The following is a 1,153,433-nucleotide window of genomic DNA, read 5'->3' on the forward strand; positions in this document are numbered from 1 at the left end:
CTAAATCCAGGCAACGATCTTAAGCACTTTTGGTTTATGGTCTACAAGACAAGTGCAGTTCAGTTTTTATGTACGTTTTGTGGTTTTGAACTTAAAAAGAAAAAACAAGCTTTCCCTCTGACCTCATTGTTAGATATAGAGAAAATACGCTCAATTGCATCTGTTCGGTAGGTGTGGGGGGGAAATCAAAACAATTATATCTAATTACTGCCATAATTTTGCTTGTTTACTGCAGCAAAAAAGCCTGGTTGCTGAGTTGATGGGAAAGGTATTTATAAATATAATTGCTGTAGCCAGAATGAAATATTCTGCCTGACAGTTAAACAGCAAAAAATTGGAAGTACATTATTCAAAGTCTTCGGCACAAGCAACAAGATCATGGAAAATAATGAACCAGTCCTGGATTGTGCTCATACAGTATCGGCATCTGCCCAGAAATGGACACTACAATGTAGATTTGTACTCAGAGTGACAGGTACAAGTTCACATTCTTGGCTCTGCCACTTACCAGCAGTCGAGCACAGGTCTGAGTCACAAGCCAGTGCTCTGGCCATTGAACCACACTGCATCTTGCAAACTTGTTGCTTATTAAGTAATTCTACAAATGCAAGGGTGGAAGATGCCTGCTACCTCTCGCCAGCAACAGGAACATAATGCATCAGGTTTGTAAACCCAAAATAATCTGTCCCAGTCGAAGCTATAGAATGCCTACTGTAATCTATTTAGTGTAATTATACACTGGAGTAATGCTTTACACTCCTCTGGTATTAGATGATCAGCTGAGCAAGGATGTTAGAAAAAACAACTATTCAGAACTTTCATTATGTGCAAACTGAAGTAGAGTCTTGAAAGAAATCAGTGTTCCCTGAGTGACAGAATAATGATATAGGACCTGATCCTGAAAACCCTTACTTGTGGAAATAGTTTTTAGTCATGCAACTTGGCCCATTAAGATCAATGGGGCTAGTAGCATAAATAAATATTTACATGAACCACCGTGCGGTTTCATTCAATTTTTCCTCTTCCTAGTAAGTGGTCTTTAAAGTCTCAGATACAAGGGAAGATAAGTGGTACTTGACAATCACTAGCCAGGGTCACACACAGGGCTGAGTATGAGAAAAGGGATACTGCTTATTGTTGGTCCTGCTTACAATGGAAGTAGCAGACACTCTTCCAAAACTTCATGCAAAATTAAGATACAAGGATATAAGAGAAAACATTATGTCCATATAGACTTAATACGATAAAATATTTTCACCAATCTCATTTAAGCAGCTGTTTTGACAAACGCCTTTATTTAGCAAGGCATAGAAGCATGTATTCAAAATCAATGGGATTTAAGTCTGTGCTTAAAGTTAAGTGCTTAGCTGAACAAGGATAGTTTGTTGAATCAGGCACCTGGGTTGGCAATTTCTGCAGACAGGACAAGGACTGAATGAATGAGGAGATCAATTTAGCCGCTCACCATGAGATGTGATCCTTCGACAACAGGAGTGTAGATATAGGATATATGATGAATCTTTGACTACTATTGGACAGAATGCTTCTAACAGAACTTGCATTTCCATCACCAGTATGACAATTCTGTCATTGCTAAGGACCCAAACATGCAAGTGTCTCACAAGTGGAGCTCACATTGATTCTTGTATACAAATCAAGTTTAGTGTAGGGCCTATACCAATTTAAATTAAGTATAGTCAAAACATGTATTCAGCTTGTTATTTACGTTTTGTTTGTGGTTCTGGGGCAAGTGGAGATCGGTGGATGGGACCAGGTTTTGGTTTGAAAAAATTATGCTTGTTGGATTTTATTTTTTCAGAACCTCCTGCATCAGGTTCTGGATTCTCAAGCCCAAGACTAAAAGCAGGTTTCATTTTAAGTGACCCACTAAAAATGTGGGATTGAGCAAAAGCTTCATGTTTTGGCTTATTTCTAGGGAAGAGAGTATCACAGCAAGTTGAGCAGACGCTCCATCCATTCTGGGTCCTTTTTTAATTTCTCAGATTCAGCTTTTGAAAATTGATGCACTTTTATCAGCAGCATTTGTGCTTGGGTCTGATCCACTCTGTCTGCTCTTTCATCTGGATTAGAAACAAACAAATTAACAGCTTTATCTTCTCTAGCCAACTCTCCTAGTCAAGCTGAAACAGAAGTCCAGCAAGCTACATGGTGACTAGTCAGCTCAAAATTATGGATCTATGTCAAATCTATGGCTTGATTCATATCCTCTATAGCAGTTATCAGCAACTCAAGTAGAAGTGTGTCACACCGTACCTGTCTGGATCTTCTTTTTTCCTTTTGTTTATGTCAGGGAAGGTATGCTGGAAGGACAGCCCCGGGGATTGAAGATTTCTTTATCCATGGAACAGTGCAGTCTTCTGCCCCATTTGTTTGCCTTTATCCTGACCAATGGGAAACATCCATGGAGGTGAAAGAAGAATTCTTGGTCTCTTTACGGAGACTGTCAACAGGAATGCCAGTTGTGTTTGTGCTGTTGTGGTGAATGAACAACTGTTCACTGGAAACTGAACTGAGACCTCTAACTTATTTCCCAGAGACCATTAAACAGCCAGAACGTCTTATGAGTCACTGCCAATCCAAACTGGATTAGAATTTATGAGAGAGAGATAGACGGGCCTCATCCCATTCCCAAGCCCCTGTACCTCCTAATTTCCCTCGCCAACACCAGCAAACTGCATCTGCATCCTTGTTAGATGGTATCCACTGCACCATTCCTTCATGCCCACAGTGTACTTGTCACAAAAATACAACGTCAAACCTGGTAAATTGTCATCATTATCACAAATAACTATCATCTGCTCAACCCAGTCATGGTTTTAACGGTCTCAAATCAGTCTATAAAATGGCCAAAACAGTTCAATAAAAAGTTGATTAATGTTTCACCACAGCTACTTCTCTTGTTTATTGTACACATTTCTAAAAGGCATGAGCCTCATTGACTATGCCACTAATGAATTGACACCAATTACAAACACTATCACATGTTGTAATGGGATCTTCTGTACATCGGAAAGTGTCTACTCGAGACGTAGATTCCATTATGAAAATATCAATGCATGGCCTGTTAAGCAATTCCTCAGTATCCCTAGAACTAGCATGAGTAAGGATCCCATTAGGTGGGATCATATCTTTTATTTATGTACAGTTCCACTGTATTTATGTACATTTATTTATGTACAGTTCCACTGTCCTTGATTCCCATAATCAGGATAATAACAATTTATTCTTCCTGCCCCAATAACAGAGACACTGGGGATCCCACAGCAGCCAAAGTGACCACTTGGGCAGCTATGACCTCATTCTAGGCAGGGTGGGTGTGCCTATGCAAATGAGCTCAGCCCCTGAAGTCCTTTTCCACAACTTCCCACACCTCACCACCAGATGTCAGGGTGGAGCTCATCCTGACTCTGCTTACAGCTGCATGATACAACCTTTAATTACATCTCCATATACTATTTGTTCTGTAGGATCCCTGCCCAATTAAGTGCTCAGCTTGGACACACACAGAGGCACAATTAATGTTTGTCCATAGAACCTATCTGGCATTCCTCAACTTTCAAGTGTTTGAATTTGCAACCCCAATAACTTTTAATTTTGCGGTTTTTTGCCTGTAGTTATTTATATCTCACGAGGGTGGTGATGCTTAACGAGGTTTCAGAGTAGCAACCATGTTAGTCTGTATTCACAAAAAGAAAAGGAGTACTTGTGGCACCTTAGAGACTAACATTTATTTCAGCATAAGCTTTCGTGAGCTACAGCTCGCTTCATCCAGTGACAGATAAAGACTACATGGGGCGTGAATAACCACCAGATTTCACCAGCGTGATACATAAAGCATGTAACTTTAAACATAAGAGCAGTCCCACTGAGTTCAAGGGGAGTTATGCATCCAATCTCCTTAAGCACTTTTGAAAGTCCCACTTGGGCACGCATCTTTAGCATTCCATGAAAACCTAGCCTTGAGTGCTTTGCTGGCAATCAAGGCCTGAATGAGCAGCTGGTACTTATAGGAGTAAGCCAAAGTGTCAGAAGCGTTGCAGTAGCCAAGACATATGTAATTAGAAACTGCCAAAAGCAACTCCTGCTTTGCTTTATAACTTATAGACACAACCATATAGCACAGGAGGGGGAAAGATTCTAGTTTCCATTAAATCTTTCTTTAATTTCAGAGATTCTCCTGTGCTAGCTTTGCATTAGGTTAGAATATGCTCGCAAATATGATGATGAAACCTGACAGCAAGTGTCTTGTTTTGACCAATTTTCAGCAACACTGGTCATTCTTGATGGGGAAACCGTTTGCTAGGCACCAGAGGATACCATCAGAATATTTGTCAGCGTGAAGTCATGAATGGGAGTATTTTGGACTGCATGATTTTTGTGCTGAACAGAGCTGCTAAAAAAAAAAAAAAAGGATATATTCACAGTATTCAAAGTGAACTATTTAAGCTCACCCCCCCCCCCCTTTTTCCCTTCTCCCCCAGGAAAATGTGCAACTTTGCATTTTAACAGGTACTTTATGTTGGGGGGGGGGCAGGAATCATTACTGAAAATTGCTCGTTTGTCTCATGAAACTGACAGCATGCTGCTAAACTCAGTCCTGTTTTAGCTTTTACAGAGCACAACCAATCTCACTTATTTAGCTTTCTACTATTCCCCTTTCCAACTTACTGAAATTGGTCATTAGAACTCTGCCAAACTACTTCTCACTGCCTTAGTCAAATTGTTGGGGGTTGTTTTGTTTTGTTTTCTTTTTAATATTAGTTAGAAGGAACGCATAGAATGGTATAATCCACTTCATCACTGTAGGATACAGGTGCCCCTCTGTGCCAGAGTCACAAAGGCTATGAATAAGTTACAGCCCCAGCGGGAGAAGGGTAGACTCTTCTGCTCAAGCTGTAGCAGTTCATGTTTTTCGCTCTGGATATCCCCAATTCCATCCCTGGTGTTTCAGCCAAATTGGTGGCTGTCACACTATCATAGGTGGCTTCTCTGATTACAGGAGTGTTGCAGCTTGGTTTGGTGCAGAGTTACATACCTTTTTTACCGATTCTTCTACAGGAAAACTGTACAAGGGAATAGGGTCTATGAGACATAGGTACTGGTACCTAAAGCCTAATTCTTCCACCTTTCACCTAGATAAGAGCTCTCAATGTTCAGCATCCTGGAGGCCCAGGCCCTTATACAACAGAGTACAGGTGCTTTAAAAATGCAGAGAAACATCAGAATGACAGATTCTGATGCCCTTATTCAGCACATTACTCTGAGTTGTCCCATTGCCTTCAGTAGGACTACTCATGGATGAAGGTACTATTCAGCTGACTATGAGTAGCAATATCTTGCCAACCATAAGTACATCTTTCAACATTATTACATACAAAAATATTGTTTCCAAAGTCAAACATTTGTGTTGAAGTGGAAAAAGTGCCTGGAACACAGCATTCTGCTATAATATAACAATCTCATCATAAATTAAAGATGAAATTATTTCACAGAGGTTATGGAAGGAAAATAACTATGGCTTTGTGTATACAGGAGAACTATCAACCCTATTGTATGTACAAAGGTGAGCTTAATAAGCAGGTTTGCAATCCCTTTAAAAAAAAGACAACTTAATAAATTTAAAGATACAGGAGGGGGTGTGTTCAAGATGAGGAAGCTCATGAATTTTGTGAATTAGCACAAGATACAATTCATGGGTTACATGCTAGAATCCATGCCTGCTTCACTGTGACTCTTAAGCTCCTATGGGAGGCTACTTCCAGATGGTGGCTGGTCCCCACGGACCAGACATCTGCCCACTTACACCCACGCACCAGAAGATATATTTTGAAAAGCAAACTTCCATCATGGTCTCCTCTAGCAGACTTCATAGCTTTATTACATCAACAGAACATACAGCCGAGGGAAAGGTCTGCTCACTCATTAGTGCAAGAGAATTGTCCACACCCAAACAGCAGGAATTATAGCTCCGAAAAGTTATCTAAGGTACTTACTTCGCCCCCATCGCTGTCATACACGAGTACTTCACAACCGTCAACGTATTTGTCCTTACAACAATCCCGGGAGGTAGGGAAGTGCTATTAGCCCTGTTTAATGAATGGGGAAGTGACTGAAGCAGAAAGGGAGGCCAAACCAGACAGTCTGTGACACAGCAGGGGTTTGGACCTTGGACTTCTGAATTCCAGTCTACCACACCAACTACTGGACAATCTTTTCTCTGCCAGTCTGCCTGGGAATGTTTATTGACACACAAGAACAAACACTCTCAAAATATTCACCACGAAGATTCCTTTGGAACACTCCTCTTATCGTAAATGAAAGAACATCTCTCCGTGACAAGCTCCATCAGGTCATTATGTTTGCTATAATAAAGAGTTTGTTCTGAGCTATTGTTCCTTGTGCCCATTCAAATGAATCAGGAATAATGCAGCCATCTCTCAGGGACAGTTCATCCTCTGGCAAAGTATTTCATGTCCTGTCCACTCTCATGGTAGACAAGAATGTGGTCTTCAGTGCATAAGAGACAGTATGGATGGACTTTGTGCCATTAGAAGTCATTATCAAGTTAATAGGTATCATGCATCATTGCTTTTATGGGATTGATTAAAAATAACGTTTGCAGCCTTTTCATAATCATTTTGGAAAGCAATAAATGTGCTAATATTTATCTTGTAAAAGTTAAGCATTCAGTTGTGCCTCTTTACCAAGTTCTAGGCAAAAATAGCCTTGGCCCCTGTAATCCAAGCAGGCTGTGCAAAGGTAGGCAATCCTTATACCTGGTCAGCCCTCTAGTGGTACTACTGCATGGCAAATAAAGGGGCTATATTTTACATTACTCAAACACGTATAATCCTGTTCGCAAAGTCCCATGTTACTGAGGTCATAGAGTTTAAGGCCAGAAGGGACCATGTCATGCAGTGTGCTCCCCACACTGGCTCTACAAGAGCCAAATTAGGCCCGGTGGGCCTAATCAGCTAATTATGCTGCAAACTAGGGAGCTTTATGCTAGAGGCAGCTAATTAGAGAGCTCTCCTGTCCCTCACAGGTGGGGTGTCTCCAAAAAGACAGGAAATTGGAAGCAGAGGGGCAGCAGGGAGAAGTCTGCAGCCCCTCCATGGGAGTGTTTGAGGGACTAAAGAAACAAATTGCCTAAAGTTACTCCCTGGGAGGAGGGAGTGAAGAGTCCAGCAAACCCCAAGGAGTGGGGAAGGCCAGAAGATATGGAAGTGGCTCAAGGAAAGGCACCAAAGTGCAGGGAATGGACCTGGCCTGCTGTGTAGAGGTTATCTGAGCTGGAACCCAGAGTACAGGGTGGGCCTGGGTTCCCTTGCCAGGCTCTGCGGGAGTGGCCTGACCCAGCTAATCCCCAGAACCGCCAGGAGGAATCGCCGTCCTAGTGGTGACTAGAGCGACCTGTGATAGACCACCAGATCATCTAGTCTGAGTTCCTGGATATCACAGGACACCAACCCCCCCTAGAACATTGGTTCCCAAACCGGAGGTGCGTGAAGAAATTCCAAGGGGGACATGAGGCTGCCTGGCCCTTGAGCTCCTGACCGGGGAGGCTCGCCCCTGGCCCCTCCCCTCCTGTCCACCCTCCCCCACAGCCATGTCACTGCACGGGCATTGCAGCTTTCACCAGCCCACCTCCCAGGCTTTCCAATAAGCCAGTCCTGCCGCTCTGAGCGGTCTAGTAAGGAGGCGGGGAGCAGAGGGAAGGGGGGTTGGATAAGAGGCAGGAGGTCCAAAGGTGGGGCAGTCAGGGGACAGGGAGCAATTGGATGTGGCGGAGGTTCTGGGGGGGGGGGGCGGTCAGGAGACAAGGGAGTGGGGTTGGATAGGTGTGGGAGTCCCGGGGGGGCCTGTCAGGGGGTGGGGGTCTGGATAGGGGTCGGGGCAGTCAGGAGACAGGGAGCCGGGCAGGTTGGATAGGGGGTGGGGTCCCAGGGGGGCGGTCAGGGGACAAGGATCGGGGGGGTTGGATGATGGTCAAGGAGAGGTGAGGGGGCATGAGGGTTTATCGAAAATTAAAAAGGGGGTGTGATGCTAAAATGTTTGGGAACCACTGCCCTAGAACCACATACTAAGCCCAACAATCTCCTGACTTCTACCTCGCTGCGATTTCCCCAAAGCTGCTATCTAGGTGAAGATAGCTACTCCTCTCATGCGGTGTGCCATGCCTCCTGGCTGCTCTATGTCTGAGTCTGCAGAGAGGCAAAAGTTGTCCTGTGAATAGGGTACTGGACTGGCAGGGCACTGGACTGCTGACACTCAGAAATGAGACGAAGCTGAGTAGAGAGACTTCACAGTGCAGAACTGAGTTGAGAAGAACATACACTGCAGCTGATGAGCTGTTACCTCTCAGGAAGTTGCAGCCAATCAATACAGCTGTCAGTACAGTGCACGCTGATTCAAACAGCCGTGGCCTGGCCGCTGACTTTGATTTCTCATGTTCCGTCCGCATCCTGAGTAGGAGTGGGAAGGGAAACACACAAGAATATACATGTGTGTGCTCGAGAGAGATGCAATGAGCAGAAAACCAATTAAACGGTGGTGTTGGATATGTGGCAAATGCAGGGGTGAAAGTAACTTAAAGGATTTACCCGTATGCCGGAGTCCTGAGCAGGGGGCATGGCCTCAACCATAAGAGGCGGGGCCTTTAAATACCAGGGCACTTTAAATCAATATTTAAAGGCCCTGGGGCTCCAGCTATATTTGGGAGGCCTGGGGCCTTTAAATCACCGCCGTAGCCCTGCCTCCGCTACCCCAGGGCTCTGGCAGCGGGGCTTGGATGGCACTTTAAAGGGCCCGGGGCTCTGGCCACTGCAGGGAGCCCCGAGCCCTTTAAATCGCCAGCCTGGGGAAGCCAGTCCAGTCTGGCACGGCGTACTGGCTCTTGTCGGTAAGCCATACTGTACAGGCTTACTTTCACCTCTGGGTGAATGCTAATTAAATTTATGGTATATAGCACCTTGCAAACACAGAAACTGGGTTGAAGTGTTTTATTTGATGCAGAGAAAAAGAGAAAGGCATGAAAATAAAGTTACAAGTTCAGATCCAAATGCCAGGCAGCAAACCTATAAAGTAGGAACTGAAAGTGAGGTAATGATCACATTTGAGGTAAATAGACTATGACTTAAAGCAATCCTTAACGATGGAAGGCTTGGCGGAGAGAAATGCTCACTACAGTTAAGCAGGTCTAGATGGCACAACATTTAAAATGATGGTGGCCATTTGATACATGGGCTGCCACTCAGGGGAAATTATAGGGGAAACGGTCCTGTGGCCCATTTGCTATGATCCTTGCTGGTGAGGGACTTTGGCTACCATGAACCTTAGGAAGTGGGATATAATGTGCCATCTCTTCATGCAGGTCTCATCAAAGAGATGCTCCCATCTTGAAGACCTTTAATTTCATTTGTTTCTTATAAATGGTGTTAGGGGAGGAGCTAAGAGGAAATTCAGAAGTTGGGAGGGAATTTTATGTCTTAGTTACTTTGGGCTACTAAGCCAAATATGAGTGATGTTATTGGATCAGCAACCAGAGGAAACTGGACTATAACTCTCTCCATAAGATTAAGTTATTCATTTCTGGGTTTTTTTTCCTCCACCTTTCCCCTTGTGCCTGCTTTTCTCCTCTCTCAGTTTGTTCTCCACTGTGTCTTCCAAGTTACATGCCCCAGTTTTTACACTGCACTTCAGGGCTCAAGAAACTGCTCAAATCTATAGTCTCTCTTCCTCCAGAGCTGCCCTCTGCTTAAGAGCTGAAGGAAGAACTAAGCCAACCCAGACTCCTTAAGCAGAAGAATTGCCAGGTCCTTTAAACACCCCTCACCCCCAAAAACAAACAAAACAAAAAACTATACAACCTCTATGCCTATATAGTAAATTTAGAGCCCTGTGCATTATTGAAAATGGAGGCAACTTCCTCCAAGAATGGTTGGATTGGAGATCTATGATGTTGCCATTAGACCAAATTGTTAAACATCAAACAAACACCCAACTCACAAGAGGTGGAAGAGACCGTGTTTGTAGGATAAGTGGTTCTGTAACTCGGTGCTGGGGATAGCTGTTGCTTGCATCCAGATACATGATTTTGCATATTTGAATAAACAGTAACAAAACTAGCAATGGTTTGCCATGGGTACTGCTGAAAGAGACAAAATCAGACTTGAATCATCATCCTGTTACTCCAATTTTACACCAGTATAGTCCCATTACTTTCAATAGAATGACAACAGTATGACGCTAGGGTAATGCACTGGTGAATCAGGCCCAAATAGACACGTGGAAAATAGGCACAATTGTGTACTGGCTGGATGCTCTAATAGGTCTCTCTCATCTTTAGTTTCTTTGATAGACTCACAACCATCCCTCTCCTAACAAAGAAAATGATGAAGCCTGTTTGGAAGCTTTACCGTGAGTGTAATTAATCAGTGGAATAATTTACCAAGGGGCATAATGGAGTCTCCATCACAGACACCAGTCACTTTTGTTCTTGGACTTCATTAATCTGTTTACTTCAATGTAGGTGAGATCAGAATAAGATCACTTGAGACTAGATTCTGATTTCAGTTACTCCAGTGTAAATCTGGAGTAACTCCACTGAAGTAAACAGAGGTACCCCAGATTCAATCAGGCATGAAACCAGAATCAGAGCCTCAGTATATAATGTACTGCTTTATTAAAGTTTTGGGGATATATGCAGCCTCAGAGAGGGTAAATCCAGGCCCATATAGGCATAGCCTTGATACAGTTTTATTAGCTGTGCTTCTGCACAAGACTAAGATTAGACAACTACCAGATGCTGTCAGGTGATCTATAAAACCACATATGTTCCATTTTACAATGAGATCTCAATACTGCACGGAAGAAGCCAAGGCTTCAACATAAATGCATCCCTGGCCATGTAACACTTTAAAGGAAGAATATAACAGCCATTTCTCTTCTCGGTCATATTTGGCCTGGGGTTTTCAAAGGCACTGAAGAGGGTTAGGTACTCAAATCCCATTACAAACAGATGGGAATTGGGTGCCTCAAGAGTCAAGCATAGGATACAAAGGAGGCTGTTCCTTACAAATAAGTATGGATATAGAGTTCAGACACTTGACTTTGCACCATTCTGCTGTAACTATTTCTATCCAGCATCTCTCTGCAAAAAGGATTGGATGAGATGAGATCTTTTATACATATTTTAGTTTAGTTACAATATTAGAGTCCATTAAGTTCCCTATTTTTCTACTGTAGCTGATACATCATATAAATATTTGATATTAATTTAAGATGACTTAATTCATTTCCTTATTCACAGATGGGAGGCGGGAAAGGGATCTTTCTGATTTTAATAGGAGAGGAATGGAAATGAGTTGCCCAGAATACCTGCAACTTGAAGGGGCTGGTGGACAAAAAATGTGTAGGTAGGAATCAAACTCAACTCTAGTCAAAAGGCTTACAGGCATCCCTTGATTCCCATCTGATCAATATTTTTCTTTTTATGACGTGCCAGATTTCTTTAAGTGCATGTAAGTTGTTAACTTACGTAGTCACCTATCTGTGGCACAGAAAGGCATGATTCGCTCAATTCTACTAGTCCGTATTTCAATCCAGGTATTTTAGACTGCTATTATAGGCTGCCAAATTACAGTTCTTATCATTAGCCCTGCTTTGCATCCAGAGCAACTCAGGAGAGATAAAGCAGTGTTGCTTGGCATTTGCTGTAACATGCTTTGAAGCCAGCCTTTTTTCCCTTCTCTTTAAGGAGAAAAAAGACCAGCCATCAAAATAGAGAAACTCATTTGGAAACATCTGAACGATCCAGTTGAAAACCCTCAATGCTAAGACAGACTATGTAAAGATCAACATCACTAATGAACCATAACCTCTTCAAAATATCCCCTGGCTAATTAAATACAATGCCCCAGTGTCTCAGTAACTCCTCTAAAAATGAAGGTTTCTTCTCAGGAAACAGAAAGGAATCTTTGGAAAGACTGAACACAAAGCGAGATCAGCTAACAAGCAGGGGAGGTTTAGGGGAGAAGCACATTACAGTATATCCATCTGAATTAAAGCAAGTAGGAGCTATTCCAAAGAAGAAAGTTGAGAGAGCATGTATTGCATCGTACCAGGGAAATAATTATTTTTGTAGACAATATTAGGACAATAGAGGAAGTAAGTTCTTAGACCAGTGGTCAACACCAAGAGCTATGGACAAGGATCCCCTTTCAGCTCGCAGTGGGGAAATTCCTCCAAGGGGGAAGGTGTAAGAAAAGAAGCCTACAACTCTGGTGCCAGTTTTCTCGAGCCTCCTATTCAGAGGACTTATGGCTTCCACTGATGTAAATGGGAGATATCAGTGCTCAGCACCTCTGAAAGTCAGGCCTGTAATATTCATATGATGCTTTCCCCCCCTGGCATGTTTACATACCATGAGCTCGATCATGGAAGGCACCAAGCGTCCTCTGCAGAACCACTCAACGATTGTCAAATTCAGCAGGAACTGAGGGTGCTCAGTGTCACTGTCATGCTAGGATCTGGCACCACCTATACATTGCTGAAAAGAAGCCATCTCACCCTATGCACTGTCAGAAACAGTGCACTGCAGTGTAGATAATGGAATTTTAGACACATCTCTGTTTGCACAGTTCCTACCCCAGTGGGGTCCTGATCCTGATAGAGTCCCCAATTTCCATACTACTACTACTACTTATAACAATGCTAGGGTAAACAACATCGCTGATGTGAGGTAGCATGGGATATTTCCTGTCCACACAAAGCAGACAGGGTCTCAGGGCCTTTGGCTCAGTGGTGCTGTTGGTGCTCAACTTTCCGGGGGGGGGACGGGGGGGGACGAGGAGGGGAAATAAGTCAGGCCATGGCAATTGTTAAAGGTCATTAACTAAACACAGTACATTGCATAAGGTCACTTTTTCTCTAAAAGAGGAAGGGTTGAGTCAACTCTGCTGGCACTAGTGGGCCTTATTTCAAACTTGACACCACCAAACCATTCCACCCAAGTGGTTATTTTGTGTCATCCAGTCACAGGATTAGGTTTTGGATTTAATAGAATTTAACATTCCTTTCTCCTCTGCCAAAAAAATATATCTTTTCCTGGGGCACAGTTACTCAGACCAACCCCACCACACAATACATTGCTCATCTCACAACATTTCTGAGAAAAATTAGTTTGGAGGGTTGCATATTCTATGTCAATCTTTAATATCCTTCAGCCTCAAGGTGTGCCCCATATCCCTCATTAAAGTAATCATCCTTCAGGAAGATAGGCCATGATACCCTTTTGTCGTTACTGTTAGGGGGCTTATTCCTTCACCTACTTACTTCCCTGGTCCTTTTCGCATGAACAGAGAGCAACAATACCCGAAGTCCAAAGGTGTAAACAATTCGATGTTTATTGGGGTGAACTTTTAGCAAGCATGATTCCAGTTTCCTTTTTTAGTATTTTTTTTTTTAGCTCTGCCACTACAGAGCCTTACATTTGTGTCCTTGTTTCCATTTCCCCTCTTTAGCAAAACATGATTCCAATTTCCTTACCCCCATTCCCTGTTCCCATTTCCCCCTTTAGCAAACCATGATTGCAATTTTTTTTACCCCTATTTCCTGTTCCCATTTCCCCTCTTCAGCAAAACATGATTCCAATTTCCTTAACCACATTCCCTGTTCCCATCTCCCCCTTCAGCAAAACATGATTCCAGTTTTTTTACCCACATTCCCTGTTCCCATTTTTCCCCACACACACCCACCCCCTCACTTCCTGATTGACTGCAGACTATATAGTAAAACTTGAGTTTGGCTTAGCTATACCTTAACCAATCATTTTTCTGAAATTTAACTAACCAATCCTAACATATTGTAACATGATTATGTAACCAATTATATCCCACCACCTTAATTAGTTTACACCCAGCAAAATTAATTATACAGCAGACAGGAACAATCACAGCACCAGACAGAGATTACACAGACAAACAATAGCAAAGTGGGAACTATAATGACAAAACAATACAGAAGTGAGGATTTCACATCCCAGCTATTGATGTGAGTTCTTGCCAGACAGGATGCTATCAAACTAAGTTTCCTTTTACATTTTTTAGGCACTTCCCTTTCTCCTGAGGCGATAGGCACTATCAGGACAGGATTGTATTCCTAAGAGCGCAATAGCACCTTCTTTCAATGTAACTAGTTTGGAATGTGAGGATGTGACCGGTCGTTTCCCAGCTTATGGCTGCCTCTGCTGCTTAGCCAAAGGCCTTAGCCTAAGAACAGGGCCTCAAGACTGTCACAGTAAGAGAAGGCTCTTACACCAACAGACAGTGATTTTGATTCTTTTATACCTCTATAACTAGCCAAATAATAAAAATACACCTAAATTCTTAAAGTATAGGCCTTTACAAACAGGCCTGAATATCTATATCCTAACAGTTACCAACACAATGAGGGGGGTTGGATATAGACTGCTTTCACAGCCCATCAGATGCACTCAGTCATTCCCACAGAAGGAGCAATGAGGGAAGAGATTCTTCCCTTGGTTCCACTTGCCAAGAGCTGAGCATGCTGCCTTCTGAGCCCTCCCATCCTCTACCAGTCGAGGATTTAAATTTTACACCTACTGTACCTGGCAGCATATTGCATTAACACTGGAGCTTCAGGGTGGCTTTGGGGATAGGACCGTTGACATCCATCTTCTTCATTTGAACTCCCAGGGCAAGGTCAAACAAATCTGCTCCCTGTCCCCACCACATGCAAATAGAACCCCTGGATGCAAGCCCTAAGGTTCAGTGTGCACCTACCCCATACTTCTATGCCGGCTTGTGAGGTGAGCGGGAGTGGACAAGGGATACAGTTCTACAAGGGTTGGAACAATAGGGATAATACCCAGAACCACTAGGTGTGTTTGTGGAAGGAGCCTAGGAAGCTGTGGATGAAGACCTCCTGAGGAACATCAGAGATGGATGTGTAGAGTAATGTAGACCCTTCATATTAGACAAGGTGTCCCAATTCATTCAAACCTAAAGTTTTCCCTCCAGAGCTCTCAATTAGCACAGAGCAGTTCATGTTCCACGCCATATAGCAGAGTGTGAGCAGTAGCCATCAAACTAGCATTCCAATCAGTCCCTCATAGCCTGAGCTTGGGTCCCCTCTTTTGACTGCAGGTTTGGCAGCAGTATCTGAGCAGGCCTTGCTCCCCCTGAAAGAGGCTTAATCCACAACATCTGGAGGAAATTCAAATATATCCTTAAATATGTCAGATCTGCTACCAGAGATGGCTGTGTATTTGGCAGAGATAGGTCATTTATATGCAGTGTTATTGTTATGAGAGAACTGGACTTGATGTAACATGGACTTGACAGAACTGCAGCCATTAGTTGAAAACAAGACCACCACATAGTTAGAAATAATTTGGTCTTTGTCTAAGTAGAACAGACAAACAGCTGCAGCTTTGTACAGGTTTTTTTTTTTTTTTTTTTTAAATTCTAATAAGAGTGGATAACTCATCTTGGATCTGTCTCTTACTATTATGACTAAGAGTTGCTTTGCTGATCAGTAGCCTGCGTTTTTTGCTGTTGCTAGGGAAATTGTTAACTTATAATTATCTCTAAATGGGCTATGAGCTTTGTCTTAAGTAATTTATAAAAAATTAGTTGAGCGTGCACAATTTGGAACAGTTCATGGAGGATGTCTAAGAGCTAGGAGGTTTGAGTGAAAGCACTCTTGTTTGTACCAATTATGTATCAGATGGAGGAGCTGTTCTCCCCCATTGATTTAATTCTAGAAACAGCCTGGAAGACATAGATTAGTGTGTCAGGCTTAGACAATCCCAGGTAACATTATCAGCAGATGGGAAATGCAGGTGCTGCTCTAGTGTTGGAGTGATACTGAATCATGGTAACACAACAGCACAAAAAAGGGAAGACAGTGGTTTGGAAATGGAAACTCAGTTTGGCCCAGGAGTAGTGACCTGGACAAAGCTAACCCTCTTTTCCTTGGGAGCACTCTGAAAGCAACACATGCAGTCCATGGAAAGTGAGGCAAGAACAAATGGATATTCAATAATATTGGGAAAAATGGGAAATTCAAAATTGATAAAAGGAATAATTGTGCCATGGAACTCATTGCCACAGGAAGTCGTGGAGGCCAAAAGTTTAACAAGGCTAAAAAAGTGATTGGAGATTTATACGGCTAACAAATTTCCAGAGTTATCACAATTATTGCTAACAAAAACGTTAAATGTTATTAAATCTAATGTTTCAGAGTTTAATCCAATCTCCGAGTATTAGAGATTAGGATAAAGCCTGTTATGGGCGGGGAGGGGGCGGAGATTATCCTATATCTGCCTGCTATGGGATATTTGTTCCTTCCTCTGCCACCCATTGTCAAAGGTAGGATTTTGAAAGAGATGGACATGTGACAGATGTGTAGTCATGTTGCTTAATCCACTACTGGCAAGGCGGCACTCGGACAGTATGGTGATAAGCACCATACAGAAACCTATATAGAATGGAATAAAATGGCCGTCAGCTCTGATCCACTTTGTCAATTCCTGTATTTCCACACTCCACAGATCAGCAAAGCTTTCCAGTTGGTTAAGGAATGGCAGTGACAGACTTCAAAGAGGTTTTTATGCAGCATTCTTCTGCTTCATTTGAATTAGCCAGAAAGTTTTTCTTCACTACATGTCAGTGAAACACACTATATTAGACAGTAACAAGATATTAGTCCTGACTCAAACCAGAGTTAATGGTTTTTAAAATGTGCTAACAAAGCGTTACCATGTGTTCTTTGTTTCCCTGAGATGGTACAAGTTCAGAGCCAGATTTCATTATCCCTGAGTTATAGTAAATAGAAACAGTTCTGGACAATACTGAAAGGCTTGTATGTTATTTGCATTTTTTAAAAAAAAATATTCCACTGTGGTCTTAAAAAAAAGGGGGAAGTGCCAAATTAATAGGGCAACCGAGCTGGTTGGAAAACATTTCACAAGCTCTTTTTCACTAGTGAGAAAACATTTTTAACAGCTGAAATACTGGGCACATAAAAACTTGACTGTCCCTCATTACAGACCTAAATTTATCTTCCATCCCACACAGACCTGGTATAATCACACTTTCTCTATTTAAATTATTCACATCAGAAACATAAGATCATGAAATGCAGGGTAGAGAACATGTTATTTATGCTAATTAAATCTATCCTTCTCATTTAAACTTTCCACACTATGATTTTTATTATGTCCTCCTTCTTGGGACTTAGTCCCATATGTTGTCTCACATTTCCACCTCAGCCATTGTATCTTGTAGTGTCTTTGGTTTCCAAGAGGTTTGAATTAATACACTAAAGGCTCAGTCATAGAGTACTGTAAAGAGCTAGCAGCTTTATTGACTGTAAGCTGTCTGCATGAATTTTGGTGTGTGAATTATTCAAAATGCTTTGCTGGCTTCCTCTGGGTCTTGTGAAAAGAAGCTTGCAATCACCTTCAAGCATGCTGTGGTCCATCTTCTTTCTCAATATGCCGTAAAACCTAGCATCATCTACTCTTTTTAGTGGGTGGGAAATCCAAATCAGTCAAGCTCCTCAGAGCTGTTATGACATAGGAGTAGGGTTCTACTAAGCGACTGACACTCTCCTCATGATGATGGATAGGAGCCATATCCATACTAACAGAATTGGATCTTCTGGTGGCCCTTGATACAGTTATTCTCAAGATTCCATTTATACAACTGGATGGGCTTGTCTACACAGGAAAATTGACTGGCCTAGCTATTTGGAATAACTATTCTTTCATTGCTATTCCAGATTTATTCCAGAAGAGAGTCCACACTGGGAGTTATTCCAGAAGAGCCATAGTGATTTACTTTACTCTGGAATAACTTCCCCATGTAGACAAGCCCTGAGATTACAGATGTATGAGGTTCAGTGCCACTGATATGCAGGTGACATTTTGCCCTGCATCTCCTTTCATCAGGCTCAGCTGAAGTGTCTCCTTGCTCCTATACAGCACTAATATCCAGACACTTAATTCATCTACAAGCTAACCAAGAGACCACACCCTTTCCCCCCACATACAGATCATAGCAGTCTCATCTGTAACATTATGGAGAACCTATAACTACACAGGATTATCTCCACCCATTCCTCTGTCTCCTCTATTTCAATATCTATGGTGACAATCTTATTACAAGCCCCACTCTATCCACCACCCGTCTTTGGCCTCATCAAGGGTTCAACTCTGAGTAACTTTCTTCCCAACTTAGGAAGGAAGAAGGGAGACGACCTATTTCCTCTTTGGAATGCCTGTTCCAGCACTGTCTCTAATCAGGCCATCTGCTCCTTAAGGGACTGACCTGTCTTCTCTTATGTGCGTTAAGCCCCAAGCACACTGACAGTACTCAATAAATAATATGTATTAACAACAACACTATTCTATGCACCTGTCTTGACTATAGACTCTGTGATACAAGCCTCCAACAACATAGAAAAGCACTTTATTCAGCCCAAATCCTTGACATCAACTTCTCAAGTCTCTAACCATAAATCATAACCTGAATTATCTGTGCTATTGTCAAACAATAATCTGCACATTGCTGTGTGGATTCTATTTATAGTCTGATGAAATTTCTATTACAGCATGCTACTGAATTAAAAGTAAAATGCCCTGGACGTTTACAAGATAGTACTCTTAACTGGAAGAGAAAGTGCCAGATCCTCAACTGGTGCAATTCAATGTAGCTCCATTGAAGCTAATGTCAGTTGGCACCAGCTGAGACTCTAGCCCAGAGTTTTACCAGTTGGAATGATGTTCAGTTCTGATGACCTAAATAGAAATCTACCTACAATGCTAGAACATAAGAAGAGCCTTACTGGGGTGGCCCAATGGTCCATCTAGCCCAGTATCCTGTCTTCTGACAGTGGCTGGTGCCAGATGCTTCAGAGGGAACAAACAGAACAGGACAATCATCAAGTGTCATCCGGTCCCAACTTCTGTCAATAAGACGTTTCGGGACACCTGAAGCATGGAGTTGTGTCCCTGACCATCTCGGCTAATAGCCATTGATGGACCTATCCTCTGTAAGCGTAGCTAATTCTTTTTTTAACTCAGTTATACATTTGGTCTTCGCAACATCCCCTGGCAACACAGGCTACTTGACAGTGTGTTGTGTTAAGAAATACTTCCTTATGTTTATTTAAAACTTGCTGCCTATTAGTTTCCTTGGGTGACCCCTGGTTCTTGTGAAGTGGTAAATAACACTTCCCTATTCACATTCTCCCCACCATTTATGATTTTATAGACCATTGTCATATCTCCCCTTAGTCATCTCTTTTCTAAAATGACCAGTCTTTTTAATCACTCCTCATATAGAAGCTTTTCCATACCTCTAATTGTTTTTGTTTCCATTATCTGTACCTTTTCCAGTTCTAATATACCTTTTGTGAAATGGGGTGACCAGAACTGCATGCAGTATTCAAGGTGTGGGCATAGCATGGATTTAAATAGACTTAAATTGATATTTTCTATCTTGTTATCGATCCCTTTCCTAATGGTTCCTAACATTCTGTAATCTTAAACTTCCTGCAGGGGATTTTCTGCCCTACATAGTAAATTACATTAAGTACCTATAAAATAAAGGCTCTATCTTTCAAGTAAGTTGGAATTTTAAAGCTGCCAGATTGTACTGAATTCTATTGCAGGGATATAACGGTCTGTTAAATTCTATAGATTCATCACAGGAAGATCTATTCTCTATTAAATTCTCCAAGTAATGTCATATAATGTACAGAGTCCTATTGGTTTGAGACCCTGATTCAACAAATTGGTTTAGAATGTGGGATTAATTTAAAGCATGTGCTTAAAGGTAACCACCTGATTAAGTGCTTTTCTGAATTAGGGCTTTAATCCCTATTGAATGCAATATGATTTGTCCATAAGGGTCAAGGAGGTTACCTACCTCTTTTCCCCACTAGTTTTGCATATGTCTCTTGGTGATAGCAGAAGTGTTAAAATATTGACCCAAAAGTTGTCTTGCAGCATTTCCAAAAGCAGACAAAAATAATGCCATTTCCAAAGGAAAGATTGTTCTGGTGAGATTTTTATATATCTGATGGTTCATACTCAAGAGGATCAGGTAAACTGAACATTTTTGAGCAGATCTGAAATGAAACTCCAGAGCTCTGGAGTTTGCCCGGTATGAATGGAAGCTTTACGACAGAAACAATCGTTTGTAATATACAAATAAATGTTTAAGCACTACAGAATGTAAACAAATAGCTAAAGTCATATTGAAACTGAATATTAACACACTACCTTACATATTTCTATCACGATCTAAATATATAGCTACATTTTCCCCCTGCTTGGAGCTCTTGCAACTCTTATGCCAAAATGACTGGTGATCTACTTTTAATGGAGACAGAAATTCTCATGTTATGTAACTGACTATTCCATTGCATTTTAAATGTTAAATCTTCTGGATGATATTGAGCTATCACATAAATTAAGAAATATTACCTTAAAAAGGGGAAAAAAAAGAAGAAGAAACATGTTAATACTTTTTTGCACTTTGTCAGAAAGATAGGATGTAAACCAAACTTTAGTTAAGCAACTGCTTAATTGATTATCCATACCACCTTTCTTCAAGTTTTTAAATTGATTGCTTAACTGAAAAGGACTTGAGATGAATTCAGGTTTACAGGGCTTTATTAAATATCCTGAACAGCAGCTAATATACAAGATGAGAAAAATAGTACTGGACCTATAATTTGGTTACATGAGCGAGAATAGAGTTAGCTATAGACCATTTACATTTTCAGAAACAAATCACACAACCAAAAATGGGAAACAACATTCAATTCCTGGATTCGGAAGGTGACTTTGTTTAGATTTCCAACTAAGGTCATGGCTGCACTGCCATTTGACACCCGTGGCCAACTCATGCCAGCTAACTCAGGCTTGCAACTCTGATTAATTGCCGTGTAGATGTCTGGGCTTGGCCGGAGCCTGAGCTCTTGGACCCTCTTCTGTCGCAGGGTCCTAGAGCCTGGGCTCCATCCCTAGCCTGAATGTCTACATTGCAATTAAACAGCCAGTATCCTGAACCCCACAAGCCCAAGTCAACTGGCATGGGCCAGCCATGGGTTTTTAATTGCACTGTAGACATACCTTAGGAGTCCCTTAGAATAAAGCCTCACTTGTGCCAACAGGTTATCAAACTCTAGTGTTGCTAACACAAGGTGGGGGGGGGGGCGACTATCAAAGCTAAAGCATGAGACAATTCCGTCAGTTACTTACATGCCAGTTCACCAAGGCCTTCTCCCTAATGGCTCCATACTCAACCCTTTAAACTTATTTCCCAATGAGTTATATTGGGCCCAGGATCCGATTAACACTCCCAACTATTTCACATAAACTCCTACATTTATGACATACTGTATAGACACAGTACAGTTCAAGAGGCTTGTACTCAGTCTGTTATGTCTGTACCCCCCCAGTATAAAAGGCTGCATGAAACCATTAACTATGGTAGATAAATAAGAAGCAGCCTACACTCTTAACAGTGACTTGTTCAGTTTCAAATGTACTACAATCTTGATTGGAACCTGTTACGAAAGGACACATACTGTAACTCTGACTCTTTAAAACACATGCACACTTCCTTACTACTTAACTGACTGATTTACATTGTCACCCAAGAAAAAGCCTCTGTGTTACTTATCAAAAGATCTGCTAAGCTGTCAGTTTTCAGCTCAGTTATTGTTTACAGCAGGAGCTGATGCTGCAAACACAGGTGGAACAGAGAATAGATATCATTAGTTTTTGTTTTTTTTTTCTGATGCACTAATGGGCAACCCAAACAGCTGAAAAAGAGAGAGACAGATAAAGGTGCCCCTCCAAGATGAAATACTTCATGTCACCAGAAGGACTCCTACGTAGCCATCCCAGGATCTCAGTCTTCTCCCCTCAACATGTCTTCACCTTCCAGAAAGCAATATCCTGAAGGAGACAGCCCATTTTATCCCATTTCTGCTGGGTGGTTCAACTGGATTCCTTTTCGTGGAGATGCTGTCATGGACTAATCATAGGGTGACCTGTATTTCTGCCAAAGATTTGAAGTGCCCAACCAACATGAGAGTTGTCCTCTCACCATCTAATTTTTTTCCAATTTCTTTACGCAACACATTTTTTTCCAAACCTCCTTGAGAGACAAAAGTTAGGTCATAACTGTTGGTATAACTGTCCCGAGACATACCTTGAACACCAGCTGGTTTGCTCTGGTCAGCAACTTATCTTTGCAAGCATTCTACGGGCTCTTTTGCAATGCATCCCTTGGGCAACTTTGCAGTAATGCTTGCTCAAGTTGCATTTTCTCCATCAATACTCTTCCAATTGCCAAAATGTCCAGTTTAAAATTCATATCTAGACAACATCCCTTCATATTCTTTGATGCTCCTTAAACTTGTTTTAACAGTCCATAATACAATGCAAAGTCACTTCTAAATGGTTGTTGAGAAAACTGTCTCAATCTTCTATTTCTGTTCTCCTTGTTTTAAGAACAATGATGAAACCTTGGTACGTATGGCTAAGCTAAGTCTGTGCATTATTATCCAAACAGTTATGTTTCTGATTATGCCATTCTGTGGCAAGTGTCCTTATAAAAATACACTATTTAGTTTCAGTTCCATTTATTTACTGCCTCTTTCAGTTTAGGTATGTTTCACTAACCTGAAAGCATAAGCATGCTTGTTTACAAATATTAGCCTAACTAAAATAAATCAATATGTATACAATCCCATTCTTTCCCTAACAAGATTGCCTAGGAGATTAACCCTGTCACTGAAGTTTACAATATTTTGCCCAAAGCTGTATCGCTCATAGTGGATGTTCCTTTTATAAATATAAACTTCATTTAATCATAATATTAGACTCCATTAAGTTCTTTATTTTACTATGGCAACATCATATCATACCTTAAATGTTTGATATTTATTTTATTTGTAATTCATTCACGGACATGGAAAAGGAGGATGTGTCTTTAGCTGTACCAGCAAGGTGCTTTTCGGAAAAACTGCAATCAATCAGTTTCCTTAGACAATTGAAGAAATCTAACCATTATACCTTGAGTATTTATTCTCTCAGCCCTCTGTTCTATCTTTTCTAAAACAGCCTTGATGCTTAGGCAATACTTAAATAGTAATAACTTATAATTCTGTGTGGCTTTAGTTACTACAACTTCCATTTGAGGATCTTGAAGAACTTCAGAAACATCAGTGCATTAAGAAGAATGCTCCTTTCAGGGACAGATACAAAAGCTCTTTCAGGTTAATGGGGTTTGACTATTTCCCTGAGACAGTCAAAGTAGCTCAATTTTACATATAGGATAACTGACAAGTTTTAGACCAACATCTTCAAACTTAGTTGCCTAAATATGGATTCATCTGGCACTCAAATGAAACAAATCTTATTTTCCAGAGCTACTGAGCATTAGCCGCTCTCCATGAAGCCAAGTGATTTACCCAATGTAACACAGCATATCCAGGATAGAATCAAAATCAGAACGCATGTCTCTTGAGTAAAGCTGGTTGGAATTTTTCCCAACAGAAGAGAGTCTTCCACTGGAATTATCCAGATTAGGCTAAATAAAAGCTTTCCAAGGGAATGGGTTGATTTTGATATTTTGACAGAAGTCAGATTGGTTTCTGACAGGAACCCACGGGTTGCAGCAGAACAGGGCTTCGACAGCGGTCTAGATTCCAAGGAAGCCTGGGAAGCTAGGGAACATATTTTGTTTCAGAAACACCAAAGTGTTCCACACTGGGAATATTTTGGGGTTTCCAAACCAAAATATTGCAGCCTTCCAGCTCCAGGATATATTTTTAGTATTTGGATTTTTGCCCTGATGTGGGAGGAAATAATCCTTCCCTCCACACCTCTTTTTTCCCCCCATGGAACTAGAAGTCCCTTTCCCAGCAAGCTCTATTCCCGAGTGCTACACCCAAACACAATCCATCAGATCACAGCACCAAGAGGGAAAGAGGAGTGTCACAGACTGTGCTGGATTTGTTCTGCAGAGATTGTGATTCAGGCCTGTCAGGCTGGAAACCTTCCTCATGAGCATAGATATCACTAAACAGAGTGAAAAACATTCGGCAAAATATAGAAGAATAGCTCTATATTACCTTGGCTGTACCATGAAAGACCACCACATTGTGTACTGGCATAAATCAACTTTGTAATCTCAAACTCCACAGATGCTGCTCTTAATTTAAAGAGACCCACAGAGTATTTACTTCAAACTCATTCTTGATCCTGTAATGCTTAGTAGGGAGCAAACCACTCAAAATAGCACTGACCAAAAGTCGGAGACAATTCCATTCCGTTAGTTAGAATCTCATGCTTGTGAGGTGCTGCCTTCCCTCATGCCCTCTCATGGTTGTGCAGCTATGTTGCACTCCGTGCCCCCTCAGGTTCTTTCAATTACAGACTAGATTGATTCAAAACACCCCCTTTGTGGGGTCTGAGTCATTATGTTTTTCTACAAAGTGTAACTCACTTCATTAGTCCCTTCAGTTCATGCTCCTGTTGGGTCCATACAAGAATCAATGAAAGCTTTCTTACCTCTGTTCAGGAATCTTACCCCATCCCACCTCCTGGATCTGGCGTTGTACTTTAGATGGCCATTCTCTTTTAAGACAGGAGTCCTCAGCTCTTCTTCTTGGAACTGGGTTGTAATGTAGGCAGCCCCTCCGTCTCTCCCTAAGGGTATGTCTACACTAGAATCAGGAGATGTGATTACAGCACACGTAGGCATACCCAAGCTAGCTCTGATCTGGCCAGAGGAACCATAGCAGTGTAACTTCAGCAGCAATTTGGGCTAGCCTCCTGATTACAACCCTGCCCAGGACCCCAGGTACACATTCGAGCAGCTAGCCCACATGATCCCTCATTGCCGTAGCTACACTGCTATTGTTACTCAAGGTAGTTAGCTTTGAGCTAGCTAGAGCAAAGAAGCTCAGGTGTGCCTGCACTAGCTAGTCACATTGCCCAATTATAGTGTAGACAAACCCTAAACCAGGAGTCCCCTGCTCTCCTCTCTGGAGCTGGGTTGCGAGTTAGGCCAGCTGTAAAGCCTTAGCAAGCTTCTCCTTCATCTGGCCTCCTTTCCCAGTTAGTCCACTGGCTCAGAGGGTTTGGCTGGCAGTCTGGTCTTGGGTCTGCCCTGCTGTGAGGAAGCAGGTGGCATATGTGAGTGTTACCCGGGGTTTCACAGCACCCAAAGCAGTGGTAATTTAACGGTTTCTCTCCAGGCAGTGTCAGGAATAAATCAATGGGAACACAGCGCTTCCGTCTGATTAATGATTGACACAAGAAAGTGTGCTCTTATCTAAAACTACTGTTTATTAGATGTGAAACATGCACACACATACACAATAGGTTTAGGACATCCTAGATATGGTTACCCACAGTTGGAGATAATTTGGGTGATCACTAACTGGGCTTCCAGCAGCCCTCTTTCTGTCCAGCTGATGAGGAATTTAGATGTCAGCTCCTTGCCTGAAGGAAAGCTTCCTGGGACTGCTCCGAGGTACTTACTTTTACATAATCTTTTATAGCTAAATCTAACAAAGCACATAACCTATAGGGACTCCTAGTGGTTCAGCATAACAACATGTACTGAGACACCAGTTCTCCTAATTTCAACAAAGTACTCATTATCTCAAAACATTTCCAGTATTTGCAGCCATAACGACAATATGTCAAGGGCACCTAAAACCCAGGTTGCTATTCACTCACTCTTCCATAACTTTGTCCCATCCTCCCATTCTGATTAACAAATCAGAAGTATTCAGTTGTCTGACCTTGCCTCACAAAGGTCAAAGATTTTCCTAGCTATGTGATGTTTGGTTTTCAGCTGGCACTGGCTGACCATAGAAAAATGACTGACTGCAGTACTGTCAAGTAATGGGGTACATGCAAGAATGTCAAATTTTGGGATAACACTAGTACCCTTCTCCCAGCTCATTCCCAGTTGGTCAGGGGAGACGGGAGCTTTGTCCTGCTCTTTCTGCAAGCTCTTGGTCTCAGGATCTTAAAGAAACAATCTGATTTTCTCCCCAACACTACTTAATCCTGGGACCACTACCTCCACCTGTGCCTCTTATTTTCAAGGCCTTCTCATACAATCAAAATCTCCCCAAATCTTTGAGGGTCATGCCAGGTGATGGGGCTGACTGCTAAGCACCACTACGCTTAAGGGGGAAGACTACCCCATCCCATTCACCCATTCTGTCAATCAGATTCCACCTCCCTACATATCTTCAAATGTCAATAACTGACTGATTTTTAAAACCTTTGCTATTCCAGCCCCTTAAACCACTGAGATCATCAAACCTCAACTAAATTAATACTGGGGCATAAACCAACACAGGACTATTTCTGATTTCACCTTCTACTAGCACAGTGGAACTCTCTACACTTACATAAACACATCTAGTAGTTTCCTGAGATTAGTGCTGTATCTGGGGAAACTGCAAGGGAAAGTTGACTCATAATGCAAGCGGAAGAAAGAGGAGGAAAAAATGTATTATCCACATTGAGGGAAGAGCTTTGAAGTTTGTGGTACTGTATTGCCTAAGTTAAAGAACTTGACTGGGAACAACAAACCTATTGTATAATGTATGCCAGTGTGTGGACTTACCAGCAGGAGAGGGGAAAAATAAAAGCCCCAGCCACTAGTCACTTCACATCCCCTTTTTCTAGACTTGCTTCATTTCCAAAAAACAAACCCCAGGGAGAACAAGTCAGCTCAAATCACTTCATAAACCAAATTACCTTTATTTTGCTTCTTCATATAAATGTAATGAAATCAGGCGATTAAAAAGCCTTTAGGTAGCAAAGATCTGATTTAGTTACCAATCAATTCGATAGCAATATATGCTGTAAAAATTGTCAGGGTAATTTGCATGGTAAGCTTCTGTTTCAACAATGAAAGTGGTGTTCTCTCAACTCCCCCCCCCCCCCCCCTTCACAGCATGTAACTTGCCTGTTTATCGCTAGCATAAAACTGTTTTGCCAATCTGTTTTCATTTAGCTGTTGTGACAAAGCTCTGTCCTTGCCTCTGTGGGTCCCATTTCGCTAGCCTCAGAGGCTCACTGTGACCCTCCATGTAACCCTTCTTTCTCTAGGGACAAGCGTCACAGTCTACCGAGCCATTTTCATCATAAGCCAGCAAGGGAGGTGAGGAGACATTATCCTTCCTTGCACAGTCTCTGTTGTCTCCTAGTCTCAGTGATTAATCAGGGGGCAAATTTGTGGGGGGGTAGCCCAGGCTCACCCTCTACTCCGGGCTCCAGTCCAGGGTCCCTAATAGTATCAGCTATGGTAGCTGACCTTTTAGAAACATGACATGTACAATTCCCTGAGCTACTTCCCCCACAGCAGCCCTCACTTCCTCAAGCTCCACTTCACCCTTACCTCAGGGCCTCCTTCCTTGTGCCTGATACGGTGTGTACTACTCAGCCTCTCCAACAGCACAACTTCCTCCCACAGCTCCTGACATGCACACCCACCTGACTGACTGGGAGGCTTTTAACTAGTTTCAGCCAGCCCCTGATTGGCTTCAGGTGTCCCAATCAACCTAGCATTCTCCCTGCTTTCTGGAAAGTTCTTAATTGGCCCCAGGTGGCTTAATTGACCTGGAGCAGCTTCCATTTAACTTAACTTGGTACCAGGGATTTGTTTAGCCTGGAGCTAAATATATTTATCTCCCACTACTTTTCTATAGCCATCTGGCCTTGCCCTGTCACATTGCCCAATGAGCTTTCACTTGACCTGAAAAGTTTAATATTTACATAAGTGATACAATGTGGACTTAGAAACCTGAAAATTTACAGCTGGGCTAACAGTGAATTGGACTTTAAATGAGAAATGTATCGGAGTAAGCTTTCAAATTAAGAAACTCATCCAATAAAGCTGAAGATCTGCATCTTTGAGTGATTTTTCAGCATCAAGACATCCCACTGAAAACACCCACTGAACCACATTTTAATCTCATTAACTAGAAAGAGAAAATGACATGTAATTGCTATTCTCTGAAGGTGGAGGTTATAATTAATCCTAGTAACATGCCGGAGCACAAGCCCAGGAGCTGGGATCTGTTATAATCTACTTACCCTCTGAGAACCTAATTTCCATTCAGAATAATAATAAAAAACCTAAATACATTGACCTCTAATACACTAAAAATGTTGGAATAAATCAAGTAGCAGAGTTAATAATTGACTTTTTACTAACATTTTATTGTACAAGAAAAAAATCAATATGCTTGACACTATTTCTGTTTAAGAGTGCAGCCTTGATATTATTTACCTTGCCATTTTCCAAGGTAAGTCAGTTTCAGCATTTGCAAAGGATCAGAAAGGTGATGTGGAAAGTAATTCTGGTTATAGAACAATGTAGCCATGAGAAGTACCTAATTTGTGATAGTCTACTATATTGTCCAAGATTGGGGTGCCATTGTGGCAGGCTTGGCACACACATATAGTCAGAGATAGTTCCTGCTTCGAAGACCTTACATGCCAAAGAGACAAGACAGACAAGTAGTGAGATAAATGAAGTATTTATTATTCCCATTTTACAGATGGGGAACAGAAAGTTTAAGCGACTTGACCAAGGTCACAGAGTTTGTGACAGAGCCAGGAATTGAACCCAGTCTAGTTCCATAATGGGTCAGATCAATGGTTGTTTTAGCCCAGTACCCTGTCTTCTGAGAGTGACCTGTGTAATGTAATGGCGACAGGTACCGCATGAGCTAAAAGCCAACTGGCTGTTAGCTAAGGCTGTAAAGCAGACTCATTTTATCTCTCTCTTTAAGTGGTTTCAGTGCCACTAGGTGGTACAGAACACCACATGCAGAAAGCGTGTGGATTACACTAGCTTCAGAGGAAATGAACACAAACAGGGAAATTTCAAGCGATCCATCCCATAACAAGTTTGGCAGTTGAAGGTTTAGGGATACCCAGAGCATGGGGTTGCATCCTTGATCATCTTGGCTAATAGCCGTTTAAGGACATATAATTGGGTTGTATATATTAATGAAGGATACTTTGGGATTTCATAACATCTCATGGTAAGGAGTTCCACAGGTTGACTGTGTATTGTGTGCAGAAATACTTACGTTTGTTTTAAACCTGCTGTCTTAATTTCTTCAGGTGGCCCCAAGAAGCATGCTCTTGTGGTTATCAATTAAGTAGATGAGTATTTCAGATTGTACATTGAATGTGAAATTAAATGTATGCAGCTATTGTTGTTCTAATGTTATGACAGGCATTGACTAAATGCCAGTAATAAGCCGTTTGAATGACTGACAATTTAAGTAATACACATCAAGGGGCAAGATGTTTTGTCAATTATTATTGCTATTACAGTAGATGGTGGGCCCATTGTAATGGGCACCACACACACACACACACACACACACACTTAGATTCCTATTTTTTCCTCACAAGATAATTGAGTGCCCTTAAAAGCTTACTCCACTTTTAGTGGCATTAAATATTTCAGAGAGATTCTCTGTACTCGAAATAGAGCATACAATAAGAAAATAAATTAACTTTGTAAGGGCACCCATTATAACTTGTAAGTTTAATGTTACTGTACCTTGAGATGTAGTTATTATATCCTTTTGAAATATATGGTAAGACAATAATTATGTCGTAATGTCATTTTTATAATGTCTATCTGAATCCATCTCGATTTCTACTACAATATACACAAAACTGACCTTTTCCAGTGTGGTTTGCAAGGTTGTTGTAGCTGTGTTGGTCCCAGCTAAATACAAGGTGGAACAGATGTGTTAACTTTTTAGCTTAACAATGTTGTAAGAAATCAATTTTTCACAGAACAATCACTCTATCTCACTTTTCAGTCTTCACCCTCCAAGGAAACCTGCACAACTTCAAAGGTGAGCATGGGAGCTCAAATTCATAAATTTGCTAGACACTAGACACAGAAGAGAAACTGGGTTTATGACTCATTACAATCTGTAACTCTCCTTTGTCCTATGACCCCAAGGTGTTCATGGTCCATGTCACATTGAATGGTCTCTTGCAACATGTGTTAACTCCACAGTTATCGGATTGGGTCCCATTCAAAATCTGGCCAGAGGAAGAGGTGGAGGTGGTGCTGCCCACCTTATAACTAGTTAGAGCGCTTACCTGGGATGTGGGGACCCAGATTCAATTTTCCCCCTCTCTGCCTGAAGGGAAAGAAAGGATTTCAACGGAGTCGCCCAACTTTCCGGATTGTTCCACTGGGCTGGAGAGAGAGTATGAATGACTCTCTAATGCAGGTATTAGGTCACTCACCTGAGATGTGGGAGACCCAGAGTTCAGTCCCTTTCGCTCCAAACCCTCTTATTATTTATCCACCATGGAATAGCTTCAAAGCAGGAAAGACTGAGAATGAGAGATCCCCTCCCCTCTTTAAAGAATATCCCCTAGCTCAGTGGTTAGAACACTCTCCTAGGTGGCACTCCCACCACCACTTCCTTCTCCGGCCATTCAGCGTGGAACGAGGCAGGCACCTAAGCCACCTGACTCCAGGTGGGCAGGTTCCCCTTTGTGTATCACTAAGCAGAGATGGGCAACTAAACATAGGCTGCAGGGGGCTCCTGTCTCAGAGAGGGGCACGGCTCATCAACAACATTTCCCATTCGTGGCTCTCTGCCTAACATGCTGGCTTTTGTGGATCCCATTCTGAGGTGCCCACCTTTTCCCATGCATTGTACAGGGACCCTAGATGCCTAACTTGACGTTGTGGATAGCAGTGTGTTCCTATGAGTTTTCTAGGCACCTAGAAGTTAAGCACTGTGATGCTCAGTGTTACAACACCTGACTCCCTTCCTACCTTAAGGGCTTGATCCAGTGCCCAATTAAATTTAATGGGAGCCTTCCATCAACTTTGAGACATTGAACTAGGGCTTTACAGTTAAGCCACTTTGATTTAGTTGTCTACAATCAGAGGTAGGGACCTAACATTAGGCACTGAAATTTGAACAGTTTCACCTAGGGTACAATTTTGAAAAGAACCTAAATCACTTAGGATCCTAAGTTCTATTGACTTAGGTGCTTTTGAAAAGTTCCTGAATCCCAAATCAGTGGTCATTCATCTACACTGTACTGCCTTTCTATGACCTGTTGCTGTTATTAACCAATATATCATCATTTTAATTATCTAATTGCAAATTAGTTTGATTTTAACCTTCTCCTTTGCAAGTTAATACTTTTTGTTCAGATTTGTTTGACCTGCTGTTTGATCTGCTTTCCAAGGTGCCTTACCAGTGAAAGCATTTAAAAAAAAGTCAAGATTTAGTTATGTAGATAAAGAATTGACTAGTAGTAGATAAATGAAATGCTACACAGTAGCACAGACATTTGTCTCTCTGAATTAGGCATACCTGGAGGTTTGTCAAGTTTCCAGTGGATTCATGATCTATGACAAAGGATCATAACATATTTTGTAGCAGCTGTGTAAACCTGTTACTCTGATCTCACTTTAATTAATTACATCTCTCCCTGACATATGTTAATATCAAAACCCCGCATGCTATATGCTAATAGTATGGGACAGCTTGCCACACTAAAATCTCTTCAAAACCTTCGCATGCTAGACAGCAAACTATGCTGGCTCTTGGGAAGAGACAGAATGCTTGGAAGGGCTAGATTTTACTTGACCCTTCTGAGGTGGAAGGTCATAAGAAGTCTGTGTAAGAACCAGGCATAATTTCAGCCCCCCTACCCTCCCCTAAGATACACAGCACTCAAAATGGGCAGGGTGAAGTAGGGGATAAGGTTTAACTATCATGAGGCTAGGAAGCTTTGGTGCAAGCTAGCTATGCAGGAAGTAGTTAGCTGCACTCCACCAACAGAGTGGAAGAAGCAGGTACATGGTCTCTCTGGACACAATAGTCCAGCTCCACACCACCTGCTTACCATGGGCTGGGCATAAATAGCACCAGCTAGTCCTCAGTGATCAATGCAACCAAGATAGAGCAGCTCACCAAAAGCGCTAGGAATTACCAGTTGAATGTCTGCTGATGACCAGTGAATGGGGTGGGGTGTGTTTGAATTAAACCTATTGAAACTTTGAATGGGCTGCATCTTTGCCAGACATAGCTTTGCATCCCGCCTTCTGGGAAGGGGTGGGGGTGTTAAAGGTAATGTCAGGCTTGATATTAAAACCAAGACTTTAGATTTGGTTAGAAAGTGTTTTCAAAGACTTTGCTTTGTTCCTTTGTTATAGCCAAGTGTCCTTCTAAAAATACAGTGGCAGAATAAAGATGTTCAAACAAGTTTCAGTCTTAAGTGAATTCATTTTTCTTCACCCATACCAGCTGGAAAGCAATAAAATGAGTTATAGAACTTTGATCAGGTTCATTAGAGTGTTAGAGATGTTGTACAGGGAGCCGTGCTATGGAGACTGCCTCCTGAAACATTTGATTCCCCTCCATTACGTGCCCTGTTTCTTGATCTGATCTCACACCCAGGGACTCAAGGAAGAAGAGTGAGGTTTGGAAATATAACTACAGGAATCTGGAAACAGTTTGTTAGCTTCGTGTACAAGTAAAATCAAGTCAATCTTCATAAATCAACAGCAGCCATATGGTATGTTTGAGAAACCTGGGACTCTTCAGGGAAATGAAGCTCAGAGGAAGATAATCATTTATAGGCTGTTCACAGGATTGTATGCTCTGGTTAGGACTACGAGCAGCTTCTCTTTTTTCAAAGTGGCTAGCAGAGGCTTGCAGGTTCTGGTGAATGCCGGAGGCCCTCCCTCCATCTCACAACCTCTGTTCCTTCCTTATTAAGTGTGTGTCCAGGGTTCCCCAGCTAGTGTATTCCACAGAGAATTATTCAATATCTTTTAGAGCAGCAATTTTCCTTTATTGTGATTTATGCAGCCACTGTGCCATTCCTATGTAACCCTGTACTTATTGTTCATCAGAAGCTGCTGCAGAGGGAGCAGCCTTTGGCTCTTCATGATTGTGTGGTTGGGGTTCTTTTACATTGGTTTCTACTCTGGGTGAGTTTCCTTGGATTTACATGGCCATGCATCCAGACTGCCCCATAACCTATCCATCCCCTAGCTATGTTCTCAGGCAGCAGAACATACCATGCAGCCTTCTCAATTTCAGCCATCAGGACCCCCTTTTCAAGGGAATCTAATCCAACCAGTTGACCCAGAGGCGACCTGGTAGACTTTAGTTAGTTACCTGTCCTTGGTTGATATTCTCCTCTGGATTAGCAACCCCATTCAATGGGAGAAGTGCTCTCAGAAGTCAAGGGTTTAACTGACCAGGGCTCAGAGGGCAAGGCTGATTCCTTTACAGCCATGCTGTTGATGTTCAAAGTAAAGGACTCTCCGAGATCTAATTTAAGGCAGAAATTAGACCCATGAGGAACAGAGACGCAACAGGGAAGAAATACTGGAATAGGGACTAGGTTTAGTCTATATGGGACAGGTGAGAGGCCAATTCAGGTACTGAGAGAACACAGAAAGAACACACAGATCACACTTCGATCTAATGAGCACACAGGATTTGGGGCCCCAAGTTTAAAGTTGATTTCTCAGTGTCTGTCGTCCCTTAAAAAAAATAAATAGTGGAAATATTCACCTACTTCCCCATTACCCTCCAGTTCCATCAAATGATTTATGAGGATATCAGCATTGTGGACTGAATTCTCACTCATGTTGTATGTAGCAAAACTGGGTGATTGTGTAGTTTTCTAGGAATTAAGTATGAAATACCTACTTTCAGAAATCTGCTGGATTGATTCAATTCTTTATCCAAGCTAATTGCCAGTGTTCAAAATCTCCAAGCATTTTGCCCACAGGTATCTGTAGTGCATAGTAGTTGGTAGTGTCCCTTTAATAAGTTTGTGAGCCCAACGGCAACCCTCATTGTTTCAGAAGCCACCAGCACCCTGCCAGAGCACATGTGTATTCATGGAGCTAGCCTTATATGTGGGTATAATTAGTGAACGAGGTTATGTGGGACCTCTTTTGCCCTTGTGATTCCTTCATATTAAGTAAGTTGTATAAAGGGGGAAAACAGTAATATTAGGAGATGGAAAGTATGTATTACAGAGAACAATCCTGCATATATAAGAGAACGGACTAATGATCAGACTCCGCATTATAATCAAGAAGCTTTGCACCACTCTGGCAATGCAAATCTGCCTTAAACCTGGTTTAACTGGAATCACTTTTTTGTATCACAAACGTAGAACAATACAGCAGAAAACTTGTGGTCAATCCAGCCTATTCAATTGTCTAGACCAACTGCTTGTATATGCGGGATTATTCCCTACAATATATTCTTTAATTCTTTGTTTAGTTTTAGATAGCTTCTAAAATAAACTTCCTACACAGGAGATATATAGGGGAAGGAAAAATGTGGTTTTCTCTAGGTTTACATTTGCCATTTATTAAAAACACACAATGACACTTTCCACTCCTTGAAGAATTTCATAAATCACAGTCATTTGGAAAGATATTGACTGAGGTATTGGGATTATTAAATGCTGATTTATGGCTAGATCTACAGAATCCAGCAAGGTGCTTACCCTATACAGCCGATGTTAAAAAACACATTGCCGCTGGAAGAGTGTACTTTGCAAAAATGATTTCCAATAGAAGATTTCAACATTTCCGTTTCACCACATTTACTTTGGTTATAAAGTATCTGCAGAATACTTTATGAAAACAGGTTAGGTAAATACGTAGCCATTCACAGAGGGTCTTACTCACTGTGTTTCCAATGGAAGTAATGCAGGGATATCAGGAATAAATTCTTGTTTGATCTAGTGAGGGATAGTTAAAACGGAGACCCTCTTGAAATATAAAGAATGCGGGGTCATGATCATAGGAATTTGAGTTAAATTGAGAACAGTGCAGCTGAGACCCCTTTACAGTGGATGACCTATTACTTCTTTTCCACATAACTTCTATGATTAAAATCAAGCCCACTTATGATCAAATTCTGCCATCAGTATCTGTGCACCAGTGTGACTCCAGAGAAACTCCAATGAAGTCAATGGGCTAGCCAATGTACAAAAAAAGAGAAATTATCCATGCCCCAAACAACTAACACTAAATCCCCAAACCTTGATTTAATAGAGCTTTGAGTGCGTTCAGCGGTCTAACTACATGAGGCAACATATAGGACTTAGACCCATGGGGGGAAAAAGTGATACACAAAGTGGAGTGGGAGAAGGATACAGTCAAAGAGTATTTTAAAATTATTTCATCTACTTGTTGTAAAAATGAACACCCCCCCCCACAAATGTGTCCCTCAAGTCATCAACAGCTGGCTGATTTCTTACAAGCATCATGGCAGAACTGGGTGTTAAGAGTTGTTCTAAGTTTGTGTGTTCCCTCCTTAGGGATCAAGCTAAATAAATCACTGTTTTCCAGCTACATCTCTCTTCTTCACACAAGTGGCATCTCCTTCTTCTTAATTCAAAATATTAATTATTTTCTAAGTAAGAAGCTTTCACTATACATGATCTGTAAGAGTTAGGATATGGACACCCATCTGAGTCCATTATTTAATTACTTCTGCCTTTTGATAGGTCAGAAACCCAGTGTGCATTTTTGTTACCTGGCCTTGAGATGTGGAGGGTGGAATTTGGTTTAAAAAAAAAAAGTCACACAGTATATCCAGATTTGGGGTGTAACAGCTATAGATCCATCAACAGCTAGTAGCCAGCATGGACAGGGATGGTGTCCCTAGCCTCTGTTTGCCAGAAGCTGGGAATGAGCGACAGGGGATGGCTCACTTGATGATTACTTGTTCTGTTCATTCCCTCTGGGACACATGGCACTGGCCACTGTCGGAAGACAGGATACTGGGCTAGATGGACCTTTGGTCTGACCCAGTAGGGCCATTCTTATATTCTTATACTAGTAGGAGTTTATTGCAAAAGGTAACTACACAGTGCAAGTGAAATGAAAAAATCAGAAATAAAAAATGGATAATGCACAAAAGGAATGTGTAAAAGGAAAAAATATATTTGACTAGCCTAAGGCAAAGAAAGTAGCCTTCTCTCACTCCCTTACAGTTTACTCTGAAATCAGTCATTGCAGGTTAAGGACAGGCAAGGGTCCACCTTTGTGCAGGGGGCCAGCAAAAGGCAGAGACACAATTTAAGTCCCATTTTAACTCTGAAACCAATAGCACTTAAGTAATGCATAGGACCTGTGCTGGCTCACTGAGCAAGGGCAAATTTTACCCTTGGATTCATAAGGGATTCTCAGGAGGGACCACTATAATAATCTAGTCTGACATCCTCATAACACAGGCCATAGAATTTCACCATGCAATTCCTGCATTTGTCCAATAACTTCTGGTTGAACTAGAGAGCTCTTAGAATGATCTCCATTTCGGATTTAAAGATGACAAGCAGCATAAAATCCTTGACATCCCTAGGTAAACTGTTCCAATCAAACAAAAAGCATTACAAAAACAATGTATAGTGAAACAAACAGTCTACATGCTTGCTAAGCGTCCCAAATGTTACCCATCTTCCACATGGACACCCTGGCAGGCTGCCAGTCTTTCAAACCCTTCCATCAGTTACATTTTATGTCAGTTCAACAAGGATCAAAATAAAGATCCCTCACCCAGTTCAGACTGAACCTTTATATCAAAACGCTTTCCTTTGTCTCCTGGGCCTCATGACCCCAGTCTATGCGATTGCCTCCCAGGGTGCTACTTATCTGGAGTGGTTTAGCTCTCCTGGGATTTGCAATATTTGCACCTCACCCCGCACAGAGGTATTAGTGCCTGGAGGAAGCTTGGCAAATCTCCCACAAGGAGGTATAATGCAATCCCTAGTTCAAAAGATACATATAACCTTATAGATACACATGCCTATTAAAAAAGTCCCTGTGCCTATAGTGTCTGGCACATCTCCACATAATAGTCTTTTGACGTTTCCGTGCTTCAAAAGTCCCATGATCAATCACCATTTGCAAATAGATGAAGGACTTTGGCTCCCACATTACCATCCAAGGGAGTATAACTCAGGTATCTGCAAGCGTGTTATTTATTAGCTGGTCGTTACAGAGGTACACAACACATTCTTCTATTAGTCTTGCAGCATGTGCCATGTCTCACTTAGGTCTCTTCGAGGATTCTTAGGCACCACCACCTCTCATGCTATTGGTTATGAGGAACCACTCCATCACCTAAGGCCCCAATCCTACAAGTATATACCTGGTACACGCTTGACTTCAGGCATAAGTAGTTCCACTGAAGTCAAGTTGTAACTCTTGCTCCAAGAAACTACTGCATATTTCCACACAGATATTCATATCCCTTCCTGGAGTCGTATCTGAATTCCTCCTTTGGGTCTCTTGGAGTACATCTACACGACAAGGAGCAGTGAGTCTCAGAGTACATGTCTACAGACTCAGTCAGATGCGGCTGTGTAGATTGTAGGGCTCTGGCCCGAGCTCAGGATCTGAAGCCTAGGTCGGGGGGTGGGCATCAGAGTTTGAGCCACACTATCTACACAGCTGTTTTTAGTGCCGTGGTGCAAGTCTGAGACTCTCAACCTTGGATCTGAGACTTGCTACTGCCGGGTACGTAGGCATACCCTTCAAGGCATTGTTAATACCGCCAATTGAGTAAAAGTGAAAACATTTAATCAATATATTTCCAAAATTTATGTGAAGAAATTGCATTCAAACTTTGAAAATTTGGGGAGAAAAAAAATATAATATGGGGTTACCATCAGGCCCTCTCCTCCACCCTCCCAGAAGTCTGAAGAGAAGCAACAGCAACACAATAAAATGTGCCTATGATTTTTCTTTATTTGTGAGTACTTTTGAAAGCAATGCAATAAACCAGACACTTCAGACACTTGGTAAGATAATATAAAATAATAAATGTCATGGAGATGACAGATCATAAGATATGCAGAATCACAATGATGAATTCACTTTATCTTGAGTGATTCACCTTGAGCATCACCACAGCGTAACAGTTGGCCACTTTTAAGTACAGATGCTAAATGTCATACCTGCAGATGGTTTGAGAGTGGAACATATCAAAAAATTGTAATTATATATATTTTTTCCATGAAGAATGAAAATACAGGCAGGCATTCATTCTTTGAGGTTGAACTGCATTGCCAAGAGAGGTGCTATTTTAAAATCAAACTAGAGATTTAACTAATCATATCAAGAATCACCAGAGTCACATGTTATGAAGCCAAATATTATGAGAGTTCCTGTTGCAAGTTGGATAACTTAAGAAGGCACATTTTCTGATATTACTAAATTAATAAAAAAATCAGAGGCCAAATCCTCAACTGCGGTAAATCTGGAGTTATGCTCATTTAGTTCAGCTGAAGCTCAGGCCCATAAAATTTAAGACTAGACGATACTACTATGACCTCCTGCATTCTGTGGAATATCAAACTGGATCATCATACTGATCTTTTCTGGTATTAAAACCTATTAATCCCTGAACAACACAGGCTATACAATCTTACCCATTAATTCCATCACCAACCCCAATAAATAGGGTTAGACTAAACTAGAGAATCTCTCAGAAAGTCATCCAGTCTTCATTTAAAGACTCCATGTGCTGGACAAATTACCATATGTCCTGGAGAGCAGGTCCAATGGTTAATAACTGTCATTTGTAAAAGTTTGTGTCTTATTTCCTGCATGGCTTTTCTAACTTAATTTTCAGCCATTGGATTTTGAGATACTTTTGTCACTAGATTAAAAAGTGGTCCAATATCAGATGTTTTCCCCTTGATCTCTTAACACTCTTTGATAAGCTAAATACATTGACCTCCTGAAGTCTCTCATTGCAAGGCGTATTTTTCAAATGTTGAGCCATTTTTATAGCCCTTCTCTGAGCAATTTTTTTTTTTTTTTTTAGTATGGACACCTGAACTGGACACAGTCTAGTAATGATTTTACCAATCCCATATACGGGGACAATATCAGCTCCCTACTCCAGCTCAATATCCCCTTGTTTATACATACTAGCACTACGTTAGCCCTTATTGCAATAGTGTCAGGAAGAGAGCTCACATTCAGATGGCTCTCTACAATGACAACTAAGGTCTTTTCAGAGTCAATGCATTCTTTGTTCTTAGACATATGGCATTGCATTTGGCTGTATTACAAGTTATTTGATTGCCTCAAGCTTATAAAGCTATCCAGATCCCATTGGCCCATCTTCATTCATTACCACCTCACCAATCTTAGTCATCTTTATCAGTCATGATTTTATTTTTTCTTCCAGATCAGTACAAATATTGAACACAGCTGGGCTGATAACTGACTTTTGCAGGACTACAATTGAAAACACCCACACTAACCGCATTAATAATTACCTTGTGAGAGGCATCAGATAGACAGCTTTTAATCCATTTAATATGTGGCATGTTGATTTTGTGCAGTACTAATTAACACCAGCTGAGGTCCTGGCCCTGACAAGACTGTCTGGAGCAGTTATGAGAGACCAAGTAATTGTGTAACGGGAGAAAAAGAAATTGGAGATTTGTAAAGGGATAGGACCACTTGCAATAATACAGCGAAGAGCTCACAAACCCCTCAATATGGTCACACTCACCACTCCTGGAATTTTTCATTGACACCAAGAGATCATCAGGTTCTAAAAGTCATCACGAAGCCCCTGATTTGAAAGGAATGACTTTATAATTATCTTTCACAGTCACATTTCAACCACAAAATGTCACTGGACACCTACCTTGGCTTAAGTGCTAAGAGCACCTTCTTGTTCTCAGTTTTATTTTCACTGACAGAACCACTCCAGTTAATTGCTAAGGTCTGTCACTCAAAGCATTCAAAAGTTCATGCTCTTAGCACTCAAGAAACAACTACAGTAGAACTCAAAAGTATGTTATCACAAGAAGTTCTGAATGGCTTCAATGTAAACTGATAACACTAGGAAAGAAGCCACAGAGGGCCCTAAGCCAAAGCTCCAGATCCAAACACCTCCAAATTTTGGGATGGCTGGATCAGGATCCAAAAGTAGCCCCCTTCTGCAACTTGCTGAACCAACACATCAGATAGGCACTTAGATACTATGGTGATGAGAACAGTATAAATAGATGGATGGACAGATGGAGTCAATAGACCGGAACATCCTCCAAATATTGAATGATAACTCTGTATCCAAACATTGTGTCTAAATGAAAATGTTAACATGTATTTGGAATTACCGACAAAGGAAAAATGTCCATTTCAACTTATCAAAGACCACTTTTCTCTGCACTTGGGCTGACTGAGTTGCCATTACTCCAGTAACTAGAGCTGAACCAATGGATTGTAATGGAGATTTTATGGACAAACCAAGATTCATAGATTCTGTTCCCAGGAAGGGACCATTATGATTATCTAGTCTGACCTTCTGAATAGCACAGGCCATAGAACTTCCCCAAAATAATTCTTTCAACTGGAGCATATAGATTTTGGGCCCATTGTACAAGGCACCATTCAGAAACATAGCAAATACCCAGGTCAGACAAAGGGTTGAAGAAAGAAGTTCTCCATTGTACATGTGGGGAACACAGGCATAGAAATATGAAGTCATTCGCCCAAGGTTACACAAGAAATGTGCAGTAGAGCCAGAAATTGAACCCAGATCCAAGTCCTAGCCCACTGCCTTAATGACAAGTTCATCCTTCAGTCCCCTGCAATGTTAAATTGCAGCAAAATAAATCTTTAGCACCTTGGTTGACAGCAGTGAACTACTACCAAATCCAAATCTCCCGCCCCCCGAAGTTAGGGCAAAGGGGATCAGGTTTTGCATTTCCAATATTTAGATCCAGCTCCACATTTTCTCTCTCAGAATTATCCCTAACCTGTGAAGTTTTTGCACTGTTACTTCTTTCCCTTTCCTCCCTACTTCCCTTCTTCTCACCTTCCTTACCCTCGCCTTAGTCAGGCAAGAATTTCCTTATGAAAGAAAAAAAAATACATAAGTTATGATTCTCCAGCATGTGAATTGCACTTCTTTGGGGAGGGAAGCTGCAGTGGCATTTGCCAATGCAAGGAAAACAAGAAAAAAAATTGCGTATGCATCCGATGAAGTGAGCTGTAGCTCAAGAAAGCTTATGCTCAAATAAATTGGTTAGTCTCTAAGGTGCCACAAGTACTCCTTTTTTTTTGCGAATACAGACTAACACGGCTGTTACTCTGAAACCTATCCACTTCAATGTGACAGATTCCAAAACAGACCACTGCACTATATACACCCACCAAAGTAACAATAATAATAATTAGCTGCCTCTGAAGTCTACACATCTTTGTTTTTACTTTATATCACCCTTCCCTTAAGGATCTCAAAGCTCTTCACAAATGTTAAAGAAACCCTTACATATGTGGGAGGCAAGTTATATTCCCCCACTTCACAGAGGAGAAAACTTGGATCCAAAGACAAGTCACTGTCAGAATGGAGAAATCCTGCCATCCGCTCTCCCCCCACTCAAATATGGCTGCTCTGATTTTCAGAAGTTTCTGAGGGCCCATAACTCCCACTGAAGCCAACAGGTGTTGAGGGCGCTCTCCACCTCTGGAGTCCAGATCACGTGCACACTGCACATTATAATAAAAAGACTGAACATTTCTGTGAATCAATTTGCTTCCTTGATATTCCTTCCCCTTTCCCTATCATCAAGTAAGCAACAAAGTGACAGGCTACTCTCAGAACTGAAAAGCGCATTCTCATCCCCAGAAAGCATCACATCTTCAATAGGATTTTATTGGGGGCGGGCAGGGAAGGATTGCCATACAGTTACATTAGGAGAATACTAGGAATCCTGCCACAAAAATCAGCATCCATGACCACTTTTGGCTTCAGTCCTGCAACTTATCTGCAGTTGCAAATCCAACTGATTCTAATAGCACTTCAATGCATGGGTTGATTGCACATTCAGTCTCAAGAATATTTTATTTAATACTGGAGTCTATGGGCCACACCGTGTTACACTGGTGTAAATCTGAAGTAATTCAATTAACAGGGAACTGGTGTAAATCCACAGTAATTCCATTGATTTCAATTACATTACTATGGATTTATAGTAAAGCAAATAAGCAAGATTTAGCTCAATACCTTGAAATCTCTTAATAAATGCAGAGGTATATTGGAAATAACTGGTGACAAAGAAGTCCCTCCAACTTTAACATAAACTCTGTTGCCATGACTGTAAATTAACTGTGGCTGTCTTAGCCCATTGCTTTTCTAGTGTGGATCTCTATGCCACAATTAAACATTGTGGCTCATTAATCACAGCTTTCACGTGTAATTACATTATAGTTGAAAACTATTCCATAGCATCTGTGTTTTACCAACAAGCTCTTTTGTTACTGTATCTACTTTCGCTCCAGCTAAACCCATATGACTCAGTTCTACCCCCTCAGTTACACAATTGCAATTCTGTGGTTGGACAGGTGTCATAGAGGACAGGATGAGGCAGCGTAAGGAGGAAGAATGTTCTTTCAGGAAAGGGACTGAGGAATCTGGCTGCGTGACCTTCTGCAAGTCATTTAAATTCTTCATCACAATTCCTTATCTGCAAATCTGGGATAATAATGTTTCCTTCACCCTGTGTCTGACTTGTCTACTGAGACCATATGCTTTTCAGGGTGGGGAATATCTTACTACATGTCTTTAAAGAACATAACACAATGAGATCCTGGCCTGTACATACCACTATAGTGTAATGTATAAATAAATAAATAAAATCAATAGACAGAATCTGGCCCATGCTTAAATGCTAAGACCTTTTCCCAAAGTGCAGTGTATATGTGCCATGGAATTTGTATGCCTTATCAAAGGGGGTTTTAAATTGCTCATTATGTGGGGAAACTCTGCCAACAAAATACTTCTGTTCATTAATCCAAATACAATGCTAGATATAAAAAAAAGCTCGTAGCATTTTAGTTTAGCATGCCATGTTTCGTTGCGATACTGTGGGTGTGCTAAGTACTGTAAGAACAGTGCATACCTCAGAGCTGGCCAAGGGCAGCTATAAATTACATGACTATGCTTTTTACCAGTTCCTCTTCTACGGAAAGAGGAGAATGCAATAACTTTTTCCCTTGGACAAGTAACCCTTTTAAAGTGATCCTCACCTTCTTTGTTGGATAGGATGACACACCCTTTCATGTAGCTTTAACATGGCCAGAGAATCAGTGGGCCTGAAAATTGTTGAACATCTATTATGCATGATGCAACTCTCTGATTTAGGTTGCACCAAAAACCGAGACCTAAAGGGTGTGAACAAAAAGCAGAATGGGCTTTAATCCTACCTCTTTTATTTAAAACTTACAAGGGAATTCTTTTCCAATTGTGATAGATGTACCTCATGAGCACAATTATGTATTCTGTCCTTGAGGATGAAATGTTCAAGAAATTGTTATTACTTAAGGGGGAAAAAAAATCCTTGGAGAATGCAGAACTCTTTACAGCTTCATCAGTCCCAATCAGTGGGAGTAACTGTCCACTGATTTGCTGACAACTCCTAACATTAAAATATATATATAATGTCCTGAAAAATGGGGAACACCACTGTTTAGATGTTCAGTCCTGAAGGGCATGATTTTTAATATTTTAGGTCTTAATGCACTCTTCACTCTCAGAGTACAGAACCTGAAAGGCGCAGTGTTAAATCAGAATGGCAGAACTTCAGATTTTCTTTATGTATCACTAAATAAGACAGGTTATCTGTTTAGTCTACTGCTCTGCCATCAGAGTCTGGGATCTCAGACTTTGTGAGCTACTGTCCATACGGCCAGGCCTTTTTAGTACTCAGATGTGTGTGACTTCCAGGAAAAAAAGCAAAAAGAAGTGTGCTATAGAGGCACAGTTGCTGCCAGCATTTCCTCTGAGCCAGCAAATTAATCTCTCAGCATGATGATAGGGGGTATCAACCTCCCACATGCTCTTTGCCACTCATTCGTCAGGGGCTGCTTCCTATCGGTGTACATGCTCCTTTACCCCTTATAATTTAGTGCCTGAGCATCTCAGAAATGTTGAGGGATTTATCTTTGCAACACTGCTGCGAGGTAGGAAAGTGTTGTCTCTTTTACAGAGACAGAGATAAAGTTCCTGCCCAAGATCACCAGGAAGATTCAGGGAAAGCAAAGAATTAAATCCTGAACTCTTGAGTCCAGTGCAGTGGCTTAAGACGACCAAACTCCTACCCAATCTACTGCTACATTCTCCTCAATGGCTTCTTCCACCCCATTTGTCCCAGTCTGACAAAACACACCATTTTAAAAGTCAAACAAAAACAAAAAATGAACTTTAAAAAAAAATTAAATTGATTTTTGAAAAAATATAAAAATGTTTAGTATAGAAACTCAGAGATACCTCTTGAAATAGTGACAATGCAAAATAATGAGGTATTTTAAAAAACAAGCTATTTTAAAACAAGGTATTTTTAAAAAATTGGCCTACTAGAAAACATTTATACAATGTTACCAATCACAAATCTAGTGTTCTGGAGCAAAGTCACTAAAACATACTAATCTAGTTGTCCCAAGGATAAAATTATTCACATTTCTATATACGCATACACTTTTCTGAAATTTCAATTAAAAAAAATAAAAAGAGTTAAGCTTACTGTGATTTCCTGGTTGCTGTAAGCAAGTTTCATATGTTTTCTTTGGCAAAGCGATTCAGTGCTAACTCAGTCCCACATTTTAAATATTATAAAACAAACATCAGCATTTGAATTTATGATTTATTGTTTATAAATCATAATTTGAAATTAGGTTTCAGGGTAGCAGCCGTGTTAGTCTGTATCCGCAAAAAGAAAAGGAGGACTTGTGGCACCTTCGAGACTAACAAATGTATTTGAGCATAAGCTTTCGTGGGCTACAGCTCACTTCATCGGATGCATGTAGTGGAAAAATACAGTGGGGAGATTTATATACACAGAGAACATGAAATAATGGGTGTTACCATACACACTGTAATAAGAGTGATCAGGTAAGGTAAGCTATTACCACCAGGAGAGCCGGGGGGGGGTGGGGGGGGGGAAGAAAACCTTTTGTAGTGATAATCAAGGTGGGCCATTTCCAGCAGTTGACAAGAATGTGTGAGGAACAATTTGAAATTAGGTCGGCCAACATCGCCGAAATGAATGCACGACATTGTCATATCCACAGCTGGGTGAGAAAGCTAGTCTTTGTTCATACTGTTCAAACCTACTATTCTTTTTCAGGTACAAGTATTTATCATCTATATGCTTTTAAAGTGTGTATTAATGTTTCAATTTGAATTCAAATTTCCACCCAAAAACTGAATGGAATTTTCTTTCCCCAGCCAAAACATTTTTAAAGATAGATTAAGTTGGCAACACATCATGATGTAACTAGTTGACCACTGGGGGGTGGAGGAGGGTAGGTGAATTCAGGGGGGTGTGTACACACACACACACACACCCTGGGGGGGTACAGGGAAATTCCTGCTTGTGCAGCAGAGTGTATTTCACAGTGCAGGTGGTCGTCAAGTTTCCTAGAGGTTGCCTGGTCCATTAGGACCTAACCCAGATGAGCTTCCTACAATAGCAAACACGGTGTTAGTTTTGTAAACACCAGCCTGCTGAGGGAAAGGGAGCAGGTACAGGTTTGGCTGGAGATAGTGGGGCACTGGAAAGAAGTGTCTGTGTGAATGGCCAGTTTGCAGAGTCCAACTTTACCACCCAAAGGGACATAATCTTTTGAGGATTGTAACTATGCTGGATTTTTAACTTGAGTTCACCAGTCAAAAGTGAAAGGAACCCATCACATATGATTTTCGAAATTGCTTGCAAGCTTTGTTCAAGAAGGTATGAACACTGTACCACTGCCATAAAACACAGATAACAGTTCTGCACTCATTGACATCTTCCTTTTCATTGCAGGCTGGCCACACAGCATAATGATGCCTGAAAAAACAGATCCTGAAATTGTAATCCTGAACCAGCTACCGACTCAGGCAAGTGACAAGAAGTCACTTCACTTTCTTGTGAGCCTGGAAAGACAGGTTAAAGAATAGATGGGCTCAAGCCACAAAAATCACTCCAAAGTTCACAGGTGTTCACATAGCCTTTTACACAGATAGGGACCAGATCCTGGATTCAAAGAGCCTGGAACCAGGGTTTTGGTCCAAGCCCATCTTTAGTAAAGATGAGGCCCTAACTGGTGCTCAGACCCCACTGTTGAATGCAGTGTAGTACTCAGCAGTTGTCTTCCACCCCAACCAGTGGTGTTAATGTGACCTTGGTTCCCCCCTCACCAGCCCCTTTAAACAGATGAGTGCTACTGCCGTTACAGGTACTGCTACCCCATCACACGCTAGCTGCCCTAAGGCAGTGGTGTGAGGGACACAAAGGCTCCATATACAGACGTCAGCCCAACAACTCAGAGTTCGTGACTTAGTTGCAAAAAATGCAGGTCCTCTCCCATAAATTAAGAGAGAGTCTGTTAGCTATAGCAGTATTAGTATGCAGCCACTGGAGGGTGGTCTCTAAGGTGTCACAAGTATTCCTTTCTTTTTTTTTTTTTTGTTTAAGAGGGTGACAGGTGTTGGACAGGGCTAACATTCCATCCAACAGGAAATTGTGATACACATATGCATCAACCAGTACGCTACAGTGCCCAAGAAACATTCTGGGTATGGTGCCAGAGGGGGACAAAGGAGTCCAACCGCCCCAAGTCATCACAATAGTGGTGCGGGATGGGGAAAAGAGTTGTATGGAGCACAACCATCTGGCACCTCTCTCATTGTCCCCACGGATCCTTAGCAGGGCCATGTTGTCACATTAATAAGAAGAATGTGTTTAATTTATTGACTCATCTGCACAAATGATGGGTGATGTTTGTGTGCCTGGCCATGACATCTTTGCTTAATACATCAAATTAAGAAATGTTACATTCAGCTTCATTAAATGATCTCCTTTAATTATGACAATGGATAACTATGGTCATTAAACTAAATGACATTTGTCAACATCAGCAAGGATAATGCATAATAAACCAGACAGGATTGACACTGAATTTTTATTGTGTGGCATTCCAGTTAGCAGCAGGTTAGAGAAGCATGGAAAACAGAAAACTGACTGGGGAGGCAGACCAGTGCAGGGAACCAACAACAAAAAAGTTACATCTTTCAAAAAGACTCACAAAACAAGAAAAATGTCATTTAAAAATGGAGGGAAAATATCTTTAAAAAAACAAAAACAAAAAACAAACAAACCAGCAGCCAGCGTACTTCATTACTTTTTTCTACTATTCTTTTAGCCTGAGTTTGTTCTCTTTCTCTCTCACACCCCCTCCACCCACCCCCGCTACTTTAGTTCAGGCCTCACATCGGGCCTCTGATACAAGGCCTTTTGTCTCAGGCTCCCTTTCTATACCACACACACACCCTCTTAAAATAAACCATCCACAGAACCAAAATCTCATTAATAAGAGGTAGTAACATGCTTCAGAAAAATGGTTATTCCATTTTATATTGCCTCCAGGTATCCTACTTTCTCTCTGATTGGGCTGCAGAGTACAACCAGAGATTTGTTTGAACCCTAAGCTCAAAACAACATTCAGGCTTCGATTGGAGAGGTGCAAGGTGTATGAACTGACATGCTTTGGAAACTAAAAGGAAAATGTTCACAAGAACCTTTATAAATTGAAATTACTGAATCACAAACACTCCAAAATTGGATCCTGCTCCTTGTTAATTAATAATTCTTTCCTACAGTGTAAATATGTTGAGTCTGAATAATCCTTTCCATGTCTTCTGGAAGTAACCAAGTGATACAGTACATATTTACGTCCTCTGGCCATACTTCACCCTGTTCCACTAAAATGTATGGCAAGGTCCCAGAGTCTGCATTACATGACAGCCTCAAATAGCTAAAGTATGTGCTGTATATTATAGCACAAAAAGTACAGTCTGAAATAAAATATGGTGGTTCTCTACCACTGAAACTGCTTACCGTGATCTCCTTGCCTGGGCAAAGGAAGAGTAAAGACCCTGTTAGTATTCACTCTGTCTGGGTTCTCCATGCAAGTATAGGTATTGTCTATGTCTTGCACAAGACTAAATGAAGCTGGAATCACCACTTCAAATTTCCTTAGGCATAAGCCTAAATCGCTCCCCTCTATTACCTGCCTGACTGCTCATTTAAGAATTGGCATGTCAAAAATAGAACGCTGCTCAAGTGCATAGTTTCTTCAGGGACATGGCCTAGCTTTGCTGACTTAAAATGAAAGTGCACTCTATCATGGCTTGCTAGCTTTTAATCAAATGAAGCATTATTAGAAAAGATTAAAAGAACCAATTATGTACAGCATGGTCACATGATGACTAAGGAGGATCTGATTACTTTCTCAAATACATGGAGATAGTTAACACCAAGGAAGGAACCAAATTGTTTAAGGTGGCACAAAGGAGATAGGTGTATGAAATTAAGCCAAGGGAAACTTTCGTTGAATATCAAATGGAAGAGCTATTAGACTGTGGAATAGCTTCCCAAACAAAGTGGTGGCTCCATCAGTTCAGCTATTTAAAACTAAACTGCACAAAGTACTGGAGAATATATGGAATGACTCTCAGTTGGGGTCAAGGTGTTGGTGAGATACCTGCAGGCCATATGTACTGGCTTAATGGACCAGTGGAAAGATTTCAGCTTTGTACTTAATGGGACATGGGTTCTTCTGACTAGTGTCTTATGGGATGGATATAAGCTGCTGATTGAGGTTCTCTGCCCTGTGTTACTCAGAACATCAAACTAGATTATAATAATGGTCACTTCTAGCTGAAAATACACATGCAGATCAACCTAATAGGGAACAGATTTACAAAGGGAGATACGATAAAGAAATTGTTTGCTTGCTCATTGGACGGGGCACAGAGAGTAATTTGCTGGTCTTTTACCAGGTGTAGCATACATATCCCCTCATTCCAGCTCAACTCCATTGGCCAGCACAGAGAAGGGGTGGGGCCATGGCTCAGCACACTCCCTATCCTCCGGCCTATTCCCTTTCCACCAGACTGTGGAAACAGTACTGAGTTTTCAGCCCCTGCTTTTCTGTCCCACACCCAGGTCCAAGATCTGGCGTGGCCTAAGGCAGCTGCAAAGGGGTGTAAAGGAAGGACGGGTCCTTGCTTCCCCTTACAGTGTGGTTGTGAGAGGCCAACTATAATCTAGCCAGCTGAGAAAGGGATTCAAAATGACTGCTGCTAATACCCTGATTATAGAGGAGCAGGGTCAGCCAATCAGGAAGCCAGAACTAATCCCACAATATAGGCTCGTGACCCCAAACAACCCAGTGAGCTTGAAATCTGAAAACACAAGTGGGCATTTTTTTTGTCCACAGCAGCAAATATTTCACAGGAAAAAAAAAAACCAACCACAATTTGTCAAGCTGTGCTTTCCGTTTATAAATATTGGTGCAGCCTTCTTTGCTGCACCAAACCCCTTTTTGCTATGCACAGTTCATTCTGACTTAGACAAAAATACGTGTCTACACTGCCTTGTTTCTAGCCAGATATTGCAAACAGACTGGAAATGTGAATTGATGAACTGCCCGGTTCCATCGAAAAGTGGGAAAGGAAGTACTGGAATTAGAGACTGAGAAAATGGCATATAGATGGAGTAGATTTACGACCAATCCCGGGGATAGGGGACATGGAACATGCTCAAGAACATAAAATATTTGAACTCTTTTAAAGTGTTGACCCTCAACAACATTATGTTCACTAAATAAGAGTTAGGAAAAAAACCCACATAGTTCATCACGTCCAAACAATATTTAGATTAGTTTAGAGAATGAAGCAGAACTGGGTGAAGTATTCTCAGTGAAACATTTACTCATCTCATTTAGCTCCTGTTTTCTGTTTGCAAATTATCTGCAAACAGAATTAGAATTTAAAATTAAAAATAGAATATTAAATTGGACTCGAATTATAGCTCACCATCATATAAGAAGTTGTAGGTAGTAGACAGGGGCTAAGCCAGGAAGGGAGTTAAAAGTACAGCCAAGCAGTTTATGTGTGATGCTGTGGAAAAGAGGGAGTCAGTGGAGAAATGGAAAAAGGGCGGGGGGGGGATATGATCCGAGCAATGAGTTAGGTAGATCTTGCTGCAGCATTATAATTGGATTTAAAGGAACACAAGGGCATTTTTGAAAGGCCACAAAAATCAGAGGAGGTTGCAGTAGTGCACATGCAAGGCAGTGAGGTTTGGGAATACTGTTTGTAGTGTTCACTCATTACAAAATGCTGTGATGTGTGTGGAGAATAGAACGGATTACAACTGTGAGCATGTTCTCTATTTCCTCATATACGGAATGGGGCCTTATCATTTACAGTAGTCAGTTCTAAGAGAAAGGGGTAAGAGGAGACTTGTTTGTCCTATTTCTTCCAGGCAGTGTCCCCAAAAACCCACTTCCTCTCTATCCTCCAAGCTTAAAAACTGCTTAAAGCAACTGCTCTTAAAGCAAAAAAGAGCCCCACACCTAGAATCATAGAATATCAGGGTTGGAAGGGACCTCAGGAGGTCATCTAGTCCAACCCCCTGCTCAAAGCAGGACCAATCCCCAATAAACCTTAAACCAATAAAACAATAAACCTTTATTGTTTAACCTGTAAACATTATTTTACGATTAGAGCACTGTGAAAGGAGAGGTTTCAGAGTAACAGCCATGTTAGTCTGTATTCGCAAAAAGAAAAGGAGTATTTGTGGCACCTTAGAGACTAACCAATTTATTTGAGCATAAGCTTTCGTGAGCTACAGCTCACTTCATCGGATGCATACTGTGGAAAGTGTAGAAGATCTTTTATACACACAAAGCATGAAAAAATAACTCCCCCCACCCCACTCTCCTGCTGGCAATAGCTTATCTAAAGTGACCACTCTCCTTACAGTGCGTATGATAATCAAGGTGGGCCATTTCCAGCACAAATCCAGGGTTTAACAAGAACGTCTGGGGGGGGGGGGGGGGGGGGGGGGAGGAAAAAACAAGGGGAAATAGGTTACCTTGCATAATGACTTAGCCACTCCCAGTCTCTATTCAAGCCTAAGTTAATTGTATCCAATTTGCAAATGAATTCCAATTCAACAGTTTCTCGCTGGAGTCTGGATTTGAAGTTTTTTTGTTGAAGAATTGCGACTTTTGTGTCTGTAATCGCGTGACCAGAGAGATTGAAGTGTTCTCCGACTGGTTTATGAATGTTATAATTCTTGACTTCTGATTTGTGTCCATTTATTCTTTTACGTAGAGACTGTCCAGTTTGACCAATGTACATGGCAGAGGGGCATTGCTGGCACATGATGGCATATATCACATTGGTGGATGTGCAGGTGAACGAGCCTCTGATAGTGTGGCTGATGTTATTAGGCCCTGTGATGGTGTCCCTTGAATAGATATGTGGGCACAGTTGGCAACGGGCTTTGTTGCAAGGATAGGTTCCTGGGTGAGTGGTTCTGTTGTGTGGTGTGTGGTTGCTGGTGAGTATTTGCTTCAGGTTGGGGGGCTGTCTGTAGGCAAGGACTGGCCTGTCTCCCAGGATTTGTGAGAGTGTTGGGTCATCCTTCAGGATAGGTTGTAGATCCTTAATAATGCGTTGGAGGGGTTTTAGTTGGGGGCTGAAGGTGACGGCTAGTGGCGTTCTGTTATTTTCTTTGTTAGGCCTGTCCTGTAGTAGGTGACTTCTGGGAACTCTTCTGGCTCTATCAATCTGTTTCTTCACTTCCGCAGGTGGGTATTGTAGTTGTAAGAATGCTTGATAGAGATCTTGTAGGTGTTTGTCTCTGTCTGAGAGATTGGAGCAAATGCGGTTGTATCGCAGAGCTTGGCTGTAGACGACGGATCGTGTGGTGTGGTCAGGGTGAAAGCTGGAGGCATGTAGGTAGGAATAGCGGTCAGTAGGTTTCCGGTATAGGGTGGTGTTTATGTGACCATCGTTTATTAGCACTGTAGTGTCCAGAAAGTGGATCTCTTGTGTGGACTGGACCAGGCTGAGGTTGATGGTGGGATGGAAATTGTTGAAATCATGGTGGAATTCCTCAAGGGCTTCTTTTCCATGGGTCCAGATGATGAAGATGTCATCAATATAGCGCAAGTAGAGTAGGGGCGTTAGGGGACGAGAGCTGAGGAAGCGTTGTTCTAAGTCAGCCATAAAAATGTTGGCATACTGTGGGGCCATGCGGGTACCCATAGCAGTGCCGCTGATCTGAAGGTATACATTGTCCCCAAATGTAAAATAGTTATGGGTAAGGACAAAGTCACAAAGTTCAGCCACCAGGTTAGCCGTGACATTATCGGGGACTCCAGCGAGAAACTGTTGAATTGGAATTCATTTGCAAATTGGATACAATTAACTTAGGCTTGAACAGAGACTGGGAGTGGCTAAGTCATTATGCAAGGTAACCTATTTCCCCTTCTTTCTTCCTAACCCCCCCACCCCCCCCCTCAGACGTTCTTGTTAAACCCTGGATTTGTGCTGGAAATGGCCCACCTTGATTATCATACACATTGTAAGGAGAGTGATCACTTTAGGTAAGCTATTGTCAGCAGGAGAGTGGGGTGGGGGGAGGTATTTTTTCATGCTTTGTGTGTATAAAAGATCTTCTACCCTTTCCACAGTATGCATCCGATGAAGTGAGCTGTAGCTCACAAAAGCTTATGCTCAAATAAATTGGTTAGTCTCTAAGGTGCCACAAGTACTCCTTTTCTTTTTGTGAAAGGAGAGTTGAGGGAAAACTCATCTGAATTAGTGCTTCGTTATAAACCCCCAAACTAGGTCACACTACAACCTCAAAATTGTGGTCATACTAACAGAAAAGGTTCACTAATCTTTCAGAGAGCCTGGATTAATGTCTCATTTCTGTAAGAACGCATCTGTAAATCAGAGGTTTTGATCCCAAGAGATCAGGCCAGCCTTTGAAAAATTAGCTGATTTGGTGCCACTGTCCATCCATCTGGATTCTTATAGACATAGGTCTTGGTCTATTCAAAACTGAAAAACATAATTCCAGAATTCACATCAACCCAAAGCTACAGATATTTGCCTTTCCAGGTAATTTCAAAGCATTTTTTGAATGGCAAAGTAACTCAGATATCAAATGCAAGCAGAACCCGTTATGACATGTTAACTCAACCTTGAGCAGCAGTAGCTAATCAGTTAGTGATGAGGGATAGAGTCTGAACCTACAGATCCTTACTCATGTGAATAACCAATGACATTAAAGGGAGTATTTGTTTAAGTTAAGGATTACTCATATGTTGCAAAATCCAGCCCCAAATTTCAAGACATTGGGCCAGATTATCAGCTGGTGTAAATCAATTGAAGCCAATGGAGCCATCCAGATTTACATCTATATGATATGTGGCCTCTTATATTAATGAGTAATAATACCCTTCTAGGTATCAGAGCTAGAACCTTTCCTTTTCAAATAGAAAATCATGATATTACAGAAAAGCCCATTTCATAGAGTGAACATGGCACTTCCCGCTGTGCCCGATCTGATTTTAATAGACAGAGAAGTATTAAAAGCTGATTGCCAAGACTAAGAGGCAATGAGAATTGATGCTGGAAGGGTAAAATGGTGGGCTAAGGAAAATTGAATCCTGTGTGGCACAGAAATTATGAAGTTAAGAGAATGGAACTGAAACTCAGTGGGCCAGATTCATGGCTGGTGTAATTCCAATGGAATTACTAGGGTCAGGATCACATGTATATAAGTCTGTCATACGTTGTTACATCACGGGTAAATCTGGTCCATGTGACTTGACATATCTAGTCAACTTTCATTTGCATTTTCTTTCTACTACAGATAATGAAGCAAGTGGGCATATCAGGAACGGATAGAAAAAAAAAAAACTAGATGCAAGGAAGTTTCTTTTCTTTGTCCCCAGAGAATCCCAAATATGTGAAACAGTCGTTAGACATAGTCACTCTGACTAAATCATTCTAAGTTTCTGCATGAAACTCTTAGCTGTTCTCTCCTGGGGACTGGCTTTTCAAGCCACTAAATTGTCTTTTGTTCCTACCCAGAAACATGTATTCTTATTTCTTAACATTATATTCCCAGCAGGCTTTCAATACACTTGCCATACAGCAGTGCTGGAATTCAGTCTTCAGCACAATGGGAGGCCAGTATACAAAGCCCAGTCTAATTTAATCTAACCTGACATTCAGAGAGTGAGGAAGACTGGTCCCACAGGACAAGGTACTCTAGCCCAGCTAGTCTATGTAGTTGTAATCCAGGCTAACACAATGGGGCTCTTTGTCACCCTCTGGTGGCTAGACAATATAAAAATGAATGACTGCTATCACTTCCAACTTAAGGGAATTGGTCCTTTAGTTCAAGGAGCAGAAACCTGATTTTAGAACTAGAGGTTTTGGGTTCAGGCATCACAGATGGCCTGTCCAGGGATTGTCATCACATCCTAATTCAAGGTTCAAATATGCAATCAGATAATATCTTTATCTGCAACTAATGAGATGTATCAGTGGTTGATCAGGAAATACCTTGTTATAATTAGAATGCTTTCCTGGACACTACCTTTATAACTGTTAATCTGACTGATTAGGTAAATTACTTTCCCTCTGCCCAATCCCCATTTTATTCTAAAAAAACTCCCCAACTGTCTGCAAGCAAGAACTGAACAAAACCATCTCAGAGACTCTCACTTTTCTAGTAAGTCAGGAAATGTCATTTTTGAGTTACTAGATAGAGGGGAAAAACAGGCCACAGTGTAGGCAGGAAAGGTAGTGCAAAGCTCTCATTCCATTCCCCTCATCCTGAAGCGGGGCTGTCTACTTTATGGCTACATCTACATTTGGAGCTAGGGGTACAATTCCCAGCTCACACAGACATACTTGCAGTAGCCAAGCTAAACACAGTAGTACAGCCACACAGTAGCGGCAATCAGTGGCACGAGCTAGCTGTCCCAAGTACAAACCCACTTGAACCCGTTGGGTAGATACTTGGAGTGGCTGGTCCATGGCACTGCTTCCCTAGCTACACACAGCTTCCCTATTTTTAACACACTAGCTTGAGGAGAGCTAGCACGAGTAGGTCTAGGCGAACTGGGAATCACACCTCCAGCTCCAACAGGAGACATATCCTACATTAGAAAATGGCCCCAGAAGAAAGAAACAGCCCCTCGGGGGATGTGTTGCTGAGGGGAATCTCAGCCATGCCATCTGACACTGCAGCATAAATTTGCTGTGGTGCAGTCAAGAATATTGCCTAATGAATTTAGATTTAGCTTAAAACTTTTCTAAAGAGAAAAATCCCATTGGGCCTTGCCCTTTTAATGGGACCAAAAGGAAGCTGTTAGTCACAGACTTGGTATTTGGTTCCAAATATCTTTAAAATCAGGTGATAACTCCCCCGTTTTACTGGAAGGGAAAAATGTTTTTATAGTGTCTAATTAAACAGTTAACTAAAAGTTAAGATACATCTTTTAGGAAGATCTGCCTTCAATAGTAACTGATATGTTATAAGAGGTAAAGAGCCGGCTATAAAAATATAAACCGCTAATAGAGGAGAGACTGAATAAGCCACTCATGCTTGGAGTTTATTGAAAGATAATTTTTGGTACAGTACTTCCAAAAGGCAGTGAATTGAAATCAATATTCAGTAAAAACCAGATTAAGAGACCGAACTGAAGAAATCAGAAGTCACTCAGTGGAACAGACACACAGCTTAAGAACCCTCCTAAAAGCATAAGGTCCTCTGAATTCAGGGAGAGGAATTCTAAGGACAAACCCTGTTTCTTCTCTCCCTGCACTGACACACAAGCTCCTCAGGTAAAATGAACTTTAAAGCACATACTTCTGAAAGAAAGTATATTCAAAAGAGAGCCGGTTCAGAGGTGACTTGATCACAGTCTGTAAACAACTCCATAAGGAGAAGAAATCTGATGCAAGTCTTCAATCTACCAAACAAAGACATCACAAGAGCCAATGACTGGAAGTTGAAGCTAGAAGGGATCAAACAAAGTAAGGGGCAGCTTTTTAACTGTGAGGTTAATCACCATTAGAACAATTTACCAAGGGATGTGGTAGAGTCTCCAGCACTGGACTCTTTAAATCCACAACGACCCTTGAGGAATTGCCCCAAAGATTAAGTACCCTCACCGTTAAAAATTTGCATCTCATTTTGAGTCTGAATTTGTCTGGCTTCAACTTCCAGCTATTGGATCTTCTCCAGCCATTCTCTGCGAGATTGAAGAGCTCATTATCAAACTTTAGTTCCTCATGTAAGTACTTCTAGGCCATGATCAGGTCCCTCCTTTACCTTCCCTTTGTTTAGCTAGACTCACGGAGCTCAGTCTGTTTTATCACTGTAAAGAATGTCTTCCAATCCTTTAATCATTCTTGTGGCCCTTCTCTGAAGCCTCTCCAGTTTAATCAACATTCTTCTTGAATTGTGGACATCAGAACTGGACAGAGTTTGTGATCATTGCTTTGATGTGGAATAGCTCTGTCCTAGCTGCCTGGTTGTTGCAACAGGTCATGCAGTTTTGTTATCAAAATGGATTGTTTAGTCCCATTAAACTAAGAAACTCAGAGGTCCCAGGAATGTACTCCGTTAATCTCCTGAATACCCATAGTAAACTTGGAAGGCATAAGACTGAAGAGAGTCCAGGGACATATATGCAGAAGGTTCTGACCATACAGGAAGGCCAAACATCTTGACAAAGATGCAAGTAAAATAAAATTATTTTTAATGGACTATATGCTACAGAATTCTACAATAATGATTCAAACCATACCAGCCTTAGCACCTGAAATCCTTACTCAGGCAGTATGGGATTCCGTTTCCCCCTTAAAAGATACTATCATACTACAATATTCAAGAACACTGCAATGTAAAATTGTAGTTTTATAAGGCTTACTCTTGAAGTCTTTATTCAGTATGGGCGATAATCCAGCCCTGATTATCAAAGTGAACACAGCATATATAGGCCAGCTGCACCTTCTTTTCATTGTAAAAGGGAAACTGCCCTTTTCAAATGGCCCCCTGAATGAGAAACAGTTTCTTTAATTTTTTTTTAAACAGACTTTTGTGCTTTAAAAATTTTTTTCTTGTGATGTACCTTTAGCAAAACTGAAACACACAACTCGGGAAGACGGCTCCCTCCACCACCATCCTTTGTTACTTTCTTTCTCCTGGAAATTTGTTTACTTGTGGGCAGTGACGTGAGTATTCCAGAAATTTGCAACCACGGAATCCATCCCCAACTGCAAAGTTATTCTCCAGAATCTAAGTTTTTCTGTACATGCTGGGAGGCGGGGGGGGGGGGGGGAGGGGGAGAGGAAGGAGGAGGATTTGGGTTGCCTAGGCTAAGGTGAAGCACGCCTCCCATCCCACTGCCTCTCTTTCCCCTTCCAAACCAAAAAGGATACAAAAATACATTTGTCAAAGTGAACCTTGAAATTGTGAACCAACTGTAACCGATGCCTTGCTGCCTTCCTGAGTCTGCAGAGAGTCTCACACTATAGCTCAGAGTGGAATGAACTGGCACTATCTTAATGGGATATTAGTTATGGAACTTTAAAGAAGGCAATTTAAATATTAACTATTTCCATGCTGATCACTAGAAAGTTAACAGACACATCTAAAATGCTTATCTCACTGTCCCACACTTGCCTTTCTCCATTATTGGAGGTTTAAAACAGGTTAGAGAAACACCTGGCAGGGATGGTCTAGGTTTACTTCATCCTGTCTCAGCACAGGGGGTCAAACTTGATTGCCTCTCAGGGTCTCTTCCAGCCCTACTTTTCTGTGATTCATACCTCCTCAGAAGCTATAAGTCCCAAGGGTCCCATACTCTCTGCTGCCAAAACCTCCAACTTCTCTCCTAACCACGTCGATAATGTAGATATAAGTTCTTACTTTTTGATATGCCATAACTTTTGGAACTGGAAATGTGGAAGAAAAGTAAAACAGTGGGTTTGATAAAAGAACAAAACTACAAGGTCTACGGTACTGATTATTTTCAGTTCATGTTTAAATTCCCTCCCATTTTTATATTCACACAGAATTTCAAGTCTATTATGCCACACTGCTGTAGGATGTAGCTACAACTTGATGCAGAGTGCAGAGAATGAAAAGTGGTCTATGAAGCTATGGAATAACGATCCCTTCTGTATAATTCACTTCTACATTTTTAAGAGCTCTTCCTGTGCAGATCACAGCATACATTTTGTTCTCAGCCTTGCTACAGCTTGTAACGAAGGAGATGCACACACAGGGCTCTCTAAGTCTTTTCTCTCATTGTCATTTTCCTTAATCTAAAATAGGTTATGTTCACTGCAGATTTAGCTCATGCTTTTACCCACCTGTTGCCTATAGTCCCCTCCCATCCACACACAAAGCCCTCTTACCTGAGTTTAGTGGTGCTTTCAGCCTTGGCTATCTGGCATGGCATTGGGGGTTGGACTAAAGCCCAGATTCTTTCCCTGCTCCGGCTAGTGACCCGTTCAATTTGTGGTGAGGGCACAGGCTAAGTTCCTCAAGTGCTGATGACCCTCTGTGTTCCCACAATTCCCTCCTTATGTTCAGGACATGCAAGTTCTCCCACAATTCACTGGGAAAGAATGATAGAGCAGCTTGGCTTATTGCAGCACGAAGAACCATTTGCTATACCCCCTGACATCCTACTGACACACATGGGAATACAACACTGAGGACCCAGTAACTCAAGTAGGGCTTTGGGTGGGAGGAATAGCTCAGTGGTTTGAGCATTGGCCTGCTAAACCCAGGATTGTGAGTTCAATCCCTGAGGGGGCCATTTAGGGATCTGGGGCAAAAACTGGAGATTGGTCCTGCTTTGAGCAGGCGGTTGGACTAGATGACCTCCTGAGGTTCCTTCCAACCCTGATATTCTATGAATGTGGCTGCTCACACCTAGTCCAACTCTGCAGCAAAGACATATCCTAAAGTGTCAGTCAATTCCTTAGTTACATAAACACTAGTCATGGAAATTGTGTTTTCTAGCCATAAGTCTTGTGTGTCTCGTCTCCTGCTCAGCTCTTTGGTAGCTAACTGGTTGTCAGTCAAACCAGCTTGCACAAGTTTTCTGAAGCTCAAGCAGCGGCAGAAAGCAAAAGAATTTTGAGTAGTTCTGCAAAAGACATTTCCTCAGTAAGGCAAAAATATTTTTTGTTTGGATTAGGCGAGCAGCTGCACTTATGTCTTTGAGTGTTTCCCTTGGAATGGAAAGCAAAGAGCAGAAGCATGTAAGGCAATTGCATCAAAGAAGAATTCTGCACAAGCACATTTAAACATGTGAGAAAGCTTTTGCTTCAATAAATAGCCATAAATGTCAACTGAAAGTTAACCTTGTTGTTTATTAAATGTATGTTAATATTGCTGGAGATCTAGGTACTTTATTGATTGCAATGTAAATTGACAGGCAGCTAGAGACCACGGAGTTGCCAGTCAAGGCTGTGCAAGCTGGCAGAGGTGAGAGAGAGGGGGGAAATTAATTACAGAAAACAGTGGGAAAGGTAGCCAAGAGGGAAAACCCTTTGCTGGTCTTTCTAAACTGTTGCTTTTTATGCAGCAGCAACAGGGATGTCAGCACCTTCCAGCTCATCTCCAGGACTTCCCACCAAACCCAGAAGAAAACAGCTGATCCAGCTGCTTCTACACTCTCTACAGAAAGAGCAGCAGCATTAACCAGGAGTAGTTTGTATGGGGTGGACCCTCAGAACTCCTTCCATGAAACAGATAGCATTAGCTACAACCTCAGGTGCTGGGGTAGGTCAGGAATTCCCTGCATACCCCCACCTACCCCATCCTGATATGGTTACTTACAAGCAGGGTGCATCATTATGTGATACTGGGAGTTAGGGTGACCAGAGAGCAAGTGTAAAAAGTCAGGACAGTGGGTGGAGGGTAATAGGAGCCTATATAACAGACCCCAAAATCAAGACTGTCCCTATAAAATTGGGACATCTGGTCACCCTACTGGGAGTTCTTGAATGATCATACCACTCAGCACGACTAAAGGTTGCAGAATAGGGCACAAATCATTTTTACACAACAGTTTAGGTGAGCATCTTAGCCAGTCATGTCTTGCAATTGCTAAATTCCAATTTTTCTCATTAGCAGTACTTATTCACTTGGAGGGCGGCCGGGGGGCGGAAATGCATCCCAGCAGGAGCAGGGAAGTGCAAATGTTGTGTCCCCAAACTAGTAAAGCAGGTCAAGACAGAGCATTTTAATGAAGATAGCCATTCGTATTTGCATCATTGCCCTCCCGGCCAAGATTTCACCATGACAAGGCAGGTTTTGCTTGTGTGACAGCTTCCCTCTGGATGACCCAATGCGGATTGAACCCACTCATTTTTCTGGTTGTGCTTGATCTTCTCCCCCCACCCCAAAGGGAGAGACGTCTTACACCACAGCAATTGCCCGTCCTCACAACCCAGAGCCGAATGTAGACAAATGGAGTTGAATTAGCTTATTTTATTCCCATATTATGATGTTTATCCGACAGTTGCTACATGTTACGTATTTAGCTTCTGCATATCGCTTTAGCCTGTTGAAGTGCTATTTGGGGCATGATTATGCTGTATGGAGTAGATGTTTGATATATACTGGACAGCGTATGAGTGTATTACAGTAGCACCTAGAGATTCCAACCAACATTGAGGCCCCATTGTTCTAGTCTACAAACACAGAGCACGAGACAGATACTCCCCACCATGAATAGCTTACAGTCTAAAGAGACAGGACATACAAAGGGGAGAGGAAAAACAGGCAGAGGACAGAGTTATAGAACCTAGATCACCAGGGTTTACATTCAGTTGCTCTATTCACGGTCTCTCAGAGATATGCTAGTAATATTTTGTCACTTGTATTTCCCTTCTCAATTTACACACCGCCAATTTGTCTTTAACATTTACATAATGTCCTCATTCTTAAAGTCAACTACGTGTGTCACCACTGGGCAAATTTCTGCTAAGGCCTCTTTTAACATTAGGTCAAATCCCACTTGGTCCTTGAAATTTGTAGCAACTCAAAATCAGCAATTTGCTGAACTCTGCCTCACTGCTTCCCCAGGCATGTTTTAAATGGTCTCTTTTGCAAGTGTTTTAGTATAAAGATGGCTAGGCAGCAGTTCTGCGGAAAAGGACCTAGGGGTGACAGTGGACGAGAAGCTGGATATGAGTCAGTGTGCCCTCGTTGCCAAGAAGGCCAATGGCATTTTGGGATGTATAATTAGGGGCATAGCCAGCAGATCGAGGGACATGATCGTTCCCCTTTATTCGACATTGGTGAGACCTCATCTGGAGTACTGTGTCCAGTTTTGGTCCCCACACTACAAGAAGGATGTGGATAAATTGGAGAGAGTCCAGCGAAGAGCAACAAAAATGATTAGGGGTCTGGAACACATGACTTATGAGGAGAGGCTGAGGGAACTGAGATTGTTTAGTCTGCGGAAGAGAAGAATGAGGGGGGATTTGAGAGCTGCTTTTAACTACCTGAGAGGTGGTTCCAAAGATGATGGTTCTAGACTATTCTCAGTGGTAGAAGATGACAGGACAAGGAGTAATGGTCTCAAGTTGCAGTGTGGGAGGTTTAGGTTGGATATTAGAAAAAAAAATTTCACTAGGAGGGTGGTGAAACACTGGAATGCGTTACCTAGGGAGGTGGTAGAATCTCCTTCCTTGGAAGTTTTTAAGGTCAGGCTTGACAAAGCCCTGGCTGGGATGATTTAATTGGGGATTGGTCCTGCTCTGAGCAGGGGGTTGGACTAGATGATCTCCTGAGGTCCCTTCCAACCCTGATATTCTATGATTCATTTAATATTTAAGACTGGCTTAAAAATATTCCCATGTGACTACACTTTAGGATGCCCAATATGTAATATTTGAACATATGTTTGAAGGCCTTGGGAGTGATTCTGCTCTCTTACATCAGCGTAGTGATAGCAAAAGTGGAATAGGACCCAAGCTCATTCTTTTGGGCACCTATAACTTTGGAATGCAAAGTTCAGTTTCTCATTTATTTTTGCAGTAGAGCCCTTAAATGGCTATTGAAAATGCTTCCTCTAGGGCTAGACTGAGCAAGGGGTGATGCATAAGCAGCACCAGCCCATGAGTAGCTTTGGGAGGCATTTTTCAGATACCCCTGTGAGGAACAATTGTCTTGTGCTGCTCTGGGAGTGTAGGGAACTGGCTGGAATTGGCTCAGCCACACTGGCTGATGCATTGCAGTGGGGAGGGGGAGCCAACGCTTCACCCCCTGCTCTGGGGTTGGGGAGTAGGTAGGCTGTACACACATGCTTACTCTTGAGCTACACTGGGGTGTAGTGGGGGGCAGTTCTGTGTAGGTGCATCACCAAAGTCACAATCTAGCCCTAAACTTTTTCTTCAACCCCTAATTTTTAGAACATTTGTTTCCCTTATATGCTAAGGGATCCCTGCTGTTTAGGGGATCCCTGCTGTCAAAGCATCACTTTTTCCTCTGACACCATCAGCAATGCTGTCCCCCAAAAAATCAGCAACTAACAGAATGTTTGGGGTGAGAGGAAGGGCGCATGCTAACAAGAAAAAAAATAGTGTTTCCCATACCAGTGGCTCTGCCAGCTGGGAAAGTGGGAACACCAAATTTGTTCTTGCTTTTTGCCATCTATCGTGATGGCTTATTATATTATTCTCAAAGACACTCTGAAAGCCCAATCCTTAGCCACTCTAGCACGCTGGCTGGCAATCTAATTTGTTAGTCTCTAAGGTGCCACAAGTAGTCCTGTTCTTTTTGTGGATACAGACAAACATGGCTGCTACTCCGAAACCTCTGATAATAGTGATCTGCTCACTGGGGAATGAGAATCATAGAGTATCAGGGTTGGAAGGGACCTCAGGAGGTCATCTCATCCAACCCCCTGCTCAAAGCAGGACCAATCCCCAACTAAATCATCCCAGCCAGGGCTTTGTCAAACCTGACCTTTAAAACCTCTACGGAAGGAGATTCCACCACCTCCCTAGGTAACGCATTCCAGTGCTTCACCACCCTTCTAGTGAAAAAGTTTTTCCTAATATCCAACCTAAACCTCCCCCACTGCAATTTGAGAACATTACTCCTTGTTCTGTCATCTGCTAGCACTGAGAACAGTCTAGAACCATCCTCTTTGGAAACCCCTTTCAGGTAGTTGAAAGTCTACAGGCTTTCAACTATGAGACTACAGGACACCTGCTGATTTCAGTGGTTATTGGATAAGACTGACAGGGCCCAGTGCTACAACACTTGCTCATGCTGAGTAGTTCTTCCTTACATTAAGTCAATAGGAGCTTTGCCTTTGTCTTCAATGGATCCAGGATCAGGTCTTGGAATCTGATGCAAACCAGAGATCTAGCAGTTACCTATGATGAGTTATCCCCTATTTTACCATTTCTTTCTATTTTACCTCTTGATCTCTTGTTGCCATTGTATATTGGACTGTTTCATTGTTTTAACACCATTTTGATTGCCCTGTAATACAAATACTCACCTTCTTAAGGGAAGATTTTCACATTTTTTGCAGTTGTCAGCATAGCATTTCCTGCATACTTAACAGAACGAAAATTAGTCACTCCTGAAAGTAATTGTACTAATTATGCAATTTTATATTGGCAGTAAAAAAAGAATAAAGCACTTCAATTATCATTTTTAGGAAAAATCAACTCAATTACTACTTGACTTAAATATTCATTTATGAAATAATTTGTCACTTGACATTTTGAGACTGCAGGTATTTGTGCAGCATACTTACCATTGTTGTTTTGAACCTACTGAAACTATTTCTCTTTATCTGATATTTTAAATATTATGAATGCAATGTAATTTTATTTTCTCTACCTCTCCACCTATTTAGAATCAGAACTTCATGCCAGCCAGATGTAATCAGCTTTGACTTCCAAATTCTAATCAACTTTTTTACTATTATGCATATACATACACACACACAGTGTCCATAATGATGAATGTGTCCCTACATAGATTAGGATATATTCTATAATGCACAGAAAGAAGTTGTTAATTGTACCCAGGAAGTATCTATCTAGACAAGAAGGGCAAAGAAAGTAGTACTGTTCCCATTTTACAGACGGAGGACTAAGGCACAGAGGAGCCAAGTTACTTGCCCATACTCTAGGAGCTGGCACTAGGCATAAGTGGACTAAACAATTGTTTAGGGCCCTGAGAAGCTCTTTAATAGAAGAATGCACCTGTTTTAGTATTGTGTATGGGGAGCCCCCCCTCAATATTCCTGTTTATGGCCCCCAGGGGGGCTAACACCGGCACTGCTCTCACAGGAAGTCTGCAGAAGCAGAGATGGGAGTTGAACTTGGATCTAGGAAGTTGTAACCAGTGTCACAATACTTTCTTCTTTAGTCCATGACATATACTATCATTCCAGAATTGTTGCTCTCTGTCTCACTCTGAAGCCTGGAATGTCGGGGTCAGTTTGGAGTGATGGAGCAGTCTCTTAGCCTCCCCTCCCTTTTCCATACAAAAAAGCATCTTAGGCAGAAAACTTCTCTTTACCACTGAGCAAGAGGGATCATTACCACCATTGTCATTCATTACCATATATTTTGTACTATAAATGTCTGTCAAAGCTCTTATGGATTGCTAAGAGTTTATTCATAAAGTTCTCAGTCCTTGCGTCTGGTCTATTATTGAAAAAAAAAAAACTTAGATTAGATGATGGACACACTTAAGTATTTAGCTCCAACTGAATTCTAGGAAGCAGTGAGAGCACATTTTTAAAGTGTTTTCTGGCTCTCGTTATCTTTTAATTGCAGCCACCCTAACATCTCTTATGTAAGCCAGAAGTAGTCACTGAAGTAGATGATTTGATAAATTCATCAGCATGGGAAGGAAGAAGTTACTGATCTCTCCTGAATGACTGATCATGATGATTTCCCCCCTTTCCTGTTCAATCTACCACTTCTGTGCACTTAATCTAATCACTTTGGGGCACAATGCATGATGGGAACATATCGGTCAGTCTTCAGAACAAGGGAGAAAGTCTCTTGAAAACAACTTCTCTCTCCTCTTCAGTGCTCAGTGTAGGTGTTTTTCTTGGTACCCGTATCCCCTCTATTATGCAAGAATCATCATTTCAGAAAGCAGTTCAAGACCAATTACTTTAACTTTCTTTTAGCTTTTGCTGACACAGTCAAGTGATATGTTAGCAAGACAGAAGGATATTAGTCTATCGCCTCTGACAAAATAATTATGATCCCAAACCTTACTGCAAAATTACCACCACCAAAGAACAATTACCCAGACTGGTGCAAAAGCTCATCTTCACAAAAGCAAAGCCAGGTTACCTGTGACTTTATGACTGATTAACTCCATTTCTCCTGGTCACAATAATGATTCACCAATTTAACTTCATGCTTCGGTAATTAACCCACACGCATCATGATGTCAAGTGGAACACCACAAAACGTTAAGGAAACTTGAATAGCGAACATTACCTTTGCTTGCTGATATGATTTTGTAAAGAAAAGCAAAAATCAGTAGAGCAAGAGGTAGAATGTTTTTAACACTATCAATATCCTGAAACAAACTTTTTCAAAATACTTCTCCTCATATATATGTATTCAGCTTATGAATAAGCATCACTACTAAGGTCCTCTGAAAACTAAGCAAATTATTTCTATTAGGATGTGAACACCACAAAAATGAGACCCTGGACTGGATCTCTTTGGGTGAAGGAAAATAATAAATCATGAATTCCTGGAAGCTAGAAGCAAAACATGCCTAGCTGTACTTGTGCTAGCATTCAGTGGCATACGACTATCTCTAGGCAAGGAGAGAGAGGGAATTATTTATTGCCAGTTATGACTGGCCATTTTTAACTCAATTTTCAAATCGCAGGACCCCAAAGCCGAGGAAACCATTCTATACAACTGGTTTGCATGGGTAGTTGCAGCAATTCCATGTAACAATCCAGTATCTGCATGTACAAAAGCCTGTTTTGCACAAGCAGTGATAGTAACTATGGGGCAAATTCTTTACCCAGTGAGAGTTTTGCCATTGACTTCAAAGGGAGCCAGGATTTGGTTGTGTGTGTGCAAGGTTAGACATGCAGTTGCACACACAATTTGTCGTGCTCCCAGGATTTTGGAAAAAAGAAAGCAGGTCCCCAGTGATGTTCAGATTTAATTTTCATATTTCCATCTGCATATGCAAGAGACATGTATGCGGTCAATTATTCTGCTACATAAACTGAAGTACACAGGGGACTCCTAAGGCTTCTTGTGGCCGGGGGGGGGGGGGGGGGGGGGGGGGGGGAAGATTTTCAAAATTGCTTTAACTCTGTTTCTACTGAACTCAGTGGAAGTTTTACCATTGACCCCAATGGGACAGAGTTAAGTGGATATGAGCCTCTTTTTTTTTTTTTTTTTTTTGGGGGGGGGGGGGAGAGAATCATGTTTCATCTTTGTTCAAAAAGACAGTAAGACTAAAGTGAACAAAAATAATCTGTATTGAAAAAGGGAAAAAGGTGAAAGATAACTTGTTATTGAGGAAGACATGCAACTAGTGTACTGGTGGCCTGCTTCTCTAAGAGCACTGCTACTCTGTTTTCTATAGGTGAAGAGCAGAACCTTGGAAAAGAGAATCATTTTTTTCAATGTATATCTTGCAAAATGATCATTTAAATTTTGGATTTTTTGCAATCCTAGACTCTTGTTAACCTTGAAATAGCCACAAAATGATTCATTTCATATCTGAAATGTAGGTGGTTTTCCAAAAGAAACTGATTTTGGGAAAGGGAACCCCAAACTTTGCTTCCCCCTCTCACTCTTTTGCCAAATGAGAAATTTTCCCAGCACTTTCACAAAATTGACTCATACCAAACCATAAGCAAGCTATGAAAATCTCATTTACTGAGGGTTATTTTTCTTTCATTTTTGAATTGTTAGCCACTTCATCACTTGAAAGAGCCTTAGAGAAACACAAAACAGCAGTCTCCTGATGGTGCATTGCAAAGGTAACATTCCCACGTTATATCAAGATTTGGTGATGTTGCTTCATCAAGAGGAGACCATCATGCATTGATGCCACATTACAACATGATAGATTCTCCAGGTTCATTTTAGCACTCCCTGGAAAGAAAGGGATTTGCCTTGTTAGGATGCATCTCTGAGACCCCAGCTTTTGGGCTCAGTGTTTCCAAGTGCGTGCTTGAGCGTCTACACTGCATTGTAAACCCAGGTTTACAATTGCTGGACTCATGTCTCATAGCTGTACCAACACATCCATACTGCACTATGCAGATCTTCTGACTTGGGTCTGAAGTTTGAGCTGTGTCCACACTGCAGTGACCTAAGTCACAGTGATACTTGGGCTCTGACCCCCTGTCCCCCTAGCACAGTCCTAAGACCCAGAATCTGAATGCTTGCTGACGCAAGTCAGACTGACTTATGTGTGGACAAATGGCGGGACTCGGGCTCAAACCTGAGCCTAGTGTGTAGCGTAGACATAAACCCTGACTCAGTGGGTAAGGCCAGAATGGACCACCAGATCATCTGACCTCCTGTATATCATAGGTTTCAGAGTAGCAGCCGTGTTAGTCTGTATCCGCAAAAAGAAAAGGAGTACTTGTGGCACCTTAGAACTGAATGCATCTGACGACGTGAGCTGTAGCTCACGAAAGCTTATGCTCATATGCATTTGTTAGTCTCTAAGGTGCCACAAGTACTCCTTTTCTTTTTGTATACCATAGGCCGCTCAACATCACCCAGCCCCTCTGCACAAAGCCAACAACCAGAGTTTGACAAAAGTATTACAGCCCTTGGGAGACTAAGCTATTGTGTGCCACAGGGAGAGAAGAAGAGGGTCAAAGGTGCATGAATGCCTGAGACCCTTCCAATGGCAAGGAATAAGTGAGATTTATTCAGATGATCCTAGCAAGAGACCTGTGGTCCATGCTGCAGAAAAAAGGCATAAAAACCCCTGATCTCCCTTTCCCGCATTTGAGCTGCAAGTTCCACTTTCAGGGAGGCAAGCAGAGAGGGAGAAGGAACTTGAGTAAGGGAGTGCTAGTCAACCGTGAAGACAACAGGAGCTGTTTGAATAACCATGTAGCGCAATAGATATCTCAGAAATCATAGGCTGAGGATCGCTGCTTTGGAAGGTCGATCAACCTTATGTTAGTGTTAGAAAGGGACAGTCTCAAACACATCACTTTGTCTTGTGTTGTCCCTCCGCACAGGAGGAGATTTCATTCTTATGTCCCAAGTACCCCCAAGGCAGCCTGCCAGTAAGATTAAGTTGTTCACATAAATTGATTTAAAACCTCGGTTCAAACTTTATACCTATTTACACACCATATGCAGTTTAACTATTAGCAAATTAGACACATCATGTGCAAAACAGTGCAAATTACCGGTTCACCTACATACAATGTAAGCTTCATTTTTCATGTCAGGACATAACCAGCCCCCAGTTAACAAGTGCGTGGATTTAAGACCCGGAGTACATGAGCTCCTTTGACACAGCCCATCGCTTTTTCCATATCTGGCACAAGCAGTAAATGAGACTCTCACTTTTTAATCCACTTGTCTCAGTTAATGCTCATCCTATACTGACAGAGTGAGTACATGTATTTAATAAGTCATTTTTCCTTCAGTGTCATCAAATTAGGGCACACTTTGTCCAAATTGTGCATGGATTAGGGGATTTATTTAGACAGTGCTGATCAGACATGTTAGATTACCTGAAAGGCATAGATGCTTGGTTTGGCGAGCACCATGAGACCACAGGGATATTTAGAGATCCCTGTTATTTTCCACCACCTGCCATACTGCACCAAATAAAAGATCTCAGAACCACATGGAAAAATAAGCTTGTTCCCATCCCTTCTGAAGAAAAGAACTTGCCTTCATTACCTTCCCCAGAGCTACTTTTTATTTCAAAGCAAGTCTCCCTCCCATAGGGCTAGACTGTGCCTTTAGGCACAGGCCCGAAGAAGGTACGGTGAGTTATCTGCACAGCTCCAAGAGTCATAGTAGCTCCAGAGAGACTCCTTTGCTGTGGGGTGGGGAGGAGAGGAACAGAGAAAATGGTTGGTAGATCGCCTATACAAACAATAAATTACAATGCTTCCTGTAAGCAGTTACACTTACCACCGTAGCGCCTTCTAGTGTCGCAGAAGGGTGCTACTGGGGTCTTCACCTCCAGCAGATCCTGTTGGCCACCACTTTCCATCCACATTGGCTTGTTTCTGTCCACAACTTCCATAGCCTAGCCCTCTGGCTGTTTTAAGTTCAATCACCTTCCAGAATAACAAAAATCCAACTAAGAGATCCTTTCATCCCACTTGGGCTCCTCCTCAGTCCATTCTGCAGGCACAGTCTTCAGCCCCACCCAATGTCCCATAGTCCTTGTGTAGAGTCCTTTTATGTCCCTTCCTTGGGGCTGGTAGGGGAACACAGACCCATCTTCTACTCTGGATTCTGGCCCATAGACCCTGCATTAAGCAGCTAGGTCTGTGCCTTTAGATATGCTGCTGCTTCCATAAGCCACTTCCAACCTCAAAGCCCCTTGTGCTGTTTCCCAGTAGCCTGTGGTTCATACAGCCTCTGCTCTAGTTCCCAGACCTTAGGCTTCTTTGGAGTTTCCCATCGGTTCCTTGTTCCTCCCCTAGCATACCAACCCACAGGACTGCCTCCCTGGGCCCACAACAGGGACTAACTCTATATCTTTAGACTTCTTCAACCTACCTTCACCAAGCCCTTCCCAGAGAGAAAGAACATCCTACCTTCTGTGTCCTCCCTTCACTGAGCTCCTTTCCTTCTCTATGTTGTTTCCTCCCTGACCCTCCCACACCTGGGATCACTAATTGTAACTGAGTCCAGAACAGGATCAGCTGGGGGTTAAATGCTAGGTCACAGGCAAAGCTATGCTTGACGCCTTCAAGGGCTAGCCAGCCTGAACCCCCCCACCCCCACCCCCATTAACAGCTCAGGTGCAGAGGCTGGAATGTTTCTAGCCTTGGTGGCAGAGCTTTGGGTCTGGCCATTATAGGCAGCAGTAACAAAAGTGCCACACAATAAATGATTAATTGATATCTCCCCTGTATAGATTGCACTATAAATATAGCCATGTCTGTGAGAAAGATGCAAATAGATGCATGGAGAGAACTTCCAGGAACCAGATTTAAAAACAGCTATGAAGGAAAAACAACTGTATGTGGAATGGAAAAACAATCACACTCCAGTGAGTTCTCCCTGCTTCAGGAAGATGCAGTTTCACTAAAAAAAACAAAACTAAACCTCACATGTGAGCTACAAAAGAAGTTGAATTCGCTGTGGGGAGATTTTCAAGATCCATAAGAGGAGAGGATTTAAAATGCTAATCTGTTGAATATAAGATACACTTTTGGAATCTGTTTTCTGCGGCAGACAACAAAGCAAAGCAACTTCTTCTGATAGCTCCTCCCTAAAGGACTCTGCTTCAGAGCAGTTGCACCAAGTTCCACTTTTCTTCACCTGTACAATGAGGCAGTCCTGGAAGCTGATAAAAATTCTCAGATGAGCACCTATGATATGTAAGAGGTAGAGATCTTCCAACAGAAAAGCTTTTTCCTTCAAAGCTAAAGAGAATCATTTTTATTTTGTTCAATCTGCTCATAGTTTAAGCAATACCACAGTATAAACCCCCCAAAGCTATGAGATCGTGAAGCTGGCCGCCTCAATGCACTGCACAGCTCACGCCACCCAAGTCTGATTCAGAGATAGATTCTGATGTGTTGCAGAAAGAACTAAGCAGCCTTGTATACAGGATGTGAATTCATATCCTGCCTTCCTCTAGCACAACCTCACCTTCCGTAACCTAACAGGGAAAAATAAACCGAAAAGTCTTTCAGCCTTTTTGTGAGTGCATAAGATTTTTTGGGGAGAAAAGCATGCACTGGTCATGGTAATAGTTTCCAGTTTATCCAAAGAAACATTGTTCCTTAGGTTTGATCACAAAATTAAACAAGACACAGGGTTTATTTTTAGGTGTGGAGAAATAAGCATGCAAATATCATGCCGTGATGTTCTACCGAGCATTTTATCCATTGCAACTGTGGGCAAATACACACATCCAGGATTGCAAAAACAGAGCCAGCCTAGATGCAGAAAGGACATTTAAACTGGCCATCATGGAGTAATTTTTTTCCAAAATCCGAAGTTCAATTGGTATAGCAAACCAAATTTTTAAAAGGTATTTATTTGCCTACAGATGCAGATAGATGCCTACTGACATTTTCCTAAGTGCGAAAGCAGATTAGGCTTCTATCTGTATCTTCAGGCATCTAAATATCTTTAAAAAGTTAGCCCTGGGACCATCTTTCTGTTCAGTATTTGTACAGCGCCTAGCACAATATGGTCTTGGTCCATGCATGAGGCTGCTAGGTGCAACCACAATACAAATACTTAGGGACTTTCTAATAAAAGTTAATGGGACTTCAGCTCTTGAGTCACTGTGAAAAATATTACATCCGTGTGTAATGTATTTCTTTGTTTGGTATTTGTGATGGGGCGTTAGACCCACATTTGCCTGGAAGGGGTTAATAGAGCCCTAGGGAGGCTGCGTCAGAAGCAGCCAATAGGAGAGGGGCAGTGAAGATCAGCTAATCGGGGTCTGGCAGGCCCATATAAGAAGAGCTGTAGGGCAGAGCAGGGTTAGTTACTCTCTAGAGCTCAAAGAGGAAGCCCTGGGTGCCTTGTAGGCAGAAGGAAGTCAGTACCCTGGACAGAGTAGTGCTAGGCAGGGATAGGGGAGTAAGAGGATATGGCTGGCTGCTAGGAATGGCATGCTGAAGTAAGGGTGAAAAAGGTGCTGGGGAAGTGGCCCAGGGAAATGTGCTGAGGGGTTTGAGGGAATGTATGTGGTTTCCCTTGGCCAGATGTGGAGTAATAGGTTGGCCTGGTCATGTCTGTCTTCTCCTTCCCCCACTCACCACTGGGGAAGTGGCCAGACAATTTGATGAAGTTGCCACTGGGGGAAGTGGCTGGACAGCTGACAGCAGAGCTCCTGGAAGGGAGGAGCATGGATTATGACCTGGCTGGAGGACTGTGTCCTGAAAAGGATGCTGTGGTCCTTGGAGTGATGTGGGTCCAGGAGCAGAATTGATGGTGGGTGAGGCACCATTGGGAAAGGGTGTATCAACTTGTAGAGCTAATCCCCAAGACAACCAGCAGGAGATACCAGCGTGGCGAGTGGAGCCCAGTCACCTTTGATGGAGAATGTGGGTACAGGGTCACCTCTGATATAAGGGGAAGATAGAGGACTGTGGAGACAATTGTCCATCACAGCAATTTCAGAGACCCTGAAGGTGGAGACAATGGAGCCAGGATATGCAGAGACCTTCTTTGTTGAGGATTCTTGTGCCATCCTAGGCTAGATTCCAGGGTCAGTACCCCAGCAGAAAGGGGCTGACAAGCAGCAATGGTGGCTCCAGGCCCTGCTGCTGCAAGTTCTCGAAACCCAGTGGAGACAGGGAGAGGCACAGTAGTACATACAGGCCTATTTGTCACAGCTAGCTGAGCAGCAACTGTTCATCTTCAAGAACCTGCATGAAGAGGTCACTAGAAGTTGAAAAGAGCAAGAGAGGAAGAAAGGCATGAGTTCCAGGATGCCGGCAGCTGGGATAGGGCCATGTTATGCCTGTGGCCGAGAGGGACCCTTGAGGAAGGAAGCTAGTAGCCTGGACAGAACAGCACTGGGCAGGAACAGAGGAACAAGAGAGAGTTCTTGGCTGGCTGCTAAGACTCTCATGCTGAGGCCCTGAGGTAAGGGCGAAGAAGGTGCTGGGGCTGTGGAGAAGTGGCCCAGGAAAATGTACTGAGGAGTTATAGGCGACACAGCCCATGGCTGCCATCTACAAGGTCCTTGGGTTAGCCCACCTGGCGTAGTGGGTGAACAGGGGTCTCCTCCACTCACCACTTGGGAAGTGACCAGACAATTAGTTGCAGTCTCCACTGGCAAAAATTGACTGCAGGGCCCCTGGAATTGGGGGGGGGGGGGGAGACATATCATGACATAGCCAAAGGGCTGTGTCATGAAGAGGATGCTGTGATCCTTGGAATGACATGGGTCTAGGAGCAGAAGTGACAGCAGGCAAGGCACCATTGAGAGAGGGTGTACCAACCTGCAGAGTAATCCCCAAGATGGCCAGAAGGAGGAGCCAGTGTAGTGAGCGGAGCCCTGTTACAGTATCTAAGTATTTGACTGAATCAGACTGAAGCTAAAATGGATAATACTTAACTTACACGGTGGCTTCATGCTCTAGTACAATCAATGAGCTCCAGGGAGAATGAATGGAGGTAGAGGGAAGTAAGAAGCTTTATTTAAATGTGTTGAAGGACACACATTAAAGATAGGGGTTACAGTGGATGAGAAGCTGGATATGAGTCAACAGTGTGCCCTTCTTTGCCAAGAAGGCTAACGGCACTTTGGGTTGTATAAGTAGGGGCATTGCCAGAAGATCAAGGGACATGATCATTCCCCTCTGTTTGACATTGGTGAGTCCTCATCTGGAGTACTGTGTCCAGTTTTGGGCCTACAAGAAGGATGTGGAAAAAGTGGAAAGAGTCCAGCGGAGGGCAACAAGAATGATTAGGGGACTGGAACACATGACTTATGAGGAGAGGCTGAGGGAACTGGGATTGTTTAGTCTGCAGAAAAGAAGAATGAGGGAGGATTTGATAGCTGCTTTCAACTACCTGAAGGGGGGGTTCCAAAGAGGATGGATCTAGACTATTCTCAGTGGTAGCAGATGACAGAACAAGGAGTAATGGTCTCAAGTTGCAGTGGGGGAGGTTTAGGTTGGATGTTAGGAAAAACGTTTTCACTAGGAGGGTGGTGAAGCACTGGAATACATTACCTAGGGAGGTTTGGAATCTACTTCCATAGAGGTTTTAAAGGTCAGGCTTGACAAAGCCCTGTCTGGGATGATTTAGTTGGGGATTGGTCCTGCTTTGAGCAGGGGGCTGGACTAGATGACCTCCTGAGGTCCCTTCCAACCCTGATATTCTAGGATTCTATGATACAAAGAGATGGATTTGATGTATTAGAAACAGGTTAAGACTGAGATGAGACTGGAAACTAATTATGCAATAATTAATCTCAGAAGGAGGACATTTCTACTATCAGAAACAATGTTCTGAAAGCTGTGTACAAACTTGAATGTATTACTCAAATAGCTCAAGGATAGAGCTGATTTAAAAAAAAAACAGAATTTCTGCTGCAAGGGAATCAGATACTTTCACAATTCTGTTAGTCCCAAAATGGAACAAAAAGTCAATAACTTTTTTGTGGAACAAAAATTTTCAGAAAAAAATCTATTTAGAAATGCAAAAATGTTTCATCCGATGATGAACCATGGCAGCTTAGCCATAGGTAAAGAACATAGTGTATCATGAGTGATTGTCCAGGGAGCAAGGCCCATAGGGGAGAACAGAGGCATGAAGGAACTAAAACTACATCTCTCCAGAGGCACCTCAAAAGCACAGCAGGATATGAAGAATAACATGGAAACAAAACATTATAATTTAGGGTCTATTTTTTCTATAGAAAATTCCATAACCCCTATGGGAAAAGCTGGAAGATTTCTATTTCCATAAAACACTGTTTGGTTGGGAAAATGTTCCACTGAAAAATTGTCACAAAATCTTGCTCACCTTGCAATTAGGTCTCCTCAAAATTTTTTTGTTAATATTTTAAATAGAAAACTCTGCTTTTGATAAGTCAAAATTGTGGGGGGGGAGTGGGGGTGGCGGCTGAAGAGCCACGTTTCTAACCAGCTCTAAATACCTTAAGGAGAAATGGTTTTTAATAGCTTTCTTTGATAGAGCACAAACTTCTCAACAAGCAGCACATGCATGATAACTTCTTCCACATGATCAAACATAAAGCTAAATTGTGTCATATAGTGAGAGCCTTAAGGTAAGTGCCCTACCCATCAGATTATAGTGATTCTCTCTGGCCTCGTTAATATTTAATTATTCAAATATCTTAAATGAAAACTTCAACAGGAGAGATGGAGCGTGACCCATATCAGAATATCCCATAGTACAGGAGTTCCTGATTCAAAACCCTTCTCCTCATGCAGTATAGCGGGGAGAGAGGAACTGAACTAGTGATCTCTCACAGCCCAGATGCATACCCCAACCACTCAGCTAAAGATTGAGGAAGGTCCGTCTCCTCCCTGATCTGGTTTGTCAAGTATGCCTAAACAGGCATGAGAGGCAGAGGATCTCCTATCTTCCCTTGGTTTATGGATCGTATTGGCCTAACTGTGGCATCTAGATGCCTAGAGCAAGGCAGCAGTGTGCATCTCCAGATGCAGAAGCATAGGCACCTAACAAACTTTTACAGGAGAAATTTAGGTGCTGAGTTTAGGTGCCCCTAAGGCTAGTCAGACATGCAGTTTTATGTGTAAAAAGAAAAGGAGTACTTGTGGCACCTTAGAGACTAACCAGTTTATTTGAGCATGAGCTTTCGTGAGCTACAGCTCACTTCATCGGATGCATAGCATATCGTGGAAACTGCAGAAGACATTATATACACACAGAGACCATGAAACAAAACTTCCTCCCACCCCACTCTCCTGCTGGTAACAGCTTATCTAAAGTGATCATCAAGTAGGGCCATTTCCAGCACAAATCCAGGTTTTCTCACCCTTCCACCGCCCCCCCCCCCCCCCCCCCCCCCACACACACACATACAAGTTTTGTTTCATGGTCTCTGTGTGTATATAATGTCTTCTGCAGTTTCCACGATATGCTATGCATCCGATGAAGTGAGCTGTAGCTCACGAAAGCTCATGCTCAAATAAACTGGTTAGTCTCTAAGGTGCCACAAGTACTCCTTTTCTTTTTACGAATACAGACTAACACGGCTGTTACTCTGAAACCAGTTTTATGTGTAACAGTGATGCCTAGAACTGGGATTTAGGCATATAAATCTGGAGCACAGGAATCTGAGTACCTTTGTGGAACTGGACTGAGATGTCTAAGTTTAGGTACCAAGATTTTATTTTTTTCCCCATGAGTCAAAGATAGCATGGGCCATAATTATGAAATTAGTTTGAGAATGCAAAAAACAAACAAAATGCTACATAAGCATTTAGGTGGTAAAAACAAGACCTTAATTATTATAAGAATAATGTAGTATTTGAGAAATTGTATGTGACCACGTAATAAAAGGCAGTACTGCAGTGTACATTCGCAAGGTGAGAGAATTATTGGTGTGCTTGTAACTTTAACTTTGGTGTTTCCTGTGTTTGAATGCTTGATCATAGCAGGATATTTTTCTAGGGCATAATGAGAAAGTAAGATCATCCTCCTTTAGCTTCCTATTTAGTAGGAGACAGAAAATTATGGAAGCAAGTGATCATATGTTCCCTTTTCCAGTCTGACCTTATGCCTATTATGAAACCGAATAAAAGGAACAAAAATAGGGGCACTTCAGCTTCCAGCGTGTTCAACTCCATGATCCAGGGGATGTGTGGGAAATCAAATTCAGCAGCACAATGTTAATCAAGGGCAGCAACTATTATTTGTGATGACGGAGGGCCATGTCAGGGAAGACGTATCCCTTCGATTGTCCTCATCGGACAACGATTAAAATCACTGCTGACCAGTTCAGTTGCCTTAAGCTGGAGTGTTCAAAGAGATTTGTCACTGCAGCCTCAGAAGTGGTTAATGGAAAACTCTGGCTCCTGCCACTTATTGTTCAGGGTCTGAAGTTTATTGGCCTTCTCCTGGGGTGCCATTTGAGGTGGTCAAGTAGGTGAACAGTCTCTTTTGTTGGCCTCTTTGATCTGGTTGTCTAACCTACTTGAAACACTGGTCAATTAAGCAAGCGAGGCCCCTTATATGCTGCAGGAGCTATTTGCTTCAACTGATCTTTGAAAGAAGGGCAGATGGATTGAGATCCAGACCAATGACCAGGGGTGGCATATACAATTGTGATGTGCAGCTTAGTAGAAGGATGAGCCAACTGCATTGCATTTTGGTTTTGTGATTTTAAATAATTGGCATGGCACTCTGAGTCTGTGGGTGGGGATTACATTTATTTTTGATTCAGAATAAATGTGACAGGGAAGCTTCAGACTATCCAACTACCACAGTTACATATCTGTATGTATATCTGTAGCTTATCTTACATTTATAAGCATTTTGCCAGCTTTACATGCAAGGTACTGATTCTTCAGCTGCTGCAGCTTAAATATTCAGAGCATCTGTGAGGAGACCTAAGAGTTGTCCTGTTTTGGCTCCCTGACCATGGGGCTAGCCAGTGGCCACCCAGCCTCTAACCCAAAGATCTAGAGACTGCTATAAATGGCATTAATCTGCCTATATCTCAAAGTCCCATTGCAGCAGATAGGGATTCCTAGCGCACAGGGCACTGCAACCTCATAGAATCATAGAAATGTAGGACTGGAAGGGACCTTGATAGGGCATCTAGCCCAGTAAGCTGCACTAAGGCAGGACTAAGTATTATCTAGACCATCCCTGACAGCTGTTTGTCTAACTTGTTCTTAAAAACCTCCAATGATGGAGATTCCACAACCTTCCTAGGTAATTTGTTCCAGTGCTTTACTACCCTTACAGTTAGGAAGATTTTTTTCTAATGTCTAACTTAAATCTCCCTTGCTGCAATTTAAGACGATTTCTTGTCCTGTCCTTGGTGTGTAAGAAGAACAATTCATCACCATTCTCTTTACAGCAACCTTTTACATACTTGAAGACTGCCCCCCTCCCCCCAGCCCCGTTTTCTGTTCTCCAGATTAAAACAAACCCATTTGTTTCCCATCTTTCCTCCTAGGTCACATTGTCTAGACCATTAACTATTTTTGCTGCTGAACTCTGGACTTTCTCCTGTTTGTCCACATCTTTCCCAAAATGTGATGCCCAGAACTGGACACAATACTCTGAGGGCATATCACAGCTGAGTAGAATGGAAGAATACTTCTTGTGACTTGCTTACAGACACTTCTAATACATCCCAGAATGATGTTTTCTTTTTTGGCAACAGTATTACATTGTTGACTCATATTTAGTTTGTTAGCCACAACTCCCAGATCCTTTTCTGCAGTACTCCTTCCTAGGCACTCATTTCCTATTTTGTTTATGCAATTGATTATTTCTTCCTAATTGTAGTACTTTGAATTTCATCCTGTTTCTTTCATGCCATTTCTCCAGTTTGTCAAGATCATTTTGATTTCTAGTCCAGTCATCCTTTACACTGGAGACACATTTTCACCACAGAGGGAATCCTGTGCCTCAGGGGGTCTCCTTAGCTGTCCAGAAGCAGCACAAAGCACATGGAAAGGTGTTGAGTTCCTAGTTCTTAATACAATAACCATTAATAGCATCCAGCCACTTCTGAGACAGAACATGCAGCTCTAAAAATACAAAACAGAACAAAAGAAACATTTCAAACACAAAATGAAAAAAAACCCTATGCATATGAAACTTCAGAGGAATTTAGAAAGACAGGATTTAGTTACCTTAACTGGTGCGATGGTGGGTTGTTTTTTTTTAACATCAAGAGTAATTCTCTCCCCCCCCCCCGCAATTTTTCCACAAGAACTGCTTTGGGACTGATAACCAGAGTGGGTCAGGACCTTGCTTTTATGTCTCTTCCAAAAGACCTCCATCAACACAGTTCCCCCAGCATTGTGCTCTAACAGTTGCCCTCTACTGAATAACAGCCATCACTGTTTGTTTTTCTTGGCAGTCTCCCACCAAAGCACCAGATGTGCATAACTTTGCTTAGTTGACAAGACCATAGCTTGAGAGGTAGTGCTTTCACTCTATCTAGAAGACAACTTATAACACAGTGGTTCAATAGGGCTCCTAACCTATGACAGAGTTGCCTAAACGTCAAACATCCTGAAGATGATATAGTGTGTGAATTGCTCGTTTGAGAAAGTTACATGGTTTGTCTAGGATACACCTGTCTTGAAAGTATCTGGAGATGGATGAAACTTTAATTGCTTATGTATGGCTGTTGAATGTCAATTTCAAGGCCATTAGAACAGAGAATATGAAACACTTTTCTTGTTTCACCCAATGCCAATATACACAAAGCATAAACAATAAAAGGAGAAAGTTCTTATACTATTCTGCTTTCTGTGAGGGGAAAATATTCCTTGCACTGGAGATTATGCAGAAGTTTTGTTATTTTGGAGCTCTTATCTTCTGGCCTATTATGGTAAATAATATCTGGAAAAACAGGTAAGTAGTAGGAAATAATCTTCCCTCTCATTAGCTTTTTTTCCAGAACTGTGACTAACTGGTTAGCAATATAAATGCAGATTTCAACAAGTGAGTGAGAAGAAGTTGCTGGAGTTAGCTGTAGTTTCAGTTTGAAATTCAGATAGTGATATCAAACCATTAGACAGCCACAGCACACCAAGATAAAAAGTTTCTCACAAAGTTAAGGTACAGGTTAAAATATATTGTGTGTGCACTTTGGTTTTTAGTAATCAAGATAAACAATGCTCTACTCATGACAGCTTTATTCATTGTGATTTCATGGATCTGAAAAAACAATTATTTTGCCAATCTAGCATTACTGAGCTGTGCTGAAGGGAACCAGGACCTAAAAATCTCTGGGTTTGATCCAACTCTTTTTGGCTATGCCTACACTGCAATTAATAACCCCCTGGCTGGCCCATGTGTGGGCTAAGGGGGTGTTTTAATTGCAATTGGGGATCAAGGGGGAGCCTGAGCTCTGGGACCCCTCGCCCAGTCTCCAGCCCTAGCCCAGATGTCTGCACTTCAATTAAACAGCCCCTTAGGCCAGGTCAGCTGGCATAGGCTGTTAGGGGGCTTATTCCTTCACTCACTTACTTCCCTGGTCCTTCTCGCATGAACAGAGAGCAACAATACCTGAACTCCAAAGGTGCAAACAATTCAGTGTTTATTGGGGTGAACTTCCAGCAAGCATGATTCCAGTTTCCTTCCTTAGTGTCCCCCTTTCCAGCTCTGACACCACAGAGCCTTACGTGTGCCCCTGTTCCCATTCCCCCCCTTAGCAAAACATGATTCCAATTTCCCCACCCCCATTCCCTGTTCCCATTTCCCCGATTGACTGCAGACTATATAGTAAAACTTGAGTTCTGCTTAGCTATACTTTAACCAATCATTTTACTGAAATTTAACTAACCAATCCTAACATATTGTAACATGATTGTTTAACCAATTATATCCCACCACCTTAATTAGCTTACACCCAGCAAAATTAATTATACAGCAGACAGAAACAATCACAGAACCAGACAAAGATTATAAAAACAATAGGGAAATGGGGCCTACAATGATAGAACAACACAGAAATGAGGATTTCACATCCCAGCTATTGATAAGTGAGTTCTTGCCAGAAAGGATGCTATCAAACTAAGTTTCCTTTTACATCTTCTAGGCACTTCCCTTTCTCTGGAGGTGATAGGAATACAATCCTGTCCTGATAATGCCTAACAGCCCAAAAGCACCTGATTTCAATGTGACTAGTTTGGGATGTGAGGATGTGACCGGTCGCTTCCCAGCTTATGGCTGCCTCTGCTGCTTAGCCAAGGGCCTTAGCCTAAGAACAGGGCCTCAGACTGTCACAGTGAGAAAAGGCCTTGTACAGTCAGACAGTGATTTTGATTCTCTCTTTTATACCTCTAGAACTAGTTAAGTGATAAGAATACACCTAAATTAGAGTATAGGCCTTTACAGACAGGCCTGAATATCTATATCCTAACACAGGCCAGCCACAAGTTTTTAATTGCCGTGTGGCTGTGAGGCTAATGGAAAACCTTCTATTGGTTCCAGACGCAGCTGGATCATGCCCTAAGCAAGGCTTGGGCTTAGCAAGGCTTTGTCAGTCTGATCTTGAAATTAAAACCCTGCTACCATGTCGGTGTGTGATCTTGAGCAAGTAACTTGCCTGTTCCTCAGCTTGCTTATGTATAATAATGGGGTAATAAAATACTTACCAATATTCATGAAGCTCTGAGATCTCCAAATGAAAGGGGCTAACATGCAATTTATCACCATGAATTAATAGACTACATGGTGTTGCATCCTCAAGAGATGCTGCAGCTTTTGGTAGTGATACTGTCACATAAGGTGAATAAATGTACTGCAGAGGGAAGAGGTCCCCAAAAGCAAGACTGCTCTGGTGAGTGATGGCTGGATCCCATCAATGCTAGCTAGTCTGTCATAGTACTAATCAGCTAAAGGTGTACATTAAAGCCTCTAAATACTCTAGCTCTAAAAGGACTTCTGAATGTGAATTGTGCTACTCTTTCAAGCTTTAGAGAAATATCAATGGTTTCAATTTTTGGTGACAAAAAACCACAAGGAGACACACACTGGCATACTCAAAAGCAATACACTAATGCACCTTATCTTACTTTATGATTATTTTCACTGGGTAGCTCATAGTACTAATAGTACATTACACTTTAAGAATCTTTCCTCAGGAACTCACAGCAGAATACAAATATTCATTTATTTTCACCATCTGCTCTGAGATAATAGAATGTAGTTATACACATTTTACAGGTGCAGAAACTGGAGAAAGAGATGTTACACCCACCATTTGCCCATAATCAAACTCAGAGCTGGTGGGTTAAACCTCAAAGACCATGAAACCATGCTCTCCCTTTATTACAGGCACACCTCTGTCAATAGCAAAATAACAAGGCTGAAAAGAAGAAGGTTATATATTGTTTGCAGTGTTGTTGTGGCCAGGTTCGTCCCAGAATATGACACACACAAGCTGGGTGAGACCTTGTATTGGACCAACTTCTGTTCTGAAAGAGACAAGCTTTAGATCTACAGAGAAATCTTCTTCAGATCTGGAAAAGGTACTCAGAGAATCACAGCTAAATGCAAGGTGGACAGATTGTTACGCATACAAAGTTAGCATATGTTGTGACTCTGTCAGAAAAATGATAAAATACAAAAAACACCATATCACCCATTTCAGACACATTTTTTTTCATAAAGCGATTGCTCCGTATCTGACCTCTCAGTCCTCATCCACACAAGAAACCTGCACAACTCCCTCAAAAGTCAAGCCTGGGGGCTTAAATTGATAACATTGCTAGACACTAAAAATCAGGGACTCAATAGACACGTTGGTTTTATGTCTCATTACAACCTGTAGCCCACTAAACCTCCTGCAGAGGTGTCATTACCCACTTCAACCTTGAATGGTCTCTTGAGAAATACGTTAACTCCTTATCCTTAACAATCTGTCCCACCTGGTATTTAGCTTTGACACTGATTCTCTTTTTTCCAGATCTGTAAAGCTCTGTGTAGCTCAAAAGCTTGTCTCTTTCTACAACAGAAGTTGGTCCAATAAAAGATTACCTCACCCAACTTGTCTCTAAAGTTACAGATGGATTTCTGGCTTAAAATTAAATTATATTTTTTCAGTTTATATACTTCTGCAACCTTGGTTGTATTTTCAGTTCGGTGGCAAAGCAAATACAGATGTAGTCAGATATTCAGAGGAAGAAAATACATGTCACTGAGTAGATTTGCAGGTTTTTTTGTAAGAAAAGTGTTAATTGATGATGGTGCAGTATTTATTGTAAAGCATGTATTAATTTAGATGAATACATGAGCTAAAGTCATTAACATAACAATTGTTTAACATTAGAGTGTTAAACCAGGTCCAGGGCTTGGTATAGAGAGATTAACATGCTTAACACAATGACAAAGGCACTATTATAAATCCTTTATACTTTTTTATTAAAGATACAGAAAAGAGAAAACCATTAAAGTATTTGAAATTTAAATTCTTAAATAAGGCTTTTGTTGTAGTAATTCACCACCTCAATCTGGACAGATTTTAGAAGGAAAAAACCCTTTTTGGACTTTTTTTTTTTTTTTTTAAAGATTTAAAGGTGGTGATAACTGTCTTTTTGTTGGGGGAGGGGAGAAGTTAGTTCAGATGAACTGGAGATTGTTGCTGTTAAACTTTAATTTTAGAAGGAAAAGCTCCCTGGTTTGACAGCCCTCTATGTAGCAGTAAAGATGGTAGCTGTCATTTTAGGTGGCATTTGGGATTCAGCTGTACTGATAAGGCTGGCAATGTTTGGGTTTCTTTCTTTTGCCCTTTTTGGTTATAACACCTTTTTTAGTATCAGAATGATAAAGGCCCAGAGTTCCAGGAAATGGTGGGGTGGCAGACATGATGGTGAAACTTGCTTAAGTAACCTGTCTGTTCTTTCTGTCCTTTGCTCATGAAATCTTTCTTCCAAAAGAAAAGGGAGTGATGCACAGAATAGCCCATCCCCTCGTTATTTTGTCTACCCATTAGGCCTAATCAATGTACCAGTGTTGGCTCATTAATTCCAGTTTCATGTCTCCTGTTTTCATTGACCATAATTTCAACATAGTCTTTAATCATACTAACTTGGCCTTTTTTGTTGAGACTAATTCAACTGTTTTACTTCCTTTTGAATCTTTTAAAACATTTGTTGTAACATCTTATACATTTTAATATCCTTTTTACAATTAAGCTCACAAATTTACCTGAATTGTAGGCCCAACTGTCACAAGAGACCTTCCCCATTTATAGCCTAAATACATCACAAAGGTTTGAAAGTCTAACCAGAAGAAAATGAAACTGCTTAGATAGTAGTTCACAGAAGGATGATGCAACAGCAAATCAAAATGTAGGCGTAATTCCTTAAACAAGTATTAAAGAAGTTAAGGATTGACTAATATGGAAATCTGATTCTGATTGCTCAGCAAATAGATATTAAGGTCAGAAGGGACCATTATGATCATCTAGTCTGACCTCCTGCACAACGCAGGCCACAGAATCTCACCCACCCACTCCTGAGAAAAACCTCTCACCTATGTCTGAGCTATTGAAGTCCTCAAATCATGGTTTAAAGACTTCAAGGAGCAGAGAATCCTCCAGCAAGTGACCCGTGCCCCATGCTACAGAGGAAGGTGAAAAACCTCCAGGGCCTCTTCCAATCTGCCCTGGAGGAAAATTCCTTCCCAATCAGAAATATGGCGATCAGCTGAACCCTGAGCATGTGGGCAAGATTCACCAGCCAGATACCCAGGAAAGAATTCTCTGTATTAACTCAGATCCCACCCCATCTAACATCCCATCACAGGTCATTGGGCTTATTTACCATGAATAGTTAAAGATCAATGAATTGCTAAAATCATGTTATCCCATCATGCCATCTCCTCCATAAACTTGTCAAGTTTAATCTTAAAGCCAGATAGGTCTTTTGCCCCCACTGCTTCCCTTGGAAGGCTATTCCAAAACTTCACTCCTCGGATGGTTAGAAACATTCGTCTAATTTCAAGTCTAAACTTCCCAATGACCAGTTTATATCCATTTGTTCTTGTGTCCACATTGGTACTGAGCTTAAATAATTCCTCTCCCTCTCCAGTATTTATCCTTCTGATATATTTATAGAGAGCAATCATATCTCCCCTCAGCCTTCTTTTAGTTAGGCTAAACAAGTCAAGCTCCTAGAGTCTCCTTTCATAAGACAAGTTTTCCATTCCTCGGATCATCCTAGTAGCCCTTCTCTGTACCTGTTCCAGTTTGAATTCATCCATCTTAAACATGGGAGACCAGAGCTGCACACAGTATTCCAAGTGAGATCTCACCAATGCCTTGTATAACGGTACTAAAACCTCCTTATCTCTACTGGAAATACCTCGCCTGATGCTTCCCAAGACCGCATTACCTTTTTTCACAGCCATAACATATTGGCGGCTCATAGCCATCCTATGATCAACCAATACTCCAAGGTCCTTCTCCTTCTCCATTACTTCTAATTGATGCGTCCCCAGCTTATCACTAAAATTCTTGTTATTAATCCCTAAATGCATGACCTTACACTTCTCACTATTAAATTTCATCCTATTACTAAGGATGAACTATTCATCCAGTTTACAAAGTCATCCAGATCCTCCTGTAGGATATCCCGGTCTCTCTCTAAATTGGCAATACCTCCTGTCAAGGTTCCTCCCCCACTCTGAACTCCAGGGTACTGATGTGGGGACCTGCATGAAAAACCTCCTAAGCTTATGTTTACCAGCTTAGGTCAAAACTTCCCCAAGGTACAAAATATTCCACCCTTTGTCCTTGGATTGGCCGCTACCACCACCAAACTAATACTGGTTACTGGGGAAGAGCTGTTTGGACACGTCTTTCCCCCCAAAATACTTCCCAAAACCTTGCACCCCACTTCCTGGACAAGGTTTGGTAAAAAGCCTCACCAATTTGCCTAGGTGACTACAGACCCAGACCCTTGGATCTTAAGAACAATGAACAATCCTCCCAACACTTGCACCCCCCCTTTCCTGGGAAATGTTGGATAAAAAGCCTCACCAATTTGCATAGGTGACCACAGACCCAAACCCTTGGATCTGAGAACAATGAAAAAGCATTCAGTTTTCTTACAAGAAGACTTTTATTAAAAATAGAAGTAAATAGAAATAAAGAAATCCCCCCTGTAAAATCAGGATGGTAGATACCTTACAGGGTAATTAGATTCAAAACATAGAGAACCCCTCTAGGCAAAACCTTAAGTTACAAAAAAGATACACAGACAGAAATAGTTATTCTATTCAGCACAGTTCTTTTCTCAGCCATTTAAAGAAATCAGAATCTAACACGTACCTAGCTAGATTACTTACTAAAAGTTCTAAGACTCCATTCCTGGTCTATCCCCGGCAAAGACAGAATATAGACAGACACACAAACCCTTTGTTTCTCTCCCTCCTCCCAGCTTTTGAAAGTATCTTGTCTCCTCATTGGTCATTTTGGTCAGGTGCCAGCGAGGTTACCTTTAGCTTCTTAACCCTTTACAGGTGAGAGGAGCTTTCCCCTGGCCAGGAGAGATTTCAAAGGGGTTTACCCTTCCCTTTATATTTATGACACCTCCCAACTTTGTATCATCCACAAACTTTATTAGCACACTCCCACTTTTTGTGCCGAGGTCAGTAATAAAAAGATTAAATAAAATTGGTCCCAAAACTGATCCCTGAGGAGCTCCACTGGTAACCTCCCTCCAGCCTGACAGTTCACCTTTCAGTAGGACCCGCTGTAGTCTCCCTGTTAACCAATTCCTTATCCACCTTTCAATTTTCATATTGATTCCCACCTTTTCCAATTTAACTAATAATTCCCCATGTGGCACGGTATCAAACGCCTTACTGAAATCTAGATAAATTCGATCCACTGCGTTTCCTTTGTCTAAAAAATCTGTTACTTTCTCAAAGGAGGAGATCTGGTTGGTTTGGCATGATCTACCTTTTGTAAAACCATGTTGTATTTTGTCCCATTTACCATTGACCTCAATGTCCTTAACTACTTTCTCCTTCAAAATTTTTTCCAAGACCTTGCATACTACAGATGTCAAACTAACAGACCTGTAGTTACCCGGATCACTTTTTTCCCTTCTTAAACATAGGAACTATGTAAGCAATTCTCCAACCATACGGTACAACCCCTGAGTTTACAGATTCATTAAAAATTCTTGCTAATGGGCTTGCAATTTCATGTGCCAATTCCTTTAATATTCTTGGATTAAGACTATGTGGGCACCCCGATTTATTCCCATTAAGCTGTGTGTGTGTTTGGGAAACTCTATTTGGGATAACAAAACATGTGCATATTATTTCTATTCATGAAATAACTGACCTATACCAACTTGGATTGCCCAGGAGGGGGCTGGGCATAACAGGGCATTTCTGGGGAAAAAAATTGGGACTGGGAGTGTGTTCAGGTTACCCTGCTGTGTAGCTGAGGCTGGTAAGAGTCAAGGTGTGGCTCGCTGACTGAACACACTCACACAGACATAGCTGGGAGTGCCTTGCATGCTGGGTGCTGTTTGTGAGCAGTCCAGGTTTGGAGGCTACAGCAGCAAAGCATTGAAAAGGGAACTCCACGTTGAAAGCATTGAAAAGGGCACTCCAGTGACACAGCTACTCATTAGTCTGCAATGTACCCTGCATGTGTCACACCTTGACTCCCTAATAACCTGGAACCAACACAGAAGATATGCAGTGTTTTTGTAGCTATGTAGATACTCATAGACTGTAATCAAGTTACTCCTTAACATTTTTGTTAGACTCAAAGAGCTGAATAACATTCAGAGGTACAGACATCAATTTTCTGGTGGCTCTTCTCTGAACCCTCTGCATTTATCAACATCCTTCTTGAATTGTGGGCACCAGAAATAGATACCATATTCCAGCACTAATCACATCAGTGCCAAGAGAACCAGAAAGGGCACTATTGTCAATTCCAGGAGCGTGGAGGGAGGAAGGAAAGGGTGTGTGTTTGTGCTGTGGTACTTTTCCACTAGGAAGTAGACAAAGACCACCAACAGAGTGCTCAGTTTATCAAATAGATAATTGGATTTGGTCTTCCACTATCTGAAACCAATTTTTGTTTTTACCATTTTCTTCAATGGAATAGAACATGTCTTTAGACAACAGTAACAATGCTTGGTGACTACATTCTGAACTGTATTTGAAAGTACAAGAAGGAAAGGCAGAAGGTTCTGTATTAGATCACCACTCTACACAATCTAGTTCTCACACACCCAGGTCAATGAATTTTATATAGATAATCTGATTAGTTAGTTTACTGAAACAGCCAGAAACAAACAGTCACAAAATAGGATTTGTACCTAGATAAATATTATTGCTTGGCTGTTCCAGAACTCAGTGATGGGATATGAAACAGTGCCAAGTATCAATATTTTTTTTTCTTCCCCTCACCGGGTTCCTGGTCACATATTCCAAAGAGATCTGCATCCCTGTGTACTGCGGATATAGCTCATGTGCTTTGGCAGTACAAATTGATCTATTAAAAACTACTATAAATATATTGCTGTGAAATATTGGGTAAGATATATACCAACAGCATGGTATATATAACTCAGACTCGCTATAGCTGTCAGGCAGCACAATTATACAAAATTACCAAGAAACATGCTTTTTAAAAAAAGCAAGGCCAGACCATTCTTTTTGAAAATTGTTTATTTGTATGGTCAGGTTACGGAAGAGTGTGGAATGTAACTGCCATTTAAAAATGTTTCCCATTTCTACAGATTAAGAAAGTGAATCAAAAATAAGACAATTAAATTGCCTTCCAGTCAAGGTAAGGATGCAAGCTTCAAAGGATCAAAATCAGTAGAGGCAAAGCAGCTACAATCACAGTTTATGAAATGTTGGTGGGAGGATGGTTGTCATCTCCACTGAATAAAAGACGGGGATCAGATTTCAGTCCAAACCAGACCCCCTTTGATCTCTGGAAAAGTTTAGAAATTGCTCCATAACCTAATCTTACACCTGGGCCCCATAACAGGTGCTATTTTTGAATTGCAAGGTTAGCCAGTGATCTCAGATAATCCCTTCCAGCTCCCAAGCATCTTTGTCAAAACATTCTCTCATAATTCATTACAATCTATTTGTTGCACAGCTGTCTTAGATTTCTCCCAGCAGATCCCAGATACATAGATAAGACAGCAATGACCAAACAAGTATTATCAGTTAAATAAAACCTCACTTAGAAGAGGGGGCAAGTTTAGCCAGGGATGAGGAGTCAAGACCCTGAGCACTTATGCTCATTAAATATTCCATACTACAATTGTTAGCAGTTAATTGCCTTCTACCTATCTATATTTCTCCTGCATATGGTATACTTCCCCACTTCCTGTCCTGAACTTTTGTATCGGATAACTATGAGATGTTACCCACGAGAGGTGGCTGCATTTTAGCTACGGATTAATTATCATTACAAAGAGTTTGTATATCAGTTTCCCTTTTAAGAGCACTTCAAAAGGAGAGTTCAATTATGAAACCTGTGTGAGTCATTAATATAAATTAAGGTCATCAGTTGAAGTAAATCTAAGTGACTGAGTAGAGTAAACAATTGCTTTCCTCTCTTCTTTGGAAATGGTCACAGTCTGAAACTACTGCACCTGAACTACGATGCCTCAGTCCTGCTAGGTTCACAATCACTTGTCACTTTCTACATTCACAAATGGCAATCTGCTTAGTTTTCAGATATCATCTTCCCAGCAAGGTCATTCTCTCTAGTGATTCAGAGGGCTGGTGTTTCATTTCTTTCCACACACTCTGAACAGAAATAAATTCTGGAGGAAACTGTTGAAATGGATCTTTAATGGCCCACAGCTGGGCAGATTGTTACCTGTACCAGTGAAAATTCAGATTCAATTTGCTCAGCGCAAAACAGCTTATTTCAGAAAGAATCACATAAGTGGTAAAAGGTTCTATAATACATCTCCCTAATAAGCCTCAAGTCCCCAAGCATAAAACCTCAGTAACTATGTTGGCCTTACACGGTATCCTGATTGGCAAACAAAGCAGGTATAGCTACCAGTCCTGGCTGGAGACTTCTTTTCTTCTCTCAAGTACTTGGTCTGTCAAAGGTCCCCTGAAGCCAGGTCTTGGTTACCCGGAGGCTCTCTGGTTCAAAAGTCCCTTATAGCTCTGTCTCACAGCATCACAGACCTCTTTAGATGTTAACTGGGGAACTAACACACGCTGATTTTTAGCATTTTAACCTTTTGTTTTCAAAGGATTTACATGTTCCAGAAATGTGCTCTGTGAACATTTCATTACTGGTTTTTCTAATTAATATTTTAGAAGGGACTGCAAAAAGACACAGACCAAACATCAGTCACTGTTTACTCTCTCATCAATCATTCATTTGAGCTCTTAGCGTGATGCCATCAAGAGGGTCTTTTGACCCAGGTCCCCCTGTACCAAGCCCACTGATCACATGTTTTACATTTTCTTTGCTTGGTGAGCTGGCCCCTGGCTGATATATTCCAAAGTTCATTGCTGAAAGATACATGCAGATAGAGCTTCTAATCACGCAGTACATTTCCACACCAACTGCTTCCAGAATCCTCTAGCAAATAAAGACGTACCCAGCCATACCAAACTTATGTTCACCACATTCATTCATATCAGCCACAGTAATTCACAATACAGGAAGAAAAAATACCTGTTTTTACTGTCTATCAGAACAATTATAATTATAAGCTGGCCTATTTAAAGGGAATGCAGGCATCTAACATTTCTTCCAGTTGAATGAACTGCCTGGCTATTAATTATCCTGAATTTTAAGAAGTTTGGCTAATGACCATGGAGGACAAAGGACAAAGGACAGAGATATGACTAGGTTAGGTAAAAAAAAGCGACTGATTCTGCCCAAACAGTCTGGGCAAATGTTTGTGCCATTTTCAATTCTGCAATTTAAAAAAAAAAAAAAAAGAGCCAGGACTACCAGTGATATTGTATCTGGTAAGGAATATTTATACTGACCTAAAGACTTATGTGGCTGCTGGAAATTTGCAGTACACAAACCATGAAGGACATAAAGTGAACTACTTTTTGCGGTCTCCAGCACAGTTAAAAGTACTGGGTACATTCTTCAAAAGCAGCTAAGTGACTTGGGGTCATAAGGGCATCTCTTTACTGCAAACAGGAGGTACAATTCCTGCATGTATAGACATACCTGGTCAAAGCCATCTTAAGTGACAATAGTTGTGAAACTGCACTAGCAGGAGTGAATGCATGGGCTAGCCCCACCCAGGACCCTGGGTACAGAGTAGCTGAGTTATGTCTACACATGCTTGCAGTGTAGCCATACCCTAAGTCAGTGGTTCTCAACCAGGGGTCTGTGGCCCGCAGGGCAGAAAGCTGAAACCCCACTGCATGGGACTGAAGCCCAGGGCCCTAAGTCCCGCCACCCGGGGCTGAAGCCGAAACCTAAGCAATGTAGCTTCACGGGGGATCATGTAGCCTGGGGACCCAGGCAATTGCCCTGTTACTACCCCCTAATGCCAGCTCTGGCTTTTATATGCAGAAAACCAGTTATTCTGTCACAGGTGGGGCCGTGGAGTTTTTGTAGCATGTTTGGGGGGCCTCAGAAAGAAAAATGTTGAGAACCCCTACCTTAAGTCATTCAGGTGCACAAACTCTTGCCATCCACGGGACTGAATTATTACATCCTGGTAGGGTGATCGGTCACCCACTTGTTTTTGTTCTGGCTGACCTATTTCTATGATGATTCCCATCCACTCTTACTGACTGGAGCTGTGAGCGTTCTACCACCACTGCACGATTACAGAGACGTGATGATCTCATGGTGAAGGCTCTCAGGAGACTGCAATCAAATCCCAACTCAACCACGGACTCTCTAGATCAGTGGTTCTCAAAGCCGGTCCGCCGCTTGTTCAGGGAAAGCCCCTGGTGGGCCAGACCAGTTTGTTTACCTGCCGCGTCCGCAGATTCGGCTGATCGCGGCTCCCACTGGCCGCGGTTCGCCGCTCCAGGCCAATGGGGGCTGCAGGAAGGGCGGCCAGCACGTCCCTTGGCGTGGAGCGGCGAACTGCAGCCAGTGGGAGCCGCGATCGGCCAAACAAACCGGTCCGGCCTGCCAGGGGCTTTCCCTGAACAAGCGGCGGACCGGCTTTGAGAACCACTGCTCAAGATGACACTGGGCAAGTCACTTATTCTTTGTGCCTTGGTTCTCACACCTTTAAAATGGGGATACTATTACTTTGAGGAATGTTAGGAGGATAAATTCATTCATTAATATTTAAAGCATTGTACATACCACAGTAATAGGTGAAATAAAAGGACCTAAATAATATGGAACTATTGCTGTGTGCTTGGCTTCATAGCTCCCAGTGCTCCTTTCATAGGGCTGGCTGCCTACGCTGGTATTCTTACATCCTGTTCCTACTCCGCCTTCCTTGTTGCCACTGCCTTGTGCTTTCCCTGATATGTCCTTGTTGTGTATTTGGTTGTCGTGGTAATAGAACCTTGTTGTTGCCATGGCAACTGAGTTAGATTATTAGGGTATAGCCCAGCCGGTTTTGGCTGGTTTTTTGGTTAGTTCAGTGTGTGGCAATAAATGGCTGCTTTTAAGGTTTACAGCTCTCTGTGTCTCCAGTGATTTCTTCCTAAAACTGTTGCCCCCAAGGATATAACAACATAGCAATGAGGATGGGATGTCTGTGCGGCCCCAGCAACAGAAGGAAGTAGAAGTCAAGATACAAAAAAAAAACAACTCTTTTTGCTACTGGAAGGGGGTGAGAACTGGCTTGTTTGCACTGACTGTGCAAACTGAAACTAAAACCATGGCTACATTTACAGAGCCACTGGAACCTTTTGAGGAGTCTATAGTGCAGTGGCATGCATATACTGAGCATTTTGAGCTTTTTGTTATTGCACATGACATTACAAAAGAGAAGAAGGTGCCCATATTCTTAAGTGTTGTAGGGGCTGAGACCTACTCCCTCCTACGCAGCTTACTACACCCTGTTAAGCCAGAGACCAAATCTTACAGTGTCATTGTGGAAATCCTGGGGTCCCATTTTTCTCCAAAACCATTGGTAATTGGTGAAAGATATAGGTTCCACAAAAGAGACCAGAAAGAAGACGAAACAGTTGTACAATTTGTAGCAACTTTGAAAAAGCTTGCAGAACACTGTGAATTTAAGGAGATATTAAATGACGCCCTACATGACAGGTTAATTCATGGCCTGCACGGTGAAGCTATACGGAAGCGCCTATTGACAGAGGCTCAGCTTACCTTACAGAAGGCTGTGGATATTGCGGTCTCCAGGGAACTGGCAACAAAGGAGGCGCAATCCATCGGTGCATCCCCTAGGGTGCATTAGGTGTCAAAGAACCTACCCACAAACCTGTGCGGAGTCAGGAATGTTACCACTGTGGTAAGCCGGGTCACCAGGCATCACAATGCTGGTGTAAGGACCTGGTGTGTTGACACTGTGGCAAAAAGGGACACACTGAGTGTGCCTGTAAACAAAAGGAAAAGAGGCCTGTGGTCTGGCCGACCAAAAAGGGAAACCTGCATACCTTAGAGCAGACCCAGGATGACCAAGGAGACACCTCATCGCAAGAAGAAGTGCCACTGTACGTTTTGTCTTTGGCAGTTGGCTCACATGAATACTGGGTAACCCCGTTGTTGGACGGCAAACCTATCTGTATGGAAGAAGACACCGGTGCAGCCATCTCACTGGTCCCCAAGACTGTGTATAAAGAAAAGCTACAGCATCTTCCAATTAAGGCAACAAAAGCAGTTCTGAAGCTGTATACGGGAGAAGCTGTGCCCATGTTGGGCACTACTGATGTTAAGATGGAGCTCAATGGACAGGCTGCTAAATTGCCACTGTTTGTGGTGAGAGGTAATTACCCAGCCTTAATGGGTAGGTCTTGGCTTAGGAAGATCCAGCTGAACTGGGCAGAAATGCACCAAATGAATAAAGAAGAAACCAGTCTGCCCGCTATACTAAGGAAACATGTTGCTGTTTTTGGAGAGGATCTGGGAAGTATAAAGGGAATCACTGTGACATTGAACATTAAACCTGACAATTAACCAAAATATCTGAAAGCCAGAACTGTGCCATATGCCATCAGGACAAAGGTTGAAGCGGACCTGGAGCACCTGGTCACAAATGGAGTCCTAATACCAGTTACCCATAACCCATGGGCAACTCCTATTGTTCCAATAGTGAAGAAAGATGGCTCCCTCCAGATCTGCAGTGATTTTAAAGTCACTGTCAACCCAGCGTTGTGTGCAGAGCAATACCCACTTCCACGCATCGATACTTCTTCGCAGGCATGGCTGGGGGACAAAAGTTCATTAAGATAGATCTGAGTCAAGCATATTTACAGATGCACGTCGAAGAAAAGTCCCAAGAGCTGTTGACTATTGTGATGCATGAGGGGCTTTATCGATACTGTCGTCTACCCTTTGGAATAATGTCTGCTCCGACCCTGTTCCAGAGGGCTATGGATCAGATTTTCTGTGGCTTGCCAGGAATCCAGTGCTATCTGGATGACATCCTGGTCACTGGAAGGAATGAGGAGGATCACCTAAAGAATTTAGAGGCTACCCTACAAAGACTGGAAGAGTATGGCCTATGAGTCCGCAAAGACAAGTGTGAATTCTTCCAGCCCTCTGCTGAATATTTGGGACACCTCATTGATGCTACAGGTCTTCATAAGGCCCCTGCAAAAGTTAAGGCTACTGTGGCGGCTCTCCCTCCTCAAAATGTTAGCCAGCTTTGCTCGTTTCTAGGACTATTAAACTATTATCGGGAAGTTCATCTTACAGTTAGCCACACTACTAAAACCACTTCATGAACTCCTTGGGCAGAACAAGGCCTGGAAGTAGACTGAAGCCTGTGATGTTGCATTTAACAAATCTAAGGATGCATTGCTAAATTCTGAAGTTCTGACGCACTTTGATCCATCCTTACCCCTACAGTTGGTCTGCCATGCCTCCCCTTATGGAGTGGGAGCAGTCGTGTCACACACTATGCCTTCGGGAGAAGAGGGACCTATTGCTTTTGCTTCATGCACTCTAAGCAAATCAGAAACTAACTATGCCCAAATCAAACGTGAGACATTGGGAATCATTTTCAGAATTTGGAAGTTTCATCAGTACCTGTTCGGACGGAAGTTTACTCTTCTCACAGACCACTGACCTCTGACTTCAGTTTTTGGACCCCACACAGGCATTCCCCCATTAGCTTCTAGTCGTATGCAACGTTGGGCATTGTTGCTTTCCACGCACACACATGAAATCAAATATCGGAAATCCACTCTGCAAGGCAATGTGGATGGTCTCTCAAGGCTGCCTATGCCAGTCAAACATCAAGCTATTGCCCAGAAGGAAATCTTTTACTTTGAACAGGTAGAGAATACACCCATCACCGCTACTCAGGTAAAGAAGGCAACTCGAGTTGACCCAGTATTGTCCCAAGTAATGGACCTGATGATGCATGGAACATCTCAACGAACCTCTCCGGTCTCACCTGATCTTGTTACCTACATGTCCAGGAGGACGGAGTTATCGATCCAATCTGGTTGTTTGTTGTGCGGGAGACGTGTCATTATCCCACCACCACTGAGATCACAGATGTTAGAAAAGCTACATTTCGGTCACTGGAATATTGCGCATCAAGGAAATTGCATGAAGCTATTTTTGGTGGCCTGGACTGGACAGTGCTATTGAAGAGAAGGCAAGAGCTTGTATGTCATGTCAGGGTGTGAGGAATGCACCCCGGTGGGCACTCCTACACCCATGGGACTGGCCTGAAAACCCGTGGCAACCTATTCATGTTGACTTCGCTGGCCCCCGTGAAGGAAGCATGTTCTTGGTGGTGGTAGATACCCATTCTGAATGGCCAGAAGTCTCTATAATGCAGTCCACTAGTGCAGAGAGTACTATCCAGAAACTATGGGGACTCTTTAGTCTCTTTGGTCTGCCAGAACAACTTGTGAGTGACAATGGACCGCAGTTCATCTCTCAGGAGTTTAAAAATTTTATGAAGGCAAATGGGATACACCACATCACTTCAGCACCATATCATCCATCCACCAATGGATTAACTGAAAGATTTGTGCAGACAATAAAACAAGCTTTGAAATTGGGAAGGGGACAATTATCCATTCAAAAGCATCTGGACACCTTTTTACTATCCTACAGAAACACACCTCATGCTACAACCAAGGCATCCCCAGCCTTTCTAATGATAGGGCGACAGCTGCGCACTTGCCTTGATCTGCTGAAACCTTCTGAACCCTGACAAATTGTGCAATGTCAGCAGCAAGATCAAGCCTCAGGCGTGCACATATAGCAAAAGACTGAACCTTTAGCCTGGGACAGCCGGTTTTGACTTGGAATTATACTTCTGGAGCTAAATGGGTCCCTGCCACTGTCATCGCTCAAACGGCCTGTTTCCTACACAGTCCGGACTGCAGAGGATCTCACCTGGCGGCGACATGTAGATCAGTTGCTGCCAGGTCATACCAGTCCTCAGGACACATCTTCAGCTGAGTGGCTGACTTCACCGCTTCCGGCGAGACACAGAATCAAGAGTCACCTGTTCCTGACTTTCTCCATCCATCACTGCCAGTGACAGAGAGACCCCCCCCCCACCTGGAATGAGCTGATACCACGTCCTAGACATTTGCCCTATGGACCCTGAGCCCATTGTCAGGCCTGTGCCCAAGACATTTTTGGAAGCAACAACACCAGAAGTCCACCGTAATCCACCTAGAGACAGAAGGCCTCCTCAATGGCTGGATCTTTAGCTAGGGCGAACCATGGTTACGAGCAGTGATAAGCTGCCAAAATCTTAACAACCAATTCCCTCCTCACCCCACAAGAGGGTTGTTGCCCACCTCCACCCCCCGGGACTCCTGCCCCATTCAAACCCCTGCGTTCCTTGACGCCCCCTCCCCAGGACCCCTGCCCCATCCACCCCTCCCCCCTGTCCCCTGACTGCCCCCAGAACTGGGCAGGAGGGTCTTGTGGGCCACCGTAGTGGGTGCCCACCCCGGCCCGCCCCTAAGAGCCAGAGGGACCCGCCGGGGGGCGAGGTGGGGAGTCCCGGTGGTGCTTACCGGGGGCAGCTCCCAGGAAGCATCCGGCAGGTCCCTCTGGCTCCTGGGGGGGGGGCGTAGCTTGGGGGGAGCAGGGGGAGCGGCTGTTCCCCCCACTGATCACATCAAAAGTGGCACCTTAGGCGCCGACTCTGGGGGTGCTCCAGGGCTGGCGCACCCACAGGGAAAATTTGGTGGGTGCAGAGCACCCACCGGCAGCTCCCCACCCCGCGCCTGGCCCCAGCTCACCTCCGCTCTGCCCCCTCCCCTGAACACGCCGCCCCACTCTGCTTCTCCGCTTCTCCCCCCCGGCTTCCCATGAATCAGCTGTTTGGTGGGAAGCCTGGGAGGGCTGAGAAGCAGGCGGCGGCTTCCCACTCAGGCCGAGGGTGGCGGAGGTGAGCTGGGGCGGGGAGTGGTTCCCCTGCGCCCCCCCGCCCCCGGTTACCTGCTGCAGCGTGGGTGGCCCTCCTCACCCCCGCCCCAGCTTACCTCCACTCTGCCTCCCTGGGCCTGAGTGCGAAGCCGCCACCTGCTTCTCAGCCCACCCCGGCTTCCCGCATGAACAGCTGATTCGCGGGAAGCCGTGGGGGTGGGGGGGGCAGAGAAGCAGAGCAGGACGGCGCGTTCAGAGGCGGAGGCAGAGCAGAGGTGAGCTGGGGCCGGGGTTGGGGCGGGGAGCTGCCAGTGGGCGCTCTTCAGCCACCAAATTTTCCCCTTGGGTGCTCCAGGGCTGGAGCACCCATGGAGTCGGCGCCTAAGGCGCCGCTTTTGGCCGGTTAAATTTAGAAGCCCTTTTAGAACTGGTTGTCCCCCACGGAACAACCGGTTCTAAAAGGGCTTCTAAATTTAACAACCGGTTCTAGCGAACCGGTGCGAACCACCTCCAGCCCACCACTGGTTATGGGGCAAAATAGTCCCCGGGGTTTAGCCGGGAACAGAGGCAGTCTATGCTCTTTCTCTAGTTTAGTGTTTGTTTTATTTAGGGGATGTTCTCATTAAGGGGGGAGGAATATGTTGTGTATTTGGTTGTCGTGGTAATAGAACCTTGTTGTTGCTATGCAACTGAGGTAGATTATTAGGGGATAGCCCAGCCAGTTTTGGCTGGTTTTTGGTTAGTTCAGTGTGTGGCAATAAATGCTTTTAAGCTGCTTTTAAGGTTTACAGCTCTCCACGTCTCCAGTGATTTCTTCCTAAAACTGTTGCCCCCAAGGATATAACAGTCCTTCCTTACCATATTCATCCAAGCCATTAGCCTTTCCTCCTTTAAATCCCTCCTAAAATGCATTTCTTCAGGGATGCCTGCAATAAGGGGTATTATTTGTATTTACATTTAATTTTAGATTACAGAACCATCAAGACATGCACATTCTTAATGTTGTAACCCTTAGTAATAGTACCTAAACAGAAGTGCAGATCCCTTTGGATTATTTGCTAAATCTGACCATTTCCTTTTCACCACTTTCCCTCCCTATCCCCAGCAAAACATGCTGGCTCTTTGACAGGGGTCAGTGGATACAGACTGTAATGCTGTTAACTCAACCTTCTAAAATATCTTGGTCTGGATCTGAAGTTCTGATTAAATCTGAACTATTCCTCAACTTTTAAACTGCCAGTGGGAAACAGGTCGACTAGGGGAAAACAACAGCGCAGGAAAGCACACATCAGCAGCTCTTGGGGTCATGCAATATAACAGGAATTACGGAGAAAATTCAAGAGTCAGCCCATGATGTATTGCTCTCTTTGATGCCTTTGAAACAGGGCTATATCACAAGCCATGCAGTGATATTTCTATGCTTCATCTACCTCATGCATCCCAATCATTCCCCCTCCCCAGCTAAGAGGAGATGCCTCTCGTTTGATACTTTTCTAAACTGGTTCTGGGTTCCCCCTTTATTTCAGTACCGGATACCAATTATTCATTTGGGGCTTGATTTTTGGCATTTAATGCAAGTCTATATTGAATGTGGTGCCAAGTTGCCCTGCCCCAGGGAAAAGTACGGGAGGGATGGTGTCTCCAAAAAGCACCATCCCTCCCTGAGTGGTAAGTGTTCAATAGGACTTTACAGGCTGACCCCCTCCATGCATGGGTCCTCGTGCAAAAAGAGGGTATCAAGGCCATAGCTCAACCTTCTCCTCTTCCCTTTTGGGGTGATGTGCACCATCAGAACAGAGTAGTCCCTGCATGCCCCCTGAGGGACAGCAGCTGTGAGCAGTCATTGCATAGACTATTCAAGGGGGTGGATTGGTTTACTTCACTGTAACTCCACTGATCAGCTCCAAACCACAGTGGATATGGGGATCTCACACCTCTCAGCTTGAGAGCCTTGGTTCTTTAGTACAAACTGTAAAGACTCATACATTTAACTCTGGAGGTCACCAGAGTTCAACCCCCAGCATTAGACAAGGTGGCTTCTGTTAGGCATGCTCCTCTGCTCACGCATGTAGAGGCCAGTCAGGGTCCAGCACCAGAAAAAAATGAGCTAGAAGGATTTACATGTGCGTGTATAGATGTGTATATGTATTTGACATGCATCAAACCCCATACATCAAATAACTCACTTAGCTGAGTAGCCTCTCACTCCCTGTGATTTTATTCCTTTTCCTGGAGTCCATTACAAATATCTCCCCAGAAGCAAGAACTTTAGACCTTTAGCTTAAAACTCTGGTTATGAGAATCACAGCTTTAAAGTTCACTGTGAAGGTGGACCAAGGTTCAACAGACAATAAAAACCACAAACAGCTGCTTAGAAATAGAGCTGAATTGATTTGTTGGTTCAGTGGCTAAACCAAAAAATAATTTAAAAAAATCTGGGTTTTTTAATTTTTCCTCAAAAAAAAAAATTTAAAAAAAGGAAAAAAAAAAGAGATCTAAATGAAACAATTCAAAAAAGTCCTTTTGAATTGACATTTCACTTAAAAATATTATTGGGAAACAAAATATCAAAACAAACCATTCTGACATTTTCTAAATTTGTTTTCATTTTTTGGGCCAAAACTATGTGCCAACTTTGACCTGAATTCACAAATATTTTCCATGTCTCCCAAAATGCAAATTTTTTGGCAAATTTAATTGTAACCTTTTTTGGTTTGTTTGTTTGTTTTGGTTTGGTTTTGGCCCAGCTCTACTTAAAAAGCTCAACCCGTACTGAGGCACCTAAACAAATGGTAGGTGCTAAGTAGCCAGCAGTTCTGGAAGATTATTAGGCTCTCATTAGCTCCACAGAACTACACCCATAAGTAAAGGTTACATAATCAGGCCCTTTGTATGAAAGGTGCAATATAAAATCAAGAGGGTTATTTTATTGCTATCAGCAACTACACAATGATCTTTAACCTCCAATAAATTCCACGTGACAATTGCCATCTTTTTACAATAAAGTCCCAAAAGTTCTTTAACGTGGGGTTGTGTTTATCCATTTCAGAAGGGTCGAAAACTACAGGGCTCGTGGTCACAGGTGAAAAATGTTATCTCAAAGTTCTGCAGAAAAAAAAGTTAACCTGGAGCAACCAATCTCTTCCTTCTAATTATAGTGCATAATTTGTTTGTCCCTCTGACCCAAAGGATTTTAAAATAAAGAAAAAGACCTCTCACCATTTCCATCACAAAGCAGCAACCAGAGTTGCTAATGGTCCCCCATCCATAACAATTTAGGGCTTTTTCTCCCTCTGTGTCATGAAGTTTCTATAAGTCACTTTTTGTCCTCATCTCATCTGTCTCAAGCCTCTTCCTCTCCAAAGTCTATGACAGTTCTGTTAAAACATATTATATTCCCATCAATAGCTGCCTTCAACATGCCACATTGCAGTCAGTGTAACACACACAGTACAAATGACTTGGCTCCCAAGAACAAATGCTCCCAGAATGTTTCTAGTGGTTTATTTGGAAAGGCCATAAATAAGAACAAGAAATGGGGCTGTCAGGCAGAGATTTTCAAAAAATACCTAATCGTTCTGGACTCCCAGTTCCCCATTACTATTAGCTGGGAGTTTGGGGTCCAAATCACATAGGTAGGGTTGTTGTTGTTTTAAATGTTACATCAGTGATAGATCATAAACCATTCAGGGAAGGGCCTTTTTGTTCTGTGTTTGTACAGTGCCTAGCACAATAGGGTCCTGAGCCACAGTTGGGTCTCCTAAGTGCTACCACAATTCAAATTTTAAATAGTCACATGCCCATTACAACTACTATATTTTGCCTAGTAATCATAAATATATGACTTAAACGTAGCTCAGAATGGCCTGGATACTTAGACTGGCTTGTGGTCTGAAAATTTATAGAAGGAATCTAAACACAGGGTTATGATGAATAGGAAATTATTGAGGGAAGTAAAGATCCTGGAAGAAAACCACAATAGTCTGGGTTAGAATCATAGAGTCATAGAATATCAGGGTTGGAAGGGACCTCAGGAGGTCATCTAGTCCAACCCCCTGCTCAAAGCAGGACCAATCCCCAACTAAATCATCCCAGCCAAAGCTTTGTCAAGCCTGACCGTAAAAACTTCTAAGGAAGGAGATTCCACCACCTCCCTAGGTAACCCATTCCAGTGCTTCACCACCCTCCTAGTGAAAAAGTTTTTCCTAATATCCAACCTAAACATCCCCCACTGCAACTTGAGACTATTACTCCTTGTTCTGTCATCAGCTACCACTGAGAACCACTGAGTTGGAGCAAATCTTATTTTATATACCAGGGGTGGCCAACCTGTGGCTCCGGAGCCACATGCGGCTCTTCAGAAGTTAATATGCGGCTCCTTGTCTAGGCACCGACTCCAGGGCTGGAGCTACAGGCGCCCACTTTCCAATGTGCTGGGGGGTGCTCACTGCTCAACTCCTGGTTCTGCCACAGGCCCTGCCCCCACTCCACCCCTTCCCGTCCCTTCCCCTGAGCCTGCCGTGCCCTCGCTCCTCCCCCCACCAGAGCCTCCTGCAAGCCACAAAACAGCTGATCAGGAGGTGTGGGGAGGGAGGGGGAGGCACTGACTGGTGGGGCGGCTGGTGGGCAGGAGGCGCTGGGAGTAGGGGCGGAGTGAAGCTGATGGGGGGCTGCTGACGTATTACGGTGGCTCTTTGGCAATGTACATTGGTAAATTCTGGCTCCTTCTCAGGCTCAGGTTGGTCACCCCTGTTATACCATGAAAGCTGGTCAACATTTTTGAAATTTCATTGAAGTTTTATTCCACGGAAATTTTAAAGTAAAAAAAGAAAATTTGGTAATATTTTAACAATGCTTTTGTGAATATTTTCTCCTCCATTTTTAAACAAATGTTAGAGCTGGTTGAAATGTTTCTAATTTTAAACTTTTCAGAAATAAGGTGGAAAACATTTATTTTAAAGAGAAAAAGAGAAGACAGCAGGTCAATAGTATTCCTCGAAAATCTTTAACTGGGAGCATCTGCAAATACCAATCAGGACAGAGAAATACTACACAGGAGTCTTGAAATGTCCGAGAAATATTCAGCACCTTGCAAGATTCGGCCCTAAAATAATAAGTATTGCATGGTGTCATAAATATAAAGGGAAGGCTAACCACCTTTAAATCCCTCTTGGCCAGAGGAAAAAACTCTTTCACCTGTAAAGGGTTAAGAAGCTAAAGATAACCTTGCTGGCACCTGACCAAATGACCAATGAGGAGACAAGATACTTTCAAAGCTGCGGGGGGGGGGGGGGGGGGGAGGGAGGGAACAAAGGGTTCTCTCTGTCTGTGTTTTTTTTAGTTTTGCCGGGACCAGAGCAGGAATGCAGGTCAGAACTCCTGTAAAGGGTTAATAAGCAATCTAGCTAGATATGCGTTAGATTCTGTTTTGTTTTAATGGCTGATAAAATAAGTTGTGCTGAATGGAATGTATATTCCTGTTCTTGTGTCTTTTTGTAACTTAAGGTTTTACCTAGAGGGATTCTCTATGTTTTGAATCTGATTACCCTGTAAGGTATTTACTATCCTGATTTTACAGAGGTGATTCTTTTACTTTTTCTTCAATTAAAATTCTTCTTTTAAGAACCTGATTGCTTTTTCATTGTTCTTAAGATCCAAGGGTTTGGGTCTGTGTTCACCTATGCAAATTGGTGAGGATTTTTATCAAGCCTTCCCCAGGAAAGTGGGTATAGGGCTTGGGGGGATTTTGAGGGGAAAGACGTTTCAAAGTGGGCTCTTTCCTGGTTATATTTGTTAGACTCTTGGTGGTGGCAGCAATAAAGTCCAGGGACAAAAGGAAAAATAGTTTGTACCTTGGGGAAGTTTTGACCTAAGCTGGTAAAAATAAGCTTAGGGGGTTTTTCATGCAGGTCCCCCCCTCTGTACCCTAGAGTTCAGAGTGGGGAAGGAACCTTGACACATGACTACATAACAAAGGGGATTTGCTGCATGCCATGAACAGAACTTTAAAAAAAAATCTGCTAGGAAGGGTTCAGTCTACTGCCAATCTGTCGATTTGTGCTACTTCTATATTGATGTACTGTTTAGTCCAGCTACCCATCATCTATGATCCAGATACCACCATAATCGAGCTACCTATTTTCTCTTCATGCACCACACCCTATCTTCATTTCACCCATACTTACAGACCTACTCGATCCTTCCAGCTACAGCAAAATGAAACTTGTGCAATTTCAAGCCATGTTTAGGCTTTAATAAGAAAAGGAAGAGGAGAAGTAATATGCATGATGTTCTCCAAGGTATTTGGATGACACATGGTGCCAGTGTTTTAGCAAACAGTTACATTATGGCCCTGTTTCCAGTAAGAACTATTGCTATAGTTAAAGCTGAGCCAAAGTTTTTATGTTCGGAGCCTCACGGATATTCTTTAATAACACTGTCCTCATTACCTCCAAACCATCAGCTGTGTTGGTGCTTGTAATTAAACCTAATTCTTTGGCTCACTGCTTTCTGATATTCTTTCCCTTATCAATGTGCATTTCTTCAGAAATTCTTCCATCTGTTCTCCTTTGGCAAAATGAATAGATCAACCCGTTCTCTACCCAAACTGATATGGGTCTTTGGAGAGTCATTTTGCCTCCTTTTCTTCCTGCCCTTCTGGCATAGGCCTTCCCCCCTCAGAAATAACATAGCAAGAAAACATTTAAGAGTTCAGCTCAGATAAAAATAAGCCCTTTTCTACTGAAAATGGTAATGTATTTTCTTCATTTTTGAGCCACCGTATCTCAGTTCTCTCTCTTAAATAGTCTTGAAAGCACAATAACAGCTTGCCTGTGTGTTCCTACGTTGCAAAGCCTGTAGCAGAAGTGAAGATGGCCCAAAATGAGGCATAGCTTTTCCCATGAGCAAACTTTATTCTTCACAGCAGATAAACCTCATCCATAAGCAGCACAAATAGCATCAGTCATTTATTGGAAGTCTGCTTTCATCCTTAGATCATACTGTCAACAGGATTAACTGCATCAGGAGACTCCATGCAAACACTTATTTTGCCTATAAATTAATGGATTTACAAATACAAATGCAGAAGCCTGATTCTCCTCTCGCTTGCACTGTTGTAAATCAAGGGTAGCTCCATTTCATTCAGTGGAGCTACCTCATCATAAAACCAGACTAGGAGCTTGATTCAGGAAAGCACCTACGCGTGTGTTTCAGTCCCATTGAAGTTAATTGGGGCTTAATTGTGTTCATAAGTAGTCTGCTCTCCTGAAGCAAGACTCGGGCATCAGGCTACTAGTAAATATAAAAGATGAACCTAAACCAGCACAGTGTTTGTACAGGACCTAGGACAATGCAGTGCTAGCATCTAGGAGCCCCAGTCCTGAACTACCACAATACAAATAAGGAGGAAACACAAATCAATTTCTGACCAAAATCTCAATCTAAAGTTTGAGCCCATTCTCTCGTGGACATTTGTTCACCTTCACTAGATTCGGTGGCATGGTTCTTGGTCATGAGGGTAGGAAATCAGAGGGCTGCAATCCTGGACTGAGCTGTATAGTGTAGCAGATGCAGGACCTGGTCCATGCTCTGTTTAGCTCAAGCCAGCACTATTTATTATGGTAGTGAGGGAATAAGCACCAAATTTGTGACCAGACACAGAGATTTAAACAAAGTGTGATGGTCTGCGTCTTTGCCGACATACTGGGGACCTCTACAGCTAAAAGCTTCAATAAGAGAGCTTGAACCAGAGAGCCAGGGCTCTGCATTTCAGATTACAACAGACTCATCATCTGTGGATTGGCACAGAGGGGTCCCAGTGAGACACGCTCACCAGTGGGTTATATAAGCACAAGGAAGTGGCTTGGTGCTGCAGGGAAAAAATCCTTACAATTGCTTGTGAAAATGCCAGCTGTGGCCCCCATTAAGCAAACAGTCCCTATTCAATAAAGCCCTTCTGTCATATCGATTTTAATACGACCAAAGCACATATCTTGATATTTTGCTGAATCAAATCCTGAGTCTCCTACTTCTAGGACGTGCTGTGAATTCATGCAAAGGAGAAGTGGCATGCCACACAGACTCTCAGAAAACACACAGTAACCCTGGTTGCAAAATAAAAGCAAAGGAACATTTATTTCATTAGCTTACTTCATTGCATTTGTTCTAGCTACTTTTGCTACATTGAAGATACACAAGTAATCTCCCCAGGGTACACAGTCACTGACCTGAACACCACGGTCTTGCTGCTGAGCCAATATCATATTATCAGCGAGCGACTCACTGACTGATACACTTGAAACAGCTGTTTCATGCTGGTTTTCCTACAGGCCAAGGGAAGTACACTCCTGACAGTTATAATCCTTTAGAATTGCTCTTGTCCTGTGGCATACATGGGTCACAGTTGGAAGTTGCAGGTTCTGGAATACATGAGCGCAATTCATCCCTGAGTTCAGTGGACATAAACCAGGGCTGAACTTTGGCTGTGTGCTTCTGTTTACACTGTTAACCATGATGTAAAAAGACAGAGTTGACTCTACAAGATGTTCAGCTCCTTCAACGCCCACTGAGGTCACTGGGCACTCCCACTACCTCACAGGGGTGCTCAGAAGCACCTAGGAGGTTTAGAAGCTCAAGTCCCATTAAACCCCTTAGGCACATTTGAAAATCTTGCCTTAAATTAGGAGCAGCTGACAAAATAGGTAAATTGGTTTGACTCAGTAGGGGACCACCTGGTCTCTCTCTGAATGTTAGTTCTGTCCTCATTTCAGTTAGGTTTATTCATGGGTGATGGAGGACAGAATCTGGCCCACTGTTCCGAGGCCTAGTTGGGTATTTTGCTTGCACAGCTTCCCTCTAAACCCACTGGGATGCCACTCTGAATGTAGCCATTCATAAAATTAATGTCCAAGTGGCAAGAACAGCATCAACAACACCGAGTATGACATTGTGATATCAAGATGACCATGAGGAACAATTCCCCAATATGTTACATTTTTTAGACAGTGCAATAAATTGCACAGTAACATTGTGGGAAACTGCCGCATTTGGGTCATTTAAAACTAGGCAGGATAAAAGCACAGGAGAATATGTTGTAGGGAACAATCCTGCATGGAAGAGGGGAAGGCAACAGCCTGGTAAGTGTTTTCCATCTCGAATTTCTATGGACTGGATTCAGCTCTGATTCACATCAGTATAAATCTGGAATATCTCCAATGACTTCATTGGAATTATGCTGAGTAACTATCAATTCTCCATCAATGGCTATTGACCAAGATGGTCAGCGATGCAACCCCATGATTGGGGCAACCCCCAAAACTCTGACTATTAGAAGCTGGGAGTGGAAAACATGGTGTATCACTCCAAAATTGCCCTCTTCTGGTGCTGGCCACTGTCAGAGACAGTATATTGGGCTAGATGACCCATTGGTCTGATCCAGTATGTCAGCTCTTATGTTCTTAACTAAGGGTAGATTTTGACTCCTATAATTGCCAAGAGGCTAGTTTTGATAGTTTTTTCTATTATGCCTCATCAAAGATTTTGTGAAAAAGCACCCCTGATATTCTACCCACATGAGTATGCTGAAAGATACAAACACATTAAAAGAAAGAATGCTCCAAGAAGAGACAGAAGGCTCATAAAAGAGACATGAGCTTGTTTCCACATTGGTGAACAAGACTCACATCCCAGCCCATAAAAAGATGTTCAAAGTACAAGCAGAACCAGCTTTTAAGCCTTCTCAGACAAAACACAACTGTTTGACTGACTGCCTAATCTCTGAGAAATCGGAATACAATCACAATAAACTGACAGTAATTTATGGAGGTGTCCAAATAATGGGATACAATACAGAGGAGAGTAGAATGATGTAAAACGGTTACATACTATTTAGAAGGAATAAAGTCTCAACACAGATTACCAAATTAGCAGGAAAAGTTCTGATTATGCACCATGGTATCAAGACTTCAGCTACTCTAGAAATTCCCAATAAGTGAAAATTCATTTGTGAAGCAACTCTGAAAAAAATACTAAGAAATGTCAACTGCCTGCAATGGAAGATACAGGGTCTTTTGGTATCTTATTCAGGGCATGGGTGCGGGGGAAGAGGGAGGGAGAGAAGTACACCAGCAGTCATGTTAACCCCTGATCCAGCTGAACCCCTAGAACGTGGCCATGGAGTGGCATAGGAACTTGGGGGCTAACACCCCTCCCCTGTGGTTCTGACCATAGAGCCTTCCTGAACTATGAGGTAACTGGTGAAAAGCCTGTATGTGAGGCAGTGAGATACAGGTAAGCCATTTCTGAGCCTAGGAATGACAAGATCCTCTAGAAGAGAGGAAGTATGGTCTACTGGTTTGGGGACTAACCTGCAATTTGGGAAACCCAGATTGAATTCCCTGCTCCACCACAGATTTTCACTCCAGTTCCCATGAACCACAGAAGAGGCTTAATTCCTTGGTTTCCCTTTCTGGAGTTTTGTCCTGGCTTTCTTGTCCACACATATCAATGCATTACCAGAGGCTCTTGGACTACAGCAAATGTAAAGAGGTGGAAGTAACCAGTCACAAATGGGAGTGGATGTGGTCCCTTTTGGTTTAATCTGTTTAGGATACTGCAGAAATCTTGAGCCAACCCTGTTGCAATGGCCTATAAAATCCATTAAACTTCCAGTTCAAGATGAAATGCCCCATATACTCACCAGGAACCATTGTAATCAAGTGAGAAGGCCAGACAGCAGGAGCGGATTTACCATGAAACAAACTGTGCGGTGGCATGGGGCCCCCAACAACAGGGGGCCCCGAAAATGCAGGACAAACATCTGACAACCTGCCCCTGAGTCCCAGCTGGTGGTGCAGCAGGGATCAGGCAGGCAGCCTGCCTGCATGCCATGGCCGGTGGCCCCACACCACTCCCGAAAGTGGCCAGCTGCTGGCAAGTCTCTGCATGCCCCCTGGCGGGGGGAGACCAGCTGCCCTCCTCCCCCCAATGGGCGCGCAGAGACATGTCAGCAGCAGTGCAGCAGGGCTAAGGCAGCTCCCTACCCGCTTTGCCTCCCTCCCTCCGTGCAGCTTCGCTCCTGAAAGTGGCCAGCATGTCCTTGTAGCCCCTGGGGTGTGTGTGTCTCCATGCGCTGCCCACGTCCCGAGCGCTGACTCCACAGCTCCCATTGGCCGGGGAACTGCAGCCAGTAGGAGCTGATGGGGTGGCGACTGAGGATAGCAGCGCATGGCGACCCCATGCCCCCTCCCCCTCCCGCCAAGGAGCCGCTGCCAGAGGTGTGTTCCAGTCACTTTGGGAGCTGCGCCACCAGAGGTAAGCACCGCCCCCTGCCATCACCCCAACCCGCTGCCCCAGCCCAGAGCCTGCATCCAAACTTCCTCCCAGAGCCCGCACCCCATCCTGCACCCCAGCCCCCTCCCTCAATCAAGATACCTCACTTTATTTTCATTTACTTCCCATTACTTATAATATGGGAGGCGGATGAAGAAAAAAAGAATGAAAAGGGGGGGGGGGGATAAGAGGGAATGTTCTTTTTCTTGGCTGGGTCCCACGGGGGGCCCCCAAAAATGAAGCTGCGCACAGGGCCCCACTAACTCTAAATCCGCCGCTGCCGGACAGGGTAGTGAAACAGAAAAAAAAGTGGCCTGATATGTTTTTTTAAAAAGACATAGAGAAGCATCAAGCTGAGAGGAGCCAGCACAGTGTAGAGCTTGGGACTGCAGGACAGAAGCAAGGGTTGAGTGACCATGCTCCTGGAAATTCCTGAAAATGAGGAGCTTAAACCTCATGCAGAAAGGCATAAGGTGACAGGAAATATGTTTATTTTTGCAGCAGTATATGGGATAGGCTGAAGTGGGGTAGAGAGGCCAGAGAAGAGAAGGGTATTCTATAATTGTATCCTAATCCTCAATTTAAAATATTCCTAGCACTGTGTGTCCACAGTACACAGTTTCTTTCCTGTTACAGAGAGCTATTGTGCATGCAAGAGAATGAGTCAGGGAGGTTGAAGCCTAAAACAATATTTCATGAACAGTAACTATATTCATATTTTTCATACAACAGCTAATGTATTCAGTGTTTATTGATTCACTTGACCTGTACTTACGCTACACACATAACAAATAAAATGTCTGGGAAAACAATACATCATTGTCTGCTATTTATGCAAAGGCACTCAGACAAGAAATTCTTACCACGCCATAATGCAGGATAGCCCGAACACCAATATCATGTATCAAGTATTTTATAGCCAACAGTAGCAGGTTTGTTTGCTACTGTGTTTATATTACACAAAATAAAGCTTCATTAAAAGAACATTAAGGTTGCAAAGTCAAGCACTAAAAAGTTAGGAAATGCTAAATGCCTATGCAACCTTAATTTGCCCCTTTGAGTTTATGCATCATGACACAGTCTTGAATTACATGATCAAATGCTCTCTGCACAGGATTCCTGACTTGCTCAGTGTAGAGGATGGACCTGCTTTAGGGTGAATTAGGGCTGTGTAGTGAAGAAGGCTGTTGCCTAAAAGCCTCCCCCTGCCAAATTTCAAATCCCTGCTCCGAAGTAGGTGGCACTATAGCTTGTTCAAGGAAAAGGTCACCATTTTTTTTAACATAACAAAAGAATATGCTTTTCCTGAGCCTCATTTTCAGAAACATCTGAACCATGTCTGGGTGAAAGTTCCCTACCCTCCCCGCAAAAAAATCAGCCTGAAGCAGACATCCAATGAGAAAATATTCATCCTGAATGGTTAAAGTCCTGCAGAGTTATAAGCAACTGAAAACAGGTCTTGTAATGGAAATTGTCTGGCACCATTTATACTTTACCAGCCCTGCCTGTAATATAATCATAGAAATATTGAAATGTAGGACTGGAAGGGACCTTGATTGGTCATCTAGTACAGTCCCCTGCACCCAAGCAGGGCCAGGTATTATCTACACCATTCCTGACAGGAGTTTGTCTAACCTGTTCTTAAAAAAAAAACACAACTGATGGAGATTGCACAAACTCCCTAGGTAATTTGTTCCTGTGCTTAACTACCATTAGAGTTAGGAAGTTTTTCCTAACATCTAACCTAAATCTCTCTTGCTGCAATTTAAGCCCATTAGTTCTTGTCCTGTCCTTAGTGAATCAGAAGAACAATTTATCAACCTCCTCTGCATAACAACCTTTTATGTACTTGAAGACTTATGTCTCCCCTCTGTCTTCTCTTTTCCAGACTAAACAAATCCAGGTTTTTTTCAATCTTTCCTCCTAGGTCATGCTTTCTAGATCTTTATTCATTTTTAACTGCTTTCCTCTGGACTCTCTCCAATTTCTCCACATCTTTCCCAAAGTGTGGTGTCCAGAACTGGACACAGTACTTCAGCAAACACCTTACCAGTACTGAGCAGAAGAATTACTTCTTGACTCCTGCTTACAAAACTCCTGTTAATACATCCCGGAATAATGTTCACTTTTTTTTTTTTTGCAACAGTACTACATTGTTGACTCATATTTAGTTTGAGATCCACATTTAGTTTGTCAATGACACCACTGCTCTTTCTTCCTCCTCCCACACCAGTGGGGCCCTTGCCAGAAAGCCACCATGACCCTAGAGGCTCCCACCCAGGTTCTGGTCTTGACTTGCTAGAAATATGGCCTACATATCCCTGCCAATGAAACCACCAGGTGAGAGGTGTCTGTTGATGGAGTCCTTTGGAAAGTAGGTAAGAGAGCTGCAGGAAGTGGTGACCCCTCTATGTAGCATCCAGGAGTATGAAGAATATCAACTGAACACATGTGGAGACATCTGGAATGGAGGATGGTAGCTGACTACAGACAAAATTGCAGTAGCAGCAGAGGAGACAGGATAACTGGCTGCTCTGTGAGGAGGAGACTGGCTGCTGACCACCTCAGTCAGTAGACAATGCTCCACCCCCCACCACCCAGTCCCCCGTCCATCAAGGTTAAGATCCGGTTTGCTGTTTCGGCAACAAGAGGTGAGGAGCAGTTCCCAATGGCTGGGGAGGAGCAAAAAGAAAATGAGTACTTGTGGCACCTTAGAGACTAACCAATTTATTTGAGCTCAAATTGGTTAGTCTCTAAGGTGCCACAAGTACTCCTTTTCTTTTCACATACCAACTCACCAACCTAATACGGAGGGCTTTAAACTAGGTTCAATGGGGGCAGGTGACAAAATCTTACAGGTAAGCCTTAAAAAGGTGACCTTAACAGAGGGTTAGATGTTGGAGGCAGACATGGAAAATTACAATAATGTCAAAGAAGCTACAAGAAGAAAATCAGTGAGGGCATCTGATCAACATTTTAGATGCCTGTACCCAAATGCAAGGAGTATGGGAATAAACAGGAAGAACTGGAAGTATAAGTATATAAGCAAAATGATGATTTAATTGGCATCACAGACTTGGGGGATAAGTCTCATGACTGGAATATTGGCATACAGGGGTATGACTTGTTCAGCAAGTACAGATTGGGAATAAAAGGGAGGAGGGGTTGCATTATAAAGGATGTGAAGTCCTTGTTCTGAAGTCCAGAAAGAGGTGAGAGGCAGAGCAGTGAGACTCTCTGGGTAAAGATAAAAGGGTAAAAATAGGGGTGGTGTCATGATTGGGGTCTACTATAGACCACCAAATTAGGAAGAGGAGGATGATGGGGCATTTCGAAAAATCCAAAATACACGGCGTGGTAGTACTGGGGGTCTTTAACTACCCAGATATCTGTTGGGAACGTAATACAGCAAAACACAAAATCTCCAATCATAGAATATCAGGATTGGAAGGGACCTCAGGAGGTCATCTAGTCAAACCCCCCTGCTCAAAGCAGGACCGATCCCCGACTAAATCATCCCAGTCAGGGCTTTGTCAAGCCTGACCTTAAAAACTTCTAGGGAAGGAGATTCCACCACCTCCCTAGATAATGCATTCCAGTGTTTCACCACCCTCCTAGTGAAAACGTTTTTCCTAATATCCAACCTAAATCTCCCCCACTGCAACTTGAGACCATTACTTCTTGTTCTGTCATCTGCTACCACTGAGAACAGTCTAGAGCCATCCTCTTTGGAACCCCCTTTCAGGTAGTTGAAAGCAGCTATCAAATCCCCCCTCATTTTTCTCTTCTGAAGACTAAACATCCCCAGTTCCCTCAGCCTCTCCTCATAAGTCATGTGTTCCAGTGCCCTAATCATTTTTGTTGCCCTCCGCTGGACTCTTTCCAATTTTTCCACATCCTTCTTGTAGTGTGGGGCCCAAAACTGGACACAGTACTCCAGCTTGGCTTAACAGTGAAATCCTTGCTGCTCTTAAATACAAAAAAGAAGCTTACAAGAAGTGGAAGATTGGACAAATGACCAGGGATGAGTATAAAAATATTGCTTGGGCATGCCGGAGTGAAATCAGGAAGGCCAAATCACACCTGGAGTTGCAGCTAGCAAGAGATGTTAAGAGTAACAAGAAGGGTTTCTGCAGGTATGTTAGCAACAAGAAGAAAGTCAAGAAAAGTGTGGGCCCCTTACTGAAGGAGGGATGCAACCTAGTGACAGAGGATGTGGAAAAAGCAAATGTACTCAATGCTTTTTTTGCCTCTGTCTTCATGAACAAGGTCAGCTCCCAGACTACTGCACTGGGCCACACAGCATGGGGAGAAGGTGACCAGCCCTCTGTGGAGAAAGAAGTGGTTTGGGACTATTTAGAAAAGCTGGACGAGCACAAGTCCATGGAGCCGGATGCGCTGCATCCGAGAGTGCTAAAGGAGTTGGCGGCTGTGATTGCAGAGCCATTGGCCATTATATTTAAAAAATCATGGCGATCGGGGGAGGTCCCAGATGACTGGAAAAAGGCTAATGTAGTGCCCCTCTTTAAAAAGGGAAGAAGGAGGATCCTGGGAACTACAGGCCAGTCAGCCTCACCTCAGTCCATGGAAAAATCATGTAGCATGTCCTCAAGGAATCAATTCTGAAGCAGCTAGAGGAGAGGAAAGTGATCAGGAACAGTCAGCATGGATTCACCAAGGGCAAGTCATGCCTGACTAATCTAATGGACTTCTATGACAAGATAACTGGCTCTGTGGATGAAGGGAAAGCAGTGGACGTGTTGTTCCTTGACTTTAGCAAAGCTTTTGACACGGTCTCCCACAGTATTCTTGCCAGCAAGTTAAAGAAGTATGGGCTGGATGAATGGACTATAAGGTGGATAGAAAGTTGGCTAGATTGTCAGGCTCAACGGGTAGTGATCAATGGCTCCATGTCTAGTTGGCAGCCGGTATCAAGTGGAGTGCCCCAGGGGTCGGTCCTGGGGCCGGTTTTGTTCAATATCTTCATAAATGATCTGGAGGATGGTGTGGATTGCACCCTCAGCAAGTTTGCAGATGACACTAAACTGGGAGGAGAGGTAGATATACTGGAGGGTAGGGATAGGATACAGAGGGACCTAGACAAATTGGAGGATTGGACCAAGTGCAATAAGGACAAGTGCAGAGTCCTGCACTTAGGACGGAAGAATCCAATGCACCGCTACAGACTAGGGACCGAATGGCTCGGCAGCAGTTCTGCAGAAAAGGACCTAGGGGTTACAGTGGACGAGAAGCTGGATATGAGTCAATAGTGTGCCCTTGTTACCAAGAAGGCCAATGCCATTTTGGGGTGTATAAGTAGGGGCATTGCCAGCAGATTGAGGGAGGTGATCTTTCCCCTCTATTTGACATCGGTGAGGCCTCATCTGGAGTACTGTGTCCAGTTTTGGGCCCCACACTACAAGAAGGATGTGGAAAAATTGGAAAGAGTCCAGCGGAGAGCAACAAAAATGATTAGGGGACTGGAACACATGACTTATGAGGAGAGGCTGAGGGAACTGGGATTGTTTAGTCTGCGGAAGAGAAGAATGAGGGGGGATTTGATAGCTGCTTTCAACTACCTGAAAGGGGGTTCCAAAGAGGATGGCTCTAGACTGTTCTCAGTGGTAGCAGATGGCAGAACAAGGAGTAATGGTCTCAAGTTGCAGTGGGGGAGATTTAGGTTGGATATTAGGAAAAACGTTTTCACTAGGAGGGTGGTGAAACACTGGAATGTGTTACCTAGGGAGGTGGTAGAATCGCCTTCCTTAGAAGTTTTTAAGGTCAGGCTTGACAAAGCCCTGGTTGGGATGATTTAATTGGGGATCGGTCCTGCTTTGAGCAGGGGGTGGACTAGATGACCTCCCGAGGTCCCTTCCAACCGTGATATTCTATGATTCTATGATCATTGCTGCATTTTCTGTTATTGTCTTGCCCTCCTCATTGAATAATTCACCTACCCTATCCTTGGTCTTCCTCTTGCTTCTAATGTTTTTGTACAGTGCTTTCTTGTTACCCTTTAGGTCCCTAGCTAGTTTAATCTTGTTCTGTATCTTGGCCTTGTTTTGTCCCCACATGTGGGGTTTTTGTTTGTTTTAATAATATTAACTCCTCATAATTTGACCAGGTTTTCACTTTTTGTATGACTCTTTTTTGAGTTTTAGGTCATTGAAGTTCTCCTGGTTAAGCGAGGAGAGTCTCTTACCATACTTCCTATCTTTCCTATAAATTGAAATAGTTTGCTCTTGTGCCCTTAATCATGTCTCTTTTTAAAACTGCCAACTCTCCAGAACTTGTTTTTCCTTAGTCTTGCTCCAGGATCTTGCCTATCAGTTCTTTGAGTGTGCTAAAGTCTGTCTTCTTGAAGTCCATTGTCTTTAGTCTGCTGTTTTCCCTCCTTCCATTCTGTAGAATAATTACCGTTATCATTTCACAATAACTGTCACCCAAGCTGCCTTCCACCTTCAAATTCTCACTCTGTTCCTCCCCATTTTTGAGAATCCAATCTAAAACAGTCTCTCCACTAGTTTCTCTCTCCACCTTCTGTAATAAAAAAGCTGCCTCCAGTGCATTCCTACATGTGCCAAATGCATTTCTTGGGAGTTAATCGGGTGCTACAAGTGTTTTGTTTGTAATGTTTGAGGACAACATTAAGTCTGACGTAACTCGCTAGCCCAGTTTGTCTCACTTTTAGAAATCTTTTCTGTGCTTTACTTATTGTAATAAAATTAATATATGACTGCCACACAGGAGCCAGGCTCTAGGACCCAAATTCCATAGCAATGCCAAGCACTTCTGGTAAATCACCCTTGCAGGTGTTTGGACCATCTACGAAGGTGCATGGTGATTATTTGAGAGTCATACTAGCATGCATTCGATGAAGTGAGCTGTAGCTCACAAAAGCTTATGCTCAAATAAATTGGTTAGTCTCTAAGGTGCCACTAGTCCTCCTTTTCTTTTTGTGAATACAGACTAACACGGCTGCTGCTCTGAATACTAGCACAGTAATGCCAACCTGTCACAGCAATCAATCACATGTGAACTGTGGGTCAGACAACTGCCATGACAGAGAACAGTGCACAACACACACACACTCAAGAGCACTTTAAAAAGGGAAAGGTTTTTTTTTTTTAAAAGGTTCCATAGGAACTGAAATAACAAGTAAATAGTGTATGTTTACCCTAGAAATGCTACAGAGGTGCAGCTGTGGGTATGCTGGTATAGCACTGTAGTGTTGACACTTACTTCAGTAACAGAATTCTTCTGTTAACCTAGCTGTGTCTATACCGGGTCTTAGCTTGGCATCATTACAGCTCTGAGTGATACAGTTAAGATGACCTAATTTTGTATTGTAGACCAGTCCATTGAGATTTGCGTAGCAAGTTCATAACAAAATAGTTCCCAGCTAAAGTGAAACCCCTTTTCCCTCCTCCCCCCACTCACCGCTTCACCAGAATTAGAACAAATCTTTGCATCAGCTGAAGTTCCAGGCTAATGCAATCTTTTTAGGTACAAGCTTCTGCCTGAACTAAGCTTCCCTGGCAGGAATCTTTCTGGGCTAGGGCAGATCTCGGTCTTGGTTGAACTACCAGGCTAGACAAAGTCTTTCAGGGTTGGAACAAATCTTTCAAGCTTGGCAGGCCCCTGTTAGAGCCAGGCTTTCAAGCTAAACTCATTCTTACAAAGCTGCAGCAGCCCCCCATGTAAACCAAACTCCCAGTCGAGAATGACTCTTTCAAAGCTGGGGTAAGTTTTATAGGTGTTGACTCCCTCCACCAGGAATACCTATAAGTGGCAGACCACTACATCACACTACCCTATGATTCCAACTCAGGAGGAATTAGCTCGAAAAGACTCCAAGATAGCGTTATTAACAACAATAACCCAAATATCACATGGTTTTGGGGACTGACTTCAAACAGAAAACATCCTGCTCCCCCTTCATTAATATGATTGGGCCAGGGTAAAAAACACAACCAAAACGTCCCTCCAGACAACGACTCTGCTTTAACCCATTTTTAACCAGTTCCCCTCCCTCAGAGTCTCTCCAGTAGCTTCCTTGGATTTTTCCAACCCGCGTCCTGGGTACAACGGCAGGCTTAGAGATCAGTACCCATCCCTCACAACATACAAACTCCAGTTGCTGCCCCCTTCCCACTCCTAGGCTCCAGTGGTCTCCTTCCCTATTCCTGCCTAACATGCTGGAGCACCCCCTCCAACTCTCCACAGCAGACAGCAGTACGTTAGCCTACATCATGCATCCCTCCTGCTTCCCATTCCCCGTCTGCCCTGCAGGCTCTAAGAAGCAGCTGCTGGAGAAGAAGCAGCTAAGCTACAGGCTAGGGGAGGGGAGACACTGCCCATGTGTCTTCAGTGGAACAGGGACTAGAGGCCAGATTTCATAGGGAAGTGCCCTAACCACTTGGCTGTAGAGTCAGTCTCAGTGTTTCCTCCCCCACCACCTCCCCAGGTTCCTACCTGAATTTCCCAACCATGCGCCACAGGGTGAGAGGGGCAGCTCGGAGCACAAAAGGGCAGCTAGAAACTACAGACAACTAACTCCTGCTACACACACAGCTTGTTAGCCTCTAGTGGCCAGAGAGAAAACTCAGATCAGATGAGATCACAAGAGTGGCTACTGTGTCCGCAGGTGGATTCAAATGAGCTCTGACCAGGACACGAGAAGCAGAAGCAGGTAATGCAGAGATTGCTACACTGGGAAGAGAGGAAGACAAAACAGGGACACAGTTGAGGCCATCGTCCTAACCATACAGGGGAGATATGACTGAGGGGGACTAGGTATCCCCTCTCCATGTGTGAAAGAAACTGCAGGAAGAAGCCAGCCAGGGATTCTAGCTTGTAGGAGCAGCTGCACAGAGGCAGCTAAACCAGTGCCACAGACTTCTACAGTTTTGTTTTGACTTTCACTGCCCTGTGCTTATCGGCTGTTTGCTTCCACCCCCTCATACCCCATTCTTCCCAGTCACCTCAGCCTCACTCCACATGTGCCTCTTCTACCCTCTTCTTCTCCCCTGCCCTGTCCCCCTCATCCCTACCCTCATTCATTTCTCTTTCCATTTAAAATATCCCCTTCAAACTAGCCTCCCTCTCCCCCCAAAATCTCCAACTAATCTGCCATTTGCTGCCATCACATTGTTTGTGTGTCTTGTGTTATATATCCCTCCCCACTACCCTCTGCCTATCTTGTCTATTTAGATGGAGCTCTTCAGGGCAGGGCCTGTCTATCACTGAGTACTTGTACAGTGCTTGGGACACTGCCCAATTGTTTTATAAGCTTATCCTCACAACATCCTTGTGAGGTAGATGAGTATTACTCCACTTTCCAGGTGGAGGACTGGGACGTGGATAGATATAGGAGTTGCCCAAAGTCACATACGTCTGTAGTAGAAGCTGAAATTAAAATTAGAATCCCGCTGCAACTTCTGAACCCCGGGACTATGTTTTCATGTACAAGCTGCTAGAAGAGCTATATTTTAGATTATGCAGTATTATTGGATTCTGGTTTTATGTACATAAATGTCTGGAGACCTTAGAAATTAGATTTCAGATGATTCATAAAATGGATGGCCAGGTGTATAGAGCGTCATAAGAATTTATAATATCATAGTCATATTGGATTTCCTCATTCTAATTCACTCATTGAAAGGCAGGAATAACAGAACGTCTTTAATTTTTCCTCCTATTGCTTTCCTTTATGTTACTTCATTATGTTGATGTACGTGCAAAAAAGGCTTCAAGGCTTTATAGGATACCAAATGCACATTGCAGTTCTCAGTATACCAAGCTATGGACTCTGTTTCATTGAAGTTAGAGACAGAAAGATGGATATTCACACAGTAGATTACATTTTTAATCTTTTAAGATTACGTTTGACCAAACAAGCAGCTTTCTCCCCACTTCCCCAGTGAAAATCTTGCTCTTATACAAAGCATCTGCAGAGCTCAGTTTGAAGTGGCCAGTGCATTCTGTCTATTTTGGATTCTGTAAGCTCCAAAACCCTATGTGTCCTAGCAGACCAAATGGAGGACTGGGAAACCAGGAGTTCATGAATGAAGATGTCTTGCTTGGACAATGACTTCCTGTGTGGCCTTTAATCACTTAACCCATATGTAATTAATGAAACTTCTATGTGCCTCATTTTTCCTATCTGTAAAATGGTATTGCTAACTAGAGAGGCAGGTGCTTGTACTGTGGTTGAGATTGGAATGGGAGACTGTCAGACAGAGATACCCAGTGCTATTCCTGAATCTACTATTAATGCATTAGGTGATGCCCTTAGTCTGCCTGTGTCTCAGTTTACCCATCTGTGAGTGAATATACCTATTTCACAAGCATGTAGCGAAGCTTTGGAGCAGAGTGTGTCTATCCCTATCACAGGCATGTGGGGTTGGGGCAGGAAGACATGCCCAAGGAGCCTTTTTGCAAGGCCAGGCACAATATCACTTCCTGTGCTTGGGTGACGTCGCAACTGCTCACTACTCCCCTTCCTAGGGTGATGGGGGAATCAGACCCTGTCACAGGAGCCCATTTACCTAAGGGGAATTTCCTCCAGGCTCCTCCTCCTGGGGATTAGCTCCTTTCAGGTTCAGTCTCCTTTTGCTGCTAGTTCAGATGCCCTATCACCCTTCTGTCTCTGCAGTTCAGGATGCTCTCTCTTCATGGCTTGGCCCTCCAGCCAGGTCACTATAGTCCTCCCCTTCCAACATATCACAGACCCTTTGTACACACTGTCTCTGGCAGTTTTCTCATTCACCGCCCAAAGGGTGCCACTTCCCCAGTAGCTGGGAGGCAAACCCGAGCCTGCCCTCAACTCTAGGTTTCAGCTCAGAGACCCTCTAATCAGCAGCCAAGGTCTGCACCATCTTAACCCTTTCTGCTGTTTCCCTGAGCCTTTTCCTATGTCTCTCCCCTAGGTTTTCTTCCTTCCTTCTCTAATGTCTAGAGCACAGCTTCAGACTCCCTTACTACAGCTCCTTCCTGCTGCCCGCTTCCTGGGTTTAACTAGCTCCATCTGTTCCTTCTCAGCTGGGCTCCATCATCGTTCAGGGCATCACTTAGGCCACAGCTGAGGGGAATTAGGTGGCCTATCCAGTTCTGTGGCTCATTCACCCCTCCTATGCTAGTGGGGGCGGGGAAGTGAACACTCCATCATACACCTCAAGGAAGGAACAGAAGGAGATAGAGGAGCGGACCTGGGGTGTCTCTGTACGGTTCTTGTAAGTTGACCGACTTGGTGCACAGAGAGGAGCCGACTGCACCATTCAAAGGGACAGTAGAGTGTAGCCATTCCCTCCGTATGCTGCAGAGATGGGGGAAAGGAGTGTGTTTCTTGAACAACATAGGCCAATGCCTATCAGGCACTTAGCTTATTTCTGTATGTAAAGCTCTGCAAGGTATTATTACAAAATTGTCACTTGTGCAACTGAATTTTCTAGCCAGGATGATGTCGTGGGGAGTTCAGTGAAGACCTCTGCTTGATGTGCAGCAAACACAACATTAGGATTTATAAGGAATGGGATGGAGAATGATACAGAACATATTTTAATGTCAGCATATAAATATAAGCAGTGTCATAGCCTTACACCCCAATATCACAGTTTCTCTTTGCAGGGGTTCTTGCCCTAGTAGCTCCTGTAGACTGTTTGCCTTTGTGCCCAACTCTATGCTTTGGCTGACGAGCATTTAGTTCAAATGCCTTTTGGGGTAACAGAAGTTCACTTAACATCCAAAGTGTCTCAACAATTCAGCCCTTCCTCTGGCCTCTGTCTTCATTCCCCTTTCTCAGCTACTCTGGAGTCTTCTCCCCAGTCCTGGTATTGAGCACTAGCCCTTCAGACGGTATCTGTTCTCTTGGTTCTCAAGGTATCTGTTCTCTTGCAGACTTTGGCTCAAGCCTCATCACAGGAGTCTCTGTGATTGGCTGATGATTCCTCTGCCCCCTTTTACTTCCTCTCCCCCCAGCAACTCACTTAGCCTTTTATGAGGCTCAGTGTCCATTAATTTATGATCTGACACCTTTTGTTTTGCCTCCCTCTGGCTGAGAAATAATTAATTATGGCACAGGTGTAGTAGATATGTCTAACTGGCTTTGGCCTCCTTTTGAAAACCATGTTCATTTCAGGTCACTCCATCTCAAAAAGGGTATAAAAAATAGAGATGACTCAGAGATGGGTGATGAGAGTAATCAGTGGTATGGCAAGACTTTTCAGATGAAGAGATTGAAAAGATTAGTTTGGGGGAGATGGATCAGAAAGGACAAGATAAAAGTATACAGAGTGAGGGCACATTCAGTGAAATTGAAAGGGCAAATTAAAAAAATGATTAAAAGGAAATACTTTTTCACACAAGACAACATTAACCTGTAGAACTCATTGCCGCATGATATCATTAAGGCCAGGTGTGTGGTAGAATCAAAAGAAAAAAAATGAACACATTTATCCATAATTATGAATAGTAAATACTTTTAAAAAAACAAACAATAGTTTTGGAAGGGATACACAACTTCATGCTTCAGGACATAAACAAACCTCTAAGTAACGGCCGTTTAGGAGGCATCATGACTGCCTACTGTGGAGTTTCTTGCACCTTTATCTGAAGCATCTGGTGTTGGTCACAGTCAGGGCAGGATATCAGACTAGATGGAACTAGCATCTAATGTCTGTTCTTATGTCCCTACAGTTAATACCCTCCAAATGGAAAAATATCCCTCCACCAACCCAAGGGGCAAAAATCACAACTCTAAATGCTGGCCACTGGCATCCTAGTGTCAGGTCAGATGAAGGCTGAGCATAGGTGTACAACCTACAAATGATTGAAAGATAATCTTATTTTCCAAAGGTTGGGGAAGAAAAAAAATATCTAATTAAATCTTGCATTAAGAAATCATTATTCCATTGAAATAATCCAAATAGCATGGTGTAATTTTAATTATTATAACAGGATGTAATTGTGACTAAATTGAGGAGTTAATTATTCACAAAATAATTGTGCCATTCTTCCACAAATAAAATGAGACAAAAATGTATTTTGTAGCTCAGAGGTTTAGTTAATATGAACATAGTCGCTATATTTACTGATGTGAATCTTTTGCAACAGTCAAATGAGTTCCAATCAATTTTCTCATATAAACCGCATATAGAAATTTTAACTGGCAAATTAGATAGCTGTCATCTAATGGCTCTAATGGGAAATAAGAAATCCCTACACAAGATCTTCAGATTAGTTTTCACCAATTGTCTGAAGTAATGTTAACTAATACTTGTCTATGGTTTTTATTCAAATAGTCTGCACTGGGAATTGATGAGTCAAATGCAGTAAGCCACATGTGTCACCCATGCGTAACATTTATGAAAATGCCTATCCCACATTATTGAATGAATGTGAACATTTTTAATCACTTGGGCACACACTAAAGTCATAGAAATGTAGAACTGGAAGGGACCTTGAGCAGTCAACAAGTCCAGCCTTTTTGCGGTGGCAGAACCGAACAAACCCTAGACCAGTTGTTCTGAAACTTTTGTACTGGTGACCCCTTGCACACAGCAAAACTCTGAGTGCAATCCCCCTTATAAATTAAAAACACTTTTTTATTTATTTAACACCATTATAAATGCTGGATGCAAAGCGGGGTTTGGGGTAGAGGCTGACAGCTCGCGACCTCCCCATGTAATAACCTCACGACCCCCTGAGGGGTCCCAACCCCCAGTTTAAGAACCCCTGTCCTAGACCATCACTTGCAGGGTTTATCCAACCTGTTCCTAAAAACCTCCAATGATGCTGATTCCACAACCTCCCTTGGAAGGCTATTCCAGAACTTAACCAGCTTTATCATGAGAAAGATTTTCCCTAATATCTAACCAAAATTTCCCTTCCTTTAAATTAAGCCCCTCACTTCTTGACCTACGTTCAAGGACATGGAGAACAATTCATCACAGTCCTCTTTATAACGACATATTTGAAAACTGTTATCAGGTTCCCCTTCAGTCTTCTTTTCTCAAGAGTAAACATGCTCAGTTTTTATAACTTTACCTCATAGGTCAGGTTTTCCAAACCTTGCATTATTTTTGTTGCTTTCCTCTGGATTCTGTGTAGTTTATCCACCTGTTTCCCAAAGTGTGGATGCTGGAACTGAACACAGTACTCCAGCTGAGGCCTCACCAGAGCTGAGAAGAATGGGACAATTACTTCCCATGTGTGTTTAGTAGAGCGGGGACTAGAGTCCAGATTTCATAGGTAAGTGCCCTAACCACTCGGCTGCAGAGTCAGTCTCAGTGTCTTTCTGGCCCAATCAATATTTAAGTAGTTCTTGGAACAGCTTAAATAGGAGAGATTGAACCAGTCCCCAAATACCCTCTATTCTAGTGGTTAGGGCCCTCCCCTGAGAGGTGGGAGACCTGGGGTTCAAATCCCTGTGCTGAATCAGGCACAGTGGAGGTTTATATCCAGGTCTCCTGCTGCCTCTTCTTGTGTTTGTGTGGGGCTGATCAACTAATTCGGGCCCAACAGGCAGGGGAACACCTAGCATGAGAATCCTGCTGAGGTTTAGACATGAGTTAGGCACAGGGTGTCACAAGTTAGGTGGCTTTGTGGAAGCCCACTGACAGAAATTTAGGCACCTAGGTGACTTTACCAGTGGAAATTTAGGTAAGGGGGGGTATGATGATCCACATTTTTCATGTACATACCTGAAAGTGGCAGTTAGATGCCTACATTCCCTTTGTGGATGTGTCCCTAGACGATATTGCTTACTTTAGAACTGTACATAAATGAACAAAATAAGTATTTTCATTAGAAAAGTCTAAATAATGATAACTAAAATTTAACCCTTTAGCAGTTTATTCTTTTATTTTCCCCATCACTGATATTTACAGAGAAAAGTATCCAGAACTGACTTTTCCATTTTGAGGGGTAATGAACAGGGATAAATCCCTGTCAAGCAGAGTTAGGGAGTGCAGTAATCAGCTGAGAGTTTAGACAGCACCGCAAGTAAGCATGCTAAACTGCATTTTTGGGCCAGGGCTCTGATAGAGAAGGACAAATAGGGGGATGGATGACCCTAAGAAAAGCCTTATTAACAGCTTCTCAAGGTTCTAACTTTTGTCCTGCCCTGATGCATTGCTATAGCTGGGAATCTGGAAAGTTCCAATGCCCCACAAGTTACAATAAGGAGAAACCAATTCTCTTTTACATAGATTTTTATAGTGCGCTCACCACCGTAGTATCTGAGCACCTACCACTACTGCATTAAGCAATGTGACTACACATCTGTCAGATGCTATTTGCTCTGTGCTCCTTTCCCCGGAGGAAGAAGTGTATGTAGAGGAATGGTTCGTTTTGGTAGGGGTTTTTTGTCATGGGTTTTTTTTTTTTTTGGTTAAATAAATATATTTGTTGCTACATGTTCATATTAAAGAATTTCCTACCCGCATATATTGTATTGCTGTAATCCAGCTGAGAGATGACACAAGCATGAAAAATTGAGGCTAGCACTTCATTTGTCTTGATGGGATGGAGTCTGTTAGCCAACCGGAGATAACATAAAGCATTACTTGTAGCTCTTTCGAGTAACTAACAAAAGAAATACAACCAAAGTGAGAAAGCAGAAAGTCTCTGAGGTGGGGAAATGGTTTTTTGGATATAAATAAAACTCCCAAATTTCATAATCTCATCTTCTGAGATAAAGAATTTCACTAGAAACAAAATGGAAGTAATGTCAGATATATAGATAGATAGTTGAACAAGCTAAAGAAAGCCAGGTCAGGTGATTCTTTCCCGCTTTCCGAGTGAGTTAACAGGCTGAAGGAATCCACCCGCTCCCTAATGTGAGTTCAGACTTTATTAATCAATACATAGAATCTGTAGAAGTCACAGATTAACGCCCAGAGTGGAATTTTAGAAACACTCGGCAGTCTGACAATGCTGCTGAGCTGTAACTCAATCTGTTGGACTCTAAGGGCACGTCTACACTCCATTTAAACACCCCTGGCTGGCCTATGTCAGCTGACTCAGTCTCACGGAGCTCAGGCTCAGAGGCTGTAAAGTTGCAGTGTAGGCATTCCAGCTCAGGCTGGAGCCCGGCCTCTGGGACCCTACTCCCTTGCGGGGTCAAACCTGGAGGGTTTGAGTACACTGGAGTTGGAAAGTTTAATTTCTGCCTTGAGGAGATGCACCCACGCTACCCCTGATGGAATTAGTGTTCTAAGATAAAAGAGTTGCCACAGCAGCATGAGCATGGGCCAGACCAGCTGCCCCGAATACATGCCTAGCACCTAGGATGGGATCATATTCAGGGTAGCTAGCCCCTCCCACTGCTCCTGCTGCTCCACTTCTGTATTTTGCACGCCAGCTCAATTAAAGCTAGCCCAAGCCTGTTTCCCTGACCTGGAAATTACACCCTCCAGCACCAGCGTAGACGTACCCTAAATGTGGTCAGGGCAGTGGCGTGGTATGTCCCGAGAGTACCTTGTAACAGCTTTCCCGGAAGACAATGGGACATGGACAAGTATGTTCTCCTATCGGATATGCTATAAATCCACTATATATTGATCTGATAACACACTCCTGGAGATAAGGGTTCAGAAAAGAGCTCTATCAATCTACCATGGATAGATCTAAGATGCCCCTCACTTTAGTATCTTCAGTCATTCAAATTATTATTGTATCTTGCCCAAGAGTCTGCTAGGTACTTTACAGTACACAGAGAAATAGTCCTTACTCCAAAGAGTTTACAATCTGCAGCCCCGATACTGCAATAATGATCTCAAAGAGCTCTGCATGGGCACACCAGTCTGCCCGCCTGGAACTATTAACAGAAGTGGGTCTAATTTGGGGCATAATGGAACCAGTTGGGGTAGTACTGGAAAGTAATTACAGGAATAAGCTCACATGGCTGCTCAGTGGACACGTCCACATGATAGGGTTTCAGTGCAATTTTTTCTACTTTTTTTTATTATATCCCCAGACAGAAAAGTTATGTTAAGCTGAAGTTAAGGGTAATATATATCAGTAACTTAAGGGTAAAACAAAAGTTACATAAATGTTGTAATTATCTAAAAAAATAGGCATCATAAACTCAAGCAATGCAAAGTTAAATTGAAACTTAAAAGAAATCCAGATATTTTCAGGTCTGGAACGCACTGCTAAGGGACGCAAATAACCTTAACTCTGCTCTGGAGGAGGGATTAAAAAACAAATCTGTCTTTAAAAAAAACAATTTAATTTTATCTGGAATCAGAAACAGTAAAAAGCTTCAATTATAATTGTATGGTTATTGCATGATGTTACTATAGTGTCCATCATTTGTTGAGACTCACCCACTGAGAACATGACACAACACTAAGAAAACTCAAGAGGTGACGACTGACCATGTGAGGAGTTCTGAGTACAGTGTGATATATCTATGTTCTATTGTACATTCAATAATCTGTAATAGCTATAATTAGCCTTTGAGCAGTCATTGTATAAATTAATAAGTGCAGACATGATTTGAAGAAGGAATTTGGTATGTCAGGCCTATCCCCAAGCATAAAGCTAAGGAAGATTTTTAAAAGTGTCTCTCTGAGGTGCCTCCCACCTGGACTGGGGGCCCTTGCCATACCCAGTTACCACCACGGGGTCAGCCCAGTACAAGCCACAGCTGCTTAGTCCTTGCAGTGGGCCCTGCCTTTGTGGGCCTCCTTACTTTGTTTGTAGGTCGGGGGAAAGAAAAAATTCAGACTCAGGACAAAACAAGCCCCTCCTGGAATCAATAAAAAGCAAAATGTTCAGTGGTAGCACCTTAATTCAGGGGTGCATGTGTAGTGGCCCATTGGGTGGGCTAAATTTCACCTCATTGCCCTTCTCACCGTGCCTTAAAAAAAAAAAAAAAAAAAAACCTCCCATAGAAAGTAGCTGGAGACCCAGACCTCAGTCTCTAATGATTTTCAGCAAGGGTTGCAGGGTCATTCTGTCATGATGGCCCATTGACTTCTCCTTTTAATGGTCAAGACCAAAGGAGAAGGGCTCTTCTGATAACAAACAGAGAATCAGCAATCTTTTTCTGTAAATCATAAGGGTCAAAAGGCTGAAGAAAACATGCAGTAATTGAACAGTGAGTAACTATTCTCGCTACATAGGCGGAACACTTTGAACTGTAGCTTGCCCGGGCCACATTGCTTTCATTTCTCATTGTTCATGCAGCCTCGTAGACCTTCTGAAGTGCTCCTCATTGACCAACCGCTCATTTCCCTAATTTACCTGGTGAGTTAATATTTGAAATTATATCCTAACAATGCCAACTCTGAAACCTCTGTTCTTGTTCTGAACAAGATCGAAAATTCAGGATTTTATCTGGATGTTTGGACCAGCTGAGAAATCCAGAACTTGCTTTCTCCAATTCAGACGTCAAGCAGCACTGCTCCCTAGGACATAATTACGCGTGTGTGGAGGAAGGGTTTTAGGCTTCCTAACAGGCAACTATTTTCCTAGGTCATCTCTAAACTACAGCAGCAGGGAGCTCTAGCCTCTTGACTCTGATCAGATATGCACTATCTTTCTTTCACAAGGCAAAAAAGATTTATATCGGTAAAACTATTGGGACAGATTATGATCATTCATCTGAATGACAGTAATACCAAATGAACTTTGTAACTTTTTCTTGCACCCAACCAGATGATAAGGGTCTGATCCAAATCCTATGGCAGCCTTTCCAGGGAGTTCAAAGGGCTTTGGATCAGATTAGACAGGATTCTACTCTTATGCAGAACTTTTATGAGGAGTTTGTTTTCCTTACAGAGTCTCACTGAGCATATTCTCTTCCTCAGCCTTGTTATCCAAGACCATGAACTCCTCAGACCCCACAAGTTAAGGAAGCAACGTGACCTAGTGAGTATTTCTTATAAGAATGATACTTGCACTTATAAGCTATGTCTACACTGCAGTAAAACACCCAGGGCTGGCACAAGTCGGCTGACTCAGGTTCATGGGGCTTGGGCTGCAGGTCTATAAAACTGTAATGTAGACATGCAGGGGCTTGGGCTGGAGCCCGGGCTCTGTGACCCCAAGAGGGGGGATGGGCTCCAGCCTGAACCCCAACATCTACACTGTATTTTTATAACCCTGCATCCCAAACCCCCTGAGCCTAAGTCAGCTGACACGGGCCAGTCACAGGTGTTTTATTAAAAACAAAAGGAGTACTTGTTGCAGTTTAGACATACCCATAATGTGACATTTATCCATATGATTTGACTTGCACAGGTAGACAAACCAAGAAACAGAACGGTTAACTGACTTGCCTGAGGTTAATCAGCAAACAACTGGCAGAGACTGCAATGAAACCCTGTTAAACTCATTAATGGTGTGCTGAAGTAAGCTCTAGGTCACATTGCCAATGAGGAGATACCACTAAGGGGAAAATGCAGGGTTCTCCATTAAGTGGTGTCAATCACTCAGTAGGTGATATGTTTCTTTCTGCCAGAACATAACCAGTCATCCATAACTATGCTAGTCATAGAATCATAGAATATCAGGGTTGGAAGGGACCATAGGAGGTCATCTAGTCCAACCCCCTGCTCAAAGCAGGACCGATCCCCAATTAAATCATCCCAGCCAGGGCTTTGTCAAGCCTGACCTTAAAAACTTCTAAGGAAGGAGATTCCATCACCTCCCTAGGTAATGCATTCCAGTGTTTCACCACCCTCCTAGTGAAAACGTTTTTCCTAATATCCAACCTAAATCTCCCCCACTGCAACTTGAGACCATTACTCCTTGTTCTGACATCTGCTACCACTGAGAACAGTCTAGAGCCATCCTCTTTGGAACCCCCTTTCAGGTGGTTGAAATCAGCTATCAAATCCCCCCTCATTCTTCTCTTCCATAGACTAAACATCCCCAGTTCCCTCAGCCTCTACTCATAAGTCATGTGTTCCAGTCCCCTAATCATTTTTGTTGCCCTCCGCTGGACTCTTTCCAATTTTTCCACATCCTTCTTGTAGTGTGGGGCCCAAAACTGGACACAGTACTCCAGATGAGGCCTCACCAGTGTTGAATAAAGGGGAACGATCATGTCCCTCGATCTGCTGGCAATGTCCCTACTTATACATCCCAAAATGCCATTGATCTTCTTGGCAACAAGGGCACACTGTTGACTCATATCCAGCCTCTCGTCCACTGTAACCCCTAGGTCCTTTTCTGCAGAACTGCTGCCTAGCCATTTGGTTCCTAGTCTGTAGCAGTGCATTGGCTTCTTCCGTCCTAATTGCAGGACTCTGCACTTGTCCTTGTTGAACCTCATCAGATTTCTTTTGGCCCAATCCTCCAATTTGTCTAGGGCCCTCTGTATCCTATTCCTACCCTCCAGTGTATCTACCACTCCTCCCAGTTTAGTGTCATCTGCAAACTTGATGAGGGTGCAATCCACACCATCCTCCAGATCATTTATGAAGATATTGAACAAAACCGACCCCAGGACCGACCCTTGGGGCACTCCACTTGACACCGGCTGCCAACTAGACATGGAGCCATTGATCACTACCCGTTGAGCCCGACAATCTAGCCAACTTTCTATTCACCTTATAGTCCATTCATCCAGCCCATATTTCTTTAACTTGCTGGCAAGAATACTGTGGGAGACCGTGTCAAAAGCTTTGCTAAAGTCAAGGAACAACACGTCCACTGCTTTCCCTTCATCCACAGAACCAGTTATCTCGTCATAGAAGGCAATTAGATTAGTAAGGCATGACTTGCCCTTAGTGAATCCATGCTGACTGTTCCTGATCACTTTCCTCTCCTCTAAGTGCTTCAGAATGGATTCCTTGAGGACCTGCTCCATGATTTTTCCAGGGACTGAGGTGAGGCTGACTGGCCTGTAGTTCCCAGGATCCTCCTTCTTCCCTTTTTTAAAGATGGGCACTACATTAGCCTTTTTCCAGTCGTCCGGGACTTCCCCCGATCGCCATGAGTTTTCAAAGATAATGGCCAATGGCTCTGCAATCACAGCCGCCAACTCCTTTAGCACTCTCGGATGCAACGCATCCGGTCCCATGGACTTGTGCACGTCCAGCTTTTCTAAATAGTCCCGAACCACTTCTTTCTCCACAGAGGGCTGGTCACCTACTCCCCATGCTGTGCTGCCCAGTGCAGTAATCTGGGAGCTGACCTTGTTCGTGAAGACAGAGGCAAAGAAAGCATTGAGTACATTAGCTTTTTCCACATCCTCTGTCACTAGGTTGCCTCCCTCATTCAGTAAGGGGCCCACACTTTCCTTGACTTTCTTCTTGTTGCTAACATACCTGAAGAAACCCTTCTTGTTACTCTTAACATCTCTTGCTAGCTGCAACTCCAGGTGTGATTTGGCCTTCCTGATTTAACTCCTGCATGCCCGAGCAATATTTTTATACTCCTCCCTGGTCATTTGTCCAATCTTCCACTTCTTGTAAGCTTCTTTTTTGTATTTAAGATCAGCAAGGATTTCACTGTTAAGCCAAGCTGGTCGCCAAGGCGATGCTGTAGATATTGTCTGCTTGTGATCATTATTGATCCAATGGCACATTTTCAAGGGTAGGTTGATTAACACAGGTGTCTTAGATAACTACATGTTTTAGGAATACTAGATGACTGCTCACAATACCTCCGCATACTTCATTTCCTATCTGGTTTTTAACGGTGTTCGCACTGCTAAAGAGTTGCCATGTTTCAACCCAGGCCCCATCTCAACCACAGATGAAGTGATTCCTATAATATAGTTTGTAAAGCCCAATGGGGTCCATTCGGATGAAAACCATTATATAAATGTAAAATATTATGAACAGCACCTATGGTTTTCAGTAGATTTAAATATGCTACTAGTTCCTGTGATATAACATGCTGTGGATAAGCTAGTTCCAGAGTGATTTTCATCCTATTTTTTTCTGCTGCTGGTGCTGATTCACAGTTACTTTATTTATTTATTTCCAGTGTCCTAAACCATATATGAAATTGATGAGTTCCACAGGATCACAGTCAGCAGATGATGCATTACCCTCCTTGTTTCCATTAATATTCTCTCATGAATCCCATCTGGTCCTACAAACTGTTTTTTATTTGCTTAACCTATTTGCTTCTATTTGCGTCACTGATCCCAGAAATAATCCAAGGTCATGCATATAAACCACTGCCCAAGTATTCTTTTTCTAGGTTTTCCACTCTTACATTTTCCTGTAACTGACCTAACCACCCCCTTGCCTTATGTGACTGTATTTCACATCCCACCCAAATGTATTCATCTGTCTCTTTCACACATCCCGTGCTTCTTTTACAGATAAACAACTTTTCTGCATTTGAAATTCTCTGCCTAAATTGGGTCAACTTAAAAAAAAAAAGGTACCTTTGCTCTTTGAGTCTCTGTCGGTCTCGGTTTTAGAAGTTCCATCATTCATTGATTACCTGCAGCCACATTGCAACCTGTGAGCATGAGAAAAGCATGCAAGGAACACCAAAAGAAATGATGTGGAGCAATTCTGCTCTTAGAACTAGGTAACTTGGCCAACACTATAATTGTAAAGGATCCCTTTATATGGGCAGTGGGGCCCTCAACCACTTCAAAGGCATCTTTTCCCTCTGCCCAGGACCCTTCCTTAAGCAGGATTATCCATTGGTGATGGAGGATATGAAGAACAGGGCACAGGAGGGAGAGAAATGGGGAACACATAATGTCTCTCTCAAACTTTTTGGAAAAGTTTGTGGAGGGTGATTACAGTCTGGGGATGCATTTCTTCCACCTCAGCCCTATTAAGAGTGTTAAATGGGAGTTATGGGGGCATTGTAAAATACACGGACTGCATGGTATCTTAGAGCTGATGAGAAGTCATGGGTGCTGAGCATCCCTGAAAACCATGCCCATTATGACGCTTTTCACTGAACTCTTTTTATTATAGGTTTGTTCTGCATCTTTGATTGCCTTAAGTAATTCAGTAGGTTCCTCGCAAATATTTTTCCTTGCCTTTGGAGATACTCCATGAAGTTCACTAGGGTTTTGCTACTGCTGATTAATTTTGCATGGAAGGTGCTCAAATACTACTGCTGAATGACATTACCGTACCATTACCACCACAGAAATCTCTTTCTGCACTCATATTTTTGCAGCAACCAGATCAAGTAGTGCATGGATTGCATGACAAACAGTGGTGTCCCATCTACCGTGGGAGTGTGGCTTGCATTCATATTGCTCTCCACATCCCAATAATGACTGGAATAATCTTTAAGAACAGAAAGATGTGGTGTTCTTTAAAAATGTATGTATCCTGTACTGCTAAGTGCAAGTGGAACATCAGAGAGAAATTGCCTTGAAAGGAGTGAATCATGACTCATGACCTTGGCAATCCACTCTAACTTTTGTGCAAGGAAGAGTATGTCCCCCTCAAATTTGTTCAAAGCATTAGTTCCCAACAAAAACACTTGTGAAATTATGACTCCCAAGAATCATCACATTTGGAATAGCCAAGAACATCTTGAAGTCTGCATGTGAGATAGTGACATATGGTAGAAGCTGCCTGGTATGTAATTGGTGAACCCCACTGTAACCTGTATAGGCTTATCTGTGAACTGCCTAACACACTAATGCATGTGAGTAAGAGAACATAAAGCACCCCCTTATCCTTCTACACCGGCTACCCACGTCGCCAGTCTGTGTGTGTGTGGAAGGGCATTATAGGGCAGCTACTCCTCCCCCCGTTAAAGAGACTGCAGAAGTCCAGTGAGTATGTGGAGCTTTGATGCCATCCCCCAGTGCATTGGTCAGTAGAGCTGAGCCAGCACGGAGTGGGGGATAAATTGTGCCGGGATAGGCCTGGTACAGTTTATTTCCTCCTAGAAACAAGGACCCAATTGTGACTCTCCAGTTCACAATTTGTCCTGCTGGTCTGATCCTGGGGCAGCATCAGGGTTTATAATAACACCACAATCTAGCCCTGTGATGGGCTTAGCAGCATTTTTAGATATTTTATCATTACGCAGCTTAGCAGGCAAATCCTTTTCAAAGACAGAGTGTGGAATTAACTTGCCAAAGAAAGCGAAAATGACAAGTAAGCACCAGAAGATTTATCGTAAGTTTCCAAGACTATAGGTATGTCTATACTGCAATAAAAACCCTGTGGCACTGTTGCAGCCGGCCCAGGTCAGTTGACTTGGACTCGTGGGGCTCAGTTTGTGGAGCTATAAAAGCCCGAACATCTACACTGCAATTTTATAGTCCTTCAGCCTGAGCCTGAGTCAGCTGACCCAGGATCTGCGATTCAGTGCCACGGGTTTACTATCACAGTATAGATCTACCCTAAGGTACGTTATAGCACCAATGCTGTGTGCTATGCTGATAAGTCCACGGTTCTAGTAAATATATATTGTGACATAGCAGGGTGTAATCCAGACAAATGAGCAGCTGTGTCTCCCCTGCCCACAACCTTAGGTGTCTTACAATGCCTTGCTGAAGTGGCTTCCACATGGTCCTCTCACAGCCTTCCAGCACACAAGCCACATCCTAACACTCTGTGTACAACTGCAGCCTGCCAGCCACACTCGGATTACACTCTGGCAGTAACCTGCCTTGGTTATACAGCAGGGTGACCCCAACACACTCCCAGTCTTGGATTTCCCCCCAGAAATGTATGCCCTGTACTGCCCAGCCCTCTCCTGGAAAATGCAAGGTCCATTATACAAAGTCCATTATTTCTTTAATAGAAATAATATGCACACAACTTGCCACCCTAAATGGAATTTCCCAGACCCTTCAATTTAAACACACTGGATTAGATAAACCAATAAAATAAGTTTTTTAACTACAGAGAGAAATTTTAAGTGAGTACAAGTAATGGGGCATAAAAGTCAGAAATGATTACAAGAAAAATAAAGATAAAACACAACTGGTGCCTACTTTAACAGACCATGTTAAATTCAAAGCAAATTTTTCTCACCTCAAAAATCTTAATGATCAAACTTCTTATGTCAGAACACCGCCCCCAGTCCATCGGTGACTTACTTCATCCCTTCAGGTGCAATGAATCAATGGGGAAGGGGGAAGAGAGAGGTTTCTTGGGGTGTTCATCCTCTTTTTATAGTACCAATCCCCTACTTGAAAAACATTGACAGCTGAGATTCAGAAGACAAAGAGTCTATGTCCTGATAGCTTTTTTTCACCTGTTTGAACTTCCTTTGTCTCCCTTTCCTGCTTCATGACTCTCTTTACTCCTTAAATGCAAGTTAAGCAGTGCACACATTCCTTTGTTTAGGACAGACCTGTTTGCCAACTTTTGGATAAGGAATGTGTTAATAACAACATGCAGGGAAATCTTATAACTTGACATTCAATGTTGCCACACATATTTTATCAGGACAATATTGCTCAGCAACTTACGAGTTTTCAAATGATAACTTACATGAAATACCTTGTACAAAAAATATTACAATAGTGTGTAAGGTGTGGACACAGAGATATATTCTGTCATATATATATATATATATATATATATATATATATATATATATAATTAGGGCTGTTGATTAATCACAGTTATCTCATGTGATTAACTCAAAAAATTAATCATGATTAATCACAGTTTTAGTCGCACTGCTAAACAATAGAATATCAATTGAAATTTATTAAATATTTTTGATGTTTTTCTACATTTTCAAATATATTGATTTCAGTTACAACACAGAATACAAAGTATACAATGCTCACTTTATATTAATATTTTGATTACAAATATTTGTACTGTAAAAATGACTAAAAAGAAATAGTATTTTTCAATTCACCTCATACAAGTACTGTAGTGCAATCTCTTTATCGTGAAAGTGCAACTTACAAATGTAGATTTTTTTGTTACATAACTGCACTCAAAAACAAAACAATGTAAAACTTTAGAGCCTACAAGTCCCTTCAGGTTTAATTCTTGTTCAGCCAATCGCCAAGAGAAACAAATTTCTCTACATTTACAGGAGATAATGCTACCCACTTCTTATTTGCAATGTCACCTGAAAGTGAGAACAGGAGTTCACATAGCACTTTTGTAGCCAGCATTTCAAGGTATTTACTTGCCAAACATATGCTAAACATTCGTATGCCCCTTCATGCTTCAGCCACTATTCCAGAGGACATGCGTCCATGCTGATGACACTTGTTTAAAAAAATAATGTGTTAATTAAATTTGTGACTGAACTCCTTGGGGGAGAATTGTATGTCTCCTGCTCTGTTTTACCTGCATCCTGCCATATAGTTCATGATATAACAGTCTCGGATGATGACCCAGCACATGTTGTTCATTTCACTGCAGATTTGACAAGACACAAAGAAGGTACCAATATGAGATTTCTAAAGATAGTTACAGCACTTGACCCAAGGTTTAAGAATCTGAAGTGCCTTCCAAAATCTGAGAGGGATGAAGTGTGAAGCATGCTTTCAGAAGTCTTAAAAGAGCAATACTCCAATGCAGAAACTAAAGAACCCAAACCACCAAAAAAGAAAATCAACCTTCTGCTGGTGGAATCTGACTCAGATGATGAATATGAACATTGTTGGTCCATGCTGCTTTGGATTGTTATCAAGCAGAACCCATCATCAGCATAGACGCATGTCCTCTGAAATGGTGATTGAAGCAGGAAGGGACATATGAATTTTTAACACATCTGGCACGTAAATATCTTGCGATGCTGGCTACAACAGCGCCATGAGAATGCCTGTTCTCACTTTCAGTTGACATTGTAAACAAGAAGTGGGCAGCATTATCTCCTGCAAATGTAAACTAACTTGTTTGTCTGAGTGATTGGCTGAACAAGAAATAGGACTGAGTGGACCTGTAGGCTCTAAAGTTTTACATTGTTTTATTTTTGATTGCAGGTTTTTTTTGTACATAATTCTACATTGGTAAGTTTAACTTTCATGATATAGAGATTGCACTACAGTACTTGTATTAGGTAAATTGAAAAATACTATTTCTTTTGTTTTTTTTTTTACAGTACAGATATTTGTAATAAAAATACATATAAAGTGAGCACTGTACACTTTGTATTCTGTGTTGTAACTGAAATCAATATATTTGAAAATTTAGAAAACATCCAAAATATTTAAATAAATGGTATTCTATTATTGTGTAACTTTAGCACCTTTGTGGCCAAGAGAAGGCATGCGCAGGAATGCAGCAGAGAAAGTCCTTTCCACACCAGGGCACCTGTTCCAAATACCCCGGAGTGAACACACGCACCTCGGAAAAGTACAGTGAATATAGGAAAGTGAAATGTTTATTCCCAGAGGGATGAAAGGAGAAAAACAACAGAGGGAATAATAGAGGGAGCAGTAAAACAGGGTTGCTTTCGGCTCAAGGCCCCACAGGCCCAGTGGTACCACAGTCTGAAAGGGCAGACACCGAGCAATGTGTCTGCACACAGAGTTCAGGAGTCCTGGGCAAAGTTCCAGTCCACTGGTGAGTCTTGGGTGCTCCTGGTTTTCTTCGGCATGAGTAAAATTCCCCCAACAAACCCCTCCTGTGCCCTCTTCTGCAAAACCACACAGAGCGACAACCTCCCCACTTAACTAGCAAACAGTCTCCCTCCTTATTCCCAATGCCAAGTCACAAGCCCCAATACTCACAGCCCCATGCAGCTCTGGGCATCAGTGACACTGGGTCCAGCTCGGGTCTGTCCTTCTTGGGCGATTCTATCATGCAGTCCTTCTGTCTGGAGCTCCAGACACGCACCCTGTTGCTCTCTCCCCTCTCTCTCTGCTCCCAACAGAACTTCCTCCTTCTGGAACAATCAGCACTTCCCTCCTCTGGAAAAAAATCATTTGGAGCAATTTCAATTTCGTACTGATCAGGCAGAGCTGAAACCCCTCCAAGCAGAATTTTTCAGTCAGAAAAGAAAGTCTATGTCCTGTTCTGGTTGTTGGTATCTTAGCTCTTGTTCGCTTTTGGAATTGATGGTCATGGGAGTTTACCTATATTACTGAATCAATTGCAACAATGAATCAGGATGAAATAAGGTTATTTCTTCCTGAGAAACATATACATTTGATCACATTTCAATTTTACTTCTTTTGAGGTTACCATTTTGGATCATAACTTTTGCTGATTATGCAAAATACATCTTCCACCTAGTGGCACTCACTTTTTCTGGTCTGCTCCTACCCTCCTTCCACCCTCTACTTTTACTATTATTAACTATACATTTAACACCTACAGATTTCACTCAAGATCAGGGGCCTTGTGGTGCTAGGCACTGCACAAATGCATAGTAAGAGACAGTCTCTGCCCAATGAATTTGCAATCTGAATAAACAAAGGGTGGAAGAAAAAGCAGAGGCAGAGTGTTTTAGCTAAGGAGAATACTTCATCTCCATCTTCTTGTCTTCTTCCATCTTCTTCTTACTTTCTTCCTTGCATCCCAATAGTTAAGGCTGCAACCAATTTTGCAACCATGTTCCATAGCGCGTAAGCCACTTGGTGCAAAGACCATCCTCTTGTGTGTTTGGAAAGCATCAAAGACATAGTAGGCACTACCACAAATAAATACCCTGCACAGGTGGTCATAGTCCCTGCTCTGAAGAAGTTTACAATTGAAGGCCCCGATTCCGCAAATGCGCACCAAGAGCCACAGTTGAAGTCAATGATCTGAGGACCACCTGCATGGAGCAGCTTATAGGACCAGGTCCCAATATCTAGGTTACTTATATGGCCCCTAGTACTGTAGTATCTGAATACCTTGCAATATATTTTAAATATATTTTATCCTCACAGCATCCCTCTGAGACAGGAAAATGCCATTTCTGCCGTTGTACAGATAAGGCATCAAAACGCAGAAAGACTAAGGGTAGGATCCATGAAGGGACTTTGCCATTGAATGCTGAGCATGAAGGCACCTACCTTTGGAAAATCACAGGAACAAGATTGCGATCAACAAAGCTGAGTTAGACGCTTAGGCTGCCTATACAATGAAAGGGGAGAGAGGCAGACATTTTAGAAAGTAATCCACAAAAGCCAGGACCCTAGTGGGGAAGCTGCCTACACTAGCCAACAGAGATGCCCCGGAGAGGGGTGTATCCTAGACCCCACCCCTCTTTTGGAAACAGGTACAATAAATGCAGGCCTAACCCTGTTTAATGATTGATGACAGGGAACCTGGCTCCCGGAGTCAGGCAGCTTAGGTACCTAGAGGTGTTTCTTGCAGAATGAGTTAGTCACCTCCCTTGCTCCACACAAGGCAATGAGAGAAGGAGGAGTGGGTGCCCACATGATGGGTTCCTTCTTTTTGACCAAATTCCCCCCTATAATACAGGCCCTTTTAGAAGAAAGTGGGTACCATCAGCATATTTTTCTCCCACCAAACAAGGTGGCTTTAGTTTTAAAAAGACAGATTCTGTCTGCAGGTATCATTCAGTTAGTTGCATCAACACTAGTGACTCTCCTAAAAGAATGTAAAAATAGCATCTGCTGAATTTCCATAAGGACTTATACAATAGCGGAGACTACTCACCAGATAACAAATCAATATCTCCCTCATTGGGTTGCTTATGGCTTCTACAACCTGCAGCCATTCTTTTCAGGGCCTCTCATGTTCTTCTGAGATGCTAACTGCTACTGTGCTTCTTGTAGCAATCCTGCTAGCAGGGTCTGTTTTCACTCACATTGTGTTACTTCTGTGCATGCTTTAGTTTTTGTTCGTTTTCCCAGAACAGAAACTTCCACATGGTTAATGGCTGAAAATCAGACCAACAAGAAATCCTTCCTCCCCCACAACTTCTTCCTAGACAACCCAGATTCTCCATTCAAACTGCTAGCCTGATGAAAAACGGCACCGAATGACCTATTGTTTTAAAAGCTCAAGGCTGTCCGTTTGCAGTTGACAGCTTAATTTGTCTTTTTAATTATTATTACCCAGTTGTGAAAAGGAGCAAAACCCCTAAAAGATCCATTTCTTTGGCCAAAAGCTTGTGCCACAGACTGCCTGAGAGTAAAAAGCAAGGACTACTTAATGGAAACTTAAAACTGTAATAGCAGATCATAAACGGCCTTTCAATATAACTGGAATTGTGCTGTCACTCGAAATTGCACAAACAATTACAACGCCACCTGTGCAAGCTATCTGAAAACCTAACCCTTACCGTTTCTTACTTTCCAACTCATGGGAGCTGCATTGATTATTTTCCTCTTATCAGTTTTTCTCCAGTTGACTTATTTATGAGGTAAGCAATATCCCTGCCACACCATCCCTCCATTTCTTTCTTTCTTTTACTTTTTTTTTGGTCTGATTATAATAAGGCCATTCTTTTAAAATTGCCCATTTTACCACTGTCCACAAAAGACTATTGTTAACTCACTTTCTATTACAGTAATTTTACACACATCAGAAGTGTCAATAAAATAAAAACCAAGCAATTTCAAGTTTCCTCCTGTCTTATAACATGTTGTATCCCACCATTGCAAGTGATATGCTTCCCAGGAATGACTGGGAGACTGATAAGATTCTGGCAGCTACAGAGAAAAGGCCATATGTTCTGGGACTGAAGCATTTTCACATTTCAATGGTGGTAATAATAGAGATCTTTGATGCTGTGTATGGTTTTGATACATTCATGAATCTGAAGCTGCAGTTGAGCAAAACATTTTAAGCACATGCTTAAGTCCCATTTAAATCAGGCCAACCTATTTAAGTCTTGTGTGAAGGATTCATTCCGGGAGTCCATCCCTATTCAGAAAAAACAATTGAGTGCATGCTATATTTTAAGCATTTGCTTAACTCCTTCTGAGGTCAAGTACGTGCTTAAGTACTCTGGTGAACAGGGATGAACTGCAGAATTAGGGCTTGAATGAATTCTTCACAAATCCACTTCTGATTTAGGCTGTGTCATACCCTAAAGGTCAGAAACTCAACTGTTGCAAATCAGGACAGCCAATAAAGCAACGCTATTTTGCACCAGCTGAAGTTCTGAACCAGAGCTTCCGCTGGTGACTCCCACGTGTACTCACTGTACTTTTCTGAGCTGGTCCCATCACTGAAATTTCACTCCTGTCATCACAACTGAATTAATTGTCAGCATCATTAACATTTCTGAAACATGCTCTAAAGCAGAAATGCTAAACAACTGACTGTGACATTATGCCCCATGTTCTCCATAGAAATATAGTTATGATATGAATATGACATAAAATGTATTTTATGCAAGATGGGTCATGTGAGGTATCATGGGAAAGGTTATGATTTACTGAATGTAATTATCCAATTTGCATGCATGTATCATTTCTGTATCTGAAGTTATGAATATTGACTATGTAACAATTACAACTGTGTGTGTACTTAGGGAATGTCCACCAGTATGCAATCAGCCTGGATGGGCCATTAGGGAGGACAATAGGATGGTGAGGATACTAATGTCCCTCCTTCCTGAGAAGTTTCCTGGGAGGCTGCCTTGACACTGCATGGTCATGTGATCATGTCACCTGGTACAAGATACCATCTTGAAACACTGGTACTTCTCCATGGGAAGAGGGTGGGGATCAAAACTGGGAAACAAAAGATTCCCACCATATGCAAATCCTATTTAAGGCTGGCAAGTGACTTAATCTAGGCTTTTCTCCACTGCCTCCTGTCCAGGAAGGAAGACTGCTGAAAACACCTGAGGAAACAAAGGAACTAAGCTGGGGTAGGCAGGGGCTGAGTCAAGGCTAGGAATGGTGTCTAGCCTGTAAAAGGAATCCCTGGAGATTTAAACTGCAAGCAGTGCAGTTTACCTTCAAGAAACTCTTCAACCTGCATAAAACAACATTTAGGGTGAGAAATTATTATTCGTAGCCGGTATTCCTTAGTGTATTGAGCTTAGTTTATGTGTTTTGTTTTATTTGCTCAGTAATCCGCTTTGTTCTGTTTGCTATCCCTTATAATCACTTAAAAATCTACCTTTTGTAGTTAATAAACTTGTTAAAACCCAGTTTGTGCAATTCATAACTGGGGGGGGGCAAAAAGCTTATCTTGCATATCTTCCTCTATACTAAGGGAGGGGGCGAATTTTATGAGCTTACGCTATATAGCTCTTTATAAAGCACAAGACAATATAATTTTGGGTTTAGACTCCAGAGGGGGTGTGCACCAGAGTGCTGGGCAATTCCCCGATGCTGAATCTTCCCACGCAGAGCTGATTGCAGACACTGTCTGATTCTGCATTTGGGTCTGTCTCTACCTGTGTGTGTGCTGTAAGAGGGGTTGAGAGCCTGTCACAGCAGCACAGAGTAAGGGGAACCCAGGCTGGTGGGACAGGTGGGCTCCATTGGACCCCAGCACATCAGGTGGCACCTCGGTAAGGGGGGGTCCAACCCGTCACACTGACTCCCCTCTGGGACTCCATCCCCATTCTGCTTTGATCATGTTGGCCCTGGTTCTGTGCAGTGCAGAGCCCCCTGGACTCCCCTTGTTCTGATAGACACCAATACAGGAGCACAGATAGATGAATGGGTTAGACTGAAGCTAGGGAGTGGAAGCCAATGGGAGCTGCGGACACGCTACCTTGCAGAAGTCCTCAGTAGCTTGAAGGTTCAGCCCCAGAGTTGATGCTGATCCTCTAAAATAGAGTACAGTAATACCATAAAAATAAAGAACGTACCAGAGGTCAGGAAGGGTTGAAGGAAGCAGAGAGGTGCAAAGCGACCATCTTGAACAAGAACAAGCAGTTCTGAGGAAGGGGATTGCTAAATTATACATTTTCAGATAGTTCTATGATGTCTGATAAAGGTTTCCCAGGAGTCCTATAATAATCAATTGCAATTGCAGTTACTTTTTCATACCAACCTGAGTTTATTAACCGACTTAGCAAATGCAAATTTCACTAGCTTTTCCACTCAGTCAGAACATTTCTTGGGGATCTCTTAAAAGGATATATGCTAGGCTCTTTTAGGGATAGATTCTGCCACCTTTGCTCACCTTGAGTTGTACCTTACTTCACAATCAGTTCATAAGAGCTGTTGAGTGTGAGTGAGAGTGATGTAATCTGGCTGTTAACATTTGCCTGCCTACAGGTCAGATATCCGGGTTTAGAGTCACTAGGCAGAGCACAATCTTAACAAAGAGTAGCTAAAGGGGTTACTTGAGCATAGTGTGTAAGTACCTACACGGGGAACACAAATTTGATAACAGAGGGCTCTTCAACCTTACAGAGAGAGTTATAACAAGTTCCAATGGCTGGAAATTAAAGCTAGACAAATTCAAACTGGAAATAAGATTATTATTATTTATCCATGATTGTAATTGACCGTCGGAACAATTTGCAAAGCATTGGGGTGGATTCTCCATCACTGGAAAGTTTAAAATCAAGATTGGATGTTTTCTTCTAAAATATGTGGTTTAGTTGAAACAGAAACAGAAATTAATTGAGGGCAATCATATGGCCCGTGTTATACAGGAGGTCAGACCTGATGATCACAATGGTCCCTTCTGGTTTTACAATCTATGAATCATCAGGGTTGTATCTTGCTATAGATTAAACCCATTACATCTTGTCCGACCGTCAGTGGACATGGAGAACAAGTGATCACAGTCCTCTTTATAACAGCCCTTAACATATATGAAGCCTTATCAGGTCCCCCTTCAGTCTTCTTTTCTCCAGACTAAACATGCAAGTTACTTTATATCACAATGAGAAACAGATGGCCCCTGCACTGATTCCACAAACAGTTACACATGCTCTCAACATACACACTGGGAGTAGTCAGTGGAAGAGCTCACAGAGCATAATGTTAATCCCATGCATTTGTAGGATTAGGACTACTTGTGAAGTGACAGGCAAGATAACAACATTTTGGGAGGAGAATCGGCAGATGGGAGCAGGGGGAGGAAGTGAAGAGTTTTTTAGAAGAGTAGACTCCTTACTGGCAGCTGGGTGTGACATAGCAGGCTCTCCTCATCTAGTACCCACTCCTGACAGCTATTCTGGCCCTGCAGTGGCCTGATTCTTCTCATGACTCAGCCTTCTGGGCAGGTCACTTGAAAGTCTCATTCCTCCTGGGGTAACAAAAAGTCCGGCAAACAGTAGCCCCATGGCCTTGAGAGAAGTCTTTGGCCCAAGTCCCAACTCCTTAGTCCTTCCATCCCTGGTCTTCGATATCTTCACACCAACTTTTTCAGTAGTCAGTTGGGGAACCCGGGGCCTCCCTGTTCTCTAAGTTCCAGCCCAGGAAACTTGTAATAAGCAGGCTAGTTCTGCCTATTTACACCCCTTGCTTCCTCCTTAGGCTTCTTCCTACCTCAGCCTGACTTCAGGCCTTTCCCTCCACCCCTATCTGGGCCCCCTGTATAGTTCTAAGGGTCCCCAAGATCTCAGACTTTCCCCCTCCTTGGGGCCATGGCTCACAGGATTCCCCCTGGAGTTCTCAAAAAAATCCCAAGCCAAAAGTACAAACTGAAATCACTTCTACCTCTTTTCAGGCCCCAACTTTAATCCTGCCCAAGTCTTCCCTGACTCTACTCCTCAGCTGAACAGACATCCCAGAACAGCCTCCCTGGAGTCTTGAGATCCACAATAGGAGCTAACTCCCCTCCTTTGGCTTTCCCAGTCCTCTTCTTTCCTGACTTTTATCAGATCATCTCAGAAAGCAGGAAATTATTCCCAATCTCCTTTCTCCTGGGTCTCTCTAACTGAGCTCTCTGTCCTTTTAAGGAAACCTGACTCCTTTCCAGATGGACCTACTAATTAACCTACTTAACACTTCTCTAGGTGCCAGCTGGCCGGTTAATTTAGCTGTCAAGCTCCTGTTAACCATTTCAGTACCAGTATGGGATTTACCTGTAGAAGTATTACAGCAGTAAGAGCATTCGTTTACTCAGTGTAGGTATGTAGTGATTAGAAAGATGATTTATGAACGTGACGGTAATATATTATATTCTTGGCTCCCTTCTTGTGGACATCAGGGAAGTAGTGTTAAACAGGAACTTGAATGAGAGGAAAGAAATGGCTTGGCAGGCCAGAATCACGAATTGTTGTTCACAGTATTGTTGTGGCTGTGCAGGTGACAGAATATTAGAGAGACAAGGTGGGTGAAGTCATATCTTGTTTTGAGCAATTTCTGTTGGTGAAAGAGACAAGCTTTCAAGCTTATACTGAGCTCTGTGTCAGCTCAAAAGCTTGTCTCTTTCTCCAACAGAATTTGGTCCAACGAAAGATATTATCTCACCTACCTTGTATATCCAGAATTAGGAAGACATTTATATTAGCCCAGTGCCGAATCCGTTGAAATCAATGTGGCAGGTCTGTAACTTGAAATCTTTAAATCATTATTTGAGACTTCAGTAACTCAGCCAGAGGTTAGGAATCGATTACAGGAGTGGATGGGTGAGGTTCTGTGGCCTGCAGTGTCAGGGAGGTCAGCCTAGATTATGATGGCCCCTTCTCATCTTAAAGTCAATGAGTCTTCAACTGGAATAAATTGCTCCATTGACTTCAATGGAGGTATGCCAATTTACAGCAGCAGAGGATGTGCCCCGTAGGAAATCTTTCCATTTATTTTATAATAGAGCTGGAGGGAAAATTCTTTTCAGCAAAAAATGGCCTTCTCTGCATTTCAAATTTCTGTTTCCTTCTAAATGCCCTGGCTTTTCAACAACAGCAAAACACTTCAATTTCCCCACAATTTTTCAGTGAAATATGTCAGTTTCTAAAAATTGAAAAAAAATTATTGAAAACCAAAGTCTTTTTTTTTCTTTTTGAAAAAAGAAAAAAATATTGGGTATAAGTTGAGGGGGGGAAAACAAAATGCCCACAAAAATGCTGGAAAATAAATCCATGGAAAATATTTACAGTTTTCCAACATGCTCTACTTCAAAGGTATGGAGCCCTATATGAATGTCATTTAAAAACTCTTTTTCCCCCAGTATTTATTTTAATATGGGATTGATTAGATGCTCAGGGAGTATGTTACATAAGGAAGCATTATAGAAAAAGAGGATCATCCTGGATTGTCACATTGCACTTTCTGCGAGATAGAAACTGAGTTCAGTACTCTCCCAAGGTTTTGGGTATATTTGATAAAAATCAATTGTCAAATGTAGCTCTCAGAGTCTGATTGTAAAATTATTCCTCCTTTCTATGGCGGAGGTGATGAATTAACTCAGCAGATATTGCACACCATTTGAATAATGTCTTATTTCTTGTTTTCCCTTCAGGAAAATGAGTAGCTAACCGCTGCCTGATATGTCCAGGAATTTGTTAGATGGGGAGCTACTGGAGTTGTAGAAGACTATTCCCTGAACTGAGCCTCAAAGCTTGTGAGCATCCTCATATTATTTGCTCTGGGGAAATAAAAAATGCTAAGAGAGCTTATTGCTTTGCCCCAAAACATTAGAAAATATAGAAGCCCTGTCGCTTCTGAATTTCAAGTTTGCTTTATTCCCCACAGTGGTGAATATAAATATTTCCCTTAACCAATATTTAACGCCAGTCATTCCGACTTGCTTGGTTTCTTATACTTAGACAGGCAAGTGTGCAATGTTCATTTTGGATACTCATCCATGAGCACCAAGGAATTTGGGTTTCATTTTTAATTTTGATCATCAAACTGAAAACAACATCTAGGCTTCGTATTAGCTGTATGTTTTTTTGAACTGTGTGTAGCAAAATCCCTTCAAAGAAAAACAGCATTCATGGCAACTCTACGGTACAACAGCAAAGAGCTACCCACAGGAGAACAGCTGTAGCGAATTCACTCACACTCAGCCCTGAGCTATCACTTATTAACACAATATGCTCCCTGTGCCCCAGTAAGCTTATCTGATAGGAGCTTATTATTTAGAATCCTTGGTGAGACTCTGTCAAGTAAATAGCGTTTCCAGTGGTTTCAAGACCTCAGAAGTTCACTGGAAAATTGTAGATTGTTTACCATTGGTGTCACTCTTTTCCTTTTTCTTTAGAGTCACCTTAGCTCTATTAATAGTAGGACTTGAAAAAAATATTCGGCCCCATTCCCCTCTGTTACCTCAGTGTAAATCTGGCACTTACTCTGCTGTAATGGCAAGCAACATTTGGATGAATTACTGGTTTAAAAGTCATCGGGCCTGATTCTGCTCTCTCTTGGGATAGCATAAATCAAGTCACTTGGTCAGATTCTCTGGTGCACTGTAAACCTTTGTAGCAAGCCCATAAAATGTGAAAGGGCTGTAAAGCCAGATTAACCGGCTTCCTGAGGAATCTCACTGCATGGGGCATCCCAGGTGGCAAAAATCTGGCATAACTGGCTCTACATCACCCCTTCCTTGTAGCCCTTGAGGATGTGGCCAGCCAGAGGATCGCTTGCCTCATTAATGAAAAAGTCCTTTAATCTGGTAATCCAGACTGGTGAGTAACCAGCCCCAGGATTGAGGAACTGCAAATGACGCTTTTCTTCCCCACATCTCCTTACCCGCACGTCGTCCTCCCATTTTAATGGTCCTGCCTCTTCAGCTCCATGCTCAGTGTAGGATCATAGAATGTCAGGGTTGGAAGGGACCTCAGGAGGTCATCTGGTCCAACCCCCTGTTCAAAGCAGGACCAATCCCCACCTCAATCATCCCAGCCAGGGCTTTGTCAAGCCGGGCCTTAACAGCTGTAGAGCAGCCTTGAGGCCGAGTTAGACCCAACTGCCATGGCCCCCGCTAGAGAATGTCCCAGCAGCCAAGGATCACCAGAATTTACGCTACCTGCATGGTGTGAAGTGACCAGATTGCAACAGAGGACTGGGCCATTATTTTAAATTTCACTGATGAGTTCAATTAATGCTAAAAAGGAGACTGAGCTGCTATTTCTAGATAATAACACCATTAAGGATAAGAACATATGAACTTAGTCTTTAGCAGTCCAGCGGAAAAAGATATCCATGCTAATATGAATTTAAATCTGGGTCAGATTACTACTGGTAGAGGGAATAAATGGGTAAGAACAATACGTTAAGTCACTGTATTATAGTCTAATTTAATTTATAACTGAAGGGCCGTCATGACAATATAATTATATACCATTTATGCCCAAGAGTGAGTATTTTAATGCAATCCAGTTCAATTTGTATATGTAAGTGGAATTTAAGTTACTTTAATGTTACCGCACAGGACAAGAACTCACATTTGTTAAGGTTTTATAATATAAAATGATACATGATTTCCTAACAGAGACTCAGTCAAATCTAATTAAGAATGAGGAATCTTTGTGACAATTTCAAATAGGATCCGTCTGTCCTCCTGATAAAATTCTGCGGCATGAGGTGTAATGCAGTCTAAAACACCTCATCACCATTCTCTACTGGCTCCCTATCTATCAACATACAGACTTTAATATGGAATTAATCGTGTCTGAGAGACTGTGCATAGAATGTAACTGAAGTCCTTATTCAGTTAATGGGTGTTTTACCTTAGTATATTTTTACTTCAGCATTGGTCCTTCAGTGACTTCTTGATATCTTATTATTAATAATTATGTTAGCGTCTAGAGCCTCCAAGTGAAATGAGGAGCCCTTTGCGCTAGGCCCTGTACAAACATAGTAAGAGACAGTCCCTGCACCAAAAAGCTTATAGGCTAATAGACAAGGCAGAAGGGAAAACAAAGGCACAGAGAGATGATTTGATTTGGCCTAAGCCTCTGACTGCCAGAAGCTGGGACTAGACAACAAGGGAGGACCGTGGAAAGATTTCCCTGTTTCTGAAGCATCTTGCCCCAGCCACAGTCAGAAGAAAGGATACTGGGCTTGATGGACTATTGGTCTGACCCACTATGGCCATTCTTATGCCCAGGGTCACAGAGAGGGGAGTAGCTCAGCTGGACTCAGAACCCAGACCTCCTGAATCCCAGTCCAGTGCCCATTCCAGCTAACCATGTTAGGCATGAACAAACTAGTCTGGATAAAAGTATTTTCTTCCTCCATTCCCCACCCTCTTGAATCCCCCATGACTCAAACCCAACTCCTCCTAATTTTAGAGACAAAGCTTTGCTGAGCATTCTGAAGAGTTCTGATGACATTTTCTACCTTCATTTTTGTGAGTGGCTCTGTCCCTGTAAGCCCTTAGTCATATTTTGCAAATTCAGTACGTTGGGCAAACTTAGATATTTCTTTGACCCAAAGCTAAACTCCAAACGTTTGCAGTTTACCCATTACTGCCCTTTATGCCCTTGTGCTGTCATACCCATGACCATAAAGGAATTTCAGGGTTACCATGACTCTGAGCACCACAAGCGTTCAGAACTTCATGGCAACATAAAGGAGGGATAGAACGCACATCCTGCTGCTCCAAAAATGGATGCCTCTACCACCTGAGCTAAAGAAGAATCTCTAGTAGCTGTTAACAGTATAGTGTCTAGGGCACATAACTGAATAATTGTGATTCCAGCCAGTAGAGTGATTAGTTATGTTTAAGCATTAGCCAGTCACTAAAGTATTTCAGTGGAAATTCATTCCTGACTTCAAATCTGGGGTCTAATCTACATCATGTTTCCGTCCCAGTCAGATGAGTAACAAAGTGAAGTAACAAAAAGTGACTTACCAAGGCTGGTTGAGATTTGACAGATAAAGGTCTCCTATTGAGGTTCTTGGTGCTGTTATAAACTAATGCACAAACCAGAACATCCGCTTTTTGAAGCCAGACTTCTTAGCTCACAGCAACTGAACTCACAGCTCAGAGAAGTCAGCATGTGAAATTATAGTGTAGCTCTCATTCCTCTCCCCCCCCACCGGGCACTCTGTTTGTTCTGTTTCCTCTGTTCTTGTAGGTGAGGAGATCCAAGATTATGAACATTTGCTAAAGGTGCCTCTCCTTCTCTCCCAGGGTCTAATCTGAAGACCTTGCTCAGGCAAAGAAGCCTCCAGCACCTTTCTGTCATTCCTGGGGGTACTGAGTTTTGGTGTTGAAGCACTAGAGATGCCTTTTAACAGTCAGATAAGGACCAGATGGTGTACGTGAAGGGCTCAGGATAAAGCTATTGTGGGCCTGACTCTTAAACAAACCTGGCTTTATCATAAAAGGGTAAGAACACAAGTCCTTTTGCATTATCTTAGATTCAATTAGTTAAATACTAGACAGCTGAATAGAGTTGCTACTGGCTTCCATCAGAGTGAACTGAATAGGTCGGGTAGCAATGATGTTGGTCCTGCATAATTCTGCTGCCTTTGCAGAGAATGATATCAATCTGATTCTGTTTAACTCAAGAGGTTTTTGATGCTGAAATATACCCTCTGCCATATGGCACCAGTGACAAGGTGTGATACTCTGTCCTGGCCTGCAGGATTAGAGTGGAGAAGGCCTAGATTCTTAAGGACTCTGCTTTTCTGGACTGAATAAACTCTAAATGATAGAGATCCTCTCCTCCCTAGTTTTCTTTAAAAGATGGCTACAGCAAGAGAGAGGTGTGTATTTAACACCATTTCCAAAGTTCTTTTAACCTCTTATCTTTATTTATTTATTTCCTTAAAGGACATAAGGGCAGCATAGTCCCTGAGGGATAGGGCACTGGTGTCAGAAACTGATGACTCAGGTTCTAGTCCTGGCTCTGCCACTGACTCACCATGTGACCTTGGGCCAGTCATTCAATTTTTTTGCCTCATTTTCCCCATGTGGGGTTAATCATGTTTCCCCACCATTGTCAAGTGCTTTAAAAATCTAAAGATGGAGAGTGCCATGTACGTGTTTTAATATTATTTGTTGATATATTTTATTCATTGTCTCCATCTCCCTTTAGTTTCTTATCTTAATGGGCCTTGTCCTTGTTTTCTGCTAGCTGAGAGAGGAATCAGTTCCACCCTCACCCCCTAGCCATCACTTAGCAACAAAGCAGCTACTGAAATTGGTGATTTAAGGTCCAATCTTGAGCATCTGCAGTGAGGTGCTGATTAGGATCCTAATGATCATTTTCCCACAAGCCTCATTTGAAAGATTTCCCGGTCTGAAATGTAATGGCTTTCTGGCATCCACTGGCCTCTAGAAATGGGGTGTAAAACTTTTCCCATGGCTCTTCTAAAATGGAAAGCAGTCAGATAATTTGTTGCTCAGATGATGTGAAACTTAGGTCCCAGCCTGAGACTTTAATGGGTAAAACTGATTGAGACCCTAGGCACCTCAGTCTTCACACCTTACATGTTACTGCTATAATATTGGTACAGAATATGCTGTATGAGTTATCATATGAAAGCTAATAACACGTTGGTTATTTATATTGTAAAACACGTGTTAATGGTACATGGGAAGTTATGAATTCCCTCTGTATGAGGTTACGAATGTTTAAGCCTAGACTAAGTAAAGGTGATAAACAGGTCTGTCCTAGAAAAAGGAATGTGGGTTTACCTCAATTTATGTGTTAGCAGTAAACAAAGCCATCATGCTAACCCAGCCTGGGTTATCCTGAATTTGAGAATTAACATAGCTTTGGCATCCCAGAGAGACACAGGAGAATGAATCCCCAGGAGGCCTTCCTGACTCGTAAGACAAAGACATTCCCCTTGGGGACATAAGTAACAGAGAGAGACTCCATCTTGATCTTTCACCTTAGGAGACAAAGGAACAAAGCAATTTCATCTCTAGGATGGGTCCTGGCCAGGCTGGCCCGTAAAATTTAGAATGAAGATTGTAGGTGAGAGAAACCATCTTGAGCAAAGACGGTACCTTGATAGCTTAAGTTTTAGTTTTTTTTAATTCATGTTTTCAGTTTTATTTGCTTGTAACCATTTCTACCTTTATCCTTTTACCTTGGTATCACTTAATCCATGAGGAATGAACGGCGTATGTTTAAACGTGTACACCAGATCAGAAGCTGCCCAGAACCATTCACTGTAACAGAGCTGAAAGAGACACTGGATAGCATCAAGTGTGGAATAGCTGCAGGCAATGACAACATATCTCCAGAATTCCTGAAAAACCTTGGCCCCCGTGCTCAGCTTTGGCTTGTGAAATTCTTCACCAGGATCATCACTGAAGGCAGGCTACCGAAGATATGGCGCACTGCAAAAGTCATTGACCTCCTAAAGCCTGTAAAGGGTCCAAATCAAGCATCAACCTATCCTCCCATATCATTATTGTCGGTGTGCTTCAAGGCACTGGAGCACTTGGTCCTACAGTGCATATTACCCGACGTAGAGAGAATTTTGAGCCCTGACCAAGCCGGCTTTTGCCGAGGCCGTAGCACATGCAACCAAGTACTCACGCAGACCACATTTGTAGAAAATTACTTCCAGAGAAACTTGAAAACAGGCACTGTTTTCATCGACCTAACAGCGGCGTACAATATGGTATGGCAAATTGGCCTGCTCGTGAAGGTATCACAGGACCTGCTACCTTGGGTCACAGGCGTCATTGAACTGTTCCTCCGCGATAGGCAGTTCAGAGTCCATATGGGGGAGAAGACGAGTGCTGGGAGACGACAGAGCAATGGGTTACCCCAGGGCTCTGTGCTTTCTCCAAGCCTGTTCAACCTTTACACCAATGACCTGCCAACAACGGAGTTATGAAAGTTCATTTATGCAGATGACATCTGTTGCAGTACCCAGGCGCAGACATTTCACGAGCTTGATGCCACCTTAAACGGGGACATGATAAAGTTAGCTGACTACTGTAAGACTTGGTGCCTCCAGCCAAGCACCATAAAAACTGTCTTGTTTGTTCCATCTTCATCGTGCCAGCACAACCCAAGAACTAAATGTTTATCTGAATGGTCAGGAGCTGAAGCACGAAGTGGAAGCATTCTATCTAGGTGTGACGTTAGACTGCACACTGCATTACTATGCCCACCTGAGGAAGACAGCAGCTAAAGTTAAGACACGCAATAATCTTCTTAGCAAACTGGCAGGTCTGTCATGGGGTGCTCGTGCTCCAACTTTGCGGACATCAGCTCTTGCCACCTTGTATTCAGTGGCAGACTACTGCGCACCAGTTTGGAGTTGATTGTCACACACCAAACCGGTGGATACGCAGTTACATGCTGCCATCCATATCATCTCTAGCACCATGCATCCGACTCCACTCCCATGGCTTCCAGTTCTGAGCAATATTGCTCCTCCTCAGATCAGACGAGATGTTGCCACTGGCCGGTTACTGGAGAAAGTACGTGTCAACTCAAGCCTGCCACTGCACAATGACCTTTTTAAACCACCAGCTGCACGTTAGCCATCTCATCCGCTACGCCAGGATGCTAGGGTAGAAACACTCTGGCGAGAGGAATGGATATCTGTTATAATCCCCAACCAGTCCCTTGTCGCCAATCCCACAATTTTCCCACCTGGTTTTGACCTGTCCTGTCACCAATGGTTCCTGTTGAACAGGTTCCGGACCGGGCAAGGTCTCTGTGCAGCCAACCAGTATCGCTGGGGCCTTCGTGACAGCTCTTTGTGAAACTGCAGTGCAACACAGATGATGACGCATGTTGTCGATGAATGCCTGCTGACTAGGGTCAGCGGTGGCCTAGAAGAACTGCATCACGCCACTGAAGATGCCATCGCTTGGCTAGACAACTATGCACATGCTAAATAATAAAATCCATGTTCTTTTGCTCATAAACTTGTTTTCCTTTCGTTATCAGTCATCGGTGCTGTGTAAATTCAGTAAAATGTGTGCTTCCAGAGAAGCTAAGAGGTTGGAGTCTTTGACTGTCTCTGCAAAGGCAGGAAACCTAACACTTTCTCTGTGAAGGTTCAGTCAGAGGGACCCTGCAGTAAGACAATTTTAGGGGTGGCAGTGTACTAAAGTCAGCCACCCAGGAGTAATCAGGTTGTGGCCTGCTGCCAGGCTGTGGAGATCAGAGCTCTGGAGCACAGCTGTACAGCCACAAGACACCCAGGGTTGCAAGGCAGACAGTGACTGAACCCCTTACTGTTCTGGGTGAACCCCAAAATGTCACACTCAAACTCTTCCCCCCTCGCAAGGCCATCCTCCGTTCCCATCTCTTTAGATGTGATCTCCGCTCAGTGGCTCTTGTATTTACATTTGCGCTGTCTCTGTTTCAGAGAGGAGATAAATTTCTGGAGAAGCTGTAAAAGAGAAAGAATGACTAAGATGGATCAATCAAAGAGGGGTGGGAGAAACTAGAGAAAGATAATGAAAGAGAAAAAAAGCGAGCAGGGTTTTAACTGTAACACAATTTATTTTGTCGAGTTGGGAAAATGCCTATGATTTGTGAGCTGCTAATATTTTTTTCTGTAGACATTCCTTTAACACCGGGCTACACAGAAAGGATTTGCCAGGATATAGACTATTTTTTCGTCAATTTAATTATTTGACAGGTCACTGGTAACGTTAAAAAAAGTTGGATGATTTTTATGAGCACTAACAACATTTGCAGCTGTGCTTGTTGAGAAAAGGGTAATCAAATGTTGTGCTTTGGGGCATAAACTGATTGTCAGAGGTGCCAAGAAGAGTTTCTGCACAGCGCAAACAGCAAAGTGCATTGCTTATTTTTATTTTCACATTCCGCTGAAACATCAGGTGCTGGCTACTGTTGGGCGAGGGGTACCAGAATTGATGATTTGATCCTGTGTCAGACAATGGCAAACTGACACTAGTCAAACAATGACCAAAGTAACTGGTGCTTTCTTATGACTTTAAATTCGGTTACACACCCATATGGAATGCTAGAACTGACATTCTACAGGTGCAAAGGATTTGGTAGTGACATACCAATGCCATTTTGACAGTGCTTCAAAATGTATAGAAGCATACGAAACAGAAAAAAAAGTTTCCCATTGAAATAACTCTGAGGGTTCACAGATTGGAAGGACAATTTTCCAAATTAAGTAGTGATATGGGAGGCCAACATTGTTTTCGGTGCCCAACATGCAGTATCTTAAACAGGGGACTGATGTTCAGAGGTGGGTGCTCCACACGCTCTAAAAGGCAGATCCCTTTAAAATGTCTGAAGCTGGGCACCCAAAAATTGAAGTTCCCCAATTCACAAGTCTCTTTTAAGATCTCAACCAAAATTTCTTTACACAAAGGAAAATATAGGGATTGGCAATAGATCGTTTGCTGTAAGATTTCCTGTACTAATGGTATTGGGATGAAAAGTACCACAGGGAGAATGGTGTAGGTGTGTGTTTGTGTGAGAACATGCAAGAAAGAGAATATGACTACAATCAAATAATTACAGCATAACCATTTTGTCTCCAGTAGGAAGCCCAATTTTACAATGATGTGCAAAAGTGGGCTGAGATCAATTAGCTGCTGTCCCCTCCCACCAGGCCCTGGTAAAACAGAGACTTCAGTGCAGGGAAACTTTTAGCCAACCCCAGCAAAATAAACAGATGCCATTCCAACCACTCCTGCTGAAGTAGAGCTGTAACATCTGGCTACAAGCCACGGGATGCAGATTTCTCACTTATCACTGTTGACGAAATAGAAAAGGGGGAAAAAGAATGACGTCTTCACTCTTATAAAGACATGAACTGACTTCTAGAGTGAAACTAGACAAACTCAGACAACTATCGTTCCTCCATAAAGACAGGTAAATGGGTCGCTAATGAAAACGGATTGCAGTTTGTTGGGCCTCTTACCTTAGCTCATTGTGACTTTAAAAAGCTGTCTTAGGGGACAAATAAAAAAAAAATGTACGTGAGTGTTTACACAGACCTTTGTCAGGAGCTAAGGAACCTAAATCATTCTTCAGTGAGGGTCCAGTAATGGTTCTTCCTTTAGGTCTCAAGATCTCTATAGCTCTTAAAAACTGAATTAACTGGTGAGAAGTCACTGTTGAAATCATAAAAAAATACTCCATCTACACACTGTAACCTGACCTCTTAAATTGATGTGTTCTAGATTCTTGACCAGGGCCGTTGGGAGACCATTTATTATAACATAGGCTAAACATTTTTCTGGAAGCAAATTCTGGGACCAACAACAAAAGATTCTAAAAGAGAATTGAGTAACATTTCTACTAAAGACCTGAGTCTTTGGAGTGTAACTGTTATTTATTAGTATTTGTCTTTCAGTAGCCAAATCAATAGTTATAGGATCTCTGGTCTATCAATCTGACCTGTCTATGCATTTATACCAGGCTGATCACTGTAGAGTCTGAGCATAGATTTTAAGACCAGACAGGACCATTATGATAATATAGTCTGACTTCCTGTACAACAAAGGCCAAAGAACCTCACCATTAATCTCTGCATGTAAAAGCTAAACTGGATCAGAAATGTCCTTTAAGCTAAGAAATTGCCTCTGAATATAAGGGTCCTTTGCAGGCTGAGAAAGACCAGAATAATTTCACCTCTCTCTCACTGGTCTAATTTTCAGCCATTTGGAACTGAGAAGTGAGCATAATAGTGGAAAATTCACAATCTGCGAAGGTATGGCTATTTACAGACCCATTATCACTCAGAACCTGCCAAACACATTTGGAACTTTGAAATTTTACTTCAAGGTACAAATGACTATTGTGTTGGACAATCTGCAACATCAAACTATTCCTATGGCACTCCAGCAAAGAGTTTCAATAAAAGGCAGTGTAGATCAAGTCATTAAATATATATTGCTTTAAAAAAAATAACAAGAAAAAGAAAACACATTTCAGTCACCTGGAGCCTTCACCAGTTGTCAAATTCTCCATGGCTTGATGTTAACTGAGATATGAGGGAAACATCACTAAAACTGGACTAAAGGGATGAACTTTTACCTACCCATGTTAGTCATTCAGACAAGAAATTGTCACTCTCTATAGGCCTAACTTAAGTGCCTCTCTAAAGGTCTGCTTAAGTACATCCCTGTTCTGCAAAGGATGTTTGCAGACCTAAACATGCACTCAGGTGCCTAAGTGGGTAAACCAAAGGGTAGATAGAGAAAAGTTTCAACTCAGTTGGAAAATTACCAGGCACCTGTGAAGCCCAGATAATACCTTGATTTAAAACATTGTCTAGGAATGCCAAGTGGATTCCCTTTTGATTATAGAAGGAGCTGAAAATACAAGCAATCTTGAGAGTGTTGAAAGAAATCTGTGGTCCACTTTGTATCACTAGGTAGACTTATCACAAGTGGGGAGGGCTATAAGTTACTACAGTGAATACTTTCCCAGGTGTCTGGCTGGTGGGTTTAACTGATCACCATATTTGGGTTCAGGAAGGAATTTTTCCCCAGGTCAGATTGGTGGAGATCCTGAGGGTTTTTCACCTTCCTCTACAGCATGGGAATCGGTCCCTTGCTTCTGTAAACTAGACAAAATGGTGGATTCTCTATAATGGGAAGTCTTTAAATCATGATTTGAGGACTTCAGTAACTCAGCCAGAGGTTATGGGTTTATTACAGGAGTGGGTGGGCGAGGTTCTGTGGCCTGTGATGTGCAGGAGGTGAGACTGATGATCATGATGGTCCCTTCTGGCCTTGAAGTCTATCAGCACCTTATTATCAGGGGAGAAAAACAATTGTTGTATTGCACTGCCAAAAAAATTCAGATGAGACATTTTAGTTTTTTTTTTTTTTTTGACTTTTCATAGGACATATCTAAACAAAATGAAACTTTTAAAATTTTGTTTCAATTACAAATATTTTGATTGGAATAGAAATTTTTGTTTCAGTTCAGTTTTCAAAAAACAAAATGAAGCAAAAAATGCAGTTCTAAACTGAACAATAATTTTGATATCATAGAATATCAGGGTTGGAAGGGACCTCAGGGGGTCATCTAGTCCAACCCCCTGCTCAAAGCAGGACCAATCCCCAACTAAATCATCCGAGCCAGGGCTTTGTCAAGCCTGACCTTAAAAACTTCTCAGGAAGGAGATTCCACCACCTCCCGAGGTAACTTATTCCGGTGTTTCACCACCCTCCTAGTGAAAAGGTTTTTCCTAATATCCAACCTAAACCTCCTCCACTTCAACTTGAGACCATTACTCCTCGTTCTGTTTCGTTTTGAAATTTCCCATAATTTTTTTTTCTTTAAAATATTCAAACAAAACCTTTTGTTCTTAACAAAGCCAGATTTTTCAGCTGAAAAATTATAGCCAGCTTTAATCACAGGAACTTAAAAATTTAAAATAGAAAATATCATCCAGTCCACCTTTTGGCTAAAATAGGATTGTTGTCTGCAGTGTATTTCTAGTGCTTCATATCCACTCTGCTTTTAAAGTACTCTAGCAATGGGTCTCTTGAAGGTAGTTCACCATGGTAGATCACAACTGTAATAAATATAAAGGGAAGGGTAACCACCTTTCTGTATACAGTGCTATAAAATGCCTCCTGGCCAGAGGCAAAATCCTTTCACCTGTAAAGGGTTAAGAAGCTAAAATAACCTCGGTGGCACCTGACCCAAAATGACCAATGAGGGGACAAGATACTTTCAAATCTGGAGGGGGAACAAAGGGTTTGTCTGTGTGTGATACTTTTGCCAGGAACAGATCAGGAATGCAGCCTTACAACTCCTGTTCAGTTAGTAAGTAATCTAGCTAGAAATGCATTAGATTTCCTTTTGTTTAATGGCTGGTAAAATAAACTGTGCTGGATGGAGTGTATATTCCTGTTTTTGTGTCTTTTTGTAACTTAAGGTTTTGCCTAGAGGGATTCTCTATGTTTTGAATCTGATTACCCTGTAAGGTATTTACCATCCTGATTTTACAGAGGTGATTCTTTTACCTTTTCTTTAATTAAAATTCTTCTTTTAAGAACCTGATTGCTTTTTCATTGTTCTTAAGATCCAAGGGTTTGGGTCTGTGTTCACCTGTACAAATTGGTGAGGATTCTTATGAAGCCTTCCCCAGGAAAGAGGGTATTTTGGGGGAAGACTTGGGGCTTGGGGGGGTATTTTGGGGGAAGACGTCTTCAAGTGGGCTCTTTCCCTGGTCTTTGTTTAAAACGCTTGGTGGTGGCAACATACTGTTCACGGACAAGGCAAAGTTTGTATCTTGGGGAAGTTTTTAACCTAAGCTGGTAAGAATAAGCTTAGGAGGTCTTTCATGCAGGTCCCCACATCTGTACCCTGGAGTTCAGAGTGGGGAAGGAACCTTGCCAACACCACTGGAAAATTATTAGACCAAAGCGTTATTTTGCTTAGATTCATCCCCTTTCTATGACTCTTAGCTCCAATTCAGCAGGGTATTTAAGCACATTTAAGTTTAAGCACGAGTAATGCCATTCCTAGGCAGAAAAGCACTTAAGCACTTGCTTCAAGTTAGGCACACACTTAAGTCTTACTGGGAACTTAAGTTTTAATACATGCTTAAAGTGAAGCATCGGCTTAATTGTTTTGCTGAATCAGGGCCTGTAGTCTGGCTTTGGCTCGCTCAAAAGATTTCTTTGATCATCTTGATTTGTGCACCCTCTATACACTTGTAGATGACCACCAGGTGCCCTGTCCCATTAGCTGCCCTTTGGACTAGATCACATTTAACTTTTAAAAGTCTTCTTCCCTCCAAAAAGAAAAGGAGGACTTGTGGCACCTTAGAGACTAACCAATTTATTTGAGCATGAGCTTTCGTGAAGCTCACGAAAGCTCACGAAAGCTCATGCTCAAATAAATTGGTTAGTCTCTAAGGTGCCACAAGTCCTCCTTTTCTTTTTGCGAATACAGACTAACACGGCTGTTACTCTGAAACCTGTTCTTCCCTCCAATTACTATTAAAAAAATATGCTATCATGGAAAAGTTCTTCCCAACCTGCAACAAAAAGTCCACCAGTTCTGTGTGTTCACAAGTACCTGAGTCAGAAACTGATGGTTATACTTACCAAAGGGAGAAACTATAAAACAGAAACATTTTGTTTCAGCTTCATCAAGGTGGGCTCCAAGCTCAAATCCCAAAACTCCACTGTATTCTCTGCAGAGGCACAGTTCAGAAGAAGCAGCCATTGTTGGAAATAGTATACGCGCCAGTCTTGTAGGTTGGATCTCTGGTCTCCTATGCAGAGGCCACACGTTCTGGCATTTGAACAACAACAATAGTGACCACAGTATGGAGGGCTATGCCAGGACTTTTTTATTCCTGCTGAAAACAGAATCCAACTCAGGGATGCCTGCCAGAACGCCACACTGTTCTTCAGTCCAATGGCTGGGAGTCTGCTCACCAGCTGGAAGCAAATCATTATCAGAAAAGCCTGATCAAGTGCAAGACATGTTACCGAATTTTACCTCCTGCAGCCAGAGGCTTAATGCTTTTCCTTGCACTGTAATTATGGTATGATATTGAGTTAGAAATGTGGCACTCACTCACTGTTTAAATAACTCTCTTTCTTTGGATTGTTACTGAACTGAATAATTGATCACCTGAGGTTGTTAATTGTCTTCACGTTTGAAATGTTGGCTTTCTACTGGCTCCCATTTTTCAGCCATCATTTATGCTGATAGGTAGGTCTGTTTACTCCTACTGAAAGTGGGGAGTGAAGGGAGGGAGACAAACAAAAAACCCACATTTCTTCAAAGAAATGGTTTGTATCATGTACTATTTATTTTTTGAAGTCATCATTTTGGAAATGCTACTTAAAGGTATCGCAATGGTAATATTGAAATTAGGGAGACCAATGCCCACAATTTACACTGTTCTTAATTGGCATACAACTAGTTATAATTAAAGTAAGCAAACCACGTAGCAGATAAAAATCCTCAGAGTTCAACGTGAATAGAAGGTATTCCAGTGTTACCTAATCCCAAAGGGATACTTCAAGTGGAAAGAGATCCCTTTGGAATACTTCCGACGTGCCGTGATCTTTTTTTTTTTGTGATCCAGTAGTTAGGCCCTGATTGATGGCCATGAGGAACTGGTTGCAGGTTTCTAATTTAGGGCTGCTTGGCCCCAGGGTAAATTAGAGAAGGAAGGATACTGCTCTAAATTATGCTACTAAAACTGCTGGTGTAAGGACCCTACCATCAAGGACGGGCTCAGCATAGCTCTGCCATGCTCCATCCAATCCTGATACATACGCAGTTCACACCTGACTCACCCCTTCCTTCATCTTTTGTGTACACAGAGGGATTCTCTGCTGGGAAACTCATATTTGCCATATTTTGTTAGCCTTAGAGGACTGGGAAATCTGGGCCACCGATTTTAAAGGTTTCGGGGCAGGGATTACAAGGACTCCATTCTCTACTGCTGTCTCTCTGCTGAAGCCAATGGAGTTACACCAGCAGGGAATTTGCCCCTTGTGTCTTTGTTTTGTAAAGAGCCAACTACACCTATGGTGCTCTATAAGTAATAATAATGAATACCATATGTCATGACAATTAGTGTCACGGATTTCAACTGGCTTCTGAGGTAAGGTTTTCAGGGGAGGATTCATGTCTTCCAATGTGTTTGAAGCTCACCTAGCACAGTGGGGGCTGGTCTTGATTGAGAATCTTTAGGCATTAGACAAATAACACAACATAGCCCAGGAGAACTCTTATTGTGGTGTGACTGAAAGGTATTTAATGCATTCAGTCTGTATGTGAGGAAGCAATATAATGCTATTGTGTTGCACTGATGTTCTGACAGACAACAGCACATGTCCAACCAATATATCCTGGGCAAGCATACTAACTCAGCTCTCAAAATAATATAAAGCAGATAAATGCCATGTACGTTATAACTCACTCTGCCCCGGACAAATTTTATTCATGCTCTTTCATCAGAGGTCAGGAATGCTCTATTAAGTTCTAGGAAATAAAAATTAATTTCAACAAAAATATTTTCATGCTGATTGTCCTACATTCAAATAGAGGAAAAACCTTGTTATAGTGATATTAACCCAATTAATGCAGTTCAACCAATTCTTAGGCTGTAAAGTGAATATAAGTTAATGATGCATTTTTCAGTACAATAATGTGTAGATGGTTCTATGCAACTTGGCATGTCAAAATGATCTCCCAGATGCTCAGACACCTACATTAAATAGAGCTTTATAAATTCAGTACAAATTAACTACTGTGTAGCTGCTTCGGGGTGAAAGCCATCAGATATTTTCTGCCACATTATATGAAAGAATCTGTTTGGGGAAATTGTTTTGTTGCTGTTCTGTACAATTGATAGGGAGGTATTCAACTGAAGAATCACTGAATTTTATCTCACATACATGCTCCATGCTGGGATTTGACACCCCTCCCCTTCCTTGTTGTGAGAAAGTGAGTACACAATACACTACTTTGTCTCCCCCACCCCCAAAATGCACGCAGAAATGCAAAATAAATTGATTTCCATCTGAAGGCCATGGTGAATGATATCTGTGCATTAAAAGACAGAAGTCATAACCAGGACTCCAAGGTTAAATGAGTTTATTGAGATTTAGTGGTTACAATGGTATATTAGATACCTGTAATCCGAGCTACACCTACACATTTGCCTCTAAATTCTCACATAATCAATTTCTCTGTCTCTAAGCATTCCACCACCAAGTCTTCTATTTCTAACAATAATATAATAATAATAATAATAATAATATAAAAGGCAATGTCAATCACCATATTTGTGCTTCATACTTCACCATAAAGAATTCAGTTGGCAAAAAGTAAAACTTTTTCCATATTAATGGGATTAATTGAAACATGAGCATAGTCATAACCACTACTAGAATATAAAGAATAAAATATGGATTAAAAGAAGCATTTTAAAAATGGATTAGTTTTTATCCTTGTTCAAAATTCACATACTATGATGAAGATGACTTAAATTTAATTATTGGGCCACACATTTAAGCATATTGGCTAGTACATTTTTGCACTGTAACAGAAGCAATACGAGCTTTATGGTCTACCATTACACTTCCAGGTTTTTTCAATTAAATATACCTGCCAACTTAATGTTTCTTGCATGCATAAAGTTTTGCTTTTCAGTTTATTATTTACCCCCACAGTTGAGGTGCAAATTCTTTGGCCAATTTTATGCTATAGTTTAAAAAAGTAAGCTTGGGATAACTCCATGTAACATCAGAATAGAATGGTCTGCATTCGTGGGTTGCAGATTGTTAATTACTTTAATGGAGCCTCAGGATGCATGCAAATTGACACTGCTTCATTTGTTTTTTCCCCCATGCCAGACGCATACAAGTCGGCAGGTATGCATACAAAAAGGAATATAAAACCCTCCTGGTAAAGCCTACTGTTTTAGAAGGAATCCATAGCTTTAAATTCACTTAAAGCCTGTACTGGGGAAATGTGTTTCTTCTGGGAACCTCTTCTCACTCGTGTCTGATATTCTTCTGGCTTTTCTCTCTTTACTAAGGGTTTCTTCTCAGGGGCCTTCATCTTCCAAGATACAACAGGTGAGTTCACTGCAGCTGTACCATAGACCTTCTGATATTTCGTAGAAGCCACGTATGATGCTTTCACCGTAAGGACCACAGCGTTCATCAGATTTTTAGCTGCCTGGATGAGGGACGTAGCGCTGTCCAGCTGTGGATAGAAAAGAGAATGAAATATGAACTCACCTCCAGAAGGATTTGATATATACTCTCAGATCTGATTAGATTTTCTTGCAGAAGGCCAGCAGAATATTATACAAAAAGAACAATCTCTGTACAGGATACACCCAGGTTTGTAGCACAGCTGTCCCAGGAACAGCCCACCAGTAATGTCCACTGAATCGGACTGCCAGCTACAGAGAAGCTGTGTGATACTTTACATTAACTTTACAAACAGCTCAAAAGAAAAAAAGTTGTTTTTCTTGTGTGTGTGAGGGGTTCGATGACATAACTTCCTCTTAAAAGTGATGTCTCACCAAACTTCTGACAACGTAGGGCTAGTCTATACTAGAAGTGCCGCGGCTGCACCAGTGCAACTGTGCCACTCTAGCACGTCTGCTGAAGATGCTCTATGTCGACAGGAGGGAGCTTTCCCATCGGCAGAATAAAACCACCTCCATGAGAGGCGGTAGCTATATTGGCGGGAGAAGCTCTCCCGACAACTGAGCACTTTCCACATCAGTGCTTAGGTCAGTGTAACTTACGTTGCTCAGGGAGTGACTTGTCATACCTCTGAGCGATCTAAGTTATACCGACATAAGTGGTAGTCTGTACAAGCCCTTACTTTTAACTGTGAGGGACAGCCAAACAGGTCAGGTGGGATTTCCCCAAACTCTCAGCTTTAGCCTAACTGCTCCCATTAAGTCAGTGTAAAACACCAATTGTTGTCATTGGGAGAGTTAAGCTAATGCTAAGCCCTTTGGGGAATCCCACCTGAATAGTTTAGAAAAGGTTGTGAAACCCTCAAGAAGCAGAAAAGACAAAGTAGCTGAGCGTAGATTTCACAATTATATGAGTAGGTAAAACAATGGTTTCACAATTATACATGTGTAAAACTATGCAAACTCTCACCCAGGTATTCGCAAAAAGAAAAGGGGTACTTGTGGCACCTTAGAGACTAACCAATTTATCTGAGCATAAGCTTTCATGAGCTACAACTCTGAAACCCAGGTATTATTGACTGTGTGTGTTACACTTATCACTGCCTGCATTTTCCTCCAAAGGACCATGATTTTGCAAACTATCCCTATTCATCAAAGCCCTTATGCATATGCTTAATGTTAAGCATGTGCTTAAGTCCCATTAATGCAATAGGACCTAAACATGTGCTTAACTTTAAAGCAATGTGACTTCAAGTCAACAGGATTTAACCATGTGCTTAAATAAGTATGTGATTAAGGGCCAGATTTTTTCGAGCTATTAAGACTGCTCCTGGGGTTTTGGAGGGCAGATTTGGGGTTTTAGACATAGATAGGTACCTAGTGGAATTTTGGAGCTAGGTATCCAGACGCTTTTGAAAAATCCCACAAGAAGCTACATGAAAATGTAGATCAGTGGTGGGCAACCTGAGGCCCATGGGCCGCATACAACCCATCAGGATAATCCGCTGGCGGGCAGCAAGAAAGTTTGTTTACATTGACTGTCTGTAGGCAGAGCTGCCCGCAGCTCCCAGTGGCTGTGGTTCGCCGTTCCCAGCCAATGGGAGCTGCGGGAAGTGGCACGGGCCGCAGGGACATGCTGGCTGCCGCTTCCCACAGCTCCCATTGGCCGGGAACAGGGAACTGCGGCCACTGGGAGCTGCGGGCGGCCGTGGCTGCAGACCGTCAATGTAAACAAACTGTCGCACGGCCCACCAGTGGATTACCCTCATGGGCCGCATGAGGCCTGCAGGCTGCTCACCACTGACGTTGATCCTCAAACTCCTATCTGACAACCCTGTAAGTGCCCCAAATTCCTAGGAACCTACATTTCTGCCAGTAAAATCCTCATGGTGCCTACATTTCTGGCCATGCGTGTGCACATTGCCATCTCCTGACACTGCTGACACCATCTAAGCCACAGGGGGATTACAAACTAGGCTTTCCCCCCTGCTTATTTTACCTGCGGGGCCTGATCTGGTAAGCGTGCTCTGAGAATGCCTTAGAGCACACATACTGGATCCAATCTCCATGCAAAATGCACCGAAGGAGGTTTACCCAACAGCTCACTCACCCAGGATGTTGAAGACCTAGGTTCAAATCCCCACTCGGCCTGATGTAGGGCAGGGACTTGAACCAGCATCACTCAGCATTTTCCCCAACCACTGGGCTATGAAGGATCCTGGGGCAGGTCTCAATCTCCTGGGGAGGCTGCTCCACTTTGTGTAAGTAAATAATTACTCACTGGGCCAGAGAGACAATGAGAACGACTCTGTAGCCTGGTAGTTTTTGTAAGAAAGGGCTCACTTAGTTTATATGGCTAACTCTAGGAGAAGGTTCACCGCTGTGAATTCTGAGCAGATTGAGGAGCCTCGCTCCCTTTGAGGGGCAGAGCTTAAGCCGCACCCACCTCCTCAGCATTTCCTGCTGGCTCACTTAGATGGCTCCCCACAAAGATTGTTGACTTTTGTGGCTCCCCTCTTGTAGATCCCTAACTCTCTGCGTACCTTGTATAGGGAGCCAGGCACCTGATTTGGGGCTGAAGATTTCACCAGGTGGCAGGGCACCTGAAATTAGGCACTGAGCTTAAGTCCCCCTTGTAGATCTAGCCCTAGGCCCCTACCTGCATCTTTAAGTGCTTATAAATCTTTGAAAATCTGGTCCTAAGGCCCAGAGCCACAAAGGTATTAAGGCGCCTAAGTCCCATTGAGTTCAATCAATAGGAATTAGATGCCAAAATACTTTTGAGGATCTGGACCTAAGTGATTTGCTAAACTGGGGCTCAAGTTACCATGTTCATGTAGTTCTTTGAAAAACATTGCAAAAGGGGGGTTAGTTCCTTGTTATTAAACCAACCAGGTCCTCATTGCAACAGGTTTAATTTTCTGCTAAAATAACAGTGTTTTCAGGCTTGTTGGGACTACGTCAGATGAGACGACTTACCATAGCGCTGCTTCCATCCCACTCTACTTTCCCAGCCAATTTCACAGTCGTTCTAATGAGCCCCTTCCCTTCCTAGTTCCCTCCGGCCTCAGCTTTGGGTGATGCATTTTCATCTTTCACAACAATTTACATGTATGTTTAAAAAAGGCAAAATACACAGAAAGGCAACATCAAACATATAATGTGCAGAATACATGGACACTATGAAAACACTTTGTGTTACTCAATATAAGCAAGGATGTTGCCCTAATCAACATGCTCAAAATATAACCAGAAAGAAACCCGCTCCTCCAAGAATAGAAATGGGGAAGGGGGAATGGGCAGCGTAGAAGTATTATTAACAATGTTCCAGAGGCCTGGAGGATGTGTGTGAGAGAGCAAGTGAATTCACAAAGCAGAAGGAAGCAGAGGAATCCCTCACTGTCAGCAATGAGTCGCACTCTGCAGCTTCTCCGTGGAGACGGAGACACAAGGATTCCACCATCCCTGCGCCGCACAAAAATGGAGGCTCCAAAATCCAGCGAGATGACATCTCTACAGCACCCAGATTTTTAAAATGCAGTGGGAGTGATTTACATATAAAAAAACCCAGCAGTGTGCTCTTCACCAGCACTCTATTTCAAGACCTTTTGCACTCCGCATCTGTAACAGAAAATGTTCACGGCACTGTTTACTTTGTATTCCTCCTTGTCAATGGGTATTTCACTGCCTCATTCCTACATTTGTGCCATCCCCTGAGATTACTACCTCGGGTGGAATAGTGATTGGCTCTGTGATGAGTCGGACTGGCCCCGCACTGGGAATGAGAGGGTCAACCCTTCCCTGCTGGCAGAGGAAGCCATGCCCCTGAGGCTCTGCTGGGCATGCTCCAACAGAAAGTCCAGTATAAAAGCCTGCAGAGCTGCTCAGTCAGGGCTGGTGGCTGAGGAAGGAGGACACGCAGCGGAGGCTTCAGCCCAGGAGCAATGGTGACTCGTACAAGAGGGAACTGAGGGGCCAAGAAGTGGGACCAGAGACCGGCAGCTGTGGGAACCCCAGGGAGCACCAGGGGCTGAGGAACCTTGAAGACCCTGATGCCACAGGGAATGCTACGTTTGGAGAACTGGTAGGAAGTGACCCAGGAATGGAAAGGGAGTGGTATCTCCCACCACTCTGAGGGCAGTGTGTTGCAGTAGGATTCCCCGCTGACCCGGGGAGGATCACGCCGTAAATGACAGAGCCCTGGGTTGGAGCCCAGGCTCCCCTACCGGGGGTCCCCCACCCTTTTTGTGATGACATAGTTCACCAACCCCTCTCTTACCTCAAAGGAGATAGATGAACTCTGGCCGCTGGGCTGCACTATCCTATGAGGGGAAGAGGACTTAGAGGGACTCTAGCCCTCGGGCCACACTGCTTTAGGAGCACACTATAGAGACTCCGGCCGCTAGGCCGTGCTATCCCACCAGGGAAGAAGATTTAGAGGAACTCTGGCCATTGGGCCATACAGCCCTGACTACTAGGGAGGTTGTAGAACCGGCGTAGAAGCCGGGAGGTGGGGTTAACCTCCTTCCCCCCAACTCCCCGACGCCCTGGAATCAAAGGGGTTGACAAGGTACAAAACCCGGTCCAGGCTCTTACAACTTGTCATGCTTCATTCCTACACTTTCTTGCTCCTTTCCCTCTCTCTGACTGCAATGACTTTTGGTTCAGTGTGCTTCCTTTTGTGCCACCATTTGTTGCTGATGAGCGCTAGCAGTCACAAGCAGATTTGTAGCACCTGATTTGAGGTCTTTCACTACCTCTGCTAGGCCATTAAATCAAAGCTGAAGCCAGTGGTTTGTCACTGGAAGGGCAAAACATAATGACTGAGCTTTCATCAAAATCGTGCTGATGGAGACTAGCTAACATAACATAAGGACATAAGAACATAAGGATGGCCATACTGGGTCTCACCAAAGGTCCATCTAGCCCATTACCCTGTCTTCCGACAGTGGCCAATACCAGGTGCCCCAGAGGGAATGAACAGAACATGTAGTCATCAACTGATTCATCCCCTGTCGCCCATTCCCAGCTTCTGGCAAACAGAGGCTAATGACACCATCCCTGTCCATGCTGGCTAATAGCCATTGATGGACCTATCCTCCATGAATTGATCTAGTTCTTTTCTGAACCATGTTATAGTCTTGGCCTTCACAACATCCTCTGGCAAGGAGTTCCACAGGTTGACTGTGAGTTGTGTGAAAAAATACATCCTTTTGTTTGTTTTAAAACTACTGCCTCCTAATTTAATTTGGTGGCCCCTAGTTCTTGTGTTATGAGAAGGAGTAAATAACACTTCCTTATTTACTTTCTCAACACCAGTCATGATTTTATAGACCTCAATCATATCCCCTCTTAGTCATCTAAGTCAGGAGTATTTCCTTTGTAATCAATCAGTGTGGGACAGCCACAGTACTTTGTGCTCCTATGAACTCCTTTCAGCTGCATATTTCAAAGAGCCTGACAAACTTTAATTTTCGTGACAAAACTTTGAGGAGGGAATGATTATAGGCATTTTCGAGATGGTGAGAACTAAAGCACAGAACCATTAAGGGAAGCATTTTCAAAACTTCAAAAGCGAGGCACCTAAATCCATATTTACAGCCTGACCTTACAAGCACTTACTCCATGCGGTTAAGCACGAGGTAATTCCACGAGGGCCAATGGGCCTATTCACGTGCTTAGAGGTAAGCATGTGTATAAGTGTGCGAGGACCGGGGCCTTAGGGTACGTCCACACCGCAAAAAAACAACAAAAAAACTCCCAAACAAACCCGTGGTAGCAAGTCTCAGAGCCCAGTTCAACTGACTCAGACCCACAGGGCTCACATTATGGGACTAAAAATAGTAGTTTGGTATACAGTCCAGCTCAGGCCGAAGCCGGGGCTCTGAAACCCAGTGTGGGGGGTGGATCTCAGAGCCTGGGCGGGAACCTCTACATTACTATTTTTAGCTCCTATCGGGTGCCCAAGTCAGATTCTGAGGCTCACTGCTGCAGGGTTTGTTTTTGCAGTGTAGATGTGCCCCAGGATACCTAAAAAAGTGGCCTGATTTTCAGAGATGCTAAGCACACCTGCAGCTTCCACTGATGTCTCCCATTGTCCAGCACCTCAGAAAAGCATCTCACTTATTTTTGTGCCTCTTTAATCACCTGTCCCTCCTTTTCAACCCATTATTACAGCAGATAAAGGGCTGCTCATCTTTATCAGTACTAATCTAAGGATGAGTTCCAGACACCCCATCATTGGTCTTAGTATTCATTTACATTCTAATGTGCCTCCACACTCTGAAAGCTTATGAGAGACATAAAAAGCCCCTACCATTATTAGGCCCTGGGTGTCCACCAAACCTGCTCATAAGTATCCCCCATATCCAATTTGGCCACCTAAGTGAGTTCCTTATTGCCTTCAGGTCCTGGCCTGTAGTTTAGTTCAGCAGAGAAGAATTAATCTGAATGAGCATCACTTCAATTCACTTTTTAGGCCTTGCTGTGCCACTGTGGTACTTCAGTTTTAAGCTGGCCTGTTGAAATCAGGAGGGTTACACTGGCACAGAGCAGATGCAATAGCGAATCAGGACCTTGATGTATTAATTTCCTACAAAATCTGGGCACAGAAACACACACACTTTCCCAAATATGTAATGCTGATAACTGAAAAGGGGAAATTAACGTTGAAAATAAAAGCAACAGCAGGATATTATTGTGCAGACACAGAAAGCAAACACCACTCCCTAGCAATGGAAAGGAAATTATTCATGTGATGATACCCTTCGTGATAATAGCTAACAGTCTTTTTGACAAGCTATGCAAGTGATATATTTTCAAGAGTTCTGATACTTGGATCACTTTTTGCTTTCATTTAGGGAAAAAGCCCTCGAAGTCATAAAAGAGAAATGTAGGCGATTGCGCCATAAAACTTCAACAGCAAAGAAGGGTGGGGAAGGAATCACAATTCTTAAAGAAACTTGGAATCATTCCGCTGGAGCCTGGTCATTCATTCAGGTTAAAACAGCCATCTACCCAAGAGGAGGCACAAATCATTCGGAAAAAAGACTTTGCTACAAGCTAACTTTGCAATTAATGAATGCAAGGTTAGAGAACTGGAGCAGCAGAGCCTATTACCTGCCAAGAAGATAATTTCAGGTGTAAAAAAACTGCATAAGGCTTTCAGGGATGTGTGATCAGCTTCTACGCTGTGCTACATTTCCCCTGAAATAGAGGCAGAATTTTCCAGCGTCTTGTGGCAATAAGGATATTTTGCTTCTTTTACAGGCACACCATAATCAGAAGTGTCTGAATAACAAAAAACAATAGCTACAAAACTAAAGCGGGGGGGAGGAAGACTGCTCGTGTTTTCCTCAACAATATTTAAACGTAGAATAATTTTCCCTCTTTCTTTTATTACATCCTTAATGTGGGGGAAAATGACTCAGTTTTAAAAGGAAGAGCATTTTCTTTCCAGCAGTCACCCTATGATTTAGAGAAGGAGAGAGAGTGGAGCTAGCAGAAGGGAGGGAACCCTGATCTTTCACAATTCAATGTGCTTTTTTCAATGCAATGTTCATCTTTTTCTCCCTTTGGTGAGAAAGTGGTGTCACTGAAATAGGAAAAGAAAAAAGTTACAGAATAGTTGGATACATTGGATGTATTCAAGTCAGCAGGTCCAGAAGATATTTATGCTAGGGTACATAAGGAACTACCTGAATCAATCTTCAAACCATTAGCAATCTTCTTAAAGAACTCATGGAGGACTGGCGAGGTACCAGGAGTCTGGAGAAAGGCAAACATCATGCCTATCTTTAAAAAGGGAACAAAGAGGATCTGGGGAATTTTAGATCAGTCAGCTTACCTTCAACACCTGGAAAGATACTGGAACAAATTATTAAAAATCAATGTGTAAACATCTATGGGATTAAAGGGTAATAAGTAATAGGCAAAATGGATTGGGGAAAAACAAATCATACCAAACCAATCTAATTTCCTTCTTTAACAGGGTTACTGTTCTAATGGATAGGGTGGAAGCAGTAGACATAATATATCTTGGCTTTAGTAAGGCTTTTGATGCACTCCTACATAACATTCTCATAAACCAAATTGGGAAATGTGATCTAGATGAAATTACTATAGATGGGTGCATAACTGGTTGAAAGACCATAATCAAAGAGTAATTAGCAATGGTTCACTGTCAAATTGAGAAGATGTATCTAGTAGAATCCAGCAGCGGTCTATCATAAGTCTGGTGCTATTCAGTATTTTCATTAATGACTTGCATAATGAAATGAACAGTCTGCTCATAAAATCAGCAGATGACACTAAGCTGGGAGAGGTTGCAAGCACTTTGGAGGACAGGATTCAAATTCAAAATAACCTCAACAGATTGGAGAATTGGTCTGAAATCAACAAGATGAAATTCAATAAAGACAAGTTCAAAGTACTACAGTTTGGAATTAAAAAACCCAACTGCTTAAATACAGAATGGGGAATAACTGGGTAGGTACTAGTACTGCTGGGGGTGGGGTGCACAGTGGATCACATATTGAATATGAGCCAAAAATGTAATGTAGTTATTAAAAAGGCGAATATAATTCTGGGGTGTATTAACAGGAGAGTCGTACACAAGAGGCAACTGTCCCGCTCTACTTGGCACTGGTGAGGCCTCAGCTGCAGGACTGTGTCCAGTTTTGGATGCCACACTTTAAGAAAGATGTGGAAAAATTGGAGAGCGTCTAGAGGAGAGCAACAAAAGTGATAAAAGGTTAAAAAAACCTGACCTATGAGCAAAGGTTAAAAAAGAAAACTGGGCATGTTTTGTCTTGAGAAAAGAAGACTGAGGAGGGGGACCTGAAAAAAGTCTTCAAAAATGTCATGGGCTTCTACAAAGAGGACTGTGACCAATTGTTCTCCATGGCCACTGAAGATAGGACAAGAAGTAATTGTCTTAATTTGAAGCAAGGGAGATTTAAGTTTGACACAATGTCAAATTTTCTGACTATAAGGATAGTTCTATACTGGAACAGGCTTCCAAGAGAGGTTGTGGAATTCCCATCACTGAAGGTTTTTTAAGAACAGCTTAGACAAACATCTGTCAGGGATTATATAGGTTTACTTGATGCTGTGTTAGATCCCCTCCAGCCTTACATTTCTAAGGTTCTATGAAAATATTTGTCTGAGGAACTCTCCCAACCATTAGTGTTGATTTTTAATAGGTCTTGGATAACTGGGGAATTTCCAGAGGACTGGAAGAAAACTAATGTAGTACCAATATTTTAAAAGGGTAAATGGGATGACCCGGGGAATTATAGACCTGTCAGCCTGCTCCCAATCCTGGGTAAAGTAATGAAATGACTGATATGGGACTTGATTAAAAAGAATTAAAGGCGGGTAATATAATTAATGACAATCAACATGGGATTATGGAAAATAAATCTTTCCAAACTAACTTGATATAATTTTTAGATGAGATTACAATTTTGTTTGATAAAGATAATAGTATTGATGTACACCTAGACTTCTGCATGGCATATAACTTGGTTCTACACAACAGTTTGATTAAGAAAAGAGAACAATACAAAACCAAAAAGGTGAATTTAAATGGTTCAAAACTGTTTTGATAGATCTCAAAATATAATGGTTAACTGGGAATCATCACTGAGTGGGTATGTTTGAAATGGGGTCCCGGAGGCATTTGTTCTTGGTCTTACACTATTTAATATTAGTATCAGTGACCTGGAAAGAAACATAAAATCATTACTGATAAAGTGTTCAGATGAAACAAATAATAATGAAGAGCACAGGTCACTGATACATAGTGATCTGGATTGCTTAACATGCTGATACAAGTAAACAAAGTGAGTTTCAATAAAGTCAAATGTCAGGTCATATGTTTAGGAACAAAGAATATAGGCCATACCTACAGCGTGGGGGGACTCTATCCCAGAAAGTCGTGACTTTGAAAAAGACTTGATGGATATTCAGCTAAACATGATCTTCCTGAAGGATGCTGTGGCTAAAAAGTCTAATGCAATGCTTGGATGTATAAATAGGGATATATTGAAGAAGAGTAGAGAGGTAATATCTCCATGTTCAGCATTGGTGTGACCACCACTGCAATACTGAGTCCAGTTCTCGTGTCCAAAATTCAAGAAGGATGTTGATAAACTGGAGAAGATTAATAGAAGATCCTCAAGAATAATTAAAGCACTGGAACATATGCCTTGCAGTGAAAGACTCAAAGTGCTCAGTCTGTTTATCTTAAGAAAGAGAAGGTTAAGTAAAGGGTTACTTGATCACAGTCTGTACATACCTACGTAGGTAACAGACATTTGATAATAAAGGGCTCTTCAACCAAGCAGACAAAGGTATAACAAGATACAATGGCCAGAAGTTGAAAGTAGACAAATTCAGTCTCATAATGAAACGTAAATTTCAACAGTGAGAGTAATTAACCATTGGAATGACTTAGTAAGGTTTGTGGTTGATTCTCCATTACTGGAAACGTTTAAATCAAGGATGGATGTTTTTCAAAAAGATATGTTCAACCACAGCTACTAGACTTGAAGCAGGAATTAATACAGGAAAGTCCTGTAGCCTGTCTTACGCAAGAGGTCAGACTAGAGTATGACAGTGGTCCCTTCAGGCTTTAAAATTTATGAATTAATTTTTACTACTAGTACTAATGGCTATTGTTAGTCTGATTGGCTTTATCAGGTTAGTTTGTGGTTGTTGTTGTTTTTAATTATTCTTATCCTTGGTTATCATATATTACAACAGCACCTAAAGCCATTGGAATGGGCACTGAACAGCAGTGTAAGGGCTAGACTGAGATTTGGATTACATAACTGTGCAGGACCCTCTTACACCCTTACTCGGGCTAACAGGACCTAAGTGCCAAGAAATAAGCAGTGCTATGCATCTCCTTTCTTCCTCCCCGGACCAAGTAGCAAGAAAGAAGTATGAAATGAATAGAACCTTGGATCCATTCCACCCATTGTTGTACTGTAGTAGTACTGGCCAATGAGCTTCTGGTACAGGCCAGCAGTGAAGTAGTATCCCCTGGGAGCCAAGAGGAAACAAGGGAGGAATTGCAAAAAGAAAAGGAGTACTTGTGGCACCTTAGAGACAAACCAATTTATTTGAGCATAAGCTTTCGTGAGCTACAGCTCAGAAAGGTGTATGAGGAATGATGCCTCCTAGAGCTACTGCTGTGGCAGTTCACCTTCTGCAACAGCCCTTGCTCAGAGCTATGTCTTAAGGCAAAGGGCAAGTCTACACTACAAAATTAAGTTGACCTAAGTGACTTAAATGTACAGCTACCGAAGTAATTGAATCAGTTTTACATTTCCACACTATGCTCCTTGTATAGGTGGTGTGTGTCCTTACCAGAAGCACTTGCACCAATTTAACTGCCAGTGTGGAGTATTGTGGGATGGTTTCTGAAAGGAGGCAACTGTCAATGTAAGCAACACAATGTCTACGTTGACACTGCGTCAATCTAACTACATCAACTTAAGTACTACGCCTCTCATGGAGGTGGAGTTATTAAGTCAGTGTAGTGGGCGATTTAGATCAGGGGGAGATAAATTTTAGTGTAGATGCTTACAAGTTAGGTTGAGGTAAGGCCGCTTACATTGCCTAAACTCTGTGGCGTAGACCAGGCCAAAATCTAGTCCTATATAAATAAATGTATATTTTTCTCACAATTATAGTAATGCCACCTGACATTTCTGTAGTGCTTTCCATTGCAAAGCACTTTACAGTTTTACAAGTGTGTATTAATGACAACCAATATACGAATCACTACACCCAGGACTCAAATGCAGCCATCTCTGGGTTGTTTAACAGTAACACTACACAGTAGGCTAAGGCCCCAATCCACCAACTAATATAAGCACATGAGGAATTCCACTGAAGTCAATGTAATAAAGTGCTTTGCTGGATCTGGGGCTAGGACCTGAAGAAAAGTAAAATCCATTAATCAGTTGAAAGTACATGGCAATGTGTTGTAGCTAAGCAAAATGCTATTATCCAAACTGGAATGTGGGCATGACACTGATGTTAAAAAGGTTTCATGGTTAGCTAGAGAAAACAAAGTATATTCCCCCTTTTCTTGATATTTTCCCATTGGATTGCAATTAACTTACTCCTCTTGACATGTTGACGTTTTAACTCATTTAGGTGGGTAGCTGTGTTTCATAACTTGCCAATTCACTGATTACTTCTTGTCATTTGCATTGTTTCAATTATAGGTAGGTAAACCATAGGGACTCCCAAGCAGACTTAGTTATACTGAACACATTCTGCATCCTTAGCACGATTTTTCATACCATCTCCCTCATCATAATGGGAAACAGACAAATGTACCAAGAATTATGGGTAGCTCCTCCATATAACATGAATCATTGCCATTTTGAGGAGAGACTTATATTGAAGTTGGTTGGTTACCAGTTTCATTATGACAATATCCAAAACTATAAGTAGTGTTCTAATAAAAGAAGACACACACAGAGGCAAACACACACGATATAGAGACCGGGAGGATGCATTTGTATTGCTGAATAAATCACTTTGACCAATATTAATTGCCAAAAAAAAAGAAAAGAAAAAGAAAAAAATAGATCCCATTTTATTTTCTTTGTATAAAAAGGTCTATTTAATATAAATAGGTATTTAATTTGTGAAAACAAAATATCTAAAGATAAATATAATAGAAGATATTCACTGAACTGAGCTATGTTTTAAATCACATTTAATAGCTAAATGAAGAGATAGTTCTAGAAGAAGTAATAAATATTATTCTATCTATAATAATAGGTTATAATACATAATTTTAATTAAATTAATTTTAAATCAAACCGGTTGACCCATAACTCCTGATGGTTAAAGGCTGCCATGTGAATAATCCTAAAAGTTAACAAAAATGTATGCAGCAGCCCTAAAAAACCTTTCACTTTGTTTTTACACTCTGCAACTACCCAGAGATAAAGATTACCTGACTGAAAAAAATCAGGAAAATCAGGAAAAATCTTTATATCACAGTGAAACCTATTTTAAGTAAGCAGATATGAATCCAGCCCCAAATGGTCATCCAGTAGAAAAGGTCTTAAACCCTAATGGTAGTGAACTAGAAAGTTTGAAGATATTTCAACGTGTTAATTTAAGATGGGGTTTGTGTGTGGACGTAATCGCTAGTTCACATTTCACTGTTATGCTACTTGCACACTGCATACCACATGCAGCAGCATGTAGGGTGTGTTTAGCTACACTCCACAGTCAAAAGCAGGCTGTGTCCACAGTGCAGCGTGTAGCTACATGTGTTAGTGAAAGGCTCTGGCAGGGTCAAGGCAGTGGGGAAAGGCTCAGCAGCAGGGAACTGCCAGAGCCTGCCTGTTCCCACTGCCTCCCCACTAACAAGGTCCTTCCCTGTTGCTGGAGTCTTTCACTGCAGCGGCAAAAGGCCCGGGCACCTCCTTGCTGTTGGAGTCTTATCCTGCTGCAGGGAGTTGTCAGAGCTTTTCCCTGCCACAGGGAGCTGCCAGAGCCTTTGCCCGTTGCTTCCACACTGCTGGAGTCTTTCCCCTCTGTTGGATCTTTTCACTGCCATGAGGAAAGACTCCAGCAGTGAATAGGCAGAGGGACACTACACTGCTAAAAACAGCAGTGTCAGCAGGGAAGGCACTGCTTGGGCAAGTAGAGAGCCATGTAAGGTATATACCTGGGTGCATACCCACAAGATCCAGGTATGTCTTTGCTCATCTAAGAACTCCCTCCCCATCTACACTGATATTTGTACCCGTGCTCGGGGGGAATGTAGTGTATGTACTCCACATGCCACTGAAAGGAGTGTGCAGTGTAGATGTGCCTTTAATGTAATCGAGTTTAAGGCCACAAGGGATCACCAGATCATCTAGTCTGACCTCCTGTATATCACAGACAACTAGTACCATGGCCACACTGACCCCAGTGAAATCTCTTTCTGATTTTACTTACACTGATGCATGGCCCTGATTCAGCAAAGTACTTAAGCACATTGCTAACTTTAACTTCAAAGCAGACTACTCACTCACGTCAGCTTAGGTATGCGCTTAAGTACCTTGCTGAATCAAGGCCTAAATCCAGAGTACCTACGATGGATTTAGAGAAACTTACTCCAGGTCTGCACTGCAGACTTCTGTTGGCACAGTTATGTTGGTCATGGGAGTGAAGAGGTACGATCCCTGACCCATGTAGTTGTGCCGATGGAGGTCCCTAGTGTAGACACAGCTCTATCAGCAAAGCTGAATTTTTACCAGTAACAGTTTGTTTCACTTGTTGTGGGAGGTTTAATTACATGAGTACAAAGTGCAGTTTTGCTGGTATAACTGCGTCCATATTAGGAGCACTTTGCTGGTAGTGTTTTTTCTTGCCTTCACCTTGTCCTGTTAGTTGGGGTCAGCAGCTCTTGTTCAGGTCCAAGCACTCCTGTTGACTGCTTTTGTCCAAGCTGACACCAACATTCTTCATGTCCTGCTTCGGCATCTCGAACCACCTTTTTCTGATTCTTCCTCCTGGTCTTTGTCCCGTGACTACTAGATCTGATACTCTCTGACCAACACACCACACGTCTTGTTGTCTCACATGACCCAACCATCTTAGTAGATACTCTCTCCGCTTTTCCATGATGGGGGCAACCTGCATGATAACTCATACCATTTCATTGTGTGACCCCATCCATCAACTCTTGTCTTCCTAGTGTTAACCTAAGCATTCTCATTTTGGCAGTATGAAGTAATTGTTCTTCTCTCATTCATCCACTAACTTTCTGACCCATATGTCATGGCCAGTCTAATTATGGTCTTATATACTTTGCTCTTTAGCTTACTTGCCATATTCTTCTTGCAGAGAACTCCTGTCAACTACCTCCTTTTCCACCAAGTGCTCTTCATGTGACCCCTAACATCTGCTCCATGGTCCTCGCATGGCTCAACACTGAACTGAGGTATTTAAATTGTTGCACAGACTTTAACTCTATACCATCTAATTATACTGACTTCTCATTGTCCCTCTCAATAAAGCATTGCGTGTATTCCGTCTTTTGTTGGTTGATTCATAAACCATTTTCTTTTCACGCAGCCCTCCACTATAATGGTATTGCTATACCAAGTTTTAAAAAAGCACCTTAGTGGTATCGCTGTATCAGTAAAATGTTCTTAGTGTAGATATGGCCTTACCTCAGAGTTTGGCCCATATATTCTAGCACTGAACAATATATTGGGCCAGATCCTTAGTTGGAGTAACTCAGTGTGGCTCATTTCAATGGAGTTAGGACACTTTACAGCAGTTTGGCTTGATTAGATCAGCTAGACCATGCCCCTGACAGTGCAGGATTGGTCCCTATTGCACATTTTTCTAGAATTATAGACTCTAGAGTAAGAAAGGCCTGTTGTTGTAGCACAAAGGATCAGATTTATGTGCTTTAGCAGTCATCCATTAGCAGTAATTCCACTCCAGCTGAAATTTTGGAAATTGCTTTATCAAAATACCATTCTTATGTCAATGGCTGATGTTCCAAATTGTCAGCATTTATCCTATGAATGAGGCATGATGAGAGCATAAATTTTAACACTCGAAATGAAAATATAGAACACAAGCCAAATGGAAGCCACTGAGTTTTTAATGTTGTCCAGCTATAGCTATGTAAGTATTATTATTATTGGCTTCTTTCCATCCTGATAGGAACTGAATGTTTAGAAACAGTACTTTGTTCCACGCATCTGTCATAAATCTCACAGGAAGCAGGGATATAGATCCTTGTATTATTGATTCAATAGTCTTAAAGCAATGGGGGGGAAAATCTGACATTTCCAACTAGCTAGAGTGGTGTGGGAGGCAGTGAAACTGGACATATGGATGAGGGTTCTATTTGGGATACAGTGTTTCTTTATCCGAGTATAACAGGGTGTAGCAGGGCCCCACTTGGTCCTGCCTCTTCTCTGCTCTAAAAACCGCTCCAAGACCTTCTGCCTCAGCAGTCACCAGTGCAGTTTATTTACATCATGCCATCCCACCACCTTCTCACCAGGCACAGCTTGGGGCTTCCAGCCTTGAGGACTTCTTAGCCTCTGGACCCAGAAGGGCAGAGCTGCTCCCTTCCCCTTCCCCTTCCCCTTCCCTTGCTTCCTCCTTTCTGTCTGCCTCCCTTAGCTTCCTTCCTCTGCGGCTTTTATACTGCCCCAGGCTAATTAGGCTGGCAGCTGTTTCCCCTTTGCCAATCAGGTGCAGATTTCTCTAGCCAGCTCCAATTTACCTCCCTTAATTGGAGCAGGGGTGACAGAGGGCTGGCTCAGGAGTTCCTGCACAACACCCTGTCACACCGAGTGTAACTATAATAGAAACTTTGTGTTTGACATCTGCATTAAATACAGCAAACGAGTAGCTCACACATCAGAAAACTACAAAGCCATTTATTTAAATGTAATGAATTAATATTATCCACATATCGCAAAACACTTCAACTCTCTTTGCAAAGGCATCAGATTTCATGTAAAATCTAACGTTACAACAATAAAATCCTCCAAACCATTCTGCCATCTCAGCTGGATCTTTTAGTGTCTGTGTATGGATAACAGACACAGTCCCAACCATATCTGGTTTGAGGAAAAGACCTAATCACAGTGTGGAGGAGAGGATGAAGGTCCCATCACAAAAATAAAATAAGATTACATCTCCTAGTGTGGTTGAGTCAAACAATACTTTGGAGAAGGCACAAGATCCCAATCTATCACAGAAGATACATTGTCAGCATGGATACTGAAGCGCACAGAATAAGAAGTCTCTTGAGAATCCACTGATCCAACAAGAAGTCAGTTAGGTAAAAATTCAGGTGAGCGATCTGCATACAACCAGAACTTCATAAAACTTTTTATGCTCGGATTCACAAGCAGGACAGATACACACAAATCAGTCCATCTTTGATTCTGGACATCTCCTGAACCTGAGATCGTATATAAAACCCACAGCCAGGTCTCTCTCTTCACTAACCCTCCCTGAATCTGAGTACCCATTTATGTCAGATGCATGAAAGAAAGTGCAGGCTTTCATATTCAGTTGCTATTACATCTATAAGAGGCCGATATAGGGTAGGGTGTTAATACTATTGATTTGTCTCCTCCTGCTTTGAATTTTGTATTGTATGCCTTTTGTGAGAAGGTTTAAAGATGTAACAAATATATCTAGATTTTTTTTATATATTTCAGTTTTTCCAAGTGAATTTAATACTTCTGTAAAGGTGTTAGATTGCCAACCCTGGAGACCAGTCTCCTCTTATTTATCCAGAGAACAGGGACAGCAACTAGAGAGACAGTGCATGTTTTTTCTTACTGTCTTACCTGGAGATACTTGGAATAGACTCGTGTTGATTGGTTATTGCACAATCAACACCAAGTAGCGCAACTATCAGACATAAAGTGAATCATACAATCATAGAATAACAGAGTTGGAAGGGACCTCTGGAGGCCATCTAGTCCAACCCCCTGCCCAGAGCAGGACCAATCCCAACTAAATCATCCCAGCCAGGGCTTTGTCAAGCCTGACCTTAAAAACTTCTAAGGAAGGGGATTCCACCACCTCCCTAGGTAACGCATTCCAGTGTTTCACCACCCTCCTAGTGAAAATTTTTTTCCTAATATCCAAACTAAACCTCCCCCACTGCAACTTGAGACCATTACTCCTTGTCCTGTCATCTGCTATCACTGAGAATAGTCTAGATCCATCCTCTTTGGATCCACCTTTCAGGTAGTTAAAAGCAGCTATCAAATCCCCCCTCATTCTTCTCTTCCGTAGACTAAACAATCCCAGTTCCCTCAGCCTCTCCTCATAACTCATGTGTTCCAGTCCCCTAATCATTTTTGTTGCCCTTCGCTGGACTCTCTCCAATTTTTCCACATCCTTCTTGTAGCGTGGGGCCCAAAACTGGACACAGTACTCCAGATGAGGCCTCACCAATGTCGAATAGAGGGGAACGATCACATCCCTCCATCTGCTGGCAATGCCCCTACTTATATACCCCAAAATGCCATTGGCCTTCTTGGCAACAAGGGCACACTGTCGACTCACATCCAGCTTCTCGTCCACTGTCACCCCTAGGTCCTTCTCTGCAGAACTTCTGCCTAGCCATTCAGTCCCTAGTCTGTAGCGGTGCATTGGATTCTTCTGTCCTAAGTGCAGGACTCTGCACTTGTCCTTGTTGAACCTCATCAGATTTCTTTTGGCCCAATCCTCCAATTTGTCTAGGGCCCTCTGTATCGTATCCCTACCCTCCAGTGTATCTACCACTCCTCCCAGTTTAGTGTCATCTGCAAACTTGCTGAGGGTGCAATCCACACCATCCTCCAGATCATTAATGAAGATATTGAACAAAACCGACCCCAGGACCAACCCTTGGGGCACTCCGCTAGATACCGGCTGCCAACTAGACATGGAGCCATTGATCACTACCCATTGAGCCCGACAATCTAGCCAACTTTCTACCCACCTTATAGTGCATCCATCCAGCCCATACTTCTTTAACTTGCTGACAAGAATACTGTGGGAGACCGTGTCAAAAGCTTTGCTAAAGTCGAGGAATAACACATCCACTGCTTTCCCTTCATCCACAGAGCCAGTTATCTCACCATAGAAGGCAATTAGATTAGTCAGGCATGACTTTCCCTTGGTGAATCCATGCTGACTGTTTCTGATCACTTTCCTCTCGTCTAAGTGCTTCAGAATTGATTCCTTGAGGATATGCTCCATGATTTTTCCGGGGACTGAGGTGAGGCTGACCAGCCTGCAGTTCCCAGGATCATCCTTCTTCCCTTTTTTAAAGATGGGCACTACATTAGTCTTTTTCCAATCTTCTGGGACTTCCCCCGATCGCGATGAGTTTTCAAAGATAATGGCCAATGGCTCTGCAATCACATCCGCCAAATCCTTTAGCACTCTCGGATGCAACGCATCCAGCCCCATGGACTTGTGTACGTCCAGTTTTTCTAAATAGTCCCGAACCACTTCTTCCTTCACAGAGGGCTGGCCACCTCTTCCCCATGCTGTGCTGCCCAGTACAGTAATCTGGGAGCTGACCTTGTTCATGAAGACAGAGGCAAAGAAAGCATTGAGTACATTAGCTTTTTCCACATCCTCTGTCACTAGGTTGCCTCCCTCATTTAGTAAGGGGCCCACACTTTCCTTGGCTTTCTTCTTATTGCCAACATACTTGAAGAAACCCTTCTTGTTACTCTTAACATCCCTCGCTAGCTGCAACTCCAAGTGTGATTTAGCCTTCCTGATTCCATTCCTACATGCCCGAGCAATATTTATATACTTATCCCTGGTCAATTGTCCAATCTTCCACTTCTTGTAAGCCTCTTTTTTGTGTTTAAGATCAGCAAGGATTTCACTGTTAAGCCAAGCTGGTTGCCTGCTATATTTACTATTCTTTCTACACTCTGGGATTGTTTGTCCCTGTAACCTCAATAAGGATTCTTTAAAATACAGCCAGCTCTCCTGGACTCCTTTCCCCCTCACATTATTCTCCCAGGAGATCCTGCCCATCAGTTCCCGGAGGGAGTCAAAGTCTGCTTTTCTGAAGTCCAGGGTCCGTATTCTGCTGCTTTCCTTTCTTCCTTATGTCAGGATCCTGAACTCGACCATCTCATGGTCACCGCCTCCCAGATTTCCATCCACTTTTGCTTCCCCTACTAATTCCTCCCGGTTTGTGAGCAGCAGGTCAAGAAGAGCTCTGCCCCTAGTTGGTTCCTCCAGCACTTTCACCAGGAAATTGTCCCCTACAGTTTCCAAAAACTTCCTGGATTGTCTGTGCACCACTGTATTGCTCTCCCAGCAGATATCAGGATGATTGAAGTCGCCCAATGGACTTGAAGTGCAATGGACTTTCGGTCCAATGGCATCAATAAAGCACATAGACTAGAACATTTATTTTCATAAGACTGCGTTAGCCACAGCTGTTCCTCATGATTTTGTCAGTGTGATCAAACAGCACAATGTGGCATTTCAATCTATATTGCTAAAAAAAAGTGTGACTGTCCAACTTTTCCATTTGTAAGACTGTCAGAACCTCTGCGTATGTGTTATATTTCTGTCTTCATCTGAGATGATATCTCACATTCCAAGGCAAATTGCTTCCTAACTAAATTCAGATGCCTGCAATTGCCTTTGCCCAGGTCAGCATAAGAAGAGTTTGAGGATGACTTTGCTGGCATACATGGTTTTCCTCAGGGGAGCTTACCAAAACCATCAATCATATTCAGTCCTGAAATAAATAGGATGTAATAGCGTTGCTGAATGGCAGATATTGGCAGGACAACAGTTCTTCTATCCTGGCATGGTGTTTCATTGCTTGCCAACTAATATTTTGCATCTTGTATAAAAAAGATAACATAGGGCTTAACCTCACAAGTGCTGAACACTTGTGAGATGTTGAGTTCCCTCCATTTCCACTGAAGTCAGTGAGAGCATTCAGGGCCTGATCCAAGACCCCATCAATGGAAAGATTTCTTTTGATTTCGGTGAGCTCACTCTTGCAGGTCTGAGCCCATAGCAAAAGGAAGAAGGAAAAGAAGTCCTGACCATATGAAATATGACCACATAGATAGTAGAGTATCTATATTCCAGTTGATATGATAGTCTGTCATCTAGCAAATGCATAACTCAATTTTTCAGCAGAGGCTTAGCCATGTTACAGATTATGTGAAGATTCTCGTCAATCACCGAATACATTATTTGTGAATATAAAGAGGTGCATTACTATAGATACTATTGGCCATTTTACTCCTTAAAAGAAGCAGTTTGGAATTTCTGGATACTTTGTAAATAAATTAAAACACAAACAAATGAGTTAAAAATTCAGTAGAGATTCCAAGAAAGAACAAAAAACAAGGGAAAGTAAAATGAGCCAAACCCCTCTCATTCTATTCACAAGAGCAGTCTTCTGCATGTCAAAGTTTGGTGGCCTCAGTGGGATTACCCAGACGAGTAAAATAAGAAGGATTAAGCCCAATTTAGACAACAAAGATACTTTTTCATCACTTATGTCAATTCTGCAAATGTTTATACATCTGAGTAACTTTACCGATAGGAATAGTCCTATTGAGCTCAATGTCAGAGTTACACACATAAAGTGTTTGCAGGACTAGGATTTAAGTGAATAATGATCCATTTGGCCAACTTTTAGAATTTGCAATGGAGGTCATTCAAGAAAAGTACTAGAGGACAATAATCACACATTTGGCATTGACAGATATTTAACAATTCATCAGATTTGGCTGGTCCAACACCATTTCCTTTAGCAATTACATGTTATGTTACTGAGTTACATTAGGAAATTATAACTCATTTGGTCAAAGTTTTATTTTGAGCTTCAGAATCTTGGAAGGAACTTTACTCTGACAACAAATGCAAAGGTACTTACAATGCAGTCTGAATAATTCACATGCTTTAAGATTTTTTGTACTAAATATCCTTGGGACACTCGTTTCTATGTCCATGCAGAATAATGCAACCCTCCTTCCAATCCTTCTCTCCAATTTATAATTGACCTAGAAATGTTACACAGCTAATCTCAGCCTCTACTTTAAAATGGAAAAATAAAAGGAAGCCCCTTAACCTTTTCCTTTGTGACGACAACCCTGGTGTATTCTACAGATTTGCGGTTATTTATGGTTCTCTGTACAGTTGCCTAGAGCTAGTATATGGTACATGTGAAAACCATGGCCATGTGTCCCTTGATTTTGTGGAGGATCCATGATTTTTTCATGACTATGGGGGCAGAGATGCATGAGATGCTACCAACGACAGCCTTCTCAGCTGTCTGAATCTGAGCCACTTCCTCTGCTCTGAATCTCTTTCGACGTCTGGCCTCAAAAAGGAATAACTAATGAACGTGATAAAGACAGTGTGGTCCAGTGGCCTAGGCATGGAATCAAGAAGAAGTGCATCCTAAATCTGACTCTGATGTGGGCTTCTTCTGTGGCCTCGGTCAATACACTTAGATGTAAAATGCCTGTTATATATGGGTAAATCCATTTTTGGATGCCTAAGCTGACGGTCTAATTTTTGAGAGCTACTGAGCACCTGATTCAGTCAGTGAATGCTGAGGGTGCTTAGCACTTCTGAAAAAATCAGTTCCTTGTTGTCTCCAATTAAACAGGCCAAGAATTATGGTGAACAGCATGGGTGGATACTTTTGAAATTGTTGTCCTTAAGCTCTCTGTCTTATTTTTCCAAACTGCCAAATGAAGATAATTACTTACCCCATGGGGGTGTTGTGATTATTAATTAGTTGATGTTTGTAAAATGCTACAGAAGTGTTAAAACTCACCAAGAGCTAGAGGCTCCAAGACCCCTGGTTTATTTAAATCAATGTTCTTTGCAAAACATTGTAAAACTTTTGCCTTGACTTCGGTACGAGATGGGCTCCATTTCTCCAACAGCCCCATCTCATCCCCAAACTCATATTTTTTCATGTACAATCCAAGGCTATTAAGCATGTTACTGAGAACATGGCAGGTGTTGCCTCTAAATGTTCAACCTTGCTTTCTGAAGCAGATTGATACCTCTTATACTCTGAATTTTCTTTGTCAGCAACATTCCCAGTGTAATCAACTGAGCAGCTAATATTTAGTGATGGGTTTCTACGAATCCAAGTTGCTATCCTGGATATCTGTGCTAATGGTATTGGTAAATGATGGCCATAACTCAGAAGTGATTTCTAATTTTACTGGAGAATACTGGGGGTGATTCTGGTGCCACTCTTAATGAGCTTCCAGCAGTGATACAACCAGGTTTATGATGGAAATGATCAACTAAGTAACAATGGCAATGACAGTAAAAGATGAAGTGTTTATAACTCAAAAGATATACAATCTTCAGAATTTGTGGTCAACTGGGATGCTTTATACAGTACAAGTGCTGCATCCTTTCAGATCTGGTGTCCTCCATCCAACCCCCACCCACTAGTTCTTGTTGTTTTGATCTTTTTTGCCAGGGAGAGTTCCGACTGGGAACTGGTGAGACCCGGATAGGGAAGGTAGGTGTCTCAAAAATTATCTGAGGACCTAATGGTTTAAAGCACAACTGGGAGTCATGACTCCATGGCTTTCTTTCTGCCCATTACTTGCTCTGATGGCATTGTTCAAGCCATCCACCCTCCCTGTGGCTCCTATATTCTCATTTGTAAAACAAATAGAATAAATATAAATAACAATAATAATAACAATAATAATAATAATAATATTTGTTTCCACCATGGGTTTTGTGAGGCTACATTGGTTGCAAAGTCGTTTGAGATACTCAAATTAGATACATTGTGAAAATGCACAGTAGCATTATTTTAGTTATTATGGTGAGTCTGGCAGATGACTGATTGGCTAATGCCTTTGAGAGAGGACTCTCCTACAGACAAAAAGTCTAGGGTATTAAGGTGGTCATGGTCTCCTTCCTGGTTCCTCTGACCACTGGCGTTTAGCCAGCTATGGTTTAACATTTCACTGGTGGTTCAAGTGACTACAGGACAAGGTTTAAAAGAATTGTGATTTAAACCAACATGAAGGGTTCCCTGACTGCTATGGGTCTGACTCTCTTTTCAGTGAAACAGGGATAAATCAAGAGTAAGACATTTGATGTCGATGGAGTTACACCACTGTAAAGGAATTGCAAATGAGGGCAGAATGATGATCTGCCAGCTGACAGTTTCTGAAGAGATGGAACATTTCACAATTTCACAACTCCTCCCTCACTCCCAAGATCATAAATGGAAAAGGAGGAGATAACAGTCATTTCTAGCCAAAGAAGCCTCTAATTCAACTTCTGAGAGAGTTCAGACTGGCAAGTGTTGAGGATTTGGGAATTATGGGGATGCCCATTAATCACACTGAAAATGTGTGTGGATTCATGCAGCTGAAGCCATATAATTAAGCTGCTACTCAGAATGTAGCAGTATGTGCTTGAGGAAGCCACATGGGATTTCTGTGTGTTTATCTGCTTGCACATACATGTATAGATAAACCTGAGTAGTTCTTTTGTTCTTCTACTGCTAGGCAGAGTGAGTATAAAACTGATCCAAGACAAACTTGGATGTGTGCCTTAATTTTTTTTTAATAAATAGTGCTGTCGAGTAATTTTCAATGTATAAAAGAGGTTGGGAAGGATTAACTAGTTCAAAGACTGGATATTTGGAACAAATTGCTCAGCTTGCTGCAGATACAGTGCCCATATTACACACTAAATGAGATCAGTGGGAAAAGAACTGGACCACCATTTCTGAGTTGTTTTTTTTTACTTTACTTTAAGTATGTAACTTTCATGCACAAATACCAGAAAGTACAATCAATATTGCCAATGACAGAATAAATATTTCATCCTGTGCAGTGTGGAATATAAGTACTTTGTACTTCCAATTTCTTTATTGTCTTTAGCATATTTGCCAATAAAATAATTGAACACGGGAAGTGGTTAGCTCTGTAGATTAGTAATAGGCTATTTAGCCTTTCACTTTCAGGCTGCAGGGTCCATTACAGTCCTGGCATAGTACTGACAGATATTTGTTATTATGACTAGCCATAGGCATCTGCCTGTTTTGTTGCTGCTTAGGGTTATGTCACTTTGCATGTCCATCCCTTTACTGTCCTTCATTCAAACCCCACCCACGGGTTGGCCCACTGTGGAAACCCACCCTCCCCGCATTTATCTTGGAAGATACATTTGGGGAACCAACCCTCCATGGCCTTCAAGTGACAAATGCACTGATCCCACTGCATGTCACTGCCAGTGACCTAGAGATGGAAGATTCTGCATCTTGTACCCAATTCCTCAGAGCTATCCAGTCATCTGAAAAAAAGTATGTCATCCAGCAGACTAAATTACACTTGGGTTGAAAAGGCTACGATCATGCTCTCTTCGTCTTTTGATTTATAGAGTATGCATTACTGCCTTCTAGTACCGTTCACTGTGATATGATAAGGCCCCACACAGAGCTGGGAAGGAGCTTTAAATGAACAAGAACAGCAATATCTCTGCCATCCCTAGAGGCCAAAATCCTCACATGACCCTTCTTCTGCCCTTTAGTGAGAGAGCTCTGACATCGTGACAGCTTTAATAGGTAGCCAAGAGGCAGAACAAGAGTAAACGATCTTTGCAGTCCATCTTGTCTTTCTAAAATTCTGAGGGATACAGGGAGGGAAACCACACACAAGTAGTAACACCAGGACCAAGAAAAGAAAAGCAAGCTTTAAGTGCTATTAAATACATAACCTATGCTTAAATAACGTAAGGGCTGTAACACAAACCAGCAAAGCCAGGATTTTCCGTTAGAGCTCATTCTGCTCCACCATTAATTCACAGCATTCTGAAGCTTTGACTTTGAATTTCAAAGATTGTGTCTAGTTTGCGTCTAAATATTAATCATGTGTTTTGGGCTTACATCACTTGCTTAAGAGGTTTTCCTCTCCTTTTTAATATTTTTTTTTTAGAAAGGTTCTTAAAAATGGCCTGATGTCAGCAAGTAGAGATACACATATTTAGAATTAAGCAGAAAAACAAAATAAACATAGAAGATCTGGAGAAAAGAAATGTTCCATCTATCTTAAAAAAGTAGACATATCTCCACAGTTAATAGTAATAATAATAATAATAATAATAATAATTAATAATACATTCAGGAATAACAATATCTTCCATTTATAAAGCACCTTTAATCCCAAAGCACTTTACAAAGTAAGGGCCTGATTCTTCACCCATGAAGTCAATGGAAGTTTTGCTACTGATTTCAAGGGGACCAGGATTGGGCTCTTAAATTGGTATTTAACATATTCAGAGGGATCCCTTCACCCATTACTAAAATGTGGCCATCTCTGTGGTAGCTGTTTTACAACTCAGAGGAAGTCCGCACAACAGTTTAGATTGGGAAATGAAGAAAAAAAAAATCTTTTCAAGTTTAGAAAAATAACATGCAACTGATTTTGTGTTAGCGCTGTACTTTAACCCCTTCCCAAAAAACTAAACTGACCAACAAACAAAATGCCCTCTTAAAATCTTTCCCCTCCCCCCCCACAAAACAGTCAGAGCTTTACATAATGGTATAAATTAGAAACAAGGTTACTCACCGTGGAGGAGTCACTGCTTCCGTTCCCAAGCGTAGCTCCCTCAGCACAGGTGGGTAGGTGGGTAGAAAGTTGACTAGCCCTGCCCCCATCTATGACATCACATTCTACCTCATAAAAGGTAGTGAAAGTGCTCTGAACTCCAGTCTGATTTCCGAGAGATACAGAAAAGAGAGAGTGAGAGAGAGAGCAAGAGAAATATTGTACCCTAGTGCAGAGGGGAGAAGAGGAGAAAATGTGTGCTGAAGGAGCTATGCTTGGTAAAGGAAACAGGGACTCTTCCATGGTGAGTAACCCCACTGTGCAATTCCTCTCACTTGCTCCCTTACCACAGGTAAGAAAATTACTGAACAATTTGCTAAGAGGGGAAGAGTGAGCTATGGTGCTATATGATGAAAACTAGAAGGGCCAGGAATGGCTACCCTGTTGAACCATGATTGCACTAGAGTGGGCTAGGGAATTTGACAGGGGGATTAAAAAGTAACATTTCTGTGTATCTTTTTAAACACTGGGAACGCACATATAAAGGTGATGTAAGCAGTTGGAATTTCACCGACTTCAATGGGAGTTCACACAAATACACTAGGGTTGAATTTGGTCCATACAGAAGTCAGAGGAGAGTTTTAGCCAACCGTTTTATAGAAATCAGATGAGAGGGCAGGGAACCTTCACTAGCATGAAAGTCCAAACATTGTGGTCAGGGAGAGTCAACTTTCTCTCACCCTGACTGCCTGAGCTGAGAGAGCAAGTGAGGGGAATGGTAAACATTCTGGGCAAACATTTATTTACAAAGCACACTTTAAAGTTCTATAAAGTATCAGCAAAATTACACAAAGGTGATCGCTTTAGAGAGTGTATATTTTAGTCTAGTAATTACACACAATGGCACCTTCTAGACCGAAGCCAATTCTCTCAGAGGACAACTTCCCTATAACCAGAATTGTGGTTTACAAATGGGAACTTTCATTCTAATTCTCTCTAAATGGAATTTTGCTCTATCAAATTCTGCATAAAGCAGGTTTGACAATATATATTACCATTATCCATTACAGTTTTGATTTTCTTATAACCCAACAAGGCGTCCCAGCTAAAAATGTAGTATATTTACTATGGGCTAAATCTACCAGCCTCCCTCATATTGAGTAGTACCTCCATCAGTAGGTAGCCACATTGCTTCCAGAGTAAGGGACTACCCAATGTGAGCAAGAACAGTAGAATCTGGTCTGATTTTTTTTTTCTTGATGTATAAGGAATGCTCTTAAGAGTCAGGATTACAAAGTTACACTGAGCAAATACTGATATTTTCCCTTAGGATCTCAGTTGCTACAAGGATCATGTAAATTGTAATCTACCCAGGATTATTTTTCAGTTTCACTAATGATTAATGTGCATCCTCTGCTCTGCTTGTGTTGGTTTTGGTTTCCCCCCTCTTCCGCTATAGCAAAAGAAAGTCTTTTTGATTAATGGCTATTACCAATCACTTCATCTAATAACAGAGGTCAAGGATATTGCCTCTTTATCTGAACATCTTTCACTATATTTGGAAATGCAACAGCATTTTAACATTCAAAGTAAAAATTAAAAGAAAAGAGAGAGCAAGAACAACTTTACCACCTTGATTAGCTCCTCCAATCTGGCTTGTTCTACCTATCTTAAGCAAGAGCTACTGTAACTGTTAGAGGCGAAATATGAGTTCAGGAACCCAATGCAAAACTAGGCTGCATCTGAATGATGCAAAGTGATGATGGGTGCTGTAACTTTAGGTTTATAATTGAATTAAGGATCAGGATTTCTAACTGATTCCTGGTTAAATGATGTCTTTAACCTACGTCAATGTTTAAAGAGGGAAAAATAACTTTTCTGCCTTGTAATAGGACTGGATTGAGTTACGTCCATCTGAACCTTATGACCTACTGTTAAAGGCTTTCCACATTTTGGTGAATCTTCAATCAGTTGGTGGAGACTTCATTGTTACCTTTTCTAACCAACAGGGGTTATTACTAATCCTCCAAATGGACAGGGAAAATTTATCTTTTAAAGGCCTTTGAGGTAAAAGGTAACTGCTGTAATCCAATCAGGTCACAATCCATAGGATTGTCTTGACCATTGCACTATTGTTGATTTTGCCAAATGAAGTAGGAGCATATTCTAAACTCTTCAGCAGATATCAGAACTTCAGAGGCCCAAGCAAATAGTAGTTGGCATGGTAAGACTAGATTTTGTGGGGAGATGCAAATTGTCATTTAAATATTACCCTCAAATCGAAATGCCATAGCACAGAACCTTCTGATGGATGGTGATGGCCAAATAAATTCTCCACTAATAACCTATTATTAAAAATGAGGCCGTTAGATCCCATAGTGATAGCATGGTATAAATACCTAGAAAGATTAGGTTTGACGATAGACTATTAGAAAATGTGAGAGGGCATTTCGGTTTGCACTGTGGAGACTGCACCTGGTGTACTGCTTTGGGCCACTCAGTATCAGAGAGACTTTGGTTGAGAAAGAAGAGGAAATGCAGAGAAGAGTAAAACAATAGTGAGCAGCTTGGAGCGATTGATTTAGGAGGATATACATAAAATTTGGTTAAACAGAGAACTCAGTAAGAACTACTACAATGAACTACAAACAGTTCAGTTTGCAGGGCAGTATATTTCAGAAGAGAGAGAAATTGCTCCTAGTGTGCCAAAGAACTATGAGTAACTGGAAGAGCATATGCAAAGTTGAGTATCAAGAGGAACTAGATGAGGGCTTTTAGGTTGTCAGATCACTTCCTAAGGGAAGTGGTAGCAGCTCTGTAGCCTAACGAGGCTATAAACTTAGTTCAGCTAATGATTTGACATCTTGCACCTAACTGTCTAGCAGCCAGGAGCTGGATTTGTCCAGGTTTGGTTTCCCAACAATCATCTGTCAGATAAAACAACAACAAACTTGCTTAATAAGAATTTGGCAGAAGGTAATAAATGAATAGGCTCTATTCAGGCATTGGTGGGTGCCACTGAGATAAAGTTTGAATGCTTTCCCTCAAGATTGTGGACGGCTGAGAAAAATAATGACTGCTTAGAAATACCAGTCCATCGATGTGCTACTGTTCCAACTAAGGAAGGTAAAAACTGATATACCATGAGAAACTCAATGACTACTTGGAATAAAATATCACACTCAAGGCATGTCAAGGTGCCAGGTTCATAAGGGTCACTAAAGGTCAAGACAGAGACCTTAACTCGACACCCCGGAAAAAAATTCTGTTTTGCTGTTGTTGTGGATTAAGTTGGTTCTGATGGATAGATAATGAAATCCATCTCATTCATCACGTGTCATATCCAAGGAATGGCCAAACAGATAATATCCCATATGACACTGGATAGAACATGCAAGTCCTGAAAGCTTTTAAAATTGGCAGATAACATGTTGAATTTAGTTATTGGTATGTACGAGAATTCTTGGTATGGTCTATTAGCTCAGTGCTGGATGCAGTCAACATACCTTTCCCAGATTATCCTAAAGATCTAATAGGGCCTTTAATGAGGGCAGGGCAAACCATTTGAATTTGTTGTCTCATTTTCCCAGTCTGTAAAATTGGGGTATTACTACTTACCCAGCTCACAGGGTGTTTTGATGATGAATAAATTCACGTTCAACAGTACACAATTCTAGGCATTATCATTTTTAGGGTATTTTAGGAGGATTGGTCCTACGTCTGTGTCTTAAATCAATAAATATTGGCCTCACATATAGGGAGCTGGTTTGTAATTCAAGGCTAATGGTGTGATGTGGAGGATAGACATATGTTTTCCTTTCTCCTGAGAAATTCATGAATAAAAGCAGCCAGATTACATCTGGTGACTGGAAGAAATGACTTAAGAAGTTTGACACATAAGAGACTCTGAACTTTCCTAATGCAAAGGCTGATTTGCTGCTTTTTTCTTCCTAAAGTTATTCGTACATAGTTTGTGTGATGGAATTAAGTTTCCCTGGTGAGTTTTATTGAGTGTTTTATATGCTGTTTTAAGTATTTTCCCTCAGTATTTGCAATTAGTTGGAAAAACTGTGTGAAGTTTCTCCTTGAGGGTATGTCTTTGTGTGTGTGTGTGTGTGTATTATCCATCTGCAATGAAAGTTGTCAAGAACCGTAATTAAAGGGAAAGAGATTGAAGAGTCTAGTCTGAAGTTATTATTTCTTTAATATCACATAGAAGACCACTTAGCAATATTTTGGAAGTGGGATTAAGTCTCACCACTACACAGATCAGAGTGAAATAATTGGTAGAACTGGAGTTTCACTGTATATTATCAATCAATTCTGATTTTATCGAAAAATCTCCTTCCATTATTATGTTGAATCTTTAGGTGCTCCAGGCCAGGTCTGCCATTTCCCCACGCATGCCATTTAGTTAAATGCTGCACCTAAATATGGTCAGATTTAAAGTAATGGGATGGACACTCAACCCTAATTTCTGAGCTGGGGACATAATCTGGCTGCAACTGGGGAAATCTCAACTGCTGTAACGCTGGTGGACACAGATCCTAAACCATCCACTCACTCTCAGAGAAGGGAGCCTGATGGGGCAGGCGGGAGCCTTATTTCTCTATAGAAGTTCTCAACTGCATGGTCCTTAGGGATATAGCCAACTGTTGTAAATCAGAGCAGCACCCAGGTTCCTCTAATTTATTGAAGGGCCAGGGTAGTTTGAGAATCAGGAAGCTGTAAGTGGCTCTCTGACTTTCCCTTCTCCTCCATGCTGATCATATCATGGCACAGGAAAGAATCTAGCCTAGCATTCTAGGTATTTCACGAACAGAAGTTTTTTGATTGTCAGATTTCCTATATTTATATAATGAGAATAGTATATATTGAAATATATAGATTAGTATTGCCTTCAAATCCATAACATACTTGTTTCAGGCATCAGCTTCCAATATATAACTTTTATTTTTTTTCCATTGAATTAAATTGCTCAGGAGTTCTTATTTTTGATATCAGGCTCTTTTTTTCTTTGAAAAACACTCTTAATTGTAAATTTCAGTAAATGTACCGTCCGATAATTCATAAAATTACTAGTTACTACAGAATATGCACCGTACAGAGAGGGGAAAAAAAAAACACTTTAAAATCCCTGTGATTCCAATCATACATGTAGGATCCTTCTAGGGCTGTCAATTAATCACAGTTAACTCAAGCGATTAACCCAAAACAAATGAACTAGGATAAAAAAAAAAACTGTGATTAATTGTAGTTTTAATCACACTGTTAAATAATAATAGAATACCAATTTAAATGTACTATCAATATTTTGGATGTTTCTCTACACTTTCAAATATATTGATTTCAATTAAAACACAGAATACAATTTGTACACTGCTCACTTTATATGCTTATTTTTATTATAAATATTTACACTGTAAAAAAGATAAACAAAAGAAATAATATTTTCAATTCACCTCATACAATACTGTAGTGCAATCTCTTTATCGTGAAATTTATCCATTGTTATTTTTACATATAATTGCACTCAAAAACAAAACAATGTCCACTCAGCATAGATGCTGGAACTAGGGGTGCTCCTGTACCCCCTGGCTTGAACTGGTTTCCATTATATACAGGGTATACAATTTGGTTCAATGGCTCTCAGCACCCCCACTATACAAACTGTTCCAGCACCCCTGCGACTCAGTGCTACCCTTTGTTCAGCCAATCGCTAAGACAAACAAGTTTGTTTACATTTACGGGAGATAATGCTGCCCACTTACTATTTAAAATGTTACCTGAAAGTAAGAACAGGCATTCGCCTGGCACTGTTGTAGCCAGCGTTGCAAGGTATTTACATGCCAGATCTGCTAAACATTCGTATGCCCCTTCATGCTTCAACTTGTACAGTGCAAATATTTGTAATAAAAAATAACATAAAGTGAGCACTGTACACTTTTCAGAGTAACAGCCGTGTTAGTCTGTATTCGCAAAAAGAAAAGGAGTACTTGTGGCACCTTAGAGACTAACCAATTTATTTGAGCATGAGCTTTCGTGAGCTACAGCTCACTTCATCGGATGCATCCGATGAAGTGAGCTGTAGCTCACGAAAGCTCATGCTCAAATAAATTGGTTAGTCTCTAAGGTGCCACAAGTACTCCTTTTCTTTTTTCACTGTACACTTTGTATTCTGTGTTGCAGATTAAATCAATATAATTGAAAATGTAAAAGAATACAAAGATAAGTATAATTAATTTAAATTGATATTTATTATTGTTTAACAGTGCATTTAAAACAGTGATTAATTACAACTATTTCTTTTAAATCTCACGATTAATTGTGATTTTTTAAACTGTCTGGCAGCCATAGTTCCTTGTACTATATTCACCGTGATTTAAATTAGATGCAATTACTAACAAACAGAAAGTAGGAATCTTATTATCAATAGCTATGAATTGTGATTAGGAAAAGATTACTATTGTATTTTAAAAAGCAGATGGCAGGACATTCTGTATAAAACATACTGCCGAAAGAGATTTCTTCCAAATCTGAGAGATCAACTGGCCAAGCAGCCCAGCACACAGAGGTCTAAATAAATTTTGGTTTATCAGTCTGTTTTCAAGGGTTTATTTCATGCATTATTCTTTTGTTTAAATTCTAATTCAGTAGTAAAACATACTCAGTTAGTGGCTGGAAACAGGAATATTTAGCTTAGATTCATGATGCTCTCAAGTGAAAAGGAGGTGACAGTCTTGGCAGTCTACCAAATCGCTCATTGAGCAAGCTGTCTTTCTTTCACATAACGCTAAACTGTTACCCGGTTAAAGCAAGGATTAAATTGCTGTAGGTAACACAACAGTGGACATCAAGCTCCTGACACAAACATGAAATAAAACGAAATGCAAGCTCAGGGCCAAAATGTATTGTAGACTTTGTGCTGTGAATAGATCGGTTTCAAACCGTGGAAGGAGAGACCAGAACTACTGGTTGTTTTCTCCATAGCAATAAGGGAACATACAGGTCGGTTTTGACGTAATGATATATTTTGATACATCTGCTGGAACACCGAGAAAAGAAGTACCCCAAACTTTTGTGAAACTTGGATTTTGAGCTGGATTCAAACTTCATAGATTACACCCCTTTTCAACAACAACAACAAAAACAACAACAACGTGCTAATGCCTGTTGTGAGGCCATGTATCTGTAATTGACATTTACTTCAATGGGAGAAATGTGTAACTGCACCTCATAAAAGTTAGTCCATCTTAAGGGTGATTCCTGTTGATCAGGCAATAGCTGCACTTTGCACTGAATAAACTCTCTGGCTGAAGACTGAGGACATGAACTCTGAAGTTGAGGTGCTTATTATCCCAGGATATTGTAACTACTGATTAATAAGAAATGCCTACTACTACTACTAATAATAATAACAACAATTAATAATGAGGCTGTCAAACTTATTATTAATTATTATTATTATACAGGATTTTTTTTGTAAATATTCAAAAGTTTGTATGCTAAAGTACAAAACCACATGGGCTGCAACAAGAAACAAAGCAGGAGATTAAATTCTGGCCACATTGAAGTCAATGGGAATTTTGCCTCCCTCACTGCAGAATCTCAGAGCCCAGGCTCCAGCCCAAACCCAAATGTCTACACTGCAATTAAACGGCCCATAGCCTGAGCCCTATGAGCCGGAGTCAGATGTCATGGGCCAGCCGTGGGTGTTTAATTGCTGTGTAGACATACCTAGTGAGGCCAGGATTTCACTCAAGATCTTTAGCAGGTATTTAAAAATCATTTTGGGCATTTCAGCCTCTATTCCCCTATTTCCTTATTATTTTATGTCCCTCCCTTTATATCTTCCTTGCCTCCCTATGCTTCCCTCACTGCAGGTTAATAAGGCTCTTAACCACAGAAGAGCTCTCAAATACGGTTTGCTTAGACTGTGTTTCAAAACTCAACTGGGAGATAGGGAGTTGGAGTCTCACAATCTAAACATAAACCTACTGGTTCAGATCACCAGCTGGTATAAATCAGCACTCAGCATAGGCCATTGAAACTCATGGAGTTACACTGATTTACACCAGTGGAAGACCTGGTGTATGAGATTTACCTGGGGAAAAGAGTCTTGTTGATTGGTAGGCAGAGAACATCTTGGGATGGAAAGATCAAGGGAGAGATGGAAGGGAAGTTAAGGGAGAAAGGATTGAGAGAGAGGGGGGAATGATTTAAAGGGCTCTTTCCTCTTATTGAAATAATTTCCCTTTCAGGAGTTTGACAGCCTCATTTTCTTTGCTTTTTGATATACTTTTCAGCCTATCTGTAGGTAAGTCAATGATACCAACAAAATCTTCATACATGAGGTTAATGTCATATTGATGGAGAGAGAGAGAGAGAGACTGGCCATGTTCTTAGGTTTGAATGTAAAATATACTGCACTACAAGTAACTTATTGAGAATATAAAGAAATAGAAATTTCACCAAAAAGGCATACACCATATTATGCAATAACTTCAACATATCACATAAAATGGAACACATTTTCCCTTGCCAGAATAGAATTAAGGTAATCGGAACAGATTATTTATGTCTCTCAGGTTCTATTCATTTTATATTTATTCATTGTATTTGGAAACACGGATTAACATTCCTATTAAAGTAGAAAGTCAAGCAGAGTTTGTATTCCCCAGAACCAGTGGTTCTGAAATCACAGCTAAACTTCTGGATGAGGGAAATGGTGAATTATACGGTGACTCCTTGTAAATACAGATGTATGTTATAGTTCCATCTCCTCCAAAATTTGTAAATGTCAAGTGCCAGGGTGATTGTTACATCACAAAAATTAATTGAATATAATGCTACACATCAGTTTCCTGCAATAGTGAATGGTTTGGGGACCACGAACTCTGGATTTCCACTGCACTTTCAAGATCATTGTACTGTATGCAAGTTGCCAAATAACTGTTGTTCTTTTTTATGCAAATAAAGTAGTATTTATTTGCAGCTGGCTATCCAAGAGAGAATGAAGAACAAGATGGAAGCAGAAGTGGCAAGTGGATAAGCAGGCTACAGATGCAGATGTGGATTTGGACATCTGATCTCTGGATAGTCCCGAGGTCGGCAAAAGAACATACAGTACCCAGCACTTAAAGATGTAAAGCATGTTTTATGCTACCAGAAAAGCAGTGGATTCATTTTGATTCACCAAGCTCTAAGATATCAATCTCAAAAAGGAATGTACAAAAGATCAACTTTCTACACCATCTCCATTAAGTCTATGACGGAGTAACAACTGAAGAAACAGATACGGCAAGCTTAGCTTTCTGCCAATGCCATTAACACTGTCTTTGGAGTCAACTCAAAAGCTAGTAATTTGAATGGCTGAAGTTAGCATTGCTTTGTACTGCAAGTGAATGCAAAAAAAGACAATGGTGATGAAGCCTGGGAAGCAGCAGATGCTAACAATGCCAGCTTGGGAATGAAGAAGTCAAGCATTCAGTCACTTAAATTTCACAGTGTATGATGATGTTTCAATACAACTGTATGTCAGAGGTTCACAATGGCCTGTTCAACATCCATGTACAGTAAATAAAGAGAACTGGAAAAGAAATAAACACAAGCACAAAAGCCAAGCTGAGAGAAGATCTAATTTGGGCAATTGTTATAGACGGATGGGTGTGAAAGCTAAATGGGTATGGAAAGCCGGACTTGTATGGCAGCAGGTAAGATAAGGTCTGAAGCATTTGGTATGTAGTACACTTGTCAGTGATATAAGGAAAGATCACTCATTCAACACCAGGAACATGAAAAGGGATGTTCATTGCTGTGGGAAGATCAAGGTGTTAAAATTACACTACTTTGTACATCTGCCAAGAGGTGGAGACCATCTGCAGGAGAGGCAGAGGTGGAGTACAGTGCAGCAGCTTCCTTCTAGGACTGCATGCATGCTTTCGAAATAATAGTTCCAAGTAGCCCAGCCAAGTTTTAAAGCTGTATACTGTGCTTTGCAAAAAAATCATTGTTTTATATCTATATTGAACAAAAGGGCATAGGTTTTGTTCTCAGTTAGCTTTCAGAAAGCCCACTGATTTCCCTTGGGGGCGTATGGATAAAATAGAGGGCACAGCATGTCCCAGCAGTCCTCAAATTTGATTGGCTTTAAACAATGAGAGGTTTTTGTTTTTTTTTCCTCCCCAAAATGGCATTTTCAAACAAACTTATCCAAAGTTTTCCCAAATCCCTGTCATCTTGAAAGCACAGTGGGGCTCAGGGAATATAGTATACACTGGTATATGCAAGAGGGAATACAGTATACACACAGTCTATATGCAGCTTGGACAGAGACCAAAGTGTGGTTCGGCCAAACCTACTGTGAGCAGCATAAAGAAAAAAAATCATGAAGAGCAGGAAATGCTAGTACTTTTTGCCACTGGTCTCACAGAGGCAGATGGCTCAAGGTGAGGTGAAGGGGAGAAAACATCTTTTAAAATGCAGCAAAAACAATTTATGTTCTGACTGTCTCTACACATTTCTAATCTGGGCAACAAATGTCTGGTGATTGTGGATAAAACATTTGCATATTCATTAAAAAATACTGAAACAAGCAAATGGAAGGAATTAGAATATGTAATTTTTTAGGTTTGGCAACTGTATTTGGAAACAGCACATAAAAAGTAAAATATTTTGCTGGCCTTCCAGAGTTTTTGATAAACCTAGTATGCATTGGAACCTGAGTGAATGAAATCCTGTTAGATATTACCATCTTAACAATATGCACTCCATACAGAGCAGTGCTGGCTCCTGCTCAGAGGAGGGAAATTACCAATACTAACAAAGGAAAGTAGATTTACAATAAGCAAATATACAAAAGCTCCAAATAATTATAACATTCACGGCTTGGCAATGAGTTTCTAGACTATGAAATTACCTTTCTTTTGGGGGAATGAAGATTTGACAAGGTTACTATAAACAAAGGGTAATTGGAAAATCAAATTGCTCGACACAAGTTATTGTAAGGTCTGGAATAATGGAGATAACATTTTAAGAAGCTTGCTTATGACTCACTATTATTTTTGTCTTTTACATTCTTGTCACTGAAAACACTCCCTGGCAAATTGAACCATGGGATATGTAAACTGCTAAATACAAATACCAGCTTACCCCTGATACAATAAGTTCTCCTCCGAGATTCTGCACTTCTGCCTTCACCTTGCTGCAGATATTGAGCTGGTGGCAATAGAGGGCAATGCGCTGCAGATATGCCAATAGATCCTGCTTGCAGGCTGAATCAGGGCACTATAAGGGGGGAAAAAATAAGCAACATTGATTAGATCTAGCTCAGTTTATCTGTTCATTATACAAAAGCAATCCAAGGAAATAGTAGCACTGTTGACACCATGTTAGATTCATCCATTTCACTTAACCCTTTAGTGAGGAATTTGATGAGAGCTGAAAGCTATTCTGTACCTCTTCTATAGCTTGAGACTCATAAATTAAAATGTGAAGATAGCCTGGGTGCTTTACAAAAATAATCTCTTTTTGTCACTTACCTGATGAACTTAAAGAAAACAAACTAATCTCTGTAGATGTTTTTCTTAGGGCATCATTCAGTTTGTAATAAACATAGGAGTCTACTGATGCATAATATACTAGTCCATCTATACTGGAAGGAAATTATTTATAGTAATATACATGACATTATAGAAGATACTTTCAGGCTTGCAGCCCTTAATAAGAAGGAAATGAAATAATTTGGCCTCCTTGCCTGTCTAAGCAATACTTCTCACTACTACTGGTAGGCCATCTAAAGTATTGTACCATTTTGACATATTCCTCATGACAAAAGTGTGCAGAGAAAAATTACACTAGGTCAAATTAAGTAGAATTTGTGAAGGTTTCATAATCAATATAACCAGACAGGGCCCAAGTACAACTCATTTACAGTCCATTGAAATACACTTTTGCAAGGAACTGCAGCATCCCCAACAATAATCAACAGCACAATAAACAGCACCCGTAGTTAATATTCCTAGACTTGCCTCCTGAGCACAGGCCTGTATAATTCACACAAATGAACCAGAGTTAAAAGGTCCCCTTCCGAAGAGCACGTCTCCAATAAACACTTGTCAGAGCTACACAACAAAGTCCGCCTTACAATATTGTTTGACTATGGAGATCAAAGATTCAGAGACTTTTGAACTAGCTTCTTTAGGTCATTAAAATGCTACATTCAATTTTCCATTTTGGAGAGTAAAACCACCACATGACACCTTAACTAAGCATGATCAGATTAAACACTCACAGCCCAGTGGCCCCACAACTTCTGTCTAAATGGTTATAATAGCAATGACAAATAAGGCACAAGGGAAAAATGTTTACAGTGCACTTGGATGTAAAACAACAGCACTGGTTACATACACACACTGTGGCCCCTAACTCTGAAAGCAATCACTTAGTTTGCTCCTCTGTCTTTAAGTCTAACAAACAAAAAAGAGCTGAAAGAACGAGGAGTACTTGTGGCACCATAGAGACTAACAAATTTATTTGAGCATAAGCTTTCGTGGGCTAAAACCCACTTCACTGGATGCATGCAGTGGAAAATACAGTACAAAGGTATATATATATATATACACACAGAGAACATGAAACAATGGGCTCCATAAAGACTGGGAGTGGATGGGTCATTACACAAAGTAAAACTATTTCCCCATGCTTATTCCCCCCTCCACACACACACACACACAGACACACACACACAGAGTTACTCTCACCTTCTTGTCAACTGTTGGAAATGGGCCATCCTGATTATCACTACAAAAGGTTTTTTTCTCCTGCTGATAATTGATCACTCTCGTTACAGTGTGTATGGCAACACCCATTTTTTCATGTTCTTTGTGTATATATCTTCCTACTGTATTTTCCACTGCATGCATCCAATGAAGTGGGTTTTAGCCCACGAAAGCTTATGCTCAGATAAATGTGTTAGTCTCTAAGGTACCGGGAGTACTCATTATTTTTTTTTTGCTGATACATACTAACACTGCTACCAATCTGAAAAAAGAGCTGGGAGTTCTTTGGAGACGTTAGGCCAATAGGCCATTTAATCTGTTCTGTACTTATGATAATGCCATAACGTCTTCCTCTCGCATAGTTGCAATATCTTTCAAAAGTGAATTCCTAAGAGACCTTTTTTTCCTACTTGTGACAATTTAATACAGTAATATTTATCCTGCTCTTGAGGCCTATGAGCTGAAATAAATGAACTTTAAAATAATATCTCTCGAGAGCTGACAAGGCTTTACATGCAAGTACCTTGAATCAAATTAAGATGTAAGATCTCTCTCATTGGAACAGTAATTAAAAATGCCACAGTCAATAAAAAGTTTATACTCCATGTATGTCTCAAAAGTTCTGTAAAATATCACCACGGCCAAGGGATTAAAAGAGACATTTAACTCTCATATTGATTTAAAAAAAAAACTTTAAAGTTTGTATTTTACATCTTTCTGAAGGGATGTAGATTAAAGACATGACTCAAGCCAATATTCTCTATACAAGCTACGTGTGTTATGTACCTGACATTTATTTCTTTAAACTCTCCCACCTCAAAAACACCAGAATGAAAACTTCAAGATCATTAACGAGCATTTTACAGCTCTCTTGACAGTGGGAATTACATTAACACAGGGACAGATTTCTCGCTCCTAGGATGTATCCAACAGGAGTGGGCTCCAGAGGGGGAAATGGGCCTCCTGGGTGGAACAGTTCACATCTCCAAACCTTTGGGGATTATAGGAAAAAGCTGCAGCTCTGTGTACAGCTCTGGCCCAGAGTATCTTGCAGGATGAACCTAATGCCATTCCCATGCTCATGTTAGAATCCCTGTGACCAGCAGACTTTCTCCCATTTTAAGGGGAAGAGAAGGATGGTCAGCGGTCACAGCTGTAGGTTTGGAGGGGGATGATAAGGGAGGGTATCTGCGAGGATATCCTCCTCACCTACAACCCCTCCTATGGGTTTTCCATGTGAGTGGATGATCCAGGTCCTTCTTCCCTTGGGGGCATTTCTCTGTCTTTCTGTCTGTCTGTAATGAAATCATTTTTGAATGCCACATCTCATCCATTCCAATTTTTCAGGGAATTGTCTAGGTATCCGTGGACAGAACCTCATTGGTTTTGGTGAAATTTGGAAAACTGGAAAGGCTAATGGGCAACTCACAAAGGCCTCTGCATCTGGTTAGCAGGCACAGGAGTGTCGACCACCTCTGTAATGGTCAATAAAGGAAAGAACTGGTTCTGGCAGCCAATATAACAATACTTCCTATCTCAGCTTTGCCCATCCGCCCAATACAGTTTAAAAAGTTGACATCCTGAATGACTTATCTCTCAGACAGACAGAAAAGTAAAGAGAATGGTGTGGAAAAGGGGGCACATACAAAGCCCCTAAAATGGAGGTCCCAGTATGACATGAATGGGGGCCATGAGCAATGGGGGCACACAAAGTGCCATGGCATGGCTGGAAAATAAGGGACAATGGTATGGGGTTGGAGATAGGGGACACACAGAAACCCTGAAATATGGGGGGATGGGGAAGCACATGGAGCCACTGCCATGGTGGGTGAGGGGGGCTATAGTGAGGAAGGAGTGAGTGAGGGGGAACATTGATTCCCTGGCATTGAGAGAGAACTGGGGACAATGGTATGAGGGATAGAGACCAGGAGGGAACACTGAGCTCCTGGAATGTGACAAAAAGGGGAACAGGGGCACACAGAATCACTGGCAGGAGGAAGGGGTGGGGTGGGGCTATATGGAAGCCCTGAATTGGAGGGGGATGGGAGGGTAGTGCACAGGGAGCTTTGGGCGGGGTGGGGGGTGGGGACAGAGAAATGCAAGGAGCCCTGGCATTTGCAATGAGCTTGGGCTACAGAAGCACCAAAGTGTGTGACCTTTTTATTGCTTTTCGCCATCAACATTCTACCGCAATCATCATTTGTAGCCAAGATTCCTTTGTTGCAGATGAAGATTGTTGTACCTTCTGGGCTTTTCTGGGGTTCTTAGACTAGTTTACAGATTTCCCATAGCATGAAAGGTACAGAAGGGTGTGCGTAATCCCCTTTTAAGTAAGGGCAACAATGAGGAGGCTGGAGTAGCTCGGGTCACCTTGGTGTTTTTATCTACGTTAGCTGATGCTATTATTACTTAGTTGGTTTGATTTCTGAACCAGTGAATTAAAGGGCTTCAGTATCAGCTTCATTCAACTGACAATGATCTTTCCAAACTGACTGGTGCTGTACAAACAGCCTGTTTTCAGCCACTAGATCACAGCACTAGTAGAGACATTCTCTAGAGGGTCCTTAAACCACACAGCTAATTTGTACTGTCCATTCAAACTGCTATTGATTGACTGATTCATATTATATATTTATTTGTTTGGGACATTACCTGATCAGCTACAGCTCGTGCCAATTTGTCCATTCTAGAGCCTGCTTCTGCAATCTTCTTGGCAGCATTAATGACATCAGATGTATTCTTCAATGGCCCTTTACCTCTGGAAAGAACAATATGGTTATACTACAATCTAATTAAATCGTGACACAGCTGCAGTGTCCTAACTCAGTATATGATTATTTATTTTATGAATGCCTTCCTAATTTACTGCAACTTCACCTTGGACTTAACTACTAATTATACGTTAGCTTGATTAAGAAACGGGTCTGCTATATTTCCTTTCACATACAAAATGCCTCGCTAGCAGGTTAATTTGATGGTGCCTTCAAGCCCATGAACTATGTTTAATAGTGTGCGCATTTTTAAGTGCTCATTAGGAAAATGTCCCTGCAGGAATACAAAACTTTTTAAAAATTCTGTTATTCCCAGACCAGCGCTTAACACCAAGTCTGACAAGTCTAGTGCAGAAATGTCACATTAGGAAATCTCTTCTCTTAGATTTCTGTCATAAAGCTGCTAAACTACCTGAGGCATAATTCAGTTGCGCTTAAATCCTGCTTGATTTTTTAAAAGAAACTTTACTACTAATCTGTCTCTCTTGATATTTGTGAGATAATGTAAAAGACACAAGTTCGTACAAATAATGATACCACCTAATTCTTTTATAGTGATTTTCACCCGCACATCCCAAAGTGCTTTAAAAAGGAGGTCCGTATTCCCATTTTACACATGGGGAAACTGAGGTGCAGGAGGGGAAGTGGCTTGCCCTAGGTCACCCAGCAGACCAGAGGCAGAACCAGGAATTGTACGCTAGTCTTAAGTCCCAGTCACCTTAACAGTGACTGCCTATGCTTTGCTGTCAATTATATCAAGAGATCAGCACATCTGGCTGTAACACACTCCAGACATTTGGGAGTTATTCCATTTTAACACCACTGAAGTCACTGTAGGCAAAGGAGATGCAAAGGGGTTTTGTTTGTTTGTTTTTTAGTGGAAGATGTTAAAGGAGACTTTATTGAATCTGGTGTAAACAGATGCACTTCAGTCCACTTTGACTTTTTTTTAATTTACTCCAAATATGACAGTGATTTTAGTCTCATTTTCACATTATTTCTCATCTTTTGATGTTAGAAACATCCAATTACCAAACTTTCAGTTTGACGATTAAGGTATTAAAACTTATGCAGCATGTGGTAGAGAAACCTTTGTATCCTGGTCCCCTGAGAAGTTATTAGATCATCACCTCTCCCTTCCCAGAACTGATAGTGAGGCATGAGGAACTTTTCATTCTGCTTCAGAAAAGAGAGGTGAGAGATCCAGACCAAAAAGAGATTTTTTTATGTCCCTGTCATGAAGGGTATAGAGGGATTTTACACTCCTTTCCCATGAAAGATGGGCAGGGGGCTAGACATATTGTAGGGGGAAGAGAAACTCAGCTCTCTAGAGAAAGATCCCTGCATGATTCTTCTGCCTAAGGAAATGATTTTTTCCCTATAGAGTGCAGAAAGGAAGAATAAGGCCTCAGTGGGTTTGGGATTTTTGTTTGCTTGGTTGTTTGTTTTTTGCCTTGCAGAAGTGTGGCAAAACATATCCAAAACATGAGCTTTGGAGAGGACTTTTTGGTCATTCACTCCCCAAGACAGCAGGGATTGTAGCACTGCATAGATAACTCTAACTTTAGGAGGGTGCGTTTAATCTCTTGTAAAATGGTCCCTCTAGTCTGATTAACAATGTGACTGGATATAAACAAAAATGGTTTTGTTTAAATGATAACATTAATTAATAGCCTTTTGATGCACTGTAATTAGAAAAAATATTAAAGCAAGGAAAAAAGTCACTGTTATTGACAAGTTCTGATGAAAGTTACTTCTGGATGAAATCAAGGGCTGCTTTTTTAAAGAAATTCAGTCATGAGAATGAGTTCAGTGGATTTTTTGCCATTATTTTTGATTGACATTCATTGCGATGAAATGTTGAAAGTTCAGCAAGCCTTATGCATTTTGACTCGTGTTAGACAAAAGGTCATTTGAGGGCCTATCAGGTCACACATTATCCTTGCTGCACCACTTCTGCTAAAATTAAAGATGCACAAATAACTAACAAAACCATACATCTTAAATGGTGAACTGTCCAAAATAACCAAGTGAAAGAACTATTTGGGCATGTCAGTAACCTTTGTGCTTTAAGCTGGCTTTATGTCCCCCCAGCCAACAAGTCACTAAGGAGTCTCAAATATAAATAGGTTTCAGAGTAACAGCCATGTTAGTCTGTATTCGCAAAAAGAAAAGGAGGACTTGTGGCATCTTAGAGACTAACCAATTTATTTGAGCATAAGCTTTCGTGAGCTACAGCTCACTTCATCGGATGCATACTGTGGAAACTGCTCACGAAAGCTTATGCTCAAATAAATTGGTTAGTCTCTAAGGTGCCACAAGTCCTCCTTTTCTTTTTTCAAATATAAATGTGTGTGTTTGATGTTCTGGCCCGCTGTAGGAAGTAAAGCACCTCTGTGACTGATTTCACTGGGGCTACTCATGTGATTAAAGTTACGCAAGTGGTTAGGTGCTTTGCTGAATCGGGATGGAATTGCTCTTGTGCTTAAGTGCTTTGGTGAATTGGTGTCTTAATGCTGAACAGTGTTTAAACAATATTGAAGATCTCCTTTGTGTTAAAAGGCAAATACACAGGGCAGTGATTATAGAACCAGCAATATTAGAATTGCTACAGACCCATTACTTAAACATAGTAAATACACTCAATGTTCCTTAAACACCATCATAAAGAAATGATGCAGGGTTTCAGAGGAAGCTCTCAGTCCAAACGCTTTTGTGCTTACCTAGTAAAGTCTGTCATTTCCATCATAATCATGCACATCTGCTTTGCCAACACAATGATGTCATTACCACTGTCATCCCACTTGGCCACCTCAGCATCCAATTTGCTCTTTTCTTGGTGGAATATCTCTACTTGCTCCGCAATCTTAGCCTTCTCCTCCTGGGGCAGTTGAGCCATGATAGCCTGGATAAAACGTAGAGTAGTTGCCCATGAAAAAAGGAAGCTAGAAATCATTTTAGTTTCTAAGGGTCTAAACTGGCAAGGTGCTGAGCGCACACAACTTCCAGTGTCTTCAGAGGGAGCTGAGGGTGCTAAATCCATCACAGCTGAACTCAGCACTTTTTAGGATAGGATTTTAATTCTGAAAGCTGTAAAGTGAAATGTTTCAGAGTAGCAGCCATGTTAGTCTGTATTCGCAAAAAGAAAAGGAGTACTAGTGGCACCTTAGAGACTAACCAATTTATTTGAGCATAAGCTTTCGTGAGCAAGTGAGCTGTAGCTCACGAAAGCTTATGCTCAAATAAATTGGTTAGTCTATCTAAGGTGCCACTAGTACTCCTTTTCTTAAAGTGAAATGGTGCAGATAGTTTCTTCAGAAAGGATAATTTCACACCGAACAAAGAGACTCCCAGGGACTCCACACAGAATAGCAGAAATCAATCAAAGCTTATAGTGCCAGATGCTTACCTGGTGTAAATCAACATAGCTCTACTCACTTCAGTAGGGTTACACTGATTTATACTAGCACAGGATGTGGCCCCGGCTACAGTGAAATCTGCCATAAATGAGTCCAGTTGCTTTAAGTGGACCAGATTGTTTAGTATAAGTTATAGCATAACCACATGACAAGCAAAATTGAACTGGAAACCTCACAGGTGTGCTTCAGAATGGTCTCTTAAAACAGGGGTTGCCTATTAAAGATGGTCTTAGTACTGATTTCACTCTCAGAGCATTCACACTATTAAACATTTTCAAATTAAAGTCTATGCATTTAATAACAGGGTCCAAATTTTGTTTTCACTACATCAGCTATTTCAAGAGTAACTGCAACATATTCCTGTAAAACAAGGGATTTTTAAAGTCCTTATTAAATCTTTGCAAGTTTAAAGACCGTACATCTATGACATTGCAGACTGAAGAGGGTGGGCCGAAGCCACTACAATTAAACTAAAAGACAGGATTTTTTTATTATATCTGAAACTTTAGACAGATCAAAAATGAAGGAAATACACACTAACAGGCAGCCCCGTAGTTTGACTAAGCTTCAAACACCTCCACCTCTCCATATCTCACTGTCAGTCAGAAACACCCTGGCTTTCTACTCAACTTGAGGTTGAAATAAGCCATGGCATGCAAGGGAGTATGTTTAAAATGAACGGAATGAACGTACCTTTCAATAACATTTAGTGGTTTAATTAATTCTTGGATGATATGCAAAATGGCACTAAATAGGTTGATTCTAATTTGCCTTGACTATCAACAAAGGAAAAGGAAAATTACCAAAAAATGGCAAAATTATGGAAGTTACTTTTGAAGATGAAATGGACACTTCCAACAATGATTCTCAAGATGAGATACTATTTGGCTTCAGGGTTCTGAAGACTGCATTATGCATTTAATGGGGTGTGACACATTTAAGTGTCATTAAATTTTTTCTTGTTTATGTCACTTTCAATCAGATGAAGTCTTTCTCTACATATTCTTACAATGCTCTTGGCTTTTAAAAATTCACAATTGACCTTTTCCAAAACTGGAATTAAAAAAGGTTATCTATAAACAGTAGATCAGAAAATGAGAAATTTGCAAGTTAATCAAATTAAAATTCAACACATGAGTTTTAATTAGGCCTTATCAATGTAACTCAGCGGTTTCAAATGTTAACACATTAGTCTTTCCACAGAGAAATGCAGTGTAAGTGAAACTCTCTCTCTTTCTCCCCCTCCAGCCCCCTCTAAACACTCTAGAACTGATGAATTCATTGTAACTAATCGGATGTGAAAATAAAGATCTGTATTATCAGGAAGCTAAGAAGACCGATCTGTATTACTTGTGTTTGGTTCCTGTCTTCGTGGACAGTCTAACCTGAGCTTCTCAGTGCTGGTTCAGTATGTCTTAATGACTCTGTTTCGGTTGCTGATGCCTTTCTAAGGAGCCATACCCAGCAGCAAATGCAGATTGTATATTCAAGTTTTATCTCCCTTCAAAGACAGACACCAAGCCTTTCCACTGAAATGCTAATAGCTTTTATGGAGTAGGCATATTATACAAATCTATTATAGCCTCTAACTAAAATCCTTTCTCCAACAAAAAAGTCCTATGTGGCACGAACCCCCAGGAGGCTGAGTACAGGGGTGCTGGAACAGGAGAGTCCAAGGGGCCATTGCCCCATCACTTTTGTCCTGCCTCAAGGGTGAGTGATGGGGGGGGGGGGTGCGGGCAGACAGGAGTGAGCGGCGAGCGGGGCCTTGGGGGAAGAAGCAGAGCGGGGGCAGGACCTCAGGAAGAGGAAGAGCGACAGGGCCACCATTGGGGTGCCAGTGGCCCCCCTACATCTCGGGAGCCTCCGGAGCTCCTGGCTGACTAGCTTCAGCTCAAGGGGTCACTCAACACAGTGGCTTTTGCGGCTTATGCTCATCACACTGATCATAATCATCTCATTTTCACCTTGTCTTCCTTCTGATGCTGTTGTATCCACCCATCGGTTCTTGTCTTATACTTAGACTGTAAGCCCTTTGGGGCAGTCACTGTCCGTTATATTTTTGTCCAGCATCTACCACAATTGACAACCACAGTAATAACTATAATAGGATTTGAGATTACTCAATTGCTAGCTGGATTAGGCCCTTAATAAGGATGCTATGACTGTCCCTATTTCTCTTCATCTAAATCTATTTTTTTTTAATTACTGAAAGAGCAGCATGATCCCATTGCCCCAGGTTTAGCTATGAAAGAAATAAGGACAGAATCTGAATCCACTAAAGAGCACCAGGAAACTTTTCACACTTGAGTTTATTTCAGCACTCAGTCTTTCTGCATGCATTAAACATTATGTAACACTCTTTAAACCACAAAAACCTCTCAGATATAACTGCCATGGTCCCTGGGCAGGCTGCCTCTTCTGAGACCCTTTGCCAGTCCCATAAGTGCTCCCCTTTCTAGTGACCGGCCTGTTCCTCTACCTCTCTTTGGAGGGGACCCTGTGATCTGACCACTCTCTGACAGGGTCTCTGGGATCCAATCTTCCTGGTTACCAACCACAATACCTAGCAGGCCTAACAGGTTTGGCACCTGCAAATGTTTTTCTCCAGCACCCGGTGGGCAGCAAGAGCACACAGTGACACAGAAACAACTTTTTTTTTTTAAAAAAAGTAAGATTTATTTGCCAAAAGGTTCACAGCACTCAGACATGGATATAAAACAGAGAGCTGTGCGTGCCCACTATTTTACCTACATTTGGCGTTCCCCTCAAGGTAGACATGACATAACCTCAATGCCTCTGTTCTCCTGGGGACCAAGTTACAGCCTGCTTGCTGCAGACCCTGCTCCTCCTTCAGTCTGTGTCAGCCTGCAGCAGCTGAGAGCTTCCCCCTTCCTTTCAACATCTTTTGCTCTCCAGATTCTCAGCCTTGGCAATCAGCTAAGCAGGGTTGGGACCGAGAAGTTGCTGTCGCTAACCTGGCTATGGTGATTTGGTGTTTGTTGGGATGCTCCCCATCTGGGCTATTGTGTTTCCAGTTTGGTTCCCCTAATAGCTCTCTTTTGATCCATCTGAAGAGTAAGTAACCCACCATAAGCAAATATATAGAGGGATGCACAATAGTAATAAAAATAAAACAGATATTTTCCAGTTCTCCACAATGTCTCTCCACTGCTTCTGTACCAGGTTAAAAAAGGGGAGGATTTTAAACTCTCTTTCCAGTCAAATACATGTTCATGTGGTGTGTTAACAACACAGTATTCACTGGATTTCTTATCTGAACTGAGGAGCCTACTTAGCAAAAGGTAAACATTAATCAGAGGGTGGAATAATCCTGAGGGTCACCCATCTTCATTTCTCCAGCATCTCTGACCCCTGAAGCACTTGTCCGCTCCATTTGCAATCGCCGTGCCTACGCTAAGGTCACACATCACAATGTCTCCAGTTTATCATGATATAATTACACTGGTAAAATTACATTGACTCAGTAACAAATGTCTTCAATTACAATTAGGTTACAGAGACTACTCAGCACCTTAAACAGCTTTCCTAGACAAGTCAGCACACTGAGAAACATGACAAATGTAAGATATCTTCAGATACTGCACATTGTGCCCTTAGGTTGGTTTGTTTGTTTTAAATTTCGTGAATACTCTCCACTACAGTACATTCCAAATGTGCAAGGCCTTTTACTATAGTTCCAGCTTGAGCAAATAACTGATACAAGACATCACATAATCCTGACAAAAATCATACAAGAAACTTGGCCCAAATGTACTGCAAGTGAAAAGACCTAAATAAATATCTATGCCTGAAAACAAAAATTCCCAGCCTTCTTGCTGAAGTGAACCCCAACATTTTAAATCTCCCAATTTGCTTTCAGAGGCATACCTTTTCATTTGGAGCTGAATACAGAGTTGATGGGGTACATGGATTTTATACTCACCCTTGCACTCTGCCCAGCAATAAGCTGGTCATCCTCAGTCTGAACACTCGTTCGGCTGCGGACATCATAATCTTCTTGTTCAAAGTCTGAATCATCCTCTAACTCTTCAGGGGTCTAGAAAAAGAGAGAGAAATAGAGAGAGGAGAAGGCAGTGATGACGGGCTCATAAAAGATACAGACAAACTCCAGTGTACAGTTAGTTCTTATTTCATCAACTACCTGCCCAGGAAACACTGTTTCTTTTTTTCTTTTAAATTAACTTGTCTGCCCAGGCAGTCAGGACCTGAAATTGAATTGTCCTCAGAATTAAGTTGTTCCAACTCTGGTTTCTTTCACATTCATCATCGCCTTGCTGTGATTTCTCTTAACTCAGTTAACATGATGAATGCAGTCTCATGAACGCATATCTTTTGGATGTCTTCACCGCCGAAATGCAATATTTAAAATAATGCTAATTGGTCTATAAAGGGAGACTAATACTATTAGAGTGCCAGAACACCCTGCCTAATCTTCAAGAGAGAAAGTAAGTACCTGGGAAAAGGTAACCAACAGACTGGTAGAAAAAGAGAAGTCCTCAAACCAAATGTAGGGTTTCCCCTCAAAGGAAATGTAGATGATCTGGTCAATTATTTTTAAAGCAGGTATAAAGTTTTGAAACATGCCATCTTGGTGGTGATGGAAACTAAACACTCTGCATAGTCCTAGGCCTTTGTAACTTACTTCTTCCCCAGGTCCATTGAGTGAAAGATTGTTAGCTTTCAGGGCACGCTGCGAGATACACCTTTTCTCCCTTGCCCAAGAGAATTGGGTGTTGGACAGGGCTGAGCAGTGGTGGTGCGAGCTCTGTTGGGGGTCACGTGGGGAAACCAATTAGTTTTTGTTCTATTTATGTTGTCACTAGGTCCTTTGATCTAGTGACTGATGGATCTATTTATTTAGTAGTGTAGTTTTCCAATTTGTTTTGCATTGGATGGGTGCTCTTGTATTGTAGTTTGGGGGGAAACACAATGACTAAATAAAAATATATCAATACATTATTAATATTAATATTTAAACAATACAAATATTTAACAATATATTGAATAGTTAATAATATTGCTAGGAGCTACTCTATCCAAATAAATAATCATAATAACAATATAAACAGAGAGATCACAGGTGTCATCGGTGAAATCTTCCCCACACTGCCCTATCAATATGGCTCATCTTTAGAGCCCTGCATGAATATAAAATTTGTATCCATGTCCGATCAGTGATCCATAAACATGATCCGTTGATGTAAAATTGATATCTGCAGATTTGCAGGGCTCTAGATATAAAATTTGAATCTGTATCCATCTGCTATCCAGAAACACATAAAGCAGATTTGCAGGGCTCTACTTATCTTTTAACCTGGAGGGACCGCCTCTATGGCAGAAAGTGTCCACATTGATATAGTCAACACTTGGGGGCCTTGTTGCAACTGCCAGGAGAGGTGCTAATCATTGTCAGTTAAGAACATAAGAATGGCCATACTGGGTCAGACCAAAGGTTCATCTAGCCCAGTATCCTGTCTTCCAACAGTGGCCAATGCCAGGTGCTCCAGAAGGAATGAACACAACAGGTAATCATCAAGTGATCCACCCCCTGTCCCCCATTCCCAGCTTCTGGCAAACAGGCTAGGGACACCATCCCTGCCCATCCTGGCTAATAGTCATTGGTAGACCTACCCTCCATGAACTGATCTAGTTCTTTTTTGAACCCTGTTATAGTCTTGGCCTTCACAACATCCTCTGGCAAGGAATTCCACAGGTTTATTGTGATTGTGCTTTCTGTACGGTTATGTGCACATGACAAGAAGAGGGAAATGGGGCCATCTTCATTTGACTTTTAGAGTGTGAATTAAATATGAGGTTTGACGTTGAGCTCCGAAGGAAGAAATACAGTGTGACAGTATAGATATGAAACTTTGGCAGAATCACTGAAGGGATGCATGTACAATTAGTGTATGTAACAGGTTACACAGAAGATAAAGTGGAGGTGAAAATATAAATTGTCTTTTCTTTTCTACTACTGGGGAAATTGTTGACTGCTATCCATCATTATAAAATCCCACTGTCTGGTTCTGTTAATATTGTGTGTGCTACAGTCATCTCTCAACTGCCTAACAGCTAGACTGTGACATTAAAATCTGCCCTCAATAAGGGACAATGTGTAGCAGATCCAGTCTAGGAGCAAACCAGAGAAGGACTTGTACCTCAGAGTCCAGCTCTTCATCAGCTCACCCCTTGCTCTAAATGCTTTTCATGAATCAGTTTATTTCACACCCACCATGCACTCAGCCAGCTATTGTGCTTGTCAAATAGAGGGCGGAGCCAGAGCTCCTCCTCATTCCTGCTCCTCTAAGCTCCCTCTACTTCCAGTTGCTCAATACTGGTCAAATAGTCTCTCCTCTACCGCCCACAGCCAAAGTTGCAATCTGGGCAGGGTAGTAAGGGGGTCTTGTAACTACCCTATGCAGCCAGGAAAGGGCTGTGATAATCCAGCCCTGAGAGAACAGCCTTGGAGAACAAACAAAACAATGTGGACAAATGACATCAATTTAGGGCACAGGAGGAAGTCTGTGAAAGAGGTAAGGCATACTCAGAAAGCTCTGCATTTAAGTGGTTTACGCCTAAGAAAGCATTCTGAAACAAAACACAGCCGTTGCTTTAAAATCTGATATTTGTTGTCTTACAAACCACAGTACTCAAAAGAGGGAAAAACATCCAATTTGGTTTAGGCGGTGGGCTTAGAAAAAACAACACCACGCCCCACCAAAAAACCCAACAAACCGTCATCATGCAAAAGAAGGGACACTTTAATAGAGGTATTTTTGTGTAACAATATTCTACAGTAGTTATATGGAACCTAAATACCTCCTCCATGCACAGCTCAGATCTAGCCCCAAGCTAGCTTTACACATCCATCCCATTTTCTGTTAAGGGTTTTCAACTCTGGAGGATGAAATGTCCTCATTTTCTTCTGAAGCTGATTCTTTTCTGCATTAAGATCAACAATAGCAATCAGCTGGTCTTAGGCCCACATTCAAAATGAGCTGGCGTGCTTTGGCATGTGCCCAACTTCACACCCACCACGTCAGCTATGCACAAAAGGGTGAATGCACTTTTGAAAATTGGGGCCTAAAACTGACTAATCAGCTGACTCTTTAGTTTGTTATTTACTATTGCAACATTGCTTTCCTGCAGCCTGATCTCTTAGGTATACCGCCGGATGCTAACTAGCTCTTCAATTTGCTTGGAGACAAGGCACAGGGATACAACCCACACTTTTATAAAACACATATTTTGACTTTTAAAGTACATGCCTTAGGCAGGGCCTTACAAAAAGTGTCATGGGGTCTTTAATGTCTGTGCACAGCAGACAGGATCTTGTTTTTAAAAACTAATCTCCGAGGCTCACAACAGTGTCTGGAACTTAATTAGTTAACTTTGGAAGAATGAAAGACTGATTAAATCCTGTCAGGACTTGAACCTGTTGCTATTTTAACACTGACAGACCCTGGTTGTCAGTGGGCGGGATTGAACCTGGGACCTCTGGAGCTTAGTGCATGAGCCTCTACTGCATGAGCTAAAAACCACATGGCCCTTAGCTAAGGCTGTAGAGCAGACTCACTAATCTCTCTAAGTGGTCTTGGTGCCACTAGATGGGACAGAACACCACACCCAGGAGGTGTGTGGGTTACATACTTCCTTGAGCTGAGGAAGCGTGTCCCAAGCTTCAGAGACTTCCCAGTTGAAATCCCGGACGAGCCCCCACTTGTAATGCCGACAGAGCCTAGTTGTCGGTGGGCAGGATCAAATCTGGGAGCTTAGTACGTGAGCCTCTACTGCATAAGCTAAAAGCCACATGGCCCTTAGCTAAGGTTGTAGAGCAGACTCATTAATCTCTCTCTAAGTGGTCTCAGTGCCACTGGATGGGACAGAGCATCACACCCAGGAGATGTGTGGGTTACACTATAGGCACCAGTAAGACACCCATTTTAAATCCAAATTGTATCAATCACTGGTGACAGGAAGAGCAAGATCAGGCTACATTAGCGAACTGCAATGAAGCAAAATAATCTTCAGCAATATAAGTCTGTTCTATCTTCCATGTGGCCCCACCATAAACCAGAAGGAATAATTGTGCATCCATAAGATTTTAAAAAATGTCTATATGAGGAGATTTGAAAGGGGTGTTTGGTCTTTATCCGTTTAAATATATTTTATAAAGATAAAACAACCCACTCAGCCATAGTTTTATATGTATTTGACAACTGTAAGAAGTGCAATTTTTATAATAAACTCAGCATTGCTATAACTCCAACAAGCCAGTGTAACCCTCTTAACAAGCAAAAAGAAAGACAAAAAAGAAATTACCCTACTCTCCCATCACTAACCAGACACGCTCAGAATTCTTCCTACTCTCCAAAAACTAGGGGGAATACAAGGGCCTTGGCGCATTCCTTGGAGTGTCATATCTGGAGTATTCTTGGACCAAGAGGGGACTAATTCCATAACTGAGAGGCCCTAATAGAGAATGTCCTCCTAGCAGCACCTTTGCTGACTGCAACATTACCTTACTGGCAATGAAAGAGAGGCAGCCTCGCAACAGATCTTTGGCTATTTAGAGTCTTCTAGGTCAAAACCAACATGTTAAATTCAACCTGGAAACCAACAGGTATCCCATACACATCACAGAACACTGGTGTAATATGCTTACAAGACACACAACTTAACAAGCAGGTGGTTAAATTCTGCACCAGCTCCATTTCCAAATAGATTTAGGATGTAGTCTCACACAGAGCATATTGTAGTGATCTAATCTTGAGGTAACAATGGCACAGATGACAGTCGCGAAAGACTCCCATCTGAGAGCAAAAGACTCAACCTCCTGGCCATTCAAACATGAAAAAGATGCCGTTGTGGTAGTTGCTAACTATTCAATGGGTTTCATTTCCATTCCCATAACTAGGGAAAACTCATAAGTAGCTATGAAATAAAACGATGTGTAACAGGATCCCTGGACAGTGATAGATGACTGAATTATGTTATTTTCTATCTTCATTTTAGCTTCCATAATTGTATTACTACATTTATGCTACCATCAGTATTTTTTCAAGCTTGGAAGAAGGATTTTTTTTATACCAACTATATTAATATTCCCCAGTAGTATAATGGTTCTCCTTTCTTTTCCATAAGGAAAATAAAGAAAAAAAAAGATTTCTTTCTCTTTCTTTAGTTTATTAAAAGCAGTAATACAAAGAAAAACTAGTTTAAAAGAACTGGATGTATTTCTTCCATGGAATGAGACAACTATCTCAGGAAATTCCATTCTTCTGTGACATGCACATGAACAATTATTGTGGAATGATATTTTTTTCTGTCAGATGCTCCGACAAGATTACAAGTCATTTTAATCCTGGGAGAAGGTTTAAGGCACAAATCGGAGGGGTATGTGAGACAAACTTCATCACTGGGTAGAAATACTTCAGCGATTGTTTTCAAAGTAAGCCTTCCGTAACTGTGCATTTAATTGCAATATAAGGTTGTTTTCATGGATCTTGTATCTCTTACTGTTATTACTGGATTCTGGATCTCTTGTCATTATTTATCTCTTCTCATTAGCAGTTTGGAGTTTATCTGTTTGTTCCCTAAAGGACAGGTAAATTGACAAGAAAATCCTACTATCTCATTTTTGGCAATCTCAGCAGGGTCAAGACTGATGACTAAAGTACCCTGTTATTCATACAGATGGACTCCTAATGTCATAAATGAAGCAAACCAAGCAAGGCAGTGTGGTAAAATTAGCACTGCCAGTACCCAATATCATTTACAGAAGTCAATTTCTCCTACTTTGCAGTTGTTTGGATCGGTACTCTAAAGAGAAACTGTTCAGACTGAAAATCACATTTCTTTCTGACATTTTGTACCCACTATCACTATAAGTAAGACTGCTCCTGCAAAAATGGACCCATGTAACTTTATATCTTTGAGTTGCCCCATTGAACTTGAAAAATAATCTATCCATCCATCCCTCTCTCTTTGCTCTGACAAAACAAGTGTGAGTTTTGCCCAAGTGAGGAATGCCCATCAGGTTCCATCTATTTGTTAATGTTTGGAAGGAAGTTTTTACCCTGACTTCACAATGTGACTCTGCAGAATTCACCAGCTCAGATTTCATGCAGAACTGAAAAACAGCAGAATGATACAATTGAAAATGTAAATTGGGATATTTTCATAGAGCTCACAAGGCCTGCATGCTGATCAGCTTTCCAGGCTAGTGGTTAACATGTCAGCAGGGGAATAAGGGGGCGGGGGGAGGGAAAGGGATGTGAATCCAGAATTAAAAGTGGTGTTTTACTGCTAAGAAAAAAATCTAGGCCTTTCCACTGTAGGAGTGCAGGTGGCCTTGGTAACACATCTGGTATAGTCCTGCTGTGCAAGGGGAGGAGCTGGAAACCAGGGGCTTCTGCAGGGGGTAGCTGAAAGGCCTGATATCCGTGACAGTTTATACAAAGGGAAAGAGGACAGTCCGAGGTGGTCTGATCCTGTAACATAAGCATCCTCTAATTTCCCTCTCATGTGATGGGGTTGCATATGCCTGTTGTTAGGAGGAGGATTGCCTCCGCAAGCCTACCTTCCCAGCCATCTGGGTTTGGCATTAGACACTGGACCGGAACCTAAATGCATTGCAAATATAAAGTTAAGCATCTAAATAGCTTCCGTTGCATGTGTAGCAGATAGTGGCAGATGAATAAAAAAAAGCTGACAGCCCACATCCTTCCAGGTTTTTCATCAGTGCCATGCCAGTCACAGCCACCAAGCATGGTTACCAGCTTGCTGAAAGCTGCTCAAAGTGAGGGCTATTGTTTCAACACTGCCAGTTGCTTAAATAGGGAATTTTTTATTTTGCTGTGTTTCAGATCGTTTGAAGTGTTTTCACAGCTGCTGTGTTTGCATGGGCCTGAGGCTTTCACTGGGCCTGAGGCCTGATCCTGACAGGTCCTACCGAAGCCACACATCCCATTGTTTACAAACAGGAGCTCAGTTGTTCTTAGGGCCAGGCTCTTTATGATGTGGCTGTGGTGACCCTGAAGAACTAGGCTGAACTATTCTCTGCTTATTATTGCTCAGCTTATTATAAAAAGGATGACCGATCAAACTGAATCGATCAGCTAGTCCACATTCAAACGGCACTTTCTTTACCTGCATAAACATTTTAAACCATCCATTTGGAAGCTCTGTGGAGCAGCAAGGTAATTTATCTACTCATTTAGTTATTAAGAATACCTACCGAGATGCATGCGGGGATTAACAATAAAATATTCCATGCAAACAATTAAGGTCTTAACAAAACAATTGCACTAACACTGAAATAATTCTATTGTACTAGGCCTTGCAATAGAGAGAAATGTGATCAAATCCTACCCTGGATAATTAACAAATGTATCTTTTGTGCATCTTTTGCTATTTCCTTGGGAACACAGAGCTACATAAACTGAAACCTACGCAAAGTCCGATATCAAACTCTGTTTTAAAGAGGCTATAGACTGGAACAACAGGGTGCGATATGTTACAATTCAGGTGCACAGACAGCTATTTGTGGAACCTAGTAGTGCGACATATGGCTGTAGCCTCTGCTGCTGCTCCTTAATTTATACAAACCTCAGACTCACATACAAGTGTTAAAATAATCTAATCTCTTTACTAACAAGATCTTTCTGCTGTACAAACATTTGTTCTACATTCATTTCCAAGTCAAATGATTCGTCTTGATTGTAAAACAATGTAGGTGCCAGGCAGCTTTTATATTCCTCTCGTCTTTTATGATACTTTCCTTTAAGCACCAACCTTTATTTCCCAGGTGCCTTACATACCCTGATCATCAGAACAGCTTTCCTGATGTCACGAACTCCATCATAAACCAAGCGGGAGGCATCTATGAATTCATTCTCTTCAAATGGCTGTGGGACATTCGCACTCAATGCTTCAATGGCAACCTCAACTTGTTCAGCAAAACGTGGCATAACTAGATTAAACAAAATGAAAGGCAGTATGATTACAGACCTTCTTTCAGGTATATTCTCCCCTGCCCTTGGCCATAAATCCTTTCCAGTGGGCATGGAACATGCTGCTGTCATAGTTTCAAGACACAGAAAGGAAGGTTCATTGACTGGATTTGTGCTGACTTAGAGGTGTGCAGGGCATTCTGTCACATTTTGTGAGAGAAAGAAAACAATGTAGTTACCTGTAATTATATGACAAAGAATTAACAACTCTTTAACAAAGAATGACTCACTGTCATTTTAAAGTCTCTAACTCATCTCATATGTCAGTTAAGTACATTCAAAAGCATGCCTAGAAAATTACAACTTGGAATTTATGCTAATACAATGTTATTCATGCAAAATGACCAAAATGTGATTTAGCCGTTATTCCCATTAATTCAAATTAGTTAACAAACCATAGTATAACTCACAATGAATAAAAAGTCGTTCCCCCCCCGCCCCCAAACCCAAAACATTCTTAGACTGCAAAAATCTGGTAAATGTTATTTCTGAAGGTATGTAAGTCCCTGCTTCTTCATTATAGTAATGTTTATATGATGAAAGATATCAGCGGCTGTAAATTAACAATCCCTTCCAGGTATTAATGACTGGGGTATATTTATGCTCTAAGAATACACACATAATGAATATATTCATTATTTATTTATTTTAGTAGTTGATAGGCATTTCTATAGTTTTGTCACTGGAGTAATTGTAAAATCTTAGGGTGCTTCCCCGCTTGTATTGCCAATTTTGATTGGGCGTATTCTTGGAGGTTTCATCACATGACATAAACTTTAATTAAAGATTAATCTTTACCCTATTTCCAACAAGCACTTACCATGGAGCAAAAGACTGTCACAAACAGTCCATTGAATTCACAGTCATTGGTTCTATACAGAGTAGCAAATGTTCCCAGTATCAGTGTTTTTTTCAGCTAAGGCCAAATTCTACATACATTTAAGCACATGAGTAATCTTGCTGGGTTCTAGCCCACGAAAGCTTATGCCCAAATAAATGTGTTAGTCACTAAGGTGCCACAAGGACTCCTCATTTTTGCTGATACAGACTAATACGGCTACCACTCTGAAAACTATTCAGATGCTTAAAGTTAAGCACATACATAAATGTTAGTAGGATATATCTATATCGATATAGATATAGTTATAACAAATATAAGCAATGCATGACTGATCAGTTCCCATTGATTTCATGGATTGGTTTCATGGACTGAGGTGAATAGATTTATAAATATTTGGCCATCTTTACTGATATATAGATAATCATTATTTGAATTGTGGTAGCACCTCGGAGCTCGAGTCATTGACCACTACCCTGTTGAACTAGGTTGTTTACAAACCCATGACAAAAAGACAGTTCCTGTCCCAAAGGCCTTACAGTAACATCTAATCCTTTTTCTGCTCTTTTATTCTTTTTCATCCCCTTTATTTCTCACCACCAGCCCAATCCTGCCATCTGTATACAAGAGAAACTCCCAACAATACTACCGGGAGAAATGATCTCTTATATTTAGAAGAACCACTGATAGCAAACACAGACTCATCTTTTCCAGTTCTGAGCTTTATGCATGATTTAATTTATTCATTCTAACCTGAATTTGGCATGAGAAATTCTTATATTAATTGGTATTCATTAGACACGACTCACTTTAGTGGAACCTGTTAAAAGAATAAATCAACTCAAAATATAGTTTATTCTGCCAACCCCCAAAATATATTTTATGTAAGAGGATAGTGGAGCTTTCTTTAATACATATAAATTAGGGATGGAAAAGACCTATAAGGTCCAGACAGTCCAGACAATGTAGGATTCTTCTCCACTGTATATCTGAAAGCTTTCTCTGATTCAGTTTGAAGTGAATTAAATGAAGAGGCATCTACCGCTTCCTTAAGGAGACTAACTAATGCATGGCCAAAAAAAGCTCATCGATGGGATTTTTTTCCCCAAGTGATCCCACATATGTTTTCTCATTACTTTATTTCTCCATTGTAATTCATCCCCCTGCTTGTAATATATACTGCAATTTATTTTTATAGCTGGGCTATATTTATTTATATAGGTTTTTTTTCCTTAAAGCTTCACTTGATCCATGGAAATTAAACACCCCGATGCATGGAAATTAAAAAAAAGATGGAACTCTGTAATGTGTATTTCCAGCTAGCCTGGCCATCAGAAGAGACTCACTGAAATTGTAGCTTTACATATGTGGACTTCAGAGCATATTGCCTTGGAGTATTTGTAAGGGATTATTTACTTGATAAATTATGACTGCTCCTCTGGTATCATGGAAATATGTACTTTAAAACATTGAAAAGGCAGCTGTGCCTGCTTTGTTCAGCGGAAGAGCCTAAAACATGTACATGGTAAGAAGCACTTCTCACCACAGATAAGCTGCATATTGAATTTTTGTTTAAAAGTTTGAAACTCACATATTTACCCAATATACCACAATAGAACTCATTATTGTGCATTTCTTAGGACTAAATTGTTAAAGTAAGCAATAGGTCTGTGATAGGCCAGACAGGAGCTAGACTGTTCTCACAGGAGAATAGGGATCATTATGTCTACACAAATTCTTCAGCTACTGGAAGCGTGTAACCCACATTAACCCAGTGAAAGTCTCTGTTCCCCCTATGCTGGCTAAACCGTGTGTAGAAGTTTATGAATCTGCTACTATTGTCACTAAGTTAAGGGACACATTTCCTTAGCTGAAGCATGTATGGGTCCCCACCTTTAAATTCAGAGGTTGTTCTGGGTTCAAGCCTCACAGATGGTCTCTCTCCAGGTGGTAATGCAAATGAGGCAGCAATTGTAGAATTAAGACTGTTAGCTCAGAGGCTTAGTAACAGATTCACAAACATCTAGCCAAGGGATCGGCAACCTTTGGCATGAGGCCCGTCAGGGAAATCCTCTGGCGGGCCGGGATGGTTTGTTTACCTGAAGTGTCCGCAGGTTTGGCCGATCACAGCTCCAACTGGCCTCAGTTCACCGTTCCAGGCCAATGGGGGCCAGCACATCCCTCGGCCCATGTCGCTTCCCGCAGCCCCCATTGGCCTGGAACGGTGAACCGCGGTCAGTGGGAGCTGCGATTGGCTGAACCTGCAGACGCTGCAGGTAAACAAATCGGCCCGGCCCACCAGCAGATTTCCCTGACAGGCCGCATGCCAAAAGCTGCAGATCCCTGATTTAGCACTAGAGAGGGACAAAGAGCCATGTTTTGTTATCTTTGGAAGCATCCGTGTGCTTAAACCCTCTATAAGCAGCAGTGTTTAAAGACCTTTTGGGATGGCATTAGCCAGAAGCAGTCCTTGCACAAAATATACAGTTGTGATTGGCTGCTATGTGACAAAAGGCACTTATACACTCTCAAACCATTTGTACTCTACCACACCTGACAACAAACTGTCCCTTAATGTCAACTATCACACACACTTTAATTTGCCTTTTTTAAATGCAGAAAGTTATTAAACTAAATTTGGAATTGCTTGCTTGCCAAAATGCATTTTTAAATCAATGCTTTAGTTGTGGTTGATGTTGCTGGACAAGCACAAAAAACACATTAAACTAATAATGTCTTATTTCCCATTGTTTCTCTAGCCATACATTATTGTTGAGCACAGTAACATTTTTTGGAAATTGAGGGAAGAAACCCATTGCTCTCCAGTTCAGGCTTTCGGGCCACACTTGAAAAAACTCTATGACAGTGATATTTGGCAAGTACATATCTTTGTTGCATCTATAAAACCCACATTCTGCATTTCAGTCTCACATCTGTAGAGACTGGGATTTTCCTATGCAGACAGCAGAAGTCAAAAGCAAAATTCAGCTGGAACCACAAACATTTGAATCGGGATTTGAAGTTCATGGGTGAGTGAGACTAGGAATTGGTTCAGTTTATTTAGTACAGAGAAGAGGCAAGACACCATTTCTGAATTCAGAGACAAGTCTGAATCTTCTCAAAAGCTCAGGAGAGATCAGATCCCCTGGGTTTGGTTCAGGCTGTGATCCTGCAAATACTTACAAATGTGCTTAACTTTAAATATTGAGTAATCCCAATTGACATAAACTGGCATTAATCACATGCATAAATTTAAGCACATGCGTAAATGTTTGCAGCACTGAGGTCTGTTAACAGGAACAGTGCAAGTTAGTTGATCCAGTAGATAAGAGTGTAAAAGCTTTTCTGCAAAGGCGGTTTCCACAACACTCCACGTAAACCAAATTACAATAAATACAGAAAACTTCTAATGCTGAGGTTGTAGAGTTAATTAATGAAAAGCCAAAGTTAAAGTCCCCCCAGCAATGTTTATGATGCCATGTTGCACATAATTGTATGTAACCCCTATTCTTTTTTTTTCTGTTTCATATGCAGATTATGAAACTTCTGTTTATTTTGGTACATGTGTACCATCCAATACACAAGATGTGCAACATGTCTGAATTAATTTTGTCAGAAAAACTTTAATATTTGTATTTCCTGACTTTTAAAAAAAATGTGTTTTAACTATGCAACTTTTGTGGGGAGTTTTTTGGTTTGAACACAATATTGCCTTCACATTAAAGTTATAGTATCGTTTTTGTGATGTTTCCTGATAAACTGGTGCTAATTCAATTCTCTTTCACAGTAAGCAAATTTACACATTTCTAGAAACAACCATAGGAAAGTCAAGTCACATAATGGTGTTATTGCTCAGGGTCAGAAACATATGCTTTGATTGAGAATTATCATTGATACCATTGGAACAATATCAGTTTTTGGAATTTAAATGGTTAAACTGACTGCTGTCTATCTACAGAACATATATGGCCCTCAATACCATAATACACGACAATTACCATGAATCTTGGCCTTCCAAGACTCAGGCTAGTGTTCTAACCACTGAATCATCTTTCCTCTCTATGATTCATAGGTTCTAAGGCAAGAAGGGACCCCTGTTTCTTACATAGGTACTTATAGATTGTAATTAAGTCACCCCTTAAACTTCTCTTTGTTAAACTAAATAGATTGAGCTCCTTGTGTCTATCACTATAATTTTTCTAATCCTTCAGACATTCTCCTGGCTCTTCTCTGAACCCTCTCCAATTTATTTTTCTTGAATTGTAGACATAAAAACTGGACACAGTATTCCAGCAAGGATCACACTAGTGCCAAATACAGACGTAAAATAATCTCTCTACTCCGACTGGAGACTCCCCTGTTTATGCATCTCAGGATCAAATTAGCTCTTTCAGCAACACCATCACATGGAGAGGTTGGTCATGTTCAGCTGGTTATCCACCGCAATCCTCAGATCTTTTTCAGAGGCACTGCTTCCCAGGATAGAGTCCCGCCATCCTGTCAGTCTGGCCTACATTTTTTGTTCCCAGATGTATACATTTACATTTAGCCACACTAAAATGCTAATTGTTCCATAAAATAACATAGGCAGATCCTGATGGAGCCCTAGATGCAGCAGAAATGGTGTGGTTGTGCTGCTGGGGGATGGATATCTGGGAAGCCTACCCAAGGATTTATATTTGCATTAAAGCACCATAATTGTGCACATCATATGGATGGGCCACAATATTTAGGGTGGTCAATGGGGTTATCAACAAGAAGTAAGAGGAAGAGATTAAAAAAGCAAAATTGTATGAATGATCCACTGCCTAATAAATTATTGCCTTTGGAAGATAAACGATTTTCCATATTTAAGGGGGATATAGTGCAGTAATGTCACAAAGTACACCAAAACAAAACAAAAAAGAAAAAAAGTTAATTCAGAACACAGCTTCTCCTAGTCTAACTGGTATTTTCCTAATTATTAATCTACTTAGCTGAGAAAACAACAGTCTACTGGGAAATTGAAGTATTTTAAACAAGTATTTCAAAAGTAATCCCAATTTGTTGTCAGGCCTCTGCAAAAGATGGCATAGATTCTCAATTTGACTTGAGGAATGAATATAGAATTGAACATGACACCTTATTTAGCTTGAGGTGTTTGTCAAAGTCTGGTTCCATAAGGACTGTAAATTCTTTGTCGGATTATAAATATTTAATATTTCAATATTACATCTTAGTCCAGTATAAGAATAGTATAAGTGTAATTTACAAAATTTCCACTCGTGATCCTTTTGTGGGTAATTAAGAAAACATAAATTTTTGACCATAATATTGAAATAGAGTACTATGTGCAGTATGTTACATTGTTAGTTTTTCAAACAAGCAGATGTGATTCAAGGGCTTTGAATCCGGTCAGAAAGATGCTGTCTGAAATATAAGAGAATATGTCTTGGTAGTGTGCCTTCAGTACATACATACATATGCGTGTATTTATTATGGTTGGGATTTTCAAAAGTGCCTAATGGATGCCCAACTCCCATTAAAAATGAATGGAATTTGGGTATCCAAATCGTCTAAGTGGCTTTGAAAAACCCACTTTATATCTCTCTCTAGCTATATATATAGTACAAACAAGTATCAAAAATGGTAAAAAAAAACGAACAAAAAAAAACCCCACATGTTGAGGTTGCGAAGTCAAGTACCCATAATTTGGGAAATGCCAATGTTAATGATACCCATGCAACCTTAATTTGTGCCCCTTATACACAGGCCTTATGTTATATATTATGATATGCTACTTTTTCCACAGGACCACGGCGCCATTAGGTCCAAAGTATGAATGCTGCTTACAGAGTGGGTAGCTATTCAATATTTTGTTTTGTTTTATCCACATCATTCAATAAATGATTATGTGTCTTATTTATTGCACACCTACCACATCTTGCTCTCAATACAGAATTACAACTTTCCTCATGGGATTTTTTATGGCACTCACCCTCATAGTAATCAATGACTTCATACACATTAATGAATTTTATTTTCACAATATGGTGAGATGGTAAAATGGTATTATTATCCCCATTTTACAGATGGAGAACTGAGGTACGTAGAGATTAGGACACAAGTGTCCTAATTCTGAGGTATGTAGAGATTAGGACACAAATGCCCCAATCTCTTGAATAATCAGAAAGTGGGGAAATGACTCTATATCCTAGTGGTTAGGGCACTCTCTTGGGAGGTGGGAAATTTGGGTTCCATTTCCTGCTCCAATTAATATTTAATTATGGATACAAAGGGGAACAGCTTCAACAGAGAGAGATTGACAGAGCTACCCGCCCCAGAATGCACTATGATCTGGTGCTTGGGGAACTCATCTGGAAGGGAGGAAGGGCTTGGTTCAAGTTCCTGCTCAAAGTGGGAATTCAAACCTGGATCTCCCACATCCAAGGTGAATGCCCTAATGTCTAAGCTAATGGGTATAAGCCTACCACCCTCTCCTCTATTTTATGAATCTAGCCCTTCATTTCCATTTTTTGTTAATTTTTTTTTAAAGGGCCTGAAACAAAATGGTTAGTTTCAGGTCAAATGATTTGCCAATCAGTCAGGAAAAAAAAATGGGTTTAGTTTGACCCCAAACAACTTTTTTTGGAACTGCCACTGAACCAAAAGAAATCAGATATTCACACAGCTCTAATCTTGACCTTTACTATTTCTTCTAGGTCTTTGAGATGTGGTGATCAAAAATGAAAGCAGTATTCAGGGTATTCATGAATACCCTCGTTAATGTACAGCCTAACATCTTATCCGTGGGCTGACTGCTGCTGTGCATTGAATAGATATCTCCAACAAGCTGTCCATAATAATGACTAGATATTTTTGAAAAAAGAAAAGGAGTACTTGTGGCACCTTAGAGACTAACCAATTTATTTGAGCATAAGCTTTCATGAGCTACAGCTCACTTCATCAAGAAAGCTTATGCTCAAATAAATTGGTTAGTCTCTAAGGTGCCACAAGGACTCCTTTTCTTTTTGCGAATACAGACTAACACGGCTATTACTCTGAAACCCAGATATTTTTGCTGAGCGGTTACATTAACTCAGAACCCATCAGTGTGCATGCAAGTAGTTTAAATTACTTCTCTATTTTGTGAAATTGAATAAAATTACCTTTCTTGAGGTCCTTCTGACTTAGTCTTTACAGCTATATCAGTATTTTCCTTCCAGCAAATTTTGCTTCCTCACTATTGACCTGTTAATTAATATATTATGCAACACTGGCCACAGTTCTAACAACAGGGCATCACAGGATTAATCTTTTCCCATGCTTTGTTCTGGCCATTTATTCTTTACTTCTTATCTCTTAAACTATTCTTAATTCACCAAAGGCCTTTACCTTTCACCCCCTGGTTATCGGTTTCCTAAACAGCTTCTTGTGAAAGAATATCAAAATATTTAAAAAATCTAAATACATTAAATTATATCCACCGAGTCTCTCTTTGTATTACATTTATTTTTTAAGAAGTTATTTAAACAATGATAGCAGATAAGGAAAGTATAATTTAACCTTACAGAAGCCCTGCTGATTTATCAGTCTCTTGTGAGACTCATTTACTTGTTTTATAACTCTATGTTGAATGGTTTTCCATTCTATTCCTCGTAGCAATGAAGCATAGTACTCTCTGGTTTATAATTCTCAGGGTCACAATAAGGATTGTTCTGAAATATGGGTATAATGTTGGATATACTCTAGTCTTTTAGTATAACAGCTGTTTGGAGTGATAAATTAGATACATCTGTTAGTTGCTCAGCTACTTGGATCTTTAGTCACTGATTCATCAAAGCATTTAAAAACGTGGTTCAGTGAATCAGTGCCTTGATTTCCTTCAGAATTCTTGGAAAAGAGCCTCTGGTCCTGAGGGTGATGAAACTCAGAAACTGAAATATGGTCAACTGAAGCCCAACAAAATAAGAAATTAATACTGATCACTTACAAATATTCGCAATCCTGGAATTTTGTAACTCTGCCTCCCACTCTGATATCTCTTCCACCACCCCATCTAATATGGAGCTCATCTTCTTTCCTCCCAAACATTCCTCTCTTTTCTGTCACTGCTGACAAAACTCACCATTACCCCTGTTAACTCATCATGAGGGCATCTTTGAAGTCTTGCTTACCTTCTCCCTGCATGGCCAGGCCCTCAGCAATCACATTGTTTTTTCTCTTATGATGCACGTCTCCAAAATTTGCCTTTTCCTTTCCACCCACATTTCTTGGTAAACCTCTCTTGCACATGTTCTCCTATTCCTATCTATCTTAGATACAGTTTCTCTCCTTCACTCCACCATTCATTCTCCTTCTCTTTTTAGCCTCTGCAAAGGCTCCCCTCGTTCTTCCTTATACATTTCAGTCTTCTGATGTATAAAAAATTCTACTGCTTTGGCCTCATTTCATACTATAACTAACCTGTGCTCTGCTTAGCCTTTCTCCAAACTTTCCCTTTGCCTGCTCCACAATCTTTGCCTTCTTCCACAACATCTCTAGAGTTTGCACAGCTTCCATGTCGGTATCACCAAGGTCTTTATCTAACGCTCATTGAAGTCAATGGGACTCTTTCCATTGACTTCAATGAGTGCTGGACCAGGTTCCTTTGCTCACTTTCAAACCACTACTAGATATCCGCATGATCTACAAGGCTGAGCTTAACTAACATCCAAATGGAAATCCACCTACTTATACCTGTGTTGACTGTATGGTGTTCTCTCTATATCTTTAGATTTTACGCCCTTTATGGCAGGGTCATGGTTGTGTGTGTTTATCTTACTTTTTTCATTGATGGTGTTATATAAATGATAAATAATGATATTGCAATACGTCAAACAGAAATGAATGAATTTCTGCAAAATAAAAAGAAAAAAATAATTATTTGTTTTATTACACAAACAATAACAACCTGGCAACTGATAGCTACACCTATTATCAATTGGAATTAGTGGCATATATGTGGAAAAAAATACTAACACAATGACAGGTTTCAGAGTAGCAGCCGTGTTAGTCCATATCCGCAAAAATAACAGGAGTACTTGTGGCACCTGAGAGACTAGCAAATTTATTAGAGCATAAGCTTTTGTGAGCTACAGCTCACTTCATCAGATGCATAGAATGGAACATATAGTAAGATATGGTAACTTCCAACTTATCTGTATATAAGGTCAAAACAACAGACTGGACTTCTACATAGATTGCTTCCGTAGACATGCACGGGCTGAAATTGTGGAAAAGCAGCATCACTTGCCCCATAACCTCAGCCGTGCTGAGCACAATGCCATCAACAACCTCAGGAACAACTCTGACATCATAATCAAAAAGGCTGACAAAGGAGGTGCTGTCGTCATCATGAATAAGTTGAAATATGAACAAGAGGCTACTAGGCAGCTCTCTAACTCCACATTCTACAAGCCATTGTCCTCTGATCCCACTGAGGATTACCAAAAGAAACTACACCATCGGCTCAAGAAACTCCCTGAAAAAGCACAGGAACAGATCTGTGCAGACACATGCCTAGAACCCCGACAGGGGTATTCTATCTGCATGTCAATGGAGGCAATCTATGTAGAAGTCCAGTCTGTTGTTTCGACCTTCAGGACGCCACTAGCTGTCACGTTCAGCCCCCAACTAAAACCTCTCCAGCGCATCATCAAAGGTTTACAACATATCCTGAAAAATGATCCCTCACTCTCACAGATCTTGGGAGACAGACCAGTCCTCGCTTACAGACAGCCCCCCAACCAGAAGCAAATACTAATCAGCAACCACATACCACCCAACAAAAACGCTAACCCAGGAACCTATCCCTGCAACAAAGCCCAATGCCAACTCTGTCCACATATTTATTCAAGTGACACCATCATATGACCTAATCACATTAGCCATGCCATCAGGGGCTCGTTCACCTGCACATCTACCAATGTGATATATGCTATCATGTGCCAGCAATGCCCCTCTGCCATGTACACTGGCCAAACCAGACAGTCTCTAAGCAAAAGACTAAATGGACACAAATCTGACATCAGGAATCATAACATTCAAAAACCGGTAGGAGAACACTTCAACCTCTGTGGTCACTCAGTAAAAGATTTAAGGGTGGCAGTGAGCTGTAGCTCACGAAAGCTTATGCTCAAATAAATTGGTTAGTCTCTAAGGTGCCACAAGTACTCCTTTTCTTTTTGCGAATACAGACTAACACGGCTGTTACTCTGAAACTTGTCATTATGCAAGGCACTGCATTTAGCCGTATGGAGTGGAAATCTATCAACTGCATGAAAAAACTTGTGCAGATACAGACAGACATCATCTTCCTTTCCAAATGCAAACAGTTGGACATCGTACCAAAAGGACTGAAGGTAAAAAATCCATTACAATCTACATACCACACAGACTATGCTGACAGCTTGTGCCACACGCTCTCAAAGAAACTGCGGAACCACCTGATCAACATCCTCTACAGCAAACAGAGAAAGATAAAGAATGAGCTCTCAAAACTGGATACTCTCATAAAAAACCAACCTTCCACACAAACTTCCTTGTGGCTGGACTTTACTAAAACTAGACAAGCCATTTACAACACACACTTTGCTTCTCTACAAAAGAAAAAGGACACTAAACTTTCTAAACTACTACATGCCACAAGGGGCCACAGCAATGGTTCCCTCAACCCACCCAGCAATACTGTTAACCTATCCAACTATACTCTTAGCCCAGCAGAAGCAGCTGTCCTATCTCGGGGCCTCTCCTTCTGCCCCTCCACCCCCATGAACATGATACAGTTCTGTGGTGACCCAGAATCCTATTTTCGACGTCTCCGACTCAAGGAATATTTCCAGCACACCTCTGAACAACATACTAATCCACAGAGACCTCCCTACCAACACTACAAAAAGAAGGATTCTAGGTGGACTCCTCCTGAAGGTCGAGACAGCAGACTGGACTTCTACATAGAGTGCTTCCGCCGACGTGCACGGGCTGAAATTGTGGAAAAGCAGCATCACTTGCCCCACAACCTCAGCCGTGCAGAACACAATGCCATCCACAGCCTCAGAAACAACTCTGACATCATAATCAAAAAGGCTGACAAAGGAGGTGCTGTTGTCATCATGAATAGGTCGGAATATGAACAAGAGGCTGCTCGGCAGCTCTCCAACACCACTTTCTACAAGCCATTACCCTCTGATCCCACTGAGAGTTACCAAAAGAAACTACAGCATTTGCTCAAGAAACTCCCTGAAAAAGCACAAGATCAAATCCGCACAGACACACCCCTGGAACCCCGACCTGGGATATTCTATCTACTACCCAAGATCCATAAACCTGGAAATCCTGGATGCCCCATCATCTCAGGCATTGGCACCCTGACAGCAGGATTGTCTGGCTATGTAGACTCCCTCCTCAGGCCCTACGCTACCAGCACTCCCAGCTACCTTCGAGACACCACTGACTTCCTGAGGAAACTACAATCCATCGGTGATCTTCCTGATAACACCATCCTGGCCACTATGGATGTAGAAGCCCTCTACACCAACATTCCACACAAAGATGGACTACAAGCCGTCAAGAACACTATCCCCGATAATGTCACGGCTAACCTGGTGGCTGAACTTTGTGACTTTGTCCTTACCCATAACTATTTTACATTTGGGGACAATGTATACCTTCAAATCAGCGGCACTGCTATGGGTACTCGCGTGGCCCCACAGGATGCCAACATTTTTATGGCTGACTTAGAACAACGCTTCCTCAGCTCTCGTCCCCTAATTCCCCTACTCTACTTGCGCTATATTGATGACATCTTCATCATCTGGACCCATGGAAAAGAAGCCCTTGAGGAATTCCACCATGATTTCAACAATTTCCATCCCACCATCAACCTCAGCCTGGTCCAGTCCACACAAGAGATCCACTTCCTGGACACTACAGTGCTAATAAACGATGGTCACATAAACACCACCCTATACCGGAAACCTACTGACCGCTATTCCTACCTACATGCCTCCAGCTTTCACCCTGACCACACCACATGATCCATTGTCTACAGCCAAGCTCTGCGATACAACGCATTTGCTCCAACCCCTCAGAGACAAACACCTACAAGATCTCTATCAAGCATTCTTACAACTACAATACCCACCTGCGGAAGTGAAGAAACAGATTGATAGAGCCAGAAGAGTTCCCAGAAGTCACCTACTACAGGACAGGCCTAACAAAGAAAATAACAGAACGCCACTAGCCGTCACCTTCAGCCCCCAACTAAAACCCCTCCAACGCATTATTAAGGATCTACAATCTATCCTGAAGGATGACCCAACACTCTCACAAATCTTGGGAGACAGGCCAGTCCTTGCCTACAGACAGCCCCCCAACCTGAAGCGAATACTCACCAGCAACCACATACCACACAACAGAACCACTAACCCAGGAACCTATCCTTGCAACAAAGCCCGTTGCCAACTCTGCCCACATATCTATTCAGGGGACACCATCACAGGGCCTAATAACATCAGCCACACTATCAGAGGCTCGTTCACCTGCACATCCACCAATGTGATATATGCCATCATGTGCCAGCAATGCCCCTCTGCCATGTACATTGGTCAAACTGGACAGTCTCTACGTAAAAGAATAAATGGACACAAATCAGAAGTCAAGAATTATAACATTCATAAACCAGTCGGAGAACACTTCAATCTCTCTGGTCACGCGATTACAGACATGAAAGTTGCTATATTACAACAAAAAAACTTCAAATCCAGACTCCAGCGAGAAACTGTTGAATTGGAATTCATTTGCAAATTGGATACAATTAACTTAGGCTTGAATAGAGACTGGGAGTGGCTAAGTCATTATGCAAGGTAACCTATTTCCCCTTGTTTTTTCCTACCTCCCCCCGCCTCAGACGTTCTTGTTAAACCCTGGATTTGTGCTGGAAATGGCCCACCTTGATTATCATACACATTGTAAGGAGAGTGATCATTTTAGATAAGCTATTACCAACAGGAGAGTGGGTTTGTGGGGGGGGCGGTGGGGAGAAAACCTGGATTTGTGCTGGAAATGGCCCAACTTGATTATCATACACATTGTAAGAAGAGTGATCACTTTAGATAAGCTATTACCAGCAGGAGAGTGGGGTGCGGGGAGAGAAAACCTTTTGTGGTGGTAAACACCCATTTCTTCATGGTTTGTGTGTATAAAAACATCTTCTGTATTTTCCACAGTATGCATCCGATGAAGTGAGCTGTAGCTCACGAAAGCTTATGCTCAAATAAATTGGTTCATCTCTAAGGTGCCACAAGTACTCCTTTTCTTTTTGCAAATACAGACTAACACAGCTGTTACTCTGAAAGCTTCAAAAACAGACTCCAAGGAGCAACTGCTGAGCTTGAATTAATATGCAAACTAGATACCGTTAACTTGGGTTTGAATAGAGACTGGGAGTGGCTGGGTCACTACACATATTGAATCTATTTCCCCATGTTAAGTATTCTCACACCTTCTTGTCAACTGTCTATATGGGCCACCTTGATTATCACTACAAAAGTTTTTTTTCTCCTGCTGATAATAGCTCATCTTAACTAATTAGCCTCTCACAGTTTGTATGGTAATTTCCAACTTATCTGTATGTATATATATATATATCTTACTCTATGTTCCATTCTATGCATCCGATGAAGTGAGCTGTAGCTCACGAAAGCTTATGCTCTAATAAATTTGTTAGTCTCTAAGGTGCCACAAGTTCTCCTGTTCTTTTTTACTAACACAATGTTCACAAAGGTAAATACATCTGAGAGATACTTTAAGTTGTTATAGTTATTCTTAATAACCACTTTCTGTTCTATTTGTTGTAAAAACAAAGCAGAGCTAACTACACAGGGAATAGCTTGTAATACAAACAAAACTAAAATCCATGCACTGTTGTAGAATGTGGTACAGGACAAAACAGAAGATTAAACTCTGGGGCCTTGTTTTCCCACTGCAGATAACAGTTAACATCCATTGAAAGCCATATGAATTTTGCTTTTATATTTTTAAGAAGTCATTTAGACTTTATGGTTTCATGGTTTTTGTCTTAGATTTCTGCAACTGTCATGAAGTGGGAGTCAAGCATCTGCTTTGTTTTTAAAGGGAAATGAAACTATGTCATTATTCAAGAGGATTTAACCAGCATGTCCTTAATTAATGCTAATATCAAAGACACTGGGGGCATAAATGTGATCAGAACAGGCTCTAACAAGCACAAGAATAAAGGTCACCAGTCAACTAAACACAGCCAAGAAAGCAGGGAACAAATGAAACATATAACAACAAGAAAAAAATTCGTAACAAAAAGAACTACACATATCAGGATATTTTTTTTAAAGTCACCATTAAATTAAAATGAAGAAAGGATGGGTTATGGGTTATAAAGTATTCAAAAAGAAGATCATTAAATGAAATCTAGAAATCAGGTACAAATTCAGATCTTGTGTAAGTAGGTGCCACTTTCCTAAAATCAAATATGAAATCTGTCTTCAAAAATCTCACCATACTGCTGCTCAACAGGTCGAAATCAGGGTAACTCCACTGAAATTCAGTGGAGCTTGGCTGATGTAGACCAGCTGAGGATCTGGCCCAGTATCTCTTTGAACACCCGGTTTAAAAAAATGCACAAGGCTCTGGTATCCCTGAAAAACTATATTTTGTAATTTGGGCTTTTATAGTTCAACAGCCAGATGCATTTCCTGAGCTGAGTCCTCAAAGAGTAAATAATAATAATCAAGGAAGTGTTCAGTGCTATTTTTTCTCTCTATTATCATTTAAATTAAGTTTCCCTGAGTCTACAAAAGCTTCTTCCTTTAAAAATGAATAAATGTTCAATTAAAAAAGATTAGGGACTTACCGTAGTGTTTCGCACTCATAGCTATCGAATCCAATCGGATCCCACATTCATGTCTAAGGGCAGAATCTGTCCCTATATTATAACAATACTTTATCCTTCTATCACATCTTCTCAGGATCCCCAAGTGTTCTACAGACATTACTAAATTAAGCCCCATTGTAAGACATGATAGTAATATAATTTAACAGACGAGGAAACCAAAGGAAAGAGTTGTTAAGGGATTTTGCGTAAGGCCCCACAGTTGGTCTGTGGCAGAAGCAGCAACACAACTTGTGACTTTGGTGAACCCAACTCTGGAGGGAATGAGAGCCTGTGGACTGGGCACAGAATTGAGTTAGGGGGCCTGGGTTCTCCCCTCAGCTCATCCACTGACTTATTACGTGACTTGGGCAAGTCATTTCACCTTTCTGTGTCTCAATATAATAATCTGCAAAGCAGGACTAATCATACCTTTGTAATGTGTTTTGAGAACTGCAGATGGAAAAACACTACACTGTATAAGTGCAGAATACTATGAGCCAGATCCTCACCTGGTGTAAATCAGCGTAGCTCCACTGACTTGCACAGTGCCAGGATTTGTGCCTGTGTTATTGTTTTCTGGCTCGCAGTCATGAGTGCTTCCACTGAAATGCAGCTCCTATTCTTCAGTGTTTTGCTTTCTGAGCAGTGGCACAGAGGCCAACAGAGAGAGAGAGAGAGCTGAAAGCAGAGGACTTTGACTGGAGATCTGTTGGAGGAGAACAGAAGCAAGCAAACCCCTGTTCCATAGTGGCTGTGAGTGAGTTCTTGAGAGTGTGAGGTTGCATCTGAAAAAGTGGGGGTTTTACCCAAAAAAGCTTATGCCCAAATAAATCTGTTAGTCTTTAAGGTGCCACCGGACTCCTTGTTGTTCTTGAGAGTCTGTTTGTTTGCTTGCTGGTTTGCTTTCAGTTTGCAAAGTCTGGTAGGGGGCAGTGTGTACGGAGAGAAGTAGAGCCTTTGATTACAGCTAAACCTTGATTAGGAGACGGGGCTTCCTTGCAGCCAACTGGCCGGCCAGCAGAACAGGAGCCATACCTGTGTGTCTAAAGTGCCACCCGATAGATCCAAGGAAGAGAAGATCTAAGGTTAGGAGATACAGCTAGAAACTATGGTTGAGTTTAAAAGGAGATTTGAGCAGATGATGAGGAAAGTGGCCAGTGGAAGCATGTGACTATGAGAACAAAACAGAGGGAAAGACTGGCTCGTGAAGGAGAAATAGACCTGAGGAATAGGTTTGGTGAGTCAGAAAATGAAGCGGAGAGGCAGTCAGTACCAGAGGATGGGAGAGCAAGGAAGAAGAGAAAGTGTGAATAGCCTTACAAGGAGAGGGGAATAGACCATGGAGATAGCCACAGTTTGGAGCCCCAAGAACTCTCAGAAATTGCAAGTGAGAAGAGAACACAAGAAGACTTGCAGTCAAAATGAGTAGAAGCAGGAAGCCTGCCAACACTCAGTGGGGTCATGAGACATTTGAGGTATTAAAGGAGCACTCAATGAAGACAAGGCTGTTGCAGAGAAGCTAAAGGAATTTGTCGCATGGGTCTTCATTGCAGAGGATGTTAGGGAGATTCCTACACCTGAGCCATTCTCTTTAGGTGACAAATCTAATGAACTGTCCCAGACTGAGGTGTCAATAGAGGAGGTTTGGGGACAAACTGATACATTAAATAATATTAAGTCAGCAGCACTAGATAGTATTCACGTAAGAGTTCTGAAGGGGCTCAAATATGAAATTGCAGAACTGCTAACTGTGGTATGTAACCTATTGCTTAAATCAGCGTCCATACCAGACGAATGGCGAATAGCTAACGTAACACCTATTTTTTTAAAAGGCTCCAAAGGCAATGCTGGTAATTATAGGCTGGTAGGCTAAATTTGGTACCAGGCAAATGGATTGAAATGATAGTAAAAGACATAATTATCAGATACATAAATGACAATGATACATTGGGATAGAGTCAACACAGCTTTTGTGTTGTGAAAGGGAAATCCTGTCTCACCAATCTATTAAAATACTTTGAGGGGGTCAATAAACATGTGGACAAAGGTGATGTAGTGGAATAGTGTACTTGGATTTTCAGAAAGCCTTTGATAATGTCCTTCACGAAAGGCTCTTAAGCAAAATAGGCAGCCATTGAAAAAGAGGGAAGGTCCTCTCATGGATCAATACCTGATTAAAAGGTAGGAAACAAAAGGTACAAATAAATGGTCAGTTTTCACAGGGAGAGAGGAAAAAAGCGTGGTGCTCCAAGGATCTGTATTGGGATCAGTGCTGTTCAACATATTCAACATATTCATAAGTGATCAGGAAAAAGGGGTAAACAGAGAAGTGTCAAAAGTTTGCAGACAATACAAAATTACTACAGATGTCAAGTCCAAAGCTGACTGTCCACAGGGATCTCACAAAACTGGATGACTGGGCAACAAAATGGCAGAGGGAATGCAATGTAGACAAAAGCAAAGTAATGCATATTGGAAAACATAATCCTAACCAAACATACAAAATGATGGGGTCTAAATTAGTTCAATGTTCAGCAGCAGTAAAAAAAACCTAACAGATTATTTGGAACTATCAGGAAAGGAACAGATAATATGACAGAAAAGATCATAATGCCACTATTTAAATCCATGGTATGCCCACACCTTGAATACTACCTGCAGTTCTGGTCATCCCATCTCAAAAAAGTTATAGTAGAATTGAAAAAAAATATATAAAGAAAGGCAGCAAAAATGATTAGGGAACAGCTTCTATATAACAAGAGATTAAAAAAGACTGGCACTGTTCTGTTTAGAAAAGAGATGACTAAGGGGGGGCATGATAGAGGTCATGAAAATCATGACTGGTGTAGAGAAAGTGAATAAGGAAGTGTTATTTACCCCCTCACATAACACAAGTACCGGGGTCACTCAATGAAATTAGTAGGCAGCAGATTTAAAACAATACTTCTTCACACAACACACAGTCAATCTGTGGTACTTGTTGCCAGAGCAGGTTGTGAAGGTCAAAAGTTCAACTGGTTTCAAAAAAGAATTAGCTGAGTTCATGGAGGATAGGTCCATCAGTGGCTATTAGCCAAGATGGTCAGGGATACAACCCCATGCTCTGGGTATCTCTGTGCTCCTGACTGTCAGATACTGGGACTGGATGAAAGGGAATGGACCACTCAATAACTGACCTGTTTTGTTCATTCCCTCTGAAGCATATGGTGCCAGCCACTTTCAGAAGACAGGATACTGGACTAGATGGTCATTCTTATGCTCTTATGTTCTGTTCTTTCCCAGGTGTAAGGCTGGTGGGTCTTAACCACATGCTCAGGGTATACTGATCACTGTATTTAGGGTTGGGAAGGAATTTCCCCACAGATCAAATTGGAAGAGACTGTGGGGTGGTTGGTTTTTGTTTTTTTTTGTTTTTTTTTTGCTTTCCTCTGCAATGTGGGACACAGGTCACTTGCTGGTTTGAACTAGAGTAAATGGCAGATTCTTTGTAACTTGCAATTTTTAAATCAAGATTTGAGGACTTGAGTAACTCAGCTTGAGGTTATGGGCCATCTACAGGACTGGGTGAGTGAGATTCTGTGGCCTAACTGTACAGGAGATCAGACTAGAGGACCGTGACTGTCCCTTTAGGCATTAAAGTCTATGGATTTATAGTCACAAATCTACTTCCGTCTTATGAGAATAAGATAAGCAGTGACTTTGATCTTGAGGATGGAGCAGGGGATTGGAATTAGGGAACTGAGTTCCAACTTCAGCTCCAGTGCTAACTCACACTATGACTGGAGTGAAATCCCTTCATCTTTTGGTCCTCCATTACACTCTTTGTAGTCTGGAGGTGACAATGCCATTGTGAAGCACTTCAGTATCTACTGACAAATAGTGCAGTAATTGGTTAGATAAAAGTGGTATTAATCTGATTATTGCTTTAGTTTCCTCTAATTGTGTTGTCTTCAAGATATACAGTTTTCAAAAAGGACACTTCAATACACTTCCACTAAAGAAGGAAGTGGTTAGAGTGCTAACGTCTGAGGAACAGTGGGTGGGGGAGGGAGGAAATAAACATGAGGAAATAGTTTTACTTTGTGTAGTGACCCATCCACTCCCAGTCTCTATTCAAGCCTAAGTTAATTGTATCCAGTTTGCAAATTAATTCCAATTCAGCAGTTTCTCCTTGGAGTCTGTTTCTGAAGTTTTTTTGTTGAAGATTTGCCACTTTTAGGTCTGTAATCGAGTGACCAGAGAGATTGAAGTGTTCTCCGACTGGTTTTTGAATGTTATAATTCTTGACGTCTGATTTGTGTCCATTTATTCTTTTACGTAGAGACTGTCCAGTTTGACCAATGTACATGGCAGAGGGGCATTGCTGGCACATATCACTTTGGTAGATGTGCAGGTGAACGAGCCTCTGATAGTGTGGCTGATGTGACTAGGCCCTATGATGGTGTCCCCTGAATAGATATGTGGACACAGTTGGCAATGGGCTTTGTTGCCAGGATAGGTTCCTGGGTGAGTGGTTCTGTTCTGTGGTGTGTGGTTGCTGGTGAGTATTTGCATCAGGTTGGGGGGCTGTCTGTAAGCAAGGACTGGCCTGTCTCCCAAGATCTGTGAGAGTGATGGTTCGTCCTTCCGGATAGGTTGTAGATCCTTGATGATGCGTTGGAGAGGTTTTAGTTGGGGGCTGAAGGTGATGGCTAGTGGCGTTCTGTTATTTTATTTGTTGGGCCTGTCCTGTAATAGGTAACTTCTGGGAACTCTTCTGGCTCTGTCAATCTGTTTCTTCACTTCAGCAGGTGGGTATTGTAGTTGTAAGAATGCTTGATAGAGATCCTGTAGGTGTTTGTCTCTGTCTGAGGGGTTGGAGCCAATGCGGTTGTATCGTAGAGCTTGGCTGTAGACAATGGATCGTGTGATGTGGTCTGGGTGAAAGCTGGAGGCATGTAGGTAGGAATAGCGGACAGTAGGTTTCCGGTATAGGGTGGTGTTTATGTGACCATCGCTTATTAGCACCGTAGTGTCCAGGAAGTGGATCTCTTGTGTGGACTGGTCCAGGCTGAGGTTGATGGTGGGATGGAAATTGTTGAAATCATGGTGAAATTCCTTAAGGGCTTCTTTTCCATGGGTCCAGATGATGATGATGTCATCAATGTAGCACAAGTAGAGTAGGGGCATTAGGGGACAAGAGCTGAGGAAGCGTTGTTCTAAGTCAGCCATAAAAATGTTGGCATACTCTGGGGCCATGCGGGTACCCATAGCAGTGCCGCTGCCCCCCACTGTTCCTCACACATTCTTGTCAACTACTGGAAATGGCCCATCTTGATTATCACTACAAAATGTTTTCTCCCTGCCCTCTCCTGCTGGTAATAGCTCATCTTAAGCGATCACTCTCCTTACAGTGTGTATGGTAACACCCATTGTTTCATGTTCTCTGTGTATATAAATCTCCCCACTGTATTTTCCACTGAATGCATCCGATGAAGTGAGCTGTAGCTCACGAAAGCTTATGCTCAATTAAATTTGTTAGTCTCTAAGGTGCCACAAGTACTCCTTTTCAGTTTACTAATGAAGACTTTAATGGAAATAAACTTCAGTATATTTTGCTGGTTTGTGAAAGTCTGTTGACCCAAGAACCCAGTCACACTGGACAGGTCATATCTTCCTGTTTTAAATCCATGACAACTGCTTATTGCTAGAGTTTACATTATTTTGCTAATGAAATGCCCTTTTGAAGCTAAATTTATGGTTAACAACTTTGATCTTGCATTGAATTTGCAATAAATGTGGAATTAAAACAACCACTTTCTGATCCTCTTGTGTTTCCTTGACTAAGAACTATACAAAGATTTTCTATGGAATCTCACTAATGTCAGAGGACTACCACCCCAGCATTTCAAAGGCATAGAGGGCCAAATTCTCACTCTCTTGGAACACAGGACTGGAAGTGACCACCTGGGTCATGAAGTCCTGCCGCCAACTAGCACAAGCAGCCCATCCTATACTCCCATTTATAAATGTATCAAACTCTATCTTAAACCATTTAGGTTGTTTGTCCTTCACTACTCTTATTGGAAGGCTGTTCCAGAACCTCACTCTGATGGCTAGAAACTGTCTAATTTTCAACCTAAATTTATTCCTGGCTAATTTTTACCCATCTGTTCTTGAGCCAACATTGTCCTTAAACTTCAATAACTGCTCTCATTCCCTTGTTTTTTTCCCTTTTCATGTATTTATAGACAGCAATCATATCCCCTCTTAGCCTTTGTTTTGCTAGACTAAACAAGCCAAGTTCTGTTCATCTCCTCTCATAAAATAAGCTCTCTAGTCCAATTGTCCACTTTCTCCGGGTTTATCCAAATATAAGCCAGAGAGGTGTTTAGGGGATGTATGCTGATTAGGGCTAAGTGGCAGGGTATATACTATTATGTGCAGATCACGCTCCCAAAGGCTAAATCCTCCTTTGGAATGCCCCTCCGTAGGCCAAAGCAAGGATAAATTTCACCAGTTCTGCGGACACAAAGTTTGTTTCCTAGCCTCCTCTAATTTTGATCATATACTGAAAGATGTACAGTCAGAATCTGGGATTCAATCCTTAATCTCCAGTGAAGGGACATAGAAAGCAGAGCTATTAACATTTCACTTTCCCGGTTTGTTTTTGGGGCCACACTGTTCAATTGGAACAATAAAATAATAATAAATTATAATCCATGTATCAATATATTTTGCTAGCTTGCTTTATAGCCTGATTTATATATTAAGAATTAACAAACATGCGACCAGTGATAAAGGATTCGCTATGTTGCAGCAAAAAATCTGATTGCTTCACTCTAATATTACAGTCACTTATATTATCTGTTGCTACATGTGTTTGAATTGCTCATTGCTTATTTGTCACAACTGGAACCGTCCTGGTGACCACAAAGCCTAGAACAAATACTGTGGTAAATAAGTATATGAGTGAGAACAGGAGTGGAAAAATGTATGATTCTGCACATAGTCCTACTATGAAATAACTATGAAATTATATTACTTTTAAAATGATATAATCATGAATTGCCAGTCATTCCAAATGACTTTCACTGAAATTTTGTTAATTCTGAGGTTTTCTTAGACCTTTGGAGAGGACATGAGGTTTTGAAATTAGCCTTATTATTTGGATTTATTTTTTCTGTAGTTTTTTCAACATGTCAGTGTGTTTTTTTTATTGTTTTGTTTTGAAACATGAACTTTAGTCACTAACAAGCAGATCCATCCACACAGAGAGAGCACAGATGCTCTTCTAAATTACAGACTGGAAAATATGGATTTAAACTGGTTAGGAACTTAATGTGTTAGAGAGCTTAGTCAGAATAAGCTTACCGGTTTCTGAGAGCAATTTTGTAGCTTCCAGTACCTTCTCAGTATAAACTCCAGCTTCATAGTTTTCCATCTCTGCATTGATGATGTGAATGACTCTGGCTGCACGGCCACGGATTGCACCTGCAGTTCTGTCCAGTGTATCAACATCTCCCTCTTGGAGGGCGATCACACATTTATTCACATCCTCCAGAATATGGTTTTCTGCAGAAAGAACACATATAATTTTCAGTTCATCACTAGGCTTATATGTGTATACTGCAACTGTTGAGTCATAAGGAATAATTTGTCTGTTCTGAGTACTTTTCTCGTGTAATAGAATCATGGAATCATAGCATCACAGAAATGTAGGGCTGGAATGAACCTCAAGAGGTCATCTAGTCCAGTTCCCTGAGCTGAGGCAAGGCACAGTAAATCTAGCCCTTCCCTGACAGATGTTTGTTCAACCCGTTCTTAAAAACTCCCAATGATGGGAATGCCACAATCTTCCTTGGAAGCCTATTCCAGAGCTTAACTATCTTTATAGCTAGAAATATTTTTTCCTTAATATCTAACCTAAATCTCCCCTCCTGCCGATTAAACTGATTACTACTTGTTTTACTTCCAGTGAGCAGGGAAAAGAATTGATTACCGTTCTCTTTATAACAGCCCTTAACACATTTGAAGACTGTTATCAGGTCCCCACTCAGTCTTCCGTTCTCAGGATTAAACATGCCGAGTTTTTTTTTTTAATCTTTCCTCAGAGGTCAGGTTTTCTAAGCCTTTTACCATTTTTGTTGCTCTCCTCTGGATTCTCTACAATTTGTCCACATATTTCTTAAAGTGTCTTGCCCAAAACTGGACACAATCCTCTAGCTGAAGGCTCACCAGTGCTTAGTACATTAGGACAATTACCTCCCATATCTTATTTACAACACTCCTGTTAATACACCCCAGAACAGTATTCACCTTTTTTGCAACTGCATCACATTGTTAACTCATATTCAATTTGTCATTCACTACAACCACATATCGTTTTTAGCAGTACTACTTCCTAGCCAGTTATTATTTGCACTTTTTATAATTAAATTTCATCTTGTTGATTTCAGATCAATTCTCCAATTTATCAAGGCCATTTTGAATTATAATAATCTCCTCCAACATGCTTGCAACCCCTCCCAACTTGGTGTCCTTTGGAGATTTTATAAGAATACTCTCCACTCCATTGCCCAAGCCATTAATGAAAATATTTAATAGTAGCAGACTCAGGACAGGCCCCTGAGGGACCCCACTAGATATGTCCTCCCAGTTTGGCAGCAAGCCATTAAAAGCTACTATTTGAGTAAGAGTTTTTCAACCAATTGTGCACCCACCTTATTGTAATTTCATCTACACCACATTTCCCTAGTTTGTTTCTGAGAATGTCATGAAGGACTGCGTCATGTGTGACTAAAACACAACAGCTTACAATATTGTTACCACAGCACTTTAGGCCATTTGCAGGGTATACTGTAGTCTCTTAATAAGGGTACATAATAAGTTACGGTGCTTTACATTCCAGGTCTCCATTTTGAGTCTGAACCTAGGTCAGTACTGACCAAAATTAATTTCTGTCCAATGTCTGTTTGGTGACTTATCCTGTGTTAAATAGGTTGAGTAGGTCTTCTCACCACAAAAGTCACCTACATAACTAGCATTTATTTGCACCATTATTCAGAGTCTCAGCAGAGTGAACAAACCAGTGACTTATTTACCATTGAGACAGAACTACCCTTCTCACACTACACATTGTCACTCCAAAACAATCTTGAGGCACAGACGGATCCAACAGTTATTTTAAGGGTAAGTACAGCTCTTGGGATTTCCAGTGTTGTAAATCTGGTACTTTTCTCAAACACTGAAATTCACTTCAAATATCAACTCTTAATTAAATTTAAGAGTTACTAAAATAACAATAAATAAAACTGGAGTATAATATGGCCATATATACTGTATATGCATTGAAAAGAAGTCAATATTTAAAAGATTAGTCTGCTTATTACTGAAAAGATTTAGGGTGTGAGTTTCAAAGGTGTCTAAAGAAATAAGGCACCCAACTGCTATTGAAAGTCAATGAGAGTTTGAAGCCTGTTATTTAGGTTTACATCATGGATAAAATTCACTCTTGTGAAGAAAGTTTGCATATGCTCCGTCTCCAGTAGCATGACATCTGAGAACATGGCCAGTCCAATATCCTGACCCCTCACCTGCATCTTCACAAAACGCTGTGTAGAGAAGGCACTTTAGTAGATAGCTTTCTGTTGGCTGGGGAGCACCGGTGATTCTTGGCACAATGAAGTCAATAAGAATTTAGTCATCGAGTGCAATGGAGTCAGAATTTCACCTCTTTCACATAGACTCAGGGGTCTGGGTTCAGTTTCCACTTGCTGTCTCACATCATTTTGTAAAATAATCTTTTTTTATCTTTGTAAGTACTATTGTGTATCGTCTCTACCACCTCTCACCCAGGAATCTTGTTAGATGGGCAGTAGAGTGGCTTTAGAAATAATCTGGGGGAGTGAGAGATTTGTCAGGGGTTCCTCTCCCATGCCCGTGCAAATGGTATCAGCAGTGGGAGAGTAGACGGAGCAAGAGCTGGTTTTTGCATCCCTCACTGCATTCAGAACCAGGAGAAGTGAGGGATTCAATTCAGGGAGGGATGTGGAGGCATCCCCATGCAGAGAGCAGGAAGTGGAGGAGCAAGCAGTTCATCCCCTTCCCACAAGACCAGGGACAGAAGTGGGAAGCTTTTATAGCAGGGAACATGCTCCTAAGTGTCAGTGATTGTGTCTATCATGATACTATACTAATGAACATATGGCAAGGTCTTCAGCTTGTGTACATTATTGTAGCTCTACTGAAAGTAAAGGAGATACACCAATTTACACAAGCTGAGGGTCTGGCCACCAGGTTTTATACACTGCAGTATATCGTGTGTGCCTTACACAGCACTGTCATGTGTTGAAGCTGATTTTCCGTAGGATGGAACACTGTCCTTCTCCCTCCAGTCAACATAGTTCAAAAAGTCATGTCAACAGTGAAAGTGACATCTGAATTTTACATTTGGCTATAATCTCAGGCAAATCTGAGCTGCAACTTCTGTTTCTGCCAGTACCACCACAAATGAGCTGGGGATAAAATTACGTACCTTGTAGTAAGATCAATAAATCAAGGATGATTATTTATCCAACTGATTTTTTTAGCCATTCCAGGGTTACAAAAATAGGCTGAAATTGTCATGTGACTTGCCAAAGATCCCACGGTTCGCTCTTAATTTTTCCCCAGAAAAGATAACAATGTTGCCTTTCAAACGGTAACAATTTTGAATGAGAACTGACATTCTCCAGTGTTGTGAATGAAGGTCATTTCAAAGGGAAAGTTCAGTTCAAAAAAAGGACATGAATACATTTCAAAAATGTTGCTCTGCAAAAAGATTTTTGTAAACCCATTTTGCTTAGCACAGCATGCCCACATTTTGCCTGAAGTGAAACTCTTTCGGAAATATAAATGGACAATGTATTTGAAATGTAAAGTGTTTGATTAAAATTAATCTCAGCTTCCTTCTGTAGCCACTGCACCGATAAAAATGTGCCATCAATTGTGGCAATGGGTAATAAGCGGGGAGGGGTCACTTTGTCAGAAATTCTTAACCAGTCACCCAACCGGTTTTGAATACTTTAATGGTTTAACAACCAAAAATAAGCTATTGCTTCTTTGTGTGAATTTCTGATTGAAGCCAAGACTTCAGAGCTCACTGGTAATAGAGCAGAGTTCTCTAAACAGTGTGGGACAGTACATCATTTTTAAACAGATAAGAAAATAAAATATTGAAAAGATAGACCTGAACTCAAACCCCAGATTCGACCCACCTTGGCAAAATTTGGCTCTGGATCCAAGTTTTGTAACTCAAGCTTATCCCCAATAAATATATTATGAGAATAAATTGATTTCTGACATAAACAGTCAGTACAAATTACCCCTGGGAAGAACGTGCAATTTATGGATGCAAGTGCTTTGCTTTGAACAGTAGAACAAAAATAAATAATAAAATGGCAGCTCCTCAGCTTGTGGACTGTATCTGTGGATCACAGACTGGGTCCATCCATTATTTGTAGATCTAAGTCTGCGAAAAGGTGCTTGGCAGCTCCAATTGTCAAATCAAAATATATGCTCTCCCAGGTTCAGAAGCACCCAATTTTCGGACAGTCAATTTTCATTTCCTTGTCATAGCTTGTTGTAAGCACTCTGCACTGGGGTTGAATCGTGGAGTGTAATCAGGCTCAACTACACCATTTCCTTGTTACCAGGAATAACATGATGCAACCAAACAGAAAAAAAAAAAAGAAAATGAAGGAATCCTTTCTAAGGATGAATAAGCCATTCCCCTCCACACTCTATTTAAAATAGTATTTTTGAAATGTGCATTTTAGATAAAGTATATATCCAAAATCTTTGCCTAATATGAAGTTGAGATCCAATAATGCCTCATCTTCCAAGATTCACAAAGAATAGAGAGCAAATGCATAATATAAACAGGGATTTTCCTGTTATTTTGAAACAACAACTGATTACATTATTTCATGTAAAATGTATCTCTTCTTTTTTCTAAGTTAACTGTTATTACCTTTTTATTTACAAAAGAAGTATAAGTAAGTGGCTTCTGCACAGTTGACAAAGTTGTAGCAAGTAAAAACTTATCCCTTTCCTTGGATTTGGTATTATTCATGAAAGGATCTCACATTAGACCACCACAGAATTCAGCCCATGCTGTCTCCTGAGGCTTGGCTGCTCTCAGAGATCCTCTCAAAGGACTGCTCAGCCCATACTCTATGTCCTTTTCTCACAACAGCCAATTCCACCTCCCTTACATCTTGCTACGTTAACAAGCTACCACAACAGTAAATCAAACAAACAACTTTTTGCAGCAGGATCACTAGCTTTTTATAGCTAGATTGTAACTTTACATTCTGCCATAAGGACTAGTGTGTATTTACACCTCCCCAGAAGCACCAGAGAGAAAGGACTGTGAACCAGACAATCCAAATCCCTTTCCCTTTCCTTCCTGTATTTGGATGATGAGTAAGTTACTTTACCTCTTTTTGTGGAACAGCTTGCTCTCTACTGTGTTCCTGTCCAGCTATTGTGGTGGGTGAGCAAAGGGCCATATCAGGTATCCTTCAACTTACACTCCATTCTTTCCCCTTCCCACCCATTTGATTGCATTGGTGAGTCACAATCTGAGCAGGACTATGAAAGAGAGTAAGGCATCCTTTCTCTCACACTTGGATAAGGACCGTGATAATCAAGTTCTTACAAAATAACATTTGCAGACACTGGCAGCCTGTTACAAGACATTAATGAATGAGAAAAAGGGTGGTTCTGTACTTATTGGCAATAGAGACCGGTCCAGGCAAAACTCTAGACATGAACACCTCTGAACTTTGGGAACACCTGAAATCCAAACCCAGACCTGGATTCAAATTTTGCTTGTGACCCATACCTTTATAATGAGCTCAAACAAACCCTGAAGTCTGGGAATCTGGAACCAACTCAGAATTCTGTGGCTTGAAGCTATCTCTGCTAATAACAGGAAAGGCAGAAATCCTGCGCTGTGGGGAAATGGATTAGATAATCCAACAGATCTTTTCCAGGCTCAGACCTCCCCTATGTTTGAGCTCTACTAGTTGTAGGTTTGGGGAGTGCATCAGAAAGCCAATTATAACTCCATAATTCACTGATTGCCTGGTCCTTATATTAGTTAGAACAACTAATGTGTGCACTCGTAAAAAGAAAAGGAGTACTTGTGGCACCTTAGAGACTAACCAGTTTATTTGAGCATGAGCTTTCGTGAGCTACAGCTCACTTCCGATGAAGTGAGCTGTAGCTCACGAAAGCTCATGCTCAAATAAACTGGTTAGTCTCTAAGGTGCCACAAGTACTCCTTTTCTTTTTACGAATACAGACTAACACGGCTGTTACTCTGAAACCTGTAATGTGTGCACTGAAGTTCCTGGCACAGGTGACTGGCACAGGAGTGATCTCTGCCAGGTTTACACTAGTGAAGAATTTTCCTCCAAAAGGAAAATCTCTGCTGAATATTTCTGTCCAGAATCCATCCATTTTGTACCACCTGAGTGGCACAAAGTGAATGGATTGCACTGGAGACTCTGGGTCTCTATCGCTTAACTTCTTTGACTCCATGAAGGTGGTTTGCCATTTACTGCAGCACGCAGAGAAACACTAAAGGCCAGATTTTCAGCCAGGGCCCTGCCCAGCCTCTCTTTTTATCGGGGCAACACCTTCAATTCATTTTGGCTGGATATATTAACCACCGGACACTAAAAGATGCAAATTAGGTAGATAGGTAGCTGTCCAACTACGAATACATGCGCTAGCAATAAATTTTGTTCATAATGAGGGGAAAACTGGTGCTAAAAATTTATACTTGTTTTACCTGCAATTGTTTTAGTCCCATCAGGGTTTGAAATTCAAAACATCTCCCAGAAGAGAGAAACACATGTACAATGTGACCAGTTATTAGGGATTAATTGGCAGGACTGGATCACTTCCACTGAGTTCAGCAAGCCAGCATTCGAAGTGGATAGAAGAACGCACTAATGGCTCATCTGTAATTCTAGCTGCCTTTCTAATGTGACCATTACTTTAATTTATTAGTTTATTTTTAGGAGGCTCCTTTGATCCCAGTACCTGAGACAGAGAGGAAGTCGTCCACAGAAGTGATGTCATCAACTGCCTCGGTCAGAACTCTCACTTGTTTCTCCCACTGATCTTTAAAGACGTCCATGTTGTCCTGAGCTACTTTGCTCTGGGGTCTGGCAGCCAACGTGAGAGCAGCATTTATTACCTATTATTTAGAATAAGTTGTTACAAGAAATGACAAAACTTTGCTCAAGGGGAAGAACAAATTGATTAAATACTACGTTAAAAGCACAGCTGTGCACTGTGTTCATTCTCTTTATTAAGCAAGGCTCACAATACAAATGTATTTTTCACAGTTTTTGCAAGGCAGTCAACAATATAATGAAAAAGGCAAGGCTATAATCTTCATATGGGACATTTTTCTCTGTCAAATACCTTATGCTCTTTATGCTTTAACAGTCCTTGAGTACTTTTCAGCAAGGATTTTGCCTACCTGTGGGCATAGACTATCAATCTGGGTTGCTGCCATACGGACTAACTTCACACCTTCTTCGTTATTGGAGATAGAACAGGCCAGATTGGCAACCTGAAATGAAAACAGCAGACTGAGAGTCAGGTTTTCAGGCAAATGGTACATTTTATATCTGCTTTAATATTATTACTGAACCTTGCTTAGAACGAGAGAATCATATTAGAAGCATGAAACTGCAACATTTATGCCACTGAGCAGAAACCCATGCGGATTGTTTCCTCCCTCACAAACGAAATGCAGCCATCCGCAGTATTAAGATATTTCACATTTTCCTTCACTGCCAAGTGCTCTGCATCTCTCCGTAGTTCATACATGACACTTCCTGTAAGACTTTTCAGGGGTTGTTTATGTTTCAGAACAATTATCAAGATGTTTCTTTCTCTCTCCATGTTTGTTATAGTGTTCAGGCTCTGTCATATCCTGATAGTCATGCTCTACTGAAGAGATTCAGAGGTCCAGCTCTGCTTGGCTAACCACAGCCAACATTCTGATACCTGTACTCACACACAGAAGTTCCCTACTGCTTGAGTGCTCCTTTTAGTCTCAGATTCTGATGCCCTTAGTCACATTGAGAAGTACCTTACTTCTCAAGAACTCCCATTTATTTCAATGGGGCTGCATGCAGAGTAAGGTACCATTCAGTGAGGATATCAGAATCTGACATCATGGAATGTAACCGTTAAAAACTACATTAAGGAGGACAGGATATACAAATCTCATTCAGAGGTATGTATCCCTCCGTGTGCTGTGGAGCACTGTTCCAGGAAGTGGGGCAGGTTCGAGCCATTATAATGCTACGGCTATTTGGAGCAGGAGTAGACTGGGAACAGTTATGGAGATAAAAAGAAAAGGAGTACTTGTGGCACCTTAGAGACTAACCAATTTATTTGAGCATAAGCTTTCGTGAGCTACAGCTCACTTCATCGGATGCATACTGTGGAAAATACAGAAGATGTTTTTATACACACAAACCATGAAAAAATGGGTGTTTATCACTACAAAAGGTTTTCTCTCCCCCCACACCACTCTCTGCTGGTAATAGCTTATCTAAAGTGATCACTCTCCTTACAATGTGTATGATAATCAAGGTGGGCCATTTCCAGCACAAATCCAGGTTTTCTCCCCACCCTCCCCAACAAACCCACTCTCCTGTTGGTAGTAGCTTATCTAAAGTGATGACTCTCCTTACAATGTGTATGATAATCAAGGTGGGCCATTTCCAGCACAAATCCAGGGTTTAACAAGAACGTCTGAGGAACGGGGGGGGGGAAATAAGGGGAAATAGGTTACCTTGCATAATGACTTAGCCACTCCCAGTCTCTATTCAAGCCTAAGTTAATTGCATCCAATTTGCAAATGAATTCCAATTCAGCAGTCTCTCGCTGGAGTCTGGATTTGAAGTTTTTCTGTTGTAATCTCACAACTTTCATGTCTGTAATCGCGTGACCAGAGAGATTGAAGTGTTCTCCGACTGGTTTATGAATGTTATAATTCTTGACATCTATTACCAGCAGAAGAGTGGGGTGGGGGGAGAGAAAACCTTTTGTAGTGATAAACACCCATTTTTTCATGGTTTGTGTGTATAAAAATATCTTTTGTATTTTCCACAGTATGCATCCGATGAAGTGAGCTGTAGCTCACAAAAGCTCATGCTCAAATAAATTGGTTAGTCTCTAAGGTGCCACAAGTACTCCTTTTCTTTTTGCGAATACAGCCTAACACGGCTGTTACTCTGAAACCTGTAGTTATGGAGATGTGTATGCAGACCTACCTGTCAAATCTTGCCCTTAACCACTAAAAGGGCTGGAGCTCTATAGCCTGGATGTGAATGAGGGAATCAAGTCTCTCAACTGCTACAGAACGTCCATGCAAAAAATCCATTTTCAAAGGCTTTGTGTCACAGAGGGGAGTTTGGTCTAACTTGTTAAAATAGCAATTCATGCCAGAGTACAGAAAACTAAATAACATTGCACCTGTGATGTTTAGAAATATGAGTAATTTTTTTGAAGAACAGTAAAGAACTTTTTTTAAAAAATTTCACTGGGAAGTATGGCTCTGAATTCTAAGCTACATTAAAACACACATACATTTTTAAAGATGCTGTCTTGGTATTATTCATTGTGCTTGAAGGCAGAACTATCCGTTGGAAATGATTCATGAATTAGATCAAATACCCCAGTCTTTCCAATTTTCCTTTAGTCTCCCCTTGTGGTATTAATCTGTTCCTGTCTTTAGTGCACATCACCATATTTAGCCTTGATCCATCTGTTCTCCACAGAACCCATTTCATTTCACAGTTATTTAGAATGTGGTTTGCATGTATCACTGTGTCAAAATCCATGGAAGGAAACCACCCTAGGCTTCAAAGAGTCTTCTAGGCACTTCCCAGTCAAGATTTTATTATAATGTGGTGATTCTTGTTTTCATTACACGGTGAGACAAATGACTTAGTCTGTTTATTAACAGCCTTACAGCACTGATATCAGAAATGTTCTCCTAAGCTGATATACTCAAACTAATTTGCTGTTTTCTGTAGGCCCTTTTTTTTTTTTTGCATACCTCTAGCAGTACCCTTTAATCTTCATTGGAAATAAAAACTATACCAGATAGTAATTGGAATGCAGTAGCATGTGTGGAAAGTTAGATGATTCGATGAAATGTATAGGAGGATTACAGATTTAAATACCATCAAACAATGTTACATTCAGCGCAAATCAGAGTCCTCATATTTTAAAATAAGTCATCTTTTAGATTTACTTTTCTTTTTAAGATGATGAAGATGAACGAATTGTCCTGAGGCCCAAAATGTACTATATATCTTAATTTCTCTCAGGTATGAGTGATATGGAATTGAAAGTCACTTTAATAGGACCATAATAGGTCTCCTGAAATGGCAATAAAACTATCAAGCTGGCATGATCTCGCCAATTCTACTGGGAACAGACTCTTCTCATTGCATTGACATTGAAATAAAATTTTCTTCTTCTTTCTCTGTATTAATCGCTCTCTTGGTTCTATCTGGTGAGGATAATATTTGGAAACTACTTTGTAAGAGTCTGTACCGAGTCATCCTTAGACAATTGGCTATTCTTTTTTGTAAAATCCAACATACATAGTATGGGGAACTGAATGTAGTGTCTGGTATATTGATCAGTACTATAAAGAATCCAAGAGTAATCAGTGGCCATACTCAATGTGCATCGTAATATGCATGATACCTATCTGTATCCATCTATATACATAATGCAAATTTTTTGATGTATATCAACTATAATCTCTGCCTTTTCCATGAGTTGTTTTAAGTCTTGGACAAATATTGTGCCATGTCCATTGATTACAATCAAGTGAAACCAATTTAAAACAGTTGAGGATCTGGCCGACTGACTCAAAAACTATGCACAGCAGCAAACAAATCTTACACTGGAGGTTACACTTTAGTACAAATTAGAATTTAACACCAATTCATCATAAGGGAAATTGTGCCTGTAATGCACAATGTGAGACAGACATTATTTGTCAGGAATTGTGGGGAAAAATACATTTTTAATGCTATTAAGTGTGGCTTCAAGAACAAGAACACATTTTAGCTCATTCAACTCCTCAGTCTTGCAACATTTCTCATGTTTACTGACTATGATTAACTTGGGTCATGATATTAAAATAAGAGAAGAGAGTTCTTCAGAGGTACAGGGAAACCTTGTTTTTGGTGTTCACATTTCATAACAACAATGCATATTGTGAAGAACCCTCGTTGGATGATAAGTTATTTACCATGAATTCCCCCCCCACCCCCCGCACCCTCCTGCTGGTAATAGCTCACCTTACCTGATCACTCTCATTACAGTGTGTATGGTAACACCCATTGTTTCATGTTCTCTGTGTATATAAAATCTCCCCACTGTATTTTCTACTGCATGCATCCGATGAAGTGAGCTGTAGCTCACGAAAGCTTATACTCAAATAAATTTGTTAGTCTCTAAGGTGCCACAAGTACTCCTTTTCTTTTTACCATGAATAGGAATTCTCTTAATAGTGACACATGTACAGATCAACAGCCTTGGATCTGGATTGCTTTGAAATGACAATGAAATGGGTTGAGCACCTTGACGCAATCATGACACCTTGTGAAGACTCTGCAATACACAGCAGTGCCATTTCAAACATGTATATTGAATAATATCCAGATATTTGGGTAGCAAGGTGACCTGTCCAAAGTTCCTTAACGGCAGGGTCCAAGTTGGAAGGTACAACCGTCTGCAATGAATATTATGTTCTAAGGATGTGAAATAACAGAGTACCGTGCCAAACAGTCTATATACAGGGAAGTACCAGAAAAGTGAGGACAGATCTGGAATATAATCCTAGCCCCAGTGAAGTCAGTGGCAAAACTCTCATTGACTACAATGGGGCCCAGATTTCACCCCTGGAATTTGGCTCGGATTGCAAAACCTTCAGAATGTTTAGAGATGAGAGGGGACTGCTGGTGAGGTGTTCTCTATGAGATGCTCTTGGCTTTGCAACTGACTGTCTCCCATGGTCTGGCCGATGCCAGATTTGATGACTTCCAAACCATACTGCAGATACCATCTTTCCTTTTGGGCAGCTGGGGAGGAGGTGGCTTGGTAGGTAGCAGGATTGCTGATGTGGTTGGGTTTTTTTAAATGTCTGGGCACTTTACTAAGTTTATTGAACACATGGAGTTCACTGACTGTCTAAAAGGGTTCTCATTTTTGAATTAAGATTGTCATGAAGAATCTAGAGTACTTAAATAAATTAACAGGTAACTAAACAAATCAGCAAACCATGAAACACCTTTTGAAATGTATGTGGAACTAAACTAATATTAATCATCTGCTTAAATAACCATTAAGGTCCAGAACTTCAGGCCCATTGATCCTTTTGGACCATCAGAATGATTCAAAGGGACCTTAGTTGTCAGCAGTCATCAAACCAGAGTAGCCAGCTCTATCAAGTCCCTCCTTCACCTGAAAGACTCCCTCCAGCAGTCCTTACCACCAGCCTACTTGCCACTAAGTCAGCCCCAGGATCAGCAGAAATGAACAGATGGTTTAAGAAGCACCTTTACCTTCCTTCCCCACTAGCTGGACTAAGCCCTGTAGGCCCACTCCTTGAAATTCTTATATACATATCTTTAATCATGTAAATCACTCCATTGTTTTCAGTTATTTACAGGTAAAATATATGCAGGATCAGTCCTGAAAAAAAAAACCAGAAAACTTTTTTCTGTGATTTAGTCACAGGAATATCCCTGCACTAAGTAAAAATATGGCACAATCGGAAAACAGCATTTTATTTTTAAAATAATATAAATACAACATGTATTCTAATTTATTTTTATCTTTGTTACTGTACACAGGATTAAATTGCAGTTCTAGGACATATTCAAGATACTAAGGCCCTTTTACATTTACAGCATCTTTCAGATCCCTTTACACTGCTAGAGTGTTAATGAGTATCAGGCTCAGATATCTTTCTTCTGTATTTCTGAACTGTACCCTTTCCACTTCCCACAGTTGAACTGAACCCTTGGGGATTATTACAAGTAATTGTGATGATCAAAATGTATTTTCCTCTGTATTAATCTTAAATTCAAAGATTTAGCAGGGCTGCTCTGGATTTACTGGAAGTGGTCCACAGAAACACAAATTAATTGCTTGGAGCAAAAATTCAGATGAAGGTTCCACAATATGTTACAACAAAGCAGGGATACAAATATAAATACGACAGGGCATTGAGGGAAATTTGCATAGTCTTTCCCTCCCCCTCTCCCACTCCCCTAACAGCACAGATTGGGTGAAGGTATCACACTGCAGAAGGACTCAGATGCTTCTGGGCTCTCAGTGACTATGCAACAGTTCAAAGATAATAGAAAAAATACATGTTTAAATGGTGATTTTGCAGCTATTGTTTGAGGTTGCCTTACCTATTGTGACAGGGTCGGGCCAGATGGCTATAGGAGAGTAATAGAAGGCAGATATATTAGCCCCAGGCTAAGTAGGTCCCTTTTCCCTGGGTAAGGTAACAGGAAAGGTTCCAGAACAATCAGGAACCTTCTGGAGACAATTAAGAGAGGCTGATTAGAACATCTGCAGCCAATCAAGAAGCTGCTAGAATCAATTAAGGCAGGCTAATCAGGGCACCTGGGTTTTAAAAAGGAGCTCACTTCAGTTTGTGGTGCGCGTGTGAGGAGCTGGGAGCAAGAGGCACTAGGAGCTGAGAGTGAGAACACGGACTGTTGGAGGACTGAAGCATTATCAGACACCAGGAGGAAGGTCCTATGGTGAGGATAAAGAAGGTGTTGGGAGGAGGCCATGCGGAAGTAGCCCAAGGAGTTGTAGCTGTCGCACAGCTGTTCCAGGAGGCACTCTAGACAGCTGCATTCCACAGGGCCCTGGGCTGGAACCCGGAGTAGAGGGCGGGCCCGGGTTCCCCCCAAATCCTCCCAACTCCTGGTCAGACACAGGAGGAGTCGACCTGGACTGTGGGTTCAGAAAAACGGCCAAGCTGAGGACTGCCGTGAAGATCCAAGGTGAGCAAATCCACCAATAAGTGCAAGACCCACCAAGGTAGAGCAGAAACTTTGTCCCAACTGGTGTCAGCAGTGGGATCTGGTGTCCACAGCGCGGCAGAAGGAGGAGGGTGTTTGGAAGGAAGAAAAAAAAAGGGGAGAGGGTCTATTTTTATTTGTTTTCACCATAGTGGAGGAGGTAGTGCGGGCACTGAACAAGCCACAGCTGCCCAGCAGGAGGCTACTCGTGTCCAGGCAGCCGCCCAACAGGAGGCAGTGCGGCTGCAGCAAGAGACTAATCACCTGCTGATGGACCAGGCTGCTCAAGACTGGGCTATGTTGCGGGACCTGGTAAACCAGGTAAAGGCCCTTACAGAGCTGAACCGCAACCATGATGGGACGCAGATCATGCGGGCCAGCAATTGGCTGCAGAAAATGACACGAGAGGATGATGTAGAGGCATACTTCCTAGCCTGCGGGAGGCTTGGCCCCGAGAACAGTGGTCTGGCATCCTCGCTCCATTCCTGTGTGGGGAGGCCCAGGAGGCCTACTATGATTTGCCTGAAGAGGCTGCGGCAGACTACCCCCAGCTGAAAGCAGAGATCCTGGCCAGATCTGGGGTAACGACTGCAGTGCGGGCCCAGCGATATCATGAGTGGAGGTACCAGGAAAACAAAACCCCGCGGTCCCAATTATATGACCTCATCCATCTCGCATGAAAGTGGTTACAAACTGAGTCCCGGAGTCCGGAGGAGATACTAGAGGTTCTGGTCATCGACTGGTACGTGAGAGGACTACCGCCAGACCTTCATGCCTGGGTAAGCCAGAAAGAATCCTCCACCTATGATGAGGTTGTCGCGCTGGTAGAAAGGCGAAGGATGGCGAGGGAGCTGACCTGACCAGTTAAGGAAGAAGCACCCCGGGTTAAACTAGCAGCACCAAGCCCTAGAGCTCGGGTGACTGGGCAAGAGAAAAATGTTAGAACACTTTAGCTGCCATTTTCTATGTCCAGAAGTGAAAACACTCATCTGCCTCTGGGCATGTCTACATTGCCCCGCAGTGAAACTCAGATGTGCATAGCAGTGTGCACCAAAGTGCTGCACTATAACTTCCCCATGTGGATGCTGCGGGTGCAAAATTAAAGGTTCCTTGTCAGTACTAATGGACTCCTGTTTGAGGAGGACTACATTCGTGTGAACTAGAAATCTTTAAGTTTGTGCCTCCAGTGTCCACATAGGGGAGGTTCAGCACAGCCTGTTGGTGTACACTGCTATTCACCCTCCCCCCCCCCCCCCAAGTCCGAACTGCAGGGCAGTGTAGAAATGTATCTGGCCCCCTTTAGTTTAATGTCCGAACACTTCACCCTCTGTGGAAGTACTAATCCTCACAATACCCCCATGAGGTAGGAAAGTAAGAGTAAGAAAATTGCACAGAAAGAGTAAGAGATCTTCCTAAAGTTACGAAGAGAGCCTGTGGGGGAGCAGGTCTTTCAAGGCCCAGACTAAGGTCTGAACCGCCCGACCATTCTTTTTTTAATCACTCATATTCTGTATTATGAACAGATTTCCATGGAATCGATACAGGCTTTTTGTACATGCACAAATAAGTGCTAAAAACAGAGTATCACAGACTACATCTAGCAGCATTTTCTCCTTCACAGAACACAGTTCAGCTAGCTGTACCAATTCTTACTGTTAGGCTACTCTTGGGGGCTACTCTCTTTCTCGTTACCTGGTCCACATGGAACTGGGGAAAAGGCACACTGAATGCTCTCTACAGTTCTAGGTACTTCAGTATGTGGAGGAGATCAACAAGATGGAGAGAATTTATAAATAGTAACACAGATTAAAATGGGTCTAGAGAGCCTCTTGTATGAAAAAAGAATAAAATAGCTCAGATTTCAGGCCTGGGATGAGATGCGTGTAGGCTGACATGTGAGGAATGTAATTCACTTCAACAGGACTCCTGATAAAGACAGGAGTCCACCATCTTGGAGCTTATTGCAGGACTGGGGTTTTGACATGTACAACATTAGCTAAAATATGGCTGGAGTAGGTGTTAAAATTGCTGCTAAGAACTCAAAGGGTGTCAGGCCCAAGGAGGAAGAGCTAGTATTTAAGGTTCAAATGAGAAGGAGCAGACAAACTAGTCAATATTGTTTGTTTGCCACTACACAAATGCAAGTGATCAGTCTGTCCCAGTGACTTTAATAGGAAAGTAATCACTAGTTTGCATTCATGAACAAATTAATGCTCCGATTCAAAGCTGAAACACTCAGCATCAGTCTACACAACCCATACAGTATCTAAAAACCTTATTGGCCTAAAACGATGCAATAAAGCATGAACTAATGATTTCCAAACAGACTCTCATTCGGCATATGTGGTTTTGGGATAACAGTAGGAAAGCACTGTCCCCAAATAACACAATAAATAGGCACATTTAATGTTATTTTTATTCATCTGGCACCCTGCATTGCTCTTTTCCTACCTGTGTGAGCTATCATTACCCAGACAACTCAGTGTTGGTTTTTCAATTCAGATTTCTTTTTTGAGAAGAAAAAAAATTAGCCTAATCACATTGCTTTTGAACATTACTAATTATTATTATTTTTGTTTTGCAGTAATACCTAGAGGCCTCGGTCAGCCATCGGGGCACCATTGAACTATGTACTATACCAAAATATAACAAAAAGACAATCACTGCTCTAGAGAGCTTACGGTCTAATTAGCAGCGCTAGACAGGTAAATTTATTTTCATAGGTATAGTAACAGCTGAATTCTACAATGATTTTTCTGTGCAATGGAGCCTTCATCCAGAATTTTCTTTTTGTAACATAATGAGATTTATAGCATATTCCACTGGCTGAAAATTAGTGATGAACAATCATCAATAGGCCTGGAGTATATGTTTAATTTAGATAATGGATGGGGTGTGACAGAATACACACCTGTATTCACACCGTACACACTAGTGTAATTCTCTTTGTACAAAGTATGCCTTGTAAGGTATCATTTGAAAACTCATAATTTGCTGGTCAGCATTGTCCTGGTAAGATATGTGTGGCAACATTGTATGTGACGTGATAAGATTCCTCTGTGCAGTGTTATTAACACAAGTTCCACAGCCCTGCTCAAACAGAAGTTGGCAAACAGATCTGTCCTAAGAAAAGGAATGTGTGTTCTGCTTAATTTGCACTTAAGCAGTGAACAGAGCCATCAAGCAGGGAGGGAAACAAAGGAAGCTTAACCAAGTGCGAAAAGCCAGCAAGGAACATCCTTCCACATACACTCTTTGGGCTTGTCTACACTGGCACTTTACAGCACTGCAACTTTCTCGCTGAGGGGTGTGAAAAACCACCCCCCTGAGTGCTGCGAAAAACCACCCCCCTGAGTGCTGCAAGTTTCAGCGTTGTAAAGCGCCAGTGTAACCAGCGCTGGGAGCTACGCCTCTCATGGAGGTGGGTTTTTTAGAGCTCTGGGAGAGCTCTCTCCCAGCGCTCTGCCGTGACTACACACGCCACGCTAAAGTTCTGTCACAGCAGCGCTTTAGCGTTACCGGTGTAGACTAGCCCTTTGTCTGTTAGTGCTCATCTGAAAATGTTTTGCAAGCGGGGGCCTGAAACTACAGAAAGGAGGGACAAACACCCCCTGCACCTCTCTCTCCCCCTGCCTATTGCATTCGATGCTCCTGAATGGAGAAAGGAAGCAGTCATTAAAATCTGGGGGAAAGGTCGTGACCCACAGAGTTTGGTCAATGAGGCTGCTGAAAGCATGTGGTGAGAAACTTTGCTTGAATCTGATATAGTTTGTTAAGTCAGTAACCATTAGTAACCATTTTATCTTTATTTGTCTTGTCACCATTTCTGACTTTTATGCTTCATTACTTGTACTCACAATCTCTCTCTCTGTAGTTAATAAACTTGGTTTTCTATTTTATCTACCCCAGTGTTTTTATACTGAATTGTGTGAATAACTATTTGAGATAATATATTGGATTATTATTTCCTTAAAGGAATAACAGACTTAAAATATCTGTACTGTCTAGGACAGAGGTGGGCAAACTACAGCCCGCAGGACCGTCCTGCCCGGCCCCTGAGTTCCTGACCCCGGAGGCTCGCCCCCGGCCCTTCCCCTGCTTTTCCCCCTCCCGCGCAGCCCCAGCTCACGGCAACGCTGGCGCAATGCTCTGGGGGGTGGGGCTGCGAGCTCCTGGGGCACCATAGCTGCAGAGCTGTGGCCTGCCCTGGTGCAGCCGTGCCACTAGCCACCGGTGCACCAGGCAGTGTGGTAAGGGGGCAGGGAGAGGGGGGGTTGGATAGAGGGCAGGGGAGTTGGGGGATGGTCAGGGGCCGGGGGTGTGGATAGAGGTCGGGGCAGTCAGAGTGCGGGGAACAGGGAAATTGAAGGGGAGCAAGGGTCCTGGGGGATCAGTCAGGAAGAAGAGGGGGGTTGGATGGGGTGGTGGGGGGCAGTTAGGGGCAGTGAGTCTGGGGGCGGTCAGGGAGAAGGGGTGGTTGGATGGGGCAGGAGTCCCGGGGGGCAGTCAGAAAGGAGAGGGGAGGTTGGGTCCGGGGGCATTCAGGGGACAGAGAGCAGGGAGGGTGGATGGGGCAGGGGGCGCCGGGGGGCCGTCGGGGGCAAGATGCGGGGGGGGGGGGGGGGATGGGGGCAGGGGCCGGGCCACGACTGGCAGTTTGGGGAGGCACAGCCTCCCCTAACCGGCCCTCCATACAATTTCAGAAACCCGATGCAGCCCTCAGGCCAAAAAGTTTGCCCACCCCGGTCTAGGAGAAGGCTGGGCAGTACAGGGCATACATTTCTGGGGGGGAATCTGGGGGACTGGGGGTGAGTTGGGATCATCCTGCAGCATAACCAAGGTGGGTGACAGCCAGAGTGTAACCCAAGTGTGGTTATCAGGCTGCAGATACATACAGACACTTGCATGCTGGAAGGCTGTTTTTGAGCAGTCCAGGTAGGAGCAACTTCAACTTCAACATTGTAAGGCACCCAAGGTTGCAGGGCAGGGATGACAGAGCCCCACAGTGCTCTGGACTATACCCTGGTCACAGGGGGTAAATCCAACTAGCTAAAGAACACGTCTGAGAGTCAGGAAATCTGTAGTCCTAGCTCTGTCACTGAGTTATTACACAATCTTGAGCCAGTCCATTATCCTATTCAATTCACCACTCATTACTCCGATACAATTCAGTTTGAAGTCAAATAAGAGTTTATAATGGGGTTAACAAACCCCATTCAGGCCGTAGGCAGAAGAGAAAAAGAGAGCCTTCCAATGCCATAGGCAACCAGGCTGACCACATGCCAGCACAGCTGCCAATCAGGGAACAAATACCCGCAGCTGGAACCAATAAGGAAAACAAGCCCAGCTATAAGGGCAGGAGAACAGAAAGAGAAGAGGAGGCAGAAGGGCCTGTGATGACAGAGGAGCATAGTGCCATGCCAGGCTACCTCTAGGGAACTGATAAAGAGCCAAAGGAAGACTGCATAAGAGCTGATAGAGTTGTTTTATGTTAAGTTGATAGACTGGCTAATTTCAGTTAAATAGAGGAGAGCCAGCTTGGTGAAAATGGGCCACCTAGAAGGGACTGCACACAGAACCTTTGACAGAGGTACACCTATTTAACAAATTAGGCCCTTCATGTCTAGGTTTCCCACCTATAAAATGAGAATAATAATTATTTACCTCATGGGTATCTGTAGCCTTAACTCACAGCTTGTAAAGTAGTTTAAAATCATGTGATAAAAAATGCTATAGACATGTGAAATACGAAGACTGTCTTAATCACTTGAGTCTATAAAACTGGGCAGTAAATCTTGAAATGAATGTATTACCATAATCATAGAATCATAGAATATCAGGGTTGGAAGGGACCTCAGGAGGTCATCTAGTCCAACCCCCTGCTCAAAGCAGGACCTATCCCCAATCAAATCATCCCAGCCAGGGCTTTGTCAAGCCTGACCTTAAAAACTTCTAAGGAAGGAGATTCTACCACCTCCCTAGGTAACGCATTCCAGTGTTTCACCACCCTCCTAGTGAAAAAGTTTTTCCTAATATCCAACCTAAACCTCCCCCACTGCAACTTGAGACCATTACTCCTTGTCCTGTCCTCTTCTACCACTGAGAATAGTCTAGAACCATCCTCTCTGGAACCACCTCTCAGGTAGTTGAAAGCAGCTCTCAAATCCCCCCTCATTCTTCTCTTCTGCAGACTAAACAATCCCAGTTCCCTCAGCCTCTCCTCATAAGTCATGTGTTCCAGACCCCTAATCATTTTTGTTGCCCTTCGCTGGACTCTCTCCAATTTATCCACATCCTTCTTGTAGTGTGGGGCCCAAAACTGGACACAGTACTCCAGATGAGGCCTCACCAATGTCGAATAGAGGGGAACGATCACATCCCTCGATCTGCTCGCTATGCCCCTACTTATACATCCCAAAATGCCATTGGCCTTCTTGGCAACAAGGGCACACTTCTGCCTCATATCCAGCTTCTCGTCCACTGTAACCCCTAGGTCCTTTTCTGCAGAACTGCTGCCTAGCCATTCGGTCCCTAGTCTGTAGCTGTGCATTGGGTTCTTCCATCCTAAGTGCAGGACCCTGCACTTATCCTTATTGAACCTCATCAGATTTCTTTTGGCCCAATCCTCTAATTTGTCTAGGTCCCTCTGTATCCTATCCCTCCCCTCCAGTGTATCTACCACTCCTCCCAGTTTAGTATCATCCGCAAATTTGCTGAGAGTGCAATCCACACCACCCTCCAGATCATTTATGAAGATATTGAACAAAACCGGCCCCAGGACCGACCCCTGGGGCACTCCACTTGACACCGGCTGCCAACTAGACATGGAGCCATTGATCACTATCCGTTGAGCCCGACAATCTAGCCAACTTTCTACCCACCTTATAGTCCATTCATCCAGCCCATACTTCTTTAACTTGCTGACAAGAATACTGTGGGAGACCATGTCAAAAGCTTTGCTAAAGTCAAGAAACAATACATCCACTGCTTTCCCTTTATCCACAGAACCAATAATCTCATCATAGAAGGCGATTAGATTAGTCAGGCATGACCTACCCTTGGTGAATCCATGCTGACTGTTCCTGATCACTTTCCTCTCGTGTAAGTGCTTCAGGAATGATTCCTTGAGGACCTGCTCCATGATTTTTCCGGGGACTGAGGTGAGGCTGACTGGCCTGTAGTTCCCAGGATCCTCCTTCTTCCCTTTTTTAAAGATTGGCACTACATTAGCCTTTTTCCAGTCATCTGGGACTTCCCCCGTTCGCCACGAGTTTTCAAAGATAATGGCCAATGGCTCTGCAATCACATCCGCCAATTCCTTTAGCACTCTCGGATGCAACTCGTCCAGCCCCATGGACTTGTGCTCGTCCAGCTTTTCTAAATAGTCCCTAACCACCTCTTTCTCCACAGAGGGCTGGCCATCTACTCCCCATGTTGTGATGCCCAGCGCAGCAGTCTGGGAGCTGTCCTTGTTAGTGAAGACAGAGGCAAAAAAAGCATTGAGCACATTAGCTTTTTCCACATCCTCTGTCACTAGGTTGCCTCCCTCATTCAGTAAGGGGCCCACACTTTCCTTGGCTTTCTTCTTGTTGCCAACATACCTGAAGAAACCCTTCTTTTTACTCTTGACATCTCTTGCTAGCTGCAGCTCCAGGTGCGATTTGGATAATATTTATTTGAAATAATCTCTTTCTCATGAGACTTTCTGCTTTGGGTTTAAAATAATTCTGATGGGAATTAAACCAGTATAGATCCAGAATATATTGTGATTTTCAAAGGGGATTATGGATGTTAGATGCCTAACTGAATTCAAAAATTGAAATCCCATTCTTGGTGGCGAAGTTTGAAGCAACGTAAATGAGATCAGAATCTGGCCCGCTTGCTTGCAGCATTTTGGTACTTGCACTTCTGGTCGTGACTAGAAACTAGCAATGCAAGAGGGTTCCAAAATAAAACACACTGAAAAATCCTTACATTTTAGTATTTTCAAAACTGCATTTTCACTGGTGACATTTCTTTCTCCATAAAAAATTTCCAGGTGAAAGCAGTGACTTGGATACAGTGATTACTAAGATACTAGTGAAATGGGTGTATGAAATATGAAATTATTTTCCACAGCACATGTTATAAACCAAAATCATGGAAGTTCTGTACCTACTGTCAGCATCCCTCCCTTTTGTGTGTGGTTGCATTTGTGGGTTAGCAAGAGTTTATAGAAATTTTTTTTGTGAAAGATTGGCTCTGCTCAGATAGACTGACTCCTCATGAGAGGCCTTTTTTTTTTTAAAAAAAGTTCAGATTAGGAGCAAAAGTACATATTTAAAGCAGCTGAGAATTCATTGACATAGAATAGTCTCTGTGAAATCTAATTCCCTTTGTGAAAAACTTCCGCAGTGGGGCAGAACACTCGGAATTACATATGATCCCCACTCCAGCATCAATACCATGGATCTGGGAAACTTAGCTGCAGTACAATTAGGTGACAGTCAGAAATGCTTAGCAAACTAATCAGCATGATTAGGGAATAAAGTCCCATTGAGGTTATTGGATGGTTACCATTATAGACTAGCAGGTGGCTATTCTCATACTAAAATTATTCCTCATTTGAACCACGAACAGACATTGGGAAATTCTGGAAATTAATTACTTATTTTGGAGTAGCACATACTAATATTAAATATAATATCATGTATGTACAACTCTCCTGGTGTTGAACTCAAGAACAGATTTATCAATTGCTTGTTAAAACTTCAGGAGAGATTAACATGTCATGTTAATAAGACATAACATTTTAACAGTGAGGGTAATTAACCAGTGGAACAACTTACTAAGGGTCATGGTGGATTCTCCATCACTGACAATTTTAAAATCAAGACTGGATGTTTATCTAAAAGATATGTTCTAGGAACTATTTGGGGGAAATTCTATGGATTATGTTATACGGGAGGTCAGACTAGATGAACACAATGGTCCCTGATGGACTTGGAATCTATGAATCAGGAATGCAAGCACATACGCACAGATTTTATTTTATATATCTATAAATCCAGTATATCTAATGTATACTATATACATAAAAGCTGTATATGTGTGTGTGCATGAATTTATATTAAGGTTACTGGATATTTCCTGCTTTATACTCTTCAGATAGTCCCCCATTCACCAACAAATTCATGAAGAAGGGAGACAACCTAAGTGCAGTCCTAAAACATTCCTACCCCTGAACAATACCATTATTGTGCATATCAGCCACCGGAGACAAACTTTTTGTTAAAATATAAAACTTATCAATGAGTGCAAGGAGCCTTCTGAAGATTGGGGGGATAACACTTCCCACCCGCTCTCATTCTGTCTAAAGATAATATTTCTCTCTGTTGTTTTTAAGTTGGCATTTGGATGATTGGATGGCTTGCTCACCTTGTTCCTTCAGGACTGGGCTAAAAAATATTGAAATGATCAAAGCTAAGTATCTGCATGAGCCCTCTGAATCTTTTTGTGACCAGTGTTGGTGTTTTATGACTTCCACTGGCCAGGTTTTTTCCTAGCTGAATCAGCTATCCGGGTGTAGAGCCAATCTGTGTGACCTTCCCAAATAAAGCTTTTTGTTGAATCAGCCCTGCAAAATGTACACATTTAGTAGCTCAGACTGTTACTGCATACTAATTTGGACTCAGATGAGTAAGACACTCAAGCACATGCATAATTTTAAGTATGTGAGTAATCTCATTGACTTCAATTACGAATGTGCCTAAATACTTTAATTAAGAATCAGTTTCTAAGTTAGCATGGATTAAGGAAAGTAACTGAAGTTACACACCTGCTTAAATACCTTGCTGAATCAGGGCCTTAAAAGGCCCAGTAACTGTAACATCAACAGGCCCTTTAAAATGATTAAACTGTGTTTATTTTTAGTTACTAAATAGTAATTTGCTATTTTGTTTAATATTATTTAAGCTCTAAGGCCCAATTCCTGACCCTCCTTCTAGAATTTGAAATTCACGTATTTTTAGTATCCCTCCATTAAAGTAATCCATTCCACCATTTCTGGTGGACTTCGATGCCTCAAATGATTAATTTAACTTTTTACCTTATTTAAAACAAATAACCAAACCCTTACAATATTAAAAAAGTTATATACTCAACTCAAAAATAGAAAACTAATCAGATATGCATGTAGAATAGATGATCTCATGAACATTTACTCTTATAGCTGTCTTCCTCCTCATCCCCACACTATATCATGAATAGTAATCTTACTTCTCCTGTAACTTTTATTATATGAACCCAAGGGCAAGACATTTTATTTTATGGATCAAGACATAGAGGTGAATGGAAGATGGATACAGGGATGGATTTAAGCAGCAGGCCACAATTTTATTATGTGAACCATGGGAAGAAGCAATATCCACCCACTCCCTCTTACATACCAGGTAAATGAGGTAAACTCAGAGTGAGTGAGTTTGTGTGTGTGGGGGCGGGGGGGAAAGGGTGAGAAAACCTGGATTTGTGCTGGAAATGGCCCTACTTGATGATCACTTTAGATAAGCTGTTACCAGCAGGAGAGTGGGGTGGGAGGAAGTTTTGTTTCATGGTCTCTGTGTGTATATAATGTCTTCTGCAGTTTCCACGATATGCTATGCATCCGATGAAGTGAGCTGTAGCTCACGAAAGCTCATGCTCAAATAAACTGGTTAGTCTCTAAGGTGCCACAAGTACTCCTTTTCTTTTTACGAATACAGACTAACACGGCTGTTACTCTGAAACCTGACATTCCTATATTCCTCCTACCATTAAATTCCTAGTCTTACTATGTTTCACCTAATCTGTGCCTCCACAATGCTGCGAGGAAGACAAAAAACCCTCCTGTTTGGCACAGCAGAGAAAAAAATGCTCCCTGATCCCCAAAACAGGTCAGAACCACAACGTTCTGGAAACACAGCTCAATAATACCTGAAGTATCAGGAAGCAGGGTGGGACATCAAGAGGGCAACTGGCCAATGGGAGGCAGAGTAGTCCCTTCCCCTCCCTGAGGTGCTCCCCTATCTGCACTTTGAGGCACAAGATGGGAGTTCCCTCCAGCAAGTCTGGGCATGAGCTCTCTCTACTCCCTTCCTCCCCCTAAGAATTGGCCATCCCCCTGCTTGTCCATCCAAACTCCCCGACCCACACTGGTGGGAGGAGCAATGTTTGTAAAGTACTGCACACACATATAATGTTATAGAAGTAATAATAAAGACCTGCAATGATTCAGGGGTTAAATTAGAGCAGAATTTGGCCTCAGGAACATATTTCAACGAGACTATTTGAGAAGTAAGGCACTACGCAGCATGAGGAAGAGTGGCTGAATCTTGCCCTTAGATAAAAAGAGGTATTATTAGGGTTTATAAAAAAGCTGGTGGACACTCCTCCACCATCTAGCTATATATAAATTTAGGTGGGCCAAGGAAAAAAGCAATCTAACCTGAGCTAAATAGCTAACTCTACCATCAAGTCCACACCTTTACTGTTCATTATTAGTTAACAGGTACTTCACTTTCTTATGTGGCTGATGGGAAATGAGTCTCAGAGATGACAGCTAGAAATTAATTTGATTTATTTATTTTTTGAGCTATGGCTATAAATGCTTTTTATATCCTGCTGATGCACCTTTATGCTCTTCCATTCGCAGAAAGCAAATTTATAGTCCCTAACAGAATTTTTTCTGCGAAGGTCAGAGCTAAACGGGCACATCCATCTCTTTTTACCTTTCTTAGCAGATTCTAGTTGTTTTTCTGTTTAATTTGTGAGTCGAGTTACGATCCCCCCCCCCCATAATTCTGTATAGGTTGTATTATTTATTTAATAAGGAAAAACCATTGAACAAAAGAGTAAGGTTTAGCACAAAGATATAAATCACCTATGCACTCCAACAGAACAGAAAGCTTAACTAACAGCAACTTTTACATTTGCACATACTGCGAAAAGACCAAAGGGGACACTCTCTTTCTCTTTGCTATTCCAAGAAAATGAAAACCCAATGCATTACTTGTGTATGAAATCTTTTTGCTGAGCTGGAGTTAAGGCAATTTTGGTTAAAACTTGTCACCACTTATTTTCAGTGGTTACTGCAACACCATAAAAGGTAAAGTACACAGAGATATGTTTTAAAATATGCTCCTTTCTTTTTAGGGGTGGAAGAGAGACAGAGAGACTTCAATATTAACAATATTTTTTAATGTTTATTTTAAGGCAGGACAAGTTACAATGTGGATTTTATGTGATCCTGGTGTGGTTTTTTTAAAAATTATTTTACCATATATGACATTCTGGGGTGCAATTCAGACCAGTGAGGAGCTGTGTCATCACCTGCTTTGAAAACTTGGGTGCCTCACACTGCTTTGTAAGTGACCAAGGTGGGACCTACAGCAGCAAAGAGTCTGCCAGCATGCCGGTAGCACCCGGAATGTCAGTGTATAGCTGCCACCTGCCAGCACATTCCAGTCACACTCTGGCTTCCACCAGCCTTGGTGCAGGGTGACCCCAACATACTCCCTGTCCCGGATTTTCCCCCCAAAATGTGGTCTGCACTGTCCAGCCCTTTCCTGGACAGTCCAGATATATTAGGCCTGTCATCCTTCTGAGGGGATCAAGATAAAACAGTTTGCCACCTCAAATGGCGTTATCCACACACTTCATAACACTGGATTAGTTTTGATTAAAGAGTAAAAAGTTAATTTAACTACAAACAGATAGGTTTAAAGTGAATACAAGTAATGGGGCATTACAGTCAGAAATGTTTACAAAAGAAATAAAGATAAAGCGCTTCCTAAACTTAACAAACTAGACTTTGTTCAAGGTGAAGTCCCCTGCCACATGTTTTCAGTACATTGCTGACCAAACCTTCAGGTTAGGATCTGCTCCCAAAGTCCAACGGTTTTTTCTTTTGTCTTCATAGATGAAAAGAGAGAGATGGGTAGGGAGAGACAACCTGGGATGCTTTTGCCCCTCACTTTTATAGTTCGGTCAGACTTCAAAATGTTTTTTCCTGAGAGTGACCCTTAGATAAAGTTATTTCTAGCTGAGAGCAAGGAGACATGGAGTTTGGTGGGGGAGAGGTTTTTTTCCTTGTTGCTTGCTAAGATGCAGAACTCTCTGTTTCTGCCCCCCCTCTTTGCCAAAGAATGGCCACCTGATAGGTGAGGTCCCATCTGCTTTGATGACACTTAGCTAGGGGTGTTAAATTGTCCTTTATCTTTGAGAAACAGGTGTACCCACTTCCGAGACTTGTCTGTTAAACACACGTCAGTCATGATGTCAGCTTATGTTCATAACTTTACATATAATGTTACATACATTTTATCATTATATTATTGGCCAGCAGGTTATTAGTTTTCAGATGATACCTTACAAAGCATATTTTGTGCAAAGGTTATTACAATAGTGTATAGGGTGTGAATACAGGGGTGCATTCTGTCACACCATAGATTAGTGCTAGTTTGATGGCAATGGAAATTGATGTCTTCTACCTAGCCACGGAAGAAGTAGAGCTGGCAGCAGCCATGCAAGATTCCTCGTCCCTTCACCCCCACCAATATGCCTTAACCATGACACAGAAAGACAGCCTGTGTGGGTGGGGACAGGAGAATAGGTATTCTCCACATTTTCTGGCAGAGTTGTGGCAGTCTTGTTGGCAGAGTGCTAGTTGTGATGGTGATTTTCTGTAATGTGGATGTCTGACCACCAAGAACCAAGGTAAGACCACCAACTTATTTCATGGGAAAGCAGACAGGTGGATATAAAGGATTTTTTATTCTAATATTATTAAGAACAGGGGGTCTCTTTTTGGCCCTTCTTTTATATTCCCTAACATTTTATATTATGTGAGACCATGATGGCTGACATAAGCTATGTTTTTCAAACATCAGAGTACATCTATTATTGGAAGAAATATTTTCTTATAGACCTTAGATACTGCAGCATTATTAATTATTAAATATGTTGAAATTCATATCCATACATAATACCATCTCTAAATTAAAGACTATATTTTTCTGCTTTTTGCTGGAGTTTAATTTTTTATTACAGAACTAACAAATATGCACAACTTTTCATCCTAGCAATAACCTGAGCCATATGGTTTATCTGATTAAAACACTGTAAGAGGGATAATATTGTTGATTTGGCCTTACATTTTATCCCAATCCTCACACATTTTGCAGTTCTATGCATGAAAGACTATTACCTTCTCAAAGGATCATTATTAGTTCATAAATACACAAACCCATGTGCACATAATTGTGATTATTTTCTGTCCATCACAAAGAGCTCCATTTTTATACTTTTTCTTCAACTCTTCCAAATAAAAATGTCATGATACAACTCACAGACATCCAGTTTTTATAATGATTTGCTGGCAATACCAGAAATTATATTAATTGTTAGCAAGTTATGCCACTTAATGCAATACAGAAACAAGACACCTAACTGTTAATCTACAAAGGGCAAGATTCTGAATGTTTATAGGGAATCGGGCAGAGAAGTGACAGGAATTTCAGGGATGTGTTTGATTTAAAGGAGGGTGTCAGTGAGTTCTTTCTCAGGGTCACCCCATACCAGCCTCTGTTCCTTTTTAGTTTTGTGGAGCAATGACTGACAGCAAATCAGTCAAAGCCAGGATTGTCCAGCAGAAGCAGGTAGATCCTACCAATGCTCTTAGTCCCACTGAGGTTGCTTTATAATTTCAACTCAATAATGAGTCCACTCTCCTGTCTGTGGAGTCCATTGGGAGGAACTGGTCCTCCATAGGAATAGTTGTGTCCTTCACTACAGAGGAGGGTTGACAAAGTTTGGCTTGTGTGGTCAGCAGTTTGGGTTTTATTGAGAACTCCCTGTTCCACACTGATGATGATCTCCATTACCAAATATAGAAGTATCCATCTTTGATCCTTATGAGAAATATGTTTTCATCCTTTTTATGGCCTTCTGCTTCTCCTGCTTTTCCTTTTCTTTCTTTCTTTCTTTCTTTCTTTGCTAGAAGACCAAGATGACCTTTCTGAGCAAGGTCTCACCTCAAACATATCTGAGGGAAAGATTTTCTCCTGTGTCTCCTCCTCTTGGCTCTACACTTTGAACTCCAACAGATGGACTTCCTCCCATGAAAATGCACGGAAAACCTCCCTCTTCCTTTCCTTTCTTTTTTGTCATGGGAGCCTCTCTGGCTAGATTGCATAGGACCAGAGAACACTGAGAAAAAAGAAGATGAGTTTCTATATCTACTTTTGGCTTTACATTTCTTAGGCACTAGGGCCTTAGACTATGTTTCTGGCTCTCAGATAGTTTTTTGGTCAGATTCCAACATGAATGAATGAGATTGAGGATGAGATATCATCAGCCTTTTAGGGATCTTAGAAAGAGACAAGGCTGACTTTTTTTGCTTTGATTTTTCCTCATTTCCTTGAGAGGGACAAGGAAATGCATACTGGTAACCTCTCTACTTCATTCCCCACTGAAAATCTTGGCTGGAGCTATCCCCTTTGGGCTTCATCATTCTATAGAAGGGCTTGTACACTACACCCTTAGTGTCTCTGTCTAGGACCCTCTAATGTAGGTCTGGAGAAGAGATCTCTATGTTGGCAAGCAACTCACACATTGAGACTGCCTCAGGATGTCGTCTAAGAGAATCATACATGAAAATTAACTTTTAATGCCTGTAATTTTACAGATGGGAATTTCAGAGTCAGAATTAAATTAAAAGTAAACTTAATTATAACAATTACATGATAAAATCCACATTCTGTGTGTGTGGGGGGGGGAAACATATTATACTGTGTGCCTTAAAATCTTAAGGCTTAAAATTTCTGAAACTGTTACGACAGTAGTTATTGACAATAAACTCTGCACTCTGAAAGCCTCTGCATTAACTATTAATGCTAAGCTATCTAGGAACCTATTTTCTATCTAGCATAATTTTTATTACAAAATAATTAAAATATGAAATAAACATTTTGGTTTGAACAGTATGAGCAAAATGCTAGATTTAAACAAAGAATATTAATGAAACTTCCAACCAGGGAAAACAAATAGAGCATTGAAAGGATTGTTGAGATGCCACTGAAGTGGGAAACAGCATAGGGTGAAATCACTGAATTGTTGAGGAAAGGAACACATGACGGGTGGTTAGAAAGATGCCACAGGGATGTGTCAGAGATATAGAGTAAAATGGCCCTGTTTGGAAGAACTACTACATTCAGTCAACTTTTGTGTATCCAATGCTATTTAGAGAAGAAAAATTTTATGCACATTATGAGGACTGTACACCCTGAAACGTAAAAAAAATTACCTTTAGAACATGCTGATATGAAAATTAATTGGCCAATAATAAACACAAACAAGCCATGCTGATGTGTTTTTTCTCCCCATACACTTCTCATTTGTGGAATCATTGCAATATAGAAGCTAAAACTGAGATGTGAGTTGCTAGATTTTGTGACTACAAGGAATAAGCAGAATAAAACTATAAATGGCAATTTCAGTAAAAAAAAACCTCTTGGCTTCCTTTGGGACCGTCTTTTACCTGATTTATAACAAACTCAGGAAGCTTTAACACTTTTTTTAAATGGTGTCTGAGAAGTTTTACACATCAGTACAAATAACATGAATATCTAAAACAAGAGGTTTGAAATCCCTTCATACTGTTGTATTTGTGTGTGTATTTTTGTGTTTGAAAGAGCACTGAAAGGGATTATTTATGGAGTCTAAATATTTTCATCCTGTAAATTAAATTCCCACATATTACCTGGACCTTTACAATATTTTGTTGCAAGTGAAAGACCGAAGGAAAAAATGAAACCTTATTAAAACATTTCTCTGAAGGTTTCTTTTTTCTCCTGGGGAGACATCTTTCCCCACAGAAATATGTGAATAGCCAGTTCCTCTGATCTGATTCTTGTATTATTGTCATTGTCTACGCTCCACTGCCTCTCGTACCTTAGACACTCACAGCTAAAGATAAAATACTCTGGAGACCTGAATAAGAGCTCTGTGGAGCTCAAAAGTTTGTGCCTTTCACTTACGGAAGTTGGTCCAATACAAAATATTACCTCACCCACCTTGTCTCTCAGGTGACATCCGTAATGAAATTCTTGATCAGTTGACCATTTGTGTAACGTATACATATAATATACAGTGGTCAAACTTAAAATGGTTCTCCTGGTTTGAAAGATCTTTCCTACCCATAGCGTGGGGAATATCAGTAGAACCAGAAAGCTCATTTAAAAAGTCAGAAACATTTGAAGTGTGACCATTGTAAAAAACGTTTCTTTGCCTATTTTTGCATAGGTCAACTATCAAAATATCTTTAGGCACATGAACAGTAAATATTTACCGATCACATACAATAATATTATAAAATGACATAAGGCTGACTTGAAATATATAGCAGTCCCACTCAAACACAAAATTTGAAATCCTCCTCACTCAAACCGCCTCATCGGAAGAAGGCTGAAGGCTAGATCCTCCGCTGATGTTTAGTTGTATAGCTCTAACTTTAGTGGAGCTACACCCATATACACCAGTTGAGGATTTGAACCTGAGTGTATAGGTAGATCATACAATATACCTGGTGGTCAAGACCTTCTGATTCTGTGATGGAAATGAATTCCAGAATAAACCCCCAAACTATATTTGAAATGTAGAAAATGTTCCATTTTCATCTTTGTTTAGGGGAAACAGTATTCAAGAGTTGTTTATGGGATCTATATATGTATATATGTATCCACAAAGAATAATGAATAATGCATTATAAAAGACGTTAGATTGGTCCTCCCTACTTTTATTCTACTAAAATACATGGATTTAACGGTTGATTTATTCTGAATTCATTGTATCAATCCTCAGCATGTATTTGCACTGCTACAAACTGTGCCTTATTAGTATAGCTACAAACTGAGACTTATTTAGTTATCTGGGGTCAGTGAACATGTAACATAGTTTTATAAACTGATATTAAACAGGAAGAAACTGCATTAGAATGAAATCTGAATAACAATAAGACAAAGACTCAGGAAAATATTTTTTGCTCCAGCTGTTACACACACATATTTTTTCACTGTCAAGAAACTGAAGTTCTTTTTTTTTAAATCTTTACTTTCTCGCCAGTTACTTTTTTTTAAAGTTCTGTAACCCTCCTGGCAGTTGCCATGATGACAACCTACTGCCAGCTAAAAGGGCAGGTGAGCAAACAGCAGGAGTGCTCTAGCTGTGTGTGGCTGAACTAAGCATATGATGGGGTTTCGTCTCACAGACAGGGATTCCCACATGGCAAAACAATGTGCTGCAACTTGGATTTTCAGTCTAACAGGATTTTAATACTATTCTTTTAAGTCTCCTTTTTTCTAAGAACTTTACAGTTTTTAAAATGACATCTTCTGACCAGTTTTATAACAGTGTGAGATTATGGACTTCAGCAGAGCTACTCCTCATTTACATTCATGTGAGTGAGAGGAAAAGCAAGCCCAGTCATTTTAGAATAAGAGCTGTTTAAAAGTGTTTATTTGTGTGAACCCAGGGAGCCAAATTCATCTCTGAGTCAATGGAATCATAATCTAGCCTAGGATTTTCTAATTTAATGAACAGCTTTTTCATGTGCAACAATATTCAATCACAAATCGGTTACTTACTATGCATAAATCAAAATAAATTGTTGAGAAACACACCAAGAAGCAATACATAAAACTCAACTATCATGTACAGTTAGACTTTTGTGACATCTGAATCAGGTACTGTATACTTTGGAACTAAATTGTCTAGTCAATTGCTTTGCAAAATGCCATGTAAACAGACCTGAATTTCTTTTATCATCTTTAGCATAGACCTTGTCAGGAAATATATTTCTCTCCATGAACAATTTCAATAAACCGATGAAAATGTTCTTTGAAATTGTTCAGGTTCTCATTCTAATATTGAAAACGAAAGATTTTTCAGTTTTCAGCAACTGAAAATAAAAAACAAAACAAAAGGATATTACCTGCAGAAATTGTGACAAAAAACCTACCAATAAAATTTTGATGGATATTTTTGACCAGTTCTATGGAATGGTTTAAAATGTGGATACTGTGACTGATTGTTCTGTTTAAATTCATATGACCTCTGAAAAATGTTAATTTCATCTGTACGGACTAAAATAAATTTAATTCATTATAATCATTGACAAACTAACTCTGGCTAAGAAGAATTCTATTTTGAAGAATCATGGCAAACACAAAGTAGGACCAGCCACTGCACTCAATCTCACTGATGGCAATTGCAGATCGCCTCTGCTGAAGTCACTGACATTACTCTGGATTTGCAGCAGTGTAACTATGACCAGATTCTGACCTTTGGTCTCCAGACATATTCCAAAAGCATTGGCAATTTCCATGGGATGCGAGTCATTTTCTATTCAGGGAACACTGTGCAAATTGGGATTACACATGTGCTAGACTGCCAAAAAAGGCCACATAACTATGATAAATACACGTTGGAAAGGAAGAGAAGCTAGAACGAAAAAAAGGAGTAATAACATTTCCCCTTTCATAGGTTTCAGAATATTTAAAAAACATTCGATCAGTTAAAAGAATCACTCAATGGCCCTCACTGAGCTGCTCTTCAAGTAGAAATGGCTGGAATAGAATCTTCTATTTCCAGAAATGCTGGCCCTCAGCAGAGGCAATCCTTGATGTTTATTTTGAATGTATTGTCTCTACTTTGCAGTGGCTAAAATGCCTCTGGTTTCCAAGGGCTGAAGAAGATAGAGCCTCCGTTGTCTGGTGTTTTGTGTAGTCTTTTACTCCTGTGCAAGATGAATGCAAAAAATGGGTATAAAATACTACCAATCTGATTTGTGCTCACGTTTACTCGTGTTTAATCTTACTTGTGCTCACATCTAACCCCAGCTCATAGTTGCATAAGACAGTAACAACCTTGTGACTCCCTGCTGCATACAGCAAAAAGACTTTTGGAACCAAGCCTCTTAGGCATAGGATGAACAAAATATAACAGGTGTTGTCTCAGGGACAGTGGCAAAGCAGGACATAAGACAGTGACAGGCCAGGTTTGCTGCACAATCCACCTGGCAGACATTTATAAGAAGGCTATTCTTGGGACACTGATGTGACAACATACCAGACCGTTGGGCCCCACCCTGCCCCTTTTCGCCTCTCCAGTGGTGCATAGGGGCTGCTTGGCTGATATAACTAGCCAGCTAGGTATTGCGTAGTGTGGAGGAATCTCTGTGAGGCAAAAGGTAGGTATAACTAGCTTCTACATCAGTGCCCTCTATACCTGATCTCCAATGGAGGGGATATGGTTGGGAAGATGGAGGCATAGCCAGAATGTTGCTGGGTTCTGCTGATCTCCGGGTTGGTTATTAGCCCATTGGAACCATCACCAACCAGTGTAGTTCAGAGTAGCTCCTAGGCTGCTTAAATTATGCTGGGGCCAAGGCCAGTGTGGAAAAGACACCAAGACTGGTAGCTGTAAACAGCTTCTCATTGGCTCCCTCCATAAATGATGTCTAGCATTTACTGAGCACAGTTGAGAATTGAGCCCCATATTTATTTATTTTTTAAATAATTACAAACAAACTGTTCATTTTTTCCAATCCACTTTTGAGCAACCTGTTACTTTAGCACAAAAACCTGTGGAAAAGTCAATTTAAAAAATCCCAGGCCGACACAACCTTAATATTTATTATGCTATCAAAGTAGAGAACAATTTGCAAAGATTTGTGAGGACTAAGGGCTTTTTTCTCTGCATTTGCCTGCTGGCATAAAGGCCATTTTAAAATTAACTAAGGTCATCAACTTCCAGTAATAAGCATTGGTAGCACTTCTGCTGCTATCAACAAATTTTCTTCTTTAACATGCACAAATCTCAAGTCCACTATGACAAAGTGAATAACATACAATTAACTGGTCAAATTTTTAGAGAACATGTTAACCACGATGTCTTACGTCTCCTCTCTGGGGGACTGTCTTTTATTTCAGAAAATAAAAAAAATACTGACAAAAAGGAAGCAGGCAACAATAAATCTCATAAATATCTGGGGGGAGAGACAATGTCGGGGAGGAAATGTCTTTTATTGAACCAACTTCTGTTGGTGAAAGAGACAAGTTTTGAACTACACAGAGTTCTTCTTCAGTACCTGAAGAAGTTGTGTAGCTTGACAGCATGTCTCTTTCCATCAACAGAAGTTGGTCCAATAGAAAATATTACTCCACCTGCCTCATCTGTCATATCCTGGGACCAACACAGGTACAACAACACTGCACACATAAATATCTGATGGTGCATTCTTTCTCTTCATAGATACATTTAGCAAATTACAGGGATGGAGAAGGGGTGTTGGTTGCGTGGGGCAGTTTAGCTTCTATCCGCAAAACTGCAAACTTCATGGTCATTTTCTGTAGCAACAGAAATATTTTGGGTCTTTCACCCACTGTTAACAACAGAATGTAAGACCCAAGAATCTCAAACCAATTTATACAAATCAACAGCCTGTAAGGTAGCTATTGTTCTCATTGTCCAGATGGTAAACCTAACGGAGCGAGCGTTAGGCTGGGATTTCCAAAGGAACCTAACGGAGTTAAAATTAAATGGGAATCTAACTCCCTTATGGTCTTTTTGAGAATACCAATCTAAATGATTAGCTTGAGGCAACACCATAAAGCAGGACCTGATAATAATATATAGTGTTTGAGAGTAATTGCCCAAAGCATGGCAGTAGCACTGCTGTAAAATATGGGGGTTAGAAATATTATATTAAAATACTGTGGTATATTTTTATAAGGGGTAGGAGAATCAGGATAATAAATGAGGGATCTTGACACCTAGTACCAGTAGATAGTCCCATTTTGAAGGGCCCAATCTTGCAAGGTGTTGAGTCAATGGGAGGGTATTCAAGGCCTCATAGGATTAGTTCCCACAGCACAAATAAATACCCTTTGATAAAGGTCAGATGATGGTAGTTCACAAACATGCTTAGTAATAAATAAGGAAAGAAAAATACAGAAATTGAGTCCTTCAGGGAGAACTGTGTCTAAAGAAAATGCACGTCAAAAATTTCTGCTCAAAGAAACTGCCGTTTAACACCGCATATCTTTGATTTGGTTGGCATAAATCAAAACTTTAATGATGCATTAATGTGGTTTTGTGATCTAACATCCAATGTATGCATTTGTTTTGTGTGCGTGTGAAGAACTTTACATCCAGCTGCTATGACTTCACTTCAGAGTGGCTGTCTTCAGAATGGCGTCACCTATTACCAACACAAAAGGCACTACTGCTTTCATCCGCTACCCACATGCTTTATCCTTTAGTACCAAGACTATTCTCTTAGCATTTAGCTTAGTGTCTGCTATTGCCAAAATAATTCAATGAACTATCTAATGTTTGAAAATTTCTACCCATCTTCCCTTAAACTGACATTCTGCTGTGCTGTCCCGCCATGGTTCAGCTTTATGTCAATCACACAGTACTCGATACAAATATACTTATCAATCAATAATCATACATTACCAGAGAGTTTGAGATTTTCAGACATATTATACACTACTCAGATTCATGTTGTTATGAAAAAATACATGTCACTCTGATGCTTAGTAATAATTAGTCAAAGCTACACAGACACAATGTCTAGCTCAGCAGCTTTGCTAGTACAGCCCAGAGCTGGCGTGTAGAAGAAAATCATTTTGGAATAGAAAATAAATCAATAAAAATTGGAAATGGGAAAATACCCCAGATTAAGTGCTGCTCCAAATAATGATCATTTCAAGCTTCCTTCAGACTGTGGAGAGCTCTACCAATGTTCTTCCAGATAAGTAGTTTTGTTTTAAAGAAAAAAGAATGATCTGAAGGTCTCAAAAGAGTCTCTGGATAGACAGAGATGAACACAAGCAATTAAACTTTAGCCAACATTTTCCTGTCCATCCCTTAAGATCTATATCTATCTCCCAGTAGTGCCTGCCTTCCTAAAGGTGTGAGTATCTGCAGTGGTGAAGGGATAGCATTTTTCTTTTAAGAAAGAGACTTTACTAGACCAGAAGGTTTGGATTCATTCCTCTGTTGATTACCGTACTGGAGTTACCAAAGAAGCTTGAATTAGCCAGAAGCTTGTTCATTATACCCAGAAATTGCTGAGCATGAAAAAGCATGGGGGACTAAATAAAAGGTGAAATTATATCACTTGATCAATTCTAACCAAAGATAACTTTGACATGTTTTAAGTTCAAGGGACTATTTACAAAGACAACCAGAGGCATGAAGTAAGCCTGGGAAACCAGAAAGACCAGATCTGAGATAATCCAACCAAAAACCTTAAGCAGGTACTGCCAGCATCAAAGTTTTGCTAATACTCCTCTTGAAAGCTATGAAGATATTTCATCAGGGTAAATTGCATGGGTATTTATTTAAGAAGGTAGGCCAGATAGGCTAGGTTACCAGTTGCAATGTCTGTAGAGACCAGTAAAGCTAATACTTATGTATGGAATAGCCAGAGGATTTGAAGAGGCTAGAGTTTTGCTAAACCAGTTCAGTTCACACCGACTCAGACTGATCTCACTGCATGGAACCACTGGTGGTTATCAGAGTTCTGACCTGTAAAGTGCACCAAGTACACATCAGAGAATCATCTGCAAAGGTCGTCCAAAGCTCTTCTCCACATTGCCTTGATCCTAGTAGTGCTCTGTGCAGGCCATTCCCCCAGATGAAAGTAATACAAGGGCTTCACTAATGTATGCTGGATTCTAACAACCATCACAGTTGAAAATGTAGCCAAGAATTGGCCTAAAATCAGGGTGTGTGACCACATCCCCTTTCCTCCAGCTGTGTCCTTTTTCCATGGCATGCTGGCAGCAGGAAGGATATGTGGGCATCAGAGCCTCTACACCAGACCTGTGAATTAACTTTACAGTCAGGTTACACTAGTAGTGTGACACAAAGTGGACACAGCACTGTGGAGAATCTATCCCAAGGTATTTAAAATAGGAGAGAGATAGGATCTCATTCAAGAGACACATTAGATCTCTGTAGTAAATGCTCCCCTAAAATAATTCTCCTCTCATGGCAAGTGTTGACTCCAATATTCTTCTCTCTTGAAATGTGTGGGATCAATAAGAGCTCCGTATACAGAGTTAAGATCATCCTGGGGTCTGAGAGGAAAATGTTGTCCTATGTTTCTTACTATAGAACAAAGGACTGTCTTCAGTAGACAATGAAAAGAACATAATGCAATAATAATAATGAGTATTTGAGTATGACACATCTTCAGAATTCTGTAAAAGCACTAAACATTAATAGCACTTTGGTCACAAGTTCTTCTGCAGGATTGACCAGTAAAAGTAAAAAAATATATAGTGCTAAGTTTATAATAAACTTTTCTTATTCTGATAGAGATAGCAAAGATAGAATTTCTGATCATGGCATTTTATTTGTCCTTTATTTTTCTGTTTTGAAAGCTCTCTATAAATCATCTCAATAAAGACTAAATAACTCCCTCTTGCAAGATTCAGATTTCCATTACTTTATACACAGGAACACAGATGGGTTTTTCAAATCAATATTAGAACAACAAAAATGCCATAATTACAATATAGGATATGGGAAAGTACACATAGGAGCTTGCTTTATTTATTATACATGTGAGAAAAAGGGAAAGCAGAGACAATGAAAAGAATAACAAAACTTGAGCTGGAAAAGATATAGAGAACATTTATGGCAAGTAAAAATCTGTATTTCAACCTCCTCACTAAAATAACTTCTGTAAAACATACCATTATTGTTTAATTGTATAAGTAATTTGTTTTCTTCTTTTTAATTGAAGACAAAATTTGAGCAAAGAGTTTGAGAGGCCAAGTGTAACCATTTGTAAACAGGCTTAAGCAACTAAAGCACTCACCGGGCTATATTAAGTAAGGGAAGGAGGTGAATATGATGAATCAATCAAACTCTAATCCAGAAAAGCATTTAAGCACATACTGTACTTAACTTTAAGCATGTGAGTACTCCCATAATATCACTCAGCACAATGGGATTAAGCACATATTTAAGTGTTTTGGCGCCACTTCAGGATGAATCACTTGGTAATTATCTGTTCTGTTCATTCCCTCTGGGGCACCTGGTATTGGCCACTGTTGGAAGACAGGATACTGGGCTAGATGGACTTTGGTCTGACCCAGTAAGGCCATTCTTATGTTCTTATGCTTGATTGGCATTTAAATCATTCATAATCTTCACTAGGGTCTAGATTTCACAAATAATTATTGTGAACAATGTGGGAGATATGTTTTTTTTTAATTTATATGATGAGTACTTTTGTTCATTTGATTACTGTAATGCTGTCTGCTATAAGGGGTCAAAGAGTCCGGGGTGGTTTTACACATGTATAAGAAGGCAGATAACGGTTGTAGATACCCCAGTCACTGATATTTAACAATGCAGATGTCAGATCCTTTCAAGGTATTCCCACCACATTCAGATGAATAGGCTGTTTGTGTTTATCCCCATCACCTTCTTATCAACAAGGGGGGCAGGCAGGGAGGAAATCCAAATGGAAACAATTAAACAAAGAAATTTGGAAGGGTTAAGCACCACAGTCCTGAAGCTGAGAGGTGTTAGAAAGAGACAGTGTCCCTCCACCCCCAGATGTTGGGGTGTCTGGGATATGTTAGACCTGTCTAAGGTAAGACAATATGCATACAAGCCTCTTAGTTGTTTTAATCCTTTTCCTCTCTGTTTGTTAGGTACTTATGGATAAATAAATACTATTTTGTTTTGAAGGGGCTGTCCAGAATAACTATATTTTCACACTGTTCACATATCTGGCAGGCACCAAACCCAGTTGGACCTGCTAAGGAAACCTGGCTGGTAAAAAGGGGTGCTGTAACCTGGTGACCCAATCTAAAATTGGGATGAATCAAAGGATTCCATGCTGGGAGAAGTGCAAGCAAAGGTTCTGTCACTTTGCAGGTTGCCCTCAGAAGGACCGAGTGAGGGTTCAAAGTACAACTTATCCTGGAATCATAACAGTTATTCACTTAAAAGTCAATTGGACTACTCATGTGAGTGTAGGTATTCAGAAGCATTAGTGATTGTGGGATCTGTCCCTAAGTTACGGGCATTGTTAGGCTGATTTAGAGAGCAGTAGGCATGACTATAACATGTTCACCACCCTTTTAAGCAAAATAAATGGAAAACAAAAAGATAAAGAAGTGCATGTTTGTTTTTTCTTTGAGATAAAATAAAGTAGTACAAGCAAAAAAACCACTTAATACAAAGAATCTCATGGGACAGATACTCATCTTGATATAAAAATATATTAGTTGACACTATTTCAGCACAATTTCTTTACAGAGTTTTTTATATGTCAAGCTTTGGTCCCAAACACAAGAGTACCCTGAAAAAACCATGTGTAGTCCTGCATACACTTATTAGCAAATACAGGGCTTAGTACCATGAAAGTTCTCTGGCTTTCCTACTTTTCGAAAGGGGGGAAGCCTTACATTCTTAAGGCAGTTCCTGGCTTTCATCCTCCATGGCTCTCTTTGAAGTCAGTGGGAGCCATTTTCATTCGCATGATATTGATGTTAAAACTAACCCCTTAATTTATTGCAATTATAACTGTTTGCCCTGATTTATAGGACAAGTAATTCATAGAAACTTATTTGGTTTCATGAATAATAAATATAGCTGAAAGAAAAGGAGTACTTGTGGCACCTTAGAGACTAACAAATTTATTTGAGCATAAGCTTTCGCGAGCTACAGCTCACTTCATTGGATGCATTCGATGAAGTGAGCTGTAGCTCACCAAAGCTTATGCTCAAATAAATTTTTTAGTCTCTAAGGTGCCACAAGTACTCCTTTTCTTTTTGCGAATACACACTAACACGGCTGCTACTCTGAAACCTGTCAAATACAGCTGAGATATTTAACTACTTTAACCAACCAAGATGCTCGCTGCTGTCTTAGCAGTTTGATGCCAAAATAGTTTTCAATAGCATAAAAAGAATGAGAACATCTTTGAGAGGCACTGCAGGCTTTTCCATGAATCTTAAATAACTGCATATGTGGAATAGGTTCAGATAAAATACAACTGACCATAAGTGGTGGCTATGGGACATTATCTCCTTGTTTTAGTTTGAGTGGGAAAACTAGAAAGAGGAACACTTTTGCACAGTTGGGGCCAGATCTTCATCTGGTGTGAATCTGTGAATATCATCTCTCACCAGCCCAGCTGAGGTTCCTGCCATTGTTTTCTTGAGTTTTCACCTAGGGACTTCACATTGCAGACTCCAACTGGGCCTTCTGGTGCGTATTATAAGGGGCAGATTTTGATTTAAAGAAAAAAGTGTGTGTTTTCTGCAGAAGGTCATTACAGGCACATTATCTGCTTGCTGCACAGTGGCTGGGGACACTGAAAAAACAAAACAAAATCCCTGATAGTCCAAAGTTAAGTGGGGCAAGCTGGGTAGACCAGGAAGGGCAATTCTTGCTATAAGGAAGAGCAGAAAACTAAAACCAGTAGATAGCAGTGGTCTGCCTGGGACAAACCCTTTACCAGGGTGACACTGACATAACTTGATCTTGGATGATATGTTGCATGTTTTATCTATATTTGAATATATAATTACTAAATGTGGGGTGGTAGCCAATGATTTCTAAAATGGATGCAATAGATTGACCAATACAACTGGCTGTTAAATGGCCCAAGCCCTTTGCACATAACTGAATCTAGTGTAATGTTCTTCAAGTCTGAAGGTTAAATGAAGATAACTGAGACTGTGGAGTGGGGGGAGGGGAGACAGTTAATAAACCCTCAGACAGGAATCAAACGTTTCCCTTCTTATGAATAAGAAATACTTTGGACTGCTAGTTGAGACAAGGGCTGTGCCCCAAATCCTCAGTTGCTGTGAATCAGTGCCGCTCCACTGATTTCAGTCACGGTAGAAATCATGGACAAGGTCCTTACCTGATACAAATGAACAGACCTCCACAGAAGTCTATGGAATTATGCCAGTATATACTAGCTGAGGATTTGGCCTTTATCTGTGGCATATGTAGCATCAAGCATTATTGGTGCTTAAAACAACTAAACACTAAAAAAAAGCAGAAGCAGCTCACTCTCCTGTTTTGAAGATCTTGGAAAGAATTATTCTGTAAAAGAGAAATTCATTAGCAAAAGTGAAATCAAACTGTGGAAGAAGCCATAGACCAGATTCATCAAGAGAATACTGGGATAGCATTTTTCATATTATACTTTAATGTATATACATGATGAGTAGTTGTGATGATAATTACCAAGGTTGGGTATGTATAGAACACAATGAATGTCTGTATTTTAAGAAATCAGCACATCAAAAAATGAGAAAAGACATGGAAAGCTTCCATCAAAGATTCCATCAAAACTAAAAATACAGCAAAACATGAGAAGGCCTGGACCATCCTTTGCAAAAGAGATGGTAGCTTCTCCACAAAAAAAGGAACAAAGAAAGGGGTAAATCAAAATTTAAGATAAAATCGTATTTGCACATTGTATGCCAGACTCTCTTACTGGTTTCTGGCTTTTCACCATCTCATTCTCTGTGTGCATCTTCAGCTGGGAAGAGTGCATTCAGGATTGATAGTGACTTTCTGAGATGAAAATAGATATCATCACTCAGAAATCAGTGTCATGGTAGTTTCCCTCTAATCCAGAAAGAAAAAAGATGGACTCTTACCTGGCTGCTAAAGTAAGGAGTTCAGAAAGAACATGAACAAACCTTATAAGGCTCATTTTGATCAACTTTTAATAGAACAGATAGTATATAAAAATGGAAAAATGACTGATGGTGTGTTCCACTGAAAGGTCAGCTTAAATGAATTATTTAGGTCATTCATACATTAATCTACTAGGATTCTCAATATCAGCTGTCATAACTAAGTTGTTATTATTTTACACTTCTATAATGGCTTTCAGATGAGCCTGCCAGTGATTTATCAATATTAAAGCTCATGCATGGCACGTCTATGAGATAGGCAAGTATTATTACAGTGATTTTACAGATATGTAAACTGAGACACAGAGAAATTGCATGGCATGTCCAAGGTTACACGGTAGTCAGTGGGCAGAGCTGAGACTAGTCCTGAATTTCTAGATTTTTATAGCTCACTGGCATTGTAAAGACTTTGGACATACAACACTACCCCTCCATCACTGTTCTCCCCTTCTGACAGACTATGCAGATATGAATTATTACAGTTCTCTCTACTTTGTGATTTTGAATGGTTGGCATTATCAGTTAAACAATTGATATCCAGGTAGTATGGTTTCTAGTTTTGGTTTCTAGTACTCTGTAAATTAGTCCATTATTAATATTTTGTTGGGTAGTCTAATCATGGTGGCCTGTAGCAGATACTGACAGGTTTCAGAGTAACAGCCGTGTTAGTCTGTATTCGTAAAAAGAAAAGGAGTACTTGTGGCACCTTAGAGACTAACCAGTTTATTTGAGCATGAGCTTTCGTGAGCTACAGCTCACTTCATCGGATGCATAGCATATGCATCCGATGAAGTGAGCTGTAGCTCACGAAAGCTCATGCTCAAATAAACTGGTTAGTCTCTAAGGTGCCACAAGTACTCCTTTTCTTTTTGTAGCAGATACTGTTATTTCTCCTTTAGATTTCACTTTATTTCCAGACTGAATTTGTCTAGCTTCAACTACCACCCATTGGATCACATTTTACCTTTCTTTGCTAGACTGAAGACCATTATTAAATATTTGTTCCACATTTAGGTACCGATAGACTGTAATCAAGTCACCCGTAACCTTCTCTTGGTTAATCTAAATAAATTGATCTCTATGAGTCTATCACTATAAGGCATGTTTTATAATCCTTTATTCATTTTGTGGCTATTCTCTGACCCCTTTATCAACATCCTTTTTGAATTGTAGGCACTGGGACTGAACACAGGATTCCAGCAGCGGTTGCACCAGTGCCAAATACGGAGGTAAAATAACCTTTCTACTCCTCCTTGAGATTCCCCTGTTTATGCATCTCAGGATCAGTTAGTTTTTTTTGGCCACAGTATCACCCTAGGAACTCATTTTCTGCTGTTTATGTACCATGACCCCGAAATCTTTTTCTGAGTCACGGTTTCTCAGGTAAGGGTGCCCCATCCTGTAAGTATGGTCTACATTCTTTGTTCCCATATGTGTACACTTGCATTTAGTCATATTAAAATATATTGTTTGCTTGAGCCCTGTTTACCAAGCGATCCAGAACACTCTGAATCAGTGTTCTGTCCTCTTCGTTATTTACCACTCCCCAAATTTGTGTGTCATCTGAAAACTTCATCATTGGTGATTTTGTGTGTTCTTCCAGGTCATTAATAAAAAACGTTAACTAGCGTAGGGCCAGGAACCAAATCCTGTGGGACCCCACTGGTTACAGTCCCACTCGATCACTTGCACCTAAGTTACCATCATTTTTTAGTTACGTGATCAGCTCCTCTTTATTTGTTCGGACGAGGTCTAATACAGAACTTCCCGTGTCGGCTGTAACATTTTTCAAGTCATGAAATTGTCATCTCTTATGTTTAAAAATTCCAAGGATGTTTTAGTACTGGTAGCAGGAGACTTCCAGCATATGTCACTCACATTGAAGTCCCCTCGATCATGCAACCTCTTTTCCTACGCATTACAGATAGGTACGTAGAAGGCAGTCATCCTGTTCCCTAGTGTGATTTGGTGGTCTGTAACAGACACCAACTAGTACCTCATTGTGCTTTGTCTATTAGGACATTGATGTATAAGCATTAAGATCATTTTCCTTCGAATTATCAGTGCTTAGGGAACAGGCAATGCCATTTTTTGCATAGAGTGCCACTCTCCCTCCTCTTTGCCACTCAGTCCTTCCTAAATAAGTTATAACCATTGATTTTAACATTCCAATTGTGCAAATCATCCCACCAGGTTTCAGTAATACCAACTAGATTGAATTAGTGTTCATCAATAAGCAAATCCAATTCCTTGTGTTTATTACCCAGGCTCATACCATTGGTATACAGGCAATTCAATAATTTCTTCTCTTCATGTCTTTTGGTTCCCTGATTAAGTTTGTTCTCAGTATCTTGATTTTATGCTGAGTGCTCATATCTTCCCTCTTTTTTACTCTCCCCTTTTGCTATTAGTTTAATCCCCTCCTGACTCCTCTAGCCAGCTGGTCCCCAAGGATATTGGTCCCCCTCCTAGCGTGATAGAGGCTATCCAAGCTATACAGCCCCCTTTCCCCACAGAAGGTAGACCAATGTTCCATAAACCCAACGCCCTCCATCACCTACCTAGCCATAGATTCATTTTCAGAATCTTTTGCTTTCTGTGTTCCTTTGCTTGAGGCACAGAAAGTATCTCAGAGAAAGTGGCTTAGATAGTCTTCTTTAGCATGCTCTCGAGTTCCCTGAAATCATCTGTCTGCGAGATATCCCCTGACACAGTGTCATGTGTGCCAGTATGAACCATCACTAATGGATCCTTGCCTGTCAACTTCAGAACTCTCTCTAATCTCAGAGTGATGTGTCATGTCTTGGCTCCAGGATGGCAGCACACCATCCAGTTGTCTGCCTCTCCCTTGCAGAATGTTCTTTCCATTCTTCTGAGTATTGAGTCTCCAGCAAGGATCCTCTGTTTACTGTTAATGTTTGGAGAACTCTTTGCTAGTAAGCTTGATTTTCTTACAAGTTGAGCTGAGCTGTCATTCACACCTATACTGTACCTAGCTGCCTTCCCTTGGTCCTACTGGAGCTTGAGAGGTATTTTCCACAGTTTTCAAGTTGAGCAGCTGCTATGGTTTTGAAATTTACAGCTTTATGTAATTTGTCCTGCTTCTCTTCTACTGTTTGGTGGCCAGAGTCTGCCTACCTTTATCTGTCTCCAGTCATACTGACTGCTGTCACTATGTCTTGCTTCTGGTGATTACGAACAGTCAGGTCTCCTCTCTGACTTCCTCTCTCACTGATTTCTTTGTGGCCAGCTCCATTCTTCCTTCAACCTGTGGTACTGGTGTTTCCCTAAACTGGTTGTCTAGGAACTCCTCAGTTTTTCTAACTTTTAATAGCATCTCAACTTGTCCAATCCAAGAATCTTTTCCTCCAGCACAGCCACCCACTTGCACAGAAAATCCCTTCTGGCTTCAAGTAGGAAAGAGAACATGGCACATTCTTTGAAAGTCACCACCACTATTCCATCACGGGTCATCTTGATATTACATATGTAACCCTTCTGCCAGGCCAAGTTGATAGCAGCAAGGGCCGGGTTCAGTACACAGGGGTTCCCTCTCATCAAAGCAAATGCAAAACTGGCTCGAGCCCCCACTCAGTGACATGGGAAAATCTTACACACCCCCTGGCTGCCTCAAAGAGGCAATACGTCCCCTCTCGCAAGCACAGAGTCTCGGTGTAGCAGAGAATCTTTAATAACATGAGGTAAACGACATCAGCATTGAATTGGGGAAACACCACAACTAGTGTTCATTAACCAAACCATGAGCAAAGACCCACCCCAGCAAATTGGGCCACATCCTTTCCCTCGGGTTCTTGAGTCCCAGAACCCAAACGTCTCTTGACAATCCACAAATCACCCAAAGTCCAAAAAGTCCAGCCCCAGAGTTCAAAAGTTCATCTGCAGAGTGTTACTCCCCAGTCTGGCTAAAAACGTGCCTGTGTGTGGGTGGAAAGAGGTAAGGGGCACCTTACGTGACCTGAAGCTGACTGCCCCACAGGGCTCCGCTCCGCCGTCTCACGAACGGCTCTGCTCTGCTGTCTCACGAACGGCTCCGCTCTGCACAGCTCAGCTCGCCATCTCATGAACGGCTCCGCTCCGAACGGCTCCGTCGCCGTCTCACAAACGCTCCGCCAGCCTATCCACAAACAGCACCACTGCACTCCAGATCTTCCGGCTCCCCACTGCTTGACACAGTGCTCAGTGATTTCAGCTCCCAGTGACTTCAGCTCATAGTAGTGGGAGCCTTAGTGCTGGTGCACCATAAGGCCAAAGTGAATTAAGCACAGTACCTGTAGCAAGACTCTTAATAGACCCAAAATTAGCTCTGACATTCCACAGTGGAGAGAGACAGAGGTTCAATTGGTGTTTCAGGCCCTCACAAAGGGGCCCACACCACTAGGTACTAATACCTGTCTCAAGCCTCTCTCAATTCACAGAGTTTTGGAACCCATGTCCCTTGCCTAGCGAGTGCTACTTAGTTGATGGTGAGTCCCTCCATCATAACAAAAGGCCAAGTACAGTTCCAAGCACAGTTCCCATAATCAGGGTAATAACAATTTATTCTTCCTGCCCCAATAACAGAGACACTGGGGATCCCACAACAGCCAAAGTGACCATTTGGGCAGCTATAGCCTCATTCTAGGCGGGGTGGGTGTGCCTATGCAAATGATATCGGCCCCTGAAGTTCTTTTCCACAACTTGCCACACCTCACCACCAGATGTCAGGGTGGAGCTCATCCTGACTGTGCTTACACACATAATACTGAGCCTCTCACACTCCCTCTCCAAAACTCTCCTGTTAGCACCCTCTCTTCGACTGTTGACTGTCGAGTTTGCCTAGAAAGTGATTTTTTTTTTATACCAAGTCTTCCCTGCTTAGCTCAGCTCACCTCTGCCCCACCAGGGAGTGATTAATCACTCAGACTTCAAAGAGCTGGGTTGATCAAAGGTCAAAGGGCCAGAGCTTCAGGGACATTAGCAAGGCTCTGACTAAAGCTACAAGGGCTTACTCAGGCTCTCCAGCCTAGCTACGCAAACTGTTTGTTCTCTGTGTGCAAACACTCAAACATACAACTCACCAATTCCAGCTACCTCCACGTACAGAGTCTGCAGCTGGAGTTACTGCCTCTGAAACTTTCCTGTTAGTTGCCTCTCTTCTTGGCTAGACTTCAATTTTTCACACCAAATAATAATCACCATCATTTGGTATCATTTCCAGTTCTTCTTACTCATTTCCCATTATTCTCACCTATTAGAACATTTTTACATATTAATATTCTTTTCAAACTTCACTTTTCATTAAAAAAGATCTTCATTTTCTGTCTTACGGTGCGTTAAAGCAAATGTTCTTTTGCATTTAAAACATCCACATACTGCTTTTCACCCATGCACAGAAACACTGTTTTAGAACCATTACATAAGACTGCAGTTTGTAGCAATTTGCTTCCTTGTTCATAATCTCTGAACAGTATACAGTGCCCTTATTGAATCATAACAGCAGACATATACTGTTCCACATTTCTGGTTTGTCTGTGAACAAAAAGGATTCTTGTTCTTCAATACATAAACAATAATTGACACACTTAATTTGAGGGAACAGTCTGGAAAACAGTAATCTCAAAAAAGACTATGAACATGAGCATAGCGAGAAATTACACATGTTCTCTAACTTGATATGACAGCAAAAATGGTCAAAAATGTAGATATGTTCCCATGAAAAAGGCAGAAAATAGACTTGGTCTCAGGTAACAGTTTCAGTTTTAGTCAGGGCACTATGACAGGGAACTTGGGGAGGATTTTACCTTCCTGAAAGCAGGAGTGCTGGAACAATTTGTATAGTGGGGATGTTGAGAGTCACTGAACCAAACTGTAAACCCTGTAAATGATGGGATCCACTTCAAGCCAAGGGGTGCGGCAGCATTTCCAGCACCCCTAATTCCGGCACCTATGCCTGAAGGTCCTTGAACATCTGTGAGGATCAAATGGGCATTTCCCACATGATAGATAAATTTCTTGTGATTGCACCAAATATAGGTGTAGTCCAACGTCCATTGGGCTTCAACACCAGCCCTGGGAACTACAAGTTGTGGACTACAAAATGCAGAATGTTGGGAGAACTTCCTGGGTCCTGCCAGGATGTACCCTCTGCCTCCACAGCAGGAGGTCTCAGCACTAACTGAGCTGGAAGCATGTAGCAGGCAAGCAGAGACCAGACTGCAAGACCGCAATCCTGTTCTTTGTTCTTTAAGGAATAAAGCCTTGTTCCCGTTGGTTTGTCGGAGTGGGTCTGGCCTGAAGTGAACATACACTGACACACAATGCAGAGCACACAAAGGAGCCTCAGGCCCAGTTTCCCAAAGTTGTGTAAAAAGTCACAAGGCAGGCTTCCCTTATCTTGAACAATCTCATACGGGGCCAGGCTACACAGGCATTGGGGGAACCTTTGTCCTACTTGGCATCTGTAGTTAGTGCTTTAAAACATGATCTATTTTAAAGGCACTCTGTGGCTTGCAGATTACTTTTTCTAAACTTCTAAAGTCTTAGAACCACTTCAGGATCAGCAAAACACAATTTTATTTAGAGTTTTATAACCACTCTACCGTAATACTATAACTAAGGTTGAGAGGGCACTTTCATTCCAAATCTCTGTTCTCAGTACTTATAACTTTCTCAAACAGCTGCCCCTGGGCTGAAATTTCTCATGCTTGGTCTAAGCCCATAGGTGACACTTTTTTGGAACTTAGAAGAAAATCCATTGAAGTTCTTTTTTAAGTTATCTGAGCAAGCAAAATGGTGATTTTTCACACTAAGAAATTAATTGAGACCCTTTTTTTGGTGCTGCAGTATTTGATATCTCACAAAAGGGCTTCATACTGAAACCAGATACTGTGCTGTACATAATCCTAAATAAGCAATGGGTGTTTTGCTTCTCTGAAGAAATGTAGTTTCAAACTATGGTTGTGAAATAAATTTGGGAAACTTTTTGATGGGAGTATGCACAGTCCTGTACATTACCTTATTTAATATTTTCAAGTTCTTTGTTTAGTGTAAATGTAGTGCTCTGCATAGAGGTCTTTAGGAATACAGCATAGACAGTGGCAGTCACAAGTTTCCACACAATGACTCTCGCTAATAATGCTCAACTCCGAGAGTGGAAAAATCACATCTAGCGGGTGAGAGGATATGTCTGTCTCCACATCCATTCAGTGCCAGACTTCTCTCTCAGCTTAAGTATGCAAGGGTGCTGATTAGGGCCCAATCAATCCTCCATACACTGAAGGAGGATTTTTGCCATTGAATTAAATGGAAGCAGGATCACGCTCACAGTGCCAAATATTCACCCTGTGCACAAATCTAAAAGTTAAAAGTTCAAATTTCCCATCCTAATTCACTTTTTAGCAGCTAATGGAGCTCTCAAGTTTGTTGGACTCTACAATTTCAATGTCTTTGGGTCTGATGATTCTTCTGGGTTCACTTAGGATCTCCTGGTTGCGATGACAGCTACAGGTCTGTGTCTCCTACCTGCAACACAGTGCTTACAGATGGGCACAGAGTAGACGAACTAAAGCTTTTTTAAAATGCATGTGTTCAGACCCAGATATAATAAAGTTGAAGTAATCTAGTCTGGTGGGTCTTGACTGTTTGTACACAATCACCATCAGTTAAGACGTGATACTCTCAGATGGAATAAGGTATTTTTTGCAACCACATCTATTTGAGGCTCCAGTAATAATGAGGAGTCCAAAACAACTCAAATCAATCTAATGATCCATAGTCAGACTCCCTTGGTAAAGGGTGACTTGATGGTGATTACTAGATTCTTAATGTTTCGTTCTTCCCACACATATCACCTCTGCCCTGCTTGTGTTCAGCCCCTGGATGAAAATTAGCAGGCTAAAGCTGATTTTGGCCAGACATCGGGACAAGTGGAAGGATAGTACTATTTGCATCTGAAGTGAAAGCACTATAGAATTGGTTTTCTTTTGTCAGTGTATTAGTGCCATTTGAGACCAGGGCATCTCACAGTTCCCCTGAATGGTCTATATAGCTATTAAAAGGATGGGGAGAGAATCAGGACTTGTCGGACTCCACGAGTGAGTATTCTGGAGGTGGAGGAGATCTTTGGGAGCATTCTAAAAGAAAGGGTTTATTTATTAAAATGCATTCTGCATGAAGATACTACAGAAGCTTACAAGAAGTGGAAGATTGGACAAATGACCAGGGAAGAGTATAAAAATATTGCTCGGGCATGCAGGAGTGAAATCAGGAAGGCCAAATCATACCTGGAGTTGCAGCTAGCAAGAGATGTTAAGAGTAACAAGAAGGGTTTCTTCAGGTATGTTAGCAACAAGAAGAAAGTCAAGGAAAGTGTGGGCCCCTTACTGAACGAGGGAGGCAACCTAGTGACAGAGGATGTGGAAAAAGCTAATGTACTCAATGCTTTTTTTGCCTCTGTCTTCACGAACAAGGTCAGCTCTCAGACTACTGCACTGGGCAGCACAGCATGGGGAGGAGGTGACCAGCCCTCTGTGGAGAAAGAAGTAGTTCGGGACTATTTAGAAAAGCTGGATGAGCACAAGTCCATGGGGCCGGATGAGCTGCATCCAAGAGTGCTAAAGGAGTTGGCGGATGTGATTGCAGAGCCATTGGCCATTATCTTTGAAAACTCATGGCGATCGGGGGAAGTCCCAGACGACTGGAAAAAGGCTAATGAGGTGCCCATCTTTAAAAAAGGGAAGAAGGAGGATCCTGGGAACTACAGGCCAGTCAGCCTCACCTCAGTCCCTGGAAAAATCATGGAGCATGTCCTCAAGGAATCCATTCTGAAGCGCTTAGAGGAGAGGAAAATGATCAGGAACAGTCAGCATGGATTCACCAAGGGCAAGTCATGCCTGACTAATCTAATTACCTTCTATGATGAGATAACTCACTCTGTGCATGAGGGGAAAGTGGTGGACGTGTTGTTCCTTGACTTTAGCAAAGCTTTTGACACGGTCTCCCACAGTATACTTGCCAGCAAGTTAAAGTATGGGGTGGATGAATGGACTATAAGTTGGCTAGATTGTCGGGCTCAACGGGTAGTGATCAATGGCTCCATGTCTAGTTGGCAGGCGGTATCAAGTGGAGTGCCCCAAGAGTCGGTCCTGGGGCCGGTTTTGTTCAATATCTTCATAAATGATCTGGAGGATGGTGTGGATTGCACCCTCAGCAAGTTTGCAGATGACACTAAACTGGGAGGAGAGGTAGATACGCTGGAGGGTAGGGAAAGGATACAGAGGGACCTAGACAAATTAGAGGATTGGGCCAAAAGAAATCTGATGAGGTTCAACAAGGACAAGTGCAGAGTCCTGCCCTTAGGATGGAAGAATCCCATGCACCGCTACAGACTAGGGACTGAATGGCTAGGCAGCAGTTCTGAAGAAAAGGACCTAGGGGTTACAGTGGATGAGAAGCTGGATATGAGTCAACAGTGTGCCCTTGTTGCCAAGAAGGCCAATGGCATTTTGGGATGTTTATGTAGGGGCATTGCCAGCAAAACGAGGGACATGATCGTTCCCCTCTATCTGACATTGGTGAGGCCTCATCTGGAGTACTGTGTCCAGTTTTGGGCCCCACACTACAAGAAGGATGTGGAAAAATTGGAAAGAGTCCAGCGGAGGGCAACAAAAATGATTAGGGGACTGGAACACGTGACTTATGAGGAGAGGCTGAGGGAACTGGGATTGTTTAGTCTGCAGAAGAGAAGAATGAGGGGGGATTTGATAGCTGCTTTCAACTACCTGAAAGTGGGTTTCAAAGAGGATGGCTCTAGACTGTTCTCAGTGGTAGCTGATGACAGAACAAGGAGTAATGGTCTCAAGTTGCAGTGGGGGAGGTTTAGGTTGGATATTAGGAAAAACTTTTTCACTAGGAGGGTGGTGAAGCACTGGAATGTGTTACCTAGGGAGGTGGTGGAATCTCCTTCCTTAGATATTTTTAAGGTCAGGCTTGACAAAGCCCTGGCTGGGATGATTTAGTTGGGGATGGGTCCTGCTTTGAGCAGGGGGTTGGACTAGATGACCTCCTGAGGTCCCTTCCAACCCTGATATTCTATGATTCTATGAAGACCACTACTACATTATAGCTGGAGTAGAACATGGCAGCCTGTTTGCTTAGTGGATTTCACTGGAGATAGTACATTACAATGGTGCTCCAAATGCTACACTGACTTCTTTTTCACTTCTAGGTGCAGACAGTGATCTACATTTGTAAAGCCCTATACGGTTTGGATCCAACACAGTTTGAAAGTTCGGTGGGAAGCTGGGACTGAAACTGGACTGAGATCATCTCATTTCACGAAAGCCTACAGACAGCCATCAGATGGTAACAACTTTCATTGTTATTGAAAGCAACAAACTATATTTCACTGTAAACTCCTAAGCTATCCAATCCCTCTATAACTTACTGATTTAATTACCCATTTAAATACCCAAGCACAGATATTTGTGCAATCATTCATACAGCTGCTAGTGATCCTAACTTATGAGGTGTACAGGTAGGTTAGGCATGGCAATCTTTTAATCTGGGAGCCCTTCCTGGCCATCATGCATCAAGCATATATAGTATTGCTGAAGCTTTTGCTGCTACAATAATCTACCTTAATTTTTGAACTTGTCATCTGCACAGCAGTTTATAATGCTAATGACATAACACAACTCAAATAAGGACATTGCAGATTTAGAAGTACATCCTGGGAGGGATAAATTATGGGTGTGATAATCAGTTGCAGTTAGAAGAATAGCAGCTGAGTGTTTGTAGGGCAGTGGCCTTGGTGGTCTGGATAAACTTGACATTGCTTCTTGTAAAAAGCTGAACAGGATTAGGTCTTCAGTGGCTGTCCTGACCATTATTTGATTTCTAGGCTTGTGGTTAATCTGGGGTAGGAAATGCTAATCTTAATGATTTTAGATAAGTGTTTAATTTCTGTGTTGGACATCTGGCCTGGTGGCTTATATTCATAATGCTCTGTATTTTTATGAAGGAATATCTTCTCACTCAAGTAGTACAAAAATAAATAAGTGCATTATTAGCCTGAAGTCATACTGTCCTAAACTGTGGTCTTGTCAGATTCCATAGTCTGATCAGTACTTTAAGGGAAGACCTCCGAGGCATGGGGAATTCTGTCCCTTATATTTTTGCCGTCTTGTTTTCCTGTAAGTCCTCCAGTTCCCTCCAACATCCTTATTGCCTTCCCTCCTCCAACTTTGAACCTTTTGCCATACCACTCTATGCATGAAATGTCTTTCTACACAATGAATGGAAAGTTTACTTCTTCCTTTCTTCCAAAAAGCTTCCAAAATATTTATTCCATGAAACATTCCAGTTATATTGACCATACGTCACTCAGCCTTTGTGCTGTATTGTATAGCACCATTCAGTGTTTGTCTCATCTCTTACCTGTCTATGCCTTTATGCAGCAAACCTAATTTATCATCTTTAATTTTATCCCTTTGCTCCTAGTTATAGCCCCTTGCTTCTATCCTAAATCATATGCGTTAAGACAGAGTGATGTTCACATTTGACTCAACTTAACCACATGAAGATCTGAAATACACAACTGGAAAGATATTTCAAATTGCCCATCAATTGAAAAATAGTAGTGTTACTAAATTTCAATAGAAAACCAGCCAAAAATAAGTTGTACAGAAATGAAAAGGTAAACTAGCTTCCCGGGCAGCTTTAAACAAATCCAACTGTAAAGCTGAAAACACACTGAAAACTGCCCCCTTTTAAAGAAACACAAGCAACATCTGCAGCTGTGGTTAGAGTGTGTCATCATAGACACAAATGACAATTATTTTTCAGTGCAGCCTGCATTTCAGCTCTTGCATGGGGCAGTAGATGAGTAAGTGAGACTCTCTAGAACATTCTACCTTTGAAGAACTACAATAGCAGCAAAGTCATTTTCCCTGTCTTCAGAAAGGATGTATCTCCCTTAGATGTCCACAGCTGGAGATTAGAAAATTGGCAAAGTGTCTTTATTAAGCAACACATTGAAAATAGTCATATGAAATGAAGAGACCAAGAGAAACAAATGGAAGGAGGCAAGTGCTGGACACTTTGAAAATATAAGCGTTAAAGTCACAATATTACAGCAAGTAAGTGGTGGCACTCAGAATAGTCAAGCTCTGGTTGCAGCTTTCGTGCAAACCCTGCTGGACTTTCCCACATCCAGTTTGTCAGCCAGCATGGGGCAGGGTTTCTACAATTATTCCACCCAGCTACTTCAGCTGCTATGGAGCCACATTAACGGCTGCCTTTCCTCCTTCCACACTGCCACTGGTCCCTGCTGCCAGGCTGACAAACTGGGAAGAAGAGCCAATGGGGGAGGAAGAAGTTATGGACAGTGATGTGATAGTGTAACACTGACAGACCCTGGTCGCCGGGATCAAACCTGGGGCCTCTGGAGCTTAGTGCATGAGTCTCTGCTGCATGAGCCAAAAGCCATGTGGCCCTTAGCTGAGGCTGTAGCAGACTCATTAATCTCTAAGTGGTCTCAGCGCCACTAGCTGGGACAGAGCGCCACACCCAGGAGGTGTGTGGGTTACGGTAGTAAAAACTGACGTGGGTAAACTAACCTAAACTAAACTTTTTGAGGAAATGTATCAGGAGACAGAAACACCATCCCACACACTCCCCCTTGCCAATAGCTCAGGGCACTCACCTAGGAAGTAGAAGCCCCAGGTCCAGGTCCTACTCTGCCTGATTCAGAGCAGACACCCATTGGCTATTCTGGGGTGTCTCTTGTGTTTTTTCACAAAAGATTCAGCTTCACTCCACATCAAAATAAAAACAAATTCCAAAACCTAATTTTTTTTGCAAAGCAGAAATGGTGCTTCCAGGCAGCCCTACCTGTGGGTAGATCAGAGGAGAAGACTCGTAAGTGCAACTTCTGAAGGGATAGAAACTTGCCATCCTCTCTCATCCCAACTTTATTTCCACCTGCTGATCTTTCCTTCTGTACCGTTCAGATACCACCTTGGCTCTGTGAATGAGCAGAAATCACTCCCTGCCATGTTGCCAAGAAGCTAGCTAATAGTATGGTCAACCAGAGCGCTTGCAGTAACTGTACCTCTGGTAAATGTAATCATTTGGCTGAATGATGAAGAGACTTTCATTCTTCCTACATGGCATAAAGGAAACACAGTAAAAAAAAAAGAGTGCACCTGTCACTAAAGACAGGCGAATGATAGGGTTGACAGTACTGATTTCTGCCTACCAGGGGAGGCAGGGAGTTGGGAATTTTTCACCATGTCATCACACAAGTGTGTCTCTCTTTCTTTCTCACTCACACACATGTTGACAGCTTAAGAGCAACCCCTAATGAGTTTTCCTTCTTCTCTGACCTATTAAAGTGTAATTAGGGAAGACTCGGCTGTAAGAGTTTCTATTCACATTGTTAACATGACAGTTAATAAAAGACTGACAAGATTACAGGGGCCTAGTTCTAAGTGAAATGACATCTAGGCTTCACATGACCCTTGTCCATAGGAAGGCTCACACATACAGCCTCTCTGAAGTGCTTTCTGCTGTAGAAATCCTAAGGGTTAGGTGCCTGCCAGCTACCCTATTGTATGGAATTTCAGTGTAATGAAGTTACAAATTCAATCCCTGATTAAGGCACAATTGTCATTAATTCAGTGATACATAAAAATCAATTATTTAAAATGGTGCTATGAGCTCCTGATTGAGGTATTAACGTCTAAATGACCCAGGCTGCTATATTATAGGAGTGTACCAGCTAGCGCGCAAGTAAAAGGATTGCAGAACTGGAGCTGGTTGGGAGCTTTTCGACAAAATGTTTTCTCGGCAAAAGAAGCTGATTTGTTGAAATGAAACTTTTGACAGAAACAGAAACATTACATTGGGAAGGTTTCTCAGGTCAGGATGGAATGACAAGGAGAGTGCCTCTATAGCCCTTTTGCTAAGGCATTTATCTGGGATGTGGCAGATTGAGGATCATGTTCCTGTTTTGAATCAGAAACTTTTCAAAAAAGGTTTCAGAGGGGTAGCCCTGTTAGTCTGTTTCAGCAAAAACAACGAGTAGTCCTTGTGGCACCTTAGAGACTAACACATTTATTTGGGCATAAGTTTTTGTGAGCCCTCAAAAGCTTATGCCCAAATAAATGAATTAGTCTCTAAGGTGCCACAAGGACTCCTCGTTGTTTTTTTTCAAAAAAGGCTAGTTTTCATTCTGAGGCAGAATGAAACAAATGCAGAAACCTTGACATTTATCACAAAATGGAATTCCTACTTTCTAGCCAGCCACTTCTGTGGCCTCAGTCTCATGTACTGTCTGAACAACATGAAACAGAGATATCATACAACTGAAAAATACTTCTCTTTAGCCAAGCAGATGTTATGCATTACCAAGTTTAAGCACGATTTTACTCAGTGATTAAAAAGGAAGTAATTGGACTTCAACACCTTTCTTATATAGAAAATGACGGACATGGCTAAAAACTAATTATCTTGAAAAAAGCAGCAGCTTACTAAAAATATTGGGAGCTTACTGAGGAAAACATCTTTTGTGAGGCATGTAAAAGAAAATAAAACAATCTGATGAAAATTGCTCTTCATGATATAGCGTATATCATTCATAGAATGAAAGAGACTATTCTAGGTGATTATACTATGGGGAAAGAGTGGGTTACATTATATTTTTATTTGTAGAAAAAACTGCAGAAATAAATATATTCACTTAAAAAAAAAAGGAAAAAACCCACAAACAGCACATAACAAACCAGTTTAGTTACTTAAAGGTATATGGCTACAGGCGGGACCAGCACTGGCTTTATAATTTGTAAAAAGAAAAGGAGTACTTGTGGCACCTTAGAGACTAACCAGTTTATCTGAGCATGAGCTTTCGTGAGCTACAGCTCACTTCATCGGATGCATAGCATATCGTGGAAACTGCAGAAGACATTATATACACACAGAGACCATGAAACAAAACTTCCTCCCACCCCACTCCCCCGCTGGCAACAGCTTATCTAAAGTGATCATCAAGTAGAGCCATTTCCAGCACAAATCCAGGTTTTCTCACCCTTCCCCCCCCCCCCCACACACACACATACAAACTCACTCTCCTGCTGGCAACAGCCCATCCCCCTTTTTGAAACCCCTCTTTATAATGCGCATGATAATCAAGGTGGGTCACCTCCAGCACTAATCCAGGTTTTCTCACCCCCCCCCCACATCCCCCCCTCCAAAAACCACACACACAAACTCATTCTCCTGCTGGCAACAGCTCATCTTACAATGTGCACAGCAATAATCCAAGTTTAACCAGAACGTCTTGGGGGGGGGGTTTGCAGGAAAAAAACAAGGGGAGACAGGCTACCTTGCATAATGACTTAGTCACTCCCAGTCTCTATTCAAGCCCAAATTAATAGTATCCAATTTGCAAATGAATTCCAATTCAGCAGTTTCTCGCTGGAGTTTGGATTTGAAGTTTTTTTGCTTTAAGATAGCGACCCTCATGTCTGTGATTGCGTGACCAGAGAGATTGAAGTGTTCTCCGACTGGTTTATGAATGTTATAATTCTTGACATCTGATTTGTGTCCATTTATTCTTTTACGTAGAGACTGTCCAGTTTGACCAATGTACATGGCAGAGGGGCATTGCTGGCACATGATGGCATATATCACATTGGTGGATGTGCAGGTGAACGAGCCTCTGATAGTGTGGCTGATGTTGTTAGGCCCTGTGATGGTGTCCCCTGAATAGATATGTGGGCACAGTTGGCAACGGGCTTTGTTGCAAGGATAGGTTCCTGGGCTAGTGGTTCTGTTGTGTGGTATGTGGTTGTTGGTGAGTATTCGCTTCAGGTTGGGGGGCTGTCTGTAGGCAAGGACTGGCCTTTCTCCCAAGATTTGTGAGAGTGTTGGGTCATCCTTCAGGATAGGTTGTAGATCCTTAATAATGCGTTGGAGGGGTTTTAGTTGGGGGCTGAAGGTGACGGCTAGTGGCGTTCTGTTATTTTCTTTGTTAGGCCTGTCCTGTAGTAGGTGACTTATAATTTGTGAGGCTCTAAGTAATAGTGAAACTCGTGCTCATTGATGGAGGAAATTTTGCAGAAATCTCACACCTTTTTCACTCCTGTTTCCTTTGGGGGGCTATTACTGATGACCAGTAATCCCTTCTGGTCCCACTCTTAGTTACCAAATCTATGTGGGGTCCCAAATAATTGCTTGTATTATTTGTTCTCTCGGAGATGTACAATTGGCCTATACCACCCCCGATTTTTCTGGAAGGCAAATTTGAATCTTATCGCCTTGCGAATAAAGGAAAAGGAGGAAGAGAATAAAATAAAACCGGAGCCTAAGAAAATACAGATAGTTTCACATATGTTCAAGTGCCCATAAGTTAGTGGTTTGTTTATTTTTAGGATAGTATTTTGGATGCAAAGCGAAAAATTCATAGGGATATATTTACTGAGCAAGCACAGGAGAGATATAAATTCCAACTCTTTGAGCCATCCTGAATGAAAGAGCTTCACAGAAGCCTTGCCAATGAAGGATGCTATGGAATGGGCAAAAACAGTACATCTAAGAATGTCCTGGCCATGCTCTCCAACCCCCCAACTCCCATGCCCCTTGGGCCAGGACTCCACACTTTTACTCCAGTGGTGGCTCACCACACAGAGAAGACTGCATCCATTTTCTGCAGCCATAACCTGCCCTTGGCACTTTCCAGCCCACGGGGTCTCTGCCAGGATCTATGTTGGCAGAAATCAATGGACTCTCACATGAATATGGTCTCTAACACTCAAATATTTATTATTTTATCACTTCTATCGATAAGGTATCTTCCCCTGGCGTGTTCAAGAAGCTGAAGGGGTCACAAAATGTCAGTTGCTTCCCCTACCTCTTTTTCTGGCCCCCCTGCAGCAATTTGGTTTTCAGTGAGGTTGGCCATACAGGTTGAAGGGGAAATTTCTGGGGATCCCCAGATATTAAAAACTAGCAATGGGCTACCAGTCCAATGTGAACAGCAGGAGCTGAATATAAAGTCTCATAGCTTTTTCACACATTCCAAGGCCAGAAGAGACCATTGTGATCATCATCTGACCTCTTATACTCCACAGGCCAAAAACTTCCCCAAAATATTTCCTAGAGAATATCTTTTAGAAAAACATCCAAAATGGTCAGTGAGGAAGAATCCCTTCAAAAGTGGCCCCCAATGACTAATTACTTTTACGGTTAAGAAATTATGCCTTATTTTAACAGTGAGCGTTAAAAGAACCAGTTCAGAGGAGGGTTCTGGGTTCATATGCTACTAGTGGAATGTCTTTTTCCCCCAAAGCCCCTCTATCTATGCTCCTAGCTCCCTCAGCTTCAGAACAATCAAAGTCTTGTATACTCCCGAGGGAGAGATGATAGACTTACTTAGCCTGGCTGCAGTGGTCAGTCAGAAGAAATAACTCTGCAAACTATTAGAGCTTTTCACACTCGCTTCATACTGATAATTACAACAAATTAGCCTCGCTGAAGTTTAACACATTTCTATATATTATTTTTGCTGATGTTTAATAAGGATTGAGAGCATCTGCTGCCAACACAAGGAGGAAAGGTCTGAGATGGAAAGCTGAATTAAAATGAATCAGTTGAACAGAGGAAGCAGTGGACATAAAGCTTTAGTTTTAAAAATAATCTCTCAATTTGCAGGTCTTGAATTAAAGCAACCATGACCTTCCAAATGCTGATTTATGAGAATCAATTATGAATATCCTTAGTGTATAAATCCTTATCTATTCTAGGTCAAATGTCAGGGAAAACAAAAATATAAAAAACAAATCATATCAGTATATAAGGAGGAAAACCCAGACAGCTATTTATTTTTTATGAAGGTAGCTGAGATACAAAAGCTCTGAAAGAATATTGACACCTTCTCTTCATTACTTCAGGGTGGGGGTGGAGGGGAAAGTCCTAAGTACTCAGATAACACGGGCACAATATGGAGAGAACAGAACATTTCGCAGATGGTCAGGCTTTGTAAAGTACGTTACGTGGGAATATTCCTTGTTCAGTAATTAACATTTCAGAAATAAACTTAAACTTGTTAATCTGGATTTACACTGCTTTAAGTGAGTGCCCAGTGTGATCCTTGTGAATTCATAAAGTTCCAATCAAAGCACAAAGAATGCATTTATTTGTATTTTTCCTTCATAGAGCTTATTAGTAGTTTGTGACACCGAGTTAATGGGCCAGATTTCTGCTGCTGTAAATTGGCATCACTCCATTGATTTCAGAGGATTTTTGCTATTTTACACCAGCTGAAACCTTGCTCCATGATTCAATCCCAAGAGCTGGCTGCATATGTAAATGATCTTTCTAAAATGTTACATGCCGGGTGAGGTAATATCTTTTATTGGACTAACTTCTGTTGGTTTCAGAGTAACAGCCGTGTTAGTCTGTATTCGCAAAAAGAAAAGGAGTACTTGTGGCACCTTAGAGACTAACCAATTTATTTGAGCATAAGCTTTCGTGAGCTACAGCTCACTTCATCGGATGCATACTGTGGAAAATACACAGCTTCTGTTGGTGAAAGACGAATTTTAGAGCTATCCAGAGCTCTTCTTTGGGTCTGGGGAAGAGCGCTCCGTAAGCTTCAACGCTCGTCTCGCTTACCAACAGAAGTTGGTCCAATAAAAGATATTACTTCACCCACCTTGTCTCTTTAATATCCTGGGGCTGACCAGGCTACAACATGACTTCATATGACAATGAAAGATATCTTTCTAATGATGTATGTCAACTCCTAGAAGTTCCAGTCCATCCTTTCATTCATTCAGAATGTCTGAAGTATATTTCAGAGAGAGGTTTACATAACACAAACAATGTAGGACTCGATTCTGGTTCAGTTATGCTAGCGTAAATCAAGACTAATAACTCCATTGACTTAAGAGATGTCTAGTATCTAGCTGGCATGGTAAAGAAGTTATTGAACAGATGTGACTGCCCAATTTGTTCCTAGTATACTACCAATGCTTTTTCTTCCTCTTTCCAGTTTTCAGATGTTTCCATGTCATACAATACCATAAGATCAATATGAATTGTGCAGCAACAAATGAGATATCTCATAGGAAATGAAGGACAGTGCTCATAGTATCTTCATAAGGAGAGAAAGACTAAGTAAGACACTTACACTTCCATGACACTGTGGAGGAAAAAACTTTTCAGAATGACAACTTGATGGTCAGGAGTTAATAAAGGCTCCTGTAAGCCTAACAGACAAAGAGACTATAAAACAGAAATAGAAATGTTGTTCTTTGGTCCCATCTGCTGCAAATTACTGTCCAACCATGTGATGCTATTGATTTGCTTGCACTATATCAAATCTTAATCACCATAAACCATAGACTAATACAGGCCAGCCCCCAACAAGTGCTTCTAGTAGATGACTTTGATTATTTTGGACACCCCTGGCCTTTAAGTTTATATGGGAGGAAACTGATAGATCCATGTAGGGCTTCATAAAATCCTTCTTTAAATTAATTCATATTCATGCAAAGTGGGTAGGACACTGTCTTTTGGAAGGACTGTGTTTTAGTGGGAAGCGATGCAGCACAACATTTAAAACAGCTAAAAATAAAAGTGCTACACATGGTGAGATTAACAATTGTTGAAAGAAAATTTAAGGACAGAACAATGTAACTGATTCTGGTTCACTGGTCTTTGAATGGAAAGTTTAAGTCAATTTAACCCTTTGGGCTCAGAATTTCTTGAGGCTCATGGTACCAGCAGAACCTTTTGACCCCCAACATCTAAGGACTTAATCCCATTTGCAATGAATAGGTCACAGATGTGAACCTACTATGCATTCCTTTTGTGATGCAGAAGACAGTTTTCACATCTATTATAAGCCCCATCTAACATTTTCTATTGTGTCCTCAGTGGAAATCCTTTTAGGTCAAAAAAACTGACACCATTCAGATACAGCACAGCATCACCATTCTTGATCTTTTTGGCAACGTCCTTGATTTTTCCATTGAAAAATGTTCCAGCCCATACCCACTGAAGCAATGTTCCTCATCAAGATGCTAAAATAAAAGTACAGAGACCCTCTTTCCATTAAAAGCACTGAAAATTACATCGTCTGAAACTTTATTTCCTTTTCACAAAGACTCGCTGTGTCCTCCATCAGACCAATGACAAGATTGTTGCACCCACTCCATTAATTTATTTATCCTCTCCAAATCACAATAGCTATGGATAAACTACCATAGTGCAATGTAGTGAAGAGTTTGTGACATTTTGATTATGGGTCAGTTGCCATTTCAATTATGCCATTTTTCATTCTTCAGAATTTTATAACATGACTCTCTGAACAACAGGTTCCAGCTTTGGTACTGTATGCACATTATAAATCCAGCTGCAGTTCTCCCTCATACTCTAGCCTCATAATGAGCTCCGCTGTTGTTTTCCAGAGCAGCAGCCTTTTCCTTCCCCGTGCCCCTCCAAAATATCTGTTTATATAGTCAGTTTTGTTGTTGATGTTGTTTTAAAATAGAGTTTACTATTTAGGTAAGAATATAAGGATGGCCATAGTGGGTCAGAACAATCTAGCCCAGTATCCTGTCTTCCAACAGTGGCCAATGCCAGATGCTTCAAAGGGAATGAACACTAGACTAGGGAACACTAACATGGTCTACACGGGCCAGTTAGTGTGCAAAACATTGGTGTGCTTTAGAATTCACCTTCCTCTGGTGCACATTGCTGCACTGTGTAGACAAGGCTTTAGGCACTTGGGAGTCTACATCCCATTGACTTTTCATAAGACTTAGGCTGCTAAGTGTCTAAGTCACTTCTGAAAATGGGATTTAATCTTCCAAGGGCCAATGTCTCAAAGGTATTTAGGTGCCTAAAGATGCAAATGCATGCCTCGTGCGGTTTTCAGAAGTATCTACACAGGTTGGCACCTAACTCCCATGAAACGAAAACACGTTCTGCAAAACAGTTTAGAAAAACATACAAAGTGTTGAAGTACGGCATACATTTTGGAAACTTGGCAAGTATTTTCCCTTGATTAGTGTTATTTCATGTTAGATTTTGGGAATCCCACATTTTAGCAGAATATTAATTTCTAATTAGGTAAAGCTATTTATAGTTAGTAAAATGATCACTCATAATCCAGGTAAAGAAGGTAGTGGAAAGCATTTTGAATGAGGCACAGTGTTGATCCCACTCCCACATAAAAGGGAGGTGGGAGGGACAGAAATAGTCAACCAAGGCCTTAATGCAAGATTTTATAGTGCATGTTGCAGAAGATCTTTGAAGAAAAGTAATTTATAGAAGTCCAGTTCTTGCAACATATATCTTAGAAAAGTACTGGAATACACATAAAGTGAATTATCCCTCCCCTTTGGCTGGCCAAACGTCTACAAAAATGTCACATTTACACAAGTACATATTGTTCTGATCCTGCATTCTGCATTATACCCAAAAAGCCCATTAAACTCAGTAGGATGTGCAAGGAATGAAGAATCAGGCTCCAGAGTCACAGACTCAGACTGTAGTAATGCTACTGTGTTTGGATTCCTGGTGCCAAATTCCTCTCTGACATAAGTAGGCACAACTCCAGTGACTTCACTGGAGCAGTGCCTGCCTCCACAAGCGGTGACATTGGCTCTCTGCCTATGAGAGAATCTTTAGCTCCTTAATCAAGAAAATATAATCTTTAAATCACATTTTGTAAGTGTGATGGGCAGCACTGTAATCTATTTTTATTTGCAAAATTAGTGACACAAGCAACCACGAAAACTTGGCTGCTATGACATGCCTTATGCATCTACAAATACAAATGATCAGAAAATTTTAGCTGAATATACTCCTGTATATGGACAATAAACCATGATTTCAAATTGACATGTTCTCTTGGAGCATATTTTCCTATGAACCTACACACCTGAGGTTCAGAATTCTACCTACTCTTCAAGAAGGAAGTATCTATAACATGAACTTTTTTTTTTTACCTGCTACTTACTATGGTATTCCATCCCATTGTCATCAAGAGTGCAATACAACATAGTAAGCCAGGTTCACAAAAGCAGCATTGTACAAAAATGAACAGTGTAATATGATCATAGATTCAGAATCATAACACAATTGTAATGTTTGCAGAATTAAAATGAATGTACCTAGACCCTATTTTCTTTTTCACTGCTACTGCACCAGTCACCAGATAGCAATAATATACATGTTTATCTTAATGCAAAGCACCCAACCCTGCAAGGTGCTGAGTTCCCTCTTCTCGCATTGCAGATGCTTGTACTCAACCCAGTGGAGTAGGCAGCCAGCACTGTCTAGAATCAAGCCCCGAGTTTTTAAACAGTAAGTGTCAGTTCCTGATCTCAGTTAGATGGGTAACTTTAGATTTAAACCAACCAGTATAACTGAGATCAGAATCTGTTCCTGCAGTTTTTAAGAAAAAACATTTTTCAGAATTATAACCCAATAGTCCGTGTCAAATCTGCACTGTCCAATTTTAATTAAAATGCATGTACCATGAATTGTTATAAAAGATGTTACTACAAGCTGCATAGTCTTCAAAACAGTGCTAGTAAAGAGGAGTTAATAACCCCATACAATAATATCAAAGACTAAAACCACTAAACAGTATTTCTATGTTCAAGAAACAAAATTTTTTAATAGTTCTTAATCTGTCATGGAGAGCAAACTTGGCTAAACAAACATGTTTGACTAGTTAAAAGTTGTTCGATAGGCATCCAGGTTCCTGACCATCATGTTTTGTTTGAATTATATCTCAAAAGAGGCAGTTTCAGGAACAAAATCATTGCAGTACTATCCTTGAAACCAGTTACAATTTGCTAACATTGCAAAGTGTCTATACAGAGAGAAGAAAAACATAGAGAAACCCAGTTTGTGTGTACCTATACAAAACAATATACTTACATACACACTATATGTATATAATATATAATACACACACACAGGGTGGGGGAGATGGACAGTTTTAGACTATTATCCATTTTATGATGCTTTCACTATTTTAGCTAGACAGTCTAATAATAATCTAGTTTGCTCTCTAAGCAATCAGAGTCAGATACAACACACTGAAGCATCTATTTGGCTTCCTGCCTGGTATAGAAGACAGCCTACTATACTGCACTGCTGGTGAAGTTTAACTGAAATCTGCTTGTTGTTACTCAAGTCACTATTGACAAGACACAGGAAATTCTGCATAACACATGTTCAGCTGGTTTAATCTTACAGTAAAGCACAGGGCTGTCGCTGCCTGTCATTTTTACAAATCAGTAGATTTCTAAATAACCATCCCAAGTAAAAACCACATATTGCTTAAATCCCACAGGAAAAGCCTCCAACGTTTCAGCTAATTTATCATTTTCCTTGACCCTCACAAGACAATGCACTCCAATGATGCCATCAGCATAACTTACCTCAACTAATTTGTTGGCATGTTCACGGAAAACTTGAGCGTATTCCTTCACTTCTTTCTCGTTACCACTCTTCGCAGCCTCAATAAGAACAAGTAATGGAACATTGGTCTCCAGGAAGGAGTCAGATATATGATCCATAACGGCCTTCCGTAGCTGTGTTAAAAGAAAGTGGAGCAGTAAGTAACTGAAGAGTTATCGATACACATTTCCAGCATATTGATCAGCGAGTTACAGTTGAGTAAATTTGTCATATCTCAATGTTGTACAACGGGGGTTTTTTTGGTAGTATTTATGGATTTGTAGCATTTTTTTTTTATTTGTAGGAATTTCTGGTAGCACTTAAACCTAGATAACTAAAGGCTTGATTCTGCAATCCTTACTCACTCAAGCAATTCCACTGACTTTAATGGGACTACCCAGCTGGACAAGCGTTACACACATAAGGGATTGCATGTCTATGGCAGCTGCTAGGTACCCAACACTTTTAAAAGTCAGGTCAGGTCATTTAGGAGCCTAAATGTAGATTTAGGAGGCTAACTTTAGGCAATCATTTTAAAATATTGGCCAGTGTATTTCCAGACCTCATGTGAAATCTGTATTCAGTATTACACTTGGCACATGCATGGTGTCTCGTTTTCATTAGCAAATCTCTAACAGGAACAATCTGAAAACTTTCCCATGCATTTCACAGGCAGGATTAACAAGTGTATAGAAAATGTATTCTTAATGAAAAAATACAAGCCATTAAAGATTGAACACCTGTTCTTCCTTTAAAAAAATACCCATGTTTGAAAAAAAAAATCCCACTACTTTAAGAGTGATGGCACAAACTTGTCCTCTGCCATTCTGCAAAGTACAAATCAATGTCAGACTTTCCTAGTCTCTGTAAAATGCACAAAAATATGATTGAAATATTAAATAATTCTTCCTGGAGATGTCACTGCTCTATGATAGTGTGGATATCAGACATATTTTAGCAGACTTCCTCAAGCTTTTGGGTATAATTGTTATTAAAAATGAAAAATAGCAAACTCAAAGCCACCAGGCTGGAAGCCATCTAGCCTGGAGGTCCAACCAGACATTAGTCTCATTAAGTCATACATCTTGTAGCTAGACTGAAGGTCAATTAAGGTAATCATTCAATTTTGTAAGCCATGCTAGAAAGCTTTAACTAGCTGAGGTCCTTTCAATGCTCAAAATTGCACAGATAATTATTATATTGGGTGCTGCAAGAAAAAAGAGGATTCAAGACCCCTGTGGAGTTCAGCTGCATTGACTGTGTGCTGTTTTTCTTCAAAGGGAAAAGCTAAACCAAAATATTGCTGGTGGTGACCACTCCATCCATTTCTTAGTATGGAAAAGGCAAGTGCCATTAACAAAGCAGAATGGTTTGAAAGGCAGTGTAATATTTCCTTTGTTAAAATGATGACAATTAAAATAACACAATCATGATTAGTAATAGATGAATAAAATGAGATATTATATTGCCCTGCCAAGTTGATTAAAGTGCTTCAACGTAATTATAAAAATAATTCATAAAAAATAAAAACTTGACAGCTTGACCACTACCTATGATGTGGACCAATACAGTCTCATTATTTCCTTGTTCTCCCCTGTCTGTCTGCATCCATCTGTTGTCTTTTATTTATATTGTAAGTTCTTTGGGGCAGAAACTGACTTGTTCTCTGCTTGTACAGTGCCTAGCAGAGTGGGGTCCTGGTTCCTGATTGGAGCTCATAGGTATTACAGTAGTAAGTAAATAAATACATAATAGAATATTAAAACATTGAAAATTTAATATAAAATAATCCATGAAAGGGCAGGTGATACTGCATAACATCACAAAACCTAAGGTGCATTCATAGAATCATAAAATATTTGGGTTGGAAGAGACCTCAGGAGGTCATCTAGTCCAATCCTCTGCTCAAACTAGGACCAACACCAACTAAATCATCCCAGCCAGAGCTTTGTCAAGCCAGGCCTTAAAAATGTCTAAGGATGGAGATTCCACCACCTCCCTAGGTAACCCATTCCAGTGCTTCACCACCCTCCCAGTGAAATAGTTTTTCCTAATATCCAATCTAGACCTCCCCCACATTGTGAGGCTGATGAGTCTCCAGTCACTATCAGATTTTTTAAAGGTATTTAGGTGCTTAAAGACGCAGATTGAGGCCTAGTAGGATTTCCAAAAGCAGCTAGGTGCCTAATTCTCATTGATTTAAATGGGGGCATTCACTGTCTTATAGTGATAAGCTAAGATAGACGCAAAGAGCTTAACACAAAAAAGATTAGGGTGACTTGATTACAATCTATAAATAGGTATATGGGAACAAATACTTAATAATGGGCTCTTCAGTCTAGCCAGAAAAGGTACAACATGATCCAAGGCTGGAAATTGAAGATAGATAAATTCAGCCAGAAATAACATGTGAGTAATTAACCACTGGAACAATTTATCAAGGGTTGTGACAGATTCTCCATCACTGATCATTTTAAAAACAAAATTGGAAGGGTTTCTCTTCCCCCCCTCCCCCTTTAAGAGATCTGCTCTATTTTGGGGAAGTTCCCTGGCCTGTGTTGTACAGGAGATCAGACTACATGATCACAATGGTCCCTTTTGGCCTTGGAATCTAAGACATGAACAATACAATTTTTACTCTGGCCAATGCAGTATTATATTTCTGACTATGTCATGATGCTCCCCTACCATATAACATTAAAACTGTAAGAATGTCTAAAAATACACCATTGATTTTCATTGGTAGTATCAAGCACCTCTACTCTTAAAACACACATTAGATGTCAATGAAAAAGGAGATCATCAGAAAACTGCAATTTGGACCTTACTATTGTAAATACAGAATTTATTTATATAGTAATGAACACCTAACTTATAATTAGAGCTGGATAATAGGGTCCTGAGTCCAAAGTCACAAAAACTGAACTGTGTTAGCATTCTGCATCATGGCGGATTTGATAAATATAAATTTAGTAAATCCTCATTTAGTTTATGTGCTATTATTCATAGCTGTCAGTGAATCATTCATAGATGTCAGTAGCATATTTCTGAACCCTTATGTAGAAAGGCATTGTAGTTTCTTTATAAATTGATTACCTGAATTTTTGAATGCCCTTGCATGGAAGTTGAAAGGTACAGATAACAGTTTTTATATATGCAGGAAACCACAAGTTTAACTATCCATCAGCACAGGCTATAAGGAATGACTTGACAAAATCATTTGTTAAATGTGACAGAGTATGAACATAAGGCATTCTTCCAATAGCTTAAACAGGTGCATGACAAGGTAATATTAATGGCACAAGACAAGACATTTAAAGGTATTAGCTCAGCACTACCAGTCTATTGTATTCAATTAGGGCTATTTATCAATGTGAATAATTGCTGGAAAAGCTAATCTTGTATCTTCCTCTAGGTACTACAGCAAAGTCCAGCCAAAGTGATGATTTATGAATGAAGAGTATTTAAAGTTTTGTATGGATGCCATTCTTTCAAAGGGAAATGCAAAAGACTTGTATTTAAATGGGCATATAAAAAGTGATAGCATAAGGAAAGATTGATCTATAGGAAATTACTTAACAAAAGATAGACAGCTCCTCTGATCTTGTGAACATCTACAGATGAACTACTTTCTTCTCCAATTACTTAAGAGCTTCCCTGATGCAGATGCAAACACTGTGTGGGTATGTCTATACTACGGAATTAGGTCGATTTTATAGAAGTTGATTTTTAGAAACCGATTTTATACAGTCAATTGTGTACGTACACACTAAGCACAGGAAGTCGGCGGAGTGTGTCCTCACTACTGTGGCTAGCATTGACTTACAGAGCGGTGCACTGTGGGTCACTATCCCAGAGTTCACACAGTCTCCGCTGCCCATTGGAATTCTGGGTTAAGCTCCCAATGCCTGATGGGGCAAAAACATTGTCATGGGTGATTTTGGGTACATGTCGTCAGGTCTCCCTCCCTCCATCAAAGCAATGGCAGATGATCGTTTCGCACCTTTTTTCCTGGTTTATCCGTGCAGACGCCATACCATGGCAAGCATGGAGCCCGCTCAGCTCACCGTCACTGTACGTCTCCTGGGTGCTGCTGGTAGACACGGTACTGCATTGCTATACAGCCGCAGCTCCTTGCCTTCGTGGCACACAGTGCAGTAGGACTGATAGCTGTTATACGTCTCCTGGGTGCTCCTGGCAGACCTCGGTGATGTCGATCAGGGGCTCCTGGACAGACCTGGCTATCCTCCTCTTACAGCACCAAATGGGAGCCAGAGAGTCCAGGTCATTCACTTCTTTAGGTTTCATCTCATGGAGATTCAGTCCTGCCTGGACTATCATATGAGCTGGAGGCTTCTGCCTCAGGCTGCTCTCCCAGCCTTCAGCACCGCGCGGTGACACCTACCCCAGCCTACTCCTTGCTCCCATGGCTCATGAAGCCTGGACAGTAGTAAGGAGCAGTTCAACTATAGGCTGAGCAAGTGCAGAATGGTGGTAGAATGTGCCTTTGAACGTTTAAAAACTCACTGGCGCTGTTTGCTGACTAGGTCAGACCTCAGCGCAACCAACATTCCCACTGTTATTGCTGCTTGCTGTGTGCACCATAATATCTGTGAGAGTAAGGGGGAGAAGTTTATGGAGGGGTGGGAGGTTGAGGCAAATCACCGATTTTGAGCAGCCAGACACCAGGGCGATTTGAAGAGCACAGCAAGGCGCGCAGAGCATCAGAGAGGCTTTGAAAACCAGTTTCATGACTGGCCAGGCTTTGGTGTGACAGTTGTGTGTGTTTCTCCTTGATGTAAACCTACCCCCTTTGTTGATTTTAATTTCCTGTAAGCCAACTACCCTCCCCCCTTCGAAATAAAGTAACTATTGTTTTGAAACCACGCATTCTTTCTTTATTAATTAAAAAAAATGAGATAATGGACAAGGTAGCCCAGGTGGGGTGGGGGAGGAGGGAAGGACAAGGCCACATTGCTTATTGTAGCCACACTAAAAAGCAAACTGTTTGAATGACAGCCTTCTGTTGCTTGGGCCATCCTCTGGAGTGGAGTGGCTGGGTGTCCGGAGCCTTCCCCCATCCCCTGCCCCCTGCGTTCTTGGGCGTCTGGGTTAGGAGGCTATGGAACATGAGGAGGAGGGTGGGCGGTTTTACAGTGGATGCAGAGGGGGCCTCTGCGCTTGTTGGCTTTCCTGAAGCTCCAACGGACGTTTCATCATGTCTGTTTGCTCCCCCATTAGCCTCAGCATCGCGTCCTGCCTCTGCTCTTCGCACTCACTTAATTCTTTCCACTGAATGCCTCCATGCATTAAGCTGTGCTCTATCAGTGCGGGAGGGCTGCATGAGCTTGGAAAACATGTCATCGCGAGTGCATTTTTTTCGCCTTCTAATCTGCGATAACCTCAGGGATGGAGATGATAGGGGGAGCGTAGAAACATTCTACGCTCTTCGATTCTGGGGGGACTGCATGGTCACCTGTGCTGCTGAGTGCTGCTGAGTTCGTCACGCTGACCAAACAGGAAATGAAATTCAAAAGTTCCCGAGGCTTTTGCTGTGTACCTGGCTAGTGCATCGGAGTTCAAAGTGCTGTCCAGAGCGGTCACAATGGAGCACTCTGGGATAGCTCCTGGAGGCCAGTACTGTCAATTTGCATCTGCACAACCCCAAATTCGACCCAGCGAGGTCGATTTTAGCGCTACTCCCCTCGTCGGGGAGGAGTACAGAAGTCGATTTTAAGAGCCCTTGAGGTCGACGGAATGGGGTTGGTTGTGTGGACGCAGTCATTTTTAAATTGATCTAACACGGCTAAATTCAACCTAACCACATAACGTAGACCAGGCCTGTACTGTATATTGTCATTTAGAAGCTATGTCTTATATTAAATTCTCCCTCCTTGTAGTTTAAAATCAAGGGTGGCTTCAAAATGAGCATGGTTTCTATTAATTACAGGGTAAAGTTCTACTTACTAATAGAGGGTGGCATCAAATGAAAATCATTGTTATTAAATAGAGTATGTTAAATGTAAAGTTAATCAAATTAAATCCAAAAAAGTTGATGTGTCAGCCAAGCACAGAGATGTGACGTGTAAACAAAGCATGCAAATATTCTTTTTAAATCATGAACAGTCTACTACAAGGCACATTCCCCACCTTATACAATCAATGTAGTCAGTTTATGGTGCACAGAGTAAGTTACTGTTATTCATAGCTAAGGGTTCTACCGTTCTAAGCACTAGTTGGGTCTACTTTATCATTGTTGATTCACAGTTCTAATTGCACATTCCAGAATGATGCTTTTCATTGCTGTATAATAATTTTAGAACTGAATGTCTCTGTGCTACGTACAGTCATGTAGAGAATAAAATGTCTAATCGTGACACTAGAAGGTAGTGCCACCGCAGGAGATTAACAGCTCTAACAGATTGTTAAATTTTATAAAGACTGGCAGTATAAAGCTGTCTGTAAAAAAAAGTTTACTTACCCTTTGTTCATAACTATATCACACAACAAACAGCATTGCATTCACCACTTTCTACTTAACACCACAATATATACTGAACCCAGCTCCAATCACATGGCTTGTTAGCATTCTGTAGCAGCAATTAGGTATAGATTAATTGGCACAGACGGAAACAAACTTTTCAACTGCAGGTCTAGTGAATCAAGTATGTCTCCCGAAATGTTATGAGGAATTGAGTTTTCAGGTACAATACAGTGACCATCAGAAGCTTTTGTAATACTTCATTTAACAGGAATTTAATAATTTGCATTAGAAATTTTGAACTATGGTCACAGAAGAGGAGTGTGTGAAATGCGAACCGCAGGCCTGCTCTAGTGCTCTCTCATCTTCCTTTGCTGGCTCTGTTTTCTGAAGCTCCAAGACAATTTGCAGTGTAGATCCATGGCAGGATTCCTTTCTTTTCTAGTGACCATTCCAGCAGCTTCAGTGGTGATGCAGATTTTTATATGCTCCTGCAGAGCTCTCATCTCCTACCCATGTATTAAGACTCACTGTAGCTGTCATTTAGATTTTTTTTACCCCAAAGATTAGGAGGGCATTAGAAATCTTACAAAGAAAACACCCTGAGAGCAGCTGACCCCACACATGATAGCTCCTGACAAAATGCTGAGTAATTACACTATCTTCAGAATAGTTCTTCTGTGAACCCAGATGTCAATGCATTCATCTTGTGCCCACAGTAGCTTAAGTGGGGAGAAGGTTCAACATTTAAAGCCTCTTAGACTTTCACTGCAGAGCTCCAAGATCGACCATAAGTGATGCATTTGAGGATTTGAACATCAAGGAAATAGTTCCCAGAAGAATGTTACTACAAATAAATGTGATAATTCATTTAATTGTGTGTTTGTGTGTGGGATCTTTTCTCTTCCCTTATCATGATTAATGAGATGAGGGAAAAGTCTGGGGCTGATATTACTGATGGAAAGCAACCGCAAATAGTGATTTTTTCCCATAACAATTTGAAGGAGGACAGGAAGAGGAAGTCTTCTCCAGCAGTAAGACTACTAAGGGTACAAATTCCAAAAGCATCTAAGTGACTTAGGAGCGCAAGACCCTGATCTTTAAAGGTATTTAGGCATTGCTCCACTCAGCATTGCAACACCTGACTTTGGAGACCAAGTCTCATTTTTAAAAAGTGACTAATGCACTTAAGGTCCAGATCCTCATAGGTATTTAGGTGCCTAACTCCCACTGATTGTAATGGGAGTTAGGCACCTAAATACCTTTGAGGATCTGGACCTTAGGGCCTTTAGTCCTCTGTAGCTCACGAAAGCTTATGCTCAAATAAATGTGTTAGTCTCTAAGGTGCCACAAGTACTCCTTTTCTTTTTGCGGATACAGACTAACACGGCTGCTACTCTGAAACCTAAGTTTCTTAGGTGCTTTTGAAAATGTTATCCATGTGAAAAAGGCAGAGGAGCAAGTATTACAAGCTCTCTAGGGCACAAACTGACTCCCACTATAAGATTATAGAGTGAATAGAATGCTGTGGCCCCAAATCGGTATGGAGTCCCTAGGCACTATCACAATACAAATAATAATAACTTATAATAATAAGGGCAGTAAGAAGAAAGGAATGAGCAGTGTGCTGAGTACAGGGCTGGATTTTCAACTAGGCACAGTAGGCACGTGCCTAGGGGTGCTGGTGTTCTAGGGGCACCTTACCTCTCTAAAACTGTGTGCAACACAAAGGTCAGCTGTAGGCAGTGGGAGGAGGGGGTGAAGATGCTGTGCCTAGGGGCACGTAAGGTGTAAGGAGAACTAAGATATAGGAAAAACTAACCAGTGTTTTGAACAAAAGACTCAGAGTTTCAAACTGACACAGAAGGAGACAGAGTTTGGTGTACTTTGTGAAGAGGAGTGAAATGGTCAAAGCGATGGAAGATGATTTTTTAATGTTTGCACTTTGGGTGTTACGGAGAGGGAGAGATAAAAAGATGGGAGGCCAAAAAGGAGGAAGTTACAGCAGTCAAGGTAACAGATGATGACTAAGGCACGAGCCAGGGTTTTAGAAGTAGAGACAGTGTGGAAAGGAGGGATTTAGAAGATGCCACAGAGGAAGAAGTGATAGGATTTTGCTAAAGGCTTGGGGGGGGCATGCAGGGGGAAGGACAATAAAGTGTCAACAATGACAGTGCAAATGCAAGCCTGAGTGACACAGACAGAGCAGCTGTCACTGGAGCAGGAGAAAGGTGAGTGAAAGAGAAGGGTAATGGAGGAAGGATAAGAAGTTCATGGGGTAATCATTCCATTTCACTGACAGCTACAAATCATGAAATGCTGTAATTCCAATGGCAAGACGATGCAACATATATTGATCAAGTACACTGCACTGCAGGACTATATATATATTACAACAATAATAGTCACAAAGGATATGAAAATTAGGGGCCAATATTAAAACTGGCTAATTGTGTTCAGTGGCTAAATAGTCTGTGGTTACATACCCTTAGTATTTGGATTATTGTGCTATTTCCAATTGTAAGTATATGCAAATATAAGGGAGTGCTGTAGATCGGTGATTCCTAAAATTTTGGGCCATTGACCACCAGAAGTCCACAGATCACTTGACGGGTGGACTGTGGACAGCTGACTGGTCACCTGGTGCTAACCCTCCTTCTTGTTTCCCACTGTTAAAGTACATTGACATAAGCTAAAAATACAAGAAGTATTTTTCTAACATCACTTTTCCTGTCAGCAACTTCTGCAAATTTCTATGAGGAAGTTACTTGCTCATGAAAGGGAAAGGAGCATCAATCACAGATGGTAAGAGCATGGTCCATGAGACACTCTCTGTTAAGGTATGCTCCACTGTTACCATCTTGTAGTGTGCTTTCTTGAGGAGTTTCAGTTTCTACTGACTGACCCTCCTTAGTTTGCTCTCAGTCAGGTCAATGCCTAGACCCTCACCTCCAATTATGTCTATGTGACATATTGTGACAAAGCTCTGTCCTTGCCTCCGTGGGTCCTGTGTTTCCTGGTGGATTTCGCTAGCCTCAGAGGCTCACTGTGACCCTCCACGTAACCCTTCTCTCTCTAGAGACAAGGGTCACAGTCTACTGAGCCATTTTCATCATAAGCCTGTGAGGGAGGTGAGGAGAAGTTATCCTTCCTTGCACAGTCTCTGTTGTCTCCCAGTCTCAGTGATTAATCAGGGGGCAAAGGTGGGCGGGGGGGGGGCGGGAAGAGCCGGGGCCCATCCTCTACTCTGGGCTCCAGCCCAGGGACCCTAACAGTATCAGCTATGCTAGCTTTTAGAAACATGACATGCACAATTCCCTGGGCTACTTCCCCCACAGCAGCCCTCACTTCCTCAAGCTCAACTTCACCCTTATCTCAGAGCCTCCTTCCTTGTGCCTGATATGGTGTGTACTACTCAGCCTCTCCAACAGCACAACTTCCTCCCACAGCTCCTGACATGCACACCCACCTGACTGACTGGGAGGCTTTTAACTAGTTTCAGCCAGCCCCTGATTGGCTTCAGGTGTCCCAATCAACCTAGCATTCTCCCTGCCTTCTGGAAAGTTCTTAATTCGCCCCAGGTATCTTAACTGACCTGGAGCAGCTGCCATTTCACTTATCCTGGTACCAGGGATTTGTTTAGCTTGGAGCTAACATATTTATTTCCCACTACTTTTCTATAGCCATCTGGCCTTGACCCGTCAGAATATTAATATATATATATATATATATATATATATATGTCCTTCACTTTTGGGGCTTGCAGTTTCCTTCCATCTTCTGGCTGTTTTCTCAAAGGCAGCCTGATGTGAGGCTGTCACCCCTTTGTTGTCCCAGGCCTTTCTGCTTTTCTTTCCTTCTCTGCACTCTCCCCTTTAAAGCAGACATTGTTTCCTATATTGGTTGCAGCTGTGGGTGCCTGCCTCAATGATTGGCAGCTGTGGCAGCTGCCTGGGGTTATGGTCAAGCTGCTTGCTTGTAAACAGGACAGACTCGGCTCTCGCTCTATCACAGTGCAGTCTGGGGATTGTCGACCCTGTTAATATCCTCCCCTGCAAGGCCAAAGCCCAGCCTTGGCTGGCATAGGCCAGGTCCCTGGACCGAAAAATGGTGTTGCAATGCAAACTTCCTGCTTGGTGCTCTATCCATATGGTTGTAATGACAGGTATCATCTCATGGGATCATACGCAAGGGAGTATGATCCTTAACAAGTGTGAACTCATTCCCTAGAAGATAGTACCACAGGCTTTCTATTGTCCATTTGGTAGCCAAGCATTCTTTCTATCACTGAGCATGTGCTCTTGCAGGGGAAGTTTCCAGCTGATATATACTATCAGATGTTCTTCTCCATCTACCTCTTGAGAAAGGACCATCCCTAGTCCTATCACCAATGTGTCTGTTTGTAGTATGATCTCCTTTTCAAAGTTTGGGCTATACAGCACTGGGTGTCCGCAGAGTATGGTCTTGAGTTTTTGAAAGGCAGTTTTGCGGATGGGTGTCCAGAGTGCCTGTCTTGGGGAGGCATCCCTAGTTAGGTCAGGCAAAATGGGGTATAAATCAGTGACAGTATCCAGGTTAGCCTAGGAAGGCATGCACTTGCCTTTTGGTCATGGGGTCTTGTATGCCTGTGAGGCATGAACTTTATCCACCAATGGACTTGTCCTCCACCAGCTCTCGGTCCCAAGCAATGAGCTTCTTCCTTTCCTATTGCACATTTAGCTGGGTTTGCTGTTAACCCAGCTTCTCTCAGGAATGGGAGTCCCAATCCTTGATATAGACACCTACATCATCCAAAAAGAAAAGGAGTACTTGTGGCACCTTAGAGACTAACCAATTTATTTGAGCATAAGCTTTCGTGAGCTACAGCTCACTTCATCGGATGCATACTGTGGAAAGTGTAGAAGATCTTTTTATACACACGAGGCATGAAAAAATACCTCCCTGCACCCCACTCTCCTGTTGGTAATAGCTTATCTAAAGTGACCACTCTCCTTACAATGTGTATGATAATCAAGGTGGGCCATTTCCAGCACAAATCCAGGGTTTAACAAGAACGTCTGAGGGGGTGGGGGATAGGCCCTGTGATGAACATCAGCCACACTATCAGAGGCTCGTTCACCTGCACATCCATCAATGTGATATATGCCATCATGTGCCAGCAATGCCCCTCTGCCATGTACATTGGTCAAACTGGACAGTCTTTACGTAAAAGAATAAATGGAAGCAAATCAGATGTCAAGAATTATAACATTCATAAACCAGTCGGAGAACACTTCAATCTCTCTGGTCATGCGATTACAGACATGAAAGTTGCGATATTACAACAAAAAAACTTCATATCCAGACTCCAGCGAGAGACTGCTGAATTGGAATTCATTTGCAAATTGGATACAATTAACTTAGGCTTGAATAGAGACTGGGAGTGGCTAAGTCATTACGCAAGGTAACCTATTTCCCCTTGTTTTTTCCTACCCCCCCCCCCCCGACATTCTTGTTAAACCCTGGATTTGTGCTGGAAATGGCCCACCTTGATTATCATACACATTGTAAGGAGAGTGGTCACTTTAGATAAGCTATTACCAACAGGAGAGTGGGTTTGTGTGGGGGGGGGTGGGGGGGGGGAGAGAAAACCTGGATTTGTGCTGGAAATGGCCCAACTTGATTATCATACACATTGTAAGGAGAGTGATCATTTTAGACGGGCTATTGCCAGCGGGAGAGTGGGGTGGGGGGAGGTATTTTTTCATGCTTTGTGTGTATAAAAAGATCTTCTACACTTTCCACAGTATGCATCCAATGAAGTGAGCTGTAGCTCACGAAAGCTTATGCTCAAATAAATTGGTTAGTCTCTAAGGTGCCACAAGTACTCCTTTTCTTTTTGCGAATACAGACTAACACGGCTGTTACTCTGAAACCTACATCATCCAAGTATGCCACTGCATATTGATTATGCTGTTGGAGTAATCGGTCCATCCAACATTGAAAAGTGGCCATCACCATGTGTTCCAAAGTGCACGATCGTAAATTAAAATAGGCCTAGTGGTGCAGAAAAAAGCCATCTTGTCCTAAGAATCTGTTTTAATGGCAAAGTGTGGGTAGTCTTAGGAGCTGTAGTCCACAGTGATATGTCTTCCAGGTAGCTGGTGGCATAGTCCATGATGACAAGTATATGCTCATGTCCAGAAGCACTCCACTCTTGAGGTCCTATAAAGTCAATTCCAATTCTTTCAAAGGCAGTCTCCACCAAGGGGAGCAGTATTAGTGGAGCCCACAGGATTCCCCTAGGGATTGTTAATTTGCATTTGGGACATGAAGCACAGAAATTATCTATTTCTTAAAGACCCTTGGCCAAAAGTATCAGGCAAGGAGCCTAGACTGGGTCTCGTCCTTCCCAAGATGCCTCGCATATTGTGTGTGCCAGATGCAGTAATTTGCTGCAATATACACAAGGTACTAGCAACTGTGTCTGTATTTCTTGTGTCTGCTAGTCTTGGTCTACATGAAGTAACTGTAACATTATCCATTGACTTTCCCCTGCATGTTGATTTTTTCTCACATTAAGAAGGGTGCCATTAAACATTCAACATTTGCAATTCCGTAAATCTGTGGAAGCATGCTTCCTTCTAGTCTAAATATAGGAGGTTTCTGGACTTAGTACAGGAAGCTGGGTTGGTGAACAGTGAGCTTTTAATGGAACTCTATGTATGGGGAATAATATCAAAACTATCTGCAGGGCTCATCATTCTTTGCATAATACTCTGAAAACACCTGCCTATAGGTTCACAGCATCACACAATAAAAATTAACTGTTTCAAGCCAATGACTGCTGTGAGTTTATAGAACAGTCATGATCCTACCGAAAAGTTTAGATTAACTGTGGCTCCTTCACTTTTTGCCATGCAAAAATAATCTGGTATGAGTACTTAAGTTCCAGATCAATTTTTTCTTCATTTGATGGAACGGTTACACACAACTACCTGTTATGGGTATAGTTTTCTGAAATACGGCACCATATGTGCATCAGTAAACATTATGTGTAGAGTAAATTAAACTGAGCCTTATAATTACGCAGTAAGGAAATTACTGCAGACCTGAAAGAGTAAATCAGCATTATTAAAACACTCTCCATTTCCTCTGAAGCACTCTCAAGTGTCATAAAAACTCAATGTCACAGTGATAAACATCTAGAAGAAATATATTTTGAAATGGGCAACAAAAAGACACGGGAATTCAAATAAGCCTTTTAAGTTCAAGTCCAAACCACCATTAAAATGAAGTTTAGGAACCGGCTCTTGCCCCTAATTTTGACATCAGATATTTAGATATTTATTTAAAGCAACTATTCATAGACTAAATATACTAATGGTTCTATTAAATAGTAGAAGACAAAAATAGTTTCAGAAATGTACACCTTGCCAGAAACCTACACCTTTCTGAGTCCAATCCTACAAATGACAGGTTTCAGAGTAGCAGCCGTGTTAGTCTGTATTCGCAAAAAGAAAAGTGATGCATCCGATGAAGAGCTGTAGCTCACGAAAGCTTATGCTCAAATAAATTGGTTAGTCTCTAAGGTGCCACAAGTACTCCTTTTCTTTTTGCAATCCTACAAAATGCCTCTAATTCACAGTATCTTCGGTGCTGGCAGTGACTTGAATGGAAGGTGAAAGATCTCAGCACTTTGTTGTATTGTGCACTCATTCCCTGTACTTTGAGTAATTCAGCAACATACCCAGATTTCTATCCAAGACCAATATACCTTTGTACCAAGCTTTAGAGCAAATGATTTAATTAAAGTACATATATACACAAAAACAATAACAGTACATATGCACTAAACATTATACATGGCAAAATCAAGTATCCCTTTGTGCTACCAAGTGATTTCACAGAAACAGCTTCCTGATTTCCACAACCAAGAGCAATAGAGGCACTGCAGTCGAAGCAGTGATATATTAAGCCTCAAGAATGAAGCTGATGAGATTCCAATGAGGAAAGGCTGATGCTGCAAGTGGCCTTAAGTTCAAAGTTATATACAAGCTCACTCAGGGAGGAGTCACTTTCAGAAATGTTAACATTTTATCAGGAAGCATTCTGATGTAGCAGGATGAAGCAATGTCACCAATCACACTGCAAATTCTCTGGGGGACAACTGAAACTTCATCTCTGGTAATACAATGCAACCTTAGAAAGGGAGGGTCAAATGGCTAATTTATTCATCTACAAGCTGACTGTAACATGACTTTGCATCAACTTTGCCTCTGCAAAATAAGTTGCTAGCAAATGCTCATCTAAGACTTAATTTAAAGCTGCAAGCTCTTCTGGATATTCTACTATTACATAACAAATATATACAGCTTTTCAATCTTCAGAATTATTTTATAAACTATCTAATGAATCCTCACAAGGCCCCTGAATTGGGTATTGTGGTGCCTGTGAAGCTCTCAGCTACTATCATGAAGGAAGCCATGAACCCAGAGAGATAGATTTGAGTCCATAGACTAAGAACATTATGTAAGAGTCTATCCATGGTATAATTTACATTATATGGGTTTAGATACCATAAAACGTACTCCAACAGCATACATTTTTCAGGGTTAGGTGTCTCCTTTGTCTAACAGCTTGGCCTAAAGGACATGTTTTTACTCCTGGAGACTCTAGTGTATACATGAATTTTCAATGGCTTTCAAAGTGCTGTAAAATACAATTTTTTCCCAGAGTTCATAAGCAACGGTAATGCAACTTCCTCTAAATGGCGTTGCCCCACATAAGGAGCATAAAATAATATGCTGTCTCCCGAGTGCTAAGACAAGAGATGTAACAAGAAGGACCAAGGATATCCTGGAGAATGTTGTCTAATTCCACCTACTGTAGTCTACACTAGAGAAAAAAGTTACACAGAATCATGGACAGTTTCTGAGACCTGCAAAAAGTGCTAAAGATGGAGTTAAATCGAGAGGTTTTCTCAAAGATCCTGTTAGTAGGTTGATACAGGAAACCAATTAATAAGTGTGCCAATGATACAGAGGGTTTTATTTATGAATTATATAAACTTACATATAAATATATAATGTGTTTCATGGTTTTCTACAATTCGAAAGACTTGGACCACCAAATGTATTTACTGAAATGAAAATGTTATCTCAGTGATTTTTGGATTTTAACTTTACAATCCTGATTCCTATTCTTTTATTATAACATCCTGTGAACTAAAGTTCTGCAGAGGAAGTAAACTCCGTTTCACAAAAGACTGAGATTCTGAAACCTGTTTTCATGACTATTCAGAACTAAACCCCAAAACTTCTAAATTCTCCACAACAGAAAGCTCCAATTTGGTTGCCATTGGTGTAGTTGTTTTGGAGAGGTCAACTACTGTAACTCAAAGAAATACTGGCAAATAGTGGCTGAACCAGATCAGCTGCTAAACTGGAGGAGAGTCTGGGGCACAGAGACTGTGGCAGCAAGGGCAGGAGGCAGCAGAATTGACAGGTGGAACACCAGTGGTGGTGACAGTCGAACAGCTGGTACACTGCTAACTCTGCTCCAAATGATCTATAGCCATGTTGGCCATCACTGTGCATTCAGCCTGCATGTAAGCCAAATTCTTCCCTGCTTATCTTTGTTCCAATGTTACTGCAGAGTCACAGTGTCTCAAAGATTGTGTGTACATGCTGTTTCCGATTAGCTGTAATATTTAAACGATAGATTTATTATTTTTTCTCAATAGAGAGAACATACAAACAAAATAACTGGCAATAGCAGGCTTCTCACTGCTGTGATCTTTCTTGTCAGCCGTAGCATGGTGTGAAGGATGTTTCCAGTTTAGGAGGGCTGGTTTGTTTTCTTTAGACAAACTTGTGTGTATAAAAAAGCAAAACATCCTGCCAATTGGCACAACTTGTTATCAGACACAGAACTCTCTGCTTTTCCCAAACAACTGAAAACGAAGTAAGTGGCAGCAAGAAGCAGTAGGTTGCTGTGGGACACTTGCTTCTAAGCACTGATTCAGTCTGACTCAGTTTGATATTATTTTCATTCACAGTTGACATAAAGGTGTAAAAATTAGATCTACATAATATTTTTCAAATACCCAGAAGATTCAAAGTGATGATTATACAATGTGTTATTCCTCCAAAAGAGGAAAACTGATACTGCTAGAAATTGTGAGATGGATTTTTTAACACCAGATTCCCCACCCACAACCATGTCAGCATGTTTGTGCATTCCTTTGTCTAACTAAATAAAAACCTCAATGAGATCTGTGGTAGAGTGACCTGGGAAAAAGGAATCAGTCTGACTGCTGAAGCCTGGGAAGAGAGCCCTTTCTGACAGATGGAAGACAATCCCTCCCTTGCCCACAAATTCATTTTGTAGATCACTCAGTTCTAGGGCAATAACAATGAGCTTGGGGAGTTTGATTGACAAGAACTGAAAGAGGCTCCTACTCGAAAAAGTGACTCCGTAAAAAGGGTATTATTCTGCTTAGCGTATGTGCAATGTGCCTCAGGTAGCCCATGACCAGGATTCATCACCAAATTTGGTCTGCTAGTTGGATCATTAGCTTCCCTGGCCCAGGCCAGATACTGATGGGGAGCACAGCATGAACACTGAACCATGCCCCCGGATGGCATGATGCAGCTCCACGTTTGTTGTCCCGGAAATATGTCTGCTTATAATTTGATTAATTCACAAGTAAAAAGATTGCAAACTGCCAGGCTTGCACTCTCAAACTTGGTTCATTTCTTCTTGAACCTCATTGCCCATAATAAAGAATCTGTTGGACAAATCCTGCCAACTCCACTGGGCAACCCCACACATGCAAACACCCTGTCTTCAAATGATGTCCTCAGTGACACCGGTGTAATATCATTGCTTATGTGGGATTGCTTATCTGTAACTGAGTGGAGATTAGCACACATTCTCTTGGTGATGCAGAAGGAGAAATAGAATGCAGTTTATGTCTCTTAGCTGTGAACAATTTCCCCTCTGATTATACACTCTTCAGTGCAGTGACTCTGTCTTCCTGTTCATTTCCATACCACCTACTACATTTGTGATTTGATTATAATGAGAAGGGCTTTGGGCCACTACCATAACTCGAATAAATAACAGACTCTTCAGGGCTAGCAGGAATAAAACCCAGTTAGAATGTTAGAGGTTTTGGTTCCAATTCTACAAAAACTGACATACACTTAACTTTGATCACATGATTAGCTCCAACTTATTTTTGTGATTGAAGTAGTAGAGATGATGCCAAATGCACACAAGGAGCAGTTGTGTTGAGTAAGGAGGTGCCATTTTTACATAGTCCCATCTGAGACTGGAACCTGATTTCAGACGTGAGCAATACAAGTGTTGCTGGGAGCCCCACACAGAATAGCAACTCGTGTGTTGACCTTGTACTTCACTCTAGCAGAGGGAACAGAGTGAGAAACAAGATATGGTGCAAACCACACTCTTGCAGCTTGAGGTCTCACAAATCAGGAGGCTGGACCTGCAGAGAGACAGTATTTTTCTGCTCTCATTAACTGTAGCAACAGAGACAATGTTAGCTTTCCTACAGCATGGCTGATGATTCATACTGTGTGGGGGTCCAACTATAACACATTGTAAAACTGCAATGTTTTTATTATTACAGTATTGCAATGGGCATTGAGGCCAATATTTTCAAACCTGGGTGTCAAAAGGGAAGTAGCTAAATGTATGGCCTAATTTTCAAGGTGATGAGCACTAACATACATAAAAACTGTGGATGCCTAGCACCACTGCAAGCAAGGCTACTTAGACAGGTACCTAAATACAGACTTAGGTGCTTATGTCATCATGTTTATTTGCATAGTTTGGTCTGTTTGTATACAGCAATGGTCTGACTGGCCAGCCGATCCTTTCTGACAATGTCTCAACCACGGACCAACTCAGAGCTGGGATTTCATCACCCAAAAGAGGAGGAAGATCCTTCTACCCTTAATGTGAAATTGGTAAAACACCAAGGAGATTTAATTTAGGGGGAAAAATCCAACTCCATCCTCCCCGACTCAATTTCCCATCCCCAGTTGCAGAGTTTTGCACCATATTATTCTGTTACAAAATACATTGCCTAGTAGAATAAGAAAAAAAAAATAGTATGGAAAAAGCAATAAGCACCTTTTCACTTCTGTTTTTCCATCTTCTCCCTATTCATATGCCATTTCCATTTAACAAGCATTCTAGCTGAGTTTCCTTTTAAAATGTTAGAGGCTTTGGCTCCCATCCTACAAACACTTACACATGTGCTTAACGTTTGTCACACGAATAGTTTAGTGTATTTCAATGGGACTACTCCTGTGAGCAAAGATAAGCACGTACGTCGGTAGCTGCACAACTGGCTTTAGTGGTTCCCGAGTTAACTAAAGCTTAGAGTGTTTTCCCTTCTCCCAGACATAAAGAGCACCGGGTGATTCATCTAGCAGGTAATTCAGTTTCTCCATTGTTACTCAGCGGGTACCAAACCTGCTGCCACCATTAATTATAATGTAATAATAAATTGTAAACAAATCATGCATTTTTCTAATTCTACTCGTGTCAAAGAGAGTCTGAACATGCAGAACTATGACTTTCCTGAAAATGAACATGCATAATGAACACAAAGTACCTGTCTTCGCAGATCCCTTGTTTTTTTGGTCATCTTGTCAATGGCAATGTTCAGTGGGTCCCCTTTTTCTTTTCTCCCAGTCTATTTAAAAAAATATGTTTTTACAGTTAGAAAAAAACAGTTCAAAGATGCAAAAAATACAGTCTAAATATACAGGTTTTAAAATTCTGAAAATGTATCAAAAAAAGCATTTCAAAAGCCACCTAAATATCTATGTATACATGCAGTAAATCTATCTCTGTATTGTTTGCACCCATCACAGCACAAATCAAGGTTTCTTTTCAATATACGTTATCAGCCACACTATTAAGGGGACGCTGCTGTGTATAGCAGATTTTTGAACAATTCATAAAAGGATAAAAAAGGGAGATTAATGTGACTCACTAGACCGTTCAGAACTTTTGCACTGATACATTATGTTTGCATGCTCTAGCACTTGCTGCCAAAATCTGGCAAGACCTCTCACTATATAACAAATATTAAGAGTTTCTAATCTCTGTCCTGCCAGGCGGTGGGTATGTTAAACACGATAATAAGCAGCAAAACAGCTTGAGGACTGAATGAAAATGTTCCATATGACTGTAACAAGAATTGTACTGGCAGACATTAGATATAGTATAAAGGAGACTTCCACTTAAAACGCTCTCTTGTGCAGGAAGTCTCGAAGCAAAGATTCTCAATGAAGATTAAAAAGGGGAGGGAAAGAAAGGGGAAGTTTTCTGCAGCTTAGTGTTAAAAAAAAAAAAGTTTTAAGGTTCCAAGGTACAAAAAAGCTTTAAGTGACTGTCAGATGTATTACCTTTCTTTTAAGAAAAGGCTCCTTCTCTAAAGATTTGTTAAATTTTGTATCATATTGAAATCCATTTGATAAGGGTTTTTTTTTTATAAACAACAAAGATCTCTTCAATCCTTTCTCCCATTTTCTTTTCCCACATCTGTTTTCAAATATCATATTTACAATTATCCCCCGCATACCATTAACCAAGATTTTGTACTTCCAACAGAGCCTAACTGCATATGTTTCTGGGATCTACTGAAAATTCACTTTCAAAAGGTTTTTTAAACATACCCTTTCAATAATGATTTCTCTAAGACATATGACTATGCTATCAACTCTATACGGTCATCTTCTCATCCTCTGCTTTAACTGGTTAGCTGAGTCAATGTTTGACTTATATTACTGTAATGTTAATTTTGATAAAAGGCCAATGCATTTATAATCATTCAGGAATCTGTAAATCCTCTTTTCTCAATCTCGAAATTCAAACATTACAGTAGCAAAAGACAATAGGATTTCAAACAAAATACAATTTTACTCCTTAGGTTCAGAAAAAAAAAATCAGTGATAAACCGATTGAAGTGAATTGTACACACCCACAGGAGAGAACAGGAACAATATACCCCTTCAATATTTTACAACAGAAAATATTTGTGTAGCCCACTGGTGAGTTTGCATTACAGGTGTGTCATTCCCCCTACCCCAAGCCCCTAGTGTGTCAGTCAAGTTAGTGGGCACCATGTTTTTAAGTGGTTAGCCTACAGTTTGTCAAGGTGAAATTTAACATAAAAAAGGAAAGAGATTTGGACTGATATGATATGTAATCAAAACATATTTAAATTGTGACAACAGAAAGAGGGATTGTCAAGTGTGCTGGTCTATATAATATATAAATACAGTCGAGGTGCTAGTTTAAACTTAGAATATAAAGTGGTACTCTCATTAAAAAAAATCCAGTAACTCTGTTACATATATATTAACTGTTTGCAGTAACAAGGGTTGGTGACATTAGTATTCAATGCCACTTTCATTTCTCTGTTGCGTGACTCCATGTATGTAATGTTATTTAAGGTCTCTCTTTCTCCTCTCTCTTCTAGCTGGCTACCGGGTGAAGTTCTGATCACAGAGCTGTGGCAAGAGGTACAACTGTATGAAATGTTTTAATCCATGTATTGCTGTCATAGGGATAATACCTCATTGTTATGTAAAAAGAGCTGCTGATAAACAATGCAAGTTACTCTGCATATTAGCAAAATGATAATAATTAATAAGCTAATCAACAGAATTTAAAGCCACTTCAGGATGAACTTTTTAAATAGTCACATCACTACGCAACAATTGACTAGCATTTTTGTACTAATTTGGTGCAGTGTAAATTTTTCTTGGGTCCTTCCTTGATTTCAGTGATGCAGGATCAAGCAATTCCATTTAGCACCCATTAAAATGGATCATAAAGCTGCCCTGACCAGGCAGCTGGTAATTCCCCCAGAGTTCAATCCTCTCAGTGCAGGGGCCAAGCCAGGGCTGATGGGGGACAAAGATAGAGCGTGCTGTGCTGTGGCTATCTCCAGCCATTCTAAGAGCCATTGCAAGGCACAATAATTTATAGCAGCGAACCTGAGGCTTGTTTAAATTATGCCATGGACTGAACCAAAATCAAAAGTCCTGGGGGAGAACAGAGATGGGATACATCCATATTTTTCTCCCTTCCCCTGCCCCTCACAACCAGGTCCTGTGCAAGCAGAACTCTACTGTAGCTGAAGATCTAGCCTTTGCAATTCAGTTATGAATGTCCCAAATGTAATTTCTTGGGAGACTGTTCTGATGTCTGACACGACTACTCATGCTCAGGATAATTCTGGGCGACATTCAGCCTAAATGTACACCATCTGAATTTCAACACATGATTTTGATTGACCCAATATGCTTTGGAAGTCATGTCACTCCCTCCTGAGAAATTCCTCTGTCATTGCTGTTTACATTTGTAAAGAGTTACAATGCCTCCCCCAGGACACAGTTTTAAACAGGAGAGCAAGACAACACCTTAAATAAATAGCATTATTGGCAAAAATGGTAGGGCACATGATGTTACATAACATCCAGCAGCTCTGTCAAATCCCATCTGTTGTTGGCTGAAAATATATATGTTATAAAAGTTTATTTATTGTAGTCTTTAAAATCTCTTGTATAGAAATTGTTACGGGGTAGATCTTCTGCCTGCGTTCCTTGAAGGGAACTGACTGACAAAATGAGGCCTATACCCAATATCATGGTATTTCTCTGTTCCTCCCTTCCAATCCAGGGGGCATGAAAAGTACTTTGGAAGTGTGAGAGACAGATGCAGAACCAATGGCATGTGTGGAAGAAGGGAATGTGGGGCCCACACAGCCCCAGACATGGGAGGGAGAAGGAAATGGGAGGCCCAAAGAGGCTCTGGCATGAGAGGGTAGAATGGAGTAACCCAGATACAGGGGAAGGTGGAGATGCGGGGCACACGCATCAGCTTCAGCCAGGTCAGTGATTCCAGCATCACAACTCAAGCTTAACTATTCACATATTATATCTCTGTCAGGACATTTTCACAGTACCACCTCCATCAATTTTAGTACCATCCAAATAGCCTGGGAGCCATTCCTCGCCTTGTCTGATTTCTTTTCAGCCAACTGGGATGGGTCTTCTTCAATGGGCTCCTGACAAGTATTTGGGGGGAGGGATAGCTCAGTGGTTTGAGCATTGGCCTGCTAAACCCAAGGCTGTGAGTTCAATCCTTGAGGGGGCCATTTAGGGGGTTCTGGGGCAAAACTGGGGATTGGTCCTGCTTTGAGCAGGGGGTTGGACTAGATGACGTCCTGAGGTCCCTTCCAACTCTGATATTCTATGAATCTATTAGCGATTATCTTCAAAAAACTGTGGAAGATGAGAAAGATTCCAGAGGATGGGAAACGGACAAATATAATTCCAATCTATAAAAAAAGGGAAATAAGGACAACCCAGGAAATTACAGACCAATCAGCTTAACTTCAGTACCCAGAAAAATAATGGAGCAAATAATTAAACAATAGATTTGCAAACACCTAGAGGATAATAAGGTGATAAGTAACAGTCCGCAAGGATTTGTTAAGAACAAATTGCATCAAACCAACCTAAAAGCTTTCTTTGACAGGGTAACAAGCCTTGTAAATAGGGGGGAAAGCCATTCCCAGAGAACAGTTATCAGTGGTTTACAGTCAAACTGGAAGGGCATATCTAGTGGAGTCCTGCAGGGGTCAGTTCCGGATCCAGGTCTGTTCAATATCTTCATCAATGATTGAGATAATGGTATAGAGAGTACTCTTATAAAGTTTGCGGACACTTTTGCAAAAAAAAGCAATTATCATTCTGGGATGTATTAGCAGGAGTTTTGTAGAGAAGACATGAGAAATAATTCTTCTGCTCTACTCCTCGCTGATTAGGCCTCAGCTGGAATGTTGTGTCCAGTTCTGGGCTCCACATTTCAGGAAAGATGTGGACAAATTAGATAAAGTCCAGAGAAGAGCAACAAAAATGACTAAAGGTCTAGAAAACATGACATGGGAGAGAAGATTGAAAAAACTGGATTAGTTTAGTCTAGAGAAGAGAAGACGGAGAGGGGACATGATAACAGTTTTCAAGTACATACAAGGTTGTTACAAGGAGGAGGGAGAAAAATTGTTCTTCTTAACCTCTGAGGATAGGACAAGAAGCAATGGGCTTAAATTGCAGCAAGGGCAGTTTAGGTTGGCCATTAGGAAAAACTTCCTGTCAGGATGGTTAAGCACTGGAATAAATTGCCTAGGGAAGTTGTGGAATCTCCATCACTGGAGATTTTTAAGAGCAGGTTAGACAAACACCTGTCAGGGATGGTCTAGATAATAATCAATCCTGCCATGAATGAAGGGGACTGGACTTGATGACCTCTCGAGGTCCCTTCCAGTCCTATGATTCCATTGTTTCTGTGATGTCTATTAGCTGGGAAATGGGGATTTCATTACTCTCACAGCCTCAGCTTCCACTACAGTCTCAATTTATGGGAGCAGCCAAGCTAAGAATTTTCCCCTCCCACTCCCAGATAACTTCTCAGATGGTTTGTAAGCCTAAAAAGCTATTTACACATAAAAAGTTGGAGAGCACAGAGTGCTCAGCCTCCATGAACAACCAAGTGTGCGACACTCCAGTTATTTCCCCCTCTCAAAACTCAACAGTCAAAATATTTCCTGAACCATGAAACAGAAAAACATTAACTGGCCTCCATAAATTGAGCAAAGTCAAAGTCAACAGTTGCCACAGAGTTATTTTTAAGCTAATACAGTAACTCAATTTACTTAGAGCAAATAACGAGAGTATCCCAAATACTCCACGCACAGAATTAGGAGTCAGTGTGGAAGGAATTCCATCCTCCAGTGCAATGAGGTGTTCTAACATGTAGTGGTTTTTATTCTTAAAACAATTTTCTCAGGAGCTGTTCACAGGTGCATGAAACTGAACTAAAGTTATATCTTTCTCTCTAAACATATTTCCATAACCACGATACCTGCTATTCCTTATACCTGCTTAGTAATCAAGACCCACTTTGACCAGCTTGAAGGCATTTACAGAACATTCTTTTGCAGCCCTAGAAATCGGTATGGGGAAAAGAGTTGGGCTACTGGGTTGCAGGCCAGTCAATCCAAAGCTATGGTGTATTGTGTATGTGATGTTATCAGACTCTAGGGAGGAGGCTTAGCTATTACAGAGGAACTCTGCTGCCAGTTTTGCATAAAATTAAATACTACACAAATGTGAGTTATTAGAGTTAAAAAAAAAAACAACTCCTGAAACTGACACACACAACACAACTAAGGGTGAATTGATATTTTTAATATTGGAGGTGCTTAGATAATTGTGGTGATGAACATTATTATAAAGGCATAGAGATGAAAAAGGGACCTTGAGCTGAGATCATGTATGCTGAATAATCACCCGACTGAGCATTATTACTCAGCCTCAAAAGCCTCAAAAGCTAGATTTGATTAGCCAGAAGAAAGGTGACTGTAAACCCACGTACAAACAGGGCTGAGGTAGGTGCTACACAGGACTCAAAGTTGCTTCTGTGATTACAGAGCTGCATTGTTCTGGTGCAGACAGACGGCACATTTGTTGTTATGTCACCAATAAAGAGGAAGACTTCAAAGTAAAAAGTATGGAAGAAACTACCTACTTTTCCCTTTAAGACATCTTATCTGGAAGGCTAGACAGAATAATGGTTCAATTTATTACAATACAAAAAAAAAAAACCCTTCTCCAGCTGTGTGAGAAGGAATCAGAAGATGCTATCGTTTTTACACACTCAGACACCTTCTGTCTTCTCTACTCAGATAAGTGAAAGCTGGGATAGCTCAGTCTCATCATGTATGACATGTTGCATGACCAAGACAGACCTGCTGTCATTTATCCAGTAATTTAGCCCAAAGGAGATAGGTGGGAAGATTATCTATTGATCCAACAGCTACCGTTCCTTAACATACTTTTAACTATCACCTTAGTAGATGCCTCCACGATTAGAGTTTATTCACAACTGCAACACCACACTGTTAAGGTATACATTCATCTTCAAAAATATACCAGTCCTAATATCTTCTTTTCACTGCCGAACAATATCACTCTTTTAAAACTATGTTTCTGTTCAACATCTTCAGAAAAGTGATGAACTGAAACGTAGTACTAGAAAAAACAGACAAAACAACAGACCCAAGTGGCAGCTTTAAGTGGGAAGATAGGAAAATATGCACTGGTATTTTTAGCCCTATGGTAAGGAGACTAAGTCGGGTCAGGAGAAGACTATTCCACCTATCCTATCAAATAAAGGTAAATGTCAATGATATTTGAAAACCCCAGGCTAAGTGGAGACAATGGTCAGGAAAATATATTTTGGATGAAAAGTCAGGTCCCCATATGAATAATCTGAATAGAATACTGCATTAGCCATACATTAAGTAAAAATATGTAATATCTGACATATTAAGAAAAACAACAAAAAATTTTGGAAGTGATAGAAAGTTTTAAACACTTTCTCTCTCTCTCTGTATATATATATCAGCCACATACAAACCAATTTTAACCAGATTAACTAGAGCAAAATAGGGATAGATGTTCAAATGACAAAGCTGCCAGAGAACAGTATACTACGGACATTTTAATGAGAATTAGCACCGGTTAACCTTTTGTCACTTGAGAAAGCCATATTTAATTAACCCTTTTTTATCTCTGCACCCTGGAACAGTAACATAGTTGGACAAGGTTCAACATATATATCACAATTTCAATTGGCTAACATGCTTTGAATCACTTTGGGAAAACAGGCAATGGTTTAACGCTCAGCTGAATCTTTACTGTGGAAAAAATTGCCTACATTTATGTCATTTTTTTTAGAAAAATCCATCCTATTTAATTTTATACTTTCCCCAGCTTTAGTTTAAGAAAGGGCCTTCCACTCATCTATTAAAAAAAAATCTTCTGCTTCCTTCTTTCTAGCACCCTCCCAAGAAGACAACAAATCTTTTTAACTCTTAGACACATGGGGTGAATTTCTGGCTCCACTGAAGTCAATGGCAAAACTCCCATTGACTTCACTGAGGCCAGGATTTCAACTATGCTTTTAAGTAATACCAGGATATATTTTCATGTTTGAACAGTAGAAATGCCTCCTAATAATATGCACTCACTCAATCTGTCCTAATTCAAAGTGTGTGCGTGTAACTGTGTACGCACACAATTTTGTTAGGGATTTATCACATACTCAGTTTTAATGTGTATGTCCCATTTTTCTCTTGTCTGTTTCCATGATTAAGTGAAGGAGCAGTGGGAAACTTTGCATAGATCAGGAAAAGAGCCCCACTTGGGATTCTTATTCCTAGACAAGCCTTTCTTGTTAATACTGTTGTTTATGAAGAGGCATTTACATAGAGGTAGGCTGGCTCAGCTCACACAGAAAATCTGCAAGGACAGAGCAGAAAGATTACTGTATGTAAACTACCTTGCCTAACTGACCTACCGTGTTTATTCAGGGACCTTCCAAGCTTTAAGTCAGTTCCAGGCTGTGGCTCAGTGGAGACTAGTAACTTGTTCGTTAACACAAGTGCCAAACTCAAAATTCCCCCCAACTGTCTTCGTGGGTTTTCAATCACATTAAACATCCCCGGACAGATCTTTGTTGGTGTAATTAGCACTATCGCCGTGCCAGTGGCATCAATTCGCTCTCTGTACACAGCATCACAGAGATGCAGATATAACAGTCATAAAGGCATGTGCCTCTCCAGCATACCCCTTTTGGCCTGTTGTGGCCCTGAAGGCAAGCTGCACTCAGTGCCCCTGGGGTCTTTTCAAACAGTTACCCAGACGAGTTCAATCCCTCTTTGCAGGTCTGGTTTACGCTCTCATTCTACAGAGGGTAACTTACTTATTTAGCCACTCAAGTTCACACCCACCCATTCTCACACCTGTGTCAAAATCCTGCTCAGTTTCCACCCATGTGCAGGAGGTCCCAGCCCTCCTCCCAGAACTGGGTTGTACATCAGACAATCCTTCTTTCCCTCTCCTTAAGACTGGGGCCTCTTTTCCTTGGAGCTGGAGTCCTACTTTGGGCCAGCTGTCAAGCCTGCGGCAGCTTCTCCTCCAACTGGCCCTTTTCCCAGTCACCCTCAGGCTGGGAGGGTTCAGCAGGCCTATTTCCCCCTGCTGCTGTCTTCTCCCTAAACTCTGGGCCCTCATAGAAGCCTTCTTGCTCTCTGCAGTGTCTACAGGTATCTTCCCTCTATGCAGGAGGAGGGCAGCATTTATGCTTGCTCCTATTCCCAGCTCATTCTTCTTTGGCTGGGGAAGAGAAGCACTTTGTCCCATCCTCTCAGCACGGTTCCAGATCATAGTCCCTTAAAAAATACAGAACAGGAGTCCCTGTAAATGCTACTTCTTCCTGGGACCCCTTTCCTCTCCCCATATCTCCTCAGGCATTGAGTATCGGACCAGCCCAAACTGTTAAAGGGCTATGGCACATGATGGGGAGTATAGACCAGCCGGCAGTATTCCCTTTAAGGGGCCAGCTACCCACACATATTTGGTTTTGGCATGCACAGTAAAATGAAGGCAATGTAAGAGGAGTAAACCATGAGATGGAGAACATGTTAATATGTTTGGAGCACAAAGCTTCATTATGTATATGAGTTCAATGTCTGATTTCTATAACTCCACTATAAACAATAATGTGTAGATGTGTTCCCTGGTTTACTGTGTCACACAGATGAATGTAATTTGGCCTGGGATGCTTAAACAATTAGTAATATATTAGTAATGTGGAAACAATCCAATATTCCAGTCAAGAAAGGCTCCTATTAAGCCCTCATCACCGTCACATCTGAGCAGCTTCCTGGTGTATGTCAAATGATGTGACTAACATTTATCTCTCATCTTCTCATCCGGGGGGCGGGGGGGTAGGGGATTGTGGTGTAGGGGAGTGTTTCTGTTGACTTCAGTAGGCTTCAGAGACCCCAGTCAGGATTAGGGCTTGATTACACTCGTTGCTGCACAACAGCAATTGCCATTAAAAATACCACATTTATGTTATCACAAAGTGTTAATTAGTGGACAAAACGTATTCTTCTGATGCTACTCTGTGATGCTGAACTATGGGAACATTATGGCTCTGCAATGGCAAATGGTTTATTTATGTAAATGGTACATCCAGCTATGCATGACTGTAGTATGTATTTTTTCCACAACATCTGTTGTGCATGTTAGCCCCAGAGCCATTCAAGATCCAGGATAGTTTCCATAACGATACATAAATCCCATTGAGCCATTTAAAAGAAAAATCGCAAGAGGGGAAAAAGTTGGAGGTTTCAAAGGTGGGAGAAAAGGCTTAAATAAAACACCAATATTTTTTAGTTAGTAACATCAGAAATATTAGATAAACTGACCATTGTTTCAATCATCTGCCTGTTACTTTAATATTAAACATCACTGTATAAATGCTATTTGCATAGTCAGTATTCACTAAAAAATGGGGAATAACTGGCTCAGCAGTGATACTGCTGAAACGGAAGTGGTGCTTCCAGTGGCTCACAAATTGAATACGAGTCAACAACGTGATGCAGCTGCATAAAAGACTAATATCATTTGCGGTGTATTAACAGGATTGTCGTGTGTAAGACACGGGAGGCAACTATCCCACTCTACTTGGCACTGGTGAGGCCTCAGCTGGAGTCCTGGTTTCAGTTTTGGCACCACACTATAAGAAAGGTGTGGACAAATTGGAGAATCCAGAGGAGAGCAACACAAAGGATCAGAGGTTTAGATAACCTGACCTCTGAGGAAAGGTTAAAAAAACCTGGGCATGTTTAGTCTTGAGAAAAGAAGACTGGGGGGGGGGTGAGGGGGGAGAGGGACCTGACAGCAGTCTTCAGGTATTTTAAGGGCTGTTATAAAGAGAAAAGTAATCAGTTATTCTCCATGTCCATTCAAGATAGGCCACGAAGTAATGAGCTAAATCTGCAGCGAGGGAAATTTAGGTTAGATAATAGGAAAAGCTTTCTAACGATAATGATAATTAAGTACTGGAATAGGCTTCCAAGTGCGGGTGTGGAATCCCCATCATTAGAGGTTTTTAAGGATAGGTTAGAAAAACATCTGTCAGGGATGGCCTAGGTATACTTGGTCCTGCCTCAGTGCAGGGGGGTGGACTAGAGGACCTCTCAAGGTCCCTTTCAGCCATAGGATTGTTATCAGATAATATGTCTGAAAGTGTGTGTGGTATAATAGATAAGTGCTATTAATACAATAGTTAATTATATATTTCTACTATATAGCGACTTTCAACCCAAAGGATCCCAGAGTGTTTTACAAACTATAAACAGAACTTTGCTCTTCATTTACATAACAAGGTCACTTTCTACTGACACTTCTAGGGTGAAAAATGCACCCATAATTGCATCTAACACTGTTGAGTAATTTGGCTGCTGCCTCCTGCACCAGTTAAATCCTCTGAATGGTCATCAAGTGGAGAATGTATTGCAGTAATCCAATCCAAACAGAAGGATATTCTTCTTTGCATGGCATGTCATTAGCCAGTAGAAATCAGAAAGACAAATATTGCAGCTGGATTTTAAAATGGCGGGATAATTGTATCACTAATATTACCCGTTAATTTCAGGGTGCTATGCCTTTATGAGTTTTCAAGAGTTCCTAAGGACACTATGTGCGAGTACACAGCTTCAATCCCTTCCTTTTCCACATAAGGTATTTGTGCTGTGACAGGGTGCTGGGCAAAGGGTTGCTGATTCAGCCCTCTGCCATGTCAGTTCCCATTTAAGGGAATACATTAGTGCTGGCTGGGGGTAACCTGGCCCTAATAGGGGAAGCAGAGACAGCTACTGCCTAATTAGCCTGGGTCTGTATAAAAGCCTCAGAGGAAGGAAGCCAGGGTGGGAGCAAGGAAAAGGCAGGGAGTCGAAGCAGAAGCAGGGATGAAATGGTGGTGGGACCAAGTTGGTGACTAAACTGCACCAGTGGTTACTAACCCCAGGGGATCAGAGTGACTTTGTGAACCTAACAGAGGCAGGAGCAAAAGGGGCCCTGCCGTGCCCTGTTACAGCGCACCTCACCACCTCTTTAGACACCCGAGTCCATAATTTGAAGCCAGTGACATTCTCAAAATTGCCACTCAGCTGCTTCCTAGCCCCTTAGGCGCCTAACCTTCTGCCTGTTGGCATTCATAAAGTCACCAAGCACTGATGCCATTACACAGCTAATGCACTGCTTGGAGCCCTCGCTCAAACCAAAGCCATGGGCACCCTTAAACCCTTCTTCTCTTCCTGCCTCTCTCCTCAGCATTTCACTCCTGGCCATCTTGGACAGGATGAGAGTTGCTTCCTTAGGCACCTGACTCTCCCCATACAATGCACGGGGAGTCTGGGCTCCTAACTCAGGGCTGAGACTTCCATTAGGTGGTGGCGCAACTAGGGGTGAGGCACTGCAATGTGTAAGTACCTTTATAGATCTGGCTCTACGGGGCAGGTTTTCAACAGTAGACAGGACTGGCCCCTAGTAGTATTATGTAAAGCCTAATTCTCATTGATTTCAATGGCAGTTCGGTGCCTAACCTGCCTAGCTGCTTTTGAAAAGCTCCTATTAGGGGCTAGATTCATAGAGGCAACTTAGGCCTGGCAATGCCTAACTTTTAGGCACATAGCCAATCAGTGGAATTCACAGCCCTGAGCATGTTTCCTTCATTGGGCCCTGTAGGCAAGATAGGCAGGATAACAACTACTTTGAGAATCCCGCTGGGGCTGAGGCGAGAGATAGGTGTCTGGGGTCCTGTCTGAGGTGGCAGTGTGCATACCCAGCAGCGGAAACTCAGGCACCTAGGGACTTTTACAGTGAAAATTTAGGCACTTAGGGAATGCAGATGCCTCTAAAGTTAGTCAGTAGCTGAGCAGGGATTTTGTGAAATGCGCCTAAATATTGGACTAGCACCTCCTGGGAGTTTGAAAATCTGGGGTCAAGTGATCACTCACATTAAAACTACGTTCTAAGATAAAGAAATATAGGCACCACTTTGGGGTTGCTTTCATCACACTGAATTTAAAATTACAAGGACCAGCTCTAGGAAGTCATTGGCATTGCCTGGTACTCAGCACCTCAAAAGGATTAGGCTCTCAGGATATAATAATATATTTGTTGAAACTGGAACCTTGTATGCTAGAAAAATTATTCACATTTTTAGATACGTTTTTCTCAAGGCAACCTCAGTATAATTACATACATCGGCATACCAATTTAAAGGTTTGTACTGATAAGATCTTTAGAGTAGTTTAAGAATGCCTTTCAACTTGGATTGGCTATTGACAGTGCTAAACTGGAAAAAAAATAGCCGCGTTTCCATGGGATAAATCATACAGTTCGGCTCAGAAGACACTAATGTACAAAAATTGTTCTGTTACAATTTAGTGCTTATAAAAAAAAATACTTCTGGAGGCAGAAGCTCAGCTGGTGTAAACCGCCATACCTCCACTGTACGACAATTTACAGTTGATGAGGATCCGTCGTCCTCACCTTTTCAATGAAAGCTTGCAGATGCCTTTATTTAGAAGGTCAGAATCACTTACTCTGGAAAGCTAAATTATTCTAATTTCTTCATTGCCAGCCATTTACATAGTGTCCACCACAAACTCCTAATTTAAGAACCAACTGCTTCCCAGCTGTGAATTGTAATCTGCTTTTATATCTCCACTGCTCTGTTTCATAATCTCAGATGATTCAAGGAAAAGGGAAGAGGCAGTAAGCACATGTCCCCATTCACATGATGGGGCTATGTAAGGAAAAGAAGCTAGAATGAAATCATAACTCTCTTAACAAAATTACATTCTCATTCTATCAACAGTAATATGAATATTAATAATAAGTATAATAATACTTAATAATAATAATAATTTAATCTTCTCCACTGCTTTCTGCTCAAGAATCTCTAAGTGTTTTAAAAAGCTAACCACTGAAATTTTACAACAGTCCAATGAGTGGGTAAGAAAACTGTAGGGGTGAAACACATCAACTATTCTCACAGAACAGAGAAACTCCATGAAACTACTAAGACAAATAGCAAACAATACTAAGTGCATTTAAAATCCAAGGGAAACGTAAGGAGGTGCAATGGATTTCCCTAAATTACACTTTGGCAAGAATAGTTGGATTAGCACTCCTACTGTTTAAAAAATGGCTATTTTTTTACACTATGAGCTACAGGTAGCAAGAATATAAATAGCAGTGTAGCTATGGGAGAACAGGCAGCAGGAGCGGATGCATGGCTTAGCCATGCCAAGTGCAAACTTGCCTGAAACAGGTGGATATGTTCTCAGCAAGGCTAAGCTTCAGAGTAATAGCCGTGTTAGTCTGTATTCGCAAAAAGAAAAGGAGTACTTGTGCGACCTTAGAGACTAACCAATTTATTTGAGCATAAGCTTTCGTGAGCTATAGCTCACTTCATCGGATGCATACTGCTAAGGCTAAGCTGTGCACAAAAGCAGGGAAAACAGATCCCTACCTCATAGTGTAGACATAGCTTAAGTGACCACAGCTGGCCAGAATCTGAGTTTTAGGTCTCATTCAGAGGACAATGTATCCAGCAAAATTCCTCTCCCCAACACCATGCTAATTAGACCCGAAATGCTGACTCACAGGATAAATGTCCCCAGATGAATTACCTATAACTTTTCCTGCAGCGCAAAGGCACACCTTGGAAATTTCCCTCTGAAGTACTCCTCAGGCCTCACCTTCTTTAGCTTTTTAGATCAAGCAGGATAACCACTAAGATAGTTCGACTGCTAGGAACAACATTTTTAAAAAGTTATATTTGGCTACAATATTTGACCCTATTGTCTCCTGGGGGGGTGTCTTTTTTCCCCTCTTTTCCTTCTGTTAGAGAGGCATTGTGAACAAGAACACATCACTTACAAAGGAAGAGATTTTTGGAAATGCGGGCAAACAATTAGCAAAAAGGTAGTCATATCCAACCATGAGACTAGTTGCTGATTTACATGTAAATGTTTGCCTTAATGAACATGCTGAAGTGCCAACTGTAACTTTTAAAATATATTTTACCATGTCTATTTATTTTTGGTTCATCTTTTACAGCATAGGTATCGCATAATCTTAAAAATCTGAGACAGAAAATATCTAGCCCATCTTCAAGAATTAATTGCAGGATTATTCTGGATAGTGCAATTGCTAGTGCTCTGCCCAATCTGCTTTTAAATGTCTGGAGCAAGGGGGTTTCTACTACTTCACTTGGTTGAGTCCTTCCCAGATCTTGCCATAAGGGTATATATCCTGATATCATGTCTACATGTCCCTTTTCTCAATTTCCTCACATTATGTTCCTCGGATGACCCTACACAATTTGTCTCCGTTCTCGATGTCCACACTCTATCTGATAGGTGGGTGTCAATGAAGGAAGTGTCCTCCTAAAATAAAATCTAATGTAAGGGACACAGGCAGTTAATACTGGAAGAGCCAAACTGGTTTATAGCAGGGAATTAAATGCTTTTCAAATGTGCTTTCCTACTTTCTTCCCTACTCTGTCATCTCCCTCCTCCCCTCCCTGCTCTCTCTCTTTGTTTGCCAACCCATTCTCTGGGCCTCTTTTAATTACAGTTTACACTGAAACCATATCTTCAAATGATTTGGGCCGATGTGCTTTTTCCATCAGTGAAATCACTGTTACTGTCCACCGCTAGCTTTCTCTTGGCATATTACTGTACTGCCTACATAATATCAGGTTAGTGCATGTGTCAAACTCTCTGAGAGCAATGACTTGTGTGTTTGGCAGCAAGCCTTTCCCAGTCTGGCACACCTCCAACGGAAAACCCACCTGCAAGCAAACAATGTGCATGAGAATTAATTGGATACATACTGTAACTTTAGCTATCATTTTAAATTAATGGAGATGGAAGCAAGCCTGGGAAAGAAAATGACTTGATCCTCATTAATGTAAATAATGGATCACTATTGAATATTGCCTTCATCTTTGTGCCTGAATATTTCTAAGACATCACTACTCAGAGAGATAGAAGCAGCTGAAGTTTGAAACAAAAAATGAACTGGATCTAATTAAGCCCAAGAAGGAGAGATTCAAAAGAAGACAAAAAGAAAAGGATTGACTCTCTGTGTGTAATTCTTCTCCCTTTCCGTACCAGACATAGTTGAGATATAGTAATAAACCTTAGACACTGTGTACTGTGTAGAAATGCTGCAATCTATTCCTGCCACCTCCTCAGATCAATGTGCTAAGTGATATCAATTCACGTTACTTGTCAGTTTAATTAGAGAAAGTGAAACACAATTACAGGGCATTAGTGCAAAGCCAGCATAAAACAGCAGAAGGCCCATTTGAGTTATTGGCGGCAATTAACTGCAGAAAGTAACTGTGCAACATTTTCATCACAATCTTTAATAAAATGTTAATCGAGAAAAACAGTTTAGCAAATACCATTATAAACTAATAGTGAATGAACTAATGCTTTTAATCTGTGCACTCATTAAACCCTTATATTTCTTTTTAGACTACAATTTTTGGCTTCTTTTTTGTTACTGTTTGTCAAAAAAACAATAATTAAATGGAGCCTCTTCTACTCCCTCCATGCTTATGAAACTTTAAGGTTGCATATCTAAGTATGAAAAAAGAAGAATGCTTTTACTGCAGTGTGAACTCAGGCACGCTACACATATCAGACCTGTTCCTGCTCCCACTGAATTCAGTGAGAGCTTATCAGTTTACAATGCAAGTAGGATCAAGCCATAAAATGTATGGTATTAGGACATGATGCTGTAATTTATGTATGCCCAAAACTTCTACAGAATTCCATGGGAGTTTTGAATGCTCAAGAAATGCAGCTTTCGGCCTCTGAATCGCCCAGCTAGTAAGCACTTTCTTGAGCTTCCTTCAGTGGATATTTGTGCTCGTATGCCATTTGTGCTTCAGGGATTCTACCATCATATTTTCAGACTGTCAGGCGATTGCACCTCTGCTGCAGTGAGCACTGCAGTGTGGCCCTCCTTTCCATTTGGCATATCTCTACCGTCTTCCCTTCCCACTTTTAAACAAGCACAAACCAATGTTTCTGTCCAAGAATTTTTTTCTTTATTGTGATTAATATTCTCTCATTTGCTTTTTACACACAACATTTCCCACTCCTCTTTGTAGTTGTATGACGGTGGTTATTATCATTAAAATAGTCTTATTTATTTGTTGTGAATTATTGTTCAGTAGCCAATGTGACCTGATGAGACAGTATATAAATAAAATTAATTTGGCCGAAGGATGGATGTTTCCACCCCACTTTTAGCACAGTGCATACATACATACTGGACCTATGTCCAAACTCATCACCCCCTTCTGGGGTTTACCTTGATTCTTAATTAAATTAACAAAAGCCTAGCAGAACTGTACTTGCACACATAAGCTTTAGTATTACATTTTCCACTGAGAGAGAGGATTTGTACTGCTCTAAAAACCATATTTCCATTTCCTTGCAGAGCTTTTCTACAGACTCATCCTGCAGGGCAGATCAGGTGGATTTTGTTAATTGCTCCAAAGAACATTAAATATTAAGGGCCTGATTTGCCACTCACTTTCACCTTATGTACTTATTTTCACATGTTGAAATTGCTACCAAATCATAATTCTCCACTCTTACTGGTAGTAGCATTTTACACTCCCTTTAACTTTCACCTTTTCTGTTCATGAGATGTATAGGAATTAATGGGACCCACTTGGTCTGACAAGCAGGGTGATTTAGTGAACAGCTCTGCACTTTCACATATATTCCTGTGAACTGATATCTACTTACATATTATTGTTACATTTATGCAATGTGAGTTAATTTTGCTATGAGTGACAAAAAGGTACTAATAATGATGAGATGATTAATATTTGACCCAATATTATATCTAACTGAAAACACGCAGATAAAACCTATACACAACAGGCAAAACATTTAGGATAATAATAAAACCACTTTACTTTCTGCCTATCCTTTACAACTTCAAAGGGAAAAAAAAGAGTTACTGAGCATGGTGATTATTTTTAGTACTTCACATGGTACATCTTCCTCCTAAGGCAAACCTTAAGTCAGAGAAGAGTCTCAAAGGGGCTAAAAGCAAGACAATCCTCTTTTGAACAACAGAATTAATCACTGCCACAAAGGCCTATTATAGGAACCACAGTGTAAATATTTCAAAGAATATTAAATGAAATAACACCACAGTGAAAACTAAGGTTCTGCTGTACAACCTGACAAAGCTTTGAAAAACCTGTTAATTGTGGCCAGCTCAATTCTACTATTCTAATGGGTGGGATTTTCAAAAGAGCCTAAGGGAGTTTGTGTCCAAATCCCACTGAAATTCAGTGGAAATTGGGGGCTAGATCCACAAAGGCAATTAGGCATCGGAACATCTAATTTCTAGATGCCATGGTACCCAGTGGAATCCACAGCCCTGCATTAGGTGCCCAGGGCTCTCTATACAATGCACTGGGAGAGAGAGGTGCCTTAGAATGGGATCACAAATAGTAAATATCCAGGAGAGGGGCAGGGCCTAATCCCCATCCTTCTCAGGGATTTAGCCGCCTAAATCTGCACTGGAGGGAGGTGCCTATCTAGCCTGGGGATTCTCGGACATGAACCCTCCCCTGAAGACTGCCTCTGCCTCCTCCTCCTCCTTCCCCCCCTCCGTCCATGGTAGTTTTGTGTAGAGTTAGGCATGCTCAGAGCATGCCTACCAGATTAGGCCCTGCAGGCAAGATAGGTAGGACAATGACTAGTCTATGAATCCCGCTGGCAATTTGGTGTGACTGCGAGATGTACCCAGGAGCCTAGCCTGAGGCAGCTGTGTGCATGCTCACTGGAATTTAGGCACGGAAGAACTTTAGGTGCCTCCAGGGATAGGAGACAGCTGAGCAGGGGTTTTCAGGATCTTTTGGCTTATGCACCTAAAGCAGCAGTTAGGCACCTAAATCCTATTGTGGATCTAACCCTAGGTTTCCGGCTCCTTTGGGCTACATTAAACATCTCAGCCTGTGCTGCCAAGTCAGTTAAGCAATTTCATTCATTAAGACAACATATTGAAAATTTTCAAAAGGGCCCAAGGATTTAGGAGCTCAAATCTGATTTTTTAAAAAAATGGATTTAGGTTCCTACATTACTTAGGGCCAGATTATTAAAGATAGGTAGGTGCTTAAAGATGCAGCTAGGAAGCTGAAGTAGATATGGTGCCTAAAGATGCAGATGGGATTTTCAAAATCAATGGGAGTTAGGCTCTTAGGTGCTTTTGAAAATTCCACCCGGTGCTTATTTGCATCTTTAAGCTTCAAGATATCTTTAAATATCTGGCCCTTAGGCCCTTTGAAAAATGTATTCAACACAGTTTAATTTTGATGTATAAAGGTGTGAATTATTCACCAGGATGTCAATAACCATTCTAGAAGTAGCATAATAGAGCATTCCCGTTTCCTTGGCTTTTTATTTTATTCCATATATACAATACATGATAATTTCCACTAGCAAAGGACTAGCATAATGGTTGAAAAGGTGTTTCCATAAAACAGCAACAATTACCAACGGTTCAACTACCCGTTCAGAATCATCCTACAAGCTAGTGGCTGAGGTGGGATGAGAACCAATGAGCTCCTTCACCCAACGCCAAGTTCAATGTGCCAGGCCAATGCTGGCCTGCTTTCTTTAAGGCGTGAATTGACTTTAAGGGCGAATCCGTTGTACGTGAGATGATCAAAATGTCTAAAGTCATTTTAGAAAATAAAATAAAGCTCTGCAGGAGAAACTCGATACCTTATCACACTGCATGGTGCTTTTCACAGAAAAACTTTTAAGTAAATTACTGAGTAAAAGTTACTGTGAATAAAAAGGCCTGCTCTGTGAAAAACAATTATTCTAAAGTACCAAATGGACAGAAAAAACCCTCTTATTAAAGTAGTGCCACAATGTTATATGACCTCCCTAGTATCGTTTTGATCAATCTTTTTTCTCTCTTGGGCTGCATCTACACTATGAGCTGGGGTGATTGCCCTGCTTGCGGACACATCCTCGTGCTAGCTCTCATCGAGCTAGCGGGGGTATAAATAGCAGCGTAGCGGTGGAAGCAGAGATAGCGGCAGTGTAGCCGTCCCGAGTACAAACCCACCTACCGGACCTGTAGTCATCAGTGGGTGCGTACTCAGCTTGGCTACGTTGTGTCTCCACGGCCACAACCCATGTTACGGTGCTGTTTATACTCGCACGAGCTCTAGGACAGCTAGCGTGAGTATGTGAGCAGGGGAATCCCATCCCTAGCTCATCGCTGAGATGTAGCCTTGGAGGAGCAGGTATAGAAAGGGAAACTTCATTTTCTAATGCCTGGAATTCCCAGACAGGATTCTCTCTCTCCGGACTCCCAGGAAATGCTCACTGTTCATCCTAATTATTTGTTTAGGCACAGGCGCCGGCTTCTAATACTTCTCAGGAGTGCTCAACCCCTGCTCAGTCCCAGGCCCTGCCACCACTCCACCTGTCCTGTTCCCCCAAGCCTCCACCCCGCCCCTTCCCCCAAGGCCACACACATGCCCTGCCTCTTGCCACCCCCTCTCCTGAGCACACCCCGTCCCTGCTCGTCCCCCTCCCCCGAGTGCCTCCTGCACGCCGCTGAACAGCTATTCCACAGTGTGCAAGAGGCGCTGGGAGGGAGGGGGAGGAGTTGATCAGCGGGGCCACTGGCAGACAGGAAGCGCTGGGGGGAAGCACAGGAGCATGGCTGCTGGTGAATGCTAAGCACCTGATATTTTTTCTCTATGGGTGCTCTAGCCCTGGGGCACCCACACAGTCAGCGCCTATGCGTTTAGGGTAATGTCCACTATGTGCTAGGTAATTTTCAGATAGAAGTGAAGGTACAGTTCCTGTCCCAATGAGCTCACAAGCTAAGGGCAAAGAGCCAAAACAAGCAGACACAGGTTAGGGAGATTAGTCTACTGCTGTGGCTATGCCATCCTGGAAGAGTCAGGTTTTCCTTGCCATGGTGGAGCCATAACTTATCCTATTTCAGGAAGCAAGTTCCTGCGGGGGTGTTAAGAGGAACAGCCCCATTAACCCTGGTTTGTGAAACAGTGCTGAACATGGTTTGCCTTTGTCTACACTTTAGATAAAACATGATGAGCACCAATTCACGCATTGTTGACAGCCGACAACTAGTAATGTTGTAGTGCAGACAAGGGTTTTAGTGTGGGGTATGGATACTACATCCCAGTGGTGTTTCAATTTTAATACTATTAGCCTGATGGATAGAGAGAGGCCTGTGCCTAAACAAATGATAATTTATTCCAGTGGCTGGATATTTTTTTTAAAAATGCTAGTAATATATGTGATTGTCTTAAATTAACTAGAAGTTGGGGGGGAGGAGAAATGCAAATAATGAGAAAAAAGAGCTCTTTCTCTAGGCCAAAAATAATTCAAATTGGTTGTAATAACTTGTGGATATTGGCTCATTAAAACACGACTAGCAATTATAAGGTTATTTACTTATTTACACTAAAATCTGGAGGCAGAACATATGCGGACTTCAGTCCTGATTCAAAATGAAGAGTTGCAAAATTGTGCTAATAGAGTGCCAATCTGAATTCAGTGGTTTATAGGTGCAACTCAGAGAAAACATTTTTAGTTAATGACCTTTTCATCAGTGTAAATGGCCAACATATACTGTAGATTTTTTGAGTATTTACATAAAATTGCCATCCCAATGTGATAAGAGAGCGATTTTCTCAAATTAAATATCAGCCATATATCAAATAATTTTTTTTGCAGGGGCAAAAGGAGATGACTCCCTATTATTACCTCTGCAACATACATAATTGCTTGGTCTTAAGAAAGATCAAAAGGCAACTTTAGAATCAAGAACACAACACCCTGAAAGTCATTTTAGCCTAATCTGTTCAGGGAAGCCGCCTGTATTCTGGAACAGTTTTCAAGACTTGACCTTTAAAAGGACATGCGGTAACATATATGTGCTGCCAGGGGATGGCCAGGGAACAATTTTATTTTGCAAATGAATGTTGAAAAGCACTTTGTCAACTGTGTAGGCCAAGGGTTAGGACTGCAAAGGGGCCTTAGGTTCAGCATTGCAATGCCCAACGTTAGGCCTGCTGCCTAGTGGAATCCAGTGTGCCAAGTTAGGGGCCTAGTCTCCAAATACAAATGGGGAGAGTTAGGAACCAACGAATGGGATACACAAAAGCCAGAATGCTGAGCGCGGAGCTAGTGAAGCTAGTCAATGAGAAATAGAGAGGAGAGAAAATATCATATTGCCTCTATATAAATCCATGCTATGCCCACATCTTGAATACTGCATGCAGATGAGGTTACCCCATCTCAAAAAAGATACACTGGAATTGGAAAACGTTCAGAAAATGGCAACAAAAATTATTAGAGGTATGGAAGAGCTTCCATAAGGAGAGATTTATAAGATTGAGACTTTTCAGCTTGGAAAAGAGACGACTAAGGGGGGGATATGATAGGGGTCTATAAAATCATCACTGGTGTGGAGAAAGTAAATAAGGAAGTGTTATTTACTCCTTTTCATAACACAAGAACTAGGGGTCACCAAATGAAATTGATAGGCAACAGGTTTAAAACAAACAAAACAAAGTATTTCTTCTCATAACACACAGTCAACCTGTTGAACTCTTTGCCAAAGGATGTTGTGAAGGCCAAGAGTATAACAATGTTCAAAAAAGAACTAGGTAAATTCATGGAGGATAGGTCCATCAATGGCTATTAGCCAGCATGGGCAGGGACGGTGTCCCTAGCCTTCATTTGCCAGAAGCTGGGAATGGGCAACAGGGAATGGATCACTTGATGACTCCCTGTTCTGTTCATACCCTCTGGGGCATCTGGCATTGGCCACTGTTGGAAGACAGGATACTGGTCTACAGACCTTTGGTCTGATCGAGTAAGGCCATTTTAATATGCTTATGAGGGGTGTGGCCTAAGCCATGCCCCACAAAGGAATTTAACCACCTGAATCAGAGTTAGAGGGAGGTGCCTATCTCCGCTTGGGATTCACAGTCATGAACCTTCTCCTGGAGTCAGACACCTAAACCCTTTCTCGCAAAATAAATCATATAAGTTTGCTGGCTTTTGTGGCTCCCATTTTAGGCACCTAGCTCTCCCTGTACATTGTATAGGGAGCCAGGGCTGTGGATTCCACTTGGCGGGCAGGGAGCCTAACATAAGGTGTTGCAATGCTGAGCTGAAGTCCCCTTTGTGAACCTAGCCCCAGGCCTGTAAATACACATTGTAAATATTTCTCTGCTGAACTAAAATGTCATTCACAGCTTGACCTCTGGGATTAGAAATTGCTACTTCCAGAAGGAAGAACAGCCATGTCTTCTTAAAGACAGTGTAGTGCTTGCTTAATGCTCTTCAAAATCTCGCCTTTAGGGTGAGAATACTGTGCATTTAGAATTAGGCATGACCTAACTGTGTCCCCACTGAAGGCACTGGAAGTTTTCAGTAGGAACAGAATTAGGCCAATGCTGAGCACTTTTGAAAACCCAACCTTTAAGGCTTTGTTTTCAGAAAGTCAGGTGCAGGATTAGACATGAAAATTGGACAGCTGCATATGTGAATATCCAGTAAAAATACACATCTGGACATCTACATGCACATATATCACATTTGTGTATATTACTGCAGTAACTGTGCTTACAAATTAAAGTCCCAATGTTGCAAGGACCTTTGGGCACAGGGATCCACCTATATGCAAGATTTTGTTCTAAATTAATTGCATGCAAATTTTGTACATTTGATTGTATACATGCCATTTTAAAGATCAGGATCCTAACTTGGAGATCTCAATGGGAGCTGAATGGGCTCAGTATGTCCCAGGGTTTGTCCCTAAGATTCAAGTATCTTGCTTCTGCTACTAGTACATCATTGGGATGAAACAGAACTAGGTTGCTTTGGTCACTTCTGTAAAATTTGGTAAAATATTAAGGCAAACCAATTACATTCTTTTTTAAAAATTAACCATTTAAGCTGGTTTTCAGGTTTAAAACAAACAAAAAAAACCTTTCCCCTCCCCCCCCCAAATGAGTGTCACGAATTACAGAAAAGGAGATGTGTCACCTTTAAAGCATATTATAGTGTGTTAAACTCAAGGATAACATTTCACTTTGTACATAACCTACTAAATCAAGAAACCTGTAATCATCTCCCATCTAATATATTAGCTAATGAGCGCAAATCTCAGGTAGGAGTTTTAGAGTGTTTTTTTTTTTTTCAAATGAGGATAGCTGAATGACTGACTAGGCTAGTATTCTTGTTGACTTATGAGTCCCGGAACAGTTTAATATGACAAATAGTTTCTCATAGCAGAGTCCCCTTCTTCTAATGGGGATTCTGTTCTCAGAAACATGTACTTTTGATATCAGAAACAAATTGCAATGACATGAAAAAGAATGAGACTCTGCCACAAAAAGCTATTTATCATTCCAAATAGCTCCAGATTTCATCAAATGCAAAGAACAGAGCTGGATGGGAGGTAGGATGTATTTTGAAATGATAGATTCACAAAATGGCTGCTTCCATAATTTGCATCCATTATATTTTACTTCTGGATAAGCAAAACAAATGAAAACAAATACCTAAAGCCAAAGGCAACATGAAGTTAATGCATTACTGACTTTCATTGTGCCATCTATTTGTTGCATCGGTTCTTAATGGAATATTTAATATTTTCATAATTTTAAGATACACTACCATATACCATGCACTATTTACTTTTTTCAATGATTTATTTCTTGTATCTTCTCTACTCATATGACATTGAAAAATGTTAAAATAGTGTAAAAGTCAAAAGTTACAAAATGCCAGGATATATTACTCAAGTTGGAGTTAACGCTGACGTTAACAAAGCTATGCAAAGTATCCCAGGGTGTTTAAATATCATAGCTGGGCACACTTCTATTTTTCACAAGAAAAGGAATGTCCCAGGGAATGATAGGAAAAGAGCAGATGAGATACTGTGCTGATAGGTGTCACAAAAGTTTGTAAAGAGAAATAAAACTTCCTCAAAATTCCTAGATTGTTTGTGAACTATTTCACTAAAAGGCATGCGTCTTCAAAAAGTTCTATACTGAACAAGGAACGACTGCAGTATCTCAGATACTACTAAAAAGAAAAGGAGTACTTGTGGCACCTTAGAGACTAACCAATTTATTTGAGCATGAGCTTTCGTGAGCTACAGCTGAGCTGTAGCTCACGAAAGCTCATGCTCAAATAAATTGGTTAGTCTCTAAGGTGCCACAAGTACTCCTTTTCTTTTTGCAAATACAGACTAACACGGCTGTTACTCTGAAACCTGTCAGATACTCCTGAGGAAGTATTGATCTATAATAGGGACTGCCATAAAAATTACCTGGCTTTATTTCCAGCTAATGCATTTTACTAATTTGATTACGTCACTGAGTTGATGCATCAGGTTGATCTGTTTTTATTAGTACATATAATCTTTTTTAAAAAATAGGGCAAGTGACCTCATTTGATTTTCACTGACACAAAACTGGTGTAACAGTGGAGAATTGGGCCCATTGTCTCTTCACTAAGGTATAGAAGTCATGATTATTTGTAACTCCTTGGGCACAGTTCAAACTTACTGTAGTCAATAGAAAGAGTAATTGACTTCATTGACCATTGAATTAGATGCTTATCCTTCTACATGCAACATGGTTATTAGAGTTAGAGAGCCTCCAAGAAGAAAAGAAACCCCACAACAGTAAGCATGGAGATCTAACATATTTAATGTCACATCAGTCATTCTATATGGCATGCAATTTGTAAACTACCGTGAATAATTCCTTGAAAGAACAGAGTAAAATAAACACAGCAACTTGAAACAAATAGAGACTTTGGGTATGGCGACACTGCAATTAAAACCCTGCAGCTGGCCCGTGCCAGCTAACTCAGGCTCACAGGGCTTGGCTAAGGGGCTGTTTAATTGCAATATAGACATTTGGGCTTGGGCAAAAGCCTGAGCTCTGGAACCTGCTCACCTTGCAGGGTCCTAGAGCCTGGGTTCTGTCTAAAGCCCAAACGTCTACACTGCAATTAAACAGCTCGGCAAGCCTGACCCCGAGTCAACTGGCATGGGCCAGCTGCAGGGTTTTAATTGCAGTGTAGACAGACCCTTAATCATAAATACCTCACAGGCCTCCAGGCTTTAAAGATCATCAATAGTTTTGATATGTTGTCTTTTATGCCCATGACATTTTAGCTTAATTCAAATCATTATAATTAATCAATTTTCACCTTCAATTTTGCTGGACAGAGAAGTCACCTGAAAGCGTAACCACTGAGATTCATATATGAGTAAATCCCCACATTTTTAGAAATGTCCATGCATCTAGAACATAATACGTGAAGAGATTATGTCTGTCTAAATGACAAGGTTTCAGCTGTGCTCCATTTGGATTGGTGCAAGGCTGTGACATCATTAGAAAAGATCAACCAGTCAATCAGAATGTGGATTTGGACAATCAATGTCCCTTGTCATCATTCAATCTGAGTTACTTGTATTGAGTAAACTGCAAAAGAGAACAAAACCTTTTTTCAGTGATTTCTTACATAGATACTACGTAAATTATTCAAAGTAACAAGCATATTGCATTTGAAAGAACATGCAACTGCAAAAATCAGTATTTAAATTCAAGAATATTTTTAAAGAATGTTTGGAAATCAAACTGAACTTTACGCTTCTTCAGGAAAGGAGAGTTAACTGATTTTTTTCTGAAGTATGATCAGCAAAAATTTATTTTAAAAACCCAACAACTTTAACATAAACATGTTCAAATATTTCAAACCTGTTTTTAATATGCCAATTGTTAGGATATAGATATTCAGGTCTGTCTGCAAAGGCCCGTATTTTGAGAATTTAGGTGTATTCTTATCACTTGGCTAGTTATAGAGATATAAAAGAATCAAAATCACTGTCTGCCGGTGTAAGGGCCTTCTCTTACTGTGACAGTCTGAGGCCTTGTGCTTAGGCTAAGGCCTTCGGCTAAGCAGCAGAGGCAGCCATAAGCTGGGAAGCGAACGGTCACATCCTCACATTCCAAACTAGTCACATTGAAAGAAGGTGCTATTGGGCTGTTAGGAATACAATCCTGTCCTGATAATGCCTATCCCCTCCAGAGAAAGGGAACTGCCTAGAAAATGTAAAAGGAAACTTCGTTTGATAGCATCCTGTCTGGCAAGAACTGACTTATCAATAGCTGGGATGTGAAATCCTCACTTCTGTATTGTCTTGTCATTATAGTTCCCACTTTGCTATTGTTTGTCTGTATAACCTCTGTCTGGTTCTGTGATTGTTCCTGTCTGCTGTATAATTAATTTTGCTGGGTATAAACTAATTAAGGTGGTGGGATATAATTGGTTACATAATCATGTTACAATATGTTAGGATTAGTTAGTTAAATTTCAGGAAAATGATTGGTTAAGGTATAGCTAAGCAGAACTCAAGTTTTACTATATAGTCTGCAGTCAATCAGAAAGTGGGTGGGTGGGAACAGGGAATGGGGGTGGGGAAATTGGAATCATGTTTGGCTAAGGGCAGAAATGGGAACAGGGAATGGGGGTGGGGAAATTGGAATCATGTTTGGCTAAGGGCAGGAATGGGAACAGGGACACAGGTGTAAGGCTCTGTGGTGTTTGAGCTGGGAAGGGGGACACTAAGGAAGGAAACTGGAATCATGCTTGCTGGAAGTTCACCCCAATAAACATCGAATTGTTTGCACCTTTGGACTTTGGGTATTGTTGCTCTCTGTTCATGTGAGAAGGACAATGGAAGTAAGTGGGTGAAGGAATAAGCCCCCTAACACCAATCATCATAGTATCTGAGCCCTGTCATGCAGTAAAATTATGCTAATGGAGATACTTTTGGATTGATTGATCTTTCCATCTAGGTTAATTTAGTGCTCATGGTTGGTGTTGGACTGGTAGACCCCAAAGAATGAACTCCTCTACATGATCACCAGAACACACCAGATCAATGGATTAGGTTCATTTCAGCAGAGTCTGATGGTTCATTTACCTTTTACAATTTTTAGTTCTTTTCCTGGCACCCTACAAATTGCTGGTCCTAGAGCATCACTCTATTTATAACATATGTGTACAGAGCCTAACACTATGAGAATGGGAGCCCTGATTGGGCCCTGTAGATAGTATTGCAATACACTGTACTGCCAACCACAATCATTTAAAAGTCAAGTCAGTTTTAAAAAAATATGAGATTAGTTTACAAATCACAAGATATTAAAAAAAATAAATTGGGGGTTACAATTCTGGTTCTTTAGCCTTTAGATTTATTGTCAAGCATTCTTCTATAACCGAGAAGACTGAAACCATTTTTTAAAAAAAGTCATGGAATCCCATGACTCCAGAAGTTGGGCTTTCCAAAAACATCAAATATTGTTATTTCACATCCGATGAAGTGAGCTGTAGCTCACGAAAGCTTATGCTCAAGTAAATTTGTTAGTCTCTAAGGTGCCACAAGTCCTCCTTTTCTTTTTGCGAATACAGACTAACACGGCTGCTACTCTGAAACCTGTTATTTTATTGTAACTCACACAAGAGCTGGCAATACTGACTACAAATCAGCAATGACAATATCCTTACGTACCTATCTTTCATGTTTGTAAACCACTTTCTTGTTCTAGTGCACCTATTCCCTCTAAATCACCCTGTTTTTTTTCAGTGAAACCCACAACACTCACTCTCTCTCTCATACACACACACACACACAGAGTGCTAGGTGCTACACAGAAGTGTAGGTAGATATGTCCGCTACCCCAAAGAGCTTACAGTCTAATTAAAGTGAGCATAACAAACAACTGGACAGAGGCAGGGGGGATATGGAGGATGAGGGACACAGTACTAATATGCTAGTACAGAGGCTACCTATATGCCCAACAGATTGATGACTAAGAATAATTTAAATCATCAAACTGTAGCCCCTCCCCACCTCATATTAATATTTTTCTTCCCATCCCCATAAAAAGTGACCCAGGGCTTGCTGCCTATTATCTGAATATTAATCATGTGTTGTTTCCTTTTCCTCCTTCTATATAAACAATCCATAACTAACCTAGCATTATGGAGTAACTTGTATGAAAACCAAACAAGTACTATCCCCATGGCCTCTTCCGGCAATTGGCCTCCCCTCACTGTACATAACTCCCCCGTTGGGGTGGCAGCTCCATGTCAGGTGAGGAGGCCACCAAGACTGCCAATGGCTTTCTTTGCAACTGTCACACTCTTTGCAACTGTCAAGTGAAAGAGGGCAGAACCTCCATATGCATTTATAGAGCATGCACTCTGACTTCACAGCAGTGTGGGGCTAGGTGTTGCTAGCACCTCCTGTACGTAGCCCTCTACTCAATTACTATATATACCCCACTCCTTCCCCATCAAGTCGTTAACCAAAACCCGCAAAACAGCTCACAGACTCATACACTGATGGCATTGTTGGAGCTCCTGAGTCTACAAATGGTCCATCTCTGGCCTTGGAATCTATGAATTTATGAATCCTGGTGCTGCTGGGACACTTCAACAAAAAATGTTGTCACACGTCCCAATTTAAAAACAAACAAACAAATGAAATAAAATGAAAAAGATCTCAGGTATACCCTGCCCCTTTGGTCCTGTTGTCTTTCTCATTCTGTTTAGAATAAGCAAATTGGGGCAGGGACCATGTCTTCTTCTCTGTCTTGTACAGTGCAGAAAAGACTTATGTGCAAATCTGAACAATAGAAAAAAACAAGCCTAAAAGGTAGACTCTCTCTCTCTTTAATGGTGGGTGTGATCACACCTGATGGCTATGAATGCTGACCCATTACACTGAGGGGAACCAATCATCACAGGACTTCAAAGATTCATAGCAGAGAAAAGGTAATTTAAGAAATGTGCTGAAAAGACTCATCCCCTTTACTTTGGAAGATTCAGTCATTAATATTCAGGATCTTTGTATCATGTCATATACCTTTGTGATAAATATGTAAACCCATGTTGAATTGTAGCACAACATAACAATAAACAAAATCACATTATTTTAACTGAAAATACACTATAAAGTATAAAATGTCAGATTTGTTCACAGCAGAAAAGCAGGACGAATTACTGCGTGGGGGGGGAAATCACAGGATTTCCCTTTTTTATATGAATCACACTGTTTAGAACCATTTCTTTGGGGCATGATGTGACCTTTTCAGCTTGTATGGATTTCTCATGGGTTCTGGGGCAGTCACAGAGAAGCAGTGAATCAATTCCATATAGCTTTTCCACCAGGAACAAAAATGGCCCCACATTTAATTCACTATTCCTACTGAAATCACATTTTTATTTGAACATACAGGGTCATTCTCTCCCACCAACAGGGATCTGATGATACATATGCAGTAAACAAACTCAGTTTTTGCTCTCATGTATGGCACAGTGTATTGCATTCATCAAAACCCCATTAAACAATGTCATCGTTACAAATACAAGCAAGGGTTTAGTTTAAATGTCATTTTAATGTCATTATTTAAAATTTCCTTGCTAATTTCATCCTCTCCTTTTACTTGTCCCAAAGCTATTGACCAGCTTTATGTGTAGAGATTTTAATTCTAATCACACACTTGGCCATCCCAAATCATTAGGCAATACACATTAGGCTACAGCACCACGTTGGCTTAATTCACTTTATTCTATATGTTAATTACTTAAATTCATTATGTTATGATTTATTTGGTTATGGTACCCCTATGTAAAATAACATCGGTGTTCAGTGAGCAGTCCCATTGATTCTGACCCTTTGTATCTTCATGACGGATTGCAGAATGGCTTTGACGAATGCAGACCCAATACTAGCACAAGCCTCAGTGTGTAAATCAGTTATCATGGACACAATCTTTCCCTAAGTTTGCCAGCTGCAGATGGTTCCTGCAGTGGTTCTCAAACTTCATTGTACCATGACCCTCTTCTGAGGAGAAAAATTACTACACAACCCCGGGAAGGGGGACCGAAGCCTGAGCCGGAGCCTGAGCCCCAGCTTCAGCCCCGGGTCCCAACAAGTATAACGTCAGCCCAGGAGACCCCATTAATATGGGGTTGTGACCCGCGTTGGGGTCCCGACCCAAAGTTTGAGAACCGCTCGGTTAGAGAGAAGGCTAATATATTATTTTTTGGGGGGGTCTTCTATTCATTTTCCCAAATTCATGCAGCTTCATAGCATTTGTACCTTTAGATTCACAGGTGCTTCCTTCTTCTGTTTAATATTTTATTTTGTCAACTAATTTGTGCTTTAATTCCTCCTGCATTAATTTTAAAAGCTCCTTCTTTCTGATTTGTTTTCCATAACAACATTTTTATCCAATGTGAAATGCATTCCAAATCTCTCCTCTTTTGGCATTCAGAATCTCTGCTTTATAAACTGTCAGCCTTCACTTTACTCTCTTTGACGGCTACCTCTACATTCAGTTTTATAAATCCAGCTCCTCCTGGAGAGACATTGAAGTTTGCCAGGGCTAAATTCTGCTATCAGATCTATGAAACAATGTCTATAATTTAAAAAAAAAAAACAAAACATAGGTGTTACAGGAGTTGCCAGCAATACCTGCATTAAAACTGCAGGTATTGTGCCAACTTTCAACAATGAGAATCCATTTGGGCATAAATAAAAGAAGGGATCGATGGTGGGAAGTGGGTCTTGGACCACAAGAAGAAAAGACGTTACTGTGAACTGGAATTTTCTCTCCCAAAGAGCGACAACCAAACAGGTGGGTAAAAAGCCCTTTCTCCTATCAAAAAAGCAATGTTTAAATGGGGTCTGTAAACAAGTAGAGTTCACACTCTGCTCTGTAATACACTAGGCACACCACAGAGTATAAAATCGAAACTTAGTTCCTTCCCAAATTTTGGATTTATTGGTAGCTCATAACAATGACGGTGCATAAACCCCACTTTAAGCTTTCTCCCCATGTTTAGCTGGTTCTACAGTTTTCCTGCAGGACCTCAGATTCTACCACTTGATTCCTCTGACCTAGAAAAGCCGTTCCAAAATCTCCTTCATAATCCTACATGGGGGTTAATTGAGCAGACCAGACCAAACCTCAGACCCATCAACATATCTCTATACTGATCCCAAGCTCCTGACATCACAAGAGCCCCAGGCAGAGTCCTAAAATCAGCAATGCTGTTTTAGAGCCTCATGGTGAGAGACTATCCCTAGAACATATCACAACTGTCATTTCAAGTCTAGTGAACTGCAAGTAAGGCCTAAGGGTATGTCTACATGGCAATTAAAAACTCACAGCTGGCCCACGGAAGCTGACTCGGGCTCACGGGGCTTGGGCTAAGGGGCTGTTTAATTGTAGTGTAGACATTTGAACGACTACACCATAACCTTAATGTCTACACCGCAATTAAACAGAGCCTTAGCCCAAGCTCCATGAACGGGAGTCACTGGCATGGGCCAGCTGCGGGGGTCTAACTGCAGAGTAGACCAACCCTGAAGGAATGAGGCTCTGGTGTGTGCTTAGTACTGTAAGCAATAGAGGAATAGAGCATATATTACAGCCACCTTCTTCAAAGATGCAGATTACAGCTGAAGAAAACTGAAATAAAAGTCCAGGACAAGCTGCCATTTTCTCTGTGATTGAGTCTACCAGCTGAAGTATAGAAATTATCAACTGAAGTAACTGAAGATGCACAGGACTGACAGTTGTACTGGGACCCAAGCTCAGAGCATCCCCCCAAAAGCATCTGTAACTGGGGAGAAATGGGAAGTGGATGGGGCCCCAGTGAACATGATGTACTGGGGCCTCAAATTTCTCTTGCCTGGCACTAGGACATGGTGCAGCAACCTTGCATGCTGTTCTGGGGAAAGAGACAGTCCAATGAGAGGGCAGCTAAAGCTGGGGAAAGTGCTCAGACTCTGCCCAAAAGGGAAGCTGGATGGCGTTTAGAGAAGAAGGCGGTGAAAAGAGACTGTGCTGGGGTGAAAAGGGGTTTAGCCAGAAGAAGAAGTGTTAGAGGAAGCTGGACCGTGACGAGCCAGGTGCAAGGAGTCTGGCTGCAAGGGGCACAGAGTGTATGTCTGGCAAGGCTGACCATTGGGACACTAACAGAGACAATACAGTTTGGGCACCTAGAGAACAGGTGGCTCTCCAAGTGAAGAGCTGTCATTCACAGGTGGAGATGTGCGGTCATTGCAGTGTCAAAGCAAAGGAGTATTGCTGGAGAGAGGTGAAACTGGGATAAAACTGGACTTTGCTGCCAGGTAGAGAAAGAGTAGATTCTCTCTTGGGGTGACACAGCATGTAGCTGAAAAAAACGTTTTTATTGTGATGGTAATTTACAGTTTATTATTCTGCTAAGCAACTATTTGATGTTATTTTCTATGATATTTTATATTATTTATATTATGTTCTTGTTCCTGCCAAATTTCTTCGTTTTACTTTATAAAGTTTAACATTTAAGGTTATTTCCACTATACTGGTTTGCCTGTGCCTCTCCTCACAGTGGGGATAGCTTAGGTCACCGCAAAGATCTGCATTATTGTACTGGGAAAAAACTGTACAGCTGTGTTTCACACACTACATGAGAGGAAGGATGGTCCAGTGGTTAGTGTGCTTCCTTAGGAAACACTGGTTGAATTCCCTGCTCTGCCACGGATTTCCCATGAGACCCTGGGCTTGTTATTTAGTCTCTCTGTGCCGCATCTGTACAATGGGGATAATAGCACTTCTCTATCTCACAGTGGTGTTGCAAGGAGAAATAATATTAAAAGATTGCAAAATGCTCAGATACTGTGGTCATGGGGGCCATACAAATACTTAAAACAGACTGAGATGTATGGAGAGGTGTCAGCTAAATGGAAAGCAATAACATTTGACATTCCCCAAGAACCTCCTTTTTGCTGAAATAGAAGAAAACATATGAAAAGGAGAGATAGCATTTGTCATTTTTGTGAGGGCCTTTTGAAAACATGAGGAAAGATGTGTACTGGAAAGAAATATACCCATATATAAATACTAAACAGTGTCTGCTGTAATCTACCTGAGTAAATAACAAAGGCTTTACCTCTGCTATGGGAGATTAATTCCCCAAAGTACAGTTCCCTAACTGGAAAGTGTTCTGCATGTGTGATAACAACTATCAACAAGTGGTGGCTCTGGGTTGCTACCATCTAAGTACGGGCAGGTCTGGAAGCGAGTTTATTGGGCATAATTGATTCCAGACCTTCAGTGAAATAATTTACGCTTTTGAGCCTTCTCATACATGTAACTGTCTGACGATATAATCTTTCACACATCCATCCAGTAAATCAAATATCCCAGTGCTATCTCTATCACACAGGGACATCATGTGAATGTGGAATTTCCTCTTTCAAGGTCTTTGGGGCTATATGTGAACAGACATGTGTGTCCTTTTCCTTGACACATGGAACATGGCTAACATTTTTTTGTTGTAATATACAACTATCTAAAGCAAAGGAATGTGTAATTTAGTGCAAGGGTCTATGTGACAGTGTGATTTGTCCATTTAAGTGAATACGTAGTATCTTGGGGGCTTCAGAGGGAAGGACTCTTTAGCAACTTTGATGGCAAAAAACAGAGCCACCCATCCACTGGATCAGAGATCTTGTAAGGATGGAAGGCATTCCATGCCTTCTCCCTTCTAAGCCTCTGTGGATATTTCTATTTAATTTTAGGGTTTCTTTTCTTCCCTGGAAACTTTTTTGGGGGAAGAGAGGATAGGTGTGCACATATGTCATATGAGGCATGAATTAAACTGTTCTTTCTTTTCTCATTACATCATTCCTATCTTCCTAATTGTGCCCCACAGCAAAGTTTCAATTAATGGGCTCTGTGCAATGAAGTCACCTCGGCAGCTTTGAAAACCTTAACCTACACAGTTTACTTTAAACACCTTGAACCTTAATGTTTTACTTTAAACACTCAACTGGTCTGAGCTCTCTCTCCACATCTGACTCCAGTCTCTTTGCAACTGACTGCCTAAAACAAATTAAGCCCTTTATTATAGTGTTTTACTGTATTAGATCGTCATGACTGAAAGAGCAAATGAAAAGGACATAGTACAGTATATGCAAAAACTGATCCATTACATATTGATCAAGTGACAGACATTTCTGGATTTTGTTTGTAGAAGTTAAATATAGGGTATAAGAAATGGGTCCAAAATTCTATGTTTATGTATCTTATTTTCTGATTATGCATACTGGCATTTGGGTTAAGCTATCTGAACTATGTAATTTCCTTTTTTATTACATGAAGTGAAATTTTTGGGCCCTGAGAAATTGTCCTGAAAATTTACAAGTGTCAGCACAAACATTTACTCACCGCCTCTGCCGTGAGGATGATGATAAAAAATAATGATCTCTATTATATATGTGTACACACACACAAGCACATCCTGTGCAAGTGAATGAATACAGTGTTATCAGTCTGGCATAGTTGCTCTGTTGGCCTATATGTCCTATAAAGAAATAACTGGAAAGCCCGCTCTGGAATGCAGAGTCGGGAATGTGGCATATGTGGATACCATGGTGATAAGAATGTTGTAAATAAATACAGTTGATCAGTATGAAAATGAAAATGGCCTTAAAGCAGATTTCACTGTGCAAGGAAAATGTAAATATAGTTATTTATATTACATAGGAGGCTACCATATATAAGCAGTTAGACATATCAAATATGCAATAAACTGCAATATGCCTCATAACACTCACAGCTTGCTTCAGATTTTAGTGGCATCTTTTAGGTAGTTTTGCATTTGTAGCTTGAGAAGGATAGGACTTACTGAAAATCTAGACAGCAAGAAAGAATAGGACAAGAGTCTGAAACCCTGCGTGCATGTGAGCTGTCCTGGAAATCCAGTGAAACTTTTGGCTCCTGCCAGTCACAATCACAAGCCAAAATTCCATATGTTATTCCATACTGGGCATATATTTATGTCACACACCCTTTGCCTTCCAAGGCATATTTAATTTTAGAAAAACACATCAGTAAAAGAAAGAGTTATCTTTTATACAGCTATATTTTGTGAATTGTGAAAATGATATTTTTTAAAACAAGAGTTTGTAACAGAAGGGCCAGCAATTCACACTAATGATCATAAACCCAGCAATTCCCACTAATGATCATAAACCCAGAATATCGACTAGATTAATAATGTTCTCATAGTATAGTACCTTCTTTTGAACTGGCTTTTTCTTACGCAAAAAAAGATGAAGCTTAGCTAATTTTACAGCTTCTTTCCTTATTGAAGAAATCCCATATTATACAAACTTTTACTCACGTGAGCCCTCACGTAAGTAGTAATGCTGGCTTCCCCAGAACAGCGGGACTAGTTATGAGTAAGGATTTGCAGCAGTGAATAGCACTTGCATGCTAAAGCCACCAAAAACGGGCTGCACTGTTTTAAAGGCTAGTCGCACTATGAGTGCCACAGAAGAAGTTTGAACTTGTTTTGTTTTGTGCTATGCATTTTAATAGAAAATAATGGTAAAACTTCTTCACTGGTGCATGAAATCTTAAGGCTACATATCTTCATCTGTGTGTGGCAACTCAATGGGTTTGTAATGTAGAAAAATATATAGTGGCATAACAGAAAAGAAAAAATCTTAAAGTGTACACTCTGCATTTGCTACGAGGTGCACATGGTCTTTTCAATATGGAAGTAGAATTTTTGCTGAAGTACCTTGTGGCAAATTTGAAATACTAGCCTGGGGGCCCCAATGAGACATAATTCACTATCCTAGCTAGAGCAAATCAAGCTTCTACGTCCATGCCTCTGAACTCATTATTGACCCCAGGGAAAATGCTAGCCTTAAGCAAGTTTTAATAAAGACTCCTGTGGAGTAGTTTCTGTGGCACTAAATGAGATAATGAGAAACAAACCGCTTATCTGCAATAGACCCAGGACCTGTATATAACCCTGACATCAGTTTTCTAAGATTCTTGGGATTCTTTCCAGAGATGAAACTGAGATCCAAAAGAGATTTTATTACCTTGCTCACTAATTTATTATGTAAAAGTCAGGCTTAAATTCACCAATATTCTGCTTATCCTGTATGACCATCGTTTATGTTAATAATGTTTTGGTAAAGTAAAAATGTCCACATAGTAAGCAAAACTCAATTGATAACTAATTTTTTTACTAAACCAGCATAAAGTGCAAGTATCTAAAAACGGCTTTAAACATTAATATTCAGTTTAACTTTTTGTAGTTTATTTAAAACAATTGAAATACGTTATCACCATAATAGGTAGGTGGTGCATTACACCAAGCATGCCACAGGCTAGACTGTTGTTTGAAGGTTTCTTGTAAAACAACTGAACACTATCCACCATTGCTGTAGGTAAATAAAAATAAACAGATGAGCAGCCTGTGTTCTTTTGAGGTTAGCACTGTATCTCATAAATGGTGACTGAACTGCTCCTCGTCTATCATTAATTACCAAATAAAACCTGCTGGCAGAGGAAGGGGGTTTAAAATTAAACTGTGGTCTGGATACAGAGCGACGGAGAAAGAATCCTATGTCTGATAGTTATGATCGTTAGTTTCCAACTCAGGCAGAGCGATCACAATTTTTGTGCGCGCTCATTTTCAGACGGGCATTAATTCATAGAGTGATGATGTTCTTTATTTTTTGCAAATTCCACAGGCAAGTATTAAAGAATCATGAGATTCTGTGGGGTGAAATTGAGAAAAAAAAATACTTTATGTTAATACCTTAGCGATACAGCTGAGGGAAACAATAATAAAAGCCAAGAAGAGGGTCAGCAGAAGAGGTACAGAAGGCCAGGTTCTGATCTCTGTTATACTGATGTAAATCTAGAGCTGTTCCATTCAAGGCATCCACGTTAATCTGAACCTACTCTAACGTAACTCAGATCAGGTCCATTGTGATTAGGTTTTCATGAGAACAGTCACTTTGATATACTTTTAATTTAATTTGCACCTTTTCACTAGGTTTAATCAAGCATTTTCTATACACAGAGAAAATTAATAGACTAACATAAAACCAGGGAAAATATGTGCTATATGTGTTACAGTGAAATCATCACATATAAAGAAACTAATAAGTTGTGTTTGCAATCAATCAATTAATGTAATTCACATGAAAAATTTCTAGCACTTCTCCTTTTTATGGAATCTCTTGACCTTTTTTTTTTTTTTTAATTGTGTCTCAGGAATCGTGTAGTTTATGATTCTGGAGTTACTAGACATGTGTTTGGGGGGAGGGTTGTTTTTGTTTTTAACTGGTTGGTCTAAAAGCACGTAGTACTTGGTGATTCCAATAAAAATGGAATTGAATCACGTTTCTATGTAACCAATAGCCTTATATAGTTGAGATGTGGTGGGTAGAGAGGAAAGAACAAAGTATTTCTAGTTTGAGTAGAGATTAAATGACAAGAAGACTGGAGTTGCCATCTACTGGAGTGTACAAAGAATGACAACTGACATGTACAAAAATCCTATCATGAAATAATTAGTCAAAATAAGTCCAAGTGTTGCCACACAATTATAAAAAATAATAATAATAAAGGGATATTATTCTTCAATGACAATTTTTCAGCAATTCAAAAAATACATGAGGAGGCTGTACTAAAACCATCATATTTGCTTAACTTTTTTATCCATGTCTTATAAAAGATTATTCTTAGTACTTCAGAGCAGCACATGCCTATTCCCCTATTCAAGCTTCACAAACATAAAACAACACCAGAAGCTGAAAGCAGTGATCCACTCTTCAAATATGAATACCTAATCGTTGTTATATTTTGTTGTGGTTTTTCACCATTATGCTTTGACCTACAATAAGAGAACTTTATGAAATATCCTTAGCTTATGAAACATCTAAAGACAAAACAGCAATTTTTTTACATTTGTGTTACTATTAATCACAGTTACTCAATATTCATCTGTGCAATTGTAATCATATGCAAAAAAAGCTGTTCACTTTTTTATTCAAATAAGATCTATAGCAGAAATGATGTTTCTCAGATGCCTCCTATAACAGATAGCAGAACACACAAAAGCTCTTCAATAAAAACACTTCCAGAAACCACTTAATATACCAAATCATTCCCGAGACAAAACAGATCTTTCCCACATAGATCAGAACACCTGTAATCACCAGTTCAGTAAGGAAAGCAAGAAGTGTAGAACAAGTGCTTCAGTTGACTCGCTGGCTGTCTCTGAATTTCTGGTTAGCATATCTAAAAGAGGCACAAAAGCTGCAGGGGAAATTACACCAAACTAGTAGGAGGCATGATGTCCGTTACAGCTACAACCTAGCAATTCAATGTATTCAAAGGGACAAACACTAACAGTCAGCAAGGGCGCTGACACACTGCATCGATCCTTACAAGAAAAAGACCATGGCTGTAAGACATTTGCATTTCTTGGAATTCTTTTAACAAGTTAATTTTTCTTTAACATTTAGTGAACATATTCATTAGTCTGTTATTAAATCCTTTATATTAAGTGACTGGACTGAAGTCTCTGACGTGATCTTTGTGATTATGATTAATGGAACTCATACACAAAGGATTATTTCTCTGTAAAACGTCAAATTGTATAATCGCTGGAATTAATCCCAAAGGGCCATAGAAAATGTTCTGAACAGTTCCAAGTCACATTTTTATCACGTTTTTCCTTTGACTGGGAGGCGATCTTTAATTGCAGCTTTAGGTAAAGCAAGTACTGTAAGCAAGTCATCAAACATGATGAAAAATGATGTATTTCTCCAACAGAACCTAAAAGTAACCAATTTATTTTTTACCCCAGTCTGTAGGCAAAATGGCAAAAGCTGATCAATAAACAACAGGGTTTTTTAAAGGGATACCATCAATTCCTTTCATCCACCAAGTTTGGAACCAACCCGACAATTGACATCACTGGCAGTTTTGTCAGAGTATGGACTGAGTAAAAGATGGCAGGTTTTCGATTTTGGGATTTTATAAATCTAATAACTTTTTTTTACTCTTCTGGATATATATATACCTGATATTTCTGTAAAAATAGAAATCTGGGATATGTGGAGACAGAGTAATTTAATAATTGTCCTAACAGGTTTTGACTAGATGAGTGAAGACCTAGTCAATCTGCGAGTGGCAAATTTTGCTGGAATATGCCTATTTACTAGAGCAATCTGAAAACAAAGTGTGATTTTTATTTTTGTGTGAAAAATTTCTCCATTCTCATCCAAGTGGTTATGTCCTTACAAAAATTCATTTTTGGTGAAATTTTAGAACTATTTATTATTTTTCATTGAATCACACAGAAGTTTTAAAAAACCCACCCAAGGAGTCCTTTAAAATGAGGACAAAGGATAACATTTTCCAAAGTAACTAAGGTACCTGAGTTCTATTGAAAGTCAATTGGATTTAAGCACTTCAGAAGCCTAAATCCCATTTTCAAAAATTATTTAGGAGCCTAACACACTTTTGAAAATTTTACTGTGCAAGCTGAAACTTGACCTGATGTTCAATAAGGAGTTAGTGGAGCAAGCAGCATAATGGGTGATGGGGTTTTGGTACCCATGTTGCTGAGGAGGCTGAATCTGCCTGGGTTCCCTTGTTTGTGTATCTTGGGAAGCATGCAGAAGATCCCTGGGGATAGGTTCATGGGGGATGAGTTTGTAGAGTTTCTCTTAGAGCTGTTTGGGGAAGGATTTTTACATCAGTTTCAGCTTTCATCAAGCTGATGTTGTCTGGATGAGGTATAATCCATTGTAATTTTCCAAAAGACATTTGAAAATGTCAGTGCCAGGTCACCACTGGAAAGCAATAGGCAGAGTCTCCTTGATAACTGCAGTTCGCGGAACATGCTTTTTGTGGCTGACGTTATGTGAGAAACCAGTGTCAGGAAGGCATCTAGGAAGACACCCAGACTGCAATTACCCTGGTGATTTGGGATAAATGTCCTTCATTGGAGGTGATAACATACTGGCACCATGTTCTTCAAAGTGATTCCTGCTGCCTTCTAGCCTGACTTCTGTCTGCTTGGGTTCATCTTCAGCCAGCTCGTCATCTATTTGCAGGTATTGGCCAATGGGACTGCTGTTAAAGTATGATGTGAAGGTTAAATAGAGGTGCATACTAGATACTTCTGCCATTTGAGTCCGTGGAGTCTCAGAAATTCTTCCAGTGGCTGCATGAAGATAAGGAAAAGGCTAGAAGAGACGATTAAACCTTGTCTTACTCCACAAGCACCCTCCGATGGCACACGATCAGATGCCCATCACTACCTTCTAGTTACAAATCTTGAGGGAGGATTTAAATTGTGACAGAACATTTCCTTTCACCTCTTCAATATCTCTTACGCAGGATAACAATATCCTGTGATCACCCTTTATTTTTGTGACAGAGGAGGGGAAGAGGTTGTGGATGTAACTGATGGGAGAATAGAGGAGGAAGAGATTGTCCAAGGTTTTCAGATACTCCACTTTGAATATGGAACAGGATTTGTGATGTTATGCTAAATGCACAAATAGTGGAAAGGTTACTTGTCCATCTTTCTGATCTGGTGAGTAGAAACCAAAGACGTATGAATACCCAGAAAGGTCTGTAGTCGGCCCAGCAGCCCATTCTCATGTTCCAACAAGAGAGGAGGTCACCACTACAGAGGCTGCACTTGAGAAGCAATAGTGGCAGAGCTGAATTAGATAGAATCCCGCCCTGGTTCCTAACTAGCATTCCCTCTCCTAATTTTTAATTTGTACTCAAAGGATCTGACCTCAGTAGGCTGTGACCAGCACACTGACAATCACAGGATTCACTCAGAGCAGATGAACATGTAATAAAATATGATTATACAGGAACGTCATCATATAAATTGGCCACCTCCAAAATGGAGTACTTTCACTGATACTTCAGAAGCAAAAGCAAATAGCAGCAACAGACCAGACAATTAATACCTCAAATAAAAGTAATGAGAACCCAGAATGAAAAATGTGCACATTAATTCCAATTCTTCCTTAGCTACATACAAGCTAGACATAGGGCAAGTTGAGATGGTTTGTATTTGGACTCAAACCTACAAGAATATGGAAACTGCGCACCTTCTAAATTTCCCCTGCTGTATGGACTCCCATACTGACACAGTGTTGTCCTTTACCCTTCAAATAATTATTGTCCTTCTTCAAGGTTAAAGGGTAACAACAACAACAAACAACAACAAAAGAAAAATGTAATCCCAGTAATAACACCCAAAGCTACATATAAAATTATATTGTAAACCAGCCTTAATGTTATAAAACCATACCAAAAAAAAAAAAAAAAAAAGGTAAGAAGCAAACTTCAGATGTTGAGAACTGAGCTTGTTTCAGGTAAGTATCCAAAAGTCTGCCCGCTCATTGAATCCTACAGGGGTCTTCACCAGGACCCATGGACCACCATCCCTATGCAACAAACCCTGTTACTGATCTTCCATTTGACAAACCCTAATGACCATTCCTGGAGTTATTTTCTTGGGGGCAGAAATGGCCTTCTAACTCTTATCTGGTATTTTTGGAAGATGACACCTTTAACACGTTTTGGCAGCATATCTCCTCCAATGCTCAGTAAGCCTGTGAGAACAAGTGAACATGGCTTCAGCTGATCTACCTCAGCACACAGTCTAGGCTCAGCTAAAATAGCAATCTGAAGAAATACCATGTGACAAATCTTTCCATACGGCATGAAACACGTCATGGGCAACTTCAAATAACTTTATGCTGGCCCCAAAAATGTGTGCATGAAAGCATCCCAGTTTTGTGCATTATTATTATTATTATTTGTATTGAACCATATCACAAAGACCTCAGTTGGAATTGGGGTCCAATTATGCGAGGCAGTGTGTCAAAACAGAAACAAAGGAAACAGTACATGTCCTGAAGTGACTAAAATCTAAAAAAAGACAAGACAGGTGAAGAGGGGGAGGACAGGCATACAACATACACAAAGAATGAGCAGGATGATGATAGGGGGATGCATGATGACTTTTATATATTTTTTGAAAACTATCCTCAAATGCTCCTCCACTCAGCCATTGTTAGTTATTATATATAAATATATAAACTATGCCCATCTTCCATTCTAGCTACACTTTCGTCCTCAGATGGCATATTCCCAATGGCAAATTGGTTTCCTTAATCACTTTTTGTCCCCTATCTTCCTATTCCCAAGGTGGATCCCATTTTAGGGCCTTGGAAGGAGGGTGGGGTCTGTAGCCAATCGGAAGAATCTCTCATGAACTGGCAATTAAGCAGACTATGATATGAGCAGGGTACCGGGCTGCTGAAGTATCGTGCTGGGAAACTCCTGGGAGTTGTTTCTCTTCCCCCACTGACCTGAGGCCACGTGGCTAAGAGAAGAGGAGCTGCTTGGGGCAATGTGCAGCAGGAGGTGGATCCCCAGTCACTGGGTCTGGAGTGGCAGAGATACACTGCAAACTCAAAAAGGGGCACATAACAAGTGTTTTTAGTTTTTCACCAATTATTTCCCTTGGATTTACCATTGTCATAGGATCGCATTATTTGGAACTTCACTGACATAATCATGAAAAATTGTTATTATTTTTCCACAGTCTGGAGTCAAACTCATATATAACACGCAGAATGAATTTATACATGTGAACACTTTGTTTATAGACAAAAATCTGTAGATAATGTTAAAAGATCTACAATACATTTTGAGCTATTGGGCATTTCACAGATACTGACCACTGATTTTGATTTAGAAGCTCTAACTAATAAAAGCTTGGCTCCATACCAAATCTGAAAAAGAAATCAAGCACTCTCTTGTCAGATTATAAGTATTTGCACTACAAAAAGAGTACAAAGTGAGCCAAGTGTTCTTTAAAAATGGTTCTCCAGTATTCTTACCAGACACAAAAGGCGCTATGTCCTGAAAAACAGGTTTTCCCTTGTGCCTTTAGAGAGGACAATGCAGTTTTACTATGAAGCCTTGCACTAATTTTGCACAAAATATGGAATGGGTCCTAAAAAAACTCTATGGTATTCATCCTATAGCAGAGATTTCCAAAATTAAAGACTCAGAATTGCATCAGTGAGTAGAAACACTCACTAGTTAAGAAAGCTAAGTAAATTAGATGCCTCTGAGACCAAGGTCAACTTCTCAAGTGACTCTGCATCTGTTTATAGAATTCACTGTAAGTTTTAAATCATTTGTTTTAAGACAACAAGTGATCAGTAATAAGCTTTGATTCTATCATGTCTTTTTTTTTTTTTTTTTTGCTGTCAGTTGTGTAAGATCCTTAGCTTAGGAATGTGAAAACAGAAAAAGATTTAAAGAGGCATGATCCAAAGCTTCCCATTGACTCCAATTGGCTTTAAATTAAGCCGTTAATGAACAAAGATAGCTTTCTTTAAAATATATTAAAAAAACAAACAAACAACGCTACACACATACACATTAAATTGCTTAGTAATGCCTATTAATTATTGGCAATAATTTAAAGAAAGTTCAGATTGTACACTTGTTAGGACAGTGACCGTCTTTATGTTATGTATTTTTATAGTGCCCAACACTATGGCATCTTGGTCCATGAATGGTGTTTCTAGACATTGTAGCAATATAAATTATAACAATACTTCAGCTTCTCTAGGTTTACCACCATTATCAGAATTAATCCTATGTGATATGCTCATCAGTATTTATATTTTTGTATTTTATATTTTCCTACTATATATGATAAGATGTAAACTTCCTGTAATCTTCCAGTGAAATTGGTTACATGCAAAAAATGATTTCAAAAGGAGGTCTATATTCTGATAATGGTAATTTTGCAAATTTTCTCCTTTCTGTCTCTGTATATGGTCAGAGCAGAAAAATGGTAGCATAAAAATATTGCCCTTCTAAACAACCAAAATATAGAAAAAGGCACAGATATCTGGGCATGATTTAGTCTGCCAAAGATCTGTTTGTATGTTTTCTATAGGGGTTGTGAGATATTGATCATTATCTATCCCCATGGCTACCTAGGCCAGTCTGTATTGTTTAGAGACTGTTGGAATTCTAGGAGTTCAGAGAACATTTCAGACTATAAAACATTCCAATAAAATTATCTGGAAACATATTACTTAACTGTAATGCCTTACTCACTCACTTGCAATAATACCTGTTCTGAGTGAAGAAAGCACAACTAGAGACTTTATTCCAAGAACTTGTTTGTTCCTTGGCTCAGGTAGAAAAAAAACTTGCACCAACCTAGCCTATTTGTGCTAATGTTCTCAGTGCCAAAACACCGGATGCCTTGAAATTAATTTAGTCTCAAACTCTTTAGCTAATGGGGGCAGTGCATACTCCACAGCAATGGTATAGTGGAAACTATACTATATTCCCGCAAGAAGATTATGAGAAAACAAATATTGACTCAGGGTGGAATTTTTTTTTGTTTTGATTTTCTGGTTGTTCATGAGAAATATATTTGGAAAGGAGCAAAAGAAGTGACTTGAGAAGTATTTTCTAATACTATGAAGAACAGATTTGTGCCTAATGCACTGTGAAGATTTTCCAGGAACAGTTTATCCAGTTGTAAAATGACTCCCCGGTAAGGCTGCCAGGAACAGCTTTTAATTTGTTCACCCCAACCTTCTGAAAACTTATTTTAGAACTTTCTTTCTATGAATTCCTGCACCTTGTTAGTCTGAGTAGTGGTTTTGGGCAGAGAGACTTTGTCTTCACTGCAAAAAAGGTGAGTTTTTTACATCAAGACAGCTATCTCAATGTAAAATCCTAGTTGAGACAAGGCACAGGTAGTTTTTACCTTTAAGCTTTAAGAGTGTAAAGAGTTGATTTTGACTTGCTATTTCAAGGTAAAAATTACCTGTGCCTTGTCTCAACTAGGATTTTACATTGCAATCACTATCTCAAATTAGCTATCTCAATGTAGAAATGTGTCTCTTTCCAATGAAACATAGCCTTAGGTTTTCTCTATGCCGGGAAAATGAGTTGGGTTACAAGATGTGTCAATTAACACACTTCAATTAATGTGTTTTAAAAACCATTTAGTATGTAGTATAGACAAAGACAGTTATATTTTGAAATGTGTTACCTAGTCATGACTAACCATAAGAGGAAACGGTGACCCTTGGGGTATGTCTACGGTGGTGTGTGATACCATTTTAACACCAGTTAACTGGAAATCAATTAACTCTAGTTAAGTAACACCTCCAGAAATGCTTTAGAAGGTCTTGGAATAGATGTTTGTAGAGCATCTAGATTAGCATTTCTGAAGGTGTTAACTAGATTTAACTGAAACGCAATTCACTCGAGTTACAACAAGACCAAACTTCTAGTCTAGACGTACATGAACTAGGAGTTGTTTACAACCAGCTTAATTGTTATATTTTCTTTAAAAGATACACTGACAATTTTGCGTGTAGATTGCCTCCATGACTGACTTTACAGAGGTTCACATGGGTAACTGTTATGGCTGGTGATGACAACCAAGTATCTGCATGAAGAGATAAAAGTGTATTTATCACATTGTCAAAATAAATAGGCTGATTTACATGAGAATATCTATTTCTTAAAGATTGTAACACATCCAATGTGTCTATTCTGTACTGATAGTAAGGCAGCAGAGATAGCTATCTTTTACTTATTACTTCAACACCTCGAATGGCCAGAGTCATTTTGATTAAAAAAAACTTGTATATTACAATGTTTGTGTGCCCACTAAAAATACCATTTTATATAGCTCATCCACTCCTTATCAACTGATATTCTAAATCCTATTTAGGGGGGACAGTGAGGCAAATGCCAGGAGTGTCCAAGATGTAAATATCAGAGCAATAACAGATTTAATTTGCTACCCTTGAAGGCATGTCTTTTCTTTTCCTTTCCTTTCCTTTTCTTTCTTTAAATGTTTATAAAAATGCCACAGTTCAGTGCACTTGAAAATTAAAGACTACAGTGTAAAGATCAAGGTTTGAGTTTGTCCATTCCTAGCCACAAAGGGAAATTAAAATCACCAATCAAATTCCCATTCCTTATTACACTGATAGAAATAACTTAGAAAATACCAAAAGCAAGAAGTACATTTTTGGTATTCTTTGTGCATGGCATAAACAAGATTATTTTACACTCTGCTCAATGGGATCTTGCACATTTTTGAGTTTACATATTTGATTGTTAATAAACTAAAGAGTATACATACACTTAGAGATTATGAGCCAAATTCTGCATTTATTTACACTGGTGGAACTCTACTGAAGTCATAGATTCATATTTTTCAAGTCTAGAAGGGACCACTGTGATCATCTAGTCTGATTTCCTGTATAACACAGGGCATAAATCAGTATAGTGAAGTACAGATTTGGACCTAATAAATGTTTGGGCATAAATTATACTTAGAGCATACAATACCAGAAATTAATAAATATGGAGCATGATTGAAACTAGTTAATGTGTTAACTTGTTAAATGTATAAATAACATTAACATGAAGACAATATCAAATGGAAGTAGACTAAACAAATGAAAGAAAGATGACTTTACCACTTACTTTGACATCGTGAACAATTTTGCGAACCATTGCACTGGAATACCAGCAAATTTCATTTGTGTGATGATTTCAATACTAATTCAATCAGCTAAACTTTTTCTAAAGCTTTATATTTACCTTCTGTAACCTACTTTGCATTGATTTAATCAGTCTCCTTTAAATACATATACACTTAATTTATACTTCTGAAAACAACTTATAATAGCTGCATTTTATACAACTAAGTTAAGTCTTTTAATGTATACAAATGTGCCACAGGGTTTTGAACTGTAGAAAATGTGTAAACTTAACAAGTTGGCAGTGATAACAGCTTTGACAGAGGAAATTAAGTCATTTGAAGAAAAATTAGGTTGAAAGCAGATTTCTGTTTTTATTACAGTAAAAAGTACATTTTAAAATGTTTAGCCACTCTATGATAGACAAGTTTACCAAAGACATTGTAGAACCAAAACACATTCACCCAATTTTATTTTTGTTCGAACCCATATTCCATACTTCTTGGATTTAGTCAACCCACTGCTTCAATGGCTGTAGCTAGACATATTGAGCTCTGCCATTCTTAGAACGACCTGGTTTCTTTGTACAAAAGCATTTTTAGATAGGGGCACATTCTCTCCTACAACAGAGCTCGGCTCAGCACACCACAACTGATTCTGGCCCCCTAATTCTGAGAGCCAGGCTTCACTTTGACACTACTTACATCAGCTGAAGTAAGTTCTAATTTATGCCACTGGCATGGGATTCTTAATAGATCCTGTGCCAATGCAAGATGGGCAGCACCTTCACCCACAGCTCTCTTCCTCCTACACCAGCGGAGAAGGGGCCAGATTTAGAAAATTAATGCCCTGGAGAGTACTCACCAATGCCAGAAGAATTCTTTTCTGATGATTTGCAGCTGCCTATGGCTCCTTTATGCCATTTAAGTAGTAGATATCATCATTACAAATATAGGGCCTGCCAACCTCTCTTGAAGGGATAACGGAATTCTGTGAAGTTCCCTTTACAGAGTTGCCCCTGACCTGTTCAGGGGCAGAGAGTGTTGAGCTCCTCATGGGATTCCAGATCTAAAACCTTGGGGGTTTTGTGCAATTTCCATATAATCCCAATGCCTCAGTCTCTGCTGCTGACTTCATCAAATACTCAGAACTGGAATCCTGAATATGCCCTGGAATGGCCATGACTTTTACAGCCTCCCTTTCCTTGTTAGCTTCCCTTAGTCTCTCCCCATGTTCTTTCATCACTTTCCCCAATGTTTTTGTGTAGTGGGAAAGAGAAGCCAATATGCACTGCCACTACGGGACAGGAACAGGCTGTAGTTGCCACTACAGGACTTCCTGAGCTGTGAATAAGGAACACGAGCGGGAGGAGGAACACGGTCAATTTTCCGTCCATGTTTAGAAGTCTAAATACTACAAAAGTTTCAGATTTTGGTATGTGCCCAGCCACTCTTATTGGAAAACAATGGATATGTACAGTAGAAGGGCATAAATACGTTGAATTAGGAGGATAAATAATCCTTGATTCCCAGTTCTGAGACTGCAATCAAAGGATTTTAACACATTTGGGAAGGATGTTTTGAACAAATATGTTTGAAATGATTCACTCACATATTCATGTTTGAATTCCTGAAAATAGTTTTGGCATTAAGTTTTCTGTGACTTCCCTTGGAAGAGAACTTCTGTAGTATCAAATTACTGTGTTCCTTGAGCTGTACCAGCCCATGCTCAAAGCAGCCAATCATAATCAAATACATTTAGCAGAACCAGGATCTTGTATTGATTCATCAAAAACCTGAAAAACTGTTTTGGTCAGTATTGTAGCCAAACTCAAAGCTAATCCAACTTTACAAACCCACCTAATAATCAATGGTGACTTAAATAAGAGAACAGCACTTTCTTTTGCATGAAATGTGTTTTCATATCAAACTTCCTTAAAGGGATATACTGAATCCTGAGTTGTCAGTTCCAATAGCATTTGTCAGCAGTCTCACTTCTGATGGTATTTCATAATAGAAAAGAATGGCCAATATCTCCGTGACAATAGTATTGCATATTTCTCGGTCTAAAGATTACAGAGATAGCTTATCAACAGTGGTCTTTTCTATAAATAATGATGAATGAAAATTAGTATGCAATGATTTGTTGGTACATGGAACAAAGGGCAGCACAATTGGGAAAACATAATCTAATCGGGTTCCAAATCCCGTCTCTTCCTACCACAAACACACTGAAAGGGCAACCTGCATGTTGATCTCATTCAGAAAGCACAGCATTCTTTATGCTGCATGAATAATAGTTCTGTGTGCCGTAGCATACGCTGCAAAAAAAAAAAAGCGCCATTAGGAAAAGCATGTGCTGACCACATTAAAAATGTGCAGGATGGTAAAAGACCAAATGTAATTAAAACATATGAGTCCAGAAATTCGAATTTGCAGAGCCCTGACTGCCTTTCTGTGAGAAGGATTGCACAGAATTCCTAAACATTCCGTGGTGAGAGGGTATCAGAATAAAAACATATTCCCAACAAATGACTATAAAATTCAAACGTTGGTCTTGAAAAAAATAAAAGAAAAAAAATCCAAAGATCACATTTTCTATACTCATTCTCAGAACAAGAAACAAACACCCACCCCCCCCCCCCACATCTAATCCCTATGTGCCTTATGAATTCAGGCGAGTTTAAACAAAAGGGGTGGGGGGAAGAAAGAAAAAAATCTAATTCTATTCTTCCTACTTAGAAATGCCGGGCTGCTGATGATAATTTTTGTGTGTGTGTGTTTGAGAAATGGAGAGAGAGGCTTAAAGTATTTTCCATTTCATCAAAGAACATATATTACTTTACTGGCTCACTAAAATGTTGGTTTTATGCCCACCCCTTTTCAATCTGCCCATGTCTGAGATGCACAGTGCAGGCGTACAATCATGAGCAGCTTACGACACTCAGTGAGCACTAGGTGCCTCTGCATGCTTTAGCAACATACTGCTCAGCTGAAGGGAAGGGATTCTTGCTGTCTCTCTCTCTGCTCTAAGCATCACCTAACAAGCAAAGCGAACAAAGAATGGGAAATAAAGCTATCCTTAGCCGGTCAGTGAGTGAATTGTAATCTGTCTCTGTGGAGTAAAGGTTGTGCCGGTCAATGGTCGTTTCAAATGATGGACATTAAAGAGATTGTCAAATCCTGTGGAGTCGTTAGTAAAGAGTTTGGAGTTTTTTTCACAACGTCACAGTATTAACTGCAGAGAAAAGGACAGAGAGAGAGAGAAAGAGAAGATCAAGCTCATGCACATAGTTCTGAAACTTGCACGTCCTAGAAGTCAGCTAAAAAGCTAGCTGGACATCCCTTTAGCTCTTTGAGCAGAAGCAAAATAAGACATTGTGAGCCTGCCAGCTTTGCACAAAATTGAAAGGGACTGAATTTGTAGCACAGAGAGGTCTTTTTAAGTTCTGCATATAATTAGTCCAAACACAAAGGAAGCAACTGAATGGAGGTTGTCACTCTCTGGAAAAGGGTGGGTAAGACACTTTTTAATTAAATTCTTTCATGAAGAAAGATTTTTTTTTCTTTGCTGCAGCATCTAACATGAACAAAATCAACATCTTTTTACCTGTGAATGTCTGTGAACTTTAATGCTGCACAGCTCCTGCATGCTGTAAAGTGAAATATTTGCCTGTGTCTTTTTTTCCCCCCTGAAATAAAATATGATGTAGAATTTGAAAAGATTTCAATGGACATTCTCAAGCATATTTGGAAATATTCTTGCTAATGGATTTCCTTCTTATTGGTCTCTGTTTAAACTGGTTGCTGAGGAAGCCCCCAGGGTTGATATTGTGTACACTGGGTGTCTTTTTAAAAATGCTTCCAGCCGTGAATAGTGGGTGTCCACAGCTATGTCGGTGTGAGGGCAGGCTTTTGTACTGTGAGTCATTGAATCTTACAGAGATGCCTCGCAACCTGTCGGGCATGATGGGCTTGTCTCTGCGGTACAACAGCCTTTCAGAGCTACATGATGGACAGTTCACAGGGTTAATGCAGCTCACGTGGCTCTATCTGGATCACAATCACATTTGCTCAGTGGAGGGGAATACCTTTCAAAAATTGCGGAGAGTTAAAGAACTCACTCTGAGTTCCAACAAAATCACCCAACTGCCCAATACTACTTTCCGACCGATGCCAAACTTGCGTAGCGTGGATTTATCATATAATAACCTGCAGTCTTTGGAACCAGATCTGTTTCATGGGCTGAGAAAACTAACAACTTTGCACATGCGGTCAAACGCCATCAAGTTTGTGCCAGTGAGAATTTTTCAGGACTGTCGCAGCCTGAAGTTTCTAGACATAGGATACAATCAGTTGAAAAGCCTGGCTCGAAACTCTTTTGCAGGCTTGTTTAAACTCACTGAACTACACCTTGAGCACAATGATTTGGTGAAGGTGAATTTAGCCCATTTTCCAAGGCTCATTTCACTGCATTCTCTCTGCCTACGAAGGAATAAAGTCACTATTGTAGTCAATTCCTTGGACTGGATATGGAAATTGGAAAAAATGGATCTCTCTGGCAATGAGATTGAATACATTGAACCTCATGTTTTCGAAAGTGTACCTCACCTCCAATCACTGCAGCTGGATTCCAACCAGCTAACCTACATTGATCCTAGAATCCTCAACTCCTGGAAATCACTCACTAGCATCAGCCTTTCTGCAAACATCTGGGATTGCAGCCGTAACGTTTGCGCCTTGGCCTCCTGGCTAAGTAACTTTAAAGGTCGCTATGACAGCAATCTGCTCTGTGCCACCCCTGAATATGCACAGGGAGAGGATGTTTTAGATGCAGTGTATGCTTTTCACTTATGCGAAGATGCAGAAGACCCAACAAGTGTTAACATGCTATCAGCAGTAACAAACAACAGTGACCAAATGTTCACTTATAGCCCTGCCACAATAATATATGATGTGCAGGATACTGAAGGAGAAAGAACAACAAATGCCATAACGGTAACTATCCCCAATGAAAACACTGAGAATGCTGTTCAAATTCACAAGGTGGTGACAGGGACCATGGCACTGATTTTCTCTTTCCTCATAGTGGTTTTAGTGTTGTATGTCTCCTGGAAGTGTTTTCCAGCCAGCCTAAGGCAACTCAGACAGTGCTTTGTGACACAGCGCAGAAAGCAGAAGCAGAAACAAACCATGCATCAAATGGCTGCCATGTCAGCCCAGGAGTATTATGTTGATTACAAACCCAACCACATTGAAGGAGCCCTGGTGATCATTAATGAATATGGATCTTGTTCCTGTCACCAGCAGCCAGCAAGGGAATGTGAGGTGTGATTTTCTGTGGGGATTTAAACAGTGTGCAACCAAATAACAATGGGCAGACAGTTGGATGGGGGTTTACTGTGCTTTTCTGATAATTTCTGATGCACTTCTTTGCTGAAATTGTAAGAGGATCTGTCTAAAAGACTTGATATGTTAGCTTTATTGTGTCTTAAAATCTTCAGGACAGTCAGTCCTAACATTTCATATGATAATATTCCCTTTGAAGATCTGACAATATTCAGGAATCCGAGAGTGTAAAAAGGTACCAATTATTGATTGATTTTTTTTGTAAACTACAAAAATGTTTAAAATAAAAAAAATAGCATTTACAGTTTTTACAGACTGGTGTATACTACATGAATTGTTACCTGTATGCAAAATACAACAGTTTAACCTCTTTTCTCTTCACATAAAGTGTTGAAATGAAAATCTATCAGCAAGGAAGCCACATAAAATTGAAAGATTAAAATTAAGCAGATGGCTTCACAGTGTAATTATTACACATCCACATACACCATGTTATTGAAAACAAAAAAAAGCATGGCATAGCAAATATATTTTTGTTAATATGCTACCTGTAACAGTATATCACTGAAAGAAGGAGCTGAGTCATCTTGGAAAGACTAAAGTTCTAACCTGTCACAAGGAAATATTTCTGAAGATTTTTCAAGATAGCTGACTTCTAAGTTGTACTAAGAGCCACAAAGATGCAGCATTTCCCATCAGTACATTCTGTATCTGAATTAATTACATTGCAAAGTCTGATTAAAAAAAAGACAGCCTAAAAAATGCTACTTCGTCTTTCCCTTTTTTTTAAAAAAAAAAACACCTTATTTTAAAGGGCTTATTTAAAATCTTCTAGCATTTCCCCCTTTCATGCTCTTATGCCGTATGCTAAAGGTAGAGAAACCATTTCTCTCTGCAATGGAGAGTAATGATGAAAGGACTAAGGAGGCAGCAATCCAATTTTCAGTGGTGAAAGCTCTGTGTGTTTCAAAAGTAGAACCTTGGGTGTAACACTGCAGGCCCATTAGGCATCCGGTGATTAGACCATACTTATGGTTACTATAGTAAACCACTATAAAATCCTGTCTTGGGATTGGGATAGCTTGCCAGTCACTTTAATCACAAGACATCCTGAACAGCCCCTCCTTTTAAAAATACCTGCAGAGGAAGAAAGTATATGAGCCCACCTTACTAAGTATTGACACAGGGATCGGTGATTACATTAACAGTGCTTTGTTAATCCAGAGCCATGCAGCGGTTTCATTTTATTGCCCTTCTTTAAATGCTTGCTTTTCCTTTTGCATTTTGGATTTTTCTCTCCAATATGTAACCAACCAATATGTACTGACTGCTCTCCACTCATGTCAATGAAAACGAGGGTGTTGCATTTTTATGCCATCAGGCAGTGCATCTTTTCAAACCTCCCTCACACAGCATACCCTTCTAATAAAATGTTACAGATAACGGAGTTTGTAAAATGTATACACTTTGTACCTATTTCTTCATGCTAGGGCTAGCAACAACAGAAGGAAGTGCCACAAAATTGACATTTTTAATGTTAACTTAGATGTACATTTTTTTAAAAAATGCCTATGACACTAACACAGATTTATAAAATGCAGATCATGAAAGGAGCAGCCCAAGTTTTTTTCTGCAGAGAAGCTTAGTAGGCAATAATGTTTAATTGCATAAAAAGGAAGATTTTATAAATTATTTCTAAATGTCAAATGAGCATATCCTTTGAAGAGCCAAAGCTTATTCTTTGTCTGCTTAACAACTTTCACCCTGATTGATATTAATTAAATATGAAGTATTGCTGTAGTGTAATCAGATTATTTTATATAGTAAAACTACAATATCATAAACGAAAGCCATGATAATCCGCATCGGTAGAGGATCATTTTTTTCATTATTGCAAATTTGAAACTCAAAAATGAATGCTTTTGTTTTTAAGCCACTTACAATTTCCCTGCTGTCTTGAAATTTGCTCAGACTATTATAGCTAGAATGGTATTTAACCATTTAAGCAATAGTGCGTTTCCCTTTATGTTCCACTGCAAATCTGCAAGGGTCTAATTCTTCAGCCACTAAAGTCAATGGCAAAACTCCCATTGACTTCACCGGAAGAAGATCAGGCCCTAAATGAGCAGTGATGGAACCAACAGCAAGACATCCCCTTGTTTGTTTCTGTGTCTGCTGAGTTTTGTAAGACAAAATACTTTACACAGTGTTAATTTAGAGCCATATTTTCCAGTCTTTGCTCATGAAAATCTCCACTGAGTGCAAAGGGGGGAGTCTGCCTGAGGCAGGTCTGCAGAATTTGGCTCTCTAACTTTAATTACAAGCACTATGATACGTCCCTCAAATCAAAATGTAACTTTAATGTCATCTTGCAAACTGATTGGTTTAAGCTGGTTTGACAGAAAGCTTTCAAGAGCACCCCAAAGACAGTTAAAATTCTACATATGTGAAAAACATTGAACTGCCTTTATTTCTTCAGTAACTCCTGTTGCTATAAGAAAAAGTGCCGGGGTCTTCATTTTTCCTCAGCGTTCATGTACATAGAAGATGTCTTGGTGCATGTAAATCTGCTGCAAGACTGGTGCAAAACATACCAGCTTTCCTCATATTTTTAGCATGTGTGTGGGGTGTGTTTTACATGCAAGTCACTGCACACATCTACAGAATTATTCATGCTGTTTATCAGTGTTAGCGATTTCAAACGAGGTTTTGTGAGACTTGAACAATTCAACCTTGGTGATTTATTCACCTCTATGCTTCATGCATCTTGCATTGGCACCTTAAGTAAACTAAGAGAGATAATCTGATTTTTAAAAGTGCAATACTTTTCACAATGAGGGCTAATCGCATTACTTCCTCTTACCAGTTCTCTAAAAGGAGAGTAGTTACCACCAATGACTTGCTTCCCATTGCAGAATGATAGCTGAACCCTCCACACATAAGATAACAGATATTCAACTTCAGAGATGATATTTTTCAAATAATCACAAACAATCTTTTTTTCTAAACAGACGAGTGATAAGACAAACTTCTGCTTCTTCAGGTCTCCAGAGGATACCTGTACATATCTCCTGGGAGTCCTGAGCAGTCACCGTGGCCCCTTGTCATTTAAATTAAGCTATATGGCTATAAACCACAATGATGCTCTAAAGGCTGCCCAAATCTCTTCTGAAAGTTAATGTGAGAAATAAATGAATATTACAAATGCAAAGGGGAAGCATTTATTGTGTTACAATCCAACTAATCAAAATACAGTTATTTCCATCCTGTTTCAGGCAGCTTGCATGGGTATATTTGAACATCACTACCTTTGTAGTATACATGGAGCAACAGGAGAAAGCTCTTGCTGATTATTCTTTTCAGATTTGATATTCAACTAACTATCCACAGAAATGTCAGTGTTTCTGTTTTGATCCCCTTATCAGAGATTTATAGTATGGCTACAAAAATATGCTTCTGGGTGAAATGTGACACAGTTTCTCACCCAAGAGGTTCTAGGGGAAGGTTAGTGGGTAAAACTATTTTAAATAAATCCCCTTATTATGTTCCACTAGAAAGACAATCTCCCTTTTTTAACTAGGCAATTAGCTCAAGCTGTTCCTTTCAGTATTTTCACACACAAGACAAGGCAAGGAAACTATCTTTCATGAGGATTCTTAATAGTCAGTGTTATGGATCCATAATAGACAATCTTTTGCTACTAACATCAATACACTGTCACAGTGTACCCAATAACGGTTTTGAAGGAAATGTTAGTGTGTATGCTCTGAATACATATGAGGGATGATTTATGTCCCTTCCCGGCTTTTTCTTTTAATTTCTGAACTATAGAAAAAAATGACCTGAAATCACAAAATCAATGCTAATGTATCATATTCTGTATCTGGCCTGAATTTATAAATACAAAGAAATTCTAAGTTAAAGCTGTAAACTCCATCCTTTAGCTTCCTCATTGTGCTTAAGTACTGCTGGTGCTTAAGTACACCAGTGGATGATCTTACATGCCATATGCACAGCAATATCTACGTATTCTATAGTGGGCTAAGGATGAAACCTTAGATGAAGCTCTTAATCTCCTTGCTTGTGTATATCAAAGAAAGATCATATACCTGAACATATTTTGTATAGTTTAACATACATGGTGTGTTTTTATGGTCAGGGTACTGAGAAACTCTTCAAATGTCTATATTTAATCATTTTCTTCTGCTCTGATAAAAAGCCCAGCAATTGCTTTTTTTCAGATATACTAAATTTGTTTCCTTCTGTGTCTTGTTCTACTGTGGTTGCAAAAGAACATTCTGAATAAAAAGCCCAGTTACTTCAGACAGCTTTCAGAAAGGGAAATGGGAAGCAGCATTTAATTAGCAAGCTTATTACTACTGCTAAAATATATTCAAATTAAAGAAAAGAGGAAGGAAATGAAGACAAGGAGACAAAAGACAAGGGGGAAAGACTTAAGTGAAGAGGACTAAACCAGGTCTTTTTTAAAAAAAAGATGATAAGCCTAAAGGACCGGCAAAGATTTAAAAAAAAATCGAAGACTGAGGTGGGTAGAGAAACATATAGCTTTACAGAATGAGCAAGCAAAGATGGAAGGGCTTGTGGAAAGGAGAGCACAATAAAAATATAGGTTTGCAGCATAAGAAAGACAAAAAGGAAGGATGGAGGAACATGAAGAAAGGAGAGAGAAGGATAGGTGACAAGGCAGGCAGGATAAGTTAGCTTTTTCTGTGTGTTACCTCCCATGTTCTAATTGGGGGAGGGCCATCCAAAGACATTCTAGAAGGATACTGTCTCTCTCACTCTCAGGCACGAACACACACACACACTCACTCACTCACTTTCATTGGGAGGCGAATATAAACAACACTGTACTATTCCCTCTCCAGAACACTGGTAGTTGAATTCCAACATCGTGTCCCTCTTTCAGTTTTATCAACAGCATTTCCTAGTTGTATTAGTAGCAACTCACTATGGACTTTCTAGAAAACTAGATATTTATACCAAAAGCAGTTTGCTTTCCTAACAAAAAGTGCCCATATTCAGAGCTGAGCTTGCGCTCAATTGATTCTCTTATTAACCATACCCTGACTCAATCTCTCTCACACTCAGGTTTTGTAGTCACAGATATTACAACAAACACATATCAGGCATTTTTCCCATGCGCAATTTATCAGTATGCCACAAGGTTGCTTTTCAGGATCAGTCCAGTGTTAACAAGTTGAATGTCCGGTTACTTGAGAACACATATACTTATCCTCAAAGCCTGAATTTGTCTGGTGGGCTGGAAAAAACACCAGAGACCTAAGGTTAACATTTCAGATGAATACTGACACATACCAAACCCATTCACTTATTAGAAATAACCATTCAGAGTATTTATTAAGTAAAAATCAAACAATCAAAACCATGCAAAGAATTCCTCACATCCTTTGTTACAGCAGAGAAACTTGCTGAAAGAACAGGGTTGAATGCAGTCTGCCTCAGAAGTTGTCTTAAAAAAAAAAAGGCCTGACTACACTAAATTAATGAAACAAAGCAACAATCTAGCTGGCAAGACAGAATTTGTAATTGGGTGGGTGACTGTGAAGAACCCAGCTGAATGCTGAGGAGCACTATAATTTTATTGCAATATGTCGGGTTTATAGTGAACATATTTGCAGTGAAATCTGTATTTCTCTTCCAGACAGACATTTTATCATTATTATTAATAATAATTATTATTATTATCGTTATTAATAAAATGTCACTTACTGGTACTCAGACACAATTGTTTAGGATTTAGAGGAATTGTTCTTGTTCTCTAGTATCAGTCATCCCTAACACTCTACTTTCAAGGCCAGGAAAAAGGGCGAAGAAGCTGTGGGAAATAATTAAATGTAGCCGACCAAAATGAAATGGATTCTGAGTTCAGAAATGTGCCAACTATTTACATGAAGGGAGAAGAAAAGAAATGTACTTTACAAAAGCAATGTGTAAAATTCAGCGCTCCTGGGAGTGAAGAACTATTAGCAGTAGCCAAATATAAACAGAATGAGCAGGTGCTAGGCAAACATCACACACAGCTCTACCAATACACCTCCATCCTGATCCACACCAACTCTCCTGCACTGTTCAAATCCGCAGCAGGCACAGCTAGTAATGCCCAGCTAGGTGTTCGTTACTGTGGACAGCATGGGATTATGCCCAATTCATTTCCATTTGTGACATTATCAAGAGCTGACTACAAGACTCCAAACGTGACATGTTTGCATCAAATCCACTGTACCAGCTAGTCCTCATACTTAATGCAGATGATTTTAAATTATGATTGGCTTATACGATTAGTGACTAAGCACATAGCCTCAGCAGACTTTCCTCTGTGTTCCTCTGAAGACATGTTGTTCCCTTTCCTACTAACAGCAATCTGTAGCAGCAGAGTTTAATGACAGAAGACTTCAAATTGTTTTGTCAAGAAAATCCGCGATAAGAAATATGCATGTGTGTATTTAACTGATAGAAAAGGAAATTACCCAATTCAGGTATTCACTGCAGCCTATAACAAGACTCAACTGAACAGCACACCTCTGTGTTCGAATGGGTAGTAAAAGGTGCAGGGAAACAGCTTCCTTATAGATGTGGGCTCAAACTGGCAACTGTTTTATGAAGATCCTTTAAACACAGATTTTCTTTCCTGTTTGTATTAAGTCTGCTCCATTTTTATTCTCCTTCTTTTTAAGTTTCCTCTTATCCCTGTCTTTCCACTCCCAGAATTTGTACATCAGCTGAAAAAGAATCTGAATCAAAAGAAAAATCAAATCAAATCAAATCTGAAAATCCAAAACTAAACTGCAAGAATAGTTCACAGCTATTGAATTCCAGGGGTTTTTATTCTTTTAGCAACTGCCAGCTCTTTGAAGCACGTCTGCTATCAATGGCTCGTGTTTGCAAGACTAGAGCTAAAGTGAGCTCTCTGGAGTAAACCTGAATCTGTGTCTGTAGTTCAATGCTTCTACTGACAGTTTGGCTTGCTAAGAGAGAGTGTGGTAAATATTAAAGAATGTTAATAAAAATGAGATAAAACATCTAGGGATTTTTTAAACTAAACTTGCCTCACTACTAAAGTTTATCTTGACAGAAAATTTACTTCTCTGATCCAGATCATTTCCCAAAGCAATTTTCCAACAGCAAACATAAATTTGTGGCTGCTGCTAAAAGGTTTTCAATCCCAATGCTAAAGAGGCCACTGAATGTCAAATGTTTACCTCAACTTCATGTAAATGTCATACTGTATTGGGCACCATTACTTCACATTAGCATAATCAGCTGCTCACTGCCATGACCTTAAACCTTAATGAGACACATTTTTGCTTTCCATATAAACAACTACAGCAAAGGATCATACCGTCAGTTCATATATCTAGATAATATCTTGATTGTAATTAACTCATTACAGAATGATAACCTAATAAGCTGCATACCTTTTTACTACATGAATTTATGTCAAGGGGCTAAGTAATTCCATAAGATTCACAGTACAGAAAGATCCAAATCAAAGTACCAATGAGGCTGGAAAACTAGTGCTACTGACAGAAATGTGGTACAGGGCCTAGTACTACCAGAGATGAGGTGAAAGAAGATATTGCTCATATGTCCCTAAACATGAGGCAACCGGGAGGAGAGTAAATGGACAGGGGACAGGCAGTATACATGATTGTACTCTATGGATAAAACACCATGGACCAGAATGATCAAACTCCAGAAGTTAATGCTTTCTGAGACAGAATTAACTGCTAATAGTGTGTGTATTAGAGATCAAATTTGAGGAATCAAACTCACTGGAGATAACTGGCAAAAGTAAACAGTGCCCAGTGAGGATTAGTCAGACACAGAAGTGATGGATGCCTACAATGGGGATGGCCCTCATCAACAGATCATGACATGACATGACAGCCGCCCAAAGACACAATCAAAGTACAAAACAAGTATGTGCACCATATACAAAGGGAAACCAGAAGTCCACAAGATCTAATATAGACACTCCTGAGAACCTTCCTTTGCTCTGGTATTTTCATGCTTCTTTACCCTTTATCACCATCTGTCACCCACATGGAACCTCCATTCCATTTGGCTTAAGTGTACAATGATGAAACCAGAATTTGCTTTCAGGGGCTAGCAAATGGGAGTTTTGCGAGGGAGTTCTCCACGTGAAGGAGGAGTGAACCTTGTGGTGAGTTTGTTGTCTGTTAGTGGTTTGTTGTTGTGTGCTTGCTTGCTTGCTGTGTGCCTGCTTGATAGAAATTTATTGTGTGGTCTGTTCAGGGGGCTGTGTGCTGAGCCTACGGGCCTGCCAGGTGAGGCTAAAATCTGCCTAAGGAGGCTTTAGCCTGTCATCCCTTTAGGATTACTTCATAACAGGGGCAGGGCTAAATCAGAGAGAGCAGGGGTTTTAAAAACCAGCTCATAAGTGATCAGAGGAGCCAGCAAACAGGAGCTGCAAACAGGGGAATTTTTTCAAGGGAGCATGAGCCAGATACACCTAATAATCATTCTCTAAACTTAGACCAACAACACTGCCTTCTCTCTCAACACTCTCCTCCCCACCCCCTCTCCCCAACACACATAAAGTAACCCTGCAAGCGTAAAAAGAATGCAGGCAAAAGTCTAGCAGCAGAGTGCAGGGCTATCCAGTTTATTGCACTGAATGAAGCATGTATGATTACCTGCCTGGCAGGTGGCATATGTGTGTTCAGAGCAACCAGCGCATGGCACTCAGAGACCGAGTAGGGGTCCTGAGACCAAAGTGAGTGAACTACAGGAGACAGAGCGGTACATAGATTAGACTTTCTGAGATAGAGTAGAACGGTCCCACCCCCGCTATGACAGCCTCCGGGCTGTCAAGGAGGATGAACGTCTCAAGGAAGGAGAACATCAAGCTGGAGCAGAAGGAAAGAGAAAATGATTAGAGGGCTGGGTCACATGACTTATGAGGAGAAGCTGAGGGAACTGGGCTTCTTTAGTCTGCAGAAGAGAAGAATGAGGGGGGATTTGATAGCAGCCTTCAACTACCTGAAAGGGGGTTCCAAAGAGGATGGAGCTTGGCTCTTCTCAGTGGTGGCAGATGACAGAACAAGGAACAATGGTCTCAAGTTGCAGTGAGGGAGGTCTAGGTTGGATATTAGGGAAAAAAAACTATTTCACTAGGAGGGTGGTGAAGCACTGGAATGGGTTACCTACGGAGGTGGTGGAATCTCTATCCTTAGAGGTTTTTAAGGCCCAGATTGACAAAGCCATTGCTGGGATAATTTAGTTGGGGGTGGTCCTGCTTTGAGCAGGGGGTTGGACAAAATGATCTCCTGAGGTCTCTTCTAACCCTAATCTGCTATGATTCTATGAAAGGATCCCATAGTTGGGACCCTTCTGCCAAACAATATCATGGTATCCTCTCGCATTGAGGACCCCTCTCTGGGAGGGTGGACCCTGTTATTAGGAAGAGACTGATAATAATAAAGAGGGATTCAATTATTAGAAATATAGATAATTGGGTTGGTGAGGATCAGGAGAACCACATGAATTACCTACTGGGTGTGAAGGCTGAGGACATCTCGAGACATTTAGACAGGCTTATGTGCAGAGCTGGAGAGGAGTTGGTAATCATGGTACATGTAGGAAACCAGTGCCATAGGGAAAGGTAGAAGAGAGGTTCTGGAGGTCAAATTTAGGCTGCTATGTAAGAAATTAAACTCCAGGACCTCCATGATAGCACGGTGTTGCCTTGAGGGCTTCAGCTTCCTTGACCACAGCTGTTCCAGGGAAAAGGACTGCTAAGCAGAGATGGGGTCCACCTATCGAGGAAGGGGAAGAGCATATTTGAATACGGACTGGCTAACCTACCGATGTAGGCTTTAAACTAGGTTCAACAGGGGCAGGTGACAAAAGCCCACCAATGAGTCCAAAACATGGAGACCTGGGAGAAGGGTCGGAATTTGGGGGAAGCATGGGCTGTTATAGCATAGATAGGGGAGAGACAAGAGAACATAGGGGGGGAATCAAATCAGAATCTTAGATGTCTGTATACAAATGTGAGAATTATGGGGAATAAATAGGAAGTACTAGAAATACTAGTTATTAAACATGACTGTCATGTAGTTGGCATCACAGGTGGGATAATACATATGACGGGAATATTGGTATAGAGGGGTATAGCTTGCTCAGGAAGGACAGGCAGGGAAAAAAGTATGGAAGTGTTTCCTCATATATTAAAAATGTATACAGTAGGACTGAGCTTGACATGGAAATAGGAGATAGACTTGTTAAAAGTCTCTGGGTAAGAATAAAAGGGGTACAAAACAAGGGTCATGTCATGGTAGGGGTCTACTCCAGACCACCTGTCATAAATATAAAGGGAAGGGTAACCACCTTCCTGTATACAGTGCTATAAAATCCCTCCTGGCCAGAGGCAAAGTCATTTTACCTGTAAAGGGTTAAGAAGCTCAGGTAACCTGGCTGGCACCTGACCCAAAATGACCTATGAAGGGACAAGATACTTTCAAATCTAGAGGGGGGGAAAAGGCTTTTGTCTGTCTGTGTGATACCTTTGCTGAGAACAGATCAAGGATGCAAGCCCTCCAACTCCTATAAAGTTAGTAAGTAATCTAGCTAGAAAATGTGTTAGGTTTTCTTTGTTTTGGCTTGTGAAATTTGCTGTGCTGGAGGAAATGTGTATTCCTGTTTTTGTGTCTTTTTGTAACTTAAGGTTTTGCCTAGAGGGAGTCTCTATGTTTTGAATCAGACTGCCTGTAAGATTATCTTCCATTCTGATCTTACAGAGTTGTTCTCTTATCTTTTTTTGTTCTTCTAATAAAGTTCTGTTTTTTAAGAATCTGATTGGGGTTTTTGGGTCTTAAAAATCCAAGGCTAGTTTGTGCTCATCTTGTTTATTCTCAAGCCTTCCCAGGAAAGGGGGTGTAAGGGCTTGGGGGGATATTTTGGGGAAATAGGAACTCCAAGTGGTCCTTTCCCTGTTCTTTGTCTAAATCACTTGGTCGTGGCAGCATGCTATTCAAAGACAAGGCGAAATTTGTGCCTTGGGAAAGTTTTTAACCTAAGCTGGTAAAAATAAGCTTAGGGGGGGTTTCATGTGGGTCCCCACATCTGTACCCTAGAGTTCAGAGTGGGGAGGGAACCTTGACACCACCTAACCAGAAAGAAGAGGTGGATGTGGCTTTTAAAAAAAACCAAACAAAAAAAAACAAGTAACAAAATCATCCAAAGCACAGGATTTCATGGTGATGGGGGACTTCAAGTACTCAGACATCTGTTGGAAAAATAACACATCAGGGCTCAGATTATCCAACAAGTTCTCAGAATCTATTGGAGACATTTTTTATTTTATTTCAGAAAGTGGAGAAACCTACTGGGGAGAAGCTGCTCTAGATTTGATTTTGACAAATAGGGATGAACTGGTTGAGAATTTGAAAGTGGAAGGCAGCTTTGGTGAAATAGTAGAGTTCATGATTCTAAGGAATGGTAGGAGGGAAAACAGCACAATAGAGATAATAGATTTCAAGAAGGCAGACTTTAGGAAACTCAGGGAATTGATAGGTAAGATCCCATGGGAAGCAAGTCTAAGGGGAAAAACAGTTCAGGAGAGTTGGCAGTTTTCCAAAGAGACATTATTAAGGGCACAAGAGCAAAATATCCCACTGTGTAGGAAAGATAGGAAGGATGGCAAGAGACCATCCAGGCTGAACCAGGAGATCTTCAATGATCTGAAATTCAAAAAAGAGTCCTACAAAAATTGGAAACTAAGTCAAATTACAAAGGATGAATATAAACAAATAACAGAAATATGTATGAACAAAATTAGACAGGTCACGGCAGAAAAAGAGATTAAACTAGCTAGAGAGATAAAGAACAACAAGAAAACATTCTACAAATACCCTAGAAGACAGAGGAAAATGAAGGACACGGTAGGCCTCTTATTCAATGAGGAAGAAAATCATAACCGAAAATGCGGAAATGGAAGAAGTGCTAACTGACTTTTTTGTTTCTGTTTTCACCAAAAAGGTTAGTAGAGATTGGACGTCTAACATAGTGAACACCAGTGAAAATAAGGTTGGATCAGAAGTTAAAATAGGGAAAGAACAAGTTAAAAATTACTTATACAAGTTAGGTGTCTTCAAGTCACCTGCTCTTGATAAAATACCTCCTAGAATACTCAAACAGCTCACAGAGGAGATATTTGTGCCTTTAGGGATTATCTTCAAAAAGTCATGTAAAATGGGAGAGATTCCAGAGGAATGGAAAAGGGCAAATATAGTGCCAATCTATAGAAAGGGAAATAAGGACAACTTGGGGACTTACAGACCAGGCAGCTTAACTTCAGTACCCGGAAAGATAATTGGGCAAACAATTAAACAATCAATTTGCAAACACCTAGAAGATAATAATATGATAAGTAACAGTCAGCATGGATTTGTCAAGAACAAATCATGTCAAACCAATCTAATAGCTTTTTTTTGGACACGGTAGCAAGCCTGGTGGATGGGGGGAAGTGATGGATGTGGTATATCTTGACTTTAGTAAAGTTTTTGATACTGTCTCACATGACATCATAAACAAATTAGGGAAATACAACCTAGATGGAGCTACTATAAGATGGGTGTATAAACGGTTGAAAAACCGTTCCCAGAGAGTAGTTATCAGTGGTTCACAGTCAAGTTCGAAGGGCCTATAAAGTGCGTTCCTGCAGGGATCAGTTCTGGGTCTGGTTCTGTTCAATATCTGCATCAAGGATTTGAATAATGACATAGAGAGTGCACCTATAAAGTTTGCGGATGATACAAAGCTGGGAGGGGTTGCAAGTGCTTTGGAAGATAGGATTAGGTTCCACCTAAACCAAAATGGAACTAGATCGTTGGCACTTAAAATTAAAAAGGTCTTAGGACAGTTTTTAAAATAAGGGCTGGGGGAAAGCTGACAGGTGTAGAGAAGACATCCCTTAGGGGAGGATCTATTAATGGAGATTCTCTATGTCCTAGTAAGGAGAAGAGGATGGAAGACGATAAAATACAGGGAGGATCTGATGAAAAACACTCAAATGAAAAAAAGTCCTATTCGTTTACATCATGTAATGGAAGAACGGTAAAAAGTGACAAGTTTTTAAAGTGTTTATATACAAATGCTACAAGTGTAAATAATAAGATGGGTGAACTAAAGTGCCTCGTAATAAATGAGGATATTGATATATAGGAATCACAGAAACTTGGTGGAATGAGGATAATCAATGGGACACAGGAATACCAGGGTACAAAATATATCGGAAGGACAGAACAGGTCATGCAGGTGGGGGAGTGGCACTATTTGTGAAAGAAAGCATAGAATCAAATGAAGTAAAAATCTGAAATGAACCAAACTGTACCACAGAATCTCTATGGATAGTAATTCCATGCTCTAATAAGAAGAATATAGCAGTAAGGATATATTCCCAACCACCTGACCAGGATGGTGATGACTGTGAAATGCTCAGGGAGATTAGAGACACTATTAAAATAAAAACTCAGTAATAATGGAGGATTTCAATTATCCCCATATTGACTGGGTACATGTCACCTCAGGATGGGATGCAGAGATAGTTTCTTGACACCTTAAATTACTTCTTGGAGCAGATAGTCCTGGAACCCACAAAAGGAGAGGCAATTCTTGATTTAGTCCTAAATGGAGCACAGGATCTGTTCCAAGAGGTGAATATAGCTGGACCCTTGGTAATAGTGATGATAATATAATTAACTTTAACATCCCTGTGGCAGGGAAAACAACACAGCAGCCCAACACTGTAACAATTAATTTCAGAAAGGGGGACAACACAAAAATGAGGAAATTAGTTAAACAGAAATAAAAAGGTACAGCGCAAAAAGTGAAATCCCTACAAGCTGCATGGAAACGTTTTAAATGCACCATAATAGAGGCTCAACTTAAATGTATACCCCAAATTAAAAAACATAGTAAGAGAACCAAAAAAGTGCCACCGTGGCTAAACAACAAAGTAAAAGAAGCAGTGAGAGGCAAAAAGGCATCCTTTAAAATATGGAAGTTAAATCCTAGTGAGGAAAATAGAAAGGAGCATAAACTCTGGCAAATGAAGTGTAAAAATACAATTAGGAAGGCCAAAACAGAATTTGAAGAACAGCTAGCCAAAGACTCAAAAAATGATAGCAATTTTTTTTTAAGTAGATCAGAAGCAGAAAGCCTGCTAAACAACCAGTGGGGCCACTGGACGATCGAGATGCTAAAGGAGCACTCAAGGACAATAAGGCCATTGTGGAGAAACTAAATGAATTCTTGACATCAATCTTCATGGCTGAGGATAAACTAACCAGTAATAGGTTTCAGAGTAACAGCCGTGTTAGTCTGTATTCGTAAAAAGAAAAGGAGTACTTGTGGCACCTTAGAGACTAACCAGTTAGAACTGGTTAGTCTCTAAGGTGCCACAAGTACTCCTTTTCTTTTAACCAGTAATAAGTCACCAGGACCAGATGGTATTCACCCAAGAGGTCTGAAGGAACTCAAATGTGAAATTGCAGAACTACTAACTGTAGTCTGTAGCCTACCTTTTAAATCAGCTTCTGTACCAAATGACTGGAGGATAGCTAATGTGACGCCAGTTTTTAAAAAGGGCTCCAGAGGTGATCCCGGCAATTACAGGCCAGTAAGCCTGACTTCAGTACCGGACAAACTGGTTCAAACTATAGTAAATAGCAAAATTGTCAGATACCTAGATGGATATAATCTGTTGGGGAAGAGTCAACATGGTTTTTGTAAAGGGAAATCATGCCTCACCAATGTACTAGAATTCTTTGAGGGGGTCAACAACACGTGGATTCAGTGGATAAAGTGTACTTAGATTTTCAGAAAGCCTTTGACAAGGTTCCTCACCAAAGGCTCTTAAACAAAGTAAGCTGTCATGGGATAAGAGGGAAGGTCCTCTCATGGATTGGTAACTGATTAAGAGATAGGAAACAAAGAGCAGGAATAAATGGTCAGTTTTCAAAAGGGAGAGAGGTAAATAGTGGTGTCCCCCAGGCGTCTGTACTGGGACCAATCCTATTTAACATATTCAGAAACGATCTGGAAAAAGGGGAAAACAGGGAGGAGGCAAAATTTTCAGATGATACAAAACTTCTCAAGATAGTTAAGTACCTCCTTGGGTGCATGCAGCTTGCTGTAGACATGGCCTGTGTTGTCTCTGAAGTCATACCCATACTTTTCTGCATTCAACATCTATTTCCCTGACTACTGCAACAAATGGAGAGAACATCTATTAACCACAGTGGACTTTGACTTAGGTTATTTTTGATAGAGCTATAAGGATATATTTTAATGATTCTTCCCTGGAGTGTTAGTTGAAGAGTTTTCTGTTCTTTTCTACAGTCCTTATTTCCTATTTCATAAAATACCCTAGTCCTAACTTGTCATTATTCGAGTTCTAAAATTCAAACTAATATTAGCAGTGGAGGAACTAGGTGTGTTAATAAAAACTACCATTTAGATCAGTAAGACTTACCTCAGTATCAGGTAAGTTGGTTGCAACAATAATTAACATGATAAAATACCTGGATGAACTTGACATGATAGGGATGAATCATCCTGGCTTCTATAAAAGAAAAGCATGCCTCTCTAATCCATTTTTGAGTACATAAACATAGTGGAGGATAAAGTAGAAAATCACACATTTGGACTTTCAAAAAGCTTTTGATAATGTCCCTCACAAGAGCTTATTAATGAAAGTCACAAAATGAGATATCACCTACCATCCTATATTACAAAATGGGACAGAAAATAAAAAGAATAAATGGCCAATTTTGTACACAGAAAAAGTTTAAGAATAGTTTGTCCCAAGATTCCATACTAGGGTTGGAGTTGTTTAACATTTCTAGTAATGACTGGGGGAAAATGTGAACAGTAGAGTAGCAACATTTGCAGATGACATCAAATTATTTAGGTTAGTCAAAAGCAGAGAAGACTGAGAATCTGCAAAGGGAGAAGGGATAAAAGGCTAATGGATGAGCTTCAGTGTGTCAAATGCAAGGTAAAGAACATCGGAAGGCATAATGTAGAACTACTTGTCCACAATGCTGAACTCTAAATTATTTGTAACAATTAACTAAAAAGACCTGAACATCATTCTGGAAAGCTCAATGAAAAACTCTGGTCAATGTGTTGAGGTGATCAAAGAAAGGAAATAACATTTAAAGAAATGTGAGTAACATAAATGTGAGTATCATTGAAAACATTATAATTCTCTTGTATACATCATGGGAATACTGTGTTCGGTTCTGTTTACCCTAAATAGAAAAGGAATGTAGAAGGGGTTCTGTAATTAGTAATTTAAATGATTAGAAGCATGGAAAATCCGTCATAGAAATGATTCAGGCATACTAATGTAACACAGTTATAAAGTGTGTATCCATTCCCCCTCTAGTGGCTGGTCCATATAGAGGATATTATAAAAGAAAAGAAACAAAATGGGCAATGAAAATGAACTTGCAACAAACTGGAAACTGATTTAAAAAAATATTTCTCCCACAATGCATAACTGATCATTGATTTTTACACTGTCCAGAATTGTGTCATTGTTACCTTGTGTTCTCTCTCTACCTGTTTGTTGTACTCCTCTTTGTTTCTTTTCTAATTACTTAGATTGTAAACTCTTTAGGTCAGGGACTATCTTTTTGTTAAGTATTTATGCTCAACTTAGCACAGTGGGGATCTGGTCTATAATTGGTGCCCCTAGGCATTACCTTAATGTGAATAATTAATAATAATTAACCGCTGGGACTCATTGTCACTAGACATTGCTGAAGCAAAAAGCTTTGCAGGATTATTTTTAAAAAGGATGGGATATCTATCTATATATGAGAATATCCACCTATTCATCCACTTGCACATAATAAGAATATTAGGCTGGATAAAGTGGATATAAACTCTCATGCTTCAGGAATAAGACAACCAGCATTTGATATGAGTTGGGGAGAAACATCCCCTAAAGAAGAATCTTTTTTTCTAACCTACTCGATAATAGGAGTTCACCCAGTACGTAAAGTAAAAATTCAACTACTTCCTAGATTTGACTTGCTTTTTTTTTTTAAGGTAACATAAGGACTAGTTCAAACCTTCTGCCCAGATTTAATTGCTCCTAGGGTTCCTCAATCAAAACTGCTCAGCCCACATGCTCTCCAAAGAGACACCCTCGTTTTCCTTATATCCAGGTAGAGTGGTGAGTTACCTGTCTCAGAGCCCAACAAACCATATTGATTCCTTTCCCAAAAAGATCAGTAGTTGCTAATAGACTGGGATGTTTTAAGTTAATGCTGCCAGCCTGTTCAATACTTCCCGACAAGTTGGAATCATGTATTCTGGTTTCCCCTCCCTTCCTGGATTGCTTTGGGATGCTCCCAAATACTGAAACAGTTGCCAGAGGACCTGCCTCCCGAAGCATCTTCTTTTCTGTGGTCATGAGCCCATCTCATGTCCACAGGTCACCCTCGGTAGCTCATGAAAAACTGAACGTATAGCTAGGCTTCCCTCAAAACAATTGCCCAGGGCAATGAATGGGTCACCACCAATAGGAGTCAGCCCTTCTATCTCCAACTCACAAGGTCACCATTGTAAAAGGATAAGCCCATGAGCTTCAGCGGTTGCAGCAGTCACCTGGAAGATCTCACATCCTCCCCCTCCCCCCCGCCACCGTACCAATGTTTGGCTACACCTTGAATCCCTTGGCTGATATTTCTACTTCCACTTTGATCCATACTGCCGTAGTATATACTCGGGGAAAACTAAGACCACACAGCCACAGCAAGATTGCAATCTTGCTCCATCATCACACTTCAGAAAGGGACAACATAGTTGTAAATGCCGCTGTTCCCCACAAAAAAGAATAGATTGCAGGAAGGCTGGTGACTCCACCTCGGAGTCTGAGTGAACGTCCTTTAGGACTGCGGTCTCAATGAGCACACGTATCTGCCCAAACTCATATTTCCTGATAAGACAGAACTTTTTGTGTGACCCTGTTCCCCACAAGCCTGCAGCCTGGGCAATTGATGTTTTCCCTCTATAATCTCCCTATCTCTTCACTTTTCTCCCCATCAGTTCCTCAGTCCATCCCTTGGACTGTCTTTTAGGTCAGAGATGCAGCCACAGATGTGTTGTGCTCTTCACCTGTTCAACCTCTATGAAAAACACGGTGTGCTGCACCACTACTCTCAGCATAGATGGCTGGTGAGCCCAAATCTGCCCTCTACCAGGCTATCCAACTGCTTAAACCTTCCCAGAAGGATCAATTGCTGCTATCAGGATGGGGTGTTTCAGGTAAATACTGCCAGATTGTTACAGCAGATTATTCCTCAATTCTCTTCTGGGCGTCTTGTCCTATCCCCTGATGCATCTGGTAACAGTCACTTTCACAGGTACTGGACTAGGTGGATTTATTGTCTGATCAGTATTGCAATTCTTATATTCCTGTGGCAATTCCCATTTTCAACTGAAGTCAAAGAACTAACATAGTTGTAAAGGGGGTGTATTTTGGCTCCTAAAGCAGGGGTGGGGAATCTTTTTTCTATTAGGAGCCACTGACCCACAGAAAAAATCAGTCGTGGGCCACACACAGCCACGCAGGGGGGCATGGAGGCCCGGGGCTGTGCCTAGGCTCTGGGATGGGGCCAGAAATGAAGGGTTCAGGGTGTGGAAGGGGGCTCCAGGCTGGGTCTGAGGGGTTTGGCATGTAGGAGTGGGCTGAGGGCTGGGGCATGGGGTTTGGGGCAGGGGTGCAGGGTCTGGGAGGGAGTTCGGTGCAGCAAGGGGTTCTGACCTTGGGCTCAGGGTGGGGGTGTGGGCTCTGAGGGTGGGGGGTTGGGGTTCAGGAGGGTGCTCAGGGCTGGGGCAGGGGTTTAGGGTGCGGGAGGGAGTGAGGGGTGCGGGCTCCAGTCGGGTGCTGCTTACCTCAGGCGGCACCCGGTCGGCGGCGAGGCTAAGGCAGGCTCCTCCCCTACCCTCTCGGAAGCAGCCAGGATGTGTCCAGGCGGCTCTGTGCTGTGCCTACATCTGCAGACACTGCCCCTGCAACTCCCATTGGCCGCGGTTCCTGGCCAATGGGAGCTGCGGGGGCAGCGCCTGCAGGCGGGGGTAGGCACACGCAGACTCAGAGCTTTTTTGATCGCTCCTGCTCCTAGGGGCCACAGGGGCAGCCAACCGACGGGCCTGGCACCCTAGCTTCCCCCCACAGCGGGATGAGCTGGAGCTCATGGCTCCAGCCCCACAGGGGGCTGCCGAGGCTCAGGGCTTTCGGCCTCTGGTACTGAGACTTGCTGCAGGCCGGATGAAATTAAACAGGGTACTGGCTCCGGCCCAGGGGCTGGAGGTTCCCTTCCCCTAAAGGCTCAGAAACAGACACATATTTAAGCTTTGTCTGATAGCTTCTCCTTTTTGAAAAATATTCAGAAAACAAAGGATTTCCCCTTAGCCCCCCCATTCCAAGTAACATTTCATGAAGGTATCAGTGAATCATTCTTCCCACATCAAATTAATTCACCCGTGTACCACATATAGAACTGGATTGGGAATCTATCTTTTTCTAGGGCAGTTTCAGACTACACTTGTATTTACAATAGATTGTGTTCAGGAAGGGATAAAGAATAGGAATATAAGAATTTTTTACAGACTATAAACCAAAGGAAAAAAAGGCACTCAGGTAACATGGTGATGGGGTGCAGTATGAGGAGGATAGATTTATGGATAAACTCACATAAAATTGATTCTCACAGGCCAATGTGAAATGAAGATGTCTCCTCTTATTGATTAAGATGACAAGATTTCTTTCACCAATACCTACACAGAGAACTATACGGTTATGATTAGTAAACAGAAAATAATGATGTATGTGAGTGTGTGAATGGGAACATTGGGTAAGATTTAAATGTAGGTGAAACTTTTGTATCAAGGTGCTGAAACAGCCTCATAAAATCTCCAAAGTGTGTATAATCCCTCTCCAGCTAATCAGGTTGCATGAAAACTATTCCTCCCAAAATACATAGAAATCATGCTTATAACTTTAGCCTCTTGCTTTAAAAGATTGTCTACAGATTTTCAGTGAACTTCATTCATTAGTATGGGAAATACATGCTCTTAAGAAAAACAGCCGAACTTCTATAAATAGTGAAATAGACTTTTTTGTTTTTCTTCTCTTTGCCCTAATTTATCACAGACTAAATATATTCTGTCAGATGGTTCCTCATTCTAGTTAAAGTCCCAATGCATATTTTCATTTGAAAATCTAAATCATGTTACAACTTTCAGAAAGGGTGGCTTCTTATTCAGAGTGACAGCCTGATATACTCTGTGATTTCCCAGAGTGCCATTACTAGGGCAAATTAAGTGTCAGATTCCAGACTAATTCATCACTTATTAATTAACAATATCAACAAACTCTTTTTCATTACTGATAACACATTTTACAGACTACCAGAAGGATTTTTATTACTAAACTTATCTCAAAAGCTCTTTCCTGTTATCTACCGCAATAATAAAAAAAAATCATCATTCAATCATAATTTTAATGGCTGATCGTTTTTCCCTTCACTAAAATTAAATCATAAAAGCTATTTAATTAAATTGAATGGTCATTGAATGACTTTAATCATGCAAAGAATTAAAATGAAAGATGCTTTCTCCCCAAACCTTACAACATGTAATGACAATGCTGTTCCACGTGGCCTTACACAACAAACTATCTTTCTTGTTCACAAATAAAGCTTTTCTATTAACATCACTGTTTCTTTCAGCTTGTAATGGAGAACTTTGAGGCCTTTTGTAAAGTTTATGAAAACTTTAGCATGCATGCTAAACTACAGTTTTACATGTTGATCTAGCTGTACAGAACATTATTAAAACTGCAAAGCTACTATGCCATCCAGCTCCTGTTACTTCAGACTCCCACTTATGTCAGTGACACTGCATCAGCCCTAGGTTACAGAGCCCTGTAAATTATATGCACCCTTTCACATGAAACATTTGTGTGGTTCATAAGATTACACTCAAAGATGAACGTTCGCAGTTCATGATGAAATGTTATCTTGAACTGTCCTGTTTTTGGTAAAAATCACAGTTTTTCCTTTTATTTGCTATATTCTAATGTCCTGTTTCTCCGCTGCTAATGAAGACGTTTATCCAATACCTGGTCTAACATGCCATTGAGATTTGATGTACTTTTCCCAAGACTGCAAAAAGGAAAGCTACTTTATACTTCAAATGGTTTTATAAAACCCCTTTCTCAATACCTATTCTTTATGGTTCTAGAGGACTAAGGAAGAGGTTCAAACATAGAGAGTAAAAGGAGGTAGAACAGAAAGTAAAATGTCCTATTTAAGGAGGCCACGTGGATCGATTGCAAATCTAATGAACATGTAAAAATCACAGGCTGGAAGAACACTCATACTTCTATCAAGAAGGCAGGACAGCCACCCAAACCCTTTCAAGCCCAACCCTACAGGAACTAGAAGTGATTCCTTTCAACTGCCTATACCCCAGCAGGCCATCTTCATCCCCATTCTTTAAAAATGTAGGTATGATCCTCAACACTGTTTCCTATATGTCCCTTGGTCTCTTTACTGATCAATATTAGGCCTCCCTGTGTGAGGTGAACACAGCTCATTTTAATTCAGTGCGGTAAACAGCAAACTGATGCTTCATGCATTAACAGATCCATGCCATGACAGTGTCAAGCATGTGTGGGGATTAGAAATAACGTTTGGAAAAACTCTGGCCAAGTAAGTAATTATGCCCCAAATGATTTCGTGCCAGTTGGCTTGGGTCACAGATGGAATGGATTTTTTTTTCACATTCTTTATACACTGAGATAGTTTCCAACAATCTTGAGCTGGAAGTCTCTAAACTATTGATTTACAGTTACATATGTCTATTAATTAATTACACATTGTATAAATTACCATAAATCCTATGAACAATTATGAACAAAATCATACAGAAAATGTATGAAAATACTTTCATTTTTAAGCCTGTTAACTGTCAAAATTATAAATAATTGTAACTAAAGATACTGTGTTCGTCAATGTTAGTCTGCGGGACCGGACCCCATGTGAACCCGACTGAGCAGCTCCACCCAGCGGGCAGCACCCCCAAGGCAAGGGAGGGCGCTTAGGATTCCCTGCCCGTGGGGCGCCAGTGACTGCCCCCTGCACAGACATGGGCACTGCCCCAGTTTTTACAGTTTGGAGGCCCCTGGGTGTTGTCAGCGCAGAGGCACCTGCCGAGTACAGCCTATACAGGCCCCGGCACGACCCCAGTCAGGTTTTACCATTTGGTTTGGTTTGGTTCTGACGCATGGGAGCTTTTCCCAGGGCAGAGTTTGGGTTTTAAAGGGTTTCAAAATCTCCATGTTTGGATTTGCTCTTGGCGGGGGGGGCTGAGGGTTGGGGGGGACTGGGCTGGACAGACGGATGCCGCACGCCCCTCACGTGCTCTGGGTTGCATTGCCAGCCCCCCCATCTCACGTCCTGCCAGTGGCCTCGTCCCCTTCTCTGGGGAGGGTTTATTTATTTGAGCAGCGGTTGGGCCGCGGGGCCCTGCAGAGATGGGTGTCGCCCGCCCGGCTCCAGGACTGAAGTGTACTGAACATCAACCTCAGCCTGGACCAGTCCACACAAGAAATCTACTTCCCGGACACTACAGTGCAAATAAGTGGTGGTCACATAAACACCACCCTATACCAGAAACCTACTGACCGCTATACTTACCTACATGCCTCCAGCTTCCATCCAGGACACATCACACGATCCATTGTCTACAGCCAAGCCCTAAGATACAACTGAATTTGCTCCAATCCCTCAGACAGAGACAAACACCTACAAGATCTTTATCAAGCATTCTTAAAATGACAATAACCACCTGGGGAAGTGAGGAAACAGATTGTCAGAGCGAGACGGGTATCCAGAAATCACCTACTACAGGACAGGCCCCACAAAGAAAATAACAGAACACCATGGGCCATCACGTACAGCCCCCAGATAAAACCTCTCCAGCACATTATCAACGATCTACAACCTATCCTGGAAAATGATCCCTCACTCTCACAGACCCTGGGAGACAGGCCAGTCCTCACTTACAGATAGCCCCCCAACCTGAAGCAAATACTCACCAGCAACTACACACCACACCACAGAAACCAATCCCTGTAGCAAACCTCATTGCCTACTCTGTCCCCATATCTACTCTAGCGACACCATCAGAGAACCCAACCACATCAGCCACACCATCAGAGGCTCATTCACCTGCATGTCTACTAATGTTATATATGCCATCATGTGCCAGCAATGCCCCTCTGCCATGTACATTGGCCAAACCGGACAGTCCCTACATAAAAGAATAAATGGACACAAATCGGATGTCAGGAATGGTAACACACAAAAACCAGTGGGAGAACACTTCAATCTTCCTGGACATTCTATAACAGATTTGAAAGTAGCTATACTTGAACAAAAAAACTTCAGAAACAGACTTCAAAGAGAAACAGCAGAACTAAAATTCATTTGCAAATTTAACACCATTAATTTGGGCTTGAATAGGGACTGGGAGTGGCTGGCTCATTACAGAAGCAGCTTTGCCTCTCCTGGAATTGACAACTCCTCAATTGTTGTTGGGAGTAGACTACATCCACCCTGATCGAATTGGCCCTGTCAACACTGGTTCTCCACTTGTGAGGTAACTCCCTTCTCTTCATGTGTCAGTATAATTATGTCCACATCTGTAACTTTCACTCTATGCATCTGAAGAAGTGAGGTTTTTACCCACGAAAGCTTATGCTCAAATAAATCTGTTAGTCTTTAAGGTGCCACCGGACTCCTTGTTGTTTATGTTAGTCAATGGTGCTTAGATACAAAAGGGTTTTAGAAAAGCCAAAAATATATATACTCTTTCAACAATAAACATTATTTTTTCCTTATGTTCAATTCAATTTAGTATTCTTTTCATGTAGACTTTTTCAGGTATTTGCTGTCTCTGTAGAGAATCTGAATTGTAATACAATGTTTTTTGAACATACAGCTTACTTTTTAGAAGCACTTTAAAAATGTAAAATAAAACTTCAGGAGAGCTGGACAAATAGTAACAAACTATTTGATGACTAAATAATTTGTTTTAATAACGGAAGTTGTTGAATAATCAGTCACTTAAAGCTTTTTCTGCAACATATACTTTTATATATCAATTAATTGTATCATTGTTAAGCACGTTCTCATATTTAATAAGGAACATATTTTAAAAATCATATTTCTAATGCTAAGACAAGCTTCAGAACAAGATAAATATTAGAAGCCCAATAGAGTAAGATAGTTAAGCAACTGCGTAACTTTAAGGAAGTCAGTGGGACTACACGTGCTTAAAGATACACACATGCTATGATGAATTGGGGCTCTGTCTGTATAACTTATGCATTCAGATTGATATTGTGAAGTTGTATTATGGAACTGCTGCAACATGAACGCCTACATGTCTGCGGATCCATCGTTGTCAGGGCCTGCAGCATGTACACACCAGACAGATACAAAGTGACCGACTGAAGGACAACGGTAATCACTTAACCTTTTTTGAGGGCTATGCTAAAAAAGTAAGTGCATCTTTAGAAATCCAGTGTCAGATTCCCCCACCCCACCCCTCCCGCCAAGGGAGCGGGGAAGCTAAGAGCAGTGGAATCTTACCAGGAAAAGCACAAAAGACCAGATAACCAGGATGGTTTAAATAAAGAAACAAAGACTCTGAACAACCCCAGGGTCATGGACCCCAGCCCAAAGGATGGCTTGGAGGGTGAGGAAACTGAGGTACGAACATGCACTTAGTGTTTACTGTTCTATGTGATCTGTTCTTCCCTGTGCTTTACATGATTAAGTATAAAAGAGCACAAGGGTGTAAGACTGTGCGAAGTGTGTGTGTTGACTGCTTCACAGCCATGGCATGCCCTTGGGAGAGTCATACATTTTATAGGGGGAGTTCTGGGAAAGGGAAATAGCATAACTCAACTTGGCCAAGAGGGAGTACTCACTGGGATCTGTGACCCCTGCTTACGTACCTTCCTGAATCAGGGCCTAGAAAGCCAATCATGCATTGTGTTTGTACCCAAAACTCCCACTGAAATCAATGCAGGGCTGTGACCAAGGTGAATTATGCAATCAGGTTTACTTCACGGGATTTTTGTGAGGAGGCTGCTGATGGCCCTTCTTATTCTGTCGAAACACTCCTCTTTATGGTGGCCACTAACATGCCGGCGTAGTAGAAAACAAACCCTCCACATTATAAGTCAGCCATTGCCTCATGCATGCTCAGCTAGGATCTGATTCAACTTCCATTTAGTCAAAGGGAATCTTTCCATTCACTTTAATGACAGCTGGATTGGCCTCTGCTCCCCATTGTCCATGCTACACTCACCCTGGCAATACACAAAACAGACCCCCAAAATTCACCTGATGTGAAATGATTTTTTTTGCATGGGGGAAAGAATACTAAAACATAAGAAGTGTTAAATGTCACTGTGTATAAATAGCTCTGTTGCTGCTACCAGAAAGCTGAGCCAAAAAACACTGATTTAGTAGCCACGGCTAGTCAATTACCATTCAGATGATATTGACTGGTCTTTTTTGATTGAAGTGCTGAGTTTGGATAGTAGACCACTGTAGTAGATACCACAATGTAAGACAATGAGACTATGCAATTAAAAGTAGTACTGCAAAGACATCTAAAGTGTCTTAATTAACTATGACATTAAATGTATAAAGGTTCATGGAGCCTTTCCTGGGATTCTGCAGAACAAACAATTTGAGAACCAAGCAATAGCAGGGGAGAAGTCAGATGTCCAGGAGAGCTCTCTCTTTCTCTCTCTTAATAAATGGCCTGCAGAAGGAAAACACTGGAGAATTATAGCTAGAGGGAATTCAGTTTATTAACTGGGAAATAGCATCCCACCCACTTCAGAAACATGCATTTAATAGCCGATGTTTTATGTTTAGTAGCTAATTATACCATGCTGGTTAAAATGCAGCATATTGCTTACAGCAGAGGACTGGAAACTGGCCCTGACGCACTTAACCACTGAATGCATCCAATGAAGTGAGCTGTAGCTCACAAAAGCTTATGCTCAAATAAATTGGTTAGTCTCTAAGGTGCCACAAGTACTCCTTTTCTTTAAGCACATATGTAACTTTAAGCACATGAGTCGTCTTATAATCTTCTTGTCTGGGAGGTATACACATGCTTAAGGGCTTTGCTGGATTGGAGCCTATTGCTCGTTTTACAAATAACTCACTATGTGGTCCTGAGTAAGTCATTTAACCACTCTGTTCTTTAGTTTACAGTCAAATGAGCTAAAGAATTGCTTATTTCACATATGGTGTTGTGATACTTAATATTTCTCTTTGAGATCCTGTGATCAAAGTGCAACATATTATTAAGGTGTCTTCTTAATCTAGTTGGTTTATCTAATCATACAGGTAAAATTCCAGATTCTGAGATATACTTCTAAAGATGTGTGTTGTCTGTACATCTCAAGATGACTTAATTAAGATTCAACTTCAAGATATTATGCAGGATCGGATATTTTTTTCACAATGACTCATCTGTTATGGGTTGCCAATTTATAAAGCCAAAGTATAGTATGCAAAGGTTTACTTTTGCTATGCCCACTGCAAAGTTTCTGAAATTCAAATGTCTCTCTTTCCTAAGAACTAAAGTATTCAACAACTGGAAACACATTTCTTTGTATTTTATATTGAAAGAAAGAAAGAAAGAAAGAAAGAAAGAAAGAAAAAGAAAGATTAATTAGCCTCTGTTACAAAAGTTTTAAACATACATTTTAGGGAGAGAGGGGAACTAAGGGACACTATATTTTAGTTCAAATGGGGAATATACCAATATTGACACTGCTGTGCTTAAGACCCAACTACAGATTGAATCTGTGATTTATAGAAATAGGTAAGCTAGGAAATGCAATTACTATCTGTAAATCATTTTGCTATAACTGTCTACTTCAATATTCTTAAATAGCAAAATGCAACTGAAGCTATTTTAGTTAAAGCCTGCAGAAAATAAATCCTTTTGGCAACACTCATCTGTCAAGGGATTTGATGTTCTCCAAAGTACTTGTTGGTATTAAGCAAGCAATCTCTCACTTCTAACGGGCTTTCTTATTGATATGTATGAGCTAAGTAGTTTATTACTTATAGTTAAATGTGGAGTGATATGTTAAAAATACAAAATTAAGGAAATTGAATATTACATGATCTAAAGCATTTAATTACAATACGAAATAGCTTCAAGCCTCTCTAAGCTATTCCCTTAAAGGTATAGTAGCACTGTTTTAATAAAATTATGGTTCCTAGTTACCATGGGCCAACAAACATGACACAGTGAAATAATTGTGTGCAGTGTAGTTGTACCCATGTTGGTCCCAGGATATCATTATCTTTTACTGGGCCAACTTCTGTTGGTGAGAAAGACAAGCTTTCGAGCCACACAGAGCTGTTCTTGAGGTCTGGGAAAGGTACGGACCGCTACCCTTGAATGGTCCCTTAGAATACATGCTAACTACTTATGCTAAACAATCTGTTCCACCTTGCATTTAGGTGTGATGCTGATTGCACCTTTCCCAGACCTGAAGAAGAGCTTTTTGTGACTCCAAAGCTTGTCTTTCTCACCAACAGAAATTGGCCCAATAAAAGATAATGCCTCACCCACCTTGTCTCTCTAATGCTCAACTAAGACATTTCTGTACACCTGAGAAGAGCGTGTATTTTTGGTGCAAACCAAAAAGCAGTCAGTCACCCAGACCATTTTATAGCTAATAAAAATATCAATAAATCAATCAACAGTCCTCAATCTAAATAATCAGACCACTTCGTCACTTCATTGGCAAAAAAACCCCACAAAAACATCTAGAGCAAGGTCTTGTCTTCATGGCTAGTTAGTGTGCAGCAAACTGAGCTGTAAATCTACATGACACTAGCCTACTATGCACTAACTGGCCACTTGGACCCTGCAACCATGCAGTAAAAGTTCCATTCTGTGCTTTGGCACACTGCTGTTTCAAACTTTCACACCCTAACATTCTTAAGGCCATGTTTAGACAGCCACTTATTTCGGCAAAACTTATGTCACTTGGGGGTGTGAAAATACACCCCCCTGAGCAATATAAGTTTCTACGGCATAAGTGGTCGTGTGCACAGCTCTATGTCCGTGGGAGAGCTTCTCCCGCCGACACAGCTACAACCGCTCGTCGAGGGGGTTTTATAATGTCCACGGGAGAGCTCTCTCCCATCAGCATAGAGCAGCTACATGAGCGATCTTACCGCAGCACAGATGCATTGGTACAGCTATGCTACCGTAAAGTCGCGAGTATAGACATGGCCTAAAAAATCTGAAATAGGAAGGGAGGAGAGATATTCAGAGGCAAGAGTAACACACCCTAATGTTCAAAGCAAAGATATGCACATATCCAGTTTATTTGGAGCACATTTTAACAAACAACAAAAAGCTGTATCTATATAGAAAGAGATAGATTGCTGTAGCTATATAAATAAAATATAAAGAAAAATAGGTTTCTTAAATGCTTATTTGGAGCTCTGATAATCCATGGATTCTGCAGATACTTCTAATATTATGATACTGATATCACTGTTTGAATTTGAATGTTTAGAGAATTACACTGAAGTAGGAAGTTTTTGGATTCCACATCTGTCCGAGTTAGTGATCAAGGGTCCTTCACTCACTATGGCAGTAGACAAGGGAAGACAAGGCAGGAGGAAATTCAGAGTTCACTGTATCCCAGCATTGAGATGTATAATCTCAATTCCATTGGCTTTGCCAAGAGATAGAGGTTGTTGATAGACAAAGATCCCACTCTGCTGCCAAATGCAATATTGCTTGTTACTAAAGTATTGACTGTCCATGCCCAATCCGTGGACACATCCCCCAATCTTGCACGTATTACCAAATTTTGGTCGGATGGTTCTGTTGGACTGGTTTTCCAACAGTTGATACCGACAAGGTATTTGGTACAGCATAAGCCTAAAGGGGTTCAGGAATGAGTTGTCATGGCAGTGCTGTTTTCATCCAACCTGGAGTGTAGGAGGTCTCCCCTTCCAACCCTGGATCAAAGGGGTATAATTCCTGGGATGTTGGGACTCGGTATGTTGTGCCAATAACTCCCTACACTGCAAAGTCTGTGTGAAATTATGAAGTTCCTTACTAGATCTGGGTGAATTTTTTTGACTGAACGTTTATTTCAGTGAAAATCTTTCTTCCCCTACATTTAGGGTGGAGCACAATATTTTGTGTCAATTTCTGCAAATTATTTTAGACAACCCCTCCCAACCTAAAATTTGTTTAGCCTTTTTTTTTAAATGAAATGTTTAACTTTTTGTTTTGAAATGACTTTTAATGTCAAAATTTTCTCTCTCTCTCTTTTTTTTTTTTTTTTTTTACATTAAAAGGAAAAAGCTCCACATTCTGATTTGCTCAAAACCTCAACAAATTATTTTCGGGGTTGACCTGAAACAATTAAAAAAAATATTTTTGGAAGCGCCATCAAACTGAAAAAATCATTATTCACACAACTCTATTCCTCAGCCCAGGGGCTTTGGAGGAATAAACACTGATGGCACTCAGGGACTAAATTCCACCCAGATAACAAAGCCTTCTGTTCTGCTCAGGATTTCATGGGCTACATGACAGCCATGGAACTTACTGGGTCAACTCATATATATGGTCACATTCTTGATTTAGTGTAGGCTGGTATAATAAATTAGATGATTGAAAATTAGACCACTGTAATGAAGTGACCATTATCTTTTGTCAGGGTGAGAGACCTGTGATAGTCCATCCTTATAGACTTACCAAACCAGGGCATTTTCAGCAGGCCCAGAGGGAAGGTATTGTTTGTTAGTCACATCACTCTGTCTCGGGTGTTAGGATCCGATAATAATCTTTTAATCTCATCCAGCAATATGGTGGCCTTCAGCACCATGTTCTCCCGTTTCATCATCACAGGTCACCTGGTCTTAAAGATTACTTTCAAGAGATGAAACTGATAGGAAGATTACAGATGGTGAAGCTGATTGATTGTAGGATAAAGAGTTTTTGAATTAATATAATGTGGCCAAAAAAGAGGGGAAGAAAGATTTCTATGCCTCCATCACAGTGTCTGCAAAGCCTTGATTAGCAGATTGGTTTCAGATGATATGTCGTTAACCCAAACTGTCTTCCTTTGTCTGGTGGCAGCCTCCCTTTCTGAGGGATTTTGTGAGTACTATTGATTTGGTTCACCCCAAACATTGATGCAGGCAGGGCAAATCTGGAGGGGACAAATGCTTGGATTTCTCTGCTTGAGTGTCTTTTATGGAAGTTCTGTGTTGGGAGAATTTCCTGCCACAATTTGTGTCTAGGGGCAGATCAGGGACCCATTGGACTAGACACTGTATAAACATATATGACTGTTTCTTCTCTCAAGAAGTTATAATCTAAAATAAAGACAACCCATAATAGGTGGATTAAAATAAAGAAACTGTGAATGCAGGAGAGAGGATGGGAGGGAGAAGAAAGAAGATGGGTTACCAAAAATAGGATAGTGTAGCTCACACTGTTAGCACAATTCATAGCCAATTAGTAGCTGTACTGAAATATGCCACATTCCTAACTGCTACAGGATGGCAGCTTTCTGTATAAATGATGGCAGAAATGAGTTACAAGGAGGGAGTTGACGAAGGATGAAGATACTTGTGGCACAGGTCCACAATTTACGAATCCCATTTAGGAGTCAGGCTAGATAACAGTTGTCATGAAGAGCACTTCCTCCTCCCGCATCTGTTTGTCAAGGCAAGTGCAGCTATGTTTGCTGGATGTGGATGGTGCTCCATTTATTCATGCTCTTGGTCTCCTTGAGATTAAAAAATTGTTGTGTGTACTATATGTGTCTTGAACACTTCCAGAAGCTTAAGCAAGACCAAAATGTGGTTAATCATCTGTTAAACTGAGTTCTGAACCAAGAACACACAGCTCCATTGCACTGGCTATCGGCTTCTGGATGGACCCGAAGGTGTTGATTTTCATTTATGGTCCCCTTAATAGTTTGGGATCTTGTGTAATTCCAGACACAGTGGAGCTCCAACATCCCTAATGTAAGAGAGGGCAGCTGCAAGTTGTTTCAGTAATGATCCTTCGGTTTAGGAACTTGCTACCCTCTGTAGTCTGCCTCAGGCCTGTTCTGCCCCAGATCTGTTAAAAGATGCACTAGAAAACCCTTTTTCCCCACTGGGTGTCAAAGGGGTGAAGGAGCAGTGGTTTTGGACTTAGGATATGTTGGATTTTGAGAAAAATGGGCAGTGCATTAAAAGCGGGCACACTTTATTTGGTTTAATTATATTGGATTTTGGCCCCTATAAATTTTGCCCAGAAGTTATTGTTAGGACCTTAGAAAAATGAAGCCACATGTATTTAGTAACCTCAGTTTAGGAGGCTAACTTTAAGCACCCAAGTTTGAAAATGGGGCACTCAGAAAGTTTTGGACATGAACCTCTTTTAATATTTGGTTAAAAAAATTGAAATCAGTAAATAAAAAGTGTTTACTTCCTGGTGGATTTCTAAAGACCCTGTTCTAATAGAGTAGTCATTTGATTTGTTAATTAAAACACTATCTTCTGAAAAATGGCTTTGCCTAAGATTAGAAAAGAAGGAAAAATTCCATGTAATATTGCCTTTTATATCAGATGTTCTGCCACCAGAATATGAAGTGGTTGTATTAAAGCTAATTGAGTACTTTTAATTCACACTGGCATACATGACTACTAAAAAGCCCTGGTATATCCCCAGACACTCTACATATGTACACATGCACACATATACACAATTAATTAGACGCATACCTTTATCGTGAGATTATGTCCCACTCAATGGCTAAATACTGTTTTAAATAAATAATATTTAGGTTTCCAAATACTGCAATTATATGACATTATTATTTTGTATACTATTTACTGCCCAAATTGTATGGTTATCAGATTTTGCAATACAAGAACATAAGAATGGCCATTCCGGGCCAGACCAGTGGTCCTTCTAGCCCATTATCCTGTCTTCCAACAGTGGCCAGTGCCAGATGCTCCAAAGGGAATCAACAGAACAGGACCATTATTGAGTCATCCATCTGCTGTTGTCCAGTCCCACCTCTTGGCAGATCTAGGAACACCCGGAGCATAGGGTTGCATCCCTGACCATCTTGGCTAATAGCCACTGATGGACCGATCCTCCATGAACTTTAGCTAATTATTTTTGAACCCAGCTGTACTTTTGGCCTTCACAAGATCCCACGGCAACAAGTTCCACAGTTTGGCTGCATTGTGTGAAGAAATATTTCCTTATGTTTGATTTTTTTACTGTTGCCATTATCCCCCTATCTTTTAACCAGTTACTGATGCATGAAAGCACTTTCCCTTTTATCCCATGACTGTTTACTTTGCTGAAGAGCTGTTGCTAAGGGACCTTGTCAAAGACTTTCTGAAAGTCCAAGTACTCTATAACCACTGGATCACCCTTGTACAAATATGTTTGTTGACACTGTTAAAAAATTGTAATAGATTGGTAAGGCATCATTTTCCTTTACAAAATCAGTGTTGACTCTTCTCCAAATTATCTGATCCACAAAGGTGGCCCCTATGCCCATGAAAAGTCCTACTGACTCCACATGCAGGACAGGGCATCTAGAAGATTCCCACAACTGAGAAAGAAGGCTACAGTGGAGATAAAAACTGCCTGTCTTAGAAAGGAAGTGAATGTGTGTGTGTGTGTGTGTGTATCTATATCTATCTATAGATATACAGAGATACATACGCACAAAACAAATGGGAAAAGGGGGAAGTTGATAGCAATGAATATACATTAGACGTTAGAAATTGTAGAAAAAATATAAGGAAGCAAAAGGGGAAAAAAGGAGAAATATATGGCCAGCAGAGTTAAGGAGAACAAGAAGATTTTTTTAAAAGTATGTCAGGTGGAAATACTTGGTCCAATAGTAGGTGGAAATAGCAGATCTGTCAGTAAAAATGCAGAAAAGCAGAAGCATTCAACAAATATTCCTGTTCTGTATTTGGGAAAAAGGCAGGTGTTGTATTCATAGCAAATTACAATGATTAAACACTTTCCATTCCATCAGTAACTATAGTCAATGATGTTTAACATTTACCTAAGTTAGACATTTTAAAATCATCAGATCTGGTTAACTTGCATCCAAGAGTTTTAAAAGAGCTGGACGAAGAGCTCTCTGGACTGCTGATTTCCAATAAATCTTGGAACACTGGGAAAACTCCAGAGGACTGGAAGGAAGTTAATGTTGTGCCAATATTTTAAAAGGATAAACAGATGACCCACATAATTATAGGCCTGACATCGACACTAGACAATATAATAGAATTATATGAAACTTGATCATCAAAGAATTAAAAGAGAATAATATAATTAATGCCAATCAACACGGGCTTATGGAAAATAGATCTTATCAAATTAAACTGATACAATTTTTGATGATATTACAAGTTTGGTTGATAAAGGCAACACTACTGAGGAACATCTGTTAGGCATTTGGCTTTGTAATCTACAATATTTTGACTAGGAAAATAGAATGATACAAAATCAACAAGGCACGCATTAAATGGATTAAAAACTGACTAACTCATAGGTCTCCAAATGGAGTTGCATATGGGAAACCATCACCCACAGGGATCATTTGGTCTTTTTTAATATTTTAATGACTGGGAAGAAAACATAAAATCATTACTGATAATGTTTTCAGATGACACAAATGGGGGAACGGTAAATAATAAAGAGTACATGTCACTCACAGAAAGCAATCTGGATTGCTTTGTCAGATGAGCACAAACAAACAATATTCATTTTAATACACAGAAATGTAAAATCATACATCTAGGAACAAAGAATGTAAGCATTAGTTACAGGCTGGGGGATTCTAACTTGAGAAAAAGTGACTCTGGAAAAGACTTGGGGATCACTGTGGATAATAAACTGAACATGAGCTCCTAGTGCAACACTTTTGCTATCGACACGTTCAAGGATTGCATTAACAGGGGGACATTGCATTAACAGAAGTAGAGAGGTTATAGTCCCTCTATATTTGGTAATATAGACTGCTAATGGAAGAAGGATGTTGAAAAATTGGAGATGGTTCAGAGAAGAGCTACAAGAATGATTACAGGATTGTAAAACATGCCTTATATCGGGATATTCAAGGAGCTCAATCTATGTAGCTTATAAAAGAGAAGGTTAAGAGGTGATGAGATCACAGTCTGTAATTACCTATATGGTGAACAGAAATTTGATAAAAGTGAGCTCTTCAGTATAGCAGAGAAAGATATAACAAGATCCAATTGCTGAAAGTTGAAGCTAGACAAATTCAAACTACAATTAAGGTAAAACTTTTAACACTGATGCTAAATTACCATTGGAACAACTTACCAAGGGTTGTAGTGGGTTTTCCATCACAGAAAATTTTGCATTCAAAATTGTTTTGTTTTCTCTAAAAGATATTCTCAAGTCCAACCATAGCTATTCAACTTGAAACAGGTATTAATTCAGGGAAGTCCTCTGGCCTGTGTTATGTAGTAGGTCAGACTATATGATCACCATGGTCTATTAAGGCCTTAAAATCTATTAAAAAACATTGCTAGTGCAAATAGAGATCAAGTAGTAAAAGTAGAAGACTATAAATATTTATCATCCATTTCCTGTACTTTTATGTAAAGAGTAAACACCATTTTCAATTGGCCATGATGAATCAGCTTTTATGTGGTAACAGTAAAAAGAACATGCTTGGTATTTTAATTCTTTATTGCACTGGAGCTGGATTTGGGAGATTTCAAATAATTATCTACATTTATGTTGCTAGTTGAGAACTACATGCACACTGAAAGATTAAGACCTTTCTCAATTAAGTTTCATCCTGTCAATGTATACATAGTTACAAACCAATGTTAAATGTATATTAGGTAGAGCTTGACAGTATGCAAACAGATTTGTAACAAAGTCATTACATCGGATTAAGGTAATTTCCGTGGAACAAACTAACCTGCACCTTAAAGCTGGCATGTCAAAGTCAATAAATTTTTATGAGTCTTTGCTACTGAGCCATCTCCAGCAGCTAAATTACCAAACCTCATTAGAAGACGTATATGACCATTGAAGTCTAATCAGGCATCCAGACATTTGTAGTAAAAAGTTTATAACAAACAACATCTCTCTCTCTCACACACACACACACGAACATAAGACTGTGCAATATTGGGGCCCCAGGCTCTGAATCACATGTAAGGGGCTGGGCTGGCTTGTCCCCAGCCCACAAAGAACTAACTGCCACACCCAGAGTCTCTTCGCAGGCAAATTTTTCCTCCCAAATATATGCAAATACACAAAGTTCCTCAGCCCTTCCTGGGCGAGAGTTCCCAGGGGATTTTCCTCTTTACCTTTCTCTATCCCTCCTGCACCAGGGACTACTGCAGGATTCTGCCTTGCTCTTTTAGCTGAGCACCGCCTCTCCGACCTTTCTCCCTGCAGACTCTTTTAGCCCCAGCAAGTTCCCACTGCCTCTTCCCCCAGGGGACTCTGACAGCCTCTGTAAGGGAACTCTCCTGCTTCTTACTAAAAGCCTGGCTCTTTGTTGGGAACACCAGCCCCCTCCTCAGACACCCCTGGTTAATGAACAGGGCTAGCTGGTCCCACCCAGCTACAATGTGTCTAAAGTAAAGCACATGCTTAAGTACTTTGCTGCATATGGATGGACTTAAGCCTGTACTTTTATGCTTTTGCTGCATTCAAATCTCAGTGTCCTGACTCCAGGAGTTCTTCCCTTTAATTTTTAATATGCATACTAGGTTATAAATTAGTCTCTCATTGATTGTATTTGTACACACATACTTTCTTCCACCAAGCAGCAACTAAGGGTGAATTGTTGGCCTTACTGAGGTCAATGGAAGTTCTTCCATTGACTTCAATTGGGTCCAGATTTCACCCTAGGTATTTTTATAATTAGAACAACACCGTGCCGAATTTCATAGTTGGACTGTTTAAATGATCTCCATGCTAATGAATTAGAAACTGGTAAAGTAATAACTTCATAATCAAATGTACAATCATAGTGTGCTAATCCGAGACTAACAAACAGCTTTGTTCATTAGAATCTATTTAACTGAGTGAAGGAATGTTAGCAAAACCACCATTTTTCACTTCCATCCAGTCAGTGATGTGGAACTTTAAAAAAAAAAAGTCTCTTCTCGAGAATGGCAGCACTAGTGATACAGTACCTCTGCCCCAACAGCAATGCCGTGTCGATTCTGGGTATGAGCCCATGATCTTTTGGCTCAGAGGACTGCCAGCTGAGACAGAATGATACTGTATGAAATTTGATACAATCTGTAGTAATTATCACAAAGAACCAAAGGACTCATTATAGTCTCTCAAGTAGACATATTTCATTTAGTATTGTGTTATCACGTTTAGAGGTCAAAATTATGCCCCAAAATATTCCTTTAATCATCCACCCATTTGCTAAGGCTTTTTTCTACCAGAAGAAGGTATAATGTTTATAAGAGTTGGTGAGTAATATGGCTGGGAATGTTGACTGTGTTATTTAAGGCCACAATTCAATAAGATAATTAAGCACATGCCTAACTAAACCTCTGAGCAATCTTCACATGCTTCAAGGGCCTGATCTGAAACCCATTAAAGCAAATGAAAAGATTTCATGAACTTTGGATCAGGCCCAGAATTAGACACATGCTCAAGTACCATGTGAATTGTGGCCTAATATATTTGTGGCAAACTCATCCTCTCATGAAGCTTCAACTACCATCTCTACACTGAAGATTTACAAATCTATCTTTTGAGTCCTGACCTGTCCTCTTCTGTCCAGTATTGTATCTCTAGCTGTTTTTTTTTTCTGACTTATATGACTTGTTCTACTGACAAACCAAACTTAACCAAGGCCAAAACTGAGCTTTCCAAAAAAACTCTCTCACATTCTTCCTGTTCTCTACTACCTTCTCTATAGTCAGACACAAAACCTTCATATTCCCTGTCACTCAGCCTCAGGATCTTGGGGTTACCTTCAATTCTCCTCTTGCTTTGTACCCCTGTACTCAGGCTCACAAGAAGAGATGGTCAGGAATTGTTCAGCAAAATTGTTTTTCGTTTGAAAATGCAAAATTCATCGAAACTGTTTGTCAGGCCCAGGATGGAATTTTGGAGGCAGACGGAATGAGGGAAAGAGAGAGTTAGGACATTCACCTGAAATTTGGGAGATCCAGGTTCCTAACTTTTGAGTGTTTGACTTTGCAACGTAATAATGTTGTTTTAACATAGTTTGAGTCTAATTTCCTAGTTTGTTTTTCAAGCGAACTGGAAAATCAGAAATCCCATCATATGGCACCATAATAATACCTACATAGGTCATTAGCAAGGTTGGAACCTTCTTATCTACTGCTCAGACTTCTCCCATGTGAGCTGACAGACCGCAGTAAGCTGTCCTCATCTACGTGAGCCAGCGCTTGAAAGAGATGAGACACACACTTTGCCACCGAGTTTCACTGAAACTGACTGCTAAGGAATGCTGAGATAGGAATCCTGGGTTCCATTCCAGGCTCTAGAGCAGAGTGTACTATCGTGGGCACAGAATTGTCTGCACATTCCTGCCAAGATTGACCCCTTCTGTGCCATCCCCTGCCACCAGTCCCAGTCTCCACTCCCAGTCCCAGTCTCCTTGTGCAGCCAGTCCCAATTCCCCCCTCTCCTGCTCCAACTCTTTGTCTCCAGTCTCTTTTCCTAGTCACAGTTCCCCCCTCCGATCTCCTCCGCCCTCCTCCACTAGCTCCCAGTCCTAGTTCCCCTCCCTCCGAACTTCACGTCCTTGCTCCGAGCATTGGGGTACTAGTGTATTTCAAGAGAAGATTGCAAGATTTTTTTTTTTAATGGGCAAAACAATGTATTACTCCCTCGACTTGTTCTCCCAAATGTCTGGACTGTTTTGGTTAAAATTAAATTAAAATAAAAATCAGCCTGAGGCAGACATCGGGAACACAAAATGTCAGCCCAAACAGTTGAAGTCTGGCAAAGTTATAAGCAACTGAAAACAAAGTCTTATCATGGGAAGTGTCAGGCAATCTTGAAAAGAGGTGGTGTTACCAGCTCCATCTGTAATATACTTCTAAGGCAGCACTATCTTCTCAGTCTCCCAGTGTGCCTGATCCAAGATCTCCTCTTTTGTTTAGGTTGGAATCTATAAGGGGCAGACTTTGTGTCCTTATCTGTGTCTTGTGAAGCACAGTTGGCCCTTAAATAAATGGAAAAAAAACCCATCATAATAAACTTCAGTTATGCCATGGTTTAATTGTGCTACCTCCAAATTATTGCCAGTATCTGGCAATATCTGGTCTTTACCTAAAATCCCATAGGAGTCAAAAGATTCTGCCTGAATAAAGTCTTCATGTCTGCACTCTTCAATTATTTTTCTATTACGTAAATGTACCCCGATAAATAGGCTATAGACACATTATAAATAGAAATGCATAAAATATGTACACTACTTAGCTAATTAAATATGCACGTTATGTGGAGCACCAAAGGTTTGGATTCACCCATCTCATTGGGACTCATGTAACTGTTCACCTAAAACCTGGCCTTCAATGAATATAGATAAACCAAATGATTAAATTACTCTATAGACTATAAATGCAAAATATAATCTCCAAGATCATTTATAGCACACGAGAAACTGTTGGACTATTTGTGTTCACCAATGGAAGTAAGGGATTCACAATCTAGCTGCGAGTGATTAAAATTTTGTTGACCTTTAGCTGGGCAAATATGCATCATATATAATATATATGTGTCCCTACTGATATCAGATATTTCCTAGCTCTTGCTATCATTTCCCAGCTAGGTATTAAAAATCTCGGAAATTCAATTTTGAATGTCTTACATTGTGTACACAGCAATTTAATAATGTGAAATGGTTTATTCCTATCAGATCTTTTGGGGACTCTTAAAAGTAAATCTATATATATTTTCCTTTTGGACTGAAGGACTAAGATTATTGCATGAATATTCATCAGATGAATGGCTGATTTGATTCAGTGCTACCTTATTTATTGTGGTCAATGATACAAAACATGGAACTGTATATGATTTGATGCTGGCTTCCTACAGAGATGGACTACCTCTTTCCTCAGGCTCCCCACCATCTGAAATCTTGCCAACAGTGCCTAATTCTTGGGGCTGAGGGATCTCAGTAGAGAGCCATTGCTGCTAGAATTTGGTTCCCCATCTGGACCCGAGCACTTCAGTTCAACTTGAATTTCTGTTTGATTCATAATGATTTCAGAGGTTGATATTGTGTCATTCTATATCCAATCATAAATATGACTTTATATTTTTGTGTATCTACTGAGAGAGATTAATGACGGCAGATATTAATGACTGCAAATAAATAAAGATTTAGCAAGAAATAGGTAAAAAGTGTCATTTCAAGAACAGATTATTGACAACAGCCTATTTGTGGGCTGCTTATTTTTTGTCCAAAGAAATCTCATAATTAAAGTGGCTTAGGGGTTACTAGATATATAAGCTTGAAGTTTAAGGGTGAAATCCTGGCCCCTTTGAAATCATGGGGCTTTTGCCATTGATTTCAAAGGAGCCAGGATTCAACAGAATAACCTTAAAATATGGGTGATATTCAAGAGATGGTCTAAAACATAAGTTCCTAGAGCAAGAGTATACTTGGCACTTCTTTTCTTTCCTCACTGGTCACAAATAAGAAGGCTGTTAAGTTTGAAAAATCCATCATTGCTTTGTTTAGTCTTTCCCAAAATTACCAGCCTCATTTGAATGTTTTACTGTGACTTTACTAGTCACAGACTTGGCAAACATGCCAAAGAGATCTGACGTCTCATCAGATAAGAATTCAGCTGCTAAGGGGAAGCATCCTGTTTCTTTCTGGAATCTTTACGTCTCTTTTAACCAAAAGACCTTTTCCTTTTGACATGTCATGCAGTCAAACAAACAAGGCTTGAGTGACAAATGACATGCCTAACCCTTCAGAAAGGAATCTCAACTCCTTTCTTAGAATAAGTTTTTATTTTTTAATCTGAAAGACCAGACAAAGATACATTACCCTGTCTGGGAACTGATGATGTCATCACAATGTTTAGAAAAGAACCTCAACATGCTGCTGCTGCTGTTGTGTGGCTCTTTTCTTTGTTTGTTTGTATAATTTAATAAAAAGTTGAACTTGTAAAGCTCAGATGGGTAGACTGTCCTATATTTCTGAGACTCTGCTCTCCCAATTCAGTGGGGCATGGACAAATCCGTCTGTCAATTTTCTGAGTGTCAAGAAAAAAAACTAATTCCAGCACAGCAGAGTTTGAAAAAAATGCATAAACCCCTAGAGCTTTTAAAACACGTTTAATTAATAACTTGATGTTATCACGGTTAACAGTTCTTGAACTATTTTGCCCTGAGGAGGTAGTGGCACTTTCCTCTTCTTACTCCACAGAATCAAAAAAAGAATAAAATAGATTTTCTTCTCTTGCTAGCTTAGAATATGAGGAGGGAGAGCTTGGTAAAGAGTTATCAAGAAATGTGTGTATGTTGAGAAGCACAGATTAAAGTGGCCAATTTTCATAGATACATAAAATTAGGAACAGTAGGACCCAGAAAGTCATGTAGAACCTGCTCCAATTTCCAGTGAAGTCAGCGGGAGCTGTATCAGATCTCTGGTCTAGTCCCATCAACCTGGAAGGATTTTTACCTGTAACATATTATCAAATGGCTTCTACCAAAATATCTTGATAAGCCTTAAGTCAACCTATATTTTCAATGAACTTGCTCTAAAGAAATATTGTGTGGTATTCAACCTTCATCTTCCTTTGCTCTATTTCATTCCTCTGTGCCAAGTTGGACCTATACTCTCATCCTGCATAATTCCTCTCCTTCCTTAGCACTTATGTTCTTCAAATACTTGTGCAGATTATTATATTCCTCTTCATTCAAGTTAAATCAAAATATTAATATTTAGTCTTTTTACAGTTACCTGGCACAATGACAGTAACTGGAAATATTGACCCTCAAAGGGAGGTTAGGGCCTACTAAAGATAACAACTGAGCACTTTCAAAAATAGTATGTAGTAAACTATTAAGAACTACATTTAGAGAACCAAAGGAGGAAGGACTTGTTTCAGCAACTCTTCCCTCAATCTCTTTTAACATTTTCTTTTTGCAATGGCTCTGTTTCTCCCCTTTTGTTCTGAAGGGGGCAATGGCCTACTGTAGCAAGAGCTTGTATGAAAAATGTGTTCAATTTTCTTCCTTGAAATAGAAAAGGCAATGAACCCAAGTCACAGCAAAGCAGCTTGTGACAAATAAGGTATGTTCTACTTTCCTTTTTTTTACTCAGCCATAATAGAAAAAATATGACCATGTGACACACAGAAACGTATGGAGGCCATCTTAATATGTACCTAGGAAACTGAAAATTTGCCCCAAATTCTGATTGATTCTCTCTGGCAATAACTACTAAGATGGAAGGCCAATTAATCTATGCTACTCCAAGAGCAGAAACTAGTTTTATATTATCAGAATAAAAGGTCTCTTCAGTGTCTTTTTTAAATAATGTATAATATGACGGAACAGTTTTTAAAAAAAATGTTTAAAAATAATTCAAGAGTAATTTGCACACAAAAATACGCCCGGAAGCGTAAGTGGAGAGACATTCTTATACTAGAGGCACTCCTATCAAACTAGAATGTAAGTGATTTGATGATAGATTTTTCTTCATTACTTTTTTGATGTAGGAGCTCATCTTGTCAACTTTTACCCTCCTGCCTCTCCTCTTGCCATATATACGCACTTTCAGACTCTACTTTTCCTCTCAAGAAAACAGGACTATATTTCAAGGAACACTGCCAGGTAGCTTTGGTACAAAAAATAACATTTGAAATTTATACACACACACACACACACCTATCTATATCTATAACTCCATACATAAAATGTGTGTGCGCACATGCGTGCATAAATATTGTTCCAGCAATATTGGTAACCTAACCGGAGCAGCATTGTCAGATGCGGCAAGTGAAACTGACTGGAAACAGTAGCATAACAGTTACTCTCTTTTTCTTTGTTTTTTCTTGTTCCAAAGACTGGTTGGAGCAGACTCCCAATAAATTTTGACAATCTCTGTCCAACTCCTCCTTCCCCAAAGCCATTTCCTTTCAGTTTGTAGTGACTTTGCCCTCTCTGGTTGCAAATACTTAACTACCATGTGTAGTCTTACTGGGACTATTTGCAAGACTGGGACCTCAGTTTGTGTTGTTCTGTGTTGCATTACTCCAGCTTCTCCCAGTAGGCCATGATCCTACAGTGATTTACACACATGCTTAAATTTATGTATTATGAGTTGTCCCACTGGTTCACAGTTTGTAAAGTTAGGCATGTAAGCATGTCTTTGCAGGATCATGGCCTTTATATCATAAACTCTTCCAGGTAGGGATCTGTTATTATCTTGCAGACACTCACCTGTTTTACAGCATTACACTACTGTGTTCTGTAAATAACAATAATTATAAAGTATTTATTTTCATTGTCCAAGGTGAATTAAGTGCAAAAAAGCACAAATGTGGAAAGTAAATTGTATAGTTTTTTTAAAAAAACTCATTCTTAATTATATTAGGTGTTAGAAATACCAGTATAGGCAATGAATTGCATGTTTTTAAATATATAATTTTTGACATTTAAACATTCTATTTTTAAACAAACGTTGGGCCTGTTTCACTATAACCTTTACATGAATAGCCTTTATTTATGTAAGCAGTCCAACTGAAGAATTGATCGTATGAAAAAGGGTTGAGTGAGCAGATTATTTATAAATATATCAATACTGAACCTATGAGTAGTAAAAGTGATGAAGCATGAATAATCTATTACTTTCTCAATGGAAGGATGAACATTAAACTTGAAGAATACCCAGTTATATTTTTACTAGTTATATTTATACTAAATCCAGTGCAATCATCGTCTGAAAAAATTCAACTTAAATTTTAATATTCATCTGAGTAATGTGTTGATCACCTTTGTGACTGGGTGGAATAGCAAATTCTATTGTACGCTTCACAAGTCCTTTTTCCGCTTTTTATTTTTCAGGGACTTTTTTTCCTTTAAATTACTTCACATCTTTATTGAAATATGATTTATTTAATAAGTACTGATTGAACACATACACACAATTATTTACAGATGTACATCAGCAAAAAATAAACAAAGTCTCTCCCTCCTCTGACCCCACCCAAAAAATCTGGCAACGTTACAGGTCTATTAATCCAATTGAAAACGTAGCTGTTGTGTTTAATGAGTAAATTGCCATATAACCTAATCTTTTACATGCATTTTGAAATACCTAGCACAATTTTCCGGTACTCTAAAGAGTAAAAAAAAAGAAATAAATAATATTTTTTATCTTTATGAAGACATTTATGCAGAGAAAAGGGGGAAAATAAGAAAGGTCAGTGAATGATAATTGTATCAAGGAACCCTACAAGTCAGGTGCAAAATAACTTATGGACCATCCAGGTCGATCTCTCTTCTCTTGAGGAACTAGTCCTTAAAGTACATTTTCTAGTACTTTGTTCAGGCAAGTTTTAAAAAATCTCAAGCAATGGGGCTTTAAGTACTTCCCTTAACAGACAATTTGACACTCTAGTGGGGGTCCCTGTCAGGAAGTTGTCTGGATAGTCAGCATAAATTTTCTGGTTTCAGAGTAGCAGCCGTGTTAGTCTGTATTCGCAAAAAGAAAAGGAGTACTTTTGGCACCTTAGAGACTAACAAATTTATTTGAGCATAAGCTTTCATGAGCTACAGCTCACTTCATCCGATGAAGTGAGCTTTAGCTCACGAAAGCTTATGCTCAAATAAATTTCTTAGTCTCTAAGGTGCCACAAGTACTCCTTTTCTTTTTTCACAAATTTTCTGTTTCTTAATTTCAACTCACTACTCCTCGTAAGGAACCACAATACATAATTGCTCTGTCTTTAACATTCTTCTAATATTTGTCAATTGTTAGCATGTATCCTTTAGTTATTATAGCCAAACTATAGTATACATATAGCTCTTTGAATCTTTCCTCACAGGTCAGTCTTTCCAGTCCCTTATTTGTTGCTCTCTGAACTTTCTATTTTGTCAGCGTCTGGTAATGTGGACCAGAAACAAAGTCTACTCAGAGCACTACAGAAAAGAGTTATTGTAATCCTATTGTGTGATATGATGCCATTGCTAAAAGTGCAGCCATTTCACATCGCAAATTCATGTCTAACTCATTGTCCATTATCTCCTCAAGGGTTTGCCTCGACCCACCCCAAGATGTATTAGTGGACAGTTTCTAAGATGAATCTCATTTTGTTACCTTCCACCTATAGCAGGAAATCTCTCAAAATCCCTTATATTTTCTCTCGCTGTTCACTGACGTTTAGAATGCCCCACAATTTGGGTATCATCTGTAAATTCCATAACAGTGCCTCAGGCTCTATGACACACATCATTAGTGATGGTGTTAAACAACACCCCATCTTACACCAAACCCTAGAAGGCAATTCCTCTCAGCTTGATATATTGCTGTTTTATCAGTACCATTTGTTTTTGGTCATTAAGCCAATTTTCAAATCACATCACAGCATTCCTATATAAGCCAATTTGAAATGAATGGTCAGGTAAATTATTGTGGGACACAGTATCAGTTGCTTTTCTAAAATTAAAAAATATATTTAATCTACTTTATTTCCTTTACCCACTATTTCCCCTTCACCCCAAAGATAGGACTTTCAAAGATAGTTAGGCATGTAAAATCCACTGAATGTCAAAACTCCCTTAGGGTAAGTCTACATTGCAAAGAAAAACCCACAGCACCAAGTCTCAGAGCCCAGGTCAATTGACTCAGGCTTGAGGGGCTCAGGGTTGAAAGAAGAGTAGATGTTCCTGCTCCGCTGGAGACCAAGCTCCGAGACTCTCTTCCCTCACCAGGTTTCAGAGCCCGGGTTCCCCACAAAGCCTGAACCCCTGTTCTGTTATTTTTAGACCCACAGCCTGAGTCCCATGGGCCTTTGTCAGTTAACCCAGGTTCAAAGACTTGGTGCCACGGGTTTTTCTTTGCAGTGTACACATACCCTTAGTTTTCTTGAAATTCCCAGCCTTAATTCTTGACAAAAATATTTTGACTAGCAACATTTATTCTTTACAATCCCATGCTCTTTATTATTTATAGCTCCATTACCTCCCCGAATTAAGGCATTTTTTCACCTCATACAATAAAAACCAAAGGTAAAGGGCTGGAAGGCAGTGTGTGTTATAGTCGTGTAATTACCACACTTTTATCAGCAGAAACTATATGGCTCTGTGTGAAGTTGGGAAACAATAGCAAATGAAACTGCCAGAAATAAATGTCTCCCTGATCCCTTTGATTATCTGAATAATCAAGCCATTGTTTCTGTGGTTGACCTTTCCTGCCACGACATACCTGATTATCAGCTTTCCTACACTGCCTTCCCACTAAATACTGTTCTCTTTATTGTGTTCTTTTGCTCGACTTGGGAGGATTTTTATTTTAAATCTTCCTTTCTCCTATTGAAATTGCCAGTATCTCCCAAAATACTAACTCTTATCCAACTCCTTGACCTGTTTGATTAAGGTAATTGAATGCTTAACTCTTATTTATATGATTCTGTTTAAAGTATCACACTAAAATCAGACATATTCTTACAGCTGTAGCTCTTCATATTGCACGCAATATATGCAAGCTCCTATAAACGCTTATATGAAAACAGTATATGACATTTTCCCCCAAACATCAGCAACTGCTAACACCTTTGATTCACTCGTTTAGCATCACATCACCGCCCCACACGCTGAGATGTACACAAAAATCCCTTGATCTTGTCAGATGTTGGATTGCACAAAAACTTGTCACAAGATACTGCAGAACATTTTGTTTTAGATATATGATCTGACTGAGCAACACTTATCTGAGTATTCCTTATTCACACTGGAAGCATCCTCTCTTTAAAAATAGGACTGCTTGCAAGAGTAAGAATTATTCACATAAGAAAATGTTGCAGGATCAGACCCATAATTTGAAAGCCATATTTTCCATCTCTCTCCTAATTTTACAGCTACAAGTTAACTTGTCGGCTTCAGATTTCCAGAAAAAAAGCATGAATAGCTTTTGTTGATGCAATTTATGGAGCTAGTTTTAGAAAACACCTAATGTCAGCAGAGGGAACTATTTTCATCACAGTATATTGTTTAACGACCCTTGATGGTCATCAAATTTAGTGCACCTATAAAATGCAAGGCAGCTGCAGAGGATGAACCAGCAATTTAGAAAATACTAAAGAACAGAAAATTATCCAGTCAAGTTTCCATTTGTCATGTAGCAAATCTACTGACAATGCTGCTTCTGCATGTAAAATGAAAAAGAAATTTGTATCTGTATAGCACGCTAAGTCAAAGGGAGATTATATACTATATTAACTGCGACTGACATTGCAAAGTTTCAAAATTAGACAATTCTAAGAACAAATTTAAGCAAATTGTCAAAATTATGAGACACAGTGAATGACTGGCAGGAGTCAACAAGCTGAATAAGTGACATTCAGAAAATAAGTGAATTTGAACCTCACAGCAGAATCCTTATCAAATGAACCTGGGCTTGATTTCACAACTCAGTTAATTGGGAGTAATGCCAGTGACATTAATAGAACTATACTGGTGTCAATCTCCTGAGTGAGATCAGAATCAGAGCACCAGTATGCATCCGATGAAGTAAGCTGTAGCTCATGAAAGCTTATGCTCAAATAAATTGGTTAGTCTCTAAGGTGCCACAAGTACTCCTTTTCTTCGAGCACCAGATGTGCACCTGATGTAAACTGGTGCAGTTCACTGACTTCAGCAGAGATATATTGCTTTACACCAGCTGAGAATCTGGCCCAAAGTCTTTAACACTGCCTTAACAGTAATCTAAAATCAGGGAATTTTCCTCCAAATGAGTGATGTGACAGTTTAGAATATATATCTGCATATATCTACATCAATCATCAAACTCCATTTTCCTTAGTGAGCACCATTTTCAGTCTAGGATTGTACTTTGCCGAAACTTTTGCCTTTTACCCTTCATCTTCTGCTGAAACCTTCCAAGACATGTCAGGAGAAATTATTGCACCTGCAAAGGGCTAACAATGGAGAACAATCAATACTAGTTGGTCTTTCAAACAAATAGAAACTCCCTGGGCCAATGAGATGGCTACGGCTCAGAAGAACCACCTCTACAAGGTGGGTTTGAAACCAAAAATAGATCACCTAATGAGGGACTTGAAGTCACCCAGAAGAGTCACCAGATGGGGAAGACATTGGAACCTTATTGAAAAAAACTGCTCACTCATCAGCCATTTTAGAGAAGATATCAAAGTAGCCAAGATTGGGCAGGACGAAAGGAGGGTCCTAGGACCCTGATTAAAATGCAAAGTACTGAGATGTGCTTAACTTTAAGCATGCCCTTATTTCCCATTTTTAAGAGTGGTAGCTGTGTTAGTCTGATTCAGCAAAAACGACGAGTCCTTGTGGCACCTTAGAGACTAACATTTATTTGGGCATAAGCTTTCATGGCGTAAATGGTATAAGCACTTAGAGTCATAGAAATGGAGGACTGGTTACCTGGTCCAGTCTGAGACAGAACTAAGTACTTTCTGGACCATCCCTGAAAACTGTTAGTCTAAACTGTTTTTTTTAAAAACTTCCAATGACAGAGATTCCACAACCTCCCGAGGTAATTTGTACCAGTGCTTAACTACGCTGACAGCTACAAAGTTTTTCCTAATGTCTAACCTAAATCTCCCTTGCTGCAATTTAAGCCCAATACTTCTTGTTCTGTCCTCAGCGGTTATGTAGAACAATTTATCACCCTCCTCTTTATAGCAACCGTTTACATACCTGAAGACCATCTTATACCCCCTCAGTCTTCTTTTCTCAAGACTAAACAAACCCAGTTTTTTCAGTCTTTCTTCATATGTAAAGTTTTCTAGACTTTTAATCATTTTTGTTGCTCTCCTCTGGACTTTCTCCAATTTCTCCACATCTTTCCAATCGAGGCCTTATCAGTGCTGAGTAGTGTGGAAGAATTATTTCTCATGTCTTACAACACTCCTGCTAATATATCCCAGAATGATGTTCATTTTTTTTGCAACAGTTACATTGTTGACTCATATTTAGTTTGTGATCCATTATAACCCCCAGATCCTTTTCTGCAGTATAGCCTCCTAGGCAGTCATTTCCCATTTTGTATTTGTGCAACTGAATATTACTCCCTACATGTAGAACTTTGCATTTGTCCTTATTGAATTTCATCCTATTTATTTCAGACCATTTCTCCAGCTTGTCCAGATCATTTTGAATTCTAATCCTGTCCTCCAAAGTATTCACAACCCCTCCCAGCTGAGTATTGTCTACAAACTTTATAGGTGTACTCTTTCTGTCATTATCCAAATCATTTATGAAGATGTTGAACAGAACAGGACCCATGACAGATAGTTGCGCGACCCCACTCAATATGTCCTTCCAGCTTGACTGTCAACAGCTGATAACTATTCTCTGAGTACGGTTTTCCAACCAGTTGTGCACCCACCTTATAGTAGATTCATCTATGTTGTATTTCTCTAGTTTGCTTATGAGAAGGTCATGTGAAATAGTATCAAAAGTCTTATTAAAATCAAGATATATCATATCTACTGCTCCCTCCACAAGGCTTGTTACCTGTCAAAAAGGATATTAGGTTATTTGGACATGATTTTTCTTGACAAATCCATGTTGACTGCTATGTATCACCTTATTTTCTTCTAGATGCTTACAAACTGACAATTTGATTATTTGCTCTATTATCTTTCCCAGTACTGAACTTAAGTTGTCTGGTCTATAATTCTCTGGGTTTTCCATATTCTCTTTTTTATAGATAGGTACCATATCTGAACTCATAGATTCATAGATACTAAGGTCAGACGGGACCATTATGATCATCTAGTCCGACCTCCTGCACAACGCAGGCCACAGAATCTCACCCACCCACTCCTGCGAAAAACCTCTCACCTATGTCTGAGCTATTGAAGTCCTCAAATTGTGGTTTAAAGACTTCAAGGAGCAGAGAATCCTCCGGCAAGTGACCCGTGCCCCATGCTACAGAGGAAGGAGAAAAACCTCCAGGACCTCTTCCAATCTGCCCTGGAGATAAATTCCTTCCCGACCCCAAATATGGCCATCAGCTAAACCCTGAGCATATAGGCAAGATTCACCAGCCAGATACTACAGAAAATTCTTTCCTGGGTAACTCAGATCCCACCCCATCTAACATCCCATCACAGGCCATTAGGCCTGTTTACCATGAATATTTAAAGATCAATTAATTACCAAAATCATGTTATCCCATCATACCATCTCCTCCATAAACTTATCGAGTTTAATCTTAAAGCCAGATAGATCTTTTGCCCCCACTGCTTCCCTTGGAAGGCTATTCCAACACTTCACTCCTCTGATGGTTAGAAACCTTCATCTAATTTCAAGTCTAAACTTCCCAATGACCAGTTTATATCCATTTGTTCTTGTGTCCACATTGGTACTGAGCTTAAATAATTCCTCTCCCTCTCCGGTAATTATCCCTCTGATATATTTATAGAGAGCAATCATATCTCCCCTCAACCTTCTTTTAGTTAGGCTAAACAAGCCAAGCTCCTTGAGCCTCCTTTCATAAGACAAGTTTTCCATTCCTCGGATAATCCTAGTAGCCCTTCTCTGAACCTGTTCCAGTTTGAATTCATCCTTCTTAAACATGGGAGACCAGAACTGCACACAGTATTCCAGGTGAGGTCTCACCAGTGCCTTGTATAACGGTACTAAAACCTCCCTATCTCTACTCGAAATACCTCTCCTGATGCATCCCAAGACAGCATTAACTTTTTTCACAGCCATATCACATTGGCGGCTCATAGTCATCTTATGATCAATCAATACTCCAAGGTCCTTCTCCTCCTCCGTTACTTCTAATTGATGCAGATATCTAACTTGTCTAAGTAATTCTTAACTTGATTTTTCCCCCTATTTTAGTGTCATATCTTACCCCACTTACACTGATGTTCACTATGGTAGTCTTCCAGTCATTGCTAACTGTTTTGGTGAAAATTGAAACAAAAGGGGCATTTAACATTTCAGCCATTGCTGCATTTTCAGTTTTTGTCTTTCCCTCCTGATTGACTAGAGGGCTTACACTGTCCTTGGTCTTCCTTTCTATTCTCACATATTTGTAAAATGTTTTCTTGTTACCCTATATGCTTGGTTTTTTTTATATATTCAGGTTTTTGTAATTTGACCTACTTTCCACTCTTTGTGGAATTTTTTTTATGGACTCTTTTTTTTAATTTCAGGTCATTGAAGATCTTGTGGTTAAGCTAGGATGGCCTCTTATCATACTTCCTATCTTTCCTATGCATTGGGATAGTTTGGTTTTGTGCCCTCAATAATGTCTCTAAAAAACTGCCAGCTCTTCTGAACTCTTTTTTCCCTTAGACTTGCTTCCCACAGGAGCTTACCTACCAACTTTCTGAGTTTGCTAAAATCCACTTTCTTAAAGTCCATTGTCTTTATTCTGCTGTTTTCCCTCCTACTATTCCTTGGAATCACCAACTCTATCATTTCATGATCACTTTCAACCAAGCTGCCTTCCACCTTCAAATTCTCAACTAGTACATCCTTCATTGTTATAATCAAATCTAGCCTCTCCTCTAGTCACTTTCTCCACCTTCTATAAGTTGTCTCCAATGTATTCCAAGAACTTGGATAATCTGTGCTCTGCTTTGTTATTTTCCCAGCAGATCTTTGAGTAGTTGAAGTCCCCCTTCACTAACAAGTCCTGTATTTTTTATAAATTTGTTAGTAGTTTAAAAAATGCTTCATCCATTTCTTCTTCCTGGTTAGTGGTCTATGGTAGACACCTACCATGACATCACCCTGGTTTCTTATCCTTTTTATCCTTCCGAGCTTTCAACAGGTCTGCCTCTCACTTCTATCTCAACCTCAGTATAAATGTATCCATCTTTAATATACAAGGCAACACCTCCTCCACTTTCCCTACCTGTCCTTCCTGAACAAGCTGTACATTTCTATATCAATATTCCAGGCATGTGAATTATCCCACCATGTTTCTATGATGCCAACTATGCCATAACTGTGATTATTCATTAGTATTTCTAGTTCTTCCTGTTTATTTTCCATACTTCTTGCATTAGTATACAGACATTAAGATGTTCATTAGATTTTCCCCTCTAAATTCCCTTATTTCTCCTTTGTCCCTGCTGCGATTGTCCATATTCCCCCAGATTCTGACCCTTCATGCAGGTCTCCATGTTTTGGACTCACTTTTGTCTGCTGCCCACCGTTGACTTGAGTTTAAAGCCTTCCTCACATGTTTCAAGTGTTTTGCTGAATCAGGGCCACAATCATTTCCAGTTTTTCTATAAAGTGAGCCATAATATGGTAATTTCTTTTATTTTTAAATATGAAAGCAATTCCATGTGGATGTTGGTGACACTGATTATTCTGTATCTGCTGTTTCAGTTCCACAGGCCTAAGAAAGGACATATTCTGAACCAACCTCACTTTTTTTCACACACAAAATTTCAGTGTAACGTTCTCAGTAGTGGAACTCCCTATCTTGATAACCAGCTGGAGCCCAAGTTTGCTGACTTTCATACAGCAGTACCATGCAAATCACACATCTGTGTATAAATAAACAAAAAGGCAAAATTCTATGAGTCCTACATAGCTGATTGATACAATTCCTATCAATTATGTAACACCACAGGACTGGTAGTAATTACTCTCCTTTATCCACTTTACCTTAGTGAACAAGTAATAAAGCAGTATTTCAATAAGTGGTACTAATTTACCTCTAGGTCAGGCTTAAACTTTTTTGTTGGGGTTAGATCTGCTTGCTTCACACGTTTACTGGTTTATTTAAAAGGGAAAAATATTTTCTAACACTGATTTCCTGAGCTCTGTTGCAAGGTAAAAACAACAATGCTCATTGACAATCAAAAACCCAAGACCTTATACCATGTCTACAGGTTACTCATTTGACATGTACAGCAACATCAGTGGAGAAACAGCTAATTCACTGGAAATGGACAATTTAATGAATTCAAGCAGACCTGGAAAATTATAATGTTATTGGAGCAGAGAGTAGGTTAATGAGAAATATTTCAACTCATGATGGATGAGCTTACACATGCCATGTGCAACTCCCTCCAGTTCTCTCTCTCTTGCGTTATGAGGTCATCCCTAACTTGTGAAAATATTTTTCACTTTAGATTCTTCTCTGTCTTGCGGTCTCTGTTTTCAAGACCACAAGACAATAAGGAATTTACTGTTAAATAAATTTACTACTTAACAGTACGTTTCAACAAATGCACAGTACAAGATAGCAGCAGCATTATACAACATTAATTCATGTAACAGCATATTCAAAAAAAGAAAAGAATAAAAATAAATAAATAAATAGATAAACCAAAAGAGATGTTTAATGCTTTTTTAAAAATTATTATTGGTATGGCAGAGCCATTATCCAAGTGTAGACCTTATTCAAGAAAGAAATGGGAGGAGATTGGGAAGAGAAGGAAGCAGAGAGGAATATTAAGAAGCCATATTAACGGTAGGAAAGAGAGGATACCAACTAAGAACTTAAAGACAGGTGTCAACTTTAAAGGTCTCCCCTGTGGACAAGATTCATGATGAGAGAATTTTTTGCAGGAATCCATAATATTGAGAGAATAAGAATAAATTGCTGTTTCTTGTGTGAAAGATTTTCCTTCATTATGAGCAAGGAAGAAAGTTTTTCTCCATAAGTAACAGAGCAACTGTCTCAGCAGGATTGTGTGGTATAAATATATACCAAACACACTTCACAGTATTATGGAGAGGGGGGCTGCCAGTGCATGCTATATTTGAGGTTGCAAAATGGTATCTAGTACAACCCCCATTTCGATATGCTCACCACTTTCTATAACATGCATCTTTTGGGATGAACTTTTCCGCACTTGGCTTGCATGCAAAGGTTATTTTTGAGAATTGGAAAAAAATGTACAATTTTCCAATGTAAAAAGGGGAAAAAATCAACACAACTTTATTTTAAAAACATGGCTACAGCAATGAGGTCTGAAATCAGACTGCTGGTGGTTCAACTTGCAGGAAGGAGATTGTAACTGCCTTGTTGAGATGTACCTAACAAACTCCTCTGAAAACAATAGCCTTAGCTTCAGGGACAAGAGAAAATCATGGACCTGGAGGGGAAATGTGGATCCTGCTGCTTTAGGGATTCTGCAATTTCTGCTGCATCTAAAATATTCTGTAGATTCCAAGCTTTTCTTTAAAAATTGACAGCACACTGCCCCCCAACCAAAGAAAGGTGAGAACTCTTTTTTCCCAAATCTGACTCATTTAAATGAGGTGTGGATTTCAAAGGCAAGCTGGAAACACTTACACGTTCACATTATTATCACAAAAGAGAATTGCTATGCAAAATTCTGTTAATTTAGACTTAAGGTGGTGCAGTTAAAAAAAATGTCAGAAAATGCAGACATTAAGTTTGTAATTCCCACATTAACTCAGCTTTTTTACACATATATTTTTGATTCCTGTTTCCCTGGGTTCTGTGTAGTTTGGTAGATTATTCCATATGTTGTAGAAATGTACATGATAAAATAATCAGGGCATACAATGATACGGATTTAATGGTCCTGCAGCAATCCTCACTTTTGAATTACTTGAATTTTTGGAATTTTAACCGTGAATCCCTTTTTTCCCCATTCAACTAGCATACTGGTTGCACATTAATCTTACTTCCACAATAAACAAAATAATTAGAACAATCAGGAAAACAGTCATCAGTGTTGCATAATTATCTGCAGGGTATGTTTGGTGATCATTTAGGAGTCAATTAGTGCTAGAAAGCAGTATACAACAGCATACCCAAAGCACCCAGGTGAAACTCAAAGTCATGAATTACGTTAATCCACTCACTACATTTGGGGAAAGACTTACAGGCTAAATCTATATCCTAGTGCATAGACTCAGTTATCAGTCTTATTATTGCTTACTTTTTTCCAGTACGGTCCATGATGAGCTAGGCGCTATACTTGTAGCAAGGAAGGCATAATTCCTGGCCTTGAGAGCTTGCAATCTAAGAGACCAATGAAGGGTAGCGGAAAAGCAATATTTGGGGCCTTGTTCCCAACTTTGATGCTTCCCCTCTTCACTATCTGCCTCGTGATAAAAATGGAACAAAACAAAACAAAACAAAACCCAAGCAAAGCTGGATCCCCCATCTTGGGATTCTCCTTGTTTGGGAGAGGCCCATGCTGGCAAAGCCTCCTCCTCCATCATGTCCTGCAGCTCCCAAAGTTTGGGTCCATGCCAGGAAGGGGATGTGTCCTAATCTTCACTTGCTGCAGAATCAGGGGGCCACAACCTGCACCTTTGTGGCTTCCCCTCTTATTTGTGCTCACTGGATACTGGTGGTGACTGACGATATCTTGCCAAAAGAGTGTTTCTCATCACAAAGGGGATTTTATTTTAAATTAGAAACGTAAAACTCTCTCCAACAGCCTCTCTGCCTCACCACTATGAGACAGCTAAATTCCGTGAGGAAGGAATTCTCTCCCTTAAGTCAATGTGTGGCAGCTCAGCGGTTTTAGGAAGGTTAATGCATAGTTGATCTACATAAATCCAATGACTCCATTCCCACACATGAGATCGGCTCTAGGCACCAGCAAAGCAAGCACATGCTTGGGGCGGCACAATTCCAGGGGTGGCATTCCGGCCATCCTGTTTGGTTTTTTTCGCTTGGGGTGGCACAAAACCTAGAGCCGGCCCTGCCCACGCAAAAAAAAAAACATTGAAACTGGAGAGCAGAAAGCCCCCTTAAGACACAGAGCAGAGTCTACATCCTGAACAGGAGAAGCACCCCTGTTCCAATGTGGCTGCGATCTTTTGCACCCACAGAGGAAGGTTTGGTCCTTATGTGAATATGATTTGAAAGCAGACACATAACTATAGCCAGACACCTGGCAGTTTGTATACTACCCAGCCACAATGCAAAGCAAGGCGTAACTGAAGGATCTGGTCAATTGCTTTTATTAAAAACTAGATATATCAAGAGGCTAAGGAGTATAATCTAATGCCGCAAACATAAGGCCAGTAGGCAAGTTGTTCTCTATCATCAATACTTTATTACTATTTACACAGATTTAATAAGCTAAATAACGTTACATCTCATTAATTAAGTAACATGTTTTTATGTTTAAAGAGTAAAATGATTCTTTTGATTGATAAACCAACATTCAAACAGGTAAAAAGGTTTCACGACACTTCATTCCAATGCTGCTTATGATGTTTTAATGTTACATTTTGTCAATAAGGTTTCCACACTCACATAAGATGGACAGGAGACTTTTTTCAGGCATTCCACATACTCCGAACGCATGCTGCTGAGGGCTGACATTCTAATCCTTTTCTACTGAGCAAGCAACTAACTGTCCTTAATTTCCTCTGGCAAAAAGATGGCTGTTACAGTCCCAAACACGAAGGAGCTTTCCAGGGCAGATGGGTAGAGAATTTCAAGGACATTCAGTATATCAAAAAATGTGGATGATCACAGATCTAGTAGAAGGGGAAAGGAACTGTCAGCAGGGTGTATCAATGCTGTGTTGACAGAGCATAAAAGAAAATAATGGGCAGGTCTGAGAATTCTTACGTTTCCCGTCAGGAAAGTGGTACAAGCAGAAGGATTCATTTGGCAGTTTTCAAAGCCAGATTAGCCGCTAGGCAGAACAGGCCTAGGGTCTAAGACACTGAATCTGTGCCCTCCCATGAGGGGTTGGTTTTTTTTTTTGGGTGGTTTTATTTGTTTGTGTTTTGCATTATTGACAGGCACTGGAAGTTCTCTCTCTTTCTAGGATCGCATGATGATGTCACATACACATAAACAGGCATGACTTGGGCTCTGGAGAGCTCCGTAAGAGGCTGCAGAACTAGATGGGTCCCCATTTCCACAGCAGAGGACCTCTCACTACTAGGGCTCTGTGAAATAGTTAGCCACTACTGCTGCTGTTCCTGTTGGCCCATTATTATCTACCCCATTTTCAGGCCAATTGGGAAGAATCAGGCTGCATTCTACATGAGTGAGTTAGGGTTTCCCTTCTCCCAGTCTGCTTTAGAACCCAGGGTTTGGGCATGATGAAGGAATAAGCAGGTCCCTCAGCCCACCACTACTGCACCTCTTCTGGTGAAAAGAGGAGGAAAAGCCCTCCCATTAGCCTATTGCTCATTAGTTTGGGTGGGCTGGGAAGAGAAGGACTTGGCTTGTTACACTGCATTCCTGATGGGCCAGGGTTTCCCTCTTCCTCAGCCCACTGCTGTTCCACCTCTTGAGGCAGCTGGGGAAGGAGGAACTGCCATGCTTTTGGGGCTGAAGCACCTGAACAGACAATTCTTATTGGGGGCTGGAGGAACCTCTTCAAAATCCCCTTTCCCAAGCAAAACATTGTGGAATGTGAGTGCATGAGTGGGCCCTGCGGGGTGCTGGGGTTCCCACCTCCTGGATCAGTGTACTCTCTGCCACCATTGCTCTGTCCACAAGCAGCAAGTTTTATGAAGATGAGGGTGTGCCTATAGTGGTGGGGTAGGGCTACTGGGGGAGGGATGCAGCTCTCTTTACAGGTTGAGGGAAGGCCTTTTTACTTCATCTAGGGCCTCATACCTCAATGTTACATGTGTGAATGTCACAAACTTGAATCCAATAGTCTGATGATCAAGCACGGTCAACAATACCGCACATTCTTATCTTTTTACAAATTGACTCATTCTGAAGTCCAGAAATCCCAATTTAGAACAAAGAACAAGACAAATAAAAGCTCCAGATGATACAAGAATCTCAGTTCAGGTATGTCAGCCAAAATATAAACTGCTTTAATTAATCTAAAACACCCTTAAACCTCAGAGCTGGATATCTCTTTCCCATTTATGTCTGTGTGGGACCCTTCACCCTAGAGATTATTGATTTTGCACCAGCTAGAAATCATTGATTTAGGATGAATAAATGTCTAATTTTAAGCAGCAGAGGAGAGTGATAACCAGATGTGGGTATAATCCTGGGGGAAATATGTATCCTGTGTCTAAACAAAGGACGATTTATGGTAAATTAACTCTGGAAACTGGATCACATTTTTCTCTCTGAAGGTTGCTGTGAAAGATACCCAGACAGAAGTGGAAGATTACATCTGTCATCCCAGAGTTACTCATAAGAGGGAGAAAATTCAGAGGATCATATTAAAATTAAGATATACAGTATGGGTGTCCATTCCATACTCTGAGGGGTACAGAAGGAAAGGAAGATCTAGCTACCTAGCTAGGTACTACCATAATTGAAGTACAGATACATTTGTTTACTCTGAACAACACTGAGTTGGAATACCATAATTTAACGGCTGTGGTCTGGGAAACATATTCCTGACAGTTCACTGGGATGCATTACAGAGCTTTACAGCAGCCTTGATAAAGTGGGTTAAAAATGGATTGAGTCATTCAACATCCTATCTTAATAATACGAAATACTAGAGGGAACAATTGTTTCCTCTGGGCATTCTCTCCCTTTCCTGCCTTGGCTGTTTACTCCAACACAATCACTTGTTCTCAACCTCACTCTACCCATTCTCCATGCCTGCTTTCTCTCACCTCTCCACCTCCACTGCCTCCTTCCCCTGTCTTTCTATTTTGTTGCCTTCTTCCATCCCCTTCACCTCAACCCAAAAGAAACATATCAAAAGCAAAACAAAAAAATGTGGAACTAAAATGCAGATGGCAGACCAGCACTTTATTCACTGTGCTTGTTATGTTAGAACCCTTTTCCACAATGCTTTGTCTGTCTTGTTGAGACTATAAGCTATTCTTGGCAAGGACTGTCTTACACTCTGTTTGAACCATGGATAATGGGGCCCCAACCTCGGTTGGCTTCTTGGCATTACTATAAGCTAAATAAACTATAATACCAACATTTGCAAACAAGGTAGAGAATAAATTATTTCTGAGCAGTGCAGAGGTATGTGTTAAATTAAAAAGAGAGGTAGTAAATAGAGGATCCTAAAGTATTTTTCATGATAATATAGAACACACTAAAACAACAAGAAGTCCGGTGGCACCTTAAAGAGTAACAGATTTATTTGGGTGAAAGCTTATGCCCAAATAAATCTGTTAGTCTTTGAAGTGCCACCGGACTCCTTGTTGTCTTAGTGTGTTCTATATTATCATGAAAAATACTTTAGGATCCTCTGTTTACTACCTCTCTTTTTAATTTAACACATACCTCTGCACTCCTCAGAAATAATTTATTCTCTACCTTGTTTGAAAATGTTGGTATTATAGTTTATTTAGCTTACAGTAATGCCAAGAGGCCAATCGAGGTACCCCCTGATACTTGATATAGAACACACTGGATCCAAACCTTTATATTTGAATATACATCCAAATGCCTACACCATTTCTCAAGATGACCATTTTTACAATGATTCTACAAGCAAAGTGAATGTGGAATTTTTTGTCAAAGACAATAGAGGAAACAATGTTAATATTTAAATATTAATGTATGCTAGTACATTTACTTGTCTGAGAAACTGATATAGCTACTTAGTGCAAATAAATCAAATTTAAGAAATTATAATTACTGCAAATTGAGTTTCACCTTGACAATGAAGGGAACTCTAGTTGCTCTGTCCAAAAAAAAAAAAAAAAGAGAGAGGAAACTTTTGCATGCTTGAATATTTCTAGTGCGGAGATCATTAATACCTAACAACATTAAGTTCACAGGTCACATCCAAGACCTTGTTGAAAATTGAGGGAAAAAATGCTTATTGAAAGACATATAGCATGACCTTCAATTCCTAATAGTTTAGGAGAAGTAATGAGTCATACATTCATAATGTTCTAATACCATTAACTTCAGTAAATACGTATTGTTCTTACTGAAAACATGCTTTATAAAAGAATGCAGAAGCATTTTATGTCCTCAACTTTCATTTCATAAGGGAATTCAATTTAAAAGTCTGGATACAAATGTTGCATTTTTATACCAAGTACATAATTCAAGCCAATGTGTTTGTACAATTTTCAAGGGACAATCTACAATATCACTACAGAAAAGCCAATTCATCTGCACCAATGACCTTCAAACAGTGTTCCAATCAATATAATATCATAAATGCACACTAAAATTTACCCACCCATTTTCAGTAGCAAACTTCAGTTATGACAATGTACAGCCCCCATGCTGTCTCAGGATAGATTGCAGAACACCATCCTATCAAGATCATTTACCAGTGTAGTACTGGTGCATCAAGGCTTGAAATCAAATACTGGTTCTGTGGTCTACACACCGTTTTTCTTTCTAGCATATCATCTGGTCAGACTATAGAAATGTGATCTTGAAAATGGGAATAACTAGTGTCATAGATTGTGCGATACCTTTGCCAATTGAGCATGTACTTGCATACCTGAAAAGGTTAACTATTCATCCAGCACGGTATCAAGATGAAAACATGTTGAAATCCCTGGGCAGTAGACAGATGTTTTGCCAAAAATGAATAGCCCTACAAGTACGTGCTGTATGTTCAGGACAATGATACCTAATAAAAATGTTAATAGTGTAAATTAAGTGCAAGACGCTAAATGATGCTGGCAGTGCCATAACTGTAAGCAAAACATCCTTTGCATAATGTTCACAGTAAGTTTAGGAAAAGGAAAAAAGAAATAAAAACAAATTCTCTACACTAGGTGTCACAGCTTTCCAAACCTAAACAATCTTCTCGGCTAATGAATTCACAATAGGAAATCAAGAATAAAGCATTTTTCAAGGTTCAGCAGTGTGGAAAACCTTTTGTTTGCTTTTAAATTTGCTGTTTGGTTTAGAGGCATACAAAGGAAACAATAGAACATGTCCAGGAGTTTGTCAAATGAAAAATAGACAGTTATATGTTTGCTGTGTATTTTATTTACCAGACTACACCAATCTGTTATTCTGTTTCATCTCTTGCTCACTGCTGTTGATATACTTTCACAGGGTGTCTAGTGTGCGCTAATCATTATGGACTTGATCCAGAGCCCATTGTAGTCAGTGGGATGGCTATCACTGGCCTTCAGAGGATAATGCTCGACAGCTGGGAACTGATAGTCAGGAGTCATGGGTTCTGTCACTGACGTGCTCTTAAGCTTTGCCCACATTTTCAAATGTGGTCTTTATTTTGGGATGCTTCAGACATTGATTGGCCAGCACATACACTCCCTGGCTCATCTCAAGCATGCCTGTACCCCCATGTGTGAAGTGTGTGTCCATCTCATGGTGTTAACTCTGAAAGCTGCTGGGATTACTGCCACCCAATTTATACAGAATCCCATTTTGCACACACAGTTCATCTCTCACCTGGAAATAGGGGTAACCTCCAGTGGCACTTCCTCTTTATGATCTGGGCAGCCCTGGTGTAGGAAAGGTTTTAGGGCGAGTAGCATCTCATCCAGGCTAATGCTTTGTTTGTTGCATTGCCAGGAGCCTCCTATCAGAGATGCAAAGGCATGTAGTTAGACTCTATCTCCTGTCCAGCAGAATGAACGGTGTTTACTCTGAAAGGTATGCCATGCTCAGCACCAGTACTGACTTTCCTGGGCAATATCTTATCCTCACTTCCTAGTGCTGGGGTCTCACTAGCATGTGCTGTAGTCACTTGGGTGCAATCAGCACTGGCTTCTTCATGGTGCTTTCTATTGGCTTGTGATCAGACTGCCCGGTCACCTTGTACCCAAAGGTGAAGAGATGGAATCATTCCATTCCAAAGAGCACAGTCAGTAGCTTCTTTTCTATCCAAGCACATCCCTTTTCTGTGCCCATCAGGGTTCTACCCGCAAATATTACGGGGCTGCAGGCTCCATAGGCCTCATTCGGCAGTATTACACTGAAGTTTTAGCTGCTCTGCAGGGTTGCAGTACTTCAGGACTGGTGCCTCACTTAAGGTTTTCTTTGTACATTTCAATTCCTGTTCCTGTTTCTCTGACCATTCCCACACTGCACCATTGTGTGTTAACTGTCTCACGGATTCCTAGGTTTCTAATAGGTGTGCACAGAATCTGGAAAGATAGTTGGCCATCCCTATACATTGCTAGTCATCCCTGTAAGACGCTAGACTGCCTTCACATCCTTTGATCTGGGCATTTCCTTTATGACTCTCAGTTTGTCTGACAAAGACCTTCAGAGGTCATGGATTGTGTCTTCCTTGTCATTTCTTTCTGCAATAAGAATCTCATCTGCCACCATCTTTATGCCTGGGAGTTCCTCTAATGCAGTGGTGGGCAACCTGCAGACCACAGGCCGCATGCAGCCAGTCAGGGTAATCTGCTGGTGGGCTGCCAGACCGTTTGTTTACATTTGCACGGCCACCCACAGCTCCCAGTGGCCGCGGTTTGCCGTTCCCAGCCAATGGGAGCTGCGGGAAGCGGCATGTGCCTGGTCACCGCTTCCCGCAGCTCCCATTGGCCGAGAATGGCAATCCGCGGCTACTGGGAGCTGTGAGTGTCCAGGCAAATGTAAACAAATCATCTGGCAGCCAGCCAGTGGATTACCCTGATGGGCTGTGTGCGGCTCGTGGGCTGCAGGTTGCCCACCACTGCTCAAATACCTGGATCAGTTTACAATGGAAGACCAGCGGGCCTGGGCTGATACCCATAGGCATTCATGCCCAGAAGTACTGTCCAAAAGGTGTCATATAGGTTGTCAGGTGGCTGGATGACTCATTTAGTTTAATATGCCAGAATCCATTCTTGACATCATAGAATATCAGGGTTGGAAGGGACCTCAGGAGGTCATCTAGTCCAACCCCCTGCTCAAAGCAGGACAAATCCCCAACTAAATCATCCCAGACAGGGCTTTGTCAAGCCTGACCTTAAAAACCTCAAAGGAAGGAGATTCTACCACCTCTCTAGTTAACGCATTCCAGTGCTTCACCACCCTAGTGAAACAGTTGTTCCTAATATCCAACCTAAATCTCCCCCACTGCAACTTGAGACCATTACTCCTTGTTCTGTCATCAGCTACCACTGAGAACAGTCTAGATCCATCCTCTTTGGAACCCCCTTTCAGGTAATTGAAAGCAGCTATCAAATCCCCCCTCATTCTTCTCCTCTGTAGACTAAACAATCCCAGTTCCCTCAGCCTCTCCTCATAAGTCATGTGTTCCAGTCCCCTAATCATTTCTGTTGCCATCCGCTGGACTCTTTCCAATTTTTCCACATCCTTCTTGTAGTGTGGGGCCCCAAACTGGACACAGTACTCCAGATGAGGCCTCACCAATGTCGAATAGAGGGGAATGATCACGACCCTCGATCTGCTGGCAGTGCCCCTACATATACATCCCCAAATGCCATTGGCCTTCTTGGCAACAAGGGCACACTGTTGACTCATATCCAGTTTTTCGTTCACTGTAACCCCTAGGTCCTTTTCTGCAGAGCTGCTACCGAGCCATTCAGTCCCTAGTCTGTAGCGGTGCATTGGATTCTTCCGTCCTAAATGCAGGACTCCGCACTTCTCCTTGTTGAACCTCATCAGATTTCTTTTGGCCCAATCCTCCAATTTGTCTAGGTCCCTCTGTATTCTATCCCTACCCTCCAGCGTATCTACCTCTCCTCCCAGTTTAGTGTCATCTGCAAACTTGCTGAGGGTGAAATCTACACCATCCTCCAGATCATTTATGAAGATATTGAATAAAACCAGCCCGAGGACCGACCCTTGGGGCACTCCACTTGATACCAGCTGCCAACTAGACATGGAGCCACTGATCACTACCCGTTGAGCCCGACAATCTAGCCAACTTTCTATTCACCTTATAGTCCATTCATCCAGCCCATACTTCTTTAACTTACTGGCAAGAATACTGTGGGAGACCATGTCAAAAGCTTTGCTAAAGTCAAGGAACAACACGTCCACTGCTTTCCCCCCATCCACAGAGCTAGTTATCCATCATAGAAGGCAATTAGATTAGTCAGGCATGACTTGCCCTTGGTGAATCCATGCTGACTGTTCCTGATCACTTTCCTCTCCTCTAAGTGCTTCAGAATTGATTCCTTGAGGACCTGCTCCATGATTTTTCCAGGGACTGAGGTGAGCCTGACTGGCCTGTAGTTTCCAAGATCCTCCTTCTTCCCTTTTTTAAAGATGGGCACTACATTAGCCTTTTTCCAGTCGTCCGGGACTTCCTCCGATCGCCAGGAGTTTTCAAAGATAATGGCCAATGGCTCTGTAATCACATCCGCCAGCTCCTTTAGCACTCTCGGATGCAGCGCAGCGGGGCCCATGGACTTGTGCTTATCCAACTTTTCTAAATAGTCCTGAACCACTTCTTTCTCCACAGAGGGCTGGTCACCTCCTCCCCATGCTGTGTTGCCCAGTGCAGTAGTCTGGGAGCTGACCTTGTTCGTGAAGACAGAGGCAAAAAAAGCATTGAGTACATTCGCTTTTTCCACATCCTTTGTCACTAGGTTGCCTCCCTCATTTAGTAAGGGGCCTACACTTTCCTTGACTTTCTTCTTGTTGCTAACATACCTGAAGAAACCCTTCTTGTTACTCTTAACATCTCTTGCTAGCTGCAACTCCAGGTGTGATTTGGCCTTCCTGATTTCACTCCTGCATGGCCGAGCAATTTTTTATACTCTTCCCTGGTCATTTGTCCAATCTTCCACTTCTTGTAAGCTTCTTTTTTGTGTTTAAGATCAGCAAGGATTTCACTGTGAAGCCAAGCTGGTCGCCTGCCATATTTACTATTCTTTCTACACATAGGGATGGTTTGTCCCTGTAACCTCACTAAGGATTCTTTAAAATACAGCCAGCTCTCCTGGACTCCTTTCCCCCTCATGTTATTCTCCAAGGGGATCCTGCCCATCAGTTCCCTGAGGGAGTCAAAGTCTGCTTTTCTGAAGTCACAAACCTACCCTGGATAAATCAGGTAGTATTTTCTCAATTGCTGGTAATGGGCAGTGACTTTTTTTTTCAATGCTCTGTCCAGTGCCTTTCGATCAATGTAGATCTTCAGTTTACCTGAAAGTTTCCTCACCACTACTAGCCTGCTAATTTTCTTTGTTCGCTTTGTAAGCTTGCCGGTCAGTTCCTTCTTCAGTGGCTCCCCTAGGGCTAATGGAATTTTGCATTTTGGTAGTCTCATGGACTGGATGTTGCGATCTATTCCAAACTTCAGCTTGCCCTTTGGGTGTCCATCTCCTTGAAATACATACTTATATTCTGTTACAATGCTGGACAGGGCTAACAGTGACTGTTCTCCCTCCTCTTTCAAGTTGAAAATTTTCTGGTGTTATACTGAGATCAAATCCATGGCTTATACTGCCCTGCTGTCCAGCAGTCAGTGGTATTCCTATGTATTAGCTACGATAAACTCCATGCAATGGTGTCTCTTATTTCATGGGTTTCTTACTGACAGCCTGCATTTGCCCACTCAGAATGGTTTTATTGTACACCTGGTCACATTTCACCAGTCTAATATTGCTGCTTATCAGTGTGGCTGGGATTAGATTGCAGCTGGCTCCACAGTTAATGTAGAATCAAATTGGCCATTACTCTAATAACATAGATGCAAATATGGCAGCAGAATGGCTGGCAGCCTTCTTTTGTGTATATACTGAGATTCTTTCAATCTGCTGAAGTCACACTGGAAGTCTCTATGGCCTCGATCACTGTATGTACTGCTGGATTGTTTGTTTGTTTCCTAGGGTAGCTGCAGCACTGGGGCACAAAGTGTTTCTGTTGTCTACACCTCTGACACTGTTGCCTACAGGTTGGGCATTTTTCTTTTGGTCTTTTGTGCTGCTTTCCACAGTGTATACACTGGACCATAATGCCTGCACTCTTGGTCAGTCTGTTTCTGTCTTGCTTTCTGGGGTCCTTTAACTTGATCCTATATACTAGATCTGGACTAGTGGCTGTCACTATTTTGATCCATAGCCTCGACAGTTCAGATACCATTAGTATGTGGAGGCACATCTCCGGGGTTAGATCTGTTTCTCTCAACAACCTCTCCTATAAGCTGGAATCACGTCCCCCACAAATGATCCCATCTTTAATTAGGGAATCTTTCATGTCTCCAAAGTTCCATTTGGCTACCAGAATTCTCAGCTCTGTTATGTAAGTGTCTGTTATTCCCTCTTCTGCCTCTTGGTTTCAGGTAAAAAACAGTATCTCTCCACAGTGTCATTCTCTCTGAGGTCACAGCACTCCTCAAATGCCTGCATCAGCTGTTCCAGTTTTTCAGACATCCTCAGGTTTGGCTGATCGCAGCACCCACTGGCCGCAGTTCGCCATTCCAGGCCAATGGGGGGGCTGCAAGAAGTGGCGCAGGTCGAGGGATGTGCTAGCCGCTGCTTCCCGCAGCCCGCATTGGCCTGGAATGGTGAACCACGGCCAGTGGGAGCTGCGATCAGCCGAACCTGCAGACACTGCATGTAAACAAACCATCCCGGCCCGACAGCGGCTTTCCCTGACGGGCTGCGTGCCAAAGGTTGCCGATCCCTGAACTAGTGGAACAATTTACCTAGGGTTGTTGTGGACTCTCCATCACTTGACGTCTTTGAATCAAGACCGGATGTCTTTCTACAAGTTATTCTTTAGGTCAGCCAGAAACTATGGCTTCACACAGGAATACATGGGTGAAATTTTATGGCTTATGTTATGCAGAAGATCAGAGCAGATGAGCATAATAGTCCCTTTTAGTCTTAGAATTTATGAACATGTAAATGTATGAAAATACCAGCCACAACAGAAGGCAGAGCCTCACAGGACTCGATCCTTATAGAACTTAAACCTGCATCCGCTGAAGTCAATGGGAGTATTGCAATGACTTCAGAAGATGCAGGATCAGACTTGTAGGCCCTGATCCAAATCCCACAAAGTCAATGGAAAGAATCCGACTGACTTCAGTGAGCTTTGATCAGTCTCCTACTGTATTAGCGGTGCTTTTGATGAGCTCCTATACATTATATTGTAATTTATGCTCATTGATATGCTTGCATATTGAATATTCAATTTTTATGTCCCAATTTGCAACATTCTACATTCTGATTTATCTATTTTTATTCTTTTACAGATTCATTCACCAACAGAGAGGAAATCATGCTTATTTACAAATTACCTATAAAGTGTTTTTAACACTGATTTACTGCAACACTTTCCTTGTTCTCCATTTTCCTGGTACTTCTCAATGATCAACATGATAAAATCTATATCCGCAAGCCTACTACTTTTACAATATCTGATTATCTAGTTTTAGCTTTGCAGTTAATGCTCATTTCCAAACCACTCAGAGCACTGATATTTATTTTCATCAGATATTTAACCATCGCTAATGGAACCACCCCCATGTAGCTATTTATATTTCAAGACTGAACAATTAGCGTTTCTCTCTTCTTTCGGCCATATTGCGGGGGAGTGGGGAGAACGCCTACGAGTAATGGCGGTTTGCAAAGGACACTTCTAAAGCAGTCACTCTGGGTAAATGTGCCAGAATGAAAATAAAGCAGCCAACGGTGGCTTTAAAAAAACATCTGTATCTTAATTGTCACTGCAGAGGATGCTTCAGACTTGAGTAAGAATCTCAAGATAAAAATACAGCTTCATAAAGGAATCCCCATTTCCCAACCCTATCTATCCTTGCGGTAGGAGGGGGAAGTCTAAGCAAAATAGATTGTGGAGACATTTTAAATATATTTTGGGAAAATGCAATCAGCCTTTAAAAATCCAGTCAAACATCCATCTTCATATTGCAGGGTTTTTTTGGTTACTCTCACACATTGCCTGTGAGGGTTTCCCTCCTTTGCTTTTTGATAAGAGTCTAAACTATATCTTTCTCGCTTCTGCTCTTTGCTTCTTTGCACACTCTCTCTCTTTCTCTCTCCATTTTCTCCCTCTCTTTTTTCCCCATTCCCTGTCTGACAAATCATGTGTTTTTTACTTTAGTGGGCCAGCCTACACCACATCGCTGCTACCCTGCTCCATCTAGTGGGATTACTGTAGAATGTATTATAAAAATCAATACTCCACAGGAGAAGGGAAGACAAGCAGAACAGCACAGAACCCAGTCTGACCACTAATATTTAACACGCCAGCTTCCAAGGATCACAGCTGATTGATGTGACTAGATTTAACTCTGAAACCCTACACTTTCCTTTATGCAATATTAAACAGAGGGCAACGTTACTACTCATATCATGTGTATGCCATAGCAAGTATTAAGCCTCTGAACAACATGTAAGAATTTTACAGAACATTACAACCTTCACAGCATTTACAGCATTACAACCTTTGATTTCACTTGTATAAAACACTAATAAATGCAGAAGCATCAGCTTATTTTTAATGCTCAAAGAGCCAGCCAAAATTATGTGCACACTGTGTGTGAAAGATAAAATGATGCAAACTCCTCATAACTCCTCCAAGATAGACTATGAACGCCAGTTTGGTCAATAAAGTATTTAAGCCCTCAGTGACACGTAGTTTGGTGTAGATAAATTTTTGAATCTCTTATAGTTTAACAAGGTCTTTAATTTTATTTTAACTGAAGGCATCAGACCATACACTGCCAGTAGAAGCACAAGACATCCACTTTCTCATGGGGTTTCTTTTAACTGAATGGTTCTTTTAATGGTTTCCTTTAGGTCTGGTCTACGAGACAAAACACTCAGTTACAGCACACAGTCATAAACATTCACTATGGGCTAAATCTTGAAGTACTTAGTCACTGGAAGTCTGATCTGAGTAAAGTCTGCAAGATTTGCCCAGGGTATTGAAGGTTAGATCAACACCCTCCACATCACATAACTCCTGACTTGGAGCTGGGCTGGCACAGTGGAGCAGCTGTGCCTATGCAACCCCAGTGCTCTGCAGAATGGCTCTCTGCATTGGCCTATGGAAATCACTGAGGCATAATCAATGCTTCAGACTCCCCTGAATCATTTTTCAGGTACTCTAAACTTAGGCAGCTGTCTCAGAGAGGGTGATGGGAGGTTTAAACTGTGTAAACAGGTTGAGCTAAGGGGTAAAATCCCAGCCTTATTGAAGTAAATGGGAGTTTTGCCATTGAATTTTATGGGGGCAGGATTTCACCCGAGAACCTGTTTTTAGATTTTGTTGTACGGACCCGATCCAGTGAAGTGCTGAGGACACTCAATTCCCAGAGATGTCAAAGAGGAGCAGACTTCCATCTGCTGCAGCCAGAAATGAAGGTGGCATAACCAGCTCCATGTGACCAAATAATATAATAATATATAATATAACAGAAAAATATAACAGACAATGTTTGCATGTCTATATTTGGACATATGCCTGTATTAACTATGTTGCAATATTTTGTCCATTTAAAGTCAGTCACCAAGTCAGGAAGAAAACTGTGCTCACTGATGCCTCGTTGTCTTAAAGAGGCCGGGGCCAACTAACAGTCCCAGAAATCAGACAATCGCAGGGCTTCAAAAGAGCCATAGGTCTTTACTGATAAAACCACACCACAGGTGTGGAGGGCGCTGTACAGGCCAATTATAAAGAGACACGTACATGCCCTGAAGAGTTTACAATCAGAGAGGCTGGTCATGCAATCTCTTAACCACTAGTGAAACCAAAGGGACTACTTGTGTGAGTAAGAGTGTGCACAATTAGGCCCTCTCTTCCGTAACTGAGCCCGGACATATCACCTCTATGACGTGTCTAAGCATCACTCACCCAAACAGGGATCTTGAATTTAGTCCAAATCCTGCCCTACAGTATCAGAGGGCATCACATTCTTATTACTGTCTTGTGGTTGTTCTTGGTTTAAGGGTGGGGAGCTACTGCTGACTAATTTTTATTGGATGTTTTTGAAATTATTTTAGATATCTATGAATAAACAGAAAAATTAATTAAATCCTCACCGTGCTACTGAATCAGAGTTACTGTTTCTCTTCTGAGCTCCCATTTTAAACTGCCTCCTTTATGATGCTTGTATGCACAATGGAGAGGCACACACTGAAATCCATTTACAAATCACAAAAGGTCCCAAGTTATTCGTTAAAACTCGCTATATGAACTTTGCAGGGCACTTTTATTATTAAGCCATAATTAGCAAATTAAGCATTGCAACTCAGAATGGCCCCTCAAAGTTCCCTACTGACAAGGAGTTCTAGCTTAAGCACTTCTGAAAGATCAGGCCTCATACCAGGCTTGGTGTTAGGGAATCCACATGGTGGGGGTGATGAGGAAACAAAGGACATATTGGTCCTGATTTTGAGCAATTTATAACATAAAATTAACAATTCCAAAAGTCAAACTCACTCACAGGTACAATCCGGGCCCATAGGTGCTACTGCTAGGAATGAGAACACAATGACACAAGCCATCTTCTTTCCCACTCTGCTGGGAAACCAAGACTTGACTAGAATGACTCACAAAATGGGTGGATCTAGCCTGGACTGGGCTGGGATCAGGTTAATTCAGCACATCTCCTGTGGAACCTCCACCAGCTTTCACCCATGTGGAGCCCTAAACACAAATAAAGTTGCACTCCAGCTGTGGAACCCATGGAGGGTGGGAGGCAGCAGTGCCCTTGTCTGCCTTTCTGCAGCGATATGCTCTTACCTCCTCAGCTACGCCCATGGACAGAGATGGGTGTAAACTGCACCGTCCTGATGTGCACCACTACTAGATGATGCTGTCCTCATGTATTTTTCTTGGTTTCCATATCTAACTTTCTTAAGAACTAGAGGCTTACCCAAGCCATCATTAAACTTGCTGGAAAGACTCCTATTGATTAAAATGGTAATTGGATCAGGCCCTAAGAACACATTGATTTTGACCTAAATTGTCAAAGTGCGCTGTGCCAAAGTGTGTGCAAGGGACCTAAAACTAGGCCTATGCCTAAATAACAAATGTGACCCTCACCCAATAGGAGCATAGTTCCAAAGTGCACATAAATTGGGCTTGCACAGGTGTGTATCTACATTACCAGTGTAAACGCAACTTATGGGGAAAGCTGTGCATCTATATTAACTGCACACACAAAAAAAGCCTGTGTACAAATATGAGCATACAGTTGTGAAAAGATGGGCCCACTTGAGTCAGACAGCACTAACAATATAATATGTTGGTACACTTCAATCAAAATATGAGCTTTCAAAAATAGCTAAGTTTAGTAGTTACTATGTGGCTTCATCTGAACAAGAAGATTTACAATTTTCTCAAATATGTTTTGGTTAAATAAAACTTATCTATAATTGTAACCCTGAAATGCTAAGTATTAAATCTAGCATAGAGCAGATAATTTCTAATTCTGAACCAGTTAGCCTGAGAAGCATAAAGTGAATAACATTTGGCAGAAATTTGTACAGGCTGCAGAATGGCTTCCTAAGCCCTCTTTTCCCAGCAGAGTTTTAGGGTTATCAATGTTTATCATCAACAAGAGCTTTATTATGGGCCTGATTTCCAGAGGTGCTGAGCACTCACAACTCCAACTGAAATCAATGGGAGCACTGGTTCTCAGAGGATTCGGAAATCGCATATTTATGGGCCTCTCCTTAACAGTTTCCCAGGGTTACACACATATTTGTAGTTAATGCTAAACTCCACTAGGTGTCTTCTAGCACTATATTTCTGTATGGAGTAGGAAATTGCCATATCATAACATCTCCCGTGTTAGAAATGTTTTTATACATCATTGGTTTCATGGTGTTTAGATCCTGTTATTTTCTGCACTCAGACACTTGTTTCTTATTTTACTTTCACAGACAGGAGTTTTCTACTAAGCTTATACGGCTAGAAAAATATGTTCTTCCTTTGGAAATACAACTTTGGAAACAAGTCACAGTGTCTTCATTTTTAGAGCCTGACAGTATTCAAATAATGTTTTCTTGTATTTCCATAGGGGGGAAAAAGCCTTCAGCTGTTCTGTGTTGTGTTTCTGTGATATTCCTTGTGGGTGGATTTCACTAAGCAAACAATACATTCCTGAAAACATAATTAAATTATTGCCTTGGCAGTTTTTAAATAAAATTGCCTCTGCTACTGCTGAAAGGCTTCTAATTTGTCTCTCTTCTATGAATTACTGGCAGTGGCAGCAAGAATGGTGTGGTGGGAAGGCTGATTTTAACTTCATCCCATAATCATCTGTAGTAAACTGGTTACAGCAAAAGGAGGGCTTCTCAAGTCCTATTCAGTTAACTAGATACATCAGTGTGATTTTGATAAAATGCCTTTCAGACATTCCTTATAATCAGCACTGCACAATTTCCATCTCTTTGTGGCCATTAAAGATCCATACGAAATTTCATAAAAGACTGGGAATTGAAGTCAACATGTTCTGACCTAACACCAACACAGTAATTACATTTAGTCTAAGTAAATCCCTACACCCTTTTGTTTCAGGTTTCTATGATATTCTTTACTTCTTGTCCTAAACTGCTGTGTGCTACTGTGGTGTTGTGAAGTTCAGCTATTAACAGAAAAATACTTGAAAATCTTCAGTTGTGTCATTATAGTTATTAACACACACAAAGATAAACTATATGTAATTCAGAGTAGCAGCCGTGTTAGTCTGTATCCGCAAAAAGAAAAGGAGGACTTGTGACACCTTAGAGACTAACAAATTTATTAGAGCATAAGCTTCCGATGAAGTGAGCTGTAGCTCACGAAAGCTTATGCTCAAATAAATTTGTTAGTCTCTAAGGTGCCACAAGTACTCCTTTTCATTATATGTAATTCAGACTTACTCATTTGTAATGGATCTAATTTTCCATTCATACATGTAATGTATTCCTAGGAACCTTGTGGGCGCAATTTTCAAAGCTTGGCCATTAAGTTGTCCCTGCAAAAGTTCTGCACAACCTTCGTAAAGGGAAACACCACATTTGCACATGCAGGCAAGTACCCATTTTGCAGTAACAAATGTCATTTCTCATAGGAAAAAAAGACACTATGAATGCTAATTCCTCATGTCAAATTTCACCTTTTAAACCTCAGCTACTGGGGCTGTAAAACTGTCATTAAAAGCATCAAGAATATTTCCAGAATGGGAATGTTTATTTTCCCCTATCTTCATGCTCAAAAGCAGCAATAGCCTCTTCCAACACAGCAGAACTCACTTTCATTCTGATAAGTCACCAACCTTGCTATACCTACCCTTCCCTGTAGGACAAAAAGTTCTTCCATGTTCATATATGAAATAAACCAATAATAAAATTAAATAATCTAATGGTTCCCCAACTTTAAGATTTAGCACACCCCATCTAATGCTCAGAAGTCCTTGGTGCACCGCCTTAATTAGTGTAGTATTAAAGAATTTTTAGTCATATAAGCCAACACTAATACCACCTGATAGCAGCCCAGTGGTGCGTGTGCCACAGTTTTTAGAACCGCTGATATAAAATCTCTCAAAACGCAAGTTAGTCTCTTTTTGGCACTTCACAGTGCATTCTAGCTACTTGGGGCTAGATCCTCAGCTGTTCATAAGCATAGCTCTACTCTCATTAATGGAGATGCAATGATCTACACCAGCTAATCTGCCCTGTGCATCTGTTTTGCTTAAACTGTAAAATCTCTTGAGCAAGGACTATCTATGTTTTGTGTCTCATAATTCAACACACACACTGTAGGCATTTTAAAAGAGAACATTCAGTGAATAAATAAAATAACTTAAAAATCATTGTTGGGCAGAGATCAATCATGAAAACTTTAATCTTATAGTAAAAGTTTCAGAAGGTAATGAGTGAGTGGAAACAAGGAGTCAGGATGGGAACTATTATGCAGCCTTAAGTACAGCAGTCACTGTCACTCCTGCTATAATAAGTTTCAGCTATCTCCCACAGACTATCTAGGATAACATGATTGATCAGAACCTTTTGCTATGACCTCTTGAATAAGTTAAAAGCACTATATCTGAAAACTGCTGCTATGCTGATTCACTCTTAGCCAAAAATGAAATCTCTTTTGCCTTGTTTTCCTGTACCAAGGTGACTTTTGAGCATTATGTTAGGTAAACTGCATCTCAAGTAACCACTAAAAAATAGTCTCTATACAAAATTCAGGGGCTTACACTTAATATTTCATCTGTTTAATTCCAATATGTTGGAATCAATGGGAAAATATGTTTCCTTTGCCATTATTAAAAGCTGTGCTGAATGGAATGGTTAGTACATGATTCTTTATTGTAGCACTTTTACTTTTGTATAGTAAAGGAGTTAAGTACAGTAATGGAGTTAAGTACAGTAAAGCACTCCATTTTCCCCCTCACTTATGTTGTTATGAACTTCCTTCTTTTCAGGCTTTGAAAATTGGGCAATTCTGCATAGAATACAGAACTGCTTGCCAGGCAGATAATGGGGTGTCACAACATATTTTTGTACTTTTAGATTCATGCACTGAATCTGGATGAGTGTGGATGCAAGTGACTTTTTCAATGACTTCCCTAAGTGGTACCTTTATGTATTAATGTGTATTTAACCTACAGATATACGAGAGGAATCTGAACCATACTGATACTTTGACATGTTCCCAATACTTTGACAAATTTTCCTTTTCATTGTGTACAGTAATTCTTATTATTTACATAAAGGCATATGGTGCTCTATGAAAGATGCACAAGACACGCGGCAAGACTTTCAAAAATACTCAGCTTTGACCTGATAGGAATTTCACCACTGACATCAACGGGAACAGAGTTAGGCCAACATGGAGTACTTGAAAACTGAACCCATGAGCCCTGCTTGAAAGAGCATATTGTCTATTTCAGGAAAGTAAGAGAGCTTTTTTGTCAGACTCAAAAACCTTTAATGAAGGAAGTATGGCACTAGCTGCCCATTTTAAAGCAACGAGCATAAAACTCTTCAGATGAAGAGCTTTCAGCCAGAATTAATGGATTGTCTTGCACACAGTTTTTTCTCCCCTTATCCCTTTGTCACCACTTCCTGTCCATTTATTTTCTCTCCCTTCATCCAATTATCTTTCACCCTGCAAGACAAAAATGCCTCCTGATTCCCTAACTTTCTGTCATGCTCCCAGACAGAACACAGAACACATTGTTCCCTTCTGTCCCTGGAGAAACCCTCTGAATTTTGAGGTGGTGACGACAGCAGGCTGTCTCAGAAGAGACTGATAGAACTCCTGAGACCTTATAATTAATGCTAGCAAATCCATTGAGTCTTAATGGAAAACTACCTTTCACAGATGGAAACTTCAGTGTAAGGGGTTGCACGATCACAACCTGCCTTCCACTGGAACTGCAGGTACAAAGAGATTCAATTTGCACAGTTTGCATTGTGCTTCTAGCCATGAAATTCAGTTGTTAAGATGAGAATCTACACAAAGAACCACAGAAAACTATTGAATGCTACAAATTGTTTGTTGTGACACTGGAATCTTAAAAGGGTAACCTGAAAAAAAGATGCCATTGAAAAACAAGTTTTTCCTGTATTTCATGACAACCCTACATATTTATGAGTAATACAGATCATGTGTATGGGGAAGACAGGTTTTTTCAGGCTACAAGAAATAGATATTTACAAGAATATAATATATCATAGAATGAGGCATTTAGCTCAGATCATAGAATCATCTGAAAGGGACCTCGAGAGGTCATCTAGTCCAGTCCCCTGCACTCAAGGCAGGACTAAGTATTATGTTGGTCTTGCTTTTGGGTGATACCCCAGGGACTGTATTTCATAAACAGCTCATCATTGTGTACAGATTATGCAGTGAAATTAACAAACTAGATGAGATTTTGAAGTCTTTCCTCTTTCAGAGTCAAATCGTAGATCAATAGTTGTGTGACCAAGGCAAACATGGTGTCATAAATATAAAGGGAAGGGTAACCACCTTTCTGTATACAGAACTATAAAATCCCTCCTGGCCAGAGGCAAAACCCTTTCACCTATAAAGGGTTAAGAAGCAAAGTTAACCTCGCTGGCACCTGACCAAAATGACCAATGAGGAGACAAGTTACTTTCAAAACTGGAGGGGGGCGGGGAACAAAGGGTCTGTCTGTCTGTGTGATGCTTTTGCCGGGAACAGAACAGGAATGCTCTTCAGAACTTCTGTTAAGTTAGTAAGTAATCTACCTAGAAATGCGTTAGATTTCCTTTTGTTTAATGGCTGGTAAAATAGGTTGTGCTGAATGGAATGTATATTCCTGTTTTTGTGTCTTTTTGTAACTTAAGGTTTTGCCTAGAGTGATTCTCTATGTTTTGAATCTGATTACCCTGTAAGGTAGTTACCATCCTGATTTTACAGCGGTGATTCTTTTACTTTTTCTTTAATTAAAATTCTTCTTTTAAGAACCTGATTGCTTTTTCATTGTTCTTAAGATCCAAGGATGTGGGCCTGTGTTCACCTATGCAAATTGGTGAGGATTTTTTTCAAGCCTTCCCCAGGAAAGGGGGTGTAGTGCTTGGGGGGATATTTTGGGGGGAAGACGTCTCCAAGTGGGCTCTTTCCCTGTTCTTTGTTTAAAACGCTTGGTGGTGGCAGCATAGGGTTCAAGAGCAAGGCAAAATTTGTACCTTGAAGAAGTTTTTAACCTAAGCTGGTAAGAATAATCTTAGAGGGTCTTTCATGCAGGTCCCCACATCTGTACCCTGGAGTTCAGAGTGGGGAAGGAACCTTGACACATAGTGTGAAGGATGAATAAATACCGCAAAATATGGCCTAAATCAATTGGATTAAAAGAAGCAGCAATACAATTCTTCCTGTAACTTTAAAGTGCATTTATATTAAAAAGCCTGAATCCTCCTTGCTTTATTCATATAAGTAGTTTTATTAAAATCAATACGCTTTGGGATTATTCATGTGACTAAGCTGGATTTGGCCCAGAAACATTATTGCAAAAATTGCTTCAAGGGGTTCCATCATAACTCTATAGAAGATGGCAACTCTACATTTGATCCAGTTTTGAAGTGGGTGTGTATATATATATATATATATATATATACATATATATATATAGTGACACTTTCCAAGTTGTCTGATTTTCTTTGTAAGAGCAGGGTTTTGTTGGATAGACTGTACAGGTCTTTCTTCTTATGCACACTCATCTCTCCCAAATAACTCAGTCTAAGTTGTCTAAATTGTGATCATTTGTGTTGTGTGTTTTATTTTCTCATTCATATTGACCTACAATACCACAAAGAGCTGTACCTGGCCTTCAAATCTCTTAATCAGTGTCATCAGTAATTCTGTCTTGTTTGGTATGATAAGCTGACTAATAGACGAAAGGCCTACCTAGGACCTCTCAGATTTGAAGTCCCAGGTTATGTTGATTAAATATAATTCTTCATCAGGGAGACACTTAGCAGCCATGAATGCCTTTTGTCTATACGGACATTTCTCACTATATTAAAAAAATAAAAGAGTTTCAGTTTTCCCCTGCAGTTTCTTCTATTCAATATTCTCTCCATTACTCTCAATGCCTTTTCACCATGAACGAGAGTAACAGAATTATTTTCAGGTGGCTATGCAAATTTATTTGGGTCTACTGAATAAAATATGTAATTTTCAATACATATGGCACCTGGAAATAAAAATCAACCTTACGGTCTGTATACTCAATTAACACAAAGACTTCTGGGTGGCAGTTGTGTAGGTCTGTCTTATGAACATACATAAAATAGCATATTCAACTATGGTTATATCAAATAGACAATACAAGGCAGGATATAAAACCCCCCAAAAGTCCTGGGGAGACTTTGTTCCATATCCACTACTTCATGTGGATGTGGAAAAAGCTAATGTACTCAATGCTTTTTTTGCCTCTGTTTTCACTAACAAGGTCAGCTCCCAGACTGCTGCGCTGGGCATCACAAAATGGGGAAGAGATGGCCAGCCCTCTGTGGAGATAGAGGTGGTTAGGGACTATTTAGAAAAGCTGGACGTGCACAAGTCCATGGGGCCGGACGAGTTGCATCCGAGAGTGCTGAAGGAATTGGCGGCTGTGATTGCAGAGCCCTTGGCTGTTATCTTTGAAAACTCGTGGCGAACGGGGGAAGTCCCGGATGACTGGAAAAAGGCTAATGTAGTGCCCATCTTTAAAAAAGGGAAGAAGGAGGATCCTGGGAACTACAGGCCAGTCAGCCTCACCTCAGTCCCTGGAAAAATCATGGAGCAGGTCCTCAAAGAATCAATCCTGAAGCACTTACATGAGAGGAAAGTGATCAGGAACAGTCAGCATGGATTCACCAAGGGAAGGTCATGCCTGACTAATCTAATCGCCTTTTATGATGAGATTACTGGTTCTGTGGATGAAGGGAAAGCAGTGGATGTATTGTTTCTTGACTTTAGCAAAGCTTTTGACACGGTCTCCCACAGTATTCTTGTCAGCAAGTTAAGGAAGTATGGGCTGGATGAATGCACTATAAGGTGGGTAGAAAGCTGGCTAGATTGTCGGGCTCAACGGGTAGTGATCAATGGCTCCATGTCTAGTTGGCAGCCGGTGTCAAGTGGAGTGCCCCAGGGGTCGGTCCTGGGGCCGGTTTTGTTCAATATCTTCATAAATGATCTGGAGGATGGTGTGGATTGCACTCTCAGCAAATTTGCGGATGATACTAAACTGGGAGGAGTGGTAGATACGCTGGAGGGGAGGGATAGGATACAGAAGGACTTAGACAAATTGGAGGTTTGGGCCAAAAGAAATCTGATGAGGTTCAATAAGGATAAGTGCAGGGTCCTACACTTAGGATGGAAGAATCCAATGCACCGCTACAGACTAGGGACCGAATGGCTAGGCAGCAGTTCTGCGGAAAAGGACCTAGGGGTGACAGTGGACGAGAAGCTGGATATGAGTCAGCAGTGTGCCCTTGTTGCCAAGAAGGCCAATGGCATTTTGGGATGTATAAGTAGGGGCATAGCGAGCAGATCGAGGGACGTGATCGTTCCCCTCTATTCGACACTGGTGAGGCCTCATCTGGAGTACTGTGTCCAGTTTTGGGCCCCACACTACAAGAAGGATGTGGATAAATTGGAGAGAGTCCAGCGAAGGGCAACAAAAATTATTAGGGGTCTAGAGCACATGACTTATGAGGAGAGGCTGAGGGAGCTGGGATTGTTTAGTCTGCGGAAGAGAAGAATGAGGGGGGATTTGATAGCTGCTTTCAACTACCTGAAAGGGGGTTCCAAAGAGGATGGCTCTAGACTGTTCTCAATGGTAGCAGATGACAGAACGAGGAGTAATGGTCTCAAGTTGCAATGGGGGAGGTTTAGATTGGATATTAGGAAAAACTTGTTCACTAAGAGGGTGGTGAAACACTGGAATGCGTTACCTAGGGAGGTGGTAGAATCTCCTTCCTTAGAGGTTTTTAAGGTCAGGCTTGACAAAGCCCTGGCTGGGATGATTTAATTGGGAATTGGTCCTGCTTCGAGCAGGGGGTTGGACTAGATGACCTTCTGGGGTCCCTTCCAACCCTGATATTCTATGATTCTATGATTCTATGTAATAAATATTTTTCTTAGTAGGTCATTCTGATTGCAAAATACACTTACCCTGAGTTGATGGGATATACAAAAGGATATTAATTTTATAGCTGTGATCCAATTCCTAGACAGACCCACCATTACTTTGAGGGGACATTCTTTGAGGGGACATTGAATAAGGATGTCCTGTGGTGAGAATGTCCAGTAATAAGGTCAGCTGCAGGCACATGATCCTGCTAATGAGATAAACCCATGATGACAATGCTGGATTCAGACAGTCCTGAAAGGCAATTAGAAAGGATACGATGGTAATGTGTGTGAGTGCTGAAAGGCGGAACTGAGCCCTGATCACTTTAACAATGGGATGTTTGATGTTCTATTCTATTCAGGTTTTTATACTTTTAATGGTAAAATTGGGTTCATGCTGGAGTCCTATACTGTATGGTACAAGGTGCAATGACTACTGAGAGTGAATGTCAACATGCTTTTTACATCACAGTCCCAGTGGTTCTGCCACTAAGAGAAATGTCAGAAACTATTTCTGTAATTGTTTTATCTCAATATGTCTTTCTCAAAAGGATGCATTACCCATTCTTCTCTCTCACAGATCAGATTGTGTTGCCTCAACACCAGCAGTCCACTTATTTAGTTATTTAAGAAAGAACAGCAAGAAGAATAGAAGGGAGCTTTATCTTGGAGTGGAAGAGGCCACATGACCAGAGAATGGAGCCAGATATTTGGAGGAAGAATTGGGGAGGCCTAAATATAAAATAAGTTTGACAACTGTTAGGTATAACATTAAAAAAAAGCCTTTTGGTTTCGACTTAGATGAATATTTTTGTTTCCAGTGTTGTAGCCATGTGATCCCAGGATGCAAGAGAGACAAAGTGGGTGAGATAATGTCTTTTATAGGAACAACTTCTCTGTGGCACTCAAAAGCTTGTCTCTTTCATCAACAAAAGGTGGTTGGATAAAAGATGTTACCTCACACACCTTGTCTCATTAACTTTTCTGACATTTACATTATGAAGTACTCTTTAAGGAACAAAACAAAAACACCAATGTATTTACTTAGGTACCTGATTAAATTATATCATGCAACATATCTGTTGCATATTCAGCTACCGATGTCTGTTAATCAGGCAACTTATAGTACTCTCCATTACACATGTATCACAACTTGACAAAACTGATTCGTAATTTCCATTCCACAGGCCATGAGATCTTTACTCTCTAACTCCTTTCACAGGCACATATCTTGACAATCAGACCAATTTACGAGAGAGACAAGGTGGGGTGAGATAATATCTTTTATTGGCCCAACTGCTGTTGGTGAAGGAGACAAGCTTTTGAGCCCCACAGGTCTTTAGGGAAAAAGAAGAGCAGCTCTTGTCTCTTTCATCAGCAGAAGTTGGGCCAATAAAAGATATTATCTCACTCCACCTTGTCTCTCTCACTTTAGGGGACCAACACCGCTACAACAGCATTGCTAATTTATCTCAGTTAAGATGAAAAACAAAAACAACATAGTTATTTACGCTACAGTGACTGTAGTCCTTCGAGATGTTGTCATCAGTGTGTATACCACTCCCCCCGCACATGAGACTGGATATTTTTTTTAATAGCAGTGTCCATCAGGGCCACTCACAAATCCTGTGCCTCTTTGTGCTCCCATAACCCTTCCTTAGTTCCATCACAATTCAAAGCCCAATATAGTAGAGGACTCTGGAAAGCAGGGGTGGAGGGCAGGATCTACACTGAGTGTAGTATCTTGAAGAACCAGTGGGTAAGTAACTGAATTTTCTTCTTCATGTATGTGTCAGTGTGGATCCTGCTTTAGGTGGCTGGCAAGGAGCATCCTCCCCAGATGCTGGGCCTGAGGTTTCTCGGGTAACTCAGTCAAACAGGTTTCAGAGTAGCAGCCGTGTTAGTCTGTATTCGCAAAAAGAAAAGGAGTACTTGTGGCACCTTAGAGACTGACAAATGTATTTGAGCATAAGCTTTGCATCCGGTGAAGTGAGCTGTAGCTCACGAAAGCTTATGCTCAAATAGATTTGTTAGTCTCTAAGGTGCCACAAGTACTCCTTTTCTTTCAGTCAAACAGGGAGTTGAGTTAAGTTCTTCTCTTCCGAACTTTTGTCGCTGAGGAAGGACGAGTATGTTTGTGCAGCCTTGAGAGCTTGTAGTTCACGAGGTGATAGCAGCAAGAAATAAAATCTTGCCATCAAGACAGTCTCATGAGCTTGAGCAGAGGCTCCCTAGGGCTGCAGAAGAACCACATTAAGCTCCCAAGTAGAAGCAGGGTCTGTAAAAGAGTCCCCTTAGGTTTTTCTCCCAGATGGTAGGAGACCTTGGCCATACCCAGTTATTGACACAGGTTGGCTTATGCACAGGCCCCCGTTTCTTATCTCTTGCAAGGCGGACCCTGCCTATTGTGGGTCTTAAGTCTCTTTGGATGAAGGGATCAAAAAGAAAGCTAAATGCCCCAGTGCATCCACGAATAACTTCTTCCCAGAGCCCTCAAACAGGAAAAAGGCCAATAGAACCTCCTTAATTCAGGCCCATCTGTGTAGCGGCTTTTGAGGAGTCCTGGTGGGGCTGCTGAATTGGGCTCACTCCATCGGCCTTACCCCAATACTCATTGCACTCCCCAGAAACTGGTGGGGTGGAAATCTCCTGGATGGGTGTTTCCTGGTCAGGGTGATCTCTCCCCGCAGATGACTGCAGTTTTCTCCTTTTTAAAGACCTCCTCCCTACTCTACATGATTGACAGGGTCAGGGGGTAGGGCTAGCCCTGCATACAGGGCTACTCTGGTGCCTTCCTCATCAGTGTGGGATCTATACACTCTCTCACAGGATCTCTAACCAAAGGGCAGATATGGAGAAGGCCCTTGGGGAAGCTCAACACCACAGGGTGTTAAAAGAGTGAGTGCGACTGTACCAGAGTTTGGTACACTGATATTGATGTCCGATTGACTTAAAAAGAGCTAAACCCTAGTCCTATTTGTGTCAGGAGCAGTATGTGGTCCAGACTCTTTGGCATCAGGACCTCAAACAGGTTTAAACCATTTTGCATTTCCCAGATGAAAAAATCATATCCACTTCAAGGAGTAAAGATTTGTAATGGAGGGTTTCCAACTCTATAGAGGAGCTCCCGGATGCACAGAGAACATTGTCCATCAATCCTGCTCAACCACCCAACAGCCAGGCCACCAAATGCAATGACTGTGGGCTAGGTGCAATATTTGATCCTGATTCTGTGGGAGCATATCTGGATAGATGGGGAGCTGTTTGGATATCTGTAGAAAATCCAACAGCAAAAATTGCCTCAGCCAGTAAGGGGCTAAATTGCCTCAGCCAATAAGGGACTACCATGATGACTATAGCTTGATTCTTGGCCGGGGATGGGGGTGTGTGGATCAATGGGAAAGCAGCCACTTGACACCACCAATGTGTAAACGAATCTGGAAGGGAACTGGATCGCAACTCCCCTGGAGCAGAAATCCTTGCATTTGGAGTTGTCCACGTAGTGTTCCCCACTGCCAGAATATTGGTTCTAGGATGTATTTCTGCAGTGATGGCTCATGTCTGGTTACCATTCCTGCTCAGGAAGTCCAACAGGTCATTGCTGACCCCCGGTAGGTGCAGAGCTATCAGAGTTTCTCCATGCTGATGTCACGATTCCTAGACTTTGAGTGCCTTCAGATAGAGAGGGAATAGAGCATCTCACTGCCTATTTGTATAGTGAATCACTGATGTGTTGTCCACCTGAATCTACACTGTGGGATTAGAAAGGGCAGGTAGGAATGCATTGCGAGCAAGTATGGTGGCTCTCAGTTCCAAGAGATTCATGTGTGGTTTTAAAATACAAACCTTGTATTTTCAGGATTGTTCAGGTGGGCACCCCAGTCTGTCCCTGATGTGTCTGCGCCCAGTGCCATTGTCAAGGTAGTAAACGTAAAGGAATTGAAGAAGTAAGTTTGAAGAAGCTTTTGAGAAATTAATGCAGAACAAAGGTCTGGTGAGTTGGACACTCACCAGGTTCCATCTCACTACTTCAGGCAGTAAGAGGGAAGGGAGGAAGGGATGTAGTCGCCCCTTTTTTATGTCTTTGTATGGGAACACGAGGCGGCACAGAGCAGTAGTGGATACGGTTACAAAAAACAACAACAACAAAAAAAACCCTAGTCTTCTGCATATGGGATGCATGCATTCCAATGCAAATATTCAAAGAGCACACTTTTGTCTGGCTATTAATGATGTACATAACTAAAATAATCTATGGCCCAGTTCTGCCCTCTGAGTAAATGTATACAACTCCCACTGAACCCAAGGGAATTGTACATGCTTAGTTGAGAGCAGAACTTGGCACCCAGTTAGTAAATAATAAGTAATTAATATAATACTAACTCATAGATTGCGTTGTCACATGGGTGTAATCTGTAAAGTTGTGTGTAATAAAAAGCCAAAAAATGATAAATAAAAAGCTAAAAAAACGATGAGAACTTAGACACTGGATGGTAACAGTCCACAAATCCCAGAGATGACTGAACCTGGTGATATTATAAGCAAAAAGAGCTCTCAATCATGTTCATAGCTTTTTCCATCACTTCACACTGTTGCAACAGACATTCTAGGTTTCAGAATGAAACACAGACAGAGTGACAGTCATGGAATCTTATTATGAAGAAAATAAACCAAATTAAAAATCCATACTTAGTGCTTCTATAATGCTTTTCATCCATAGGTGGCATATGTGACAAATAGGAAGTAAGAATTGGGGAGGCATGGTTACCTTTTCATGGTCTCACAGGAAGACAATGGCAGAACCAGAAAGATAACTCAGTTCTCTTGATGCTCTGCCCTGTCCATCTTTTCCTAGATAGCATAATTTAATGCCCATTAGCACTACAGAAGAATTAGATTACAACACCTGGTATAAAATTTAATGTTCAATGAAAAAACTAATTATATTAATTTTAAAAGGTGTGGTAAGGTTCATTGTTTAAATACCTTGACTACATAAGAGGATATTTTCTTTAAAAAAAACTTTAATATTTTCTTAGTCACTGTATCATAGCAGCATTACACAACAGACCAAATGTTACTTGCCTTAAAAGCCTTCACAGTTGATCTCTGTATGCATGCTGGTAATTAACATTAATGTGCATTATATAAACACACATCAACAGAGGTAATGACACATATTTGTTAGCTATTTGATAGGTATTTGATAGTCAAATTGTTCTGATGGTCATAATTTCTAAAAACTCTTCGTAGTTTATTTTGGATATTTGTGTTGGTAACAATCAATCCAATGTGGAACCCTGCAAAAGGGTTTATTCATTCCTTAGACATGTTGCAAGACCTTATGTGGAGCTCACATAGTGTGTTGAACTTTGTTCGGTCTTTTTGCAGTAGGGTGAATTTTACCCATTAGCATGATCCATTTGAGAAAATCAAGGGAGGATAAACCAGATTCTGAACTAATCACTAAGTACATGGGGTGAAGATATCTGCGTATTTACAAGATCTAATGGTTAGGAGTCAAAACTAGACGAATTCAAAGTGGAATCAAGGTGTACATTTTAAGTGAGGTAATTTACAACTGAACATCCTATCAAGGAATGTAGTGGGTTTTTCCATCACTTGAACTCTTTAAATCAATATTGTATGTCTTTCTAAAATATATGCTGTAGTTCAAACAAGTTATTGGGCTTGATACATGAATTACTGGGTGAAATTTTGTGTCATATGCTATGTAAGAGGTCTAACTAGGTAATCACAATGGTGCTTCTGACCTTAAAATCATGACTCCATCGTCTCGCAATGGGGGTAGATCAGGAATAATTCCACTGAAGGGAATATAGTTATACTGATGGGAAACTGCAGTGAAGGAGAGTCAGCCCTGACAAAACTGTTTTATTTCTTCTTTGCTAATGGATGCCCATAAATAATAGTTCAGTTCATTTTTAAATGACTAAACTTTTTGAAGTAATCTATTAGTAGCTCCAATGACATTGACAAAAGTTGAACAACATATACCAGGCACATAAAGCTGAGGACATGCTCCTTCAGCGTCCATCATAGGAATTTATCATCGACTGTTCCCTATATGGTGACATTTTTTTTAAATAGGCTTTTTTAGCCCAAATAAATATTAATGTTGTCTCAGAAGGTAGACTACATAAAATATCTTCTCTTTTCCAACAGATCAATATATTTTATCTATATAGGATACCATTTTGTTGACTGGTGTCTGGAAATAATGCAAACAAGAATTTTAATAAAACAATAACTCAGTGGGGGAGTGGGGGAGAAAGCTGTATGACCACAGATTTATGTGTCATTTTAAATGAGAATCTGCCCGACAAGGTTGCAATATTTTATTCCATAGAACAATGTTATTTTTGCTGGGATCTGGTAGATGTATGGACCTAAATAAGCAATGGTGAGATCTTAAAGAATGAAAAAAGAAAAATTAAGAGACTGTAGTTTACTTGTAAAATATATACATCACATAGGACTCATAGACTACATTTTTTCTTAAATAACTTAACATAAAACCTTTTTTATGGCCATCACATTGGTAGCCTTGTGATTTATAGTTAGAAACAAATGTTTTCACTAGTTTGGTCAATAAAGGAGTTCCCAAGCTGTAGAAGCGGGGGAAAAAAACGGTTACTCGCCTTCTTGTAACTGTTGTTCTTTGAGATGTGTTGTTCATGTCCATTCCAATAAGGTGTGCATGTATGGCGTGCATGAGAGCTGCAAGATTTTTCCCTTAGCAGTATCCATAGGGTCGGTGTGGGTGCCCCCAGGAGTTGTGCCTTCATGGTGCCCAACAGAGGACCCTGCTGACCAGACCTCCACTCAGTTCCTTTTTGCTGTCTACTCCGACGGAGGGGTAGGAGGGAGGGTATTGGAATGGACATGAACAACACATCTTGAAGAACAACAATTAAGAGAAGATGAGTAACCGTTTCTTTTCTTTGAGTGCTTGTTCATGTAATTTCCAATCAGGTGACTCCCAAGCCCAAGTTCAGGAGGCAGGATAGGAGTTGTCCACTGATTGTAGCATTGCTCCTCCAAAGGCTGCATCATCTTGGGCCTGCTGGTTGATTGCATAGCACATGGTAACAGCGTGTATGGAGGACCACGTCGCTGCTCTGCAAATTTGCTGGGTCCAAATCTGTGCCAGGAACACTGTTGCGGAGGCCTGCACCGTAGGGGTCGAGTACGCAGTAATCGGAGGGGCAGCCTCCCCTGCCAGGTTATAGCACTCACATATGCAGGGTGCGATCCATGACAAAATTCGCTGAGAAGAGACAGGAAGACCTTTCAGTCTGTTGGCCACAGTCATGAATAGTTGGATGGATTTTTGGAACAGCTTTTTTCTCTTGATGTAGAAGGCTAGCACTCTGTGGACATCCAATGAGTGGAGCCTCTGCTCCCTACCACTCAAGTGTGGCTTAGGATAGAACACCGAGATGAAAATGTCTTTGTTGATGTGAAATTAGGAGACAACCTTCAGGAGGAAAGCCGGGTGAGGCCTGAGCTGAACCTTGTCCTTATAGAACACAGTGTAGGGGGGGGTTCTGATGTTAAGGCTTTGAGCTCAGACACCTTTCTGGGTGAGGTTATCGCAACCAGAAATGCCATCTTGTATGAGAGATAGAGTGGGGAGCATGTCGCCAGTGGTTCAAAGGGCAGATTCATCAGTTTGGAAAGGACGAAGTTAAGGTCCCAAGGTGGGATTGGCTGCTTGACGTGTGGATATGGCCTGTCGAGACCTTTGAGAAATCGACTGACCATAGGGTTGGCGAAGACCGATCGTCCCTCTGCACCTGGATGGAACGCTGAAATAGAGGCCAGGTGAACCCTTATTGATGACATGGACAGGCCCTCCTGTTTGAGATGGAGGAGGTAGTCCAATATAAACAGTATAGTGGTGAGCGTCGGGGAAGAATGATGCTGCACCATCCAGATTGAAAATCTCTTGCACTTTGCCACGTGGGTAGCTCTAGTGGAGGATTTTCTACTGCCAAGGACAACTTGTCTAACCTGGTCTGAGCAGGTAAGCTCGATCGGTTTCAGCCATGGAGCTTCCACACTGTGAGGTGCAACAACTCGAGGTTCAGGTGCTAGAGGTGACTGTGATCCTGAGTTATTATGTCCGGGAAGAGCGGCAAGGTGACCAGGGCTTCCACGGACAACTTGAGGAGGGATGTATACCAGTGTTGGCAGGGCCAGGCTGGAGCTATCAATATCACTGAAGCGTCTTCCTTCCGTATCTGGAGGAGACCTTGTGAACAAGAGGGATGGGGGAACTCATATAGGAGATGATCTCCCCATGGTAATAGGAACACATCCACTATGGAGCCTGGACTGTGGTTCTGGAAGGAGCAGAACTGCTGACACTTCCTGTTGAGTTGAGTGGCAAAGGGGTCTACCTGGAGAAAGCCCCACCATTGGAAGATGGAGTTTGCAACATCTGGGTGTAGGGACAACTTGTGGCCTTGGAACAACCTGCTGAGGTAGTCCGCCAACTCATTCTGCACCCTGGGGAGGTATGAAGCTTGCAGGTGTATCAAATATTCTACACAGAAGTCCCACAGCACAAGGGCTTCCTGGCACAGGGGAGAGGAGCATGGACCTCCCTGTTTGTTGATATAGAACATCGCCATAGTGTTGTTTGTCATAACTAACAGAGAGCAGTACCTCTGAATCCTAGTTATGTACCGATACCTATCTGGAACCCTGCCTGTTAGGGAGGCTCAGAAAGTCTGGCATGCCAGGTGCACTGCTCTGAGCTCTCGGACATTGATATGGAGAGCCAGCTCTGCCTGCAACCCGAAGCCTTGTGTCCTGAGGTCTCCCAGGTATGCCCCCCCCCCCCCCCCGGCCCAAGTATGATGTGTCAGTCACCAATGAGAGAATAGGCTGGGGACTGGTGAAAGGAACCCCAGCACACACCACCTGTGGGTCGAGCACCACAGAAGGGAATTGAGGACATGGAGATGCAGAGTCACGACTCTGTCCAAACTGTCCTGAACCGTCCGATACACCGAGGCTAGCCAGGATTGAAGTGGACAAAGTCTGAGCCTGGCGTGTTGCACCACATAGGTACACATGGTCATGTGTCCCAGGAGTCTTAGGCAATTTTGTGGTGTGGTGGTGGGAAACTGCCTGAGACTTCGAATGATGTCGCCCATGGCCCGGAACCTCGATTCCGGCAGGTATGCCCTGGCCTGGCTCAAGTCCAGAACTGCCCCTATGAACTCTATCCACTGAACAGGGGACAGAGTGAACTTCCCCATATTCAGGAGAAGGCCCAGTGCATCGCACATTGCCATGTTGAATTCGCCTTGCGCCTCTTCTAAAGCCCTGGAGCAGCCCTTGATCAGCTAGTCGTCTAGGTGCAGGAACACTGTACCTGTCGTCTGCACAGGAACGTGGCCACGATTGCCATGCACTTGGTAAATACTCGGGGCGCTGCTGACAGACTGAACAGGAGGACTGTTAACTGGTAGTGGCTGTTGCTCACCACAGACCTGAGGTATTTTCTGTGGGACGGAGTTATTGCTATGTGAAAGTATGCATCCTTCAAGTTGAGGGTGGCATATCAGTCCCCTGGATCCAAGGAAGGGATGATGGAGGCCAATGAGACCATGCGGAACTTGAGTTTCTTCATGAACTTGTTGAGTTCAAGCAGGTCTAAAATAGGTCTTAGCCCCTCTTTGGCTTTCGGTATTAGAAAATACCGGGAATAAAAGCCCCTGTCCCTATAGTCCTGAGGAACCTCTTCCAGTGCTCCTGGATAAGGAGTTTCTCATGAGAGGGGTCCCCGAAAAGGGATGGGGAAGGAGAGTGGAAGGGCGGGAGGGCCAAGAATTGGAGATAATATCTCCTTTCTACTGTGTAGAGCACCCAATGGTCCAATGTAATGCGGGCCCACGCAGGGTACAAAGGGAAAAGACGGGATGAAAAGGTAAGGCTGGAAGGATTCAGTCTCTGAGCTGGTGCATCACCCCCAAGCGCCCCTTCAGAAGGCCTGCCTCTGGCCTGAGGAAGTTTTCAACTGGCCAGAGCCCTGGCCGGAGGAAGGATGAGTCCTGTTCCTCCTTCGTGACCCTTCCTGTCTGCCCTGAGGCTGATAATTCCTTGTGGGTGGGGGAGGCCTGAAATGCCTCCTCTGGGTCGGAGGCAGGTGAAGGCCCAAGAACTTCAGGGTGCCCCAAGAGTCCTTGAGGCTGTGCAAATGCGAGTCAGTCCTTTCTGAAAGCAGTGATTGACCCTCAAAGGGGAGATCCTGAATCGTCTGCTGCACCTCGAATGATAGGCCCGGGACCTACAGCCAGGAACTCCGTCTCATGGCCACCCCAGTAGCTGTCATGCAGGAGGCCGTGCCCGCTGCATCCAAAGCCACCTGCAGGGACACACAGGAGATCAATATATCCTCCTTTACTAGTGCAGAGAACTCCGCCCGAGAGTCAGAAGTTCAGTGAACTTTTGCATAGGCCCACAGGTGTTATAACTGTATCTGCTAACACCACCTGATGGTTAGCGATATGTAGCTGCAAACCCCCCAGTTGAGTATATTTTTTTCCCCAAAAGGTCCAATTTCTTGGACTCCCAGTTCTTGGGAGAGGGTCCCTGGTAGCCCTGTCACTCATGCTGGTTAGCAGTGTCCACTACCAGGGAATCTGGCTGGGGGTCGATGTACAACTTTTCATACCCCTGCAAGGGAACAAAGTCCCTCTGCTCATATCTCCTGGCGGCAGTGAGGATGGGGTCTGCCACAGTGTCTTGGCGGCATTGCTAATTGTTTTGATCTGCAGCAGTGCGATACGGGATGGCCCAGGAGGGGAGAGAATATCGACCATTGGCTCGGCTTCATCCACCAGCTCTTCCGTTTTGATATTTAGGTTCTGGGCCACCCATTTCAGCAGCTGCTGAAGGACTTTAAGGCTGGAGCAGTTGAGGTACCCGCCACTGCCTCATCCGGCGATGAAGAGGATGAGAAGGCAGCCGGTCCTGGGTTCTGATCACTGTCCTCGGCCCCCAGAGTCCCGCGGGGCAAGGAGCAATGGCACAGTGCCCCAGTTGGCGCTGCAGTCGGTGGTACCACCAGTGCTGGGATCGGTGCCGGGGTTGGTGCCAAGCTCGGCGCCTCAGTCAGTGCTGGGATCAGTACTGCAGCTGGGATAGGGACGCCGGAATTGGAACCATGGTCGATGCCGGGATTGGAGCCGTGGTCAACACCGAGACCAGACTTTGCCGTCGCTGCCAGGAACAGTGCCGAGGACAGTGCAGCAGCTGGCACTGTTGTCAGAGTGCCCAAAACTGAGGCCACCGATGCCTATCTGGAACCCTGGCTTTGATGATAGGCCCAGGGTGTCCAGAAAGGCCACTGGGGGCCCTGCCACTTGTCCTGCCAGGGTGCCAGGTAGGGATGACGATGGTGGTGGGAGTGGGATCTTCTGCTCCTGCTAGAGTGAGAGGACTCCGCTTCCGAGGTCTCTGATTGTGATGACTATGGAGAAATGGAGCTTCTTGGTGCCAAGGATCAGTGCCAGCTTGGGGATAGGAGCGGTTCCCCTGCAGAACCCCCTGGTGCCAGTGGTTGATGTAATGGGGATGGCCTCACAGCAGACATCATCGCCGGCTTGCCTACAGAATGTACTGGGCCTGGGATCGGTGCCAGCAACCTGTCTCTCCTAGGAGGTGAGGTCGGCCCCGGAGTGCCAGTAGGTCCGCTGCAGCCTCAAATGCCTCCAGTGTGGGGGGCAGTTGTATGTCCTCGCAGTGGAGGCCCGGTGAGCGGCATGGGTCTGGACTCAACCGTATCCCTCCTGGGGCCGGAGTTGACGGGATCCCGGCTGATTGAGCGTCCGATGGGGGTTTGCTCGTTATGTGGTCCTTAGATCTAGCCAGGGAGTGCCCTCTGTCGGCCTTCTTCTTACGGAGCACTGGGGAGTGAGAACGGTGCCTCACCGGTGACTTCCCAGGGGTGGAGCCGTGTCGGTGCCTAGGGTCTCTAACTGAGTTCTTCCTCAGCATCGGTTCGCTCATCGACGGTGCTGGCGCACCGTGCACCGAGGATGCAGCGCTTTAGGCTGGGACAGGCGCGGCATGCTCGGACTGGGGCCGAAGAGCTGCCTACATAAGTAGGACTCGGAGGTACTGCTCTTTGTCCTTAAGGGTCCTGGGGCAAAAACCCGTACAGATCTTACAGCAGTCTCTGAGATGTGGGCCACTCCTTGGCATAAACCGGCCACAGTCTGAGGATGGTTTAAAGCCCAGGGACCAAGGCATACCCCGGTGCCAGGGGAAAACATCGGGGGAAAGACCCCCCCAAAGGAAACCGATAAGAAAAACTACACTAACTATAAGTACTATGCTAACTATGTACACGAGGATAGAGATACTGCAAAGCATGTGCTTGCCGAGGCAAGAGAGGTAGGGAGTTCCAGCTAGCTGTCACAGGCAGTGAGAAGGAACTGAGTGGGGATCAGGTCGGCAGGGCCCTAGATTGGGCGCCATGAAGGCACGACTCCAGGGGGTGCCCAGGCCGACCCTACGGACACCACTAAGGGAAAAATCTTCCGGCTGTCATGCACGCAGCTTGCGCACATCTGATTGGAACTGACATGAACAAGCACTCGAAGAAGAATGGGTGTCCACTGGGGAAAAAAGGAAAAGTTCACATTGCTGCATGCAATGGATTTTACTAATACAGTGGCAAAGAGTCCCATGTTTTCTGCAAACATCTCACTTCAGACATGACAAACTCAATACACCAAATGCATATCTTACAGGATATTGATCCACCCACACTAACAGGTAAGGTATGTACAGAACGCTCGTAACTTATCAAGATTCATAATCATTGTGAGATGTACGGATGGGTAATGTTTAAGGACAGATGTGTTTATATTGAAAGTATGCTTCACGGCTTTAGAGTGAGAATTAGTTACCGGGGTAATGTGGCTCGGTAATGACACATTCATGCAAGAGAGAGTCACCACACATCCTTTCTCATTGGGTGACCAACGTTCTGTGGTCAACCCTTGCCACATCCCAGAACAGTCAAAGGAAAACCACCAAAGATAATTGCACAGAATTACTCCTGGGGGGATTCTGGGTGACTTGCGCCTGCAGAAAATGCCCTGCCCCCTCCCCGCAGAATTCCTGTGCTTCCCTGCCAAAAATGGGAGGGAAGCAAAGGGAAGCTGGAGGGACAACCAGGGGTGCCATTTTGGGGGGGCTGCCCCTCCTCCAAATAGAGGTGAGGCATGGGGGGCACACGGGGTTCTGTGCCAGAGCCCCCCTCATTTCTGCAAGTGCAGAGCTGCCCAGCTGAAGGAGGCTGCCTCTCTGCTCTGCTGACTCTGCAGCTGAACACTGCCTCCTGGGTCCTAGTGCCAGTTGGGCTCTTCTTCCCTATGCTGGGAGCCTTCCTGTTTTCTGTGCAACAGTGAGTGCCTGCAGCGGGGCTGGGAAAGGAGGGCCTGGGGAGAAGAGGCAGTGGGGAAGAAAGACAGGGGGAGGAGAACGTGGCACCGAGAGGAGGGGGATGGAGAGGAAAAGGGGATAGGGAAATCGCAGGGGAAAGCAGGAGCCCGGCATGCGGCGTCACCTCGGCAGTAGCTGGGGCTCCCTTGTTAAGCAGGCTTATCGAACCCTCATCCTGACGAGCCCTACCGCCTCACACCTGGACCCCTCCAACGAGCTCCCTTCACCCAGACCCCCAATCCACTGATCCCCACCCCCCCAGCACCTGGACCCACCCCCTCGCCGAACCCCATCTCCCCAGACCCCTATCCCCCTGCTGATCCCCAACCATCTTCACCTGGACCCCCTGTAGAGTCCCATTGCCCTGCAACTGGAATCCCCCAACAAGCCCCCGCGCAGCCAGATCTCCCACTGAGCTGCCCGCACTCAGATTGCCCCACGCAGAAACCTCTCACCCCACAGGTGGAGCCCCTCCCCACTTGGATCCTGATGGGCTGACCCTGCCCACCCACACCTGGTGCACCTGGCGCAGAGGGGCAGGGCCCCAGGTTGTTTCTGGGGCAGGCCCAGCCATTGCCCTGTGTCAGGGTCAGGTGCAGCCTCGCTGCCGAGTCCCTGTACCAGGGGAGGTGGGGACTTCAGGGTGATCTCCCACCTCAATGCAGCCAGTGGCCTGTGCTCCCCACTGCCCTGCTGGAGCCACATTTATTATTGGCAAATACAATTTGCAGAATTTAAAACTATTGTGCTCATAATTTTTATTTTTTTTGGTGCAGAATGCCCTCAGGAGTAAGGGATTGAAGCCACTTAGAGATTAAAAGGAACATTACAGCAGACAGGAGATCATCCTGGCTGTCAAAAGACTAGTTCAATATCACAGTATAGGGAAAGACAATGTATCCATTCACTAAGGAAACCCCTTACGAAGCAGAGGGCTCTCATGAACATTTAGATCCTGCTTGTTGTGAAACCAGCCAGCTCTGCAGTGGACTGAACTTTGGGAGGAAAACCACCTTTATTAGATAGGAAAGGTCACTACTGATAAGTGTGCACCAGGTTCATGTTTTGTGATTTTGTTTTGTTTTGTAACTAGTTGTTTCCATCACTCTCACTTTTAGTTAAATCTTTATTCCTTCTCAAATAAACCTACTTCTGTTTTACTATAAGTGGTCACAAGTGCTGTGCAGGTTACAGGAGTGATGGATTAAGATAAAACTGGTAAAATGGGGCACACTGGTCTACCCAGATGAGAACGTTTGAGTGGCTGAAAGGCTGGCAGTGTTAGGGAAAAGACACCTAGATACCATATGAAGGACTCCCTCTAGCTTTAGGCAGGGGGTAACAAGGTGACTCTGAGTCCTGGATGTCCTGAAAACTGTCATAAGTACCCAGTGAAATGATGAGTTTGATACAAGGAAAAATATTTATTTGGCTGAAGGAAGGCATTATAAAATTTGATGCACATGGAGCTGTGCCAGACAGTCATGAGGAAGACACAGGACTTTCATTGCTATGGGAATTAAAAAACATGCCCTCTCCCCCCACAATAACTATGCAATCCTCTCAGGTAGGTGTGCTCTACAGCTGTGGGTTCACAGAACTAGCCACTTTGACCTCTGTTCTTTGCTTCAGCTGAGTATTTGAATAATAAATTTCTGTATGATTGGTAATAACAATGCCCTCCCCTACCCACTGACATCAGTCAATGGGCTAAACATAACAATATAACCACAGCATGTTTGGTGCAGTAAACTGAAGACTATAAAATGTCTAGAGGCAGGGGAAGATCTTGCTCGATCATGAATAGTTTTCACACTATCCATTTTTCTCTTCCATGTTCCACACAGTGGAACCAATGTTGTTGCCTTACTCACACAAGTAGTTCCTCTGAAGACAATGGGAGCTGTAAATGATCAGCACCTTTAATAATCCAGCCAGTTATTTATGTGCCTAGCTATGGATATTGTAGACAATGATTCCTTACCTATGTTGTTTTTAAAACTAACCTGTGGAATACCTTTCTTCTGTTACATTTCTTAGAAAAGCTAAAAAAAATGCTCGACAGCTTAGAATTTTCTATTAAATTCCATATAACTTTTCCAAAAGGCATGAATCATTAGTGTGTAGATAATCCTCTGGGCCTCATCCAAAGTCAACAGAAAGACCCCCACTGACGTTACTAGGTGTGGATCAGGCCCATGATTTGTATTGTAGCTCAAAAGTATTTTTTTTTTACACAAGTATTCCACTGTATTTCACTATAAAGTTTTAAAACATCCAAACCAAAACCCAGCACCACGTCAGTTCTGCTGTTAGAACTGTGGATGCTGCGAAATGGATGTTCTTCCTACCTGCAGAGAATCAACTCCACTTATTTATTCTTGTCTACAACATAAAAGCCCTGGTGGAGGTAAACATCTTTTCCAAATGCTGTCTGCTTTTCAAAACACAAACATATCACCCAAGATAAAATGCTTCCTCTAAATACATTTTCTTTCATAGTCTGCTTCTCAAGTAACCATTTCATCTTCTGTCTCCCTTCTATTTTAACCTGTGTTTCATTTTGTCACCAAACCTTTAAAGGTCTTCACACTGTTATTGGATCTTTCTACCGGGTGTTCCGGTTGAAAACTGGATGCCTGGCAACCCTAACTAGGATGCAGGCTTGTGTGTTTAGTAGCGTGTTTCAGATCCAGTCCTGGACATTCTACATTTCATGGCTTGTACATTTTTGGCTTAGGGATGAATGACTGCAGGAGTGAACACAGAGGACAGCTGGGTGTGAAGTGGTCAATGACTCTGCTTTCAGGGAAGCTGAATCTTGGCCACATTACTTCTAAATATCCCTGGATGATCCTTAATATAAGTAGCACTATTTTTCCCCGCCCAGTGAAAAATGGTCCTAATTATGAAAACTGCCTCGCTATGAAGAATTTAGTTTTGTGCCTTATCACTACAGAACTTAGGCACCAGCCATAGCTTCACTGAATGAGATACACTTCATTTCACTGCACCCGAGCCTGAACACACCTTCCCTCCCCAATACAATCCATGGGAAACAGTTTGGAGGAAGGAAATAGCCCAAAGGAATCAGTGGTACCACAGAAAGAAAATTCGTAGGCATCTCCGCTGGTGCAGGGGAGAGATGATGTGTATCCCCTTTGACCCACCTATCCTTCCCTGCCTCATCCAATCACTGCTCCACCTCCTGAGTAGATCTAAGTGGGAGAATGAGTCCCTTCTTCCCCCATAAAGTAGTTTCTCCAGTGCTTAATAGTGGTTACATGGAAAATAATGTTTAGTTGCTCACTCAGTCTTTTTCCAGTGGAGAGAAATATGTCCTTAATCAATGGTTGTCTTTTCTAAGACACTTTTCAAACAGCCACTGATAGAAAGATCTCCAGTGCCAGTGCTGGTAGACAGTTTCCTACTTATTCCTAATGAGGCTTGGCAAGCCCACACCTTCAGATATCAGCTCCCTGCTCCCACTCAGCACAGTGAGTGATGTCCATGTTACCAGTGACCACCACTGACATTCTGCCATACACAGATTATTAGACATCAAAGTGACCAGAAATGCTAGTGAATTAAGCTTTAAAAATAGTAGCATTTTGGTTTAGGCACCAGAGGTTGCACAACTTTTAATCCTAGAAGAAATTATATCGTTGTAAGTGGGAAAAGCCTGCTAAACACAACTGATTACACAGGGAAACTCACCTTAATTCCCTCTATTGTATTTTGATTAGACACCAGAAACTAAAAGCATCTGAAAGGCAAACTCAAAAGAATTTATCTTGTGAAGATCCTCGCAACTAATCCCGGTGTCCTTTGTCTGATTTAATGGTACTGATTTTCTTTTTTTTCTCTCCTGATTAGCAACTCTGTCACAACTCACACCAACCAAGGCATAACACAAATAGGAAAAAAAAATGCTGTAAATGTATACGTGGAGTTATAGGATATAGCACCCATTTTTCTATCAAGGTGCTCTTTTAAATCCAGATCCGTGCTCCTGTATTGGAATGACTCACATGCTTAAAGGTAAGCACATGCTTTGAAGTACTTTGCTTGGATCAGAGGCAAAGTTCTCAGGAATATTAATAGGAAATACAATGGTCATTATTAAAATGTCAACGTTTACAACAGTTACCACACAGTGGTATATGAGATACCAGGTGCTCCCTCACTGCCTCCTCCTCATTACATTATTTTTAACAGACTGGGACTATGGCAACTGTTGGCAAATGTTCACTTTGTCACAGTGACCACAGAATACCCACTCAGTGCCAGGAGATGAAATCTGAATAATGGAAATCAGTGTACTGTAATGGCAGTGTACTGAGAAATTTTCTGTCAAATCTAACTGACAAGGGAGCTGTGAAACCTTATTGGTTTTGGCATACCACCTGATTCCATCAATTTGAGAAAAAGAAGAGAATTAACATTAAAAATATATACCGCAACTTCAAACCATTTTAACACATTCAATTTGTTTTGTGTTTAAAGCTTTCCAGAAGTCTGGGATTTGTCCCAAACTGTGTCAACATGAGTGCTGGAAGCAACCTTAAAAGCAATGCTACTGTTTCTCGACCCTCCTGAAAGGTTTAAAAAGTTGATTGATTCAATGGGGAGTGTCAGTCGTGCTTGTCTGGCATGCCAAATTGATTAGGTTTTTCTGTCATTTAGCTTAGCCCGATGCTTTTATTCTTCCTTTGATAGCAGGGATAAGAATGTGAGAGTGCTTTGCATACTGGCAGACATGTAATAAATGCTTTACATAATTTGAAATTATTTGATTTTTTTCATGGAGTATAAATGAGGCCAAAATATCAAACTGATTCCATGTTTGATATTTTTGGGGAGTGGGGGAAGAGGCATTTTAACTCATTCATTGTAAGATATGAAAATAAAAATATACTGATCTCATAGCAATGCAAGTATCTGATATGAAGTCGCATAGTAATTAAAGGAAAAGATCACTAGTAAAATTTTAGATTGGAATCATTATGCAAAACTGGATGCTGCCCATATCAGATGCTGAAAACACTTGTCCCTCTAATCATTGCAAACTTTCCATTGGAGATTGCTGAAATGTAACCCCCACACCTACAAAATACACCCTCTTTGTCATTAACTATGTCACATTACAATGAAGTGGGTCTAAATGGTAAAGTAACACACAGCCAACAGTAAGCCAATATTTGATGATCACTGAACATGACCATTCTATAGTAGTCACTTTTACATTGAAATGGTGTTGTAATCAAATTTCCACTAGAAATGCAATTTAAGTACATCAATATTAAACTGTAATTGCTTACTATAGCAAGTTTAATTTTTCCCATTTACTCCTCAGCACTCACAGTAATTTACTATTTTTATTTATTTTGACTTCTAAATCAACCAACTCTTCTTAGAGTTCTAGGCACTTGTAAATAATTAATGTATCTAACTTATAGTAAAATTAATAGGAATTAACAATTATGATAGCATGTCCTGTCTGGATCAACTCTACACAATTAACAAGTTAACCAATCAGCCAATGAATGAAATATTAAAGAATTATTATTGGTGAAATCCTGATCCTACTATCAATGGCAAAACTTCCATCGACTTCAATGAGGCCTAGATTTCAGCCTGTATGTAATAATTTAGGATTTAACATTTCTTATAATATGTATTCCCCAATGCTCTACAGCCAACTATAATGCTCCACAATAGCCACACAAGGGGAAACATTTTCTAAAATGGCAGTATTTATGGAACAGCATAAAACCTTAAAACGTCTGCCAATGAGCTCTATTTGGAAGCGAAATACTCTCCCAAAGGAAGTGGTAGAAGATCTTTCATTTGAAATTTTAAAACTAGAATGGACCAAGTACTGTAGGAAACAATGCCCAATATGGAAGATGGAATGAATGACCTAATATAACACTTCAATTATTGTCTGAAATCCATGCCAGTGATTGGAACAAAACTATGAGCCAGACTGTGACCCTCACAACTCTGTGCAGTGGAGTCTGGGTATATCAGCAGCCCGCTCGCACCAATAACATTCTGTCCGATGCAACTAAGCCAGTGCAGAATGGGAAAAAAATGTTCACCACATATATGGTTGGTGCAGATCACCTCGCTCATGGAACAGGAAGAAGCAGGGTCAAATTTGGCCCCTCCTTTGCTCCTGGGGCAGCATAACTACATGCTGCCACTTACTGAAGGTGAATTCAAGATGCCAACCCAATTTAGGGTGGCCACTGACACAACACCAGAATACAGGACTTCTGGAACAGCATGGGCCCACCACTGCTGGCATGACCACACCCCTACTGTGATCACATCAGCAGGGGCAGAGCAGTGCACATACTGCAAAATGGCATCCTCCATGCATCCACGATAATACTGGACAAAACCACATTCTGGTTTATATCAGTACTGGACAGGGACAAACTTTACAAAACCAGGACTGTTCATCTTAAAATTGGACCAATGGCCTGTCTAACCCAATGCTATATGTTTTTTTGGTCTTGCATACAATAGGAAATGAATGACTAAAGCAGAACTGTAGCATACTTTATTTTTCCTAATTCTTCCAGCACGTATTGTAACTTGAATGTCATGGGGTTGGGGAAATGTTCTAATTAGTAATGCCAACTGAATTATAAAAACTCATTAAGGTCACTTGTTACTGACTTGAACTTTTGCTCTTTGGTGCAACATGTCAAAATCAAAAAATCAATTGCAATTCTGTGTTAACTTCACTGTAGCTAGGAGTGTGTGCAATTAAGGAAGAAATCTTAACTTGTCTAGTGCTTTGAATATAGACAGTATTTATCAAAAGACAGAAAAAATATACCAGAGACAGTATGCCATGACATTACTATTTTAAAACCTAAGACCAAATTATGTTCACCCAGCCCGTGCTAATGGTCCCATCAACTCTACTACTTGTGTGAATAAGATAAGCAGGATTTGGTCCTTGCATACAGTATCAGGAAAACACCTTATAGACTATTTCCAAGGACAATACTTGACATGAAGTTAAATATCCTGACTTCAGACAAGGTTGTGAACCATTCCCTCAAGTTGAACAGTACCTTACTCACTGAACAGTCCCACTGAAATCAATACTCACCATGAATAACAGTTTCAGAATCCAAACCCTCATCTTCACATCTATTAATTAGTATAAATTAACATTTATATTTTGGTAGCACCTAAAGGCCACAACAAGATGGGGCTCCATTGTGCTAGGCACTGTACAACACACGATAAATAACAGGCATTTTTCAGGCTGTTTAATGAATGTCTTTGGAGCGTCTCTCAAAAGACACTTGGCATTTTTCATGATATTTTATTGTTTTTTTTCTGATTATTTTAATTAGGGAAGGGGAAGAGAGAAGTGAGCAGAATCCCATATTTTGTATCCAATACATACTTTTAACTATTCTGAACTGATTGCACATGCAACTTGGGGCCTGCCTAAATAAAAACAGATGCTGTTGTTGCTGTCAAGCTGAAAGAATAAGAAATATTGCACTCTATTATTATAAACACAATGGATATATCCAACGGTCATATCTGCTAAGGTCTCCATCCAGTAAGAACATGGCTCCACCTGCCTTTATGACAACACAACTGATTAAAACATTTTTCTGTAACATTAAAATATTAAATCTTATAGTGACAAAGGAAGATTAAGGATCAGACTATCTCTTGCCCCATGTGGGATAATACAAGAAACCAATCCCATGAAAGGCTCAAGAACCATTTTTGCTCCTGGCACAAATACAAACTGGGAAAGTCTGAAGTTATCAGTTATCTCAAAGAGGGCAGAAAGGAGTGGGACAAAATGGGCAGCAGCTGTGTTCCCCACCCAGCTGATCCCCAACCATCAGAAAATATGGTTACTTACCTTATAATAACTATTGTTTTTTGATATGTTCTGCACACATGGATCCCACTTACAGTTTCCACGTGCCCAAGCACAGGCGTTTGAAATGTTTTCACTAACAGCGTCCAATAGGGGTTGTGCATGCACCCTGCATGCCCTCATGTCCCCCAAGGCCATAAAGGGCACAGTGACTCCCAACCACCACCTCAGTTCCTTCACCACCCAAACTCCTCATTTATAAGACTCCAAGTTGTGGGGCCAAAGGGCAGGTCTTGAGATCCATTTGTGCAGAACATCTCAAAGAACCACAGTTACTATAAGGTAAGCAACCGTTTTCTTCTTTGGCGTTACAGCACAAGTGGAACACACTTACCGTGCTTGGCCAGCCGTCATCGTTCAAGGAGGTGGGAGCTAGTTTTAGACTAGACTACAAAACTAGACTACAAAACTGCTCTTCCAAAGAGCACATCAGATCTTGAAGCAGTGCCTAACAATTAATGATATGTAAATATATGAGCTGAAGACCAGGTAGCAGCTCTAGATATTTTCAATATTGAAATTTGACTTAGACATGTTATCACTTCAGTTTGTGCTCTGGTGAAGTAAGTTCTGATATTCAGTGCAGGGTTCTTTTCATTAATATCATAAGCAATTAAATAAAATCTGACCCACTTCAAAAATATCTGGGATGAAATAGCCATTCCCCTTAGATTTAGTTCTGTCCACAAACAGTCTTGAAGTTTTAAAAAAAGATTTAGTTCTGTCCAGATAATATAACAGCAACCTTCTCCCACATAGAATATGTTGTTTAGATTCGGCCAACAACAAGTAAAGTTTTTTGGATTTTTTTGTGGGGGGGATGGTAAGTGAATAAATTGATTGATATGAAAATCTGACAGTACTTTTGGAATAAAAGATGGATGTGGTCTCATAGTTACGCTATCCATATGAAAAACTGCATAGGAGGGATTTATCATTAAGGCTTGTAATTTCCTTTTTCTATGAGCCAATGTAATTGCTACAAGAATGCCACTTTCATTGATAGCAGATGAATTTTACAATTCAATAGAGGTACAAAGTGAGTATCCATAAGTGAAGAAAGCATTAAGTTTAAGTCCCATATTGGAGTGATCTTTCCTACAGGAGGAAAAACATGAATAAGCCCTCTCAAATTAATTCACTAGTCAATGAGAAAAAACTGATTCTCCCTCTACTGAAGGATAGAATGCAGAAATTACTACTAAGTGGGCTAACTGAAGTGATAGACAGTCCCGGGTGCTTTAACAATAACAAGTAATTGGAATAGAACACTGACCTGGAACATAACCCTTAGCCTCTGACTATAATGAAAATCATTTCCATTTGGCAATGTATGTAGGCCTAGTGGATAATTTTCTGCTCTGAAGAAGAATACTCTGGAGCTCTGAAGAGCACTCCATCTACTGAGGACATTCAGATATCATCCAAGTTGTGAGACGTAAAGAGGCCAGGTCTGGGTGAAGAATTACACTGATTGTGCTATATCAATGCTTTCTGAACTGGAATTGTGATAAATTGGTGATTTGATAATAGTATTAGGTCTGAGAAACAAAGCTGGCAAGACAAATCTGGAGGCACCACTATTATTTGAGCCTTTTCCTGTCTTGTTCTCTGTAAAACCCTTGTGCTCAGCAGAAAGGGAGGAAAAGCATACATCAAATGGTATGGCCAATGAATCATGTAGGCGTCTGCCAAGAATCCTGGACTCTTGGCTGTTCAAGAACAAAAAACAAAACAAAAAAACCCCACAACAACAGACCTTTCCTATTTTGATCTGATGAAAACAAGTCTATTTGGGGAATTATCCATTTTTTGGAAGGATTTAGTTTTAATAGTCAATTTTTCAGTTCCCATTCATGAGACAAGGACGTATGTCTGCTTAGTGAGTCCACAATACCATTTTTCTCTCCTGGGAGGTTAAAAGCTGTCAGACAGATGTGATTCTGAATACACGTTCCCAAAGTTTTATGGTTCTTGACAAAGATGGTCTGATCTCACACCCCATGTCTGTTTATATAATACGTGGCTGTGAAACTGTCCATGAGAACTTGTCTTGAAGAAGTCCTTGATGATAGCTTGCAAAGCCTTTCTGCCTAATCTCACTGCTCTTAGTTCTAGTATGTTTATATGAATCACGGATTCTAGACATGACCAGAGGTCAGGAGCCTGAAAGTGATCTATACGTGCACCCCAACCTGTCTTGGATGCTCCTTTTATCAGTTTTGGACATGCTGGGAGAGGCAAATGGATCTCCCATACATACATCTCCCTCCATCATCCACCATTCCACTGAGGTTCAGATTTCATCTAGAATCATTACTGGAGTATTGGTTTGTAAGCTGACTCAATCCATGCTTGAAATGGTCTAAACATAATATGGCAAATGGGGTTACAAATATAAATGAAACCATATGGCCTAAAACTTTGAGACACATTCTTATTGTAGTCCCAGGGTAAATATGAAGTAAAGGATCAGATTTTTTTTAGAAAATATTTAAAATCTCTCTGGTGGGAGGAATGTTCTCACTGCTACTGAATCCAGGAGAACTCAGATGATTTCTTTACTGTGGGATGAATCCAGATTTGACTTCAAGATGATCCTAAAACCCAGGGATGAAAATAGATGAATCACTTTCCTTGCTGCTGCTATAACTTGTTTATGATTTCCCCCCCCAGAAGTGGTCCAGATATAGGTAAATGTGCAAACCTTGTCTGTGTAAATGAGCTGCTGCGACTGGTAGGCATTTCGTAAACAATCTCAGTGCCAATGACATTCTGAAAGGAAGTATCTGGAATTGATAATGACTCCCAGAGCCATAAAATGTAAATACTTCCAGTAGGCAGAATGCATTTGCACATGAAAATAAGCATTCTGTAAGTTGATGGTAATGAACCAATCTATGGGATAACTGAAGCAAGAGTTACCATGCAGAGCTCACGTGTCAAATGAATTTGCAAACTTTCTTGAGAACTAAGTTCAGATACCAGACATCATTATTTTTTGGTATGAAGAAATAAGGAGAGTAGAAACCTTTTCTGATGTACTCCTTAAGTACTAATTCTGTTTCTCCTAGCTGGATAAGGCAGTCTATCTCCTGATGCATGATACTCTTGTGAGAATGGTCCCTGAAAGGGGCTGGGTGGAAAGGAGTGGGGAGGGATAGCTCAGTGGCCTGCTAAACCCAGGGTTGTGAGTTCAATACTTGAGGGGGACATTTAGGGTTCTGGGGCAAATATTGGGGATTGGTCCTGCTTTGAGCAGGGGGTTGGACTAGATGACCTCCTGAGGTCCCTGATATTCTATGATTCTACAAGGCAGGGATTGAAACTGAATGGTGTATCCAGCCCTGATTGCTTGAAGTACCCATTGAGCTGAGGTGATTACCATTCAAGCCTCCAGGAAATAAGTTAGACTGTAGCCAAAAGGTGGAGTAAAAACATACATCTTGTAAATTAGTCCAAGATCCTTGACCATCATATCGTATCTGATGTGTCTGTGTCTGACCCAACTGAGTAACGACAGAAGAGGGTAAGAGAGCAGATCACTTCTTCCATAGCTAGTTCTCTTTCTAAATTGTTCCAAAAGCCTCTGGTGATAAGAATATGAAAATAAGAAATTGTTTCTTTTTGAAATGAGGACTATATAAACGCAGTGATCAGAGCATGGATCTTGAATCTCTTAATTAATGCAGAGATTAATTAGTCTTATCACTGAATAGATTCTAACCATCGAATGGCAAGACTTCTGGTTGCTTGCACTTCTTTTAGTAAACCTGACCAAATAACCACAATAAGTGTTGCATCGCAATACCCGTAACCTTTGATTGAGCACCAGAATCAGCAGCATCTAACGCAACTTGAAAAGAGGTTTTAGCAATAATCTGACCTTGTTTTTAAATAGCTTTAAATTCACCTCTACACACTGATGATAACGTATCCTTAAAACTATCCCACTACAGCAAGTCATATTTAGATAGCATGGCTTGATGATCCGCTATCCTGACCTACAATGATAATAAAGAATAACATTTCTTTCCACAAAAACAAACAAACCAACCAACCAGTCTCTTGGATTCTCTCCCCTTAGGAGTAGATTTCCCAGAGTTATTTGATCTTTCATTGGCTACAGCAACAACTAGTGGCAATGGAGCCGGATGAATACAAAATTACCAAATCCTCTGGAGGGTACCTGATATCTATCATAAGTATGTTTTGAAGTAGCTGAAATGGCAGCAAGGACAGCCCAGAGATCTTTTGACAGATCCAATATCCCTTCATTATTAGGTAGTGCAACACCACTTTTGGATGCTGGCTGTAGAATATCAAATCATTTATATGCTTTTTCCTGAACTATATCCAAAGGAACTGCTAATGTTTTTTGCCTCTGTTGTTCCAAATTTCCAGAACTGTTTGAACTTGATCCCTTGATCAAGCTGTGGAAAGTTCTGACTATTGCTGCTTTTGTCTCTTGGAGTTCCGGGATGAATTCATTCCTCAATTTGCTCTAAGGCTGAATCCTTCCTCTCTGATGGCCTATGCTGCTCCCTAGTGCTTTAGGCACTATTTGAGCTTTGAGCCACTTGCTCATTCTGCTAAGTGACTTTCCCCTTCAAAGGTCTATAGATAGAGTCATTCAATTATGCGAAGGAAGACCTTGAAATTCATGTTGCTTGACTGCACAGGCTGGGTAATGAGCAATAAATAAATACATTAATAAAAACAACACACAAGTCCTGTCTGTTTAAATCTTTGCTAATTTCTATCTAATTAAAGTAAATAGTTAAGAGCGAAAGTCTCTCTTCAATGCTGGTTAATCTGACAAACTGTGCAGGCAAGCCATGTCAAGTTCAAAGGCATCTTCTCCCTTCCTCAGAACTGGAATATCAGATTCAAGCAGCCAGGGCAATTATGGTTTGAGTAGTACTAAGATATCAAGTAATTTATGGACACAGAGAAGTGGTGAATCTTCTATAGTAGCTCTGAAGAATTCTTTCAAGGGAATTATTTTCCCCAAATATCTATCATTTGGTACAATATAGTGTATTATAAAAGGAAGAAAATACAAACAGTAAAATAAATTGCTTTTCAAAAGTATCTTTATTATCCAGGGTAAAATTCATCTGTGTGGGGATGGTTTAGCAATACACAGAGGGCAATCAGCAGCACGGCAGGGAAATCTCTCCCTAAATGTGAAAATGTGTGTGTGAATACATTTTACACATAATCATTTCTCTTTATGTGTATGTATTTGTACGTACACACACACAGCTTTGAAAACTAGCTTGTGCCTTTGGTTCTGGAATCAGTAAGCATATGTAATGTGCTTAAGCATGTTTAAACAGTAAGCAGTAACATGCTTAAGCATGTATTTTTATCAGCAGCATTCCTCACGTGGTCAAAGAGAGGCATGTATTTAAATACCTTGCTGAAAATGGTAAGTTCTTCTAGAAGCGATTGTTATATTTCTGACAGAGTTTACCGTGTCTATTGTAAAACAATACGTACACTTGTGCTGCTAAAACTCTCTCAATTTTTTTTTGTTTTTATTACAATAATTTGACATTCAGCTTTCTATTAGACCCATGTATATGTCTATATATAACTTACTGTGGCTCTTGCTTTTGTTCACTCTTCTCTCAGCCCTCCCCCACAAACTCCTCTATTTTTTTCTTGTATCTCATGGGTATCTTTCATGGGTTGTTTTCTCTGTCCTTCCCCTCACACCTCCTCTTCTTCCTATCCCTGCACTGTGTTCTCTACCTCCATGTTTTCTCATCTCTGATCTATCTCAACAGTATCTTCCTCCTTCCCAAGGCCCCTTAGCCTGTCATATTTCCTTTGACCCAACCTCCACATCTGTTCATTCCTCTCTTGCCCATAGCCAGTCAGTTGCCTCCTTAGACAATGCCAAACACTCGCCCAGTTACACCCATCTGGCCACACGTTCGCATACAGTGTGTGTGTGGGATTAGCAGAAGGGACACAATAGTCTAATAAGCAGCTACTCCAACTCTACTGGCTGGTGAGGAGCAAGTACAGAGGAGCCCAAGGCCTGAACAAAAGCCATTTCCTGTTCATGTTCCTTGCAGCCACCAGGTAGGTAGAAGCAGTTCCTGCAGGATGCCAGAGATCTAAACTGAAGTGGTGCAAAGCAATATTCTCCTCTGTTGGCCCGCAGGAACTGCGTTCTCATGGTCTGCTGCAGTGGGACATGTTCCTCCCAGGCCTGCAACCAAAAAAAAAAAAAAAAGACAAAAAAGAATGGCACTATGCTTCCCATTCAAGGAAGTGGCCTATTAGACCGTCTTGCCCAGTCCTGGACTACTCTTCACTGAATAGAGCTATCACGGCAACCTAAAAGTTCTTAGGAGAGGAAAGAAACATTACCAATGGGGATGCTCATGGAGTGCATTGCTAATGATAAGACGTAAAGGCACCGTAGCTATCCAGATCACACAAAGACTCTCTCATAGCCATAATTTTTTTAACAAGAAAAAAGTTGAGGAACTGCCAGACATTGAAACTAAACCAAGCTAGTGACCACTGGCTTGAAGAAATGATACAGTAGCTTGACTAAAGTAGGCCTTGATGTGTACTGGATGGAGCAGGCAGTCGCTAATATGCAAGAACCAATCCATCTTGCTCTTACAAACCCAAATGCCAAGAGCACCCTTGATTTCAACTTCCAAGAGAACCAAAAGGGATTCATAATGCCTGAAATCTATCTAAATAAAACTTTAAGAACCTGAGAACATCTAGGTTGTGACAATTTTTCTTCCTTTGTTTTAGGATTAGTCATTGCAAATGCCCTGTATGGAATGGATTTAGATTTATATAACAGGTAGCACAGAGTTCATAGGGTGAGAGTCCAAACTGACAGAGTCCCCTCTGCAGCTTGAAAGCGAGGGCTGCATACCCAGTTACAGTTACCTCAGAAAATGGGCCTAGGGCTGCATTCCCAGGGAGGGAGTTGGCCAGTGTGGGCAGAAGAGTGCCAAAGCAACCAGCATACTTATTACCCTGTGACTTCCTCTTACCCTCTGAAAACATGCTACAGTAATTGAAGGGCTACAAAATAAGAACTTCGCTTGGGTTACTATCCTGCCTAATCTGTGTGATGGTGCTTAACCCCTATCACCTGCAAGGCTAGTGAATGCACCCAACTGGTCATGCTCTGCACCTGGGGAAGTGACTAGCTAACTGGCTTCTGGCCAGAAGGGGTGGAGCTAAGCCAAACCAAGTAGACCGAAGGAGCTCAGTTGAGACAGGTCTCCCTGGCTGAGAGAAGCCCAGGACTGGGACAACAGATACAATGGGGGCAGCACAGGCTGCTGCAAGGGAAGTCCCGAGACAGGGTTTTGGAAGTTTAAGGGGAGGACTTCAGGACATCTGCCCAAGGGGGGAGAAGAATTATCCTGATTCATTTGGACTTTGTGACTTGGCCTGAGCCACAGAAGACCTGGAATTAGAGGCGAGCAGCCACCCAGAGGCACCGAAGTCATACATATAGGCAACATCCCACACTGATATCAGAGGGCACACCCAGGGTGAGAAAGCCCCGCCACTCACAGCATATAAGGGAGGAGCAATTAGTAAATTATTTAAAAGCAAAGTGCTGGTATTATTACATCTATAACAGTAATTTATTATTATTGCTGCTCAAGCCCTGGAGTAACAGCAGATGTGGAAGATTCCTTCCTCCCCAGACCAACAGAGCTATTAGTTCACAGCCCTGATACGAAGGCTGTGCATTGGGAGTTTGATTTTCCTCATACTGTACGACTCACCTAAAGATTTATTTCCTGATGGCATACAGGGTTCAGAAATAAAACAAAATTTCACATCACCTGAGTGTTGTAAAAGCCCACAGAATTCCATGAAAAATAGAGCTTCTAACTGAATCTTCCCTCGTGTTACCTGTTAACATAATTTCTTTGAACAGGGTTAGGTTTTAATTTGTCCAAACATAAATCCTGACTTGAAGTACGTACTGACATCCCAGTGAAGTCAATGGAAGTTACGTCTCTGCTTAACTTTAAAACATGTTGAAGTGCTTTGTTGAATTGGGGTTATTTTGTACTTTTTTCCACCTGCATCATCAAGCCCCATTCCCAGAGTTTGCTTTGTATTGTTTTATTTTCTAAAACAAATAGTCACCAGCAAAAGACAGTTTTGTTTCCCATCCTTGAGATATCAACAACAAACTGTAAAGCTGTTGGATAATGCAACAACTTAATATGGGTCATCATCCCTTACACAAATACCCAACAGAACAAATAGCCAGCAGCAGCAGCAAAATGTCCTTGTATTAGTGTGAGCAAAACCTGAGATACATATTACATTTTAAATCTGCACAATAAAAAATTCAGATCCAAGACATTATATTTTTTAAATTTTGTGGTTAAGAAAAAACACACATTTAAGGATGTGCCAACTGTTTTAATGAGGCTCTGTCATAAATATAAAGGGAAGGGTAAACCCCTTTAAAATCCCTCCTGGCCAGAGGAAAAATCCTCTCACCTGTAAAGGGTTAAGAAGCTAAAGGTAACCTCGCTGGCACCTGACCAAAATGACCAATGAGGAGACAAGATACTTTCAAAAGCTGGGAGGAGGGAGAGAAACAAAGGGTCTGTGTCTGTCTGTCTGCTGCTTTTGCCGGGGATAGAACAGGAATGGAGTCTTAGAACTTTTAGTAAGTAATCTAGCTAGGTATGCGTTAGATGATGACTTCTTTAAATGGCTGAGAAAAGAACTGTGCTGAATAGAATGACTATTTCTGTCTGTGTGTCTTTTTTGTAACTTAAGGTTTTGCCTAGAGGGATTCTCTATGTTTTGAATCTAATTACCCTGTAAGGTATCTACCATCCTGATTTTACAGAGGTGGTTACTTTACCTCTATTTACTTCTATTTCTATTAAAAGTCTTCTTGTAAGAAAACTGAATACTTTTTCATTGTTCTCAGATCCAAGGGTTTGGGTCTGTGGTCACCTATGCAAATTGGTGAGGATTTTTACCAAACCTTTCCCAGGAAGTGGGGTGCAAGGGTTGGGAGGATTTGGGGGGGAAAGACATGTCCAAACTACGTTTCCCAGTAAACCCAGTTAGAGTTTGGTGGTGGCAGTGGATATTCCAAGGGCAAAGGATAAAATTAATTTGTACCTTGGGGAAGTTTTGACCTAAGCTGGTAAAAGTAAGCTTAGGAGGTTTTCATGCAGGTCCTCACATCTGTACCCTAGAGTTCAGAGTGGGGAAGGAACCTTGACAGGCTCGCTTTGCGTGTTGTCCTGCAATGCAGTTGCAGTGTCTGAAGGAAAGTCCGGCTCATCAGTATGCACTAGTAGTACTTGTTGATGTATGCTACCTTTTATCATTTATTATCTTGACTTATACTTTACACATGAGTAGTCTTGTCCTCACATCAGTAAATACAGCCACAAAGCAATGAGAAATAGCAGTGGGATGATGACACCAATTGTATTGTCTTCACTTGAATTAAAATTGCTAAACAGTAAATGAGATTACTAGTCTAAAAATAATCTTAATTTAAATGTGAAGCTGCATTTATCTCCTTTTAGCTGTAATTCTCCAGAAGTGCTAAAAAATTGTCTAATAGGAATCTATTGTTTTGTAGGTTTTAAACGTAATTGAATTTCCTCCATCCTCCCACCCCCTATATGTTTTGTTCTGTTGCCAAGATTTACATATGGTAATTTGCAGATCAGAACTGAGAAATCAAGTAGTTTCTTAAATTTCCAGAAAGGAAATTGCTTTAATATTCTCTTCTACTTTTTGTAAGAAATCCCTATTACTGCCTATGAAGAAAACAAGGAGATATGGGTTAGTTAAAATGTAGGATTGTCATGGATTTCATAATTTACAACTGTTCTTTGGTGAATCTTAACATTTCTGTACAAGAGTCATAAAGCAGCACAAATGCATTGTGAAAATAATTCTAAAACATTATTTAGCTTAGCAGCTAACAATGCTAGTTTTTCCTATTAACTAAGGGTTTGTCTATGCTGCAGTGTAAACCTAGGGTTAACAGAACTCGATTTAGCAGACCCTGGGTTTGTTAACCTAGGCTTGAGCGTCTACACTCATTTGTAACCCCAGGTTACGAATTGTTGAACCCTGAGTCCCAACCTGGGGCTCCAGTGTCTACACTGCATTATGCAGGCCTGAGTCCAACCACCAATATCCCGGGCTTCCCAGCACCCTCCCAAATGTGGCTGCTTTAGCCCTTTGTCCATTGTACAGTGTGGGAAAACTTGACTGTCCACCATACCTGACTGTCCGGAGGACAAAAACCGTCAGCCTGTTTGATTGTGGGATACTTTTGGCAGAGTCCAGTGGGGCTGCATCTACACTGCAAAACAAAAGGGCTTGAACACTGGACCCTGGCTTGATTCAGGCTCAGAACCTCCACCACCCTGGTCCGAGCACTCGATCAATGTGATTTGTGTGTAGATGGAAAGGGGGTTATGCGTGAGCCTGAGTTCAACCCTGAGCCTATGTGATGGCACAGACACACCCTAAGAGCTATTATTGACAAGCTTAATTAAAAGATTCACAAAGCAGAAATCTTGCTTTTGATGTGTACATATACATACATAATGCCCACAGAGCTTGAGAGTTGCCTCTAGGGGCACACTATTTATTGACACCATGAGCAACATATTGAAACATGCAATTTACCAAAAGCGCCTACATTCTGCTGCAGCTTTCAAATGCCCATTACCACCTTCAGTTACATGGATGTATCATGGCGGGCACCACAGAATGCAAAGTCCAGAATCCCCTTTAGGTCAGGTCTGTGACTAGTGGAGCACACCTTGGAAGATACTGTAGAGGTCATGGAAGGCGTCAGCTGACTTGTTCCAGATTGTCGCTTTTTTCACTGGTTTCAGGGATCAGCATCTTTGGTACATGGATGTATTGCTATCTTCCTCCTCCCCACCCCCACCCCCAAAAAGACCTGATCCCATTTTGTGCCTCACCACTGGTGGAAATAACTGAGTACAGCCATCTGCTCTTACCTCAACGTGTAGAAATTATAGCCTGTCTCCAGTGTCCTGAAGCTCTGCAGACAGATTTCTTTCTGATGCAAATTGGACCCCTTTTGACATTTCAATGTGGGTGGGTGTCTGCTTAGAAATTTGTCCACATCCCAGTTCATTCAGAGACTAAGCTCTACTATGGTCCCTCTATGTTTGAGTTCAAAGAGAACCACTTGTAATGTTAACACCAAATAATTTTAAGTCAGCAGCCCTTGTTTTTAAAGTAATTGGCTAGCAACGACCTTCACCTTCAATAAAAGTGAGCCAACAGCAGTGAACAACAACAACAACAACAAAAATCAAAGTTCAGTGGGGAATCGTGGCAATTTCTAACAAAAAAGGGGGCTGTCTGCCGTTGAGTTCTGCCAGAGGATGTCACTGAAGAACTACCCCATCACGATAGTGAGGCAGGATACTGTTGGTCTGCTACCCCCTGATATGTCAATGCACTCCCTTTTTACACCTGCACAACATCCCTCATGAATCATCTCCTCTTCCCACTCACACAATTGGACACTCCCAATTGTGTTTTGGGTGGCGGCAGGCCCAGCAAAAGAAATTTGGGGCACCAATACATCATGTTCGCTATGACCCCAACCCTCCCATTTCACTTTATTTACACAGATGTTAGGCGTTTGGGGCCCTGCAACAACTGCCCCCCTTTTCTTTCCCTTTAATAAGCACTGGGTGGATTTCAGAATTTCTCTGAGCTGCCTACCCCACGTCCCCAGTCCCTCCAACCCCGACTATGCATCTTCTCTGCTTCAATGAGGCACCCAATCATATTTCTCTTATTAATAAAAAACAGTGGCCACTTTGTGCCCCTAGTGCCAATGAAGATTAGGTACAATCCTGCATCTTAAAGGGCAGAATCCCAAGCGTTAATTAAAATGTAAATATTTCCCAGTATGTGTGTGTGTCAGTCTTAATGTACATTTGTGTGCCTTAATTCTACGCTGATTTGCATTTATCTTCATTAGAAACCCAATTATTTTTGTAATTGGCAATGTTTTATGCTTTCACAATCCCAGGCTGGCTTTCAGTAGTGGACTCTAGCAGCCTATGGAAGTGCTGAGAAGTAAAAGTCAAAAGCAACAATGAAGCTTTCTCCAGTTGATGCTCCCACACCTTTTGGTCTCTTGAGTAACATATTTCTGGACTCATGACTTGCTGGTGCTCTGAATTGGCAGTATAGGAGGGAAAACTGTATCAGTTTTCAAACTCAAGCTTTTTTAAATACACATTTCCAACCCACGCAAGTCAGAGTGGCTCACTGCTCTGCCTATCCATGGCATCAACTCTAAATTTGACATTATCCTCAAACTTTCAGAAAGTGCTGATTCTAGAATTGGCCATGCAACTCTGAGATACACATATTGACAGGCTGGGAGTGGAGAAATTACAGAAGACGACAACAGGTCTGATATTACACTGAGATTTCCTAGCTACAGAGAAATCCAAATCTGTATCAAGAATTGCCTCTCCCTAACAAACATTGGTGAGACCACTGAAATCTGTAGGGCAGAGTCTCCTTTATTTATTTTTGTATTTTCATAGTGACTAGACACCTCAGTCATGAACCAGGATCCGATTGTGATAGGCACTATACAAACAGAACAAAATGGGAGATTTGTCTGACCTCCCTATGAGCAGATGGATCCCCCCACCAGTTTTAATGGGCCATAACATGTTCCCTTCCGAAGTTTGGTGTTACACACAAAAGGAACTCAAAATGTAATATTCCAAAATATACCCCATGCCATCTCCCCAGGCTTGGATGCTATCAGGGTTCCTCCATTAGGACTACTCAGCCCACACTCTAGAAAACCACTCCGACGTCCCTCCTATTTTGGTGAGATAAAACTATAAACAGCAGTGAGTAAACAGAACAACATTTTCCAGCAGGAAATTCACCTACTAACAGAGTGGGTTTTTCAAGAACACTGCCAACATGCCCCACACAGCAACTCTTATTTTAATGGTAGCACTAAAAATCATGATTCCCAGAACATTTCCTCTGGAATACTCTAAATACAATGATTAACTCCAGATGCCCTCACAATACCACATCATCCAGTTGTCCTAATGAGTTTATCTTTGTGCTGTCTATCTACAGCAGAATCATAGAAATGTAGGGCTGGAAGAGACCTCAAGGGGTCATCTAGTCCACCCCCCTGCAGTAAGGTAGGATCAAGCATACCTCGACATCAACCTCCAATGACAGGGACTCCACAACCTTCGTAGGTAACCTGCTCTAGTGCTTAACTGTTGTTACAGTTAGGAAAAACCTTCTAGTATCTAACCCAAATCTCCATTGCTGCAAACTAAACCAATTATGTCTTGTCCTATCCTCGCTGCACATGGAGACCAACTGATCACCATCCTCTTTGTAACAATTTTTTCATATTGGAAGACTTGCATCCCCACTCAGTCTTCTCTTCTCGAGACTAAATGTGCCCAATTTTTTCAACCTTTCCTCACAAGTTGTGTCTTCTAAACCTCATCATTCTTGCTGGTTTCCTCTGGACTCTCTCTAATTTGTTCACATCTTTTTTTTTTTTAAAGCATGGTGCCCCAAATTGGACACAGTACTCCAGCTAAGGCCTCACCACCACAAAGTGGAGTGGCACAATTACCTCCAATGTCTTACATGCAACACTCTTAATACATCTCAGAATGGTTCTACTTAAAATGTTTCTAAGAAGATTTAATAGTTTGAGAAGTATTTCCTATTCATATTAGGGTGAATATTAGTTATAACTGTCACATTGGTGAAAACTCAAATGCACCCCCACCCCATCTGTGTACTTGTGTGGACATTTCCTGTATGTCAGACTCATCACAGCATCTGGGGTACCATGATAATTTTAAAATGCCATCCTGGATATTCTTTTTTGAAAGCTTGCATATATTCTTTTCTTTTCCTTCAAGAAAAGATCCATCGTGTGTTTCCACAGTCTTATCTCATTTAAAAAAAATCTTTCTGGTTTAACAATATATGTTTTGCTAACTGCTTCCCTTGTGAGGTCTAGCTGGTTGCCTTTGTGCCACTCCATTACAATCTTTTAAAAAACGTACTCTACCGTAAATCGAAAGTACCTGACTCACTTCATTGATAGGCATGAAGTACCATACTAAGCAACTTAATTCAGCACACAGGGGTCTTTCAAACTGACCTTTGTCTGTATTTGAAAGAGATGAGGTATTCAGAGTTGGTGGAAGGGAAGATTAAGAAGAAACAACAAATCTAAAATGCCTTTCCATCTCCCCATGAAACAAATGATTTATGGTAAATATATTGGAGTGCTGATTACCATTTTCCTCTCGGAAATGAAAGAGGCTATCCTGAGCAAAGCAGCCTGTGAAGCAGAAGTGACTGGCCAGGTTTTAGTTGGCGCTATTAGTTTGGGGGAATAAGATGTAAAATGTGACAACACTTTTATTAATATCAGCTTTCAGCCTCTTTTTTTTTTGCACTAGTCACATACTATCCATTTTCTCATTTGACTCCTGTCCCTTAAGTACTGTGTGCCCACAGATTCTATCCTACTGAGGCCACCCTGAAGTCTACTGATTGTTTCTGTCCTAATAATTTTAGGCTAAATTTTCAGACCTAATATCCTCTTTTCTAGCACTGTAAGAATAAGGAGTGCCTTGGAGGCAGCATCTTCCACTTTGGGTAGGAGGAAGGAGGTCTTGTGGGAAGCAATGTGGATGAGTGGTTCTGGTTTATATTCCCAGCTATACCATTGACCAACCCTGTCAATTCCTCTAAAGTATCTTTGAACTGGAAGGTGGTGATGTAACAAGAGTCAAGCTAAGTGGACAGATAAAATTATTACAATTCATTATTCATATTACAGCAGCAGCTAGAATTCCCAATGGAGACCAGAGACCCATTGTGCTAGGCTGAAAAATTTATAATCTAGACAGATAACTCTGAAGAATTGTACATGTGTCAGAGAGTGGCGGAGAAGGAAGTAATATTAGCCTTATTTTGCAGATGGGGAATTGAGGCACATAGATTAAGTGATTTACACAGGAAGACTGAGACAGTGTATGAATACAAGTCTCCTAAGTTGCAGTCCAGTGTCATAACTAGAAGACCATGCTTCCCTTCTGTTGGTAGCCATATGACTCCAATCTCTTATGTAAGAGAGACAGCTGATGTTATGTTCCACAGGAACACACTGGCAGCTGATTTCACCACCAAGTTCAATAGGCTGCACCGGAAGAGACAATATGTTAACATCCTGTCATCATCTGATAAGCCATAGACTGCTGGGCTAACAATAATATATCATCAGCATCTCTATCTTCAGATAATGGCATTGTAACCCACACACCGCCTAGGTGTGGTGTCCTGTCCCATATAGTGGCACTGAGATCTCTTAGAGAGAGAGAGAGATAAAACGAGTCTGCTCTACAGCCTGAGCTAACTGCCAGTTGGCTTTTAGCTCAAGCTGTAGAGCAGGGGTGGGCAAACTATGGCCAGCCGAATGGATCCAGCTCGTGAGCTGTTTTAAGCTGGTCCATGAGCTCCCACTGGGGAGCCGGATCAGGGGCCACACCACACAGCTCGGCCCTTCTCCAGCTGGGGCACTGGGTCGGGGCCGCACCACGCGGCTCCCAGAAGCCGCAGCATGGCCCCACTCCGAGGGCCAGGGCTGCTCCATGCGTAGGAGCCAGAGAAAGGACATGCCACTGCTTTCAGAACTGCTTGAGGTAAGCGCCGCCCAGGGCCTGCACCCTTGAGCCTCTTCCCATGCCCAAACCCCCTGCCCCAGCCTTGATCCCCCTGCCACTCTCCAAACCCCTTGATCCCAGCATGGAGCACCCTCCTGCACCCCAAACCCCTCATCCCCAGCCCCACCCCAGAGCCCTCACCCCCAGCCGGAACCTGCACCCCTTTCCACACCCCTGCCCCAGCCCTGATCCCCCTCCGAACCCCTCAGTCCCAGCCCAGAGCCCCCTCCCGTATCCTGAACTCCTCATTTCTGGCCCCACCCCAGAGCCCACACCCCCAACCAGAGCCCTCACCCCCTCCTGCCCCCCAACCCCAATTTTGTGAGCATTCATGGCCCACCATACAATGTCTATTGCCTAATGTGGCCCTCAGGGCAAAAAGTTTGCCCACCCCTGCTGTAGAGGCTCATGCACTAAGCTCCAGAGGTCCCAGGTTCAATCCCACCTGCCGGGGGACCGGGATCTGTTGGCGTTACACCATGATACCTTTAGTGTTATTGATCATGCCATACTAGGGCATCAGAACCTCAAGGGAAACTCTAAGGGCTTGTTTACACTTACAGCGCTGCAGCTGTGCCATTGTAGTGCTTAGTGAAGATGCTACCTACGCAGACGGGAGAGCTTCTCCCATTGGCATAGGTACTCCACCTCCCCAAGAGGCGGTAGCTATGATGATAGGAGAAGCCCTCCCATCGACATAGTGCTGTGTACACTGGGAATACCTGGATTTCCCACACCCCTGAGTGATATAGTTATGCCAACGTAAGTTTGTAGCATAGACCAGGGCTCAGGAGAACTCCTCTATGGAGGAGGTAGTTATAGACAGTAAACAATCTCTGAGTTTGCGATTGAAGCCCTAAGTTTTCTCAATACAACAAGTAGCTTAAAAAAATTAAAGAATAAAATGGCAAAATCAAAAACTGCACAAATCTCAATATCACCACTAAAGCTGACAGCTCTCTTTCCAGCTTGTCTCTACCCCTCTCCAGCAATTTATAAGCTTTCTTGGCCCACAGACTTTCCTGACATTTTTACTTCATCTGCTTGCCAGACAGAAACCCAACTGAAAGCAGGTGCAGGAAACAGCAGACATTTCTCTTGCAGCCACGGGTTAGCATTCAAGGATTCGCCTCTTGGCTCCCTTCCTATATGCTCTTGCTCAAGCTGCAGTAATATTGCATACAACCTGCCTGGTCCCCGCTCATCTCCACTTCCCCATGCAGCATAGTGTGTGTGCTGGTTTTTCAATTGCCTTTGTGCACAAACACACATTACTCTGTGCCTAGAACAGACTGACTCAGCATTGAGTGTTAACTCTTTCCTACACCAAGGGCAATTGAGATACTTTTTGCATCCTGGCAGTGGCCCTGCTGGTGAGTACTTACATGGGAAACCTCCAAGGACAATCATGGGTACGGCCAGAAGTGGTGGTAATGATTCAGTATTGTAGATGCCATTCTTCTCTTCACGTCTATATTGAACCAAAGGCCTGGCCCAAAGCCCCAGCATGGTGTTAGAGGACTCTGTGATGTTGGAGGAACCATTTTTCAGAGGGGAAGTAAAATCAAATTCTGAACCTTAAGGACCTTAAAGCTACTGGGGAGTGTTTTGCGAGAAAAGAGTTTAAAGAAAAAGCATGGTCTTGTAGTTAAGGCATTGGACAGGGACACAGACTTCCTGCATAATCTTGGGCAAGTCACCTAATCTCTGAGACTGAGTGTGATACCCTTATTCACACTGAATATTACCTCACACCATAAGTAAGCCCATTGAAATCTACTGGACTGTACTTGTGGAGCAAGGTTTTACTGAGCGGGAGTGCAGATCTCAAAAATCTGGCTTTCTGTTTCTCAGCTTTCCATCAGTAATATGGTGATAGTCACATGTTCCTTCACCTACCCTTTGTCTGTCTTGTCTATTTAGACTGTAAGTTCTTTCTACGTGTTTTTGCAGTGCCTAGCACATTGGAGCCCCAAACTCTCTTGTGGCTTCAAAGTGCTGCTGTAATACTACTAATATCTCTGTTCTGGTCATTTCTAATTTGGGCGATTACTTTTTACCCATATCATTTCCCCCTGCAACATCATACACACGCACGTAATTGTCTACATTTCCTATAACAAGCATTTGTGTGGTATTGCTGTATACTGCTAGGCAACTGCCACATTCCATTCCAGCGGTGGCTGCATTTTAGTGGTGAGTGAAGGGATTTCTATGTATGTAATTCTTTGGGATACTTTGGAGTGAAAGGGGCTATATGCAATTTATCATTATTAAACAGTACATCTAAGCAGGAACATGGAGGTCCTCCTCTTGTGTTCTAAACCTATGAGGAAAAAAGAGAAAGGGGAAACAGACACAGAAAGAGGGAATGAGAGGGAGACATTAACAGAGAGAGAGAGAAAGAGAAAGAAATGAAATAAATATTGTGAAGGTGACAGAAATAGAAAGAAGGGGGAAAGAAAACAATGGGGGCTCAAAATATCTCCCACTAACTCTAGTAAATCTATATAACACTCATATCAAGGATTTGCCTTTTGGCAACTCACTTACCCAAATCTATGTGCTTGGCTATTCTGTCTATGAAATGAGCTATTCATACATATATAAACCTCATTTTCAGTGTATTACATGTCTTCCTTTACAGACTGGTCCAAATAGGCTGTCTACTCATGCTTCCAGCTATATTTAATCCTTTACTACAAGTGACAGAAGTCTGCTACATTGATGAGGTTCAGGGTTCAAACTCTGCTGATGCTGGGAAGGGGGAAAGGCATGCACGGGAAATTACAGTGACACAGAACAATCTTTATTGGCGTTTTTTTCCTTTTCAAAAAGCCTCAAGTTCCTCACAAATATTAATGAATTTAACTTCACAAGTCTCCTGATAGATAGGAAAGCATAAATATCTCCATTTTAGACATGGATAACTGAAGCACAGACACACTAAGGTCAACATTTGAAAACAAATTGGATGCCTCATTGATTGTGTAAGTAACATGAGAAATCTAAGGCCTGATTTTTCTGAACACAATAGTGTTTATGTTCAAAGCTCAAAGACATTAATTATCTTCATAACACCCTTCTGTGGCAGTTAAGTGTTCTTATTAGAGCTGGCCGGAAAACTGAAATTCACATTTTATGGGAAATTTCAAAATTTCAACAAAAAAATTAATGGCAAAATAGACCAAACACACCAAACTTTCCTACAGAATGGGAATTCCAAAAAAATTGTTTTGAAAAAGTCAAAACTACAATTTATTTTGACTTTGTCAGAACATTTCTGCAGCTCCCAAAGTTGCCTGGACCCCCAGCAATCTACCAGATGGGAGCAGGACAGCTGGGGGACCCTTGAGCCAAACAGCTAGGAAGCCTGGGAGGCAAGCCTTCTGGGAAGCCAGGTTGGTGAGGACTTGGTGGAAGCCTGTTTTCCACGGAAAGTTCATCAAAACCGATAAATTCCTGTGGAACACTTACATTTTGACAAACTGGCATTTTCCAACAGCAAAACATTGTCAGAAATTTTCTGACCAACTCCAGGTATCACTCTCTTTTCACAGAATGCAAAACAGATAAAAGGCTAAGTGACCAAGCCCACACAGTGAGTCAATTGCAGAGCCAGGATTAGCACTCAGGACTGCCTTATTCCCAAACCAGCGCTCTTTCCTCCAGGCCACACTATCCTTACCACCAGAGGTCCTGAGCACTCACAGCTACCACTTAGGGTTGCCAGGTGCTCAGTTTTCAACCGGAAAGTCCAGTTGAAAAGGGAATCTGGCAGTGTCTGGTCAGCAGTGCTAAAAGTCTGGTTTCCCTCTGCCACCGCGGGGTGGGAAGAGCAGTAGCTGCAGCTGGAGAAGCTGCTCTCTGGTCAGCTGCTCATGGAGAGAAGTAGATGGCTGGCTCTCAACCAGCTCCCAGCCTCTCTGGCAGAGAGATAGATACAGGGGGGAAACCTGTAACCCCCCCACCCCATTGTGTCCCGATTTCCCCTGGTCCCTTGCTCCAGGAACTGACCCCCCAGCCATGCCCTGATTGGGCAGGCAGACAGGCTCCGCATCATCTCTTCCCAGCCTGTCTCTGAAGGCAGCAGGTGAATCCTGGGACAAGGGGGGAGTCAGTGACGGGGGTTGGGGGAGCAATGGAGGGAAGGGTAGGACCAAGTGGCGGGGGGCAGGGCCTGGAGGAAGAGGCGTAGATGGGGCCACAGAGAGAAGGGCTGGGGCAGAGGGGAGGACATGCTGTCCTGTTTTCAGCAGATAGAAAGTTGGCCACCCTAGAATGCTCAGCACTTCTGGAACACCACACCTCAGGTGTCTCACACTGGGAGCTCAGAAAATGAAGCACATACAATTAGTAGCCCCTGATGAAAATCTTGGCTTAAGTAACTTACCTAGCATCACACAGGAATTTGGTGGCACAGCCCGGGATCAAACTCCCACATTCAAACGCCTTAACCACAAGACCATCTTCTCCTCGTATTGCTGTCCTCTGCCCCATTCTGTATAAACCTTTCTACTCCTATAGTTAATGAAGATGGTGTCCTACAGATGATAGCCTCATTCACATTGCAATTCAGATTCATTTCATGAGCTAAGTCCATCACATTGAATAAGGGTGTGATCCTGGGGCGGGAAATAATGTGATCATTTCATCTAAGACTACCATAACAGATATGCACTAGGAGTCAGAAATAACACCACATGAATAAATTTAATCCCAGAATTTCCTAAAGTCTGCTTGCTCCCGAATTTAAATTGTATTGTCTGTCAGTCAGATTTCCATTCCTGTGAGCCTCTGATGCTCAAAGATGAGGCCTCATCTGGGAGTACTGTGTCCAGTTTTGGGTCCCACACTACAAGAAGGATGTGGAAAAATTGGAACGCATCCAGCGAAGGGCAACAAAAATGATTAGGGGACTGGACCACATGACTTATGAGGAGAGGCTGAGGGAACTGGGATTGTTTAGTCTGCGGAAGAGAAGAATGAGGGGGGGATTTGATAGCTGCTTTCAACTACCTGAAAGGGGGTTCCAAAGAGGATGGATCTAGACTATTTTCAGTGGTAGCTGATGACAGAACAAGGAGTAATGGTCTCAAGTTGCAGTGGGGGAGGTTTAGGTTGGATATTAGGAAAAACTTTTTCACTAGGAGTGTGGTGAAACACTGGAATGCGTTACCTAGGGAGGTGGTGGAATCTCCTTCCTTAGATATTTTTAAGGTCAAGCTTGACAAAGCCCTGGCTGGGATGATTTAATTGGGGATCGGTCCTGCTTTGAGCAGGGGGTTGGACTAGATGACCTCCTGAGGTCCCTTCCAACCCTGATATTCTATGATTCTATGAGCTTTGTCTCACTAGGGGAGTATGCAATGAACCTGCTAGTTTGTATGTGTATCACTGCATTCTCCTGAATTGAAATGGAGCAGCTCGGTTGTGGTGAAGGTCCTATATTCGTAATTGTATATTCCTTTCCTACAGAAGACTCTCCTTTAGCTACTGTTGCTGTAAAATTACAGGTAACCAGAGCTTTTAGCACATTGATAGCCAGGAAGCTTGAAGGTGGGCACAAACTTGTCACAGTATATTTAAAATCTTATTTCAAGGTGACTAAAGTGCAGCCTGAGGGCAAATGTGGTCTTCAGCATCCTCAAATATGATTCATACGTATCTTTTGATATGCTGTATGTTAGCTGTGGAAGTACAGCTCACAGAGACCAATTATCCAAACAGGCCAGCGGCCAAGTGTGCTATTCCTCTTGACTGGCTTTGTGAATGTTTCAGGGTATTTTTTGTTGTTGATGTTTATTTTATTTGCTAGTGAACTCAACACAAGCTATTTCTACCCCTATATCAAGTACACGGAAACATTGCGGCTGTGTGAGTTTATTCTTAATTTTAAAAAATATGTATGCAAACTAGGTGTGGTCCTCAGCTCCAAGAATGTTGTAGTTCTTAGTAGCCGAAAGTTTGGGCATCCTTGCTTTATTTGCTTTTAACTGCAAAAATGCTAGTTTAAGCCATTTAAGGCCTATTCATTTATTCCCTATGGGCTGAGTTAAAATAATTAACTACAACAATGACTGGGGCTCTATGAATTTACCTAGGTAGATTTTCAAGCATGTATCCGAATTTAGCAGCATTTACAGTAATAGCTACTTACCACATAGCATGAACAACAGATTCATAGAGTACAAAGTCATTTAAACAATAACACAATGTCTGGATAACCCTAAATAGCTGTCACATGAACTGAAGTATCTGATGTGTGAAAAAGCCGAGAAAATGGAAGTTCAAAGAAAAGAGTCACTATGCTATCCTGGAGAATGTACATAACATGCAGCAAGCTATGGGTTTACAAGGAGTAAAGAGAAATATCTGTGTACAAGTCATGAAATAGAACCCTATATTAACTTTCCTCTCCTCTACCTCTCCTACATTAATAAAAAATAACTCCTTTGTAAATCTAAAAATACAATTTGACTATTTGTATTGCTAAATAAAGAGGACCCATCCTCTTTTAGAAGCTCCACCTTGACCACGCAATCTGCATGGGCTGAGAAACTCAATGTAGTTGCCGCCATTTTAAAGCGCCACATAGAAAGGAGGTCTTTAAATAGTAAGCCCTTTACATCTAAAACAAACACACACACAGAGTCTAGAGAATATTACATTTTTAAAATATGCTAAAAAGATGAAAACATTAGGTGATGTGGCCATGTAATGATTTCTCTTAGAGGATATCTATGCAAAGCTAAGAGCCACATTACTTCTGTTGGAAAATAAACAAACACAAAACCAAAACCAAAATAAAACACGGCACATTTCTATATAAAATACGGACATGCTGAATAGGAGGTTGATTTATTTTAGACTGAAATCCTAACATTGTGGCAGCAGTTTGTTATACAGTGAGAATAAAACTTAAATTATTGTTTAGTCAGCTCTATCTCCTACTGTGGGTAATTTTTCAGCACCGTATCTTTTTTCACTTCCCTCCTCCCACATTATAAATTAAAAAGATTTTCTGGCACTTTTCAGAGACAACAGATGTAGTGCTTTCAGCATTTCTGATAATGCTGAAAAGCACCTCAAGCAGTAAATATCCTGCTTTGCTGCCAACCATTCCGGGTTTTTCTATTCTGTTGTATATATTAATATATGCGTGTGTGTATACACAGAGCATAAATCTTCACATACACATGCACAGATAGAGACAGATATATATTCATTCTTTCATTCATTCAAAACAACAACATTATGTTTAAGTGATGATTTGCTGTGGTTATAAAATGCTGACATTTGGAAAATCAAGAAATTTGTCATTAAGGGTCTACAAGTAATCCTAATTCTCTTTTGGTGTCACCCATCATCTGTTCTATGGACCAGAAACCTTTTTACATCCTCCCTCAATCAATCATTTCCAATGAAGGCCCTAAATTCTCAAAAACCACCACAATTGACCAAGAGACCATCAGTATTTATAAAGTGTAACTATTGATTGTATAGAATTTACGAGCACTGCTGGGTCTGTTTTAAAGAGTGTACATTTCATGGATACTATCTATACTTCTCAAAACCGTTTGGAAGATACTAGTCTAAGGTTTTACTTGAGGAGCCTGTAAACTCCGCAAACCCTGAAATGAAGGACAGAGATTATTATAAATTACAGTAGAAATGGGCATATGAAGCATATTAGCTAAGCAGGCATAGAAAGGCCATCTTAAGGTCTAAAGACAGTCTTGTAAGAATAGTTAGGGGTCTGTAGTGTTTAGAATACAGTTTTCATGCTACTAGCCTGCAGATGTGTAAGCTCCACAAGCAATAAATAAACTAACCTGGGCGGATCTGCAGCATTATAAACACTGCAAGACCTATCAGAATGTTTATAAACTGTATAGGAACCAAAGGAGATGCGGAGATTTTTCATAAAGTAAAACCCTCTCTTTTTCAGATGTGTGTCTGGTAAAAGTACCTCCTCTGGTTAACGGCAAACTTCCTTCCAAAATTTTCTTCCACCAAGATACTAGAAATATTTGAGAGTATTTCAGATCAAAGAATTTATCTGAGAAAATCAGTGCTGGATTATATCCAGACATATAACTGAAACTCTCCTGAAACTAGACTGTGACTTCAGGCATAGTAGTGCATAAACTGTGCCAAGCCAAGAGGCAGGAGATATTGTGACTCAGAGACATGGCTTAGGCATAATTCCTCCCCTGCTACCAACTTTGCTTCTGAGAGGTAGAAATTGACTGCTGATCTGTACAAACAGTAAGCAACTGCCCACACTGCAGTGCCTCATATACTCTGGCCAGCAGGTAAGATGTGTAGCCAAAATTAAGTTAATTCCCTGCCCATATTTGTCTACTCATATTTGATCCAGGAATGGAGTAAGCAGGCAAGTATCCCTGCTTATTCCTGCACAGCTGGACCCAAGATCATGGCATGCTGGGTAACAGTGTAATGCAGGGGCAGATCTTACTCCATATTACTCACTTTTATGAGCGCTTAGTCAAAATCACACCCTATCCCTTACTTTTTTTACTCATGGTATCGGTCTCATGGGATTTAACTCTGAAAATATTCTAATGTAACTTAAAACTTCCACAGGATCACTCTATATTGCTGAAATGGATAAGGACAGCGTCCCGTTTTGCAATAGAGGGATTAAAATGTTTTCCAGTGTCTTGATGCAATATTTTGAACTGTTAATGGGTTATTTCTAATATGAAATGCAAATCAGTTTTTACCATGAACACTAAAGCATATGTTCTAATCTCAATTCTGGGATGTACCCACTCACATCCCTGCACATTATACAAAAAATAAACTCATAAATCTGAAGACGCACACAGTCACGATCATGACTAAGGGTTACAGGAAACAGTGCAAGGATGCTGACTATGCTGAATTCAAACTGCTAACCGGAGGCAGCACTGAAGAGTACCTACTGCAGACTTATGTTGGTTGTAATCAATCCATGAGAACAGCCCTGAATTAGGAGTGGAAAGATGAGTCACTGACCCAGGTGGAGCTCTGGGTGGGACTTCGCCTCCAACCTTCCCACTATATAGATGGAGTGTACACGCTGCACCATCCTTTAGGAACAAGGTCTTTCATCCTTATTACACTGTCCTGCCCTCTGTGGTGTAGCTTGCATTCCTGGGCATGCCAGGAGGGAGCAGTCATAAAAGACAATGACTAGGAGAGGGGCTGTGGTGGGATGGGATATCCTAAGCCCATGCGTGGATCAGGCAACCTGTGGTGGGGTTCACCCCTCCAGCTCACTTCCACTGTAGCCCTTGCAGCACAGCCACAGAAGATCTAGAAACTGGGCCCTCCTCCCCAAACTACACCACCACTATCAAAGAATAGATACAGTAGGTAATCTTGACTCAGAGCTTTAGAGCTCACACTGGAGGTGGGGACAGGATGATGTGGTATTTCCCTATCCAAAAGGAATAGGATCTCATCTGTACTAAATCTACTCCAAGCATCTGGTAATCTGAAAATCTCACTCATCCATCATAGGATGCCTTCTCTCACACACGAGTGCCAATGAGTGAGGTGATAGAGCATAGTTATTTAAAAAAAAAATCACATAGTGATCGTTCAGATTTCAGGGGGAATTTCACGCTTAGGCTCAGCTAGAAATATTTATTGCACGTAAAGCACAGGCTCACATTTTCTCTAACTTGTTGGGCAGCTCCCCAGGTGATGTGAATCATTGCTCCACTAAAGTCCATGGAGCCACACCAATTTACCCAGATGAGGATCGAGTTCAGGGTGAGCGACTAAGATGTTTGCAGAAACAAAAGGACCTTTTTGAAGACGAAATGGACACTTAAAAATGGCACCAGTTTTCTCTACTGCACATCTATTTGACATAAATTGTGGCTGTGATTTAACACAAGGACCATGATTTATTACCAACTGTGTAAAATACAAACTGCACATTAATTCCTGAGCAGTTCCTGTTTGCTCTTTTGCCTGATTTGTGAGGCAGGTGTTATACTATGTATGTATTACTCCAGGGGGTGAAAAATACTGACCATGTGTTCATGCAAGATTGGATAGTCTTTTCACATGGAAATGCAGGTGCTTGTGAACTATTTATCATATCTGGCTATTTAAAACCCAAACACATAAACATATGATTAAGTTCCCAGGGACAAACAGTAAAAGTCCTTACACCAGATGTATTTCATATATTAACACTGCAAATTGTTATTGGGATGACACCATTCCAGGACCATAATTTAGTTTTGACATCACTGACCCAGAAATCAATATTCTGTCCATTAAGTATTTTAAACATCACAGTAAAATTGAATGACAGTAACAGCAACACAATCAATACCACCGAGATGTCATTTCCCTTTACTTTTTCCAGTCAGCTTTACTAATGTATTTTAACTGGGTAGGCATTGTAAAGTATCTTTATTTGGCAATTCATATATATTTCTTTGCATATTTGCATTTTATTCCTATTTTTGTGTTTTTAATGTAGTGCCCAACACAGAGAACACTGAACAAGTCCTTCAGGTATCTAAATAAATCAATGCACTAAAATAAACATTTGACTTTTTTTTCTTTTTTGAGTTTCAAATACTAACAATATTTTTCTTCTACCTCTATCTTCCATACAAACTAGTTTTCCACTATCCTTGGACAAAGATAATGAATCAAACTTGCAAGTTTACCTTCAGAAAGTCTAATCTAGTCTATCCCCAGTGCTTTTGTGTTCCTCTTCACCGCAAAAGCTTTGTGGCTTTCCACGTTGTTGAACATCACGGATGGTTTCCTCAACCAGCCAGTTGAATAACCAGAATTCAGCTGAGCATCAGAAAGCAATTTTTCAAGTTCTGCAGCTGCCTGTCACAGAGAGTTGATTAGGCCTGCAGACTTCTTTTTAATTTGTCTCTCTTCCCCTTCAAGCTGCTCTCCACTTAATTCAAAAATGGTCAGAAACTGACCCCTGCATGACTGTAGAAGCTGCTTTTGTAATTTTAATAATCCTGTTCAAGGCTGGATTAGCTGCTTCAAATCTTTCAAATGCCAACTGGATGCTTCGTATACAGTTAACAAAAGTCACATTAACTTTGCTTTTTAATCTGCTCTCCTGCCTCCAGAAGAATCTTCCATTACCTAATGTGGAGTGCAATGCACATCCCTTCAAATCATGTTTTGTTTTGTTTTTTAAACCAGTCACATCTATTAATGTAATATTTCAAAACAGGTTTTGTAAACCCAGATCTGGTCTGTCAAATCCCTGTCCTCACTTCATTTAAATCCTTCTGAGTATGGTCCAGTAGGTCTTTCTTGATGATAAATAAAGATTTGCTCCTTCACATAGCCTCTGAGTAACCCCTCCACTAACCAGTTAAGTCTAGGGAGTAAGGGGAGCTTTTCATGCCGAGCATTTTGTTATTTGTCTATCTGAAAAGTTCTTGGTTGCTAGAGACAATTCCTGAACCTGACTTATGTTTTTGCTTTTCCAAAACAGTGGAATTCAAAAATCCGAGTTTCAACCAAAACGTCCCAGGGACATGCTGCAGCCCATGCTAATGATCTGGAAACCTTAATTGCCGTCATCCATCCCAGTCCATTCATATTGGGATGTTCGGTTATTTTCAGGAGTCACTGAAAAAAAGTGTGACTCAGTTTGGGCGGGGGGAGGGAAGGCTGGTCTGAAGCATGAAATGAACTTCCACAAGAACAAAGGACCATTACAAATCTCACCACCTTCTGCTCCAAGAGCAAGGCAGAGTTCTTTGGTCTTACTTTCTCTAATATAAAAATAGAACAGAGTTCACACTTAAAAAAAATTCACCCAAACCCAAACTCTATGTTGCACACACAATTCTTCCACTTGGGGAGAGGATAAAAGAAAGTACAAACCTCGCAGGACAGATGTGAGTCATGTCACTTTCTGTATGACTGGAAAGTGCTTCTATACTAAGGTGATAATGGCAGTATAACAATATATATGGAATAGAATTTAAAATATTTTAGTCTGGTGACAGCATTAAGTCATTGTGGTGGTTTCTATGTAAATGTTCTATAGATACAGTGCTGAAGGTTTATATGCCACAGAATCTGAATACTTAAGAAGCAATTAACATTAAACAGATGCATAGTACATTCTACTTATGAATTAATGTAACTTATTCCAAAACCTAAGAGAGCTCCAAAGAATTATGAAGAATTTATAGTTTCGGAAGACTACTCTCAAATACCGTTTGTGACACTAAAAAAAAAAAAAAAAAAAAAAAAAGATAAAACACTGTACAAGATACAGTTACATAGAGTATATTGGAAATGCCTAAAAGTAAAAGAAATTGGTTAGAAAAATCCCTTAACTGAACTTGAAGATTGAATCCAGCCAGTTCTGAAATCAGAAAGGCATCTTCCTCCGAGTAAATATTGGGTAACATGCATTTGCAATACATCTATACCATCGATCCAATAATGCAATTCAGAAATCTGAGAATAAAGAAACATCACCAGATTCGGAGGTATAGAGATCACATCCATCAAACCCTTCTTTGACACACCACTGAAAGTTCAGAGAAACCTCTACGAAAATACTCTCCAGCTGAGCCCAGCAGCACTTCAGTGTAAGCAGAGCAGTGAACCGACCAAAGCTGGTTTTCCAGCCCTCCTTCAGACTGGCAGTCTATGGTGCCTTCTTACCTGTAATCAGGATCCAAATGGCAGAGCTGTGAACCAAAAATAAATGTGGCCATTACACCTCTCCAGTGGCACAGCAGTCAACGCTGCATTCCAGGCCCCAAAACACACACACACACACACACTGAAGTAACTGGCTAACTTTCACCTGGTTCAGAGCCACTAGAGTTAGGCTGAAATTAGTGGTTAATAGGTTAAAAGCTAGTGGTTAATAACTACTCCTTAGGTGTTACCTAGTTGTCTAACACAAAAGGTGACTACCTAGCTTTAGGGGGAGAGGCCTGAAAAACAAAACAAACAAGTAAACAAAACCTTCAGACTATTCGTTGATCTTACATGGAAAAATCCTTCCTTGATAAGTCTTTTAAAGAACTGACTCCTAAGTGGGGACTCTAGCAAGCTAACTGCCTGTATTAAGCACCACTCTAATGTTCCAAATCTCGTAGGCCTTATCTACATGAGAAAATTGTACCCATTTAAATAAGTCAATTTAGAAAGTGATTTAATAAAGTGGCACAACCACCTTGTATGGACACTCTTATTTCAGTTTAAGGGTGCTTTATGCTGATATAGCTTAAACCGGTAATGAAATGATTTCAGCTAGAGTGATATTACCCAATTTAAATTAAAATAAGAACGTCCATGCCAGGGGGTTACACCATTTTAACTAAATCACTTTCTACACCGATTTAACTAAATTGATACAATTATCTCAGGTTGACAAGGCAGTAGATACGGTGGAAAAGAGAGGAACGTGTTTACCTCTTCTAAAGAAGTTGCTATTGATTCAAATAATAGATCATTGTGTAAAACCTAATTGTTTGCATGATCATACATGCAAACTGCAATGTAGCCTTAACTACAGCCAAAAGACACTTTCTGAATTAAAATAATCTTAAAATGGAGGGGATGGTATGATCGAACTGCCTATGATGGCATGTGGCCCTTTGGTGATTGCCAGTAGCAAAAATCCCCAGCTGCTGGAGACGAGACGAGACACTAGATGGGGAGGGCTCTGAGTTACTACAAAGAATGATCTTTCCCAGATAGAAGAAGAGCTTTCCCAGATATCAGCCTGGCGGGTCTTACTCATCTGCTCAGTTCTAACTGATCGCCATGTTTGGGGTTGGGAAAGAATTTTACCCCAAGTCAGATTGGCAGAGACCCTGAGATTTTTTTCAAATTTCTCTGCACCATGGGGCTTGGGTCACTTCCAGATTTAAACTAGTGTAAATAGCAATTTTTCTGTAACTTGAAGTCTTTAAAATGAGGTTTGAGGACTTCCGTAACTCAGCCAGAGGTCAGGAGTCTATTTCAGGAGTGGGTGAGGTTCTGTGGTCTGCAATATGCAGGAGGTCTGACTAGATGATCACGATAGTCCCTTCTGACCTTCGAAGTCTAAGAGTCTATCCCTTTGATGTATTAATCACATGCCTTAAGATCCACTAGGTACTCTTCATTACCTCAGTATATTAAGGAGTTGCCTTAAAGCTATTATAGGCCTCTGAGTGCTTTGGGGCATCAGAATTACTTTGTGTAGTTGCCCTGAAAACATTTGCTGCCAGAGGGCTATTGTTGTTTATTCCCTCCGAAGTATTTTTGCCTCAAATGTTTCTCTTATTAAAAGATTAAGAGTCCATTTTGTGCAGAGAAATCTTGATCATTTTTTTTTAAAATAGAGATTACATAAATAATGCATGCATTTGTTACCTTAATTACGGCTTAAAAAAACGTATTCCGTCTTTGAAACCTGCACTACTTTCTTTTTAAATTGAATGGCTGATGTGTTGCTTTATGTGAAATTCCAGAAGCTGTCAATATTTGTTTGCTAAATAAAAACTGTTTACATAACAAGAGAAGAAAAGATAAAGGGGGCCTGTTTTAAAACTGATGTCTGAAAGAAAAAAATGGTTCCTTACTCCCTGACCATCCAGCTGAGTCCTGGGCAAGTGCAGACCCCTATTGGTGCACACATCCAGTTGCAGAATTAGGGCCTCAATGAGAAAAATCTTGTGCTGTAACAGTAACCAGCACGACCCCTTGTGTTAAACCTTAAGGGGATCATTTGTATTATATCTTCTGAACTATTAAACAAATACGATTAAAATGTTGCGGATATATTTTTTTTTTCTTAGAAACATGCTGGCTCCCTAGGCAATTGAATACTGCTCCAAAATAATTTCCCCCCATTCCTCCAGCCATGCCAAAAAGAGAGGGAATAACTATTATTTAAGGGGCGGGGGAGGAGAAAAGGAAAACAAACGAACCATTAAGATGTGCCCATGCCTATTGATCAATCATGTTTGGGGGGAAGTACCATGCCTGTCTACACGCACTGTAAAGGGGTTTGTGGACTTGAAGGTGATAGATAAATAAAAATTGCTACATTGAATTAGATCCGCTGCATGCGACAGTTGTCGTGCATAGAGTATGCAGCAGAACTGTTACGAGCAGATGGAATTCAATATAACTTCTTATTTTTATTTATTAAAGAAGTAAATAATAGTGATGGATAAGCAAAGGCATTTCAGTGAAACATTATCTAAACTAGACACTGAATTGAAAATTTCATGGGAAAGCCAGGCCACACAAGATTTCTATTATTTCTCAACTTTGGCTGGGTGGGGAATACAGTCTTGTGAAAGACTAATTAGACTAGCTAATGTTTTTTGTCACTTTGAAAATGGAAATCACTAGATAAACGCGTATTACCATCCAAAGTAGTCCACAAATCCCAAGTACAGTAAACATGATGTCAATATTAATTCAGATATTATTTTCCTGTTATCAAATAGGTCTGTGTGTAGTGACTACCCCCACAGTATATAGGCACTCATATACTTGGGGCCAAATCTGAGCACTGGTCCTGTACACAGTGCAGAGTCTTCAGGACTTGGATAGTCAGCCTGATCTATACACTCAAGGAGGGGAAGTAAAATCCTGAGGGCAGACCTCTACCATACATCATCTGACCTACCCCTCATGGAAGAGTCAATGAGTCTGCCCCAACATTGCTGTATGTGGCTAGGGATCATGACAGGGACCACCGGAGACTGCTATCTAAGAAGGAAGTGCTTTCCTGAAGCCAGTGAGACAGGAAGGATCTTCCCTGCTGTGACAACTGGGGAGTGGATGAAGGGGCAGAATGGCTTTCAGAAACAAGTGCCTATTATGGACTTTGAAACAGAGCTGTCAGCTGTAGCAGATGCTTACAATTCTCCTGAATCTTTAGTGCAGTTATGTGGGGGAGGAGAGATGGCTCAGCCCCTGGAATTCTCCAAGTCCCAACCCAAAGAGTAGTTTTGTACCTGTCATCAACAATACTCTCTCACCTCATAGCATCTCCACTGTGGATACCTGCAGCTCAGGGCTGCAGTAGTCTGCATGGAGCAGAAAGGAAGCAGGAGCCAAGGAGGACCAGTCAGTGATCTCCCTGGCCCCTTCAGCATCTTCCTAGGTCCTAACCCCAGACCAGAGGTCCTCACGCTCCCTTTCCACATCACAACTCCCTCCCACACCTCTGTACTGTCCTCTAGAATGGTCAGGCAAATGTGCAGCCACCATGTACGCGTATGGGGTTAACGTACCTTTACTCCCAAATATCAAAGGGGCAGGATTCAGTCTTCAAAGAGATAATTTATGGTAAGGCATCTTTACTTTCTTGGGTAAAGCTTTCTTTCATCCAGACAGCTGTTTAGATAATATTTATTTTTTAAATGCATTTTAAGAAAAATGTCAAATTAAATTAAAAATTGGAAACGGCGAATGAGGAGAAAAATACTACAAATCTATTTGACTCCCCCCCGCCCTTCAGTATTTTCATTATCACCACTCCCATAACTGCATTGGTCACTGGGACACCATCATGAATGCCCCAACTGGGAGTCCGGGGACAGAATAGGCCCTCTGCTCCTCCTGCATGTCGTAAGAGGGGACTAAAAGGGGGCTTCCTGGAGAGGGATTGGCTTCACCAGGTTAGAAATTTGCCCAAGACACACCCTATGATGAGCAAGTTCAGTATTTTAGCAATCAAACCACCATTTAGCTTCCTATAACCTGACTTTTTGTAACAGGCTGCAGGTTGATGCCTACTGGCATCAATCTTTAGAAACACTTAAATCAAAATCTGTGCATAATCCTGAAAAGAACTAAAAGTCTATTTGTTTTTTATGACCAAATGTCTTTGAAAACACAAAAGATGCTACTCTCAGCAAGATATTTACAGGTGACTGAAAACAGAACAAAAAGAACCGTGATTTATCAAATATCCCCTGAGAATGTTCTATTTGTCATTGTGGCTTTGCAGACTATTACATCTCAAAGGTATTGGCAAGCATTTCTGTGGGACCATCAAGGCATTCAAATAATCTCAGAAAGTGTAAAGAAATATAGATGAGATGATCAACATCCTTGATAGGAAATTTTAGGAAAGAACAAAATGAGTTGGTAAACGTGAATGCATTAAATGCACACTGAATAGCCTTTAACAGAAAGAAAAAGGAAGGAGGGAATTGAAGTAACAATGACCTTCCCCCACACCCCTTCTTAAACAGCAGCTTCTAAAACCTCTGAATTACCCATAAAATTAGCTAGAAGATAAATCTCACTATGGTGATTTGCTCTTTATAAGTCCAGAACCAGTGTTCTGAATTTCTAGCGTATAATTACTTCCACATAGATAAAACATGAGTCATCTGTTCCAGCCTAACCTTTGCATTTAAAATTGCATTTTATTCTCGCTTATCTTTTTTCTAAACTGATATTACTGTCTACTATGTTTATTAAAAACAACTTAAAGCCACAGTGCATGTCAATCTCTGAATTGAGGCATCATTTGTTATTATATTGTAATTAAAATGCCTTAGATTAAAATTCTAATCATTCCCATTAAGCTTGTCAAATTTATCTTAAATGTCAAATTTTTGTTCACAAACTATGTCCAAATGCCCAGTGGCCCTCTAGTAGAGCTCTGCAGAGCCGGATGAGAGGCCCAGGTCTGTTTTGTTTCCTGAGCTCACTCTGCAGTGACCACTCCAGTTGGTTATGCAGTGGAATTGGCAAATTCTAAAAGTTACGCCACCTGGCTATGTCCCCAACCTGTCAACTTCAGTAAGAAGAAAGGTTAACATACTGTACGGCACTGAAAGATGGTTTAGGGGAGGAGGGAGAAAAAGCAGGGGGAGCGGATGTTGGAGCCTGCTGCAGTACACACTGAATGGGAGTGTTTCCATTTACTTCAGTGGGCAGTGGATTGGATGGTATCTAAATAGAGAAGTTTCAGCTAGAACTTTGATTAAGTACATTCCTTACATGGTCTGGCCCCAGATGCCTAATTACACCAAGACATTAAATAAAAGTTCCCTAGGGTTTTAATTTACTCATCCAGGCAGCATGGCTTTCATAGCTATCAGTTGTCTTTTTTAAGCCATTCTAGAATCATAGAAATGTAGGTCTGGAAAGGACACTGAGAAGTCATCAAGACGAGCCTCCCACTCTGAAGCAGGACCGAGTAAACCTAGATCACCCCCGACAACCTGTTTGTTCAACCTGTTGGTAAAACCATTCAATGATGGGGATTCCTCTCCCAGAAACCTATTACAGAACATAATTACCCTTACAGTTACAAAGATATTTTCCTAATATCTAAGCTAAATATCCCTCACTGAAGATTAAGCCCATTACTTCTTTTGGACATGGAGAACAATTGATTACAATCTTCTCTATAGCAGCCCTAAATATACCTAAAGATTTATCGGGTTCCCCCTCAGTCTCCTTTTCTGAAGATTAAATATTCCCCATTTTTTTTAACCTTTCCTCATAGGTCAGGTTTTCTAAACCTTTTATCATTTTGGTTGCTCTCTTCTGGATTTTCTCCAACTTACCCACATCTTTCCGCAAGTGTGGTGCTCAGAACTAGACACAATGGTCCAGTGCAGAGTCAAGGTCCTTTTGAATTCTAAGGTTGCTACCTGAAGTGCTTTCAGCCCCTCACTGCTTGGTGTTACTAGCAAATTGTATAAGCATATATTCCACTCCATTATCCAAGTCATTAATTAAAAAATTGAATGATACCAGATTCAGGACTGACCCAGGCAGGACCCCACTAGATATAGCCTCCCAGTTTGACAGAAAACAGGGATAACTGCTCTTTGAATATAGTATTTCAAACAGTTGTGCACCCACCTTATACTAATTTCATTTAGACCACATTTCTCTCGTTTGCTTATGAGAATGTCCTGCGGAACTGCATCAAAAGCCTTGTTAAAGTCAAGATATATCACATCTATTGCTTTCCCCCATTCACTAGGCCACTAACCTGGTCAAACGGTTTAATTATGCCTTTAGTGACTTCACAGTAGTGGGTTAAGCTTTTTTGTATAAATGAAATCATGGGCCTTTTGGAGCAAATTGAATGTGGTCCCCTGACATCACTAAATATCATTTTCCATAAATGCCCAAGGGACGCAAGCAGATTGAAAGGTTCTGCCATGGGGAAGAGGAGGGAGCAGGACGCCAACTGCAGTTTTGTTCTCATGAAAGGCAGCTCAATCAGGAGAAGGCTTTACAGAAGGCAAGCAGAGACTTCCTTCCCTCCTCCTCCTGTCCATACTAAAACAAGCCTATATATATATATGCCACGTTCATTTTTTAAAAGGATGAGTGGTCCATTTTTTTATGAACAAGGGGCATTTGACAACATGTGCACTTATCTTAAATATAATGGAACATGCTGACATCTTAACCTTCTAATTAAATTAAATTCAACAATGTGTCTAGTTGTTAGTTTGGAAAACTGAGTCAAATAGAGCATACTGTACACTGAAGTTCTTCTCAGCATTTACCAGAACAAAGTAACTGGGCACTCTGTATTATGGTCACCCTTTAAGACATGCACCTACCGTGTAACTCAAACACGTTCCACCATTTACTATGCAATAGTTGATCTTTTCCATCTCTTCAAAGTGTTGATTTGCAAGGGGAAGCACCTTTCAAGGAAAATATCAAAGATCATTTTATGATGGTGTTGGGGGAGGGGCGCTACATCTTGGGTTGTTTATGCAAGGCCAGATTGTCCTAAGATCCAGCATGGGTGTGACATAGGTGAAGGGCCTGCAGGCAAAGGCATACTTTAAGATGTGGACATCTAAAACAATTCCTCTCCCTCCTCTGTGTTCATGTTTGCACCCTTCAAATGTTTATAGGTATTTACAACTGTGCGTGGCTCATCCTTTAATCATCATTTAAGAGAACGGTACATATTTTGTTCCTTTAATCATTTCTCAAAAATTATGTGCTCCAACCCTGCAATCATTTCTGATGCTGTTCTCTTAATCCCCTCCAATGTGTTGATTCTCTCCAGATATTAAGAGTCTTAGAACTATATGCAATAGCTACAGTATTCTAGGCATGATCTCACAGGGTTTTACAGAGATGTACTATCCCACCTCCTTTCTCCATGATGTGATTCCTCCCTGTTTAAAACACATTGGGGGAACTCCTGGACATCTTAATGTCAATGGCAAAACTCCCAATAGCCAGGATTTTGATGAATGAGGGCTGGCTGGCTGGTTTGTGTCATCATATCAAACTGAGAGCTAATATTTAATTTGCTGTTCACTATCACCTCAAAGTCGCTTCTTTGGCATTATTGTTTGCCAAGTGCCTTACTCCAAGTGCATGTGTGGCTTGGACTGGGTTAACTACTCCATCTTCAGAAAGAGTGCCCTGAAAACAAAACACAGCCAGTAATCAGGGACTGTGAGAGCCTTTTATTCAAAGTGATTGAAAATAGAATTCTCTGGGGAAGGGAGGTTTGAGGGGATTGAGGCATTGGCCTCTGCAGATGTTTCTTCATTAAAGAAGAGTAGGGATCAGGTTTTGTTCAGTCATCATCTGGTTCCTCCAGCAAGTTACTCCCCAGCATAATTGATCAAACAGGGGAAAATGGAGAAAGTACTGTCTCCACTGCTTTAAGCTCCAAGACCAAGGTGAAGACACATAGTTCATGAGACACAGGTCTCAACTGATGCAGACAGTCCTGTTGGTGACAGCAGGAGTGTGGTGGGTCTGCAGATGGCACAACAAAGGACCCTGCTAATGAAGGATCTTGCATCACACAAGGTGCGCCTTTGTGGCATTCAGGGTTACCAGTTTTGTTTGGACACATTTCTGGGGGTGTCATCATGTGACAATCTTTAATTAAAGATAAATCTTTGATTCTTGGAGACTCCAGGATAATCCTGGAGACTTGGCAACCCTACTGCCATTTGTCTCGGGTCTACTGGATTGAAGTGGCTTTGAGAAAAGAAGAAAAATCCTAAACAGAGACAAAATGATGTTTCTGTCTGAGTCACAAATCATGTATGATTTTTCATTGAGGGAGCAATCACCAGGGATGCTGCCAGATGTAAAGAGAAAGACTGGGTAAAAAAAACATTATTTTCCCATGACTGACTGCTCCTTGCCTCACTATCAAACAGGATGATCTCGGTGGCCTGCAATGCTGGCAACCATGTTACAAAAACTCAGCTGACCTTAAAATTCTGTTTGGTACCCTCTGGATCACTTTTGAAGTCAGTTTTACAGACGAAGGGCTCTTCATTCATAACTATGCTCTGGATTTGAAAACACACCTGCTATTTCCTTCCAGGAACTCTTAAGTACTTGAAAACTCAGCTATAAACCTATGCAATGACTACCCAAGAGCAGTAGTTCTTAAACTTTGCATTGTTTGATGGCATAGCTGGAATAACTTCTCTACTAATTAAAGGAGAGGGGAAGATCACAGTTTCCAGGCACCGAAGGCTTCTGGAGATACCACTTTAGATCTTGTTAAAATAACCAAGGAACGTAAATTGTTCATAAGTGATTAATGCCAGAGTGACCCTTTTACATATGAAGGGATATAGGTGAGTACAGTGCTTTTCAACCTTGGGTACACAAAAAGAAAGACATAAAAAAGACAACTAACAAAAGCAACATGAAACAAACTTGAGAGGTTTCAGAGTAGCAGCTCTATTAGTCTGTATTCGCAAAAAGAAAAGGAGGACTTGTGGCACCTTAGAGACTAATAAATTTATTTGAGCATACGCTTTCATGGGCTAAAACCCACTTCATCGGATGCATTCAGTGGAAAATACAGTGGGGAGATTTATATACATAGAGAACATGAAACAATGGGTGTTACCATACACACTGTAAGGAGAGTGATCACTTAAGGGGAGCTATTACCAGCAGAAGAGCGGGGGGGGGGGGGGACCTTTTGTAGTGATAATCAAGGTGGGCCATTTCCAGCAGCTGAGAAGAATGTCTGAGGAACAGTGGGGGGTGGGGGTGGGGAATAAACATGGGGAAATAGTTTTACTTTGTGTAATGACCCATCCACTCCCAGTCTTTATTCAAGCCGAAGTTAATTGTACCCAGTTTGCAAATTAATTCCAATTAAGCAGTCTCTCCTTGGAGTCTGTTTTTGAAGTTTTTTTTGTTGAAGAATTGCAACTTTTAGTTCTGTAATCGAGTGACCAAAGAGATTGAAGTGTTCTCTGACTGGTTTTTGAATGTTATAATTCTTGATGTCTGATTTGTGTCCATTTATTCTTTTACGTAGAGACTGTCCAGTTTGACCAATGTACATGGCAGAGGGGCATTGCTGGCACATGATGGCATGTATCACATTGGTAGATGTGCATGTGAACGAGCCTCTGATAGTGTGGCTGATGTGATTAGGTCCTATGATGGTGTCCCCTGAATAGATATGTGGACACAGTTGGCAACATGCTTTGTTGCAAGGATAGGTTCCTGGGTTAGTGGTTCTGTTGTGTGGTGTGTGGTTGCTGGTGAGTATTTGCTTCAGGTTGGGGGGCTTTCTGTAAGCAAGGACTGGCCTGTCTTCCAAGATCTGTGAGAGTGATGGGTCCGTGATATATGCCATCATGTGCCAGCAATGCCCCTCTGCCATGTACATTGGTCAAACTGGACAGTCTCTATGTAAAAGAATAAATGGACACAATTCCGTTTTTATAGATGGGCACTTCATTTGCCCTTTTCCAGTCCTCTGGACTCTCTGCTGTCTTCCATGGCTTTTTGAAGATAAATCGCTAATGGCTCAGATATCTCCTCAGTCAGCTCCTTGAATATTCTAGGATGTATTTCATCAGGCCCTAGTGAATTGAAGACATCTAACTTGTTAAGTAATTTTTAATTTGTTCTTTCCCTATTTTAACCTCAGATCCTACCTCATTTCCACTGGCATTCACTATGTTTTACTTCCAATACCTACCAACCTTTTCGGTGAAAACGGAAACAAATAAAAAAAAGTCATTTTGCACTTCTACCGTTTTCACATTTCCTGTTATTGCCCCCCCACCCCACCCCCACCACCACCACCCCACACACCTTTGCGTAAAAGGCCTACCCTGTCCTTGGTCTTCCTCTTGCTTCTGCTGTATTTGTAGAATGTTTTCTTGTTATCTCCCTATCTTTCCCACGCAGTAGGACAGTTTATTTTGTGCCTTTAATAATGTCTCTGATAAACTGCCAACTCTCTTGAACTGTCCTTCCCCTGGGATTTGCTCCCCAGGGGATCTTCCCTACCAACTCCCTGAGTTTGCTGAAGTCTGCTTTCTTGAAATCCGTTACCTTTATTGTGCTGTTTTCCCTCCTACCATGCCTTAGAATCATGAACTCTACCATTTCATGATCAGTTTCACCCAAGCTGCCTTCTTTCAAATTCTCAACCAGTTCCTCCTTATTTCTCAAAATCAACCAGTTAACCAGTCCCTTAGCAGTCAACAGATTTCTACCCATGTTGCTGTTTATTAAAATGTCCTGCAAAAAATATATTTCATACACTTTCATTCTCATCTAGGACAATTATTTTCTAGTGAAGTATCTTTGATTATATTTTTGTTCCTAACAAAGGAACTTTTTAATACTCCTTTGAACATGACATATAAAGCACATTTGATGAGTAATATATACATGTGTGTTTCTCTGATTTTATTCAAAAAGAGCTTGTAAGAAAAAAATAAAAAAATAAAATCTCCATCTATAGGGTCCATCAATAAAAAAAAACCTGCCATCTTTTTTTTTTCTGGCAAGAGGTGCTGCTTCTACATAGGCATTGTATCACATGACCATAGAAAGTAATGTCAGATACTCTCAAATCATGTGACACTAAAAGCCAACTAAAAATATTAGGAAAGTCAAGAATAAGGGCAGCTGATAGGAAGTCAGAAAAGGGGGAAGAGAAGAGGGTGAAAGAAGATGTCATTAATTGAAATAACTGTTCAACCTATTTTGTCTAGGTTTTCAAGATCTTCAATGTAGCCAGCTATGTTGCTAAAGATATATGGGCATATGCTAAATAAGATATAGGTAAGGACCAAGGCAGTAATGCAAATCATCATAGAAACACAGATGCATAGAAGATTAGGGTTGGAAGAGACCTCAGGAGGTCATCTAGTCCAACCCCCTGCTCAAAGTAGGACCAACACCAACTAAATCATCCCAACCAGGGCTTTCTCAAGCCAGGCCTTAAAAACCTCTAAGTATGGAGATTCCACTACTTTCCTAGGTAACCCATTCCAGAGCTTCTCCACCCTCCTAGTAAAATAGTTTTTCCTAATATCCAACCCAGACCTCCCCCACTGCAACTTGAGACCATTGCTCCTTGTTCTGTCGTCTACCACCACTGAGAACAGCCCAGCTCCATCCTCTTTGGAACCCCCCTTCAGGTAGTTGAAGGCTACTATCAAATTCCCCTCACTCTTCTCTTCTGCAGACTAAACAGGCCCAGTTCCCTCAGCCTCTCCTCCTAAGTCATGTGCCCCAGCCCCCTAATCATTTTCGTTGCCCTCTGCTGGACTCTCTCCAATTTGTCCATTTCCTTTCTGTCGAGGGGGGCCCAAAACTGGACACAGTGCTCCAGATGTAGCCTCACAAATGCCGAATAGAGGGGAATAATCACTTCACTCCATCTGCTGGCAATGCTCCTACTAATTCAGCCCAATATGCTGTTAGCCTTCTTGGCAACAAGGGCACACAGACAGCTGCAGCGGCACAGGAGCTAGCAACCAGAGCTGTAAACAGGGGAGTCTGAGTGGGAGTTTGAAAGGGGAATTTGTCTTGTGGTGCTCGTTTGGGGTTTGTTTTTGCTGTGGGTGGTGGTGTTTTGGTGTGGTTTGTGTTTCCCAGATTAACAGGATTTAGGTGGGAAGGCTATGACAGATACAGAGGCAGCAGTGGGAGTGACCCATGTAGTGGAAGACACAATGAAGATGACTGGATGTGGTATGTACATGATCCTGGAGGGGGTACCTGGAAAGAGTTTTGTCTGTATGAAATGCCGTCTGACAGAGCTGATGGAGGAAAAGATCCGAGGTTTGGAGATGCAGGTGGAAAGTCTGGTTGAGTTTAGGAAGGGGTTTGAGCAGATTATGGAGCAAAGACATGAAGTATCTGCAGGGAAAAGCTCAGACTTGCAGATGGAAGCAGGACTGGGGAATTCTGAGGGGAGACTGGGTGAGGAAAGTGGTCAGTGGAAGCATGTGACTAAAAGAACCAGGCAGAGGAAAAGATGGGCTAGTGAAGGAGAAAGAGAGCTCAAGAACAGGTTTGCAGAGTTTGAAAATGAAGAAGGGGCTCAGCAGGTAATCATTGAAGATGGAAGGGCAAGAAAGAAGAGAAGAGCGGCTAGTCCTATATGAAAAGGGGAAGAGTTAATGGAGACTACACCAAATATGAGCCCAAGGAGGATACAGGATGGGTTGAAGAGGATTACAAGGGAGAATAGGAATGCAAAGAACTTGCAGCCAGAGGGAACAGGGGATAGACTAGAGAATAGCACCGTCACCAGGAAAAGGCAGGTCTATGTCATCGGGGACGCTTTACATAGAAGAATAGACAGGCCTGTAACCAGAGCTGATCCAGAGAATAGGAGGGTATGCTGTCTTCCAGGTGCTAAGATACGGGATGTAGACCTGAGGTTGAAAAGGATTCTAAAGAGAGCAGGAAAGAATCCCCTAATTATCCTTCATGTGGGAACAAATGATACGGCTAGATTCTCGCTGGAAAGTATTAAGGGAGACTGTGCTAGGCTGGGGAAGACGCTTAAGGAAATCGAGGCTCAGGTGATCTTCAGTGGGATTCTGCCTGTTCCTAGAGAAGGGCAACAAAGGTGTGACAAGATTATGACTATCAACAGATGGCTTAGGCAGTGGTGCTATAAGGAGGGCTTTGGGATGTATGGCCACTGGGAGGCATTTATGGACAGAGGACAGTTCTTTCGGAATGGACTTCATCTGAGTAGGGAAGAAAATAGACTTCTAGGATGGAGGCTGACACAACTGATTAAGAGAGCTTTAAACTAGGAATTTGGGGGAGATGGTTGGGAGATGTCCAGGTAATCTCCATGCCGGATTTTAGCATTGATAGGAAAGAAAACAAAGTAAGAGAGGATACAGCCATGGGTAGGAGGAAAGGCAGTGTAGATACCAGTCTAATAGGTTATACTGGCTGTAGAATGACCGTGCCTAATAGGGTACAGAATGTGAGTGAGGCCAAACAGCAAAAATTAAGATGTTTGTACACCAATGCAAGGAGCTAGGCAACAAAATGGAGGAACTAGAGCTACTGGTGCAGGAAGTGAAACCAGATATTATAGGGATAACAGAAACATGGTGGAATAGTTGTCATGACTGGAGTACAGGTATTGAAGGGTATGTGCTGTTTAGGAAAGACAGAAATAAAGGTAAAGGTGGTGGAGTAGCATTGTATATCAATGATGAGGTAGAATGTAAAGAAATAAGAAGCAACGAAATGGATAAGACTGAGTCCGTCTGGGAAAAAATTACATTGGGGAAGAAAACTATTAGAGCCTCCCCAGGGATAGTGTTTGGGGTGTGCTATAGACTGCCAGGATCTAATTTGGATATGGATAGAGCCCTTTATAATGTTTTTAATAAAGTAAATACTAATGGAAACTGTGTGATCATGAGAGACTTTAACTTCCCAGATATAGACTGGAGGACGAGTGCTAGTAATAATAATAGGGCTCAGATTTTCCTAGATGCAATAGCTGATGGATTCCTTCATCAAGGAGTTGCTGAACCGACTAGAGGGGATGCCATTTTAGATTTGGTTTTGGTGAGTAGTGAGGACCTCATAGAAGAAATGGTTGTAGGGGATAATCTTGGCTCAATTGATCATGAGCTAATTCAATTCAAACTGAATGGAAGGATTAACAAAAATAAATCTGCAACTAGGGTTTTTGATTTCAAAAGGGCTGACTTTCAAAAATTAAGGAAATTAGTTAGGGAAGTGGATTGGACTGAAGAATTTATGGATCTAAAGATAGAGGAGGCCTGGGATTATTTTAAATCAAAGCTGCAGAAGCTATCGGAAGCCTGCATCCCAAGAAAGGGGAAAAAATTCATAGGCAGGAGTTGTAGACCAAGCTGGATGAGCAAGCATCTCGGAAAGGTGATTAAGAAAAAGCAGAAAGCATACAGGGAGTGGAAGAAGGGAGGGATCAGCAAGGAAAGCTACCTTATTGAGGTCAGAACATGTAGGGATAAAGTGAGACTGGCTAAAAGTCAAGTAGAGTTGGACCTTGCAAAGGGAATTAAAACCAATAGTAAAAGGTTCTATAGCCATATAAATAAGAAGAAAACAAAGAAAGAAGAAGTGGGACTGCTAAACACTGAGGATGGAGTGGAGGTCAAGGATAATCTAGGCATGGCCCAATATCTAAACAAATACTTTGCCTCAGTCTTTAATAAAACTAAAGAGGATCTTAATGGGACTAAATCGGGGGGCCCAAATAATCTTCATCTAAGAATATTAAAGCAATTGGCACATGAAATTGCAAGCCCATTAGCAAGAATTTTTAATGAATCTGTAAAATCAGGGGTTGTACCGTATGATTGGAGAATTGCTAACATAGTTCCTATTTTTAAGAAAGGGAAAAAAGGTGATCCGGGTAATTATAGGCCTGCTAGTTTGACATCTGTAGTATGCAAGGTCTTGGAAAAAATTTTGAAGGAGAAGGTAGTTAAGGACATTCAAGTCAATGCTAAATGGGACAAAATACAACATGGTTTTACAAAAGGTAGATCGTGCCAAACCAACCTGATCTCCTTGTTTCAGAAAGTAACAGATTTTTTAGACAAACGAAACGCAGTGGATCTAATTTATCTAGATTTCAGTAAGGCATTTGATACCGTGCCACATGGGGAATTATTAGTTAAATTGGATAAGATGGGGATCAATAGCAAAATTGAAATGTGGATAAGGAATTTGTTAAAGGAGAGACTACAACGGGTCCTACTGAAAGGTGAACTGTCAGGCGGGGGGGAGGTTACCAGTGGAGTTCCTCAAGGATCGATTTTGGGACCAATCTTATTTAATCTTTTTATTACTGACTTCGGCACAAAAAGTGGGAGTGTGCTAATAAAGTTTGCGGATGATACAAAGCTGGGAGGTATTGCCAATTTAGAGAAGGACAGGGATATCCTACAGGAGGATCTGGATGACCTTGTAAACTGGAGTAATAGTAATAGGATGAAATTTAATAGTGAGAAGTGTAAGGTCATGCATTTAGGGATTAATAACAGGAATTTTAGTTATAAGCTAGGGACACATCAATTAGAAGTAACGGAGGAGGAGAAGGACCTTGAAGTATTGGTTGATCATAGGATGACTATGAGCCGCCAATGTGATATGGCTGTGAAAAAAGTTAATGCGGTCTTGGGATGCATCAGGAGAGGTATTTCCAGTAGGGATAAGGAGGTTTTATTACCGTTATACAAGGCGTTGGTGAGATCTCACCTGGAATACTGTGTGCAGTTCTCGTCTCCCATGCTTAAGAAGGATGAATTCAAACTGGAACAGGTATAGAGAAGGGCTACTAGGATGATCCAAGAAATGGAAAACTTGTCTTATGAAAGGAGACTCAAGGAGCTTGGCTTGTTTAGCCTAACTAAAAGAAGGTTGAGGGGAGATATGATTGCTCTCTATAAATATAACAGAGGGATAAATACCGGAGAGGGAGAGGAATTATTTAAGCTCAGTACTAATGTGGACACAAGAACAAATGGATAGAAACTGGCCACCAGGAAATTTAGACTAGAAATTAGACAAAGGTTTCTAACCATCAGAGGAGTGAAGTTTTGGAATAGTCTTCCAAGGGAAGCAGTGGGGGCAAAAGATCTATCTGGCTTTAAGATTAAACTTGATAAGTTTATGGAGGAGATGGTATGATGGGATAACATGGTTTTGGTAATTAAATATTCATGGTAAATAGGCCCAATGGCCTGTGATGGGATACTAGATGGGGTGGGATCCGAATTACCCAGGAAAGAATTTTCTGAAGTATCTGGCTGATGAATCTTGCCCATATGCTCAGGGTTTAGCTGATCGCCATATTTGGGGTTAGGAAGGAATTTTCCTCCAGGGCAGATTGGAAGAGGCCCTGGAGGTTTTTCGCCTTCCTCTGTAGCATGGGGCACGGGTCACTTGCTGGAGGATTCTCTGCTCCTTGAAGTCTTTAAACTACGATTTGAGGACTTCAATAGCACAGATATAGGTGTGAGGTTTTTTGCAGGAGTGGTGGGTGAAATTCTGTGGCCTGCGTTGTGCAGGAGGTCAGACTAGATGATCATAATGGTCCCTTCTGACCCAAATATCTATGAATCTATGATTCATATACAGCTTCTCATCCACTGTTACCCCAGGTCCTTTTCCACAGAATTGCTGCTTAGCCAGTCGGTCCCCAGCCTGTAGCAGTGCATGGGATTTTTCTGTCCTAAGTGCAGGACTCTGCACTTGTCCTTGTTGTCATGATTATATTTACATAATTATCTACGCTGGCCCTAATCCTGGGGGATGCCATGTTCATTGATCAAATTGTTGAATGTACCTCATAGGACTAATGTCACTGTTAGTGTTATTGCTTCTATTAAGTTACCACAGTACAGTCAGTCCTTCAGAGCATAAAAAGTGTTTGATCAAAGAACTTTCATTTGTCACACGTGCCATTTATTAAAACAGAAAACAGAGAAAATGGCTATTTCATCTTTCATTGTGACTAACAATGTAATTGAGCTGGGACAAAGTAGATAATGATAATAAGCACCATGTTACCATCACATACACATCCCGCATACTTCATAGGCACCATTTGTGCACTACTTACATTGTTAATATCAGAATGCTTCAAGCAACATAATCCAATATAATCAAAGTTATAAAAAAACACCACACAACACTTTACCTTTTAATCAAAAGAGACTGCAAAGACTACAACCTTGATTTAGGCCCCAATCCTAAAGAGCACTTGTGCACACATGTGATTCAGCCTGTATGAGTAGATTCCAAAGCCCGCAAATCTCTGGATTCTTTAAACTGCATAGAAATTAGGTATACCACTACATTTATATTGTGTGGTCAGTGAGGCAGTCTAAGGGAGCATTCCCTCACTCTGCTCATTCCAAGGTACCAGTGTAGGGGAATAAGGAGACAAGGCACAGATATGGAAATTCAGATTCAAAACACCAAACCCAGCAACGTCTCTCTAGCCTTCTTTAATGAAATCTGGGGGCAAATGGTGGTGCAGAGTCCAGAGTAGGGAGAAATGTGAAATCTAGAAACAGTGGGCAGGGTGGTGCTGTCACACACTCACAGCAAGAGGAGGAGAAATAGGGAGACACTGCCAGATGGCTCAGGCTGCTGATTCAACGACTTTTGTAAAGATGAGCAAGCTGGGGAGCCCAGCTCCTCCTTTCATCTGTTGCAGTGATTACTTTAACCCTGCTGTTACAGGTTCCATGTTACCCCTGGCTCTGAACCAGAGGAAAGGCGGAGAGGGGAGCATGGAGTCTGCAGCAGAAGCTTGAGAACCACATCCTCAGTATGTGTAAGGACATTCACTAGGACTTGGAAATTCAGACTTACAATTTATATATCTATATCTCCCTTCTGAAAGTCTAGATTTAAGAGCCTTTTCTGTAAAGCACAGAAAACCCAAAATGAGATTGGTGTTACCAACACTTTAAACTTATATGGTGGCCTAATCTCATGTCCAGTTCTAGGTCAGCAAGACAGTTACATGGAGGAAGTAATAAGGAGGAAATGATTTGGCTATAATATTATCACAGTCCAGGACAGATAAATATCCACATCCAAACCAGCTGCACAGAGATATGGTACTTTCACTCTGAATGCTGAAACATTCAGACTACCTTCCTCATAATGCAACATGAAAAATAGAAAGCCAGCTACTTAGAATGGAGATACTGTTTTATTTTTCATAAATCTAAAGTGCCATGAGTTTAAACGGAACGGAGTGATACATGTGACCAGGGGAAAAAAACAACAAGAAAAAAAAAACCTTCAACTCTGCATCTCCCAAGAATGATATTAAAAAACTAAGCAGCACTTACTCTTATTTAAAATGTCATCTCTGTTCAGTGTAACCGTTAGATATTTAATGCAGATAAATGAGCTAAGTGGACTCTATGAAGACAAAACTTCCCCTTTTACATCCACTCTAAAAGCTTTCAAAATCTCTCTGTCAAGAACAATTTGACTGTGTATCAACTGCATTCCCCTACTACTGCAGAACTTACAAGGGGAAAAAAGGTAAATATACTAGTGACATGAGACACTGTCAATCTAATGGGGTAAAAAAACTGGGATTGTACATAAATCTTACTTTGCTCATTAAAGTTCTCTTGCAATTAAAACAATAGCCAGGATGTTTCAGAATGCTTCCAAAATGTTGTGTTTCCAATAATGTCATTTCTGGTGTTTCTCTGTTGACCTCATGATTAATTTGGCCCTCGGACTTTTAAGAGATTGCGCATGCTTTTCTTGCCTTGGCTCATTTTATGAAATGGGCCAGCTGAAAAAGGGCATGTGTCCATAATGTTAAGCCTGTAGTAGATATCTAGGAATAAACAGATGACTCAGAGACTTGCCTCTATATATGCAAAGCATTGTCCCAGGTTTCATAATCCAATTCCTTTTGACGAGAACTGGAATTATATGGATAAACCTGCCCATTACTTTCAAAATGGAAGGTTTGGAATTAAGGCCTCTCCTATCTTCTTGGTTCTCCTCTGTTGATGTCCTGTTAGAAATTAAAGATACTTAACCTTTCTAGCAGATGGGAAAGAATATAAAACACATAATTTAGCCTAAAGAAAAGGAGTACTTGTGGCACCTTAGAGACTAACAAATTTATTAGAGCATAAGCTTTCATGAGCTACAGCTCACTTCATCGGAAGCTTATGTTCTAATAAATTAGTTAGTCTCTAAGATGCCACAAGTACTCCTTTTCTTTTTACGGATACAGACTAACACGGCTGCTACTCTGAAACCTATAACTTAGCCTGGCGTTCTCAAAAGGAACCGTTATGGTCTCATACATGAATACATATTTACCAACACACTAAAATGAGCGTAATTGACTCATCTTCCATATAAATCCATATCAGTTATAATTTTGATCCCCCAGGCAAGAAGAACCATTACCCAATAGTTTGCAAAGCTTTAAGTCGTACTTAAACGCCATGTATTCGTTCAATGATCAGTATCCGTCTCATATCACTTTCATTCCAGCTCTATCCTAGAAAACTTCATCGTGTTTTTGACCAACAACAAAAATACTGGGTATTTTCAAAGGACAACTTGGTACCTTAGCACTAACTCAGAGAATTTCCTCAAAACTAAAGGAAAAATTCTAGATCTGGAAGGAAAAGCTTGGGGCCCAATTCAGAACTTATTCATGTTTGTCGTCATTCCGGAATAACTCAATTAAAGACAGTGGAGTTACAGAGATGTGAAACTGGGAAAGAGGGATCAGAATGGATTCTAAATAATTTATGATATCCCCAGTATGAATCACCACCATTAGGATATTTCTGTCTATAGGAAAAATTAGCCACAGGAGTCAATTTTTAACTATTATGAACTTGCCATTTTAAGTTAAAGGAAAAACAAAATATCCCTTGCCTCAGAGTACGCCTGAGTAACCTTTCCATACACAGAGGTATGGCCACCTTCTGAACAAACTTGAAGCATGCTGGCTGAGTAATGTAGAGAAACTTGCACTGCTTCTACCTACATTGCTTTATCTGTTCTGTGGACAAAGGTTGTATTTTTCCAGGGCTGCCAATCTGGCACTCTTTATGTCAAATACATTCTTGAAAGAAAATCCACAGGGTCCTATTAGCCAAGAGCAGGAAATATTGCATTGTTAAAACAAACAAAACACTAAGAAAAAAAAACATTTTTAAGTTTTAACAGGGTAGTAAACATCTATGATTTCTGCCCCCCTAACAAATTCAGCTTAATGAAAGGCAAAATGTGTTCCCTTGCCAAGACTTTACATGATAAATTTTATCCTAGAGTGATATTTCACAGCTGTATTATAAACCCCTAAATAGCAAGGACTCATAATGGAACTGCTGAATTTAGCTGCAGGTATACTGGTAACAGAGTCAATGATGTCTTCATAAAATTATACCTTGACGTCCATTTGCCAGAACTTGGCATACAAACTTAATACACAAAACCGTCGCTGAAATCTGGCATCATATTGGCTTTGATGGACACTTTACAACATAAACCATGACATTGCCTTGAAGTGAGATTTTACCTTGCATTCCTGCTTCTGTTTTCATATGTTGCACAACACAGGATATGTAGGACAGATAAGATGGTATTACAGCAGTCAAAGTTATAGGCAGTATCAGGGCCTCTGAATTTCACTACTATGTTCCTGTCTTATCTACATCATGGTCCAGTTTTTGTGGGATAAGGACCATGCAGAATAATGCCCTGGAGTCTTGACGGTGCACTTACAAAAATGTTAAAAATAAAATACTGTACAAAATTGCACAACTAAATGTGTAGGAATTGTCATTTTTAACACTACAAGGAAGTATAGTCTAGATGCCATTACTGTAATGTGGGTGCACAACTGTTGAAAGAGTAGTTATCAATGGTTCACTGTCAAAGTGGGAGGGAATATCTAGTGGGGTTCCACAGGGGTCGGTCCTGGGTCTGGGGTAGTTTCATTAATGACTTGGATCATTGACTGGAGAGCACTCTTATAAAATTTGTCGGTAGCACCAACCTGGGAATGGTTGCAAGCCCTGTGGAGGACAGGATTCGTATTCAAAACAATCTTGACAAATTAGAGAATTGGTCTGAAATCAACATGAAGAAATTCAGTAACTATTCAATAAAAATTCAAGTTAAAAGGACTACACCGAGGAAGAAAAACAAATACACAATCAAAAAGGGGAATAACTGGCTAGGTAGTAGTACTGCTGAAAAGAACCTGGGGTTGTAGTGAATCACAAATTGAACATGAGAGAGGCAAATATGGGTGAAGAAAAATCTTTTACTGGACCAACTTCTTTTGGTCAAAGAGACATGCTTTCAGGCTACACAGAGCTTTGTGTGAAGGAGAGTTCTGTGTAGTTCAAAAGCTTGTCTCTTTCACCAACAGAGGGTAGTCCAGGAAAAGATATTCCCTCATTGGACCTCTCTCTCTAATATCCTGGAAACATCATGGTTACAACACCTCAAACAAAAACTGAATATGAGTCCACAATGTGATGCACTTGCAAAAAAGGCTGTTATCATTCTGGGTTGTTTTAACAGACGTGTCATATGGAAGACATAAGATGTAACTGTCCCATTCTGTTCAGTGCTCAGTACTGTAACTAATTCTGAGAACCAGTGGAAAATGGAATAAATTCAAGAGAGTCCAAAAGAAACAAACAAAAAATTATAAGCGGTTTGGAATACCTGATTTATGTGGAAAGGTTAAAAAACTAGGCATATTTAATCTTGAGAAAAGAAGACTCGAGCAGGGGGAGACCCGATAACAGTCTTCAGGTATGTTAAGGGCTGTTATAAAGATGATCTTTTGTTGTCCATGGCCACTGAAGGTAGGAAAAGAAGTAACGGGCTTGATCTGTAGCAAGAGAGAGTTAGGTTAGATATTAGGAAAAACTTTCTAATTTATAAGGATAGGTAAATTCTGGAACAATCTTGGTATCCCCATCATTAGAGGTTTTTAATAAGAGGTTGAACAGACACCAATCAGAGATGGTCTAAGATTACTTGGTCCTGCCTCAGTGCATGGGGCTGCTCTTGATGACCTCTCGAGGTCCCTTCCAACCATACATTTCTATGATTCTATGAATACGTAACGAAAATAGCACATTTGTCTACAGATTAAATTATACAGATCTAAAACAAACATGGGTTTCATTATAGCTCCAGCATTAATTTACGGAATGGACCAGCTCCTGCCCTGTGTTACACTGGTCCCTTGAGGGTGAAGAAGGGGATACAGAATCACTACCCACCACACCCACAGATGTGCTTTTGAAGTAACAGGGCAGGAATCATTCCTCATGCTCAAGAGGGAGTCTAGAAGTGATCTATTTTCCTCATCATCCAGCACAACCCAGTCCCAAAAATGACATTTCCTGCTGATTAGGGGGCATAGTAAAGGCTTCAGTTTGTTAGTGTGTATACCACGTTCAGAAGTATACAGCAGCTGTAAGTTGAAAGAGGGTGATCCCCACATCCATGACCTTCTCTGCACCATCCTGATACAGAATGGTATTATTGTCCTTATTTGTAAGACAGTGATACTCAGACCTCAGTGGTTTAGGAGCCAAAAGAGCTACAGTCATGTGAATTCATTGTTTCATTACTATAGTACTATAGATTCATATTTAAACTGTATGACAGTGGGAATATTTAATGTATTATATGTTTTTTTTCACAGCAAAATGACTGAACAAGTATTATTATCTTATCAACTACAATTGGTTAATAACACAATAAAAGCATCCTGATTGGTTAATAATTAAATCACAGTGTTTTAACAGGTGCTGCAAAGTGCTGCAGGAGGCACATTACAGAGCCACTTGCATCTCGTGAGCCTCAGCCTTAGTATTACTGGCCTAGGAACCCTTGTCATGGAACAGGAACCCATTGTGTCCAAACACAGAACAAAAAGATTCGCAGTGCCCCAAAGAGCTTATGATCTAAGCATAAGACAAAAGACCACAAATGGATAGAGACAGTTGGGGGACTACAAGGAAACAGTGAGACGATATGTCCTAGGAAACACACTTACCCTAGCACTCCTGCACCTTCCCACCAGTATGGTCAGCAGATAGTTCAGTTACATTAAGTAGGCTGACATTCAAACACTTTTAAGACATTTCCCTAGAATCAAAGGTCAGGGGTGACAGACACTGGTGAGCCATCGTTGGGAACCCAACATTACTACAAACCTTGCTGTAATTGTTCTGGGGTCAAGTCTGTCCAGGAGCCTCTAGAATGCGCACAAACAAGTTGGTCACCCTTGGAGGGACACTTGCTGTTAAAAAGAAAAGAGCAGGTGGAGCCATATTCCCTGTGCCCCTGCCATGCCCCAGAGCACATTCATTGTGTTTAATATTTTGATTGCTGGAATAGCCTCATGAAGTTCACATCTCATATTTAGTAAGGAATCCCAAACTGGAAGCCTTATGCATCATGGGCAAAATGGACTTACAACAGTAACTTAACTTACATTTCCTTCCATTCAATAAATATGACAGTTCAAGAGCCAAACCAAACCACTGGTTTAATGTATTGGGTGACGAACCTTAACTGCTTTAAATTTTAACAAATAAAATCAAGTTTTTTGACACTGCAGTTCTTTACCAAGTTTACTACTGTTTGCTTTCAAGCAAGGCCTCTCTAGTCAATAATACACATGCTGAATCAATAACTTACTACATCTCACTGCATCTTTTGCACAGCTGCCATTCAACAGCAGGGGGGACAACGATACCAGAGTTTCCTCATGAATTCTACCAGACCATGCTGTGTCTCATGGTTATTGCCTTTCACACTTAATCCTCACAATCTGCACATCCACGGTAGAGTGGATCCTGAGTGGACCTCCCAGAAATGTACATGAAATAGACTCCAGCTCAGCAGCTCTGACAGTTAATTCTTTCTCAACAACAAAATCATGTCAGGAACACCCTCAAGTGCAGCATAACTGCACCAGCTAAACAACATTATGGAGGTTCAGAGACAGTTGAGCCCAGAGCAATACATTAGTATTTCTTTATTTGGAGATACTGAATACATGGAAGTTATTTATATGTCTTTCAGTATTTGGAAATTCTATATTTTCAGGTATTTTAGGATTCTATAATCAGGAATTCTCACATTTGCCTTTAGTGCCTGTTTATCTCCATACAAACACAAGACTTGCCTTACAATAATAATGAATTTTAGACTCATGATTTAAGCTTGTTAGTCAAAATTGGGAACAAAATATATAAAAATAAATAGTTTACCATGTTCACGTTTTTTTTTTACAGGATAATAGAATTCATTTTTTACTATGATCTGTTTTATTATGAACAAGTGAAAGTCAGTCATGGAAACTTCTGCTTTGGAAAGTAGCCAGTGTGTACGGGGAGACTTTGGCAAACCAGTAGAGTGCCTGAAACCACTATGGCTTATTGCTAAAAGCAGCCAAGTCAGCAGGCTTAGCTTAACCAAAGCAGGGTGGGGGGTTGGGTGCCACAGAAAGGGCAGCTTGACCCCGCATCCTTCCTGATAAGAATTGTGTTGAAGTTGCTGATACATGCATCTTAGAAGAGCAGGATGTGCCCCAGGAATGTCTACTGGGGCCTCAAGGCTGCAAATTCTGGAAAAACCCACACCTGGTTAATCGATAATCAGAAGGAGCCTCTTGCTTGCCCATTGGAACTGCTTGCTTAACAAGTTTTCTTTAAGGGACATGTCATTCTATCACTAATGTATAAATAAGGGGGAAAAGTTTGAGGTGGAGGACTCTTCAGGACTGGACTCTCCCTCGGGATGCATCTTGTGTTCCCCAGTAGCAGACGGGCTGCCGTTGTGCCACTCGAGAGCCACACTCAGCTTTGGTAATTATCAGGGGTTCAGGGTGTTTTACTAACCTGTTGCAGACATGTATAAAAGTGCTTGAGATTAAGTAAAGTTTAGCTTTAAGTGAACGCACTCTTGTGTTGTCCCGTTTGTGCCAGCCATCTATCGGTCGGACGGCTGTGTCTCCCCTTATTTATTTCTTGACACCACCTCGCACAGAGTAAAAGTTACCAAGAGCGTTGGGTTGAAAGAACCCCGGGTAACAAGGGCAGTTAGATATCTGAAGACTATGCATGATAGCCTCAATAAAAAATAATGCCGCTCACCTTTTACTTCATCCAAACAAACTTCTGTGGCTTTCATTAATATTTCAAATTTACAAGTTATATTTCTGGCTACAATGCCTTTGAAATTATCAGCCTTTCAGACTTCAAAACACACAAATAGACTCCCTTCAAGTCTGCCATCTCGTCAAGTGCTGTTTCCTGTGTTCTTTTATTTTCCCAAGGGCCTGAACTGCAGCCCTGACTCCTGTGAGTAGCCCCATTGACTTCGCATGAATAAAGCCTGTAGGATTGAGCCCAAAACTAGAGCGTGTGTGTAATCTATGGTTTCAGAGTAACAGCCGTCTTAGTCTGTATTCGCAAAACGAAAAGGAGTACTTGTGGCACCTTAGAGACTAACCAATTTATTTGAGCATAAGCTTTCGTGAGCTGTAGCTCACGAAAGCTTATGCTCAAATAAATTGGTTAGTCTCTAAGGTGCCACAAGTACTCCTTTTCTTTTTGTGTAATCTATATCACGCATACATCATATTCACCATTTTTAAGGATGCAGCGATGTAAAACAAAGAAACAGAATAATGCGTGTGTTTTTGAACATATACAGTACAATGCATTCCACAGGGGAAGAGGAAAACAGTCATGCCCCTGTTCTAAACTGAGGAGCTTGTGTAGCTTCCAAGCCATAGTGCATCCTTGACATCATCAAGAGAGCTCTGTGGCTCTGGAGGTTACACCATCTTCTTAGCTAGAGAAGGTTCACTGTTGTCTGGTGAAAATATTTCTTCTCCTTTCCTCCGTGTAGTGTTTCATACCCAGCCATGTTATTCCGGTTGGGGAAATGATTTTGCCCTTGTGCCTGTGCCACAGGAATCAAATTCAACCCTGATGTAACTTGAGTGAAGTCATTTTAAATTTAGAACATGCATTGCATTGTCTGGAGCACAGGCACTGTGATATTCTGCTATACCCCAGGTCCACCTGGTCTCTAATAGTGATCAGTAATGGTTGCTTCATAAAAAGTTAAAAACAAAACAAAAACAAAAAAAATTGCAGACAGTTATGGGATAATTGAAGCAGCTGACATTGGCCACTGGCAGAAACTGGGATATTGGACTAGATGGACCACTGATGATCTGATCCAATTTCGCTGTTCTTATATTCCTGGCCACCAGAGACATATAGATGCAAAGTTTGTTTCAAGAGGCCATGTCTTTAGCAATAAAGCTGTCTCTCAACTAAATAAAACACTAGAGAATATACTGTAGGAAGGTAATGATTCTCTGGAGGTCATCTGCATCTCTAATTTCCATGATTCACTATTACTGCATTGCAGTGCCAGCACTGGGTGTATCCTGAAGTGGGAGTTGAAACAGCCTACATCTTCTGATTCAGAACCTTAAGAACAAGTTGCTATTTGAATGAGAAATAAAGCAACATTAGTAGGTCTCAAAAAACCTCCACCAAAATTTAAACCAAATTATATATTTTTCGATTCAAGTTGCTAATTCTTTTTCCTTTCACAGTTCCAACAGGCTAGTTCTACACCTCCAGCTGTGTATCAGTGTGCAACCTCAACTTTATCTGATTTTCCAGTCCTCTACCACTTTCAAAAACAGGGAAGAATTTTTGGAAAGAAAGGAAACAGTCCAAATAATCTTTTTCTGTTATCAAATAAATATTTTCTGGAAAGGAAGCGCATGCAAGTCTTCTACTGAAGTAGAAGAGTTATTTGCAGGAAGACTGGAATTACTGCTTAATCTCTCCACATTTTACAGAATTAACCATGTCAGCAATGGGAGGAAACAGGCTACTTTCAGTGAACCCCACAGAATTTCAAACACCTGCACATTACTACAAATGCTGCAATATCATCATGTAGCATATTTCAAATAATGAACATGCATATCTTCTAACTAACCTCACTCAATGACAGGTTAGCTATGGTCATCTTAGTCATTGGGAAAAGCCTTCATGTAGCTTCAAAAAAAAATATGTCTGTTAAACAGTGAACTAATATATACCCTGATTTACACTGCTTGTAGCTCCAGCAAAGTCAATGGACTTGCAAGAGATGTATTGATAAAACCTGTAACTTCCCATCAATGGCTCTAGTGGACTTTCGCAGGATATCCCAACCTTTCATCAAGGAGCACAGTTCTCTCAAGTTTCTTAGCTGGCAGGATAACCATCCTGAAACAATAAAATCCGTGCCATTCTTTGGTCAGACAGGCAGATTGTACATCTCTCTTTCAAAACTAACTACACCGAAACCATGAGTTTGGAGCGGGGGAGGTAGAGGGAGGGAGATATTATGGGTGGAGCCGCTAGTATCCTCTATTATTAAGGTTGCCTGACGTATCCTATTATAAGACCATTTTCAGTTACATATAATTTTGCCAAATTTTAACTGTTTGATTTTAAAATTCCCATGCTGTCTCCCTGCCTCAGACTGATTTTTCTTTTCCAGCCAAAACATTTCAGCCATTGCAGAGACTGCATTAGGGAGAAATATGTTTTGCGCACATTAAAAAAAATTCTGCCAACCTTTTATTTGAGAAGCGCTCCCATGCTCTGGAGCAGGGACTGGAAATTTAACAGGAGGTGTCTTTGTGTCAGGCATGTGACTTTTCCTGGGACCGTAAAAATCCACCCAAATTTGGACAAGTTATAAACATGTGAAAATCAGTTTGCACATGCTCAATAGAGGCTTACTAGAGTCTCAGAACTAAATTTCCTGATAATTATATCCGCATAATGCATATGGACCTGGGAGCCAATTAAGGTTGCAGAGGCAACCTTAATTCTGGAATTCCCTAACTTGAGTGTTTCATTTTACAATCTTAATAGTGTTCTTTTAACACAGGTTGGGGTTTTGTTTAGTTTTTTGCTTTAATGTAGTATATTTTAATATTTTTGTGTTAACTATTTTAAACACACACACACTTTATATTACATACCAACTTTCATCTGAAAATACAAAAGTTCTTTACAAACATTAATTACTTAAGCCTAATAAAAACACCCATATTAGACTGAAGATATTATTATTTGTATTTTACAGTTGGGAAAACAGACTCTGTGAGGTTTAAGTGTTTTATCTAAGGCAGGATTTCTCAACCCGTGGATCGCGACCCAAACTTAGGTCTCCAGAATGACACCAGACTCATGGGACTGGCTGGACTTGGCTCTCTGCTCTGACTGCTGCAACCTCCAGTGTCACAGCACCACTCCAGTTTGATTCAGCTGCCCCTCCATCATGACGACAGGGGCCCGTCAGTCCAAACTTGAGTGAATGATGCTGCGATCCCATGTGCCAGGTTGCAATGCCACTCACAAATTTGGGCCAGCTGTGCCTCCCTCCCACAACTGCTGTTTTTCTTTTAAGTTTGACATCCCTTCTACCCTGTTACTGAAGTCATACAAATCCATAGAACAGTAATCTATTTCACAGTTTGCTCTATCACATAAAATAGTAAAGTGGGTTGTTTTAAATAGTCTGTCACTTAAAAAACCCTCACCAGGGAAATTATGTTCAGCTGAATCTCCTGTGTTAGGATTATCAGATTCCAGATTAACAAAAACTGAAAGAAGTTTGCCCCATGTCCACATCACTCCTATGGCCCCCTTTCTCAAAGCTCCACCTCTTCTCCTGAGTTATGTTCAAGCTACATTCTGACCTCTGATATATTCTTGGCAGTTCTCTATCACTTGACAGCTGGTTCTCCACCATCCCCTCTTTAGATTCTAACTCCATCTTTTGCCCTGTTGCTCTGTTCTTATCCCCCACGCCACATACTTCTTACAGATTGCCCTGCCTCCTTTTCTGCAGTCAGCAGTTCCATGAATAAGTCAGTATTTCCTGCACAGAGACCCTGTGTGCTAAAACTAGGCATTACAGTCTGTATCAGTCAGGCTCGAAGCTAAACAAAAGTGTGTGTATATCGGTCCCATAAATACCCACCTTTCCATTCAATGAAATAGAGTTGTGTTCCTTTTCTGCTGCAAGAACACAGTTGCCTCATACTGTTGCCTTTAGATGACTACTACCAGGTTACTGTCACACTCCAGTCCACTCCCTTCTGTGTCATCTGATCACGGTGCGTTCATTACTTCTACTTCACACTTAAATCAGGCAGGGTGAGCAGAGCTCCAGCTTGGAGAAGCAACTGAGGGGAGGGTTCCATTAACAGTATCGGGAAGGAGGAAAAATTTAAATGGTGTATCTAGAGGTAACCTTGTTAAACAGAGCAGATTCACTACAAAAATCTAATTTCCCCCTGCTGATACTCACACCTTCTTATTAACAGTTTGAAATGGGCCACCTTGATTACATTGGACTCATTAGCACTACAAAAGTGACTTCCACCCCTTCTTGTCAACTGTTGAGAATAGCCCACTTCCCCCTTAACTGAATTGACTCGTTAACACTGACCCCCCCCCACTTGGTAAGGCAACTCCCATCTTTTCAGATGCTGTGTATTTATACCTCTCTACTGTATTTTCCACTCCATGCATCTGATGAAGTGGGTTTTAGCCCACGAAAACTTATGCCCAAATAAATTTGTTAGTGCCACAAGGACTCCTTGTTGTTTTTGTTAGAGCAGACAATGAGTTTGAAATCAGCCTCCTGTCTGCTCAAGTTGAAAATCATGAAAGTTGGCCAAACATCGTCCAGTATTGCTAACTTCCAATTCCACACACCAATTTCAGGCACTTAAAATCTTGAGATTAAGTTAAATACGAGATTTTAAAAATACATTTTTTCATTCTTTTTATTTGCCTTCTGGATTTAGAGACTTTAAGGATCATGTTTTCAAGCTTTTCTCTACAGCCATTGAGCTAGAAACTTACTTTTGAGGAAAATGAAAATTGAGATGGACATGTCAATTTGTCAGGAGCTGGGGTTTTGAGAAAAATACCGAATATTGTGAGACTTGTGATAAAACTGCAACAGTTGGCAACACTGATTATGTTTGTTAGCAGATTGACCAATCAAAGGAAGCTCCATCTTGGGAGAGGACAAAGCTCAGGCAGGCTCAGTTTATAAGCATCAGTGTCTTTGCTGAACTATCGTAAAGCTGCCTCCAAGCTCTGCACTTCCCAAGAATATAGGAATGAGGAATGAAGTTCTGAGGAAAGGTACCTGGAGAACATCACAGGAGCCAAGGCCCAGGGAGGGGCGCTGGGCCACATTGAAAGCACAATGGGGGGCAGGGGAAAGGAAAATCACTGACGAAAACGAATCATGGAAGAATGGTATATCAATAATAATCTTCCATGAAGAACTATAGTTGTGTGTTCTGGTGGGAGGGTGGGGATGGAGAGTATTTCACAGAGATAGAATGAATTAGCATTGCTGAGGAGTTTGGGGTATTTCGGTTCCATTGTGCTGCACAGTACACAGGCCCTTGCAGCAAAGTAACATGCTGATTTTTGTGAAGAAAAGAAAACAGTGTGAAAACACATTGATGCATTTATTATAATTCAGAGCCAATTAAAAACTAAAAACAGGCTAAGGAAGGAGGATTTTAAGATACAAGAAACAAATCTGTTGGCACATTCTTAATACAGTGGCGATTGTTTAAAAGGAGGGTGAGAGAGAGAAATGAAATCAGCATTAACTTGGAGTTGGCATGCAGCGGTATCTGAGATAGCCCAGTTATTTCCAATATATAGAAACAAACAAACCCCCCTAAATATGTAAAAATATTCTCCATTCTCTGTACTTAAATGCAGTATCTCAAATGTATATAACTACTGGCTTTCACTCTTTTTAGTGGTGACCATTCCCCTTTGCGTGCAAGAGTAAACAAAGTTAACATAATGGTGCCATTTCTTACTCACACATCTTCAGTGAGTTATTAACTTTCTGCTCCCCCCCCCCAAAAAAGATTCACAGAAATGCATTCCCTTAAACGGGCAAATAGATAAGTTTCACATTAATATCACAAGTCTGTCATCCTGTGGCAGTATTTTGCACAAGAACATATCGGGTAGGGAGTTATTTTAGAGGCTTGTTCTATTTGTGCATTTTACATAATGCATTCTTTCAGTATCATTTGAGATTACTGTGTTCTAACATTTCATGTCACACTACTCATCTATCTAGCTATCTATCTACACACACAACACACACACACCCTCACTAGGCAATTAGGATTGTCCTATGGTACCTTTCTTTTCATAGATTCAAAGAGTTTTAGACCAGAGGCAACTCAAATACACATCAGAAAAAAACAAAACAAAAAAAACAAAAAAGAAAAAAGAAAAAACACTAAATGACTGGCAGAGAGAACAAAGACCGGGCGGGGGGGTAACAGGACTCCAGGTAGGAGCAGCACCCTCTGTCAGTCACAGAGATGAGATAGATTTTCTTTAAGGAAAATCAACACTGGTACTGCATAGTTTGGGCCCAATAGAAGAGAGTTGAACCACCTGACCCAATGAAGGAAAAAGAGAGCAGAGAAGGTGAATAAAAAGCAAAGAGGGAAGAAGTGTAGGTGTCATTTTACTTTGGCATTAAAATGCTTTCAGATTTTCAAAGTGCCACACCCCCTTCACCATCCCATTAATAGCTTTGGAATTCACCATCTGAAAATTCAACTTCTTCTCTTGATATTTTCCTTCCTTTCTTTCCATTTACGCCCCAGTTCAGCTTTGTTATAAATCACCTGCTCCACTGGTGCCTGGATACAGTTCAATGCCAGGAATTTGACATTCTTCCCCCTCTGTGAACTTAGCACATTCCAAAGCTTGGGCTCCTATTTATTGCAGAAGGTAAGCGCAGAGCCCTTGCATTTGTAAATTTACTATTAAATCATTCCTTGTGCAGCCAGACCACTGCCTCGATGGGAGGCTGTACCGTACACACTGTGCAGTTACATGAAAATATTTCACAGGGATAATCAGCTCGGATAAAGAATCATAAAGAATAGAGATGGAAAAGATGCAGTCAGTCATCTAGTATATCCCTTGACAGTTCAAGATTGTTCCCTGGTGAATTAATATTCGTTATATGCTAATTTCCCATTTTGCGCTCTGCAGTGCAATAGACATGATTTCTACCCAAGGAGATTTGAGAGAGACAAGGAACAGACTTGAACACATGGGATGTGCCTGAGGATGGTGATAATATAAACTTTAAAAAAATATAATTGTAAACGGGGTGCGGATGGAATTCTCTTGATGTCATCTACCTCGGGAAGCCTCCCAACAGAAGCCTGGTGTTCCAAAGGAACCAAGTCTCTGTGCTTCCTGAACGGTTTCACATAGCACTGCAGCCCCAGTTCTCCCAGCACAACCAGCAGCGGCAACTGCTGACATTTCAGTGGTTAGAAACTGACCTCAAGCCCCCTCACAATCCTGTTTCTCCTCCTGCCCGCTACCCCCAGCCCCCTGTCCTCCCATATAGTCCCATTTCTCCTTCTGTACAGCCATGTTCCTCCATCCATTACCCTTGGTGTCCAACCTGCCTTCCTAGCGTGGAGATGGTAGAAGTATATGAACTAAGGAGAGCGGGGGATTCAAAAAGGCAGGCTAGGCAATGGTGAAGAGCAGCAATAGTAGCTAGGAGAATGCAACCGTCCATTCGGCTTCTCTCTGGGAGAGCTAAAATAGTTATGATGAACAGGGGGAATAATTCTTATTTTGAAGTCTAAAATTGTCTTATCCCTAAGATGTTATCAACATGCATGTGTGTGAAATATGGGACTTACAGTTTCTGGGTCCTTGTATCTTTAAAATAAAATCAGGAAATTTCAGACTCTTTTTAATGTTAAAACAAAAAAACCCTGATAAAATTATGGAAAATGTAATGGTCTCCAGAGTTGCTGTGTTAAATATGGGAAGTTAAAATACTAAAGCATGAAACTGAGGCATTTTAATCCTGCATTAAAGTGTAATTGTGACAGCAAATTTAACTCCAGTTATACACATATAATTGCATTCTTCTGGGGGTTTTAAAAGTCCAAATTATAGAATCCCATTTCAAACAAGTAATTTTCAATGTACACCTCTATTTTAAAAAGCACAAAATGATAAAACTAAACGTTATTTGAGGAGCTGGCTCAGAAACCATAACTCAATTAAAATAGCAATGGGAAAATTTGACCTATATGAGAAATCTTGCCATTATGTTTGGACTCAGGTGAAGAGGGCAAGAGGTATATCATCAGGAGGAAAGCAGCACAGTAATAATTGTAATGGGACGTGACCAAAGTAGCATGGCCAATAGGCAAGAATATCCCGCATCATACATGGCAATATTTTAAGTGCTGAAATCAGAGAGATGGTGCTAGTGTCTGCCATTGTCAGAATTGGACATCAAGCACAATACTTCCTCTTCTTTAACTTACTTTTGTGTTCCTATGATGTGTTTTGCATTTTTGGTTGGGCCTGCAAAATAATGTTTTGCCCCGATTGCCCAAAAAGGGCACGTTTCTCTTTTTAGCCATGTGCATGTCACCAGCCTGAGGCTATTAAGGAGTATTAGCATAACTGATATAAAACATGGGGGAAGATGCAGGGACTCAGCAACCTGTCCATGCATAGCTAACAACTTCTACTAAAGCTTGCCAAGGATGATTGCCCAAAGAGTTAAGAAGAAGCTCAGTTAATGAAGAAAGTTATTATTCCATTTTAAAGATGGGGAACTGAGGCAGGGAGTGACTTGACCAAGGTCATGGAAGGAGTCAGTGTCAGAGCAGGGATGAGACTGTACAAACCCATGCTCCAAATCCCACAGAGTCCATCAGATCACGTTGTCTCTCATGCTGTTAAGCAGTTCACCGATCTAGCCAGAGATTAGACAGCCTGCTCAACAGGAAGAGAGCAAACTAGTTGTAAGCAGCCTTCTGCAAGATGCACTGCACTGGCATCTGAAGTGACCATGCTTCCAACACTGAAAGACGGTTGGGGTCTTTCCCCCCGACACACTTCCCTCCCTCAGCCCCCCCTCCTCAAAACAAACAAACAAAGGACCTGTGTCTGTAGGTTTCATAGGTCCCCAAGTCAGACTTGGTGTGCTGATTGTGCACAAGTACATGGGTGTGTGCTGATTGTGTGTGTGTGTGTGTCTGCGTGCATGCTGATTTTGTGTGGGTGGTTGGCAAAGGGAGCATAGTAAGCCACCTGGGATCTTTAAGAAAAAATTGTGACAAACTTTCAACCCTAGTGTCATAACCATACAGCAAAGGGTAGCCTAGAATTCCTCCTTACCTGTAAGGGGTTATGAAGCTCAAATAACCTGGTTGGCACCTGTCCAAAAGGACCAATGGGGAAAGAAGATACTTTCAAATCTTGCGGGGGAGGCTTTGTTTTGTGTGTTCTCTTGGGAAGCAGAGAAGCATCCGGTCAGAAAACTCCTTCTCCTATAAACCATCCTAAAAGTCTCTCATATTACAAAAATTGTAAGTAAAAGCCAGGCAAGGTGTGTTAGATTATCCTTTGTTCCGCTTGTGAATTTTTCCTTTGCTGGAGGGAGGTTTATTACTGTTTTTTGTAACTTTGAAACTAAGCCTAGAGGACGTTCTGCTGTGTTTTTGAATCTTTTGTTACCCTGTAAAGTTATTTTCCATCCTGATTTTACAGAGGTGATTTTTTTTTCTTTTTTTTAAAATAAAATCCTTTTAAGAACCTGACCAATTTCTCTCTATTGTCCTAAGACCCAGGGGTTTGCGTCTGCAATCACTTTGTAACCAGTTGGTTAGGATATTGGTCTCAAGCCTCCCCAGGAAAGGGGCTGTAAGGGCTTGGGGGGATATTTTGGGGGAATAGGAACTCCAAGTGGTCCTTTCCCTGATTCTTTGTTAAATCACTTGGTGGTGGCAGCATGCCATTCAAGGGCAAAGAATTTGTGCCTTGGGGAAGTTTTAACCTAAGCTGGTAAAATAAGTTTAGGGGGTCTTTCATGCAGATCCCCACATCTATATCCTAGAGTTCAGAGTGGGGAGGGAACCCTGACACCTAGCAACTGGTTTATATTTATATTCACGGGCGGGGGGGAAGGGGAGAGCTAGATTTTAATTAATTAATTAATTATTAAGAACAAAAGTGGAGTGAACAAAAGTGGTGTGACTTTGCTAGGTCCCCAAAACCATAGGCCCAAAAGGACAGTTTTGGTTCTCAGTTTTAGGTCATGCACCCTATCCAAAAAAACATGCACAGAAATAATTGGGGGAGGGGGGAATTTAAAAGCTAAATTCATCCCAAGTGTACTTGGGTTTATGTCAACATATTCCATGACGAACAAGAATGTTATATTGACTTTCAAAGTCTCTGCAGCTAGCCATGAGCCTAATTTGCTATTTTGGAAATGCAGCAGTGCCTCAGATTACAGCAGATTCTAAAACATTACCATGTAAATCAAGCACTACAATAGGCTACAAGGCAACACCCATGCATCTCAGAATGCATCAATATGCATGAAGCAAACACCTCCTCCTAGTGCAATAACCACTGCAGATAATGAATATGTTCAGCTCCCACCTCTCAACTCTCTTTCACTCTCAGATAGGAGTGCGACTTTGTAAACAAAAGCAGCATTTTAAGGCCATTTGCGTTAAAGGGTTCTGAAATACAGATTTTAGAGTGACATTTTTTGTTTTACATTAAGAAGAACAAGAGGTTTGAAGTTTACCAAGATTTTTAACTGTTTTAGTTAATATTTTTAGAGTGTACACTTCTCCCATTAGAGTAGTTAATCCACCTCCGCAAAAGACAGTAGCTATGCCAGTAAAGAAGCCTACTGGGTGGTAGGTTGGCGTAACTGCGTCAGTCAGGGGTGCGGATTTTTCACACCCCTGAGCAACATAGTTATACCAATGTAAGTTTCTAGTGTAAGCCTGGTGTGTGTGCGCGCTCACACATGTACTTACACGCACACACAACTTATGTGGAGATGATAAAAGGCATAGCCATGCAATAAATGAATTTATCAGGCACCTCTGACTACTGTCTCCTGTCTTGTGCTCATTAACCCATCTTACGCTAACATTCCAAACCTTTGAGAAGTTTCAAAAAGCTGTTATTTTTGTTTAAATCAAGGTGCCACTGAAATATTTCTTCTTTCCCTGCCCCTACAAAAATGTGGATTTCCTCCCAGCATCCCCAAATTACATCAGCCCAAAGGGGACACAACCCAGACCTAGCTCAGTAATAGCTTTTCTACAGATAAGGATGGTAAAATTTTAGAATCTGATATCCTGCATCTGTACGGGACTAGGGATGGGAGCTTTATCCTGTTGGGAAAGAGAGATTACCAGCTCCTGAAGGGACCAAGTACTCACTTCTGGCTCTAGAAGAGTCCAAGATAAAAGGCTTTACTATTATAAAATTGTTATATATTTTATCCTATTTTCAGTCTTGCAGATTGGTTTTTGATTCCCTCAGAGACGTGTACATTAGCACTCCTGGCCTTCCTGCAGGAGGAAAACCCTAATTAATTAAATACACACATACACACACTATATTTATAAAGCCATTTGTTCTGTAACAAATATGTTTTACACCATTATCTTATTTATGCTGCTGCTTTTATCCAGGGTGACAACTGAAGCCACAAACACTCAACAGAGCTGATAGATAATGTGGTTTTAAACTCCCATTTTATCTCTCAGTTCCATCCATCCTATATGATTATTTCCCAAGTCACTGTTTAATTTGCTAACTTCAAGAGTGTTTGCAAGTATGAACAATCCTGTGTTTTCTACATGACCATCACCAGAGAAAGAAGTGAAAGCTAGCAACTATCAAACATGAATGGCTATTGGCAGAATACCTGATCAGCATTTGGCTCTTTGGGGCCTCGTGTCTTTGGGGGAGTTGACAGGTTTGGTTACAAGAATTTGGTCTGATCCCAAAATTATTACACATGCCAACATACAGCAGGGAATGCTGAACAAACAGATCATGGTCACAAAAAATCTTGCCTTTCCCAGACACAACAAAGCAAGGGAGAAGGAAAAGAAAAGAACTAGCCTCTCTGTCTCACCCAATAGTATAGGAGAAAGGAATGACTGAAAGAATGAACCAACATCCCTACCCACTTCTGCTTTCTTCCCTCGATCCTTCAGAAAAAGAGTGTATTTTTAAGTAGTTTGGTGTTACTGCTCCCTGTTTAAAGCCTATGACCTCAGGCCCAGAATTAAATAGAGTTATATTTCTTTGCCTTCCCAAGTCCTGTAGCCCTTCTTCATAGTCTGTTTCTCATTCACTTCTACTGAGTTAAGAAAACCACATGAACCTTCAAGAGGGCATTTAATGCCTCTCTTCTAAATACTTCCCCTTTCTTTGATGGAGAAGGTGGAATGGAAGCATCCCTTATGAGAGCAGAGATGCAGGAGCTTGCTACAGCTAGGCTGCTGTGAGGACACTAGGTGTGACTATACAGTCTTGGATTCGGGAGGCAGCAAGTAAAAGTATTTGAATGGCTATTTGTATGAGGGTATATGTTTTAAGATATATCTGTAGTGCAGGATTTATTTTCCACCCTTGTGGCACGCAACGCTCTGAGGTATTAACGATACAGCAAGTAGACTCCGCTGTAAAGAATTACAGAAAGAAAAAAAGAAGAGTTGCACCCACAAATGAATCCCCAAATATATCACTGTATGAAGTAGCTTTTCAAGCAACTTTGCTTCTGCATGATGACGAGTTTTCCCCCCACAGACTTCTCTTCCCAATCCATCTCCTGTAGCTCTCTTGCTGAAATAGAAAGGTGCAACCACTCTAAACCTCCTCTTCACACTCCCACCCCACATGCTGTGGCTATTCTAGTTGCACGCTTCGTTCAATTAGTTTCTCACAACTCCAGCCAAGACTATAGACATTTTCAGAACTTTAAAGTTACATCTATGGTTTAGCCTAAGAGCTTAAGTATATATCCTTGAATCTAGATCAGGGGTGGGCAAACTTTTTGGCCCGAGGGCCACATTGGGGTTCCAAAACTGTATGGAGGGCCAGGTAGGGAAGGCTGTGCCTCCCCAAACAGCCGGGCCCCTGCCTCCTACCCACCCCCCGGACTGCCCCCCTCAGAACTCCCCACTCATCCAACCCCCCCTGGTTCTTGTCCCCTGACCACCCCCGCCCAGAACCCCCTGCCCCTAACCAACCCCCTGGAACCCCACCCCCTATCCAACCCCCCCACTCCCTGTCCCGTCTGCCCCAACCCCTATCCACACACCTGCCCCCTGACAGGCCCCCCCGGGACTCCCATGCCTATCCAATCCACCCTGTTCCCAGTGTACCAAGTCACTGTTTTCTCATATTCTCTAGAGAGCATAGCTGAGTAGGTGTCATTAAGATAGACAGTTCTACAATTGGATCCAAACTTACTTTATCACACAGAGATATGGCACTGGCCTTTGTTTATTATCCTTGATATTTGCTATCATGAGCAATGGTCAATTATGACCTAAGCATCATAGAAAATCTTACTATTCAAGGTGATCTTCAGAATATAAAAAACAAACTAAAAAACTTCAGTATTTAAGGGATACTTTCAACTGAAATCTCACATTTCTGTTTGAGGATGCTTTATTTCCCATTATCACTATAACACCCAAGATCATTACCTGAAAGAGATTAAATAAATCGTTGCAATCAAATGAACAAAGGTAAACACCCTGGAAAAAATACAGTCTGGGCCCGATAGCATGAATAATACTCATGAGTAGTCCTGCTGACCTCAAAATAACTAATTATAGAAAGAGTACTACTCAATGTAAGGGTTAGAAAATCAGATCATTGTTCCATTGGTTGTTCCCAAGACTTTTTCCACACATTAAGAAGGGGGAGAGATTTTTAAAATAGGAAAATATGGTAAAACCACACAAACAGGAGTGGGCAAGGAAGACTCAGGGACATGTGTACTCTCCACTAAAACCTTTTCAGTCCCTAAATCACTGACGTGCAGGATTGCCAGCCACCCCAGGTTTCTGGCATTCACCTGTGTGATCCCATATCCCTGAAGTGCTCCCTTGCGAAGCAATCTGGTTTCGGCGACTATGACATTGAGTTGTGTTGTGATGCTATTTTGATGCAAGATCACCAAATGATGTTACAACATGCTGAGAAGGCTTAAAAGTCATGACACTCTGACTGCTGCTAAGTTTGTCCCACTGACCAAACTCCAAAGACGGTGCAATAGTTCACAATAAAACGCAGGCTACATTGGCTTTTCAAACACTCCTTCCATTCCCAAACCAGTGTGTTTTTCTTGCTTTTTTTCTATCTATAATTTAGACTGTCCATGGTGTTTTCCATTTAGGTTCTGGAATAATCAGTCAGTGAGATGAGAAAATCAGATAATTTTTGCCCATATTTAGGCCAGACAGAGACAAATAGAGTTTTCTTATGATCAGAAAATTACGCAGAACTGACTAGGTTCACGTGCCTTCTTCAAAGCTTTCAGGCTGAAAAGCAAGGTTCTTAATTTATTTTGTTCAACTTCACATCTGACACAGAACTGCTCTTCAAAAGGTTCAGAATGACAAGCAAAAAGTTTACTGTTAAAGATTAATCATGTTCTCTTTCTGTTCCCACTCTCCTCCTACTCTGCGCTTTTAAAGGGATACACGGCACTGTAACTTCACTTTCACATTACTAAGCCATTTCTTTTAAATATTCCCTGTCTGTTCAGTTTGTTCTGTGTCATTTCATGTCCCCACAACGTGCAACAGAAAACAATTACACTTTCCATGCTTCTTGATGACATGGAATACAATTTGCTTCATTATTTTTTACTAATAAGTTTTGCATCTGAAGCCTTCTTTTTGCAAGTCTTCATACTTATCCATGACTCCAAAATGCTTTTTCGCTGAGACTTCCCTGGTCTTTCACTTTGTCTAGCTCCTCCTCTGCAACTTTGTCCACATGAATCCTTAAATTTGATCCCATCACTGCAAATTCTTAGTCCTGCCTTAATGTCTTTCCCATATCAATGGTTGCTATTTACCCTTTACTTATTTACTCTTCACCCCCTGCTCTAAACATTAGGAGGGTCCAGAACATTGTAGCAGGCTTTTTTTTTTTTTATTCTTCTAGGAAGTGAGACCTTATCTGGTTGGTGATGCATTGTTTCATCTGCCTAGTTGATCTTTAATTTTCTATTGCATTTCATTTTAACATGCTTCACTTCAACATTTGACTATATATCAGCCAGCTCATCACTGTCCTGGTGACTTCTTTATCCTATCCTTGTGATACTCCACAGTTAGAGGTTATTTGTGCCACACAGTGTATCTGAAACACCCTTCTCTTCAACACCCAGAAGAAACACTTCTCTTTTTAGCACATTTCCTCACCTCCTTTTTTTTCTTGCTGATTTTATGCTTCAGTCTCGGTAAGGCTTGTTGTAATACCCCACATAACGAAGAAAGGATTGTGTGATCAAGGGCCTCTAGGCAGTCCTTCACTCTGACCCCAGGGTCAATGAGCTTCAGAGTGTGAATCACATCTAATGCTGGGCCGCCAAGGCTCTCTAATAGACATCTTCGCTTTTCTGCACCTGCAGCCCACGCCTGCAGCATTTCAGTGTTATGCTCTAACCAGGGTTCAAACTCCTCTTCCCCAGCAAATAACCTTAACTTACGACAAGAGTTTGACGTAGCATGGGACAGCACAATCTTTTCCAATGTTTGCCCCAGGGGATTTCTGGAGCGCCTGCCACATTTCAACGTCTTATGGAAGAAGTTGTGGGAGACATGAATTTACTGAAAGTGTTAGTTTATTTGGATGACCTGATTGTGTTTGGAAGAACCTTGGAGAAGCATGAAGAACGACTTCTTAAAGTGCTTGATAGGTTGGAGGACTATGGTTTGAAGCTTTCAATAGACAAATGCCAGTTCTGCCGAACCTCAGTGAAGTGTGTGGGTCACATCATGTCCCAAGAGGGTGAGAGTACTGATCCCGATAAAATAGAAGTACTCACTCCCTGGCCATGTCCAAGTAACTACAGAAAACTCAAGATCTTTCTTGGATTTAATGGCTACTACCGCAGATTTGTGAAGAACTATGCTTCGATTGTAAAGCCTCTAAATGATCTTACCAGGGGATACCAGTCAGGAAAAAACAAATCTAAGACAAAGAACAAGGGAGGTCCCCAAAGCCTCCTTTGCAGAGACACTATGGCCCCTTCGAACCTTTTGGGCCACAGTGGGATGAGAGATGTGAGAGGGCATTTCAAGAAATCATTATTTGCCTAACTCATGCTCCAGTCCTAGTCTTTGCTGACCCCAGCAAACCGTTTATCCTGCATACTGATGCCAGTTTGGAGGCTCTGGGAGCAGTCCTGTATCACGAAGTGGAAGGCAAATGTAAACCTGTAGCCTTTGCCAGCCGAGGACTGTCTGATAGTGAAACTCGCTATCCCACCCACAAGCTGGAGTTCCTGGCCTTGAAATGGGCCATCACTGAGAAATTTTGAGACTACCTATATGGTGCTCAGTTCCAGGTGTGGACAGACAACAATCCACTGACTTATGTGTTAACAAGTGCTAAGCTGGATGCTACAGGGTAAAGATGAGTGGCCGCTTTGGCTAGCTATGACTTCAGCATTCAATTCTGAATAGGAAGAAGCAATGTAGATGCGGATGCATTGTCCAGGCATCCACAGGCACCAGAAGTCTTTGTGATACATGGAGTGAGAGCTATTTGCAGTGTGAGTCATTGAGAGCCAGAGGCCCATGAAAGCCTTCATGGATGTTGCAGAAGCTCTGGGCCTGCCCCCTGAAAGCGTGCCTTCTGCCTCAGTGAACTATATAGCATTGGACCAATCTCCATTGCCCATGCTCAATGTGGCTGCCTGGCAAGAAGCCCAGTTGCAAGATATTGACATTTGTGATACACTACTTGCCAAAAGAGAGGGGCGAAGCCCAGCTGCAGTTGTCCCACCTAGACCTGAGGGTAAACTACTATTGAGAGAATGGACCAAACTTAAACTGATTCAGGGAGTGCTACAGCGAGTGACCCTAACCTTTTACAAAAGCAGCGAGCACAGATAGTGCGGACAAAAGAGTACAGAGCCCTGGCCATGAGGGCCCTGCATGATGATTTTGGACATCTAGGGATGGAGAGGACCCTGGAACTTATTCTATTGGCCCCGGATGGCTGAAGATGTTCACAGGAAATGTGAGACCTGTGCTCGATGTGTTCAAAGGAAAACTCTGCCCACGAGGGCTGCATATCTCAAGAACATCACCAGCAACAAACCTTTGGAGCTGGTATGCATTGGTTTCTTGCCTCTAGAAGTAGACAAGAGGAATGTCAGGAACATTTTAGTAGTGACTGATCATTTTACGTGGTACTCGCAGGCATATCCCACACGTGATCAGAGGGCCACCACCATCGCTCGAGTATTGTGGGAGAAATATTTCTCAGTCTATGGATTCCTGGCCCAGATACACTCTGATCAGGGGTGGGATTTTGAGAGTCAACTTCTGAAGGAGGTGCTGAGGATAGCAGGAATTAATAAGTCTAGGATAACACCTTGTCACGCGCAAGCTGATCCTCAGCCAGAGAGGTTCAACCGAACCCTATTAGATATGTTGGGGACTTTGCGATCAGAGCAGAAGGCAACCTGGAGCCAGCATGTCACATTTCTGGTGCATGCCTACAACACCACAAAGAACAATGCTCCAGGAGTCACCCCACATATCTTGATGTTTGGACGAGAACCAAGATTACCCATAGACTTGTGCTTTGGTGTATCAGAGGATGGAGATAGCTATGAAACTCATCAGCACTATGTATCCCGACTAAGAGAACAGCTGCCAGATGCTTATCACTTAGCTACCTCTGTGGCTCGGAAGAACACAGACCGCAACAACATTGATATGATGCTCAAGTGCGTTCGCAGGAGCTCCAGCCAGGGGACAGAGTCCTGCTGCGAAATTTGGGTATTGCTGGCAAACACAAGATAGCTGACAGATGGAAGGCAATACCTTACCTGGTGATGGAAAAGCTGGAAGATCTGCCGGTCTACAAGATCAAACCTGAAGAGGGTCTAGGGCAAATAAAGACAGTGCATAGAAACCTTTTGCTCCCTGTGGGGGAATTGGAAGGCACCCCTTATGAGATGGGCCACGACAGGGCAGCCAGCCAGAACAGAAGTGCTAGACCAAAGCCACAATCCAGCACGGACAGCCGGCCCCCTGTAGCTAACCTACCCCTATTCAGCACATCCGAGAGCGAGTCTGAGGAGGAAGACACAACCATGGTGTATCCTGGAATGGAGACAAGATTTCAGTCTCGATCAGCTGAACCAAAAGAGAGCTCCCCCTCCTCCGCCCTAAACCCCATGGCAGAGGTATTTAGGCCCATTACTGGCACCCCTGTGCCACCAATGGGACCCGCCCTGTGATGATGCACACAGGTTATTGGGCAGTGGAGACATCCAGGGGGAGAGGGCCCTAGGCACATTGGACCTTCCACGGTCAGAACCGGAGATGCAGGGGCCTATGCCAGTAGCTGAGGGATCCTCAAAGGAAACCTCTCCGTCCGTTGCTCAAGAAGATGTCCCCCTACCTCTGCAACAGAGATTCTCAATAGACGAGACAGGGTAATAAGACCAGTAAAATAGTTAACTTATGATGCACCTGGAGAGACTAGTGATACACTTAGCACACAGGCTTGTGAAAGCCAAAGTGGGCTTTCTGGGGCCCTTTGGAAGGAACCAGTGAGTTGGTATAATAGGGAGTGTGATTTGTCAGGATGACAAATTCTCAGCAGCGGGGACGATTTAAGCAGAGTCAGGATGAGCTCTACCCTGACATCTGGTGGCGGGTTGTGGAAAAGAACTTCAGGGGCTGATCTCCTTTGCATCGGCGCACCCACCCAGCCTAGATGGTCACTTTGGCTGCTGTAGGAGCCCCAGTTTCTCTGTTATTGGGGCAGGAAGAATAACTGTTATTATCCTGATTATGTGAATCAAGGACAGTGGAACTGTACTTGGCCTGTTGTTATGATGGAGGGACTCGTCATCAACTAAGGAGCACTCGCTAGGCAAGGGTCATGGGTTCCAAAACCCAGTGTATTGAGAGAGGCTGGGAACAGGTATTAGTACTTGGTGGTATGGGCCCCTGGTGAGGGCCTGAAACACCAACTGCACCTTTTCCTCTCTCCACTGTGGAATATCAAAGCTAATTTTGATTCCATTAGGAGTCTAGTTACAGGCTGCTGAGCTGAATTCACTTTGGGCCAATGATACACCAGCACTGAGGCTCCCCTACTACAAACTGAAATCACTAAAGAGCTAAAATTACTAAGAGCTGAAGTCACTGAGCACTGTGTTAAGTAGTGGGGGGTCCTAAAGATATACTGTGGGATGGCTGGCAGAGTGGAGCAGTTTGCGGGATGGCTGGTAGAGCAGAGCCCCACGGATGGGGGGGCAGTGGGCTTTGGACCACGTAAGGTGCCCCTTTAACCCCCCCCCCCCCACCCATTTTCACCCAGGCTGGGAGGTAAAACTCTGCAGATAAACTTTCGAATTCTGGGGCTGCACTGACCAGGGAAAGAAACTTTTGGGTTGTGGGACTTTGGGTGACTTTTGAGTTGCTGGACTCAAGAATCAAAGGGAAAGAACACGACCCAATTTGCTTGGGGTGGGTTTTTGCTCATGGTTTGTGTTATGAATCCTGTTGGTGGTATTTCCCCAACATATTGCCACAATGTTTCTCTCTGTTATTAAAAGGCTTTTGCTACACTCAGACTCTGTACCTGCGAGAGGAGAAGTATTGCCTCTTAGAGGTGCCCGGGGGGGGTGATATATATTTGTCCCAGGTCACTGGGTGGGGGCTCGAGCTGGTTTTGCATTGTGTTATTGGAACAGAACCCCGAGATACTGAACCCGGCCCTTGTTGCTGCCAACTCGGACGGGCAGAAGGATTACACTAAATTGACCACAAGTGCATCAAGTCCCATCCAAGATCCACTTGGCCAAAAATCTAAATTAAAATAAAGTATTCTACCTCAGCCCTCTTGTATCACATTTGAATAAGCATCTTAATTAAAATAGTTTCTCATCATATTATCCTCCCTGCAAGAACTCCTATAAGAACAGGTTGAATAAAATGATAAAATCCTGATCATGCATATTTATGCATCCAGGGCTTACGAAATCTGCACCCCCAGGGTGAATATGAAGCTTCCCAGATGAATGCCATCAATGTCTACAGAGTCTTAGCTTCCAAAAACAAAACAAAAAAGGTGGGTTTTTTTAATAATTTATGGTTTCAAAGATAATCATCGAAACACAAAAGAGTGAAAAGTCAATGCAGTGCCAGTTTTCTAAACCTGACAACAAGGAAATGCCAAGCAGCAGCTGTGTGAAACTAACAAAACGTTAGTCAGTTTCACAGCATGACCCCAGTTTCTCTTTCAAAGCTTACAAATAAAATTACTGTCTACTATGCTAACTGCTGAGAGACCAATCTTGATCTGTTATTCGAACTAAGGAAGAAAGATCCTGCCTCCCTCTGAAGGGGATTAGCCAAGCATGCTGTCCTGTCTTAATGAATCCCTGCAAGGAGGAAGGGAAAAAAAGGGAGGGGGGCAGGAAAAGGAGGGAGTCTGCCCTACCTCCATCATCCATAGGTGAAACTCTGCTGTTGCATCACACTTGGTCTTAAAAAGAAAAGGAGGACTTGTGGCACCTTAGAGACTAACAAATTTATTTGAGCATAAGCTTTCGTGAGCTACAGTTCACTTCATCGGATGCATGCACTTGGTCTTATATCTGTGGTTTGGTAGACAAAAGCCCATTGCTGCCTATTTGTTTCACAAGCTAGATGTAGTTGTGCCCATGTGAGGTGAGGATACAAGTTACAGCAGCAGTGTCAGGGCTCCTGTACAAGACAGCTCAGTCATCATTTATACCAATGAAATGTTTATTACATGTGACTTTACCTTAAGCTCCAGATGCCATAACTTGAACATTTTCACGTCATTACACTCTGTCCCAGCTAGGGAATATTGCATCAACTGAATCCCATTACTACTATGGTTCAAAACAATAATGGCAACAAAAGGGATGCAGTTGTCATTACTAAAAGTGTCCTTATGTATTTTCCCCCTTACATATGCATCAAACACACAAATAGTGAGCTTCCATTTGGTGGTTTTATTTTTCCACTGAGTCATGGAGGAATTTATATGCACAACCTCCACTACTATTCGTGGAAGTTACCTGCAATAATCCCCTATCAGTCAGAGGGAAATATATCAGTAAGCTTGCGGTGCTGAGACTAGCAACACAAAAACGCATTATGCTCTATGTCAGCAAAATCCTGAATGTCAAGGGGTTAATCGAACTGAACACTGGAATGAAACATAAAAGTAAACATGTTTTATTGTTAATTTACAAACGTTTAGATAAACTCAATGAATGTAACATTTCACTTTTAATAAAGTGAATGCAGAGTTTTGCACACCAACAATTAGACAATTTAATTGTAAATTAAACAAATGAAGTAAAAATGGTACACATTATACTAAACTATTAAAATCAAGAAATGACTGTTTCTGGCCAAAGGAACAGAAAAACAGTGAAATTTAAAATGGTTAAGCCTCAGTTACACAGTGCCTATTAGCAATTACAGCAGCCCCACATACTTAGTTATTGCCCTATGATTAACTACACCCTTTAGTGATAATGGGCATTGCATTCAGCCTGCAGGATGATATTTTATGGACTGCTGGAGGCTTTTAATTTCTTTATAGTACATTAAAATATAGTCAGTCTTTGAGCCATTTTAACCTTCTTTAGCATAAATGGTTGAACTTGAAATTCACCGACTTATACGGTCCATAGAGGATGTCATTAAGAATTGCTGTACTGGATAATTTTTCCCCACGAATGTATAATAAATTTAATTATTAATGTTCCTATATCATTTATGGCCCATTGTTTTTGAGCCATTCCAAATCTTTTCACCTTAAGTGTTCAGAGAGTCAGAAGAGTCATAGCACAGCATGCTAGATAAAGACAAAGGCATTTTCTTTTGTCACTACTCCCTGTATTAGCTAAATTAACCTACATTCCTGAGTGCTGATGATTAGACAAATTTCCAAGGTCAAGTAGAGAAATTTACTGGGGAAGCAAAGACATCTGTTGTTATGCAAGTTAATGATTTTTGCATCAGTTCTAAGAGTAAATATAAAAGGGTTTTATTGTTGTTTTCAATACAGAAAGCACAAATGTGCAAGGGGAAAATGGAACAACTGTAATTATTTAAAGAAAAACTATGGAGAGGTGAGGTTTTTTTTCTGTAACGAGAAGGGCTATTACCTTTGCCAGTTATTAATTTTGATTAACACTACCTAAACTATGCACCTGTATTATTGTAATATTTTACTGCCATTTATAAAACTCCATCTCCATCACCTTTGCAAAAATGAAACGAGCAAAAAACCCCAAACAAACCCCATCTTTTCTATATGCTAATATACACATAATCAAATCATATGCTTCGGGGCATTATCTGATTGCTGAACAACTCAGGAAGGATTTTTTTTTCCCTACAAGAACAGAACTGCATAATTGGCCAGGTTCTGTATTTTTTCATGTATATTTTATTTATTTGCCTTGCTCTGAAACATCAACTCTTGGCCTCTGTCAGGCAGGGAATTGGAGCTGATGGAGCATTGCTCTAATTAGGCATGGAAACACTTATGTTTTTCTACTAATGCTACTGAGATGTCCTCTACAGATCTTTGTCCTTCTCTTCTAGAAGGGTCCTGTGGAAGTTACTGTAGCCTCAGAGCTGAAAAAATGTCGGAGTAAGTTGAGAAGTTGAGTATTCTCTTAAAAAAAAAACAGGAGTACTTGTGGCACCTTAGAGACTAACAAATTTATATCAGCATAAGCTTTCATGGTTAAAACCCACTTCATCAGATGCATGCAGTGGAAAATACAGTAGGAAGATTATATATATATATACACACACAGAGAACATGAAACAATGGGTGTTATCATATACACTATAATGAGAGTGATGAGTTAAGGTGAGCTATTACCGATGAAGTGGGTTTTAGCCCACGAAAGCTTATGCTGAAATAAATTTGTTAGTCTCTAAGGTGCCACAAGTACTCCTGTTCTTTTTGTAGATACAGACTAACATGGCTGCTACTCTGAAACCTGAGTATTCTCTGTGACTCACTGACATCTGCCAGGGCCCAGGGAGAGAAGGAATTCAGAGACCCCAGGGAGTCTCCAACGGGTACAGGTGGACATCAGCTGCACACCTGACAAAATACAACTCTTGAGATAGGCCTTGTCATCACTAGGTTATTATTTTTAAAAACTGAGTTAATTGACGGCCAGGGCTCTGATCTAAGGTAAACCACTGTTTGTACCCTGGAACAAATGTGTGGAGAGTGTCCAGAATAGCCTGAGTGTCCTGATTTTCAAAGGTGTTAAATATCTGAAGTTAATTAAACAGGGTCAGCCCACAACATTTTGGCATCTGAGGCAGGGAGCTCAAATGATGCCCCCTCACTTGGGCCAAAACTTTGAAACTCTGGGTCCTTGGCACTCCCCCCCACACACACAGAGTCTGGCACCTGAGGCAGCTGCCTCAGTTGGCCTCATGGTAAGGCCAGCCCTGTAATTGACTGCCAGTTAACTCAGGATGAAAACTAAACATAGACCTATCTGGAGGGTTAGTTTAGTTTCCCACAGCTATGGAATGCTACATGGCATAGGTACAGGCCCTAAGATCTAACCATTAATGAAAGGAGAAAGAAACCCAGAGAAGTCCAAAGTGACTCATGGTAACTAACTCATGCTGCTCTATGAAAGTTTGTTTTATAACCTAATAGTCATAATCCTCTGAGTGTCAGACCTGTGCAACATTAGCAAGCTAGGAGAAATGCTACTTTGCATTTATTTTCCTTGTTTGAATTAGAGTCGGTTGGACATTTTGAGACAGAACAGTTTTCCATTGGAATGCGCTTATTTGATGCAAAATATTACTGATTTCCTGACAGCTTACCTACACACACTCCCTGTGGCAGCCCACCTACTGGGCCCCTGGGGAGCCTAGATTAGCAGTCTCCTCAGCTTCTTGGCAGCTCCACTGTCAGGCTGAAGCCCAGGCTCCCAAACTTCTTGGCCAGAACTACCTGCTAGGAAGTCAGGCAGCCAGTTGTCTGGCTCCCTGGGCTGTCCTGTTTTATTATTCATTTATGTGGATGCGAGTGTGGGGAGACCTGCTGAAGAGTTGAAAATCTGGTTTCAATCTAGGTCATATGGAACCTCTGCCATTCCCCATCTCTGAAATTTGTGAAATAAGACTTAAGGTGTGGCAGGTCTTTTGTATTTGGGGGAGGCTTAGCCTCCTCTATGCACCACCCATGGCTCAATCACGGTAATGATTAGTTACCATAATGTTGGCAAAGCACTTTAATTGTTTTAAACTGCCATGTAAAAGCAACATTTTTTTTCTCATGTAAAAGGAACATTTCCCCCTCCCCCTTTTTTTCCCCTCTTGCCTGGAATGTTTACATCTCCAGAAGAAGGACCCTTTCCACTGGGATAGGCCATAACTTCATCCATGGTGGTCTCTGACATCCCACAGGCACAAACTAACATTTTTTCCTCTTAAAAATATTCATTTCAACATGTCAAAAAATAAAACTGCAAATAGGGATAGACACTATTCTCTATAGAATCGTAGGACTGGAAGGGACCTCCAGAGGTCTTCTACTCCAGTCCCCTGCACTGAGGCAGGACTAAGAATTATCTAGACCATCCCTGACAGGCGTTTGTCTAACTTGCTCTTATTTTATTTTAATTGAACAAGTTTTAAAATTGTTTCTGTTGGACCCATAATTTTTCTGTAGAAGCATCCTTTCTGTGGGTGTTCTGTGGGTAAAGCTGGGTCAAGATCTCTATGGTAAACCTCAGATTTCAGAAGTAACGTTATCCAGGCTTAAAACTTGGCAGAGAGGATCTCTACAATTTTGAAATACTTTAGGTTTGCAGTTTGAAATACACACCCACACACAGATACTTTCACATTAAAATAAAGCAATGCAAGCACGGAATTTTTTGATTGACAATTTTGCACTTATTTGACAAACACAATGGATAAGGATAGTACCCAGATTTACATAATAACTGCCCAGGTTAAATATGTATTTTGATAGTTACTGCTGATACACTGGTTGCAGGTTTATTGTACTAATTTTGAACATATACATCATTCGTCTGCAGACTCATTATCCTTCACAACATAAAAATGGATTTGGAACTTTTAAATGAAAAGTAGATTTGGGAGCCTAAGGAGCCAGAGATTTCCAGTGAAGCTATTAGAACACCAAGGCCGATAACCCATGAGATAATATTTACATAACCAACTGGGTTATTGGGTGCAAAACAAACTGGGGACCCAAACATTCAATTCTTATTCACAGGAGTGAAGTCAATGGATTAACTCTCATGAGAAAATGCTGCAAGACAGGACCAATGGTTCAGTCATTGTGTCCACTGGGCTTGACCTATAGAAATACTTTTAATCAAATGCTAGATAAAAGAAAATCACAGCCTAATAGGTGATTAAGTATAGGCATAGACCTCCTATCTACCACACACAAATTATTATTTAACTCTGAAGAACTATAAAAACTCACATTTATGTAGCATCTTTCACCTTACGTATTGTATAGCTATAAACTATGTACTGAGGTCCCTTCTAGCCCTACAGTGTACAATTCTGTGATAAATACACAGCACTAAAACTGCTGTTACAATATATCAGGGGTAAAAGGCAACAGCCAGACAGACTATGCATAGCACAGTACACCCCTGTAGAAAATTTTGGACAGACTCTGTGTCAAACCTCTCGTTCCACAAAAAGTATGATGGGGTTGTTAATGACTGTGCAGAGAAGACTGATCTTCAGTTATTTTTAGTTTTCCATTTGAAATTTACCATCCCCCAACCACCAAACATACAGAAACACACATGCGAACATGCGCTCACACCATAAAATACATGGGACTCCATTCATCTGACTAAAGAAAACTAAATTTACCCTATTGGGGTTCAAACCTGTATTTCTACAGCCTATAGATAAATTAAAAGCACAAGCTAAGATCACTAAAGTCATCCCTTGTAGTTTCATAACAAAATATGGGTACAATCCTGCATGTGATCTGTGCACAGAGTGGCTAAAGAATTAGATCTTAATTTTTTTAAGCTACCGGTGTATTTATAAGGATCTTTTGCTATTTCTAGACACACATTTACATAAGCCTAAATACATGCACATAATCAAGCAGCAATCACTGCATTTGGATTTATCTGATAAATAATCAACACTGAATAACCAACAATGAATGACTTTAAAGGATATAAAGTATGGACGGATCATTTCCCTTCATGTTTGATTTTCCAGATTTGGTTGGCTTTGATTGTAACTGCAATGTTATTTATACTTATCTTTTCTATTTACTACAATTAATAAAAACATCCTTATCATTATATATGTATTTATATGTAGATTAATATTATACATTTTTACGCCTGTTCACTTCATTATAACCAATGAAATATTAGGTCCCAAGAGAAAAATCGATGATGAACCATCCCCAGATTATTTAAAATGTTCTGCACAATGTAGACTACAAATTGAAAATTAATGAGGAAACTTGTTTAAAAATTGGCTTCAGTTACCCAAGGGTTTAAAAACATTTTTAAAGTGCATGTAGAACTCATTTTTATATGCAAAAGTCCTTAGTGATAAATAAATCACATTGTTTCTCAAAATTACTCCTACTAGATTAATTTTTCAATGTTTGTCTCTATTAATATTATTATAGCATCTCAAAAGACTAGCTTATACAGTAATACTTATTTAAATTATATCCCTTCCAGGCAAGATTCATCTTCCAACATTAGTATTCAAGGTAAGTGACTCCAGACTGGGTACAGCTATTGCTCATGAATGAGTGGCAGCCTGAAAACTCAACATTTATATTCCAGAGTGTCTTGAGTCAGATACTGTACACATATGTATATGTGCATGCACACACATGACAAGTCCAAGTTATGTGATAAAAAGGGGTCAAAGAAAGAAGTAATGTATGATTGTAATATTTGGGAATCTATTTTTTTTTCTAGCTACACACATTAGTGAACGCCTGATGCAAGGGCCACCTAAGTCAATGAGAATCTCTTCCTTTACTTCAGTGGATTTTGGATCAACCCTAAGAGAGGCTGAATTGTCTGGGGGAAGAATGGTCTTTCGGTTAAACCGTTGAATTAGAACACAGGAGATCTGCATTCAATTCCTGGGTCTGCTACAGACTTCCTGCACGACCTTAGGTAAGTCACTTAAGCATACACTTAAGGGTTTTGCTGAATTAAGGCCCTGAATTAAGTATCTATCACTAGATACTCAGTACACACCTTTAGGTTTGCATGGAATTAAGTTGAGCTCCTTTCAATTCTTTAGGTCTGGTAGCTTACTCTTTTCTCCCAGCTAAAGAACTCATGGCTAGGTCAGGGCTTTGGTGGTTAGTTGCTTTTCCCCAACTTGATTTGTGAGAGCATCCACATTTCTTCCAATGCTTTAGAATTTCCAGATGGATAATTTTCACTAGGGAAGATTTATGTGATCTTCCTACTGCAAATCTTTTTAGTGTCAGTATTTTTTAGGCCAACACTTTCCAATGGCCCCCAGAAAGGTGTGCTTCCTTGCTATTGATCCTGCCTGGGCACCAGGCATCCACTTCCCTCTTACTCAGCTGAAAACTTCAGTCTCTCAATTTCCATATTGCCAGGAAAGGAAAATGCTACTTCCTTCCTAAGATACTATTTGGCCTTTAATCAATTCACATCACTCTCCTGATGATTTTGTCTCGGCTCCAACAAGCAGTTGCAGCTGCAAATTGCACCAAATGTTTGCCCACATAAAAAAAAATTACAACATCATAAGACAAATGGCAACATACACAGATCTTCTCAACTTATAAAAGTTTAAGGGCATTCTAAAATAGAATTATTGTAATATGGTTCTCTCTTTAAAAGACAGCGGCTAGGAGTGAAGTAATATTTTACTGGGCATGCATGAGAAAGGTCTCTTTTCCCCTTTATTAAAACCTAATTTTGAAGTGAAGGATTAGTGTTTAAAATGATAATCTAATGAAAGTGTTATAATCAAGCTCATTCTATCTTTGTGTGGGAGGGAAAGGTGAGGAGAGTGCTTGTTAGCGAATATCTTTTTAAAAGAAGTGTTGAGAACTTTCACAGTGAAAGGAACAGTTGATAAATGGCAGTTAGAATGAGAAAAGTGCTTGTTCATTGAACAAAGTGGTGTGTAATTTATTTTACTTCATTAGAAGCTGAATTCTTCAAACACTGAAAGAAATTAGAATGCTTGGAAACTAATTATTATAAGTATGTTTAATCATAGCTTTGAAGTTACTTTCAAAATAGTACCCTACTTCAGATTAAATTATACATCTTTCCCATTCACTGTAACCATCCAGATCCAGAACAGTAGAAAAGCTGCAAAATAAATCTAAGTGCTCAGAGAAAAGAAAGATTTTTTTCTGCGTTTTTTTTGCCTCAGTTCTTCAGAAATATTTTCATATTCACATCTTGTTACTAACCTACCAGTCCCATGCAAAAGTAAAATTAAAAGTTAATACTCAGCATAAAACAAAACGACACAATAATATTAATGGACAAACACATGCAGAGAAGTAAGAGAACAAGAAATGAGCAGATAATCTAACAGAAAACAGAAGTCATGCCTATAATTTAGGAAACCCACACACAAACATTTTAAAGTCTCCAACAAACAGCCCCAGGTATTTGTATTTTCTATTGTTTTGACAGCCACAAATCATGGAGCCAGAAATCCCTGAATTCTAGTTTCAAATCTGGCATTGACTGTGGATTGGAGCAAGCAATTCATAAGGACACTGTCTTTTCTGAACACAAAAAAGAAGCTTACAAGAAGTGGAAGATTGGACAAATGACCAGGGAAGAGTATAAAAAATTGCTCGGCCATGCAGGAGTGAAATCAGGAAGGCCAAATCACACCTGGAGTTGCAGCTAGCAAGAGATGTTAAGAGTAACAAGAAGGGTTTCTTCAGGTATGTTAGCAACAAGAAGAAAGTCAAGGAAAGTGTGGGCCCCATACTGAGTGAGGGAGGCAACCTAGTGACAAAGGATGTGGAAAAAGCAAATGTACTCAATGCTTTTTTTGCCTCTGTCTTCACGAACAAGGTCAGTTCCCAGACTACTGCACTAGGCACCACAGCATGGAGAGGAGGTGACCAGCCCTCTGTGGAGAAAGAAGTGGTTTGGGACTATTTATAAAAGCTGGAAGAGCAAAAGTCCATGGGGCCGGATGCGCTGCATCCAAGAGTGCTAAAGGAGCTGGCGGATGTGATTGCAGAGCCATTGGCCATTATCTTTGAAAACTCATGGAGATCCGAGGAAGTCCCAGACGACTGGAAAAAGGCTAATATAGTGCCCATCTTTAAAAAAGGGAAGAAGGAGAATCCTGGGAACTACAGGCCAGTCAGCCTCACCTCAGTCCATGGAAAAATCATGGAGCAGGTCCACAAGGAATCAATTCTGAAGCACTTAGAGGAGAGGAAAGTGATCAGCAACAGTCAGCATGGATTCACCAAGGGCAAGTCATGCCTGACTAATCTAATTGCCTTCTATGATGAGATAACTGGCTCTGTGGATGAGGGGAAAGCATTGGACGTGTTGTTCCTTGACTTTAGCAAAGCTTTTGACATGGTCTCCCACAGTATTCTTGCCAGCAAGTTAAAGAAGTATGGGCTGGATGAATGGACTATAAGGTAGATAGAAAGTTGGCTAGATTGTCGGGCTCAACGGGTAGTGATCAATGGCTCCATGTCTCGTTGGCAGCCGGTATCAAGTGGAGTGCCCCAAGGGTCAGTCCTCGGGCCGGTTTTGTTCAATATCTTCATAAATGATCTGGAGGATGGTGTGCATTGAATCCTCAGCAAGTTTGCAGATGACACTAAACTGGGAGGAGAGGTAGATATGCTGGAGGGTAGGGATAGGATACAGAGGGACCTAGACAAATTGGAGGATTGGGCCAAAAGAAATCTGATGAGCTTCAACAAGGACAAGTGCAGAGTCCTGCACTTAGGACGGAAGAATCCCATGCACCACTACAGACTAGGGACCGAATGGCTAGGCAGCAGTTCTGCAGAAAAGGACCGAGGGGTTACAGTGGTCGAGAAGCTGGACATGAGTCAACAGTGTGCCCTTGTTGCCAAGAAGGCCAATGGTATTTTGAGATGTATAGGGACATTGCCAGCAGATCGAGGGACGTGATCGTTCCCCTCTGTTCGACATTGGTGAGGCCTCATCTGGAGTACTGTGTCCAGTTTTGGGCCCCACACTACAAGAAGGATGTGGAAAAATTGGAAAGAGTCTAGCGGAGGGCAACAAAAATGATTAGGGGACTGAAACACATGACTTATGAGGAGAGGCTGAGGGAACTAGGATTGTTTAGTCTGCAAAAGAGAAGAATGAGGGGGGATTTGATAGCTGCTTTCAACTACCTGAAAGGGGGTTCCAAAGAGGATGGATCTAGACTGTTCTCAGTGGTAGCTGATGACAGAACAAGGAGTAATGGTCTCAAGTTGCAGTGGGGGAGGTTTAGGTTGGATATTAGGAAAAACTTTTTCACTAGGAGGGTGGTAAAGCACTGGAATGCGTTACCTAGGGAGGTGGTGGGATCTCCTTCCTTAGATATTTTTAAGGTCAGGCTTGACAAAGCCCTGGCTGGGATGATTTAATTGGGGATTGGTACTGCTTTGAGCAGGGGGTTGGACTAGATGACCTCCTGAGGTCCCTTCCAACCCTGATATTCTATGTTTCTATGATTCTTACTTAAAACTGAGTAAAAAAAAAAAAAAAAAAAAATCAGGCACTGCACAAACTCTTGATTACCCCTGCCAATTTTCATGGTTTTCCAATACATTTTCCATTTTATTTTTAAATATATATTTTCTCTCTTCTGTTGATAGGCAAAACACCTACACAAGTAACATATGAAGCAGTGTAGTTGGTTGTCCATATAGAAGAAACAGCAACACTGACGATACCCAAAGTACATAAGTAAAACTCAAAGTAGAGAAAATTGTAATTTCTTTTAATCTGATTCAGTTCTTGTAATTGTGGATGTTACTGGTAACAACAGTAGGTAAAAATAAAATACTTTGTGGTAGAAATGTAATTTTTAGTTGATAACCCCTTTAACCACACAGCCTGGACTTTCCTATATTTAAAACAGGGTCAGTACTATTTATAGACCACACTGGAATGCTGTGAAGATATCTGTGCAATAATATAAAACATCTAGATAATACTTAGTCCAGTCATCAGTGCAGGGGACTGGACTAGATGACCTCTCCAGGCCCCTTCCAGTCCAACAATTCTATGAAACTAGTAGGCTAATGCTGTTGGCAGACTATGTACCTGTTCTTGCAGCAACAACCATTAAATACCTCCTTATTTGGACAGCTATTACTGAACATTGGCAGAATGTTCCCACCATTGTTTACACAGTTAGGAACTGCATTGACTAATTTTATGTTGGGTTTCAGAGTAGCAGCCGTGTTAGTCTGCGTTCGCAAAAAGAAAAGGAGGACTTGTGGCACCTTTGAGACTAACAAATTTATTTGAGCATCAGCTTTCGTGAGCTACAGCTCACTTCATCGGATGCATTCAGTGGAAAATACAGTGGGGAGATTTATATACACAGAGAACATGAAACAATGGGTGTTGCCATACATACTGTAAGGAGAGTGATCACTTAAGGTGAGCTATTACCAGCAGGAGAGCCGGGGGAGGGGGGGACCTTTTGTAGTGATAATCAAGGTGGGCCATTTCCAGCAGTTGACAAGAACATCTGAGGAACAGTGTCGGGGGTGGGATTTGAGAGCACCACCATACATGCAGGCAATGATTTGTTTCTGGTTTAGAAAAGAGTCAGCTGATCAAATACAATATAGGGCTTTCTTGACACATACATAGTAGCATCCCCACACAGAGAAACAAAAAGGGAGCAAGAGAGCAGACAAACTCAACTACTACTCATCAATATATGGAAACTGGGGGGATATCCCCAGCCTTCAATGAAAAGCACCAGGAAAGTCTATAAATAATTTTAAACCTGTCTTACACAATGCTTCCCCATTGCAAGTGTAACTTCTTTAATGACACGAAACAAAGGTTCTCCTGGTCCCATTCTGTTTTTTTGTCGTTTTTTGTTGTTGTTGTTGCATATGCTGTGAATTGAGTATTTGTCATACAAGATGATTAGATGGAAAAAGTATTCAGATACCTAAAACTGCAATATGGCACTGATGATGACTGTTGAAATACCTTCCTATCAAAGAGAGCACTTTTCATTTCGTAAGATTGATTGACTTGTAAATTTATGAGCATTCTTATTTCATGCTTGCCAAAATCTATCAAAGCAGCACACAGCAAACTTCAGAGATGTTGAGGAGCCCGGTCACATTTTTAAGCCATCTGTAGTCTTAAATGGATTCACACTGACTCACGAGCTAGAAGAAATATTTATGTGTTTTTTTTTATTTTTGTGACTCAACAGCCCTGCACACAAGTGTATTGACATATCAAACCTACCAAGGGACCAATCCTGCAGGGTGCTGATCATTCTCAGTTCGATGGCTTCAGTGGGAATTAAGAGAAATAAGCTTTTTACAGAACATAGGTCCAAGTTAGGGCTTCCCCTTTCCCTTCCTGGCTTTATAACATCAGCTTCTTGATGTGATAAGGATACTAGAAAATAACCAGTGAAGCATTACTATGTCACCACCAAGTACTACTGTCCAGGACCATATTTGACCATGCAGGTCCTGAAATGCTACAGTTAGCTCTTACCACACCTGTCACCCATTCATCTCAGTCTATCATAGCGAAGAACAGCTTTATAGATCCCATGGCTTGCTAAAGCACTATGGCCATTCCATTACCACTATAGCTTCTCCGTAGCATTCAATATTTCCTTCACTTTAATTCTCTCTCACGCACATTTGTTCATTCTCCTGTCTCTAGTGTTACCAAACATACATCTTTCTCCGCCCTGCAATTAAGGACATAATGCGTGGCTGTCCTCTCCAAACGGGTCCATTCATGGTAAAAACACTTTTGTATAGTTCAGTTTCTATGATCTGGAGGGCAGGAAAGGGATTTAGCACTGTTGCGAATATTATGCAACTGGTAGCACTGATTGAATCAGCCAAACTAGTACTTACTCAGAAAAAGTTTAAGGGGTTCTTTGATTTAAAGTTATCTATTTAATGCACATTTCATTTGGAATTTATGGAAGTAGGGATTCCCATCAGAAATAAGATGGCCATAAATAAGCAGTGGACCTGTGATGTTAAACAGTGATAAGTTCGCAGTTTTTTGTTTTTGTTTTTTTAAGGGGGTCAGAAGAGAAATCTACCAAGCTAATGAAGACAAGGGTAGAAGCATCAGTATGTTTATTTCACAAACACATGTTGACACTTTGTAATTGGTAGAGACATTACTTTAATACTTTAACCATAAGTGGAAGGGTGCCATTTCATCCTCTGCATTTTCTACTTTATTTATTTACTTATTTTGGTACTTTCCCTGTAAAACACATTCTAACACATCCACACACTGTCTACTCCCACTCTGCTCTGCCCACCAAACCACACGCATCCCCTGAAAGGTTCCTCATCAAGGCACCTTTCCCACCTACCATCTGGCAAAGTTTTATTTTTTGAAAAAAGACCATATTTCAATTAAAAAAAAAAACTCTTTGGGAAAAATTAGTTCTGCCTATCAGTAAGATCACATAGGAATAAAGTAGGAAAGGTAAGAAAAATCCTGACAATATCAAATTAAATACCCTTTTAAAAAATATAATAAAATACATAGGTTTATTACTAGCAGAAATATCTTACTTTTGGGAGTACTGCATGCTCTCAGATGGAGAAAAAATAAGTTCTATGTTTCAAATACTCTTTTATTCAAAGTTTAAATTAGTTTATGAACTGCTACAAATTGACAGGTCTTACTTTTCAATACTCCCTAACTACTTATGGCAAGGGTGTAATAAAATGTAACAGGCTAACATCTCCTGTGCAAACACCAAACACAAATTGCTAAATAAAAACCCAACTGAAGCCAATTTGTTGTGAGTCATATAACTGGAAATATAGTGTTTATTAAGGTGCTGTTCTTTAAGTATCTGATCCTCATCCTGCTGAGCTTCCTTACCAACACTTAAAATATTAACGTACTGGTTTTATTGCTTCCAGCCACTGTTTTTTTGGTTAGCAATACATACATAAAATATATCACATTATGTGTGTCTGCATTATGTGGATCTATGATTTAACTAGAATGTGTGTTTAAAAAATAAGTAGGATACCTTTTTCAGTTACCAGTTATTCATAAGATTTTATATCAAAGCTAGTTTCTGTTGTACGAATTTCAGATAGTTTAATTGCAGTCAGATTTTAATGCAAATCATGGTTTGGAAACACTTAAGGTTTATGTCTGGATAGCTTTAAAAGTAAAACTGCACTGCTTTATTCTCTCTTTTGCAAGGCAGATGCATTGGATGATTGTCTCATTGAACTTACAAAATTGCAATATAAAGTAACAAATATTACCAGCCAGTTTCTATGCTAAAATAAAAGGATTTCAGATTATGAAAGAGTCCATAGTCATAGTAATTATTGTTATTAATGTGAAGGCATACCGTCACGGATTAGCCTTTTGAGCAGTATAAACTAGAAGACAATGAAGGAAAGAGGTTCTGGTACAGTGTCCCAGGTGAGACAATACTAATAACCTAAAAATAATTAACATGTTATAAGTGCTCAGCAAATAACATCAGACCAGAGTTGGCATATGAAAATGGGTTTTACCATTTTGAACAATTTTCTATACATGTATAATATCAATATTGATCAAACAATTTATGGTTTTCAAAGTTTTTTTCTACCGTGTGTCCCCCCATTGTGTTGTAGTGACCACTATAGTTACCATTAGAAAAAGGTCTTCTTAAAAATACCTGTTTTCATATATTCATAAGTTTCTGAATTATTCCACTTTGCAGTGGAAGTTTTCTGTTCTTGGTCATTTGGACTACATTCAGCAATATTTTGGAAATTCTAAACTTTCATTATTTTTAAGGTTTTATTCCCCTTCCTTCTCCCTTTGGGCAAAGGTACAATTATCACTTTATAAACAGATAGTTTTCTGTCAGGCTGCTGTCCTGTTAACCCAGCCTATCTGTAGCCAGACAAGAGAGAGAAAGGGGTAATGATTTCCAGTTAAAAAATAAGTTTATTGTTGTTAAAGTTTTGTTGTACATGGAGTTTGTTTGCGTGTTTTAAATCCAGAAAAAATAAGGAACAATCTCACTAGACATTCACTTAGGTCGATCATCCAATATTCTGAGAGCAGGACAAGACAACACCACCTATACTACAATAGAAGTGCTTCAGAACCTCCGGCGAATCAAGATGGTGAAAATGATAATATATTCATAATAATATTTAATAACATTAACAAGATACCATAACAAACATGACTAACAGTTGTGGGACTTGGTCCCACATTTTATGCAATACATGACCTTGGCACAGAGACTGAACTATGCATAGTCTTTGAGATAGTCCCTCCAGAATATTGATGGAGGCATTTTGGTGACCAGCACTGAATTCCTCTGTTAAGCAATAAATTCAATTCAAAACACAAAATATCAGTGCACATTTTCCTGTTCCACCTATGAAGCTTAACAGTGTTATTTGTGTAGTCCAACAATATAAGGGCTTGTCTACACTACCTGCCGGATCGGTGGGCAGCAATCGATCCAGCGGGGGTCGATTTATCCCATCTTGTATAGACGAGATAAATTGACCGCTGAGCGCTCTCCTATCGACTCTGGTACTCCACCAGAACGAGGAGCGCAAGCGGAATCATCAGGAGAGCATCAGCTGTTGACTTACCGCAGTGAAGACACCGCGGTAAGTAGATCTAAGTACGTCGACTTCAGCTACACTATTCACGTAGCTGAAGTTGCGTATCTTAGATCAACCCTGCGCAATAGTATAGACAAGCCCTAGAAAGCCTCTCTTAGGCACAAGATTATTCTGTAATAATCATTCTGATAATGCCGAAATCTAACTTTATTTAAAAGAGTATTATGACAGCATGACAATTATAAAAACGAGAGTAGGAAAAACAACTGCCATGAATCATTAAAACCGTATTAAGTGAGGATTTGAGAATCAGAACATTGGACATGATGGCACAGTGATTCTGTAAATTGAATTCTTTCATTTACAAGACATTATACCAAGGAACCAGACAGTACTATTAAGGACTGAATAGTACAACAATACTTGGATAAGTATAAAATGGTAGAGTCCAACCATGACAATTTTTGCTAAGGAAACTTATCTCTCTAATCTGTCCGAGTTCTTTGAGAAAGTTAAGACCACAGAAGATAAGCCAACCTACTGGAATCAATTTACTTGGATTTTGAAAATGGTTTTGAGAATGTCCCTAATAAAACCCCGAGACTTTACACGTTTGCCTGTACTTCCGCCAAGGAGCTTTTTATTTGCAGGAACTCAGTGATATTCAACACTTCAAGTCAGGAAATTCCATAGAAGAAAGCAGGAATTTTAAAGAACCAGAACTATACAAGACTCACTAAAGAAAATGAACATGGGGAAGGAGACAACGCATGTGTTAACTGATTTAGAGTAGCAAGATAGAAGTCATAATACAACTGGGAGAGAAGTTAACAGTAGAGTAAATGCTTAATATTGGGGGAAGTGGACAGTGAGTTAGTAAAGGTTGCCAGTGGCATCTAATATTTTTAAATTTGGTAAAAACAAAGGAGGGTTATGATGAATCCTAGGGAATTCCCCAAGGGGCTTAGGGAATCCCAGAGCTAGATTTACAAAGGGATTTAGGTGCCTAAATCTCAGATTTAGGTGCCATTGATATTCACAAGACCCAGCTCAGCTGCCACTTAACCCTACAGAAATCTAAACAAACTCAACGCCTACATGTTTGCAGTAAAAGGTGCCTGTTTCTTCCTCTGCGTATACACACTGCAGTCTCACTCCAATAATCCAGACTTCTAACCCCCAGAGGAATTCACAGACTGGAGGATGATAGATGTTCCTCCGCTTAACTTGCCAGCGGAGCCCGATTGAGAACATGTACTCTGATCGTGCCTAACTCCTCACAAAGGGCTCTGATTGGGCCAGAGAGAGAGAGAGAATGAAAATAACCTGGTGGGTTGAGCACTCACCCAGAATGTGGGAAACCCAGGATCCAGTCCCCCTGCTCCACTGTCTCTATTTATCCAGAGTAGAACAGCTTCAAGAGGAGAGATTGAGGCAGACCCACATCAGACTATGCCATAGCCCAATAGTTAGGGCAGTCGCCTGAGAGGTGGCAGATCCATGTTCAAATCCTTTCTCCATGTGAGGCATAGGTGGAACTTGATCCAGGGGTATCTCACACCCTAAGTGAATACCCTAGCCTCTGGGCTAAAAGCTATGAAAGAAGGCCTCCTTCCTGCCATCCCCCTGCTTCTTGCAAGTAATGCCTGACTCTAGGAGAGGGTTCACAGCAGAAATAGGTGCCTCCTTGCAGCCTGGTTTTAAGAGCCAAACTCCCTGAGGTGGGCAGGGCTTAGGAAACAGCCCTCTTGCTCATCTCCCATTGGCTAATTTAGATTGCTCCTTGCTCAGTTTGCTGACTTTTGTGAATCCCATTTTAGGTGCCAATCTCTCTCAATTCATTGTACAGACAGCCTGAGCACCTAACTCAGCAATTGTACATCCCAGCAATTTTATAGGCACCTAAAATTGACGCTGAGTATCGCAACACCTACATCTCTTTGTGAACCTAGCCCATTGTGTCTGATCCTGAACCACTAGCATCATTTATGTTTTTGTTTTATTGAAAGTGGACCCAATCCTGCAAGGTGCAGAGCACATCTGAGGTGCTGATGTCTCAACGCCCAGCGGCTTCAATGAGAATTGAGATCAATCAGCAGCTCACCGGATCAAGCTTTTTAATAGGAGCAGACTCGGAATACTACTAAACCTGAAATGGTATATGAATACAGGAAAATAGTAATACATTATTCAGTCCCATTTATTTTATATATGCTGCTGGATATTAGTAGTTGCAGAATCTCACTAATTCACGTTGAAGACCCATTGCACAATATTAAATTTTATAAATTAGCAATTAAAAGGCTAAACACAAACAAAACAAGGACAATGCAACACAAATAATGTTAATTTGTCCCACAAGTTCTGTTGAAATTATTTATGATCAACTTTACACCGTACTGGTATAATAAAGAGCCTGAAATACATTTTGTAAAAGTATCTAAGTCTTGTAATACTAATATCATACAGTAACACCCTGGTAATAACTAATAGCTCTGGAGAAAAGAGAGACCATCACAGGAGGCAGTCAACGCAACAAGTACAGTTTGTCTGTCATGACCACGTGTAAGGTGAGACTGTAAAGGATCGGCACTGTCTGGGGAATGCAGATGTCACCAGATAGGTCTTGCCATGACTGTCTCAACAATGTTCCCCCAAAGGGAAAAAAACTTGAAATAGGGTGATAGTTACTGTTCATCAACATAGCTATTTATATTGGTCAATGGTTTTCAATAGAAAAAAAAAATGGAACATCAGCTTACAAGGTAAAAAAACAAAAACAATTCACTACCATAGGTACTCAATGTATTAAAGATTTATGGCAGCCTTGTGTTCCTGATCAAAATTTCTACAGTATGTTGTCAAACAAAATTTAAAATGTCTATACATCCTATTCACACCACCAGAGAGACTGTTTGTAACACACATGGAAGCCGGGTGAAAGAACGAACAAATCATAGTGTTCATGGTAGGGGGAGCTCTATGCTGCCCAGAGAGACAGAGGATGAACCAGTATCCCTATTGGCATATCAGTCAACATCTCTAGCACCTATTCAATGAATGCTTCATCGGGGATTCTAGAGTCTTGACCCACAGTATTGCAGCATGTGTGACTTTGAGGCCACACCCACTGCCACTTCTGACAACAGGCTCAATGTTCAATGAGATGACATGTATAACCTCCAGTCCTCTGATTCTCAGGATATTTATTAATAAATTTACCCCATACACAAGAAGGAAATATATGACTCTATACTTACAGTTACTGCCTGAGCATGAGCTAATTCTGCCTACATTAGAGACTAACCAATTTATTGGTTAGTCTCTAAGGTGCCACAAGTACTCCTTTTCTTTTTGCGAATACAGACTAACACGGCTGTTACTCTGAAATCTGCCTACATTGTATCCAAGTTTCTATTTATCTCCTCTAAATGGGTTAGCATTAAAGATTGATGAGACAGCCATCCTGCTTCAGGTAGCAAATCATTTCTATTCAGATTCTTTTCACAGCATGCTCCATTTCTTCGGGCTAGGCAGTGTGGATGCAAAAGAAATCTTAGTTAGAGTCTATATTCTTACATGTAGACATTATTGAAAGTAAGTGGAAAACACACTGTATGAAACTGATACAAATCTGCAAAAAGAACAGGAGTACTTGTGGCACCTTTGAGACTAACACAAGTACTCCTATTCTTTTTGCGGATACAGACTAACACGGCTGCTACTCTGAAACCTGATACAAATCTGAAATTATCCTTGAGGGATAATTAAATAAAATAAAAAAATAATTAAAAAAACCCCTTAGAAGTCAGTGAAAAGCACGCCTGAAAAGCTCAATAGCTCACCTGTAACCCATAGGCTGAACTTTCTAGCTACTTAATTTATATTACTTAATTCTCTGTTCTACACTGCAGATCTTTAAATTTGCAATAATTCATGCATTAGAGTGACTACAAGTATCTTCTGTGCTAAACTGTTGACTGGTCCAGATTCTTCAGCCCTCTCAGAAGTGTATACTGCTAGACCTATGACCCTGTGTAAGTTATTTTCAATTTCCAGATGTGAGGTGCTTTACAGAATTTGGGGAAACTTAGCCAAATGCATACTTCCTCTGTTTGCTACCACCTTAAAAAGAAAATCTTAAATCAGCATAGCAGATTATGACAGACTGTGTGCTGCTAAAATGCCTACTGCATAAATGCTGATAAAAGTATTACTAAATAGTAATTAAAATTCTTTAAAAAACACCTTACTATACTGGGTTAAGCTCTCTGTAAAGAGCCTATCTCCATCTGCACAGTAATACATCAAATGCTACTCAATTTGTTAAGAGTGAAATTTATGGTCTATCACTTAGATCATAGGATTTTTCTGAAATAGGAAAATCCATTTATTAAAGGGACCGAGATATCAGTGTAAAATTAAAACCAAAAGGATAAATAAGAGGATAAATAGTATTAGTCAGTATATTAGAAAATCATTTTTGCATACACAGAAATACTCTAATCGAGTTGGTTGTTGTAGGAAAGTATCAATTGTATCATTTTTTAATGTCTCCATAATCTCATCCAACAATGGATGTATTTACTGAGTTATGTAAACACAGAAGGCAGATCATGTCTGTGCTGGTTGAATGCACATTTAGGGCCCTCCACTGGCATTAAGACCACCTGGACAGAGATCAGAGAGATGCAAGCCTCTCACAACCCCCACTTTGCTCATTGGTACAGCTCAAACTGGGCAAGACTGGGCTCCCAGGAACTGAAGCAGGGCTGGCTTGGAGTTATGCCGAGTCAGTGCATTGCACAAGCAGACTCTACCTAGGGCCCCTATGCATTTCTGATTATAGAAAAGACTGCTCCATGACCAGCTTAAGAGAGGCAGTTATCAACATCTACCCCGAAAAGTGAATACCTCCCTCAGCCACTCTCAAGGTGTTGGGACTGCTATAAGTTCTTTTATACACATCAAAAGAATCGGGGCTATAAATGAAGACTTTCTGGGTACATGACAGTCGTTTACTGGCAAGGACATGGCACAGGCTTTCACTGCAATTTGGCCAAGTGGCTAGGAACAGAGTTCTAAGATGTTCTCAGACTGCTTCCTGCAGTATCCATTTAAGCTTCATTTTTAGTTAAACCTATCTTTTATTTCAGGAATTTTCCTATGTCTCTGCGAATGCCAACAAAACTTTACTTAATTTAACCTGAAATTGTGTTTAGAGCCTGCAGTGTTAGAATGGCCAAGACAGGGCATAGAGCAAGGAGGTCAGAGTCTGTATGTAAAGTCAACAAGCTACAGTGGAGCATTAAAATATTGCAAAGGATAGTTGTTGTTTTTTAAAAGGTGTAGAATTTTGTCCACTCAATAGCCCCAGCAAAATTCCCTTCCAGGTAGACACTCTTTGATGGACTTTTCAGATTTTAGCTCACCACATAGCAACTCCTCATTAATGAGGAAACTCTGACAAATGTGCAAGTTAACTGTCATCTCTTCCCCTTCCCATGGTTCCTTCACTTTCCCTTCTAATGAATGTTAAGATTTTAAAAGTGTTTCTACTTACATCACTCAGAATGGCAAAATGTCTTGTTACAAGACAAATATCTTCTTAAATGTTTCATGCCATGAGCTGTCATAGTATGGCAATATGTAACAAGACAAGGTCTGTTCATTTCTCCATAGCTATAGTTCTTCAAAAATTTGTATTGATTAAATGATTTTGTGAAATTCGGATACCTAATTAGCATGTTTGGTTATTAGAAATAAAGTGTGGACTCCAATCTGTTACTCTTTCCATCATATTAATCTGCTCCAAAGAGAAAAATATGAAAGTTTCTCAATGGTCAAAAAGAAATTACCAATCTATTGGACAGGTTTAGAGACACAGGAAACATATCCACAGCAAACCCAAATATAGACCAGTGCAAATTAGATCCAACATTTAAAAAAAAAAGTCCATTACTTTTTATATCCAACTTCAAACACCTAGATTCAATTCTCAGAGGTTATAAACAGCCCAGATCCTATTGCAGTCTCTAGGAGGTGAGGGTTTCTGAAAAATCAAGCCTATGTAAGGGAACTGTTGCCCCCTTACTAACATTCAGTGGGGGTGTTTTGGTTGGCAAGCTCCCAGTACTAAAAGGGGAAGGATCTATGGGAAACCAGGCCCCTGAAACTGATAGTCCCCAGGAACAATGGGGAGAGGCCAATGCTCCAGGTCAGCCTGAACCACAGGGCGAGCAGGCTAATAAGGGAGTCGAGGCCAGGGAGGTCCCGTCCTCCATGTGAGCTGGAATTGCCTGGGTCAGACAGAGTGGGGCCGAGCTAAGGAGAAAGCAGGGGCCCAAGCTAAGCTGGGGAGCTGAGCTGTGCCAGACCCAGAGGGACCAGAAAAGCAGCCCAGAGAGAGCAGGCCCTGTCCTGGGAGCAGAGCTGCAGCCCCAAAGCCAGAGGCACAGCCCAGAGACAGCAGACTTGCCCTGGGAGCAGAGCTGCAGCAACCAGAGCCAGAGGGGCCAGAAAAGCAGCCCACGGAGCAGGTCAGTGCTGGGAGCAGAGTCACAGAAGCAGCCTGCAGAGCAGACCTGTCCTGGGAGCAGAGCTGCAGCAACCAGAGCCAGAGGGGCCAAAGAAGCAGCCCAGGGAGCTGGAGGCAGAGCAGCAGCAGCAGTGCAGAGACCGAGTGGTGGAGCTGGGTGCGGTGAGCAGCTGGGGAGAGCGAGGGGGACCCTGGGCAGCGGGCCCAGCACAGGGAGACATCTCAGCCAAGAGGCTCTGCAGGCCAGGCTTGGATCGTAACCCCGACAGGGTGGGGGCGACACTGGGAAGAAGGGTCCTACTACTTAGAGCCTGAGAGCGTGTGGCCACCACCAGAGCAAGTGTCCAACCCACAGCATCCCTACAGCACAGCCAGGGCCTGAGAAGAAGGCCTGGGACTTACAAGGAACAGGCTGTGAACTGCCCTGACATTCCAGAGACACTGTTTGTGATGTTCCCTGCCACAGAATGGGGTGATGTGGTTCCTTTAACCTTTCCCATTCTTCTTTATTCTTTTTAAAATTAATTGTTGATTAAATAACTTGCATTTGCTTTAACTTGTATCTAATGGTCAGTGGGTCAGAGAAGTGCCCAGTGCAGAGAGAGTACCCCGGAGTGGGGAGACCCTAGCCCCTGTCCTAGGTGACCACGGCAGAGTTGGAGGTCGAGCCCCCCAGGAATCCTGAGCCCAGCCTTGTTGGGGTTACGAGGACTCTGCCAGACAGGAGAGTGGAAGGGGGGGTCCTCAAGGGCAGGAAGGCCACTGGGTAAAGGAAGTGGGAACGAGGACTCAGATCCTTTCGCTAGCCCACTTCACCGGGGTAGTGCAGAAGTCAGGAAAGTTCCCCACAATAGCGGGACTATTCCCCCACTTACACCTAGATGTCCAAAGTTGGGCACCCATAATTAATGGATGTTTCTGAAAATTTAATTTGAAGCGTTTTAGCTTGGGTACCTGACGACATTTCATGTACAGCCTGATCCTGGGTGGGGTGTCAGAGATACCCAAGCCCCTTTCCGTGTACAGGAGGGGAGATCCATGTGTAGAGATCCTTCCATATGCAGATCTAAGATTGGCCCAGACCATCCCACTGTTTTCTAGTGTTTTATCTAGTTTAATTGTATATCTCTGGGAAAGGGCATTAAGCCATTTCTCTCATGAAAACATTCCGTAGTCTTTAGAAATGCTTCTATGGTTGATAGGTTATAGACCTCATTCAACAACAACAGCGTAGCCTGTTTTACATCCCCTTCCTCGTCTTCATTCCAACATTTGCTGTCTTTATCCCTCAAATTATTGTTATGTAGTCTTTGCTTAGCCACGTAATACAATACTGATCATTATTGTACATTATATTGTTGAAGCACTTCGGGACCCAAATCACAACCAAGACCTCATTGTGCTAGCCAGTGTACAAACACATACCAAAATGTTCCTACCCCAAGAAGCTTACAGTCTAAACAAACACATGGCTGCTTTTCTTGATCTTTCATCACTGGGAGTATTCCCTGACCCTTAGGCATGATCATATAGTTTCAGTATTAAAAATCCCGGCTCCCATTAAAGCGCCAGCTCTGCTGGCACAGTGCAGAAGCACCCTGGCTTGTTCACACTAGCCTGTCCACTACTGGAGCCATGGGGAACATGCCCAGGCTCTTCACTGTGTGTGGCGACATCTCTCCTGCAGGAGCAGGGTGAAAAGACCCCAACTCTCCCAGCAGCAGCAATGCAAGAGGAGCAGAGTGTAATTTCCTCCCCTTTCCCTTCCTATATAAACATGAGAATCTTGCTTGGGGTTCTGGAGATGCCCTAACTCCTCCATGCTGCTCCAAAGTGATTCTTTGCATAACCTTAATCTTCCCACCTCCAGCTTCCTTGGAGGCCCTTACAGCCCCAGAGTCAGCAGCATTAGCATCACGTACAACAAACAAGCATTCCTGTTCTCCAGCCCCCCACCCTTTTATCAGACCCTTTGGCCTTCAGACTTTCCAATTGCAGTTAATGGATTTCTTTGTTGACATTTACTATTATCCAATTGTTCTTCATCACCAGACACTGCACCTTGTCTCCTGATCCACACCCTCACTCTTTCTCCACTCTCTCCCCAAACCGATATCCTTTAAACGATTATCATCTCTCCACTTTTATACTCTCATAAAACCATCCTCTAAGCCCCCCTTCACCAACTGCCCACACCCAACCTATCTAAGCACAAGAATTAAACAAACACAACAGATCTTTAACTGGTGCATTTCATTTAAATTAAAAAAACAAAAAACTTTCATAGCATGTTGTTAAGGTTCCTTCCCCATTCTGAACTCTAGGGTACAGATGTGGGGACCTGCATGAAAGACCCCATAAGCTTATTTTTACCAGCTTAGGTTAAAAACTTCCTCAAGGTACAAACTTTGCCTTGTCCTTGAACCGTATGCTCCCACCACCAAGCGTCTTACACAAACACCAGGGAAAGAGCCCACTTGGAGACGTCTTCCCCCCAAGCTCTACACCCCCTTTCCTAGGGAAGGCTTGATAAGAATCCTTACCAATTTGTACAGGTGAACACAGACCCAAACCCTTGGATCTTAAGAACAATGAAAAATCAATTAGGTTCTTAAAAAAAGAATTTTAATTAAAGAAAAGGTAAAAGAATCACCTCTGTAAAATCAGGATGGTAAATACCTTACAGGGTAATCAGATTCAAAACATAGAGAATCCCTCTAGGCAAAACCTTAAGTTACAAAAACAGGAATATACATTCCATCCAGCACAGCTTATTTTACCAGCCATTAAACAAAAGGAAATCTAAGCATTTCTAGCTAGATTACTTACTAACTTAACAGGAGTTGTAAGGCTGCATTCCTGATCTGTTCCTGGCAAAAGCATCACACACAGACAAACCGTTTGTTCCCCCTCCAGCTTTGAAAGTATCTTGTCCCCTCATTGGTCATTTTGGGTCAGGTGCCAGCGAGGTTATCTTAGCTTCTTAACCCTTTAGAGGTGAAAGGGTTTTGCCTCTGGCCAGGAGGGATTTTATAGCACTGTATACAGAAAGATGGTTACCCTTCCCTTTATATTTAAAACACATGTGCATGGCTACATACATATACTTATAGCAACCATCAAGAGGGGCACATAACTCCATGACCAGACTTGCTCAACCCTTGTCTTACTTCCCCCCGCCCCACACTCCCAGCCTATTATTTGTTGCATCTTGTCCAAAATATCAACTTGTAAGCTCTTTGGGACACAGGCTGTGTCTTTGCTATATTTGGACCATATCTACCACCTGTTAGGAGCTCAGTGAATATTTTTAATAATGATAATGTGAACTCCAAAATCTTTCTAATCTCTATGGTACTGAGGTGCCCAGAACAGAAAGCACTATTCCATGTACAGTCATGCCACAGATGTACTAAGAGGTGCTAATATTCCCCGTCTCAGTGGCATGAGGCCTCTGTTTGTCCCCACGACAACCCAGCCTCCCCGTCGATTCTTCTTTCTAAGAGTTCTCAAACCCTTGCCCCTTCCTGCTCTTCCACAGTAAAGTTCCCCAAGCACCTTCCTTTTCATGACGTATCCCATCATCACTGATGAAACTGAGAGACCCAGAAGTTCGTCACAACCATAACTGTTTATTTTAGCGCTATAGAATTAAATGTTAGCATAACATAAAAATTACATAAAACCAGAGTATGTCCAGAAATTAAATTCAGGTTATTTTCTTCAATAAAATGCACATGGATTAAAGGAATCTAAGGAATGTGCAGTTCAGGAGGGAACTCTGACTAAAAGGTACAAATTAGATATAGCCCAAAATGAGGCAATGCATGTTAAATACAGTGTGCAAACATTTTCCCCCATCATCACACCCCCTTAAATATCTAACTTTATCTTTATTACTGTTTTTCAGACAATCACTCTGATTTTGATCCTCTGTTTCCTGTTAAACTGGCAATAACCTTTTACAGAAATGGCCTAAAATTAAGCCATTGTGCTTATAGTTGCAAGTTTTCAATTCCTTTCTAGATTTTCTTCCCCGCGATTACATCCAAACTTTCTTAGAATTCAATTTAAAGAGTAATTAGTGAAATGTATTAAAACAAATTAAATTGATCCACACTGATTTGTCAATACTATTCAGCTGTAGCTAACTGTCATCTAAAGGTCACTTATAATCAGCTATGGAGCATCCGCATAAACTTGCCACATCGTCTTTCTATTGCTGCAGTTAACCTGTATGAATGAATACTGAAGTGTTGCGCTCTCTGTTTGCTTGTCTATTCACTGCAGCACCATTTTCTCATGAGCAGTAAAATCAATTCTAAGAAAACTTTATAGAACCAGTTGGCTGGGAACCAGCTTTGTATAGATTTGGATTTGACCTTGCTCTTTTCAAGTCTATGAAGATAGAGAGCAATTCTCTCCCTGTCTACCTTAGGTTAATCAAGCTGTACTGCCTGACTTACTCAACACACAAACTTTTCTGATAATGGGCCATTCAACTGAAGACCAGCACTACTTCTACATTTTTCTTTAATATATTAAAGACTTTCAAGCTACTAAACAGGTTATACTAAAAGGTTGAGTTTTCAAAATAAAATAGCTATACACACAATATGAGAACAAAGTTCCTTCCCATGAAACTCTGACAGATACTTGATTCACACTGAAGGGATCTGTCTTATAGCCTACCCTCAGGAGTTTTATATTAATAAAAACACAGGGCAACATTTCCATAAAAAGGCTCATAGAACATCAGGGTTGGAAGGGACCTTAGCAAGTCATCTAGTCCAACCCCCTGCTCAAAGCAGGACTAACCCCAATTTTTACCCCAGATCCCTAAATGGTCCCCTCAAGGATAGAACTCACAACCCTGGGTTTAGCATGTCAATGCTCAAACCACTGAGCTATCTCTCCTCCACTAACTTTTAAGCAGTCTTCTACTCCTTGGAATGCTTGAAAGAAAAAAATCCTCTTCACTAATATGGGTATTTACAAAATAGACATTACCCTAATCCTATTTTTGCTTATACCCTATACAATCTTTTTTTTAAAAAAATCTAAAATGAAAGGTATTTTTCCTGGTTTATCCTATTTGACAAATATGTGGTTGGTGTTAATATTGTCTTTGTGCATTTTTCTCTCATAAAAAAAGTTCAAGAAAGACTTCACCCTTTCATCATGTTCTACTACCCACTTATCTCCCTCTCTAAAACAAAGATACTAAATTTGAGTATCTATATAAACAAACAGACATTTTAATTGTGGGAGCTAAAGGACAAAAATAAATTTCCACTTGGGGTACCTATATGTGAGATTTTTCCAAAAGTGTTCCCCATTCTCACTTAGAAATCCTCATTCACCAGGGCGGATTGCTCAGTGTTGATCAAGTAGGAAAATCAAATGTTGATTAATATGCAACACTGTGTTGCAGCAGATGGAGTTCATTTGCTGAATTTCATAATTTCCATGTGATATGAAGTCCATATTAAGTATTTTCTCAACAGAAATCCTTGTTTGCCACTAAAAGCCACATACACCCTGCCCCGTCCCCTCCCCCCAAAAAGTAAGTTGTTAAAAAGTTATTTTGCTTTTTCATAAAAGCAATGAGAAAAGCAACAACTTGTCATTTTCATCCAAAACTTTTGTCACAGCCCTGTTACACTCTGCATTTGGAGTCAGAGCTACATGCATTAACTTTCGTATCAAGTTCACAGTCATTCTGACAACACTTCACTTTTACATATATCATATAGCAGCAAGTAGCACAGTGCTGACCAGAGGTTTTGAAAAAAAATATCCCCCTGATGCAGTCTAAGAACAAACTCTGATTTATGGAATGTAAGTGCTAGTAATGACTTAGTCTGGGTGAAACAAGTCTATTACCCTGCAACCATATATCAAGTAGCTTTCATTTCGGTTATATACAGAATGTCAGGTAACCCGCAGTCAGAACTGAACACTAAATTCACTCCAGGGTTAATAAAACTTTCTAGTGAGCAAGAATGACAGACAAGGTCTTGATTGTAATATGCAAGATAGCAATTTCTGTATAAGTGCTTGAACCTATATTTCATAAGACAAACTTGAAAAACTGAAAATAAAGCATTAAACAGAAGTGGAAATAGCAGAGAGTGGTACTGGTAACTCATTTATAATTGTAAAATCAACCTACACTTTAAAAAAAAAAAGGCTAAAATATTCAAGAAAGATTTGTATGTTGATTATGAATTGCCAACACTTTTCAAAATGCTCATTTTAAAAATCATGTTACCTTTCCTGTTCTGCACACAGTGATAATGTTCAGTATCACTTCTGGGAATTTGTGCCATTACCATGAATATTCCTGGGCCAAACAAGCACACTTCATTTAAATTTTAAAAAATAACCCAAAACACTAATCACCAGGAAAAAAGAAAAACTAAAACAAAAAAGGGTGAAAGGCAATAAAATGAAAACACTAAAAGCAAGTTTATTGTACTTTTCTACTGATAGATTTTGAATAAATGTCACCATGCCATTTGAAGACCCTCAAACAACAAACCTGCCAGTGAGAAATTACATGTTCTTTCTGAATTGTCTTGAAATTAACATTCCTTTTGTCCACATCCCAAATGAAAACTACCAGTCAAAACAAGTAAACTACAAGCAAAACTTTTAAGCAGGAGAAGAGAACCATGGTAGATAGATAAACATATGGCATGTGGAGAAGAAAAAAAAAATCTCATCAAATCTCATTGCAGAAGAACCGCAGTGAAGTATTAAAAAATAGCTTTGATTTTAGGCCTTGTCTTCACTAAAAATTTTAGGGAATTTTCTAATCAATCTCCTCCTACTTATGTTAGCAAAGCTAGAAGCACTAATTCAGCTCAGTGGACTCCTCACCAATAGCCCCCCTCAAAACTGTCAGCTTGGAAGGGAAGACACTGGCTGTGCTGGATTTGCTGCACGTTTTCTGGAATAGATGCCCTGGGCTCCTTACCCCTCCTGACTAATCAATACTTGGCATGTTTTTGGACTGTGTTAAAGGTTGCTCTTTTGTCTCTAAAGAGTCGTCTTATTGACGCAGAGGGAATTCCCCCCTCCCCACTTCTCCCTCTCCCAAGGAGGCTGAACTGGGGAAGAGCTGAGTGTCATTCAGCCTCTCCTTCTTGCATTGTTGCATTCTTGCATTTGCTTCTTGCAGCAAAGGTTTTCCCTCCCACCCCTTCACTTAGGGCAAGTGACTGGTGTTTAATCCTAGGAGATTGCATTGGCGTATAACTGCTGGAAGTACGCTGGTTTGATGTTCACTAGCCATTGCATCTTTGTTGTTGTTCCAGATAAACCTGAATTACAACTGGGTTACACATGTTCCAATACATTCTGTTGCAACTTTAGGTGGATGTAGTCTTTGCAGGGGGTACATTTATTCAGCTGTATAGGCCGGGATGGTAAGTAGGGAAGAGTCTCTCTCAGAGAACAGAAGAACTCCCATATATCTGGGACCAAAAGACTCCCTGGCAGAGACTGCCTGGAATTTGTCACTATAGTAGCTCTAACCCTGTGTAGAGGGGTGTAGCTTGGCTTTGCACAATCTGTGTGTCCAAGCCTGCATGGGCCAGACAGCATCTCTGGCTGGTAGCCATTTTGACCTTGGGCTCCGTCAATCAGGACACAGGGTGGCTCATTTCAGGGCTCAGCAGCGATGAGCCGCATTTTCGTGCTACATTTGTTTTCTCCTTTGTTTATTTACATTCCTGTTTATTAATAAAGTTGCTGCCTTTGTGCCATAAGCCTGTCTCTCTCAACCTTTCCGGACTACTGGAGCCCTTTCAGGAGTCTGATTTGCCTTGCATACCCCCAAGTTTCACCTCACTTAAAAACTACTTGCTTACAAAAATCAGACATAATTTCACTATTATTGAAAAATGGCTGACTTTCTCATTGTTGCCATATAGTTATAAAATAAATCAATTGGAATATGAATATAGTACTCACATTTCAGTGTATCCTATATAGAGCAGTATAAACAAGTCATTGTCTGTATGAAACTTTAATTTGTACTGACTTCGCTAGTGCTTTTTACGTAGCCTGTTGTAAAACTAGGCAAATACCTAGATAAACTGACGTACCCTCTGGAAGAGCTCTGTGTACCCACAGAGGTATGTGTACCCCTGGTTGAGAAGCACGGCCATAAACCAGCTTTAATTTGTGGAGCTCTCCTGGGCAACATAGATGAGAAAGGATTTTTTACTTTGCTCACAGATCCAAGATGAGTTAATTTCCCTTAGGTACAGACAGATAACTGATTCCTGCCCTCTAGAGCTCACAGACTAGGACATAACCATCCATAGGATCAGGACCTTTAGACTTGAATATATCTGAAATCATATTTTGTCATTATTATATAGATTTACATAATGTTTGTTTTGCAAGCAGCTTGATAGGATAATCTTGCTTCCACAGCAAGAAACTGTCTTGGCATTGTGACTTTAAGGAGACAAAGCCACAATGATACACTTTTAACTTTGACACCGTAACACCTTCTTTGGGAAGACAAAATTTAAAATGTCAAGAGATTGCCATGACACCACTTTAGCTGAGACTTGCAGATTTCAGTGAAGGTGGTACAGATTATACCAGAAGAACTGAATGCAGAATTTGGACCTGTGTCTCTAAACAGGAAATTAGAGTTGGTAAATATTTTGGAAGTGAACATTACTGTGCATGCTACATATGCCACTGTGTGTTAAATTAGTCCTACCCTCTAGTTATGCATATCAGCAAGAATCGTATCACGTTATTTTGAATTACTTTTACAGTTATTATAAAATGTGTGTACAGTGCCACACATTTACACCAAATACTACAAAGCACACTCTCTGTCCCACAGATCTCCGACCTCAGTAAGGGCAGGAGTGTGGATTACATCAATGAGAAGGAGAGAGGGATTGTAAGGAGAGTTTTGAAGGTACAGCCATAGAACACCAGGTGGTGAGGAGAGGGAGACTGTATCAGAAGTCAGGGGCAATATGATGGAAGGCATGAGAATGGGAGGAGATTAATGGATTGGAAGACAGGAAGGGACTAGGTGAGAATAGAGACATAGGTGAGTATATAAGTATGTAGGGGCTCTTAGATGAGACAAAATTTTTAATTTAATGCAGTATGGCACTGGAAACCAACAGAAGGATTCAAGGCGGGAAGAACATACCATACTCAGAATGTTAGTTGAAGCCATGAGAGGAAATGCAAATGCTGAGAAAGGAGAGAAGAGAAGGGCTCCTGTAGACAGAACTCTGAAAGACAACAGGCAGGAGGAGGAAAGAGGGTGAGGTACCATCAAAGTGGACAGTGAAGGAGCAGTCAGCAGGAGAGGAGCAGAAAAGCTTGGTCTTAGAAAATGAAAGACAGGATGAAATGAACATGGTCTTCCTATGGGTCCTCATTTTCTCTCCAGCCCTTGCCTATTGGCATCTTTCAGGTTCTGTTCAATGTCCCCTCCTTTTGACTTTTTCTGAGCATTTTTATCAGAAATTGATAGACCCTGGAGGAGGAGAGATGACCAGGAGTATCAAAGGCAATAGATATCAAGGATGTGATAGAGGAGTGCACCTTAGATTTAGAAAGTGGGTCCTCCATAATATTGACAAGGGTGGTTTCAATAGAGGGGAGAAGTAGCTTGAGCAGTCCAAATAAAAAAGAATCCACATAAGAAGGATCAAGAATGGGAGCCGCAAGAGACCGTTACACAGGAGAAGTAGATTGTATATACGAGGGTGTCAAAGACAAAACCAGGCAGGGGCAGAGAGAGGACAACAGCAATTTAGAGACATACTGGATTGAAGGAAGGGTGTCTGCACAGGACCTTATTTAAAATCTGCATTGTGTAGACAAATTGTGCCTACTTGTATTTGACAGTCTTAAGGGGAGCTACACTAAAATAACCTTGAAAGAGCTGCAAATTACACCTGTACATTTTTCAGCACAGTTTTGAAGATTAAGCAAAGACAAATGCAAAATTTATTGTAGTGCATTACTTGCCCATTTCTTCTGAAATAGCAAAATTGTGCTTACTTTATATTCCTGCACGCAACACTTAATTCATCAGTCTGCTGCCGGGTTTCCATTCCATATTGTATGTCATTGAAGTGTAAAACTACTGAATACATTCCAATGTGATTTTAATCAGATTACAGAATATGCTCCAAGTTGATGTAATCAAATGGCTTTTATTGTGACAAAACTTAAGTTTACTGCTGCTACCCAAAATTTAGCACACAAAAAATTGGAACTACAGTATGTGACACTGGGCACTGCTCTCTGTGCGTGACTTGGCTAAACTTCACAACAATGTGCCTATTTCAATCATTGGTACAAGTACTGTAGACTCCCTCTTTGGGACTAAATGAGGAAACAATGCAAGCCTTAATACTAAATGAACACTTAACAAAATACTCAGCTTGAATATTCTCTTTGTTGTTAATGGACAATGCACAAAATGAGGTTGGTTTCATAGTACAGAACAGGATAGCTTCCTCAGTTATGCAAACCCCTATAGAATCTGGTGCAGGTAAATAGCTTTATACTTCACATTTTGGGGCCATGGAAAATGAAGCCTGCCTTAGCCCTGCTGTGCCACCAGACTTTACCGGCCAGAGATCACAATTGACTCTCAGAGGCTCCAGGATCGACCAATCGATCACGATCTACTGGTTGGTGACCACTGCCTCTCTGTAGATACCCTTTTTTCCCCCCCTGCAAATGGAGAATCAGGGCCTGTATCTTCACTCTGTTGTCAATGGTTCAACAGTAGGGGAGAATGATTCCCTGCATTGCAGGAATTAGTGGGTGAAACGCTATGTGCTGTATTATACACGAGGTCAGAATAGATGGTCATACTGATCCCTTCTGGCCTTAAACGTCTATGTGTTATCACCGTTTGATGCTTAAAAAGAAAAAAAAAATCACAAAATAGTACAAGCTGCTCATTAACACCTTAGTTCTATAAAGGGCTCTTATAAATAGATTGGATTGAAAACACAAACATGTATTTTGAGTAATATTGGACAGATGGGAAACATCACTGAGTATATAGCAACGTTTTCCTGACATTGGCCATGTTCAAAAAGAAAATGATATGAAGCCAAGAGACAAACCATAGATAATTGACTTGTAGAAGTGACCTTTTAAATAAAAGTGTGTAAAGGTTCCTTCCCCACTCTGAACTCTAGGGTACAGATGTGGGGACCTGCATGAAAACCTCCTAAGCTTACTTTTACCAGCTTAGGTTAAAACTTCCCCAAGGTACAAATTATTTTACCCTTGGATTTCCACTGCCACCACCAAACTTTATCTGGGTTCCTGAAAAAACGTAGTTTGGACACGTCTTCCCCCCCCAAATCCTCCCAACCCTTGCACCCCACTTCCTGGGGAAGGTTTGGTAAAAATCCTCACCAATTTGCATAGGTGACCACAGACCCAAACCCTTGGATCTTAGAACAATGAAAAAAGCATTCAGTTTTCTTACAAAAAGACTTTTAATAGAAGTAAAGGAATCACCTCTGTAAAATCAGGATGGTAGATACCTTACAGGGTAATCAGATTCAAAACATAGAGAATCCCTCTAGGCAAAACCTTAAGTTACAAAAAAGACACACAGACAGGAATATTCATTCTATTCAGCACAGCTATTTTCTCAGCCATATAAAGAAATCATAATCTAACACATACCTAGCTAGATTACTTACTAAATTCGAAGACACCATTCCTGTTCTGTCCCCAGCAAAAGCATCATACAGACAGACACAGACCCTTTGTTTTTCTCCCCCGTCCCAGCTTTTGAAAGTATCTTGTCTCCTCATTGGTCATTTTGGTCAGGTGCCAGCGAGATTACCTTTAGCTTCTTAACCCTTTACAGGTAAGAGGATTTTTCCTTTGACCAGGAGGGATTTTAAAGGGGTTTACCCTTCCCTTTATATTTATGACAAAGTGTAAATGTAGTTTAAAGATGTTGCCTAAGAAAGCAGGATGCCAGCTGAAAGTGATCTGTATAGTTTCAATGTAGGCCACATGCCATGGGAGGAAGTTTGTATCGTGATAGACCCAGGCCAGTTGGGTACAGCAGAGCAGTAAAACGCAGATATACTGGCCACTGGATAAACAGTTTTCTGTTCCCTGACTGATGAGAGCAGGGGCTGCTCCAGGCTAGAGTGGACAGATGACTCCAATTAGCCTGCAAAGAGTCAGTTGAAGCTGTTAGGCTAATGAGAACACCTGACTCTAATTAAAGCCCCTCTGATACTGTAAAAGGGCTCAGTCCAGTCAGGCTGAGGAGAGCCAGAGGAGAGGAAGTGGGGCTGAAGGGCTGGGTAATGAAGACACCCTCAAGCCACTGGGAAGGGAGCCCTAAGGTAAGCGTGAAGAAGGCGTTAAGAGAGAGAAGCGGGGGAGCTGTGGGGAAGTGGCCCAGGGAAAAGTAGCAACTCTGGCAGTGAAAGGTCGGCTGCCAACAGCTGCTGCCATTAGGGTCCCTGGGCCGGAACCTGGAGTAGAGGGTGGGCCTAGGTTCCCCCCAACCCGCCACTACAGAAACACCTCCTGCGAGGGGAAGACAGGCCCCTGTCAGGACAGGAGGCTAAACTGTTCTGGAATAAGCCCGTAGGGACAACAGAGGCTGTGGGAGTTCTCTCACCAACCTCCTTGCTGGCTTATGATGAAAAGGGCTCAGTAAACCGAACCCTGGCCCCAGAGAGAGAAGGGCTACGTGGAGGGTCACAGTGAGCCTCTGAGGCCAGCATAAACCACCTGGAAGCGGGGGACCCATGGGAACAAGGTCGGAGCTCTGCCACAGTATGTAAAGGAAGGCTGGCGAGTCTTGATGAGCCTTGGGGTTTTCTGTCACATAAGTATCCATTTTACCTGAGAAAAAGCTGAGCAGTCCTCAAATATCAAAATAAGTCTATGACAAGAACCTAGATAGATTAGTGTATATAGATCAGTAGTTCTCAAACTATTTATCATTGTGGGCCACATCCAGAGGTGAAAGTAAGCCGGTATGGAGCAACTCCAGCTGAGGGGGAGATGGCACCGCAGTGCCCTGCTGGAGCACTCCTGCCATTAGGGAAGGCAAAGCAGCCCCCTGTGGTGAGGGAGAAAGGAGCTCAGCTGCCATTTAGGAGCGCTGCTGGTTCCTCTTCCCTCCCCGTCCTGCAGGAACATACTGCCAGGTGTCCAGTAGAAAAGGGAACCTCACGGAGTCGGTGCCTATGACCACTGATATAGATGCTTTAAAAGACATATCCAGCTTTGAGCAATGTTAAGAGTTTTATATTTGTTGAAGAGAAGATTTGATCAATTATGTTAGAATCCATCTTCTTGGCTACCCATATCTCATAATGGACATTTTTCTTAACACACAGCCAAAGACAAAGGTATTGCACAATAATAATTGTTCATAAACTAGCTAATTGCATGTGTTAACTTTGAAAAGAACTGGACTTAAGTGCATGCTGAAGTCCAGTGAGGAAACAGACCATAATCTGAAACTTTTGGGTGGAAGGGAACCCACAAGCAAACTATTTTGCATGCTTACAAACAAGTTTAATGAGACAACATTTGCAACTATAGTTGAACAAGTAGGTTTCCAAGGTTACAAGAGGGAAAACGCTTGTGTGGGTGAAATGGTTGTCTTGATTTTAGAAAGTGTATTTAGGGAAATGGTTGCAAAAGGAGAAAAAAATACTGATTCATCTTTGAGTTGGTAACACATGTCCACTAATATATGGCTCATTAGTATCCAGGATGCTAGAAAGCCTCTGTCACTGACAGTCACGAGATTGGTTTTAAAGTTAAGAAAAAAAAATATTTGTCAAACGAACCCTCAAACACAGTTGTAAGCATTACAAACTTTATTCCTAGAGTATTACAGTCACATTACCACCTGTGTCTCAGGGGATTTCTTGCCATGTAGGGAGAATCCCATTGACTAATACCGAGTGGCTATAGAAACATAGCTTACAGAAGCATATAATTTGGTATGTTGCTTCTGAAAGGCTCTATGGCAAAGTGGATGAGATTTGGGTTGTTATATTAGAAACCAAGGTTCTACTCCCATCTCTGGCTGAAATGACCTTGTTCAAGCTCTCATTATCTTTGTGTGAAATAGGCAAATGACAGCCACCCTCCTAAGGTAGCAGAACGTGCCCTTTACAAACAAAGCCAGGCTTTTGTGAAGTTAATAGACAGAGGAGTGAAAAGTCCTATTTTCAACAACATTTTCTTAAAGATACCGGAAGTTTCCCACCACAGCTGCTGCTACATTGCTAGCAGAGAACTAACAGGATTGGCCAACACATCATTGGAGGTGTAACCATGCCCCCAGGCCAACCAGCATCCCTGTCTTGTGGGTGGCTGCTATTGATTAATCTCACCACTTTTATCAAGAGATGGGAATTACTGGCAAGAGACCACTCAAAGGGTGGCACAGAGCAGAAGTAGTCCGCTTCTTGCAACTGCCATCTCCTGTTGCATCATGCTCTGCTTTATCGCCTCACATAATGAGTTTCTGAAGAGCCATTCAGCAAAAACAGCAAAGGTTTGCTGCATAAATAAACCCAGGCTTCAACTCAATCAGCCTAACTTGTTTTTCTTCCTTGAACACTGTTCGTTAACATGAAGAGGAACTAAAACATGGCCATCTCAACTTCCTTATAGCATTACTTTAAAAAGCTCCTTTTTTTAATGTAGGAGATTCCTACAGAAGCACATCACACCAGAACCACCATAAAACAACTGCTTCTCAGTTAGCCTACTCATATGATCAAATTATTTTGATTAAAAGTTAGGGCTACGCTGACAAACATTATTCCTGTCTTTTAAAAAAAAAAGGCCTTAGCAACATAGAATATTGCCTACTTAAAGCACTGTGACACAAATATGTGTAAGAGCAGGTCCAGGGGGGAGGAAAAGTCTCATGGAATTACTACATGTTCTATACAGAAGTCAGGGTATTTCTTCTCCTCCCCATTGCACAATGAACTGGAGTTCCCCTCCCATAGCCCAGTAGATCTTGCAGAAGCAGCACCACAAAGATTGGGCTCAAACTACAGATTCAAAGGCGCAACAGAAGAATGGACCAGTAACTTCTCATTGCAGAAGAATATAATGGTAGATATCACAACAGGTTCTAAGAAACGGTGGGAAAGGGGGTGGTATGAGGCATTTTTCTCTTGAGGAGGTGGGTCACAGGTACACTAGTGTAAATGTATAGAAATAATTGTTCATAAATGACAAAGAGCTGCAAAAAAGAAGCCAATTACACTGCCCTGGAAGCTTTACTGGTCCTATGAAACGCATACTCTGTGCTACATATTATGAGTGCCATCTACTTACATCTTATCTAGTCACTATGTACAAATTTACCAATAGATCACACTCTTGTAAGAGTGATACCTGAGTCTGGGTGAAGGAAAAGAAGAGGGATTGGTTGGGTCCAGTTGTTGAGAAGAGGCTCATAGGTATAGTTAGGGCAGCGGGGTATAAACTGCATTGGATCTGGTATACTATTATTTGGCTCTAAGAACGGTGAAGACAATAAATTATCCAAAGAAATTGAGTTTAAAATTTCAGAGGCTTAACTAAACCTTTCAGAAATGTCTGTCCCAAGAAGGTTTTGAAGACAGATCCATCCACAATAATACAGGAAAAATTCAGGGTACATTTGACACCAAAACAGAAACAGCCATGGTAGGTCTGTGAACTTCTACCTTAAGTACCTACCACAGTGAGAACTAAAATATAATGAGACCAATCCATGGACAAGAGAAGTTATTGAACTGAGGAGTATTTGTACTGAACAGGTGAACAATTCTCATTTTCAGTTAAATGAATCCTGCAAAGGTTTGGTGCAGCTGTAAAGATGACAGCATGTCTAAAAGTGATCAGATTTCTCAAGCAGAAATTTTATCCAAACAATGAACATCTTAAATTAGTGAAGAACTGTATGTATCTTTTCTTTACTGTTTGTTTCTATTCCTTTGTCTCTACATTTTCATCATCTTCCCACAGTTTTTTATTTTTAATCTCTTTATGGTAATGACAGCAGAAGAAAAGATTAAATATCCTTTAAGTTAAAAAAACCCACAAATCCAGCAGAGAACTGTGTAAGAATCAACATAAGACAATAACCTATTATATAAAAATTATGTAGGGTTAACTAGCATGTATTGTGAAAGCCCATATTTGCAAACATTTAAAAAATACTCAGACCAGTTCTAAAACCGATCATAGAATGTCAAGATTGGAAGGGACCTCAGAAGGTCATCTAGTTCAACCCCCTGCTCAAAGCAGAACCAATCCCCAACTAAATCATCCCAGCCAGGGCTTTGTCAAGCCTGTCCTTAAAAACTTCTAAGGAAGGAGATTCCACCACCTCCCTAGGTAACGCATTCCAGTGCTTCACCACCCTCCTAGTGAAAAAGTTTTTCCTAATATCCAACCTAAACCTCCCTCACTGCAACTAGAGACCATTACTCCTCGTTCTGTCATCTGCTACCACTGAGAACCATCTAGATCCATCCTCTTTGGAACCCCCTTTCAGGTAGTTGAAAGCAGCTATCAAATACCCCCTCATTCTTCCCTTCCGCAAACTAAACAATCCCGGTTCCCTCAGCCTCTCCTCATAAGTCATGTGTTCCAGTCCCTTAATCATTTCTGTTGCCCTCCGCTGGACTCTTTCCAATTTTTCCACATCCTTCTTGTAGTGTGGGGCCCAAAACTGGACACAGTATTCCAGATGAAGCCTCACCAATGTCAAATCATGTAACAGCAGTATTTGGAAAAGCAAATATAGGGACATATTCCATTCCACTGACAGCAATCTGGATTTATACCGGTATAACTGACAGCAGTATTTGATCTATACTAGCTACCAAGAACTATATTGTATAGTTTATGGTGTATAAATGCACATCTGGATGATTCCTGAACTGAATTAAATATTGGTGTTAAACTCCTTGTGTTACAGAAGCACTGGTGGTGATCCCAAAGTTAAGGCTGAGCTGAGTTTTAAGGCTTTTGCATTTAAAGTTAAGTGAGAAGGGACCAACGCACATTAACAGTAATGGAGAAAAGTACATACAGCGGCAGTTTGTACAAAGTAGATGGACACAGCTACAGAAAAGCCCAGAAACTGCTAAATAAGGTTGATACACTCTCCTCAAAGGTTGATATATTGTTGTATTCCCTAACATGTTCAGATAACCCTGGGCTGCTTTCTGCACATAACTGCAACTGCTGCAACTCAAGATTCTTGAATCTAAAGACAGCTCAGAATGTTTAGATTATAAATCCTGATTGATATACATGAACCACGTCATTGTATTCTGCCTCAGCTGAATCAAGTACCCCTGCAACTAAGGCGTTTACTCCAAACTAAAACCCACACATTGAAAGATTCAATGCACATTATACGATGCACAATGTTAATAAAACCCTCCTATGAATGGTTTCAGAGTAACAGCCGTGTTAGTCTGTATTCGCAAAAAGAAAAGGAGGACTTTTCTTTTTGCGATGAAGTGAGCTGTAGCTCACGAAAGCTTATGCTCAAATAAATTCGTTAGTCTCTAAGGTGCCACAAGTACTCCTTTTCTTTCTCCTATGAATGTGAGTTGAGAGCACAGTATGCCAATTTTAGTACTTAATCTACCATTATGTTGCTTTTATATTTGGGGGACGAAGTGTTTTTCAGGATTACTCTTTTTTGTTCCTTGCCTCAATTTCCAAACTAATGGACACATTTTTCACACTTGAGGGCCTGAAATCAGATCCCTAAGTATCAATTTAGGTGTCTAAGTAAGCTGCCCTTTTTTGATAGGTACAAAAGTGACTTCAGGTGCCTAAATGTGTATTTAGTTTCTTAGCTACAGGCACTAAACTTACAAAATTTTGGCCACACTGTTTAGTTGAATTATTCACATATGACCATGGGTTAAACATTTGAACAGAAGAAAAGTGATTTATTTATCCTTGAAAACAAAATGGTTTTATCTAGTAATTACTGTATGTCAATAAGGTGTATATTTTTGGAAAAGTTAGAAAAGGTTTGAAGGTATATAGACAAATTTCACTGCACATATAGGATGAGGACCTGATCCAAGTGCACATTGTTTCAATGGTTCCAATATTTTTCCCCTCTCTCATGTGCCGGTCCATTCCAAACTAGCAATATGAAAAAGCACTCTGTTTTTGCAAAAGTACTGTACTTGGAATTATTTCTTAAATTGCTTAAATAAAACGGCCACTGGACAATGAGCTTTTAAATCATGTTTCAAGCCCCTGAGGATTTATATTGCTAAACTACCACAGGAAAAAAAAATTTGGTTTTGTAAGAGAAGTGCTGATGACATGATCAGAGAAGAATGAAGTAGTAATGCCACTCTAATAAACCATAATAACCGTTAGCCTATTGGACATTACTTGTGACACATTTACAACCCATGGCTAACACTGCTTACCCAATTAACCTTCTGACATCAGGATTTCCTGAGCAGAGTAATAAGGCAAAAAGTATTTGCTCCTACCAAAAAGAACTCTGGGATTCATGTGCCAAGGAGTTCAAGAACCAATACAATATATTTCCTGAATGATCTTCAGAAAACTGTATATACTGGATAACTCTCACTATGCAAACAGGCCCAGCATTCACAATCTAGCTCCGATAATTTTAGCAACCCACCTCTCATTATTTTCTTGCTAGATAAGCTGCTGACGAAATGACAAGAAATACACATTCCTTTGAGGCAGTGTTTCCCAAACTTGGGTTGCCGTTTGTTCAGGGAAAGCCCCTGGCAGGCCAGGCCGGTTTGTTTACCTGCCGCGTCCGCAGATTCGGCCAATCGCGGCTCCCACTGGCCGCGGTTCACTGCTGCAGGCCAATGGGGGCTGCGGGAAGCGGCATGGGCCGAGGGACGTACCAGCCGCCGCTTCCCGCAGCCCCCATTGGCCTGGAGCTGCGAACCACGGCCAGTGGGAGCCGCGATCGGCCGAACCTGCGGACGCGGCAGATAAACAAACCGGCCCAGCCCACCAGGGGCTTTCCTTGAACAAGCGGTGTCCCAACTTTGGACTAACTTTGAGTGGCTAATACGTCAACTCCTCATACATTTTCTGAGCCAGAATCTAATGTGAGAGGCCTGGGATACCTTTTGAAGGATCTGACTGTTCTTGTACAGACACATGATTCATCTGTATTAAACGAGTGGTTCATCTTCTTGTCCAGATGACACATCAACATGTGTTCTTGCATTAATAACTGCAACATAGTGCAGGCTTGATCAGCCTATGGACAGTGCCATCTCAGTCCTTTTTCTGGATACTCTGACTCTTTCACTTCCACAGCTCCATTGCTCCCCCTGTCCCCCATACAAGTTGCTTGCTTTTTAAAAAAATATTAATGTGTAACCCTTCTGCCTGTCAGAGTTGGCAGCAACGAGGGCCGGGTTCAGTATCTAGGGGTTCCGTTTTAATAACACAAGGCAAAACCGGCTCAAGCCCCCACCCAGTGACCTGGGATAATTACATACCAACCCCCAGGCACCTCTGAAAGGCAATACTTCCCCTCTCACAAGCACGGAGTCTGAGTGTAGCAAAAGCCTTTTAATAAAAGGAGGGAAACAATAATGCGGCATTATGTTGGGGAAACACCGCAAACAGGATTCATAACACCAACCATAAGCAAAAAACCCACCCCCAAAGTAAGTTTGATCGTGTCCTTTTCCCCTCAGGATCTTAAGTCCAGCAACCAACCAGTCACTCCACCCACAGTTTTCTGACCATGTTTTGTGCAGCCCCCAGAGTTCAAAAGTTGCTCCACAGAGTTTACCTCCCAGCCTTGGTGGAAGTTGGGGGAAGTATGGGGAGGGGATCTCACATGCTCCACTGCTCGGGTCAACAGCAGATTGCCACCCCCTCCATGTGAGTGCTGTAGTCTTCACCGCCCGCTGCTCCTCTCCACCAGCCGCCCTGCTATCCGCTCCGCTCCACTCGCAGTCCTGCTGGCCACGCCTCTCCCCCAGCCGCCCTGCTATCAGCTCAGTTCACCACACTATCCACTCACCTCGCCGCTCCGCTATCTGCTCCATTCCTCCAGTCGTCCCGTGAACTGCTCCGCTCCGCTAGCCACTCCACTCCAGCCGTTCTGTGAGTCACGCCAGCCATCCCGCGAACTGCTCTGCCAGCCACTCAGCAATATATCTTCAGGCCCCCCCCACTACTTAACACAGCACTCAGTGATTTCGGCTCTTAGTAATTTTAGCTCTTTAGTGATTTCAACTTGTAGTAGGGGAGCCTCAGTGCTGGTGCACCATTCACCCAAAGTGAATTCAGCTCAGCAGCCTGTAACTGGACTCCTAATGGAATCAAAAATAGGTCTGATAGTCCACAGTGAAGAGAGAAGGAGGGGAAATTGGCGATTCAGGCCCTCAAAAGAGGCCCACACCACCAGGTACAAATGCCTGTCCCCAGCCTCTTTCAATTCACTGGGTTTTGGAACCCATGTCCCTTGTCTAGCGAGTGCTACTTAGTAGATGGCAAGTCCCTGTCATAAAACAGTTCCACTGTCCTTGATTCACATAATCAGGGTAACAACACTTTATTCTTCCTGCCCCAATAACAGAGAAATTGGGGATCCCACAGCTGCCAAAGTGACCATTTGGGCTGCTGTGGGCTCATGCTAGGCGGGGTGGGTGTGCCTATGCAAACAAGATCAGCCCCTGAAGTTCTTCTCCACAACTGGCCACAATTCACCACCAGATGTCAGGGTAGAGCTCATCCTGACTCTACTTACATCTGTAAAACTTCTCTTTTACAATGCAATGGAATATGAGCCAAATCCTGCTTGCTTTATTCACATACATCATTCCACTGATTTCCTGAGATGCAAGCAGTGACACTAAGCACAGGGTTATGAGTGCAGACCAGTATACTAAGAGCAGTGTTTTGTAGCTGCTGGATTCTCCTAAATAAGTAGAAAAGGGGACCTTTGGCAAGCAGCAATGAAACCCACAGCTCCATGTTAAAAGAAGTCATCAGCCAAGAGCAGGGACGAATATGTGACTATTAGCAGCTAGGAAGGAAAGCCCATGTCCCTACCATTGACTTACAGCAGTTAGGAAGTTGTAAGTCTTAGAGATTCAGTAGCTGAGCAGCTGCATGTGGCAGGATTCCCACACAACACGCCACCAAGTTTGCAGGAGGGCATCAGTGCTGAGGATTTGAGGAGTGAACTCCCATGAAAGCAAGTTTGTTGAGTTATTCTGGAGTTGAAGGGGTTGACACATTTGGGAGAAGGACTGAGGCTACAACTTTGATCCAACCATGTGCTCAAGATATTACAGGGATCTAGTTTCCTACGGGGTTTCAGGAAAGGGACAGATTTCCTTAATGTCTCCATGTCTGAAGAAAAAAAAAAGTGTTAGATATTGGAACATCTGCAAACAGAGTTTGATTAGGACACCATCTTATATTAAATTGAAGTTTGAGAAGGTTATCAGGCCAGGGAACACAATGATAAAAACTAATGTAAAGAGTAGTGGGGCCATCAGCCTTTATGACGTGGGGTGCTCTGCTGAATTTCTTGATCATGCTTCCCACCTCAAGGAAAAACAACAAATGGGCAGGTTTAAGCCTGCTAATTTGGGAAATCACTTGAAGGGTGTCTATTGAGGAGTTAGCCTTAATGATATTTGAGACCGTTTAATTTGTCCATTTAAAACAAACATTATCTGTGCCCTCTTCTGCTGACTGACAGTCCCACTCCTCGACCGCACAGGCTCATTTAACAACTGACAGTCTGACACATTCTGACATCTAATCAACTTGCTGAGGTTCATTACATTCAACACTAATTCTACTGTTCCAAAAAGTGACTGGCAATTAGCATTTTCAACTGGCCCTCTCTCCCCTTATGCTTAACTTGTTTTCATAAGTAAATCTATAAAAAATGGAGAGATTCAGAAATTTTAAATATATACGTCTTTGTTGAAAGTGAGATAGGCAAAATCCAGTTGTCCGCAAGAGACATACTAGGTTACTTAACTCAACCTCCAGCCAAAGCACATGTGCTACTTATATTTAAGGCTAAGATTTAATCATGGATATTTTTAGTAAAAAAGTCATGGACAGGACACGGGCAATAAACAAAAATTTACAGCCCATGACGTGTCCATGACTTTTACCATAAACACCCCTGACTAAATCTTAGCTGCCCCAGCATCCCACTATTCTGGGGGGCCCACTGGGCCAGTCCCACCGGCCCTGCTCAGGCGGTCCCTGGGGCCAGCTTCCTGGGGCTGCCAAGCAGCAGGTAGTGCGGCCACCTCTGGGGTCACTCTAGCAGCGGCCACTGTGGCTAGCCCTGGAGCCAGCTGCTCGGGCGGCCCTGGGTTCACCACACTGGCTGCTGCAGAATTTCATGAAGATCACAGAAAGACTCTGAAGCCATGACTTCCGCGACTACCGTGACAGACTCTCAGCCTTATATTATCTACCGATGTCTCCAGTGTTATTTTAAGCAGTGATGCTAAACCCAGTTTCCTTAGAAGACTTTGAGGTCTACTAGATCTCATTGTTGGGAAAACTTTCCAGATATTCAGTTTAAATTATTTTTCTTCTCAGCTTAATCTCATACCTTGTTACACATGTCTGTAACACACTAAACATTCTCTCCTCTCCTATAGCTCCTTCAAATACTTGTAGATGGAAATGTCTCTTATATGTTTCTGTTCTTAGAGGGACAAAGCACAGGATTGGGAGCCAGGAAAGGAGTTCTAATCACTGCTCTCACAGACTTTGTGTGATGCTAGCAAGTCACTTAACTATTGTGGTACTCAATTTCCATCTCCGTAAAATCAGAACTAAAAAATACTTGCTTCATGTGTGTTGCAGGGATCTTGTGAGGCTTCTATCATTGTCTGTAAATGAATTTATCTGAACATAAGAGAAGCATAGTGATCTGATTTTGGAAGTATTATTTAAACACTATATGCCGTATAAGCAGTCTGACTGAAATGTAGCTACTTTTGAGGTTGGATCCAGTAGACAGCATACAGAAGAGCCACAATGGAAGGGATATTTGGATAAGGGCAGGTGAAATTCCCCTACTCTCATGAAAGGTGCTATGGGATCTTTAATGTTCATAAGGAGAACACAGGTCATTATTTTAAGACTATATAGTGAACTGAATGGTACGCAGTTTATCTATTCAGGAAGGATGAAGGCCTGGGTTACACTTTATACTGGCATACTACCTACATTCCCTTGTAGTGATACTATGGAAAGTAAGCGGGCTGAACACTGCCCAGTCAGCTATGTTGCAACATCTTTCTGTTGTCTGAACTCCCTCCTCAATTGCAAACATTTCACTTGCATCCAACTGTCGTTTTAATCCATCTATGTGTCTAGAATTATGTTTGTAGAATACCAGCGTGAACAAATTTGTTTTCGAAAAACCAGTGGGAAAAGATCAGTGGGTAGCAAACCTCCCAACATGTCTAGTCTCCAAAGCGGAACCGTTGCGTCCAACCCCTGTGGAGCCATCCCCACTGCAGCTGCATTACCCGCCAAGTCTGTGCCATACTCAGCCCCACTTTCCACCCCAGCCCATTCAGCTGCAGTGTTACTCCCCATCCCTGAGCTTTTCGGCAGTCACTGACCATGCCCTAGAGCAGCAGAAGCTGCTGCCTTCCCTAGTTCTACCCCTGCCAACAGTATGCACCATTTGCTGCGGGCACTACTGAATGTGGGAAATGTTCTTCTTTAATTGGGAGAGGAGGCTGGGGGGAGTCAAAGTGAGAGAGTCCTGCAAAACCGGGGACTGTTGGCAGGTACGGGCTGCAGCTGAATTTTACTTGGTTAGAATTATTCCTGCCAATGCACAAGGGTACCCTGCAGACAATGTCCTATTTCATTTTAATCTTTTCTTCTTTTTTAAAAAAAATTAAGATGGCAATCATGGGCTGAATTTGTCTAAGGATCTTCCTGGTAGAAGGGAAATCACTACTTGGGATAGAGACACCATAGCTGCTCCAGCAGAAGCCACACACCCCCACCCGGCATCTCAGACCCCCAGTGCAGGGGGCTTTCTTTGAGGAAAAAGGGTCATTTCAATAGCTCGGCAATTCCTGACTGCTAGAATGTCTTCTTGGAGGCAAGGATAGTTAATTGTAAGCTAGAGAAACCTTCTGGCCACTAATTTATGGCAAAAGCTGGGCCAGTGCCCAGCTTTTCTTAGGGTTTGGGAAACAAAGGTGGTTTAAAGCAACCTTCCCTCTTAGGCTCATCCCTGACCTGCTTATCCAGACCACGGATTCTAGGCTGGTGTTTCTAATAGTACTAGCCTCTTTGCTTTGGGTTGTCTGCTCTGCCCTGCACTTCACACAGCATGAGTGTAAACAGTAGCGCGCACAGAAGTGCTGCACTGTAACTCCCCTGTGTGGAAGCTATGGGCTCAAACTAAGAGATTTCTAGTTCACATGAATGCGTACTGGGAACCCTTTCGTCACACCGCAGTGTCCACACAGAGTTACAGCACAGCACTTTGGTGTGCACTGTTATTCACCCCCAGAGTCAAACTGAAGGGTAGTGTAGATGTAGCCTTTGCGTATGGTAGCACATGCCTCCTTGGTTATGGGAGTACTTCAAACACCATGCTTAATGACAATAGCATTATTCATAAAACACCTTTGCATTTCAAAATTATCATTGGATTCTCCGAAACAGTATTTGTTCAAACACTAACAGGCATATTGTTATAATGGGATATGACTTATCTAACACTTAAAACCAATAAATTGGTCTAATGAGCAACACAGAATAAAGCCAAATAAATACAACCACATATTGACATAGTAGATTAAATATAGGCCTGTGAACAGAAACTGAGTACGCCAAGTCACTTGTTTACATCAAAGCTGTTAAATTTTCTTTACAACTACACTCCCACAAAGAGGTCTTCTCTTAAGTCTTTCTCCAAAAGAACTTCTGCTTTACTGCCCTACTTCACTGCCAGTTATGGGAATGACACACATTTTGGTTTATTTAATGGAATGTATGTTGCTCACTGTGGTGTCTAGGCACATGGTAGTTTAAAAAGCAGGCAACACTGTCCTCTCTGGTTGAGATAGTTTACTAACAGCCTCACTTTCTGCACCACGTCAATCCATCAGATGAAAATTCTGCCCCAGAGCAATCTATACTCAATCCAGAATATTACATAAGTGTTTGTCTGAAACTATGTGCCACCTATTGCATTCTGAATGACCAGTATATTGAGTGTTAATTCAAGGAGGAAAAAAGCCACACACAGATGCTGAGCCTTCTGAACACAGCGTGCCGACGGAGAAAAGAAAATGTCAGCTGTGAAAGCAATACTATCAACTTAGCTATTCAGTTAAATTAGGAAAAAGTACAACCTGATTGGTCCATAGCTGTGATGCTATTTGGGAAGTACTTTTATTTACCAACCACATTACATATAATGTCAAGGCACCTCTCATGGGTAAAGCAAATTAATTTCCCAGAGAGCAGGATTATCCCATTTATAAACATTTACCTGTCTTTAGCACCAAGAGAAGCTAATTAAGAAATTTCAAAACATATTGAATTCTTCCCCTGAGCTATGTGTCCCCTTCCTCTGTCATCTGGGTGTAGTGACTTGTATTAATTACTTCTCCCTTGGACTTTCATTTTTCTTTAAATCCAAGAATCAGGCTACCTACCACAATTGGCACATCACTAAGCTACTCCAAGCACCTAGTAACCATTTTTAAAGGCTGCTACTTTTCTTTTTTGAAACATTTTTCCCCTCCTCCCTTCTCTGAGAAGCTACAGCAGTTCACTGTGCCTCCTCAACACTTTTCCAGCTCTGGCAAAGGAAAGGTGGGTGGGGTTCTCTGCACCTTCTCCAGGGGAAAAAACGTTCAAACGTACTTGAAAACTTCTGATATAGCTTTGCAACTTTCAAAGAGACACATGAAAATGTCATTCCTCTATTTAGCAGGGAAGTGGAGCTCATACACGATGACATCAAGAATGCCTATTTGGTTCAGTCTTCATTAAAAAGGTTAATCGGAACCAGATACTCAGCACATTTAGTTTTCATAACCAGGGAGACAAAGAGGTTCAAGAATATTTAGATAAGATAGATGTATTCAGGTCAGTGGGTCCTGATGAAATTCACTCTAGAGTACTTGAGGACCCAGCTGAAGCAATCTCGGAACCGTTAATAATTATCTTAAGAACTCATGGAAGACAGTCGAGGTCACAAAGGACTAGAGGAGGGCAAACATAGTTCTTATCTTTATAAAGGGGAACAGAGGACCCGAGGAATTATAGAGCACACTTTGATACCTGCAAAGATACTGGGACAAATGAATAAGCAATCAACTTGTAAGCACCTAGAGGATAATAGCATTAAGGAATAGCCAGCATGACTTTGGCAAGAACAATCATGCCAAATCAACCAAATTTCTTTATTTGACAGTGTTACTGGCTGAGTGGCATGGGGAAATCAGTAGATATGATAGACCAGTAAGGCTTTTGGCAGTCCTACACAACATCCTCATATGCACACTAGATAAATGTGGTCCAGATGAAATTATAGTATGGTGGGTGCCCAACTTGTTGAAAGACCATACTCAGTAGTTGTCTGTCGAACTGGGAGGTAATATCTGGTGGGATCCAGCAGTTGTCCTTCCTGGGTCTGGTACTATTCAATATTTTCATTAATGATTTGTATAACAAAATCGAGAGTATCCTTATAAAATGTGCAGTGACACCAAGCTGGGAGGACTGGCAAGAATTTTGAGGACAAGATTAGAATTCAAAACAACCTTGACAGATTGGAGAATTGGTCTGAAATCAACAAGCTGAAATTTAATAAAGACAAGTATAAAGTACTTCTCATGGGAAACAAAAACTCAAAGGTATAAAGACAAAATGGGGAATAATTAGCCAGGTGGTAGCATTGCTGAAAAGGATCTGAAGGCTATAGTGGATCACAAAGTGAATGAGTCAACAATGGGATGCAGCTGCAAAACAAGCTAGTATTCGGGGGGGTGTTAACAGGAGTGGAATATGTAAGACACAGGAAGTAATTGTCCCACTCTGCTTGGTACTGGTGAGGCCTCAGATTGAGTATTATTGTGTAATTCTGGGTACCACACTTTAAGAAAGATCTGAAAATATTAGAGGAGAGCAATAAAAATGGTATAATGCTTAGAAAACTTGATCTATGAGGAAAGGTTGACAAAACTGGGCATGTTTAGTCTTGACAAAAGACACCTGAGGGGGACTTGGTAACAGTCTTCAGATATGTTATGGGCTGTTATAAAGAGGACTGATCAATTGTTCTCCACTGCAGGTAGGACAAGAAGTAATGAGCTTAATCTACAGTGAGGAAGATTTACATTAGACATGAGGAAAACTTTCTAACTAAGGGGAGTTAAGCTCTGGAATAGGCTTCCATGGAAGGTTGTGGAACCCCCATTATGGAAAGTTTTTAAGAAGAGGTTGGACAAACTCCTGTCAGGGATGGTCTAAGTTTACTTGATCCTGCCTCAGCACAGGAGGCTGGACTTAATAACTTATAGGTCCCTTCCAGCCTGACATGTCTATGATTCTATCATATAAAATAAATTCTCCCCCCAAAAAAAATCCGAAAGGGAAAAGACAGATGAGAATAAGAGGAAGTAGATGATAGGGAAGTGGCTGAGGAAGGTCATTTCCTTCTTGAGAAACAAGGAAATCCTAAAAAAGAAACACTTTTAGTGTATGTTTTCTTTATGGTATTATTAGCAGTTGTTTAAAGCATAAGGATATTTTGCATTATTATTTATATTTATTACAGAAGCACCTAGCCCCTTTACAGAAGATATAGATCGCCAGCCCAGATTACAGACCAGGATGCTATGCTACCAGCATAGGGTACTGCAAACACTTGCCTATCCTCACACCCCTTTCTCCCTCTTTCCTCCAATATAAAGAGACACTCACCTTCATTGGCCTCCACTTCTTTGATCCTTAGAAACATTGGGGGATTGGTGCTGCTGGAGAGACTACGTGTGTGTATGGGACACACAGTATTGCTTAAATATTCGGCCCAGCAAAAGTGCAGGTCAGAAGAGGCCAGGATATTTTTTTCTGCCTCTGTAGGACTATTTGATCATTTCAATGAAACACTTCACAAGGAGTGTTACACTGGGAGATTGCTATTTCTCAAAGGTTTGTAACAAGTCTTGTGTCTCATCATCCATCCAAGGTCTGGCAATACCCTACCACAACAATCTTCCAATCTCTTTGTTATTTAAGTAATCCCTGGACACCATTAAAACAAATGTTTTGCAACCTTTAGCACTTCTCCCTTTGGCTTACCTAGAATTGCATTAAGGTGCAATCATCAAGCCTATTTCATTTTTTTAACCAATCCTCTCATGATCTATCCAGTGAACATATAAAATTAGACACTACACAACTATAAAGAGTGTTATAAAGAGTGCAGTATTAGATTATCACTAATTAATGTCATTAACTGTGTACTCCTGAATAGCCAGCACAAAAATGATTATTTGCCTTGCAGCAGTGTTGAAATTAAAACCTATTATGAGGCAGTATCAACTGCAAAAGGCGTCAGCAAAATATTTTTATTTTGTAATAAAAACCACAGTAAAACTAGTCTTTATTCAGACGTAGTTGTAATGTGGAAGGGGAACCCAAAAGTAAGAGCAACGAGACCATTTTGTAAACCTGAAACTAATGCTAGTTGATGGTTTTCCAAAATTTCACTATGCATAAAACACTGACATCCCTATGTGCAAAGACACCATTTAAAATAATATTTTTTATGACGTTATAATCATTTTTTCAGTATTTTCAAGGCCACTGGGGCATGGCAGAGAAAACGTGTTACAACTGATATTTTTATGCTGATATATTGGTTGCAATAAGCAATAGTTAAAATATAATAGTGATATATAGTATAAGTTCACCCATAACTTGTGACACAAAACAAAACAGGATGGAAATAATCCACCAAAGTTGTAACAACTTAGACTTAATGACAAGCAATAGAACATGCAACTCAGTATAACAAGTAAATAACACACGATTACGACCAAAAGGAATAAATTCAAGTACAGTAGAAGCTCAGAATTACGAACACCTCGGGAATGGAAGTTGTTCTTAACTCTGAAATGTTAGTAACTCTGAACAAACGGTTAGGGTTGTTCTTCCAAAGTTTACAACTGAACATTGACTTAATATAGCTTTGAAACTTTACTACACAGAAGAAAAATTCTGCTTTCCCTTTATTTTTTTAGTAGTTTACGTTTAACACGGTAATGTCATGTATTTGCTTTTTTTCCCCTCTGCTACTGCCTGATTACATAGTTCTGGTTCCAAATGAGGTGTGTCATTGACTGGTCAGTTCGTAACTGAGATTCTAATGTAAGCAAATATCTGTTGCCAACTAAAGTTGACATTTCTACAGTTCTGTGCATTAAAATTTCTTGCTTACAGAAACACTATCTCCATATTAGCAAAAAGTTGAACTCTACATTCTTTTAGAAAGGAATATCATGAAAGTTGAGAAGCCAATAAAACTAATACCGTGCCCACAGTAAGACATGTATGTAACAGAACTGCCACTTGTTAGCAAACATAAAAAACTTCAATGGCAGTTTACTAAGAAAAGTGAAGTAAAAATTTTGTTCGGGATATATATATATATATAAACACCCACCCACTCATACCAAACAAAAAACTTACCTTCTACCCAACATATAGATGTTAAGGCCAGAATGGGCTACTGTGACCATCTAGTCTGCCCTGCAATACTGCATAACACATGCCCTAGAATTTCACTCAGCATCCTGCATCAAGCCCATAACTTCTGTTGAGCTAGAGCAATTTTATAAAATAGATAGAGCAAGTCTATAAAATCATGACTGGTGTGGAGAAAGTACATAAGGAAGTGTTATTTACTCCTCATAACACAAGAACTAGGGATTACCAAATGAAACTAATAGGCAGCAGATTTAAAACAAACAAAAGGAAGTATATTTTCACACAGCACACAAGCAACCTGTGGAACACTTTGACACAGGATTTTGTGAAGGCCAAGATTATAACAGGGTTCAAAAAAGAACTAGATAAGTTCATGGAGGATAGATCCATTAATGGCTATTAGCCAGGATGGGCAGGGATGGCGTCCCTAGCCTCTGTTTGCCATAAGCTGGGAGTGGACGATGGGGGATGGATCACTTGATGATTACTAGTTCTGTTCATCCCCTCTGGGGCACCTGGCATTGGCTACTGTCAGAAGACAGGATACTGGGCTAGATGAACCTTTGGTGTGACCCATTATGGCCATTCGTATCTTCTAGAAATACACCTAAGCTCAGAAACTAACGACACAAACACCTCCACATAAGTCAGTTTTCCTTGGAGCTGGCAGATATTTTCTTCTGGATCAGGTCCTAAGTAAGTAAATGGGTCACATGCACTTTTCTTAACAGCAGTAAGTTCACTTCTTTTTTTTTTTAAATGCATGCAGTAGTTCTGCCATTAAAGGGGCTCTCTGATGATATAGGCCCCAACGCTGCAGTACCAGTTGAGTAAATCCCTTACTGTTAGCACATGTGTTGTCCCATAGAAGCCAAATTTCCCACAATGCTATTTTTGTCACTATTAAAGTAAATTTGATTTTTTAAACGAATACAAATTATATATTTTTGTTTACCGATTAAGATGCAAATAAAGTCACCCTGAATAGACTGTGATCAAGCAATGGAACTGGGACTTTTTTAGGCTCTCATATTCGTACTGAGATTCCAGGATGGCAGTGGATGAAGGATTGAATAGGAAAATAAAAGTCAATTGCTCTGAGTCAGGGAAAAGTTAAAATAAACCAACCCCAATCATCTCAGTTTTAAACCTATGTTATGTCCTCACATTCAGTTACTGGTCTCCATGGCAGGTAGTCTCCTTCTCTTAGCAGGTCAGCCTTGCACAAAACCAAAATTAATGACCACATAAATCCTTCATGGCAATGAAAAACAGCTGATGTCTGCTTCTGAATAGACTTGGAGCAATTTAATGATTCATTAATACAGGGTTCCTCAAAATCTATGTTCTGATCAAGTTCCAGAAAAGTCAATTATTTTTTAATTTATTTTTGGTTCAGCCCTTGGTTAGAAGAGTTCTTTTCTTAGCTGTTGACTGGTGTGTGCGCATGTCTTCCTGCTCGTTGCTTCATGCTCCCTGAACTCAGTTTTCCTGTTCCCATGTGTATGTGTACGTGCAGTTACTCAGAGCCTGTCACTACATACTTGTCATACTTTGGACTTTTATGTTGTGTTCAGACTGTTGCTGAATTAAGTGGTTCATGATTATTACATATTTTGATTGACCACCTACCTGTACATCTTTCTTTGATTTCCCTGTGTTTTGGGATTGCTGTTCTGGGGTGTGTAGCCCATAGGGTTGACTTGCCTTTATTATATTCTCTGCTTTGCATTGTATTCAGCAGTAATGCAAGGAATCTACAGGCCTGTATCCTGTAAGACATTAGCTTCAGCAAGTTGGCATAAGGCTTGAGGCCTCTGAACTTTGAACAGATAAACTTTGAATGGATATACGGCCCAACGGAAAACCCCAAGAATTGGGGAGCTGAAAACAGAGTGTATAAGGGGAATTTCCGAGCACAGGAATATGACCCAACCACAAGAGTGTCATGGCAATAAATTGACGTATATGATAATAGGATGAGATCATTGATATACTAATCTGTAGAAGGAAGACACTCCAACATTAGTAAGGTGAGCATATACAAATAAGGAAAAGAGAAAAAACCCTACTGAGTATGCATCAAACATAGTGGGGTCAGCGTATCATATAATAAAAGTTGCATCCCAGTCTCTGGGGCAGTAGAAGAAAGACATGTCATCCTTGGGAGGTGCCAGAATGATAGCCACTGATGAGGGGGAAGGTGATGGTGATGAGGAAGATGATGGGTAACATTTCACATTATTTTACAAGGGATGCTCTGAATATATGAATGTGCAGATGTACATTCTGTAGTATCGCTATCTACCTTACTGAGTTGGGGTGGGACTGAGTGTGCTCAATGTATTAATAAACTATTTGTAAATATAGAAGAGTTCCTATAGTGTGAGTGTGCAGCTGTGCACATTGGGGTTCCCAACTATATAATCATTTGAATAATACCGGGCCTGATCTTGGGACAAGAACCTGTCAACCCTCAAAGTGACAACTGGGAATTCTTAAGTAATCAATATAATCATATATAATCTATAGATCAGGCTACAGGTGCATCAGAGCATAACACTTAATATATCATGCTAGACATTAAAAACACGCCATGATGTCTCATGCCAACAGTTGCACTATCATTGTTTTTTAATGCTACCTCAATTACTGCTGATTTTGCAAATGTTAATCGCTAATCCAAGCACCCCTGAAAAGTCAACACTTGCCCATTTTGATCAACTGCACTTGCTTTGGATGCATTGGTGAACTAGGCCCTCAGTATTACTGCAGACTTATACCAGTATAAATCCATTGGCAAAACCCATATCCAATGAGGACCCCATCCTGAAAAAAATCTTTCCCAACCCCGCCCTTCTGGACTTCAAACAACCCCTCAGGCTCACAAATCTCATCATCGGAAACAAGCTACCCACAACCAGGGCCCACTAACTCAAAGCTTCCAGCACAGATACAAAACTTGGAAGCATATTTCCACTGCTTGGATGATCAATACCCCGCACAACACACCTTTCAAGCTCCCTGGGTCCTACACATGCTATTACAACATGTGATGTACCTCATCCAGTGCACAAAATGCCCCAACAGCAACTATGTGGGTGACACCAGATAATCACTACACACTCAAATGAACTCTCACAGAAAAATGATAAGACAAAAAGCACCCTACCACTCCTGGAAAAATGCTCTTCACAACGCACTAACTCCACATCAGACCTCTCAGTCCTCATCCTCAAAGGAAACCTGCACAACACTACCTTCAGAAGACGAGTTTGGGAGATTAAATACATCACTGTCCTAGATGCTAGAAGTGATGATCCCAATACAGACTTTGGATTTATTACAATAATCTGTATCCCACTAACCACCACCCCCTTTCTTTGTCCCATGACTGCCAAGGTGTTAACTGGCCATTTCACTTTGAATGTCCCTTGAAATGAGTAAACTCCTTGTGCTAAACAATCTGTTCCACCTTTTATCTAGCTGTGATACTGAGTTCCTTTCCCAGACCTGAAGGAGAGCTCTGTGTAGCTCAAAAGCTTGTCTCTTTCTTCAACAGCTGTTGGTCCAGTAAAAAATAGTACCTCACCCACCTTGTTTCTCTAATATTGTGGGACCAACACAGCTACAACACAGTGACATTCTCCACAGTACAATCTGGACTGTTGGACAGCTGTGTCCCCTCAATATTCCAGCCTGGGGTGCCATTTACACTGCTTTGCTGTGAGAATCGCCACTCCTGGCCAGTTCACATACAGCCTCTGGCACGAAAAATCACTCATAACTATATTACATGAATGCTCCGGCCAGCCACTCATGAATTACATATAGGGTAATACCAGCAAATTGCCAGTCCCAGACCTTCCCCCAGAAATGTGCATCTTATACTGCCCAGCTCTCTACTTGACAATGCAAGCCCATCATTTGATCAATGTTAAATTATATGCACCAGCCCTATTATATCAAGTGAAGCTCCCACACACTTCAATCCAAACACACTGGTTTAGATAAAACAACAATAAAACGAGTTTATTAACTACAGAAAGATAGATTTTAAGTGATTACAAGTAATGAAGCATGAAAGTCAGAATTGGTTAAAAAGAAAATAAAAACATAAAACACAAGCTATATGCCTAATTTAAAAATCTAAGTGAATTTAAAATCAAAAGGCTTTTCTCACCACAAACTTACAGCAGTTTGTACTGGCTGGAATACCTCCCAGTCAGGACCCCTCCCCAGTTCAAAGATGTTTCCTTTGTCTTTCAAGTGTTGTAGTTGCTGAGAGTAGAGATGGGGGAGAGAGGTAATGTCCTCTCCATTCTTATACTCTTTCCCCCTCTTTGAGGATTATCTCCAACTGGGCTTCAGAGGACAAGCAATCTGTTTATATGGAAACCCCCCACTGTGTCTTTGCCAATATGTAAAGTCCTCATTCATACCCTTCTTCCTGCCAAGGAATGGCTGTTTAACTAGGTGATTGTCCAATTGATTATGTGGATACCTGGCTGGCGTGCCAGTGTGTCTATGCCTGATGAACTAGTCTGGGCCTTCCCTTCTAACTATGGAATACTTTACAGCAATGTTATACAGTAGAAACGTATAACTTTACATACAGTGTCGATACATATAATTTACCAGGACAATAATGTTCAGCAGATTATGAGTTTTCAAATACTATCTCACAAGGCATACTTTATATAACATTTATGATAGTCTTGTACAGGATGAATACAGGGGTACAGTGTCACACACTGCAAATGAAAATTGTTGAGACAATAATATAACTAATTTAAACAAGCTGATTGCCCCCCTCAGAAAATAATATAGGTTATGTCTACACTATGAAGTGAAGATGTGCATGTAGTATGGGTTAGCATGCCCATGTGTGACGTTATTAATATGAACTGTGACTGTATAGATCATTGCTGCAACCAAGGTCCAATAGTGGCACCAAATCTTGTACAAAGGAGGTCAAGTAAGGTATCTATGAAAAGGTTACAATTTGCTGGTTATGATTATGCTATCTGTATGCAGGTATCATGTTTGTATTTAAAGTTATATGTATTGGCTCTATACTGTCTGTATTTCAAACTTGTGCTATGCTTCTGGTGACACCCCAGACAGTTTGGCATCAGCACTGCCTAGCCTGCTTGATGGCCCATTAAGGAACATCAGCTATATAACTGACCCATTGAGAGAAGGCAGATACACCTTCTGACTCAGCAAGGCACGCAGGGACATGCCTATGGAGAGAACTTTAAGGCTTTCATGCCATGTGCTGGGCAGCTTGTGTTTGAAATAAAGGAAGCACAGGCCACGTGACAAGAGACTATAAAAGGCAGCTGCATCTTCTCCATTTTGTCTTCAGTCCTGTTTCTTACCTCTGAAGGAACTTTACTACACTAAAGCTCAGAATTGACCCATCCAAATCTGTGGATGTACGCCAGAGACTTGATTTGAGCCTGCAGTTTATTCCATCACTGCTACAAACCTGAAACAAGAACTTTGCCATTGCTGTATGTAATTGATTACTTTGACAGATTTTAGCTCTCATCTATATTTCTTTCTTTTCTATAAATAAAACTTTAGATTTTAGATTCTAAAGGATTGGCAACAGCATGATTTGTGAGTAAGATCTGACTTGTATATTGATCTGGATCTGGGGCTTCATCCTTTGGGATCAGGAGAACCTTTTTTCTTTTACTGGGGTATTTGTTTTCATAATCATTCATCCCTATAAGGAGTGGTGCTGGTGGTGATACTGGGAAACTGGAGTATCTAAGGGAATTGCTTATATGGCTTCTGGTTAGCCAATGGGGTAAAACCGAAGTCCTCTGTTTGGCTGGTTTGGTGTGCCTTAGTAATAAAGGAACCCCAGCCTTGGGCTGTGACTGCCCTGCTCCAAGCAATTTGTCCTGAATTGATACTCTCAGTGCTGTCCCACAAAGGCAGCATCGTTATACCATATTAGTGCTATTCTAGCCCTCATGGCCAACAATAGTAGTGAAGACATGGCAGCATGGGCTTCAGCTCAGGATACAATCCAAGTACAAGTCCACCTGGGTCTGTGGGTATGTACTCAGATTACTAGACCATTTTGAACCTGTGCAGCCTTCCCCACCCCCAGCACTACTATTATTACTGATGCTAGCTAAATTATGCCTAACCATGCTACAATGACACCTTAGATTTGCAGTGTAGACATACCCCAAAAGAGCTGTAGTCAACTTATCTGTTTGGGTTTTAGTTGCTATCTCTGCCGATGACAGTATCAGCATATGAAAGCAACAGCTGGATTTACATAAAATTTGGCCAAAGACAGGGCATTAATAAGTTACTGATCATTTTAGGTGCCTTCATGAACACTGTTGAATGCAGTATTGTTGTAGTAGTGTTGGTCCCAGGGTATTAAAGAGACAAGTTTGGTAGGTAAAGAGCTCTGTGTAGCTCAAAAGCTTGCCTCTCTAACCAACAGCAGTTAGGTCCAATAAAAGATATTACCTCACCCACCTTGTCTCTTTTGGGAACATTGTCACGGTAGAAGATGATGTATGAGAAAATTATTATTGCTAATTTCTCAAGCATTGACAATATGCTCAGCTTTGTACAAAGCATGGAGAAGATAAGGTCCCTGGGACCTCAGGAAGATCCTTCCTGACAAACTGGTTAAGGAAATCCCAGACAAGGATGCACTTGGGTGGTCATTATTTTGTAACCCTCCACTGGCAGTAGCACTTATTTCTGAAATTGAGATGTCAGAGTATTCATCATATTTTGATGAAAGCACTTGCTTCTAAGTTGGGAGCAATACTTTCCAGAGCAGGAAAGTCAATTGCAGTCATTCTCAGAAGATAATAAATGGAACCTCACCTGCAATAAAATGTTACTTGAGCTGAACCGCTCTTGTCCCTTGGTAGGGTCAGCAGTTTAATGTCGCAACATTTAGTGTAATGACTGTGATTATAGCTTGTTTATTTACACACCTACTGTAGGGGGCTATTAAAGTTGCATAGTTTTTATTTCTAATTATGGTGTAGTATTGGTTTAATCTGAATTGGCAAAAAAAAAGACAATGTACAGGATCAGGTCAAGTAGGAGGCTTTATAATTACCAGGTCAGAACTTAATAAGCTTGATCTTGTTTTTTGTCAGGAGAAAAAACTAAAAACATCCAATCAGTAAAACAGAGTAAAAAGTCTCTGGACTTTAGGTCAAAAAATGTAAAAAGGCACAAGAAAGTAATGAAATATAAATTATGTATTTTTAAATAAGAGTTTAGTTTGTTTCCCCAAAATAAAATAATTACACAAAATGAGAGCAGAAATATTTACTGCTATATTGTGTTTTATTTTGGTGATCAAAGACATACTGTATATTTTGGTTAAGTTTTTTATTTTTTAAAAAAGTTGGATTAATGTCTTTATTCTAGTAGCAACCATGGTTTGCTAGGCATTGATCATACACGTAGTAAAACAGTCCCCGCTCCAAAGAATTTGTAACCTATTATTTGTGTGATGTTTCTCTGAATTAAGGGGCATGCTTTGTCCTCTCTTCTACAACCACTTAGGACCTGGAGATCCAAGATGAAACTGAAGTTATTTTTGTCATCCTGTTTATCTACAAGTATTATGAAGTGTCCATCAAAATGGTACCCAAGAACATTTAACAATGTCGAGTAATCTGGGATTAGTTTTTCAGAAGTGTGTCCATAAATGTCCAGCATGCATGAATCCTGATATGCACATAACTACAGCATACATATACTCGAATCTGAGGGGCCCATTCACTGAAATTTGTTTGTAGCTGAAAAAGTAGACACTTTTTAAATCTAAGAACTTTTGGTACAGATAGGGTAAAAAAAAAAACATTTCACTGCTAGTAAGTCATGAGCGAGGTCACTAGAAAAATCTCAAAGGGCTGTGGAATCAATTTTTCTAAGTCTGCTCTTCTGCTTTATATCACAATTTTTACTGCTACTGCGTTGCTTGCAGTTGTGGGAAATTATGGAGGGTGGTTCAGACAATTATTTAATGAGAGTAGCTGTTGATAGTCAAAAGAGTTACAACTTTGTAAAACCATTAAACCAAATTGTCAACATTACATGTCAAAACATTCATAATAAATGTCTTTTAATCAACAATTCAAACCATTCACTAGCCCATTCATAACAACCCTAATTCAGAAGTTTAAATCACTTAATTTTGACTCTAATCAGTTCTCAAGCAGCATTTTTCTCTTTTCCTATTTGTAAATTTCAATAATCATCAATGGTTTGTGTGTGCATGGTGAAATCAACAATTAATGACAAAAATGTAATCCTTTCAAGCCTGTCTATAAACATACTGCCTCCTCAGCAAGCTGAACATTTAATCTCCAACAAAGCACAAGTGTGGTGGTGTTGATTTTTTTTTTTTTTTTAGAATTAGTTTTCTAGTACAATTTCTTTTGATCTGCCCTTAGAAGCATTTACAGAGTGTTTTATTATTTTTCATAAAATGATTGTCAGTATTCTGGCCTTTCATGCAGTCATACAAAACTTGCAAAATCCATGATAACTTTAACTATTAAAGATGATTTGAAGTGGTCAGCTATTCAGTAATAGTAGTTATAGTGCCCTTTATAGTATTATTATATAAGGAAATCCAAATTTCAACCATTTTCTACCAAGTAAATTAATCCCAAGGGTCCATAACTAGACAAATCTCACTGAGGCAAAGCTACTTCATAAACATAACTGCTATGACAGATTATAAAAATACATTCATTGCATTAGAATAGGAACTGTTCGTGTCATAAATTCTCAAATTTTGCCACACTGAATAAATGTACTCATATACTCAATTACATAAATGTATAATGTTAGAAAGACATAAGGGACCAGTCCAGCTCCCATTAAACTGAAAAGAAAACTACAATTGAATTTATTTCCAACAATATTGGAAGTAACAATTATCAACTCATTTGCCACCCTCAGAATTTCTTGGTGTGACATTAGACTGGAGCCTGCATACCACCAGCACCTGAAGAATATTCATGACAAAATAAGGATGTGTGTGCAAATCTCATCCAGAAACTTGCAGGAACAACCTGAGAAGCCAATGCAAAAATCTCAGATCTCTTCACTGGCCCTTGTCTACAGTACCACAAATACTGTTCACCTTCCTGGACACATAGCTCCCACACTTCACTTGTCAATTCTCAACTACGTCACATGGATTCTTAGAGAAAGAAAAATGAATGCCACCACCATGGCTTCCTGTACTGGTGCAAATACACCCCAAATTCATTGCAACATGAATTCTTCAGGTGTTCCCTTGTATGTGAGGGAACAAGGATCTTCTAATACCTGAAGAATTAAATAATATACTGAATTCTGACTCAAATCCAGAAAGCCTTTTTGGCTTGCAGTGCACGAGCTCAAAGACTTGGGGATTAACCCCAAAGATCAGTGGTGAGCCAGATGGAAGGACTCCAACATCCCAAATAAACACCTAATCAAGGATCCAACAAAAGAACCTAGTGGCTTTTCCCTCCCACCGAAAACTGACACCTGGTCAATCAACATCCCAAACGAGCATCTCTGCCATCCACTCCTTGTCACTTGAAGAAATCATTTGGACCGCCAGCCTAGACTCGGACATCTAAATGCCAGTTTTAAGCCATACAAAAGATAGCTTGTTGCTCCCTCATTCTTCCAGATCACAACACTCCTTTAATCCTGAATATTAACTGCGATAGATTTGTGTACGTTTTTGTGTCCATCTGGTCCAAGAATTTCCCACAACCCACACAGTAATGTCCAGAGCTTCTGTCCATTTGTCACTTAAAGTTTGGTCAATTATAATTGAGATTAAATCTATTTGTCATCAAATCCACCGGACCGGAATTCTTTGGCACTACTGTGGCAGATTGGAAATTCTGCAGCAGGCACATTTCTATTTTTCTAATGAGTGCACATTACTGAATCATAGAAGCTGATAGGGAAAATGGTTAATTGGTAGGTGAGACATGAGTAGGAACAATTTAGCTTGTGGCAGTTGGGAAGAATGAGAGGCAGTTGGTGATTTTGAGCCATTGGTTAACTTGGCTAAACCAAGTTGTTGTTCCGCAACAGAGGTCTTGGCGAGTTAAATGAAAAAAAAATCAATGGATGTTAGGAGCCTAAATACCTTTGGCACCCTGTGCCTCAAAGCCATCTTTGTAAAATGGACCTCCCTACCTCACAGAGGTGTCGTGAGGATAAATGTGTTAAAGACTGTAAGGCACTCACCTACTATGGTGACGGGGACCATATATCTTGATAGATATAAGCACATTGAGGATCTTTCTACTAAATAATCAGCAATAAAACAGTTAATGCTGATATTTAAATGGGAAACCTTATATTTCAGAGCTAAAACACAGATGGAAAAGACAATCCAATGCATTTCAAGAGCTACTGTTTTGGATGATCTGCAGTCAAAAGAAGACAACATTGTTTCATTTAGTTTTTCAAGGTTCTCTTGGCAGCCAAGAGGGCTAGAATTTTTTTTTTTTTTTAAATAAAAGTTTAGATTCTGGAGCATTCATATGATGCCAAAGTACTTGACAATGAAAATAATTGATAACAGGGTAATAGAAGCAATGTTGACTTAAGAGTTAATAAATATAATAAACTTCAAATGAAATCTAAATAATAGATTTTCAAAAAATCTACAAGTGAGTGAATTTCAAAATCTTAAATTCCAGACATTTGCTACAAAGAGATCCAAAAAATTAAATTTTAAATTCTTAAAAGTCCCTACAAGTAAATGCTGTGGATTTGGGGAGAATACAGTAAATACACTTGAAGATCTAATCCCTGCTTTAAATGCAAATCTTCTCGAAATGCTAAATATGGAGTCAATGTGCCACGTCCTTTATTAGACACACAATCCATAACTCCTGTCTGTGTTGTCTAGGCAAGCACCACTTACCACATCTAACTGCTTCTAACAGTTCTGGTTCATAACAGCAACAGCAGTAGCCACTTATGGCTTCAAAGGTAATGATCTGAGAGGACTGAGAATGCCAGTACCTGGAAGTAAAATTTTTCTTCAGATGTTTATGATGTCACTTAAATTGAAGGGGAAACAAAGAACCACAGACTAAGATCCTGACAGGCAGAACTGATTTATTATTTATTCTGTTTCCAGTACTGCCCACCATACATGAGGAACTTTCCATATGTAAAAAATGAAACTATGGTCCTTGCCTTGAAAAGGTTCACATTTAAGGCCCTGGTCCCTGCACTGGCATCTGTTCATGCAGGTCCATGCACAGTCCTAGTCGGTGAGAGCTGAAGATGCCCAGCATCTCTGGCTATGTCTACATGCTGATGGCGGCATCTAGGGTATCGCCACATGCCACAGTGGAAAGCATGGTGCGTGTACTCTGTGGTGTATAGCTGTACAATTGTGAAAGGCTCTGGCAGAAGGTAGGGAGAAGGGAAAGGTTTCAGGAGCTCCCTGCTGCCGGAGCCTTTCCCATTTGCCTCCCCATGCCAGAGTATTTCCCTCCCACTGGAGTTTTTTTTCTGTGGCAGGGAAAGGCTCCAGCAGCAGGGAAGCAGTAGTAAAAATAGCAGATATAGAGCTGTCATAAATATAAAGGGAAGGCTAACCACCTTTAAATTCCTCCTGGCCAGAGGAAAAACCCTTTCACCTGTAAAGGGTTAAGAAGCTAAAGATAACCTCGCTGACACCTGACCAAAATGACCAAAGAGGAGACAAGATACTTTCAAAGCTGGAGGGGGGGAGAAACAAAGGTTCTCTCTGTCTGTGTGATGCTTTTGCTGGGACCAGAGCAGGAATGCAGGTCAGAACTCCTGTAAAGGGTTAATAAGCAGTCTAGTTAGATATATGTTAGATTCTGTTTTGATTAAATGGCTGATAAAATAAGTGGATTCTCTATGTTTTGAATCTGATTACCCTGTAAGGTATTTACCATCCTGATTTTACAGAGGAGATTATTTTACTTTTTCTTCAATTAAAATTCTTCTTTCAAGAATCTGATTGCTTTTTCATTGTTCTTAAGATCCAAGGGTTTGGGTCTGTGTTCACCTATGCAAATTGGTGAGGATTTTTATCAAGCCTTCCCCAGGAAACGGGTTGATATTAGGGGGGGGATATTTTGGGGAGGAGACGTTTCGAAGTGGGCACTTCTCCTGTTATTTTTGTGAGATGCTTGGTGGTGGCAGCATAAAGGTTGAAGGACAAAAGGTAAAAGTTTGTACCTTGAGTAAGTTTTTACTTAAGCTGGTAAGAATAAGCTTAGGGGGTCTTTCATGCAGGTCCCCACATCTGTACCCTAGGAGTTCAGAGTGGGGAAGGAACCTCGACAAGAGCCATTGCTTGAGCAAGTATAGAGCCATGTGTGTATTTCCACAGACTTCAGGCATGTCTCTAGTCAGCTAACCTGTGCATCGATGTCTGCCCTGCTATTTATACCTGTGATAGGGGCTCAGCCCACGTATGTATTCCACATACCACCATAAGAAGTCTGCAGTGTAGTTGTACCTTAAATTAAAAATGGATTTAGGATCCTAACTTTAAACAACCAAGTTTAAAATTCAGGCCTGAGGCACTAGTTTAAACACATGAGGTGGGAGAAGTTACATTTTCAATAACTGTTAAGCTATGTTGCTGTAGTTGTTTTTAATAGCTTTTTAAAGAGCAGACCTCTTCCTCTAGGTATAGGCAATTCTGTGCTACTGAGATGGCGGGGGAAGGGGGCAGGGGAGAACTGCTCCATAAATGGTTATTAAACAATCTTGTAAAGGAATCTGCTTTAGTAACAGTAAATACCAAAGCTCATGAAATCCCACATGCAACAGCGGATTCTGCAAAAGTTATTTATTCCTTCCACTCAGTACATTCCCATGGCTTACCTGACTTTGCCTAAGGGAAGATGCTGACAAGCTCTGATGCCTTAAATTACATGTAACCTGCACTTGGAGTTTGTCAGCTCCCGAAGCACCACACTGATCCTCTACCCTAACAAAAGGACTCCAACTAAGGCAGCTACCAGAGCCCTCTGACACCAATTTTCAGCAACTTTGGAGTCAGGAGTTAAAGACAGAGAGAACTAGAAATCCCTTTTGTAGCCAATAGGGAAGTTTCTGCCTGAGTGATCTGGATAAGCAGTTCACTGGACCAATGACAAGCCAGGAATGTGCAGACTCCAGTGAGGGGACAGTCTGACTCTATACATATGAGTGAGGAGTTGAGTTTCAGTTTTGGTTTGGAAGCTGAGGGAGAGGTAGTGAAGCTCAGTGAGTCCCTGTTAAACTCCCTTGTTCTGCTGGGAGATCCAGCAGAGTGGATCAGACAGTTCCAGCATGGCAGTGCCCGGCATCCAGCTGGGAGTTTTCTGACCCAGTGCCATTTACTGAGACCAGCCAAGGCCCCCACAGGATTCCAGACCTCCACTATATGTGAAAGAAAGCATAGACTCAAATGAAGTAAAAATCTTAAATGAACCTAACTGTCTCATAGAATCTCTATGGATAGTAATTCCATGCTCAAATAATAAGAATATAGCAGTAGGGATATATTACTGGCCACCTGACCAGGATGGAGACAGTGATTGTCAAATGATTAGGGAGATTAGAGAGGCTATTAAAATTAAAAAAAAACCAACAACTCAGTAATAATGGGGGATTTCAACTATCCCCATATTGACTGGGTACATGCCACCTCAGGATGGGATGCAGAGATAAAGTTTCTTGACACCTTAAATGACTTCTTGGAGCAGCTAGTCCTGGAACCCACAAGAGGAGAGGCAATTCTTGATTTAGTCTTAAGTGGAGCACAGGATCTGGTCCAAGAGGTGAATTTAGCTCGACCGCTTGGTAATAGTGACCATAATATAATTTAATTTAACATCCCTGTGGCAGGGAAAACACCACAGAAGCCCAGAACTGTAGTATTTAATTTCAGGAGGGGGCACTACACAAGAATGAGGAAGTTAGTGAAACAGAAATTAAAAGGTACAGCGCAAAAAGTGAAATCCCTACAAGCTGCATGGAAACGTTTTAAATGCACCATAATAGAGGCTCAACTTAAAGTATACCCCAAATTAAAAAAAACATAGTAAGAGAACCAAAAAAGTGCCACTGTGGCTAAACAACAAAGTAAAAGAAGCAGTGAGTGGCAAAAAGGCATCCTTTAAAATGTGGAAGTTAAATCCTAGTGAGGAAAATAGAAAGGAGCATAAACTCTGGCAAATGAAGTGTAAAAATAGAATTAGGAAGGCCAAAAAAGAATTTGAAGAACAGCTAGCCAAAGACTCAAAGAATGATAGCAATTTTTTTTTTAAGTATGTCAGAAGCAGAAAGCCTGCTAAACAACCAGTGGGGCCACTGGACGATCGAGATGCTAAAGGAGCACTCAAGGATGATAAAGCCACATCAGAGAAACTAAATTAATTCTTTGCATCAGTCTTCACGGCTCAGGATATGAGGGAGATTTCCAAACCTGAGCCATTTTTTTAGGTGACAAATCTAAGAAACTGTCCCAGATGGAGGTGTCATTAGAGGAGGTTTTGGAACAAATTGATAAACTAAATAGTAATAAGTCACCAGGTCCAGATGATATTAACACAAGAGTTCTGAAGGAACTCAAATGTGAAACTGCAGAATTACTAACTGTAGTCTGTAACCTATCATTTAAATCATCTTCAGTACCAAATTACTGGAGGATAGCTAATGTGACGAGAGGTGATCCCAGCAATTACAGGCCAGTAGCTCTGACTTCAGTACCAGGCAAACTGGTTGAAACTATAGTAAAGAATAAAATTGTCAGACATATAGAGGAACATAATTTGTTGGGGAAGAGTCAACCTGTTTTTTGTAAAGAGAAATCGTGCCTTAGCAATCTACTGGACTTCTTTGAGAGGGTTAACAAGCATGGGGACAAAGGGGATCCAGTGGATATAGTGTACTTAGATATTCAGAAAGCCTTTGACAAGGTTCCTCACCAAAGCCTCTTAAGCAAAGTAAGCTGTCATAAGATAAGAGGGAAGGTCCTCTCATGGATAGGTAACTGGTTAAAAGATAGGAAACAAAAGGTTGGAATAAATGGTCAGTTTTCAGAATGGAGAGAAGTAAATTGTGTTGTCCCTCAGGAGTCTGTACGGGGACCAGTCCTATTTAACATATTCATAGATGATCTGGAAAAAGAGGTAAACAGCGAGGTGGCAAAATTAGCAGATGATACAAAACTATGCAAGATAATTAAGTCCGAGGCAGACTGCGGAGAGCTATAAAAGGATCTCTCAAAACTGGGTGACTGGGCAACAAAATGGCAGATGAAATTTAATGTTGATAAATGCAAAGTAATGCTGTGGTGCATGGCCAGAAAGGGTTAAACATCCTGCAAAATAAATAACTAAAGACATGAGGGGAGATAATGTTTGTGTTTTTGTGTATTTACATATGTACAAGTAGGGTCTACAGTGTAGTCAACAGTCCCTGTCTATGCTGTATTCTGATAATTCAGAGATCAAAAGACCATCCTAGCATTTAAATGAATTGTAAACATGGGATCGCATTCTATTCGTCTCTCTTTGAAATGTATAGCAAATAATCTGTGAATAGTGGAGGAAGAAGCATATTGCCTTATGTTAATTACATAGCTAAGTACTGGTGATAGACCTCCTTCAAAGTCATCCTAATTACCTTTTTTCCAAGGAGGAACTCACAACTAGTCAAAGAGGACATGAAGTTATATAAAAGATCCGTGGGTCCTGATTCTGTCATCTCACATCTGCTTAAGGTTTCATGCAGGGGAAGCCTAAGCCACAAGGACTGAGATCCCAGTTATAACTGGATCGCCCTGAAATATAAACATTGGACTATAACCGATGAAGTATTTTTGAAAGAACTCTTTGCAACTACAAAGCTCACCATCTCAGCTATGTATCTAAACCTCAAGAATTAAACTCATGTCTGTATGTTTATTGATCTTTTTAACCATACTGTCTCCTTTCCTTTTTAATAAACCGTAGTTAATTAATAAGGATTGGCTGCCTGTGTGTGTTTGGGTAAGATCTGGGGGGAGGGATAGCTCAGTGGTTTGAGCATTGGCCTGCTAAACCCAGGGTTGTGAGTTCAATCCTTGAGGGGGCCATTTAGGGATCTGGGGCAAAAATTGGGGATTGGTCCTGTTTTGAGCAGGGGGTTGGACTAGATGACCTCCTGAGGTCCCTTCCACCCCTGATATTCTATGATTCAGTAACCTGTCTGATCCTTTGGGATTGGTGGAACCTTTTCTTTTATATGATGAAATAAGATTTACAGGAATCTTCATCATATTTGACTTGGGTACCTGGATGGAGGCCTGAGGCTGGGCACTTTACGGGAACTGTATAATTAACTCCTGAATAACCAGTGAGGTAATTAAGAAGCGGTTTTATGTTGGCTTGGTAAATCTAAGATCGGAACATCCACCAGCTTCTGGGGGGTTGTCTGCCCCATTCTTTGCAGTTCACCCTAATTGAGTGACCACAGCTGGTCCCGACTGGGACTCTGGTCACAAATGCACATTGGAAAACATAATCCCAACTATACATATAAAATTATGGGGTCTAAATTAGCTGTTACCACTCAAGAAAGAGATCTTGGAGTCATTGTGGATAGTTCTCTGAAAACATCCACTCAATGTGCAGCAGCAGTCAAAAAAGCAAACTGAGTTTTAGGAATCATTAAGAAAGGGAGAGATAATAAAACAGAAAATATCCTATTGCCTCTATATAAATCTTGAATACTGCTTGCAGATGTGGTCTCCCCATCTCAAAAAAGATATACTGGAATTGGAAAAGATACAGAAATGGGCAACAAAAATTATTAGTGGTATGGAACGGCTGCCATACGAGGAGAGATGAATAAGACTGGGACTTTTCAGCTTGGGAAAGAGACAACTAAAGGGGATATGATTGAGGTCTACAAAATCATGACTGGTATGGAGAAAGTAAATAAGGAAGTGTTATTTACTCCTTCTCATAACACAAGAACTAGGGGGTCACCAAATGAAACTAATAGGCAGCAGATTTAAAACAAACAAAAGGAAGCATATTTTCACACAACACACAGTCAACCTGTGGAACGCTTTGACAGAGGATGTTGTGAAAGCCAAGACTATAACAGGGGTCAAAAAAGAACTAGATAAGTTCATGTAGGATAGGTCCATCAATGGCTATTAGCCAAGATGGACAGGGATGGTGTCCCTAGCCTCTGCTTGCCAGAAGCTGGGAATAAGTGACAGGGATGGATCACTTGATTTCCTGTTCTGTTCATTCCCTCTGGGGCATCTGGCATTGGCCACTTTCGGAAGTCAGGATACTGGTCTACAGACCTTTGGTCTGACCCAGTATGGCCATTCTTATGTTAGTACACACCAGCTTGCAAGATACAACCCCAGATTGCCACTCACTTAACTCACGGCACTTCAATATATTTATAGTGAAAACAAGAAAAAGTTTATTATCAAAGAACAGAGATTCAAAAGACAGTGAGAAAGAATATTGCAAACAAGTGGTCACACACAAAACAAAATCATAGCATTTTTACTAGAGCCTAAACTTAACTCATAAAACATTGCACTGTTTCCTTCAGGAGAGCTAACCCTAAGTCCTTTCCTTGTGTTTTAATAGGATGTCTGAGATAGCCCTTTCATGAGATCAAGCCCATTGGAGGCTTGTCTTCACTGACTCAAAGATGCTAGAGCATCTCTCTGTACCCCCAGATATACCAGGCCATACTTCTGTTTTTCACCTGAAAAAGAGGGTCTCACCCCCGCTGTTTATCTCTGCTTGTTAATTTGCTTCTGAAGTCTCTGCAAGCTCTTCAGTAGCACTTGAATCAATGTGCCAATAGAATTCTATTGTAAGATGCACAATACACAGAGGTCCACCAGGGAGATAAGTGTATCACACTTTCTGTCTGGAAAGTTTGTCTCAAGGCACATTACCTTGGAGTGGCCTGTCTTTAATTGCAAGTTGTAGAGAACATAATTTTCAGTATATATCCATAGATTCTCACGTATTTTCCATACATACATCTCACAGTGATTATGATGACCAATGTGACAGGCTTTCATTAGAGACTTTACATGACATTCCTTTGGTGAACTCTGTACTCCTTTGTACCCCTGTACGGTTTGCATCCAGAGGTCCTTGGTTCATAGCTGTGATTTTTAATCTATAAGATAGATGCCCAGAAACTGGATGCGTGCCTATAGATGCATTTTAGAAAACGGAAGAAAATAAAATGTTAATACTTTAAGTGATTTTGAGCTGTATTCATCTTACAAAGTGATTTTCCCAAATATATTCATGCACTTGAATAAAATACCAAAACCACACATCTTTTAATAGGTTGTCAAAGAAACTAATTCATGGTTTATTACCATTATTCATCCTTACTCAATAAATGGGCTCAGTACCATTCATCATTCATTAAAAATGGTTCATTTCCCTTGGCCTTTATTCACTGCTTAATATTCCTAATGAACTTAATGTAGCAAATGATGTAATCAGACAAAAAGAATGATAAGAGCTCTTTGTGCCACTATAAGCACAATCATATTTAATTAAGGATTGAGTATAAACTAAAGACTACCAGTTAACTGTTACAGACCCAAGATATTCTCTAGTTTAGAGCAGTGCATTTTTCTTTTTGCATGAAAAAAACAAAAGCAGAAAGTTAACTGTTGCTTATTTCTTTTTTAGATGCCTCTTCTGCTCACCATGTATGCTTGACATAACAAAAGGGGTTTTTTAAACCTAGCAAAAAGAGTTGGCAAGAAGCTAATAAATTAGCAATGGGTCCCATGGCACCTTGTCCAGGATCCGTCTGTGAAGGAAAAGATACAGTTACCAACTAATTAATGGGCACCTGAACATAAGTAGTAAAATTAGTAATCACATTCAATCAGGAAAATTATTGAAAACAGAAGAGCTATTTTGAAGGCATAGTTATTAGTTGATTATACATTTTCCTTTACAGACAGCGCTGAAGCTGTGGCTGAAGGGTCTTTATCTTCTGTTTCTAACTTTACCTTCTCTTTCTCCATGTATTTTAGATTTCCATTTTACAACATTTCCAATGCATACATATACACAACAGCCTCTTTTCAATGTATGCAATATACTATAGATTGAAATACAAAATGTAATGATTTCTAACCTTATCTCATTTCTTCTCCTGGAAAAGACTTATAAAATCTTAAGGAGTCCCTTGTCTTTCTCCCCTCATTTTAAACTACATCTATTCAAGATCTTAGCTTAAGGTCATCATCTTCACAATCATGGAGAACAAATTAGTCTCTCTCAGACCCCAGGCAATGCTATTCCTTTGTTGGCTGAAGGAGTCCCTTGTTGAGTCAGCCAGAACATTCCCTCCTCAAGCAACAGGGAAAAAACAATAAAACAAAAACCAGCCCTGCTTCACCACTACTCCTGTGATATTTTTTAAATTGAGCTGTATCACCCTTTGTGGAGAGACTACTGAAATGTTTGCTCTCTAGTTGGAATACAATCAATGCCATGTTACTGAACTCCCATGAGGAGGAGCTGAAGTGTTTTATTCCATACACTGTCCATTGCAAAGGCCTCCAAGTAGGAGATGATCTCCAAGAGCAAGAATCTAGTGCTACTTCAGTCCAATCTGGTTCTTTTGTTTTACAAACTGAATGAGATACTATCTAAAGCTCATGGCTGAGTGGAAGGATGACAGAACCCATAAGAATTCTGTTTTACTGGCTCTTAAAGCTAGATTTCGGGTGAATTATTAACATATTTATGTTTTTAATCTGAAAATCTGTAAGGGATTTTTTTTGTTTTTAAAAGATTCTAGACTCATTCATAGAAACTGCTGCAATACACAGCAATATCATGCATCCGATGAAGTGAGCTGTAGGTCACAAAAGCTTATGCTCAAATAAATTTGTTAGTCTCTAAGGTGCCACAAGTCCTCCTTTTCTTTTAGCAATATCATGAAAACTCAGAGTATAAGGAAACTTTACATGCCTTAGCTCCGCATCTCCAGGTTCCAATAAGAATTTTAGCTGTTTATCCCTCTGAACATCAAATGCCTTCAGAAACAACAATGTAAATTTCAGACATTAAACCATATTCATTTTAATTACCCTCACAGTGAAGCTACTAATGGGGGCAAAAAAAGGTCAATACCCTAAACATCTAAGACATTCCAATGAGTACACAAATTGGAATGAAGACAAATAGTCAAAAAAGATGGACTAATACTGCCATTTTTCATTCTTTATGCTTCACTGCTAGTGATCATCATGGTACCAACCTGTCCCATTCACCTGTCCTGTTCACAGAGATGTTCAAAAGCCTATAAAAATTATCTAATGAACAGGACGTTCCAAATGTAACAACATTACAATGAAAAAGTCTATTAAATCTATACTTTTTAGTAACTCTACACAATTATTCAGTAAACGGCACTTATACAAACACATACATATATACACACAGCGATGAAACCAAGTTTTGCTTGATTTTTATAAGGAGTTTCCATCCAGAGAAGATTTAGCAAATATATCTGTGCAGATCAGTGCTTCTGGAAATCAGTAGCATCATGCCACTGCATTTGGATAACACCAGTTAATACCAAGTAAAAGACTGATTTCTCCAGGCAGAATGGAATATCAACAAAATCTTCAAGCAATATAACAACAAATGTTTACCTAGTTGATTGTCAGTATTTGGTTCCAGCTCACAGAGGATATTTGAAATTTAAAAGAGGATGTATGATAAATGCTGAATTTATTACACTTTCTATTAAATTTTCTATCAAACTTCTTTCTTTGATGACACTTTCTCTTTGCTCCATTTTAGCCTTGCCTATGTAGTTTGTAAATTGCATGACATTTTCCAAGAGAATGGCATGCATCACAATTTATAATAATGATGTTAACTGTCCATTTGTATGAATTATTACCAAAATAACAAACACTGGACATGATAGATATCTAGCAACAATTTGGCTCACAATATTCAGAAACAGCACCACCGCACCATGGTACTGCAACAATCTGGCAGGTACTGACTGCCCAAAGACAGCAGCTGGAAGAACTGCTTGGATTGCAGAAGCACAAACAGCTAGTAGCCATATTAAACCTGGGGAGAGTTCCTGAGAGGTTTGCCAAAAAGAAACCACCACTAACAATACCATTAGAAGCCCATACTAAATTCACCTTCATTTTGTTGATTATAACTTGGCAGGCTAGCCAGCCCTCAAGAAGAGTAATCCATCTCCTGTTTCTTACCATGTTTCCATTTTCAATATATATTTTATTGACTATATTTAAAAAATCAAAATTAAAATGTATGTGAAATGCCATTAGCATACGCCAATTAAATCACAGAACTAAGAACTAAAAAGTTATCATTCTTTTTTCAGGCATGGTTCTCATGTCTCACTTGAAATTATCTGCTGAATCATAGAATCGTAGGGTTAGAAAGGACTGAAGGGTCATTTAGTCTAACCCCCTGCCAAGATGCATGATTTGTTGTGTCTAAACCATCCAAGACAGATGGTTGTCCAGCCTTCTTTTGAAAACCTCTAATGAAGAAGCTTCCACAACCTCCCAAGGCAGTTTGCTCCTCCATTATCCTACTGTTCTTACAGTTAGGAAGTTTTTCCTGAGATTTAATCTAAATCTGCTATGTTTATAGTTTGAACCCATTTTCTCTTGTCCTGCCCTCTGTAGCAAAAGAAAACAATTTTTCTCCATCTTTTTTATGGCATTATTTCAAGTATCTGAAGACCACTACCATATCCATCTTTAATCACCTCTTTTCCAAACTAAACATACCCAGTTCCTTCAACCTTTACTTATATGGTTTGCATTCCATCCCCTTGATCATCTTTGTCACTCCCTCTGGATTCTTTCAAGTTACTTTACATCCTTTCTGTAAATTGGTGACCAAAATTGGACACAGTACTACAGCTTTCAGAGTAGTAGCCGTGTTAGTCTGTATCCGCAAAAAGAACAGGAGTACTTGTGGCACCTTAAGAGACTAACAAATGTATTTGAGCATAAGCTTTTGTGAGCTACAGCTCACTTCATCGGATGCATTCAGCTGAGGCCTAACCAGCGCCGTGTAGAAGGATACTCTCACCTCCTGTGATTTGCATGTTATGCCTCTGTTAATGCAACCTAAAATTGCATTTGCTTTTTTTGGAACAACATTGCATTGCTGACTCACAATGAGGTTGTGATCCACCTTAACTCCCAGATCCTTCTCAGCAGTGTGGCTGCCAAGCCACATTTCCCACATTCTGTATTTGTGCATTTAGTTCTTCTTCCCTAAGAGCAGCACCGTACGTTTGCCTTTGTTGAATTACATTTTGTTGCCGATAGTCCACTTCTTCAATTTACCAAGATCCCTCTGAATTTTAGCTCTTTCCTCCAAAGTATTAGCAACCTCCCCAGCTTTGTGTCATGTGCAAGTTTCTAAGATGTAAATATAATACATTCATAATTAGGATATTTTAAACTGTTTCTAACAACTCAAGGTCCATTTGGTCCATTATTTTAGTGTTGACAAAAATGTATTCCTCCCCCCCCAATCTACATTTCTAGTTAATTTAATGCAAATGATTATAAATTCTGTTCTTTCTAAATTACCTTTTTTTAAAAATCTGAAGCAGAAATTGACTTGTTTTCTTTTCTCACCTTCAAGGTTTGACTTTAATACCCATGTGAAGACAAATTACTTTATTATGTTCAGAAAATCTGCTGAAAATCATTGAATTTTTAGTCCAAGTTCAGAAGATATTTCTTGTTTGACAAAGTAAATCAATATCTGCCACTGCCATAGAGATTGAATTTAAAGCCATTTTTCAGAACAGAAGAAACAAGAAAGATTTAACTATGACATTCATTTAAAGTAAAACATCCAAATACAATAAGAGCTGTCAAACATTTACAGTCGAGGCCTGTATTTCTGTTTGTTTTAATTACTCATACCGTAGAAAATCTGTAATCGTGGTCGACCAAAAATGTGATGAACTTTTAAGATCATTCTAGCAGCACAAAGCCATGCATTTAAATGCACATTTCCAATTGCAATGATATTAAGAATAGAGAATAATAATGTACCTTGGCTATCACCATAGTGAATCCAACAATACATAGGGTGCAACAACTTGCATGAATTGTTTCAACATGGAGAAATGTCTTGTATGTAGTTTTATAAGCCATTACATGGAGGATGAAACTGTGGTTTTGTTGAAGTCAGTGAGGGTTTTGCCATTGACTTCCATGGAGTTAATGTTTCACCCACAGACTAAACAGGTGTTTTGCTGAAGCTACTACTTTAGTTCAAGGGAACAAAACTGCCAGCTGTAGGCTGCTTTCAAACGGCTCAGTTGGATGATACAGGGCTTTTGATGAATGCTGAGAACCTAGTAACAGTGTGTTGTGGGTTTTTTTGGTGTTTTATTCTCTGTTCATTGCCTTTTACACTGTTTCCCGTGGAAGGACTCCAGAAGTGTTTAAGTTTGTGCTTATTGAATATATGCCTCTAAACTGCCCTTATGTATGGAATGCCTTCCTGACACTTATCTATACAGCCACAAGCCTCTTTTCCTTCCAATCCCTCCTTAACAGCCACTTCTTCTGTGATGACTATGAAAAAACAAATAAAAAACAACCCAGGCTAACTAATAATGGTTAGATTGAAGGGGTTTCTGGGATATTCAAGGTGAAATCCTGAACTCATTGCAGTCAATGGGAGTTTTGCCATTAACTTCAATAAGGCTGCGATTTCACCTATGATATGTATTTATTTAAAACAGAATTATGTAATGAATATAGAACATGTTTTAAAATGTGCATAATGTACATAAAGTAAGTGCCCATTATTGTTTCCTTCTTCCCCTCCCTTTATAATTGTACTTACTATCTTGGGAACCAAAATAAGAGGAATGAACAAGGGAACATGCCTGCCATCATTCTAACCAAATGCCTTGTAGAATTAGTACCTTTGCCTGGTTTTGGCCTGTGCGGAGTGTAAGTCCTTTGGTGGAAGATACTATGGATACTTTGTGATGGTACATCGCAAGGGAGCCAATGTTCTCACTAGAACTCTAGGACAATATAAATAACAGCCTTTGTAGCAATAGCAGCATGCTTTTTCACTTTTCCACCTTCCAGGAGTCATAGAAGGAATATTATTGCATCTCTACTCACATTAAACTGCTCTGCGGAATTCTATTGTAAGAATATTTCCCCCAAATTCAGATGTTATTAATTACAGGATTCTTATTAAAGTCTTACAAAAACATTAACATTGCTCTGTTTATTTGGAAGGAAGGGGATCACGTTAGGATACAGCATAAGCTGTTTTCGCTCAGAATCCCCAAAACATCTGGGTTAAAATCTTAGAGATTCAAGGTCCAATTCTGCAAATCAACTTGTGGATGCCAGGGTCTGCCCATGAAAGGTCAGTTGCAGGACCGGTCTCTTACAGAGTATGTTTTGATTGCAACTGAGTATTGCATATTTTTGAGAACTTAGTATTTACTTGTTTTCACAAATAAAAAGCAACGTGTTTAACTTCCAAGTACTTTGTATTTTTCCTTTGTGTTTCTTTATATACATATGTACACACATTATATATATATTATATATACACACACATACATACACACACACACAACCACCCTCTGGAAGAAAGTTTGTGGAATTAACATATCACACATTTTTGCAATAATCTCAAAGAACTAGTTGAGATGAAAGGAAAAGAACAATGTATATGGAGCTGCAAAGTAGAACAAAGTGAATTACTATTAAAAGAACAGTTAGTTTATGGCTCAAATGGCAAACTGCAGAAGATCACAGGATTCATATGCTTTTCAGATGTCATCTCAGTGACAATTTTTTTTCAGAAAGATTAATATATACGGTAAAATATTGTGTGTATTGATGTTCCTTCAGTCTCACAAAGGAAGATTATTTGAAAAAAAAATCCAAGATGATTTATGTCCCTGTCCTCATTTATGGAAACTAGTAACAAGTTGAAAAGTAAATGATGGCTGATTTGGATGAAGAAAATTAAAATCTTCCTCAAACTGAAAGTCAAATCACTGACTTTCTGAGGAAGCTCCTCCAGTGCACCACACTGCATTGCTATCCAGGATGGATTAGACTGTTCCTTTAAAGCACCACCCCGTGTTGGAAGAAATTGTGCTTACTGTGCAGGTTGCTCCATAGCATGGTGCAAAGGTGGGGTCGGAGAAGTAGCAGAGCCAAAGACTGACAAACTCCGTGGGAGTCACTGAGTGCTCAGCATCTTTGAAAATCAAGAGGCTTATTTCAACGCTTAAATTTTCATTTAGAATGGTTTCAGAGTAACAGCCGTGTTAGTCTGTATTCGCAAAAAGAAAAGGAGTACTTGTGGCACCTTAGAGACTAACCAATTTATTTGAGCATAAGCTTTCGTGAGCTACAGCTCACTGCATCCGATGAAGTGACCTTTAGCTCACGAAAGCTTATGCTCAAATAAATTGGTTAGTCTCTAAGGTGCCACAAGTACTCCTTTTCATTTAGGAATGTTTGCTTTAGTTTGTTTGTTTTCAATCTGAGAATTACTCTATATTACAGGGGCCAATAGAAAAACACAGGATATTCATTAAGATTTTGAAACGCACTATTTAAAAAAATCAGAATCCCCGCAAAAATCTTTATAGAAATATCCTATATTATACATCAGTAGCCTTCTCCTAGGCAATGTTGTGGGCCCTACAGCCCAGTCTTCTCATGATTTCTGTAATAATTCTAATAATGTTACTTGTATCTTGTGTTAAATTGATCTGAATGCTGATATTTTTGCACACCCAAAGATTTGCAGGTTCTGACACCTTATATTGAATATAGGAACAATTAGGATTCCTTGAATACTAGAAGAGAAACTGTGTTAGTGTGAAACATATTTAAACATGGCTCTTCCTTATATAGCTAGTGCTAACAAAGGCTGTGTTCTAAACTCTTTTACAGAAGAGGCCTGTGTTACTCACTGTTTAACAAACCTAGTTGCTGCCTACTTCCGTAATACCTAGGCCATTACATGAATGGTCATTCTTGCAAACCTTTACTCACACAAGTAGTCCCATGGAAGCTAATGGGGCAAATCACATGAGTGAGCCTTGGTCATTTGTGTAACATTTTGCAGAAAAACAACAATGCTTAAGTGCAGTCTAAACTAGGCAATGATATGGATGGGGCCTTCAAATTTCAATTAGAATAAAGTGGAAACTTGGAAACAGACTCTTATTAGAACATAAGAACATAAGAGTGGCCATGCTGGGTCAGACCAAAGGTCCATCTAGCCCAGTATCCTGTCTTCTGACAGTGGCCAATGCCAAGTGCCCCAGACGGAATGAACAGAACAGGTAATCATCAAGTGATCCATCCTCTGTCGCCTATTCCCAGCTTCTGGAAAACAGAAGCTAGTGACACCAGAAAAGAAATTGAGCATAGTTCAATATGAGTGAGCTCAATAAAAATGAACAACAATGAAATTCTGATCAAATAGAAGTGACTTATTAAAATTCAAAAATACTTAAGATTGAACTTGCAATCAGTTGCTCTGATATCTTGTACGACAAAATCAGATCCAATCATATTTAAACATGACATTTTCAATTTTCTGATAACATTTACTGTCAGGTTTGAGTATTTATCACATTCCTTGTGAATACCCTCACATTTCATGTTAAAAGTTGTTTTTTGTAGAGTTAAGACAGTTAAAAAATGTAAATATTAAATCAAATCGTTCAGGATTAGGACTAAATCTTCCAAAACCTGGAAAAAACAACAACAACAACAACAACAAACACACGGTCAAGTTGCAACCTTTCAGTTTTTTTCTTTTTCTTTTCCCAAATATTTTATGTATTTCACAAAGAGAAAGGAAAGTTTTCAAGAGTCAGACTTCAGAAGCACTTTATATAATTCTAAGGACAAAACACATGAAATCCAGATTCAGAGAGTTTAATACTGTTTTTTTTTTTTGTTTTGTTTTTTGTTTTTTAATGTTCCTGGTTTGTTTGGGTACCTGGCAGCCAATGGCACACATTCTTGGCATTGGAAACAGAAGATAGGATTCCTTTTAGGTTTTGGCCATATGTGAATTTTGTCCAGGAAGGAATTAGTATCCTGATCTAAAAGACAATATTTTAAATCATCTTTTTACATTGCTATGGACTCAGTACTAAATACAATATTTTACAATGAAATAAGTTAACCTACATAGAGAATTGTTGACATTGGGGACAGAAAAGACCTATGTGGAGCCCACACTGATCCCATGCCAGTGCAAAATGAACCCCTGAAGAATATTTTACAGTGCTTTGTTCAGTCTGGTTCTAAATGTCACATCTGCAGTGCCAATTTAAAGTTGCGGATGACAGGAGACAAAGTTAAATGTCAATAGTATGAGAGCCTGAGGGAGGAGGTGTGTTTGACCATAAGTTTCAAAGATAAGACACCAAAGTGGTTAGATTCAAGTTTAAACCTTGGAATTCATCAAAGTAGCAAACAGACCAAAAAAGGAGCTACAAGGAGAGAAGAGAGAAATGAGAGAAGAAAGTAATCTAAAGGGTTTCAGGGATCCATAGACTCAGTGTTACCATATCTTGCTATATTATTGAAAACAGAATAGATTTTAAAATAAAATGGGTAAATACAGTTTTGGAAAAGTTAATCACAAAATGTGCCGAACTGAACATGATTTTCAGCAAATTTGTAATTTCAAGAGCACAATTGAGCCACTGATTGAATTTGCCAGACATGTGTCTAAAAACACGCCCACACACAACAGGTAGCCTTGTAAACAGAATCATAGAATATCAGGGTTGGAAGGGACCTCAGGAGATCATCTAGTCCAACCTCCTGCTCAAAGCAGGACCAATCCCCAATTTTTGCCCCAGATCCCAAATAGCCCCGGCAAGGATTGAACTCACAACCCTGGGTTTAGCAGGCCAATGCTCAAACCACTGAGAAGAACATGAGCGCATATGCAATCATTCCCACCTGGATCTTTCAGCAAAGAGATGTGTCTCCAATCCTGTGTCTACATAAGAACATAAGACAGGTTTCCGAGCAGCAACCCTGTTAGTCTGTATTCACAAAAAGAAAAGGAGTACTTGTGGCACCTTAAAGACTAACCAATGCTCAAATAAATTTGTTAGTCTCTAAGGTGCCACAAGACCTCCTTTTCTTTTTAAGAACATAAGAATGGCCCTAGTGGGTCAGACCAAAGGTCCATCAAGCCCAGTATCCTGTCTTCCAACAGTGGTTAGTGCCAGGTGCCCCAGAGGGAATGAACAGAACAGGTAATCATCAAGTGATCCATCCCAGGTCACTCATTCCCAGCTTCTGGCAAACAGATGCTAGGGACACCAGTCCTGCCCATCCTGGCTAATAGCCATTGATGGACCTATCCTCCATGAATGCATCTAGGTTTTTTTTGAACCCTGTTATGGTCTTGGCCTTCACAACATCCTCTGGCAAGGAGTTCCACAGATTGACTGCGTTGTGGGAAGAAATACTTCCTTTTATTTGTTTTAAATGTACTGCCTATTACTTTCATTTGGTGACCCAGAGTTCTTGTGTTATGAGTAGTAGTAAACGACACTTCCTTATCTACTTTCTCTACACCAGCCATGATTGTATAGACCTCAATCATATCTCCCCTTAGCCATCTCTTTTCCAATCTGAAAAGTCCCAGTCTTTTTAATCTCTCCTCATGCGGAAGCCATTTCATACCCCTAATCATCATCAAGTATTCCCCTACACCATCAATTATTTGACCATTGCCATTGCATACAACGAGTACACTGAGAGAAAGACACACTTGCCATTCACAAAGAAGCATTTTATCATTAGGTCATATCTGAATGGCATTGGGTATTCAATATCTCACATGAGCAATGATAAATTTACTAAGCTATAAGATTAATGCAAGCACTGCTTGCTGCTAGTACTTCATATCATTATAAAAATTAATATGTACATTAGTTCTCAAAAATGCCTCCCTCTATTGATAACTGCAGTGACTAGCTACATATTGGTTTATTTATGTGGCATCTTTCAATAATTTTTGAAGACTGAATTAGGAAGCCAAGTACTGAGGTGATCTCAGGTAGTTCACGAGTCATTTGTGTTGACCGCTCTATTTTCCTCATGGACAAATCTCAACAGATGTAAAATGTTTGGTTCAATTCAGATAAGAATTCAAAACTCTGGTGGCTTATCTAAACTTCCACATCTACAGAAGTCCCCTCCCTCCTGAGTGGAAACCTTACCCCCTATTTTTATCTATCATACATGACCTCTTCCGTTCAGAGCTATGGTGAACCATCACAACCACCCCCCTCATCTGATCCCTTCCAGTTCTGTTTGTGACATTGCCTTGAGTATGGAATTGAAGATCTTGACCACACTTCACTTTCTTTGCTGGACCTGAAAGTTAGATTTTCTTTTCACAATCTTGCATTCCAGAACAGCACTAGATTTAACAGGAAGTCATTCTGTGTGTCTTTTTCATTAATGCAAATGACAAACACCACAAAACATATTGATGACTAGGGTCATAAAATTAAATCAGATCAATGCTTTTCATGAGAAATGTTTTATTACAGTCCTGTCATAAAAAATAACAAACAAGATTTGCAGATAAATGCTAATCTATGGCTTTTACTGAATGATAATAAAATAGAAAGTAACTTTTTCCATTCGTTGCTTCATGCTTTCTTTCATATTGTTCCAGAAAGCTTTGAATTCCCACTCCTTTTCCTTGTGTACCAAGAGATCTCCCTTCGCTGCATTCACATTACTCCCAAATCTCAACTCTTCTGTGAAGCCTTTCAAATAGTAATTTACTAATAATTATTTTTTTAATTAAGTTTTTGAATTACTGAGAGATTGGATCATTAACCAGTTTATCATTCATGGTTAAATTGTACTCTGATTTAGACTGATAGCTTCTTGGAGCAGGAGCAGTATCATCAGAGTTTATAAGGCACTAGGCATAGTTACAATACTCAGTAAACAGTGCTAATAAATGAAGATATTCTATGTGAATTATTAATCCAAAAAAATTAAAGAAAATCTTCCTACTTTATGTTCTAAAACGTGCTTTGTTCTGCTTCCATGTTTACTTGGTCTTATATCATTTATTGCTACATGTTCACCCTGCAAACTATGTGCAAATAAAGCATTTATGTCACCCAGGATATAAGAAAATATATCATTTTGACAGTTGTAAATGACAAAAATATCTCTCAGAATCCTTCCGTACTTGGCTGATAAATGAGGCATATCAGCCATGGATTCTACTAACAAGTAAAGCCCGGTGTAAACAAGCTAAGCATTCAAAAGATGGCTTGGAAATTGCGTGCACTCTGTTTTGGAGAAGGAATAAGATTAATCCAGCAATGAATTGTACGCAACAAGCAAAATGCCTATTGAGTTATCTTACAACTTAATACTTAGCGTTAATGGGCCTAATTCTGCACTTTGTTATACCAATTTTATGCCGATGTAACTACTTTTGAAAGGAATGGAATACAGGGGTATAAAACTAGTGTAAAGGATGAGGGATCCTCCCTAATATCTTATTTGCAAGGGCATTCCAATATCTGACTATTATTTATTTCATTTACCTATGAATAATTGTGAAACTTATTTATCATTATTATTTTGTAGTATCCAAACTGTGCTAGGTGTTGTACACTCACAAATGAAGACAGCACAAAATTCTGACCCCACTGCAGTCAACGGGAGTTTTGCCACTGACTTCAATGGGGGCAGGATTTCACTCACAGCTCCTAAAACAAAGCTTACAATTCAAGGAGTCAAACAACATATGAAGTGTGTGGGAGAGGACTAAATTAAAATATTTACCATCTTATCACAGAATATCAGGGTTAGAAGGGACCTCAGGAGATCATCTAGTCCAACTCCCTGCTCAAAGCAGGACCAATCCCCAATTTTTGCCCCAGATCCCAAATGGCCCCCTCAAGGATCAAACTCACAACCCTGGGTTTAGCAGGCCAATGCTCAAACCACTGAGCTATCCCTCCCCCCCTTATATACATTTCAAAAATAAATATCAGTTATACTCAGCTGCTCCTAAACCTATCCATTGTTAGTTGGGTAATTTATTGCAAGAAGCACAGATCCTACTAGAGGCACTGTCCACTAGGGCCACAGTCAAACATGCTCCTCTTTGTCTCATCTCATGAAGTGCCATGAGTGGCAGAAGCTCTGTCGGTGGGAGAAGCTCTCTCGCTTACACAGCACTGGGCACACAAATGCTTATGTCAGCATAACTTATGTTGCTCAGTGGGGTGGTTTATTCATACCCCTGAGTGTCACAGATTACGCCAATATAGACATAGCCTTAACCCAAGTAAGCTTCCACAATTAAATCAATTCATGGGACTGTGTAACTATATCAGAATTAATTAACGCACTATCACGGTTACCCATAGTTCTCAGCAGCAATATAACTACCACAGAACATGTTTGAATTTTCACATATACTTTTAGGTCCAAGATGGAGAAAATTAAATTATATGATAGTTGGAAAAAAATGTTGATTTTCTTGCAAAAATGTGGAGGCCAAGAATAACAAAAATGAAAGACACAGCTGTCTAACTAATATACCATCTAGAGTAGTATAGGTAAGAATCAGGAGATTTATGCTTATGCTCATTCTGTATTTCAGATTCACATACTTTTGTTTATTTGTGTATTAGGATATTTTCTGGAAAGTTTTGTTTAATAACACAAGAATAATAATAATTAATATTAAGCTTACTCATCCAGAAAGGTTTAGAAAATAAAGGGAGCTATAAATTAAGCCAAATAAAGTAGCTATTTTAAATTGTGGATAGTTTCATTCACAGGCATTTGAACACACTTTTATGTGGCTAACTGAAAATTCAACTTACATAATATCTCCAAACACTATGAATATCTCCAGTGCAAAAGCATCAAACCAACAACAGAAATTTACTTTGTGAGAGTTCTATTCTCAGAAGATATGTTAATATGAAATTGCAATATTTTTGCCATATTAAAACACTATTTTAGATTATTTATTATAAAAATAAACAGATATGGTCAGGCTGAGATACATCGCAAAATGTTCATAGGTAATGTCTTTTTTTTCCCAGTAACGATGATCCCTTTTAGCCTCTCTTTTATGTACTCAGTGTTACTCCTCAGAAAGTCATACTAACCCATAGTAATGGGACTCAGGAGACCTGAGTCTATTCCTGGCTATCCCAAGAACCCACCCAAACACACCAAGAAATCTGTTACCTACAACCAGGTACTCAGATGCCACAGAAAATTCTCTGTGGAGAAAGTCCAGCATATACACCTTACACACTTAAACTGCCTTCACCAAACAAGCACACTCTAACAGAGAAATAGATTGCATCATGCAACAGGCCATCAAATACCCTGAGAGAACTTACTTTCATACAGAAATGAAATCCCCTCTGACCACACACCCTTAGTTGTCACCAGCCAGTGGAATCCTTATGGGGTATCAAACAATCACAAGTCATATTCGATAGGGACCCCGCTCTAAAAGAAATCTTTCATGAACCCCCCTTTTCTGGCCTTCAGGCCTCTACCCAACCTCTCCAGGCTTATCTTCAGAAGCAAGATCCCCATAAACCAGGACACACCAATACAAAGTGGCCCGAGATACTGCCAGAACAACAAATCTTCTCTGCTGCAATGATCAATACACCCCACAACACACCTTTCAAGATTTATCATAGAATCATAGAAGATTAGGGTTGGAAGAGACCTCAGGAGGTCATCTAGTCCAACCCCCTGTTCAAAGCTCAGGGATAGCTCAGTGGTTTGAGCACTGGCCTGCTAAACCCAGGGTTGTGAGTTCAATCCTTGAGGGGGCAATTTAGGGATCTGGGGCAAAAATTGGGGATTGGTCCTGCTTTGAGCAGGGGGTTGGACTAGATGACCTCCTGAGGTCCCTTCCAACCCTGATATTCTATGAAAGCAGGACCAACCCCAACTTAATCATCCCAGCCAGGGCTTTGTCAAGCTGGGCCTTAAAAACCTTTAAGGATGGAGATTCCACCACCTTCCTAGGTAATACATTTCAGTACTTCACCCTCCTAGTGAAATAGTTTTTCCTCATGTCCAACCTAGACCTCCCCGACTGCAACTTCAGACCACTGCTCCTTGTTCTGTCATCTGCCACCAGCCTAGCTCCATGCTCTTTGGAATCCCCCTTCAGGTAGTTGAAAGCTGTTATCAAATTCCCCCTCTGCTGGCAATGTGCCTACTAATGCAGCCCAATGTGCTGTTAGCCTTCTTGGCAACAAGTGTGCACTGTTGACTCATATCCAGCTTTTCGTCCACTGTAATCCCCAGGTCCTTTTCTGCAGAACTGCCGCTTAGCCAGTCGGTCCCCAGCCTGTAGCAGTACATGGGATTCTTCCATCCTAAGTGCAGGACTCTGCACTTGTCCTTGTTGAACCTCATCAGATTTCTTTTGGCCCAATCCTCCAATTTGTCTAAGTCACTCTGGACCCTATCCTACCCTCCAGCATATCTACCTCTCCCCCCAGCTTAGTGTCATCCGCGAACTTGCTGAGGGTGCAATCCGTCCCATCATCGAGATCATTAATGAAGATGTTGAACAAAACCTACCACAAGACTGACCCCTGGAGCACTATGCTTGATCCTGGCTGCCAACTAGACATCGAACCATTGTTCACTACCCATTGAGCCCAACGATCTAGCCAGCCTTCTATCCACCTTATAGTCCATTCATCCAATCCACACTTTTTTAACTTGCTGACAAGATACATCACATCCACCGAGCCAGTTATCTCATCATAGAAGGCAATCAGGTTGGTCAGGCATGACTTGCCCTTGGTGAATCCATGTTAACTGTTCCTGATCACCTTCCTCTCTTCTAATTGCTTCAAAATGGATTCCTTGAGGACCTGCTCCATGATTTTTTCTAGGGACTGAGCTGAGGCTGAACGGTCTGCAGTTCACTGGATTCTCCTTATTCCCTTTTTTAAAGATGGGCACTACATATGCCTTTTTTCAATTGTCCAGGACCTCCCCCGATCACCATGGGTTTTCAAAAATAATGGCCAACGGCTCTGCAATCACAGCAGCCTCAGCACCCGTGGATACATTAGGTCCGGTCCCATGAACTTGTACCTATTGTAATATTCTGTTTCTCTTCAACTTCCAGCCATCTGTTAAAGTCTCCTTCTAAAATCTACCTGTGGGCTTTTGTCACCTGTCCCCTTTGAACCTAGTTTAAAGCCTTCTTCACTAAGTTGGTGAGTTGGTGTCCAAAGGTGCTTCTTGATCAAGGAGTCCCTATCACTTCCCAGAAATCCTCCCTCCTGGAACAGCACCCCACGGTCAAGGAAGCCAAAGCCCTCCCATCGATACTATCCAGCCACGCATTAATCTCCAAGATATGCTTGTCCCTGCCTGGACCACCAATCTCAGCCAGAAGCATGAACAAGACCACCACCTGTTACCTTGTCTCCTTCATCCCCTCTTCCAGAGCCACTATTGGTCCATTCAGGATCATACGTGGCATTATCATTAGTGCTCACATAGATGTACAGCATAGGGTCAGATGAGCTTCAACAACCTTTCTGTGACATCTCAGAGGAGGCCTCCAGGCAGGCAGCACAACTCCCAGGATGTCAGGTCAGGTCAGCAGATGGATACGTCTATCTCCTCTAGAAGGATGTTACTGACCACCCCCTCCTTATGTCGTTTCCTCTTGCGTGCGGTGACTGTGAGCCTCCCAGTGCTGGGTGCAGATGGCTTCTGTTCCTCAACCAGTCAGGTCTACACATCTCCTGTTGCCAGTACAGTACAGTACAGTTCTTGACCACAATGGATGGGCAATTTGGGAGCAGAGTGGAGCACTGTCTGCTGCACGAGGTGGCCAACAGCCAGTCTCCTCCCTGCAGAGCAGCTGGCTCTCTTTCCTCCTCTGGTGCAGCTGTAGTTTTCTCTAGTTGGCTAGTATCCTCCATCCCAGACATGTCCATGTGCATCCTGTCAATGAAATCCTTATGCTTCCAGATGCTATGCACATGAGTCCATTTCCTCCTGCAGATCACTTACCTTTTTCCTGAGGGACTCCACCAACAGATGCCTCTCACACCGGGTGGTTTCCCCCAGCTTTGTTTGGCAGGTACATGAAGGTTGCATTCCCAGCAAGTTAAAACCAGGACCTGGGTAGAGGCCTCCAGGGTCAGGATGTTTATTTGACCAAGGTCCCCACAGGTATAGGCAGAGGAAGAGCTAGCAGTCGTAGTGGTAGTCTGCCATTTTTCTCCCCACTGCAGGTTCTTCCTTTCAGATTACCTGCAAACTTAAAAAAAGACACCTCTCTACATTCCTCTGCTGGTGAACTCCACTGGTTAACTCCCATAGTCTCCCAGCTTCCTTCATCTCACCAGCTCCTGGGAACCTGCATTGCTTCTTTAAAATCTGTCCCTCCCCTCAACTTTAGAGGTCACAGCTGGAACAAGTGACTCACTCCCTTGACCCTCTATTGCAACAAATGCAAGGAAAATAATATTAAAAAGCAATGCCAGAATAAATGTAAATATGAGTCAATTCCATATAAACCCAGAACATTTCTGGTAAGACATATTTTTAATTTACCCATTTTACCTTTTTCCACTTCCAGAACTGTTAGGAGCTTGTTAATATTAGTTGCTAAATGGGGTGCAGTAGATTATAATAATGTCACAAATCATCAATTGTTTTGGCATACATGGAAAGTGTTCTAACATACTCAGTGGTTCATGTGATTATGAAGCCATCAATGTAAATTATATTCACATTCAATGTAACTAATCTATGTAGTTAGATTTGTAAAGCTGTTGATATGAAACTTTGAATAGGGTTTCAGAGACTTGGCATCCGTTAGTAAATTCTGACCTCTATTTCATTATAATGCCCATAACATATTCAAGAAAAGTTTCTAAGGAGTAGCTCTAGCAATTAGAATAGGGGACAGACAGTGAAGAGATTTTGGTTCTACTTCCAGCTCTGCTAGTAATTTGCTACTTGACCTTGGACATATCATAACCTCTCTATGCTGCCGTTTACATGTGTAAAATGAGGAAATAATACATATTCACCTTTGTAAAGCAATTTGAGATTCTCAGGTGAAAGGCACCCTATAAATGTAAAGTATAATTACTATTATCAAATGCTATTTTGAAATACAGTACTTTTGGTGCATAACATACAACTGGATGTTTTCCCTAGTGAAATTTATGTCACAAAAAATTTAAGGTCCAGATTAAGTGTTAGATCAGTCTAGGTCTATTAAAGACTAGGGCTGTCAAGCGAGAAAAAAATAATCATGATTAATCGCATGATTAAAAAAAGTAATTGTGATTAACCATGCGATTAATCACACTGTTAAACAATAACAGAATACCATTTATTTAAATATTTTGGATGTTTTCAAATATATTTATTTCAATTACAACAAAGAATACAAAAATGTAGTGTGTTCACTTTATATTTATTTTTCATTACAAGTATTTGCACTGTAAAAAAACAAAATAAATAGTATTTTTCAATTCACCTAGTACAACTACTGTAGTGCAATCTCTTTATCATGAAAGTTGAACTTACAAATATAGATTTATGTAAAAAAAATCTATATTAAAAATAAACCAATGTAAAATTTTAGAGCCTGCAAATCCAATCAGTTCTACTTCTTGTTAAGCCAATTGCTCAGACAAACAAGTTTGTTTACATTTGCAGGACATAATGCTGCCCACTTCTTGCTTACAATGGCATCTGAAAGTGAGAATACATGTTCTCATGGCACTGTTGTAGCCGGCGTCACAAGATATTTACATGCTAGATGTCCCTTCATGCTTCAACCACCATTCCAGGGGACATTGTCCATGCCAATGACGGTTCTGCTCAATAACAATCCAAAGCAATGTGGACGGATGCATGTTCATTTTCATTATCTGAGTCAGATGCCACCAGCAGAAGGTTGATTTTCTTTTTTGGTGGTTTGGGTTCTGTAGTTTCCGCATCAGAGTGTTGCTCTTTTAAGACTTCTGAAAGCTTGTTCCACACTTCACCCCTCTCAAATTTTGGAAGGCACTTCAGATTCTAAAACCTTGGGTCGAGTGCCGTAGCTATCTTTAGAAATCTCACATTGGTACCTTCTTTGCATTTTGTCAAATCTGCAGTGAAAGTGTTCTTAAAACGAACATGTGCTAGGTCATCATCCAAGCCTGCTATAACATGAAATATATGGCAGAATGTGGGTAAAACAGAGCAGGGGACATACAATTCTCCCCCTAGGAGTTCAGTCACAAATTTAATTAATGTATTCTTTTTTTAAGAAGCATCATCAGCATGGAAGCATGTCCTCTGGAACGGTGGCTGAAGCATGAAGGGGCATATGAATGTTTAGCATATTTGGCACGTAAATACCTTGCAATGCTTGCTACAAAAGTGTCATGCAAATGCCTGTTCTCATTTTCTGGTGACATTGTAAATAAGAAGTAGGCAGTATTATCTCCTGTAAATGTAAACAAACTTGTTTGTCTTAGCGATTGTCTGAACAAGAAATAGGACAGAGTGGACTTATAGGCTCTGAAGTTTTACTGTTTTGTTTTTGAGTGCAGTTATGTAACCAAAAAAACCCCTACATTTGTAAGTTGCACTTTCACAACAAAGAGATTGAACTACAGTATTTGTATGAGGTGAATTGAAAAATATTGTTTCTTTTATCATTTTTTACAGTGCAAATATTTTTAATAAAAATATACACTTTGATTTCAATTACACCACAATACAATATATATTAAAAAGTAGAAAAACATTCAAAATATTTAATATATTTCAATTGGTATTCTATTATTTAACAGTGTGATTAAAACTGCAATTAATCACAATTAATTTTTAAAACTGTGATTATTATTATTTTTACTTAATCGCATGAGTTAACTATGATTAATCTCTTGCTATCATTCCTCTTTGTGATCTATTCAGCAGAGGAAGGGGAAGCAGAATGCAGATTCTGTCGGGCCAAGGAGACAGGTATCCACAACCTGCAGCTAGCCTACATGGAGGAAGGGAGATGTGGAAAACCACATCTAGCATCGAAAAGAACAGAGAGAAGGAACAATCTACTACAGTTCCCTAAAAAACCACTATCAAGCCTCTAGTCGCACCAGACCCAAAGGGACTCACATTTAGCCATAGGAGAAACAGCAGCAAGAGCAATCCTGGAATTATCCATGGGACATTTTCAGTACTACCCTGTCTATGTGTTGAACTTCCAGCTGAGCAGAACACTAGCTCCCCGTGACCCTTCTGAGAGGCAGAGATATGATCTGCTGTCAAGAGGGAGGGGAGAAAGAATAAGTAAGAGTTTCATCTACTTCCTTTCCACCACAAGGCCCTTCTGAAAACATTAATCCCCCTGGCCTGATAGCCACTGAGAAAGTGAGGTGCTGAAAAGAGTTACCATATTTCCTCTTCCTTCTTTCTGGAGAGCAGATTAACAGGTCAGCTGCCAAGGGGGAAAGGTATGCTTGGGTTGGGGGTCTGTAGAAGAAAGCAGGAGTGGAAAGATTAGTCCATGTCATAGACATAGACTTCCCAATGGACCATTTCCGTTCATGTGGCTGGATGTTTTAGGCCAAACAGCTGCTTTTCCCAGACACACCAGGTAGTCAACGTATGTAAGGTAGTAGGAATGTACACTTGTCCTCCAGGCACACACATAGTATAAATATGATTATTTCCTTTCTTCAGCAACAAGTGCTGCCCTCCTCCTGCACACAGATTACTTTAAAAAAAACAAAAATAAGATATACATTTTCAAAATAAAGAAATAATAAAAATAATAATAGCATTAACCAGTTTCAACTATTGAGAACCCATGGGCTGATTCTGCTCCTACATGATTATTTAACTAGAGAAGCAGAAATGGCAGGCTGGGGAGAAATCTCCTTCCGGGAAGGAGGAAGAACAAAAGAAAAAGAAATCAGTGGGTCCCCCAAAATAAGTTGTTGGTTTGTTTGTTTGTTTGGTTGGTTTTTTGGGGGGGGAGGGTTGCTTTTAAAGGAAAACAAGATTGATTTATAAGTTGATCTGACCCTCACTTATTTTTTCCTCACATAGACAAGTCTGGTCACTGATGCCAGCCACACTTTAATATCATAGTGTGACAGGAAATGGTTGCATTTCATATCCCAGTGTCATCCTACTTCTGTTTCCTTTCAGCTGAGGCCTTCATGCATTATGTTCCAGGTACAGCTTGTCAGTTACATGTCATGCAATCTGGAAAGGAGTCAGAGAAATGAAAATGACTCTACAAAGAGTAATACAAACATCGAGCTCAAGATGAGAACAGCAAGAATTGCTCTGAATTCTTAATAATGCTTTCAAAGGTCATTTAGCAACCCTAAATATAGTTTCTTCTATGTAAAAGTAATTTTAATGAAGTGAAAACAAACCTCAGCACTCCATCTACAACTTTTAGCTGAAGTAATAAAATGTATCATGTTATATAAATATGTTCTATACAATATGCATATCACATGTAATCATTATAACATTCAATGATATAATTCTTTTAATCATGAAAGATCATGAAGTGCTTTGTACACCTACCATTCACCTACCCTCCTGAATGCAATCTTATCAGCTCATAGCAATACTATGCAAGTGTTCAGAACAGGAATTGAAGAAAGCTCTACCCAAGGGCACATTGACAGACTGAATATATGAACCGTAGCTGCACTTTAGCCAGGACATCAATGTTAACACTAAGGATGCGAGAACGTCCAACGATGCAGTTTGTAATAGCCATCCAACAGTCTGGACTCAGGCAAAATCATCAAATGTTTTTAACGCACGCTGTCACAGGTGGGGATGGCTCCTTCAGGGAGGTGGGTTTAGCCTCATCTGTGAGTAACTAGCTACCTCCCAAGAGATGATTTTGAGGCCAGGAATCAGATGGTACACTGCAGGTCACCTGGCCCTCAGCTAAAAGGCCAACAAGCTCAGTTTAGTGGAAGAGAACTTACCAGAGCTGGAAAGCTCCTGCAGGAGGCCAAGAAAAAAAAAACCCAGACGGGTTCTCTCCACAACAGCTAGGTGGAAGGTCTGGCTAGTTACCTGCACTGTTGGCAGAAGCAGGAACCTTATGAAGAAGAGACTTGTGGTGGGGCCAGGCAGCAGGGCGTGTTGTGTCTCATTTTATTTGCTTTGAGCTGCTTTGGTACTGAAAAATAAATATATCCCTGGAGAAGGGGACTAAAATCCTGCCACTATTGGGAGCTTTCTCTGATACCCTGGCTGGTGAATTAACCCACTAATTGGCTCATGCACCCCAATTACTTTTCTTCATCATGATCAACAGCCTCATAATAAGTCTCTCTTCACTCCTTCACCCAGAGACCCAGTCTCTCAGCAATTACCTAGAAATAAGCGAATGGAATATATGTACCCATATATACTTAGTGTGTGTTCACATCTCCTTCATCTCTCTTTGTACAGATGTAACTCACTCATATCACCTGATCTCCTCCAGATGCTTCTACTAACAGCTACCCCTCTGACCACTCCTGCTTGTCCAGGGTCCCATATCATATTTTTAATTTGACATCTCTTCTTAAATGCCCAGCTCCTAACAAAGATTAATTCTCGACGAAACTGAAGACACCACCTGCCCATTTGATTTCTTACCCTTTTGTATTGTCTTTTCTATCCTTTAGGGCTGTAACTTCAGCACAGTCTGAGTATTCATTATTTTTCTCCCTCCATAGCCAGGATCTCATTACATCTTTTGTGCTTCTTCTTCCTTAAGATAATCAAAACTCCCCCTTTCCTTACTTTCGTCACCATTAAACCCTGTACAACAGCTGGTCATCTCTAATCTTGATTGCAATAATTTTCTTGTGTCCAGCCTCTGACTCTCACCTGCACCCAGTTCCCTTTCCAGCACATCCAAAATGCATCTGTTAGTCTTCTCTCTCTCTTCACTGGGATAACAGCACCAACCTACCAACTCTCTCTCTTTGTCAAGTGCCATTTCCCATCACCAGTTCAAATCCCTCTTTAAAACCAACCTCTTCAAGCAATTACTCCTTTCTCTTTATTATTACTCCTCTCCAGCAAGACAGGATGACTGTGCAGGTTTGAAAATCTGAGTTTAGTATTTTTCACATTCAAAACACAGGACATTCTACATTATGGTTCCCATAGTGACAATATATTGAGGTATAAAAGCCATCCCGAAATACAGAGGACAACAATGGACTTGTGGCTGTTTTAAGAGCCATGTCATTCTTACTATCCTGGTCTTTGCGTGTACTCTAACATTTCCAACACATAGTGCATAAATATTGGAGTTTTTGCACATAATTTTTATATAGTGTTTTTGATAAATAAATATACTTTTCTTCTAAATAAATATAACTTTCATTCTCTTAAGTATTAACTAACCACCAAAAGTAAGTATCAAAGTTGGTCTAATGTATAATACTTCATGGTTTTAAACAGAGCTGGGTGAACATTGCAAACAATTTCCTCTAATAGAACAAGTGTTTAGATAGATTTATCATCTATGCTAATGTCCCTTTTTCGCCTGCTTTCCATGAATACAAAGGCAATTAAGTGACTTGGCCAAATATTTTGTGGAAAGCAAAGTTTGAAGTCATGTGAATAAAGATTTCCAGAGACTGAATTTTAACTTCACACGTGTATCTGTGCCAAAAGTGTTTGTGACCCCATACAGCCATGGACCAGAAACAACATTACAGAACCTATCTGACTGATCTCAAACTAAACAACTCAACTCAAAACTTGGAAAACTGAAAATCAAATGCTGTAAACAAACTAGTTGTGATTAACCCATCATTGTTGTTGAAAAGTTCAATAAATACATTTGATCAAATACATTGAAGGCACTGTCTGCTTATATAATGTACCCTAACAGAGAGGCTAAATTAACCAATTCATCGTTCATTAAGAATTATTTCCTCAATGCCAGTTTCAAAGAAAGGATGTTTTCATTGCTATATTGATATTAGAGTGTATTCATCCAAAATTAGAGCTGTTGCTTTTAAACCAGTTTTTGACATCACATCTTTAATTCTATCTATGAATTGTAAAAGACAACATACTGAGGGATTTGCTAGTTTTGTTAGGGGTGTTTTTTATTGTGTGTGGTGGGTGCGTGTACACTCGTTGAGAATGTATAAAAATGTAAAGGTCATCAATCGTTAACTGCTGAACAACAATTACTCCCAAAATACATTTTCACCCTTTATTTATAGGGTTTTATAATTGAACAATATAAGCCAGGAAAACATTTTTTATATTCCAGTCTTGGTGGAAGTCACTTCTTTATTACTGAAGGCAGGTTTAATTTCATTTCCATTAGCTGGAATTGCACTTCAGTTATTATGGGTCCAATAGGTGTAATGTCATTGTGCTGCAATGCCACAATAAGAAAAAGCATTACAAAATCAATACAATGGTTAGGGACTTTCTCACCTTTCTGACCCGCATGCTTTGTTTTACAGAAGGAGATACTGGTTACAACTATATTAAGGCTTACCACACTTCCCCTTATAACACGCAGTTTTAAATTTTGTGACAAATTTCAACTGTTCCAGCAGGAATTATCTATGGTTGGTGTTCACCTCAGGTTCGATTCTTTGGAAAATTTGAACAAAGATGGGGGAGCTGGTTGACCCAAACATGTAGGAAACAAGACACAGACAACAACATTAGGTTGAATGTGGTGGAAGCAACTTTATTAAAGCCCAAACTCCTGGGAGGCTGAAGTTATCCCCCACTTTGCCTACCAGGCAGTTACTTGGGTTCAGTGTGGTAAAACTAACCAAATTAACCAAAAGGGAGGAGGGATGACACTCACCCCCCCGCCCCATAGAGTCCTCAACCAGGGATTGAGACCATGGTAGGATCTGTTACACTCTCCCTCTATACGATTCCCATGAAAATCAATCCTGCTCAAGACTTCATCCCAAACCATTCCAGGTTGATGCCAATCCCTCTTGGGTCTTGTGCTCCATATTCACAGGTTTATTCCAGGTTACTCACTTACTTTGTCTATTTGCATGGGATGACAGCCATGGGTTACAACACAGTTTTTGGTTGCTTTGGTTTTTGTTTAACATTCCCCCCCTTTTCTTTATCCTAACTAACCAGCACGGCATCCAGTCTTCTGTGGAGAAGATAAAAAACCTAACCTAACATAGGCCAATCTTTTTCCCAACCCCGGGAAAGGAAAACTGTCTAGGCACACAGCATACTCAGACTTCCAGCCAGACAACTACATGCAGAAGGGCAGGATGGGTGGGTACAACTCTAAGAGGCCACCCACTGTTAGGAGGGGGAATTATTACCAGAATGGCCTGACACAGGACCCAGTTGGGTCCCACAACTCTCGAACTGGCCAGTCATAGCCTTGCAGACTGAGGTACTGTCTTTCCCAGCACTCCCTCATTCCTGGGCATACATTCCTCATGCCCGGGATAAAAGGAGGATGAGGGGATCAGGAGGTGGATTTTTGCTGTCCCCATGAAAAATCATTCAGCTCTGGCCAAGTTATAAGTCATGGAAAAATCACCATTTGCACATGCACAATATAATTTGTTAAAGGGTTTGTGCCTTAATTTCCTAAACATGACAATTGGGACATAATTTGCAGTTATCAGGGCAGAAGTGACCACGGCTTGTCCCATAGAATTTAAGCTAAAAGGTGGGAAGTATGTAGGAATATATTAACATTTATACATGTTTTACATGTACATAGTATTCTAAAGTTTATCAGGGATGATCTACTATATTCAGCCTGTCAGGTGTACACTTTTGTGTTTTAGCCTTCTCTAATTGAGGGCCAAATTCTCTTCATACTCATTCTGTTGTAAATTGTCAATAAAGCTAGCAGAAATACTCCTTATTTATACCACATAAGACTGGACAGAATTTGGGCTGTCACTCTAATCCTTGGTGCTGTTCATTAATCAATGGCAAATATTAATATGATGTGACACTCTGTACCTCAAAGTAGCAACCCTGAAACCCCTATATTCACCACTGTCAGAGCCTGAGTGAGTGTCTGATTGGCTGCTAGCCTGCAGGGGGCGGGCATTAGGGTGTCTGTGTGTTTGCGTCAGGGAAGCCTGGCTGTTTAAAAATAGCCAGAGCCTCGCGAACCAGCTGAGCGGCAGCGAACCAGCTGAGCAGCGGGGACAGCAGAGCAGCTCACAGCAGGAGTTTGCCTGGGAGTTCGCCTGGAGTGAGCCCAGTGAGGCTTACATCTTGCCAACGTCTCTGAGGAAGCTCATAGTAGGTAGGTGATATGGAAGGGGGGGGTTCAGCTGTTGTGACCTGCACTGGATGTGCCATGTTTGTCTTTCTTCCACAGGACAGAAGCGACTTTGTCTGTACAAAGTGCAAGCTGGTCTCCATATTGGAAGAGAAGATTGAAGGTCTGGAGCAACAGGTAACGACCCTGCGTTGTATACGAGAGACTGAGGATTTTCTGGACAAAACTCAGGGTAGGCTTCTAGGGGCACAAAGCTCTAAAGATATAGAGCAGGTTGCACAGAGGAGCCAAGAGGCCAGTGAAGAAGCTTGGCAACATGTGACCTCCAGAAGAGGTAAGCGGAATGTCCGGGTTCCAGTAACACAAACACAGGTAACTAACCGCTTTCAGGTTCTCTCCACAGGTACCATTGCGGAGAGTGGACCAGATGATATGTCTGGGGGGAGAAAGCAGAAGGAGACTCCGCTGGTTGGAAGGCATGAGATGCGATGTCCTGAGGTTGGGGGTTCCACGACCACCACTCCCAAGAGGAGAAGGCGGGTGGTGGTGGTCGGGGACTCTCTCCTCCGGGGGACTGAGTCATCTATCTGCCGCCCTGACCGGGAAAACCGAGAAGTCTGCTGCTTGCCGGGGGCTAAGATTCGCGATGTGACGGAGAGACTGCCGAGACTCATCAAGCCCTCGGATCGCTACCCCTTCCTGCTTCTCCACGTGGGCACCAATGATACTGCCAAGAATGACCTTGAGCGGATCACTGCGGACTACGTGGCTCTGGGAAGAAGGATAAAGGAGTTGGAGGCGCAAGTGGTGTTCTCGTCCATCCTCCCCGTGGAAGGAAAAGGCCTGGGTAGGGACCGTCGAATCGTGGAAGTCAACGAATGGCTACGCAGGTGGTGTCGGAGAGAAGGCTTTGGATTCTTTGACCATGGGATGGTGTTCCATGAAGGAGGAGTGCTGGGCAGAGACGGGCTCCATCTTACGAAGAGAGGGAAGAGCATCTTTGCCAGCAGGCTGGCTAACCTAGTGAGGAGGGCTTTAAACTAGGTTCACCGGGGGACGGAGACCAAAGCCCTGAGGTAAGTGGGAAAGCGGGATTCCGGGAGGAAGCACAGGCAGGAATGTCTGTGAGGGGAGGGCTCCTGCCTCATACTGGGAATGAGGGGCGATCAACAGGTTATCTCAAGTGCTTATATACAAATGCACAAAGCCTTGGAAACAAGCAGGGAGAACTGGAGGTCCTGGTGATGTCAAGGAACTATGACGTGATTGGAGTAACAGAGACTTGGTGGGATAACTCACATGACTGGAGTACAGTCATGGATGGTTATAAACTGTTTAGGAAGGACAGGCAGGGCAGAAAAGGTGGGGGAGTAGCACTGTATGTAAGGGAGCAGTATGACTGCTCAGAGCTCCGGTACGAAACTGTGGAAAAACCTGAGTGTCTATGGATTAAGTTTAGAAGTGTGTGCAACAAGAGTGATGTAGTGGTGGGAGTCTGCTATAGACCACCGGACCAGGGGGATGAGGTGGATGAGGCTTTCTTCCGGCAACTCACGGAAGCTACTAGATCGCATGCCCTGATTCTCATGGGTGACTTTAATTTTCCTGATATCTGCTGGGAGAGCAATACAGCGGTGCATAGACAATCCAGGAAGTTTTTGGAAAGCGTAGGGGACAATTTCCTGGTGCAAGTGCTAGGGGAGCCAACTAGGGGGGGCGCTTTTCTTGACCTGCTGCTCACAAACCAGGTAGAATTAGTGGGGGAAGCAAAAGTGGATGGGAATCTGGGAGGCAGTGACCATGAGTTGGTTGAGTTCAGGATCCTGACGCAGGGAAGGAAGGTAAGCAGCAGGATACGGACCCTGGACTTCAGGAAAGCAGACTTCGACTCCCTCAGGGAACAGATGGCCAGGATCCCCTGGGGGACTAACATGAAGGGGAAGGGAGTCCAGGAGAGCTGGCTGTATTTCAAGGAATCCCTGTTGAGGTTACAGGGACAAACCATCCCGATGAGTCGAAAGAATAGTAAATATGGCAGGCGACCAGCTTGGCTTAATGGTGAAATCCTAGCGGATCTTAAACATAAAAAAGAAGCTTACAAGAAGTGGAAGGTTGGACATATGACCAGGGAAGAGTATAAAAATATTGCTCGGGCATGTAGGAAAGATATCAGGAGGGCCAAATCGCACCTGGAGCTGCAGCTAGCAAGAGATGTCAAGAGTAACAAGAAGGGTTTCTTCAGGTATGTTGGCAACAAGAAGAAAGCCAAGGAAAGTGTGGGCCCCTTACTGAATGAGGGAGGCAACCTAGTGACAGAGGATGTGGAAAAAGCTAATGTACTCAATGCTTTTTTTGCCTCTGTTTTCACTAACAAGGTCAGCTCCCAGACTGCTGCGCTGGGCATCACAAAATGGGGAAGAGATGGCCAGCCCTCTGTAGAGATAGAGGTGGTTAGGGACTATTTAGAAAAGCTGGACGTGCACAAGTCCATGGGGCCGGACGAATTGCATCCGAGAGTGCTGAAGGAATTGGCGGCTGTGATTGCAGAGCCCTTGGCCATTATCTTTGAAAACTCGTGGCGAACGGGGGAAGTCCCGGATGACTGGAAAAAGGCTAATGTAGTGCCCATCTTTAAAAAAGGGAAGAAGGAGGATCCTGGGAACTACAGGCCAGTCAGCCTCACCTCAGTCCCTGGAAAAATCATGGAGCAGGTCCTCAAAGAATCAATCCTGAAGCACTTAGAGGAGAGGAAAGTGATCAGGAACAGTCAGCATGGATTCACCAAGGGAAGGTCATGCCTGACTAATCTAATCGCCTTTTATGATGAGATTACTGGTTCTGTGGATGAAGGGAAAGCAGTGGATGTATTGTTTCTTGACTTTAGCAAAGCTTTTGACACGGTCTCCCACAGCATTCTTGTCAGCAAGTTAAGGAAGTATGGGCTGGATGAATGCACTATAAGGTGGGTAGAAAGCTGGCTAGATTGTCGGGCTCAACGGGTAGTGATCAATGGCTCCATGTCTAGTTGGCAGCCGGTGTCAAGTGGAGTGCCCCAGGGGTCGGTCCTGGGGCCGGTTTTGTTCAATATCTTCATAAATGATCTGGAGGATGGTGTGGATTGCACTCTCAGCAAATTTGCGGATGATACTAAACTGGGAGGAGTGGTAGATACGCTGGAGGGGAGGGATAGGATACAGAAGGACCTAGACAAATTGGAGGATTGGGCCAAAAGAAATCTGATGAGGTTCAATAAGGATAAGTGCAGGGTCCTGCACTTAGGACGGAAGAACCCAATGCACCGCTACAGACTAGGGACCGAATGGCTAGGCAGCAGTTCTGCGGAAAAGGACCTAGGGGTGACAGTGGACGAGAAGATGGATATGAGTCAGCAGTGTGCCCTTGTTGCCAAGAAGGCCAATGGCATTTTGGGATGTATAAGTAGGGGCATAGCGAGCAGATCGAGGGACGTGATCGTTCCCCTCTATTCGACACTGGTGAGGCCTCATCTGGAGTACTGTGTCCAGTTTTGGGCCCCACACTACAAGAAGGATGTGGATAAATTGGAAAGAGTCCAGCGAAGGGCAACAAAAATGATTAGGGGTCTAGAGCACATGACTTATGAGGAGAGGCTGAGGGAGCTGGGATTGTTTAGTCTGCAGAAGAGAAGAATGAGGGGGGATTTGATAGCTGCTTTCAACTACCTGAAAGGGGGTTCCAAAGAGGATGGCTCTAGACTGTTCTCAATGGTAGCAGATGACAGAACGAGGAGTAATGGTCTCAAGTTGCAATGGGGGAGGTTTAGATTGGATATTAGGAAAAACTTTTTCACTAAGAGGGTGGTGAAACACTGGAATGCGTTACCTAGGGAGGTGGTAGAATCTCCTTCCTTAGAGGTTTTTAAGGTCAGGCTTGACAAAGCCCTGGCTGGGATGATTTAACTGGGACTTGGTCCTGCTTTGAGCAGGGGGTTGGACTAGATGACCTTCTGGGGTCCCTTCCAACCCTGATATTCTATGATTCTATGATTCTATGATTATAATAAGTTTCATACAAAGTATGACTTGTGAGGTATCATTTTAAAAGTCTTGATCTGCCAAACCTTAATATCCTGTTGAATTGTATGTACTATCTGTGACATTTCACTCCATAGTATTTATGAAAATATACTTATGATACAAATATGACATAACTGAAATATACTTTATGCGAGATGGTACATGTAAGATTTATGATTTACTGAATATGATTATCCAATCTGTATCCCTGTATCATTTCTGTATGTCATAGTCATAGGAATATTGGCTATGTATCTGTATTTCAAATGTGTTACCTGGGTGTCACCCCCAATTAGCCCTTCAGGAACAACAATGGAAAAGCCACACAGGACTAATGGCCCATTAGCAAAGGCAATGGACCGTGAAAGAGCTTAGTCTTCCTGTGGACAGCCTATGAGTAATGGCTGCCACAGCCCTGCAGAGACATGGGTCTGAGTGGCCTGGTACTGGACCCACCCCTTGGAATGCCAGTGTTCTTCTACTGGGAGACAAAGGGTCCCTGCCATACACAAGAGCTATATAAGGCAGGGGAATGACATCATTGTAGCTCTCTCCTTTGCCTCCCCACCAAAAGAGACATGAAAAACACCTGGAAGCAAGAACTGAACTGGGAGGAGAAGGGTTGAGCCCAAGCTGGAAGGGCATCTAGTTTGTGAGTAACAATACCTGAGGTTTCAAGCTGGAGACCAGCATAGCTGCCTTAGTTGTCCCCCGTATTTAATTGAGATCGTAGACCTTGTGATCCTCCCCTTAGGAGGGGGGAGGTCCTTTAGCAGTACCCGCCCACTTCCTGGATCCCAACAGGATTACTGTCCTGTAGCCCTCTGGCATGGAGGGAAGGAGGTAGGGGGCTGCTGGTGATGCTAGGCCCTGGACTTTTGCTGTTGCTGTTGCTGTTCCAGCTACTCCTTTGTCCGGACCAGACCTCCCCCCTTAAAAAGCCCCAACTTTCTGTAATTTGCCTGCAACAATATCTAGGGGAGAAGTTTCTATTTGTAACCAATTTCTTAAATATTGATCTTAGCTTACATATTTTATTTGCTCAGTAATCTGCTTTGTTCTGACTGTGATCTCTTATAGTCACTTAAAATTCACCTTTTGTAGTTAATAAACTTATTTCTTGTTTATAATATAACCCCGCTTGTATAATTCATAAGGGGTGGAGGGGGAGGGGCAAGAAGTCGTGCATATCTCTCTTCATATTGAGGAAAAGGGCAAATTTTATAAGCTTGCGCTGTACAGATATTTCTATACAGTGCAAGACCTTATTATTTTGGGTTTGGCTCCCAAAAGAGGTGGGCACGTGAGTGCTGCAGGAGTCCTCTCACACAGAGATGACTTTGGTCTGTGTTTTCAGCAGGGTGTGGCCCTACCTGTGTGTGTGTGCGCGCGCACGCGCTGTAAGAGACCGGAGAGCCTAAATCAGCAAAGCAGGGAGAGGGAACCCAGGCTCGTTGAAATTCCAGTACATCAGGTGGCATCCTAGAAGTGGGGTCCAAGCCATCACCCACCCCCCATCTCGACACCTGGAAGCAGGTCTACAAGAAAAAGACTTTGAACTCAGGAAGTTTGGTCCCAGGCTGGAAAGTGGTCCAGTCTCTGTATTGAGGAACTGTAACCTACTCGTACCATCTGAGACATTGCTTGATTCACACCTTGCTTAGTCTGTTAAAGTTAGAATTTAGACTGTATTTCTAAGGAGACAAACTTTGATCTCTATGCCTGCTACTTATAATTACTTCAAATCTATCTTTCTGTAGTTAATACATCTTTTATATTTTACCTAAAACAGTGTGTTTTGGTGGAAGTGCTTGGGGAATCTCAGCTCAGATTACAAAGTGTGGTGCATGTCCACTTTCCTAGGAAGATATGGCAAACAGTGCAAGACAGTACAGTTCTGGGGTGCAAGGCTGGAGAACTGAGAGGAATTGGCTGAAGCCTCCCTATTGATGGTCCATGACTGGCTGGATCATTCATGTAACACAGCTGGGTGTGTTCCTGCCTGTGGATGGGAATGTAAGGGCCTGTCAGATGCTTTTGCAGCACCACAGTGTGAGAGGCAGCCCAGGCTGCTGCATTTGAAGGGCCCACTGGTCCCAAAGTCCAGGTTGCACACCGGGAACCCCGTCACATACAATGATTATAATTACTTTGCTTCATTATAGACTTAGAATAAATCTCATGTATTCCACATAATGAACAGTTTGAGAAAGATGATTTTTTAATTTGTTCTCCAAAATTTTATTTTTTAACAGCTATTTCAAAAAAAAAAAAAAAGGATGAATTTGGCTTGGAGTTTAGCACCAAGCAAACACAGCATATTGTAGTGTAGAAAAACCACCTAAGATCACTTATTGGCTCATCAGTGGATTATTGGCTCCAGAGGGCCACTCGGGCAGGGCTCACTGCACATGCAACTCCTGCCAACTGATCTTAATAGTGGCAGTAGCATTATCACTGCAGAATGCTTCTCTCAGCCAGAAAAACAACATTGTGGCTGCTACATTTTCAAGATGAATGTTGTTGCCATGGTAAAAAGCTTGTGGTCTCTAGAATGAGAACTTTAAAATATTAAGGACACCATGTGATTAGGGAAAGGTAGAACCCATGTTTTGATATGAGAGACAGGAAAATGAGAGAAACTATTTCTAATTACCATCTTTTCTCTCTACTGGCTTTCTGAGATGCACCCTATAATGAACATGCAATTACAATCAAAGCATTAAATAAGCATCCCCTCACTCCCACATTATACAGATTACTGAAGGAAGCACATAATGGAAAATCATTTTAAAAACCGTAGTATTGAATGTACTGTTAAATATATCTCACCATGTTCTGAATACATCCTCCTATTTTTAAGTGTATCCTTAACCAAAGCATGTTTAGTGAGATCAAAACTCTACTCCACATTACTATAGTCTTCCCCCCTACCCCCAAAATACATGCACAGCCCTACCCAAACCCCTGTATGTGTGGGCTAAATGTTAATGTATTTTGTCAAAAACAGATTACCTTCCATGGCTAAGTTATTCCATGTCATCATCTATGGTAGCCATCTGCAAGCCTAATCCCCTTGTGCTCTCAAATTCTGAGTGCCTGCTACACTATTTTTGTTTTACGTCCCTGCATAAATCTGTTAAACTCAATATGTTACAGCAAATTCCCCAGATCAAAAGCAATCTGCTGGCCTATAAAACACTGGCTACTGAAAATCAAAGGGTTCATTATGGTAACAATTCAAGAAGTCAGTAAGCAATCTTTGCGGTCTGAAGCTTGAATCACACACTACAGTATCTGCTCAGATAATCCATGCTGTAAAATCTGATCTGTTCTTGCTATACACAGTGTGGCCTGGCCTTGCACCCATTCATGTATTTCATATCTAATAAAAATCTGAACAGTTGGTCTGATTGGATTTTAAGTGATGCAAATTTGAAAATCAAAGAGGCAGACTCCCTTTAGACTTGGTCTATTTAGATTATAATTGTAAAGAACCTCAAATTACATTTACTGTGCTATTGAATTCTCTAGAGATTCAATAGGAGTTTTACCAAATGAAAACTATTTGTCATTTTAAATTTGTTAACAGCAAATAAAAGTGTATTCAGTATATGATGCCTTTTTTATTTTAGTACAACCTTGCTTACATATGCAGTAAAGGTGTAATCACTTTTCACTGCATGGATCACTCTTTGGTTTCCACAGTAATTTAATTACATTGTTTGACAAAAATAGTTATTTTTTGATTATTATTATTCTATTAGCCTGGCAACTAAATTAAACAGATAAATACCATTTAAATTCCCCATCAGACAGATAATCATTTGGAGAGACCAGTTTGACATTCCCAATTAGAAGTTTCTTCTCGGAAATGTAAATATGATGAAGTAACACGTGTTGAAAGCACCAGTAGGCTTGAAAAGCAATAAGCTTTCCTCGCCTAAGATTTTTTTCTTAAAAACAAAAGTTGTTTGAAATATTTAGATTGATTTTGGTCAAATGCAGGCTTATAAACAGAGGCAATTATCATGATGGATAGATATCACTTTCCAGGTAAGGATTCTAACATTAGAAGTCAAAATCCTCCCTAAACTTTTTTACTTGTTTTGATCACCAATCTCTGCTCAGATAATACCTCCTTGAAGATGAGATATTTATAAGTATGTATTAAAAACAAACAAACAAGATAACTCAAATGTAGCAAACATGACAATGGAAAAGAAAGTAGAATGCTCTCCCAAATCCAAATTTCCTTTTTTGGCACTGCTTTTCGTATTCCCCTAGTATGTCACATATTACTTGTGTTATCTGTCCAGATTAGGCCCTGATCCAGCAACTGACTAACTGCAGGCACACCCCTGCACAGAGCTTCTCTGATCTTTAAAAAATGTTCTTCTGTGTAAAGGCATACAAACTCATAGATGCAATAGAACTAACCACACAAAGGAAGTGTGTGTATGTATGCTCATACTTTCCTTATAAATATAATAAAACCTTGGAGCTGTGTTAGACTTGCAACTTATCATATGAAAAATAAATGATCTTCCACTGTGGCTTAAAATGCAAAATAAGGAGTCACTAATTATGGTATATTACTCCCGCAAACTCTTCAGCACATTTTAATATAGTTTGGTATCTGAGACAGACGAATAAATATATCATATGTCATTTTATTTAAATATATTTGTTGAGAATTTATCACATAATTTATTAAAATAGCAGCTCAGTCCATCACTACTCTTGCCACCACTAAAAACAATAAAAATAACAAAACCCCTCCTTAATTTGCCTCTATGACATCAATTACTGTACTAATTCTCATCTTCCCTTTAAAAGTTATGTTTTACCACCTCTTTCTTACCTCTCCTCAAAAAAAAAAAAAAAAAAAAAAAAAACCACACACACACAACTCCTTGGCCATTTTCAGTCTGACTTTCACACCGCTCTATGGCAAATGGTGTTCTTCTTTAATGTCACCCTGCTTGCCTCTCTGAACTTATTCTTCTGAACTTAAGATCTTCATTTGATACTTTACCTATAGCATCTTTATCCATGACCTGAACTGTTCTGTGCATTTTAGGCACCTACTGATCTTACTTCCATGACTGCATATCCAACCACCTGTTTTCTGCAATTGACACTCCTTTCTTTTACGATATCCTGAGGATTTAGTCCTTACTCCCATCTTTTCATTTAATTTCTATCTCTAAATTCATGGCTATCATATCCATCTCTCTTTCATTGGTTTGTGGCTCTCTTCCTAGCTTATTGTTCCATTCGAGACCAAATTCTTCATTGGCTATAGATCTCCCAGACTAATTAAATTGGCCTAGCAACACCTCCAAATCACCACCTACATAAGACACTAATGCAATGTTACTGTCAAATCTTTTTTCCCCTCTTATCTTGATTACTCTAATTCCACCCATTACACTCTCCCCAATTCTCAATTTGACAGTGTTCAGTTTGTCCAAAATATGGCAAACTATACTCATTCATGTCCACAGGCCAGAACAAACTGCATCATCACCTTCAGAAATGGTCCCTGGTGTCCTGTTTATTTCAGTAAACAGAACAAATTCTCAGTCCTAATCCTATTGAGGGTATGTCTTCACTGCACTGTTAACCCATGCTGTTATCCAGGTTTTAGTCCAACCCTCCCCACCCTCTGATGTGGATCTGTAGATGCTTCAGGCCCAGGCTAGCTTACCCTATTGTGGGTACAGGTTTGAGCCTGTGTTCCAGTTTAAGTCAGGCTGGAACCCACCCACCCCTTTCAGTGAGGATGCAGACAAAAATAACCTGGGCTAAGCAATGCAGATGCTCAGACCTGGGTCTCAAAGGTTAACTGTGCAGTGAGTCTTTACTCCTCTCTGCATCATAGACACTGGACTGCACAGAGAAGCTTCTGCTGATTTGGGAATAGGGGTGGGGATGAAAGGCAAAATGCCATAGACTGTCTTCTCCACACACCAATCTAGGAAGGATAATCTGGCACCAGATCTAACCTAATTTCTTCTCATTCTCAGCAAGTATTCTGTACAATGAATCGTAGGTCCTCCTCCTCCTGTGTCCCTAACATCTAGCATAGCCTCATTGCTAAATACAATCCTCAGCACCATCAGTTGTCTATTACCTCTTGCTTGACTCATAAATAGCTGCAATATTGATGGGTTAGATTCTGCAGTCTTTACACAGAGAAAACTGCAGTTGAAACCAACATCTGTAAGGTTTGGCTCAATATATTTTAAAAATAACTATAACTATCAGTATGCAGCATTTTTCATCCACAAGGAGCACAAAGTGGTTTACAGACTGATTATGTAGGAATCATTCATTACTCTTTCAAATGCAGCCACCCCGGCTAAGCCACTGCAGTCATTCTATACCAACAACAATATAAATATGGCTTAGCCTTCTTGCTGCCTCCCAAGCTGCTCTCTGTTTGCATAATTCTTCTGTTCTCCTCTTTGGGCCTCGTTCCATGCAGCCTCTTGTGTGTGTAACTTCCAGCCCTTCCTTGTATACCAAACAACCAACCTCTCGTCATTCAAATCCATTCTCAAAACTCTCTATTTCCATGAAGACTTCCAAGATAATACACCAATGAAAGGGATCATCAACTATCCATGAGGCGTATTATCTGACAGAAATGTACTGCCTGTACGTAACTCAGAATATAAAATTATTTGGGAAGAGATCCTGTTGTCATCCTTAGTTTAGTTTTCAAATATATGACACTAATGACTATCTCTAATAAAGCTTAACAACATTGTACCTCTAACTCACCTGGAAAGAATTATTCGCCACTCACACTTAAGTAGCCTCATAAATGTGCTCTGACAGGACAGGGCTAGAGGCTATGCATTTTGACTAGATTATCTAATCAAATGTTTTGTTCCCCAAAACAGCTGTACAGTGTGAGTGGTATGGAACAACCTGAATAATTATGCAAATTTGAAAAACAAACTGGTGTAAATCTATAAAAATTGCAGATTCTCCTCAGCCATATGTATTTTAAAGGCAAAGTACTTTGTTTCATGCAGTTCTAATCAAATTGCCCCTTACCATTGCCACTGGCTGCTCCTATTTTTATTATTATTTTTTTTAAAGTAATTTGCCTAAAGATCTAAATCACACTAATGGAGTTAGACTACTGTGGGGTTAGCCATCTGGCTTAGTGGCTCATTAGTAAAGAAATGACCCCTATGCATAAAACACAGCTGGGTCATTCCAAGCTAATGAGCCTTCAAGTTTTATTGTCTGGTACATCTACAAATGGCTGGACGTGGATCTCTTTTATAAGGCTACAATTTTTACATACTAACAATTAGGCATAGAATTGATTAAATTTTAACAAATATTATGATCTGTGAACACAGAACTAAGATATCTACTCATGTAACATCAATATGGACTTCTTTAAAAGAACATTTCTATACTGTAAGATCTTGATAAAAACAATGCCTTTATCTTTATTTTTTCTGCATTAGAACTTGCTTAGTAACTTAATGTAACATGCGGATAATGTACTGCTCATTAACTCATTTAAGTTTAATATTTTTACATTTTTACTCTATAATTTTAATGTAAATATATTGTAATAAAACACACAGAGTTCATTCCTGAAAAATAATGTGAACTATTTATGTAAGACTACTCACATTAGAAAGATTTACAGGATCAGAACCCAAACACCTGCTCCCACAAGAAGCTAAGGCCCCAATTCAGCAAAGTACTTAAGGACTTACGTGTCTAACTTTAAGCATATAAATAGTCCCATTGACTTCAGTGGGACTCCTCACATGCATAAAGTTATGCACCTACCTAGATATCTTACTGAATCAGACTCTGTATATTCTCGTGAGATATTGAGTTACCTCCACTCCAACACAATGGGAGCTGATATAGAGTGATCTGGATTGCTTGGTAAACTGGGTGCAGGTAAGCAAACAATGTTTTAATATTACTGAATGTAAATGTATCTATCTAGGAACAAAGAATGTAGGCCACACTTAAAGGCTGGTGGACTCTCTCCTTGGAAGTAATGACTAAAAATGTTCTGGGGGTCATGGTGGACAATCAGCTGAAATGAGCTCCCAGTCCAACACTGTGGCCAAAAGGGCTAATGTGATCCTTGGATGCATAAACAGGGAAATGTCAAGTATAAACAGAGATACCTCTGTGTTTGGCATAATGTGTCCAGTTCTGGTATCCACAATTCCAGACCGATGTTGACAAATTGGAAAGGGTTCGTTGAAGAGAATGATTAAAAGATTAGAAAACATGCCTTATAGTGATAGACTCAAGGAGTTCAACCTATTTAGCTTAACAAAGACTTGATCACAGTCTATAAGTACCTACACAGGGAACAGAATTTGATAATGGGCTCTTCAATTTAGACAACAAAATTGTATAACAAGATTCAATGGCTGGATGTTGAAGCTAGACAAATTCAGACTGGAAATGAGGTGCAAAGTTTTAACAGACAGGATAATAAGCCATTGGAACAACTTACCAATGGGGGTGGTGGATTCTCCATCACTGACCATTTTTAAATCAAGATTGGATTTTTTTCCCTAAAAGATATGCTCGAGGTCAAAAAGGAATTAATTCAGGGAAATTCTATGGCTTGTGTGATGCAGATCAGACTGCATGATCATAGTAGCCCCTTTGGCCTTCGAATATATGATTTTATGAGCAACAGTGAAAATCAGACGGTTTTTCCAGTGTCTTTTGTACTAACTTTATATTAAATATTATGAAATAAAGAAACATTTAAAAAAATAGTGAATGCTTCTTGTTTTCTTACAAAAATAAGCATAATAAATTAGAGATAATTGAATATGCACCCACTGCAATCACAGGGTCTTATTCACACCAGTAGTCTTTACTTGCATTTATGTAATAAATTACACACATAAAGGTTTGCAGGACGAGGCCCTTAGGCATTCAAAATATTGTTTAACTTTAACAGGTAACAGATATTTTTAAACTGAAGTAATGGTATAAGGAGTGAGTACGGTGCTTGAATTTTATAACCTAATTTAAATTTCAGACATTTGAACATGTCTATACAAAAGCCAGATGAAAGACAGACAAAATGAAGTTATTAGGAAAAAGGTCATGTCTGCAATGAAAATTAAATTCTCCACTGTAAAAAATCATCAGCTTGTTAATAAGAAGTGAGATAAACAAGCTAATGTTACTATCCTTCCATAATAAGCAGTAATTTCAATTTTGCTCTTTAAAAAAATAAAAACCAGTACATTCTCTGCCTCAGTGGTCCTACCAGCTGGGTAAAATTCAATTTTGTTTTTTCATCAAATTGCTATAATAAAATATAACTAACACAATTTTGTCCAGTTCCTTGGGTTTCCAGTGTTCAAGATAATGCGATTATATTAGATAACACCGTTTCCTCTACCTATCCGTGTCAATCTTTTTCGACTCTTCCATGACATTTCTTATCAACAACAGATTGTATAGTTTTTAATACAATAGCCTAAGAGAGGCAAGGGTTTCATTACATTAATATGTCTCTGGTTAATTCTACCTTATCTACTTATTCAGCTTAGCCTTAAAACCCAATTAAAATCTAATTTATCTGATCCCTGGATTCTGAATACCATTTGGCAATGAATCTGACAGCCTTGTAGTAACTACATTACTATACATTGTGCCCCAAGGTATTCTAAATAATGTTTAAAAAATTCATTTAGAGCTGTAGAATTCTCTTTTGGGGCTCTTTGATTTCATAGTGAAGAACAAATGTTTTATCATAATGCAAAAATCTAGTTATGCTATTTAAAGATGTAGGGCCAGATCCGCGGCTAATGTAAATTGACATAGCTCCACTGGAACCAATGGGACTGTAACAGTTTAAACCAGCCTAAGATCTAGCCCATAGGCCCCAATTCTCCACTATGTCAGAGCTGTACTTGGACATAGTGAAGAGTGGCGTCTGCAAGGGCAGCAGTTGATTCAGTGATCCTTGACTGCCCAGCATTGGCAGAAGTTAGAGTAGCAGAGGGTGCACTCTAACTTTCACCACTGACAGCTCCATTATGAAGTTTGCACCAGCAGAGGATCAGGTGTAAAGCGTATGTGGTGGACTGTAACATTAATCCTAATGTGTTAAGGGAAGACATCCGTTTTGCTTTCTAAGGCCCCAAACTTGCATTCACATCCTTTTGCCTGGACACATACGACTACATGACTTCCGTGGTGATTTGCTATCATTTTGATACATGAATGACTTCAGTGGGGCTCAACATGGCACAGGGATCCCCGCTAGTGGATCCAAATGAGGGCCCTATATATTGCAATAATAGATGTGCAGTATATTATTTCAGGTTTCATTGTATATTACATTTTAAGACTAATGAACAGGAAAACCTGTTACAGATAAATGTATTATAGTGAACTCCTCCTATGTCAGGAAATTCCATATAATTTCAGTGTAACAAAATGGAAGCCAAACTATTTAAAATTATTTTTTCTTGTATCAGTAACAAGACAAAGGTGATATTTAAAATATATTTACCTGGTGATAAAAAGAGTTCTATGTAAGTTGCATATGCTACTTGTGTGACAGTGACTCCATTGCATTTGTTTTGTGATATCCTGATATATTACAAGCTAACCCAAAATTATCATATTTTATGCTAGATGTTTAATAAGATATCAGATTCAACTGTTTTGTGAAAAGAAATCCAATATTTTAAATTCAGTGCTAAAAATCCAAGAATAAATTGAAAAAATTAATGTTCCAACCCAGTTTCCCTTCTGTTAAAAAAAACCCTGATATTGTAATATGTGAATTTTAGGAAACTGATCATATCACAGGTTGTTTTTCTTACTTTCATTTGTCTGTGTTAAAAACAAAAACATCACATGCTGCTATTGTACGAAGAACACACAGATCTGGATGGAGTAAATTTAAGTTAACTGACAAGTTACCCTATGATATACTCACAAGGTTATGATCTGTCACAGTAATTCTATTGTAATCATTAAATCATAAGATGATATGACAGGTCAGACAGTAAAATTCCACTGAAAACAATGCAATTACTTTATGACATTTCATTATATTGTATAATTTACTTTAGTAGAAGGAAACTTGTAAGTAGCCTATATCAGTACTGTATATCCTTTGTATATTTCAGCATACATCTGTGATATCTTCCCATATAGGAGATAAATCAGAAAAAAATAAATGTTTATTCCTGGCAAAATAATTTCTCTAATATTAAAACCAAAATGCCAATGCCATTTTCAGAAATGCAAGAGGAATTTAGCGCCTAATCTTTGATTTGCTCATTTATGCACATATACTACACAACATTCAAAATAATTTATTTGTCTTCACAAACCTTTTGACTCGGGTGTCTTGTTAAAGTTCCTGTACCTAATAAAAATAAGCTTTCATTTTTATTATTAAATTTCCTTTTATTACAGCTATACAACATCAGAATGCAGTTCTTTTAATTATGCAGAGAATCCTTATAGCATGCAAGTGTGCCCTCTTCTGGACCAAGCCCATTATTTCAGAACCAGGCTTCTAAAATGCCTTCTGAATTCTTATAGTCCATCAAACACTTAAATAGAATCATATCAGAATAACCATTAAAAGAAAAACAGTAATCCAAACAACAGTAGTAGCACTGATTGACCTGTAATTCTACATGAAAATTCTACATCCAAATAAATGAAACTCACCACTGCAATATATACATGGCACATGTTTACATACTAGAGTATCCAGCATATATTTTTTTGCAATTTTCACATTTAATGTAAGTTTTGATGCCTAACGCAAAATAAAAATAGAATTTCCAACACACATGTAAAAGAGAAGATTGGCCTTTACATGTGACCTTCAAGGAAATGCACCCTGGTTATTAAAACACCATTTTTAATTTATGTATTAATTTTGGAGGGGATTCATTTTTTTAAAAATTTCAATCACTACTGGTTTTGTAGTTAGAGGAAGAACTAATTTTATACATAAAATGGATTAAATACAAGGCAGCTTTAAAATTACTATTATAGGTCAGGTTTCAGAGTAACAGCCGTGTTAGTCTGTATTCGCAAAAAGAAAAGGAGGACTTGTGGCACCTTAGAGACTAACCAATTTATTTGAGCATGAGCTTTCGTGAGCTACAGCTCACTTCATCGGATGCATGCTGTGGAAATCGCACAAAACATTTCATACACAGACACCATGATACACAGACACCATGCTTTTTCAGGAAGTTTCTTGAGCAAATGCTGAAACTTCCTGAAAAAGCACAAGATCAAATCCGCACAGACACACCCCTGGAACCCCGACCTGGAATATTCTATCTACTACCCAAGATCCATAAACCTGGAAATCCTGGGCGCCCCATCATCTCAGGCATTGGCACCCTGACAGCAGGATTGTCCGGCTATGTAGACTCCCTCCTCAGGCCCTACGCTACCAGCACTCCCAGCTACCTTCGAGATACCACTGACTTCCTGAGGAAACTACAATCCATCGGTGATCTTCCTGATAACACCATCCTGGCCGCTATGGATGTAGAAGCCCTCTATACCAACATTCCACACAAAGATGGACTACAAGCCGTCAAGAACACTATCCCCGATAATGTCACGGCTAACCTGGTGGCTGAACTTTGTGACTTTGTCCTTACCCATAACTATTTTACATTTGGGGACAATGTATACCTTCAGATCAGCGGCACTGCTATGGGTACCCGCATGGCCCCACAGTATGCCAACATTTTTATGGCTGATTTAGAACAACGCTTCCTCAGCTCTCGTCCCCTAACGCCCCTACTCTACTTGCGCTATATTGATGACATCTTCATCATCTGGACCCATGGAAAAAAAGCCCTTGAGGAATTCCACCATGATTTCAACAATTTCCATCCCACCATCAACCTCAGCCTGGTCCAGTCCACACAAGAGATCCACTTCCTGGACACTACAGTGCTAATAAACAATGGTCACATAAACACCACCCTATAACGGAAACCTACTGACCGCTATTCCTACCTACATGCCTCCAGCTTTCACCCTGACCACACCACACGATCCATCGTCTACAGCCAAGCTCTGCGATACAACCGCATTTGCTCCAATCCCTCAGACAGAGACAAACACCTACAAGATCTCTATCAAGCATTCTTACAACTACAATACCCACCTGCGGAAGTGAAGAAACAGATTGATAGAGCCAGAAGAGTTCCCAGAAGTCACCTACTACAGGACAGGCCTAACAAAGAAAATAACAGAACGCCACTAGCTGTCACCTTCAGCCCCCAACTAAAACCCCTCCAACGCATTATTAAGGATCTACAACCTATCCTGAAGGATGACCCAACACGCTCACAAATCTTGGGAGACAGGCCAGTCCTTGCCTACAGACAACCCCCCAACCTGAAGCGAATACTCACCAACAACCACATACCACACAACAGAACCACTAACCCAGGAACCTATCCTTGCAACAAAGCCCGTTGCCAACTGTGCCCACATATCTATTCAGGGGACACCATCACAGGGCCTAATAACATCAGCCACACTATCAGAGGCTCGTTCACCTGCACATCCACCAATGTGATATATGCCATCATGTGCCAGCAATGCCCCTCTGCCATGTACATTGGTCAAACTGGACAGTCTCTACGTAAAAGAATAAATGGACACAAATCAGATGTCAAGAATTATAACATTCATAAACCAGTCGGAGAACACTTCAATCTCTCTGGTCACGCAATCAGAGACATGAAGGTCGCTATCTTACAACAAAAAAACTTCAAATCCAGAGTCCAGCGAGAAACTGCTGAATTGGAATTCATTTGCAAATTGGATACTATTAATTTAGGCTTAAATAGAGACTGGGAGTGGCTAAGTCATTATGCAAGGTAGCCTATTTCCCCTTGTTTTTTCCTCCCCCCCCCCGCCCCCCGACGTTCTGGTTAAACTTGGATTTATGCTGGTAGTGGCCCACCTTGATTGCCATGCACAGTGTGGGGAGAGTGGTCAGTTTGGATGAGCTATTGCCAGCAGGAGAGTGAGTTTGTGTGTGGAGGGGGGGGGTGAGAAAACCTGGATTTGTGCTGGAAATGGCCCATCTTGATTATCATGCACATTGTAGGGGGAGTGGTCACTTCGGATGAGCTATTACCAGCAGGAGAGTGAGTTTGTGTGAGTATGGGGGTGGGGGAGTGAGAAAACCTGGATTTGTGCTGGAAATGGCCCACTTTGATTTTCATGCAGGTTGTAGGGAGAGTGGTCACTTTGGATAGGCTATTACCAGCAGGAGAGTGAGTTTGTGTGTGTGGTTTTTGGAGGGGGGTGAGAGAACCTGGATTTCTGCAGGAAATGGCCCACATTGATTATCATATGCATTGTGAAGACAGTGGTCACTTTGGATGGGTATTACCAGCAAGAGAGTGAGTTTGTTTGCGGGAGGGCGGAGGGTGAGAAAACCTGGATTTGTGCTGGAAATGGCCCAACTTGATGATCACTTTAGATAAGCTATTACCAGCAGGAGAGTGGGGTGGGAGGAGGCATTGTTTCATGGTGTCTGTGTATAAAATGTCTTGTGCGATTTCCACAGCATGCATCCGATGAAGTGAGCTGTAGCTCACAAAAGCTCATGCTCAAATAAATTGGTTAGTCTCTAAGGTGCCACAAGTCCTCCTTTTCTTTTTATTATAGGTCAAAATCTGGTTAATGTAAGGATAAATGGTATAACTCTATATCTCAAATTGTGATATAGATAAGATACCTCCCTCCCAAAAACCATATTGCTTACATGGACCTGCATGCTGCCTGAGACCAGTCTCATGTACAGACACCTCCATTGACAATCCCGGTTATGCTAAACCACAGAAAGTACAGAATCTAGAAGAATCAAAATGGAGATACCTAACTGACACCATATGTTCCTGCTACTGTCTGTAGGTTTTTTGCCCTTATTTCTGGATATTACATAATTAAGATGCCATGATACCAAAAAACCCTTAAGAGAGCAGAAGACATGAAGCCTTTTGGGAAAAATAAATTCAAAACATGAGTTTCTGTAAGCTCACTAATTTCAGCAGACATGTTTATTTTGATACATTTCCAATAAATATTTAAGACTTTTTTTCTTTATGCCCAACATCTATAGGATATACAAAGATGGAAATCTGCCCTGTAAAAATACTGAAATGCAGGAGAAATATGCACAAAGCAGAGGTACATATAGAAAGCATAATCATCATACCACAAATGATATTGCATTAACTACAGAAAAACTTCTCTCACAACAGGATAATAAACTCCATATGACATGTAGACAAACAAAAGCAACAAATTAATGACCCATACACACAAACTCCAACACTGAAAAGAGTAGTTAAAGAGCATTGAACAGTCACACAACTATAATCAGGGTTCACTCTGGAAGGTATAAACAGATGAACAAATAACTTTAAACAAAAGCATGTATAGTCACTCAAGAACTGACAATCGTTATTGAAGTACAAACTTCTCACCTAGCAAAGTGTATATGATTAGCTGTTGGAGGAGTCTTTACTTCTGTAAGCAGATGCATCAAAACAACCAAAAAATAGTCTATTACTATTGAAGAACTGAAATAAGAAAAGTAAATTGTTACCCTATACTCCTAAAATAAAAAAAGAGGGCAGAATCAAAATGATAGAAAGACTTCGTGTTGTACCGTACCATTTGTATTATCGGACAAGTCACATATCCCTTTTATTTTATTATAGTGACTTTTACAGGGATGGCAACAATTGTAAGGTATAAATATTCAGGCGCACTCATGGGGGCAAAAGGAGAGGGAGACTGTGCCTGGACATTTAGGATATGTCCACACTGCATCTGGGAATGAGCCTCCTAGCCCGGGGCGGATAGCCTCACGCTAGCCTAGCTTGAGCTAGCACACTAAAAACAGCAGTATGGATGTTGCAACTTGCGGTCTCAAATCTGCCCCACCTGGACATGCGAACCCAAGTCCACACTGCTATTTTTAGTGTGTTAACTCAAGCCCTTAAAAGTTAAGCATGCCCTTAAGAACTCTGCTGATTTGGGCCTAAGAGGGAAAAAGGATAAAAGATCATACCCCGTAGGAAGACAGCTCATAGTAACTGAAGAGGAAGGGAGCCTGAGGAAGGATTTAAAAAAGGGATTAAAAAACAACACACTTAGTACCCTTAGTTCTATTGAACAAGTCATATATTCTGTAAAGTATAATATAATAGTTTATATAGATTGTAGTGGCACCTAGAGGAGATGACAGAAATTATGAACTGTAGACAATTTGCTATTGTACTTTTGTGAAGAAATACCCTTGGTCATACAGTTTTATTTATAGGTTGCATTGTTTTTGTTGAATATCCCTTTTCTCCATACATTCATTTTCCCCAGAACTGAGTCATATACATGTACACACACACATACACACTTTATAAATGTGTGTATGCGCGCGTGTGTCGGGATGTATGGAACATTCACTTCTCAGTTCAGGGATTGCATATTCTTTTGCATTTGTTCTGTGTCCTTTGTGGGCAGTACCAGGAATTAAGAATAAACACACACCACAATAAAAGTATTACTTGGCCCTCAAAACACAAGGAATTTACTTTTGGTTTGGGGTCTCTTACCCTAGCACCGGTGCTCTGGGGAAGAGACAAAAGAGGGAGAATGCCTTTTGAAATGCAAAGTGTTCCACATCCTGGTCATGCAGGCTGGGTGAAATTTAGGTTTTGGAAACTTTCAGTTATGTTTATATTTTTCTGCTTGCAGCTTGTTCAGATGTCTGCTGATAAAGATTTGTTCCTGCTGAAAAATCCTGCTCATTATTGCTAAATTCCTTCCTAGCAACCCCGCTAATCCCTGGTTAGAAGGGATGTGAAATTCCAGACTCATACAGAGAGTGAGGACTAATTAAAAACAAAAAACAGTAAAACTTGATGTTGTGGATAGCTTAGCAGTGGGAGAATGAATAGTTCCCAACTATTTCCCACTGACGCTACAACAGCAGCACCAGTAGGAATATTAAATGAAGCAAATAGGATAGACGCCCCAATGGTAGAAAGAGCTGTACCACCCTGTGCCAAACTCCAAACGGGAGAGGGTTCTTGATAAAACAGGATGAGGAAATGACCCTGAGCCGTATCTTGAACCATTTGAACATTTGGGAAGAACACTTACGTTGAGCAATGGGCCTGCTGGGGGGAGCCATAAGAGGCCTATAGCTCAATGGACTGGTGATTATAATCTTCTCAAAGATATAATCTATAGTCAGGTTTCAGAGTAACAGCCGTGTTAGTCTGTATTCGCAAAAAGAAAGATGCATCCGATGAAGTGAGCTGTAGCTCACGGAAGCTTATGCTCAAATAAATTGGTTAGTCTCTGAGGTGCCACAAGTACTCCTTTTCTTTTAATCTATAGTCAGACATTCTGTATGAGCTGGGGGAGTGAGAAAGGTTATCGTGGCAGTTTAGAGCGGTTAATTCATGATTTCAAGCCATGGCACAGGAACTGGTTTTGCCTCTGCAGTCAGTGGCTGCAAACAGAGCCTAACTCCACTGGAGAAGTAGTAGAGTTAATTATGGCAGAACCACATTGTTTCCACTGGCTGGAGACAATGATTGCATTTGAGGCCAGCCTAGGTGATCACATGACAGGTGGAGAATTTCCTGGTTTCAGAGATTGACTGTGGAAGTGTGAGATTAGCTAGGAAGACACAGGGCTGGGTGTTCAGATGAAGAGAAGCCAGGACAAATAGTAAAGGAAAAATAGAGTTTTCCCTTGCAGTGGACCAAATATTTTCCCAATTTAACCCTGATTGCCCAGAACTGTACTGAAAACATCAAAAATTCCACTTGGGATAGACTAGGCTCTGGGTGAATCTCTCTAGGGAAGTCAAGGGGCAGTGACAGTTGCCACACAAGTTGATGCCAGATCTTGTACAACATCAGGAAAAAGCAGCACCTGGAGTTGTTTTTCACGTAGGTAGGAGGGTCATGGCTGTCATTCCTGCCCCTCGAAGGATTATAACTATGCTGTAGCTTGCAACTCCATTTTACAGATGTCTCCAGTGGTACTGCAAGATTTGTTTGATTCCCGTCATAATTCATGAGCTTAAGTTTCAAGGGCTGTTAGATTCTTATTATGCTGAGATGTTTGTGCCAGAATGGATAGTGGGCCCTGACATACATCTGTCTGCCATGATGTTGCACATTGGCTGCACTTAAAAAGAAACCCAGCCTTACCTTAGCTCCTGGGTTATAGTGACAGTAAATAGCCAAACTTCAGTGATGGTTATTCCCACTGTATATGATTTTTATTGTAACCGTGTGTGTGTGTGTTTGTTTTTCCCTTGTTCCACTGAAGTTTTAGACCATGAGTTGGAACAGACTGATATGTTTTCAAATCAACGGTGGCACTGACCTGGTCTCAATTGGATCCATGACTGGCAGATTTGAAAGGTTTTTCATTTTAGTTATTCTGAACTTTCTGGCCCAGTAGATGGAGGCAGTAGAGAGAGAATACTGGTTAGCTAAGAATGGAATAATAGTTACCCAGAAGGAACAAAGGAAAAGGGCCCACAGTGGCACTGCAACTTAGTGTGCTTTAAGACCCTCCAGGAATACTCAACTAGGGGGGATTCATTCAAGGTTATACCACTAGTGGATGACCAATCACTCAGTTCCACTAATTTTATAGAAGAGAAAAAGAGACAATGAAAAGCTCAGTCACATATATGAGTGCTTGGCTGTGGTTAGTGAGGCTCGGGTGGACCTAGTATTTCGATTTTGACTTAGAAGGAAATATGCTGGTCAGAATCATCAGTGAACCTCAAATAGGAATTCATTTTCCCGAATTCTCATTCCAAAGATTTCCTGGAAACAGAGCTCTCTGGGTATTTCAACACCACATATGGAACCTATCTCCTGCCAGCGTAGAACCCAAGATATATTTAAACATTTCTCCCAGGTTGACATGCCCAAGGTAATAATGTTGACAGACCATGGCACGAGCATTACTTCTCAGGTGCTGCAAGAAGCATGCTTTCTCCTAGATATTTTTAAAGTCAGATAAACCCACAGTCTATCATGCTCAAACAGATAACCTACTTGATCCTTTCAATAGAACACTCAAGGGAATGCTGTGTAAATGTGATTACCAAAGCCCAAAATTGGACAAAGTGCTTATATATATCTGTTATCTGCAAAGCACGAGGTACCACTCTTTTCTACAGGGCTTGCCTGTTGTGAATTGTGTTTATGGAGAAGAGCAACCGGATATTTTGGCCCTGCAAAAGGAAACACAAGGCAGTGAACGTGATCCTGAATATCCTGAAATTATGGAAACGTCTGGATTCTGTAGCAGCTTTTGCTTATAAAAACCTGCAGGCAACACAGATTCCCACAGTACTATCATAAAAGTGCTAAGCAATGGGTATATCAACACCAGGTCCTGCTGCTGTTACCAGGAAAAGATAAGAAACCAAACTACTTGTCATGTAGCTGAGACCCTTTGAACTAGTGTTCTGGGTAGGGTATGCAGATGGTAAATTTTTTGTAGTTGGGAAAAGGCAAGGTACCCAGAAGTCTCACATAAATTTAGACCGCTTGATGGGCACATCCTATGGAAGTAGGAGTTAGAGTGAGATTGCCAGCAACCAGGTGCTAGGCAAGCCAGGAATTTGATAATCACTTTGAAACAGCACATTTCATGATTTCCATAAGAAGTACCAGGAAAAATGATATTGTTGTCAACCATCCCAGTGACTCAACTGCTCAGAATTTTGTGAAGAGGGGGGAATCTGCATTTCTCTCACCCAGTAAAGCCAGTGTGCTTCTAAAAAACTGCCTGAATACTTCATTTTCAACAAAACATTGAATCAGTTACTAAAAATTGCTTGATAACTCAGGGATGGATCATTGCAACATAAACACACCGTTCTGACAGGTACCTAAAAAGGCAGAGACCCACCCTTTCACAGTCCCAACCTGTTTGTTTCCACATCACTTTTTCAGGCCAGGAAATATAAAACTGTTTCCAGAGATCCTCTAGGAGAGCAAAATGAAATGGCTCAGTTCATTATTTCAATCTTGAACTACAGTATGTAGCTTTAACTAAAACTTGCTTTTCTAAGTATTCCTTGAAAAGCTAGCAGAGCAATACTGAGAACAATTGATAGATTGTCCTTTCTAGGCTGCTGTAACTAAATCAGACAATCCTGATGACTCAGCAGTCAACCTCTGTCACCAATCACTGATTACGGAGTTCGAGACAACTATGGACATTTTGCTGTCTCGTGAATGTAATTTAATGTTCACTGTCACACCAGTTAATCTTGTGTGATTCAGAGCCACCTCTCTAAAGGATGTAAGAATGATTTTTTCCCTCTTTTAAATATGAGTTCAGCTATAGCTGTTAAATATGGAACTTGACAGTGTCTTGAGAGTCCATAGATTTTCATTTTCCATCACCTTTTTCATTCCAATTTGGTTGTGCCTTCAAGAACAATGACCTCTAACTGCCCATTAAAGACTTTTAGATTTTACTCACTGCAGCACTTTCTTAAAATACCATTTTATCTGGGACAAACTCAAATGTATTTCCAGTATTTCAGTGAGCAAAACCACCTGAAGATCTACATTTTCTCTACCTTCATTCCCTTACATTTTTTATCTTCAGACCTGGCATTCCATAGACCCATGGTATAGCCACAGAGCTCCAGTGACCAGGAGTTGAGAACAGGCGACAACTTTGGAGGACAAGTTACAAAAAAGCACTGAAGGGTTAAGGGGAATCTTTCCACTGTGTCATATCAAATATGTTTAGGGACTTTAAAAACAAAAGCCCACACAGGTTGAGGAGAAGGATCAGAAATCTGGGAAATGCTGAGGAGGAGCAGAAGGGGATCAGAGTAACAAGGAAAACAACAAGAGGATTCTGCTTCTACTAAATTTACGCCATAGAATAAGCGGGTCTTTAAAAGATTGCTGCTGCACCCTGTCACTATTTTGAATGCATGCATTCTGAAGTTCATTCTAAGTCCCAGAGAGTGTTGCTAGGAAGTTCCCTTTCCCCAGCCTTGGTGTACCTGCTGATAGAGGAACCCCATCTTCAGGAAAAGCAGCAGCAGTGACTCTTGGATACTAGCATCAGAGGGGTAGCCGTGTCAGTCTGGACCTGTAAAAGTGGCAAAGAGTCCTGTGGCACCTTATAGACTACCAAACATATTTGAGCATAAGTTTTCGTGGGTGCATCCGACGAAATGGGTATTCACCCACAAAAGCTTGTACTCCAATACGTCTGTTAGTCTTTCTTGGACACTAGGTGCAGGAAACAGCCAGACAGGCCCCGAAGCCCTGACCAGAAACATTCCCTGAACCACAAGGGGGGAACCCAACAGAAGCGCCTGAGCCCATGAGACTCAATGGCCATGCAAATTCCCTGTCTCCCTGCCCAGAGCTCCCACCAAAAGCAGTCCCACTTCACAAAGGGGAAGAGCTTTAGGAGTTGACTTGGGAGCCTGCAGGCAGGGACCAGCCACTGTGTTCTCCTGTCCTGCACCTAGAATCCCATACCAGAAGCAGACCCCAGTCTCCTCCAGGGTGGAAAGAAGTGCCAAGAGCCAGTGGACTCTGGAGGAAGACACCAGTCAGGAAGGCTCCATTTCCACACCTCTTCTGAAAACAGAAAAGTTAACTACCATTGAGCCTATGACACTCAGTAGTACGAGCACTGATCTAACAGGCTGATTATTGTCAGGGAGGAGTTAATTGTGGCTTTTTGGAAATGGTGGGGATATCAGAAGGTGTTTCCCTCTCCCATATAGGCTAATCTACACTACAAGCTAAGGGTGTGATTACCCAAGAAGGGGGTCACCTGTTGGCACAACTCATTGAACTAGTGAGAATATAAATGGTAGTGTCACCATGGTAGCATGGGGTAATGGTGGGTACAAAGTCAGCATGGCAAAGCCATTCTACTGGGAATCATAGAATATCAGGGTTGGAAGGGACCTCAGGAGGTCACCTATTCCAACCCCCGCTCAAAGGAGGACCAATCCCCAACTAAATCATCCCAGCCAGGGCTTTGTCAAGCCTGACCTTAAAAACCGCTAAGGAAGGGGATTGCACCACCTCCCTAGGTAACCCATTCCAGTGCTATACTGCTATTTATACTTGGGCTAGCTTCATGAAAGCTGGCATGAGTATGTGTACAGAGCAGGGGAATCACACCCCTCTTTTATACAGTGGACGTAGCCATATTGTCTGAATATTCTTGTGGTGGGGCCAGGGGTGGGAGGACTTCAGTATTACTAATCCCAAGATTTAAAAAAAAAAAAAAAAAAAAAAAAAAAAAAAAACTGAGCTAGCCCCGCAAATCATGAGACTGATTTAAAAATGAGATTATAAGAAGTTTTACTTTTTGAGTTTATTTGCCTTCTGGTGTTTGGGTCTTTGGGATTCACATTTTCAAGAAGGATTATGGGATTTCAAAATAGGGTTTTGTTCCAATTTGGAATGAAAACCCAAAATTTCAAAATTCTCCAGGTAACAGAATTAATGATATTTTTTTTCAAAACTTGGAACAATTAGACGATTTAAAAAATGAAATTCTGCCTGTAAAATGAAGGGGAGCCAGGAGCCTGGAAGCCCCAGATCCCAAAGGTCCAAGGCTCCCAGGTTATCTGGGGATTGCAGGATCCTGATTCCCTTTCAGTTCACCAGGTGGGCTGAAGTGGAGCCAGGAAGCCTGGGAGCACTGGCAGAGCAAGCAGCATAGGAGCTGGCACTTTTACCATTTCTGGGGCTCTCAGCTTCCCATCATCCCACCAGGCTGAAGAGCTGGGAGTCTGCCAAGGAGCCAGGTAACCAAACTGGCATGAAACTAGACAGCAAAAATTTCTGATCCGTTCTCCTTTCAAGCTCTTCTCTGAAGCCATGAGGACTAGAAACTTAATCTCTTTCATTTAAAAACAAAAGTATCACAAAACTACAGGAGCTACAGCTTAAAAAAAAAAATCACCAAATACCATGAGACTCACAATAAAATCAGAGTTGTCCTTTGGGAGAGCTAAGAAAGAAAGAAAGATAGAGGGACTATTGAGGGGAAATCTTAAAAAAAAATGTAACTGACAAGGTACATACCTTTGACATTTTAGTTATATGAGGTTTATGACTTTGTCTATCTTGTCTTCTTAGAGGTGCTTACTATGTGTTTGTACATCTAGCACAATGAAACCCCAGTCCTGATGGGGGCTTTTGTGCATGATCACAATACCAATATACAATTATTAAAAACAATGATAGAGCTCCTGTGGGCTAATACTGCAAAACCTCCCACGGTATTAATCATTCAAACAAATATTTGCAATGGAGCCAGAATATCTGAATATTTGATGAGGGAATAAAACTGAACCAAATCTAATTCAGTATATTAAAGAAAATCAAAGTGAAATTGTCAAGTTTTGTCTTTTCACCCCTTCTTAGCAAATTTGTGTCACTTTGCCTGAAATCTTCATAATATTGAAAATCGTTTTTTCTGAGACTGAAACTTAGTCTTCCCCCTTTTCCCCCTTGCAAACCTTCCTTCCACCTGAATATAAAAACTAATGTCTGAACAGTGTGAGAGGGAACAAAGCTTTTTACAGGATCCTCAGACCCTGAAGTCCTACAGTGCCTCTCCCCTCACCAACTGATCAGACATCCAGTGGCATCTTTCTGAACTACAAACTAGCGCTGATCGGCTCAATAAAAATTTGCTTGGAACACTGTATAGGTGGCAGTGTATGCCATATACAAGAACACCATTTCAAGCATATAATTAGCTGGACGGACATTGTTAGCAACTCACTAGCACATCAGGGATCTACAAAATGAGCAGAAGAATTCTCCCTCCTGCATCACGATTTTCTTTTCGTTACCAGTTTGACCTAAAGCTATGGTAACATCACCTATTGTCACAATAGTGAAAAGTAAGATAGGCTGATTTGTCCTAAGACTGAATGCATCCAGTCCAATTCTACTGTTTTGCACCTAGTCATTCATACATGAGCAAACGGATTGTAAAATGAGAGGAAACACACTACAATTTATACCCACTTTGTACTCACTATGCACAGGTGTAAAGGATTAGCTTAGTGCAAGGGCATGGAGAATCAGGACTCTTCTTTAAACAACATGAAACAAAAAAACAACTTGTAGGTGAAGAGTGAGTCTCCCTTGCCCTAGATCACTGAAGAGGGTAAGTGGAGGGGCACTTTTTGGTTGAGTAGAGCTATTAACATTTGAATAGGCAAGAAAATAATAATAGCATTGCAACTGCAATGTACAGTCTCTCTGAAATACTGGCATGCAATATTACTGGCATAAAATAACGGTATTCTTAATGAAGAGTATCAAAGGAGTGTGCACATTTTATGACTGATTATTAGCCACAAAGTTTCAGTTTTTTCCATTACCTCTTCCTCTTGTTCTTTAATCAAAATAATGTAGGAGTAGATTTAAAATGAGGGACTGATAGCACTGGTTAAAGGCATTCTGGGCAGATGTTATACAAGCTTCCCTTGGACAGCTCTGCAAACATATCTCAGTACTAACCGGGAACAATATACTCTTACAGTCTGGCCATCTCTTGATCAGGCTGTCAGTTGTTCCAAGTCATGCCTTATCGCAATCAGATTTAGTTTTACCTTGCAACAATTCTACCAAGCTTTTGGGAATTTTGCAAGTGAAATCTTTGGCAGTTGTAAAGCCCTTGCTTCTCATTACTGAAAACCCCATGTCCTCTTATCAAGCCAGGGGTTAAAAACAAAAATGGAAGCCATGCCGGTAGATACAAATGTTGTATCTTAAAAAAACAAAAACAAAAAAAACAACTAGGAAGTGATTACATGACATTTATTTTTTAAGTTTGAAATACTATACTTCAAACTAAACATTCATTTGTTAAGAAGAAGATACTTATACATGAACTGTTAAACTGATTTCGTTACGTTCCATATGAAACATGAAGAGAAAAAGAATTGGGAATTATGGATCTTAGATCTCATTAGACTGCTATTAGAAGAATAGAAATATAAAGATGGACAAATACCCATCAGCTCAGTTACTTAAACACCATATATAAAGTGTAAAACAAAACTCTGTTCCACTAAGCATTCTAAGAGAAACCCTGAAACTACATTAGCCATCCTCTGCATGGTCATAAACGTATGCTGTCATTTAAACTCTAAAGATTCTTTTGCCTTATCTGAAAGTGGTGTCAGAAATAAAATAAGTAATGTTTCTGAAGCAAGGGCAAATTCATTTTGCTATCACAAAGCATGGTACATAAGAAACAGGATACAACAATCCATCAGTTTTGGAATGATCTTTGTAGAGACCTTTTAGAGCTTACACCTAAAAGTAATAATTCTGTGAAACAAGATTCAGCAGGCAGCAATCCAAAAAGCTATATTTCACATCATCATCACCTGTTCTTTAAAACTCACTCTCTTTACGGCTTTCACCTCAAGATAAAACAACATCAGCTTTGCTGTCATTTGCACCAAAAGAACATATCAACTGTCACCTTAAAAAACAGCAAACAATTTCTGTGTTGTAATCCTAGACTGGGGAAATAGCTGTTCCTTGAAGCCAACACCATTTTACTGAACAGTAAAAAGAAAATATAAGCAATTTAAGAAATAAATTCTAGTTGTCTCAGGTATACAATAAAGCAAATAGAAGATTGAATACTTTCACTGGTTTGATATTGCATATTATCAGTCTTGCAACTAGAAATAATAATAATAAAAACACTTAATCCTTGAATGTTAGTTTTCAACGTTTATCAGAATTGGGGACTTGGAAAAAACAGGATCAAAATATGTCGATGTGTTTCCTTAACCTCTAACATTACCAGCAGATGAAAAATGAGGCATGCAGTAGAACACTTGCTCTGGTAAACATATTTGGATAGCTTAAATGTGCAAATACTCATTTGGAAATATTTCCAATCATATAATGTATGTTCAAAAAAGGGCAAATGGATTTGAAACCCTGTAATATCCTTAAACACAGTATCTAGGAGCTCATGGAAAGACATGGGCATCACCATTACCTTTTGAAGTGGCTACCACCATATTGTCAGAGAAGAACTGCTTCCGACAATATTTCCAGGAATTAGGTTGTAATATAAAAAAAGGTTATTGGCTGGTTATGACCTCACTGCATATATCACAGCCTTGCAATGATGGATGAGTCTAGTAACAATAGTGCAGAATATCCACAAATAATTTTGGAAGTATACATAGGCACTGTTAAGAAGAGGATGTTTATCATTTAGGAGATTATACACATAAAGCAAATGATACTGTATGTCTACACAGTAATGACTGATGTATTTAAGATATTTTAAAAACATTTCATTATGTGCACTGCAATAATGATAGATAATACTGAACGGATTCAGGGAATCTGCACACTTACAGTTAATAGCTCCAATTACACTGTTAGCAAATAAGAATCTTCATGGTTTACCTACATCCTCCCACATGCAAACTTAGAGCTACTTCATGTGAACTTCTGTGTGTACATCTGAATAAAACACTACATGACTGTTGCCCTACAACAATGAATAATGCTAGAAACTGACTATACACATTTTCTTTTATAAAAATAGTATCTAGGATATTTTCATTTGACTTATCCACGTTCCCTGTTTGCTTACCAACCAGGAGTTTTATACACATTTCACAACAGCGTTTGGGCTCACTAGAAATATTTAAAAGTTGTGTGGACTACCTTTTAGTTAAAATGAAACAAATCACTGATGCAGAACACAGTAGTCTCTTATTCTGCAGTAGAGTGAGGGAATCTTACAATTGGGGGCATTCCTTTTCCGAACAAAATGCATTTCAGGATATAGTTATTTGTAACAAACTACTATAAAGCAATCTCAACCTCACAAATGTTGAATACCACCGAAGTATTTTAAGTGACTACCTTGATTTTCTTGAACTGCTGCTATTTAGGATAGTCAGTTTTACTAAGCATGTAGGCATTTTAGAATAGTCATAAAACCGCTTAACAATCCATAGAGGAGGAAAAGACTAAAGAGAGCATAGAACTTACATTATTCATATACTCGCTAAGTAGGTCCTGGAGGGCCTGTCGTACAGCATTGCACTCAGCAACAATTCTCTCTCGGCGGTCATCACGTGTGCATGAAGAGTCTGCCATCAGTGCTGCTCCACTGATAATACTCTCCAACCTCTCTTCAAGAGATGGTCTGAATCTGGCCTCACTGAAAGTCATAGGGTCTAAAATAATCTTGTTCTGAAATATAAAACATACGTAGAAAAATGAACAGCATTCTTGGGTGTTTGCTATTGTTTTTGAAATATCCCCTTTTATGGCTTTTCATCTTTCCTACTGAATAAATACATGAGTTCTCTGCTACATTCCAGGAGGAACTACACTTACTGAAATATCTAGTCTCTATGAAATTCGAGGTCCTTAAATAACATATTTTAAAAGGACCAGACAACGTACGCTTGTTTTAAAATTTGTTTAAAACAAACATCTCAACAGATGAGTTTTCAAATATGTCAACAGCCTAAAGCAAAAGGAGGAGGTGACCTTTAAGCACAGTAAATTGTTGACTATTATACTTTTACTGGATCTTATGAAGCTTTTCACAGCTGAGAACTGGAACATGAAATGTACCAAACATGCTATTTTTTTTTTTTTTGCAAATGTCACATATTCATTGAATACTTAAATCTCTGTTAATATCATATAATTACTGCCTCTGTATTTATTCAAGTCATCTAATGTTCAGTTCTGTGTACAATGAATGGGTCTGCTCCACATTTTCAGCATCATTATAATTTACACTGATTTAATTAAATAGGACTTAACGTATTTTTCATAATTTTTACAACTATTGCTTAATGATTTGTGTAAACCATCATGTCCTCTGAATACATTTCTTCCTTACTTAAAAACACAAACAATGTACTAATGTAAGCTTGCATTTAGGTGTTGGGCTGGTAGGGTTATGTTTTTGTTTATCAGCGCACTGACTTTTATTTGACCCACTGCTCTGGGACTCAGAAGAGCAGGGTTCAATTCCCAGTTTCACAGATTTCTTGTGCTAGTTTGGACAAATCCCTTGATCTTTCTAGTTTTTTTCCCCCCATTACATGTGACATGGCAAAGGTAAATAATACTTCATCTCCCCCACCTTTTGCATATCTTGCCATGACAATGTACCTGTTGCAATGTATCTGCTACAGTTGTAAACAAGAACTGGGGAAAGAGGAACATCTTGGGCCTGGGACTGTTTCTAAACATCTTGGATTTTCGCAATTTGCCCAGAACTGCCTCTTTGAAATTGCCCAGACAACTGCTGATGTGACAGAATGGATTATAAAGGATGTTAGATACACTCGCAATTTGGAGTCATTTGTGGATCCAAAGCCCTGTTTAGATTAAGATGTGGTAATCCTGGCTCCCCGCATCTTGTGATTGGACTGAATGTTGACAGGCCATTGGGACTTCAGTTCTGATCTTCAGATTCTGGTGTAGTATGCTTGGGTTATGAATGTAAACTGAGTGGTTTATTTTGTAAGCAATAAGGAGTACTTGTGGATTATATACGAACACTGTGTCTGGTATCTGCCTGCTCTCCTATCTCATAGGGAGACTCCTGCTGTGGGTCTAACAAACCCTACATTGTGGGTTGAGGAAGCCATGCCCCCTTTCCTGTACTGGGCATACTCCAAAGTGCACTGGTATAAGAGGGAGCAGCTCAGCTCAGTTGGGGCTGACTGCCAGGGAGGAAGGACATGCTCTGTTGGCTCCAGCTGAGGATCAGCCAAAGTCCAAGGCCAGGGAGGCCGGAGACACTGTAACCCAAGCAGACGCTAAGGCACCTATTGGGACCCCGCTGCCTCAGGAGTCACTGGAGACAGCGCAGACCGGAGAACCCGGAGACAGCAGACCACAGCAACAGAAACTACAGTAAACAGCAGCCCAGGGGAATTAGATAGCGGCCTGGTTAGTGAGCCAGTGTTTTGAGTCACTGTGTTTCAGTCGGAACCTCCCCACTGACTCAGTGGCATGTGCCCCTGCCACTATCAGGGCCTTGGGCTGGTGTCCAGTGCAGAGGGAAGGCCTGGACCCCTTACCAGGGCTGCCACCCTCCCACCCCCCTTGTGTGTGGTGGTCCCCTTCCCGACTGACTTTGGCCACTGGGCCTTACTGTCCATCTTCCTGGGGCGAATATACTGATTGTGGCTACTAGGCCTTACTGTCCCGCTAAGAGGGGCAAGCCTATTGACTTTGGCCATTGGGCCGAACTGACCAGCTATTAGAGGCGAATACATGGACTCTAGCCATTATGCCTCACTGCCCTGCTGAGAGGGGAAATATATGGACTTTGGCAGTTAGGCCTTACAGCCCTGCTAACTGCGGCAAAGCTTATGCTCAAATAAATTTGTTAGTCTCCAAGGTGCCACAAGTACTCCTTTTCTTTTTGCGAATACAGACTAACACGGCTGCTCCTCTGAAAGCTATTAACGTTGGTCGGTTGGCCCACTGCCCTGCAAACCGGGGTGAATTTACTGATTTTGGCCACTCGGCCTCACTGCCCTGCTAAGAAGGGTGAATCTATAGACGGGGACTACTACACCTTAGAGCCCCACTAAGAGGGGGCAAACCTATTGACTTTGCCCATTGGGCTGCATGGTCCAGCTCTTAGGGTCAAGTACATTGATTAATCATTAGGCCTCATTGCCGTGCCAAGAAGGGCGAATTCATGGACTTCGGCCACTAAGCCTTACTGCCCTGGCATCCTGGGGCGACTGTATTGATAGTAGCTATTAGGCCCTACTATCCTGCAAAGAAGGGTAAATCCTTTGATACTGGCCATTGCGCTGCATTGCCCTGTCTCACTGGAGCGAACTTACTGACTATAGCTGCCAGGCCTTACGGCTCTGCCGATGGGGACCAATTGATTGACTCTGGCCATTGGGCTACACTCCCCTGCTAAGAAGGGCGAGTATAGTGACTGGGGTCTGGGAGTGTGATGGGGTGCACTCGCCCTACACTGAATGTGGTCATCCCCAACCCTGTCACAATAGGTTATATGTACATTTTTACTACCTCAACTCAACATTAACTAAGATTTTTGAGGGGAATCACCACAGGTGTATAGTAACTTTGCATCATGGCTATTATAGCTAAATCATACAGACAAATATTGAAATACCCCATTTGGCACCCTTTAGTATGCCGCACCTCCTCCATACCTCTGCTTTCCCTCCCTGTTCTCCCACTTTTCCCTTAGAAACTCATCTTCCAACCAGCATGCTTCCATGTACAAACTCCATTCCTGAGACAGCTTCTTCCTCTGGCAAATCCCCGAGTTTGCCAGAACACAGTCCTAGCATGACACTTCAGAGCAGGTCCATCACTCCAGGACTACAATTTTCTGTGTGTCCCCCATTACTGCCAAATCTGAGCACCCCACAATCTTTAATGTATTTATCCTCAAAACCCCTGTGAGGTAGGGGTTTTGAGGGGAGATAACATTATTATCTCCATTTTACAGATAGGAACTGTGTCACAGAGACATCAAGTGGCTTGTACAAGGTCACAGAGAAAATCTCTCAAGTCCTACACTACTGTCTTAACCACTGGGGCATCCTTCCTCCTATATATCCTCCTACAACTGGAGAGGTGGCTGGGAACATGAGGAGAGAAGCATGTGTATGAATTGGTGAATATGAGGAGCATAGGTGGACAACTGGATAGTCTCCCTGCTTCCCTCAGTTCCAAGTTCTCTTTCCCTTCCCCCATGCAAAACCCACAACTCTCTTCTCCACACCACTTATCACTTACTAGCCAGCCTGTCTCCTGGCTCCCTATGGTCTCTGTGATGAGTCAGCTAAATAGCGATGGAATTCAATTAGGTTGTCATGGATTAGGGAAATAATTTATTTTAATTTTCCAAGTTCAGAAGTAAATGGTCTAAGCTATTTTTCACAATGAGGTGTTGTGGGGTTTTTTTTTTTTTGGTCTGTGCAGTTTGGGGACTATGGCAATTTTAGCTAGAGGAATCTCAAACAAATTGAGGACTTTTATTTTTATTTTAAATGAACGTTCAACATTTTTCCTCCACAAAAGTTACTGTTTTATGAAAAGATTATGTAGAAAATGCAACTGTCCCGAGAGTTAATAGGTCAAATTTTAGTCCTACTTTAAGAGGAAATCTCAATGCAACATTAGCTATAGAGCCTCTTCCAGGACCTTCACAAGAACAAAAGATAACAGGATACCGATGCTGCTTCAAAAAGCATCCAGCAATGTAAAGAACAGGCTGGTGAAGTGTGGACACCAAGCCCTGAGCCTCTGAGATATCTGGTGACTTGGGGAGCAAAGGGAGAAGCACCACCATGACCTCACAGCACAAAGTGCAGGGAAAGCAGTGAGTAGCACAGGAGCAAAAGCAAGAGGAAACCAAAGGCCAGCTGGTGCCAATGAAGTCTTCTGACACATTTTTTTTTTCCAGGTCTCCCACCAGGCTGCCTCAGCTCTACTTCCAGCCATTCTTTGACGGGAAAGTCAAGGAGAGGTTCCTCACCTAGTACAGTAACTGGAGTTCTTCAAGATGTGTATCCCTGTGGGTGCTCCACTCTAGGTGCGCATGAACCTTTGGAGATTTTTTTTTTAGCAGTGCCCTTTATGCCCGCACATGGGCCCTGCACATCCTCATGCCCTGTACCAAGGCTGTATTGGCCTGTGTGGATGAAGTGCCCTCAGTTCATTCTCTACTATAAAGCCGACAGAAGCAGCTCTGAAGCAGAGTGGAGGAGGGCAGGTATTGGAGCAACCAGAGTGGGACATATCTCGAAGAACTCCAGTTACTCCTTCATCAAGTAGCATCCCTGTGGGTGTTCCACCTTAGGTGATTCCCTAGCAGTTACCCTTTAAGGAGGTGGGAGTTTTGAAACAGAGTCCATCACTGAAGAAAGACCTGCACTGCCTACAGCCAAATCTGACCTTCCAGTGTGAATCAGGGCATAATGGTTGGAAAACATGTGCACCAAGGACCCTATTGCAGTCCTTCAGATTTCAGCAACTGGAACATCTTTAAGTAGATTTACAGACACACTGTGATCTAGCAGAGCATGCAGTTACTTTTAGGGGAGGTGTAACATCAGTGAAAACCATAGCAGGCAATAATACATCCAGAGATCCATTTAGAAAGTCTCTGAGTGCAGATAGGTGTTCTCTTAGACCTAGCTGCAAAAGAAATAAAAAGAGTCTAAGGGTCTTCCTGAATGGTCTAGTCTAATACGAGTAAAAGGCTAACACCCTTCTAATATCTAGTGTATGAAAAGCAGACTCTTGCATAGACTGTTGAGGCTTTAAGAAAAAAAAAACCCGGAAGATTAATATGAAATTCAGAGGACGCCTTAGGTGAAGACTTCGGATGAAGTCGTAGAGATGCCTTCTCCTTGGGGAACAGAATAAATGGAGGGTCTGCCATTAGAGCCCCCACCTCCCCAACCCTTCAAGCAGAAGTGATGGCCACAGACAGATGTAGCAGGATAGAAAGCTGGCTCGATTGTCAGGCTCAACGGGTAGTGATCAATGGCTCCATGTCTAGTTGGCAGCCGGTATCAAGTGGAGTGCCTCAAGGGTCGGTCCTGGGGCCGGTTTTGTTCAATATCTTCATAAATGATCTGGAGGATGGTGTGGATTGCACCCTCAGCAAGTTTGCAGATGACCCTAAACTGGGAGGAGAGGTAGATATGCTGGAGGGTAGGGATAGGATACAGAGGACCCTAGACAAATTGGAGGATTGGGCCAAAAGAAATCTGATGAGGTTCAACAAGGACAAGTGCAGAGTCCTGCACTTAGGATGGAAGAATCCAATGCACCGCTACAGACTAGGGACCGAATGGCTTGGCAGCAGTTCTGCAGAAAAGGACCTAGGGGTTACAGTGGACGAGAAGCTGGATATGAGTCAACAGTGTGCCCTTGTTGCCAAGAAGGCCAATGGCATTTTGGGATGTATAAGTAGGAGCATTGCCAGCAGATCGAGGGACGTGATCGTTTCCCTCTATTCGACACTGGTGAGGCCTCATCTGGAGTACTGTGTCCAGTTTTGGGCCCCACACTACAAGAAGGATGTGGAAAAATTGGAAAGAGTCCAGCAGTGGGCAACAAAAATTATTAGGGGACTGGAACACATGACTCATGAGGAGAGGCTGAGGGAACAGGGGATGTTTAGTCTACAGAAGAGAAGAATGAGGGGGGATTTGATAGCTGCTTTCAACTACCTGAAAGCGGGTTCCAAAAAGGATGGCTCTAGACTGTTCTCAGTGGTAGCAGATGACAGAACAAGGAGTAACGGTCTCAAGTTGCAGTGGGGGAGATTTAGGTTGGATATTAGGAAAAACTTTTTCACTATGAGGGTGGTGAAACACTGGAATGCGTTACCTAGAGAGGTGGTGGAATCTCCTTCCTTAGAAGTTTTTAAGGTCAGGCTTGACAAAGCCCTGGCTGGGATGATTTAATTGGGGATCAGTCCTGCTTTGAGCAGGGGGTTGGACTACATGACCTCCTGAGGTCCCTTCCAACCCTGATATTCTATGATTTTATGTAGCTTATAGTTCAAAGGATTGTTTCATGAGATGCTTAAGAATCAGGCTGAGATCCCAAAGTGGTGTAGGGAATCCAATCTGCAGAAAAAGATGGATAAATCCTTTTAGAAATCTTGCTGTGGTTGGGTTAGTAAATACTGAGAAACCTTCTACTGGCACATGGAAAGCTGTTACTGCTGTTAAATTAACCTTGATGGAATTCATAGAAAGGGCTGAATTTTTCAATTCCAACACAAGATTGAGGAAGTTGATGACTGTATGAACAGAGAGGAAAGGTTGTATCTTAGAGATGTTCTTTAGAAAGAATCAACAAGATATAGACAGCCTGGATGTGTGGATCTAGAGACAAGTCCAAGTCAACGAGGACCTAAATGTAAACCCTAAACTTTCCATAAGGTATTTCCAAAGTTACTGTATCAGATGGGCCTAGGGTAAGGTGATTTCCTGTCTGAAACAAAGATGACATCATTTGATGATGTGAAACAAAAAGTGAAAATACTGTAATGACTCAATTAGCATATATGAAAATTTCTGCTAAACTGTGTAGCAGAAGCCCTTTACTGTTCATTGGTATTGGAGCTGAAAGATATGAGTTCTGTCACAGAGATGTACTAACTGGTCAAGTTACGCCATGTAGTGACATCAATTACATTCCTAGGTGGTCACAAATTTATGTTTCTGAGTATTCTTTAATCTAGCAGAAAAAGGCATAATGAGATCCAACAGCTGGAATATGAAGATAGACAAATTTGGACTAAAAATAAGGTGCAATCTGTTTACCAGTAAGGGAAACTAAAAATTGGAACAAATTACTTAGGGATGTGGTGTATTCTCCATCATGTGAAGTCTTTAAATCAAGACAGGATATTTTCTAAACTTATAACTCAAGTTTTGGTCCCGAGGCACAAATTGCTGGGTGACGGTGTACGGCTTATGTTATACAACAGGTCAGACTACATTATCATAATGGTCTCTTCTGGCCTTAAAAACTTATGAACCTATTACCTTACCGGAATTATTTCAATTAAGTTAAATTGGTTTAGATGGATGGTTTCAATGATGTGCACTCCCTGTTATGGCAAAAGTTCTTATATATGACTTGCACAGTAGTTAGGGTTTTTCTGAAAAAATATTGTAGCAATAAATAATATTTGTTTTTGTGCTAAAAGACATAAGTACTGAATGACAAGTACTGTACCAATTGGTAATGTTGGAGGCCAGCATCACAAAAGGCCTGCTGCTATTTTCTGGCAGCTACCCACTACTTTATTTTTTCTGACAGAACCTCTACTGCTGCCTTCCAATTTTCAATGACAGAAGGTCTAGGTTGTTTACTGAAGTTTTCATTTTAGCCCATTTTTCACCTCCTACCCTCATTCCATACTACCTGGCTGTTATTCCACACTGTGTAAAACCTGAAGGATCGCATGGACTTTGCTTACTTTTGCCTAGGGAGTGAACATTTTGAAATTGTCTTGAAGCCAAGTCTCCTACATAGTAGCACGGAGGTCAGCTTCTGAACAAGTGAGTCAGTAATTAGAACTGATTAGATTATCTAGGCAGATTTTGATTAGAAAAGAGATGTTTTTATAATCAAATTACGTAACTGAGCAGTCCTTAGAAACAGATTAAACCAAATGTGTTATGCATTCAGTCACATAATGTATTAGGAAAAAAAACATTTTAACTCCAACTGGAAAGAATATTTTTAAAAGAACAATCTCCTTGCTTTCCAGGTTAACACTTTTGTCTCAAATTATTATTATTGTAGGGGTGCACAAGTTGATTTGTAGTTTAGAAGCTAAGCAAATTACCAGATGGCAAATTTTGCAAGTGTACATAAACCTTAACCTTAAGTGTGTTGTATGAGATAACGATAAATGATTTTGGATCACCATTGGGTTATTTTCTGACTCATTTTTGTTTCTTTATAGTTCAAGGTGGCAGGTGCAAAAGAAGAGTCAATCTGTGCTCCTACCTAGAGGCACTTTACCCACACCACCTGCTGCTCTATAAAATTTGGCTGGAATCATGCAAGCAGGTTTCATATTTGAACAGTTTGCAAAGATGTTGTGTTACCATCTCTCTGCTGTTACCATCTGAACCTTAAAAGAAAATGAGTCAAGAAATAAATAAATATATAGAGAGCTACAACTAGGGATGGGAGAGAATTTATCCAATTATTGAGATACATAATATTTCAGTCATTATTTCAAATAGACCATTCAAATGCCAAATCATGATAAATTCTAATGGAATATTTTAATTTTCACAACATTTTAATGAAACATAAGTTTGTGCAATTTACTGCCTGGGATAGCCCAAATCAACACAGCATTAATAGGTCAAATGACATAGCTAATTAGGAGAACCAACATATTTTAAAATCCTGATAATATATTATAACAAACATAAAATGCACTCCCTAGTTATCAACAGCCTCTAACAGTGTGAAGTTATAGCAAAACTAACAAATTGTATTCTGATTACAGTACACTCATTCACATAATGTAAAAACAAAGTCAAAGGTGAAATCCTGGCCTCAGTGAAGTCAGCAGGAGGTTTGCCATTGACTTCAATGGGGTCCAGATTTCACCCCAGATATCTAACTTTTGTTTTTTTTTAAAGTGTCTGGCTCTATACATACGGACAAGTGAGAAGATAATTTTCCTTCCCTGGGGGGGCCTACAATCTAAATAAGTGAATAGCAAAGGAACAACAACACACACAGAAATATGTGGGAACCTTGCTATGATTCATTGTTTAATAAAGAGGAAACTCACAGTTGAACAATTTCAACCAAATGTCACATTGTTCCAGCTCCACCAACTGCTGGTGTAGTGGAAATTAATGTATCATTCTCTAGAATGTGCCATTATGTTTCTTACATACCTTCTAGCATATATGTCAAAAAAAATTGTTCCAGTTTTACTACCAACTAAATCATAACTGATCTCTTTGAGAGAAATGATCCATAGTGATAGGCCTGTTCTTGTCACTCATACGTTAATTCCTTAGGTAGGCACTTCACTGTTGCACTTGAAAATGACCTAGTTTCATTCACATTCATTGCACATCCTTAAGAATTAACAAAAGAGCAAAGTTACCTTTACTATCATACTTATAGTTAATAGATCTGTATCGCTAGAGAAAATGCAGTGAATAAACTGGGATAATTAAAATGTATGGAAATCATGAGAAATAATTTTTGCAGCCAAAAGTCAGTTGATTACTACTTCTTCAGAACCTTTTCAACATTTCCTTATTAAAAGGGATTTTTAATTAGAAACATACACGCTAACACTAAACACATGCAGTAGTCTCTACTGCCAACACTTCCCATGCTTGTAACACATTTTGTCCACACACACAAAGTACTTGCAGTTGATTAAAGCAAGACTCAGTATATTGCATCCTGTACTGGGTCATTCTGCACTCTTGTTGCTCTAGTGCAGAGGTTATCAAACTGTGGTCTGCGAGCTCCATTCAGGTGGTCTGCGGATAGTTCCCTCTAAGGTATGTGCCTGGGCGGTCACACACAAGAGAATGAAGGGCCACCCACCTAATTAGTGGAGCCACACAGGCGTGGCTCCATTAATTAGGTGTCTGGACCCTGGAGAAGACACATGTAAGGTGGGGGGCCTCTTCCCAGCCTCAGCTCGGGGGCTGCCATGGCAGGGGAAGAGAGGGAGAGACCCCCCTCCTTCCCAGCCCCAGATCGGGGGCTACCGCGGTGGGGGAGAGAGGGCACATCCATTGCATTAGAAAGGTAAGACTAGTGATATTAAAATATGAGTTGTGTGCGTTTATTTGCAGATCCAAAAAACTGTTAATTAAGAGTTTTTTTATATAGCGCTTTTATCCAAAGCACTTTACAATATTTAGCTAAAGGTACAAACAACATTTGGAACGATCATCAAGTGGTCCGCTGAGACCCTCAGGGATTTTCAAGTGGCCCGCGAAAAAAAAAAAAAGGCCTACACACCTAACTTAATTCCTCTTTGGGGAAGAGATTGTCTCTTAGTTCTTTGTAGGTACAGCGCTTAGCACAATGGGGTCCTTTTCCATGACTGGAGCTCCTTGGTACCACAATAAAACAAAAGAAACAAATACATAAAAATAAATATTAAATAGATAATTCTCACCTACTAATGGATATGAGATAAATAGTCATATCAACTTGATTAGCTCTATGACCAGGAGAAGTCTGTTGAGTCATCTGAAAGATCCTGTTGGCATAGAGGGAATGGCCTTCAGTGGGTTCACTTTTTTCCTTCTGGAAATACTGGAATACCAGTGGACAATGCTTCATATTCCCTGAGGGCGGGGTCCCATCTGCCTCTGTTTTATTTACCCTCCTATTTAATGTGCATGTAAAGCCTCTATTAGTGTTAATGATATTTCCAAGGGGCATTGCTTTTCCAGAAGATTCCTGAAGCTCATCATTAATAAATAATAATACTTATTGTTATTACAGCATAACCCATAACAGGAAAGATGTTTTCAGTGGTTGGGATGCTAGCCTCGAACTCAGGAATTAAAGGTTCAATGTCTCGTTCTGCCACCAACATCCTGCATGACTTTGGACATGTTACTTAGTCTCCCTGTGCTTCAGTTCCCCATCTGTAAAACGCACATGCCTCTGCCTCAAAGGGGTGCTGTGAGGATTAATACATTAAAAAGCGTGAGGCACTCAGATAACATTGTAATGGAGGACATATTAGAACTACTTCAGTAAGAATCAAGGTGACACCATACAAAGCAAGTAGTAGTCCCTGTCTGCAGAATTTATAGTCTAGGTAGAGGAGACAGGTAAAATGCGAGTGATCAAGCAACACATTTAAAAAGTAAAAAAATGCCAATGTTGTTTGCTCCTTTTTCCCCCACTCAAAATTAAATTGTGCCAACCCATCCCCCACATTACCATTGCCCAGGTGCTACAGCCAGCCTGCTTAGGGTGACCAGATAGCAAAGGTGAAAAATAGGGCCTGGGTTGGGGGGGTAGTAGGTGCCTCTTTAGACAAAGCCCCGAACATTGGGAATGTCCCTATAAAAGCAGGACATTTGGTCACCCTAAGCCTGCTTCACCACTGATAACCCAGTACACTCACCCCTCAGTGATGCAAGCAAACAAAAGAACCCAATACAATAGTGTTTGTGTACCTGAAGCTATGTACAGACATGCCCCTTCTGCCCAAGGGGCTCCAGCTGCTCCCTACCCTATGGCCAGAGGACTAATGAGAGATTTCTTCCTCCTCCAGGACTCCCTGCACCTGGGGGCAAGAGCTGGCCACAGCACATCCCACAAGTGGGGAAATATGCACAGGTCCTATCAGGCATCAAGGCATACAGCTGAGCCTGGGACCAGATAGCTGCCCTCCATCTGAACATCATGATTGACCAAAATACCTGGTTGGCTGAGAGGCATCATCCGACCTGTTCTTAAGCCCATCAGCAGTGCCAGGCAAGTGGCTGCTCAACACTTACACCTGAAGCTGCAATCACTCGTGCCTGCCCTGCTTCTGCACTGCTCCCTTGCTTAGTTTCTGACCCCTACCCCTCTGACTTTGCCTCCTGGTTCCTGGTTGTCACAGCTCCAAACATTAGGTATGACTGCCCACTGCCTGGTCCATGACAGTTTCAGCAGCCTAAAACCAAAAGGAAGGAAGGACAGGTTCTGCCAGCAGAATGGATTTCACGAAGGTCAGCATCACCAGGGTCGGAGATAGTAGGCCCTTTGCAAAACCTGCAGATGCAGATTGCAGGCACAGAGTGAGATGCTACAGGAACAGGCTGTGCTATGCACAACTCTGATGCCAGCCCCTTGAGAACCAAAAATTCCACTGCCAGACAAGCTTGCCAGTGACCGTGGTAAAATCTGTGGGTTTCTGTTGCCCCTCCAGTCATTCCCCATCCATCAGTCCCAAGTGGGACTTATCCTCAGCCTGCTGACCCAGAAGGCCTTAGCCAGGGCCTCTCTACTCTTTGAGAAATCAAGCCCTCTCCTGAGCCAGCTTGTCTTCTTGAGAACTTTGTTCATGCCACGGTAGTGATTTTTGATGACCCAAGACATATGCATACAGCAGAAGCTGCACTCCAAGCATTGCCAGCCAGTTGCTAATTGTGTTGTTGAATTTTGATGCCTGGCAGCAGACGCCCAATGGAATGAAGCTGTGCAGCACTATCACTTCCGGCTCAACCTAGACAAAGAGATCAAAGGTGGGGCTGGTGTGGGTGGAGCCTCTGACTGGCCTGGACACCCTAACTGAACTGTGCATTAAGATGGACAACTGCTTGATGGAATACTGCCAAGACAGAAGGTCAGCTTCCCAACCCCCATCAGCCTCGCTGACTCCAACCCACTAACCTTCCACATCCTTCCTACAGCCCATAGGTGCTGGAACTAAGGGTGCTGGGTGTGCTGCCACACCACCTGGCTTCAAGTGGTTTCCACTATATACAGGGTTTACAGTCTGGTTAAATTGCTCTCAGTACCCTCACTATACAAATTTTTCCAGCACCCTTGCTACAGCCTGAACGCTCATATCTGCTGGCAGGCAGGTATGGTGCATTTTACTTAGCCATGCTGCCGGCAACCTTACCTACCAAATCCAATCACAGACTAGAAGTCCTCTGCAGCTCTGCCTGCCTGCCAAGGGCTTCCAAGACAGAGGGAATTACCCTGAAGAGAACGTCAGCAACCCAACACCCTCTGTGATGCCTGCCAAAAATCAAAGCTTCATTGACATGTTCAACAAAAAGAAAGCTGAGATCCTTCTGCCCCATCATAGCTACAACTGCCCCATCAACCTCCAGCCTGGCACAGAGCTTCCTTTCAGGTGTATCTATTCCCTCTGGAGTTATCTTAAAGAAAACTTGTTCCTAAGTGACCAGAGGAGCTAACAAACAGGAGCAGTGAACAGGTGAGTTTGGCGAGGGAGTTCTTCAGGTGAAGGAGGAGTGACTGTGTAACACTTGGGGTGAGTTTGTCATTTGATGTGTGCTTGCTGCTTGACTGAATTATATAGTGTGGTCTGTTGGGGGGAGGGGGGGACAAAGTGCAGAGCCTAAAGGCCTGCCAGGCAAAGTGGAGAGCTTCTTAATGAGGCTTTGATCCCTGACCCCTTTAGGATCCATTATCCACAGGGTGGGGCTACTCAGAGATAACAGGGGTTTAAAAAGCTAGTTCATAAGTGACCAGAGGAGCTAGTGAAAAGGAGCAACTAACAGGGGAGCTTTGTGAGGGTGTTTAGAGAGGAAGTGTGAGAGCAGCTCCCCCGATTAACATTCCCTAAATTTAGGCCAATAAACAACCTCCCCACACTATGCCCTTCCCCCAAAAAAGTTCGAGGAGTAAAAATAATGCAGGAAGAAGTCTAGCAGCAGAATGGGGGCTATCCAGTTTATTGCACTGAATATGATTATCTGCCGTGTGGGAAAGTGGCATGGGTGTGCATTCAGTGCAAGGAACTCAGGGCCCTCAGAGATCAAGTACAGGCTCTGGAGACCAGAGTGGCTGAACTGGAGGAGCTAAAGGAGAAAGAGAGGTACCTAGATAAGACTTTCTGGGACACAGTAGAGCAGACCCAACCCCAGTCTGATAACCTCTATGTTGTTGAGGAGGACAATAGTCTCTGGGAAGGAGAACTTCAAACTGCAGCAGAAGGAAGCAATCACATAGTTCGGACCCTTCTTCCAGATGATGTCATGGTATCCTCTTGCACTGAGGGTACCCCTCTGGGGGGAGGGAACCCCTTTTATTAGGAAGACACAGATAATAGTAATGGAAGAGTCTATCATTAGAAATATAGATAGCTGGGTTTATGATAACCAGGAAAATCGCACAGTGAATTACCTGCCAAGGATGAATATGTGTGGATCTCTCAAGATATCTAGACAGACTTATGTGCAGTGCTGGGGAGGAACTGGCAGTCATGATAGACTGATGACATATGGAAAGGTAGGAGAGAGGTGCTGGAGGCCAAATTTAGGCTGCAAGGTAAGAGATTGAAGTTCAGGACCTCCAAGGTAGCATTCTCTGAAATGCTTCCAGTTCCATGTGGAGGGCCAGTTAGACAGGCAGAACTGGGTCTCAATGTGTGGATGAGATGATGGTGTAGGGAGGAGGAGTTAAAATGTATTAGGAACTGGGGAAACTTTTGGGAAAGGAGGAGCCTATACACATAGGGTGGGCTCCACCTAAACCAAAATGGAACCAGATTGCTGTCACATAAAATTTAAAAAGGTTAGAGAGGAGTTTTTGAACTAAGGGTTGGGAGGCAGCCAAGAGGTTGAGAGGAGCACACAGATCGGACAGACACATCCCACAGGGGAGGCTCTGTTAATGGAGATTCCCTATATCCTAGGAAAGAGAAGAGGCTAGAAGTTGATAAAATACAGGTAGGAACTAAAGAGAAATAGTCAAATGAGAAACCGTCCAATCCAATTACATCACATAATGGCAAACAAATAAATACTGAACATTTTTATAAGTGCTTGCATAAAAATGCAATAAATCTAAATACTAAGATGGGGGAACTTGAACGCCCTGGTATTAGATAAGGATATTGATATAATATCGCAGAAACGTAGTGGAAAGATAATAATCAGTGGGACATGGTCATACCAGGGTACAAAATGTACAGGTGCTGGTAGGGAAGTGACACTATATGTGAAAGAAAGCATAGAGTCAATTAGTAAAACTCTTAAATGAATCAAACTGCACCACTGAATCTTTATGAGTAGAAAGTCCATGCTTGAATAATAAGAATATAGCAGTAGGAATATATTACCAACCACCTGACCAGAATTGTGATGGTGATATGAAATGCTCCGGGAGATTAGAAAGTCTATAACCATAAACTCAGTAATAATGGGGGATTTCCACTATCACCATACTGACTGGGTGCGGAGATAAAATGTCTATACACCATTAATGACAGCTTCCTGGAGCAGCTAGTTCTGGAATCCACATCGGGGGAGAGAGGCAATTTTTGATTTAGTTCTAACTGGAGAATAGAGTCTGGTCCAAGAGGTGAATACAGCTGAACTGCCCAGTAATAGTGACCATAATGTAACTAACTTAATGTCCTTGTGGGAGACAATATACCAAAGAAGGCCACCACTGTAGCATTTAACTTCAGAAAAGGACCTACACAAAAACAGAAATTAAAGGAGTAGCTGCATGGAAACATTTTAAAGAAACTCTATAAGAGAGGCTCAGATTAAATGTATATCCCAAATTAAAAACATAGTAAAAGGACCTAAAAAGTACCACCATGGCTAAACAGAGTAAAAGTAGTAGTTAGATTTAAAAAAGGCATCCTTCAAAAACAGTAGATCAAATCCTACTAAGGAAAATAGAAAGGAGCATAAACTCTGGCAACTCGAGTGTAAAAGCATAATTAAGCAGGCCAAAAAAGAATTAAGAAAAACTAGCAAAAGACACAAACTAACAGCAAAAAAAAAAAAAAAAAAAAAGTTTAAGTACATCATAAGCAAGAAGCCTGCCAAACAATCACTGGGGCCACTGGACAATCGAGGTGGTGAAGGAGCACTCAAGGAAGGTAAAGGCCATTGCAGAAAAGCTAAATGAATTAATTGCATTGGTCTTCACTGCAGAGGATGTGAAGGAGATTTCCACTACTGAGCTGTTCTTTTTACATGATAAATCTGAAGAACTGCCTCAGAATGAGGTGTCAATAGAGCAGGTGTTGGAATAAATAGATAAATTAAATAGTAATAAGTCACTACGACCAGATGGTATTCACCCAAGAGTTCTGAAGAAACTCAAATATGAAATTGCAGAACTACTAATTGTAGTATGTAACCTGTCACCTAAATCAGTTTCTGTTCCAGATGACTGGAGAATAGCTAATATGACACCATTTTTTTTAAAAGGTTCCAGAGGCAATCCTGACAATTACAGGGCAGAAAAGCCTAAATTCAGTAGCAGGCAAATTGGCTGAAACTATAGAAAACACCGAATTACCAGACACATAAATGGACAGGATTTGTTGGGGAGGAGTCAACATGGCTTTTGTAAAGAGGAATCATAGAATATCAGGGTTGGAAAGGACCTCAGGAGGTCATCTAGTCCAACCCCCTGCTCAAAGCAGGACCAATCCCCAACTAAATCATTCCTCACCAATCTATTAGAACTCTTTGACGGGGGACAACAAACCCATGGACAGTGGTGATTCTGTGGATATAGTGTACTTGGACTTTCAGAAAGCCTTTCACAAGGTTCCTCACCAAAGGCTCTTAAGCAAAGTAAGCAGTCATGGGATAAGAGGGAAGGTCCTCTCATGACTCAGTAACTGGTTAAAAGACAGGAAACAAATGATAGTAATAAGTGGTATGTTTTCAGAATGGAGAGAGGTAAACAGCCATGTCCCCTAAAGAACTGTACTGGGACCAGTGCTGTTCAACATATTCATAAATTATCTGGAGAAAGGGGTAAACAGTGAGGTGGCAAAACTGCCAGAATGATGGGGGTCTAAATTAGCTTTTACCACTCAAGAAAGATCTTGGAGTCTTTGTGGCTAGTTCTCTGAAAACATCTGCTCAATGTGCAATGACAACCAAAAAAGCTAACCGAATGTTCAGAATCATTAGGAAAGGGATAAGATAATAAGACAGAAAATATCATAATGCCACTCTACAAATCCATGGTACACCCACACCTTAAATACTGGATGCAGTTCTGGTCACCCTATTTCACAAAAGATATTAGAATTGGAAAAGGTACAGAGAAGAGCAACAAAAATGATAGGGGTGTGGAACAGCTTCCATATGTATAGTGACTAAAAAGACTGGGACTGTTCATTTTAGGAAAGAGATTATTGGAGGGGGGATATGATAGAGGTCTATAAAATCATGAATACTGTGGAGAAAAAGTGTTATGTATCCCTTCATATGAAATTGATAGGCAGCAGGTTTAAAACAAACATAAGGACATACTTCTTCAAGCAATGCACAGTCAGACTGTGGAACTCATTTCTAGGGGATGTTGTTAAGGCCAAAACTATAACTGGGTTCAAAAAATAATTAGATAAGTTCATGGAGGATATTTCCATCAATGGGTATTAGCCAAGATGATCAGGGATGCACCCCATGCTCTGACTGTCCTATGCTTCTAAATGCCAGAAGCTGGGAGTGGACAACTGGGGATGGGTCCCTTAATAATTGGCCCTGTTCTGTTCATTCCCTTTGAAGTATCTGGAATTGAATATTTTCAGAAGACAGGATACTGGGCTAGATGGACCATTGGTCTGTCCCAGTATGGCTGTTCAGATGTTCTAAAACCTGAAGAAAGGGCTCATCTGTCCCTCCATGTCACCAGCCAGGGCTTCACTTTTCTTTGTAAGCAGGAGTGCTCTACAATCTTGTGTGGATTACTGGGCATTAAATAGGGTTACTATCTGTAACCGGTACCACTTACCCCTTATCCATGAGCTCTCTGAAAAGCTCTGATCTGTGAATGTCTTCACTAAACTGAACCTTCATGGAGCTTACATCTTGATTTGGATTTAAGATGATGATGAATGGAAGACCACCTTCTGCACCTAGTATTGCCATCTTGACTACTCAGTTACCTGGTTCCCATTCAAGGTCCTTATAGACCACTAAAACCTAGAATACCTCCTGACCGCCAGACATCTCAACCAAAATCAGATCCCTGGTCCCTCTTTTTTGTCCAGTTTGACTTTGTAGGTAAATGTCCAGGGATGAGAAATGGAAAGGCTGACTCAGTGTGTCACAACAATAAGTACCTCGAACCTGGCAGAGAACCTCCTTCCACAAATCATAAGGTGTCCTATTTTGTCAGTGGATAGCAGTCTGATGTTCTCTATTCATTCTCTGCTGCCCAACAATCCATTCACCACCCAGATCCACCAGGCCCTGGGTGATGCAGATGGCCAGCATGACTATGAATTCAGGCTGCAGGATGGTGTCCTCTATATCAGGAATAGGATTTATGTTACGGAGGGGCAGCCTAGACTTCAAGTCTTGAAATTGTGTCATGACGTGCTGCTGTTCTGTCACTTTGGCCAATCCGAGACTGGTTTGGTGGAGTTTCTGGTGGCCAAGTCTATGCGCTTATGTCAAGGAATATGTGAAGTCCTGTAACCTCTGCTCTCAGACAAAGTGCCTGTGCTCTGCTTTTTGCAGTACTTGCCCATTCCACCTCAGCCTTGCTCAACCTTATCTATAGACTTCATAATGGAGATGCCTCACTTTCATGGGCGCACAGTGATCCCACTGTTGGTCCATCTTCTAACTAAGATGGCAAACTTTGTTCTTGCCACACCATCTCCAGTGCCCTGGAAACTGTGTGTCTCTTCTTAGAGAAGATCTTCCATTACCACAGACTACTAACCAGAATAGTGTCTGACCAAGGCCCTTGCTCATTTGCTGTTTTTGATGGGAGTTTCTAAGACTTCTTGGAATACTCCCTCACCTCTTCTGCCTATCACCTACAAAGCAAGGGGCAAACAGAACAAGTCAACCAGATACTGGAACAGTATCTTCATTGTTTTTTGAATTGCCACCAGGATTACTGGTTTTCCCTGTTTTCCTATGTGCAATTTGCCTACAATAATACAATCTATGCCTCCACTCAACAAAACCCATTCTTTTCCTAACTATGGCTCTCACTTTCACCCAGACATACCTAGAAGTTCTATGGTACAGACTTGGCTACCCACCTGTACCAAGTGCACTGAGAACTCAAGGAACAATTGAGATCTGCTGAAGAAGCTTACAAGCACCATGCTGACCAGGCCTGCCCCGACCTTGCTGTGTCAGCTCACCCATCAGACAAGCTAGATCACCAGTACCTGGGCCCATTCAAGATTTTGAACAGGTTAACCCAGTAACAGTCAAACCGCAGCTACCCACGTTCCTAAAGTTATATCCAGTATTTCATATCTCCCTTCTAAAGACACATTGAGAACCTGTTCCTGAACTGCTCCAACCCACCTCCACTGCCCATAAGCATTTGAGGATAGGAAGAATACTTGAGCCAATGAATTCTTCACTCCTACTGAGTTAGGGGGGAAAATCCAGTACCTGCTGGATTGGGAGGGCTATGACCCAGATGAGTGGTCCAGAGAGCTGATTGAGAACATCCATTTCCTGGACCTGCTACGGGACTTCTGTTAGAATATAGATATTCAGGCCTGTCTGCAAAGGCCTGTACTTTAAGAATTTAGGTGTATTCTTATCACTTGGCTAGTTCTAGAGGTATAAAAGAAAGAATCAAAATCACTGTCTGCTGGTGTAAGGGCCTTCTCTTACTGTGACAGTCTGAGGCCCTGTTCTTAGGCTAAGACCTTTGGCTAAGCAGCAGAGGCAGCCATAAGTTGGGAAGCGACCGGTCACATCCTCACATTCCAAACTAGTCACATTGAAAGAAGGTGCTATTGGGCTGTTAGGAATACAATCCTGTCCTGATAGTGCGTATCGCCTCCAGAGAAAGGGAAGTGCCTAGAAGATGTAAAAGGAAACTTCGTTTGATAGCATCCTGTCTGGCAAGAACTCACTTATCAATAGCTGGGATGTGAAATCCTCATTTCTGTATTGTTTTGTCATTATAGTTCCCACTTTGCTCTTCTTTGTCTGTATAATCTCTGTCTGGTTCTAGATTGTTCTCATCTGCTATATAATTAATTTTGCTGGGTGTAAACTAATTAAGGGGTCGGTCCTGGGGCTGGTTTTGTTTAATATCTTCATAAATGATCTGGAGGATGGTGGGGATTGCACTCTCAGCAAATTTGCGGATGATACTAAACTGGGAGGAGTGGTAGATACGCTGGAGGGCAGGGATAGGATACAGAGGGACCTAGACAAATTGGAGGATTGGGCCAAGAGAAACCTGATGCGGTTCAATAAGGATAAGTGCAGGGTCCTGCACTTAGGACGGAAGAACCCAATGCACAGCTACAGACTAGGGACCGAATGGCTAGGCAGCAGTTCTGCGGAAAAGGACCTAGGGGTTACAGTGGACGAGAAGCTGGATATGAGTCAGCAGTGTGCCCTTGTTGCCAAGAAGGCCAATGGCATTTTGGGATGTATAAGTAGGGGCATAGCGAGCAGATCGAGGGACATGATCGTTCCCCTCTATTCGACATTGGTGAGGCCTCATCTGGAGTACTGTGTCCAGTTTTGGGCCCCACACTACAAGAAGGACGTGGATAAATTGGAGAGAGTCCAGCGAAGGGCAACAAAAATGATTAGGGGTCTGGAACACATGACTTATGAGGAGAGGCTGAGGGAACTGGGATTGTTTAGTCTGCGGAAGAGAAGAATGAGGGGGGATTTGATAGCTGCTTTCAACTACCTGAGAGGTGGTTCCAGAGAGGATGGTTCTAGACTATTCTCAGTGGTAGAAGAGGACAGGACAAGGAGTAATGGTCTCAAGTTGCAGTGGTGGAGGTTTAGGTTGGATATTAGGAAAAACTTTTTCACTAAGAGGGTGGTGAAACACTGGAATGCGTTACCTAGGGAGGTGGTAGAATCCCCTTCCTTGGAAGTTTTTAAGGTCAGGCTTAACAAAGCCTTGGCTGGGATGATTTGATTGGGGATTGGTCCTGCTTTGAGCAGGGGGTTGGACTAGATGACCTCCTGAGGTCCCTTCCAACCCTGATATTCTATGATTCTAAGGTGTTGGGATATAATTGGTTACATAATCATGTTACAATATGTTAGGATTGGTTAGTTAAATTTCAGGAAAATGATTGGTTAAGGTATAGCTAAGCAGAATTCAAGTTTTACTATATAGTCTGCAGTCAATCAGGAAGTGAGTAGGTGTGGGGGTGGGTGTATGGGTGGGGGAGATGGGAACAGGGAATGTGGGTGAGGAAATTGGAATCATGTTTTGCTAAGGGCAGGAATGGGAACAAGGACACAGGTGTAAGGCTCTGTGGTGTCAGAGCTGGGAAGGGGGACACTAAGGAAGGAAACTGGAATCATGCTTGCTGGAAGTTCACCCCAATAAACATCGAATTGTTTGCACCTTTAGACTTTGGGTATTGTTGCTCTCTGTTCATGCGAGAAGGACCAGGGAAGGAAGCGAGTGAAGGAATAAGCCCCCTAACAACTTCCATTGAATGTATCCCAAGTAGCCAGAGCCTAGGGCATCCTTGAAGGTGTGTGTTAGGGGGTGGGGAGTGGTACTGTCAGGAATCAGGGCCTGCAGCTGAGCATGGGACCAGATAATTGCCCTGCAGCTGAACACCTTGATTCACCAAACTATGTGATTGACTGAGAGGTGTCACCAGACCTACTCTTAAGCCCAGCAGCAGACTGGGCCAGCAGCTGCTCAATGCTTATACCCACAGCTGCAACCACGCATGTCCCAGACTTGCTCAAGCCCTATTCCCCTCCCAGTCCTACTCCCTGCTTGGTTCCTGACCTTGGCTCAGACTCCTGGTTCCTTACTCCAGCTCTGACCATTGGTGCGCCTTCTGGTTTCTGACTCCATTTCCAACCACTATGTCTGCCTGCCACTGCTCCAAACCAGTAGGTTTGTCTGCCCACACCTGGTCCATGACAGGCCTTCTCAAAGAACAATTATTGTCTGACACTTAAGGTCTTAATTTCAAGTTATTGGGGAATTTTTTCATGTTTCTAATAAGCAAATAAACTGTTAAATACATTACTTATTTGAGAGGTTCAATCAAATAAATGAAGAGGAAATTCTGAAGAACTAATTACATGGAACTGATAGCTCATTAAAGATGTCACTTTCCTCAGCTACTAAAAAGACAGATTCATGGATGTGGCTAGGAGAAATTAAGAGATCCAGCCAGCTCTAAGGTACACAATTATACTTTGTGCCCGACCTCAGAACTAAAGGTAATAATTTGTATCTTTAAGGAAGGATTTGAGAAATAAAGAACTGTATATATCAAGTGGCTGCATTACAACAGAATGATAGTTAAGGGTCTGAAATATTTTCCATGAATTGAAAATACCAAATCATTCATAAAAGCACAAGAGGAAGTTGGTGATAGGTCTTATTTACAGTATTGAGATCTTTTTTTTTTCCAGGATGCTCCCAGAGGACTCCATCAGTGCCAGATCCCCATTATTCTAGGCAGTGTACACACAGATGACATAAGAACAGCCATACTGGATCAGACCAAAGGTCCATCTAGCCCAGGATCCTCTCTTCCGACAGTGGCCAGTGCCAGGTGCCCCAGAGGGAATGAGCAGAGCAGGGGTAATCATCAAGTGATCCATCCCCTGTCGCTTATTCCCAACTTCTGGCAAACATGGGGCCAGATTCTCCCATCTACCAAGTTCACTTTGCAAATTCACTTTTTACTGTTTACACAACGTAAAGTGATCTTAAAATGATGAAAAGATGTGCTCCGAAATGTGCTAGAGCTGCGCTCAGTATAAGGAGAGGCATGGGAGGGATGGGGAATTTTAGGGAAGTAGGGGCCTTAAATTAGCAGCAGCAGAGAAAATTATCCCCCTGAAGTTTTAATTTATACTGGGGTGGGGCATTTGATAATCAGGAAGCTGCAACTGACTTCCCAACATCTTCAGTCAGCTCGAGTGCAGTGGATAATCAAGATAATGGACACTTCCTCAACAAATTTATAATCTAGTTTTAAATTGAGAAAAAAATGAATGTAAACAACCAAAAGGAAGATGAAGGGAGTGCAAGGGGACAAGATTACAAGGCTACATAGTCTAAAAATATTCCAAACCTCTATTTTTTTATTATTCTTTCACTGCCTATTACCTTTTTAATTTTATTATACACTTCCTTTCATTTTTCAATTATATTAATTTCTTAAATTTGTGTACTGTTTCTTTGCTTTATTTAAGTAATCTCTAAGCAATTAAGGCAGATTTACATCTATAATTTAATGCCGTGATCAAAGCCATAGTATCTTAACACACAACACATTCTATAATTGTCCTTATGAACTGAAGTGGACAATGTTCAGTGCAGTATCAGCTTCCTCAGGAGGGATCTGCAAAGAATCTGTGACCCTTTTGATAAGGTTCTGGAGCTGTTTAAAATTGTCAGCCAGGGTTGGTGGAGGTGGCATGACTGCTTTATCTAGGGCTAAAGAAGAGATTTTGGCTGGTGGAGAGATCTATTCATCAGCCCTAGCTTCCAGTTAATCAAAGGTTTCCTCCTGTGCTTCCAGTGTCCTGGAGAGGGAAGGTGATGAAGGTTGTCTAACTCTGTGATGGGTGGTGCTTGAGGCCCTAGAGAATTGCTGACGATAGACCACCCACAGGTCCCAGTATGGCCAAGGTGATGGTGCATATCAGATGGAATGGGTGGAAGCATCCATGGGTGCTCATACCAGCGAGATGGTGATTGTGGATCTCTCTCACCAGTGAGATCAACTTAGTCAGAGACCTCTGGAAAAAAGAGCCTCTATTGAAATGGAGTGGAAAACCTTGGACAATATTTGAGAGACTGAGGCAAAATTTTCAAATTGACCTACACAAGGAGGATTTTGATGAAGTGGTGGAGCAGCAGAAGAAACTTGAGGTACGACTGTGGGTACTGGACAGGCATCCAGGGATCTGGAGGTCCTTGGTACTGAGAACAGATTGGAGCCAAGAAATGGTGAGCCACGTGTCTCAGGCACAGCCAGGTCTCAGGAAAAGCAAAACTCTTGTGCCACTGAGTGTTGTGGTACTGTGTCCAGGGCTTGAGACAAAGTTGATGGTACCATGAGTCTTGAGTGCTGCAAGAGGAGTCCAGATGGAGCCCTAGCAGTCTTTTTCAGTACTGAGTATGAAGAGGTAGAGCTCTTCATGCCACCTCACTCCTTTCATGGTACCAATTGTCTATTGGAGCCCAACATTTTGAAGTCTCTAGGCTTAACAGTGCCATTGTCGGTACCTGAGGAACCAGCAGCCTCATGGGTTCTGGGTTGGAGAGATGGGAGCCAAAGTGGCTGGAGGCACTGGCAACCTTGACTTCTTTGAAGTACATTCCATACCCAGAGAACTTGGGGCACAGTCTTTGGAAGTCTTATGAGAGGACACCTGAATCTTCTTCTTAGATGCCTTGAGGAGTGTGGCTCGGAGGTAGTAGAGATAGTCAACTTACTTGAAGACCAGCATATAGGGGCAATGGGGGAGGGGTCCCCTGGCCCAGATCAGAGGCGGGGCTCAGTGAGCGATCCATCATGAGAAGACGAAGTTTGAGCTCCCTTTTTTTTAAGCTCTAGATTTTAATGCCAGATTACAGAAGTTGTGCTTTTGGGAAATATGGAATTTCCTGAGGCATTGGATGGACTGGGAGTGTCCGTCAGTCACTGGTATTACCTCCCGGTATGATAAGCAGCGTTTAAAACCGAGAGAACCAGGCATGCCCTCCCAGAAATGTAGAACTCCCAGGAGGGAAGAAATTATCTAAAACGATAACAGTCCTTTTTTCTCTCTCTCTCTCTCTAGATAATTTTCTTTTCTTTTCAAAACCACTGCAGCTAAACTACAACTAACTACTACTAACAACTATAATTAACTAGTAAAAGAGCTAAGGGGACACATTTGAGGTAAAACTCACAATGGACAACTGCGAAGGCTCTGCCCCAGGCCTAGGCCACTGAGAAGGAGCTAAGAGCGGATTGTCCACGCAGTACTATATAGCAACGGTGTGGAGCATGACACCGAGTAACACACATGAATAGGCCGAATGGACATAGCTATGTGAAACCTCCAATCAAAGGGGCATGTAGCGCTAGCACACCTAGTGTGGAGAAACCATAGGTACACTATTCTAAGAAGTAATTATTTCAAACGAACATAAAGTAGTATGTGAAAGAACATCAAAGTCATGGTCCAAAATTACCTAAATATACAGTTATCAAGGTGGGTGTTTTGTTTGTTGTTTTTGCAAATCTTGGTAAAATGTTTTACTAAAACAGTTTATGGTCCAGGTCCTAAAGTCCTTACTTAGCCCAAATTCATACTGAAGTCAAGTTTTCTTTCATATATAGAATCATAGAATATCAGGGTTGGAAGGGACCTCAGGAGGTCATCTAGTCCAACCCCCTGCTCAAAGCAGGACCAATCCCCAACTAAATCATCCCAGCCAGGGCTCTGTCAAGCCTGACCTTAAAAACTTCTAAGGAAGGAGATTCCACCACCTCCCTAGTAACGCATTCCAGTGTTTTACCACCCTCCTAGTGAAAAAGTTTTTCCTACTATCCAACTTAAACTTCCCCCACTACAGCTTGAGACCATTACTCCTTGTTCTGTCATCTGCTACCACTGAGAACAGTCTAGAGCCATCCTCTTGGGAACCCCCTTTCAGGTAGTTGAAAGCAGCTATCAAATCCCCCCTCATTCTTCTCTTCCGCAGACTAAACAATCCCAGTTCCCTCATCCTCTCCTCATAACTCATGTGTTCCAGTCCCCTAATAATTTTTGTTGCCCTCCGCTGGACTCTTTCCAATTTTTCCACATCCTTCTTGTAGTGTGGGGCCCAAAACTGGACACAGCACTCCAGATGAGGCCTCACCAATGTCGAATAGTGGGGAACGATCACGTCCCTCGATCTGCTGGCAATGCCCCTACTTATACATCCCAAAATGTCATTGGCCTTCTTGGCAACAAGGGCACACTGTTGACTCATATCCAGCTTCTCGTCCGCTGTAACCCCTAGGTCCTTTTCTGCAGAACTGCTGCCGAGCCATTCGGTCCCTAGTCTGTGGCGGTGCATGGGATTCTTCCATCCTAAGTGCAGGACTCTGCACTTGTCCTTGTTGAACCTCATCGGATTTCTTTTGGCCCAATCCTCCAATTTGTCTAGGGCCCTCTGTCTCCTATCCCTACCCTCCAGCATACCTACCTCTCCTCCCAGTTTAGTGTCATCTGCAAACTTGCTGAGAGTGCAATCCACACCATCCTCCAGATCATTTATGAAGATATTAAACAAAACCAGCCCCAGGACCGACCCTTGGGACACTCCACTTGATACCGGCTGCCAACTAGACATGGAGCCATTGGTCACTGCCCGTTGAGCCCGACAATCTAGCCAACTTTCTATCAACCTTATAGTCCATTCATCCAGCCCATACTTCTTTAACTTGCTGGCAAGAATACTGTGGGAGACCGTGTCAAAAGCTTTGCTGAAGTCAAGGAACAACACGTCCACCACTTTCCCCTCATCCACAGAGCCAGTTATCTCGTCATAGAAGGCAATTAGATTAGTCAGGCATGACTTGCCCTTGGTGAATCCATGCTGACTGTTCCTGATCACTTTCCTCTCCTCTAAGTGCTTCAGAATGGATTCCTTGAGGACCTGCTCCATGATTTTTCCAGGGACTGAGGTGAGGCTGACTGGCCTGTAGTTCCCCGGATCCTCCTCCTTCCCTTTTTTTAAAAGATGGGCACTACATTAGCCTTTTTCCAGTCGTCTGGGACTTCCCCCGATCGCCATGAGTTTTCAAAGATAATGGCCAATGGCTCTGCAATCACATCCGCCATCTCCTTTAGCACTCTCGGATGCAGCGCATCCGGCCCCATGGACTTGTGCTCATCCAGCTTTTCTAAATAGTCCCGAACCACTTCTTTCTCCACAGAGGGCTGGTCACCTCCTCCCCATGCTGTGTTGCCTAGTGCAGTAGTCTGGGAGCTGACCTTGTTCGTGAAGACAGAGGCAAAAAAAGCATTGAGTACATTAGCTTTTTCCACATCCTCTGTCACTAGGTTGCCTCCCTCATTCAGTAAGGGGCCCACACTTTCCTTGATTTTCTTCCTGTTTCTTCTTGTTACTCTTAACATCTCTTGCTAGCTGCAATTCCAGGTGTGATTTGGCCTTCCTGATTTCACTCCTGCATGCCCGAGCAATATTTTTATATTCTTCCCTGGTCATTTGTCCAATCTTCCACTTCTTGTAAGCTTCTTTTTTGTGTTTAAGATCAGCAAGGATTTCACTGTGAAGCCAAGCTGGTCGCCTGCCATATTTACTATTTTTTCTACACATCAGGATGGTTTGTCCCTGTAACCTCAATCAGCATTCTTTAAGATACAGCCAACTCTCCTGGACCCCTTTCCCCCTCATGTTATTCTCCCAGGGGATCCTGCCCATCAGTTCCCTGAGGGAGTCAGTCTGCTTTTCTGAAGTCCAGGGTCCGTGTTCTGCTGCTTTCCTTTCTTCCCTGTGTCAGGATCCTGAACTCGACCATCTCATGGTCACTGCCTCCCAGGTTCCCATCCACTTTAGCTTCCCCTACTAAGTCTTCCCGGTTTGTGAGCAGCAGGTCAAGAAGAGCTCTGCCCCTAGTTGGTTCCTCCAGCACTTGCACCAGGAACTTGTCCCCTACCCTTTCCAAAAACTTCCTGGATTGTCTGTGCACGGCTGTATTGCTCTCCCAGCAGATATCAGGGTGGTTGAAGTCTCCCATGAGAACCAGGGCCTGCGATCTAGTAACTTCCGTGAGTTGCCGGAAGAAAGCCTCGTCCACCTCATCCCCCTAGTCCGGTGGTCTACAGCAGACTCCCACCACGACATCACCCTTGTTACTCACACTTCTAAACTTAATCCAGAGACTCAGGTTTTTCTGCAGTTTCATACTTGAGCTCTGAGCAGCCATACTGCTCCCTTACATACAATGCAACTCCCCCACCTTTTCTGCCCTGCCTGTCCTTCCTGAACATTTATATCCATCCATGACAGTACTCCAGTCCTGTGAGTTATCCCACCAAGTCTCTGTTATTCCAGTCACAACATAATTCCTTGACTGTGCCAGGACTTCCAGTTCTCCCTGCTTGTTTCCCAGGCTTCTTGCATTTGTGTATAGGTAGATGATTTGTGTTGTTTTATACTTTTGTGATAGTTCATGCTCAATAATTCTATAAGTCATTTGAACTCATTCTCCAACTCAAAATTTCATAAATCTAGTTTAAAGTCAGCAGGCTAAGGACCCAGAGAACCAGCAGGAGCTCAAAAGAAGGAGAGGCAGGCTAACTGCACCTAACATTCAAACCACAAATAAAGAGGACAGTCTCTTATGGAGATTGCCATTGTTAAGAGAAAACTATTCCGTTCATATTATGATATCAGTCCACGCTCCCTGAGGGACTGTTACAACCCTATGTTTTGGTTACTTATTTTGTTTTGTAAACTTTGCCTAAGTAAGCATCCTGAAGAAAGGAGGGCTCTTGGATGGCTTTCTAAAATTAGGTCCCGAAAAAGAGAGGTTGTTCTTCTGCTCCAGACAATTTCCTGCTCTTTTCAGGAGAAACTTTAGATCTGGGCACAGGCTCAACGTACATTAGGGTGACCAGATGTCCCAATTTGGTCAGGACAGTCCTGATATTTGGAGCTTTTTCTTATATAGGTGCCAATTACACCCCCCCCCCCCATCCTGATTTTTCACACTAGTTATCTGGTCACCCTAACATACGTTAACAGGAAGCATGATGTTCTTATACTAGTGATTTGATGCTATATAACTACTAACCTTAGAAAAATCTCTTAGAAATAAAGTTGATTATCTGACAAAAGATTTCACACAAAAATACCCTTCAAAAATGTGAAAAGGACACTGTAAACTTTTCATCATTTGCTGACAGCCAATTAGTGAATGACTAATGTAAAGTGTTCCAATTCATTTATATTTATAATTAATCAACAAACTTTAAAGTCATAAATCAAAGACTCAGAGTAGCAGCCATGTTAGTCTGTATCCGCAAAAAGAAAAGGAGTACTTGTGGCACCTTAGAGACTAACAAATTTATTTGAGCACAAGCTGAAGTGAGCTGTAGCTCACAAAAGCTTATGCTCAAATAAATGTTAGTCTCTAAGGTGCCACAAGTACTCCTTTAAATCAAAGTCTGACACTATAATTCAGGTTATGAATAATTGTTTCAGGTTTCCTTACTGTTGAAGATACATTTTTTTCACAAATGTATCTTTGCTGGTACACTAAATGTACATGGATTTTTTTCAATAGATGAAATAAAATTTTAAAAAATTATATACCTTGACATGGAAACTTATTTACTGATTATTAAAGTCCTGACAAATGCCATTTTAACATGGTAGAATATACCAAATGTATTTATCTTATGAAAAATAATTAAATGCTCTCCATTTGTTTAATGCAGTGTTTCCCAAACTTGGGATGCTGCTTGTGCAGGGAAAGCCCCTGGCGGGCCGGGCTGCTTTGTTTATCTGCCGCGCCCGCAGGTTCGGCCGATCGCGGCTCCCACTGGCTGTGGTTCGCCACTGCAGGCCAATGGGGGGCTGCAGGAAGTGGTGGCCAGTACGTCCCTTGGCCCACACCACTTCCCTCAGCCCCCATTGACCTGCAGCGGCGAATTGCGGCCACTGGGAGCCACGATCAGCCGAACCTGTGGGGGGATTAGAGGTATGGAACAGCTTCCCTATGAGGAGAGATTAATAAGAGTGGGACTTTTCAGCTTGGAAAAGAGATGATTGAGGGCAGATATGATTGAGCTCTATAAAATCACGACCGGTGTGGAAAAAGTAAATAAGGAAGTGTTATTTACTCCTTCTCATAACACAATAACTAGGGGGTCAACAAATGAAATTAAGGCAGGAGGTTTAAAAACAAACAAAAGGACGTATTTCTTTACATAATGCACAGCCAACCTGTGGAATTCTTTGCCAGAGGATGTTGTGAAGGCCCAGACTATAATAGGGTTTTAAGAAAAAAAAAAAAACCAAGATAAGTTCAGGGAGGATAGGTCCATCAATGGCTATTAGCCAGGATGGGCAGGGATGGTGTCCCTAGCCTCTGTTTGCCAGAAGCTGGGAATGGGTGACGGGATGGATCACTTGATGATTCCCTGTTCTGTGCATTCCCTCTGAAGCACCTGGCACTGGCCACTGTCAGAAGACAGGATACTGGGCTAGATGGACCTTTGGTTTGACCCAGCATAGCCATTCTTATGTTCTTAACTACCCCTATTATAAGGTTTGCAAGAACTGGTCTGTACAGATGAAAACTGCTCAGATGGCCTATGTACACACATATCTGAAAAGTAAAAGAAGCATCAGCATGGGAGAAAGGCTTAGATAACTTCCTTTGAAAAAATAGTTTTAAATTTAATGTTTATACACTTCACCAGACAGCTTCATGGATTATAGATCCTCCCCCACACTCCTGAAAGTATTAATAAATCATCATTTTACACATAATACAAAAGTCAATGCAATGATATTTTCATTAAGGAGAAGTCTGAGGATTGTTGGTTTATTAGTTTTTCCCAATCTTTTTAAAGACAACAAAAGTTGCCTGTGACCATGGCAGAATCTAAAGAGAATCTATCATATCTTTTAGAAGCAAAGATAGTTTAGTTTCAATTTGTTCTAATCCAGTGGGGATTGGTTACTATTCTTCTATACCCTGTTTATTGCATGATAAAGTTATTCAAAAATAAATTACAGGATGACCGTACAATAAAAAACACTAAATGAATTTGTATTTCCATTCTAACTTTCTTTAAAAAAAAAAAAAAAATCATTTCAATGGAAGTTAGGATTATAAATACCTTTGAGGATCTGGGCCTTAATCTCTCTGTGTCAATTTTAAATTAAGGATAGTACTTCCCTAACACCCGGGGTGGTGGTAAGATAAATACATGAAAAGATTGTGCGGCACTCAGATCTAACAATAATGGGGGGCTGTATAACTACCTCAGACAGAAAGAAATGTCCTACCTCTCCCCCTCCCCCCCCCCCCCCCCCCCCCCCCCCCAAGTAAGAAAATTATACTCCAGGCTTCTAGTAGCTCTACTTGCATTGCTTGATGTTCCTGAGTTGTTATATATAAAAGTCATGATGACAGTATTGCAATCCATTTATCCACTTTGTGGTCTAGCATCCTACCTCCTCCCATTTTTCGATAACTAACACATAATAAGAAAAACAGATTTTGATGGTTTTGGTTCCAGTTTAATTTGTCCACTTTAAATATCCGCACATAACTTTTTTTTTCCCTCACATGACTTTCTGTGGTGTGAGATCATCTAAATGAATTTATTACTATACTGCTCTACTCTCCATGTTCACTGCATGGTAAATTTATTCAATAATAAATGATACTGGATGCTGTACAATAAAAATACTAAGTGGTTTTGTATTCCCATTGGATTTTTAAGTTTACTTTTGGTATCCAAGAAAGAAACAAACAGTATTTTATCATTAATTATAATCTAAATCATATTCACGATGAATTGCTATATCTTTCTGTAATATTAACTTACTAGGGAACGGAAATGCTATATAGTACAGAATAGAAACGGAAATAATTCACGTGTCCACTAGGTGGTGATATTCTACAAAAAATAGAAGACAGCAGAGACTCTTGCTGTATAATACAGGTGCAACGCACTGGAGTCCCATGCATATAACATGGTTTACAAAAGGTTTTTTCTCTGCTGCATGAATGAGGTGAGCATCCAATGATTTCCAGTGTCTACAGTTACCATTCCCTCTAAAAAACCAACTTCCACAAACTAACATAGCCCACTTATCTAAACACACAGAGACACTGAGGACAGAGTTCTGGCTCAGGTCACTCAAATGCTCTGCATTCCAGGGCAGACTGATCCTGCTGCTCAACTGTTCCACTTCAGTTGGAAGCCTCTCTGCTCCTGTAAGCGGAGGGGAGCCCGAGAGAGTAGGGAGCCCAGAGCTGCCAGAGAAGTCGTATATGGGAGACTGAGGAACTTTTGAGTCTACAAGGGGTACCAGCTGCAAGAAGCCCTGAAAAGAGGTAGCCTAAATTAACTGAATTGTATTTGGGAAAAGGAGCAGTGTGAATTTGGGAAGGGGGAGGGGGAATTTCAGCATACGCCAAGACTTCTTTCACGTCAGTGTATGGTTCTTTTCTTAAGCATGCTGCAGAACATTACGCAGTTTCTTGTGTTCTTGATCATTATCAGCCCAGTTCAACAGAACAGAACAATTAGCTCCACCCCAGTCAGACCCGCAAATATATGTAAAATATCAGAATTGCCATATTGGATCAGACCATTAGTCTGTCTAGTCTGACAGTGTCCAGTACCAGCTGCTTCAGAGGAAAGCTCAAGAAATCCTAGGTGGATATTCATGGAATAACTTGCCCATAGAAGAAGTTTCTTCCTAGCCCACTCACCTACAGGTTGACTTAAGTGCAGATTATGAGGGTTTATAGCCCTTTTTTCTGTATTTTTTTTTAATTAGTTGTATCTCTGGGTTGCTCTCATTATCCATAGAAGTGTCCCATCCTTTTTAAAAATCTTACCAAACACCAAGCCTCAACGCTATCTGGTGGGAATGAGTTGGAGGGTGCAGAGGGGAAATCGTATAAATGTTCACCCACCAAAAGGAGAATTCAAAGCTGCAGGTTTTGCACTCTTTGCCACTTTTGTACTTGGCAAAACTATTGGCTCCTATTGAAAAAATAAAAATGCTCTTGCATTTTGAAGCCTAGACATGATCTCCTCCACTAAAGAGGTAGCACTTGTAGTGGATGGCCTTATTCAAATCTTTTGAATCTATACAAATCCTTAACTAGTTTTGGTTTTATTACAAGGCAATTTTGTTTATATCAGTTATGTGTATTTGTTCAATAATGTCTAATTTTCACACTTGATCAGTTTCAGCTTTTACTTTTGTTTCCCAATGCTACTGGGACTTTATGGTCTGTATGCATTTTTAGTGGGACATTGTGATCTATAGCATTGTAATGTATTATAGCCTTAATGCGTCCAAGTTCAGTAACACCGCATCAAATTCTTTAAGCATAAACATTTGTATCCTATTTGGTAGACCAACTGATCATATATGGAATCACATGTATTTAGACAAGTTTAGCTTAGAATTTCTATACAGGGTGCTCAATCTTTTTTGTAAATGTTTGCTGTGATTCTATACTGCTCCAGTTTCTATTCTGATATTTACTTTTAATTAATTTATTTCCAGTGTCACAAACCAAGCTATTGTATACCTTTGCTTTATAAATATACTGAGATCCAACAGAGAGTTTTGTGTCAGCATCATCATAGCTTTGTATTGTAACTGTATGTTCATTAATGTAGTTTGCTTTTTATTTCTTTGCAATTTGTTTTGAGAACATGCTTTTGCAAAATGGTCACTTTTATTGCCGACATGACATTGTACCTCTTATGTTGAGCACTTTTGTTTCACAATGTGACTGTTCCCCAGTGTATTACAAACAAAAGTGTTTTCTGCTATTTGTATACCATTGTATTCTGTTTTTGTGCCTTGGTATGCAGTTTTCATTAGATGCACACCCAATCTTTCATTGCATTAAGAAGCACTGTTTTCACTAGCCCTGTAAACTTCCATTTTTTTCCCCCCGAAAGCCAAGTCAGTTTCTCACACTAACCGTACTACGACTTGATTATCAGTTATACCACAAACAATTCACTCCGTAACAGTCCCTCTGTTAAGTGCAAATTCACATGACCTAGCTTTATTATATAGATCTGCAAGATAATGCCTAGTCATTTAATCTGGCAGCTGGTTAGTAATAAAGAAATGGTGTTTTCCAAAATGACGGGCTTTGACTGATCACAGAATTATTGAAAAATTTGAATTACTTTGTGTAGCAGTTTGGAGTCTTCTTTTTCCTTCCAATAGATCACGCTGTAGATTTTCAATATCTTAGGGCCTCCTACATGCAGCAGTGTGGATGGTTAAACACACTGATTTCTCTGCAATATAAACCATTTTCCTCCAGAAATTTTTGGAAGTGTTCCAGACATCTCTTTCAGTTCTCAACCAAATTCCCTTCCTTCCAAATGGAGATTTTAGAAGGGCTTAATTTTCTCAAGTTTCAGTTTATTCTGACACCATGTAATAAAGGTATGACACACAGGCATGCTGGTAAGAAGCATGGCATGGATCAGAGTTACCAAAGATTACACAGTTCTGTCCCATGGCAGGGATAAGTAGCCAATGTCTCCAGTAGCTACTATTACAGACTGCAAAAAGAAAAGGAGTACTTGTGGCACCTTAGAGACTAACCAATTTATTTGAGCATAAGCTTTCGTGAGCTACAGCTCACTTCATCGGATCCATACTGTGGAAAGTACAGAAGATCTTTTTATACACACAAACCATGAAAAAATGGGTGTTTACCACCACAAAAGGTTTTCTCTCCCCTCACCCCACTCTCCTGCTGGTAATAGCTTATCTAAAGTGATCACTCTCCTTACAATGTGTATGATAAACAAGGTGGCCATTTCCAGCACAAATCCAGGGTTTAACAAGAACGTCGGGGGGAGGGGAGGTAGGAAAAAACAAGGGGAAATAGGTTACCTTGCATAATGACTTAGGCTTGAATAGAGACTGGGAGTGGCTAAGTCATTATGCAAGGTAATCTATTTCCCCTTGTTTTTTCCTCCCCCCCCTCCCCCCGACGTTCTTGTTAAACCCTGGATTTGTGCTGGAAATGGCCACCTTGTTTATCATACACATTGTAAGGAGAGTGATCACTTTAGATAAGCTATTACCAGCAGGAGAGTGGGGTGAGGGGAGAGAAAACCTTTTGTGGTGGTAAACACCCATTTTTTCATGGTTTGTGTGTATAAAAAGATCTTCTGTACTTTCCACAGTATGGATCCGATGAAGTGAGCTGTAGCTCACGAAAGCTTATGCTCAAATAAATTGGTTAGTCTCTAAGGTGCCACAAGTACTCTTTTTCTTTTGGCGAATACAGACTAACACAGCTGTTACTCTGAAACCTGTTATAGACTGGTCACTCTAAGGCAAACATACACACCTAGTTTTATCTGGTCATAGAATAAAATACTGAAGTGATTTGTCAGGATTTTGGGGAATACATTTACAAGGATGTTACAGAGCCTTAACATGAATGACTAACCCCAAAACGGATCTTTGTACTCTATGGAGCAGCATTGATTCAGGGCATGAGTTATGTTGATGCTCTCAGTTCCTGTGCTTTGTGCCACAACAGCCTTTGGATACCAGGAGGAGCAAATGCAGGGAAAGTCAGGCCCTTGGATGGAGAACGTTCAGTGTTTATGGAATCTCTGGAGAATTTAGCAGCCAAGTTTTTAAACAAGTCTCAACTGAGCATGCACGAACCAAGATTTTCCATATGCTTATAACTTGGTCAACTTTTCATGGAGACAGCAAAAGGTACATCCCTGACACCTCGTATCAAATTTGAAGTCCCTGCTGCAAAGCATGGAGGCATTACAGCTTCTCAACAAGACAGTTGTAAGAATTTTTAAACATGGGGAAAACAATGTATTTCATTTTTGGAAATGGCTGAACCATTTTAGCTTAAACTCCAAAACCAAAAACAAACAAACCAACAAATAAGAACAGGAACATTTTCAGCCTAAATGTCTTAAGTTTGACAAAGCTATACAGAACTGAAAACAAGGTCTCACAATGGAAAGTGCTAAGCAATTTTACCAATCTGAGGAACAACTAGTTGTGCCTCTAACACCACTTTGCATTTTATACACTTAAACAAATGATTGTCCTTTCTTCTATTATATCTTATTCTCTTTCTTTAATAAACCCTGAATTTAGACAGAAATACTTTTTGTATCTATGTTATTGGTCACAACAAGAATCTAGAGAGTCAGATAAACTGTATGGAAATTAAACATCAAACCCAAATTATCCAGTTGAAACTAAGAGCAATAATACTTACATTAAATATAGGCAATGTCAAATACTACACACTTACTATCACCTGCTTAAAACAAAAGAAAAACATCTGAAACTAAACAATATTTCAGTGTCAAACTCTGACTAAATGGATTCATAAGCTCTTTACATTCCTATATAAAATATTTCCAAAATCTAGTAAATTATAGTTTTTCTCCGAAGACTACGATACATGCAAATCATACAGAGGTAGCCGTTTCATTGCAGTATACAATCAACATGTCATAGAATATGACAATTACCATGTGAAATCTATTTAAAGATGACAGTGTAAGTGTTTAAAATAGGTACAGCCTAATTTAAACTAAATATGAGGCTATTTTGGTTCACAAAGTACTTCAGATCATTAACAATGCAGGTATTTGCAAATAGCAGTGATGTTGAGAACTATGGAAAGCTGAGTCTGAAATCAGCAGTAGCTCAGTGAAAGAAGTTTCAAGTGGTATTATGCTTAAGGATCTGCACTCTTTTTGCTTTAGTGAAGAATGATTCTTTTGCTCTACCGTAGGTGTTTAGTGTACACTTCATATCAATGCCAGGTTACCACTCATGCAAGTTTTTTACTACAGGAGATACTGAAACATTAATGTAGCAATGCTAATTACTCAGCCAAAAGGATTAAAAGTAGTATTCTTTTCCCTTGCTGAAGTTATACTATAACAAGGAGGGTCAGAAGTTTCTCTCTATCCCCTTGTTTCCTGTGCTGCAGTCATGCTGGCCTGTTTTATCAGTTAGCACATAGAGAAGTGATTTCAGAATCATCTCAGAATGGCAGCTACATTTGTTAGATAGGTAACCTTAGAGCTGAAGAGAGTGATGTGTCAGCCCCAAGAACAAGGCTGAGTAAGTCCCTGTCTGCAGCTAAGCATTCAGGTGAAAGTGGCTAAAAGCGGGCAAAACAAGATTACATTCAAATGAATCTTCTGTGTCCTTAGTGAAATGGACAAATTAAAATAACTTCCTTTTTACTTCTTAATATTAGGAAGAAAGAGACTTTCTGAAAATAAAGCATATATATTTTTCACAAGTGCACTTACAAATCATGATGTGACTATGATTTTACATGTCACACATGAACCTATTACACTTGCAACACCACGCAAAAGTGTGAAAATATATTACCTGAAAGAGGAATGATGTCTGAATATTCCTACGAAGAATCAGGGGATCCTACCAGATGACCAGCATAGTCTTCTCAGTCCCAAATATCAATGTATTTATTATCACTAAGCACAATGCCCCTTGTTGCATTGAACAGTAGCCCTTTCCAGATAGTGGTGGCAGCATCAGTTTGAAACTGATAAGCATCACATGATAATGGTCAGTTTCAAAATTCTGCTGTTCATACCATGTGAAAAACCCTCCTGTGCAAGATCCAAAGTACAATTAGATCAAACAGTGATAATTTTAGGGGACTCTCACCATTAAAGGGAGTTTAAAAAAAAAATATGTACAGGCACCTGAAAAATATGGGATTCCTAAAATCTTGACCCACAGTTTAAAGCCACAATTACTTCAGTATGAAAAAATATGATCAGTTTAATCAGAAGATACAGCATATTTATTATGGGCACAAAGAAGTTTTGAAAAAGCACAAATCAAAAATTATTTTAAACCCAGATGGGTCACACTTTAAACATAGGATCCTGCAATATCTACACAGAGGGGGTTTTTTTGGCCAATTTCAGATCCTTCATAATCAGGTTTATTTTTGCTGAAGTCAATAAGTTTGCCAGAGATAAATTTGTCCTTTTATGTATTATCAAGGCTTTTGACACTGCACGAGCAATTCTGTTCCATGCTAGCAGTGATAAACATCAATAATTTTAAAGATGTATTAACATCAAGACAATGTTAAGATTCCGTGCCATTTAACAACATATTCACAGCAAAAAATAAAAGGATTAATAAAGTCAATATTGATTAAGCAATTGATCATTTCCAAGGCTACCAATATTTGCTAGACCATTTAAATTGACACCCAGCACAGAAGAAACACAGAACCATACCCTATAAAAAAATCATTTAAAAAAAACCAAAACACAATTTTAAACTTTGTCTAAATAGAGCTCTTTTCACATAGAATCACACAACTTTCCTATCCCAGCTATTAAGGTAACTCATGTCAATAAATTTGTTTCTGGGTAAGGCAATCAAAGGCACATTAAATATCCCTATATAGACAGAGGAAAAGCTCGATAAAACTAATTGTGTCTTACAATGTGCGCTGAAGGTACCAAGCTCTAGGCAGATGGAACATATGCCCGAGACATAGGCTTTCCATTGAGAAACCATGTCATCAGCCATTTCAGGGTGTTAAATTCAAGGAAAAAATAGATAGAACAAGGGGAGGGGAAGAGCTGTTCTCTCAACAGGTCTCAGACAACTCAGATTCAGACCATTTAGGGTTTTATAGATCCTAACCAGCACCTTCATTTTGCACCTGGGCCTGTGCATGGTAGCTAATGCAGAAAACAGAGTACTGATGTTCATCTTAAAATGGCACACTTTTGGGTCCGTTTCTGAGTGTGGAAAACGGTTAGGACACTGCGGAGGCTACCACAACCAAAATAATAAGTTACATTTTAAAAACCTACATTACAGGAATGCTTACATTGCAAAGTCAAGCACTCAAAAGCCAGAAAATGCCAAAATTGAGGCTGGCTCTGCAAATTTGATCTGGCCCCCTTGTTGCTATGCATTATGATCACAATCTTTAATTACATGATCACATATACTTTACCAGTGGGTTTCACAGCTATTTGCTGATAGCAGAGGAACATAGAGACTGAGGACCCTGGGTTCAATTCCAGGTTCTGGAGGGGAGTGTTCTCTAGTGGGAACAGACCTTTCTGGTCCTGTACCCCCACCCTGTCTGTCCCCTCTGCTCTTATCCACACACACACACATCCTGACCTCCTCCTACCCCCAATCTCCCGGCTCCAGCTCCTCTCCTCCAGTGCTCCAATGCACTCCTTACCCTGGCTCCTGTCCCCTCTTCTCCTCCAACTTCCCTAGATCACATAACCCTTCCTCTGCTCACATAACCCTTCCAACCTTTCCTTCCTCTGCTCCTATTTCCCCCAATACAGACAAGGAGACAAGCGGAGCATGATTGAAAAGGCCCAGCCTGTCGAAGAATCAAGTTCTTACATTCTAAGTGAGATGGAGCATCTATGTTGCTTCCACCTTCCCTACAACTGAATGCCCCAAAACCATTGCTAAGGCAGAGTTAAGGCTTTACAGTGGCAGCTCCTGCCCTTCCAGGATGGCATGACCTTACCTATAGCAGAGCTGCTGCTCTGTTGCTGTAATTAGAGAGAGTGGAGAAGGGCAGGGCGGGGCATTACATCTATCAGCAGCACAGGGGGCTGGGAGAGGTGTGAAGTGAGCCACACAGCTGAATGAGATGTTCTCCGATTAAAGAGGATGCCCCAGGGAGAGGAATGCAAAGCCTGAAAAAATAGCTCGGAGCAGAGAGAACTGCTCCATTCATGTTAGTGGGTGTTCCTATTCCCCCTCCTCCATGTTGGAGAGTTTCTGATTGTGTCAAGCATACCCGTTCGGTGTCAGTAGTGTGTTCTTGATACAGGCGCCCAGCATGACTGTTCAACCTCCCCACCCAGACAGGCAGGGCTTCCCCAGATTGTGGCTCCCCTGGGCCAGGTGGGAGGGTAAAGAGTTGGGCTCAGAACCCCCTGGAGGGACAAGGCATCCCAGCTCACATGAAGAGGGTAAGGAATGGGGCTCAATCCAAGAACCTGATTCACACAAGGGTGGGTCGGGGAGTGTCACACTCCCATAGATGGGTCGGGGCTTCACAGATCCTGGCACATACACACAGGGGGAAGGAGTGGGGTTTAGACACACCTGTGGGCAGGGACTTGTGGGGGGGACTTAATGAGAGGGGTTCAGACACCTCCCCAGAAAAGCAAGACTCCTCCAGAAGCAGGCTTATATGAGGGGCCATGGAGGGGGTCAGGCCCCCACCCCCAGATCCTGACACAAACAGAGGGAGAGGTTCAGAAGCTCCAAGATGGCAGGGACCCAGGACATCTCAACTCACATGAGAGAAGGTAGGGAGAGGGTCTCAGGCTGCTAGCCCCCGCAGACTACTGCTCCCCCCCAGAGGAGGCACATGAAGGGGGGGTTAGATCCCCATAGATGGGTAGGGGTCCCCCAGATCTTGGCACAGACATTGGGGTCAAGGAGCAGGGCTCAGACATCCCAAAGAGGCAAGGCCCCCCATAATCCAACCCACATGAGGCAGGGAGATTGGAGAGGGGCTCAGATTCCCTAGACAAGTAGGGGCCCCGCAAATCCTGTGCAACACCGACAGACCCCGGTCGTCAGCGGGCGGGATCGAACCAGGGACCTCTGGAGCTTAGTGCATGAGCCTCTACCACATGAGTTAAAAGCCAACTGCCTCTTAGCTAAGGCTGTAGAGCAGACTCATTAGTCTCTCTCTCTTTAAGTGTTCTCAGTGCCACTAGGTGGGACAGAATACCACACCCATAAGGTGTGTGGGTTACACTGGCACACACACAAGGAGGAAGGTAGCAGGGATCAGAGGCCCTGGTGGGGGCAGGGATACCCAGATCCCAGCTCACATGGGATGGGTGGGGAGAAGGACTCAGACCACCACCAGATCCTGGCACACACACAGAAGGAGAAATGTGGGGATGACAGCTCCCTGACCCTATTCTTTGCCAGTCATCCTACCACTCACCCTTATGTCCCCTTCCCAGCGTCCCTTCATGAGCCCCCCCAACTCCTCTCACCTCCCCTACCACCCATCCGCATTTACCCCTCCCCTCAATGCAACCCCCAAATGATTCTCACTCCTATTCCCCCCACTTCTCCACCCCCTAAAATGCCTTCCCACACCACTGAGGGCAAGCCTTTGCATATCAATTTAAAACAAATGTTTACAAAAATACTTTGATTACACTGTCTCCCCCGCCGCCCAAAGACAGAAAAAAAAATGACAGAGAGATTTTAGCCAAATGTCTTTCTACCTTTCGCAGATTTCTGTCCAAGGTGGGACTCACGCTGACACTGGGTGATTGTCACAGGTTCAAAGAACTACTGCCTAGTCCCTTGAGATATGAAGCAGGTGTACAATGGTGAAGGCTAACAGTCATGTTAACTCCTTCGTCTGTGCACATTCGATGTAATCAATTTGGCATGTCAATAGGTGCATGAGTATTAGAACTGCTTGGCACAAGCCTAACTAGAGAAGCAAACTCTTTTTCAAATAATATTTTAATCTCATTTCCCCCAAAGGACTGATGGGTGCCAACAACTCTGTTGGGATAACTCTTGAGCATCTGAGCCCCTGGTGCAATGATCTGAACTCTGGTTTGATCCCTATCTGTGCACTAAAAACAGGAGTAGAGAGGTTATTTTATCTCCATACTTTTCACTGGTGCAGCTGCTACTGGAATACTGTGTCCAGTTCTGCTGTTCACAATTCAAAAAGGCTGTTGATAAATTGGAGAGGAATCAGAGAAGAGCCACAAGAATGATTAAAGGAATAGAAAACCTGCCTTATTGTGGTAGACTCAAGGAGGTCATTCTATTTAGAGTAACAAAGAGAAAGTTAAGGGTGACTTGATTAGTCTATATGTACCTCCATGGGGAACAAATATTTAATAATGGGCTCTTCGATCCAGCAGAGGAAAGTGTAACATGATCCAATAGGTGGAAGCTGAAGTTAGACAAATTCAGATGTGCCAGGGACCAGACCAGCAAGGGACAACTGCTGTCCTGCTCCCTGATTAACTGTGCTGCTAGGCAACCAACAAGCCCAGCTGCATTGCCTTAGATCAGAGGTTCTCAAACTGTGGTCCATGGACTGCGAGCTCCATTCATGTGGTTCGCGGATAGTTCCCTCTAAGGCGCAGGCGTGGCTCCACTAATTAGGTGCCTGGACCCTGAAGAAGACGCATATGTAAGGTGAGGTGGTGGCCTTGAGGGGAATAGGGTGTCAGGAATAGGGTGAGAAGAGGGGATGGGGGAAATTTGGGACATGCAGGGCTGCAGCAGCCAGAAAAGAGGCGACTTTCCCCAGCTCCAGGACTGTGGCTGCTGGGGAGAAACAGCCCTCCTTCCCAGCCACAGCTCAGGGGCTTCTGCAGCGGGGGAGAGAGGGAGAACCCCCCTCCTTTCCAGCCCCAGCTTAGGGGCTGCCGTGGTGGGGGAGAGGGCACATCCATTGCATTAGAAAGGTAAGACTATTGATATTAAAGTATGAGTTGTGCGTTTATTTGTAGAACTAAAAAACCTTTTTTTTTTGTTTGTTTGTTTATATAACACTTTTATCCAAAGCACTTTACAATAGTTAGCTAACAGTACAAACAACATTTGGAAAGATCATTAAGTGGTCTGCCGAGACCCTCAGCAATTTTCAAGTGGTCCATGGGGGGGGAAAAAACGTTTGAGAACCACTGCCTTAGACCTCTTAGAGTAGCCACAGCTCCTGACTGGCTGGCTGGTTTAGCTGTGCTGCTTATAAGCCTGGCCCCCACAGCAGTTCATAGGCTGCTCAATGCATACTAGACTCACAGCAGTGCTTGCCCTTGTTCCAGTCCTTGCTCCTGCTTGTGTCAGCCTGCTTCCAGTGTATGCTGCTGCCCAGCTCCCCAGTAGCTTCAGTGTTTTGGTTTTGAACACTGGCTTTGCCTCTGCTGGCTTATGACTCCGGTTAACCCTCCTGTTCTGGCATTTGGCTTATGCCCTTCTGGTACTGATTGATCAGCTTGTTTCCTGTACTCCACTCACCCTGGACCCAGCTCTAACTCGTAGGTTGAACTCTTGCCTTTACCACGAGGCATGACTGCCCATGGCCTGGTTGGTGATAGACTGGAAATAAGGTGTAATTTTTTTAAGGGTGAGAGTAATTAATGATTGGAACAATTTACCAAGAGTCATGGTAGGTTCTTCATTACAACAATTTTTAAATCCAGATGAGCTGTTTTTCTAAACAATATGTTCTAGGAATTATTCTGGAGAAGTTTTCTGGCCTGTGTTATACAGGAGGTCAGACTAGATGAACACAATGGTCCCTTCTGGTCTTAGAATCTATATTTAGAATTCAATACAATCTGGATATATTAGAGAATTGGTCTGACATCAACAAGACGAAACTCAGTAAAGACACATACGAAGTACTGCATTCATGAAGGAAAAAATGACAAATACAAAATGGGGAATAACTAGCTAGGCAGTGCTGAAAAGGATCTGGGGGATATACTGGACCATAAACTGAATATGAACCTCCGCTCTAAAGTGCTAGTAACCCCTTCCACCTTGGTATCATTCACAAATTTGATAACCATACTTTTCACTGCATTATCTATCATTAATTAAAATACTAAATAGTATTAGACCCAGGAACACATCCCTGTGGGACCCCACTAGAAACGTACTCCCCGTTTGACTGAAAACCATTGAAAACTACTCTGAGAGTATAGTTTTTCAACCAGTTGTGCACCACCTTACAGTAATTTCATCTAGACCACATTTCCTCAGTTTGCTTATGAGAACACCATGTGGGACTGCATCAAAAGCCTTACTAAAATCAAGATATACCACGTCTACTGCTTCTCTCCTATCCACTAGGCTAGGAAACCTATCAAAGAAGGAAATTAGGTTGGTTTGGTATGATTTGTTCTTCATAAATCCATGCTGGCTATTATTTATCACCCTATTACCCTCTAGGTGCTTACAAATTAATTGTTTAATAATTTGTTCCAGTATATTTCTAGGTATCAAAGTTAGGCCGACTGGTCTATAATTCCCCAGGTTCTCTTTGTTCGCCTTTTTAAAGATAGGTACTATGTTTGCCCTTCTCCAGTCCTCTTGGATATTGCCCATCCTCCATGAGTTCATGAAGATAATCGCTAGTGGTTCCAATACTGCTTCAGCTAATTCCTTAAAGAATTTCGTCAGGCCCTGCCAATGAAATTATGCATCTAGAGCTCTTCCAAAAATGCCTTCTAAATGGTATTCTACAAAAATGGGATGAGGGAAACTTAGAACTAAGAAGTCATTGACAAGGCTTTAACCATGGCCCTTGCCACCACCTGAATTTTGAAGGCAGTGGCACCCTGTCTGCACAAAAGCTAGTAGCAGCGGTCTTCTCTGAAAATCTCCTTGTAGGTTTTTACTGGACGTGAGGGGCAAGAATCTAATGAACAAGCAGTTGGGCATAGCTCCTTCAACATTTCAGAGAAGAACATGTATTTATATCTTCCTGCACTGAATTTGCCTGTGACAACCACCAAATCATCCTAAATCACTGCTTATCTTTTTCAGCAAAGTAGATAAAGACACTCTTAAAACTCAACTTTTTGACAGAACTAAGGCAACCAGATTAATCAGACTACCAACTGACTTGAAAAATTTAGCTGGATAAGATTTTGCTTATGCTGAGGCAGAAGAAGAGAGACTTCTCTGCTTCTGTCAGTCACAGCAGAAGAAAACAAACAATGACTTGGAAGTTCTAGCATTCACTAAAAGCAAGAGCTATTCCTCATTAAAAATTGATGACCACTTCCATCTTGCTTGCTGCAGCCTAACAAAAGAAAGTTGTGTACAAAGCAAACGTATACTGTTCAAATTCTGTTTGACAAAAGGTACATGGGATTTCCTGAAAGGTGTGTCATTTTGGGCACACATTTAATACTTACATCAAATTCATTTAGTGCCGCAGCAAGTTCTCCAATACCAGTGTGCCCCTTGTTCTCATCGGTTGGTGAGGTGGCCTGTGCAGCATTAGAGATACCAGCTATTGCTTCCTGTACTTGTTTGAAGACATAATCTCTGTTGGCCCTAGTGGCTGCTACATCAGGGTGACGGAGAAACGCTTGAGAGGCAGTGTACAGCATAGTAGCATTCTTCTTCAGAGCACCTCGAGCAGCAGCCATTTCATCCCTACAGTGAGGATCTTTCAGTTCCTGTACAAAAATATATGTACACTGTACAGTTATATAATGAAGCTTTAGCATTAGAATATGCTACAGTTACAATGTTTATTCATATATACTCTTAAGTAGGGCCCTGTGGTCCTGATTCTGTAGCAATGGAATCCATCACAGAATTTACCAATTATGTCACAACAAAATGTTCCTTCTGCCCAAGAAAATCTGTTTTTTATTGTTTTGTTTTTCTTCTATGTTATAACGGGTCAGCCACATGGAAAAATGGAGGAAAATAAGAGGAAAATGCTAACAATCTTAAAATGCAGGAAAACCTAAAAGAACAGGAGCAAGGCACACAAAAAAGGCAGTATGGAATGCCAGTGGACTTCAGGGGAAGAAGAAAAAGAAAGAGGGTGGCAACTACACAGAAAAGTGAATATTCTTAAACACCAGGGAAATTATTAAAAATATTTTAAAAAATAATTGAAGTAGAGAAAATATACAAAATATGTATGAACTAGAAACATGTGTGATGTCAAAAGAAGAAGGAAAGAGCCATTTCCAGGGGGGGAAGAAACAAACACAAGTCAATATTCCTAGAAAGGTGGCCTTCTCTGCAGTGTAAATTGTGTGTGTGGAAGTATATTGTTTATAAATTATGTTGCACACTACAAATTATCTGTAAATTGTTTATTGAAATAATACACTGCAGAGATATTTTGCAGCTGCACTATAATCTGTTCTTTTTCACTCTATTAGAAGGTGCGGTGACTGACTGGAAGCAGCATTGACCAGGAGGAGGCCTAGCTATGAGCAGCCTAGTGAATGCACGTGTATTCTCCCTCCTTTATTTCCACAACTCCACAGGAAAATATACTTTAAAAATCTGTAACAGGGCTCATTGATTGGGCTGCTTAGATGAAAGCTATATGCTGAGTGGAAGGGAATGCATAACAGTGAGACCCTATAAGGTCTGACCCTATAAGTACCCAAGTTTGCAATAATCATCAGCTTTGTGTGGGCTCTAAAAAGGAAAAGTCTGACCTTATGCACAAACATACGTAATTTTGGATGCTGAATCATTTTTGTCACTTTCAGTTCTTCTATTTTTTTTTATTTCTTTGTTAATACAAAAAAATTAAATTATCTTTTTAATCATCTGAAAACTAACAATGTTTGTGAGCATCAGAATAAATTCCTGTTCCTTCTGAAATGGAAAGACTCCTATTACATTAGACTACCAGAGAGCTCCATCCATATGAACAACTTTTCCTTGTAAAAAATAAGGCAATTAAAAAAAATTATATCTAACGTTAGGCACCTAAATATGTGGGATAATTTTCAGGAGAGTAAGGTCCTAGCAACTCCCTTTGATTTCCATTACGAGTGTTTATAATTTGAGTTGAGTTGTTGGGTGTTTTAGAAATTAGAGCACTGATGTGATAAATGAAGAAAGGGGGGTAGCTCCCTTTTATGGACAGCTAGACAGCCAGTAGCTATAAAATCCCTCTTAGGAGCTATTCTCTAATCACTCTACCTGTAAAAGTCTCACTGCTATGCATAGGTAAAAGGAAGGGAGTGGGCACCTGGCCAAAAGAGCCAATGGGAAGGCTAGAACTTTTTTAAAATTGAAAAATGACTCCCCTTTTGTCTGTCTGTGGTTGTTCTCCTGGAGAGAGGGGATAGGGCAGAGCTATGCTGTAAGACGCTTGGGCCAGGTATGAAAAATCATCCGTATCATACCTAGAAACTACTCATTTAAAACCCCAGATATGTAAGTAGATCAGGAAATGTCTAGGAAGATGCAATTAGGTTTATTCCTTTTATTTCTTTATGGCATGTGGATTCCTCTGTGCTAACCCCAGGTGCTTTTGTTTTGCTTGTAACCTTTAAACTGGACCTCAAGAAAGCTATTCTTGGGGCTGAATCCTTGTAGTTGTTTCTTTTAAAATCTATCAATAGCCTGAGTTCCCAGATGTATTTTCTTTCTTTCTTTTTAATAAAATTTACCCTTTTAAACAGCAGAATTGGATTTTTGTGTCCTAAGAGGGTTGTGCACATGTTTAATTAGTTGGTGGCAACAGCTGATTTCCTTAGCTCTTCCCTGGAGGGGCGGTGAAAGGGCTTGAGGGTACCCCATGGGAAGGAATACCCAAGTGCACCTTCCTGGGCTCTCAAAGTGGTTCTGCGCTTGGGTGGTTTAACCTTGAGAGTTTAATACAAGCCTGGAGTGGCCAGTATTAATCTTTAGAGTCCTTGCGGTCCCCCACCTTCTGCACTCAAAGTGCCAGAGTGGGGAATTAGCCCTAACAACTTATTTAGGTGCCTAAATATGAATTTAGAAGCTTAATTTTAGACATTCATTTTTGAAAATCTGTCAAAACATTTTTGTAAAGAAAATATTTTCTTTATAAAGAACACTTCATGTAGACCACCACACAATGATCAGATGGTGACCTCCAGTCTCTACTGACCTGGACTGGACTGAAGTGCCCACTAGATAACGTAATTTCCTTGGTCATTTGCTCTCTTACTCTTTAAGCCATTCTTAACTGAAGCGTTGTTTTTTAAGATTTTCCTTTTTTTAAAAAAAATCACTTCTAAAAAAAGGCAACTGTGCATTGGAAAATTAATAGGCTTAAGATATAGGTAATGATATAATAATTATTGACAGATCTGATGATGCAAAGCAGAAACAACATTTCTTTTAACATGATAAAAACCCAGGTTATTTTATATGGCTGAATTTTCATACCCACTGCTTTACAATTTACCCACCTGTTGTCTTCTAGCAGCCACATAGTTAAGTTTCACCATCTCTTTCCCAAATTCTTTAAAGCGATTTGCTAGGTCTTGCTCATTTGTTGCGTTCTTCACAGCTTCCAGTGCTTCTTCTACCTAGAATTTAATATATGAAATTTATTAGAGTTTTAATCTGTCTCTGTCATTTTTCCCATCTTGACCAAGTCACTAATCATTTTATGCCCCAGTTTCTCATAGGCAAATTTGACTCTCAGTTACACCAATGTACAGTTCTCTTAATGTTGTTCTGTATTACTTCTCCTTCTTTGCATGCCACTATAATGTATACCTCATATAACAGGCATTAGTTTAGACACTATCTTATTCAGATATACTTCCTAGATTAAACATGTTTAATATCTGTGTCTTTTTTTTTATTGGCCAAGCTTGCCGAGGACCTATATTCAACTGTATGTAATTTCTCTGTTATCTGTCTGCATGTCTGTCTGTCTGTAATGCAATAACTTATGAATACCATACCCAATCCACTATAAAATTTTAGAGGATATTCTAGGCATCAATAGTCTGAACTCTATTGATTTGGGGGGAAAGTGGAAAACCAAAAGGAGAAAAGTGGGGGGGCACAAGGAGCCTGTATCATCTGATTAGCAGAGCCACAGCTGCAATCAGATCTGCATCTGTCTATAGAGCAAACAACTGGATGATGGTGCCATTAATGCCACCCAACAAAACAATACCCATATCCAAGCTCTGCCTATCCTCCCCATGGAGTTTAATACGCTGACACCGTGAATGACTTCTCTCCCAGACTGAACGAAAACTAATAACTACGGTGGGGGCAAGGTGAGGGAGACCTGGGAACTAGCACCCATCTTCTGACATGGGAGGAAAACTGGGGACTCAGGTAAGGGGAGGGGGAAATCTGGCAAAGCCGAGATTGGAGGACCCTGGCCTGCGGGAAGTGGGAAATGGAGGCACACAGAGAGCCCCCAGCACAGAGGAAAGGGTGGGAATGAAGGACCCTGGAATGGTGGGAGGAGGACAGCGGGGGAGGGCATACGCAATGCCTGGTGCAGGACAGATTGAGAGACTCTGATATGGAGGAAAGGGGCACACAGAACCCCTGGCAAGGGAAAATTGGGGGGAGTTGCAAGGAGTCCCTGAAATAGAGAGGGATAGGACGGTGGCACACAAGGAACTTGTGGGGTGGAATGGAGGGATGTAAGGATCCCGTGCATGTGAAATAAGCCTAGTCAACAGAAGTTATTAAGTGTATGACCTTCCAATTGTAAACAGAGAGAAAAATTTCCTAATGGTGTATGTGCAGTATAGGCTTTCTGTGAAAACTAAGAGTACGTCTCCTCTAGGACTTTTGTTAGTACAACTTACGTCACTCAGGGGTGTGAAAAAACACCCCTGTGAGAGACATAAGTTACGCTGACAGAAGTGCCGGTGTGGACAGTGCTATGTCACTGGTAGACATAGACTCCCGCTGGCATAGCTACCACCACTCGTTTAATTATGTTGGCACAGAACAGCCACACGGGAGATCTTACAGCGGAGCATCTGCATCGGTACAGCTGCGCCACTGTAAGGTCTCTAGTCTAGACGGGGCCTAAGGCTAATTACAGCTTATGGGAACAAATCAAAAGCAAAGAAAATTAAACTTACCGTTGAAACTAAATTTATAGATTACCCTATATTACATAGCTAACATAGCATCTTTTAAAATGTAGTTAAAACAGAAGGAGGCCCAACATGGAGTAGTAACTATGGCATAAGAAGTAGTTTGGCGCTTCGTTTTCTATTTTTTCTACTGTTATCGAAACTGTTACATTTACTTTTACATAAAAAGCAGAACTTAACAGAAAAAACACACTCTCCATAGTGATTCAAATTCGTTCAGCAAAAGAGGTAAAGATATGAAACTCCTAGATGTATTACCAAGTGCCCACTTAGTACAGCTATCACAAACTTACCAGCTTCAGCATAAAAGCTGCTTACCATTACGATTATAATGAAAAGATTTAAAATACTTTATTCATCCAGGAAATAAAATTACCTGCCCTGGGAGCAAGTGGGGCAGCGGAATTTTGTGAACTTGTTCTGTCATTTGAGAGATGAGTGAAATTCCCAGCAGAAGGGTTGAAACAGTGAATGTAGATCTATCCTGATCTGTATCAAGTTGAATTAATGAAATATTTAACTGGAACAATAGGTGTTGTCAATCTGGACATGCTGTTAACAGCAGACACATGAACCGTCCTTTTTCAGAGGAAAGGTTATTTAATTCCAACAGGGACTGGTTCCTAAGAAAGGATTTAGAGCTCCATCTTGCTCTCTGTAAAGTCTCTGGCACCTCATCACCATCAATAACAAGAGCAGGCATCTAATTAATTTAGACAGGGTTTAAAATATACAGGGTCTGCCTCACCGCTAACTTGTACATTGTGTTATTTTTACCTTGCAAAGTGAATGTAAAAAGTTAGCACCAGTCCGAGTGGATAATATTCCTTCTGTCACGTTTTGCACCCACTTTACACAAAGATAAATGTCTGCACAAGGTGTAAGGCCATGGAGAATCAGGCTCACCAAGTTCTGCAGAGAAATATTCTGGCTGGAAATTTAAATGCATAGCTGTTTTCTGGAGGTGTTATGCTACATCTAACAGTTACAAGCTGCACTTTGCTTTTGTGGTCAAATCAATCTGGGCCTGCATCATCTCATTTCTTACCCATGAACTGAACAATGATGTTCAAATCCTAACTGCCATGACAGATCACAAAATTAGTATGAAAACTATATTGTATGGTCTAATTTGTTCCTGCTATTTATCTACCACCATTTGAAATACTAACCCTCAAGTTTTCGAGCCACACAGGTATGTCTACACAGCAAAGAAAGATCCACAGCTGGCCTATGCCAACCAACTCGGGCTTGCAGGGCTCGGCTGCGGGGCTGTTTCATTGTGGTGTAGACTTCTGGGCTTGGGCTGGAGTCCACGCTCTGGGACTCTCCCACACTACAGAATCCCAGAGCATGAGCTCCAGCGCAAATCCGAAAGTCTACACAGCAATGAAAACAGCCTCGCAGCCCAAGTCTGAGTCAGCTGGCATGAGCCAGCCACGGATTTTTCTTTGCTGTGTAGATATACCCACAGAGTTCTTCTTCAGGTCTGGGAAAGGAACTCCCAGAGCCACAGCAAAATGCAAAGTGGAACAGATTGTTTGGCATAAGTTGTTAGCGCATATGGTAAGGGACCATTCAAGGTACAGTGGCCCATTATAACCTGTGCAGTCACAGGAGAAAAAGAGGAGGTTACTGGGTTACAGATTGTTGTAATAAACCATAAATCCAGTTTGTCTGTTCAGTCCAGGATTTTTGGTGTCTAGCAGAGTAATGAATTTAAGCTCCCAGGCTTTTCTTTTGAAAGTGTTGTGGAGATTTCCTTTGAGGATGAGGACTGAAAGGTCAGATATAGAGTGATCACTTTATGAAAAGTCTTCTTCCACAGGGGATACTATATTTTTTATCTTTAATTATTTTCCTTTTGTGAGTGAATTTCAGAGCATAGTGATTGTTTGTTTGGTTTCACCCACATTTTTGTTACTGTGGCATTTATTGCACTAGATGAGGTATAGCACATGTTGCAATAGGCATGTGTAGGATACATGCATCTTGAAAGGTGTGCTGTGTGTGGAGGGGTGTTGCTTATTGTAGCAGTGGGGATATATCTGCAAGTTTTGCAACTGTTGTTTTGGCAGGGTCTGGTGCCATTTTGAGTTGGCATGCCCTGGTCTGTGGAAATGGTCCCTAACAATATGTGCTAATAACTTACTTATGCTAAACAATCTGTTCCACTTTGTGTGTTGCTGTGATGCTGGGGCTTCATTTCCCAGTCCTGAAGAAGAGCTCTGTGTGGCTCGAAAGTTTGTCTCTCTCACCAACAAAGTTGGTCCAATAAAAGATATTACCTCACCCACCTTGTCTCTCTAACATCCTGGGACTGACATGGTTGCAACTACATTGCCTACATTTTTTATTATGATAGCAGGGCAGTCCCTAGCCATTTTGGTGCCCTACACCCCCCCACCCCCGTGTGTGTGTACTAGCCTCAGGCCTCCGGGGGGAGGGGGAGGAGGAGGCAGGGGAGCTGGTGCTGATGAGAGACCAGATAAATATTTAAAATTAATCCCAAGCAGTAGTAATTTTTAAATCAATGAGAGCTGCTGGGTATTCTTCACATTTAAAATCAGGCAACGTATTTAGGTGCCTAAATAAGTCTGAGCACATATTTTTGAAAATCTTTATTAAAAAAACAAAGTACATTTAGAAAGCACATAATAGGTCATTAGCCATTGGTGTGAATTGATTGTAATTCATTAATATTATTTATCTTTACATTTCAGGTGAAATCTTAAATATTTTATTTAACAATGTTTTATTTCTATTTTCAGAAGAATAATAGCTCCAGTAAAGTAACACAGAGCCAGTTTGCCTCCACAGGGTGGAATCCTATCTAGGAAGTGATGTTTTCTTGGATCATTCCATCAGGATGGGTGGGAGATTGCCTCCAATGTAACGAGCAGAGGGTCTGGCTCATAGAACCTGTGCCATTCTGTTTCCCACTCTGTCTCCCTGGCAATTGCCAAGGTCTCCCCTTGCATACTGTAATCCTGTTCTGTTAAAGGGGAGAGCAGATTCACCACTGTTTGCCAGGGGAACATGAAAATGTGCATATAACACCCTAGCCCCACACCCCACTTGCTGGCCCTCTCTCCATATGAAGTTCCCCAGATCCGTACAAACTCCTTTTGGGCATGTGGATGGTGTCTGACATTTACCAAGTAAGATCTAGGCATAGGTTTGGGTTGGAGTGCAGCATTACAATTCAATTCAACTCAACAATTATTACTGGCCAAATCAGAACAACTAGGTTACAAGCAGCTGATAGATAAACTGTTATAATTCCAAATATTTGAGTTATTTCTGCATCACCTCATCAGGCATTTCTCCCTTCCAATAAAGCCCCTATTGCATCATCCTTATTGGGAACTGTAAGAAACAATACATTTGATCTCTGTGCCTACTTTGTAAAGCTATTTAAGATCCTTTGGGACAAAAGGGCCTACATGTATTATTTCTACAATACCTTGAGCTATGTAAGTTATACCTTTGTTATAGCTCAGTAACTATTTTTATTTATTTTATTTTATTGAAACATGGTTATGGCCAGAAAAGTTACTATAAAAAATCTTCTTATGCAACAAATCTTCTGATTGTCTTGAGTGGCCCAGGATGCTGCAATGCTGAAAGCACCTTGGTCTATCTGTTAATTAGCCTAATTTGTATGGCCCAAGGGATAGGTGACTATATCACTGTTCAATATCCGCCAAACATCAAGGACATCAAGGATACAAAGTAATGTAGGGATGCAAAGCTGAGAATTGGTCAAAGGTAGATACATTAGTCCCAGATTAAGCAGGTCCCTTTTCCCTAGGTAAGATAACAGGGACTATTCCAGAACACTCAGGAACTTGCTAGAACCAAATAAGGCAGGCAGGCTAATTAGGACACCTAGAGCCAATTGGGAAGCTGCTAGAATCAATTAAGGCTAATCAGGGCTCCTGGTTTAAAAAGGACCTCACTTCAGTCAGTGAGGTGTGTGTGAGAAGAGCTGGAAGCAAGAGGCACTAGCAGCTGAGAGTGGGAAAGCATACTGCTGGAGGACTGAGGAGTACAAACATTATCAGATACCAGGAGTAAGGTCCTGTGGTGAGGATAAAGAAGGTGGTGGGAGGAGGCCATGGGGAAGTACCCCAGGGCGATGTAGCTGCATGCAGCTGTTACAGGAGACACTCTAGACAGCTGCAATCCACAGGGCCCTGGGCTGGAACCCAGAGTAGAGGGCAGGCCTGGGTTCCCCCCAAAACCTCCCAACTCCTGATCAGACACAGGAGGCGTTGACCTGGACTGTGTGTTCCACCAGAAGGGAAGGTCTCTGGTCTGTTCCCCAACCTACTTGGTGGATCAGCAGAGACTGTGAGGATTGTTCTTCTTCCTTTTCCCCATGCTGGCCAGTGATGAGGTTAGCTGAGTGACCAGCTGATCTGAGCCATGAAAGTGGCCAAACTGAGGGCTGCCATGAATCTCTGAGGCGAGCAAATCTGCCAAAAAGCAGAAGACCCACCAAGGCAGAGGAGGAACTTTGTCACAATATATATCAGTTATTTCAAGAGACAGTGAGTCACAAGATATTGGACCTTAAATTGGCATGATTCCAATTACCATCTTACCTTTTCCCACCTATTTTTGATCTTAGCTCAGTGTTTATTCAACTGAAACTGCTCAAGCTAAAACCAACGTCTTTAAAGCCTGATAAAATCATGGCACAATTTAAGTGGGTGAGTGGGAAGGGGAAGTAACGGGATGTACAAAACAATAATGAGAAGGACTTCATTTTAAACCCAGTGTGGCATCCAATTTACTTATGAGAAAGGAATTTGTTTCTCTTCCCCAGAAATGTCTGGGAGGCGCAGTTCCATCTGACATTGCAAACAGCTCCAGTTTCCACGTTCAGTAAGACCTACAATGGCCCAATGAAGTAAAGTGGAGAAAACAAATGGATTTATAAAATAAAAAAAGATAAGGCCAATTTCAATTAACTTTATGGGGTCATTGTAGTTCTTAATAAGATTGTGCTACTTTTTTAACTCTAACTACTATTTAAGAGTCAATATATCTCAGGGAAAGATAACTAGATTTTACTTATGCTCATATATTATCAGCAGAACTAAGTAAGTTGAGAATGAAAAATATGCAGGATTGGCAATGACATGCAAGTAACAAATAATGCAATATGACTTTCAAGTCTTGGGCTGAGATTGTAGGGGTAGAAGTGAAATTTTAAAATGAGAAAATTGTATATGGAAGCTATTGAAAGTCTTTGAATATGGATTCCTAAACTGATATTTTTCACAAAGTCACATTTGAGAATATACTTGTTCTTCAAATAAATATGTTTAAATGAATATGAATATATTGTTACGATTAAACAGTGATTATAAATATATAGGTATTTACATACACATTTTAATATTAATGCTAACAGTAAATGATACGATGAAGTGATTAACAATCTTTCTGAAGAGCACCTACGTACATTCACAAATTGATTAAAATGCACTTCTCTCCATAAAGACTGAAGTGCAACTCACTGCCTTGACATGATTTAAATTAGAACTGATATTAGTACATTTTAGGGTGCCTGTTGGATAAATCACCTCTTATAACTCTGACAATGCAAAGTGATTTTAATTCATTAATTTTCAGAGTACCTGAAGTGAAAATTACATACTGTAAATCGGTCTTTGTACATTAGTTGCAAGTTAATATTAATGCTGTTCCATATGTGACAACTACCATCAATCTTTGGCCTTTTAATGCCAAAAAGTGGCTAAAGCTACCTTGGTCTCAAAAATAATATAAAATAATAATAAGATGCAAATATTTGCATTGCCCTGCTCTCTTGGAAAGTAAAAATAACTAGTGTTCTTTTAAAGCTGTAAATAATGCAAAATGATCAAATGCAAAGTTAAACTTTCAAGTGCTTAAACACACTTAACAAAAAGCACAGGAGACAAAAATACATAAAAATAACGCTGAAGGTTCTTTGAAATAATTTCTTGGATGATTTGCAAAAGCTACAGACTATGTTGATGTATGCTGCCTTGAGAATCCACAGAGACAAAAATGATATGAGAACATTACTAAACAGCGCCCACTTACAAAAGATAATTTGGAGAATGCTACTCTAAGCAGTGTATCATACTACTTCCAACAAAGGAATTTATCAACACAGAAAGTCAAAAAATTCTGGCTTCTGCTCAGATACAAGAACAAATGATCTCTTCACCTTTGAAATGGTCTGAATAAGAATTTGAACTGTCGCGTACACATAGGAGTTCTCTTACTGCTAAAATTAAGAGTTAGAAAGTCTCTACTGACAAAGCATTATCTGAATTAGAATGTTGTTCATTATTAAGTTGAAAAAATGAAGGCATATTCGAGAGTCACACTGCTTACACAGCATGTAATCACGGGACAGTGTGCTGACATTTTACTACAATAGCACTGCATTCTTTAGGGCAGTGCTTTCTAGCATTTGTACAGAAAAGCGTTTGCCATTTTTCATTGTAGAGTCTGTTTTCAAAGGATTAAAATTTGTTTCTACAATCTCATTCCAGGCTAAAGGTTCTCATATCTCTGCAAGAGAACAATATCTAAAATTTACCAAAATAGGTGTGCGGGAGTACCTTTTGGGCCATCTATCAATAAAATAAACAAGGTTTTAAACATTATGTATATGCATTTTTACACCTAGGGCAGTGGTTGGTTTCCCACCTCCTTTTTCTTCTCCCTCCTTCAGATTAGCAAAAACTGGCCATGTGATAAAGACCAAGAGAAAAATCAATCATTAAGCTGGGTAGTGACAATTACAAAACACTGTATGCTTTTACAGACAGGTAGATAGACAGCATCAAAAGCAGAGTATAAATCTACAGCAATTCATTTGCAAATGTACATGTCCTCTCTGCTATTTTTTTTTCATTTTTGAATACTAATTAGACACTTACCCTGCTTCTAATCCCAATCAATGTTCCTCCCCTGTGATACATTCAGTAGTCATAGAGAAGCACCTAACTTACACGGCACAACAAAACTGTAGTACTTAAATTCTGCCACAAGATAGCAATACTCTACAACTACTGTGGATTATTAAACCACTGGCATGAGCTTCACTGTGATTTAAATGTGGCTTTTAGTCCAGCATGGTACACAACAGCAGTACAAGTACAATCTATCAGAAGTACCTAGTGATGCTGATTTTAACTCCAACACATTAATTCATTTAGATTGAACATATAAGGGTCTAAAAAGTAGAAATGTATTATATTCTAGTTCCACTTTAGTGCTTCCACAAGAACAGCAACTATAAAGACAATAGAAAACTTGGACTTTTGTTTATAATTTCAACACATCTTAAATGAAGAAAACAGTGTAGAAAATTTTAAAAAGTCATACAATTTTCAGGTGGGACAAAAGCCTCATGACATCAGCCATATCAGCCAGGATGAGTAAGCGAGTAACAGCCGACAGCAAGGCCCGAGCAGCCCGCACCATGGTGCCTCGTTTCACGGAGGAACATGGATCATCAGCAAACTCTGAAGAGGCAATTCTCATTGTTTCACCTACAATACAATAAAATAATTTTGATTACACAAAATGTTTTACTTTTATACCATCCAGAAAAACAAACAATTCCCTGAACAAATTAACTGTTGCTAGCCAGAAAGGAATTTAGTTTTTGGTTTTGGTTTTGATTTTGGAGTAGGTTGCTGAAGAGAGGGGTTCTGTGCAAAGTGTTTTAGAATCTCAAAATAACCTGGGATGATCAGGTCAAATACAACAAGCTACACAGGAAGTAGCTATGTATTTGGCAGACTACGCAGCAACCTTCTCTACACAGACTACACTCCTTACTGTTTTTCTCCCATTGTATAAATCTCTTCTGTTTCTATTGCAGCCCCCTGCTGCAGAATTAGAGGAATAAGATACCAAGACAAACTGTTGAATAGTCACCTGCAGAGATATTCACCATAAGGTTAGAGAAGCTGTTATTGGAGAGCTGTAGGAAACATAAAAAACTCACCTCCTTTTATGCGGATGGACAGAGTCAGAGATTCATTACGTTGACTCCAACCGAAATATGCAAAATTTCCTTCCATAAACAGACTTTCTAATCTACTCCCATTGTAGCTATCTTTCCCCTGTGAAGGGCTCCTATCCTACTATCATGTAAATCACCACCTTCTGTGCAGACTCACCAATCCACTCTCTCTCTGCTCCCAACTTTCCCTCCCATTTCTACATTATTTCTTGACCAGCTCCCACTCCAACTATCTCCCAAGTTTCTACCACTCATTTGTTCCGGGTCCCCATGCCTCATTCATATGGACAGAGATCCTGATCTGATCTTCTCCCCACAGCTATCAACCCTGTTGATAGAGTTCTCATGCCATTACAATTACCTGTATATTCAGCCCTCTAATGAACCCACTTCTCCAGTCCTCCCCACTCCCTCCCCCCACCCCAATCTACACTTGTTTCACTTAAGACACTTCTCCCAATGGACTTGACAGAACTCTCTCTTTAAGCTACTTGTTAGAGACTTAAAGCATGGAGGACAAAGTCCTCTGCTTACAGGATGTATAGTATTTATGGTATTTGTTATTATTTGTTAAACTTCAACCATGTTATCCATCAATCATTTTTTATTTTGTTTAGTGTCTGGATAATGTAATAACATCCCTTATTATATATTTATTATTATTATTATTATTGTGCCAGAAGTGTTCAAGGTGCTTAACAGACTACTGAAACCAGATCTGAAGAAGAGTTCTGTGGAGTTCAAAAGATTGTCTCTTTCACCAACAGATGTTTGTCCAACAAATTATGTTACCTCACCCGCCTTGTCTCTCTACAAAGACTAAATCTTTTAGAATGAAGGATGAGAGTTCATAGGTAAGGCTCTGTGTTTGTCATGGAGGTCACAGATTCCGTGACTTTTCGTGACCTCCGTGACTTCTGCAGCAGCCCATGCGGCTGGCTGAGGAGGCACCTGAGCAGCTCGGGCAGCCCCTGGGCCAGTTGCAGTGGCTGCTGCTGGGGCAGTCTTTCCCCCCCCAACCCCCAACAGCAGGATTATGGGGGTGGGGGCTCGGGGCTGGGGGGTGAGGTAGAGGGCGGTGCTTACCTGGGGGGGCGCTCCCTGGAAGGGCGACAGGAACTCCCCTTCCTCAGCTCCTAGCTCCACATGCTGTCTCTCTGCCTGTAGGCACTGCCCCCACAGCTCCCATTGCCCATGGTTCCCAGCCAATGGGAGCTGCAGAACCGGGGCTTGGGGTGGAGCAGAAGCAGCACGTGGAGCTAGGAGCTGGAGGTTGCTGCTTCCCAGGAGCCAGGTAGAGAACCTGCCCCAGCCCCACCAATCCCCCACCCCCTCTTAGCACCCACGGTGCCCCCCCCAGCATCTGCGGCGCCCATGCTCCCCAACCACCCGCAGCGACCCCCTGGGCTGTGCCACCCCTGAGTACCAGCAGTGCCCCCCGGGCCACCTCACCAGCACCCACTGCCCACCCCCTCCCAAATTTTCATCAGGAGTATATAGTAAAACTCATGGTGTGATAAGTGAAAGGGTGGGGGTAGCTCCCTTTTATGGACACCCAGCCAGCCAGTTAGCTATAAAGTCCCTCTTGGTGGCTACTTGCTTTACTTGTAAAGGGTTAAAGAGTCCCTTAAGGTAAAGAAAAGGGAGTAGGCACCTGACCAAAAAAGCCAATGGGAAGGCTAGAACTTTTTAAAATGGGAAAAAAAGTTTTCCCTTTGTCTCTGGGTTGCTCTCTCTTGGCGGAAGAGACAGGGGCAGCCGGAATGCTGTGTAAAGTTTGAACCAGGTATGAAAAATCATCTTCCATACCTAGAAGGATTCATTGGGACAGGGAATGTTTATTTCTTTATTTTGGCTTGTGGATTTCCTCTGTGCTAAGCTTGGGTATTTTTGTTTTCTTTTGTAATGTTAAGCTGGACCCCAGGGAGCCATTCCTGGTGTTTAACCCTTTTTCAGTTGCTCTATAACATCTAGGAAGAGTCTGATTTTCCAGATGAGTTCTCTTTCTTCTTTTTAAATAAAATTTACCTTTTTAAAAAACCTGATTGGTTTTGTGTCTTGAAAGGTCTGTGCATATGTTTTTCAATTAGCTGGTGGCAACAGCTGGGTTTCCCTTTCATTTGTTTTCTTTCTCGGCTTCCCCGAGGGAGGGGTGGAAAAGCCAAGCGGCCTCAGGGAAAACTTCCCAAGTGAATTTTCCCAGGATCTGCAAGAGGAAGTTTTTCACTTGGGTGGTGGCAGCATTTACGATGCCAAGGTCAGAGAAAAGCTATAACCTTAGGGGTTTAATACAAGCCTGGAGTGGCAGGTATTAATTCTTAAAATCCTTGCAGGCCCCCACCTTCTGCACTCGAAGTGCCAGAGTGGGGAATCAGCCTTGACACATGGACAGATCATGTGCCATTAATTTTAATTTACTGTCAGTGACCTGTCCATGGCTTTTACTAAAGATACCCATGACTAAAATGTAGCCTTATTTGTAGGCATTGTGGGGAAAATAATGTTTTAAGACAGCACTTGGAGAAAAGGATTAAGGCAATGGTGGATGAAGGTATGGAGGTAAGTATGGAAGGAGATGAAGGGAATGGCTTTTCATATACTTTGGGTGGAGAGGAAGTATGATAAAGCCAGGAGATGGAAAAGAGATTATTGCAAAGATATAGGCAGGAGTTCAATTGTGAAAGGCCTTGAAACAAGAACCATGGAGTCTTCTGGCAGCTTGGAGAGGAATTTGATCAACTCAGCCCAAGTGGAATAATCATAACAGGGCAAAAGGGCTTAATGATTCACTGTGCACAGTGGTAACCCTGCAGCTGAATATATCTCTCTGCCAAAAATATCATTGGGGGTGGGGGGCATCTTTGTCTTTGGGAGTAGCTTTCGCTCTACTTTGGCTGTGTCATTCGTTTACAGCCACTGCCCCTGCCCCCAGGGCGCCTAGTGGGGTGTGCTGATAAAAATTGCACTCTTGTGAAGGAATTTGGTATTTGTGTTCCATGCACAGTGCTACCAGTATTAGGGATGTGGGAGTTTGCCCTAAGGCTTTTATAGGCGGCATAATTGCCTCTTTCTAGGGAGAGCAACCTTCCCTGACATAGCGAGGTATAATATGTCCATGAGATTGTGCGGATTTTCCTCCACAAGCTCCATCTGTATTCCCACAGATATAGCCATCCTTTTTAGGAGATCCTGACAAGATTCAAAATCATCTGGTACCAGAAAAGACTCTGGTACAAGGGCCTTATGTGGCGAAGAGGACTAGGTGTTCAGAGGAGGCAGGTTAGAACCCTCCTGAGGCTGGTCTTGCACTGTTGATACTGGAGGTCTGTCTGAAGCCGGCAACAGGCGGTGCCACTGTTCTTCACACCGCAGAAGCTCAGTACCGACACTGAGCAGTAGATTGTTACCTCATGGAGAAACTTCATCCTTCAGTGTAGTGGTTGCCTGGTATTGACTTTGGAGTAGGAGACTTAGGAACCCCTTTCAGACTCTGAGGAATATAGTACTCCAAAAGCCAGGATGGAGCAGTACCAGATGGCACAACAAGACATTGGGACCATGATCTACATGGGCCTGTAGTTCCGGAGCCAACACCATGGGCTTCCTAGATATCACTACTGTGCCTTGTGGCAGAGTGGTTACCATTGAACTCAGAGCTGGCACCGAGATTGCTGGAAGTGCTGCCAGACCTGAAGCCACAGGCACTGTTGCAGATCCCAACATTGAAAAACACATGGGCACCACATGTGACAAGCCTGACAAGGTACTATCAACCTGAATAATCACCAAGAGCAGTACAGAGAGGCTCAGCAGATCCTGCACAGCTGTGTATGCTTCTGAGGCAACCGGTACTGAAATGGGCTTTGCTCCACTGTGAGCCTGAGGCAACAGTTCAGCATGCGTGCCAAGGAAGTAGCCAGGCTCGATGGTCCCAACATGGGAACTAGAGTCACTGGCTCTAGCCTGGTCGAGCCACTAGGATGAGGTACCATGGAGCAGCAGGCCAAAGGGGGTGCTCTATCTTTGGTACTAGAGCAGCTAACTTTGCAGTTGACGAGTGCCAAGTACTTTGAGGATATACAAATCAACCTCTTCTTTGGCTTCGGCGGCCAAGGGTGCTCCATGCACTTATACCTCTTTGAGACTGTCCTGGCAGAGAGGCTCTCCTCCTGGCTCTATCCCCAGGTAGGGCTGGGGGGCGGGGGTGGGGGGAGTACTGCTGGACACAGAAGAGCGGCGTCCATGAAGATATACCTGAGGCGTTCTTCTCTCTGCATCTTATTTCTTGTCTTGAAGGCCCAGCAAATCAAAAACCTGTGCCTAATATGACCCTCACCCAAGAACTTCAGGCAGTAAGAGTGTGGGACACTGACAGGCATTGGTTTGTGATACCCTGATGCATGATTCATTGACTGGTTATTGATTATATTGATTTTTTAAGAATTTCCAATTAGTCACTGATTACAATTCTAAGGTTTAAAAGGTTCCAGTGGCAGAAGCAGGCACAACAAAATTAAATTCTATGTCTGGTAGGAAACCTTGGCATGCACAGCGACACTCTTGCTGAGGGTGAAGCAAAGCTTTAAATACTCTTATTAGCATAATTAGTAAAAATTCAAATGTTCCAACCCAAATGAGAATATAGCTGTAGTGAAGAATGAAGACGGTATCCAGCACTATCTCTAACATATACTCACAGCCTTATCATGTAAACGTAGTGGTTGGTGGGAGACAGTTGGTGTTGCGCGAGGATCCTATCCTAACTCCAGCATTTTAAGCGAGTCTGATGGTCAAGATCTCAAAGCTTACATGGTGGTTTGGCCAATTATAGGGCCTGGTGACTGTCATGAATATTCATATGGATACCTGGTCTCCTTTGTCCATAAGTAACTTCCTCACCCTAATAATTATGAGGTGCCCTTAACCTATAGGGTAGTATATTAATGATCTCAACTCTATATCACATATGTCAATTCATTGCCAGCACAAGTTGTGGTTATACTTTTGCAGATGCTCCTATCCTAAAATATCCAAAATCTGGTATCAGTTCATATTCCTGCAGTTACCTGGTTTCATTCTATACAAAAATCCCCTAAATGTGATATTCCCAGTTCCCCAGTAAGTCAGGGTCATTGCTGGGTAACTTGCTTATGCTAAGGCTCATAGGCCTCAAAGCCTTATGATAACTACTTAAGTTAAATATCTTACAGAGGGTAGGGCTGTAGGTGTCTTGTGTTCATGCAACATAAAATAGCTTTAATCTAGTTCTATGAGCTACAACCCAGAGAAGGTTTTGTAGCCAGGGGATGTTGGCACAGGCTCCCCCAGAGTCCACTGAATGTGGACAATTGGTGAAGAAAAGAAAAAGAGGTTCAAGGACCAAAAAGTGAGTGCCATTAACCAGCTAACAACTAAAAATGGCATGTTTGTTAAAGGAATGAACACCACCAATGGTAAGAAGAAACTGAAGGATGGGTGATGTGTTTCTGACCTTTATACCTTTGGCTTGGAGCACAAGAAACACTAGGGCACAGGAGTAGCTGACCCTACCTCTGGTACCAATGCATGAGGGGAGCACTCATCTTGGGGAATGGACATATACAACTACTCAAAGAAGAATGGAGGACACTGGCATAGTGGGGTGGAGAAAAAGTACATGATCCCACACACGTACAGTCAGGGAGATGCTATTTCCTGGTTAAAAGATCTATTTCTGTAAACACTTATGAACATGAATAATTTTACACTTACATGAAAATGCTCATTGATTTCAATGGATCCTAATTTTGTATGATCATTCAAAAGAATGTGTAATTAAAAGTCTCTTGCAATGCTAATTTGAATATAAAGCAGTACTCAAGTTGGGGATCTGTTTCAAGGCTTAAAATGGATTGGATCAAAGCAGTGTCAAATAAAGAGTTTTCAGAAGAGCCGTTTGCTGGTGAGAGGGCTTTAAAAAATATATTTGAACAAGCTGTCCAATCTGCAAAAATTTGTCATGATATCATGAATTGCCATCAAGAGCAATGACAACACTTATGAAAAACTGCTCATTGCTGTCAACTGGAAAACAAGGAGAAAAATCAGAACATACCATCTTCCCAATTCAGGCAATGAGAGCAAAAGGACATTCTGAAAGTAAGTGCAATTATAAAGAAAAATTCATTGCTGAGATTACTGATCTGTGGCCCTCTCTAAAACCAAAACCAACAGTTGACAATTTTTAAGGCTCTCAGAGTGTTTAAAAGTAACTGAGTCCATTTATGGAACATTGTTAAGGCCCCATCTATACCGCAAACTGGAACCATATTGTAACTGCACTCGGTGAAAAGAATCATCCCCTAACTCAGCAAGAGATGAAGTCAAATGCCATATTCTAGTTGCCTTTTTGAATTCACTATTATCCATCTGAATCCCAAATATCCTGCTATATCTACAAAAAGAACAGGAGTACTTGTGGCACCTTAGAGACTATCAAATTCATTTGAACACAAGCTTTCGTGACCTTTGTGACTTTGTCTGCACCCACAACTATTTCACATTTGGGGACAATATATAACTTCAAGTCAGCAGCACTGCTGTGTGTACCCGCATGGCCCCACAGTGTGCCAACATTTTTATGGTTGACTTAGAACAACGCTTCCTTAGCTCTTGTGCCCTAACGCCCCTACTCTACTTGCGCTACATTGATGACATCTTCATCATCTGGATCCATGGAAAAGAAGCCCTTGAGGAATTCCACCATGATTTCAACAATTTCCATCCCACCATCAACCTCAGCCTAGACCAATCCACACAAGCGAACACAATTGTGCTAATAAACGATGGTCACATAAACACCACCCTATACTGGAAACCTACTGACTGCTATACTTACCTACATGCCTACAGCTTCCATCCAGGACACATCACACAATCCACTGTCTACAGCCAAGCTCTAAGATACAACCACATTTGCTCCAATCCATAAGACAGAGACAAACACCTGCAAGATCTCTATCAAGCATTCTTAAAATTACAATACCCACCTGCTGAAGTGAAGAAACAGATTGACAGAGCCAGAAGAGTACCCAGAAGTCACCTACTAGAGGACAGGCCCCACAAGGAAAATAACACAACGCCACTAGCAATCACCTTCAGCCCCAACTAAAACCTCTCCAGCTCATCAAGGATCTACAACCTATCCTGAAAAATGATCCCTCACTCTCACAGATCTTGGGAGACAGGCCAGTCCTCGCTTACAGATAGTCCCCCAACCTGAAGCAAATACTCACCAGCAACCACACACCACACAACAAAAACACTAACCCAGGAACTATCCTTGCAACAAAGCCCGATGCCAACTCTGTCCACATATTTATTCAAGTGACACCATCATAGGACCTAATCACATTAGTCACACCATCAGGCGCTCGTTCACCTGCACATCTACCAATGTGATATATGCCATCATGTGCCAGCAATGCCCCTCTGCCATGTACATTGGCCAAACCGGACAGTCTCTATGCAAAAGACTAAATGGACACAAATCTGACATCAGGAATCATAACATTCAAAAACCGGTAGGAGAACACTTCAACCTCTCTGGCCACTCAGTAAAAGATTTAAGGGTGGCAATTCTGCAACAGAAAAGCTTCAGAAACAGACTCCAAGGAGCAACTGCTGAGCTTGAATTAATATGCAAGCTAGATACCATTAACTTGGGTTTGAATAGAGAGACTGGGAGTGGCTGGGTCATTACACATATTGAATCTATTTCCCCATGTTAAGTATCCTCACACCTTCTTGTCAACTGTCTAAATGGGCCATCCTGATTATCACTACAAAAGTTTTTTTTTCCTCCTGTTGATAATAGCTCATCCTAATTAATTACCCTCCTACAGTTGGTATGACTACTTCCACCTTTTCATGTTCTCCGTATGTATGTGTGCGTGTGTATATATCTACTTACGATATGTTCCATTCTATGCATTCAGTGAAGTGGGCTGTAGCCCACAAAAGCTTATGCTCAAATAAATTTGTTAGTCTCTAAGGTGCCACAAGTACTCCCGTTCTTTTTGCGAACACAGACTAACATGGCTGCTACTCTGAAACCTGCTATATCTACAGTACTTGTGACTTGGTTTTCCATAATCTATAACTTTCACAACATTTTTAAATACTGTAGTAAAAAGGGAATTAATAGGATTTAAGATCATATTTTATCTTAACATGCATCATCCACTATTGCTAAAAGATTTTCAGTTTGCCCCAACTTTATCTCCAGTGTACAAACTCATGTGCGAATGTTCCTAATGTGCAGTCAAACCTTACTTCCATTGTCTTTATGACCACTAAAACAGCATTCAAAGAAACCTCTGAAGACAAAATTCCCCAGAAGACAATACAAACAATGTGCAGGAGAGGCTTGGTATTCTCATTGGAGAATTCCCACTGGGACCTCCTTCCTTTACGGTTAGGCCTAATTATTCTTAGTGTAATTTGTGTGCTAAGCACCTAGGGTGTTAAGGTAACGAATGTATAGTCTAAGCGCATACATGAAGATTCCAATAGCTTATTTCTCTTACTGTCTCTATTTTGCAGCCAGACTAACAAAGACAGAGTTTGTTAGATCTCAAAAAAACTGCCAAAACTCATAACAGAGACTCATAACAATTGTTTGTAAGAGTAAAAAGAGAGAACAAAACTAACTCTCAGGAAGCAAAATGACAGTTAACAGCTTATACTGCCTATCAAGCAGAATGAACTATATGAAAGAAAACTACTAAGCTGCATTAATGCTGTGGACAATATTTCTGAACCAAAGAGATTCAAGAAATTTCACCTTATGAAAAATCCTCCTATGGGATCTTCCCTCTCCCATTTCCAAATATGACATCATCCTAAGATGAATCACAAATACTCATAACACAAAATGACCACATATCCGTCTTTAAAGGAAAGCTGCTGGTAACTGGATGATTGCCCCCCTTTCCGTCCTGAGGTAGTAGCGGTTGCTGTGTGGCTACACAGCCAAACTGGCAATCACAAGCGAAACACAGACTTACAATTAAGCTTCACAGTATTCCTGTGCAATAAATTAGTTACAGTAAGTACTATACTCATTTTATAGATGAGGAAACAGTGAAAGAAAGAAGGCACAGCCAACTTCTAAACAAAATTATTACCTTTTTTAGGTACCCCTCGAGACATCTTTCGTCTGGTTTGACATTTAAGTCCCTGCTTTTAATCCATCTGCAGAAACCTGAGTGTAGGCAATACACTCCCTCCCAAACCCCAAATGATCCTCTCATGCATTGGTCTTGGGAATTGGCAACTACAGCACATATGGGTTTCCGACTACATCCTGGGTGGAATTCCAAACATCTTATCTCATGTGTGCAGCAGAACAACATTGGCTCCACTGCCTTCAGGTTCCTCCAAAGCTAGTTGTGGGATGGGAAGTGGGATTTTCCCCGTACAGGAAAGTGCAGGATTTCCAAGGGCATTTTAATGCAAGGTTTGGCTTAGTATGAGGAAGGATTTTAAACTTGCAAAACCCATTTGTCCAACAGCAGGAAAGTGAGAGGATACTTGAATGAGTTACTACTACTTATGAATCTTCATAATGCTTTATTCCAAAGACTGTCAGCAATGACATATCTAGATTTAAAAGAATGTTCCAGTTATTTAGTTGTGAATTGTTGTATTAATTTAGATGGAATATACTAGTCAAAGGTTAACATAATCCAGTCACTGTGCAACATTAAACAGTGTTAATCAAGGTCCAGGGTTTGGTATATATAGAGATCTCAGCTTGCTTAATACAATTGAAAACACGCTCCTAAAAATCTTTTTTTAACCTTCTATTAAACAAACAGTAATTAAAATTATCACAACAGAACACTTAATATTCAAATGAAGTTTAACTGGATCTGTAGTAGAGATTTCTGTACCAAAGTGTCCGGTTCCAAAGTACAAATTAAATATTTTGTCTTATATTTAAATTAGCATGACAAGGCAGTGTTGCTATGTCAGGGAGAACCAGGTTGAAAAGTCAGCTCCTAAGTGACCAGAGGAGCTAGTGAACAGGAGCAGCAAACAGGGGAGTTTTGTGGGGGAGTTTAGACAGGGAGCATGAGAGCCAGATACAACTAATAAACAGTCTCTAAATTTAGGCCAATAAACTCCCCCTCAAAACAAAAAAACAAACAAAAATAATCCAGTAAGAGCTAAAATAACACAGGCAAAAGTCCAGCATCAGAGCGGGAGGCTACCAAGTTTATGGCACTGGATGCTCCATGCATAATTACCTGCCTTTTGGGCAAATGGCATATGTGCGCATTCAATGCAAGCAGCTCATAGCCCTCAGAGACCTCATACGGGCTCTGGAAACCAGAGCGTCTCAACTGGAAGAGATAAGGGAGACAGAGAGAAACATACAAAAGACTTTCTGGGACAAAGTAGAGAGGTCCCACCCCCACAAGTCTGACAGCCTCTGTGCTACTGAGGAAGATTAAAGTCTCAAGAAAAGAGAACATTAAGGTGGAGTGGAGCGAAACGATCGCATAGTTGGGACCCTACCTCCAGATTAAATCATGATTTCTTTTCGCACTGAGGATACCTCTTTGAGGGAGGGGATCCCTGTTATTAGAAACAGACAGGTAAAAGTGATGCTGGTTTCAATTATTAGAAATATAGATAGTTGGGTTTGTGATGGAGAAGCCTATAGAGGATGGTCTCCACCTAAACTAAAACAGAATCAGATTGCCGCCATGTAAAATTAAAAAAGTGGTAGAGGAGTTTTTAAACTAAGAGCTGGGAGAAAGCCAACAGGTGCGGAGGAGCACATGGTTTGGACAGGCACATCAGTTAGGCGAGGATTTATTAAAGCATACATTCACTATTCCAGTAAAGAGGAGAGGATGGAGGTTAAGTTCAGGTAGGAACTGAAGAAAACAGTCAAACAAACAAAAAAAAAAGAGAGTCATAGTCATGCAATCATAGAGTCATAGAATATCAGGGTTGGAAGAGACCTCAGGAGGTCACCTAGTCCAACCCCCTGCTCAAAGCAGGACCAACCCCAACTCAATCATCCCAGCCAGGGCTTTGTCAAGCCAGGCCTTAAAAACTTCTAAGGATGGAGATTCCACCAGTTATAGTCAGTTATATCACATGAAGACAGACAACTAAAGAGTGACAAATTTTATAAGTACTTGTATACAAATGCAAAATTCTAAATGCTAAGATGGGTGAACTTTGAGTGCCTGGTATTAAACAAGGATATTGATATAATAGGCATCACAGACACTGGATGGAAAGACAATAATCAATGGCACACAGTAATACCAGGGTACAAAAATACATAAGAATGACGCAATAGGTCACACTGGTGAGGTATTGGCACTATATGTAAAAGAAAGCATAGAGTCAAATATAGTAAAGACCTTAAATGAACCAAACTGTAACACAGACTCTGATAGAAATTCCATGCTTCAATAATAATAGTTCAGCAGTAGGAATACACTACTGACCACTTGAGTAGGATGGTGATTGTGATATGCTCAGGAAGATTAAAGAGACTAAAAAACAGAAAACCAAATAATAATGGGGGATTTCAATTTTCAGCATACTGATTGAGAACATGTCACCTCAGAACAGGCAGCAGAGATAAAATTTCTAGCCATCATGCATGACTGCTTCTTGGAGCAGGAAGTCCTGAAACCCACAAGGGAAGAGACAATTCTTGGTTTAGTCCTAAGTGGCACACAGGATCTGCTGTAGACAGAATTATAACTTCCTCTTTTACATTTTGATAGTCATTCAACTTTGGTGAAAGATTAGACTTTAATTCCACTGGAGTACAAGTATTTTACTTCTAAAAAACATAGTTTGGGGATTCAATTTCTATATACAGGCCTCTTTGCCTCATGTCACAGGGTAGCTGGTCTCTGTGGATAGACAGAGCCAAGTTCCCCTGGGCTGGAGCAGGAAGGCCTCATACAACTAAATAAAGAGGACTGGGCTACACTTGGGCCTATAAAGGGGTGCTAGTAGGCAGCTAAGGAGGAAGGACGGAGGCAGGCTGAGCCCTGGTCAGCAGAGGTCACACTGGAATGGAGCAAACTCTTATGGTGGGTCCCTGGAGCAAGTGGGTTGGGGCTCAAGGAAGCAAACCTGCAGCTGTGCCCCTAAGAAGGGAGCAGAGCTGGAGGTGGCAAGGATGTTGCCAGGAATTGGAGAGCTGGAGACCCGGAGACTCCTGGGAGGGGTGGCCCTGAAGACTGTGGGCCAGGTATTGACTTAAGACTGCCTTCTGTATGTTTATTAACCTTTGTTAGAAAAGAATGAACTGGCCTGACTGGGGCTGGGCATGACAGCACATGCTTGGAGGAGGTGTGTTGCAATGGCCACCCAGTGACACTTTTTCTTTGGATTGTCAAAATAGATGGCCCTACTGGATCTTAGATACACACGTAGCAACAGTAGCCGCAAATGTCATTGTTCATCTAGCAGGTCATCTTCTAGGTAAAAGAGACCAACCAGAACATAAAGGAAGTGTTTGCCTACTACCTGAACTGCTGTTTCATTCTGGATTGGAGACTAGATCATTTACCATTCAAACAATTTACCTCAGGATGTGATGGATTTTCCATCATGGGAAGTTTTTTTAAAAATCAAGAATGGATGTCTTTTAAAAAAAATGCTATCATTCAAACAGAAGCTTCCATTCTAATTCAAAACATTCTTTTTTGACCTGGCCTCCTCTAAGATCAACATATAAGCACATTATGCAAAAAACAACAACAAAACAAACAAACACACACAATCTGCCTGTTCCAGGAACTTACAGAGTAGAAACTATATGTAGAAGAAGTTAGTCTCCTTGACTAATTTTCTAATTCTAAAAACTGTCAGTTGCCAAAGTTATAGGCATAGTGTAATAGAGCCGGACTCACCCGGCGGCGCCTCCTGCTGGTTGTCCTTGGGATTTAGCTCATCAGCCTCTGGAGCGCCCTCTGCCGTCTTGTGATCCGCCTTAGCGCCAGCCCCAGTCCCTCCCAGGACCCGGTGCCTCCTCCCACTGGGGTGCTGCCCCCGGCAGTAAACCCCCAACAATCCCTGAGGGTCTCCCCTCCCCGGGGAACCCCCACCCACTACCCCCACCTCGCCTCAGTCTTGGCTACTGCCAGTCATCGTTTAGCCCCGCTCCCTGGGGCAGACTGCAGTGTATCAGCCACTCATCACAGGCAAGGGGGTTTTGACCTGCTGCCTCTGTCTATCCGTGGGCTGCCCCCTTGCAACTCCAGTACCTAATAGGCCCTAATCTAGGCCTCGCAGCCTGGGGGTTTCCAGGTTGGAGCTCCCCTGGCCTTTCCCCCTCAACCCTGCTCCAATCTAGGTATTCCCTCAGGTCCCTGGAACCAGGCCCTTCCCTCTTTGAATACAGAGAGAGACTCTGGCTAAGAGTTAGCCTAGCAGCCCCTTTATAGGCCCAGCTGCGGCCATTTGCCCAATCAGCCTAGCTTCTCTTGCCCTCAGCCCCGGCTCTCTCCCAGGGCTTTTAAGCCCCACAGGGCAAGAGCGGGTAACCACCCCGCTGCACACGGTATAAAAAATAAATAGACTAGAACAGGATGAACTTGAGTCTAGTCACCTTTAGAGTTCATCCTCTTCTATTCTATATAGTTCCAATAATTTACAACCTCACATAATGCACAGATCATTAAATATAAGGATTTAATTGTCGTAGCTATAGGCTGTTCCTAGGGATGCTTTAAAAGCATGCACAATTTTATGGCGTTTCAGTAACAAAACTATCAATCTGATAATCTGCACTTTACAAAAGTCCCCTTAACAAAGGACCTTTTTAGACAGATACTAAGGTAATGGTGTTTTGGAAATACCTAAGATAAATTTAAATGAAGTAACATTATGGCATTCATTAAAACAATTAGATTGGCGTGGATATTACCATTAGAAAACAGATTACTATTTGTCATTACATCTGGTGATTGGTCCTCTGCTACCTGTCAATGTATTGCACTTGGGGGAGCTCAGTGGGGTTCCACAGAAATCTACACTGAGAACATTGTGATATTAGGGGCTGTGCCTTTAAGGGCTGAATGTCCCTGACAGAAAGTCTGGGCAGGCCACTGTGAAACTCGTGTTGTTATGCACAGCCAGCGGGAACCAGACACCAAGTAAACCAAAACTCTTGCAAGCATCTTAAGTACTGAGTGTTCACTGAACAATACACACATTATTTAAAATCATGTTTCATGATCTGCAAAATGGGATTACCAGCACATTACTTTAATTTGCAGGTGACAGTAATACGGGATGTACTGAATCAGATGTGAAGACAGAAGACTACTAAACAAGGCTTACAGAGGTTGGAAATTTGGGCAGGAAATAAAACATGAAGCAGGTCTCCCTTCAGTAATGATGTCAGCTCAATATCTCAGCAACACTCCCTTTGGATATTAACAATATGAGTGATCCCACCTAGTAAAGTTTCATAGATTTGAAGACTAGAAGTGATGTAAAAGATGCTATTCTCAGTGATCTGTGTGTCTAAATACTATGGTATTGGACAAGTTCTAAATGGATAGAGAGATGAGAGCCACAAGGCTGCATTAGAGGCTGTGGAAGATTCCTTTTCCCCTGGACCATATCAATTATCCCTTGTGTAAAGCTCCTTTATTTCACATTGGCATGGAAAAGAAGCCTTTGCCTCTCAGAGGAAAGCTGTCACTTAATCTATGGCCACCACTCAAAGAAAGCACTAACTGAACTCAGCATTTTAGAATAAGAGATGACACCTGATACATGCCCTGACTGAAGTGTTTAGTAGTTTAGAGAACTGAGAAGCTATTTGGGAGATGAGGAGGGAAGAGAGATGGTCAAGCTAATTGCTAGTGCTTCCTCGTAGTAAGTGTCCAGTGAGGTACTCATTCCATAGGGGGTCAAGACCCTGATAAACCAGAATTGGAAACAAGTATAGGCCAGGTGTACCCTAAAGAAGCTGAGAAATGGGGCTGAGGCTCCTAATGTCTGGTGCAGTGAGAAGACAATGCCCTTTCCCTAGCCCCTCATATGAGGGGAGTGTGATGGAGTCCAGCAAAGGGTTGGGGAACAGCCCTTGTAAGGGTGGGGGGCTGATCGGAGCACTCCACAGGTGGAAACTATTATGGAAGTAATGGTGACCTGCATCATACAAGTTATTGTGGGATAGTTCGCAGATGACTTAGGTTAATAAAGTTGCAGCCTAATGTAACCATATCCCTTCCACCTTGTCTTTCTTCGCACATGTCTGGGAGGCATAATCTATCCATGCCCTAACTGCCGTGTTTAATATTTTAGAGAACTGAGAACCTATTTAGAGCTTAGTCTTTATCATTAGAGTAAGAGCTTTACTGTCACTCATTCTTTCAGATAGCTGCACATTTGACTAAGCTGAGTTGCAGGTTTGATATGAACAGTTATTTTAAAGGTTACATGCTGGAAACTAACAATCTATCATTGCTAATATATTTTTTTAAATATGCAAGTTGTATTAAAATAATGTTAGCTTATTTCTTCCTTCATGCACGCGCCGCAGGTTTCCCACCACTACTCTAAGTGGTTAATCCTTCTCTATAAGTGAGGGGTAGTAATGACACCCGAGGCTAGGTGTATAAAGGCACTTGCAACCTGAAAACCTGAGCATGCTAACCGGGGTTTCTGAGACAGTTTGCACAAAGGAAAGAAGGAGCATTTTCTGCAGTTACAGCTCTGCATAACAAATAACAACAGAACATTTATTGTGACCTGTAAGGGATATGCCAAAGATTTGCTATGCATGAAGTGCAAGTTGATATCTGTATTAGAGGGGGGGAAATGTGGTCTTGAAGAGCAGCTATTGAGAGCTGTGTAGCATTAGAGAGGCAGAAGAATTCTTGGACCATCGTATTTGGGTAAAACCATTGCAGATCCAACCAGAGAACAAATTGGTGTCAAGAGAACAAGAGAGATTAGACAACAGAAGGACTGGCAGTTTGTAATCGAAGAAGCAGGAGACACTCTGCAGTAGAAGAAGCAGAAGAATATGGGCAGTATGTGACTACCAAAGGAAAGGTGACCAGAAGAAATCTGACATATGCAAAGGTATATAATTGCTTTCAAGTACTCAGCGTGACAGCTGCAGAGAATGTGTTGGATGATCCAATGGGAGGAAAGGGATCTCTACAGAATACACCAGCGGATGGATTGCCCAATCCTTAAGGATGTCAAATGTGCCTAAAACAAGAAATACAATCCTTAATTGGGACTTGATATTAAAAAGAGCTGACAAAATATTCTGTAGAGGATAGTGGATGATGGGTGTAAGGGACCAAGTGCTAGGTGGTCTTGCCTAGTGGTCACAGCTGGGCTTGGGTCTGCACATCAGGGGCAGCAGTTGCTGAGCTGGCGTCAGAGGAATCACAAGAGCCAGGATCAGTAATCAAGAGTTGGGGTCAGAGTCAAGCTGTGGTCAGAGACCAGAGGTCATATGTAGTGCCACGCTGGAATCAGGAGGCAGAAATCAGGCTCAGAGTCAGGCCAAGGTCAAAGATCAGAGATAGTATGAAGCCAGAGTCAGGAGGCAAGAGTCAGGGTCAGAGTCCAGCTGAGACCGGAATCTGCAGATCAGTAGAAATGGCAAAATCTGGAGTCAGAGCAGGCCAAAATCTATGTGGTTGCCCAGACAACTTCCTGGGCCAACCCCTGGAATTAAATACGATACTTGGCCAATCAGAGGGCTGCAGGGTACTGTCAGTACCGTTGGGTGGTACTTCCTGAGGCACCTACTCTCTATCATGCTCCCTGACTGTATTTCTGCCTCCTGGTGGCACTGTGGGAATATCAGCCATCCCAGGCTCTGCAGACCCAGGTTCCAGTTCACAGCTCCTTACAAGGGGATTCTGTGCTGTCTTCCTGGAGCAAAGATAATACACATGACTAGATGGAATTCTGAAGACTACAGGCAACAGTAATTACTATAAAATGTTGCCAATTTTTTGGTGAACTATTCATTTATTCAAACATAAGAATTACTCTCAGTTACAAGGGAATTGTTTGAAATATGCTGTCATTGATTAGAAATGTTACCATATTATTTTAAATAGAACAGTAACATGGTACTTCACATTTTGATCAAACTACAAAAACTCCAAAAATATGAGGTAAAATATACTGTTTAACTGTAGGAGGATGCAAAAGACTGACACATCTTATACTAAGTTATTTAAAATCTTGCATTTAATCCTTTAAAGTGTTCTTGCATAACCATTCATGAATGAAAAGTGCATTATGATTAATGAACTTCAAATAAGTGTATCAACTACATAAAGGACAATGCCCGAAGAGGATGCAGATACTCTAACATACATAATGTGAATAGAAAGGGAAGTACTGTATGCAACCTACTGTAGCAGCCTGCATTAGAAAGATTCAGACTGTATCATTTAGAATATTACTTTGATTCTGCTCCTTAAAGCCTTTTAAGTCCTACTTAGTCAAGCAAGTTAGTGAGTACATTACACCTGGGCTCTTGGCACTGCACAGATTTCTCATTTTTCTGGGTGCAATTCAACATGCTGATGTGCATAAGTCCAGTGTTTTTAGAATTACTTCCTTCATTCTCTATATACCACCACAAAAGTTTAGATCAGCTCTTGCTATTGGTCCCCCTATTTGACCTCTTGAGAAATGGAGGCAGGGTCTTCTCAGTGCTAGATTCTGTTCTTTGGAACTATCTCCCTGTGACTGCCTGCTCATCTGGGATGCAAGGATTCTATTTTCAACCACGCATTTGCTTGACAGAAGCCTAAGACTATAGTGGTGTATTCCACCAGGTCAGCTGGGGGCATTTACACTAGAAATGGTGGTTATTGTTGGTGCAGCCATGACCACATAATAATCGTTTTCTTTATTATGTTACTACTTTGAATGTATAAAGTTATAGATGTTCATTCTATAGGTTAAAACACACAAAATAATATAGGAGGGCTGTCCATAAATATAGCTGCCCTAGCCCTTAGTCCCTGCTCAATAACCTGAACCCAAGAGACACAAAAGATGGGCTTTATGACATACCTGGAAAGTTAACAAATCCATAAATAGATGAATGCATAACAATGTACATTTAATCACATACTTATCGCTATTAATGTATAACTTGTACAACACTAACAATGTGTCAAATGCTTTATAGACACATAGAAAGGCACAGCCACTGTGCCCATGAGCTTACATCTTGGGAGGGGGTTGAAATGGAAGTGGGGTTGAAAAGGCTGGTGATGGGGGATATAGGAAGAGACAGAATATGCATAGGCATGTACAGAGGTTGGTGATGGGGGTTTGTGCCTGGGGAAGATGGGTCTATGAGTGAGTGCTTCATGGTGGGGATGATAGTAGTGGGGAGATGACATGGGAGGGGTGAGCATGTTGGTTGGTACCTGAGGGGAAGTTGTGGTGGTAGGTACCAAGGTAAGGTGATGGTTGGATGGTCAACTAAGGGGTTTGGTGATGGGGGAAATCTCAAGTAGCTGGAAGTGGTGGGAAGAATGCTGAGGGGGCCAGATTGGGGTAGCTGGGTGGATGTTTGTTGGTGGGAAGGGAAGCCTGGGGCCAGTATTGAACTTATCACCTTGTTTCCTGACCAGCTGCTCTCTTCTGCCTGCTACTACATCCTCTGCTCCTGGCTGTTCATTCATGACTTGAATACAGCAAGAAGGAACATAAAAGTAGAGGCAGAAGCCACCTGGCTTCCTGCAGAGTAGGTTCTACAGCAGACCCAAGTGAGCAACAGTTACCACAGTAGAGGAGTCCTTGCTTCCTGCCTGTTGCTCACCTGGATACACAGGACTCCAGTTGGACTATGGGCAGGAGAGAGAAAGAGAGAGGTGCAAGTGAGAAGGTTACATGAAACATGTGATACTTGGCAGATTTTGTCTTGGTGGTAGGGATGGGCAGATTATGGAGATGTTGTTGGGGGAGGGGGGTTAGCAACATCAGCAAATTGTAGCAAGCAGTAGGTGACAGGTTGAAAATAACAACCTCCAGAGATTCTTCTGTAGTGAGAGGACAGTGATGTTACCACCAATGATAGATAAGTGAGAAGGGAATAATTTGGGAGGAGAGAAAAGGAGTATAATTTTAGACCAGTTTTAGACATCCAGGAAGAAGTAGAAAGGCACTCAGAAACTGGATGGCAGAAGATAGGACAGAGGCACACAAGAAGTCTCTAGAAGAGAGGGAGTGACTGCATCACAGGTTTGTGGTAATAAAGGTAGAAGTCAGGAAGGAATGCAGGAGCAGGTTCAGAAATTAATGAAAGAGAGCTGGAGATATATTTACAAGTTGCATTAGCACTGGCTGAGACTAAATTATTTCATTGCTACCAGTTTCCATAATCTTCAAACTAGGCATATATAATAACTTATATTTGAGACCCAATTTAGCAAAAACATATGGCTGGCTTTTGTATCATAAAAAAACCCAGCACTGATCTTGGAATCATGCCCAAAGAATCAACTTGCATGAAAGCTAAATCTGTTTTTTGCTTATCTATATAAAATAAATGGCAACATTAGATAAAAATCACAAGGAAGTTTAACGGAGTATAGTAATCTCTGACCTAGACTTGATTTCTGGTAAAAATTTAATACAATACCATTTTGCTGCCTGTTGAAATCAGAATTCCTCTACCGTGTATGTTAATATAATGTAGATGACCTCTTATCTAATGATGCACAATGCATAAATGTTTCAAAATTTCAGCAGCACTGATGTAGCAAGATAAAGATACCTGCATTTCATATTGTTAAATTATATTCTGATCTGAATCAACACACACAGCATTGTACTGCCCATCAGCAGAGAGAAGAATCAAAGAGGCAGGTTGATGTGTTTTAGAATATAAAAGGTTAACAAATAATGCATGGTTATTGTTAGATGTATAGTGACAGAAAAGGACACTGCCAGCTCTGAAAGCTGCAGACAAGGATGTCACAGAAGAAAAGCATGATAACAGCAGAAACTGTGGCTGAATATAAGCGAAAAAGACAAATAGGGTAGAGAAGGTGGTTATCAATGAGGAAGATACAGAATAGAAAATAGTATTAGTCAGGGAAATGGTGGCGGAAGCAGTTTAGCAAAACAAATGGGGCAGGGGAGAAAAAATAAGGAGAAAGGAAAGAATGTAAAATACAGAAGTTTGCAATAGAAAGTAACCCTTTCTATTGTGATAGAAAATAATCTCAAGGAACAGACCCTGACTAAAGTATTGTGTGCAATATGCACATTCTGTCATATGGAGAGTTGTGTGAATGATAACTTTGTGAATGGTTTCAGAATAACAGCCATGTTAGTCTGTATTCGCAAAAAGAAAAGGAGTACTTGTGGCACCTTAGAAACTAATCAATTTATTTGAGCATAAGCTTTCGTGAGCTACAGCTCACTTCATCGGATGCATGCTGTGGAAAGTGTAGAAGATCATTTTATATACACACAAACCATGAAAAAAATACCTCCTCCCACCCCACTCTCCTGCTGGTAATAGCTTATCTAAAGTGATCACTCTCCTTACAATGTGTATGATAATCAAGTTGGGCCATTTCCAGCACCAATCCAGGTTTTCTCACCCCCCCACACACACAAACCCACTCTCCTGCTGGTAATAGCTTATCTAAAGTGACCACGCTCCTTACAATGTGTATGATAATCAAGGTGGGCCATTTCCAGCACAAATCCAGGGTTTAACAAGAACGTCTGGGGGGGGGCGGGGTAGGAAAAAACAAGGGGAAATAGGTTACCTTGAATAATGACTTAGCCACTCCCAGTCTCTATTCAAGCCTAAGTTAATTGTATCAATAACTTTGTGGATATGTTTCTTTCACAAGAACCATACGCTAACAGGATATGGACCAGGACAAGGCAAGAATTTTATATAACATTTTTCTCACAGTACGATGGCTTTACAAAATTACAAATTAACGTTTCTATATTTAAGGATCCTGTCACCTTCCACTGAAATGCATCCACTTCTGAGATGGAACACGCAAGCAATTTAACATTGCATAGCAACACCAAACCAAAGTTTAAGTATGAAATGAGTGCAGTGCAGGGGGATTCTGAGGCAGGGAGAATATAGTTACCATATTAGTATAAGGGTTGGTATGCTATGGATAATATCTTTATTCTTGCAAATAATTTAATACAATCTTTATCACAAGAGATCCAACACGGGATTTACATCATTGTCAAAAAGACAACAGCTGCAGTAGCCCAGTATGTCCTAATATCAAGTTCAGGAAGTAATTCATTCTTACTCCAAAGGAAAAGTGCAACCTGAGTTAATGTCATTTCCTGCAATGCCTTCCCCTCCTTTGGAAGTCTCTCATCCAGCTACTAATCAAGACTAACCCTTCTTTGCTTGTGAAGGAGGGCAAGTGACTTTGATGTTCTGAAGACATTTAATTCATAATGTTATAGAAGACATGCACAGTACTTATTTTTTGTTATTTTTGAACAGTCATTGAGTCCACTGTCCAGTGATACACAAGTATGAATATCTGGAGGTCTGAACGCCGCTGGAGTTATTAGAGTTACAAAGCAACACCCTACTCCCCCCTCCTAAAACAACTAAGTCTATGGAATTTTATATTTAAAATAAGTTCTTGAATTAGCCAAGCACAGAATAGCATGACTTCCTTTATATATATATATAAAAAAAGTGAGAGGTACTTTTTCATGGTTGCAACACTGAAAACCAGGGTAGCAGACAGGATTTATAGACACTGGGATAAGAAAGAAAAGCACTCCCACTGTTTTTACACCAACATCATGCTCCCAGTGTTGTTTTGGTTTATTATACCTATCCTTATCCCATTTCTAGCAGCTTAATTGGGTTTTACTTTGCTAACTTTCTATTAAAAACAATTTTTCATACCCAAATCCATTAATTTTGAGCATTAAACTTTCTATTAAACCTTACAGCAATTAAGTTACTGTCTGCCCTTTTATTTCCTCTCTCAAATATCTCTTCATCCTAGTTTAATGTTTACCTTCCTTTTTTCCAGATCTTGGGAGACAGGCCAGTCTTTGCTTACAGACAGCCCCGCAACTGAAGAAATACTCACCAGCAACCACACACCACACAACAAAAACACTAACCCAGGAACCTATCCTTGCAACAAAGCTCGTTGCCAACTGTGGCCACATATCTATTCAGGGGACACCATCATAGGGCCTAATCACATCAGCCACACTATCAGAGGCTCGTTCACCTCCGCATCTACCAATGTGATATATGTCATCATGTGCCAGCAATGCCCCTCTGCCATGTACATTAGTCAAACTGGACAGTCTCTATGTAAAATAATAAATGGACACAAATCAGATGTCAAGAATTATAACATTTAAAAGCCAGCCGGAGAACACTTCAATCTCTCTGGTCACTCGATTACAAACCTAAAAGTTGCAATTCTTCAACAAAAAAACTTCAAAAACAGACTCCAATGAGAGACTGCTGAATTGGAATTAATTTGCAAACTGGACACCATTAAATTAGGCTTGAATAAAGACTGGGAGTGGATGCGTCATTACACAAAGTAAAACTATTTCCCCATGTTTATTTCCCCTTCCCCCACCGTTCCTCACACCTTCTTGTCAACTGCTGGAAATGGCCCACCTTGATTATCACTACAAAACGTTTTTTTGTTTTTTGTTCCCCCCCGCACTTCTGCTGGTAATAGCTCACCTTACCTGATCACTCTCATTACAGTGTGTATGGTCACACCCATTGTTACATGTTCTCTGTGTATATAAAATCTCCTCACTGTATTTTCCACTGCATGGATCCGATGAAATGAGCTGTAGCTCATGAAAGCTTATGCTCAAATAAATGTGTTAATCTCTAAGGTGCCACAAGTCCTCCTTTTCTTTTTCCCTTTCTTGTCTTTCTTACTGAGTTTTCCCTTCCATCCCAATGATCTAAAGCAAGCTGCCATTTTTTATCCTCTGATCTTTTCCATCTCCCTTTTTGCTCATGCTGACACACTCAAACACCCCAACACATTTTATTGAATCATGGTTATTGCAGTTTATATTTACATTATTCATCTTCAAATACATTCTATAACAACATTGCACATCAAAAATATTTCTAACTCTTACTTGCTTTCCTGCTGGTATAGGCCCCGATCCTACAAGCACACAGCTGCAGGAGAACTCGTGCCCAGAGAGAAGCCATTTGACACCAATGAGTCTCTGAAGCACACCAGACCGTGTGAACTTGTAAGATAGGTGCTATAGTTTTGTACAAGTTTGTATTCACTGCCTTGAGCTGCCATGATCATATCAGACCCACCTTATGGCATTTAAAGTGCCTGAATAGAAGGTGGAGGTTTGGCAATAGATAGTACTCTTTCCTGAGTCTTAATTTGTTGTTTACTGCTATCTGCACTCTGACACTGCTTACATTTTTAGAGGCTCCACCCTTAGACCTATGTTTGATGGATTACTGAGCCATTTCTACGTTGACCTCTGTGGTAGAGAACATGCTGTCTTTGGGCAACTACCTCATCTAGGGTGACCAGATGTCCCAATTTTATAGGGACCGTCCCGATTTTGGAGTCTTTTTCTTATATAGGCTCCTATTACCCCCCATCCCCTTCCCAATTTTTCACATTTGCTGTCTGGTCACCCTAGCCTCTTCCAATCTCTCTTCACTATTAAATTACTGATGACATTCTTCTCAGTGATGTTGCCTGTTTAACCACTGTAAGACCTTGAGCATAATGGCCACCAACCCCCACTTTCCATGTACCCCCACCCCTGATGATTCTTCTATGTTTCAGCTTCTTAATCTTAATGCCATTTGTTTTATGCGGTTTTAATTTTTCCTGTTTATTGATAATTCTGTAGAGCTCTGAGCATCTCAGTGTGAGTGGGGTTTGTTTTATAAAGAAAATAAATATTACATTATAACACAATACTTTGGTTAATTTATTGCATAATAATCATTCTTCTTCTTAAAGAATTAGAGTAAACACGGTCTAGAAGAATCAACATATGACTAGGAGCCAGGAAATCCTAAATTCTAACCATGGGCTCTGGCTTGTTGTGTGGTCTTGGACATGTCACTTGGCCAAAGGTTTCAGAAAGAAGTCACCAACTTGAGAAATCTACAACCTGACATTCAAGAGGTGCTGAGCAACTATATCTGATTTACTTCAACTGGAGTTGTGGTTGCTAGGGCATCCAAGATTAATGGATATGCTGATCATTTTCGCCTTAACTTCTCTGCAACTCAGTTATCCCAGCTGTAAAATGGATTTAATAATGCTTAAATACGTAACAGGGTTATACTACAGATTAATTAGATAATGTTTACACAGTTTACACATATATATATGTGACTAAGATGGATTTTAAAAGAAATATGCTATTTTTATTCTATTCAAATCTTGCTTTTTAAATTAAAAAATAATAATACTGTCATCGTTTCCCTTTAACAGAATCTAGTAAACAGAGCAATCCTTACTTTGACTACTTTGTTGAATTAGTAATGGGAATTCACTATGAATGAAAAGGAGACTTGTCCACATGCAAAGTTTTCTCACAAGGTAAAAACTGTAGGGGAGGTAGAGGAAAAGCAATGATGGGCAAAAGACAGAAGTGGAAATTGCTTTTCCCAGTAGGATATATAAGATTGTTGAACTAGGGGCATATAAGGTATATGTCCATGGAGAAGCATAAGACTAATGAAAAATGATATAAAATTCTTTGGAGATGCTGCTAGCAGCTTCACAGTTGGGCAGTACTAGGATTTTCCTTTCAGTGGCACCTTTGCAATCTTCTTAAACACTTGGGGCCCAATTCTCTCACCATCTAAGGCTACAAAGTGGCTTCAGAGCAGTGGGAGAGAGCCAGTGGAGAATTTCCCTTGCACACAGGAATTCTGCCAGTGGAAAACTCCCCCTGCCATCTCCACACTCGAAGCATAAGGGAACAATGGGGTTCAGTTTGGGGCATTCTGGGGCAGGGCTTGGACAGGACAGGAAAGAGAGGGGGTCACAGTACTGCAAAGCTCTACTGTACCCCACTGTCCTAATATCCCCGAGGGACCTTAACTGAGTGGTGTCAGCTAATGCTGCTCCCTTACACCTTTAATTTACAGCAGGATAAATTAGGTGAAAACCAGGTAGCCAGCAACTGGCTCCTCTACAGTCCTCTCTCTCCACTGCAGAGTCCCAGTGCAGCAACTAATCTGCCCCTTCTCTATTTAATATCTATAGATTCAAATTCACTCTCTCTCTCTCTCTATATATATATATCAATAAACTTCCATAATATAAATACCTGTAACTATCTAAATGGTTGAGGACTCTTCTAGGCCTAAATGATTTACAGCTTTAAGTTACTGGAAAAAAATCATTAACTCACACTAGTTTTGCAAACATTGTAAACCTAAAAAAAAATATAAAAAATTGAGAGTTTCCAGCCTCATAGGCATGTCAGAAATACTTAAACTATAAGAAAAGTGTATACAAACACTTGACTATTTTTTTTACCATCTTTGCTATTTTCAGAGGATGAAGCTGGAGCACTGCATACAGATCACATTTCCTAATCCAAAACACAATTATCATTATTTCCTATCTTAAAGCATCCCAAAGTCTGTTAAGTGTCTCACAGCATAGATAAGACATGGTCCCTTCCCCAAAGATAATTACTGAAAGGAGGTAAGAGGTAATAAAACAATAGGGCAGAGGGATAAATGACATCAAGTTTACACAGTGACTCAGAAAAGGGATGTGAAATAGCATGATATAGCATTACATATAAATATAAATCAATATAAATATCTTATTTGCAATGTTGTTCACAAATGAAACATGAAACCAATGATATACCTGAGATATATCAATGATATTTTTATCCTCTGGACAGATGACCTACTCTCCCTCATAGATTTCTACCACAACTTCAATAACACCACCCATTCATCAAAATCTCTCTAGTACACTCCCATGCCAGCATCAACTTCCTAGACACCATAAGCAGCTTCAACAATAGAATCTTACAGATAAGTATGTACGGGAAATCCTCAGATCACCATACTTACTTTCACCGCTCCAATAACGACCCCAAACACACCAAGAAATCTGATATCTACAGATACCACAGAATATGCTCCAAGGAGAAACACCTTAACACACTTAAAAACTGCCTTCACCAAACAAGGACACTCTACCAAATTGTATCATGGAATGGGACACCCAGATACCCTGAGACTGTTGCAAAAAAAAAGCAAATGCAATTTTGGGTTGCATTAACACAGGCATAGTATGCAAATCATGTGGGTGATAGTACTGCTCTATTCAGCACTGGTTAGGCATCAGCTGGAGTACAATTTTTGTCACCATTGTATAGAAAGGATGTAATGAAACTAGAAAGGATCCAGAGGTGAGTGACAAAGATGATCAAAGAGATGAAATACAAGCCATATAGGCAAAGGCTGAAGGAACTGGGTACGATTAGTCTGGAAAAGAGGAGATTAAGGTGGGACATGATACTTGAAAGACTGCCATAAAAACAGGATGGAGAAAAGTTGCTCTCTCTTGCCACATAGGGCAGAACAAGAGGCAATGGGTTCAAACTACAGCACAGCAGGTTTAAATTAAACTCAGGAAAAACTTTCTAAAGGTATGTCTACACTTACCAGGGATCGATGCTGCAGCCATCGATCCACTGGCAGTCAATTTAGCAGGCCTAGTGAAGACCCGCTAAATCAACCACAGATCACTCTCCTGTCGACTGGGGTACGCCACCGGAAGTCGACTGGGGTACGTCACCGGAATTAGAAGCATAAGGTAAGTCAACGGGAGAGTTTCTCCCATTGACCCAGTGTGGTGTAGACACCGCAGTAAGTCGACCTAAGCTATGTCGATTCCAGCTACATTATTCACATAGCTGGAGTTGCGTAACTTAGGTCAACTTAACTCCATTTTGTAGACATGCCCTAACTGTAAGGACAGCAGGACAATGGAACAGACCGCCTCCTTCACTGGAGGTTTTCAAAAGGAGTCTGGATAGCCATCTGTCTTGTATGATTTAAACCCAACAAATCCTACATGTTAGCAGGATGTTAGATTAGATGACCCTTGTGTCACTTCTAACCCTATGATTCTATGAGACAACCTGCTTCAATACAGGAGGAGTGGGAACACTGACCATGCAACTGCAGCTGTCACCTACCAATCCACATTGGAACCCATACGGGGTGTCATTAACCAATTACAACCCATACTTGATGAGGACCACAGCTTGAAAGAAATTGTTCCCAAACTCCCTCCTTTGGCCTTTAAACAACTCCCCACCCTTGCTAAGCTCATAATCAAAAGAAAGCTCCCCACAGACAAGGGGACACTAACTTAAAGTGGCACCAGATCCTGCCAGAACAACAGATATAAAACCTGCAGACATATCTCCACTGCTACAATGATCAATACCTTCCCCAACACACCTTTCAAGATCCAGGGGACCTACACATGCCTATCACAACACGTGGTTTACCTCATCAGGTGCAATAAATGCCCCAGTAACAACTATGTGGTTGAAACCAATCACGACATTCCTGAATGAACTCACATAGAAAAATGATAAAAGATAAAATACCATATCACTGGGGGGAGAATGCTTTTAACAAAACAATCACTCCATATCTGACCTCTCAGTTCTCCTCTTCAAACGAAATCTGCACACCTTCAAAAGGTAGGCTTGGGAGCTTAAATTCATAACTTTTCTAGACAACAAAAATAATGGATTCAATAAAGACACTTGTATGGCTCATTATAACAATCTGTAACCCACTAAACCTCCTTTTCTCTACAACCACAGAGGTGTTAACTGCTCACTTCACCTTGAATGGTCTCTTCCAATCTGTAGGTTCAGAGTAGCAGCCGTGTTAGTCTGTATTCGCAAAAAGAAAAGGAGTACTTGTGGCACCTTAGAAAATGTGTTAGTCTCTAAGGTGCCACAAGTACTCCTTTTCTTTTTTCCAATCTGTATGAACTCCTTATACTGAACAATCTGTTCCACCTTGTATTTAACTGTGACATGCTGAATGCATTTCCCAGACCTGAAGAAGAGCTCTATATAAGCTTGAAAGCTTGTCTCTTTCACCAACAGAAGTTGGTTCAATAAATTATATTATCTCACCGACATTGTCTCTTTTATAAATATCTCACTTAGAAGAATGACTTCTTCAATTTTAATATAAAGGAAAATACCATGTTGATTATAAAGGAAGGAATGTGTAACATTGGTGAAATCTCAACTAAATGCTTTTAGGAACCTGGCTAATGAAAAGCTAAAGAGAACTGAGAATTAGAAAAGAGACTGTGAAGGAGGAACTCTGAATAACAGAGTGTGCTTACTCAGCAAAGATTTTGGGAGAGGTATCTCACATTTACATGACCAACCTAGTGTAATAGCCTTTGTGAATAAGGTTTGTGTCCCTCCTCCTTCCATGCTCCCTGCATAGGGCTGGGTTTTCTAATCTGAATAGTCAGTGTCCAGGGAGTCAGAGTACTGAAGCAGATAGCAGACTTGCAAGGTGATATAGGCATGAGAAAGAACCTGGTTATAATCTGAGTGTGCCAAGTTCTGGTTTGCTTTTACTGTTTTTGTTGTACTTGCTTTTATTAAATTTCAAAGCTTTTTCCCTTGCATTATTTTTTATTTATATACATAAAATGTGCTTATTCCAAGCTCTAGGTACTTTGTAAACCAAAAAGAAAAAAAAAAAATCTAGGAATAAATTCCGTAACAAAATTTCAAAACAAATACTCTGTTAGATATAAATGTGTGTCTGTGCACGGCAGATCTATCTTTAGTCTCTTGCATAACATAGAACCTTGGGTCACATTCAGCCTTAGTGTAACTCCACTGAGCTTGTGTTTTTCTCTCCTGTAAGTGTTAAAATAAACCTGCTCTTTTATTTATATCTATGATGTCTGTATCCTGTAGCTACTTACAAAAAAAACAGGCTTTTTCAGCAGATAAGATCTCCAATGAATGCACGATAACTGTCAATTAACCTTGAAAAGAAGGGAAATGCAGAGATATTTAGCCTGTAGGGGTATCTCTACACTGCTATTAAAAACCTGAAGCTGGCCTGTGCCAGCTGACTTGGGCTTGCGGACCTCGGACTAAGGGGCTGTGTAATTGCAGTGTAGACGTACCCTAGGTATTTCAAATACTCATTGGTGCCAACAACTGGTGTTCTATCTTGGCATTTATACAATCCTTATCATGGTGGTATCTGAGCATCTGTTTAATTGTGTCTTTGGATATTTGTTCAAATGTTTGTCAGGTTCAAATCACTGCTCTGAGGGAAGCCTGTGACAACCTATTACTATTGAGGCATCATTAACAGCTACAAAGTTATGATAGTGTAAACTATGTATAGGGAAGCAAAGTCAATCTATTTACCAATTCTGTACCACAGGTTCCTCTCTGTGACCAAGTATTTGCACAGATCCTAAATCCCTATCCTTGCAAGACACTATAGCTGGATTTTCCACAGGAACCTTCCAAATACCAAAAGGGGAAATTATAATAGGATTCACTTTCTTTCTCGTCTTAGGAATCCAGTACTAATCTTCACTGTAAGACAGGTAGGTACACAGACACACACACACACACACACATTAATTTTAAATTCCTTATTACGAATAACACGCCAAAGATAAACTGTTACAACACAGCAGTTACAATGCACCCTAGCTAGACTAACATCTTTAACTAGAGATTTGTTATTTTCCTTTAAGTGAAGAACAAAACACAGGGCCTAAACCCCAATATATAATACCATACAAAGTAAATACAGGGATTGGAATTTCTGACAATCAGATATCTTCTGCTTTCACATTGGCTTGCCCTGGGTATTATATTGACAAGTAGATAAAACATTTAGTTTTGCTACAAACTAATTATTTCAGCTATTCACACTACTGAGCATATACACAACTTCAAATAAGATCAGAAAGAAAACTTGACAACTACTGCAGTTGTTAGGCTAGCACACTTGTCTTTGGTTCATTTATGTAGTATACCTCCTGAAGACGTTTGGCCTCCAGTCTATGATTCCTCCTTAACGATGTTTCCCAGTCTAAATCTCACTGACTTCTGTAAAATTATATGAAACTGCACTGAGATCCAACCCACGGATTCAGTCAGGGTTACCCCTGGCAGCACTATCTTCGTGGACCGTGATGGATTTGATTGGTGCCCAAATGGATGTGAGTTTTGCACTCCTGACAGAACTCACTACTGATTGGCTAGGAGCTTCTAACTAAGTTGGTATGTGTCTAGATGCAGAAATGTCTACCCTTAATGAAGACTTCCACCACCAGAGTTAAAACAGTTTCTGAGCATGGAAAACAACTCCCTGCCATCCGTCTGGTGTGCTGAAATCATAATTACTTCTTTGCAGCCACTCAAGGCTCTATATTGCCACCTTTTCAGGGCAGGACATCTCTCTGTCTAGTATCTCTCAGGTGCAATCCCCTCCACCATCATTCCTTTCTAACCTCCACTGCAAGATTGGGAACAGGTGAAAGTCATAATTCCTTTGTTTACAACTTTACATTCTAGGTGGGAAAAGCTTTCCATGTCACTTAAACTTTCTAATTTGGTGCTCAGTGCTTTTCAGGTTGCCAAGTTTCTACTGCTTCATGTGAAAAGCTTCGAACACAAGAGAGTGAAAGCTGGAGCATCAATAAAATCTTATTTTCTCTCTGACATGCATAGTTTAAATGGAGGAGATATGTTTAATTGACCCGCTTCCCAGCTGACCCATCTTTGCAGGCCTTTAACCAGTCCTCCGGCTATAGACCAGGATAAAGATTTGGGGACACTATGAAAAAGTCACAAAGATGCTTGTGGGTAATATTATTGAATAAGGGCCTTGACGTTGGCATCACTGTAAAGCAAAATAATAGCATACTACACCAGAAAAACAGGTGGTGGTTTGTAATGCTTAAAAGGTGAGGCTAGAAAGTCAAGAGTCATATAAATGATTCCTAATAATATTAAAAGGATAGTCTGAATCAAATTAATTACAATCCTTTCCAATTACTAAAATTGTGGGCCAAATCCTGCAATCCTTTTTCACACAAAACTCTCCTTAAAATTAATGGGAATTTTGCTTGTAAAGGAATGGATTGCAGGATTTGTCCTCGCAATTGCAGACAAACAATAATATTACAGTACAGTTACATTCTGGGGTGCAATCATGTGGAGACATTTTAAAGCAATCATGCATCCTTTAAAATTCAAGGATGAATTTTCATAAGATTTATATAAAAACATGCTATAAATGTTATTAGTTAAATATGAAAAAGTCATGCTGCTTAGATAGATCTATTTTCATTATTTTCCCCCAGTAAAAGCAGTTATTACATTTCTGTAAGTGCTGTCAGAGTCCACCAATGTGTTCCAACAGCAAGAATCTTTCAGAGAGAGAACTTTCCTCCCCGGTGTATGCTGGCATGAATTTATACATTTAACAGGTTATAACAAAAACATAAGGTGAAACAGAACTCAAAATAAAAAAAGCAAAACTCAAGCTACACCTAAAGCCAGTTCCTTTATAACCAAGTGTGGTCCTCTCCTCTGAGGTGTCCTGCTCAGCCTGCTCCCTACTAATCTTAGTTCTTCCCTGTTCAGACTATTAGTGTGCTATTTTATAGGGCTTTCTGATATAGGTGCTTAGCCCCTGTTTGACTTAAGTTAAAAGCCCTATATCTCATTACCCAAAATCCTCTCCTTGTGGTAGCTTGGACCACCAGAGATTTGAGTAGGAAATTAGCTCCTGATTTCCCTTTTTTTTAAAAAAAAAATTTAAAGTAAATTTTAAAATGTGGACCACAATTCTGCAGCAAGGAGTAGCTTCTCTGGAAAATGTAATGGCTAAGGATCAATGAGATACTACATCCCTGTTGTGAATTTAAAAAAAGAAAGAAAAAAGCTGGTATCAGAATGAGGTAATGCCTCCCCAGATGTTGAAGGTACTTGGTTCTTCATTTCCCCCAATCTCAAAACAATGTCTTGTCATGTTTATTGTTTAAGAGTTACTTGTTCTTAAAACCAAAAAGGAAATGTATTATCTGTACAACACATCTTTGAGACCCTATGCAATGTCTGTTATTCATTACAGGTGCTTTATATCATCCTGGAATGGGAACATTAATATCTTTCAGAAGCTATTTCTCTAAGAGCTGAAAGATAATTAATAGATTTGAAAACGGTCTGAATGAACTAACAATAGAACATTTGCATAGAGTGGCACTTAGTGTACAATATTTCTGAGACTGAGCACTGCAAATATGAATAACAATTGAATTTACTTCCAAATGTAATAAGCACTTTAAATTGGTTATGAATATTTACTGGAATAATGAGATGCCACTGTTCAGGCTACAACTGCACTGTTTCCTCACTGAATACACAGTTGAATTCAAGGCCTCTGTCCTGATTTTCAAAGTCCTCCACTGGACTAGCAACACCCATCAGAGAGACCACTTCAGAATAAGAGGCAAAGAACTTCCAGTGGCAGTAACTATAAAACTATTGGCCAATGTGTGGAGATTTGAGTGTAGAAGAAGGAACTTTCATAGGGTGAGACCAAAACTCGCTTCCAGATGAGATATAAATGCCTACAAGCCTCACTGCATTCAGTACTAAATGCAGAATTCATTTCTCTGACAAACCTTTCCACCAATAGGTTCTTTTATCACATACATTCTAAATAAGCAATTTGCTGCTAGCTGCTGCCTGGATGTGAAAGAAAGGGGAATGATTATTTCTTCTTAAATACATGTGGGGTAACTAGATACTTTGGGGATGGGCAATCTATATAAATCTAGAAATAATACATTATATAGGCAGACAGATTAGATAAATTCACTAGGGAAGGATTCCTTTCGCCATTAATCCAAGATAGGAAGTAATGACTCAGTTTACTCAGAAAAAAAATCTGAGCCTCACAACATATTTGCTCTTTAAACCAAAAAGCCCATGACCTGCTCCTGACCAAGGACAAATTCTATGGACCCAATTTGGAAGAGGTAGTCAATTTGTCTGAACACAGCCTTACTCTTGGATGGGTTGAGGGAGAGGGGAGAAATCTGGGATAGGGGGTCCTTTTGAGTTCTATGGCATAACCCTTGAAATGATGTCTCCCTCATTTGTCAAGGGTGGAGGTAAACCAGGTAGGAATATATAGAGACAGATGCCCCCCAGGGGAAGGTTGGATAGTGACTGATGATTCTTAGCGGCATTCCTGGAGAAGGAGTCACTTCTGGGTTTATCAGGCCTGGTTTTCTCCCATCTATTCTTAACTAATCTGTTGTCTCTCCCATCATATCTATATAAATTTCTGTAACACCACAACGTAGCTGTTGCTGAAGTTGCTTCATAGCCAATGTAGAGAGCTGATTTCACCCTTCTGTCAGAGATATGTTTGGGTAAGAAGTCCCCTTCAGCAAGGAGGACAGTGTCCTTGACAAGGTTTGACAAGGCTGCATCCGTTTTAGGTAATCCAACCATGAATGTTTTTGACTGGTGGACATCTGAGAATTTTTTTGGCTCTTTTGGTCAAACTCTTTGCCTTTCCTGAGTTTTCCAATTCAGCCTTTGCGACTTTCATAGGGCATGACAACTGGAATGGGAATATGAGGGTCAGTTTTCGAGCCTGTTGGAAAATATTTACAGATATTTTCTCTCTTTTTGACCTCATCCTTGACTCCTCTTTTTTTTTTTTTATCCTTTTTGGCTGAACGCTATGGGAGATACCCAAGAAGGCAATACCCAGATGCCTTAGATTCTGAACGTCTATCCGTTTGGAGGAGGAATGTCTAGATTTAGATGATTTCTTTGATGTATGTCTGCTTTTTGGTCCCTCCCCCCGCCCCCCGCGTGAGCTCCAGGGAGGAGGAGGGGGAAGTAGATGAGGAGTAGCTTCTACATCTATAACTCCTCCTTTGTCCCCTTGCTTCTGCAAGTTGAAGATTGTGAGATGCTGCAGAGGAGGAGACTGTGCAGGAGCTCTTTCTAAAATGGCCATCCCCTGAGGAGCTAATGCTCCCAGTTCCAAAATGGCCTCTGAAACCCTACTGCAAAGGAAAGTGGTTGGCAATGGCAGGATATTTTTTTTTCAGTCTGTGGGTGGTTCTTGAGACCCCAGAGAGACAAAGAGGATCCCCTAACTGCAGTACCTGCTCCCTTGAAGGAAGAGGGATGTCTCTGGCAACACATATAGCCTCTTGGCATTGTGCTTTGGCTGTCAGGGTTGGGGGGGGTCTCTAGGGAATTACCTCATGCCAGTTCTGTTGGCTTCAGCTCCTCAAGCCAACACAGTAAACCCACCTGGGGTGTGACACCTGGCAAAGGGTCCTGGTTCATGTCGGTGGCCACAAATTGAACCGTAGCGTCCTGGGTGGTTTTTTTTCCAAATCCTTGTCTTTCTGGGCCATGCGTTTGTTCACAAACAACACTGCGCTGTCTGGTTAAGCAAAAGGAACACTTTTCCCCTTCAGTGCACTCAGCCAAGGTTCTATCCATTCCCTTCCTTTTTTTTGCTTTTCAGCCATTACCAGGGGTTAATTTGGGAGGAGAGCTTAGTAAAGTTCTCTCAACTGGACGGAGCTGAGTAGAGCAAATTTAAATGGCCCTTAAAAAGTCAGTAGCCCAAAAAAGTGGAGAGTTGAAAAAACAGGGCTGCGGGGGGGAGGGGGAAGTGGGGGTAAGAAAAATAATCAGGTTATGATCTATAGAGAACCTGACTCTTAGCCTGCTTCACTTTGGAGGCAGAAATAATTTTGGAGGGGGTCTTCAGTAGAAGGAGTTATCTGGAGAATCAGTCCAGCCAATCAAAAAGATCTGACTCTTCCTCTTGTAGTGTAGGGGACTGAAGAACCCATCACTACTATTATGGACCCACTCCTGAAGTGAGCATGACAACTGAATTTTGGTGATTAAATAAACAGACCTCAAGAAGGGAGGCTAGCTTGATACAGAAGAGCTTGAGAACCCTCAAGAACGGGAAACCTAAGAAGCAGCAGGGTCTGACATAGGATCAGGTAACAGACAGTTAATGCACTCTCACTCTCTCTCCATACCGTACTATTGTCGTTGAGATCAGCAAAGACACTTCAACTTAAGAAGCATCATTATTATAAATTAGAATTGTAGTTGGTTCCATGGCTTTGGAATATACTCCAAACATTGGTCTGAAATAGAGCAGACCTGATTAACTTTGCTCCTCATCTTTTTTTCCAAGGCATTTGAAAACAGGGGAGAATTGTAAGGGGAGTGAAATGTTGGAGAAAGAAGGTGGGCTTAGCTTTTAATTTTCTTGTTTTATGTATGACTGTTTCCGAATATGGAACACTCCTGCAGTGGCAGGGGGATGCATCCAATGATTTAATAGCTCTTTTTCTATCTCTCTATTCTAAGATACAAAGTTCAGACACCTGTGAGTTTGCATTGAGTTACACATAATAAATATCACATTAGTCTAAAAATAGTAAATTACAGCTAGACCAGATCATATTTAAAAAGGTCTCCTGCTGAAGTTCTGTGTCTTTGATGTGCTTCTGTGATAATTACACCAAAATCAGACAGCCATTGGCATAATAATTATAATGTTAAATTTCACACACCATATAATTTTAATAGCAGTTACTTTCCAGTTTCTGATATCTCTGCCAAAATTAGTTTTATTTCTAAAACTATATACTATTGACTTTAACCAAAGCCAGCTTCTCCTTTACATTAACTATAGTATTAAATTAATTTATAGAATGTTTTAGGAACTGATCCTAATTATACATTTATCCATTCAACCGTAAAGCACTCATGAAGATACAGAAAATTGGTTCATCTAATTTTCTGAACAGTTTGACTTTTCTTTTCTTAAAGTTTCAAATTATTTTTATTAAAACCATATCAATTAAAAAAAATCTAAGAGTATTTTGTAATCATTTCAAATGCTGTGCAGTCATTACCAAAGAGCGGTATGTGTTGTATTTGGGGAAAAGAACAAATGTCTCATGTGCTGACACTGTATTATTACAAATGGTTTATTTAAAAAATATCGTGTTGATTTCATGTTTCACCTAGTGACAGACAATTTGTAACAAAGGGATAAATTTATAGTTGAGAAACATTTGTTTACACCTTTTTTTATAACTATATGTTGATTGGTGGCAATAAGGTATTGAAGATAATGGGAAGTAGTATTTTACATAATTCAAATGTGAAGAAAGGGACTCAACTGAATGAGGCATTAAAAAATTGTCTGAATTTCAAAAGTCCCACAAAACTTCAAGAACTGATGTGTGATGTTTTCATTTTGGGGTGGAGGCAGACATAATTATTCTCTCATAGCATGCATAAAAAATCTTTTAAACAAAGCAGAATTTTAAAAATAATGTTCAGTAACTGATAGGCTGAACCTCATGTGAGGTGTTATTCCACGTATATTGGCTATGCGTAAATCAGAGGAGTTTTTAATGCTGCATGATTCAAAAGTCTAGAGACCACATAAAATGGCAGTTGGAAAAGAGTTCAGAGAAAGACCAACATTTTCAAACCCAAGACACCTTTAAAAAGGTGCTCAATGCTTTTCAAAATCAGGCCACTTATTTGGGGACCAATCTTTAGGCACCCATATTTTAAGGCATTGGCTTTAGTCCTAGTTATCTCAGAAATCATCATTAGACATTCTAATTAGTGTACAGTCATTTTGAGTTAGGACTAGAGATTATTTTCTGACCTGTCTGACAATTTAGTTAAATCTGCGATGTTAGTCAAGACATGCATACCTGATATATAAACACACCTAGAATTATTTTTGTAATAATTCTGAGAGTGTGACATTTGCAAGAGACTTGAAAGAGCTGTTTTCTTGTTCCCAGAATAGCTGCTTTCAAGAACTCTTGACTTGTTAAACTGAAAGTGTTGATCATCAAGATGTTTTGCCTCATTCCTGCTGGGGAAAAAAAAAATCTTAATTCTTCCATTTTCTTCCAGTAATAATGATCTTATATTTGGATAGTCCTTTTTAACAAGTAGGATTCCAAAGCACTGAGCAAGCAACATACTACAATTGCTTCACCCACTAATGAAATGCATCCCGCTCCCAGCTGTTCAACTGCCTACATCAGGATACAGCAATTTAGGACTGGAAGGGAAGAATATCATATCCAGTTGAAACTGCAGGGGAAGCTTTTAGATAGGAACTACCCAATATGAAATTTAGCCAGGAAATCCACACACAGTACTCTTGCAAAACATACGATGAGATTTTTATTTCAGCAATTTATGTCATCTAGTTAAACGTGTCAGTTCATACTTCACCACAGCTGGACTGTCCACGTGTCACTGTATTAAAAATGGCATGTGGACTTCTCTTGATCAAATAGTAATAAACCCATTGTGTATTGTAAACCCACAATCCACCCCATTCTTATGACAGACATAGAGTGTTAACATAATATGAATATTTGCAGTGTTTCGCAGAGTACTGTTTAACACCTTTATCTTTTGTTACACTATTTCTGTGGCTTTACACACACACACACACACACCAATTTTTTTTTAAAAGAGGCATGTGAGCAATTTGAAAACATGCTCATGTGCCATAAATCGAGTGAGTGGAGGGGTAAGGGAAGGATTCCTCTCAGGTGCCTTTAACTTTATGAAGCACAAGTTTACAAATCAAATTAGTATTAAAATAATATAAGGCACTGATAAACTGAGTAAGGAGCTTAGATATGATAATGGACATGCTATCTATGCTTAGATTAGATAGGCTTCATGGATCACCCTAAGTCAGGCACACATGGACTAAGAAAAGCAAAACTGAACAGCTGAAATTGCCAGCAGTCACAAGTTATCACACAGCTCTTTATAAGTAAGCACAGTTATTCTTAAGATGTAAGTATCACAGAGAAAACATATTAAAAACAATAAAAGAACCAACATTCATGCTAATAAGTTTCCCAGAGATCATCCCCCAACTCCAGTCCCAGGTTCTGGTAGGAGTCTAACCCTTCTAACCCAACAAAGGGTTGTTGTTTTTTTTCTGTTGATTACAAAGTTCATAAACAGTCTTAGCTCAGAACTAGCATCCCCATGAATAGGTTACTCTTTCCTTTATACCGCTTGGGCCTTTGATGTTGAGAGTATGGAATGGGTAATCAGCAGATAATGGTCCTCTCGTCAGGGCGTAGCTTCCACAGCTTGCTTTTTTAAATAGCCACAGGTGTGAAAATTGCATTCACCTTCTCCTAGAGATTCTCCAAGCAAACCACTTGGCACTGTTTCTCCCCAAAACCCATTCTTGTCTGCCACATTGTTCAACATAGTCTTTTGAAGTTCATGACACTTTCAAGGGTTCACATCGTAGCTCCACAACAGAGAGGTTACATAAACCCCAGCCTACAATAATACATAGTCGCTGCATTTAATACAATGGATTCCAAAAATACTTAAACTTAATTCAATAAGGTTTTTCAAGGATAATGCAGGGAATTGTCACAACTGTCACACCTGCTATGTATTTTACCTTTAAAATTCTTAGCTGAGATAAAAGGTTACTTTTGAATTTCCAAAGCCTTATTGTAGTTATTATTTATTTGAAAGCAGGTGTCCTACAATAACAATGCAAACTATTGTAATGGTTATAAAATGAATTTTCTTAAATTTCTTTTCCACATGCTACTGTGAAAGATGCATATTAGATGAGTAGCTTGCATATTGTTGGTATATCCTGAAGTTACCGTTGTATAAAATATGCAAGGTATTCTTAATATCTATTTAACCACCAACTACATAGTGAAGATCAGATTGTAATATTGTTTGTATTTTTGTGATTTAAGATTATGCTAATCTTTGTGTTACACATTTAAAAACCAAAGAATTCTACATCATTGCATTATTTGGTTGATAATTATTAAATTGTTCACCGTGCAAAATATTGATTACATACATCCTATACATGCTTCTTCTTTAAGCCACTATTCAGAGCTTAACAGATTTGCAATCTATTTTCCCTGTAATTTTCATTACAGAAAAAAAGCTCATCCTCCACACAGTGATATAAAGAATAACTTGAAGCAAAGTCAGCCTCATGGTTTTGCATCAGCACTTGTCATTTAGGACACTGAACAATCTCTGAGTTTCCTATTTCCTGAGTCAGTGGAGCTCAGGCAAAATGATGAGATGATGTGGTAAATTACCTAAGATAGACTGTTCAGTAGAGTTGGACAACAGTTTTCAGTTTATTCACTGAAAAAATCAGTTCAAGCCTTTGCAAAACTATTTGTGAATTTGACACAAATTCTCCAAGCAGTTTTGTCCCACCCCATACCCAAATTTTTCAGAGTACATTCACAAAATGACGGTATTAACAATAGGCACTGGGGGGATGGGATCAGTGGTGGTGCCACCTCCCTCATATTTTTAAATTCAATGGTTAGCACAGGCATCCAGAATAGTCATTAAAGTAGAGGGACTTGAACGTGGCAGTCCCAGCTCCCAGATAAGTGCCCTAACCACCTGGAATCACAAGCACTCTCACTTTTTGCCTATTAAAGTATTTTATAAAGAGGAAGAGCTTCAACAGGAGAGACTGAAAAGACTAGGCCCAGAATAATTCACATTCCACTCGTTAGGATACTCCACCTCAACACGGGATTTGAACCTAGGTCCCTTACATCCCCAGTGAGTGCCCTAATCTCTGGGCTAAATGTTATAAGGGGTGTGGGCACCACCTCTGCCTTCTCCCTCTCCATTTTGTGACTCTAGCCCTTTAAAAATGTCCAGAAACAAAATGTTTCATGCCAAACAAAACATTTTGCTCAACCAGTTCATCAACATTTTAAGCATTTATTGGTTTCAGTTTAATCTCAACTAATTTTTCCCCCTGAACAACCAATGAATAAAAAAAATCAGTTATTGACCCAGCTGTAATGTTCAGCTAAACACTTGGCTACTACTGAATAAACCATTAGTTATTTGTACAAATATTGAAAATATAATGCAATCTACACCATATCAGTAGTTTTAATCACATGATCATCATCCAGGAAGCTAGAGGCATACTTCTCTTGGAAGAAATCCAGCAATCATAGAATTATAAAACTGGAAGGGACCTCAAGAGGTCATTTAGTCCAGTCCCCTGCAATCAAGGCAGGACTAAGTATTATCTAGACCATCCCTGACAGGTGTTGGTCTAACCTGCTCTTAAAAATCTCCAATAACGGAGATTCCACAACCTCCCTAGGCAATTTATTCCAGTGCTTAATTTCCCTGACAGCTAGGAAGTTTTCCCTAATGTCCAACGCAAATCGCCCTTGCTGCAATTTAAGTCCATTGATTCTTGTCCTATCTTTAGAGGCCAAGGAAAACATTTTTTTCTCCCTCCTCCTTGTAACAACCTTTTCATAGAATCATAGAATAATAGAAGATTAGGGTTGGAAGAGACCTCAGGAGGTAATCTCGTCCCTGCTCAAAGCAGGACCAACCCCAACTAAATCATCCCAGCCAGGGCTTTGTCAAGCCAGGCTTTAAAAACCTCTAAGGATGGAGATTCCACCACCTCCCTTTTTTGTACTTGAAAACTGTAATCGTGTCCTCCCTAAATCTTCTCTTCTCCAGACTAAACAAACCCATTTTTTTTCAATCTTCCCTCATAGGTCATATTTTCTAGACCTGTAATAATTTTTGTTTCTTTTCTCTGGACTTTCTCCAATTTGTTCACATCTTTCTTGAAATGTGACACCCAGAACTGGACACAATACTCCAGTTGAGGTGTAATCAATGTGGAGTAGAGTGGAAGAATTACTTCTTGTGTCTTGCTTACAACTCCTGCTAATATATCCCAGAATGATGTTCACTTTTCCCGCAAGAGCGTTATACTGTTGACTCATATTTAGCTTGTGATCCAATATGACCTCCAGGTCCCTTTCTGCAGTACTCCTTCCAAGGCAGTCATTTCCCATTTTGTATGTGTGCAGCTGATTGTTCTTTCCTAAGTGGAGTACTTTCCATTTGTGCTTATTGAATTTCATCCTATTTACTTCAGACCATTTCTCCAGTTTGTCCAGATCATTTTGAATTTTAATCCTATCCTCCAAAACACTTGCAACCCCTCCCAGCTTGGTATTGATGACAAACTTTATAAGTGTACTCTCTATGCCATTATCTAAATCATTGATGAAGATATTGAACAGAATCGGACCCAGAACTGATCCCTGTGGGACCCACTTGATATGCCCTTCCAGCTTGAATGTGAACTACTGAAAACTACTGTCTGGGAACAGTTTTCCAAAAAGTTATGCACGCACCTTCTGTTATCTCCATCTAGGTTGTATTTTCTTAGTTTGTTTATGAGAAGGTCATGTGAGACAGTATCAGAAGCTAAAGTGAAGTTATATCATATCATCTGCTTTCCCCCTATCCACAAGGCTTGGTACCCTGATAAAGAAAGCTATTAGGTTGCTTTGAAATGATCTGTTCTTGACAAATCCATGCTGACTGTTACTTATCACCTTATTATCTTTTAGGTGTTTGCAAATTAATTATTTGGTTCATTACCTTTCTGGGTACTGAAGTTAAGCTGACTGGTCTGTCATTCCCTGGTTGTCCTTATTTCTCTTTTTATGGATTGAAACTATCTTTGCCCTTTTCCAGTCCTCTGGAATCTCACTCGTCTTCCATGACTTTTGGAAGGCAATCACTAAGGGCTCAGATAACTGGTCAATCAGCTCCTTGAGTATTCTAGGATGTATTTCATCAGGTCCTGGTGACTTGAAGACATCTAACTTGTCTAAGTAATTTTTAACTTGTTCTTTCCCTATTTTAGCCTCTGATCCTACCTCCTTTTTTACTGGCATTCACTGTGTTATACGTGCAATTATTACTAACCTCTTTTGGTGAAAACTGAAACAAAGAAGTCATTTAACACTTCTGCCATTTCCACATTTTCTATTATTGTTTCCCCCACTCTCATTGAGTAACAGGCCAACCCTGTCCTTGGTCTTCCTCTTGATTCTAATGTATTTGTAGAATGTTTTCTTATTACCTTTTATGTTTCTAGCTAGTTTAATCTTCTTTTGTGCCTTGGTCTTTCTAATTTTGTCGATACTTACTTGTGTTGTTTGTTTATATTCATCCTTTGTAATTTGACCTAGTTTCCACTTTTTGCAGGACTCTTTTTTTGAGTTTCAGATTATTGAAGAGCTCCTGGTTAAACCAGTGTGATCTCTTGCTATACTTCCTATCATTCTTACACAGTGGGATAGTTTGCTTTTGTGCCCTTAATAATAATCTCTTTGAAAAAGTGCCAGTGCTCTAGAACTGTTTTTCCCCTTAGACTTGATTCCCATGGGATCTTACCTACCTACTTCTTGAGATAGCTGAAGCCTGCCTTCTTGAAATCCATTATCTTTATTGTGTATATACCCTTCTAGGTCAATAGAAGATGTGTATTATCCCATCAACTGTGATGCCAACTATGTAATAGTTGTGCTTATTAACTAGCAATTCTAGTTTTTCCTGCTAATACCCAGTACTCCTCGCATCAGTATACAGACATCTAAGATATTGATTTGATTTCTCCCCTATGTTCTCTCATGTAGCAATTATGATAAGTTCAGAGTTAGGACAGATTCACTGTACATACCTTGTTTGCGTACATCCTCTACAGCAACAACCAATTCCTCCTTGAGGTCATGGCTCTCTTTAGCAATCTGTTCTCCTTTTTCCAAAAAGTTTTGGGTAGCTTGCTCTACCGAAGCAGCCAACACATGCGCTTTCTTAGATCGCCCTTTCTTTTTACCAGATGGCCCTTTGTTGCTCGTGTTCACAAGGGTTGTCACCTTTGGGGAGGGAAAAAAAAAAGTTTTTTAAAAAAAGTTTGCACAGCACTTTAATTAGTTGCCCTAGTTAGTATGAAATTAGCTGTCCCATATGGAAGATCATGTGATCTGTATGTGTCAACTTTTTTTTTTTTGCAATAAAAATAGCCCAACCTTCAGACGTGCCAAGCATGCACAGATTTGATTGGCTTTCATTGGAGCTAAAAGTGGTAGGCACCTAAATTCATAAATTTCAAGGCTAGAAGGGACCATTGGGATCATCTAACCTGACCTCCTGTAGAACACAGGCCAGAGAATTTGCCCCAAATAATTCCTAGAGCAAATCTTTTTAGAAAAACATCCAACCTTGATTTAAAAGTTGCCATTGATGGAAAATCCACCACAACCCTTTGGAAAATCGCTCTAATGTTTAATTACCCTGTTAAAAATATATGCCTTATTTCCAGTCTGAATTTGTCCTGCTTCAGCTTCCAAACATTGGATCATTGGATACCTTTCTCTGCTAGATTGAAATGCCCATTATCAAATATTTGTTCCCCATGTACTTATAGACTGTGATCAAGTCCCCACTTAACATTCTTTTGTTAAGCTAAATAGATTGAACTCTTTGGGCAGGTCTTCACTACCCGGCAGATCGGCGGGTAGTGATCGATCTATCGGGGACTGATTTATAGTATCTCGTCTAGATGCGATACATTGATCCCTGAATGCGCTCCCCGTCGGCTCCGGAACTCCAGCTTGTGAGAGGCAGAAGCGGAGTCGACGGGGGAGTGGCAACGGTCGACTCGCCGCCGTCCTCACAGCCAGGTAAGTTGACCTAAGATACGCCATCTTCAGCTACGTTATTCGTGTAGCTGAAGTTGCGTATCTTAGGTCGACCCCCCCCACCAGTGTAGACCAGGGCTTTGAGTCTATTCTTATGAGGCATATTTTCTAATCCTTTAATCATTCTCATGGCTCTTCTTTCAACCTTCTCCAATTTATCAACATTCTTCTTGAATTGTTGACACCAGAACTGGACACAATGCTCTAACAGCAGTTGCACCAGTGCCAAATACAGAGGTAAAATAACCTCTCTACTCCTATCCAAGATTCCTGTGTTTTTGCCCCCAAGGATCACATTCATCCTTTTGGCCACAGTGTTGCACTAGGAGCTCATGTTCAGTGGATTAGCCATCATAATCCCCAAATCTTTTTCAGAGTCACTGCTTCTTAGGATAGAGTCCTCCGACTTTTAAATATGGAATACGTTCTTTATTCCTAGGTGTATGCATTTACAACCACTTGTTTTAATTTCTTAAATATGGATTTAGGTGCCTAATATGAGGCTCCCAAGTTTGAAAATGTAGTCCCAAATGTCCAGAAAATTATACTGATAATAAGGAACAGAGATATTTTTACTACTTATTTCTTGATCCATATCCAGCCCCGGTTGGGAGAGCAAAATGTTATTAACTCTCAAACATTTGAAGAGATAGTGTTAAGAAGGAAAGTACAGAAAGCAACAGTATTAAAGTAATGCCATAATCGAGCAATTAAATATGATGACACAAAAGTTGGCGGCAGTCAAAAAGCAACACTTTTCTGGGATGACAAATGGTATTACTTATATTGCAGTAGTGTCTAAATTTTGGGCACTTTCCAGACACAAAGGAAGATGTTGCCCCTGCTGCAAAGACTACACAAGCTAAAAAGCATTATTAGTTTTATTACTTCAATGTACAGGTACTATGGTGGGACAATAGTTGATGCTGCAGTAATGGTCCCATTTTTGCACTGAAGACATTTTAACTTAAAAATACTGTTCATGCAGTCACATTTTTTTTAGTGTAGAATTTATTAGACAATTAGAATTTAGAATTTATTAGACAATTAGAATTTATTGCAAACGTGTTGAATAACTTGAGTAAGAATTTTTGGAGATTAAAGACCAACATTTAGAAAACATTGCACACTGTATCTAATGTGCCTTTCTGCCACTCTGCCTGCCCAAAGAAAGCACATTACATCACAAAATGCAAATCATTCAAGTTATATACAACAGGCTAATATACTTTAGGAACTAACATAAGCCCATGCAGGGCACATCTGTTGATGTGTTCTGTTATCATGTGCTTAAACCCTGAACGAAGAAGCAATGGAATTACTACTGAGTCAAAATGGCAGGTGGATTTAAATAGCTCTAATCTGGATATAAAAGGTTGTTTGGGTGACCATAACGGTACGTCTTCACTGCAGGGTTAACCTGGACTGTTATCTGAGAGTTAAACCCTAACCCCTCCCTACCATCCTCACACAAAATCTTTGTACCCAAGTTTGTATCTGCTTTGGACCTGGGCTTACTATGCCAGCTGGGGCTATAAATTAGAACACAGGTTTCTCCAACTCCCTTTGCAGTCTGGACACCCACACACAGATCTGGCGAACTCAGAGCCCATGTTTGTTTGTCTGTTTGTTTATTTTTATTTTAAGCAGAATTTGAACTTTGAATTTCCATACTTTTAAAAGTTGATTTCACTGTTTATATCATGGTGGTACATCTCTGTAACCTAATTCCAGATTAACAAAGAAACACAATAAATTACTCATAAAAGATTAGTAAGAACAGGTTTCATAAGCAGTTGGCAGTGACCTTATACTTTCAATAAAAAAGATATTGCAGAAATTGGCATGGTTAAACTGAGGGCAAAGAATATGAAGCTGGGATTTGAGTTTAATTATACCCTTGATGGGGGATGGATGCGACAAAGCATGTGTGACCAATTGACAGTGCTGGCTAAAAATCTGATCTCCAATGTATGGGGCACATGACCACAGAAGTAGAACACATATAGACTAGCACTCACAGAAGAATTAGGTCTGTTGATGCCAAGCTACTTCAGATAATACATACACAGGGAGAAAACATAAATTAACGAAAAGTTGGACAATAAAGAATTGTCATCAGAAAGTTTCTACATAGAGAAGAATCACTAACATGTTGCAGCACTGGCAGCCAAAGACAACGGAGTCCAGCGGTTCAAATAATAAATTACTCTAGTAACATATAGAATTTTTTGTTGGTAGAAAAATTGCATAACTCCTATGAATGGGCAGAGACAGAGGACGCCTAACTTTTTCCTGTTCCCAAAACATTCAGTTTTCCATTTAAAAAAAAAAAATCAATAGTAACCTTGTTGATTGGTATAGTGCACCATTCTGCACATCCTACCAAGATAAAGAAACAACTAAACAAAAATTAAGTAACCAAAAATTCAATAATCAAAATCACCTCCACAAAAATTCAATATACTGATTTTTGTTGAACCTTAATGGAAATGGTCCGTTATTGTGGATATAATAGCATAATATTAAGTTTTCATTAATTATTTAAAAGGAAATTATTAATTTTCAAAATATTTATCCATCCTTACAGAACTGATATCAAGGACCTTCACTAAAATAATACACATGTTGGGTACTTTTATTTTAAATTTTCCCCAACCACTGCAATGCTAATATGGGATGATACTGAGGGCAGAGCTAGGTTATAAATTTTCCAACAAAAGAGTTTAATCAGAAAACGTAGATTTATAGAACTCAAAATGCTTTGCAGAAACATCATGGGTTCGATGAGCTTTTTGTGAATGAAAGGGAGGTTTTTGTGGGAAACCTGCCACCTCTTCAGGCTGCTGAGGTCTTCCAGGATCCCCAGCTCCACGGTAGCCAGATGTATCAGGGCTTCCAGACTCCTGGTCATGGATCCGGGAACCTGAAAGCCCAGGAGCCCCAGCTTTACCCAAGGCTCAGCTTCTGGCTCCATAAGCTTCAAGTTTCCAAGCCAAGTACAAAATATATCGGAAGGACAGAACAGGACATGCTGGTGGGGGAGTGGCACTATTTGTGAAAGAAAGCATAGAATCAAATGAAGTAAAAAACTTCAATGACCCAAACTCTTTCATAGAATCTCTTTGTACAGTAATTCCATGCTTTAATAATAGGGATGTATTACTGACCACCTGACCAGGATGGTGATAGTGACTGTGAAATGTTCAGGGAGATTAGAGAGGCTATAAAAATAAACTCAATAAAAATGCTGAATTTCAGCTATCCGCATATTGACTGGGTACATGTCATCTCAGGACGGAATGCTAAGATCAAGTTTCTTGACACCTTAAATGACTGTTTCTTGGAGCAGCTAGTCCAGGAACACACAAGAGGAGAGGCAATTCTTGGTTTAGTCTTAAGTGGAGCACAGGATCTGGTCTAAGAGGTGTATATATCTGGACTGCTTGGTAATAGTGTAATTAAATTTAACATCCCTGCTGCAGGGAAAACACCACAGCAGCCCAACTCTGTCGCATTTAATTTCAGAAAGGGGGACTACACAAAAATAAGTTAATTAAACAGAAATTAAAAGTTATAGTGCCAAAAGTGAAATCCCTGCAAGCTGCATGGAAACTTTAAAACCACCCATAATAGAGGCTCAACCTAAATGTATACCCCAAATTAAAAAACATATTAAGAGAACCAAAAAAGTACCACCATGGCTAAACAACAAAGTAAAAGAAGCAGTGAGAGGCAAAAAGGCTTAATTTAAAAAGTGGAAATTAAATCCTAGCGAGGAAAATAGAAAGGAGCATAAACTTTGGTAAATGAATTGTAAAAAATATAATTAGGAAGGCCAAAAAAGAATTTGAAGAACAGCTAGCCAAAGACTCAAAAAGTAATAGCAAAAAAAAAAATTAAGTACATCATAAGCAGGAAGCCTGCTAAACAACCAGTGGGGCCAGTGGATGGTAAAAATGCTAAAGGAGCACTCAAGGATGATAAGGCCATTTTGGAGAAACTAAATGAATTCTTTCCATCAGTCTTCATGGCTGAGGATATGAGGGAGATTCTCAAACCTTAGCTATTCTTTTTAGGTGACAAATCTGAGGAACTGTCCCAGATTGAGGTGTCATTAGAGGAGGTTTTGGAACAAATTGATAAACTAAATAGTAACAAGTCACCAGGCCTAGATGGTATTCACCCAAGAAGTCTGAAGGAATTCAAATGTGACATTGCTGAACTACTAACTGTAGTCTGTAACTATCATTTAAATCAGCTTCTGTACCAAAGGAGTGGAGGATAGCTAATGTGAAGCCAATTTTTAGAAAAGGGCTCCAGAGGTGATCCCAGCAATTACAGGCTGGTAAACCTGACTTCAGTACCGGGCAAACCGTTTGAAACTATAGTAAAGAACAAAATGGCTCCAGGGAGACTCTTCCAAGCATGACCTGTTTGAAAAATGTCATGTTAATTGTAGTGGGGCTGGCTCTGTCTGATGTTAAGTCTGTCTGGTAAGCTGCCAGAGAAAGACGCACACGGAAAACCCCAAAACCAGAAGCCTGCAGGTGTTGACTGACTAAAGATACCCAAGTGCTCAAAACAGCTCCTTATATGGCAACAAAAGGTCATAGCAGATGCAAACATAAACAGGGGTGGAGGATTTAGCAGGGAAATTAGAGGGCAATTATTGGGCCGAGACCGAGACTAGAACTGCCCGCCTGGGGAGGGGAAGGACTGATGATTACAATAAAGGGGAAACGGGTGGTTCAGCTATGCTTCTGCAGGGTGTAGCGGAGTTTCTGCTACAATAAACTGATCCATAACCGAAGACTCCAGTCTCCGTGTGTTCCTGTGTCCCCCCGTTGGTTGTGTCTGAAGACATAGGAGACCCCAACATTAATTGTCATTCTTTACATCAGTTTCCCTTTTCTGTGATTCTTCTCTTCATCTCTTATATCCCTTTTGTGTAATTTCAAGAGGCCTAGAGTGAGACACATTAGAAGCCAGGTTTTTTTTTTGACAGTTTCAATTATTATGTGCCTGCAAACACTTGCACCCACACTTACTCTCTTACTCCCTCCCCTCCTCCCCCATTAGCTATCTGCCCTCAATTCATCTTTTTTTCAATGCATTTTCATAGAATCATAGAACTGGAAGGGACCTCAAGAGGTCATCTAGTCCAGTGCCATGTACTCATGGCAGGACTAAGTATTATCTAGACCAGTCGTTCTCAAACTAGGGTCACCACTTGTTTAGGGAAAGTCACTGGCGGGCTGGGCCGATTTGTTTACCTGCCGTGTCCACAGGTTCAGCCGATCGCGGCTCCCACTGGCTGCGGTTCACCACTCCAGGCCAATGGGGGCTGTGGGAAACAGCGTGGGCCGAGGGATGTGCTGGCTGCCCTTCCTGCAGCCCCCATTGGCCTGGAGCGGCGAACCGCGGCCAGTGGGAGCTGCGATCGGCCGAACCTGCAGACGCAGCAGGTAAACAAACCTGCCTGGCCCACCAGGGGCTTTCCCTGAACAAGTGGCCCTAGTTTGAGAACCACTGATCTAGACCATCCCTGACAGGTGTTTGTACAACCTGCTCTTAAAAATCCTCAATGATGGAGATTCCACAACGTCCCTCGGCAATTTATTCCAATGCTTAACCACTCTGACAGTTAGGAAGTTTTTCCTAATGTCCAACCTAAACCACCCTTGCTGCAATTTAAGCCCATTGCTTCTTTTCCTATCCTCAGAGGTTAAGAACATTTTTCTCCCTCCTCCTTGTATTAACCTTTTATGTACTTGAAAACTGTTATGTCCCCTCTCAGTCTTCTCTTCTCCAGACTAAACAAACCCATTTTTTTTTCAATTTTATACTATCCTATATAATCTGTTAAACACGGAGTCTGAATGCGCATCCTTACATTATATCCTCCAATTAAAGATATGCCTTTGTCTTTCTATACCCATACACTTTACAACAAAAGGGGAAAACAAAGGAGGTAGAAGAGAGGAGATTCTTCCCCCTAGCCCAAAGAGTCACACCAGTAGAAAAGCTTTGTTTTGTTTCAAGTTGAGGCAGGGGTGCCCTAAATATATTAATATCCTCAATGCAGAATTTTTTGACACCTAAAAACATATGTAACAGAGTTAAAACCAGTTAACACAAAACAAATGATAATACATCATGTTTCAGAGCTGCTCCTAAATCACAGGTAGACATAAACATGAATACGGAAAATCCATTATTTATATCAATTTGGTTGTCAGTGGCAGAATTTTTCTGCACTGTCCAATACATGTATATAAAGACAGGTCTCCAAAAAGCATATATTCATCTGCTCTAGGAATTATTTTTGGGAAGTTCTATGGCCTGTGTTATACAGGAGGTCAGACTAGATGCTCACAATGACTTCTTCTGGCCATGGATTCTATGAATCTTTCACCAGTGGTTCTTAACCTTTTCCATACCAGGACTCCTTTTCTCATGCCAAGAACTGGAGTCTTCCTCCCATCCAGCTGGGACGCTTCTCTCCTTTAGCAATATGAGAAAAGCAATCTGGCTGCAACCCACTGGCACGTTGTTCAGAACTGTTGAGAACCCATAACCTAGATAAAGATTAATCATCTAGATCAAAATATAAATACAAGCTTTGCAGAGGATGATGAACTGACATCAGTATGAAATATTTTTTTAGAACCCTCAGGGCTGTTATAAGTCGAAAAAGGAGCACCATACACTAGGAATTACTGCTTTCCACTCCAGCCTCAGGCTTTCCCGTCTTTTTACATTACTGAATTGCAGATGAAGACATCTTAAACAATAAATCTCTTTTACAATGAAATGCTGATCTTTAAACCAAGATCATAGTTTCATTTATAAATGAGAGGGTTTTCTGTATGTCACATGCGTAAAAAAAGACTTTTTCGGTATCACTGGCAAAAACTACACATTTCTGGTTTGCAATAAATTTCACTATTTCAGAATTTGGTTTCATTCCAGCTTGGCATGGAGCCTAGAAGCTCTGAGAGCTGCAGTGTTACCAGACTCCCAAGCTCCATGGCAGGGAGTCTGGAAGCCCTGGCATGGTGGTGTCACGCTGGAGCCATGGATTCTTGGAAGGGTCTCTGACAGCTGGCAGGGAACCCGGCAGGTGTCCCTTGCAACTCTGTCAAACAGGGTTGTGTGAGAACCCTGCCTGTGATAAAGCAAAATTTATCAAACCATTTTCATGCTAGAGGCACAGATTTTCCAACAATTGACCTGCACTGACTGCTAACTTTTAAACAATGGCTTACAAATTTTAAACAATGGACAGACAATAGCTACAAACGTGGAAGGCATGAACTAGCAACATCTGACAATTATCAAAACAAAGGCAAGTCATTGCTAGTAGGTTTTTATGCAGAGGGTTGATAATTCCCATAACAACAAAGTAACATCATTCACCTTTGAACAAAGGAGAGATTTGGAGTCTAACTGCAGCCTGAGATCAATCTCATACATACTTTTACTCTACTGAACATGACAATGAAGAGGAAAAAACTAAATACTTAGAACACATAAAACCCCTCTCCCCCCAAGGTTGGCTACTATTCCAATAACTCATTATCCTCATCACCATGGCAAATCCCAAAGGGATATAGTCTCCTTGCAAATTAAGGACTACTCAGATTGCTCTCTGGCAAGGTGCTTACGGTAGTCTGATTATGTTTAATTTATGTCTCTCACTGGCAATTCTGTTACACCACTGAAGCTTTTGACACACACACAATCAACAGCCATGTAACAGTGTTCCTTGGTGCAAAAGTTTCTGAATTTGCGGGTCTTTCATTCTTATAGTATATCAATACCAAGGAAACTGCCAAAACTACGCCAGTACTGAAGGAAGTGGTTGTTGGTTTCAGCTTCGAATAGTCTCACTTTGGATCTTGTCCTGCCACTTGATATGGAGCAGCTGATGGAAACAACAAGAATCAGAAATGTCAATCTGATGTTCGTCAGCCTCCCTCAGCACCCACGTTTTACTTCCATGCAACAGAGCTGGTGTAACTGGGATTCCATAGATCCACAGCTTTGTAGCAAGCTGTCATGCCTGGGCAGCGAGCAGCCAGATCTAGTGATCAGAGCCTGAGTCTGCAGTCCCAAGAGAAGAGTCAGGCTGGGTCAGGATACCAGGAGGTCAGAGTCATGAAACAAACTGGAGATCAGAACCATGAATCAGATGCCAGGAGTCACACCAGGTTTGGATGATAGAAAATCAAGCCAGGGGAGTAGGAGCAGGAGCAAAGCAGCACAAGGCACAGAGTCTAGAAGAGGGTGGATCTCAGTTGTTTGGACAGCTTCCTGTTCCTGCTGCTGGCTTAAATAGGCATAATCTTGATGTCATGAGATTCCTACAGAGACCAAGGAAGGGCCTAAAACATGGAGGCAGCTGCTGCTATATGACTGTCCAAATCTTTTGAACATCCTCCACCATTCTCTCTGATGCCTCCCAAGTATTTGACACCTGCCATCTGCTCAATGTCCCTTCCAGACAAGTTAATACTGAGCTGGAAGCTATGCTATGGTAATGACCAGAGCTTAGTTTTATCTGGATTAATAACCAGAGCAATGCACACTGCTTTGGGCCAGACCAGATTAACTATCAGCTGCATCAAATCATCAAACTAAGCCAACAAGACAAAGTCACAAATATATTCAAGATCTTGAAGCAGAAAGGTGTTCGCCCCAATGCAATTTACAGTTGACTCCTCAAGCTTATCCATCAACCAATTTATGTTGATACTGAACGATAGTGAGAGAACACAGCCTTGCCAAACTCTTTTGAAGATAGGAAACCATGCTGTGTACCTGCCATTGACTCTAATGCAGCTGTCCATTGTGTTACAGAGCTCTATCAATGACACTATTGCAACGGACAATGGAGGAACATCTTTAAATGTTCTTCCCACTGATGCAACTGATGCTGCAGACTCTGGCTGACAGAGAATTCAGATGGCACTACCAGACAAGCTGCTGCCACCTTCCCTTGCAAACACCTCAAAGTTGAATAGAGGGTGTAGAGCTTGTGCTTGATGGCAGCCTGTTGTAAACTGACTGCCTGAATAAACCATCAGTAACCCCAAATATATTATCTCTAAATAGCCATGTTTTCTGAGTCATGCAACCTAAGACCAATTTTGTGCTATCTACAAACTTTATCAGTGATGATTCTGTGATTTCTTCCAAGTCATTGATAAAACATTAAAGAGCACAGGGCCAAGAGTGGGTCTCTGAGGGACCTCACTGGAAACACGCCCTCTTGATGACAATTCCTTATTTATAATTACATTATCATACATATCCATTAGCCAGGTTTTAATCCATTTTAATGTGTGCCATATTAAGTTTATATCATTCTAGGTTTTTTAATCAAAATGTTGACTGGTATCAATGCAAACACCTTACAGAAGTCTAAATCTATTTTGTCAACACACTACCTTAATCAACCAAATTTGTAATCTCATCAAAAAAGAGATATCACGTTAGTTTGACAGAATCTTCTTGCCATAAACAAAGGCTGATTGGCATACATTATATTACCCATCTTTAATTCTTCATTAATTAAGTCTCATATTAGCCACTCCATTACCTTGCCTGGGATTGATGTCAGGCTGACAGGCCTATAATTACCTGGATCATCCCATTTACCCATTTTAAAAATTGGCACAACATTAGCTTTCTGCCAGTTTTCTGGAACTTCCCCAGTGCACCAAGATTTACTGAAAATCAACCTAAACGGTCCAGTGAACTCCTCAGCCAGCCAACTTTTTGGAGACTAAAACATCACTGGGAATAATTAATCCAGACTTACGCACCTAGGCTCCAGAGATGAAAGTGGTCTGATATGGCGTAACGGTAAGAAATGGAGTACCGTAAGCAGCCCAAACCACTAAGTCTTTTATGTTACTTTCACCCCTGCTAGGCTCCCTGTACAATGACTGGGAGAGAGATAGGCACCTAGAGAATGGGATTCACAAAACCCAGTGTGCTAGGCAGCTCCCTGCATAAGCTAGACAATGGGAGATCCCAAGGAGAGGGCTGTGTCCCAAGTCCTGCTCCTCTCAGGGACAACAGTACCTAAGGCTAGGCTGCATGTCCCTCTGCTTGGGAGTCTCAGTTGAAGAATCTTGCTGTTAGGTGCCTGCAACTTTTTGACAAGAAGCTAACAGAGTGGTGGTGATGGGAGTGGAGGAGATATAAATCGGGCCTCACACTTGCGTTAGGCATAGGAACGTCTATCTTCTCACCCATTGTGAATCACACTGGCACTTAGGTGTCCAGAAGCCTAAAGGGGAGCAACCGTGCACACGCTTAGAAGGGGAAACACAGTTGCCTAGGAAACATTTACTGCAAAAACCTAGGTGCTGATTGAGTTTAGGAACCTACAGAGTTTGGTGGCAGCTGAGCAGGAGTTTTGTGAATCTTAGTGGGACCTAATTCTGGGATTTAGGTGCCTAAAAGGGCAGTCACAAGTCCTTTTGTAACTCTAGCCCACTAAATTAAGACTTTTACTGGATTAAAAAAAGTGGTAAAAAATTAAGGTAATTCTTGTAAAACACGTTTATTTTATTGAATTTATTCTCTACACACATATAATGCATATTATAAACATAAAATTCCGGTTGCCAGAGATAAAAATATTAATTTACAATAGCATCTCTGAAAGGTTATTAGTATTCTGCAAAACATTTTTCCATTTCCCCCTAATATCCAAGTAAACATTTCTTGTTCCAGACAGTGGCATTTCTTGAACTCTAAATGGAAATGGTTGTATGTTATTCTTCTCTTCTCAAAATACTAATATGTCATCAATCTGCTAGAAACAGTCAATGACCTGAATAAAGGCAGCCCTGACATTTTAGTGTAAGGACTTTTTTTCTCCTTCTAGATATAATGGCAGCCTTCCACCTGAATGCACTTATTGCCTGACTGATTATACTAATGGAATCACTCTGAGCATTGTTTTTTTTCAGAATGCTCATGGTTCTGAGAAAACTTTGTGTCATCAAAGAGGGAAAAAACATGTTTGTAATGATATGTTTCTCATACTTTATCAAGTGAAATCCTTTTGCAAGAATAAAGTTACAAGGGACAGTAATCTGGATATTATGATTCTTTAACACTGTATTTTTAAAAACAGACCAATTATTTTTCAGAAGTGACTGGTAATTGTGGTTGATTCAAATTTTGGGTGACACTTTAGTATGTTATATAGTCTTATATTCCGAGGTGCTAAGCACCTACAACTCCAACCTTTCAGGATTCGGTCCTAATACAGAAACAATTCAAAATTTTAAAAATGCCCATAGAAAAAAATGTTAAACATAGTCCCATGGTCCTCCTATCTCTCTAACCAACATTTCTTTCCCTTCACATCCATCTGACACACTTTGAAACTGGGTAAATAACTCTAGAAATAAGAGATGGAAAAGTCCTGTTAAGAATCTATCAACTGACCAATTCAAGATCATTCCCTACTCTATATTTTCTAGTGTTTTGTCTGGTCTGGATTTAATTGTCCTATGTGATGGGACTCCCTCCATTTAAATTTGGAGACAACGTCACAGTCTAATGTATTTCACAATCAGGACTGATATTCCACTTAAAGTTTCCTGTTCTCAAGGTCAGATATATCCTGAAGAGTGATTGTGAAAAATGACATCCTGGCATTCTAGATTTCTTGGTTCTCAATTGCTCACACATTAAATTTGCAAGTTTATAAGTAATGTGTGGTTTTGTTTGCTTGTTTTATAAACTTTCAGCTCTGCATACTGTAAACTCACCCTAGGATCTGGAAGTCAAGCTGTGCTCTTTCTGGGTTCATTACCAGTCGTCCATAATAACGCTTACCCAACTGAGAAGCATTAGATGCTAGGAGAAGGTAAAAGCATTTGACAGCTGGTACTTGCATTCTGTTCATGAGCAAGACAGAAAAACATCTAACATGCTCTCCCATAGCTTTGCGGGCTCTGTAGTATTAATAGAAAAAATACAAATTTACTTTTTGTTTCTAAATTAAGCCAATATGATTCTGAACACATACAGAGAGAAGATCTGTTGAGTAAGATGTTGTGTTTTTATATAACTACTTTTCTGATTATAATCATGCTTAAATATTCCCAGTTACACTCTCTTGGTCACTTTAAATAAATTTGCACTCTCCTTACCACAAATTGTATTGTTTCTTTTTTCATGCCAAATTACATCACAAATATATATAATTCGTTCTACGCTATCAGCTGTAAGATTCTCTGAAGATTCCAGGTATCTCTCTTGTCGTAAATATCTGTGTTATTGATTATTTTATTTTATACCCAGCAACACCATCTTCTTTTTACTTAAAAAAGTCTGTGTGAATGTATTGTTCATGAAAGCTACCTGACTGACATCCATCAAGTTCTCCATATATCCAGCTAACATGTCCATGTAGTGTAAACTTCCCCACACTGCAAAGCCAGCATGCCTCAGTCTTGATCAAGGGAAAGTCCCTTCACGGGTAAGATGGTTGCCCTGTAGTTATGGCTAAAGCTAAGATTTAGTCATGGGTATTTTTAGTAAAAGTCATGGACAGGTCACGGGCAACAAACAAAAATTCAAGGCCTATGACTAGTCCATGACTTGTACTATATGCCCCTGACTAAATCTTAGCTTGTGGGAAGGCGCTGCTCTGTGCGGGTGCAGGGGACCGCTGCTGGGGCGGGGCAGGGGCAGTGGCACCAGCTGCCAGAGGTCACCGAGCAGCAGCTGCTCTGGCTGTCTTCGGGGCCACCTACCTGCTGCTGCTCCCGCAGCCCCCGTGACCGCTGCTGGGGGCCGCTGAACTATGACTGCTCCTGCTGCCCCCGGGACTGCTGCTCAGTGCAGGTGGCTGCTGAGCTACTCCAGCAGCAGCCGGCGTGGCTGTCCCTGGGGCCAGCTGTTGGGACGGCCATGGGGTCAGCCACACTGCAGAAGTCACAGAATCCGTGACCTCCATGACAAACACAGAGCCTTAGTTATGGCCCATTTCAACTCTCTGCTCAGTCTGACAAGAATGTCAATTTGTGCCATTTGTGCTGGTGCCTTGATGCAACATGGACACTTGTCAAACACATACGTTCACTTTTAAATAATGCATCTTCTGTGCTATGCTTTAGGAATTCAAAACCTGTCCCTTAGCTTACTAAATTAGATTATAGATATACACGCACACACATATAGATATATTTTTAGCACCTTGTTAGTAATTTTGATAAATATGGCTTTTGTCAAATTAGAAAGACTTAGACAGGTGTTTAATTGAAGCTAATTAAGCAATCTATAGTCACTTCCGGTTTGCCATTTAACTCTCAGTGAAGGCAAATTTGAACAAAATTGATTGCTTAATTGTTGTATTTAAAAGGCTGTTCAGTGGTTTTTATCCAAACAAAATTTAGAAAATCTCTCACAACTTTTTCCCTCATCATCTTCTTAATTCATATTGCCTCCAATTTCTAACAAACACTTCTTAAAAAGACCTGCCTTTCCAGTGCAATAGCATTTATACAGAAAACATTATAAAATACACATTCATTGTTTCATTATTTTTATATTATTTTATTGACTGAGTCTCCCACACTCCATTCACAACACCTGTTAGATTTTAATCCTTTTCAGCTCAATAAACATTAAATATAAAAAAATGACAGAAGGATATACTTAAATCAATCTCCATAAATGTTTCTCATGCATTCTCATCTTTTCTCCATTATCAGTTTCTTCCAAAACAGACAGCAACTTTCTAAAATCCTAAATATCTTCTACAAACAAGTTTTTCCTACCAACAGAATTTTTTTCAATTTTAAATAAACATTGTTAATCTAGTACCACCAGACTGGCAAGAGAGCATCTATAAGAAATCTACATTGGTTATATCTAGTTTATGCCATTTTGTGTAGTCACATTTATGTTTAGTACTAAAATGTGAGTTTGGGCTGTTATTTACTCATGAAAGACTAGTAAGAACTGCTGAAGATACTAAGAGGCGTGTATGAGTAAGTAAAAGTTAGAAAACATATTGTTGGGAAACTTTCACCAGGTCTGCCGGTGACAGTGCCATTGGCCCAGTTTCTAGAAATGTGCCTATGGATTACTGATTTCCCAATGACATGTAATACCAATATATACGACTGAGTTTTCTTACATCACATTTGAATTTATCAAAGGAAATTCAGTCAAGCAGAATCAGGGTCGCTCTCTGTTAGCTTTCAGAGTAACAGCGGTGTTAGTCTGTATTCGCAAAAAGAAAAGGAGTACTTGTGGCACCTTAGAGACTAAATAACAAATAAATTGGTTAGTCTCTAAGGTGCCACAAGTACTCCTTTTCTCTGTTAGCTGTTGTACAAATACACAGGAAGACCAAGTACATGCCCCAAAAGACCTCAAGATCTAGAAGACAAACAAAATACAAAGGTTGACTGGTCGGGGGGAAGGAACACATTTTAATTTTTTTTTTACTGATCCCTGAAAACTAAATAATTTAACTTTTGTGTGTTGTGTATCAAAATCTCATTTATTTACCAGTACTTTCCTTTACAGGAAAACTATTTTCCATTAAGCCATAGAACTTTATTTTTCTCCATTATTTTGTATAGGAAGAGACTAAACCCAAATTATGCCAGTCTGGGTCATGGTAGGAAGTTCTTTCACTTGACCACAGGAGGGCATCCTATACTATAGTAACAGGGGGACATGCTAAACTGTGAAATATCTGTGGTGTGTATATCTTTGGGATGTAACAAAGGGTTTGGGTGGTATGTGGGGCTAGCCACACCTTGTACCTTGAATGCCACTTACAAAGCATTGCCTTATCTGAGATCAAGAAATATGTTGCTTTTTTAGTTTTAAAAACCTATTAAATTTAAAAGTGTAAGAGCAGACTTAATTCTTGTAAGATCTATTTAATGCTAACATGTGCAAAATTCCTGTTGAAAAAGGCACGACACCATTGCTTCTACCAGGGTCCTATGATTTTTTCCAAAGAATAAATAAAGCTAGGGTCATTCATACTTGGAAAAATAATGTACATTTGTTAGATTAATGGATATCACATCTAAAAGAGAAGCTTTAACATTACATTATCTTTATTTTTGTTCCAATGGTTAAGACTTTGTATTAACTGAAATAAGATAAGAGGATTTAAATAATCCTTAAATGGAAATCCTAAACTAGGATGCCAGTTAGCAATCAAATAACCATAAATAGTCAACTCACAATTCTTCTATGCACAATTACAAATCCAAGGCAAATAATTCAAAGCATTTAAATTAACATCTAAGGGGAGGAAAATAATACACTTCACAAATATGTAGGAAATAAGTCAACCTGTGTTGCATCTAACTCCTTCAGGTAAACACCAGAAGATAAAAATTCCCTTATTTAAGTAACTAATCTTCTAAACCAGATTAAATAAATTAGAATCCAGGAGAATATTTTTATTATCTAAATTTTTGTAAACCAGTCAGGTTCCAAAAATGTTAACATACTGAATGTGAATACAAAAAAATCAATATTCAAGGTCAAAATAATCTAGGCAGTTTTGTAATAAATGAATGAAGAATAAGGAAAAGTTAGGGCAATCAATTTAGACTGAATATTGAGGGAAAATAACAGAGACATAAAAACACGTTTCCAATAAAATATTAAATTTGATTATAACAAACCTGTTTAAGTTCAGAAACCGCTGGATATGGGAGAGACGTAGGCTGTTAGCTCATTGTTTTATATACTTAACCTACATAAATGTAACTAAAATCAGATCAAATAAAGCACTAGACAATATACTGAAAACAACAGGCCTAGGCTGATCAGAAGACTGGACCAGATTTTCTACCCTTTTCTAACTTCTACTATTCCATAAACAGTCTTTTAATCATCCAACATGAGAAAACAAGGATTTGAATCAAAACAGTTATATACAATAATACATCCAGTATTCATTCTTTTGCTTCAGAAGTCATATTTCCCATGTGAAATATCAACTGATTTGGCAATCAGCTAAAAATGGCTAACATAAAGGAGTTAACATCTATATCTCTTGTAGCATAGCAGCTGGCACAAGAGAACATTAAGGGATTCATGGATTATTATAAATATACAAATTAAAAATACTAGATAAAAACTTGTCAATGATTTTAAAAATATATATCTTTTACTAAACAAAGTTTGAATTCAGGTCCAAGAATGATGCTTCTAGCACGGTTCTGCAGCTGTATTCTGGATCCAAGTTTAATAGAAACCATATGCGATATAATAAAATAATAATAATAAATGCATTTTATCCAAGGATCTTAAGCACTTTCCAAATATTCAAAGGATGCTTCGTCGAGTGTGTAATACCTAAGAATACAATCAACCAAGAGATTAGGGGAAAAAAAAATATTTCCTCTATTTTGTTTTTCAGCATGTTTTACATGGTGCACTTGACAGCACTGGTGAAATTCAGTCCATGTACTTAAAGATAAAAAATCAGGACTCTAAGAAGGTGGAGTGTAGTGTGTCTGAGGAAATGAAATCTCTCTCTATCCAGAATTAAGATGGTTTCCCATATCAAATCAGTCCCTCAGTCCACTCCACCCCCTCCCCCACCCCCGGTTTGCATGGGTCTTTTACACAGCAACAGGGAAACAAAACTTTTTACAAAACAATACAGTGTAACTATACAATTGCAAACATTGTTATGGTGACTCAGGACATTTTTTAAATTGACTAGATTGCAAGTCTGACCGTATCCCCTAAAATGAGCCTCCACACACTCTTATACCTAGGTGGTGTACCTGTGTCCAGCCAGCAGCAGCACCACTCCTCAGCATCCAGATGCATATGTACCCAAATATACGCTGAGGAGGACTGCTGCTGGCTATCACAGGTAAGCTACACACTTCGGGTGTAATCCTGTACTGGCAGAGGAATAGACTGGATGCTCTAACAGGTCTTTGCCAATACTAAGTTTCATGATTCTGTGTCCAGGGAGCGCATGGAGGAATAAGTAGGAGATGGTGCGCAGTAAATCAACTAACCTAGCACACTAGAAATAAGTATGTCTCCTGATTGACTTGCCACCAAGGTGAGACAAATTGTTGGAACCAATCAAATAAAAATATAACAACTCTGCATGACTGCTGCTGATCTGATCTTCCTCAAGAGTAGCAGAACCATCCTACACAATTTTAAAACTTACTTCTGTCCCACATATTCCACATGTATATGTAGTTGCACAGAAAGCAACACTTTTTCCTCTTTGTTTTTTCAACAAAAGTATGAGTAATACATCTAATTATCCCATTGCATATGGTGCCTCTGCCTTTTGAATCACCACAATACATGGCATTTCTCTGCCCACCAGATTACCGGATTTTGCTTTTCCTTCCATGCGGAGGCAAAGGGTCTTTTCTTGCAACTGGAGTTATCATTCCTCTTATATCATATCATATAATAAAATCAGGGCCAAGGTTATTCGGAAAGTGGCTGCTGATATTGGTGATGGTAGCAAAGATAATAGGGTATGATATTATCTTTGCTACCATCACCAATATCAGCAGCCACTTTCCGAATAACCTGGGCCCTGATTTTTGCAGTAACAATACGAGTCAGTGATTTACCAACATTTGCCATCCCTAGTGAGGCTAAAACTACAGGCACAACCTTATTTGAGAGAAGATCCCTCTCTATACACACACACACACACACACACAGGTACACACAAAGGTAGCGAGAATACAAATACTATGTGTTCTAATAAATAGATCTAATATATAGTTTGCCACCAGCAAGTGACAGTTGGCAGGACAAACCTGCAAGAGTCAAATCAGGAGTGCAGTTTTTTCTGTGATATAGAAAGTGAGATGGAGTTGCTTCAACTCACTCAGCCACAAGCAATGAAGGCGCATATAATGGGTGTTCTTATCACATAACAAACATATGACTTGACAGCAACACTGCAGTACGCTGACTTGATGCAGAAATTACTAAGTGAGGTTCTTTGGCCTGTTTTGCAAGCGGTCAGAATAGATCACAAAATCCGGCTTCAGAAATCTATGAATCTATATTGCATTGTATACTAATTTTATGTGGACTACAACAGGACTAGGATACCATTATAGGAAAGGGATTTTTTTCCCTAGAGGCACCTTCTAAAGATATTTTCTTTGATTTGTGTATAAGGAAAAATATTCCCCAAAGTTTCTCAATTTCTTTATGTAATTTATTATTGTTTAATACTTTGTAAAATTATTTTTACCACACTACTCACTATAGCTAAGCCCGGTACCCTCAAGTCTTTTTGCCTATGCATGTGCCCACTATGTCCTTAGTCAGCTTCTGGGTAGCACTGCCCCGGGGAGAGGAATCACAACCCTTTTCAACTTTGACTCTGTGCTCAGATCATTACCATCTCTGCTCACTCAGCCTCCTCTGAGAATAGAGTTTAGTTTTCTTCTCTACAAGACAGCTCATAATGGTTAACCGCAACTTCACAATCTCTCAATGCAATAAAAACAGAGTTTACTGGCAGAATACCAAAACTAGAAACATCAGAAACGGAAAGACATTTGTACATAAACACATCTGGGTGCACAGTTCAAAAAGCTCCACTAGACCTGTATTAAACATTTGTATTACAAGTTATAGAAATATTACCTGTAGCATGGCTTAATTATACCTACATGTGTCTCTCTCATTTTCTCAGTAAAACAGGACGTCAGGGATTCTCCCAGCCTGTGACCTAAAAGGTTTGGGTGTTGACCGGGGTCATCCTTTTCCCTTCCTTCTGTGTGAGGGAATACCTTCTGGATATCACCCTTTTAACCTTGGATATGGTGATTAAAGGCTTCTCAGTTCCTTATACACTTATGGAGTGACATCGTTGACTTGATTTGACACAAACACTAAAATTAATTTCTCTCTGTTACTACAGATAATTGAAACTCGGAATTTCCATTTCAAGGGAAATGTTGACATTTCAGAATTTGTTTTCATTCTAATTTGGAACAAAAACAAATATTTTCTAAATTTCCCACAAAACAGAAATTTTGAAAAACATTCAAATTTTTATTTCAAAACATTTTTGTTTCAACATTTTATGTTTCATTTTTATATTTTTTGTCAATATTTCATGAGGTGTCAATAAGACATATGTGAAGTCATGTCATAGTGTGACATAATAAAAATCATTGAAATATTGTTTTTAATTCACTTTTAAAATTGAGTACATCAGGGATCAGCACTGAATCCTTTCCTGTTTATTCTCATCCTGAATACTCCCACATGGAACATACAGAAGGAGGCACCTTGGTGCATGTTCTACGCAGTGAGGAGAAAGTCTAGAAGAGGATGCTAGTAATTGGAGAGATGTGTTGGAGAGGCATGGGCTCAAAATAAGCAGAGGAAAAGCAAACAACGTGGTATGTAATTTCAATAATGTGAATACTGAAGAATTACCCTTGAAACTAGATGGGAAGATAACACTGAAAACATAAAGTTTAAAGTACCTGGGTTCAAAGATCTGGGAAAATAGAGGATAAAATTAGAGCTAGGATAATAAGTGGCTGGCTCAAATGGAGAAAGATAAATTGTGAACTGTGTGGCAGGAAGATACCAGTAAGATTAAAAGGGAACATCCATATAAAATGGTGGTCTGTCCAGTTTTAAATGTATGTCATTGAGTGCTGGACAGCCAAGAAGAAACATGAGCAAATGAGGATGAGTGGTGTAAGCAGGAAACACCACACGAGGTATGTGTTTATTAGAGACATGCTCAAAGTAATACCCATCTAGGGAAAAATGAGGGGGTGCAAGCTCAGATGGTTTGGTTATGTAAAGTGCAGTCCTAACAACCACGTGGGTAAGACAGTCCAACAGATCAAGACTGAAGGAAAAAGAGAGGCCAAAGAAGTGGTGGGATGTCATAAAGAAAGCCATGTTAGCGTGTGGTATGATAGAGGATATGGCATTGAATAGATCACTTTGGAGGGAGAGGATTTGTAGAGCAGACCCCATTTGATGGGATTAACACAAGGAAGAAGAGGAAGATGGTACCCAGATAATCCTGCCGAGTGACCCGCACCCACACACTGCAGAGGAAGGCAAAAAAAACCCAAGGTCATTGCCAGGCTGACCTGGGAGAAATTCCCTCCGTATCCCTCGTATGGCAATCAGGTAGACTCTGAGCATATGAGCCAGAACCAACCAGCCAAGTACTGGAGAGAAAGAATGCTCAGACCCACTTCAGAGCACTCACCCATCCCTTCCAGTGTTCCATTTCCGGCAGTTTGACATTTGATCTAGAAAATAAAATAAGCACTCTGAGTACTAATAAATGAAGCAGCTGTTTTCAATATTCTGGAAAATTCCAATTGGAATTGCTATTTATTAGCTCATAAAAACATTGGTTTTCATTTTTCCCCTGTAGGAAATTTCTTCAAAATCTATATGACTGTGTGAAAAAATTCTTTAGTCAAAATGGTATTTTGGACTAAAATAAAAGTAGTTCATTTTGTAGTCTAATTATTATGTACATAACTTCTATAATTAATTTCACCAAGCTTTATACATCAGTCACAATCATAGGTTTATTTTTATTTACAGGCATTACCAATTAGGAAGGGAGATTCATGCTCCAGCCAGTGACCTGTATCAAGATGTTCCTAAATGGCTAACAAGCCCACTGAAGAATTTTCATTTTGGGCCAGTACAAAGCCATGAGAAGAGAGAGGACATTGGGAGGGAGAAGAGACAGAACTCCTAAAGTCTAGTTTACACACAAAATTGCACCAGTTTATCTAAAGGTATGATTTCAAACCCATTTAGTTAAACCAATACAAAACCCACTATAAACACACTACTTGAATTGTAATTTGATTTCATGTAGGACTACATCAGTGAGAACTAGGGACCTTTAAGTTCACACCATCTTCATCCACACGGGGGAGGTACAGCGCATAATTTTGAAGTGCACTTCTATTCATACCCCCATTCTGCTAACTGTGGGGCAGTGTAAACATACCCTAAGCCTAAGACTTATCCAAATACCCATTTGATCTTACACTTCCCCTTCTCCTCACTGGGTAAACCATGGTCTTCTTAAGAGTGATCCCCTTTGGTCAACTTGACATAATTTAAAATATAGTAAAAGTAGGGAGAATACATGGGCTTAGCAGCATCCTTTAAAGACCAACACATTCAGGATCTATTTTCTACTATTATAGACCTATATTTAAGAATGTAATCTTTAAGTCATTTTTACCCTTTCTGTTGACCTCACTAGCCCTGTAGCCTGTCAAAGAAGGAAATAGGTTGGTTTGGCATTATTTGTTCTTGACAAAGCCATGCTGGTTATTCCCTATAGTCTTATGATCCTCTAGATGCTGTGACGGGGCAAGGCCAGATGTCTATAGAAAAGTAGTGGGAGATAGATATATTATCTCCAGGCTAAACAAATCCCTGGTACCAGGATAAGTGAAATGGAAGCTGCTCCAGGTCAATTAAGACACCTGGGGCCAATTAAGAACTTTTCAGAAGGCAGGGAGAATGCTAGATTGATTGGGACACCTGAAGCCAATCAGGGGCTGGCTGAAACTAGTTAAAAAGCCTCCCAGTTAGTCAGGTGGGTGTGCATGTCAGGAGCTGTGGGAGGAAGTTGTGCTGTTGGAGAGGCTGAGTAGTACACACCATATCAAGCACAAGGAAGGAGGCCCTGAGGTAAGGGTAAAGTGAAGCTTGAGGAATTGAGGGCTGCTGTGGGGGAAGTAGCTCAGGGAATTGTATATGTCATGTTTCTAAAAGGTCAGCTACCATAGCTGATACTATTAGGGTCCCTGGGCTGGAGCCTGGAGTAGAGGGTGGGCCCGGGCTTCCCCCACCTTTGCACCCTGATTAATCACTGAGACTAGGAGACAACAGAGACTGTGCAAGGAAGGATAACTTCTCCTCACCTCCCTCGCTGGCTTATGATGAAAATGGCTCAGTAGACTGTGACCCTTGTCTCTAGAGAGAGAAGGGTTACGTGGAGGGTCATAGTGAGCCTCTGAGGCTAGCAAAATCTGCCAAGAAACGTGGGACCCATGGAGGCAAGGACAGAGCTTTGTCACAATGCTTACATATTAATTGTTTAATAATTTGATCCAGTATCTTTCCAGGTATCAAAGTTAGCTGACTATTTGATAATTCCCTGGATCTGCTTTGTTCCTTGTTTTAAAGACAAGTTCTATGTTTGCCCTTTTCCAGTCCTCTGGGACATCACTTGTCCTCTCCATGAGTTATCAAGGATAATTCCTAACTCTATCACTAGGTCCTTGAGTACTCTAGTATTCATCAGGCCACACCAGCTTGAATACATATACGTTACCTAAATATTCTTTAACCTATCTTTTCCTATTTTGATTTGCATTCCTATCCCATTGTTGTTAATATTAATTGTGTTGAGTATGATCACCATTAACCTTTTTAGTGAAGATTAATGCCTATTTTGCTTCAAACTCCTTAGCCTTCTTGATGTCATCAGTTATTAGTTCCTTCCCCTGCTAAGTAGAGTACCTTTACTTTCCTTGATCTTTCTCTTGCTCATTGTGTATTTGAAGATCTCCTCTTATAGCTTTTTATGTCCCTTTCTGTAAGTCATTTTGTGCCTTAGCTTTTCTGATTTTGTCCCTACATGCTTTTCCTATTCTTTTGTACTCCTCCTTAGTAGTTTGTCCATGGTTTCCACTTTTTGTAGGATTCCCTCTTGATTTTCAGGTCATTAAAGAACTCCTGATGGAGCTGTATTGGCCTCTTACTACTCTTCCTACCTTTCCTTCTCATTGGAATAGTTTGCAGTTTCGCCTTTAATATTGTCTCCTTGCGAAACTGCCAGCTCTTCCAAGCTCCTTTTTCACTTAGTTTTTCTTCCCATCAGACCTTTCCAAGTTCTCTGACTGTGTTAAAATCTAGTTTTTTTTGAAGTCCATTATCCTTACTCTACTGCTCCCACTCCTTTCTTTTCCTTAGACTCATGAAGTCTTTCATTTCATGATCATTTTCATCCTAATTGCTCTCCACTTTCACATTTTCTACCAATTCCTCCCTGTTGGTCAAAATCAGGTCTAAAATGATTGTCCCAAAGTTACTTCCTTCATTTCCTGAAACAAAAATGTGTCTCCAATACATTCCAAGAACTTACACAATGGGTGTAATTTATTAATTAGAATATTTGAGTAACATCAAAAAAACCACACAAAATTTTAAGAACATAGTTCTTTGATAAGTGAGTTTGTTATCCAGGAAATTCTAGTAGGAATAAATTGATTGGCTGTGTTGACAGATTGTCAGAAAGGTGGGAAGAGTTTTGAGTGGTAGATGTGGGAGTATGATGCACAAAAGTACATGCTTGACAACTGATTTTTTTACAAAATCTCTGAGATGAAAGCGGAAACACTGAGCACATTTGATAAGATATACTTCTGAAAAGTGTGTTAAACTCTGAATTAGATTATAGCGAGTTACCCATTTTCACATGGCAGCTAAATTAGGATTGCTGTTAGGAGAAATTATTGTAATTAAATTATTTTGGTGCAAAAGTTGCTATAAATGCATCTAAATCGCTATACAACCTCCTACCTCAGATCAGTATGCCCTAGGAAGAAAAACATACTCCGCACATTCATTACCAAGTATAGCCCTAGGTCTCAGCAGATCCCAGAATCAACAATGTCTATTCACCAGAACAGTCAGTGATGAAACCCTATGCTTTAGGTACACTTAAAACTTCCAATTGCCAGAAACTGGGATTGGATCATAAGGGATGGATTACTTGCTAAATGCCCTTTATGGTTCATTCCCTCTGAAGCACCTGGCACTGATTGGTGTCAGATGACGGAATACTGAGCTAGATGAACCATTGGTCTGACCCAGTGTGGCCATTCTTATGTTCTTAATCAAAATTATCAGCTATGGTGAAACAATTCCATGTCTGAAACACTTTTTTTGTTTCTCTGGTGGGCAGAGCTCTGGCAAAAACAACCTTGCAATTCAGAAAAGGAAGAAAAAAAGGAACTATAGAAGGCTGATCTGCAACTTTGGGAGGTGGAGGTTCTAAAGAATGTGGTCCTAGCTCCACTCATCTCAGAAACAAGGCGCAAGCCCCCCAACGTAACACCTCCACAGCATTTTCAGTGGCAATGACATATCATGCCCTTTATGGCATATTTCTGGCAGATGAAGCTACATACCTTGGAGGCCCAAAGGCTGTGTTGTCCAGAAAGATATTAACAAATTGGAGATAATTTGGAAAACAGCATTCAAATCTGATGAAGTGATTAGAGGGACTGATTTGTGAGGAAAGATTAAGTGAGTTTTGTATCTATAGCTTGACTAGGTGACAAGTAAGAGGAAACATGATAAAATCTGCAAACATCTGAACAGTGTAAACTTCATAGAGGGGAAAAAATGATTTTGGAAAGACAAAAGGGTTTAACTAAGAGCAACCAGATAAAATTAGGAAATAGACAATTAAGATTGAATACCAGGAAAACGTCCTGAAAATGAGATGTATTAAACAGTGGACTATTGTTTAAGGGAAATAGTGAAGTCCATGTTGTCTGACTGACTTAGATTTAGACGAGACAAAAGATAGAAAATTGACGACAAAGGAACATTCCATCTCCAACTTGCATAATTCTATAAACAGAATTTGAAAAAGATTTATATTCATAATGGTGAATTACGAACAGACTTACATATTGTAGATATCCATCAACCACAATATAACCTGTAGTAGAGACTAAATTTTTAATGGGCTAAATCACCTTATGTTAACACTTAAAGATATCTCCAATACTTCAAGAAAGTTTAACTACTTCTGTTAAAGCAATCAGATCTACCAATGATCACTCATTACTGGTCGCAGATGTAGAATCACTCTCTCCTAAAACACCAAGGAGACTTGTTTTGGAATTCAATACCCATAATACGCAACCTTTATAAATGTGTAAGTTGTGCATAGGAGATTCTTCTATTTGCCTAGTTCTGTGTACTCTAAGTTCACCAGGCAGCAGTTAAATAAAATATACTTCATATTTCTATTTTACTGCATCAAGAGTAACAAGCAGACAGAACAGGTTTCTTTTGGCTACAACTTATCCTCAGAGGACATTAAGTGTCTGATTTTCAAAATGGAAGATTTCTTTTATGGACATAATGAATACCAACATAATTTGTATGGGCATTATTTGGTGCCAACAACTGAAGTACATAAATATATCTGAACTTGATAGTTCTAACATCTCTGATTAGGTAATCAAAGGAAAAAATACAGTTTTGCCCCCAAATTTGCTTTTCAGGCACAAATTGATCCCACAGAAATGCTATACCCCTTTTGAAAATTGCCCTCAAAATTTGTTTTTGCTAAATATTTGGATTTGAAATTAATAAGAAGAATAAAAGTATTTCAGTATTTGTATTTTAAATATGTTATAACTCAAATAGAATAATCTAAAATTCAAAACGGAATAGTTTCCATGTTTATACTATGTAGAGGACAAATCCTTCAAAGCATTTACCGCTAGATAGCAAAAGAGCTAAGATGTGTATTCTGTATCAGATACTGTTCATTCTAAAAAAGGCATGTTAAGAATTTCCCCTCTACTAAAACAGTTGAAGATTGCACACAAAAACAAACAAAGTGGTGTAGCAGAGATTTTAAGCAAATCTAGTAAGTTCTTTGGGGGCAGGGATAGCCTTTTTTCATGTGTTTTAACAGTGCCAACAACAGTGGGGGCCCAATCCATGATGAGGCCCCATTCTGCCAGGCACTATACCACAGAACAAAAAAAGACTTTTCTCACCCCGAAGGCTTTCAATCTAAGATATCTTTCCATTTACAATCCTATTACTGAAGGGAGATAGAAAGGAGAGAGCCCGCCGCCTTATCACTAGTGTACAAATTCCCCAAATTTGAGGTGGGTGGGAATTAGTTTGCTTACTAGTAGAGGTGCTCAGAATTTTTCAGGCAAAGCTCTTTTTTGGGCAAAAAATGTAGACGGAGCAACACTTAAACATTTTGCAAATTTGTGTCCATTTCATCTAATTGTTTTGCAAAAATAAAAAATAAATCAGAAATAATCAAAATGTTTCCTTTCACCATTTTTAAAATGAAATGTTCTGATTTTTTAGTTTGCAAGCAACTTTTTGTTGCAAAATTCCTTTTTTAAAAAAATCAAAAGCGTTTATTGTAGGTAGTGTCTCCACTAAACACTACAGTGGATGCAGCTGTGCCGCTGCAGTGCTGTAAATGTAGACAGGCCCCAAGAACAATAGGCTCTTTCAGATTGAGCGGAAGTAAGACAACAAGTTGCCCTCAGACTAATGGGTTGTAATGCTGTACAAAAGTTCTAAGCATTCCCTGCCTTTAAAAACAATCTTCAACTTTTAAAAGAAACAAACATACATACATCAGAGGCTGCAGCTACCGTTTCTCATCACAAAATGCAAAGAAAAGAATGAGGAGTCACAGGAAAAGGGGGAATACTATAGAGGATGCTAAAATTTTTGACAATCTGTAATTTGGTTCTACTTCTGCTTGTCAGTCCATGAGAGAGGCTGTAACCTAATGAATTCAAAGCACATTTCTAGTTCCATTCCAATCAATGAGAATGTTACCACTGATTTAAATGGAAGTAGGATCAGCCCACTTGAGGATCCTCATGGTAAAGTGTGTGCTGGAATTGTTAACTACAAAGAGGTCCAATAATTTATACTGTAATGCAGGGGTACTATCATGCTAAAAGACTTAAAGTTAGTTATCAATAGAATCAATAAGATTCTTGGAGTTGACAAATTATGCCTCCTTGCAGATGTTGGTATAATTACAGACATATTCAATCCCCCTACAAAATTTGTATTAAAAAAGATGCAAACCAGCTGGGTCATTCAGCTCCACTGAGAAGCTGTCAAACTGTCAGGAGCCTGCCTACATCTATTATCTGCTTTTGTTATTGAGGCTGCCCAATGTGCTCCAGTGTAATGAATAATGTAGAACATTTAGCTTGAATATTCAGTATTAGAGTGTACCAGTGAACATCTATTATATAGCAGCATATTTTGATAACTTTTTATAATCTCTACTTTAGATTTAATTAGGACTTATTGTGTCAGTTTTATCCTAACTTCTAGAAAAATAGACTCTTAAAACTAGAACATCTGTTGGGGAAAAAACAGATCAATTTAAAATACATTTGGATATATCATTTTAGCAATACAATTCTTTTCACTTAGATGGCACTCTGTAAGTATGAAATCTTAGCCTCTTTACTCCCATCTGATATGAAATTTCTTCTATATATATATATATATATATATATATATATATATATATATATATACTGAATTTACTTTCCAATTTATTTGTGGGCATATAACTCAAGGAGGAGGAGGAATCACTTGATAAAAATGCCTAATTATTTTGTACATATACAATATTTTCCATCTGCTATATCAAGTCAGGATTAATGCCTGCCACCAGGAGGAGACAGAAAAAGCTAATTAGAACTGTTTGATGCCTTTTAAGCACTTGTCGTACATAGCAACCAATAAACTCAAAAACTAGAGGACTGCAAGCTACACTCCTTACTGCAGATTTGTTTCAGGAAACCATCTCTATTCAGGAAAAAGAAAAGGAGTACTTGTGGCACCTTAGAGACTAACAAATTTATTTGAGCATAAGCTTTCGTGAGCTACAGCTCACTTAATTCAGGATGGCACTTAAGCATGTGCTTAACTTTAAACATGTGCTTAGTCAATAGGACATAAGTACAAGCTTAAGCGCTGTCATGAATTGGGGCCACAGTTTTTACTATACGAGGAACACCACATTCTTGGTGATAATTCCCATATTGCTGCAGTAGAGTTGTCAAACTAAATTTGAAGCTAAATAGTTTCATTTCCGCAATATTTTTAAACCAATGCAGGCACGATAACATAATTTAAATTATCAAAGTATTTTCTAATAAAAAAAATAATTATAGGCAACACAATTAGTGATGACCGTAATTAAGAATGCCAGACACTAAAACCCGGTTTTCAATTGCTTGTAACTTTGCCATACTTTAATAATTTGGGTTAAAATTTTTCTTGCTGGATGTCTGCATCAGGCTGAAGTTTCTTTTGTTTTTTGGTAATGTTTCAGCAAAAAATGATTCAGCCAACTTAAAAAAAAAAAAGATCAGGGAAAAAATGCATTTTTGCCCTTGTTAAAAAAAAAATCTTACAACCATTTTGTTAAGCTGCAGCACCTCTATGCTTTGGAGCAGGGACTTGAAATTTGGCAGGTGGGGGAGGAGAGAGAGGTTGCCCAGGTGTCAGGAATGTGGGGTTTTTTTGCTGTTACAGTGAAAAGCCATCCAAATTTAGCCAAGTTATAAGCCTCTGAAATGCCCCACTGCTCCCCCAGTCCCTTCCATAGTGGACAATTCTGAGGGTATAAAATAAAAGGGTTCTCAAGCACCCTCCAGTTCTTTCCCTGATTTCATAATTCTTTACTTGAGACTCCAAAGAGGTCAGGAAGGTGGGCAGTGAGTGTGACAATGTAGAGGTGACATGCTCGAAGCACAGCAATGATAAGTAATCTCTCTTTCTTCAAGTAGCCTCTGCATAGTCTCATTTGTAGATTAGCAAGCAGATTAGGAAGGTGGACTAAGGAATTCTAGGTAAATAAGGACTACACAACTGCTGAAAAAACTATTAGTTCTAGATAGCAGCTCAGTAGTGACCACAATTTCATTCTCCAAGATTGCACCTGAGTGAAGGATAATTTTTTTCCATAAAGGTCACGCAGACCTTCAAATACCAGCACTGCAAATTCTATGAAAAAGACATAACTCCTGAAAATGATGCTGACTTCAATTAGTTTAGTACCTTTTGATATATCCAGGTGAATGAATAGCTGGTGAGTCATTACAATAGGCCTACTCACATATTTAAGGTTAGACAGAAAAGGTGGGTGAGCAAATATATTTTATTGGACAAATTTCTGTTGCTGAGAGACACAATCTTTTGAGCCACACGGAGCTCTTCTTCAGGTCAGGGAAAGATGATCTGAGCATCATGTAGTTGGGGATTGGTCCTGCTTTGAGCAGGGAGTTGGACTAGATGACCTCCTGAGGTCCCTTCCAACCCTGATATTCTATGATTCTGATTCTATGATCACAGTTAAATACAGATTGTTTAGCAAAAGTAATTAGCACATATTCTAAGAGACCATGCCAGGTAAAGTGGCCTCTTAACATCTCTGCAGTCATCAGAAAAAAAGTGGGTTATAGATTATTGTAATAAGCTATAAATTCACTGTCTCTGCTCAGTCCATGATTTTTAGTGTCTAGCAGAGTTATGAATTTAAGCTCCCAGGCTCGTCTTTTGAAAGTGTGGTGCAGGTTTCCTTTGAGGATGAGGACTGAGAGGTCAAATATAGAGCGATTGCTTTCTGAAAGTGTTCACCCAAAGGTGATAGGATGTTTTTATCTTTTATCATTTTTCTGTATGAGTTCATTTGAGTGAGAGCAGACTGACTGTCTGGTTTCACCCACATAGTTGTTGTTAGGTATTTAGTGCACTGGATGAGGTATACCACATGTTATAGGTAAGTGTGGGATCCATGAATCTTGAAAGGTGTGTTGTGGGAGGTGTTGATCATTGTAGCAGTGGAGATATGTCTGCAGGTTTTGCATCTGTTCTGCCAGGGTCTGGTGCTGCTTTGAGTTGATGTGTCCTGGTCTCTGGGGAGCTTGCTTCTGATGAACTTAGAGAGATTGTTTGAAGGCCAAAAGTGGGTGTAGAGTAAAAATTTAATGGGTCTCTCTACGTTGAATGGTCCCTTAGTATATGTGCTAACAGTTTATGCTAAACAATCTGCTCCACCTTGCATTTAGCTATTACGCTGGAGTACCTTTCCCGGACCTGAAGAAGAGCTCTGTGTAGCTCGAACGCTTGTCTCTCTCACCAACAGAAGTTGCTCCAATACAAGATATTGCCTTACCCAAAGTGTCCCTCTAACATCCTGGGACTGACATGGCTACAATTACACTGCCTATTTAAATGTAGGCATATGCGTGAGTACTTTGCAGAATCGGGGCCTATGTGATAATTTGAGGAATCTTTCTGTACAACTTATGCATTCTGTTTGAAATTTTGAAGTAGTGACTCTGAACAATTGCTGTATCATGGAATGCTTCTAAGTCTGTGTTTTCAGCATTGTCTATTCCAGCATAGGGACAATAGCTGACGTTAAACACTATCCGCACCAGAATGGGAAACTACCAGCAGTAGAAAGACGACTGGAGGTGATGATGCTAGCTTTTAAAAAGAACTTACAGAGTGAAGGTGGTGAGCCAAGCCACACAAGATGTTTCAGACAGGAGAAAAGAAAAGGATGTACCAACCAAGGTCAGAGAAGGCTCCGTGTTGAGAATCCAAGCCATGCACTGCAGAAGAAGGACTCTGACCCCAGTCCAAAGAATACTCTGGAGTGGTGAAGACACTGAGGCAGGGAAATGCATGCAGTGCTTATTATTGCATAGATCTGTATATTTGTTAGGTTATAAAAGAGCAATGGTCTCAGCATCCTGTGCAAAATCAGTCTGAGTGTATGAGTTACACTATTCACATACCTCTTGGAGAGGTAACCTGTGGGCCCAGAAAACCTACCCAACTACAGTTCTCTGAGAGGGTGTGTTTAAGCCACAGGGGAAGTCAGAGGAGTTAGCACACCAGGAGGGCTGGACAGTGGATTACACTGTCACAGCTCTCAGGAGATGGTGCTAGATAGTGGATCTACACCTTCAGTGTGTGCCTAGAGGTCCCAAAGACAGGACAGTGGCTGGACTCTGCTCACACTCTGAAGGCTTAAAACTCCTGGGGAATCAACAACTGCATTACATTCAGAAATCTGGTGAGTGACTAAAGGGAGTGCTCAGCTAGACCTGTGACAGCCTAAAATCGAGATTAAAATACCAAGTTACACTTATGCAAACAGAGAAAAGAAGCATCACTTGGAAAAAAGCATCACTGCTACAGAATAACCAACACCATAATAGAATAAACTTTTTTCCAAAGTATATTGGTACATCTTGCTCCAACATCACAACTCACCTCACAAAAACAGTCCCCCTCTCCCTCTTCCCCCCTCCCCCACCCCGCATCTCCCTTTAGCCATTTCAGAGCTAGGGCAAAAGGAGGTCAGATTTTTCATTTATAAATACAGCATGTTAAACTTTTATAGGAGCCTAGTGAAAGTTCTAGGGATGACTGTCAACTTAGAGAGAGATTACCTAAGAGAAAAAGTCAATTCTGATTCAGTGCCTGGTGTAAGTGAAAACCTGCTTTTTGGCGCAAAAGGAAAGTGACAGACCAGCTCAAGTATTCTTGGGTGTCCAAAATGTCACAGTTGAATTACTGTTTTTAAACCCGGGGCAGTGCATTCTAACCTTTTTCTAATATCACTTTATATCTACCTAGAGAAAATGCACAGAGTTGACTAGTGAAATACCTGTCTGTATATCACTTTACAAATATCACCCAAATTCAACAGTTTGTTCTGTAAGGTAAAGCTTTCCAAGCTCCAGACTGTATGTTTATTACATGAGGGGAATGCTCCTTCAAAAATCTGCCACTTAGGAGTCAGGTCAAGAGAGATAATAGACTAGACAATGTAGTAAATCTTCTACGCAGAAAAAAAGTTATCTTTCTTGCACTCAGTCACCCTTTGAAACAAACCACTTCTGTACCAAATGAGAGCTATAGTAAAGCAGAATTTTTCTCTGATTTCAGCTTTCCTGGAACCAAAGCATTAGAACACAAAATGTATGAGTATCTATAACAATATTTTTAAAGCCTGATATCTGAGAAATTCCTCTACTTGCTGGTAAGAGTCACCCAAAATATCAATAAGTGTGATATGCCAATTAAAAAGCCATGCAACCATAATGATTACCAATCAGAGCTACTTAACAGAGGATACACTTTGTTTTTCCAAGGCTCATCAGCTCCAGATTGTTCCAGTTGCTCCAGATTTCAAAAGGAAAAGACATCTTAGCTTAGGTTTAGCTTAAAAGAGCAAAAATATTATGAAAAAAAATCTTTTTTACACAAGGGATCTAAATGTTAGTATTTCTACACTGTAATCTCAGAATGTCATTCACATGACAGAAGGGAATATGTGTACATAATTATCATTATAAGAGCTCCATTGTTTGTTTCTAGAATTATAAAGTATTGTCAAATATTCTTTGAGCAATTCCAAGAACTACTTCTCCCTGGTGTGAAGGAGTTAGTATCATCAAGACAACAGATGAGAAGAGTTTTTAATTCCAAGAAAATACACGCAGGGGAACTCTTATAAATATATAATAAAATATTCAGTGTTTAAACAGCTTGATTCTTTTGTCATTCAAAATAAAAAGCAACCAGCAGTATAAACCAATTAATTACTTGTTTCCCAGTACTTGACCTATATAAACAAGTACTGGACATTTTAAAAAATGTCTTTCATGTTCCTCTTCACAGTTAACTGGAATTTTTACAGCTTGCTGGCTATTGCTTCCCAGCCCAGTTGCTCTGCTTAATGGCTCTTCTTCATTGTTTGCCTGACCCCCAGGGAGATTGTGTAAATCATGTACCATGACTGCCTTCCCAGGCCTAAGCTCTGCAATCAGTTAAGTATCTTTGATGCACAGAGTTTAACCTCTCGCTGCTGACCAGAAATTAAGGTGGTGGACAAAGGTGTTTCACTTGTTCTCAGAAATGGTTCCTGGCATCTCTTCCACAGATCCCATCATACCTCTTGGTCAGTTTTGCTCTTCAGGGTTGTTTGGCCATGCTCATCCTACTAAGGGTCGTAAATAAGTAGCTGCAGTAGAGACAACTTCATTTGAGCAGTCTAAATGTTGCATCACATTTACAATCTGGTAGCTGACAATATTGCCATTATAAGTACTAATGCCTCAACAAATCACAACTTTCTACCCCCAGCTAAATGGGGAAGCAAAAGGACACAGGGGGGTGTTGGGGGGGGTGGAAAGGGGAGAAGAGAAGACAACAAAGTCTCACATTCCAGGAGGTGTTCAGAATTTAGCTGTAACCAGTGTCATCTGGGTCCCTGTCTCCGGTCCAGTCTGGTCAGGACATCTCTCAGGATCAGGGTGAAGGAGGTCTGGGGTCCCAGGAAACAGTGGTGGTGACCGCCAGGATAATAAAGCTCACAGCAGCAGTTGTTAGCTGCTTCTTTTCCTAATTTTTCCCATAAATATTTTCTTTTTAAGAACCCCAAAAGGGAGCATTAGGCCTAATTTGTGACACATCAGTTTGGTTCATTGATTTCTGGTCCTTTACTCCTCTGGTTTACCATAATCTTAACACAAGTCCTTGAGTGGTAACAGTAAAACCCTTTCTGTTTAAATTAATTCAGTCTGTCTCCTTCTTACATCTTTTCTTAAACAATTTTATATAATAAATAGGTCAGTGTGACAATTTATTAACTTTCACTCCCTTTTTACAGTTGAGCTTATGATTAAGGTAAATTTGTAGGCTCAGACACTCCCACAGAGCTGTGATCCCATTAAGGTGCAGCAAGCAAACGCAAGGGAGAAGCTGAAGACCAAGCAGCAGATGGGAGTTGGTCACAGGCACTATAAAAGTACAATTATTTACCCTACAATAACTGTGATTCTCCAAGTATTGTCCACATAGATTCGTCTGTTCGTGCCCATGATCAGATTCTTTTGGACAGCAGTGTCCTTAGGTCCCATCCACCTAAAGCATAAAGGGCAGAGCAGGTACAACTATCCCTCAAGTTCCATAAGAATATGATTCCTAGTTAGGGTGACCAGATATCCCATTTTTATATAGGTGCTTATTACCCTGCACCCCCATCCTGTTTTTTCACAGTTGCTATCTGGTCTCCCTACTCGTAGGTAGCAGGGAGGAGGTTATGCCATAGAATGTGTAGACAACACATCTTGAAGAATCACAATTACTGTAAGGTAAGTTCTTTCTTCAGGTGATTGTCCATGTGGATTTTATTCTTGGTGACTAAGAAGCAGTCGTCTATTGCTTCGAGTTGGACAATGGAGAGTAGTGGACTTCATCAGTCCTGTTACTGAAAAGTTCATTACCTTCAATTGTTGTCTGGTCCTTCCCGTGGAACCCTAAGGACTGAAGCTTTTAAGATTTTAGATATTGATACTTTGGATCATTAATAATAAGACATTAGATTTACATAGTCTTACATTGCCCTCCCCCTTTTTTTTCAAACTCATTTGAACACTACCTTAACATGGTGTGTACGTGCACATTTGTGCATGTGTGTAACCATTCACATTAATTTTTTTTTTGTTTTGGGGGCAAAGCTGAATGTTTTTCTGGGGGATGGTGGGATGGGGGAGAAAGTCTTAAGAGAACAGAAAGAAAGGAAAGTTAACTGGGGGAGAACGGATGTAATTCAATTATTATCCTCTTTATATTCATCTTGACTATCCTATAAATATAGGATTACTGTGTCTATATCAGAGCATATCAATAATTTCAGTATTTCTATTGTATTGTTTTCCTGTGACAGACATACTATTACTTTTATCTTTTTTAAAAAAAAATTGTGTGGAACTGTTCTCACAAAAAAAGTTGTCTTCCATTATAAGATATTATATCAGGGGTGGGGAACGTATGGCCCACTGCTAAATTTCATCTGGCCCGCAGTGACCCCCTCACCCCCATGGGTCTGGAAGCCCCAAGCCTCCGTGCAGAGGCACAGAAACTAGGGGTGTGCGGGATCCTGGCTGCTCTACTCCCGCCCCCAGCTGTGGTCCCAGCCTCAGCCCCCTGATCCCTGTATGCATCCTTCCTGGAGCCATGGCCCAGTCTTGACTCCAGCTCTAGGGAGAGGGGGCATGAACAGGGGTACAGGAGGTATCAGGTAAAAAAGTTTGGGGAACACTGGCTTTAAGCACCCCCACTGTAAAAATTGTTCCAGCACCACTGCCTCCACGTCCCCCGTGGGGCTGTAGCCGCGAGCACTGGCTCGCCTTGCTGCAGGGGGAAGCCCCCAGCCTTTGCCCACCGCAGCAGGTTAGTGGCTCACAATTGATTTTTTTCTGTGGGTCAGTGGTCCATGACAGAAAAAAGGTTCCCCACCCCGGTATTATATTTAAAGTTTTTACCAGTGATATGCAGTAGGGATCATTGCCTGGGTCCACACATTTAAGATTGCTTTTTTTGCTGTGGCTGAGTTTCAATCTTTTTACAGGCCAACTCCCAATACACCTGTCTACATCCTGTTTCAGTTCTGTCTCTATTTTCCAGAATGGTTTTCCAAAAATATTTTACCATCCAGCAATCCCATATCATGTCCATGAAAGAGGGCCTCCTGTTTTGTATTTCATACAAATGTCTGGGACAATATTATGTATTTTTAGGCTTTGGAGGATGAGATTCTAATTGACAATGTTGATAGACATCAGTGACACCATACACACAAACCAATGGACACATTTTCATTGGTAATAACTGAAATGTATAGATAGGCAAAGTAAGAAAAATGCTGCTTGAGAACTTATCGGAGTTTTATTTAAGGGTATAGTTTGACATACAATGTCCCCAGTTTGTATTTTAACCATTATAAAGCTTTAAGTTTTTGAATGTCAGTGTCTACTGTCATTAAATAATTATTGTTTGACTCCCCCCATTGTCTGACCCTACCCCATAATTTCCCACAACTGTGAAATTTAAATTGATAAAAATAAAAATAAATATTTAAAACCCATAATTCTGTGCAACTGTGAAAATTTAAATAAATAACAAATAAAAAAATCCTTAAAATAAACATGCATGAGGCCACCTTTGCTGGTCCAGAAGTAGGTTGCAATAGCTATCTGGAAGCTGGCTATCCCAGACTGCTACAGGTCTGTTGCCAACCAGTTTGGTTTTGGAAAGTCAACTGTGGGTAAAGTGGCGGAGGTTTCTGAGGCAATCAAGCATGTGGTTTATCCCATGGTAGTAGGCATAAAAGATATTCCTCACGTAATTGCTGGCTTTAAGAGAATGGGATTTCCAAACTGTGCCAGGACCACTGATAAGACTCATGCCCATAGTTTTCACTTGTCGAGAAGCACATGAGTACACAACTGCAAAGGGTACTAACTCCATTGTTATGCAGGCACTTACGGACCACAGAGGTCAATTTATGAATGGCAAGACGACTTATGAAATGGGGGTGGAGGAATGATGCAGCGATTACAATAAACTTTCTTGATGACATAAAAGGCTTTATTTATAAAAATGTATTAAAAGAGTACAACAGTCACCCATTGCCAGGCAGGCCCACTGCCATTACAATGCCCAAACACCAATTACAAAAGAACATTTCCAAAACAAAACAACAAATGTGCATGAACAAGTGTAAACGCTACAAAAACCCCCTACTGCTGCACATCCTCAGAACACCCTGTTTTCTTTTCCCTTCTTTCCTCCTTTTCCACGCACTCGGAGCCAGGGATGAGGGGTGGAGGTATCCATAGGAGAGGGGGTTAAGATGGAGAGCTTCATGGGTTTTAGTTGCCCTGACCAGCTGCTCCTGAGGCCACCCAGATATGGAGTTTTCCAGGCTGTTTCTGGATTGAGGGTAGGTCACAGGGGAATCAAGTCATGGTGTGGGAGAGGCAGCAGGAGCCAGTAATATTGCAGCCATGATTGAGATGAGCCACTCAAACAGTTCTCTCTGCGAGCACTGTCCTCCTCTCTTAGCCACCATTCCTGTTCCAGGAACTCCAAAGCACGTGCCTACTCTCACGATGAAACCCGATCCTCAAGCTGTGCAGGTAGCCTCAGCGTTTTCTCCTGCCGCTCGGCATGCCTTTTCTCCAGTCTTAAGTCCCTACATTTCTGGTAGTAGACCTGCTATTGGCTCTCTCAAGAGCTTCAGCTATCTGTTCATCATGGAAACGCTTCCCCTTGGAATGTCCGTACGTTGGGCCAAGCTTGCAGTGCACTGAGGTCAAGCTATGGAGCTACAGCCACCAGTAGAGGTCGAAGGGCCGGCAGTAGGACAAGACACAGAGAGTTACTGTCTCATGTAGCTCAGCAGAGGAGCACATAATTAATTCTTGTGGAATTTCAAGGAGAGAAAATGTTACATTTAAAAACTGAACCGCAATCTATTGTGAAAGGGATGCTTCAGTCCACTGAATCTCCCTGGACACAGCCTGGTCAATCACAGTTAAAGTACTGCAGAGACATGGAAAGTAAAAAAAATCGAATCTGTTTTTGTTTCACAAAAATTGCATACCTACTTGGGTTGGAGCAGAAGGTGAGGATGGGGGCTTTGGCCTTACAACAAAAGGCTTTTTCTATCATTTCAGGCCTTTCACATTTTGGAAGATATAACTCTTCTTGTAGTGCCCTGCTGACACAGGGAGATGTTACTCTAAGCTGTTGGTGGAAAACCTGAGGTGTTCAACATATAGTGACTGCACAGCACATCTATGAGTGGAATGGGCTGGTCAGCTACTGAGGTGGCCCTTGAAAAATATACCCTTTCCTGCAGTGACTACTTATCTGGGTTACCTGCTTCAGGAACACTTTGTGGCTATCAGCAACTAGGATTGCATCATAATTCATGAGGGAATCAACGGGCTACTACATTACCCTCCACCTCACTCACCCTGTTATAGCTGCACATTTCTGGACAAAAATTCAAACCCCAGTCATCCTTGGAACAAATGATTGTGTCACCTATGTGCAACCTCAAATGTAAAGGGATTAGATTTGTAAATGGATCACATTTCTCCAAACACACACACATACAAACACACACACACACACTTCACTGTTTCTACATGGCTCCATAGACCAAGTGATAGAGCAGCAAACAAAGGAACTGCAATGTAATGTTATTATTAGGGCTCTCGATTAATCGCAGTTAACTCACATGATTAACTCAAAAAGTAAATTGCGGTTAAAAAATTGTGATTAATCACAGTTAAACAATAGAATACCACTTGAAATGTATTAAATACTTTGGATGTTTTTCTACATTTTCATATATATTGTATTCTGTGTTGTAATTGAAATCAAAGTGTATATTATTTTTATTACAAATATTTGCACTGTAAAAATGATAAACAAAAGGAAAAGTATTTTTCAATTCACCTCATACAAGTACTGTAGTGCAATCTCTTTGTTGTGAAAGTGCAACTTACAAATGCAGATTTTTTTTTGTTATATAACTTTTTTTGTCAAACACAAAACAAGGTAAAACTTCAGAGCCTACAAGTCCACTCTGTCCTACTTCTTGTTCAGCCAATCGCTAAGACAAACAAGTTTGTTTACATTTATGGGAGATAAGGCTACCCTCTTATTATTTACAATGTCACCAGGAAGTGAGAACAGGCATTAGCATGGCACTTTTGTAGCTGGCATTGCAAGGTATTTACATGCCAGATATGCTAAACATTCGTATTACCCTTCATGCTTCGGTCACCATTCCAGAGAACATGTTTCCATGCTGATGACGCTTGTTAAAAAAATAATGCATTAATTAAATTTGTGGCTGAACTCCTTGGGGGAGAACTGAATGTCCCCTGCTCACTTTTACCTTACATTCAGTCATATATTTCATATTATAGCAGTCTCAGATGATGACTCAGCACATGTTGTTCATTTTAAGAACACTTTCACTGCAGATTTGACAAAATGCAAAGAAGGTACCAGCGTACCTTCTAAATGTAGCTACAGCACTCATCCCAAGGTTTAAGAATCTGAAGTGCCTTCCAAAATCTGAGAGGGATGAGGTGTGGAGCAAGCTTTCAGAAGTCTTAAAAGAGCAACACTCCAATGTGGAAACTACAGAACCCGAACCACCAAAAAAGAAAATCAACCTTCTGCTGGTGGCATCCGATTCAGATAATGAAAATGAACATGTGTCCACAGAGCTTTGGATTGTTATCGAGCAGAATCCATCATCACCCTGGATGCATGTCACCTGGAATGGTGGTTGAAGCATGAAGGGTCATATGAATCTTTAGCACATGTGGTACGTAAATATCTTGCGACGCCGGCTAGAAAAGTTCCATGAGAAAGCCTGTTCTCACTTTCAGATGACATTGTAAACAAGAAGCAGGCAGCATTATTTCCTACAAATGTAAACAAACGTGTTTGTCTGAGTGACTGGCTGAACAAGAAATAGGTCAGTGATATTGCAGGCTCTAAAATTTTACATTGTTTTATTTTTGAATGCAGGTTTTTTATACATAATTCTACATTTGTAAGTTTGACTTTCATGATAAAGAGATTTCACTACAGTACTTGTATTAGGTGAATTGAAAAATACTATTCCTTTTGTCTTTTTACAGTGCAAATACTTGTAATAAAAATAAATGTAAAGTGAGCACTGTACACTTTGTATTCTGTGTTGTAACTGAAATCAGTATATTTGAAAAAGTAGAAAACATCCAAAATATTTAAATAAAGAGAATTCTATTATTGTTTAACAGTGTGATTAATCGCAATTAATTTTTTTAATCACTTGACTGCCCTAGTTATTATTTTTTAAAAAGCTGGAATGGCCCTAGCAGAAATCTGTGCCTTTCCAGTAAAAGTCCTCTTTACAGGTGTTCTTTACTGTTTGCATTTCCAGGTTGCCATTTTGAACTACATGTGGTGGGAGGGAGGAGATGGGGGGATGCAAAGGCACTGTGACACAGTGCACAATTAGCGGAGACACGCATCTAGCCTGGGCTTCTTATGACTTTTGCATTTGTTTTAGAGTGGAAATCCCTCCCATTACTGTAGCAATAAACATTAAATTGGAGGCAGAAACTTACCAGTTTCAGGGGCGGCTTCTGTGCCCTCCATATCTGCTGCAGGGTCGGCAGTGGGCTGTTCCTCATGGGTGCGAGGGCATCAAACAGCCCCACCAAGAACGGACCCAGAATTTGCGTTTGATCCTGTTCCAAAGCCTGCTCTGGGATCAGTTTCAGCAACAGAGTGACTTCATGGTCCTCACTTGGTGCCTGCTGCTGGCTCCCATATGTCTCCATGCTGGATTCTGGGGCCAGCAGGGCACCTTGCGAGCTGACAACATCATACACCACTGTCGGCTTCATGCTAGGCCCAGTGCCTGGCACCTGGTCAAACTCACAAAGCGGGAACAACGTTGGCAAGTTGCCCAAGGTAAGGGTCTGATCCCAGGTCTTCTGGTACTTGCTCTTGAGTCACTTAGTCTGCTCCCTGCACCAGTCTCTGGTTCTCTAAATTTGCAATGCTGCCAGCTTCTTCCCAATCTGCTCTTATGCACAATCATTCCTGATACCTTCACTAAAGTTCACAGTTTTGCTGGCCTTGCACCAGAGAGTCACCAAAATCTGGCTGTGCTCCCATTACCATGAAACAGTGCACTTTGCAAAAGGCTTGTTCTGGTCTCTGCAAAACCAAAAGCTCTCTGATGGCGTGTTTGCGGCTCTGTGGTCAGAAGACAATGGAAGGATTAACACTGACTCACTGAGCTGCTGCTGTATGCCAAGGGGGTGACTTCCATTTTCAATTGAATTGCCTGGAGATTGTTGGGATAGAGGAAGAAGGAAGTTGGCCCATGGGATTCTGGGATACTTTTGGCGGACTCCCAAGACCCAAGTGAAGAGGGGTTGTGTCTACACTGCAAAGCAAAGGGCCTCAAAGCCCAGGTCACAGCTTAACACAGGTTCAGATCCTCCACCCTCCCAGAGTGCTAGTACCCCAGGTCCAAGCCCAAGTCTGAGATATGTGTGTGTAGATGGAAGGGGCAGGAGGTTGGTCTCAAGCCTTAGTCCAAGCCTAGGCTTACATTTCAATGTAGATATACCTTGGGAGACCTAGCTCTGAGGCAGTCCACATGGCAGGTTGCCCTGGAGCTAGGGTCTCTAGAAGCCCTGGCTGCTGAGAATGCATGAGCCTGGTAGTCCTGGCAGCTGAGTAACCAGAAGCCTGGGAACTTGGGAGCTGGGACTCCCGGAGTTTTCAGACTCTTGGCTCCTCGTCAGCCTGCTAGGTGGGCTGTCAATGAGCCTGGGACTCTGGGAGCTCCTGCTCTGAGGCAGTCCATTAGTGAGTTGCCCTGGAGCTGGGGACCCTTAAAACATGGACTGCCAAGGAGCTGAAGAGCCTGGAAGCCCTGGCAGCCCTCCAGGCAAGCAGCCTGGAGCCAGTGACCCTGGGAGCTCAGGATGCTGAAGAGCTGCACACCTTAGGTGCAGGAATCCCAGACTCCCAAGCTCCTGGCTCTTCTTTGGCTTGCCAAGCAGGCTCTCTGGGCTGCTGAAGAGCTGGGAGGCCAGGCTGGCAAAAAACCAGGCAAGGTATTCTCAGGCTGCCAGTGATTGGGAGATCTGATTCAGCACCCAAGGTGCAAGCAGGCTGAAGTACCATGGTAATGGATCTATGGATTTTTGCCTGAAGAAGAAATTACTCAGATGATCACTGCTTTCTGGATAATTCCCGGACTCAGGATGCAGGCTCCCAAGAGTGGGGCTTTGCAAGGCATTTCCCAATGGAGAAAGAGGTGCTAGAGAGATGATGTCACTGCAGAAATAAAGATGAAGACAATAGAAAAGAAGTGGATTGGCTGACTGGGGATTGCTAATGCGATATTAAACAGCTCACACGCAGATTACACATTTGAACATATCCAGGGCAGGCATGACCTCATGTACTTTATTGGTGACCTTTCATTGTTTATTTGTATAACTGTATCACCTTGAGGGTCCAAACAGTATCAAGGTCTTATTAGGCTAGGTGCTGTCAAAACATGCAACAGTCCCTTCCTCAAATTACTTAAATCAACACTGAGAAAAGATGCATCAAGTAAGTGTTAAAAACATGAAATAAGAAGGTAGGGAATACAAGGGAAATAAAATAAAATTATGAAGTTACATATGTTGACTACTGCATATGCAACTTAAAAATAGAATTGGGAATCTTTTTTGATGATTATTTTAAATACATAAAATCAGCTAAGTCTGAATAATAAACAAGCAAATTATCATTGCTTAATTGACTTCCTAGTACTAGCAGTAGTACAATACTGCACATGCACTGGACAGGACCGAATGCCCATGAGTCAGTGTTTCTGTACTTTTCAGGCTAGAAAATATGGTATGAGCCTGATTGTGTCTTGAGATAGGGCAAGCTTGGAGTCCAGAATGGTCCCTTTGAGGATGAAAAGCTGAATAGATGTCAGCATATTTACTCTCAACCCAAATGATTTGAAAAGGCAGACCATCTCCCATAGGGCGTGGACAACTCTGTCATATGGATTGACTGTTCTCAGCCAGTAATACAGACTGTTCTCACCCAGCTTTCCGTTATACAAACAGTTTCATTAAAATAAATAGGATCAGTTGCATAAATTAAGGGGTGCACAATCTGATTCTATGCATATTTTGCTTTGTCTTCTGATTTTTCAACTCTTGAGTTTAGCAGCATTACCAGCTGCCAACTGGTGGGCACCACATCAGACACTGCCATATCACCACTCCAGGCACCAGCCTTGTTATTCTCTAGGGTAGTCTCACAGTACTTTGTGATTGGCAAATCCAAACCATTTCACCTTGGTATCTACTTTATTGCTGGTGTCTAGAACTAGAAATAATTTCCCTGTCCTCTCAAAGGATGAAAATAGCATCATAAATGTATTTAACCACTGAAATTCCATCACTGAACAATGACAGACTTGGCACTTATTTGAGACCATGGAGCCCAAGGGTTTGAAAAGACAGAACATATAACCATCACAGACTTTTCGTGCTCATTGGGGAGTAGTATTGTAAACTCTGAGTTCTGTATTTACACAAAGCATGTAACGATACTAGGTATTTTTGTGTGTAATGGAAAAGACAGATTGTGGGAGGTAAAGACACCCCAAAATGAACACTGGCTCCAAAACCTCCCTCTGCAACTCATATCAGCCCAAAATTCTTAACACATTGTTTCAGAGAGGGGAAAGCCAACTTGGCAAATGCCCAGGGGCGGAAGAGACTGATATTTTGCTCCCTCAGAAACAAAGGAATGTATGCCTTGACTTTTTACTATTTTGTACTTGGATTAGTACAATCTTACGGACCACTATATTGCTAATGAAAGCATTACGAGCCATGTATTAAAGCTTAATCACTCTGTTCTATAGAGTGCACACATATGCTTAATTTGCTGTGAAGACCTGAACAGATTAATATACATCCTCTGGAAATAACTCAGTATTCAGTAGCTGTTCAGTATGTTGGATTGTTTATGCTTCCACATGAATAGCTAGTAATAAAACTACTTGCTATCAGCCTAAAAAGGTGAAATACATTTTCATTGTTGTAGAGTAACAAGAGAAAAATAATTCCTGCTTGCAAATTTCATTTTGTTAAATTCCTTCATATACAAGGGTGCAGCTTACCCTTTTTATAGGGTAAGCAGATAATGGAAGATATTAAACAATACCGCTTTACTTTAAGGAATTTGATAGGACTACTCCAGTCTAGAAATCAGGAGAACACTATAAACATGCAATAAACAAATACAAATAAGCAAAAGCTTCCGAGTCTCCAACAGAAGACCATATGTATCGAGAAAACTGCAAGGTTTCCAGTCTGATACATCCATTCACAGAAAATACATTTGCCACAGCTTGTTACGCATTGCTATGCAAAAAACTACATTGTATGCATCTAGCCTTTAAAATTGTGTCTACAAACAGTCTAGACAGCAAATGAGATTATGTGGGAGTATCATTCGTTTGGGGACACCATCAAGACCAGCTATGCTTGTTACTGAAAAATACGTAAATTATTACCTATGTTAAGCACATAAAGTTCAATAGTTTACAACTGATTCTGACATAGAAGTTCTAATCAGCACATTTCAGTTTCTGCACTTTTAGAACTGGCGTTATCACTTTCATATTTTGAATGGAGTCCCTGAGAAGCTAAAACTGATTCTGCAAGCGTGCACGATACTTTTCTTTTCATAAAATCATAGAATATCAGGGTTGGAAGGGACCTCAAGAGGTCATCTAGTCCAATCCCCTGCTCAAAGCAGGACCAACACCAACTAGATCATCCCAGCCAGGGCTTTGTCAAGCCTGACCTTAAAAACTTCTAAGGAAGGAGATTCCACCACCTTCCTAGGTAACACATTCCAGTGTTTCACCACGCTCCTAGTGAAAAAGTTTTTCCTAATATCCAACATAAACCTCCCCCACTGCAACTTGAGACCATTGCTCCTTGATCTGTCATCTGCTACCACTGAGAACAGTCTAGAGCCATCCTCTTTGGAACCCCCCTTTAGGTAGTTGAAGGCTGCTATCAAATCCCCCATCACTCTTCTCTTCTGCAGACTAAAAAACCCCAGGTTCCTCAGCCTCTCCTCGTAAGACATGTGCCCCAGACCCCTAATCATTTTTGTTGCCCTCCGCTGGACTCTTTCCAATTTGTTCACATCCCTTCTGTAGTGTGGGGACCACCACTGGATGCAATACTCCAGGTGTGGCCTCACCAGTGCCAAATAGAGAGGAATAATCGCTACCCTTGATCTGCTGGCAATGCTCTGACTAATACAGCCAATATGCTGTAGACCTTCTTGGCAATGAGGACACACTGCTGACTCTTATCCAGCTTCTCATCCACTGTAATCCCCAGGTCCTTTTCTGCAGAACTGCTGCTTAGCCAGTCGGTCCCTAGCCTGTAGCGGTACATGGCATTCTTCCTTCTTAAGTGCAGGACTCTGCACTTGTCCTTGTTGAACCTCATCAGATTTCTTTTGGCCCAATTCTCTAATTTGTCTAGGTCACTCTGGACCCTATCCCTACCCTCCAGCACATCTACCTCTCCCTGCAGCTTAGTGTCATCTGCGAACTTGTGGAGGGTGCAATTAATCCCATCATCCAGATCATTGATAAAGATGTTGAACAAAACCGGCCCCAGGACCGACCCCTGGGGCACTCTACTTGATACCGGCTGCCAACTAGACATCGAGCCATTGATCACTACTCATTGAGCCCGATAATCTAGCCAGCTTTCTATCCACCTTATAGTCTATTCATCCAATCCATACTTTTTTAACGTGCTGGCTATAATACTGTGGGAGACTGTATCAAAAGCTTTGCTAATGTCAAGATATATCACATCCACTGCTTTACCCATATCCACAGAGTTTAGACAGGCCTTAGCTTCATACTTTGGATCTGTCTGCTGTAGCTCAATTCAAACTCATTTAATTCAGGGGGGTGGAAGCGCCCTGTGAATGGGGAGCGGGACAGAGGGATAGGAAGAGATAGGAGCAGGAGTGAGGAGAGACACTGAGACTCAGCGGGGAAGGAGCCAAATTCTGGATGGGAAGGAGAGTCCTAGGGTTCCTACCCACTCCTGGGCCCATCCCAGGGCTTTTCGGTGCTGCTCATTGTTCCCTGGCCTGGTCATGGGCCCTGTGGCTACTGCTCCAGCTCATTTGGGTCCTGGTCTTGCCTCCACCTGCAGCGTTCATGAGTTTATGCAGGGGTGATGCCTTCACAATAGGTGCTAGCCCCACTGCCTGTCCCCGGAGTTCTACCACCCCGATTTAATCTGTCATTTGAAGTCTCATGCAGTGTTGTTGTAGCTGTGTTGGTCCCAGGATATTAAAGAGACAAGGTGGGTGACCAACAGAAGTTAGTCCAATAAAAGTTATTACCTTACCCGTCTTGCCTCTCATTTGAAGTCTCAGACCTTTTCTGTTCTAAAACAGAGAGGATCCTTAAAAAAAAAAAAATATGAAAGTAACAAAGTCAATAGCTAGGGCTTTTAGAGTAAACCATGTTCCTACCAAAAGAAATCTCTCTTTTGGTTTCAAAGTAGCCGGTACCAGCATATTTTATTGTTCAGATGTTTCTAGCAGCAACCAACACTGAATTAGCTGGGGTAGTCCTGTAAACCTTGACAGAGGAGACAGAAGTCTTCATCCTCCAATTCAGCAACAAGCAGAATCTGCTTTTAAGCAGCAGATCTGTAGCTGTGTAGGATAAAGCTGTAATAAAACTTAAGACAAACTTTTCATTTTCTATCCCGTCATTTTGGAGACCATTTTGCCCGTTTTTTCTTGGCATTGTAAGTTCTCTCTTTAGAATGATGAGTCCTGGAGATCACTGAATGTGATATTTCCCTCAGTTAGGGGCCACACCAAAACTCAACTCTTTTCTGGGGAGCAGTACAAAAAGAAATATCAAGTCTCTTGCAACTGAGAGCCAGAGAAAAGGCGCCAGTCATGTTGGAGCACAGGTTTCCTTATCCCAAAAGGTATGCTAGCAGTGCCCCTGTGTGGACCTCTATCCATTACAGAAAAATAAAATGTAACCAAACTCTCCACAGAATGTACAGGTAATCCATATTCTAAATCTTTGGAACTGTCTCTGAGCAGTTAACTTCCAAGATGTATTTTACACATCTCCATGAGACAAATGCACAGGATGTACCTCAGATTCCATGTGGATGACAAACATAGTTAATACAAGGTTCAGGCTTGTGGTTTGCAGCTTGTCTTCATCTTGGGCCCTGGAGGTATCTCTCTAACAGGCTCATCACAGCCCAGTTATACAACAGAATAGTTTGCCCCTTAGGCCCATGCTCCAGCTGAACCATAATTTGCCTCAAAGACAACAAAAAGACTATTTGACACAGCTGAACTGATATCAGTTTTTTGTTCGTTTGTTGAGGGGAGGCGCATATTAAACAGACTTTACCAAATATCAGGGCAAATAATGCAATAACCTTTCTTTCTTTGGTGTGTGTGTGTGTGTGGAGGAGAAGGTTTTACTGAATAGTTTAAATGTTTGTTTAATTATAATATTCAGAATTTTGTGAAAGTTGAAAATTTTATTTATAAATTGACAATTTCTTAAAGGAAAAAATAATGTATATTTCTTATTCAATTATGTGGATCTATGTTATCAGTTCTATCTTCAGTTCATGTTCCATCATGCTGCAGTTTCTTTCAGCGTCTAGACTATTTTTTGAACCAAAACATTTACATAAATAGCAGGAGCTCAAGCAGCTTCTTTGTTCTGGTTGTGGTGAATGCTCAATAGCCTTTTATTTACAAGCTGGCTATGAACCAGCATTGAAAATTTGAGCAATCAGCCTTCTGTTTGTTTAGTTGCACAACATGAGCCAACAAGTCAGGTAAAATTATGGAGAAACTGTTTAAAAAAAAAAAAAGAAGCAGGTTTAAATTCCAATTTTGAAATTTGCATTCAAAACTTGCTTTCCCCGCTATGTTTAATCGTAAAACAGTTGCCTGAAATAAAATAAATGCTTCTGTTCAACTGACATGAAGGCAATATTTATTGCACACTTTTCTAAAGTGTCCTTCATATTAGAATCTGAGTGTTCAATGAGCTGTAAATTAATTAGACATATTTAAGATTCCCATTATACAACAAGAACAGGTTAAAGTTTCATAGCACAATGCCTGTTGACCAACACAATGCGGATTTAGAGCAGACCTACATGAAGGACAAATGGTTAATCACCCTTTGAAAGATGCAGAAACCACAAGTTTCCTCAAGTTCAGGTACAGAAAACATTTCTTCACAATTAGAACATAGATAGCTCTGAGCTGCAATCTTCAGGTAGAGACACTGACCACAAATGAAGTTGTAATAGGAGAGGGTTATTATCTGGATTTTAGCAAGTAGAAGAACTAAAGATTACATAAAGATTTTAGTAGATTGCTTAAGACAAACATTTTAACATACCTCGACTGTGTGAGTGAGTGAGAAGCAATGTTTAGTTAACATATCTAGCCAGAAGAGGACAGTTTCTGCCCACAGTTTGACCCAAATGCATTTTTTTTCTGAAAGATTAAAATGAGAGCCAGCAAAGAAAGATTTGTTAGGTACCTTAAGATATGTAAATTTCAATGAAAAAGTGTACATCCAACAACAATGGCAACAGACTATTCCCAGGTAATTAGCATAGGAAAGAAAAAAATGGAAAAAATGTTTGTGCAATATATTTGAATTTAAAAGAATTCTAAGTAAATATGCAGTTCTCAGGTGCATTAATGTGTTATGAAAAAAAAATCTATCATTTTCCAAAAGCTTACATAGAACAACATTAACTTAATTAAGACTTAAAAGCAAGATCTGGTAGTTGGTTTATTCCTTCAGTAATCAGGATGGTTGGGTAGCTTTTCTAACTTTTAAGATAAACATTGTATGAGGTCATATGGCAAATTAATGCAGTGAACAGTAATAAAGCAAATGAGATGTTTAATGTACTACAGCTCAAGCTTCATTCTCAATACATAGCTTAGTCTCTGTGGGAGGAAGTATCTCATTTTAATTCCCTGGGTTACAAATCAAGTCTTTGGTCTCTGGGGAGTTTTAGCTACAAAATGAGATTAATATCTGTTACCATTTTCTTGCTATTTTTACACATATTAAGGTCAGAAGGATCCATATTTATCATCCAATCTAAGCTCTCTATATTACATAGCCAATAGATTTTGATGCTGTAATTCCTGAATAGTATCGTAACTTCTGACTGAACTATATGGCTAAGGCCCTTCATTTTCAGTTTTTACCGATTTTTACCAAAAATGTCCTAGGTTTTACAAAAGCTATTATTTGTTTGTTTGTTTGAACCAGTTTTCAGTCAAATTTTGGATGCAGCTCAGTAACTTGGCCAGTTCTTAGGGAAACTCTCTGCGCCCAGATCCTTGCTCTACAAGGAGAGATGGCAGCTTGGCAACCTGGGCAGACCCCACAGGATCCTAGGGAGAAGCCCCCCAAGCCCAACTCTCCCGCTCTGAAAGAAGAGTTGGTGGCTTGATAACTGGAGCAGGTCCATAAGTGGAAGATATGGAGCAGGCAGCATGAGGAGATGGCACCCTCGCCTCATCCACCTCTTCTAGTTCCAGAATCCTGATACTTACCCAAAAAACTGTGGAGTCAATTTTTTTGCAGGTTTTTTTTTAAAAAAAATTTAATAACAAACACTAAATTTACACAAAATAAAAACCAAACATGAAGGGCCTGAACTATAGCATATATCTTAGAAACACATCCTATCTTGATTTAAATACTTCAAGAGACAGAGAATCCTCCACATAGAATTATTCCAATGACTAATTACACCACCGTTAAAAATCTGTATTTTATTTCTAGTTTGAAATATGTCTAGCATCACCTTCCAGCCATAGGATCTGGTTAGGCTAGATTAAAAAGACCTCTACTACTATGCAAAAGATTATATAGATCCTGACCAAGTGACCTCTTAACCTTCTCTTGGAAAACCAAAGTAGATTTTGAGCTTTTCTAGTCTTTCACTCTAAGACAAGTTACCCAGACTTCATAAAATTCTTTTAGCTCTTTTCTGAACACTTTCCATTTTGTTAACATAATTTTTACAGTGTGGATACCAGAACTGGAAAGTATTCCAGGAATGGTTTCACTAATGCTGTATTACAGTGATAATACCACCTCTGTACCTGTGTTTGATATTCTCCCACTTATACCTTCAAGGATCATATTAGCTCTTAGCCACTGAATTGCATTTTGAGCTCATTGTTCAAATGTTATCCACCAAGACTCTTGAGTTCCTTTCAGAGTCACTGCCTTCCAGATTACAGACCCTATTCCAGTAAGTGTGACTGCATTCCTTGTTCTTAAATGTTTGACCTTGCATTTGGTTACATTAAAATTGCATTGTTCAAGTTAGCCAAGTTTACTAAGCAGGGAAGATTACTCTATAGAATTAAGCTGACATTATTTATCACTCCACCATTCTTTGGTGTCAATCTTTAAACTTTGCCAGTAATTATTTTTTTATTTTCTTCCAGATCATTGATAAAAATATTGAATAGCACTGGGCCAAGAACAGATCTCTACAAAACTCCATTTGAACCGCACCCCCATTGGATGATGGTTCCCCAGTACTTTTTGAAATCTATGTGTCAGCCAGTTTTTAATCCATTTAATACATGCTGCATTTTTTAAAAGCACTATACAAAATCAGTCGGAATGTCATCTGGCACTCAATCAAATGGCTTACAGAAATCTATTATGTCAACGGTGTTTCCCTTATCGACCAAAATTGTTATTGGATAAAAAAATGTTATTAAGTTTCTGTGACAAGTCCAATTTTCCATTAAACCATGTTGATTTTCATGAATTAGACTCCCATTCTTTAATTCAATTAATGTTATCTGATATACCTTCCTTATTTCTGTTTATATATTTGAGATAAAAGTTGAGTTTAGGGGTTAGAATCCTGATCACTTTCCATCTTGTTCAGATCAACACTACCACAAAGTATGTGAAACACTAGTAAATCATTTTTCGTACACAACAATGAATTATAAACCTAATTTTGAGTATGACATTTAATTTCACAAGACATTTTGACAAAGTTCATGGAATTGCTTTTTAGACAAGCTGAGAAAATACATTATGCACCAAAACAAACTAATTTTTTTCACTAAACATTGTAGAGCTTTCTTATTTTCTTAATTTTGTAAACCTTACTCTAAAGGCAACCTCCCTCAATTAACTGGCATTATCCATTTAAAAAATAAAATAAGAATTCAGATTATTAATTAATTTAAGAGACAAGAAAAAAATATGTTTCCCCTGAAAATGGAGTTCAGTTCTTGAACATATGTAGTAATCTAGAATAATATACATGGCATATATTTTAAAATATTAATTTACGTATTCCTTGTGGAAGATTTGAGCTTGGTTGGGCAGGGAGGTGTCCGTAACCTCTGTTTGCCAGAGGCTGGGAATGAGCAACAGGGAATGGATCACTAGATGATCATCTGTTCTTTTCATTCCCTCTGGGGCATCTGGCAATGGCCACTGTCAGAAGACAGGATACTGGGCTAGATGGACCTTTGGTCTGACCGAGTATGGTCATTCTTATGTTCTTGATGTTTTCCCTTTTGTGCACTTGAAATTTCATCCATAATGTTACACTAGTTTACTGTAATTATAGTAGTTCCTAGTAGTGACACCTATGCTTAAAGGCTGTCTAACACTTTCCATTATAAACCTTGTTTTCAGTTACTTCTTACTTTGCCAAACTAACTGTTCAGGCTGAAATGTTATGCTGGGTGTCTGCCTCACACTGATTTGTTGTTGTTGTTGTTGTTGAAAATTTCAGCAAAAGCAGTTAGCCATTTCCAAAAAATGAAATTGGTGAAAATACGGTTTGCCTGTGTTAAAAATTTCTCACAACTCTTTAAATGGGAAGCTCTAGGACCCACTTATTTTGGAGCAGTCAATTGAAATTGAGCAGGAGAGTCACCCTAGTGTTAGGAAAGTGCCTTTTGCTATCTCAGTGAAAATCTGCCCAAGTTTGGCCAAATTACAAGCCTCTAGGGTATGTCTAGACTGCAGGTGAGAGTGAGCCCCTGAGCCAGAGCAGACAGACTCCTGCTAACAGGGCTCAAGCTTGTGTGCTAAAAATAGCAATATGTGCATTGCAGCTTTGCAGGGCTGGCCTTATCATGAGGCGAACTGAGGCAGCCGCCTCAGGTGACAGGCTGTGGGGCGGGGGGTGGGCGCCACTAGGACCCAGAGTGTAGGAAATTGTGTCTGCTGCTGGTGCACATGTATTCTCTCTGCTCTAGATGGACAGAGATGGTGGAGTGCTGTGCTGGAGGAAGGAGGGACAAAGAGACCTAACAGGCAGGCAGGAGAAAAGTGAGAGGGAATAACAGAAAGTAGCAGGAGCTGCAGGGAGAGAAGAGGAGGAATAGGAGCCTCTTATGTACCTCTCTAGCACCCCAGGAGCCTGGACTGATTAACACCAGCTTCTCAGGGCTCTTCCTATTTCCTGCTGCTTCCCGGAACCCACTTGGGGCAAACAGGCAGCCAACTGAAATAGTAGGAGCTAGTTAGGCCCTTACGACGCTGATATCTTCCCTCACTCAGGCCCTGCTACCAGCCTGCTTATTTGTCCCCTTCAGTTGAGTGTTGAGAGCCACTATAGCTGGCACAGAACAGCAGTCGTGAGTGAAAGAAGAAAACACCCCTCTGGGACAGCATTCAGAAAAAGAAAGAAAGCAAAGGAAGCTTTTCTATCTAAGCAGGATGGAGCTCTCCTGAGATACATAGACACAAATGTTCACGGTGAGCCTTTCGGCCCCAGTGAGGATGTGAGTGGTGAGAGATGCCTGATCTTCCAGTTAGAGTGCAGGTGACCTGGCAGCTACTGCAGCATCCATATCTCCATCTCAAATGGATATAACCATACACATTCCTGAAGAAAAGTGTAGATCAGAGAAGAGTGTGGTGGAGGCGCAAGAAACAGCTGCTGCTACTATAACAAAAAACGGTAGTTAACAGTCACAGTCCTATATTTTCCCCTTATGACTGAAAGCGAATGCTCTGTAATAATTTAATCCACTCATATTTATAATAGATGTTTTTGCCAACCATCGTCCTTTGTGCACATTTTATTACGAAGGGGAACTAGTGCCCCACCATTTGGGTAACATTACTGGAACACAAAGGCAAACTAATTCTTCTAGTTTTTTCTAGAGTCTAAACTATTCATAATCAATAAAGCAATTACAGAATCCTCTTATGAATGTGCCGTAGTTGGGGTTGGTCCTGCTTTGAGCAGGAGTTTGGACTAGATGACCTCCTGCGGTCTCTTCCAATCCTAATCTTCTATGATTCTATGAAAACCCCTGCATTTGGAGGGTCTAATCACCTTTCCATCACAGTTACAGGTTTTGAACCAGCTGCAGTTAGGTCTACCAGTGTCGTTGTCGTCAACAACAGTGAAGGAAGTACAGAGCCCATATGGCCCGGAGTGGGGGGAGGGAGGGACAAAGGCAATACGGAGCTTAAATATGGATAACTTTTCAAACTACTAGACACCATTTATATTAAAATATTACCCAGAACTATCCGTAATCTTTATGAACCAAAGTCAACCCCCAGCTATTCGTGTGCAGTTTCCACAGAACCCAGTGGAAGCTGTACACAAGTATCCGAGCACAGAATTCCTTACTAACCTTGATGATTTTAGATGCTTTTTGTTAAAACTCAGTCTATGGAAATAAACCTATCACTTACTTTGGTCACTATGTACTAAGGTCCATATTGTTCCTTGAGGAAGTATTTCCAGTTATATTTATGTGTGATGTAGTATTCATAAATACAAAATTTTATAATGAAGGGAAATTGTAATAAACCTTCATAAAACAAAGAAGGCAACAAATACAGTAATTACTTTTTATTGTTAGTTGTAGAATGAGTGAGGCAGAGGAAAGACAAACAAGACAACTGTAATCATCAGATAAATCTATTCAGTATTTTTCTGTAAGAAATAGAAATTCTGCTAAATTCTTCTCAATTAAATTTCTTCCTAAAAAGCCCACTTAATAACAGCAGTAATATGAAAGTCAAATGGCATGTGACATAGCATATCTATTGTCCTTTCAGTATGAAGACAAGCAATGGGGATATGGGTTCTTTAGCAAGTTCTAATGCTCTTAGATCTCTGACAGCTATGTAAGTTCTAATTAGTCTGCTAGTCCAGGGTTTCCTCATGTAAAAGCAATTCTATCATTTTTTATGAATGCTCATGATCTGTTAATTGATTTTTTAAATCAGCTTAATAGGTTTTCCATAGTTTCTCATTTGGAACTTTAATTAACTTGTCTAAAATTCAGTTTTAATGTACCATTTTTGGCTCAATGAGTCACTATTTTTCTTGGACATTTTGTTTTTGTTTCCCTTTTTAAACCCATTTTTCTCTATTCAACTTTTTAAATATATATTCTTCAAGACTTCAGTGACATTAGTTGGGTGCTCAGTGCTTTGAAATTCAGGTCACTTATTTATGTGCCTAAATATGAACTTAAGAATCTAAATTTAAGCACCCATCTTTGAAAATTAGCCCAAGAACTTTAGGTCCAAAGAGCTGGATATTATTGTTTCTACTTTTTCAAAATGCCCCTGAAATCTTTTGCATCGTGAGCATTAAGAATATAGGCTAAAATATTCAAATATTGATGCCTAATTGAAAAATGGTCCAATTTTAGAAGTGCTGAGTATCTGTAGCACCCACTGACTTCAATGGACACAATAGATGCTCAACACCTTTTAAGAGTCAGGTCATTATTTAGGTATTTAAATACAGATTTAGGCACCTATATTTAGAAAATATTTCTTAGTTGAAGGTACAGAAGAAAAAAGTAGTTTAAATATATTTTTGCATTGCCTCTGAGTCCAAACTTTTTGTAACCCATTCAACAATGTTCATTTCTGAAATAACCTTCCCCTGGTTCTGTAACACCAGATGCCTCTATTAACAATTGCATTGTAAATTCTGTTAAACTGAATGTATAATATGTTGTTTAAGAAAGAAATGCTTTTTGCCAGCTGTGATGAGTTTTGTTTTAGTTATTTGAGTATTACCAGTAAAGCCTATTTTGCCTGAATCTCTTCCTATTAGTACACAAAATCACTTGTGTGAGAGTTAGGTATATTATGTATAGATCATCTGTAAAACAAAACCACAAAAGCAAGGAAAAGAAATGTTAAAGCATTTAACGTGCCTTGTATTCCTCCACCCAGAGAATAACACTTCACTACTAGAACTACCACTATACAGCGCAGACAACCCACCACAATCTTAATTCTGCCTTAGTGGGATGCCAGCCTTCCATCACTCCTTCCCTGGACTCCCTACTACCATAAAAAGCCAAACTTCCCCACTACTGTCTGTTATACACTGTTCTGGAAAATCACAGTCACTCATGTCTGGGGACTAACCACAACATAAACCAACAGTTTACCAACTTTTGGGGGAGCCAATTTTTAATTGATTAGAAATCAGAAAGCAATTCACCACTTTTCTTGAAATGCCTCAGAAAATTCAAGCTTTCCTGAAAGATGACATACTGAACATTTAGGGCAGATATGCTGTGTTCAGTAAAAACAAAGAGCCTAAACTCCTGCTTTAAGTACAAAACTGAATGCAAACTTAACTATGGCAATGCCAGAGTTTTCATAGGTGCAGCGGCTGGTGATATTATGTCTCTGCTGTCTGAGCAGAATAAAATCAGTGAAAATCAGGGGGATAAAATTCTTCTTGTTCTAAAATGACTAAATATTTGTATGTAATAAGGGAAAGTAATTGAGCTGCTCAGTACTATTTACATAGATTGGGATTGACCAGCCCACATTTTGCCAAGAGCATACATAAGGTTTTTCATCTTGATCTTTTTATCATTTTAAATTATGAATTCACATATTCCTCTCCCATATTGTGGTAGGGTTTTCTAACGGCTTTCTTAAGAGAGCAATACATCTAATTTTAGAGCTTTTGAAAAGGAAATGTAAGTGAATATACATCCATAACTACTAGAGAAAATGGAACACATTCATATTAACACCAAAAACTTCAATTGCCACAACAAGACATAACACAAACCTGCTGATGCTAACAAGCATTCTTGACATAAACAATTAGAAAAAACAATTAATTAATTTCTCAAGATTAATTTGTTTGAATTTGACTGTTGTGACCTCTCTGACACAAAGGATACAACCACGAATTTCTAGAATAATTTCTTGCCTTAAGTTCCACCAAAATAATTGCTATTGGCCAACTTGCTGTGGTTTATTCTTGTCTTAATTTTAATTTTAATTTAAATAAGATTAATTTTGAAAAACCAAATGTATTTAAATTAAAAATCATATTTAAAAATCTGTTTTATTATTATTGTTATTTTAGTTATTTTATTTTATTATTTTAATAATCAATTCTTATCCACCCTGATCTCATCAATATAGTTATTCAGTGCATAACTTTTATAATTGTTATTTTCATCTATCTTTCCGTAACTGTTGTTCTTTAAGATGAGCTGCACATGTCCATTCCACTAGAGGTTTGTTGCATGCAGTTGGAGATTCCTCCCTCAGCAGTACCTGTTGGGGCAGCACACGTGCCTAATGCCACTGTACATAGTGCCTCCAGCCCCCTCAGTTCCTTCCTACCAGAAAGACTCCAGTGGAGACGGTTATCCACCAGAGAGTGGAAAGCTGAGATAGCTGTCAAATGGACTCTGATGGAACTACACGCTAGCTCTTGTTGTTTCAGGAAGAGGTGAAAGTCCAAGATACGGGAAATGGAATCTTGGACTGCGTGGATGCCTCTTTGCATAGACCAAATGGAAGATCTCTTCCATTTACCAAGCTAAGTAGATCTAGTTGAAGACTTCCTACTATTTAAAAGAATTTCTTGTACTCCTTTAGAGCAATCTTGCTCTAAGACCGTCAGCCATGAAGCAGCTGTCAAGTGGAGGGCATATAGGTTGGACTGTAGATGTCCCGGCTGATGTCCCGGGAGATCACATTTTCATCTCTCGGAAGCGACAAAGGGGGTATGACCGATAGGGTTACACATCTGACTGCAGTACCAGATGGGTGAAACCAGTACCAACAAGTTCAGTAATCCCTGATCTGCCTCAAAAGCTTCAGGTATAGATGATACCTTCAAGGGCTCCTGACCCTGTTGTGACATAAGGTGTGCTAGTCCTGGGATCAGTCTCAATGGGCCCTTTCTGGGCTCTGCAGTCAACAGTATGTCTTGGCATGCAGACTGTATATGGGGATGCCTCTTCTTTGAGTGCTCTTCAGAGTCCTTGGCTCCAATTGATGTCTTGCCTGCAGATTTCGATGTCCCCGGTACCGAGTTTTTCAAAGACTCACAAAGTCTTTTCTTTGGTACTGATGAGGTGGGTCTGTCTATAGACACAGCTAGAATCGGCAGAGCACTCCTGAAATGGACGTGCTCGGTATCCGCTCCAAGTGGAAATGTTCCAATGGAGGGTGAAATGCAGACTCCATGACTAAGTAGTTGAGCCTGGCAGCCCTGTTCTTTTTGAAACAAGGTTTGAACCCCTCTACAAATGTGATATTTGTCATCTACATGTGCTCCCCCAAATATTTAAGGCAGCTGGGGTAAAGGTTGCTCACTGACATAGGTTTGCCACATGAGTAGCAGGCCTTGAAACAGGGAGAACACAGCATGAGTTCAGAACAGGATCGGTACCGAAATGGGCACCAGAGACTGCACATCACTAAGACCTAAACTAAACTTACTCTAATCTCTAGCTATGTACAAAATACACTACTCTATGCTAAACTAACATGACAGATACTATAAATACAAGAAGAGAGGGAAGACTTTCAAATGCAAAGATAACAGCTCCAACAACTGTCACTGGTGGCAGGAAGGCACTGAGGGGAGTCGGGAGCTGATTCGGCCTTTATACTGGTGTGCAGTGGCATGAGGTACCAGAGGGCACTTGTGCTGCCCCAATGGGTACTGCTGAGGGGAAAATCTCTGACAACCATGCACGAGGCATGCACACACCTACAGTGGAATAGACAAAGGCAATCGCTTTGAGAAGAACTTGAATATTTTAGCCTACACTCTTTTTCAAAAGGTCCTATATCATTTTCAATGTGTCTCCTACGATTCCATTTTAGTGGGAGCAAAGGGCTGACAACATTGACCATGAGATGTCACAGCAACAGAATTCCACAGGAAGACTTCCATACGTGGAAAGGAGATGGATCATCACTGTCAAACAAATTCAGAAGCAATCATTTTTGTGTAATATGTTTCTGTTAAAAATAAATGTACTGTGCTCAGAACATTTCATACTAGCAGGGCCAGTCATAAGCAAAGCAGAAAAGACCAACAAAAAGTATTTGAAAGCTGAAGAAATATTCTTACAGCAAGAGACTTAAGAAGCTCAATTTATCTGGTTTATCAAAAAGAAGATTGAGCAGTGGCTTTATTACAATATGCAAGTACCTTTACAGGGAGAAAATACCAGGATTAACAGGATCTTTTATCTATCTGAGAAAGGCATAACGAGAACCAATAGCTGACAGATTCAAATGATAAAGAAGGCACTTTAAAAAAGAACAGTGAGAATGATTAACCACTGGAACAAATTACCAATGGAAGCAGTGAATTTCCCACTTCTTGAAGTCCTCAGATCAAGAGTGGATGCCTTTGTGGAAGATATGCTTTAGTCAAACACAAGTTATTGGATTCAAAACAGGGTGGCTGGTTTAAATTTTGTAGCCTGTGTTATACAGGAGGTCAGACTAGGTAATCTAAAGGTTCCTTATGGCCTAAAAAATCTATGAAATCAAGAAGTTGCTTAGGGACCATCACAAACTCTGAAATGTACAAACTGGTTCAATTTTCCCCTCCTGAAGCTAGACAGTGCATTGCCTCCCACTCTCATCTTGTTGCTAAACTATGAAAAAAATCAACATGTTGCTGCACTCAGCGAAATGGTGGTGGACTTCAGGGCACATGTTAGTTTCTATTGTTGGATAAAATGATGTCACAAAGTCACGTATAATTATTTATATTATGTACATTGGTCTTGCTGATCTTAAACCCATCAACATCAAACCTGACCAAGGCAAATGCAGAAACCTGTGTATAAATCACTAGTCCCAACCTAACAGGAGCTTTACTGTTTTCATCTGAAGTCTTCAACCATCCTCTCAGAGACCATGGAACTTTTCCCCTGGCAGACTTTTCACCCTTTAGTAAAGGCTACCCTCTGCTGACCTATTACTGCCTAACAGAGTCAGCCTGCTATAACTTTGCCTGACTTCCCTCTCTATCAGCAGGACCAGAGCGAAAGATAACTCGTAACTTAATTTGTCACCCCAACTCAGCATGTTAGGATCTTGCAGATTTTAAAAGAGCCCTCCACATTGGCAGCAGATTTATCTGTCTAGGTTTGTCAGGAGAGTTCATTAACATGTTAAATGAAAGCCACACCCATGTGACATTCCCCTGGTGTTATCTGGACCGGTGATCTGCTAGGTCACTCCAATTCTCAACTCCGGGAGCCAGCCTTACCCTGCTCTACTGTGAGAACCCCCACTCCCAGGTTGTTCCCGCACAGCCTCAAGCATGTAAGCTGCTCCCAGCTACATGAGTGAGCACTTTTGGCCAGCCCCTGCTTGGATTGTGCAACCAAATGATGCTAGCCAATATTTCCAGTCCCAGACACAACCCTAGAAATCTCCATGTTGGAGTGTTCAGTTATGCCCGCTGGACACTGCAAGCTTATATGAGCTTGTCAATTTAACAAAGACATTGATATGTACCAGGCTTGTTAACCCAAGGGGAGTCTCTGATCGCTTCAAACCAAAAACGCTGCTCCAGGTAGAATAAACAAACAAATGTATTAACTACAAAGATAGATTTTAAGTGATTATAAGTCAAAGCACAACAAATCAGATTTGGTCAAATGAAATAAACGCAAAACACATTCTAAGCTGATCTTAACACTTTCAGTACCCTTACATACTTAGATGCTTCTCACCACAGGCTGGCTGGTTGCCCTTCAGCCAGGCTCTCCCCTTTCATCAGCACTTCAGTCACTTGGTGGTGGTGTCTGTAGATGGAGGTGGAAGAGAGATAGCATGGCACATTTCTCTCCCTTTTATCATGTTCTTTCTTCCCTCCTGGCTTTGCCCCCCCCCTTTAGAGTCAAGTGAGCATTACCTCATCCTAGTCCCAAACTGACCAAGGGAAAGGGGGTGACTCACTCGAGAGTCCAACAGATCCTTTGTTGCTGCCTAGGCCAGTGTCCTTTGTTCCTGTGAGGCTGGGCTGGGCTTGTCCCATACATGCCTTGATGAAACGTGAACTGCCCCTCTGCTCCTGGAGAGTTTTGCCTGGGCTTGTTTTAAGCCATGAAGACACACTTTATAGCCGTATAACTATATGCATGAAATTACAACCTATAACATTACTATAACAACAATGCTCAGTGCATCATGAGCCTTCTGAAGACAGCCGACATGACAAACTTTGCACTGGATATCACACAATCATATTATAAGGATGAACATGGTGAGAACATGGGGGTACAGAATGACATAACCCATTTGATCACTTCATAAATCTCAAAAGGTCATGTAGCCAAGGTTTACCTTATACTGGCTTGTCAAATGTAATTTGAAGAAAAATATAAAATACCTTTTTGTCCCAACATATAAAGGGCAAAACAAACATATTACTGGTGGCAGCAATTTTGCTGGAAAGTGACATCATTCAACATGAGCAGTATGGGAGCCTCATATAAAAAAGATCATTTAAAAATAGAGCTTTTGTTTAATATCAGTTTTACTCTCACTGTAGAAGCCAGCATTAAACTCAAAAGAAAGCCTACCCCTTGTCCTTCAGACCACTCCCCAAGGTCCACCTCTGCCATAATGCCTGTAAGAAAACTGCCAATTAATAATGACATGAGGGACAAAAGGGGATAGTTGGCATTTACTTTATATACAATTGTTAGAAGAATAATTGCAGATTGTCATTATCTATTATAGCTATATAAAAATTGTATTTGTCTGATTTTATTCCTCTCCCACAATTTTTTTATGATATTTGTCTTAGACTGCAAAGTCTCTAAAGCAAGAACTCCTGAATGTGTGTTTGCATACTGCCTCGTGCAAGGAGACTGCCTGGGAGCCCTTTAGCACTACTGTAATAAAGAATAACCATACATTGAGATATAGCATCACACTCAAGACAACAGCTAACTACTGTACAAAAAAATCAACTTACCTGTGTAACAAGGGGTTCCAAGAGCCTCTCTACTGTAAGAGTCCTGATTTCCAAACTTTTTGGGTCCCATTTTAAAATGATAGGTGAAGTTGCAGAAGTCATGCTCCCTAGAAGAGACAAGATTACATAAACCTATGTAAATTATTCAGTCTGTGTATTTTTAGATATTACATAAAAAGGAGTACTTATATATTCTGTGCACACAAGATATACAGCAAATATTCCTGCATCACTTACCTAGCTCCCATATGTACACAAGACCCACAGCTAATTTCACACAATGTTTGAATTCATTCACAAGGTCCCTTTCCCGCTACATCTTCACTGAACTCCTTCTTCAACACCCACTTTTGTCATGCTGCCTACATTTGATCTAGTTGCAATGCTGCCAACTCTTGCAATTTTATCATTAGTCCGGCAATATTTGACTTTTTCTCAAAGCCTCTGCTCTTGGAAAAATGTAATTATGTGAACGTCTCAGCATTTATTTACAAAACGAAAAGGAAGTGTACAGCCTCCACTACTGCAGAGAACAGCTTGAAGATGTGAACCATAAAGGCTCAAAATCCAGAACACTTATAAAAAGAAACAAAATGTATTATTTTGAAAAATCTCATGATTTGGTGGGGACAGGCTAACTCAGAATTTTTGAAGGTTTGGGGTTAGCAGTACTATGTTGACTTGTATAAAAGCTAACCATTTGTTGTTCCTCTTCCTCTAACCTCTGTCTACCTAGCTGTCTTTAGACAGTGAGCTCACTGGGTTCGGATCCATCCTGTTTTAATTCTGAAAAGTGCCTAGCATAGCATGAGCACTGTCACATAAAAATAATAAATAATAATAAAAGTAGCAATAATAATGTTTTACAATGTCTTGTATAGCTGAGATCAGAATAATACCTTCTATATTTAATTAACCCGGACATTTAAAATGGTTTTCTTAATCCAAACTAATTACTGCCTACACTAAACCACAGAGGAATGTATTTGAGTAATATGAAAGGCATGTTATAATTTACAAAAGCAGAGGCATTCAGGCACATACCCTGAAGTGTGCAATCCATAGCATGTACTTAGTACTGTAAGTATTGCCTACCACCAGACAACATCTGATGGAGGGATTTTTAATAGGAAGGACTTGAAATAGGAAGGACTTGCCCTGTGTCATTCAGGAGAGTTGCCGTGCCCATTAACTACCACTCAGAACCATAGATAGGTAAATGCAGATCAAAGGCATTTCACGAGAGACAAAGAGATATTTATCTTGTCCACACACTACCTAAAATATATCATAAACCAATACAAAAGCAGAGTGTAATACCACAGAACCTAACTAATCCATGCTCCTTATAATTTGCACATGCAAAAAGAGCCCTCTCTTCTCTCTTGTTTGCAGACATTTTGCAAACTGAATGTTGGTGTGAGCATTTGATCAAGATACTTACAGGCTACATCTAGGGATGCTTAAACCCATATTGGTCAGCTCCAATGCGGTCAGGCAGGTGCTAACAATAAACCCTTAAGAGTTTACTTTTTTACACACTGTAACAAGCAAGTGTTGTCATTGCCAATTACTGAATTCAACCAAAAAGCAATTTGAGACAGTTCATGATTATTTCTAATCTTAATCCAGATAAGATTTACAACCTCCTTTCTCCCCAAGGCATTTCCTCCCTATTTCTTCCCTCCTTCTTGCTGATCAACAGTTTTTCCTTTGCACCTAAATTCACAGTGGACATAATTTTTTAGAAAATACTGGTATGGGGGGTGGAAAGGTCAGTGTTGACTCTTTTTTTAAGACAGATTGTCTTTGTCGCATTTTAAACCATCTGCAGGCATCCTTATTGGTCAGAGGCCTTCCTTTTAGAAACTTCCCCTTATTTCATTAGTTATTCTTTGAACAAAAATATCATTGACATTGTTCAATCATTATGACCAGACTATACTCCACCTAGCAGAGCAGACATTGCTAGAAGTTTTCTGGATGCAGTATGTGAAGGAAATTGAAATGTGTGCAAAAAACATTGATGGGAAATTCATTAATCTGAGTCTTGATGGGTGGAGCAATGCACACAATGATCACATAATATGCACCTGTGTGACAACACAAAATGGGATTATCTTTTTTACAGAAACAATTGATGCATCAAGAAATGCCCATACAACAGACTACTTAAAAGTAGTATCAGTAAAAGCTGTAACAAACTGTGAACAAAAATTTAAGTGTCAGGAGTGCAGCTTTGTCAGAGAGAATGTTGTAAATGTAGCAAAGATGAGGAGAAATCTAGAAGAGGACAATGAAGGGAACCTGAAACTTGAAGGGAATCTGAACCTTGAAACATATGGGTTCAGTGCTCATTTGATTAATCTTTTAGACAAAGACTTAAGTACAACTCCGGGAATAAAGGAAAATGTCAAAACTGCAAAAATACTTCTGTAACAACTACTTTGCTTCAGCTTCACCAAAGAGAGCAGGAGTATGCAAATTAATTCTCCCCTAAAATGTACGATGTAATTCAGTGGTTGACTGTTTCGAGTTATTAAGGACTGGCCTATTCCGATGACAATTTGTGAAGAAAATTGTGACAAAACATATGGAAATAACACAGCCAAAGTAGTCAACATTGGACTGAAGAGAAATATAGAAGATACGCTGAACATACTGAAAGCTATTTCTGTAGCCTTGGACAAACTGCAGAAAGAATGCTACTTTATTGCTGATGCTGCTGAAATTTGCAAAGCGCTTCAAGAGACACTGAAGAAACAAACACCCAACAACAAAGGAAAATTGCAGGCAATAAAGAAGCTGATGGATCAAGCAATTACTCGACCTCATTTTTTTGGCCAATATTCTCCCCCCAGAGTATCAGGGTAGATTCCTAACTGCTAAAGAAGATGATGCTATATGACATGTGCATCTAATAATCACCATTGTCATGCCAACCATACTAAATTTAAGGGTTAAAGGTGAACCATTCAAGCTGTACATGTTTGCTGATGAAGTTTTAAAGAAAGTCACACCACTGAACACACCACTGGAAATCACTAGCTAAGCACCTGGAACAAGAGTCTGTTGAAATGCTAGACCAACTTTTGACAGCAGTAGCCTCTTCTTCAGGCACAGAAATAATATTGTCTTAATGTGGATTAATTAATTTAAAGATGAGAAATCGATTGGGAGTTGAAAAAGTAGGAAAACTTGTCTTTCTCTTCCAGTCTATGAATAAAAATGAGACAGGAAGGAACGAGATCTACTAGTTTTAACAGTTTAAAGGACAGCTTAAATAACTTAGAAGATTGTTGTCTCACTTTCAAGAGACGTAGGTGAGTAGAAATTTAAGCTACAGTCACTTTCATCCAGGCATATTTGAAAATTTCTCCAGGTTGAACTGAAATAATCAGTTTAATACACTGTCTAGTAAATAAGCAGTATATAATTCACTATTTTCTAATATACTAAAATGTACTGTAAATAAAAATCTTAAAATATTAAGCTATATAATTGCTTAAATAAATGTATATGGTTATAGAGTACTGTTCTAGGTAGCAAAAAGATGTACCAAATCTAGTATAAAGACGCCATTTAGTTGTGAATCAACATGTTTTAATGATATCAACCAATAAGAAAACACCTGTATTTAGAAAATAACAAAGTACAAATGGAAAAATTGATTAAAATCAAGGCTTTCCAATTTGTGATTTAAACCATAACTTAAATTGCCTTGCTTTAAATCAGTCTACCCTGATTGCAAAATCAACACAGTTAAGCAAAACAAACAAAAATGTTAAGTTAAATAATTATTCATTCTATTTCATTAACTAATGCCACCTGAACAATTCAAAATGAAAAAGAAAGTGAATAGGGGTTACACTCCTGAGCATAATCTGTTAGGATTAAAGATTTTCCTTGCAACTCATAGGGAATTCTTTCCTAGCCGAAAAAAACAGTCAAACAAGGAATAGGTTGCATAATGACAGGTTTCAGAGTAGCAGCCGTATTAGTCTGTATTCGCAAAAAGAAAAGGAGGGTTCACTTCAATGAAGTGAGCTGTAGCTCACGAAAGCTTATGCTCTAATAAATTTGTTAGTCTCTAAAGTGCCACAAGTCCTCCTTTTCTTTTTAAGGAATAGGTTGTTGATCATATTCTGTTCACGTATTCTGTTATCTCTTCTACCCAAACAAGAAAAAACATTACTTCACATATTGTATTTAAACACAAGAACCTCGCAGCCCTGAAGTATTCCAGTGTACTTAGGCCAGGTGGGACACTGGCAGACCAGGAGCCAGCTCATGCCAAGGCCCCAGGCCTCACTGAACATTTACAAATGCATAGCTGGAAACCAGATGGATGCTGCATGTATTTTTCTCACTCCACTATGCCCCATGTTACAATGTAACAGTGAACACTTGCATTGTATATATCCCTGATAACTGAAAGTGCTGCAGCCTGGGGGAATTACGAAGGTTAAGATTTTGTCACGGTTATCTTTAGTAAAAGTCACGGACAGGTGGCAGGCATACAAAAAAAAATTAATGGGAGCCATGACCTGTCCGTGACTTTTACTAAAAATAATGAGGAGAGAGAGGGTGGGGTGTTGGGAGGGAAGGAATGACAGCTGGAGCCCCATGGTGTGGACTGACAGCCCCAGTCCCGCCGCCATGGTGGGGAGGGGTGGGGGAAAGCACAGTCCCAGCTTCAATCCTGGCTGAAGCCATGGGGCAGGGACACACAGCAGCAACTCCAGCTCCAGCCACACCTGAAGCCATGGGAAGGCAGATGCACAGCCCAGGCTCTAGAACTGGCCACAGCCACAGGGATGTGGGGGGGGGATGCACAGCCCCAGTCCCGGCTGAAACCAAAGGTGAGGGGCTCACATCCCCAACTCCCGCCCCAGCTTCTGACAACTGAAGCCGAAGTCATGGAGCTCTGGTAAAGTCACAGAATCCATTACTTCTGTGACCTCCATGACGGAATTGTATCCTTAACAATTACACACCTTCTGGTGGGGGATTGTGACCACCTGGATGATAATCACTGAGCTAACAAGGTAATTGGGGAGAATATAAGGAGAGGAAACAGGAAGCAAAGGCAGCTGAGGAAGGAGCTCAAGAGGAGCTCAGAAGGAAGCTCAGAGGGTGAGCCTGGGCTGAAGAATGAGGGCTACAGGGAAGTCTGTCCTTGCTTTAAGCCCACGTTGCATGTTCTGGTGATGTAAGAGGGAAATATATGCACACCTTGGTGAAGGATAAACAGCCTGGTGTGTGTTTATGACTGCGGAACCACCTGAACTAGTGCCCTGTGACACACTGTAACACACTGTAACACTCTGTAACTAAGTAACCCATCAAACAGAACAAATGTGTAATGCAAACGAAGGACTATAGCAGGAAGGTGCGAATCCCTGCATATTTCAAAAAAAAAAAAAAAAAAAGGTAATGTGTGAGGATCAAAGACTCTAAATGCTTTCCTCTCTCTCCGCATCATCAAAGAAAGAGCCCATGTCGGTAGTGACTCTGTCAACTTGTTTTTCTGTGACAAGAAGCTATAAGTATGGACACAAGGAAAAAATCTTCATCTCTGGACTGTTTGGATTCTAACGGGGCAGAACAACCAAACAAGAAGACAGAGATCCTCAGAATTATTCTGGGTGGCCCTGAGAGACTTTTGAGAAACGGGCAGATTACTACATCTCTGCTACCATTTGGAATTACAGACTGTGACTCACCTGTACATATATTTTACCTGCATTAACCTCTCAATAACTCATTTCTTTTTCCTCGTTAATAAACCTTTAGTTAGTTTGCTATAGAACTGACTACCAACATTGTCTTTGGTGTGAAATTTAGGAAACAAATCAATCTGGGTGAGTAACTGGTCTGTTGGCACTGGGTGCAGCCTGATTATTTTGTGGGTTTTGGTGCAAGTGACCATTTATCACATAGACTAGCTTGCCCAGTATCTAAGGGGACTGTCTGTGACTCCATTATAAGACTATTGCATTACTTTAGGAGTTCAATTTGGTAGTGTCTTGGTGAAATCTAATTATAGAACATACCAATAGTTGGGTGTATGCCCTGAGGTAGGCACTCATGGCCATGAGCCACTCCAGACACCATGACCCCACATTTGTGCCAGCCTATTATGTAGAAGGAGGAGAACCTATGCTATCTGTCAATAGATGATAACCACAAGACTTAATATAATTAATATTTTTGTTTAAATATAAATTATTATTTTTTTAGTGTGACAGAGAAAAGGTTGTTGTCAGGAAAAATTCTCTCTTTTCATCTTACTTTCCCAGCTCAGAAAGAAAGCCAATATTTTCCAAGAGAGAGATGGTGGTAGAAGTAATATCTTTTATGTAAGCTCAAAAGTTTCTCTTTCTCCAACAGAAGCTGATACAGTAAAAGATATTACCTCATGCACCTTGTTTCCCTAATATCCTGGGACCAACAGGGCTTCAACATTGCAAACAATCTTTTCCAAGTTACTTTAATTTTCTTGCTTTTCTCCAGGAGTTTCTGCTTTGCAAAACTTTCCATTTTGAAAACCTATATTGACCATGTAGTTAGATAAGCAATAATCCAATGTTTCTTGAAAGCTGAAGTTAGTTTGGGTGTAAACACTTATAATTTACAGGTATGTGCTGCTCTTTATTCAGAGTAAGTTTCACTGAACTAAACTATGACCAGCATCTTTCTAAATGTTTATTGGAGAGGACATGCAGTTCCTCAGTACAAAACCTGACTGAAAAACATTCACCATTCTTCCACTGACAGCACGTGATTTAAAGTTCAAACCTTGAAGCATGTTGTCAACAGTGGAAATCACTGAGCCAGAGAGTGTGATGAGTCATCAGAGGCAATTACCTTCTGATAGGCCCCATGCCAGTCAACTGGGTCCATCCAATCACAGGCAAAGACCCACCCAAATGATCCCAAGGTAGATATATAGGCTCTTAGGGGAAGCAGTCTCTTCAGTCTACTCAGCATCACTACCTGGTCAGGAACACTCCCACTGCCAGTAGTGTCAACCCACTGCCCTTGCTCCTGCTCCTACTCCAGTCTGGGTCTGTTTCCATAGTAGTGTGGGCCCCTATGTCAGTGCAGAATCCTAATGTCAGTGGAATTCTGCATGGGTAGTCCACACTACCCTGAGCTTTTAAAAAACAAAACATAGACATATTTTACTGTATGTGAGGCTTTTTCTTTTCCACTCATGGAAAACAGGGAGGAATCAAACTCGAGTCTACCACACTACAGTGTGTTGATTTCATCCATAGTGTAACGATCTTGGGGTTCATTAAATAACAAACTAGTGAATGGGAAAGGAATACAACTTTCATAAAACAAACTGGAGAGCCTCTCTGCTGAACTGCTGCACACAGCCATGCTATGTTTCCAATCCTAAGCTCCAGGGCACATCGCCAAATTCCCACATTCACAACACTATCCCTTATGAGGCAGTGTCTCCAAATCACAATCTTTCATAAACATCTCTCTACACATAAAGAAAAGGAGTACTAGTGGCACCTTAGAGACTAACAAATTTATTTGAGCATAAGCTTTCGTGAGCTACAGCTCACTTCATCGGATGCATTCAGTGGAAAATACAGTGGGGAGATTTATATACATAGAAAACATGAAACAATGGGTGTTACCATACACACTGTAACCAGAGTGATCACTTAAGGTGAGCTATTACCAGCAGGAGAGCGGGGAGGAAAAAAAACTTTTGTAGTGATAATCAAGGTGGGCCATTTCCAGCAGTTGACAAGAACATCTGAGGAACAATGGGGGATGGGGGAGGGGGGGAAAAACATGGGGAAATAGTTTTACTTTGTGTAATGACCCATCCACTCCCAGTCTTTATTCAAGCCGAAGTTAATTGTATCCAGTTTGCAAATTAATTCCAATTCAGTAGTCTCTCGTTGGAGTCTGTTTTTGAAGTCTTTTTGTTGAAAAATTGCAACTTTTAGGTCTGTAATTGAGCGACCAAAGAGATTGAAATGTTCTCCAACTGGTTTTTGAATGTTATAATTCTTGACGTCTGATTTGTGTCCATTTATTCTTTTACGTAGAGACTGTCCAGTTTGATCAATGTACATGGCAGAGGGGCATTGCTGGCAAATGATGGCATATATCACATTGGTAGATGTGCAGGTGAATGAGCCTCTGATAGTGTGGATGATGTGATTAGGTGCTATGATGGTGTCCCCTGAATAGATATGTGGACACAGTTGGCAATGAGCTTTGTTGCAAGGATAGGTTCCTGGGTTAGTGGTTCTGTTGTGTGGTGTGTGGTTGCTGGTGAGTATTTGTTTCAGGTTGGGGGGCTGTCTGTAAGGAAGGACTGGCCTGTCTCCCAAGGTCTGTGAAAGTGATGGGTCGTCCTTCAGGATAGGTTGTAGATCCTTGATGATGCGTTGGAGAGATTTTAGTTGGGGGCTGAAGGTGATGGCTAGTGGCATTCTGTTATTTTCTTTGTTGGGCCTGTCCTGTACTAGGTGACTTATGGGTACTCTTCTGGCTCTGTCAAATCTGTTTCTTCACTTCAGCGGGTGGGTAATAGCTCACCTTAAGTGATCACTCTCGTTACAGTGTGTATGGTAACACCCATTGTTTCATGTTTTCTATGTATATAAATCTCTCCACTGTATTTTCCACTGAATGCATCCGATGAAGTGAGCTGTAGCTCACGAAAGCTTATGCTCAAATAAATTTGTTAGTCTCTAAGGTGCCACTAGTACTCTTTTTCTTTTTGCGAATACAGACTAACACGGCTGCTACTCTGAAACCTTTCTAAACGTAGTTAGTGTTCTACCAAATTCACGATCCATTTTGGTCAAATTCACAGTCATAGGATTTTAAAAACCCTAAATTTCATGATTTCAGCTATATAAATCTGAAATTTCACAGTGTTGCAATTGTAGGGTCCTGACCCAAAAAGGAGTTGTGTGCGCGTGGCCGGGGTGGGGGTGGAGGACGAGGAAGCGGGGAGTTGCAAGCTTATTGTAGAGTGGGGGGGTTGCATTACTGCTACCCTTACTTTCTGCACTGCTGCTGGCCAGGAGCCTAGCTTTCAAGACAGAGCCTCCTCCAGGAGCAGCGCAGAAGTAAGGATGGCATGGTATGTTACTGGCACCTTAATTTCTGTGCTGCTGCCTGCAGAGCTGGGCCCTGTCAGCAGCTACCACTCTGTGACTGCCCAACTTGGAAGGCAGCATCTCAGAAGGAAGGGTGGCATGGTATGGTATTACCACCCTTACTTCTGTACTGCTGCTTGCATGGCGCTGCCTGCAGACCTGGGCACCTGGCCAACAGCCGTCGCTCTCTGACCGCCCAGATCTGAAGGCAGCACAGAAGTAAGGGTGGCAATACTGTGACCGCCTAAAATAACCTTGTGACCCCCTGCAACTCCCTTTTGGGTCAGGACTCCCAATTTGAGAAACGCTGGTCTCCCCCATAAAATCTGTATAGTTTAGGGTAAAAGCACACAAAAGACCAGATTTCACAGGGGGGGAGATGGGGGGAGGGTGGGGAGAGACCAGATTTCACCATTCGTGATGCGTTTTTCATGGCCATGAATTTGGTAGGGCCCTATACATCGTATATCCCTTTTCCTTCCAAGTCACACAAGTTTCCTTTTAACTACTACCTGGACTACAGTCCAGGTTCCAAGTTAGAATGCACATCATCTAATTAAGTTTGCAGCTACTTAAGGGTAATAGGAAAAATAGTAATTAGCTTTCCATATGTAAAGCAATACTCACTGAACAGAATAAATATATAATTTCCTAGAAACATGGGAACTAAAATACTAGATCAGACCTAAAAAGAAAAGGAGTACTTGTGGCACCTTAGAGACTAACCAGTTTATTTGAGCATGAGCTTTCGTGAGCTACAGCTCACTTCATCGGATGCATAGATCAGACCTGTGGCCCATTTTACCCAGTATCTCAGTCTCAACAGTGCCCAGCACCAGATGCTTAAGATGAGGTGCAAGAAAGCTGTACTACATGTTATGTCACCAGCAATAATGAAGTGACAGTATTGGAGGAACACAGAACGGGACTCCTAACATACATTTACTAGTGGAAGGAGATAACTGTAGCATGAAGAAGGCCTGAAACATAAGGCTTTGTATGTGAGGCCTTGTATCAGAGTCCTCATACCAGGCCTTACTACAATAATGTCAGGCAAAGGATACTTGTTTATTTAAAAAGGAAGACACAGGAAGCACAAAGCAGAAAAATAGAAATAAGAGTAACAAGAGAGTTGCAACAAGCAAGAGTGAATTAATACCTTAGTCCTTTGATAAAGGCTTACATTTTCAAAACCCAGTGGAAATATGAACTAAATCATTCTCAACAGTCCTGTGTAGTAGATAAATAGGTAATATCCCAGACAAAAACAACAAACAAACAAACAAACAACAGTTCATTCAGAGTTAAGTTTGAGCAGACACACCGCGAATGCATTTAGAAAATTCCTTAATGGAACATTGCAGTTTAAAAAAAAAAAATCATTGGGAGGCATGAAAGTGCACAGTTCAGATAAACTAAGCAACTTGAGCTCTGCTTCCATACTACCAGCAACCTCCCATCTCTCACGTAGCGGAGCCCTCATATATGTTGTGACATATGGTTTTAAATGAATCAATCTACAACACTTTAAATCCGTTTTTATAAGGGATTTGAGAACTCCGCATCTTATATTCAGAAAAGCCATGCTGTTTGAAAAATGTATGTGGCATGTAGTAAATGTGTTCTAAATCTGATTCTCTGACCAAAAAGGGTGATCTTTCGCCACTACGCTATCTTTTACTCTCAGAGCATGAGTCACAAACTAAGTGTTCTCTGCTTACCTGATTTATATTTGTTAGTAGAAAAATATTGTAAAAAATGTAGCTACCCTATTTGGAGGCACATGTGCTTTAAGAATCTATGTTTCCTCCTCCAAGGAGCTTAGCTTCTGTAGATCTCATTAGAGTGTAAGTGACTTGCCCAAAGTCACACTATGCATCAGTGCAAGAGCCAGGACTTGGATTCAACAGATCCTGGTTCCCAGCCTTTTCCTCAATCCAGTGGCCTGTGCTACCTGTCGCAATGGGTAGGGACAGACCAAAAGAATCAGACTTGATGTAGAGGAGGGCACAAAGTAGAAAGAATCTGAAAGGTAATTGTGCAAGAAGTGGGGGAAAAAAACAAATCCAGGGAAATATGAAAGGAAAGAGGTAGACAGGAAGAAAGAAAGATACAAACACAGAAAAGGAAAAGAAGATGACAGAAGTAGGCAGAGAGGAGAAACAACCTGTGGGTACGAGCACCTGTCATCAGTCACTGACAAACAGCACAGCCTTAAGCAGATCTGGCTGAAATAACAGCAGTTGACATTGGAGGCCCAAACCACCTTACCTAAAGAAGAAAATTAAAAGATGGGACAGGATGGTTTGGAGGGATATTTGTCTCTGTTTATTTGAACTACACATTTTTGAAAAAAGAAAAGGAGTACTTGTGGCACCTTAGAGACTGACCAATTTATTTGAGCATAAGCTTTCGTGAGCTACAGCTCACTTCATCGGATGCATACTGTGGAAAGTGTAGAAGATCTTTTTATACACACAAAGCATGAAAAAATACCTCCCCCACCCCACTCTCCTGCTAGTAATAGCTTATCTAAAGTGGTCACTCTCCTTACACATTTTTGACATACCTGTTTATTTTGTTTCTTGTGTGTGCTGCCTTTTCTCTCCATAAACTTAAACAAGAAAAATAACCAAAACATGGTTACACACATACCACACACATACACATGAGGGTGGCAAGGCCAACTGCTCAAGTCAATAACAATTAGAGGGTGATTGCTTGACTCAGCAAGGAAAAACAATACGGTCAAGTTGTAGGTGTTTAATTAAATTTTTTCCAACTAGTTTTTCAATAGCCACATGTAAGAACATAAGAACATGTAAAATTCCTAACTCTATTTTTTTTCTGCCGTGCAACGTAAGAATGCACTTTTGTACAAAGAATAATTATGACCGTCGAGAAGAAAAGCGCCTCAAAAGTACCTAGGGTTACTTAGGCTTAAGTCTCATTTTGAAAAGCACCTAAGTCCCATTGAAAGACTCTTACATCACTTAGACACTAGACAGTTTTATCCTGGACCACTAGCCACTATTCATTCACACACAGCAGCTTAGCCCCATAGGTTCCTACGACCTTAGATGGAAACCTGTACTACCTATTCTAATGGGCTGTAACAGACCAATACCTCTGAGCTCACCACCACTCTTGGTTCACTTGGAACCAGACTGAAAGCTCATTGAAGTCAATAGGCTTTGGATCAGATCTTTGTGAAAAATGATATTGAGAAATGGATTACTGACTGGGCTGGGTGAATTCATACCATGTGGTACAGTCTGACCCACAAATTGCCTCCCCTCACAGAAGCAGAGGAGGACCTCAATTTCTATTTATTGCTAGTGAGCACCTTCATGAATATCAGATGTTCTCATTATCTACATATTTCACAGTATGGACCAGTTTTCATACACTTTTCATAATTTTGTGGTAATATCAATGCAATATTCCCTCTTCTTTTAAAGTAGGTAGACATAATTTGTGGATTAAGACAACCAAAAGGAATATCTATTTCATTTTCACACCTTGCACCAGATGTACGCTGTTACTCAGTAAGCATGTTTAACTACTGGATATTTTTTTTATTCAAAATATCTAGCTATTGGCATTTATAAAATACTTAGTGTAGTAAGCAGTAATTATCTTTGCTTTAAAGTGGTTGAGAATTTGTGCTCCAAATACCATACAGTAGACTAATCCAAATTTTAACAACTCCTACAAGAAGCCCTTTCTAAAATGTAGCCTAAACCTTTCCTGCTCAAGCTTTTATTTGTGAAAATATGAGATCCCTTCCTTATAAGTATCACTGTGCCTACTCCTAAATTCCTGCACTAGAAAACTTTAATGAAATCACACCTGAGTCTCTCTGCATCTCTTTCCTCAAAAAAGATTCCTTCCATATCTTTAGGTCAACCATCCACATTGTCCTCCTCTGTGCTCTCTGTAATAACTAGAAATCTTTTAAATTAAGTTACCTAAATTTCATACAATGTTCCAGAAATATGCAGAAGTGTCATGCAGAAATGCAAAAAACAAAACAAATAAACCCCATTTCTTTAGATTTAATATGTATTCTTTGTTTAAAGCAACCTAACCCCCCTATTAGGATACGGATACTGCTCATATCACCTCTAAATGCCTTTTTGCCTGTCTCATTAATATTTAATTGGTATTTCACTTTTTTGTTCTTCTCAGCCCAGAAGAAACACATTTCCTGAATTTAAAAGAATATTTTAGTCATCTGACAATTTACCCAACAAGTCCAAAAGCTCCTACAATTTCACTATATCCACCCTACTGTTTCAACTATCTCCTGCTTCAGTACCATCTGCAAGTATGGATGCCACACAAATACAGTAGTTCAATTTTCCAACTCAGTAATTAATTTGTTAAACAGGATTGCTCTCCACACAAAACCCTGTGGGAACCCAATTGTCATTTCACTCCAGGAGGATTTTGTGCCGTTAATGATAACCCTCCTCACTGTTCCTGCCAACTTGCACATATTTTCTCATCAGTGCTGATATCTAGATTTATCATCTTGTTCAACAATTGCCTGTGGGGCAACTTACTAAAAGCCTTACTGAAATCCAGGTAACTCACATCCACTGCCATGCTTTCATTATTTTTTTCGCTCCTTCAAAGACGTCAGATTTCTTTGACCTAATCTATTCTTAGTGAGCCCCTGCTCAAGAGAGGCTAAACTCTCATATTCATTTCTAAAGCACTACGCCAGGATTTGTCTTTGATGGAGTCCAACTATGCCATTCTATAATTATTCACTTCTCTCCAGCTAATTTTTTTAAAGTAATATAATCACTGAAATTAGAGATGGAAAAGACTCATTAGATCTTCTAGTCGGACTTCGTTTCTTTCCCCTTGCTGACAGGAAGTTTGCCTGATATTCATCTTAACTTTTCTGTTTGTTTGTTTTTTTAAAATTTAATCACAATTCATCATGGGAAGCTCTTGAATTCTCATAAGCTGTTTTGCTCCTCTGGTCCATTGGACCATTCTGCCCTGCTAGGGATTTGATCAGGAGAGTGGTTTTATAAGCCACTTCTGAAATACTGGTTTCAGAGTAGCAGCCGTGTTAGTCTGTATCCACAAAAAGAAAAGGAGTACTTGTGGCACCTTAGAGACTAACAAATTTATTTGAGCACAAGCTTTTGTGAGCTACAGCTCAATAAATCTGTTAGTCTCTAAGGTGCCACAAGTACTCCTTTTCTTTTTGTGGATACAGACTAACACGGCTGCTACTCTGAAACCTGTCATTATGCAAGGCACTGAATTTAGCCATATGGAGTGGAAATCTATCAACTTCATGAAAAAACTCATACAGATACAGTGACATGCATCTGATGAAGTGGGCTGTAGCTCATGAAAGCTTATGCTCAAATAAATTTGTTAGTCTCTAAGGTGCCACAAGTACTCCTTTTCTTTTTTCTGAAATACTGGAATACAACTTGGGAGCAACATCATAGCTGTATTTTGAGAAGGAATAAAGCTGACTAAAGGGTGTTAAAGCTAATGAAAGTATTGTTTTCTCTTGTATGGGGCAGTCCGCTATCTATTGAAAAGATACTTGATAAAGCAGTGAGCCAGAAAATGCATGCAGTCCTCTTAATTTAAGAGATAACTATCCAGAGATGGAAGAGTGCAGACAATGTGCTAAATCAGCACAGCCAGATTGGTCCTTAATTTTATTTTAAAAAATAACAAACTTTGGAAGAATCTAATTTGAAGAGGATGCATTTGTTATACTCCTGGGTTATTGGTCTACAAGTATCATAACATATATAACTATTGTGAAAGGGTCCCCACCACTACAATCACTGGTCTGATACAGTCAATTTGCATGCTCTTTCATTCCGTTTGGCCATACCTTATTCAATAAGCAGCAAGGTAAGCAACTTCGAGGAAAATGGTACCAATTTGTGCCTTAATGAGGAGTTACCCTTACATAGGACTTGCTGTACTGCAATCATTGCTGTGCCTACTGCAAACCAAAACACTGAGGGGGCCTCTGGGCTCAAATGTTTTACACTATCAAATGGATGGGGTCCATGATGAAGCAGTGAAACCATGGAGCTATGTGCTGCTACCTCCACCAAGTCCAGAAATATTATGTTTATCCTGTTAGCTTGGCTCCACCCACTTAGCTGTTTTAGAAAATTGGGGAAATACGAGAGGGCTGCTTTCCAGCAGAGAGCCAACAAAAGTAGGTGGGATACTTCTCAACAGAGAGCTGTTATGAAGAGTATAAGATTACTAAATACACTTTGCTACAAATGCATCTGATTCTGAAGGTATGAAGAGGACTGAAAGAAAATTTACCCCAGAAATAAAGGCATGAGAAAGAAACACAAAGTAGTTCAAAATAAATTATTGAAAAACTAGACAAAATGAAGACTCGACCAGAGAGGATTTCATAAAGAATCTGCATGCAAATTGCAAGTAGGTTCACTTTGTTGATATTGATATTTAGTGGTTCCACTGAACATAGATAGGAAAAGTTAAGATAATATTATGCAGCCAGCTGAGAAATTGTGGAGAAAGGGAGTACATAGTACACTTAAGCAGCATGAATTGATTTAGGAACAAAAAAAACAAACAACCCCCTTTTTCACCCCCCCATAGAAAACAAACAAACAAACCAACCCAAAGCTCTCTAAAGTCAAGTGATAAAGCTGCAGTAGACTAGCCCCAGGCAGGAGCAACTTCTACAACTGCAGCTGTAATATTATAGCAAAGATGAGCAAAAATGAGCTTCTAATAAGTCGCTAAATTATTAGCAACAAGGCTGGTTCCATTCAATACCAAGATTTACATGCATTGTACAGACACACCCCTGTCTTAAAAAAAAAAAAAAGAACAAAATACCAGCAATATCTCTGTAGTCATGACAGGTTTCAGAGTAGCAGCCGTGTTAGTCTGTATCTGCAAAAAGAAAAGGAGGACTTGTGGCACCTTAGAGACTAACCAATTTATTTGAGCATAAGCTTTCATGAGCTACAGCTCACTTCATCGAAGCATAAGCTTTCGTGAGCTACAGCTCACTTCATTGGATGCTTCCGATGAAGTGAGCTGTAGCTCATGAAAGCTTATGCTCAAATAAATGTGTTAGTCTCTAAGGTGCCACAAGTCCTCCTTTTCTTTTTGTAGTCACAATGTCACCCAAAATAGTCATGGAATACAATCATGAAAACAAACTCGAGGTTACAGTTTGTACCTAGCTGCTCTTACTTTTCTAATGTTCTTATACAAAACTACAGAAAGCAATCCCAGACAGAGACACAGTCCCTTGGGTAGGCCAGCCCCAGGCAATTTAGGACTTTGTAGGTCACAACCAACAACTTATCTCCACCTGTAGACAACAGGCTTTATCCAATATAGTCAATCCACTACCTTTCATCTGCAAACTATTTTTAAAAAAATGTATTTACAAAGTTATCCATGAAAGGTACTAGACAGGTAGCATGCATTCTTCAGCAATGTGTCTCATACCACATCTAGAAGGACCACTTGGAGAGGTAAAGAGAAAGTTAAGTTACCGTGCCCATTCACTTACCGCTCTGTTGAGATTGCCAACAAAGTTGTCAATATCAACTATTCTGTTACTGATGCGGATACTTGTCCAAATAGATCATCAACAGCCATCTGATGGTAATTGTTCAGATTACTACAGATCTGGGCTGGATTTGAATCACTGACCTAGGGGTGAAGGTGACATTGTGATTACCAAATTATTGAGCCATCCCATCCCCCAGAACAGTTATTTTAATCAATTTTAGAAATAACTAGCATGTGGTTCCCAGTAAAACTACCAGTAATCTCATATTAAATAACCATAAACATCACAAGTCATGTAGTATATACATTTAATGAGACTGGGGAGGGAGCAAATAAAAAATGAAAATAGGACAACTTTGTATGTTTTATAACTACACAAAATGGAGCTGATAGTTCTGATTTTCCACAAGTTTATTTCTTACATTTACAGCCACATTCATATTTCTTTTTAATAAATTCAGGCACTGTAAGATGCCTGCCTACATCTCTCTATCTGCTTTACAATCCATAGCTTGAACATGCTTGAAGCTTTCTCTAAACTTGTTGGTGGAAAGGTGCTTAATACATGTGAAGAACGCTCCTGTAAAGTTCATAGTGTAGTTGTTGTTTGGTTTTTTTAAACTACCCCTCTATTTTTCTTCATAATACATAAATGCAATATATTACATTACCAGTAATAAAGATTTGAAACTTAGCTAACATTTATATAGTCTAGATAACACTTAGTCCTCCATGAGTGCAAGGGACCGGACTAGATGACCTCTCGAGGTCCCTTCTAGTACTACAATTCTATGAATTCTGTTGATGATGCTCAAGCCAGAAAATCCAATATCTAGTTCAGTAATCATAATGATACTGGCTAAGCAATGCTAATAGGAATAAAAGCAATAAAAACTTGATTTTAATCAGTAAAAAAGAAGATGTTATTTAGAATATAACAGGAAGTGGATGAGTTGAATAAAATGCTACCATTTTTGCAATCAGTAGTATAACCATAACAACACTTTAATTTCTCTTCCTCAGTTTCTTCCACGTACAAAACAGAGATTGTTACACCTACCTATTGTACTGACAGGAGAGTTGTGTAGATTATTTTATAAAATGCTTTGCAGATTTAAAAAACATCTAGTTTTGAAGTTGAAAAGCATGATAAAAGTGCAAGGAACTTTCCTTTTTGTTTGTTTGTTTTTGTTTCCCTAATTTCAGTACATGCTTCTGGATCTCAACCAACACAGTAATGCATGGACATTCTCAGCTAAATAAATACTAGGACTCTACTGGTAGAAGTGGCCAAGCCAAACAAAATTAAACATTCCCAAAATGTAAAATTAACATTACCTTCAAATATTTTCATTTCTTCCTCTAGCCTCATGGTTTAGAACTGATATTTAGAGAGGCTGCAGTTTTTTTTAAATCTAGGAGCTAGCCATAGTTCTAGGAAGATCCCAAAATGTGAAATACATCATTAACAAATTTTAAAATAGCAATGAAATATTTTTATTTCAAGTTCCAATTACAGAAATACCAATATATAGATTCTTTCAAGAGAGAAAAAAACAAAAGATGTTCTACCCACTTATATAACAAAACCTCAAGGACTATCCTTCAGTCTCAACTCCTTAACTTATGGCATTCAACTTCCCTAAAATGCTTACGAAGAAAGATTTGTTTTGCAGCCTGCCCAGATGGATCAATGAATTCTGGCTCTGGCAAACTAAGGAGGGTAGCATGAATTCTAAGGTTGAGAATCCCCCACAAAAAACTCTGCCATCCACTTCCTGTTCATACCAAGTGAGCTTCAGCAAGAGTGTTGGTGGTAATACTGGTGTGGGGAGAGAGGCTCTCCAATCAAGTAACCAGGTGCTAAACTATTTAGATCTTTATACTGTGGTTTAAGAGGAGCATCTTGAAATTCACTCCAAAACATTTATCAAAAGTTTTGAATTACTGAGCCTGGTACAATTTGGAATTTTTCAATATTACAATGTTAAACCTCTCCCAGCTTTTACACAGTTATGTTTGAACCATGTAAGTGCTACTGGCTTCTTCCTGCCTCGGCACCCAAACATTGCTATTGTTTGACTTTGTTTTATTTTATAATACAGTAGTTACCACGTAGTTTGCTTCAGGATTTTTTTTTTTTTTTTTTTTAGGATGAAAGGAAATTGTTGCATAAAAATCACTTCAGTCTGATCTTTTTTTTTCCCTACCATCACAAGTTACACTTAAAATTACTTTAAGTAAAAAAAATCAGAGAAAAAAAAAAACTCTATTTTTTTTCAGTTTCTTTATTTGTATGTAGGGGCCTTTCACATACCAAAAAGGGAGAAAAAATAAAAAATATACGGCTAAAAATATCCCCACAAAAATGGCACGTGGCTGCGGGGCATGTTCGTATCAAGCTGATCGAAAAATGCAGAAAAAACCCCCATGAGATGTGTTTGTTGAAATTAAGGAAAAATATTTAGCAAACAACTTCTCATGAAACTTAAACAATTACAAAAATTGATAAACTTTAATGCAGTATCTGAAACCATTTGTAACTAATCAGTTTTCAAAATGGACTGTGTCACATTAGAAGGGTCCGTAAATGGTCAAACTATTTGGAGTATAAACATATTTTAAAGCAATTTTATCATGTCAATATACAGTAGACACATCACTTTCTGTCTCTGGCACTTAAATATGATAATGAACTCACTTGTTTTCCAATATACATATTTGTCTCCTATTTCTTTGAATGTGGAACCTGCTAAAGTGTTTATACAGAAAATTGGGTGAAATAACTCTCTATTGACCCACCTACTCCCATTTGTGTGGATTCAAAACTAGAACTTTCCCACAGTTGTCAGGTTCAACAAAGCCATAAAGCAAATTTGAGCTGAAACAGCGCAGGGTTTTCAGATTTCAAGCTGAAATCAGATGAAACCACAGTTTCACACAATTTCTTCCCAACACACCAGCCATGGTGAAACGACTAGTGAGCTAGAATATAATTTCACCCAGCCTGTTTTATCTGGTTTCACATTTCAATGAGAAAAGTAAAAGGTGTTGAGTCCAGGGTGGAATGTTTTAAATTTTAAATCATGATTTAACTTGATTTAAGTAACCCATGTTAATCTTGTTTGGCATTTGTACTTTCTAGTTATTTTCCTAAAGAAAGGTTGATTTTTATTGGTTGGTAATAATTAAAACATTGTTATACAGCTAGATCTAGCCTTTACATTGAATTTGGTACTTATTTTTGCTAACTGGGAGGATACACTAGATCTAAACACATTTATTTAAGCAATTATATAGATTAATATATATTTATTCAGTTCTTATTTTTTATGTATTTATTGTGTTAGAAAATGGTGAATGATGTATTTCTTATTTACTAGAGGATTAATTTTTTACTCATGATTTGTGTCAAGCTCGATTTGGATGGAAATTAGAATTTGATTAAAAATGCTGCTAAACGCATTTAAATCTATTTCTATCTGCTAAATAAAATTACTTTAAATGTGCTAGATATAAGAAAAAAGTAAGTTTATCAAAACATGTTTTAAATTTAAAACAAACAGGTTTATTAAACAAAGGAAGTGAATTGAACTCAATTTTTGGTCATCATGTCCTTCAAGACCTTAGAACTAGTAGATCTCATCCTCTCACACCTAGCTTTTATTCATAAGTTAGAAGAGGAAAACAAGCTTTTCTGCTTTTTCAACTCCCAATCAGTTTCTTGACGCTGAATGAATTAATCATTGAACTGAACTCGATAAATAAACTGAAATGAAGAAAATATTCTCTCTCAAACTATCAAAGCTCGTATAGCACTTCAACAAAGTCTGATTCTGGATGCTTAGCCAACATCTTCAACCAGTTCAGTGGTCTGACTTTCTTTAAAAGCTTGGAAGCAAATATGTACTGTTTAACTTAAAAAAAAAGTTTAAATTTTAATAGATTAGAATAAGTTTAAATAAAGACAGTATATGTGTTGTCTAGAGTTAAATCATTTATTTTTATCTACCCTGGCTGATTGACCAAGTATGTGGTAAGCTAAACATTGGTTTCTCTTGCTATATTAGCCACTAATTGTTAATGAGACACTTCTGAAAAGATTCCTGCTTGAGCCAAGTCAATGTCTTGTACTTTGGCACATGAGTTACATTCCTCAGACTGCATCTTAGAAAGATATGGGCTGTAGCTTACTGATGCAATTTAACTCAGTAAGTATGTAGTGGGAAAGAGGGTGAAGGAGGTAGCTAATATGACCCTATATAAGTTATTATAATACTTATTGTGGTATTAATTATATCTAAGCTTCTCTTATGAATACTTGTTTTAAAATATGAAGTTAGGGAGGAAATTACCTCTACAGTACCACCACACCATCTAAGAAAAGAGAATGTAAATCACTGAAAGACAAAATTATGTTTTTTGAAGCTTTATGAAAGATCTTGGGGAGAAAAAATCTAGGATTTATAAAATAATAAAGAGCAGAAAACCAAGGTTAGGAAAATGATTTCATTTTAGGATTCTGAAGATATAAACCACTTCAACTTTGTCTTGTGCTGACCAATATCAACAGAAACTATTGTTTTATTGTATTGCATTAAAAGTTGTCCATTTTTTCTCAGCATAATTTATATTTTTAGTTAATGGCTCTCCTTCAGTATCTACGAGATAAAAGCTTTTATGTAGCACATACACACAAACAAAGTTTCCGGTATGAATAATTTCAATCTCATTCATGGCAGAAACAAAATAAACAATTACTCAGAAGAAGTTTTGTACCCAAGAATACAGATCAGCAAACCATCTCATGTCCTGGAGGATGTTACACAAGCGAGCTACAGATTCTAAAAGAAGTGTGCCGCAGAAGCTACTCCTCACTGAAGAAAGAGGATGAAATTCTACGAAGCCAATTTTATGTTTCCCTCCATGAAAACTAGAACAGAACCAGATTTAATTGTATATGTTTAATCTGGCTTTTTGGGTACATTATTCTGCTACAATATCTCCACACCAATAAGTATCTTTGTATTAAGCCAATTGTAGAAATTACTTAACAGTAAAAAAGTAAATCTATTAAAAAAATCCTCATTGTCTCATCAGTAGTGAAGTATTTGTCCTGCAGATTAAAACATTAATTTAGACCTTTAAATAAAGTGAGTTTTGATTGTTGGTAATACAGCTCCCTAAATTGTTTTGATTAATGTAGAATATTGGAATGATGGTCTTATAAATCACTTAACTCTTAACTGCATCTTACAAATCCCTTAGCTCTTCTGTGTTGGTTTTGCAGATGGGAAACTTGATTGGGACTCAGAATAAGTGGATTCAATTCCCAGCTCAGCCACACACTTCCTGTGTCACCTTGGAGAAGTCACTAATTTACCCTATGTTTCAGTTTTCCATCTGTAAAGTTCCAGTAGTACTTTCTGCAACTCACAGGGGTCAAATATGAAGATAAAAATCTATTCATGGTTGAGATGTGCCAGTACTATGGCAATGATGGCACATACATGAGTACAGATTCATAGGCTGCAAGGCTAACATGCACCATTTTGATCATCTAATCCGATGTCCTGTAGAACGCTGGCCAGAGAACTTCCCCAAAATAATTCCTAGAGCATTTCTTTTAGAAAAACATTGAATCCTGGTTTTAAAATGGTCAGTGACGGAGAATCAACCACAACCCTTTGTAAGTTGTCCCAATGGTTAGTTAACCTCAGTATCAAAAATATAGGCCTAATTTCCAGTCTGAATTTGTATAGCTGCAACTTCCAGCCATTAAATCATGTTATACCTTTCTTTGCCACATTGAAGAATCCATTATTAAATATTTTTCCCCAGATTGGTACTTATAGACTACATTGAAGTCACCACTTAATCGGCTCTTTGCTAAACTAAATAGATTGAGCTCCTTGAGTCTATCACTATAAGGCATCTTTTCTATTCTTTAAACATTCTTGTGGCTTTTCTCTGAAACCTCTCCTATTTATCAGCATCCTTCTTGAATTGTGGGCACCAGAACTGGACACAGGATTCCAGCAGTGGACAGACTAGTGCCAAATACAGAGTTAAAATTACCTCTCTGCTTCTACTTAAGATTTCCCTTTTTATGCATCTCAGGATCATGTTAGCTCTTTTGGCCACAGCATCACACTGAGAGCTCATGTTCAGCGGATTATCTATCACAACCCCCGAACCTTTTTCAGAGTCACTATTTTCCAGGCTAGAGTCTCCCATCCCATAAGTAGGGCCTATATTCTTTGTTCCTAGATGTATACATTTAGCTGTAGTAAAATGCATATTGTTTGCTTACATGCAGTTTATCAAGCAATCCAGATAGTTCTGAATCAGTGATGTGTCCTCTTCATTATTTACCACTCCTTCAATTTTGGTGTCATCTGCAAACATTATCAGTGATGATTTTATGTTTTCTTCCTGGTCATTGAAAAAGCTGGTAAAGAGCACAGGGCCAAGAACCAATCCCTGTGGAATCCCACTAGAAACAGACCCACTCGGTGATGATTCCCCTCTACAGTTACATTCTGAGGTAGTCAATTTTCTGAGCAATCCAGTCCCCCAGTGTCTCAACAGACCCATGTAGTCCAAAACTTTGCAGAACCAAACTCAGATAGACAACTGTAACAATGCAGCAATTGCAAGTGATCAATTTTTCCTGAGAACTTGATTGAAATGTGAGAATCAAGTGTCCAAAGAATGCCCTGTCCTTGTCCGATCATTTAAAATATTGTGGATGGAGATTTCTATTTATCTGGAAGCATCAGCTGTTACCCTAGTCAATCTATCATATTTAAATGTACAAGTATGTCCTTTGTTGCCACAAATCAAGGTAGCATTCACGGGCACTTTGCCAATTCTAAAGGAACATATCAGATACACAGGGCATTAATGAAGATGCATTTTACCTTACATACCACAGTACGGACCTCATCCTGCTCCACTGATGCCAATGGGAGTTTTCCATTGACTTCAGTGGCAGAAGAATCAGAGCCTGTGAGATGCAGTATATATGGTGAAGAAGCCATACAACATATTCTGAAGTAGGACTGCCTCTAAGTCAATTAAAGGTCCTCCTGTTTTTTTATTTGCTGATTTACATTCCCTTCTTATCACACACTTTATTTTAGTAACTCTGTAGGCTTGTTGAATAATGTTTCCATAATGTATTTTTCCAGTGGACTGGCTTCCTAAAGTGTACCTCGCCTTAGAAAACTTCCCTTATCAACTTTTCTAAAACAATGATTTTCATCAGTGTTGTATTTGCAAGATGTGTATTCTCATCTGTTGAAATCCTTGGGTTACCACCAGAAAAGAAAAGAAAAGAAAAGAAAAGAAAAGAAAAGAAAAGAAAAGAAAAGAAAAGAAAAGAAAAGAAAAGGTCTATGCTCTGCAAATGAAGATACGATGGCTACTGAGACAAATAAACTATATTATATATAGTTTATCACTTAAATAAAAGCAACAGAAAAATATGATGGGAAGGACCAAGTTTCACTTATATCTGCCCCCTTAAATCACAACTGAGTGTATGCGACACACTCACCTGATCCCAGGGACAGATCTCTGATTAATACTCCAGAAGAAACAAGAAAATACTTCCTAATACCAGCATTAAACCGTTGAATCCCATGCATGTGATCAACGATCACCATAGTTAATCTGCAACATAACTTTATCGTTTATTGGCTTTTACCTAGAACACTCTAAATGGTTTTAAGGGCCCATTACTCCATGTGATAATGATGTATTTATGAAGTAATGAGCATAAATTACAGTACTCTAAGTCCCCCTCAGTTTAAAAAGAAGGAAAGTTAAGGCAGGGTTCTCTCTCAGGAGGCCTAGACTTTGCAGCTCACTCCCCATCTGGTTTGAAATAGCCTGAATCCATGGGCTTTAAGGGCACACTGCAAAGCCCCCTGTTCTCCCTGACTTTTGGAGAGGCAGAGTACAATGAAGACTGAGGACTGATGGCAATGAGGTGTATTTCTCCCTTGTTTTTTGTCCAAACTTTGCCTGATCGTGTTCTGTTAGCACTCTCATTGAATTGCATAATTAGTCATTTTTAAACAGTACAAATTATTCTCACATGAATATCAAATTCCTATATACCCTAAACAAAAGTCTGAAGATTATTCTCAATCTTCATACCACAGGATTGAGTCGTCTTTATTTTTCCGACTCTCTGTAACCCCTTCCATCATTTGAATGCCTCATTGCACACACAACACAAACCCAGCAACAAAGAATTCCCATAGCAACTGTTGAAACAGACTGCAGCTCAGCAATTCATATCATGTCTTCTTAACATTTTATGTTCTTTCATCCATTCCTTAATTTGCTTAGTTGTGTTTTCCTATCTACATTGGTCTGCAGATTCTAAAAACAATCAAATATACATTGCTCATTAAAGGTCTAATAAAATTAAATTATTTTCTTAAAGACAAGTGGGACTATTACTGTTCAGGGTTAAATGAAGTAGTTTCAGTGTTCACAAATGTCTGACAGGAATAAACAGTTCTTCAAAATATATTTAAAGCAACCCTCCACCCCCAAAGAAATTCTAAGTTTCACTCTTCAAAAGTAAATATTTCTAAGAATGTATCTGATATTTATATTAATATTTCCAAGAGTAATGATAAGAGAAAATATATATTACTGTGAAATTTGTAGAGTATACTGTATCAGAAAAAATATAGGAAAGAAAAACTTTTCCAATTTAGGAAATATAGTACCAGAGCAGATTTACAAGCTGGAATCAAGGCAAATTCAAAACTTCTTTCTCCTAGAAGCAATTTAAGCTGGGTGCTATCTTGTAGACTTTTGTTAGATTTTGGTTTTCTGCAATGGCTTCTATGAATTAAGTAGCATTTTAACTTATCTTTAACATCTGGTGTACTGCAGCCAACATTAATTCACCCCAGCAATACTGACTAGCCCACAACATCATTCTTTGAAATAATCAAACAAACAGTTGCTAAGCTCTCAACATCAAGCACCATGGAAAATGTGCTGATCACAATACTCTCTGAAGCGTGTTTTGTATATTGTAGGTGCAAACTTCACAGTTTTTTAGGACCACAATGGTAGAGTTGACTACATGGGCCAAAATCTGATCTGAAAGCCATGTAAATACAAAGTAATGTCACTGAAGTCAATAGATTTACTCAGGATATACAAGGGTATGATGAAGTGGAATGTGACCCAGTGTTGATATTATGTTTATTCACACAAGAGGACACAGGTCATATCATAGAATCATAGAATATCAGGGTTGGAAGAGACCTCAGGAGGTCATCTGGTCCAGCCCCCTGCTCAAAGCAGGACCAATCTCCAACTAAATCATCCCAGCCAGGGCTTTGTCAAGCCTGACCTTAAAAACTTCCAAGGAAGGAGATTCCACCACCTCCCTAGGTAACGCATTCCAGTGTTTCACCACCCTCCTAGTGAAAAAGTTTTTCTTAATATCCAACCTAAACCTCCCCCACTGCAACTTGAGACCATTACTCCTTGTTCTGTCATCAGCTACCACTGAGAACAGTCTAGATCCATCCTCTTTGGAACCCCCTTTCAGGTAGTTGAAAGCAGCTATCAAATCCCCCCTCATTCTTCTCTTCTGCAGACTAAACAATCCCAGTTCCCTCAGCCTCTCCTCATAACTCATGTGTTCCAGTCCCCTAATCATTTTTGTTGCCCTCCGCTGGACTCTTTCCAATTTTTTCACATCCTTCTTGTAGCGTGGGGCCCAAAACTGGACACAGTACTCCAGATGAGCCTCACCAATGTTGAACAGAGGGGAACGATCACGTCCCTCGATCTGCTGGCAATGCCCCTACTTATACATCCCAAAATGCCACTGGCCTTCTTGGCAACAACGGCACACTGTTGACTCATATCCAGCTGCTCGTCAACTGTAACCCCTAGGTCCTTTTCTGCAGAACTGCTGCCTAGCCATTCGGTCCCTAGTCTGTAGCACTGCATGAGACTCTTCCGTCCTAAGTGCAGGACTCTGCACTTGTCCTTGTTGAACCTCATCAGATTTCTTTTGGCCCAATCCTCCAATTTGTCTAGGGCCCTCTGTATCCTATCCCTACCCTCCAGCATATCTACCTCTCCTCCCAGTTTAGTGTCATCTGCAAACTTGCTGAGGGTGCAATCCACACCATTCTCCAGATCATTTATGAAGATATTGAACAAAACTGGCCTGAGGACCAACCCTAGGGGCACTCCACTTGATACCGGCTGCAACTAGACATGGAGCCACTGATCACTACCCGTTGAGCCCAACAATCTAGCCAGCTTTCTATCCACCTTATAATCCATTCATCCAGCCCATACTTCTTTAACTTGGTGGCAAGAATACTGTGGGAGACAGTGTCAAAAGCTTTGCTAAAGTCAAGGAACAACACGTCCACTGCTTTCCCTTCATCCACAGAACCAGTTATCTCATCATAGAAGGCAATTAGATTAGTCAGGCATGACTTGCCCTTTGTGAATCCATGCTGACTGGTCCTGATCACCTTCCTCTCCTCCCAATGCTTCAGAATGGATTCCTTGAGGACCTGCTCCATGATTTTTCCAGGGACTGAGGTGAGGCTGACTGGCCTGTAGTTCCCAGGATCCTCCTTCTTCCCTTTTTTAAAGATGGGCACTACATTAGCCTTTTTCCAGTCATCCCTTCTGGCCTTAAGCTATGAATTTGGCTCAAGGAACATGGCCAGAAATTATTAGAAATATAGATAGTTGGATTTGTGATAATAGGGAGAACAGCATGGTAAATTGAGAAGGTTGTATATCTCACAAGACAGGTAGACACAAGTGTGCAGTGCTGGGGAGCAGACAGTGGTCATGATACATGTAGATACCCATGACACATGGAGAGGAAGGAGAGAAGTCCTGGAGACCAAATTTAGGCTACTAAGTAAGAGTTTAAAGTCCCAGACCACCATGGCAGCATTCTTGGAAATACTTCCAGTTTCACGCGTGGGTCAGAAAGACAGGCAGAACTGAAAGGTCTCAATGAGAGGATGAGATGATAGTATAAGAAGGAGGGTTTTAGGTTTATTAGGAACTGGAGGAACCTTCTGGAAAAGGAGGAGCCTGTACAGGAAGGATGGGCTCCACCTAGACAAAAATTAAATCAGACTGCTGACATGTAAAATTGAAAAGATTGTAGAGAATTTTTTAAACTAAGGGCAGTGGGATACCTGACAGGTGTGGAGAAGCATGATTCGGGGAGAGACATCCCTTAGGGATGAATTTATTAAAGGGGGATCTCGAAGTCCTACTAAAGAGGATAGGAAAGAAGTTGGTAAAATACAGGTCGGAGCTAGTCAGGAACAGTCAAATGTAAGAGTTTCATTTAAATAATGACACATAAAGGCAAGCAATTCCATATTCACAAAATGTACAAGCGCTTATATACAAATGCTAGAAGTATAAATACTAAAATGAATGAACTAAAATTTCTGGTATTAAATGAAGATGTTGATATAGTAGGCATTGTGGAAACTTGGTGGAATGATGATAATCAGTGGGATACAGTAATACCAGGGTACAAAATGTATAGGAATGACAGGAAAGGTTTCATTGGTGGGGGACTGGCACTATATGTGAAAGAAAGCATAGTGTAAAATAAAGTAAAAATCGTAAATGAATCAAACTGTACCATACAATTTATATGAATAGAAATGCCCAGCATAAACAATAAGAGCATAGCAGAAGGAATATACTATTGACCACCTTAGCAGGATGGTAACAGTGATTGTGAAATGCTCAGGGAGATTACAGAGGCTATGAAGGCAGAAAATACAATAATGGGGGATTTCAACTATGCTCATATTGACTGGGTATATGTCACCCGAGGAAGAGATGCTGAGATAAAATTTCTAGAAACCATAAATGATTGCTACTTCATGCAGCTTCTCCTGGAACCCACCAGGGGAGAGGCAATTCTTGGTTTAATCCTAAATGGATCACAGGATCTGTTCTAAGAGAATATTGCTGAACTTCTTGGTAAAAGTGACCAAAATGTAATTACATTTAACATCCTTGTGGGGGGAAAATGCCAGAGAAGCCAACCATAGTAGCATTTAACTTCAAAAAGGGGACCAAAATGAGGAGGCTAATTAAACAGAAATTTAAAAAAACAGTCACAAGAGTGACATAGCTGTAAACTGCATGGAGATTATTTAAAAACACTATAACAAAGGCTCAAATTAAATGTATAGCCCAAATAATAAAAAAGTAAGAATTAAAAAAATGCCACTGTGGCTAAACAGCAGAATAAAAGAGGGCATTCAAGACAAAAATATGTCATTTAAAAATTGGAAGTCAAATAAGGAAACAAAGGGTAGGAATAAATGGTCACTTTTCACAATGGAGAGAGGTAAATAGTGGGATTTCCCAAGGATCTGTACTGGGGCCACTGCTGTTCAACATATTCATAAATGATCTAGCAAAACTGGTGAGCAGTGAGGTGCCAAAATTTGCAGATACTAAATTACTCAAAATAGTTGAGTGAAGCTGACTGTGAAGAGATAAAAAGGGATCTCACTAAACTGGGTGACTGGGCAACAAAATGGCAGATCAAATTCAATGTTGATAAAGGAATGCACATTGGAAAAAATAATCCCAACTAAACGTACAAAATAAATTAGCTGTTATCACTCAAGGAAGAGATCTTGAAGTCATTGTGGAGAGTTCTCTGAAAACATCCATTCAGTGTGCAGCAGCAGTCAAAATAGCTAACAGAGAGTTAGGAACCATTAGGAAAGGGACAGATAGCACAGAAAACATCATAATGCCAATACATGGTATACCCACACCTTGAATACTGTGTGCAATTCTAATTTCCCCATCTCAGGAAAGATATTTTAGAACTGGAAAAGTTACAGAGGAAGGCAACAAAAATTATAAGGGGTATGGAACAGCTTCTGTAAAAAAAGGCTCGGACTAGTCAGCTCAGAAAAGAGACGACTGAGGAGGGGAGATGATCGAAGTCTATAAAATCATGAGTGGTGTGGAGAAAATGGCGAGGGAAAAGCTATTTACCCCTTCACATAACACAAGAACAAATGGTCACTCAATGAAATTAATAGACAGCAGCCTTTAAACAAACAAACAAAAGGAAGTACTTCTTCACACATAATCAGCCTGTGAAGGCCAAAAGATAACTGGGTTCAAAACAGAAATACCTATGTTCATGGAAGATGGTTCCAACAAAGGGTAATAGCTAAGATGGTCAGGGACATAGTCCCATGTGTCCGCAAACCTTCAACTATCAGAAGCTGGGACTGGACAACAGGGGATGGATCACTCAAAATTTCCATTTTGTTCATTCTCTCTGAAGCATCTGGCACTGGCCACCGCCAGAAGACAGGATACTGGACTAGATGGACCATTGGCCTGACCCAGTATGGATATTCTAATGTTCTTATCAAAACAGTCACTACTACAGTCTCAGATCTGTAGCCGCAATTGCAGCCCACGGTTCTGGCAAGCTGATCTTTGTAAAACAGCGAATTCACAAAAACTCTCATGTAGCCTCTCCACCATTTGCCTGTCGTTTTGCTTCCCCTGTTGTGGGGGCCTTGGGCATACATGCAATGATACAGAACTTGTTCATAAATTGTAAATTTCTCACACCATGCTGTAGTTGGCTAACCACTACTATATTGCAAAGAAATTGAGAGACATACTGTTACATTTTGTTTAAAAGTTTTATACAAGTCTAGTATGCATACAAATATTCCCATAAATGTTTTTTGTAATTTCATTTCAACACTTTTATTTGAATTTCACATTGCTCTCAAATGTTTGTAACACAAACGCTGAAACAATATGGCAGCATATGAGAAGCAGAAAGTGAAAAATTTGTGCTCAGCTTGTGTGGGGAAAAAGGAGAAAGTACCTATGTGATAAACAGGTAGCAAAGCTGTGTATTCCAAGATGGAGTTTTCAGTGGTAATCAGATGATAGACAATGTGGGAGGTAAGTTAAATTGTTACCATGGTTTTAGTTATTGTTGGCATGACAACCAAGATGAAAAATCTAATATAAAGTGACACAAAGAAGATAAGTGACTTGTTCAAGGCTACATGGTGGACTTTGGAAGAGCTCGAACTAGAGTTCAGGAAATCCTAGCTCTGAACTGTTACTGAATTCATAGACCATATTTCCTTTCAGAATTTTATATGCACAAAAGTTACAAGAATCATACTGATGCTCCCAGAATTTGTATTTATTTATTTGTAGTTATGCTTGTTAGTTTTTGTGAGTTTGTCTCATGGAATAAACTATTTTAGTCTAGAGAAATAGTTGTGAATTGAAATTACCTTTGTTATAGTTGGCATGTATGTACAGCAGAGTTGATATAGGCTTCTTATGCATGGGTGGCTTCTAACACGTGCTGACTACTGTGCGCTTGATGTGAAAGGTAAAAATAATAATCGTACTTCTGTGTAAAGTAGGCAGCTTCTGGAGATGTCCATACACACACACACACTGTGTATGTTCAGCAACTGAGACTCAGTGGTAGTTATCTTTGTTCGTAAAATCAGCAATTCTTTTAAGGGTGTCACAAAATATGTACTTAAAGTTTTATCTTCTTAGGGTTTTTTTTCTGCCCAAAAATATGGACAGCTGTTCTCTGTGTATACTATATGCCTGGCATAGTGGGGTGTTTTGTTTACCATGCGTGTGCTGACCTCTGTGATTGTGGTCACTTGAAAGGTCCTATTGCACTGTGTTACCATTTATGACTTGTGTAGAGGTCATGAAATGTTGGGCTAATTTGGTAGTACCTTCACAGACAAAGGTTATGGAGTGTTTTAATCCATACAATTTTTGTCCTGGTTTCATTTTTAATCTGGTATTAAAAGCAACATGAAAATGGATTTAGAATGTCTGATACAGAAGCTTTTTTGCTGCCAGTGTTAAAATGAAGTGAGTTAACAATAAAATCATAGAATCATAGAATATCAGGGTTGGAAGGGACCTTAGGAGGTCATCTAGTCCAACCCCCTGCTCAAAGCAGGACCAATCCCCAACTAAATCATCCCAGCCACGGCTTTGTCAATAAAGTAATACAATAACTAATAAAATAATTATTAGTATGCATGCTCCTGCTGGTGAGGAACGTAGCTGCCGTCAGCACTCTACAGTTATATCTGTAGTCCATTTGTCTGTTAAACTCGGCCTTTGCGTGATTTAACTTTTCCACAAAAAATACAGGGTATCTCCCAAGTTATCATCACTTGTCCTTGGAAGATAAGAAATGACCCCTGCTTCGTACATGGTTATTTTCTTAAATATTCTCATCGTATCATTCCTAAAAGTGAAATAATAAAACTGAAAGTTAAAGATATTAAGTTGGATGGTTGAATAACTGCATTTATACTAGCTGTCTATATAGACTGAATATACTGTAATGAAACCATCTTTATATAGAGAGTGTAACTCTGCAACTACATTCAGTCTGGTTTCTGGTCTCTCCACTCCACCTAAATAGCTGTGACTAAGAGGTCTCAAACGGTCTCTTCCTGGTCCACTTGCAAGTCTTCTATTTTCTCCTCCCTTGATCCTTTGGCACTTTTGACACCATCAACCTTGTTAAAATCTTGTAGTCCACTGGCCTTTGTGACTCTATCCTTTTCTGGTTCTCCTCCTACCCCTCTGGTCTTCAATGTCTTATTTGGTGGCTCCTCCTCTTCTTACCTCTCTTTCAGTAGATGTACCCCCTCTCCCCCCTGAAGCTCTGATCATGGCCCTCTGCTTTTCTCTTTACAACCTATCTCTAGAAACTGGTACTCAAAAGTATGGCTTCAAATATCTTGATGCAGATACCTCTCAACTCTCTGCTAAAGACTTATCTCCCTTCAACCAATCCTACATATTAGCCTGCCCTACTGACATGTGCCCTGTCTTTGCCTTTGAGTTAAAAAGAGGTGCACTCTGAATCCTCTTGAAGCTTTCCTCTATGATATACAGTGCCTGACATTGATTGCTCACAGAAATCCTCTGTCGCAAAAGGAGCAGTGTACCCCAGTTTACCAGTTTTACTTTAAACCACTCCCCTCTATAATGCATCACTTGTAATGAAATAACAGAAGGCTTATTTAAAACAGAATAGAAATTCCAAAGTGGTGGAAGCAAAAGGCTACAATACAAAACAAAATCATAAAACACAAACTAGGGTCTACACTTCTTAATAGTTACCTGTCTTACCTAATGAAGTAGGTTTTTCCTCCAAAGTTAAGTCTGTTGCAGAGCTGGCTGGCTTCAGAGGAATCAGAATCCAATCTTTCATGAAAAATATCTCTACTCTACAAGATATCTCCTCAGAGAATGGATACAGAGTGTCTCTCCTGACTCTGTTATACTGAAACAGTCGTTTATCTTTGTTCATAGACAGGAATCATCCCATCTGTTACAATGTTTCTTTTTTACCACCAAGTGGCTTTGGTTGTTCACATTTGTCACTGATGATTTTCCATTGACCATTCTGTGATGGGGCAATGGGATATAACAAAATCCTGCATTGCCTCACCGGCTGATCAGGGAGGGTTGGCCACTCCCTCATGCATAAACAGGCTGTCACTGAGGGTATGTCTACACTACAAAATTAGGTCGATCTTATAGAAGTCAATTTTTAGAAATCGATTGTATACAGTCAATTGTGTATGTCCACGCTAAGTGAATTAAGTAGACAGAGTGTGTCCACAGTACCGTGGCTAGCGTCAACTTTCGGAGCGTTGCACTGTGGGTAGCTATCCCACAGTTCCCGCAGTCTCCACTGCCCATTGGAATTCTGGGTTGAGCTCCCAATGCCTGATGGGGCAAAAACATTATCATGGGTGGTTTGGGGTACATATCGTCAGTCGCCTCTCCCTCCATGAAAGCAATGGCAGACAATCGTTTTGCGCCTTTTTTCCATGCAGACACCATACTGCTGTCAGCAGATGGTGCAGTAGGACTGCTAACCGTCGTCATCATCCACTGCTTCTGCTGCAACTCTGCTCTGCTGCTCTTGTGTCAATAGCGAATTTCTCCATGTTGTCTGTCATGTGCTCCCGGATACTTGTGTTCTTCCTTGGGAAATGTGCGCGGTGCTAAACATCATCCTCCATCGCTTCCGCTGCAACTCTGCTCTCCTGGTGCCATGAATCCACCTTGCAGGTCCTCTCATTGTTCTGTATAAATATCTATTCTCGTGGCATCTGTCGTCAGCCACCGCTTCTGCTGCAACTCTGTTCTCCTGCAGACGCCATACCACAGCAAGCATGGAGCCCGCTCAACTCACCACTGCTGCAGTATGTGCAGAACCTTCAAAAGCAGGCGAGGAGTCAACGACAGCGCAATCATGATAGTGATGAAGACATGGACACAGACTTCTGTCAAAGCATGGGCCCTGGTAATTTGGACATCGTGGTGGTAACGGGGCACGTTCATCCCGTGGAATGCTGATTCTGGGGCCGGGAAACAAGCACAGACTGGTGGGACCGCATAGTGTTGCAGGTCTGCGATGATTTAGTGGCTGCAAAACTTTCGCATGCATAAGGGCACTTTCATGGAACTTTGTGACTTGCTTTCCCCCGCCCTGAAGCACAAGAATACCAAGATGAGAGCAGCCCTCACAGTTCACAAGTGAGTGGTGATAGCCCTCTGGAAGCTTGCAATGCCAGACAGCTACCGGTCAGTCAGGAATCATTTTGGAGTGGGTAAATCTACTGTGGGGGCTGCTGTGATCCAAGTAGCCAATGCAATCACTGAGCTGCTGCTATCAAGGGTAGTGACTCTGGGAAATGTGCAGGTCATAGTGAATGGTTTTACTGCAATGGGGTTCCCTAACTGTGGTGGGGTGAGAGACGGAACGCATATCCCTATCTTGGGACCGGACCACCTTGGCAGCCAGTACGTAAACCACTGCAATGGTGCTGCAAGCACTGGTGGATCACAAGGGACATTTCACCAACATCAGTGTGGGATGGTTGGGTATGGTGCATGATGCTCGCATCTTCAGGAACTCTGGTCTGTTTGAACAGCTGCAAGAAGGAACTTATTTCCCCGACCAGAAAATTACCATTGGGGATGTTGAAATGCCTACAGTTATCATTGGGGACCCAGCCTACCCCTTAATGCCATGGCTCATGAAGCCGTACACAGGTACCCTGGACAGTAGTAAGGAGCAGTTCAACTATAGGCTGAGCAAGTGCAGAATGGTGGTAGAATCTGCATTTTGACATTTAAAAGCATGCTGGCGCAGTTTACTAACTAGGTTAGACCTCAGCGAAACCAGTACACCCATTGTTATTGCTGCTTGCTGTGTGCTCCACAATATCTGTGAGAGTAATAGGGAGATGTGGGGTGGGAGGCTGAGGCAAATCGCCTGGCAGCCGATTACGCACAGCCAGACACCAGGGCAATTAGAAGAGCACAGCTGGGTGCCCTGCGCATCAGAGAAGCTTTTAAAACCAGTTTCATGACTGGCCAGGCTATGGTATGACAGTTCAGTTTGTTCTGTTTGTTTCTCCTTGATGAAAACCCACCCCTTTGGTTGACTCTACTTCCCTGTAAGCCAACTCCTCTCCGCCCTTCGATCACCGCTTGCAGAGGCAATAACGTCATTATTGTTTCAAAATCATGAATTCTTTATTAATTCATCACACAAATAGGGGGGAAACTCACAAGGTAGCCCAGGAAGGGTGGGTGAGGAGGGAAGCACAGGGTGGGATGGCGGATGAGGGGAGGAGGGAAGGACAAGGCCACACTACAGTTTAAAACTTATTGAATACCAGCCTTCTGTTGCTTGGGCAGTCCTCTGGGGTGGAGTGGCTGGGTGCCTGTAGCCTCCCGCCCCCCCCCCCCTCATTCTTGGAGGAGGATATGGAGCTTGGGGAGGAGGGCGGGCAGTTATACAGGGGCTGCAGTGGCGGTCTGTGCTCCTGCTGCCTTTCTTGCAGCTCCACCAGATGCCTGGGTATGTCAGTTTGCGCCCCCCCTTAGACTCAGCATCTCATTCCTCCCTCCTCTCATCGCATTCATTTAACACTTTCCTGGTCTCTGCCATTGTTTGCCTCCATGTGTTCTGCTGAGCTTTCAGTACGGAAGGACTGAATGAGCTCTGAGAACATTTCATTGCAAGTGTGATTTTTTCACCTTCTCATCTGCGCTAGCCTCTGGGAGGGACATGATAGCGGGAGCGTAGAAACATTTGCAGCTGCGGGAGGAAAAAAGGGAGAGTAGTATTTTAAAAGATACATTTTAGAGAACAAAGGGAAGACTATTTCACACTGAATCAAGCGATTCACATTACATAGCACATGTTCTTTTGGTACAAAGTCGCATTTTGCCTCCGATATTGAGTGCCTGCCGGTTTGGTGTGAGATATCACACATGCTCGGCTGGGCAACAGAATTGGACTTGCAGGAACGGAGTTCTGCCTGCATTGATTCTTCTCCCCATACAGCGATCAGATCCAGCGTCTCCCGTTCGGTCCATGCTGGAGCTCTTTTGTGATTCTGGGATTCCATGGTTACCTGTGCTGATGAGCTCTGCATGGTCACCTATGCTGATCAGCTCGCCATGCTGGCCAAACAGGAAATGAAATTCAAAAGTTCCTGGGGCTTTTCCTGTCTACCTGGCCAGTGCATCTGAGTGGAGAGTACTGTCCAGAGAGGTCATAATGGAGCACTCTGGGATAGCTCCCGGAGGGCAATACCATCGAATTGTGTCCACACTACCCCAAATTCGACCCAGTGAGGTCAATTTTAGCACTACTCCCCTCACCGGGGAGGAGTACAGAAATCGATTTTAAGAGCCCTTAAGTCGACAAAACAGGCTTGGTCATATGGATGGGTGCAGGGTTAAATCAACCTAACACTGCTGAATTCAACCTAAACTTGTAGTGTAGACCAGGGCTGAGTCACTCCCTGGTGACTCCTTTTAACTTTAAGACCATAAGGGCATAAACTTGAATATAGTTACATTATGCCTTAAATATTTCCTATACACACATCACGCCATGATTACAAACATTAGTATGTTGCAAGCTTTCACTAGAGACCACTTAAGCAAGATAGTAGTGAAAATCAAGACATTGCAACAACCTTCTTAGAGAACTGGTTGGTTCTTCATGGGGAGTCCACCACCAATCAGTTCTTCATCACAGACCCTCCTGCTTGCCCGCCCGGCTTTAACCTTCCACGTTGTCAGTGGTCCCTGATTAACCAATTCTGGATGGGGCAAGGCCTTTGTGCAGTCAACCAACGTTGTGGTCTTCAAGACAATCCAAGCTGCAGCTGTGGCACAGATCAAACAATGATACATATTGTCAAGGAGTGCCTGCTAACTAAATTTAGCGGTGGGCTCCAAGAACGCCACTTGGCCACTGAGAACGCTACTGCTTCGCTTAGCTAAATATGCAAATGATAAATAAATACTAGAGACTTTAGATGCTAACTTTATGGGCAATTACTTTGTAAGCAATGTGTTTGATGTCGTGAGTTTGTCAGGTATGAGACGAGAATAGTTTTCTAAGAGCAGGGGACCCTTTGCCAAGGGAGCTGTGTGTCAAAGATAAGGACTGTATTATTTTCTGTCTTACATAGCACTGAATGAATACAATAGTTCTTAAGAAGCTTTAAAAAGACTGCAATGGAAAAAGATTATTTCTTCCTTCAGAGGACTGGATGGGAAAGGGAAATTTCACGTACACTTTTGCATGTGCCTTCTCGCTTGTCTTCCTTATTTGAGAAGCCACTGACCACATCAAGCTCAGGAGGGGGTAGAGTTATGCTTTTTAGTAGCCTCACACTTCCTGGGACAAGTCTAGTTTCTGCTTGTGATGGAAACAACAATGACTGATTTCATTACGCTCTACATCTTGCCATGACCAGCCAGTCCAAGTAAAAATATCACTTCATATCCTAAGTTCTGGATCTCAGTCATGTCAGGGTAGTTAATGAAAGGAAAGAAAGTGATTTGTTGTGGTGTCATAAGTCCTCTGTGCGACTCAGTAATTGCCTGCCAAGAAGGCACACATGGGAAAGGTTTGTGGGCTGGAGTGGGCAAACTAAAAGGAATCCTTCACAGTCACACACACAAACACACTGATTGACTTTTAATTCTCTTCCTCGATTATGAACTTGCTCCCATAAAGGTCATTTGGCAGCTATTTTAGTTTTTCTATCAGCACTTAAAATATACTATTTTTCTTGGGAGCAAACTTATCAGATTTATGAAGTGCTTATGGCATCTAAAACTCCTTCCCAATTTTAAAAGTTCCCTGTGCTATCCAGTCCTCATGTAATCTTAGTTGGCTAATTAAGCTTCCTTTTAAGCCAACTGATAGCCATTGCTTAATTTTCGAGTTTTGGAGGTTTCACAGCGCTGCCAGTGATGTCAGCTGACAAACCCCATGAACTTTTGGCACTACTGCTGGATCCATTCTATACCAAATTTAACAAAAAGGCAGAAACAGAATTTAATGTTAATTGATCCCAGGTGCTTTCTGGTCCTGCATTTGATGTCATGGATTTGGTGACAAACAATGGTGAATATATAAAGGAATCATTTCTCCAAGATAGATCACATCCTTTACTAAAGGGGCAGCAGAAGAATGGATCTAAATAATTAATATCAACTCGTTCTCCTTTATCCTGAATATTATTGACACATTAAAATAATTCTAACCGATTAGATAAACATTCTTCTTCTTTGCTGAAATCGTGCTGGTGAGATCCTAACATATTAAGATCTTCCAGATATTATTATTCTATTTCTAAATTATTGTTTCAACCAATTTACCAGGTATAGATGTGAGACGTACTGGCCCCTAGTTCTCCAAATCACCCCTACAGACTTTTAAAAAATATAGGTACATTTGCTATCCTCCAATCTGCTGGTACAATACCTTTTTTTTAAATAAAGGATCACATACTTTTGCTTTCTAGCACAGCCACTTCATTCTTGATCTCCTTCAGAACTCTTGGATGTACATGGTCTGGGCCTGGTGACTTACTGCATCTCACATTTTTGACAACTTGTCTTCTGACATATCAATCTCATAGCACCTCCATCTTTATTTCCAGGAAAGAGCAAGTTTGGAGTAAGTATGTCTCCAACATCCTCAGTGGTGAACACTGATGGAAGAAGTTGAACAACTAGTGTGTTTTCAGCAACAGATTTGCGAAATAAGAAAGAGTGAAGGGAAGGCCAGGAAGGGATGTCTCCCTGGCACAAATCCCACCTCTTTCCCCAAAGAAAAATGTAGCTATTTTAGGGTTTTGGGTGAAACACTACAGCATGTAGGTTGTTGATTAATCCCTTTCTCAGAAATATCACTCTTCCTGTGTGCTGCAAAGGAGAAACTGTTGAGGGTCATTTAGGCAGATGTACTCTGAAGAAAAAGAAAGGCTGCTGCAAAGGCAATTGAAGTGTGGTTGTTATAGTTCTACCCTCACCACAGTCAGTCAGTAAGACAGTCATACAAAAAATATCTGCTGAAGACAAGAAATATCCCACCGTAGCTCTGGCAGAGATGGATAAAATGGAAAATAGCATATTGTTGGGGTGAATTCTGGTCTCATATTACTAAGACTTCATTAATTTTGTAACATACAGGACTGAACATTTGTTAGTATGCTATGAAGTATCACAATAAAACTCAGTTGTAATTGTAAAAATAAATGAAGATACATTTTGTGATGCAGTATCCTTGATATCTGTTTTATAATATCTGTGCATTTACTGTCTAAAGTGCAAGGATCATCTAGTCACTTGAGCAAATTAACAAGAGTCTAGTATATTTCTAAATGAAAATCACAACAAAGTCTGATATGTATCAGCAACATTGTCTCATCGGATGATGTTACATTTCCCCCTAGCCCCCGAATTAAAAACAAAACAAAAACAGCTGTTAGAGTTAGTGATCTACATAATTCACTCCTATCCCTCTGCTAATTTGGAAGCATAAAAATCAAAATTAATATATATTCCCAAAATAAATCCAATGCTATTGAAACTAAATATAGAAGCTACTTTTAAAAATGTAATATCTTTAAAGACTAGCATTTTAGTTTAGACAATCCAAAATGAATATAGGATTTGACAATATCTTAAACTTCTTTTCTAGAAGCAAGTAAAACAGTACTCCAGGCTGAATCTTTTAAAATTCAAGTGCCTGATAAAACAACTAAGAAGAAAACTGTCAACTGTGGATAGCGAGCTAAACAAGGAGGCCACAGTGCAGATGTAGAATTGAAGAATCACATTTCAGATACATAAAATTAACTTAATTGAAAATGAGAAGTTGCCTATACTTTTATTTTACTTATTTCATAATTGTCAAGTTGTTTTTTTTTTCTCAAGGATTTATTTCTAATAAAATACAGGTAGTAGTTTTATTTTAAAAACATTTTATAAACTTTAATCCTCAGTGCTTCAGCGAGAAATTATATTCACAATTCCACATTAGGGCAAATAAGGCACAAAGCAGTTAAGTAAATTGCCCTGGGTTACACAGGAGGACTCTATCATGGCCAAGATTAGGATTAAACAGTTCCGCATTTCCAGTCCTGTGCATACACTCTAGATCATCCTTCTTTCACACTTCTGTTCTTGAAGTCATACTGTATATAAAGTGCATACTGTAGAAAGTTTCAAAGCAGTGTTAGAATACTGCTGAATACCTGAATGTCTAAAACATTACTGATAAAGAAAAAAGTGCAACATAAAGGGGCAATTTAGAGGGATAAATCTGTTTAAAATAAAATACATCTAGATTCACTGGGATAAAGCTCTATATATTCATAAACATCTGTAAAAATAAACGTTTGACTTTTAAAAAATGTTAATTCATTTTAGATAGCACAGTTTGGACAAGTTAGATATAAATCTCATTTGGCAAACTATACCCACTAAATATAGTGAATATAACAGTCTCTCTGGGTATTTCTATGTGTTAGCACATCTGTAATGCTCCCTTCTATTCTGGGCACAAGAACATTACCAAAAATATATGGCCAAATTGGAGAAAGTTGAGTGAATAGCAAACAGAAATGATAGAAGATTGGAGGGATTTACTGATCAAAAAATGCTAGCTAGCTATATATTGGTATATAAATAAATAAAATGTACACACACCCACTTTCTCTAAAATTTCAGAGAGGGGAGGGAAGGCAAACACCAAAACACATCAAAGAGGAAGAAGAATGTTTTAGGATGATGCCCGGCAGTATAATTATAAATAATGGGATGAAACTAAGGATGCGGAAATAGACATATGTTTTGGATAGTGACATTTATTAGAGACTATGGAAAAATCTTCCCTGGAAAGTGGCAGAAGCAACATCACTTGAGATATTTATGATTAAAATGGACAAACACAATTGAAAAAGTAGTTTAAGGAAAAATCCTGTGTTGGCAGGGAAAGGTCTTTTTCCACTCTATTTGCTAAGATCTCAAGACTTGTAGATCAAACATTTGCTACCCTACAGCAAAACTGAATACAAAAACTTTTAAGACCGAATTCCATTGCCTAAAGCATCAAATACAGAACAGTACTTTTTCCAAATGATTAGTTTCAGTCGGTCACTGGTTATATCTGCTTTGCACAAATTTACCATTAGCATTCAAATCCATTTAAAAAATGTAACAATTAAAACAAAAGCATCTACACCATGTAAAATACAGAACTCCCTCTCTTCTACAGTTGCAAGAATGCTGCTATTGTAATCAAAGAAGAAAAATTAAAGATAAATATTTAATCTTGGCACTCCACTTTTTGAAAATTATATATATATATTTTAAATACCTAGGTAATTAGATTAAAACTAATGAAATATGTGTTCTACCTGAAAATTTTGTTTATGTGTTTGGGCTTTTAAAATAATATATTTTTCTCATGGGTTATTTCTAGGGCTGTCGATTAATCGCAGTTAACTCACGCGATTAACTCAAAAAAAGTAATTGTGATTTAAAAAATTAATCAGGATTTATTGCAGTTTTAATCGCACTGTTAAACAATAGAATAACAATTGAAATTTATTAACTATTTTCAAATATATTGATTTCAATTACAACACAGAATACAAAGTGTACAGTGCTCATTTTATATTATTAATTTGGATTACAAATAGTTGCACTGTAAAAATGGTAAACAAAACAAATAGTATTTTTCAATTCAACTCATGCAAGTACTGTAGTGCAATCTCTGTTGTGAAACTGTAACTTACAAAGGTAGATTTTTTTTGTTACATAACTGCACTCAAAAAACAAAACAGTGTAAAACTTCAGAGCCTACAAGCTCACTCAGTCCTACTTCTTGTTCAGCCAATCACTAAGACAAGCAAGTTTGTTTACATTTACAGGAGATAATGCTGCCCACTTCTTGTTTACAATGTCACGAGAAAGTGAGAATAGGCATTCATATGGCACTTTCGTCACCAGCATTGCAATGTATTTACATGCCAGATATGCTAAAGATTTGTATGCCCCTTCATGCATCAGCAACCATGCCAGAGGACATGCTTCCATGCTGATGATGCTCATTAAAAAAAATAATGTGTTAAGTATATTTGTGACCGAACTCCTTGCTGGAGAACTGTGTGTCTCCTGCTCTGTTTCACCCACATTGACAAAACGCAAAGAAGGTACTAATGTGAGATTTCTAAATGTAGATACAGCACTCAACCCAAGGTTTAAGAATCTGAAGTGCCTTCCAAAATCTGAGAGGGACAAGGTGTGGAGCATGCTGTCAGAAGTCTTAAAAGATCAACACAGTCATGCGGAAACTACAGAACCCGAACCACCAAAAAAGAAAATCAACTTTCTGCTGGTGCCATTTGACTTAGATGATGAAAATGAACAAGCGTTGGTCCATACTGCTTTGGATTGTTATCGAGCAGAACCCATCATCAGCATGGACGCATGTCCTCTGGAATGGTGGCTGAAGCATGAAGAGACATATGAATCTTTAGCACATATAGCACGTAAATATCTTGCAACACCAGCTACAACAGTGCCATGCAAATGCTTGTTCTTACTTTCAGGTGACATTGTAAAAAACGAGTGGGCAGCATTATCTCCTGCAAATGTAAACAAACTTGTTTCTCTGAGCGATTGGCTGAAAAAGAAGTAGGACTGAATGGACTTAGGCTCTAAAGTTTTACATTGTTTTGTTTTTGAATGCAGGATTTTTGTACATAATTATACATTTATAAGTTCAGCTTTCATGATAAAGAGATTGCACTACAGTACTTGTATTAGGTGAATTGAAAAAATACTATTTCTTTTATTTTTTTACAGTGAAAATATTTGTAATAAAAATAAATATAAAGTGAGCACTGTACATTTTGTATTCTGTGTTGTAACTGAAATCAATATATTTGAAAATGTAGAAAACATCAAAAATATTTAAATAAATGGCATTCTATTATTGTTTAACAGTGTGACTAATCACATGATTAATCGTGATTGATTTTTTAAAATTGCTTGACAGCCCTACTTATTTCCCTTTAATAGAAAGTTTCATCACAGCAAGGATTAGTTTACACGTCCAACCTTTGGTGTTTTAGGCAATTTTTTCAACTGCTTCCTCCTTCTATCCGTGCTCTCCATGGCAAAACTTAGAGGAAACAAACACTTTTTGAGGTAACATTGATTAGGTTTTTTTTTTTAAATGTTCAAAACTATTCAGCAGTTTGAGTAAATCAATCGTGAATTATATCATACACTAATTGTTCTACAGGATGGCCACTTCAATAAGCGAATTGAGCTGTAGCTCACGAAAGCTTATGCTCAAATAAATTGGTTAGTCTCTAAGGTGCCACAAGTACTCCTTTTCTTTTTGCAAATACAGACTAACATGGCTGTTACTCTGAAAAAAGTTATCAAGGTAGAAATCAGTGTCTCTCAAACGTCATTGCATGGTGACCCCCTTTTGACAACAAAATTACTACATGCCCCCAGTGCTCTGTGTTACTCTAGAATCAGTGCCGATGTTAGGGGTGACAAGCAGGGCAATTGCCCAGGCACCCCACAAAGCTAAGTTGCTCAGGCTTCAGTTTCAGCCCTGGGTGTCAAGGCTTTGGCTTTCAGCTTTGGGCCCCAGCGAGTCTATTGCTGGCCTTGGTGACCCCATTAAAACAAACTCATGACCCACTTTGGGTCATTTTGAGAACCACTGAGGTAGGTGGCTGTCAGTGAAAAGATAGCTACCACCTAAGACATAATGAGTGTGTGAACCCACCAAGAGTTTTTGGCTGAGTATTGTTTTAGTGGTAGGGGAGAGGGATTTGAAGGCAGGAGAGATAAAAGACTGAAAAAAACAAGACCAGAGAGAGAGAGAGAGAGAGCAAAAAACAAGAAAGCCAAGAAGTAGCCTGTGAACACAGCGTGCTCCTGGGAAAAGCTAGAGAAAGAACTTTTGGGTCTTTGGTCTGTAAACTAGGAAACTGTTCTTTTTGTTCTTGGTTCATCCTGTATTCAGAGGAGACAATGTTGGATACTCCTAGTAAACCAACAAGACTGCATCAAAGAGAATATCAGACTCCATCAATTTCTACTTTCAACTGGAAGTTCCTCAAGGCCCCAAATTTGACTAGTCACTCTGGTTGAAGAGGGGCAACAGTATTTTCTTGTGGCTAAAATACTGGATTAGAAATGAAGAGATCTGGCTTCTGTTCCAAGCTGCCTATCCTAATATGTCTCTTCTTATTTTTTTATGTTTCAAGGAGGAGAGGGTAACACCACATTTCTTTAGGGAAATCTGAATACTGTCTATTCCTTAAGGAAAGGAACCTGTGACAGCATTTAACAATCCTTGATATCTACTTTTCAAAATTAACAGGTTAACACACAAGATCCAAGGGTGAACTCTAGTGACACTAATTAAGATATTAAAATTAAAATGTTTCAGTTTTCCAGATAGAAGTTGGGTATGTCCTCTTGTGGAAGTTTTTGTCAGCAGACAGACTTTGTAATGTGTTTTTCAGTGAGAATATTCTTGATCATACTGCTTATCACTGCATTCCTATACAGATAAGAAAGATTGATACAGTAATGACAAAGTGAAATTTATCCTGCTGTACATGTAGGTTTTATAAGTAACATGCTATCAGTTCTTGCAATAATTATGTAACAATTAAATGTTCCTACTCCTTTTGCAAAGTCTTCTGTTTAAAATCTCTGTATTCGTATATAATTAGAGCGGGCTGATTTGACAGAACATCAAGGATCAAATAGACATTCTGAGTGAGTAGTATAGTTCTGTCGCTGACTGCTGGCACGAGCCCTAGTAGTGCCAGATACATTATTAATTAAGAACACTGGAAATGACTAGACTATTGTACACACACACACACACACACACTCATATTATCAACAAATCAAATAATATATTCCCATTTGAGTCCAAACCTGGGCAGTAGATATCCCAATTGCACCCCTGAACCTTCACAATAACCTAAACTATGCTCCAATGCCTAATGTGGAAATATATGCTATGTGCCAGCACATGAATAGCCAGCACACAACGTTGGAGGTCCCTAGTGAGATTTCCTAATAGTTTAAGTCTTTCTACTACACAAATAAGACTGATTTTGAGTAGAGAAATTCATTTATGACTAGTTAATTAAAGCATTCCATGAGTTAATTTCACCCCAGTAAGTGTTTTCCGTTAAAGAGGAGACTCAATCTGTGCAGTACATGTATCCCAGTCCTTTGTAGGAATTTGCAATTACACTGTACCACTTTAAAATATATATTACTTGAAAATTATTTTGAGCGTAACCCTCATTTTTATCATGGAAGCAACCTAGAATTCTGAATTTTCCACTTAAAATTGGATGTATATCCCTAAAACATAGTAATTCACACAAAACCTTCTCAAATCTGGAATACTTCAAGAAAGAAGGCAAGCCTTACTTTCCTGGCACTACTCAGTCTCCCTAAAGCCACCTTAAGATTTCTAAAGATTTAAAGTTATTCCTCTTTTGAGATTTCCACAAGGATTCTAATTTTTGAGGTCTTCATAGCATAACAGACACACACTCTCAAAATGTCACATACTTGATATTTCACAAAGAGCTTCACACAACAGAAGTCCACCAGAATAATTTTTGAAAGAAATAATTCAAAATACTGTGCAGAATGAAAATTCTTTTCCTGATCATTTTCCTTATTTGGGATCACCTACACCAGGTCAAACACTGTATTTATAATTTCTCCCAAAGGACAGATAGAAACAAAAAAAAAAAAAGATTTTTGATATTATACTCTATCTATACAAGGGGTATACTTTCTCTCAGACTTCTCTTGAAATACTATGAAAGCAGTACCAACAGACAGGCAACTGTTATAAACAACAACCAATAACTCTAGTACAGTAATATATGCAAACATCCCCATGAAAATTTTTATTTAAACCTAGTTTACAGCAGATTATCCTAATCTGTGTAAGGAAGGAGTTTAGACTAGTAGGTCAACTTAAAAAAAAGAAAATTATCAGGTGAAGGAAATTTCACCTTCTCTCATCCATCCTCTAATTTTAATCCAGATGTTTAGGATCTCCCCAAACAGTCCAAGAAGCTCAATTAGTGAGAAACTAGAACCTGCCAGCTCCCGTCAACACCTGTATGACAAAAGCCACATTCATGGATGTCTTCACATCAATCCTGTAATGTTTGACAAAGGTGTAAATGAACATCCAGGTGGCTGCCTGAATAATATGTAGCAAGAATGCTTACCCTCTGTCCGAGAATGACTAAGCATTGATCAAGTCAAAAGCCCTTAACTGGCTCTGACATGTTTTTCCCCAGCGTGAAAGTAAGTCTCCTCAATCAATTCTTTAATTTGCTTTGAGGGAGTTGACTTAGACACTGCTTGGCCCTTTTTTGTTCTTAGGTGTATGACAACCTTTTCAAGAGACTCCTGAAAGAACCTGAAGACTGGAGCAGTGTAAGAATGTTATTCACATTTATTATTTTTCAAGCACCCAGAAATATGCTAGTTAAAACAAGTAAATATATGGTTTTGTCCCCAAAAGTATACAAATTCAAACTGACAACTGAAAAATCAAACACACAGGTCGTGGAGGAGAAGAAGAGGGTAGGAAAGACAAAGATGACAATAGTAAGCACATGAGGTTAGACAGTAAGGAATTACACAACTTGAAAGTTATGTTATTAATTATTATGAATTATTATTATTATTATTTGTTTTGTAGTAACACCTAGGAGACCCACCCCCACCCCCCATTGACAAAGCCCTGGCTTGGATGATTTAGTTGGGGTTGGTCCAGCTTTCAGCAGGGGTTTGGACTAGATGACCTCCTGAGGTCTCTTCCAACCCTAATGTTCTATGATTGTCTCAGACTCCGTATAAACACAGAATGATGGTCCCTGTCCCAAAGAGTTTACAACTTAAGTATGTTACTTCCCCCTCCCAATTTCCCCCCTTGCTTATATTTTCTCCCCCTAGAAACAGCAGGAATTAATTTTTAGTTGGAATTTCAATATAGCCAAGGACATGGTTTGGAAAACAGGTTTGGATAGACTATTTCAAGAATAAACAACAGCATGGAGAAGGTAGAGCAGCAGCTGTGAGAGAAGACAAAGGGGCTGACGTGATTGGCAAAGCAAAGGAAGCAGAGAGAAATGCAAAAGGAGACCAGCTCAGAAAGGTGGGCAGCAAGACCACTTTGACTTTACAAAGGAAAAACAAAGTTTTTAAAACAAAAGAGTTTAACTCCGTTCGTTCTTTAAATAAGCCTGCTTTTTCCGGGTCTGTGATCTTCCGGGCTAAGTCTAATCCCTTCCCTATAGGAGTTCTGGGGCCTAGGGGTACTGTCTCTTGTATGCCCCAGGGGTCCCAGTAGGGCCATTGAGTGGGGAATGACACAAGCGATGGCATCTATAGGTGGCCAAATCAGGTCTGGCTGTCAACCCTGTGGTTAGAGTTAGGCTGTAGAGGTGGGCCTAATGCTGAAGTACTTTGTATGGGAGAGGAGCGATGTGATGAAAAAGCACTCTCCTCCTTGTCTTCCTCTTTGCTAGAAAATGCAGGGGCCAAAAATGAGGTACCGAAGGGTGGTGATTTTGGCATTGCTGAGACCAGTAACTCTTTGTGGTGCAGGAAATACTGCAGTACTGGTGGTTTTGGTGCCAAGGTGACCAGTGGTGACAATGCTGTTGTACTTGCAGGCGTTGGTACCGAAACGTGAGCACTCTGTGTTATGGGAGCAGAAGGTGGCGCCATAACCTGTGGAGAGTGCATCAGTGCCGCATCAACTCCAAGCCTGCCCATTTGGGATCCTTGGCTTTTGTAGTACTGGAGGATCCCGGTGTCTTGTATGTACTCAGCTGTGGTGCAATTGGTAACGAGGATGTAGAACAAGCTGGAGACCATTTCTTTTCCGGTGGCTCTTTAAGAGGGGTGGTTATTGCTCTTTTCCTTGCTACCTTTTTGGCGGAGTGAGCCTTCCTCTGTGAGAAAGGTGAAAGTTGTCTTTCAGAAGCAGTCCTTAGAGACCGTTATCCAGAGGGGGTCCGCTGTCAGGTATCGGATGCCAGCCGCAGAGACTTCTCCATCAGGATAAGTTTAACAAAGAGGTCTCTGTCCTTCCTGATGCGAGCCTTCAAATTGCTGTAGTGAGAGCACTTTTGTGGGACATGTGTCTCACTTAGGCACCAGACACATTGAGAGGTCCATCTGAGACCAGGATCATCTCCTGGCAGAAAAGGCAGTGAACGAGGCATACTCTTATGTCCACAATCAAGAACAATCTTGAAAAACTGGAGATGGTTCATAGAAGAACCGTGAGATTGATTAAAGGATTAAAAGACATACCTTTCAGTGACAGACTCACGGAGTTCAAGCTCTGTAGCTTAACAAAGAGAAGGTTAAAGTTAGTTACAGTCTATAAGTACCTACCTGAGAACCATATTTAATAATAAGCTCTTCAATCTAGCAGAGAAAGGTATAACACAATCCAATGGCTGGAAGTCGAAGCTAAATAAATTCAGACTGGAAATAAGATGGAAATGTTTAACAATTAGAGAGAGTAATCAACCATTGGAACAATTTACTAAGGGTTGTGGTGGATTCTCCATCACTGACAATTTTTAAATCAAGATTGGATATTTCTGTTAACGATCTGCTCTAGGAATTATTTTGGAGAAGTTCTCTGGTCCGTGTTATACAGAAGGTCAGATATGATTTTTGGCTTGGAATATAGGTACTTCCACAGTTTTCCCTGAGGAAAGCTTTCCATGAAGAAGGAATGGCTTAACTCTTAGTCTCAGATTCAGGAAAATACTGAAGCACATACTTGTGTCTATCTTTATTCAGGACAGAACATAACACATGGTTAACATTTGCGATGTGTTTAAGTGATGTTCTGAACAGGGATGCTTTCCTGCATTGGGATCTTAGATCATATGCTTGGACAGAGAACTGAGGCAAACAGAAATAGATTTTCCTGTGTTTGATTTTTTTTTCCTTATCATGATGGAACATTCACCCCGCACCAGCAAGGATGGGGTTCAAGTGGTAACAGAGGCCAATTAGCCATAGGCTGCACCTGCTGGGGAGCTAAGGGTCAATGAGACTGATTGAGAACAAAGCTCAGAAACAGGTAGGGCTTCTATAAAACCTAGAAGATGAGGATGGAGCAGGGGGCTGTAGTCAGGGAGCCAGCAGTCACGCTCCCTGATACAAGGAGGAGAGTAGGAGCCTGAAAAAGGCAGGGTAAGAAGCAATACAGGGAAGAAGCAGTAAAGTCTGACACAGATAGATCTGACCTGCTGGTTCAAGGATCCCCAGATTTCCCTAACAGCCACTGTGGGAGTGGTGCAGCCAGCACAGTGGCAATGGAGGGGACTTCAGGAAGGAGACTGCCACGGTGCGCGTCACTCACCACACTGGGCTGGCATCTCCTCTTGGTCTTTCTGGGGATTATCTTGAGGTTGATGCCGCCGTCCACAATCTGCACCCCACTCCTTCTTCGTAGTCCACCTGCAACCCCTCTTGCAGTGTCAGGAACCACAGCATTCTCGTCATAGCTCATCCTTCTGGCTGCATCACTGTCTGTGTTCCCCTCTTCCAGGGGAGTTTAGCTCCAAGTCCATCCACTTCCTAAGGGGCGAGTGGTGAGGACCTGGGCTCACCCACTACGCCAGGTCCCAGACCAAGGACCCTCTGGACCACAGACTCCTGCTGTGCCTCCAATTTTTCTCCCTGCTGCTATCTCTCCATATGCCACTTACCCATAGCCCTAACACCTTCTTCACCCTTCCTCAGGGCCTGCAATTACCCAGCCTCAGCAGCCAGCCAGGGGCTCCTCTTGCTCACCTAGTCCCTGCCAGCAGTAGCTCTGTCCAAGTTGCAGCAAGTCTCTCAGTCTGCTAGAGACACAGTTTTCACTCCTTGAGCCCCGGGCAGCTACTGACCCTGCTCTGCCCTTAGGTTCTTTTTATATGGGCCTGCTGGAGCTGACTGGCCACTCCTCACATCCCCTCTCCTATTGGCTGCTTTTCATGCAGCCTCCCAAGGGCTCTATTAAGTCCTTATGGCCAGTGTGGGGCAGATGCCTAATCAGATTCCTCCCACTCAAGACCCACCACCCCAGGATAGGGGGTATTACCTCCCCTGCCTCCCACACAGCTGTGCTCGCAGAACGTCTGTCTCCTGTTTCAGGTCACCCACTGGGAGGTACAATCTGCCTCTCTCCTATATGGTCTGAGTCCCTACCACAGCCTGTTCTGCCTCCGTGTGGGTTCTCTTGTCTGTCCGGGTCCTCTCCATCCCAGTCACCTTCTCCACCACCTCCCTACCACTCCCTGCTGGGTGTGGGAGATGCCTCCCTGCCAGGTCCAGTCATCACTGCCAAATCCATCTTGATGGCCTCTGACCTAGCCTGGTTCCCAGGCACCCCTTTTCTATCCTGCCTTCTCTTAAGGGGGCAATGCCTTTATATATGGCCCTCCTCATGGCACCCAAAGCAAACTCTTTGCCTCCCCTTGGCCATGGGACTCCCATTGTCCTTCCCTTACTCAGCCTCTTCCCCTGAACTAGCCACGACCCAACAGCTCATGTATGGGCATTCCCTCTCCAGGTGCCCCTGTTGCCCATGGCCCAAAATGCCAATTTCCTCCTTGTTCTCCTCACAGGTAGGACTGTCCTGGGCTCCCTCTTCTTCTCATTCTCTGGGTGAGGCTTCTGTCCCCCATCCCAGTAGGGGCATGCTCTCTTCCAGTGTCCTTGTCACCTACAGGCATAAGATGGCCCTGTCCCAGACACCAGCCTCCTGGCCCTAGTGCCTTGCTTTCCCTCTCTTTCTCTCTGCAACATCTAGTAACCTTTTCCCACAGGATCTTGAATATATACAACTGCTGTTCAGCTTGCTGGGCTATATAGGTTGCAAGTACTCCTGTGCCTCCCATTGGTCTGTTGGGTTTCAAGTACCTGCTACAGCAGGGCCTGGATTCACCCTTGCTGCTTGTCAGCCCATTTCTTCAGGGGTAGCAACTCTGGAGTCCAGCCTGGGAGGGTATATGAGCCTTCAGCAAAATGTGGTTCCACATATTGCGGTTCCATTGTCTCTCAATCTTCACTGCCTCTACTTATGTCCTTTCTTACTCCCCTTATGTGAGGGTCACTTCCCACACTGGCCTCTTCCCCGTTCCCTTGTATCAGGGGCAAGCATGTGCCCGCATTCTCCATCACGGGTCACGTGCACATCACTCACAAAGCTGAGCTGGCGTCTCCTCCTGGTTGTTCTAGGGATTAACTCAAGGCTGATGCCCCCGTCCATGGTCTGCACACCATCATTACTTCTTCTCGGTCCACCTGCAACCCCTCTTGCAGTGTCAGGAACCGCAGCATCCTCTTCATAGCTGAGCCCTACAGCCGTTTCACTATCCATGTTCCCCCCTTTCGGGGGAGTTTAGCTCCTAGTCCATCCACTTTCCCCAGTGGCGACTTCAGTTTAGAGATGCAATGGAGGATCAGGATAAAATGTGTCTTGGGGGGGGGAGGGTGTGTGACTTGTGAGCGCAAGCTCCAGCAACTCCAAGGGAGGAGGCATCCCTGCCCTCAGGGGTTACACACATCAGGGGAGGGTGTGTGATGGGGCATTCACTCCACACCAGCAAGGATGGGATTAAAGTGGCAAGAGAGGCCAATTAGCCTTAGGCTTTACCTGCTGGGGAGTTAAAGGGCAATGAGACGGATTGAGAAAGAAGCTTACCTGGGCAGGAACAGGTAGGGCTTCTATAAAGCCTAGAAGCTGAGGATAGAGTAGGGGGCTACAGTCCGGGAGCCTGCAGTCACACACACTGATACAAGGGGGAGAGTAGGAGCCTGAGACAGACAGGGTAGGAAGCAGTCCAGGGAAAGAGCCGTAAGTTCTGACAGGGACAAATCTGAACGGGTGGGTCCAGGTTCTCCTACCACCCACTGTGGGAGTGTTGCAGCCAGATAGATGGAGACTATCTGAGACTTTGAAGAAGGAAACTCTGATAATACCCTGAAAGGGGAGGACAACAGTAATTTGGCCAGAGGCCTAAGCCACAAAGCAGAGGTGCTGCAGCTCCTGACCAGCAAGAGAGGGGCTGCAGAGTGTGTGACTAAGGTAACAGGCTGAGTGACTGCCAGATGGGGTATGGACACTGGTGATCTAATTCCCCAAATGAACCATAAGGAGGACTTGCCAAGCAGTGAGTAGCATGACCCCTGACACTTTTCCCTCAGATTGACAAGTCATGCGATCAGATTTCTGCCCACAGCTATAGGAGTGGTAGTAAACAGCAGTACAAGCTTCCTCATCTTTAGGGGAGAGAGGACTCCATATTGGTGCAAAATGATTATGAATAAAATTATTATAACTTATTTTACTAGGTTGTTACAAACTTGTTTGTGCCTTTACTGAGTATTAAGAGATAGTTACAAGTATCAGAGTAGCAGCCGTGTTAGTCTGTATTCACAAAAAGAAAAGAAGTACTTGTGGCACCTTAGAGACTAATAAATTGGTTAGTCTCTAAGGTGTCACAAGTACTTCTTTTCTAGTTACAAGTATGTTATAGCCAGAAAGCTTGTAAATATAACATATGATTAACTAGTTATGTTATAAAACATGAACTCTAATCAATGAAATTATAAATGTTTAAAACTTTTGTTCACTTTTTAAATGTTGAAATGGCAAAAACCTTTGTGAAATGCATACTTGCAAATATGTTAGCTAAATGCAAAGGCCCTCTTCAAGCTCCTAATATCATTGCTATGAAAACAGTAACATGCTATATACAATCACAGATATCATAGAAATGTAGAACTGGAAGGGACCTCAATAGGTCATCTTGATCAATCCCCTGCACTGAGGAAGGGCTAAGTAAAGACCATCCGACAGGAGTTTGTCTAACCTGTTCTTAAAAACCTTCAACGACGGAGATTCCACAACCTCCATAGGTAATTTGTTTCAGTGTTAATTACCTTTACAGTAAGGAAATTTTACCTAATGTCTAGCCTAAATCTCCCTTGCTGCAATTTAAGCCCATTACTTCTTGTCCTGTCTTCAGTGGTTACTGAGTATGATTTATCACTCTCCTCTTTATAGCAACCTTTTATGCAGCTGAAGATCGTTATGTCCCGCCTCAGTCTTCTCTTCTCCAGACAAAAACAACCGAATTTTTTCACCCTTTTCTTGTAGATCATGTTTTTTAGACCTTTAATCATTTTTCTTGCTTCCCTCTGGACTTTCTCCAGTTTGTCCATGTCTTTCCTAAAGTGTGGTGCCCAGAACTGGACACAATATTGCAGATGAGGCTTTATCATTGTGGAATACAGGAAAAGAATTACTTCTCATGTCTTGCTTACAACACTCCTGCTAATATATCCTCAAATGATGTGTGTTTTGCTTTCTTTTGCAACAGTACTACATTGTTGACTCATATTTAGTTTGTGATCCCCTTTAATCTCCAGATCCTGTTCTGCAGTACTCCTTCCTAGGCAGTCATTTCAAATTTTGTATCTATGCAATTATTATTCCTTCTTAAGTTTAGTACTTTGCATTTTTACTTATTGAATTTCATCCTATTTATTTCAGACCATTTCTCCAGTTTGTCAAAATCATTTTGAATTCCAGTCCTGTCCTCCAAAACACTTGCAACCTTTCCCTGCTTGGTATCATCTGTGTACTCTCTATGCCATTATTCAAATAATTTACAAAGATGTTAAATAGAACTCAACCCAGGATAGATCTGTATAGGACACCACTCGATATGCCCTTCCAGCCTAACAGTGATACCATTGATAACTTCTCTCTGAGTATGATCTTCCAAATAGTAGTGCTCCCACCTTATGGTAGGTTTGTCTAGGCCATATTTCCCTAGATTGTTTATGAGAAGGTCATGTGAGATTAACAAAAGCCATACTAAAGTCGAGATGTATCACATTTACTGCTTGCTCCTATCCACAAGGTTTGACAGGGGGAAGTAGTAGATGTGATTTATGTTCCAACATGGAATCTAAGGGCCATGTTAAACTAGTCTAAGAAGTCATTTAAGTGTAGAATATTTATATTAATGGGGGATTAATTACTTACTGGCAGTATGCAAGCCAACCCCCATCCAACTCCAGGAGGCAAGAATAATCTCTCCACAAATTGTTGTAAGAATGAAGAACTCAAGCTAAAGATTTTCTATGAGTTTATTTAATTTTAAAAGGCGATTTTGAAAGCTGAAATCTTTTATATGAAGAACTGGAGTGTTTAGACTTTTTGAAAACAGAATTTCATTTCCTGACAAACGTTAAAAAAAAAATCTCAGAAAATGGACTAAGTAGGAAAAAAATGTTAAAACTAATTTTTAAAGTTATCTGTCACTTTTCTGCCACAAAAAAAACAATGGCAATTAAAGAAATGTTATATATTCGTTAGGCACACTGCATATCAGAGCTGCATGTGTCACCTAAGCCAAACCTGAAGCCACAAAGCCAATGAAAGGGTGACAGAAACAGATTTGAATATAAATAAGAGGTACGTTTCCTATAATCTAATGAAAATAGGAAAGAGATGGGTGTAACAAGACTCTGAAGTGAGCAACCCATTCACACATATCCCTGCTACTTTTAGACAGCAAACATTCCATAAGTCATCCTGTGCATCTCTATAAGCAAGCTGCCACAGACAAATGAGAAAAAGAAAGATGACTCAAGAAGAAACCAACCCAAGGAGAACTTCCCCAAAACTTCAACGTGGATTAGTGAGAGAAATTTACTAAAACGCTGCCAAGAGATTAGGTTTAAATTCATATAATGATTCTATTAGGATACTCAAATCCTACTGTAACTTAAAATATTAACAGTTTCTCCGCTTATTTACCAAGTTGTTACACCATGTATTTCTGGAGAGGAGATGGGGCTATACATTGGTTAAAAAAAGAAAAGAAATAGCGGTATTTAATTAGATTTAAAATTCTTAATATCTGTAATTGACCTGTCTCAAGACTGTCCTTAAATGGCTTCTTTTAAGTAACTGATTTAAATATTTTCTTCAATTTCATAGGATTTAGTTAAGATTCCTTATTTTGCTCAATTACAAACTATCTGGTTATTTACTACTAATCAACAGGATCCATCTGCCCTTAAACAAAATCATTTTGTCCAGTAAAAACTGTTTTAAAATATCTAATAAGATACTACAGAATGGATTCCCAATAGTTTTGGGAAACAAAATACTTTGATCTCAACTTACCAAGAGGAAATGCCCCACCAAAGGCAGGTTCACTGTCAAGGATATAATCTCTGTTAAAAGGTCTCCACAGAGAGATTGTAAAGGAACTAACCAGTTTATCATTTGTTTTCAGATACTCAGGTATGTAAAAAAAAAACCAATCCGTGACCAAAGAGTGGGAACTACAACCGTAAGTTAGCAATAGCAGAAACAATTAGTAAGAACTGGCCCTACCATTTCTTGTTTCTCTAAACTAACTATTTTTAGTAATTTTAGAATAAAATTACTTACTATCCAATGATTTAAAATTACCCTTTCAAATCCCACACATGTTCCTGCCCAACATCTTCAGTTCTGACCCAAAGAACCATTTTCAAAGCATTAAGGAGTTTTCCACCAACATACTACTGAGAATTGTTATTTTCATTTTTGGCCATCTGGGATGGAATAACTTTAAGACCCTCTTGCCAAAGAGAAGTAATAAACGAACACTGTTCTCAAATAAGTTATGTGATCCAGATCTGATATTTTCACGAACAGACTCTTAAAGGTCCAGAATTTTAGAATTGGAGACATACATTAAAATTAAGAAGTTTCAAGAAGTCCTAATACTGAATAGTATATTTTATGACCTTACAGCAAGGGTTAATAATGTTAAAAGGTCTGAAAAAGTTACTGGTCCCCCAAGTGCCATGCCTAACCCACTTCTGAAAAATATATTCTTCTGGGAGCATTGCATTAACTCATGCTACTTCCCAGAGATTCCTTCCACTTATACATTACACAATTTTCTCTCCGTCTTTTTATATGTGGTGCACACGTGGGCACACATTTTTTTTTCAGAGATTCCAAGGCCAGAAAGGACCACAGTGGTCATCTAGTCTGACCTGTATAACACAAGTCAGGGAACTTCCCCAAAAATAATTCCTAGAGCAGATCTTTCAGGAAAACATCCTTTCCTGATTTAAAAACTGTCAGTGATGGAGAATCCATCATGATACTCGGTAAAGTGTTTCAATGGTTAATTACTCTCTCGCACTGTTAAAAAATTCTGCCTTATTTCCAGTCTGAATTTGTTTAGCTTCAACTTCCAGCCATTGGATTGCGTTATACCTTTCTCTGCTAGATTGAAGATCCCATTATTAAATATTTTTCCCCCAGGTAGGTATTTTTACACTGCAATCAAAGTGCCCCTTAACCTTCTCTTTGTTAACCTACGCTTCAGTATCACTATGAGGAAGGTTTTCTAATCCTTTAATTGTTTTTGTGGGTCTCCTATTTATCAACATCCTTCTTGAATTCTGGACACCAGTATTCCAGCGACATTTTCACCAGTGCAAAATAAAGAGGTAAAACAATCTCTCAATTTCTACTCAAGATTTCCCTGTTTATGCATCTAAGGATTGTGTTAGATCTTTTGGCCCCAGCATCACATTGGGAGCTTATGTTCAACTGATTATCTGCCATTACCCTCAAATCTTTTTCAGAGTCACTGCTTCCCAGGATAGAGTCCCCCCATCCACTATGCACAGCCTACATTCTTTATGCCTAGATGTATACATTTCGATTTAGCCATATTAAAACATATATTGTTTGCTTGCACTCAGCTTACCAAATAATCCAGATCACTCTGTATCAGTGCCCTGTCCTTGTCATTATTTACCGCTCCCCACCCGGGTTTTGTGTCATCTGCACGCATGATCAGGGATTATTTTATATAATGTAGATGTAATGTTCTGCCTTACCATTGGTCTAATTGAACAACGAGTTCTGGAACATGCACACATCCCCAACATACTTCAGAATATGAAAAATATAATGACCATGACTTGTTGTTTACTTTACGAAGAATATCTTACTTCAGCATGGTCAGACAGATAATGAATTAGCTATATAACCCAATAGCCACAATCCCTATTTTAAATGAAAATGCCAATATTTTCAAAGTTGGGGGTCCTAAACTTAGGCAACTATAGCCTATTTAGCTACATAAATAAAAAAGGCTTGATTTTCAGAGGTGTAGGGCACATACAGCACTCATGTTTGAAAATGTTGACATTACTGAAAGGAATGCAGGTAGATGCACACTTACCACAGACATCTGAAGAAACAATTGTTCATTTACAGTCCTGGCTGTACTGTGCCTTAAATAATACTGAAGAAGGTTTCTTTTAGCTCAAAAGAAACAAAGAATGTTATCTATGAGAGCTCATCTTATATCCACATGTAATGGCCCCCATTTTACACACACACACCTTCAATAAAGTAACTTGCACACAGGGTTTTTGGGCACTAACTAAAGAATTTTACACACTGAAGCTATTATAATCTTAATAGAAACAAAAGTGAAAAGAGAGGATAAAACAGGAAGAAAAAAAGTGCCTGTAAAACATATTTGTTCTATAGAATGAATACAATGGCAAAAATTTTCAATGCAGTGAATCACAAGCACAGTCATAAGACATTTTAATACTACCCATTATTCCTCATGCCACTAAAATAATTAATACATCTTTTGAATCACAAATTGACTTTAGCTATTGATCAGAAATCTTGTTGTCCTTGGAAGGAGCAGGATTTTCAAGAAGTCTTTCTACCATTAAGCAGTATAAAATAGATTTATATAGAGTACTGCACAATGGGACCAGCTTTCTGGCTTATAACAATACCTCAGCAACCATACAACTACAGTATCAACCCAAGTGTAAGCCACAGTAAGGAATGTGGAGAATTTCAGATTTTGTGGAAAATAAAACTATAGTACTTGGCTGAGACACTTCTGTGCAACGAGAAGGGAAAAAAAACAGGTACCTTTTCACAGTGTTGTTCTTTCAGATGTGTTGCATATGTCCCTTACTGTAGGTGCGTGCGCGTCTAGTGCACTGGTGCCAGTGGCACCTGTCAAGGCAGCTCTGCCCACTCCCGAGCTACACGTGTTCTGAACCGAGGGTATAAAGGGCGAAGCTCCCCATCCCTCCTTCAGCTCCTTTGCATTGGAAGCCAATGGTAATTCCAATGTGTCAGGGAAGGAAGGTGCATTGTATAATGCACATGTGCAACCTATCACAAAGAACAACTGTTATGAGAAGGTAACATTTTTTCCCTTCAAGTGCTTGCTTATGTCCATTACATTGTAGGTGACTCCCATGCTGTTGCCCCAGGCAACAGGGCTTGGGATTGCATCAGAACAGGGACTGTAGGACTGCTTTTCCTACATTAAAAACCTCCTTTGATGCAGCTGTCAGTTGACAATACCTGGCGAATGTATGAAGAGAAGACCATGTCACTGCCCAGCAGATGTCCACAATGGGGATGTATGCCACAGAAGACGGTGAGGCTGAATGTGCTCTGATTGAGTGTTCTGTCAGCTTGTCAAGAGGCAGTATCCCTTTGCCAGTGTAATACATGCCAATGCAGATAGTGATCCATTCTGAAAAGGTCCCTGTGTTGAAACTGTTTGTCTTTTCATACGCTCTGCAGATGAAGATTGAAAGAAATGTGAAAGGGCTTTGTCCTACCCAGGTAAAAAGACAAAGCTCAGTGAATATCCAGGTGGGCAGCATTCACTCATCTTTGTGAACATGCAGCTTCAGAAAGGAAACTGGCAAGCATTTGGATATATTCAGGTGGAAATCAGACACCACTTCTGAGGGGAATTGAGGGTGGGATATGAGGGTGATAAACTGATTTGAGCCAAGCCTGTAATGCTCTGAGGGCAGCCTGGCATGAGAGGTCACACAAGTACACAAAGCCATATGGCCTAAGAGCCTGAGGTAATTCCTCACAATGGTCTGTGGGTGATCCTTGAGGGACATACAGAGGTCCCATATAGTCTGAAATCTGGAAAGAGACAGAAATGCTGTTGCAGAGATTGAGTCCACAACCATCCCGATGAATCTGTAGAGACAATAATGTCGACTTTTCTTTGTTTAACTTCAGAACCAGAATGTTGAACCAATAGAGAATTTGATGGACAATGGCATTTGCCTGACATTTGGAGTGACCCCAAACCAACAAAGATGCTGTTCTCAGAGCCTCTTTGTCTTGGCCTTGAAACCCCAGCGAATTTTATGTGGTGCACACGTGGGCCATTCCCAGCGAATGGAGCACCACACATGGCCCTCACCCATGCACTTGAAACAGTGTGAATGAGAGTCACCAATGGGCATGGGTTTTCAGCAATCCAAGCAGTTTCAACCTTAGGGACCCGGGCATAGCCTCTCCAGTACTGAGATGGGCCTGGAGGCCTACCTGAGAGGGGAAAAAAAATTAAAACCAGAAAAATGTAAACCAAAATAAATATTAACAGAACACTAACATCAAACAAAAAACGAAAGAGTACCACTAGTAACAAAAAAGAAAAATATAAAAAGAACTTCGTTCACAGGGAACAGAATATGCTCTGACTACCAACAATGGTAAGAAGGAACTGAAGGAGGTGTGGGCTGGTTCCACCCTTTACAACCTAAGTTTGGAGCATGAGGAGCTTGGGTGTGGGCGGGGCCATTCCTACCGGTCCTGCTTGGGAAAATTCTCCAACATGCCACTTGCAGACATCTACATATGTAAGCATTCAAAAAAAGAACTCTGATTTCTCTGCATCCTAAGTGTCTCAATTTTGTGGAATATATCTAGAGATTTAAAAAAAAAAAAAGAAAGGAAGAAAAAGCAACTAAAGGATAGTCAGGTAGTATGACAATTTGACAAGACAACACAATTATGTTAATTTTAGAATAAGTTTTAATATAATAAAACATCACTCCAATAATATATTCAGTAAAAATAGTGCCACTCTAGTTTTGCAGATTTCAATAAAACCCAGCAATTTCACACGATCAATGATCAACTATTCAATTATGATAATACTGATAGAAAATTCAGTGGAATAAACTCTATTAAAGATACTCTTACAGACCAACAATCTGATCCTGCAAACACTGACCATAGGGCATGGTATTTAAGATTGTAGTATGTTGCCTATCTCTGCAGCAAGATGCACAGGTCACTTGGAGGTTTAAAATAATGCAAATAGTGAATTCTCTGTAACTTGAAGTCTTTAACTCATAATTTGAGGACTTCAGTAACTCAGCTAGAGGTTATGGGTCTATTACAGGAGTGGGTGGGTGAGGTTCTGTGGCCTGTGACGTGCAGAAAGTCATGATCATAATGGTCCCTTCTGAGCTTAAAGTCTATGAGTGTTCCCTGGAGTTAAGTCAAGTGATCAGCCTCTGCCTTGTCCATTTGTAGAATTTGCACTGCTACATCCCAGACTGTACATAAATCTTTTTGCAGCTACATATGAAATGACTTGCCCAATTGATGTTTCTTCTGCAGATCAAAGACCTTAATATAATGCCTTTTATTACATATTTGGCAGAACAGTGTTTCCATTTTTTTTTTAAAAATGAGTAGTAATTTTCAACCATCCTGCTGAAGATTGTCATTGTTAGGTAGTCTTCTACAATAGGGATCTGTGAAGACAGTATCATAAAACACATAGAAGGTTTTTGGCAATCTTGTTCTCTGAATGTATTATATATGCAGATCCACACATTGACAATCTCCTGTGCTTAAGAACTTTAAAAAAATATGTCAAGAGTTGGAGAGAAACTAAGGGATGGCTGGGGGATAGGTTGGTTCGTTTATGCTGTCTTATCTTTACCTTTTATCTCTCAAACCATCTCTATTTCAATGACATTTTCAGATATACCTATTTAGTAATGTTTGACCACAGTATGAGCTTCTAAGCAGCATTCTTCCCTTAATTCCAGGTTTCAAAGAATATGATTTTCATTACAAATTCTAAGACACATCTAATATATAATGCAGTGCATTAACCTTAATTAACTGTCTTTTTATGAATGCTATTTAGTATTGGAGAAGCCTTGGAGAGATAACATCTCATTTTCTTAAGTAAATCTAACACACAGTATAATACACCTAAATCACATGCCATGTAATGGAATATTTGGAAACTTAAAACAATTCAGCAATATATGTTCATAGTTATTACACTGATATAAGAACACTAACAGACGTTTTAATTAATCATTTAGAAATTGAATAGCAGTGCAAGCTGTACAGATCTGCAAGAGAGAATGGTTAGGAAACTTTCCTGACTGCTATTGGTCAGTAGGCGACTATATGTGCACCAAAGCCAATTCAGTTGGTATTCTCTATCTTCCACTCCCCTTTAAAAACAAACAAACAAACAAACCACAACCCTGAAAAGACTTTTTTGAAATGAGCACATCTTGTGGATGGATTATAATTTGAAGCCAGATTGCAATTTGAAGCAAATTCTTACAGATGAGTTTTAAACTTCTGAAAATGGGACTTTATGATGGAGGTACCGATGTATTTAACCATCTCAGCTCAAAAGTCTTTCTTCAGTGGTTGAGATGGAAATAAAAAAAAAGTGTATTGAGAGGACTGAAGAGAAGACTGGTGACTAGACATCACCAAATCAGCTATGGAATAGTCACCTGATTTAAAGCTGTGCTGGAAGGAAGATAAATTAAATACTAAAGTGTGTTTGTAAAAGGCACCTTTACAATCCACAAAATTTAAAAAAAAATTATATATTGCAGATTTGAAATTGAACTCTTCTAGAATCTTTGTCTTACCTAAGAACCTAGGCATAATGGAGTGAATTAGAAGAGAAAATTAAATTGTTCATATTTTTAACCCATGGAGCCACTCTAATTCTCTCTCATTATGAAAGGTTTCAGAATATCCCATATATAGTTTGACATTTACTTCTATCCATGAGCAGGGATTTTGACTTTTTTTAAAGAACACAACTTTTGCTAAATTACAGTTTTTCTGAACAAACTCAAAAGCCCTTCAGAGAGTATTTTTCTGCAAAAAATACATGATTGGTTCATCGTGGGCTTTCCGTCTTCCTGTAATTAGCAGATCAGTAGTTGATATACCGCTGAAAATAGAAGGGTTATAATGGGGAACTCTTTACTGCAGTACTGAAAAAGTGCTACAACGTTTACACTATTCATGTTTAATGGTACTCCCACACAAACTGTCAACATTCTAACAGTGTGATTTTATTTTATTAAATATATTTATATTGATTAGTTTTATCCTCACAAAACAATAAATGAGTTGTAGGCACATTCTATACAGAAGTTGTCTTTTGACCTCTTGATATTTCAGTCTTTGTATTCTATGCAGGACAACTTACCTCTTATTGGTTGATGAGAGAATTGGACAACACAGAAAAAGAGAGGTGAAACTGGTCATGAACATGGACTTTAAATGTAATGGGAAAGTACAGTAACTTTATATGAATGGGAGGGGAGCCTATTGGCTGCTCTGCGAAATATGCACATTTGCTCCTTCCTGAGGAGTCTGAGAGAGGGTGCTTAGTATAACCATTGGTTTTAAGGAGGTCTGTGATTGGCTTTGGATTAAACAGTCCTCTAATGGCAGCCATTATCACCTTTCAGCAGAATAATACTGACCTTGTACATCCACAGCCTTGCAAAAGGAATCACAAAGGTGTATGAAGCCATCAATATAAGCATACAGAGAAAACCAAATGGGGTTACTAGTCTGAAACCATTCCCTGTATTCCAACTTGGGAAAGACTTCTTGAAGCTTGAGAAGCACTTACATATGTCAGAAATTGAGTGGGTTCCTGTGGTGCTCCGGGGTTTCATCCACATCAATAAGAGGATGTGTCACCCCCTGCCCTGTAATCCTGAGTGTTGCTGTGCTATACAGTTTTGGCTAAGAGCCCTGACACCAGCAGCCTTGTCACAAAATGGCCTCACTAGCAGATGGGTTACTCATTGCATGGTGTTACCAATGCCCTTCCACTCCCAAATCTCCCAAAACCCATCTCCTCTGCAGTGTCCAGTCCCCTTGATACTCACAGAAGTTAAGTTCACTACCTTCAAAGAAACAGAGGACACACCAGCCTGTTACTTTAGCTGAGGACTTCACCCTTCAGTTTAATACACAGCACTTTGATGGATTTGTAATGAAATAATAAGAAGTGTATTACCAAAGAACAGATATTTAAATGATAAGTAAGAATATGCTTACAAGTAAAACAAAACAATTTCTAGTGACTAAAACTTAACTTCAGCAAGTTACAATCTCTATCTAAGCAGGTTTCTCACCTACAGTCAGTTTCAGGCCAAGCGGATCCACTTTTCATGAGCTCATAGAGTGCTACTCACCCTTTGATCCCTAGGTAGTGGATGCCAAAATAGCTTTCTGTTTCTGGTTATATTTCCCAAAGTCTATTGTGTCTGTTTCAGGAGCCAGAAAGGCTTTCTGAGGGATGCAGACTCCATTTCCCATTATGATCCTTATGCAGTCTTCCCTCCCACCACTCATTTAGCTTGATGACTTTGTTTAACTTCTATTTAGATGCACTTTTCATTGTCCTCTGAGGTGTTAGCTGGCTCCATTTACATTGTAGACAAAGAAAAACAAGTGAAAACATTTTTTTTTTTTTTGTCTAGGACAGGCTGGGCTTATGTACTTCTTACAAAACATCTTTTAAGACATCTTTCCAGCACACATCTATAATTCTTTACAAATCACCTGTACATACATCAAACAATAATATTAATGACCATTGTGTTACCAGTTTGCATATGATGCCTTACATGACACCTTTTAGATACAGATTATGACAACCATGTTTTGGGGCAATGAGTGTGTCAGGCCTGATGTGAATTATGGCATGGTCTTCACTCTGCCAGTTGGCATTAACGAACTCCCTGGGTCACAGCTCCAAATCCAACATCTTTATATTTACTGTTAAGCCAACAGAGCTGAAGAGGTAGCATATACTCTTTAAAACATGTATTACTCCACGATACAATTGTACTCTTTGAACCGGTTTCAGAGTAGCAGCCGTGTTAGTCTGTATTCGCAAAAAGAAAAGGAGGACTTGTGGCACCTTAGAGACTAACCAATTTATCTGAGCATAAGCTTTCGTGAACTACAGCTCACTTCATCGGATGCATTCAGTCGAAAAAAAACCTGAATGCATCCGATGAAGTGAGCTGTAGCTCACGAAAGCTTATGCTCAAATAAATTGGTTAGTCTCTAAGGTGCCACAAGTACTCCTTTTCTTTTTACTCTTTGAACCAGCCATCTAGATACAGATACACCTGCTGGCTCTGATGATGGTGGACAGACATGACTGTCATATATTTGATTAACATAGAACTTCAGCCAGTCTGAACAGTTATGTCCTTATTCATATGATTACCACTCAGATTGAATATGAGATACTTCTTGTATCTCTGCCTTAACAAGACGTGCAAGTACGCATGCAGAAGGCCAAGGGCCCCAAACCAAATATTCCCCTGAGAGACTACATGGAATTTTAAATGCTGAGATATGAATTTAATGTTCAAAATCTATAACAGAACATAGGCTTTTTTCTTTTGTTGGGGCATAAGGAAATTAAACCAATGAAAACCATCTCCCCAGTAAAGCTCTGGAATTAACTCAATAGCACGTATTCCCAAATGGAAGTAGACTTCATTTCACTCAGGAATCTGTTGAGAAGGATCCTTGAGATCCAATCAGTGGTTTAGAAGGTTTTGGCAGGCCTCAAACCAAAGCATTTGATCACTGGTCCATGTCTGCAAAAACTGGCACAATTTGTCCCGAAAAGGAGGAATAAGTGTAGGCTAGTTCTCAAGCTGTAATTTGGATAGTGTAGAGGCAAACATGCACATTATATGCCTCTATTATGTTCTGTCATGGGCCAAATCTGGCGTGTTAGAGGATAGAATGCTTGTGAAGGACTGGTGTCCATTGATGCCATCCAGCCATTGTGTTTTAGGTCTTCCAGGTGGTCTTTTCCATCCTGCTGTCATTGGATCAAAGATAATTCTTGCAGGGAAGTTGGTAGGCATCAGAGCAGATTACCATACCTCCATAAGGAGCACTGGGTGACTGCTTGAGAGCGTGTGACCTGTTTAGTTAGAAAATGGGATCTCTTCATTCAACTTGAATTCATACCATTTAATGTTTTCTATCATTCAGAGATGCTTTATCTGAATGGTGCCCTATTTCTTTTCAATCTTGAAACTGAGGGACCATGGTTCAGTCCCACAGATCAGAATAATGACCACCAAAGCATCATTAATCCTCAACTTCATTTCTCAACTTATCAGGGTGTCTGGTGCGCAAAGGACATTCTTGATGATGTATGCCATTATGGGCCATACTTTTGCAGTGCGGAATTCGAGTTCTCTCTTGATGATGCCCATGTTAACAACAAAGCTGAGGTAGGTGAAATCACTGACAATCTTGAATGGGTGATCACCCACTAAGTTGCAAGACCCCACAACATGCTCAAAATCATCAACTGGAAGATTAACCTCCAATTAACTTTCAGGCCAACTTTTGCTGCTGAGCTTTCCAGGGCTTTAAGTGCTGCAATTAGCTCACCCATTTATTTGTCAACAAAATTGACATCAGTGGGGCTCTTATCATCAAGGCATATGCTTAAAATGGGTTTACTTAATGTCTGGTCAAGCATGTAGTCTATGATGGCATTGAAGACTTCTGGAGTGGCAACGTGTCCTCTCCCATCCATTCCCATGCACCCACTGAGTCACAACAACCCGTTGAACCCTCCACCATCTTGTGCTAGTTTCTGGGCTGACTGTGTTAGGCTTTGTATTATGTGTGGCCCCTTAACTGTCTCTTACAACTGACTTAAATAAACACATCAATTTGAAGAGGTTTTAACCCTACCCATGACAAGATTTCAACCAATTTATAGCAATATAGAAGACAGAACATTCTACAGAATTTGTCAGGGAGGCCTGCAAATATTAAGATCAACCAAAGTGATTTCCTATCAGAGTAAAATACAGCCTTGATATCCACAAATTCAATGTGAATGGGCTGCTTGAATTCTTGTGCATTCTTCGTAAACTGGAGTACTGTAAAGATTTGCTCCATTGTGGAATGGCCAGCTTTTTGTGATCTTCTCTTGCTCCTTGAGACATCAGTGGCTCAGGCCAACAAGGCAAAGAAAAAAAAATGGATAGAAGAGTAATGCTGAGAAAGTGATGTCTCATTTCCTGTCTTTACTTTACTTTTCCAAAGTGGTAAAATAATGTCTTTTTCTGGTCCAGCGTTTTTTAACAGTTCCATAGGAATTCCATAGGTATCTGCCTCTTTATTTCCCTTAAATGTATTTTACAGCTCTGTGGATTTTGCCAACAGTGAATTTGCCAGGATCATTTTGTACAGAATGTATCAACTTGCAGAGGCCTTAATATCAGGGTCCAAAGAAATTGGGGATGCATTTAGCAGCTGACTGAAATGTTCACTCCAGTGTGCCAGGCTTCTGCATTGATTAGCTCAGCAGAACTAAAGTAGACCGCACTGAGTGAATGACCTTTTTTATCAGTTAGATCCCGAAAGCATTTATCCTCGAGAGCGATAACTTTGGCTTTGGCTTTCAAAAAAGTTTTACAGTCACTATGTACTGCTTTATTTACAAGCATGATTTAACTTATGATACGTACTTATATTATCTCTCAAATGAGTCATGAGATTATTAAGGTATTAATAGAAATGCAGGGCTTCTTAACTCTTTTTTTTTGGGGGGGGGTGGAGGGGAGGGCAGGGGTAGGGAGGAACCAAAGGCAGTCACAGAAGTATTGATTACCCGAGATAAGAAGTCCATCCAGGCGGATTCAGCATCAGTATACAGTAACATGGTCTCAAACTGTTCAAAATTTCAACTATATAGTGATTTCAACTGCTCTCAATTTTTAGATTTGATCATTCAAATTTTGGTAGCCTAATTGTCATCTTTCCTATGCTTTTTCAAGTCTAAGATGGACATTCCTTGAGACTACTTTGTGGTCAATGAGTAGCAGCCGTGTTATTCTGTATCCACAAAAAGAAAAGGAGTACTTGTGGCGCCTTAGAGATTAACAAATTTATCTGAGATATGCTCAAATAAATTTGATAGTCTCTAAGGCGCCACAAGTACTCCTTTTCTTTTTGTGGTCAATGTTACCGAGCTCAGCAGATAAGTAAGTTCTGCAGTTGCTGATGAACAATTTCCAGCTACAAGAGATAACAGTGTAATCAATCATATTCTTTGTTTGGCCATCACTACTTATCTAAGTAAATTGGTGAATTTGCGTTCTATGAAACCAGGTGTTCATAATGACAATCTATGAGAAACATACAATGTAAAAGGCATTTGCCTTTGTCATTTAAGATATCTGGGATAAGAAGTCCAATAGTTTCTCCATCCTCCACTTGAATTATCAACAGGAACATTAAAGTCACCGAGGAATGTGACGATGTCATGATTTGAGATAGTTGAAAAAAGAATGTTGAATTTAAAATTGGTTCTAAGCTGTCTAGCCCATCTGTATAATTATTGTTTTACCGAATCCATGGAGGAAAGCCAAAGGACCTGAAGGAGAAGTTGACGACTGCCTTTCTTTCACCTTTGAAAGACTTTCCAAACCGACTAGATCCAGAACCTTGTTAGAACTGGAAATAGTCTGAAAAGGAAGTGGAATAGTGAAAATTGCTTGTTTACAGCCCCTTACGCATGAAGTGACTCCTTAAACTCATCTGTAAGACTTTGCTATGCATGAGTGATTGATGAAATACTGACTACTCTGTTGTCACTTTACAAGCTAAAAGAAATGCAAGATGTGAATAAAGATCATAAATAATTAAGAATAAAATAAATTTTGAAAATTGTCAATTTTGCTAACACCAACCCAGTTTTTCAACACAGCTAAGAACTCTTTTCTCCATATATAACTATATATTCACTGTGACTCTTTGAGCTAATGTGATTACTTTCTCAATCTATATAAAGATCAAGGGAAAAACAAAGAAAACTAGATGAACTTGGAGAAATGGCAGAGACAAACTGAAGCCTTTCAGGTCACCAGATAAGTATAATTCTACCGGTACTTCCATGCAGTATGAAATATTTTAGAATATAAAGATTATTGGTGATGGAAAGAGAGGAAGTAAAAAGCATACCAAGAAATAAATAGACATAAGAAACTTTGTCAGACTTGGAAGATTTAATAGTTTTCCCATGGTGAAGAATTGCTACCACTATCACCATGTTAAAAATCATCAATAAGAGAGAGACGCAAAACTTTGAAATACGAAGCAAAAATTGTTCTGACCGCTGCAGAATCTTGTGTTCCATATACTACATTATATTTATGTTCAGAAATTGCTACTAAGTGTTTAAACTTGGTCTAAATGTTTTGACAAGCTGCTCAACAGTGAAAGAGTTTTGTCAGACTTTTAGTCTCAAATCATGAAAAATTTCTAGTAGTTACAATCCAACCCAATGGTTTTAAGATTAACCAATAGGTTACCAAATGCTTACAATGCCTGGTTAAAATTGTCTTAGTAACCCTAAAATCAACATTCTGATGGAAGGAAAGCTTTGCTACATTTTAAAGCAAAATACAGTATATCAGGCAACTAAGAACATAAGAACAGCCATACTGGGTCAGACCAAAGGTCCATCTAGCACAGTATCCTGTCTGCCAACAGTGGCCAACGCCAGGTGTCCCAGAGGGAGCGAACCTAACAGGCAATGATCGAGTGATCTCTCTCCTGCCATCCATCTCCACCCTCTGACAAACAGAGACTAAGGACAGCATTCCTTACCCATCCTGGCTAATAGCCATTAATGGACTTAACCTCCATGAATTAAGCCAGTTCTCTTTTAAACCCTGTTATAGTCCTAGCCTTCACATCCTCCTCAGGCAAGGAGTTCCACAGGTTGACTGTGTGCTGTGTGAAGAAGAACTTCCTTTTATTTGTTTTAAACCTGCTGCCCATTATTTTCATTTGGTGGCCTCTGGTTCTTATATTATGGGAACAAGTATCCTTATTCACTTTCTCCACATCACTTATGATTTTATATACCTCTATCATATCCCCCCCCAGTGTCCGCTTTTCCAAGCTGAAAAATTGGAGTCTCTTTAATCTCTGCTCATATGGGATACGTTCCAAATCCCTAATCATTTTAGTTGCCCTTCTCTGAATCTTTTCTAATGCCAGTGTATCTTTTTCGAGATGAGGAGACCACATCTGTACACAGTATTCAAGATGTGGGCGTACCATGGATTTATATAAGGGCAATAAGATATTCTCCATCTTATTCTCTATCTCTTTTTTTAATGACTCCTAACATCCTGTTTGCTTTTTTGACTGCCACTACACATTGCGTGGACGTCTTCAGAGAACTATCAACGATGACTCCAAGATCTCTTTCCTGATTAGTTGTAGCTAAATTAGCCCCCATCATAGTGTATGTATGTACAAAACCTACAAAAGCAAACAAAATGCTCTGGATCACAGGCCAGGTTTCCAATCACAAGTTTATCAGGCTTTATCCCAGCAAGCAGCATTAATTAATGGTTTCCCTCCAACTTTCAGATAGTGTTTAAAAAACATCTCTTGCATAGAAGAGCTGCACTATTTTTGCCCTCTTAACAAGTGGCTGGACTGGAGAGCCCGCACAAAGTAGTAAGAGGAAAATTCACAGCATGTAAAGAAAGACAGAATTTCAATAAATTCTGAGAAGAAAGGCAAACAAAAGAATCAGATTATATAACAATATCAAATTGTCCATAAATATCCAGTTTCATGGTGATTCACTCACTGTAACTTAGAGAGTAACAGATAAATGATAATGAATAAATGTTACTAAGTTAAAGAGAAACTATGAAGCAGTTTAGGCCCAAAGTTTCTTTTTAAAGACCTGGAGAGAAATATCCGCTCACTTTTATGGATTGTTTTCAAATACATTCACTCCACCCAGATTTTTTCTTATTTTTAAAACAGCCAGTATATGCAGTAACTAGAGTTGTAATAATATAAAATAAAAGTATTTGCACATAACCTCAACCTCACTAACATTGAGTTTTGATATATCATTATTGACTGATATGTGGAGGATGTAGCTGTTCATAGGGTTTTAAATACTGTGATTAGAAATCCTGAAAAAAATGATTTCACAGTTCTTGGAACTTTCTTCATACCCCAATTTGGTTTTAATTTGGCAAGTATCTGTTCTATGAGATCTCCAAGAAATAAACTAAAAGTCTTTAATCAGCTTTATTGCACTTTGCACAGAAGAATCTTGGCTACCTTTATTTGCCATTCTGCCTTTTTAATCAGCAACATATTCAGTTCTCCCTTCACATTTATTGGTAATATTGTCCTTTCTTTACCTGCACTGTTATGTAGCACTTCCCATCTTTTCCTCCCCTCCCTCAAATGGATAGCAATTCTTTCCAATCACTTTTTTTTTAATTGCTAGCCACTTCAAACAATGCACCTTGAAGAACTAGCTTTTTTTTAAAAGGTCCTTTCTGTGTACTTGTGGGATCTCCTGGGGCTCCATTTAAGCAGGCCGCAGCTGGTGAAATTGGTTGAGAGAGCCAATACTATGCAGGCTGTCAAGGTTACAGTGCTAACTGCACCTGTCCCTTCTTCTGGCCTCACTGAGTGCATACCCTGAGATGTTAGGCTTCATGGATATATGTATCCTGAGTTGGAATCCTGAAATTTTCCCATTCTTAGAGCAGGCCCTACGCTACAGTACCCCATGTACCAACTATGATTACTCAGCAGACTCAACTGGGTTTGACACTTGAAAGCCTTCCTTTTGGGAACTTGTGACCAGTGATTAATACAGCTGACCAGACAGCTTTCTCGGATAACAGTATGGCATAATCTTAACTATTCTTGACTAACTATTCTTAACTCATCTTGAGTATTCTATCATTCATAATGGCAATGAATAGTCATTGGGTCATATTATGCTTTATTCCTACTGTGAAGATTACATAACACTTTGGTGTAAGAAGTATATTTAGTTACACTATTCATCACAGGTCACAAACTTCTGAAGGGAGAAACCATAGATGTCTAAGCCAGTATTAAACCAGTGGAAGGAAATGGATACTGGGAGACCAAGTCCCATACCACAGAGCCTAGGACAGCAAAGGCCTACTGACCTAAGACATAATTAGGGTAATCCTAAAAGGCAGAGACAGTACCCGAGCACAAATACCTGCCAGGAAGTATCAAGGAGGTGATCTCAAATAGAGCCAGGATTTAAAAATATTCTGCATACAGTGTCATCTGGTCCTGGTGACTTATTAGTGTTTAGTTTATCAATTTGTTCCAAAACCTCCTCTAATGTCACCTCAGTCTGGGGCAGTTCCTCAAATTTGTCACCGTAAAAGAATGGCTTAGGTTTGGGAATCTCCCTTAGATCCTCATCCATGAAGACCAATGCAAAGAATTAATTTAGTTTCTCCACAATGGCCTTATCAATCTTAAGCATCTCAGTCATCCATTGGCTCCACTGGTTGTTTAGCAGGCTTCCTGCTTCTGATGTTCTTTAAAAAAATGTTTGCTATTACTTTTTGAGTCTTTGGCTAGCTGTTCTTCAAATTCTTTTTTGGCCTTCCTAATTATATTTTTACACTGCATTTATCAATATGCCTTTATAATTCTATTCCCTAAACAACTGTTAAATGTTGATTTTCAGTAAGTCTTGGAGAGATTAGTTCTTGGCCTTATGCTAGTTAATATTTTTATCAAGAAAGAAAGAAAGAAAGAAAGAAAGAAAGAAAGAAAGAAAGAAAGAAAGAAAGAAAGAAAGAAAGAAAGAAAGAAAGAAAGAAAGAAAGAAAGAAAGAAAGAAAGAAAGAAAGAAAGAAAGAAAGAAAGAAAGAAAGAAAGAAAGAAAGAAAGAAAGAAAATCATAATAATTGACAAAGTCTGCAGATGACAGAAAAATTCAGAGAGTGGTAAATAATGAAGAGAACAGGTCATTGATACAGAGCTTTCTGGATCACTTGGTCAACTGTGCACAAGTAAATTATGTGTGTTTTAATATGGTTAAATGTAAATGTAACCCATGTACCTAATAGGGAGATATTTCTTTAAGAGATCTATTGGGAGGGTAGGAATGAGTTGTGTCTGGGTCATTGTTGCTAGGCAGATGCACAATTAGCACTCCACAGCCAGAAGTTTCTGGAATTGGTGTGGTAGTTTTGGGTATGCTAAACAGGTCCTCTGTAGCTGGACTCAGACTCCATGAGGGCAAGTAGTCAGGGTAGCTATTTTACAAAAGGCCATGTGCCCTGTGTGGGTTAGAAGAAGCTGAGCCATAGGAGCAGAAAACAGGCTGTTTTCCCTAACTCTGAAGCATTTTGCAACAGGGTTTTTAAAAACTATATACTTAACTGAGCGGTTGGTTAATTAGTTAGCTGGTTAGCTAACTGAGTGATTTCAAAGGAGGAGGAGGAAGAGTCAGTATGGATTCCAGCTGAAGATTTCTACAATCAAGTGGAGGGAAGATGTTATTGCAGTGCTTTTGACTAAACAGACTGTATAGATTATGGTGATCAAAGACTAACTGAGACTCAGGTGAACTTAACCTAAGCTTTTGGGAACTCTGAGTTACTTCTCACTGTGTTTTTGTGGGGACTGACCTGTTTAGATTTAATTTGTTTTCTTTATTTTTGTTTATGTACACCTCTGAAGATAATGTACATGGCTTATATAGTGTAGAAATTAAGTTATTACTATTATTACTACTATTCCATTCTTTATATTTATAAAGTTGGTACTTAAAAATTAAGTTAATTCCCTTTGTTCTTTTTTGGACTTGAATGTGGGGAGGTTGACACCATGCAATCCTTGCAGAAAATCCTTAGTGACTGAATGCTGTGTCTCCAGGTGCTTTTCTATGGGAGTTGGGTTTTTTTAGGCACTGGAGGGCAGTGAAGTAAACTCTAGTCCGCCCAAAGGTTACATATACATCTAGGAACAAAAAATGTAGGCCATACTTACAGGATGGGGAACTCTTTCCTAGGAAGCAGTGACTCTAAAAATTATTTGGGGGTCATGGTGGATAATGAGCTGAACATGAGCTCTGCTTTGAGCAGGGGGTTGGACTAGATGACCTCCTGAGGTCCCTTCCAACCATGATATTCTATGATTCTATGATGCTGCACCCAAAACAGCTAATGTGGTCCTGGGATATATAAACAGGGGAACCTCAGATAGGAATAGAAAAGTTATTTTACCTTTATATCTGGCACTGTTGTGACTGTTGCTGGAATACTGTGTCTGTTATGGTGCCCACAATTCAAGGAGGATGTTGATAAACTGGAGAGGGTTCAGAGAATATCCACAAGAATGATTAAAGGATTAGAAAACCTGCTTTAGTGATAGACTCATAGATGGAGCTCAATCTATTTAGTTTAACAAAGAGACGATTAAGGGGTGACTTGATTACAGTGTTTAAGTACCTACGGGGGAACAAATATTTAATAATGGGCTCTTCAGTCTAGCAGAGAAAGGTATAATACAATGCAATGTCTGGAAGTTGAAGTTAGACAAATTCAGATTGGAAATAAGGCATAGATTTTCGATAGTCAAGGTAATTAACCACTGGAACAGTTTACCAATGGTCATGGAGGATTCCCCATCACTGATCATTTTAAAATCACAATTGGATTTTTTTCTAAAAGATCTAATGTAGGAATTATATTGGGGCCATGTTATACAGAAGGTCTGATTAGATTATCACAATGGTACCTTCTGGTGTTGGAATATATATGAACGTATATATTTAGAAAAAGAGGTGCCTTCCCAGCTGATTACATCTTGACTCGTAAAGCTATAGGTATCTTGTTAAGACCGTGAATATCTCAACTTAAACACCCACATACCATGCCAAATGAATGTTGCTAATAAGTTACTTTTGCAACATTAAGAATGAAAATGGAAATATACAAGTCAGAATATTCAAAAATTTAGAATACTCATCCACAATAAATGAAGCATGTTATAACACATAATATGTTCATATGGCACTGAGGCCATATGAACATTGCCATGGGAAGCTTAGATTTTAAGTATCCCACATTTGTGCATTTAAATCTTCAATTTTAGTATTGTATTAAACATAGTAACACAAGGAGAGCAATCACCCATGCAACAGGCCAGATCTGCTCCACTTGATGTTTTAGTCAACCCCCCCAGAAGAGATTATTATTCTGCAGAATTTAAAATTTCATATTTTGTAATACAAGGTTCTGGTCTGATCTTTCTTTATGATTGCAAAGAAAACCTAATGTGAATCACTGACATAGAGACATAGCTAATTATCTGGATATTTAAAATATCATCATCATCAAGTTTCAGAGAAATTTACTGAGAAGAATGGCCTCCGCTACTATTTCAGTCTGTCTGCAACCGTGAAAAAATAACTTTTCACTACTGATCAATTTTAGGAGAAATATCAATCCATTTTTCCAGGATTAAGAGGCAAATAAATAGGATGAGAGTCACCTCTCCAGCACTTTTTAAGTGTTCGCTGGCATAAAGATGCAGACTGCAGCAGTGCTGTCATTTCTACTTCTGATTCTGTGATTGAGCCTCTGTCCAAAAGAGAAGGAGGAAAGAAAAGTGTGTCACAACTACGCTCCTTTGTCCCCTGCCCAAAGATGTAGGGAAGAAAAATGAGCCACTTTTAGGTTTCCCTCACCCACTTAACAGATACCATATTCTACCTTCAATCTTTGTACCAAACTCACATTAATTTACAGTGGCATTCATGCTGAAGTCAAAGGTTATTATTTATATCCGCTAACTCCTTCCATAGCTGCCAAGTTTTTTGAAGTCACATGTGTGACATTGTATGCAAACTATTTAATGAGTATTTAATTAAACTATTTAATTTGCAAGTAATTTGAATATAGACTGAAAAACAACTGGAAGTGATTTAGTGTCCATTAAAGGCATCTTGTGAATGTGGCCCTCTGTTCACACAGAGGGGAGCCGCAGGGCAATCATCCTACACACAATGCCCTCCCAATATACCTCTGGGAGGGTGGCAGAGAGAGGGAAGTTCCTGTAAGGGTAACAGAGGTAGTTCATTGTCCATGGTCCCTGGAGTTCTTGGCTTCTCTGTTGAATCTACAAGTTTGTACTAAGTCTGGTGGTCACTTTTTCAAGGTTTTTTTTTGCAACCATAATGGCTAGAGACTTGTTTGATTGTTGCTTTACAAAACTGAAAGCTGGAATTAGAGATTTATTGAGAGGCCATCCTCCTACTCCCCCCACCCCCCAGCAACTCCTTTGAGCTACCTCCAGGACATGTATGGGAGTGGTGAGGGGATGCTCCACTTTTTGGGAAACTGCCTTAGGCTCTACAGAATATTTTGTTGGAGATGGAGGTGTCCCTCTCTCACCAGAGCTGCTGCTGCACCTAATACCTTCCCCCTCTCCAACCGGTGCAGCAGTAGTTATGTAACCTGACAACTGAAATAATCACCTTATACATTTCTCAGTGGGGTGGGGACAAGGTCTGGCCAGGCTATGAACCATTTAAAAAAATTATCAGCGTGATTGAGTGAGGAGAAAATCTTAACATTCTTTTAACACAGGTTTTTGTATGCTATAATCTTCCTATAAGATTATAGGCAGACTGACGGTTTACTGCATTGCTGATGAGCTACACCAGCTTTCACTTCTAGGTCACCTGTTTGAATTCAACCCAGCTCAACAGGGATTGAATGTCATTCCCTAATAGACGTTTGCTGGCCCCTGCATGAGATGAATTGGATGGACCTCTTTTACAACTCCCACATCACAGATTCACCACAACACTGCGCACTACACAGACTCAGAAGGAATTAAGAACTGCATGGGCCCTGGAGAATAAACTACGTCTGTTACTTCAGTGAAACTTCCCCACACTCACCCTGCCCTCTTAGATCAGGGCTGAGGCATAGTGGTAGGACACTTCAAGAAAGAAGTGTCACCTATTGCTGTTCTCTTGATAATTAATCTGACACCTTTTGCCAACATTAAATCACATATTATATATTAAAATTTAAGAGAATGCATACTTGCAAGTAATTTGCGTATAGCCAAAGTAGCTCATTAAATAATTTACATTAAATGTGGCCTCCCTCACCTTCTTCTCCTAGGATAGTGGTGACTTAGACCTCGTGCCACTGATTGGTAGAGAAAAGGTTTCTCACGGTCTCTATCACTATTTTACTTTTGCAGAGAAGGAAATTGAGAACTTTTCCTAATTCCATATAGTTAGAGAAAGCTGAGAGAGAGAAAAAAAATCAGCAACTCAACTGATTTCCCTCCTTCTCCTGATCTAGCTTCTTAAGGGAATTCAGTCAAGATGATGTATTTTGGCCATGTAGCCCTTTAAAATTTCTTTCATTGCTGACTGACAGCCACCTAGCAAAGAACCAGCTTTGTGCATTAGGATATCAGGAGAACACCTGAGCATGCTTGCATTGTCAGTGCATTTCAGTGTCATTCTCATGAGCCCTATAGCCATAAAACAATTAGGCTGAATCTCATCTGACTTAATCCCATGATGGCTCCAAAGTATTGTCTTTGGAAGAGAGTGCAACTTCCACATTTGTCACGCCAGATCAGTCTATAGACCAGCACTCAGGTTACTAAGGTGTTGCATAATTATTATTCTTCAAGATGTGTTGCACATGCCCATTCCACTTTGGTTATTGGTGTGCCCAGCGCACAGCCATTGGAAACTTTTCCCCTGAGCGGCTCAAGCTGACATGTGCCACTGCATGCAGTTATAAAGGACAGAGCCGCCCTAGCTCCTCTCAGTTCTTTCTTGCCTCAACTCTGATGAAGAGGTGTGGGAGGGTGGGTCATGGAATGGACATGTGCAACACATCTCAAAGAACAACAGTTACAGAACAGGTTCGTAATAGTTTAATCTTCTTCTTGTGATTGTAATGTGCATTTCACTCTTGATGACTCAGAAGCTGTAAGACAAAAGGCAGGATCAGACTCTATTTCAATCAACACTAGAGAACAACTCATCCCACTCTAGCATCGTCTCTGGAGTCTTGAGCCACAGCATAGTGGGAGGCTAGGGTATAGACAAACAACCAGGATGCCACTCTACAAACATCCACAATTGGAACTTGTGTCGAAAGGCCACCTAGGCAGATTGCTACCTTGTTGAACGAGCTCTGATTCTGTCACGCAGAGCAACATTAGCCAGGTCACAGCACATGCATATCCAGGATGTGATCCAGGAAGAAATTCTCTGAGTAGAGAATAATTGACCTCTTACTTGGTCTGCCGCTATAAATCGCTGGGAGGATTTACAAAAGTGACAGGTTCTGTCCAGATAAAATGCCAAAACTCTTCTGATATCCAAGGTATGCAAACATTCTTCCTTTCTGATTGTATGTTGTTTTAGGCAGAAAACAGACAAATAAATTGGCCAATTGATTTTGAAAGAGGAAACCATCTTTGGAACTAACTTTGGATGAGGATGCAGGTAAATCTTGTCCTTAAAAAGCTTATTTATGTAGGTCCCAACATTAATTCCTGCACCATCCCTACTCTTCTGGACAGGGTAAAGGTCACCAAAACATATCACTTTCATTGATAGATGCCGTGAGGATGAAAAGGCTGCTTTCCTGAGCTGCAATAAAAATACTTGGCACACCAGTCTAATAGCTTTCAGTTCTCTGACATTAATGTGTAAAACTAAGTCCTCTGAGGACCACAGACCCTGCGTTTGTAGACAACCCAGGTGGACTCCCCATCCCAGAGCCGAAGCATCTGTCACTAACATGAAAGTTGATTGGGGACCGGCAAATGGAACACTTATACATAAATTGGCTGGATCTGTCCATAAATCTAGGGAATGAGTTTCAGTCTGGTGTATTTAACCACATAAGTGCAAGAGGCCAGGTGACCCAGAAACCTCAAACAATTTCAAGTTGTTGTGACCAAGTTAGCTTTCAAATCTATAACAGTCGATCAAATTGCCTGTAACCTGGAGTGTGGAAGAAAAACCCTAGCTTCAGATGAGTCCAGTACTTCCCCTATAAACACTATCCTCTTACTGGGGAGAGGACAGATTTTTCTGTGTCAATTAACAGTCCCAGAGTGCTGAATGTTAACTGGATCAAGGCAACACTCCTCTGCATTTGCCATTTGGACTGGGTTATCTAGGTAGGGGTAAGCCTGTACTCCCAAACTGCAGAGGAATGCAGCTACTACTGCCATGACTTTCATAAAAACTGTGGGAGTTGCTGATAGGCCCAAAAGGTAGTATAGTGAACTGGTAATAATTTTGACTTACCAGCTATTGGAGGTGCTTTCTGTGGACTTGATTCATTGCCACATGAGCATTTTTTAAACTGACACCAGTCCCTAGGATCCAGGAAAGAAATAATAGGATCTAGGGTGACTATGAGAAATGTTATTATTTTAAGAATTTGTCGAGATGATATAGGTCTCAATTTAGTCTGAGACACCCCTGCCCCCTTCGGTCTGAGGATTAAGAAATATTGGGAATAAAACCCCTTCCATCGGAGACCACATGGAACCTCCTCTATGGCTCCAAAGTAAAGGAGCAACGGAACTTCCTGGATAAGGAGTTTTTCATGATAGTGGTCCCTGAAGAGGGACAGGGAGGGAGGGTAGGCAGGAAAGGTAGAAGCAAACTGCAGAGTACATCCCACTTATATAGTTCTCAAGACCCACTTGTCCAAAGTAATCTGGGACCAAGCACTGCAGAAGTGGGACAGATAGTTTGTGAAAGTGAGGAGGTTCGGGTCTGGAGAGATGGAGACTTTATGTCGACCTTGACTGGCCCATCAAAACACCAGAGCTGGAGCTGAACAGCAGAAGGGGGAGGCCTATGGTTTCTGCTGAGGAGGAGTGGAATATTGGGGTGTCTGATGTGGCTAACAGTACTTCCTCATTGCAGCAGGTGTATACAGACCCAAGAACTTCCAGGTGGCTCTAGAGCAGTGCTACTCAAAGTGGTGGTCCGCGGACCGGTGCTGGTCCGTGAGCAAATCGGCTGCCGGTCTGCGCGCACATTGGAAAAAAAAATCGCCAGTCCCCCACATCAGAAAGCTTGAGAAGCACTGTGTCTAGAGTCCTTAAATCCATGAATCTTGCTTTCTGTCTGGTCCGAGAACAGAGAGGGACCCTTGAATGGCAAGTCCTGTATAGTACTCTGCGCTTCATAGGGAAGACCAGAAGACTGCAGCCAAGATGATCTATACCTTGCCACCACAGAGGCCATGGTTCTAGCAGCCAAGTCTGCTGCGTACAGCCCCACCTGCAGTGAGGTTCTTCCTGCAGTCTGCCCTCATTGACCAGAGAAAATAAGTCCTGCTAGTGTTCTCCAGAAGCAGCTCCTTGAAAGTTACCATGGAACCCCACAAATTAAAATTGTATAGTCCCAACAGAGCCTATTGTTAGCTATACACATCTGCAAACCCCCTTTGAATAAACCTTTCTGCCAAAGAAGTCTAGCCTTTTAGTAAAAAGAAAAGGAGTACTTGTGGCACCTTAGAGACTAACCAATTTATTTGAGCATAAGCTTTCGTGAGCTACAGCTCACTTCATCGGATGCATACTGTGGAAACTGCAGAAGACATTATATACACAGAGACCATGAAACAATACCTCCTCCCACCCCACTCTCCTGCTGGTAATAGCTTATCTAAAGTGATCACTCTCCTTACAATGTGTATGATCTAGTCTCTAAGGTGCCACAAGTACTCCTTTTCTTTTTGCGAATACAGACTAACACGGCTGTTACTCTGAAACCTAGCCTTTTAGTGTCTTTTGACTTGGGGACAGCAACCTGTTGCTCCTATTGTTCTCTCTCAATAGCCACTGCAATGACTAAAGAGCCCAGAGATGAGTGAGTATAAAGGTGTGCAGAGAAGAGTGAGGGGGGATTTGATAGCAACCTTCAACTACCCGAAGGGGGGTTCCAAAGAAGATGGAGCTAGGCTGTCCTCAGTGGTGGCAAATGACAGAACAAGGAGCAACAGTCTCAAGTTGCAGTGGGGGAGGTCTAGGTTGGATATTAGGAAACACTATTTCACTAGGAGGGTGGTGAAGCACTGGAAGGGATTACCTAGGGAGGTGGTGGAGTCTCCATCCGTAGAGGTTTTTAAGGCCCAGCTTGACAAAGCCCTGGCTGGGATGATTTAGTTGGGGTTGGCTTGTTTTGAGCAGTGGGTCGGACTAGATGATCTCCTGGGGTCTCTTCCAACCCTAATCTTCTATGATTCTATGAAAGGTACTCAAACCCACGTGAGGGTACATAATACTTTCTTTCCACTCTTTTAGAGGTGGGAAGCAAAGAGGATAGAGTCTGCCAGAAGGCTTTTATTGGCTCTAGTATCGCTTCAACTCAGAGCCATCCTGGAGGGATTTGTCAATGATAAAATGTCAACCCGGGAAATTGAGGACTACCTGACCTCTTGGACCTGTGCACCTAAGTCGGCAGCCACTCTCTTTAATAATGCCTAATAAACTTTAAAATATAGGGAGGAGGAGGTGAAGTCATGCTGTACAAAACAACCTCCTCTGGAGAGGATGAAGAGGATGCCAAGACTGCAGGGGGAGAATACCTTCTAGCAGCTGTTGCTCCAGTTCTGAAACCTCCTCTTGATGCTCAGTACTGGGCCAGGTGCGAGACTCTGGGGATGGAGTCATTCAGTGCAGACTCAGAACTTCTAGATGAGACCACTGAATATGCATAGTGCAGGGAAGATCTGGAAGCTGGGAAAAACCCTAAGGGTTCTACAACAGCCACTGATATGGGGCAGGGCTCCCTTGTCCCAGCCACATTCCTATGGCAGGTCCAATTCAAGGATCATGGTGCTAGGTGGGAAGAGAGGAGTTCTTTGGAGACAGGTGGTTCTTGCTTTGGGGTTCTAATACATAAGATCCCATCTCATAGTCTGATGACAATGATTCTGCTTCCTCTGACCATGGCAGGGCTGATCCAGTCAGTGCTGGAATCCTCTGCCAAGAGCCTGGTGATGGACGGTGTCACACCATCATAGCAGGTTTCTCCTTGGACAGTACTGAGGGGTGCCTGTCTGGGAAGCAAGAAAATGTAGTACTAGAGGTTGAATTGCTGGCACAAGTGATAGCAGTGACAAAGGACTGGATTCCTATACGTAGACACTAGCACCAGCAGGTAGAGCAGGTTTCTTGCAGCTGCAAACATCTCAGGCATAGTTGACACCAAGATTGTCTCTCACTGTGGTGCCAAAGAAGCTGATGGTGCCACTTCTGGCACCAGGTTCAACAGTGCCTCTTGCAGGGCTAGAGACAACTGTGCCAACTTAGGCACCAAGTTGGAGGAGGAGTGCTTAGATTTCAGGTACACACTACACGACTCCTCCTTGAGCCTCTTACCAGATGTAGAGGGTAGGGCCCTTCCCATGGCCAGTGCCTCTCTGGAAGCTTTGCGTTTCTTCCTCAGTATGGACAAGAGAAAACAGAGCCAGGATTCCACTAAAGCTAGAGGTGCACTTCTCACTGAAGCTGCAGCATTTGGCACTGAGTCACACCGGGACAGCTCTGATGGTGGCCTGAGTGTCACTATCGTCAGCAGGAATTTCAGCTTAGCCTCCCTATCCTTCTTCATCCTAGGATTGAACTCCCTGCAAACCTGGCACTATCCTTGAGGGGTGCTTCCCCGAAGCACTTCTGGCAGCTATTGTGTGGGCTGCTCACTAACATAGGCCTGGAGCAAGAAGCACATGCTTTGAAACCTGGTGACCGGGCATCCCTCAGTACCATGCATAGAAAAAACCACAAACAGGGCAAACAAGAAGTCAGAAAAACTTTATATAAACACAGCTAAAACGTACTATCTTAAGAACACAAAATAATAGACTAACGACATATGTGCACATTATGTTCATAAAAATTGAGAGAAAGAACTGTTCTGGTATAGAACACAGTTCCAATGACCATCATGGGTGGTAAGAAGGAACTGAGCAGGGGCTGCGGGACTCTGCCCTTTAATACCTGCTTACAGTGGCGCATGGCAGCCAGGAGAGCTCAAGCCACCCAACGGGTACCACTGAGGAAAAAGTTTTTGATGGCTGAGTATAGTGTGACAAAGCTCTGTCCTTGCCTCCATGAGTCCCGCATTTCCTGGCAGATTTTGCTAGCCTCAGAGGCTCACTGTGACTCTCCACATAACCCTTCTTTCTCTAGAGACAAGGGTCACAGTCTACTGAGCATTTTCCATCATAAGCCAGCAAGGGAGGTGAAGAGAAGTTATCCTTCCTTGCACAGTGATTAATCAGGGGGCAAAGTGTGGGGGGCGGGGAGAGCCCGGGCCCACCCTCTACTCTGGGCTCCAGCCCAGGGACCCTAATAGTATTAGCTATGATAGCTGACCTTTTAGAAACATGACATGTACAATTCCCTGGGCTATTTCCCCCACAGCAGCCCTCACTTCCTCAAGCTCCACTTCACCCTTACCTCAGGGCCTCCTTCCTTGTGCCTGATACGGTGTGTACTACTCAGCCTCTCCAACAGCGCAACTTCCTTCCACAGCTCCTGACATGCACACCCACCTGACTAACTGGGAGGCTTTTAACTAGTTTCAGCCAGCCCCTGATTGGCTTCAGGTGTCCCAATCAACCTAGCCTTCTCCCTGCCTTCTGGAAAGTTTCTAATTGGCTCCAGGTGTCTTAATTGACCTGGAGCAGATTCCATTTCACTTATCCTGGTACCAGGGATTTGTTTAGCCTGGAGCTAATATATCTATCTCCCACTACTTTTCTATAGCCATCTGGCCTTGCCCCGTCACAATAGGTATCGTTCAGGACTGAAGACTACGTCTCCCACTAGTGAAAAAGTTTCTTCTGAGACTGTCACTAGAGAGTTTTGTGCACCTCGGAGGTACCTCACCGAGAGTGTGACATGGTTCTGGATACACCAGAGAGGAAGAAATTTCACTCCTTCTCATTTATTTATACAGAAGATGGCCATCACATTGTCCAACATTATCTAGACATGTCAGGACTGTATAAGTGGGAGGAATGCACTGCAGATTACTCAGACTGCCTTTAGTTTTAGGAGACTAACGTGCATCTTGACCTCCCAAGGTCAGTGTGATTGCCCATAGGGCTCCCTAGCCTATCAAGGATGTATCAGTGATTACGATTTATTCGGTTATGAATGGAATAAAAGCGATTCCAGCACACACCTGCTCTGAGTTCATCCACCATACAAGGGAAGCCATGACCAGGCAGGAATTGTTACCCTGGTGTTCATGTTGTCTCTGTCATGTTGTCTGAGTAAACAGACCAAAGCTAGGCCTGTAGGAGGTGAAGCCTGGCATGTGGTGTTACATAACAACACAAGGCCACATGGCAGGGAAAGACAGACTCTGACTGTGGTTCGAAACCTATGGGCGACTTCTTATCAGGCTGTTCTTGGCCAGGGATCTGTCCACATGGATGTAGGCCTTTGCTGAGTCAAGCCAAGGTCACTCCTAGAAGATTTATGATTTTTCTGGGAGTCAAAGTAGACTTTTCCCTGTTTACGCAGACTCCCAAGGATGCCAGAAGGTGAAGCAAAAATAAAATTGTCAACTGAACTTCCCAGCTAGATCAGTCTGCTAGAAGCCAATTGTCTAGGTATAGAAATACTGCATAGCCACTTCATCTCATGTGAGCCACCACCCCTGATCTTCATGAAGACCATGGGTGCTGCTGCCAGCCCAAATGGAACTACTCTGAACTTTCATGATGAGAGCCATGAACCAAATGCACTTCTCCAGGGAGGAGATTATCAATGCAAACATAACAAAATGGAATTTTGATCTACAAATAAAAATATTCAGCTAACATATCAAGAATGGGTCTACATCCTCCTTTTTTTCTTGGGGACTATGACATTTTGGGAGTAGAACCTTTTCCCTTGATGTTGAGGTGGCACTTGCTCGATATCTCCTCATTGGAGGAGAGAGTCCACCTCCTGGTAGAGAATCTCCTCATGAGAGTGGTCCCTACAGAGGGGACAGAAAAGAGGTTTGTGGGGGCGAGTGGAAGGAAATTCAATGGTGTAGCCAGAAAGGATGATACCTAGTACCCACGTGTCCTTTTTATTACTCTCCAGTTGTGGGCAAAGTATGATAGTCAGCCACCAAAGGTTAAGGGTGCAGGGAGGGAATGACATAAGTAATGGTATGCAGTTCTTGAGCATCCCATCAAAAGTAACCCCTGGATGGTAGAAGGGGTTGAATGGCTGAGGTAGAGGAGGCTGTATACCTTGGTTTTTGTTTCTTCTGGCATTTGCTTGGCAGCTCATACAGTTTTGATGGTAGAAAGGCTATGGGGGAGAAGGGCGTGGCTTATACATTTGTATGTGGTGTTTCTTCTTTGGGGCCAGGGTATAAATGCCCAGGGAGCAGAGGGTCATCCTGGAATCTTTTTAATGAGACTTTAATGTGTGTATCCAAGTAAAACAGTTAGCCTTCAGAATTGTATTATTGGTTACTATAAACAAGCCAAAAACAACCCATCTTGGTTTTCAGATTGTAGACTGAGCCTGCAACACTGGCAGTTTCAAAAATATATCTTTTTTATCAGAAGAGAGAGAAAACTGGTTCTAGAAATCAAGGAGAGTCAGCAAACATGGAACCTCACTGTGAATTTGTGATAGTCATTTTTAGAGTAGTTTGTATTTTAATTCTTAAAAATTAAATAAAAATCCTCAAGAAACAAAGCTTACCCAAATTATTTATAGGATGTGGAGGCTTAAAAATTACAAATACATTTTAAAAGTGAAATGCACCCAGAATGCAAGATTAGATCTCATAAATATAGATGACAGCAATGACATGCGGAGTGGTGTTAGGAACACAGCACTTGTTCTGCTCTAGATATAGGGCCACAAGCTTTTGCAGAAGACATACAGAAACTTGAGGGCCTGAACTTGGACCTTATCATATAAAAGCCTCTTCCATTCACTTAAAATACAAGTCTAACCATGTATCCTATTATTTTTAAATCTTCCTGTGTATCCTATTATTTCATATTTCAAAATAATGTAGTTGGAAGTTTTTTATAAGACATTTCTCTCTCTCACCACACACATACACACACTTTTAAAGGAGAAGATACTAGGTGAAAATGTTGCTTTCAGGTGCACAGATCAGAATTTTGAGTAACTTTTCATTAAAGCTGCTCCGGAATTACACCAACGTAACAATGGAAATTAGCTGACCACTTCTACCAACGTTATGATTAAGTAAACTACCAAGATACAGCAATTTGTGCTCACTTCTTAGTTGTTTACTCTGTAAACAAAGGTAATTAGCATGCTATAGCTCATTTTAAATAAATATATTATTTTTCTAGGTGCTAGATAAACTACAGGTCACAATCTGATCTCATTTATACCACTGCAAATCTGGATTAATTCCACTTACGTCACTGGAGTTATTCTGGATTTACACTGGTGTAAATTAGATCAGAATTTCTCAATGAATATAATTCTATTAGCAATTTCTCAATGAATATAATTCTATTAGTCAAAACAATCATAATTTTTACTTCCAGGATGTTAACGATGGGCTTTGTCCTCTTTGTACTATTAAACAAAGACTGCAGCTCTTTTATTTTACCTTATAGATTTATGAAAGTCTACATTATACAGCAAGGACCAAGCACAAATGTTAAGGGCTAGACTTACAAGGAAGACTTAGGCATAGCAACATTGAGTGTTGCAATATCCACCTTTTAAACTCCCTGCCACCTCGCAGATTTCACAACCTTAAGTCAGGCACCCAAGCTTCCCATACAATGCACAGGGAGAATTAGGCACCTAAAAAAGAGATTCACAGAAGCTAGTATGCTGAGTGGGGAGCTGCCAAAGCTCCAGTAGGAAATGCTGGAGAGGGGAGAAATGCCTTAGGCCCCACCCCTCAAAAGGGAGTTAGGCACCTAACTCCTGGCCCGAAGGAGGAACTTCCCTCCATTCAGGATTCACAGCCTAAGACAGGTTAGCCTTTTCTTGCCAAAAAACAAGGAGGACGACATAGCACAGCTAAAACTCCCCCTCACCCACCTTGTACTCAATGGTTAGCGCACTCAACACGGATGTGAGAGATCAAGATTCAAATGCCCACTTTGCCTGATTCAGAGCACTGACTTGAACCCAGGTCTCCCATATCCCAAGTGAGTGGCCTATATAGAGTCACACTCACTCTCTGGCCCAATGATTACTTAAACACAACAGCTTCAAAAGGAAACATTGAGAGAGGCCTGTCTCAAAATACGCTCATATAGCCCATTGGTTATAGCACTCACCTAGGAGGCAGGAGACCCGAGTTCAATTAACTACTCCAAATTAGAAAAAGAGTGGGGATTTGAACATGAATCTCTCACATCCTGACAAGTGCTGTAAATACTGGGCTAACAGATATAAAGGGGGCAGAAGCACCTCCTCTTTGCTCTCTTTTGTGTAGGTTAGGCATGATCAGAGCATGACTACTGGATCGGGCTCTGCAGGCAAGACATTCAGGGAAACATGTAGTTTGAGACTCCTGCCTGGGCTTAGAAATTATTTCGGCACTGAACTGCTAATCAGTGTCAGAACTTAGGTGGTTTTCACATACCTAGTAGAAGAAATTTAGGTGCCTACAAGGTTTGGCCCATTGTACCCACATGGAGCCCTGCTGATTCATCTGGGCTCTATATGGGTGTAGCTGTGCGCACATAAACAAAGAATTGCAGAATTGGGGCCATTGTCAATAATGGACAACTCAACACAGCACAAACTTGATAATTTAAAGCAGAAAAAGAGGTTGTTCAGCAAACACTCAAGGGCAAAAGATATTTCATCACAGGAAACACTGCCTGTGTTGCACATTTATTTACATAATTTGTAAGATTACAAGATATGTGGACTCAAAAGTCCTAAACCGACATTAAAATAAAAATAACATCTTATCCTAACTGAAACAGAAAATACCAAAATCTCTTTTCCAGAAGCAGCCAAGTATATATAAAAACTCATCAGACAAATATGTCTCCTCAAACTATTCAAGCAAGTTAGAACTGCAAATAATTTTTGCGCTTCTTCTCAATAGGTTTTCTTGCATTCATACTTGTTAATATGATTCCTTTGGAAAGGGCACAATTACTACTACTGTAGTTTAACAATATTTTCTTCTGGATTGAACTCACTGATCTACTGTTAATATAAAGCTCTTGGAATTGCTTCAACCATGACATGTCACTTGCTACTAATTTAAATCTAGTTATAACAAACATTCTGCAAGAAAAATACGTAACACTGTAACAGAAAATAAAATCTTAATATCAAAAAGAGAAATAAATTAAAAAGAGGTATATTTATATATACCATAAGTATGTGATTCTAACTGAAAAGTTACATATTAAAGACATTTTCCCTTTGGTCTTTTCTATTTTGATACATTAAGCTCTCTTGTCAAAGCCGTTTTCTTAAAGTGATAAGCAAGTATGGTAAAAGCTATCACACGATGGATTCAGCTTCACTCAGACTCTGAATGAGAAAGTGTTGTCAACTGGTCCATTTTTGTAGGAGAAGCGCTGAAACTGAGAGGTTTAATGGCCTCCTTATGTCCTGAAGGGACATTAATGTAAATTGATACATATTTCCCTACACATGGATTCAAGGCAATATAGAAAAGATGGCTTACTAGTAAACAATAAGGTATTTTTAAAATATTTTAAAAATTAAAGTCTATTATTTATTAACATCATGAACAAATTAATCATTTCTGGTAAAATTTTCAAAAGCGCTTGAGACTTAGAAGCCTAAGTCCCATTTTCAAAAGTGACTGAGGCATTTCAGAGTTTAAGTTTCATTAAAAGGGACAGCTGCTAAGTCACTTGAAAATTATGTCATCCATTTACAAAGTGTTCCCCATCGCCATCTTCAAATGCATTCTAAGCCTTTTGCAGCATATAAACACGATTAAGAAACCCAAATATAAAGACAAAGAGAAGAGGGGAGGAGAGGAGAGAAGTTATACCTAACTTAATCATTCCAACCCCGTTTACAATAGCAACTGACTCCCAAAAGAGCCTACACTGTCTATTAGTTAATACTTATAAAACACTTTGAATATGTAAAGCACTACATAACTGCCAATTATTATTCTTTTCTACCTCTCAAACAAAAACCAGGTGATGTAATCTTACTGAATATTTTATGGGATTCAACCTTACTAGAAGTGATCAATTCTCATTAAATCTTGAAAAACTGGTCCAGTCTCTGTAACAATGCTGAAACAGGAGGAGGAGGAGGGGGTTGCATGAGGGGGTGTTTGGATTTTTCCTTCTTTCAATGATCCAACCAGCAGACCAAATTCAGTGATGAATCCTGGTCACATGCCACCTGAGGCACATTGTGCATACACTAAGAACACTAGTACAGGGGAAACTGTGACTGATAACTGCAGCTGGTCAAAAATTTTCAAACAGGAATTGATAGATTTCTTTGTAATGTTACAAAAAGCTTTGAAGCCTTTCATGTTGATAATATAATATAAAAGTCTAAAAGCAGCACTTCTACAAGGTTGTTCAATAGTTCTAAAATAATTTTGGGTGGAATTTCCATTTTTAAAGAAATTTGAAAATTTCATCTTTTCATTCCTATTTGGGCCAAAAAGAAATTTTAAATGTCGGTCTTTCCTGTAGAATGGAAATTCTAAGTTTCAACCAGCTGTACAGATAAAAGTTATCAGCCACAGTTCAGTTTCCTAGAGTAGTTGGATTTTAATAGTTTAACCCTGTCCCCAACCTATCTATTCACTCCAGAGTTTACCAGAATGCCTCTCCCAATGAAATGGGAGAGTTATTGGAGAAAAATCTGTAGGACATCTCGTGTCAGGAGAGACCTGTGTTTTATTATTGACTCACCGACCGACTCACATTATGAACTTGAATAAATCACTTAACTGGTTTGTGTTGTAGTTTCCTGTTCTGCAAGATTGATTCAAGACCTCATATTTGTGAAGCACTTTGAGTCCCCATGACAAGAGATTCAATACAAGCATAAAATACTGTTTTGATTTTTAAAAGAATTCTTGATGGCACAGCAACAAAAATGTTTAACAAAAATAGTTCTGGTTATGGAATTTATTAGGAAACAGTGAAGTATCGCACTTGAATAATCATTGTTAGCTGTCCCTCACCATTCAATTTTTTAAAAACTTGTGCTATGGCTTAATTAATATTTCGTGTTTCAGTAAGTATCACACACATTTTCTACAACGTGGCAACAAACATTTCTACATTCTCTAGTAAGGAGGTAAAATACTTCAAATATTGTGAAAACCAAATAAAACAATACTGCACTATTTTTAAAAAAATAAGGAATTATAATACAGTTGTTGTCACCACGGGTGCTCTGGAACAATTAAATTAGCTGTCAATTCCATCCTGTTAATGAGCCAAGTCTTCCTTTCTCTTCTTAGTGGAATCACGTCTTAATCACATTTTCTACAATCGTGCGGAGAACAGATCTGTCCCATCTACACTAGCAGTTAAATCATGTTCACCAGCGTTCAAGGGTACCCTTTGCTGACAACTCTTATCAGCAAGGGGCAATTTTCTGGTGTAGATAAGGCACTAGAGTCCCATAGCCAGGGTTTTTGGTGCTTTGCTTTAGAAAGCAAACGCCACAAACGAATTGGTGATTTGGGTAACCTTCAGTTTCAATAAAGCCCTAGTGTAGTGAAAGTACCTTAGTGAAGTTCTATCAAAGGTTTGTGTCTGAGCAATTGCCAAATAATTAAGGCACACACATAGATAAGTACTGAAAAAAAAGTTTATTTTGGCTAATGACTATGAAGATAGACAGTGGTAATTGCTGAAATGTATTGTATATCTTTATTTATACCTTATAATTGAAGAACATAGACCTTAAATGATGTTAGTCATCAAGCTGAGCACTTAACTAATCTATATAAACATGCGTTTATCACTGTTACCCTTATTCTTCCTCACCCAATCATTTATTTTGTCACATCCTCTTGTATCTTCTTTTACATCAGATTGCAAGCTCTTTGGGAGAAGAACTGTGTCTTCCTCTATGTCTGTACAGAGCCAGTACAATAGAGCCCCAAACCTGATTAGGTTCCACACTGCTACTATAATACAAATAATTTTATATTAGTTTAATATTGGCATTCTTTGTTACCATTACTTACTGTATTTATTGTTTCTATCCTTTGTTTTGGGTTACGAATCCTAGCATAAATAGAGCTCTTCTGTTTTGTTATGCTTTTGGAGGGCTGTTTGTAAACAAAGGATACAGAAAAGGAACAAATAGCTTGCCCTTCTTTGGCCAGCACTTGAGAGTCCACACTGCCCTGAAAACTAACCATCTGAGTGGCCGGGGAGTATACAGAGAAAATTTTCCCAAACTCACTGATACAGATAGTGTACAGTACCTATAGAAGACTGTCATGACAAACACTATTTGGCACAAAAGATAATTAATTAACTCTAGTAATTAAAAGTGGCTCTGTGGCATTTCAGCGGTACCCACACATTTTCAATGTTAACATGACATAAGGAACCCCCAAAACATACATAAATTAAGGTTGTAATTCCACCTCGGAGTTCCAGTGATATTGACAAGGTAGTAGAGCTGCACTCTTGTGGCTTATGTCGTCACCAGAACCCATTAATGGAATTACAGTCTCATTATGTACAGTTGGGGGTACATTATTCCTCTAACAGTCCCTAAATACTGTTACATGATTGACTGCAACATTTCTTCTACCCAAGTCAATGCTTGTGCACTTCTAGGAGGAATTCTGTTAATTTCTATGATTTTTTATGCCCCCAGTTGGGGGAGGGGGTGGAGGGAGAGAAGAGAGCTACAAAACATTAACCATGAAATTTGAAATGAAAAAAATCAAATACATTTTAATAGTTAGCTACAGAGCCAATAAAGTCTGTCGTTTTCATCAGGAAATCACTAGATTTAAGTCTATTCCTTACTTTTTCACCCTCCGCTCCAAAATACACAACTATATTTGCAGTAATCTTGACAAGTTAACATAATCTTAATGTTCTCAAGGAATATATGCCAAAATATGGTACAGTTTGAAGGTTTTTACATTCCTTTGACTGATAAGAGTTTTGCATTGCTAGCTATAGTATCTTTTTATTTCCAAAATAACAAGAATGCTGGAACACATTCATCCTGACAGAGTATAAATAAACTTCTTATAGCTCAATAAATGGATGTTTGAAAAAGAAGAGGAAAAAAATAAATTGCCTGGAATACAGTACCTATCACACAAATGCTTTATATATCTTTGTATTGAAGCTGAAGAGAGAAAAGGCAGCGTTCACATAAAGCATTTCTTAAAAATGCCTGACCAGCACCTTAAAAAGAAACAAGAAATTTACACCCCCAATGTGTCACGAGATAATATAACCCACCCACCCATCCAGAAGCAGGTGCATGCTACATATTCCCCTTGCAAGTTTCTTTTAAACACCCTCTCTGTTTTGCATAACAACATTTTAAAAACATGTTCACTGTGCACACCACAAAACACAGCCCTTCAAAGAAGCAAACAAAGCAACAAAAATCACACCTCTACGTACCAAGTACCACCCTGTTATACACCCCATGTTTAGTGGAATCTGCTCCTAATCCAAAACCCAGCTATGTCCCATAGTGTAAAACACTTTGTCACTTCCCACCCCTAATTATCCAAACCCCATTCATCTGAACGTTTTTGACATCCCCAGAACATTGTGGATAAAGACAAGGTTGCACTGTACATATTAAAAACTTTAGTTCTTTGCCCCTCACCAAATGCTTTGACAGGACTAAGGACCTTTCAGGATGGATTCCAAATCAAATATTAAGCGGGTGGTTTGAAATATATTAGAAATTGGAAGAGGCCTAAAGGGAAAGGGTGTAAAAAAGCTGCTTTCTCCACACTAGCCTCCCCCCTCCCCTTTCCTGGTGGCTTCTTACTGAGACAATCAGAGCAGCAGCAGAGAAAGGCTGTAAATTAGAGACACAGGGTGGATGGCTAAAAAGCCCTCTGATGCCTGAAGAAAGGGGAATTTAAAAAATGAATAAAGAGAGGGAGACAATGAAAAGAATAGAGAGCTAGAAGCACCTCCAAGGGATGGCAGGGAGGAAAAGAAAGGACCCAAGCCACCTCTGACCCTTTTCCTTCCCTTCCTAAATATAATCCTCCGCTTCCCACCATCCACGCCGCACAAAATGACCATTAATTCAAGTCCATCCTTGAAGGGGGGGGGGGGGGATTATCTCTGCCTGTGCCTGTCTGATTCTCCCCCCCCCGGGCGAGCATTACGACCGCATTAAAAATCGGGAGAGAATTGTGGTTCCTCCTGGTGGGTGCCAAATGGGGACCGGGGGAGAAGGCGCCGGGGTGGGAGGGGAAGGAGAGAAGAAAGGAGAGGAGAAGGGGAGCCGGGGAGAACAAGGAGCGAGGCAGGATGAGGGGAAGGCAGCAGGGCGAAGGAAAAGGGGGATGAAGGGAAGGAGCCCGGGGATGGAGGGATGGGGGGCGAAGGAAAGGGAGGATGCTTTGCCCTGGCCTCACCTCAGCTGGGTGGGTGGGGATGGGCGAGCCCCTCGCCTCCTGCTTCTCCCGGGCAGCGACGGTCCCTAACGGGCCAGGGGTGCGGTGCGGCTCCCCTCACACAGCGCCGGGTCCCCGCCTCCTGCTGCCCGAGCCGCGCTCGCTGGGCTCTGAGGGAGCCGGGAGCCGCCGCCGCCGCCGCCGCCGCGAGGCTCTGAGCAGCCGCCGCTAGGGGAGGAGGCAGCGCGCCTGCGCCGCCGCCCGGGCGGGGAGGCTGGAGGAGCCGGCGGCGGCTCCAGTACCCGGGGAGGGGGAGTCCGGTCCCGGCCCGGCTGCCTGAGAGCGGCGCGGGTCACGGGCCGCCTCAGTGCGCAGGTGCGGTGAGTATGGAAACCGCGTTACCAAGGGCCGGGCGCCGGGGGGGGGCCGCCACAGAGCGGCCGGGAAACGGGCCTGGGATGGGCAGCAGCCGGGCCCGGGGGGTCACAGGGCAGAGGCAGCAGCCGGGCACGGGGGGGGTCACAGGGCACGGGCAGCAGCCGGGCCCGGGGGGTCACAGGGCAGGGGCAGCAGCCGGGCACGGGGGGGGTCACAGGGCACGGGCAGCAGCCGGGCACGGCGGGGTCACAGGGCAGAGGCAGCAGCCGGGTCCGGGGGGGGTCACAGGGCAGGGGCAGCAGCCGGGCACGGGGGGGTCACAGGGCAGAGGCAGCAGCCGGGCACGGGGGGTCACAGGGCAGGGGCAGCAGCCGGGCACGGGGGGGTCACAGGGCAGAGGCAGCAGCCGGGTCCGGGGGGGGTCACAGGGCAGGGGCAGCAGCCGGGCACGGGGGGTCACAGGGCAGGGGCAGCAGCCGGGCACGGGGGGGTCACAGGGCAGAGGCAGCAGCCGGGTCCGGGGGGGGTCACAGGGCAGGGGCAGCAGCCGGGTCCGGGGGGGGTCACAGGGCAGGGGCAGCAGCCGGGTCCGGGGGGGGTCACAGGGCAGGGGCAGCAGCCGGGTCCGGGGGGGGTCACAGGGCAGAGGCAGCAGCCGGGTCCGGGGGGGGTCACAGGGCAAGGGCAGCAGCCGGGCACGGGGGGGTCACAGGGCAGGGGCAGCAGCCGGGCACGGGGGGTCACAGGGCAGGGGCAGCAGCCGGGCACGGGGAGTCACAGGGCAGAGGCAGCAGCCGGGTCCGGGGGGGGGGTCACAGGGCAGGGGCAGCAGCCGGGCACGGGGGGTCACAGGGCAGAGGCAGCAGCCGGGTCCGGGGGGGGTCACAGGGCAGGGGCAGCAGCCGGGCACGGGGGGGGGTCACAGGGCAGGGGCAGCAGCCGGGTCCGGGGGGGGTCACAGGGCAGAGGCAGCAGCCGGGTCCGGGGGGGGTCACAGGGCAAGGGCAGCAGCCGGGCACGGGGGGTCACAGGGCAGAGGCAGCAGCTGGGCACGGGGAGTCACAGGGCAGAGGCAGCAGCCGGGTCCGGGGGGGGGTCACAGGGCAGGGGCAGCAGCCGGGCACGGGGGGTCACAGGGCAGAGGCAGCAGCCGGGCACGGGGGGGTCACAGGGCAGGGGCAGCAGCCGGGCACGGGGGTGGGGGGGTCACAGGGTAGAGCCAGCAGCTGAGTGCGGGGGGGGGGGGTCACAGGGTAGAGCCAGCAGCTGGGCACGGGGGTCATGGCGCGGGGCAGAGCCAGCAGCCAGGCACAGGTGGGGGGTCCAGGGCAGAGCCAGCAGCCAGGCACGGGAGGGGAGGGGGTCACAGGGCAGGGCCAGCAGCTGGGCCCAGGGGGATAGAGCCTACTGCTGGGCATGGGGTGTGGGGCACAATGCGGGCCAGAACCGGCTGCTGGACATGTGGGGGGCGCAGTGCAGAGCACAGCCAACTGCTGTGTGGCAGGGCTAGCAGCTGGGCGAGGAGGGAGGGCTGGATGAGCAGCTTGGCATGTGCAGGGGAAGACAAGGTAGGGCCAGCAGCTGGGCATGGGTAGAGCACAGTGTGGGGCAGGGCCAGTAGCTGGGTATGGGGGGGCACAGTGTGGGGCAGGGTTGGCAGCTAGACACGGGGGAGCACTGTGGCACAGGGCCAGCTATGGGGCACAGGGGTACTGTGCAAGGCAGGGGTAGGGCCAGCAGTTGGGCAAAGTGTGGGGCATAGCCAGTAGCTGGACACGGGGCCAGTGCGGGGCATGGCCAGAAGCTGAGCATGGGGGCACAGTTTGGGGCAGTAGCTGGGTACAGGGGGCACAGTGTGGGGCAGGGGCAGTAGCTGGGCACAGTGGGGCAGGGGTAGTAGCTGGGTACAGGAGGCACAGTGCCAGGCTGGGCAGTAGCTAGGCACAGTGCTGGACAAGGACAATATGGGGTACAGAGCTGGGACAGAAAGGGAGATGGGGTTCATGGTTTAGGGCAGTGGGGTGGGCACAGGACTAAGGCATTAACAGTTGGCCACAGGGTGGGGCTCAAGTACAGGGTCCGGATAGCAGTGGGCAGGGTTACCATGGGAATGGAAAAAGTAGCAGCAGGCACAGAGCAAGAAAGACAGGAGTGCTGATGGGGCAGGGTAGCATTAGAGGATATAGCACTGGATCATATGGGGTGCAGGACACAGTGGTCAAGGGTGGATCATGCCAGTCTGACAGAGAGAGAGCCACAGATGGCATGAGGCAATCACCTCAGCACAAGGATAGGCTCTCTCATTTATTCAGATTTTGGTCTCATACACACATCTAGGGTGCCCAGTTGGTCTGGGGCATAGCAAATGGTAGCAGGCATAGGAGGGATGTGATATAAAGAGAAGTAATCTTCCTGGAGTTTTAAGTGTGTGTGTAAATTAAGCCCACCTTTCAAGATCCCATAAGTTTTAAGTATAGTAATGGGAGAGGCCAGGAGACCAACATCCAAAAATAAGGCAACTTGTTACTAATGTGTTGCTGACGATTTAGATTGCTGAAATGACACCCCTCTGAGCAGGGTCCTAGAGCCAAGCTTCAGCCTGACTCTAGAAGTCTGCACAGCAATGAAACAGCCCCGCAGTCCGAGCCCGAGTTGGCTGGCATGGACCAGCTCCGGGTTTTTCTTTGCTGTGTAGACATACCCTCTGTGTCTTCTAGTCTTGGAGCAGGAGGACATCTTGTTATGTGTCTTGTACAACTCCAGAATTCAGGTCTTACATATCTCTGCCAAATCCCCACAAGCCCCACCATTCATACCTTTTTATGCTGGTCTTACTCCATGACACTTCCTCACATCCTCAGTTTCAACAGTGATGCCAGCCTCACCACACTATTTGGTCCTTACAGATGGAACACCTTCACTGAGCTGGTTCACAAGACTATACTTCTCTGTAAATGACACCCCCTTCGGGCATGGGTGACCCTGCAGGCACCTTCCTCCGTTTCCCCAGAATAATGTGGTCACAGTCTTTGAAACAATATTCCCCTTCTGCTGGGGTCTAATTCAGTATCATTCATCTCCTACAAAGGCTTCTTTCTGCCCACCCCTTCAGATTTAAACGTCCTCCGTCTTGGGACTGTGGCTTTAAAATTCTGGCCTTCCTGTGCTGTAACTCACCTTTGAAGGCTAGGGTCTCTCAGTCCCTCCTTCCTAGGGCTGTGTGCTGGCTTATATCTGTTGTTCAGCAGCTCCTTACCCCTCAGATCTAGGCATGGACCGAGTTAGTCACGTGACTGAAATCATTTTCCCACCTGGGGAGGCAAGTTAGGCTTGTCACAGTTGGATTGGGGCCCATCTCCCCTAAAAGGCCAGCTACCCTATGTAACTCTCCATATCTACGTCTCTCTTGGAGACCCCACGCCCAGCATGATGCCAGCATGAAACTAGCTAATTATATCAAGATATGGGAGAGTCTACATTGGTGTTCCCTCTGACTTTTGTTTTTAAGTGCATGCAGAATGACAGGCTGAGTTCAAGTTTAATACTTATGAGTGCAGTCCCTTCATCCTCATTCACCTTGTTGTTGTTCTCATTCCATCTCATTCATTCTCATTCCACAAATTCCATCCAGCTATTGTCATTCGCTCTCTCTCTCAATCCATCTTCCATTCTTATTCACTCCATTTCAGTCATTCACTCACTCTTTTCACATTCTCTCCCAATCTGATTCTATTCTCTCCTCTTCTCCCCTATCTCACATTCTCTCAGTCCATCTCTCTCTCTCTCTCTCTCTCTCTTCCCCATTATTCCTCCTCCTCACCCAAATCAATAACTGCTGTCCCTGTCTCCTCCTCTCAACCATATACTGCTACCTCCCCATCCGAAAATCATGCAGTGCCTTCAACCCCCAAATCAATGGCTTCTGCTCCTCAGGCCAAGATGGGCCCTGTTGCTGCTGCTCACTTGGGCAGCAGGAGGCCCTCATCTTGGGACATAGGTAAGGATACCTAGATTTTCATCTCCCCCTTCCTTTTTTCAGGCTTAGAAAGGGGGAGGGCAGATCTGCAGAAATCTTCACGCCCCATCAGCCATTGGGGATGGTCACAAGGATCTTCAATCTTCCCAATATTCAGTGCTGGGAGAGGGGTTGTTTCCAGTCTTCTCTTCCTCCCATTCCCATGTCTGAGGAGATGGCTTCCCTCCCCAGGCTTGGGAATAAGGAAACTGCAGATTTCAGGGCTAAGTAGGGATCTTAATTCTGCCTTCCCTCTAGCCAAGAGCAGCAGAAGTGGCCATGGAAGAGGCAGCAGAAGGGAGAACCTAGAGCCCGCTTGCCAGGAGTCAGTACCAGGAGGAAATGGGAGATCTTGGAGGCAGATGCCATCCTAGGGAAGAAGTTCCCCCACACACCATGCCCATGAGCTATGCAGCTTATGGGTAATCTTGGTCTACGTCCCTAAAAAATGAAAACATATTATCAAAACAATGTATATATACCTCCTCCCCCTGTCCTTCATATGTCTGTGTTTATTCAGTCTTCTAGTTTGTGAGATCTTCAGGGTAAGGACTGCACCTTATTTTATATTTGTAAATATATCTAACACATGGTGGGGGCTAATATTGGTAATTTTCCTTTCTCTCTACCCCAAACGGAATCCCAGTATGCTAATGAATCTGAGGATGAGGCATCTTTACCTAGCACCTCTCAAGATGCACTTGCCCCTGGACCTGCCTTGTGCTGAAAACAGTCCATGAGGGTTTTTAAGGACCTTAGTAGGAAGAAGACTATAGATGTTTCTGGATTTCAATTCAGGCTTTGATGAATCATGAAGATAACAGAATGTTAGTTTTCTGGAGAGGCAGGAGGCTAAAAACAAAGGGAGGAGAAAGATCAAAGAAGAGATTAAAATAAGGAGTCCTTGGAAGCCGTCATGGGCTGTTTTCAGCAAATGATTGGAGAAGATAGAGGCCTAAAACAGGAGGTGGAGTTAATTTGAGACAGACTAATGAGATGCAAAATATAATGATATTAGTATCATTTAGATGGAGTAAATGGGCCAAAGACGTTAACATAACACAGTCTGGCATTAAACAGTGTTAAACAAAGTTCAGGTTTTGATATACAGAGACTTTAGGCTGCTTAGTAGCATGGCAAACACACTATGAAATTCATGCCAAAGACTATCAATTTATTGACTGAAACGCACAAAAGGAAAAAAATAAAATGAGGTAAAGAGCATTGAAACAAACTGATTCTTTATGCAAAACAAACGTAATCAAAACTTAACAAAGTTCCTTTTTGTAGATAGTGTATATTGATTAAAGTCTCTTATTCAGACAAACAGTTCTGCCTGAGGAGGAAGAAAGGGTTAGTTCAATTCTGAATCCCTTTCCTGCTTCAGACAAAAGAGACAGACACAGAAGGGAAAGAAGAGGTAGGATAGTAAAGATGCAGGAAATACAGCTGTGATGCTGGCAGGCCTGTTTTCAGCTAATGCCGAAGTCCCCATGTCTCAAGTGAACACTGACAAATACATAGCTGGAATCAGTCTGGCTCACCTGTCTGTCAGTATTGTTAAATAGGTATCGGCATTATAATAATGTATTTAGTCTTTATTGAATGCCTGTGAGTTGCTGCATGCATTAATCTCATTTATAACATCAGTATCCCTTATTATAAGGTGTGGTTTGAGTGATTGCATTGTGAGCCTCTGTGACTGTGTACATCACCAGACAGGAGAGACATACATTAATTAGTATGAAGGGATGATAAGCAACAGAAGGTGTTACATCCTTCCAAACAGGTAATCTGCATCAATACCAGACAGACTATTGTGGGATGTTGGAGTTCTGCTCTCCTGCCCTCCAACCCCAAAGATGAATCATGAAAGAGGATTCCTCCTATCAGCTGAGTTTGCAGTTCAGAGCACATGGCAGGAGAGGGATAAAAACCTCAAACAAGAGAAACTAAGGAGCTCTATACTGCTTGCAATCTGGGGGGTAAGCAAGAGATATCCAGCTGTTTAGACTGGCTTAGCCCTAAAGGATATATGGAACTTGTTGGCTATAGAAGCTTCTATTACCTTTTGAAACTTAATATTGTAACTCATTTGTGAATCTATGTTTACCTGCTTTAACCTTGTAAATAACTCTCTTGTTTTCTTTTCCTATTTAATAAACCGTCATACAGTTTATTATATGATTGGCTACAAATGTTGTCTTTTGTGTGAAAGCTAAGGTGTAACTGACCTGGGATGAGCGACTGGTCCTTTGGGACTGGGAGTAACCTGAATATTGCCATGATTCTTCGTGTAAGGGACCATCTTTCACAAAGGTACACTCACTGGGGTGGCAGCATACAGAATATCCACCGGGACTGCATGTAGCACCATGTTTAGGCTGTTATTGTGCCTGAGGAGTTTACACTTGATAATTGGTTGGTGACATCTAAGTATAGATCTCCCAACCAATTTGAGGTTTGTGCCCTACTTCCTAACAGTCTGCCCTGAGGGTGACACTCATGTTCTTGAGTCGCTGTAGGAAGCATTACAACAGCTTTGTTGATGTTCTCAGGATATAGCGCAGCTGGTCAGCCATGAATGGATGCTTTGGGCTGGCAGGTTGGCCTGTTGCTCTGGACCCAAGCTCACCTTCCTGTTCTTCACTGGAGTTTCTCAGGCCAGCAGAGCTGGATGGGCATCTCATATCGCTGTGCTGGTGACGTGCAGTGGATTTCAGAATCAGGTGGAAAGCCACGAGAAAGAGAGAGACCAGGAGAAAAATGAGAGGTAGAAAGGAGCGCACGAGGGAAGGGAAGGCTGAACAAGTTCTCAAAGGTATCAAGTTTGGGTCCTTGCTGGTGCAGTGATGATGGTCAAGTGTCCCCACTGGAGTATCAAGTTCTGGTGTCACAGCAACAATCCTTCCACTGCAGCTATGGTAATGGTAAAAATTCCTTTCTTCCCCACCCAAGTCTCTTTCTAAGTACCCCAAAAAGGCGATGAGTGAAATAATCTATCCTCTCATTATTTGTCCACCAACTAGGCCTAATTTCTGACACACCAATTTTGGCTGTGCTCTGCTCCATTTGTTTACCAGTTATAATCTTAACACAGTCCTGAAGTGGTATCAGTAGACCTTTTCTGTTTAAATTAATTCAGTCTCTGTCTCTTCAGACCTTTTCTTAAACAGTTCTATATAACAGATTATTGTGACTTTGGCCACTTTTCACCAGTTAGGCTAATAATTAACAAAGGCCTGCCAGGCCTCAGTTATTACTTTTTCAATGCATCGCATCAGGATTTCTAGGAACTAAGCCAAGGAGGATGGTTATCTGGGCACTGCACCACTGTGCAGCCACTGTGTGCAGCCACTGTGTGCCTGAATGCAGTGAAGAAGTCTGAAGACCTGGAAGAGCAATAGGGACTTTCCCCTGGGTCGGTAAATCACTAGACGTTGTTTCAAAAATACTATTTGCAATGGAGGAATTTATTTCTCTCCTTTAGGATATTACCTGGTTTGAAACCACTATTATTCCTCCCTCTTCTTTTATCACTGTTAACTGTTTCATAGAAATGGAAACAATATTACCACTGGCTACCAAAAACTGAGATAATTTGTTAAGTATTATTTGTAACCTAATGATGGTAGCATTTCTGTTCCTTCAAAGAAAACACTTGAGAGCAAGTCTTTCAGCCACAAGAAACCAACTGACTGTTCCTAACTGTTGTTTCCAACTGTCATGGAACTATCCAGTACTAAATTCTGTTCCTTGCATTAAAGAAGCATCATCCCACTCCTCATGCTGTTTGATTACCAGGGGTGAGGAAAAAATCACTCTATTGTACCTAGATGAAATGCACATTTTTTTTACACAGTACATAATTAACCTGTGGAACTCAGTGGCATAAGATTATCATTGAGTCCAAGAGTTTAGCAGGATTAAACATTGATAAGGAAAATGAGAACATTCACAGTTACATTAGGATAAAAAAGCATAGAAAGCCACATGTTTCAGGGCATAAGTCACCTACTGCTGGCGATTGGGAAGAAGCATCCCCTGGGGTCAAGTTAATGCATTGCACAGATTCTTGCACAGATTCTTGCACTTCTCATTGTAAGGTATGACAATTCATATGTTCTGAAACGTGGTTCCATCAGGACCATAACAGTATTTTAAACATATCGCCAAACTTAAACAATTTGGGAACATGTTTAAAACAAACTTAAGTCCAGTCTTGGCATCATGAGGAAACTGTTTCAGCCATTTAGGGGAATTCCTGTGTTGTATTCAGGTCCCTCAGCAAGATTAATCTGTAGTGCAGAATTTAAAATTATTTAAAAATTAGTATGGAGTTAAATTTACACATGAGATTTTTTTTTTAATTTGATGTTGGCAGATCAATTACTGTGTGCAGTTCTCCTCTTCTAGTAAGTTGCTAAATATAAATGTTGACCATCCTGCTGCCTCATGCACTGCCCAACCGGTTGCACTATATGCTTCCTTCAAGGGCCATGTGGAAATAATAGTATGGGATAACGTAATTAAAGATTACATAATTAAAGCGTAAAGGGCAAAATTAAGGTTGCCTACACAGTGTTAACTTTGGTGTTTCTTGACTTTTGAGTGCTTAACTGTACAACTTTAATGTTCTTTGAATATATTTTGAAATAAATGTCCTTCTCTTCCCATCCCTCCTCCTCCCGAAAATCTATAGACAAAAAAAGAAGTTCCATAATGTGGTGGAACAGAGCTTTTATGAATAGGGACAGTCTTAAGTATGTGTTTAAGTACTTTGCTGAATCAGGCTCTGAGTGTTTTCTTTTGTGCACCGGGGACCTAATTCTACAACCCCCACTCACTATGAGTAGTATTTACCTACGAGAATAGTCCTACTGAAATGAATGGTACTGCTAGTATGAGTAAGTGTTGGAGAATTAATGCAGGGTTCTCTGTACCTTCAAAGATGTTGTGGTGCATGGCAGCATGGTGTTTTATGAAGGTTTGTAGGCCATTTCCAAAGTAGGTTGGGTGGATGTGAGGAAATCTGGTCTATAAGTGACAGCTGAGCAGGACTATAAGATGGTTGTTTTTTGAAATATGCTGTATAATAATGTAGCTTTATTTAAGAGATGATATGAGCAATGAGGATATTATAATATTGTCCATCCATCAAGAGAGTGTATTTCAGACTTAGTTGGCTAATGTATGCACAGAAATCCATATGTGGACTCTTAAATACCCATTTTATGCATCTGTGTGCTAATTTGGGTGCTTAAAATAGGTATTTAAGTGCCTACATATGGAGGTAGAAGTGTAATTTTTGGCATCTATGATTGAAAATTGAGCAGCACAGCAACAGTAATGCTTTCAAACCTTGCAGGTCATTTCAAATGAGTATTGTAGGAAGTGTCCTTTGCAGGCTGGTATCCATCACTGGCCATGCTCTCAATCACCTTTTCTCCCTGCGTTCTCTGACTCTTAAAGAATCTGTCAGTCAGAGCGGGGAAGAACTTACACTGACATGTGTTTGTGTAGTAGCTAGAAGGCAAACAGCAGCTGTAGTTCGTTGTGAAAAACCACATGGGTCACTTCTGCCCCTTCTTTTATATTGCAAAGATGGTGGGACAACTACCCTTTTTCCCTTTGGAAAGCTGAATTTAGAAATTCAGAAGCCATAGCACTTTTCATTATAATATATCCTCTGGTAATATATCCAGTGATATAGTAATATTTCTCATTAGAGACTGATTTAGGGACTTTTCTTTTAATGATTGCTTTACAAACCACAGAAATAGTTTTCCCTTTTTATTTTCCTTTTACTTTGAATTTCTATTAATCTTAGCTTTTTCCTTTATTTGTGTGTCGGGGAGGGCGGGGGAGTGCTATCTTTTATTTATTTGTGAAAGATGCCAAACATCTATATAGTTTTCTATTGTTGAAGTGAGGGAAAGGGAGTTAGGGAATTTGGAATATGTAGAGAGAATATGCCATACTCATTCAAACATTAAGTTCAGATATTATTAAAAATTGCTGTCATTGTTCAGATAACTAAATCAAGCATCTCTGGAGGATGGCAGGAGTTAAGGACCAGGAATGGGACTCAGAAAATGTGGCTTCTATTCCCAATTCTTCCACAAACTTTACATATGACCTTTAATAACTGACGTAGCCTCTTTTAAACAGCTTCTTTTTCCCCATCACAAAAATTGTGATAATTACACATACTTCACAGGATTGTCTTCCTTCAAATCCCTCCTTTGCCATAGTGCCTACTGAAAACTTAACAGATAGGCAGCTGATCTGTGGACACTCCCAGCATTGTCTCCTAAGGCTTCCTACTTCTCTGTTGTCTTTTGCCTAGTAATTAGATTGTAAAGTCTTTGGAGCACAGACCATCTTTTTGCTGTGTGTGCGTACGGTGCCTAACACAATGGGGTCTAGGTCCAAGACTGAGTCTCCTACATGCTACCGCAATACAAATAATTGTTCTGTGTGTCCCATGACTGACTTGGTCATGGGGGCACCATTCCAACAGGCAGTGAGTGCTTTTATCCTGGTGGTGTCTGTTTCTGTTCCAGGACCCCTGTGAGATAGGGAAGTAATATAATCCCCATTTTAGAGTTGGGGAATTGAGGCACAGAGAGGCTGAGTGATTTTGCCCAAGGTCCCACAGGTAGTTCATGTTGGCACAGGGAATTTAACCTGGGTCTCCCACATCCCAGGCCAGTACTTCAACCACTTGGCCATCCTTTTTCCCCATAAGTAATTGTTCAGAAGCTTCATTTACTAGAATACTTAACAAAACAGTCAATGCACTTGCTTCACCTCTGTGATGCTTGTATGTACCTATTACCTCACATTCCTTTATTTGTGGCCTCCCATTTACTTGTGCTCTTCCAAGATTCATCTGGAATCTTCTTCTAGACACTGAGTCACATCACTTCTCTTCAAATTTCACTTTAAAAATGTTGAGCTAAATCTCAACAGTCTTACTCAATCTTATTCAGTCCTTATTTAGGCAAATCCCCACTGGCTTCAGGATTTGGCCCTTCATGTTTACTTTAACACATGCTGAACCATAAATTCTACCCTTTATGACATCTTACTGATTTTACATTCCATATTTTCCTTTACAATTTCTTGGTACTATGCCCCTTTTACTTTTGGACAATACGTCATGAGTTATAGGAACCAGTTTATGTCAGACACCCCTGACTACATTCTGGATGCTAGAATTTTAACCAGTTACTGATGGACAGCTCTTTTGGGAGAATCTCAGCAATCTATCTGATGTAGGAGTTTTTCCTAGATTGTCTATTTCTTTGAACTTTAAAATCATGAAGAAGTTTTCTGATTGTTAATGTTCCACTTTATACATGGGGATCACAGTCAGTGCATGTTTGCTTGTGCACAATACCTGATTTGTCCAGTTGCATCAGATCTTATTGTTTACTCTTGTCAGTTGTCTCACATCATAGCAGTCCTATTCCCCAGTGGTCTGGTGGTAGGTAAGTTCACATAGCAGATGAGGAACGTTCACTAACATCACAGTGGGTAATAGCAACCACAGGCAGCAGAGTTGTTGGCCTGTAAGCAAGGAAATCATTAGTCTTCCTTTCATTAGCTCTGCTACTGTGTTACTGAACTCTGTTTTGTAGTACATTAGACTAATTAACATTAAATACCATTATACAGTGGATTGGCTTGATGTAAGGGTAGCTAGACAGTTCTTAATCCTCTCTCTCTTACATCACAAGAATAACAAACAAAAAACCCTCTGACCTCAATACACTGTGTAGCTTGAAAAAAATGCCAAAGTCAAGATTCTAGACAGGGACAAAATGGCCCAAACAGAAACAGTGTCTTACATCATGAGGTTAATGGGATTGTGTTCAGATAAGAAAATTAACAATATTTCACTTTCTCTCCACTATCAACAGAATCCCAGCGACTCTGAGGATGATGCATCTTTCATAGAATCATAGAATATCAGTGTTGGAAGGGACCTCAGGAGGTCATCTAGTCCAACCCCCTGCTCAAAGCAGGACCAATCCCCAATTTTTGCCCCGATTCCTAAATGGCCTCCGCAAGGATTGAACTCACAACGCTGGGTTTAGCAGGCCAATGCTCAAACCACTGAGCTATTCCTCCCCCTTATCATTATCTAACACCTCTCATGATGCACTTGCCCTTGGACCAGTCAGATGTTGAAAACAGTCCACAAGGGCTTCCAAAGATGTTAGTAGGAAGCAGAATAGAGGAGATGTTTCTGGAGTCCATTTCAGGCCTTGATGAATTATGAAGAAGACAGAACGTTGGTTTTCCCATGGAGGCAGGAGGCTATAAAACAAAAGGAGGTCAAGAAAGAGATTAATGTAAGCAATAGAAGCAGTGCAGCACCAGGAGATGGAGGCCCAGGATAGGAGATGGAGTAACAGTGTGAGACATAGTTGGGGATTGGTCCTGCTTTGAGCAGGGGGTTGGACTAGATGACCTCCTGAGATCCCTTCCAACCCTGATATTCTATGATAGACTAATGTGATGCAAAATATAATGATGATATTACTATCATTTATTCCCAGAAGGCAGGGGGTGATCTCAGATGAACTCTAACTCCAATTCTTATCACTACCACAACATATTTAATGGCAGTGATTTTTACATCCTCTCTTTTCTTCCAGATATCTAAAGCACCTTACGAAAGAGGTGTCAGTATCATTATCTCCATTTTACAGATGGAGAAACTGAGGCACAAGGAAATGAAGTGATTTGCCCAGTACCACCCAAGAATATAACCCAGATCCCTTGAGCCCCAAGTTCAGTATTCTATTCATTAGGCCACATTGCCTCTCTTGTGTAAGATTTTTTTTTTAAAAGTCACAATTAAAAAAATGATTTAGTTGAAATAAAACATTTCGATTGACTCAAAATATTTTTTCTTAATTTTCCTTTGCAGAGAATTTAAAAAATCTTGAGTTTTGTTCAGATTCAAAATAAAGCCAATTTTTCATTTTTTTTTTTGGTGAAACAGCATCTGTCTTCTGCACACCTCTAATTTGTTTGTTTTCTCATAACAAAAATGACTCCTCTACTACAGCTATAGAAAATCTTTCATTATGTATAGCATCACCAACAATTTTGTTTTTAAATTCCAGTAACAATATGCCCAGTGAAAGCAATAAGGATGCACAAAAATGCACCTGTTCATTCACCTTTTTGTAAATAAAAACATCTTGAATCTCATAGGTACTGTAAAGTATTGGAGTTTATAAGTACAGAGATACCTTATAGGCCATGTAAATGTATCTTATAGGCCATGTAAATAAAGTCTTACATCATTAATTGAGTGTTTTATATTGTTAAACCTAGACCAGTCAGTTTTGGTTGCTGATTGACACAGAGGAGAAAATTTAACTTCGGTGAACCCTTTTGTTGCTCAGTGTAATTACACCAGCAATGAATTTGCGCCAATATATTTGGGATAGGTGTTTCCTTAACTATGGTTCAATGGAAAAATTCATTATTCAATGATACCTTACTGAAATTCACTCTGTCATATATTGTACTGTACATGTGGTCATCTAGTGTAAATACTCTTTCTTATAATATAAAACCTGTAGGAACAGCAAGTGATTCATGACCTGCTACTGAGGCTTCTGAGTCCCCTTCCAAAGAGGGGCGGCAGGGGATGGGGAGAGAGAGAGACACACACACACATTCTCACCAGTGGGGTAGCAGAATCAGGGCCTTGAATATGACAAAACAAATAAGGGTAAGGGGAGGGGTAAGACAAAGGTTACAATACTGGGATCATGCAGTTATTCAGTTAAGGCATGTATACATCTTAATTGTAATGGTAGATTTTATTAGTTTGGGGTCATTTTTGTTTATTTAAAAGTACATTTCAAAGCACTTCACTGAGTTACAGCTGTGTGATTGGTTGACTTTTTAACTGGAGTCATGGGAGTAAAATCCTGTGCAATATGAACTTTTACTCCAAATATATTTTAATTATATCTACATATTTGAAAGACACATTTTTTACTGTTGTTTGCAAACTGCAATTCTCAACAAGGATGGCTTCTCAAGAAGCAGCTATCTAGGTGCTCAGATATATTATAAAGTACTGCAGGTTTGGAAAGTTTTTTAAACCAATTTTATAGGTGACAGTGGATATCCCTTGAAAAACTGCCTAATTTATCTTCTGTCTTATCCACAGACTATCTCTGAAAACTGTTTCATTATAAATTATAATGAAACTCAAAAAATGACCAGAATGGTAATTGAAAGAACATTTGGTATCTTAAAAATGAGATTTAGATGCTTAGATAAATTTGGTGGAAAATTACTAAACTGCCCTTCAGAAGAGTATAGGATATTCCTGGTAGGCTGTACATTATATAATGTGGCCATTAAATATGCCCCATCTTTAAAAAGAAGAGGCAGCAATTTAATGAGTAAAACCAAATTACTGATGTAAATTATCATAATGATGTATACTTGAAAGATTAGATTACAAATAAAGCAGAAGAAATTGAAAATAGAGCTAGATTTCTAGATCTCATTTTTAAGGTAAAGCAAAAATCAAAGCCTCCATTCATAAGGATGTAAAAATAATTGTGTGCTTAAATACAGGGCTGCAATTCAGGAGAGCTGGGATCTATATCTAGTTCTGCCACAGACTTCCTGCATAATATGATCATATGATCTCTCTGAGCCTCGCTTACCCCATTTGTGAAAAGAGATACTTTTCTGCTTCATGGCAATGTTGAGAGACTAAATGTATTAATGTGTGTACTTCATCCATAGGTTTGTTTGAGAGCCCTACCAATTTTTCCCTGTATGCCATGGAGCTCCACTTGCAACACCCAACTCTAGGGTTAATGTAAAGATTGTACCAGATAAAACCGTGACTCCAGGAGGAAAATGTCTCTCTATCCTATGTTTTCTGATTGGAGCTCTGGATTTAGTTTAGTGAGTAAGCCAGGGGAGACCACAGAAAATAGAGGTCTCATCCACAGTCGCTAAAATCAGTGTCTGCAAATGGTGCTGCTGGCAAGGTCCTCCAGGGGAAGAGGGACTGCCTGATTTGTCCATTCCCAAAAGCATTTGGGTACCTTTTCCAGCCAACTGTAAGGCAACACCTTGGGCCTGATTCTCCACTGCCTTGCACACTGTGTCATTACTGACAACTGTGCACAGTAAATGTAAATTGTTATTAGCAGTGTAAGAATGTGAAGAATGCTGATTTGGTAGTATTTTACTTTGCTCTACTTTGCATAGGTGTAAATAAAAGGTACAAATAAGGAGATTGGGGAGGGGGGAGGTGTCACATGATACCCATGAGGATAGTGGCTGCTTAGTCCTGGACCTCCTCACTCCCTACATATCAATTCATCTCTAATAATTACATTCCTAACAAATTGTCAAGTAAGTTTCTGTCATAAAAGATTAAATTAATCCCCTGGATAAACTTCAAACTGTTGACTATGGATTCCAATGAAAAAATGAGAGGCAACAAAAGACCTATGCCTAAATTACCTAAGCAGCTGAAGCGGGAGACTGCAAGGCCGCAGCAGAATCTAGGCCAGGATATCGTGGCACTAAAAGAATTCCTCGCAGACTGACTGGATACAATCTCAAAAGATATTTATGGCCTCTCTAAAGATATATGTGATGTAAAATCCCAAATGGCTCTCAGAGCTATAAAAGATTGTCATTGAAACCAGGAAAATTAATGAAGAAGCTGCCTCGTTAAAGCTTAGACAAGACAAACTGGAAAAAAACCAGGATGACAGAAAACAGATCTCAAAGAAATAACCTTTGCCTTTGGGGTATTGCTGAGGGTCTAGAGGGGAAGGATATTATCAGCTTTCTTCAGAAACGGCTACCTGATATACTTAAATTGGACCCCCTCTGTTATGCCTATTAGATATTGTAACGGCTCATCAAATGCCTGGTACTGGAGGGCAGGAGTTTGGCAAGCCCAGACCCCATCATCTTCAAGCTGCTGAAATTTACTGATAAAGCAATGTTAATGAATGCTGCCAGAAGGCTGAAACCCATATGTACAAAGGCCAGAATATTTTTTCTGACTTCCCAGCTGTGCTAAACAAAAAGAGGGCTGCATTCAGTGGCATAAAGTAAATCCTGAAAAGGACCAACATCAGATACAGCATCAAGTACCCATCCACTTTCACTATGGATTTAGTAGGCTTCACAAGATTTTGCAAAAACTCCTCTGAAGCTTGGCAGATACTTTCAAAGACTGACACCAGATTTGACCAAAAATAGCAGATAGTTTTTTTCCATCATGAAAAGCATACCTCAACAAGTTTAAAAATCACTTTGTTTTCATGTAATCTTCCAACTCCTAGCAGATAACCAGCTATACTGAACTCTTCTGCTGATATCCTTTGGAACTGAGCAACAACAACTGCATAGCATGGGAATGCATAGACTAACAGTTTAACACTAAGCGGGCGTTTATAACACCATCTACTGACTGAAGTATTATCAGCACTAATCATCACAACTTGTACTGCTAGACAGAATCTCTTCACTAACTCTGCCTCTGATGGATTATGTTATGGTGACCACAAGTCCCTTGGAACAGTCAACACTCCTGCCATGTAAAGTAGACTATAACCGATTTTATTTTTCATACTTAGGTTTTGTACTCATTTATATTTGATTTACCAAATCGATTGTAAATTTACATGTGATGAGTCTGTATATATGTATATGCATATACATATGTGTATGTATACATAAAATCTTCTGTAGAAAGAAATATATTATATATATTCTAGACTGCCCAATGGTATTTACAGGGTAATATTTGACTTAAAATATATTTGTATTTAGAGACATTCAGACTATTATTAGATAATATAGGAAGAGGAGGAGCAGATGGAACTGAAGCCATCAGGGATCTGAATGTGCCCAAACTGGCTTGTTTTATGGCTATTAATTTTTTTGTTTGTTTTCCGTTACAAATATACTTTGGAAGACACATGATATTTAACTATAGATCTTTTTTATATACCTGGCATTCTTAGAGGCTAAACTGAAGGCATAAATTCATTCAAAACTAAACAGTATCTAATATATATAAATACAGACCGTGTCCTAGAAATGTGGCTGTAGAATATGAACAGGGAAATATGTATCTTTAAAATAAGGTTATATATCTTAATATATCTTTTAAAACGTTGCCATTAATTTTCTTAAAGTGTGTTCCTGGAATGTAAGTGAACTTAATCAACCTTCCATAAGAATTAGAATCCTGAGATACTTCAGATTGAAAAAGTGCCAAGTAGCTTTACTGTAGGAAACTCAGCTAGCAAAAATAGATACCAGTAGAATCAAGAAGATATAGGTAGGTGTTGAGTATCATTCTTCATTGAATTCTGAGAGCAGAAGCACATCCATATTAATTCATAAAAGTATAACTTTTAAATGTATAATTCCTGGTCTGATCCTGTAGGAAAATATGTTCTTCTTGAAGGCTATTTCAACTCAAAAAAGTTAATTCTAGGAAGCATTTACAATCCAAGTAGAGGTAGTTTTGACGTTTTCAAAGACATTGCAGGTGTTCTTTCTAATAAAAAAATATTCCTATAATACTGGGACATGATTGGAATACTACACTAGATAGACATCTGGACAAATCCAATTACATGAGACCCAGGTCTCAAAGCGCCATAGGCCAACCCACACTGTTAATGAATGAACTTGATTTAAAAGTATCAGGGGATAGCCATGTTAGTCTGCATCCACAAAAACAACAAGGAGTCCAGTGGCACCTTAAAGACTTAACAGATTTATTTGAGCATAAGCTTTCATGGGTAAAACCCTCACTTTTTCAGATGCACCAGCATCTGAAGAAGTGGGATTTTTACCCACGAAAGCTTATGCCCAAATAAATCTGTTAGTCTTTAAGGTGCCACCGGACTCCTTGTTGTTCTTGATTTAAAATATATAGTAAGACTGAGACACACCAAGGAGTGTGACTGTACATATGTGTAACCTTTCTGCCAGGCCGAGTCGATAGCAGCAAGGGCCGGGTTCAGTACATAGGGGTTCCCTCTCAACAACGCAATGCAAAACCGGCTCGAGACCCCACCCGGTGACCTGGGAAAATCTTACACACACCCCTGGATGCATCAAAGAGGCAATACTTCTCCTCTCACAAGCACAGAGTCTCTGTGTAGCAGAAAATCTTTAATAACATGAGGTAAACGACATCGGCATTAAATTGGGGAAACACCACAACTGGGTTCATAAACCAAACGATGAGCAAATTGGGCCATGTTCTTTCCCTTTGGATCTAACAACCCAAAAGTTTCTTGAGTCCAGCAACCCAAAAATCACCCAAAATCACTCTGCTAGCCATCCCATGAGCCGCTCCGCTTCACCAGCTATCCCACAGTATATCTTCAGTCCCCTGCCCACTACTTAACACAGCACTCAGTGATTGCAGCTCTTAGTAATTTTAGCTCTTTAGTGATTTCAGCTTGGAGTAGGGGAGCCTCAGCGTTGGTACACCATTGGCCCAAAGTGAATTCAGCTCAGCAGCCTAAAACTAGACTCCTAATAGAATCAAAATTAGCTCTGATATTCTACAGTGGAGAGAGAATGAGGAAGAAGAAGGTGCAGTTGGTGTTTCAGGCCCTCAAGACAAGCCTATACCACCTGGCACAAATGCCTATCCCCCATATCTTTCAATTCACTGGGTTTTGGAACCTATGGCCCTTGTTTAGCGAGTGCTACTTAGTTGATGGTGAGTCCCTCCATCATAAAACAGTTCCTCTGTCCTTGATTCACATAATCAGGGTAACAACACTTTATTCTTCCTGCCCCAATAATAGAGAAACTGGGGATCCCACAGCAGCCAAAGTGACCATTTGAGCTGTTGTGGGCTCATGCTAGGCGGGGTGGATGTGCCTATGCAAACAAGATCAGCCCCTTAAGTTCTTTTCCACAACTTGCCACAATTCACCACCAGATGTCAGGGTAGAGCTCATCCTGACTCTGCTTACATCTGTTTCTACAGTACATTCATTTTACTCCACAATTGACTTTTTTCTTGTGTCTTCATAACTGATTCCAGGACATCTGGAAGCAGCTATTGATAATATATTAATTTCAGATCATGCTCCCATTATATTTACCATAGACATTGGTTACACATGATTAAAATCTTCTAGGTGGAAGCTGAACACTCTGCTACTAAATGCTGCAACATTTTATTCCACAGTCGATTCAGTCATCTCTAACTTCATACAAGAAAATAAGCAATCAGTTACCTCAGATACCATCTTTTGGGAAGCTCTGAAAGCTACTGTAAGGAGTAAATGCATAAAGTATGCCTCCCAAAAGAAGAGAAAGACTCAAGTTGCTAGACTTTCTGGACAGGGAAATAAATGAGTTGCAGAGTAAGTATAAGACTGGCCCAAATAATCAAAACCTCCTACATTCTCTAATCAATGCCAAATATAAATATAATGAATGTTCATCCAGCCAAGTTGAATTTGCACTCAACAGGATCAAACAAAGATATTATGAATGGGGAGATAAAGCAGCTAAATTACTTGCCAGAAGACTTAAGAGGGAACTAGCCAACAATATTTCTTCCTTATTGCCATCCTGGAACCAATAGATAAAAATAATCAATTTAAACTTATTATATCAAGCTTTGTACAAAATCAGACAACCAATTTGACTTTGATAAATTTGATCATTTCATTAAAGGCCTACCCTTTAATACCCTAATTTCAGAACAAGCGTTGTTTATGGACAAAACAATCAAAACACAAGAGATTGAACAGGCTATGCAAATATGAATTCAGGCAAGGCCCCTGGGATAGATGGCTTTCGGATAGATTTCTACAAAACATTTTGAAATCATCTATCTTCTGTTCTTTCTAACGTTTTCACTGAAACATTCCAAAAATGAATCAAGTCTTGTGACGCAAGAACTACTTGAATTACTTTAATGTTAAAGAAGAACAAAGACGATTGCCACTGTGCTGACTTCCACCCTATATCTCTGTTGAACACAGATTGCAAAATAATTGCAACATTTTTAGCAACGCAACGGAACACTATCACCCCATCAGTTATGCACACAGATCAGGCTGGTTTCATTAAAGGAAGATTAGCTGCTGATAATGTGAGAAAAATTGCTCACCTGACCCAGCAAGCTCAGATGTCAAATTTTCCTTCCATAGCCCTATCGCTAGATGCAGAGAAAGCCTTTGATAGGGCTGAATGGCCTTATCTAATGGCTGTCCTAAAAAAAACCACACACAGATGTGGACCAATATTCCCGAATTGGGTCATTGTATTATATAACTTTCCCCTCACTTCAGTATCATCTAATGGAATTATTTCTCCAACATTTCAACTAGCATGTGGGATGTGACAGGGCTGTCCTCTCTTGTCCCTCCTTTTTTATGTTGCACTTGAACCACTGGCAACGTACGTATGTCAGCACTCAGGCATTGAAGATATGACTGTAAGCAGGAAAGAATATAAAATCAGTTTATGTGCTGATGACATTTTTGTATTATTGAATAATCCTCTGTCCTTACTGGGGAGACTAGAAATAGCCAAAATGAATACCTGCCCTAGAATGACTTATATTATTCTCCTATTGCTTTTCAAGGTCTTTTCGTTGCTCTTAGTTTGAATAAATAGGCTTATCATACAATGTATATGGGATAAAGAACAGCCTCCCATGTCACACAAGACCCTTAAAAAACCCTGGGCAACAGGAGGTAGGGGATTGCCAGATTTGTATCTATATTTTCTAGCATACCAAATGCATCCTAATGTAAGGTGGGCCCCCTCCAGTAGCTCTGAATACACACCGGTCTGGTTTGAGATTGAAAAAAGCTTAGCTATGCCATTTGGTTCCTTCTCTTCTTTTTTATTCCTTAAAAAGCTACCCACATCCTTAAGAAAAAAACAGTCTTTGCATCTGCATGGGGCATTCTGCAATGCATTAAGATGATTACAGCATCCAATCTCACTAATTCTCTTCTCATACCACTATGGAATAACCCATACATCAGGATCAAGGCCAACTCCATGCTTAATGCAATTCGGATAGAGAAAAGGTTAACGAAAATTAAAGATATAATAGGAGATGATAGACTGACCTCCTTCGATTACATGTGCAGCAGATATCGACTACTGCTCTCTAACAGTTCCCTCTTTCAGCAGCTATGCTCAAGGATTTATGCAAGGATGGGGGACAACTGGCCTGTTTCAACTTTCTCACCTCTAGAAGAACATGTTAAGAAATATGGAAACAAAAGTCACTTTTTAGGAGTTACTTATTGGTGGCTTAATGGTTTTCATTAATTTCTCAATCTCCAAAAACAATGGGGAAAAGAACTTACCCTTACTATCACAACAGAAACCAAGGAGGGTATCTGGCTCAAGGTGAAAGATACTTCAAGTTATTTATCCTTGCAAGACTTCCACATCGAGCTATTAAACAGGTATTACTGGACTCCAGAACATTTGTTTAAGGCTAGATTGGCGATACATAGTGAAGGTTGGAGCTGCAAACAGCTCCATACCAACCTTTCACGCATCCTCTATACCTGTCAAAAATGCATGTGTTCCGGAACACCATATTTGGTGCTCTCTCAAAAACTTTGAAGTGTTGCCATTTTTCATTCTCCAAGCCTCTGTATTTTAGAAGTGCTGGATGAATTGGTCTTGCCAATTAACATTAAGATACATTGCAGTAACTATTTTAGTGGCCAAAAGTGTTATTTTGAAGAAATGGAAATCTGCAATTTCCCCTTCATACACAGACTGCTTAGTGAGCTCTCTACTACTGCATTAATGGAAAAATATGGCTCTGTCTAATAGAAACACTTGGAAAAATATGAGGTTGTCTGGTCACACAGGAAACTATTGCATGCTTTTGCAATTTATTATATATTCGTCCTCAGTACTCAGAGGTTATGGTCTCACTTATTTTTCTATTTAATCAATTTAACAATTGATGCCCTGCATGACCTCTACAGGTTCAGGGCTTTTGTTTATTTGTTTTTGGTTTGTTGTGGGTTTTTTTCAGATTTTATACTGAACGCTGAATTTTGTTATTTATGTGATATTTCCATCTTATGAATGCATTTGTATAGTTTTATTTTAGGTGTTTATAGTTTATACTAAAAAATAAGGTTTTAAAAATAATAAATAAGATCTACCCCTCCACTAGAGGTCCAATTTGTGAACACCTAGGAGAGAATAAGGTGAGAAGGAATAGTAAGCATGGATTTTTCAAGAACCAATCATGTCAAACCAACCTGATAGCTTTCTTTATAGGGTAACAAGACTTGTAGATGGGTGGACTTTAGTAAGGCATTTGATACTGTCTTTCCTGACCTTCTCATAAACAAACTAGGGAAACAGAAGCTAGATGGAGCTACTATATGGTGGGTGCATAACTAGTTGGAAAACCATTCCCAGAGAGTTCCCAGTGGTTCACAGCCAAGCTGGAAGGACATATCAAGTCGGGTCCTGCGGGGATTAGTTGTGGGTCCAGTTCTTTTCAAAATCTTCATCAACGATTTAGATAATGGCATAGAGGGTACACTGATAAAGTTTGCAGATGATACCAAACTGGGAGGGGTTTCAAGTGCTTTGGAGGATCGGATTAAAATTCAAAATGATCTGGACAAACTGGAGAAATGGTCTGAAATAAATAGGATGAAATTCTATAAGGACAGATCAAAGTACTTCATTTAGGAAGGAACAATCAGTTGCACACATACAAAATGAGAAATGACTGCCTAAGGAGGAGTACTGCAGAAAGGGATCTGGGGATCATAGAGGATCACAAGCTAAATATGAGTTAACAGTGTCATACTTGCAAAAAAAAGCAATCATTCTGGGATGTATTAGCAGGAGTGTTAGCAAGACATGAGAAATAATTCTTCTGCTCTACTCTGTGCTGATTAGGCTTCAACTAGAATATTGTGCCGAGTTCTGGCCACTACATTTCATGAAAGATGCGGACAAATTGGAGAAAGTCCAAAGAAGAGCAACAAAAATTATTAAAGTCTAGAAAACATGACCTATGAGGGAAAATTGAAGAAATTGGGTTTGTTTAGTCCGGAGAAGACTGAAAGAGGACATGAGAACAGTTTTCAAGTACATAAAAGGTTGTGACAAGGAGGAGGGAGAAAAATTATTCTCCTTAACCTCTGAGGATAGGACAAGAAGCAATGGGCTTAAATGGCAGCAAGGGAGGTTTAGGTTGGACATTAGGAAAAACTTCCTGTTAGTATGGTTAAGCACTGAAATAAGTTGCCTAGAGAAGTTGTGGAATCTCTGTCATTGGAGATTTTTAAGAGCACATTAGACAAACACCTTTTAGGAATGGCCTAGAGAATACTTAGTCCTGCCATGAGTGCAGATAACTGGACTAGATGATCTCTCGAGGTCCCTTCCACTCCTATGATTCTCTATGGTAAGCTAGTGCTTGTCGATCCTCAGATAGAAAGTTCTCTAGAAGTGTGAAGTATTACTACAATTATCATTATCTACATATTTTTATTCAAAAATCGAAATATATAGCTGAATACAATGGATTTACAATTAAAAACAATGTTTTAGCCAAAGCCTACAGTGTGTTCTCCCTGGCAACGCTCACAGTGACATATCAAATAAGCTTCCTGGAAAAGATATCAGTAATGTGATGGAGCTTTCCTGAGCCCTATTATTATTAAATTGGGGACTGGTCCTGCTCTGAGCAGGGGGTTGGACTAGATGACCTCCTGAGGTCCCTTCCAACTCTGATATTCTATGAATTCTATGAATTATTTATTTGTATTCCAGTTGCATTCACAATGTGCTAGGCACTGTCCATACACACACAGGAAAACACAGACCCTGATCTAAAAAACCCTCATGATTTAAGGGCCTGATCCTGCACCAGTTAAGTTAATGGGAGTTATGATATTAACTACAGTGGGAGCAGAAGCAAGCCAGAAGGCCCCAGTTATGCAAGCTGCTATACATTGGCAGACCCACAGCTCACACAAAGCCCTAAATCGATCTCAGTGGAGGATTGAGCCCTGGCATATTGATATTTTTATATATACAGCACCATTAATGTGCATAGCACATTAAATAGGGATAAAAGACTGGTTTTACAGCCCCAAGAATACTGTGGCCCCTCCTGCATCCACTAAAATCAACAGCAAACTCAACCTGAATTTTATTAGTGAAGAATTGTATCTTAACTTAGACAAGATATTTCATAGAGAGAGGCTTTCAGAAAAGACAGCATGGGATAATCAATGGGAGTTTTGTCTGGGAAAAAGGATCACAATATTTGATTCTACATAAATAAAATCTAACAATGGGCTTGACCTTGTGCCATTTCAGACAGTGGGTATTTTGCCACTGATTTCCATTTTAGCAGGCTTTAACTTAAAGTGAAAGAATGCTACGAAGACAATATAAATTCCTTCACATTGACATGTACTGTATACGTGTAGTCCACTGGCTCAGTTTTATTTTGCTCAAATGTTTTATTTGATCATTTTAAATGACAGGAAATAAATGACAAGTAAATGAAACACATTATTAAGTACAGGATCATTATACATATGTCATGGGATGGAATTTGTCTAGTCATGATGCTCCTGAGAGATTTAAAATTTTTGTTTTTTAACTGAAATTTTTCCAAGTTAAAGCCATGGTGTGTGCATAAGAGGTACACATGCAGAAGGAAAAAAAAGACTTATGGCCTGGTTTTTACTTCTATTTATAGAATTGTATATATTTCTTACTTATAAGAAATAAGGGCTGGATTCTCAGATGGTGTAAATCTGTCTCATTTCAAATGAATGGTGTTGCACCATTTTATACCAGATGTGGCCCTTAGTACCTCAGTTCTGCCTGTATTCCCATCTATTCTGACATGAAAATTCTGTCTATGTGCCTGTCAGATTAAAAAATAATTTTAAAAAATTGTTCCACATGATTTTGTCAGAACTTTCTAGTTAATAATCAGTTTGACCACCTCCATCTTCACACACATTTTTAGAATTTTCACTTGAATCAATGAAATCAAGTGGGTTGTAGAACAGCCAGGGAGTTTTTGTGCTTCAATATTTTGTGGAGTTGTTTACAGCTAGAAGATGGGAGGAGAAGTGTTGTTAAAGGAATAACCTTGGTTCATAAACCCGAAATGTAAAACAATGTGGGAAAGTTCACAACAGGAAAAAAGGGAAAAGAATATCATGCTCCGATGGAATAATTATATTGTACAATAATTCAAAATAAATGCATCTGTTGAGCAACTAGAGACACTACATGAAAAGAGCTTTTTACAGTGGAACAAAAGTGGTACTGATATCTTAATTGCTGATTAAAGTCTGCAAATACTATATCTATAAAATTATGCACATTTTAAACAAGAATCAGCAAGACGTAGCTAACAAGAAAAACAAGTTCTACAGTGCAATGCAGACTTCTTCAGTTTTTTTATATGACATTGCTGATAAACAATTTTGTTGTTATTATTTCTGCCTCATAGCGGCCACAATGTAATCGCCAGTTTCCAAACATTGAAAGTGTGGTCGCTGCTCCACCGAACTTACCTTCGAAATGTTACAAAATAAAGGAGGATCAGGGAAACAGAAGCAATAGAACTGTATTTTTTTTATATTTTGGCTGGTAACAATGGAGCAGAGTCTGATTATTTGTTATATGAATGTTATATTTTTAAAGAAGACTGTCAAGTGTGTCCAGAACTTGGGATGGCACTTTTTCCTTGTTTAGATTTATACCACATCATCAACAACCAAAATCAAGCAATTAATTATATACTGATATTTTAATGCCATATTTTTTTTGTTTTGTTTATCAACAGCAGTATAGGCATTCCCAAGCTGCTCTACATGCTGATGAAAAAGTGGGACTCTTGAGAACCAGGTCAGGAACTTCTCTGTATGCATAGGATGTAGCGTGGAAGAAGGCACTGAGAATCATAAGCAGAGTGATACAAAAGATTAGGGTACATAAACTGGAAAGATCAGAGTTATAGGAGCCTTGCAGAAACATTAACAAACACTTGATCATACATAACAGCAAGTAGGCAGATCAGATTCTTGCATTCCATCCAATGCTATTGGTTCAGTGGAACAATTAATTCAGAGAGCCTGTTGAACAGAATGTTTGGCCAACGCTTCCCTGAGGCCAAATCCTCCAGCTCGCAATGAACAATGGAAGAATAGAATTTCCATCTTTGAAACCATCTGATTTCCTACCCATTCCATTGGTGGTACACATTTCTTGTTGTCCCAGTCTATTTCTGAATAGGAGGTCTAGCCTAAAATATCAGCAAAAAGCCAGGTCCTATAGCAAAATACCGTTCAGAGTTACTGTAAGGTGTGATAATGGAACAGTGACAAGAATTTCTGTAAACTTTTTTCAAAATAATTATTTAGAGACGGCACATACCAAAACTTCAGACCCAAACCGCTGCACATAAATGGGTTAGGATTGTAACTGCCAGAGCTAAGTCTGCCCCTGTAGTTTTAGTCTAAGATTGGATCATGAATGGGAATAGTATTATTTTCCAGGAACCAATTTAGATGTGACACAAAATAGTTGAAATCTCATGAAAACACATAATCCCACAGGAGTGAGATTTTCTTCAAGGTGGCAAAAATCTTCTAAGATCAGCTAATTTTACACAATTTCCAGCATTTTAGACTTTGTTCTCAGAAGAGACATTGTTGCCCCTAAATCCTTATTCCTTTCCCAGTCAGATTTCTGAACCTTAGCTAGAACATAAACCTGGGTCAAATGTTGCTTTCTTGGCCCACTCTGTTAAAATTTAGTAAGCATTTCTCTAGGTGACTAAAATATTATAGCTAATCACTGCAGTTTTCCTTTTAAAACCATCTATTTTTTATTCAGGCACTACACAAGCTAAGACTTTATCTAGCAAAGTCCTCAGAAGGATCTCCCCTATTCAACATGACCCAAAAAAGCTGCAAATGTAATAAATATAACATTTAGGGTACATCAGTAGAACAGCTAATAAATATGCCTGTGTACAATACTTCCTTAAAGCGTGTCTTCAGATTGCAAATCTGATAAGTCTTTGCTCAATTTACATCAAGCTGGAGTGCTTGAAATTGCTTTTTGATCTGAATAAAGCATGCGATGCAATGGTAAGACTGTAGCAAAGGGCTTTCTGGGAAATGACAGAAGGGTCATGGAGATTCCAGTTTATTAAAGTGCACATTGTTAAACAATAAGGGAAGTTACTGGTAAAACCTGAACCATGGCATAACACTTCCAAAATGAACTCCTTTGCGCAGGACGAAGGAGAAGCCTCACTGGCTGAAAACATCAGCTATTGCAATCACGATTTCCCACATTATTTTATGCCTGTTATAAGATCATTCTGTAGGCACATTTTGAAAATTACGTTGCTGTTCCTTTAAAGCAGCTTATGTGAACTGCAGGCCTGAACCTGCTACTCTTCTTCATCTTATTCTTGCCACTTTTATTTGCTGCCACTCTTATTCATATTCAGTTGGGTGCGGGGGTCTGATTATTTATTATATTTATGTTATATTTTTAAAGAAGAGTGCCAAGCATGTCTAGAACTTGGGTGGCACTCTTGGTTAGTTTAACTTTATACCACAGCAATGACAACAAAAATCAGGCAATTAATGATAGCCTCATAATATTTTAATGCCATATAGTCTTTGCTTCTGGATAGTAGTATAGATATTCCCAAGCTATTCTACAGGCACGCTGATGAAAAAGTGGGACTCTTGATGCAATTAACTACATTAATTCTGAGAGTCCTCACATGGGAGAAGCTGCAAGATCGGGCTCATACACAGCACTCAATGTATCATACAGATACTTTTTGCCCATTTGGCGCACGCGTACTTACTATCACATTTTACCTCTCTAGAATTCCTGAGCTGCCCTATTTCTACATCCTAGTTAGCACACAACGAAGGTGGCTTCATTACCTTAGTATAATGTTCAGAAGGGTCCTAATTAAAACAAACTACAAGTTCCAGGGAACTGGTTCCCTTAAAGTGCATCTTCCAATGGTCTGAAGATTCTAGTGTAAGGAAATAGGAAGCCATACATGGTGCCTTCTTCAACTCCTCAATGCTCAGGGGGAGAACGTCCACTGCTATGCCCCTTAAGTGGGTACAGAATACATTCAGTGGTCACTCCACCACTTCTGCTGGCCAGTGCAGAAGGAAAGCAGGCCCAATACGCATTTTGGGATAGCCAGCATCTGCTGTGGCAGCAGGAAGGAGCAGTCTCTGAACTCAGGAGAATATGAGGACTCTATATTGTGCTCAGGCACTATACAGGGATCTAAGAATGGCTGGGGACTCTTGCTTCCTCTTCCCCCTGCACATCCAAGCAGCCACATGCAGACAGGTCCAGTATTCTGCAAGTGGTTGTACATCTCCAGCCAGGAGGGAACTAGGTTTGAAAGCAATTTCAAGCGTACCAAAAAAGTTTTCCTGCCCACAGCATCTCCAACGTTTTTTAGAGTGTTTACCTGAAATCTTATCTAATTTGTCTGGTGTATTCTTGCTAATGGTTTAAACTGTGGTTGTGATAGACTAATGAGACCAATAAATTCTTTAAAGAATACATAAACCCTGTCCAAGCTTCTTGGCCAATGCTTATGCTCAGCTCTTTATCCCCCATCCACGTTTGTTAACAGTACGGCTGGCATTTCTATTATTTCATACATTCTTATATCCAGGTGAATATGTTTTCCGTTTATTTGTTCTTTGATATCTGAACTTATAGCACATCAGATTGAAAATACAGATACATGGGAAAGGTGGATAATTTCCAATTAATATTTATATTATGGAGGCTCCAACTATAAAGGGCTCCAACTAGGATCAGAGCCCCATTTTGGTCGGTTCTGTACAAACACACAAAAGAGACAATCTATGCCAGGCTTACAGACTGATGACGGGGTAGGGGAAGAGGATACAACATGCAAGTAAACTGGTGAAAAATTGGCACTCCTTTGTTAGTTATGATTTGGTTTTGTTAACTGGAGGTAGTGGTGGAGAGGAAGAAAAGGAAAGAAGGGGAAGAGAAACTGTCAGTTTGTTATGACACCTGGCCATCAGACTGGGTTTTGTAGACACCATGGAAGAGATGAATCTTCAGGAGGGTTTTGAAGGAAGATAAGATAGTAGCCATAGGCACCGACTCCGTGGGTGCTCCAGGGCTGGAGCACCTACGAGTAAAAATTAGTAGATGCTCTGCACCCACCAGCAGCCAAGATCCCTTCTATCTAAAACTGCAGTTTATTAGATTTAAGCACCACACAGACATAAGCAACAGGTTTAGAACATCCCAGATATTTACCTAACATCTGGAACAGTATTTAGTAATTAACAGCAGTTTCAAAACGGGCTCACCTGCTGGGGAGAAAGGGTGTCAGGAAACCTGTCTCTCATGATGGCTTCAGAGGACGGCTCTAAAGTACACTCTATTAGCTAATCTTTTATAACTAACTTCTACAAAACACAAAAGACAGAATGACCCCTACTGGATCATCACTTTTCCTAACTTTAAATAAACCTTCTAATGTCAAAGCCATCTAGATTCAAGGTTTTCCAGCCACCAAGGTTTTCAGTCTAAGGTTGTTTACGTTTCTGCCCCCTCCTCCCATTCTGATTAGCAGAAACTGCCAGCTAGATTTACCTATTTCTTATACCCTGTATCCAAATTAACCCTTACCTATGTGGTGTTCTATTTCATTAATTCAGAATGGCTGAATTCATAAAATATGGTTGCAATTAACTTGATCACATTCTGGGGCATACACACCCCTCAAATCCAGGGCAACAGTAGGACTGGAAGGGACCTCAATAAATCATCTAGTCTAGTCCCCTGCACTGAGGCAGGTCTAAGTATTATTTAGACCATGCCTGACAGGTGTTTATCTAACATATAACATCTCCGTGACTAGAGATTTTTAAAAACAGGTTAGACAGTCATGATTAACAGTAAGGAAATCTATTTATTGTTTTAATTACAGTAGCATCCAAAAGCCTAGTCAAGATCAGAGCCCCATTGTGGTCAGTACTGTAGAAACATTGTAAAAGGTTACAGTCTAAATAATGTAGTACTGACGTTTTAAGGTAAAAAGAAATAGTGTGTATCTCGGATGCCACCAGATGGTAATTATTGGCAAATAATGTTTGTTGTTCTTCAGTTTTTAAATATGCATTTGTATGAATCTGGTAGATAGAAATTTCCACCTCCCAGATACATCGACTTTTTTGTGTGGGGGGTGGGGAAGGAGTACATATATTAGCACATTCTTTATATTTAGGAAGATATGAAAATATACTGATTGGCCCCTTCAATGAAGAAAATGTTGTCATACTTGATAAATTGATACAGAAGAAAAATTAAGCACCATTTCTCAGAAGAATATATAAAAAGCAAGACTAGATTATATATGTATCTTGATACATCTTTATATTTTGGTATTTTCAGGAAGATGGATTCCAGTCCATTAAAACTAAGGGTTCAAGAACAAAAAGGCAGCTATCTGATGTATAATCTGTCACATAAAGAACTACTAGCTAGCTGATATGATTGTATATCCACATTTCTACATGCTTTTAGAAGAAGGAAAATGTTGAACTGAACAGTCAGGAACATTGCTTAACACGGCTACCACTCTGAAACCATTCGCTAGAAGATAGATTATGGTCAAGAAGTCAAATTCAAATCAGAGCTGCTGCATTACCAACACGAACATGCATGAACTATTCCTGTGTCTTCACTTCTTTTCACTTGAAAAGACTGTTACTTCAGCATCTTCTTAAATCAGGACTACATAGGAATAAAAAGCAAAGTGGCCTCCAACTGGAAGGAATCTTATATATTCTACGAGAGGTAGTCATACAAGAACAAAGACTTCCTTAGTTGTTACCACCTTCTATAAGACTGTTGAAGCCTATGCAGATAAAGAACTGAGAGACTTCACTAAACTGCCTTCTTTAGAGGTTAGGTACCACAAAGGCTATTTTAATATACACTATACAACAAACAAACAAACCAACTATACCACCAGGTGATGCAGCTTGGAATAATTTTATAAGTATTCTGAAAGTAGCCAGCATACTGGTATGGATACTGCTAACACCTTCATCTCTATAAATGAAAATGTCAATCAACCTCCTTGGTACATTCAATCCTTAGCCAATCAGCATAGCAATTAACGCCAGTTGTGGTAGTAAGTTTGAGATGTAGACATTTTTCCAGTAGGAACTGGACTGAAACTACCCAACCCATTTCATACAGTCGATAATAAACTATCAGATTGTAATAACTTTCCATATCACCCCTCCTGACCTGGATAAGAAACAGCAATGAAATGCTGACTATCATCTTAAACGTATCCAACCCTCCACATTTCTCCATTTTAACTTAGGGAAAAGGGCAAGTACTTGAGAAATTTTTAAATCAAGAGCAATGCTGTTGTGATTTTTCCTACGAGATTCTTTGTAAATGTAAATTCGGCATAATCTTGCCAAAATCGTCATTAAAATAACAGACCTGAAAAATCCTACAGGACCTCTGAACAGGTTTTAGCTATCTCAATGGTATGTATATGTGAGGGTCTCAAACTTTCCCACAGTGGGAACTACATCATTATAGAGTTTGTCTCAGGGACATCTCCAGTCACATTTCTGATCACACAACACCCCTAGGGCAGTTATCAACGACAACTATTGTTTACATGAAATAATGACAATGGATTGCTTGGGAAGATGGACTCATTCAAACAACATGCATTTTAATATAGCAAAATGCAAGGTCATAACTTTAGTGCCAAAGAATGCTAGTCATAACTGCAGAATGAAGAACTATATTTTGGAGAGCAGTGACTATAAAAGGGAATGGAGATCATGAAGATCTGGAAAACCTGCTTTATAGCAAGAGACTAAGGAAACTTAATCAATTTAGTTAATCCAAAAAAAAGGTTAAGAGGTGACAAGCACAGTCTGTAAGTAGCTACATGAGGAGAAGATTTCTGATAGTAGAGGGCTCTTTAAACTGTCGGACAAAAGCATAATAAGATCTAACAGGCAAATTCAGACTGGAAACACATTTTTAACAGTGATGGTACTGTTGTGACCAGTGGAACAAATTACCAAGGGATGTGGTGGACTGTCCATCTCTAGAAGTCTTTCAGTCGAGATTGGATGTCTTTTTAACATCTATGCTCTAACTCAGCCAGAAGTTATAGCCTTGGTGAAATTATATAATCTGTGCTATGAAGGAGCAGTCAGAATATGTGATCATTGTGGTCCCTTCTGGCTTTCTATGAATCTATAATGTTAGGAAACTATTTATGTATTTTGCCTGTGGATAGTGTGATTTTTTATTTCCAAAAGGACAAAACAACTTATTACTTCGTCTTCATTTACTCTTCATTTCATATCACCAAGCAACCTACCCATCCTGATTATCTGAAAACAAGGAGAACTGGCTATAACTAGCATTCTGCATATCACTACCATGTGTTCCATGGACCCCATTTTGTACATAATAGTTTACCTGTCTTGCAAACAGCAAATGTATTTTTTTCCCTCCTGATCCCAGACTACATATCTGTGAGAGCACAAACCCATTTTCCCCACTTTGAGAATATTGTTAAACAGAATTATATAGTTAAATCACAGGTTGTTGAGTAGCAAGCAGAACTTTAACAGGGTTTGCCAATCATTAGCATCATCTTTATTGACTTCCTTGGGGTTTGGATCAGGCCCATCCAGCTACCTAAATTCCATTCTACAACTTCAACTGTCAATTTAATTAATTTTATTTAAGTGTGTATATATATATATATAAACTTTAAAATGATATATACACAATGTCAACTGTAAATTATGTAATTTCTAAAACACAGTGTAGTATTTCTGTGTGACAATGAATAGCTTCCATTACCTAGACGTGGCTGCTTTTCAGTGAGTAGGAGGGATGAGGGGGGGAGGTCAGTGCTACGGAAGCAACAGATCCTTTATTCTGTGCAGAAGGGAGAGATCAATGTGCAGAGAGTCCCCTCCGTGCTCACATCCAGGTGGTGTTATTCAGTTTAGTGTGTAGGGGAAGATTGGGGTAAAGTTTTGTACTGAGATTTGAAAATATGATTTTGTTTCAGGACATAGAAGTGTTAATCCAGTCAATAAAAAAGCACCAGTAGGAAGTAAAAGCAGGCTCACTGTAAATCAAAATGAAAAATCTGGAGAATCACAATCTGTTAATCAGCTTTTAGGAAAAATAAGGGGCTTGATCCTACCTCTCAGCCAAGGTAGTAGCAAAAGACCAATTGAGTTCAATGGGAGAAGGATTGGGTCCAGAGTGAGAAGACATAACAGATATACTGTTTTGTTGATGAAGAGTTCATAAATAAATTCACGGGGGAACAGTGCAGAAAGGATATTAAAAGAGCCAGAGAGAACCATGGACTGGAGTGTCATTTCTCAGAAGCTCTGTGGTTCAAAAAGATGTATTATAGTTTATATTGATTTACAGTTATTAGACAGTTATTGTAATTTGTGTTGATAAAATAATCACAGAGTATGGAAAATATGTATTAAATGTGAGCAGCTCTGTAATACTTACACACTTATTGCAACACTGATCATCAGAAATAAGTATATTTTAATACACAGTTAATGAATATGTAACTTGCAACACATAACAGTGGGTCTGATGGATCACACCCACAAGGACTGGTTAGATGAAATAGTATTGGCCTGGTTTTAGGATTATTTAACTGATATATCACAGGATTTCCAATTAGGAAAGAGTTTTTCAAAAAGAGTGTGGTTTTCAGTGTCTGACTTCCCCAAGGAAACAGTATCAGGGCTAATTCTGTTTCTTGTTTATTGAAAAATTAGCAACACTGAGCAGGGGGTAATACAATGGTGAACCAGCTATACTCCAATTAAGTGGCATTGTTCTCTAATCATCATTTTCATGGACTTTTTGGAAGGTACCATCCAGGTTTCTGCAGAAAGCAAAATAAAATGTGGACCTCATCCAGGAGAGCTCCTTGCATGAGGTAAGCCGAGAGGAGCAAAGGTTTTTTCAGTACACTGGTGCAGTGGTTAGACAAGAATTGGGAAGGACTTGGGGCCACAGCTCCTGTCATAAATATAAAGGGAAGGGTAACCACCTTTCTGTATACAGAACTATAAAATCCCTCCTGGCCAGAGGCAAAACCCTTTCACCTGTAAAGGGGTAAGAAGCTCTGTGCTGAACAGAATGTATATTCCTGTCTTTTTGTAACTTAAGGTTTTGCCTAGAGGGATACTCTATGTTTTGAATCTGATTACCCTGTAAGGTAGTTACCATCCTGATTTTACAGCGGTGATTCTTTTACTTTTTCTTTAATTAAAATTCTTCTTTTAAGATCCTGATTGCTTTTTCATTGTTCTTAAGATCCAAGGGTTTGGGTCTGTGTTCACCTATGCAAATTGGTGAGGATTTTTATCAAGCCTTCCTCACGAAAGGGGGTGTAGGGCTTGGGGGGATATTTTGGGGGGAAGACGTCTCCAAGTGGGCTCTTTCCCTGTTCTTTGTTTAACACGCTTGGTGGTGGCAGCATAGGTTCAAGGACAAGGCAAAGTTTGTACCTTGGGGAAGTTTTTAACCTAAGCTGGTAAGAATAAGCTTAGGGGGTCTTTCATGCAGGTCCCCATCTCTATACCCTAAAGTGCAGAGTGGGGAAGGAACCTTAACAGCTCCTGACATACCCTTGCATAAAAACATTCAGTGATATGGAACACATGCACAGCAAACCAATGTGAGATGACTCATCAGCAAGGGGCCTGGACTTTTCAGAGAGTGAGGACAGGTACAGACAATAGTCAAAGGGGAAGATGGGATACAAAGTTTCCAGGTGGTCCACAATGGTCAGTCTAGCTCAAACAGTTCTCAAGATACTAGCCATTAAAAGCGTTGGATAGAGGTGAGAGGCAAGGTCATCATGTGCTTTAGACGACAGTGTATTAGATTGGGACTCTGGAGTCCTGGATTTTGTTCCCAGCTTGGACACTGGCTGACTGGGTGACCTTGGGCAAATCATTTCACCTCCCTCTGCCTCAGCTTCCCGCTCTGCAAATGGAGATGTTGATACTGACCTCCTTTGTAAAGCACTTTGAAATCTACTGCTGTAAAGTGCTATATAAGAGCTAGGTATTATTTCTGTTACCAGAATTCTGTGATTTTAAGGTGTGATCTTCTCTCAAACCTCTAGGGTGAGAAAAAGCTGCTAAACATCCCTGGAAAGCTTGAATTCATTTCCCAGCTCCATTGGTGTATAACATTATTTTTTGTTCCTGGTAGCTAACAAGATATTAAGGCTCCTAATTCAGCAAGGTACTTAGCACTTTCATAACTTTGTGGGTAGCCCTATAAGGGCCATTACTACACACACACTTAAAGTTGGGTACCTGCTCATTCAGGAATTAATGTTCATTGGTCCCTGAAACAAAGCAAAAACACATGCCACATTTAAGACAAGCCAGACTGCTTCCACCATCTCAGTTGTCCTTGGCCTGTCTCTTGCTAAGCTAGTTATGCAGATTGCTGGTGTAGGGAAGAGTGTTTTATGCTCATTCCCCCTCCTTGGGACCATATAAAGCTATTTGCAAAGAAAGGAGTCTAGAAAGAGGTTTCTCCACTGTGGTTCTGCTTGTGGAACTATTTCCCACTCCCCTTAAGCTCATAGTAGCACTAATTTTGCAACTTTTGAACTTTCACTGGGCATTTGGGGTGTCTAAGAACTGCAGGAGCTGGCCTCTGGTGCTTTGCCAAAGATTAAAAAACCACAGTATTAGAACCTGCTGATTGTAGCTATTTTTAATTGCTAGGTATGGTGTTTGTATATGGGTTATCCATAGTGTGCACTGCATGCTTCCATTTGAGGGACATGTCTGAAAAGGGAAGCATGATCTCAGTCTACCTTTCCAAGTGAAAATAGATATAAACAGTAATGGCCAAATCCCGGGTTTACTGGGGTCAATGGGAGTTTTGACACAGATACCAGGATTTTGACTTTAAGCAAACAAACAAAATGGTTTGAGCTCTAAATTACATGCATGTTACACATGTTAAACAACAAGTGGCTACTTTTAAAGCAGGAATAGAAAATGAGAAGGACATGGACCATTACCAACCTCTATCAAAGTAATTGTGAGCCATATAATAGAAAGCCAACAGTAATACAGAATAGCTGGGGAGAACATAATACAGGATGCGAAACATTAAGCTTTATAGATAGCAAACAGTACACAGAAGTTGTCTTACTATTACTAAAGGAAACAGGAAAGTTATGGCAAATTCTGAGAACATGGGTCATCTAGTTATGAGAACAATTAGTATGAATTACAAAGGTTTTGTTCATGCTACTATAATTAAAGGTCACTCAACACTTCCAATTTAAGTATCTATTTCCAGCGTTTTTTAATTCACTGCAGAAGTTCATTCTGGGCAAAAATTTATCATACCAAGTTTCAGTCTGGGAACCATTTTTTAAAAACGTAGCTTGTGCGTATGATTTACAAATTAAATTTGACTGCATATTTGAACAGAACTATTGGAGGTTACATTACATGGGATAATTGCCTTTTTATTTTTCTTGTTTTTTATTTTCTAGCCACAATTTTGATAGATGACACATCCAATACTTAGTAGGCATTAACAGAATACCCTGTAACAGCCCCTCTATTACCAGTATTCTCCTACACATAATTTTTAAACTGTAATCTCTCTGGGGCAAGAACTGTCACAAACTGAATACTTGTACAGAGCTTAGTGTGACAGATATGACAACTTCTTGCAATATCCTTGAAAAACCTTATGGAATTAACTTTAAATATCTTTGGAGTCCATTGCATTAAATGCAACAGCTACTTATTATTCTGGGACAGGATTGTATGTAACCTGTCTAGTGTGGAGAAGAGATGTGAAGCCTCAGAAGTGTTATGAATTTCAAAGGACTGTATTGAACAACATTTCAGAAAAGGATGGACTTTCAGGACAAACAACATCAAGTGGTTTGCTTGAGGAATCTTTAGGAAATGGTGAATGCAAATTCCCCACCTCTGGCTAAGCCAAAAAAAAAAAAAGGCCTTTTGAAGCTCCACCCTGAGAAGAGGACCATTATCTGCTGAGTACCTGTTCCTGGAGTCTCAAGACCAAAGGCCTGAGCTGTATAAAGGAAAGAATAATTTATTTATGGGATTCTAGTTCTGAGCTAGCACTGTTTTGAAGTTATAACCATGGGAAAAACCCCTTTGTAGTGTTTGATGAACTGACTCCTACTAGAGCCTGAGGTTGGAGCTGGCTGGTGATCTCTCGTAAACATATTAGCATGCATGTAGGGTTTTTATTTTTTTTAATCTATTTTATCTGTAATGCCTTAAGAATAAATGTGCTTGCTTATAAATAGTTGTGTAGTAACTTGTGACTGCTGATAATTACAGCTGTTCAGAGTGTTCAGACAGAAAGCAAAGCACAGATGCTGGTTGGTTTAAGCAGTCTGGCTTGCTAGGGATATCACAGTGTAGGCAAGCAATTGTGCACCCTGGAAAAACCCTGGAGAAAAGGGAAAGTTCTCTCCCCAAAAGACTGACAGCTGAGGAGCCAGGAACCTGAAGTAGCTGCCATTGACGAGAGAAATACAGGGATAGTAGCCCTGAATTGTGATATTTAATACAATGGGGCCCTGCAGTATAAATGTTAAATAATTTTTAAAAATAATAATATGATGTGCTATGTCAAGACAGGTGACAGTAATACACAAAACATAGTTATAGATTAGTGGGTCTGAAGGTTTCTGGGACACAGTGATATGTTGCTGTTGTTTCTACAAATGGAAATCCCACGTAGCCTGTGATAAACCCTAGGTGGTTGCATGCTCTTGCAGAGAGGGTTGAAGGACTCAGGAATCTATTCATTTGAAAATAAAAATCCTTGCTCATATGCATAACCAAGGATGGTGGCAACACCACATACTTATTGTGCGCATGATGGTAGTATCTACAGGTCCCAGCCATGGATCAAGGCCCTTTGTGCTAGGTCCAAGTACATATTAGTAAACAAAATTGTACTATGGTAACATGCTCGAAGTGGTTATACCTTTTTGTCCTGCATAGACAGCATGTCCTGGAGTTCTAGTTGGGTAATTTGAGATGGCGGGGGAGAGGACATTTCTTGTAGGGGGATCCTATGGTTTCTCTAAGAGAACACTGAAATATAAAAACACTGGACACTTGGAACAATCTGGGAAATTTTAAAAAGAAAAATGTTGATCTTCCAACATATTTGTATGCATCCCAGGCGGAAGTGTTCTCTCACATGAATGATTTAGCAATATCCACAGACGGGGTGAACTCCATCAGAGCCAGGGAAATTACCCCAAACCTCCATTTAGTTTGGGGACAGAATATTTAACCAGGGACTCCGAACACCACTCATTAGCATATCGCTGCTGGACCCACCTAGCATGTCAGAGAGATGCTTGCCTCTCTCTGATTACTGCAGTAAAATAAAAGAGACTGAAAAAAAAAAAGAACACTCAAAACTACGTTACAATGACATGAAAAATCCAACTCACTGTAAAATCATAATAGCTAGCAAGTCACAGTTGTCACTCCAAACTATAGTAAACTCACCCTGTCATTACAGCATCCTGTTATTACAATGCCATTCTCAGACCCCTGCAGCATATGGGTAAGAAAGGGTGAGTAACGGACAAACAGCCTACACTTGGTATTTCCTTGCTGTTTTATGTCAAATATTAACTGTGGCCGTAATGCAGTTTTTGTGTTGGTGTACATAGGAACTCTGTTTGCTGGCTGAATTGGGAACACTGAAAGAGAACAACCCTTTCCTTTCTTTTTGCCTCGTTTTTCTGTCTCTTCCCAAATGGCAGTAGTATGTAATAGTTAAAACAAAAGAATGGGAGTTAGGGCTCTTAGGTTCTATAACTGACTCAGCCACTGAGTGACTCAGTCACTTTCTATGTGACCTTAGGCAAGGTTTTCAAAATTAGAAGACTGCAGTTAGGTACCTAAATCCACACGAAGTATCCTAAATTAGTGGCCTTATATTTCAAGGTTGTGGACTACCTGCAGTTCCCACCACAATCAGTGGGAACTGTGGGTGCTTAATACCTCTGAAAATCAGGGCTCTTTATACCATTCTCAGGACTCGATCCTGAACATTACAGGTGCAAGATGCTGTGCCTATGAGCACAAGGTTAAAAATGAGGGGAAGGACTGGGAATACAGAGAAACCCAAGTCTGCATTAATGAGAGGATTGCTGTGTGGTCACCAAGTTACCCTTACTCTTACAGTAAGAGTCAGGCCTACGGTGGAATGAGTTGTAGGCTGAAAATTGCACCAAGAACACCTTTCAGGTACTCTTCAGGTATACGGGGCTTCAGGCGTACTTCTGCTCACTGTATGTCTATCTTGGTTCTTTGACAGTTGGCTAGGCCTAGTGCTTACCCCTAAGAAACCCACAGACAATCTCTGCTCACACTTGCACAAGATATTAAGAACCCTGCACTCACAGCTATGCACTAAACACACAAGCACTTATTTGCAGGGTAAAAGTTTCAATGTCCTTCCTCAAACATTTCCACTGATACCCAAAGGATCTGTACTGGAATCCGTGCTGTCCAACATATTTATAAACTACCTGGGAAAGAGGGTGAACAACAAAGTGGCAAAAATTGCAGACAACACAAAATTATTCAAGATAGTTCAGTCCAAAGCTGAGGGCGAAGAGTTAAAAAGGGATCTCACAAAACTGGGCAACAAAACGGCAAATGAAATTCACTGGTGATAAGTGCGAAGTAATGCACATTGGGGAAAAAAACCCCAATCCCAACTATGCATACAAATAATGGGATCAAATTAGCTGCTGTCACTCAAGAAAGTGATCTTGGACTCTTCATGGATAGTTCTCTAAAAACATCCGAACAAAAAATCTAATAGAATAGTAGGAACCATTAGAAAAGGGATAGATAAAACAAAAGAAAATATCATAATGGCAATAAATAAATCAATGGTACACCTACATCTTGAATACTGAGTGCTGTTCACATTGTCCCAGCTCAACAAAGAAATATTAGAATTGGAAAAAGTACAGAGAAAGGCAACGAAAATGATTGGGCGTATGGAACAGCTTTGTCACAGAGTCCCTGGGCGATGCTCCGGAACTGCTCCCCATGAAGCCAGTCAGGACTCTGGGGAAGTCTCCTTTCTGTGAGCAGCTTGTCTTCAGGACACAAAGCTCACACAGCTTCCACCTTCCTGGGTCTGACCTCGGAGCATTCAGCATCCTCTGCCCCTCTGTGCGCTTCCCACAGCGAGTTCGCTCAGGCGGGGCTCCTGGGGAAGCCAGAGGGTCCTGCACCCCAACTTTGCAGTCAGACGTGACTCTCAGCCAGCCAGTAAAACAGAGGTTTATTAAACGACAGGAACATGGTCTAAAACAGAGCTTGTAGGTGCAGAGAACAGGACCCCTCAGCTGGGTCCATTTTGGGGGGCAGTGAGCCAGACAACCACGTCTGCCCTTCACTCCACGTTCCAGCCAGCCCCAAACTGAAACTCCCTCCAGCCCCTCCTCCTCTGGGCTTTGTCCCTTTCGCAGGCCAGGAAGTAACCTGATTCCTTTGTTCTCCAACCCTTTAGCTCTCACCTTGCAGGGGGGAAGGGCCCAGGCCATCAGTTGCCAGGAAACAGGGTGTCGGACATTCTCTGTGTCCAGACCCCTGCACATACCTGTCCTCTAGGGCTCTGCAATGATCATACACTCTTACTCCACCACCTAGATACTTAAGAACTGCATAGAGGAAACTGAGGCACCCCCACACTATTCAGACGAAACATTAAGAACAGTCCCACTTCGTCACAAGCTTCCATACAAAAAGAGATTAAAAAGACTTGGACTGGTCAGCTTGGAAAGTGATGGCTAAGGTGGGATATGATAGACATCATTAATATCATGAATGGTGTGGAACAAAAGTGTTATTTACCCCTTCACATAACACGAGAACCATAGATCATCCAATGAAATTAATAGGCAGCCAGTTTAAAACAAACAAAAATAAGTACTTCACACAATGCACAGTCAATCTGTGGAACTCTTTGCCGTGGGATATTGGAAAGGCCAAAAGTATAACTGTGTTCAAAATAGAATTAGCTAAGATCATGGAGGATAGGTCCATCAATGGCTATTAGCCAAGATACTCAGGAACACAACCCTATGCTTCAGGTGTCCCTAAACCTTTGACTGCCAGAAGCTTGGAAGAAAGACAGAGGGTGGATCACTTGATAGTTATCCTGTTCTGTTCATTCCCTCTGAAGCATCTGGGACTGGGCACTGTCAGAAGACAGGATACTGGGTTAGATGGACCATTGTTCTGACCCAGTACGGCCATTCTTATGTTCTTAGGATTGATTGTTCATGCACATTGTTGCTGCTGCCACCACTGTTGTTAAGCTTTGCTGATTCTGTGCCCTACTCAGTTGGCTTCTCCTTTCTGCACTGAATGGTGAACACTGAAAACAGTGCTGTGTCACCCTGATAGAATCTAAGAACAGGAGGGGATTTAAATCAGCTGGGGCATTCAATGACTAGAGATACCGCTTTTTAGCAAGGGGAAACTAATGTATCTTATCAAGGAGAACAACATTTAACTCCGACTTCTTGTTTCCATTACCCATCAAATCAAGCTCCAGCTACCTATTCACCTGATGAGAGACAATAAAGTAAATGGTGAGTACAAAACAAAGAGAAACTAGAGCTTACGACATTCAAAAATTAGCCCATATTGTAGCCCAGATATCTCCCTGCAAATAAAATATTCAACAGAGCATAAAACTACATTTCACATATTCAAGGTGCATTTGATTGTTATAGGAGCAGAGGCAAAATCAGAGAGCTTTTCAATAAATCAGTTGAATTGCTTAACTTCTTGATGGATGCAGGATATTTTAAGTCTGACCAGACACTGTGCACCTGCTGTGCCTTTGAATATGTACCAAGTAAAGTGTATCTTCCAATTTACTTCAGTGAAATGTTAATGTATGATAGAAGGCCCAGCAGCACTAGGGTTAATGAGAGTTAAATGTTATAATCTTATGAAAACAAAGAGTCAGAAGGGGGTGGGGTGGGGAAATAGCTTCTAAAAAAAACACTTTATCACATGGTGAAAATGGAAACAGAAGTGTTGGAAGGGCATTAGAATGATACAGTTTATACTGTATCTATCAATCAAATATCCCTTGGAAGAGCAAGGCACCGGAATCAATTTTGAGAGGACAGTTAAGGGGCCTACAGACTGGAAAGACATCAGGAAACCAAGGTGATTGGGGAGATTCACCTTTTCCTTTCACCAAGTAGATACGTTACAGTAAATGGTTTTCTAGGACTGCAACAATCTGAACAAAAGCTAGAACTGTATAAAAGTGACAAGAAATAGGTCTTAAAATTTCACCTCTGAATTTATCTTTTCCTTTTGGGCCATTATATAACTTAAATTTCATTTTGGGTGGAATTTCATCAAAATAGCCATTTTCATACCCAAACCTTGCAAAATACAAGAAGTAGTGCATCAGTACACTGTAACCCTGAGGCTATACCTAGTATAATGTGTTTATTTCTGGCATCTCAATACCAGATTAAATGTGATGGAAACCAAAGCGCAATAAGAATGATTAAGAGGGATAGTGTACAGGAAAGATGTAAAGAATTAAATATATTTAGTTTGGTGACTCACTGTAGGTACACACTATATTTTAAGGATGACAACATCTAGGGCCAAATTTTGACTTGAATTACACCCTGAATAATGCCCCTTAAGTCAGTCACTGATGTAACTTGATAGCAAAATCTGCCCCACAACATTAATAAAGGAGAACACGTGATAAAGCCTTGCTCTAGTTAGGATGGAATTATAATGGCATTGATTAGTTCAAAAGGGGTTTGGGGTGTTTTAGAAAGAAATTTTCACAGAAGAAAAATGAAACTCTTTGTTCCCATTTAAAACACAATATAAACTTATATAGCAAGCTATCAAAACAAGTAAGTTGGGTTGATGGAGTGTATATAAACTCCAGGAACTTTTTGAAGATAATGAATAAAAACAAGCAACCTACTTGAAGATTTTTAATAACCTTGCATCACAGTCCAGCTGCTTACATTGTATTTTCAGCTTTTTTTGAAATGACGCCAAATTAAAGTAAATTTGAATATTATCTACAGAGAAGTTCTCTGTGGAATAATCACCAGAATGTTTTTCATTATAACACAATTATATCACAAACTCCTAATGATCAGAATGCAGAGAGACTGATTATTTTCATTATGCAATTACTTTATAACAAACATTTTAGAAAATTCAGCTGCATGCAAACAATTCTCTCAAAATACTTCATTTGCCAGATTAACCACCGGATGGGATCCCCTTCATCTCCCATCAGAAACTCACCTGTTCTCACTGTCGATTTAAATTACAATAGCAAGCACACAAAGATGAGAGAGACAGAGAGAGAGAGAATGCTTGCTTCTTTGAGTACAGAGAATGATTTTAATGGCCAGATTTTCAAAGCTAGGTAAGCACAATTGTTTGCCTACATTTTCACATGCCTCCATTTATGTGTGCAAATCCCCAAGGTATAAATGCAAATCTGGTATTTGTGCCTGTATATTAGCTGGTCACAAATGCACATAGCTATTTAGGAAATAAATTAACTGTGTACACACATAAATACTTGATGTGCGTATTGGGTACTTAGGTGCATAAGTTAGGGACGCACAAATATATGCATAGAGTTGCATGCAGCTAACTTTAACATTCTAGCCCTTAGTGCATATAAAAATGATTAGGGTTTTTGCAAATAATCTGAGTCTTTCATACATACATAAATTAGTCTTATAAGACCGAATCTATCACTCATGTAGCACCACCACCTGAATTGGGTTAACTAGGAATGAATTTAGGCCATTATCTCATTTCACAGATGAGGAAACTGAGGCATAATTTGGTAAAGCATATGTCGAACTTCACAGGAGGAGTCAGTGGCAGATCCAGACAGTGGATGTATGCTGCCAGCATAGAGAAAGCCACACAGAAGAGCAGCCTTTCCTTACAGGCTGAGGTCTTGGGTTGTCCTTTGATCTAGCATATCTGCAGGGCTTCAAAGTTGCACACATTCCTCTCTGTTAGACCTAAGGACCTTGCCCTCTCAGGGTAGTATTCCTTGGAAACTGCAGGAGTGCAGTCTCAAGAAAGTTCTACAAGATCCCTTCCTCTCCCAGATTACTCCCGAAGAGTTATCAGTTTGGAAGGTAATCGTTTGGAATAGGGGCCTGAGGGTAGAGGATTCTTAGATCTTAACAACTCTCAGGGTGGTGATAAAGGAACAATGAGAAAATCCTCCATGCTAGAATTTGGATTCTCCCACCTCAGATGTTTCTTTTAATGCTCTAGACGTCTACCTCTAAACCTTCTTTAATGGGAAGTGAGTCCGTCAGAATTCTCAGGCTTGTCTGAACCTACTAAGAGAACAAACAGCGAGGCTGGGATATTTTGTAGGAAAGCCTAGAGTAGGTAAGGCCACTAAGTTCACGTTTCTGACAAGCCAGCTAGATGCATCTTGTGGACAAATAATGCTCATTATAGAAGCCATGCAAAATATATTTTGCACCGTGAATGATCACAGATGTAAAGGCCGGCTAGTGCATTTTGTGAATGTGTATTTTTGATGTTCTTTTTTTCCTATTTAAAATATTTTCATTTTGTTCAATAAATGGGAAATACATGTATCCACTCCAGTAACACAAGATCAGCTGTCACATATCCTGACAGCAAAAACACAAACAAAAATGCCACACATCATACACTAGTCATACTGGTCCAAGTTTTCAAAATGGCAGTTTTGCACATGCCTGACTTGAACACTCCCCCAAGCTATTTTGAAATAGAATACTCCATCCAGTCTAATAATACTTTACTGTTCTTTATAATAGTTGATTCCATCCAATTATATCAAAACACATGGAAGAGATGTTATGCCTAATTTAAGGATGAATGAACAGAGGAATCATCTGCCATGTGACTTACAAAAGGCCACTTGCTGATTCACTGGCAGATGCTCTGAAGACATGACTCCAAGTTCTTTCTCAAACCACTTGTTTCCACTAATAATGTTACTGATAGCCACTGTTACTTTAAGGCTCAATCCGAGCGCTTTGCCTGATATTTTCAAAAGAGGCCTAGAGAGAGTCAGGCCCCCATTTTCAATTGATTTTTCAGTGAAAGTCAGTGGGAGTTGGGTGCCTAACTCCCTTAGGCCCCAAGTATAAATCCCAACCTTTATCTTTTTCTATACATAATCCATATATATTACTGCGCTGTGCATATATTTTAAAAAATCCTCACATATACCCACTAATAGCAAAATACAAAGGAGGAAAATATACAAAAAAGAAGTATCCTCCAGACTAAATGATACTTGACACATTTTTGTTGGTGCCAGGATACCCAGTGATGGGCATTTTCAAAGATGTTATATACGACAGGTGGAATTTACATTTATTTGAAAGTCTATGGGATTTGTGATCTTAGGTTCATTTGAAAATCCAACCCACAGCTACTGGAGCTGGTAAAAAGCAATCATCATCATTATTATTATTATTATTGTGTAAAAACTGTTGAAGTTGTTTCCATTTTGCAGAGTTCAAAATAGAGCCTTTTCTATTTTCAAAATTTGTCATGATATTTTAACCAACATTTTTGACAAAATTACAGTTGAAAGTTTCCATTTACAAACATTTGTTTTTTTCTTATTGAAAACTAGGTTTGCAGGAAACAAAACATTTTGGTAACGATTTTGCAATCAATTCTAATAAACAGTTGATTTAATTGGTTCATAAAAATATTAACAAAAGTGGAAAATCTTTATAATGGCTATTTTTGGCGAAACATGTTTTCAATAAAAGGACTTTTTCAGCAAAAAACTTTGTGCAAAACACTTTGATCAACTCTAGTGATTATTCATATTTTACTGCGTCAAATACTTAATGCTGCTCTTGTCTTAAACCAACAATTCATAATATAAAAAAACAATATACATAAAAATTGGTATTGTAAAAAATGAACCAACCCACACTAGCAATACATATGCACACCTCTCCTCATGCCTTCGTTTGGCACATTGTCTAACGAAATACACCACTCCTCCAGCATAAAGAAGACAGCACCAAATGCAGCTCCTTCCTCTCCTTTCAGTCAACTGGACTTCAGCCAGCTGGGAAATAGATTGGATCCGAAGGGGGTTCCAAAGAGGATGGCTCTAGACTGTTCTCAGTGATAGCAGATGACAGAACAAGGAGTAATGGTCTCAAGTTGCAGTGGGGGACATTTAGGTTGGATATTAGGAAAAACTTTTTCACTAGGCGGGTGGTGAAACACTGGAATGCGTTATCTAGGGAGGTGGTGGAATCTCCTTCCTTAGAAGTTTTTAAGGTCAGGCTTGACAAAGCCCTGGCTGGGATGATTTAGTCGGGGATCGGTCCTGCTTTGAGCCGGGGGTTGGACTAGATGACCTCCTGAGGTCCCTTCCAACCCTGCTATTCTATGATTCTATGATCCATAATTAGGGAAAGTCCAGTAAAAACAAAAAAAAATAGGTCATTGTTATTAAAACAACAAAGATGATGCAATGCTTCTGGCCAGTTATTTTTATACATGCATGTATGGGCTGTGATTTAGATTAATTTGATTTAGCCTGTTTTAATAATTGCGTTACGTTTATCTGGCTTTCCATGCCAGATGGTTCAGTCAGCTTAACAACAGGAAAGATGTTGTGGCTGTGGCCGTGAAATAGAACTTATTTATAGAAGTCTGACCATCCCTCGCACACATCAGAGTTCTGCACTCCTGCATTTGAGCACTTTGCCATAGGTTGCCCTTATGTATATCTGCTTGATTCTATATAATTTATTTACCTCCAGGGGAGGAAGTGAGCCAGTACGGGCCGGTACTGCGTACTGATAAGAACCCGCACCCAGCCCACGTTAAAGCGCTGCTGCCCCTTTTGCGCCCTTTTGCATAGGGAGCAGCTGCCCTGGGGCCGACGATTTAAAAGTCCGGAGCCCCGGGCCCTTTAAATCAACACGGGAGCCCCAGGCGGTGTGGGTCAGGCGGCTTGGAAGGGCTGCTGACCTTGGGGGATGCTGATCTCCAGCCCTGCCCCTTCGGCTCGACACCCCGCCCCTTCCAGGGGCCGGAGCCGCCCCGGCCCAGTACCGGTAAGTGTCCTCAGTTACTTTCACCCCTGTTTACCTCCCAAAGTTACTTAAGTCGTTTTATTCAGAACGTGCTTTTTTCCTTCGGTTGGTCTCCTAGACTGCGTGTGTTCTTGCAGCTCCTGATTCTGCACTCACACCATTGTAAATTGAGAGCTTCTCCACTGAAATCAATGGCGTTACACTGTGGATAAAGAGCTGGCAGAATTGAGTCCACTGACTTTAATCCTTACATGAACAGCTCCCGTGCTTCAGGAGTTCTCGCAACATTTGGATGTTTAAAATGTCTTCAGATTGGTAATTCTCTTATTCAGAATCCCAGACACATGCTAGTTTTAAGCTCTGATCCAAAAGCTTTCATCTGTAGAGACTGAAATTCAGGAACCTGCTGTTTCTGATTACTTGTATTATTCCATTACATTTCCTTTGACTTGCTTCTCCTGATTTAATTTACATTCATACACAGTAGGAAGCAATAGTCATTTTGCCCTCTGATTTAGCATTAGAGACTTCCTGTATACAATTCATCTGTTTTTCAGACCTCCAATTATACTGTACATAGAATAGTTATGCACAATTAAAGGCCCACAAGATTGAACAACAATTTAAGAGAGGTGGAAATATGGCTAGATTGACTGGTTTGGAAGACAGACATCCCAATTTTGCCTTCAACTTGCTTCACAATTAAATAATTTGAATAGTGCCACTAAAATATACAGCTCCCAGCTGCTTCTATCCACCGTGACACTCACTATCAATATTCTGAGCAATAACCAGTGCCCCTTTTGCTTCTTCAAGAGATATTTGTCTGACAATGAGCTCAGTTCTGCAAAGTGCTGAGCACCCCTCATGGAGCTGACCATTCTCATCTCCCTTGGATATCAAGACCAGGCACATTAGGTCAGCAATCTGCTCCCACTGAAATCAATGGCTACATTTCCATTGACTTTAATGGCACAGAGTCAAGCCCGCTGTGCTCGAAACAAAATGCTCATTTCATCAAACTGTGCATAGAAATTATATATTTTGCAGAGAACCCTAAAAAAGTGCTTCTATTATTTTGCAAATCACACAAATAGAAAATCCTTTTTTTTCTGGTTAAAACGTTTCCCCCTCATTTGTCTACATAAAATCAATTCAAGAATATGCATTTATACGGCTTTCATCCCAGCCGTGTGTCTAGCTTCTTAAAATAAATGTTATCTGAGCTCCAAGTCCTTTTGTCAAGCACGTGTCAGTCAGCAGCGGTAAGAAGGGATTTCCTCCTTCCCCTACTCCTCTCATTCCTTTCCATTATGTGGCACATTTTTAAAATCTGGCAAAGCTGTAACAAAATGATCACTAACTTTCCTAAAGGATCTTAGAGAAGAGGTATGTTTAGTGCCAAAGAAAGTCAAACAATCTCAGCACGCACTTTAACTGTTAGGACCTAATTCTGGTCCCACTGAAGTCCAAGCAAACGGGAGTTTTGCCATGCATAATCCAGACCAGACATTCCGCTAATGAGTAATCAGTTATCCAGTGAATTTCAGCCCTTCGTTCTGTTCATGAAGAGTTTGCTATCACACCCATCTTTTGCATATTTGTTATCAGTAATTGTTAAATAATTTAGGGGAACAAATTTCAGCCTGTGGCGTTTTCACAATTTGTTTTTGTTTTTTAGACTTTTCACTTTTTGTGATTCGAGGCTGGTGACTCAGATCATATGGTACTATTTTTGCTCCATGACTGTGTGATTGAAACTTTTTAAAAAGTGGAGTGGTCAAAAAATGCTATATATGTTATGCTTTGACACAGATTCCCTCCCCCCTCATTCTTTTTGGCTAAATAAAATTGATTTTTTTTCGGTTTTAAAAAAACAAAATTTGTACAGTTTTTATTTGTCTTCCTTCTTCCTCATTTTTCATTGGAAAGGGGGAGAAAAAAGAAAAGAAGGTGAGCATGGGAAATTCTCCCAAAAGATGAACACTTTGTTTTGGGGATTTATTTGTTGAAAAAAACAAAAATTTTGAAAAAACTGAAAATTTTCTTGTCTATCTAAAGGCCATTTTTCATCTAAAAAAAATAACTGACAAAAATTTCACTCAGTTCCAATAAAAAAGATAATATGTAACAAATAGCAAATAACATAATTTCATGTACACATGAATATTAGCAGAGCATAGCGAATAGAAAGAAGTCATGGATGTGGTTGAATTGAAGAGTCATTCAGATTCCATAGGAAAGTCTGTGAATTCTGTTTTTGTAAGCATTTAGCGAGCAAATCTCCTGGAAACAGAAAAATTAGGACCTGATTGAAAGCCCGTTGATACCAATTATTTTTGGATTTAGCCCCTAAAAAGTTCCCCCATCCCCGTAACAGAATTGGTATAGCACACATTATCCAAAAAGGAAAATATGGAATGTAGGATCACATGAAGCAACTGAGAGCTAGTAATATGGTAAATAACCAGATAATAATAGTCTTCAGTGATGAAGGGCTTATTTATATGCACATAGGCCCCTGTCATAACCATAGGGGTAGCCTAAATTCCTCCTTACCTCTAAGGGGTGAAGAAGCTCAAGTAACCTGGTTGGCACCTGACCAAAGGAACCAATGGGGACAAAAGATACTTTCAAATCTTGGGGAGAGGTTTTGTTTTGGCTTCTTTGTTTTCTGTGGCCATTCGCTCTTGGGACTAAGAAGTACCGGACATCAATCCATGTTCTCCAAATCTTCCTGAACAAGTCTCTCATTTTTCAAATTTGGAAGTAACAGCCAGGCAAGGCATATTAGTTTACCTTTGTTTTCTCAACTTGTGAATTTTTTCGTTTGCTAGAGGGAGGTTTATCCCTGTTTTGTTGTAACTTTGAAACTAAGGCTAGAGGGGGTCCCTCTGTGCTCTTTGAATTTTCTGCTACTCTTGAAGGTTAACTACCAGCCTAAGTTTACAGAGGTGATTCTTTTACCTTTTTCTCTTTAAATAAAATCCTTCCTTTTAAGAAGCTGACTGATTTTTCCATTGTTCCAAGACCCAGGGGTTTGGGTCTTTGATCATTTTGTAACCAATTGGTTAGGATATTATTCTCAAGCCTCCCCAGGAAAGGGGGTGTATCGGCTTGGGGGAATATTTTGGGGGAATAGGACTCTAAGTGGTCCTTTCCCTGATTGTTTGTTAAATCACTTGGTGGTGGCAGCGATCCCAAGGCAAGAAGGGAATCTGTGCCTTGGGGAAGTTTTAACCTAAGATGGTAAGAATAAGCTTAGGGGGTCTTTCATGTGGGTCCCCACATCTCTACCTAAGACTTCAGAGTGGGGAAGGAACCATGACAGTAAATAACCAGATAATAATAGCTTTCAGTGATGAAGGGCTTATTTATATGCACATAGGCCCCAATCTGCAAAAATACATGAGTAATTTTATTCAAGGGACTAGTCCCATTAAAACCAATGGGACTTCTCATGTGCATAAGTATTTGAAGAATCTGGTCCACAAATGGTATATGCAACTTCATATTTTGCATTTCTTAATTCTAGTATGCTTAAATTCTCAAACTTAACATGGCATTAATGTAAATCTTTGCATTTCACTTAACTCCTTCCTCCTTAACATTTAAAATCACTTATGTACATTTAAAAATGATCATTCCAACAGTGTTTTGCCAGAATTACAGTCTAATTTGGCTTTGAAGTCCCAGGCTGTCTCATTTGCTGATGGCTGCTAGGTATTATACTTCAGCCCTGTTTCAGGGTTTCTTGCATGTAATTTTTGAAAGTTGCCTTTGAGTTGGTGTGGTTCACTGACACCTCATCTGCTTCTAATCATATGCAGATGACACACAGTTACATCTCCAAATGGATTCAAATGACAACCTTTCACTGACATTCAGCACTAACTGCCTTTCAGACATGAGGGTCTGGTTAACGATCAATATTAACAAAATGGAAGTCAATGAATCATATATATGATCCATTGACTTCCATTTTATATAGTCACCTTACTTTATGCACCACGATTTGAAACTGGGGTCTTCTGCCATTACAAGGGTTGAGCAGATACTGGGGAGAAGATAATAACTTTATTGGACCAACTTCTGTTGTTGAGAAACACAAGAAGTTGGTCCAATAAAAGATATTACTTCACCCACTTTGTCTTTCTAATTTCAACCTCTTGTGTGTTTGCATTCCATAAATATTCACTTTAGCAAATGAGCTTACTGGCAGGGTATCTGAAATTAGTTTTCAATTTTGAAATAGGTAATAGTCCCACCAGAAGCCCAATTCTAAAGATTAACACTTGCCCAATAAGGGGTTAAAAGCTTATCATGTGACCTATTTTCAACCAACTACTGCTCAAATTTTGAAAACACAATACTTGCAGCCAGCTCTTGACTAAAGAACAACAGTTTTTCAGTTTATAATTTCAAACAATCCATGTATCTGAGAAAATTCTGATAAGGTTCACGGACAATCCAAGAACAGAAAAAGAAGTGAAATTCACTAAATAAATTATTCATCATTAATTATTCACCTCACCTGAGTAAATATACCCACTTTGGCATGTGGTTATAGTACATGTAGGTGTAGTACTTGTGAAACTATACGAATACATACACAGGCGTTTAGTCAGTATGTTCAGGATTGCCACTGGTGTTTCTTTAAAACGAGAGATGCATCACTACTAAAGGTATGGATGCTCTCCCACTGCCAGGTGCCTTCCACTACATGCTGCCAAAATTGCAGGCTTATTGCTATGATGCTATATCACTCCAAGAAAAACTGACACCTCCCCTCCCAATGACATTTCTACCAGCAATCTCAGAATTGACATATTGAGATGAACTGATTCTTTGTGAACCCAGAAATTGTTTTGGTTGACCCAAATCTGCATTTTTCCTCCAAAAAGAATTTTGGCTGAAAAGTTGTGCCCAGCTCTAGCGGAGACCCATTCTGTGGGGTCAACATAAGAACATAAGAATGGCCATACTGGGTCAGACCAAAGGTCCATCCAGCCCAGTATCCTCTCTACTGACAGTGGCCAATGCCAGGTGCCCCAGAGGGAGTGAACCTAACAGGTAATGATCAAGTGATCTCTCTCCTGCCATCCATTTCCACCCTCTGACAAACAGAAGCTAGGGACACCATTCCTTTCCCATCCTGGCTAATAGTCATTAATGGACTTAACTTCCATGAATTTATCCAATTCTCCTTTAATCCAGGTCCCTTTTCTGGATTCTCTTCCCCTACTCCCACCACGCCCCCCCCCCCCAGTACCCACATATATGGAGGGGTTATAAGTGGTGAAGAAGGCATTTTGACAGCCCTGTGTACTGTGGGAGAATTTCACCTTGGGAGAAGTCACAGTACCTAAGCTTTACTCTGCAAAATCGTTTCCACAGTGAAACTCACTTAAAGACCCTTTCCAATGAGCAACTGCTTTAAAGTATCCCCAGGTTTCCAAAGCAATCTGAAACTATGGCATGAACCCCACCTGGAACAAAGAACATCACAAACCTCACCACCTTCTGCTCCAAGTGAAAGGCACATTTCTTTGACTTTGCTTTCTTAAATACACAGCTAAACAGAGTCAGGTACTTAGACTCTCAGGAGTCCCCTCAAGTCTAAGGGACTTAGAAAAGGGAAAGTGAACTGGAGCTATCATTACTTTCCCTGCTGAAACTTCACAGGATCAGGGGGAAGCAAAGGTGATGGGCACCCCTTATTCTGAGCCACAGCCCACATGCTGCCCGCCCACGACTTATTTCTAGGGAAAGGGGAAGCACTGCTGTGGAAGTGGCTGACCCCTAGTTTGGTAAGAGGGAGGAGAGATCAGGATCCCTTCGCATTTGATTCCAGGGTGACATGATATGGCTCATTGTACTTAAGATGTGCCAGATGCAAATGCTTTAATTCTCTGGAGCAGCAGCTGCTGACATTGGCACTTTGCTTGTGCTAAAAACCAGATGTATTCTGGGAAACTGTCATAAATATAAAGGGAAGGGTAAACCCCTGTAAAATCCCTCCTGGCCAGAGGAAATCTCCTCTCACCTGTAAAGGGTTAAGAAGCTAAAGGTAACCTCGCTGGCACCTGACCAAAATGACCAATGAGGAGACAAGATAATTTCAAAAGCTGGGAGGAGGGAGAGAAACAAAGGGTATGTGTGTCTGTCTATATTTTGTCTTTGCCGGGGATAGACCAGGAATGAAGCCTTAGAACTTTTAGTAAGTAATCTAGCTAGGTACGTGTTAGATTATGATTTCTTTAAATGGCTGAGAAAAGAATTGTGCTGAATAGAATAACTATTTCTGTCTGTGTATCTTTTTTGTAACTTAAGGTTTTGCCTAGAGGGGTTCTCTATGTTTTGAATCTAATTACCCTGTAAAGTATTTACCATCCTGATTTTACAGGGGGGATTTTTTTTTATTTCTATTTACTTCTATTTCTATTAAAAGTCTTCTTGTAAGAAAACTGAATGCTTTTTCATTGTTCTCAGATCCAAGGGTTTGGGTCTGTGGTCACCTATGCAAATTGGTGAAGCTTTTTATCCAACATTTCCCTGGAAAGGGGGGGTGCAAGTGTTGGGAGGATTGTTCATTGTTCTTAAGATCCAAGGGTCTGGGTCTGTAGTCACCTAGGCAAATTGGTGAGGCTTTTTACCAAACCTTGTCCAGGAAGTGGGGTGCAAGGTTTTGGGAAGTATTTTGGGGGGAAAGACGTGTCCAAACAGCTCTTCCCCAGTAACCAGTATTTGTTTGGTGGTGGTAGCGGCCAATCCAAGGACAAAGGGTGGAATATTTTGTACCTTGGGGAAGTTTTGACCTAAGCTGGTAAAGATAAGCTTAGGAGGTTTTTTTCATGCAGGTCCCCACATCTGTACCCTAGAGTTCAGAGTGGGGGAGGAACCTTGACATGGTGGCAGAGTGGTGGGATTAACCTGAAATCATTTTGAGATCCAGTTGAGATTTTGTTGAACTAGAAATACAGATTTTTAAAAAGGAAGTCCAGAAGCAGCTGAAACTGAAAGCAGCTTGTTTTTTTTTCTCTGCTTTGTAGCCAAGCAGAGACAAAAGGGGATTATCTTTGTGAATTGCAGGTTTTCTTTGCCTGGAGGCAGGGTACTTAACTCCTGCAGGGAAATTCACAGTCTTCCAACCCAGAGTTTTTTTTTTCCCTAAAAGTAAATAGAAGGGGGGGTATTCTACCCATTTGCCTGGAGACAAAAGGGGCAGGGTTTTTTTTTTTTGGATTTTGATTTTTTACAAGGAGCACAAGTTTAAAAAGGAAACTTGGTTTTTCTTTGGGCTGGGTAAACAGGTTTCAAAGTAGCTGGAAGTTTTTGCTTTGATTTGGGCCCAGAGCAGAGACAAGGGAATTGTCTTTTTTTTTTTTTTGTAGGCTGACAATCACTATCAGAGAATAGGTATTCTATTCCAGCACAGCAAAATTTTACAGCCAAGTTTTTTTTTTGTTTATTTCTAAACCTCGGGTGTAAAGTTAGTTAAAAACAGAGAGGTTAGAATGACAAAATCTGCGGCTCGACTACGGCTGGAATTAGCCAGATTTCAGGCTGAGGAAAGACAAAGGGAACATGAAAGACAGATAGAACTCATGCGGCTGAAGAAGGAGGAGAAGGAACAAGAAAGGGAGGCAGCGAAAGAGGCAGCGAAAGAGGCAGAACAACACCAAGCGGCTGCTCACAGGAGAGCTATGGAAGCAAGGGACAAAGAACTGGAGGAGAAGGAAAAAGAGAGGAAGTATGTGGAGGAGATAGAGAAGATAAAGGCTCAGGAGAATATCCCAACAAACCCTAGCTATCCTTCTCCAAGTACCACTTCCCATCCCAGAAAGTTCCCCACCTACAAAGCAGGCGATGATACTGAGGCCTTCCTAGAAAACTTCGAAAGGGCCTGCCTTGGGTACAACATCTCTACTGACCAATACATGGTAGAGCTGAGGCCGCAGCTCAGTGGACCCTTAGCTGAGGTGGCAGCTGAAATGCCTAAAGAACACATGAACAAGTATGAACTGTTTAAATCCAAGGCGAGAGTCAGAATGGGGATAACACCCGAGCAGTCTCGTCGGAGGTTCAGAGCCCTAAGGTGGAAACCAGATGTGTCATTTACCCGACATGCCTACCACATTGTGAAGCATTGGGAGGCCTGGATATCCGGAGCAAGTGTTGAATCTCCAGTAAATTTGCCCTTCCTAATGCAAATGGAACAATTCTTAGAGGGTGTTCCTGAGGAAATAGAAAGATACATCCTAGATGGGAAGCCCAAAACTGTAATCGAGGCAGGAGAGATTGGAGCCAGATGGGTGGAGGTGGCAGAGAAGAAGAAAACTGGTCGCAGTTGGAGCGGAGACCAGAAGGGACAACCCCAGACCACACCCTATTACCGGGGGCCGCCCAAAGCCCCACCTACCTCCCAAAGAACCCTCCAGACCCCTTATCGTCCCTCCACCCCGTTCTCCAGCAACCCTCCTCGCCCCAGTGACCAGTCAGCTGGACGATGTTTTAAATGTAACGAGCTGGGGCATGTAAAGGCCAACTGCCCCAAGAACCCCAACAGATTACAGTTCATTGCACCGGAATCGCACCAGAGGTCCACAGGCCCAGATACCTCCCAGATACCCTTGGAGCGGAGGGAAACTGTGAGTGTGGGCGGGAAGAAGGTCACCGCGTGGAGGGACACCGGAGCACAAGTGTCAGCTATCCATGCTTCCTTAGTGGACCCCAATTTAATCAACCCAGAGATCCAAGTGACGATTCAACCCTTCAAGTCCAACTCTTTCGATTTGCCTACAGCCAAGTTGCCTGTCCAGTACAAGGGCTGGTCCGGAACGTGGACTTTTGCAGTCTATGATGATTATCCCATCCCCATGCTGTTGGGGGAAGACTTGGCCAATCATGTGAAGCAGGCCAAGAGGGTGGGAACGGTCACCCGCAGCCAGGCTAACCAAGCCGTGAGGCCTAGCTCTGTTCCGGAAACTTCTATCAGGACCCGGTCAGAGGTGATGGATCCGGACCCCAGACCAATGTCTGCAACAGCAGTAGTGGATCCAGTCCCAGAGACCCAGACGGAACCAGTCCCAGAACCGGAACCAGCCGAACAACCAACACCAGACCCATTGCCAGCACTGAATCCAGTACTTGCAACCTCAACACCAGAGGGCCCCACCGACCCTGAACCGACAGCAGCCGATAACCCGACACAAGAGGCTCAGCCGGAGCCTGAATCCCAACATAGTTCACCAGCGGAGAGCGGTTCACAGTCAACAGAAACAGCCCCATCCCCTATATCGCTTCCAGAGGGACCAAGCCTAGGTCCACAATCCAATAAGGAACTGATGTCTCCAGCATCAAGGGAACAGTTCCAGACCGAACAGGAAGCAGATGAAAGCCTCCAGAGAGCTTGGACGGCGGCACGGAGCCACCCACCGCCTCTCAGCTCTTCTAATTGATCCAGGTTTGTTGTAGAAAGAGGACTTTTATACAAGGAAACTCTTTCTGGTGGACACCAGGAAGACTGGCATCCTCAGAGACAGTTGGTAGTTCCAACTAAATACCGGGCCAAGCTCTTGAGCTTAGCCCATGATCACCCTAGTGGCCATGCTGGGGTGAACAGGACCAAAGACCGTTTGGGGGGGTCATTCCACTGGGAGGGAATGGGCAAGGATGTTTCTACCTATGTCCAGTCTTGTGAGGTGTGCCAAAGAGTGGGAAAGCCCCAAGACCAGGTCAAAGCCCCTCTCCAGCCACTCCCCATCATTGAAGTTCCATTTCAGCGAGTAGCTGTGGATATTCTGGGTCCTTTTCCGAAAAAGACACCCAGAGGAAAGCAGTACATACTGACTTTCATGGATTTTGCCACCCGATGGCCGGAAGCAGTAGCTCTAAGCAACACCAGGGCTAAAAGTGTGTGCCAGGCACTAGCAGACATTTTTGCCAGGGTAGGTTGGCCCTCCGACATCCTCACAGATGCAGGGACTAATTTCCTGGCAGGAACTATGAAAAACCTTTGGGAAGCTCATGGGGTAAATCACTTGGTTGCCACTCCTTACCACCATCAAACAAATGGCATGGTGGAGAAGTTTAATGGAACTTTGGGGGCCATGATACGTAAATTCGTAAATGAGCACTCCAATGATTGGGACCTAGTGTTGCAGCAGTTGCTCTTTGCCTACAGAGCTGTACCACACCCCAGTTTAGGGTTTTCCCCATTTGAACTTGTATATGGCCGTGAGGTTAAGGGGCCATTGCAGTTGGTGAAGCAGCAATGGGAGGGATTTACACCTTCTCCAGGAACTAACATTCTGGACTTTGTAACCAACCTACAAAACACCCTCCGAACCTCTTTAGCCCTTGCTAAAGAAAACTTACAGGATGCTCAAAAAGAGCAAAAAGCCTGGTATGATAAACATGCCAGAGAGCGTTCCTTCAAAGTAGGGGACCAGGTCATGGTCTTAAAGGCGCTCCAGGCCCATAAAATGGAAGCATCGTGGGAAGGGCCATTCACGGTCCAGGAGCGCCTGGGAGCTGTTAATTATCTCATAGCATTCCCCACCTCCAACCGAAAGCCTAAGGTGTACCATATTAATTCTCTAAAGCCCTTTTATTCCAGAGAATTAAAGGTTTGTCAGTTTACAGCCCAGGGAGGAGACGACGCTGAGTGGCCTGAAGGTGTCTACTACGAAGGGAAATGTGCTGGTGGTGTGGAAGAGGTGAACCTCTCCATGACCCTTGGGCGTATGCAGCGACAGCAGATCCAGGAGCTGTGCACTAGCTACGCGCCAACGTTCTCAGCCACCCCAGGACTGACTGAACGGGCATACCACTCCATTGACACAGGTAATGCTCGCCCAATTAGAGTCCAACCTTACCGGGTGTCTCCTCAAGCTAAAACTGCTATAGAACGGGAGATCCGGGATATGTTACAGATGGGTGTAATCCGCCCCTCTGAAAGTGCATGGGCATCTCCAGTGGTTCTAGTTCCCAAACCAGATGGGGAAATACGTTTTTGCGTGGACTACCGTAAGCTAAATGCTGTAACTCGCCCAGACAACTATCCAATGCCACGCACAGATGAACTATTAGAGAAACTGGGACGGGCCCAGTTCATCTCTACCTTGGACTTAACCAAGGGGTACTGGCAGGTACCGCTAGATGAATCTGCCAAGGAAAGGTCAGCCTTCACCACACATCTCGGCCTGTATGAATTTAATGTACTCCCTTTCGGGCTGCGAAATGCACCCGCCACCTTCCAAAGACTTGTAGATGGTCTCCTAGCAGGATTAGGAGAATATGCAGTCGCCTACCTTGACGATGTGGCCATATTTTCGGATTCCTGGGCAGACCACCTGGAACATCTACAAAAAGTCCTTGAGCGCATAAGGGAGGCAGGACTAACTGTTAAGGCTAAGAAGTGTCAAATAGGCCTAAACAGAGTGACTTACCTTGGACACCAGGTGGGTCAAGGAACTATCAGCCCCCTACAGGCCAAAGTGGATGCTATCCAAAAGTGGCCTGTCCCAAAGTCAAAGAAACAGGTTCAATCCTTCTTAGGCTTGGCCGGTTATTACAGACGATTTGTACAAGCTACGCCCATATGTTTGGGGACGGCGTTTCCACCTGCAAACCGACCATGCTGCACTGAAGTGGCTTCACACGGTCAAAGAAAATAGCAAAAAACTTCTTCGGTGGAGTTTAGCTCTCCAAGATTTTGATTTTGACATCCAACACATCTCAGGAGCTTCTAACAAAGTGGCTGATGCACTCTCCCGTGAAAGTTTCCCAGAATCAACTGGTTAAAATCGTCCTTGAGATGTAGAAAATATTGTTAGTCTTTATGTACTTGGTAGTATATTTAGAGATGCATGTGTCTTATTAACTCTGTTTTTCCTAGAGCTCCAGGAAGAAATCCCAGCCAGTGTTTCACCCTAGCTGAGATTTGGGGGGCGTGTCATAAATATAAAGGGAAGGGTAAACCCCTGTAAAATCCCTCCTGGCCAGAGGAAATCTCCTCTCACCTGTAAAGGGTTAAGAAGCTAAAGGTAACCTCGCTGGCACCTGACCAAAATGACCAATGAGGAGACAAGATAATTTCAAAAGCTGGGAGGAGGGAGAGAAACAAAGGGTATGTGTGTCTGTCTATATTTTGTCTTTGCCGGGGATAGACCAGGAATGAAGCCTTAGAACTTTTAGTAAGTAATCTAGCTAGGTACGTGTTAGATTATGATTTCTTTAAATGGCTGAGAAAAGAATTGTGCTGAATAGAATAACTATTTCTGTCTGTGTATCTTTTTTGTAACTTAAGGTTTTGCCTAGAGGGGTTCTCTATGTTTTGAATCTAATTACCCTGTAAAGTATTTACCATCCTGATTTTACAGGGGGGATTTTTTTTTATTTCTATTTACTTCTATTTCTATTAAAAGTCTTCTTGTAAGAAAACTGAATGCTTTTTCATTGTTCTCAGATCCAAGGGTTTGGGTCTGTGGTCACCTATGCAAATTGGTGAAGCTTTTTATCCAACATTTCCCTGGAAAGGGGGGGTGCAAGTGTTGGGAGGATTGTTCATTGTTCTTAAGATCCAAGGGTCTGGGTCTGTAGTCACCTAGGCAAATTGGTGAGGCTTTTTACCAAACCTTGTCCAGGAAGTGGGGTGCAAGGTTTTGGGAAGTATTTTGGGGGGAAAGACGTGTCCAAACAGCTCTTCCCCAGTAACCAGTATTTGTTTGGTGGTGGTAGCGGCCAATCCAAGGACAAAGGGTGGAATATTTTGTACCTTGGGGAAGTTTTGACCTAAGCTGGTAAAGATAAGCTTAGGAGGTTTTTTTCATGCAGGTCCCCACATCTGTACCCTAGAGTTCAGAGTGGGGGAGGAACCTTGACAGAAACATATAAGCAGAACTGAGGGTATGCCTCCAAGTTTGGATAATCATTTTAGGGACAAATCCTGCAAATTACATTAAAAAAAAGACAATGACATCATGGTTATTTATAGATCCACAAGACTCTGGACTTGTGTGTTAAGCCAGATCTTTTGAGACTTCTTGGTTATAATGATTTATGTCTATGCCCATCTTTGGCCTAATTCCTTACTGCCTGGATTCTTGTTTAAAGCCATTTACACCCGCATAAAGTAGGTGTAAAATGCTGCCATTCTAATTTAGTACTGTTTTACACTCACTCTGCACTGACTGTATGGGAGTAAATGATTACACAAGATGCAAGGCAGTGGAGAATCAGCCCTCTCTTCTTTTATTTTCTTTTTTCTGCTCAGATGTTCCTGCCATTTTGCTTCTGTTTTGGTAGATGTCCCTCTCTTCGTAGCACTGCCTGTAACATGCTTTCTTTGAGAGATCTAGGAGGCTGAAGTTCTGACCCTAAATCAATGGGAATTTTACCATCAGCTTCAATGGTGTGAAAATTCCACCAGTGGTGTTTAGATAATAATGATACCTACGTCTTACATAGAACTTTTCATCAGCAGATCTCAAAGTGCTTTACAAAGGTCACTCAGCAGGCCAGTGGAAGAGCCAGGAACTGAACCCAAGTCTACAGAGTTAGTCTAGTGCTCTCTACTGTTTACATACAATTTACGTCTCTGTACTTCCAGCAGTAAGCTCCATGCTTGAAAGAAGCACAAGATCTGCTGCTGCAGTTAGAGAAAGGTATCGTTGCAACACAGTGTAAATGCCCTTGATTCTGAGAGGAGACACCAGAATCACAGCAGGGACAATCCTCGGTCCCAACTGGTCAATGGGCGTTCTATTCCTAATTAAAGTTCTAAGGGCAGCGTCAGGCTCTCTTTCCAGTCAGTGACGTTTGGCAGGAAAGCCGATGACAGGCCATAACACTGTTTAAAAGGTAAACAAAATGAAAGACAAAGTGGTACTGCAAACACCTCGTTGCAGTAAATCATCAGAATCTGCATCAGTGAATCATCATAAAAACAGAACTCGTAACGCAGGAAAAGCAGAAGGAATGTAAACATTTAAGAAGAAAGAGATGCACACAGTGGTCCTGATTCTCCACCACCTTGAACCTTATTTAGACATTGACAGCTGTGCAAAATAGATTTAAAATACAACCAACCCAGAATAGCTATGGCACACTCCCAGCCTAAGGGCTTTGTCTACAGGAAAAGAAGTGTGACCAGACATCCCTACTTCTAGCAATCCCTGGTGACTGGAATTGACCCTTGGGGCTGTTGCATCTGGCACAGTAACAATGGGGAGTGAGTTGGCAAAGAACTGGGATCTAAAAATCTGTCCCTGTTGCTTTAAGATTAATTTTTAAGTTTAAAAATCTCTGTAAAAAAAAATCACAAGATGGAAATGAGGAGGTGCTATAATTCTCAAACCATTGATTTTCCAGCCTGTAATGTTGCTGAAGGATGTTGTCATTTGAGCATGTGTCACTACATACTCTCAGCAACACTTAATCCTTACAGACTCTTGGCATTGTCTCTATTCTGTCAAACTGGTTCTGCACTACTCAACCATAATTATTAGGAACCAAAATTTATTTGACCTTAAAGCTCTTAAAGCTTAAACTGTGTGTTTGCTGCATACTTCTAAAACCAGACAGGATAACACAACTTTTACCACATGCTTTCTCATCAGTAGTAAGGACCTGCTGTGTGTGGAGCTGGCTTTGACAGCAGTTTGCTGATCTGCACCTCAGAAGCATAGCAAGGTCATGATTCAACTACTAGCTATCTCTAGATCTGTGGTAAACATGTATGGTTGGCTTAAATGGTCTTGTTATGCTTTATAAACATTCCTTCATTTGCTTTCGGGACCTGGCATAAATCATCTTTCAAATTTAGTACTGCATGACCTGAATCACCTTGATTTATATGTTGATTAAGCAGGACCCCCAGGGTAATCGAAAGACCATTCCCACAACTGTGGACTCTGATTTCTGAATTTGTTTCATATCTAGGCTTGGAAGGATTAGATTTGTATTGGTAAATGATGATAAACGTTAATTTCCCTGTACACATGCAAACAGGCAAAAAAAAAATTCATAGCTAATAGAAATTCACAGCTACACAAAGTAAGAAAATTGCTGCTGGAGAAATTAGAGTTTGATGTAAGGGTATTTACTTTGTATATTTTGACAGATGATGTTGACAATTTGCGTTTGAATGGCTATAAAGCTTTAATTTTTTCAATCTCAATATCTACTGTCATTACATAAATATTGTCTGACCCCTGCCATAATCCCCCACCCACATTAAAATTTAAATAGGTCAGAATAAAATATATGCTGAAAACCTATCATTCTGTGCAACTGTGAAAATATAAATCAATAAAAAGAAAAAGAAATACTTCAAAATAAACATTGATGTTATTGTGATGAGGTGTCTGCCCCACCCTGGCAGAAGAGGGGTTAAAGCAGCCCCGGGGAGGCTGTGCAGGAGGCAGCCGATTAGGAAAGGGCTTGTAGAGACAGACAATCAGGAGAATGGTTGTCTCTCTAACCCATCAGGGCCAGGCTGAGCCATATAAGAAGGGCTGCTGAACAGAGAAGCTTCAGTCACTCCCTGGAGTTCGAGGCGGGAGGACTGGCTGCCCTGAAGGAGGGAGAAGAGACAGCACCATGATCAGAGCAACGCTGGGTGGGTCAGGGGAGCAGGAGTGAGCTCCCGGCTGACTGCTGCCAGACTGGGGCCCTGACAAGGGCGGAGAAGGTGCTAGGACTGTGGGGAAATGGCCCAGGGAAACAGACGCAGGTGAATGGACCCTGGACTGCAGCCTGCCACTGAGGCAAGTGGCTGGACAGAGGACTGCTGCCCCCCCATTGGGCTGTGTCCAGAAGAGGACACTGTGATCCGGAGAGTGACACGGGTCCTGATGACAGAAGCAACAGTGGCAAGACGCCACTAGATGAGGGTGCACTGACGAACCAAAGCTAATTCCCAGGACAGCCAGCAGGAGGCGCCGCAGTGGTGAGTCGTGCCCCACCACAGTTATGGATTGAAATTATATTAAAAAGATAAAATTCTACAAAGCCTACTCATATCAAAATCAAGTTGAGTAAGATGTATAGTAACTTCTCTGCTTGAAAGTTCACCAGATTCACTTTGATCATCAGGCTATACCCCAAGAGTGAGGGCCTGTAGCACTTGGGGTATGCATCTATCTAACTTTATACACAGCCACCACACCCCGCTTTTGAGCTGGGGAAAGCCCCCGAGATATGCCATTTCCCTGTGTATGACTCTGAGTCACAGGCGTTAAAGGGTGTATTGAAAGAATGAGTCAATTTCTTTACTTTAAACTAGAGGAGTCATAACTGCAGCAGAAAAAAAAAATCTGAGCTTTTTGGAACAAGTAATCTCTCTCACAATTTTCAGCAATAAAACCAGCACTCAAGGCATGAATATTAAATTAAATAATCTGAAGCTCTTAAAGACGAAAAGTCAGTGGGAGGATTGAAGCTGTTGCCATCTTCCCAAGAAAGTCCCCATTGTTTGTTTGGGTTGAATTTTAGTGGGAAGTGGAGAAGCAGTATTCTGAACCAGAGTTCCTACCACAGGCCTTGCTGTAGAAGAGAATATGCTTTCATAGGGAACCCAACCCTGGAGAATTACTTATTTAGAGCTTTAAATCGGATACTGCGTAGAAATAAATGGGGCAGGAAAAGAAGAAGGAAAGACTGAACGTAACGTACAATTTTTGGTGATGTTTTGTGTGTAGTTTTGCAGAAGGAAAAAAAATCACTAAGCCGATGTTCCTAAATTGGGGAAAAAAAACACACAAGGAGGAACTTCTGTGAATCTCTTTTTAGAAGTTCTATTACATATTGGGACAACTGCAGAGACTCAACCATATACACTGCTCTTCAGGTCTCCCTTCCCTTGGCAGCATGACCCAAGTTCCTATCCCCATAGCACTGCCCCACACCATCTTCCCACCCCACCCCACCCTAGCCTACCAATGACTGCAGACCCAATTACAAAAGGCAATGTTTCTTCTAGCCATGTCATAAATATAAAGAAGGACAAGGCAAAGTTTGTACCTTGAGGAAGTTTTTAACCTACGCTGGTAAGAATAAGCTTAAGGGGTCTTTCATGTCAAGGTTCCTTCCCCACGCTGAACTCTAAGGTACAGATGTGGGGACCTGCATGAAAGACTCCCTAAGCTTATTCTTACCAGCTTAGGTTAAAAACTTCCTCAAGGTACAAACTTTGCCTTACCCTTGAACTCTATGCTGCCACCACCAAGCGTGTTAAACAAAGAACAGGGAAAGAGCCCACTTGGAGATGTCTTCCCCCCAAAATATCCCCCCAAGCACTACACCCCCTTTCCTGGGGAAGGCTTGATAAAAATCCTCACCAATTTGTATAGGTGAACACAGACCCAAACCCTTGGATCTTAAGAACAATGAAAAAGCAATCAGGATCTTAAAAGAAGAATTTTAATTAAAGAAAAATTAGAAGAATCACCTCTGTAAACTCAGGATGGTAACTACCTTACAGGGTAATCAGATTCAAAACATAGAGAATCCCTCTAGGCAAAACCTTAAGTTACAAAAAGACACAAAAACAGGAATATACATTCCATTCAGCACAGCTATTTTACCAGCCATTAAACAAAAGAAAATCTAACACATTTCTAGTTAGATTGCTTACTAACTTTTTACAGGAGTTCGGAAGAGCATTCCTGATCTGTTCCCAGCAAAAGCATCACACAGACAGACAGACCCTTTGTTTTCCTCCCACTCCAGCTTTGAAAGTATCTTGTCTCCTCATTGGTCATTTTGGTCAGGTGCCAGCGAGGTTATCCTAGCTTCTTAACCCTTTACAGGTGAAAGGGTTTTGCCTCTGGCCAGGAGGGATTTTATAGTTCTGTATACAGAAATCTGGTTACCCTTCCCTTTATATTTATGACAAGCCACATTAGAGATTAGCGTCCAAGCTGTTCCCATGTCTATTGCCCATGGAAGGCAACATACTGTGTCGTGTGGGTACTCCCTATCTCCGCTACCTTCTGTTCATGACCCACTCCAGGTCCATGCAAAAACTTAATCCCATAGGAGCACATTGGAGGGGCTTCCACAAGCTCCTTACAATTGGAGGAGTATGATACAGCATTGAACCCCCTCCACAAATAGGCAAGATCTAGCTAAGCTTCTCTTCACATATGAATTACCTGTTAGTGAGTGTCTTTACAACAGAAGTTCTAACGCTCCATCTTAAAAACACTTGGACTTCATTTGCACTCTAAACTTAATGGACCAGATTCCTTCCTAGTGTAAGTCCATTGACTTTAATGCAGTTCAGTCATTGATGCCTTTGGTCTACAATCTAAGTTCTAATGACAGACTCTATTGTCAAACACTACCATTCTTTCCAGAAAATCCACTATCCACATTATGAATTCACTTCAGCTTTGAATTAATTGTGCTTTAATTGGCAGTCATGAATTCATTTGCCTTTTATCTGCAACAATGATTACTTATGGTATTATTATAAATGACTGCAACTACAACTAATGAGTCAGACTTCAAAGCAGAGACACTAGAATAGATTTCTAATTACATTTTACATACATTTAAGGAAGTCCCACTGTAGTGGGAGGATGCAGAGCAAAAATCTGATTAGATTTGCAGTTGCTTAACCTGCTGTTGTAGGATTCTTCCATGCTCAAGAACAATTGGGTGTAGCTCAGCCAGCCAGGTCCAAGGCCTGTAATCGAAACAATCACATTTCCTTGGACATGAAAATTAAAGTTAACAGAAGGGGCAAAAGGAGAAAAAATTTATTGCCTGAAAAAAGATGGCTCAGATGAAAATGGCCTATACTCTTGATGGTTAAACTATTGGGTTCAAGCCATAAATTTATGAAGACCTGAACACAGTGTGTATTAACAGGTTTCAGAGTAGCAGCCATGTTAATCTGTATCCGCAAAAAGAAAAGGAGGACTTGTGGCACCTTAGAGACTAACAAATTTATTTGAGCATAAGCTTTCATGAGCTAAAGCTCACTTCATCGGATGCATGCAGTGGAAAAAAAAAGTGTATTAAGTAATCCAAACCTGTTTGGTTAAAGGTCCAGAAAAGGCATGCAATATTCTTGGTGAGTGCATTCAAGACCGACAGTATCTCAGCTTTCTCTCTATCTATAATTATAAAAAGCAAGATTTTTTACTGATTTCTCGACTGAGTTATTAGCTGGAAAGTCCATGCAATGGTCTTCATAATGCATCTGCGATCAGGTATTCGCATCAGTCACTGAACTTCCATGCAAGCAAGCTGGTTGTTGATTTGATGCAGGTCAGTAGTTAGAGCTGGAACATCCAAATAAATTACATAACTTGGCAAACTCCTTGCTTTTTCAGTCTCTTGCATATTCAACGTACTTTCCTTTCAAAAGCTTGAAAGGAAAGGCTTTCAGGAACTGTCAGCTTTCATCTGGGCTTTTCTACAGCCTGTTGTGAAATAACCTCACCTTCTTCTGGGGTGTGCTACTCACTAATCTAAAAGAGGTCAGGAGTTCCCTTTTTATGCCTCAAAGCTGCATTCATATGAATCTAACTTAGTTTAGTTTCTTCAGCCAGGGACACATTATGCCTGGCTCTTGCATCAGTGTGCAACGAGCTTCCCTTTGTACTTTCTGTGTAGGGCTGGCCACAATCACAGTCCCTTGTGATCACCTGAGGCCTGTGCAAGTCTAGAGCTGCTGTCCACCCCCAAAAGTGCCAGGGAGGGATGTGGAGAAGACAGGTACATGTTCCCACCAGGTTCTGCCATTGGGGAGATGCCTACTGCAGTCTCTTGGGAGTCAGAACAGCTAAGGTGCTGCATGGGAGTCCAGAGCCCTGGGTTCTATTCCAGCTACTGACCTGCTTTGCGACCTTGGGCAAATGATTTCCCCATCTACTCTCTAAGTTCAGTTTATTATTTTAAGCTACTTATTTAAATGCCTTGATCACTGCCCTGTTTTTGCTTTTGCATTTTTCTTGAATTTTTTTTTTTTAAATGTAGCGAATTGCTGGGAATGACAAAAACTAGAAAATCATCTGCTAAAGCTTCTTGCAAAGTCAAAAGGAAGGACAAACAAACTGCCATCTTCTCTGTCTTTTAAGAGCACTTATGTTTGAGCCCCTTAAGAGAGAGCCTGTAGGATGCTCTTGTGCCCCTGGTGGACAAACTGGCTGCTAGAGAAAAATCAAAAGAAGAGAAAAAGCCTTTCAATGTAGTTTTTGCTAAAGGCAGCGGTGAGCTGGAGCCAGTTCACACCGGTTCACCAGAACCGGCTGGTAAATTTAGAAGCCCTTTTAGAACTGGTTGTCCCTTCTGTTGTAAAAGGGCTTCTAAATTTAACAACCGGCCCAAAGTGGCACCTTAGGCGCCGACTCCGTGGGTGCTCCGGTGCTGGAGCACCCACGGGGAAAATTTGATGGGTGCAGAGCACACACCGGCAGCTCCCCGCCCCGCGCCCGGCCCCAGCTCACCTCCGCTCCACCTCCGCCTCGTCCACTGAACGCATGGCCCCGCTCTGCTTCTCTGCCCCCCCGGCTTCCCACAAATCAGCTGTTTGCGCAGGAAGCCTGCGGGGGCTGAGAAGCAGGCGGCTTTGTGCTCAGGCCCAGGGAGGCGGAGGCGGAGCGGAGGTGAGCTGGGGTGGGGGGGGGGGCGAGGAGGGCCGCCCGTGCTGCAGCAGGTAACCTGGGGGTGGAGGGGGGGGGGGCGCAGGGGAACCACTCCCCGCCCCAGCTCACCTCCACCTCCCTGGGCCTGAGCGCGAAGCCGCCACCTGCTTCTCAGCCCTCCCAGGCTTCCTGCTCAAACAGTTGATTCATGGGAAGCCGGGGGCACGCGGAGAAGCAGAGTGGGGCGGTGCAGTCAGGGGAGGAGACAGAGCGGAGGTGAGGTGAGCTGGGGCCGGGCGCAGGGCAGGGAGCTGCCAGTGGGTGCTCTGCACCCACCAAATTTTCCCCGTGGGGGCTCCAGCCCCGGAGCACCCAGGGAGTCGGCGCCTAAGGCGCCACTTTTGATGTGATCAGTGGGGGGGAGCAGCTGCTCCCCCTGGTCCCCCCCTAGCTACGCTCCCCCGCCCCTAGGAGCTGGAGGGACCTGCCGGATGCTTCCTGGGAGCTGCTCCAGGTAAGCACCGTCGGGACTCCCCACCTCGCCCCCCGGCAGGTGCCTCTGGCTCTTAGGGGCGGGGTGGGCACCCACTATGATGGCCCACGAGACCCTCCTGCCCAGTTCTGGGGGTCGACAGGGGAGTGGGGTGGATGGGGCAGGGGTCTGGGGGGGCATCAAGGAACGTGGGGGTTGGATGAGGCAGGAGTCCCCGGGGGGCAGGGGTGGGCCACAACCCCCTTGTGGGGTGAGGAGGGAACCGGTTGTTAAGATTTTGGCAGCTCATCACTGGCTAAAGCATTGTCTTGTCAGCAAGAACACAGGCAGAACCTCTGGGCTGTTCTTTTAAATTCTTATTTCAGTCTTTTTAAAGAAAGTCCTAAATTGAGACACTGAGGGTTAGTGTGACAGTGGTAAAGATACACAGAAAGGGTCCCCTCCACGATCCATTCCTCCAGCCTGGCTTTCTCCTACAGATCCAAAAAAATGTTTCTCACCCCTCCTTATCCTCATGTTCCTTAAAGAGAGCAGGAGAGGCTGCACTCTCAGCAGTGATAGAGCAGTGAATTTATGCCTGTGTGTTTCTGAATGGTCAGAGGGCAGAGAAAGTAGAAGCACAAAGCAGCAGCAGTCAGGAAGCCCTTTCAGATTGGGCTGCTCTTCTAATTCCATGAGCTGGCAAATGTTTGCCTTTCTTACTTTCAAGGCCAGTGAAGTTCTGCTCTTTGATTACAACACGAAGAAAATAATCGAGTCTGGCTTTTTCCCCAAATGTGGCTGCAGAATATACTGCCTGTTGAAGTCAAACACTTTTAAAAAAGTATCCTTATTGCATCATTTGCCCTGAGCTGCTGGTTACACTGTCGCTGAAATGAATGGGGCCAGCCATATCATTCTATTACACTAGCATCAAACCCCATTCATATAGCACCACAAAGTTACCCACTGCTCTGCATACGCAGGAAGGCACGTGCCCTGGTCTAAACAGCTTAAAATCCAAGAATGACAGGATGACCTAGCAGTAGACAAGGCATTGGACAACTGTTCAGCAAAGGGATAGGAGAGAATTCTCCCATCCTTGGAGGCTTTTAAGAACAGGTTAGACAACCCTCTGTCATGGATGGTCTAGGTATACTCCATCCTGGCTCCACAGGCAGTGGGGGGGGGGGGGGGGAAGGAGGGTAGACTAGATGGCCTCTTGAGGTACCTTCCAGCCCTACATTTCTATGCATTCCCATAGATGGTAGTTTTTAAGGAGGATTTGAAGAACAGAGGGTGAAAAGAAGGGGTAGTGGTGTGAACCTTTTGTGGACAGTACACAAACTCATACAGTAGATCTTGAAGGCAACTAAATCCCTCAATGGCTCTTGTGGAGAAAGTCATTACACACCCCCACCAGGTATAAGCATGGGAGGTGTCACTGGCTGTCATCTACTGGATTTTCACAAGAATCACCGTTATTTAGCTCAGATTCTCCATAATTAATATATGAGGTCCTTAAACTCATCCTTCCTGATCTGATGGTCTAGCAGCAGCATGGTCTAGGATTGGGCAAATGGCCAGGCTCTTCTGAGTAGCGATAATACCCTACATCCCAAGGATATTCTGGGGATTAATTAATGTTTGTGAGGTGCATTACTAGTACTAAGTATTTGGAATAGCGAGGAAATCACTATACAACCCTGGATATTCTGGAAGCAGAAAAAGAAGCTAAATTCACTAGCTACATTATTTGTCAGGCGTTATTTGCTCGGCTGTAGTAATTCAATCCTTTCCCATCTCTAATTTCACTACCATTCCTACAGTGATATGTACTGCCTACACATATCCATTCTCAAACTGACTCATTGCTCTCACCTGTTTCCATTTCTGGATACTTAACTGGAGACTTCCACAGCCTAATTTACAGAGTTGCTGAGCTCTTGTTGACTTCAACTGGATTTGTGGGCACTTAGCATCTCTGGAAATCAGGCTGTTTTGAGGCATCTCAAAATGGTCATCCAAAATCAGTGGACATGCTTGACACTTTTAACCTTAGTGACTTGTCCAGTGTCACAACAGCAGGACAGTGGTACCACACAGCGTGGGCTAGAGCTCTGGAATCTGAACTCCCTGGCTTTTGCTCTGACAATTACTGTAGACAGAAAAATGCATCAGCTGTTCGATTACTTCTTGAAATGTGCACATTTTAAACCCTATTTTCAATTTTAAAAAGGAAGCAATGAATTTTCATTACCAGTGGTGGAATTCCAAAAGTTAAAAGGAAAACATGCACATCCTTCTCCCCCACAATAAAAAAACCCTCTTAATTTAATGCAAGTTTTATGCAACCTAATATTTCATGTGCCATTGATATTAGACTTTATCCCTTAGTAATTACTGGTTGCTCACACAGCAATTAATTAGACTGTAGCATTAGTGATCTTTTTGCTTCTCCGAAGGGCTGAAATAGTGATGTCTAGCATATGAACTATATCTTGACTTTGATTAATTTAGACACAAAGCATTATTCTGCACACAAAGCAAATAAAATCATTTAAACCGTCTGCATCTTCAGCAATATCCAGGAGGGCACTGCAGAAGTGTGCATTGATTAGAGCATTCAGCACAATGAGAATGACTCGGACTCTTCTCCCGAGGTCAGCCAAGATAAGCCACATTTGTCTGCATAGCCCACCCTCTGGTTTGTACCTCCATCTCTTTCTCATATGAACGAACAGGTGCAATCAGTTGTAGGTCACCTACCATCAGTTAAAAGTTTTTCATCTCACCTGATATTTGTTTGCGTTTGCGGAGTTGGAGAATGGTAAGCAAAAACTCACTGCAAGAAAAATAAAGTTTCAATTTGTGCAAATCACTTTGGGATTTAAGTTGATTTACCTGTGTTTTTTCTTCTCTGCCATTATGACAGCTTTCTTAGTTCTAATATACCACTGTATCACTTCTGTATGGGCCAGATTCTGCCACCTTTATTCCCACTGAGTAATGCCTTATGCCATAGTCAACACATTGATTTCAATGGGACGACTGAGAGAATAAGATACTGCTCAAAATAAGAATGGCAGAATCTGGTCCCGTATGTTGATATGACACAACAGATTTGGACAAAGTAACAGGCAAAATCATGATCTCAGTTAGCCCTCTTGTCATAGACAGCATTGCAGAAGAGTAACTGGGCACAAAATGTATCCCAATGATTCTTTCTTCTTCATTACAAACACTGGCAATGGAACCTACACTCAACAATTCATTACTTCAGAATGCATCAATCCAAACCTAATGCTGGTAATATAAGTGGATGCAACAATTCTTTGAGTTACTACATGCCATGCAGTGTGATATTCAAAATGGCATTCTATACAACGTATTCGTGAAAGAAAATCAAAGTAAATATGTGACAGCAGTCACCAGTGTCGTCAGATGTTCGGCTGCATGTGTGTTTTCTCTCTGTATGCTGTACTGACTCTGGCCAGATAACCTGTACAGCAGGCTCCGATCGAACTGCCCAATAAATCCACAGATTCAGTTTTCAGCAAATGAACTTGGTCAGGTTTATTGCCGACGAAGCCCGGCTATAATGCCCCGACTCAATGGTTACAGATACACTAACACATGTATGCTCATGACAATGGACTGGCTCAGTGAATGGCAGGGCTTTCCATTCTCCCCTCGGGCAGACAAAGACATTGCCTCTGAGATACATCTTTATATATGATACAAACAAATTATGTATTACCCCTCTGACGTAATTAGGTGCCACGCTCTGATGTAGTTAACCACCACCCATTACCTTGTACCCGTTGTTTCGATCAAAACATTCCTATCTTTCATGCTGTCCTCCTGACCTTATCTTCAGGATGGGTCAGTGTGCTTATCTGTGGGGAATGTGCTTCTATCGAGGTGTTCTGGTACCACCTTTCTGGAATGTGTTTGCATATATATTTTTATGCCTAGTACCACTTAGGAATGTGTGTTTCTGCAATATCAGTACTGTTCTTGCCAGATTCTGTGAGCAGAGCCTGCCTCTTGCTCACAACTTAACTTTGCTTTATGTCAGCAAAGTTTTGACTGCTTTACGCCAGGCCTCTGATACACAGGCTTATGTTTCAGGCCCTCTTCCTACTACAGTGTGGATAACGACACAGGTCAGTCCAACTGCATCAAGAGAGCTGATCACCAATTCAACTTCACAATAGCGAGCGTTGTGTAAACCTTGAGTGAGGCAGTTTCTGTAGACGCTCCCTTTATGAAACCATGGGTCAAATATTTGCCCATATCTAATGTAGGGCAAATACTAGGTGGGTGCATGCAGATCAGGCATTAGCCCATGTATGTGGCCTGTTAGATAATCAGGGCCTGATCCTTCAAGGTGCTGAGTTCATTTAGCTCCGTTCAAGTCAATGCAAGTTAAGACACCTTCAAGGACTGGCCCTTTATAATCCTGGTTTCCTGTCCACTGTTCTAATCCCTAGGATTAAACTGGTCAGAGTGATAGTGTGTAGATTTTTCCTTTTTAAGATAGCTATAGCTCAAACAGGAAATTAATTTAAGGAAGTACTCTGGCCTGTGTTATGCAGAAGGTCAGATTAGATGCTCACAATGGTCAGCTTCTGGTCTTCCTCCATTCATCTATAAATCCAGGATGAAGTGCTCTTGACAGATTCAAGGAAAAAGAAAGCAAATTAACAGATGACAATGACTAACAGTGTAAAGGTTCTAGATCAAGCTTCCTTAAAGTAGGCATAATCAACACCACACTTGAATTCAGACACAAATGCTACAGAAACTAGGGACTAAGTAATAATATATAAAAAGCAATGAAAAGCACCTGGACCCCATTGCACTAGTGAAAAAAAGACAGTCCCTGTCCCAAAGAATCTAAGTATGAATTTACATTCTCAATTTAAGACCTGACTGTACAGTCCTTTTGCTGGGTGTGCACCTGCTTGTCTGAACAGTCCCACTGAAGTCCACAGAGTTACCCAGGTATGTAACTATTCCCCACAGTGAGTAAGAGGAGCACAACTGGTCCTTAGGCTGGGATTCTGAAAGGAACCAAAGGATACATCCACACTGTGTTTTAAAACCCAAGGTAGCAAGTCTTGGAGTCTCCATCTACAGACTGTGTTTATGGGGACTAAAACCAGCTGTGTAGAGGTTCGGCTTAGGCTGTGAGGCCCACCTTCCTCACTGGATTTCAGAGTGCAGGCTCCTCCAGCCTGAGTGGAAACATCTCCAGGGCTGTTTTTAGCCCTGTAGCGCAAACCCTGCGAGCCTGAGTCTGTTGACCCAGGCTCTGAGACTCACTGCTGTGGGTGGGTTTTGTTTTGTTTTGTTTGTTTTTATGGTGTAGACATACCCTAAGGATCTGACTCCCTTCCATTGAAATTCGTGGCCTAAAGGAACAGATTCAGTGAGTAATTTTTGCCAAATACGTTTTGTATTTAAGGGTCTGCATACTTAATCTCAGTGAATTTAAATTTTCTTTTGACACATATGGAGTAATTCCAGACAAGCCTCAAAGGGCACATTTATCTATATTTCCCTTCATGTCATTACTATTCCGCTGTCAACTGTGCACTGTGTGTGAAGAAAGTAGCATAATTATTTTGCCCATTTCCAGCTTATGCTCTAATGGTTGGGACAATTCCAGTTTTTAATGGTTTCTCTTGCTGTTGGCGTGTCCATTTCTTTAACATCTTTTATGCTGAAAGAAACTGGTATTATATGAGACACAATTTGTGGCAGGTTCACTCGGTCAGCAGTATGACATTATCATATCAGAATTTAATATAATATGAAAGTACTTTTGCTTAAATCTTTCTCTATCTGCCAGGGGGTAAATGCCTATATTTTCCATGTAGACCCAACCTTTACAGGCTTCAAACATGTCAACTTATCTTAATGGCTATTGTAATACTGTATATTAAGATGATGCCTAATTTTAGAGATACCAAATAGCAAATCATATATTACTGCTGCAGATAAACAAAAGAGCCTCAAGAAAGATACCAAAATAAAGGACTAAAGGCAGAAAAAACATTATTCTGTGCATTAATTTTTAAAGCAAGTTCACTGCAACGCTTGGACAGAAGCATAATAACTCTAGAACTCATGCACTGGCATAGAGTATTATACTGCAAACACAAAAAAAAAAAGTTTGCGAATAATGTTGCAAATAAAACCCTAGCCAATTATTTGTTCTGATATACACAACCCTTTTTTTATTCATGAACAGTGAGGTGAATGAGTTTATATCCCTAAGAATACTGGCAGAGAACAAAAGCTTCATGAATACTAGCACAAACATACACATGTCCACAATGTCATAACCATCCTGGAAAGCTCTTCCTTCTCACAAAAAGGCACCTTCTTATAATGTTGCATCATGATGTGGCCATATTTTGGTTTTGCAACATGATTATGTTTTGCAGGCCAGAAAAAAATGATTTTAAGGGGCCTAGGAATGTCATGCAAGCATGATGAGATAGACTCCACACAAAGGTGGAAACTGTGAAGATTTAATAATCAGCTAAGTAGGTCAACTTTTATCACTCATTTTTATGCTGGAGGTGAGCCAACCTTCAAAGTTTGATGGCTTGATTAAGTGTGTCACAAATAGAGTATTCATTGGCTGTTATAGGAAGGTCAATTTCATTTCCCATCTATAATTTTAAAAGTGGTTATTGGCAAGTGAAAGTAGATCTAAAAAGCAGAGAGAAGACGTCTTTTGAAGCAGGACAAAGACTGACAGTTTAAAAGTAATGCCTTTTGGATTATGCAGTGTGCTTGCCAACTATGAATGGTTCATGGAGAGGATACTGCGACAGCAATTGCACAGAAAGCCGCTCTCAGTCTGTTTATTAAATCTGGGTGCCATCTTGGTGCATGCTAAATCATAGAAAAAAGAACTAATGTATTTACCAAATGATTGGTGTTAAGTGTAAATTTGCTAGTTTGAAATTAAATTCAAAGGAGTGAGAGTTGGTTTAAAAAAAGTGTGATTTATGTTGGTCACTTTATCAGCAAGGAAGAAATTTCCTCTGATTAAAAAAAAAAGTGAAGCAGGGAAGACAGAGTGATCTGGATTGCTTGATAAACTTGGCACAAGCAAATAATATACCTTTTAATACATAGGTATGCCATACTTACAAGATGGGGGTGGGGGTCTATCCTAGGAAATAGTGACTCTGAAAAAGGATAATCAGATGAACATGAGCTCCCATTGTGATTCTGTGGCCAAAATAACTAATGCAGTCCTAGGATGCATAAAGAGGCGAATCTCGAGTAGGAATAGAGAGGTTATTTTACCTCTGTATTTGGCGCTGTAGTGACCGCTGCTGGAATACCGTGTCCAGTTCTGGAACCCATAAATCAAGGATATTGATAAATTGGAGAGGGTTCAGTGAAGAGCCACGAGAATGATGAAAGGATTAGAAACTCTGCCTTACAGTGATAGAGTCAAAGAGCTCAAATCTATTTAGCTTTACAAAGAGAAAGTTAAGGGGTGACTTGATTACAGCCAATACATATCTATATGGGAAACAAATATTGAATAATGGGTTCTTAAATCTAGCAGAGAAAGGTATAACACTATCCGATGTCTGGAAGTTGAAAATAGACAAATTCAGACTGGAAATAAGGTGTAAATGTATGATGGTGAGAGTATTTAACCATTGGAACAAATTATCAAGGTGTGTGGTGGATTCTCCATCACTGACAATTTTAAAATCAAGATTTGAGGTTTTCCTAAAAGATATGAGCTAGGAATTCTTTTGGGGAAGTTCTATGGCCTTTGTTATACAAGAGGTCAGACTAGATGATCACAGTGGTCCCTTTTGGCCTCAGAACCTATGAATCTAACACCAGGCCAATCCCCAAAATACTCAAGAATGTGAGGAGTTTTCTAGGATTCTTTCTATCAAAGGTTCATTGGTGGGTTTGCCAAGATAGAAAGATAATTGGAATAATGGTTAGTGGATAGAAGGAAACCTCTACCTACCCCAACATCATAGCCAGGTAGAAGAAAGTAGAAGAAAAATGTCCTAAATCTATGACACCGTTTTTTGTTTGGTTTGGTTTGCTTTTTGGGAAGAGCTTATAATAGCACCCGCATTCACAAAAATACTAACCAGAATGACTTAAATTCAGGCAAAAAGCTAATGCTACAAAACAACTGTGCTCCTGTTTTTATTCTCTAACCTCTCCCTTCTTTATATATATATAGTGACAAAGCTCTGTCCTTGTCTCTGTGGGTCCCACGTTTCCTGGACGATTTCACTAGCCTCAGAGGCTCACTGTGACCCTCCACATAACCCTTCTCTCTCTAAGACAAGGGTCACAGTCTACTGAGCCATTTTCATCGTAAGCCAGCGAGGGAGGTGAGGAGAAGCTATCCTCCCTTGCACAGTCTCTGTTGTCTCCCAGTCTCAGTGATTAATCGGGGTGGGGGGGCAAAGGAGGGAACCCAGGCCCACCCTCTACTCCAGGCTCCAGCCCAGGGACCCTAATAGTATCAGCTATGGTAGCTGACCTTTTAGAAACATGACATGTACAATTCCCTGGGCTACTTCCTCACAGCAGCCCCCACTTCCTCAAGCTCCACTTCACCCTTACCTCAGGGCCTCCTTCCTTGTGCCTGACATGGTGTGTACTGCTCAGTCTCTCCAACAGGGCAACTTCCTCCCACAGCTCCTGACATGCACACCCACCTGACTAACTGGGAGGCTTTTAACTAGTTTCAGCCAGCCCCTGATTGGCTTCAGGTGTCCCAATCAACCTAGTCTTCTCCCTGCCTTCTGGAAAGTTCTTAATTGGCCCCCGGTGTCTTAATTGACCTGGAGCAGCTGCCATTTCACTTATCCTGGTACCAGGGATTTGTTTAGCCTGGAGCTAATATATCTATCTCCCACTACTTTTCTATAGACATCTGGCCTTGCCCCGTCACAATATATAGATAGATAGAGAGAGAGATAGATAGATGGATGGATAGATAGATAGCTCCTTTTTTCCCCCTTCATCCATATTAAAAATACAACCTCCCGCAAAAGACAGAAAAAGCTAGAAGGCATGGGAAAAATCAATCGCTCTGTTCTATTCCTGAAAGATACTGCACATGGCACATACCTACTTTGTTGCTGTCTTACTCAATCAGATCATCATCTCCAGGACATGAGAGAACTGGAAGAGAAAGAAGAGTGAAGATTAGTAAAACATTTTCCACAGTTCATCAGAATACCAATCATCTTCAACAGACAGACTAGTCTAGCTATCAAGACATTACTACCCAAGAAAATCGAAACTTCTGGAGGTGGTTCTTTCTCTATCCACAATCTGTGTCCCCTGCCTAGGTCTCACAGTATTTATTGCCAAGAGGACCACTTGCACAGATGACTGCTACTGACTCTGAGTGCAGGAGGCACATGCTTGGCTCACGCTCTGACCCCGCTAAAGCCGGTCTGTTGATTCTAAGGAGAGAATACAAGAGTGCAAAAAGAACAAGGAAACCAACAAAAGAGAAAAAGAAAAACTTTCCATAAAGTGCGCACACAAAAAAAGGAGAGAACAACTTGCTCGTATCCTCGAATATCACCACTCACATAACGTTGTGCTCATTACAATATATTCTAAGGCAGCAGGCCCACAGTCAGTTAGGATGTGGAGAAACAGCCTCTGCCATCTCACTACAAAGAGCAGTGCGATGGTATAGCTTCGAGGAATGCATGTGAAGAGCCTGTGAGAGGTATTACAAATTGAAAGCAGTTAACAAAACTTCCCACAAGTTGTCTATTCTGTTTATACAGACTGCAAGCTCTTTGGGGCAGGGACTGCCTCTCACTGTGGGTCTGTAAATGTCAATGGTTTTGGTTGTGAGGCAACTGAAGAAAACTGATGACCATTTTGATTTAATTGGCAAACACAAGTATAAATGCTAGCGTAGACATTTCATAAATGTTTGTTCCAGGACACAAATATTTTGTAATTAGGTTGAACGGCAAGCAGGGACAAAACCATTGGGAGCATCTATATACTAGTATTTACAATGGTCACAGTCAACTTACATTAATTTGCAATCACTTGGCTCAAATTACAACACAACCACAGACCCGGTCTGCATATACGGCACCTAATACAATAGGCTCTTGATCTTGGTTGGGGCCTCTGGGTGCTGCTGTAATACAAATTAGTGATAATAAAGTCACTGGAGGTAACAGCCAAACACCAATAAATAAAAGCAGAATCAGATACGGTAACCGTTACAATATCAATCTAGTGACACATTAAATAAATTGTCATATTAGTTTTAACGTGTTTCCCAATTTGTGGCATATAATGTAATATTTGCAGCACAAACTTTGAGTCAAGTTTTCAGTATACTTCTTCCATTTAGGCAACTGCAGTGCACCTGCTATAGAAAGCTGTGCTCGGAACTGTGGGAGAGGCACCCCAATCCAATGCTACTGTATCCACTTGCAGAGAGTACCATATGTATAGACACAGGGCAATAGCGCATCTGAAATCGGATGGCTAACGTGGACAGCACCAAGAGAGGGCTGCCCTCTTGGCCAACACACAGTGAACTGAACCTGGAACCTCCAGAACTAAAAGCATGAGATGAGATAACTTGAGTTAAAGCACTGTATGTAGGGCTGAACCAGACGCGTATCTTCTGTGGATTGGCACACAGGGTGAATGGATACTCTCAGTCCAGGTGGATTACAGCTGCACTGCTGCAGCTTGTCCCTGTTCAATCTGCGCAGTGCAAACTGCAACAGTGCATATCTCTACAGTGAACAAAACGCGAGGTGCTAGCTGGTTGGTACCTAGGGCCTGAACCTGCAGGTGTTGAATGCATGCAACTCCCACGGAAGCCAATGGGAGTTTTGCTGCCTGCAACAACAGCCCCTTAGAATAGCACAAGATATATTTTTGTGCTTCGAATCCCTAAACACTTTTCCCTGGAAGTAATTCCCAGAACTGTACATGGCTTGCATTTATTCTCACACTAAGCTCCTTGCTTGTTCCAGTCCACCTGGTAATAGTCCATGTTGCAGGCCAAGGAATAGAATCTTTATTTTGCTTTCCCCGTGCTCTCAATTTTGGATCCTTGCATCCTTTCTTTGGGTCTGCTGTGTGTATGTCTCTCAGTACACAGTTTCACTTGCAAGAATCCCATTTAGAGAAATGCCAAATGATTTAACATTCATGAAGGTAGCTACATACAGTTTGTTCCAGCAAACTCACTTATGTGAGTATATATAGAATAATATTCAGCACTTTATAATTGCTGATGAGGGAAAACAGCATGTCTCTGAAGTCTCCAAGGTAATAGAACAGCTTAATCTTGAAACTACATCAACCAAAATTATTTCACTTCCCACCAATATTGAAATAAGCTGGGAGTGGATCTGAACGTGGTCATTACCATACTAGGTCGGACCAATAGTCCATCTAGTCCACTATCCTGCATCTGAGGCAATGATTATAGTAAAACATTTTGCAACTGATCTCCTGCAATGGAGCAGCTATACCAGTGCTAGCAATAATACAGCTGGATTGTTGCAGGAAAATGCTACAAAAGTTTCTAGTAGACAAGGCCAATTCTTAGATGCTTCAGTGTAAATTGCAGAGAACCCTTTAGTGGACACATATGGAATAACCTTTCTATGGGGGAAGTTTCTTCCTAACCTCATCAGTTATGATGCAGAGCATGAGGTTTATATTCCTTGGCAGTTTTCAGCCTATGTATGTAACTGCGTATGTTGTTATTCATATCCATGGCTAATCTTTTTTGAATGGTGCCAAGTTCTTTGACTCCATATCTTGTATCAGTGAGTTCCACTGGTTAGTTATGCCTGTTTTTTTTTTTTAAGGGATTCCTTACATTAGTTTTGCATTTTTAGTTACCATGTTTTGTATTATGACAGAGGACAGATAGGGCCTTTCAATTCATTTTTCCTAAGGCATTTTATAAACCTCCATTAGGCCACTTGTTCTCCTTTCATAGATGTGTTGTAATCATCTTTTAAATCTCCTTTCACATGGAAATCTCTTCAAGCCTCTACTAATACACGGTGCCCTTCTTTGGACCCTTTCTATTTCGAGGATATAATTTTTGAGATGGGATGATCACAACCGAGCACAATCGTCAAGGTGAATGCACATCATCAATTTATACCAAGGCATTAAAATATTTTCAGTGTTATTCTCTGTCCCTTTCTTAATATATCTTGATATCTTGTTTGTGTCTTGATCACAGCTGTGCACTGAGCAGATGTTTTCCCTGAGCTGTCCACAGTGACAGCCAGATCTTTTTCCTGAGTAATTACAGTGAATGTATAACTTAGTAATGCATATGAGTAGTTTGAATTGTCCTTTCCAATGTGTATCACTTTGAACTTGTCTACAACAAATTTCATCTGCCATTAGTGTTGGCCAGACATCTAGTTTAGCCTGGCCCATCTATAGTTCTGCAAAGTCTTATTTAGTCTTGACTGACGTAAATTACGTTATATAAAATAATACAATAATTCCACTTTTATGCATCCGATGAAGTGAGCTGTAACTCATGAAAGCTTATGCTCAAATAAATTGGTTAGTCTCTAAGGTGCCACAAGTACTCCTTTTCTTTTTGCGAATACAGACTAACACGGCTGCTACTCTGAAACAATAAAAAACGTTGTTGCCAAACTAATTTTGCCACCAAACTCCCTTCTCCAGATTATTAGCAATAATTATTGTTATTTATTTCAGCTAGTGCCCACTGTGTGCTAGGTGCTTTTCAGACTGAAAAGAAAGCATGGTTCATACCCTAAAGAGCTCACAAGATAGAGTTTTGAGGCCAGGGGTGTAACATATAAGCAGAATTTTCAAGGTGGTGATTGCCCACATCTTGGTAATATAAAGGTTATGTTTACAATTTTTAAAAAAGGTTTGATATAAAACTATCCCAAATGCTTCTCAGACTTGTCAGTGTAAGTCAGCTAGTTACCCTGTAGGCATCGTAACATAATACATTTTATTAAACAACCACAGCCCTCATATGGACCATTGTGGCAGCTTTCGTTCCATGGTAAAATTTGACTTTTTATTCCTACTCTTCAATTTTTATCTTAAGAATGTAAGAATGGCAATACTGGGTCAGACCAAAGATCTGTCCAGCCCAGTATCCTGTGTTCCAACAGTGGCCTCTGCCAGATGCTTCAGAGGGAATAAATAGAACAATGCAATTGTTGAGCGATCCATCCCCTGTTGAGCGATCCATCCCAGCATCTAGCTGTCAGAGGTTTAGGGACAACCCGAGCATGGGGTTGTGCCCCTGACCATCTTGGCTTTGCTCATCCATTAATTTATCTAATTTTTTTAACCAAATTATACTTTTGGTCTTCACAACATCCCCATCAATGAGTTCCACAAGTTGACTATGTATTGTGTGAAGAAATACTTCTTTAGATATTTTTTTATACCTGCTGTCTACTAATTTCATTGGGTGACCCCTGAATTCTTGTGTTATGGAAAGGGGTAAATAAAATTTCCTGATTCACTTTCTTCATACCAGTCTTGATTTTATAGATGTCTATCATATCCCTCTTTAGTTATCTCTTTTCTAAGATGAACAGAGTCTTTTTAGTCTCTTTTCGTATGGAAGCTGTTCCATACCTGTGTTCATTTTTGTTGCCCTTCTCTGCACCTTTTCCAATTCTAATACATCTTTGTTGAGAGTGGGCAACCAGAACTGCATGCAGTATTTAAGGTGCAAGTGTATCATGAATTTATATAGTAGCATTATGATATTTTCTTTCTTATTATCTATCGCTTTCCTACTGGTTCCTAACATTCTGTTAGCTTTTTGGAGAGGCACTGAACATTGAGAAGATGTTTTTGGTGAACTATCCACTATGACTATCAGATCTCTTTCTGGAGTGGTAACAGCTAATTCAGACCCCATAATTTTGTATATATAGCTGGGATTATCTTTTCCAATGTGCATTACTTTGCACTTAACATTGAATTTCATTGGTCATTTTGTTGCCCACTCGCCCAGTTTTGTGAGATCCCTTTGTAACTCTGTGAATTTTGGACTGAATTATCTTGAGTAATTTTGTAGAGTCTGCAAACTTTATCACCTCACTGTTCATCCCTTTTTCCAGATAATTTATGAATATGTTGAACAGCACTGGTCCCAGTACAGATCTTTGGGGGACACTGCTATTTACCTCCATCCTGAAAAGTGATCATTTATTCCTATCCTTGGTTTCCTATTTTTTAACCAGTTGCTGACCCATGAGAGGTCACTCTTATTCCACAAATGCCTACTTTGCTTAAGAACATCTGGCCAGGGTCCTTGTCAAAGGCTTTATGAAAATCCAAGTAGACTATATTCACTGGATCACCCTTGTCCACATGCTGGCTGATCCCCTCAGTGAATTCCGATAGATAGGTGAGGCATGATTTCCCTTTACAAAAGCCATGTTGACTCTCTCCCAACATATTGTGTTCATCTATGTGTCAGTTAATTCTGTCCTTTACTATGGTTTCAACCAATGTGTCTGATACTAATATCCTTTGGAGATTTTTTTTTAAAATCATTATTACATTAGCTACCCTCCTGGTACAGAGGCTGATTTAAGCAATAGGTTACATACCACAGTTAGTCGTTCTCCAATTTCATATGTGGGTTTCTTCAGAACTCTTGAGCGAATACCATCTGATCCTGGTGACTTATACTGTTCAATTTATCAATTGGTACCAATACCTCCTCTATTGACACCTCAATCTAAGACAGTTCCTCAGATTTGCCACCTAAAAAGAAATGGCTCAGATGTGAGAATCTCCCTCATATCCTCTACAGTGAAGATCAATGCAAAGTATTCGTTTAGCTTCTCTGCAACAGCTTTGTGCATCTTGAGTGCTCCATTCGCATCCAGTGGCCTCACTGATTGTTTTGCAGGCTTCCTGCTTGTGATATGCTTAAAAATGTTAGTTTTTGCACAGGTGCCGATTTTCTAATGTGTTGGGGGGGGTGCTCTGCCACAGGCTCCCCCCACTCAAAGGCCCCACCCTGCCTCTTCCCACCCCACACTGCCTTGCCTCATTCCACCCCCTCCCCCAAGCAGATAGGGGGGCTTCTGGTGGGTCCTCAAGACCCACCTTTTTTTTCTTCCTCCATGGGCACTCCAGGCCTGGACCACCCATTGAGTCAGCACCTATGAGCTTTCGTGTCTTTTGCCCGTTGTTCTTCAAATTCTTTTTTGTCTGCCTAAGTATGTTTTTACTATTAACTTGTCAGAGTTCATGTTCCTTTCTATTTTCTTCAGTAGGATTTGACTTGCAGTTTTTAAAAGATGCCTTTTGTCTCTAACCACCTCTTTTACTCTATTGTTCAGCCATGGTAGCATTTTTTTGGTCCTCTTTCTGTGGCTTTTTAAAATTACTATTTGAGGTATACATTTAGTTTGAGCCTTTATTATGGTATTTTTAAATAGTTTCCATGCAGCTTGAAGGGATTTCACTCTTGTGACTGTTCCTTTTAAATTTCCATTGAACTAGCTTCTCATTTTTGTAAAATTCCCTTCTTTTAACTTAAATGCTACTATGGTGGGTTTCTTCAGTATTTTTTCCCCCACAAGGATGTTAAATTTAATTACTTAATGGTTGCTCTTACCGAGCGGTTCAACTATATTCACCTCTTGGACCAGAGCTTGTGCACTGCTTAGTGCTAAACCAAGAATTGCCTCTCCCCTTCTGATTCTAAAGCAAGCTGCTCCAAGAAGCAATGATTTATGGTGCCCAGAAATTTTCTCTACATCCTCCCCTGAGGTGACATGTACCCAGTCAATATGGGATAGTTGAAATCACCCATTATTATTGGATTTTCTATTTTTGGATGGTGTAAAGTATCAAGGAGTCGCGGTGTTAGTCTGTATCCACAAAAACAACAAGGAGTCTGGTGGCACCTTAAAGACTAACAGATTTATTTGAGCATAAGCTTTCGTGGGTAAAAACCCCACTTCTTCAGATGCATGGAGTGAAAATTACAGATGCAGACATAATATACTGGCACATGAAGAGAAGGGAGTTACCTCACAAGTGGAGAACCAGTGTTGACAGGACCAATTCGATCAGGGTGGATGTAGTCCACTCCCAATAATAGATGAGGAGGTGTCAACTCCAGGAGAGGCAAAGCTGCTTTTGAAACAAAGGAGGTGCTGTAGTCATAATGAACAGGTCGGATTATGAACAGGAGGCTGCCAGGCAACCCTCCAACACCACATTCTACAGGCCACTATTCTCCGATTCCACTGAGGACTACCAAAAGAAACTACACCATCTGCTCAAGAAACTCCCTGCTACAGCACGGGAACAAATCTACATGGACACACCCCAGAGCCCCCAACCCGGGGTATTCTATCTGCTTCCCAAGATCCATAAACCTGGAAACCCTGGACGCCCCATCATCTCAGGCATTGGCACTCTTACAGCAGGATTATTCGGCTACTTGGACTCTCTCCTCAGACCCTATGCTACCAGCACTCCTAGTTATCTTTGAGACACCACTGACTTCCTGAGGAAACTACAATGCATTGGTGATCTTCCTGAAAACAGCATTCTGGCCACCATGGATGTAGAAGCTCTTTATACCAATATTCCACATGAGGATGGACTACAAGCTGTCAAGAACAGTATCCCTGATGAGCCCACGGCACACCTGGTGGCTGAGCATTGTGACTTTGTCCTCACCCACAACCATTTCAGATTTGGGGACAACTTATACCTTCAAATCAGCGGCACTGCTATGGGTACCCGCATGCCCCCACAGTATGCCAACATTTTTATGGATGACTTAGAACACTTCCTTAGCTCTCGTCCCCTAGAATCCCTCCTCTACTTGCGCTACATTGATGACATCTTCATCATATGGACCTACGGGAAGGAGGCCCTTGAAGAATTCCACCTGGATTTCAACAATTTCCACCCCACCATCAACCTCAGCCTGGACTAGTCCACACACAAGACCCACTTCCTGGACACTACGGTGCAAATAAGTGATGGTCACATAAACACCACCCTATACCGGAAACCTACTGATGGCTATACTTACCTATATGCCTCCAGCTTCCATCCAGGACACATCACACGATCCATTGTCTACAGCCAAGCCCTAAGATACAACCGAATTTGCTCCAATCCCTCAGACAGAGACAAACAACTACAAGATCTTTATCAAGCATTCTTAAAATGACAATACCCACCTGGGGAAGTGAGGAAACAGACTGATAGGGTGAGACGGGTACCCAGAAATCACCTGCTACAGGACAGGCCCAACAAGGAAAACAACAGAACGCCACTGGCCATCACGTCCACCCCGCAGCTAAAACCTCTCCAGCACATTATCAACGATCTACATCCTGTCCTGGAAAATGATCCCTCACTCTCCCAGACCTTGGGAGGCAGGCCAGTCCTTGCTTACAGACAGCCCCCCCAACCTGAAGCAAATACTCACCAGCAACTACACACCACACCACAGAAACACTAACTCACGAACCAATCCCTGTAGCAAACCTCATTGCCTACTCTGTCCTCATATCTACTCTAGCGACACCATCAGAGGACCCAACCACATCAGCCACACCATCAGAGGCTCATTCACCTGCATGTCTACTAATGTTATATATGCCATCATGTGCCAGCAATGCCCCTCTGCCATGTACATTAGCCAAACCGGACAGTCCCTACGTAAAAGAATAAATGGACACAGATCGGACATCAGGAACGGTAACATACAAAAGCCAGTGGGAGAACACTTCAATCTTCCTGGACATTCTATAACAGATTTGAAAGTAGCTATACTCGAACAAAAAAACTTCAGAAACAGAGTTCAAAGAAAAACAGCAGAACTAAAATTCATTTTCAAATTTAACACCATTAATTTGGGCTTGAATAGGGACTGGGAGTGGCTGGCTCATTACAAAAGCAGCTTTGCCTCTCCTGGAATGGACTCTTCCTCATCTGTTATTGGGAGTGGACTACATCCACCCTAATCAAATTGGCCCTGTCAACGCTGGTTCTCCACTTGTAAGGTAACTCCCTTCTCTTCATGTGCCAGTGTATTTATGTCTGCATCTGTAATTTTCACTCCATGCATCTGAAGTGGGGTTTTTACCCACGAAAGCTTATGCTCAAATAAATCTGTTAGTCTTTAAGGTGCACCAGACTCCTTGTTCTATTTTTGTAGCATCTCTAATCTCCCTGAGCATTTCACAATCACTGTCACCATCTTGGTCAGGTGAGTGGTAGTATATTCCTCCTGCTACCCTCTTATTATTCAGTTATGGGATTTTTATCCACAGAGATTCTATGGTACAATTTGATTTTACTATATTTGACTCTGCTTTTTTTCCCTCCATCATCACGACCTATGCTGTCATTCCTACGTATTTTGTACCATGGTATTACTGTGTCCCATTGATTATTGTCATTCCACCAAGTTTCTGAGGTGCCTGTTACATCAAAATCCTTATTTAATTCCAGGAACTCAAGTTCACCCATCTTTGTATTTAGAGTTCTTTGGATACAAGCTCTTATAAAGTTTATCAACATTTAGTGGTCTATCTTCATGTGCTATAATTGAATGGAACGTCATTTGACTGATTCTCTTCAGTTCCTGCCTGTACTTTATCAACTTCTATCCTCTGCTCTTTACTGGGATAGAAGTGTCTCCCATAAAAAATCCTTCCCTAAGGGATATATTGTCCAAGCTTCACGATCCTCCATGCCAGTCAGCTTTCCCACAGCCCTTAGTTTAAAAACTCATTTATGTCCTTTTTAAATTTTACCTGCTAGCAATTTGGTTCAATTCTGGTTCCTTCCTGGACAGACTCCTCCTTTCCCAAAAGTTTCCACAGTTCCTAATAAACCTAAATCCCTCCTCCACATGCCATTTTCTCATCCAAGAATTGAAACCCATCAGTTCTGGCTATCTGCCCTGCCCTTGGACCTGGAAGCATTTTGGCGAATGCTACCGTGCATTCTTTTAATCTAGTTTCAAGCTCATGGCAAAACTTTCCCTCTCACCCTGAGAAGAGATAAACAGCCTCTTGTGACGGACATAGTCAAATGCTTTTTGAAAGTCCAACTAAATAATATTACCCCCCAGTTCTGGGGGCACCAGAACAGGGGAGGCCAGGTGGCCATGGCCCCATCACTTTTAAAAGTGGGAGGGCTATGCCAAGGGGAGGGGCCTCAGGGGAAGAAGTGGCACAGGGGCAGGGTCTCAGGGGGAAGGTGTGGTGCGGGGGTGGGCAGTTCAGGTGCCTGTCCCCCTCTCCCACTTTTAGGAAGCTTCCGCCACACATGCCCAGTTCTTCTTTAGCCACCGTTTTACAGGCAACCTTAAGCCCCGATTTACCATTCAATCCATATGCAGTGAAGCACTTAATCACCTCCTTAATGTAAAGCATTAAGTGCTTTGCTGAAAAGGGATGACTTAAGTATGTGTAACGCTTTGCTGAATTGGGACCTTAAGGAACTGATTAGGCAAATAGCAAGCAGAGACTTTTACTCTAAATTGTATTCTGTTCATGTTTACCTCCATTTCCCATCGTCCCTCATATTTTTCCATTTCATCCACCTGCTACGTACTGTCCGACACCAAGAATGTAAATCTTTCTGGGGCAGGGGATGTCCATCTGCTTTGCTACACATCTGTACAGTGCCTCACCCACTGGAACCCTGATCTTTGACTGGGGATCCTACGTCTATGGAAATATTTACTACTAATTATAATTTGGAGAGACACAGGAGCCATCTAAGTGTTTAATAACTATCTTTATTTCCTTTGATATTTTCAAGGAATTGGCATACATTATACCTACTCTCTGTACAGTGTATGAGTTTTGTTTGACTATTAGATGGAGGGCGTTCATTCTGCTGTGTTAAATGCACAGTGTAAGAAAGTCTCAAACTTTCTTGAGTTTCATGGGTTTCCTTCCTCTCAGTGTCTGTGGAAATATTATTCCTTGTAGTTCACAGATCATCCCAATCACATTCAGTTGTCATTCCCCCCCCCCATTTCATGCCATACTGGTATTCTACACCCTATTTCAGCATCTGGCTACAGAGAAAATTGAAATACTTCTGGGCTCTCAGTTTCTTCCATCACGTTGGCAATGATAGCTGAAACAGAAGAACCTTTTACATCACTGAATGAAGACTAAAAATGTAATTAATCTCTGCAGTGCTTATTGAATCTTAAGAGGATTTCATCACAAATTCTTCTTAACTTATAAAATGTTTGGCATATTTGAATCTTGTACAATATGATGAATTTTCTTTATGTACAAACCAAATTTTTAAATCATATTAATGGGTACTTTTTATTGGGCAGGTGAAGACACTGGTACACCCACTTATCTACACAGGTTCAAAATGTATCTGTTTCAAATGTGGCTTCTGTTTATTCTTTTCTTCATACACAGGTAACTTTAATAACTAACTAACTAAAAACAAGCAAGGGATCAGATGCCAATTAATGCATGAGAACACAGTGATATACATTATTCACCGATAATGGGATGGGCTGAACACTGTCTATGGACTAAATCCTACATTCTTTCTCTCAAATAAATCTCCCACAGATGTCATCAGAAGTTATGCCAGTTTGTGCTGCAGGACTGTATTGACAATTAATTGGTATGTATTGTTCCACTACCCAACTAGATGTGCACATGGAGAGAAAAGGTCTTCTACCTGTGCAGACAGGGGTGTGGTAGGCAGGTGTCTCCATATCATGGCTTCTTTCCCTCTGACCATTCCCCCTGTAACACCATGACAATAGCCGTCACAGCTAGAATGAAAGCCCTACGATGGCTTCAACTTATTGTTTTTTTATAAACCATAGTGCCCAGGAGCCCTAGTCATAGAACAGGACCACATTGTGCTAGGTGCTGTACAAACACAGAACAAAAAGACAGTCCATCCTTAAAAGCTTACAATCTCAATATAAAAGACAACAGATGGATACAAGCAGACAGACGAGTACAAGGAAACAATAAGACAATATTAGTCAGTGTGATCAGCAGTGATTGGAGAGCCAAGTGGGGTCAAGATTTTTTGTTTTTGACAGTAACAGTTTGGAGACTGACATATTCCACATCCTATATAGCCTCCCTCCCCCCGCAAGAAGCCATTTTGCCAGCATCCTTGAGAACACTATATGTTAATCTGTCTATTCAGGACACATTGAATACTGGACCATCAGAGAAAACATTTAGTGCCTATGTTAATTTAGAACTGGACCCAAGTGTTATGTAGTGCATTAGCTGCAAATCCGATTAGCACGAATGAGTTTGAGAGGATAGTAACTTTGAGATCAGAAATCGAGTGACCAGAGAGATTGAAGAGTTCTCCGACTGGTTCTCTCTGGTTCTTACTATCCTTCAACAAAAAAAATTTGAAAACAGACTCCAACGAGAGACTGCTGAATTGGAATTAATTTGCAAATTGGATACAATTAATTTAGGCTTGAATAGAGACTGGGAATGGCTGAGTCATTATAAAAAGTAACCTATTTCCCCTTGCTTATTCCTCCCCCCCCCCCCCACTGTTCCTCAGACGTTCTTGTTAAACCCTGGATTTGTGCTGGAAATGGCTCACCTTGATTATCATACACATTGTAAGGAGAGTGATCACTTTAGATAAGCTATTACCAGCAGGAGAGTAGGGTGGGGGAGGGGAGAGAAAACCTTTTGTAGTGATAAACACCCATTTTTTCATGGTTTGTGTGTATAAAAACATCTTCTGTATTTTCCACAGTATGCATCCGATGAAGTGAGCTGTAGCTCACGAAAGCTTATGCTCAAATAAATTGGTTAGTCTCTAAGGTGCCACAAGTCCTCCTTTTCTTTTTGCGAATACAGACTAACACGGCTGTTACTCTGAAACCTGTCAGAATTGATTAAGAGAGCCCCAATGGTCTGGTGGTTCAGATACTGACCTGGGCTATGGGAGACCAGGTTCCGCTTGTGTCTTTGTTTTTCTGTGAACATTTTCAAAAAGATCTGTTTCCTCCTGGTGCAGGACAAAACCAAATGCCAAAACCTTGAGATTTTTTGTGAAAGAGAATTCTTGTTTTCTGGTCAGCCACACTCATTACAATAGCACAGTTAATATAGCTTCCGACAGCATCTTCTTCCTCCCCTATAGTGTCCTTCCTGTTTGCTTTCTCATCCCCCTATGTGAATAACCAACTGAAAGCCAGACAGTCAGCAAAAAAAAGGGATTAAAGGAATACAGCAGTAGCCACAGAATAACAACGTTAAGAGAGAGCAAGTCTCCTGCAAGTGGTTTTAAGTAAAAGCTCCCGGCACAGCTACAGCCTGCATTTGTTGCCTGATGTTGACTTTTTTGTGAAAAAAAGGAAATTCAATTTGGAGCACGAAATGGGGGAGGAGACAGGCAGAGGAGAGAATGCTGAAAGCCACACTGGTGGAACTAAGGGCTGGTCTACACTATGAGGTGGTGGTGGTGGGGAATCGGTCTAAGTTACGCAACTTTAGCTATGTGAATAACGTAGCTGAAGTCGACGTACTTAGATCTACTTACTGCGGTGTTTTCACTGCGGTGTGTCGACAGGAGACGCTCTCCCGTCGATTCCCCTTGTGCTTCTTGTTGAGGTGGAGTACCAGAGTCGACGCCAGAGCGATCGGTGGTCATTAATCGCGTCTATACTAGAGGTGATAAATCGACCCCTGCTGGATCGATCGCTGCCCATCGATCCGGCCGTAGCGTAGACAAGCCCTCAGGGACTGTACAGAGCTCTGCCATTTCAAAACCCACTCTTCTCTCCTCTTACATTCTTTCTTCCTTTGAATCGCACAGTCAGGCTCTCCGGTCTCTTTTATGCCTTATTTATTTATCCTTCTCTTCCCCCTACAGGCCTCTTCCTCTCCCTCTGATTATTTTGATTAAAAAATGTTAAATTGTCTGAAGGGAAAAATACAGACGTCCAACAGCTGGTTATTCCCACCCACCCCTCCCTATTGAAGTAGCTTTGTTTTCTAATGCATTACTTGTGAGTAAAGAAGCCACAAGTTAAAAATGTTTTACTGGTCCTTTTTCTTATCCCTCTACCTGTAAAGCCCATTGTCTTGGTTACCATTAGCCCAACTATACTATATGGGTTACAGAGAGACAGGAGAATAGAAGTGATACATTTTAGTAACCTCTAAGAAAATGACCTAAAATAGCTTCTTCCGTACATAAGGAAGACTGTACATTTAAGATCTGATATCTTAGAAGCTTTCAGATCTTGGAACAAGTGTTCTGTCCCCATTAGGAAGCTGTGAATCTCCATTTTCCAGTGGCATAAAGCACCTACTTACAGCCTCAATGAGCTAGGGGATAGATATTGCATCTTAAACTTGTCCCTGGTCCAGGACCAAAAATTTAGAGCCCTGCAAATCTGCAGATATCTGCTTTATATCCGTGGACCATTTTTTCAGATTGCATATGGATACAAATTTTGTATCCACGAAGGGCTCTGCAAATATTGCTCACCCTGCACTTAAGACCACCTTGATTTGGGGCTAGAAACATTCCACATTTAGGGGAAAGAAGGAAAAATCCTTGGAAGTTTTATTTATCTTTTACATAAGAGATCAGCTGCTTAAAGCTGTTCAGAAATATAAAAAGTTAGAAGTAGCCCTGGAACAGGGATGGAGCTACAGGGCAGAGTGCAAGTGATGGAGTCAAAGGTATGTGAAAATAGCAGTTTGTCACCTGGTTATGAGGTTTGTCACATGAATATCAACACCAGACATGTGACGTGAAGACAAATGCATGCATATACTCATCAGCCCTTTGACAGACCATTACAACACTACACCACACAAGTTTAGGACAGGAAGTGAAGAATGCCTTATCTAATTGAAACTGCCGGGGAAGGGTTTGGAAAAGAGAAATGTAATATCCAAATGGGATTTCACTAAGAGATCAGGTTTAATACTTTAACACTTGTGAGAAATGAGGACCACAAGAGGTCAGGAACTAGTCCTTTTATTTAGAATAATAATCAATATTGATTTTATAATACTGTGTTGGTAAATGCATTTCCTTGTTTGTTTTAAGTAGGATTAAATCTCTCCTGTCATCAAGACATGCTACATTTCCTTGTTTCCAGAAACAAAACAAAAATATCCCATTTAGATGATTATTTTCTCCAGTGGCAGACAATTTAGCCTAAATGATTCAGAAAAAAAAGGACAGCTAATTATTTACTCCTTTCCACTCACTTTAACAGAGCTTTCTTTGCTGCGAGTAAACAGACTTTCCACACTGGCTCCTCGCCAAAGTAAGGGAAAGAATGGAGGGCAAAGGAGACAGAACCTCTGTCATGTATTTGTAATCTTCAGGATGCATAAAGAAAAAATATAGTCTTTTATAGCTTGGCTCTGCCTGCCCATTAATGGGAATTAGACATGGTCAGCATTATATACCAAACACAACCATTGCACCTCATTACAAGACACAGACCTCCTTTTAGATTCAAATTTAACTCAATCTTCCACATAGTGGGGGTCCTCCCCAGTCCATGGCTTAGTAGTTAGAGAAAGAGACAGAGTTGAGATTCGTAGGCTGTATTCGAAGCTCAGTCACTGATTTGAAATGACATCTTGGTCACTTTATAAGTATTTATTATTTATACTACAGTACATCTACTGGTCTCAATGAAGATCAGAATCTCATTGTGCTAGGCACAGCAAAAGCACACAGTAAGAGAGAGAGACCTTGCGTGAAAAGCTCACAGTCTAAACAGACAAAGGATGGGAAATGGAGGCACAGAAATGGAAAGTGACTTACCTGAGGTCAGGGCAGAGCTGGGAACTGAACCCAGATCTTCTGAATTGCAATGCCATGCCTGAACCACAAGCCCATCCTCCTTCTCCACTGCTTTGATTTCACTGGTACTCTTGCCTATAAATATATTTTGAGTCCAAAACAAGGGCCAAATTCTGCTCCCCTTAAAACTTATGCAAACAAATGGATTCACTCTGGTGCAAGTGAGAGGGGAGTTTGGATCAACGCACACTAGAAAGATAAGTTATTAATCACAATTGGTTATTTACATTGTGGTAGAACTGAAAATGTGCAAGAGGCTGTACAAATGCATCAAAAGTCACAGGGTCAGATCCCCAGCAGGTGTAAACTAGCATAGTTCCTTTCAGTAACACTCAGGGTTTTGCTTTGGTGGAGCGACACTGGTTGAGACCAACTGAGGAACTGATCCACAGGTCCTGGCTGACAGGCTAACACTGAGCTTTACATTATAACATTTTTATATACTTTTTAAAAATGCTGTTGAAAGTATAAAATGAAGCGCATCTATTGGGGGGAGGGATAGCTCAGTGGTTTGAGCTTTGGCCTGCTAAACCCAGGGTTGTGAGTTCAATCCTTGAGGGAGCCATTTAGGGATATGGGGCAAAAATTGGGGATTGGTCCTGCTTTGAGCAGGGGGTTGGACTAGATGACCTCCTGAGGTCCCTTCCAACCCTGATATTCTATGATTCTATTCTGTACCCCGACGGGCCATGTGGAAGCTTCAGGGCAACATACTCATATGAGAAAATGACCAGTATTGTTAAATGGGGGTTGTGCCTGTGAGAACACAGAACAATCTTCAAAAAAACTTCAGCTTGTGTAATCCTGTTGAAATGCACTCGGACTTCCCTAGCTGGGATTCTTTAAGGAGAAAGCCATGAAGAAAGAACTGAACGAAGAAGAAAGAAATAAAAAGTCTATGCTGGTTGTACCGTTCTGTCTTTGAGAGGATTGACTTTGTCTCTGCTCGAGGCAGAGCCATGTGGGATGGCTGTTCGAGCTGAGTGGCACTGCAGAGGAGAAAGGCTTTGACATCAGCAATGCTACGACGATGAGCCAACAGAACGGAGGGCAGTACAGTGGGAATGGGGATGGCATGAGAGAAAAAGAAGGTCTCTGAGCTGGGCTGAAAATATGTTTAGAAAAGTATATGAAGGATTTTTTGGAACTGGAGCATGAATGTAAGGACAAGGGTGTTGCTGGAGGATGGGTTTCATGTAATCCTGCCCTTTTTTACACAAGAAAAGCCGAGCAGTAACTTGGTGCATGTACAGAATTTAACTGCTGAGCTTTGAGACAGTCACTGAGGAGAGATGCTCTCTGACCCCAAATTATGGGTCTTTGTGGGGGAGAGCTATATATTAGGGCTGTCAAGCGATTAAAAAAAACAAAAACAAAAAAATTAATCGTTATAAATCACGCCGTTAAACAATAATAGAATACCATTTATCTAAATATTTTTGGATGTTTTCCACATTTTCAAATATATTGATTTCAATTTTCAACACAGAATACAAAGTGCACAGTGCTCACTTTATATTTACTTTTTATTATAAATATTTGCACTGTAAAAACAAATAGTATTTTTCAATTCATGTTACGAATTATACCTGATAGGACACGCACACAACTGCTGCGAATTATATCTGATAGGTCACGCACAGTTCGAATCTAGGCTGAGGCACATGAACAAAGTCCACAACTGCAGAGTTCCCCAAAAACACCAACTTTATTAAGCTCGAGCGTGGTGCCCCCTGCTAGCCAGGAGGGGACCCCGAATACAGATTATACAAAGGTTATATACCTCTTAGCAAAGCATGTTGCCCTCGTGCATCGAAAACCCTAGCCAATAAACAAACCCTTTTCTTAACTACCACCTATCCCTGCTTGGTGCATTCCTCATGCTAACAACTAGTACGTTAATTACACAGCATGGTCCTAAAGCAATGCATCAGTAACTTTTATTATCAGGGTGGGAGGCCTCACATCAAAGGCCAGGAGACAGGGAGTTAGGGACAGACAAAGAACAGATACCTGGAGTCAAGGCAGGCTGGAGACAAGGAGGAGGATTTTCACAGGAATGCAGTATCTAAGGAACACTCCTCCTGATGCATGATGTGCTTGTTTTTAGACAATGGTGGGCCCCAAATCAAAATGGAGTCACATGTGCTAACTTTTCCTTAACATTCACTTAATCAAGTACTGGAGCGCAATCTCTTTAGCATGAAAGTTGAACCTACAAGTGTAGAATTATGCACAAAAATAATTGCATTCAAAAATAAAACAATGTCAAATATTAGAGCCTACAAGTCCACTCAGTCTTATTTCTTGTTCAGCCAATCGCTCAGACAAACAAGTTTGTTTACATGTGCAGGAGATAATGCTGCCCGCTTCTTGTTTACAGTATCATCTGAAAGTGAGAATCGGCATTCGCATGGCACTGTTGTAGCTGGCGTTGCAAGATATTTACTTGCAAGATGTGCTAAAGATTCATATGTCCCTTCATGCTTCAACCAACATTCTAGAGAACATGCATCCATGCTGATGATGGGTTCTGCTCGATAACAATCCAAAGCAGTGCAGATGGACACATATTCATTTTCATCATCTGAGTCAGATGCCAGCAGCAGAAGGTTGATTTTCTTTTTTGGTGGTTTGGGTTCTGTAGTTTCCGCATTGGAGTGTTGCTCTTTTAAGACTTCTGAAAGCATGCTCCGCACCTCGTCCCTCTCAGCTTTTGGAAGGCACTTCAGATTCTTAAACCTTGGGTCGAGTGCTGTAGCTTTCTTTAGAAATCTCGCATTGGTACCTTGTTTGCATTTTGTCAAATCTGCTGTGAAAGTGTTCTTGAAACTAACAACATGCTGGGTCATCATCCTAGACTGCTAAATATACTAAATATAACTAAACACTAAAAACACTAAATATATGACAGAATGTGGGTAAAACACAGAGCAGGAGACATACGATTCACCCCCAAGGAGTTCAGCCACAAATTTAATTTACACATTACTTTTTAACGAGCATCATCAGCATGGAAGCATGTCTTCTGGAATGGTGGCTGAAGCATGAAGGGGCATACGAATGTTTAGCATATCTGGAACGTAAATACCTTGCAATGCCATCTACGAAAGTGCCATGTGAATGCCTGTTCTCACTTTCTGGTGACATTGTAAACAAGAAAAGGACTACTTGTGGCACTCCTTTTCTTTTTGCGGATACAGACTAACACGGGTGCTACTCTGAAATTGTAAATAAGAAGCGGGTTGCATTATCTCCCCTAAATTTAAACAAACTTGTTTGTCTCATTAATTGGCTGAACAAGGACCGTGTGGACTTGTAGGTTCTAAAGTTTTACACTGTTTTGTTTGTGTGCAGTTATGTACCAAAAAAACAAAAAAATAAAAACCCTACATTTACAAGTTGCACTTTTACAATAAAGTGATTGCACTACAGTACTTGTATGAGGTGAATTGAAAAATACTATTTCTCTTATCATTTTTACAGTGCAAATATTTGTAATAAAAGTAATATAAAGTGAGCACAGTGCAAATATTTGTAATAAATAGAAACACACTTGTTTGTACACTTTGTATTTTATGTTGTAATTGAAATCAATATATTTGAAAATGTAGGAAAAAACAAAAATATTGAATAAATTTCAGTTGGTATTCTATTGGTTAACAGTGCGATTAAAACTACGATTAATCGTGATTAATTTTTTTAATCACGATTATTTTCTTTGCGTTAATCACATGAGTTAACTGTGATTCATTGACAGCCCTACTATATGTACAAAGTGGACTGAAGACAAGATAGTATTTGCTATTCCACTTCATCCTCCCTCCCACCACCCCCATCACTGATAAACCAATATCCTGCCTCCAGGGCAGAGATTTCCTAGAATATAGGCCCCGGGGTTATAGGAAGCAGCAGCAGTGATTTGGAGCTGGAGCAGTGCACACTGGTGCAGCACACCCCTCATTTGCCAGCTCCTGGGCTACATTGGGTTGTCTTACTTGTGAGGAAGAGCAAGGCTTCTTGGGTGCAAGAAAGACTGTTGTCCACCCAGCAGTAGGGGGCAAGGGAAACTGGGATGAAGTTTTGGTGGAGCAAGGCCCTGTTTATCTTTAATAACCCCTCTGCTAACTATGGATTTGGCAGCAGTTTTATATTAAATAATGACTCATTCTTCGATAGTGACTTATTTATGTGCCTGCCTTAATGTTTTGCAAATCACTGTTTTGAGGACGCCCAGCTGGAAGCCGCACAAGCTTGGGGAAAAGAATCAACTTGATAGAGAATCAGATTCAATAAAGGCAAGATGGAAATTGACAGCTGGTGCACATGGCTGGAAATAGAAAGCATGTCATCTGGAGAGTAGAAACGCAGACCTACTGCTACTCCAAGTCTGATTTGCATGGCCTCAGAAAGCAGGTTGTTACTGGCTATAGATAAATAAAAAAATGAAAAGAAGGCGGAAGAAAAGAGAGATAAATTTGCTTATGTTCAGTGGCAGCGTTTCTTCAGGTCTGAAAGATTCTATTGGTTCATAGATTTTAAAGCCAGAAGGGACCATGGTGATCACAGAGTTTGATCTATGAAAGATATTCCCAGTACTTAAAATGGAGAAGACCAATGAGACCAATAGTCGCTGTTAAAACTGAAGCAACTTGTAAAAAGTGTGACCAATGTACCAAGAGGTTCTAGTTTGTTTCTTTTGTACTGAAGACAGACATCTTCTCCATGGGCCAAACTTCCATGAGTCCTAAGGCAGGCATACAAGTTGTGGTGGCGAGGAAGGAAGGAAGCAGAAGGTTTCAGTGGACAATGGCCAGGAGTTAACAGACTTGTATTTTATTCCTGGCTCTGCCACTGACTTGCTGTGTAATGCTGGACAGGTCCCCTCCCTGCCCTCTTTGTGCCTCAGTTTCCCCATCTATGAAAAGTGGATAATACCTTCCTTTGTAAAGTGCATTGGGATTTATAGGGGCAAATTGCTCTGTACATGTCAAGAATTAAAGGGGAGATTTTTCAAAAAGACAAATGCAACTTAGGTACCAAACTCCTCTTGTAAGTCAACAGAGGTTAGGCACATAACTGGCATCTATCTGTGCCTTTGAAAATCTGCCCCTAAATACTGTTATTGTTACATTGATATTCTTCTCAATGGTGAATGTGACTAAAATATTATTGTCACTATGTTGTGTTTTCATGGCACTATATCCATATATCTGAATATATCCTCCCCTATACATATATACATGTCTAGAACTGTGATTGTGGATGACTGATGCTTAATTTCCAGAAGATGTTTTTTTACTATTAATTGAAAAGCAAGGACTTTTTCCGATTGTATCTATTATCATCATAAGGTAAGTTACAGTTGACATGGACAACATTACCAAATATCCATTCCTGTTGATAGGTAATCCTTCCTTTCAGGTCTACATGCCATAGAATATCAGGGTTGGAAGGGACCTCAGGAAGTTATCTAGTCCAACCCCCTGCTCAAAGTAGGACCAATCCCCAACTTTTGCCCCAGGTCCCTAAGTGGCCCCCTCAAGGATTGAACTCAGAACCCTGAGTTTAGCAGGCCAATGCTCAAACCACTGAGCTATCCCTGCCCCCAATGTCATTTAGTCTTCCTCAGACTTACAAACACCTTGGGAATGGAGGTTGCTCGTAACTCTGTAATGTCCATAACTCTGAACAGAACATTACGGTGGTTCTTTCAAAAGTTTACAACTGAACATTGACTTAATACAGCTTTGAAACTTTACCATGCAGAAAAAAAATGCTGCTTTTAACCATTTTAATGTAAAGGAAACAAGCACAGAAACAGTTTTACTACCTTGTCAAAAAAATTTAAACTTTCCCTTTATATTTTTAATAGTTTACGTTTAACGGTACCGTATTTGCTTTTTTGGGAGGGGGGTCTCTGCTGCTGCCTGATTGTGTACTTCCAGTTTCAAATGAATTGTGTGGTTGACCGGTCAACTGGTCAGTTCAAAATTCTGGTGTCTGTAACTCTGAGGTCCTATTGTACTGAGGCTTTTCCCAATCTGTTGTTTAATGGTTACAGAGGGGGAAAGAGTCTGGTCTCCTAAACTGCATTCTTAGTTTGGTCATTGACTTACTATGAGATCTTGAGGGAGACAAGGTGGGTGGGCCAACTTCTGTTGGTGGAAGCGACAGCTTTCAAGCTTCACAGAGCTCTTACTCAGGTCTGGAGACGGAAAGCAGTGTCCACGTTAAATACAAGGTGGGACAGATTAAGCAAATGGGGCTCACGCATGTTCTTGGAGACCACTTAAAATGAAGTAACAATTAACACCTCTGCAATCATAGTACAATGCAGGATTAGTAGACAGCAGGGTATGTTACAAGTTGTTATAATGGGCCACAACACCAATTTATCTGTTAAGCTCATGGTTTTTGGTGTCCAGCAGAGTTATGAATTTAAGTTCCCAGGCTTGTCTTTTGAAGGTGTTGTATAGGTTTCATGTGAGGACAAGGATGGAGAGGTCAGATAGGGAGTGATCATTTTGTGAAAAGAGTTCCCCCACAAATGATACATGTTTTTGTCTTTTATCATTTTTTGGTTTGAGTTCATTCAAGTGCGCAGTGATTGTCCGGTTTCACTCACATAGTTATTGTGGGGGCATTTGATACACTGGCTGAGGTAGGCCACAGGCTATGATAGGCATGTGTAGGAACCTATGGAGCTTGAAAGACATGTTGTGGGGAGGGCGTGACGCTGGCAGACCAGGTGCCAGCTTATCCCAAGGACCCTTAGCCTCGAATAAACTCTGACATATACATAGCTGGAAGACGGTCTGGCTCACCTACATGTTAGCATTGTTAAAATAGATGTTAGGTTTATAAGAAGGTGTTTAGGCTTTATGAAATGATTGTAGGATGCTGTATGTAGTAATCTCACCTATAACATCTATACCCGTGTACCCTTTGTAATGGTGCAAATCATCAAACAGGAAAGGAGCAATAATTAATGTAAAATTCTGGCTTTCTACAGAAGATGTTAGGTCCTGTCCACTAAGAAGATCCATTTAAAGCAAATGAGTTATTGTGAAACATCAGAATAGAAAGATTTTAATTGCTCTCCACAACCAAACAAAAAAGGGACCTGGACTTGTCCCATCTTGTACTCTGGGGAAGGGAATACAAACCCCTGACAAGAAAAAACTGGATCTCTGTGCTGCTTGAACTTTGAGAGGGCAAGAGTTCTAAGCATAAGAAAGTGATTCCTAGCTGCTTAGCCTGGTTTAGCCCTAGAGGACATATAGAGCTTGCACAGGACAGCAACTTTTATTACCTTTCAAAAGCTAAGACTGTAACTCATTTGTGTGGGTGCGTATGTTTACCTGCTTTAACCTTGTGAACAATGCTGTTTCTTGTTCCTAGTTAATAAATCTTCAGTCAATTTATTATAGGATTGGCTACAAGTCTTTGGTAGGTGAACTGAGGTGCAACTGACCTGAGGTAAAAGACTAGATCTTTGGGACTGGGATCAGCCTGAATATTGTGTGATTTTTTTGTGTAAGGGACCATCTATCACCAAGTCAAGCTTACCTTGGAACTGTCTGTGACTCCACATTAAGGCTGTTATAGCACTTGAGAAGTTCACAGTTGGTACCTGGTTGGTGAAATCTAAGTACCCTCAGAACCAGTTTGGAGTTTGTGCCCTGCTTCTTAACGGTCTGTCCTGATATTGAAACTCACGCTCCTGAGCCAGTCCAAACAGCTTGACCGGGGGTATTGATCATTCTATCAATGGAGATATGTCTGCAGGTTTTGCATGTGTTGTTCTGGCAGGGTCTGGTCCTGTTTTGAGTTGATGTGCCTTGGTCAATGGGGAAACTCGCTTCTTGATTATGAGCTTGAAGGCCCGAAGAGAGGGTGCAGGGTACTAACTGTTGTATGATACCCTCTAGGTGGAGTTCTAGTGGGGGGGTACATGACAATTAGCAGTGTGGCGTCAGTATGGCCTACTCCCCCCCCTTATTGAAGCATATTCTTCTGGGGTATTTGGGTGGCCTGCTCCCTGATGAGATCTTGAACACTTGATTTCTCCTTGGGTCAGTATCCCTACTCGTAAAATTGAGATGACATTTGTCTGGCTCATGGTTGAATTTTGGGGCTTACTTGAGCTCAGAGGTCCTTGGATGGAAGGCATAATACAAATACAAAGTATTTGTCACTATCATAATTATAGCTATAAAAATGCTGAATCAGGATAATAAAGGCATAGGAAATGTCATTTATGTTAAATTAGTTCAGGGTAATTTTAATTGCTAGCCCTTTATTGAAGGCCAACATGGGATAATTAACAGCAAAGTAAAGAGAAGAATAGGTAGGACCTAAGTCTCCTCTCATATCAGTTTTATGTTCACGTAATTCCACTGACTTATTATGATGATTATTTGTATTGCAGGAGTGCATAAGAGCCCCTGTAATGGATGAAGACTGCACTGTGCTAGGCCCTGTACAAACACAGAGTTCAAGGTGCTGCTCCTGATGTATACTAGTATAAGCCAGATCAGAATCAGACCTGTATTTCCTCTACACAATGATGATCTAGTGAGCCAACATTATATCCTTAGTACTCTGCCTTTTGATCTAGTGGGTCCGTCAGCATTGTATCTATACCACCTTCTATCAAATGACTTCAAGGTGCCCTTCAAAACAATGAATTTTAGTCTGCCAGCAGCTCCGTAAGGTAAGGAAACATCTCTGATTGGGGTTAGTTGCACATTTAAGACACTGTCCCTGGAGGCCAAGGGGGCATGTGGAGGTGCATCCCCACAGCAGGAGACCCGCAAGTATTGTGACTGATGCAGTAGGATTTCTCCAGGGCTCTGGAGAAGCAGAGTCCACAGCCACCCCTGGGAGTTCCAAGTATAAGAGGGAGCATGGAAACAGTGCAAAGAGAAGGGGCCAAAATCAGGCGATGCGCTTTGTTTTGCTTGTATTGAAATGAACATGACCATCCAGGGTCTATGCATCCCAAGTGAACATGACCATTGCAAGATTCAATGTCTCGCTCTAATTTCATTGCACAGGGTGCTGTAATCTACAATGTATAGTCCTGTTTTCATATGTTTCTGCTTGTTTCGGTCATTCTTACATTCAGTTGGATATAGGCTGAGCCCACTTACTTCCACTTAGTGCGGTATTTAGTAGAATATTTTTTGACAGACAGGAAAAGCTAGATTAGGAATTTCATTTGAAGGAGTGGAGACTTGGTGATATACAATCTAAATTTAGATTGAGCTCCTGAAGAAAGAGGGGAGAAGATTATTGGTGTCTCTGGCCACTTAGAGTTACATAATCTCTCCTGTTCAATACTCCCCAAAGTTTAACAAGCACAAGAAGCCAGGTATAGTAGGAATATCACAAGGGAAGGTTCTTATATTTAACTCTTTTCTACATTTAACTCTTATACCAACTCTCCATTGCTTCATGCACATTGCTGGTTTCAGTTCCTCAAGGTTCTCATTGTCAATTTTAAGGTGCCCACTACTGGAATACTGTGTGTAGATTCATAGATTCATAGATATTTAGGTCAGAAGGGACCATTATGATCATCTAGTCTGACCTCCTGCACAACGCAGGCCACAGAATTTCACCCACCACTCCTAGTTCTGGTGTCCACAATTCAAGAAGGATATTGATCAACTCCCTGTGCGCTGTCAGCACCAAATCCTGAGCAGAATGTGGTTCAGCTTTGTGTGAAATGTCACAATCTTGGAAGGATCTGGCCTTCCTCCAACTAACTGTTCAGTGGCAAAAGCAGCGTTGCATACTTTTCAGCCACATCATGTGGATGGTCAAAAAAACCCAAACCATGCATACCATGCTCTCAAATGCTCCACGGACACGTGAAGGAGTGCGTGGCCTGATCCCATCTACAATTCCTCATGGGGCTGCCTCAGAGATTCATGGATTTGCAGGACTGAGCCAGACCTGGAAATGTCACACTATGATGCCTGGTGTGATCTATCAGCCTTGGTCACTCTGGCTGGTGCAACAGTTCTCAGCAGACTATATGCATTTGCTAATGATAGGGTAACCAGATGTCCCTATTTTATAAGGACAATCCCGATTTTGCGGTCTTTTTCTTATATAGGCTCCTATTACACCCCCCCATTCCCGTCCTGATTTTTCACATTTGCTGTCTGCTCACCCTAGCTGATGATGGTTGATCAGTTGGAGAGGGTTCAGAGAAGAGCCACAAGAATGATTAAAGGATTGAAAAACATGTCTTACAATGGTAGACACCAAGAGCTCAATCTATTTAGCTTAACCAACAGAAGGTTAAGGGGTGACTTGATTACAGTATACAAGTACCTACACGGAGAACAAATATTTGAAAATGGGCTTTCCAATCTAGTGGAAAACGGTATAAGAAGATCCAATGGCTGGAAGCTGAGGCTAGACATATTCAGACTGGAAATAAGGCACAAGTCTTTAACAATGAAGATAATCAACTACTGGAGGGAAAACAAAATAAAATAAAAACAAAACAAAACAACTTACTAAGGGTTGTAGTGGACTCTCCATCACTGGCAATTTAAATCAAGATTGGACTTTTTCTGAAAGCTCTGCTGTAGTTCAAACAGGAATTCACTGAGCAAAGTCCTATGGCCTGTGTTATACAGGAGGCCAGACTGGACGATCACAATGGTCCCTTCTGGCTTTGAAATCTATGAAGACATTACACAGCTTTGCCCCATCTCTTCTCCCACCTTAGCCTCTAATCTTCTTCCTCTCCTACTAATCTTATTTCTCCCAAGCTTGGGCCCAAATCTGGCATGATTTAAACTGGGGTCAATGAAGAATATTTGTATTGAAGTCAATAAAGTTACACCAGTGTAGAACTCTTGTGAGGGGAGAAACAGCACCATGATGTCTTGACCGGTTCCTTTGACTCGTTTGACACTCATCTTCAGACCATCTCTCAAACAGCCTGAGTGCTTGAAAAGGCCCCTTAGTGAATATCTGCCAAATGCCAACTGCTAGATCTGGTCCATTTTTTTTTTTGTGGAGGGGTGCTGTCAAAATGTAATTTACGTGAAAAATGGCTTTTTGTCAAAAGTGAAAATTGTAACAGAAAAAATATTTTTTGATGAATGGTTTCTCAATGAAAAACAAAAAATATTTAAAGTAAAAATTGTCATTTTTCAGTTAAAAATATTTTTCAAAAAATGGACAATTTTGACCAAAAACAGCCTTTGAAATCCAAACATTTTTCAGTTTTGTTTTCTGAAAAAAACTCCCAGAAATTTAATTATGAGAAATTTCAACAAAAAATGAGTATTTTCTTCTGAAATTTCCCACCAAAAATAATTGTTAGTTGGGGACCAATTCTACCACCCTGGCCTTCTTTAAGAAACTCCCAGATGTCCATTTCTTTTGGGGAGAACTTCAGCTCTGATGACCTCACTCTTTCCACTTGGGTTTACCTTGTTCTAGGACCTAGGTTATGTAGAATCTAGGTTATGTTTTAGATTGTAAGCTCTTTAGTCAGGGAATCTCATTTGTTCAGCACATTTTACCTACTGCATGGGAAGATTTTTCAACTTCCCTGTCACCCAGGAAAGGTTTTATCCTTCTCCTCTCCCCTGCCTATGAAGGAGCGAGATCTGGGAGCCCAGCCGGTTTGCTAATGCGCAGCCTGAGCTCTCTTCTTTCATCCCTTCTCTCCCTTGTCTGATGCATGCTAAGGCCAGTGCCTAGGAAGGACAGAGACAAGGTGAAGTGCTGGAGAGGAGCAATCTCATGCTTTATTATGCTACCTGTGTGAACCAAAGATTAAATATTCTCAGCAGGAAGGGCAGCCCACCTAGCTGTTAAGGATCAGAAAACATCCTACTTGTCCCCTACTTCTTTCCTTACTGGTTCCCAGCCTGAAGCAGAGGTTAAGAATCAGTAGTGGGGTAGTTGTGGGGTAAGGGCGTATTTTCAGCAGAGTGGATTGGGACCTCCTTCACCACCCCAGAGCTCCTAGCTGCCCATCTCTCAGCAGTTAGAAATGCCCCACAGTGGCCACCTGCAAATGCTGGAAATTAAGCAGCTGGCAGATGTAGTATATCTGGGAATTAGCAAATTGTCTAAGGGTTAATAATCGGAAGTGCTGTACCTCCCCCAGCAGGAATGACCATCCAATGACCCCAAGTTAAAACAGAAAAGTTTTATGTTCCTCCCCTCCCAAGAGGATGTCCCAAAAAAAAGACTTCCTTGAAACCTGTTAATGATCCCCACGTTGAGAACCCATGACCTATGCCATCAAGTAGACTATCCTCTCTGTGGAGTAATTATCTCTGAAACTGGGAAATGTAGAGAGGGGAGAATGGAGAAACCAAGTGTAACCAGTGCTAAAGAACTTACCTACCATGTTACTGCATGTGTCATTAAGGTTCTGCGTGTAATGTAGGCTGTGTATATGCATAGAGTATGCTAAATTCTGCTCAGTTATGTGTGTGTAAATCTGGAATAGGGTCATTCCATTGACTTTAATGGATTGGAGATGGATTTATGCTAGTCACTGAAAGCAGACAAAATAAAGCTAGCCCAGTGTTTTGAATGCCCTGAATTGGCAGTAGCACTGGGAACAGAAAGTGCCTTTTGAAACACACTATCTAGACTCTTCAGTGGAAAGCGGTCTGTGCAAGTGTGTTGGGAGAATGTAGATTGAAGTAGACTAGACTGTTAGGAGTCTTTCCTTTTGCAAAAACCAAAATCCCATGTGTACCACATACCACAATCTGCTGTTCTCTGTCTATAAATAGTGACTGCTGATAGAAATTGTGGTAAAATATTGCCCTAGGGATAAAAGATTACGATGCAATGCCTGGAGCTAAAGGCTGAGATTTGTACAATACAACAGAGATGACTTTTCCTGTCCTGAGGGCAATGTTATACTCAGCAATTGCTCAACAAAATAAAGACGAGAATGAAGCTTGCTCTCTCTCTCTCTCCACATATACACACATGCAATCAGCCATTACTTTGTTGTGTTCATTGTGCTTTTAAAACACTGGCTGTTAATGGGAAAGTTTCAAGATAAATATATATGTTATCCAAAGAACCATGGCAAAAGAAAGTTAAGGTTGCAGAGTCAAACACTGAAAAAGTTCGGAAAGGCCACAATTAGAGTAGCCTGGTCAACTTGAAACCAGCCCCCTTATGCGTACATATTATGATTCAGTCTATAATTACATTATATCCTGCTATATTTTCCAATAAAAAACCATTTTTTATCCTGATGCTGTGATGCAAACAGATTAAAAACAAAAAGTTTCCTCATGACTATTCAGTCTCCTTGCTCTTCAAGACTTATGCTACCTTCTTGTGCTACTGGTTCAGCCTAATTTCTTGCATTTCCATTAGTATTTATCAACAGCTACTGACTTCATGGTCTGCTGTATCCTCAGTTGGAACCTGCCTTTCCTGCCCCAACCAACAACAACAACAAATATATCCCTAAGCAGACACATTACCCAAGAAAAGTTAGGCAAGCCAGAGACTCCAGTTGTCCATTAGGGACTTTACTATTCCGATGGATCTTATGTAGGAGGCTCAGATACTACATTGATGGGCGGCAGCATAAAACACTAGGGTAGCTACATAGATCCCATGGAAAGCAGTGGGAGCTTTTCCATTGACTTCAGTGAGAGTTGGGTCAGCTTTGTGGAAGTTACTGCTCAAATACCCATTTTTGATATAATTTATAATAATATTTCCCCATTTGACAAACAGGGAATTGAGAGAGAGAGGGGCTTACCCAAGGTCACAGAAGAAGTTTACAGCAGAGCTGGGAATTAAACCAGATCTTGTAAGTCCCTGTTCAGTGCTTTAACCACAACACCATTATCCTTCTCCCCCGCTTACACTGTTACACGACTCCATTTGCCAAACACCATCTTTATCCATTCCTTTGCTTTTCTTTTTCTAAATTCTCAAATCAAACAATAGGATAAGCCCAGAGACGTGCACAGTATAAATACTGTGGTTAGTAGTTTCGTCTCTCTTCCATTGTCTTGTAAACACAAAGAGAGAATTCGTTTTATATAGTCATTGTCTAGCAGTTGTTACTCTATGCCTCTTGAAGTTTATTTGAAGGAGAAAACAATTAAGGCCCTGATCCGGCAAAATAGTTAAGCACGTGCTTAATGTTAAGCATGAAAACAACAGGACAACCCACATGCTTTAAGATGAGCACAGAATCATAGGATTGGAAGGGACCTCGAGGTCATCAAGTCCAGCCCCCTGCACTCATGGCAGGACTAAGTATTACCTAGAACAGCAGCTCTCAAACTTTAGCAACCTGAGGATCCCCATTTTGATATAAAAAATTTTGCGGACCCCCAAGCCCCCCATGCTCAGTCCCAGGCCCTGCCCCCTTATCCCAAGATGCCACCCTCACTCCACCTCTTCCTGCGCCTGTTCCACCCCTGCCCCTCCTCTTCCCCACCTCTTTCAGCCCCCCTCCCCCAAGGGCACCCCATCCCCGCTCCTCCCCCTCCCTTCCAGTGCCTCCTGCATCCCACTGAACAGCTGTTCCTCAGCGTGCAGGAGGCACTGAGAGGGAAAGGGAGGAGGTGATCAGTGGGGCCGGCAGCCTCAGACATGACTCATGGACCCCAGTTTGAGAAATCCTGCTCTTAAAAAACTACTATGATACAGATTCCACAACCTCCCTGGGCAATTTATTTCAGTGCTGAACCACCCTGACAGTTAGGAAGTTTTTCCTAATGTCCAACCTAACCCGCCCTTGCTGCAATTTAAACCCATTGCTTCTTGTCCTAGCCTCAAATGCTAAGGAGAAAAAAATATTCTCCCTCCTCCTTGTAACGACCTTTTATGTACTTGAAAACTGTTACCATGTCCCCTCTCAGTCTTCTCTTTTCCACACTAAACAAACCCATTTTTTTCCAATCTTCCCTCAGAGGTCATGTTTTCTAGACCTTTAATCATTTTTGTTGCTCTTCTCTGGACTTTCTCCAATTTGTTCACATCTTTCCTGAAATATGGCACCCAGAACTGGACACAATACTAGGTGTAAAAAGCATGGAGTAGAACAAGCTTATTTGTTTGCAAGACTGGGGCCATCCTTGTTAAAAACAACCAAGCAAACGTGCAAGATATCCTCAAAGACAACAGCTCCAGAACTATTAGAGTGAACACTGCTGATGAAGTGAGCTGTAGCTCACGAAAGCTCATGCTCAAATAAATTGGTTAGTCTCTAAGGTGCCACAAGTTCTCCTCTTCTTTTTGCGAATACAGACTAACACAGCTGTTACTCTGAAAACTGCCTATTCTGTTTTTAAAATGGCCTCCCCAAACCATCCAAATCAAACCAAGAGGAATACTAGCAGCCAAAGGGACCGAGAGCACAGAAAATAGTAATGTTTTGTTGAATGTACCTATCTACTTTCTGGTATCACCAGTGTATGGTGGTTTCCATTTAAGAACCTCTTTCTCCTCCTCCATCCAAATTCCCATTTAAAAAAAAAAGATGGCAGCTAGATGATGTCAGAGCAGTAAGACTTTGGCTAATGCCTGAGTCATGATAATTCTCTCTCTAAGAAGGGACACTGTACTTCCATCATTCGTACACTTTTTAACACAGAGAAAAATTGTGTAGCACTCTGTTGCTGCACTGCATTCCTGGACTTGCTGTGTGAGTACCTTATCTCATGTCACAACTTTCATATTTTAGCTCCTCAGGCTGCATTAAATTCATTTCATGCCATTTCTACAAGCAATTCTAGTCTACTTTGGAGCTGGAGGTGTAGACATACCCACACTAGCTTGAACTGAGCACTGTAACTATTGTGGCATTGGCAGTGGGAGGGGCTAGCCGCCCCAAGTCAATTGTAACCCACACACCTTCTGGGTATGGTGTTCTGTCCCATCTTGTGGCACCGGGACGACTTAGAGAGAGTTAAACGAGTCTGCTCTACAGCCTTAGCTAAGAGGCCATTGGCTTTTAGCTCATGCGGTAGAGGCTCATGGATTAAGCTCCAGAGGTCCCAGGTTCGATCCTGCCTGCTGACAACCGGCATTACACAATCCCATCTGAAACTCTAGGTATATATTTGGAGTGGCTAGTCCCTCCCACCACCTGTGAAGACATGGCTACACTACTAATTTTAGTGCTCTAACGCTATCAGAGCCAGTGCTGGTATGTCTACCAGAGCTGGAAATTACACCTTAAGCTCCAATGTAAACATGCCCTTAGGCCAGCGTTAAACACTTCTGAAAATCCCACCCTATAAACAGTGAAACAGACAGCACATTCCCCGCCCCCCCAAACTGCTTTGGCATCAAAGACAGAAAAAGTTGTGTGCACACACACTCATAGATCCTGAGGTCTCAGGGTCTATCTGCACATTTTGAACTTTTTCAAAATATTCTCACTTTTCATTAAAAACAAGTTTAAGGCCCCGCTCCCCTTTGTGAAGATGAAGCTATCAGAATGTAAATGAAAGCGCTGCTGCCCTTTTGACATAGCCCTGTAGAGAACTTGCCACCAATTGAACAATAACAGCATAAATGCTAAATCGAAGCATGGGGAGTTTTTCCCTCTTATGTTAAGAATCAAGGAAATTAAATGCAGATGCTGCCCCCTGTTATATATGTGTGAATCCCATAGGGGTGGCAGAATTTGGCTATTGAAGTAAATTCAAATTCAAATCTAAGGCTGACTGATTTGGGGGGAAAATGGGGAAAAACCTGGAAAGAAATGCTCAGCTGTACCATGATTAAATAGATCCATAACAAATGAAATTGCTGTCCATAGAATAGCAGAGGGAACACTAGTTCATTGAGAAACATTGCACTCAGCTTGGGAAGTCTTGACTTTTCTAGACTAATTTTTCATTCACCTCCCTCCGCAGAGAGGCAGTGTATTCCAGGGGCATGGGGAGCCAGGAAATTGGGGTTGTGACTCTGCCACTGATTTTCTTAAAGTTGTTCACGCAGTGATAACTTTTGTCATCCAAATGAATAAGAGACAGTGTATAAGACAATAGTAGACGTTCTCATAACATTAACTCCTTGACATAACGCACGTCTTAGATATAGAACTTAGAGCAGAACATGTTCCAGATGTCAGTGACCGCACCGCACTCTACATCCAGTACAACTCCATTAATTTCAACTGCGTTGCTTCAGAATAACTATCATCAGAATCTGTCCCTTCACAGCTAGTCCAAGTTATTGATAATCATGGGCCTGATTTTCCATAAACTGCACAGCAGTATAATAATTTTCTCCAATGCAAAGTGAGTGCAAACTGGTTGGAAAATGCTAGCACTAGAATCAATGACTGGTGAGTTCTGACTGGGTAGTGTTATACACCCACTTTTGCGCTCACCTGTCATTGGTTTGACTGCACCAGGTACAAAGTGGTGCAGCATCTCTCCCATATGGGTAACTTAATATTGTGATAATGTTATGGCAGCTTTAGATTTTTTTTCCATTCACTGACTTGCAGGCCTGATCATCCCTTGCCTTCTGCATTACTGTCCATTACACTTGTGCACAGAGGGGTTAAATGCTACCAGTTCAGCATTATCCTCTCACCTGTACCCACTTTGCATGGGGTAGTAAATGAGGATACAAAATGCAAAGCAAGGGAGAAGAAAACTTTGCATGTTTAAATTTGCACATTTCCCTTCTTTTTACATTTTTCTCTAAGTGACACAGAGGCAGACCTAAAAAAACTCCAAACAACAACAAAAGAAAACAGATCAGAGGTGCCTTTCAGATTCTAGAACAGGTTACAAAATGTTAAGGAAGGTCAAATTTTAAACCTCACCTACAAGACTGTGTCCTTTGTTAGGTCATCATCAATGTAACCTACTCCCTTTTGTGACACCTAGGGCCTCTTTGCTGGACGACTGTATGCAAACCATTTCCCATTAAGGATTAAAAATGGAATGGGGAAATCAAAGTGAAATGGAAATGAAAGATTTATTTCTTGTGAAGTGACTAATGTGATTAGCTTTATTGTAAGGGAGAGCTACTGAAGCTACATTTTTGATTTCTGACTAGCTGGGGAATTGTAACCATGTTGAGCAGTGTGCTTTCAGATCTTTATGCTCCGGGCAAGGGGTTTGTTCTTTGAAGTGCTTTTCTTTTTTTTCCCTTGGTGGACAGAGAAACTAGAAAATATTTAAACAGCCTAGCTCTTTTAGGAGAGCATGTCAGATCACAGGATAGTAGTAGTTACTAGAGTTACAGTTCTGACCACCAGCATCAGTACAGAATGTTCTGAACAGCTGGCTTCACACTGACAACAATGACAGTGATAGCTGGCACCTGTGCATTTCAGAGGGCTTTATAGAGGTGGCATGACAACACTTTACAGATAGGGAAACTGAGGCACAAAAAGGCTCAGGGACTTGCTCAAGACTATGCAGCAAGTCAGTAGTGGAGTTAGGAATAAAGCCCAGCTCTGATGGCTCCTATCCATTTGGCGGTGGTGCTTTTCTCTTCAGAGGGAGATGAAATACAAACAATAGAAAGTCAAGTACAAACTACTTTAAGCACACACACATTTTATAAGGAGCTGTAGAAAAAGATTTTGCAATATATAGCACACATTCCCCTCCCTCCCCCCCCCCCGCCGCCCCCTTCATGTTCTCTGTGGAGCTATTTAAACATAGCATTTCTCTCTGTTTTCATCAACTTATTCCAAAAAGTAATCAGTCTTGCATCTAAATAGAGTGCAGGGCTAATGACCAAATTATTACACCACATTCACACCCCAACTCCTATTTGAAGTCAATGGAATTTCTGCAGAGAAAACAGGGGGAAGCATCTGTCCCATAGACCCTGATCCCACACAATGAACCTTGTAAATACAGAGATCTGTTCTTCATGAAACACATTACAGGATTAGGACGATAACATAATTTCCCCTTTTTCATGCACTGCTTGTGGAAAACAAACACAACCTTAATGTACACATTGCTTTTTTTTCTTAAACTCATTTTAAAAGATGGTTTAGTTTCCTGACTGTGCTAGAGGGAGGGAGCAGAAAGTGGGTGCTGTGTCTCATATGGGAAAAGGGAACTTGGTGTTTGAAGGAAAGGATGGAACATGGAAGAATCCTCCTTCTCTTATGGGAAGTAGATGTTACAAAGTGGATGTAGAACATAGAAGAACCAGATACCGTTCTGAGGAGGGGCATGCACATAAGAAGAATGTTCTTTTCTACTGTGAGTTTCAAAGGAGTGAAGATATTTTGGACAGTGGAGGAGAAATTGAGGAGAGGGACCCATGGTGGGAGCATTCATGGATGGAATGGATGATTGGTGTAGCATATACACCACTGCCTTCTATGAACTAGAAAGTCAGAGGCTATAAGATAATAGAGATCTTTCTTTAGCTCAAGTTATGTTTTCAGAGCAGAAGTTCCTGAGCTTTGTCCAGGCTGTTGACAAGGAAACCCATAGGACTACATTAATGTAAGGGGGGGGAATAGTCCTGCTCTTGTGGAGAACTTTCCTGTCTTCTGCACCACCCCGGTGAAGTGGGCTAGCGAAAGGATCTGAGTCCTCACTCCCACTTCCTTTACCCAGTGGCCTCCCTGCCCTTGAGGGCTCCCCTTCCACTCTCCTGTCTGGCAGAGTCCTCGTAACCCCAACAAGGCTGGGCCCAGGATTCCTGGGGGGCTCGACCCCCAACCCTGCTGTGGTCACCTAGGACAGGGGCTAGGGTGTCCCCACTCCGGGGTACTCTCTCTGCACTGGGCACTCCTCTGACCCACTGACCATTACATACAAGTTAAAGCAAATGCAAGTTATTTAATCAACAATTAAATTTAAAAAGAATAAGGAAAAATGGGAAAGGTTAAAGGAACCACATTACCCGTTCTGTGGCAGGGAACATCACAAACAGTGTCTCTGGAATGTCAGGGCCATTCACAGTCTGTTCCTTGGAAGTCCCAGGCCTTCTTCTCAGGCCCTGGCTGTGCTGTAGGGATGCTGTGGGTTGGACACTTGCTCTGCTGGTGGCCACATGCCCTCAGGCTTCTTCCTTCTTCCCAGTGTCACCCCCGCCCTGTCGGGGTTACGATCCAACCCTGGCCTGCAGAGCCTCTTGGCTGAGGCGTCTCCCTGTGCTGGGCCTGCTGCCCAGGGTCCCCCTCGCTCTCCCCCACTGCTCATTGCATCCAGCTCCGGACTGCTCCAGCCCCAGCTGCATCACTCGGTCTCTGCACTGCTGCTGCTGCTCTGCCTCCAGCTCCCTGGGCTGCTTCTCTGGCCCCTCGGGCTCTGGTTGCTGCAGCTCTGCTCCCAGGACAGGTCTGCTCTGCAGGCTGCTTCTGTGACTCTGCTCCCAGCACTGACCTGCTTCCTGGGCTGCTTTTCTGCCCCCTCTAGCTCTGGTTGCTGCAGCTCTGCTCCCAGGACAGGGTCTACTCTCACTGGATCTGGCCCAGCTCTGCTCCCCAGCTCAGCTTGGGCCCCTGCCTTCTCCGTAGCTCGGCCCCACTCTGTCTGACGCAGGCAAATCCAGCTCAGACAGAGGACGGGACCTCCCTGGCCTCCTGACTCCCTGATTAGCCTGCATGCCCTGTCATTCAGGCTGACTTGGAGCCTTGGCCTCTCCCCATCGTTCCTGGGGGCTGTCCGTCTCAGGGTCCTGATTCCCCATCGACCCTTCCCCCTTTTTAGTACTGGGAGCTAGCAACTAAAACAGCCCCACTGAATGTTAGTAAGGGGGCAATAGTCCCCTTACATTAAGCTGAAGAGATGACCATAAACTCTGTGCAGATATGGAATCATTATAGCATGTGTCTCAAGGAGCACATGGGAGAGGTCTACAAGGGGAAAACGGAAATGAGGACACACGTGACTTCCTAATACCGTAAATTTCTGTTGTCTTTGTAGTGAAGTGGGAGAAAAGTGAGCACGGTAGGCCTTTATTTTACCACTAATGATTTTTATTACAATAGCACCCAGAGGCCGCAACTGACATCAGGCATTCATTATGCTAGCTGTTGTACATACACACATAGTCCCTGAAGAGTTTACAGTATAGAGAAGACATGGGGTAGGAGGGAAAACAGAAGTACGGAAAGCATTTGTCCAAGATGACACGGGAAGTGATTGGCCAAGGCAGAAATAGAACCCAGCCTCTCCTACAGAGACTTCCGTTGCAGTAGAGATTGGTGGTGTTTGCCACTTCCGGTGTATTTTATTTTTTTAAAGTGATTTTCTCATCGATTGTAATAGACGGTAAAATGTCAGAGCCATAAAGCTCTGAAAGAACAATGCCTTGTGCAGAGTTTTAACATTATATAAAGAGTGCCACGTGGCCAACGAACTTCTAGCTCTGTGAGTGCTAGATTAGGCAAACCTCACCTCACAGAACCTCTCTCCAGATTCCATCTCTGCACATAGGCCTCAGCCTCATACTCTAGCAGTGCCTGCTACTCAGTGTTTTCATGACCAAGCCCAGTTTTATAGTGATTTATAAATCAGTGATGAAAACTTGCTCTGGGCTAAATCTTGGCATACAACATCACAGCCAAAACCTTATTTCACTAAAGCTGATTAAAAACTGGTTTGACGTTTTAAATTACACTGAAGGAGAGAAGGGGAAAAAAATCAGTTTATGTGGATTTCCCCCCTCAGCTCCATACCATTTGAATTAAAATATATCTGAATAACTATGCTCTGGCACTGCTTTCTCTTTTGTAGTCCTGCCATCCGGCCCTCTTGTGTGCAAGACGCTGCTTTTCTAGCCTTTAGTATGTGCAAATGAGACCCCTTAAACAATATCAGAAAACATTTCTGTTTCAGAAACACTTTCTGCTTTGGAAATGATTTGAGAGCTATGGCGAATAGTGTTCTACAGGCCTGATCCAAAGCCCACAGAAGTCATAAGAATCCTTCTGTTGACTTCAGTGGACTTGGGATCAGGTCCTAAAAGAATCAAGTGTTATTTAGTATAATATTTTTTCTGCAAATTCTAGTGCTATAGAATGTGTAGTGAAATCATTTGGATTAGTAAAGGTTTTGGGCATTGATGGTGGTGGTAAAAGTCTTTAGCTAGCTGAAGAGTTTTCAGCTTGATGAGACTACAGAGATGAGGTGGTTAATTTGGAGGCCTAATTATAAACTCTGAGGCCCCCATATTTGTTCTGTTGAGGCAAGCTCCAGACCCACACCAGGATCCATCCATCCATCCAAAACATTGCACTTGCACAAAGATGAACTGAAATTTCAACAAGGGAACTGCTCTTGTTCCTATTTAAATCACTAGAATTGTTACCATTGACTTCAAAGGAAGCAGGCCAGGATTTGCATTGATGAGCGTTGTACCAGAAATACCTAGTTATTGCATTTATCTAGTTTGGCTAGAAATTAAATCAGCATTTCCAACTCTTGTGATTTTATCACAAGTCTTGTGATACTGGCTGTATTTTTCACAGCCACAGCTTCAAAGGTCATAAGATTACATAAGCATCTCAGCTTTCATTTTAAAAAAGTAAGTTTTGAGCCCTCCTGATTGCAGATAGATGCGCGTACATAGGAACCTTAAAGGTGAAAACCTGAGAAGCCAAAGAAAAAGAAACCCAATTTTAATATTTAAGTCATTCTCAGGGGGTTTCTTTTTTTCTCTCTCTCTCTTTTTTGGGGAGTGGGGTGGGGTGGGGGGGAATGGTTGGGGTTAGTCCTCACATTCATGCCATTTGAGTTGCACAACATCAGAGGCAATACTGATTTTGCCAAACTTTCTCAGTAGCTTTTTTTTGTGGGGGGCCTCCAATCGAACTATTTTTTTATCCAAATTCCTAAAGTTGAAGAGAAGTAAGCAAGGAGAGAGAGAGAGAGAGAGAGAGAGTTTGAATTTCAGCCTCTATCTAAAATATTTGGATGAATCTTCCATAGGCTGCTTTCTTTGAAGAAATAAAACACCATCTACACTCCCCAAAAAAGAGATTCATGAATAGGCAGCAATAAGAAGGAAAACATAACAAGTTCTTACCAGCTCGACGAAAAAGCGTAACAGCTACCATTTGTAAAATGTCTAGTTTAAAGCTCTAGGTGTTTGGTTCTGCCAAATTTAAAGGGCCAGCTGTAGAAAGGCATGCTGGGATAAAGTTCCCATTAGAAGGCAACCCTCCACTAAAGAGCCTTAATAAGGTCGGGGGGGAGATCACCAAAGGAGGTTTCTCTGTGTGGTGTCATGCCTGGCCTCTCAGTATCATATTAGGTTATATGTGGGGTTTATTTTCTCTGTTTTTGTTTTCTTTAACTTTTTTCACTAGGGAGAAATACATATTTCCTATCCAGCTCTATTAACTATGTGCATACATGAGGCTCAGGGCTAACATTTGTACAGGGCTGCTTGTACTGTGACTGGAAGTACATATAATAGTTTTTTGTTTAATAGCACTGAATTCACTCAAGTCTTGAGAAAATGGGAAACTGAAAAATTTGTCCGATACCTTGTGTTGGGTTAGTACTGCTGGCTCTATATAATTACAGCCGATTGATGAGACTTTAGATGCAGTGCCTGTCTAAATGACTTTTATTTGCTTTTGATCAAAATAATGCTTTATTTTAAAGGAAGCAAAGTCAAAGTAATAATGCCTATGTGAGGCAGAAACATGTTGCAACCTTCAGTTATTGCAGAGGATAGAAAAATCACAAGATGTATGGTCTAATCAACTGCTGTGTGCCCAGCAATTATTAAAAGGTGCAATCAAATAACAGTATGACATGGAATGCTGTGTTGCATTTCACTACATTACCTACGATATATCTTGTGCTTTATAAACCTTATTTGTTTGGATTTAATGTAGCCTGCAGCCATGCCACTGCATTGGGGGATATTAGCAGGTGACATAAATAAAGCAGGCCTGAGCCCAATTAGTTTTAGCACCAGATTCCTCCAGGAAATTCAGGTGCTGCAGAAAATGTTGTTGGTGAAGTAATTAGTGGCACTCTTGGTTCATTCTGAGTCAGTATGAACCAGTGTCTTAACGTGGAGTGATGGGGTGTTACATAAAAACTAGTCTACTTCAACTGGTGCAAACTGGTTTAAACCTCTAATGTAGCTTAAGCCACTTTAAGTCTTGCTTAAATGAGTTTAGCTTGCATTGATAGACGACTGAGAAAGATAAATCAATATAAGCAAAAATTAAACTGGTTTAAGTGTATCTTTATTAGGGGTTTGCATCTGTTTAAACTGCTTTTTAGATACAGGCAATGGCCTTACTGATGTAAATGGAGTTGTGCATGTTTGGGATGAAGAGCATAGACCCCTGGCTATAAGCCTTTTCTCTCTGTAGTCAGAAGGAGCAGGATGGTATAGGAAGATGGGATGACAAATAGGCATGATGAGTTAATAACATGGACAATAGATTATAACGTGATGGGGGTAGTTTTGGTGCAATGAATCATTGTCTTTACAAGGCTACCCTGCTTTCCAAGCCCCCACTCCTGATGGGGGAACCCTGCCATTCCCTGGCAGTGCTCAATTGGTAAAGAAAGAGGTGCCCAGGCTCTAGCAAAAATGTTTTTACTTTCATAACTGATGTGGCAAGGTCAGAGGTGCCAGGACTATGAACCCCCAAACCTAGAGATGCTGGGGCTCAGCCCTGGCAAGTCCTAGCATAAATTAAGCACTTTTGTCTCGACTCAAGCAGCCTCAAATGAGGCTAAATCTTGGTTCTACTAAAGTCAATGGCAAAATTCCTACTCACTTCAGTGGCAGCAGAATTTGGCCCTAACTTCTCTGGGGCCTATTAGTTGTTTTGTAAACCCTGTGGGCTTTCTGTCTGTATCTCCAGTGCATGTAGGAAGAATAATCTTTATACCTAAAGTTATCCCCATACGTCGTAAACTGTGACAGTTAAACCCAGGTTCCCTTGCCTTATCTCAGTTTCTTACCAGCTAAGCCAGGGTTCAGGACATGTGAATGTCCCAGGGGCAACAATTTCCCAGAGAACACTTGCTATCTTTAATGTAGATTGGGGCAATCTGGGGCATCTTGCTCACTCTCTAAGTACTAATCTAGGCAGAGTGATCCTTGTTTTTCAACAGCTGTGTCTCCCTGCCCTGCCTCTTCCTTTAAAAATATATTTTTGCTTCCCCAGAGTCAGTCAGCTGTTGCTCTTTAAAAGGTAACTACAAATGGTCCAGGTATGATAGTCAGTTTTGTAGTCTTATGGAGCCGATAGTCATCCTTGTGACAGCTCTGGTGTTACACAAAGCCCTTGAATACTCCTGGCTCACTCAGTACGTGGTCCTCGCTCCAGATCCTTCAACTTCAGGCCATGTAAATGGTTTCACATAAACTGAAACAAATATTAAAAAGGTATTCACATGGCATTCATTTCCATAGAAGTAAGTTCCAACAACATTCTAGAGAAGGGTTTGCTTAGTGGCTGCTTCTCGCTTTGCAAAACCGTGGGCACAAACCTGCAAACACATGCTGGTACAAGTAGTTGCATTAAAGCCAATCAGATTAAGGCTAGTAGCACTGGGCCTGGTTCTGCTTCCATTGAAGCCAATGGAAGTTATGCCACTGACTTCAGTGGGAGAAGGTCTGGCCCTAAAAGTGCAGTCAGCTACTGCAGGATAATTAACAGGTTTGCCACCTCCCAGCATGCTGAGGCAAGAGACATTTTATTCGAAACTGTCACATTCAAAAAATTCATGCAAAGACCTACACTGTACAATATTGATCTACAATCCATATTTTAGTCTCTTGTGCAAAGCAGAACAGAAATGTTAATCTATTTTTCTTCTCCCTCTAGATACTGAGCCATGCAATCCAGGAGACTTGGTTATATTCCATGACTCTTCTACGGAATGGTTATGTAAAGTCGTGCAAGTCACTTCACCTCTCAGGACCTCTGGCCCCTCCCACCATTCCCCGCCCCCCATTTAGACGGTAAACTCTGTATGGCAGGAGTTGTCCCTAATTATTGAAGCATTTTCAAATGAGCCCAGCACATAGGGACCTGAGCCCTTATTAAAATCTGACTGTTCATTATAGGGCCTACATGGGAACTGAAGTCTTGTAAATCTGGCTCCGAACACAGATGCTGAGCCTTTCTGAAAACTCTTGCCACGAGTATTTGTACAGTGCCCAGCTGATACACATTTTCTGATGTGAACTGATTGATGAGGCCCCAATTTCATTTGGAAGGATGGTCCAGAGGACAGGATTTTACTGGCAGGCACATAAGCCCTGACTTCAGTTCCCTGCTCTACCACAGATTTCCTGTGTGACCATGAGCAAGCTACTTAGGGCTAGATTCACAAAGGTATTTAGGCACAGGACCACTGCTCACCTGATGCCTTTGTGGAACCTACATTCCCACCAGTAAGCCTGCGCAAAGCTGCTTAATTCCTGACATCACCCCACAGCTAATGAGATGCTCAGTGCCCTCGCTCATGCCTAAACCCAATAGGATTGCCAAACTTCCTCAACAGGGCTCAATGTGGTAGGCATGTGCAGATCATGCCTACTGGATTGGGCCCCAGACAGACAGCTGGGGCAAGAATTTGTGTGGATGTGGTTGTCTGTCCCAGAATAAATAATAGCCCAGTGGGTAGGGTATGCACATGGGATGTTGGAGACCAAGATTCAAATTCCAACTCACCTTATTTGGAGCAGGCACTTGAATGCAGGTCTCCCGCATCCTATGTGCCTAGCTACTGCAGGCTCTAAATAAGCCATTTATAACATACTTTAATTGATGTGTAGAATATCTATTTTAATAACTGATGTTTTCAAAGGCAGTAGCTAATTAATATGAGGAACGCAAAAATAACCCAAACAAAACAACAAACAAAACACAACCACCACCACCACCACAGGCATGTTGGACCAATTAATAGTCCTTCTCCTAGCTAGACAAGATTTTCAAAACTAGGAGACTAAAAGTTAAGCAGCTAAGTCCCTATTTAGGCATCTACAGAAATGCCCTGATTTGCAAGAATACTGAGCTCTTAGCAACTCCCATCACCCAAATGGGAACTGTTGGGTGGTCATCACTCATGAAAAATCAGGTCACTTACTTAGTCTAAATAGGGATGTAAATTTAGCTAATTTTGAAAATCTTGACCAATGTTTTTTAAACCCTAACTAAAATCCTGAGATGATAGTACTGTGGGCAGATGGTCCTGTTCAGCAGCCATGAAGCTTGAGAAGTGGGCCAATTTCTTGACAGATATAGTGCCTAGGAGTTTTAAATCAGTGAAGCTTGTGAGTTTGTAGAGTACTCTTGGTGGCATGCCAAAGCTAGAATACAAGCCTTGCTGTTTCAAAGCTCACCAAATTGCATTATTAACCTTGGACTTAAAATATAAGACCATTAGCAAATATTATTTGGATAATTAACATGCAAAAGTGATAGAAAGCAAATAGCAACATTCCCCTGGACACCTACTCCTCATTTGCACATGCTAATTACTTGCATTTGCATACACATGTGAAAACACAGTGTCTTCCGCATTAGTACTGATCACATTCCTCATTAACTTAAGTCAATACCCCCAAAATGCAAATACAGTTGTAGCTAAATTTAACACTGTTTTGCATAGACCCATAACCTCTTTGGATTTTTTTGGCCATCCTGGATAGTAACCTAGTGACTAAAAGAACAATTGCACATTCCGACAATGAAGGCAAGTCAATCTCTTGCAGTGTCACCTTCTGACGCCGTCATCTTCTTGGCCTGCATTTGTCAGACGTGGGAAAGCTGAGCAGCTGTTGGCACAGGCAGCTTATCGGCACGCGGCGAATATAACATTTCCTCTGTGTGAATGAATTGGGAATACAGCTCTGTTCAACCCCTTTCACCGTTTCTGAATCAACACAGACTACACAGACTCCTTAGTTTCAACCTATAGTAGAGAGAAAAAAGATGTCGGTCCTGCTTTGAGCAGGGGATTGGACTAGATGACCTCCTGAGGTCCCTTCCAACCCTGATATTCTATGATCCTATGATTCTTTCTAGTGTCTACATTAACCACTGCAACAGGCCAGGCTGTATTTTGTGGAAGGGATTGTCGTGAGCTGGGTTAGGAACAGCATGGAAGCTAGAGGTTTTTAATCTTTATTAGGCCATCTACTCCACACCCCTCTTTCTAATGCAAAATGCAGCCTGAGGAAGAATAGATTATGGCAGTGTGAATCTTCAGACATGGTATTTAAGCTCTGATAAACTACAGGTGTAAGTAATAGTTATGCACCTAAATTCTGTTCCTTAAGTTTTCAAAATGGGTCATTGCCAAAGCTGTTTTGGACTTCATAAGGGTATTACAAGCCAGGGGCCAGTTTCACTGTTATGCTCTGGTTCTTTTGCGCTATCCAATTAAGCCAGGTTTATGGCTGCTTTCGCAACACCAGTGTGAAACAGCCAGAGCACACTGATATACCTGGCTTTCTGGTATAGAAAGTTACTTCTGGCTTTTGGGTACACCACTGCAAGTTAGATGCTGATGTAGACTGTAAACACAGACATAAGATGAGAACGTAGAAATAGTGCCAACCTCCTTTAGCATTTCTTTCAAGAGTTGTACTAAAATGGTCAATTTTTATCATGGCAAAAGGCTAACTGTGGGGAGTCACAAGGTTCTGTTCTAGAATGGGGTTTTTAAAATGTATCTATTAATGATCTAGAACAGGGGGGTGAGCACGGAGGTGGCAAAATTTGCAGATGACACAAAAAATATTATTTTCAAGCCTTGAGAAGACTGAACAGAACTCCAGAGGGACATAACCAAGCTAGGTAAATGGGCAACTCAATGGCAGATGAGATTCAGTGCTGATAAATGTAAAATAAGGCACACTAAGAGGGAATAATTTGAATGACTCATACACCATACAGTGTGAGCTGCAAATTAACTATATCAACAGAGGGAAAAAAAAAAGATGTGGGCATCACTCTGAACAGCTCAGTAAAAACTTGTGCTCAACGTGCAACTGCAGTCAAAATAGTAAACAAAAATGTAATTTTGTATAGGAAGTAGGAAGGAGAATAATACAGAAACAATCATGAAATTATATAAATCAGCCTTTACCTGGAATATTAGGTTTGGTTCTGGTCACCCATCGTCTCAAGAAGCAGAACTAGAGATGATTCAGAGGCAGGCGATTAGAATAGAAAAATTCTCATACAAAAGAGAGTTAAAAAAAATTGACCCTGATCACCTTAGTGACAGAACAGATAAGAAGGGTCAGGGTACAGGGATAGAACATAACAAATGGTATAAAGGGGAAAGATGAAGAACTTCCACCCACCCTTCCTCATAATACAAGAAAAAGGGGACATTCCTGAAGTTGGAAGGCAACAAATCCAAAACTGGTTAAAAGAAATTCTTTTTTCACACCGTTCCTAGTTAGCCTGTGGAACTCTTTGCAACATGATACCACTGAGGGCTAAAGCATATCATCAAGATTAAAAAAGAAAGGGTTGTTCTGCCTCTGGCTGCAGGAATAAGGCTCTCTCTGGAACACAGTTTATAATTTTCATTCTGGGGAAGGTCTAAAGACACAAGTCCCTGAATAAAGCCATATATGGTACTTATGTAATATGTAGAGTCTTATAATTATATTTTTACCAGCTTCAAAACATTTTCAGAGCAGCTAGAGTCAGAAACTGTGCCAAAATGTACTGCAGGGAGATCTTGCACCTCAAAGATGGTCTTCCAGGATATCCTAGCCAGGGGAAACATCTCACCTGCTCCTCAGGAGAAGGATGCCAGAAGGAAAACTTCTTCCATCTCACCTACTGCCCAGGATCCTGATGATGGTCGTTGTCCTGCTGTGCTGGAAGGTACCCGAACCAGCAAGACCAGACTTCCCTCAGAAACCACCCAGCTGGACCTCAACACCTCACTAGATGCCTGCCCAGCTGACCCTCTCCATACTACTCTCCCAGAGCCATGAGAACCATCTAGTGAATCTGCTGCTACAACTGAAGCACATCCAACAGAGAGAGAAGAAAAAGAGAACGATTGCATCTATCTCCAGTATCCCCTTCTTGCAGACGCACTCCTCTGTCTCTTCTGCTATCCGGTCCGAGGATTCCATTACATTGGCAATCTCAAGAGAATCCACAGCAAGCAGATCGCTTTCCGATGTGCCCTCTGCGACCTGCCTTTTGAGATGCAGAAGAAATGTAAGTCTCATCAAGTCAACTGCAAAGGACATCTCAAACTGGAAGAGTCCAACTCTATCAATCCATGTTGCCGCCACCCCATCTCTGCTCCGAAAGCAGAAACACGACATGCTCCAGCTCTGGCTTTCGACTCCCCAATCACTCCAGCTATTGCATCCCAACCAACTCCCCCAGAGCCACAGCACAAAGAGGTGGTCCAACCGTCTACTGAGGGAAGGACTACCCCTGACCCTGAGACCACCCAACTGGATACTACCATTGGAAGAGTAAGTGCTGCCTCGAAAATCCCTAAACTGGACCCTGCCAGGAGGAGTATCAGTGCTCCCTTGCAGCTTATGCAAGGTAACTCCATCTCCAGATGGCTTAGTGCTTCATCACAGTATGTCCAGCACAATGCTGTTGTCAGAAGGGTCAGCCCCCCCCCCCCCCCGATAACTTCACAGGATCCTGTCATCTGAAGAGCGAGCACAACCTCACAGGCCACCCAGCAAGACCCAGACAGTGGAGGAGCTATTTCCACTGCTCTCACTCTGCAATAGGACCCCACCCCTAGGTGAACCAGTACAGCCTCCAAGATCACCCAATGGGACCTTGCCCCAGAAGGTCTCAAGTTGCATCAAAGACACCCCCCACCCAGACAGAACTCATCCACAGAAGGACCAGCATCGCTCCGGAAACTCCCAAGCAAGATCACATCCCTAAAAGGGCCAGTACTGCTGCCTCTAAAACTGTCCTTCCTAAAAGGACCCGTGCTGCCCTAAAATCTGTAAGGGAAGACACTGCCCTTGTTCTGGAAGATCCTGCCGAATGGATTTCTGAAAACCGGGAGGGGAAAAAGGCAACAGGCTAATCCCACAGCAGTTTTCTAGCCTAAGCCTGAGGAGATTGACCAGCTGGAAGAGCAGCAGCCCATGGTGAGGGCTGCCACCCATGGCAAGCCACTTGGATGGAGGAGTTGGTGAGGACAGCCTCCTTGTAGACAGACTCACTAAAGATTCGTCTGCAGAAATCATTTCTGGGAGGAAGGAAACTCAGGAGAACACACTGACTGCGCACAGAGCTCCTGCATCCAGACAGAACCACAACATCATGAGGGAAGCCAGGGAGAAGGAAGACCAGTTGCCACTATGACCCAGAAGCACATCCAGGATCCAGAAGCTCTACCAGTCAAACCACCCTAAGGCTATGAGAGAGATCTTCGACAGACCCACATCCCACTTTGCAATCCTGTCCGAGAGACTATTCTCATACTTCAAGGGGGGTTTGACTGTGTAGCTCAGAATGATGCACAGCATCCAGACTGCCTTCATCCTTTACCCCACGTTGACTGTGCAGAGGACCTGGAACAAGACTTTACATCACAGGAAATAGAGACCAAACTTACAAAGACCAAAAACACAGCCCCAGGAAAAGATGGCATTCAGTATAACATCCTGAAAAAAACAGACCCCAGCTACCTGGTATTAACTGCACTTTTCAACAAATGCAAAGAATTCTGCCATACTCCCAGCTCCTGGAAGAAGTCTGTGACGGTGCTTGTCTACAAGAAAGGTGAGCGCGATGACCCCAGCAACTGGAGACCCATCTCTCTCTCTGCTCCACCATGTACAAGCTGTATGCCAGCTGCCTTGCAGCTAGGGTCACAGACTGGTCGGTGAACAGAGGAGCCATTAGCTCCATCCAGAAAGGCTTCATGTCACGCGAAGGCTGCGATGAACACAACTTTGTCCTTCAGACTGCCGTCCACGCGGCCAGGAGGGCACGGAGGCAACGTGCCTTAGCATGGCTCGACGTGGCTAATGCTTTTGGATCAATGCTGCACCGGCACATTTTTGTTATGCTGCGAGAGTTCAGGATGCCTGAAAATTTTCTCCAACTGATCCGGGAACTGTATGAAGCCTGCATCACCACCGTCCACTCCATGGAAGGAGAAACGCCGGAAATTCCTATCCGTAGTGGCATGAAGCAAGGTTGTCCCCTCAGTCCCATTGTTTTCAACTTAGCCATGGAGCTGCTCAGTACTCCCTACCGGCACCATGGCAGAAGATCAATGCCTTGAACACCTTCCTCATACCCCATATCTCATTCATCCTGAGGGGATCTGCTGTGGCGAAGGTACCTCTGAACAAGGCAGACAACACCATCAGACAGCTAATAAAGAAGTGGATGTTTCTTTCCCAGAGAGCCAGCAATAAACTGGTGTACATCTCGCACAGGCAGGGCAGCGCCAACATCCCTGCTATGCGTGATCTGTGCAACGTTGCAGTGATCACTCATGCCTTCTGCCTACTGATGTGCCCAGGCACCATGGTGAGGAGCATCGCAGAAAGTGCTTTGCATGATGTCATCAAGAAGTGAATCGCCAGGACCCCCTCCAACCACGATGTCACCACCTACCTGAGCAGCTCGCTGGAAGGCGAATTTGGAAGAGATGGGGGAGACTTTGCTTCGCTCTGGACTTGTTCCCGCAATGCTGTGCAATGACTGGAGAAGTGTATTGGCTGTTGCTGGACATGGTGCGAGAACTGCCAGGAGCTGGGAGTCCTGGTGCCACAGGTGAAGAATACGGTGCACACAACCATCATTCCGAGAGCTAGAACCATGCTGGAGAGGATGCTGAAGGATGCCATCCGCTGCCAGTATGTGGAAAACTGGAAGCAGAAGCCGGAACAGGGCAAAGTGTTCGAGGTGATGTACAAGTGGGATGCCAGCAACCACTTTCTCCTCGGAGGCAGCTTCACCCGATTTGCCGACTGCAGGTTCATCCACACGGCCTGGCTCAACTGCATTCCACTCGATGGAGCCGTTCACCACGGGAATCGGGACAAGCGATGTAGGATGTGTGGCTATGCTAACGAGACACTACCCCATGTCCTGTGTAGCTGCAAGCCCCATTCCAGAGCCTGGCAGCTGCGACACAATGCCATCCAAGATCGACTGGTCAGAGACATCCCGCCACCCGTAGGGAAGGTTGCCGTGAACTCCACCATCCCCAGAACCGACAGCCAACTGTGACCAGACATCACCAGCGAGGACCGGAAGATCGTCATGGTGGACGTCACAGTGCCCTTTGAGAACAAGACCCCGGACTTCCATGATGCCCAAGCTCAAAAGGTGGAGAAATATGCCCGTCTGGCCGACACCTTGAGAGCTAGGGGTTACCAGGTTCAGACACATGCGCTGATCATTGGAGCCTTGGGCGCATGGGACCCCCAATAACGAGCGAGTGTTGCGAGAATGTGAAATCAATCAATGCTATGCTCGTCTGATGCGGCAACTCATGGTGTCAGATGCCATCAAATGGTTGAAGGACATCTGCATAGAACACATCACCAGACATTGACAATACCAGGAGGGATGAGCTAGAGTGCCGATGAGAAGCGCAGTAAGGAAAGTAACTGAAAGTATTTCCTAAATGGACAACCTACCCTAATTCTCAGTTACTGAGGGACAATCTCCACTCATTGATATATTTTGCTTTCCACAACCAAATCTCTGTACAACTTCTCATCAGTGATATACCCAAATATCTGGATGCTAATATCTAAACTGTATTCTTAAATTTATTCACCTAAATTTGGGTTATTGCTGATTATGTACTCTATGTATCATATGACTTTTAAAAACAAACTCTGTATTTGTGGATAATCTAAGCACTATAGCCAGATGTACAGACACTTTTCTCAACCTATGTAGTACATTTTTTTTTAAGATTAGCTTTAATAAATTTTTTAAATCAGGTTAAGCTGTTATGTCTCCTTCCTGATTCTGAGGACTGTATCCTGCAGTGATTGAGGAGATGTACTTTATATTCAAATAGGTCTTTTCTTCCCCTGACTCCATGACTGACTTTTAGAACAAAGGTGTTACTTCTGTTCCAAATACTCCTGTTTTGTGAATTAATAAAATGGTATGTCCTATTTCCCAAACACAGGATGTACTTTCATCTAAAATTAATTAGTCTGAATCAAGCAAAACAAGAACAAGAATAAAATCTTCAAGAGAGAGCACAGTGTATGCATTGGTTCTGTAATAGGTTGTTGCAATTCAGAAAACAAAATGGCTGCTATCTCTGCAGTCCAGGAAAAGCTCTTAGGTGCTGTAAACAGGAAATGAAGACATAACATTTTAGACCTATGGTACCTATTGTACAGGACAGTATGATTCAACTTTACCCCATTACCCTCTGCCCCCTATTTTTACATTTTTCCTAACCAGAGTAATGAGCAGTGTGGGTAATGCATCTCCATGAACAGGTCCCCTAACCCTGTAAAGTGGAGTTTGAACCAGTTTAAGAAGCCTTTCCCTTATGCATTTCAGAAGCCTACATTTTATATAACATCAGAAAGCCAGGGTATATCTTGCTGTTCTATCAATTCTGTAGTGAGGAGTGGGTGCTGCTCTGTAAACCTAAGCTTGGAAAAGTTAGATGAGGCTTTTAGGCACACCAGTGAGAACTGATCTTCCAAGGAAAAGTCTATGTGTGATACCATTGTAGTAAACAGTCTTTGATTTGGTGCAAAAGCACCATATCTGTCATCTTACCTGGACAGTCATTTTGTCAGAATTACAAGGGGGAACCATGCAGAAATAAATGAGTTTTACTAAGGGGTCAGAAATAGTTGCTTCTTATTCAAGAAAGATTAAGTAACAAAACTTTGAAATGGAAGGTGTGGAAATGCATTCCTAAAATCCCCATTTTGTGTAATTTTAGGAAATGTATGTGCGTGCTAAAGTATCTTGTTCTTGTTCTGACGTTTTTTTATCAGATCCACATGGAGTTAGTTCCAGCTATGAAATGCAAATTTGTCTCACACTGATCTTGCTGCCAGTATAAAGATTAAAAATACATATGTAATGCTTATCCTGGAACGTCTGAAAAGGTTTTTAGATGGTGATTCCAGGTTTTATGCTGCTGCTCAGAATAGTGTTAATGTCACAGACTTATACTGGCCCAAAATGTATAGAATGGTATCTCCTTTGGAGATAATATTTCTTTGCTATTAAAGGGACATTGCCAAGTAGGATATCTCCAAAATAGAGGGTGTTGTTTTTTTTTTTAAAAAAAGGGAGGATTTGCAAATTCTAATATGCACACATCTGTTTTTGTGGCTTTTCTTTTTAATTTCAACTTTTCTCTGAAGTACTAGAAACCCCCGAAACAGTGCACCATTGTGATAGTGCATGAGAGAGCTAATAATTGACATACTGTCAGATTTGTTGACCAGAGGGAAATGCAAGAAAGAAATAAACAGTGAAGAAGAAGAAGAAATAAAAGTAAAGCAACACAGATAAAAATACTTTAAAATAGGAACCATATTCTCCAAGAGTGAGTGCCTAAAGTTAGATCCACACATCTAGCTACCTAACTAAAGCTCAGATTCAGGACAGCATCCCTGTTAAGGACAGTGCTAAAGCACATGTCCTGAACTGATGCAAAGTGGCCTGATTTTCAGAGGTGGTGAGTCTGATTTGCATGGGAACTATTGTTCCTCTGGAAATTAGGCCACTTAAGATCTGATCCAATGACCAAAGAAGTTAATGGAAGGATACCCCTTGACTTGAATAGGTGTTGAATAGGCCCTAGGTTGGGTTCTTAACTTTATCTTTCCCAGAAACAAATTTTAATTTATAATATGATGGTTCTTGTTTTATAATTCTTTTTCTGGTGTGCACAGATATAAGAGATTTATGCTGGCTAGTAAATGTAACCACTTAAGGGGAGTAATAAAAAAAGTGCAGGTGCACTTAAGTTTGAAAAATCTGAGCTCCCAAACCATAAAATGTCTGAAGTAGTAGGTGTTTCAAGTGTCCTTATTAGTGAAGGTGCTTAATCTGTCCTATATGATCACCAGTGATGAAAAGAACGATTATCAGCAGAATAGTAAATCTATGTCTTGTCTGAGTAGCTCTGAGAGGTTAAACACCATAAGCAATCATATCAACTAATGGTGTATATAGAGTTCTGAGAAATGCCATATACTAGGCTCTGAACAAAGAGGTTTTTAAGGGAAACTAATAAAACATAATTGCCTAAACTTTATAGATTCAAGGTGAAACTATGAATTCCGAGGACATTCTTAATACTATCATGAGACCATACTCTGCTATTGTAATTCCAAATCTAAAAGCTCCGGTCCCTATTAATAAGGCTCAAAACTAAATGCACTCTGATAATTAGCTGCATAAAAGGGATGGAAGGAATACAGTATGTGATAGACCCAGGCCAGTTGGGTACAGCAGAGTAGTCCTGTTGGTATCCAGGAGGTGAGAGGACTTCTGCCTGCCCAGTATTGAAGGACCTCCCCCCAGCCTAAGGAGATGATCCACAAGTCCGGGATTCCAAATATGTTCGGGGGACAACTAATGAGATAACAGGAATGGGAGTGAGGTCACAGGGCTAAACGAAGGGAACCTGATGGGGACACCGAGCAGAGAACCCCGGACAGCACCCACTGCTCCTCAAAGGCGTCCAGGGAGCCAGCGGACGCCACCCAGAGGAACTCTGCCTGGATGCGTGAACAGACTGAGGAATGGAAATAGGCCCCACAGTCACAGGAAACCCCGTCGGCCAACCTCCTCTCCCTGGTTTTGTAGATGGCCATTTTGGCCAAAGCTAGGAGGAGGTTGACAAGGAGGTCCTGCGACTTTGTGGGGCCATGGATAGGGAATGCATAGATGAACAGGGGAAAGGAAAAGTGCAACCAAAACCGTAATAAAATCTCTAGGAGGAGCTGGAATAGGGGCTGCAACTTGGCACACTCTAGGTACACGTGCGTCAGGGTCTCCCTCATGCCGCAGAAGTGGCAGGTGTCCAGGAGGGGAATGAACCGTGCCAAGTACATGCCCGTGCTCACGGCTCCATGAAGGAGCCACCAGCTGATGTCTCTGGTGGGCCTTGGGACCAGGATGGAATATAGGCTGGCCCATCAGGGCTCCTCACCCTCCAGAGGTGGCAAGAGGTTCCACCACTTCATGTCAGGGCAGGACGCAAGGGTGAGGAAGTGAAGAGTGTGGAGCATGAGCGTGTATAGATGTTTCCTTGGCACGGTCTGGAAACAAACTGGCTGCAAGTCGAGTAGCTGGCTCACAGTGAAGGGGCGGGGGTGTCGGTTGGGTCCACGGGGCAGGGGCCCGATGAAAAGGTCTGGAGGATCTGGAGTGGAGGGTGGACGGGGCGTGCCCTCTCACAGGACCCAGTCGAGGTAGGCCCAAGCAGCGGGCAGTAAAGTGGCCCTCACCTCCTGAAGTACGCGCAGGGAGTACGAGGTCTGGAGAGCCCCATGCGCTGAGCGAGCATCAGGGGATCCAACCAGTCTCCCCAGTTGTAGTCCAAGAGGTCTCCAACTCTGGTGACTTCTGCCAGGACCAACCTCTGGTGCACCCAGGGGGACTCTGCCACCTGCACACAGAGCTGGGAGTTGTGTAGCAGGGGCTCCATGAGGAGATCTGCCCCCTTCGTGGCCGCCATGGACCTGGTCACAGAACAGTTTCCAGGTCCTGAAGAGATCCTGATAGAAGACCGGCAGCCCAGAGAGGTCTCACGGAAGACCTCTCAGATAGAGATAAAGGAGATGCCGGTCGTATCGGAGCCCTCGGAAGCGGCGCAGGAAGGCGTGTGCCAGTATGCTCCACGCTGGACTACCTAAACCATAAAGGAGCCTCTGCAGGGCCTGGAGGCGGAAGACATGGATCTGAGTGCGTAGGTACTTCAGGCCCTGCCCTCCCTCCTCCAGGGGCAGATGGAGGACCCCTGCAGAGACCCCGTGCGCTCCTGGCCAAATGAACTCCAGACTTGCCGTCCAGAGGTTGGCCAGGAAGCCTGGGGCCGGGAGTAGGGTGTTGAGCCAGCACCAGAGCATGGACAGGACTAGTTGATTGAGCACCAGTGCCCTCCCTCAAAGGGAGAGACACCAGAGTAGTCCTGTCCATTTCCGGAGCCGCTCTGTCACCCTGCCCTCTAAACCATGCCAGTTCTCCGGCAGAGATGGATGCGTGGCAGAAAGGTAAACGCCGAGATAGAGCAGCGGACCCGCGCTCCACTGGATGGCCTGAAGCGTGGGTGGGAGGGAGCTCGCCTGGCACTCATCCCTGACCACCAGGCCAGAGCTCTTGACCCAATTGACCTGGGCAGAGAAGGCTGCTGAGTAGACTGACTGGCAAGCCTCCACCCGCACCAAGTCACCTGCGTCCTGGACCAAAAGGAGCAAGTCGTTGGCGTATGCCGACAGGACCAGCTGCAGCTCCGGCTCTTGCAGCACGAACCCCGTCAATCTCCTGTGGAGGAGACAGAGGAAGGGCTCAATCACCAGAGAGTACAGCTGGCCCGAGAGGGGGCACTCCTGCCGTACTCCCTGCCTGAAGCTGACCGGCTCAGTCAGGGTCCAGTTGAGCCTGACCAGACACTCTGCGGAGGCAAAAAGCACCTGGAGAAAGCCCACAAACTGGGGTCCCAAGCCTAACTCTCGCAGAGTTCCCAGGAGATACCCGTGGTCCACCCTGTTGAACCCCTTCCCCTGATCCAGGGACAGGAGGGCAAACGACAGACCATCCCTACACCCAAGCTCCAAGAGATCCCGGACCAGATACATGGTTATCAAAGATGGTACGGCTCAGGATGGTGTAGGTCAGCTCTGGGTGGAACACGTCCACCAGCACGGACCCCAGCCACAGCAAGATGGCCTTCGCTATGACTTTGTAGTCCGTGCTGAGGAGTGAGATGGGACGCCAATTCCATAAGCTGCGGAGGTCCCTCTTCTTCGGCAATAAGGCGAGCATGGCTCGCCTGCACGAAAGAAGGAGGACCCCGCTCTGCAAAGACTCAGCCCAGATGGTGACGAGGTCTGGACAGAGGACATCCCAGAACATGCGGTAGAACTCCACGGTCAGCCCATTCATGCCCGGAGATTTATTGGTGGGCATGCGGCGGAGGGCTTCCGAGAACTTGGCCAGAGTGAGAGGCAGCTCTAGTGGGTCTCGGTCACCCGTGCTGACCGTCGGGAGCCCGTCCCAGAGCATCTGCAAGTGTTAGGATCGGTCTGATCCAGGGAGAAAAGGCCTGCATAGAAGGTCCTGGCCCTCCTGCACATCTCCACCGGATCCGTGAGGGGGGTGCCATCCTCTGCCAGAAGGCAGGTGATGTGCTTTTTGCCCCCCCCCCCCTTTCTCCAGGGCATAGAAGAAGCGGGAGCTATGATCCGTCTCCCAAAGAAGGCAGATGCGGGATCGAACAAAGGCACCCCAGGCCCAATGGTCTTCGAGGGCCTGAAGCTCCTCCTGCTTCTCCCGACATGCTCCGCAGAGGGATGGATCCTCTGGGCTGGTGGCCAGACGCCTCTCCAGCAATAAGACCTCCTGTTCCAACTGCTCTATTGCCGCATCCCTCCGTCGGCTGGCACCCCGGGTGTAGTCATGGCAGAAGAGCTGGGCGCGCACCTTCCCTACGTCCCACCACCGCCGTGCCGAGTGAAAGGCGTGCTTCTGCCCTTGCCAGGCCAGCCAGAACTCCCAGAAGGATGCCATGAAGCCCACATCCTCCAACAAGCTGTTGTCGAAATGCCAGTAGGCTGGCCCCGGCCTCTCCGCGCAGAGAGAGGCCGTCATGGTGGCTAGATGGTGATCCGAAAACGGGGCCGGCCGGATGCTGGAGGAGTGGGTCCATGAAAGGTGGAAGCTTGACAAGTAGATGCGGTCCAACCAGGAGTGGTTCTATGATGACCATGGGCCCCACCACCCTTGCCAATGCCCACATGTAAGTCTCCACATGGGGCGAGGAGGGCACCAGGAAGCAAAGGACACTGTGCCTCCTGGTCAAGGTGGGAAAGGGGCCCCGGCCGCTAGAGATGGTAGCAGAGGCGGTGGCCGGGAGAGATGATGTAGCGGCGGGCGGGGGGGCTGCTGCCACCTGGGCATACACCCTGGGGGTTGGGGGAGGGGCATCTGCAGAGCTGGTGGAGGGAGCAGTGGGGAGGGATGCTGTGGCTAGTGGCAGGGCCATGGAGGGTCTAGTCATTTTAGTGGGGCCCTTACCCTTCTTCTTGCCCTGGCCCTTCCTGCCGGCTGGGAGGGCACCCCCAGAATCGGAGGGGGCAAGGGATGTGGTAGCAGTGGAGGTCACCCCATTGCCCGCCGCTGCCTGTGCCCCAGCGGGGGCGGTAGCAGATGGCTCAGCAGTGGCAGTTGAGGTAGAGGCTGAGGGGGTGATGGGAGGGCGGGGCCTGCCCGAGGGGTCCCACCTGCCTCGTTCCCCACCATAATAAGAGGGGGGAGAACAAACACCGGAGGTGGGGGGAAAGGGGAACAGGTCGACCACTCCTCCCCTCTAGGCTGCAGGCAGGGGAGGAGGGCACCGGAAGGGGAGGGCTGGATGGGGGGCGGGGGGCTATCAAGGACGTGGGGCGGGGTCGGTCACCAACTCAAAATAGGATTCCGGCTCCTCTAGCTGCACTAGGGGAGGGGGGGTTATAATAGCATTGGGGGCTGCAGTGATACAGGGGTCAACTAAAACGGGAGGGGCACAAGCACATGGGAGAGGAGCATGGGCGCACAGAGCGAGGGGCTAATCAGGGCAGGGGGGACCACAGGGGGAGGGAAACAACCAGGTTGGAGGTAGGACAAGGAGACCCAGGGGCTAGCCTCAGAGGCTGGCGGGGGGCAAACAGAGCAGCAGAGGGAAATGGGTGGGGCAGACAAACTGAAGCTAGTGAGGGGGCCTGGGGCAAAGGGGAGGGGCAAAAGGCTGCAAGGGGCAAATGGGAAGGTAGCAAGGGGCAAAGCGGGGGGTTTGCTGTGGGGGGGTGTCAGTCCAAGGAGGGGGGAAATGTGCACCCTCGTGAGTTTGCAAAAAAAATCAGTGCGGGCTGGCTGCTGCTTCAGGCCCAAAAGATGGTGAAAGGGCACGGCAGGCCAGGTGAGCAGCTGAGTCCCAGAGGCAGGAGCTTAAGGCAGATGTTAAGTGTCCACTGGGGGTGCTAGAGGGGGCAGCGATGGCAGTGGGGGCAAAGGGGGACATGTGGATGGACCAGGCTCCATGCCACACTCCCTGTGCCCCCACAAACACCGTCAAAAGCCCCACCACAAAAGCACAGGTCGAAAGTTACTCAGTCTTAGAGATCCCCTCCACAGTGGTCTGCAGAGTCTCTACGCGCTCCCCCAATGGCAGATGCTCCTCTTCTTCTCCTCCTCGGGTCCCCAGCAGCTCTAAGCAGCAAACACAGCAGCAGCTCCAGGCGGCAGTCTGGTGGCCAGGCAGGAAGGTGGAGGTGGTGTCCATAGCAGCAACGGCTGGGATTGGGGTCCCTCACTCCCCTCCTCTGGGGAGCAGGCCAGCAGGCCCCCCAAGGGGCTGTAGCTGGAGCACCAGCAGCAACCAAGGATTGGGGGGTCCAGCAACCAGGTAGCAGAGAAGGAGGGAGTGGTGTCTGGACCAGCCAGGGGAGCAGCTGAAGTAGCAGCAGCGAGAGCCCAAGGCCTAGTAGCAGCCCTAGCAGGAGCAGCAGCCTCTCGCCTCCCTCCAAGCCAGAGGGCTATAGGAGAGTAGTCAGGGGCAGAGCTTCTGGGCCCTGGAGAAGCAGGTTGCAGTTGCTGTTCCCTGACTGACCAGAGCAGGGGCTGCTCCAGGCTAGGGTAGACACATGACTCCAATTAACCTGCAAAGAGTCAGGTGAGGCCGTTAAGCTAATGTGAACACCTGACGCTAATTAAGGGCCCTCTGATACCATAAACGGGCTCACTCCAGTCAGGCCGAAAAAGCCAGGGAGCTAGAGGAGAGGAAGATGGGCTGGGTAGTAAAGACACCCTCAGGCCACTGGGAAGGGAGCCCTAAGGGAAGAGTGAAAAAGGCATTAAGAGAGAGAAGTGGGGCAGCCATAGGGAAGCGGCCCAGGGTAAAGTAGCAACTCTGGCAGTGAAAGTCGGCTGCCAACAGCTGCTGCCATTAGGGTCCCTGGGCCGGAACCCGGAGTAGAAGGTGGGCCCGGGTTCCCCCCAACCCGCCACTACAGAAACACCTCCTGCAAGAGGAAGACAGGCCCCTGTCAGGACAGGAGGCTAAACTGTTCTGGAATAAGCCCGTAGGGACAACAGAGGCTGTGGGAGTTCTCTCACCAACCTCCTTGCTGGCTTATGATGAAAAGGGCTCAGTAAACTGTAACCTGGCCCCAGAGAGAGAAGGGCTACGTGGAGGGTCACAGTGAGTCTGAGGCCAGCATAAACTGCCTGGAAGAGCTCTGCCACAAGTATCTAAAGAGAAAACAAGTAATGAAAACAGAATTACTTACCAGATCTTTAGTGACACTAAGGACGGCTTAATCTTAAATGAATGTTTAGACCATAGGTCATTCTAGCCGTTAGGGAACCATGATTTATTCCTTGGACACCCCAAACAAACAGTAATTAAGGATTTGCACTGGATTACAATATAGCACATCAACATTTAGGAAGATGAAGGTAAATGCCTTTTTGCTATAACGTGGTAATTGTCTGAACTGGTAAAAAAAAGAAAAAGAAGAAGGGCATGTCTGCAAAATAATGGTTCAATAAACTAAGAAATGGAAATGAATGAGGAAAAACACATTTGCTCAGGACAGTCAGAGAGGAGGGTGAATTTATGACCAGGCACTAATTTTGTAATCTCAGTCCCTCAGCAGGGTGGCAAGATGATATAAAAGGTCCTAATTTAAAAGTGCTGAGAAGAGTGATCAGATTGAAAGATGATAATTTTTATCCGAACCACAGCCATGTATTCCTACTGTAAATTTAAAATAATATTTATAAAGATAAAGCACTCGCACTTAACAAGTTGAAGAATCAGAAGAAGTGGGTGCCTCTCTTGCTTATTCCATAGTTTCTGGCATAAAAGAAAAGCATTTTTTTAAAAATTAGTGAATATGCACACAAGCATATGCACACACAGCTTTTTCATTCATGTAGGTTAGCAAATTGAAACACAGTTATAATACGTACAAGACCAGGAAGTTTTGCTCTTAAGAAACTGTTGTGTTTTAAGATTACACCATACATACAGTACCTGTCACACAACCTTGCACTATTATTCTCTTAAATTTCACAAACTAAATGAGGCCAGGCTAGTTTAGAACTGGGAGGGAGACCTAGTTGTTGAAAGGAATTAGGATTGGTTGTTCAGTGGGTAGCAGTTTTTTCTACGAGGTAGACAATACAGAGTAATGTTCAATGAATCAGGTTTGTCAGGAGAGAATGCTCAGGATTTTACTTAATTGCAGAAGCACTCAGCTCAATCTAAGTTTGCTCAGGCTCCTGAAGAGCTGAAGATGGGAGTTTTACCATTGGCTTCAGCGGAGCCAGGACTCATCCCTTGTTCTGCGCTGCATTCTACGCTATCCTCCACTCTTGACTCTTTGCTCCTTTTTCCCATTGCAAGGTCTACTCTCTTCACCCCATGCCCTGGCTCACCCCCAGCTTTCACTTCCTTTGCTCCTGTTCTTGCATGGTCAAGCATTTTTGTTGGCCCATCCGATTAAACTCAATATGGCTAAAAAAAGAGTTCTGAATTTCCCCCCAAACCTTGCCCCCTTCCTCAATCACCATGGACACCACCTCCATACTCCCTGTCACACAGGGCCATAGCCTGGGCATGATCTTGGACTCAACACTCTAGATCTTCACATACAGGCTATATCTAAATCTGCCACTTCATTTGGCATTAAATCTCTAAAATGAGGCCTTTCCTCTCTGTCCACACAGCTAAATCTCTTCTCCAGTCCCCCATCATCTCATGTCCTGACTACAGTCTCCTCCTCTTAGCAGTGATAAACTCCATCTTAGCCCACTTATATCCATTCAAAATGCTGTTGCAAAGATCATTTTCCTCGTTCTTTGCTTCAAACGCATCACCCCCTCTTTGCATCCCTCAGTTGAATCCCCTTGCTCTAATGCAGTGGTGGTCAGCCTGCAGCATGTGGCCCATCAGGGTAATCCACTGGCGGGCCACGAGACAGTGTTTACATTGACTATCTGCCGGCACGGCCTCCCGCAGCTCTCAGTGGCCGCGATGCCTCCTTAAAACTTTCTTCTGCCGTGATGACTACAAAAAATTAATCTATGGTTAGACCACTGATTTGCTGTGACATGCTGCCCAATATCATCTCATTGTTTCCTTGTACTCCTTGCTGTAATAATTGGTCCTACAAATTTACCTTAATTGTAACCTCAGCTCTAAAAAGTATGTAAATGTCCATAAAATGTCACAATAATCTAGAATAACAAAGGTTGATAGGAAACAGTGCAAACAGGAGACAGAAAAACTGAATTAGTCTAAACAAAAAAGGCCTAATGATATAACTCAAGGACTATGTTAAAATCATTCTCAGTAAAAACAGAAGCTGTGGAACCAGAAATGAATGAACTAAAATTGGTTAGTGAAATATTAGGCCTAAATGATGGACACGGTATGAGGGGATGGACTATTCCACCTACCATTCCCTTTGTGGGTCTTTAATTAAGGAGACTTTGAGGCGGGAGAATAGAGAAGAACAGAGGGAGGGGCTACTGAGGCAAGCTTTGTCATCATGGCTGCCATCTCTGCCATCTCCTGGGACCCCACGCCTTTGTCATCCTAATCCTAAGAGATGTCTTGACTGAACCAAGCCAGGAAGAGGCATTCAGATGACATCGCCATCCCGAACACCTCCAGCTGAATCCCAAATACCACCCGAGATTAAACGAGATCAGACTTTAACAACAGCAGCAACAATGGCTCCAGCTCATCTCAACTAACTTTTTCTCATTTACAGTTCTTACCGGCTTTGATACCGTCTAAGAGATTGTCAAACAAGAGTGTTTCCTTCTAAAAACTCTTTCCAGCTAAAGGGAACAAGGGCTGATGTTAAATGAAAGACTTGCTTAATGCTTTGCATTTCACGTTTTAACAGTTTTTCCTTCTTTCTGGTATCGCTAATAAAAGGCCTAAAAGATTTTTAATGGTGTGTTTGCCATTGTTAGGGGCTTATTCCTTCACCTGCTTACTTCCCTGGTCCTTCTCACATGAACAGAGAGCAACAATACCCCAAGTCCAAAGGTGCAAACAATTCGATGTTTATTGGGGTAAACTTCCAGCATGCATGATTCCAATTTCCTTCCTTAGTGTCCCTCTTCCCAGCTCTGACACCACAGAGCCTTACTTGTGTCCCTGTTCCCACTCCCCACCTTAGCAAAACACGATTCCAATTTCCCCCCGCATTCCTGTTCCCATCCCCCCTCCTTACTTCCTGATTGACTGCAGACTATATAGTAAAACTTGAGTTCTGCTTAGCTATACCTTAACCAATCATTTTACTGAAATTTAACTAACCAATCCTAACATATTGTAACATGATTAACCAATTATATCCCACCACCTTAGTTTGCACCCAGCAAACTTAATTATACAGCAGACAGAAAATCACAGAACCAGACAGAGACCATGCAAATACACAATAGCAAAGTGTTAACTATAATGACAAAACAATACAGAAGTGAGGATTTCACAACTACACCTATAGAGACATAAGGGTTTCCCAGCTGTGTCTATTGATAAATGAAAAGGAGTACTTGTGGCACCTTAGAGACTAACCAGTTTATCTGAGCATGAGCTTTCGTGAGCTACAGCTCACTTCATCGGATGCATAGCATATCGTGGAAACTGCAGAAGACATTATATACACACAGAGACCATGAAACAAAACTTCCTCCCACCCCACTCTCCTGCTGGTAACAGCTTATCTAAAGTGATCATCAAGTAGAGCCATTTCCAGCACAAATCCAGGTTTTCTCACCCTTCCCCCCCCCACCCCCCCAACACACACACATACAAACTCACTCTCCTGCTGGTAATAGCCCATCCCTCTTTGAAACCTCTCTTTATAATGCGCATGATAATCAAGGTGGGTCATTTCCAGCACTAATCCAGGTTTTCTCACCCCCCCCCCCACACACCCCCCTCCAAAAACCACACACAGAAACTCACTCTCCTGCTGGCAATAGCTCATCTTACAATGTGCACAGCAATAATCCAAGTTTAACCAGAACGTCTTGGGGGGGGGGTTATAGGAAAAAAACAAGGGGAGATAGGCTACCTTGCATAATGACTTAGCCACTCCCAGTCTCTATTCAAGCCCAAATTAATAGTATCCAATTTGCAAATGAATTCCAATTCAGCAGTTTCTCGCTGGAGTCTGGATTTGAAGTTTTTTTGCTTTAAGATAGCGACCCTCATGTCTGTGATTGCGTGACCAGAGAGATTGAAGTGTTCTCCGACTGGTTTATGAATGTTATAATTCTTGACATCTGATTTGTGTCCATTTATTCTTTTACGTAGAGACTGTCCAGTTTGACCAATGTACATGGCAGAGGGGCATTGCTGGCACATGATGGCATATATCACATTGGTGGATGTGCAGGTGAACGAGCCTCTGATAGTGTGGCTGATGTTGTTAGGCCCTGTGATGGTGTCCCCTGAATAGATATGTGGGCACAGTTGGCAACGGGCTTTGTTGCAAGGATAGGTTCCTGGGTTAGTGGTTCTGTTGTGTGGTATGTGGTTGTTGGTGAGTATTCGCTTCAGGTTGGGGGGCTGTCTGTAGGCAAGGACTGGCCTTTCTCCCAAGATTTGTGAGAGTGTTGGGTCATCCTTCAGGATAGGTTGTAGATCCTTAATAATGCGTTGGAGGGGTTTTAGTTGGGGGCTGAAGGTGACGGCTAGTGGCGTTCTGTTATTTTCTTTGTTAGGCCTGTCCTGTAGTACGTGACTTCTGGGAACTCTTCTGGCTCTATCAATCTGTTTCTTCACTTCCGCAGGTGGGTATTGTAGTTGTAAGAATGCTTGATAGAGATCTTGTAGGTGTTTGTCTCTGTCTGAGGGGTTGGAGCAAATGCGGTTGTATCGCAGAGCTTGGCTGTAGACGATGGACCGTGTGGTGTGGTCAGGGTGAAAGCTGGAGGCATGTAGGTAGGAATAGCGGTCAGTAGGTTTCCGGTATAGGGTGGTGTTGATGTGACCATCGTTTATTAGCACTGTAGTGTCCAGGAAGTGGATCTCTTGTGTGGACTGGACCAGGCTGAGGTTGATGGTGGGATGGAAATTGTTGAAATCATGGTGGAATTCCTCAAGGGCTTCTTTTCCATGGGTCCAGATGATGAAGATGTCATCAATATAGCGCAAGTAAAGTAGGGGCGTTAGGGGACGAGAGCTGAGGAAGCGTTGTTCTAAATCAGCCATAAAAATGTTGGCATACTGTGGGGCCATGCGGGTACCCATAGCAGTGCCGCTGATCTGAAGGTATACATTGTCCCCAAATGTAAAATAGTTATGGGTAAGGACAAAGTCACAAAGTTCAGCCACCAGGTTAGCCGTGACATTATCGGGGATAGTGTTCTTGATGGCTTGTAGTCCATCTTTGTGTGGAATGTTGGTGTAGAGGGCTTCTACATCCATAGTGGCCAGGATGGTGTTATCAGGAAGATCACCAATGGATTGTAGTTTCCTCAGGAAGTCAGTGGTGTCTCGAAGGTAGCTGGGAGTGCTGGTAGCGTAGGGCCTGAGGAGTGAGTCTACATAGCCGGACAATCCTGCTGTCAGGGTGCCAATGCCTGAGATGATGGGGCGCCCAGGATTTCCAGGTTTATGGATCTTGGGTAGTAGATAGAATATCCCAGGTCGGGGTTCCAGGGGTGTGTCTGTGCGGATTTGATCTTGTGCTTTTTCAGGAAGTTTCTTGAGCAAATGCTGTAGATGCTTTTGGTAACTCTCAGTGGGATCAGAGGGTAATGGCTTGTAGAAAGTGGTGTTGGAGAGCTGCCGAGCAGCCTCTTGTTCATATTCCGACCTATTCATGATGACAACAGCACCTCCTTTGTCTGCCTTTTTGATTATGATGTCAGAGTTGTTTCTGAGGCTGTGGATGGCATTGTGTTCTGCACGGCTGAGGTTATGGGGCAAGTGATGCTGCTTTTCCACAATTTCAGCCCGTGCACGTCGGCGGAAGCACTCTATGTAGAAGTCCAATCTATCAACTGCATGAAAAAACTTGTACAGATACAGACAGACATCATCTTCCTTTCCAAATGCAAACAGATGGACATCGTACCAAAAGGACTGAAGGTAAAAAATCCATTACAATCTACATACCACACAGACTATGCTGACAGCTTGTGCCACACGCTCTCAAAGAAACTGCGGAATCACCTGATCAACATCCTCTACAGCAAACAGGGAAAGATTAAGAATGAGCTCTCAAAAATGGATACTCTCATAAAAAACCAACCTTCCACACAAACTTCCTCGTGGCTGGATTTTACTAAAACTAGACAAGCCATTTACAACGCACACTTTACTTCTCTACAAAAGAAAAAGGACACTAAACTTTCTAAACTACTACAGGCTACAAGGGGCCACAGCAATGGTTCCCTCAACCCACCCAGCAATATTGTTAACCTATCCAACTATACTCTCAGCCCAGCAGAAGCAGCTGTCCTATCTCGGGGTCTCTCCTTCTGCCCCTCCACCCCCTCGAACATGATACAGTTCTGTGGTGACCTAGAATCCTATTTTCGACGTCTCCGACTCAAGGAATATTTCCAAAATACCTCTGAACAACATAATGATCCACAGAGGCCTGCCTACCAACATTACAAAAAGAAGGATTCTAGGTGGACTCCTCCTGAAGGTTGAAACAGCAGACTGGACTTCTACATAGAGTGCTTCCGCCGACGTGCACGGGCTGAAATTGTGGAAAAGCAGCATCACTTGCCCCATAACCTCAGCCGTGCAGAACACAATGCCATCCACAGCCTCAGAAACAACTCTGACATCATAATCAAAAAGGCAGACAAAGGAGGTGCTGTTGTCATCATGAATAGGTCGGAATATGAACAAGAGGCTGCTCGGCAGCTCTCCAACACCACTTTCTACAAGCCATTACCCTCTGATCCACTGAGAGTTACCAAAAGCATCTACAGCATTTGCTCAAGAAACTTCCTGAAAAAGCACAAGATCAAATCCGCACAGACACACCCCTGGAACCCCGACCTGGGATATTCTATCTACTACCCAAGATCCATAAACCTGGAAATCCTGGGCGCCCCATCATCTCAGGCATTGGCACCCTGACAGCAGGATTGTCCGGCTATGTAGACTCACTCCTCAGGCCCTACGCTACCAGCACTCCCAGCTACCTTCGAGACACCACTGACTTCCTGAGGAAACTACAATCCATTGGTGATCTTCCTGATAACACCATCCTGGCCACTATGGATGTAGAAGCCCTCTACACCAACATTCCACACAAAGATGGATTACAAGCCGTCAAGAACACTATCCCCGATAATGTCACGGCTAACCTGGTGGCTGAACTTTGTGACTTTGTCCTTACCCATAACTATTTTACATTTGGGGACAATGTATACCTTCAGATCAGCGGCACTGCTATGGGTACCCGCATGGCCCCACAGTATGCCAACATTTTTATGGCTGATTTAGAACAACGCTTCCTCAGCTCTCGTCCCCTAACGCCCCTACTTTACTTGCGCTATATTGATGACATCTTCATCATCTGGACCCATGGAAAAGAAGCCCTTGAGGAATTCCACCATGATTTCAACAATTTCCATCCCACCATCAACCTCAGCCTGGTCCAGTCCACACAAGAGATCCACTTCCTGGACACTACAGTGCTAATAAACGATGGTCACATCAACACCACCCTATACCGGAAACCTACTGACCGCTATTCCTACCTACATGCCTCCAGCTTTCACCCTGACCACACCACACGGTCCATCGTCTACAGCCAAGCTCTGCGATACAACCGCATTTGCTCCAACCCCTCAGACAGAGACAAACACCTACAAGATCTCTATCAAGCATTCTTACAACTACAATACCCACCTGCGGAAGTGAAGAAACAGATTGATAGAGCCAGAAGAGTTCCCAGAAGTCACGTACTACAGGACAGGCCTAACAAAGAAAATAACAGAACGCCACTAGCCGTCACCTTCAGCCCCCAACTAAAACCCCTCCAACGCATTATTAAGGATCTACAACCTATCCTGAAGGATGACCCAACACTCTCACAAATCTTGGGAGAAAGGCCAGTCCTTGCCTACAGACAGCCCCCCAACCTGAAGCGAATACTCACCAACAACCACATACCACACAACAGAACCACTAACCCAGGAACCTATCCTTGCAACAAAGCCCGTTGCCAACTGTGCCCACATATCTATTCAGGGGACACCATCACAGGGCCTAACAACATCAGCCACACTATCAGAGGCTCGTTCACCTGAAAAAGCACAAGATCAAATCCGCACAGACACACCCCTGGAACCCCGACCTGGGATATTCTATCTACTATCCAAGATCCATAAACCTGGAAATCCTGGGCGCCCCATCATCTCAGGCATTGGCACCCTGACAGCAGGATTGTCCGGCTATGTAGACTCACTCCTCAGGCCCTACGCTACCAGCACTCCCAGCTACCTTCGAGACACCACTGACTTCCTGAGGAAACTATAATCCATTGGTGATCTTCCTGATAACACCATCCTGGCCACTATGGATGTAGAAGCCCTCTACACCAACATTCCACACAAAGATGGACTACAAGCCATCAAGAACACTATCCCCGATAATGTCACGGCTAACCTGGTGGCTGAACTTTGTGACTTTGTGACACATCCACCAATGTGATATATGCCATCATGTGCCAGCAATGCCCCTCTGCCATGTACATTGGTCAAACTGGACAGTCTCTACGTAAAAGAATAAATGGACACAAATCAGATGTCAAGAATTATAACATTCATAAACCAGTCGGAGAACACTTCAATCTCTCTGGTCACGCAATCACAGACATGAGGGTCGCTATCTTAAAGCAAAAAAACTTCAAATCCAGACTCCAGCGAGAAACTGCTGAATTGGAATTCATTTGCAAATTGGATACTATTAATTTGGGCTTGAATAGAGACTGGGAGTGGCTAAGTCATTATGCAAGGTAGCCTATCTCCCCTTGTTTTTTTCCTATAACCCCCCCCCAAGACGTTCTGGTTAAACTTGGATTATTGCTGTGCACATTGTAAGATGAGCTATTGCCAGCAGGAGAGTGAGTTTGTGTGTGTGGTTTTTGGAGGGGTGTGTGTGTGGGGGGGGGTGAGAAAACCTGGATTAGTGCTGGAAATGACCCACCTTGATTATCATGCGCATTATAAAGAGAGGTTTCAAAGAGGGATGGGCTATTACCAGCAGGAGAGTGAGTTTGTATGTGTGTGTGTTGGGGGGGTGGGGGGGGGAAGGGTGAGAAAACCTGGATTTGTGCTGGAAATGGCTCTACTTGATGATCACTTTAGATAAGCTGTTACCAGCAGGAGAGTGGGGTGGGAGGAAGTTTTGTTTCATGGTCTCTGTGTGTATATAATGTCTTCTGCAGTTTCCACGATACTCTATGCATCCGATGAAGTGAGCTGTAGCTCACGAAAGCTCATGCTCAAATAAACTGGTTAGTCTCTAAGGTGCCACAAGTACTCCTTTTCTTTTTACGAATGCAGACTAACACGGCTGTTACTCTGAAACCTATTGATAAATGAGTTCTTACCAAACAGCCTCTAGGCTCTTCCCTTTCCTAGAGGGGATATCAGCACTATCAGGACAGGATTGTATTCCTAACAGCCCAATAGCACCTTATTTCAATGTGACTAGTTTGAAATGTGAGGATGTGATCCATTCGCTTCCCAGCTTACAGCTGCTTCTGCTGTTTAGCCAAAGGCCTTAGCCGAAGAACAGGGCCTCAGACTGTCACAGTAAGAGAAGGCCCTTACACCAGCAGACAGTGATTTTGATTTTCTTTTATACCTCTATAACTAGCTAAGTGATAAGAATACACCTAAATTCTTAGAGTATAGGCCTTTGCAGACAGGCCTGAATATCTATATCCTAACAGCCATGATACCAAGCAAGTGACGGTATGCCAAACTCTGGACCTTGCTTAACACTGTTTAATGTTGGACACTGCCTGGGTTATGCTTATGCTCAAATAAATTTGTTAGTCTCTAAGGTGCCACAAGTACTCCTTTTCTTTTTGCAGATACAGACTAACACAGCTACTACTCTGAAACCTAGGTTATGTTTGACACCTTTGGCCCATTTATTCCATCCAAATTAATACAACACTCCCTGTGTTTTTTTTCTCCACTTGTTATACAGTTTTTACACTTACATTGTAAATTCTCTGGGGACAGGGACCATGACTTTGTTATATGGTGCACAGTGTCTGGCACAATGAAGGCCTGCTATTGTAATACAAAAAATATACATCCATGCTCAGGGACTTCGCACTCACTTTAGCAAAGTCATAGCATTCCATCCTTTCACTCCCACACTGGTAAGGTGATACCTCTCCTCACTTACTGACCTGTAGTGCCAGCATTTTGTAATGAGCAAAGGGGTGTGTGTGGGTGTGTGTGTATGTGTGTGTGTGTGTAGTGACAACGTCAGACCTGGCAGCTCTGGAAGGATGGTGAAGGCAGGTATATCAGTCTTAGAATGGTGAAAGTCCTTTTTTCCTATGAATTAAAAGAGGTTATCACACGTTAATTATGGACACCTGAGTGTAGTCAAGGGCAGACTCTGACCTTTTTAAACCTCTTCCAGGGATGAGAAGCAAGCTGCAGAAGGGTTGTGTGCAGTGAGGGGGAAAGGATTCTCCTATATAAAGAGCTGTTTATTCCTATCAAGGGAAATTTATTTATTTCTGCTTGGTGAGAGGGCCTTGGTTCCTAGCGTAGCTGGGCCAAGAGTGCGTTAGAGAGGATGACTGGCAATTGATAGTCAGCAGAAGAAGAGACAGTACTTCAGCAGGAGTTAGGAAACGTAATTTTGTTTTGGTTTTGTTTATTAAACAAACAAACAAACAAAAACACCCTCAGGCCAACCCTAAAAATATTGTAAATAAACCATGAAGTATCAAACTTCCAGAGTGGGAGTGATTTACTCCAGGCCCTCCCAATGCTCGAGGGAGACACACTGAGCCCTGACATAATTGTCACTCTATATGTGTGTGTTTGCGCGCGCGCGCAAACCAATTCTCACATTCACACAGTATGCATGTACTTCACAGAGTGAATGCAACAATTTTTTTTTTCATATTTGGAAACAAAAAATGAACTTCTGAGTTTCTAATGGGTAAGGCCATTAGAAATAGCTACTTTTCCTCCTCAAATCTGATGTCTTCGGGTGAGCCTGGGGGATATAACTAGGAGTCATAAAATGAGACTGAGCAAAACCAAATGTTGGCTGCATGTCAGGGAAAACATCTGTGTGGTGCAATCTGTTAAACTACTGAATGACCAGTTGCTTACCGAGGTGTTCCACATACCAATGACGAGGTGATTAAACAAACACTTCCACAGCCGTAACCCAAGCGGGTTTTATCCCAACAGGGAGAAAAGCTGGAGTCCATGAAGAGCAAGGGGAACAAATGACTATTTGGGCCAGATCCTCAGCTGGTGTAAACTGGAAGCCAATGGAGCTATACCAGTTGTATTGTCCATGATTTTATAATGTGCTTTTCCTGTATTTTCACTGAGAAAAGTTGTGAGGAAAGGCAATGCTGCTGAGACCCAACTCTGTGGTTAATTCTGTATAATGTACGGGCACAGCCTATTGGCTAGATATCACCATTTACAGTACCCATTGGGCAAGTCTTTTTGGCAGCCCCATAGATTTATATGAGGCTACAGCCGTGTAACTGAGGGGAGAACATATTCAAAAGGTATACTGTACATGGAGCATACATAGCAATGCTAACTGGGATGTTATATTTTGCATTTAAATGTATTTCCAACCTTATATAAAACTTTCAGAATTAAAAAAAAAGAGCCATTTTGTAAAAGCATCAGAGTAACTAATGTGCCAGAACATGGGCTGCAAATCACAAGGATAACTGCATAGCCTGGATGCTGGCTAGAGGCACTGAGAACCAAATTCAGCATCTGATGCAGCTCCACCAAACTCAGTGGAATTAAATCCGTTTACACTGAGGGTGAATTTGGCCTTCAGCCTTTCGCCACATACTGCATGTGGTGATCACATTACTTCTCATGCCGTGCTGAGTGTTATTATTGCTTATGGGCTGCTAAAGAATTATCAGTCATTCAAATGATTGGCAGAGAATTCCAAATTGCATTCTTTCACTGAGCTCTGCACGCCAAATGTGATGAAAATCCGTTTCTAGCGAGGAAATATGCCTTCTATCTCTTGCACGGTCAAAAGCAATTCTGTAACAGGGAGGCACTCTCCTCTTAGCTGGATTTTGATCTCTCTTACACTGGTCTAAATTAGGGAGAGCTCAGGTGAAGTTAGTAGAACTGTGGGAGTATAAAACTAATATGTCGCAAGCGAGATTGGAAGTGTGTGTGTGAGTGAGAGAGAGAGACACTTCTTTTACACTATAGAAAGGCTACTTACCTCCCCACTGCTTGTGTGTATTGATGAATTTCAGGTAGAACGAATCATGACAGGGTGAAGCATAAACAAAATCAAGCAATATTGACAAAAAGTAGTTGGTGACAACAGTAGTTAATGCGAAAGAGGCAGAGAGAGGATTTAGTGGTTATGGCACGGTACACCCAGGGAGATAAGGCAGAGGCAGTCAGCAAAGAAGCAGTGGGAACACAGTCAGCAACAGGCAGAGAGAACGGAAGGAACAGATGACTGATTAGAATAAAAGCCACTTACGGGTGTATGCTCCCATCACTGCATGCATGCAGCTCCTATTAGAATGAATGGGAATGACAATAGGAGTGTGTCTTGACAGAAGAATTAGATTGTTTTAGAGTACAGAAGCAGGAAAAATGTTTGCTGTGATCTGTTTAGAAGCAGGAAAAATGTTTGCTGTGATCTGTTTAGGTCACTACGTGGCCCCCATCGCCATAATATCTGATGGCAGACTGTGAGGGTACTACTAATATTCAAATGGCTGTGCATAATAGAAATTGCATAGTTGGTTCTGTAAAGCTACACCAAGGGTGAAATCCTGGGCAAATTGACATCAGTGGCAAAACTCACTGATTTCAATGTGGCCAGGATTTCATCTCAGGAATTTAAGGAGGGAAAGAATTAAACACTCAGTGGGAAGGCATATGGTCCTGTGAGTTGAACAAGATACTGGTGATTAGAACTCTTGTATTTTACTTCTGCCACGGTTGGATCATATTAAAGAAGTTCTGTATTAAAATCGCAAATGAGTTTGATTCCCCATAGTTTAAATTCCAGGGTATTACTAATTAAGAGGTCTCTTGGTTTTTGGTCTCTTGTTTTTACTGTTTCTCTCCCTCTGTGTGAAACTTGCAAGCTGCTAATTGTGTTAGTACATCCTAAGACAGAGTCTGTTCTCAAAGCAATACTTTGTAACAACAGATACAGCACAAAGAGACTCCCCGCCCTTTTGTTGTATTTATCTCGCTTTGTTAACAATTGTGATTAAAATAGAGACAGAAGATGTATGTGGATGGATGCTTGGTGTGGATAATAACTGAATGATCAGGGAGGTCCCAGCCTAAGAATCCAGTGTCCATCCACCGAAGAAGGCGTCAAGTGGAAACAACCAGAGGACCCCCGGCGAGCAGACTGGAATCCACCGAACAGCCTCAAGGATGGGAGAACCGAAGAACAACATGGAGCCATCAGGAATTTGCCATCTGCTGATTGATTCAGCAATAGCACGATGAAGCAATTCCCATAGACTGGCATAGGAATAAATTCCTATAAAAATGGACTCTAGAAACTGAGAACTTTGGGGTCTGATTTTGCAAACAAACTTCCAGGAGCGTCAGATGTGCATTTGACAAGGCCCTGCTACCTCCTCGGGTCCAGGCCACCTGGCCAGTGGCTTGGCACGAGCAACTCTAAGGCTGGTAACTATGATAACAACCTTGCAGAACCTGTGTGTGTGTGTGTGTGTGTATGAATGAATGTGTGAATAGATATGAAATTGAATGGAAAGTTATAGCTATAACTAACTGCTTACTATGATTCTTTCTGTATTCACAATAAATGTGGCATTTTGCCTTATTTCCTTTAATAAGATCATGCTGGTTTTTATTTTATTGGTATAACACCACTTCCTATGGCATTTGGTACTGTAAGTCATTTAAGCCCAGATCCTTACTGGTAATTAGGCTCCTAACTTCCACTGGTTTCAAGTCAATGGAAGTTAGGAGCCTAAATACCTTTGCGGATCTGGAACTCAGTTTCCCCCCACGCCAGTAAAATTGTGATAATACCAAGGCGCTCTTCTCTCTCTCTCTCTCTCCCCCCATGGAAAACCATCCCATTTTTCAGACAGCAAAATGACAAGTTTCCTGGGGCACTGTTAAATGTTTTTAGCACATATTTTAGAGGCCATTACCAATCAAACGCTAAGGTGCTTGAAGTTTTTCCCCACCTTTCCGTTTGCTTTTTAGCTCCTTGGAGCTTTACCTGGAAAAAGAATGCCAAGAATGGGAGAGAACGTGTTCAAAACTGCAAAGAACACGAATAAAATTAAGGTAAACCTAAGTTCTATAGTTTTGCCCAGCTGAGTGCAGCCTGTTGCAGCTTGCTGTATAGATTCAATATCGAGGTTTATGAACCTATGATCAGCGTTTAGCAGTAACGTAAAATTGGTCCTTTAGCCCTTGTAGTGTGGACCGGCACACAAAGCCAGCTAATTGTTTGTCTTGTCTGGGATATGTTCTGCACAAAGGGCTCAATCCTGAAAGGTACTGATAATTAATTAATTAATTTGTATTTCCTTTGCACTGAGGTGCCCCCAGTTATGGACCAAGACCCCATTGTGCTAGGTGCTGTACAAACATGGAGCAAAAAAAGAGTCCACAGAGCGTTTGCAATCTAAATATAAGACAAGAGAACTTCAGTGGGATAACTCACATAGTTCAAGTAGAGCACATACTTAATTATTTTGCTGAACTGGGGAAAAAGCACTCAGTACCTGGAAGGATAAAGCCCTAAGCTGCTGAAAAGTGAATGATAGAGGTTTTCACATTCATTCCAACTGGCAGTTTTCTTGCAAGCAGATTCAAGGGAGTGACCTTCACATTAAGCAAAATGATTTTCATAGAGAAGCAAAAAACCCTCTGGAAACTGGATTTTGCACAGCACAGTCTAGGAAAGGGGGATGCAAAGAGCGCTTTAGTCTGCCTTTGTTCCTCCTAATCATAGACTAGCTATGCACCTCTGTTTCCACTTGTAACTTGTGCCAGGTGTCAGTGGCCTCAGAGATCTAATATTGCAGCTGAGGATCCTCAGGGCATATCTACATAGATCAGGGTATGTATTTACAGATATGTTCCTTTTCTCCTAGCTACAAGCTGCGCTGGCCATAGGAAGGGTGATAGTGAAGGAGCTACTATAATGGCTTTATGGCTCTGAAGAATTCCTCTATACTGGGGTGATCCTCTTATGGTCACTTTTACACTGACTTTAGGCTTCAGAGTAGCAGCTGTGTCAGTCTGTATCCGCAAAAAGAACAGGAGTATTGGGGCTTACTTAGAGACTAACAAATTTATTAGAGCATAAGCTTCCGTGGGCTACAGCTCACTTCATCGGATGCATAGAATGGAACATACAGTAAGAAGATATATATACATACAGATAAGTTGGAAGTTGCCATACAAAACTGTAATATGCAATTAATATGCAAACTAGATACCATTAACTTGGGTGTGAAGAGAGACTGGGAGTATTGAATCTATTTCCCTAAGTTAAGTATCCTCACACCTTCTTGTCAACTGTCTAAATGGGCCATCTTGATTATCACTACAAAAGTTTTTTTTTTCCTCCTGCTGATAATAGCTCATCTTAACTCATTAGCCTCTTACAGTTTGTATGGCAACTTCTAACTTATCTATGTGTGTGTGTGTGTATATATGTATATATCTATCTTCTTACTATACATTCTATGCATCCGATGAAGTGAGCTGTAGCCCACAAAAGCGTATGCTCTAATAAATTTGTTAGTCTCTAAGGTGCCAAAGTACCCCTATTCTTTTTACTGACATTAGGGATGCTTTGTGACAATAATGCAGCATAAGGTGACCACAAAGCAAATTAGTATCTGGGTGCATATGGTTCTTAAAGTGAATGGTCAATTTAATGATTTGCATTGAATCCATTATAACTATGAAAATAGCAGCCCTAATAATATCTATCTCAGAGGAGTGTTGTGGGGTCTATGTTAAAGTAATACCTGTAAAGCACTTTGAGATCCTCAGACACAGCTGCAAACTATTATTAGTTAGCATCCAGACCCTTACAAATTTAGTGCATGTTTATAAAACGACGTGCATCTCCATATGCCATTCCAAATTTTTATGCCCTGGAGTCTCAGGAAAAGATGAAGACAATACTGTCTTGGCCACAGATCTGTAGAAACATATTATATATATAAAAGCCAAACCACCCAGGGTTGCCAACTGTATAATTTCAAAAATACATCCGATGAAGTGAGCTGTAGCTCACGAAAGCTCATGCTCAAATAAATTTGTTAGTCTCTAAGGTGCCACAAGTACTCCTTTTCTTTTAGCAGATACAGACCAACATGGCTGTTACTCTGAAACCTGTATAATTCAGAAAATCAAACACCCTTGCCCCACCCCGTGCCCTGCCCCTTCTCAAGGCCAGCCCCGCACTCACTCTCTCCCTCTGTCTCTCGCGGTCCCCCACCCTCTCACATTTTCATCGGGCTGGGGCAGAAGGTTGGGGTGTGGGAGGGGGTGAGGGCTCCAGCTGAGGTTGCAGGCTCTGGGGTGGGGCCGGGGATGAGGGGTTTGAGTTGCAGGAGGGGGCTCCAGGCTGTGTCCAAGGGGTTTGGAATGTGGCAGGGGACTCATGGCTGGGGCTAGGGGAGGGGTTAGGTTGCATGAGGGGATGAGGGCTCCAGCTGGGGGTTCAGGTTCTGGGGTGGGGCCAAGGATGGGGGTTTGGGGATGCAGGAGGGGGCTCTGGGCTGGGGCGTGGGACCAAGGGGTTCGGAGTGTGGGAGGAGGCTCCTGGCTGGGGCAGGGGGTTGTGGTGGGGGAGGGTGCCAGCTTGGGTGCAGGCTCTGGGGTAGGGCTGGAGATGAGGGTTTTGGTGCAGGAGGGGGCTCCAGGCTGGGGCCAAGGGGTTTGGGGTGCGGGACAGGGCTCTGAGCTGGGGAGGGGGGTTGGGGCACAGAAGGGGGTTCAGGGTACAGGCTCTGGCCTCAGGCAGCTCCCAGGAAGAAGCGACATGTCAATCTGGCTCCTAGGTAGAAGGGCAGCCAGGGAGCTCCATGCACTGCCCCCACCCATAGATGCTGCCCCTGCAGCTCTCATTGGCCATGGTTCCAATGGGAGCTGTAGGAGCAGCATGAAGAGCCCCCCTGGCCACCCCTCTTCCTAGGAGCGGGAGAAACATGTGGGCCAGTTCCTGGGAGCCGCACGGAGCTGGGCACAGAGCCTGTCTGCCCACTGGTGCAGTGGCCAACTGTACTTTTAGTGTTTCTATGGGAACAAACCTGACAGAGGATAATAGCCACAACCCTCATCCAAAATATAACTTCTGCATCCCAGTGCATATTTCTGAGAGGCAGGGGAATAGAGCTGGCCTAGGATAACTGTTGCTGGAGACACTGCAAGGTGTTAAAATCACCGGAATGCATTCTGGACTAAAAACAAAACAGAAATTCTTAAACTGTAAAGCAGAGTGTGAAAAAAGCAATTGCAAAATAGATACCCCTGCAAGAGGAACAGCAGAGTTAACCCCCGGCAACTAGGAATTCTTGCAATCAATGGAGACTGGTAAATGTGAATTACTATCTTCTCACAGCATGTAAACTTTGTGTACTGGGGGAATATAGCAAGTATTTCTGATTAACAAAAAATCTGGAAAACCAACTAAACTTACCAAAAAAAGTGCTGTATTAATTCTCCATCACTAGCAATTTTCAAATTGAGAGTGGATTTTTTTCTAAAAAGGATATGCTGTAATTCTAATAGGAATTAATTCATGGAAGTTCTAAGGCCTGTAGTATAGAGGTCAGACTAGAAGATCACAGTGGTCCTTTCTGTCCTTATAGCCTGCAAATCTATGATTTTATGTAGCTGCTAAACCTTTGCTATCTGTATGCTGCACCTTCTAATCTCTAAGGTCTCTGCCCTCTGCAGAGACACTTCACCAATTTATGTTAGATTAGGTTTCAGTGCAAACTGTCAGAGAAGAGACACACCCTTTTGTTCTTTCTTATCTAGTGGTTTCTTAAATATAGGGCCTTTTGATAAAGTATGGTTGCTATTTGTGTAAGGAAAAACCTAACCGTCTGCATTTTTTAAAAGGGAACATAATAGCATAAGAAGTGCAATATGTTATGTAGCATCATAACAGACGTGGATTGTGCGGGAGGATTCTCAGCATATTTGGTACCCAAAATATATCTAAAAGCGGCAGAGAGTCCTGTGGCACCTTATAGACTAAGAGATGTATTGGAGCACAAGCTTTCGTGGGTGAATACCCACTTCGTCAGATGCATGTGTGTTACTGGGGCAGCAATGTGAAGATGGAGCTACCTGGTCCTCCACTTGTGTTTGCACAAATGTGGAGCGAGTTTCTCTCTCTCCCTTTTTACCACCCAAACTTTTCTTTAGTTGACTTATTGGTTCAATCTGGTGGCCCTGAAGATCAGAGCCCTGTGTTTTTCAGAATTACCTGGGGCAGCTGATGACGACCTGCTCATGGTCTGCCTTTTGACATGCCAACGCACAACCGACGTAATCACATCAGCATCTGAACATCAGTCAGTGAAGTCCTGAACTGACCAGCAATGAAAATAGTTACTCTGCAAAGAGTGACTCCCTCCAGAGCCATTTGAAGAGAACCCTATGCCCAGCAATTTGACAATTGGGCCTCAAAGGTATGTTCTGTTCTGAAAGCTCGCATTATGAGAAACAATACGATTGACGTTGTTACCCTGCAAGAAACCCATTTCAAAGATGATGCCACCCAAGAATCATGATGCTGTATTGCCGGTTATAATCTTGTCACTTTCCTCCATAACTCGAAAGATGGCCTTGCCACGTATTTCAAGCAGTGCATCAAGGATTATGACATGATAGGCATCACAACCTTCACCATCGCAATAAGAATTAGCAAAATCAAGGTGGCTAACACGTATAAACCAATGAATACAGGTGGGCCATCTCCCCCATCACCCACAGCCTTTCAGCTGTCTATATATGTCAGTAAGTACAACAGCCACCACATGATGTGAGGGTATAATAGTAATGATACTGCAGGCAAGGCATTTGCAGAATAAAAGACGACGCATGCCTTCTTTTCAGTGTGAAAGACAGAGACACTTTATTCTGCCCACGGGAACAGAGGCTACAAGCCAGATCCCTGTTTCCTTACCAAAGACCACTTCAGAATCACTCATCACCATTCCAGAACTATTCTTGGCAGCTTTCCACACACCCAACATCAACCGGGGATAATCCACAATGGGACTAAACTCTCAATAATCATATTATCACCCACACCATGCTGGAATTTTTGAAAGGCAAATTGGCCAGGGTTCACTGCAACAACTGAGGCAACCAATGATGTGGCTCCACTGATGCCCGAAAATTCTGATGGTTTTTCTTGCAGTTATTTGCATGAGCTGGGTGAAACAATCTCTCACCATTATTGAAAAGGATACGCCCCATCCTGGAAACCAGAAACAGAATGGCTATTAAAGGAGTACCAAACACCTGGTGACCCGGGTACTTGAATATCCTTATTTGAGTCACTGAATTTAGCGCACCATCAAAGATGGATCAGGATGGCTGAAACTCTGGACTTCACTCATTCCAACCACAAAGCTTGGCTATTTTTGAGTCAGCTTGGAGCTTCAAACCCACTTAAACATCAAAACCCTAACATCTCAGAGGATGCAATCACAAGAATGCTCCTGTCAAGGTTCCTCCCCCCACTCTGAACGCTAGGGTACAGATGTGGGGACCTGCATGAAAACCTCCTAAGCTTATCTTTACCAGCTTAGGTCAAAACTTCCCCAAGGTACAAAATATTCCACCCTTTGTCCTTAGATTGGCTGCTACCACCACCAAACAAATACTGGTTACTGGGGAAGAGTTGTTTGGAAACGTCTTTCCCCCCAAATACTTCCCAAAACCTTGCACCCCACTTCCTGGACAAGGTTTGGTAAAAAGCCTCACCAATTTGCATAGGTGACCACAGACCCAAACCCTTGGATCTGAGAACAATGAAAAAGCATTCCGTTTTCTTACAAGAAGACTTTTAATAGAAATAGGAGTAAATAGAAGTAAAGAACTCCCCTCTGTAAAATCAGGATAGTAGATACCTTACAGGGTAATTAGATTCAAAACATAGAGAATCCCTCTAGGCAAAACCTTAAGTTACAAAAAAGATACACAGACAGAAATAGTTATTCTATTCAGCACAATTCTTTTCTCAGCCATTTAAAGAAATCATAATCTAACACATACCTAGCTAGATTACTTACTAAAAGTTCTAAGACTCCGTTCCTGGTCTATCCCCGGCAAAGGCAGCATAAAGACAGACAGAGACCCTTTGTTTCTCTCCCTCCTCCCAGCTTTTGAAAGTATCTTGTCTCCTCATTGGTCATTTTGGTCAGGTGCCAGCGAGGTTACCTTTAGCTTCTTAACCCTTTACAGGTGAGAGGATTTTTCCTCTGGCCAGGAGGGATTTAAAAGGGGTTTACCCTTCCCTTTATATTTATGACAGCTCCTTATGAATTCCCAAGTGCTGGGGATGTGTCTGTGAAGTGCCAAGTACATAGACAGCTCTGATAAATAGTCAGCTCACTACCTGTCTCCTCCCCCGATCATTGCCCTATACTTTTGAGGAGGGAAACAAATCCTCCTCTCTCGCGAAAGCCAGGAAAGCTGCCGGACCTGATGGCGTCTTTCCAGAATATTTTATAATCCTTGGAGCCAAAGAACTGAAATGGTAGGCAGCACTGTTTTCCAATATCCACTCCTCAGGGCTCGTCCTGAGGATCTGGCATGAGGTATGGTTATTGTCACTGCCAAGCCTGGGAAGCCAACCAGTAATCTTTCCTTGTTCCAGGCTGTATCTCTCCACTGCACATTGTACAAGCTCATGGACAGAATATTACCGACAAAGATTGTGCCACTTTTCGAAGCATTGTTATTGAATGAACAAGTGGGTTTCCAACAAGGCTGCAGCTGCCCCTGCACCAACCATGTATTAGCCTTAACACATGCTGAGGTGGGATTCCAGCAAAAACTCAGGATTGGAACAGCTTTCTTAGACTTATCTGCCACCTATACCACTATATGGAGGTATGGTCTCTTCCTAAAAGCCAGCCAAATTAACCTGTGCAATGCAATGATAAAAATTATTCCAAGAAATTCTGACTAGTCAAAGGTTTTACATTTCCCTTAGTGACCAGGTCATCAGTCCCTGCATTCTCAGTGATGGTGTTCCACAAGGTCCAGTCTAAGCACTGATCCTATTAAATATCTATATCAGTGACCTTCTGTGAACACCATCACAGAAATTTGTCTGTGCTGATGACTGCTCTGACCATACAGACATGGGATTTACCTACCATAGAAAAAATCTTCACTAAGGACCTTAAAATCATGGAAGAATATTTCTTATGTGGGTGGTTAAAACCAAACCCTGCTAAGACTTTGAGGTCTTCATTCCACTTAAACAATTGAAAGGCTAGGGAAGAACTGCATGTGGATTTCTGTAGTCAGCAGATGAGACACGATCACACTCCGAAATATCTCAGTGTGACATCAAAAAGAAGCCTCGCATACCACCACCCTCACCTAACAAAATATCCATGAAAAAATAAAGATGCTTGTGAATCTCATTCAGACACTGGCAGGATTGATCTGGGGAGCCAATGCAAAAACTCTGTAAACAAGGACTACTGAAGAGGTCTGTTCTATTGCAGAATATTGCTCACCCCTCTGGACACATAAGCTCCCACGCATCACTTGTCAATTCTCAATATAACATTGTCATGTGGATTATTACAAGCACAGTAAAATCAATGCCACAACCATGGCTTCCTGCACTGATGCAAATCCACCCCACCCCAACTTTTCTGTGATATATGAATTCTTCAGGAGCTCCACTGTATTTGAGGGAACAAGTCTCTTCTAGTACATGAAAACCTATATAATATACTGAGACTCCAATTCAAATCCAGAAAGCCTTTTTGGCTTGTGGTGCAAGAGTTTGAAGGCTGGGGGGTTAGCCCCGAAGATGAGCAAGCTGGAACGACTCCAGCATCCTAAATAAGTATCTCATCAAGGACTCAACCAGCGAACCCCATGGCTTTTCACTTGCACAGAAAACATGGTCCACTTTGACTCTCATCCGCACATCACATGGCAGATGTGCCTTCCTGCTCCATAAATGGAGACGGAGACACAATCTTATCTGTGACTGCAGAAGTGGGCTTCAAACTACAGCACATCTGTACACCTCATCAAAGTTCCAAATTATCATATCCTGGTGGTATCTCTGCCATCCGCTCCTACGCGCCTGAAGCCATCAATTGGATCACCAACCTAGCCTTGGACATATAACATTGCTGTTTTGCAGCATATGAAAGAAGACAACTCAGGGTGTGTCTAGACAGTGAGATAGCTGCATGCTGGGGAGTAACTCCATAATGCATTAGCTTGCTGCACACTCACTGCTGGGTGGACCCTGCTACTATGCACTAAAACTTTCCCAGTGTCCTTTGAGCTCTAGTTTCAAACTGGAGTAGATCAAAACACACTGGGGAATTTTTAGTGTGCAGCAGCAGGCCCACACAGCAGTGAGTGTGCACTGTAGATTTGCACACCAGCTTGTCTCCGTCTAGAAAAGCCCTCGGGTTGTGAGCTCTTTGAAGTGGGGACTGTCATTTTGTTCTGTGTTGTACTGCACCTCGGACACTGGTCTACGACTGGGGCTCCTGGGCTCTACAGTAAAATCAATAATTAATAGTAATAATCTTGGTGGAAGCACAGAATTCATAGAAGCACATCAGCTGCCCCAGAAACATGCCTCAATTCATAGTTGCAGAATCCCAGTCTAGCAGGGAGATTGTAGGTCATTCTCTATCAGTCTTTCAGCTGTTGGTGAGAAACTGACAATGCTAATTGTGGGGGTGATCTTGTGATTGGACACCTGTCTGTTAGAAAGTGGCCTAAGACTCAGCAACTCTTCCCGTAGAGCAGATTGTCTGGCCGAATGGTGTGAATGTCATGCATGCTATGAGATGCTGATGTATAAAGACTCAGGGCAGAATTCTCTTTGTACTGAGACACTCATTAAGGGGCTGCAGGAAAGCACAATCAGACATTTCCTGAGGTCTCTTGGTACTGCAAAGTAGCTGCCCAAAAGGAGGATCGATGTTTAGGCTTGCATTTTTGGGCCACAATAGTTCTAGGTCAGCAGGTTTGGGCTTGGGGGATTCTAAGGTAAAAAGCTCAGGAGCTGAGGGAGGGGCAGGGAAGTCATGAAACACAGGCCCATAAATGCCTCTTTTTTTTGAAAGGACAGTAGTGCTGCAAGATGGAGTTGCTTGTGTGTGATTTGTGACCGCGTCTGTTCATTTGTGACTAAGTAGAGTGCACTAAGAAAATACCCTGCCCCTACAAAAAGAACAGGAGGACTTGTGGCACCTTAGAGACTAACAAATTTATTTGAGCATAAGCTTTCATGAGCTACAGCTCACTTCATCGGATGCATTCAGTGGAAAATACAGTGGGGAGATTTATATACACAGAGAACATGAAACAATGGGTGTTACCATACACACTGTAATGAGAGTGATCACTTAAGGTGAGCTATTACCAGCAGGAGAGCGGGGGGGGGGGAGGGGAACCTTTTGTAGTGATAATCAAGGTGGGCCATTTCCAGCAGTTGACAAGAACATCTGAGGAACAGCGGGGTGGGGGGGAAATAAACATGGGGAAATAGTTTTACTTTGTGTAATGACCCATCCACTCCCAGTCTTTATTCAAGCCGAAGTTAATTGTATCCAGTTTGCAAATTAATTCCAATTAAGCAGTCTCTCCTTGGAGTCTGTTTTTGAAGTTTTTTTGTTGAAGAATTGCCACTTTTAGGTCTGTAATTGAGTGACCAAAGAGATTGAAGTGTTCTCTGACTGGTTTTTGAATGTTATAATTCTTGACGTCTGATTTGTGTCCATTTATTCTTTTACGTAGATACTGTCCAGTTTGGCCAATGTACATGGCAGAGGGGCATTGCTGGCACATGATGGCATATATCACATTGATAGATGTGCAGGTGAACGAGCCTCTGATAGTGTAGCTGATGTGATTAGGCCCTATGATGGTGTCCCCTGAAACCTGCTTCTCTGCTGACATGACAGCTATAGAGACAAATAGCCCATGGTTACTCTGACGTTGCACTCTATATGATTTGATAAAATATGGTAATGAGTGTGAATATAATGTAACTGGAATATGCTTCATGCAAAAGGTCTCTTGTAAGGTATCATTACAAAATTTATAATCTACTGAGTGTGGTCATCCTATTTGTATAAATGTATCACTCTTGTATCTGAAACTAGAAATATGAAATATAACTGAGGTCCTATTGTAGTTATGCAAAGTGTGGGCCATTAATGGTGGTTTGGAATCTTAAGGGCTCCCATTAACCAGGACAGTTGACTGTAGATGGCTCTGTTTTACTTGTAAGTCTCCCTGTATACAGGTGGGCTGGCAAGTGGGTAATGAAGTCTTACAGGGACATGTGATCATGTCACCTGAACTAGAATCCATCTTTAACTTAGTGCTTTTCCATTGAGGAGGGTGTGGGAACCCAGAGGGGCAAAGGATTCCCTCCTTATGCAAAAAAGATATATAAGTGGGTGGAACAGAATAAATGAGGCAGCCATCATGAGAAATCCCCTAGCTACCACCTGAGCTGGAACAGGGGCTGTGCCAGGGGAAAGGATTGTGCCCAGACTAGGACAGCGTCCAGTCTGTGAAAGAAACTTATTGAAACATCTCTGAGGGTGAGATTTTATCTGTACTCAGTTTTATTATTGTACTAGGCTTAGACTTGCGTGTTTTATTTTACTTGGTAATTCACTTTGTTCTGTCTGCTATTACTTGGAACCACTTAAATCCTACTTTCTGTATTTAATGAAATTATTTTTACTTATTAATTAACCCAGAGTATGTATTAATACCGAGGGGGGCAAACTGCTGTGCATCTCTCTATCAGTGTTATAGAATATCAAGGTTGGAAGGGACCTTAGGAGGTCATCTAGTCCAACCCCCTGCTCAAAGCAGGACCAATCCCCAACTAAATCATCCCAGCCAGGACTTTGTCAAGCCTGACCTTAAAAATATCTAAGGAAGGAGATCCCACCACCTCCCTAGGTAACACATTCCAGTGTTTCACCACCCTCCTAGTGAAAAAGATTTTCCTAATATCCAACATAAACCAACCCCACTGCAACTTGAGACCATTACTCCTTGTTCTGTCATCAGCTACCACTTAGAACAGTCTAGATCCATCCTCTTTGGAACCCCCTTTCAGGTAGTTGAAAGCAGCTATCAAATCTCCCCTCATTCTTCTCTTCCGCAGACTAAACAATCCCAGTTCCCTCAGCCTCTCCTCATAAATCATGTGTTCCAGTCCCCTAATCATTTTTGTTGCCCTCCACTGGACTCTTTCCAATTTTTCCACATCCTTCTTGTAGTGTGGGGCCCAAAACTGGACACAGTACTCCAGATGAGGCCTCACCAATGTCGAATAGAGAGGAATGATCATGTCCCTCGATCTGCTGGCAAACAGTTTATGAGTTTATCCTGTATACGCTTTATACAGGGTAAAATGGATTTATTTTGGGTTTGGACCCCATTGGGAGTTGGGCAGCTGAGTGTTTGTGGTGTTCAGATGCTACTTGTAATTATTAGAACTGGGAGCACTGGCTGGTGGGAGTCTGAAAGGACAGGAAACAGGAAGGAGGGGGGGGAAAGTAGAGGAGGCGGAGTGAGAGCTACCAAGGGTGCAGCAGCAGCTTGATAAAGAGGTTTCCACTTTAAAAATAAAGTCCTGGTGAAGTTTGTTAGTACCTTGCCTGGTTGCTCCAACAGTGTTAAAGACAGGAACACTTCTTAAGCTGCTTTCAATTAAGCCTCCAGCTGTTAGGGGACATGGTTCAGACCTGGGTCTGGTTTGCAGCAGGCTAGCGGGTCTGGCTTGAACCAGGCAGGGCACTGAAGTCCCAAGCTGCCAAGGCAGGAAAGCAGGGGCAGAAGTAGTCTTGGGACATCAGTTGGCAGCCCCAAGAGGGTTTCTGTGATCCAACCAGTCACAGTTATTCCACAGGGGAATGGAGTTGAGCGGCTGGCAAACCCAGAGGAGTTGGGAGAGGCAGAAGGAAGCATTGCTGGCCCCACTTTAGCAACAAGGAACTGAGGCGCAGAGGTTGCGTGACTTATACACAGTCACGCAAAAGGTTTGTGGCGGAGCTGGGAACTGAAGCCAGGGCTCCTGAGTTCCAGCTTGTGTGTTTGTATTGCTCTCTTTTTGTCACACATGCACACAAACACCCCGCATCTCCTCACATTCAAAAGCTGCCCACGTCCCTGCTACCTCATAGTTAATAGCTCAGGGAAAATATATAAAAAGGAATAATTTATAAAAAAAATAGTAGCTACTTTACAGTGAGCGAGGAGAGCAAACTGAATGGACTGACCAGGAACCGCAGACAGAAGGTCTGGAACCACCACAGCAAATTACGGCTTTAAAGACACGCTTCCACGTCTCCTTACTTATCTGGGACCAGCCTATGACTCTTGCTTCACAGAGGAGCAAGGGGTCATAAGGAGCACCCTGTGCTTCCTGCCTGCCTTATGCATAGCAGCATCTACGAGAGAGCAGCTGTTCCCTCTCCCAGGAACATGAGTTGGTGGGCAGGGGTAAGGAATGGGCGGGGGCTTGGTGCCTCCATTCCAACATGCTGGCCCGGACAGGTAGGGCAGTCAGTGTTACCAGGTGAAGGGCTGGCACAGCTTACTTCCTGTCCTGGAGCACAGCTGCCTGCTCTGCTCTTGAGGCATCATAGCTGTGTGTGCCCTTACTAATGGCAGCTGGAAAGATTAAACTAATGCATGATAACAGCAGCAGGTTGTTACCACAAGTAGGAGTTTATCATTAAATTGACAAGGAGACATTTAGTAGGGACCATGCATCCACATGGGAGGAGGGGTAATGCCAGCAGAAGCATTAGGTTTTGCAATTTTCATGTGCAATTTTTATGTCCAGGCCCTTCTGGGTGTTATTGTATTTTTTCCCTCCATGATCAAAAAAGGAATTGCTCTTTTGCCAAAAGAGCAGGACCATAGCGGTCAACCTTTGGCCATGGGCTAGGCACTGTTTTATAGGTGGGAGTGTCATTAACCCATCTTGAAGGTGTGCTGGCTCCCCCTCTTAACAAGGTGCTGTCTGTGTATTGTAGTAATAAAGCTGGCAACTACTGAAGAATAAGGAGCCAGTCTGCCTAAGGTGGCTAGATGCCATATGCATAAAAGGACAATTCCTTATAGGTTAGCATCATAAATTTGTTAGGCATAGTTTTCTGTTGGCTCTCTGTTGAATCTCACCTTCAGGAAGAATTAAAAAAAAATCCTTTCATTTACTGTGAAAAAAAATCCTCCAGGGTTAGGTTTGCCAACTTGGGAATATTTACAGACTGGACACTCCCCTGCCCTGCCTCTCCCCCACCGCCGCTCACTGCTTTTTCCTTCTCTTCCCCCACTCAGGTCAGGAAGGACTTGCCTGCAGAGTTAGAGCTGGGAGCTGCAGCCGGCCAATGCAGGTAGGAGGAGGCCCCAGCTGAGTAGGGGCTTGTATGGGTGGTGACTCGGCGAGTCCTCACCTTCCCCGCCCACAGTAACCGGACATTGGGTGTCCGGTCAGTAGATTTGACTGGACACTGTTGGGTCCCCTTTTTGACCGGACTTTCTGGTCAGAAACCGGGCATCTGGCCACCCTATCCAGGGTTTTCCCAAATACTTTCTCAAGGAGGGAAGGCCCAATGGATGAAGGAATATAAAATTATGAAGGTTCACTTCAAGCTCCAAACTAACTTTTCTTTGTTGACACGAAGGAAGCTCACCCTGCTTTGTTTTCTAGCCCCATCTGTAAATCTGGCACACCCAGAACCCAGCTCAGGTTCACAGAAAGGTCGAGCTGGTTAGGATTTCCCACATGGAAAGGATTGTTTGTAAATGAAAAATGCCTCTTCTTTCAAGCCAATGTTTTTACAAAAATTTTTATCGTTGTCAAAGTTTCACTTTTTTACACACATAAATATAGTGCTTTCTTGGGCAAGTATCTAAACACAAAATGCAGTGGGGTGAAGGAAAGAAAATAGCAATATTTCAAAATTATTACAGTACTGCATTGATTGGGCCCTAGGTGCTGTACATACACAGAGTAAGTATATAACATTACACAAACTACATTAAAAGAATGTTATTAAGGTTGCAAAGTCAAGCACTTAAAAGTTAAGAAATGTCAGAATTAATGCAATCTTAATTCACTCCCCCTTGTGAATATGCATCATCAGCACATACTTATTTTTTTTCCCCCACAGGACTTCAATTTTCCTGGGAATTTTTTAAAAGGTTAGGCTTTATTATGTGCCCCTTTCGACTGCTCTGTTCGTCCCATTGCAGTAATGGAATGCAAAATGCTAGAAAGTGGTCTATGTTTTTTTTTCAGCAAATTTGTTTCAAAGCCACACTGCAGTACTTAAAAACGGATGACTGACCAGTATGAGCCTGGTGCTGTTAGTCTTTAACAAACTGAAGCTGAACCTGGCTTGAGTTAACAAATAACTCTTGTAAACCATTTGGTATAACCCAGCCATACGTAGGCGCTGCAGTAATTCACAAGCCTCAGCTAATTATGCAACAAGAATACTACTCTGGTACTTCCCATAATATTGCTTTTATCTTTAAATAAGTATAGCAGGATTCAGCATAAAAACCAGACATCAAGGATGCTGCTAGAATCATCTGCTAATTGGCTTGGATTCTAATCAACAGCATGTTTATTCAAGTGAAACCTGGTGATAAATATACTAAATCAGAGGCACATTGTGATTCAGAGCAAAATCCTCAGTGGTAAATTAGCTTTTTTTCCTCCCCAGTTGAAACGGTCATTACTTTAACAGAAACCCCAGAAAACAATTTCTCCAAGGAACCTCGTCCATCAAATTGTACATCTCAAATCTTTCCCAGGAGTCTGAATTTCAGTACATTCACTATAGAAAGAGACTGATTGGAAGAAGATTTTTATTAACACCACTTTCTCCCCCTAATATCCTCAACCAATCCTCTTTCTTACACCACAGGCCAGCTGTGATGTCAGCTATCCTGGTGTAAGTCAGGAGCAACACAACTGAAATCAATTCATTGGGAAGCCAGAGGGGGAAAATGGCTCCCTGTGGACCAGTTTTCTTCGTGAAGATTGTACCGCATATTTCGAAGATACAGAAGGCCGTTATTTTTAATTGTTTTTATGGCTGTGTCACCTGGTGAGTAAACTGGACTTAAGCAGTTGGGGTTATGTCTGTAAAGACTGAAGGCCACCTCCTCCCACAACAAAGCCACATGGCTGCAAAAAGACAAACTCCAGTCTTTAGAATTCCACTACTGGAACTGAGCGAGTGGGTGAAATCGGGGCATGAATACCATCTTCCTTCCTGCGAGTATGGAAACACTGTGCCACGCCCTTTTCTCCCCTCCGTCCCCTCTGATTGGCCAGCTGTTTTGACATTTTTGCTCCACTGATTGCTTGGCTGATCAGGGCTGGGGAAAAAAACATAAGAATGGCCTGTAGCGAAGCAATGACTCACCAGTGTGGTGCCTCCTGCTGGCTATCCTGGGAATTAGCTCTCCAATGTACAGAGCCCCTCCTCCTGGCTGGTGTCTTGCCTGCCTCAGACCCCGATGCCCCTTTACCTCAGGGTTCTGCCCCCAGCAGTAACCCACAGTCTGGGTCTCCCCTCCCAGGGCACCCCCAACCCTCTATCCCCACCTTGCCCCAGTGGCTACTGCCAGTCATCATCTAGGCCCCACTCACTGGGGCAGACTGCAGTCAGTCGTGACCACTCAGCATTGGCAAGGAGGTCAGACCAGCTGCCTCTGCCTATCTCTGGGCTGCACCTCCCAGCCCCAGTGCCTGCATAGGCCTTTATCAAGGCCTCAGCCTGGGGACTTACCAGGCTGGAGCTTCCCAGCTCCTCTGGCCGTTCCCCAGCCCTGCTCTGCTCCACTCCGCGTATCCTTTTCTCCCCAGCAGCTAGGTCCTTCTCTCTCCACAGCTAGAGAGAGACTGACTAAGCGTCTCCCTGAGCCCTTATAACAGGGCCAGGTGTGGCCTGATTGGGGCATGGCCCCAGCTGTGGCTGCTTCCCCAATCAGCCTAGCATTTTCGCTCAGGAGCAGGGTCACTGCCTTGCTACATGGCCACATTAGGCCCAGACCAAGGGTCTATCTAGCCCAGTTTTCTGTTTCTCACAATGGCCTGATATTTCAGAGGGAATGAACAGAACAGGGCAATTGAGTGATCCATCCCGCTGTTGTCCAGTCCCAGGTCCTGGCAGTTTAAGGACACCTGGAGCATGGGGCTGCGTCCCTGCCCACCTTGGCTAATAGCCATTGATGGACCTATGCTCCATGAGCTTAGCTAATTCTTTTTTGAACCCAGATATATGTCTGGCCTTCAAAACATCCCCTGGCACTGAGTTCCAAAGGTTGACTCTGCATTAGGTGAAGAAATATGTCCTTATGTTTGTTTTAAACCTGCTGCCTATTTAATTTTACTGGTTCTTATGTGAAGGGGTAAATAACCTTTCCTTATTCACTTTCTCCACACCATTCATGATTTGATAGATCTCTCTCATATCACCCCCCGAGTCGTCTTTTTTTCGAAGATGAAGCCCAGTGTTTTTTATCTCTTCTTGTTCCATAACCCTAATCGTTTTTTTTTTTTGCTGTCTCTGTACTTTTTCTAATATGTTTTGAGATGGGGTGACCAGAACTGCACACAGTATTCAAGGTGTGGTCATACCATGGATTTATATAGTAGCATTATGATATTTTCCTGGCTTCTCTGTCTTTTTCCTACTGGTTCCTAACACCGTTAGATTTTTTTGACTGCTGCTGCACATTGATCAGACGTTTTCAGAGAACTCTCCACAATTTCTTTCTTGAGTGACAATAGCTAATTCAGAGCCCATCACTTAATAGGTGTAAATTGGGATTATGTTTGTTGGGTTGGCTTGGCATAAGTAATTAGATATGGGTGAGGCCTCATTTCTTGGGAGACCAGATTAGGGAGGTAAATGCTGTGGTGCTGGAACTAGGGATGCTGCCATACCCCTGGCTTGAAGTAGTAATAACAAACACCAAAAACATGGCTTCCATCACCAATAACCCCACTAGAAAAAAATGTTCCAGATGATTGTGCTGTAGTTGCACAGGCAAAGGAGGATCTACAAACAGCCCTTAATAGCTTCTCTGAAGCTTACACAAGCCTAATGCTAACTCTGAACATCGGCAAAACAAAAGTTCTTCACCAGCCTCTCCCCGGTCAGTCATTAGACCCCGCAAGGAAGATCTACATCGGCAAAGAAGAACTGGAAAATGTAGACTACTTTGCCTATCTTGGCAGTCATCTCTCACCGAGGGCAGATATAGACGTCAAAATTCAGCTGTGCCAGCCCTACCTTTGAACACCTGGCGAAACAGTCTGCCAACAATCCCAACATCAGAACACATACTAGACTTTTAGTTTATAAAGCGGTGGTAATCCCAACTCTCCTCTATGGCTGTGAGACTTGGGTGACCTATAGAAAACACCTGAAATACCTGGAGAGCCAGCATCAGCACTTTCTTAGGAAGATCCTCAACATAAAGTGGGAGGATCATCACACTAAAGTCAGTGTCCTCAGAGAGGCCAGCATCTTCAGTGTTGAGGCCCTGATTGTCCAGCACCAGCTGAGGTGGAGCGGGTACTGTGTGCGCATGCCTGATAGATGCTTACTTAAACAACTGCTGTATGGCCAACTCACCAAAGGAGAAAGGAAACAGGGAGGCCAAAAGAAATGCTTTAAAGACACCCTCAAGATAAAAAGCAAGAGATGTCATATAGACACCACACACTGGGGGAGAGCAGCCCAGGACAGGGATAACTGGCAAAGACTTGTCAGAGGGGAAAGTCCACTTTTGAGGAAAATTGCCTTGCCCTGGTCGCAGAAAAACACCAGAAAAGAAAGGAAAGACAACTGTCACGCAGGAATTGCAGCCCAGCCCTGTCTTCCAACACTACCTGCAGTGTCTGCCAATGAGCCTGTGGCTCAAGGATCGGACTCCTCAGTCACCAGAGGACCCATGGAAAATAAAACCTGTGAAAGATCATCCTCAACCTCTGGGGATCAGAGACAATAAGATCACTTACAATAGTTATTCTTTAGCGACTTCTACTAAATACTACTAATAAAATAAGGCAATGTGAATTTCTTCGCATTTGAGAGTTTACAAAACTCTTGGGCGAGCTTTTGGGTCTGCAGGACTCACTATTTGTTTGCAAGCCCTGTAAATCCATGTTTTATTCCAAAGGGGAAATTAATTTTTTCTCTCTAAAGATGATCATGTACTACATATAAGTGACAGAAAGCAGGGCTGATCAGAAAGGAAGGTGAGGCTTGTGGTTAGAGCCCAGGACAACTGGGTTCATTTCCCGTGCTACTACAAGGCCAGATATAGATTTTTTTTCTATTTTTTTTACAGAGCATCCAGTGTACTGAGTTTTATTGAAAATCTAGCTACATATTTTGGTGCCTAAATGGGAGCTGAGCTCTTCTGGAAATCTGGTCTTTAGTTTCTGTGTGCCTCAGTTCCCTACTGAGGATAATAACCCTTCCCTTCTCCTACCAATCATCTGTGTTCAGATTGTTAGGGGAACGAGTCTCTTGCCTAGCATAATGGACCCCAACTGAGACCAGGACCCTATAGGTGCTACCACCATACAAATAATAAAGAACATACTCCAGCCCAAGCCTCAGGGTCATTACCAACCCCCTGTGTCCAACTGCCTTTCTCTTCAGGGAGACTTACCAGATACTGAATAACTGATGCTACACCTGCACCTGTTGATCATTGTAACCCACACACCTCCTGGCTGTGGTGCTCCGTCCCCCACACTTGTAACACCGACAGACTCCAGTCATCGGCAGGCAGGATTGAACCCGGGACCTCGGTGTATGAGCCTCTACTGCACGAGCTAAAAGACACATTGCTCTTAGCTAAGAGTAGTAGCAAAATCATTAACCTTTAAGTGGTCTCGGTGCCACTAGAGTGGGACAGAGCACCACATCCATGAGATGTGTGGGTTATATCATATACACTCTTGCCAGCTTTTCTGCTGTTTGACTGGCCAGGCCAGCAGGGATGGACATTTCATGTGGTGTGATTGCTGGAAGGACTGCAAGGTCTTTTGCGTCGCTGTCGTCTTTGCCATCAACCATTGCAGTGTGTCCTGCATTGCCTAGACTGCCAAATCTTCTCACCAGTTCCCCCTCTCAGGTTCTCCATTATGACAGATGAAGGAAATGGGTCTCGGATAAGCCCCCAAATGTAACAGGGCAGGCTTCACTCCTGCCCTGGGCTCCCACAGAAACAATCTTTCATTCCTCTTGTTTAACATCTCTGTGTGATTTATTAACATTACCATAACTATCACACACCTCTGCAGCAGTTTTATCTACAATGTTCCTCAGATACCAGCCCTTTCTCTAGGGAGAGAAAAAAGATTTTCCCCTGCTGAGATCCCTTTCCCCTCCCTTCCTGTACTTTTTAATTATCCCTCCCAAATGAGGGGACTATTAGCTTCTTAGTGCCCATAGCCTGATTAGGTAATTAAGTATCATAGAATATCAGGGTTGGAAGGCACCTCAGGAGGTCATCTAGTCCAACCCCCTGCTCAAAGCAGGACCAATCCCCAATTTTTGCCCCAGATCCCTAAATGGCCCCCTCAAGGATTGAACTCACAACTTGAGGCTTAGTAGGCCAATGCTCAAACCACTGAGCTATTGGCCTGGAGCAGCAAACCGCAGCCACTGGGAGCCGCGATCGGCTGAACCTGCGGACGCGGCAGGTAAACAAACCGGCCTGGCCTGCCAGGGGCTTTCCCTGCACAAGCGGCGGAACAAGTTTGGGAACCACTGACATAGAGAGTACACATATAGAGTTTGCAGACGATACCAAGCTGGGAGGGGTTGCAAATGCTTTGGAGGATAGGATTAAATTCAGAATGATCTGAACAAACTGGAGAAATGGTCTGAAGTAAATAGGATGAAATTCAATATGGATAAATGCAAAGTACTCCATTTAGGAAGGGACAATAAATTGCACACATTCAAAATGGGAAATGACTGCCTAGGAAGGAGTACTGTGGAAAGAGAACTGGGGCTCATAGCGGACCACAAGCTAAATATGAGTCAACAGTATAACACTGTTGCAAAAAAAGCAAACATCATTCTGGGATGTATTAGCAGGAGTGTTGTAAGCATGGCATGAGAAGTAATTTTTCTGCTCTACTCCATGCTGATTAGACCTCAACTGGAGTATTGTGTCCAGTTCTGAGGGCCACATTTCAGGAACGATGTGGACAAATCAATGAAAGTCCAGAGAAGAGCAACAAAAAATGATTAAAGTCTAGAAAACATGAGGGAAGATGAAAAAATTGTGTTTGTTTAGTCTGGAAAAGAGAAGACAGAGGGGACATGATAACAGCTTTCAAGTTCATAAAAGGTTGTTACAAGGAGGAGGGAGAAAAATTGTTCTTCTTAACCTCTGAGCATAGGACAAGAAGCAATGTGCTTAAATTGCAGCAGGGGAGGTTTAGGCTGGACATTAAGAAAAAATTCCTAACTGTCAAGGTGGTTAAGCACTGGAATAAATTGCCTAGGGAGGTTGTGGAATCTCCATCATTGGAGATTTTTAAGAGCAGGTTAGATAAAAACCTGTCAGGGATGGCCTAGATAATACTTAGTCCTGCCTTAAGTGCAGGGGACTAGACTAGATGACCTCTCCAGGTCCCTTCCAGTCCTATGAGTCTATAAGCCACTTGACAAATAATGGGGGAGAGCGGGGAAAAGGGAGTGAGAAGTGAAAAATAGAACAGAAAAATCAACAACAGTGGGAGTAATGCTGTAAAGCAAAAACACAGATTCCCACTTTCTAGAAAGTTTGATGGGGAAACATTCAGCGTGGCTGGGCGATGGCGGCCACTACCACCACACCAGCTGGTTGTGTTCTCAGCTACCTGTTGTGTGATTGGGGACAGGTCTATTCTGTTCTCTGTGCCTTCTCCCACCCTTTTTCTATTTAGACTACGAGCTCCTTGGGTCATCAGTTATCTCTTAGTATGTTCCTGGACAGTGCCTAGCACACTGGGGTCCTGCTCAGGACACTAGTGAAATACATAGTAATAATGTATGAGATATGGGCAACAGAGTTCATGACCACTGCCTAGGTCCCTCAGACTTGATTGGCAGCACCAGGCAGAGTAGACAATGTATGAGTGGGGGTGGGTGAGGAAGAAGATTTATGATATATTGGTGAAATCGCCTCCTGCTAAAAAAGGATAATTAGCACTCTATGTGGAGCACTGCAGAAGTGTGACAAGGGCTTTTCACATAGTGGTAAGAACTCACTTATGCTAAAATTCATTACTGGGATAAGAAAAATAGACTCTTCGCCCATTTACTACTGAAGAAAATGTGCACTATGACTTTGCAAAGAATGTATTTCCACAGCAGAGTTCATTTTGGTTGCTATCCAGCATGTGTGCAGGTGATCTGCAAAAACGCGAACATCCATTATATTTTAAAATGACATCAACAAACGAGATGAAGTAAAGCCCGTCATACAGCATTTCAAACATCGGTCAAGTGTGGCTGGGTTTTAAAATATGTATCTAATTTGAATTCAGAATGAGGATTCATTGTCACTTAGCTTCTTAACTCTTAGTCCCAAAATAAGTACATGATAAATGAAAAAAAAAATCCAAGGTAACTTTAGAGACAGTTTTCTATCTTGTCACTTTCAAAATATCCCAACAGTGGGTAAATAATAATTTGCATCCATCCATGGCAAGGAAACAACCTATTCTCTTTTGTAAAGGGTTGCTAAAGACGATGACTTATTTTTGCACAGAAAGTAAAGACCGTCTGTAGTCTGTGAAGCGAAAACAATGAATGTTAAAGAATGCATGATGGGCCCCTGTTAGCATAAAATATTGATATCTGGTATGAGGCTCTTTGGGATCATCATTCTGCTGTCATCTAATTAGAGGATGTTGTTTCCTAGCAAAATTATAGTACAATGTTTCTTCTGTGTATTCAAACCTGCCCCTCCATCCTGCCTGTTTCCTCACCCTCCCTGCAGGCTTCCAGGGCTGCCAGGGCAATGTCTGCCTCTTTTAAAAAAATGTAAGTCCATATGCTGCTAAACTGGAGTGAGGAAACCATTCCACAAGTCAGGTTCATTGGGGATTCAAAAGACCCTGTTTTCCCAGGGTGTTTTTTCTTAATCTGGAACGAGAATCAATCTTCAAATGTATAAGAAGAATGGGCATGTTTTAAGTATCTGGCTTGTTCCAAATAAAACCACTAGAAATGAGCTAGGGAGCCTTTCATTTCTCGGGCTCTGATCCTCCAAGTGGCTCTGCATTGTGAATCTTTGCACTAGGTGCTGCCTGGGCAGAATCCGCCCCGGGATTTGGGCCTAAGACACTTATTCAAATCCTTTCCAGGTCAGTGGTGACCCAAACTTGTCCCTCCCCCTCTGTGGTTTTTCAGTGGTCTTTTCAAAGTGAGTTTGACAGTTTCAGATCAGTACCTCATGGGCAACTGGGCCCGTGCCCCAACACAGCATCCTAATGGGCACTGTTAATGGCAGCCACAGCAGCGAGTCTAAAGAGGGAAGAGGTTATGAAGAATTGATTGCCCTCACCCTCTGTGATGGGATCGCCGGTGTGCAACCTAGACTGTGGGACTGCTGAGTCCTCCAAACCCACCAGCCTGGGCTGCCTCTCACAGTGTGGTGCTGATGTCAAGCTACAAGCCTCTGCACTTACCCAGCCATCCACAGATAGGGACACCCCAACAGCGTTACATGAATGATCTCCCAGCCACTCATGAACCATCAATAGAGAGACTCCAGCCAAGACCCCCCAGCTCACCAGCCTTGCACCCAGAACTGTACCGTCTTGCACTGGTCAGAAGCCTGAACAGTGTAAGTTCATTACCTAGTTCACCACTTTGTCAAAGGGAAGTGGACAAGCACCAGCCTTTGTAACCTGGGCAGATTTCCCAAGCACTTTATCCTTACCGGTGAGTTTGTCTAAAACGTTAAAATAAGCTTAATTACAGAAAAGTAGATTTATAAGTGGTAGGTATAAAGGTCACAGATAGTTATCTCAAGAAAATAAAAAGTAAAGGTGCATTCTAAATCCTAAACTTTTAGTCTAAGCAATAGCTGAATCAAACACCCCAACAGCTGATACAAGCAGCTAATAGTTCTTCAATACACAGACTGGACCCTTTTCCAGCTTGGGACCAAACTCCTTCAGTTCAAAGTCTTTTTCTTCCAGACCTTCTTTCAGGTGTTGAGATGGGGAGAGGGAGAGAGCCCAAATGATGATGTCAGTGTCTCTCCTTTTACACCTTTTCCCAGTTGCTAGAAACATCCTTGCTGCGATGTGTGTTGGTCTGCCCCCATGGTGTATGTGCCTTCTCCGTGAAGTCTCTGGGAGAGTGGATTGTGTGTTGAGGAGCCATTAATGACCATCTGGCTATCAATGGCTACTCCTTTGTTGTAACTGAAAGGCTGGTTCTGGGTTTTCCCAACCTTACAACATATTTCAGTAACACACATAGCAATACTTCATAACTCCACACAGCACACACAATCCAACAGGATATTAATGTTCAACACATAAAGACCTTTAAAATGATACCTCACAAGGCATACTTTGTACAAAACATATCATAATTATATGACAGTGATGAAAATGGGGGTTTCACAGTGCTACTTTGAGGTACACAGTGTCACACCCCTAGAAGTGACCCTTCCAGGTCAGGTGTAAGACATAGAAGCTGGTCAGTCTGGATTAGTCTGCAGTGCTGATGTCCATGTGGTTGTGTGGACAAAAAGCTTGTTAAATGGATACACAAAAAAGGTCAGTCCTAGAACTTTGCTCCTGCCTGGTTTTAAAGAAACAATACCAATAACTTCACTGTCGGTGTATCCCTCCTCTCTCTCGCTAGACTGTTGGATGTTGCCTTTCGTCAACTGCTATGCAGCACTTTGGCTCATCGGTACACAAAGCACAGTGAAAAGGGAGACCCCAAAATCTTGGATGCCTCTGGACCAAAACTAACTATGAGTACTGACAGCTCCAAGAGTTCAAAAATCATGAGCCAGGTCTCCCTCAAAAACAACACCAAGGGCTTAAAAATCATGAGGGTTTTTTTCTGTTGTTGTTTAAAATAATACATATTGGGGTTTATTTATTTATTTGCCTTCTAGTTTCTGAGCCTTTGTTACACTTGGGCATGCTTGCAAACTTTTCTCCTTACTGTGAGGGCTAGAAACTTACTGTTTTGAAAATGAATGCTGATATTTTTATCTAATCACATGACTCCAGGAGCTGGGGCTTTTTTGAAAAACACCAAATACAACAAGACTGGCAATAAAATCATGGCAGTTGGCAACACTCTCTATTTTCCCAGGTTTTGCCTGACACAGGAATCACATTCTCCGTGAACCTTTCAGGTCAAAAAGCATTGTTAGGCAAAGAATATCAGTTTTAATGTCAACAAAAGGGAGAAGGGGAGAGGACGAGGAGAAGATGAAGAAGAAAGAGCTGGATTTTTTCAGATCAAGCAGCACAGCTCTAGATCTGCATACACAAGGGCTCGGCCGGAGATAGCCCAGTTACAGTGTTCAGCCAAAGCACAAACAAAATAGATTTCATCTCCCCCTGGCTTAAGCTGTAACCATATTGAAACTATCAGCAAAGCCTTCATTTCTAATGTAAAACATCATTTCAAAGCAAGAAAGGTTTTAGCCTGGTTTCCCATTAACCTCATGTGAAATGTCAACTCTTTGTATCCTTCTTATTTCTGAATGGAACTTCTGGGACTTTATTATTCGTAATCAGCCTGACGCCCTTGGGGCCATTGCATCACCAGGTTCATCAGCTTCTTCTCGCCACTGGCCCTAAAATCCAGGGATTTCTTTGGAAAGAGTCCTTGCTTGTTATAATTGAGACCAGACATTAATTTTGCCCAGAAGGTATGGCTTAGTTGCTAAAATTAATCTCTGAACTTCATACGTTCTCTGAAACCGTGAGTTCAAGTGACTCAGTCTCTTACCTTTCTTAGGCAGACAAACCGAGTTCCACGCTCCACCGAATGGAGAGTCTTTCAGATGACACTTGATGGCCTCATTTTTGGATTTACTGAGCACTCTCAGATACTCCTGACATCACGAAATCTTGTTTGCTGTGAAGATCCTTTGGCAGGCTACATAACAAAAGAAGTAGTGCCCAGTATCCTTGTCCAAATGTCCTCTTCTCCCACACTTAGCATGCCAGGCACTGGCTGGTCGTTGCCCTCCCAGTCTAGAAATGGCTGTATTTCAGTAGTGTTATATATACATAGTATGTAAAGAATTTGGGGATCCTTCAGGATTAGACGTGCCATAGAAATATAACAGTATAATTATTCTAGTCTATAGCCCAGTCCACTTCAAGCCTCTGTCCCAGAATTTCTGCATGAGCCAACATCCCTTTCTTCACCTCCCATGAGCTTTTCATTGACAATGTTCCCTTCATATTTAAATAGCATGTCAGGAATCTTCCCAGCTTTTGCCAGATGGCAATTAATACAGTACCGAGGACCTCACATTCAGGTTTCTCAGCTCATTCTATTTTCACCTCAGGTGTTCACCATCCATTACAGAAAGTAAGTGGGCTTCCTTTTTTTTCCAGTTGTACCTTGAAATATCTTTAGAATGTGTCTAGATCACGATAATCCATTCAGAAAGGCTGAGCTCATGTAATCAATAATAATATACACATCTGTGCTTGAATAGAAACTTTTATCTGAGGATTTCAAAGCACTATGCATTATATCTGTGGTGTTACTGATGCACCTGAAAGGGATAACTTGAAAAAGTGGCTTTCAGAAATTGCTGTAAATATTGTCATGATGGACTTAGGATATGATCAGCCAATGAGAATGTGTTCCGCTGATGTAATATTTCTAACTTGATATTCCTTTGGTTGATTATGTTGTCACACGACAGCTTATATCACCTCACACCTCTCTGACTTAGCTCTTGTCAGTGATCATGAGGGCTTTTTAACTGGGCCCAGCCAACCAGTGTCCTGGCATTGATCACACCTTATGGACCAGACTTTTCTTCCTTTTGACCAAGCATTCTGAATGGACATAGACTCTAGACCCAGATGAGAAGGATCCTGTAGGATGGATCTGGGTGAATATCCTGGATACGGAGTCAGACCACAAGTATCTTGAAGAAATTAAGATTTGCTAAAAACAGAGTGATCAAAATAAAAAGCAAATAGCACAAAAGTCAGAGTTGGGGCTAAAACATTGCCCAGGTAAGCCCCAATCCCTGTGAAAATATACTTAAGGGGAAACAAAATGAGGCACACATCTTTAACATGAAGCATCGGTCTCTCATGGTCTGGCAATTTCTGCCCATAACTCCTACACTGACAAGTCAGGGGAAAAGTGTGACTTTGTTCATTAGCATCCCAGGTATAACATCCTCCATTCTAATTATCATCCTGACAAGGACATTTGCACTGGTGTCCTCACTGGGGGGAACATGACAAATCCCAGTCCCTTATTGACATAATATGTATTGTATGGTTCCAGTTTCTTTCAATATTGTATTTGCTGCCTTGGGCAAACAGTTTTGGTGCCTGGTTTCTTGTCACCTTTGAGCATCTCAGAGACACAGACCTATTCAAACATGTTACAATGGGTATATGCCGTTCAGTGTCTTCCTCTTCACAATAGATTCACCACTGCTAAAGCTGACTCACTTAATTTGTTTTTTTTTTTTCCTATTCTTAGCAGCAGCAGTATTACAGATGTGTACACAACATGTAAGGAGCTGAGGAGCTGGCTACACACACAAGAAGATAGTCCCAGTCTGGAAGATCTCGCCATCTAAAACCATGAATGGTTGGGAAGAAGGATAAACCATACAATTCCTTTTATTTAATGATGCCTCAGCCTAGATTCTGCCCTATTCAAGGTGACTGTCTTTTCCACCTAAAGGATCAAGACAGGTGTCATGATTTGTTTCTGGAAACAAATTTCAACACTTTCCACAGTTTCAAGGAATTTCTAATCTAGTAGTCATTTCAAGCAAGGCGAACAGCGCTCCCTGGCCAGATAGTATCAAGTCCGTCACACCCTACTGTACAGTTCGGTGGAAGGCCAGAACTTACTTTACATTTCATGCAGTTCAGGTGAGCTGCACATAACCAAAATTTCTCTTGTTGCTGGAGCCTTCACATCACAAAGAGCTGGTGGGTGGTGGCTCCCACACCTGCCCCTCATGCCGTGACTTGGCAGAGTGGTGGCATTCCCTGTTTTTTTCCTGTCTGTTCCCTCTCCATCTGCTGTCCCCACAGCCTTTTCTTTTGCTTTCTTTATTCTCCCTCTCTGAGTAAATTTTTCCCTCTCCCCTTTTCCTCTCCTTCTTCTGAGTGCACATCTCTATAACCCCACTTCTCTGATGGATCTGCGCTGATGTGCGTATGCCTCTGAGCCACGTGTGTTCTTGTAGCTGAGCTGACTGCTACCAGAACATAAAAGAGAGGCTTGGCCCTGTAAGTTTCTGCCTGGGACTGTAGTCCTCTACATATAAGAATCTCCCCCAGCCATCCTCATTAGGGCCACCATAGGAGCAGGGAGAGGAGGCCAGCAACTTTTGAAGAGTCACCTGAAGTTTTTCCCAAGAGCTGAAAAATATGTTTGCAATAGATCCAGAGTTATGAATCTTTCCTTATGTCCATTGTTCCTGTCCATCACCTGTTCCCTCACAGCCGCCCCCTCCCCTGTTAGCCTGCTGCATTCTGAGGTAAGCTTTTAGTCAGTTATTTTCCAAATTGCTGTCTAAAATTAGAATTGCTATTGCCCTAAACACAGCATCCTCCCAATGAGGTAGGTAAGCGCCCAATTTAAAGGTGGGAAAGGTAGAGAAAAATAATCATCATCATAATTTATGTTACAATAGCCCCACAAGACCCCAATATGCATACACATGGTAGGAGATAACTCTTTGGGCCAGGGACTTATAACCTAAATAGGCAAACAGGATGGGAAACTGAGGCACAGAAATATAAAGTGACTTGCCCAAGCCAACAGAACAGATCAGTGGCCAAGGCAGGACTAGAACCCAGGTCTCCTCAATCCCAGTGCATTCTCTATTTGTTAGACCATCCTGGCTCAGGAAGTACAGCTAATAATGAAAAAGTAACTACAACCCAGGAGTAACTTTTCTTGCTTTCTTCCCCCATAAGCTCAGTAGATCATGAATTCCCTTGGCTATCTCTTTTTTGTGTGTGCCTCTGACATTTCAGCTTTTTCATCAGTGATTCTATTTAGGAAGATGAAAACCACCCACTGCTGCAGAAGCAACCCCCGGTAGAGGTTAATGTCACTGAGATGGAAGAATTTATACTTCAAGCACTCCTGGCCTGGACACCTCTTCAGCATGGACAGGAGGCTCTGGGAAGACTTGTCTATTTTTCCCTTAGATTTTATGATCTGTAAAAAAAAAAAAAAAAGGCTCACAAACACAGGCAGGAGAGGTAGCAGCAAGCCAGGTTTTAATAAGGGCCTTGGCTGAAGCTTGCTAAGTCATATGCTTCCTGAATTCCTTTAATAATAACCTCAGCTGAGGACCCTTGCGCTCAACTTCTTTGGGTTCCCTGCATTCAGTAATAACCATGCATTAATCCTTAAAATCATGACAGCTCTTTTATTCACAGTGAACCTCAGCATTTATCACCAGATATGCTCATAGCTTTCAAAAAAAGCCTATTTTTGTGTCTCTAACTCTTTATCTCCAGGTTTTTTTTCAGAAGAGACATAAAACCAAGACCTGCGGTTGTTAAAGATCCCATGGAATTTTTTGTGAGAGGAGGAAGTGATAACACCAGGGTCTTGGCTATCTCTCCAATCAGGTATTTAGAAGTGCCTGCCTAAATTCTCTCTTTGGTTTTGTTGGGAAAAGGCTTCCACACCTTCTCTTCACATTCCTTAACCTTTATGTAATTAGATGAGGTGTGAGCAGCTGTTGCATTGTGGAGAACAGATTTTCATTTTTTCCTGCACTTTATCATGTAGCATATTTTAAAATGTTGGTTCAGGAAATCTCTTAGGATTGAATAACTAACATCTTCAAGACTCCATTCAGGTTTAATGATCTGTCTGCATAGATCAGATTGACCGGAACCTCAGGGCCTGGTTCAAAGTCCAGTGGAGTCAATTGAAGGACACCCACTGACTTCAATCATCTTTCATTCAGGCTCTCAGAACCCAATTCAGCAAAGCCTTTACAATATGGTTAATTCCATCTGTATTCTGCAGAGCGCTTAAGCACATGCTTAACTTTTAAGTCCCAGTGATGTTTATTAAAGTTAAGCATGTGCTTAGGTGCTTTGCTGAATAGGGATGAATTGTTTAATCAAGGCCTAAGTTTGTATGAAAGGCGGTTTGGGATCATTATGGATGAGACACATTATGTGACATTTACATTATTATTAGCCCTTGTAAATAAATTAGCCACACACTATGTCGAGAGAGATCAGCACAGAGAGGAAAATGCATATTAACTGAATCAAAAACTTCTATCCTTTTTTTTTACAATATTTGTTGAAGTGGCTGTGAAGTTCTTACCTTCCTCTGATGCATCTGATCTCCCTTCTCCTAAAACTTTTAAGTAAAAGCTCCTTTCAGCAAGGTTAATTAATATTGCTTTAGAAGTCGAAAAGGTGATGGGCAAGTATTCTTAAAATGATCAGCAGCCCAGTTCACTCATGGATGAATAATGAATACTTCTGGAAATAAAGCAAATTTTAAAACATGCAACAAGAACAGAGAAACGGTGAATTAAAAAAAGTCATGGTGCATAAATGGCAGATGGCCTTTTCCTGTTCCCTCCAGGCTTACGTACCATAGTGATAGGTCTGCATAAAAACTTAAGATAGGCCTCAATATAGCAAATCACTTAAACAAATGCTTAACTTTAAGCATGTACATTAATCCTATTCAATTCAATAGGGGACAGGGATGGATGTGAGCGTAGGCTTAAAGTTAAGCATATGCTTATGTTGAGTCTAGGCCCTAGTTAACATCTTACTTGCAATTATGATTGGTGTGTGTAATATTTTTGAGTACAACCAATGTAAAGCCTTGATACTCACAGTTCTTCTAGGCCAAGTTAACATTTTCAAAAGTACCTAGAAGACTTACGAAGCCAAGTTCAATTTTCAAAAGTGACTTTTGCACTAAGGAGCATAAGTCCTATTAACTTTCTATAAGAATAAATGCCTACATCACTTCTGAAAAATGGAACTTAGATTCTGAACTAAGGCTGGCTGAAATTTTGTGGTCAAGATGGGTTTTTTGATGGAAATTTGTTTTTCTTGAACGAAACAAGTTTGCTCATGTCAAGCGTTTGTGTTCTGAAGAAATTTTTGACATTTTGATTTTTCAATAAATACCCAATTCCTGAAAAGTTTTGATTTAAAATGCCACCCCCAGTGCAGCTTGGGAGCTGTAATATGAGTGCCTCATGCCCTCATTCTCCTCTCTGGGCTGCATTGCCTAAAAAGACTACATATATGATTATTAGGGCCCTACCAAATGCATGGCCATGAAAAACATGTCACAGACGGTGAACTCTGGTCTCCCCCCATGAAAGCTGGTCTTTTGTGTGCTTTTACCCTATACTATACAGATTTCATGGGGGAGACCAGTATTTCTCAAACTGGGAGTCCTAACCCAAACAGGGCTTGCATGGGGGTTGCAAGGTTATTTTAGGGGGGTCATGGTATTGCCACCCTTACTTCTGTGCTGCCTTCAGAGCTGGGTGGCCGGAGAGCAGCGGCTGCTGACCATACCATACCATCCTTACTGCTACGCTGCTGCTGACGGTGGCTCTCCCTTCAGAGCTGGGTTCCTGGCCAGGAGCTGCCACTCTCTACCTGCCCAGCTCTGAAGGCAGTACCACCCCCACCAGCAGCGCAGAGGTAAGGGTGCAGTACCGCAACCCCCCTACAATAACCTTGCGACCCCCAAGCTATAGAGAATTATAACTCCCATGAGGAACCGGAGTCACATTTCCAAATGGAAATTTTTGATTTCCTGATGGCACAGTGCACCGAAAAGTCAAAAATTTCCATGGGGAAAAGACTTTTGAACCAGCTCTACTCCCAAGTTACTTAAATATTTTACCTCAAATCCAGATCTGGTACACATGGGTGCAACTCCATTGACTCCCTTATAAAAAGTGTTTATTAAAAAGGTTTCATAACATGAATTGCCTCCATCTACACTGGCCGGCCCCACTGGGCATAAACAGTTTTAGTCAAGATGGAGTGGTAAACCAGTACAGCAAACTCTGAGTTAAATCAGACGCTACTAGCAGAAAAGACAACAGAGATTAAACAGTTTTATGCTTGGGTTCCTATTCGGTGCAATATTATAGCTCAACTTAAGTATTTTTTCAGGCTTCTTATAAAAAAGGGGGGCCTATTAATTAGGAGGAATCTTCAATGTGGAGATGGGTGTCTCAATTAAGAGGATTTTACAATGACTGTGTTCAGACCCCATGGATATAAGCACCATTTAAATACGGATTATGTGTTATTTTTATTCTCTCTCAGTGAAAAAGCGTGACATAGCCTTCACACATCAGTCCCCTGAGGACCAGTGCAGTGCTATTTAATATGTCAATGGTCTTATCAAACCAGGGAAGACTGGTAGTACATTAATGACCGATTTCACCCTTGGTGTAATACCACATTGAAACAAGCTGCATTACCCCAGGGATCAGTTTCACCCTATGTGCACTTGTGCCTTAGATACTTAACTCACAATGATCTCTTGTTAACGTAGAGGGTTTGTCTACACTGCAGCTGCAGCCGCGCATTCCAAACCAGGCAGACAAACTTGGGCTGCTGGTGCTTGAGGTAGCATGCTAAAAATAGCAGCGCTCGGGCTCTCCAGCCCCTCTGCGTTGAGAACCCAAGTTGCCGCCCACGCCACAATGTCCACACTGAATTATTTTTAGCGTGCTTGCTTCAGTCCTGCAAGCATGCGTCTGTCTTCCTGGGTGGGAAGGCTCTCGTCCTGCTGCAGAGCAGTCATACCCATTCAGCCTGCCCTGGAAGGCTTTGGGCCTCATTCTGAGCTCACTGCAGTGCAACTCCACTGACTTCAATGGAATACCAGGGTTGGAAGGGACCTCAGGAGGTCATCTAGTCCAACCCCCTGCTCAAAGCAGGACCAAGCCCCAATATTTGCCCCAGATCCCTAAATGGCCCCCTCAAGGATTGAACTCACAACCCTGGGTTTAGCAGGCCAATGCCCAAACCACTGAGCTATCCCTCCTCATACCATCAGTCAATCCGTCACAATAAACCTTCCCCCAGGATGATAATTGTTGATTGTTTCCAGTTGTCAAATGATTGCGGTAATTACCGTGGTTGCTTCTTTTTTAACCAGTTTCTGAAAGCAGGAAGGAAAAAAAACCAACTTGGGAATAAAAGCGATTGCTGGCACATATGCGTATACTGCTTATGTATGTAGAGGAAGGAGGTTTTTGCTGAGGAAAGGGGATAGTTATCAGAAGGGAGGTGTCAAGAGAAGACTGGAAAAAGGGCCATAGACCTCTGGATAGAGAGAGGACAAAGTGTGGCAGAGGGTCATTGCTAGAAGGAAGGAGAATTTAACGGATAAGACCAATAAAAAACAACAGCGATAATAATGTGTAGGTTTTAATCAATGGGTGAATAGGCATGGGTTGGAGATGTTAGCTTAGTAATAAAACCTTATAACTACCTGAAATACTGAGGGGGAAAATCCATACAAAATACAAGGGATGGGCAAGAATAGAATGAGCTAAGGAAGAGTTAAAGGGGTGGGTGCGGGGGGAAGGATTACCAAGTGTATTAACATCACAGCCTCTAAAAAATTAAATGCAATCTGTGTGTGTGACCATGTACATAGATACAGACATGTACATATAGATTTACACACATATGAATGCTACAGGGGCTCTGATCGTGGCTCTACACTTAAGATTACACTGAGAATTTATATATGGACAGACAGACAGACACAGTTAAATGTGGCCAAAAACCTAGACAGAAAGGTACTATATGTAGCCTGTTTGTAAAATGCCTGGCACACATTCAGCAATAATAATAATAAATACAAACATGACTGTTGGAAAGAGGAGTTAGACAGGGGGAATGTTTGCACACTCCAGAAAGCAGAGTTCTGTGTTGAAATGAGGTGTGAGCATTGCTGTCAATTTGCACTGCAGCACACTTGATCAAAACCAGCATACATGCCTCTTGCCAAGGCAAACACAGACACAAGCAGACAACCCGCAGCCACATGGTCTTCATCCTGGTAAACAGAAACAAAGCATTTAGGGCTGTTGCACCAACCCAGGGTAAGATTACAGCTGTGGCCATAAAATAAAAATAAAATATTGGATGAGCCATTTTTCAACTATTCAAAGACAAGTGAATGCGGAGGGCACTTGCCTGGCTCAGAGGCATCGCACACGTGATGGCCACAGTCACACTTCCAGAAAAGTTACCTGTAAACTTTTAAAAGCTCACTCTGCAGAGATGGCTGAATTACATGTTGAATCAGAGTCTGTGGAGCTGGGGCCAGGTCTATAAGACAGAGTTAGGCAGATTACGTCAACCTAACTCTGTAAGTGGCTACACTACAGGGTTGCTCCCACCAATGTAAATAACCCCACTACACCAACCTAATAACTCCTCCTCCATGAAAGGCATAGCGCTTAGGTGAATGTAGTTAGGGTGACACAGGGTCTGTGTAGACACTGCATTGCTTATGTCATAAATATAAAGGGAAGGGTAAACACCTTTAAAATCCCTCCTGGCCAGAGGAAAAACCCTGTCACCTGGAACACACTCCATCAACAGAAGGAGGTTAGAGTGGATGTGGAAAACCACAGTAATTAATGTGGTGGCAGTATGGTGACCGGACAGAGGTCGACTTCATTATGTCATATAGACAAGGCCTGGGACTGAACGTTAAAGACTGTATACTAATTCTGAATCTATAGCTGGGCTCCCTCTGATATCAATGGGAGTGTGCACCAAAATAGAAGGCTACAGGCTGCCCCCAGGTAGGTGCTTAATTTTCTAAGGCCAAGCCAACACTGAAAGTCAGTGGGAACCTTTCTGTTGACTTCAGTGGTCTTTGGCTCAGGTCTTTAGAAAAAATAACTGCTGCATTCAGCATTGCTCAGTAGGAGGGGGGAAATGGTGTCAGGAAAACATTTGTATTGTCACTGTTCCTGCCCTTTGTTTCTCTTCGTGCACCATCCACCTCTCTCTGTCTCATCTCCTCTTCCTGTGAACTTGGGCCAGGCCTCCTCCCCTAGATGTACTCTGCCTCCCTTTCCCTAGCAAAGTCTGTCCTGCCTCCCTTTGTGACCTAAGATCCAGGGTCTGCACAAGCCCAAAGATCCTCCAGGCTGGGCTAACCCCAGCAGTTCAGCCAAGAGGGGCTTGTGCTCCTCTGAACAGGTGAATAGATGCCAGAATAAGGGGAGGAGGCTGAGGAGGACAATGGGGAGCAGTTGGCAGCTGGTGCTAGCCCATGAAAATTGGAGTTTAGGGGAGGTCGGGAGCAACAAATGGTAGAAAGAACTCAGGAGGCTGATAGGGTCCACTCATGGAGGGGCCTTTTGCTGCTCATCAGCTAGACCTAGGGGATGCCACATAGCTAGAATGACCCTTGGACCAACATTGGATTTCTCCTTCCCCTCTTCCCTTGCCAAGGCTGATTTTGAATTTTTGGGAGGGTCTTGAACTGCTGCTTCCTTTGATCCCAAGTGAGAAAACACATAAGCCTCTGTCTGGTCCCTATACAAACAGGCAGAACATTGCGTCTTTGGTGTCAGTCAGGAAGCACATTTAAGAGATCATCTGGTAGCTGAGATTGGGAGCTAGAGACTTTCAGCAAAATTGTAAAAAATGTCAGAGGTACTCCTAGAACAGGAAGGGACACTGGCACAGCTCTCTGAAGTGGGGAAGATGCAATCGGCGAGCTAAAGAGTAGTGGGATCATGGTGCAAGAAGGAACAGAGAAAAAAAGTTCCCCTGGGGAACAGAGAAGCATCATCTTTCACAATTATGAATGACTATTTTTAGTAGTAGTATTACAATAGCACCTAGAGGGCGTAACTGAGACTCAGGCCCTATTGTGCTGGGTACTGCACACACATATAATGAGACAACTGCTGCCCTGAAGAATTTACAATCTAAATAAACCAGAGGCACAAAGGGAAAACTAGGGATAGAATGGTGAATTGCTTTGCCCAAGGCCATACAGTAAGTCAGTGGCATAGCCAGGAATACAGCCCAGGTTTCCTGGTCCATAGACCTAGCCTCTCCACTGCACCATGTTCATAGGCATGAGGCAGTAGTTAATTAGGGCCCTTAGATTCATTTTAATGTCTGTTCTATAGGAAATTGGTGCCAGAACAGATGCATCTTCAAGCAACAAAAACAAGCTGGCTTCAGTACTGATATGGCCGTATAAAAGCATGCCCTACAAGAAAAGAATCCTACCCCTCCTCCCATCCCATCCCCCAACAAAACTTAACCATTGTCAGCAGAGGACTCAAATAACCAGAGAAAAATATGACTTTTTTGGGGGATCATTCTAACCTTTGGTGTAGGTGTAGCAAGCATAATTGCTGGACTTTTTGCTGCACATTTCTTCTATGTGATCAATGGCTCCCTGTCTAGTTGGCAGTCGGTATCAAGCGGAGTGCCCCAAGGGTTGGTCCTGGGGCCGGTTTTGTTCAATATCTTCATTAATGACCTGGAGGATGGCGTGGATTGCACCTTCAGCAAGTTTGCAGATGACACTAAACTGGGAGGAGTGGTAGATACACTGGAGGGTAGGGGTAGGATACAGAGGGACCTAGACAAATTAGAGGATTGGACCAAAAGAAATCTGATGAGGTTCAACAAGGACACATGCAGAGTCCTGCATTTAGGATGGAAGAATCCCATGCACCGCTACAGACTAGGGACCAAATGGCTAGGCAGCAGTTCTGCAGAAAAGGACCTAGGGGTTACAGTGGACGAGAAGCTGGATATGAGTCAACAGTGTGCCCTTATTGCCAGGAAGGCTAACAGCATTTTGGGCTGTATAACTAGAGACATTGCCAGAAGATCGAGGGATGTGATTGTTCCCCTCTATTCGACATTGGTGAGGCCTCATCTGGAGTACTGTGTCCAGTTTTGGGCCCCAACTACAAGAAGGATGTGGAAAAATTGGAGAGAGTCCAGCAAAGGGCAACAAAAATGATTAGGGGACTGGAACACATGAGTTATGAGGAGAGGCTGAGGGAACTGGGATTATTTAGTCTGCAGAAGAGAAGAATGAGGGGGGATTTGATAGCTGCTTTCAACTACCTGAAAGGGCGTTCCAAAGAGGATAGATCTAGACTGTTCCCAGTGGTAGCAGATGACAGAACAAGGAGTAATGGTCTCAAGTTGCAGTGGGAGAGGTTTAGGTTGGATATTAAGAAAAACTTTTTCACTAGGCGGGTGGTGAAGCACTGGAATGCGTTACGTAGGGAGGTGGTGGAATCTCCTTCCTTTGAGGTTTTTAAGGTCAGCCTTGACAAAGCCCTGGCTGGGATGATTTAGTTGGGGATTTGTCCTGCTTTGAGCAGGGGGTTGGACTAGGTGACCTCCTAAGGTCCCTTCCAACCCTGATACTCTATGATTCTTTGATTCTATGCGTTCTCACCTGTGTGGCAGTAATAGACTGCAGGTGTTCTTGCATGTGCAAACATTCCAATTTCACTACCTGAGAGTCTGATTCAAAAGCCCATTGAAATTACTGGGAGTTTCCCTATTGACCTTGAAGGGTTTCGAATCAGGCCCTCAGCCCTGAAGAATGGGCTTGGAATATGGAGTTAACCTCCAGCCCTCTATCATGTGTCTTGCAGGCCTGCTGAAGTGCTAACAGAATGGCTCACATACTTGCTAAGTTATATCACTGACAATTTTCAAACAGGGACATCGTTTGCTATGGGTCAAGGCAGGCAGTTGTTTCCACCCCACAGACTTTTCGTAGATCTATAAGCTCCACTTTTTACCTCCTAACTCCCCCAGGCTTTCAAGGATACAGTATAATCACATACAATATTCTATATTCTGATAACTCCTCCCCCCAAACCCAATTTTTTCCTGAAATGTCACCCTGTTTTTAAACCAAGCTTGAGTGTTTTTCTGAAAGATGTGCTCTAGTTCAAACAGGAATTAATTTAGCGAAGTCCTATGGCCTATGTTCAGACATGCCAAACCCGGGGGGGAAGAATGCAGAAATTGGGCTTGTTTTTGTCTTAATTGGCTTGTGAGCAACCAGTGAGTTGCTGGTTGCTTGTTTGGCTTGTAGCTTGTTTTAATTGTTGCTTTTTTTATTTTCGATTGGCTCCCGGCAAGCAGGGGCAAGGGGGAGAGAGTCAGGGGTGCACAGCGGGCCCACCACAGTCCCAGACTACACGCCGGGGGGATCTAGTCACAGAGTGTTGGGGTTCTTAGGGTTTGGCTTGTTTTAGCCTTGTTTTGAAATGGGATTAGCTTGATTTTTGGCTTATTGTGAAAGTCGGGGTGCTTATTTACTGCGTGAAAGTTGGAACTGTGACTGTATTATGCAAGAGGCGAGAAGATCACAGTGGTCCCTCCTAGTATTCTGATCTATGAATCATTTAAAATATTTGATGGACATGTGCATGGCACAGCCCTGAGCAGCTATGGCAGTCTTCTCATAGAAATGGCTCTAACACCTCCAGTTTATAAACAATGATATGGAGTGTATGTTATCTGAACCACCACCCTTTACAGCGCAGCAAGTCTGTTTACAGTGGCATACCAACATCATCTCCCTTTTGGGCTGCCAACCCTCCAGTATTGTCCTGGAGTCTCCAGAAATTAAAGATTATGTCATGTGATGAAACCTCCAGGAATACATCCAACCAAAATTGGCGACCCTACCCTCCTTTACCATAGAGAAGAGAACTCCTCATACAGTGATCGCCCTTTGCACTGGCCTTGCTAGCCACTCGCACTTTCTCTCTCACATTCATCCGTTGCACGTCCTTCCTGTGCACCTTTCTGCTTTGCCAGTTAATGAGTTAATTATCTCCTTAACTCTCCCCAGCTCAGAAGATCTAATAATTAGCCCCAGCTTCTTACAGTCAGGCCCTTCTCTGGAGAAACTAATTCGACTTTCAGTGACCCGAGCGCTGGTTCTAGCACCGTGTCATAGCACCTCACAAACATAAGTGAATTAACTCTCAGAACACCAACATGCCAGGGTAGTAAATGATTATTCTATTGTAAATTGGTGGGCAGTTTCTCCAGCCAAGGAAGGGAAATGAAGCTGAAAGCATTAGCCTTTAAAGGCCCTTTGCTTTATTGTCCACAAAAGAGTCACAAAACAAAAAACAAATCAACCGAGAAACACCGGGCAATAACCCCTAGAGGCTTTCCCTGCTTTCATCAGCCAAGAGAGGAGAGAACAAACCTCCACTTTAGTTATTCTTTAACCCCACTTCCCCCTCCTTTTATATGCTGCCCTAAACAGTCATGTTACCTTCAGGAACTTGTTAACCCTTAAGAGACTCCATTGCCCTTACCTTGTCGCGCCCATTTTACAGAGATGTGAACTGAGGCACAAAGAACTTAAAAGACACATTTTCAAAAGTGGTCTCTGGTGGGGTTTTTTGGCTTCCATTTTTTTGGTTCTCAGCGTTGGCCATTGAGGAGTCTAAATTTGAGCACCCCAAAAACAGAAGTCACAAAATGAATAGGCACTTTTTAAAACAGGGGCGTGAGTGAGTTGAAAATGTTCACAGGAAGGCTGCTGCAAAGTCAGGAAGAGAAGCCAGGTCTCCTTATTGTCAGTCCTGTTCCATATCTAGAAAACTTTCCTCTATCATTCTTTAATGCCCCATGTAACTGGCACATCCTCTTGGATGGGAATGGAGGGGTGCTTTGCTGTATGCACTAGGGCAGTCAGCACTCAAGGGCTTAAATTTCTGCAAAAATAATTGCTTCGGTACAGACTGGCTAAGCTGCACAAGAGGCAGAGTTCCCTTATTGCTGTAGAAAGAGGTGATATCTCTATAGGAGTTTTGCTCCATTTCAACAAAACTCAGAGACAAACAGTGCATATGTAGTTTCCCTGATCCTCTGCCGCCCACTTTCCACACTGGAGATTTGGATAGCACAAGCCTTTAAAGTCTTAATACAATAGACGCTATAAAAGCTTTAGAGTTTGTAAATATTGTATGTAGTATAAAAACCCCCAAACTTTGGTATTCACTGGGGTGATTTAAATACTGCCCGTTTTTCTTTTTCCCATCTGAGCAGATGCCATTCTATTTGACCAGCAGAATATTGCCCAGAAAGATTTTAATAAAACAGAAAATCAAGTCTCTGAACAATCCACAAAATGCATTTCTCCAGTTGGGCCATGCCGGAGTGATATGTAGCTGGCAGCAGAGATGAACACCTGTCAATCTCCTGAATTAATACAAATCCCTGTTACCTAGGGTATCCCTTCCAAATAATGTGTAGTTCTTGGTCACTCTTAAATTGTACTGACTGTTGAAATGTCTGGGTATATAACAGAAAGTTGTTGATATTCTTAGTGGCAGCAGGAATTTTTTTTGTCTGCAGTCGGCTTTATTGATATTCAAATATGTTTATAATTTTTATATGAAAATATGGATGTTTGACTATGCAGCTTACTTAGTCATTATTTGATTAGTCACCTATACAATAAATAAAGCTGTGTTATGGTATGTAGTTATCACAGACATGTCCCTGGACAGATAGAACACAGATCAGACATAATCTGAAAACAAAGAACATGATTTAAGGCCTAGTGAAATGAATGGGAGTTTTTCCATTGGCTTCAATAGTTCAGAATCAGGCCCTTAGTACCTATTTTCAAAAAAACTCAGCTTCCGTTTCGGCATCTAAAGGAAATAGCCAAGTTGCAATGGGATCCACTGGGTGTGGAGGAACACTTGAAAGTCTGGCCATAGTGGGCACATAAGAAACGTCTCTGATAGAGGGACCTAATTGTGTTTTAACTGTGCCCTGGAACTATGTAGAAATGCCACAAAAGGCACTGCATTGGTCACCTCCACCCAACTCAATATATTTCAGCTTACTGCTATCCTTTGTTTACAGTCTTTCAAACAGTTTTTAATCAATGTAACTCACATCCAAGTGAATTTGAATGGTTTTTAAAGAGACAGCCCATGGGACAGTGCATCAAATGCTGTACTAAAGTCCAGAAACATTTACCACATTCCCTTTGTCCTTAATTTGATAAGGAAAAGCTATCCAGTTCATATTGTGTGATTTGTTCCTTGGGAACCAGTTATGCTGCAAGGATAATGCCCCTGATTCCACAGAAGATTTGGGTCCTGTCTGAGGCCCGATTCTCCTTTTGCTTACACCAGTATAAATCCGATTAATTTCATGGAAGTCAATAGAGTTATACCACCAGAGAACCAGGTCATGGATGTTTTAGATTCTCTGCCCTGATGTCGTTCATTGGCACCTTTCAGCCAGCACAAATGGTCTGGACACAGGCTATATCTAGTTATCAGAAAACTACCCCTTAGCTCGTGGATAATTTGGTGCTATGCCACGCTTCTCTCTTGGACATGGCAGGAGGGCCGTGTGGATGCGCATCAGATAGAGGGGACATTGCCAGAGCATGTTGCTGTGTCAGTTCTGTATCGATAAAGGACCCTTTGGGGAGATTTTGACAGCCAGAGTGGGTTAGAGTTGCCCCTCGGCAGAAAGCAAATTTCAAAAGGTACCAACATGAGTATTTACAGAAACAGAATTTTCAATTCACACTAGCAGGCATTGGCATTTACGTGTTTGCCTGCTTACCCAGTCCAGGGACAGAAACAGTGCCATGGAACTTGTTGGACTAACCACACTGAAGCACCTGCGTTTGGTTTTTGAATGGTCACAGTGAATCCACAAAATTAAAGAGATATTTATTAAATAAATTCAAATGGACAAATAAATGTGAAATGCCTGTGTAATGGCAACAGACCCCGGTTGTTGGTCTACCGCATGAGTTAAAAGCTAACAGCCTGTTAGCTAAGGCTGTAGAGCAGACTCATTTTAGCTCTCTCTCTTTAAGTGGTCCCAGTGCCACTAGGTGGGACAGAACACCACACCCAGAAGGTGTGTGGGTTACACCTGCAGACATTACGCGAGCAGGAAAAAAAATACTTTCATTGACTATATTAGGCCAGATCCTCAACTGGTGTAAATCAGCATAGCTCCTGGCCCATTAGTTGTTGAAATCATTTGGATCCTGTCTGCTGTGAGCTCTGCTAATGGTATTTTAACTACACTTGGTAGCCACTGCAAAATACTGGGTCATCTGAGTACCTAGGTACTTAACAAGATCTGAAAGGCTGAAGATCTTTTTATCTATTTGCCAAGGAACTTTAACAAGATTAACACTGAGAAACAAATCTGGTACATTTTTGTGCTGAAGTGAAGAAGCCACAATAGAATAAGTAGTTAGAATATGACATATCTATCTTGAAAACTGTGACAGCAGAGAAGGTGAATTCAGCCTGAAATAAAGGGAAAGACCTCTGGAGTATTTTCTTTGCAACAATAATTATGCTCAAGTGTCTTAACAAGATCTAAGAAGATTTAAAAGTCATTGTAACCTCTTTCTTGTACGGCTTAGTAATTGTCAAGACATCAAAGGCTGATGAGAGAGGATAAGCTATTCCGAATCAGGTCACATGATCCATAGGGTGAAAGCAGCAAGATAAATTGGCAAGCGTGGACTCTCCGGAAGTACATGGCTGTAAGTGGAAAGCTTTATTCTATGGTTTAGGTAAGATTGGGCACCCTTACAGGACATCTTGGAAATATGCATCAACAATCCCTGAAATGTAATTGGGAAAACAGCTGCCATGTAGAGAATTAAGTACTGGCAGCTATATTTAGGCTTGGAAAGATTCAACTGTTTATTTTTTAATATATTTCAGCAACATATTTACTTATATTTTGCACTCGCAGGACATTATTTAAAAACCTATTTTTAAAAAGAGGTACCTAAATATGGATTTGGGTCCAAAAGTCAGACATGACATCTAAATAAAAGGAATAATGAGTACATGCAGACTCCAGTAACTGCAATGGGATTTATGGAGTGGTCATCACCACTGAAAATAAGGCCACTTTTCTTTAGGTGCCTACAGACGGACTTCAGGGCCTAGCTTTATGCACCTAAGTTTGAAAATGTTGAACTAAAATGCTAATAATTTATTCAAAATGTATGCCAATTTTTTAAAAAAATCCCTTAAGTTAGGATGCTATTCATAGAACCATAGAAATGTAGGGCTGGAAGGGACCTCAGGAGGTCATCTAGTCTGTCCTCCTGTGCTGAGACAGGATAAAGTATATCTAGACCGTCCCAGACAGATGTTCATTTAACCTCTTCTTAAACACCTCCTTGCCATACATAGCCATCTAACGAACTCCATGGGAGCTGCTGGCCGCTCAACATTTCTGGAAACTACTTATTTTGATGCCTAAATATGAAGTAAGACTGTTAAGAGCTTAATTTTAAGCAATTAGATTTTAAAATATTGGACTTAATGAATGTAGGAGTCAGTCAAAAAGTATATTCACAAATGAAGGCAAAAGAGGTCAACAGTTGCAGGCACTTAGGTTATAATTTTTCCTCTCTGTACTTTTTGACTATAGAAGATGAGGGGGAAATAGGGAAATGGCAGGTTGGAAAGGAATGGAAGGAGAAATCAAAAGCAGGGTCCCCCACAGATTTGTATTAGGGCCTGTGCTGTTTAACATAATCGTAAATGATCTGGAAAAAGGGGTAAACGGTGAGGTAGCAAAACTTGCAGATATACTAAATTGCACACGTCCAAAGCTGAAGAGCTACACAGGGTGACTGGGCAACCAAATGGCAGATGAAATTCAATGTTGATAAGTGCAAAGTAATGAACATTAGAAAAAATATTCCTAACTATCCATACAAAATGATGGGGTCTAAATGAGGTGATACCACTCAAGAAAGAGATCTTGGAGTCATTGTGGAAAGTTCTCTGAAAACATCTGCTCCATGTGCAGCGCCAGTCAAAAAAGCGAACAGAATGCTATGAACCATAGGAAAGGAATAGATACTGGGAACCGGGCTCGTTTAGTCTGCAGAAGAGAAAGTGAGGGGGATTTGATAGCAGCCTTCAATTATCTGAAGGGTGGGGGTTCCAAACAGGATGGAGCTCAGCTGTTCTCAGTGGTGGCAGATGACAGAACAAGGAGCAATGGTCTCAAGTTGCAGTGGGGGAGGTCTAGGTTGGATATTAGGAAAAACTATTTCACAAGGAGGATGGTGAAGCACTGGAATGGGTTACCTAGGGAAGTGGTGGAATCTCCATCCTTAGGCCCATCTTGACAAAGCCCGGTCTGGGATGATTTATCTGGGGTTGGTCCTGCTTTGAACAGGGGGTTGGACTAGATGACCTCCTGAGGTTTCTTCCAAACAGACATGCCAAACCCATGAAAAAAATACAGAAATTGGGCTTGTTTTTGGCTTAATTGGCTTGTGAGTTGCTTGTTGGCTAGTTTTGGGCTTGTAGTTTGTTGCTTGTTTGGCTTGTCGCTTGTTGCTTCTCTTTTTTGATCAGCTCCCGGCAACCAGGGTCAAGGGCGGGCAAGGAGGGTCAAGGGTCAAGCAGGGACAAGGGGGGGAAGAGAGTCAGGGGTGCACGGCAGGCCCACCACAGTCCCAGACTGCACGTCGGGAGGATCTAGTCACATAGAGTGTTGGGGTTCTTAGGGATTGGCTTGTTTTGGGCTTGTTTTGAAATGTGATTAGCTTGATTTTTGTCTTATTGTGAAAGTCGGGGTGCTTATGTACTGTGTGAAAGTTGGCAACTGTGCTTCCAATCCCAATCTTCTATGATTCTATTTTTCTATGATTCTATGATTCTATGATAATGAGACAGAAAATATCATAATGCCACTATATAAATACATGGTGTGCCTACACTGTTTTGTATGCAGTTCTGGTCATCCCTTTCCAAAAAGATATGTTAGAATTGGAAAAGATACAGAGAAGGGCAACAAAAATAATTCGAGGTATGGAACAGCTTCCTTATGAGGAGAGATTAAAAAGGACTGGGGCTCTTCAGTTTAGAAAAGAGACAACTAAGGGGAGTCTATAAAGTCATGAATGGTGTGGAGAAAGTGTACAGGAAAGTATTATTTACTCCTTCACATAACACAAGAACCAGTGCTCACCTTTTCCCTATTAATGAAAACGTAAGGAAGTGGAACTAGTTGCCACAGGATGTGGAGAAGGCCAAAAGTATAACTGGAATCACAAAAGAATTAGCTAAGTTCACGGAGGGTAGGTCTATCAATAGCTATTAGGCAAGATGGTCAGGGACGTAACCCCATGTTCTGGGTGTCTCTAAACCTCTGATTGCCAGAAGCTGGGCATGAATGGCAGGTGATGGCTCACTTGAGAATTGCCCTTTTCTGTTCATTTTCTCTGAAGCATCTAGTACTGGCCATTGTCAGAAGACAGCATACTGGGCTAGATGGACCATTGCTCTGACCCAGCATGGCCATTCTTATGACTGATACTCAACAGCTCAAATCAAAGCTTTGCAAGCATAAATATATCTAGTGAGCCATCATCTGAAGCAGTAAATCAGGCATAGGCCTAAATTAACTATGCAAAATAAAGCACATATTGAGAATTATTTTAAACCTTGCCCTTCCGTAATTTTATTTGAAGTGCAGAATCTATGTAATCTGCTATGTGTTTCTCTGCCCCTCCAAACAATGCCCTCTGCATGATGAAATGTCATTGTCAAAGCTGTTAGAGTATGTGTCATCATGTGCATTTTCTTCTGGCTCTAGCCAACAGATAATATATGTCCTAAAAATGAAGAGGAAAGGAAGAGGAACATAGACGAAGAGGGGAAAGAGGCAGGGAAAACAGCAGGAAGAAACAACATATAAAGTGGAAGAGAAGCTTTGAAGAAGGGTGAGCTACCCTATGGTGATAGGGACTATACTAAACCCTAAAGACAGAAAGATACAATCCCACAAACCATTTGCTGGTTTTGTTGCATAGATGCAGAAGTCTCCATTGAAATCTTTACAGATATGTTTGCATGTAATGAATGTTGTTCCCTCTACTAAACACAAAGGCTGGATTGCTTAGCCACAGCGGGAGGCCATGATGGCCCTGATAGAGAGAATCTCTGCCCTGAAGACTTTAAAATCTAAATAGACAAGACAGATAATAGATTGGATAAAGGAAGTATTACTATTCCTATTTAACAGAGGGGGAACTGAGGCACAGAGACTAAGGGCAAATCTACACTACAAAATTAAGTCAACCTAAGTTACATCTCCATACAGACAGAGCAGTAATGATATCGATTTTGTATGTACACACTATGCTCCTTGTGTCAGTAGTGTGCGTGCTCACCAGACATGCTTACACCAATTTAACTGTCACTGTGGGGCATTGTGGGACATTTTTTGAAAGGCAGCAACAGTCAATGTAAGCAATGCAGTGTCTACTCTGACACTGCATTAACTTAACTATATCGAACTAAACGCTACGCCTCTCCTGGGAGTGGGGTTATTAAGTTGGTGTACTCGGCGAGTTACGTGAGTGGGAGCTACATTTTAGTGTAGATTCTAACAGAGTTAGGTTGATATAAGCTGCCTTATGTTGATCTACCTCTGTAGGGTTGATCAGGGCTAAGTGATGTGCCCAAAGTAAAACTTTCTGACAGAGCTGGGAAATGAACCCAGATCTCCTGAGTCCAAGTCCAGTCCCCCAGCCACAAAACCACCCTTCCTGTATATGAACCTGATCTGAGTTTGGAATTTGTAACCAAATCAGGTGAGTTTCACATAATTTTATTGTAAATACCTTTGCCTGGGCCCGGGGAATTATAGAACAGTCAGCCTACCTTTGATAGCTTGAAAGATACCATAACAAATTATTAAACAATCAATTTGTAAGCACCTAAAGAATAAGAGGTTCATAAGGAATAGCCAACATGAATTTGTCAAGAACAAATCATGCCAAATCAACTTAATTTCCTTCTTTGACGGGGTTACTGGCCTACTGGATGGGGGGAAGCAGTAGACATGATATATCTTGATTTTAGTAAGACTTTTGACACAGTACCACATGACATTCTCATAACCAAACTAGGGAAACATGGTCTAGATTAAATTACAGTTAGGAACCAGGACATAGGTAGCCTTGCCTAATGGGAGGGGCTGGGATAAGTAGCTGGGGGCCAACCTGGAGTAGGTAACCTGAAGACAAGTGGGGGGGTTGGAGCCAGGATTGGTAGCTGATGCTCAGGGGTCAGGTGCAGGAACCAGAAACAAGGCAAGGATCAGGAGCAAGTCAGGAGCCAGGAACACGACGGGTGAGGGTCCAGAACCATGAACAGGGTTGGAAGCAGATTGGAGGAGACAGGAAAAAAGTAAGGTCAGCGTCATCATCTGCAGGTGGTGGTAGTGGAAGGGGAGGAGGAAGCAGGTCTGCACAGTTGCTCCAATAGCGGACTTAAGTTGTGGGTGTGAGCCAATCAGGTGCCCCAAGGTCTTCAGCATTCCAATTGGATTTCCTGTGGGGCCTGACCTTCCAAGATTAGTGAGGGTGGTGCTTCATTTGTCTTCTTGGTGGTGAAGAGGGAATGTTGGTGACCCAGGCCCAACACAGCCCCCCATTCTAGACCCACCAAAACTGAGGACTCACACCCTCAGATCTTTACAATTACTAAAAGGTGGTTGCACAACTGTTTCAAAGACAATACTCAAAGAGTACTTATCGATGATTCACTGTCAAACTGGAAGGGGTATCTGGTGGGATCCTGCAGGGCTCAGTCTGGTTCTGGTACTATTCAATATTTTCATTAATGACTTGGATAATGGAGAAGATAGATGGTTATAAAATTTGTAGATGACACCAAGCTTGAAGGGGTTGCTAGAACTTTAGAAGATGGGATCAGAATTCAAAATGACCTTGAAAAATCAGAGAATTGGTCTGAAATCAACAAGATGCAATTCAATAAAGACAAGTGCAAAGTACTACTTGTAGGAAGGGAAAAAATTAAATGCACAACTACAAAATGGAGAATAACTGGCTATATGGTAGAATCGCTGAAAAGGCCCTGGGGTGATAGTGGATCACAAACTGAATATGAGTCAACAATGCGATGCAGTTGTGAAAAAGGCTAATATCATTCTGGGGTGTATTAACACGAGTGTCCTATGTAAGGCACAGGAGGTAATTGTCCCACTTTACTCGGCACTGGTGAGGGCTTCACTATTGTGTCCAATCCTGGGCACCACACTTTTAAGAAAGATGTGGACAAGCTGGAGAGTGTCTAGAGGAGAGCTAGAAAAATGATAAAAGGTTTAGAAACCTGACATATGAGGAAAGATTTAAAAAACTGGTCATATTTGGTCTTGAGAAAAGAAGACTGAAGGGCAGGGGAGACCTGACAATCATCTTCAAATATTGTAATGGCTGTTATGAAGAGGACAGTGATCAACTGTTTTCCATGTTTTCTGAAGGCAGGATAAGAATTAATTGGCTTGATCTGCAGCCAGGGAGATTTAGTTTAGATATTAGGGAAAACTTTCTAACTTAACTTAATTATAATGATAATTAAGCACTGTAATGTTCTTCCAAGGGAGGTGGTAGAAACCCTGTCAATGAAGGTTTTAAGAACAGGCTAAACAAACACCTGTCAAGGCTGGTCTAGATGTACTTCCCCCTGCCTCAATGTGGGAGGATGGACTAGAAGACCTTGTGACAGATATGGCCATTTCCTGCAATATCCTTGGGAGAAACTGTTGAGTGAGGTGTAAGTATATTTGAATCCAGTGTATGAAATGAATGGTTTATATATTATTGTTGGCCAGGATTGTATGTAACCTCTCTCTAGAGGGGAGGTAGGATGTGCACTCTGGGAAGTGTTATGAACTTCAAAGGACTGAACTGACCAATGTGCCAGAGCAGAAAAGTGACGGCTGAGGAGCTGAGAGACTAGATAGAAGTCTTTAGTACATCGCAAAGTGGGAATACAGGTACAGTTGTCCTGAACTGTGACAGACATCTCAAGGTCCCTTGCAGCCCTGAATTTCTGTGGTTGTATGATTGGGATCCAAACTCCAAGCAGCAAATCTTCACATTGTCCTGAGTAACCCAGATTGACCTACATGACTGACATTCTTAAGAAAACATCTGATGTAGTTCTGCAGAATAGGTTTGTGCTCTAGCTAAACCAAAGCACAAATTCACAGCGACTGGGAACACTGACAGACAAAATCCAGGTGCCTCTAATGGGAGAGTACAGTCCTATTCAAGGGACCTCATGAATTCCCATATTTCAGCGGCCAAAGTTTTGACCTTTTACTGTTTCCAGGAATGAGTTTGATGAGCAGACATCCCACATGCAATGTGCTGATAGCACAAAATTCGAAACAGTGTAAACAAAAGGAAAGGACATCAATATTTCAAAAGGTTTGAATCCCTTCATTGATGGAGCTGAGACAGTGTAGAGCAAATACAATTCTACACAACAGATGCAAAGTTGATAGGACACTCACACAAGACAACCAAATGTGATAACATTTTGAGTCAGGAAGATGTTTAGAAAGAGCCTCAAAATAAGACTGGCCTCCATGTTTCGCCTACTTTTTTCATGTGTGATCCACAGAAAAGTATGGTTCCATAAATCCACAACTTTAGGTATAGCTATTAATATTTTATATGCTCAGCTGCATTATATTTGAAGGTAGAGCATCGGGAAAGTAAAATCAATCAGACCAGTTAATTTTAGACTTAAAAATTTGAGGTCATGTAATGTAGAACCCTCAAGGGGATTTCTCTCTCTTACTATCAGGAAATTACGACAAATGAAATAAAAAAGGTAAGCTGAAAGTCAGGAGAAAATGTAGTCAGTTATAAGTCTAAGGAAATTACAGTGAGATTTCTATAATGAATGGGTCAGAGCTTATTTAGAATACTATACTTACGAGAGCAAAATCACACTGTGTATCTTGAAAAGGTACAGCATAGGGTAATCAGGCTTATTTTAAAATAAAATATGTATAAAATAAATGCAATTAATGTTTGAAACATGAAATGTGAAAAAGCCTGGTCCAAATGACCTCTTACCACCCCTCTGCCCACCCCTACAGAAAAACAAACAAACCAACCCAACCTTTGAGGAGGAAAAGGTAATCCTGAAGCTTTCCCAAATCTTTGTCAAAACAAGGCGGAATGGCTGGCAAAGACAAGTCCTTACCTAGGAGTTTGGGGTCTCAGACTCCTTCACTACTCACTAGCGAGGGCAAGTTTTTAAAAAGTGACTAATCATATTTAGAACTCAGCACTTTTGGATAATCAGGTTCTTTCCAGTTGTCACCTAAAAAAAGAGGCATCCCCAATCATTGGTCAATTTTGAAAATCCTGACCTAGGCGCCAGATTCCAAAGCCCAGCATGAGTAAGAGTAGGAAAATCCATTCTTTCATGAGATTTCTTCCTCAAGGAACACTCTTTTGAGATAGCTGACGTGCTGTACGCTCAGAGTGGAGATTGGATCTTAGAATCATAGAATATCAGGGTTGGAAGGGACCTCAGAAGGTCATCTAGTCCAACCCCCTGCTCGAAGCAGGACCTGTGTTTGAAAAGCATCCAAAATGATTCTGGACACTACCACGGTACCAAAACAAACAAACAAACAAAACCCAATAAAACCATAATAAACCTTGCTTCCTTTTAGACATGTTTTTAAAATAAATGTGGGGAAAACATGTCAGCAGATTGGACCATCTGAGGCATTTTACTTTCCTTCTGATTTATAGATACAGCGGCAAGTTCTAAGACAGCATCAACCCCTTGCAGAATCACTATCCTTTTTAAACCAAATAATTGTCTTCAGAAGTGATACAATTTTGCAGTGCCTTTAGGCTTGTGGGCTTCCATAAAAAGTTCTTTTGGATGTTAATTTATTTGGTTACATTATTGCAAGATAAATCTGTTTTCAGCAAGTCACTGGTGGGGCATAGGCAAATAAAACAGATAACTGCTATAATCTAGAAGCATTATGAGACAGAGTACGGGGGAAAAGAGAATTGTTGGAAAGGAGAAAATGGAAATTTTAACCGTAGGCAGCTCCTGAGCATTTACAATCCTTTGTCTGGCACACTGGTCATCCTATATGACGGTGATATGATTATAGAGAGGATTAGGGCTTCATGGATAGGGCAAGACACTTCAACCTCGAGGCATCAGTTTCCCCATCTCTAAAGGAGGAAAATACCCACTTTTGAGATGAAAAGTGCTCTGTGAGAGCTATGTATGCAATGTTGTTACCCAATTGCTATGTCTACAGCCATACCACCCTGAACATGCCTGATCTCGTCTGATCTTACAAGCTAAGCAGGGTCAGGACTGGTTAGTACTGGATGGGAGACCTCCGGGTGCTGTAGGCTCAATGGGGAGGGATAGCTCAGGGATTTGAGCATTGGCCTGCTACACCCAGGGTTGTGAGTCAGTCCTTGAGGGGGCCATTTAGGGATCTGGGGCAAAAATTGGGGATTGGTCCTGCTTTGAATAGGGGATTGGACTAGATGACCTCCTGAGGTCCCTTCCAACCGGATATTCTAATTGCTTCTGATACCTTTATCTGGGCTATTTAAAGAAGATGCAATGCTAGCCATAATGTTTAGAGTCATCCCAACTGGATCTCGAACTGCATCAGGATGTAAGGTTTTTCTCAGGACATCAGCCCATTGTGACATTGAACCCACAAGAGTTTATTTTATAGGGAACCAGCTCCAGAGCATCGATGGAAATGGAGGGCTGGCAACATGGGCAAACAGATGACCCAGAAGAGCTTTGTGCTTCATGAGCCCACTGTGATGCTGCACTCCATAATGTTTTATGGAAATATGCTTATGAGTGTAAATATGATGTAACTGGAATATGCTTCATGCAAAATGTCTCTTGTCAGGTATCCTTACAAAGCTTATGATCTACTGAGTGTGTTCATCCTATCTGTTTGCATGTATTATTTATATATCTGGAGTTAGGAGAATAAGATATAAACTTGTATTACTGATGTAAACACATTAAGTGGAAGCCATTAAGGGTGCTTCAGAATCAATTAACTGTGAATGGGTTTGTTTACCTACAAGCCTTCCTGTGTAGGTGTCGGCCAGCTCCTAGATAATGAAGGAGGTCTTACAGTGACATCTGATCATGCCACCTGAACTGGAATCCCTCTTAAACCTGGTGCTTTTCCATTTAGAAGGAGGGGTGGGGACGCAGAGAGACAAAATATTCCTGCCTTGTGCCAAAGCTATATAAGGGGGTGGAACAGAACAAAGGGGGCTGCCAGTTATGAGAACACCCCTAATTTCCACCTAAGATATCTGCTGGAACTGACAAGGACTGTACCAGGGGAAAGGATTGGGCCCAGAATAGGAAGGAGTCTAGTCTGTGAAAGAAGCTTATTGGAACATTTCTGAGAGTGAGATTTACCTGTAAACAGTTTCTTAATGTATTAGGCTTAGACTCTCTCTTCCTCTATTTGAGGTCCTGATGCCTCTGGTGATGCCACTGCATGGATCATAAAAGTAGCAGTGAGAAGAGGAAGGCAGCTAAGGAATCCATTCTCTGCTGATGTTGGAATAATGAAGGACCATAAACAAGGAAACTTGGGTTTATGCTTTGGCTGGTGGGTGCATATATATAAGAGAAGAGAGACCCCAACATGGCTGGATAGGCAGCTTCGCCTAATGCCACCATTGCTCCTAAATACTTGCCTCGTATTAATGACCTATCCATTGGCATTTTGGCACCCATTCTTCTGCAAGGATTTACTTGTTCATTCTGCAGTATGTAAATGTGCATCTCACACTGAAAGGGCCAGATCTTTAACTTCAGAAGAGCCGGTTCCATTGAGACCAGCCTCCAAGTTCTGAGAATCTTGTTTTACATACAAGGTAGGTGTAATTAGCTGCATTGGTTTTGCTTCTACAGTTAAAGTTCTGGTTTCAGAGTAGCAGCCGTGTTAGTCTGTATCCGCAAAAAGAACAGGAGTACTTGTGGCACCTTAGAGACTAAAAGTTATTTGAGCATAAACTTTTGTGGGCTACAGCCCACTTCATCGGATGAAGTTCTGTGATTGTTTCCCCATCTTTTTCTCCAGACTTCCCAGGAATGTTCATTCAATTTTTAAAATAAATTTGCTTCCACCATGGTTGCATGTGGTTTTTGTTCCCTTTCCATAGATCATTCCACCAGTCAAGTTTTACAGGCAAAAGAGTTTATGCAAAGCAAATTCCAAAGTGGCCTGCATTAGTAGTTGCAGTCACTGAACATCAAATGTGCATCTGGCAGTATTTGCACTAGAAGACCTTACAGTCAGGGAACATGTGCCATGTGACTTATCTGACCAATCACAAATAAGCAATACAAATCAAATTTCAAATATTCCTAATCAGGCCATAGCATAAAACTTTAGAAAAGACCGTTGTCAAACAAGAAGCTAAATTTGTTGAATAAGTTATTCATTATGAAATTATTTGGTCAGCTCTGACTGTTTCTATTCCCATTATTAATATAAATGTCAATGGAGGGGTTTTATCTATGACAAATAGGCATTTTACATTAGAAAATGCCTGACAGTGGGAAATACTAGGAGCTAGCTGATGCAGGTTAGTGCTTTCACTTTCTACCTCTGGAGACTTGAGTTCAAACCCCACTTAGACCACAGTGGAGGAGAGTCGTCAGATGAAAAACTAAATGACTCTGGAGTCTGCTGTGATATGGACTGCACTGAAGCATCTAAATGTGTATCCCTTGAGTTGTATTTGTGTAATCCCCCATTTGCAAACTGAGATCAATCGCACTGGAGGCTTTGAGCCAGATTCCTCTTCTCACCTACACCAGTATATCCCCAGTGAATTCAATGGAGTGGCTCCTGATTCTCATTTGCATAAGTGAGAGGAGAATCAGACTCTCTCTGTGCAGGTGTGTGGCACCAACAGGGGACAGAGTGTATCAAAGAGGGTTGTATTCAACACAGCTCTTTAAATGAGTTGTTTCATTTCCCAGAGAAGTGGGAAGCCTGCCTAATCCATAATGACCCAAATCATTTGCTGTATGTTCTTTTAAATGAGTTTTGCCATGTAGTTTCTCAATGACAAAATCCCTTCATTTTCTGGGGCTATAGAGGAAGATTAGCACACAAACAAGTAACATCTGTCTCTACCGCTGAAAGATCTTCCTTTCTTTTCCACAGAGCAGGTTGCAACCCTCCAAAACTGGAGATTGCAAATAATCATTATCTGTGGGAGAGCAGGCACCAGCCTGTAACAAATATATCCTCTCCCAGTGATTTGCTGAAGTGGTGTTAGCAACCAGTCTCTCAGCACCCTCACTTGTAGGCCCATGCCTGGAGCACATCACTGCCAAGGTAAAACATCTTATCCACCAGCTATCGGTGGCTTTTCTTCATTTTCGAGATCACGTACAATCAGGCCTTGCCAATGGATCAACTGTTCCACAATACCATCTTTTCACATTCCAGCAGTAACCTTTCCTCAACAATGGCCACCAAAATCTTGTAGTAAAAAAGAAGATTCTTTAGCTGTCAGGGCAGGGGACCAGACTCCTGGATTCTGTTCCCTATTCTGCCACTGACTCACTCAGTGACCATGAGCAAGCCACTGTTTATTATTTGTATTAGTGTAGCCCCAAATGAGACTACTGGCCACATTGTGCAAAAACAGAAATAGACAGTCCCTGGCCCAGAGAGATTACAAACTAAGTAGACAAAACAGACAAAGGGTAAAACATAAGCATTACTTATCCCCATTTTACAGATGAGAAAACTGAGGACAGGCTATTAAATAATTTGCCTAAGGTAACACAGGGACACTCTGGCAGAGGCAGGAAATGAACCCAACTTCTTTTGGGTACCTTCCAGTACCTTAACTGTCCCTGAAACACTGATCCTGATTATTCACTTTCTTGCACCTTGAACTGTTGTTTAGATCCCTGAGAAATGGATACAAAATGCTGCTGCTCTGATTTGGTAGCATTTTGCATTCACTTTGGACAGGTACAAATGACTACACACAGTACAATGCAATAGCTAACATTGCCCTCAGCCTCCAATATCTTATCTAAGTGATAACTTGCTTACAGTATATACTAAAGCAGAGAGGGCTTCTAGGAGGGTACATTAATATTTGCAAAATGCTCTGATATGCTCAGGTGAAAGATGCTTTATAAGTGCAAAGTATAAAAATGTTATATTCTGAGGATTTGGGCTCAGCCTGTGTTATTGGATCAGATGCTATGACTACTAGATATACATACACTGGTACAGATCTAAAAATTGCATGTATGGCATTGGGTAGTGACCGGCATGCCAAACCGACCACTTCAATTCTATAGCTCTAAAAGATACATTTTCTTGGGTCGGGAACTTGGTTTCCTGCCTTCTCCTTTTTCTGAGTTTATCCTGGAAGTGGACTGGGTGCCCACATCTCTTCTGTTTGCTAACCACCAGAGTGTATTTCGAGCATGACTCAGAAAAGCACATCCCCCTACCCACCTCCCTGCAAATAAAAATATCCTGTTGTTCTCAGCCGGACTGAAGCAAGGCTTGGGATTCTGGTGTTAGCCTAAGAATTCTGGGTAGCCACCTTACTATTAGGGGCAGACGTCTGTTGAAACTGCATTGATGTAGGATAGGGACTCACCCCCTGAGCCACTTAGAGGGGCCCAATGGTTAGGGCACTTGCCTAGGCCTTGGGAGACATTGCTGACAAAGGCACAACACACTTTGGTACACGTGCACATGAAAAAGATTTAAAAGGCAAGATGCAGAAATGGTCTTATTTATGGTTGATGTGTGCCTTGGACCACAGCAAGCCGGGAAGTTACAGGGAGCTGATCTGGGAGAAGGCAACATGATCTACCACTGGGAGCAGCGGTCTAGGAATGTAGACACTAGTGTTCAATTCCCAGCTCTGCCATTGACCTACCACATAACCTTCTTGGAGTCATAGTAACCTTTGTGCCTCAGTTTCCCCGTATGTAAAAGGAACCGGAGACAAGTGCTTCTCTAGTTTATGCTAGCTGGAACACCCATTTTGCCAGGGAATCCTCAGGTACAGCTTTTCTGTCTAAGCAGTAGAAAGCTGCTGAATGGATCTGACCTCAGATCTTCAAGGGGTCTTAAACTGGGCACCTTAGCAACACAGGCCACTCTTGAAATATCTGGCCTAACAGCTGGGGTAACTTGCCTCTTGCACAGAGAGAGAACAAGAGACAGCATGAGTAACTGCATACCAAGCCTTCCTCACCACACACAGGTTCAAATCCAGCTTCCCACTCCTGGAAAGGAGGCAGCTGAGTCTTAACTGTCTGGTGTAAGGGGACTTTTAAAATGAGTGGTTTGGTTTAAAACCCATAATTGCTCGCACCATAGATAATGTACTTGGCGGAAGGGGTTCAAACTCACTTGAGATGTGTGCTGCCCTGTATATATCTATAGGGTCTGTTCATTGCTGTGCAGCATCCCCTTTTGGCTTTCTTCCTGCACTTCATATTTTAATAGGCAAATGACTACTTTCTTTTATTATTATTATTATTATCAAGTTGGCAGGAGCTGAGCAAGTACTGGCAGCGAACATGCAAACTTGGTTCTTTGTACCCACGGGAGATGGCCAGTTGTAGCTTTAATATGGTCTTGCTTTACTTTCCAGGAGATTAGAAAAGCATCATAGACAGTATGGATATCGAGGGAGATGTCTACGCTGAGTTGTTCTCAGGCAATATTCCAATTGGCACCAGTAGATATTTGCTTTATGTTTGACAGGCAGGATAAGCTTCAGGGGTGCGGGGACTCGGAGATGGAAAGCAGGTTGTATGGTTGCCCAGATTTCATTGTCTTGATGAAGCCGTGTTATCCATGTAGTTAGTTATCAGCCATGTACTGTAAGAGAAGTACAGCATCTAAGGGAGGATTGCCCAGTGGTCAGGGCACCTGCCCAGGCAGTGGGAGACATTGCTGACAAAGGCACAAGATCCAGGGGCTGGAAGTTGAAGTTAGACAAATTCAATCTTGGAATAAGATGCAGTTTCTTAGCAGTGAGGGAACAGCTAATGAGGAAGATGGTGGAATCGCCCTTGGTTGGAGCCCTGAAGATGAGAGTAGCTACTTTTCTAACCAATATGCTTTAATCAAGTTTCTGGGAGAAATATAACGGCCTCTATGTGTGGGGTGTCAGGCCGGGTGGTCGTGCTGGTCCCTGCTGGCCTTGGAGTCTATGAATCACCTTGTTCATTCCCTTTCATCATGCGACATTGCTCCTACACACTCTTAACATCTGGAGCTCTTCATAACACCAATGACTATAAAACTCATGTTTCAGGGTATCAGGAAGGGTTTTTTTCCCTCAAACATAACAGGCCAGATGTATTTAGGGGAAGGGAAATGAGGCTGCACCTTCATCTGAAGCATCAGAGATTGGCCACTGCTGGAGATGGACATTGCATGGGGTGGCATGGACAATGCCCTGAGATGGTAGAGAGAATCCTCTTTCTTAGATGTTGCTTAGTTTGAATGACCTCTACTTCAGTAAAAGGGGGACCAACCTCCTTGGGAACAAGCTAGCTAGAGGAGTCAGGAGGAAGTTAACTAATAGTAAAAGGAGAGGGTAAAAGAGAGACGATATGAGCATTCAGCACAAATGAGATGTTGAGAACAAAATTAAATCAAGAAACCAAAGGACATGAGGAGAAGAAATTCTTGAATTGAACACTAATGCAAGCAGCTTGGGTAACAAACAAGAGAAATTGCAACTACTCATTTATGGACATAAATTTGATCTAGCTGGTAGTATTGAAACCTGCTGGGATGATTTGCATGATTGTAATGCTAAAATCAATGGTTATAACATGTTTAGGAAGGATCAAGTAGGCAAAAGGGGAGAGGGAGGGGCATTCTGCATCAAAAATGGCATTACCTGTTTCTGAGTCACTGATAACTTGGAAGAAAATGATCTAGAATGCTTATGGATCAATGTCCTAACAGATAAAGCACAAGATGGGGTACTAGTTTGGTGTCTGCTATAGACCACCAAATCACAGTAGGGAACCGGATGACCACCTCCTATGCACCTATCTATGAAGTGTAGGGAAAATGTTATGTGATCATGGGGAACTTGCATTTGAGTGACACAGGGCGGAAGTCTCATGCTGCCAGTAGTAAAACATCCTTTGAATTTCTAAACATAGATGACAATTTCCTAACTCAAAAAGTGTTGTAGCCAACATGGGGGAATTCTTTATTAAACCTTCTTCTAACAGATAAAGAGGAACTGATCACAGAACTAAGAGATAATGGTAATTTAGGTGCCACTGGCAGCATGCGGCCTCCACACTGTCACTCAAATTGAAGTTCCCCATGATCACCCAGCATTTTTCCCTACATACCCTGATGTGTTAATAGGCCAATGTCACAAAGCTGAAAACAATTATGAGCCAAATCAGCTGGGATGAAGAATTTAATCTGAAAAATGTGAATGATAATTGGCAATCATCTAAGAACACCATTAAGCTGTCCTACAGTGGCTGAAGAGCATGAAAACCAACCTCAGGGCAGATTGTTAGGAAGTAGGGCACAAACCCCAAATTGGTTGTGAGTTCTATACTTAGATTTCACCAACCAATTATCAAGCATAAACTCCTCAAGCACTGTAACGGCCTAAACATGGAGTCTCAGACAGTCCCCTGGGGAACTCCCATCTGTCTAGCCACCCAGGTAAGCTTACCTTTGTGATAGATGGTCCATTATGCCAAGTATCACAGCAATATCCAGGCTACTCCCAATCCCAAATGACCAGACACTTAGCCAAGATCAATTGCACTTTGGATCTCACACCAAAGACAACGCTTGTAGCCAATCTTATAATAAACTATGTAAAGATTTATTATATAGGAAAAGGAAATGAGTTATTTAAAGGTTAATGCAGAAAAAACAGATGCACAAATGAGTTCCAATTTTAAACTTCAAAAAGTAATAGAAGCTTCTATGATAAGTAAGCTCAGTATGTCCTTTAGGGCTAACCCAGGCTAAGCATTGGGATCTTTTGCTTATGCCTAGGAATCCTTGTCCCCCAAAGTCCAAGCAGCAAGAAAATATAACCCTCCTTGTTAGGGTCTTTTATACCCTTCTCCCCTTCTGCTTTGAGCTGTCATGTTTGCTGATGGGAGGAATTCACTTCCAAGACTCATCTTTGGTGTGGGTGAGAGTAAACAACAGCCTTTTGTCCTCTTTGATGTTCCACTCTAGGTCATCTCACCTTGATGGGCCTTCCTTGTTGGGCAGGCTATAACACCATCCGTTGGAGACCAGCATCTCATATTAATAAATGTCTCTCTCCTGTTTGGTGATTTACACCATTACAGAAGTTTACAATACGAATGCTCAAATATTACCTTACAATATAGGATACTGGTGCTATAAGTGAGATGAATGCATGCAGCAACTCACAAGCATTCAATCAAGTATAAACACATTCCTATAATTCCAAGACCTATTTTAACAGTATCAACATGCAGGTGAGCAAGATTGATTCAAGCTCTGTATTTGCCAGTGTTCAGTTGAGACACAGGGATCTTGGTCTGAATTGGCACCTGGTCTGCCAGCATCACAGACATCTTATTAGAAGATGTCCTGAAAGCCACAATTGAGGAAGAAGGCTGCGCTGGTTAAAAAACCAACCTGGTTTAGAGGGGAAGTGAAGGCAGCTATAAAAAATAAGAAACTAATTAACAAATGAAAGAAAGGGGAAGTTGATAGTAATGAATTCAAATCAGAAGTTAGGAATTGAGGAAAACTGATAAGGAGAAATCTATGGCCTGCAGAGATAAGAGCAATAAGAAGGAGTTTTTAAAATATACTAGAAACAAAGAGAATCCTGACAATGCAGAAAAAGCACACATGTTTAATATATATCTGTTCTGGATTTTGGGGGCGGTGGAAAAAATCAGATGAAAGTCTCATAAATGTCTCTGGAGGATGCTAACCAGAAGCTACTGAAGTTAGTCATTTTTAAATCAGCAGGTCAAGATAACTTGCATCTAAGAGTTTTAAAAGAGCTGGCTGAAGAGCTCACCCGACCATTCATATTGATTTACATTAAGTCCTGGAGCTCAGGGGAAGTTTCAGAAGGGATGATGGTGGTAATTATAGGCCTGGTAGCCTTACATTGATCCTCAGCAAGATAATGGAGCAGCTGATACAGAACTAGATTAATAAAGACCTAAGGGAGGGTAATGTAATTAATGCAAATCAAACTAGATTTATGGAAAATATATCCTGTCTAACTAACTTGATATCTTTTTTTTTATGAGATTACAAGTTTAGTTGATCAAGGTAGTAGTGTTGATGTAATATATTTAAACTTCTGTAAGGTGTTTGACACACAATTTTGATTAAAAAACTAGAATGTTATAAAATTAACAGGGGGCACATTAAATGGATTAAAAACTGTCTAACTGATAGGACTCAAAATGTAACTGCAAACAGGGAATTGTCATTGAGGAGACCTGTTTTCAGTGTGGTCCTGCAGGAACTGGTTGTTGGCCCTATGCTATTTAATATTTCTATCAGTGACCTGAAAGAAAACAAATTAATAACTGATAAAGTTTGCAGCTCACAAAAAAATTAGGGAAATAGTAAATAATGAAGAGGACAGGTCACTGATTCAGAGCAATGTAGATAGCTCTGGGCACAAGCAAACAATATGTATTTTAATACAGCTAATTGTAAATGTATACATCTCAGAACAAAAAATGTAAACCATATTTACAGGGGACTCTATCTTGAGAAGCAGTGACTCTGAAAAAGATTTGGGAGTGTGAGGTGAATAATCACCTGAATATGAGCTTCCAGTGTGTCGTTGTGGCCAAGAGAGCTAATGCAATTCTGGGATGCATAAACAGGTGAATCTTGAGAAGGAGCAGGAAGGTTATTTTACCTCTGTATTTGGCACTGGTATGACAGCTGGTGGAATACTACATCCAGTTCTGGTGCCCACAATTCAAGAAGATGGTCGATTGGAGAGGGTTCAGTGAACAGCCATGAGAAAGATTAAAGGACCAGAAAACATGACAGACTCAAGGAGCTCAATCTATTTAGCTTAAAAAAGAGAAGGTTAAAGGGTGACTTGATTACAGTCTATAAGTACTTATATGAGGAACAATTATTTAATAATGGGTTCTTCAATCTAGCAGAGAAAGATATAACATGATCCAATGGCTGGAAGCTGAAGCTAGATAAAATCAGGCTGGAAATAATCTGTAAATTTCTAATGGTGGATGTAATTAATCACTCCATCACTAACCATTTTAAAATCAGGATCGGATGTTTTTCTAAAAGATCCGCTCCGCTGTAGGAATTATTTGGGGGAAGTTCTGTGGCCTATGTTTTACCAGAGGTCACAATACATGGTCACAATGGTCCCTTTTGGCCTTAGAATCTATGAAACTATGAATTTGACTGGTGGCTCTGGCTCACATGCTCAGGGTCAAACTGGTCACCAGATTTGGGACTGGGAAGGAATTTTCCTCCAGATCAGTTTGGCTGGGATTTCAGGGGGAGGTTTCACCTTCCTCAGCAGGACAGGGCATGGATCACCTGCTAGGATCATCCGGTCCTATCCCACCAATCAGTTCCCTGCCACTGCAGGGGTCTTGGGCATTGGTGCCCCTTAGTGTCTCCTGTCTTCTGCCTGGCAAGTAACAATTTAGTCTCTTGAGGACTAAAATGCTTTAATCTAACTCAAGTTATTGGGCTCAATATAGAGGTATCTAGGTGGAATTTAATGGCTTGTGATATACAGGAGATCAGACAAATAATCCCTGCTGTTCTTAATCCCTGTGAAACCTGAGTGCTATTTCCTGCTTCACCACCGACTTCCTGTGTGACCTCAGGCAAGTCACTTAGCTGCTCTATGTCTGAGTTCCCCATCGCTACAATGGGGATAATAGCACTGCCCTGCCTCCCAGGGGTGTTGTGAGGATAAATACATGAAAGACTGTGAGGGGCTCAGAGACTGTGGCAATGGGACCCCATATAAGTACCTTAGATAGAGATAAAGTCCCTTTTCCGAAGAGCTCAGTCACTGTTGAGGCTTTACATTTCTTCACCTGGCCTGTGTGCCAGCCTACGCAGCTCACCCTGAGGCAGGGTTTCAAAGTCAGTGGAATTACCCATATGAATGAGGCTAGAGTGATTTGGCCCTATATCTACCTACAACCCCCAGGACGAATAATCCACTGAGGGACAGAAAGATCAGGATTTGGGTAAGAGATGGCAGTAGAAATGGGAGACAGTGGAACCCCCATCCACATGCGACTTTTAAAACTAGCCTGGACCAAAGGCTAGGAAATGTCCTGAAAGGATCCATCCTGAATGGGCCAGTGTAACCCACACACCTCCTGGGTGGTGCTTTGTCCCGCTCTAGTGGCACCAAGACCACTTAGAGATTGAGGAGTCTGTTACAGCCTTAGGTAACAGCCACGTGACTTTCAGCTCATGCATTTAGTGTTGGAGGTCCCAGGTTCAATCCTGCGTGCCAACAACTGGGGTCTGTTGGCGTTACACTAGGCGGGGATGTTAACATTTACTATTATTATTTGTATTGTAGTAGTAGCCCCAGCCTTGGAGCAGGACCCCACTGTGGAAGGCACTCCGTACAAGAGGAGCTAATGAGTCCTTCTCCATCTCTAGGGAACATACACAACCAGGAAGGAAATGTGAGACAGAAGGGCCACGTCATGCCGTCCAATTATTTGGCAGGCAGGGAGGGGAGTCCAGGCTCTACCAGACAGAAGCACTTTGACGAACCCCTCAAAACGTGATGCTCTGGCAATGTGAAGACTCCAGGAGGTCAAATGCATTACTGCCTGGTGCAGGGTCACTTCCAGCAGTCTGAATGAAGGATTAATGAAGAGGACTTGACATTTACCTAGATTCCTGTGCCACTAATAGGGTTGACAGAAGTGCTCGATGAATAATTTATGCAGAGCAATTCACAGATGGAAAGATTCATTTTCTTCTCATGAGCAGAAAAAGAAGGTGGGGTGGGGTCAGGGGTCGGGGGGGGGGGAGAGAAATCAGACAGAAAGGACTGATTCCCTCGTTCCTTAATACCATTATCAGTGTAAAGTGGGGTTAAGGCTTGATGGTTTAGTGTCACGGTCACTTGCTTTCCATTAAGGAATTAATTTTAATTACAAAGAAAGGTTACAGGGCTTTTTTTCTTTTTTCAGTTGTTGCTGTAATCAGTGCGGTAGCTTGCAGCTGAGCTCCTTGTGACTCTAATATACTTAGCGTTTGGAGGGGGGAAGGAAAGGGAAGAATTAATATATTCAGGGAATATGGGCCCCCCTTTGTGCACACTACACTAACTTTATGGTGTGGTGCTGTTAGAAACACTGAGCCTTGTTTCTCAAGGAGAGGTGAACACCAGCATCTGGTGTAACCACTGGAGGATAAAATTTTCACGTTCCAATCAGCTACAAAAATTTGAACTGCACTGCAGTTCCAAGGCAAGGTTGATAATGAAGTATCAGCATGGATACAGTGCTCTTCAAAGTGCTTGGCTAACCATAACAGTAATTAACTAAACCTAACAACTGCCTTGCAAGGTAGGTACAGTCATCTCCTTGCTACAAGTGGGGAAACTGAGGCAGAGAGGTGACGTGAGGTCAAACATCCACGGTGCTGCTAAGATAAGTTTAAAAAAAAAACTCTCTTCACTAAATAAGCTAAATTGGTGTAGATTACTCCATTTATATATTTGGGAGATGGAAATCTTCTAATAATCATTGCAATATAATACATCCCATCTAAGCACTCCCAAGAGTCTCTGCTTATCTACCAGAAACTAATGTAATATTCATACCAAATCACAACACAGAAATACAGTTGTTTAAAGAGGGGAAAAACATCTTTACTTTGACATTGAAAATACTAACAATGCTATTTGTACAGAGCTAAGCATTTATGTGTAATTATTGGATTATTGCTAATGTTCAAGAGACCAGCACATAAAAGGAGGAAGGCACAGAGAGAAATACACCAAGGGCAATCTTCATGACTCTGAGCACTTATAGAGCATTTTACTTCTTTAAAAGTTAATTTATTAAAGCATCTGATCTGGAGTGCCCTGATCCTCCTCCCAGGTTGGTTTAATCCTGCAACAGCTCATGGATCCATTCACCTAGAAGCTACAGAGTAAAGCCCAATTTTGCCAGTCCCTCCTAATTGAGGACTAGATTCTGCCATCATTGCTCACATGAGCAGTGCCTTATACAGACAATAGTACTAGTCTGGATCAATAATGCTTAAACCACTTCCTCCCTGAGGCCATGTGCACCAACAGGGATATTTCTTCCTCATCACAGGCTCTCTACGACATTGTTCCGCCATGCAATCCAATGGCAGCTGGGTCAGCGCCATTGACACCATTTTAAGGCTAGTTGAAAATTTTCCACTGAAAAAGTTTTTCCATCAGAAAATTGGGTTTTCAGCCAAAAAGAAAACATTTCCCTATTTAACTGAAAAAAAAAATGGAAACTTTCCATCTGAAAACCAAAAAAAGCTTTCAGTTTTTTTGATGAAAAGTTAAATTTTCCCTGCAAAACAAAACACTATTTTCTGACCAGTTTTAGACCATATAGTTTTGTTTTCATCTGGACAGACCCATTTTTTTCATGAGACGTGTCTGTGTCCTGAAAACCTTTATTTGGACACCTGAACTGTCTGAGTTTTTCACTTAAGCAAAATGTTCATTTTTTAAAAAACTGCAAAATATTTGTTCCTGGCATATGGGCACTATTGTAATGGAAAATAGCGTTTGGAAAGGCCTCCTTCCCGCTCATTGCGAAGCCAGCATATGTTTGTAAACTCAGTTCTTTAAAGCAAACAAGCTGAAATGATTTGTGGTGAGTGAGCTAGACGGAGAAGCAATCTCCATAAAGTGAAGCGTGTGAAGAAGCGCATTGAAGGGAAAAAAAATGTGGAACGTGAATGGTAAATCTATGGGTGAATGTAGGGTTGAGCTTTCTCACTATGATAAGGAATATAGGAACTGGATCAAACCCCAGTGTCATGGGGTCCACTCACTGGTAGGCAGGGGTGAAAGTGAGCCGGTAGGGGCCGGTAATGGGTACCGGTAAGAACCCGCACCGGCCCATACCCAGGCCACAGTAAAGCGTTGCCATGGCAGCACTTTAATGTCCCTGTCGGCGGCCCTGCTGGTAGGGCCTGTCCCGGCAGGGCCACCGGCAGGGCGGGGGGAAGGGACAGGGACATTAAAGCTCTGCCACAGCACCTCTTTAAGGATGGCCCTTTGCTGCCGCGGCACTTTAATGTTGCTGTGTCCCCCTTAATGTTCCTTCCCCTTTTGGCCCCCCCGGCTACCAACAGGCGGGGTGGGGCAAAGGGAGTAGCTGCCCTGGGGCCGGCGATTTAAAAGGGGCCGGGGTTCCGGACGCCGGTGCGGGAGCCCCGCCCCTTCCACCCGAGGCCCCACCCCTTCCGGGGGCCATTGCTGCCCCACCCCATACCAGTAAGTGGCCTCAGTTACTTTCACCCCCACTGGTAGGGTACTGCCTCCTGGCTTTTCTGGGGATTAGCTCATTCTAGGTCTGACACCCCTTTCCTTGCACTGTGGCCCTCTCTCTCTGGGACTTGAGGTCCTCCTTTGTTGTGACTCCACACTCCAGCTAGGTCATAATAGTCCTCCCCTTCTAGGGAATCAAAGTCCTATTAGACAACTGTTCCAGACAGTCTTCTGTGCCACTGCCCAGTCTATGCCATTTCCCCCAGGAGCTGGTAGGGGAGCCCAGGCCCACCCTCTACTCTGGGTTCCAGTCCAGGGACCCCATGTCTAGCAACTGTAGACAGCTTTCTCTCAGACCCTGTTGTGCTTTCCTTGGACTCCTTCCTACAACTTCTGGCTCCCTCCTCTCTGGGCTCACCAGCCCAAACTCCCTCCCCCAGGGAGTAACTACAGACTACTTACCTCCATAGCCCTAAACACACCTTCCCTCTCCCAGGGAGTGACTGCAGACTACTTCCCCTGCAGCCCCTTTCTGGGGCCAGCTTCCTGGCTTTTTCTGAGCTTCACATGTTCCTTCTCAACTGGGGTCCATCATCAATCAGCCTTTTAATCCCTGGATTCCCCCCCATCACCCAGGTGTATCCTGCCAGGTTAATTAGCCTAATTTAACCTGCTCTACCTTGTGTGGGCATGAACACCCCATCACACTCAGGGCCAACAGTGGCCAGAAGCAGATGCTTCAGAGGAAGGTGCAAAAATCCTTTCATTAGACAGATGTGGGATAATTTGTCCCCCACATGGGTCTCCTCCTAATACCTTATAGTTAGATATTGGATTAAGGCATGAAGTAGGAAGTCTAATCCCGATTTTCTGTGGAGGTACTACGAACGTAGTAGAATCATTTTTTAGTGTACCAGAAACAAACAGTCTATTCGAATGAGCATTCCATGTGAAGAACAGCATTTGGGGTGAAGGGGCAAATCACATCAGTATAGACCAGTGGGTCTCAATCTTTTGTACTGGTGACCCCCTTCACATAGCAAGCCTCTGAGTGTGTCCCCCCTGAAAAATTAAAGACACATTTTAATATATTTAACACCATTATAATTGCTGGAGGCAACGTGGGGTTTGGGGTGGAGGCTGACAGCTTGCAACCCCCCATGTAATAACCTCACAAACCCCTGAGGGGTCCCGACCCCCAGTTTAAGAACCCCTGGTATAGACACTATCAGAATTGATCTTTTGCTCAGAGTTATGCTTCTGCAATTTTGCATGATAAACTTACTCCTTCAGAGCACTGTGGGTACACCTACACTGCAAAAAAACCAACCAAACAAAAACCAACAACCAAATAAAAAAAACCTATGGCAGCAAGTCTCTGAGCCCAGGTCAACTGACTTGGGCTTGTTGGCTCACGGTATGGGGCTAAAAATAGCAGTGTAGACATTCCTGCTTAGGCTGGAGCCCAGACTCTGAGACCCTCCCACCTCGCCTGGTTTCCGGGCCCAGGCTCCATTCTGAGTTGGAACATCTACGTGGCAATTTTTAGCCCCATAGTGTTAGTTAATTGACCTGGGTTCTAAGATTTGCTGCCATGTTTGGTTTCGGTTTTGATGGGGTTTTTTTGCAGTGTAGACATACCCTGAATTACTGGAGAATGCCATCCACTCTGAGAAATAGCCACATAGAAGTGTTGAGCTGGAAGCTGCTAACAGTTATACCACAAATTATTTTTATTTAAAAAAAAAGAGTACATGTATTTTTGTCTTTTTATGATCATTTAATGAGCTTACAGACTCATGACCTTGTAGATGGAAATTTCAGGGGTACATTTCACCCTTAAACAGTACAGCAATGAGGAATAACTTGCTGATGGAGTACAAGAATCCTGCATTTCTAGATAAGGTGATACAATTGAACACCTGCAGTTATCTCTTTGGATGGCTCTGTTTGAAGTACTATGAGGGAATTTTCTCCTGGAGAAAAATAATTATTCCCAATTAAAAAAAAACAAAAACCTGTTTGATTTCCTAGTATCGCTTCTCCACATCCTCATAAGCAATCATTCCTTAAAGGCGATTCAGACTCCTCAGGACACACCGACTGAAAAGGGATAATTTTTAAATGGGTTGGTGGCTAATTAAAATGTGGGACATTCAGCATGTTGTCA

The 1,153,433-nt window shown here is 41.3% G+C and overlaps 3 protein-coding genes and 3 long non-coding RNA genes across 11 annotated transcripts; 4 read left to right on the top strand and 2 right to left on the bottom strand.

Annotated features, from left to right (window-relative positions):
- Positions 1-157,737: 157,737 nt before the first annotated feature.
- LOC122465415 lies at positions 157,738-177,819 on the top strand. The gene is made up of 3 exons (XR_006290261.1): positions 157,738-157,765; positions 169,897-169,902; positions 177,684-177,819. It is a non-coding gene; the product is annotated as an uncharacterized LOC122465415 (long non-coding RNA).
- On the bottom strand, positions 160,392-936,315 carry CTNNA2 (catenin alpha 2). 6 transcript variants are annotated; one of them, XM_037898317.2, is made up of 19 exons: positions 936,090-936,315; positions 843,134-843,240; positions 781,436-781,631; positions 738,024-738,190; positions 728,955-729,074; positions 725,946-726,212; positions 681,031-681,234; positions 326,841-326,921; positions 307,713-307,865; positions 248,878-248,970; positions 248,433-248,589; positions 241,710-241,910; positions 218,398-218,549; positions 210,498-210,611; positions 205,856-206,037; positions 203,014-203,119; positions 198,734-198,868; positions 187,604-187,747; positions 160,392-161,524 (listed from the first exon to the last, which is right to left on the bottom strand). In XM_037898317.2, exons 2-19 carry the CDS (start codon positions 843,233-843,235, stop codon positions 161,237-161,239), a joined length of 2,862 nt encoding a protein of 953 aa, XP_037754245.1. In that variant the 5' UTR covers positions 843,236-843,240; positions 936,090-936,315; the 3' UTR covers positions 160,392-161,236. The 6 variants fall into 6 exon arrangements, with proteins under 6 accessions (XP_037754245.1, XP_007061511.1, XP_043400825.1 ...); XM_007061449.4 differs by lacking the exon at positions 936,090-936,315 and adding an exon at positions 859,847-859,989; XM_043544890.1 differs by lacking the exon at positions 187,604-187,747.
- LRRTM1 (leucine rich repeat transmembrane neuronal 1) lies at positions 376,670-379,425 on the top strand. Its single transcript, XM_007061448.4, has one exon. The coding sequence runs from the start codon at positions 377,538-377,540 to the stop codon at positions 379,101-379,103; it is 1,566 nt and encodes a 521-aa protein (XP_007061510.1). The 5' UTR covers positions 376,670-377,537; the 3' UTR covers positions 379,104-379,425.
- Positions 693,970-709,086, bottom strand: LOC122465416. The gene is made up of 3 exons (XR_006290262.1): positions 709,076-709,086; positions 702,827-702,830; positions 693,970-694,101 (listed from the first exon to the last, which is right to left on the bottom strand). It is a non-coding gene; the product is annotated as an uncharacterized LOC122465416 (long non-coding RNA).
- Positions 936,316-936,321: 6 nt separating the features above from the next.
- Positions 936,322-942,779, top strand: LOC122465414. The gene is made up of 3 exons (XR_006290260.1): positions 936,322-936,448; positions 940,720-940,883; positions 942,251-942,779. It is a non-coding gene; the product is annotated as an uncharacterized LOC122465414 (long non-coding RNA).
- A 47,185-nt stretch (positions 942,780-989,964) lies between these two features.
- Positions 989,965-995,432, top strand: LOC122465481. Its single transcript, XM_043545396.1, has 2 exons — positions 989,965-993,311; positions 994,467-995,432. Exon 1 carries the CDS (start codon positions 991,363-991,365, stop codon positions 993,304-993,306), a length of 1,944 nt encoding a protein of 647 aa, XP_043401331.1. The 5' UTR covers positions 989,965-991,362; the 3' UTR covers positions 993,307-993,311; positions 994,467-995,432.
- The last annotated feature ends 158,001 nt before the right edge of the window (positions 995,433-1,153,433 follow it).

Source organism: Chelonia mydas, chromosome 4 (assembly GCF_015237465.2).
Source record: "Chelonia mydas isolate rCheMyd1 chromosome 4, rCheMyd1.pri.v2, whole genome shotgun sequence".
Taxonomy (NCBI): Eukaryota; Metazoa; Chordata; order Testudines; family Cheloniidae; genus Chelonia; species Chelonia mydas.

Bases quoted from the DNA above. Each gene is read 5' to 3' on its own strand.
- CTNNA2 (XM_037898317.2), bottom strand. From the start codon at position 843,235: ATGACTTCTGCAACTTCACCTATCATTTTAAAATGGGACCCAAAAAGT. The intron at 198,869-203,013 runs GTAATGTCCCAA...CCCCCCTTATAG, and splicing joins CACGAGCTGTAGCTGATCAG to TGCCCTGATTCAGCCTGCAA. The intron at 187,748-198,733 runs GTAAGCTGGTAT...CTCGGAAATCAG, and splicing joins GAGAACTTATTGTATCAGGG to ACTGGAGTTCAGAGCACTTT.
- LRRTM1 (XM_007061448.4), top strand. From the start codon at position 377,538: ATGGATTTCCTTCTTATTGGTCTCTGTTTAAACTGGTTGCTGAGGAAG.
- LOC122465481 (XM_043545396.1), top strand. From the start codon at position 991,363: ATGACAAAATCTGCGGCTCGACTACGGCTGGAATTAGCCAGATTTCAG.